The 1150679-nt window shown below is 47.1% G+C and overlaps 2 protein-coding genes across 4 annotated transcripts; both read left to right on the top strand.

Moving 5' to 3' along the window:
• Positions 1-400903: 400903 nt before the first annotated feature.
• On the top strand, positions 400904-990893 carry LOC146816467 (uncharacterized). 3 transcript variants are annotated; one of them, XM_085610297.1, is made up of 10 exons: positions 400908-401327; positions 493711-493838; positions 564128-564644; positions 716805-718091; positions 774794-774893; positions 877807-878339; positions 896395-896571; positions 921896-921995; positions 963868-963986; positions 987098-990893. In XM_085610297.1, exons 1-10 carry the CDS (start codon positions 401103-401105, stop codon positions 990191-990193), a joined length of 6282 nt encoding a protein of 2093 aa, XP_085466423.1. In that variant the 5' UTR covers positions 400908-401102; the 3' UTR covers positions 990194-990893. The 3 variants fall into 3 exon arrangements, with proteins under 3 accessions (XP_085466425.1, XP_085466423.1, XP_085466424.1); XM_085610298.1 differs by having other exon boundaries at positions 400917-401327; positions 564128-564617; XM_085610299.1 differs by lacking the exon at positions 564128-564644 and having other exon boundaries at positions 400904-401327.
• Positions 794067-795523, top strand: LOC146816468 (uncharacterized). Its single transcript, XM_085609069.1, has 2 exons — positions 794067-794256; positions 794373-795523. The coding sequence occupies exons 1-2, from the start codon at positions 794067-794069 to the stop codon at positions 795521-795523; spliced, it is 1341 nt and encodes a 446-aa protein (XP_085465195.1).
• Positions 990894-1150679: the final 159786 nt, after the last annotated feature.

Here is a 1150679-nt window from a genome sequence, read left to right as displayed (position 1 = left end):
AGACATTTGATGATTTCATTGATGCAATTGAAGAAGCAGATAACAAGAAGATTATCAAGTACCTTAAGAATCTTGTTGGTAAAGGTGGAAAAGAAGTCATAAAGAAAATGCTGCAAGCTGACAAAATTAAATACACTCAAATCAAAGCAGCCTTGAATCTCAAATTCAATCCAATGCCGGAACTAGATTACGAACGGTTAATTTTCAGTGAAGAACAACAGAATCAAACACTGTAAGTTCAATGAGTTTAATGATGAGGAAGCTATACGCCTCAGAGTGATTGATGGATGCTTGTCAGATTCATTTAGATGACGAATGCTGAGAGAAACTCTTAGTCTGGAGCGAGTTCTTATAGTTGTCAGAGCTGAAGAGCGTGCTGATCGAAAAGCTGCTGGCTTGGAGGACAGAGGTGCCCAGAGTGAGCCCATCATGAACTTGAAAAGTAAGCCAAAGCACAAAGCTGAGAGATATAAAGTGATTTTTCCTCATGAAAATAACTTGTGCTTCTGGTGTGGCTTTTCGTTTCCGCACAAAGGAAAATGCCCCGCTATAGGGCATATCTGCAAAGGCTGTGGAAAAGAGAACCATTTTTTAGCGGTCTGGAAGACGAAGGAAAAAGCAAGTGCATTACAGAGCAAAGACTAAATGGCTCCCTGAAAGTTCCAGAAATGACGTTTAACACACGCCCATAAGGCCAAGTGACCCCATCAGATGGGCCAAATTGACACCAAACGAAGTCGATCGGCATCTGAATCTTCATCAAACAGTTCTTCAGTATCAATGTCAAGTGAAAGTGGGGAAGATGATTGTGTCATTTCAATGTTTACCTCAGAGAAACGTGCACAGGTTAGAATGGCCGCATGTGAGGAAAAATGCTGGTTCAAGAAAAGTTGACATGACAAAGCACCAAAGTAATTCAAACATTGTCTGAAAATCCCACTAAAAGTCAACAGTTGTTCAATATCTTTCATTATCAACAGTGGTGCGTTGATAAGCATTATGCCTGAGGGAAAATATCATGAACTGTCTCCATTTCCCCGACTAACAGCATAAAAAACTAAAGGCTATACGTGGGCTGCATCGACGCCAGTGAAAAGTCAAGGTACATTTGTAGCAACAATGAAACACAAGAAAATAAAAGTAAAAGCACCCATTTGTGTACTTGAAGGTAAGGCATTAAGCGCCCGTTTACTCAGTTTTAGCACAGCTGCTGATATGGGATGATGTCATGGAAGTATAACTTGAATGTTCATAACAAAATAATTGTTTCATGGGTTGAGAAAACTCAAGACTATGAAAGTCCAATTATACATTAATAATGACGTCCGTCCTATTGCTCAAAGATACACTTATAGGAAACTGTTGAAAAAGAACTTGAATCCTTACTCAAACATGATATTATTGAGTTATGGGAGGGCTGGGCAGAAATAGAAGCTAGGATGCTTGATGTGTTTATCAATTTCTGCTTCTTTATTTAAAAATTAGATTTAAAAGGTTTTCCTTTGCAGATCTTCAGCAAATGTTTTTTCACTTTTTCTTCTTTTTCCAGCTTCCTTACCTCCTGTGGATTAATTCTTCTCTCTTTCTTGAGGGATTAATTTGTCAATACCATAATGGAGAACAAAAAGGTTTCCAACACGCCCACGCTGGGACTATTTGCCACAACACCTGGAATAAGCAACTCTGAGTCCAAAGTAGTAAAGAAAAAAATGTCTCGCCCTCTATCCTGAGTAAAGTAGCGCCCTGACTGCCTTATGCGGCGAAAATGAATTGAAGGAAATACCGGGAAGGTACAGATACCACAAGCACCCATGTAAATTATGTCAACAGTCAGTGAAGCCCTTTTTCCCATCCTCTCACCACCTGCCCTGCTCCCACAAGACCCAACTTCCCTCTCCTGTCATCACCCAGTTAAGAGTCACTCACCATCCATGCCGCACTTCTCCTGAGTTGCGGCGGCAAATGCACCATTCCTGGGGGTATTCCACCAGTCCTCGCTCCACTCCTCGGCTGCCTCGTATTCATCACTACAGCCTTCTTCTGGCCCCAGGCTTCCTTCCTTCGACGTCTCCCATGGTCCTCCTTTGGTGGCATCCTCGACGTCTTCCAGCTTCTCTGGCTCTCACCTCTTGATTTCCAACTCCTTCGTTCCTGCACCTTCCTGTTCCTGTTTTTCTGTTCCCGGGCGGCTCTCGCATTGGTCCCCATGGTTGTGAGCTCCTCCTCCTTCCTGTATGGGAGAGGTCTGGAGCAGAGTGTTAACTCTTTCCTGTCCTCGTTGTTTCCCGGTGCGTGACGGTCTCGGCGGCCTTCCACGAGGGGACATATCAACCCATGGCACATAGTTGGTGTTGAGTAGCTCAGGACTGGGTTCTTCCTCACATGAGTGTACCACAGGTCCAACTCCATGAGTTTCTCCCATAGTGGTAGTACCCTAAAAAGGATTGTGATGGAGCTGTACACATTTGCATGGATATACGTCAAGCGAACAAAGCAATCGAAAGAGAACAACATCCAGGTTCACACATTGCCGACATGAGAACACAATTAAATGGTGTGAAGGTATTCTCTTGCCTTGATTTGAATAAAGGACAACATCAGTTGGAAGTCAAGGAGAACTGCAGGTACATTACAACCTTTCCTACACTTGTTGGTCTGTTCCACTACAAAAGACTAAGTTTCAGTGTGTCATTAGCTGCAGAGTTGTTTCAAGATGTCTTTCGATGTATCATACAGCCTGTCATTCATGCTTTCAATTATAGTGATGACATATCGATTTTCGGAGCTACACAGCAGGAGCACAATAAAGTTATCATTCAAGTGTGCCATTTGTTCACTGATGCAGGTTTAACTTTGAATGCTAAGAAATGTGAGCTCCATAAGACAAAGTTAAAATTCTTTGGCTATATGTTTTCTGATGGGGGTATGACACCCGATCCAGCTAAGGTGCAAGCGCCATCAACTGCCAGTCCCCCACAAGATATTTCCATGTTATGTTCATTCCATGGCATGGCCAGCTATTGTTCTAGATACATACGAGACTTTGCCACTATCAGTGCGCCATGAAGAGGTTTGACGATAAAGAATGTTTCTTTTCATTGTTCACCTGAATGCAAGCAAAGTTTTCAGAAAATCTAACAAGCTATCAAGAATGCTACTAAAATTGCATACTTTGTGCCAAAGCTTCATACCAAGGTTGTCGTTGGCGCTAGCCCAGTCAGGTTAGGTGCCATACTAGCACAGCACAGCGTACACCCAAATTCTTGAAGACATATTGTGGCAAATGTAAGCAGAAATTTGTCCAAAGCTGAAGATGCTTATTCACAACCTGAGAAAGAAAGCTTAGCAGGGCTGTGGGCTGGTTAACATTTCCACGTATTCTTGTGTGGGAAGCCCTTCACACTTTTGACAGATTATCAAGCATTTTTAACCATCTTTGGCAATCCAAAGGCAAAAATACCTCCACGCATTGAACATTGGGGTCTGCGATTGCAAGAATACAACTACACCATCGTGCATCATCAAGGGAAAGATCAAAACTATGCTGACTACTTCTCACGAGTGTCTCTACAGTGTCCTGACAATCCTTCCAAGATGGCTGAAGCATACATACATTTCACTATGAAATCAAGCACCCCAGCTACCATTTCGTTTGAACAAATTGTCACTGCCATGAGTCAAGATATTGACATGCTAAAACTGAAATACATTATTACATATCAGTCTTGGTACCAGCACTCTCGACCTCCTACCAGTGACAGTGAATACCAGAAGTTTAAAAATGTCAAAGATGAACTGTCCATTACTCAGGAAGGCATTATAAGAGGTTCGAGAATTGTCATTCCAGAGAGTCTGCATCAAAAGATAATTGAAGTGGCATAATGGATATTGTGGAATTGTTGCTACCAAACAAGACTGAGTCTGGTTTCCACAGCTCAGTGAGAGAGTTGAAAGAGAATTGAAAGCCTGTCATCCATTCAACTGCCTGTCCTCGAAAACCACGCAACACACCTTAAACATGTCAGAGTTGACAACACATGCATGTGAAAGAATTACTGTTGCCTTTTTTGGTCTTCTTGACAATGGGCATCACCTGATGGTGATCGTTAATTAATATTCCCTTTTTCCATTGATAGAAGATCTTGCATCTATCACTCAAGAAAGAGTCTTCAAGAGATTAGAGGACATCTTGGCGATATGTGATGCGCCTGCGATTTTGAAGTCTGACAATGGCCCACCTTTCAACAGTCGAGAATTCAGAGACTTTCTCAGTCTTCTTAATGTGAAGCATCAGAAGAGCACACCTCTTTGGCCACAGTGGCCTTGCCAAAAGTTTTATGAGCACTCTTAAGAAAGCTGTTCAGCATGGTGTACTAGAAAAGCTCGATCTTAACATTATCTTTAACTCCACTTCTTTGAACTTGCCATTTGACCACTCACTTGACCACAGGTGAAAGCCCTGCAACGATGATGATCGGGAGAGCCATAACCAAGTTACCTCAATGGAGCAACCGAAGATCAAATACTGAGGAAGAAACCCGCATGAGTGACATGGATCGTAAAAGGAAATTGAAGGCCTATGCAGACAAGCATCGACATACAAAGGACGTTACGTTCACTAGACATCGAGTGTGTGCTCGTCAGCATAGAAAACGGACGTCTGATGCTCTTTTCGATGCTGAACCATTTCATGTTGTGACCAGCAAAGGACACATGGTGACTGTCCAATGTCCTGAGAAGTCCATTATGCGAGATTCCTCGATTTTCCGATGTGGCTCAATGCTCGTCAGGCACTGATGTCAATGTAGAGACTGGGTCAATAAGGACAAGTGAAGACTCCCTTACTTCTGTTCTTTCTACATCAGCAATGCATGTCCTGGACAATTCTACTGCCTGTCCCAGTTTCTGAAGACACAGTCGGGACGTGTGAACAAAGCACCACGTAGACTCATTGAAGAGCTATTTGTTAATTAATTTTCATTTTTTATTTAACAGAGGGGGTGTTGTGCGAGTTTGCAATGTCGGAACCCTTGTGGCTCCTGATGGACTCCATAGAACTGTGACGTAAGCTTTAGAGCGAGTGAAGTGAATGCAGGTTTAGAATGATTAGTTTGCGGTTGTACGCAGAAGAATAAAGAAGTTTTATGCTAAGCTCTGTCTGTGGCGTAGTCATTGACGAGTAACCAGTCTGTGGAGGACGCTACAACAGACACTGTCAATATTGTACCCATTAGCGAAAAACATGTTTCTCTTTGCCTTAACACCCCGCCCTTGGTTGGTGGAGGCACAGTGTGATGAGTAGTAGATGATGTGGGGGGCAATGAGGAGAGAGGCAGCAGGGCACTTACTTGAGTCTACACTTCATGCTAGCAGATTCTTGTATAGTGCCGCATCGCCGTCAATATCGCATCTCACCCAAACTTTTGTTAAAGGATGGGTGTCCAACTTGTGACAAAGAGGGCCGAATTCTTACTACTGTTTCTAGATAATCACTAGCTCCATAAATGCGTTCAATTTAGAGTAACTGTATGTGCACACATTCTGTAGATTTCTGAAAATTTGGCATGGACTCAGCTCCCTCTGACAAACCTCTGCTGGACATGCCTTATAGAGAGGGTGCAGCAATACCTGTACCTCACTTGACTGTTTAACACTCTGTAACATGGAGCAGTAACAGCAATATACGTGTGCAGACATTCTACAAATGGCATCGAACCCTAATCAGCATCCGCCAATGACAAGACAACCCACAGATTACATTACCTTTACTGGCACTTTATCTTAACTGGCATTTGTCAGAACATCACATGTTAAATATTTGCTCATAGGATGTAGTAATAGCAGTATAATGCACAAGCATACATTCTATGTGATCCATGTCCACCTGTACTGCTCGATTTTTCCGGTCTTATTGTGTTGAAGGGTGATTTAGGTGACTTCAGTCTCTTTCCATTCAAGTCTAAGGGTTAGAGTAGTGTATAGAGCCTATTTATTAGGCACTTCGACATGATCCTGTGTTCTTCCTCATAGATCAGGGTTTGCATACATATCCCAGGGGATAGATTCGTTAGCATTAGGGGTAATCTGTTCTGTAGTGAGGGTATTTCATGGAGCCGTGCTGAATTCAGGCCTGGTAGGCCTTAAACGGGAGAGACTCCATCTTTCCTCCTGCTCTGGCAGCTTGGGATGTTTCTAGGTCATAGGCAGTGTTTTAGTTAGGAGGTGTTATTCGCTTGGAGAGAACCGGTTCAGGCCGGCCCTTATCGAAGGATTGTATTTTTCTTCATGCCGAAGACACTACATCAGGCCGGCTGGCTGGGAACGTGTCCTTGGCACGGGGAGGTACAAGAATTTGGTGGGCGGCAGGTTACGGGCTGGAATTTTCCATGAGGAAATGCACATCTATATTAGTAAAAGTTTGAGGCAGATACTGGCACTTGCTTCTAGTCCATAGGCGGCACCTGGCCGTTAGCAGTAAAGCTGCTACTTATTCCAGGGAAGACAGATGACAAACTTGGAGGTGGAGAAAAACCGAGAAATAGATATTCCAAAGAGAAGAGAGTAGCCGATGAGGAAGAGGTCCCAGTGACTCGGAGAGGGAGACGGGAGTAAACCCGTGATTGCGGAGGTGTGACTCCCAGGCGAAGCCGAGGCGCAGACGAGAAGGGAACCTAGATGACCATTGAGTGCAGGCTACATACGACCAAGGTGATGTCAACCCCTTACTATTAGAGTGTACAACTTAATCTTTCACTTTTCTTTGCAGGTTATGTGATATGTATTATGTCCCGTGAGTGTGCATGTAATAACTAAATAAAGTATTCAGTTTGTAGTAAAGCAATATGTGCTACGTGTTCTTGTGTAAGAGGGTAACCTATTCTTCTAGTCAGCTGTGACTTGACATGAACAGATGTTAATCCTGACCAGGTAGGTGGTAACTGAATAAGGGAGAAAGGAGCCCCTCGAACTGGGGAACAGGTTGTGCTCAACTAGCCGTCTTTGTGTGATCTGATACATAGTAACACTGATTCCCTTGTTGTTAATTCCCTTGTTGTATGTCGTGGTAATGATAGGATGAACTCGTGCTAAGGCTGCCGTCTGGGCAGGAAGTCCTGGGTCCGTTTGGGACCGCGAGGCTGTGGCTGCCGTCTGGGCAGGAAGTCCTGGGTCCGTTTGGGACCGCGAGGCTGTGGCTGCCGTCTGGGCAGGAAGTCCTGGGTCCGTTTGGGACCGCGAGGCTGTGGCTGCCGTCTGGGCAGGAAGTCCTGGGTCCGTTTGGGACCGCGAGGCTGTGGCTGCCGTCTGGGCAGGAAGTCCTGGGTACGTTTGGGACCGCGAGGCTGTGGCTGCCGTCTGGGCAGGAAGTCCTGGGTCCGTTTGGGACCGCGAGGCTGTGACTGCCGTCTGGGCAGGAAGTCCTGGGTCCGTTTGGGACCGCGAGGCTGTGGCTGCCGTCTGGGCAGGAAGTCCTGGGTCCGTTTGGGACCGCGAGGCTGTGACTTGTAGGTCTTGGTATATATAGTAGGAATTCCCTGTCCTTAGGTGGTACATATATGTGGTTATTTAGGTGTAAATAGGCCCTAGGGAGGGGGTAACGTTCTGGTTTGGGTTAGAGAGGCTCTGTTGAGCGGGTTCCGAAAACCCAAGCAGAACATTTGGCGTCACGAACCGTTTACGAAACCTGTGTGCGTTGTGGTTGTCTTCTGTTTGCTTTCGGCGCGTGCGTGGTTTTGTTTGCATTTTATTTTTGTATATTTGTGTGTATAGTTTTTATTTTTCTTCCTTCTTTTCTTTTTCTTCTTTTCTTCTTTTTCCTTTTTCACGATGTTTTCTAGAAGGTCTAAATCTACTTTTAAGTTGCCCGTTGATATTCCCGGATGGGATGCAACGCCTTATGAAGCCTTGGCCCGTGAGTGGGCTGATTCTGCTGGTTTGAGTGAGAATTGGAATTCTTCTTTGGAGCTGGCAGAGCCGGCTAATGTGATTGCTTGTTTGCAGAAGGCACCCGTATCGAAGGGTGAGGAGATTCCCATCTTGGGGCGCAGAGGTTGGATTCTTTTGTCTGCATACAGGATTCTGCATGAGAGATTGTTGAAGTTACAGATATCTCTTAAAGATGTGGAAGCGCACTTTGTTGAGATTCAGAATTCTCATACTTTGTTGCGGTGTCAAAATAAGTTGCTTGCTGATAAACTTGAGACTTACCAAACTATTGCCGAACGGGCGGCTGTGCGAATTGCTCGTTATAAATACAAGAACAGGCGCGGTCGGGTTTCGACGCGAAAGGTGCGTCTGGTCGTGGCGACAGCCGGGCTGGATTGGAATCCTGATGAATGGGATGGTAATATCTGGAACTCGACTGATTCTTGTTCCTCGGGTGAGGAGTCTGCCAAGCGCGAGTCTTCTCGCTCCCGCCATGATTGTAAGTCTGCTTCTCGCACCTTTGATGGTGCACCCCGTGATTACGCTCGTTCTTCGAGTGGGATCAATGCCTCTTCCACTGATTGTCCGTCTACGAGTACTGATCGGGCTCCTTGTGATGCTCGTCCCGCGGTTTCTGCGCATCCAGTTTTCCGTCGGAAGTTGCAGCAGTCTCCCAATGCTCCGCAGGGTATCTCTTTGGACTGTTTAGAAGACTTTACTCAACAGGAAATTAGTGATATTTTACAGCGATTTCGGCAGCGAGCTGGTGAGTCCTTGCTCACATGGATGGTGCGCCTTTATGAACTGGGCGCTGCTGGTATTATGTTGGATACTGGCGATTGTTTAAAGTTCTGTTCCTTGAGTTTGGATTCTACTGTGCAGGATCATTTTCGTAACTATAATGGTGGTGGTCAGATTTCTTTACTCCAATTGGCGACTGAGGGTTGTAATCAAAAATATCCTACTGAATCTGACTGGCCTGTGAATGACAAGCCGTGGTATACTTTGTGTGATGCTGCTCAACGTCTCAAAGAGGAGGTGATGAAAACGGCAATTTTTCTGGGTACTGCTGACAGATTGCTTGATGGTTCGTTGACATCTTCTGTGCGGAACCGTATCATTCGATCTTCCCCTGTTGCCTATAAGCAGGTCATGATGACTTTATTGATTAATCAGACTGGTAACGTGTTATCTACGGTTTTGGAATCGGTGCGCCAACTCGGTGAGTTGGGTGAGTGGTTTAAACCTGAACGTCAGTCCCGGCCTGACACTCGTACTCCTGGTGAAAATAAACTTACTAGACGTGATATTTTTTCTGGTCTTCTGGCTGATGGTGTGCGGAGGGAGGACATTGATGGTGAGACTACCGCTCGTTTGTGGGAGTTGTTTCGCAAACGTGGCTTGGATCGAAAGGAGGGTGCCCGGCGTGTTCGGACCACTGAGTGTGATCGTGGTGGTTCTGACGGTAGCGGTGATGACGACCGCCGTGGGCGCTCTGTTCGTCGTGATGATCGACGTTCTGCACATGATGTGTCCCCCCGTCGAGAGAGAGACAGGGAGAGAGAGGGGGAAAGAGAAAGGGGGAGAACTGACTATGTTTACAGCAGACGTAGAGATGATAGGGATCAATCCCCTGAGTTGAGGAGGAGAGAGGATCGTCACAGTTTGGTCGATCGTAACCCGCAGTACAATGCAGAAGATACGAATCCGTTCCGTACTGGGAATGGATATGAACAGGAGGTACCGATACCTAAGAAGCGTGAGAGTCTTTATCCTGATTTATCCTGGTATACAGAATGCAGTAAGAATGATTAGGAAATAGGTCAAGCTCCGGTACACAGATGGGCTCACAGAGATAATAGACCCTATGTAGATATTGACATTTATTGGAGACATCGTAATATCCAAAGGGCCCGAGCATTGGTAGATACAGGAGCGGAGGCCACTCTTATTCATGGAAAATCGAAGAAGTTTACAGGTCAGCCTTTTACTATTACCGGATTAGGTGGAAAAGAAACCCCTGCAGTTCAAACTTTGCTTGAAATGAGAATAGGTAGAATTCCTAGAAAAGAGTATTCTGTACTAGTAGTGCCACTTCTAGAATTCATAATTGGGATTGATATTTTGAGAGGAATGACTTTGCATCTAGATGACGGATGTTACCAATTTGGAACAACGCATTATATATCGTCCAGACCTGTACGGGTTGGTCGTTTAAGAATGCCCCCCATACAAATTCCCCATGCGACAAAAGTGGTTTGTCAGAAGCAGTATCGTATTCCAGGTGGTCATGAGGAGATTAGTACCACTATTCAGGAGTTGGTGGATGCAGGAGTCATAACCCCAGTTACTTCTGCTTGGAATAATCCTGTTTGGCCGGTGCGTAAGAGTGATAACTCTTGGCGCATGACCGTTGATTATCGAGAATTGAACAGGCACACACCCTCTTTGACTGTTGCAGTACCGGATGTTATTACACTAATTGAGAGAATCCAAAAGCATCCAGGTACATGGTATGCGTCTATTGATATTGCTAATGCTTTCTTTTCAATTCCGATTGCCCCAGAGTGTCAGGAACAATTCAGTTTTACGTGGAACGGGCGTCAGATGACGTTTAGAAGTCTTCCCCAGGGCTATGTGCATAGTCCTACGATATGTCACCGGCTGGTGGCAGAGCATTTGGCTGAGGTACCGGTTCATCCCCAAATTCAGATATGTCATTATATTGATGATGTTTTGATCCAAGGCGAAACACAAGAGGAAGTTCAGACCCAATTAGACAGAGTCATTGAGTGCCTGCGTGAGAAAGGTTGGGAAATCAACCCAGATAAATTGCAAGGTCCGTCCCAGGCTGTAAAATTTTTGGGTATTAATTGGCATGAAGGGCACCGTGAAGTGATCCCTCAGGTTAAACAGAAGATTCTTGATTTTGCAGTTCCTAGAAATAGGAAAGAAGCCCAGAGCTTCATTGGTCTGTTTGGCTTTTGGCGCCAGCATATTCCTCATTTGAGTCAAATATTGGCCCCCTTGTACCGGGTCACGCGTAAAAAGAATGCATTTGAATGGGATAAACCACAGCAAGATGCGTTTAGTCTGGCAAAAGAGGCAATTCAACATGCTCTGGATTTATGGCCTGTACGTGATGGTGACGTGGATTTGAATGTATCTGTACAGGGCCTTTATGCAAATTGGAGTTTGTGGCAGAAACAAGGCAGGAGTAAAGTACCGTTAGGTTTTTGGACCAAAAAGTTACCTGATGCTGGTGAGCGTTACACACCCTTTGAGAAACAGTTACTTGCTTGTTATTGGGCTCTGGTGGATACCGAGCAATTGACTTTGGAACATGATATAGTTCTGCGTCCGGAAATTCCTATCATGCAGTGGGTTCTGAGTTCGCCGAAAACTCACCGAATTGGACACGCTCAAGAGGCGAGTGTGATTAAATGGAAATGGTACATACAAGACAGGGCACGTGTGGGCCCGAAAGGAGTTGCTTCTTTACATGAGCAGGTGGCGCGAGCGCCATCGACTGAGACTGAGAGTGAATGTTCCGTACCTTTAGCACAGGAGTCTCCTGTCAAGTGGGGTAAGCCTTTTGATGATTTGTCCGCAGCGGAAAGAAACCATGTTTGGTTCACTGATGGTTCAGCGAGGTTTATAGGGATGACACGGCACTGGAAGGCGGTGTCCTATAATCCGATCACACAGAAATTGTTGAGCACAACTGGTGAAGGTAAAAGCAGCCAATTTGCCGAGCTTTACGCTGTTTACCAAGTTTTGAAACAAGAGTTACCTGGTACATGTCATATTTTCACTGATTCTTGGTCTACTGCCAATGGACTGGCTGTTTGGTTGCCAACTTGGCATTCCCATAATTGGAAGTTACATTCCAAAGAATTATGGGGAAAAGAGTTATGGCAAGAAATTTGGGAGATGCTCCCACAGAGTACTGTTACAATCTTCCATGTGGACGCTCACACCCCGATAGATTCTCTTGACAAATTTTTTCATAACATTGCAGATGAGAAGTCTAAAATTGCTGAGGCAGTGGTGGACAGGCAAGATTCTGATATTGCGGGATTGGCGAAATGGGCACACCAGAAGGCAGGACATTTTGGAGAGAAGGCCACTAGCAGGTGGGCTGCTGATCGAGGAATTTATATTCCCTTAGATTTAATCAAAAATGTTATTTTACACTGCCCCGTTTGTCAGCATATCAGACGGCGTAAGGTGCCCCAAATTGTTAAAGGTCATTTACATCGCGGCAAACTGCCCGCTCAAATTTGGCAGATTGATTACATTGGTCCACTTCCCATGAGTAGGAATTGTCAATATGTTTGCACTATTGTTGATACATACAGTGGCCTGCTGGTAGCCCTTCCCTGTAAGCAAGCTACCCAATTGAATACCATTAAAACATTAGAATTAATTATGATGTACTATGGTGTGCCATTCCAAATTCAATCTGATAATGCATCCCATTTTCGTGGAAGATTGGTACAGGAGTTCTGTGCGGAAAACAATATTGACTGGATATTCCATATACCCTACTACCCACAGGCCTCGGGCCTGGTGGAGAGATTGAATGGCCTGCTAAAGGACCAGCTGCGTAAGTTAACGGATGACAAGTATAAAAATTGGCGAGACTTTTTGCCCCAAGCACTATTGATTTTGAATAATCGTCCTTTTTTAAATGCTGAATCTCCACTTATGCGTTTGTTTCCCCCGAATGTTGAGGCTATGCCTAATGAAATCAGAGAAACTGTGATGTATTGGGAAATTACTCCCGGAGCTTTGGCTCCATGTAGAGCGACCCCAGGGTCGGCAGGTTTAGACTTGCATGCTATGGATGACATTGTTATAAAAAGTAGAGATCGAGTCATCATAGAGACAGGTGTTGGTGTTCAGATACCACCTGGAAATTTCGGATTGATCGCCCCTAGATCGGGGCTGGCTGTAAAAGGCATTCAGGTGCTTGGAGGAATTATCGACAGTGATTATCAGGGAGAGATTAAGGTGCTCCTGCTGAATAGCAGTGAGGTTGACTTACTGATACATCGCACTGACCGAGTGGCTCAATTACTCATAATGCCTGTTTTCAGTGGTGTATTAATGAAAGGCACTGCTCCAACGTTGTTAACTGTACGTGGCCAGAAAGGTTTTGGCTCCACGGATAATCCTGGGGCCAGAGTTTGGGTGCAGTCGCCTAAGAATCCCCCTGAACAAGCAGAGGTCATTGCCACCGGTCAGGATAATACCATTTTGGTTATGAGACCAGGGAAAGATAGCTGGGAAGCGGTCCCGGCTGATAAATGTTATTTACGAGAATGATTAATGCCTGTATTTGGTTCTCTTTCAGATCATTCTTTGGATTGTTGCTGCAGGATGTGTCGGAGCCGGACTGTTTTCGGACTGGTACGACGAGAAAGGAGGGATCCTATCAACCCGGGATGAACTGGGAACCCGAGTGTTGCGTTCCTTCGCTGCATGGGATTCATCATCGAACTTTTGGACCGCATTAGCTAAGAGGGTGACTGACGCCCCTCACTTCTGTTTGACACCGATGAGATCTGTACATGACATCCTGGCGACCTGCCTGGTTGCTGTCCCCGCCTCATTGGAAACTTTAGTTCATATTTTTAATGTCTCGAAGGCCCGTCCCAATATTCTCCTGGGTGATTTTGCTACCCATGTATATTGCCCCCTATGTATTGAATTGTCGAACGAGCAAACCCCCATCCAGTCCCAAATACTTACTTATAATATCACACAAGGTGATTTGTGCTTCTTTCTTACGTGTAATCCTAGTGCGATCTCTGAATGTCTGCGCCTAAAACTAAAAGGCGCCACTTCGTTTACAGCTCACGAATGGACTTTGTGCTTTCAGGGGACACCGACCACATGTGTTTCAGTTCAGAACAATATGACTTGTAATAGTTTGGTAGTTACCCCCAGTCACTATCGCACGATGTTACTACCTGCCGGATGGCTTTTCTCATGTGGTAATACTTCCTGGCCATTTGTCCCTGCAAACATTTCCGGAGGCCCTTGTGCCATTACGAGACTCAGTTTGTTGATGTTCGCATCACATCCGAATGCCAACTCTCGTGTGCTTCGAGATACTGTAATGTTTCAGGAGGATTGTGACCCATCTTTGCATTTATATTCCAAGTCTGAATACCTTAGCTTAGCTGTTTCAATTATTGGTGTTCCTGCTTTGGCGGTTTATAATGCCAAATCTATTGGGAAAATGGCCTGCTGGATGGTGAAATCTATTAATCATACTTCTACAATTTTGTCTGACATGCTATTAGACGCCCAGGGTGAACGTAGGGCCATTTTGCAAAATAGAGCAGCCATTGATTATCTTTTGCTTAAACATGGACATGATTGCTCGGACTTTGAAGGTCTCTGTTGTTTTAACTTGTCTGACCATACACAATCCATTCGTGCTCACATCGACAAGTTGCGTGACTTAACAGAAGAAGTTAGAAGACACATTGACCAGGGCTGGTTTGACTGGCTCTTTAATTGGTTACCTGATATACACATGCTACGCCAAATATTAGGTGGTATTTTGATTGCTGTTGCTGTTTTGATTTCTATCTGTTGCTTTATTCAGTGTATTCCTTCATTACTTCAACTCTGCACACTTGGTACTAGACATAGATCAGTTAGCTTTGTTTCATATTATTCTTCCACAGATGTTAGCTCCATTTAATGAATGTATAATAGACTGAAGTCAAGGGTGAAATGTACTGCTCGATTTTTCCGGTCTTATTGTGTTGAAGGGTGATTTAGGTGACTTCAGTCTCTTTCCATTCAAGTCTAAGGGTTAGAGTAGTGTATAGAGCCTATTTATTAGGCACTTCGACATGATCCTGTGTTCTTCCCCATAGATCAGGGTTTGCATACATATCCCAGGGGATAGATTCGTTAGCATTAGGGGTAATCTGTTCTGTAGTGAGGGTATTTCATGGAGCCGTGCTGAATTCAGGCCTGGTAGGCCTTAAACGGGAGAGACTCCATCTTTCCTCCTGCTCTGGCAGCTTGGGATGTTTCTAGGTCATAGGCAGTGTTTTAGTTAGGAGGTGTTATTCGCTTGGAGAGAACCGGTTCAGGCTGGCCCTTATCGAAGGATTGTATTTTTCTTCATGCCGAAGACACTACATCAGGCCGGCCGGCTGGGAACGTGTCCTTGGCACGGGGAGGTACAAGAATTTGGTGGGCGGCAGGTTACGGGCTGGAATTTTCCATGAGGAAATGCACATCTATATTAGTAAAAGTTTGAGGCAGATACTGGCACTTGCTTCTAGTCCATAGGCGGCACCTGGCCGTTAGCAGTAAAGCTGCTACTTATTCCAGGGAAGACAGATGACAAACTTGGAGGTGGAGAAAAACCGAGAAATAGATATTCCAAAGAGAAGAGAGTAGCCGATGAGGAAGAGGTCCCAGTGACTCGGAGAGGGAGACGGGAGTAAACCCGTGATTGCGGAGGTGTGACTCCCAGGTGAAGCCGAGGCGCAGACGAGAAGGGAACCTAGATGACCATTGAGTGCAGGCTACATACGACCAAGGTGATGTCAACCCCTTACTATTAGAGTGTACAACTTAATCTTTCACTTTTCTTTGCAGGTTATGTGATATGTATTATGTCCCGTGAGTGTGCATGTAATAACTAAATAAAGTATTCAGTTTGTAGTAAAGCAATATGTGCTACGTGTTCTTGTGTAAGAGGGTAACCTATTCTTCTAGTCAGCTGTGACTTGACATGAACAGATGTTAATCCTGACCAGGTAGGTGGTAACTGAATAAGGGAGAAAGGAGCCCCTCGAACTGGGGAACAGGTTGTGCTCAACTAGCCGTCTTTGTGTGATCTGATACATAGTAACACTGATTCCCTTGTTGTTAATTCCCTTGTTGTATGTCGTGGTAATGATAGGATGAACTCGTGCTAAGGCTGCCGTCTGGGCAGGAAGTCCTGGGTCCGTTTGGGACCGCGAGGCTGTGGCTGCCGTCTGGGCAGGAAGTCCTGGGTCCGTTTGGGACCGCGAGGCTGTGGCTGCCGTCTGGGCAGGAAGTCCTGGGTCCGTTTGGGACCGCGAGGCTGTGGCTGCCGTCTGGGCAGGAAGTCCTGGGTCCGTTTGGGACCGCGAGGCTGTGGCTGCCATCTGGGCAGGAAGTCCTGGGTCCGTTTGGGACCGCGAGGCTGTGACTGCCGTCTGGGCAGGAAGTCCTGGGTCCGTTTGGGACCGCGAGGCTGTGGCTGCCGTCTGGGCAGGAAGTCCTGGGTCCGTTTGGGACCGCGAGGCTGTGACTTGTAGGTCTTGGTATATATAGTAGGAATTCCCTGTCCTTAGGTGGTACATATATGTGGTTATTTAGGTGTAAATAGGCCCTAGGGAGGGGGTAACGTTCTGGTTTGGGTTAGAGAGGCTCTGTTGAGCGGGTTCCGAAAACCCAAGCAGAACACCACCCTACTGCAACAGTGTGTAGTAATACGTTTTACACATATTGACTCCTATTGAATGTTCTTCAAAAGACTGCGCAAACATCAGGTCAATGTAGGGGACCGCACACATTTCAGTAGTTAATTTTGAATCAAAGCATTGTAATAGCACACTACATGCTATGGGCACATTATGCACATTACTCCATTGTGTAGTTAAACTAGTACAATGCATGGGAGTGACCTTACAGGTAGGCTGGGCGGGTCGATACAGCAACAGACTCTAAGGCTACCCTGACCCCACTCCCCACCTTCCCAGGCTACATCTACCAGAACACAAAGAACTGGCTGAGGACTGGATGAGATATCTGGAGTATGTATCCGAGCAGACATCCTGCCTCACTAAGTTATAACAGGCAATGGGACTCTACGTACCATAATACAAGACTGGATTGAGGAAGGAATGAGTTCACTCCTCCCCTGGTTTGAAACATATTGATATCTGTGGCACTACATATCCTAGAATACATCCTGTTTCATCCAGTAAAGTCAATCTACATATTACAGCATCCTAGCTCTTGTAGGTTCAACCCTGTAGTGGTCAGCAAGTCGACAAATAGCACAAGCGGAATGGGACAAGCAGCACAAATATGACTGTCAGATTATTTATATGATGTATGTATTTGTATCTGTCTTGTTTCGTTCTGTGTCCACATGTGCCTGTAGGTACTTGAATCTGTGTTTGTGTGTAGGCATCATTACATGTGCATGCATTGGTTTACATATGCCTGTGACTGTCTGCATGTCTCGCTGCCAGTAACTGGGTGAGTGTTTGTGTGTCTGTGTCGTTATGTGTCCAGAAGCATCTATGTGTATGCCCTTGTTCTGGTCTGTCGGTGTATGCATTTATGTGTCTGAGTGTATGGGTTTTTGTATGGATAAGTCTGTGCGTCTACCTGATTTGTGAGTATGTGTGACTGTCTGTATGTGTATTGGTGTGCTTGAGATCATTGTAGCATTTATATAGTGGCTTCTTCTTTGTGAACCCGACTGTGACAGTGTGTGTAGGTATGTCATATGCTGGTGAGTTTATGCATCTGCATGCCTGTGTCTGACTGTAGGTATGTGTCTCTTACGTGTTTATCTGTTTGAGTTACGTGCCCGGGAGCCAAGAAACAGCTGACAAATTCTGGAAATAAAGGTTGGTCAGCCTGGCAGACTGTAAAAGGGGATGCTCTTGAGGTGTGTGTGGGCCTTAACCCAAATGTATATCTCGGCCTTAACCCAAATGTATATGATCGGGGCTGCGTCTTATCTTTCAATGCAGTCATGCTCCTTGCACTACTAGCATTCTGCAGTGAACAGGCTTTGTACAAAAGGCTGTGATAGCTCTGCACTGATAGGTGCAGAGATGTAATTAAAAAAGGAATAGTATGAGTGAAAAAGGAAGCGATTAAATAAGGCGCTACCTGACTCACTCTGCCTTATCTTCTGCGCCCTCAACTTTAAGCAGCCGGAACACTGTCAAGTCCCATCTACGATAATACATGTGGTGACTCCGGGTGTATGTGTTCCTCATTGCACATCTGTGACTTAAAAATATTTCATCGGACGACTAACAGGATATTTGGTTCTCAATCCTGTGATGCAGACCACAGAAGCAACGTTGTTTTGTTTGCTGTGTTTTACACAGTGAATCAAAGGACTGGTATTTTGAGAGGATTAAGTTGCATTCATGAAAGTGGATGAATGCCAGAACCAGAAAACTAGGAAGTTGTGTTCTTAGGAAAACAGAAAAGTTCGGTGCCAAGCAGCCCATTCTTGTATTTGTGTGCTAGGAAAATAAAATCTTTCCTTCCCAGCACCGCAAGATTGTCACATAAATTCTCTCACTTTGAAGTCATAGAAAGAAAAGAAAATGCCAACCCTCCCTTGGAAGACGGACACAGACATTTGATCACTGTCTTTGAATGCACAGTAAATGTGACAAGATAAGAACAAGATTTGAAGGCCTGTTTACAGAAAGAGAGCACTCAGAAGGATACTGTAAATAAGGTTTGGGCAAGGGACAGGGCAAACTCAAGCTGGACAGCCTAAGACAAACACATCCAGTAAATAGAAAGCTAGAAAATGTGAGTTATAAACCAGAAAGCTAATGGTAAGCAGCAGGCAGAATACATTCCATAGGAAGCTTTCCGAATGTCCACAAGATGTCATTAGCAAACTAGACAGCTACGCTGTCTGGTATGCTTTGACCTAAAAATACTCCAGGACCCTTAAATTAGGTGTCAAGTTGTGGCAATGGAAAGGGTCTGGAGACAGGGGGGCATGAAAAGCACAGCCTTAGTTAATATATACATTTATTTAAATAAAGAAAACGCTTCAAAGAAATTGGCAACAAGAACAGGTGTGACAGTAAATCTATTGTGGTTTCATTGGTCACAAAAGCTGCCTTTTCAAATATCTTATGGAGTTAAGGCCCCTACTGCAGAGAATGTTGTATGCCTAGCAAATCACAAGGAATAATAATGATAAGATAACTCTGGTGGTCAGGGGCGCAACTAGACTTGAACTTCAGGGGAGATAGTAGATCTAGCACTTGTGGTGGGGCTACCACTTCATGTAATGAAGGCAGAAGCATCCTATGAGCCAGTATGAAAACACACATTCGCAAAGGCAACAGGTATGCCTTTAATGGGCCAGCACTTGCAAACAGAATTTTTGCATGCCTGTATTTTCCTTAAAGCCAGTGCTATTGGCTTTGCCAGTGCTCCGTGGGAGCGTCAAAAGTTTCCACCAGACCTGCGGGTATCAGATGTCGGCAAGGGGGTACCAAGTGGGTCTTGTGTCTGGTCTTTATGTCTGGCACGAAGAAAAGAACATTCTGAAGCCCTATTGGAAGGTGTCTTTTCTTCTAAAAGCAACATACATTGCATGATTAACAAATGCTACCAAGGAACAAGAAGATGTCTGTGGTGGAATCTCCCAATGAGCACATGGATGTGCTCCCACAAACAGAAATAACTAAACGTATATGAATCCCATTAATGATGGGGAGCATGCACTGGGATTAATAAAATTATGGGGTCTTATATCTGGCTGTCACAACATGAGGATGGGTCACTAAGAGCTCAAACAGTAGTGGCTTTCACAAAGCAGAATAAGTGGAATACCTGTTCTCTATGTAAAAGCAAGCATGTGTTGATATTAACATTGCACAGATCTAGCTGGTTAGCAACAGAGCACTTTATATTATCGGAAGTGATCCCCAGCGGGGGCTTGAATCGTTGACTTACAAAACATTTACACTAGCATCTCACATATTTAAAGTTTAGGCACAGTGAGATGAGTGATTTCCCCAGAACTACACAATTTACAGTCAAGCTGGACTCAAACCCAGATTTCAAGGTGCTGTTGTCCAAATGTTTTGTTGAAGATTGGTACCTGCAGCATCGACTGCCGGCATTGGCATCACCCACTGACAAGGTACTCTCCACATGTCTAGTGAAGAAGGGGGCAAAGGAAGTGATGAAATGTGCTGTGTAATTTACCTTAGCATCATTGTTGTGCTGCTTGTTCAAAAATCACTCACTCTGCCATCTCCTATTTTCACACTCCTTTCTTCTTTGCTGCCTCAGTCAAAGTCTCCTCTCACTTCTTTCTCCTCTTTTCTCTCCTTATCCTCTCACACCTTTGCTTTCTTCTTTTTCACTATTCTCTATATCTTCTGTCTATGTTGTGCCACAATTCCTCCCGTCAATCCCATCTTTCTCACTGCCATCCTCCTTTCCACCTTCTCTTTACTTCCTATCAGAGACAGGCCATGTTGGAGACTCACCTGGGAGAGAGGTCTGTGGTGCGTCCACTGAATATGAGCTGGTGCCAAGTATCTCAGCCCCTACATAGATCAGCTTTTACTTTGTTGGAATGAGTATAGAAATAGCTCAACTCAGCTGTGAACTGCCTCTCTATGTATACCGGGAAATCAGCTCTAGTTCAGTGCAAGAAATCCACTGTCTGTAAGTGAGCTCAACAATATATCTATATGACCTCTGCTCCATCCGTGGTTTGACTCTGCTCTATGTTTACATGGGTTCGGCGCCATGTGTGCAGGGACTCAGCTGTATCTGTGTGTCAGCTCAGCTCTAAAAAGATGGGGCCTGTTTGTGACAGAGTCCCACTCTTCCCGAATGTGCAGCAACTACATTTGTCAGTGCAGGAACTTATTTATGTCTACTAAATGTTAATCCCTATCTCGAAATGAGTAAACAACGTTAGTTTTAGATTCCTCTCCTTAATAAAGCAGGCACTGAAATGTGCTTCCCAATCCCAATCAGCCCTAACCCTTCAATTGGTACTTTGTGCAGTAACACACCAGACGTGAGATGCTTTGCACTGCAGTGGAACCTCTCATCTCCATTCATTTACATCATCTTCTAATCCACTCTCTACTGCACACTCTCTTCCGCTCCTGTCTTTCTCGCCATCTATGCTTTGGTGTGAATGCCATCTTGAGAGTCATTGCTTTTATGTCCATTTGATATTGATTTGAGCCTACATTTGTAGTAAAGAACTTTAGAAAGAGCAGGGAAGTAGAGGCTGCGGGATGGAGACCATGGTAAATAAAAAAGGAGACAAAAGTGAAATGTAAGGAGTTGGAAGAGGCAGAAGGTAAAAAAATTAAAAGAGAGGATGCCAGGGAGCAGGAGAGGAGGCAGCGGCATAAGGAGAGAGGAGAGTGACAACAGGGATAGAGGGCAGAATATAGGGCAAGTTGAACAGTGCTAAGGCCCAGGTAATGGAGCATAGATGATTCTATAGTAGTCAAAATGCACTGCAGCACATGGGAGGGAAAAAGCGGACTTGGTCAGAAAAGCAAAAGGCACCTAATACATGTGTTAAATTTCAGGGTTTGTCTCGGGGTGCCAAGCTTGAGCTTTAAAATCCACTCTTCATGCAGACATTAAATGAGGCAAGGTACCTGGACTTTGTCACAGCAGCAGGTGTTTTAACCCACAAAACAACACTTGTTGGTTTGAAATTGGCATAGAGTTGTAGAAGGTGAAGCCGGCCTTCCTTCTGAGAGAAAGCCAAGGATATTTTAATTAGGGGATCTGGACTGTTGCTTGTGGGCCCATTTTCTTTTAAAAAAAGACCCTGTCGCCACTAATAAGTAGTGCCACTGGAATGATGTAACTCTGCGGCCCCAGCCTCTTTTGCGATATTATGGATTTGCATTTGCCGCAGATTTTAGTGGAAAAATGTGTGTCCAGCTCAAACAGATCAAAAGTTACTGAAAATGCATCGAAACGTGTTGCTGCACAATGGAAGGCCTTACGCAAAGGTGAACTAGCCACCCTTAGTTGCTTATTCCTGTATTTGGATAGTAAACTAGTACTACTGATGTCAAACCTTAGCCCAGGCACTTAGAAATGATGAAATAATGAAGTCATTCCGGCCAAGTACTACGCATCAGGCATTAGACTCACGCATTTTAATGTGATCGTCCGCATCACCGCATTAAAATGCATTAATCGTGCATTTCGAGCGCCTTGATCACTGCGTGCTGTGCGGGGTGACGTAGGATGGCCGCAACACTGCATTCAATAACAGCAGTGCGGAATCCGACTGCTCTGCTGAATGAGGAACAGCCGTCCCTGGGGCTGGAAAGCCGGGCAGCTCTGAAGGGTTGACAGGAGTATTGTGAGCCCTGGAGTCGGTCCTCGGAGCCAGCCTGCGGCGCTTACAGTCTGCCACTCGGGCGTTGCTGTGTGAGCCTATCTGCTGTGCAGAGAGACTGTGTGAGACCTACTAGCCACGAGTCAGGTCTGCATGTTTTTAATAAATATAAAATATTGTCACTAAAGCTGCCTGGCATATGATGAACAGCACTGATACACATTACAGTAATTTAATTTGCGATCCGTATGATGGACGGCAGAGACTCAAATGTTGTCCCATAAGTAGCTGTAGAGGAATACATTTCCTTGTCATATACAGTCTTTAACATATCCATTGCGCAGTGATGTTCATTTGGACTCGGTTGTAAAGCGCATTTTCCTAGGCCCACAGGCACAAGTTTGTTGGTTTTAATCTAGTGTCACTGAGTCACTGGTATCTTCTCTTTCCTGATTTAATTTACTTTTTTGTGTGCAGCCTCTCACACTCTCTGTGAGTCAGCTGTCGTGACTGAGTAATTATCATAATTTATTAGCAGGCAGCTGATATCCACATTGGAGCCTCTCACATCCTATTTGGTACAGTCAGTCCCACAGTGCCCTTCAATTTCTGGTGCTTTGCAGCAATTTTAAGTTTCTGATTGCTCTAATGGGTGAAATTTGTGATATTTCTATGTTTTCCTTGTCATCATTGCTTGATTTTGCTCAAGAGAAAGTGTCACTCATAGTCAGTTAATGTCACTCTTATTACACTAAAATTATGAAAATGTGATACATAAGCAATCTGAAACCTTGACATCTATGTCTCCTTAGCGCCCACGCGCCTCTTCTGGGTCTGCCACTCTCCCAAGTGATTACCGCAAGTGGTTAGCATTAACTTCAAGACGCACTTGGCGCTCCCCTGAGCGGCTACGTGTCTTGTCTACGAGATCTTAGCAATGGCCGAACGTGCTAGTGACACACGCGTCAGCTGCCATTTTGGAGGATTGGGATAATAGAATGCCTTACAACACAGGCAGCCATTTTGACTGTTTGTGGCATAACAGTACAATGGGTGAAAGGCATCTTGGCAGTTGTAGTCCTATGGGAGGTACTTGGACAGAGATTTTCTTGAGGAGAGGTATTTGGTCGGGATGCTTTTAGATTTTAACATTTTTAAGCACAGATAGCATATTTTATCTGCCTTATTATACTAAAATACTTTATACTGTGGGGCAAGGATGTCTGAGGAACAGTTAGAGGGAAGGCTGGAGGTGAAATTGGAAGGCATGGTGAATAGAGGATTGGGAAGGTTGATGGGGTCATTAACTGACACCATTGACAAGAAGTTTGAAGCACTTTCTAAGAAACAGAAGGTTTAAAAAATATCCAGCTCTAAAGAAAGAACAACCAAAATGCTCCATGGGCAGGGAAGGTTCAAAGGTAAAAAAAATTAGGGGACAACCATCATAGTAAGAGTAAGACAGCAAAGGTAGGTAGGGGAAATTTTACACATGATGGTGTTGATGACATGCATCGGAGTCAAACTCTGAAGAGTATGACAGATCTATTTCTGGCTCCGAAGCCTTGTCACCAATTGTTACTGGAACATTTGGGTCTTTATCTTGCCCATCCACAGTGCTAGACGCACTAAGTGTAGATCTCTTTGCAGACAGACTCAACACACAACTGCCAAAGGTTTTCAGTTGGAGACTAGAACCGGAGGCTTGGGGAATAGATGCTTTCCTGCCGGACTGGAGAGGATTAGCACCTTATGCTTTCCCTCAGTTTGCAATGTTGCCGAGAGTTCTGCTGCATATACGTAGATGCAGGAAAACTGCAGTGGTGATAACCCCAGTTTGGAGGTCACAAGATTGGTTCCCAATCATGATTGAAATGACAATAGATTACCCTGTGCTGATTCCCACGTTCAGTAAAGTAATTCTGGGACCAGGAGATGAGTATCACAATCTGGTAGAACAAGGACTTCACAACTTGATGGCATGGACAATTTCAGGAGACAGTGGGAAATTCCTGGTCTTTCAGCAGGGGCTTTCAAGCTCATATCAAAATCCTGGTTATCAAGAACCAGAAAGGCATATAGATTGACTTGGCAGAAATGGGTTTGTTGGTGTATACGATGGGAATATGAGCCCGTTTCAGCAGATATAGTCCACATGGTTAATTATTTAACCAAATTATTTGGATCTGGACTATCGTACAGAACAGAGCATGTCTATGGACCAGCTGTAGCGGCTAGTCATTGTTTAGTAAATGGTGTGTCTGTCGGTCAGAATTTACTCACTAATAAAAGTATCCATACTATGAGAGTGTTGAATCCACCAATGGCGAAATACACTTTGTTATGGAATGTTAGACAGGTCTTAGAGGTATTGGTGAGTTGGGGTGAGAATTCAACCCTGATTCTGAAACAGATCTCTTGGAAACTAACACTTTTGCTTTGTTTGGTGTCTTTTAAAAGGGTTTCAGATGTAAGGGCTCTGGGTGTTACATGTAGGGTCTATCAGCCAGAAGGAGTTTGTTTTTACATTAAGAGGAGTACAGAAACCTTATCAAAGATTATATTCTACCCATATTTTCAGTTGAATGAAATACTTTTCATTGCTAAATGTTTAAAAGAGTATGAAAGAACTGAGAGTTTGAGGAATAATGTTGTACAATTGCTTTTTTCCCACAAGTGGCCTCATAGAGCGGTTTCTCCACCAACTCTGCAAGATGGGTGGAAAAGGTGATGAGAGAGGCAGGTGTTGATGTGAGTAGGTTTGGAGCATATTGGCTTAGGGGTGCATCAGCATCAAAGGCATATGTTCTGGGTGGTAGTCTGCAAGATATTTTAATAGCTGCAGATTGGTCGAATGAAAACATGTTCAGAAGTTGCTACTTTAAACCTGTTGTGAATGAAATTGATAATGTTTATTTGCACTTCACATTTGCATCATTTTAACCCCCAGTGTCTTGACATAAAATTTGAAATTTCCACACCACGGTGGGCAGAAAATCTGGATTGTATTAAAGACACAAAGCCGAAGATTATCCCACCACAGTAATATACCTTGCACAGACCCCTAAGGCTGCTCCTGAGCGGTCGCTTGCTAAAAAACGCTTCTTAAAAAACTTTTAAACTGCTCATTGCAATTGTTTTATTGAATTTCCCTTTGTGTCCGCTCCCCCCCCTTTGAGCTACATTTTGCACATTTTAGGGGCTGATATTAATGCCCAGGACACGCTAGCACCTCATCACTCTTCCCCGCTTCCCAGGTGGGGCTTGGCCGTCCTCGAGGCTTAGTTCACCGGGTCCCGGGTTGCTGTAGTTGGCGGCCATCTTAGGTTGGGCGCTATTGGACGAGCGCTCTAGTCGCTCTACATAAGGAGGGGCTTTGCTCTAAATCGGGAGATTACCTTGCACAGACCCCTAAGGCTGCTCCTGAGCGGTCGCTTGCTAAAAAACGCTTCTTAAAAAACTTTTAAACTGCTCATTGCAATTGTTTTATTGAATTTCCCTTTGTGTCCGCTCCCCCCCCTTTGAGCTACATTTTGCACATTTTAGGGGCTGATATTAATGCCCAGGACACGCTAGCACCTCATCACTCTTCCCCGCTTCCCAGGTGGGGCTTGGCCGTCCTCGAGGCTTAGTTCACCGGGTCCCGGGTTGCTGTAGTTGGCGGCCATCTTAGGTTGGGCGCTATTGGACGAGCGCTCTAGTCGCTCTACATAAGGAGGGGCTTTGCTCTAAATCGGGAGATTACCTTGCACAGACCCCTAAGGCTGCTCCTGAGCGGTCGCTTGCTAAAAAACGCTTCTTAAAAAACTTTTAAACTGCTCATTGCAATTGTTTTATTGAATTTCCCTTTGTGTCCGCTCCCCCCCCTTTGAGCTACATTTTGCACATTTTAGGGGCTGATATTAATGCCCAGGACACGCTAGCACCTCATCACTCTTCCCCGCTTCCCAGGTGGGGCTTGGCCGTCCTCGAGGCTTAGTTCACCGGGTCCCGGGTTGCTGTAGTTGGCGGCCATCTTAGGTTGGGCGCTATTGGACGAGCGCTCTAGTCGCTCTACATAAGGAGGGGCTTTGCTCTAAATCGGGAGATTACCTTGCACAGACCCCTAAGGCTGCTCCTGAGCGGTCGCTTGCTAAAAAACGCTTCTTAAAAAACTTTTAAACTGCTCATTGCAATTGTTTTATTGAATTTCCCTTTGTGTCCGCTCCCCCCCCTTTGAGCTACATTTTGCACATTTTAGGGGCTGATATTAATGCCCAGGACACGCTAGCACCTCATCACTCTTCCCCGCTTCCCAGGTGGGGCTTGGCCGTCCTCGAGGCTTAGTTCACCGGGTCCCGGGTTGCTGTAGTTGGCGGCCATCTTAGGTTGGGCGCTATTGGACGAGCGCTCTAGTCGCTCTACATAAACGGCCAGCTATGCCTCCGCGCAGCGGACGCGGGCAGCGGACGCGCCGGACCTGCGCCGGAGGTTCGCCAGAGGTAAGCCCGTTTGCGCCCGTTCGCGCTCGGTCGGGCTCAGGGACCAGAACCTCTGACCAATCTCCCAGCTGCTCACAGACATACTCCCGCCTGGCTCTCCTTGCATTGAGGAGTGTCTCGCTGCCCCCTTGCACTCATTCTATAAATCCTGCGACGGATCGTCCCTTCTGTCAACACTGCCCGTTTAGAACCACGGAAGCGGATATTAATACTACTAATCCAGAAGGCATCCTGAAAATGGCTTTGGCCAATTGCCGCTCATTACCCAAACATGCCACTGAAATCTTCTTGTTAATTCAAGATCTCGGACTTGACATTCTTTTTTTAACTGAAACGTGGTTGGGATCCACGTCCGGTCCAGATATTGTTCAGGCCCTTCCTCCTGGATATCTGATCCAATGTAGGGACAGACAACTCAAAGTTGGAGGAGGGATAGCCATAGTATACAGGGAGCACTTAATTTGTCGTATGATCGACAGCTCCATCCCTGACTGTGAAAGCGCACAATTTGCCATCACTTTATCCCCAGAAGTGTCATTTTCTGGACTTCTGATCTACCGTCCCCCTGGCGCTATTGGACAATTTCCGAAAGGAATCATTGAATCAACCATAGAGTTAGCTAGCAGGGTCTCAAATTTTATAGTACTAGGAGACCTGAATCTTCATTTCAATAATCCCTCAGACACCACCGCCACAGAATTAACTAAAGATCTTGCGGCATGTGAACTGAATTTGATAGTCTCCCACCCTACCCACTCTAAAGGGAACCTTTTAGACCCCATATTTTCCAATATTGTGGACTTAACATCAACAGAGCCATACCCCACCCCCTGGACAGATCATATGGTCATCCCCTTCATATGGAATACGCCCACACCCGGTCCAACAGAACCGCCCAGTAAAACTCTGAGTAGGCGGTGGACGAAATTAAAAATGAACGAATGGGCAGAGGCACTGAATACAAGTGAACCTCAGGTCGATCAGGACATTGACAGGGCTAATATGGACTTTAACCAATGGATTGAATCATCATTGGATAGGGTGCTTCCTAAAACAAACATCTCCAAAAAGAAAGCCTCCACTAAACAACCTTGGTTCACTTCTGAGCTAAGGTCCCTAAAACAAGAATGTAAACGGTTGGAGAGACAGTGGAGAAAACACTTTGTGGAAGAGAAAAAAACTAAATACAAACTCTCTCTAAAAAAATATAAATCTGCTCTTAACGTGGCCAAATCCATCTTTTATGCAGAAAAAATAGAGATCTCAGCTAATGCCCCAAGAGAGATGTTCAAGATAGCTAAATCCCTGTTAAAAGCCCCTGACCCGCCATCCTTACCACTCTGCACGGAGGAGGCTGATGCTCACTGCATTAATCTGGCGAATTTCTTTGCTGAAAAAATTCAAAAGATCCTCCTGTCCCTCCCCCCTCTACCTCTTGAAGAATCCATCCTCCCTTTGCCAGATGATACAGATATTATTCTGCCTTGCCTCCCTTCCTTTTCCCCCCTTAGTACTGAACTGTTGCCCACGCTTTTCAACTCTGTAAAAAGCGGCTCCCCGCTAGATCCTGTCCCTATGAATATTCTAAAGTTAGCCTTATCCAACATCAGTACATACATTATCCATCTAGTTAACACCTCACTTGAATTAGGAAGGGTACCCCAAGACTGGAAACTGGCAATGGTTAAGGCCCTGTTAAAAAAGCCTCATCTCGACCCCCAGGACTTTTCCAATTATCGTCCCATTTCCCTGCTCCCCGGCATCAGTAAACTCGCAGAGAAATGGGTAAATAAACAACTAGCATCCTTTCTGGAGACCCATAACCTGCTCCACCCAACCCAAACTGGGTTTCGGAAAGGACAGGGCACGGAGACGGCACTGCTGAGGGTGGTTGAGGATTCCAGGAGGATTCTGGACGCAGGTGGCAGCGCGGCCATTATCCTCCTGGACCTCAGTGCCGCCTTCGACACGGTGAACCACCGTGTCCTCCTGTCTCGTCTTAAAAAACTGGGCGTCAAAGACAGGGCACTCATGTGGTTGGAGTCCTTTCTTGGTGACAGATCCTTTAAGGTCTTTACAGAAAATAGCTGCTCTCCAGCAATGCCATTACAGTGTGGGGTGCCACAGGGCTCCTCCCTCAGCCCCACACTGTTTAATGTTTATATGGCGCCCCTGGCAGAAGTAGTTGCCTCCTTTGGGATCCAACTGGTAAGCTATGCTGACGACACCCAGCTAGTTGTTTCTCTTAATCAGTTGGAATCCTCCCCCTCCAGGCTCTGTCACTGCCTGGAGGCAGTAGCTAACTGGATGGACCTGTCCCACCTGAAATTGAATGGAGGTAAAACGGAGCTGATGCTTCTAGGAAAACGAGCCACATTTGACAACTCGATACATTGGCCCTCCTGTATGGGTCCAGGACCCACTCCAAAGACCGAGATAAAGAGTCTCGGCTTCTGGTTGGATGCAGAGTTGTCATTTAAGATCCAGGCAAGGAAAACAGTAGCCACTTGTTTCGGACTGCTGAAAACAATCCGGAAAATCCTTCCTCAGTTACCCGAGGCAGCAAAGAAAACCATTGTCCAGTCCCTTGTTCTATCCAGGTTGGATTATGGAAATGCGCTCTATCTTGGAGCCCCCGTGTCGGTTATCCGGCAACTTCAGGTTGTCCAGAATTCCGCAGCACGGCTACTCACGGGCACTAGCCATCGTACATCAGCCAGGCCCGCACTTGGCACCTTGCATTGGCTCCCCATAAAGGAGCGAATCTATTTTAAGACCCTCTGCACGGTCCATAAAACACTCTATGGGAGTGGCCCCCCCATTCTAGATGATATGATCAGACCTTACAACCCTACCAGGAATCTTCGCTCGAACCAACAAAATCTGCTGACAGTTCCTAGGATCAGCAGATCCCGCACAGGAGGTCGCCTGTTCTCGCACAACGCGGCTGGGCTGTGGAATGCTCTTCCCCCACCTCTCCGCCAAGAGCCTAACCTCCTTGTCTTTCGAAAAAAGTTAAAAACTCTTCTGTTTCCAAAAAACTAGTTAAAATAACTCTTCATTTTTAATCCATCTCTGCTTGGTTAGTCTTAAGCGCTGGGATGCTCCCGAGTAGCCATGCGCTATATAAGAGCCTTTTAATAAATAATAATAATAAATTTAATAATAAAAAATATACCACCCTGATTGACAAAAAATCATTTTTTTCTGGTTTCTTTGAGAATAAGAAGTCATCAGAGAAGAAAAGGTGGGGTGACGGATTAAGAGCTTTCGCGTTTGGAATTCTGGTTCTCAGTTTTGGGATTTATCTTGTTCGCAGCATTTGAAGAAGGAAGATGGCTGCGCATAGCTGAACTTTATAGACTATTGGAATGTTTTAAAGTTCTCTCTGTTGTTGCCCCTGTGAGTGGCCAATGGAAGGAGCAGAACAAAAGACCCTTCTAGATTCTCATAGTTCACTTAATGTGATGGTTGTTGTAGGCCCTAATACGCAAGTGATACCTACACATAGGAGCAGAGAACACTCTTCTATAACAGATTCTTTTTTCATAACATCTAATTTACTCAACTGTGTGTTACGGGGAGGGTGATAGCTTCTACTTATGGGGACCACAACCCTCTTGCGGTAACATTTGCTCTGTCTAAAAAGCATATCTTAAGCGTGGAGTGTGGGGCGTCCAGCTTACAAATAAATACTGGCTGCTTAAGACTGAAATGGAGAGATATTGACCAAGCCCAACTCTTCCACACTAAAGTCAGAGAAAATAATGCCCTGGTTGAAGTATGCTTGGACAGCACCCTAAACATTCAAAATCAAGGTGGTTTGATCATGAATGCTCAATGGCTTATTGTAATTTAAGGAAGGTACTCACATCTATCCCTAGGGATCCTATAGAAGTGGCTACATGCCACAAGATCTATAAACACATAACTGCAAGTAGCTGCAAGTAGAAAAGGGGTAATGCTACACAATCAATGGGATTCATTTGCATTATCAGCGGCAACAAAAAGTAGTAATTCGTTTTGAGGTGAGGTATCCGCACTACGGAGAGGGACACAATTGGCAATACCGTTAAGTTGTCATCTTGCTAGTGCTTCGTGAGAGGCACTTTTCTAAAATCTATGCTTCTGTTGATGATCCAATTACAGAAAATGTGAAGGGCCATTAAAATGATTTTTCTGTCTTGCCTCTATAGATGAAGAGGAGGAAGCAATTGCTCAAAGTCTGGGTGGGAAGGCTCCGGGAACGGAGGGAGTCCCAATATATCTTTTTAAATATTCCATTAAGTTCTGGGCACCTCTGGTAGTGAATGTTTTTAATGATTCGACTCACTCCCCACCTCTACCTGAATCTTGGTCAATGTCTATCATCGTGCCTATTTACCAAAAGGGAGACCGCACCCAACCTAGTTGCTATAGATCGATCTCCCTTAACGACACAACAGCTAAGATTCTACTGATAATAGGAAAATATACTATTGCACGTCAGTTACCAGTGTATTCAGCATTCTAACTACATAACTACAACTGCACCCATACACCTTAACTTACACACCTTCACACAACCTCCTTCACACATACCCCCTCTACACATTCACACACACACCTACACATTCACACCCACACACCCAGAACCATCCACACCCACACCCCACACCATGCCCATAGACAAGAATCCAAAGTTCACAAGGGAGGAGCTGGACATCCTTGTCAACGAACTCATCAGAGTCGAGCCACAGCTCTTTGGAACATTGGTCAGACAGACCAGCATAGCCGAAAAATCACGCCTGTGGCAGAGGATCGTCGATTGGGTGAATGCTGTTGCGCCCATCAGAAGGACCAGGAATGAATGCTAAGCCAGGTGGTACGATCTGCGGAGGGCAGTCAAGCGCAAAATGAACGAGGACTACGCCCAGAGTAACATCACTGGAGGTGGGCTGCCCCACAGACCGGTACATTACCATCCCTGGGAGGAGAAGGTGATGGCCCTGCTTCCGCCGGTGGGAGTACACGGAGTCGAAGGAGTTGCCGAGCCTGGTGAGTACACAAACAACTTACCTAACATGGGGGTAATGGCATCCACACCCCAACTACAACAAATGCACTCACCTACCCCCAAGCCCTCACCGGACACAACCACACTCAAAAACAACGCTCATGCCACTAACATATGTATGCCCCATTCACAAAGCAAGGCCATGCCATGTCCCAGCCTACACAAACCACAAACCCAAGACTGGATGTCTGGGATGCTGGGAGGGTGGGGATCACTAAACATATTCTACAACTCAGAAACAGACACCATTGAGCTCAGCCCATATGGCCCAGGTACATACCCATGCACCTTGCGCAATGCACAGGGACTGGCAAAGTACTGACAAGGTAGCTGACACTTGGCCCTGCTGTAGGCAGCACAAGGCCCTCCTGTGACAACTGCAAACTCTAACACAAACACAACAAGCTCAGATATCTAGGACAGGAACTCACACTCACTGACATGGCAGCATGCTCCATGGGGGGACAGATACATCACCTGGGAGACCCACTGCCAAATCACACTACACCCACCAGCAGGCACCGTCAATCAATCAACAATCGATCAGGGTACTTGTAAGGCGCGCTACTTACCTGTGAGGGTCTCAAGGTGCTGAGGGGGGGGGGGGGAGATTCCACTACTGCTCGAAGAGCCAGGTCTTGAGGAGTCTTCTGAAGGCAAGTAGGTCTTGGGTCAGTTGTAGGTGGGTTGGGAGGGTGTTCCAGGTCTTGGCAGCGAGGTAGGAGAAGGATCTCCCGCAGGTGGTTGTACGTTGGATGCGGGGGATAGCTGCGAGGGCGAGGCTGCCGGAGCGGAGCTGGCGGGTGGGGGTGTAGAAGCTGAGTCTGATGTTCAGGTAGGCTTGTCCGGCGCTGTGGAGTGCCTTGTGTGTGTGGGTGAGGAGCTTGAAGGTGATCCTCTTGTCGATGTGGAGCCAGTGCAGGTCACTCAGGAGGGGGGTGATGTGGCTGTGGCGGGGGGCGTTGACTGTCAGTCGTGCGGAGGCGTTTCGGAAGCGTTGTAGCCGCCGTTGGTGTTTGGATGGGAGTCCTGCGTAGAGTGCATTGCCGTAGTCCAGTCAGCTGCTGACGAGGGCCTGTGTCACTGTTCTACTTGTTCCGGTCGGGATCCACCAGTAGATCCGGCGGAGCGTGCGTAGGGTGTCGTAGCAGGAGGAGGAGACGGCGTTGACCTGCTTGGACATGGAGAGGGAGGATGCGAGGATCAATCCTAGGTTGCGTGCGTGGTGGGTGGGTGTCGGTGCTGTCCCCAGAGCGATCGGCCACCAGGAGTCGTCCCAGGCTGAGGGTGTGGGTCCCAGGATGAGGACCTCCGTCTTGTCCGAGTTCTGTTTCAGATGGCCGCTCCGCATCCAGTCGGAGATGGCCCTCAGCCCTTGTGGATGTTTGTTTTGGCGGTGTGAGGGTCCTTGGTGAGGGAGAGGATGAGCTGGGTGTCGTCGGCGTAGGAGATGTTTTTGAGGTTGTGGTGGCGGGCCACTTGTTTGAGGGGGGCCATGTGGATGTTGAACAGCGTCGGTCTGAGGGATGATCACTCACCCCTTACACAAGCACACACCCAATGGAGTTACCCACTCTCATAATGGACATGTGACACAACAAGATCAAGCCACAGCCAAAGAAGCATCCAAGCCCAAATTCGACAACATACCCATCCACAAGTGAACATTGATGTGAATGCTAGGCACATACAACTACCTGGAGGAACTGTGGCAACTAGAATATGTATGAAACATGGATGTCGCATTAAACAGCATTAACATTGTCTCTCTCTCACACAGGGCAACGTCATGGATCTCCCCCCAACAATGGGGGGGAAGTACCACAATCCCAGGCTCGGGAGGAACCTGAGCCCACCGGCAGTGACACCTCACAACACTCCGCAGATGAGCCCAACCCACCTGGCCCCTCTGGTGTCCAAGCCCCTGCAGCACCTGCTTCAGGTACATCTGTGCCAACCACCACCCCCATTCCTGCCACATCCCAGGAGACACCCAGGAGCCCTGCCCACACTGAACAACTGAGCCAGTCTGACCTGGAGGGACAAGGTTCGCCGGGCACCCAGGAGGAGGCAGCCAACACCAACACCGCCATCCCTCAGGGGTCCCGTAAACCCGATGTGCCCACAACGGCAGGCCAGGCTCGTGTGGGCAGGGGTGGTGGGAGTGGAGGCAGGCGGAGGCGAGAACCTGACCAGACAGCTGAAGGGACAGGTATGTCACACGTACGCAACATCATGGAGGCATACCGGCGTGACACCAGGGCCATCAGTCAGGTAGTGGCGACCCTCACAGACATTAAGAATCAGCAGGCCGAGCAACACGTCAGTCAACAACAACACCAAGGATGGATGGAGGCAAGACTGGCTGAGCTCCTGGCGGTGCAAAGGGACATAAGCCATTCACTCCGTCGGATCACCAACAACATGGGTAACCCTCCCTGTGACACCAGGCGCAGACCAGCACCAGCCACAGGGAGGGAGGAGGAGGAGGAGGATTCCTCTGACGGAGCGTCCCAAACATCGTCAAGGCCTGCATCTGAGGGTCCCCGGAGAAAGGTGGGTCGTCCACGGAAAAGACCGTGAGAGGCATCCACATCTCCCAGGTCACCTGACCTGGCACCTGGCCTTCATGCGCCACAGCAGCACATCATTCACTGACATTCTCTGCCACATGGACTTGCTGGTCACAGTCTGACCAATGATGACCAACACTGTGGTCTGGACTCTGATGACTTCAAATGCCAAGGATCCCATCTCCCCCTGTGAACTTTGGTTTCTACCAAAACACGCACCCCACCGAGAATAAAACTAATTTTTTGTCATGAGATGTTGCAGTCATTTTGCATTAGTCCACAACATACGTGTGGGTAAATGTCAAACTATGCCTGAGTGTAGAACTAACTCCAGCCATCCATACCCTGGGATCTGAGTCCGGTACAGGACACACATGGGTCACAATGTATCATCCGATACAGCCTGGGAGCCCAATACTCACCTGTGATGGCCTCAAGCTGCTGAGGGGGTGCTTGAAATACTGTGCGGACACACCAATCAGGAAGAGGATGATGAAGGCCTAGAGGTCATGGCTCATGTGGAGGTTCCCGGGGAGGGAGTCCCAGGTATGTTTGTCCAGGCGTGAGAACCATCTCCTTCATGCTGGAGTGTTGTGGATGCGAAGAATGGTGGCCAGGCCAAGTTCGGATGCATAGAGTTGGGCCAACGGGGTCTTGGATGACAGACGTACAACGTTGATTTTGTGGTCTGGGGTTGTTGACTGCCTCCTGAGTGTGTGTGAGGAGTGTGAAGGTCATCCTGCAACACACAGTGATCCCTTGCAGCTATCTCAGGTGGACGGTGATGTTGTTGGGGTGCAGGATGTTGAAGCTGAATTGTGCAGATGCACCCTGGATGTGGACAAGTTTTTCGTGAGTTTGGATGTACTTGCTCCGTAGAGGGCGGGGCAGAAGTTGACCCGGCTGGTGTCGTGGACCTGGGGGTTGGTCTGTCTTTCCTTGGAGTGGTTCTATCTGAGGATCATGTGCATCATGCAGAGGGAGTTGCAGCATGAGGTACAGATGCTGGTGATTTGCATGGCAAATGTGAGTGACACATCCATGATGCACACCATCTTGTGTGCGTGGCCACTGGGTGCTTGTGTAGGGCCCCTGCGGGTGGGACACAAGGAGTTGAGCCAGCTGTAAGGGGACAATCCTCAGATGCTTACCTCAGTCCTGTACAAGTCCAGCCTCAGGTGGCTGATGTTCAGCCATTCATCCACGGACCTCATGCCTTCTTGAATGTTGGAACTGGCAATGGCTGCGTCTTTGGTGAGGGTGAGGAGCACCTGGGTGTCAATGGCATACGACATGATGATGAGGTTGTGTGCGAATGTGATGGTGGAGAGGGGGGTCCTGGACACATTGAAGATTGACACGCTGAGAGATGATCCCTGGGCCATGTGCCAGATGACGCCACTATACCACATGCTGAAGGCTTGAGTCCCACTCCCATGGCCTTGCTGGTGGACGGAGCCAGTGTGGAGCAGGAGGGACATGATCTGGTTGGTGTGACAGGGCCTGGAAGGCAGGGCAGCGCTGTGTAGGCAGTTGGAGTTGCACACTCAGCATGCAAAGGTGTCGTGTGTGCGCTTAGGGTATGCCTGAGAGCAGGCGGTTGAGTTTCGGATAGACATTGCTTGGAGGGTGGCTACAACATCAGACTGTAGTGTGATGTGGGTCATGCAAGGACATGAGGGTCGTGCAATGTGCACGTTGCATGTGCTGACGGTCCTGCCTTTGGCACTGCGTGGCCGCAACAGTGGCACAGACAAGATGATGACAGCCAAATGAATGGGTGGAGGGAGGCAGGGAGGAGTATCTTTGAGGCGTGTGTGTTGCCGAATCCCGCCACTTTGTGGGCCCTTGCTGCAGGGGCCACAGCAGCAGGCGGCATGTCCTGGAAACTATGCCAAAAGTAGCACACAAAGACAAGGATGTCAGAAAGGACAACTGCAACAGGCGTATGTAAAGGAAGGAGTGTCCAGTTACCCATGGCACACCCAGAGAAAATGGATGCACAATCACCAAAGATGACTGACACAGGATCAGGAAACAGAAGGCCGAGCCGCGCACAGGAGACACACCCTCAGCAGGTGTTGACGGCCCGTCGTGAGAACCAACATGCCCAAATACATACACAACCATGGACTTCATGCACAATCGAGATTCTAACCCATGAAGAACTGCATGCATGTAGCCAAACTACACATAGACTCATATGCACAATCTTTGACAACCATGCCAGAGATGCCGCATGCAAAGTGGCAAGAGACCTGCATTGACATAGATGAGGCACCTTGGAGGGTGAGGAACCCCTTTATTACTCAGGCTCACACTAAGGGAAATGCATCAATATGAACAGACACACAGGTCATTTGGCTGAACATGTGGGACCTACACTGGACACCCCCTTCACAACACAGATGTAGTAAATCCAAATGGCCTGGTACACAAGTTAAGGGGATGAGCCAAACACCCCCTTCTGCACACGGAGAGGTGGCAATTCCCCATTGAGCCTGTTATGGGGATGTCCCACACCATGTCCACCCGTAGCATCCCGTATGTTTCTGAGGGAAGTTATACACACATTGATGCCTTCATCAGAATCCACAAACCATTAGAGATGACTGTCACGAAGGTTGACTATCAATTCATGGGAGTCATGCTACATGTCATGTGCCCCATGGTGAGTCGACATGTATGCATGGTAACCCAACATGCACAGGAGCAGTCCCCACACATTCCAAACACGTAACATCCCCAAAATGCCTTGCTGCAATCCTCACCCAAAATGACTTTTCCCCATGTCCGTGCATGGAACGCTGATTCAGCACACGTTGCAATACTCATGAGGAATAGCAGGAGGCCAACGATGACACGACCAGAGAACATGCACAAGAACCTGTGGATGACAGACACACAAGAAGTCAGCTAAAAGATTGTTATCCGCATACATGGTCATTTACTCTAAAGGAATTATGTTGTCACCATGAGATTAGAAAAATTAGGGTCACAGCTAAAATGAGTGGAATGACATCATCACTCGAGTGACACATCAGAACACACATCTAAGTCACTTAGCATACACTCAGCTGGACACACACATTGCAACACATGCCACACAAGGTTCCAAGCGTGCACACTCAGACCCAGTGACTCACCATTATGAGAAGAAGTTGCGTATGAGCTGACTCCGGATATCCTCCTCCTCCTCCTCCTCACTTGCCTTGTGACCAAGCCCTTCATCCTCCACGGGTGGATGTTCCTGCTCATGCTGCTCCAGGATGAGTGGCACTGCCTTCTCCACTGCCATGTTGTGCAGCATGCAGCACACAAGGAAGATTTTGCAGACCTTCGCCGGTGCATATGGGAGGGACCCGCCTGTCTTGTGAAGGCACCGGAATCGGCTCTTCAGGAGGCCAAACGTCCTCTCAATCACTCGCCTGGTCTGCCCGTGTGCATTGTTGTAACGGTGATCTGCAGCTGATCTTGGGTTGCGGAGAGGCGTCATCAGCCATGGCATGTTGGGATAGCCAGAGTCCCCTACATGGAAACATCATGTAAAAAAGTGGGTCAGGAGATGCCGTAAGATACAAAGATACCGCAAAACACAGGACAAACAGAGTATACCCACCAACAAGACATGCTCGTTCGTTGTGCAGCCGCAGCATCATTTGTGGCACCCTGCTACGCCTCATGATGTAGGCATCGTGTGCTGACCCTGGAAAACGTGCACAGACATGGGAAATCAGCATGTTAGCAAGACACACCACAAGGGCATTTATAGAGTGGTAATGTTTACGGTTGTGATAGGCGACCTCCTGTGCCTGTGGTGGTACCAAAGCCACATGTGTCCCATCAATGGACCCAATGACATGGGGCATCCCTCCCAGGGCATAGAAATCACCCTTGACACCTGTCAACTCCTCAGGAGTCGGAAAATGGTTGAATTCATCCAGGTGCTCCAACATGGCTGCCAAAACATCATGCAGGACACGGCTGAACATCGTCTGGGACATGCCACCAACATCAGCTATGGTGAATTGAAACGTACCTGTGGCAAAAAAATGTAGGGCTGCCATCACCTTCATCTTGGGGGTCAGCGCAGTAGGATACCTGTGTCGTGGTTGGAGTTGTGGTGCCAGCCTGTTTGTCAGGTCCTCAATCAACTGTTGGGTGAATCTGTAACAGCGTATGCAGTCACGTTCCCTCATGGCACCCAAGTCTGGCATTGGTCTGGGGACAGGCGGTGCCCTGCAGAAAATTGGAATGAATAATGAAGAGTGAGAACATAACAATATCAATGTCAATGAACTGAGCACATGCTCAACTGCTAATACACATCTGCTAAATACAGAGTCTGGTCTGTGCAATACATCCAGGACACGTATGCCAGCCAGGTGATACTCCTACGAAAAGCCAGCTACACCCGTTGATTGTCAAGTCTACATGCCATGCCCTGAAACGAGCTGTGGGCCAGTGTCAGTGAACAGCCAGAGACATCACAAGAGTGACATACATCCACATATCAGCATTTGAAGGATGTCATCTCATACAGACAGCTGACGGCAAGCTAGACGCACAGATCACATGGAATGTCAAATGTACAGATCACACACATTGCGATGAAGGGGTACACGTGAAAACAGAAAACACAGACATTGAGACAACGCAGATATGTCCTCATGTCAAAATATCAAGTTCGATGCATACAGACACACGTTACGTGGAAATCCACATGTGGCATGGTGTGCGTAGATGTGTGCCATGCCCATCTAGACACAGACACATGTTGGATGCAGCAACAGCAGATGCAGTTGACGGAACACCAACAGCAAGCTCATGGGAACACATGACACAGTCACATCGGTGCACGCTGGTCGTTAAATGTCAGTTGGACAGTTGCGGGTGGTGGTGACTTTGCCATACCAGTGATGCTGTGCTTGACACGTTTGTACTACATGCACACATGTGCAAAGTGTGAAGGGGAAGTGTGCCACATAGTGCCCCATCACACATGACATGTGTTCACACAGGTCATCACACATCAATTGTGCAAATACATGAGGAGACATGTGCAATATCACTGCCTGACACACCTAGGCCCTGCACATGTAGGACAGCAATGACAATGACTTGATGTACATCCTTGTGCGAGTCTGAGAACTCCATTCCTTTCGTGTGCACAGCCTATCAACAGTGTAAGTGTGTGAAGCGCACCGTACACACGCTCTGAGGGCGTGTGTACGGTCCGTATCACTAGAGTTGTGTGGCCGTAGGAGCACGCGTGGTACGGACTGTACAAGTACGGTCCATATCACTATAGTAGTGGTGCCGTAGGAGCACGCGTGGTACGGACCGTACGGGTACGTGTACTACTAGTGCCTACACGTACGTGTACTACCAGTGCCTATACGTACGTGTACGCACTGGTAGTACACGTACGTGTACTCACTGGTAGTACACGTATGGGTACGTGTACTACCAGTGCGTACACGTACGTGTCAAACGCACTGTGCAACTGGTGCCGTAGGGGTATGTGTGAAACGCACCGTACCTGTGTGTGGATTTGAAAATTACATAGGGGACACATAAGGGAGAAGTATTAGGCACTGAATGCATGCTGGTTGTCATGGATACAGAGTTTCAGTTCAAATTTTTCCATCAGGTGTCCTGGAAAAGTCAGTTGGCCACAAAATACAATGTTGCAAAGTGGTTGTTGACTTGACATGATGCTCAAAATTTGAACCATGCAAATGCTGTCACTGGTGTATGTGGAAAGGGATTGGAGTAAACGTAAGATGCAAATAAATCTGACCAATCACTATGTACTCCTCCAAATGAATGCCCCTCAGCAAGACAGATATAAGTCAGCCAGAACCCATGAGAGGGCACTTGCCTGCACAACTTTCCTGTTGACAACACTGCTGCTGTCTGTGCTTCCTCTGGCACCATGTCAAGGTCTGTGGAGAGGGCCCAGCCATTCACCCAGGAGGAGAATGAGGCATTGCTGGATGTCATCCTCCCTCAGTACACCAGCCTGTATGGGAGACCAGGGGAGCAGGTGAGTACTGAATCCACTAGCTTTGACTGTGCACCTTTTTTGTGACTGTCACTTCTGGCATTGTGTCCAGGTGTGACAGACATGCAATGTTGTTTAGAGTGGGTCCCAGGGGGGGGGGGAATGGCTTATGTCTCCCATGCAGAGCATGATGTAGTTCATGTGTGCACTCCTCACTTGCATTGTGCTTACTGTGACATTCACTGCATAGTGCATGACACATTCAGCCTGGCTAATCCTTTGTGGCATTTTTTGTCTATAGTCCTCAGGTGATTCAGTGGTCCCCCCGGTGTGACAGGTGACTGTACCCACAGATGTGTCTGAGTTGAGTGGAGCTGTGGTGAGAGTGTCCAAGTGATGTGTACGCCCCCTGGACATTGATGTGTGTGAATGTTCCTTGTCATGTGGGTGAGTGTCTATGTGAAGTGTTGAACCACAGCTGCATCGAGGAGGCAACAGCTCTACCCATCTGATGTGAGAAGTAAGCCGTGCTGTGTGTCTGACTTGCTGAGCTAGCCCCACACCTGTGACACCCCACAGGCAAGTGGCACATGTGCAGAGTGAGGTTTGTACCCGCTGTTGCCAATGGCATGTGATTGATCTGTGCCTGTGTGTGTCTGTGTACTCTGCTGAGGTTGCGTCAGTGGCCTGGGGCATGTAACTGCTTGGAGGTGCTGTCCATCAGCCTGGTGTTGCTTGTGATGCACAGTGTGTGCTATGCTCATGGAGTGTGTCGCACCCCTCATGCCACCTGTGTACTTTATATGCCATGTAGTGCATTGGGGCTTCCACAGAGGCCAATGTCCATATGAAAAAGATGCTATTCCTTGGCAGCATCCTATGCCCTGTTCAACATATCAAAGATGCTCAAATGTGAGTCTCTCTGACATGGAGCAGGTGTAGTGATGTTGTCTCACTTTGTCATCCTCACAGTAACTGCCTACGCGAAGGGGGAGATCTGAAAGCAGGCCGTCAGGGCTGTGAGATCGGTGGAGGGTCGCAATCAGCGCCTAGCCCAAGTAAGAAAACGGTGGCAGGCCATCCGGTGCTGGACCCAGAGGATCGCCGGGGTCCTGCTGAAGGACTCACCTCCACGCCCCCACGGCGGGCGCCGACGCCTGACCCCCCAGATGAAGCGTGTCCTGGCGGTGGTCTTCCCTGACATGGATAGGCGGTTACAGGAGATACAGCAGCAAGGAGGGGGTAGGTACATGTGTGTTTGTTGTGTGTCACCAGCTTTTGCAAGTGCTCAGTCGCCTGTATACACTTCCAGGGTTTATATGTGCAGTGCATATCCTGTTCCCCAAGTCAACCGGTGCTGTTCTTCCTCCCTTCCCCTCCTTGACATGTGTTCCCTGGTCTGTGTGTAATCCGTATTGCACATGGTCATCTAGGCTGCCAGTTAATCCAAGTGCACATTGCTTTCTGCATCATGTGTAGGGGTGGTCTGTGACATGTGTTGGTACCTTGCCTGTGCCCTGTCCTGTTCAGTCATTTGGGGGTCCATATTTGTTGGCACTGATGCTGAGTCTCAACATAGGAGTGTGAGGTTTCAAATTAACAGACTTGCAGCATTCAAGACCGATGTTGTGGCCTCAGACATGAGGTGCATGAGTGGGAGATATGCATAGTGCCGGGACGGTTGCTCATGTTACAGTCAGATCATTCCAGGACCATGGAGCAGTGTGCCCACTACAGTCCCCTGAGACACCCTTGCCTCGGAATCATGTGTGTCATCCAACACTGTGCCCATTCTCTGTGTTCAGCATAGGTTGGCCTCTGTGGCATTGTTCCCTGGCCTCATTTGTATTTATCTAAAGTGTGCTACATGTGTCCACTGGACAGGGTGACCCCATTTGGCTTGTGCATCCTCACACTGAGCAGTGCCTGTGTGTCTATTTACAACTATCTGTTGATGGTTGTTTGTCACAAATATGTGTTGGCAGCCTCACGAGGTGATGTGGAGTACATTTTGGAATTCTTTTTTTTTTTTTTTTTTTAATTTTTTTATTGACGAGTAACATGACACAGATATCCTTCATACACTCAATCATAATTTTCATCAAATACATTATCTGTATCATGACTCTGATTTTAGCAGAATTAGCCCCCCCCCCCCCACCCTGAACCCACCCAGCTACCCTTGAGGGCTGAGAGCTAGAGATAAAAGAAAGAAAGAAGAAAAAAAACATCCCATTAAATTCATAACTAATTAGATAATATACATGATACAGACATAATTAATATACATTGCTATCATACTACATTTCAAGAATCAATGGTTTACACAATCCAACCAATTAATCAAAGGAGCCCAAATCAATTCCCCATTTCTACGGGCCCTTGGGCCTCTCCTTCTAAAAACCAACAGCTCCCACTTCCCTATATTTAGAAATTTGCTAAACCATTCATGTTCCGATGGAGGGGATGGATCTAGCCAAACAGTTGCTAAACATAATCGGAGTACAGCCATTGAAACAAAAAATAACTTTTGCTCGTGGGGCGTCATATCCACTTCAGTTACCCCTAATATAACTGCCTGAGATGAGAGTGGAACTACACGGTGAAACAATATTTCCAGCCATCGTTCAACTTTGTTGAACAAAGGAAGCAAATTGGGGCAAGAAGAGAACATGTGAATAATATCAACCACAAACTCACCACATCTGGGACAATTAACTCCCATAGTCCCCCCCCATTGATGAATACGCTGTGGGGTTATATACAGATTATACCAGGTTTTAAAGCATTGGACTTGGAGATTTGCGGATAGGGTAGAGGTGTAGCTAAGCCGTAATGATTTTTCACAGACCTCCTGCCCAACATGCAATCCTGTATGCCATCTGCCAAAGTGTTTATCCAAATCGTCTTTTCTTTTTTCGTTAATCATTTTATAAATTGAGGATATTGTGGAATGCCCACCTTTAATAGCCTTGAGTAGCGAGATAGAAGTCCAACTAACCATCTTCCGAGAGAGAAAATCCCGGATCTGTAAAAACTTAAAAAAATGTTGATTACTAAGAGTAAATTTCTGTTTTAAGTATTCAAAAGTCCTTACCCCATCCACCGAAACCAAGTCCCCTAGCCTATTGACCCCGTGGGCCCTCCATTCTCTAAAGTATCCATCAGCAAAGATTTGGGGCAGAAGAGTATTACTATTAACTGGAGTGTATAAATGTATTCTACCAATATTAAATAATTTGCGGATAGATGTCCAGATTTTGAAAGCCGCAAATAGACCTTTAAACCTCACACGTTTAAAATATGCAAAATCTATATGCTTAAATAAAACCCCTGAGATTTCCTCTCCATACACAAGTTTATATATTGAATTTTCCCGGTCCTCAAAATCAGGGCAATCTAGCAATACAGGAATATGTCTCAAGGTAATAGCCCAATAATAAATCTGAAAATTAGGCACAGACCAGCCACCCCTTTCTCTTGGTAGAGTCATATATTTAAAGGCTCGTCTGGGTCTTTTCCCTGCCCAGAGAAACCATGAAATAATACGTTCGATTTTTTTAAACCATATTAAATCGAATAAAACGGGGATAGCTCTGAGGAGATACAATATCTTTGGCAGAAAAAGCATCTTTATAACATTGCATCTCCCCATGAGTGTTAGGTAAAGATTGTTCATCCGCCGGGCATCTTGTTCAATCCTACACAACAAAGGATTCAAATTAATCTCCACAATCACCTCTGGATTTGAATTTATTAAAATCCCAAGGTATTTAGCAGTCTCAGTAACCCTAGAGTCCACCAGTAAGATCTTATCATTACAGATAATTTGGGTTTTGGATTCATTTAGATGATAGCCAGATAATTTGCCAAATTGAAATGTCAGTTTTTGAATTTCCACTAAAGCAGTTTCGGGTGAGTCTGTTAAAATAGCAAGATCATCTGCATAGCCCAGTATTTTAGTTTCACCACCCTTAGATCTTACTGGACTGATCAGGTTGTTCAAAAGAAATTTTCTAATTAAAGGATCTATATAAATAGCAAATAATAAAGGGGAACAGGGGCAACCCTGTCGAGTACCTCTTGAAATATTAATAGTTCCCGATTGTGTGCCCATAATTGAAATTTGCGCTGTGGGTTGTCTATACATAATTTGTATTGCAGTAATGAATCTTTCTCCTAAACCATAGTATCTTAAAACCGCCCATAAAAAGGGCCAGGAGACCCTATCAAACGCCTTCTCCGCATCTAGCAGGATTAAGGCCATAGGGTCCCCTGAAACCCTAGTAAAATCAAAAAGTGTGATAGTGCGGCGAATATGATTGATTGTTTCCCGACCTGGGACGAAGCCGTGTTGATAAACAGACACCTGTTTGATAGGAAACAAGGGAACCCCAATATACGAACCTGGGGTGGTACAATGTGAAGAGAGACACAATGGTTCTAAATGGCCTAAAAGGTCCAGGATAGGAAAACCTTTAAAAGGTAAACGTTTAAATAAAGGTTTTTTAAATAAATTTTGAAAAGAGAGAGTGATAGTTAATATAGAACAGGGACAAGAAGGTCAAGGTATAACAGATATTTATTATACAATGAAATAAATTCAGATGCTCACATATTCAGTGACAGTAAGCGTGACAAAAAAGGTGAAAGTGAACTTTAAATGAAAACATCGCATTGACAACAGGAATTGAACCACTTTCTTTTAGACTTAATATGAGGGGTTCATGTTGTGAGCGGTCGACGACGTTTCGAACTCAGTTAGTTGAGTTCATCTTCAGGACAAAAATGAGCATCTATAATTGTCAGTGTAGATTTAACGTAGAATTTTAGATTTTTACTGATCACGAGAGAATCAAGTGCAAGTTACTGCTTCAAAGTAGGGCCCTTTGTCATGGCAGGGGGCTTGGGAAACGTTCTTAAATCATTTAACCGGGACCTCAGGGATTCAGGTGCCGGGCGGATTAAACAGACACCAGCGACTTGATCACACCAGAAAATCTCATGGCGAGCACCTTGGCATAGATTTTAACGTCACTGTTAATAAGCGTAATAGGACGGTATGAGCCCATGTCTGTAGGATTTTTATCTTTCTTTAAGAATGTAATAATTTGGGCCTTCTGCCAGGACTCAGGGGAAGATTCCCCCATCTGGACTATCTTAAATAGAGCCAACATAACAGGAGTCAGTTGAAGGCGGAATACTTTATAGAATTCTCCTGGTATGTAATCTGGACCAACAGCTTTCCCGCCCGGGAGCAGATCTATAGCTTGCAAAAGTTCTTCCATACTTATTTCAGCTTCTAATGCGTCACGTTCTTCCGGAAGTAGTGTGTCAACAACAACCTCCCGTAAATACTCTTGTATTTCCCTCTGATGCATATCATTATCACTTATATCTTCACTATACAAATGTTGATAACATTTTTGAAAAGCAAGCAGAATATCCTTATCCCCGGACACCAAACCAATATCTGGATCTTGAATATTTTGAATACGCGTGGCTATTTCTCTTTCCTTGATTCTTGAGGCTAACAAGTGCCCTGCTCGCTCACTATTTTCGAACATTTTGGATTTCCAGATTAAAAATTTACTGGCTGCCTTGGCCTGAGAAAGTTCGATTATAGCTGATTTTGCTAAAATAATCCGATTTTGGGCAACATCGCTATCACCACCCGTCCGTATCTGACTAACCAGATTCTGCTCTGCTTCTGCAAGTGCTGTATATAATCGTTGCAGTTCGGCCTTTTCTTTCCTTTGAGATTCCCAGCCAAACCGTGTTGTTTCACCCCTAACCCCTGCCTTTAATGTATCCCAAACATTCTGTATATCTGTACTATCGATGTTTTCTTCCAAAAACCTAGTGATCCATACAGACATATTATCAATATATCCTATATCCTTAAGTAATGCACGGTTGAACGTCCACGCGTTAATTTGAGTCCTACAGACCATTGTGTTTATTTCAAGCAAGAGCGGATTATGGTCAGACATTACTCGTGGAAATCTAAAAATACCAGAGCCCTGAAGTAGTACGGGTGAAGCAAAAAAATAATCCAGCCTTGAACATATCCTATGAGGTGCAGAAAAATATGTAAAGCCGGGGTCAGCCGGATAAAAAAAAGCCCATGCATCCATTAAACCATGCAGATCTATTAAGTGTTTTAAAGCACGATATACCCTAGGCTTCCTCCCCGTATAAACACTCCCTAGATGATTTAAGGTGCTAGACTCTATATTGATATTCAAATCTCCGCAAATTATAAACGGAGATGGCCAGCCTATCAGCTCTAAGCTGAGCCAATTAACTAAAGTAGGGTCATCCAAAACAGAACCATAAATAGAACAAAGTGTAATATTTTTGCCCTGGAAGTTACCATGTACTATTACCCAACGACCTAAGCTATCCGCAGCGGAACGAGTAATATTAACCTTTCCAGGTCTAACTAGAATTGCAACACCCTTGGTCTTAGCCTCAAGTTTAGTCCAAGACACAAGTTGAAATCCCTCAATCTTCAAAAGTTTATGCTGACTGGCCTCAACATGTGTTTCCTGTAAGCAGAGAACATCCGCCCGCAAGAAGCGCAATTCTTCGCTTATCCGGCGTCGTTGGACGGATTATTAAGTCCACAAATATTTATTGATAAGATTCTTAAATTAGCCATACAGAAAAAAAAGAAAGATACATCCAGTAGTCGTTTCTCGACCCTTCATACAAACCCAACTTTGGTTAAATTATCATAACCATCGACTCCTGATTTCTCCCCAAACAAATCTCTGTCCGCAGCCCCTCACCCCTCAAAAGCTCTCCCCTACCCCCCCAAAAACAGGCAAAATAGGTCAAATGACCCATATGATGGCTTCCCTTGCCCGAGTGACCCGAGGCCACTCCCCGCCTCTAAAATCCACTATTCAGCATACCATAGAGACAAAAATGAAAAAACCCCATGTATAATACATTAATGACATCTTTAGCCTTCCCCAAGTCCTTTAAGATATTCTTCAGCCTTAATCTCTGAGGTAAAAACCCGTGTTCTGCCAGAAAATATAACCTTCAGGCGTGCGGGGTTCATTAAGAACACCTCACACCCTTTCTTTTGAAAAGGAGTAATCAGTGATCGGAGTCGCCATCTCCTTTCAACTGTTGAGTGGCAGAAATCAGGGCGAACAAAAAAAGTATGCCCTTCTGCAGATCTTTTAGCATCAGGTCGGGCTTTCTCAAAGATAGCTTGCCTCAGTAGAAAATTCCCAAAAAAAATCAAAATTGCTCTCGGTTTGGCTCCCGGTTCTGGGCTCTTTTTCAAAGTTAAGGGAAACCGATGGACTCTCTGAATCTCCGAGTCCCATGCCCACTGGGAGAGTTCGGGAAAGGCGGCTTTAAATAATTTTAAAACAAAACCTCTAATATCCACACCCTCAACATTCTCTTCTATCCCCAATAGTCTAAGGTTATTTCTTCGAAGTCTATTCTCGGAATCCTCGAGTTTCCACATTATATCAGCCAGTCTATCATCATTTGAGGTGGTTTTGATATCAGTCTTTTGTAATCCTATCTCAAGATCGACAATTTTTTCCTCCAATGCAGTGGTCCGGGCAATGACCTCAGAGCATGCTTTTGTGTTTCTTCGAATAGCGCCCTGGATCTTCATTGTAGCGAGTTGAGCCCTTTTATGTTCTTGTCGAGCCTCCACTTGTATTGTTTTTAACAAAGCGTAAATCGCAGAGTTAGAGGGAGGAGAATTAAATTCCACATGATCTTCGCTTTTTTTTTTCCCCCCCCACAGCTGCCAAACTCATTGCAGCTTGAGAATAGTCCCACTGAAGTTTGCTGCTGATTTCTGAGCCATCAGTATCCTCATCCTCTATACCGCCCTTTAAAGCAGTTTTAGGATTATTACCCCGGGTAGAAGCCTTCTTCGAGGTACTCGCGGTTCTCGGGGGGCTATCAGATTCACTACTGGAAGTTGAGCTTTCAATTATCGACCCACCCTCAAACTCAGCATCCGTCTCTTCTGCAACAGAGAAGAAGCTGTCGCCATCAACCAATTCCAGCGGGGGGGCCTTGATTTTTTCCGCCCTCCCGCCTATGGGGGTTTGAAATGTATGAGAAATTGTGGCAGAGTCATCTAGCCCCTCATATCTCTCTTTATTGATTACTCCACCGCTTATTTGAGGAGCATCAGCCTTTGGTAGTCCCGAAGGGCATTCAAAATTAACCTGACCCCCAGCCGTTTTAGCATCCCCTTCATTCATTTCAGTCACCAAATCCAAAGAGCTTTCATTTCCCTCTATTAGCGAGCCTGCAGTTTGTGCAGCAGATACTGTAGAGACCTCCGACTGATTTTTAGCCACCCTGCTCTTCCCAGTAAACATCCCGGGGACCGTTAGCGGTTTCGCCAATAAAGAACTTTCCAAAATAGCGGATGTTGTTCCTGTTAGATTCACAACCTTAGCAGGGTTATTACAAGGTAATCTCTCAAAGACTTTGTTCGCCTTGTCTCCTGGCTTTCCTTTAGCCAGGGAAACTTTACTCGCACTCACCGCTGGCGTCCTTCCTGCCGGCTTCCCCTTCCTCTCTAGCTTACCGATGACATCCATTTTATCAGCAGCTGGATTTTTCTTTCCCCCGACAGCAGAACCAACCGCGTCAGCAGCTCACTTGACAGTTTCGCTGCAGCAGCAGAGTTTCCGTTTTTGCGGGTAGGCATCCTACCAAACCCGAAATCCTCGTTCCTCCTTTCCACCGCGAGCCACACCCGCCAAGCCTTCAGGTGCGCACGGCTCAGAGAGGCGGAGACAGCCCGTAGCCAGGGCTCGTGAACACAAAGAACGGTGAGCATGGAGTTTTTTTTCCCCCGGGTTAGAATCGATCTGAGCGAGATAACAGCTCCGTCGGCAATAGTAAGTTATCGCAGAGATAGACCGGAGAAAGGCTTGTCTTTAGACCATAGACATGTATGCGAGAGACAGCTGTTCAGACCCGGCAGCGGGAGCGACCTTCACTCGGAATCACGCGGCCGCCATCTTGCCTTCCAACAATTGTTTCCTACATTTTGGAATTCTTGATGCACATTTTAGTAAACCCAGATTAAGAGGTGTAACTTCTTGATCTGTCTCAATCACATTGTCTCAGGTATGGGGGGTTTGTGCGGGCAAGGCCTACATTTCCAAACCTTATGTCTCCTTGCCAGGTCTGACTTGTGTGTGATAATTGTCTGGACAGACACTCAACATGCAGTGACCCAGTCATGTTGTGCAGGGTTTAATGTTTGTGCTTTGCAGCATGTGTCAAAAGTTTAAATACATGATTCCTGCTCATCCATTTTTGGCACCAGTGTGTGGTACAGATGCTACGTAGTTTGGTCTTTGTGTGCTGACATCTGTGTGGACATTCTTGCTTGCCATGAGGGTGTCTCCGCAGTGCAGGTGTGCCTTATTCCGACACAATTGCAGGCCCATTAGCTTATGCATTGTCCTGTGTTTGGACATGTGTGCCACTCCACATGACAGGCAGTGGGTCAGATGTGTTGCCAACTGTGTCATCATGGTACGGATGGCCATGTGACAGGTGGCATGATTCAAGTTGTTAGTCAAAAAGTCTTGTACCGGGGAGGAGCCAAGATGGCGACCGGGACGGCAGCGTAGACCCCCGGCTCCGTGAGTCTCCGCATCCCGCACGGATATCCTGCCTGAGATCCTCAACTTGTGCTACGTGGTCGTGTTTCTGAAGGAGAGGGGCTCCCGACTGTGTGACTCCGAGGTTTCTAGCCGTGCTATCGCCGGAGAAAACTGCATCTGAACTTTGCGGCCTGTGCGGCCCTGGAGCCGGGACATCGAGTGGACGCCGTGGCCGGGTGGCAGTGCGACAACAGCGGCCGGTGGTGACTGGGTGGAGTCGGCCCACCGGAGCGGTGCCAAACTCGGCCTACATTTCGGCGTGGTCACTTCTACTGCCCGGTGTGGCTGACCGAGTGCATGACCGGGGGTGCAAATCTTAGATCCTCCGGTGACTGCCCCTGCCTTGCTGGTGAGCTGCCCGGCCGCCGTCCGTATCCTGCCCCGATCATTGCGGGCCGCCCCTGGATTTCTACGGGAGCTGGTCCGTGGTGGGGACGACTGTTGCCCGTGACCACGGATAGTTTTTTGTCTGCCCCCGGAACCCGGTCACCCGCGACGGGGTCATCGCGACGCTTGCCCTGGGGTCCCGGCCCCGGTGAGGGTCGGGCATACTTGGCGGCCATCTTGGGTCGATGAAGCCTACCATCCTGTCCGCTGGGCCGCAGCGGGCCTGTGAGCGTACGATTTTTGGGAGTGTGGCGGCGAGATCACAGAGAGCTGAGCTGGGGTACGGCGACCTCCTCGAGGCTCTTGGTACTCTTCACTCCTCCTTGGTTCATGGTTTCGTGGTCTTGGGGAGTAAGCTCGATGGTGTGGCGTCGGAGTTGGGGCAGTGGCGGCCCGCCTGTCCGCACGAACACAGAGTCTACCCACACTGCGCGCAGGAGGACGTTGTGGCGGCCCCCCCTGAGGTTAGTACACGACTGGACGCCCCGGCCAGTATGCTACAGTGTGTTCGACCTTCTGAGGGCCTGATCTGTCCCGGAGGCGTTGGACCTGAGTGGGATGTGGTGGCCTCATCCCGTGCATGCCCTCCTGCGACCCAGAGACAACTCCGGCAACTAATGTCTCTTTTGGCTGCTTCTGCCTTCCTGAACCTTGCGTGCAGTGCAGATCCTAGGGCAGCACTTGGAAGCCTGTTTCCTCACGCGGCGGACTGTGTTGATGCTCAGAGACTTCCACCCCACCTGTGTGCGTCGCTTCTCTGTCGTTGTTGGATATTCCTCTGCCTAGGAACATTGGGTATGGTGCTGGGTCAAGGGGTTGGCATGGGCAGAATTCCACTGAGTGGTCAGGGATGAGGCTGGCCCCTCGGGGGTGGTCGCCTAGTGGACGGGCGGGCTTGGGGTGGTGTGCTCTCCTGACATGGCTACTGGCACAATAGACGCATAATGCTCCCCATCGTGGTTTGAGAAGATTGTTTTTGTGCTGTTCCTTGTTCACTTTAGGGGAACCTTACCGTGCGGGAGGGAGAAGCCGGGGGTCTGTTATGAAGGCCCTCCTCCAGTTTATAAATACTTTCTCTACCCCCCGTCTGGTGGGGGTCCTTTCCTACTTCTTTTTCCCTATTCTCCTACATTTCGGGTCTGGTTCCAGGGCGACAGGCACACTGCTGGGGGGGGGGGCCGTACTCATCTGCAGAGGTGCAGGGTGGGGGGTTGGGGGAGGGGACTCTGTATTCCTTTATCTTTTTCCATGGCCTCCTTTTTCTTCTCTGATTCCTTTTGTCTTTCTTTTTCTGGGATCAGCGTGATACACCTCCTTTTGCTATGCCTCGTTGCCGTTCCATGTGTTCACAACTTCCGGGGTGTTCTTGGGGAGTTCTGGCAGGGGACTGTGGGCGCAGCGGTAGACTATGTTTTTCTCCATCCTGATGTTCTTGGGTTTGCGCCATTGACCGAATAGATTGCTGTACATCGCTAACGTTCATAACTCTGCATATCCGTGATCGTTGTTTTAAAATTGCTTGTCACCTGATCCTTCTGCCTTGTTTCATCATAAAATGAAAACCTTTTTCTCCTGGTGCCCTACTTACGCTGTTCACAGTATTAGTTGTACGATTTTGCTCCCTGAAGTGCTGCCTGTGTTTATACTTGTCGTTATTGCTCTGATTGCTTAGCGGCCGGCCCCGGGGGGTTGTAGGCCCATACGTGTTCTTATTGAACTGTCAATAAAGGTTTTAAAAAAAAAAAAAAAAAAAAAAAGTCTTGTACCTTGGCACTCACTACACTTGTCAACATGTCTTCATGTTTTCAATGCTTGACTTTGATGTTTTGTTGTGAAGGACAATAATGTGCCTGCATGACAGATGTCTCCCAAGGAAGTGCACAAGAAACCACCTTTACACTTTCAGGGGACACGCTGGCACATTTTAAAGAAAGGCACAGTTCGAATAAGACTGTTTTTCAGATTATACATATCCATGTTCCCACAGTGTGGTGGCATTTGGGTAAGTCCTTGGTTGTTGCTGATACCAACTTATGAGTGTCAAGTCATCCAGACCGCCGTGGTCCCATGTATATGTACTTTCTGAAACCCCATTTCTTTCTAACAGTGGCTTCTTTGAATAAGGCTGGCAGCTCATACAATGACTGTGTAAATGTAGTTTTGTGTGCACCTCCTTGTGTGACTTCTTTTATACAGGCACATGTGTGTTCTGTTCACAAAGTGGCACATTCACACATTCTAAACATGTAGATTGTGTAAAGTGGTGTGATTCCCAAGGGATCACAATGTATTTCGTTTGGGTTTCCAAAGTACTTGCAGGTCTCTGAGTGTGGGGACACCTTCAGCATTGAGGTCTGTTATTTAGCCTTGGGTGCACCAATACTGTTTCGTTCACAGTACACAAGAGGTGGCATGCCTTCATAGTATTGCTGTGCTCAACTGTTCCCAGACACTAGCTTCTCAGTATATTTCGATATCAAGTTATTTGCTGTTGTGTCCTATTTTTCCTTATTTCCAAGTGGCATGGTGGGTCAACCAACTGGGGAGTGCAGGGCTTACATATGTGCGGAGTAACCTAGATGTTACTCATGATGCATTGCCTGATATGCACTGTGACCTATTTTGTTTGGACTCATGTGTCAGATGTATACAGGTGACTGATTATTTTCTGTATCTTCACCTTGCCCACAGCATCATCGGAGGACACCGAAGGAGACACCTGCACGGACCTGGAGGAGGGATCCTGCACAGGTGCCACCACTGCTGGCGAGTCTGCGGGAGCAAGTGGCACGGAGGGCGAGGGGAGTCAGGCGGAGGACCTGTCTGGTGGCGACACCGACTACGACCCTGACGGGTCCGAGGCTGAACTCTTCGAGGGGGCGGAGGCGGCTACAACACCTGGCAGCAGCACAACATCTGTCCCCGCCTCCTCCATTCCCATCACCGCACTCCCAGTTGCTCCGGTCCCTTCTGTCTGTGCAGGGCACCACCATGCCTCCTTCGTGCCAGGCACCGCACCCCCTGCCCCTGTCACCCCTGCTGCCCTCACTGCAGAGTCTGTGTACATTCAGCGGCAGTTGCAGGTTGGCCAGACATCGATGCTGAATGTCCTCCATGGCCACACCACACTGCTGACACAGATGGTGTCGTTCATGGAGGGCATGTCAGCAGCGATGTCTGACCAACGGATGTTGCTGAGGTCCATGGACTCTTCACTGACGGCAGCAGTGAGTCTCCTGCAGTGCATCGCCCCCCCCTACACCAGCCCCATCCACACTTCCCACTCCCATGCCTGTCCCATGCACACCCAGACATTCCTAAGCACGCACCCCACCAGACACAGGCAGCACACCAACACGTAAGGGCAAGCACACACCTCCTGGCACGCACACTCAGGGGGATAAAGGCATACCCACTGGGTCTGGGGCACACAGGCATACACGCAGCCACAGTCTGAGTCCGCATGCCTCACTTCCCAGTCCCTCCAAAGGCACTCCCCTTGGCTCCCCTGCCACACAGTCAGACAAGGAGAGCTATATGTCTGTGCTGGGCCTCAGCCCCACTGGGTCACCAGCCCGCAAACGGGCAAGGCACTCCCTGGGTAGGGGAGTTGAGTCCCCCCATGTCCACCCCCTCCCCCAGTAGCGCTGCACTCCATCCCTCCGAACCCCCCCCTCCTTTGTGCCTGTAGTTTCTTCCGGTGCAGGGGATACTCTGGACGCCCTGGCAGAAGTGTGCAGCGCCGAACTCACCTCCACCTTTGGCGCTGCCCCACCCCCTGTGGTGGAGATGTCCTTCCCTGCACCCACCACACCTACCCTTACACCTCCTGTCCCTGCGGTGCCTGGTCCTTCCCCACATGATGCCCCCCCCCAGTCGACGAACCCGAGGGTTCAAATGTGCAGGCAAGCTAGGGGAGACACGTGCCCATGTGTCCCCCCAAGGACTTCTATTATGGACTGGCCATTGGCCTTTGTATATAGTGTTCTTGAAAAAAATATTATCTTATGCTGATTAAAGCATTTTCTTTTTACTTTGAACACTATTGCATTTCTGTTATTAATGTTGGTGCTGATGCTCCAGGAGTTGGAGTTGTGGTGATGTGTTATGTTTCGGGCAAAGGTTCGAGTCTGATGGTCATGAGGTGGCCCATGGGATCTGCGTGCCATCACAAGGTCTCTGCAAAGGATCTTTGGTCGTGTGTGTTATTTGTTTTTTGAGACATTGTACCAAGGAGTGTCCCTTCCTCCGTGGCACCTGACATCTTCCCTGCAGAGAGTTGCACAATTGTTGTGCTGACCTGTGTATACATTCCCCTTGTTGGTGACGGATCCCTTCAACTATGGCCATGCCTGCTCACAATGTCTCCGGCTGCATCGTCTGTGCCATCCATCACTGTACTTGTGTATTGAGTATGTTGTCATGCCTTCATGGATAAATTCTCCCTTTTCCACACTATGCATGTGTGTAATTCCAGCCTAGCACACATATGGTACTTGTTCTGCAGGATATTTGGGCACCTGACTCACAATTGTGGGCATTGTATCTGTGGGAACTCCACCCTATTGCTTCCATGAGAGAAACCATCTTGGTGGCTGTCCCAGCACCTGTACATTCCTATCAGTCCTGGGATGTGCTTGACAGTGTGTGTTCCCTTTGGCTATGTTAGTTTAGTAGGCATTGACATGACTATACAGTCTTGTGGCATGATCTCTGTGTGTGTATTGTGCTGCATCCGCCAGGGGTGGGTATGCATGTGTCATTTGTCCTCACACCCACATGTGGTGTGTCATGCAGTGGGGTAAAGACATCCATTCTCATGGGAGTGGGACACTGCTGTCAGTGATGTGTTGTTATGGCACTATCAACATAGTCGAAAATTAGGGATGCGTACATACACCCATGGAGTTGGGGTCATCTGATAATGATGTACACACCCCCATGTCTCTGTCCACTGCTGGGAGTGATAAGCACCCACCCCCATGTCTCTGTCCACTGCTGGGAGTGATAGGCACCCACCCCTCACATGTCTCTGTCCACTGCTGGGAGTCTTCTGCACCCACCCCCATGTCTCTGTCCACTGCTGGGAGTAATAGGCACCCACCCCCATGTCTCTGTCCACTGCTGGGAGTGATAGGCACCCACCCCTCACATGTCTCTGTCCACTGCTGGGAGTGATAGGCACCCACCCCTCACATGTCTCTGTCCACTGCTGGGAGTGATAGGCACCCACCCCTTACATGTCTCTGTCCACTGCTGGGAGTCCTCTGCACCCACCCCCATGTCTCTGTCCACTGCTGGGAGTAATAGGCACCCACTCCTCACATGTCTCTGTCTACTGCTGGGAGTGATAGGCACCCACCCCTCACATGTCTCTGTCCACTGCTGGGAGTCCTCTGCACCCACCCCCATGTCTCTGTCCACTGCTGGGAGTGATAGGCACCCACCCCTCACATGTCTCTGTCCACTGCTGGGAGTGATAGGCACCCACCCCCATGTCTCTGTCCACTGCTGGGAGTGATAGGCACCCACCCCTCACATGTCTCTGTCCACTGCTGGGAGTGATAGGCACCCACCCCCATGTCTCTGTCCACTGCTGGGAGTGATAGGCACCCACCCCTCACATGTCTCTGTCCACTGCTGGGAGTGATAGGCACCCACCCCCATGTCTCTGTCCACTGCTGGGAGTGATAGGCACCCACCCCTCACATGTCCTGTCCACTGCTGGGAGTGATAGGCACCCACCCTCACATGTCTCTGTCCACTGCTGGGAGTGATAGGCACCCACCCCTCACATGTCTCTGTCCACTGCTGGGAGTGATAGGCACCCACCCCCATGTCTCTGTCCACTGCTGGGAGTGATAGGCACCCACCCCTCACATGTCTCTGTCCACTGCTGGGAGTGATAGGCACCCACCCCCATGTCTCTGTCCACTGCTGGGAGTGATAGGCACCCACCCCTCACATGTCTCTGTCCACTGCTGGGAGTGATAGGCACCACCCCCATGTCTCTGTCCACTGCTGGGAGTGATAGGCACCCACCCCTCACATGTCCTGTCCACTGCTGGGAGTGATAGGCACCCACCCTCACATGTCTCTGTCCACTGCTGGGAGTGATAGGCACCCACCCCTCACATGTCTCTGTCCACTGCTGGGAGTGATAGGCACCGACCCCTCACATGTCTCTGTCCACTGCTGGGAGTCCTCTGCACCCACCCCCATGTCTCTGTCCACTGCTGGGAGTGTTAGGCACCCACCCCTCACATGTCTCTGTTCACTGCTGGGAGTGATAGGCACCCACCCCTCACATGTCTCTGTCCACTGCTGGGAGTGATAGGCACCCACCCCCATGTCTCTGTCCACTGCTGGGAGTGATAGGCACCCACCCCTCACATGTCTCTGTCCACTGCTGGGAGTGATAGGCACCCACCCCTCACATGTCTCTGTCCACTGCTAGGAGTGATAGGCACCCACCCCTCACATGTCTCTGTCCACTGCTGGGAGTCCTCTGCACCCACCCCCATGTCTCTGTCCACTGCTGGGAGTGTTAGGCACCCACCCCTCACATGTCTCTGTCCACTGCTGGGAGTGATAGGCACCCACCCCTCACATGTCTCTGTCCACTGCTGGGAGTGATAGGCACCCACCCCTCACATGTCTCTGTCCACTGCTGGGAGTGATAGGCGCCCACCCCCATGTCTCTGTCCACTGCTGGGAGTGATAGGCACCCACCCTCACATGTCTCTGTCCACTGCTGGGAGTGATAGGCACCCACCCCTCACATGTCTCTGTCCACTGCTGGGAGTGATAGGCACCCACCCCCATGTCTCTGTCCACTGCTGGGAGTGATAGGCACCCATCCCTCACATGTCTCTGCCCACTGCTGGTATTCCTCTGCACCCACACCTCACATGTCTTTGTCCACTGCTGGGAATCCTAGGCAGCCACCCACCCACCCGCACCCTTGGTGCAGTACACTGCTGTCCTGGGCATACACACACCCCATTATACTGGTTATATGCTGCACCAGGCCCTAAGCCAACATTTGTGAGTGTGTGTACGCCTTGTATCATAAATGTACTGGTGCCATAGGGGTACGGGTGATGCGGGCCGTACCCCCGCATTTATAGGTTGGGTACGGTCCGTACCATGTGTACCCCTACATCACCACTACAATGGTGGTACGGACCGTACACATGGACTCAGAGCGTGGGTACGGTCCGTACCACCATTGTAGTGGTGATGTAGGGGTACGCGTGGTACGGACCGTACTCACGCTCTGAGGGCGTGGGTACGGTCCGTACCATGCGTACCCCTACATCACCACTACAATGGTGGTACGGACCGTACCCACGCTCTGAGGGCGTGGGTACGGTCCGTACCACGCGTACCCCTACATCACCACTACAATGGTGGTACGGACCGTACACACGGACTCAGAGCGTGGGTACGGTCCGTACCACCATTGTAGTGGTGATGTAGGGGTACGCGTGGTACGAACCATACTCACGCTCTGAGGGCGTGGGTACGGTCCGTACCACGCGTACCCCTACATCACCACTACAATGGTGGTACGGACCGTACCCACGCTCTGAGGGCGTGGGTACGGTCCGTACCACGCGTACCCCTACATCACCACTACAATGGTGGAACGGACCGTACCCACGCCCTCAGAGCGTGGGTACGGTTCGTCCCACCATTGTAGTGGTGACGAGTACGCGTCCACGTCCACTTCCGTTGTTACGGTACGCAGGGATTGGTGGACACGCCCCCCGAAGTGACCAGACGTTGGGGGTAATGTATGTATAGAATATAATATTTTTTACATTGGGTAGGGGTTATGTTTCCTGCCCCTCGCCCCCCCTTTGCCCCTGGGTGTTGTTCTGACCTTCTGAGGCGTGCGCGGTGGTTTCGGTGCACCAGGTCGTAGGCTAGGAGGGCCGGGATGACACGTAGGATGGGGTCCATGGCTGTCCGTAGCGTACCGGTGCTACTTCTTCGCGTCATCAATTTCCCGGGAGTTTTTGGCTGCCGTAAAAAATGAGCCGTGCGGAGTGACGTAGGCACGAATTGTACTTGCTGGTCCGTAAAACGCTGCCTGACTCCGTCCGGACGTCACGTACGCGATGTCCCCGATCAGAATTGTGGGTATTTTTTAGCCGCACGTATTTTTTTACGAATCGTACGGAAATGGTATTTCTGTACGAATCGTACTTGCTGCTTTGTAAGGAGGATTTCTCGGGTACGAGTCGTACGGAGAATACGCTCCGTACAACCATTTGTACCCGGGTTTTACAGGATCAGAATCGGCACCTTAATGTCAATGTTTTGATCTCTTTGAAGCACTAAATCAGTACACTGTGTTAAAAATTTACAAATACATTAAATCAAGCTATCACAATAAGTCTTTCTAAGAAAAAAATGTACAAAGTTAAAGAAAGGCAGGACACTCTGTTTTCATGCTGATATTAAACACCTCCTCTAGCTTAACAAAATAACTGATTTCAGTAACCTCAGTGAAGGCAATTACATGCATTAGCAAAACAACGGGGACCCTGACATTCCCAGAGTAACAGGTCTTCAACTGATACTTAATAGAGGTGCAGATCTCAGCTGCACACAGATTTTCGCACACTGCTTACTCTGCCATACATGACTATGGGCTTTTTGCAAGGTCAGTGGAAGTAGGGCAGCGGTTTTGATTGACCGATCATGAAGACATCATGGAGTGATATCAAAGTGCTGGGAGAAAGACTTAATGCTGGTGATTTTAAAATTGTCTTATCACACACCAGACCGAAAAGTCACTAACAAAACATCCCTCTCTGACCACTTTCACTGCACCTGGCCCATCTTCATCAGCCCATCTAAACCTCCGTCTCCTCGCTGGCCAATTCTGGCGTTTATTGTGATAACAGCACAAACAAATCTCCCATTTTCCTAGACTCATCGCAGCCGCCTAAGTGTAATCGGTTGTCAAGACTGGAAGGTAAGAACATCACTTGGAAATATAGCTACCTGAATTCTAGTGAAGTAGAATAGTCCAGGTAGCACTTCATTATGTTAGCATGTAATCCCAGTTCTCTTCTCCCTCACTCATATCCTTCACACCCTTTGCTCCCTGAAACAATACCCTAACACCCTACCCCATTTCCATGCTATTTAGCCAACCTTCTTCTCCTGTGTTGACTCCCCTCACCTAACATCTTCATACCTGCCTAAAGGAAATTTATGTTGTGACATTCTCACCCCTCCCTTCAGTTCTGTGACTCAGCTTAACCGACCGCCTCTTTTATCCCCTATATCCAGCTCCCCTCAAACCATAACACCTTTCCCAATTATCTCATACCTATCTTCTATGCTTTATCTCCCACTCAAATCCTAAAACTACTTCTCCAATGATTTCCCTCCACCTTCCATTATGCATGCCCTCTGTCACAATATTCATCACAAAGGATTCAGACCTGGTCTATCAGTAAAATCTTCTGTGTCTTGTAATGAATTTTACCCTACTGTCACCATCACATCTTCCTCTCTCCATCCCTCCTTTCATACTACCCAAACATCTTCCTACCCACCTTATACTCTCAGCTTCTCTCCTCATCCCCCTTCTACCCACTCTGTTCGCATCACTTCATAGCATAGTGCTTTAAACCCAGCTTCACTGGAGCAGCAGCGGGCACCATGATACAGATCATGCTCACCACCTCCACTGGCCCACCTGCCCAAGCTCCACGATGAGCTCTAACAAGTTCCCCAACATGGGCTCCACCATGAACCCCAACTTGAGCCCTAACATGAATTGCGACATGAGCAGCCATTATAAATTCCAGCACGGGTGCCAAAATCTAAAACATTTGCGTGTCTTTCACCTAATCTGCACTATCTCTCACATTAGAACTGCACAAGTGTCAATCAGAGAAACCATCAAAGGACATAGTTACAGAAATTCCTACAAAACCCAGCTTTCAGAAGTCTAACACTCAAGAGGTTGCAACAGTCCACTTAGTCGCCCATGCCCGATCTTGAGTTCAGCCTTCTATCATGCAAGCTAATCAAGGCAAGCTGTCTTACCAAAAAGAGAAATCACATCTACTAGCAGACCTTACATTTGACCTCTTTTTCATCAATAGCATGACAAATTGTGTGTCCCAATCTACTCAAAGAAATGCCCAATTGATATCTAACCATCCACAGACATCAACCTCATATGAACAGTGGCAGATGAGCAGCAGTGGTGTACAAAAAACTCTGCCTACTCCATCTATCACCAACCCCTACACATTTATGTTTTTCCAAACCCCCTTCCGGACTCAATATTCGATACAAATATCGATCGCAAGAACCTGTAAGTACTAGGGGACTGCAACATGTGGTTCAACAAACTACCACTATACCAGATTTCCTGCCTTCAGAATAACATTGAAGCACTAGGTTTTCACAATTTGGTCCTGAGTTCCATCCATTCATCTGGCCACATCCCTGACACTATATTTGCCCAGTAAGTTTAGTCTCAATCACTGGAAACAGCCCCGTTTCATTGGAACATCCATCATATCATCCATTTCTCATTGAACATTTCCATGACAACAAAACCTTCTACAAGCCCAAATACAACCATAGCAATCAGACCGTGGAAGAAACTCAGTGAAAACTCATTCCAAGAATCCTTTCCCACCTCCTCGTACTCCAGCCCGTAAATGTCTGCAAAATGTTTCCTCCAGTGGTCAATTGCCCTTTGATTTCCTGGTCCCCTGAAAACAATACATTTGCAACCTAACAAAAGGGAAACCAGCTGGTTCGAGTAAAACATAAAACTACATAAACAGAAATCCGATCCTTTGAAAGACATTGGAGGATTCCAAAGGAAAACTCTCAACCTTGATGATAAAAATGAGGCTCCATAGCTAATACAAAATCTACCAACCCACTATCATCAGGCCAAGAGTAAAACTCATGTTAGAGTCCATATGCCTAGCCAAAGAGCTTTTCAGAACCATTGATTAATTCCATTAGCCCACCAGTACCCTAATACATATAAAACAATCTCAGGGACTCTGTGTTGTGTTAGGAAACCACTTCATCAAGCAAACTGCTAAACTCAAAGCTTACTGTCATTCAAAACCAAGAAACACCCCCTCAAAGTCAGTACATCAAAACAGGCTACCCTGAGTCCTCAACGCAGACTGTGCTCACCTCCTGACATAAAAAGAAACTGCTGAACTGATTAAAGCTGCAAACATGGCTGTTTCCCCAGCAGATTCTTGGCCACAAAACTTATATAAGTCAAAACTACTTGGTTCACTGCTACTATACCAGTTAAGTAGATCATCAAATCCTCCCTCTAAGCTGGAGAATTCTTAAGAAAACTAAAGCCATCAAATATCAAACCCATTCTAATAAAAGGGATATTCGACAAGGCTGAGCCAACTAACTACTGACCAAAAGTGAACAAAGCCTTCTTACATAAACTAATCGAAAAAGGTAGCCTTCATCCAGATATCAACCTTCATTTAACAAACACAATCTACTGTTTGACAGACAGAATGATTTTAGAGTTGGAAGATTCACAGGATCTACTCCATGTTGAGATGATCTTAAGATCACATCAGCAACAGTGGCATTGCTTCTCTACTACTACTTGGCGTGTCGTTAGCCTTTCATACAGTTGACCACTAACTCCTGGTGCAACGATTGGGATGTAGGGCACAGGACTCAGATTTATCTTCATACCCCATTCAATTCTTCATCTTACTCCAGTTCCCTCCAGGGCAACTATTGCACCTTTACTCTTCTATGTTAACTTATCCCTTCATCTTGAAATTGTGAAGTCTTTCCATCTCACTTGCTACAGCTGCTTCAATGACACTCAGATCATCTTAAAACTCAACCAACCCCCTTCTGTATTCCACAGCTTAGACTGGCCCTGTCACATGAAGTGTGACACAGGTGGAACATGGGTGAATGCATGTGTGAGTGGCAGCTCTCAAGGATAAGGTGGCTGTCCTGACAATGTGTCCTCTTCGACATAACAAGAAACAGTGGTTTCATCCTACGTTCCAGGCCAGAAGAACATGGAGATGATGATCTGTTAGTTTTTTTTTGATTCTTGGTGACCTGCTGTAGTTGGGATATGGGCTAGCCTGAGTACTTCCTCTTGATAATACTGTGGCACTAACAGCTGTTCTTGCACAGAGATGGTCACTATTCTGCATACTCATCTCTTATCCCCTTAAAAATGTGGGCAGCTTGGGGATGTTCAGAATCTCTCTCACTTCCAGCCTGTTGGGACGGGAATGTGCCCTTCATGGTAAACAGGCTTGTACTCCTGTTCTGAATACCCGACTGTATGTTGAAATTGTATCTCGACTTTCTGTTTTGGCTCTGGCATTGCGCTAATTTAGAATGCAGGCAGAGGCCTAGGTTTGCCCCTGGTCATGTAAGATTCAGAATCTGTTCTGTGACCTTGAACGGTGCACAGAGTGTGCCCTCAAAATGGACATAGAACTACTAACCATGCCTTGGGTAAATATATAAAGCAGTGCTGGCAGCATACCATGTTTTTGGGAATCAGAAGAATGACCACACCTTTTTTTTCTGTGTCAGGGACAGGAGAGTTTATTGATTGCTTTCCTGTAAAAGTTCAGCTGTTATGTTGTTGTTGTATAAGATTTATTTCCACAGAATGTCATAAAAGCTATATAAAAATGTTTAAAAAAATACAAACAGAATAAGAATAAATGCAACATACAACAACCTAAAAACTTATATAAACAGACAGTACAATAGGATAAGCTATCAGACCCAAGACACATAACACAATTGCCATATTCAATTAGTTAAAAATTGATACACCACATATCGATAAAAACATACATTATATACCATAAAAATAGGATAATAACTGTGCAATATTTCATCTTAGTAACAATCTTTATAGTGGGCTCTGGCAGGAGCCCCTATTACTTTTGCTTTAGGGGTCTGGGCTTCCCTAGAATAGCAGCAGAGTAGCAGCAGAAATTAACAGATAAAGTGCTTGTGCACAAGGTCTAATTTTGTAACTTGGCCAAACAACGATTTCATCTCAGCCTAGTTCCGTTGGTGCTGTGATGCTCTTAGGAGGACTTTCCATCTAATAAGCCATGACTGGCTGAGGAACTTTGCCACGCAACAAGCAAAAAGCGTTCTGGGATCGGACCTAAGGATACGCAGGGCTGCCTGGTAGTCCCGTGTGCCCAGTTGCTGATTGATCGATTTTAGCCACTTAGCCCGCAAGATGTTAAATGCCGGGCAACACTTTCTAGCGGGGCTCTGCAACATGGGCAATCTTTTGATGTCTCATTACATGAGTGTCATTTTGCGGTCATCTCAGAGACAGGGAGAGTTCCAAACCTAAAGTGTATATACAACATCCTGTCCCTAGGGACCTGGATTATATCTAAAAAAGGCTCTAAATGTCTGGTTTGTTTATGTAGATAAAATTCTGCTGTTAATCTGCCGAGATTGGGTTTGCAGTTTTCCCGTTGTTCCACCCATTCCCAGTACAAACGTTTGAGCTTGTCTTTCCTTGGGGATACTTGCCTTTCCCAATAAGCTTGAAGCCCCATAGCTGTCAGCATTTTGCTGACATTTGAGATCCAACCTACTTTGCGGCCAGTATCTAACTGAATGATCTCAGTAAGAGCTTCAGCATAGGGGAGAAGCTCTGGGGTTCACCTAATGCGAGCCCAGACGAGCAGTGGGCGCAACCTGACAATATCTCCAATCGACCGCTTACCCATATCCAGCTATAAAGGGGTGAGGTGGACGTTTTGGGGTAGCATCACCGGGCCTCTGAAAAACGTATACTCATATCTGAAGAGATCATCAGCCTTATCAAATCCCCAGACCTCTGCTCCGTAAAGGGCTGAGCTGACTGCTTTGGCGTCGTAAACTTGAAGGGTAGGGGCTACTGGCCCAGAATGTGAGGAGTGGTCTTTGAGGTATTTATGACCAGTCCCCGATTGTCACAAAAAGTTGGAACCTGTTTAGCAGGCGCTGCAGCCCGGCTGGGTTCTTAGATATCAGTAGAGTGTGATCGGCGAATAACAATGTTGGTACCTTTTCGCCCCCCAGAGTTGGTGTGTCTTCTGGATCTTCTTGCAGAAAGCTCACCACCCCATTCATGTAAAGAGAGAATAGAGTGGGGGCCAGAACACAACCCTGTCGAACTCCTTTGTTGACAGGGATGCGATCTGTTAGTTGTTCTTGTGCCCCCAATCTAACCTGGGCGAAGTTGCCCTTGTGTAGACAGGTCAGCAGTTTAAGGATAATGGGGGGATGCCCATCTCACTAAGCGTTGACCACAACTTATTTCTAGGGACCAGATCAAAGGCAATCTTTAGATCGACAAATGCAAGATAAAGACTGCCCTTGCCAATCACCACTACCTTCCAATGGATAAGTAGGATTCTGAACACCCTGTCCATTGTTCCAGTCTTTGGCCTGAAGCTGGCCTGGTACTGGGAAAGGATGGCTTTGTCCTTGGTCCATGACTAAATACTCTGCAGGAGGACTCGGACAAAGACCTTCTGCAGAGCATCAATCAAACTGACGGGTCTGTAATTGGAAGGATCATCTCTGGCTCCCTTTTTGTAGAATGGAACTGCCTCGGCGCCCCTCCAAGACCTAGGAACCGGGGCGCCACTGGCTATAGCATTTGCTAGGAGTAGAATATAGCGTGCCCAATTAGAGGGGTCGGCGAAGAAGAGATCACTTGGCAGCCCATCTGGTCCTGCTGCTTTGGAGGGCACTATTTTGCTTATTGCAGCCTCTGCCTCTGCTAGGTCAAACCACTCATCGTCTACAAGGTACCCATTTAAATAGTCTAGTTCAACAGATAGGGTGGCCTCCGATGTTGAGTAGAGTTTTCTAAAATGATCATGCCATACCTGCCCTGTGATGCACCTGATTTGTTCCCCCAGGTGATTAAATTCCAAAACAGGTTGGCATCCTTGGCTGTACATGCTTCCTTAAGTTCCTGCAAATCATCCCATGCTAACTTTGCCTCCTGTATGGCTGCTCTATAGGACATCCTGGCAGTTTTTATGAGAGGTTGGTTCTTATCTTTAATTGCTACTGCTAGGATCGATCTTTTTTGCCTACAATTTTTTGTGTACCACAAGTATGACCCTTTTGTGGGCATACTCTGTTTTTTCTTGCCCAGGTTAGGGACTTGGAAATATGCACTAATTCGGTTGACGGTGCACAGATGGGCCTTAAGTACATCTGTCAGTCTAGTTACACTATATGCCGCAGCCTGGAGCTCTGAAATGCCTATGACTAAATCCTGTTGTATGCCAGCGATCTTAGTACCATGCAAGATTACCTTCCGCCATTTCAAGAACTTTTTACAGTTTGAGGGAATTATCTCTCTGGTAGAAGTCAATAGTGAGTTGCTCGCTTGGTAGTAGGGTGCCTCCTACAGGGGTTTCAAAGTTCAATAGAGAGGGTTATGGTTCCTCCCTGTGGTGGTACCCACGATCATGTAGACCATATCCCCCCACAGTTTCACATCAAGAAGGATTTAGTCAATCCGGGGCGGGCAACTGGCTCTAGTATAGATATTAGCACCATGTTTGTCTGATGGAGATCTACCATTAACTGCCCTCGGACCATACTCTGTAGTGATAGCATTCAACTGGAGTGCCTGCTGCGTCCATCTCTTAACTGGAGGTAGGTCTAGTTGGGGGACTGCCCATCTGTTATCATGTTCTTCAGTTCCCATTAGATCTTCATTAGCCAGGGGTTCAAAGGTGCAGTTAAAGTCTCCCGCAACCACCACTCTGGCATGGGGTGAGCAGTTGGCTAGACATTACTCCAGTGCTAAGACAGTGGGTGAGGGTCTAACCCCTTTTGTCCCCCTCGCATAAACATTGAACAGTTCAATTGTTGCTCCCCCCCGGCCCCCTAATGCTGAGCCCTAAGATATCTGGGCTCGAGCTTGTTTGACGGATGATTCGACTGTCAAGAGCAATATTCACCCAAATGATCAGTCCCTCTGACAGGTGCACTCTCCCTGAGGAAATTGCAGGTGAATGGAAACAAGCAGAACCAGGCTCCTGGTCTCTTGAAAGATATAAACATCAAAACCTTCCACTAATTTGTTCCAATGGGGGATTGGCATTTTGCTACTTAGCCCGGCCACATTCCATGACAAAATCCTCAGCTGCTGATTGTGTGCAGGACCAGGTGCAACACTTTGTATAAAGATGGAATTGCTAGTTAGAGGATAAGCTAGTGTTTGCAAAGTTGGGCACGTGAGCTGGTCGTTACCCTCCCCTTCCTGGATGGTAATGTTGTAGCTGCTTAATCCTGCCTCCCACTGAGGGCTATCTTCTTTATGGTAAATCATGGTCTGCAGGGGGGCTAACTATACAGTTGGAAGTAATTATGTTATGGGATTCCCAGAAACTCGCATTGAAATTCTGTGTGCATGTTGAGCGTGCGTTTATGCAGGGAGTGTGCAGCACATGTATTGTAGTAGGACTCTATGTGGTATGAGTCTCAGTACTGGGACCAGTGAGATCCATTTTGTATGACCCTTCATTAGGCAGAGCACACAATAGAAGGTGATATTGCTTCCCTAGACAGTGACATTTTATTGACTACATTCTTGTGGCTGGAGAGTTAGGTATTCAGGATCTAAATTGCCTTTAGAAAATCGATGAGGACCTCATTAGCAAAAGGCTACTGATTAGTTCTTCTTGAGCACTGCCATTTGGTGGATGGTAGAGGTAAAGGGTGGAACTGCTGTTTCTAGTGTTTAAGGCAATGATGTTTCTTGACAGAATCTGCCCTTTGGTCTTTCGATGATTACTGCTTCTAGAAGGTGAACAAACAGCTAGCTGCAGAGATCTCACACTTAATTGCCCTCTTGTTTTTGACTGTCCTACCCGAAGCCAGCACCATTGCTTCCTGCTGTGTGAGCCATCACCTTGCATAAATGCTATGTTTGAGGAGCAGCTTAAAAAATTACATTTGACAGAGAACCAACCCAAAGTGGTTCCGAATTCTCAGAAAATGGATAGTGTATAAATGAGTATAAAAACTGATCAAAGCCAACCTCATTTAATTCAGTTCTATGTTCTCCTTGACCAAGTAAGGGAGTGATGTACAGAGTACTCGTAGAGCTGTTGTGAGACTAGGACTGATTCTGCATGACATCCAATCTCCCGGATGTGAGATAACATTACCTGATGTCTGCACAACTTGCTTGAGTAGCTAAAGGTGTGCATTATGCCTAGAACCGTTCCTGCCTGCTCAGAGAGGCAGGAAGAGTGCCTAGGGAGTGCCATAGACTGTCCAGGAAAAGAAGCCAGCTGTGTTCCAGTGTCTCCCATCTCAACCCTTGCAGAGGACAATGTACAGGAATCGAGCCTAGAGACTGCAATTGTAGACAAAAAGCACATGTTGGATCCCGGCCCATAGGATGGATGCTTACCTAGCAGGCCTGCCATTCTGCTCACCTGCCACATACTGAAGGAAGCTGTTGCAGCAGTCCTATGTCAATGGTGTTACCGGTGAAAGTGCCTGCTAGCCGGACGCCTGCCAGCACCACAAAACCACAGAATGTGAGCAGGTTATGAGTCTTCACACACAAAAGACTGAGGTACACGTGAAGACCATGCTCTGCAGCAGGAACATGGAATGTTACTTATGCAATCCCATTTTGGGTACAAACTGTAACAAGCATTGGCAGAGCCAACAGGTTTCGCCTATGCAGGAGCTAGTGGCTTTGCCAATGTCTTTTAGCCATGTTGTACAGCAGAGTGGACTGGAGTGGAGTAGAGTGGTATGGAGTGTAATTGACTGAAGTGGCATAGAGTGAAGTGGAGTAGAGTAGAGAGCAGTGGCACTGAGTAGAGTAGAGTGTCGTACAGTAGAGTGCAGTGGTGTAGAGTGGATGGGCATAGAGTGGAGTGGCATAGAGGAGACTGGAGTGGACTGGTGTAGAGTAGAGTGAAGTGGCGTAGAGTGGAGTGGAGTTGAGTAGAGTGTGTACAGTAACATGGAGTGGCGTAGGGTGGATTGGCATAGAGTGGACTGGTGTAGAGTAGAGTGAAGTAGAGAGAAGTAGAGTGGAGTGGCATAGAGTTGAGTAAAGTATAGTGGAAAAGTAGAGTGGCATAGGGTGGAGTAGGGTAGATTAGTATGGTGTAGAGTGGAGTGGCATGGAGTGGCGTGGAGCACAGTGGATCACAGTGGATAGAGTGGAGTGGCATGGCGTAAAGTGGTGTGGAGTGGCGTAGGGTGGAGTGGGGTAGAGTGGCACTGTATGAAGTGGCATGGCGTAGAGTGGCCTAAATTGGAGTGACATTGAATAAAGTGGTGTACAGTAGAAGGGAATGGCACGGAGGGAGTGATGTAAAATAAAGTTGGCTGGCGTAGAGTACAGTGGTGCAGAGTAGAGTAGAGTGGCGTAGAGTCAGTGGTGTGGAGTGCAGAGGCACAGAGTAGAGTGCTGTAGAGTGCAGTGGAATAGAGTAGAGAAGTGCAAAGTAGGGTGGCATAGGGTACAGTGGTGTAGAATGGTACAGAGTGGAGTGGCGTAGCGCAGAGTGGCATATAGTGCAGTGGCATAGAGTAGAGTGGTGCATAGTAGAGTGCAGTGGCCTAGAGTGCAGTGACAAAATGGTGCACAGTAGGGTGCAGTAGAATAGAGTAGAGTTTGCAGAGTAGAGTACAGTGGCATAGAGTGCAGTAGCGCAAGTAGAGTGGTGCAGAGTAGAGTGGCATATGTGCAGTGGCACAGAGTAGAGTGGCATACACTGCAGTGGCATAGAGTGGAGCAGTGCAGAGTATAGTGTAGTGGTGTAAAGTAGAGTAGCGCAGAGTAGAGTGATGCAGAGTACAGTGGCGTAGAGTGCAATGGTATAGAGTGCAGTGGTGTCGAGTAGAGTGGTATACTGTGTAGTGGCATAGAGTAGATTGGTGCAGAGTAGAGTGGCATAGATTGCAGTGGTGTAGAGTGGCATAGAATGCAGTGGTGTAGATTAGAGTGGCACAGAGTAGATTAGATTGGCATAAAGTGCAGTGTAGAGTAGAAAGAGTATAGTGGCGTAGAGAGTAGTGGTGTAAAGTGACATAGAGTGCATTGGTGTAGAGTGGAGTGGTGCATAGTAGAGTACAGTGGCCTAGAGTGCAGTGACAAAATGGTGCACAGTAGGGTGCAGTAGAATAGAGTAGAGTTTGCAGAGTAGAGTGCAGTGGCATAGAGTGCAGTAGCGTAAGTAGAGTGGTGCAGAGTAGAGTGGCATAAGTGCAGTGGCACAAAGTAGAGTGGCATACACTGCAGTGGCATAGAGTGGAGCAGTGCAGAGTATAGTGTAGTGGTGTAAAGTAGAGTGGCGCAGAGTAGAGTGATGCAGAGTACAGTGGCGTAGAGTGCAATGGTATAGAGTGCAGTGGTGTCGAGTAGAGTGGTATACTGTGCAGTGGCATAGAGTAAATTGGTGCAGAGTAGAGTGGCATAGAGTGCAGTGGTGTAGAGTGGCGTAGAATGCAGTGGTGTAGATTAGAGTGGCGCAGAGTAGATTAGAGTGGCATAAAGTGCAGTGTAGAGTAGAAAGAGTATAGTGGTGTAGAGTGTAGTGGTGTAAAGTGGCATAGAGTGCATTGGTGTAGAGTGGAGTGCTAAAGAGTAGAGTATAGTGGCGTAGTGTGCAGTGGTGGTAGAGCAGAGTGGTGCAGAGTACAGTGCAGTAGCATAGAGTAGAGTGGTGGAGAGTAGATCAGAGTGGCATAAAGTACAGTGGTGCAGAGTAGAGTATAGTGGCATAGAGTGCAGTGGCGTAGAGTGCAATGGCCTAGAGTAGAGTGGAGTACAGTGGTGTAGTAGAGTGGCATAGAGTGCAGTGGTGTAGAGTAGAGTGCAGTAGTGTAGTGGTGTAGAGTGCAGAGGTGTAGAGAGAGTGGTGCAGAGTAGAGTGGTGTAGGCTGCAGTGACATACAGTGGTGCAGAGTAGAGTGCAGTGGCGTATAATGCAATGACACAGAGTGGTGCAGAGTAAAGTGCAGTGTTGTAGAGTGCAGTGACATAGATGGTGCAGAGTAGAGTGTAGTGGTGTATAGTGCAATTTCATAGAGCGCAGTGACATAGAGTAGAATGGCTTACAGTGTAGTGACCTAGAATAGATTGGTGCAGTTTAGAGTAAAGTGGCATAGAGTAGAGAGGCATAGACCACAGTGGTGCAGAGTAGAGTGCAGAGACATAAAGCATAGTGATGTAGAGTAGAGTGGCATAGAGTGCAGGGTGCAGAGTGCAGTGTGGTAGAGTACAGACTGAGGTTGGGAGGGAAAAGAAGCAACATGAAGCGGGGCGAGTGGGGCAAAACAGAAGCCACATAGACAAGGATATGGGAGACTGACAGAAAACACAAGCACTCATATGAAGTGCTTAAACAGAGAAAAAAGGAGCTCCAAAAACAGATGGATGGACACAAGTATTGGGTCCATGCTCCAGGGGAGGGCCAAACACAAGTGAAGGAAACGACACCCGCATGCCACGACAAACTGGAGTGAAGCAAATGGTAGCAACACTGAAGCTAACAGATGGTAAGCTATGGGTGGGCTGTAAGTCCACTGTATGCAAACAAAAGTCTTGCAAAGACAGCACATGAGCTGTTTAGGCGAATATTAAAAATGAGCTATGAAATACTCAGCATGAGTAGAGACCTAGTCAACTGCAATTATACTTAATCTGTGCCTAAGCCTAAACTTGGGTAGAAGTCTCATAGACACTTAGAGACCTCCTAAAATGGAGAGTGGGCACCCTAGAGGATGTAAACAAATACCTATGGACCTATGTCCTGGGGGTAGCTTGGCTCAGGTCAACAGACTTCCATCTCCACTTGGCCTCTCATGCTTGCATCCTACCCAGCCCACAATCCCGCGCAGCGCCACCCAAAATAAAGGACACTACACCGATCAAACTTTAAAGATTACTCCAAAACTTTATCTCATTAAAATCGGACGTTCACTTTGACATTACAACATAATACCTTCCATTTTGTTTTCCTTGGACCGTTCCTCTAATTCTTAAAACACAACTGGCCCTTACAGATCAACATTAAGTCTGACTTGGCATGAATTCCTCATAGTAGGAACATGTCATGGGAAATTACTTAGCACAAATTCATCATAGCACGAACAGTTCATTCCATATAACTTGGCATGAATCCCTCCTAGTACAAGCATGACATTAGGAATATCCTAGCATAAATTCCTCATTGTACACGCCTATCATTGAGAATAATTTGGTATGAGTTCAATACAGTAAGAACATGTCATTAGGGATTACTTAGCATAAATCCGTCATAGCACGAGCATTTCAGTCAAGATAACCTGGCTTGAATTCATCCTAATACGAGCAGGACATTAACCCGCCTTAATAGGGACACAGCAACGGGGCTTTATCCCCTTTGTGAGGAGAGCAGCCTGGCGTATGACTTCCAGCTCATACAGTCGGAGGGGGGTTCCTTGTGGGGTTTAAGTGATGGCCTTATGGTTTCCCCCTCCCCTCACACGCTCGGTGGCGTCAAGGCCCTCAATGTCCCACTCCTCCCGGTGTCACCTCGGGCACTCGCGGCCCAGTCTCAGTCTTTCCCGGGGAGGGGCGGATGCGAGTCTGCCTCCGGAGAAAGTGGAGACTTCTCGGCAGCCCTCCCGTGCTGATGAACTCTCCGCCCCCCTCCCCGGGAATTTTACCTGATTTCTTCGGCCCTCCGGGGCCCTTGCGCTGATCACACCGATGCCCGGAAGGTCCTGAAGCCGCTTCACTCCCGCTAGAGCGGCACAGCTCGCGGGGAGTGATGACGAGAGTTAGAGGAGGCTGGCCAAGGGCGGAGGAGGCAGGACGAGGGCGGGGGCGAGGCCTATGACACGGCCGGTGCCCCCGTCACGTGATGGGAAGAACTTTCCTTGACTCTGCTTCAGCCGCTGGTGCCTCCACGGAGGGGATTCTCCTCAGCTGATGCGAGGGACGCGACCGGCGCGGTCAGCTCCCCCAGACAATTGCAGCTCCTCCGGGCAGCGGCGGTGAGTTTGGGGCAATTTGCAATCTTCCCGATATCACGCTGACAGGAATCTGGCAATCGGGGAGTCAATCAGAGGTAGAGGGCAGCACTCGGGAAGGAGGAGAGTTGGCAGAACACGGTGCCGTTCCTCTCACGCACCAGGGCTAGAGCTGTTAGGACCCTCAGGCCAAGGGCACACACGCTATCCACAGCATCGTTAACGGGGGCAATCCCAGGCGCCAGCGGAGCTGTCAGACACTAGCCCCCCTGCAATGGCCCTTTTTCAGAATGAAGGGATTAGGGATGCGCTCCTCCTCAAGTCCTCCACAGATACTGGGATAACTGAACCCGCTGGCAGCTCCCAGGGACCGGTCAACAGATAGGGGGGGTTATCACTGGCAAGGGAAACACCGCAGGCCTAGAGACCTGTCACTCCCTGACTAGCGTAGCCCCCTCCCCACTCAGGTGCCTTACTCCTGGCTAACTGGCTGCTCTGCTCTGCTCTAAAATGGCCGTCCTCCTGTCACCTCTATTTATCACCTTGGGCCTGACTTGCCAGAGGGGCCCAGAAGGTTCCGGAACCTCCCATGGCAGTCAAGGTCCAGGTGCTGAGGTGACAGTTGGTGCCACCATTTTGTGAAGTTCACCTCCCTTCTCTAATTTTCCTCAGCGGAGCACCTTGCGCCTCCCCCTCAGGTAGTGAGGGTGAAGCGCCCAGAACCTCTACATCAGCACCTGAAAAGTTTGGTAGACAGAAAAAATGAGAAGGGGGAAAGGGACAAAAAAAAAATAATAAAAATGAGGAGGGAACTGCCAAAGGGCTGACAGGTCTAACACGCGTCCCCCCCAGCTGAAAGTGGGGAGAGCTACCCAACCCCTTGGGAGTCGTCTTCACTAAGGCGGAAATACCTGGATAGACCGTCAGCATTGGCGTGGTCCACTCCTGGGCGATGTTCCACCCTAAAGTCCATTCCCTGTAGGGAAATGGACCACCTCAATAGCTTGGGATTCTCACCCCTCATTTGCATCAGCCACCTGAGGGGCCGGTGGTCTGTCTGAACCAGGAAGTGCGAGCCAAACAGGTATGGCCGCAGCTTCTTCAGAGCCCACACCACCGCAAAAGCCTCCCTCTCAATTGCACTCCACCTCTGTTCCTGGGGGAGTAGTCTCCTGGATAGGAAAACCACCGGTTGGTCTAGACCCTCGTCATTGAGTTGCGACAGCACTGCCCCGATACCGTGCTCCGACGCATCTCTCTGGACGATGAACTCCTTGGCGAAGTCAGGGGCCCTGAGAACAGGTGCCGCACACATGGCCTTTTTCAAGGTGTCAAAAGCTTGTTGACATCCCTCGGTCCAGATTACCCGTCGAGAGTGCTTTTTGGAAGTGAGCTCAGTCAAGGGGGCCACGATAGTACCGTATTCCTTGACAAAGCGTCGGTAGTAACCAGTGAGGCCCAAGAAGGCCCGAACCTCTGTCTGAGTCTTGGGGGGTTCCCAGGCCATGATGGTTTCGATCTTGGCCTGGAGGGGTTGCACCTTGCCCCGACTCACCAAGTGACCGAGGTACACTACCGACCCCTGCCCGATCTGGCACTTACTGGCTTTGATCGTCAGACCTGCCTGCTGCAAAGCCTGAAGAACAGCCTGAAGGTGACACAAATGGTCCTCCCAGCTGCGGCTGAAGACAGCAATGTCATCCAGGTACGCAACTGAGAAGGCCTCCATTCCAGAGAGGACCTGGTTCACCAACCGCTGGAACGTAGCAGGGGCGTTCTTGAGCCCAAAGGGCATCACACAGAACTGGTAGTGACCCTCGGGTGTGGAGAAGGCTGACCTTTCCTTGGCTCCATCCGTCAGGGCAATCTGCCAGTACCCGGATGTAAGGTCAAAGGTACTGAGATATTGGGCAGCTCCCAACCGGTCAATGAGCTCATCCGCCCTCGGGATGGGATGAGCATCTGTCTTAGTCATTGAATTCAGTCCCCTGTAATCCACACAGAACCGGAGTTCTGGGGTAGTGCCCGGTGGGGCAGCTTTGGGTACCAGTACCACCGGACTGGACCAGGGACTACCTGAAGGCTCAATCACTCCTAGCTCTAGCATCTTGGTAACTTCCCCATGGATGCTAGCCTTCACCTTATCCGACAGTCGGTAGGACTTGGACTTCACAGGTGGGCTGTCCCCTGTGTCCACGTCATGGGTACACAGATGGGTCCTTCCCGGGATAAGGGAGAACAAGGAAGCAAACTGCTCCAGTACCTGGTGACAGTCCTTCCGTTGTTCAGGAGTTAGGGACGGTGAAAGGATCACTCCCTCCACCGACCCATCCTTCTCTTGGGATGCAAACAGATCGGGAAGAGGTTCACTTTCCTCTTCCTCCGACCCATCAGTCACCATCATTAACGTGACCTCGGGTCTCTCTTGGTGGGGCTTGAGGCGGTTGACATGGAGCACCCGATGGGGCTGCCTGGGGGTCTTAAGATCTACCACGTAGGTAACCTTGCCCTTCTTCTCAACCACCTCAAAGGGGCCTGACCAGCGATCCTGGAGGGCACTAAGCTCTCCAGGTTCCATCACCCACACCTTCTGGCCAGGCTCCAACTCCACCGGGTGAGCATTCCGGTCATACCATTCCTTCATGACCGTCTGGCTGGCTTCTAGGTTTTCAGAAGCTTGCTTCCATAACCTAGCCATTTGGCTACGAAAGGCCAGCATGTAGCTCACCACATCCGGGGGAAGTTTTCTGGGAGTCTTTTCCCATCCATCCTTCACCAGGCTGAGGGGTCCACGCACAGGGTGCCCGTACAACAGCTCGAAGGGGCTGAAGCCCACTCCCTTCTGTGGTACCTCCCTGTAAGAAAACAGCAAACAAGGTAGGAGGACGTCCCATTTCCTCCGCAGGCTCTCGGGCAGACTCCGGATCATGCCCTTTAAGGTTTTGTTAAACCTCTCCACCAGACCATTGGTCTGGGGGTGGTAAGGAGTGGAGAACCGGTAAGTGACTCCACACTCTTTCCACATAGCCCGCATATAGGCCGACATGAAGTTGGTACCTCTGTCCGACACCACTTCCTTGGGGAATCCCATCCGGGTAAAAATTCCCATAAGGGCCCGTGCCACCGCAGGTGCAGTAATGGTCCTCAGAGGGATAGCCTCTGGGTACCGTGTGGCATGATCCACCAGAACCAGGATAAACCTGTGACCGGCAGACGTTGGTGGATCCAATGGCCCGACAATGTCGATGCCCACCCTTTCAAAGGGGGTACCAACGACCGGCAGTGGTTCCAGGGGAGCCTTCAGCTTCACCCCTGTTTTCCCACTAGCTTGGCAGGTTACACACGTCCTACAAAAAGTATCGGACGTAATCCTCATCTGAGGCCAGTAGAAATGAGGGACAAGTCGAGCAAAGGTCTTATCTTGTCCCAAGTGTCCTGCCAAGGGTATTTCGTGAGCCAGTCCCAATAGGAAGGCTCGGTAACGCTGGGGAACCACCAAGGCCCGGGATGAACCATGCACCGGAGCCTTGGGTTCGCTATAAAGGAGACCATCTTCCCAATATATGTGGAAGTTCCCCGAATCGTTACCCGCTGCCTGGGCTTCGGCCTGCCGCCGTAAACCCTCAAGGGTAGGGCACTCCTTCTGGGCCCGACAAAACTCTTCCCTAGTAGGTCCTCCCTCCACCTGCCAATCTGCAGGGGTCGGTAAGCCCTCCAGGGAAGTTACATCCCCCTCCGTAGACTCCGGGACCACTTCAGTGGCCCCATCCACCTTTGGAAGGTCAGATGCCTGGGCAGGCTTCCCCCGTCCCCGTTTACCCTTTCCGGCAGCTGGTTGGACCTTTTTCCCAGGCTCCAACCTCTGTGAATCCCCTCTTCGGGCAGTCACGGACCGAGTGTTGGCACACGTCCACTCAGGGGTCCCCAACATTTCCATGTGGGCCCTGAACTCAACCTCCTTCCACGCCGAGTGTTCAAGGTCGTTTCCCAACAGGCAGTCGACCGGCATGGCAGGGCTTATCGCAACTCGTAGAGGACCCGCAACCCCTCCCCACTCAAAGGGAACCTGGGCCACCGGATAGTGACCCTCTCGGTTGTCAGCCATCACAACCGGGTGGACTACATTGGGAACCACTTGCTCTGGGGACACCAGCTGACTCCTTACCATAGTCATGCTGGCTCCTGTGTCCCTCAGAGCCTCCACCCTCTGGGCATTGATGGTGACCCATTGCCTGTACTTAGTAGTATTCGAGGGCACCTGGGTCTTAGGAACCATCTCACAATCCCCTAAGGACACTAAGGTTAGCCCTGCCCACTCACCTCCCTTATCTAGGGGCTACTCCTCCCCGAGCACTACACTCGCCACCCCAGGGGTTTTTCCTCCAATGGGAGGGTGTGGTCTCTTGGGACACTTGGAATCCCCCTTATAATGCCCAACCTCACCACACTCATAACATCGGACAACCCTAGGCTGCTGACCACGGTCAGGATAAGGGGGTTTGTGGGGGCCAACCTTAGGAGGGAATCCTACTCCCCTCCCTTGTGAACTCTTTTGGGGGCCTTTTCTTTCTTCTGGGGGGTGCCCTGTCCAGCCCCTTGGAAATTCCCTCCAGTCCCTTTTGAGGATACCCGGGTACTCGCCCAGATATCCGCCTCCTCTGCAAGCTTCCTGGGATTAGTTAGCTTGCGGTCTACCAGGTGCTGACGCAGCCCCGGAAAACTTTTCTCGAGGAGGTGCTCCTTTAAAATTAAATTATACAGTCCCTCATAGTCCTTGACCTCACTACCCTGCAACCAGCCCTCTAAGACCTTCTTGGCATAGTCCAAGAAGTCCACCCAATTCTGGGTGGCCAACTTCTGACTGCCCCGAAACCTCTGCCTGAATTTTTCAGGGGTCAGCCCAAATTTCCTCACTAGGGCTACCTTCATGATGGGGTACGTGGTCTGGTCTGACTGTTCTAATGCTAACAAGGCATCCCTCCCCACCGGAGGCATATACCTATATAGGCCACCCCCCCACTGAGCTTCGGGGACCCCATGGGCTCTTAGAGAGACCTCATAGGCAGCCAGCCATTTTACAATGTCATCCCCGACACCATAGCTGGCAACTACATCTTTGGGCAGGTAGGGCCTGGACTCTCTCGGGATTTCTCTCGGTATGCTGCCACCATCAGGACGGCTGGGGGTTCCAAGTTGAAGGGCTTTGAGCTCTAACTCCTTTAAATGGAGCTCATGGAGGAACCTCCTCTCCTCCCTCTCCTTTTCCAATCGGGCCAGATCCATTCTAAACTGCCTCTCCTCCCTCCTGTCAACTAGATCGGCAGAGGACAGGCTCCCCCCTGAGGCGCTACTACCCACTCTTGATGGGGCCCTGGACCCAACGTCCATATTACCGCTCCCAGGGGGAAAAAGGACTTCCGGTTCTTCCAGGAGGTCTAGTCCTGGTTCTTCCTCCCGTTTCCCGCTAGGGTGGGCCATAACCCAGGCTCTTAAGCTTGCTTGGAGCTCTGTTTTCTTCGCCCCCTGCTTAAAGAATACCTCCCTCTCCTGGCAGAATTCCTTCAATTGGGCCACCGTATATTCCTCCAGCCTACCCAATTCGAATTCCATCCTACCAGATGGGACCCCAACACAGTCAAGAAGAACTTCACTCTGGGAGAACTTCCCTCAAGAGGAAGGATACTCAGGACAATTTTGAAAACCTCCAATCAGGAAAACAATCTGGAGAAAACTCCAGTTAAAACAATCAGGTGTAGGTGGTGACGCGCGCAAAACTGCTGCTAGGCGGATGCAAGCACTGAACAAGGATCCCACCGCTGAGCACCAATTTGTTGGACCTATGTCCTGGGGGTAGCTTGGCTCAGGTCAACAGACTTCCATCTCCACTTGGCCTCTCATGCTTGCATCCTACCCAGCCCACAATCCCGCGCAGCGCCACCCAAAAGAAAGGACACTACACCGATCAAACTTTAAAGATTACTCCAAAACTTTATCTCATTAAAATCGGACGTTCACTTTGACATTACAACATAATACCTTCCATTTTGTTTTCCTTGGACCGTTCCTCTAATTCTTAAAACACAACTGGCCCTTACAGATCAACATTAAGTCTGACTTGGCATGAATTCCTCATAGTAGGAACATGTCATGGGAAATTACTTAGCACAAATTCATCATAGCACGAACAGTTCATTCCATATAACTTGGCATGAATCCCTCCTAGTACAAGCATGACATTAGGAATATCCTAGCATAAATTCCTCATTGTACACGCCTATCATTGAGAATAATTTGGTATGAGTTCAATACAGTAAGAACATGTCATTAGGGATTACTTAGCATAAATCCGTCATAGCACGAGCATTTCAGTCAATATAACCTGGCTTGAATTCATCCTAATACGAGCAGGACATTAACCCGCCTTAATAGAGACACAGCAACGGGGCTTTATCCTCTTTGTGAGGAGAGCAGCCTGGCGTATGACTTCCAGCTCATACAGTCGGAGGGGGGTTCCTTGTGGGGTTTAAATGATGGCCTTATGGTTTCCCCCTCCCCTCACACGCTCGGTGGCGTCAAGGCCCTCAATGTCCCACTCCTCCCGGTGTCACCTCGGGCACTCGCGGCCCAGTCTCAGTCTTTCCCGGGGAGGGGCGGATGCGGGGCTGCCTCCGGAGAAAGTGGAGACTTCTTGGCAGCCCTCCCGCGCTGATGAACTCTCCGCCCCCCTCCCCGGGTATTTTACCTGATTTCTTCGGCCCTCCGGGGCCCTTGCGCTGATCACACCGATGCCCAGAAGGTCCTGAAGCCGCTTCACTCCCGCTAGAGCGGCACAGCTCGCGGGGAGTGATGACGAGAGTTAGAGGAGGCTGGCCAAGGGCGGAGGAGGCAGGACGAGGGCGGGGGCGAGGCCTATGACACGGCCGGCACCCCCGTCACGTGATGGGAAGAACTTTCCTTGACTCTGCTTCAGCCGCCGGTGCCTCCACGGAGGGGATTCTCCTCAGCTGATGCGAGGGACGCGACCAGCGCGGTCAGCTCCCCCAGACAATTGCAGCTCCTCCGGGCAGCGGCGGTGAGTTTGGGGCAATTTGCAATCTTCCCGATATCACGCTGACAGGAATCTGGCAATCGGGGAGTCAATCAGAGGTAGAGGGCAGCACTCGGGAAGGAGGAGAGTTGGCAGGACACGGTGCCGTTCCTCTCACGCACCAGGGCTAGAGCTGTTAGGACCCTCAGGCCAAGGGCACACACGCTATCCACAGCATCGTTAACGGGGGCAATCCCAGGCGCCAGCGGAGCTGTCAGACACTAGCCCCCCTGCAATGGCCCTTTTTCAGAACGAAGGGATTAGGGATGCGCTCCTCCTCAAGTCCTCCACAGATACTGGGATAACTGAACCCGCTGGTAGCTTCCAGGGACCGGTCAACAGATAGGGGGGGTTATCACTGGCAAGGGAAACACCGCAGGCCTAGAGACCTGTCACTCCCTGACTAGCGCAGCCCCCTCCCCACTCAGGTGCCTTACTCCTGGCTAACTGGCTGCTCTGCTCTGCTCTAAAATGGCCGTCCTCCTGTCACCTCTATTTATCACCTTGGGCCTGACTTGCCAGAGGGGCCCAGAAGGTTCCGGAACCTCCCATGGCAGTCAAGGTCCAGGTGCTGAGGTGACAGTTGGTGCCACCATTTTGTGAAGTTCACCTCTCTTCTCTAATTTTCCTCAGCGGAGCACCTTGCGCCTCCCCCTCAGGTAGTGAGGGTGAAGCGCCCAGAACCTCTACATCAGCACCTGAAAATTTTGGTAGACAGAAAAAATGAGAAGGGGGAAAGGGACAAAAAAAAAATAATAAAAATGAGGAGGGAATTGCCAAAGGGCTGACAGGTCTAACACCTAGGAACTGTAATAAAATCATAGACCTGTAGATGAGCCACACAGAATTGCATAGTATTACGTTTTGCTGTGTTATTGAAGTACTTTCTTTTTCCTTAGATAAGTATTGGGCTGAACAATGCATTATTCTTTCTGATGGTTCTGACCTATTACTCCCCACACTACCTCCTTGAGAAGCCTGTTGTCTGCTCACCGTCGCTAGGATATACTTGATAGAGTTTGTAGAACCATAGTAGGGTGGACCCCAGAAAACCAGTGACAAATACTTCAGCCAGCAATGATTGGGCCCAGTTGCCTCTGACTGCCCTCTGTCCCTGGAACAGTGCCTGGCCCAGTGTGGCATCTAGTTGTTGTTGAACCTAAATAGTACTTTGGTGGTCCATGTTCCAATCAATGACTGTGTTCAACTGGGAATGTCAATGAAATGGGGATTGTTTATTTTCCACTCTCCACTGATTTCTACTTTTCTTTAAATTGATATCCAGCCCACATTTGGGAAGGGGGCTTCCTGCCACCATGGATGGCTTCTTGATTCTACAGAATATGTTTTTTAACTCATCATTCCTCGTTCCCAGCACCACTGGCTCAGGACGCTGTGGTGATATACCAAAAGTCATCAGAAACGTCTTGTCGCCTAGTTAGTTGGATTCTTCTAGTATAACGAGACTGCATGTTCCCATGTATGCAGATGATAGGTACCCTTGAATAAACTTTCTGTGGAGAGATGCAGATTCATTACTATTTGGAGATACTTTTTATCCATTTGCAAATTTTCTAAAGAGAAAATCGAGATAGGAGTTCAAATAATACAGGGTTGCAAGTTGAGGACAGTGGTGCTCACGAGAACTGTCATTGGCCATAGTCTGGCACACGGAGGCATCCTTCTCTAGGCACTCAATAAACCTCAGCCTGAAGAGTTTGTGACAAGTTATCTTCTGCCCCGTCTGGATGGCTGGGTGCCAGGACTGGTTTCACCAATGCGTTCCCCTGAAGCTCCTGGAGGTGCGTGTCTTCAGAACCAGAAAAGCTTGGAATGGAGTGCAGGGTGCTGGCACTTGTCACGGTCACCATGAAAGCAAGAAATGGCGCCCCTGTTAGCCACAATTGTCCACACGGCCCGTAAATGTCACAAAGAATGAGGCATGCCAGTAGAGTGCGAACTTGGAAATGGGTAATTGGCAAATTCCATATGTGTTTAAGATATGTCGAGGTTCGAGAATGTTGTCCAAATGATTGCCAGGCCTTCTACTATCATTAGCCAAGACAGTGAGACAAACACATTCTCATTTACTTTGGTGTAATGTGCAAGAAAATGATCGGTAACCAAGCAGTTTATGTACAAAAAACATTCCACATTGGGTCACGCGAGATTTGCAAACCTTGGCGGCCATTTTAAGTGCTTCTCTATAAATACTGCACAACCTTGCCATACGATAATGGTCAAGTCATCAGAACACGGATTCTGGACTTGTGTGAGCCACAAACATAGTTTGGAAAAATCTATGCTGTGCACCTTATATCCGGGAGTGACTGCCGACCTGCCAAAGAAAAAAAAGAAACAACAAAATAAGTATATTCACTTCACTCAAATGACTTAAAACTAAGATATACCATTACTCAATCCATGAGTAGATATGTAGAGCGCTTCTTGTCATCCGTGAGGGTATCTAGGTGCTGGCAGCGTCCAATTGATTAGCCGAATGGGCAGGTCTTCAGGGACTGCTCTCAAAAGGATCTTCATGACACATGGTATTTATATGGTTTAGACTTTGTATGACAGCTTGGGCCTAAGGCACAGAAAGCAATTCATGCGTGTGCTCGACTACACAAGCCTTCATGGAATAATGAAGACCAGGTTGTTGCAAGTGAAATATCTTTGTGAAGATAACAAACAAAGAACAGTTATCTGACTCAAACAAAGTCAGTTTAATATTTGGATTTAGAAAGTTTGTAACTTAAAACGCACAAATAACAATGTAAAAACTCTATAAAACAAGCATTGGCAAAGCCAAAAGGTCTTGCCTATGAGACCTATTGACTTTGGTACAGATTGATAACCATTCAGTACTGAAGTGCGGCTGCTGTTCAGCATGTGTGAAATGAATATTTTAAAAAATCACTGTGCTGCAGCGCGTTATGCTTTCTACTAGTCATATTATTGGCGGAGGGTGAGTCTGCTGGCAGTGGACAAGTCTTACTGTGGAGGGGTTCTATTCTTGGGGAGTGAGGCCTACTGTCTGTGGGCAAGTCTTGCTATCTGCTTATTGTCCACGTGGGATTCTTGCTGTTGGCAGTACATGTTTATGGAGCTAGGTGGGAGTGGGAGATTTCGTTTAATTTTTTACTCACACTGCCCTCACCTCGCGCTCTCTGTCTTGTGTTGTATTGAAAGACCTTGTACATCTTTTTTAGCCTCCCTTCCTCAACAAACATAGCAAAATATTGAAAAGGGAATGCAAGTCAGATCATTTGAGTCGCTTAAATTTTGGCCCTCCCAGGCCAAGGGTGCTTCGGATGCACCGAAATAGCCTGGACAAAGGCCAGAATCTCTTTCTTGCCCCCTAGCCAGGGAGGGTTGTATGGGGTGGGTGTGAAGCAATTTGCCGTATCCCAAAGGAGTATTTTCAGAGTCCAGGCCCACAGCCGGAGGGGGACCTAGTATCACAATGGCGTAGCCCTGTTTTCTACAAACAGTCTTGGCTTCGCATGTACAGCTGTGGCCCATTTGTCATGGACTGTGGTGGCGGGGAGGGTGGAGCTGACCACATGCCTGTGCTCGCAGAAAGAGATCCCGAGGCCGATTGCGCAACTGCAGGCGCGTCCTTTCCTTCATAATCGCACGGCAAGAGGAAACTTCTCTGGCAATAATTTACACCCTCCTCTGGGACCGTGCCTCTCCGGGGAATAACCAACACCCTCTAGCAATTCTGTGCTCAGAATACTGCCTGTTCCATGCAGTTTTACGCTTTGTATCCTTATTTAATTGAATGGTATAAAGACAATACCCTGGTGATTCTATGCTCATATCACTGTATGCAATAATGAACATCTCCTGGCAGTTCTGTGTTTAGATCACTGTTTTTATAAATCCCGCAAACCACTGAGCAGCATAAAATCCCTTAATACGAAGTGAGTATATCACTATATTATTGCATTAAATGAAGACCATTCGGAGTTTATATCACTGTTTCTGTTTGAGATAAAGGACATCCCCTGGTAATATCACTGTAGAACTCCACATGCATGTCTAGCCTTCTGTCTCACGATATCACAATACCAACAAGCGAAAGAACGGCACATTGCGTGTAACCTGACCCACCAGGAATGCAGCTGCCACCCTACACACCGCTGCTCGCTCCCGAGAGCAAAACGCCGTGGGAGTGAACATTGGAAAGGAGGTGGGACATGCACCTGCCTTTGGCCATTTGCGTGCTTTCATTATTGAAAGACACATGCAAAGGCCAATCCAATTTGTGGGAGGATTCAGACCCAAACGGAGAAGCCAGAGAAGCCACAAGAAGCCTCGCAGAGCAGCATATGCGCGCCTGCTCAGGCTTGACCTAAAAAGAGAAAGGAACTTTAGCTCACCTTTTGAGCCTGAATTTACAAACCCTTATTTAGAAAACAATTTGCACAAAGGGCTAGGAGTCCAATCAGAATAAGCAAGAGAGCAATTCAAGTAAAACAAAAGTAACTGCTATGGAAATGTTGAAATAGTTAATTATGTAAGATATGTAAAAGTCCTGTACTGAATACAAATTATTTCTTTCACAGCACTATTCAGTGCAATATTGCCAGAACAATCGAGGTATCGAGTAACGAGAGTAGCAGAAGGTTGGTAATCGCGAAGTGTAACGTGTTGAGCGCCTCGTGCGATCTCTCGGAATCCCATATCCCCTTCAACAACATCTTCTTCAGTGTAAGTGAAATATCACTACTGTGGTAGGTGAGGTAGGGTTGAGGTGGAACATCCTCGTGCATCGCTCCCCCTGGGTTAGCAGCCACCAGGCTAGTCCCTACAATATTTTTGTTAGCTAGTTTGATCTGACAATTTAGTTCTGTTCCCTGTGACAGCACTGCTTGGACAGGTACCTCACGCTGCAGAACAACACATTTTGTGAAACACCTGATTGAAAAAACAAGAAGAACCATGTCCCATGATTTCACAGGACTGTTACAAAACATACTAATGGTGGCAGCCATCTTGAAAACATAGAGTATATGTTCCTTATGGTTCATGATGTCCTTCCTAAGCAATTGTGAAATATAGTTGCTGCATCCGGGACTTGGAGTCTTGTCATTTGTTCCTATCTACTTGTCTCTTTAAACTTAACCAACCACAAAAATGTATTACCTAATGTTGAATGTAGCTCTTTTTAGCAAATAACTAGATCAACATTGTATTTCAGCTCAAAAGAAAGGCTGAGTTTCAATTTATAGAGAGTGGAAACACAGAGTGAGTCAGCAGATATATCATAGACAATACTGTAAGTCATGCTAAAGATCCCCTACTTTTTAGATATGAACTCTCTTGTACTGCAGAATTAACCAAGCGGTGCTACCAGGTGTGTGATGATATCCAGTGTATCTTTTACTTTGTTTTGTCCTATTCGTGATGTCCACAGTGGTGTGTCATGTCAGATTTCCTGGACGACCTTATCTTTTCAACTTGTGTGATAGTTTCCAGTGCTAGTAAACAGGAGGTTAGTTTGGTACAGTCTTAAAATAAGGCCGCATATTCAAGAAATTGGTACCATGCAACAAGGGTTTAGGTTGGACTCACATACATATTCATTGGTGGCACCTATTATACCTCTAGCACTGCCCAAGAGATTTGCATGTACTCCAAAGACATTTGCATTATTCCTTAATCAGGGTAAAGTGCTCTTTGTAGGTCTGGTTTGACAGCGCTGTTGTCTCCAGATGTAATGTAATCAATCCAAAAAGAGCTTTCAGGAGTACTACAGAGAGGTGCTTTGGCTCTGCGCACACGTTGGTAGCCAGTAGTACGTGTTTTATCTGAGCAGACGTTGTGAAAAAAGTACTTGCTCTTATTATTTTCTATATTCATCCAGCTGTCTGAGCCAACAGCAGTCTGACTACGTGAACCACTAGATCATTTAAATTTTTCTATGGCAGCATCACAGGACAGTCATGAGGAATATGTGCTAGTGCCAGCACCCTCCACTTCCATCAATAACTTTAGATTTCAGAGTGCAGTATTGTGTTTGTAAGCAGTATGGGATGTATAGGGCTATGCTAATCTTTGTGGTTTTATATTGTCTGGCTTAACAGTGCGGGTGTCGCCTGGCCTTATGTGATCAACAAAAAAGAGCTTTCAGAGTTCTAAAGAGAGAGGGTCTTAGGCTCCACCAACATGTTGGTTCCCCAGAGTACATGATTTGATTGGGTCAAATTCGTGGGCCTTCACTAAAACGACTGCTTCGTTTGCACTTTATTGCACTAAAGAGACTGCTTGTATTGCACTTTGCTTCACTTAAGAGAGTGCTTGTATTGCACTTTGTTGCACTTAAGAGACTGCTACGATTGCACTTTATTGCACTAAAGAGACTGCTTGTATTGCACTTTGTTGCACTTAAGAGAGTGCTTGTATTGCACTTTGTTGCACTTAAGAGACTGCTTGTATTGCACTTTATGGCTTGTGAAAAGAACATGCTAAAGTCACAAGGCATTCAAGTGTGAATTGTTAATACTCTGTATAATATCCTATATGTATTTTGTTACATTGAATTTCACAGATTGCCTTAGTGGGCAAGGTGTAAGGCCATTAGTAAAAGGTATAGGCCTCATCGGTTCATTGTGAAAAACATGTGTTAAAGACAATATGCAATCAAGGCTGGATTATTATTACACTGTACTAAAGTCTGTAGGTATGTATTTTGCTACATGGAATGTCACAGCAGAGTACTGTAGTAGGTGAGGGCCTTATTTATTGTTGGTGATCCACCTAAACAGTGTGGAAAGAAGATGTGCACTAGAGTAACCCTTTAATGCTCTTTTAGGAGACATACTATTTTGCTTTGGCAACTGTATTTTTGTACACATTTGTACTTTATGACTATTCCTTATAGTTGCCTTGTGGAAAGCTTACAAGCGGTACAGTAGGCTTAAGTTAGTAATGGGAGAAGCTATAGGCCTGATTGTTTAATATGAAAGTTTACAATTAAAGCCTATTTGGAGGTTCATAGATCATTCAGCATGTGATGGTAAGCGTTTAGAAGCTCATAGAAGTTTCCGGTTCTTTAAACAAGTAGCACTGTTTTAACCACGATAAGGGGTGGACTTAGTCAATACCTTGGGGTGATCGGAACATGCGAAATATGCATGAATAAATGTGGGTATAGAAATGATGGTAAACATTTTGGAAGAGGCAATTTTTTTGTACATATGTCTGATCAAATCGTAACGCTTTATGGAGAGGTTTATTGCTAACATGTTCATGGGTTTTATTTATGTATTGTTTGAAGTTCAGTGAAATGCTTGGTTGTTAACAACAGTTACAAGCACATATTTGTTTATATTTTTAGATTCCTCTGATGAAGGGAATTCATTCCCGAAATGCATTGGGTCTGTTACAACAAAATAAATCATGACACCTTATGCTTCTGAGTCTTTTTGAACACCAACCTTGAAACATGGATTGAATAAAATGAATTGAACAAAAGAAAGAAGGATGAAAATTAATGAAAACAATGGAAAATGAAGTTTAAAACAAATGATATTAATTCATTGGATTCAGGCAGTGATTAGGCTGTGCAGCTTGGTGGAACCTAGGACGGTTCCTTCGTTGTTTAGTAATGTTGCAGCGCAATGAGACGAAGCGCGAAGCCAGCTTTGCATGCCGACAACGGTTGAAAGGAGGAATGTGGTTTACAAATGATTAACTTTTGGATTACCAGGTGTGCATCTCATCCCCACTAAACTCATCAGAGAAGTGTTATGCCAGATGCCATAGGTCGGGTCTGTTTATTATGAAAAGTTGTTAGAAGGGCAATAGGTTTGGCTTATTTATTGTGAAAAACATATGGTAAATATGCCTTTAATAGTGGATTGATATCACATTATGTTCCAAGCTGTAGAAGGGTATTTGGTGACGTAATCTCACAGATTACCATAGTAGGCAAAAGTTTCATTGTTGGTCACCTACTATGACAAACTCTGGGAGTAGAATTTCACTATGATGATTATTGTTAGGCCCATCGAGAGGGGTTTTATATTGTTTTGCCAGCTGTAATTGTCAGGTTCGTAATTTTCCACTTCTCAGGAATGGCACGATGCTCAAAAGGGACACATCTCCAGGTACGACTGAGTTCCCTAATAACCAACACAGGACCCCAGGGATGCCGGGTGAGGGGAAGGGGCTGCTGGGAAGGAGGTCTGAAATGAGGAAAGATGGGCGTGGTCAATTCTATAAGTCTATACCCCACCTACTATAAATGTATTGTGTCACATTCAGTGCTTGGTTTGTAAAAAAAAAAATAATAAGTGCCAGGGTTCTCGTCAGGAGGCCACTGCAACTTCCATAACACTGTGCTGCCAATGATAGTAACAACACAACTACCTGACCATCACACTCCTACCTGTGTGACTAATCGGACTATTTATTTTTAATGAATATAGCATTAATATTTAACTGATGTTGTGGTCACCTATAAATTAGCGAGACAGTGCCACCTTGTGGCAAGCTGTCACAATCCTTAGTGCTTGCTGACAATTAAGTGCTGGTGCCGAGCACCGGAAAGCACATCCTCATATTAAGCACTGGTCACATTCACACTTCAGCTACTCCTACCTGGATTAAAGGGCCACATGAATCCTAAAACCCACACCATCAGTGAAATTCTTTAACATGCTGTGATTCACAGATCAGAGGTTTATAGACTTTTCTTTTCCTTGTAGCTGGTGGGAGGAAAGGAGACGTTCAGGGCGAGTGTTCAGGTAGATTTCCACAGAACGTAATCCCTTTGCTCCCTTGTTCGTGAAAGCAGGCTTTGCACGATAGAATCTCAAAAATGTTTCCTCACACAAAAAAATATTGCTTGCGCTTTCCTCAGTTCTTTTTTAGCATGAAAATATGCACGCTTCCTTGCGCGGTATTTTTCTGAAACAAGGTCATTAACACCTTATTGAAGTCGTGAAAAGCTACTGAGACATTTTGCACTTAACGCCCGTTTTCGAAATGTTGACAATTTCGCCGCCCAGGCACTTAGTATGAAACTACTAGGAAGTTGTCTTGTGGTTGAAACAAGAATGCTTTCAATTGCGCGCACTTCCTCCGTGCTCGCTGCTCAACCTAAAACCGAAAGCCCCTTTCCTCGCGTTTCGAGAACAAGTAAAGTGAGTTGTTCTATTTGTGGCTAATTGTGTCTCCGGTTAAACACGCTTTGCACCGCGGCGCTCTCTGTCACTTCATGTCAGTTCAATTGTGTTCTCCTCGCCTTTTCTACAAACATAAAGCCAATTGCTCTATTTTAAGATAATTCAGATAAACACACTTTGCGCAGCGTTTACAGCTCATTGAGCTTCCAAAGCGTTTTTCACAAAGCAAGACAATTGCTCTGTTTTTAGATACATATTTCTTCAGTCATATACACCTTTCCACAGAGCTTGCTTGTTGCACCAAAATATGAAGCAAGGGGCCCCTTCTCTCCGGAGTTATGTGCAGTGCTTAATTTGTCAAATAAAAAAATAAGTGCCTGGTTCAAAATATTTGCAGACACGTATATCTAAAAAAAATGCTTGGTAAGGTTACATTTTATAATGTAATGCATTGCCCCAGCCATGTTGCCAATGACAGTACTTACACAACTACTAACCATCAGACTCCTACAGGTGTGACAATTTGGACTATTTCGGGCCTACACACCTATAAGAATGGCTTGGGTGGCAGGTAATAGTCATTTTTAATGTACAGTGAATTAATAATTAACTCTTGTTGTGGTCAGCTCTAAATTAGCCTGACAGCGCCACTTTGTGGCAGACTGTCACAAGTGCATGTGTGGACAATTAAGTGCTGGTGCTAGCCCCGTAAACCACTGGCTCAAGTTAAGCACTGGTTATATGCGAGGTGAATGCTATCAAAGCTCTGACTGTGGGAAGCCAAGATTCTCCTTTATCGACGCTACAGTATATATGGCTGTAAAACACAAGGGAGAATCTCTTCTCCTCACCTCGCCATGGGTGTTAGAATAGCAAGCCCTGGAAACTGGATGTCTTAGTTATAAACCAGACACCCCAGCATTCTCCTTGCAAAGGATCATGCTACTCGTAGTCCTTTTAAAGGATAAGTGGGTCTTTCCTCTTATTTCACCGGACTTGCATATGTAACAAGGCACAAAACGGTCACCAGTGTTCATGGTCATCACAGTAATTCCGTACATATTGGCAATTTTATAAATGTATGCCTAGTGGTTGCCAGTTATGCACACTTCAGCAGGCCTGAGCTGTACATAGTGACAAGCGATTGGTAAAGGCTAGAGGCCTTATTGGTTCACTGGGAAAAGTTATGTCAGATTCCTTAGGTGTGATCTATTTATAATGAGAAGTGATGCCAAGGCAAGTAGGCCTTACTTATTGTGGAAAGCATGATTTGAAGGCAATTGGTTTTTAAAGGGTGAATTGTTAATACACTGTGCTAAAGGTTGTAGGCAGATATTTTGTTTTGTGGAATCTTGCAGATTACCGTAATAGGCAAGGGTTTTGGGGCTGATTGCTCCTCTGACAAACTGTGGGTATAGAAGATTTGCGCTGTCAGAACCCTTGTTAGGACCTCTTAGGAGAAATAGTATTATGCTTTGCCAACTGTAATTTTGTATACTATGTAATTTGAGGATAAACTGAGGACTAGTCTTACTTGCGGCCATCTTTTAGACGCCTGTTCACACGTGAGTCATACACGAAGAGTGTTGACAAAGTACATACCTTCAACTGCATGCAGGTAATAATTATTTCCTGAAAGATTGAGGGGCTGCAGAACTGCTGAACCGACATTTCACTTTCATCCTCAATTTTGAGACAAGCGGCAACAGAGGGTCTACCCCTGCCGTGCCAGTGATTATTGCAGCTACTTGCTCACAGTTTGCTTAGGCTGTCCCACGCAACTAAGAATGACACATCTACGATTGTTGGTCATTGTACCACAATACTCTGGTGTCTCCTGTTCTGTTGTCAGGTGATGACCTTGCTCAAAGTAACTATGCTAAAGGGTCGAAACTTCAACAACAATATATATGGACTGATTTTACATTCTGATTGAGGTTTTTGACAGTCATAGAATGGGTGCCGAATACATTAACATATCATCCCAATCAGTCACATGTATATATATGTATGTTTAGCATAAGCATACTATTTTATGCCATTATTCACTCTCACTGTACTGCCACTTAGTAGAAGCACCTTGTCTTTTGACTAATTTAAATAATGTGTCATATTGTCATGAGCTCTTTCTGCATTATTTGAATTTAATTCCACAAATAAACGCATTTATTGCATACCTAAGAAAACTTACTGAACCCCTGAGCAGATTGTGCTGTTAAAACTCCCCAAGCCTACCAGTATACAGATGGAGAGCCCCAGGACTTTGACGAGCAACTTCTGTTGACCAGGAAGTAGAAACACAAATATAAGAAAACTCTGCCTAGGTTCCTGATAAACCAGAACAGAAAGACATAGAACACAACGGAGAGTTGCCAGGCAGCTTCTACCTAATTGTAACAGACTCAAATACTCTTAATGCAGAGATTGCTCCAGAAATGAAACCTCAACACAGAAGTCACTACATAAGCAGGTTAGTGGTCTAGTTCATTGGCTTGAATTCAATTGCCCAGTTTTCCATAGCCTCCATGGCACCCTATGGCTACTTCTCCTGTTATATGCAAGTGTATATGGTACATGTAATTCCACTTGTCATTGCACCCACGTGCTCACACTCCCTCTAAGGCATGTGTGATCCATCCCCTTGATGTCCGCTGATGCCTTCTCAAATTCCTGTAAAGAACAACAAATAATCTCAACTGGTGTCATTCAACCTAGACAAAATAAAATGCATGTATATAACATTACAATTGAGATAAGGAAGACTCTGAGAAAGAAGTTTAGAAAAAATATAATGTATTAGATTAAACAAATACAAAGGGACACACAACAACTTAATTGAGCAGAAAAATGGAACAGTTGTATCAGCACTGTACGAAAGCTCAATATAACAATAGGACAACCCGAACTTGTACTTGGTGCTTAAGGTGTACGTGACACGAAAACGGCGACGCTATCATCGCGGTTTTGCTTGCCCTCGAGATTACGAGTAATTCTCTCGGTTTCCTCAGCACCGTTTGAATATTGCAACCCAGTCCTGATGATGATCCTAATTCAACCGGATCGAAACGCCGTCGACATCTCAGCTTAATTGATGGCCTTATGGTTCCCTAAAATGAATGTGTAATCATTTTTATTGTAACGAATTGAATTCAGAACCCTTTTGGTTTATTGTTTAACCATTCACTTTCACTTTACTTTGCGCCGTCCCTCGCTGATCTCCCCTTGTCACTTGCATCGCCGTTTTCGTGTCACGTACACCTTAAGTACCAAGTACAAGTTCGGGTTGTCCTATTGTTATATTGAGCTTTCGTACAGTGCTGATACAACTGTTCCATTTTTCTGCTCAATTAAGTTGTTGTGTGTCCCTTTGTATTTGTTTAATCTAATACATTATATTTTTTCTAAACTTCTTTCTCAGAGTCTTCCTTATCTCAATTGTAATGTTATATACATGCATTTTATTTTGTCTAGGTTGAATGACACCAGTTGAGATTATTTGTTGTTCTTTACCTTACTACCCCTGTCTCAACGAGGTTTATGGGTTTCCGCTCCTGTTGTTTATTATAAAATTCTCAAATTCCTGACACTTATGCAGAAAATATTTATGGTACTCATATTCTCATTGTTGTCAATCCAGTTTGTACAGAGCATAGCAGATGATCCTCTGATGCTCAATTGTAGTTGAATCTAGGAAACAAAGCTCAAATGGCTTGTTCTAAGCAATGTAATCCCTACTGGGCAATCAGCAATTAGAGGAAAGTAAATTGTAATCAGTCCAGCAATGACAGAGACAAAGAGATACAATGGGGAAAGAGGCAGAGAAAAGAACAAAGGGAGGAGGAGAGCCTAAGGTCTGATGTAGGAACAACTGTTGGAGGCAATCATCCACAAATTACTAAATCCATGATTATAAATTTATCAAAGGTTACCCACAACCCAATTCAAGAAAAAATCCTGAATTTAGGCCTCACTTATTGCCCCACAGCAACCCTAGACATCACGGGCACCTAGATTGAACTATACAAATACATCAGGAAGTTACATGCGCATTTTAAATTAAAGCCAAAGTGAAAAACTAGAAGGGAAGATCCAGAAACAGAAACTTACATCTTTTAAAATAAAAGATACAAACGAACAGTTGGAAATTCGGGATTTGGATGAAATACAAGAACAATCAAGAGAAATGGTGAGAGATCTGGAGAATACATATGAAAGAACAGTAACAGACACAAAAAAAAGTTAAAACTGATTTTTTGTGGAGACGCGCGAGCGCGCGATTCAAGATGGCCGCCACCCGGTGAGCTCCTCCGCGTTTTCGCCCATGTTTTCATTTAAAACGACGATTCTCTGTCAGAATTTTGCTTAAAAGGAGGTCGCTGCTAACACTATGGGCTTACCAGCATTGTGAAGCGTTTTCGGGCCGTTTTGATCGTGGGAAGTCGTGTTTCTGGCTCCCTGGTTCCTGCTCCGAGCTCTGCATTGAGGTACTGCCTGGTTAGTCTGTCAGGGGGGCGGAGCATACTTCAGGAAAGGGCCTGGCTTGGGCCTAGCCACTCCCCCAGCCCAGTTTAGCTGCTGCACCAGTATTTTTGAGGATTGCTTTGCATCTTTTCGCTCTTTTTACTCATAATTTCTTCATTTTTATTCAAATTTCATTATTTTTCTCAAAAATGGATAATAAAAATCCCCTCAACAATAAAAGAAAACAGCAGATTTCACCGCCCCCAATAAAATCAAAAGTGGTGGAGTCATCTGAACCTTCGCTTTCTTTAATTTTGGAGGAAATTCAGGCTCTTCGTGCGAATACAGAAACTATTGCGACTGAAATAAAAAATGTACGAAAGAAAAAGGCGAGTATGTCGATGAAAATCTCAGACAACTCAATTAAAATACAGGACAATAAAGTTAAAGTCGACGCTTTTACTCCACTTGTGGCGAAAATATCTCCTCTGTGCTCACAACTTTTGGACATGGAAAATCGCAATAGACAATACAACCTTCGCATATTTAATTTACCAGAAGAGGTTGAGGGTTCTAACTGTCGACTATACTTAGAGAACTTAATTCCTGGTCTTTTAAACGTCAAATTTCCAGAAAAATTTGAAATTGATAAGGCTCACAGAATTCCTTCACGTCGCAATCCTCAACATACCAAGCCTAGACAAATGATATTTAAAGTTCTCCGTCATCATCATTTGGTTATGATCAGAAAAGCAGCTAGAGAAATTCCTTCATTGTTGGTCAATGGTCACAAAATCTTTATTCATCAAGATTTTGCCAAGGAAACTGTTGCAACGCGTAAGGGATTTACTGATCTTCGCCCACGATTGAGAAGCCTTGGATACCAATATGGCCTTTTTGACCCTTCAACTATGCGCATTTGGAAAGATAATTTTTCAAAATCCTTTCAGCGTCCTGAAGATCTGCGACAATTTCTGGATCTACAAATACAGCAAACTATGGACACTCAGGGTCCTACGACTTGATTTTTTCCTGTATGATCTTCTTTGACAGAGGTATATAACTTATAATATTTTGGGCTCCAGCGGTTCTGGCCATGCTTGTAAAGCGTGTGTGCGTCCCACTGTTCATATTTATGTATTTTGTTTGTCTTTTTTGCTATATTTTATTTCTTCCACTCCCTTTTGTGTGTTCTGGAGCTACTTTCTTCTTTACATTTGTGTCTTTTTCTGACCTTCTTCTTTCTAATCCTTCTCTCCTTTTTATTTTGTCATGGCTAATATTAAAGTAGTGTCATTGAATGTTAAAGGTTTACGCCATCCTGTGAAACGTACAAAAATTTTGGATTATTTGGGTAGTTGCAAAGCTGATTTTTGTTTTATACAAGAAACTCATATAGATGATAAAATTTTAAACTATATGAAGAAAAAATGGGTTGACAATATTGTTTCTTCTCCTGCTAATGGCAAGAAAAATGGTGTAGCTATATTATGTGCGAAAAAAGCGCATTGCCAAGTTTTGAGCAAAATTACAGATACGGATGGCAGATATTTAATTGTTAAGGTTAAAGTTCATGATTCTATCTTATTTTTATTAAATGTTTATGGCCCTACTGCAGATGATCCTGTTTTTTGGTCTACTCTTTCAACGGAGGTTGTAAAAATTGGTAATGTACCTTTAATTGTTGCAGGTGATTTTAATGTCATATCTGATCCTTTATTAGATAGATTATCTAGTACTAAATTCCACCCCCCTAAGGTTTATTTTGCTTTTAGATTATTTCTTCAAACCACAAAGTTAGTTGATATTTGGCGTTTACACTTCCCTACAGAAAAATGTTTTACTTTTTTTTCTAACCCACATAATTCTCATTCTAGGATCGATTACATATTAGTTTCGAAGCAGCTGATCAACTGTGTTAGTAACCCTAGGATTGGCAACATTGACGTCTCTGACCATACTATGGTTTCTTGTATTTTAAATTTAAATTCCACCTTTACTAACCAGCCTAGATGGAGAATTAATTCTGGTATAGCTCTCAATGAACTTAATAAACCAAAGCTCCTCTCTGCCATTCATGATTTTTTTCAATTTAATCCTGAAGGTACTACCTCATTGGTTAATAGATGGGATGCTTTTAAAGCTTATATTAGAGGGGTTACTATTTCTATTATGGCTCACGAAAATAAGATTTTTAATGCCAGTATTAAAAAGCTAGAAAAGCAAATAGCGGAAAATGAAAGACTTTTTATTTCGTCTAATGACCCTCAATATAGAAGTAAGTTGCAAAAGCTTCGATATGAATTTAATACAATTCTTAGTAAAAGAGCTGGCGTTCAGATTTCTAAGGCCAAAGCTAAATTTAGTTTTAATGCAAACAGATCTGGAAGATTGTTAGCGAATTACTTGCGTATCAAAAAAGATAAAACTCAAATCACTTCTATTCACGGATCCAATGGTAAAAATGCTATATCTCATAAAGATATTGTGAATGAATTTTTGGATTTTTACTCCAAGTTATATGATAAACCTGATTTTCATAATGATTCTTTAGGGCGACTCTGAGGAACATGGCGGCCGGCAGATAACGGTCGCGGCCGCACTCACCTCGGGTCTTTTCACGGGATGAGGGGGAATGAAGGGAGGCAGGGAGGCATTCCGGGGGCCCTGTGAGCTGATTTTTCTTCTGTTCGTCGGTCTTTGCCTGGTGAAGTGCACGCAGCTTTCAGCGAGTCCTCCTCTGTTCCAGTCACCCGGACTTGATGGGCTTCAGCAGTCAGTCTCCCGGCTGGAGGTGGGAGGAGGCAGCGACGCTCCATAGGCTCCGGGTCTCTGCCTGTTTCTGGTTCCGGGTTTCGGGGGCAGTGTCAGCACTAGCAGCGGTGACGCCAGAGCAGCAGTGGGATCCCTATCGAGGGCATTCGGAGCAGGCAGCTGGGATTTCAAAAGCGAGAATCGCGCGCCATTCCTCAGAAGAAGACAGAGGTGATATTCAAGCCTCAGAGGGGGTCAAATCTCCGGTAAGGTGTAACGACGATTTTTCAAGCCTGGTTGGTTTGGTCCCGGCGCCCTGGGGAGGCGGCATTGACATTCTAAGTAACTGTATGGAGGTGAATGAAGGTGGCTATACAAAATGTATTGTCTCTCCTCCTAGAGTGGGTCGCTATACCCTAAGAGCAAGAGCTGCTTATCCATTGCAGAATTCAGAGGTTTCCCATGTCCCCGCGACCCAAAAAAAGACATCTATTGTTAACTTAACTAAAGCAAAGTTAAGGAGGTCTGGGGCTAGGTTTGGGGAGAGCGAAGAAGAGGAGGAGGAATTGAAACAGAGAGGGGTTTCTAAAGCTAAAATTAGAGTTAAAAAGAAACCCGTACTTATTTCAAAAATCACCCCCTCACTAAAAACCTACCACAGTGGAGCCCAATCAAACTACTGAAGGGTCCCTTGAAGACCCGGAGGGGTTTTTCTTTAAAGTAAAATCCAAGCCTAAACAGAAATTAGTTGTAAGTGATGGGGGAGCCTCCTCCCCTGTGACCCCGTTTTCTCAATGTAAACAAAGGGGGGCTAAGCAATCTACTAAGCGGCCCATTGGGTCTCTAACTGACTCCCCAGTACTTAAGGCTCCACAACAAGGTGTAACCCTCTCGAATAGGTTTAATGTTTTGGGACCACCAGACGAGGAAGGACCCGCACCGTTTAAAGATCCCTCCGGAGACTTATCAACAGGAGCGCCCTCCGGGTGTCTCACAGCAGGAAGCTTGGAAGCAGCAGAGGGTTCCGAAGTGCGATCTCTATCGGATATATTAATCGCCATGAAGAAGGAGATGTTAAGTGGGTTTAAGGTCTCGGAATTAAATCAAGCAGAACTTGCGGGAAGGTTCTCTGTCTCTGAAGCCAATCAGGCGGTGATCAAGGCTTCCTGTGAAGTTCTGTCCCAGAGGCTTGATGAGATGGCGGTAAGGACGGGCCTTTTCAAAGCAGAAATACCTGGCATTAAAGAAACTATAAGTGAGGCCGCAAGGGAAGTAGGGAAGTTAACCTTACAACAAAAGGCTCTGAAGGACGACATCGAAAGGTTGGAAAACCATTCAAGGAAGAATAATCTAAGGCTCCTCAATATTCCCGAGAACTTGGAAGGTTCAGACTTAAAGGGGTTTGTCATCTCTATTTTAAAGGGGTCTGTTTTAAAAGATCAGTCTGACATTGATTTGATGTCAGAAATCCAAAGAATTCATCGTGATCCCTACAGGAAAAACCCGAAAAAACAGAAACCCCGGAAGATTTTGGTTAACTTCCTCTCATATTCTGTAAAAGAGTTAGTTCTATCACTTGGTCTCAAGGAGGGTTCTTTAACTTTTTCTCCAAATGGTTCGGATCCATTTACCTTTCAAATTAGGTCTGACATTTCCCACATAACGGCTACAAGGCAGTGGGAAATGGGCAGCAGAATGGAGGAAATTAGGTCTCTGGGTGTTAAGGTACAACTAAAATTTCCGGCTCAGTTGCGTGCTATGCATAACAATCAGATGCACTTATTCCATACAGTTGAAGAAGTAGATTACTTCATGGCTGGACTAAGGAGGGCAGAGCAGGCAAAGTGAGGTCTGTTATGTAAACAAGCGAGGGCCTCTTTACAGGATAGTATATCCGTTGTTGCACTCCTTTTTCCTATCCTGCCTCCAATCTTCTCCCCTAGTATACTACTTTTTTTTTTTTAAACCCGAGGTGAGTGTGACCTAATGGGTTCACCCATCTTCAAGGGAGGGTTCCTCAAGGGATTAGGGGCACGCACGGGGGTGAGGGAGGGGGCGGTTTTCGGGGGGGGGGTCACCATGGGTGGGTAAGGAATAAATATAAAAATAAAAATAAAAATAATAAAATTAGGGGAGGAGCCAAGATGGCGACCGGAGCAGACGCTTGAGCGCCCGGCTCCGTCGGCCCTTGGCCCCGGACTATCATCCTGATTCCTATCCTTGCCGATTCTCGAGGTGAAGCGTGTGCGACGACGCGCTGTCCACGCCGCCGCTTCCCCGAAGTCTCAGCCCGCCCGGATGCCGGAGTTCTTGGTGCTTTTGTTCTCCGCCCTGGACCCCTGCTCCATTGTGGCCTTTGCCGGCCCCCTGGAAGCTCCGCAGTCACCGGACCCGCTAGCGCAAACCCGAGCCCCGCGGTCCCGACCTCACCTAACACCACGGACTGTCGCCAGATGAGCCTGGGGAGGGACGACCAGACACCTCCTGCACCCTGCGCCTGAAGGGCTGGGGCTGTAAGGTAAGCCCCGGTGCGGCGGGTCTCCTGCCCCGATCGGTGGACCGCGCTGTGGGAGGCTGCCGACCCCCTTCTTCTATTGCCTAGTCGGCTGCAAAGAGAACCCGAGGGAAGGGAGGCGACTGTTGGCTTTCCCAGTTGCGGTGCAGACCTGAGGGGAACTGACTCCTTGCTACGACCCTCCCCCCTGGCCATTGTACCGTCCGGCGGTAAAACATGGCGTTGTTTGCCTGCTCGCGGCTGGGGGGTGATACTCCGGTCTTGCCCGCTGCCCGCTTCGACCTCCCTCCACCAGACACCAGCTCCACAGTGCCGTCCCGGATTTCTGCCGATGTGGGGGTGCAGCTTCCGCTGACATGCGGCTCCGTTCTGGCCGTCCTGCGGGACCTTCGTCTACAAATTTGTGCTCGCTTTCAGGCGCTGAGTGAGCAGTTTGACTCCATGCTGTCGGCTGCGGGCCGTGAGCGCTCCGTTTGTCATCAACACGGCGTGGGTCTGCCAGGGCTTTTGTCCTCTTGCGGGGACGCAACGGCTGTGTGTGATCGTGCTACACTGGTGCCTGCATCTGGCTTTCCCGGCACCCAGGATCAGTTGCTCTCCAGCTCAACAGCGGATACTTTGTTTCCCCGTTCATTGCTGCCTGCTTCATTGTTGCCTGCCTCACCGCGTCTGCAAGAGTATCCAGCTGAGCAACACCTAACATCCTCGAGGAATCGTTCACGGTGGCCTACTGCTTCTTTTCTGTGGAACTCCTGTACTCTACATGCCATGTCTGGACTTTATGTGGTGCACAAAGGGACCTCTACAGATGGTTGGCGGCCATTTTGTGAGTCTACTTCACCATCTTCTCCTAAGCGGCCATATTGTCTTTGTCCGCACGGGGTGCGGGGCCTTCATGTAGGGGCTGGCTTAATCTCAAGCCCGCGATCGGGCCAGGGCTAGACTGATTTATATCGCCATGGTTTCACGGATGGGCTGGACTGGGACTGGAACTGTATGTATACTTTGGGCGCACTCGTCGCGATCTGTCTTCCTTCATTTAAATTGTTGTGATAATTCATTTTCACACGACCGCTTTTGGTGTAGTGGGTTCTCAGGGTGTGGAAGCAATGGATGGCCGATGGTTTAGGGCGCTCTGATGATACGCAGGCTCCTCCCCGCTTTCTTCTTTTTGGGAGTTTAGATTAGAATAGTCCTATTCTTTTCTCGCCCCCTTTATCATAGGTGTACTGTTTTCTTATCTTTCTTTACTCTATTCTTACTCTCTTTCTTGTCTATATTTCGGGTTTATTGGGCGACAGGCACTATGCTGGGGGGGGGGCAGGCCGTAGCCTCCGCATTGGTGTAGGGTGGGGGGGTAATTTACTGTTTCTAATTAGTTCTATGGGCCTTTTTTTCTTTGTATGTTTCTGCGCTATACTTGTTTCGATTCTGGGTCCGGGTGTGGGGTTGACTGAGTGGGGGCGGCACTGGAGGGGTGCGTAATTGCTCATGTGACTATCCTGTTATATAACTGCATTGCCTCACTGCCTGAGATTTTACTTCCATTGCTGTTTTAATGATGCTGCTGCTCTCCCGTGTGGTGAAGATATCGTGCGGACTCGAATCTCCTTGGTTCTTATTATTCACTGACTTTCTCCCTGATAAAATTATTTTGAAAAACTTTAAAATTAACCTTCACTTCTCCTTTCCCTGGGGTCAAGGATCTCTCCAGTGTATAATTCATAAATCGTTGCTAATCTTGACCGTTGAAGCACAGGGGCCGTAATGTTTGTATCAGTGCTTAATCGTACCGTGGCCGGCCTGAAGGTTGTAGGCCCGTATTTGTTCTTTTAATATGCACGAATAAAGGTTTTTAAAAAAAAAAAAAAAAAAAAAAAAAAAAAAAATTAAAATAACCTCATCTTACTCTTGGGAATTAACTTCCGGAATGACATCAATGTGGGAGGGCGATGAATACGGATGGCAAATGTAACTACTGACCAGGCCGGTTTGGGTCTTCTTTCCTGGAACGTAAATGGGCTACGGTGTATTAGGAGGCAAAGGCTGATTATGAAATACTTGGAACTTTCAAAAGCTCGGGTTTGCCTCCTACAGGAGACCCATCTGACCACAGGGGAGTCAAATAAACTATTTTCAGGAGTACCCTGGATAAAAACCTATGGCGTCTCGAATCAATGTATGAATAGCCGTGGGGTGGCTGTCCTGGTTAAACGGGGGCTAACCTGCTCAATTAAATCCATCCAGACCGATCAATCAGGGAGATGGGTGATAGTGCAGTTGGACTTTGGGGGGACTGTCTTGACGTGCGCCTCATTCTATGGCCCGAATATCGATGACCCTTCTTACATTGTTAAGCTGCAATCCAAGCTTATGTTGGTGGCCCCCCCAATAATTGTTGGAGGTGATTTCAATGTCCTATTAGATCCTATTTTGGACCGGTCGAATCAGGTGCGTTCCATCTCAACTCCCCTTGTCAGACGGGCAATGAAGAATTTGATTCATGATCTCGGCTTGGTCGATGTGTGGAGGTATACGAAAGGTGACAGGGCTGGATATACCTTCTACAGCAAGAGATTCCATCATTTCTCTAGGATCGACTACTTATTAGCCAGTAAGTCTTTACTTGGGAAAGACTCCGTTATATCTATTCTCCCCAGCCATCTCTCGGACCATTCCCCTGTTTTCGGCTCCTTCAAAAAATTACTAATAAAATCTCAATCGAGATGGACTCTCAGCAGGGGAAGGTTAGATGATTTAGATCTAATTCAGGAAGTTAAAACATCGTCTTTGGAATTTTTTGATATCAATATAGGTTCAGCTGCAATTGAGGTAGTGTGGGACGCCTTTAAGGCTACCCTGAGAGGCCGATTCCACAGTCTCATATGTTTTCAAAATCGTTCCGAAGGGAGTGCGTTAAAGGTGGGCGAAGAGAATATCAGACTGCTAGAAGCCGAGCATTTGAGGCTATTAAAATCCTCAGATGGACAAGGGGTGTTGCAGGCAGAACTTGATCTTGAACAAGCAAGACAAAGTTATAGAGGTATTTTAGAAGAGAAGTGTAAGAAGCAATGGGAAAGGAGTAAGATGGAGAACTATGAGTACGGGGAGAGGGCTGGGGCTCTTTTGGCGTGGAAGGCGAGATCTGATCGCTCGAAGAATGACATAGCCGAGCTGGTGATAAATAGCCAAGGAGATAGATCCACAGATATAGGTGACATTCAAAACACTATACTTACCTTATTTGCGGATCTTTATAGGGAGAATTTATCCCCCTCTAAACAACAAATCCGTGGGTGGCTGCGCTCAAAATCCCTCCCCATGCTAACACAGGCCAATAAAGATCTCCTTGATTCCCCAATTACATTGCAGGAAATAAGAAATCAAATAAAGCTCTCTAAAAATGGTAAAGCCACCGGCATCGACGCCCTCCCAAACGAAGTGTATAAATCCCTCTCTGAGGAAGTCATTCCTGTCTTGGGCTCCCTGTTCCATTCAATTTACAGCACAACAGGCCTTGTTCCTAATTCATGGAGGGAGGCTATTATTGTCCTGATTCTTAAGCCAGGGAAGGACCCAGCTAGAGCGGATTCATATCGCCCAATCTCCCTGCTTAACGCAGATTATAAAATCTTTATGGGCATTTTGGCAGGGAGATTGGGCAAATTAGCCCCGGGATTGGTTAATACAGACCAGAAAGGGTTCATTACTGGGAGACACATTCAGGAACAAACCCAGCTACTTATTGGAAACATCGATCTGGCGATTTCTAGACTCGAACCCTTGGCAGTGGTAGCGCTAGATGCGGCCAAGGCTTTTGACAGGGTGTGCTGGGCCTATCTTTGGGAGGTGCTGGAGGAGATGGGATTTGGTCCAATCTTTATTCATACTTTGAAAAAGTGCTATCAGGATGCCTCAGCTAAAATTCTCATCAATGGTGTACTTACTCCTAGTTTTAATATCCAAAGAGGGACTAGTCAGGGCTGCCCCATCTCCCCTTTATTGTTCGATCTTTACATTGAGCCTCTCGCCCAAGCTATAAGGCTAGATGAGTCCATAACCCCGTTTAAAACTCAGCAATATCGTTCCAAAATTGCACTATATGCGGACGATATAATTATCTACACAGACAACCCCGAGACAACTCTGCCAAAGGTCGAGGCTCTGCTGGAAGATTTTGGGGCAATCTCCGGTTATCTGGCTAACTCCACGAAGACGGAGGTTATGTGCTGGAACATAGGTCAGTGGAGAGGGGCCATCAGTAATAAATTTAAATATCTTGGAATTGTCATTGTGAAAGATCTCGAAAAAATTCCATCTATCAATGTAGAAAAGATAATAAAGGAAATTGATCAGTTGTTTGCAAGGTGGAGGAATCTCCCTTTGACCATCTTCGGGAGGGTGAATTTAGTTAAAATGACCATCCTCCCGAAATTAACCTACCTGTTCAATGCTGTTCCTCTAGGTTTCCCTAAACACTCTATCTCCAAGGCGCAAAGTAAAATCGGGAGCTTCATCTGGGGTGAGAAGGGTGTTAGGCTTTCCTGGAAAAAACTGAGGCGTCGCCTAGCTAAAGGGGGATTGGCCCTCCCAGATATTCGGTGCTATCTGGTTGCCTTTCAATTTAAGGCCATTAGGATGCTTTTAGGGGAACCAACTGCATCTTCCTGGGGTAAGGTGTTGGGGGAATTGGTCAATTCTGAAGATCGGGGGAATAAAGTAGGGTTTCTCTACAAGTTTGGCTCACCAAAATTCTTCAAACGAGTAAGGTTGAAGGTGATTAAAAATGCTTTGGAGGTCTGGTATTTCATCCGTTCCAGATGTGGGATAGGCTACTATTCCGATCAGGCTCCGATCTGGGACTCCCCGGGGACCCCCCCCTGCCTCCAGGACAGCTTGGCTCTCCCAATTAAAAGAGCTGGGGTCGAGACTTGGTCTGAGTTGGGGGACGAAAATGGCATACATCCTTGGGAGGTATTGAAGGCAAGAATTGGTCTGGGGTTTTCAAGATTTAAGTTTATCCAACTAAAATCTTGGTTTGAAACAGAAAAGGAGAATTTAAGGGGTAATGGAGAGGTGGAAGCTGCTCTAAAAAATATTCAACATCTGAAGAAGGAAATCTCCATATGGTATAGGCTCCTGATCAACGCAGATGATGTGGGTATCCCTCATCAGGCGTCAGCTTGGAACGAATCACCTTTTGAAGTCGATATCGGGAATCTCCTAGAACCTTCCATGACCCTGCTCTATAAATACACCAAATCTGCTAGTCTGAAGAAAAACCACTTTTTTGTCACCAATCGAATCTATTATACTCCGGAGGAGATCTCGAAATTCGCCCCTAATCCTGAACCGAGTTGTCCCAGGTGTTCGCTCCCCAAAGCCAATGACATACATATTTTTTATGATTGTCCCAAACTTGGACTATACTGAGAAGGGGTGTGCAGATATTTATGTATGTCTTTTGGAATTGATATTGTGCTGAACGGCTCTCTGATTTTCTTTGCTAATGATCAGGTGTCCACTGCCAGTATGGCTCAACCTGATAGAGGGCTGTTACTATGTCTGATTTTGTTGGCCCGAAGGGAGATCTGTTTAAGATGGAAGGACCCCCTCCCTCCGAAAATCGAGGACTGGTTAAAATCCGCACTTGCTATGGCCCGGCTAGAATCCTTGAGTACCAGCCCTAGCCTCTCTACACTCTGGGCACCCTTTATACGTTTGGGTCAGGAATTGAGACTCCGTTGATTCCATTTTGCTGATGTTAAGGGTCGAAATATCATTGTCCTATGATTAACACCTAAATCCCGGACGACATAAGGGGATTGGTTGGATAACCTAAACAAGTGCAGGCGGTCGGAGGGCGCCCCATCATTAAACTGACCAGCTACGTCCTGCAAATAGTTTATAGGTGAGATGAGGACAAAAAAAAAAAAAATGATTCTTTAGTTGATTCTTTTTTATCTTCATGTGGTCTACCTAAAATTTCTCCATCAGATAAAACGGGGCTTGACTCTCCGATTACTAAGGATGAAATTTTAGTCGCTATAAAATCTCTTAAAAAAAACAAATCTCCGGGTCCTGATGGTATCCCGGCGGAGTTTTATAAAGAGTTTCAATCCCATCTTTTACCCTTATTATTTCAACTTTTTACAACATTTGGCTCTACGGGAACTACTTCAGGATCCTTTACTGAAGCCTTAATTATCGTTCTTCCCAAACCTGATAAAGACCCCACCCTTGTATCTAATTATCGCCCTATCTCTTTAATTAATCAGGATTGTAAATTATATGCCAAAATATTAGCCACACGATTAACCCCTGTACTAGATTCTATTATACATTCGGATCAATCTGGTTTTATGAAAAATAGACACTCTGCAAATAATACGAGAACTTTATTACATATCATTGAACAGGGTCATACGTTAACTAGTCCTGCAGGAATTATGGCTCTGGATGCTGAAAAAGCCTTTGATAAATTGCATTGGCAATTTTTATTTCATGCTTTATCATCATTTAACTTTGGTGATAATTTTATTCGTATGATTTCAGCTCTATATTGTGCTCCTACTGCTCGTCTTTTTATTAATGGCCAAGTTTCAAATCAATTTTCCCTATTTAGAGGTACTAGACAAGGATGTCCCCTTTCCCCGCTATTGTTTTTAATTGGCATTGAACCCTTCCTTACAGCTATAAGAAAATGTGATAACATTAAAGGAATTATTATTAATGAGATTATTATTAAATCTTTAGCGTATGCTGATGATGTACTTTTGTTTATTAATGAACCCTTATCCTCATTTCCTTCTTTATTAGAGATTCTATGGTGTCTGGTTACAAATTAAACACTAATAAAACTGAATTTTTTCCTTTAAACATTTATTGTACTCCTGATATGATACCTATGAATGAAATTGTTTGGCAAAAGACTAAATTAAAATATCTTGGTATTTTATTTTCCTCATCCAAAAAATCTACAATGACTTTAAACTGTAATTTTGTCTTAGATTATATTAAAGATAAAACATCTAAATGGGCATCACTACATCTTTCCTGGTTGGGTAGGCTGGAATCTATTAAAATGAATATTGCTCCAAAAATTATTTATACTCTTTCCATGATTCCTACTCAGTTCCCATTAAAATTTTATAAAGATATTGATAAACTTCTCTCCAAATTTCTTTGGAATAACAAATCATCTCGCATTAGTTATAAAAAATTAAAAATGTCTAAATGTAATGCTGGATTTGGTATCCCAGATTTTTTTCTTTATCACAAAGCTTTTATTTTAAAACAAAGTGCCATATGGTTTATTCATTCTCCTTTACATAATCCACCTTCTTGGCTCCAAATTGAAAAATATATTGTAAAGCCGTTCCCATTACCAACTCTGGTAACGATGTCTAACAACTCCTCATTTTTTCATAAATCTATCATTCTCAAATCCACTAAAATGCTTTTTAATGATCTAGATTCCATTTTTCTATATCCCATGTATAACACTGTTGAATTATCATTATGGTATAGCAATATCATTAAATTAAATAGGAACATTAGATTTTGGTTTTCATGGATTAAAGCAGGTATTTTTTATCTTGGAGACATTTATTCCAACAATACCTTTATACCGTTTGAGGAGCTACAAACAAGGTTTGGTTTAACTCAATCTGATCTTATTAAATATGGATATTTAATTAATTCAATTTTAGATTCCTTTCCGCAAGCTATTCCGACTAGTGTTACAGCTGACCTATCCGTGTATATTCAAACTATATCGTTGAAAGCTAATGGTGTTTCCATTTTCTATAAAAAATTATCTAACACTCTAGGAAGTAACATAACGATGATTGCAACCTTCTGGAATAATGAACTTTCACTTACATTGTCTAATGATTCATGGGAAATTATATGGATTAGAAATATTTCTGGTTGGTTACCTGTCTCACTTTATCAAACCAATTCCTATATTTTATTTAATTCTTTATGGACTCCATTACGTTTATTTCAGGCTAAACTCCTTCAGGATGGCTCTTGTTGGCATTGTAAATTACATCCTGGTTCGTTACGACATATGCTTTTTGATTGCCCTTTAATTGCAAAATTCTGGAAAGAAGTTTGGGATGTTATTAAGAAGTTGTTAAATATCCAGGAAGACTTATCTTATAAAATGTTAATTTGCAAATCAGTTACATTATCACAATCTCTAAGTAATCTTGAATGTAGGCTTTTTGATTTTTTGATTTCTGCTGCGTTAAAATCTATTACCTTTTGTTGGAAAGATGTTTCTAAGTTATCAGTTCATGCTTGGTGGTCTTGGGTTATCTTTACAAGAAGAGGTGCTCAATTATCTTTGTCTGGGGTTAATCATAATCCTATTTCCTATCATTCTTTTTGGATTCCTGTTGATATCTATTTTGCATCTTAGGGGTATATTTATGTATTGTAATGCTTTTTACGATTTTTATATTATTTACTATGTCATAGTAGCTCTATTTATTGCTCCCACAATAATTTGGTATTAGATGTTTCCCTTCCCCCCCTCCTTTTAAGTTTATAAGAATATGACTATTTTCTTTTCTATTGAAATGAATTCGATAATGTTTTTATACGCATTGTATTAGATATTTTAGTTTATTATTACTCTTTTTTGTATGTTTATGTTGTTGCTGTTCATTATAAAATTTCAATAAAATATTTTGAACACAAAAAAAAAACTGATTTTTTGTGTGTTTTATTAACAATTTTGACATGTTACATCATAATAGCAATAATAGCATCATCGGCCGCATGGAAACAATAGCCGTAAAAAATAACGTAATGGCAACTCGTGCTGTATGCTTCTCATAAACGTTAAACATAAGAGGGAGTGTGGGCCCCTGGTAAACAGGTGGGTTTTAACACAAACAAGTTTACTCTAAGTGGATGCAAAAGGAAATCAAAATTTTGCCCTCAAATACCCCTCGGGTAATAAAATCGATATATATATATTCCACAAGTTGACAATTGAGGATTTTAATAAATTGAGGAGCAGATTGTATAATGAAAAGGATCGTAAAAGTTTCTCGCACAAAGAATGGCAAGATATTACCACCTTGAAAAAAGACCCCTTCCTTATCATAAAGCCTACGGATAAGGGAGATAACATAGTCTTAATGGACCAGGAATTGTATTTGAAGGAGGTAATGAGACAGTTGAACAACAGGACCCACTACCAAAGCCTCTCAAGAAATTCCCTTAGGGAGATGGAAAAGAATTCCATATGAAACTACAAGTGTGGCATGACAAGAACTTACTGGAATGGAAGGAATTCACATATTTAAAAACTGAGCATAGCAAAATGGCCACCTTCAGTTTTTTATCAAAAATTCATAAGAACCTAGAAGTTCCACCTGGTAGACTTATAGTGAGCTCGATAGGCTCTCTAATGGCAAATTGAGCACGATTTTTGGATCTGTTCTCACAACTGTATGTGACATCTTTACCTTAATACTTAAGGAACTTGACTAACTTCTGAAAAAGTTGTATGGAATACCATGGAGAACTGAGTATGTCATGTTGACTCTCGACATAGTTTCTCTTTATACATCAATCAACCACAAGGATGGCATCATAGCATGTAAATATTTTGTAAGGGAAAGACCGATGGAGCATTTCAAACACAGCCAAATGGTAAAGGACATGTTGGAATATGGCCTGACACATATTGTGTTCACCTTCAATGGACAGTTTTATCTCCAGCTACATTGGACGGCCATTGGCACCTCCTTTGCCCCCAATTACGCGAATTTGTTAATGGTGTGGTGGGAGCAGGAGGTGGCCTGGAAAGAAGACAACAATCCTTATATGGACACGGTCGTGCTTTGGTGTCATTTTATAGATTACTTATTTATCCTGTGGGATAGGGAGATAACTGAGCTGGAGGAGTTGATCAAAAGATTGAATAATAATGAGGCCAACATCAAGTTTACAGCATGTATTAGTAAGACACATTGTGAGTTTTTGGATGTAAATCTGGATGTGCAAGATGGAAATTTGGTGTCAACCATCCATGAATGAATGAATGAAAGGAGACTTGTAAACGCGCGACTTAGCCCGAAGGCATCAAGGCGCCTAACCAAAGACAATTCAAAAAGTAGGGCAGATCATAACTAAGCGTAGGCCTTGGCGAAGAGCCATGTCTTAAGAGCCTTCCTAAAAGCAAGCGCCGAGGGAAGATATTTTATCTCCAAGGGCAGGGTGTTCCAGAGCCTTGGAGCAAGAGTTGAAAAGGCTCTACCTCCCCAATTAGCCTTACGTATCCTGGGAACTTGGAGCAAAAACTTGTTGGACGACCGGAGAGTTCTAGAGGGTGTATAGGTGTCAAGAATTCCTGTCATACAAGGGAAACACGCCCTTATGTAAACAGGAGAGTTGTTACATAACTCAAGGAAAACACGCCCTTATGTAAACAGGAGAGCTGTTACATAACTCAAGGGAAACACGCCCTTATGTAAACAGGAGAGCTGTTACATAACTCAAGGAAAACACGCCCTATAAAGGGAGGAACCGGGAGGTACAACGCTGTCGGATATTGTGTTCACACCGACGTACCTGCTTCGTGAAGAGCAGTGTTCCGGAGTGGTGCTCCAGTAAGGCAAGAACGGAGGTAGGTCGAGTCGTTACTCCCTGGGCCGTGTCTTGCCCCATCGTCACCTGTGAAGGACCCGGAAGCTCTACCGGTCAACCATTGAGCTTCGCTTTTTGACTCGGCTGAGTCCAAGCGCAGTGGCGCTTTTGCTGGTTGGAGTCGTAACTCCCAGCCCGACCAGAGACACAGGGACTGCCAGCTGTAACGCACACCAGGAGGTGTTTGCCGCGTTACAGACTCGGAAGTCTACAGGATCGATCGAGCGGCTGCTCTCGGTTCAGTCTTCTTGCTTGTGATTGGGGTATCGGTGACGCATCACCAGGAGGTGACTCCGCGTCCCGGTGCAGTCTGAGGAAGAGGTTGAGCGGCTGCTCCCTTCAGGTAGAGACCCCGGCTGGGTGTTTCCCTGACTCCTCGATTCTCCCCAACACTCTTCGTGCCCCTCACAGCCTACCGATTGGCATTGTCGGCCATTTCATTTCTGCCCTCTGTTGGCATACGCCGGGACCGGCGTATATGCAGAGGACGGTTAGGACCATCCGTGCTGTGGGCTGGTAACGTACTTAGCCTGGAGGATTCCAGTGACTATAACTTTTGTTTATTCTTTGTATTATATTTGCCTTCATTAAAACAACGAACCCTTCACTAGTGGTTGCGTCCTCATTGTCGTGTCTGTTAAACGAGCCTGAGACGTTCAGGGCGTTACAAAATATCCGACCTTAATAACACTAACTGTCTCCCGGTCGATAACAGACATGGCAACACTTGATGATGTGCTGGCTGCTTTAGCGGCCATGCAAGTTGAAGTGGCTGCCTCTAGGCAAGAAACAGCCGATGTAAAAGCCAGACTGGATGCTATCCAATTGGACCCGCTCACGCCCAGCACCTCCCTCACGAATCAGACCCCTGCGGTAGTAGTGGAAATGCCGCTAGCCATCCCCTTGGCGACACCAGAGAGGTACAGTGGGGATCCTAACACAGTGCAGGTATTCCTCACACAAGTGGCGCTACATTTATCGTGCAAACCAAAGGCGTTCCCCACGAGTCAGGCTCGTGTGGCTTTCCTTATATCCTATTTGGCTGGAAACGCGGCACAATGGGCCGTACCTCTGGTGAGCAGGGACGACCCCCTCTTATGTGATTGGGGTGCTTTTCGCGAGGAATTCCTGAAGGTATTCGACAGAAGGGCTGACTCGTACACGGCGGACCGTGAAATGCTTGAGTTGAGACAGGGATCCAACGACCTGGTGCAGTATCTCAACGCGTTCCGAAGGCTGGTTGCGGAAACCAAGTGGCCTGTTGCTAAACAGACAGCGCTCTTCCATCAAGGGCTGTGCGATGAGCTCAAGGACGCCGTGGCTCATATTGACCCTCAACCCAAGACATGTGAGGGCCTTATCAACCTGGTATTACGGCTGGAACATAGGCTAAGTGAAAGAAAGGGGGATCATGGGAGAAAAGGAAAATCCCTTCCATCCTATGTGACGGTGGGAAGTCCTGAAACTTCCACCGCATCCAAGGGAGAACCCATGGACATCGGCGCAATACGAGCGAGCCTCACAGCCACGGAGAAAGAGTCACGCCGTAAACAAGGATTGTGCCTATATTGTGGCAAAAAAGGCCACTACGTACGTGAATGCCCTGCCAAACCGAAGACGTCACGTTATCGGGCCAACCGGTCGGTAACAGCCGTGGTGGACATACCGGCGGAAAACTAGAGGACTCCAAGACCAGAGAAGGGGCATCTCGGAGTCACTCATTCATCCCTTCACTTTCCAACTCGGTCACTAAGGGACAACGACACCTGTTTATCACGGTGCACGTGGGAGTGCATGACCAGTGGATACCCGTTGTGGCCATGGTGGATTCAGGGGCCACTGGCATGTTTATGGACCACAACGAGGCATGCAGGCTAGGGCTAGTGCTTCTTCCCAAAGCTGTACCCGAAGACGTCTATGCTGTAGACGGAAGGCGATTGGTGACGGGGCCCATCGGGCAGCACACGGGGGTCCTTCCGATGAGATATGGGTGGAACCATTTGGAACAAATCGATTTTAACATCATCCGAGCGCCCCAATATGGCGTCATATTGGGATTGCCGTGGCTACAGAAACACAACCCCTTTGTGGATTGGCCAACACATCGCATCGAAATGACGTCACCGTATTGCATCCTGCATTGTGGAATAAGAACGGAATCCCTTGACGCAGATGAGAGCGGGAGTCAGACGGTGGCTACAGCGGCAGAAAAAGATGTGGCTCTCCCCCAGGCTTATCACAGTTTTGAGGATGTATTTGATGAGGTGAAGGCGGAAGTGCTACCACCACATAGACAGTTTGACTGCCAGATCGACCTGGTGCCAGGGGCCAGCGTTCCCAGCGGCAGGCTGTATGCCCTGACGGAGCCTGAAAACGTGCATCTCCGGGGGTACCTGGATAAACTCCTCAAGCTAGGATTCATCCGCCCGTCCAAGTCTCCGGCCGCCTCGCCACTCTTCTTCATCCCGAAGGCTAATGGGGAGCTGAGAGCCTGTGTGGACTTTAGGGCATTGAATGCGATAACCATAAAAAATCGGTACCCCTTGCCTCTCATCAGTGTACTTCTGGAACAGGTCAAGAAAGCTCGTATCTACACCAAGTTGGATTTGAAAGGGGCATACCATCTGGTGCGCATGAGGGACGGAGACGAGTGGAAGACCGCCTTTAAGACCAGGTTCGGCCTTTTTGAGTACCTCGTCATGCCGTTCGGTCTGTGCAACGCCCCGGCAGCCTTTCAGTACTTTTTGAATGAGGTATTCAGAGAGGAGTTGGATATCTACGTGGTCGTATATATCGACGACATCCTCATCTATTCGTCCAGTGTGGAGGAGCACGTACACCACGTCAAAGCTGTGCTCCAAAAGCTGAGGGAAAACATGCTGTTTTGTAAACTCAGCAAGTGTGACTTCCATGTCACATCCGTGGAATTCCTCGGAGTGATGCTGAGTCCAGAGGGACAGGAGATGGCAGAACGAAAGATCAAGGCGGTGAAAGAATGGCCGGTGCCCCAAAGCGTGAAGGACGTCCAAAGTTTCATTGGCTTCGCCAACTTTTACAGGCGGTTCATAGATGGATTTTCAGGAGTGGTGGCCCCAATCACACAGCTACTGAGGAAGTCCAAGGAGTTTGTCTGGTCCCCTGAAGCGAACAAAGCCTTTGAGGCCCTGAAAAGCGCCTTTGGTAAAGCGCCGGTGTTGGCTCACCCCGATCCGGATCTCCCCTACGTGGTGGAAGCGGACGCGTCGGATGTGGCGCTGGGGGCTATCTTGTCCCAACGCAACCACGACACAGGGGTGCTTCATCCCGTTGCGTACATGTCCCGCAAACTCAACGACGCCGAACGCAACTACCATATTGCAGAGAAGGAGCTTCTCGCAATCAAGGACGCCTTCACCGAATGGAGGCATTGGTTGATGGGGGCAAGACATGTGGTATCGGTGTACACGGACCATCGGAACCTACAGTTCATGACGGCCACTAGACACCTTTCTCCCAGGCAGCTGCGGTGGATGATCTTCTTTGCGGGGTTCAACTTCCGCATCACATATCGTCCGGGGACGGAAAACCGAAAGGCGGACGCCCTGTCCCGTCAATCTGCAGTTAAGGAACCATTGCCTGCGACCGAGCGTTCCATCATTTCCCCGAGGATGGTATTGGGGGTTATCCAACCGGATACTTTCCTGAGGGGAATAAAGAGAGGGATCAGGTCATTCGCATGGCGGAGGTGGCTCCTCAGTCACAGAGAATGGCAGCTGAAGGACGGGATACCCCTGAAGGGCAGGTGCCTATTGATACCCACGCCTAGGCTAAGGAAACAAGCATTCATCTGGTGCCATGACTCTCCATGCGCAGGTCATTTGGGCTTTGAAAAAACGGTGGCTAGCATGGGACGGCATTTCTGGTGGCCAACCATGAGAGTGGATGTCAGGAGGTGGGGACAGGAGTGTCCTACGTGTGCTACCATGAAGGCCGACCATGGCCGAACCCAAGGGCTCTTACATCCACTTCCAACCCCGGATAGACCATGGGATAGCATATCACTGGACTTCGTGGTGGGCCTACCGGTAGACCAGGGGATGACGGCAATACTGGTGGTGGTGGATTACTTGACGAAAATGGGGCACTTCATCCCCTGCAAGAGAGTCCCTACGGCCGGGGAATTGGCGTCACTACTCCTAAAGAATGTGGTACGACTGCATGGATTACCTGGGGTGATCGTGTCGGACCGGGGGTCGCAGTTTACTGCGCAATTCTGGAAGACTTGGTGCACTGCGCTGCATGTTAAGACCGCCCTGTCCACCAGCTACCACCCTCAAACGGACGGCCAAACCGAGCGCCTGAACCAAACGCTCAAACAGTATCTGCGATGTTTTGTGGACCAGGGCAGGGAAGAATGGGTCGACTTGCTATGGGTTGCAGAGATAGCCTATAACAACGCCACTCACAGCTCCACACAGTCATCTCCGTTCTATAGCAACTATGGCCAACATCCCAGGTTCTTGCCATTTCTACATCCGTTCAGAGAGGACAGGATTCCCGCCACAGCGGACAGGGTGGCACACATAAAAGACACATTGATGCGCTCAAGGGCTGTCCTAATAGAGGCCAAGAGAAGATACAAGGCTGCGGCAGATAGGAAGAGAAGGCCCGGGCCACTGTACCGCACTGGAGACTACGTCTGGATATCCACAAGAAACATGAGGTTTCGAAAGAACAGTGTGTTCCATCCCAAGTACATGGGCCCCTATCGAATTACCAAGTGTATGGGTCCCGTGAACGTGAAGGTGTGCTTGCCCCAGTCATTGCGGATACACCCTGTCTTTCATGTATCATTGCTCAAACCAGCACCCTCCAAGCCGTCTGGGACACCTCGGCCGGTATGCGTGGAGTCGGAGGTGGAGTATGAAGTGTCGGGCATACGGGCGTCCAAATGGCGCATGGGGAAGCTGTGGTACCTGGTTGCGTGGAAAGGCTATGGCCCGGAGGAGCATTCATGGGAACCGGCTGAAGGGGTTCATGCTCCGCGCTTGGTCTCCTTGTTCCATCGGCGTTTTCCTGCCAGCGCTGGACCCGTGGGGAGCCGCTGAGAGGGAGGATGTACTGTCAAGAATTCCTGTCATACAAGGGAAACACGCCCTTATGTAAACAGGAGAGTTGTTACATAACTCAAGGAAAACACGCCCTTATGTAAACAGGAGAGCTGTTACATAACTCAAGGGAAACACGCCCTTATGTAAACAGGAGAGCTGTTACATAACTCAAGGAAAACACGCCCTATAAAGGGAGGAACCGGGAGGTACAACGCTGTCGGATATTGTGTTCACACCGACGTACCTGCTTCGTGAAGAGCAGTGTTCCGGAGTGGTGCTCCAGTAAGGCAAGAACGGAGGTAGGTCGAGTCGTTACTCCCTGGGCCGTGCCTTGCCCCATCGTCACCTGTGAAGGACCCGGAAGCTCTACCGGTCAACCATTGAGCTTCGCTTTTTGACTCGGCTGAGTCCAAGCGCAGTGGCGCTTTTGCTGGTTGGAGTCGTAACTCCCAGCCCGACCAGAGACACAGGGACTGCCAGCTGTAACGCACACCAGGAGGTGTTTGCCGCGTTACAGACTCGGAAGTCCACAGGATCGATCGAGCGGCTGCTCTCGGTTCAGTCTTCTTGCTTGTGATTGGGGTATCGGTGACGCATCACCAGGAGGTGACTCCGCGTCCCGGTGCAGTCTGAGGAAGAGGTTGAGCGGCTGCTCCCTTCAGGTAGAGACCCCGGCTGGGTGTTTCCCTGACTCCTCGATTCTCCCCAACACTCTTCGTGCCCCTCACAGCCTACCGATTGGCATTGTCGGCCATTTCATTTCTGCCCTCTGTTGGCATACGCCGGGACCGGCGTATATGCAGAGGACGGTTAGGACCATCCGTGCTGTGGGCTGGTAACGTACTTAGCCTGGAGGATTCCAGTGACTATAACTTTTGTTTATTCTTTGTATTATATTTGCCTTCATTAAAACAACGAACCCTTCACTAGTGGTTGCGTCCTCATTGTCGTGTCTGTTAAACGAGCCTGAGACGTTCAGGGCGTTACAATAGGGGACCAACAGGTCCTTCACACCTCCGGACCGATTAGTGGCCAGGGCTCTATAAATCAAGGTCAGGGACTTGAAGGATATCCTGGCCTCCATTGGGAGCCAGTGTAGAGTCCTTCTTGCCGAATGAGCTGAGGCCCGTTTGGGCAGGTCCAAAACCAGTCTAGCGGCGGCATTCTGCACCATTTGGAGACGGGTTACCAGACCCTTGTTAATGCCTAAATAAAGAGCATTACAGTAATCGAGTCTGGAACCTATCAATGCCAGGACAATATGTTTCCTGGCCTGGAAGGACAAATAGTGCCTGATCCTCCGTAAGATGTTTATAAGGCCCCAGCAGGTTGAGATGGTCCTCTTTACCTGTTGATCCATCCTCAAGAGGGGATCGATCAGGACACCTAAGTTTTTAGCCAGAGTAGTCGGTGAAGGGCACACCCCCATAGTGGAAGGCCACCAATCAGCCGACCAAAAATCCTCCTTTCCCCCGAACACCAGAATCTCTGTCTTTTCTCCATTGAGCTTCAATGAATTACAGACCATCCATTGAGCGACTGCCTTCATACAGTTTTTAAATTTAGAGGCGGCCAAGATAGCAGGTTGGGTAAAAGACAGCAGAATCTGTGTATCGTCGGCATAAGAGATTACCTCCATCCCAAAAGATCTAATAAGCCTGGCAAGTGGGGTAACATAGATGTTGAAAAGGGTCGGACTTAATGCCGACCCCTGAGGGACCCCACAATGCACAGGGAGGGATGGAGATAAAAACTCCCCCAGCTTTACTCTCTGTTCCCTCTGGTTCAGGAAGGATGCCAGCAAACTAAGTGCCGTTCCTTCCACCCCTATCTCTCTCAGCCTTGATGTTAGAACTGAGGGAGACAGGGTATCGAACGCAGCCGAAAGATCCAAAAGGATGAGGAGAGTGGTCAGTCCCTTGTCAACCCTGGTGCGGATGGTGTCAAGCACGATGGTAAGGGCAGATTCGGTGCTGTGTTCTCTCCTAAATCCGTGCTGCGAATGATCTAACCTGTCATGGGTTTCCAGAAAGTCGACAAGATGCTTATTTAGATGAATTTCCAGCATCTTGGCGGGAGCTGGGAGCAACGAAATGGGGCGAAAGTTTTTAAGCACACCCGGGTCAAGTGTGGATTTTTTTAAAAGAGGTTTGACCACCGCTTTCTTCCACTGTGGGGGAAAGGACCCTTCCTTCATTGCCCCGTTCATCACACCCAATAGGGGTGGGAGAAGACAGTCCTTGCACTGTTTAAGAAGTTTAAGAGGGCAGGGGTCTAAGGGGGACCCCGACCTAACCTTGGCCAGGAGAGCTTCCAGTTCCAGTAGGGAAAGGGAAGGAAAACTGGACAGACTTCCATGGGACACCTCCGCAGAAAGAGGCAACGGGGTAATGGGAGAAACTGTGGAAGTAGATAGAGCCGCCTTTTGTAGCTCCAGTGCTGAATGAATATCTACAATCTTGGTGTTAAAGAATCGTGCAATATCATTACATAGCTGTTGAGAGCTGACCACAGGATCTGGCATCTTTAATGAGATGAGCGTGTCCACGATTTTGAAGAGGTCTTTGGGTGAGGAAAGGGAGGCGGTAAGAGAGGTGAAATATTCCTGTTTGGTTTTGATTACCTCCTTCTTGTAAGTCTTCAAAAGAATTTTATGTTTGTCCCTCTCGCACAAGGCTCCACTAGACCGCCAACGACGTTCCTGTCTCCGTAATCCCTGCCTAAGCAGTCTAAGTGATTCGGAGAACCATGGGGCCGAGGGGGTTCTTCTGGCAGAATAACACAGGGTGGCCGGTGCAAGTTCATCCAGGGCTGTTGTAACACCCTTCTCCAACCTCTCCACTGCCGAAGTTACATCCTCCCCAGGAGTGATCAAAAGCCCTGTAAGTTTAGGAGCGAGTAGGTTAGTAGGTCCATAGAAAAGTCACAGCCACTAATTCACTTTTACATGCCAACAGTGGACAACCAGCAGCACTGAAATTTTGTATTCCAGACAGCCAAATGCTACGAGCAAAAAAGAATCATCTCAACAGAAGAACATGTGAAAAAAGAAATAAATGGAATGACAGAAATATTCATCAAACGGGGTTACCCAAGAAGTGTATTACAGGATGCAAGTGAAAGAATCAATAAAAAGACACGAGCAGAGGTACTCTATCAAACAGAAGGAGACAAAAAAGAAAAAAGAAAAATGAAATGAAGAGACTCTTTTTAGAGTACAGTTCAGCACATCCAACGATAAAGAGAATATTAAAGAAAAACTGGAACATATTTCGAAAAGAAAAACTAATTAAAGATGTGGTGGACCAAAACCCCAAAATAACTTTCGAAAAAGCCAAATCATAAGGAGATATCTTAACCTTAACAAGGAGCCACATGGAAGTAACCAGAGAAAATAACTGCCTAACAAGCAACATAAAAGTTTTAGCAAAATGCAGCCTGTGTAGAGCGTGCCAGTTTGGGGTCAATCAGAAAGCATTTGGAACATTGGATGGGGGATGAACAATACAAGGAAGAATCACTTGTGGCACATAATTCGTAGTTTATGCACTTAAATGCAGCTCTAATAAATAATATGTGGGCAGCATCATTAACAAACGAAAACTATGAATTTTACAACACATAAGGGCTATCTGCTACTGGCAGGCATCTATCCCTCTGTTCCAATTCTTGTACTGATGTTCTTCTCTTCACCTGGGAGATTTTCACTTCCAACTGTGGCTTTCCTTTGGTCACCCAAAAGTAAGTGTGAAGTTTTTTTTGTTTTGCTTTGTTTTTTGCGATAATCCATCAGCTCTCTATGACCCATTTTCTCCAACATTTCAGATATGACTTTCTTTTACATTGTTCACAGTTTTACATCATTTCCTAGCGTTGCACTCCTTCTACAAAACATTTTCTCAACAACAGACCCAGGTTTGCCAGGGAAGGTTGTTTGAAATTGATTAATGGGACAAGAGACATGAATAACAAAGCTGGGTCCCAAGAGTTTTCAAATACATCATATCCATTCCATGGAAAACATGTACACTATTTCTGTACCTATACCAAACTAGAAGAAAAGGTCCTGAACCAGTGCTCCTAAAGGAAAAGCATAAACACTGTGATTGATATCAATCACAGTGTTTACACTATTTCTGTACCACCTGATAGTCCTTAATATTGTCCGCATCATATTCAGGAGAACCATCCACTAAGATAAGAGGAGGAGGATCATTACCTGACGTGTGAACCAATTAGATTAAGGATATATAAACCGCAGGATGTTTCTTCCAAACTACAGGCAGTTTAAGCTTACCAGCTGGTTTATGTATTAATTTCAGAATATTGAAAGGGCTTACAAACTGGGGAGTAAATTTGGGATGGGTCCCTGGAATCGTATGATGGTGAGTGGATAACTGCGACCCCCAATGGGCATTCCCCACTTGACATGGGATAAGTTGTTGTTGTTGTTGTGGGGTTGGTTTTTCCATGAGGGTCTTGTCTTTGGCAAATTGGGGTTGCTGAAGTGGGCGGGGGGAGGGTTGGAGGGGTTTGGGTTACTATATTGGAGGTACCTTGATTGGGAGTGCAATGTTACCTGTACTGTGTGTAGATGCATGTTGTCAAGAATTCCTGTCATGCGAGGGGAGAAAAACGGTAACCAGCGAAAACGGACTACATCTCCCAGGATGCTTAGCGGTTGAGAGGTTATGTAAACAGGAGAGCTGTTACATAACTCAAGGAAAACACGCCCTTATGTAAACAGGAGAGCTGTTACATAACTCAAGGAAAACACGCCCTTATGTAAACAGGAGAGCTGTTACATAACTCAAGGAAAACACGCCCTATAAAGGGAGGAACCGGGAGGTACAACGCTGTCGGATATTGTGTTTACACCGACGTACCTGCTTAGTGAAGAGCAGTGTTCCGGAGTGGTGCTCCAGTAAGGCAAGAACGGAGGTAGGTCGAGTCGTTACTCCCTGGGCCGTGTCTTGCCCCATCGTCACCTGTGAAGGACCCGGAAGCTCTACCGGATAACCATTGAGCTTCGCTTTTTGACGCGGCTGAGTCAAAGCGCAGTGGCGCTTTTGCTGGTTGGAGTCGTAACTCCCAGCCCGACCAGAGATACAGGGACTGCCAGCTGTAACGCACACCAGGAGGTGTTTGCCGCATTACAGACTCGGAAGTCCACAGGATCGATCGAGCGGCTGCTCTCGGTTCAGTCTTCTTTGCTTGTGATTGGGGTATCGGTGACGCATCACAAGGAGGTGACTCCGCGTCCCGGTGCAGTCTGAGGAAGAGGTTGAGCGGCTGCTCCCTTCAGGTAGAGACCCCGGCTGGGTGTTTCCCTGACTCCTCGATTCTCCCCAACACTCTTCGTGCCCCTCACAGCCTACCGATTGGCATTGTCGGCCATTTCATTTCTGCCCTCTGTTGGCATACGCCGGGATCGGCGTATATGCAGAGGACGGTTAGGACCATCCGTGCTGTGGGCTGGTAACGTACTTAGCCTGGAGGATTCCAGTGACTATAACCTTTGTTTATTCCTTGTATTGTTTTTGCCTTCATTAAAATAACTAAACCTTCACAAGTGGTTGCGTTCTCATTATCGTGTCTGTTAAACGATCCTGAGACGTTCAGGGCGTTACACATGTACATGATCTGTATAATATCACGCTCTATAAGTTACTTAGTTTCTAACTACAGATGACAGGGGAAATGTTTAAATGTATAACTTGGAATGTCCGGGGGTTAAACACCCCAAAGAAGATTAGACAAGTATTAGCACAACTAGATAGACACACTGTGTCGATCGCTCTTTTACAGGAGACTCACCTGAACAAATACACGGAGGACAAGGTGGCGTGCAGATGGGCAGCCTATTGGTTGGCCTCATCATATTCTATATACTCAAGGGGTGTTCTTATCCTTATCAAAAAGGGGGTGCGGTTCCGGCCTACACACACCTGCGTTGATACAGAGGGCCGATGGGCAATGGTGCAGGGAAAGCTGGGAATGGCGCTGGTGACAGTAGTGAATATGTATGGACCTGTTGTGGATGATACAGCGCCTTTTCTGCAAATGCTTACTATACTGCGCTCTTGGCCCGAGTCGGCGGTCCTTTGGGGAGGTGACCTGAATACCCATCTTAATCCTTTAGTAGGTAAATCCAACCCAGCAGGGGCACCTACTCAGAAAGTGGCACAGTGTGTGAGGGACGCCATGGAAGAGATGGGGATGGTGGACGTGTGGGGAATGCGTAATGAAGGAGTGCTGGAGGGCACGCACGTAACTCCTACGTTTAGCAGCTGGTCGCGTTTAGACTACTGGCTGCTGAATGGTGAGGCCAATGGGTGGGTGAACAACGTTTACACGCTCCCGCGTACACTGTCTGATCATAACCCTGTTGTCCTTGAGGTGCACATTCCCACTAACCCGCACCGCCCCTTTACGTGGCGGTTTAGGGCAGAGGCATTGTTAGATCCGATTTACAATGACACTGTCAGAAAGGCTATTGCACAATATTTTGACTTAAATGTGGGCTCTGTGGACAGTCAGGCGACTCTATGGGAATCCTTCAAGGTGACGATTAGAGGGGTGTGTATAATTACAACAGCGGGAATTCTTAAGGACCTTAGAGGACAGTTGTCCAAGATAGAGAGAAGGCTAGGGGAGCTTGAGAGCCAATACCAGCGAGTTCCGACTGCGACTATATTGGCGCAAATCCACGAGCAACTGGAAGAGTATAGGAGATTGGCGGATATGGAAGTGAGGTATCTATCTAAACGACATGTGGCCAGAGCTTACGGGCAGGGGAGGAGGCCGGGCAGGAATCTAGCCGGTAAATTGCGCTCCAGAATTGACAATCCCCCAATCGACCACATTATGGACTGTAACGGTACAGCACACTACACTCCTCATGCTATAGTGGAACAGTTCCGGAGATTCTATTCAGATATCTATGCCACCCGTGGCGGCATGGATGATGCAGCGCTTAATAACTACCTAGAAGACACGGCCTGTGCATGGCTATCCGACACCCATAGAGAATATCTAAGCCAGCCCATTGATGAGACCGCTGTCAGAGAAGCTATTCTATCCCTATCCAACACTAAAGCTCCGGTGCCGGATGGCCTGACGGCGGAGTTTTACAAGGCCTATGCGGACCTCCTCATACCACACTTCTAGAGATGTATGCGGAAGCTCATGAATCAGGGATTCTCCCGCCTTCCTTGCCCCAGGCCCTAATTATCACTCTCCTTAAGAAAGATAAGTCTCCCGCACACTGTGACTCATACCGTCCACTCTCACTGATCAACTTGGACGCAAAAATCTTAGCAACAATTCTGGCCACTAGAATACAGCCTTTAATGCCACTGTTGGTGCTCCCAGATCAATCTGGGTTTATTCCGGAACGTTCCACCTCCCACAACTTGCGCACCATCTTTGCCATGTTCCATGTGCTCAAACCAGATCTGTCGGCTGTTGCAGTTTTGTTGGACGCTGCAAAAGCGTTTGACTCTATAGAGTGGAAATATATGATGTATATTTTACACAGAATGGAATTTCTCTTCATTTTGACTCGCTGGATACAGGTTCTATACGTGGATGCCTCAGCGAGAGTTCGTGTGGGCGGTCTCACATCAGAACCATTTCAGATAGAGCGCGGCACCAGACAGGGCTGTCCCCTGTCCCCCCTTCTCTTTGCCCTTGTATTAGAGCCATTAGCGTGTAAAATAAGGCAGAGTCATAGGGATGCTGCCCTAAATCTTAACCATCGGCCGGTCGGGATTTCCCTATACGCGGACGATATGGTCCTGTTAGTGCGTGAACCCCAGCATTATCTATCCCAGATTATACGAGAATATATTAAATTCGGTCTCTTTTCAGGGTTACAAATAAACTGGGCAAAATCTGTTATCATTCCTCTAACGCTAGTTACGGCCCCACCCCAGGTGGAGTACCCCCTGGTGTGGTCAGAAGAACCGGTCAAGTACCTTGGGGTTTGGGTGCATCGAGACCCTGAGGTGGTGGTCACGGTGAATTATGGGCAGGCTTATACCACTTTGGTGCAGCAGGTTGATCGGTGGGCCCGCCTGCCGCTGTCCTTGGCAGATCGTATAGCTGTAATAAAGATGGTCATCCTCCCTAGGTATCTGTATCTTTTTTGCAATATTCCAATCCCACTGACAAAACAATTTTTTAGAACAGTACAAACTCAATTATTGAGGCTAGTGTGGGGAAATAAGCAGCCTAGGATTAGCTGGCATACTTTAACGCTGACTTATGAGGGGGGGGGGGTTCACCGCTCCAGACTTCTATGTGTATTACCTATGCGCGCAGGGGCAGTATGCATATTACTGGTTTATATCACATGACTATATTCCACATGTGGCGGTTGAGGAAGGAGACGCTTACCCTGTGCCTTTGAGGAGTGTCATCACACATACTCATAGACAAATGCCCAGGTCGGAGATCAACACAATAGACGCCACTGTCAAGGCCTGGCAGGCGAATGGTAGGCAGGCGCACAAGCTCCCTTTGTATGCGCCGGCACTGCCTCATGCGGCAATATCCGTGGCATGTGAACCTGGGCCTATAGCAGCTCTCAGGGAGGCTGGAATCACACATATGAGTGATCTCTACACTGGGGGAAAGTACATCACGGAGGATGACTTACAATACATCCAAAATCCCACTCTGCTATTTCAGTACACTTGCTATAGATTGAAACGGTCGGTGAGGGACCATTATACTGCTTTTCCTGATGAGCCGCAACCACTTAGGGCCCTACAATCCCTGATAGTCGCCCCAACGAGGAAGAAGCTGATTACTAAATTATACAAAGCGGTTCAGGGGGACACAATCCGTGGACCAGACAGGAGTCTAGAGCGATGGAACGCTATACTAATTCCCCAGATCACTGATAGGGACTGAGAACAGATCTGTGCGCGGACTGGACGGCTGACCTCCAATAGCAACCTGAGAATCATTCACTTTAAATTTTTGCATCAAGTGTACTATACTCCTGTTAAGTTGCACAAAATGGGTCTTAGAGATTCCGACACTTGCAGGAGATGTAGCCAGGGCGGTGCTGATTTCTTTCATCTTGCATGGCAATGCGCGCCGGTATTCCAGTATTGGGAAACTGTTGTTGCTACCATACATACTATGACGGGACAGGTTTTGCAATGTACGCCGTTGGAGTGCCTTCTGGCATATGTCCCCAAAATCAAAGCTGTGATGGGAAGGTTTGTACGAGTGGCCCTATTACTTGCAAGGAGGCGCGTGTTATTTACATGGGAAAGCAAATTGGTTCCAAAGGTTGATAGATGGATCAAAGACATGATATATTGCCGAGACCAGCTGGAATTATATGCTGAAGAATTGCCGTCAACTTCTAGACCCACAGATATCTGGTCACCTCTGAGAGACTATTTATTGGCTCAAAATGTTGTAGATGCTGAGTAGTGTGGAGGGGAAGCGGACGATTAATGGGGAACCACAACCTACCGGACTAGCAGTTTTATTTTTGTTGTGTAAAGAGAAAGGCAAGTCATGTACATGTGTGCTATAGTTCACTCAAAAGAAGGTACCTACCATGTTATTTTTTTACGTTTCTAAATTGTTATGTTGTTCTGTAAAGAAAGGAATATTATTGCAATGTATTTTTGGGCGGCGATTATGCTGTATGATGCTGCAAAAAATGCTAATAAAAAAAAAAATAACAAACAAAAAAAATGATGGTGAGTGGATAACTACAGAAAATCATTTAAATGGAACCTCTCTTCCTATGTGCAAATGTCTTATAGCTTACATGATGTTTGCACAGGCAGACTTATGCATAGCCTGAAGGGATCTTGTCAACTCTTCTATTAACCTCTTCAGTGCCCATGACGAGATAGTCTCGTCATGGAGCACGGTCGCGCTGTGCCCATGACGAGACTATCTCGTCATGAACCCCACCCACTAATGTAACGCCCGGCACAGGAGGGGGAAAGGGCGTGGCACACAAGGGGTTAAGGTAATCCTTGCAGATGCTTTTAGACTTGGCCAAGTACTCGGGTGAAACCCATAAAACATCAAAAAGGTGAATAACCCAGAGCACTATGTAAAGAATTCTTATATGAAATGTTGGCTAATGGAGTCACAGAATCCAAATCTGGAAGTGCTGCATCTAAACACTGTAAATACTGCTCCAATGCCTGATTCGTCGTTTCTATTTGTGCATCTGTTTATGTATGTGGAAAGTGAGGTGCTTTTAAAGTTTTCAACAGGGATTGACAAAAATTAGCCCCAAACTGAGAACCTCGGTCAGTGATGATTAACACAGATAGCCCATGTCATTTACAAGTGTTATGCAAGAAATATTTCCAGAACTAAAGCGCAGATGGCAGACTCTTGAGAGGAATGAAAGTGTCACAACCCTGTTTGGAGTCATGTGGGAGGAAGGAATTCTGATGCTGTTCCACAACTCTCCACCAAGTAACGACAGTGAGTGGAAGAATAGGAATCTCTAACCTACCATTTATAAGAGCGGAGCAGTGGGATTGGGAGTGAGAGAGAAAAACACGGTGGAGTAGATCTCACACCTCTCAGGCATTTTAGATGACTTGAGCTGGAACACTATTTTTGGGAGGTCTTTAAATGAACCACACACTCCACTGGTGCAGCAAGTCTAACTGAAGCTTTATAAAGGAAAGCCGATAACAAACCCAGGAAATGTCTGGTTACCTTCCATGAGCTCTAGAGTGTTAGAATATGCTGAGAAGTTGTGATCACATCAAATATCAATGACAGGTAGATTTTGAGGTATACTAAGGAAGAACAACGGGAAACATAAGGGAAAAGGGTAGAACAAAACACAGGTGCAGGGAAACGCAGTAAATAGAGATAAACTAAGTGAGTGAGAGCCATACAACTAAGCAGTTGTGAGTCAAATTGCTACTGCCTCCCAGCTGTTTACATTTCCCTGAGTGTGATCCTACTGCAGTCTGACTGGCTGACCTTCCCTGATGGACCTGAAAAAACTGGTTCCTGTCCCTCACACCCAGTCTTCTATGAGTTGGTCTCCAGTCTTCATGCTGGTAGAGTCCTTATTCTGCCCTTCTCCGAGATCTTTCAGCTTTGTGTAAGTGAACCCTGTCTGCTCTGTCCCTGAGTCATGACAGAAATGTGCTATCTCTGTAAGGTAATTTACAACTACCATAACAACTATATGATCCTGGGATTTAGCCACATCCACTTTAAAAGGCATGGATATACAAAAAAATGGGACGCTGCAGAAGAAGACGTGATCCAAGAGGAGGAAGCGAAGGGAACGCGCAAACACCACAAATCTATGGAATGGGCGCAAATCTTATTCCAGTTCAGTCAGCAAACCAGGCGAGCAGAGCCAGCGGAGACCCCACACTCCCAAACAGCATCAGCCGTGCCAGCAGCACTAGCTAGCAGAAGTAATGAGTTGGAACACTTACCTATCGCCAAAACCCTCGCACTGTCCACACCATAGGGCATAGCCCAGGAACTCGACAGAGGAATTAGCCGAAGCCACCCCTTTCTTTTTTTTCCTCTTTCCCCCCCGCCTGCATCGACCGCCGCCAGCTGCCAGAGTGGCCCCACACACCGGCACAGAGGACCTACCTACCCGGTCCAGTCTGCACACACACCCTTTCTTCCCCGCTGACCCCAAACCAGAACCCCAGTTCAGCGCCCAGGTTTCCACTTCAGGATACAAACCAGTTGCTCCGATAATACCGACAGGGGACAGGGACCGTTGCCCACTCACTAGAACAGAGTGCAAAACTTCCATAAGAATCATGGGTAGGCGTAGCCCCATAACCCAGCTATTGACTGGTAGACATCTCCCGGGACACATTAGTCTTTTACAGATAACTTCAGCATATGTACAATACTGGGATGGTGCTGACATGTTATGGAAGCTAAGAGAGAAAGCAATTACGAATGTACACTCAAATGCCTAAATTGTGTCTGTCTACCGACGCATGTAACTTGAGATTGGAACTATCTTCTATGATTCATTGTATCTAAAGTGTGAAAATTCAATAAAAAAATGTAAACAAAAAAAAAGGCATGGATATACAGGACCTGGGTTCCAAGGAGCTGGAAGGGGTTCTAGTAACCCAATGGATCTTTGATCAGAGGGTCTTGGCTTTGGCACAAATATTAATCTACTAAACTAAACACCTGAGGTCACCCAAAATAACTCTGAACAAAATCATTTATCCTTTTAGTACCTCGTTCGCTGCCATTTTATTTGTCATGATACATATTTAAAACCTGTGCCTGCATTGACTTGGATAGCATTTGTAGACTTCCTAAATGAGCCAAACTCTTTTTGTGCAGTCCTCTTTTCTTTGGGAGTGTTTCAATCCATTCTTTTGTTTCACACCTGCTCATCTCTTTTAGGGATGCATCAATTAAATCTGTTTAATTTGTGACCATCAGAAGAATAGGAACATTACTATCCCCTTCCTGATCTTCCTCTTTAAGATGGGTAAAGCATCTGCATTACCATGACCACTCTGGACAAATATGTGATGTTAAAGTGCAATGAAAAAATAATGAATAATGAACATCTAGCATGCTAAGGATCCATAAATCTTATTGGTTTTAAATATCCCATATTTTATGCTCGCATCACACCCATCACACTGTAATGGGACAACTGACCTCGTTCAAATGATGCCTTCACTGGCTGAATCCTTCCTTAATGGCCAAAAGCTCTCCATCACAAATAGTATAATTCCTGTCTGCTGCAATTAAAGTTCAAGAATATCAGGCAACACGGTGTAATGTCTCAGTTGAGTGTTTCTCTGCAACAAAATAGCGCCAATTGCATAAGAAGGGGCATCTGTCGCCACAGAAAAAGGTTGTTCATGATTGGGATGCTGGAGAACAGGGGCCGAAGTAAGTGCTTCCTTCAGCCTTTCAAATGGTCAATGCTGTTTTATACCTCATTGAAATTTAAGTCTTTTCTCAGAGTGAGTTTTTATCTGAAGTACCTCTCCAGAAATATCAGGAATAAATTGTCTATAGAAATTGGAAAATCCCCTAAAAATATGTACTTTTAGCAGGAATAGGCCATTTTCTTGTAGCTCAATCCTTGTTCTTATCCATCTGTTTTCTCTGTGGGGTAATTTGGAAACAGAATTTCTTTTAAAAATAAATGTTTCTCATTTAACATATAAAGAATGCTGTTTTAAATTCTTCAACACTTCCTCCACATGAATTGGATGTTATGTCATGAAATGCAAAAAAAAGAATGTCATCCAAATAGATAACTAGATACGAGTCTTGTAAGTCTTGAAATATGTATTTTGCAAAATGTTGAAAAGAGGCTGGGGCATTACACAGGCCAAATGGCATTACTAAATATTCTAAAAGACAGTGTCTAGTATTAAAAACTGCTTTGCACTTATCTCCTTCCTAGATCTGGACCAGATTATAAGCACCACAGAGATCCAACGTTGTAAATTTCACACATCTTTAGCTGCTCTAACAATACACAGATGAGTGATAAAGGGTGTTGACTCCTAACAGTAATCATTATTGAGTTCTCTATAATCAGTACATGGTCAATAGTCACCTCCCTGGTTAGCACCAAAGAAATATAGGCCAATGCCAATGAGAAGTGTAATGTTGGATAAATCCTGTTGATAAATATTCTTCCAACTATCCTGTCGACTGATCGAACAGATCCAAACAGATCTGGAGAAAGGCTGTGTGTAATGACAAACAGGTTTAATAATGTTCATTCATAGATTTATCCCCGTTCATGACATACTCCCTAGTCATAAGTCTTTCCTCACATAGTTGATCTTCACCGAGATGCAACTGTAACCTTACTTATGAATTCCAGTTCATAACTCTCATACTGTAAGCTTGGGGTTCCTTGAGTTAGCTTTTATCCTGTGCTTCCACTTCCAATTAACCCACAGGAATTGGGATTGTCTTACTTGCTTCTCACTCCCGGTATTTCTCTTATTCCTGGCAGGCTGCAGCACCTTCCACCTCAAAGGAAGAAGAATGGCGTTGCTGCATTGACAGATTCCTAATCCTTGTACTTGTCTGGAAAGGAGCAGGTCCTTTGGTAAGGAAAGGTACTGTTGAGCATCAAGTTCCCACATATACTGATAGTTACCTGGCTTCTATAGCCCAAGGCCCTTCCAATCTCCGTTCCTCCCCTTTCATTGTCATTAGTGGAGGAGCTTTCCAGTAAATTCTTGCTCCACCTTCTCAACTGCAAAGTCAACATCTGTTCTTGTGCAGGATTTAGTCTCGGAAAGCAGGCGTCTCCACAATACGAACTGTTAAATGTAATGGTACTTCTTTTTCAGTTTATTGTGGGGCTGTTTTGGGACAAATGAGTCTTCTAGCAGCCAGTGTCAGGAATTTGGGAAAAACAGGGGAAAGGAGTGTGAGAGAAACACTGGACTGGAGTTCACTCCCTGTCGCGGAATAGTCTAAGTAGACATGCTACCTCAATGTTGTGGTGAGAGAAACACTGGACTGTATTTCACTCCCTGCCATGGAACTGTCTTAGTAGACATGCTACCCCAATGTTGTGGTGGTAGGTGGAATACTGAGAAGGATAGCTAAGTGTGTTTGACTAGCTGAGTTGGAAATGTAACTTGGAAATAGGTTTACACGGCTTACCTACTTTGGCAGCGGGTACTGCTGTGATGAAACTTGGCCTGACATGGAATCCAGTCCTGAGCCCTGGCACGCTGCTGTGAACACACCAGACAGAAAAACAGAACAAACAAGCAAGCAAAACTCACCAACACAAGGAGGCAAGGGAACTAGCAGTGAACAGAAAGGGAAGAAAACTTTAAATGTGAACAACGAGTATGAGTGCGAACTGGTACGTATGCAGAGAACCAGTGCAACTAGCGACACATTGCCAGGGAAATACCATGAGCCATGAGAAGCCTTAAATAGGGCTCTGCCACCATTAACCCCAAAAAGAGAGTGAGAGATAATGCACTTAGCAGCCTGAAGTTCCAGTTCTCATGAATTTTCATTAACCTATCTTCCATCATTTGTTTCCAGCCCTCTCTAGGCTGCCTGTATTTTCCTTGAATCCTGACACTATCTCCCCTAAAGAATCCCATAAAATGTTTGTAAAAATATCGTTATGCACTAATATTGTCCAAAGAATAGTTTGATGACAATATCATCATGGGGCATAATGTCACAGATAAGAAAATCGTTTTTTTATTTTGTTAATAATATTTAAGTGTTCTATATTGCTTATGTAATATAGTTGCATATAGAGTCTTTTGATTTTTTTAATAGTTTTAGGGCCATATGTAGGTAGCTAAATACCGGTTGGTAACGGCCGAAATTCGGTAAATATCCCGTTACCAACCGGTATTTAGTCAAGTGAGATGTAGGAGGCCAAAAACCAGTTTTCGGTAAATATGAATCGGTAAATACCGATTCATAATTACCGAATTCTAAAATACCGATTCATATTTACCGAATACATATTTTCCGATTCGGTAAATATGAAGTGGTAAAACGAGAAAAGATATGTAGGTAAATTCGGTATTTAGGAAATCCATGAAATTCGGTAATTAAGAGTCGGTAATTAACACAGATTGAAAGCAGGTGGTAAGCATCAACAGTGCATATAAGCAATCCCAAAATGCAACAGCATTGACAACATGGCCGCTCTGTATGTCATTGCAAGGCGCCTACGTCTACAGGCAGCAGGTCTGAGGATTTGGAGACGGGAGGAACGCATTTACAGACAGCGCATCACACTCTTTCAACAGACTGAGGCTGAGATACATGAAAGGTACAGGCTACACCCACAAACCATCATGGACCTGTTAAGGGACCTGCACCCACTCCTGGACCAGCCAACAAGAAGGGCGCATGCCATACCACCACATGTGCAGGTTCTCTGCAGCCTACATCTACTCGCATCTGGCAGTTACCAGGGGGTGATAGCTGCGGTGGGCGGTGTATCCCAGAGTTGCCTGTCCCGTTTCTTCAGGAAGTTCCTGGATGCCATGATGCAGAGAATGCAACACTACATCAGCTTCCCAAACACACAGGCTGAACTGCAGAAAACCAAAACAGACTTTTATCACATGGCACAGTTCCCCCATGTCATAGGCTGTATTGATGGCACACACATTCCAATCTGCCCACCAGCTGCCACTGAGCACATCTACAGGAACAGAAAGTCCACCCACTCCATAAATGTGCAGGTAATCTGCGATGCAGGGAACATCATCACAGATATCGTAGCTAAGTTTCCTGGGAGCACCCACGACTCCTTCATCTTCCAGAACAGTGGGATCTACACACGACTGGTTGCCGGAGAATTTGGAGAAGGATACCTGCTAGGTAAATCACTGTGACGCTCCCTAATACTTAGTGCAAATTATAGTGTATTGAGGCATGTGACTGATGGTTCCCTCTTACTCACCTAGGCGACAGTGCATATGCCGTGCGGTCATTCATCCTCACTCCCTACCTACACCCATCAACCCAGAGTGAGAGACGATATAATGTGGCACACAAATCTACACGCAACGTGGTGGAGCGCACGTTTGGACTATTGAAAAGCAGGTTCCGCTGCCTCCACAAAAGCGGAGGCGCACGCCAGTACACACCCATCATATGCTGCAAGATCATTGCCACTTGTGCAATGCTGCACAACCTTGCCACGAAGAGAGGTACAGAGGTGGAACTAACTGATTTTGAGGACAATGATGATGAGTCAGGACAGCCAGAGGCCAATGCAGCTGGAGTGCCAACAGCAACAGATGGGAGAGAGAGACGGGCAGAGATCACATGCAACTATTTCTGAGTAAGTAAGGGGACACAGCCAGTTGTTGGATGTCATGACGTAGTTTAATAATGCGGCACTACGCCACAACAACAAGAAAAAGCCGTTCTGTCAACATTGTGTAATGACTACTTGCAAGTCCAGGGTTACTACACCCAATTGTCTTAGGCTATACCGTGCAGCATTACTGTTTGCAGCCACGCACTACAGTGTGGGATGCCACGGTGTTATAATCTTGTATGTGATTAATGCATCCTCTGTTCCTGCCTTTGCCTTGCTGCTCAGTCTGTGTGATGTCATCGGAATGTTGGAGAGTGTTTGAGTGGAAGAAGGGATCAGTTGGTGTGGAAGGGCTGAGCAGCAGGGAGGCTGCTCCTGGTGGGGCATTGAATGGCATATAAGAAGGCCTAGCATGTGGCTAATGTGGATCTTATCTAAGGAATAAAACAACGATCCTGAACTACATCACCTGGACTATGTATCATTCATTTGATTGTAACATTGGCGACGATTTTTAGAACCTGCGTGCTACTTTAATGGAGATTGGACTTTCAAAACTCAAGAAAGAAACTACAACCTGTGGATTTCAACAAACCTGGCACCCCTAATGCCCCACCAGTGACCATTTCATCGGTCGCCCCAACCAGTAAGTGCCAGTTTGTCTTAGACTTTTCTTCATGGTCAAGAAGCCTGCCTGTCTTTGCTGGACTGTTCCTGTCTTGTTACATGTTGACAGAGAACATTATCTGTGACCTGGACAGTAATTGCGAGTACGATACTTTTGGATTTGGGTTGGTTCCTGTTGACTGTTGGATTTTAGGAACGTTTTACCAGTGATTTAAGGTGCCAGCTCCTACCTGCCTGCCTACTGTCCACTACCTGCCTGTTTTGGAAGAAGTCAGTCCTTGGGACAGTCCCAGAATTGCAACCTGCTCCTGCTTATTTGTCTGCTGTGAGGTGTGGGGAGTTGTGACTGACTTGGCCAAGGTACCGTCATTGGGAAAGTGCATGCTGTTCCTGCTTCTGGCTACACCCAAGGCGAGATCTAACCCCAGTGCCTGCCCTCAATCTTCTATGGCTTGTTGTGGAGAAGACCCGCTCCCAAGTTTAAATGCACTCTGCTGCAGTGTTTTTGTTGTGCTGTGAGACTCCTTTGACTGTTTTCGGGAATCAACGGTCGAGGTATATTTTGTTGGTTGTATGTTTCATTGCTGCGCTATTTGAAAAAAAAACGTCATCTCCTAGCAGCGTTCGTTGGTGCCAGCGCGAGCCTTACCGATTTGAAAGATGATTATTTGTGGTGCTGCGCGCGGTATCAGAGGAATCCCTCACGACATCCTCGTTTCTGTATGCAACGACGTGCCGAGAGCCACCCGGCATGTCGTCACCTACGTGCCGCCATCTTGTGGTTGGCATCCATATTATCCTTTGGCTATTCCCTGATGCACGCTCCCGTTTTGCCAACCACGTTTTTGCCAATCAAGCATTTCGAGAATTCCGGTTCACATCTTGAGGCGTTTTGTGAAGTCCGCTGACCGCCTCTTTTCCTCGTGGACATTTGGTGATCCAGTTATTTCTATGAAGAAATTGAAGATGTTCTGGCAGTCTGGATTTTCTGAGGAACTGTTGTTGGTTGATCCTCCTACAAGGTACTGTTTTTCTCCTGGTTATAGCTCACATGTTCCAGTCTTAAGCTGCTTACTGACAACGGTGACTACCTTCCTTATTTTAGTTTGTTATTTTCTTGAGACTGTGCATTTTTCTTAATGTTGTCGTTTGTGCTCAAGTGCCTTAATTCTGTCTTTCCGTCATGAGTGTTTTTTATGCGATGAAGTACCAATTATCGTTATCTGTTCCAATATCTGTATGAGAGGGGGTGAGTGAGTGAAGTGTCTTTGTTTTACTTCTGTTTGTATAGTGTGGGAGAGATAGGCATTGTCCCTGGTCTTGTTGTGTACGTCTTTTATTAGTCTTGCCTCGTCTGAGGTGTTTGGTCTGTGCGCGTTATGGGTGCGCACATGTGAAGACTTCTTTTGGAAGCTTCTCGGTCTTACTTGTTTGGTTTACCCTTAGGTTGGTGGTTACCTCATGTGAGGTGTTTGGTCTGTGCGTTACGGGTGCGCACATGTGAAGTCTTCTTTTGAAGCTTCTCGGTTTTACCTGCTTGGTTTTACCCTTAGGTTTGTGGTTACCTCATGTGAGGTGTTTGGTCTGTGCGTTGCGGGTGCGCACATGTGAAGACTTCTTTTGGAGTTTCTTGGTTTTACCTGTTTGGTTTTACCCTTAGGTTGGTGGTTACCTCATGTGAGGTGGTTGGTTTGTGCGTTACTGGTGCGCACATGTGAAGGCTTCTTTTGAAGCTTCTAGGTCTTATCTGTTTGGTTTTACCCTTAGATTGGTGTTACCTCGTGTGAGGTCTTAGTCTGTGCGTTAAGAGTGCGCACGCAAGAAGACTCCCTATTTGGAGGCTTCTCAGTCTTTCCGGTTTGGTATTACCCTTGAGTTGGTTGGGTACTTCGTGTGTGGTGTTGGTCTGTGCGTCACATGTGCGCACGTGTGGAGATTTCTTATCTTCTGGTTTTCTGTTTTGCCTGTCTGGGGTTGCAAGTTTACCCTTTTCTGTTATTCTTGAAGCTCTTTGATTTTTTATATGTGTGTATGTCCATCAGCGCACATTTTTCTTGATTAGTCTTGTTGCATGTATGAACTTTGGTTTTGCATGCTCCTATTTCGTTCAATTTTGATGAGGGGGGGATGTGTTATAATCTTGTATGTGATTAATGCATCCTCTGTTCCTGCCTTTGCCTTGCTGCTCAGTCTGTGTGATGTCATCGGAATGTTGGAGAGTGTTTGAGTGGAAGAAGGGATCAGTTGGTGTGGAAGGGCTGAGCAGCAGGGAGGCTGCTCCTGGTGGGGCATTGAATGGCATATAAGAAGGCCTAGCATGTGGCTAATGTGGATCTTATCTAAGGAATAAAACAACGATCCTGAACTACATCACCTGGACTATGTATCATTCATTTGATTGTAACACACGGATTGTGCATCCTCACTAGTGGCAGCCCCATGCCGCCTGCTGCTCCTCCGTGTATCTGGGACAGGGGGGGTAATGCTGCTCCTGCTGCTGGTTTCTATGCTTTCCACAGCATCCCCAGCACCAGTTGTGGCCACCTGGATTGTCAGTAGCACTTCCAGGGCACTGGTGACCTGCACCATCCCCCTTGAAACGTCATTGCTGCAGTGTGTCAGGCCCTCCTGTATAGCCACAGAGTGCCTGCAGAGCAGCGAAGTGGCAGTTGCCAGCCGGTTGAGTGCCCTCGTATGAGTATCTCTCCTCTGCCGTTCCCGGCGCCGTGCAGCTCTGTCCGCATCATACTTGCTGCACAACAGCATGACGGACTGGGACATGTCCCGCATGCCCGCAGCCATCTCACTCATCCCCACCGCCATAGCGCTGATGCCCCTGTCCATGTTTTCAAATGTAGCTTTCAGTCCCCGCATTTGGCGCTGAACTGACATCATTGCCTTTGTTTGTAGGTGCTCTATCTTTAACATGGTGCCCTCGAGCCCCGAGAACACCCCAGGGCTCTCATCGTGTGCTGGTGGACTCTGCACCCGAGACCTGCGGCGACGTCTGGCACCTGTGTGTGCTCCCTCTGAGGTGGAGGGCACAGTGGCATGGCTCCCATCCTGGGGCACAGTGGTTGGCTCCGGCCCCCTGCAGTCGTTAGATGAGGACTCTAACACTCACAACCTGGAAGCAGCACGCCTCCTCGACCTCACCAATGCAGGCGGTGATGATGCCGGTGACTCCAGCATGAGTGGTGATGCTGGCTGTGGTGGTGATTCTGGCTGTGGCGGTGATGCTGGCTGTGGTGGTGATGCTGGCTGTGGTGGTGAGGCTGCATGTGGTACTGATCTCTGGGCAGAACTGGTGCTGGCCTTCCCTGAACTGTCTTGCCGGTGTGCCCTCTCTCCCGTTGCATGTGCAGTCCTGCGCAATGTATCATCTGTGGACAGAAATGCAACATCAGCTCAGTGTACCTGAAGCCCTGCATTGCAAGCATCACAATACATTTCTGTAACACTCTCACATTGTCCTCTGCCTGCTTTTCGCTAATGTGTGTACCATGCCTTGTTGTTCTGTGCTATTCAGTTCATGGTTGGGGTTTCCCAGACTTCATCTCCCATAATGCATTGCCAGTATGCACTAACACATGGACTGGAGTGGGATACTCATTTCACAATTGGGGATGTGGGATAGGGGTAGGGGGGGCAACATTGCTGTGCATGCGTCTTACCTTGTTGGGTGGCGGCTCTGGCAGAGCTGTCGGCATCCCCAATCCCCACGACACTCTCGGGCTCTATTGTGGACTCCACCAGCTCCTCCAGTTCGGTAAGGGCAGGTGCCCTCTTCCTTCCACCTCCTGTCCGGCTGGCCTCCTTCTGCAGTTCCCCCATCTTCCTCTTCGTGACGATCCTTAGGTCGTTCTAGCGCTTTTTCAGCACCTCAATGTCCCTGGGGGTCACTCCAATTGCATTGACCTGCGCCTGGATTCCCAGCCATATGTTACGCTTCTCCGACTCAGGCACTTGCAGGGACTGCTTCCCAAACAGCTTCTGGTGCTGCTTGACCACCTCCTCCACTAGAACCTGCAGTTCCTTAGGGCTAAATTTCTGCTTTCTCCTCCTTTCCCCTCCATCTCTCTGTGTCTCCTGGCTGGACATTGTGAGTTTGAGCTGCACAATCGGGCACTGGCTCCCTGCCTCTCCTCTGCACTCCCAGCCTCTCCAGAGTCTGATGATTGTGTGCACCTGCCTGGGTGTGGCCACTTCCTGGTTGGGTGGGGTTTGGTTGCACAGGATTGGCTAATTCATCCAGTCATGTGTTTTTGCATTTCCGATTCGGTAACTACCGATTCGGTATTTACCGAATCGGTAAATACCACTTCGGTATTTACCGATTCGGTAAATACCACTTCGGTAATTACCGAATCGGTAAATTCCGATTCTTGAATACCGATTGTTACCGATTCGGTAATTATTACCGAATGATTACCTACATATAACTTGCCAATTCATAAATACCGATTCAGTAAAAATCGGTATTTATGAATCGGTAAAATACATTTACCTACATATGGCCCTTAGTGTTATAAATTATTATTTTTATATTATTCATTTATAGTTATTTTTAGTAAAGATTATTTTTGGGTTTGGTGATATATTTAAAGAATCATAGTTTACTTTATATTTTGTATTTATTATTTATTGGTGGGTGTTGGGCTTGTAGGGAAATAGTGTGGGAAGTGTTTTAAGATACTTATTTTACACATTCTTAATTAATTTGATAACTGTTAACAGGACATCCCCGAAGGAACTATTCTGAAGTTATAACTTAGAAGCCATTTATATATTAATCAAATAGTGAGTGTATAAACATCACAAAAATAAGTAAAGTAAGAAAGTTTCTCCAAATTTTAGAGAATGAATTAAACTGGTGGCCCACTTAGTGAAACTAATACAAAACTCATAAAACTCTTTCATTTATCTATACATAATAAAAAGCAAATAAAAACACAAACATAAATAGGGCTATCCAAAACCTCACACATTGGTATGCCCGATTTAATTTCAATAACATGATTTTATACAACATTATATTTCCATCACATATATATAGAATTATACTATCTTATAATAATATCCTTTATAAATATTCACTAATTTGAGATGAGAGACTTCATTTTCAAACAGACTGCAGAATATACAGTGATGTTTCAGACTCAAATTGTCAGAAATACGTGAGACCATCGACAGGACAAATTGGCATATTGCATAATATCATACCCCAACTCTGTAAAAATATAGTCAGTGAGCCACTAATACAATGCATATCATAAGTATAATACAGTTATAGTCTTGGGTTAGTAATATCAAAGGATCGTTGAAACATCAACATTACTGTATTCACCATTAACAGTTGAGCAAATTACTGAGAGAGAAACTAGTTCATGTCAATCAACAGCTCAAATAGGTCACAGATAATCACTTGCAACCTGCTATGCATCAGGAAATATTTCATTTACTTAATAACTTAATTGCATGAATATGTAACATACATCATGACATTTGTCAAGTGCAAGACAATGAATGTGGTGACCCCCAGCAAAGCCTGACCAGTAGACACACCATATGTAAAGAAAAAATGAATCCAGAAAATATTCAAAGAAGGACCAAAACAGCACCATTTTACCTACACTCTACTTAGATAGTATGAAAATTACTAAATGGTGTAATCACAACAATTTTATGTAGGCGCATATGGTAATAAAGGACTTAGACTTTTAGGATTCTGCCTCATTACGATTTGCCCGGAGTGTTATTACTATGCTTAGGATGTTTTGATAAATTAACAACAATTTCGATTTTTAAATTATGGGATCTTCCATCACTATTCACAAATAAATACGGAGCACTCCTCTGGTAATATAAAAATATGCACAGAAATTGTTGTGAACAAGAAACATAATATTATACAAATTATTCTTTTTTACTTTTTTTATAATTATGTTTATTAACATTTTCTTAATTACATTACAAAGATATTGTACAGTAGCAAAACGTAGTAGCATATTCAATGCGACGCCAACATCATACATGAACGACAGTGGTGGACAATCAAATAACTGTATCATATACTTGTACATCATTGTGGGCCCCTTCCTGTTTGGCACCCGTACATCCACCATAGGGGTTCATTGTGAATCTGAGGGTGAAAGTCCATAATGTGCAAGCCATGGCTTCCATATTTTTATACAAATTATTCTTAACTCTTTTTGGCTGTCTGTTCATTGCCAGAAGGAATTTGAGCAACATGTTCCGACCCTCTGCTTGGCCTATTAGGTCAAACTGGCTGCACTGCTCAGGAAGTAGAGGAAGTAGACATAGCTGGGAAGGGGTAGTTTGTTTAGTGTCCTTCATGGGTGAGAAATGAGAGACATCATCAACCCTCATTCAAGTTTTCCAATCACACGGTTGACTGGGTGGCTGTTGTAGGGGCCACCTGATTGAGTCTCGGCTAATTGGTGTTTCATGTCCCAAATGCTACTTTAATCTGCTCATTTGTGGAGTGCACTTTCCTACTGCAGCAACCACAAAACTGGGTAACCACATGTTAGTCCTGTCAGCCTGCATTTGTAAAAGATGTTGGGGTTGTCTTGCCCTTATATTACTCTGCATTTGGATTCTGTGACACAATGCAGATTGGGCCTCTGGGTATTGTATGGCCACAAATTATTGCAAAGAGTCCCGGATATTATTCTAACACCCACTATAGCTTAAAAGTTTGCAAAATGCTTTCTCTTCCACTCTGCAGAGCCTACTGTCTATCCATTAGGCACTCCCACTCCCTTGCAAAGCTACCAACAGAGTTCTGGGACTCTGGTTGTTCTTCACGACGAGGGTCACAATCACCCACGTCTTCTGTGTCCAGTGGCTTGAGTTGTGGAGAACCTTGCCTACACATTTCTGATACATCTAGGTTTTCTGGCAGTGCTTCATGGATGTTGCTGCTGGTGTGTCAATAGTGACTGTAGGAGTGGTGAGAGTAACTATGGTCTAGTTGCTACACTGAACCCTCCAGATGGTGTGGTCGCAGCAGAAGATGTAGCTGTTAGTGGAATAACTGTGGTTCTCCTTTATTCCTTGTTGTCCGCTGGCTGGGATTGGCTTGTGGAACGTTGATCTTCAACATCTTCCCCCTGACCGAAATCACAGTCACAATAAATTTACACGTGATTGCACAACATATATCATGCATATGTCTAACATGGTATGTGATTGTTTCCTATGTACATTAAGTCTCAACTCATACAAGTCTCCTCTCTATTGTCTTTAATGAATCCGAAAAATCCTATTTTAGCCAATGCCCGATTACTTACCAGTAAATTACATTACTCTTATCCTTCTCGTCCTCATCACAGTCATTACTCTGAGGGATGATTCCACCCTCTGGACAAAAAAATAAAGAATTTTAGCAAGCCATTACCACCCTACTGGGTATCATGTAAGGAATATATCACCCAGAATCCTCCTGTAATATCCAAGCACAATCACAAACACAGAGGGTATGTAATGACTTTTATGAGGACCAGTAGGACTAAGAGTAATGAAGATTGACAGTAAGTAATCGGGGCTTTACCTCTACGTCCCTTGTCCTCATCCCAGTCCTTATTCAGTCAGCAATGTTTTACAAATGTAGAGTCTGAAGATTGTGTGGCTGCTCTACAAATCTCTGAAAGAGAAACTCCCTAGAACTCCATCCAAGATGCAGCCACACCCCTGGTAGATCTCCCCTGAACCAAGTCACCTCCAGAAGAGCCCTACTACGTAGTTCTAGTTGCTTTCCTGCCTTGATCTGCATGCCCAAAAGTCACAAAATGTCGATCTGTTTTCCTGAATGCATGAGACCTGTTAAAATGAATAGAGAGAGCTCATTTAACATCCGGAGAGTGGAGAGACTGTTCCTCCTCCAAGGATGGAGGGGTAAAGAAAGAAGAGAGAAGCACCTTTTGGGAGAAAAGAAGAATATGGACGGAGAATGACCCCATCCTCGAAAATCAGAGAAAAGGAGGTTGACAGAGTAAAGCAGAAAGTTCCCCAATCCTTTGTGCAGAGGTGATAGCTACCAGAAAAAAAACCTTATAGGAGAACATTTTCAAATCAACCTCCTTTAAAGGTTCGTAAAGAGGGGCTTGTAAAGACTTAAGAACAGTGGGCAGATCCCATAATGGAGAGGACTTCACCAAAGGTCTTGATATACAGAAACTCTTAAAGATTCTGTTAATCAGAGAAACAATTTTACCTTGCGATTCAGAATCGTCTCTAAAAGCTTTGATAGAGAACCAGTGAGTTTTAAGAGTGGACAGAGAAAGATTAAGATGATAGCCATCTACCAAAAATTGCAAGACGGCAGAAAAAGGACAGGATGAAATTAAGAGATCATGCTGGGAACACCATTTGTGAAAAGTATCCCAATGTCTAGAGTAGGCTTTAAGATTTGAAGGCCTTCGAGAATACTGAATGGTCTCGACCAGAACTGCCAGGAGACACTTACTTTAAAGGTTCACTCTCTTAACCTCAAGTCAGGACATGGAGACATAGATGTGGAGGGCAAGGAATCTTAAAGGGACGTGTAGTTAACTGGAGGACAAGTCTCTAGTCTCTTTAGAAGTAGAAACCAAGATCGTCTCAGCCAATAAGGGACTATTAAAATCACTTCTGCTTTCTCCCATTGAATCTTTGCCAAAGTTCTTGTGATTAATGAAAAAGGAGGGAAAACATAGAACAGTTTCTGGGGCCAGCCCACCAGCAGAACCTCTGTTCCCCATTCTCTCTGCTCCTGAAACCTCAAGCGGAATTTCCGAACCTTTGTGTTGTCCCTCGAAGCAAACAGTTCGAGACATGGATGACCGAATCTCCTGCAGATGAGGTTGAAGATCCGGTGAGTGAGACAATGACAGATTCATAGATTAATGACTGTGATGAGGCAAAGGGACGCACAGTTATTGAGGTACTGCCCCGATGACTTACTGGCAATCTTCATTACTCTTAGTCCTACTCATCCTCGTCACAGTCATTACGTAATCCGAATCTTTGATTTTGCTTGGATATTATAGGAGGATTCTGGGTAAGCTAATACTTCTATGGCGAGGGTGGGGAGGGCTTACTAGAAATTTCCTGAGTTTTCTCTGTCCAGAGGGTGGAGTCGCTCTCATAGAGGATGAGGGACATGGAAGTAATATTTGTTCTAAGGCATTGGTGGTGTTTTTGCACACAGTATTGCTACTGAAGGATGTGTAGTTTCTCTACCACCAGTACCATATAAAGGAAATCAACATTCTCCTAATATTTTTTTAATATAAGTACATTTATCAGGTTCGAGGAGACTTCTGCCATTAGCACCAACACCAATTTCTTCCAGGCTTGCTGGATTAATGATGGTGCATTCAGTTTTCTCCCAGGGTTCAGTTTCCATTCGGGAGCAGGGCCTCCACTAATGGGAAAGTTTCTCTCTGGTGCTTGACGAAGGCGGAGTCTGTTAGAGCTCCAGGCCCTTGTCTAGATGGCGGCAGTATTGTTCATAAACACTAAATGTAAACATGTGTGTTGGAGTACAAAGGGAGGGTGTTTTAAGGAGGAACACACAATGGTTAGCGGTACTTGTATTTTTAGCAGGTCTTATTTTTGAACTGACAATTAGCATCAGGTGCACAGTTGGAAGGCACACATGGGGGCTGGTTTAATTCGCGGTTACGCAGCAGCAGCTAGTTGTTTGAGCACTCACATGGTGATGAGACCAGGAGGAGAGGGGCCAGTTTCACTGCGAGGAAAATCATTTTAGTATGTGCAGGTTCAAATAGTTATGATTAGTTTGAGGAATTTATCACAACATGTGGGTTTAGATTGGGATACACTGGGTGGAGTTTAGTTTCAAGGGAGAAGTATTTAGTTGATGTTTTGATTTTTAATGTTGGTTAGGGTAATGGTGGGGCTGTATGTGTTTATGCACTATTTTTCTACCGAACAAGCAAGGCCTATAGTTCAGATAATGGGCGAAGACACCATAGTTTATGCATGTTGTCTAAAATGTCTTAAAATACTAATAGTGGTTTTTACCCTTGATGAAAGGCTGTTCAGCCCAAAATGCATTGGGTCAAAGAGAATATAGCTGCCTAGAATGAATTATGTACACCCACGTGCTACAGAAAAAGGCCTGGATAGGCATATCTATAGCATTTGAAAACATTGGGAACCATTCAGCCTTTTATGTGACTGGAGAAAGTAAAAAAGAAAGCAATGGAATAAAATAGTGATTAAAAAGGATTAACATGGATTAGAACAGATTATTCAATTCATGATGGAGTTTTGGGAATATTTCCTAATCTTGCTGTGCGACTGGTAGATGTAGCGCAGAGGCGCTCCACTGATTCATGGCGTTACACATACGTGCTGCTGGAGCAGGGCACAATGCCAGTCTGCACGCTAACATCGTTGCCTAAGAGTACATTGGAAAAACGGACTGGTGATTATAAAAATGTGCATTCTGTCATATTATATGAATATGGCATCGCAGTCGTGCCTATTTCCACTTTTCATTATATTTTACCCAGTTCTAACTTGTATTTACACTGATTTTAAATGGCCTTTTTCTCGTGCACTGCTAAGACGCACTGACAAACTTTTCCATTGGCTGCAGGTGTTAGCCAATCAGAACCGGTGCAGGCAGAGTCTGTTAAAGCCTGGGACCTTATCTAGATGGTGACAGCGTGTGCGCGCGCCGCCGGTGCGCCAATGGCAAGCCCGTCTGCGCCCGTCCGGAAGGCGGCTGGGGCCAGCCACCACACCCAAAGTCTAACCTACTCCTTCAGCTCTTGGAGCCACATTTCTCTATTTGAAGGAACCTGTGTTACAAAAATTGGATGATTTAGGCATTTTAAATCGCAATCAGCCACTCGGAGGGACAGGCTTCTATGGTGGAAACTGTGTTCTGCTCATCACTAAAATCTACTAAAAAAGAATTAATTTTTTTTTATCTTAACACAAGCTCTCTGGTAGGACCTTCTCCAGTCAGAATCCCCTGATATATTGTTCTTAACAGAAACGTGGTTAACCGAGGATTCCACGCCTGATGTTTTAGCAGCTCTCTCCGAGAATTTTTATATTTTGAACCTGAACGGACATCATGGCAAAAAAGGTGGGGGTATCGCTGCGATCATAAAAAAACACTTAAAATTCACTAAACTCACACCATTACCAGTTTCATCTGCAGAAAATATGGTAAGTAAATTAGATCCACCCACCTCCCCTCTGATATGTATCATTTTATATAAACCCCGAGTCCATATACCGCCGTTTCCGTCATACCTGACCTGGTGTCAGCTCTGCCATTGATTATGCAAACATTCTACTTCTTGGTGATTTTAACCTATGGTCAAATGTCCCAAATGGTGACCTCATATCTTCTAATCTGACTTTGCAGCGGACTAGTTTGAGTTTCGTCCAGCGGACGTCCCCAGCCACCCATGTCGAGGGCCATATATTAGATCAAATCTGGTCGCTGAATCTTTCCATCTCCAATCTCCATGTCACCCCCTGCTGTTGGTCAGATCGCCATTTAATTAAATTTAGGATGTGCGTTCTCTCTCTCGGAAAACCACCCACATGCCCTGGCACCTTGTGTAGGAATTGGAAACACGTTGATCTCAATGCCTTTTGTAACTCTCTGGCACAGTCCCCCCCCCCCCCCCCCACCCAGAGTGAGTGCCTTGAGGAGTTTGAGGGAGTAAGGACGAGCTGGCTCAGAGAAGCTAGTGATACACATGCTCGTCTGCATTGGACAAACCTGATTCATAGCCACCAGGCATCTAAATACTTCTCAGATGACAAACACGCCAAACTTGCTCTACGTCAATCCGAGTGTGAATGCCGCAAAGCGTATGACCTTGAAGAAAAGGACAAATTCCTCTTGCAGCTCAAGTCCTACAAGAAATTAATCTGGGAAGCCAAATCCACTTACTCCTCAAATAAAATCATAAACTCTGATAATAAAACCAAAGTAATGTTTGAAACAGTCTCAGAATTATCCAACCCGGACTGCCTAAATGCCTCGATGCCCCCCGCCCCCTCACAAGCTTTGTGTGAGGAACTGAACTCTTTTTTCATCAAAAAGATCAAGATAATGAAAGACAGTATCCCTCCTAGCTCCCCTTTCAGCCCCACTCCCTTGGAAGATAGGAACACCTCCATCTTAATGCATTTCCTTTAATTACTAGAAATTATCTATCAAAGTTGTTAACAAAGGTCAAATCTGACCCCCCTAATGACATTCGCCTCCCCCCTCCCCCCTTGATCCAAAAAGCCATTTTCTCAGAGTTTCCTGATTTGGTGATAGCCATGCTCAATGTATCCCTGAGTCAGGGCGTGGTCCCTCTTACTTTTAAAGAAGCCGTGGTTCTTCCCCTTCTAAAACAAGCTGAGGACGATCCCTCTATTTTAAAGAATCACCACCTATTTCCCTTCTCCCCTACTCAGCCAAGACTCTGGAGGTGTCATGATCCCGAGCGTGACGGCACCCCTCCGCGAAGGAAGGGACTCCAATTCCCAGGTGGCGCAGCGAACACTCACGTCACGTGACATCCCGCGACCCCGGAAACGGATAAAGATCGTGACGACCTAGGGGGCGTTGCCAATGATTCCCGACTCACAGTTCCAGATCAACGGTCCCGCAGCTACCGCTCAACGGATTGCCTCCTCCACAGCTCCCGAGTTCCTAACCCGCCTTGACCCGTTGGAGGAGCTCCAGAGTTCCTGTTTGTGCGCGCCTCGGCTCTACCAGCGGCAGCGAACGAGGTGAGTGACTGACGTGCTCAGTCTCCAGAACGCCCCTGGATTGCCGGGCCGAGCCGCCTTCCTCACGCCCTTTCCCCAGACTCCCCCAAGGGTCGGCGCGACTGAGCGGACCTCTCCGCTAGAGACTAAAACCCCGTCAGAGGGACTACCTTGCCGACTCGGCGCTCCTCCGTCCCAGGATTTCCGGGCATAGAGTCGCAGCGCCGGCAACACTCGCCACCGTCTCCTCCGGTGCCTGTCTACTCACTCCTTACCTTCCCGTGAGGTAACGGGACGGTGCGGGAGGTGAGCACTTCAGCCGAATCGGCGCTCCTCCGCCCCAGGATTTCCGGGCGTAGAGTTGCAGCGCCAGCCACACTCGTCACCGGCTCCTCCGGTGTCTTTCTGCTCTTTCCTCGCTTTCCCGTGAAGTGAACGGGACGGTGCGGGAGGAGAGCGCACTGCCACCCTGAAACACCGCCCAGTGAGAGTAACTGGGCCAAGGCTACATCTCGCATTGACCAGAGAGATCCAGACAGGGGGAGGAAGGAGCCTCAGGTACGGGGAGGAGTCAGGCAAGGGTTTGTGTCTTGGGAAGGGGAGCGAGCAAGCATTGTGGCTAAACCATCTACTTGTCTCTTTCAGGTCTCTCTCCCAGCAGTTCCTATCCTTCCTTCCCTCACCCACCTGTCTTCTGAGTCTGCGGGTATTACACTTATTCCGGACTTGGGACGGATGGGAGGTGGACCCTTATATAGCATCGGCGTCATCCAGAGGAGAGGATCAAAGGAGACCGTGACAGAATCATTGACCCACGAATTGTTCTCCTCCTGATCACGCCGGTGCAGAGACATGGCCACGCTGGATGACGTATTGGCAGCGTTGGTCTAAGTGCAGCTAAAATTGGCTGCGTCTAGGGCGGAATCTGCCGCCTTACATACCCGCCTGGATCACATTCAGCGTAATCCCTTTGATGCAGGGAATGCATCCCCTTCACATACACCTCAGGTCGTAGTGGAGATGCCTGCTCATATACCCTTGGCCCCTCCTGAGAGGTTTCACGGGGACATTCAAAAAGTGCAAGTCTTCCTGACCCAAGTACAGTTGCATTTCCACTGCAAACCCAAGCTTTTTCTCACCAAACAAGGCAGAGTAGCGTTTCTCATCTCCTACTTAACCGGAGAAGCAGCGCAATGGGCAGTCCCCATCGTGCGAAGAGATGACGCCCTCTTTTATGACTGGGACGCCTTTCGTCATGAATTTGAAAAGACCTTTGACCGCCGGGCAGACACCTTCTCCGCCGATCGCGACCTCCTTGACCTTCGCAAATCAAGTTCCGACTTACTAGGGTATGTCAACAGCTTTCGCAGGTTGGTGGCAGAAACCGACTGGCCCGAGTCGAAGCAAGCCGCGATCTTTTACAGAGGGCTAACGGAAGAGTTGAAAGATGTCATTGCCCAGATAGACCCGCAACCACGTACCTGTGCCGCCATGATAGAGCTGGCTTCCCGACTGGAATATCGGCTCAGGGAAAGAAAAGGCGAACACAAAAGAAAGGACAAAGCAACTTTCCTGTCTGAGCATCCCCGCACACCGGAACAGGCACCAACCAGAGCTGACCCCATGGAGATAGGGACGGTGAGAGCATCCCTAACCCTTACCGAACGGGACCAACGACGAAAACAGGGCCTCTGTTTATATTGCGGCAAGAAAGGCCATTTCTTGCGGGAATGCCCAGTGCGCCCAAAGACTAGCCGGCTCAGGACCGGTCAAACAGCAGCCAGTGCCGGCGAGGGACCGGCGGGAAACCTAAGTGCTTGAAGGAACAGGAAGGGAAACCTTCAAGCTGTCATTCCATCCCTTCTCTGGAAGCTTTTTTTTTTTTGAAATGTGTTTTTATTGCAGAATTAAGAATAAGAACTCCATAATAGCGACCTGTGTTCACAAGGTATCTCAGAGCCCCCCCATCTTTGTAGTGCTGTACACAGCCATTCAGCCCACATCCCGGAGGCCGGGCGGCACATCGTTACAATCCTCTGAGTATCCTAGCTATCCTGTCACAGAAGAGCTGGTCGACCTCCCAGGTTAATATCTGCTTTTTACCCAACCGCCTCAGTCCCCAGCCATCCGTCCTTATACTGCTACAACACCCCAATAACTCCCCCCCACCCTACCCACCCCCCCATTACTGCTGGCGTGGGCCCCGATCGTGGGGTCTAGCATACTGTGTCTACTGCTATCGGTTGTTCGCCTGTAGCTTCGCGGCCTCGTGTAACCCCGCCCTCCCGGTCTTCCTGCTCTGTGCTCTCCAGCCGGTAGTCCTTCAGAGCCTGCACTATCAGCTCCCATGCCCTCACCCATTCCAATCCCTTTCCCTTCTCTGGAAGCTGACACCACCAAAGAACCCGACCACTTGTTTGTCACCGTGCAAGTAACGCTCGACAGCGGCCCCCACGACGTCAGGGCAATGATCGACTCCGGAGCCACGGGCTGCTTTCTGGACAACAAAGAAGCGGAGCGGTTGAGGATCCCCCTCCTACTCAAAGACACCCCCGAACTCGTTTACGCCGTCGAGGGCAAGGAGCTGGAATCCGGTCCCATAAGACATGTCACTCCAGCCCTGTGGGTTACCATAAGAGAGGACCACAGCGAATGGCTCACCCCGAACATCATTCAAGCTCCATGATGCAATCTTATCCTTGGGTTGCCATGGTTAAGACAACATGAGCCCAGTATACAATGGGCTAACAACTCGATTACGTTCTGCTCTCCCTTTTGCCAACCCCGTTGCCATCGCAGGGAGGCCGCTCATGAGCCGGAAAACCAGTCCACACAGCACGTGGCCACGGCCGCTGAGAAGGAGGTGACTCTCCCCGAATGGTATTCTTCCTATAAAGAAGTCTTTGATAAGCAAAAGGCGGAAGAATTGCCTCCACATCGCGACTATGATTGCCGCATCGACCTGATTCCTGGTGCCACCGTCCCGTGTAGCAGGGTTTATGCCCTCACGGGTCCCGAAACCTGTCATTTACGGGAGTACCTGGATACCTACTTAAAAGCTGGGATTTATACGCCCCTCCAGTTCTCCCGCGGCGTCCCCCCTCTTCTTCATACCAAAGGCCAACGGCGAATTACGCTGCTGTATCGACTATCGCGCCCTCAATGCGATGACCATCAAGAACCAGTATCCCTTGCTGCTCATTCCCGTTTTATTAGAGCAAGTTCGGGAAGCACGGATATACACCAAACTAGACCTCCGGGGGGCGTATCATCTGGTACGGATACGCGCGGGCGACAAGTGGAAAACCGCGTTTAAGACAAGATTTGGCTTGTTCGAATACCTGGTGATGCCATTCGGGCTCTGCAACGCCCCGGCCGCTTTTCAATATTTCCTCAACGTGGTACTGAGGGACTTCTTGGACAAATACGTCGTGGTGTACTTCGATGATATTCTGATCTTTTCGTCCAATACCGAGGAACATGTCGGCCACGTTCAGTCAGTGTTGATGGCCCTCGAAGGAAGCCGCCTGTTTTGCAAACTTACGAAATGTGAATTTCACGTCATCACCGTGGAATTCCTTGGCGTCCTGCTGACCCCCGATGGACATATCATGACGGACCGTAAGGTTCAAGCGGTTGCCCGGCGGCCGCAACCGACATCCGTGAAGGAAGTACAGAGCTTCCTTGGCTTCTCGAACTTTTACCGGAGATTCATCCACCATTTCTCTCAGACGGTAACTCCACTCACCAAGTTAACACGGAAAGGGACCCCCTTCCTGTGGTCTCCCGAAGCCCAGACCGCCTTTGAGCAACTCAAGAGGGCCGTTACGTCCGCTCCCATCCTACGACATGCCAAACCCGAACTACCTTTTATAGTAGAAGCCGATGCTTCCGATGAGGCTGTGGGCGCTATTCTTTCTCAGCGCCACCCGGACACCGGGCCGCTCCATCCGGTAGCCTTCATGTCCAAGAAATTAAACCCTGCTGAACTCAACTACACCATTTCTGAAAAAGAGTTGCTCGCCATACGAGAAGCATTCCTGGAATGGCGGCATTGGTTGATGGGAGCTCGACATCAGGTGACTGTGTTCACGGACCATCGAAACCTCCAGTTCCTGCGGTCAGCTCGACATCTCTCTCCTCGTCAAAAGAGGTGGATGCTCTTTTTCGCGGAGTACCACTTCCTAGTCACATATCGACCCGGAACGCAGAACAGGAAAGCCGACGCCCTATCGCGACAGGGCCTTCCAAGCCTCCCTGCAGTGACTCCCGACCAATCCATTTTATCACCGGAACAGTTGTAGGCAGTCTAAAGACCGAGTCCTTTCTACAAGGAGTGAAGCAAGGGATACAAACGTTCGCCTGGGCTTCATGGCTGAGGAGCCATAAAGAATGGCGCCTGCAACACGGTCTTCCCATGGGTGGCTCCAAGGTACTAGTCCCCACACTCAAACTCCGTAAACTTGTCTTCTCCTGGTGTCATGACCTGCCCTGTGCCGGACACATGGGGGGAACCAAGACCCTGGAAAAAGTCTTGAGGCAGTTCTGGTGGCCTTCCGTTCGGCTGGATGTTTTGCTGTGGGTAAAACGGTGTGCGGTATGTGCCCAAATGAAATCGGACCATCAAAGGAAACAAGGTCTTCTGATGCCTCTTCCTACCCCTATGAATCCCTGGGAAAGAATCTCGATAGACTTCGTGCTGGGACTGCCGAAGGACCAGGGATGCACAGCAATAATTGTCGTCATAGACTATCTCACCAAAATGGGACACTTTATTGCCTGCAAACAGGTCCCCACGGCAGGTGTATTGGCGAAACTCCTGTTGGTACACGTCGTGCGACTTCATGGCCTTCCTTTGGGGATCGTGTCTGACAGGGGGTCGCAGTTTACTGCTCGGTTTTGGAAGGTGTGGTGTGAACAGCTCGGCATCCACTCCTCGCTCTCCACGAGCTTCCACCCTCAGACAGATGGTCAGACGGAGAGGCTCAACCAGACCCTCAAGCAGTATCTGCGATGCTACGCGGACCAAGCTTCGAACGCATGGGTTGACTTGCTATGGGTAGCCGAAGTGGCGTATAACAACTCCCAACACTCCTCCACACACCTCACACCCTTCTTTCTCGCTTCAGGGTTCCATCCACGCTTTGTTTCCTTTATTCTTCCTCGTGGGAACGTGTCTCTTCCCGACTTACGGAGTAGGCTCAACACCATACACTCAGCTCTGAAACAAGCCCGGGCAAACCTTCAGTTAGCAAAAGATCGGTACAAAGCCCAAGCCGACAAACATCGCAGGCCCACACCGGTATACCACAAAGAGGATAGGGTGTGGCTGTCCACGAGGAACATTCGGTTCCGGAAACCCAGTGTCTTCAATCCCAAATACGTAGGGCCCTACCCTGTAGTCAGGCACGTGAACCCCATGGCTGTGCAGTTGCGTCTGCCCCCTCAGCTGCGCATCCACCCGGTGTTTCACGTTTCGCTGCTCAAGCCCTCGCAGAGTCCTATTCGGAGGGCCACGGCCCCTGTGTGGGTACACCATGAACAGGAATTTGTCGTTCGGCGAGTTCTGGATTCCAAGCTGGTGAGGGGCAAACTGTGGTACCTTTTGGCCTGGAAGGGTTATGGACCTGAGGAGGACTCCTGGGAATGTGCTTCGGCGGTGCACGCAGCCCGCCTGGTGGCGGTCTTCCACCGCCGCTCTCCTTCCAAACCCGGGGGCTCCGGTGGCCACGGAGACGGGGTGAAGAGGGGTGTGCTGTCATGATCCCGAGCGCGACGGCGCTCCTCCGCGAAGGAAGGGACTCCAATTCCCAGGTGGCGCAGCGAACACCCGCGTCACGTGACGTCCCGCGAGCCCCGGAAACGGATAAAGATCGTGACGACCTGGGGGCGTTGCCAATGATTCCCGACTCACAGTTCCAGATCAACGGTCCCGCAGCTACCGCCCAACGGATTGCCTCCTCCACAGCTCCCGAGTTCCTGACCCACCTTGACCCGTTGGAGGAGCTCCAGAGTTCCTGTTTGTGCGCGCCTCGACTCTACCAGCGGCAGCGAACGAGGTGAGTGACTGATGTGCTCAGTCTCCAGAACGCCCCTGGATTTCCGGGCCGAGCCGCCTTCCTCACGCCCTTTCCCCATACTCCCCCAGGGGTCGGCGCGACGGGGCGGACCTCTCCGCTAGAGACTAAAACCCCGTCGGAGGGACTACCTTGCCGACTCGGCACTCCTCCGTCCCAGGATTTCCGGGCGTAGAGTCGCAGTGCCGGCAACACTCGCCACCGGCTCCTCCGGTGCCTGTCTATTCACTCCTTACCTTCCCGTGAGGTAACGGGACGGTGCGGGAGGTGAGCACTTCAGCTGAATCAGCGCTCCTCCGCCCCAGGATTTCCGGGTGTAGAGTTGCAGTGCCGGCCACACTCGTCACCAGCTCCTCCGGTGTCTTTCTGCTCTTTCCTCGCTTTCCCGTGAAGTGAACGGGACGGTGCGGGAGGAGAGCGCACTGCCACCCTGAAACACCGCCCAGTGAGAGTAACTCGGCCGAGGCTACATCTCGCATTGACCAGAGAGATCCAGACAGGGGGAGGAAGGAGCCTCAGGTACGGGGAGGAGTCAGGCAAGGGTTTGTGTCTTGGGAAGGGGAGCGAGCAAGCATTGTGGCTAAACCATCTACTTGTCTCTTTCAGGTCTCTCTCCCAGCAGTTCCTATCCTTCCTTCCCTCACCCACCTGTCTTCTGAGTCCGCGGGTATTACACTTATTCCGGACTTGGGACGGATGGGAGGTGGACCCTTATATAGCATCTGTGTCATCCCGAGGAGAGGATCAAAGGAGACCGTGACAGGAGGCCCATGGTGCCCATTACCTCTGCTCCTTTATTAAAGGCTTCTCCTTTCTAGACCCTTAACAGGTGGGCTTCCACCCCTTTCACTCCATGGAATTCGTTATTCTTTCCGTATTAGATGATATGAGAGAGGAGTCGGCTAAAGGTCAGGCCCAGGCGTTGGTCCTCCTGGATTATCGGGGGCCTTCAACACAGTGGATCATGACATCCTTTTCGACTATGTTGAGGCCGCCGGCCCGCAGGGTGGTGCTCTGGATTGGTTAAAGTCCTTCCTATTAGACGTCTTGCAATCGGTTTGCCTCCCCCTTTTTGATCCTCCAAGGTCAATATCAGCTGTGGGGTACCTCAGGGTTCCTCCTTATCCCCCATACTATTCACTCTCTATGTTTGCCTGTTGGTAAACTCCCTGCAAAGGCTAAAAGTAATAATATATAGCAATGCTGAAGACATGCTTCTAGTGTTTAACCTCGAGGTCACTTCAGAATCAATAGCATTCTGACAGAACACCATGAACTCTCACCTTGATCTGGACGAACTGTCATCAACTAAAACTGAGCGCAGACAAAACAGAGGAGGTGATGATGAAAAACAAATTGCATTGCTGGAGTCCCTCTGTCGCCAGGCCTCGGGAGAAGAGGAGGGGTACGAGGCAACCCTCATTGATGACAGCTTTCCACCTCTCCTGCAGGGTGCTGGCGGCCCCTTTAACGCCGGCTGGCTCATCGCGGACGAAGTAACACCCCCTGTGACGTCAGCGGCAGGGAACCAATCAGCCGCGTCCATCCCCCGTAAGACGGAAGCCCGCGAGGAAGCCAGCGCGAAAGCCCATGGAGGAGAGTCAGGAGTAGCGGAGAAGGCGAGCGAGGAGAAGAGCGGAGAGCGAGAGGCGGTGGTCGGTAGCGGAGCGGAGCGAAGTACGGGTACGACGGAGGAGGTGGAGCAGTCCGGAAGAGGTGACTCGGAGGTCCATACCAGCCGGGACGGAAGAGGTGCAGAGCCAGGAGGCCAACTTCACGGCATCTCGCCCCGCCACACGCCCGGAGGAGTGTGGCTGGGAAAGGTACGGGGCCGGATCCTGGGGCTACTGTCCACAAGGGGAGGGAGTTAAAGAGGGAGGATTTTTGCTTTTGTGTGGGGAGGTCACGGGGTGTCTTGAGGGGGAGGTTTGGGGTATTTTTTTTCCTTTTCTCTGTGTGTTCCCAGTACCCGAAACACTCACAGAGCTTCTCCCCCCCCCTTGATCACGTGTGTACAGTACGGTGACGGACCCCCGGTGACCCTTCACTTCCCTTTCCCCCTCAAATCCCTGACGTATCAGGACAATCACCTAACCCCTGATCTTACCTTCCCTTTTCACATTCCGCTGAGGCAAAACCCCACCAGAAACGGGACCCCGCCGAGGTGAAGATAACCGAGACGGACAAGACACCATCCTGACCGGGACACCTACTTGTGGGACTGCAACCTCCGCCTTCCACCATCTTGAGAGGGAGAAAGAAAAGAGCACATCCGGACACTGTGTTTCCAATAAAATCTCAACACTATCAATTCGTCTAGTGGCGTTCTTATCAGAGACCCGGAGGGGATAGCGCCTAGGTGACAAGTGGCGAGCCAGCCAGGAGCTGTTGGATCGTGAACCACCACCCGATACAGGATGGATGCCTTCATACACCAAATGAAGGAAAGCCAGACGAAGATGGAGTGGGCAATAGAGCGGAGTTCCTCCCAGGCTGAAGCAGATCGGGCTGTGTTCACGTCGGCCATCCAAACACAAGCCGATAACCTGGTAAAACTGGCCGAAGGACAAAATCTTCTCGTGGCCTCCCTGGGTCAGGTCAGAGCGGCCGCGCCTCCGGGAACAGTGGTCCCCCTTCAGAAGCTCATCCCAGGGGAAGATCCGTTGGCCTTCTTTCTCAATTTCGAAAGGGCCGCCCGTGCTAGTGCTTGGGCAGGAGAGAGGTGGCCCTTTTACCTTGCCCCTTTGTTAGTTGGAGAAGCACAAGCGGCCTATCAGGCCGTAAATAAAGATGGGACCGCTACCTATGCACTTGTGAAACAATATATCCTGGACCGGCTTGGAGTAGACGAAGAGACTCACCGCTTACGGTTCAGGCAGGAACGCGGGGCTCCTGGGGACATCCCCAAGACTCTTTTTTTTAAGTTGAAGGAGGCGGCTGATCTGTGGCTAAAACCCCAAGAGGCCAACATGGAGGACGTGATGAATAAGATTTATCTTGAACAGTTCCTTGAAGCCCTCCCCTACTCGAGTCAGCGCTGGTTAAAACAACACGCTGGGTTATCCTTGGAACAGGCCGTAGAGATGGCCACATCATATGCTAGAGCTCAAGGTCGACCCAACCCCAAAGAACCAGAACGGCCCCTAAAGCATGTGTCCCAAGGAAGGGGTGACCGGAAGCCGGCTAAACCCGTCCCAGAGCCCGTACGGTCCCGAGGAGCCCGGCCAGACCCTATCCCTTTCTCGGGGCCCCAATGTTATGACTGTGGGGAATGGGGACACATAGCCCGCTTTTGCAGAAAGAAGAGGGAGAAAGAGGAGGAACCCATGGATGTGAGCTATGCACCCCACTCCCTCCTGTTTGCTCAAGAAACGGGTCCCGTCTTTTATGTGAGTGTAAAGATACAGGGAAAAGGGGTACGAGCCCTATTGGATTCAGGCTGTAAGCACTCAGTAGCCAGGCAAGAGCTCATTCACCACTCCTGGGTCCTACCGGGTAAAAGGGTGGGTATCAGGTGTGTCCACGGGGAGGTTAGAGACTACCCTCTGGCTACCATCCAGCTCCAAACACCCACAGGGGCCCGCATGGATGCAATAGTAGGGGTCCTTCCACACCTTCCTGAACCTGTCATCATAGGGACCGATAACCCCTGTTTTTCCGCTATGATGCAGGAGGTGCTCAGTTCCCCGGCCTGTCGTCAGGTCTCGGTGTTGACCCCAGAACCGTGGGCTAAGGATACTCACTTCCGTACCGCCCAATTGAACGACGCCAGTCTTGTCAATGCCTGGAACAAAGCCCGGGCAGATCAGGACCAAATGGCTAGAGTCTACCCCACTTTTGTTGAACGTAATGGCCTCCTCTATCGGTTAGCTAAGGAAGACGCCCCTCTTCAGTTAATAGTTCCCTCAGACTTTAGGGATCAAATACTTTTTTTCGCCCATGCCCACCTTTTGGCGGGGCATGTTGGGGCAGAAAAAACAGGACAAGCCATTCTGCAACACTTCTTCTGGCCTGGGATATATGCTCAGATACAAAGGTATTGTCAGGAATGTCACATCTGCCAACGGCGCAATCCATATGTACCGCCTGCCGTCCCCTTGCAGCCTCTCCCCATCATAGGGAAACCGTTCGACAGACTAGGAATGGACTTGATAGGTCCCTTGCCCAAATCCAGTAGAGGACATCAATACGCCCTAGTCTTGGTGGACTATGCGACTCGCTATCCCGAGGCTTTCCCCCTTAGAGCAGCTACGTCCACGGCTATAGCTCAGCGCCTGGTGGAAGTATTTTCGAGGATGGGTTTCCCAAGGGAGGTAGTCACTGATCAGGGCACCCCGTTTGTCTCCAAACTTATGAAGCAGGTCTGTCTCCAGCTCAACATCCGACACATAAAAACATCGGTGTACCATCCCCAGACAGATGGGTTAGTTGAGCGCTATAATGGAAGCCTTAAACTAACCCTGAAAAAACTTCTGTCTGGAGACGGAAGAAACTGGGACCAACTGTTACCTTTGGCCTTGTTTGTGTTAAGGAGCCAGACCCAGTCCAGCTTGGGGGCTTCCCCATTCGAGCTCCTCTTTGGTCGGAAACCCCGAACTCTACTGGAGATAACAAAAGACAGCTGGGAGCAAGAAGGGAAACAAGAAGCAGAGGCTCTGCTTGATTACACCCGCCAGTTGCAGTCCCGACTCCATAAACTGAGGACCCTTTCCCATGAACACCTAGCCGTCGCCCAAACTAAACAAAAGCACTTTTATGATAAGGGAAAAAAATGGAGGACGCTCGATGTAGGGGACTGGGTCCTGGTGTTGTTACCCATTTCTGCTCAGAAAATGAAGAAGGAGTGGCAAGGTCCCTTCCAGGTCATTAAGAAGGTGGGTAGGACCTCTTACGTTCTACAGATATCGCGCACAAAGACCCAATTGTATCACATAAACATACTAAAAAAATGGTTAGGAAAGCCTCCGAGTACACCCCTAACTGTCTCCTTTACCGCACCTCTGGCGCATACCGTCAGGGACCTTCCTGTCAATCCCGATTTGCCCCCTCATCAAAGGGAGGCTATAGACTCTCTCCTCCTTCGGTTTTCAAGTGTATTTTCCGATCTACCGGGGAGAACCCACTTAGCTGAACACACTATCCCCACCCCCGTAGGGGTTACCGTCAAACAAAAACCCTATCGGATACCTGAGGCACGGCGGGCGGCCTTCCAGACAGAAGTACAACAGATGCTAAAAACCGGAGTGATCATTCCCTCTCATAGCAACTGGTGTTCCCCCGTAGTCTTGGTGCCGAAACCGGACGGAAGTATCCGGTTTTGCATAGACTTCCGTGCCGTCAATAGGGTCTCCAAGCAAGATGCTTACCCACTTCCTAGGGTCGACGAACTAGTTGAGCGCCTTGGTGAGGCCAAATACATAACCACTATCGACCTCACCAAGGGGTATTGGCAGATTCCCCTAGCTCCTGCCGACCAAGAGAAAACAGCCTTCTCGACTCCCTCAGGACACTTCCAGTTTACTGTCCTCCCTTTTGGCCTACATGGGGCTCCGGCCACCTTTCAACGGGCCATGGATACCCTACTAAAACAACATCTTCCTTATGCTTCTGCCTACCTGGACGACATAGTTGTCTTTAGTAAAACGTGGCCAGAGCACCTCCGACATCTGGGCAGTATACTGGAAAGTATAAAAGAAGCAGGCTTCCACATCAATGCAAAGAAATCCCGGGTGGCATTTCAACAAGTGAAATATCTGGGTTTTCTACTTGGGGACGGTAACATTAAACCTCAGGCAGACAAGGTTGCGGCGGTTCAGGCTTTGCTGTACCCCAGAACCAAAAGGGATCTTAGGGCATTTTTGGGGTTGGTAGGTTACTACAGGAGATTTATCCCCCAATTCGCCAATCTGGCTGGTCCCCTCACTGATCTCCTCCGCAAGACCCAGACTTCTCCCCGCCTACGGGCGCCTACGGCCCTGGAGTCTACTGCTTTCCAGGCTCTCAAAGATGCTCTCACCTCCTCCCCAGTGTTAGTGACCCCTGACTTTCAGAAACCCTTTATCCTGCAGACGGATGCATCTGGGGTTGGGATAGGGGCAGTGCTCTCCCAAGAGGATTCGGAGGGCTGCGAGCGTCCTATTTTATACATTAGTAGGAAGCTTTTCCCCCGAGAGCAGGCTTACTCCACAGTGGAGAAGGAGTGTTTGGCCGTACGTTGGGGGGTGGAGAAATTGCGCTATTATTTGGAAGGCAGATCCTTTATCCTCTTTACGGACCATGCCCCTTTGACCTGGCTTCAGCGTAACAAAGGCCACAACGAGCGCATCCTCCGCTGGTTCTTGGCATTACAGCCTTATCGCTTTGAGGTACGACATCGGAAAGGGCTGGATCAGGGGAATGCGGACTTTCTCTCCCGATACCCCATTTCCCCCGATCGGGAAAATCCGGGGTTGGGGATGTGTCGCCAGGCCTCGGGAGAAGAGGAGGGGTACGAGGCAACCCTCATTGATGACAGCTTTCCACCTCTCCTGCAGGGTGCTGGCGGCCCCTTTAACGCCGGCTGGCTCATCGCGGACGAAGTAACACCCCCTGTGACGTCAGCGGCAGGGAACCAATCAGCCGCGTCCATCCCCCGTAAGACGGAAGCCCGCGAGGAAGCCAGCGCGAAAGCCCATGGAGGAGAGTCAGGAGTAGCGGAGAAGGCGAGCGAGGAGAAGAGCGGAGAGCGAGAGGCGGTGGTCGGTAGCGGAGCGGAGCGAAGTACGGGTACGACGGAGGAGGTGGAGCAGTCCGGAAGAGGTGACTCGGAGGTCCATACCAGCCGGGACGGAAGAGGTGCAGAGCCAGGAGGCCAACTTCACGGCATCTCGCCCCGCCACACGCCCGGAGGAGTGTGGCTGGGAAAGGTACGGGGCCGGATCCTGGGGCTACTGTCCACAAGGGGAGGGAGTTAAAGAGGGAGGATTTTTGCTTTTGTGTGGGGAGGTCACGGGGTGTCTTGAGGGGGAGGTTTGGGGTATTTTTTTTCCTTTTCTCTGTGTGTTCCCAGTACCCGAAACACTCACAGAGCTTCCCCCCCCCCCTTGATCACGTGTGTACAGTACGGTGACGGACCCCCGGTGACCCTTCACTTCCCTTTCCCCCTCAAATCCCTGACGTATCAGGACAATCACCTAACCCCTGATCTTACCTTCCCTTTTCACATTCCGCTGAGGCAAAACCCCACCAGAAACGGGACCCCGCCGAGGTGAAGATAACCGAGACGGACAAGACACCATCCTGACCGGGACACCTACTTGTGGGACTGCAACCTCCGCCTTCCACCATCTTGAGAGGGAGAAAGAAAAGAGCACATCCGGACACTGTGTTTCCAATAAAATCTCAACACTATCAATTCGTCTAGTGGCGTTCTTATCAGAGACCCGGAGGGGATAGCGCCTAGGTGACACCCTCCTTCTGGCCTCAGGAGGAAGGCTCCCCTCCTAGTCCAAGAAAAAGCAGTCAAGAGTCTTGCAGACTTGTCAATGAAGACCTTTCAGTGAACCCTCTGTCTGCAGCAGTGACTTCCTCCTGCTCCTTTCAGCTCCGCAAATTAAAATAAATCTGGAAACGTTGACCTATTGATGCCACCATCCAGATGGTACGTGCACTCGTGAGGTCCCTATCGACTACGCCAACGCTCTTCACCTAGGTTTCCCTCTGGGTCTGAGCCAAAGACTGCAGCTTGTTCAAACTCAAGCAGACAGATTGGTCTACCAACAACCCAGATACTGACACATAAAACCTTTGTTAAAGAAACTGCACTGGCTTCCAGTCCTACAAAGAACCCTGTTTAAAAGGGGCAGTACGATATTTAAAATCCGCCAGAGTAAAAGCCCCACCTTTGTTTCTTCCAGTATACAGAACTGCATTCCCAGGCGTAATCTCAGATCAGCACAACTCAGTCTCTTAGAGGTTCCCAAATTCAATAGGAAAAGGCTGGGGGCAACCAGGTTTGCCGCGTTGGCTCCCGGCTTTAGGAACTCTCTCCCGGAAAACATAAGAGCAGCAACTTTATAGGAGCCAATCAGAAGCCTGCTAAAAACATGGCTTTTCAGACATGCCTATGATTAATCGCATCTCTGCTCTGCTGCTAGCGCTGTTAGTGCCATAAAACCTTTCGGTGAATGAGCGCTCTAGAAGTTCCTTACAACATAACATCAGCCAGAACCTACCGCTCCGCTTCTGAAAATTTAAGTTCATGCACCCTGCTGGAGGCTACTTGTCTAATGTAATCAGCTAAATTTAGGTGGATTACTGAAAGATTAACTGGTCATGTTCTAAGATGGCTGCCAATGTTTAAACAGGAAGTGGCATATGTGTTCGGCACATAAACGGATGTAGTTCCTTTTCCTGTGCATTTTTTGTGCATGTGCGGTAATTCTGGGTCTAGTTACTCCGGGTGCAGAGTTTCTGGAGTAAACAGCGCATGCACAAAGTATTTTTTCATGTAAACTCTGAATGTGACTTATCCTTACCCAGTAATAATACAGTGTTTCTAGGGCACTTACCTGCTGCGGTAAAACTGATGTATCAGTATGATGGTCTCTAGTAAGCGCTGGAACTTTAATTTAGCAGATCTAGTCGCAGCCGTGGATGTTGTGAGACACAGTGGTGTCCTGAGAAATTAAGTAGGCAGTGGCTCTTTTTCTTTTTTTTTTTTTTTACAAATTAACCACTGTAACTAACCAGGTCTCTAGCTGAAAATGTAAAATCAATTAATGTCCCAAAATCATGGGTGGCCTGATGTGCTATTATCCTATTTGCAATTAATTTTTACAAATTGCCCACTGGCTTTTTGCCAATGTAATTTGTGTAGTATTTTGAGAACCGACCTATGTACTAATCGGTCGGTGCACAACATACCGAACTGCAAAGGGTCCCAGAATGACCTGCCTATTTACTTCTCAGGCCTTTGTACAATGTCTGTGGTGATAACAGGGGAAATCAGCAGTAAAAACGGCCCACCAGACCATACACAGGCCCACAAACAGCCAAACAAACACCTACACCCTGACCAGTCAGACCACCCCTTCTGGCACTGCCATACTGCGCCGTGGGCCAATCCGCCCTGCCGTGGCAATTCCAGAACAAGGTGCCATGTGATGAAGAGGCTCTGCTGTATGGACAGACTCCATGGCCTTACTATCTTGAAGAGGACCACTGGTGAATGACGTCATGATAGGTCTCAAACCCAAGCTGACATCTTCAAAAAATGGAACATTCTCAAATGGCTATTGTAGGTGGTTGTTGGTGATGTAGGACTGGTTCAGGAGAACTATGGGCCTCATGTACGAATCTTTTGTTGAGGTTACAAACAGCTTGATTTGCAGAATCATGCCGTTTCTAAGCGCAAAAAAAGTATTTTTTAATGTACTAAAGACAAATTGCTATTCGGAAACTTATCAAGGAATTCCAATTTGCGTTTGTGACTCAACAGTTGGAAGCAGCATGTTTTGAGCATCCCTTCCAAATACATATTTGCAGTGGTATTTAATGTTTTGCAACGGAATTATGCTTGCAAAACATAATTTTCTTTAAAGACACCTCGAAGGTCAATCGCAAATAAGAAGGGATCCGCTTTCCCTTTGAGAATGTTCAAAAAAATATTTTTAAGAGCAGACATTGGTCCCACGGACCACTGCCTACTCCTGTTTTCCTTTTAGGAAAATGGGCTGCATTTAAAAGAACATTTTTTTTTGCTATTTAAAAGGAATCACTGACATAGTGGCCTACTGACCCAAGCAAACCACCATTCCTGTGATGCTATAATTCTTAATGGGTCACAAACTGCAAACGACCACATTAATATTCACAAATAAGATCGATTTACGATCCACTGGGAAGCGCTAATTGAAACTCGACAAGTTTCATACATTCGGATTAGCGATTTCCTAATTGCGTTACACAGAAAATCGTTATTTGAAATCGCTCTCCCCAAATTTTGTACATCTGGGCCTATGTGTTTTATCTTTACACTGGACGGCCCCTTTAAGCAGAGAGGACGTGCTGAGTGGACTTTGGTAATACAGCAAGTGCAGGGTGTTTAAAGTTGTACAATGACTAAGGAAATCCACAAACACATTAAAAAAAAAGTGAATTTAAGGTTAGAGTTAAAGAATATTCTGGCTTCAAATCACACTTAAGACAGTAAGAAATCTGTCAGATTGGCGGCTTTTCTGCATTCGCAACTTTAGTATACCGACCAGGAACACTGCTGTTGCCAGGGGAGAGACAGGTAATTCGGGGGGGGGGGGCATCGAGACAATGATAAACACATACTACACCTGTGTGTACACTGTGGGTATCCACAAAGCATTCCTAATGGTTTTCACACCTCATTTCCACACAGAAGTTTAATGCTGAAAAATTCGAGGTGAAATGAATACAAAACTCTCCCGTATTCTCTGACAACTTAAGGGAAGGGAATTCCACACATTAAAATATATTACTCATCTGAAGGGTTTTCTGTTGGTTAAGGGTTATGTATTAATATAACAATCTCGCTTTTGACAGATGATGTGCTGAAATGTTTGCAAATCCCCTTGAAAAAGATTGTTGTTTGCAGCATCAAAGGTGTAAGCCTTTGACCTGTAGTGTCACATTTTTTGTTTGTGAATTGTGCCCTCAGTAAATATGCACTATGCCGGAATGTGGAGTTCTCCAAAGTCCATACATTAGCCATTCTGTCTGTCTGTCATGGAGAAGGCTCTGAAGCTGAAGGGTATGTTTTGGCATTAAAAACATGCCGCGAGGTAGATGGCAAGTCATAGGGCTTCGTTTTGTTGTAAATGCCACATATATCTTGGCCAACATGGCCGACAGTAAACTTCAAAGCACTGAAAAAGGAAAGTTTAATAATAACAGACAGAAACATCCAAATATGCCTGGCCCCTGCTACACCTACCGCCCCTCACCCCACCCTCTTTTAATGAAACCCAAATTTGCAAACCCATCCTCCCACCCGACACGGCCCGCCCTCCAAAGAGGTCAGGGTTTTAATGATCTCAGGCATGCTGTGGAAGGCCATTAAAGGCCACAGGAGTAAAATGATAGGGCTATATTTGTAAAACAGTCCCTCCTGCAGGTCAATGCATGCATTGGACTGGAGGCAGAAGGATACATTTGAACAGCCAATAGCATAAGGTGAAAGATGAATGTTCCACTGGCTAGAGTAAAGAGGTGATTGACAAAGTCTCAAGCCACTGGTTGAAAGAGGATGGTCAAAGAAACCCAATGGCACAAGGGGATGGACCTAAAGCTTACTCCAAGTATATTGAAAGCAAAGGGTCTGTTTGACAGCTGTACTGTAAACACCCAGACCTAAAAGTGTAAAAAAAGAATCATATCTTGTGTCTACTAGACACGTCTGTGCATTTATTCTTTGGCACTATGACTGGACATTGGCTGAGATCACCCAGCGGATAAAGGACAGATCATAAAAGGAAAGTCAATCCGTGTGGTGGGAACCCATGTGAACCCCATTAGCAGTGAATACGCCACTGTTCCAATTGAAACAGCCCATATCGTATTCAAGGACTGACCTGAAAGGAGAGTCCAAGAGGCGCACACCTTCATGAATAGCTGATGAAAATGTGAACGTGAGATACAAGAAGGTAATGGCTCACTCAAAGCAAATCTGTTCTGTTCCCAGAGCTCACTTTCACTCTACACAGTGGGATGGGGTGGAATCCAAAAATATATTTTCTCAAAAACACTCCAACAGTGTCCATGAAGACAACCGTTTTGTCGGCTGGCGCATATCACTGACTGAAATGTCATAAGCTGTGTAGCCCCGATTCTCAAACAGGCCACCGATTCCACTGGGGCAACCTCTTTTTTGGTAGTGGGGTTTGCAATATTTCGTCACGGTATGGTACCAGAATAACGTGGACTTAATATTGTTTGAGAAGAATGTTTTTTCCTACATATAATTTACAAAAATATAGGGTCATTGAAGATAAAAATAGGAAAAAACACAGCCAATGGGACGATATTTTTTTTAACACAATTTAGGACACGATATTTATGTCTAATGATACTCTACTGAACAATACTCTGACATACAACCAGGTTAACATGAGAGGCGGCAAATATTCCCCCCTCGATGAGGGACACCCTTGAGCAGTGACAATAGTCACCCTTTGACCCGGATACCCTTACTTGCTTCACAGGCGCCTAAAGAGCCCAGCACTGGCTCCCGAGGGCCTCGGTGAACCGCATGGAGTACAAACTACGGAAAGTACTCAGGCCTCAAAGGGAACGTAAAATAGCAGCTGGCTGGTGCTCTGAGAAAGCCTGGAGCATGGGTACTGGCAAACATTTGCCGAGGGGCCACAAAGTACGTCTGTGGTGTGACCGAGGGATTCACTGATGCCAGCTGGGTAGGGGGTCTGGGCGGGTCATGGATTGTATAAGGAGGTCTAAAAAATTTTAAATAAAAGGACACGCATCTATTTTCAGGTTCACTAAAGTTAGATGGTGCAGGACAACACCGTATAGTTGCTACATAACTTCATTTAACCTGCAAATAAATGCTTGCCCATTTATTTAACATTTCTGTTGTTGAATATTAGTGCTCAGCAAGTAAACAGCAGCTCGTGCTGCTGTTTATTAAGGGGGGCACGCGTAAAGTCGAGAGGGCCACAAGCGGCCTCCTGGCCGTACTTTGAGTATCACTGGCCTAGAGAGATGCCACATCCTAGGAAAAGTTACGCAGACTAAGGCTGGTCAAGTATACAGGGTCAACAAGGCAGCTTGAGTGACAGCTTATTTGAGGGACCATCCAGTGAAGAGAAAAGTGTGTCTTGCCCGGTTCCGCTTCACTAAAAATCACCAACAATAAGTATTTTAGGATTTTGCTTTGTTCAATGACTTCTGCTGGGGTTTCAAGACATATTGTGCAGGGCCGGCTTTAGAGCTCTTGGTGCCCGGTACGACAATCATTTTGCACCCCCCCTTAACCCCTCATGACCACCTCATCGGATTCCCTCACGACCACCAGGCAAAAGTGCCCCTCATCTCTCTAAAGCCCCTCTCTCACATACATTTCATGTGTTTGAAAGCACTAGTAAAGGCTGGCTTTGATCATAAAAATGTATATCTTCCCAAACAAACCCTTTTCAGCAACATTAGGAATAGATAATGAAAGACTGGAGGGAAAAAAACACAACGAATACCTGCCACCCAAGCCCTTCTAAAAGCTATTCCGGACTTGAACAGTCTGAATTGTCACACTTGTAACAGTGGCAAAATGTGGTGGAAACTGTGGTGGCTTCCTGAGTAGGGCCCCAGCACTTATTTCTTTACAAATTAAGCACCGGCTGTGGGTTACATTTGTGTTACCCTGCACTTTTACTTTCATATATAGGTGCAGGGAGAGAGGTTATGTTCCTCTCATAGAAAGTGAAATGTGGTTGTGTGATGGGGCAAGGACTCGTAGAAAAGAGACTTGCTCGGAAGCAACTCACTTGTTTAACTCACTAACAAAGTTATTAATAGGTTTCGTGAATACTAATACGCACCACATGAACGTGCAGGTTAGCGAAGCTTGCATATGTGTGTACTAACACGGATAACAATGAAGAAGGACTAATACCGCTTTAAACGGGGAAACTGTTGTGCGCATGTGTCAACTACATCTACGTAGGATGACGAAATAATGCTTGGAGGGAAATTCTGGCGCATGAGCAGAAGATACTAAAATGGAGTCTTGAAGACTCATGTGCATGGCATCTGCTTATTTGAACTAAATCGAGTTGTTTTACTAATGCTAATGAGGGAAAAAAGATATTAATAAATAAACTGGGATGGAGTAGAGGTGGGGGTATATTGTGCGAACACTTTATTTTAGAAAGTAACATCTGTTTTCTGTCTTTTATGATTAGTGCGTATTTGGGCCTCTCTTGCATAGCCAAATTGAATGGAGTGACGCGAACTCTGCGCATGCCCACTGAGTGGAACCATGAAGGCCATAACAAAGCAATTGAAAGAGAGCCAAGATCGAGTGCTACAACGTGGGAACAGGATGGTGTAGAGTTCAACCATGAAGAAAACTATTCATGCTAAAGTTATAATTGTATCAGCATTGTTACATTTAGCACATGGGAATGAAATTTATGAATAAAGAATAAGGGGATGGGTTTACGAACAATAGTTGAACTGATTTTAGTTACATGTAAGCATGGTGTGACGAAGAACCCCCCTTGCCCGACCAATCAGATTTTGTAGTTTTACGATATTGAAACTTTAGTGGGTGGACCATGGAAAACGAAAGGTATAATTAAGATAGTTTTAGTTAGTTAGTTAAGGGATTTGCTGGGAAGATGCTGAGTGCGGAGCTGGAGTGATGCTGTGTCGCTGTCGAAGACCTGATTGCAGAACCTGAAGCAGAACTTTCTATCCTAATTATTTTGGGTTAGATTCAAAGAATGCAGAAGAGTTTAGAGAAGGAAGACAGTGTCAGAGAGGGGTGCGGCGCAATGGTCGTAATTTTAGAGAGGTCAACTATCCTGTCCTGATTCCTATCCTGAAGACTTTGTCTCCTGATCTATCTCAGGGGACCCATACCAGCCCTTTGACCAGGGGGTTGGTCTTCCACACCATCCCTGGTAACTATAATTATTTGTTATTTGCTTAATGTTCTTCTCTCTCTGCCCTCTTTTTCTCTCTCTGAGTATTGATTATTGCATGAGTCCGAGGTATATGTATGGTGATTATGAATTGAATTTTCTCTCCAACTAATGAAGGTGACTGTGCTGTATTGAATTGTTCACATGCAGTTTAATTTAGATAAAGATTTAAAACTTCTTGAGTCTGTGGTTTATTTACTTTTAAATAAATGAAAGTTAAAGTTATGTTAGTTATCACCATCAACTAGTTCAACTAATGGTCCATCGACCAGAGGAAATAACTTGTTGATCTGTGAAGTTTTAGTTAGAGATGAACAAGAGATATTGAATAAACTAATCCTGAGTAGAGTAAAAGGTATAAACTTGACACCAGCGGTTTACTCAGCTGTAAGTTTATGGGCCAAGGTGAGTATATGGTAGTGGAGTATCTGTTGTTGGCTGGACCGCTGGATCAGTTTTCTGGTAGCAGAGCTATGGTTATTATTGACTAGTTTGGTGATAAATATTGATATTGATTATTGATTTATGTTTAACAAAAGATTTAGTGTCTTGTTTTATGTTGCCTAGAAGCACAGGTACAGAGGTTGCCTGGGCATCCCGGGAATGGAATAGTGGGTGGTGATAGAAGCCACACTGCAGAAGCTTACTCGTCTGTTGTCATGACACTGAGAAGCTACGGAGGGCTGGCAGTGTTGTATTAGGGACTATATTGTGTAAGAATAGAGTGTGAATGATAGCAGAAGTGTTCGCTGGTGAAACTTTGGTCTTTTTTCCCAAAAGGGGTGACACTGAAGAAGTAACAGGTTCTCCTGAGCTTGAATGAAGGGTAAACAGGTTTTTACTCGAAGTGAAAGGAATTCTGAAATAAGTTGTAATCTATCCTGATTTAGTAGAACAGAGTAGCAATGTTTTTATGTTGTTACTAATGGATTTTATAAGAAGATTTTAAAGAAATAAGTTAACGTATTACCTTGTGAAGGGAAGGTCAGTTGCAGGAGTTATACTGACGTCACAAAGAGCCGCGCTGGGATTGGTTGAAACCGCGGGCGTGAGAAAGAAGCAGACTGTAAAGGGAGGGTCAGTAGTAGGGAGCAATACTGACATCACAAAAGGCAGCACTGGCATCGGTCAGACCACGAGCTTGAGTCTGAGTCTGATTGGTTGATAGATAGAGTAACCCCAAGTACACCGGTGATAGGAATGCCCTTAATTCCACAAATTTCACGTGATACGTCAGTTAATAAAGTATTGTAAGATAATGAGAGAAGCTTTAAATAAAACTAGGAAATAATTAGTTCAGAAAATAAAGCAACTGAATTTAAATACGGAAGCCTTAACAGTACCCATGACTATTGGCCCTGTTATCCCATATTCCATGAGAAGTTAACAGAGGTTGCATCAGAGATTGGAATAGATATAGGGAGATCAAAATTATTGCACAAACCATATCGAGTGGAGTTCACTGAAAGGGATTTAAAAAATGTAAATACGTCTGATAAAAGACTACAGATAAAATAATTAATGAACATTTTGCGAAAGTGGGGAGACATTGACAAATGGAGAGTTAGGTGGACAAGAAAGAAAGTGGAAGTACAAGCGAGGAAGTGTCATCTGCATTTCCGATGAGGGAATCAGATAAGATTGAGAGAATATGTCCAATGAGAGAAGTTCCTGCTGGTGGATATGTTCATGTTCCATGGAGTAAACAGGATATTTGGTCATTTTTTAATTATTTCCCTAGGTTGAGAGAAAAACCCGTTGAATGGTATAAACAGGTGGAAAGATTTGTGAAAGTTTCAAAGGTTTTGTTAAAGGATTTGGATGGTTTATTTGATATTGCGGTACCTGCTGATTTATGGACAGAATGTAAAATCACAGTTGATTGGCAAAGTGAGGATTATCCAAGAGACTCTAAAACAGGTACGCCATCAGAAGAGGTGATGAAGAAATATCACCAGGTGATAACTTTCCTGAAAGGGAAAATCCCACTTAAAGAAACAGACTGGGTAAAGATAGATAGAACAACTCAGGAGCCAGAGGAGTCTGTACATGCATATTATGAGAGATTGTTGCAGGTGTTTAAACAGTATAGTGGATTTGAGAAGATTGGTGATAAAGATATGGGACACTTTGTATATCGGTTTGTGTATGGTCTGAAACCAGAATTTAGCCAGATGATTCAACAGCACATGTTGTGCTGGCAGAGCAAAACAATAGACAAAATATTGAAATATGCGACGAATTGTAGCGATGACATTGAGGCCAAACATAGAAAGCTAAAAGAGAAAATGATTTGGGCACAGGTAAAGTTGTCAGAGCAGCAGGAAACAAATTTAATTTCACAAACTGATAATCAGACAAAAGGGCAGACCCAGGGTGAACAAGTGTTGAGTGGTGGCAGAGGGAGAGGAAGAATGAATAGAGAGAAAGCAACGAAGAAATTTCCTTGTCATGCATGTGGAAAGCTTGGACATTGGAAGAACGAGTTTAAAAATGTCCAAAATAATAATGGGCCAAATCAAAATTTAAATTCGCAGATGCAGAATGAAGTGGTTGTGAATCAGCATCAGCAGCAGCAGGTAGTCACTCCATAGTATCAGTTGCCACAAGCTCCTATGCCAAACAATATGAACATTCAAAAATACAGTGCGAACACCGGATTTCACGGAGAAAGTGGTAAGAATATCTCTGTGGTTTCACAATATTTGTTACAGAATGGTGAAGGTGGTTTGGGCTTTATGCAATGATGTGCCTGAGGGGGGAGGAAGAGGAGCGGTTGCTTGGTGCATTCTTGGCGGTAGATCAGACAGGTCCATTTATTGATGGGAAAGTGGAAGGTAGTGACATCACTTTTCTATTGAACACTGGTGCTACCCGGTCTACTGTCAGAACAGCAGACATCCCAAACCTACCCCTCTCGGGAGAAACTATCCAAGGTGTAGGAGTGTCAAACAAACAGATTAGAACCCCAGTTACAGAACCAATGGAAGTACATATTGGAAATTTTTAAGACATGTATCCGTTTGTGGTTTGCGATTCAAGCCCATTACATTTGTTAGGAAAAGACCTATTGTGCAAGATGAATTGCACAATCTACTGTACACCTGATGGTGTTGCTTTCCAGACACCTGATGAGGATGTTGTTTACAAAATGATGTTAGCTAAGCAAGGAACAGAAGTGGATGAAATGTTTTCATTATTAACTGAAAATTAATTGTCAGAAGAATTGAGAACTACAGTAAATCCAGAGGTGTGGGACTTTTCAGGAAAAGATATAGGGTTAATGGCAAATGTAGATCCCGTGAAAATAATGGCAAAAGAAGGTGCAGTTTATCCAAACACACAGCAGTATAGAATGAGTCCAGAAGTGAAAGCAGGAGTTGCCCCAGTGATTAACCAAATGATTGAGCAAAGAATTCTGAAAGAAATAATGGGTAGCCCTTGTAATTCGCCTATTATGGGACTCAAAAAGCCTAGCGGTAAGTACAGGATAGTGCAGGATTTGCAGAAGATTAATAAAATTGTAGTGCCTTGTTGTCCAGTGGTGCCAAATCCAGCAGTGATCCTTTATCAAATACCCTGGAATGCAAGTTGGTATACAGTAATTGATTTGTGCCAAGCATTCTTTTCTATACCTTTACAACCAGACAGCCAGTATCTTTTTGCCTTCCAGTTTGAAGATCGTGTTTTGGCATGGTGGCGAGTTCCTCAAGGGTACACAGAGAGTCCCTCAATTTTCAATCAAATTCTGAAAAAGTGTCTAGAGTCATTAATTATGCCTGGAAATTCAGTTCTGGTTCAGTACATTGATGACCTATTGGTGGCATCAAAGACACAAGAAGATTGTGTTACTGACACAATTGCATTACTGAACTATTTGGCCGAAGGAGGACACAAAGTGTCTCCAGAACAATTGCAATTTTGTCAACAAGAAGTTAAAATATTTAGGGCATAAAATAGAAAGAGGAGTTAGAAAAGTGACCCCAGAAAGAATAAAAATAATCAAACAAATGCAGTTACCCCAGACACAGAAAGAAATGAGAATGTTTTTGGGAGTGGTTGGATATTGTAGGCAGTGGATAAATGGTTTCTCCCTGCTGGCAAAACCATTGATACAATTGACCCGGAAAAGAGCAAAAGATCCAATTGATTGGAATGATGAATGTTTGGAAGCTTTTGTAAAATTATGAAATTGTTTGTGTGAGGCCCCTGCTTTGGGCATGCCTGATTATTCAAAAGAATTTGCACTATTTTGCTGTGAAAGAGAAGGTTGTGCACTCTCAGTTTTAACTCAGAGACATGGATTAAGCCGACGACCAGTGGCATATTTTTCTGCTACTTTGGATCCAGTGGCTTCAGCTTTACCTGACTCCTTAAAAGCAGTAGCTGCTACTTGTATGAGTCTGGAGTAAAGTGAATCAATTGTGATGGGACATTCTGTAAATGTTTATGTGCCACACTCAGTTGAGATTCTTTTAACAAGGACTAGTCGGATGACTAAGTATAAAAGAGTGACTTTGAGAGCAGAAAATGTGACAGTGATAAGGTGTACCATAATTAATCCTGCCACATTGTTACCAGACCCATGTTGTGAAGAAGTGAAAGATAAAGTTGATCATGATTGTTTGGATGTGACTGAATTGTGTACTAAGCCCCGCCCAGACATAAAAGAAGTACTTCTTTGATGGAATCAGATCATGTATTATTCGTGGATGGGTCATGTCTGAGAAGAGAAGAGGGAGGGCTAAGTGCTCCATATGCTGTATGTAAAATATCAGGAGTCATTGAAGCATCCTGTTTACTGGGAGTCAAGTCTGCACAAGTAGCCGAATTAGTGGTACTAACAAAGGCATGTAAAATTGGGAAGAATTGGGGAGTAACCATATTTACGGATAGTCAATATGGTTTCGGGGTTGTGCACTACTTCGGCCAGCTCTGGAAGCAGAGGGGATTTCTGACTTCTTCAGGATCTCCGATCAGAAACAGAAAACATTTAAAGGATTTGTTGGAAGCATTACAATTGCCAAAAGAAATAGCTGTGGTAAAATGTGCTGCACATAGGTGAGGAAATGACTATGTGACAGAGGGCAATAGGTATGCAGATCAAATTGATCAATACTGTGCAATAAATACAATGGCATTAAATAGAAAATTGGAAACAGATGAAACCAGCTGCCAACTCATGTTTTTCTCAGCTCCAGAAACATGGGATGAGGTCAGACAGCTGCAGGAAGAAGTGGAGGAGAATGAAAGGGAACTTTGGATAAGGTCAGGTTGCACAAAGAGGACAGAAGATGAAGTGTGGGTATACTCAGATGGCAGACCAGTCATGCCAGACTGTTTGCTCTCTCAAATGGCAAGAGTATATCATTGGGCAACCCATATTGGAAGAGATGCAATGATTAGACTATTCAGACAAAATTGGTACAATCCACAGTTTAGGGTAGTTGCAGAAAGCCTTTGCCAACAATGCTTAATCTGTCAGTAGCAAAATCCAGGCAGGAAGACAGTGGTCAGTTGGGGAAAAATTGGAAAGGCAGAAGGACCATTCACCAGGTTGCAGTTAGACTTCATAGAATTGCCTCCGTGCAATGGATTGAAGTATGTTCTTGTTATAGTGTGTTTATTCTCGAGATGGATGGAGGCATACCCACTAGAAGAAATGACAGTCTCACATTTGCTAAATTACTATTGAGAGAGCTGATACCTCGATTCGGTTTTCCAGACACTTTGGAATCAGATAGAGGACCTCGTTTTAATAATGAGATAATTCGAATAATCTGTGCTGCATTTAAAATTGAACAAAAACTGCACTGTGCTTATCGTCCAGAGGCTTCTGGAGTACTTGTGTCGCCGTCCAAGTGTCCTCAGAGTCGCACGATGCTGTAAGGGGTCCACCTCCCGATAACCCCTTGGTCTGATAGATATAAAACAGACACAGAAGGGTGATCAGGCGAGGGAAGGAAAGGAAGGGGACAGCTGGGAGGGAGATCTGAAAGAGAAAGAACAACATGCGATGGTTACATCAATCCCTATCTCTCTATCACCCCGTTCTTCCCTAACTCCCCCTTTTACCTGTAAAAGAAAGAATGCTCTCGGGGAACAGGAGACTGGAATGACCTGATCGCAAGGCAACTGGAACCCTACAGACAAGATACTAATCAGCAGAGGTCGGATTATGCTTGCACCCCTCGTAAATCCCCTCAGCTAAAGGACCTACCATGAATTCTGGATTCTTCTCAGTACAGGGGGGAAGGACGTATGCCAGCAGTCACCTTTCCACCCCTGTATGGAGTACAAACGAACACACATAAAATGCAGCAGGGCAAATGAACAGGATACTTCTCCTGGTCGCCCCCACAGGTTTTCAAGACGTATCTCTGTCACACTGTTATAATACCAACAGGCAGTGTTCACGATATATATGGACGAAACTATACGTTTCCTGATGCGACTATACTCCACTGTATAGTATGCCCACAGCACCACTGCGAGAATATCGAATTCCGAAAGTTAATAAAGCCCTCCGCCCTATTATATGTCACGAGGCGGACTGGGGCAGCTGAGAGCAATGACCGGAGCGAACACCGGACCTAGGTGTTTGCGACCCCGCACGCCTTAGCTCGGCATCCAACGGGGCCACGGAAATTTAGGGCAGGGACAAACAATTGCATTACTGAACTATTTGGCCGAAGGAGGACACAAAGTGTCTCCAGAACAATTGCAATTTTGTCAACAAGAAGTTAAAATATTTAGGGCATAAAATAGAAAGAGGAGTTAGAAAAGTGACCCCAGAAAGAATAAAAATAATCAAACAAATGCAGTTACCCCAGACACAGAAAGAAATGAGAATGTTTTTGGGAGTGGTTGGATATTGTAGGCAGTGGATAAATGGTTTCTCCCTGCTGGCGAAACCATTGATACAATTGACCCGGAAAAGAGCGAAAGATCCAATTGATTGGAATGATGAATGTTTGGAAGCTTTTGTAAAATTATGAAATTGTTTGTGTGAGGCCCCTGCTTTGGGCATGCCTGATTATTCAAAAGAATTTGCACTATTTTGCTGTGAAAGAGAAGGTTGTGCACTCTCAGTTTTAACTCAGAGACATGGATTAAGCCGACGACCAGTGGCATATTTTTCTGCTACTTTGGATCCAGTGGCTTCAGCTTTACCTGACTGCTTAAAAGCAGTAGCTGCTACTTGTATGAGTCTGGAGTAAAGTGAATCAATTGTGATGGGACATTCTGTAAATGTTTATGTGCCACACTCAGTTGAGATTCTTTTAACAAGGACTAGTCGGATGACTAAGTATAAAAGAGTGACTTTGAGAGCAGAAAATGTGACAGTGATAAGGTGTACCATAATTAATCCTGCCACATTGTTACCAGACCCATGTTGTGAAGAAGTGAAAGATAAAGTTGATCATGATTGTTTGGATGTGACTGAATTGTGTACTAAGCCCCGCCCAGACATAAAAGAAGTACTTCTTTGATGGAATCAGATCATGTATTATTCGTGGATGGGTCATGTCTGAGAAGAGAAGAGGGAGGGCTAAGTGCTCCATATGCTGTATGTAAAATATCAGGAGTCATTGAAGCATCCTGTTTACTGGGAGTCAAGTCTGCACAAGTAGCCGAATTAGTGGTACTAACAAAGGCATGTAAAATTGGGAAGAATTGGGGAGTAACCATATTTACGGATAGTCAATATGGTTTCGGGGTTGTGCACTACTTCGGCCAGCTCTGGAAGCAGAGGGAATTTCTGACTTCTTCAGGATCTCCGATCAGAAACAGAAAACATTTAAAGGATTTGTTGGAAGCATTACAATTGCCAAAAGAAATAGCTGTGGTAAAATGTGCTGCACATAGGTGAGGAAATGACTATGTGACAGAGGGCAATAGGTATGCAGATCAAATTGATCAATACTGTGCAATAAATACAATGGCATTAAATAGAAAATTGGAAACAGATGAAACCAGCTGCCAACTCATGTTTTTCTCAGCTCCAGAAACATGGGATGAGGTCAGACAGCTGCAGGAAGAAGTGGAGGAGAATGAAAGGGAACTTTGGATAAGGTCAGGTTGCACAAAGAGGACAGAAGATGAAGTGTGGGTATACTCAGATGGCAGACCAGTCATGCCAGACTGTTTGCTCTCTCAAATGGCAAGAGTATATCATTGGGCAACCCATATTGGAAGAGATGCAATGATTAGACTATTCAGACAAAATTGGTACAATCCACAGTTTAGGGTAGTTGCAGAAAGCCTTTGCCAACAATGCTTAATCTGTCAGTAGCAAAATCCAGGCAGGAAGACAGTGGTCAGTTGGGGAAAAATTGGAAAGGCAGAAGGACCATTCACCAGGTTGCAGTTAGACTTCATAGAATTGCCTCCGTGCAATGGATTGAAGTATGTTCTTGTTATAGTGTGTTTATTCTCGAGATGGATGGAGGCATACCCCACTAGCAGAAATGACAGTCTCACATTTGCTAAATTACTATTGAGAGAGCTGATACCTCGATTCGGTTTTCCAGACACTTTGGAATCAGATAGAGGACCTCGTTTTAATAATGAGATAATTCGAATAATCTGTGCTGCATTTAAAATTGAACAAAAACTGCACTGTGCTTATCGTCCAGAGGCTTCTGGAGTACTTGTGTCGCCGTCCAAGTGTCCTCAGAGTCGCACGATGCTGTAAGGGGTCCACCTCCCGATAACCCCTTGGTCTGATAGATATAAAACAGACACAGAAGGGTGATCAGGCGAGGGAAGGAAAGGAAGGGGACAGCTGGGAGGGAGATCTGAAAGAGAAAGAACAACATGCGATGGTTACATCAATCCCTATCTCTCTATCACCCCGTTCTTCCCTAACTCCCCCTTTTACCTGTAAAAGAAAGAATGCTCTCGGGGAACAGGAGACTGGAATGACCTGATCGCAAGGCAACTGGAACCCTACAGACAAGATACTAATCAGCAGAGGTCGGATTATGCTTGCACCCCTCGTAAATCCCATCAGCTAAAGGACCTACCATGAATTCTGGATTCTTCTCAGTACAGGGGGGAAGGACGTATGCCAGCAGTCACCTTTCCACCCCTGTATGGAGTACAAACGAACACACATAAAATGCAGCAGGGCAAATGAACAGGATACTTCTCCTGGTCGCCCCCACAGGTTTTCAAGACGTATCTCTGTCACACTGTTATAATACCAACAGGCAGTGTTCACGATATATATGGACGAAACTATACGTTTCCTGATGCGACTATACTCCACTGTATAGTATGCCCACAGCACCACTGCGAGAATATCGAATTCCGAAAGTTAATAAAGCCCTCCGCCCTATTATATGTCACGAGGCGGACTGGGGCAGCTGAGAGCAATGACCGGAGCGAACACCGGACCTAGGTGTTTGCGACCCCGCACGCCTTAGCTCGGCATCCAACGGGGCCACGGAAATTTAGGGCAGGGACAAACAAAGATATGCTCCCCTTCGCGAGGAGTGCTGGACTTAACCAGCACGGAACTGGCGACCCCGCACGCCTCAACGCGGCATCCAACGGGGCCACTGTACTTGGACCCTGAATGACAAGGCGAACCTCGCCTTGTTACAGCAGAGACAGCAAACGAACGCCTGAACGACAGAAGCCAGCAAAGAACCACAGTTTTGGTGCAGAGCACCCCTACCAGAACGCTGTTCTCCGCTTGTACTTCCGACCTGGATACAAAATAACCGGCACCTGACTGAAGCCGGATGTTTCCTTTTCTTCGCCGGAGCGTCCAGCGTGCTGACGTCACGCGCGTCAGCACGCATTGTCTCATGGGAATGGTAGTTCCCGTCATGTCCGCCGACCGCGGTTGGTTCCCGCTCGGACTGGCAGTGCTCTCTGGCGCAACCTGTGGGCCACAACAGTACATCCCTCCCCCGAAGAGCACTGACATAAACAAGCTTTTTTCGGATATTTTTTGTGGAATTGAGCCACCAGTGCAGGAGCGTGGACACTGGAAGCTGGTTCCCAAGAGTTTTCCTCCTCCCCATATCCCTTCCAGGCCAGCAAATACCACAACCTGGAGCGATGTATCTTGGAATCCAGAACCCCTCTCACCTCGTACTCTGCTTCGCTATTTACAATGACTGGAGCAGGGGCCTTATTGGGCTTCACCAGAGCTGGTTTCACTAGGGACACGTGAAAAGCCGGATGAATGCGCAATGAGGAGGGCAAAGAAAGTTTAACCACTACCGGATTCACCAATTTCACCACCCGATAGGGACCTATGTACTTGGGGTTGAATACGCTATAGCGTTTGAACCGGATGTTTTTTGTGGATAACCATACGTAATCTCCCACTTTATATACTGGTCCCGGCCGTCTACTTTTGTCAGCGGAAGCCTTGTATCTGCGCTTAGCCTCTCGCAAATTGTTTTTTGCCTTCTGTAAGGTGTTTTGAATGCGCTCTATTCTACTCTGCGCTTCTGGAACCTTTGTTGTTTGTATCGGATTAAGGAAGGGCGAAAACCAAGGATGGAAACCATATGTGCAGTAATAAGGTGTAAGTTTGGTGGATGCATGCGATGCGCTATTATACGCCACTTCAGCTAACCATAGTAAGTCCACCCAATCGTTTTTAGAAGCGCTGGAGTAACACCTTAGGTATTGCTTAAGGGTTTGATTGACCCTTTCGGTCTGTCCATCGGTTTGCGGGTGAAAACTGGTGGAGATGTTGGATTCTATCCCTAACGACGAACACCAGGTTTTCCAGAAGTTTGCTGTGAATTGGCCTCCGGGGTCTGAGACAATCCTCCGAGGCAGACCGTGTAGGCGGACCACGTTCACTAGTAGTAGATGTGCCAACTGTCCTGACGTGGGTAGTTTCTCACAGGCTACGAAGTGTGCCATCTTTGTTAAATAGTCCACTATGACCGTGATAACGGTACATCCCTTGTTGCTAGGCATTCCCACGATGAAGTCCACCGAAATGTTTTCCCACGGGAGATTAGGCGTGGGGAGAGGTTGTAGTAAACCTGCTGGTTTGGAATGGGATGCCTTCATTTGACTGCATACTCTGCACTCCTTTACCCAAGTGCCCACATCCTTCCGTACCGAAGGCCACCAGAATTGCCTCAGGACTCTGTCAAGGGTTTTCTCCCTGCCGTTGTGACCTGCGCAGGGTAGAATATGACACCATTTGAATGCTTGAAGACGTAAGGCCCGAATGGGCAGGAGTATCTGCTTTCCCCGTATCGGTATGTCATGTATCAAGCTCCAGCTGGGATTGCTTCTCAGCCAGGTCTTCCATCGGTTTGTCTGGACGTTCCGGGATACACTTCGCAAGAACGGATCTGTGCACGTCGCCCCTATCACGTGTTCAGGGCTGATGATGGCTCCTTTAGGGGGATTAGGGAGAGGGGCCTGGGAAGCTTGCCTGGATAAAGTGTCTGCTTTTTTGTTTTCCTTTCCAGGCCTATAAGTAACAAGAAAGTTATATCCCGCAAAAAAGAGAGTCCACCTCAGTTGACGGGGGGTTAGATGTCTCGCTGCCGTCATGAACTGTAAGTTCCTGTGGTCGGTATAGACCGTAACCACGTGTCTGGCACCCATGAGATGTTGCCTCCATTCACTGAAGGCGTCTTTGATGGCAAGCAGTTCTTTTTCGGCGATGTTGTAATTGCACTCCGCGGTATTCAATTTTCGTGACATGTATGCCACTGGATGCAGTTGCCCTGTTTCGACATGTCTCTGGGATAACACAGCTCCCAATGCTGTGTCGGAGGCATCGGCCTCCACGATGAATGGATATTCCGGGTGTGCATGAGCCAACACCGGGGCCGTAGAAAACGCCTCTTTTAGCTCATCGAAACCCTTTTGGGCCCCAGCGGTCCACTGGAACACCGACTTCTTGCGCAACAGCTGAGTGAGCGGGGTTGCCAATTCTGAGAAGTGGTGGATAAATCGACGATAGAAGTTGGCAAACCCCAAGAAACACTGTACATCTCTGAGGTTGTGGGGAGTAGGCCATTGTTTAACTGCCAATACCTTCCTTTCTGACATTTCCTGCCCCCAGGGAGTGAGGTTCACCCCTAGAAATTCCACAGACGTCACCCCAAACTCGCACTTACTGATTTTGCAAAATAAGTGGTGTTTTCGTAGGGTTTGAAGGATGGTTTTTACGTGTTGCGTATGCTCCCTGTTGTCCTGTGAGTAGATTAAAATGTCATCTATGTACACTATGACAAAGTGGTCCAGATATTCGCGGATCACATCGTTTAGGAAGAATTGAAAGGCCGCGGGGGCATTGCACAGCCCGAAGGGCATAACTAAGTACTCATAGAGTCCGAATCTGGTTTTAAACGCGGTCTTCCATTCGTCCCCTCTCCTCATTCGGACTAAATGGTATGCCCCCTTCAGGTCTAAGCGCGTGTAGATCACTGCCTCTTTTACCTGCTCCAGCAGAACATTGATTAGCGGTAGAGGATACCGATTCTTCACGGTAATGGCATTTAATGCCCTGTAGTCCACACACGCGCGAAGTTCGCCATTGGCCTTAGGAATAAAGAAGAGAGGCTACGCTGCTGGGGATTTTGATACTCTTATAAACCCCAGGCCCAAATACTTATCCAAATACTCCCTGAGGTACTTATGTTCTGGCTCAGTTAGGGCATACACCCGTCCCGCGGGAACGACCGCCCCAGGTATCAGGTCTATTTGACAATCGTACGCCCTGTGGGGAGGCAGGACTTCGGCGTTGTCCTCGTCGAAGACATCGTTGTATTCTTTATAGACCTCGGGTAATGTTACTACTTGTTCGACTGCGGTCGCCACCTGATAACAAGTCGCCAATGACGTGGCAGGGTTTCTTGCGGGAATGTTGCAGTTAGCTAAACAGTAGTCGGATGTAAACTGCAGGGTTTTTTCGAGCCAATTTATGAGAGGGTTGTGGAGGCATAACCAAGGCAACCCTAGTATCACTCCGTAATGGGGTGCTGGAATAACATTAAAGGAAATCAACTCCTGGTGCTCCTTCCCCTGTTTTACCGATAAAGGTCCCGTATGGTATCTCACCGGTCCTGAATCCAACATTTTTCCATCAACCGCAAACACCATCTCCGGCATGCTTTTCTCCTGTAACGTTATTCCAAGCCGTACCACCTGATCCTGGTCCATAAAACACCCTGTGGCCCCAGAATCCAATAACGCCCGGACTGGCAACCACATGTCTTGCACCAAAATGTGCACGTCCACATAAAAATGGCTTCTTTCCTTGGTCTTCAAGTCTTCCAACGAAGGGATGTACAGTGCGCTCAAAGGATTCCCTTCTTCCTCCTTTAAGCTGGAGCGTTTCCCGCCTCTAAGAGGGTGGTTCTTGTAACCGCAGCTTTCTGTTCCTGTCGTGGAGCCTTGGGCCGCAGACTGCATTCACGAATGAAATGCCCCTTCCGTCCGCAATACAAGCATAGGCCTCTCTTCCGCCTATACTCTCGTTCTTCGGAGGTGAGCGGGGAACGGACGGCTCCAATTTCCATCGGCTCGGGTTTTGAGGAAACTTGGTGGTTTGCTGCCCTAGTAGGTTCCACAGTAGGCACCGGTCTCTCCCGCCTTCTGTGATCCCCTTTTCTCATGCTTAGGCGATGATCCAACCTTAATACCAAACTGATGAGCGCGTCACAGGTGACCGGTTGCGGGTCGATCTGCGCCACCACATCCTTCAGGTCTTCGCTTAGCCCTTGATGGAAAAGAGCCGCTTGCTTCTCTTCTGGCCACTCGGTTTCCGTGATCAGTCTCCTAAAATCGTTAATATAGGAGATAACATCCCTATTGCCTTGTCGCAATTCTAGCAGATCTCTGTCGGCCGAGAGCGTGGCGGCTCGACGGTTGAATGTTTTCTCGAATTCCACCAGAAATGCATTCCAATCATAGAGGAGTTGATCGTCCCTTCTCACCAATGGGACTGCCCATTGAGCTGCGTCCCCAGATAAATACGAGAGAAGAAAGGCGACCTTTGAATGGTTGGTGTTAAACGCCCTAGCCCTACAGGTAAAATGTAACATTACTTGTGTGAGAAAGACTTGCAACGTCCCGCCTTCCCCGCTGAACCTTTCAGGAGTAGCTAATGGAACTGGCGTGGGAATCTCCACAACAACGGGAGCTGTAGGGGTGGCGCGGGGTAAGCCTGCATCAAAGGGATTGCGTTCCATGCGATCTACCTGCGCCTGTAGTGTTGCTGTTTCTGTTCTAGAAGCAGCTACCTCAGCCTGCAACAAGGCCAACGCAGCTATGACATCCTCTAAGGTGGACATCCCACCGTGCGACTGGGAGGACAGTTATCCGTGGGCCGGTTATTTTGTCGCCGTCCAAGTGTCCTCAGAGTCGCACGATGCTGTAAGGGGTCCACCTCCCGATAACCCCTTGGTCTGATAGATATAAAACAGACACAGAAGGGTGATCAGGCGAGGGAAGGAAAGGAAGGGGACAGCTGGGAGGGAGATCTGAAAGAGAAAGAACAACATGCGATGGTTACATCAATCCCTATCTCTCTATCACCCCGTTTTTCCCTAACTCCCCCTTTTACCTGTAAAAGAAAGAATGCTCTCGGGGAACAGGAGACTGGAATGACCTGATCGCAAGGCAACTGGAACCCTACAGACAAGATACTAATCAGCAGAGGTCGGATTATGCTTGCACCCCTCGTAAATCCCCTCAGCTAAAGGACCTACCATGAATTCTGGATTCTTCTCAGTACAGGGGGGAAGGACGTATGCCAGCAGTCACCTTCCCACCCCTGTATGGAGTACAAACGAACACACATAAAATGCAGCAGGGCAAATGAACAGGATACTTCTCCTGGTCGCCCCCACAGGTTTTCAAGACGAATCTCTGTCACACTGTTATAATACCAACAGGCAGTGTTCACGATATATATGGACGAAACTATACGTTTCCTGATGCGACTATACTCCACTGTATAGTATGCCCACAGCACCACTGCGAGAATATCGAATTCCGAAAGTTAGTAAAGCCCTCCGCCCTATTATATGTCACGAGGCGGACTGGGGCAGCTGAGAGCAATGACCGGAGCGAACACCGGACCTAGGTGTTTGCGACCCCGCACGCCTTAGCTCGGCATCCAACGGGGCCACGGAAATTTAGGGCAGGGACAAACAAAGATATGCTCCCCTTCGCGAGGAGTGCTGGACTTAACCAGCACGGAACTGGCGACCCCGCACGCCTCAACGCGGCATCCAACGGGGCCACTGTACTTGGACCCTGAATGACAAGGCGAACCTCGCCTTGTTACAGCAGAGACAACAAACGAACGCCTGAACGACAGAAGCCAGCAAAGAACCACAGTTTTGGTGCAGAGCACCCCTACCAGAACGCTGTTCTCCGCTTGTACTTCCGACCTGGATACAAAATAACCGGCACCTGACTGAAGCCGGATGTTTCCTTTTCTTCGCCGGAGCGTCCAGCGTGCTGACGTCATGCGCGTCAGCACGCATTGTCTCATGGGAATGGTAGTTCCCGTCATGTCCGCCGACCGCGGTTGGTTCCCGCTCGGACTGGCAGTGCTCTCTGGCGCAACCTGTGGGCCACAACAACTTGAACAGCTTAATGGCACAATCAAGTCAAGGTTAGGGAAGGCGTGTGCATCCACAATGCTAAAATGGCCAGATGCATTGCCACTGGTACTGATGGGTCTCAGAAGCATTTCTGACAGAAAAACAGGATTAAGTCCTCATGAGATACTCATGGGAAGGGTAATGAGACAAGCATATATTCCTAGAAACAAATTGATGAATATAATCTGATGATCTGGTATTGGACTATTGCAAAGGATTGGCTGACCTGGTGCATTCTGTCTCTCATCAGGTTGAAGAAGACGCAGTGGTAAGGCAGCCAAACCAGGTGCATGATTTGAGTCCTGGAGACTGGGTGTTAGTGAAGGAACACGTGAGGAAATCGTGTCTAGCACCCAGGTGGGATAAACCACGTCAAGTTATGCTAGTCACTACCACAGCAGTGAAGTGTGCAGGTTTACCCAATTGGATTCACGCTAGGCATACCAGAAGAGTTCTGAGCCCATATGAACAACCACAGCAGCCTCTGACTGAACAAGCTGAGATGTCAGAAATTGAAAATCGTGAAGTCGAAGAATCTAGAGTGACAGATTCTGAAAGACAACTATATGACGAACAGCCAAGTACAAGTCAGGAGGATTGGATACCAGTGATTGCAATACCTGAAGTTGTTGGTAAAACAAGAAGAAGAACCAAATTAGGAGAACAGGAAGGTAGAAAGGAAAAGACAGGAAAAGATGAATACACTCAGGTAAAAGTGAACCAAGACATTCCGAAACCTGAGCAGGGCCAGATAGAAGTAGTTCAGGCAGAAGAAGAGCAAATCATAATAAGACCTGAATAGAATCAGATAGAGGTAGAAGAACAGGTTCAGACAGAAAAAGAACAAATTGTAATAAGACCTGAACAGGTACAGGTAGAAGAAGAAAATAAAACTGAAAATACAGAACAAAGACAATTAGAGAGTGGAAAAGAACAAGAACAGATTGTGCCCAGACCAAGTGAAAATAAAAGAACTTTAGAAAAAGACAAAGGTGAAAGTGCAGTTCAGGTCAAAAGAGTTAGAAAAGGAGATAATTGGCCAGGTGGAGTGAAAAGATTAAGATATTACCTAAGAAAGTCAGAAAGGAAACCAGAGCAAGTAAATGAAGTGACAAGTCAGACGCAATCTAAACAAACTTGAGTAAAACTCACACAAAAAAGCCAGAGATTAAGAAGTCTGAACAGAAAATACAAGGCTCCTGAGTGGACCTATGTCACATTAGAAGAATTAGAAAATTTAGATTTACGTGAAGAATCAGAGAGAGTACATGTTGCACAGATTGATGAAAACAAACTCAGACCTCCTTAAAACGAAAGACTGAATTTTAAGAAATTTTAGACAAACAAATGTGAGAAGTTGGCCTGGTATATGCTGTCCACTAGTTATAGTGGGCACCTTGCACCAGTCCAAACAACCCTTATTGATGATTAGGTTTAAGACAACCTTTATTGAAAGCTATCCTAGTGGTCGCTATGGAGAGCAGCCTTCCGGCTAAGTCTTGAAGGAGTGTAAAGCAGCTTGGTTTACCAGACTATAACCTCTTGAATGACTAAATGAAAGGAGAACCACACAAGGTATTTATATATAAAATATATATATTTATTTCTAAACACTTTCTACTAACCTCTTTATGAGATTAGAGAGCAAGGCACACAATAATACAGTTCTAAAACGACAGTAAATAGCACAATATACAATGAGCCCCAGGGGGAGACCAACCCATATATTAAGAAAGTGGTATAAGAACCACGATTTGACTAGACACAGTGCCTAGAGCACGTAGAATCGCTGGGACCCCAAGGAACCACCCAAGGTAGTGACACAGGGGACCCACGGGGGACACGTGCAGTGTGAGAACACAGCCGCGAGCTCCGTACAATCCTATGGGAAAGTCGTGGTTGGAATTTTAGAGTTTAAGGACACTTAGGAGAGGACTTGAAGAAAACCCTTTTAGACTTAGAAGGTTCTAAGGCCAGCACCCACGTGAGTACTCGTGTTACCTAACCCAAGGAAGCCTGGTGCATAGGTGTCAGGAATGTTCAATGTCGTCAATGGAGAGTTGCTGAAAACTGCTGCTGCCGTGGAAAAGAAAAGTGTCCGGTTCATCCAAGCCTGGATCGAAGATGTGAAGAACCTGAAAGAAGAGGGGACAGAGTCTGGGTCACTTGCCAGTGACCAGGGACACGATAGATGGATGCCCACCGATGTCGGTGTTTCAGGTGCGATGAGGTGAAGCTTGACTCCACTGCCACAGAGACCAGGAGGCGTCGATGACGACCACAGTCTTTAGGCGAGCTGTCCCACAAAGGATGTCGAGTGCTGGGGGGTCGGTGCCCGGTTTGGAGACCAACAAGGCTTGGCATCGGCAACGAACGCGGTGAGAGTAAAGCGGCTTCGGTATGGACCAGTGTCAAGAATTCCTGTCATACAAGGGAAACACGCCCTTATGTAAACAGGAGAGCTGTTACATAACTCAAGGGAAACACGCCCTTATGTACACAGGAGAGCTGTTACATAACTCAAGGGAAACACGCCCTTATGTAAACAGGAGAGCTGTTACATAACTCAAGGGAAACACGCCCTTATGTAAACAGGAGAGCTGTTACATAACTCAAGGAAAACACGCCCTATAAAGGGAGGAACCGGGAGGTACAAGGCTGTCGGATATTGTGTTTACACCGACGTACCTGCTTCGTGAAGAGCAGTGTTCCGGAGTGGTGCTCCAGTAAGGCAAGAACGGAGGTAGGTCGAGTCGTTACTCCCTGGGCCGTGTCTTGCCCCATCGTCACCTGTGAAGGACCCGGAAGCTCTACCGGTCAACCATTGAGCTTCGCTTTTTGACTCGGCTGAGTCCAAGCGCAGTGGCGCTTTTGCTGGTTGGAGTCGTAACTCCCAGCCCGACCAGAGACACAGGGACTGCCAGCTGTAACGCACACCAGGAGGTGTTTGCCGCGTTACAGACTCGGAAGTCCACAGGATCGATCGAGCGGCTGCTCTCGGTTCAGTCTTCTTGCTTGTGATTGGGGTATCGGTGACGCATCACCAGGAGGTGACTCCGCGTCCCGGTGCAGTCTGAGGAAGAGGTTGAGCGGCTGCTCCCTTCAGGTAGAGACCCCGGCTGGGTGTTTCCCTGACTCCTCGATTCTCCCCAACACTCTTCGTGCCCCTCACAGCCTACCGATTGGCATTGTCGGCCATTTCATTTCTGCCCTCTGTTGGCATACGCCGGGATCGGCGTATATGCAGAGGACGGTTAGGACCATCCGTGCTGTGGGCTGGTAACGTACTTAGCCTGGAGGATTCCAGTGACTATAACTTTTGTTTGTTCTTTGTATTTTATTTGCCTTCATTAAAAGAACTAACCCTTCACAAGTGGTTGCGTCCTCATTGTCGTGTCTGTTAAACGATCCTGAGACGTTCAGGGCATTACAAAATATCCGACCTTAATAACACTAACTGTCTCCCGGTCGATAACAGACATGGCAACACTTGATGATGTGCTGGCTGCTTTAGCGGCCATGCAAGTTGAAGTGGCTGCCTCTAGGCAAGAAACAGCCGATGTAAAAGCCAGACTGGATGCTATCCAATTGGACCCGCTCACGCCCAGCACCTCCCTCACGAAACAGACCCCTGCGGTAGTAGTGGAAATGCCGGTAGCCATCCCCTTGGCAACACCAGAGAGGTACAGTGGGGATCCTAACACAGTGCAGGTATTCCTCACACAAGTGGCGCTACATTTATCGTGCAAACCAAAGGCGTTCCCCACGAGTCAGGCTCGTGTGGCTTTCCTTATATCCTATTTGGCTGGAAACGCGGCACAATGGGCCGTACCTCTGGTGAGCAGGGACGACCCCCTCTTATGTGATTGGGGTGCTTTTCGCGAGGAATTCCTGAAGGTATTCGACAGAAGGGCTGACTCGTACACGGCGGACCGTGAAATGCTTGAGTTGAGACAGGGATCCAACGACCTGGTGCAGTATCTCAACGTGTTCCGAAGGCTGGTTGCGGAAACCAAGTGGCCTGTTGCTAAACAGACGGCGCTCTTCCATCAAGGGCTGTGCGATGAGCTCAAGGACGCCGTGGCTCATATTGACCCTCAACCCAAGACATGTGAGGGCCTTATCAACCTGGTATTACGGCTGGAACATAGGCTAAGTGAAAGAAAGGGGGATCATGGGAGAAAAGGAAAATCCCTTCCATCCTATGTGACGGTGGGAAGTCCTGAAACTTCCACCGCATCCAAGGGAGAACCCATGGACATCAGCGCAATACGAGCGAGCCTCACAGCCACGGAGAAAGAGTCACGCCGTAAACAAGGATTGTGCCTATATTGTGGCAAAAAAGGCCACTACGTACGTGAATGCCCTGCCAAACCGAAGACGTCACGTTATCGGGCCAACCGGTCGGTAACAGCCGTGGTGGACATACCGGCGGAAAACTAGAGGACTCCAAGACCAGAGAAGGGGCATCTCGGAGTCACTCATCCATCCCCTCACTTTCCAACTCGGTCACTAAGGGACAACGACACCTGTTTATCACGGTGCACGTGGGAGTGCATGACCAGTGGATACCCGTTGTGGCCATGGTGGATTCAGGGGCCACTGGCATGTTTATGGACCACAACGAGGCATGCAGGCTAGGGCTAGTGCTTCTTCCCAAAGCAGTACCCGAAGACGTCTATGCGGTAGACGGAAGGCGATTGGTGACGGGGCCCATCGGACAGCACACGGGGGTCCTTCCGATGAGATATGGGAGGAACCATTTGGAACAAATCGATTTTAACATCATCCGAGCGCCCCAATATGGCGTCATATTGGGATTGCCGTGGCTACAGAAACACAACCCCTTTGTGGATTGGCCAACACATCGCATCGAAATGACGTCACCGTATTGCATCCTGCATTGTGGAATAAGAACGGAATCCCTTGACGCAGATGAGAGCGGGAGTCAGACGGTGGCTACAGCGGCAGAAAAAGATGTGGCTCTCCCCCAGGCTTATCACAGTTTTGAGGATGTATTTGATGAGGTGAAGGCGGAAGTGCTACCACCACATAGACAGTTTGACTGCCAGATCGACCTGGTGCCAGGGGCCAGCGTTCCCAGCGGCAGGCTGTATGCCCTGACGGAGCCTGAAAACGTGCATCTCCGGGGGTACCTGGATAAACTCCTCAAGCTAGGATTCATCCGCCCGTCCAAGTCTCCGGCCGCCTCGCCACTCTTCTTCATCCCGAAGGCTAATGGGGAGCTGAGAGCCTGTGTGGACTTTAGGGCATTGAATGCGATAACCATAAAAAATCGGTACCCCTTGCCTCTCATCAGTGTACTTCTGGAACAGGTCAAGAAAGCTCGTATCTACACCAAGTTGGATTTGAAAGGGGCATACCATCTGGTGCGCATGAGGGACGGAGACGAGTGGAAGACCGCCTTTAAGACCAGGTTCGGCCTTTTTGAGTACCTCGTCATGCCGTTCGGTCTGTGCAACGCCCCGGCAGCCTTTCAGTACTTTTTGAATGAGGTATTCAGAGAGGAGTTGGATATCTACGTGGTCGTATATATCGACGACATCCTCATCTATTCGTCCAGTGTGGAGGAGCACGTACACCACGTCAAAGCTGTGCTCCAAAAGCTGAGGGAAAACATGCTGTTTTGTAAACTCAGCAAGTGTGACTTCCACGTCACATCCGTGGAATTCCTCGGAGTGATGCTGAGTCCAGAGGGACAGGAGATGGCAGAACGAAAGATCAAGGCGGTGAAAGAATGGCCGGTGCCCCAAAGCGTGAAGGACGTCCAAAGTTTCATTGGCTTCGCCAACTTTTACAGGCGGTTTATAGATGGATTTTCAGGAGTGGTGGCCCCAATCACACAGCTACTGAGGAAGTCCAAGGAGTTTGTCTGGTCCCCTGAAGCGAACAAAGCCTTTGAGGCCCTGAAAAGCGCCTTTGGTAAGGCGCCGGTGTTGGCTCACCCCGATCCGGATCTCCCCTACGTGGTGGAAGCGGACGCGTCGGATGTGGCGCTGGGGGCTATCTTGTCCCAACGCAACCACGACACAGGGGTGCTTCATCCCGTTGCGTACATGTCCCGCAAACTCAACGACGCCGAACGCAACTACCATATTGCGGAGAAGGAGCTTCTCGCAATCAAGGACGCCTTCACCGAATTGAGGCATTGGTTGATGGGGGCAAGACATGTGGTATCGGTGTACACGGACCATCGGAACCTACAGTTCATGACGGCCACTAGACACCTTTCTCCCAGGCAGCTGCGGTGGATGATCTTCTTTGCGGGGTTCAACTTCCGCATCACATATCGGCCGGGGACGGAAAACCGGAAGGCGGACGCCCTGTCCCGTCAATCTGCAGTTAAGGAACCATTGCCTGCAACCGAGCGTTCCATCATTTCCCCGAGGATGGTATTGGGGGTTATCCAACCGGATACTTTCCTGAGGGGAATAAAGAGAGGGATCAGGTCATTCGCATGGCGGAGGTGGCTCCTCAGTCACAGAGAATGGCAGCTGAAGGACGGGATACCCCTGAAGGGCAGGTGCCTATTGATACCCACGCCTAGGCTAAGGAAACAAGCATTCATCTGGTGCCATGACTCTCCATGCGCAGGTCATTTGGGCTTTGAAAAAACGGTGGCTAGCATGGGACGGCATTTCTGGTGGCCAACCATGAGAGTGGATGTCAGGAGGTGGGGACAGGAGTGTCCTACGTGTGCTACCATGAAGGCCGACCATGGCCGAACCCAAGGGCTCTTACATCCACTTCCGACCCCGGATAGACCATGGGATAGCATATCACTGGACTTCGTGGTGGGCCTACCGGTAGACCAGGGGATGACGGCAATACTGGTGGTGGTGGATTACTTGACGAAAATGGGGCACTTCATCCCCTGCAAGAGACTCCCTACGGCCGGGGAATTGGCGTCACTACTCCTAAAGAATGTGGTACGACTGCATGGATTACCTGGGGTGATCGTGTCGGACCGGGGGTCGCAGTTTACTGCGCAATTCTGGAAGACTTGGTGCACTGCGCTGCATGTTAAGACCGCCCTGTCCACCAGCTACCACCCTCAAACGGACGGCCAAACCGAGCGCCTGAACCAAACGCTCAAACAGTATCTGCGATGTTTTGTGGACCAGGGCAGGGAAGAATGGGTCGACTTGCTATGGGTTGCAGAGATAGCCTATAACAACGCCACTCACAGCTCCACACAGTCATCTCCGTTCTATAGCAACTATGGCCAACATCCCAGGTTCTTGCCATTTCTACATCCGTTCAGAGAGGACAGGATTCCCGCCACAGCGGACAGGGTGGCACACATAAAAGACACGTTGATGCGCTCAAGGGCTGTCCTAATAGAGGCCAAGAGAAGATACAAGGCTGCGGCAGATAGGAAGAGAAGGCCCGGGCCACTGTACCGCACTGGAGACTACGTCTGGATATCCACAAGAAACATGAGGTTTCGAAAGAACAGTGTGTTCCATCCCAAGTACATGGGCCCCTATCGAATTACCAAGTGTATGGGTCCCGTGAACGTGAAGGTGTGCTTGCCCCAGTCATTGCGGATACACCCTGTCTTTCATGTATCATTGCTCAAACCAGCACCCTCCAAGCCGTCTGGGACACCTAGGCCGGTATGCGTGGAGTCGGAGGTGGAGTATGAAGTGTCGGGCATACGGGCGTCCAAATGGCGCAGGGGGAAGCTGTGGTACCTGGTTGCGTGGAAAGGCTATGGCCCGGAGGAGCATTCATGGGAACCGGCTGAAGGGGTTCATGCTCCGCGCTTGGTCTCCTTGTTCCATCGGCGTTTTCCTGCCAGCGCTGGACCCGTGGGGAGCCGCTGAGAGGGAGGATGTACTGTCAAGAATTCCTGTCATACAAGGGAAACACGCCCTTATGTAAACAGGAGAGCTGTTACATAACTCAAGGGAAACACGCCCTTATGTAAACAGGAGAGCTGTTACATAACTCAAGGGAAACACGCCCTTATGTAAACAGGAGAGCTGTTACATAACTCAAGGGAAACACGCCCTTATGTAAACAGGAGAGCTGTTACATAACTCAAGGAAAACACGCCCTATAAAGGGAGGAACCGGGAGGTACAAGGCTGTCGGATATTGTGTTTACACCGACGTACCTGCTTCGTGAAGAGCAGTGTTCCGGAGTGGTGCTCCAGTAAGGCAAGAACGGAGGTAGGTCGAGTCGTTACTCCCTGGGCCGTGTCTTGCCCCATCGTCACCTGTGAAGGACCCGGAAGCTCTACCGGTCAACCATTGAGCTTCGCTTTTTGACTCGGCTGAGTCCAAGCGCAGTGGCGCTTTTGCTGGTTGGAGTCGTAACTCCCAGCCCGACCAGAGACACAGGGACTGCCAGCTGTAACGCACACCAGGAGGTGTTTGCCGCGTTACAGACTCGGAAGTCCACAGGATCGATCGAGTGGCTGCTCTCGGTTCAGTCTTCTTGCTTGTGATTGGGGTATCGGTGACGCATCACCAGGAGGTGACTCCGCGTCCCGGTGCAGTCTGAGGAAGAGGTTGAGCGGCTGCTCCCTTCAGGTAGAGACCCCGGCTGGGTGTTTCCCTGACTCCTCGATTCTCCCCAACACTCTTCGTGCCCCTCACAGCCTACCGATTGGCATTGTCGGCCATTTCATTTCTGCCCTCTGTTGGCATACGCCGGGATCGGCGTATATGCAGAGGACGGTTAGGACCATCCGTGCTGTGGGCTGGTAACGTACTTAGCCTGGAGGATTCCAGTGACTATAACTTTTGTTTGTTCTTTGTATTTTATTTGCCTTCATTAAAAGAACTAACCCTTCACAAGTGGTTGCGTCCTCATTGTCGTGTCTGTTAAACGATCCTGAGACGTTCAGGGCGTTACAACCAGCAAGGTCCTGTGGACTCCCCAAGCGATGGAGAGTCAGGGCACGTCTGGATCCACCAGGTAAGCCCATTGAAAGTCAAAGTACCCTTCTCAGGGACCCACAAGTCAATGGACAAGGGATCATGAAGAAACCTCGAGAGGAATCACTAGATACCAGCCCACAGGTCACTCGAGGAGTGTAGGCCAGCAATCTTCGGTGGAATCCCTTCTCGGGGTCTGGACTACAAGTAGCCCAAAGCACAGCCTCAGGGATCGCCAAGAAGCATATGCTGCTGCAAATGCGCACGCTGTCCAAGGGTTCAGGTTGCACGGTCCTAACGAGGACTTTTGATCTCAGAGTTGCTGAGAGCACTGATCAGCCTCGGGGAAGCTTGGAAACCCACCTCCTGTGTTGCAAAGTCTTCTGCGTACTTCAGGAGCTGCACAGATGCAAACCGGACAGATGCGTCTTTGGTGCCTGCCTTGCAGGGGAGTAACTCCTTTCCTCCAAGGGAGATTCTTCGGTCATCCAACGTCATGTAGATAGTAGAAGTTCTGGGATTCTGTAGCAGAGTTTTGTTCAGGTAAATATAAAGTCCTGTAACCAGGGGTTTCTACTTTATACCCAAGGAAGGGGTGGGACAAACTCTGGGGACCCACCTATGGGAGGGTCAGGACAGAGGGGTGGCTACACCCATATCCTTTGTCCAGTTTCACGCCAGAGCAGGGGTTGGTAGCCCCTGCAACCGGTTTGAGCTGGACTATGCACATGGACACCAAATGTGCCCCCAGTGCAGACATCAAAGCACTCTTGGAGTGCACCCACCCAGCCCCAATACACTAAAGCCTGTCTGGGAGGTGGTCACACCTCCCTGTGACAGGAAACCTATTGTCCAGGCCTCCCCTGCTGGAGTTTCGTCCAGCAGCAGGAGGGCAGACTCGTGTCTGTGGCTGGCAGCATCCATTTTGTGATGCCAGGGTCTGTGAAGCTGGTACCGGGTGTACCGGTGAAGTCATGGTTCTCCCTCTAGTAGGGTGAAATCATAACTCCCACACCAGTTACTGGTGTGGAGGTATGATTCCAAGGTGTTTGACACAAAACACAACATGTTTCCATGCAGCCATTCCAAAGTTACCATTTACCGCGAAGTTATAATGCACTTAAGAGTATATGGTTTGACTGCATCACAAACAACCCCGGAATAAAGGTTCCGAAGGCTGCAGAGGGGCTCTGCTCATGCATGGGCACCCTCTCACATAAAACCCAGCACCCTGCCTTCAGGATTGATAAGGCCTGCCATAGGGGTGACTGATAGGTTTATACGTGCAGTGATATGGATAGATATAGGGAACCTCTATCTGAGTAAGGGGTGCATACACCACCTTACACAGGCTGCTGTAGCAGACCTGTTGTGTCATTTTGTATGGCTTCCCAGGGGTGGCATAATACATGCTGCAGCCCCTGGTAGGCCTCTGGGGTACCTATACCCTGAGTACATAGTATACCATATACTAGGGACTTATAAGGGTAGCCCAGAATCCAATCCGGAGTGTACCTAAAGTACATGGAATCCATTTAGAGAGGAAGCAGCTAGGCTGGGGCCCTGAATAGCAGCCAGACTAAAGTAAAAAAAACAGTGAAACATCAGCAAAAAGTGGGGGTAACCATAAGAAGCAGATCCTAATCTCCTAAACCTGATGAATACAGGCCCCAGCTAGGCCCGCAGGACACAAGGGTTCGCTCTCCTGTAATGGAATCTATAAGGAAGTTGGCACGGAAACTGCAAAGTACAAAGACAGCATTTATTAACCCTTAAGGGTGGTCCTACAATCCACACAACACTCTTCAGTATTGCATAGAGTAGCACAAAGAACTTGCGTACACGGTCCCCTTTTATACACAACAGAGGGGCTCATAAGTGGGCGGATACAACATGAGGCAAGGAATGTTACCTTTTATGGACATTTTCGATACAAGATCAATATGTGGGCGGAGCTGACACACTCCTTGAGCCCGCGAAAACATGGTCAAGCAAGGCTAACTGATAACAGATGTGGTCAAGTCTGGGCATGTGCCAGATGGACAAAGAAGCTATTTATAGACTGTTACTAGGCAGATTACAAGAGCAACTAACACAGAGGTTGGACTCTTCTCGTGGGGAACACGTGGAAGCATGACAATACAAAATGGAGTCCGAACTTCGGTCAACATAACGGAGAAAACATGCTCTATAGGAGGGGAATTAATGTCTTTAGTAAATGCTTAATCACATTGTTGTTTCAATTTACAACAGACGACCCTTTCAGCATTTACTGAAGACATCCGGCTTGCTAGGATAATCATCATGTATGTCAATTGTCATCATTTCCTCAACTTCTTTAGCTAAACGTTTCTGGTGAGCAACATTGGCAATAGTTTTCTTATCGGGGATACAAAATGATACACATAATGAGCAGAGTGAGGGACCACATTGAACGCAGATACAGCACAAAAACAGAACCGCTACAATAATGCAGAGACCAGTTAGAACCTTCCATCCCCAGGCAGTGATTAACGCCCAAAACCATCCAGAAAAGGACCAAGTGCCGTTTTCTGTATGGATCTCAGCTGCAATTTTATGCAGTTTATTGATGGCATTATAAACTGATGGCGTATGATCAGGGATAAACACACAACAGCTACTTCCAATAATTTTACATGCTCCTCCTCTGTCAGCTAGCATAACGTCTAATACCATACGATTCTGCAACGCAACAATTCTAGTAATTTGCAATTCCTCCGTAAGATTCCCAAGTGCAGCAGCGGTCTGATTTGTCACCGCTTCTACCACTCTTGTTAATCTTCGGATCTTTCTACTGTTCAGGGCAGCTCCAACAAAGAAAAACAATCCTAAGTTAAAATCAATATACTGCTGCAGACTGGTATCAGTCTGATCTACATCGTCAAGTGATAAAGTACGTTTATACCTATTTACAGTCACATTATTCAATAATTTCAGATCCTTATGATAAGATGCGGGAGCTAGGAATACAGGAGGTAATAGAAATGATACATAGCATACCCCAGACCACCCAGCCGGCAGACGGTAATAACCTTTATTTCCACACACAAAGTACGTATTATGGGAGGCTAAAAAGGTACTATTGTTCAACCCATCAATATTCAGAACAGTAATACAATCACTAACACCAACAGGGATAAAACCCACACTCTGGACACACAGGTCCGCTTGAGCTTGTGCTACTTGAATCACAAATGTGTCCTTTCCCACAGTGTCTCTTGTGTTCGTGAAGATGTAGGGAATGGATTCATTGTCTGGTCGGTACTCTTCCCACTCCCAAATTGTCCCATTCGCTTGTGGATACCCATTTTTGTCTTGATGGCATTCTTTATTGAGTCTGAAGAGCAATCGTCCCACTGTCGGTTTCCGAGTAGCAAAAAGCAAAGTATACCATGCTCTACAAGAGCCATTATGAGAGAAAGGAAGTGGTATAAATGGCGTTCCTCCTTTCTTCTGATGAGCTGGCATCATCCCACATATCCAACAGTTCGTAGCATTCGTAGCAACGTGGGTATGATGCAGCATCTGGATGAAAGTGTTATTCAAGTAAGACTGTCGATGCTTCAACTCTTGATACGGTAATGTATAAAAGTAGTGCTCCTCAGGCACCGGAGTTGTCAACACAAGAATCTTCCGAGCAGGAGTTACATCCTCCACGAACCATGTGGTTATCCCAACAATGGCTACTGTCAACATGAACCCTAATGCACAAAGGATTTTCTTTTTCTCCATGTCAAGGTAAAAATGAAACCCAATATCTTCCTGAAACTAAAAGTCTGTCAGAACTCTTCCCCTTGGGCAGCGGTTGATTTCTTCACCAGCGGGCCAAGACGGGTGTCGCTACACTAATGCAGGGCTGATCCCCCCCCCTTGCCTCATCGGCTCTCCGTTTCACTAACCCAAGGGCCGTTCTGACAGTATGTCCCGGTACTGGAAAACTCACTTCCTTGGTCGAAGATGATATCGCCTTCCTCCAGGAGTCGCGTGGTCCGGAAAGAGCTCCTCGGTGACGTTTGGCTCCGCAGCACGGCCTGTCTCTGCAGCCAAGATTTCTCGTTGATCGGTCAGCACGGCAGGTTCCACCAATCCGGGCGGCACCTTCCTACAGTGCAGGGAATGGATCCAATTCTTTCTGTTGGAGACTCGCACAGCCGTCCTCGTTGCGAGGAGGACCTGCTCAGGACCCACCCATCTCGGTTCCAAGCTGTTCGTCCTGTCGAAAACTTTCACCATCACGTGGTCCCCAGGCCGGAGACCATGTCCTTCACCGGTAGACCGATCAGGGAGCGCCTCTCGGACCTGTTGATGGATAGAAACCAAGTTATCCGTTAACTGTGCCAGATAATCGCTCATCATTACACAAGGTACATCATACATAGCCTTAGGTCTTGGTGGACCCCAAATATTCATTGGGCGTCCAAAAACAATTTCATAAGGTGTAAGGCCAGTTCGAGAGTGTGGTACCGATCTAATTGACAATAACGCCAGTGGCAGAGCGTCTGGCCAAGTCAAAGACGTCGAAGCTTGAATCTTAGCGATCTTAAGCTTCAGTGTACCATTATACTTCTCAACTAGGCCTGCGGACTGAGGGTGAAACACGGCGTGGAACTTCTGGGTGATGCCCAGGCCCTTCAAGACGTACTTTATAACATCCGCTACAAAGTGAGGGCCGTTATCACTCCACAGAAGTCTACAGACGCCATATCGAGGGAAGAACTCTTTCAGCAGCAACTTCGCAGTAGTCATTGCAGTATTGTCTTTCGTAGGGTACGCTTCAACCCATTTGCTGAAAGCGCAGACCACTACTAGAACATACTTCAGATTGTTACAGCGCTCAAGCTGGATGTAATCCATCTGCAAAACCTCGAAGGGTGCAGTAGGTGTCAAAAACCCTCCTGCTGGAGTTCGAGTGCCCTTTCCTGGGTTGTACCTCAGGCAGATCATACAAGTCTGCACCACCCTCTTGGCCGTGCTAGCAATCTCTGGATGCTCCCAGACTTGGGTAAGCAATTTTACAATTGCGGAAGCTCCAACATGTGCTAGCCCATGTGCCATCTGAACCATAGGCTGTACAAAAGCCGTGGGTAATTTCCATCTATCCATCTGCTTATTTCTCCAGCAGCCCTCGTCATCCAGTTCTCCCTCACTAGCCCATTGTTCCCGCTCTTTGTCAGAAGCGGCTCTTTGCATTTCTCGCACTTCCTCCTTCGCATCATGCCATCTTTCCACCTGTGACTTTACTACATACACGGCAGTAGCACCGGGCTGCATCGCAGTCTCCCGTGCTACTCGATCTGCCAACGCATTCCCTTCTCCAACTTTATCAACTACTTTCCTATGGGCGCTACACTTAACAATGGCAATTTTCTTTGGGTATGTCAATGCGGTTAAAAGATTGTGAACTAACTCTCCATGCATTATCTGTACTCCATGTGACGTTAAAAACCCTCTCTCCTTCCAGAGTAGGCCGAAGTCATGCGCTACTCCGAAGGCATAGCGGCTATCTGTATAAACATTCACACATAGTCCTGTACTGAGCTCACATGCTCGTGTTAATGCTATCAGTTCCGCTGCTTGAGCTGATTTCTGTGGTATGCGTGCTGTCTCCACTATCGTTTGCAATGTGGTAATCGCATACGCTGCTGAAGTCGTACCATCTGGTAGCTTCAGGCATGATCCATCCACCTACAGTTCTCCATCTACATCTGGAAAGGGCGTATCCTGGAGATCAATACGACCCTTTGTTTGTTCCTCAGTCACGAGAATACAATCATGCGCTTTCCGCGCCTCAGGCTGGGTTTCGGGGTATGGCAACAATGTTGCCGGGTTTAACGTTACGCACCTTTTTATCGTAATATGAGGAGCCAAAAGCGTCAACTCATATCCCGTTAAACGGGCGCTGGTCAAATGCTGCGTCTTCGTTTGATTGAGCAGGGCATCGACAGCATGGGGGACTAATACCAACAGCTTATGGGATAACACAATTCCCTCGCTTTGGCGTATTGACACAGCTGTCGCCGCAACCGAGCGAAAACACCCCGGTAATGCTCGGGCGACAGGATCAAGTACAGCCGAAAAATATGCACAAGGGCGCTGCTTATCGCCGTGCATCTGCACTAAAACTGACAATGCACATCCATCTTTCTCATGCACATACAACGAAAAGGGTTTTGCATAATCAGGGGTCCCTAACACTGGTGCTGAACAAAGGGCCTGCCGTAGTTGCTGAAAAGCAGTATCACACTCATCTGACCAAGGGATTGGGATAGGCGTGTCCTTTGTCAAGAGGGCTAACAATGGCTTAGCTATGTGTGAAAACCCCAATATCCACTGTCTACAAAAAGAAACAAGACCCAGAAATGCACGCACATCCTTCTGTGTGGACGGTCTCGGTGTATCCAGAATTACTTGGATACGATCCGGTGTGAGTGCACGTCCCTCCTTAGACAAAAGGTGACCCAAATAAGTCACCTTTGGTCTACAGAATTGCAATTTCTTCCTAGATACCTTATGATTGTGGGATGCTAAAAAGGAAAGTAAGGATAACGTACTTTTTTCACACAACTCCAGGGTGTCAGCCGCCAGCAAGATGTCATCGACATATTGAATGAGGGCGACACCCTCAAGCAGAGCAAAGGAATCCAATTGTCGTTTCAAAGCCTGACTGTAAATGCTAGGGCTTTCTGTGTAGCCCTGGGGAATCCTACAAAAACGATAAGATCTATTATTTAATGTAAACCCAAAAAGATATCGGCTATCAGGGTGAATAGGAATGGAAAAGAAGGCATTCTTCAAATCAATCACTGAGAACATGGTTGCCGTAGGCGGGACCAAAGTAAGCAACGTCGTGATATCGGAAACCACTGGGTACTGAGGTATCACGATCTTGTTCACTTCTCTCAAATCAATTATAAACCGATAAACTCTGGCATCCGTATCCTTTTTCAGTATGGGAAGAATCGGACTGTTACAAATGTTGTAGGGGACTTCCTCCACTACTCCTACCGCCATCAAATCCTGCACTATCTGTATGAGAGCCACCTCGCCCTCCTGGGAAATACGGTACTGTGGGAGGCGTGGTAACACCGCCCCCTCCTTGACGCTAATGTGGACCGGTGGAATCACCATGTGTCCCACATCAGTATCCGAAGTTGCCCACAAAGCACGAGGGAGGGTAGCTAACAGCGCATCCTCAGACATCATACACATCCGTTCTGATCGGGGGTAATTGTCATTCAATATTACCCGTACACCAGCAGGGGAGCAACGGATCGTAGCCCTAAAATGCTTTAACATATCAAGACCCATAATGTTGTCCGGTGTGTACGGGGCAAGCAGAAACGGACAGGGTGCAGAAAAAGAGTCAACTTTAAACATGAGGGGCTGCGAAAGAGGGCTTCGGGAGAGTGTTCCGTCAAACCCTACCGATGTGACCATTAAGCCGGATGGGGGAGCCCCCGGAACCAATTGCTTAGACAGTGCACTACGTGTCGCTCCTGTATCCACTAGGAACTGATCAGTAGAGCCCAAAACCTCAGCCGATACATAAGGGCCCTTCTGATCGACCGGCACCTCAACTGATTCTAACCCCCATCCAACGCATTCCTATGCATGCTGAGAGTCATAGTACCCTGACCGGTCAATCCCCGACGCTTGGTACTGATGCTGGCGATCAAAAACGTTTGATCTATCGCGGTGCTGCCCAGCAGAGTCAAAACGAGCCTGTTCGTTAGACTTCCCTCGAAAGTTCGAGAAACCCCCTCTACCTCGCGGGCCACCATAGGTATGCCCCTGACGCGATGCATGCAACACCGGGCAGTCCCTAGCCCAATGACCCGATTGCTTACAATACGCACATTGGTTCCTATTTAAATCAGATCGGCCCGAGGGAGGACCATAAGATCCTCCCCTACCTCTATTACTACCCCGCCGGGGCGGGCCATAGACTTGTGCCAACATCACCTTTGTCTTCAAATCTTTCGATTTCTTTTCCTCCTGGCCCTTTGCTTCTTGCTCCTGACGCTCATAATACTGGGCGATAGTCAGGAGGGCCGTCGGTGTAGCGGTAGACCAAGAACTTTCACTCGCTTTTAGACGGGCCGCAACTGCCGGCAGCAGATTAGCCACATATTTATCCGCAAAAAGGTGGCGGCCCGTATCGTCAGTAAGCGACTGGCCACTAAAATCATGAAACGTCTCCTCAAAGCGCGTAAAGAAGTCCGCAACTGACTCGTCAGCTTTCTGTTTACATGCAGCTAACATATTCCAGTCAATCTTTTTAGGGGGAATAATTGTCTTCAGCTTAGCCACAATAGCAGCAGGAAGATCTAAAATAATCTGGGGCGGTTTCTGCGCGGGCTTCCGTTCCCTATCCTCATCCTCAAGGTCAGACCACCGGGCCTTAAAGGCAACTGTATCATCTACTTTTCGGACAGATCGCCACATATCCGGTGGTAGAATAAGGCCAAAGAACAGGTCTATATCCGCTAAAGTCATAACGCAAGAATTCAAGGCCCCCTCGACTTCTTCGTAGAAGGCCGCTGGATTCTTGCGGGGGTCAGGCAGCGCATTCTTTAATGCCATCACATCAGCTCTATGCCACGGAGTATAAACCCAATTATACACAAAATATCCCTTAGCATCGGCGGAGGTAATGTCCGAGCTAGTCCCCGCTCCTTTAGGAGGGACATACAAAGGCGCCGCCTCGCGCATTGGCTTAGCATGCACTAGATCGCTCTTATCTGATTGAGAGGTGGATGAGTGGCCTTCTGTAGTACACGAATCCGCCTGCGTCTCCTCCCCTGCTCGTTGGCGCGCTTTTTCTTTATGGGCCAGCACCGCGTCCCGCAAGGCGAATAGCCGCCGAGCCGTATCTGAAGCCTTAGAGGGAGAAAAAAACACCATCATGTAATGCTTTAGCATCCGATGTCACTTCTTCAGGCTCAAAGACACTAGAATATTTCCGAAAAGCAGCAATCACTTCCTCAGCGAAATGACTCAAAAAATACAATCTCTCTCTATCCTGCCACGACCCCCAAGTATGGAACAATTCATCCACGGACACCTTACCCTTAAGTGCACGGAAAGAGATTTGCCGAAGCTCAGCCATATGCTCAGCCGATAACATGGACCGCGTATCTACCTTACCCGGACCCGGGACAGAATCTTGCGGCCTCGGAGCAGATGCGCCAACATAAGGGGGCGGAGAGCGAACTAGTAAATAAAAATCATCATCAAGATTATTAAGGACAGGATAGAGTGGCTGCCGAACAGCATATTGACCCGAAACTTGCAGCCTACGCTCTTTCTCTTGTCTCTCTGTCTGTTCTCTGTCTTCCCGACGCTTCGCTTCCTGGGCTCGCACATGATCATTCTTCCGTTGTTCCTTATCAAACAGCGCTTTCTCGCGCTTCTCTCGCTCACGCACCTCCTTCACCCACAACCGTACACACTCAAACATATCCTGACGAGCACGCCGCTTACACATACACTGTTCCACATACTCAATCTTACGTATATCAAACGATCCATACAAAGGCCATCGCAACTCAGGATCTTTTTTTGTATATTTCCTCCATACTGTGCTGTACATTATGGAAGAAAGACCATGCTTCACGTACATATCCCTATTAGGAGTCCCCTCTGGGGGAGCTGGAGCAGATTCCTCGAGGTTCAACCGGTTTCTAAAACAGCAACACCACTTACGGAGTGCGCTAAAAGCAGGCATGCTCAGGAATAATGCAAAATATGCAATATTATAGAAAAATGGCACTTAATCGTTGCGCCGTTCAAAGTTACACAGCTCCGGAGAAATCTCTCCACATTACCTGCCTATATGTGTTGCAACGCATATATTTTCACAAAGACAAATACAAAATATGACTAGTCATCACAAATCAAACTCAAATAGCCGGACCAGGCTTCAAAAACTCGGAGCAAGTACCGTACACCGGTTCTTACCAATCAAGAGTCCAGATTCCAACTGCCAAGCTCCACAATCGCCCAAACGGCTTTCACGGCAGGACCGACAGAAGAGGTCTCAGTCGGGGACCGGCGCCACCCAGACGGTCAGCTCGGAAGGGAAGGAAGAAAAACCTCGGGATGCCAGGGCTAAGACGCCGCTGGCAGTGATCACGTCCCCGGCCAAGTTCCTCACCTTCGTCACGACCAGCCCTTCGAGCATCCGAGTCGCCGATGAGCCCCACGTGACGGGCGCCAATTGATGAATACAGGCCCCAGCTAGGCCCGCAGGACACAAGGGTTCGCTCTCCTGTAATGGAATCTATAAGGAAGTTGGCACGGAAACTGCAAAGTACAAAGACAGCATTTATTAACCCTTAAGGGTGGTCCTACAATCCACACAACACTCTTCAGTATTGCATAGAGTAGCACAAAGAACTTGCGTACACGGTCCCCTTTTATACACAACAGAGGGGCTCATAAGTGGGCGGATACAACATGAGGCAAGGAATGTTACCTTTTATGGACATTTTCGATACAAGATCAATATGTGGGCGGAGCTGACACACTCCTTGAGCCCGCGAAAACATGGTCAAGCAAGGCTAACTGATAACAGATGTGGTCAAGTCTGGGCATGTGCCAGATGGACAAAGAAGCTATTTATAGACTGTTACTAGGCAGATTACAAGAGCAACTAACACAGAGGTTGGACTCTTCTCGTGGGGAACACGTGGAAGCATGACAATACAAAATGGAGTCCGAACTTCGGTCAACATAACGGAGAAAACATGCTCTATAGGAGGGGAATTAATGTCTTTAGTAAATGCTTAATCACATCGTTGTTTCAATTTACAACAAACCCCCCTCCCCCAACGTAAGGACATTAAACTAACCTTCACCAGTTGAGTCTTCATGTTCTAAGTGGAAATATCTGGAGAGTCCATCTGCATTGGCATGGTTACTCCGAGGTCTATGTTCCACTGTATAGTCCATCCCCTGTAGGGAAATGGACCACCTTAAAAGTTTGGGGTTTTCACCCTTCATCTGTTTTAGCCATAAGAGAGGCTTATGGTCCGTCTGAACAATGAAGTGAGTGCCAAACAAGTATGGCCTCAACTTCTTCAGAGCCCAAACCACAGCAAAGGCCTCCCTCTCAATAGCTGACCAACGTTTCTCTCTGGGGGTCAGCCTTCTGCTAATAAAAGCTACTGGCTGATCCTGACTTTCATCATTCAATTGTGACAACACAGCCCCTACCCCCAACTCAGATGTATCTGTTTGAACAATGAATTATTTGGAGTAGTTAGGACTTTGCAGAATGGGAGCAGTGCACATGGCATGCTTCAGGTCATCAAATGTCTTTTGACAGCTGACAGTCCACTGAACTTTCTTGGGCATTTTCTTAGAAGTTAAGTCATTCAAAGGGGTCACTATGGATCCATAACCTTTGACAAATCTTCTATAGTACCCACTCAGGCCCAAGAAAGCTCTTTCCTGAGTCTGGGTGGTTGGAGCAACCAGTCCATTATGGTCTGGATTTTGCTCTGCAGTGGTTGAACCTGGCCTCCACCTACAAGGTGGCCCATGTACACAACCTGACTCTGCCCTATCTGGCACTTGGTGGCCTTGATAGTGAGGCCTGCTTTTTGCAGGGCCTCCAAAACATTTCTCAGGTGGACCAGGTGATCCTCCCAGGCGGAGCTAAAGACAGCAATATCATCTAGATATGCTGCACTATAGGCTTCCAGGCCTCTAAGGACTTTGTTCACCATATTTTGAAAAGTGGCTGGTGCATTTTCAAACTAAAGGGCATCACCACAAATTGGTAGTGCCCACTAGGGGTAGAAAATGCTGTCTTTGGCTTTGCATCATCAGCTAGTCTGATCTGCCAGTAGCCAGCTGTCAGGTCAAATGTGCTAAGAAACTTGGCAGAGGCCAAAGTGTCTATAAGCTCATCTGCCCTAGGGATTGGATGGGCATCAGTCCTAGTGACTGCATTGAGACCCCTGTAGTGTACACAAAACCTCATCTCTCTCTTGCCATTTTTGGTGTGAGGTCTAGGCACTAAGACTACTGGACTACCCCAAGGGCTATCTGAGGCTTCAATGACTCCCAATTCCAACATCTTCTGAACTTCAGCATTGATACTGTCAGGACCCACGGAACAGCGCACCGCCGGCCAGGACTTTCGAAGGGCCGAGTACGTTTCCCTAACAGACTACACCTCCCGTCGGGCGTTGCGAGAGACGCAGCACGTGACTCGCGTCACGCCCGTCGAAGACGTAAGAGGGGAAAGGTCGAGACCGTCGGAGCCGATAATTCTTAGTTCCGGAAGCAACCAGGAAGCGCGGAGGATCGGCGACGAGACACGGAGCCAGCCCGAGCGAGAGAGGAGGAAGCGGAACGCCAGATTCAAACCCCGAGGTAGGCGTGTCTGTGACCGAGTTATTCTCTCGGCTCTGCAGTGAGCTAAACCAAGAGACGAAGTACTTTCATTCGTTGAGGTGAAGCGCCCGGAACATTTTGCTGTTGAATAGCCCCTCTGTTGGAGAGACCGGCGGGTCTCATGCAGAGGAGCGGTGACAACCTTTTTTGACCAAAGTCCAAGTACCGTGCATACTCGCATACGAACAAGCCAGTTCGTGGAGTGTGGGAGAACCGAAGGAACTATATTCCTATGGGTACTAGATGCAGCCTGTGGGAACCTAGGATTGTGTGAATCACAAACCGTACGCCCTCAAGAGTGCAGTAACGAATGAGCGGTGGTGCTTAGAGATTTGCTGGCATAGTGGGTCGGGCGATCAGACAAGCCCCCACCGCCAGTCCTCATCATTGTTTCTTTTTCTATTTTTTTATACAGACATACGAGAGAGTGTCCAGACAGGGTGGTGATACCTCCAGTGGCTTAGAACAACAAAAGGTTACGCAAGTGGGTACATGTAACATAAGGTTCTGCAGAAATGTCCTGCTCCCTGTGCTGGCGCTAAGGCGATGCTTTATACCTCTGTTCTCCCTTTTTGTATTTGTACTAGTTGCCTGTGTCCACTGGTCACTGCCTCTTGCTCTCCCATATATGTCTATGACGTACCTTCTTTTACTTTACAGGTGAGGGGGCATTTAGGTTGGCTAAACGCTGATGCTAGATAACGCAAGTGTTTCAGTGTACTTAGACCGGGGTCTCATAAGTGTCTTGTGTTCTTTGCTTTTCAGATCTCCCTCCCTGCCGTCCCCATCCTTTCCTTCCCCCGCTCGATCACCCCAAAAGTCCGTGTACTCACACACGCCGGACTTGGGGTCATCCAGAGGTGGGCCCCCCTAGAGCATCAACACAGCCCCGGGGACATCTGAACGGAGGAACCTGACAGATACAGTCCCTAACATGGTCAGGTTACCTGTAAATCTTATTTTTAACAGGCAGACTGTCCCCAGTGTCCACTTCATGAGTGCACCAGGTAGTCTGACTTGGAGTTAGTGAAAACACATGTCTAAACTGGCTGAGAATTTTTCTGCAGTCAGTTTGTTGCTGGACAGTGAGGCTACCTGCCAAGACTACACCATCTACTGATCCATCCTCAGGGTTCGGAAAGAGCAGGTCAGGGAGTGGGTTACTCTCTTCCTCCTGTCCCTCATCAGTAGCCATGAGCAAGCCCTTGTCAGCCCTGTCAACATATGGTTTGAGCCTATTGACATGGAGCACCCTGTGTAGGCTCCTGGGAGTTCCAAGGTCCACCAAGTAGGTAACCTCTCCCTTTTGCTCAATTATGATATGAGGGTCACTCCACTTATCTTGAAGGGCTGCTGGGGCCACAGGCTCCAACACCCATACTTTCTGTCCTGGCTGGTAAACAGTCAGCACAGCCTTTTGGTCATGCCAGGCCTTTTGTAATTCCTGGTTAGCCTCAAGGTTTTTAGTTGCCTTCTTCATGTACTCAGCCATCCTGGAGCAGAGACCAAGTACATAGTCCACAATATCCTGTTTAGGGGGTTTGAGGGGTAACTCCCATCCCTCCTTCACTAGACATAATGGACCCCTCACTGGATGTCCAAACAGAAGCTCAAATGGGCTGTAACCAACCCTCATTGTGTGGAACCTCTCTGTAGGCAAAGAGAAGGCATGGCAAAAGTATGTCCCATCTGCGCCTAAGCTTTTCTGGGAGACCTTTGATCATGCCCTTGACGGTTTTGTTGAACCTTTCAACTAACCCATTGCATTGTGGGTGATAAAGGGTGGGGGAATTTATAATTCACACCACACTCCTTCCACATAGCAGTCAAGTAACTAGACATGAAGTTTTCATCTCTGTCTGATACAACCTCCTTAGGGAAACCCACTCTGGAAAAGATTCCAAGTAGGACCCTTGCCACCACAGGTGCTGTGGTGGTCCTAAGGGGAATAGCCTCTGGATACACAGTGGCATGGTCCACCACCACCAGTATAAACCTGTGCCCAGATGCTGTTTGAGGAGCCATGGGACCAACTATGTCAATCCCAACCCTCTCAAAGGGAACCCCCACCACAGGTAGTGGTATCAGGGGGGCATTTGTTGTACCACCTGCCTTACCCCTGGCTTGACAGGTGACATAGGAGCAACAAAACTCCTTGGTGTCCCCAGACATGTGAGGCCAATGAAAGTGAGGGACAATTCTGTCCCAAGTCTTGTTTTGGCCTAGGTGTCCAGTTAAGGGAATATCATGGGCTAGTGTCAATAGGAAGCCCCTGAACATCAGGGGTATAACCAACCTCCTGGTGGCACCAGGCTTGGGGTCTCTACACTCTGAGTACAGGAGTCCACCATCCCAATAGATCCTAAGGGTTCCTCTAGCATTCCCAGCAGCCTCATCAGCAGCTTGCTTTCTGAGGGGTTCAAGAGAAGGGCACCTCAGCTGTTGCTGGCCCAGATCTGCCCTGGAAGGGCCCCCTGTCCCCAAGAACTCAACATGGTCAGGTTCAAGCTCCTCTGGGACAGTTCCTTCTTCAGGACTGAGATCATCTCCCTCAAGAGACTGATCTGCTTTCTGAGTCAGGGGGGAAGACACTGCCTTACACTACTGCTCCTTTTCTTGGGAGGCACCTGGTCCATTCTTCCAGGATCCGGGGCCTGTCCAGTGGTAGACATTTTTGCCTGTGATCTGGTCATAGCAAACACATCTGCAGGGATGCCCAACATTTCTGCATGGGTCCTATGCTCCACTTCAGCCCAAGCTGAAGTTTCTAAATCATTGCCAAGCAAGCATTCAACAGGGAGCTCTGCACTTACCACAACCTTCTTAGGGCCAGTTACCCCTCCCCAGGTGAAATTAACAACTGCCAAGGAATGGTCTGTCCTGACATTGCTAGCATTGGTCACTTGGTATATTTCCCCAAGTATGATTTGCTCAGGAGCCACAAGATCTTGTGTCACCATTGTGACACTTGCTCCTGTGTCCCTGAATGCCAAGGACTATTTTCCATTTATCAAAGGCTGCTGTCTGTATTTGCCCAGATTACTGGGACTGACAAATAAGGAGGCCATATCCATGCCTCCATCACAGATCAGTACAGCCTGAGTGGGAACTCTGACTAGGCCAGAGTCCATCTCAGATCCCAGGGTTAACCCTACTACACCCTTATTCTGAGTACCACCACTTGGAGCTGAACTAGGGGGAACAGTTCAGTGGTGGCTGGAGTTGAGTCCTTGGACTTTGTACAATCACTTGTCCAATGGGTTTTCTGTTTACAGATTTTACACCATGGTTTATTTTGGCCTTTCCCTTTGTTGGATTGGGACTCCCCACCAGATGCAGATTTGTGGGGCCCTTGAGACGCCTTCTGGTCTTTACTCTTTTCCCAAACCTTATCAGAGTTCTTAGAATCTTGCTTCTTGGAGTCACCACCTTGGTTCTGAACCTTCTGCCTCACCCTGGTTCTGACCCATTTGTCTGCCTTCTGGCCCAATTCTTGGGGAGAGGTCAGATCAGATCCCACCAGGTACTGATGCAACAGCTGATTTTGACAATTATTAAGGATCTGCTCCCTTATAATCAAATTGAACAATCCTTTAAAATCACACACTTTACTGCCAAGTAACCTGCCTTCCAGAGCCTTAGTAGCACAATCTACAAAGTCAACCCAGTCTTGAGTCTGTGCCTTTTGGGTATCTCTGAACTTTATCCTGTATTGTTCAGTGGTTAGGCCAAGCCCATCAATCAGTGCACTCTTCAAGACTTTAACATGGTCAGCATCCTCTTCTCTAACAGTGAGGAGCTTGTTTCTACCTTTGTCTGCAAAGTAGAGCCACAAGATTGCTGCCCACTGCTCCTGAGGGACCCTCTGTACTTTACAGGCCCTCACAAGTGCAGTTATCCATGTGTGGATGCCATCCCCACTCTGGTAGGCTTGGGGTCTCTACACTCTGAGTACAGGAGTCCACCATCCCAATAGATCCTAAGGGTTCCTCTAGCATTCCCAGCAGCCTCATCAGCAGCTTGCTTTCTGAGGGGTTCAAGAGAAGGGCACCTCAGCTGTTCCTGGCCCAGATCTGCCCTGGAAGGGCCCCCTGTCCCCAAGAACTCAATATGGTCAGGTTCAACCTCCTCTGGGACAGTTCCTTCTTCAGGACTGAGATCATCTCCCTCAAGAGACTGATCTGCTTTCTGAGTCAGGGGGGAAGACACTGCCTTACCCTACTGCTCCTGTTCTTGGGAGGCACCTGGTCCATTCTTCCAGGATCCGGGGCCTGTCCAGTGTTAGACATTTTTGCCTGTGATCTGGTCATAGCAAACACATCTGCAGGGATGCCCAACATTTCTGCATAGGTCCTATGCTCCACTTCAGCCCAAGCTGAAGTTTCTAAATCATTGGCAAGCAAGCATTCAACAGGGAGCTCTGCACTTACCACAACCTTCTTAGGGCCAGTTACCCCTCCCCAGGTGAAATTAACAACTGCCAAGGAATGGTCTGTCCTGACATTGCTAGCATTGGTCACTTGGTATATTTCCCCAAGTATGATTTGCTCAGGAGCCACAAGATCTTGTGTCACCATTGTGACACTTGCTCCTGTGTCCCTGAATGCCAAGGACTATTTTCCATTTATCAAAGGCTGCTGTCTGTATTTGCCCAGATTACTGGGACTGACAAATAAGGAGGCCATATCCATGCCTCCATCACAGATCAGTACAGCCTGAGTGGGAACTCTGACTAGGACAGAGTCCATCTCAGATCCCAGGGTTAACCCTACTACACCCTTATTCTGAGTACCACCGCTTGGAGCTGTACTATGGGGAACAGTTCAGTGGTGGCTGGAGTTGAGTCCTTGGACTTTGTACAATCACTTGTCCAATGGGTTTTCTGTTTACAGATTTTACACCATGGTTTATTTTGGCCTTTCCCTTTGTTGGATTGGGACTCCCCACCAGATGCAGATTTGTGGGGCCCTTGAGAAGCCTTCTGGTCTTTATTCTTTTCCCAAACCTTATCAGAGTTCTTAGAATCTTGCTACTTGGAGTCACCACCTTGGTTCTGAACCTTCTGCCTCACCCTGGTTCTGACCCATTTGTCTGCCTTCTGGCCCAATTCTTGGGGAGAGGTCAGATCAGAGCCCACCAGGTACTGATGCAACAGCTGATTTTGACAATTATTAAGGATCTGCTCCCTCATAATCAAATTGTACAATCCTTTAAAATCACACACTTTACTGCCAAGTAACCTGCCTTCCAGACCCTTAGTAGCACAATCTACAAAGTCAACCCAGTCTTGAGTCTGTGCCTTTTGGGTATCTCTGAACTTTATCCTGTATTGTTCAGTGGTTAGGCCAAGCCCATCAATCAGTGCACTCTTCAAGACTTTGACATTGTCGGCATCCTCTTCTCTAACAGTGAGGAGCTTGTTTCTACCTTTGTCTGCAAAGTAGAGCCACAAGATTGCTGCCCACTGCTCCTGAGGGACCCTCTGTACTTTACAGGCCCTCACAAGTGCAGTTGTCCATTTGTGGATGTCATCCCCACTCTGGTAGGGAGGGACAATCTTGTTCAGGTTCCTATGGTCATGAGTATGATCTCTACCTCTAGGGACACTGTTGCTGCCACCATGGGGCTCAAGCCCCCATCTTTGTGAAACTCTCTGGAGCTCCAGGGATTCCCTATCTAATGCCAACTGCTCTCTCTTGATCCTAAGCTTACCTTTCTCAAACTCAAGCAGTCTGCATTTTCTCTCATAAGAGGACTCCCTTTTCTGAGAAGTAGAAGTCCTATGGTCCCTACAGATGTACCAGAATGATTAGATTCCTGAGAAGGAGATCTAGACCTTCTAGGTACACTGTTAACCCTTCCAGGTGTAGTAAAGAAGGGGTCCTCTCCCCCACCCTCAGGAAAGATTGGATTGTCCAGGTTAGAATCATCTTGATCCTCCTGGTCAGCTTCAGATTCTAGGTCCTGCATGTTTTCACTTCCATGCCTGTCCTCATCTGCTGCCCCACCCAACGTGCCTGCCTCATCAGACCCTGGGGTCTTTCTGAGGTCATCTAAAAGCAAGGCCTCTATGAGGCGTTGGGTCCTAGGGTTCTTCCCGGTCTTTAATTTTCTAGATGTACACATATTTTTCAATTCCTCAAATTAGTCAGCAAGGAGCCACTGGCTTCTGCTCTTGAAGACATACTACTGTAGTGAGGTGTTGCACCTACCTAACCTAGTGGGAACTACTAAACTCTCTTGAGTTGTAGAAAGGGTGTGCTAAGCACTTGACACACAACTCTTTAAGTTCAGTAGAACTTACGGTATTCTAAATTTGATTTATATGTACCTATAGTGGTTTTCAATTAGTCACTCAAAGAGATTATCTGGTAAAGCAATAGCAAGCTTGAATCCAACCGCTGCACACCAATGTGAGATGTTGGTCTGGCATGTGCTGTCCACTAGTTATAGTGGGCACCTTGCACCAGTCCAAATAACCCTTATTGATGATTTGGTTTAAGACGACCTTTATTGAAAGCTATCCTAGTGGTAGCTAAGGAGAGCAGCCTTCAGGCTAAGTCTTGAAGGAATGTAAAGCTGCTTGGTTTACCAGATTATAACCTCTTGAATAACTAAATGAAAGGAGAACCACACAAGGTATATATATAAAATATATGTATTTATTTCTAAACACTCTCTACTAACCTCTTTATGAGATTAGAGAGCAAGGCACACAATAATACAGTTCTAAAACGACAGTAAATAGCACAATATACAATGAGCCCCAGGGGAAGACCAACCCATATATCAAGAAAGTGGTATAAGCTGGTATCACTGGACGCTACCATGGCGTTTGATATGCTTGAATGGCCATATCTCTTTGCGGTCCTCGAGAAAATGGGATTTGGGCTCCAATTCATCCAGTGGGTGCGGCTCCTTTATTCGAAACCCCTAGCCCAGGTAGTTGTGACCAACAAAAAGTCTGAAGTCTTCAACCTTAGCAGAGGAACCCGGCAGGGATGCCCTCTCTCCCCCCTCCTGTTTGCTTTGGCCCTGGAACCCTTGGCATCATGGGTAAGGGGCTTGCTCTGGGGTGGAAAACTGCGCATAGCACTACCCAAATTGAATCTCACCTGGTACGACGGTGGTATCGGCCTCCCGGACCTTAAAAAATATTACTGGGCAGCGCATCTGGCGGCTATTAATCATGGCACATACAGGCAAGCAGATGATCTGGGCTATGCGATGGATCGATGGTTATTACCAGGAGGGAATTACAACCGGGAGCTTTATTCCAGCGCAGAGAGGCGCCACCTGACCGGGCCAACTAAGCACTCGGTGCAAATATGGCTGTCGGCTAATAGAAGCTTGGGATAGGAACGCAAGGTAACTCTGGCCATCCCACTATGGGATTCAGATTTGCTTGGGAATCTGTGGTCATCTAGAGGCTTAGACAAGTGGGACCTTATAGGTATTTCAAAGATTGTTGACCTTTGGGTGAGGGGTGAGGTTAAATTGTTTCCCGCCTTACAACAGGAGTATGATCTAGGTCCCACTGAATACTTTCGATATATGCAGGTTCAGCATGCATTGCAGTCGTGTCTCCAGAAGGGAGTAACCCCTCCCGAGTCCTCCCCCCTCGAAGACAGACTTCTGGATGGCTACGTACCAACGAAGGCCATCTCGCTTACCTACAAAAAGTTAGTGCACCACTCTGGCGAACCCCTCCTGAAGATACGGGAAAAATGGGAAAGGGACGGCATTATACTTGACGACGAAGACTGGGTAATAGCGGTCACCTCAGCTCGAGAAGTGGCCATAGCAGCCAGACTGAGGCTGGTGCAGTTAAAAATTCTGCACCGTATATACATCACTGGGCCGGGTTTGGTGCATATGGGGAGAGCAGAGGATGGTAAATGTAGAAGGGGATGTGGCAATGAAAGAACATTTCTCCACATAATATGGGAATACGCACACGTACAGAGATATTGGAAAAAGATACATGTAGTAATGAGCGAGGTGCTCACACATGACATCACTTTGGAGGCCAAACGGTGCCTCCTAAATGTGTGGGAGCCCACTGACCTGAATCGCACACGTATCACCTGGGCTATATTGCACAGAAATGGGGGGCAATGCAGGTGCCTACAGTATCTGCTTGGAAGAGGGATATGGACTGGTGTATGTTTCGGGAGAAGACTGTATATGTGGCCAGTGGGTGTCCAAAGAAATAGACTCGCATCCGGAATGACTGGAATGTGTATAGAGGGAATATCTATACACCGCCAATGATACCAGCTCATGATGAATAAATGTAGACAAGATACTAGTTGTCAAGCATTAAGCTAATGTACACATAGACATGGACTTAATTGATTTGTGAGGGGGAAAGATAATGTACTGTGATATGGCTTGTGATGTTGATTCATATTGTTAAGAAAAAGAAATATAAAAATCAAAAAAGAAAGTGGCATAAGAACCACGACTTGACTAGACACAGTGCCTAGAGCACGTAGAATCGCTGGGACCCCAAGGAACCACCCAAGGTAGTGACACAGGGGACCCACGGGGGATGCGTGCAGTGTGAGAACACAGCCGCAAGCTCCGTAAAATCCTATGGGAAAGTCACGGTTGGAATTTTAGAGTTTAAGGACACTTAGGAGAGGACTTGGAGAAAACCCTTTTAGACTCAGAAGGTTCTAAGGCCAGCACTCACGTAGAGTACCGGAGTACTCGTGTTACCTAACCCAGGGAAGCCGGGTGCATAGGTATCAAATAGTGTCAGGAATGTTCGATGTCGTCAATGGAGAGTTGCTGCAAACTGCTGCTGCCGTGGAAAGGAAAAGTGTCCAGTGTGATCCAAGCCTGAATCGAAGATGTGAAGAACCTGAAAGCAGAGGAGACAGAGTCTGGGTCACTTGCCAGTGACCATGGGCATGATAGACGGATGCCCATCGGTGTCGGGTGTTTCAGGTGCGATGAGGTGAAGCTTGACTCCACTGCCACAGAGACCAGGAGGCGTCGACGATGACCACAGTCTGCAGGCAAGCTGTCCCACAAAGGATGTCCAGTGCTGGGGGGGTTGGTGTCCAGTTTGGAGATCAACAAGCCTTGGCAACGGCAACGAACGCGGTGAGAGTAAAACGGCTTTGGTGTGGACCAGCAAGGTCCTGTGAACTCCCCAAGCGATGGAGAGTCAGGGCACGTCTGGGGCAACCAGGTAAGCCCATTGAAAGTCAAAGTACCCTTCTCAGGGACCCACAAGTCAAAGCAAAAGGGATCGCGAAGGGACCTCGAGAGGAATCACTAGATACCAGCCCACGGGTCACTTGAGGAGTGTAGGCCAGCAATCTTCGGTGGAATCACTGCTCAGGGTCTGGACTATAAGTAGCCCAAAGCACAGCCTCAGGGATCGCCAAGAAGCATATGCTGCTGCAAATGTGCACGGTGTCCAGTGGTTCAGATTCGGGTTGCGCGGTCCCCACGAGGGCTTTGGATCTCAGAGTTGCTGAGAGCACGGATCAGCCTCGGGGAAGCTTGGGAACCCACCTCTTGTGTTACAAAGTCTTCGGAGTCCTTCAGGAGCTGCGTAGATGCAAACCGGACAGATGCGTCTTTGGTGCCTGCCTTGCAGGGGAGTAACTCCTTTACTCCAAGGGAGATTCTTCGGTCATCCAACGTTGTGTATATAGTAGAAGTTCTGGGATTCTGTAGCAGAGTTTCGTCCAGGTAAATCTAAAGTCCTACTTTATACCCATGGAAGGGGTGGGACAAACTCTGGGGGCCCACCTATGGTAGGGTCAGGACAGAGGGGTGACTACACCCATATCCTTTGTCCAGTTTCGCGCCAGAGCAGGGGCTGGTAGCCCCTGCAACCTGTTTGAGCTGAACTATGCACAGGGACACCAAATGTGCCCCCAGTGCAGACATCAAAGCACTCTTGGAGTGCACCCACCCAGCCCCAATACACTAAAGCCTGTCTGGGAGATGGTCACACCTCCCTGTGACAGGAAACCTATTGTCCCGGCCTCCCCTGCCGGAGTTTCGTCCAGCAGCAGAAGGGCAGACTCGTTTCTCTGGCTGGCAGCATCCATTTTGTGATGCGAGGGTTTGTGAAGCTGGTACCGGGTGTACCGGTGAAGTCATGGTTCTCCCTCTAGTAGGGTGGAATCATAACTACCACACCAGTTACTGGTGTGGAGATATGATTCAAGGTGTTTGACACCAAACACAACATGTTTCCATGCAGCCATTCCTAAGTTAGCATTTATCGCAAGGTTATAACGCACTTAAGAGTATATGCTTTGGCTGCATCACAAACAACCTCGGAATAAAGGTTCCGAAGGCTGCAGAGGGGCTCTGCTCATGCATGGGCACCCTCTCACATAAAACGCAGCACCCTGCCTTCAGGATTGATAAGGCCTGCCATGGGGGTGACTGATAGGTTTATATGTGCAGTGATATGAATAGATATAGGGAACCTATATCTGAGTAAGGGGTGCATACACCACCTTCCACAGGCTGCTGTAGCAGACCTGTTGTGTCATTTTGAATGGCTTCCCAGGGGTGGCATAATACATGCTGCAGCCCCCGGTAGGCCTCTGGGGTACCTATACCCTGGGTACATAGTATACCATATACTAGGGACTTATAAGGGTACCCCAGAATCCAATCCGGAGTGTACCTAACGTACATGGAATCCATTTAGAGAGGAAGCAGCTAGGCTGGTGCCCTGAATAGCAGGGTCCCAGCCAGACTAAAGTCGAAAAATAGTTTAAAACATCAGCAAAAAGGGGGGGGCTAACCATAAGAAGCAGATCCTACTCTCATACAACAAAGAAAAGAGAAAATACATTTTCTCAGATTGAAAATGGCCGAAGTTAAAGTGACTGAACAACTGAAACGAAATCTGAAACAAAGATGTCTTAGAGTTTGTTTATGTAGTAATTTATTATTAACATTAGTATGGTTACTTTTAACAGTGGTTGTGCCTTTATTAATGGTAAAAAGTAATAAGAATAATACAGTTACTAATGAGAAAGTAGATGCAGTGAAAGGAACTAAGATAGGATTAGGGAAAGTAGATGAGACAATATACAATCACAATGAATCAAATAGTTATTCGTCATTAAATGTGTTTACTAAATTGTTATTTCAGTACGTTAATACAATGGAGATTAGTGATTGTTATGTCTGTATGAAAATACCCTCATCAGTCTCAGAAGGGGTAACTTATCACCATATACCTTTCACATATGGTGTATCATGTAGTGTTTTATCAAGTTTATTTTATGTAACTGGGAAACTTCAGTGTTTTTATTCAAACTTAGATGCAGTGTTTTCAGAACTACCTATTTGAAAGAATATGAATCCAGTACTCAGTAGTAAAGATGCACAAATTATGGGCACATTTTTCTTAACAATGAGCCCAATAGGTATAATACAGACACACCCAGATAATTTAACATGTATTTTGCGTGAAGAAGAAAAAGAGTTTTTAAATTTAGTAGAGGAAAGGAGACATGATTTAACAAGGAAAGCTGCTGAACAGAAATCCCAAGTACCTCCATGGGCTGAGAAAGAGGGAAGTTATGAAAATGCCAATGCTTATGCTGCAATGTCCCTAGACTTTGTGAAGAAGGGAAATGTCTGCCTCCATAGGTCAAAGACTAATTATAATAACATTTTCATTGGTCCCAGTGAATGTGAACACAACTTCCTAATTCTAGGGGGATGGGGACTAAAAGGGGGAAACGATCCGGTATTTCAAGGAGTATACAATTTATGCAGGAATAATGCCTATTATAGGTTGCCTGCACAGTGGTACGGGAGCTGTTATTTTGGAATAGTATTTCCGAAAATTTACTATGTGAACAGAATCAATGGAATCAATGAAATAACTAATGGACTAACACAAAGAAGAACAGCTAGTTTTTCGGAAATAGTGGGAGATATATTTGGTGCATTGATACTGTGACAGTCTACGACCATCCGACGGTGGCGGCGCCCAACTCAAGATGGCCGCCGCCGACAGAACCGGAACTGCAACCAGCGGTCTAGCTGACGACGGGGGCGGAGCAGAGGTGTCCGCAAAAGCGGAGGACAGCGAGGGGAAGGCGCGCGAGAGTTGGAGGGAGACAACGCCAGCCGGTGAAGAGTGGAGAGCGTTCGAAAACCAGGAGGAGGAAAACGAGACCGTCGCCTGGTACAGCGGGACCACCCAGAAGTATCGACCTCCGGATCGGGAGGACACCGACAACGAGAAGTTTCGACCTCCGGATCGGGAGGACACCGACAACGAGAGAATCAGCTCAAGGAGCAACGCGCTCGGGACCCCTGATCTCCGGGACGCCGAGGAGACCGGGTCTCCCCTCACCACGGCCCATGGGGGTCGTGGAAGCAGGCAAGTGACGGGCGTATGCTCATCTGTATTACAGGGGCTGTGGGCACGCGTGAGGGGTGCACCTAGGTAAATCACCGATACTCCCACACCATAGACACATCACGAGTACGAGGGCTTGGTGACGGCGTGCACTTTTCCCCTTCCCTTGTTGTTTTCAAACCTGGTCACCATCCTAAAGCCATTTCTATTTTCCTTTTTCCATTTTGGGTCCTCGAGAGCCGACTTCCGGACGAAGACTCCCCTATCCGTGACGACATCATTTTCAAGAGGCGATTTGGCTCCCTTACCTGACCTTCCACCCGGATACTGTTCCCTACTTATGGCATGTGTGACTCTAAAACAACGTTGCCAATAAAAGAAAAGAGTAACCTTTCCCAAAGCAGTACACGTTATTTCCCAGGTTATTAAACAGGGAGGAAAGGGAAGGGGTCCGGGACAGGGGAACCAGGACAGGAACCAGGACAGATACCCTCAGTTGGAGTTATTCTAAATTCACAGAAAATGTGTAAACTATAAACAGTAGTTGATCGTCTTTCAACTGATACTGCTGGAGGATTCTTAATGATTAATACAGAAATGTTTGCTATAAGGTCTAGGGTTTTACAAAATAGCCTTGCGCTTGACATTTTATTGGCAAAAAAGGGCGGAGTCTGTGGTATGTTGAAAATTCAACATTGCTGCACTTACATTCCTGACAAAAGTCAGGAAATTAAGGGGTATATTGAAAATATTACAAGAATTCATAAAGATTTGACTCAACTAGAGTTTGACGGTGTATGGGAAAGACTAACAAAAAGCATCACATCAATAGGGAAATTGTTTACTAATTTTGGAAGGAGTTTCTTAGGACAAATAATATTGCCAGTAGTCGTAATAATGACAATAGTACTGATAATAATGATCATATGCAAGTGTTGTAGGAGAAATGGAAAAAGGAGGATACATGCAGAAAGGGAAGAGAAAGGAAAGAAACGAAAGAGGGAATATGAAGAAATCCAGTTAGAAGAAATAAAAGGATAGCTTTATAAGAAAATGAAAGATTAAGAAGGAAAAGAAGCAACTAACGAAATGAGGAGAGAAGAAGGAGAAAATTAGAATTGCTAAACGTTGGCATCTGGGAAGGGATGGGTAATTTTGTGATGGCTCAAAATGCCATCAGAGAGGGGATTGATGGGGCAAGTTTATGAAGAAAGAACAAGGGAATGGGTTTACGAACAATAGTTGATCTGATTTTAGTGATATGTAAGCATGGTGTGACGAAGAAAGCCCCCCCCCCCCTTGTGTGACCAATCCGATTTCGTACTTTTACGATATTGAAACTTTAGTGGGTGGACCATGTAAAATGAAAGGTATAATTAAGATAGTTTTAGTTAGTTAGTTAAGGGAATTGCTGGGAAGATGCTGAGTGCAGAGCTGGAGTGATGCTGTGTCGCTGACGAAGACCTGATTGCAGAACCTGAAGCAGAACTTTCTATCCTAGTTAATTTGGGTTTGATTCGAAAATTGCAGAAGAATTTCGAGGAGGAAGACAATGTCAGAGAGGGGAGCGGCGCAACCGTCGGTATTTTAGAGAGGTCAACCATACTGTCCTGATTCCTGTCCTGAAGTTTTTGTCTCCTGATCTCAGGGGACCCATTCCAGCCATTTGGCCAGGGGGTTGGTCTTTCACACCATCCTTGGTAACTATAATTATTCGTTATTTGCTGAATGTTCTTCTCTCTCTGTCCTCTTTCTCTCTCGGAGAATTGATTATTGCATGAGTCCGAGGTATATTTATGGTGATTATGAATTGAATTTTCCCTTCAACGAATGAAGGTGACTGCACTGTATTGAATTGCTCACATGCATTTAATTTAGATAAAGATTTAAAATTTCCTGAGTCTGTGGTTTATTTACTTTTAAATAAATGAAAGTTAAAGTTATGTTAGTTATCACCATCAACTAGTTCAACTAATGGTCCATCGACCAGAGGAAATAACTTGTTGATCTGTGAAGGGTTAGTTAGAGATGAACAAAAGTTATTGAATAAACTAATCCTGAGTAGAGTAAAATTTATAAACTTGACACCAGCGGTTTACTCAAATGTAAGTTTATGGGCCCAGGTGAGTATATGGTAGTGGAGTATCTGTTGTTGGTGGACCGCTGGATCATGTGTTTTGTTCTGGGTGAGCTGTATGAAATTTTAGCAGGGTTGTAATCAGTCATGGACAAGAGCAGCTGCTCCATGAAGGTGTCGCCTTTGGACTTCTTGACCTTTGCGAATTTGAGGTGGCGCCTTCTGCAGGCTACTCACACTAAAGATTTTAAAACATAAAAACTTGAGTTTTTAAGGCCCCTTACCTTTCAGGAAATCAGGCTGCTTTAATAAAAAAAGGTTTTATTAGATGTCGTGTAAAGTAGGTGCTGTTTGTTTGCAGACATTTTGGTAGCTTGCAATGGGCTTAGAATCTGCCCATTGTTTACCATTGTTTAGCTTCACTGTCTCTCTCATTTGCTTGCTTCTTATTTAATGGCTTGTGTGGGCTTTACCTCCCCGTTGTGAGTTTTTTCCTCCCCTGGAGCATGGATGCATTACTGTGTCATTACATTTCCCCTTTCTTGTGCATCTTTTTTCTTTTTAGTTAAATACTCTACGAGAGTGTGTGTATTTTTCAGCTGTCTTCCTTGTATGCTTCTCTGCCCCAAATCTCTATGTTGCTCTGTCTCGCTGTGTGCTTCTATGCCCCCCACCCTGTCTCGCTGCTGCTATGTCATACTGTGTGCATCTGTGCTCCCCTCCCCATCTGTGTGTTGCTCTGTCTCACACTATGTTTCTCTGCCCCCCCCATCACCGGGTTTCCGTGATGCTCTATCCCACCATGTGCTTTTGTACTCATCCTACCCCATACCAATGGTCTCTGTGTTGTTCTGTGTCACCATATGCTTCTCTGCCCCAGCCATGTTGTTTCTGTCCCCCGTGTTGCTTTCCTTTGTCTCTGTATTGCTCTGTCTCACTGTGTGCTTCTGTGCTCCCCTGTGATACTTTGTCTTGCCATGTGCTTCTCTGCCCCTCCCATGCTGTTTCCACCCCTCGTGTTGCTTCCTTCCTGCCGGTGTTCCCCATTTTGGATCACGTCCCATTTTACTTTTATGCCTCTCTCTGGCATTTTTTTCTTTTTAGTTACTGATTCAATTCAGATTGTTCACAAAACAATTTCAAAACACTGCCATTTCATTTTGTAGGTGTGCACAAGCAAGGTGTGCACACCTACAAGCTGATAGCCGGTCGGCATTAAAAAGTATTTTTTTTTTAGTTCTTTAGCTACGCTGCACAGAATTAGGGATACCTTGCAGCATGGCTAAAACCAACTGGCAAAGCCAATAGGTCCCAAAAGCGAAACCTAGTGGCTTTGTCAATGCTTGTTTTCAAAAAGCAATCACAGAGATGTGGATGGGGGTCTGCTGACCCTTGTAGGCCACCATACCTATGCTCGTAGCCAATCATAGTGGGTTAAAAATTGCAACCTGACAAATTAATATCCATTAGGCAGGTCAATCTGCAACCCATTACGACCTATAAGTACATAGGTTCATTTATAAAAAAAGATACAAGTCACACTTTTTGTGACCCGTATCTTAGTACATGTGCCCACGGAGTGGTATATCTCTCTATTTTGTTCATGACTTGCTTTATTTTCCATGTGTGTAAGTTTGACTCCAAAGCTATTAATTGATGGCTAAAGCATATATTGTAAAACACTGATTGAAAGCTAGAAAATCTCTACACGCATACTTCACAATCATTATGACAATTACATGAAGATCCTGATATATCCCCACTACTTCTCGCATGCATTGCAAAGTAGTCAATAAACCTGTTTTCCAAATTCCATCTGTTCATGTATCTATATAAGTGTTCTATGTGTGCATACTACTCTACTCATCACGACTGCGGTTGTATGACAGAAGCACGCATGGCTAAACCAAGCGTGCCTCAACAATGCAGTCCCAAAAAACAGAATGTATCTTAACTATGCATTCTTTTAGCATGCATGCCTTTACAATGCAATTTCGTTGTAAAGGCATGATTGGTAAAGGAATGTGTGGTTAAGACGCATTTGGTCTAAAACTACCCCAGCCCTGAAAACGGTCCCTCCCCCAGCCCTAAGCCCTAAAACTCACCCTCAGGTCTTAAAAACGACCCCAACCCCAGCCACCATGCCCTAAGCCCTACAACTGCCCCAGCCCTGAAAGCTGTACCATCCCAGACCCTAAATTTCAGCCCCCAAATCCTAAAAACGATCCTGACCCCAGACCCCCATCCCTAAGTCCACCTCTGAAAATGACCCCATTTTCCCCCCGCCCTGAGCTCTAAAACCCAGCCCACTACACTAAAAACTACCCTGACCCCCCCCCCCAGCCCTTACAACTAGTCCTCCACCCCCAAAACCTGGTCCCAGCCCCACTTACTAGTCCGCGTTCTGGAGCTTCCTCTGCAGATCCTTCCTGTTCCTCTCCCCGACCATCCGCGCATCTAGACCGTGCACTGCCTTAACCGCGCATATGCATGACTAAAGCATATGTGTGGTTATGGCAAGATGGTTCCACTTGCCGGAAAATGGCCCGCAAGGCTCAGCCCGCGTTGGAAAGGCCGTGTACCCACGACTGCCAAGACAGAATTTTATAAACCAACTTTTATTGATTTTACAGTTGTAACAAGGCAAGCCCAGCCAAGGGGGTTATGAAACAGACAGTGGACTGTTGGAATGTGACGACCACCGTATCCCCTCATCTTTGCCAGCAGCAGGACGAGTGGGACTGCCCAGATATATGCGTGTATGTAGAAGACGGGGAAAACCGGCGCTGTTCCTTTAACGGGGAGGACATTTCTGACAGCCCCACCCCCACTGATGACGCCGAGGAGGTCTGGCCCACGAGAACACAAGGGATCCGGAAGTCAGTGTGTGGCATCAACGGAGGAGTCGAGGGGGGGCGTTGTCTATCCGCGCTGCAGGATGGCCGCTTGCTGAGCGCGCTCCGCCGGCCGGGCCATAATCCTCACAGTATCCGCGGCTTAGAAGAGCCATCAACCCCTGCAATCCGCGCCAGTTCATTACCTGTGGTGTGGTGAGGGGAATGAGCCGCATCTTATTTATTTATTTATTTGTGTATTTTATAAAGCGCACAGCTGCCCCAACGGCTGCCATCGAGGGGAAGACTGGCGGTGATCGGCCGGCCTGCCCGCCGTAGGTCCCTGCTTACCGGAGGCCGAGAGGACGGCGCCGCTTCCCGAGACCGAGCGCAGCTTCACCTCAGATTCCCGACATCCGTGGCTTGAGGAGGCAGCTGAGGGATGGAGACTCCGTGGGGCTGCCAGTTTGATACCTCCTACTCTGCTGGCCGAGCCTGGGCCGCTGCCTAGCCGCCATCTTGGGTGAAGATCCTCACGGCTGGAGGCGACTTCAGCTGGGCCCGCCTGCCACCCGGGAGCGAGCTGAGTTTACCGCGCGGCCGCAAATACTAGCGGCCTGAAAGCCGGGAGCGCGTGCACAACCACTGGCTCATCCCGGAGATCGGAGTGCAGCGCAAGGTGAGGAGCAGTCCAGCGTGTGCCGATGGGGGGCCTGCAGCTTCGACTGTGCTGCGATTCCGGCGTTTGGTGAGACTATCAATCCATTTGGGGCATAGACACTAGTGCCTGAGACCTGCCGGAGATCTCCTTTCTGCTGGGCCTGCCTGTGTGACTTTCGCTTGGCCTCTGTTCCAATATTCTGCCCTATCCTGCGGGCCCAGTCACCCTCGTGCAGCTAAGGAGGGTGTGGTGCGTGTGCCTTTGTCTGGCTGAAGTGTGAGTTCCTCCCTGGAACCTGAGGCGCTTGGACAGCACATACCTAGGGTAGCAGAACAGTGATACTTGGCAAGTACAGCCTGGGTCTCCGCCTGTGCTTCGCCGCTGCACATGCGCGCGGTGGTGTGGATACGGTATCCCCGCTTATAGCGTGTGCCTTCCCCCGGACTGTCAATAACACCCGTAAAATACTACGAACACAGTGGACAGTTGCCTGGTGTCAGTGACTACTGGACGCGGCAGCACAACGGGGCGCATGAGGGCGTCTCCGACCAGTTGTTGTGCAGAGTGTGGGGGTGCCTGAGTTGGGCTGTATCCTGATATCGAACACTGTGCAAACTGTTGTGGGGTTCTTTAGTTTGCACTGGCTGCGGGGAGGCTTCCCTACGTGTGACCCCCTGTTATCCTACATCTGGGAAAACACGACGCAAAGCAACCTAAATTAACCTTCGAGAACAAAAGGCACACCAAGCTGATGGACTCACTCTGAATCAGAGGGGAACTCTGAAAGGCCTCCAAGTGAACAATGAGATGGCTAGGGGAAAGGGGCGTGGCTAAGCGCGCTGACAAGATGGCCGCACGCGAGTAAAGTTCCAGCCGATCGGTGCCGTTATCCTGGCACTTTCTCCCGGCTGGGTTCCCCGCAGACTCTAGGCACTGGCGGGGGTGAAGTTGAGGCCCCCCCCCCGACGTCACGGTGCGAGCGTGACTGCTGCAGAGCCCCGGCGTCGCTGCATGGAGCTCGCGGCCGACAGCCGAAACGCGGTGGGCGTGTACCGCGGCCGGCCGCTCCAGCAAATTTAACCCGTGGCTCGCCACGAGGGCCCGGGCCGCGGTGACTGCGGCACCGGTGCGGGAGGAGGCGGGGCGCCGCTGACACATGGATGTGTGGTGCCCTGGACCAGAGACAGCGGCGGAAGTGGGGCTGGCCATGGGGCGCACGGCTGGGGCTGTGCAGGCGTCGTGAGTCCCCCGAAGACACAGGTACAGCGACGGCGCCGGCACAGTGGTGCCCAGAGGAGGACGTGAGCGCAGGAGCAGCCACTGAGGAGTGCAGATACCGATGCCTAGGCGGCAGATGGGAGGCCGAAAAGAGATCCGGGCATAGCGGAAGAGTGGCATGCGACAGCCGATGTGGTCCAGTGGCATCGGCAAGTAGCGGGGAGCTGGCGTCTCCCGGAGTGTGACGGCGAACTACGTGGGGAGGGCTTTGGCCATCCCTCTCTGCTCTGCACTCTCGCGGTGGTGTAGGAAGCCTGCGGTGTCGGGCCCCTTCTGTGGCGGTGAATCGCGGTGTTGGACCCGGACAGCCCACCTGACGACGCGGTCCTGCCAGATGCCTACAGCTCAACAGTTGGTCATGGGCCGGCTACGGAACACGCCAAAGGAAAGCCGGACGCTGTCTGCGGGCTCGGGCCACATGGCAGAGGACCGCGAAGAGTGCGTTGAGCCTCAGACGGCGGTGCTGGTGGCGAAGTTGGACACGGTGCTCGCCGCAGTGGAGCGGATTGGCTCCACACTGGAGAAGACGAAAGCCTCCCTAGAGTCACGCATCGACAAGGTCACAGTAGATTTCACCCTCCTACATGCGGACCACCTCAAGCTGGCGGACGTGGTGGCTCAACAGCGCCAGACCCTCCAAGACGTCCAGCCAGTTGTGAACAACCACACTGCCATCCTGCAGGACTTAATAGACCGCGTCCACACGCTGGAGGATCGGGCCGAGGATGCCGAAGGGCGCTCCCGGCGCAGTAATATCAGGGTGGTGGGTCTGCCGGAAGGCGAGGAGGGACGACAGCCGGAGCAATACGTCGAGGGATGGCTTCGAAACCTACTCGGCCCGGAGTTGCTCTCTTCGTAGTTTGTGGTGGAGCGGGCCCACAGGGTCCCAGCGCATCGGCCCAGGCCAGGGGCCCGACCCCGTCCCTTCTTGTTTAAACTCCTTAACTATCGGGACAGAGATGTGGTGCTCCGTGAAACCAGGAAGATGGGCGCAATTCAAGTGGGAAGTGGACAGGTGCTGTTCTTCCCGGACTACACGGCAGGGGTTCAAAAGCGTCGGAGCAACTACCTGGCGGTGAAGCGCCGCCTGCGGGATCTGGAGATCTCATACTCCCTGTTGTTTCCGTCACACCTCAGAGTGGTCACAAAGGAGGGGACCCGCTTCTTCGATGCCCCGTCAGAGGTTTGGGACTGGCTGGAGGAGACCGGCGAAGTGATGGGCAGAGACCGCCGGATTCGGAGTCTGGCAATCACGAGGGAAGAGGCCCCGGCGAAAGAGGGGGGAGGGGCCCATAGAGATGTGGGAATGGGCCTGGAGGTGGCTTCTAGCCCGGAGCGGATACGTCTGGAGCGCCAGGGAGCGCTGGCGGCGGTGGCAACACTCGGATCTCCTGATGGTTGGGGAGAGGCGGACACTCACAGACATAGCGATCCTGAGACCAGAGGCTCGTCTTCTCCATCCACCACACTCTCTGAAGACCAGTTGATGCCACTGGTGACCCCCCAGACCTCTGAACAGATCATGTAAGCTGGGAGTGTTGTTGAGATGGTACCCACTGCCATGCACGTCTTTGAGAGACAGACGACGAGATCCGGTGATCGATGTTTAGAGACCTAATGTGTAAAGTGAGAAGCGCTGTGTGAGGATGTGGAGGGGTCTGACTGGCAGCTGTGCGGGGGAGGGTGGTTGCGAGTTCCAAGGGGGGCCCCCCGGGAGGGAGGGATGACGTACCAAATGGAATGATGATGATGATGAATTGGCTTTTATAAAGCGCAACTTACACTCCATGGAGCATCTTGGCGCTAGAAACATCACGTGTCATAGGTGAGAAGGGAGGGAGAGTTGTCCGAAAACATAAAGGAAAGTGGAGAAGTACTTAATACAGAGAGGGTGAGTGATATTAAATTAAATTAACGCTAGACATAGTGTGTCAGTGGCCTTAAAAATCCATGTTTTAAGGGCTTTTCGGAACAGATCCTCTGAATGAATCAGACGCATCTGGGGTGGGAGCTTGTTCCAGGCTCTAGCTCCTAGCACTCCGATAGATTTTCCACCTTTTGTGGTCAGTCTGAATTTGGGGACAGCTAATAGGTTTAAGTTGGATGATCTGAGTGACCTGGAGGGAGTGTATCTTCCAAACCTTTGGGATAGGTATGAGGGGCCCGACTGGTGGTAAGCTCTGAAAGTGATGAGTAGGATTTTAAATAAAACTCTCTTATGAATGGGTAACCAGTGCAGGGTTTTGAGTGCCATGGATGCAGATGATTTCCTGGGAAGTCTTAGCACTAAGCGGGCAGCAGCATTCTGAACCATCTGCAATTTGTGTAAGACAGCTTTGTTGGAACCTGCATAGATGCTGTTGCAGTAATCTAGCCGCGATGTAATGAGGGCTACTGCTACCGTTTTTCTGGCTGTCAGGGGGAGGAGGTCAAAGAACCTTCTGAGGCCTCTAATAATGTTGAAACAGGACCCTGCCACAGTCCCTGCTTGTTTTTTGAAGGATAGGGCTTCATCAAACCTTATCCCGAGGTTGCGGGCTGACGTGATGGTATTAGGTGGAACTTCGGCGTCTTGGGGCCACCAGTTGTTAGGGAAAAAGAGGTTATTCTGACCAAAAGGGAGGATCTCAGTCTTGCCTGAATTGCATTTAAGGTGGTGAGTTCTCATCCATTCAAAGGTTGCGGTGAGACAATCTCTCAGATTTTCTTCTGCTTTAGTAGAGTTGTTGTCCAATACAAGGATGAGTTGGGTATCATCCGCGTAAGATATTGTACTGATGTTGAATGATGTAATCAGTTCAATCAAAGGGGACATATAAAGGTTAAAAAGGACCGGGCTCAAGCTTGAGCCTTGTGGTACCCCTGTTGTTAAAGTTTTTTCCTCTGAGCAATAGCTTCCTAATATGGTGATTTGTTTTCTATGGCTTAGAAAATTTTTCAGCCATTTGAAAGCGGTTCCTGTTAGTCCTGATTCTGCCAGGCGGCCAATTAATACGGGGTGTGAAACCGTATCAAAGGCCGCCGATAGATCGAGCAGGATCAGGACAGCCTTTTTTCCTTGATCCAGTGCCATCTTAAGTGTCTCTACAGTATGTAGAAGGGCTGACTCTGTGGAGTGTTTTGCCCTAAAACCTGCCTGGTTAGGGTGTAAGAGGTGATTTTCCTCCAGGTGTTTAGTCAGCTGTTTGTTTACTGCTGCTTCAGTCAGTTTGAATAGCAGTGGAAGCAGCGAGATTGGGCGAAGGTTAGAGAGTGTGGTGGGATCAGCTAGGGGCTTTTTCTGTAGCGGTTTTACAGCAGCACGCTTCCATTCAGATGGAATGACGGCAGTGGCTAGAGAGGAATTTATGATGGAATTTATAATTGGGTTTACCATGTCTACTAACATGTGGAGCAGCAGTGGGGGGCATGGATCAAAAGGGGAGCCTGATTTACATGAGAGGATAGCTTGTCGAGTTTCATCGAGGCTAATGGGGGCAAAGTTATTTAGCTGAGGTATACTGTTGGATAATTGTAGATTTTCAAAAGCGGGGGGTTCTGAAAGATCTGGGAAATCTTTGGTGATATTTAGTATTTTCATTTCAAAATAGTTTGCTATGGAATTACAAAGTGTTAATGACGGTGGTATCTCCTGCCTGAGGATTCTGGGATTCATGAACTCGTCAACTATTTTGAAAATTTCCTTCTGTTTGTTATTGGATAAATTGATGGCTTCTAGGAAATGGTCTTTTTTGGCATTTTTTATCATAAAATGATATTGTTTCCTAGCGGTTTTATAGGCGAGAGCTTCCGTAACATCATAGTTATGTCGCCATTTCTTTTCAAGGGATCTGACCTCAGTACGTTTGTTTTTTAGACAAAAGACACTACCTGCGCCTCCAGCTGGAGGCGCAGGTAGTGGAGGTTAAGCCCCCCGCCGATGCAGGCCCGTGCCCCGGTCACGGGAGACATCCGCAATGCGCACGCGAAGGCACCACGGCAGAGGAGCAGCTTGCGGCAGCCAAAGCCACGTAAAAAAAACACGTTAGCCATTTCTTTGGCTTAGTTATTCATCATAAGCGTTAGCTTACAGTTTGGACGAATGCCCGCGCTGGGGTTTGCCCTGACAGTTATATCGGCCTTGTTGTTAAGTTTGCGTGCTTGGCCTCACGTGAGTGTTTCTTGGTTTTGTTGTTTTTTAATGCAGCGCTCCAGATTGACTTATAGGGATCATGTGCCCCACGCTGGCTGGGTGTACCCCGGCCCTGCCACCTACCCACCATACGATTGTTCCAAATGGCCACCACCAATATAATCACATGGAATGTCCGAGGCATGCATACGCAATCGCGTAGATACTCAGTTTTCGCTTATCTGCAGAGACACAAGGCGGCCATAGCTCTCCTTCAGGAGACTCACATGACTCAGGTAGAAATAGATCGGTTGCACGCCCGCTGGAGGGGACAGGTGTTCGGCACCACTTACTCAGCACGAGCCAGGGGTACATTGGTCTGGGTGCGGGCGGGCATCCCGTTCACGTGTATGGAGGTGCTGGTCGATTCGGCCGGGAGATACACATTAGCGCACGGGAGACTTAATGGGCAGCGTGTATTGCTAGGTTCACTGTATGCCCCGAATGTTGAGCAGCCATCATTCCTTGCCTGTTTGTCTACGGTGTTGGCGCCGTACGCGGGTCTCCCTTGGCTTCTAGGCGGGGATTTCAACTCGGTCCTAGACGTGCACCTAGATCGGTCTTTCCCGCCCCTCCGTGGTACACAGGTAGGCTCGAACGCGCAGGCGTTGACAGACTGGATGTCGCGCTGGGCTCTACTTGATGTGTGGCGCAATTTACACCCCGAAGACCGCGTCTACTCATATTATTCGGCAGTACACGACCTCCATGTGCGTCTTGATAGGGTGCTGAGCTCCTACCCATTACTTCCCCTGTTAGATCAGGCTGAATATCTTGGTCGGACGCACTCGGATCACAACCCCTTCAGTTTGTGTCTTCGGTGGAGCCCTGACCGTCCCCCGGTTCCTACGTGGCGCCTCCAGTCGGTGGCTCTCGATAGAGTGGGATGCCCACAAGGCCTGCATCAGGGGACATTGCTTGGGCGCAACGTAGAACATCCGCAAGCAACTCATGATGTCACTTGCTGTCTTAGAATTTCGCCTAATTTTGTGCGAGCGGTTCGGGGAGGGCGGGCGTCGGGACTCAGACCAACTGCTAAGACTTCGGGCGCACCACGCCGAACTGTTGGAACGCCTGCGTTGCCACAACTATGCGGCACATTCGGCCCGAGTTCATGCCACATCAGATAGGGCGGGAAGACTGCTGGCCTGGCTGCTCTGACGGGAGGCTGCTCACACCCCGATCGGCGCTATACGTGGGTCTGACGGATCGTTAGTGTACACGCAGTGGGAGATCCACTAGGTGATAACGGCGCATTACGCGTCTCTGTATCGGTCGACGGGGTGCCGGAGGGCACACGGCCTAGACCGGTTTTTGGAGGCTGCTGGCCTGCCCGCGGTTCAGGAAGAGCACCAGGAGTCACTTGAGAGCCCCCCCCACTGCGGACGAGATCAGGGATGCGGTTACATCTCTGGCCGTTGGGAAGGCCCGGGTCCCGACGGGCTGCCGGCAGAGTATTATAAAACTTACAGGGAAACGCTGATCCCCAAACTTCACACTCTTTATCTGACCGCTCTTGAGGAACGTGCCTTGCCCAGGTCAATGCGAGAGGCCTATCTGGTTTCCCTACTCAAGCCCGGGCGGAATCCCACTCAACTGGGGTCTTACCGCCCCCTCGCCCTACTTAACACGGACTATAAAATCCTGGCGAAAGTGTTAGCGGAGCGCCTAGCGCCGGTGGTACCGGCGCTGGTGCATGCAGACCAAATCGGCTTTGTACCTAAGCGTAGCACTTCGCTTAACCTGCGGCGGTTTTTCCGTGTGGCGACAGACAGTGCCCAGCAGTGGCCCAGGGCGGGCTGCCTGGTTTTAGACCTTGAAAAGGCCGTTGACTGTCTGGAGTAGGGATACTTGGTGGCGGCTTTGTCACACTTCGGGCTGGGCCTCGGCTTCCTTCAGCTTGCAGCCCTTCTATACAAGGATCCCACAGTGAGAGTGAGAACTGGGCCGTACATATCGGACGCCATCCCTATTGGCCGCGGCACCAGACAGGGGTGTCCGCTTTCTCCTCTCCTGTGGACGAGCTGTTGGTCTTTGTTAGGAACGTGTCTCGCGTCCCTGTCGCTCTGGAGCGCACCCTGCTGGAGTTCGAGGCCCTCTCGGGACTTCGGGTGAATGCTGCCAAGTCCTGCCTCTATGCGTTCGGGGCTGACACCCGGATCCCAACTATCGCCTTGTGGGTGTGCAGGTGCAGCGGCGGCCGGACACCTTTCGCTATCTGGGTGTCCAGATCTACCGCCAGCCGGCGGACCTTCTGGAGGGCAACCTGGGAAGAGCCGTATCTGCAGTCCGGGCTCAGATGAAGTTCTGGAGTACACTCCCTCTCTCGGTCACCGGCCGAATAGCATTGGTTAAGATGGTGATCTTGCCCCGCCTACTGTACTATTTCGCCAACTTGCCTGTTTATGTCCCGGCGTCTTTCTTCATGGGATTGACACGGTCCCTTCGGGACTTCCTGTGGGGTGCCACGCGACACAGGGTCGCATTGTCCAAACTATGCCTCCCCACGGGCCAGGGGGGACTTGCAATGCCGTGTTTCGAACACTATTACCTCGCAGCGCAGCTTCAGTGGATAGCTCGCTGGCTGGCAGACAGAGGCCGTGAAGACACCGCGACTGCAGTGACCCCCCCCATTCATTGGCCGACCTCCTCGGGCTCTTTCATCCGGCTGCGGGGGTGGCGAGGCCTGCGCCGTTGTTACTAGTGGCGGCCTATAAATGCTATCGTCGATGTCTCCGTCTCACCCGATGTAGGATCCCTTATGCCCCGTCTATACCACTTGAGGGCTCCCCTAGTGGGCAGGGGGTGCTTAGTGCGCTGGAGCTGGAGGACTGGCACGCGGCCAACGTCCACACCTTAGGGGAACTCTACCGAGATGGGACCCTTCTTTCATTTACTGTCCTGGCGGAGGAGACGGGATTGGCTTCGGGCCATTTTCTCCGCCACCGGGCTCTGGTGGCGACGCTGGCGGACCATTGGGGAGACCTAAGGGAGGAGCCAGAACAACATTTAATGGTACAATACCTGCATGTCATGGGGCGGGAGAGACACCTGGTTAAATGGTTTGCGGCGTCTCTGCGCACGCACACGGCGGTGAGTTTGGCGCCATTACATGGTAAGTGGGAGATGGATCTGGATCGTCCCATGACTGACAAAGAGTGGGACGGGGTACTGCAGGGCCCGAAGAGAGTTCCCAGGAACATGCGCTTTCGCCAAATACAGCTCTTCATCTTGCACAGAGCATACCTCACGCCCGCCTCTATTAACAGGTACTTTCATTGCACGGATGCATGCTGCCCCCGCTGTGCGGAACCGGATGCTGACCTGATTCATGTGTTGTGGAGCTGCTCTGTGTTGAGCGCCTACTGGCAGACAATACGGGAGGCACTCCACGAGTGCACAGGCCGTGCCATTCCATTCGAGTGGTCAGCCTATTTACTGCACCTTTTCCACAGAACACCTTCCGTAAAAGTCACCTCTAGATTCATAGACCTGGGGCTTGTGGTGGCGAAGCGGCTTCTTACTAAACGCTGGAAGGCGGATACCCCTCCATACACAAGGGCATGGCGCGGCTCCTACCTGGTCTGGGCAAAGGCGGAGGGAGTGGCTCTCCGGAGGGAGGAAACATTGGGGCTTAGGATGACACCCATAGCAGCCCAGTGGGAGGCGTTGTTCCAATCCATGCTGCGGTCGGGAGCGACTGCCACGGAGGTTGGTGAGGGACACGCTGAGAGAGCCGTCCTGGGCGGGGGGGAGCTGACCTGTCCGGCAGAGTGCCATAGCACAAGACAACGTAGCGTTAGTCGGAGTGGCGAGGCATAGGAACACACATAGCACAGTCCGTATAATGTATCGAACAGGGTGTGCGGGGCTTGAGAGGAGGTAGCCCAGGGGGCGTTGGGAAGTTAATGCTTAGACAAATACCGGGCACTGCTGCTGTTGTCATCGTTGTTGGCTCGCAGGGGCAATGGTTACCCTACTGTGTAGTCCTTGTTATTGATAAAAGAATTGGTTATCTGTTTATGGAGAAACACCAGGGGAAAGTGGGTGCAACAGTAGTATGTTTTTACCTTAGGGTCACCCTGACAGGATAAGGCTTTAAGATGTATGGCGGTTTTAATAGTTGAAGTTGCTGCCGCGGAGGCCTTCATTGCGATAAGGAACCGAGCAATGCACCCATTCTTATAGTTATTTGTATGCCAGTATGAATATTTTAATATAAGTCAAATGTAGCTGCGCATTATTCTGCTTCACGATGTGTTGTATATCAGTTAAAACTCAATAAATAGATTTCTAAATAAATAAATCAACGGAGGAGTCGAGGAGAGAGAGTCGGAAGGAGACGAGCGTGGAGAAGAGCGGACGGAGTTGAGCGGAGGAGAGGAGGCGGAGTGGTCCAGAGACGACGGGAAGCCAGGAGGCCAACGACCCCGTGATTCGCCCAGCCACGATCCAGGAGCGTGGCTCTCGCAGGTACGTGAGCGGTTTACGGGCTGGGTGGGAAGGAGGGGGAGACCCGATACATAAGTCTAGAGGATCCCCTCGTCCCGGTATTCCCCCCAGGGCACTTCACTCACTTAGGTAGATGTGATACTCGCACTGTGTGACCCTTCACTCCCCTTCCCAGCATAGCGTGTGACTACCCCACACTGATACCACACCACCTTTTGTTTCTTTCTTTTCCCTTGCCACGACCACTGACCCACCGACATCCACGATTGGACGGGCTCGCGCTGGAGCGGATGAGAAGAGGGCGGACCCCATCGAGGGACCGGGAGACCTACAGTCCTTACCCCCTTTTCCCCACAAGAGTCTGGCTATTCGCCGAAGACGTGCTCTGTATACATGGATTTAGGCCCAGATCTCTGTACTGGGTTGAATGTATGAGATTGTTCTGCATTCTGTCCATCAATTGTTGTTTTTGCATTTGTCACCCCGAGTGGGAAGGGTATGCCCAGACGTGGGTCCTGTGCTCTCCATGCCACTGGAATCAAGCTATCCCGGCTGAAGAGGGGTGAAACCCCGAAACCGGTCCTAGGATGCTTGTTTCCAGTCCAGGGAGAACCTGGCTTGGCAGTTCGGGCTGGACTGTACCCATGAGGCACAGGGTCAAGACTGATTTGCATATGGCTGGGTTCAAACTGGAACGGCATGGTGAGCAAAAAAGCGATGGATTTAGGCCCAGATCTCTGTACTGGGGTGAATGTATGACATTGTTCTGCATTCTGTCCATCAATTGTTGTTTTTGCATCTGTATACAATAAAGCCCAAAGCCTGGTCTCCTGCCCCTTTCTTCCAACCCGCTACAGCAGTATAGGTTAACAGTGCAGTGCAAGCAATAAAGTTCATTTTAAATGCGAAGTAAACAATACAGAGCACTATAATAATCTCTCCAGCCCATAGTAATCCCGCCATTATCCCCGGGTTTCCTTCCCCTTTCGGGGGCAGACAAGCACAGCATAAACAGGTTCCTCCAGTTTCGCACACCAATCCATGGCGGCCCGCCAAGCGGCCAGGGGGGAGAATCAGCTGAGTTCCAAGCACGGGCAGTTTTACCAGAGGGCTGTGTTGAATGGCCGCACCCTCCATTTCCAGAGAGCTCAAGTTTCCCAGGTCCCTGCATGACTAGCTAATCCTGCCCTTTTTTGTCGTTGTATTCTGGGGGTTGTAGTCTTGTTGATCACATTACAAAATCAGAATACAAAGACATCACCTGGACTACGGCATGGCCCTTGGAGCCTTGAAAGCTCTCCATGTGCTCACCGACACTGTTCCAACCCTTGCCTTTTAACCCACAAATCACTGCTTTCAGGTATTTGAGCTTCAGTGGAAGCAACCTACGCCTACAACAGCCGAATGCATTTGCTTGTCACATCAAAGTACAGAAATACGTCTCTAGCTCAGGTGCTTAACAACCCTTGGCTTCCTGGTCTAAGACAAATAAATGAGGCCAAACCCAAGCAGCAGGGAGTACCTGAAGAATGAAGCTGCGGGGGTGGGACAGGGGGGGTCCTGGTAAACTGTGCTCACACTATCCTCTTTACTGATGCAAAAATAGAAGTAACCACCCCCAGAGGCGCGGGGTGGATGGCCCTAGGAGTTGAGGGGACAGAAGACCTCTGTGCAGCTCCACAGTGACAGACCACAGCAAAGCTAGGTTCAGTTCTAACTAAGGCCTATGATGAGCCACCAGCCTCGAGCCCACTCAACCCTCTGTAAGATAGAGAGAGAGAGACGCCATCTTGGATGTTGACCTCCTGCGGCAGCATCAAACGCACGCACACCAAGAACAAGCCGCTATGAACCGTGGGAAAGAGCAGACATACATGGAGGCTAAGCACCAACAAAAGAAAGCTAAGTCTGGCGAAAAGGGCTTCCAGAGAGCCTGTCTACTCGAGAACTCCCCAACCCGGAACGAGAGGAGGACATGGTTGTTTGCCCTGGATGCGCTGCAGCCGGTGCCAGAAGGTAAACAATGAGGCGCTCACTCTGTTCCACCCCGCAGGCCGGGTTCACAGTGTGCTGAAACCACGGGGCGGGATGGGGGAGGGGTGTAAGGGGGCAGGGGAGCGCCACCTGCCGCCCCCGCCCCGGCTGTGCTCCTGAGTGCTCTGCCCAGCCCCTCTTACCTGACATGTTCTCGGGCTTCGGACAGCTGTCCTCCCACCATCACATTCACAGAAGAGATGTGGACGCAGAAAGTGCGCCCCAGGCGGTGTTTATTAATGCGTCTGGCTACCACGGTACAGTAATCAAAGCGCACCAAAGACACACCATGGAGAGAGGCCAGGCAATCTCACACGCTGCAAAAATAACCACAATCGGTGGGTCCACGGTAGTGTTGGCAAAGTGCAGCGAGCAGTTAACTGGGTGGCAGGTCTATTTGCTGCACAGACAGGCACCCTGAGGCCAGAATGATGTGCACAGCTGTGGGCTGTGCCGCCCTCCCCTGCGTTAGAGTTGGACTTATTCTACAGTCTCCCAGTGAACTGGGCAGTCTGTGAGAACAGTGGGAGTACTCCCTAACTTTTGTGACATTCACTAAGAGAGAAAAGGGCTCTGGAGGCCCTCGGGATACCCCCAAAGTGTACCCCCCAGGAACAGCTGATGGTGTCTATGCCCCCCATACCAGGTTATGGGGCACCTGAAGGGGTGGGGTGACTTCAGATCAGAAGTAGTTGACAAGCAAAGACTCACTTGATGGTGGCGCATGGCTCAGTGAGTTGAACTCTGACAGCAGACCACCAGTTTGAATCCTGACAAAGGCGAAGAGGTGTTCCCAGCGTTGACACTTTAAGTGTGGCTAACGTTTGACCTCTGATGAAAGTGCCCCGTGGCATTTACACATAAACTAAGGTCCAGTGGATTAATGATGAAAAAGTGGAATAATGAATAACCGTAGTTACCCCTCACAGTTTTCAAGATGTGCAGGATTGGCAGCATCCCCCACACATTATGGTTCTTGTCTTTGTAAGGTACACAATCATTGCCTTCTTCGTTAGAGAGAAGCCTTACTAGATGTCTTGCTAGGATGGTTCTACCACAGAGGTGTGCGCCTCCCTGTCTATCTACCTCCTTCCCACTAATAGGGCAAAGACCAGGTGAAGACCAGAGGGACATGTTCAAGCTCATCCATTGACCTTCCTGGTGACAGCACATCATTCTGTGATGAAACCAGGCACTAAAGGACATTGAATGCCCAATGCCCCAAGAAGCCTGAAGGATTGAGTATCTGTGTTAGTTCCGTTAAGTGAGTCTCGCATATGACGCAGTTTCCCATAGAAAAGAGGTGAATCTGACGCAGAGATTGCTAACGCCCCTGGTATAAGCCAGGGCTAGGCTAGGGGGGAGCTCCAGCTGGAGAGATCTGAATACCAGGATCAGGAGATACTCTGCAAGCCCATCATCCTGGTTACTCCTTTCTTCCTCAGCCCGAGTACCTCACGACAAGTGAATCCTTGCAGGTTTACTATTGTGATTTCAGCCCGGGAGGCCTTCAGGCGTGTCTACAGCAGAACATTCGACATCTAGCGAAAAGCCATGCGCGACCCTGGGAGACAATATGTTGTGATAGCTCGAGTCGATGCACAGAAGAAAGCTTTGGAATCCACACTCTATAATTAAGACACTGCATATAATTAAGAGAGTGCGGCGAGCCCAGGAGGGATCACAGGTGCTACATACCCAAGGTCTCTGCAGGAAGCCCAGAGGGGCTCAGCTGTGTGATGGAAACCTAAGCAACCTCTGTCCCCGGCCGGCGTCGCACCTTAGGAATGATATTCAAGCTTCCCTCCCCAGCAGGCTGGCACCATGAGGAGTGGAAGCAGAGAAGTAAACTTAATAACAAACACATTGAGGTCAAGTTGGTGTGTTATCAAGGAGAAACGGCACAATGTAACACCTGCAATATCATGGTGTGGTGGAAACTTAGACAACTAAATGAATTGCCTAGAGCAGTGGTTCTTAACCTTTTGACCTCTGTGGACCCCCACTGAATTATTATTAGAACCCAGGGACCCCAGTGAATCATTAAATGAATCTGTGCACCACCACTGAGTAATTACAGCAAGCCAGGGGGCCCCAGCCTTCGAGGGCTTGAAGGGAGAAATATCTAAAGCCTTCTGCACCCTCCAAGAGTTGAAACCCCGCATCCCACATAACTACCAAACAAGGTGAGGAAGGAGCATGGGTAAGGACATACTCCCAAAGACTGGGAGCATTTGTGGGCGGCCATATGCATACCTTACTCAACATCCCCCAAAGAGTCGGTTTACCCGTGTTATCACCCCCGCCAGCCTCCAACACATGTACCTCAGGACTCCCAGCCTCTGCTGGTGGTGCCTCCAAGAGATTGGAACATTGAAGCACATGTGGTGGGATTGTGCGCTTATCCCGATGTTCTGGAAAGAAATTCTGAGGCACGTTAAAGCTATTCTGGGATACCCTAACCCAGCTGATCCTGCCTCAGTACTCCTTGGAATGCGCTGATAGGGATGACGGGCTCAGACTGGACACTTGCGTAACACATGACAGGAGTGGGTAAGCAATTGACTGCTCTCTACTGGAAGAGAAAAGAGCCACTTTCCTCATCCTTATGGTTTCCCAAGATGTTGCAGACCATTCCCATGGAACGTATTACTCACAATTTAGCAAACACCGACAAGAACTGTACCCGCTTATGGCAGCCCCTCATAGTTTATACATTCTAAGCTTGAATTTTGTAGCCTCACACCGCAAAGACTCAAGGCCCTTCAGCTCCCTGCCCCACCTCTGCCTACCTCCCCTCTTTAGCCCCCACTAACTCCCAGTCAGCATTCCCTAGCAGCAAATCTGCTAGGGAATGCTGACCTATGCCAATGCCTCAGCAGAGACTATTTAGGAGGCCGGCTGGCATGGACCAGGATGAGAGGATGGGCCTGGATCTGTCCTTGGTTGTTGCTTTTGCACGACCTGTGGCACCGTGTGTACGTGCACTGTTTTATATTGAAAACCAATAAAAAGATCTGTTTAAAAATAAGTCTAGTACATTCGCCCAATGTTCCATATACTAAGATTTGCTTATTTCCTTTATTATTCATCAACAAACTATTTTGAACTGAAAAACAAATTACAACTCAATCAAATAGGGCAAGTCAGACCAAAATCGTATAGAAGAATATATATTGTATTTGGATGTAGGGGTGTATGGCAGTTAAAATATTGAATGACACACAAAAAACAGACCCCAAAGACAATGATAGTGATTACGCGGAAAAGCAGTGTATGACAGCTTTCAAGGAGATACATGGCCAATGGCAATCTATGGGGAAATGTTTGGGGCCTGGCTCACCTTGTGAACTCTTGAGTTCGTTATGGCCTGTGTTTATCTCAGTGAGGCACTGAGACAGAGTGCAGAGAGAATGTGACAATGTTTCGAGTCAACCTGATGCATCAGCCCTATGCCCAGTTTCCATCTGCCCAGTCTTCAATGTTGCATAACTCAGTAGTTTGAGACAAGGTTTCTGAGACTTCAGTAGGATGGAATAAAATCCAAAGAGTAACATAAAAGCCCATCAGCCAAAATGAAAAAGGCCCCACTTCATATCAAAAGAGAAAGGTGAGGGTACCTACTTCTGGCCCTGTTCTATAAAATCTTGAAGTTGTTAACTGGGCTAGTGGTGTTCAAGTAGTAAACAACCAGCATGGGACCAAGTTCAGAATGAGAACGCTACGGTTGCAGGGAATACAGGTTGTGGAATAGGGATAGCCCCCAAAGTAGGGTCCCCGAGACTAGCATACATCTAGGCCCTATATCTTACTCACGGGCATTGGGACATCTGCTGGACCACAGGCTCAGGAGATGAACCGCGGGAGCTGGGGTACAAGCTTAGGACTCAACCACAACGTCAAACAAAGATCTATGTAAAAGTAATGGCTAAAGAGATATTTCTAACTTTTGCAACCACAGCCAATAGGATGCTCTGCAGAGAGCATAAGTGAAGAGAAAGCATGTCTGTGTCTCGCTGGAGCTTTAGAGGGGCTGACATGGGCTCCACGATGATGCGCACAATACTGACTGGGCTGGGTTGCGTCTCTTCAGGTCTCTGACCTCTGGTCACTCTGATAATTCCTGGATCCGGGTCATCATGGCTCCTGGCCAGCTCATTTTGCTGGACAGCCTCTACACAGGCTTCAGTCCATCTGGCCTGTTGTTAGATCTGCTGGGGATGGCCGGTCTAACTCCTCTTAACCCGGTGGGCAGTTCAGTTTCCTCTTCGTCAGGGCAGATCACAACAGAATGGTTTCTCCAGAATCCTATATTTCTTTCTGGCCTTCAGTAACAAGCATTGAAAATGCAATAGGTCTCGCCCTCGTTTAAGTTAAAGAAATTCTGTTTGTAATTAGGTGGCTTTTTAGCTTTGCATTTATTAGTGTCTTTCAAACGTTCATGTACATAACATGCATATGTATGCATATATGTATATGTATGCATGCATTTATATTTGTATTTATATAGATATGCAGATGTATATATATGTTTATATATGCATGTATATATATATACACATACATATATATAAATGCATATGCATATATATACCTATATGTGTGCACGTAGAGAGGTAGAGGTAGAGGTAGAGGTAGAGAGTAGTGAGTAGTAGAGAGAGAGGTAGAGCGAGAGGTAGCGTGAGAGGTAGAGAGAGGTAAGAGGTAGAGAGTAGAGAGTGAGTAGTAGAGAGTAGAGTGAGTAGTAGAGAGTAGTAGAGAGTGAGTAGTAGAGAGTAGAGTGAGTAGTAGAGAGTAGAGTGAGTAGTAGAGAGTGAGTAGTAGAGAGTGAGTAGTAGAAAATGAGTAGTAGAGAGTAGAGAGTGAGTAGTAGAGAGAGAGTAGTAGAGTAGTAGAGAGTAGTAGAGAGTGAGTAGTAGAGAGTAGTAGAGTAGTAGAGAGTGAGTAGTAGAGAGTGTAGTAGAGAGTAGAGAGTACTAGAGAGTGAATAGTAGAGAGTGAATAGTAGAGAGTGAGTAGTAGAGAGTAGTAGAGAGTAGTAGAGTGAGTAGAGAGTAGTAGAGACTGAGTAGTAGAGTGAGTAGTAGAGAGTAGTAGAGCGTAGTAGTAGTAGTATTATGCGCCTGGCACTGTCTCCTGTACCTATCTATGTGCTTGTAAACTGTAGCTGTACCTGATGCTTCCTGAAGCAACCCTCCTGTTCGTGCTCGCCACAGACACTGCACACCTGGCACTGTCTCCTGTACCTATCTATGTGCTTGAAACCTGTAGCTGCATCTGACGTTTCCTGAATCTACCCTTCTGTTAGTGCTCGCCACAGACACCAGAGGGAGCGAGAGAGCGTCACTCGGATGCAATGCTCATCTGTACCTGTTCTTTGTGAAGCTTGCAGCGCTGCCCCCCAAGCTTCTGCTTGTTCTGTGCAACCCCACTATACAAAAGCCGAATGACTGGCTTGGTCATTGTTTGTTTGTTCTGATACCGCAACCCGACTGCTGCTGAGACGGCCTCTGGTGACAAGGCAGAGCCTAGTTACCATGGCGTCACCAAGGAATCCCTGCTCTGCTGACCTGCAGGTGTCTCTTCGGCGTGTGCCTCTGCCCGGAGGAGCCTCCGTCATCAGAAGCATAGTCAGAGGGAGGGCTTGTCCCTGTACGCCTTACTCTGCCGCTCTGCTCGTATTCGAAGGCAGAAGAAGCGTGTCTCTTGGTCCCTTTGTCATTTCAGACGCGTCAACTCGTTCTCTGTCTCATCTTGTATCCCTAGCCTACAGTGTAACAAGGTTGCCGTGGACCCCGGTGCAAACTGAAAATGCACCTTCTGATTTCTTGTTGAGTTATAAAAGACAGCAATCGTCGGAGATCAATGGGCCTCCTTGGCCCACGGTGATACTGCACGTGCTGAGCCCGGAATAGCTACGTCCCTCTTCTCCGAAACGACACACAGCCCCCTTCCTTCATGTGTCCCGCTCACATCTGTATGGCTTCAGCGCTGCGAGGTCCGTGGACTGAAAACAGTCTCTAAATTCCCCACAGTCCTGTTCTTTATATTTTTATCTGTCAGCCGGCATTCCTGACCCGTGGAATGGAAGGCGCAGCCCACAAACACGCTGTAAACAAAATAGCGAACAGGTCCGGGGGCAATGGGGCTGAAAGAAAGGCTGTCTTTATCACGGTAGTTGTTGATGGGACGGGCTGTGCTAAAGAGAGTAAGAGACAGAGGCGCTTCAGGGCGTTTGACGAATGTAGAAGGGAGCTGGCACAGTGCGTACACATCGGAAACAGCTAGGCTGCTGCCCACAGGAAGCGCCGCCATTCATCGGATACAGTGGTGGTGGTTGTAGGATAGTTGTTCAGTGCATGCAGTCAGGGACAGAAAGACAGAGGAGTGCTCGAAGATTCAACGCACGGAAAGTAAGGAGAACAAGTTTTACGCTGTGTCTTGTGAGCAAAAAAATAGCTGGAACCAATAATAACAACTTACAGGCTATTTAGCACCTACAGACGGGCTGAAACAGGCTCTGACAACCGGGCCACAATGTCTGCATCAGATTGGAAAAATGTGGCAGGAACACAATTCAAATCTACCCCTGGGGAGAGGTCCTCGGGGGGCCAGACGAGCTCCTCAGCCCCACTTGTGGGTCTCAGAGTCGCTTCAAATGGTCTGATGACGTCACGGGGGTAACTGCAGGGTCGGGCGCGACTTTATCAATGTTGGATACGTTTCTGCTTTTAAGTTTATTTCCAGTATTATTGCAACTGATCTAAGTTTGACGCTGTTCTGTAACAAATGTTTCCGCCCCCGTGAAAGCGGTGCATTGTGGGCGCAGAGCTGATGTGCCACTTTAAGAAATGGGAGACATTGTATTCCCACCCGTCAGAGGCACCTCCTCAAAACAGAGAGAGGCACCGTGGGGTCGCTCCCTCATTGACAGTGTATTGAGGGTGATATATATCCCCAGCGGCACTTTGTACACTCCTCATGCGGGGACCCCTAACAAAGGATACAGCACACACATATGGCAGTAACGTGCTTTGGTCACAAGCTGACGCAGCACCTTTATTTAATCCCTCGGGCCAAGCCCGGCCCTGCAGGTGCAAAGGGATACATTGCAAGGTAGTGCCCGGATGGTTCACTACACCCCCCACCCCGAACGTTATGGTACCTCTGCGTTGCAGGGGCTTGCATTACACCTCTATGAGCCAGCTTCCTCTCACCCTCACACCCCTCTATCCCACCTGTGGTCAGACCCAAGGCTGTACTCTCAAGGCCGGCAACACGAGATGCCTGCGCCAACACCGGTGATTATTGAGGGGGGCCCTTGGCACCAGCCGTTTATCCTTGGTTGGCCTTGTTTCACCCAGGCTGAAAATAGCTGCCCAGTTCATACGCCAATTCCAGACCAAATAATTAATCCGACCTCATGTCGTTGTCTTTGTTCTTGCAGGCTTTTGAAGAACAAATGCTCAAAACACAATTGATTTAAACGCATTCCGATACGTCACATTGGATGAAAGCCGGATGAGTTGCAGAGCTGTTCTCAAAACCAATTAGAGTCTTGGTACATACAAGAAACATTACCGGGGAAAACGTTCTTATTAGGTATTTGTCTCGCGCTAAACGCGATGCAGTTCAACATTTCTGCTCCTCGAGATATCAACGCCTGGGATTGAAGACGCCTTCACCAGCACTGACGATTACGTGTACTTTTCTCTTTTTGAGACGGCCCACTTGGACCGGCTCGCCTGCTTTCCGTTCAAGTCGCAAAGGATTTCTTATCTTTATAGGGCCATGTGTTTCAAACACATGGCCCCATAAAGATAAGAAACCTTTTGCGACGCACTGAAGGCAGACGAGCCTGTCCAAGTTGGAAGGCTCAAAAAGCCAAAAGTAAACGTCACAAAGAGCTCTTTTCCAATGGCTGGCCACCGTTTAGCATAAACGGTGACGCCAGCCAATGGGAAAGAGGGGCAGGGCTTAAAGCCCTTTACAGAAAATACCCAAAAACGTTAAATCTCGCCAGCGAGACTGCGCATGTGCGCAGCCCACGCCAGCCGAGACCTAAAAAGGCAACTAGCAAGGTCCCTTCACTGCCTATTATACCTGAGCTTGGGGGTGGTGGGTAGTCCTGGCCAACCTAAGGTGAGGACTTGGTTCAAAATGTAAACATTCAGGACAGGAAACATCTTCCCAGGGTTTGTAGCAGGCGCAGAGCAGGCAACAACTGGTAACGGAGTTTGTAGAGCATTCAGACTCCCTCAGCTAAGGCAGCAAGGAGTGTGGAGAGCACTCAGGCTTCCTCAGCCAGGGTGGAAAGGAATGTGGAAAGCACTCGGACTCCCTCAGCCAGGACGGTAAGAAGTGTGGTGAGCACTTGCTTGGACTCCCTCAGCCGGGGCGGTAAGGAGCGTGGAAAGCACTCACTCTCCCTCAGCCAGGGCGGCAAGAAGTGTGGAGAACACTCACACCTCTTCAGCTAGGGTGGTAAGAAATGTGGAGAGCACTCAGACTCATTCAGCGAGTGTGGTAAGGAGTGTGAAGAGCACTCAGGGTCCCTCAGCCAGGGTAGTAAGGAGTGCAGCGAGCACTCAAACTCCCTCAGCCAGGATGGTAAGAAGTGTGGTGAGCACTTGGACTCCCTCAGCCAGGCCGGTAAGGAGCGTGGAAAGCACTCACTCTCCCTCAGCCAGGACGGCAAGGAGTGTGGAGAGCACTCACACCTCCTCAGCTAGGGTGGTAAGAAATGTGGAGAGTACTCATTCGGCGAGTGTGGTATGGAGTGTGAAGAGCACTCGGACTCCCTCAGCCAGGGTAGTAAGGAGTGCGGAGAGCACGCAGACTCCCTCAGCAAGGAGTGTGGAGAGCACTGAGGCTCCCTCAACGAGGGCGGTAAGGAGTGTGGGGAGCACTCTGACTCCCTCAACTAGGGTGACAAGGAGTTTGGAGAGCACTCGGGCTCCTTCAGCCAGGGGGGTAAGGAGTGCGGAGAGCACTCAGACTCCCTCAGCCAGGACGGTAAGAAGTGTAGTGAGCACCTGGACTCTCTCAGTCAGGGCAGTAAGGAGCGTGGAAAGCACTCACTCTCCCTCAGCCAGGGCGGCAAGGAGTGTGGAGAGCACTCACACCTCCTTAGCCAGGGTGGTAAGAAATGTGGAGAGCACTCGGGCTCCCTCAGGCAGGGTGGTAAAGTATGTGGAGAGCACTTGCAGTCCCTCAGTCAGAGTTGCAAGGAGTATGGAGAGCACTCGGGCTCCCTCAGCCAGAGTAGTAAGGAGTGTGGAGAGCATTCAGGCTCCCTCAGCCAGGTCGTCAGGGAGTGTGGAGAGCACTCGAAAGTCCTCAGCCAGGGCGATAAGGTGTATGGATAGCACCCAGGCTCCCTCAGCCAAAGTGGTAAGGAGTGTGAAGAATACTTGGGATCCTTCAGCCAGGGTGGCAGGGAATGTGGAGAACACTCAGACTCCCTCAGCTAGGGGCAAAGGAGTGTTGAGAGCACTGAGACTCCCTCAGCCAAGGCGGTAAGGAGTGTGGGGAGCACTCTGACTCCCTCAGCCAGGGCGACAAGGAGTGTGGAGAGCACTCGGGCTCCCTCAGCCAAGACAGCAAGGAGTGCGGAGAACACTTGAACTCCCTCTGCCAGAACTGCAAGGAGTGCAGAGAGCACTTGGACTCCCTCAGCCGTGGTGGTAAGGAGTGTGGAGAGCACTGGGACTCCCTCAGCCAGGGCCGTAAGGAGTGTGGAGAGCACTGGCACTCCCTCAGCCGGGGCAGTAAGGAGCGTAGAGAGCACTCAGAGACTCCCTCAGTCAGGGAGGTAAGGAGTGTAGAGAGCACTCGGACTCCTTCAGCAAGGGCGGTAAGGAGTGTGGAGAGCACTGGGACTCCCTCAGCCAGGGCGGTAAGGAGTGTGGAGAGCATTCGGACTCCCTCAACCAGGGTGGTAAGGAGTATGGAGAGCACTCGGACTCCCTCAACCAGGGCTGTAAGGAGTGTGAAGAGCACTTAGAGACTCCCTCAGCCAGAACTGCAAGGAGTGCGGAGAGCACTTGGACTCCCTCAGCCGTGGTGGGAAGGAGTGTGGAGAGCACTGGGACTCCCTCAGCCAGGCCCGTAAGGAGTGTGGAGAGCACTGCGACTCCCTCAGCCGGGGCAGTAAGGAGCATAGAGAGCACTCGGACTCCTTCAGCAAGGGCGGTAAGGAGTGTGGAGAGCATTCGGACTCCCTCAACCAGGGTGGTAAGGAGTATGGAGAGCACTCGGACTCCCTCAACCAGGGCTGTAAGGAGTGTGAAGAGCACTCAGAATCCCTTAGCCAGAGCTGGTAGGGAGTGTGGAGAGCACTTAGAGACTCCCTCAGCCAGGGCGATACGGAGTGTGGAGAGCACTTAAACTCCCTCAACCAGGGCGAAGAAGTGTGGAGAGCACTCTGTCACAGCCCACCGCGGGCTCCGCAGCCGAACACTGACGCCGCTCGCAGCCCCCGCGCGACGGTAGCGAGTACGAGAAACTACATTTCCCAGAATCCGAGGGAGCTCAGCGCCTACGTCATGACGCCCGTCGGGGAATCCTGAAATACTTCCGGGTTCCCGAGGAGCGGCGCTGCTAATTCCGGAGTGAGAGCCAGGAAGGGAGAAGACGCCGAGAGACGGCAGGGGTGCGGTTGCACCGGTACAGGTCTTGGGGACTCCCTGTTCTTCACTTTACTCGCCTCAGCAGGTGCCTGTAGATCGGGTGCCATTTTCGGCTGCTCTACGAGAGAGCTGCATGACATATCGATTACGAGGAGCATTCCAGCCTCCCACCTGTTTCTGAACTTCCCCTGGGCAAAAAGGGGGCCTGAAAGCAATTGGCATAAGCATTGTGTCACTGTGAACTAGGAACTGAGTATTTTAACATCACTTGCGGCGAATTTTAAATCAATTTTAAAACACTGCACTTTGAAGCATTTAACTTCACATCCTGCGGTTATTGTTTGCACAATTAATTGCCTACCTGCTATCTAATCTGTTAGCACTCTGACGATTCTACCGCTACTGTAGGGGTTCTAGGGGCCAGGTTTCTGTCTCTGCTCAGTGATCCAGCCCACCCGCCCTGGTCCGACTCGGTAGCCAATACCGTTGAGCGGAGGGCGGGTGGACAAGAGCAAGACACGCCCACTAACCCCGGAACAGGTGAGCGGTTAGCGCTCTAACAGCTTTTCACTCAGGCTATTTAGGCGGCGAGGAGGCCTGGACGATTGCGGTAAGGGGAGGACAGTGGCAGTGTTCCCCCGACCCCGCTTGGTGTCAGGTAATTTCTCAGAGCGGAGCGTTTTTGAGCAATTGGCAATTGGAGCGTTTTGAGCAATTGGCATAAGCATTGTGTCACTGTGAACTAGGAACTGAGTATTTTAACATCACTTGCGGCGAATTTTAAATCAATTTTAAAACACTGCACTTTGAAGCATTTAACTTCACATCCTGCGGTTATTGTTTGCACAATTAATTGCCTACCTGCTATCTAATCTGTTAGCACTCTGACGATTCTACCGCTACTGTAGGGGTTCTAGGGGCCAGGTTTCTGTCTCTGCTCAGTGATCCAGCCCACCCGCCCTGGTCCGACTCGGTAGCCAATACCGTTGAGCGGAGGGCGGGTGGACAAGAGCAAGACACGCCCACTAACCCCGGAACAGGTGAGCGGTTAGCGCTCTAACAGCTTTTCACTCAGGCTATTTAGGCGGCGAGGAGGCCTGGACGATTGCGGTAAGGGGAGGACAGTGGCAGTGTTCCCCCGACCCCGCTTGGTGTCAGGTAATTTCTCAGAGCGGAGCGTTTTTGAGCAATTGGCAATTGGAGCGTTTTGAGCAATTGGCATAAGCATTGTGTCACTGTGAACTAGGAACTGAGTATTTTAACATCACTTGCGGCGAATTTTAAATCAATTTTAAAACACTGCACTTTGAAGCATTTAACTTCACATCCTGCGGTTATTGTTTGCACAATTAATTGCCTACCTGCTATCTAATCTGTTAGCACTCTGACGATTCTACCGCTACTGTAGGGGTTCTAGGGGCCAGGTTTCTGTCTCTGCTCAGTGATCCAGCCCACCCGCCCTGGTCCGACTCGGTAGCCAATACCGTTGAGCGGAGGGCGGGTGGACAAGAGCAAGACACGCCCACTAACCTCGGAACAGGTGAGCGGTTAGCGCTCTAACAGCTTTTCACTCAGGCTATTTAGCCCCTCGTCGGCCAAAGCGCGCAGCGGTTGCGCGCAGAGGGGCGCCATTGACAGCGCCGAAGACAAGCCAAAGACCTGCCCGTCTGCGCCCGTCCGCGACTGGACGGGGCCAGGGGCCATGGGGACTGCGAGAACCCACACACAAAGGCGTCCATCGGTGAGGTACACTTATAGCTCACATGTATTAAAGGGATACAACGTACAATCATTAAATAGTGGCAGGGTAAACGAACACCTTGAGGTAGATGGGCTTTTGCCAAGCAAACAACGGCGCACTGAGAGCACCATTGTTACACAAGATCCGCCCGATATGGATTGTTCTATTTTCGTCGACCCCGATATTAGTGGGGTTTCAGGAAACAACCATACTCTTTCTGGGAAGAAAAACATCCTGTGCAACATTAGGTCGCTCCCGAAACACAGTGCTGAAGTTTGGGACCTAATCTCTTCCAAACAACCAGATTTATGCTACCTCACAGAAACGTGGTTGAAACCACATTCCACTCCTGCCATAACCTTGGGAGTCCCTAGTGACTATAAAATAGTGAGGCTGGATCGCCCCACTAAAATTGGTGGGGGGATTGCAATTGTACATAAACAGGAAATTGGTATATCGGTTTTAGATGAAATAAGTTCCCCAGAAATTGAATTAATAATTTTTAAAATAATACTGCCATCTAATGATACTCAAAGGGGTGCATTAGTATATCGACCCCCTGGATCGTACAATAATTTCTCTAGCTTATTGATTGAGCTACTTGCCCCATATGTCAATAGTGACAGCGAGTTTATTTTAGTCGGAGACTTTAATGTACACTGTGATAAGTCGGATTGTTGTGAGGCCCAATCCCTACTTCTTGACCTGTCCTCATTGGGCCTTATGAAACGCAACTCTGGGCCCACACATCAGGCAGGCCATACCCTTGACCTGGTATTTTCTAATTTTATGCTGGTCTCTTGTCCACCAGCAAGGCAGGTCAACTGGACAGACCACTATGTTGTGGAATTCCTTACTCCCCACCCGAAACGCATCTCTTCTCGAACTAAACAGTTACCGAGGACACGTAGACAGTGGCACAAAATTACCAATACCACTTTTAAAAATAATTTTTATTGTCCACCTTCTGTTCCTAATGAAAATATTGATACGGCCGTGAAAAATTGTGAAAAAGCTATTGTGGATACTATTGACAAGATTGCCCCTTTTAAACAATTTAAACCCAGACTCACAAATAAACAAGAAATTTGGTTTACTGATCACCTTAGAACGTTAAAATTGCATGCCAGGAAACTTGAAAAGAGATGGAGAACCTCTCACTTGATCGAGGACAAAAATAAATATTGGGACTCACTATCTATATACCACAAAGCCATTCGTGTTGCCCGCAAGACTCACATTGCATCGCAAATCACAGCTGCAGGAAACTCTTCAAGGATTTTGTACCAAGTTCTACAATCCTTTGTTAAACCTGCAGCTTGTGAATCTTCGGACCTTGCATCCCAACAGCTGTGTGATGACATCTCTTGCTTTTTTACGAATAAGATAGATACTATCTACGACAAAATAGTTTGCACCAATAACAAACTGACCACAGATATGGCACCCTTGGGAATAGATGCTGACCCCAATCTGAATAAATTTATGTTAAGCTTTTTTCCACCCATTTCTTTACAAGAGACATCTGCACTAGTATCACGGATTAAAAGTGGTAGCCCTGACGATATCATCCCAGCCAGGATTATGCCTGTCCTGACTGACTAGTTGTGCCCCATGATCCAAAGGTTGGTGAATCTCTCTCTGGGCTCAGGCACTGTCCCAAGAGAGTGGAAACGTGCTCTTATCAGGCCTATTAGGAAGAATACTACTATCCCATGGTCCGATCTAACAAATCTCAGGCCCATATCCCTTTTACCATTCTTAGGGAAACTGATCGAAAAATATGTTAATGGTCATCTGTCCAATCATATCGAACTTGTTGGCGGCCTGGACTATTCACAATCAGGGTTCAGGCCGAAACACAGCACAGAGTCTACCTTGCTGTCTGTTACAGACGACTTACATATGTATCAGGACAAGGGTTTCTCAGTAATCCTAGTTCTTTTAGATCTTTCAGCAGCGTTCGACACCGTGTCCCATACCATTCTTATTGACCGGTTGTCGAACGCTGGTATTGAGGATAAAGCCCTTGATTGGCTAAAGAGCTTCCTATCAGGGCGCTCCCAGAGAGTGATCATGGACACGTACCGATCAGCGGAGGTGGAGATATCGAAAGGGGTGCCACAGGGCTCTTGTCTAAGCCCTACCTTATTTAACATCTACGTGGCACCCCTGGCAAGAGTGATGCGCAGCTATGGATTCATTCCAGTATCCTATGCTGATGACACGCAGCTCCTCTTCCCTTTCAAGACCATGTCCGCAGAAATTAAAAACTCATTTTCTGCGGGCATGAAGGCGGTGGCTAATTGGATGTCTTCCAACTTCCTGCAATGCAATGTCAGTAAGACGGAACTAATGCTGTTTGGAGAAGCCAAACTATTGTGGACCCCTGATTGGTGGCCCCCCGATTTGGGAGTAGCCCCAGAACCCAAACAGGTTGTGAAGAGTTTAGGGATTCGGATGGATCAAGACTTGTCATTTGGACAGCATGCTAACCATACTGCTGGAATTTGTTTCCATACGATTGGCCTGCTACGCAGAGTCTTTCCCTTACTACCGGACTCTTTCAGACGAACTCTGGTCCAGACATTGGTTCTGAGTCGAATTGACTACTGCAATGGCCTGTTGCTTTTTGCCAACGAAAATGTGCTGGCCAAGCTTCAGGTCATTCAAAACACCGCGGCTCGTCTTGTCCTTAATGTTCCTCCAAGAACTGCGTCCAAACCTCTTCTGGAGAAACTGCACTGGCTCTCCATTCGCCAGAGATCTAAGTTCAAGTTATGCTGCTTGATCCATAAATGTTTAAATGGACAAGGACCTATTTATCTTCAGAACAAATTTGTTCCTTATGTTCCAAGTCGTTCACTTAGGTCCAGTAACTGTCTTCTTCTGGTGATTCCCCGTGCAAAGAAATCTAGACACGGTGGTAAAGCGTTATCTATCGTAGGCCCTACCCTATGGAATAGACTTCCTCTTCATCTGAGACAGTGCAAAGAACATCTCACTTTCAGGAAACTCCTGAAGACTGTGTTGTTCAGAAACGAGATCTAGCTCCTATTATTCCTCTGTTTCTACCGGCTCCAGAAAGCGCAGAGATACTCCAGTTGGAGTCGATTCTAGCGCTATACAAACCCACAAATAAATAAATAAATAAATACATGTTGCTTGGCTAACAGAGGGAGCGACTCGTAGGCCTGTTGGACGAGCCGCATTCGGCTCTTGCGGGCTTGCTACGCGCCCCATACCATCGGACCAGGAAGGTCCAAGCCGCTGTTGCGGACTACACTCTTTTGTTGTTTCATATCGTGGTGTCTCTGTGGTTCGGGGTTGTATGAGTTACACGTACAATATAGCTGAAGGGTTTCCGAAGAAGCCCGCACCATGAGATACACGCCCTGACTAGTGTACTTAACCGTTTTGGGTGTGAAGAACCTTGTAGGGCCATGGAAGGCCTGGCAAATTCCGAATAGTTCTTTGTTTGGTTTGTGTCTCCAGGGTGCTTCCCTTACTCAAAGGGGGAAAACTAATCTCTTTTCTAATTCTCACCTTATGTAGCAGGGGCTGGTTGAGCTCCGTGGAAGTCAGCTCCAAAAAACCCCTGTAGCCTGCTGCTGTGTGTATCTAGGTACGCGTCATGTATGTGAATGTTTGTCTATCCATATGTACTTTGACAACACAATTGTAGAACGCTCTTTGCAGGACCATAGTAACTGTGCTCTCCCATCTCTAGAACAAGATAGAGACCGTGGCTTCTCAGACGCTACCCCCAGGCATAAGGAACCGTTCTTTTCCTTTACAGGTACTGGAGTAAAAAGGGGCACGGCACATGTTGTTTTAAGGGACATTGGCAGGAGTGCGTAAGAAACATGTTATTGATAGGGTATTGATCTTTGTGTATTTTCCTTTCCAGATCTCCCTCCCTGCTGAACCCATCCTTTCCTTCCCTCACCTGATCACTCGATAGAGTCTGTGTTTTCAGTCAGGCCTTTTGAGCTATCAGGAGGTGGACCCCATAGAGCATCGTACGTCTCCGAGGATCTGCGGACCTGACAGAATTAGCAGCCCAAGATTTACACATCCTCCCGGACGTACGGTGCCATGGCCACCTTAGAAGACGTTATGGCCGCATTGGCCATAGTTCAGAGTGAGATATGCGCGTCTAGGGCAGAAACAGCGGCGCTTCAAGCACAAGTGGAGAGGATCCAGCGGAATCCTTTTAGCGTAGGGGCTCCTCCTGGTGCTGCGATTCCATCCGTAGTCGTAGAAGTCCCTACACCTGGAGAAGTGTGGCTCAATGATTAGAGCGGCAGACCCTGATGCAGAGGTCTAGCCCGGGACCAGGGTTCAATTCCCCGCCTCGGTGGGTCTTGGGCTCAAAAATTCCACGGACCTGATAATTCTCGCCTCGGTGCCATTCCAATCATGGAGTCCCACTCTGCAACTCTGGGCAATAGCTTGCTTAATGTCCACAACGACCCCCACAACGCTAAGGATGCCTGGCCTCCACCTTGGGGGTGCCCAGGAGTGGACGCCTCACAGGGAAAGCCAGGATGGGTTCCTGTCAAGAATTCCTGTCATGCGAGGGGAGGAAAACGGTAACCAGCGAAAACGGACTACATCTCCCAGGATGCTTAGCGGTTGAGAGGTTATGTAAACAGGAGAGCTGTTACATAACTCAAGGAAAACACGCCCTTATGTAAACAGGAGAGCTGTTACATAACTCAAGGAAAACACGCCCTTATGTAAACAGGAGAGCTGTTACATAACTCAAGGAAAACACGCCCTTATGTAAACAGGAGAGCTGTTACATAACTCAAGGAAAACACGCCCTATAAAGGGAGGAACCGGGAGGTACAACGCTGTCGGATATTGTGTTTACACCGACGTACCTGCTTAGTGAAGAGCAGTGTTCCGGAGTGGTGCTCCAGTAAGGCAAGAACGGAGGTAGGTCGAGTCGTTACTCCCTGGGCCGTGTCTTGCCCCATCGTCACCTGTGAAGGATCCGGAAGCTCTACCGGATAACCATTGAGCTTCGCTTTTTGACTCGGCTGAGTCAAAGCGCAGTGGCGCTTTTGCTGGTTGGAGTCGTAACTCTCAGCCCGACCAGAGATACAGGGACTACCAGCTGTAACGCACACCAGGAGGTGTTTGCCGCGTTACAGACTCGGAAGTCCACGGGATCGATCGAGCGGCTGCTCTCGGTTCAGTCTTCTTTGCTTGTGATTGGGGTATCGGTGACGCATCACCAGGAGGTGACTCCGCGTCCCGGTGCAGTCTGAGGAAGAGGTAGAGACCCCGGCTGGGTGTTTCCCTGACTCCTCGATTCACCCCAACACTCTTCGTGCCCCTCACAGCCTACCGATTGGCATTGTCGGCCATTTCATTTCTGCCCTCTGTTGGCATACGCCGGGATCGGCGTATATGCAGAGGACGGTTAGGACCATCCGTGCTGTGGGCTGGTAACGTACTTAGCCTGGAGGATTCCAGTGACTATAACCTTTGTTTATTCCTTGTATTATTTTTGCCTTCATTAAAATAACTAAACCTTCACAAGTGGTTGCGTTCTCATTATCGTGTCTGTTAAACGATCCTGAGACGTTCAGGGCGTTACAAAATATCCGACCTTAATAACACTAACTGTCTCCCGGTCGATAACAGACATGGCAACACTTGATGATGTGCTGGCTGCTTTAGCGACCGTGCAAATTGAATTGGCTGCCTCCAGGCAAGAAACAGCCGATGTAAAAGCCAGACTGGATGCTATCCAATTGGACCCGCTCACGCCCAGCACCTCCCTCACGAACCAGACCCCTGCGGTAGTAGTGGAAATGCCGGTAGCCGTCCCCTTCGCAACACCAGAGAGGTACAGTGGGGATCCTAACACAGTGCAGGTATTCCTCACACAAGTGGCGCTACATTTATCGTGCAAACCAAGGGCGTTCCCCACGAGTCAGGCTCGTGAGGCTTTCCTTATATCCTATTTGGCTGGAAACGCGGCACAATGGGCCGTACCTCTGGTGAGCAGGGACGACCCCATCTTATGTGATTGGGGTGCTTTTCGCGAGGAATTCCTGAAGGTCTTCGACAGAAGGGCTGACTCGTACACGGCGGACCGTGAAATGCTTGAGTTGAGACAGGGATCCAACGACCTGGTGCAGTATCTCAACGCGTTCCGAAGGCTGGTTGCGGAAACCAAGTGGCCTGTTGCTAAACAGACGGCGCTCTTCCATCACGGGCTGTGCGATGAGCTCAAGGACGCCGTGGCTCATATTGACCCACAACCCAAGACATGTGAGGGCCTTATCAACCTGGTATTACGGCTGGAACATAGGCTAAGTGAAAGAAAGGGGGATCATGGGAGAAAAGGAAAATCCCTTCCATCCTATGTGACAGTGGGAAGTCCTGAAACTGCCACCGCATCCAAGGGAGAACCCATGGACATCGGCGCAATACGAGCGAGCCTCACAGCCACGGAGAAAGAGTCACGCCGTAAACAAGGATTGTGCCTATATTGTGGCAAAAAAGGCCACTACGTACGTGAATGCCCTGCCAAACCGAAGACGTCACGTTATCGGGCCAACCGGTCGGTAACAGCCGTGGTGGACGTACCGGCGGTAAACTAGAGGACTCCCAGACCAAAGAAGGGGCATCTCGGAGTCACTCATCCATCCCTTCACTTTCCAACTCGGTCACTAAGGGACAACGACACCTGTTTCTCACGGTGCACGTGGGAGTGCATGACCAGTGGATACCCGTAGTGGCCATGGTGGATTCAGGGGCCACTGGCATGTTTATGGACCACAACGAGGCATGCAGGCTAGGGCTAGTGCTTCTTCCCAAAGCTGTACCCGAAGACGTCTATGCTGTAGACGGAAGGCGATTGGTGACGGGGCCCATCGGGCAGCACACGGGGGTCCTTCCGATGAGATGTGGGAGGAACCATTTGGAACAAATCGATTTTAACATCATCCGAGCGCCCCAATATGGCGTCATATTGGGATTGCCGTGGCTACAGAAACACAACCCCTTTGTGGATTGGCCAACACATCGCATCGAAATGACGTCATCGTATTGCATCCTGCATTGTGGAATAAGAACGGAATCCCTTGACGCAGATGAGAGCGGGAGTCAGACGGTGGCTACAGCGGCAGAAAAAGATGTGGCTCTCCCCCAGGCTTATCACAGTTTTGAGGATGTATTTGATGAGGTGAAGGCGGAAGTGCTACCACCACATAGACAGTTTGACTGCCAGATCGACCTGGTGCCAGGGGCCAGCGTTCCCAGCGGCAGGCTGTATGCCCTGACGGAGCCTGAAAACGTGCATCTCCGGGGGTACCTGGATAAACTCCTCAAGCTAGGATTCATCCGCCCGTCCAAGTCTCCGGCCGCCTTGCCACTCTTCTTCATCCCGAAGGCTAATGGGGAGCTGAGAGCCTGTGTGGACTTTAGGGCATTGAATGCGATAACCGTAAAGAATCGGTACCCCTTGCCTCTCATCAGTGTACTTCTGGAACAGGTCAAGAAAGCTCGTATCTACACCAAGTTGGATTTGAAAGGGGCATACCATCTGGTGCGCATGAGGGACGGAGACGAGTGGAAGACCGCCTTTAAGACCAGGTTCGGCCTTTTTGAGTACCTCGTCATGCCGTTCGGTCTGTGCAACGCCCCGGCAGCCTTTCAGTACTTTTTGAATGAGGTATTCAGAGAGGAGTTGGATATCTACGTGGTCGTATATATCGACGACATCCTCATCTATTCGTCCAGTGTGGAGGAGCACGTACACCACGTCAAAGCTGTGCTCCAAAAGCTGAGGGAAAACATGCTGTTTTGTAAACTCAGCAAGTGTGACTTCCACGTCACATCCGTGGAATTCCTCGGAGTGATGCTGAGTCCAGAGGGACAGGAGATGGCAGAACGAAAGATCAAGGCGGTGAAAGAATGGCCGGTGCCCCAAAGCGTGAAGGACGTCCAAAGTTTCATTGGCTTCGCCAACTTTTACAGGCGGTTTATAGATGGATTTTCAGGATTGGTGGCCCCAATCACACAGCTACTGAGGAAGTCCAAGGAGTTTGTCTGGTCCCCTGAAGCGAACACAGCCTTTGAGGCCCTGAAAAGCGCCTTTGGTAAGGCGCCGGTGTTGGCTCACCCCGATCCGGATCTCCCCTACGTGGTGGAAGCGGACGCATCGGATGTGGCGCTGGGAGCTATCTTGTCCCAACGCAACCACGACACAGGGGTGCTTCATCCCGTTGCGTACATGTCCCGCAAACTAAACGACGCCGAACGCAACTACCATATTGCGGAGAAGGAGCTTCTCGCAATCAAGGACGCCTTCACCGAATGGAGGCATTGGTTGATGGGGGCAAGACATGTGGTATCGGTGTACACGGACCATCGGAACCTACAGTTCATGACGGCCACAAGACACCTTTCTCCCAGACAGCTGCGGTGGATGATCTTCTTTGCGGGGTTCAACTTCCGCATCACATATCGGCCGGGGACGGAAAACCGGAAGGCGGACGCCCTGTCCCGTCAATCTGCAGTTAAGGAACCATTGCCTGCGACCGAGCATTCCATCATTTCCCCGAGGATGGTATTGGGGGTTATCCAACCGGATACTTTCCTGAGGGGAATAAAGAGAGGGATCAGGTCATTCGCATGGCGGAGGTGGCTCCTCAGTCACAGAGAATGGCAGCTGAAGGACGGGATACCCCTGAAGGGCAGGTGCCTATTGATACCCACGCCTAGGCTAAGGAAACAAGCATTCATCTGGTGCCATGACTCTCCATGCGCAGGTCATTTGGGCTTTGAAAAAACGGTGGCTAGCATGGGACGGCATTTCTGGTGGCCAACCATGAGAGTGGATGTCAGGAGGTGGGGACAGGAGTGTCCTACGTGTGCTACCATGAAGGCCGACCATGGCCGAACCCAAGGGCTCTTACATCCACTTCCGACCCCGGATAGACCATGGGATAGCATATCACTGGACTTCGTGGTGGGCCTACCGGTAGACCAGGGGATGACGGCAATACTGGTGGTGGTGGATTACTTGACGAAAATGGGGCACTTCATCCCCTGCAAGAGAGTCCCTACGGCCGGGGAATTGGCGTCACTACTCCTAAAGAATGTGGTACGACTGCATGGATTACCTGGGGTGATCGTGTCGGACCGGGGGTCGCAGTTTACTGCGCAATTCTGGAAGACTTGGTGCACTGCGCTGCATGTTAAGACCGCCCTGTCCACCAGCTACCACCCTCAAACGGACGGCCAAACCGAGCGCCTGAACCAAACGCTCAAACAGTACCTGCGATGTTTTGTGGACCAGGGCAGGGAAGAATGGGTCGACTTGCTATGGGTTGCAGAGATAGCCTATAACAACGCCACTCACAGCTCCACACAGTCATCTCCGTTCTATAGCAACTATGGCCAACATCCCAGGTTCTTGCCATTTCTACATCCGTTCAGAGAGGACAGGATTCCCGCCACAGCGGACAGGGTGGCACACATAAAAGACACGTTGATGCGCTCAAGGGCTGTCCTAATAGAGGCCAAGAGAAGATACAAGGCTGCGGCAGACAGGAAGAGAAGGCCCGGGCCACTGTACTGCACTGGAGACTACGTCTGGATATCCACAAGAAACATGAGGTTTCGAAAGAACAGTGTGTTCCATCCCAAGTACATGGGCCCCTATCGAATTACCAAGTGTATGGGTCCCGTGAACGTGAAGGTGTGCTTGCCCCAGTCATTGCGGATACACCCTGTCTTTCATGTATCATTGCTCAAACCAGCACCCTCCAAGCCGTCTGGGACACCTAGGCCGGTATGCGTGGAGTCGGAGGTGGAGTATGAAGTGTCGGGCATACGGGCGTCCAAATGGCGCAGGGGGAAGCTGTGGTACCTGGTTGCGTGGAAAGGCTATGGCCCGGAGGAGCAGTCATGGGAACCGGCTGAAGGGGTTCATGCTCCGCGCTTGGTCTCCTTGTTCCATCGGCGTTTTCCTGCCAGCGCTGGACCCGTGGGGAGCCGCTGAGAGGGAGGATGTACTGTCAAGAATTCCTGTCATACAAGGGAAACACGCCCTTATGTAAACAGGAGAGCTGTTACATAACTCAAGGGAAACACGCCCTTATGTAAACAGGAGAGCTGTTACATAACTCAAGGAAAACACGCCCTTATGTAAACAGGAGAGCTGTTACATAACTCAAGGGAAACACGCCCTTATGTAAACAGGAGAGCTGTTACATAACTCAAGGGAAACACGCCCTTATGTAAACAGGAGAGCTGTTACATAACTCAAGGAAAACACGCCCTATAAAGGGAGGAACCGGGAGGTACAAGGCTGTCGGATATTGTGTTTACACCGACGTACCTGCTTCGTGAAGAGCAGTGTTCCGGAGTGGTGCTCCAGTAAGGCAAGAACGGAGGTAGGTCGAGTCGTTACTCCCTGGGCCGTGTCTTGCCCCATCGTCACCTGTGAAGGACCCGGAAGCTCTACCGGTCAACCATTGAGCTTCGCTTTTTGACTCGGCTGAGTCAAAGCGCAGTGGCGCTTTTGCTGGTTGGAGTCGTAACTCCCAGCCCGACCAGAGATACAGGGACTGCCAGCTGTAACGCACACCAGGAGGTGTTTGCCACGTTACAGACTCGGAAGTCCACAGGATCGATCGAGCGGCTGCTCTCGGTTCAGTCTTCTTTGCTTGTGATTGGGGTATCGGTGACGCATCACCAGGAGGTGACTCCGCGTCCCGGTGCAGTCTGAGGAAGAGGTTGAGCGGCTGCTCCCTTCAGGTAGAGACCCCGGCTGGGTGTTTCCCTGACTCCTCGATTCACCCTAACACTCTTCGTGCCCCTCACAGCCTACCGATTGGCATTGTCGGCCATTTCATTTCTGCCCTCTGTTGGCATACGCCGGGATCGGCGTATATGCAGAGGACGGTTAGGACCATCCGTGCTGTGGGCTGGTAACGTACTTAGCCTGGAGGATTCCAGTGACTATAACCTTTGTTTATTCCTTGTATTATTTTTGCCTTCATTAAAATAACTAAACCTTCACAAGTGGTTGCGTTCTCATTATCGTGTCTGTTAAACGATCCTGAGACGTTCAGGGCGTTACAGTTCCACAGCGGTATTCGTACAAGCGCCTTGAGACCCTTGCGGGGGAGTAGTGCGCTATACAAGTATCAATTTTACCCCGATCCCGCTAGCTGCTCCAGAGAGATTTAATGGGGACCAAGGCAAGGTACAGATATTTCTTACACCGGTCTTATTACACTTCTCATGTAGACCTAAGGCTTTTGGCACGAACCAGTCCAGGGTAGCCTTTTTAGTGTCTTACCTAATAGGCGATGCAGCACAATGGGCGGTGCCATTAGTCAAGAGGGACGATCCGTTGATGTACGATTGGGAGGCATTTCTAGCAGCTTTCGAAAGAACTTTCAATCGCCGAGCTGCCACTCTCAGCTGACCGGGAGCTGTTGGGCTTAAAACAAGGCAATCGGGACTTGATTGCCTATCTCAATGATTTTCGACGCCTAGTCACGGAAACTGAGTGGCCCGAAGCCAAACAAGCGGCCATTTTTCATCAGGGACTGAGGGAAGAAATGAAGGATGTTTTGGCACAAATCGACCCTCAACCTGACACATGTGAGGATCTTATCCAACTAGTATTAAGGTTGGTTCATCGGTTGTGTGAACGCAAAGGTGAACAAAAGAGAAGAGACAGGTATACATTCAGGGTAGAACCGGCTCGTCCATCCAACAGTGCCCCCGGATCTAAGGCAGAAGCAATGGAAATCGGAGCAGTACGCGCTCCTTTAACATCGGAGGAGCGCGATTATCGGAGAAAGAAAGGGCTTTGCCTCTACTGCGGGAGAAAAGGACATTTCCTCAAGGAGTGTACTCTCCGTTCAAAATCCCCGAGGGAGGAGTACCGAAAAACCGCGGCAGCCATCACAGGTCCACCGTCTGAAAACTACCAAGCTTGAAGAAGACGGAAGGGAACCCTTCAAGCCAGGCCGTTATCCCTTCACTCGACAATCACCTCTATATAGAGATCCGCCTGGAAGTGCAAGACAGATGGCATATAGTACAAGCCATGTTGGATTCCGGAGCAACTGGCTGTTTCATGGATCAACAACAGGCAGCGACGTTGGGGATCACCTTACAAGACAAAGACACGCCGGAAGCAGTATTTGCGGTCGATGGGAGACCTTTGACTTTAGGACCCATTCGTCGCCATACAGGAGACCTGGGGGTAATGATGGGAACAGCCCACGTCGAACGATTGGACTTCAACATAATACAAGCACCACAATATGGGGTGATACTCGGACTGCCTTGGTTACGAACTCACAATCCCGTAGTGAACTGGGAGGAAAGAACCCTTCGGTTCACTTCAGATTACTGCGAAAAACACTGCAACCAACAACAAGTCAATCCAGCGACGTCCTTGGCACGGTGCCACCACATCGCCACCACAGAGGAGCATGAGGTAATCCTTCCCGAGGAATACCAAGAATATGCAGGGGTGTTCGATGAGAAGGAGGCAGAAATCCTACCCCCGCACCGGTCATACGACTGCCAGATCGACCTTGAACCCGGTGCCATAGTACCCTCGGGTAGGGTGTATGCTCTTACCGAGCCAGAAACCTCGCATCTCCGTGAGTACTTGGAGAAGTACTTAAGACTTGGTTTCATACACGATTCCAAGTCGCCGGCGGCCTCTCCTTTGTTCTTTATCCCGAAGGCCAACGGCGAGCTCCGCGTATGTGTGGACTATCGCTCTTTAAACGCCGTAACCATCAAAAATAGATACCCGTTGCCCATTATCAATGTTCTGCTGGAGCAGGTCAAGGAGGCTGTGATCTACACGCGTTTGGACTTAAAGGGGGCATACCATCTAGTCCGAATGCGTGGTGGAGACGAATGGAAGACGGCGTTTAAGACACGGTTTGGGCTATATGAATATCTTGTTATGCCCTTCGGATTGTGCAATGCTCCCGCAGCATTTCAATACTTCTTGAATGACGTGTTGCGGGAATACCTGGATAAATTCGTTGTGGTATATATAGATGATATTTTGATCTATTCATCTTGCGTGGAGAAACATGCACAACATGTGAAGACTATTCTGAAGACCCTCCAGAAGCACAACTTATACTGCAAGATCAGCAAGTGTGAGTTCAACGTAACCTCTGTTGAATTCCTGGGGGTGATGTTGACACCGGAAGGTCAGGAAATGTCAGAACGGATGGTGAAGGCAGTAACCGAATGGCCCCGACCTATGAACATCCGGGATATTCAGTGCTTTCTCGGATTCGCCAATTTTTATCGTTGGTTCATAGATCGCTTTTCGGACCTGGCGGCCCCCCTCACACACTTGCTACGAAAGAAGACGGTCTTCCAGTGGACCGACACATCCCAGGAGGGGTTCGACGCCCTTAAACGTCCTCATGCATGCCGATCCAGAAAGGCCATACACAGTGGAAGCGGACGCCTCGGACACGGCTGTGGGAGCCGTGCTCTCTGAAAGACATAAAGAGACGGGGCAGCTGCACCCGGTGGCCTTCATGTCCAGAAAGCTGAACAATGCGGAGTGCAATTATACCATCGCAGAAAAGGAGCTGCTTGCCATTAAGGAAGCATTCATGGATTGGAGACACCTTTTGCAAGGTGCCCGGCACATCGTGACGGTATACACCGATCACAGGAGTCTCCAATTCATGACGCCCGCACGACACCTCACTCCGCGGCAATTGCGCTGGACTCTGTCTTTTGCCGGATTCAATTTTGCGGTGACGTACAGACCTGGAAAGGACAACAAGAAGGCCGATGCTTTGTCCCGTCAAACCACTGCAGTTACACCGATTGCCGACCCCAAAAGGGCGATCTTACCCCCACGTAACCCGAATGGTGTTACCTATATCGACGCTTTTCTGCAGAGCGTGGCAAAGAACTTCCGCACTGGGAAATGGCGGGATTGGCTAAGGAAGAACAAAGACTGGAAGGTGAAGGAGGGATTACCCGTTCGAGGTAGGCAGTTGCTGCTACCTATTGTGTCGCTTCGCAAATGCGTCTTTGAGTGGTGCCACTCACTGCCCAGTGCCGGGCATAATGGAGTGAACAAAACCATCGACCGAATCTTACGGCAATTCTGGTGGCCTTCCTTACGAACAGACGTCACGAGGTGGATAAGTGAATGTGAGACCTGTAATCAAATGAAGACCAGCCACTCTAGACAGGCCGGGTTGTTACACCCCCTCCCTACTCCTGAACAACCCTGGGACAGCATTTCTGTAGATTTTATCGTAGGGATGCTGGCGGACACAGGACATACTGTGATAATGGTGGTGGTGGACTACCTGACTAAAATGGCCCATTTTATCGCTTGCAAAAAAGATACCCTCTGCCAGTGTGTTAGCCCAATTAATGTTGGTGCAGGTAGTGTGGTTACACGGATTGCCAAAAAATATAGTTTTGGACAGGGGGTCCTAGTTCACCCCGAACTTTTGGAGAACATGGTGTTCATCCTTGGGTGTAGCCCCTAACATCTCGACCAGCTTCCACCCCCAGACAGATGGGTAAACCGAGAGGGTTAATCAAACCCTTAAACAGTATCTCCGCTGCTATGTAGACGTCACCACAGAAGATTGGGTGGACAAACTGTGGATGGCGGAAGTGGCATATAATAGTGCAGTGCATAGTTCCACCAAAAAGTCCACGTTTTATTGCACTTACGGTTTCCATCCGAGGTTCACCCCCCTGGTGTTGCCAATAGAGGCTACACAAGTGCCCGAGGTACACAATAGAATCTCCAGTATACAAAAGACGCTGAGGGAAGCACAGAAAGAGCTAGGCGCAGCAAAAATCAGATACAAGGCATATGCTGACAAACATAGACGACCAGGTCCTTTGTATAAAAAGGGAGATTACGTGTGGTTGTCCACTAGACATATCAGATTCAAGCGATACAGTGTGTTCAATCCTAAATACATTGGCCCCTACAGGGTGATTAAATTGGTTAACCCAGTGGTGGTTAAGTTAGCACTACCCTCTTCTCTCCGTATCCATCCTGCTTTTCATGTGTCCCTCCTTAAGCCTTCCCACACAGCCGCAACAAAGGGTACTGTGCCTGTTGTGGTCGATAATGAACAAGAACATGAAGTACGGGGTATTATGGACTCCAAGATATATCGAGGTAAGCTGTGGTATCTCGTTGCATGGAAGGGATATGGCTCAGAGGAGGACTCCTGGGAACCTGCAACAGGGGTACACGCACCTCGGTACACGAATCTCTTTCATAAAAGATTCCCTGCGAAACCTTGCCTCTGTCAGTGTTCTTCGGGAGAGGGATGTACTGTCACAGCCCACCGCGGGCTCTGCAGCCGAACACTGACGCCGCTCGCAGCCCCCGCGCGACGGTAGCGAGTACGAGAAACTACATTACCCAGAATCCCAGGGAGTGACGCTCAGCGCCTACGTCATGATGCCCGTTGGGGAATCCTGAAATACTTCCGGGTTCCCGAGGAGCGGCGCTGCTAATTCCGGAGTGAGAGCCAGGAAGGGAGAAGACGCCGAGAGACGGTAGGGGTGCGGTTGCACCGGTACAGGTCTTGGGGACTCCCTGTTCTTCACTTTACTCGCCTCAGCAGGCACCTGTAGATCGGGTGCCATTTTCGGCCGCTCTACGAGAGAGCTGCATGACATATCGATTACAAGGAGGATTCCAGCCTCCCACCTGTTTCTGAACTTCCCCTGGGCAAAAAGGGGGCCTGAAATACATGTTGCTTGGCTAACAGAGGGAGCGACTCGTAGGCCTGTTGGACGAGCCGCATTCGGCTCTTGCGGGCTTGCTACGCGCCCCACCCCATCGTACCAGGAAGGTCCAAGCTGCTGTTGCGGACTACACTCTTTTGTTGTTTCATATCGTGGTGTCTCTGTAGTTCGGGGCTGTATGAGTTTCAATGCAGCCGGAACACAGAAGACACGTACAATATAGCTGAAGGGTTTCCGAAGAAGCCCGCACCATGAGATACACGCCCTGACTAGTGTACTGAACCGTTTTGGGTGTGAAGAACCTTGTAGGGCCATGGAAGGCCTGGCAAATTCCGAATAGTTCTTTGTTTGGTTTGTGGCTCCAGGGTGCTTCCCTTACTCAAAGGGGGAAAACTAATCTCATTTCTAATTCTCGCCTTATGTAGCAGGGGCTGGTTGAGCTCCGTGGAAGTCCGCTCCAAAAAACCCTGTAGCCTGCTGCTGTGTGTCTCTAGGTACGCGTCATGTATGTGAATGTTTGTCTATCCATATGTACTTTGACAACACAATTGTAGAACGCTCTTTGCAGGACCATAGTAACTGTGCTCTCCCATCTCTAGAACAAGATAGAGACCGTGGCTTCTCAGAGGCTACCCCCAGGCATAAGGAACCGTTCTTTTCCTTTACAGGTACTGGAGTAAAAAGGGGCACGGCACATGTTGTTTTAAGGGACATTGGCAGGAGTGCGTAAGAAACATGTTATTGATAGGGTATTGATCTTTGTGTATTTTCCTTTCCAGCTCTCCCTCCCTGCTGAACCCATCCTTTCCTTCCCTCACCTGATCACTCGATAGAGTCTGTGTTTTCAGACAGGCCTTTTGAGCTATCAGGAGGTGGACCCCATAGAGCATCGTACGTCTCCGAGGATCTGCGGACCTGACACACTCGGACTCCGTCAGCCGGGCTGGTAAGGAGCGTGGAGAGCACTGGGACTCTCTCAGCCAGGGCGGTAAGGAGTGTGGAGAGCACTAAACTCCCTCAGCCATGGCGGTAAAGAATGTGGAGAGCATTCAGAGACTCCTTCAGCCAGGGCGGTAAGGAGTGTGGAGAGCATTAGGGCTCCCTCAACCAGGGTGGCAAGGAGTGTGGCGAGCACTCAGACTCCCTCAGCCAGGGCAGCAAGGAGTGTGGAGAGCCCTCAGACTCCCTCAGCCAGGGCGGTAAGTAGTGTGGAGAGCACTTGGGCGGATCTCCCAGCCAGGGACAACGCAAAGAGCCTCAGCTGATGGACGTTCCTGTAGCAGAATTTGGTTTTCCTCAACATGCTTGTTTAAAGGTGGAAGTGAGCATAAGATGTAGGTGCAGTTTTAGCGCACCCCAAACCCACACATCTTCCCTATTAGCGAACACTTCCATGTCCACGTTCTCTCAGTATGAATGTTGCAGGAAAAGCAGCAGGGCGCGGCAACTCTCCTCAGCGCTGAGCACAACGTGATGTTCCCTGCGTGCGCATCTCATATTGAGGTTGAAAGGTGAGCCCGGCAGCACGTGGAATGTGGGTGCCTCAGGATAAGATGTGTGTTCTTCGTCCCCCCTGTAGGAGAGTAGGATCTGCTTCTTATAGTTACCCCCACTTTTTGCTGATGTATCACTGATTTTTACTTAGATTGACTGAGATCCTGCTATTCAGGACCCCAGTCTAGCGGATTTCTCCTCTAAATTGATTGCATGTACTTTAGGTGCACTCCAGATTGGATACTGTGGTACCCTCATCAGTCCCTAGTATATGGTATACTATGTACCCAGGGCATAGGTACCCCAGAGGCCTCCCAGGGGCTGCAGCATGTATTATGCCACCCCTCAGAGGCCATTCAAACTGACACCACAGGTCTGATACTGCAGCCTGTGTAAGGTGGTGCATGCACCCCTTACTTAGATATAGGCTCACTATATCTATTCTAAATCACTGCACATATAAACCTGTCAGTCACCCCTATGGCAGGCCTTATCAATCCTGAAGGCAGGGTGCTGTGTAAGGGTGCCCATGCATGAGCAGAGCCCCTCTGCAGCCTTCGGGGTTGTCTGTGATGCAGCTAACCATATACATTTAAATGCATTATAACGTCGCGGTAAATGTGAACTTCAAAACGGCTGCTGAGAAACATGTCATGTTTGGTGTCAAACACCTTGGAATCATACCCCCACACAGTGTGGAGGTATGAATCCACCCTTCTAGAGGGACTTATGTGACACACCGGGCTACACGGTACCAGCTTTCTCGACCTGGGCATCACAAAATGGATGCTGCCAGCCACAGACACGAGTCTGTCCTCCTGCTGCTGAGCCAAGTTCGAGCAGGGGAAGGCTTGACAATAGGTTTCCTGTCACAGGGAGGTGTGACCACCTCCCAGACAGGATCCAGTGTATTGGGGCTGGGTGGGTGCACTCTGAGAGTGTTTGAAAGTCTGCACTGGGGGAACATTTGGTGTCCCTGTGCATAGTCCAGTTCAAACCGGTTGCAGGAGCTATTTGCTCCTGCTCTGGCACGAAACTGGACAAAGGACATGGGTGTGGCCACCCCTCTGTCCTGACCCTCCCATAGGTGGGTCCCCAGAGTTTGTCCCACCCCTTCCTTGGGTATAAAGTAGGAACCCCTGACTACAGGACTTTAGATTTTACCTGGACTAAACTCTGCTACAGAAACCAAGTACTTCGACGATCTACACTACGCTGGATGACTGAAGAATCTCCATTGGAGTAAAGGAGTTACTCCCCTGCAGCAGCAGGCACCTAAACGCATCTGATCGGTTGGCATCTTCCGAGCTCCTGAGAACTCAGAAGATTTCTGCAACACAGGAGGTGGGTTCCCGAGCGTCTCTGAGGTTGATCTGACCTCTCAGCAATTCTGAGACCAGTATCCCTCGTGGGGACAGTGCAACCTGAACCCCTGTGCACCATGTACTTTTGCAGCAGCATATGCTTTTTGGCGATCCCTGAGGCTGTGCTTTGGGCTACGTGTAGTCCTGACCCCGAGCAGTAATTGCACAGAAGATTTCCAGCCTACAATCCACGAGTGTTCTGTGGGCTGGTATTTCGTGATTCAGCTCGAGGTCCCTTTGCGATCCCTGGTTCGTTGGCCTGTGGGTTCCTGTGAAGGTAACTTTGACTTTCAGTGGGCTTTCCTGGTTGCTAAGGACGTGCCCTGACTCTCCATTGTCCCCAGGACCTTACTGGTCCTCACCGAAGCTTATTTACTCTGCCCGTGTGGGTTGCAGTTGCCAAGGCTTGTTGGTGTTCAATCGGACACTGACACCCAGCACTCGACATCCTTCGTGGGACAGCTCACCCCCAGACTTTGGTCATCGTCGACGTCTCCTGGTCCCCGTGGCTGCAGAGTCACCTGAAGCACCCGACATCGGTGGACATTCATCATTGTGCCCCTGGTCACCGTGAAGAGGCCCAGACTCTGTCCCCTCTCATTTCAGGTTCTTCTCACCTCGGATCCAGGCTTGGATTCCACCGGACACTTTTCATCTTCCCGGCAGCAGCACTTTTTCGCATCACGCCATTGAAAACGACGAAGGTTTCCGACATCAATTGGCATCAATTGACCCCTATGCACCCGGATCCTCTGGGATAGGTAACACGGGTATCTCGGTACTCTCAAGGGTGCTGCCCTTAGAACCTTCTATGTTTGAAAGGGTTTGCTTAAAGTCCTCTCCAAAGTGTCCTTAAACTCTAAAATTCCCACCACGACTTTCCCATAGGATTGTACGGAGCTAGCTCCTGTGTTCACACACTGCACCCGTCCTCCGTGGGTCCCCTGTGTCACTACTTTGAGTGGTTCCTTGGGGTCCCAACAATTCTACGTGCTCTAGGCACTGTGTCTAGTTAAGCTGTGGTTGTTATACCACTTTCTTAGTATATGGTTTGATCCGCCCCTGGAGCCTACTGTGTATTGTGCTATTTACTGTCATTCTAGTGATTTAATATTGTGTGCTTTGTGCTCCAATCTCATAAAGAGGTTAGTAGAGAGAGTTTAGTAAAAAAATACATATATTTTATATATATCTCTTGTGTGGTTCTCCTTTCATTTGGTCATTCAGGAGGTTCTGATCTGGTAAAACAAGCTGCTTTACATTCCTTCGAGACTTAGCCTGAAGGCTGCTCTCCACAGCTACCACTAGGATAGCTTTCAATAAAGGTTGTCTTTAACCTAATCTTCAATGAGGGTTGTTTGGACTGGTACAAGGTGCCCACTTTAATTAGTGGACAGCATATACCAGGCCAACTTCTCACACCCCCAATCACCAAACATCAATGGCGCCTCTGGGGTGGATCTCTAGGACCAGCAGCATACACTGCCACAAGTCCATGGAGAAACACAACTTCCAGGGAAGTCACAACTTCGTGCAGGCACGTTATGTGTCCTTCATGGAACACAGTTCACCGTGCACACTGCTTCTCAGTCACACAACACCTGTGGCATCTGCCAGCGGGCACCCTTCGGGCACACACATTAGGGTGAGAAATCCATGACCAGTTATGAGGGACTTCACGTGTTCCCCAGGGAAACCAGTAAACAGTTGCCCATCTCTCCTAGTCCAGTACGAGTGGGTGATAACCAACCTTGACTATGGAAATCCCACTGGCCTACAGATTGGCTGAGGAGATACTTTCTCCGGAAGTATAACTCAATCCCAGGGCCACAAATACGCCCCCGCTTCTGATCCCAAAGTGGGGAATTGAAGCCACCAGGATTTGTGCAACCGGCACAGCTATAGGCTGCCGAGAGCTGGAGTGGACTCCACTTGCTCAGCTAAGCTTCTGCTTGTTCATTCCTTTGGTGATAAGGAACCATGAGCGCACCATGCAGCAAGGCCAAGACCCGTGTAGCAAGTCAGCATCAAAGCTGTACAGTGCAAGAGATCCCACAGGGCTCACCAAGACACCAAGAGGCACCTCCACTCTTCAAGGAATCAGACCTTTACATCTCTAATCACTTGATAATTAAAGAAAAGAAACCCAGGATGGGTGCAAGAGGGATGAACAGAATGAGAAGAGGCAGTGCCCCTCAGAGATAGGTGGATAGATCTGGAAGAACCCCATGATAATGAGCGCTTAAAGCACCCAGCACAATCTGGACCATTAATCCGGGGTGCTGTAGGACTGGCAGCACCAAGTATGAAAAGCGAAAGTCTGACACGCCGCAGCACGCCTTATTTAAGGCCCGAAGAAGCGTCACTGTCTTTCCCTGCTAGCCCACACCATCTTCAAAACCAGTTGCCTCATTTACAAAGCCATCACAACGGCGTCCCCACTTATCTGGCTGACAAGCTCACAGTCTCTGGTGGCTTTCAGCACACTCGCTGCCTGGACACCATCAGACTAGAGGAAAACAAATATTTAAAAAGGGCTCCTCAAGGTATGTATCTGCAGCCCTGCATCCATTAGGACTGCCCTAATCTTCTAGAAACATCTCTTTAAAGAACATTGCACCTTTCCAATCATTCGTTGACTCTACTCTTCCCTTTCACTCTGTTCCCTACACTGCTGCCTTTCCACTCGGTTTGCACTGTAAAAATGTCACATACCTAGATACTTGCAGCTACAACTTTATGGGACGAGGTATGTCTTACAAACTGCGTCAACTATGCCGACATCTACTCCCCACATCACTGCATGAGCTCTTTGGGATTCATACAGTAGCAAACAAGCACCACACAACCCTCTTCACACACACTTCCTAGAGTGCATGTGTCACACTGAGAAATACATTATTTTAATTTTTATTGTATCTGAAAAAAGACATTGGAACAAATGTATTATTTTTCTATTGTTTGAATAATATTCTACGTTTGTACATTCATAGTTGTAGTGTCGTGTGATCATGTGCATCAGGACACTTGTGGTCCTTGCCGGACTCCTTACAAAGTTATGTAATTGGTTGGTAGGTATCTGGGTGTGTCTGGTGTTCATGACTAGTGTGTTCAGTTAATGGTTGCATGCTGAAGAATAAAGACGTGTTTTACAGAGCTCCATGTGTGGCCATTTGTGTGCTCCAGAGCTGGGGTAGATGTGACAATAGTGAATTTGTCTGTGGGGCTTAGAGCTCTTGCATTGTAAGGTGTTGTTGGCAACAAAGTGACCTACTTAATACAGCACTAGTGTTGTAGCGCTTATTGCATCCTGTTAGTAAATAATAAAACATTTCTTTTAAAGCTCTTCACACTGCACTTCTGTCATTTCTAAGAGCTGCAAATAAGTAGGTACTACCATTCCAAAATCAATGGTATTCATTTTACCCACTGAGGAAGGCTAGAAGACTGAATTGGCCTTGTCAGGGTTTGAATGTCTGCCGCCCACACAAGATGGAAGCAGCAAATGTTTAACTCGCTGAGCTTTCTTACTGGTGTCCAGCCCTTGGTTTTTCTGTTAGGAATCATTGTTATTAGGTGCATCAGGCCCATTGGTTCAGTCTAATCATCCAACTCCCACATTACATTAGGTTAATGACTGCAAGGTAGGCATTCGCAGTCACCACCGGGAAATGACATGCTCCGTTGAAACCCATTTCAGAACAAGAGTCTTGTTGTGGATTTAGTAGCCGGGTTTCTAAGACCTGCAGCTCATTCAGCCCATGATTCCTTGCACAGACTACATGAGCCTGAACCAAGCGAAGGGCGTACTGAGGTCTCATGTGCTTGATTTAATTGATGTTTGTATCTTGATCCGCTTGTCACATTACTGGTAGCTTTCCCAAGTCACAGTACTGTGGTGACTCCTGAAGGTTCCTCAGTTTAGAAATGGTACAGGGCTCTGTGCTGACAGGCTGGGTTTACCCCAGATTAAAGCCGGCCGGTACAGGAGGTACAATTACAATGAGCTTTCCAACAGCATGTGTGTTTTACAAGTATATGTTCAGTGCCGCTCTCTGTAGCACCTGGACCTTGTTTGTCATTTTGGTCTGAATCTCCAGCACATGGGTATTCTCCAGAGATACCCTTGTATCTAAGATAATCTTCTCCTGCCTTTAGAGAGTGATCATTGTTTATGTTGTTTCTAAATGCTTGTACAGAGTGGGGTTTTTGGCACCACGTGGGCACCTTTCGCTTCGTTAGAGTCTGACAGTGGATGAGTGATGTCACTTTCCTATATGCATCTTTCACAAACTGTGTATTTTTATGTTTTGCTATCACTTGTTTTTCATGGTGCAGCTGCTTTCCAGCTATGGATTTAGAATGCTTCATATCTGCACTAATGAATATTCTTCTGTGCAGCACATGAGCCCCTTGGCACTGTGAAGGTGCCAATTAGGAGCTGTGCTGGAAGCCCACCCATGGGGGTTCCTCACCTGCTGCCTTGGTGCTGCTGCACTCTTCTTATAGGCCCCCATCCGTCATACAAGCATACTGCCTGACGCACAGTTTAAACTAGACAAGGCTCTCAATGTGGCACTGCAACACTCAGTATGCACACTGAGCTACTCTCTACCCAGCATACTATAGCCCACAGTGTAACACTGCACGGCTCTCAATGTGGCACTGCAACACTCCGTATGCACACCGCGCTACTCTCAGCCCAGTGTACTATAACCCTCAGTGTAACACGACACGGCTCTCAGTGTGGCACTGCAACACTCCGTATGCACACAGCGCTACTCTCAGCCCAGCATACTATAGCCGACAGTGTAACACTGCACGGCTCTCAATGTGGCACTGCAACACTCCGTATGCACACCGCGCGACTCCCAGCATACTATAGCCCACAGTGTAACACTGCGCGACTCTCAGTATGGCACTGCAACACTCAAGATACACACCGCACTGCTGTCAACCCGCCACCCCATAGCCCTCAGTGTAACATTGCACGCCTCTCAATGTGGCACTGCAACACTTCAAATGCACACCGCGCTACTCTCAGCCCAGTGTACTATAGCCCACAGTGTAACACTGCCCGACTCTCAGTGTGGCACTGCAACACTCAAGATACACACCGCGCTGCTGTCATCCCGCCATCCCATAGCCCTCAGTGTAACATTGCACGCCTCTCAATGTGGCACTGCAGCACTCAAGATACACACCGCGCTGCTGTCCACCCGCCATCCCATAGCTCTCGGTGTAACATTGCACGCCTCTCAATGTGGCACTGCAACACTCCGTATGCACACCACGCTACTCTCAGCCCAGTGTACTATAGCCCACAGTGTAACACTGCCCGACTCTCAGTGTGGCACTGCAACACTCAAGATACACACCGCGCTGTTGTCAACCCGCCATCCCATAGCCTTCAGTGTAACTTTGCATGCCTCTCAATGTGGCACTGCAACACTCTGTATGCACACCACGCTACTCTCAGCCCAGCATACTATAGCCGACAGTGTAACACTGCACGGCTCTCAATGTGGAACTGCAACACTCCGTATGCACACCACGCTACTCTCAGACCAGCATACTATAGCCCACAGTGTAAAACTGCCCGACTCTCAGTGTGGCACTGCAACACTCAAGATACACACCGCGCTGCTGTCAACCCGCCATCCCATAGCCCTCAGTGTAACATTGCACGCCTCTCAATGTGGCACTGCAGCACTCAAGATACACACCGCGCTGCTGTCAACCCGCCATCCGGATGTATGACGTTACAACGCACACTTTTACAACGCATGCACTTACAACGCATTTTTTACAACGCATAATCCATTACAACGCACTACACTTACAACGCATGACACTACAACGCATTTTTAAAAACTACCATTACAACGCATACCATTACAACGCATTATATTTAATTGCATTTAAGGTAAGTATTAGATAGTATAGGGGTAAAAATTACTTTTCTAACTCCAGGGGGTGCAACAGTAGGGTAAGTGTTGGATAGTATAGGGGTAAAAATTACTATTCTAACTCCAGGGGGTGCAACAGTAGGGTAAGTGTTGGATAGTATAGGGGTAAAAATTACTATTCTAACTCCAGGGGGTGCAACAGTAGGGTAAGTGTTGGATAGTATAGGGGTAAAAATTGCTATTCTAACTCCAGGTAGGGTAAGTGTTGGATAGTATAGGGGTAAAAATTACTATTCTAACTCCAGGGGGTGCAACAGTAGGGTAAGTGTTGGATAGTATAGGGGTAAAAATTGCTATTCTAACTCCAGGGGGTGCAACAGTAGGGTAAGTGTTGGATAGTATAGGGGTAAAAATTGCTATTCTAACTCCAGGGGGTGCAACAGTAGGGTAAGTGTTGGATAGTATAGGGGTAAAAATTACTATTCTAACTCCAGGGGGTGCAACAGTAGGGTAAGTGTTGGATAGTATAGGGGTAAAAATTACTATTCTAACTCCAGGGGGTGCAACAGTAGGGTAAGTGTTGGATAGTATAGGGGTAAAAATTGCTATTCTAACTCCAGGGGGTGCAACAGTAGGGTAAGTGTTGGATAGTATAGGGGTAAAAATTACTATTCTAACTCCAGGGGTTGCAACAGTAGGGTAAGTGTTGGATAGTATAGGGGTAAAAATTACTATTCTAACTCCAGGGGGTGCAACAGTAGGGTAAGTGTTGGATAGTATAGGGGTAAAAATTACTATTCTAACTCCAGAGGGTGCAACAGTAGGGTAAGTGTTGGATAGTATAGGGGTAAAAATTACTATTCTAACTCCAGGGGGTGCAACAGTAGGGTAAGTGTTGGATAGTATAGGGGTAAAAATTACTATTCTAACTCCAGGGGGTGCAACAGTAGGGTAAGTGTTGGATAGTGTAGTGTAATATTATGTGTTGTAATGGTAGGCGTTGTAATGGTATGCGTTGTAAAGGTAGTTTTTAAAAATGCGTTGTAGTGTCATGCGTTGTAAGTGTAGTGCGTTGTAATGGATTATGCGTTGTAAAAAATGCGTTGTAAGTGTAGTGCGTTGTAACAGTTGCGTTGTAAAGGTTGTTCCCCCGCCATCCCATAGCCCTCAGTGTAACATTGCACGCCTCTCAATGTGGCACTGCAACACTCCGTATGCATACCGCACTACTCTCAGCCCAACATACTATAGCCCACAGTGTAACACTGCACGGCTCTCAATGTGGCACTGCAATACTCCGTATGCACACCGCGCTACTCTCAGCCCAGTGTACTATAGCCCACAGTGTAACACTGCCCGACTCTTAGTGTGGCACTGCAACACTCAAGATACACACCGCGCTGCTGTCAACCCGCCATCCCATAGCCCTCAGTGTAACATTGCACGCCTCTCAATGTGGCACTGCAACACTCCATATGCACACAGCGCTACTCTCAGCCCAGCATACTATAGCCCACAGTGTAACACTGCACGGCTCTCAATGTGGCACTGCAACACTTGCACGGCTCTCAATGTGGCACTGCAACACTCAAGATACACACCGCGCTGCCGTCAACCCGCCATCCCATAGCCCTCAGTGTAAGATTGCACGCCTCTCAATGTGGCACTGCAACATTCCATATGCACACCGCGGCACTCTCAGCCCAGCATACTATAGCCCACAGTGTAACACTGCACGGCTCTCAATGTGGCACTGCAACACTCAAGATACACACTGCCCTGCTGTCAACCCACCATCCCATAGCCCTCAGTGTAACATTGCACGCCTCTCAATGTGGCACTGCAACACTCCATATGCACACCGCGCTACTCTCAGCCCAGCATACTATAGCCCACACTGAAACACTGCACGGCTCTCAATGTGGCACTGCAACACTCCGTATGCACACACCGCTACTCTCAGCCCAGTGTACTATAGCTCACAGTGTAACACTGCATGGCTCTCAATGTGGCACTGCAACACTCAGTATGCACACTGCGCTTCTCTCAGCCAAGCATACAATAGCCCCCAGAGTAACACTGCACGGCTCTTAGTGTGGCACTGCAACACTCAGTATGCACACTGCGCTACTCTCAGCCGAGCATACCATAGCCAACAGTGTAACACTGCACGGCTCGTAGTGTGGCACTGCAACACTCAGTATGCACACCGCGCTACTCTCAGCCCAGCGTACTATAGCCCACAGTGTAACACTGCACGGCTCTCAGTGTGACAGTGAAAGATTCGGTAGACACAGTGGGCATCTCTCAGCCTCCCATCCCATAGTCCACACCTTGCTACTCTCAACCTACCATCCCACAGCCCTCAGTGTAATACTACACTACTATTGGTGTGACAGTGAAAGATTCGGTAGACATAGTGGGCATCTCTCAGCCTACCATCCCATAGTCCACACCTTGCTACTCTCAACCTACCATTCCACAGCCCCCAGTGTAACCCCGCATGACCTCAGTATAGCATTGCAACACTCGATATACACACCGCGCTGCTGTCAACCTGCTATCCCATAGCCCTCAGTGTAACAGTATGGCATTGCAACACTCAGTATTCACACCACGCTACTCTCAGCCTACCAGTCCCACAACCCTCAGTCTAACACTGCACGGTTGTTGGTGTGCCACTACAACACTCGGTATACACACCATGCTACTCTCAGCCTATCATCCCACAGCTCTCAGTGAAACACTGCACAGCTCATGGAGTGACACTGCAACACTTGGTATACACAACACTCTACTCTAAGCCTACCATCCCACAGCCCTCAGTGTAACACTGTACGGCTCTTGGTGTGACACAAAAACACTTGGTATACATACCGCACTGCTGTCAGCCTACCATTGCATGACCCAGTATGCACACCGCAGTAATCGCAGCTCACCATCCATAACCCACAGTGTAACACTGCATGACTTTTGGTGTGGCAGTGAAGATTCGGTGGACACAGTGGGCATCTCTCAGCCTACCATCCCATAGCCCTCCGTGTAACACTGCACAGCTCTCAGTGGGGCACTGCAACACTCGGTATGCAGCCTACTATCCCATAGCCCATACCTTGCTACTCTCAACCTACCATCCCACAGCCCACACCTTGCTTCTCTCAACCTACCATCCCACAGTCCTCACTGTAATGCTGCACTGCTCTTGGTGTGACAGTGAAAGATTCAGTAGACAAAGTGGGCATTTCTCAGTCTACCATCCCACAGTCCCCAGTGTAATCCTGCATGGCCTCAGTGTGGCTCTGCAACACTCAATATACACACCGCACTGCTGTCAACCCACCATCCGATAGCCCTCAGTGTAACACTGCACAACTCTCAGTGTGGCACTGCCACCTGGTATTCGCACCATGCTACACTCAGCCTACCATTCCCACCAGGAGCGGCCCGTGAAGGTAAGCACGGTGGGGCTGGGTGGGGGGATTTGACAGACAAGGACGAGGGAAAATTAAATATATAATTAATTTCCCCTCGTCTTCGTTTGTCAAATACCCCCCCCACCGTCGGACCCACCACACTTACCTGCATGGGCCTCTCCTGTAGCCCACAACCTACCATCCCACAGCCATCAGTGTAACACTGCATGGTTGTTGGTGTGACACTGCAACACTCGTATATACACCATGCTACTCTCAACCTACCATCCCACAGCCCTCAGTGTAACACTGCACAGCTCTTGGCATGTCACCCCAAAACTCGGTATACAAACAGCGCGGCTCTGGGCTTCCCACCACACAGCCCTCGGTGTAACACTGCATGGCTCTCAGTGTGGCACTGCAGCACTTAGTATACACAGCACGCTACTCTCAGCCTACCATCCCATAGCCCTCAGTGTAACAATGCACACCTCTTGGCATGATACTCCAATACTCGTTATACACACCGCACGGCTGTCAGTCTACCATCCCATGGCACTTGGTGTAACACTGCACGACTCTCAGTGTGGCATTGCAACACTCGGTTTACACATCACACTGCTGTCAGTCTACCATCCTGTAGCCCTCATTGTAACACTGCACGTCTCTCAGTGTGGCACTGCAAAACTCAGTATGCACACCACACTGCTGTCAGCCTACCATCCCATAGCCCTCATTGTAACACTTCCCATCTCTCAGTGTGGCACTACAACACTGATTATGCTCACTGCGTGACTCGCAGCCTAATAACCCACCATCCTCAGTGTAACACTGCATGGCTCTTGGTTTGACACTCCAACACTCGGTATACACAGCGCGCTGCTGTCAGTCTAACATCCTTTAGCCCTTAGTGTGACTACAACACTCAGTATAAACACTGGGTTGCTGTCAGCCTACCATCCCACAGCCCTTGGTGTAACACTGCACGGCTCTCAGTGTGGCACCGAAAGGCTCTGTATACAAACCACACAGCCCTTAGCATAACATTGCATCAGCCTTGGTGTAACACTGCACTACTCTGAGTGTGGCCCAGAAGGACTCTGTATACACATTAAGCACCTCTCACGCTACCACTATACAACTCTTGTGTAACACCACACTCCGCTCAGGATGGCACTGTAAGGCACGAGGTCCACACTGTGCAGCTCTTAGCCTACCAAGGCCTGGCTCTAGGTGCAACACTGGATGGACCCCAGTGTGGCACTGCAAGACTTTGTACTCACACTGCACAGCTCTTAGCCTCCCATTGCTTAGCTTTCAGTGCAGCAATGCACGGCCCTCAGTGTAACACTGCACTTCTCTCAGCATAGCACTGTAAGACTCTTTGCATAGACAATCCAACAGCACTTAATGTAAGATTGCATGGCCCTCAGTGTAACACCGAACTGCTCTCAGCATAGCACTGTAAGACTCTTTGCATAGACAAGCACACAGCACTTAATTTAAGACTGTATGGCCCTCAGTGTAACACTGAACTGCTCTCAGCGTAGCACTGTAAGACTCTTTACATAGACAATCACACAGCACTTAATGTAAGACTGCATGGCCCTCAGTGTAACACTGAACTGCTCTCAGCATAGCACTGTAAGACTCTTTGCATAGACAATCACACAGCACTTAATGTAAGACGGCATGGCCCTCAGTGTAACACTGAACTGCTCTCAGCATAGCACTGTAAGACTCTTTGCATAGACAAGCACACAGCACTTAATTTAAGACTGCATAGCCCTCAGTGTAACACTGAACTGCTCTCAGCGTAGCACTGTAAGACTCTTTGCATAGACAATCACACAGCATTGTAAGACCGCACGGCCCTCAGTGTAACACTGCACTGCTCTCAGCATAGCACTGTAAGACTCTTTGCATAGACAATCACACAGCACTTAATGTAAGACTGCATGTCTTTCAGGGTAACATTGAACTGCTCTCAGCATAGCACTGTAAGACTCTTTGCATAGACACTCACACAGCACTTAATGTAAGACTGCATGGTCCTCAGAGTAACACTGCACTGCTCTCAGCGTAGCACTGTAAGACTCTTTGCATAGACAATCACACAGCACTGTAAGACTGCATGGCCCTCAGTGTAACACTGCCCTGCGCTCAGCATAGCACTGTAAGACTCTTTGTATAGACAATCACCCCGCACTGAAAGACTGCATGGCCCTTGGTGTTACAACGCACTGCGCTCAGCATAGCACTGTAAGACACTTTGCATAGACAATCACACAGCACTTATTGTAAGACTGCATGGTCCTCATTATAACAATGAACTGCTCTCAGCATAGCACTGTAAGACTCTTTGCATAGACAATCACACAGCACTTATTGTAAGACAGCATGGCCCTCAGTGTAACACTGAACTGCTCTCAGCATTGCACTATAAGACTCTTTGCATAGACAATCACACAGCACTTAATGTAAGACTGCATGGCCCTCAGTGTAACACTGAACTGCTCTCAGCGTAGCACTGTAAGACTCGTTGCATAGACAATCACACAGCACTTAATGTAAGACTGCATGGTCCTCAGAGTAACACTGAACTGCTCTCAGCGTAACGCTGTAAGACTCTTTGCATAGACAATCACACAGCACTGTAAGACTGCATGGCCCTCAGTGTAACACTACCCTGCGCTCAGCATAGCACTGTAAGACTCTTTGCATAGACAATCACACTGCACTGAAAGACTGCATGGCCCTCGGTGTAACACTGCACTGCGCTCAGCATAGCACTGTAAGACATTTTGCATAGACAATCACACAGCACTTATTGTAAGACTGCATGGTCCTCAGCATAACAATGAACTGCTCTCAGCGTAGCACTGTAAGACTCTTTGCATTGACAATCACACAGCACTTATTGTAAGACAGCATGGCCCTCAGTATAGCACTGCACTGCTCTCTACATAGCACTGTAAGATTATTTGCATAGACAATAACACAGCACTTATTGTAAGACTGAATGGTCCTCAGCATAACAATGAGCTGCTCTCAGCATCGCACTGTAAGACTCTTTGCCTAGACAATCACACAGCACTTATTGTAAGACGGCATGGCCCTCAGTGTAACACTGAACTGCTCTCAGCGTAGCACTGTAAGACTCTTTGCATAGACAATCACACAGCACTTATTGTAAGACAGCATGGCCCTCAGTATAACACTGCACTGCTCTCTACATAGCACTGTAAGATTATTTGCATAGACAATAACACAGCACTTATTGTAAGACTGAATGGTCCTCAGCATAACAATGAGCTGCTCTCACCATAGCACTGTAAGACTCTTTGCATAGACAATCACACAGCACTTAATGTAAGACTGCATGGCCCTCAGTGTAACACTGAACTGCTCTCAGAGTAGCACTGTAAGACTCTTTGCATAGACAATCACACAGCATTTATTGTAAGACAGCATGGCCCTCAGTATAACACTGCACTGCTCTCTGCATAGCGCTGTAAGATTATTTGCATAGACAATAACACAGCACCTATTGTAAGACTGCATGGTCCTCAGCATAACAATGAGCTGCTCTCAGCATAGCACTGAAAGACTCTTTGCATAGACAATCACATAGCACTGTAAGACCGCATTTCCTCAGTGTAACACTGCACTGCTCTCAGCATAGCACTGTAAGACTCTTTGCATAGAAAATCACACAGCACTTAATGTAAGACTGCATGGCCCTCAGTGTAACACTGAACTGCTCTCAGCATAGCACTGTAAGACTCTTTGCATAGGCAATCACACAGCACTTAATGTAAGACTGCATGGTCCTCAGAGTAACACTGAACTGCTCTCAGCATAGCAGTGTAAGTCTCTTTGCATAGACAATCACACAGCACTGTAACACTGCATGGCCCTCAGTGTAACACTGCCCTGTGCTCAGCATAGCACTGTAAGACTCTTTGCATAGACAATCACACTGCACTGAAAGACTGCATGATCCTCAGCATAACAATGAACTGCGCTCAGCATAGCACTGTAAGACACTTTGCATAGACAATCACACAGCACTTATTGTAAGACTGCATGGCCCTCAGTGTAACATTGAACTGCTCTCAGCATAGCACTGTAAGACCATTTGCATAGGCAATCACACAGCACTGTAAGACTGCATGGCCCTCAGTGTAACTCTGCCCTGCGCTCAGCATAGCACTGTAAGACTCTTTGCATAGACAATCACACAGCACTGTAAGACCGCAAGGCCCTCAGTGTAACACTGGCATGCGCTCAGCATAGCACTGTAAGACTCCTTGCATAGACAATCACAAAGCACTGTAAGACTGCATGGCCCTCAGTGTAACACTACCCTGGGCTCAGCATAGCACTGTAACAATCTTTGCGTAGACAATCACACAGCATTTAATGTAAGATAGCATGGACCTCAGTGTAACACTGAACTGCTCTCAGCATTGCACTGTAAGACTCTTTGCATCGACAATCACACAGCACTTAATGAAAGATTATATGGCCCTCAGTGTAACACTGCACTGCTCTCAGCATAGCACTGTAACACTCTTTGGATAGATAATCACACAGCACTTAATGTACGACTGCATGGCCCTCAGTGTAACACTGCACTGCTCTCAGCGTAGCACTGTAAGAGTCTTTGCATAGACAAGCACACAGCACTTAATGTAAGACTGCATGGCCCTCAGTGTAACACTGAACTGCTCTCCACGTAGCACTGTAACGCTCTTTGGATAGATAATCACAAAGCACGTAATGTAAGACTGCATGGCCCTCAATGTAACTCTGCCCTGCGCTCAGCATAGCACTGTAAGACTCTTTGCATAGACAATGACAAAGCACTTAAATTAAGACTCCATGTCTTTCAGGGTAACACTGAGCTGCTCTCAGCGTAGCAGCATTTAATTGTGTTGATGTGCAGTTGCACAACATTTATGGCCTCACTTAAACCCTGGAGGGTGGTGATAGAGCGCTTTCAGCACTCTATATTGTATGGGTGCATTATACTCGTGGTTAAAACGCATTCTCATGTATTCCTATTGTTTGCAGTGTTTTATGATCATTAACATGTATTCAGTAGAATCTTGTAAACATTAATTGTAGTGAAATGTTATAGTATGATTATGTCTGTATCGTAATGCCTGCATATATAAAGCGCAGGACAGTCTTATAGCAACATAATGTAACTGTGTTTGGTTTAAGTTGCCCGAGTTCTTAGGCCCAAGACTATAGTTGTTTTTGCACCTCCTTGGCTTCTCGAGAAATAAATAATTAAATGCATGTTGTTTTTGAGAAATAGCAGTGTTCTCATCCTACTGCAGGTGTCGGAATGCCAACTCGTTATTTTCAGATTGAAAAAGATACAAGGAATGCTTTGAAGACAGTTGGAAGCGAGAAGGAAGGACGCCTTTCATGTCTGGCTTGCCTGGGAGCCAAGGTCAACTCGACGAACAAAGAAAAATTAATTAACAGATCATGAAACTCGCCACGTAGAAAAAGTTGCAATGGAAAGTTTTACCAGGATGACTCAGAAACAATCAAACTCTATTATTGTATGATGCCCAGGGACAGAGACCCCAGACTTCTGCTAGCTTTTGGAGAGAAAGGAGCATCTTAGAACCCGCTCCTAGCCTTAAGCACTTCAACCCATTTTAACGTGAGTACTTCTTAGGAAGTCAACACGTGCTGACACCTATTGGACTTGATGGAAGGGTATTAGATAGCATCTCCCTTTTAGTATAGCGTAGGGACAGATTTGTTTTATTTCCAATGAAAAGAGATTTAGACTCTGCCTCCATTTTGAGTTGCATTTTGATTCTGGAGTTTACAATTGTATTCCTTTTATGCCGAATCACTTATATTCGTAGAATCGGCTCTGTATTGATTTTCCTATATCTATATATGTTGATTTTGCGATGTGTATACATCTTATTATTTATGGCCTTATAATAAACTGACAACTCTAAAGACGGAGTCTGTGGTCTTTTCAGGTATGTTATATTGAACTGTTGTTATGAAGTATTTCTTCCCCTCCACCACTTTTAGTAGGTAAATAAAAGACCATCTGCGCTAAATTCTAGGAAGAAGACAAGGGTGCAGTTTAGTGTAATCAAATGGTAGCAGAGGATGGTTTACCTCTAAAAGGTGAGGGGAAAAGAGAAATAGGGTGTAGAGTAGGAAGAACAGAGGTTCGGATGCGGCGGTTGGAACATCGGCGAAGAGCGGCGGAGACCGGCAGACGTTGACGGTGTGGCGGGAACAGGGGGGGCGTGAGTATGACAGGTTCTGTGGGGTGTGTTAGATTGCGGTGTGTTTTATTTGTGTGATGTCTTGCGGAGTTGGGATGCATGTTGAGTGATCGTGGTTATTGGTACTGGTCCGAATACGTGCGGATCAGGTCATTTGATGAACGGGCTCAAGAGAAGTCCAAGATCCCAGGGTAGTTTTGTATTGTAATTGTCTGATCAGAATTGTGAGAGTCGTGAAGCGCTATCGACGATTCACTTGTGATAGGGAACTGTGTGTGAGTGTGGGAATACGTCGCTGTAGGAAGTCCCAGGTACCGGGGGTGGACTACGTCGATTGAGGGACCAACGCTGGATGGGGGTCACAGCAGATGAATGTTCTTGTGGGCATGCTCTATCGATCTTTTAGCGGACAGACAATTATTTGTTTATGTAACTGTAAGTTATTGTGACTGTGTTAGGCACAGTTCCTTGGTTTAATAACTTTTGGTTATACAATTACTTGTAGTGAGAATGTGCGAGCGAGTGTATGAAGTGAAATTGTAAACGCGGGTGACCCGCTGCAAAGAGTGAGCTGAGACGTCAGTGTGCGCCGCTCTGGGATTGGTCAGTTTGTGTGCGCCGTGCTGGGATTGGTTGCCGTTCGTCCGATGCTGAATATTGGATTTGTGGGTTGCAAATTGATTGTTTTTCCTAATGCAATGCTTTAAGGTGTTGTAAGATTTATGTAGAGGTGACACAGGGGTGGTGACTCGAGTTGGAGAAGATGCTCCGCCAGAGGACACACCGGCACATTATATGGCAACGAATGTAGGACTCCATACCATAGTGTGGCTTCAGAATTGGCATAAACTCACAGAGAAAGAGGGAGAATTGGCCTTCCCTCATTATGGCTCATTTCGATGGAGGTGCTGTAGCAACTGAGGGGGGTAATGTCTGCCCTTAAACCTCCACCTTCGAAGCATTAGATGCTTGGATGAGAGCAGCATTAGCGAAGAGAAGAGAGACTTCACAGGGAAGAATGAAGAAAGCGATGAAGGCATATCAGGAAGTTAGATGGGATGCACAGCTGAAGAGATGAAGTGTAGACACCATAGAAGGAGAACAATTATATCCATTCCCCCTCCTCCCTTTCCAAGCCAGAAGGATCATGGTCCAGGCGCTTATCCTCTCTCGCCTCGACTACGGCAACGTTCTTTATCTGGGTGCCCCCTATTCAACCATCAATAAGCTCCAGATTGTTCAAAATTGCGCTGCACGCCTCCTCTTACAGATCCCGCGGCGGCAGTCGGCAAAACCTGCCATCAAGGCCTTGCACTGGCTGCCGATCAAAGAGAGGATTCAGTTCAAAGCCATGTGCCTAGCCCAGAAGGCTTTCTGGAAGACTGGCCCTTCCATCATCCAATCTTTGATCATTCCCTACCAACCTAGAAGGGTCCTCCGTTCCACCACCGCCTCCCTCTCTCTTCCCCCCAGAATAAATAGAGCTAGAAGTGGCGGACGGTCCTCCACTTACAACGCATCAACACTTTGGAACACTCTCCCAGTTTCCCTTCGACAGGAACCCAATCTGCTTGTCTTCCGGAAGCTCTTAAAAACTTGGTTCTATAAAAACTGGCTCTAACATTCATCCCACCGGTTCTGGCTGTGCTGTCCGTAGCGCTAGGAGGCCTCAGGGTAGCCATCGCGCTCTATAAATCTAATTTCATTCATTAATTTAGGCTGTTAGAAGGTGGGTCGGAAGGGAAGTGTAGGACAGAAGAGGACAGTGATACCGATGACAGCTTTCTGGATTGATTGTTAGCAGAACGTCCTCCACCCTGTGACTCTAGGTCCAAGGCAGAGAGGACGCAACAAACAGAAGAAACTCATGGAGTGAGACATGGCGGAGTAAGTGGGACACTTTCAGTGGGAAGACGAATCCCAGGAGGGTCAGGAGGAATCGGGTATCCATATTCTGAGCCAACAGAATCTGCAGAAATATGCAGTTACCAGATACTCTTTCAGTACCAGTTACTATTGGACCAGTGCTTTCAATATATAACCCTAAAGTGAGAACACGCGATAGACAACAGCATTCAGGAGAAGGGGAAGAGTCCATATCTGGAGGGAGTTTTGCAATGAGTGGGACAGGCATAGTGCAGGTGCCAGTGGAATCTAGTACTCCATTGCCAGCTACGGCTGATCCATCAAGGATGGAAAGCGGGTCAGAACAAAGACGGACAGGAGCTTTGGCAAATTCTAGATCAGATATTAGAATGTGGGTTCCGCCGGTGAGGGAGTCAATGATAGAGAATGAAGAAAGAGAGATGAGACAAGAAACACCGAGGGTACTGTTTGGGCCACAGGTTGTATGTCCAGGTAATCATTGGAGAAGTCGAAGCTGGGATAGAGAAAGTCGCTCCAGGCCAGAGAATGGAAGAAGGGGGGAGTTCCAGGCGAACACAAAGTTGCAACAGGGAGCACCCAGGAAATGAGAGAGGGCAGAGAGTTATACAGGTTGCAATGAAGGCACCACTGTTGGATGTAGTGAGGTGGAAGGTGGAAGTAGATGAGGTGGTTGAGGGAACTTGCTATTGGATATAATTGAGACATATGACCCAGGTGAATCGCTATGTGTAGCTAAGGATATTACAAGAAAGCGAGTCCATGATGCCTTGTCACAATTGGCCCGAAGGTATGAGGTGGATCTGACAAAGACTAAAATGATGCAAGGAATATGCCGATTGAATTACACAGATAAGGAGTTGGAGGAGAAGCGAATGATAGGACTTAAAGCACACATCAAGGAATTAGTGATAGGGATGCGAGGTTGGAAGGCACTAGATAAATGGGAAGAGAGATGGGCTACAAAGAAAAATGCCAAGAATGGAATAGGAAACACTCCGCCCCCGGGTGGAGGGACGGGAGCCGAAGGGAATTTCCCTCTGAGAGAAGTACAGAATGGAGGATATGTACATGTGCTATGCAGACCCCCCAGGATATAGCGGCATGGATTAGCAAATTTAGCGGCACAAATATGGAAATTTAGCGGCACAAATATGGGAATTTAGCGGCAATTTAGCGGCGTTTTCTTTGGCAGTTTATCCTACAACAAACACGGATCTCTTTGTTTTTTGAGTTATTTAACACCATGAAGCTATGTATATTTGGTTTATTTACAATGTAGAGACTTTGTTTGTCTTCAAGACTAAAAATAGGACATAAACAGCATAGTTGGGAGTTTTGTTTAATAAAAAGAATCGATTTCTACCCAAAGAAACCCTTTTTGCAACATTAATCTATGCTCTAATGTTTGCTTTGCAGTGTGTATGCAGCTCTTTGATGAAAGTTAATACCTCGTTGTTCTATATTAGGACTTTAAGTTATCAATTGCAAAGAACAAAAGGACATCTCTTTTAAAAGCAGAAAACCTGCTGATCTATTTACATTATATGCACTCTGTAATCTACATGGTACACGTTTCTGCAGCAGGCATATTAACACTCTGCACTACCTTCACATAAGTCAAAACATTAACTATACAAAACTTTAATCTCTCTCCACGAAGAACATTAATCACAAGAGTTAACTTTACATTTTTGTGAGGCCTGGTAATTGCCGGAGAAAAGGAACCCGGCAGCAGGTGCTTTAAAAACATAATAAACTTGCAAGTATGGTGCCCCCAGGAAGCCAGCACCCGGTGCGGTAGCACCGCTCGCACCGCCCTAGAGCCGGCCCTGGGTGCCAGATTAAAACAGGGTTTGATTGGTTGTGGTTTAAGACGGGGCAGGGTAAAGTGACATTTAGGGCTAGGCCAAGAGGATATAGGGCCTCTTCAGCGAAAGGTGGGTAGCGAGCCAGACCTGTTGGTAGGCCTTAGGTTTTTGTAAATGGCTATAAGAAATGGGCATGGCTTAGGGCCGTTTGTGGTGATGCTGATTAAAAGTGGGGGGTTTACATGCTGGTCAGGTAGCCTTAATGGGTCAGGTCCATGTTTATATACACACAGATATTTTAAAGATATTTGTAAAGTTAAAATAAGTGGATCAATCAATGTTCTAATAATGTATACTTTGCGGTGTGTATGCAGTTCTGGGATGAAAGGTAATAGCTCGCTGTTCTATATTATGACTTTAAGTTATAAATTGCAAGTAACAAAAGGATGTCTCTTTTGAAAGCAGTAACCTGCTGATCTGTTTACATCCTACGCATTCTGTAATCTACTTGGTACACGTTCTTTGCAGCAGGCACAGAACCCTCTGCACTAACTTCACCCAAGTCAAACCCTGAACTACACAAAATGCTGATCTCTATCCAGGAAGATAATTAATCACAGGAGTTATCTTGACATTTATGTGAGGCCTGGCCATTGCTCGCGGAAAGAAACGCTGCGGCAAGTGCTTCAAAAGCCTAATAAACTTTAATTGACGGAGCCCCCAGGAAGCCAGCACCCTAAAGCCGGCCCTGAATCAGAGTGCAACGTATAACTATATACAATCTACAGCCCTTCTGCTGCGGCGGCCAGCACGGGTCGATCCTTCACTTTTATTGCCTGTGGAAGCAAATGTTAAGGGCGAGAGACGCCTCCCAGCTCACAGCAGCTTACCTGGGCCTCTGGGCCTCCCGAGACGACGACGACGACGATCCGACGATCCACCACCAGCCAGACAGCAATACAATGACGATCCAGACCAGCAGCGCCGCTCCAGACCAGGTGAGTCGCGTCGTCATCGAGTCGTCAGCACTGCCTGCTGTGAGGACCCCCCCTTAACCCCCTTCTATTGGTCTATTGGACCCGTGGCAAGAGCCACAGGCCCAATAGAACAATAGAAGAGGAAGAGAGGCGCGTGATCTGCTGTCTGCTGCTGGATGGGGGTGGGATGCCGCCAGGATGCCAGGATTTCGCGGGCACTTTTGTAAAAATCGCGGCATTTTTACAAAAGTGCCGATTTCGCGATTTTTTTGCAAATCGCGAAATCGCGAAATCCTGGGGGGTCTGGCTATGGAGCAGGGGTGATTTGGCATCATTCACAAATGATTTTCCTCGGCTGAGGGAGAAACCATCTGGCTGGTACAAACAATTAGATCGGTTTGTCAAGATATCGAAGGTGTTATGGATTGATTTGAACACCTTATTTGATATAGTGTTTCCAGGTGACTTGTGGGCTGCATGTAAAATTGCCATTGAGTGGCCAGCTGCAGATCCAGCTAGAGACCCGGTGAATAATGGTCCTTCACCCGAGGTCATGAAAACATATGAGCAGGTTATTACCTGGTTACAATCGAAGGTATCTCCCCAAACTGTTGATTGGCTTAAGATTGATCGTACCACTCAAGATTCGAAAGAATCGGTACATGACTATTATGAGCGATTGTTGGTGGCTTTTAAACAGCATAGTGGTCTGGACACCATTGAACAGAAACATATGGGACAGTTTGTTTCAAAGTTTGTGCTGGGATTAAGGTCTGATATTAGCTTAATGATACAGACACATTTGATATGTTGGCAAAATAAAACGGTGGACGAAATTCTGCATTATGCAAAATACTGTAGTGATCAGGTGGAATCGACACAAAAGAAATTGAAAGACAAGTTGATGTTGGTGGAGTTGAGAAATGCCGAGAGGTCCGATCAGATGCAGGGAGGAATGGGCAGAGGTAGAGGAGGTGGTAGAGGACTGGGCCAACAGATGGTGACCCAACCTGGTCAGGGAAGAGGAAGAGGTATAGACATGAGTTCAAGCGACTGGGTGGCACAACAAAAGAAGTTTACTGCATGCCATTATTGTCACAAAACCGGACATTGGAAGTGCGAGTGTCGATTTAATCCAGCCAATCAATTACAGCATGAGGGAGAGGGACAAATGTCCGAGACGTTGAATACCGTGACTAGACCTAGGTCTATGTACGGAGGGTATGAGTCGCAAATACAAATAACTCAGCCTCCAAGAACACCTATGACTAATCAGACATATCATCAGAGGCCTTATTTTGAAATACAAGACAGATTTGATCAGAATCAAGATTCTCAGGGGGGCCAGAGGGGGGTGCAGGAAGGTTGCACATTGGGTGCCATTCTGGAAGTAGATCAGAATGGACCGTTTGTAGATGCAGAAGTGAATGGACATACTGTTACTTTCTTGTTAGATTCTGGAGCTGCGCGTACTACAGTAAGAACAGAAGTGGTCCCAAATGTATCCCTTTCAGGACAATCAATTCAAGTAGTAGGAGTCAGCAACCAGAAAATGACAAACCCATTGACGAATGAGTTACCTGTGAGAATAGGGCTGTTCCGAGATAGACACCAATTCGTAGTGTGTGACACAAGTCCAGTCTGTCTATTAGGGTGAGACCTTCTATGTAAACTAAATTGTACCATACATATCGTGCACTCCGAGAGGTGTGGAGTTGCAGACCTGCGATGATGACGCCAATTTTAAAATGGTTAATATGAGCATGTGTGCAGAAGTGTTTGTGGTCCTCACCATAGAGGAATTACCGCATGATCTGAGAGACTCGGTTTCCGCAAAAGTGTGGGATTTCACAGGTGAAGAGATAGGAATGATCCGAGGGGTTGATCTTGTGAAGATACAGGTCAAACCAAATGCCGAATTTCCACGAACACCGCAGTATAAATTGTCTCCCGAAACTGTGGTTGAAATAAGACCTGTCATTGAGTCCATGATTGCACAAGGCATTCTCAAGGAGATACGAGGAAGTCCCTGTAACTCACCTATCATGGAGCTGCAGAAGCCTAGTGGCAAGTATAGTATAGTGCAGGATCTGCGCAGGATTAATGAAATTGTGATTCCCTGTTGTCCTGTGGTACCAAATCCAGCTGTCATTCTCTTCCAAATACCATGTGAAGCAGAATGGTTTACAGTCAGGCATTTTTCTCCATACCATTACATGAAGAGAGCTAGTATTTATTTGCATTTCGGATGGGCGACCGTGTCTTAACATGGTGTAGAATCCCTGAGGGGTATATAGAAAGCCCCTCCATCATTAGCCAGTGTCTGAAAAAGAATCTTGAAGGTCTGGTGATGCCTCAAAAATTAGTCTTGGTTCAGTATATTGACGACCTCTTGGTCGCCTCAGAAACTGAAGATGCGTGCAAGATAGGCACAGTGGCTTTGTTGAACCATTTGGCAGAGAATGGACACAAGGTGTCCCCAAATAAATTGCAGTACTGTTTACCTGAAGTTCAGTATCTGGGTCATCGGATTGAGAAAGGAAAACGAAGTGTGTCACCAGATCGCATAGAAGCGATCTTGCAAATGGGAACTCGGAAAACACAGAAAGAAGTCTGCATGTTTTTGGGCTTGGTCAGCTATTGTCGACAGTGGATCCCAAACTTCTCGTTGCTAGCAAAGCCACTGTTGAGACTGACTCGAAAAGACATTAGTGATCCGGTACCATGGGATGAAAAATGCTTGCCTTCCGCGAGCTGAGAGAAAGCATATGTCATGCTCCAGCTCTTGGAGTGCCAGACTATAACAAAGCGTTTTTGCTCTTCTGCTGTGAGAAGGAGGATGTGCGTTAGCAGTCCTTGTACAGACACACGGGGGTGCCTGTAGACCAGTGGCTTACGTTTCAACCACATTAGATCCAGTAGCTTCTGCGTTGCCCGGATGTCTAAAATCCGTTGCTGCAACAGGTGTCAGCATTGAAAGATGTGAAAGCATAGTGATGGGTTGTTCTGCTTGGGTTTTCGGATCGGGTGGAACCCGCTCTACAGAGCCCTTCTGACCCAAAACAGAACGTTACCCCCTCCCTAGGGTCTTTTTACACCCAAATAACCACATATATACGTACCACCTAAGGACAGGGAATTCCTATTATATATATATATATATATATATATCAAGACCTCACAGCCTCGCAATCTCAGCAACCACAGTCTCGCGGCCTTAGGCAGACCCAGAATCTCCTACCCATTCGGCAGCGACACACACACGATCTCGCGACCTCAGTCAGGTCCAGAATCTCCTACCCATTCGGCAGCGACATACAAAGTCTCGCGACCTCAGTCAGGTCCAGAATCTCCTACCCATTCGGCAGCAACACACAAAGTCTCGCGACCTCAGTCAGGTCCAGAATCTCCTACCCATTCGGCAGCGACACACACACGATCTCGCGGCCTCAGTCAGACCCAGAATCTCCTACCCATCCGGTAGCAACACACAAAGTCTCGCGACCTCAGTCAGGTCCAGAATCTCCTACCCATTCGGCAGCGACACACACGATCTCGCGGCCTCAGTCAGACCCAGAATCTCCTACCCATCCGGTAGCAACACACAAAGTCTCGCGACCTCAGTCAGGTCCAGAATCTCCTACCCATTCGGCAGCGATACACACACGATCTCGCGGCCTCAGTCAGACCCAGAATCTCCTACCTACACGGCAGCCTTGGCACGAGCTCATCCTATTATCACTGTAGTACACGACAGGGGAATTGGGATTACTATATATCAGATCACACAAAGACTATTAGTTGAGCACAACCTGTTCTCTAGTTCGAGGGGCTTGTTTTCCCCCTCATCCAGTTACCACTTACCTGACCAGGATTAACCTCTGTTCATTTTAAGGCAACTCTGACTAAAGAATAGGCTATCCTCCTATACAAAAGTACACAACACATGCTAACGTACAACAAGCTAAATACTTTATTTAAATGCCACATGCACATTCGCAGAATACATTATATATATATAGACAACCTGCAAGGAAAGTGAAAGGTTAAGTTGTATACTCTAAAGAAAAAGGGGTCGACTTCACCTTTATGGTACGTAGCCCGTGCTCAATGGTCATCTAGGTTCCCTTCTCGTCTATGCCTCGGCTTCGCCTGGAAGTCACCCCTCTACAGTTGTGGGTCTGCTCCCTTCTCCCTCTCCGAGTCCTTGGAACCTCTTCCCTGTCGGCTACTCTGTCCTCTTTAGATTCGAGTTCGTCATCCGTCTTCCCTGGAATAAGTAATAGCTTTTCTGCTAACGGCCAGATGCCGCCTATGGTCTAGAAGCAAGTGCCCTTATCTCACTCAGACTTTCACTAATATAGAAGTGCATTCCCTCATGGAAATTTCCAGCTCGAAACCTGCCGCCCACCAAATTCCTGTACCTCCCCGTACCAAGGACACTTTCCCAGCCGGCCGGCCTGATGTAGTGTCTTCGGCATGAAGAAAAATACAATCCTTCGATAAGGGCCGGCCTGAACCGGTTCTCTCCGAGCGAATAACACCTCATAACTAAAACATCCCCCTCCCTCTGGAAAGGTCCCGGGCTGCCGGAGCAGAAAGAAAGATGGAGTCTCTCCCGTTTGAGGCCTACCAGGCCTGAATTCAACACAGCTCCATGAAACAACCTCACTATAGGGCAAATTATCCTCAAGGCTAACGAATCTATCCCCTAGGCTATGTGTGTAGGTCCTGAGCTAAGGGTATGAGCACGGGATTGTGTCACAAGTGTCTAATAGATAGGCCCTACTCACTACTCCAGTCCTTAGACTCGGATGGAAAGAGACTGAAGTCATATGGATTGCCCTGCAACACCGGAAGACCGGGAAAATCGAGCAGTACATTCCACCCTTGACTTCAGTCTATTATATATATACTAAATGGAACTAACATCTGTGGAAGAATAATATGAAACAAAACTAACCGATCTATGTCTAGTACCAGATGTGCAGAATTGAAGCAGTGAAGGGATACACTGAATAAAACAACAGATAGAAATTAAAACAACAAGAGCAATCAAAATGCCACCTAATGTGTGGCGTAGCATATTCATGTCTGGCAACCAGTTAAAGAGCCAGTCAAACCAGCCCTGATCAATGTGTTTCCTAACTTCATTAGTTAGGTCATGCAATTTATCTATGTGTGCACGAATGGATTGTGTATGATCAGATAAGTTAAAACAGCAGAGGCCTTCAAAGTCCGAGCAGCCATGTCCATGTTTAAGCAGAAGATAATCAATGGCTGCTCTATTTTGCAAGATGGCTCTACGTTCACCCTGGGCGTCTAATAGTAAGTCAGATAAGACTGTGGAAGTATGATTAATAGATTTGACCATCCAGCAAGCCATTTTCCCAATGGATTTAGCATTATAAACCGCCAAAGCAGGGACACCAATAATTGAAACAGCTAGACTAAGGTATTCAGACTTGGAATATAAATGCAAAGATGAGTCACAATCCTCCTGTAACGTAGTTGTATCTCGGAGCACACGAGAGTTGGCATTTGGATGTGATGAGAACATAAGTAAACTGAGTCTAGTAATGGCACACGGGCCTCCGGAAATGTTCGCAGGGACATAGGGCCAGGAAGTATTACCACATGAGAAAAGCCACCCGGCAGGTAGCAATATTGCACGATAGTGACTGGGAGCAACTACCAAACTGTTGCAAGTCATATTGTTCTGAACTGAGGTGCATGTCGTCGGTGTCCTCTGGAAACACAGAGTTCGTTCATGAGATGTGAAAACAGTGGCGCCTCTTAACTTGAGATGTAGACATTCAGAAATCGCATTAGGATTACATGTGAGGAAGAAGCATAGATCGCCTTGTGTGATATTGTACGTAGTTATTTGGGATTGGATGGGAAGTTGCTCATTCGGCAGTTCAGTACACAAAGGACAATATGCGTGGGTAGCAACATCACCCAGAATAACATTTGAGCGAGCCTTTGAAATGTTAAAAATACTTATTAAAGTTTCTAGCGAGGCGGGGACAGCAACCAGACATGTCGCTAAAATGTCGTGCACGGATCTCATCGGTGTCAAACAAAAGTGAGGGGCATCAGTCACTCTTTTTGCCAGTTGCGTCCAAAAGTTCGATGACGAGTCCCATGCGTTGAAGGAACGCAATACTCGGGTTCTCAATTCATCCTGGGTCGATAGGATCCCCTCTCTCTCTCCGGAGTAGTCCAAACGGTGTCCAGTGCCGACACATCCTGCAGCAACAATCCAAAGAATGATCTGAAAAAGAACCAAATACAGGTATTAATCATTCTCGTAAATAACATTTATCAGCTGGGACAGCTTCCCAGCTATCTTTCCCTGGCCTCATAACCAAAATGGTGTTGTCCTGACCGGTGGCAATAACCTCCGCTTGTTCAGGGGGATTTTTAGGCGATTGCACCCAAACCTTGGCCCCAGGGTTATCCGTAGAACCAAAGCCTTTCTGGCCTCGTACAGTTAGCAAAGTTGGGGCAGTGCCTTTCTTTATTTCACCACTGAAAACAGGCATAATGAGTAATTGAGCCACTCGGTCGGTGCGGTGTATCAGCAAGTCATTCTCACTGCTATTTAGCAGAAGTACCTTAATCTCTCCCTGATAGTCGCTGTCAATAACCCCTCCAAGTACTTGGATGCCTTTTACAGCCAGCCCCGATCTAGGGGCGATCAATCCAAAATTCCCCGGTGGTATATGAATACCAACACCGGTAGCAATGATGACCCGATTTTTACTTTCCAGGACGGTGTCATCCATAGCATGCAAATCTAAGCCTGCCGACCCTGGGGTCGCTCTGCATGGAGCCAAAGCTCCAAAAGTAATTTCCCAATACATCACAGTTTCATTGATCACATTAGGCATAGTCTCAACCTGTGGGGGAAACAAACGCATAAGTGGAGATTCAGCATTTAAAAAAGGACGATTATTCAGGATCAATAGTGCTTGGGGTAAAAAATCTCGCCAATTTTTATACTTGTCATCTGTTAACTTACGTAGCTGGTCCTTTAGCAGGCCATTCAATCTCTCCACCAGGCCTGAGGCCTGCGGGTAGTAGGGTATATGGAATATCCATTCAATATTATTTTCCACACAGAATTCCTGTACCAATCTTCCACGAAAATGGGATGCATTATCAGATTGAATTTGGAATGGCACACCATAATACATCATAATCAATTCTAATGTTTTTATGGTATTCAATTGGGTAGCTTGCTTACATGGAAAAGCTACCAGCAAACCACTATATGTATCGACAATTGTGCAAACATATTGACAATCTCTACTCATAGGAAGGGGTCCAATGTAATCAATCTGCCAGATTTGAGCGGGCAATTTCCCGCGATGTAAATGACCTCTAACAATTTGGGGTACTTTACGCTGTCTGATATGTTGACAGACGGGACAATGTAGAATAACATTTTTGATTAGGTCCAGGGGAATATAAATTCCTCTATCAGCAGCCCACCTGCTAGTGGCCTTCTCTCCAAAGTGTCCTGCCTTCTGGTGTGCCCATTTCGCCAATCCCGCAATATCAGGATCTTGTCTGTCCACCACTGCCTCAGCAATTTTAGATTTCTCATCTGCAATATTATGAAAAAATTTGTCAAGAGAGTCTATTGGGGTGTGAGCATCCACATGGAAGATGGTAACAGTACTCTGTGGGAGCATTTCCCAAATCTCTTGCCATAACTCTTTTCCCCATAACTCTTTGGAGTGTAACCTCCAATTATGGGAATGCCAGGTCGGCAACCAAACAGCCAGTCCATTGGCAGTGGACCAGGAATCAGTGAAAATGTGGCATACGCCAGGTAACTCCTGTTTCAAAACTTGGTACACGGCATAGAGCTCGGCAAACTGACTACTCTTCCCTTCACCAGTTGTGCTCAACAGTTTTTGTGTGATCGGATTATAAGACACCGCCTTCCAGTGCCGTGTCGTTCCAATAAACTTTGCTGACCCATCTGTGAACCACACATGGTTCCTGTCCTCGACGGATAAATCATCAAAAGGTCTACCCCACTTGACAGGAGACTCCTGTTCTAAAGGTACAGAACACTCACTCTCAGTCTCAGTCGATGGTGCTTGTGCCACTTGCTCATGTAAAGACGCAACTCCTTTCGGACCCACACGTGCCCTGTCTTGTATGTACCATTTCCATTTAATCACACTCGCCTCCTGAGCATGCCCAATTCGATGAGTTTTTGGTGAACTCAAAACCCACTGCATAATGGGAATTTCAGGACGCAAGAATATGTCATGTCCCAAAGTCAATTGCTCGGTATCCACTAAAGCCCAATAACAAGCAAGTAGCTGCTTCTCAAAGGGTGTATAACGCTCACCAGCATCAAGTAACTTTTTGGTCCAAAACCCTAATGGTACTTTACACCTGCCTTGTTTCTGCCACAGACTCCAATTTGCATAAGGGCCTTGCACAGACACATTCAAATCCACATCACCATCACGTACAGGCCAGAGATCCATAGCATGTTGAATTGCCTCTTTCGCCAGACTAAATGCATCTTGCTGTTGCTTACCCCATTCAAATGCATTCTTTTTACGTGTAACTCGATACAAAGGGGCCAATATTTGACTCAAATGAGGAATATGCTGGCGCCAAAAACCGAATAAACCAATGAATCTTTGGGCTTCCTTCCTATTCCTCGGAACCGAAAAATCAAGAATTTTCTGTTTAACTTGAGGGATCACCTCGCGGTGTCCCTCATGCCAATTAATACCTAAAAATTTTACAGCTTGAGACGGACCTTGTAATTTGTCCGGGTTGATCTCCCAACCTTTCCCACGCAGACACTCAATGACTCTATCTAATTGTGTCTGAACATCCTCTTGTGTTTCGCCTTGGATCAAAACATCATCAATATAATGACATATCTGGATTTTGGGATGAACTGGTACCTCAATCAAGTGTTCTGCCACCAGCCGGTGACAAATCGTAGGACTATGCACATAGCCCTGAGGAAGACTTCTGAACGTCATCTGACGCCCATTCCACGTAAAACTGAACTGTTCCTGACACTCAGGGGCAATTGGAATAGAAAAGAAAGCATTAGCAATATCGATGGACGCATACCATGTACCTGGATGTGTTTGGATTCTTTCAATCAGGGTGATAACATCCGGTACTGCAGCAGTCAAAGAGGGCGTGTGTTTGTTCAATTCTCGATAATCAACAGTCATACGCCAAGAATTATCACTTTTACGCACCGGCCAAACAGGATTATTCCAAGCAGAAGTAACTGGAGTTATAACGCCTGCATCAACCAACTCCTGAATGGTGGTACTAATCTCTTCATGACCACCCGGAATACGATACTGCTTCTGACAAACCACTTTGGTCGCCTGGGGAACTTGTATGGGGGGCATCCTTAAACGACCAACCCGTATAGGTCTGGACGAGATATAATGCGTCGTTCCAAATTGGTAACACCCATCATCAAGATGCAATGTCATTCCCTTCAAAATATCAATTCCAATTATGAATTCTAGAAGTGGCACCACTAATACAGAATATTCCTTTCTAGGGATTCTACCTATTCTCATTTCAAGCAAAGTTTGAACTGCAGGGGTTTCCTTTCCTCCTAATCCGGTAATAGTGAAAGGCTGCCCTGTAAATTTCTTTGATTTTCCATGAATAAGAGTGGCCTCCGCTCCTGTATCAACTAATGCTCGGGCCCTTTGGATATTACGATGTCTCCAAAAAATATCAATATCTACATAGGGTCTATTATCTCTGTGAGCCCATCTGTGTACCGGAGCTTGACCTATTTCCTAGTCATTCTTACTGCATTCTGTGTACCAGGACAAATCAGGATAAAGACTCTCACGTTTCTTAGGTATCGGTACCTCCTGTTCATATCCATCTCTATTACGAAATGGATTCCTGTCCTCTGCATTGTACTGCGAGTTTCGATCGGCCAAACTGTGTCGATCCTCTCTCCTTCTCAACTCAGGGGATTGATCCCTATCATCTCTACGTCTGCTGTAAGCATAATCATTTCTCCCCCTTTCCTTTTCCCCCTCTCTCTCCCTGTCCCGCTCTCGACGAGGGGACAGATCACGTACAGGACGCCGATCATCACGACGATCAAAGCGCCCACGGCGATCATCATCACCGCTACCATCAGAACAACCACGATCACACTCAGTCGTCCGAACACGCCGGGCACCCTCCTTCCGGTCCAAGCCCCGTTTGCGAAACATTTCCCACAAACGAGCAGTAGTCTCACCATCAATATCCTCCCGACGCACACCATCAGCCAAAAGACCAGTAAAGATATCACGTCTAGTAAATTTATACTCACCAGGAGTACGAGTGTCAGACCGGGACTGACGTTCAGGTTTAAACCACTCACCCAACTCACCGAGTTGGCGTACCGACTCCAACACCGTAGATAGTACATTACCAGTCTGGTTAATCAACAAAGTCATCATGACCTGCTTGTAGGCAACAGGAGAAGAGCGAATGATACGATTCCGCACCGAAGAAGTCAACAACCCATCAAGCAACCTGTCAGCAGTGCCCAGAAAAATAGCCGTTTTCATCACTTCCTCCTTAAGACGTTGCGCAGCATCACGCAAGGTATACCACGGCTTGTCATTGACAGGCCAGTCAGATTCAGTAGGATACTTCAAATTGCAACCTTCAGTCGCCAATTGGAGCAAAGAAATTTGACCACCACCATTATAGTTACGAAAATGATCTTGCACAGTAGAATCCAAACTCAAAGAACAAAACTTCAAACAATCGCCAGTATCCAACATAATACCAGCAGCGCCTAGTTCATAAAGGCGCACCATCCATGTGAGCAAAGCCTCACCAGTCCGCTGCCGAAAGCGTTGCAAAATATCACTAATTTCTTGCTGGGTAAAATCTTCCAAACAGTCCAAAGAAACACCCTGCGGAGCATTGGGAGACTGCTGCAACTTCCGACGAAAAACCGGGTGCGCAGAAACAACGGGACGAGCATCACAAGGAGCCCGAGCAGTACGAGTAGAGGGACAGTCAGTGTGAAAAGTATCAATCCCGCCCGAAGAACGAGCGCAATCACGGGGTGCACCATCAGAGGTGCGAGAAGTAGACTTACTGTCAGGACGGGAACGAGAAAGCTCATGCATAGCACATTCCTCACCCGAGGAACAAGACGTAGTCGAATCCCAGATATTACCATCCCATTCATCAGGATTTCAATCCAGTCCAGCTTTCGCCACGACCAGACGCACTTTACGCGACGAAACACGACCACGCCTGTTCTTGTACTTATAACGAGCAATCCGCACAGCCGCCCTTTCGGCAACCGTTTGGTAAGTGTCAAGTTTGTCGGAAAGCAACTTATTTTGACACCGCAATAAAGTGTTAGAATTCTGAATCTCAACAAGGTGTGATTCCGCATCCTTAAAAGAGATCTGCAATTTCAGCAACCTCTCATGCAGAATCCGATACGCAGACAGAATAACCCAACCTCTGCGCCCCAAAGCGGGAACCTCCTCACCCTTCAAGACAGGTGCCGTCTGCAAACAAGCAATCACGTCAGCCGGTTCCGCCGACTCCAAAGAAGAATTCCAATTTTCACTCAGACCAGTAGAATCAGCCCACTCTCGGGCCAAGGCACCATAAGGCGTTGAATCCCATCCGGGAATATCAACGGACAATTTAAGAGTAGATTTCGATTTCCTAGAAAACATCGCGAAAAAGAAAGAAAAAGAAACGCAGAGAAAAGAAAGGAAGAGAGAAAGAAAGAGAAAGAAAAAGTATACACGCAAATATACAAAAAAAAGAAAATCACGCACACGCCGAAAGCAAACACAAGACAACCACAACGCACACAGGTTACGTAAACAGTTCGTGACGCCAAATGTTCTGCTTGGGTTTTCGGATCGGGTGGAACCCGCTCTACAGAGCCCTTCTGACCCAAAACAGAACGTTACCCCCTCCCTAGGGTCTTTTTACACCCAAATAACCACATATATACGTACCACCTAAGGACAGGGAATTCCTATTTTATATATATATATATATATATATATATCAAGACCTCACAGCCTCGCAATCTCAGCAACCACAGTCTCGCGGCCTTAGGCAGACCCAGAATCTCCTACCCATTCGGCAGCGACACACACACGATCTCGCGACCTCAGTCAGGTCCAGAATCTCCTACCCATTCGGCAGCGACATACAAAGTCTCGCGACCTCAGTCAGGTCCAGAATCTCCTACCCATTCGGCAGCAACACACAAAGTCTCGCGACCTCAGTCAGGTCCAGAATCTCCTACCCATTCGGCAGCGACACACACACGATCTCGCGGCCTCAGTCAGACCCAGAATCTCCTACCCATCCGGTAGCAACACACAAAGTCTCGCGACCTCAGTCAGGTCCAGAATCTCCTACCCATTCGGCAGCGACACACACGATCTCGCGGCCTCAGTCAGACCCAGAATCTCCTACCCATCCGGTAGCAACACACAAAGTCTCGCGACCTCAGTCAGGTCCAGAATCTCCTACCCATTCGGCAGCGATACACACACGATCTCGCGGCCTCAGTCAGACCCAGAATCTCCTACCTACACGGCAGCCTTGGCACGAGCTCATCCTATTATCACTGTAGTACACGACAGGGGAATTGGGATTACTATATATCAGATCACACAAAGACTATTAGTTGAGCACAACCTGTTCTCTAGTTCGAGGGGCTTGTTTTCCCCCTCATCCAGTTACCACTTACCTGACCAGGATTAACCTCTGTTCATTTTAAGGCAACTCTGACTAAAGAATAGGCTATCCTCCTATACAAAAGTACACAACACATGCTAACGTACAACAAGCTAAATACTTTATTTAAATGCCACATGCACATTCGCAGAATACATTATATATATATAGACAACCTGCAAGGAAAGTGAAAGGTTAAGTTGTATACTCTAAAGAAAAAGGGGTCGACTTCACCTTTATGGTACGTAGCCCGTGCTCAATGGTCATCTAGGTTCCCTTCTCGTCTATGCCTCGGCTTCGCCTGGAAGTCACCCCTCTACAGTTGTGGGTCTGCTCCCTTCTCCCTCTCCGAGTCCTTGGAACCTCTTCCCTGTCGGCTACTCTGTCCTCTTTAGATTCGAGTTCGTCATCCGTCTTCCCTGGAATAAGTAATAGCTTTTCTGCTAACGGCCAGATGCCGCCTATGGTCTAGAAGCAAGTGCCCTTATCTCACTCAGACTTTCACTAATATAGAAGTGCATTCCCTCATGGAAATTTCCAGCTCGAAACCTGCCGCCCACCAAATTCCTGTACCTCCCCGTACCAAGGACACTTTCCCAGCCGGCCGGCCTGATGTAGTGTCTTCGGCATGAAGAAAAATACAATCCTTCGATAAGGGCCGGCCTGAACCGGTTCTCTCCGAGCGAATAACACCTCATAACTAAAACATCCCCCTCCCTCTGGAAAGGTCCCGGGCTGCCGGAGCAGAAAGAAAGATGGAGTCTCTCCCGTTTGAGGCCTACCAGGCCTGAATTCAACACAGCTCCATGAAACAACCTCACTATAGGGCAAATTATCCTCAAGGCTAACGAATCTATCCCCTAGGCTATGTGTGTAGGCCCTGAGCTAAGGGTATGAGCACGGGATTGTGTCACAAGTGTCTAATAGATAGGCCCTACTCACTACTCCAGTCCTTAGACTCGGATGGAAAGAGACTGAAGTCATATGGATTGCCCTGCAACACCGGAAGACCGGGAAAATCGAGCAGTACATGGGTACTCCACTAATTGTATATGTGCCACATTCAGTAGAAATGTTGATGACAAAAACGAAGACTCAGTATCTCACGAACAACAGATTGACCAAGTATGAGCAAGTCATTCTAGCATCTGAAAATTTCACGTTGAGACGTTGTACCACTTTGAATCCTGCTACATTGTTACCTCTTCCCCAAGAGGAGAAAGATGAAAATTGTGAAGAGCATGACTGTCTAGATGTCACTGAACTATCTACCAAACCCAGACCTGACATTGTTGATGAACCTTTACCTGAATCTGATTTGATCCTTTTTGTTGATGGTTCATGTCTGAGAGACAATGAAGGGTTCCTCAGAGCAGCATTTGCCGTATGCACCATCACAGGAGTGGTGGAAGCTGCCTGCTTAAATAGAGTATTCTCTGCTCAGGTAGCCGAAATTATTGCATTGATACGTGCCTGTACTATTTCGAATGGAGTCCGAGTGACGATCTATACGGACAGTCAATACGAGTTTGGTGTAGTTCATGATTTTGGTCAGTTGTGGTCTCAGAGGGGATTCTTAACATCCTCGGGGTCACCAATCCGAAATGGTGAATATAAGCACCAATTATTGGACGCCCTGCAAAAGCCCAAAGCCATAGCAGTTGTGAAATACGCTGCCCATGGGAGGGGAGAGGACTTTGTCACAAAGGGAAACAACTATGCTGATGAAGTAGCTCGTTTTTGTGCCATACGTGCGTGTGTTTTTAATGGACAATATACAGGAGAGAGCACAGAAGAGACCGAGCTCAGCATGATGTTAGCTGTAGCTGATACCTGGGATGAGGTGAAGCGGCTGCAGGATGAGGTCTCAGAGGAAGAAGCTGCTTCATGGGTTAGAGCAGGCTGTGAATAGAGAGATGATGGCATTTGGGTGTCAACCAATAACAGAGCAGTACTCCCCAACTGTTTATTGAGCCCGATGGCCAGGCAGATACATGGAGCAGTTCATCTGGGAAGAGATGCCATGGTGCGAGTGTACAGGCAAACGTGGTTTAATCCACGATTTCGTGTGAGTGCTGAAGAAGTGTGTCACAGGTGTGTTACATGTGAGCAAATAAATTTCAGAATGAAAACTGTGGTAGCAAAGAGTCACATTGGGAGATCAGGAGGCCCTTTCAATAGCCTATAATTGGTCTTTATTGAAATGCCCAGATGTAACAGGCTGAGATATGTTTTGGTGGTGGTGTGTATCTTTTCACGTTGGGTTGAGGCATATCCAACTTGACGATGTGATAGTCTCACTGTGGCAAAGTTACTGTTGCGGGAACTGATACCGAGGTATGGATTTCCGACCTCTGTGTAGACAGATAGAGGAACACACTTCCATAGTGAACTCATGAAACTGTTATGTGCTGCCCTTAACATAGACCAGAGATTGCATTGTAGTTACAGGCCCGAAGCATCTGGCCTGGTGGAACAGGTGAATGGCACAATCAAGATGAGAGTGGCTAAGGTTTGCTCGTCGACTGCATTGAAATGGGCAGATGCATTGTCCCTAGTACTCATGAGCTTGCGTAGCACTCCTGATAGGTGATGTAATGCCCTGAACGTCTCAGGATCGTTTAACAGACACGACAATGAGGACGCAACCACTTGTGAAGGGTTAGTTCTTTTAATGAAGGCAAATAAAATACAAAGAACAAACAAAAGTTATAGTCACTGGAATCCTCCAGGCTAAGTACGTTACCAGCCCACAGCACGGATGGTCCTAACCGTCCTCTGCATATACGCCGATCCCGGCGTATGCCAACAGAGGGCAGAAATGAAATGGCCGACAATGCCAATCGGTAGGCTGTGAGGGGCACGAAGAGTGTTGGGGAGAATCGAGGAGTCAGGGAAACACCCAGCCGGGGTCTCTACCTGAAGGGAGCAGCCGCTCAACCTCTTCCTCAGACTGCACCGGGACGCGGAGTCACCTCCTGGTGATGCGTCACCGATACCCCAATAACAAGCAAGAAGACTGAACCGAGAGCAGCCGCTCGATCGATCCTGTGGACTTCCGAGTCTGTAACGCGGCAAACACCTCCTGGTGTGCGTTACAGCTGGCAGTCCCTGTGTCTCTGGTCGGGCTGGGAGTTACGACTCCAACCAGCAAAGCGCCACTGCGCTTGGACTCAGCCGAGTCAAAAAGCGAAGCTCAATGGTTGACCGGTAGAGCTTCCGGGTCCTTCACAGGTGACGATGGGGCAAGACACGGCCCAGGGAGTAACGACTCGACCTACCTCCGTTCTTGCCTTACTGGAGCACCACTCCGGAACACTGCTCTTCACGAAGCAGGTACGTCGGTGTAAACACAATATCCGACAGCCTTGTACCTCCCGGTTCCTCCCTTTTATAGGGCGTGTTTTCCTTGAGTTATGTAACAGCTCTCCTGTTTACATAAGGGCGTGTTTCCCTTGAGTTATGTAACAGCTCTCCTGTTTACATAAGGGCGTGTTTCCCTTGAGTTATGTAACAGCTCTCCTGTTTACATAAGGGCGTGTTTCCCTTGAGTTATGTAACAGCTCTCCTGTTTACATAAGGGCGTGTTTCCCTTGTATGACAGGAATTCTTGACAGTACATCCTCCCTCTCAGCGGCTCCCCACGGGTCCAGCGCTGGCAGGAAAACGCCGATGGAACAAGGAGACCAAGCGCGGAGCATGAACCCCTTCAGCCGGTTCCCATGAATGCTCCTCCGGGCCATAGCCTTTCCACGCAACCAGGTACCACAGCTTTCCCCTGCGCCATTTGGACGCCCGTATGCCCGACACTTCATACTCCACCTCCGACTCCACGCATACCGGCCTAGGTGTCCCAGACGGCTTGGAGGGTGCTGGTTTGAGCAATGATACGTGAAAGACAGGGTGTATCCGCAATGACTGGGGCAAGCACACCTTCACGTTCACGGGACCCATACACTTGGTAATTCGATAGGGGCCCATGTACTTGGGATGGAACACACTGTTCTTTCGAAACCTCATGTTTCTTGTGGATATCCAGACGTAGTCTCCAGTGCGGTACAGTGGCCCGGGCCTTCTCTTCCTATCTGCCGCAGCCTTGTATCTTCTCTTGGCCTCTATTAGGACAGCCCTTGAGCGCATCAACGTGTCTTTTATGTGTGCCACCCTGTCCGCTGTGGCGGGAATCCTGTCCTCTCTGAACGGATGTAGAAATGGCAAGAACCTGGGATGTTGGCCATAGTTGCTATAGAACGGAGATGACTGTGTGGAGCTGTGAGTGGCGTTGTTATAGGCTATCTCTGCAACCCATAGCAAGTCGACCCATTCTTCCCTGCCCTGGTCCACAAAACATCGCAGATACTGTTTGAGCGTTTGGTTCAGGCGCTCGGTTTTGCCGTCCGTTTGAGGGTGGTAGCTGGTGGACAGGGCGGTCTTAACATGCAGCGCAGTGCACCAAGTCTTCCAGAATTGCGCAGTAAACTGCGACCCCCGGTCCGACACGATCACCCCAGGTAATCCATGCAGTCGTACCACATTCTTTAGGAGTAGTGACGCCAATTCCCCGGCCGTAGGGACTCTCTTGCAGGGGATGAAGTGCCCCATTTTCGTCAAGTAATCCACCACCACCAGTATTGCCGTCATCCCCTGGTCTACCGGTAGGCCCACCACGAAGTCCAGTGATATGCTATCCCATGGTCTAGCCGGGGTCGGAAGTGGATGTAAGAGCCCTTGGGTTCGGCCATTGTCGGCCTTCATGGTAGCACACGTAGGACACTCCTGTCCCCACCTCCTGACATCCACTCTCATGGTTGGCCACCAGAAATGCCGTCCCATGCTAGCCACCGTTTTTTCAAAGCCCAAATGACCTGCGCATGGAGAGTCATGGCACCAGATGAATGCTTGTTTCCTTAGCCTAGGCGTGGGTATCAATAGGCACCTGCCCTTCAGGGGTATCCCGTCCTTCAGCTGCCATTCTCTGTGACTGAGGAGCCACCTCCGCCATGCGAATGACCTGATCCCTCTCTTTATTCCCCTCAGGAAAGTATCCGGTTGGATAACCCCCAATACCATCCTCGGGGAAATGATGGAACGCTCGGTTGCAGGCAATGGTTCCTTAACTGCAGATTGACGGGACATGGCGTCCGCCTTCCGGTTTTCCGTCCCCGGCCGATATGTGATGCGGAAGTTGAACCCTGCAAAGAAGATCATCCACCGCAGCTGCCTGGGAGAAAGGTGTCTAGTGGCCGTCATGAACTGTAGGTTCCGATGGTCCGTGTACACCGATACCACATGTCTTGCCCCCATCAACCAATGCCTCCATTCGGTGAAGGCGTCCTTGATCGCGAGAAGCTCCTTCTCCGCAATATGGTAGTTGCGTTCGGCGTCGTTGAGTTTGCGGGACATGTACGCAACGGGATGAAGCACCCCTGTGTCGTGGTTGCGTTGGGACAAGATAGCCCCCAGCGCCACATCCGACGCGTCCGCTTCCACCACGTAGGGGAGATCCGGATCGGGGTGAGCCAACACCGGCGCCTTACCAAAGGCGCTTTTCAGGGCCTCAAAGGCTTTGTTCGCTTCAGGGGACCAGACAAACTCCTTGGACTTCCTCAGTAGCTGTGTGATTGGGGCCACCACTCCTGAAAATCCATCTATAAACCGCCTGTAAAAGTTGGCGAAGCCAATGAAACTTTGGACGTCCTTCACGCTTTGGGGCACCGGCCATTCTTTCACCGCCTTGATCTTTCGTTCTGCCATCTCCTGTCCCTCTGGACTCAGCATCACTCCGAGGAATTCCACGGATGTGACGTGGAAGTCACACTTGCTGAGTTTACAAAACAGCATGTTTTCCCTCAGCTTTTGGAGCACAGCTTTGACGTGGTGTACGTGCTCCTCCACACTGGACGAATAGATGAGGATGTCGTCGATATATACGACCACGTAGATATCCAACTCCTCTCTGAATACCTCATTCAAAAAGTACTGAAAGGCTGCCGGGGCGTTGCACAGACCGAACGGCATGACGAGGTACTCAAAAAGGCCGAACCTGGTCTTAAAGGCGGTCTTCCACTCGTCTCCGTCCCTCATGCGCACCAGATGGTATGCCCCTTTCAAATCCAACTTGGTGTAGATACGAGCTTTCTTGACCTGTTCCAGAAGTACACTGATGAGAGGCAAGGGGTACCGATTTTTTATGGTTATCGCATTCAATGCCCTAAAGTCCACACAGGCTCTCAGCTCCCCATTAGCCTTCGGGATGAAGAAGAGTGGCGAGGCGGCCGGAGACTTGGACGGGCGGATGAATCCTAGCTTGAGGAGTTTATCCAGGTACCCCCGGAGATGCACGTTTTCAGGCTCCGTCAGGGCATACAGCCTGCCGCTGGGAACGCTGGCCCCTGGCACCAGGTCGATCTGGCAGTCAAACTGTCTATGTGGTGGTAGCACTTCCGCCTTCACCTCATCAAATACATCCTCAAAACTGTGATAAGCCTGGGGGAGAGCCACATCTTTTTCTGCCGCTGTAGCCACCGTCTGACTCCCGCTCTCATCTGCGTCAAGGGATTCCGTTCTTATTCCACAATGCAGGATGCAATACGATGACGTCATTTCGATGCGATGTGTTGGCCAATCCACAAAGGGGTTGTGTTTCTGTAGCCACGGCAATCCCAATATGACGCCATATTGGGGCGCTCGTATGATGTTAAAATCGATTTGTACCAAATGGTTCCTCCCATTTCTCATCGGAAGGACCCCCGTGTGCTGTCCGATGGGCCCCGTCACCAATCGCCTTCCGTCTACCGCATAGACGTCTTCGGGTACTGCTTTGGGAAGAAGCACTAGCCCTAGCCTGCATGCCTCGTTGTGGTCCATAAACATGCCAGTGGCCCCTGAATCCACCATGGCCACAACGGGTATCCACTGGTCATGCACTCCCACGTGCACCGTGATAAACAGGTGTCGTTGTCCCTTAGTGACCGAGTTGGAAAGTGAAGGGATGGATGAGTGACTCCGAGATGCCCCTTCTCTGGTCTTGGAGTCCTCTAGTTTTCCGCCGGTATGTCCACCACGGCTGTTACCGACCGGTTGGCCCGATAACGTGACGTCTTCGGTTTGGCAGGGCATTCACGTACGTAGTGGCCTTTTTTGCCACAATATAGGCACAATCCTTGTTTACGGCGTGACTCTTTCTCCGTGGCTGTGAGGCTCGCTCGTATTGCGCTGATGTCCATGGGTTCTCCCTTGGATGCGGTGGAAGTTTCAGGACTTCCCACCGTCACATAGGATGGAAGGGATTTTCCTTTTCTCCCATGATCCCCCTTTCTTTCACTTAGCCTATGTTCCAGCCGTAATACCAGGTTGATAAGGCCCTCACATGTCTTGGGTTGAGGGTCAATATGAGCCACGGCGTCCTTGAGCTCATCGCACAGCCCTTGATGGAAGAGCGCCGTCTGTTTAGCAACAGGCCACTTGGTTTCCGCAACCAGCCTTCGGAACGCGTTGAGATACTGCACCAGGTCGTTGGATCCCTGTCTCAACTCAAGCATTTCACGGTCCGTCGTGTACGTGTCAGCCCTTCTGTCGAATACCTTCAGGAATTCCTCGGGAAAAGCACCCCAATCACATAAGAGGGGGTCGTCCCTGCTCACCAGAGGTACGGCCCATTGTGCCGCGTTTCCAGCCAAATAGGATATAAGGAAAGCCACACGAGCCTGACTCGTGGGGAACGCCTTTGGTTTGCACGATAAATGTAGCGCCACTTGTGTGAGGAATACCTGCACTGTGTTAGGATCCCCACTGTACCTCTCTGGTGTTGCCAAGGGGATGGCTACCGGCATTTCCACTACTACCACAGGGGTCTGGTTCGTGAGGGAGGTGCTGGGCGTGAGCGGGTCCAATTGGATAGCATCCAGTCTGGCTTTTACATCGGCTGTTTCTTGCCTAGAGGCAGCCACTTCAACTTGCATGGCCGCTAAAGCAGCCAGCACATCATCAAGTGTTGCCATGTCTGTTATCGACCGGGAGACAGTTAGTGTTATTAAGGTCGGATATTTTGTAACGCCCTGAACGTCTCAGGATCGTTTAACAGACACGACAATGAGGATGCAACCACTTGTGAAGGGTTAGTTCTTTTAATGAAGGCAAATAAAATACAAAGAACAAACAAAAGTTATAGTCACTGGAATCCTCCAGGCTAAGTACGTTACCAGCCCACAGCACGGATGGTCCTAACCGTCCTCTGCATATACGCCGATCCCGGCGTATGCCAACAGAGGGCAGAAATGAAATGGCCGACAATGCCAATCGGTAGGCTGTGAGGGGCACGAAGAGTGTTGGGGAGAATCGAGGAGTCAGGGAAACACCCAGCCGGGGTCTCTACCTGAAGGGAGCAGCCGCTCAACCTCTTCCTCAGACTGCACCGGGACGCGGAGTCACCTCCTGGTGATGCGTCACCGATACCCCAATCACAAGCAAGAAGACTGAACCGAGAGCAGCCGCTCGATCGATCCTGTGGACTTCCGAGTCTGTAACGCGGCAAACACCTCCTGGTGTGCGTTACAGCTGGCAGTCCCTGTGTCTCTGGTCGGGCTGGGAGTTACGACTCCAACCAGCAAAGCGCCACTGCGCTTGGACTCAGCCGAGTCAAAAAGCGAAGCTCAATGGTTGACCGGTAGAGCTTCCGGGTCCTTCACAGGTGACGATGGGGCAAGACACGGCCCAGGGAGTAACGACTCGACCTACCTCCGTTCTTGCCTTACTGGAGCACCACTCCGGAACACTGCTCTTCACGAAGCAGGTACGTCGGTGTAAACACAATATCCGACAGCCTTGTACCTCCCGGTTCCTCCCTTTTATAGGGCGTGTTTTCCTTGAGTTATGTAACAGCTCTCCTGTTTACATAAGGGCGTGTTTCCCTTGAGTTATGTAACAGCTCTCCTGTTTACATAAGGGCGTGTTTCCCTTGAGTTATGTAACAGCTCTCCTGTTTACATAAGGGCGTGTTTCCCTTGAGTTATGTAACAGCTCTCCTGTTTACATAAGGGCGTGTTTCCCTTGTATGACAGGAATTCTTGACAGGTGAACAGGGCTTTCCCCCCATTAAATATTAACTGGGAGAGCTATGAGATTGCCTATGGTATCAGCCACAGCATTGATAAACATCACTGATGATATGGTGTTGGATTATTGTAGGGGACTGGCTGATGTGGTTAATTCTGTGTCCCACCAGGTCGAGGCTGCGACTGCATCCACCTCGAGAGACCTGCTGCATGATCTAAACCTCAGAGACTGAGTGCTTGTTCGAAAGCATGTGCGGAAGAGCTGCCTTGATGCTCGTTGGGAGGACCGTATCAAGTGAGGAAGAGGTGTGGCGCCGCGGCCAGGGTGACTGACTCTGGAATCTGGGGATCACGGTTCGAGCCTCAGCGCCGGCAGCAGATTAGCCCAGCACCATGTGACTCTGGGCAATAGCTTGCTTAATCTTCCCGACGGCCCCCAGCGCCTAGAGACCCTTACGGGTGATTGTTTGCGCTTTACAAATGTGGATTATTATTATTATATTGGTCACGAGTACAGCTGTGAGGTGTGGAGGACTACCAAACTGGATCCATGCTTCCCATACCCGCAGAGTGTCAGAGCCCATGGAAGAATCACCCACTTCCCAGGTTTCACGAAGAGCAATTGAACCTGCAATCCTAAATAGAGAAACAGAGCAAGGTGTGAACGATTCTGATGTAAATGAACAGCTAACAGAGCAAGGAGAAAGAGAACCGTCTGCTGAGGAACAGCATACAGAGCCCGAGATTGACGACATTGTGGAGGTACCCTCTGAATCACACCCGAGTGAACGGCCTGGCGTAGAAAGATCAGACAAAGAGGAAGAGTGGAGAGCAGATGCCAAAGCAGAAAAGTGGCCAACAAGAAAAGAAAGGCTGAACATAAGACTTGCATCAGAGAAAAATCTTGCTCCAATTTCTGAAACGTCTGAATCTGAACAGAGTGAACAAGAGGACGGACCGGATGATCTAAGACGATCCAGAAGAAAAAGAACACAGTCTCAAAAGTACGCATCTCCTGAGTGGACGAATCTGGTTGCAGATGCTGAGCCCGAAGATTTCCGGGAGATTGGGAACTGGAACAGTGAGCTATGGAGGGGACACCCTCTCAATTGATATTCAGTTTTTAGTTCCGGGAGTGGAAGCCTTCGGAACCCTGACTCTGCAAGTCCTGAATCCACCCAGGCTGAGTGGGTTGCGATTTTTGATCCTCAATCAGGTTCTTTTCCCTTCGTTTGGCCGACAGCTCACTGAATTAGAATTGGGAGAAATTTGAGCCGAAATCCTGCAAATGGTTCTCAACATACTTGGCTCTAACCTCGTTAGAAATGAAGCTTGAACTGTGACCGAAGAACGCATTAGGCTTTAGAAGGAAGATAACCTAGCTCCAAGTGGAAGAAGATTTAAAATTAGGGACTTTCACAAAGAAGAAGAACCAAACATTAAGGTTGACTACATCTCTACAATAGGCTTAGTATTGATGGACTGAATCCGGCAATAATCGAGTGAGAAAAAGTCAAATAAAGACATTGTAGATTGCAAAATAATAGCACAGAAAAGAAGAAAAGAGACTTTAAACGCTTCCTCGGTGCTTCAAATCAGCAGTGAAAATATGGCTTCCGAAACGTCAGGACATAAACAAAAATGTATCATCGGTACCCTTATTGCGATAGTGCTTCTTGTCATAACTGTGGTGATTGTCACGTCTTTGGTTGGGTCTCATGATGCTGAACAGAGTGGGGACAAACTACCCTTACCACACCCGTCTCAGATTCAGAGGGTCTATCCCTAAAAGATGAGGAAATGATCAAGGAAACTAGTCGTAGATTACATGTAGATTTGTCAAAAGGTGATTTCACGTTGAATGCATATGCTCGCTTATTGTATGAGTATGTATACACCATGGAAGTGAAAGATTGTTGTGTGTATGTAATTACCAGCATCAGTAGAGGAGGGCATACGATACCATCACTTGCCCTTGACTTATGGCATTACGTGCAGTGTGCTGTTAAGTATGTTTTATAGCAAGGCACACTTTGAGTATTACTTCTCAAATTATGATGTGGTACTCTCTGAAGTCCCAGTTCTGAAATACCTGAACAAATATGATTATTATAAGGAGGTAGAGCGCATGTCTAAGTATTTTGTGCCTACCATCACTTTAGATACGTCCTATGCCCACAGACATAATCTAACCTGCATGTTAACTGACATTGAAAAGAAGTTTGTAGACCAGATAGAAGATAGACATAGGCAAACTTTGTTTAGACCAGATCCGAAGCATAAGGTACTGCCATGGACCAAAGAAGAATTAGATCATAAAGCAAAGTGAAGCTCAGGACCCATAGCTTTAGACTTTCAACAGAAAGGAAAATTGTGCATTAGACGTCCGTCCACGTATTATCACAAGATATTCATGGGTGAGAGTGATTGTGAACACATTTTTCTGATTGAAGAATCCATAAGAAAAGCACTATTGGAGAAATTGACCATAGTGCCCAAATGTGTATTTTGTGTGTGGAAAGAATGCCTATGTAAAACTACCAAAGAATTGGTATGGGACATGTTATTTAGCCATAGTATTTCCAAAGATTTTCCATGTGAATGATTTATGGCCTTTGGAAGTAAAAGGATCTCATAGAGAGAAACGTGGTGTAAGTGCTGGAGAGATCATAGGTGATGTTTTTGGAGCTATGATACCCAGTTTAGGTGTGGTTCTGAATGATGTAAAAATCAGAAAGTTAGCAACATTAGTAGATAAGCTCTCCGTAAATAGGGCACAAATTCTGTTACTAGTTGATAGTGAGATGGTCTCGATAAGGGCTATGGTTCTTCAAAATCGTCTTGCTTTAGCTATCCTATTAGCAAAAGCTGGAGGAGTCTGTAAACTTTTGAGAGTCCAACAGTGCTGCACTTATATTCCTGACAGTAGTTGGGATATAAGGAAATATATCACTAATATCGCAGATATCCATCAAGAATTGCCTAATTTGGCTGCTGAGGGACTCTGGGACCAAATTGGTAAGGGTTTCCGAAAGATTGGAAGTTGGTTTGGAAATTTGGGACAGGGAATAATGGGTTACATCTTGAAACCTATCATAATAACTGTCATTTGCATAATTGTCCAACTGGGAGTTATTAAAGCGTGTAAGTGGCAAAAAGCACGACACCAAGAAAATGTTTTGAAAAAGAGAGAGCAGCAAATGGAACGACTGCAGGACAGTCATTAAAAACACGTAAGAGGGTTAGAGAGATTTAGACATGGAGAGCAAGCTACATCTTCTGTTTAGGTTGTTCTGTTCTACAAGGAGAAAATTCTGAGAGAAAGAATATTGGTGTTATGACACTAGTCATAAGAGGGGGGAACTGATAGAGCGCTTTCAGCACTCTATATTGTATGGGTGCATTACACTCGTGGTTAAAACATATTTTCATGCATTCCTATTGTTTGCAGTGTTTTATGATCATTAACATGTATTCAGTAGAATCTTGTAAACATTCATTGTACTGAAATGTTATAGTATGATTATGTATCTATCGTAGTGCCTGCATATATAAAGCGCAGGATAGTCTTTTTTTTTTTTTAAAGTATCTTTATTGGCATTTTCAATTTTTGCAATACAAGTCTTATAAAATAGGCATATTTAAAACCGTCCTAAGTACAATTATCGGAATAGCCACAACGCATAATATTTGCCATAGGTCATAATACATGTCCCGTCCTGCTCAATACTTGACAATGTACAGTGTAGGGCTAACCACCAATCTACCAGGGAACCCAAATATAACGCAGGATAGTCTTATAGCCACATAATGTAACTGTGTTTTGTTTAAGTTGCCCGAGTTCTGAGGCCCAAGACTGTAGTTGTTTTTGCACCTCCTTGGCATCTCGAGAAATAAATAATTAAATGCATGTTGTTTTTGAGAAATAGCAGTGTTCTCATCCTACTGCAGGTGTCGGAATTCCAACTCGTTATTTTCAGATTGGAAAAGATACAAGGAATGCTTTGAAGACAGTTGGAAGCGAGAACGGAGGACGCCTTTCGTGTCTGACTTGCCTGAAAGCCAAGGTTAACTCGATGAACAAAGATAAATTAATTAACAGATCATGAAACTTGCCACATAGAAATAGTTGCAATGGAAAGTTTTACCAGGATCACTCAGAAACAATCGAACTCTATTATTGTATGATGCCCAGGGACAGGGACCCCAGACTTCTGCTAGCTTCTGGAGAGAAAGAAGCATCTTACAATGAGCTCCTAGCCTTAAGCACTTCAACCCATTTTAACGTGAGCACTTCTTAGGAAGTCAACACGCGCTGACACCTTTTGGACTTGACGGAAGGGTATCAGATAGCCTCTCCCTTTTAGTATAGCGTAGGGACAGATTTGTTTTATTTTCAATGAAAAGAGATTTAGGCTCTGCCTCCATTTTGAGTTGCATTTTGATTCTGGGGTTTACAATTGTATTCCTTTTATGCCGAATCACCTATATTCGTAGAATCGGCTCTGTATTGATTTTCCTATATCTATATATGTTGATTTTGCGATGTGTATACATCTTATTATTTATGGCCTTATAATAAACTGACAACTCTAAAGACGGAGTCTGTGGTCTTTTCAGGTATGTTATATAGAAGTGTTGTTATGAAGTGTTTCTTCCCCTCCACCACTTTTAGTAGGTAAATAAAAGACCATCTGCGCTAAATTCTAGGAAGAAGACAAGGGTGCAGTTTAGCGTAATCAGTGGCCCCCAGCCAACCAGATCAGTGAAGGCCATGGTCTGCTCCCCCCGGTGGAGGATCATCTGTTACATTTAGAGATCTCCACTAAGAAAGGTGTGCCGGTCTCTGTGAATTCAGTGGTGTGAAGACACTGAACTTTGCCAAGCAGGCACCATGTTTTATGCCCTCCTTGCAGGATTTTGTCCTGCAGCAAAAAAACTCCCGAAGCAGAAAGTGGGTTCTTGCAGAAAACGATAACAGTGGTCCGAAGGGAGTTTTCTCCCTGTGCCTGGGGGCCATTGTGTGCTTTCCCTGCCCGCATTGCCATTGCTCGGAGGGTCAAGAAAACACGACGTAATACACTAGGTAACTGTCCTAACGGCCTTGTGGCGGCTGGGCCGTCAGGTCAGAGGTTTTCAAGGAGGGAAGCAGCTGAGGCTCCAATGTCACATTTCCTGCTCATGCTCAGCTCCAAAGCGAGCAGGAAACCTGAGAGTTTGGCGGGAAAGGGGCACCGCCGATTTATAGCAATGCTCCCTCTCTATCAAACTTTAAATGACCCCCCTTAATCTAGTAGCGCAGGGTTCTCAATGTAGCAGTTCCTGGCCTCTGGTACAGATACACATTGCACATTGGTCAGGGTAACAGGGCACAGCTCTTACTCTGCGCATCACACAGCTCTCATACCTGCACTGTTGGCAGGGTGCACACAGACTTTTAATATTAAAATTGCACCTGTGGGGAAAATAGTCAAGGGAAGAGCACAGCGAATATGCATTGCAGGGATACGCTGAACGCATGACGACCAGAGTGATTTGTAGGAAAATAGAGAGAACCCTCCCCCCATGCAAAGGCTCCTCTTCCAGCCTACGGTTTACGCCAAATGCTGTCTCCCTAAATTACTTCTAAGGACTTTCTGGAAAAGGACTTTCCTTTATCTACCCCACTGTACAGGTTTTAGTAACGTAGTCTGTTTGTGGTGAAACGCTCATATCCTTGGGCAAGGTTCACATTGTGTACAACTGGCAATAATGAAAACTGGATTTTGCCTGTTACCCATGCACTAATCTCTTCTGTCAAGAATTAAGGACAACGCAATAACATTTAACGTCAGAAAGAGACACCCATCTAGTGGCTGAATTGCACAGAATAATATGAAAATGTGTGCAAAATTCCAGTTTTCCTGCTTGACCAAATGTGTGATCCTCAGCAAATACTTTATTTCCCTAAGCCTCCTTTTTGTTAATTTTCATAAATGAGAGAACTTTCAAATACATGAGTTTGGGATGTACAGTGCACAAAAACCTCTCTTTTGTTTTAATAGCCTATAATGTTGCTCCTTCTATAATAAGCCTGTAAGCCACACATAGGTTATGCTTCACATCTGACTTGTCTCTTAGTTCACTAATAACATTGTCACCTGAGTGCGGGGCAGGAATGTTTCTCAGTTCATCTTTAAGAATTCTCATTTTCAATAAATACTTTTTAATTAAGAGATATATTATTATTTACCAAGCTGAAACACTTCTACACTACTACACTTCGACGAGTTAAAGAAATACACTTTTTTAAAGAAAAACATTTATGATACCATATCATCTTCTAAAATGATGTGTGTTGCATGGTTTACAAGCCAAATATTTTCAGGGCTCGGCTCTCCCTCTTAATTTGTTGGCTCGCCCACCTCTATGGCAGACATATCAACATTTCAAAATAAGAAGGAAGGAGATTTAGAAAATAAAATGTTGAGTGACTTTGCATTTCACCCTGACTTGCATTCTGAAGGAGTCACTTTTAGGTGGAAGAAAGACACGAGGCAGTTGTTACTGGAAAACTCGTGAATCTCCCACCTAAATCGACGGCGTGAACTAAGACAAGTAGCGTACCTTTAAAACGACTGCGACATTAGAATAACCATATCAACCACAATGTCTGACCCCCACACTTTCCATACACAAGATGTACTTTGTTCTAAGCCTTACAGGTTTTTAGACTAGGGAGTTTTAACAAATGTTGTAGATGATTTTAACAACGGATCGCAGCAAGCAGTTTTCTTCTCTCAGTCGCTATCACAAGGAAAGGGAATGGTCTCAAATGTTAAAGTGGTGATCCTTTTATCTCAATTTTGATTAGATAAAACTGCGATTTGCCACGATAACCCTTGCCTTGCGGAAACCCAGGAACAAAGACAAGCAGTGTACCTTTAAAATGACTGTGATATTAGAACAAGCATATCAGCTACAGCACTCGACTCTATGTAGAGTACGTAAGTGGTTATTGATTCAATGCTTTCGTACATTCTTGTCTTGTAATGATGTACGCTCTGTGTTCTGTGGCGTGTGCTGCTTGAGAGAAGGTTTTCTTTCAAGTGGAGCTCGTGTCTTACCTCTGTTGTGGCAGAGCATTCCAAAACGGAAGAATGCTATTCTTCGGTTGGATTTCTGCCACAACAGACGTGCTCCTGTGACTTCCTTTTACTTACGAAGAATTGAAGAATAAACTTCACCTAAAACAAGGATTACATTTGTGGACATTCTACTTACTTCATACTTGTTTATCCTTGGATTCTGCTCTTCACATTTTGGCGACGATTTTTAAACAGGAAGATTTCACCAAAATTGCACGCTCTCCTCGGCTTAAAGGAAAGCCCAAGTTGATAGGCATCGACTCGTGGTACTGGTTGTGCTTAACGGTGTTCGAGGGAAAATGTATCGTGGGTTGGCAAGACCTTGCAAAAATGGGACTAAAGCTAGTTCCAGGTTCTGATTCACCGGTACAGGTTAATGATGTTTCTGTTTCATTAGTGTCAGAAGACTTAAATGATCTATCAAGTAGTATCATTTCAGAATTTCCAGAAGTGTTCAAAGAGGTTGTTGGGAAAATTAAGAACTATGAACATTTAATTAGGCTTAAACCTGGTGCAATCCCTGTTATGCACAAATTAAGGACGATACCCCTGAATGTTAAAGATGATCTTAGAAAATTATTAGATAAAATGGTGTCTGAAGGCATAATTGAGTCAACCACCTCTTCACAATGGGTCAGTCCCATAGTTATCGTTAAGAAGAAAGATTCTAGTATTCGTTTATGTGCTGACCTTCGCTCTCTAAATCAAAATATAATTATTGATTGCCATCCCCTCCCTAAAATCCAAGATTTACTCACTGGTATCTCAGGGTCAAACATTTTTACTTTGCTTGATTTGCGTAGTGCTTATCACCAAATTCCTTTGTCACCAGTCTCATCTGAGCTCACTACATTTATAACTCCTTTCGGAGCATATAAATATTTAAGACTTCCTTTTGGATTGGCTTCTGCAGCCAGTGTCTTTCAGAAGTTCATGGATGATCTTCTAAAAGATATACCATTTGTTCAGGCATATCAGGATGATGTCCTTATTTTTTCAAAAAACAAGGGGGATCATATAAACACTCTGAGGGCAGTTTTGTCTCGTTTCAAGGAGGTTGGTGTGACCTTAGGGAAAGATAAATGCAAATTTTTTGCAAAAGAGGTAGATTATTTAGGACACTCACTGTCAGAAAGTGGAATAAAGCCAACATTTTCTCTTACTCAAGCTATATCAAATGTTCCAATTCCATCTGATAAAGATTCCCTAAAGTCTTTTTTAGGTTTGACGGAGTATTATTCTCGATTTATTCAGGGTTACTCCCAAATTGTTCAGCCTTTGCGTGCCCTTCTCAAGAAAAATGAGAAATTTATTTGGACAAGTGAGATTGAACATGCGTTCAATCTGGTGAAGAAAGTCATAATTGAAGCTCCCGTTTTGTCATCCTTTACCCCAGGATCAAAATGTACCATATCAGTTGATGCAAGTCAACATGGTTTGGGTGCAGTACTTTGCCAATGGATAGGCTCAAAAGAACATACTGTTGGGTTTGCATCAAGATCTCTTAGTGGTGCAGAAAGAAATTACAGCACTATTGAGAGAGAAGCGTTAGCTTGTTCCTGGGCGGTAGAGAAATTTAAAACGTATATCTGGGGCTCGCACTTCATTCTCCTAAGTGATAACAAACCTTTGTTGAACCTCTTAAATGGTAATGGCACTGGTAAGGCATCAGCCAGGTTAGTCAGAATCTTGTCAAGGTTACATGAATTCAACTTTACCATAAAACACATTTCAGGAGGACATAATTTGAGGGCAGATTGTCTTTCTAGATTATCTCTAAAAGAGAATTCATATGATTCAAATTGTGATGATGTGGAATGTGTGGTTTCGTTAATTGAGGATTTAGTTCTGTCTCCTTTCAGTATATCACAATCGGATTGGGTAAAAGCTAATTGTGATGATGCCACACTTTCTTCTGTAAAGAATATGATTATTTCAGGATGGCCAAAAGTACGTTCCCTTCCTGGTTCTTTAAAATCATTCGCACAAGTGTCAAATTATTTGTCTATTGTCAATGAGGTAATTTTTCGGGGGGATCAATGTGTTCCTCCATCCATTTTTAGAGAAAAACTTTTTCAAGCAGCTCATGAAGGACATTTAGGGATAGGTGCCACTTCTAGGAAGCTAAAGGAACACTTTTGGTGGCCAGGTTTAGATGGGGACGTATCAAATTGGATTGATAAGTGTAATACATGTTTAGTTTCAGATAAACATTGGAAGACTTCGCAAATTCCTTTACATTGTGTTCCTTTACCTGAGGAACCCTGGTCTAAACTTGCAATAGATTTTGCGGGTCCTTTTGTTTTTTTACCTCAACATAAACAATTCATTATCTCCCTCATTGACTATCATTCAAAATGGGTTGATTTTGATTTTTGTGAAAATCCAAATTCACAAGCTGTCATTAAATTTTAGAGCTGAGGGTTCACCAAGAGAAGTGGTAACGGATAATGGGTCACATTTTTGCTCTTCTTTGATGCAAGAGTATTTCAAGGTACATGATATTAAGCATCTAAGAGTTGCTTTGTACTCTCCTTCTTCCAACGGTCTTATTGAGAGAATGAATAGGGTTTTTAAGGAGGGAATTCATTCTGCTATTTCTACCAATGTGGATGTTGAAGAATTTCTCAGGAAGAAGATTTGGTCGTATATTGTTACCCCTCATTCTACTACAGGCATTTCTCCTTTTCGATTACTGAAAAGGAGAAATCCAAATGGAAACATTTGCCCTTCTTGGATAAAAAGTCTATCAAGTAAAGACAATAGTTGTGTAGCTTGTGAGGATAAGCATTGTCTTAGAAGTAATGTCTTGAGGCAACAGGAGGTACAAAGGAGAAATTTTGATAGTGCTGTTAAACATATTGTACATACATTCCAGGTTGGTGATTGGGTTATGATCAAAAATCCATGTAGAGTCACTAAGGGCATTTCGAAATTTTCTTTACCAACTCAAATTTTAAAAGTTGCAAAGGGATCAGTTTTTTTGGATAAAAAGGGGTGGTGGACTAAAAGAGCTATAGTTAAACTTTCCGCTGAACAAGCTGATAGGATTAGATTGTCTAAACATTCTGCTGGTTCACCTGTTTGTTCATACTTCCCCATTGGTTTTCCATCAGACAATTCTCATGTACAAACTTCACAAGTGGATCATTTTTGTACCTCTCAATCTACTTCTCGAGACTCAGATTTACAGACCAATAATGAGTCTCATGATTCTCCCACACCCACAACATCTACATCATTCAGACCCATAAGGAACTGTTCATTTCCTGCAAAATTTAAGGATTTTTATTTGTCTTAGATTTTGTTACAACTCTTTGTTTGTTATTGAAGAAAGGGAGATGATGTAGAGTACGTAAGTTGTTATTGATTCAATGCTTTCGTACATTCTTGTCTTGTAATGATGTACGCTCTGTGTTCTGTGGCGTGCGCTGCTTGAGAGAAGGTTTTCTTTCAAGTGGAGCTTGTGTCTTACCTCTGTTGTGGCAGAGCATTCCAAAACGGAAGAATGCTATTCTTCGGTTGGATTTCTGCCACAACAGACGTGCTCCTGTGACTTCCTTTTACTTACAAAGAATTGAAGAATAAACTTCACCTAAACCAAGGATTACATTTGTGGACATTCTACTTACTTCATACTTGTTTATCCTTGGATTCTGCTCTTCACACTCTACACTTTCCATGCACAAGATGTATTTTGTTTTAAGCAGTACAGGGTTTTAGTCTAGGGAGTTATAACGAACGTTTTATGAAGATTTTAATAACGAATTGATCTTATTGATAAAATCTTTTACCTTTTCTACTTATGTATTTTACAATATTGGTATGTCTTTTTTGTTTGCATGTTTTATGGAATAATCTTCAGAAATAAACGAATTGAGTGCCTATGTTGGCATGTATGCTCCAGCAGCGCTCCAGTGGTTTGACTATATTTGTGGAAAGCGGCAAGTGACGCACGCAGTCCATTCTCTGTAAGAGACATCGGTACGACGTAGCCTTCATATAGCGTAACAGGAAGTGAGGCACTGGAGCGTGCCCGGCGCTGGAGCGTACCTGACGCTGACGTCTGACGACAGCACCCCTCCTCTCTGCAAAGTCACGAATAAACACTGATGCGGTGGCGCGTGGTTGCCTGCACACCAGTGTCAGCAGCTTCAGGAGACATCATCTTCCACGCGTGGTATGGTGACCACCGGTGATCCCGGCCACCCTCTTTAAGCGCTAAGAGGCCTCCTGGTGATTACGTAAAAACATATCAGTTAACATTAACACCATTCTGACCGTTGTCCACCCCTGCGAAGCTGCCTTAGGAATGCTGCAACCATCCGTAGTGTATCTTACTACATTCGTATGGCGCTTACTACTCTGTGTGGGCACTGGAGCGCTTCTTCATATGGCTAGCATTCGGAGCTGTGGGCTGCATTTCATAGCCCCCCCCAGGATGAACCCTTTGGCCACCAGTCCTGCTCCTGTGATGGGCATGGGCCCTGCCTCGCCCTTTCAGATCCATTACAGCCAGAGGGTCAGCCCAAGGTGTGTGGCCACCGGGCCAGTGGGTTGCCACTTTCCTGCAGAAATGGTTTAGCTGTTTTTTCACTTGCTTTTTGCTAACTTCACTTTTGCTCACATTGCCAGCGACTTTAGTGGCAACCATCTTGTTCCCTCCCCATGGCATTTCCGAATTAATGGCCACGGTGGGCCTTTTAAGACATATTTTCCTCAAAACATAGGAACAACACAGATTGGTATGTTTCTTTATAGAAAGCGCATTCCTGGTCTGAATTCCCTGGCTGTGAATTTAGCAGAAACAACTGTAAATTTTTTTTGATCAGCAAATAGGCCTGAAAGTGACTTTTCATGTTATACAGACTCACACAAGGCTGCTTTCTAACAAACCTAAATATAGATTTGTCTAACTAAAAGAGCAGTGTTTTGTTAGCAACCGTTGTTACCTAACAAATGGCTTCGGTTGATAAGTGTTACAATAAAAAGGCATATCTCACATATCCAAAACACTCTGACCCACACAGGGTTAAAGCATGACCACCCATTCCCCAGTCAATCACACTCTGTCACCTTCTACACTGGTGAGAGCTGAGTTAGCCAATCACACACTCACCCTCTACAGTCCTAAGAGCTGGGTTGGCCAACCACACAGTCACCCTCTACACTAGTAAGAGTTGGGTTAGCCAATCACACACACCCTCTGCACTCCTGAGAGCTGGATTAACTAACCACATACCTTCTACGCTGGTGAGATCTTGGTTAGCCAATCACACACTCACCCTCTACACTTGTGAGAACTAGGTTAGCTAAGACCACACTCACCCTCTACACTTGTGAGAAATGGGTTAACCAATCACACGCTCACCCTCCACACACATAATGGCTGGTTTAGCACTGGCACCTAGTGGGATTCACGCACAAGGAGTACATTTATTGCTTCAACAGTGACATTCCTCATTCTAATTCATGTTTTACTGGGAGAGATTCCTTATTCTTTGGACAAACTTTCTCCATTTTGAATCCAATCAAAGATAATGACAAATAAAACGCTTCCTTCTTTGCAGGGGAATGTATCCCTTGAGTGATATAAGATGCTGACATATATCAAAATGAGAAGTCGAAGTGGGCTGGATCTGTGGGGCACTGCGTGCCCATACTTTTTTAACTTAACAAAAACAATTCCCCTACATTTTGTTAAAAGAGAACCGTACCGTGACAGTTAATTCCATCAGGATGCCTCCGCTGAACTGGGCGGTAGGAGTCTCCTGTGCTGGGAAGTTGAGGGAGAGACAGGCAGCTAAACAACAAACAAGCCTTCTTGCCAGGGTGCCTGCTGCCTGAAAGAAATGCAAATATGTGCAATTGGTTAACCTACAAATGTTAAGATTTCTTGGATGCTGGTATTGGCTTGAATAAGTGGAGTCACTGAAGTTTTGTGATGGCAAAGATTTATCCTCTTAGAGAGGTATTGCTAGTTTAAAATAATAATTTACATATTTACAGTGCTTTCTGTCACAGGCTGGGACCTCATGGCACTAGAAATACACAAGTCAGTAAACCCCACTTGACCAACCAGTATCCAGTTCTGTGGCTCACTGGTTACACACACAGACATATGCAATGATCTCATTAACCAATAGAGGTTTCATAATGTAAAATAGTGCATTCCCCACTGATTAGTTTAACTTGCATTTATTTTTAATTTAAGGTGTGTTTTAGTATAGATGCAGTTACCTGAAGGTGAAGGGCTTACAAAATATTTACAGAATATTTTTTTGTTTTTAGCCAAGCCTTTGACCCTTACCTCACACTCACTGCTTCTGGTTCTGTCACTCTCAGGAACACAATTCCTATACTTTTTCCCTAATGGACTTCGACCACTGCTGAAAGCACAAGAGGAAAAGTGTTACATCTTTTGCCAGTACAGACTTTGTACTCAACAAAACTTTGAGTGCTGGGATTTCAAGTTTTGCATTTGTCAAGATAGCTGTTTGTCGTCTAAATCTCAGATTATAAAATGTTGGTGGGTAAAACATCAGGGCTGGCTGAGCGTGTCTTGCAAGATGGTGCCCGGCTTCCTGCTTCAGGTAGGATGTTCATCTTTTGTTGCACACTTTGTGAGAGTGATGGCAAAAGTCTCAGAAAAGTTAACATTTTAGAACTCCCTCTCCTCTTTCTGAGGAGGAGGTGGAGAGATCTACCAGATGACAAAAGCAGGTTAGATCACCTGATAGCCCAGCTTTACTGACAGCATCTCAGGTGCAGAGTATGATTGAGCATGCAGTATCTAAGGCTCGGCTAAGTCCAAACCACAAGAATCTAAGAAGGTAGCTGCTAAGTCCTCGGACAACAATTCAAACTCTGCCTAGGAAGGTCCTAGTATCAGTGCGTCTGGAAAATATATTGCCAGGGAGCATCTGGCACACATATTAGACCACATAAGGAACAACCTGGAATTTGGAAATGTCCTGCTGCCAAAGGAGGAAGAACAGGGTTTTCCCAGTGTTCTAATATGCGATAGTATCCCTACCCCTCCATAACAGAGTAAAGGACTTAATAGTCAGGCAATGAAAGGAGGTGGACCACTGTTTGGAATCACGTTTTTTGTGGAAGACCTATGCCTTAATGGAGGGGGACAACACGTTTCCCTCGAACATCAGGTTGACTCAATCTTAGCTCCCCTAATTTGAGAGAACAGCTTTCAACCTGGATGACTGTACCCCTTCTGGTGTGGTTGACTGGAAGGTGGATGGATAGCACACTGAAGAAATCCTTTGTGATTAGCAATTCATCCCTGAAAGCTGTTGCTTATGTGGCCTACACATCTCAGCCGTTAGTGCGAGACTTTGAGGCGCTGTCGGAGGCTGTACAGCAAGAGGTGGATTGCACGGAAATCCTATTGCAGATGGAACATCAGGCTAAATACTTGGGTGACATTTTATTGGATAGCATTAGGACGACGGCTCTAGCATCTGGACATTTACTGTAGCCTTGAAGAAGAACCTCTGGTTGTGGGAATAGAAACAGATTTTACTGAAAAGTCTGCATCCCTTACAATTGAACTTAAGTGCAGGAAGCTCTTTGGTGAGAAGCTGGATCCAATGATTAGTAAATCACATAAGGACAGGAAGAACACTCTACTTTATAAGACCTCCTCATCTAGGTCTTCCACATCATGGAAAAGAGATAACAAGGGGAACTACAGAGGAGATTCCCAAAATGTTCAATTCATCAGACGGAGATTCCAACCTAGGAGATATTTCAAGAGACAGAATACTGCAGGACAGTCGGATTGACTAAGCAACATTCCATGCAGTTATCCTCCTCTCCTGACAGGAGTTCCAGCTGTGGACGTTTATCTTTCTTCAACCTCTGGGACAAAACATCACAGACCAGTGAGTGCCGAGCACCTTCAACCATGGTTATCTGATAACAAACCCTGTAAAGAAGGATTTCTTATGGTCTGGAATTCTAGCCTTGTTGGACAAAAACAGCTATGGTACTAGTACCACCAGAAGAAAAGGGGAAACGTACATATTCCATCATTTTCCAGGTCAAAAAGGTTTCTGGAGAGTACAGGCCAATACTCGACCTCAGAAGAGTGAAAAAGTGTATCTGACTCACACACTTCAGGATGCTCACTCTCCAGTAGGTGATTGCACTGGTTCCAGAAGAGGACTTTATTACGACCGCAGATTTGCATGCCTACCTGCCTATTCTGATTAACCAATCTCATCAAAGGGTTCTACGGTTTGAGTTGAGCCCACACCATTATCAATTAAGGGTATTACTATTCAGGCTCAAGTAACCCCCTTGTGTGTTCACAAAAGTCTTGGCATCTCTGATATCTTTAGGGGGTGATGATTTTACCTTATTTGGATGACTGTTTGATCATTTATCCATCCTTCCAGACATATGGAAAAGAGACTAGACATCCTGATAGAGAACAGGTTTGTTGTAAATCATGGCAAGTCTCACCATGTTCTACGCGGCGTTCAGGGAGAGACAAACTTTGTCGGGCGACTGCTGACCTCGAAAGCAAGAGTGCTAACAGGGAGCTGTTCTCACTCCCCCACCAGTTCGAGTTAAAAAATGTAATAAACTCTGTTCCTCTCCAAGAGCGAGGGGCTCCACTACTTTTTCAACCGAGCATTGACTCGGTAAGGTGACATCCCCTTTACTTCTGGATTCAAAGGAGGGAGGGTGAGCACCTAGGGATCACAGTGTTGAGAGTCCTGAGGAAAGCCGGGGTATTAGTTTTGCCGGCTGAACCATGTCGACGCTTTTGCAGAGTAGAGGGGTTGGCGTCTCATTATAATCTCCCCAACCCAGCATCCACATTTTTTGTTTTAAACCTGGACAGGGTACCTAATATTAAAATTATGACAAGGACTCCCAGATACCAGTTTTATATCACTTTCTCTGCACTTTCTTCTCACCTGTTATCCTACACTGTATGTTGTATTGTCTCCCCCCGCCATTGCTCCACCTCCAGCGTTGGGCTGGCGCGGAGGTGTGCTAGCAGCCCTATGATGAAGCATGACACAGCTTGCTGTGTGTGAGGGCAGTTTTACTAATTCAGTGCATTTCCCCTACACTCATCCACCTTCACTTAGTGTTATTATCCCTCTTCTATTTGTGAGATAAATTACTGAGCGGGAGGTCGAAGAGGGATCTTTCTCCTCTCACCACTCTTTTTCTTGTGTGTTTTTAAGTCTCACCTAGGCCCAGCCCGGGACCAGGAATTCCCGGCACTGGTAAATCTTCTAGAGAAGAGAATACTTAAAAGCCACTCTCATCTCCAGACCCTGATGAACAAAAAGAGAGATCAACAATAGCGAAGTAGTTTCAGATAGTGGCAGAGACAATTTTTCTTGTGCCATGGGCGAGATTTCATCTAAACATAACTGTGATATGTTCTGGATCACTGGTCTCCGGCGAGTCAGGATATGACTAAGCTCAAGAAGGAAATAGCATGTTGGATGAGTTTTGGGAACATTCTGAAGGGAGTTTTGTTACCATCTCAACACCCAGTAATCGTGACGATGGATGCCAGTTCCTCCAGCTGGGGAGTCTGGAACAAGGATCAACAGGCTTAGGCATATATCAGAAAAGATCTTCCAACTGAAAGGAGATTCAAGCAGTTTATCTAGTTCCACGAGTCTTTGCCCATCTATTGCAGAACAAAGCAGTGGCGATCAGGTGAGAAAACAACACCACAAGGGCATATCTCAAAAGGAGGTACAAGGGCTCGTTCTCTACCATGGATATCGTATCGAATATTCAGATGGGCTCAGGACAACATTGTGTCTTTATCAGCGATTTATATCAAGGCCAATGTGAATTTGGTGGCAGATGGATTGAGTCGAGAAATTCCACCATCGAACAATCGTCAGCTGAGCACAAGATGTGGCACTTAAATAGTGGATTTTTTCTTGATTCGACATAAAGCACACTTACCTCTGTTCTGCTCAAGGATGAAGGAAGAGTGTGCCTGTAACTTGAATGCATTGCCATGCCCCTGACTGGAAGAACTTTCATATGCATTTCCCCCATAGCCTCTTCTCCTGAGATTCTTATTCAGATTGAGGAGAGAGAACAGAAGTGATCTCACCGGCATGACCTTGTTCCAACTGGTAGTCTCTAATAGTGACACTGAAGTGTTACAAGGAATGGCTTCTCCACTCCACCCATCTCTGCTGGCCTTTCCTTGACTTCAGATCGCAAGTCTGAGGAATCTCGGGCTGATGGCCTGGAGATTGAGAGGGCAGGACTAGTAAACAAGAGGTTATCAGGGAGACTAGCCTGTTCAATCCAGGCCTCTAGAAGGCAGTCTCTTTTATTGGTTTATAGGAGACATTGGTGTACCTTGTGAAAATGGTGTAAGGACGGGCACTTGACTCTGGTATGGTTTAACTCTTGGCCTTGAGCTTCCAACTCTTAAGATACAATGCGTTGCAATTAAGGTGTTTAGGAGTACATGGAATCTACAGGAAGGACAGGAATTGATGGGCAGTTCGTTTAAACGTTTTAGCAACACTAAGCCTCAATTCCAGCCTGTATTTCGTGCCTGAGATTTGCTAGTATTTGCAATGATTTAAAAATCTGCCTTTCGAACCATTGGAGTCTATTGATCGTATACTGTTGACACTGAAACCTTTTATATTGGTGCTATCACATCGGTAAGACATCTGAGTGAATTAGGCTCTCTGTCTTTCAGATTCACGTTTCTTATGATGTTTGACGATAGAGTCGTCTTACTGTCAGAGCCATTTTTCCCCCTAAGATTAAATCTTCCTTTCATACTGAATGGAAAATTATCTTGCTAGTGTTTTTTCCGAACCCTCAGACACAAGCGGAAGCACGTTTGCACTCACAGCATGTCAAGCGTGCACTTTTGATATATCTCGAAAGGACTGCACCAATAGGAGCTACACAATAAGATATATTAATAAAGTGATGTATAGAATGCTTGAATGAATCGCAGCCAATGCGGAGCGGCATCGCAGACATCCCTTATTTTGCACAACACGCCACCTCAGTTTGAACCGAGCCATATGCGGATCAGTCTTGACCCTGCTCCAATGGCAACAGTCCGGCCTGAAATGCCAGGCCAGGTCTTCCTTGAACTAGAACACAAGCAACCCAGGACCAGTTTCACCCTGGGTAGGGCTCATCAGCCAAGGATGGCTTTGTTGCAGTAGCACAGTGTGCACGGGACCCACATCCAGGCAAATATCGATAGACTGGGATATGGCCCGAGTAATTACCAGTGGCTGAGATCAAAAAAAGCATTCCATCCATTACTTTTTTGTATATTTTAGTGTCTAGACCAATGAGAGCTACAGGCACTAATAGACAGTCCATTTTGGGGCAGTTAAAAAGAGGATGCAAGCTGTCAGTTCAGACACTGAGATGGTGGGATAGAATTCCAAGTAACCTAGCCTATAAGGGGTCTGGTGAGCCACCGCTAATTGGTGTAGAGGGGCGATCAACGAGAGGGATGTCCACATCGCTGGAAGAAACGCAAGGAGCATCTTTGGTGGAGATCTGTTGGGCATCCACCTGGGCTGCCCTCTCCACATTTTCAAACACTTCTGGGTGTTACAGGAGACAGAGATTGAGAATGTTTTTGGTTCAATGGTTCTGTCATCTGTGCTATAACAGAGTCAGAACTGGTAGACAATTACAATTCTTGGCCCCTTTATTGCTTTCTACATCTCACACAGTAGTAATCAGGGCAAAGGGAGCACGCTGAGGTAATGCTTCAGGTACCAGTAAATGCATTACTCGGAGGGCTTCCTTATTACTACCCTGGGGATCAGGCCAGCTAGATTGTTAAGGGCTTGAAAACAAGAGGTTGGGGGGGGTGAGGGGTTCTTATATACATTTCCTTTTTCCAGGGGGTTTGTCTGTGTGGCTTGAGGTTTTCCACGTAGGATTAATTCTAAAGGCAGCACTCACCTGTAAGTCACTGAAGCACTTCAGTGGGACATTGTCAATCAATATAAAGTTTATTGCGGAAAGTTGATTCCTTAAAACTTACAGACAATACAACAATCATTAGAATGCTATGTTTCAAGATTAAGACCATTTAAAATCTCTCAAAACCTGTCATAAAAAAACACTTTATAAAATGTAAATCAATTCTCATAGCACAGCAAGGGGTGACAGTGGGACACTGAACCCTTTCTTCCCCTGATGTGCGAGATGTTCCTCTTCAGAGATTCAGAAGTCATTTATTGACAGGCCAACAGCCCATGTTTACAAAGGGCTTAAAAATTAACTGCAGTGCCAAGAAAACCAGCGAGTTGTGCAACGCACTGAAGGGGTTAGAAGGTGGGCTCAGAAAAGGCACTGCTTTGTTTTTTCCTCTTGTGGCTTTCTGTTTTCATCCCCTTCTCTTGCAGCTCTTTCATGCACTTCGACAGACGCGCACTTCGGCTGCATGTAGACATACCCACCCTCCCCCCCACTGTGCTCTAATAGGCTCACATTACAAGTAGGCTCGCCCCAACTAATTTGCATAAATAGGAGTTCTTTCTCTAATTCTTATTACAGCGTAGGCAGCAATAGTGCATACAGTGACTAAATCAAACGTGGTGGAAATGTCCCTAAAAAAGGCCTGAGGTGGAAATTAGTGCTGAACACCACTTTCTGCATGTTACCCCCATTCCAAAGCTGCACCCTGGAATTACAAGCACCCATGTCAATGGTAATACTGCAATCATTGGAATAATACTTTATTTGATTACAAATATAATCATAAACGTCGAGAATACAAACCATACATATAAAAAAGGATAATTAAAATGCTACTGATGCAGTGTTCACACACAGATCGGAATGTGGGCCATAGTGCTATAACTTCTGTTATTATGTTAAGTGACTTTGATAGAGCGCACGTTCACCGTTAGGTTTCTTGGCGCTGAGGGTAAAAGTGGAAGGTCCTGCTGTATGCTGAGGCATAAAAACCAATGCGGATGATAGGCTTGTCTAAACAGCCAAGTCTTTAAGGACCGCATTTATCATTATTGGAAACAGCGATTACCTAATTGCGATTTTCTGCAAATCCAATTAGGTAATCGCTATTCCTAATGTATAAAACTCCATAAGTTTTATTTAGCGATTCCTAGTGGGCAGCAAATTGACCTACCTCATGAATATTAATGAGGTAGTTTGCAATTTGCGACCCATTATTAATCGCTAAAATCTTGGGGAGGGTGGCCTGATAGTGTCCACACACCACCATGTCTGTGATGGCTTTTAAATAAAGTAATTTTTTTTTTTTAATGCAGCCCATTTCCCTTAAAGGAAAAAGGGTTTCATTTAAAAAAAGAAAAATGAAAAGTTTCTTTTAATTTTTTAAGAGCAGGCAGTGGTCCACGGGACCACTGTCTGCACTTAAAAAAACGTTCTCTCTACCTTTCCCAGAGGAAAAGGGGTTCTTTGGAGACACCTTCCCATTCGCAAATGGGCTACCACCTACTTCAAGTATGTTTTGCAATCGCATTTCGGTCACAAAACATTCCTACATACCGCTGCAATTCAGTATTATGAAGGGATTCCCTAAAGATGCCACTTCTTAATACCGAATAAGTATATGTGCGCAATTCCACATTGCGATTTTGTTACATGTTACCAAATCGCAAACTGGAATTCAGACATACCAAAATGCATTTTACCGGTCGCAAACGGCACGATTCTGCAAATCATGCCATTTGCGACCGGGAAAATGTATGATACATGTGGCCCTATGTCTTTTCTAAAACTTAGAAAGTCTGTGTAGTAACGTAAAGAAATAGGTGGAGGGCCCAAATTATTGGAGCTTGTACAGGTAAACTGCATCCACCCATCCGTTTCCTGCTTTATCTTGGAATGGTCAGTAAATTCAAGGATGAAGAGCGAAGCTCACAAGCAGGAATGTCGGTTTTTAATTCTGGATTTTAAAAATTGGGGGCCCTCGTCAAGAAAAGCCTTAAAAATGATAAAGCAGACTTTTAATTTAATTCTTTGTTCCAGTGGGAGCCAGTGGAGATCCTTTAGCAAGGGAGTTAAATGACAACTTCTATGCTGTTTAATATCCAGTCTAGCTGGCTGATTCCGAACCATCTGCAGTCTTTATAATTGAGTTCTTGGTTGGCCAATAAAGAATTGGCATAGTCGAGCCATGACATAATTAAAGCCACATAAGGGCACATAAAAGCATCTTGTTTGAGGAATCTAGATAGCTTTTTGTTTAACTACGTGTTAAAAAACATGCTGAAATCACAGTTCCTATTTGGGGTTTCATGAAAAGCTCATAGTCTATTATACCTAGGATTCCCGGGTTTAGGGTATTTTTTTTTTTAACATTTCCATCTGTATTTATCTACATTTATTTTGTGTTTTGTGAACAGATGGGGTGATGACTTGTCTATTTCTGCTTTTATTTAACGGATAAATGTGTACTCATACTTTGATGCCTGTCAGGTTTTAGCACATTACACAGCCACAAATAATAAAACAATAAACCCACATTAAAACATAGTATAATAGCACATGTACATGTTGAGATATGCAGTGATATAAGCACATCTCATTAAGCTTTGTAACTCCCCATGCTACCAATATTTACAGCTATTGGCCTGAAAGTCATTCATCTGTGTATGGTGAGTCACTGAAAAGAAAGTAAATTATCTCTATTTTTCCATGTTAAAAAATAAATGCAGACAGGAAAGAAAATGTTGCTGTCTGCATTTATCTGTAAAAGTCAGTATAACATAAAAACAGGGAGCCCTAGTTATAACATTCAGGCTTTTCGCTTGTTTTTTAGGGGTGGGAGCCACACCCATTTCAGTTGGCCAGAAAAATGGATTCCATAAGTCAGCTTTATTGTACAAAATCACAATGTCATTTTTTTTCTGATATACATTTTAAGTAATTACTGCCATCAATTCCCAGATAAAGCGCATGACAGTTTTTAAAGTTTTCCTGAGAGGCGGAAGAACCACCAAATCTGAAAATTGATTTAGGGCCCCGATTACGAGCACAGTGGTCACAAGACCACCATACCTGCGGTGGTGGTCCAACCGCCACCTCCTCGGCATTCCGACTCCCCAATTACAAGGTTGGCGGTCAGACTGCCACAAGCCTGACACAAGACTGCCACCACCACCAGGATCCTGGATCCCGACGGGGCTGTGGTGGGAAAAGTGGTGATCAATGGCGGCGATGCCGATGCAGGCACCACCGTGCTGATCATGACCTTCCTTTTCGCCGACCTGTTCATGGTGGGGACCCTGCCATGAAAAGTTCAGCAGAAAGGCAGGGAAGGGGCCCCAAACTGGGCCCCAAGGCGAATTTGCCCATGTGGGGTTGTGCATGGGGGCACATGCTGTGACCCCCTCAGCTCGCACTGTGTGCCATCCATGACATGGTGCACAGTACACAGTACACCGACGTGCACGCAGCACTGCCACAGCACAGCATATGCTTCAGCCTCTTTCTATGAGCCAGAGCATGCTGCTGCTGTGTCACTGCTGACACAATACCGCCAGCCCAGCCGTGTTTACGCAATACAGCGGTCAGGATGCCGCCAGCATTCTCTTTTCTGACACCGAAGCTCCATTAGGAGTATTTATTTATTTTATTTAAAAAATGTCCTAAAGTGCTGAATTCCTGCCTCCTCACAGGGTTTGATGGGAAGGGTAGCAAGGGAAGAGGAAAGTGAATTTTTTGTATTGCAGTTTTTTGTTGCACAAACCTGACCCCAGGGCATCAGAGCACTGTACAAGAGGACCAGTCTATGTTATTCATTGTTTTCCTTCTCTCTGGGCGCAAGGAGAGTTAGTTATTTGCCTGGAATCAGAGGCTGTTGAGCTGATGCCAGGATGGCAGGGTGGCTCGTTGAGCTAAACGCTCTGGTGATCTGCGGGCCACGAGTTTGAATCCCAGAGAGGCTGATTCATCCTTCAGAGGGTGGTAAATTTACCAGTTAAATTACAAGCGGCAGAGGTGTGAAATGAAACTCCATATAAGAAAACAAGTTATTGTGAGGTGTCACCTCCCGATTGAGTAGGTTCTTAGTGAACACTGTGAATTGATCACTACAACGTTTCGTACTAATAGCATGAATGACCTGGGTTTTTACTCGTGTTGACGTCTTTGATGGCAATTGCATATGGCCTAGTGGTTTCCAGACACTACACGTATCCCTTAGCAACAGCAGGTACTTTGATGGACTGAGAGGGCAGAGCATGGTTGCCAGGGAGCACGGTGTGAGTACATATGAAATTTGTCTAATATTCTAGTGTGAGTGAAGGTGTATAGTGCAGGATACTGGAGAAGGAGAAGAAGGAGTATTTTAGAGTTTGGCAGTGCAAGAAAGACGGTAAGTGGCTGGTCTCTGCTCTGCCAAATTTACATTTACCCCTTGTTATTCAGAGGTAGTGGAACCACATGCCCCTTGAGGGTGCAAACTGTAACTTACCAAAATATCATGGAAAAAAATATCGTGATACCCACATATCACGTTGAAAATATCAGCAACTCAAAAGTATCAGGGGACAGAATACAGAGGGTATACATATTGTTTTAGAAATATAATATATCTTTTTTTAATATTAATGGACATAATATTGTTTTATTTAGCATAGTTGAATAAAATATCTTTTTACATATTTGATAACAATTATTCATTATATCATTATAAGGGAATACAATAATGTTTGTATTGAATTTTTTAGTATAGTTTGTTATTTTCAATATGACATTTACATTTTTTTACAGTTAATCAGAAATGTTATATTTAGCAATGGGTTGTTGGGTTTGTTGGAATTACGCTGGGAAGTTATTTGAAATGCAAGTTACTGTTTTAATGTACAATAGTTTTTTATGTAACTTAATGTCTTAATTGATTATTATTATTTTAATGAATATTTGCATTATATGTTGTTTTTAATTAATTGTTAATTGGTTGATCACTTTCTTTAATTATAAAATTATTGAAATTAATTTTATATTTATTAATTGCTTTAATTTGTATTTGTTCCATTCAATACTTTTAAAATATTATTAGTGTTTCAGTATGATATTTGTTTATTTAATTTAAATTATTTTTTAGTGTTTTATTGGGTAGCGAAGTGAATTTATTTATTTGAAAAATGTAGAATTGTTTAATATTTTTTAATTTTGTTTACATAAAAAGGTTTTATTTTTTTTAGGAGCGTGATCATACCTCTAGCATTACATACCGTGAAAGTAGATCTCTGAGAGACATTTTAGTACACAGTGACATTACTGCTAGAATAGACAGTCTCATGAGGGGCATGAAGGGTTTATTTCCCTGTAAGAAGTGTAAAGCTTGTAAATACAGTGCAGGGAGGTACCCTACATCCAAATTCCTCACATGTACTTCATAATTTGTTGTGTATGTTCTAGAGTGTCCATGCAAAAACAGTTATGTGGGAAGCACAGTACACCCGGCCAAAAAGAGGATTCTGGAACATATGCGTGCCATTGATAACAGGGAGCCCCAATATCCCAATGTCTGACATTTTGATGAGAAACATTACAGTAACACGAGTAAGCTGGTGTACTACACCATTGATAAAGTAACAAAAGAAAACAGAGATGGGAATAGAGTGTTGGCACACGGATGTATGGAGTCTAGATACATTATTGACTTAGAAACAAAAAGCCCACAGGGGTAGAATATGGAGGACGAATTGAAGGTCAACCTAGACGATGAATAAACTCCTGTTTTCTGAAAGTGTAGCACATTGACTGTGTTTTCTTAAATTGCTACAAGTCTTCTGCCACATTTTATTTTATTAAAATCACTGTTTGTTTGTTATTTTGTCCACAGGAGGAAAGGAAGGGGATCTCTCTGAGATGCAGTCCGGCCGTTTGGCATGTTTCCCCTACTCTTTACTTCCAGCACACACTATGGGAATCATGGGACTCACAGATAAGATCACATGTATACACTTTTTAAGTTTTTGTTCATCCATATTCCATTACATTTGCCCATACATGAATTTTGGAAGGTTTCCCAGAATGTATTTGTGATTTTGTTTGATCGAAGGATTCCCTTGGGGTGCATCATAAGGTGTAATTGGGATTTGACTTTATTTGGTTCTGGGACACTGTGACTGAGTGTTTGGACCTGCTGGGGTGGGACTTTGTCCCCCAGTAGGCTTTGCGGTTCCTACAGCCTTTGTGTGGACAGGAGGAGGGGGCTCATTGTTTTTCGTGTTCATAAGCACTTTATATTTTCCGTGGCACAGGACACCGTGACTGAGTGTTTGAACCTGCTGGGTTGAGAATACATCACCCAGCAGGCTTTGCAGTTCCTGTAGCCTCTGTATGGCCAGGAGGAGGTGGCTTATTACTCTTCTTTTTTTTTAAAACTTATTTTTACTACACACTGCGCTCATTACATCAAGCATAAATACACACAAATACATTTCCAGGGATTATGGTCAAAATATCTCTGACATTGTTAATAAAATATCTCGTGAGTATATACAGGCTCATTACTCAGAAGAACGAGATGCTTGCACTTATATCAGCAGTACAGTTGTTTACCTGTGGACTTGTTATCTTCAAACAATTAAACCAACATCCCAAATAATAATTATAATAACAATAATCACAACCAGGAATACATATTCTATTCCTTGAATCCACCCCTACCCCCAAAACCCCTCAGGCTCATTACTCTTCACGTTCATAAGCGCTTGATCTCGTGCCTGGGCGAAGACCGCGCCAAGAGTGGGGCCATCTGCGTGCGCTTGAGCCCAGAGGAGGCTGGGCCACCTCCTATCCATCTGCTGGATTACAGAACACAATGGGTAAGCGAAAATATTTTTTCTTCTTCTGGCCCTCCCGGCTTAAGGGCCCTCGGAACTGTTAGTAAATTGTTTCGTTCCTTACCTCAGCAGTGGGGGACTTAAACAATAAAATACAGTGTGTGGAGGTAGAACTAGGACTGGAGGGGAACCCCTACTGACATTCAATACTGTCAGTATGATGACTTCTAGGAGGAATAAGAGCGAGGATGACTTAGGCTAGGCACGGAAAATCACCAATGAGGATCCCCCATCAAGGGCGGATGCTAAAGAGGGGTTTACTGTGGCTGAAATTCATCATGATGCAGGTTCCTCCTCTTTTCACTTGGACCAGCCAATTAAGAAGAAGAAAAAGAAGGATGTGGGAGTCAGAAAGCAGACAGTTACAGGGAAAGCTTGCCTCAGCAGAGTCTCTAAAGCTCGCCCAGTAGCCACTAAATTTATAATCCAAGACTTTCATATGATTTTTAGCCAAATGATGGACAATTTAAAGATGGATAATGAATTCTTGCTGTTACATAATAAGATGACTTCACTAGAAATTCAAATTTAGAATTGCGGTTGAGCAAACTAAACCAAGGACCGTTGATACTTTTTCCACCTTACAACTGGTTAATCCTTCTGGCGGTAATTTCACTAACAAGGCTCAGAATCATCAGCTGATTCATATTCCCACCAGACTAGACCACCTGCAGGGCAAGGCTGATTTAACCAATTCTGTTCAAATTGATGGTGGACTTGAGAAGGGTGCGACAATAGAAACAGGTAAAACTAGCCGCCCCCAGGTTGCTATTATCCAGCACGATCAGTCCTTGATGGGAGTTAGAAGAAGACCGCCTCCAAAACAGAGGTTACACCTCCCCCCAGAATCTGCCCCTTTGGTGGTGGTTTTCACCTAAGTCCTGGTTCCAAGATCAGGCTGAAGGGAATCAACCCTTCACCTTAGAAACAAAGTTGTACATTGGTGTAATAGGCATCTGGAGGGAAAAAAAACACTAGTCACCCATATCAACATGGTTAGAAGAATTAAGTGTGTGGGTAATAGGGAGAAAAACTGGGACGAGGACTGCGTCATTGTCAATTTTGTCCAAGCAGATATTGCAGGACCTCTTATATGGCAAACAGCGCAATTTAATCTGCCCTATCTAGGATCACAGTTCTACTTCTATGCTTCTTTTATCCACTGAAAGTAAACCCGTTCTATTCTAATTTAAATATTAGAGATTGGTAGGACCCGACAGTAAGACAGACAGGTATCCACGAGGTGGTTTCAGTGGTACAGCGGACTCATAGATTTGAGCCCCTTAGCTCATTAGAGTGCTGTGATTGACTATCTAATCTGGAGAGCAATCACTCTAGGCCCACGAGGGGGTGATAGCCGATTCACCGCCCAGCCAGTCCTCGAATTTATCAAATATTGTATTTAAACTTCTAAGCTGGAATTTTGCAGGGTTAAAAAACAAGAATGCTAATGACAGATGGTGTAATTTTATTAATGGCTTTCATATAGTTGGGCTCCAAGAAACCTGGGAAACAGACTATCTTTTTCATGTGGATGGCTATATTTCGTTCTTTCTCCAGCACTTCCTTCCCCTGCAGGCAGGGCGAGGGGAGGGGCTCACTCACGCTGGTGTCCTTAAATATCCCTTGTCAATCGACCCAAGTTGACACTGGTTCCCAGTATCTGCTAGCAGTCAGGTTAATGTTTAAATAGTGTTCTAGTATCCTAGTCCTCAAGTTTTTAATTAATGCTCATCGAATAATATGTCTGTGCACCTATTGGCTCAGAAGAAATTTTTCAGAAGTGTATGCTAGTAAACAACAGACTCCTTACACAGTGATTTTATTAAGGGATTTTAATACCCATCCTTGTTTTACTCCTTGCTATATTTTTGATGCGAGCCTTTTACCTGGTGATGGCACTTCAAATATACGAGACCAGGAGACCTGCTTAGTTCCATTCTGGCCGACCATATTTTGGTCTCTTCGGATTGGCCCAGTAAAGATTTGGGATACTCAGAAGTGAGTCCCATATTCAGTGGTACAGGATTTAACTATGCCATTGATTTTATCTTTAGCTCCACCCATCTAGTTCACTTCCACAAGCAATCTGGGGTTACTGGAACCAATTTAGTGATCATAATCTGCTATTTGTTAGAATAGGGTGGAGATTAGAGGTTGAAGAAAAAAGCAAAGACGGGTCTAAATTTAACAGTGTTAAGCAGTAGGACCAAGACCGAAGGCTAAAATGGACTAAAGTTGCCCCTACTTCATTTTTAGATAACCTCTATTCAGTCAGTGGCCAGGATATTACAGTTTGCTTAGAGACTGTCACACAACCCAAAGTTTTATTAACAGCCTTTAACAAGGTTTGTAGTCAGGTATCTATGAACTTAACCCGTGGGGGTGGTAAAACTAAGGAACCTATTATCAGATGGTTTGATCACAATTTCTGGGGGGCCCATAAAAGATTATTTGCAGCCTTAAAAAAAAACACTAAGAGACAAAACAGAGATTATTCTCTTTCAAAAGGCTTACAAAGGGGCGATCGCTAAACAAAAAAAAGTTAGACGCGATGCCTGGGACCAACACGTTAAAAACAGTGCTAGATTAAGGGAAACAGTCAACCACCCATATTTTACAGGAGATAGTAGCAGCACATTGGAGTGTTGTGTCGCTCCCGACAGCTGGGTACATAATTTTTAAGGGATCTATGGGCCTGGTACCACAGATGCAACAGCTTTTAATGTAGAGGTCTTTAGTGGTAAGTATAACTTGAAATCCCTTGAAGACGAGACACATGAGGTGATTGTCCATATGCCTAAAATAAGGCCCCTGGTCTGGATTGAGTTCCTGCCGATTTGTTTAAAATGGATCCAGTGAAATGGGCTAACATTTCAACTTATGTCTTAAACACATCATGCAAAGTTGGCATCCCTACATCATGGTCCAAATCCACAATTATTCCATTGTTCAAAAAATGGCAGAGAGATGACCCACGTCGTTACAGGCCCATATCGCTTATTGACTAAGTGGTCATGGTTATGGGGCATATTATACTCAACAGGTTAACCACGTGGCTAGATGATAATATGGTACTAGCTGACTTGCACTATGGTTTTAGGTCTAGAAGGGGTACCCTAGATCAATGTCTAAATTTAGAGATAGTGATAGGAAAATATGCAATTGCAAAAGAGAGGTCACTACACCTTGCCTTGATGGTCCTAACATCAGCTTTTGACTTGTTCAATAGGAGCAAATTGTGGTCCGTTTTCCTTAGCGTGGGTATAGATAGAGATATAGCGGGCTTTGTTTATAAGTTACATATGGACCTGACCGCTACAGTCAGACCTGGGCCCAACACAATGGGATGCCTGTAAGGATATTCCATGTGCAGGTCAATATTTTATTCCAGCCCTTTTGTACGCTGATGATGCAGTGTTGCTAGCAAGAATGGTAGTGGTTTACAACATCTTCTAATGTCCTTTGTCAGTTTCATGAGCAGTCTGGACCTGCGTACTAACTATAGTAAATCCCACATAATGACAAGCCGCTCCAGAGGAAGCGGCCCTATGAAATGTACACGGGAGGGTTTTGAGATCACCTGAGTTAAGATATTTTGTATCTTGTTGTTTTATTTTAAAAAAGGCTCCTGGGTCCCGCTGGTTAGAGATAAACGAAACACCATGGCCAGAATGGTAGCCACTGTGTTTGAATTTGCTTTTCGACTGGGAGCAAAGCCTGTTAAGGCCTTGTTAAAAATTGATCATTGTAAATGCGTCTCCATGGCGAATTACAGTAATGACATCTGAGGATACAGAGCGACCACTGAGCTACAGACCATCGAAAAGAAATTCATGATGCTCCTACACTATTTATCCCAATCCATGCCCTCTTACCCACATAGAAATTGCATTACGGAGGATGTCTTTAATACAGAACAAGCAGATATGATTGGGAGATTCAGAGAGAGAGGATAACCTGAAATGGGTATTAGAGATAGCAATGAAAAGGGTCACAGAAAAGACAAAGGAATCACTATTGTTTGTACGAAGCACAAACATCACTAGGGAGATAGATTAATTGAGGCATCTAAGAAAATCTAAAATATTATATCAAAGAACTGGCTAATGTTGAAATGTGATCCCAATATACAAAACTCAATAGATGACACACCTAGCATCACATACAGGAAAGGTAGATCCCTTAAAGACTAGCTAATTTGAAGCAAATTTAGGGCAACCCCAATGAACATCACACAGGATTTGAAAGGTTTCTAGCCATGCAGAAATTACAATGCCTGAAAGAACAGCGAAAGTGTCAAGGAATATTGTATTCCGCATGGTAATATTAAAAAAGAGATTAAGCAGTTTTGGAGCTACAATTCTAACTTTGTCATCTATGTCCTAGTATGACCATGTGGAAAGCGGTAAGTCAATAGTACCATCCACGGGGGGCGCTAGCGAGCCGGCTGCAATATGCCCGCCCTCTGTGAGGCTCTGCCGGCCGGGCAGCTAATCCGGCAGTTATCCTGTGGGCAGCCTGCCCATCGCGACCCACAACTTAGTGGAATCGTCTCTGTTTGGGCTGCTGCACCCGCCGATGTCGAAGGCGGCTTTGGCGTGGTATCGGATCTGGTGAATTTTGCTGAGACCCCCTCCTGCGGCATAATGGCGGTGGCGGACTGGCAGCGGCCCTGCCTCCGATACCCCCTGTGTGAAACCGGCTGTAGCTGTCGCCTGGGCCTGCGCGTCATCAGGGGCCGGCGGCGGCGATTGGTGCATGTAGCGAGGAGGACCCATGGCCTTCGGCTGCCGAGGTGGGGCTGGGACGAGCAGCCGGCAGCTTTACCTTCCGGGCCTAGGCCGAGCCCCGCGTGAAGCCCCTTGCGGAGACGTCTCCTGGCTCTGCAAGTAAGTGACTGCAACGCTTCAGCCGGGGGGTCGCCCGGCGGAGAGAGTGTACTATTGGCTTGATGCCGGGAACCTAGCGCGAGCAACGGACGACATGTGGGGCCGAGACCCCTGATCAGCGGCACTCGCACCTTGCTGAGCCCTGCTTACTGTGAGTTCTTTCTGCTGGTTTTGCCGGTGGGAGAGTCTCCCCTTTCAACGATCCTGAATTGCGGGCGAGCGGGCCCAAGGGGAGGAGTGCAGCCCCCGCTGGCTCAGTCCTGCGCCATAGCTGCTTGTGGAGGCCGGGACCTCTGTTGTTCCATCGGTGCTGCTGGCTGGACACTCCTACAAGTACAGGCGGAGCTGCTTCCATCCACGCTTCGATGATCTAGGCCTTCTGTTACCCCCCCCGGAACTGGGCCTCCCTTTCGAATTGCTTGACCCTGGGCCACCACGGTCTGCTTGCTGACGCCGCCTGGTGGCTTTGCGCTGTGAGCCCGGGAGGGGGTTTGTCTGCCCCCCGGCCTTACCTGGTCATTCGCTTGTTGCATCGCGCTGATTGCACCATGCTAAGACCTCTGCTGTGACCAGGGGACGGACTTGCGGACTGCTGGGAGTGGTGATTGGGGACCCGGAGGCGGATCAAGGTGGGGGTGCGTCCTGGAGACCCCCTCCGTGTACCACCAGCGCAACAGTGATACTGCCCCTTGGGCCTGCTGTGATGTGGGGCCTGGTTCCTTGTGGCTGGAGTAGCGGGGCCTGCTGCGGCCTGTTGCGGCCCTGACTCAGACGTCTGCTGGTGGACCACTAGCACTTGCCTCGATCGTCTTCCCTGGCTCCTGGCGTCATGGAGGCAGCAGGCACTCCTGAACTGCGTTGGTCTCCCGTGGCCCTCCTAGCTAACGCAGTACCATTGTGACAATATGGACAAAACTGATGCCAAACAGCCAAAGCTCTCTTTCGACCTTCGAAAACTCCCCAAGCGGCGGTGCTAGACGAAGAGAACATGGCGACCGCGCCGGACCCGGAGCCCTGCATACGCTCTATGTTTCTTGAGCTGAAGACATCATTGGCAGCCATTGACCTAAAAATAGACTCCGTGTCTGATCGCCTGGACCGACTTAAAGACAAAGTGGCCAACCACGATGAGCGTATCGCTGAGGTTGAACTACGTACCTCCGCAATGGAGGATGAGGGAACGGCGAAGTGTGAAAAGCTTCAAAATATGGAGAAGGTCCTTGAGGTGATTCGCGCCAAAAATGAGGACCTTGAAGCCCGGTCCCGGTGCAATAATCTGTGCATTCTGGGAGTCCCTGGGTCCACTGCCATGATACGTGTGGAAGATTACATCGAGGACATGCTTTGGGCCCTATTTGGGGACTCCCTTTCGTCTGTATGCATGGTGGAGCGGTGTCGGAGGGACGGTCGGAAACAGAAGCGAGGAGGCCGAATAGGGTGAATATTGGTTTTTTTTATTGTTTGGGTTGAGCAAGAAAGGGTTGAGCCGAGGATGGTCTTGAAACAGTTCAAATAGGGATTCTTCTGGTACAGGGAACTTCCTGAACGTCCTTTGAGGTGGTTCTTCGTTATGGTTCAGATGTTGGGCCCTGGTGGAGGAGGTGGTCCCGGGGTACTCTTGAAAAAGAAAACAAATGAGAGGCGGTCAATGTCTCGTTGTGACACTTTAATCTACCGTCACCACACCCAGTGTATACGTGGGGCTACACACAATTGGTGGTCTTTCTTTTAAATAAAAAAAAAAGGAATAACTATTAACTGGTCACTGTTTCTCTCTATCGGGTTTCTGTTCATGGCACAGATCATGCACTATCTACCCTGACGTCTGGGAGGGCACTTTCAGGGCTAAGAGAGGGAGTAAGTCCCAGGGCCTAGAGACAAAAGAGTCAAAACTGAAGTGGAGAAACAATCATAAACAGAACGTTTCTGCTGCGGTTTCCTTCTCCCTCTATACTTGATCCCACCCTCCCACCTTTGTTCCGCCATGTACCGCTACAGGCCACAACTCTCCTGAGTTGTGGCGGCTTGTGTGTCCTCCGGGATCCACCAGTCTTCCGACCAGGTTTCAGGAGCCTCGTGGTCTTCCTCTTCAGCGGTCCCGTCCTCTGTGTTCTCGGCGGCGTCTCGTGGAGTCTTGGCGTCCTTCCCGTAGTCCGAGTCTCCTGCTTCTGGATTCCTCTTCCGGGCTGACACACCTTCACTGGTCACGATCCCGCTTTTCTGCCGTCCGTGACCTCGATCCTTCATTGCGGATTGGTCGCTCGTCACCTCTGGTCCGCCCCCTCCCGGGGTTTCCTCTTCCGGGTCACGGTACGCGTCCTGCGGAAGGGAGAAGCCTGTCTTTAATTCCTGGAGGGATGTGGTATCATCGTCGAAACGGTAAGGTGTCCAATTTGCCTCAGTCCGGGGTGTGTGAACCCCAACGTCTTCCTCACATCCCCCTTCCCTAACTTTCTTGTTTACAAGAAAAGGAGACCTGGGATACCTAGACAAAAAGTCAGCATTGGCCTGATCTTTCCCTTTCCTGTGGTGTACCGTATATCTAAAGGGTTGAAGGGCCAGGTACCATCCTGGGGTTGTGTCCTTTGTTTCGGGAAAGCCATTCAAGAGGAGCATGATCGGTATATAACTGGAATACTCTCCCTTCAAGGTAATAGCGTAGGGCTTCGACAGCCCATTTGATGGCTAGGGCTTCTTTTTCGATAACTGCGTATCGGGTCTCCCTGGGAAACAGTTTGCGACTGATGTACAGAATAGGTCGCTCTTGTTGGCTTTCGTCTAGTTGGGACAATACGGCTCCGAGGCCTTGGTCGGAGGCATCCGTTTGGAGTATGAAGGGTTTTGTATAATCGGGGTTGGCTAGGAGAGGTTTAGAGGTGATAAGTTGTTTTAGCCGTTGAAATGCTTGCAGAACTGAGGACTCGGGTCTTTTTAAACTCTTTTCTGTGTGGGCGGGTTTTTTTAAGAGGTCTGTTAAAGGGGCAGCTATGTGCGAAAAGCAAGGAATGAAACGTCTGTAATAACCCAATAAGCCTAAAAAGGCTCTGAGGTCTTTCTTGTTTTTAAGAAAAGGAACTTGGGCAATCGCTGCCACCTTCTCCTCCTGCGGTCGGATACTCCCATTCCCCAACAGAAATCCCAGATACTTTACTGATCTAGCAGCTAAGCGACTCTTGGCTGGATTAATAGTCAATCCAGCCGTTTGCAGGGCTTGTATCACTCGGGTAAGGTGGTGAAGATGTTCTTCCCAAGAGTTGCTATATATGATTATGTCATCTAGGTAAGCTGCTGAATAACTGTGGTGGGGTTGTAAGATGATGTTCATGAGTCTTTGAAATGTTGCGGGGGCTCCGTGCAACCCAAAGGGTAGTACTGTAAAGTGGAATAAACCCTGGGGTGTACAGAAAGCTGTCTTCTCTCTATCTTGTAGCCGAAGGGGCACCTGCCAATATCCTTTACACAAATCTAATGTGCTAATATATTGGGCTTTCCCGAGTTTTTCAATCATTTCATCGACTCTAGGGAGGGGATACGCGTCAAATTGTGAGATCTTGTTCACCTCCCTAAAGTCGATGCAAAAACGGATGGAGCCATCAGGCTTGGGCACGAGCACAATAGGGGAACACCATTCGCTTTTTGAGGGTTCAATGATGTCTAAGTGTAACATTTGTGTGATTTCCTGGTCTATAGCGGCTCTTCGTGCTTCAGGGACTCGGTAAGGTTTTAGTCGTACAGTCTTTCCTGGTGGGGTGTGAATTGCATGTTCTATTAATGGGGTTTTACCTGGTGTTAGAGAAAACACCTCTTGGAGTGGGGCCAGTGTTTGTCTTAGGTCACGTCTAAGGGGTTCGGTTAAGGTGTCATCTATACTTTGGTCATACAGAGCAGCCTGGGGACTCACTAGGAGAGCAGGAGTAGGGCCCTCCCACTTCTTAAGTAAGTTGATATGGAAGATCTGGGTGGTATGGGCTGAAGGATTTGTTTCTAGTTTATATGTGACTGGTGTTACCTTTTCAAGAACTTTAAAGGGACCCTGCCATTGACTTAGAAGTTTGTGTTCGGAAGTTGGACGTAACAGGAGCACCTGATCACCGATTTGCAGGGTCCGGTTTTTGGTGGACTTGTCGTAGTGTTTCTTTTGTTCTGCTTGGGAATGTTCTAGGTTGTTTCGTACTATCTCCCTGATCTGATTCAAGTGGGTTTTTAAACCGGCCACGTACTCCAGGAGGGGTTTTGTTGTGTTTGTCTCTGCCTCCCACTCCTCTTTGGCCATATCTAGAAGGGTGCGGGGAGGTCTCCCATACAATAGCTCAAAGGGAGAGTGTCCCAAACTTTTTTGTTGTCCACACCGTATGGCGACCAGGGCCAAGGGAAGCATTTCTTCCCACCTTCGAGCCTCTAGGTTTAACAGCTTTCGTAAGGTGTTTTTTAAGGTGGCGTTGTACCGCTCAACCAGGCCGTCCGTCTGTGGGTGGTAGGCAGAGGTACGGATCTGCTTGATGTGTAATTGCTGACAAACTTGTTTCATCAGCCTGGAAGTGAAGGGTGTGCCTTGATCAGTAAGTATTTCTTTGGGGGACCCTACGCGGGAAAAAATGTTAATCATCGCTTTAGCCACTTGGGTGGTGTTAGGTTGTCTGAGAGCTACAGCTTCAGGAAATCGCGTCGCATAGTCCACAAGGACCAGCACATATCGGTATCCTTTACGGGAAGGTAGTAGGGGTCCGATGATATCCATTCCCACTCTGGAAAAAGGAACATCGATTACAGGTAGGGGTCTCAAAGGAGCCCTGGGGGGAATATATTGACTAGTTTTTTGACAGATGGTGCATTCTCTACAATACTTCCTCACCTGTTGGTATATACCAGGCCAATAAAACCTTTCTAGTATAGTCTTTTCGGTCTTCTCCCCACCAAAGTGACCTCCCAACAAATGGCTGTGTGCCAAGTAGAGGACTTTCTCTCTAAAGGGAATGGGTACTAGAAGCTGAGTCGGTTGGTGTTGTCCCCCCTTTCTATATAACAAGCCTTTATTGAGGAAGAACTGGGGACCTACTTGCAGAGGATCTTCCTCGTCTGTGGCTTGTTTCCAGGCTTCTTGGAGGGTGTTGTCTTCCCTTTGAGCCGCACGAAAAGTCCTATCGTGGTCTCAAAGAGGAGTAGGGGCATTATTCCAAAAGACTGGATTTCCGTTTCTCTTTTCTTGCCTTTTCTGTCGTCTGCTCTTTCTATCTTTCCCTGGAACCCACCCCGGGTCTAGGTCGTGGAAGAAGGGTGCTTCTCTGTTCCAGTCATCTTCTTCCATTTTCTTTTCATTTAGTAATGTACGGAAGTGAGGATAATCAGTACCTAGAACAACGGGTTCAGGGAGGTGAGGAAGGAGCCCAACTTTCATGTTTACAGGGGTTTGGGCGGTCTGGTGTTGTATTTCTACATTAGTCACAGGGTACATTTTACTATCAACATGGATACACTGGATGTTCACTACGCCTGTAGGGCTTGGGGGACCACCTGGAATGATCTGTGGTCTTAGTAGGGTTTGGCGACTCCCTGTGTCTATAAGGGCTTGTTGGGGTTCTCCATTTATGGCAATTGGACGGTGGAAGGGACGAGAGTCACCCGGTACAGTACACATTAAGGCTCTAGCATACCCTACTTCCATGGGTTCCTCTTTTTGTGGGCAAGAACGGGCTATGTGACCGAAGGCCCCACAGTGATAACATTGGGGACCAACAGGGACGGGTGGTCTTGTAACCGGGGTTAAAGGACTCGGTACAATGGTCACAGTCTCAGGTTTACGGGGGTTAGGTAGGGGTCGGGCGTGTCTCACAGGCTGACTACTGGGTTGTTTCCACGTGGTTTCCTCTTTCGTCTTCTGCAATTCATGTGCCCTAAAATAGGCTGCCGCGACCTCTACATATTTGTCTAGGGAAAGATCTGTGTGTTGTCGAACCCACCTCTGGATAGGGGGGTATAAAGAGGAAAGGAATTGTTCTAAATAAATTTTCTGCATTATGGCTTCTTTAGAGGCAGTGAGAGGTTTCAACCAGCGGTCTGCCGTGTCCCGTATACGGTAGCAGAGTGCTCTGGGGTTTTCCTGTGGACCTTCCCGTATATGGCGAAGTCGCATCCTGTACGTTTCTTCGTCTATACCCATGCGTTCTAATATACAACGTTTGATGTCGGGATAGGGTGTGGTTCCGAGGTGATTGGCGGCTTGGTATGCTGCTTGAAGGTCCCCACTGAGAAGGGGACCCAGGTATTGTCCCCAACGGTCCTCCGACCACTGGGCTGCTCGTGCCATTCTCTCAAAATTGGAGAGAAAAAAATCTGGGTCCTCCCCTTGCACATATTTCTGGATCACCATGGAAGGAGGGGCCGTATATCCCCTAGGTTGTCCCAGGACCTCTGCTAATTTTCCCACAGTGGCTTCCTGACTTTGACTCTGTCCAGTAAGAGTTTTGTGGAGAGACTCTCGCTCGGCCTCTGCGGTTTCCAAAAACCGGGCCATAATTTGTTCGAGACGGTCCTGCCCCTCAGCCATCTTTTTTACCACGGCCTCCATTTCCTCCGATCCCACTTCTGACACCAAATGTCGGAGGGACGGTCGGAAACAGAAGCGAGGAGGCCGAATAGGGTGAATATTGTTTTTTTTTATTGTTCGGGTTGCGAAAGGAAGAAGGGGTTGAGCAAGAAAGGGTTGAGCCGAGGATGGTCTTGAAACAGTTCAAATAGGGATTCTTCTGGTACAGGGAACTTCCTGAACGTCCTTTGAGGTGGTTCTTCGTTATGGTTCAGATGTTGGGCCCTGGTAGAGGAGGTGGTCCCGGGGTACTCTCGAAAAAGAAAACAAATGAGAGGCGGTCAATGTCTCGTTGTGACACTTTAATCTACCGTCATCACACCCAGTGTATATGTGGGGCTACACACAATTGGTGGTCTTTCTTTTAAATAAAAAAAAAAAAGGAATAACTATTAACTGGTCACTGTTTCTCTCTATCGGGTTTCTGTTCACGGCACAGATCATGCACTATCTACCCTGACGTCTGGGAGGGCACTTTCAGGGCTAAGAGAGGGAGTAAGTCCCAGAGCCTAGAGACAAAAGAGTCAAAACTGAAGTGGAGAAACAATCATAAACAGAACGTTTCTGCTGCGGTTTCCTTCTCCCTCTATACTTGATCCCACCCTCCCACCTTTGTTCCGCCACGTACCGCTACAGGCCACAACTCTCCTGAGTTGTGGCGGCTTGTGCGTCCTCCGGGATCCACCAGTCTTCCGACCAGGTTTCAGGAGCCTCGTGGTCTTCCTCTTCAGCGGTCCCGTCCTCTGTGTTCTCAGCGGCGTCTCGTGGAGTCTTGGCGTCCTTCCCGTAGTCCGAGTCTCCTGCTTCTGGATTCCTCTTCCAGGTTGACACACCTTCGCTGGTCACGATCCCGCTTTTCTGCCGTCCGTGACCTCGATCCTTCGTTGCGGATTGGTCGCTCGTCACCTCTGGTCCGCCCCCTCCCGGGGTTTCCTCTTCCGGGTCACGGTAAGCGTCCTGCGGAAGGGAGAAGCCTGTCTTTAATTCCTGGAGAGATGTGGTATCATCGTCGAAACGGTAAGGTGTCCAATTTGCCTCAGTCCGGGGTGTGTGAACCCCAACGTCTTCCTCACAAGCGGGCCCACAGATCCCTGGGCCAGCGGCCTCCCCTGGGCGCCCCTCGGCCCGCCCCATCATCACGAGGCTGCTGAACTACAGGGATCGTGACATGGTTCTTCGCAAGGCCCGTGATCTGCCGGACTCCAGATATCAGGGCAACGTTATTGCATTTTTCCTGGACTTCACCATGGCGGTCCAGGTGGCACGATGAGAATTTGTTTCCGTCAAGCGGCTATTACAGCAGCAGGACATCAAATATTCTCTGCTGTACCCGGCGAAGCTGCGGGTTTTCCACGCTGGCAAGACATCTTACTTTACTGACCCTAAGCTGGCCGCTAAGTTTGCTTGCTCCCTCAAACGCTCGAAATTGGCCGCTGCTGTGGATGACGATCGGCGGGCTGGTGATGAACTCAGTGAGAACTCTGCAGCTGTCTTGCCTTGTTTATTTGGATCTTATGTACCCTTTGATTTAATTGTCTCTTCCAGTTGATAACTTGCTTATTGCACCTTGGTCCTTCTGGCACCCCGCGATGGCGGACCGCTCTCCTGATACTGTGAGCTCTTTACGAGCTCTTGCCTGGCCACCCAGCTCTCAAAGCTGGGATCCGCCGAGCTTCCTGGTGTGCCCCCTGGGATGAGTCTCGTATTACGATTTGATGTTGGCCCCTTGTGGCCTATTTGGTAATAGATGGGTACTTCACAGTCTAGTTGGGTGGCTGGTGTGGGTGGGGGGTGGCTTGGGGGTGTGATGGTTGCATTGTCTTCAATGTTTGTTGTCTGTCTCTTCCTTGTTCCCTTCCCCTCCCCTCTCTTTCCCCCTCTTTGGCTCAACTATTACGGCTGCGCGCTATTTGGCTCCTTTTCCTCTCGCTCCATCATTGCTAGCGATTTGCGGTTGTGTGCTGATGGTTGACGACTCTAACACTGAGCGCACGCTCAAAGCTATAACTTGGAATGTGGCGGGCTTGAACGACTGCAGAAAGGTGAGGCTTGTGGCAGCTTTGTTGAATCGACTTTGAGCAGACATATGCTTCCTGCAAGAGGTGCATCTTACGCGTGATACTTACCCGCGCTTGCGAGTGGGCTGGATAGGTGCAAATTTATCACGGATATTCTGGATACGCTTAGGGCACAGTCATTATCCTTCGGAAGGGTCTGCCTTGGCACACATGTACCACCATTCTGGACCCTATGGGTCGATACGTCATGGTTGCGGGAATACTGGGCGGGCGCCCCATTTGACTTGTCTCGGTTTATGGGCCTAATGACGAGCCCCGGTGCTACTGGAATTTGTGCTGCCCGATGCGCCGAACAGGTCCTTCAGCTGAAGACTCCCCGCAGGAGCTCTCCGTGACCAGGTCTTTCCAGACGACATCGAGCTTGCAATCACAGACTACTTTGAGCTCAATGAAGGTTCGGTCAACTCCCCATCAACATTATGGGAAGCTTTAAAACAGTGATTCGAGGTAAATGTATAGCCATTCATGCTTCATGCGGCTTTAATGGACTTTGTCGAGTGCTGAAGACCAAAAAAGTTATGAACAAGAAGGGGTTGGGCCCATTTAACGCACCCACACTAGGCCTCAATTACATATAACTGAACTATACGGTGTATGGGTGCTACAGTTCATTTGAAAACTACAAAAAACAGGACCACCGTATTGGATTTAGTGGTCTTAGTGTTTTAATTCACCTTCAATTTTTACTTTGCTTCTTTGAAAGGAAGAGTCATGGACATTTCAAGCATGTCGTACATGAAAGAACACCGGTTCAAGACATTTATAAAACATACATAATCACAAGAATGAATACAAAATGAAAAACATGTGAATACACAAACATAACAATTGATAGACAGACCTATCCTTCATTTCTAGTTGAAAAGAATGGCGGTCAACAGATTTATACACTAGTCAAAATGTGAATCCTGCCATTACAAGCTAGTTGGGATCAAATGGAACAACAGACCGATTGCCATGTTTGTTGGCTGCTTCTATTCTATACAGCTTAATATCTTATCCAACTAGCTGGGTCAACGTGTTTCAAAACCCTTGAAATCTTTTCGGGTTCTCCTCAGGACCAGGACTATGTCAAACACTACAAAAAAAATATAACAAAAAACAATGTTTTAATTCTTTTTGCAAAATTATTCCTTTTACCCTACAAAACATTTTTTGGGCGGGTTCTACACTTACCATTAGTGATCTGTTCTGGAACCCAATTGGATGTCCAGTGTGAAGACCAAAAAAGGGCAGGCTGGACCCCATGGACTGCTGCAAGCCTGTTGGAACACTCTGGTAGGCTCAAACAGGCAAATATCGCATTGTAACACTGTTCAGATGATCTGTATTCTGATGCACTCTTACGCTCATGCTCTGTCCTCCCTTGCTGTGCATTTCCCTATATGTGTTTGTTTCTACCAATAAAGGTTTTTGAAAACTAAAAAAAAAAAGAAAAAACAATAAAAAACATATTCTAAAACAAAAGGACAATAGATTACAATGATAAGCACTACTGTAGCTCGGCATTTGCCAAATATCATTTCAGCAATATGAACATGCTGAAATATTATGCCACTGAGCAAGTAAAAAGTGAATCAAGGGGAGGTAATGGAGCCCTTACATTGAGAAGGAAAGAATCAGAGTACCAAACTGATTTGGAAACAAAAAATTCCAACAGTGCTTAATATTGAAGAAGAGCTCAGAATTTGTATAGGTGATTAGAGAAATGTATTGGTTACCTGTATTCAATTGATTTCTCTTTTTTTCAGGCGAGATGTGAGATAATATGGGTTGATTTAAATCAGTGCTTATTTTATTTTTTCAGGCAGGAGATTTGGAGAAAGAAGCTGAGAGCAATACAGTCAGCTGATTTACAACAACTACTCTTTTCTTCCTCTCTCACACAAAGAACTGGCCTCCTTGCACAAATGAGCTAAGATTTTGATTAGAATTATTGGATATTTTGTTACATACCTGCATGAGAATTAACATGTACGTAAATGAATGTGTATCATCATTAAGGGAATTGTGTAATTAGTAACTGTTGAAGAAATCATTTTGCCCACTATGGACTTCAATGGGTCGAAAAAAGTAAAACTTTGGCTACAAGTAAATTGTGCTAATAACAGATGAGAAAAAGATTAGTATGCTAAGAAATTGTTGACAATATATGTGGTGTGCTTTTCAAATGTTAGAGAATAGGGAGGATGTGAAGAGAACATCGGAACATTGTGTTGAGCTTAGAACTTTTTTACAATGGAGATGGGCTAACATTTAATTGGTTTACATGAAACATAAGAGGATGCATCAGAGATGACAACAAGGTGTATAATTATAAACTATTTTGAGAACTTTAAAGGTAACTTTGGGTTTTAGAAGAAGAAAACACAGAAGCAAATGCATAGGGTTATCCAATCTAGTAACACTTTACAAGATGGCGCCCATAAAAGTTAATTGGGTTTGGTCCTTCTTTTATGTTCATATGGTGAACACTGTTCATATATGTAGGAAAGTAGGATCTGCTTTCATGGTTACCCCCACTTTTTGCTGGTGTCAGTATGTTTTATTGACTAGTCTTACTGGGATCCTGCTAATCAGGACCCCAGTCACTGTGCTTCCTCCCTAAATGTGATGATGGTAAGTACATCTGTACCTCCACAATTGGCTACTGGTGTACCCTTGTAAACCCCTAGTAAATGGTACTACGGTACACCAGGGGTCTCCCATGGGCTGCAGCATGTATTGTGCCACCCATGAGAGGTCACTCAAACTGTGACTACAGACCTGCCATTGCAGCCTGTGTAAGTTGGTGCCAGTGCCACTTACGAGAGATATACGTTTTCTTAAATCTGAGGTCACTACACTTAAAACCTATAGTCACCTCTATGGCAGGCCTTCCAGGCCTGAAGGCAGGGTGCTGGGTTAGAAGTGCGAGGATGCCCCTGCATGAGTAGGACACCCCTACAAACCCCACAGTTGATTCTCCAGGCTTTATAAGTGCGGCCCAGCCATTTTGATACATGTAGTGGCCATTCGTCATCACATGGTGGCTAACTATGTAGTGGCTGTGCTAAACCTGGGCATGTTTGGTATCAAACATGTTGGAATCATACCCCAACACCGTTACTGATGTTGGAGGTATGATTCCATGCACTAGGGGGCTCCTCAGGGATCCCCCAGTACTCCTGGTAACAGCCTTTTAGGGTCTGCCAACAAGCTAGTGCTGCTGCCGACCCCAGACATGATTCTGCCCTCCTCATGCTGAGCTGAGATTAAGCAGGGGAAGGTAGAACAATAGGTTTCCTGTCACGGGGAGGTGTGACCACCTCCCAGACAGGACTTAGTGTATTGGGCTGGAGTGGGAGCGCTTGCCAGCGCCACCAGACTGCTTTGAAGGGCACATTTGGTGCCATCCTTGCATACTCTGGTTTGAGCCAGTTCAGGGAGTCCTTGGCTCTCACTCTGGCGTCAAACTGGACAAAGGACATGGGAGTATCCTCCCCTCTATCCAGCTCCACCTGTGGGAGGGACCCCTGAGTTGTCCTATCCACTTTCCTAGGGTATTTAAGGGTTTACCTGTAGGTGGGTCCTCAGATTTGTCGTGGGACAAGACTCAAGCCTGAACCACATCACTTGTCTATCGTCTGGACACTTGGACTTTTCCTGGAACCGAGACTGCATCAAGGAAGACTCCTGCTGCTCCTGGTCTCGCTGTTCTGCAAGTCTCCGTCGTCTGTGTGTGTGCTTCTTCCAGGGTCTTCAGCAGACCTGTGGGCATCCAGGACACCTGAAGTAATCTTCCTTGGAGTGAAGGAGTCACTACCCTGCATCTGCAGGCACCGCAACGAAGCTGAGCGGTCTGTTTCTCCTGATGTCTCATGGACTTCGGAAGGCTCAGCAACACAGGTGGTGGTTCTGCAACTCCCTTGAGGCCTGACCTGTCCTTTCAGCAAATTTGAGGTCAGTATCCATTGTCGGAACCGCTGGGACTGAACCCCTCTGCCCCACGTCGACTTGCCGTTGCCAAGGCTTGTTGGCTCTGCACTCCAGAGAACTTCGGGCTACAAGAAACTCCAGCCTCCAGCATCTCTTCCTGACAAGATCAGCGTCCTCACCACATCCTCTGCACCGTGGGCCTTTATCTTTGATGAGCTGCTTGAGGTCCCCTTGCGACTCCGGTGCCTTCAGCCTGTGGTTCCTCTTGGGGTCTTCTCCTGCTCCAGTGGGCTCCCCTGCTTGTACTGGGCCTGCTCTGACTCTCTTGCTGGTGGTGAGTCCCTTGGACCCTGCTGATTCCAACGTTGCTCCTCCTTCGCTTTCCACACCTGTGGCAGCTGCCAATGCTTGTTGGTGGTCCCGCCGGACACCAATCCCCTGGTTCTCGACTTGAGACGTGGGATAGCTCATACACAGCTGCTGGTCTTCCTCAGTGTAGCCTGGTCACCACAGCTGCAACGACAACATTACGTCAAGTCTCCTAAACCATCTGACATCGGTGGGCATTGTTCTTCCGTTCCTTGGTCACCTCCGTGTAGCACAGACTCTGTCCCCTCTGCTTGCAGGTTCTCGTCTTCAAGAATCCACTCTTGGGTTCCACTGGACTCTTGCACAGTCTTCTCCAACGGCATCTTTCCTGGAGTCCTCCATTGTGGTCTACGGCTGTTTTCGATGTCACTTTGCACCTATGCAACCGTCTTCCCTGGTGTAGGTATCCTGGTTCCTGGGATATCCACGGGGGGTGATGCTTCAACCTACTGTCTTCCATGGGGTTTCTTCAGGATCCACTGTGAAGGGTCCTTCTTCTCCAAAACTGTAACATCGACTTTCCCATTGGCTTCTGTTGGACACACAGCTGTGTTTCTATTCTGTACACAGCCTCTGTGGGGTTCCTGGGTACTTACCTTGGGTGGTTCCTTGTGTCCAAAGCTCCTCTGAGTCTCCTGGTCCTTATCCTGACTTCGGTCGCAGTCTGCATTCCACTTTTTTAGTATATGGTTTGGTTTCCCCTGGAGACCACTGTATCTTGTGCTTCCTTACCTGTTTACAATTGAAGTATTATTGTGTTTTTGTGTTTATATCTCCAGGTAGGAGATATACCAATGTGTTAGTGAGTGTTGTGTAATAAAAAGACATCTTTTTCAAATATACACTGTGGGGTTCTGTTTCGTTTAACCTAACCTACACTACATGATTTAGATCTGGTAAAACAAGCTGCTTAACACCTTCTGGATAAGCCTGAAGGCTGCTCTCCACAGCAACCACTTAAAGAGCTTTCTATGGTTGTCTAAGACCACTAAAATCTCTATAAGGGTTGTCTTGATTAGTGCAAGGTGCATCACTTATATAAGTGTGCACCATATACTAAGCCAGCCTCCTACAAAATAGAGCACTTTAGTTTTTGTTGAGCCATGATTGTTAGCACGACCCTGAGTGGTTGAAACAGGTTGAGTATTTGGTCAATAAACTTTCTGACACAGCACACCTGAGTGCGCGTTCTCATTTTTGTGAGTGGTTGTATATATATATATATATATACATACACTCCCCACGACCCCTTTCGTGTTCCCGCCACCCCGCCTCACCACCCTTTGTTTGTGGCGGCCGCCACTACCTGTTCTGCTTGTCGCTATGTTTATAAATATCACTTCTACTGGCAAGTTTACATTACCGCCTTTTAGAGTGGTGATACTTTTTTTTTTATTTTTTGCAGGTTTATGTTGGGCGAACTCGACCCGAAGGTATTGGAGCTCATTACATAAGCACCCGTTATGTTACACAAGGACACGTTCATGTTTTTTGGTAGGCACTGGGAGATTAAGTTATTTTCCCCAAATCACAGGATGTAAAGTCGACCCCGAGGCTCGAACCTTGGTCTCCCAGCTACAAGTTCGGCAGTCTAGCTGTGAGAACACATCCTCTCCCCGTACTTCTGATCTGCTGTGAAGATGCAGGCCTTTTTGTAATGTGCATTCTGGCCACACCACTCCATCTTTCAGTGCCGCTCTTCCATTATCTGCCAGGTAGACAAGGTTCCCGCCTTTGTCAGAAAAAAATATTGGCCACTTCATTATGTTAAACTGTTCTGGTCGGTGATTACGGATTTGCGTAACATCCGAAGTATTTTTTTTCAACATGGCTATTATGCCACTTTGTTTTAATGATCATTAAGCAATACCTAAGACAGCGCTCAAATACTTTTTAATTGATTTGTGCCTGCTGTCTGAAGTATCTATTTCGACTTGAGAAAAATTACCAGATTTTACTAACTTCCCCCCATTTTTTCCTGCCCTTTACCTAAACTATAGGCCAGACTGGCACAGTACCGGCAGGTGGCAGCCCTACTTGTACTGATTGTACACATGCATACAAAGCTCTCTGTGTGTCGCAGGATCGATGTCTCTGTTATCTTTCAGGGACAATAATGCACATGCTCGTTAAGGCTCGCCAGGTGCTTCGCAGACCCTCTCGCGCACAATGACCGCTCCAGGATGGAGACGTGCGATAAACAAAGCTGACGTCACGCGCTAGAGAGGTCAGGGGTCAATACAAAGGCATGACGGCGGCCTGTTGGTCTCTGTGCAAGTGCCGGTGTCACTAGAGGTGTCGCGCTGCGGATTGTCTCATTCTTCAGCACCCGGCAACATGGGCGTGGGGTGGGGGGGTGCAAGGAGGGGCGCATGCAACCCCCCCCCCCCAGCACCCCTCCTTGCCCCCACCCGCGGACACCCATGCTTTTACGGACGCCTTTTGTCCGTAATTTTGGACCCTGAAGAGAGCAGAGCTGTTCCCTGCCAGAGGCCTCGATTCCCTGATGGGGCGCCTCGCACGCCTCCTCGCAGCCCCTCCCGCCCATTGTCATTCTGTCTGTGGCTGATTATCACATACAGAATGACAATGGCCAGTTTGAGCTGCGAAAGCATACTTCCCACCCTGAATCAATGAGGCAGCTCAGCAGGTTGGGTATGCGCTGCCGAGACCAGCGGACACAGAGCAGTGTTGTTTGTGCCATGATCGGGTTTTTCTCCCTAAGGCCATGAAACGGAACAGGCTCTGCCTCGAGTGCCACTTGACATCACCACTGCTAGAGGGGGTGCGGGAATACACCCACCCCCTTCAAACTCGTGCTCAATGCCATTCTGGTTAGTGCCGTCCTTTCCTTAATCAGCCATAGGTGAAAGTGCAGGCTGCATCCTAAGGGGAAGTGGCAAACTAGGTCTGGACACCAAGACCTCCTTTTAACACTGTGTAGCCTGAGAGCAAGGGGTCTTCTGAATGAAGTTCTGGGGGGTCGATGCATTATCCTCCCAAGTCAAAAATTGAGGTTGCAGCATAGCCCGGATTTCAGATCCCACTAAAACGTACACAGTCACGTGTGAATAACATATCTATCTGCCAGTATGCACCCTATCATGTCTGGCAGGACGTCCCGACCCTGTGTTTCACTGCCTTATATCCCTCTGTACCCCACTCCCTGCGCTCACTGCTTAAAATCCCCCTGTACCCCACACCTCTCGCTCACTACCTTATATCCCTCTGTACCCCACACCTCGCGCTCACTGCCACATCATATCCCTCTGTACCCCACAATTCGCGCTCACTGCCACAACATATCCCTCTATACCCCACACCTCGCGCTCACTGCCACAACATATCCCTCTGTAGCCCACACCTCTTGCTCACTGCCTTATATCCCTCTGTACCCCACACCTTGCGCTCACTGCCTTATATCCCTCTGTACCCTACACATCGCGCTCACTGCCACAACATATCCCTCTGTACCCCACACCTCACGCTCACTGCAACAACATATCCCTCTGTACCCCACATTTCTCGCTCACTGCTTTATATCCCTCTGTACTCCACACCTTGCGCTCACTGCCTTATATCCCTCTGTACCCCACACCTCACGCTCACTGCCACAACATATCCCTCTGTACCCCACACCTCGCGCTCACTGCAACAACATATCCCTCTGTACCCCACACCTCTCGCTCACTGCCTTATATCCCTCTGTACCCCACACCTTGCGCTCACTGCCTTATATCCCTCTGTACCCCACACCTCACGCTCACTACCACAACATATCCCTCTGTACCCCACACCTCTCGCTCACTGCCTTATATCCCTCTGTACCCCACACCTCCCACTCACTGCCACAACATATCCCATTGTACCACACACCTCGCGCTCACTGCCACATATCCCTCTGTATCACACTCCTCACACTCACTGCCTGATCGCTCACTTTACCCTGCCATTCATCTTCTACGTGTTCTCTCCCCTTTCACTCGTTCTACCTCTGTTCACCCCTTACTTCTTTTAGTACCTTACTCCTTTCTCAATACCTCTACTTCTTTTCCTCTTCAGTAACATCTCTGACACATCTCTGCACTTCCTTTTATATCAACGCACCCCTCTACCTCACCTGTCTACCTCAGTCTTTATTATTCCCTCTTCCTCAGCTGTCTCTGACACACCTCACCCTCTCTCTACCTGGCCCTCTCACGTTCTACGACTGCGTTATTCTCCCCTCTCGATCCTTGATTTACCTGTCTCTGAATCTTTTTCTTCTACACCTCACTTCTTTGTCTACTCTTCACCCCTCGCTACCCTTCTGTCTGCCTCACTACGGTCTTTACCCGACCTACCTTTCAGTGCCTCTTCCCATTTTGCCTCCCTCCCTCACAGCGCTCTCCTAGCATGCATCTGTTTCTCCCCTCACCACCATGCCTGCCTCTACTCCTCCTTACCTTTCTAACCAGCCTAACTTTCTACCTTCCTGTTATTCCTGGTAGTGAACCTTTCATTTCACGCCTCCGGTTGTATTACCTACGTATTCAAATTGAGTAGGTCATTGCAGTGCTCCCAACCCGACATCGAGACCCAGTCCCCTAGCCTCTCAACATGCCCAGATATAACAACAAGCATTGGCATAGCCAATAGGTCCCACCTTTGGGACTTGCTGGATAACTAAATACTTATAAGGTCCCAAAGGCGAGACCTATTGGCTATGCCAATGCTTGTTTTACTCAGCTTGGCCTGAGCATTACCCAATCCTGATTGTCTGCCATTTTAGCCCCGCCCCTATTGATTAACATTAGCCACGCCCCTTCATTTCCCAGGTTAGCCCCCACCTGGAAAAATTTCTGCGGGCGCCCATGCCCGGCAACGAGGGAGGGATCCAGCCCCAACCCTACATGACCACCATTGAGAGAGAGAGAACCCGCACAAGGAGAACTGAAAACAAACCCACGGACCTCAAGCAGCAAACAACACCAAAGATGGCGGCTATCGGTGGTCCTGGATCAATTTTTAGATTCGGGGTGCCGCCATTAATGTTACATCATTGAAGCGATAGGGATGGTAAAAGATCCAAGCTTCATACAAAGAAACAAGTGTAGCAAATGTGCCACCCCCCATTCCGCATGAGCGTGGTAAGGGTGTGGTATGTACCTGGTGGTGCGTTTGGAGCACTGGTGTGGTAGCGCACTGTTATTTACAGACAGTACATTTCCGGTTGAAGTGGCCACTAAATTTGCAAAGACATACACAGGCGCCCATTGGGCTCAAAGGGCTTTAACCAGCTCCGCCCCCCCCCCGTTGTGTGTGTCAGCCCGGGCTGAGACAGCTTTGCGGGCTGGCGACCGTCTTATTGCAGCCGCACCGAGTACTTCACAGGTCTTTAAAACATTTACTTGTTAACGAGGCTTTGTTGCTCTTTCTTAGAGCCCCTGCATCTCCACTCTGCCTATTGCTGGAAGAATTAGCCACCCCCAACATTTTTATTATCCCCCCCCTTGAAATTTGGCACTAGTTGCGCCTCTGGACATGCAGTTTTACTGGTAAAAATATATCGCGCAAAAACAAATATTTGTGGAAATCGTGTTTCAATAACTATTTAGCACTTGCGCATCACCAAGTAAAGTATTTTGATTTCTTTTGATCCTATTAAAATGTTTCCATCACACTTCAAAATTATTTAAAAAGTGCTTAATTTGTGCTTACCCAATTGCTGATATAATTTGAAATATGTGTATAGTTAATGTCCCGCTATTTAAATGTTGTGTATTCATGCTACAGCCTTTCCTTTTGTTCCTTGTGCCCCAGCAGCACTGTCACCTAGATCACTTTTACAAAATCCTCTCACTTTGCAGTCAGAGAAATAAAAGTGCATTCCAATTTCCAAATAAGTAGCAATTTGTCAGAAGATATAGCCTGATATTTGACCTTTGTAATTGAAATCGCAGCAAGTATGACGGGATACACAAAAAATGTAAAGGTATCTTTATTGCTCATTCACCATCTGAACTCCAGCATGATTATTTCTAGGGTTGCTGCAGCACCCCTACTTTCAGGATCTATGGAAGCTATTGAGAGCTTCTTTTACTAAGTACATATTGGTGATCAAAGACAGATATGGCACAAATGTCCACAAAACATTCCTGAAACAAACTTAGCATAAATTTACTTTGATCACATTTCATCAGCCTTAGAAACAAATGTTCATGGCTACATTATAAGCATAGGTTAATAACATGCAGTGTAATTGAGTTTAAAAAAACATATTTACACCCTAAAACTGTATGTACATTTAATTATTATCACACTGCCTAATACCATTAGTGATACCTATCGCCATATTCATTTGTAGCTTCACCACAAACAAAACAAGTATTGGCATAGCCAATAGGTCTCGCCTTTGGGACCTTACAAGTGTTTAACCATGCAGCACATTATACTGGGTGCTTTGCCGCCATTGAGTGAAGAGCTATAAAATTACTATACACTGAGTCATGCAGTCTGATTAGGGAATACATGCTTGCCTGTGCCCCGCACCTCTTTCTGGACGTCATTATGATAACAAACTTTGCAATGCAACAGGTCTCGCATTTGCAAGAGTTTAAGCTATTGGCATTGTAAATGACAATGTCTTTTATGTGTTTTGCAAACCAACACATATATATAAAAGGCATTGACATTTTTATTGCCAATAGCTCAAACTCTCGCAAACGCGAGACCACTTTAATGGTTTCTTTAGATGCTGCTTGCCGTATTCAGGTTACCGCGAGCCGCGTCTTAAAAAAAAGGGGCGCAGTCACCATTAAAGTGAAAGCACGGCATCAATCAATCAATCAAACATTTATAGAGCGTGCTACTCACCTGTGAGGGTCTCAAGGCGCTGAGGGAGGGGGGGGGGGGTCTGCTACTGTTCGAACAACCAGGTCTTGAGAAGTCTCCTGAAGGTCAGCAGGTCCTGGGTCTGTCTCAGGTGGATGGGGAGGGTGTTCAATGTCTTGGCGGCAAGGTGGGAGAAGGATCTGCCGCCAGTGGTCGTTCGGTGGATGCGTGGAACGGCGGCGAGGGTGAGGTCAGTGGAGCGGAGCTGGCAGTTGGAGGTGTAGAAGGTGAGTCGCATGTTGAGGTATCCTGGTCTGGTGTCGTGGAGTGCTTTGTGAGCGTGGGTGTGGAGCTTGAAGGTGATCCTCTTGTTGATGGGGAGCCAGTGCAGGTCCCTCAGGTGGGCAGTGATGTGGCTGTGGCGGGGGATGTCGAGGATGAAGCGTGCGGAGGCGTTCTGCATGCATTGGAGTCTCTTCCAGAGTTTGGCCATGGTTCCTGCTTAGAGGGCGTTGCCATAGTCCAGCCTGCTGGTGACGAGGGCCTGGGTGACCGTCCTTCTGATTCCGGTGGGGATCCATCTGTAGATCTTGCGAAGCATACGGAGGGTGTTGAAGCAGAAGGAGGAGGCGGCGTTGACTTGCTGGGTCATGCCAGAGATGAGTTCAGGATGAAACCCAGGTTGGGTGCGTGGTCAGTGGGTGTCTGTGCCGTTCCCAGCGTGGCCGGCCACCAGGAGTCGTCCCAGGCGGAGGGGGTGGAACTGAGGATGAGGACCTCCGTCTTGTCCGAGTTCAGTTTCAGGCGACTGCTCTTCATCCATTCGGCGATGGCCTTCATTCCTTCGTGGAAGTTGGTTTTGGCGTTGGCGCGGTCTATGGTGAGAGAGAGGATCAGCTGCGTGTTGGCGTATGAGATGATGTTGAGGTTGTGTGATCGGACAATGTTGGCGAGCGGTGTCATGTAGACGTTCAAGGGGGTCGAGCTGAGGGATGATCCTTGGGGTACGCCACAGGTGATCTTGGTGGCTTCGGATAAGAATGGAGGGAGGCGGACTCTCTGGGTTCTGTCGGTGAGGAAGGAGGTGATCTAGTCCAGGGCTCTGTCGCGGATCCCTGCGTTGTAGAGGCGTGTGCGTAGGGTGTGGTGGCAGACGGTGTCGAAGGCAGCCGAGAGGTCCAGGTGGATGAGTGCCGCGGTTTCGTCATTGTCGAGCAGGGCCCTGATGTCGGTGTCGGCGATGAGGGCGGATCCGGTGCTGTGGTTGCTGTGGAATCTGGATTGGGACGAGTCCAAGGTGGTGTTCTCTTCGAGGAATCGAATCAGTTGTCTGTTGACGATCTTCTCGATGACTTTCGCTGGGAACGGGAGCAGGGAGACCGTCTTATTGCAGCCGCACCGAGTACTTCACAGGTCTTTAAAACATTTACTTGTTAACGAGGCTTTGTTGCTCTTTCTTAGAGCCCCTGCATCTCCACTCTGCCTATTGCTGGAAGAATTAGCCACCCCCAACATTTTTATTATCCCCCCCCTTGAAATTTGGCACTAGTTGCGCCTCTGGACATGCAATTTTACTGGTAAAAATATATTGCGCAAAAACAAATATTTGTGGAAATCGTGTTTCAATAACTATTTAGCACTTGCGCATCACCAAGTAAAGTATTTTGATTTCTTTTGATCCTATTAAAATGTTTCCATCACACTTCAAAATTATTTAAAAAGTGCTTAATTTGTGCTTACCCAATTGCTGATATAATTTGAAATATGTGTATAGTTAATGTCCCGCTATTTAAATATTGTGTATTCATGCTACAGCCTTTCCTTTTGTTCCTTGTGCCCCAGCAGCACTGTCACCTAGATCACTTTTACAAAATCCTCTCACTTTGCAGTCAGAGAAATAAAAGTGCATTCCAATTTCCAAATAAGTAGCAATTTGTCAGAAGATATAGCCTGATATTTGACCTTTGTAATTGAAATCGCAGCAAGTATGACGGGATACACAAAAAATGTAAAGGTATCTTTATTGCTCATTCACCATCTGAACTCCAGCATGATTATTTCTAGGGTTGCTGCAGCACCCCTACTTTCAGGATCTATGGAAGCTATTGAGAGCTTCTTTTACTAAGTACATATTGGTGATCAAAGACAGATATGGCACAAATGTCCACAAAACATTCCTGAAACAAACTTAGCATAAATTTACTTTGATCACATTTCATCAGCCTTAGAAACAAATGTTCATGGCTACATTATGAGCATAGGTTAATAACATGCAGTGTAATTGAGTTTAAAAAAACATATTTACACCCTAAAACTGTATGTACATTTAATTATTATCACACTGCCTAATACCATTAGTGATACCTATCTCCATATTCATTTGTAGCTTCACCACAAACAAAACAAGTATTGGCATAGCCAATAGGTCTCGCCTTTGGGACCTTACAAGTGTTTAACCATGCAGCACATTATACTGGGTGCTTTGCCGCCATTGAGTGAAGAGCTATAAAATTACTATACACTGAGTCATGCAGTCTGATTAGGGAATACATGCTTGCCTGTGCCCCGCGCCTCTTTCTGGACGTCATTATGATAACAAACTTTGCAATGCAACAGGTCTCGCATTTGCAAGAGTTTAAGCTATTGGCATTGTAAATGACAATGTCTTTTATGTGTTTTGCAAACCAACACATATATATAAAAGGCATTGACATTTTTATTGCCAATAGCTCAAACTCTCGCAAACGCGAGACCACTTTAATGGTTTCTTTAGATGCTGCTTGCCGTATTCAGGTTACCGCGAGCCGCGTCTTAAAAAAAAAGGGGCGCAGTCACCATTAAAGTGAAAGCACGGCATCAATCAATCAATCAAACATTTATAGAGCGCGCTACTCACCTGTGAGGGTCTCAAGGCGCTGAGAGAGGGGGGGGATCTGCTACTGTTCGAACAACCAGGTCTTGAGAAGTCTCCTGAAGGATAGCAGGTCCTGGGTCTGTCTCAGGTGGATGGGGAGGGTGTTCAATGTCTTGGCGGCAAGGTGGGAGAAGGATCTGCCGCCAGTGGTCGTTCGGTGGATACGTGGAACGGCGGCGAGGGTGAGGTCAGCGGAGCGGAGCTGGCGTTTGGAGGTGTAGAAGGTGAGTCGCATGTTGAGGTATCCTGGTCCGGTGTCGTGGAGTGCTTTGTGAGCGTGGGTGTGGAGCTTGAAGGTGATCCTCTTGTTGATGGGGAGCCAGTGCAGGTCCCTCAGGTGGGCAGTGATGTGGCTGTGGCGGGGGATGTCAAGGATGAAGCGTGCGGAGGCGTTCTGCATGCATTGGAGTCTCTTCCAGAGTTTGGCCATGGTTCTTGCTTAGAGGGCGTTGCCATAGTCCAGCCTGCTGGTGACGAGGGCCTGGGTGACCGTCCTTCTGCTTCCGGTGGGGATCCATCTGTAGATCTTGCGACGCATACGGAGGGTGTTGAAGCAGGAGGAGGAGGCGGCGTTGACTTGCTGCGTCATGCCAGAGATGAGTTCAGGATGAAACCCAGGTTGGGTGCGTGGTCAGTGGGTGTCTGTGACGTTCCCAGCGTGGCCGGCCACCAGGAGTCGTCCCAGGCGGAGGGGGTGGAACTGAGGATGAGGACCTCCGTCTTGTCCGAGTTCAGTTTCAGGCGACTGCTCTTCATCCATTCGGCGATGGCCTTCATTCCTTCGTGGAAGTTGGTTTTGGCGTTGGCGGGGTCTATGGTGAGAGAGAGGATCAGCTGGGTGTCGGCGTATGAGATGATGTTGAGGTTGTGTGATCGGACAATGTTGGCGAGCGGTGTCATGTAGACGTTCAAGGGGGTCGAGCTGAGGGATGATCCTTGGGGTACGCCACAGGTGATCTTGGTGGCTTCTGATCAGAATGGAGGGAGGCGGACTCTCTGGGTTCTGTCGGTGAGGAAGGAGGTGATCTAGTCCAGGGCTCTGTCGCGGATCCCTGCGTTGTAGAGGCGTTTGCGTAGGGTGTGGTGGCAGACGGTGTCGAAGGCAGCCGAGAGGTCCATGTGGATGAGTGCCGCGGTTTCGTCGTTGTCGAGCAGGGCCCTGATGTCGGTGTCGGCGATGAGGGCGGTTCCGGTGCTGTGGTTGCTGTGGAATCTGGATTGGGACGAGTCCAAGGTGGTGTTCTCTTCGAGGAATCGAGTCAGTTGTCTTTTGACGATCTTCTCGATGACTTTCGCTGGGAATGGGAGCAGGGAGATGGGCTGGAAGGTCTTGAGGTCCTTTGGGTCTGCCTTGGGTTTCTTGAGTAGGGCGTTGATCTCTGCGTGTTTCCAGCTTTCTCTGCGTATTTCCAGCTTTCCGGGAAGGTGGCGGTCTCTAATGAGCTGTTGAAGATCTTTCGGAGTTGGGGTGCGATGATGGAGCTCACTTTGTTGAAGATGTGGTGGGGGCAGGGGTCTGATGGGGAGCCGAAGTGGATGGTGTTCATGATTTTGATGGTGTCTTCGTCGTTGACGTGGTTCCAGGAGATCAGGCAGTCAGTGTGACTGGGGAACGGTGAGACTAGGGTGTCGGCGGCTGTCGGGGGGGTTTGGGTGTTGAAGCTGTCGTTGATGTCTATGATCTTGCGGTGGAAGAAGGTGGCAGAGAGTCGCAGAGGTCTTGAGATGGCGGGATGTCGTTGGAGCTGGAGCTGGGTTTGGCGAGTTCCTTCACGATATTGAAGAGCTCTTTGCCGTTGTGTGCTTTGTTGTCGATGCGTTCCTTGAAGGAGGTCTTTTTGGTGGTTCGGATGAGTTAGTGGTGCCTGCGGCTGGCGTTCTTGAGGGCTGCATGGTTGTCCAGTGTTTGCTTGTGGCACCATTTTTTCTCTAGTCTTCGGCAGGCCTGCTTGGATGCCTGGGGGTCAGCGGTGAACCAGGTGGCCCTTCTGTCGGTGCGTCTTTTTGATGGTCTCTTGATCGGGGCGAGAGTGTTGGCGCAGTCGTCGATCCATTCCCTGAGGGTGCGGGCGGCTGTGTTGGTGTCGGTGTGGTCGGTTGGTGGGTCTCGGGCGAGGGTGACCTTGTTCCAGCTGCGGTGGGGGATTCTTTGCTGGTGGTTGTGTGCTGCGTTTTTCTCGAAGGAGAAGTGGATACAGTGGTGGTCGGTCCAGTGCAGTTCGGTGGTGTGGCTGAAGGTGACATGGCTGCTGGCGGAGAAAATGGGGTCGAGAGTGTGTCCAGTGGAGTGGGTTGGTGCTGTGACAAGCTGTTTGAGGCAGAGGTTGGCGAGGTTGTCCAGCAGTTTGGTGGAATTGCTGTCGTCGGTGTTCTCGAGGTGGAAGTTCAGGTCTCCGAGGAGGATGTAGTCTGTGTTGGCCAAGGCATGCGGGCTGATGGCGTCTGTGAAGGAGACGCTGAACTGTGGCTGGGGTCCGGGTGGTCTGTATACAAGGGTTCCATTGAGGGTGGTGTTGGGATCGATGTGGATCTGGAAGTGTAGGTGTTCGGCGGCGCTGAGGGTGTCTTTGGTGTTGGTTGAGATTCTGAGGGTATTTCTGTGGACGATGGCGATTCCTCCTCCCGGTCTGTTGGTGCGGTCCCTGCGGGTGATCTTGTAGCCATCCGGGATGGCTATGGCAATGTCGGGTGCCAATGAGGTGTTCATCCAGGTCTCCGTCAGGCAAACGACATCCAGGGAGGATGAGTCGAGCAGGTCCCAGAGTTCGACGCGGTGCCTGTGGACAGTCAGGTGTTGAGCAGTGTGCATCTGAGATGGTTGTGGCCTGCCTCGGTTGGGGGACAGGACATGCTGGTGTGTGCTGGCTGGTGAAGCTGCAGTTTCGGCAGGTGAAGGGTCCATGGGTACACTTCGGGGTGGCCTGGAAGCAGGTGGTGGATCTGCCGGTGTTGAGTGCGCGGAGGAGGTTGGCGTCGTAGCTGCATCTGGTGTCGTGGCGCGCGTGGGGGCCAGTGGGTCTGGCGCTGAGCACGGTCCAGGAGCGGATGGGTGCAGACGGGCTTGCCATAGGCGCGCCTTTGGCGCTCCAATGGCGTGCCTGCTGCGCGGCCGCCATTAAGAAGGGGAGGTAGGTGGGAGGAGCAGCTAGGAGGCAGGTGGGAGCACGAATGGGCAAGCGAGGGGGGCGGGCTGCAGGGGACGCAGCGGTAGGAAAAAAAAGGAGTGCAGCGGGGGAAGGAACCAGGAGGGCTAGGGGGAGAGAAGGGCAGGGAGCACAAAAAGAAAACAACAGGAAAGGTGGCACAGTAGCCCAGGAGGCAAAATATAGTGAGAAAAGCAGTGAGAGCGAAAAAGCGCAAAATATAGTGAAAAAGCAGTGAAAGTAAAAAAGCAAGAAGCGAAGCGAGAGTGGCCACAGGAGGCTTGAACTCGCAGCAGCAGCAGGCGGAGGGGCACGGGCACAGACAGGTGGAGCTAGCTGTGCGGCGTGAGGAGTGACCTGCCTGAACACAGGGTCATGGGGTGCTTTTACAAAAAAATATGTTTGTGAAGTAAACAAACAATTATTTTTTGTAAAAGCACCCCATGCTGTGCTTTCAGTTTGATGGCGGCAGCGCCCCCTTGTTTAGACGTGGCTCGCTGTAACCTGAATATGACGAGCAGCGTCTAAAGAAAGGGGCGTGGCCACTATTGCAATGAAAGCATGGTATGGGACGCTTTCACTGCAAAATAAAAAAAGGATTTTGTAGTGCGGCCGCTAAAGTTAAAGAGGACCGTGCTGACAGATACAATAAATAAAGAAGTGCTGCCGGTATAGTTACAGTGGACCACGCTGTCAAATTAAATAAATAAAGACGCGTGGCCGTTATATTTAAAGTGGACCACACTGCCAAAGTAAATAAAGAAGCACGGCCGCAATAGTTAAAGTGGACCGCCATTACTAATTAAAATATAAAAGCGAGTGGCGTACTATATTGTAGGACAGCACGTCGTGGGTGAACTAGGGGAAAATAATTAAAGAAAATAGTGCTCGCAGACTAGATGAAGTAGACGTGCAACAACACAAGTAAAAAGCCCAGTCCTCATGGAAGGTTACAAATGCAGATAAGGCGGTACCAAGGAGGGACTACTAAGCCTATTCATTAATCAAATGCAATGATTTAGAAAGGACAGTTGTGAGAAGTTGGCCTGATGTATGATGTCACTAGTTCTAGTGTACACCTTATATCAGTCCAAATACCCTTATGGTGATTGGTTGTAAAGTCAACCTTATAGACCAGCTATCCTAGTGGTAGCATGGACAAGAGCAGTCTTAGGCTAAACTCTGAATGGCATGTGAAGCCAGCTGTGATACCATATATAATCCCTTGAATACCAAATGAAAGGACACCACAACAGATATATATATAAAATAAAGTGTATTTATTCTAGTCAAACCCTCAGCACTCTTTATGAGATTAGAGGTAAGTACAACAAGTCTTATTTAAGCATACATTAAATCACACAGGTAAGTAATACAGTTAGGCCCTAGGGGCCACGCAAACCATATACTAAGTAAGTGGTATAAGAACCACTGTCACGGAAATAGAATAGGCCTAGGCCTAGGGAATCGCTGGGGCTACACTACACTAGCGTTAGTTAGGAAGTGGGAGGACCACGGGATTCGTGTGCAGAGTGGAAACACTCACGCGTAATGCGTAAAAGTCAATAGCAATAGTACAGTTTAGAAAACGGTAGATTTAGGACACTTCCGGAGTAGCTAGGAAGTTGAGACTTGAAAACTAGACACTAGGATAGTCACTATCCTGATGAGCACCGGAGTACCCAAGTTACCTAGCCCACAGGCTGCGGGTGCATAGGGGTGAAGATGCGTCGTTTTCGTCGTCGACTCCTATGGATGCCTGAAGAAAGATGCTGACAGGCAGTCAGTGAAGAGTGTCCGGTGGATCCCAAGGCTGGGATCAAGAAGAGAGGAAACCTGCAAGCAGAAGGGACAGAGTCAAGGTCACTAGCCAGTGACCATGTGGAACCAGGAAGGAACCAGGCGATGTCGTGAAGATTGCAGGTGAAGGTGAAGCTTGTCGCTGCAGCCAGGAGGACCAGGAAGCGTCGAGGACGACCAGGACCAGGAGGCGAGCTGTCCCACGAAGGCTCTTGCTGTCGGCGGCGTCGAAGTCGGACTAGGACTCACCAAGCCTTGGCAAGCGGAACCCACGAAGAACGGAGGACTTGCTTCTGGTGCAGACCAGGAAGGTCTGGGGTGCTTCTTCTTTGCAGAGAAGCGGGAGCCAGTCTGGAGGAGCCAAACCAGCGCAGAAGATTTCAGGGAGCGTCGTCACAAAGGCCACCAGCCAGCGGGCAAGTAACCGGACAGACACGGCAAGCAGGAAAATGCAGAAGGGCCCCACGCAGGACTCGTGGGGTGTGGGGGGCTGATCTTCGGTGCAGATGGTGCTTGGGGTTGGGGCTTCTCAATCCCCGGTGCACAACTTCGAGGGTGCCTCAGAAGCTGCGCTTTAAGTTACTAGCCACTTTTCCCAGGTAGCCGGTCCCACGTCGCTCGTCGCCTCCACGGATCTCAGCTTTGCTGTCGATGTGGATCAGGGTCGGAGAAGTCTGGAAGTCAAGGCTCTGGTCGGGCTCTGCAGTCGGTTCCTCGTAGAACGTGGGCAAAGCAAAGGGTAGTCTCTTGATGGTGCCTGTTTGCACAGGGTAGCCACTCCTTGGCCACAAGGGAGATTCTTCAGTCTTCTTCTTTCGTCGAATGTCGAAGGTCCAGAGTTTCTGTTCAAGTTTGCAGGTTCAGGATAATCTAAAGTCTTGAGGCCCAACTCCCACTCTTATACTAATCTGGGGGGCTGGGATACCTGCTAGGTCACGCCTTATGGGTGGGACCTGGGAGGGGGTGGTTACACCCACTTCCCTTTGTCCAGTTTCGCGCCAGAGCTGGGGCTGGAGTGCCCCAGCGCCGGTTTGAACTGGACTACGCAAGGAACACCTTGTGTGCCCCAGGCATGTCTCATTCCTTTCAGCCCACCCTGCCCCAATACACTAAAGGCTGTCTGGGGAGGTGCTAGCACCTCCCCAAGCAGGAAACCTATTGTCCAGGCCTCCCTGGCTGGGATCACTCCCAGCAGCAGGAGGTCAGACTTGTGTCTGTGGCAGCAGCATCCATTTTGTGATGCTGAGGCTCTGGTTAGAGTTAAACAGCAAAGTAGGATTTTAACATGTCTCTCCCTCTAGAAGGGAGGAATAATATCCTCATCACCAGAAATGGTATGGGGGTATTATTCCAAAGTGTTAGACACCTTACACGACATGTTTTGATAAAGCCAAACCATAGTTACCATAACCGTTTAAGATTATAAGGCACTTTAAGAGTATATGGTAGGCTATATCATAGAACAGCTATAAGGACTTGGTCCTGAAAGCTGCAGACAGGCTCAGCTCATGCTAGAGCACCATCTCACATGTTACCAAGCACTCTGCCTCCAGGATTGTTAAGGCCTGCCATAGGAGTGACTGATAGGTACACATGTGTCTATATATAAGGGTAGATATAGGCATACTATATCTAAGCAAGGGGTGATTACACGACCTTGCCCCAGCTGAGTGATCAGCCAGTTGTGTCTGATTGGAAGGCCAGACCAGGGGTGGCATAATACATGCTGCAGCCCCTGGGAGGCCTAGGGTACACCTATGCCCTGGGTACCTAGGGTACACTGTACAGGGTCCAATAAGGTGATCCTTACCAATTGGTTATGTACCTAGGGTACATGGAGTCCATTTTAAAGAGAGAGCAGACAGCCTGAGACCCTGAATGGCAGGATCTCAGGCCAACTAAGTCGAAAAACCAGCTAGACACTAGGCAAAAAGTTGGGGGTAACCATAGTCAGATATCCACCTTCCTACAACAGTAACAGGAGACAATTGAAAAGACAGGCAGGAAATGGGCAGAGCTTCAAGTCCCTACCTGAATACAGCTTACCTCGCAGAGCAGCGCATGCGCTGCTCAGGCTCAACCTAAAAAGCAACGCTTTTCACTGTAGCCGCTGTTTCTCAGAGATGCTTACCTGTGCTTGCTCTGCAGTACACAAATAAGCATTGGCAAGCTCACTTCCATTTAGTAAAAATGTCAACCTCACTGAATTTGCCAATGCTTGTTCTTTTCTCCTGTGTGAATTCCTGTGCACGTGTAGAAAGCAGCTAAAAGTTTGGATTTTTACACATCCCATTAGCCCTTAAGCTCTCTTGATATAGGCCCCAGTCTCATGCCATCTTTCGGTGCTGTTGGGAATCCTTGTTTAGACACAAATGTGCTTGAAGAAAAGTCAAAATCACCATATATTCTAAATCGGAACAGTGTGCTTGCCTAGGTAATGCTTGCATTTCGCTAACGTAGACATCTTATGACTTGGGTATTCTCCTGTCGGTCAGAAAAGCCATTAACTCTTCATTTGCCACGTGCATGAAACCTACCCCAGTGCTTGCAATTCGTGTCTAGGGCTTTAGAGCTCTGTAGGTGCTACAGAAATAGAAGTGGCATGAATGTGCCCATTCAAAGAATTGGTCTAACCTGCTGACGTGTCAAGAAGAGAGCAAAGGATTCATAGGTCTGTGTGACAATCAGGAACAAGGGAGTGAGCAGCGGCCTAGGTTCAGCCCAAGAGACCCAGGTAGTGGCAGTGCAGTCCGTGCCACCCTGGAGCAGCCGCTCTCGGTGCTAGTTAGGTATGTTATCAATGCACTTACCAGGAAGTGGTGGCGAGTCTAGCAGTGGTTACCGCACGTTTGTATGTTTGTTTGCACAGTGCACATCACAGATAATAAATAGGCTTCATTGATTCTCCATTTAAATGAAGCGATGGCGGGGGGGTCTCGTTCAACTTTGCAATTATTAAACTGCTTAACCGGAACCAGATGGACTAAGGATTAAAGGTGTTTAGGAGCATAAATTCAATCTGATTGACACGAGTCTTTAATCCCACCTCTTTCTTTACTTGTCCAGCCATTGAATAGAGCTGTAACCAGTTGATGGGCCTACCGCACATGCGTTATGTTTGCCATGTTGCCGAGTCCCGAAGCAAAGAAAACTGGATCTAAATTCCAGCTTCAGCACTAGAACAAATGAGTGATCCTGGACGACACATCGAAGTTCCCGCAAGACATTTTCTGTCGGAACCATTAACACAACAAAATAAAAAAAAATGCATTTAATGAAGGCGAAAAAAAATAAAAAATCATATCAAACTTCCAATCGGCAATTATGAATCACTCCACAAGCATAGAGGCGGTTCAGTATCAATGAGCGCAATGTGCCCTACACTGAAAATGAATTTGTTCTCCTAAGGCAGGTCCTTTCGCACAAGCAAATACATGTAGATTACAAAATTAGTATATAGTGCGTAGTTTAAGCACTCACTCAATTTCTTTAAATATATCCTGCAAGCGGGAGGTTCGCAATTTTGAAAGAGTGACTCAGACTTTCATTTTTCTATGAACAATGCAATAAGTGCTATTGAGTTGGGAAGTGAAACAAGCATGACAGCGCTAATTTGTAACATGATACATAACAGATGGCACCATGTAAGGAATGCAGCTGCAACAATGCTCGCTCCCGAGACCCATTGGCCATGGGAGGGAACATTTCAACAAAAGGTGGGACGAGCACACGCCTTTGGCCATTTGCGTGCTTTCTTTTTTTGAAAGACACACGCTATGGCCAATGAAATCTGTGGGAGTTATCTAAATCTCACGGAGAAGTCTGTGGGAAGTTTGGAGTCCTTACTTGAAGCCTCGCAGAGCAGCGCATGCGCGCTGGCTCAGGGGAGACCTAAAAAAAGGGATAATCAACCCTCCATCTTTGTTTCTATTCCTTAGATGATCTCAATAAGGAATGTGAGTTATTATATAATTCATTTTTACATCTGGAGTCATTTCATTGTAGTCATTACAAGAGGTGTACAAGAGGTGTACCTTTTCGTTTTGTTTTTCAAACATAGTTTATTTAATTTTACAAACACGAATATTAAATTTTGATAAGGGATATATCAGACTGTTACGTATCATGAAAAGATGCATTTGTTACAATGCCAGTGATAAGACGAGTACAATGTATACATCACTATGTTATAACGATTTTTAAAAAAGGTGCACGTCTGGCCTGTTACCGACCCATTTCCCTTCTAGATTCACTAGTAAAGGTAGTAGGAAGGATTGTCTTGAATAGATTACAAATATGGGCAGAAGACAATAATATTCTAAGCGCGGTTCAGAATGTTTTTAGACAGGGGCTGGGGACAAATGAGCAGGTTTTAAATTTCAATATTTTAATGGGAAAGTATACCCAAGCCAAGGCTGGGAAGTTATATGGAGCATTTGTGGACCTCACGGCCGCAATTGATTGCGTCGTACATAATAGACTATGGGAAATCCTTCTGGATTTGAAGGTTGACCCAGTACTGGTGCAATTTTTAAGACAATTATACGTTGGAGCACCGCCAAGGTGAGGTATGGATCAAAGGGTGAATGTACTGCGCCATTCCGCGTGGAGAGGGGTGTGAGATAAGGCTGTGTCCTGGCCCCGTTCCTTTTCTCCTAATATACCAATGCTCTAGAGGAGGAACTGGTGGCTAAGGCGAGAGACCCTCCTCAGTTTAACAACAAGCCGATTGTATCCCTTCTCTACGCTTATGGCCTGAACGCAGTTAGGTTTACAGAGAACCCTTGCTACATATATTAATTTTATGGATAGTCGAGGCCTTAAACTTATTGTGAAGAAAACTTTTGTAATGACATGCAGGAAGGGGAGAAATAAATGTAGAAGTATGCCAATGGGGAAGGACAGGATAGAGTCAACTAATACATGTTCTTACCTGGGCGTACTATTGGAGCATATTGGTTCCTGGGGACCGGCGGTCAAGAGTAGGAGCCTCCGTTTTAGGAGGTCAACCGCGGCGGTGGTGAATTTTGCTTAAAAAATGGCTTTTTTGGGGCCGCTGCAGCACTCGTGCATCCTTACTTCCAGCGCCTATGACTAATAGTTGTGGGGGCAGGAGAGAAGGGTGCTAGAGAAGGAGGAGGGTGTGTGGAGGGTGTGGTGACTTCAAAGGGTGGATTAAATGTGTGGTGGTTACTTACGCTCGGTACGACATTATGTGTGAGTCATGCATCGTGCGACTGGCGCGCGATGCATCATTCACATGATGCAGTACTCGTGCATCCAATTGTTGTAGGATGTTTATTTGTATGTGTTTGAATATGGGGCTCATGCATGGAGCGTCCGTTGGCAGAGACTCGAACGGTACGAGTCAGTTACTGTTTGGGTCTCGACGTAAAGGGATGCTCCGTGTGATGGGTGGAGTATTTCAATAAACTTCGTTTCTCAATTTACCTCCATTCGTCTGGATTCCATACCACTTCAAAATGTCAGAATGAAAATGGAGGGGAAGAAGAAATATTCTCCTCCCATCGTTTTACACAGACCACACCCCAGCATGTTTGGGATGGGCTTGCAGAAGGAGTAGTTTCTTACCTGTAACTCCAGTTCTGTAGTAGGGGTATCTCTGTTATAGTAATAAGCGACCCGCCCTCCTGCCCGGTGGATGAAACGTCGACATCATGGATGCTACAGGCCTGGCTTTATACACCTTCAAAAAGAACTGAAAGTAACTTGCCTTTGGCTGTGCATCATGGGATACCGAGGGTCTCTAGAGGGTTCCTTAAAGGCACGGTATCCCTTTTCCAGACACATAATGGCAGCCTATGGGGCTTGTCTGTCCAACCCTTCCTCTCTATCATGACTAAGGAGTTTTGTGAAGGGTAGTTTCTCTTGGTGTGAAACTTAACTAAATGTGTAAATTTGATTATTATTTGGCTATCCTTTTTGTCACTTCAGGATGAAGTGCTGGCCAGTGTAGCCTTGTTAATGTCAGGCTGCATTATTTGTCTTTGATTTTATCTTAAGTGTCTATGCAGGACTGCAGAAGAGGACACCTTAAGAGACTATTTCGATTGCTCCGGGGTCCGCGCACATGGGCGGGACTATTCACAGATTATGACTATACACAGAGATCCCCTACTACAGAAATGGGGTTCCCTGGTCCGTGAGGATTTCCTTTGGGAACCCCACCCTCGTAAAGAGTTCCAAGAGCCGGTCTGCTATGTTTCTAGTGGTTGGGGCTCGGAGGGGAAAGGCCTCCGGAAACCCCATGGCACAGTCCACTATTACCAATGTGTACTGGTTCCCCTTCTGTGTCTTGGGTAGAGGGCCAATTATGTCCATCCCGATCCGCTCAAAGGGGTGACCTATCAAAGGAAGCAGCTGTAAGGGTACTGCAGGTGGTCGTTGGGTATTATTCTTCTGGCATATCTCACGTTTGACAATGGACCTTTATATCCTTGTACACCCCAGGCCAAAAGAAATGTCTTAAAACATTTTGGGTCATCTTCTCTGCGCCTGTATGTCCCGCAGTGAGGTAGGAATGGGAAAAGAAAAGAATCTGTTACCGGAATAACATGGGAACAAGTAGCTGAGGGGATCTTCTGCATTGCCTTTTCGATACAACAGCCCATCTTTGATAAGGAAGTGGGGATACGTAGGTTACGGGTTGTCCTGACCTACATTGTCTGCTTCCTAAGCATTAAACAAGGTAGCGTCATTAGCCTGGGCAAACCGAAAGCTCCTGTCTAATAACCAAGGTTCCTGTGTGGTGAGGGCGGGTAGTGCGGGGCTGGTGTCTCCCACCCCCCCGATTTTGTTTCCTCCGTATGTACGGTACGTTGGAATAACTGAAGAAAATCAGGGTTGTCTGTCCCCAGTATGAGTTCTTTGGGTAGCCCTTCTAACACCCCAACCTGGACAGTACAAGGGGCCACGTACAATGGAAAAAGGCTCACAGAAGCAAGAGGGTAGGGTTTCACAGCCCCGTGAACACACCTAATATGCACTAGGGAATCGGGGAGGTATTGGGAATACCTCACGAGTGTTCTTTGTATCACTGACTGTCTGCAGCCTGAGTCTAAGAGCGCTTTTACCTTCCTCCCATTCACCTGTACACTTACATAAAAGGTGGTCCCCATCTCGGCAGTGTATATAATGGATTTAGGGATGTACCCCACTTCCATGTGTTCTTCTGCTGGTTTTCGCTTTGGACACAGATGGGCGATGTGGCCCCACTCGCCACACTCAAAGCACTGTGGTCTTGAGGGTCTGGCCTTTGGTGGGTCTAAGACGGGACGTTGCTTCTTTTCATATTTCATGAGGTTTGCTCGACTCGGTTTCTCAACGTCCCACACTGGGTTACGTGGTTGGGCTCGCGAGAACATCGTGGCCATCTCAATGGCTTGTTCTGGGCTGAGGTGTGGATGCTGCCTCAACCACCTCTGCGTACAATAAGGGAGCGATTCGAGAAATTGTTCCAAGTATATCCGGTTCATTATTTCTTCTTTGGTGCTTGTGGAGGGTCTCAGCCATTTGTCGGCCGCCGTCTTGAGCCGAAAAAACAATGTTTTGTGGTTTTCCCCTGGCATGCCCTTCTCTCTTCTGAACCTTACCCAATACGCCTCGGCCAGGCCAAGATGGTCCAAAATAATGTCTTTTATTTCCTGGTAGGGTGTGCCTCCAGTGGCGTTGGCCACTTGGTATTCTGATTGGGCCTCTCCGGTCAGCAGGGGACCCAAGAAGAAAGGCCATTTATCCTCAGGCCACAAGCAGGCCCAAGCGGCGCGCTAAAAATTTTACAAGAGCATGTCAGGGCCCTCCCCAGACACATACTTCTGTAAGGAGATGCCCGAGGGGCCTTGAGGAGCACCCCGGGGTTCTCTTTGTGGAGGGGTAACTGGCTCCGTTATGTACTTCTGAAGCCCCTCCATCTGGGCAGAAATGGTATTCTTGAATATGTCCCTGTCGGCCTGGGCCGATGACAATTGTCGCTCTATGGCCCATTCGAGCTTCTCCTGGCCTTTGATGAGGTGCTGGATGAGTGCGTCCATCATGCGATTACTGACGGGCTGTGCTGTTATGCCCGCATTCTCCACCAGTTGTTGCAGGACAGCAATAATGGGCCGGAAGCCAGATCGGGTTAAAGAGGGTTTTATTTTCCCAAGTACACGTCAGCTCCTAAATGACAACTTCTCAGGGGAATATGGAGCCTGGTCCGTCTTGCGTCTGGTAATCCGTCCTCTTCCGGGGGTTAATCGGGTCTTCCTCCCAGCGTGCTGGTAGCCGGCGTCTCGGAGGTTCTGGTGGTTTGAGGGAAAAAGAAACAACAACGCGTGTAAGGGAGCAGAAGGTAACAAGCTTGAGGGCAGGGAAGTGAGGGGACAACGCAAACCGTGACGCACGTTTAAAAAGTGAGAGTGCTCAGGGTAGGGTGCAAGCAGGTATGACAAGGAAGGAGTCGGCTTTATTCCATGGGACTCTCCCTCTCCAATCCGCGAACTGTTCCCGTACCTGCGATAGCCACGCTCCGCCTGGCTGGGCGAAGCATGGTGCCGTGGGCCTCCTGGCACTCGCGGGGCTCCTGATGGTTCTATACCCAGGCTCCTTCTCTTCTCCAGCGATCCTTTTCCTCTGCAACTCTCGACGTCTTCTCTCTCCGCTCCTTTCTCCTCTCCGGTGATCACACACACTGGTTCCATAATGCCTCCTCTCCTTATTGGGCCGAATGGGATGACCTCATCAGGGGGCGGAGTCTCGTCATAAGGGATTCCCCAGTTAAAGGAGCCTTCTTGGATTTCCTCCATTGATTCTAGAAACAGCAAGGATGGAGAGTTCCAATCATCCTGTTGTGGAGAGACAAGAGGGGGAGAGAGTGGTGTTGCAGCCCACCAGTCCGTGACATCTTCGTGTTCCACCCCCACCGACCCCACCTTGTCACAGTTATGTAGTGACCCATGTCTTGCCCAGCCAATATAAGTTGTGAGGAGAGGCATTTTAGGTGGTGCTTCAGGAAATGGGGGAAGACCTGCAGTGGCCACGGAGCATAGCCTGAGGTAGCAAAACAGCACCAGCCTTGCTGTACCGCAGTGAGTACAAAAACTACACTGTGAAATAAAGGTTCTGTTCTCCAGTAGCTCCGCTAGTCTTGTTTGCCCATTTAATGCAGTAGTCTCTTGATAGCCTTTTCCCAGGTGGGTTGCAGTAATGGCTTGTCTGCTAAAAGCAATAGCAGTGAATATGGTCGTTCTAGAGTCAATCCCCTTGCCAACTCCCACAAAGCCTGACAAGTCATTGTAAGAATGTCTACATCCTGTCTAGCCACTCGTGCTGGAGCACAGACCAACCCAAAAATCAACTGTCATCAAGCAACAGCTAGCTCCATTCTGCCATGCACTGTCATTGTCTGGGACGTTGTCCAGTATTTCTAATAGTGAGCTTTTGCGACTAAATACTAGAGGCCTGATTACGATGCGGTCAGAAATAACTCCAACCTTCGGTCGGAGCCTTTCCGTCCGCATTGTAATATGCCGGTCGGATTCCTTTCAGACTGCCTCATTACCATGGAGGCGGTCGGAAAGGAATCCATACAGTCATTCCGACTGGTTTCTGACGGGGTCGCCAGCCGAAATGCGGCCAGTAATGATGCCGGTTTTCGGCTGCCTTTCCATGCCGGCCTTTCCGACACAGAAGGGCTGTCGGAACTCGACTTTGGGGGCCCTAAGCAGGGCCCCCTTTGGTGCACGTCCTCCAGTTTAAGGCCTAGGGTGCACCCCATGTTGATCCCTGTACCCCGTGGCAGGCATCTTGAGTGCCTGCCACGGGTTGCAGGGATGAACTGCACCTCCTATTTTACAATGGGAGCATGCATTCTTGCTGGAATACTTGCTCCCATTGTAAAGTAGAGGAATGCGACTGAACAGTGTTCGGTTGCATCCTAATAAGTTGGTTGGGACCGCCGACCGGGTGTCAGTCGGTCCCATGATCGAGACGATGTCGGGCGGAGGAAACTCTGCCCGACATTGTAATCAGTCCCAATGTGTGAAAATCTGGCAGTGCAAGGCCATCAAGTTGTAGGGTTGAGGTGAGTACGTCTCAGTGTACCCTGGGCTGGCCACCGCAACAGACCAGCCTGAAGTGGACATGGCGTATTTGTTTAAGAAATTGCGCTGTAGGAAAACAGGAAGATTCACGAATAAGTACAACAAATTCAGTAAGACTACCATTTTGATCAGAGAAATCCTCCCTATTAGCAAGAGAGGAAGCCAGATCCATCATCCTATGCAAGTCACTTTTTCGAACGATGGACCGAAATTACTTCATACCAGTTCGTTATAGTTGCGACAGACCCAGACTCCTAAATATCGCATGCCTAGATGCCTAGAATATTCTTAAAATTTGTTTGTAATGATAACATGTACTAAGCTGCCTGAGCTAAAATCTCTTTATTTCCTCAAATTCTGAATGTATCATGTATTGAGCGCTTTGTTAATAAAAAGATCAATTACAAAAATATATATATCGCATGCCTTTAGGACTCCACTGTAGAGGATATTCCATGGCGGAACCAGAGTGAAAGTCACTGAATGCAAACACCTTGGACTTAGCCCAGTTTATCTGTAGCCCAGAGTATCCTCTGAACCAAGCTATATCTCAGATGATGGGAGAGATATTCTCCTCCAGACATTGTATGTACAGTATCACATCGTCCGCATACATAGATACTATAAACAAGCTGTTTCCAAGGCACAGTCCATGATGAGAATGTAATTCCCTCACAATCCAGGCCAATGAGTCTATTGCAAGGGTGAAGATTAAGGGGGAAAGGGTAAAGCCCTGGTGAGTGCCTTTACCAAAATCAAATTGCTTAGAGTATGATTTGTTCACAAGGACTCAGCCTTGGGGCTTGTATATAGTAGCTTAATAATTGACATAAAGTATTTTCACAGTCCCAAACAGCGAAGTGTTTCCATCATAATTGGCCACTCAAATGCTTTCTCAGCATCAAGTACAGCAACTGATAGCAGTTGAGGGTCCACTCTGAGTACAGTTGTTAAAAGTCTGAGATTAAATGCAGTAGATTGTTGTGGGATGAATCCATATTGATCTGGAAGCAACTGCATTATTGGCTATGGGCGTTGCACAAGGATTTTGGGAAAGATTTTGTTATAAGTGTTTAAGTATAGACTGAGGTCTGTAACTTGAACACTTGGTAGGATCAGATACAATAGCACATGATGGTCACATCCATGGTAGTTGGTGGAAAACTACTCTTTGCAATTGCAGTGCTGTGTATGTCCAGAAGCCGCAAGGCAAGAATATCTGTGAATGCTTTATAAAAGCCAACTGGAAGCCCATCACCTCAAAGTCTAGCTCACTTAGGAGGCTCATTATTGCATTTCTTTGTCCTCTGGCATTATTGGAGAGTTTTCTTTTTGATAATCAACTTTATTAGTTTCAAGAGAAAAATACAAAAAAAACATTCCTGGCAGTAAAATCATGCACACTGATTGAAGAGACCCAATGGACAGAAAAGGGACATAGCCCTGTAAGGTAGTTGCAAATAAAGTAAAAACACAATCACCCACAAACAATCGTAGACAACAAGCGTGTACACCCCTTAGGGCCACAGGTTGAACCACTTGCCCCATACCTTCTCAAAAAGCTCAGGGCAGCCCCGTGCCTCAAAGAGGGCCTCCTCTTGGGTACCGCACCAGTCCACTCCCCTTCTCCATTTCCGCATAGTCGGCGGCTTGGCCTGGGACCAGAGCGCCGCTATATCCCTTTTCGCCACCGCCAACGCTGTAACCAGGAAGCGCTTATCGGCCCGGGATCCGTCAAGACCGTCAAACACACCCAGGATCAGGCGCACCGGGTCGTGAGGGACCTCCCATCCCAGGATCTGCGTGAGCTCCAGCTCCACCACCGCCCAAAAGAGCTCCAGGACGGGGCATAGCCAGGTCATGTGATAGAAATCCGCAGGGGTGCGACAACAACGCGTGCAAGATGGAGAAGGCCGCAAACGGGCCCTGTAAAGGATTATTGGAGAGTTTAATATTTCCCGTGCCTCGTCATCAAGCCAGGCAAGCACAACCTAGTCGAGATAGTCTGACATTTCAGCCCCATCTCTTTGGACTTTAGGAGTGTAGAGACACTCTTTAAAAGTGCATGATCTCATCTAATCTGGAGGAGGTTGGATCCGATGTGACTCCAGCTCCATCACATTTAAGATTGGTGATCGATTCAAAACCCCTTTTGCTTCTGGTCATCCAGGCAAGCATTTGGCCCAGTCTATCTTGCTACTCAGGTTTCCTCAGCCCAGCCCCCTGTCCTAAATTAAGGATTTCACGATCTGCCTCCTCCCTATATCCGTGTAGTGTCTCTTGAAGTTGGGCCAAGAGAGCCTTGTCTCTGGTGGCAGCATAACTAGCTTCTAGGTGCCTGAGCTCATATTCAAGGCGGGGAAGCTGATTATGAATCTACTTCAGCACACCGGAACTCTTAGAAATACATATGCCTTGAATATATGCTTTAAAGGATTCTCAGAGTGTTGCTACGTCATCTACAGAGTTTTCATTTAGGAGATAAAAGTCAAGTATAGCCTCCCTGACTTCGCACAAGAAGACAGTGTCTTCTAATTCAGTGCCCCCCAACCACCAACTGTGGAATAATGGTGTGAGAGTGGAATTGCATAGAGACACCTTCACAGGGGAGTGATTGAATAGAGTGCAGGGGAGTATATTCACGGCGTGAACCTTATGCATGACCGCGCCAGAGATCAGCTGCATGTCAAGGCAAGAGAACATGTGGTGCACAGGAGAGTAAAATGTGTGCTTGGCTAGTGTAGGATGAAATTTTCTCGATTCGTCCACCAGATTGCAGAGCCGCATAATATGCCGAACTAGCTTATGATGCAGGTCGTGCTGACTCATTCATCGTAGAAAATATCATTTTGAAATCGCCATCCCAAATCATTGGCTAGTCCCATTATTTAGAATACAGCTGTAGGACATCATCTAAAACATCAGGCTTATCTATGTTCAGGCCGTATAAATTAACTAGCCCTAGGCGCTGCCCATCCGTCATACCAGCAATCACAAGAATCCTGCTCGCTGAATCTGCAATGTGTTCTATGAATGTGAAGATTACCATATCTCTGATAGAAGTACCTTCACCCTCTCCCAGGAGTAAGTTGAGTACGAGGAAAAATAGAGTGTGAGTAGGGTGACCAGATTTTGAGAACCAAAAACCTGGACACGCCAGAAATAAAAGTAAGACTAAAGGCTTTAGTCTTCTATATTTGGCCTGTCGGTTTTTTGCGTAGCTATATATTATATCAGAAAGAAGGCAAATCTCGTAGGGTCCCAAGATTAGCAGTCTGCATACAAAACCTTTATTGGCAAATATATATTTATATATATATGTATATATATATATATATATATATTATCTACTGGCGGTCGCCAGTAGATAGTTATAGTTAGGACCGTGTTTCCATAGGAAATCCGCAACATTCTATTTGGAATAACTTTGGCGCCGGTTGACGAATCCTCGTGAAATTTTCAAAATAGGTGGGGCGCTCCGCTCCGCTCCTACCCTGAAAGTCTCGGGGGATACATCAAGCGGGGGCTGAGAAAAAAGGGGGGTCCCAAAACGCGTTTTCCCCATGCAATTTTCCATAGGGACCTTTAGTCCAAGGTACAGCCCGAACGGCTGAACAGAATTACTTGAAATTTGTTAGAGAGGTAGTCCTCAGGTCAGGGATGTGCCTTTTGCAGGTCTGGTGTCAATCTGTTCAGTAGTTCCTGAGAAAATCAAAAGTAAAATCATATATATATGTGGGCGGAGCCTAACCACACATCTCATCCTGAGATCTGATTGGCTGTCAGCACTTCATCCAAGAAGTGTTGGCAGCCATCTCGGGACCAATATACATGATAGCACCTCATTTAAAAGCATTGCAGTTAATAGAAGGTTTTAAGACTTTAGTTACATTATAAATCATTTGTTGATGGTACCATACTCATTTTAGGAATTGTGGTATGTTCTAAGGTGATTTCACCATGTGAAAAAGCCTTCTGCTGGGATATCATGATTGGGAGAAAAATATTTTCTCATGCTTTTCCCACAGAGGTTTGGAAGGTGATCTATAAGCTAAACTGAGAGCTTATTTTCTGTAAATTCACATTATCTTTCTCAGTCATGTGAGAAGGAAGTCTGACATTCTCAGTAAAACATGTACATCCAACAAGGGCAGAGACTGTCAGTTGATTCCTTTGTGTTCTACTGCAGCTTTCCAGAGTGTTCCAAAGAACAACTAGAGCGCCAACAGTCCTACTTATGATAAACGTATGGCACACCTGAAGCCATCTTGCTTGGATTAAAGTGGTAACTCTTAAAACATTTAATTTAAAAAGGAACAAAATGAGGGGGTTCATTTTTCCATAAAAAGTATGATTAGTGCTGCAGAAACAAAAATTAGGGCACATTTTGAGTGACTTCTCAAATCCTCTTCTATTTCCTTAAAAAATTCTGACATGCAGACTGAAACATGCACTTTCAATACCAGCAGCAGTTTTCCCTGGTGAGCAGTAGCTTTACTACAGTGATCTAATGAGCAAAAAGAGTGCTAACATTCTGAATTTATGGCAAATGTGTGACACATCTGAATGCCTTCTTGATGGAATCAAAGTAAAAAACTGAAAGTATTTCCTACTGAGGAGACTGCAGTAAATGAGGAAATTAGGAAACTTCATAACAAATAAGTCTCCCAAGATGGCCACCAGAGACAAAAGAGCCCAAATGTAGCCCAAATATCACCCAGATGTAGCCCAAGTATAGCCCAATGACAGAATGTCCCAGAGTGTTCTTAAAAACAACTAGAGCGCTTACTGTCTTCATTATGACAAAAGTATGCAACACCTGAAGCCATCTTGATTGAAATAAACTGGTAACACTTAAAACATTTAATATAAAAAGGAACACAATGAGGGGGTTCATTTTGCCATAGAAATTATGATTAATGCTGAAGAAAGAAAATGAGGGCACATTTTGAGTGACTTCTCAAATACTCTTCTATTTCATTAAAAAAATTCTGACATGCAGACTGAAACATGCACTTTTAATACCAGGAGCAGACTTCCATGGTGAACAGTAGTTTTACTACAGTGATCTAATGAGCAACTAGAGTGCTAACATTCAGAATGTATGGCAAATGTGTGACATATCTGAATACCTTCATGATGGAATCAAAGTAAAAGACTGAAAGCATTTCCTACTGAGGAGACTGCAGTACATGAGGAAATTAGGAAACTTCATAACAAATAAATCTCCCAAGATGGCCACCGGAGACAAAAGAGCCCAAATGTAGCCCAAAATCACCCAGATGTAGCCCAAATATAGCCAAATGACAGAAGTGTGCAAAACACTTATTATTTTGTGTTTTTGCAGTGTTATATAGTGCAGACTTGTCAGGTATTGGAGTGCTTTACATGAGCATTGGTTACATCACACAAGAACAAATTAATTTTGGTTGCAGACATGGGGAGACTAAGTGATTTGACCAGAATCACAGAATGTCGAGCTGAAGCAGAAACTCCAACCTGGTTCCCCAGTTGCAAAGTCTGCAGTTCTGGAAGTAACACCACATCCTCTCCCCTAAGTGCAACATTTAATCAAGTGGTCAACTGGATAAAAAAACATAAAGGTAACAAATAATTTAAAAGTGCTTTGTCGCTATTTGAAAACTCAGTAAATATGTCCTTATTTTAGTCTTTTAGAGCACTAACCATAATTTTGATGCCAATAAGACCCTCTCATATATGTAATTTCTAAAGGAAATGCTCTAGGTATTACAGTTTTGATTACATCAAGATGACGTCAGGCGTTCCACACTTTTGTAATAAATATAGAATGTTAGCAATCTAGTTGTTCATTAGGATACTGTTGAGAGGCAGAGGCCAGGGGCACGGACTCTGAAAATTGAAGGCAGGTAGGAGGGTGCAAAGGCAACAATTTAACCACACTGAGCAGGCAGGAAGGGCCGTGGCAGCACAACAGACTATGGAGGGCAGTGGAAAGGGGGGCAGGGGCAACAAACCAACAATACAGGACTTGCAAGAGAGGCTGTGGCAATGTAATAGACCATTGTGGGCAGAAGGAAGAGGCAATGGTAGTACAACCATACATGCCAACAGACCCAATTCAGCCAGGAAACGTCCAATGTTTTTAAGCTCAAATGGGCTTTATTTGATCTGTCTCCTGTCTACAATCTCCTCTTTTTCAATGTAACTCAAAGGGGAAAATCAATACCCCAGTTTTTTTTCAAAATCTCCCTCTTACCAAGTTCAAAATGTTCGCAAGTATGGTACATTGGATCATGGAAGGAAATGGGGTAGGGACATGGACTTGGATAACAGAGGACAGGAGGGACATGGAGAGGTGCACCAAACTGACCTGCAGGGCAGGCATCAGGGTTTGCAGCAGCACAATACACTACACAGGACATGCGGGACGGGAGTGCAGCACAACAATCCATAGAAAGCAAGAGGGAGGGGACAGGACCATGCACATGGACAACAGAGAACAGAGGGGCAAGAGGCAATGGTAGCTAGCTGACCATAATGGACAGACAGGAGAGAAAGCTGCAGCATAACAGACCATAAAGGGTAGGAGGGACGGATCAGGGGCATTACAATGGAACAGACAAGCTAAGAGGGAGGGAGTAGGGGTCTGCACATGTAAACAGAGGGCTGGGGGCAAGGGGGCAGGGCAGGAGCAGCAAGATAGCCATGGAGGTCAGGCAGGATGGGCACTAGAAGCAAGACACACCATGAAGAGCAACAGTGAGACTGTGATGGCATACACACAGACCATGGAGGGAAGGTGGGAGGGGTTCAGGGGCAGCTAACTGACCACACAGGGAAGGTGGGAGGGGCCATGGCAGCACAGAAGACCATGCATGGCAAGTGGGAGGGTTAGTGGCAGCACAATGGCTATGATGGGCAAGAAGGAGGGTGCAGGGGCATGCACAAAGGACGATGGAGGATAGAAGGGAGGGTCAGGACCTGTGCACAGACAAGAAAGTTCAGGGGAAGGGGCCTCACAACAGACCGCACGGGGCAGGCAGGAGGAGCAGTTGCAGCACAACAGACCAGGGAGGGCAGAAGGGTGTGGCAGTACAATGGACCATGTAGGACAGGAGGAAGAGGATAGGGGCATGGCATTTGGACAGGAAGGGTGGAGGTGGCAGGGACAGGTTACAGTCATCTGACAATGCTAGGCAGGTGGGAGGGGAGTGGCAGCTCAACAGAACACTCAGAGTAGATAGGAGTGGCAGGTCCATGGAACATGGTGGGCAAAAAGGATGGAGCAGGGGCATGCACAAAGACATTGGAGGGCAGGGGGAAGGAGAATAGGGGCAGCAAGCTAAGCACAGAGTTTAAGCAGGAGGTCAATGATGGGGCATAGAATTGGGCAATGGAGGGCAGGAGGAGTGGACTGGTACATCATACTAAATTGAGGGCAGTGGTAGCACATCAAACCATGCATGGCAGGAGGGAGGAGGCTAGTCCATGGATTCACACAACAGAGGATAGGGAGGAGGGGGATGGGGCAGCAAGCTAACTGTTCAGAGAAGGCGAGTATTAGGAACTTTATTGTTTTTAAAACGTGTGTCTGTGCGAACTACTTAAAATATGAACAAGTATGCAGCATAATCTCACTTTAATTCAGGAAGAAGAGGACGTTTGTGACTGTGACTCCGGGCTCACTTGGCAGAAACACCCCCTGACCCTCCACCCCCTATCGCAAAATGTAATGCCCGTGAAAAGGGTAGGTGAACACAGTGTTATATAGAACATAGTCCTGAGAGCACGATTGAAAATGAAAACTAGATATAGTGTATGGTATAAACTATGCACCAAAAAGTGTGATAAAAGATGAACCGGGCGTGAAATATAATATGCAATACATTGTGCGCAATGACAGATTCATTGGAGAGCGCGAGATAGCACAGGCACTAGCGCGTGCTATGCGATATGCGCCTTGGAGTGTAATATGCACAGAGCAGTGTTGTGTCACCTAACTAGTCTCTAAAGTTGTAATATAAAATATGTGCTGGGGAGTGTAACGTTGCATATGCACTGTGACAAAGATATGGATCCCAGATTGTAATATGTATGGCATAGCACTGTGCGTTATAACATAGGCATCGAGGAAGGCACGTTAGATGGGGCAATATAACCCGTGCGAAGACAAGTGTGGCATGACATATTCACGGGGTGGTGTTACAGTGCACATGGGCTAGAGAGTGTCATAGCATATGCACTAGCTAGTGGAATACAACACAGAGGTGTGTGGCACTCAGCAGGCAATGGTGGGTGTAACACAGCATTGGGCTCTGCCAGGAGCGCGCTGTGACTCTCAGGTGATGTTCGTCCCCTTTCCAGAGAGTAAAATAAAAAGTATTACACATCCGGCAGTGGATGTGTGTTTTATTAACCGTGAGGGGGGTTTCTTGCATAGTTTTGGTCGAATTTTTGTCGAATCCCCTTTGAATGGCTTGGTGTGCATGTGTATTAAATGTGCCCGTCAATAGCTACCCATGCTTGTATAAATAAACGACAAGGGTGTCTACCGGGATTAGGCACGGTAGGGCATCAGACATGTCAGAGCTTCACTAGTGGTGTAAATACATTCCACGTGGATTCATTGTATGCATAGTCGCCTTTTAATGAATATCACGCAAATCGTCATGGTGATAGGTACGTACGGTTTGTCCAGCATGTCCTAGGTGTGTCTATAAATATATCTTTTTTAAAAATAATAAAAAACAGTGGCCGGCCCTGGGGATTGGGGTCAAAAAAATATAATTAGGAGACAGGCCCTGGGGGATGGGGTCATCAGGGCCAATAAATTAGAATAAGAAGGGGAACCACACAGCCCCCCTTCTTAAAAAATTAAAATAAATAAAAGTCTGGCATCATGCCGGAGGCCACGCCCCCTCCTTGCAGCACTCTGCAAACGCGCCCCCTGGCGAGTTGTAAGTTGGGAAATTAATTCCTCTTCAATACTGAGGGTCCCTGAGGGCCAACTAGCCCAACAGGCATCTCCAGTATGTGCCAGGGAGCTGCGCTGCAGACAGGTGTTCTGAGGCCAAGCCCCTTTTTACACCTCTCTGCAACGCAGCTCTGTGGCGCTTACTGGAGGTACCTAGTGGTCTAGTTTGACCCTAGGGACCCTTAGGATTCAAGGGGACTTAATCTCTCAACTTAGAACAGCCACAGGGCACGTTTACACAGTGGTGAAGGGAGGGGACGGGGCCTGAGGTGACATGTTCAAACACGCACTATGGCACGTTTTAAATTGGGGATATAATTTTCCTTCAATACTGAGGGCCCCTGGTGGCTAACTAGCCCACCAAGTGCTTCCAGTAAGCGCCACTGAGCTGCATTGCAGAGAGGTGGTCCAGGCCGTGCCACTTTTTACACCTCTCTGCAACGCAGCTCTGTGGCACTTACTGGAGGTACCTAGTGGGCTAGTTGGACCCTAGGGACCCTCAGGATTCAAATTAACTTAATCTCCCAACTAAAAACGGACACAGGGCGTGTTTACACAGTGGTGAAGGGAGGGGACAGGGCCTGAGTTAACGTGTGCAAAAACGCCCTGTGGCCTGTTTTAAGATGTAGTTTTAATCCCCCTGCCCTATTATATACTAGGGGCTTACAGAGGAGGTCATGCTAATCACAGGGGGACCCCAACGCATAATGTTCCCTAGTGTATGTAGGTGTTTTCACTGTATTCTAAGTGTCTTTTAACATAGCACTGGCTCTAGGACTGGTTAGTCAGACTCAGTTACCACCAGTATCCGTCTGAAAAAGTTGAGGGTACAGGATGATTTTGCAACAAGGCTTCTTTCTGCTCTTCTTTTTGTTCTTTCTGCACGTTATCCTTCTTCCTGCACTTTTCTTCGTCTTTGAGGACTTCTGTTGCTTCTTTCTGCACTTCTTTTTTTTCTTTCTGTGCATTTTTTCTTCTTTCTTCACATGTCCTATCTCTGTAGGCATAGTTAGAAATTAGCATTTAAAAAACCTTTGAAATTCACAGAAAAAACCATAGGTTTCAGGCACGTTATAGTTAGGAATTAGCATTTAAAAAACCTCAGAAATTCACTGAAAAAACCATAGGTTTCAGGGGTGTTATAGTTAGCTGGACTTTTCACTTGTACAAAACCATTGAAATTCCCCCGTTATAGTTAGTTCAGCTAACTATAACTCGCGCGCCCGCAATGCACTGCTGATTACATATTACATCACTCATGACATGGTCAGTGACATCACTCATGACATCACTGATGACATCTCAAATGACATCACTGATGACATCACTGATGACATCATCCTTGTGATAGAGTGGCAGACCTCCTCTCACCCTAATATAACCTTTGATACGCACATTCAAAAACAGAGACTAAACTTTTCAAAACAATGGACATACCAATACCAGTTACAACAACCTCTTCAGTAATTCTAAGATCCACATACACATCCACTCATTCACCAACAGTCCTATACAGTCACTCATACATGTACTCACTCATCATATGTACTCATACACCTATACATCCTGTTACACAATGCCACTCATCCATAGAGTTACTCACACACATAGTCACTCATGCTAATAAAGAATCAAACATACATTTACTTGCATATACAGTTATACACACACCACCACACTTACTTCTACGGAAACTTACACATACTTAGTCTTTTAAACAATCACTTATAGAAACACATACTTATTCATACAGGGACTCTTTCAATCTCTTACTCTCACATATACTCACTTATATACACCAATAGTCACATATACTAGTTTAAAACATATGTAGTTACTTATAAAGACACTATTGAGACAGTCATTCACTCACTAACACACCCATACACACACTCATCCAGCCATACAGTCCTGCACACATGCTGTCTTCAACACATACAAAGAGTGAGTCACTCATTCATGCACCTATGCACTACGTAATATCCCCCACCAAACCATGCAGACACTCAGACTGATACTCAAAAAACCAACTAATAACCTATATAGACACCCATGTAGCTACTCACCAACCCATGCAGCCACTTATACACAAAGTGAGAGACTGATACAGATATTTACATATTTAAACATTACTCACTAAGCCATGTATTCACTATGATACACTTAATCAGTCAGTTACACAATCAATTTTTCAAAAACAAATCATCCATTTAGACACTTATATACCCATTTATTCTTCCATCGACCTTGAGATATACATATATAAAACATATTTAATTTTCAGAAAAACACACACTCAATGGATGATGTCATCAGTGATGTCATTTGAGATGTCATCAGTGATGTCATGAGTGATGTCACTGACCATGTCATGAGTGATGTAATATGTGACGTCATCAGCAGTGCATTGCGGGCGCGCGAGTTATAGTTAGCTGAACTAACTATAACGGGGGAATTTCAATGGTTTTGTACAAGTGAAAAGTCCAGCTAACTATAACACCCCTGAAACCTATGGTTTTTTCAGTGAATTTCTGAGGTTTTTTAAATGCTAATTCCTAACTATAACGTGCCTGAAACCTATGGTTTTTTCTGTGAATATATATATATATATATATATATTAATTAGAACAAAGGCATGTCGCACTCCAGAGGTACTCATCAAGGGTTCTTAATTCTTTCACCCACACTACCACCAACGCGTTTCACCACAACGGCTGGATTCCGCCCATTTGATGTCTGCACCGGATGGCAGAGCGCGCTGTCATTGTAAATCGTTTGTTGAGATATATATATATGTGTGTGTGTGTGTATAGTAGGCTTTTAAACGTATATGCACGGGTGCACACACGCATACATTTACAAGGCTACATTTACTTAACATTATCTAATGGACCTCCACCCTCTGGCCCGAGCCTGCTCCCCACCCTGTCTCCTCTCTGCTGGGAGCATGCAGCCGAACTCCTCTTGTGCTGCCTGACGAAAACAGAATAAATTGCTTAATTTTTTCATTCTTTTGAAGCGCCCGTGTAAGGAGAGCTCACCTTGCAAGTCTCCTCACATTTACAATTGCATGACCTTTGTCCCAAAAACCGGTACATTTATTCAAAATAAAGAATTGTGTCGGGCCACCGGGACAGTCCACCGAAAACCGGGACTGTCCGGAGAAAACTGGGACATTTGGTCACGCTAGATGTGAGCCCCATGAGGAAGCAAATGTAGATCGGCCCACAGGGGAGCAATGGGTTTCCTGCAACATGGCTACAGCTAATTTACGCCAGTGCCTGTTGGGCCTTGATTGTTCTCCTCAGGAACTTTCCAGCTTAGGTGAACCATAGGGAATTGCATTGTGATCTAGAATTTCAGCACGCCTCCTTAGGGCACACAATAGATTGAGATAGGTGTATGACGTTAACCATAATTAGTTTGCTTGTGTCCCTTGAAATGGCTGTGAAAACAACAACAAAAGAGAAAAAGCAAAAGTGAAACACCCCATCCCATCCCTTCAGGCCGCCAACCCAATGTCAGAGAACACCCCTACCATGCTGACTGGATATGAAGGCTCCACTCATGTATTAACCCCATAGCAAATGAAATTTGCTCCACGCATAGGGGGGCCAGGGAACACCGCAATGCCCTGTGCTACAACCTCATGATTATAAATTGAATATAACTATTCTTCCAAATGCCATATACAAAACTTTGGGGACATTTGCCTACTAGCTCCTTTTGATTCAAGTGCAATAGAATGCTTAGCATGAGATTAACAATTTCTGCAGTTAGGAACAGTAATACAGAAGGAACAATTTCCAAACTATGCTTGAACGCTGAATGCATGCTCGTTCCTTAATGAAAATTAAGATGGAGTTCCCTAGAGTTTATGGATTTTATCACCCTGATTGCATATTTGTTACAGAAACATGGGCCCAGGAGTCTTCAGCGCTTGATCTGGCCGACGCTATTCCTGTACTCTATCCTTAGACAAGATCGGGAGTTTAGGCTAGGAGAGGGATTTACCATTGTGTATAGAAACTCCCTGTATTGAACGATTGAACCTATCAAATTCACTTTTCCATGCGAGGCTTTCTCGTTTAGCTTACAAATTCATCACACGGAGGTGTTCTCTGGCATTCTGGTCTATTGCCCACCAGGACCCAGGTCTATTTTTACTTTGAAAATAGGTCAGCTTGTTGAACCTTTTTAGAGAAGGCAAATTTCACTATATTGGGGAATTTTACTTTCCTTTTGGAGGAATTAACATGCAAGAATGTCAGCGCTGTCATTGACACTTTATCAAGCTTTGGGCTCTCTCAAGTAGTTTGATGTCCGACGCTTTGTGTGGGGCATACGCTTGATAGGATTTTTTCTAATAATCCACTTTTGAGGTTTTAAGGAGTGCTCCCCTTAAGCTGGTCGGATCATTATGCAGTAGGTATTTTGTTGGCCTTGTAGTCCTCTCAGTGCTGATGTAGAAAATCAAATACAAAAAAATCTAAAACATGATTCCCTTCAGTTTCGCTAGCCTTCTCGGCATATAGAAGGCTCTATGAAGAGAAAATAAATGATTTCGCTTTAGATAAGCTGGTTTAACCAATTTATATAGCAACTGAAATGATACTTGCCACAGATGTTCAGCTTTCATAGGTGGGATTACTCCACCCCAAAGCTGAGTTGGTATACTATCCCCTTCATCTTGAATGTCCATGATCAGCTACCCCCTTAGTACCCATGAGCCCAGAACCAACTAGCTATAGTGTCTCACATGCACTCCTACTAACTCACAAAGGAACTAGTAATTAGACACCCCAGAACACTACACTTCTAACCCTCTCAGAAATCGCAGTGACAGGACACACCCTTTTGCTCTCACACTCGTACTCGTCCACAATAAGATCTGACTGAGACACGAGAAAGGTTTAAAATATTTATTTTAACTATTGTGCTTTAGTATGCAGTATACCTGCCACAATAAGCAAGAAGATGCGTAACATAAATACGGTCAGCATAGCAAGTAATCCATAATTCATAAAAGGAGCTGTCATTATATAAGACAAGTAAACTAACCCTCTCCCCTTCTACAGAAGCAAAGTGATGAAATAGCAAAAGATCTCTCAGTGTTCGCAGCAGACTCCATACCTTAGCATGCACAGATGAAGGTTCTACATCTCAGGTGTAGTCGCGATCTTGTCAGTGTATTTGCCTGTCTGTGCATACCTATATGACAAAGACTACGTGTTCCCAAACAACAGCTGCATGTGTGTGTTTTGTCTATGTGCTGGAGGCTGAACAACATAATAACAAGGGGCATGTTGTTTGACCTTGTCTACGGTGTTCAGACTAAATCCCAGGAAAACGAAGAACACAAAAATAACAGTAAGTTCTGTGTTAAAGTACAGAGTGGCACCAAGCAAAATACGTGTGTATAGTAACATGTGCAGAGCAAAGTAAAGACTGCAGCATACACATGCTAACATAGGGAAAACGGTAATGGGCCTGCATGGGACATGTGATAGGCATACCTGCTTGCCTACTTCCCTGCTTCATATAGCCTCTTCTATAATAACTGGTATTTGTAATTCAAGGTTCTACATTACTGTTGTGGTCGAACAGTGTATATTTTATTTAAATTTCTTAAATTTTGTTGAATTTATTCTTATGGTTTCTTTCAACAATGTGGTGCAACCTCCACCTTTTCTGCAAAATTGTGAGAGGCCTTCCATGACATGGAAGAAATGGTTAAGAGTGTTTGAAAACTATTTGGTTGTTATTGGCGCTGCTAAATACAGTCCTATACGTCATGCAGCTTTACTATTCAACCATTTGGGTGACACTGGTCAACAGGTTTTCGATAATTTGCCTTCTGCAGCCGCAACATCCGGAGATGTTACCTGGGATGTTTATACGTATGAGCAAAAAATATGCAGATGAGCCTTCCATTGTGCTGGAATGGCATTTTTTTTTAAAAACAAATGTTGGAGGAATCTGTGGAAGATTATTTGCCAGTGTTGAGAGTACCAGCAGTCAAATACAAATTTGGTTCGAATTTAGATACTTATTTGCGTGACTAACTTATTTTTAACTGTTACAACAAAAAGATTCAAGAATCTTATTTTGACTTGCAATAATCCAATACTTAATGAAGTAATGGATATCGCTAGAAGTGTACAGCGATCACTCATTTCTTCAAAAATGTTATCACAGGATTTTAAGAGTAATGCACAGGCACAAGTGTCAGTTCTATCTGAAGTTGATGACGTTGAAATAGCTGCAATTATAAATAAAAGTAAAGTTAAGAGAACTGCTGAAAGAAGTGAAAGAAAATGTTTTAGATGTGGTTCCAAGTTCCATTTAGGAAATAATGTTTCATGTCCAGCACAGGGTAAAAAATGCGGTAATTGTAAAAGAAAATGGGGCATTTTCAGACTGTCTGTCGCTCTAGTAAAACTAAACCTAAAGTTAATCAGGTGTGTGTGGAAGAAGATCACTTATGCGACAATATTATCAATGTATTACTAATGGTTGAGATGGATATGTTGGAGTCTGCAAAGAAAATGTAAAGGCGCCTTATGTGAGGTAATGATTCGTTCAGTTAAGAATTATAGCCAATTCTGGCTCTCCCATCATAATACTTTCTAATCATACATTATAGAAGTTATAACCCAAACAGATGTAATCCCGACAGCCTTTGGGGAATATGATAACATAATGAAGGGTTTCTTTTCAGATGTCCTAAAATTCAAAGGCAGGGAGGTGTTCACTTAGATATACATTGCAGAAAAAGAGAGAGATAGGCTGGGAATTGTTTTGAGAGCTTGTTAGGAAGAGCCTGTGGTGAAGGGTGATCTCCCAGTATTGTTGGTTGATCATTCTCCAGAGGGTGCTGAGTCAGGACAACCAGTACAACAGTTTATTTTTATTTTTTATTTTGTCCTTGTATGCTTTCTTTGTTTCTACTGAGACCTCCGAGACCTCCTGTTTATTCGAGTAGCACTCTCCTGCCCTGTTAGGAAGAGACGGAAATAACAGCATACAGGTCAAAGAAAGGGGATTATTGACTGCAGTCAATGCCCCATGTGGCCACAATCATTGGACTCCTGCAGAATTACCAGTGCTTTCCAGCCAGGATTTCACAGGGGACCATAGCTTAGACACCTTTTTGGATGACGATCTTTTTATCTCCATCTTATATACACAGAGAACTGAATCCAGCAATTCTGCCTTAGATGGTAATGTTGCTTAAATCCAATGTTTGCAAATCAGTCTCCTTCCCAATAATATTAGATAAAAGGTCAGCTTATTGCCAAGATCCAATCTATTTCCTGCCTCTGGTGGCAACCCAAAGATAGTTAGTTCAAGACTTACCTCCGTTTGTATGTGTAGGAGATCTTTCATGAACTTACATACTTCCCTCCAAAAGGGCTGAATGGAGGGGCAGCTGACAAACATGTGTATATCATCCGCATCTATGAGTCCGCAATTCTTACTATACATCTCCTTTGTTCCCTTCAGTTTCGCCAGCCTTCTCGGCATATAGAAGGCTCTATGAAGAGAAAATAAATGATTTCGCTTTAGATAAGCTGGTTTAACCAATTTATATAGTAACTGAAATGATACTTGCCACAGATGTTCAGCTTTCATAGGCGGGATTACTCCACCCCAAAGCTGAGTTGGTATACTATCCCCTTCATCTTGAATGTCCATGATCAGCTCATACCAAGTTGCCACCATCTTCTTTTGTTCCTTGATTGTAATTCAGGTTCTCTCCCAGATCATTACTTACACCTTTATACTCTCCCTCTGACTGGGCCCAGCTCTGTAGTTGTAAAAATTTAAACTTGGACACCGACATCTTAGTCATTTGCTGAAATAGGTCCCAAGAACATAATTGTCCCTCTTGAAAGATTTGGACTCACTCGGTGATTCCAGTTTCTCTGAGACTCACTGTCAACCTATCGTCCAGAAATCCTGGAGAGCCAGGAAAGTCCCAGATTGGGGCGTACTTGCTGTAGTATGGCGAGTTTGTTATGCGTCTTATCTGTGCCTACAATTTTGCTGATGCCTGCAACACCTTTAATTTGATCTTTTTAAAATATTTATGGTGTCCAAACTTAAACATAAATTTAGACCTACCATTTCCCACCTTATTAAGCAGGGTCTCCCAAAGCTTCGCACTACCTGTCCCACCTTTGTCTGAAAGGAGAAATCTAAAACATTTTAACTGGAAAGCCCAAGCACATAATTGGAAGTCTGGTAGCGCAATACCCCCCTTATCATACTTTTCCTTAGCTTCCTTCATGCAATTCTTATTCCCTTACCTGCCCATATAAAGGAATCTACCCTACTATGAAGTTGTTGAAGCCATTCATTCTTAAAATGTAAGTGTATCCTATTAAACAATAAAGTGAGTTTGGGTAGAATTGACATTTTGACTAAGTTAGCTCTCCCAAAGCTTGTTAGCGGTAGGTGTGACCAGCCACCTATCAACCTATTTATTTCTGCCTTTGTTTTCTTAAAATTTATTTCTGCTAATTTTCTTAGTGAATGGCCCATTTTTAATCCTAAATATTTTATCTCGTCTTTAATCAGATTATACTTCTCTTCCATGTTCCACAACATTACCTCTGTTTTGGATGAGTTTGCCTCATATCCTGCAACCTCCATAAACTCCACCACCAATCGATCTAGACTCTCCAGGGTTGACGCTAGACTTTGTGTATAGACCATTACGTCGTCAGTGTACAAAGAGATATTTTTCTCCGCCAAGTGCCAAACTCAAAAGGGGTGATTTGTTGTTCCTTCCTGATTTTTTTCTGAAAAAGGTTCAATACATAGATTAAATAGGAGCGGAGAAAGGGGATAACCCTACCTGGTCCGCCTAATTATTTTAAAACTTGAAGTTAGGTTCCCATTCACCAAAACCTTTGCCTGAGGGGTTCTATGTATCCCCGTATGGCCCTGCAAAATTTGTCACCCATATTATAATGGTTCAGCATAGTATACAGAAATTGCCAGTTCACTCTGTCAAAGGCTTTAGTAGCGTCAAGAGTAATGACAACAAGGGGTCATTTATGCTCCACGGCCAAATTGATGGTACCTATAAGCTTGTGACTTAGTTGATGCATATATCTCCCTTTCAAGAACCCCTTCTGATCTTCTGCTATTAAACTCCCAATCACCTTACTCAATATATTGGCGAGGTTGGCAGCATAAAATTTGTAATCGCAATTCAAGAGCGATATTGGTCTAAAAACCTCGCAGGGTTTTTGGTCCTTCCCCTGTTTTAAAATTAGAGTAACTACTGCTTCCTTCCAGATTTTAATGAAGGAGCTCCATTGTTAGACTTGGCATCTTTTGGCGTGTTTCCCCTGAGTTTTTGCTTTCTGGCCTCCGGGTTTTGACGCAGTTTTTACTGGTGTAATGATTCTACGCACTTTTCTCACTGCTGTTCAATGGTAAAGTGCAAGTGCTCCTGTTATAAAATGTGTTATGGATTGGTGTTTCCATGATTGGCCTATTTGATGTATGTGTCAGTCCCTAGTAAAGTGCACTGCGAGTGCCAGAGCCTATAAATCAAATGCTGTTGGTGGGCTGCAGCACTGGATTGTGCCACCCACGCAAACAGCCCGTAAAGTGTAACTCTGGCCTGACATTGCAGAGCCTGTTTGCGGCCTGGGGCTGCCATGTTGACTTGGCAAGTGCACACACTTCCAAGTCCCGAAACCTTCCCTTTCCTACATGTTAGTCACCCCTAAGGTAGGCCCAAGGTACCCCTTTGTGCAGGGTGCAGTGTATGTGAAAGGTAGGACATGCCCTGGTGTGTGTGGCATGTCCTGATAGTGAATTACAGCCTACTTCGTTTTTCAAATTGCAAGGCTACCTGTTCCCCATAGGCCAGAATGGGCAGTTTGATTATAACATCCTATAATCCTAACTGACCCAGGGAACATGGTAGAAATTTGAGTTTAGTATGCCTGAACTCAGAATGATAAAATACATCTTTTAGTGAAGATGGTTTTAACATTCTGTGTTTGAAAATACCACTTTTAGAACGTAGGTATTTTCTTACCTAATCATCCAGCCTGCCTCTGCTAGCTTGTGTATTGTCTATCTGGTTTGTGAGTGACAGGGGCTGGGGCAGACTCCAGGAGACAGGGTGATTCAGCATAGGGCTGAATAGACCTATCTGCACATAGATGGGTGGGGGGAGAAGCACCTGGGTCTGAATAGAGCTGTGCCTGCCTTCCACAATACTGGGTCCACCTCCTGTGGTGCCTCTGATGACCCTGGCCTACACTGACAAAGGAAGAAGGTGCACACTAGGAGAATGCACCCAGAACTGGTTTGAACTAGGTACAGGACTCTCTGCCTGCAGAGGACAAATAATTTGCTAGTATAAATATAGGGGCCCAGACCCCAAGATTTTAGAACTCTTTTGGATCAAGAAGACTGCCAAAAAGAAGAGCTGGAGAAGCTGTGAGGAGGAACTACCACTTTGCTGTGTGCTTTGCTGTGTTGGCCTGCAGTGGCTGCTTCTGTCTTGGGCAGTAAAAAGGACTGGACTGAACTTTCTGCAATCTACTTTTGTGAGTTTCTCCAAAGGCTTGAGGTAGAGCTTGCCCCCTGTTCAAGAAGTCTCAGGAACAGCAAAGACTTCAAGCTCGACGCCGTCTACGACGCCACTGTCGACTCCATGTCCTGAAGGCACCGCAGAAGGCACCGCCGCAACACTGCACCGTGACCCTGGTCTCACTGATGCTGCCACCAAGCCGCTGCTCGCACCGCAGCCTGTGGGCACCGCACTCCGCACCGCCTCGCTTCACGACGACGCCTTGGTATCCCCGACGATGCCGCTCCACGCCGGAATCGACGCCGCTGCTTGCATCGTGGTTCGAGGTCACCGCTCGTAAAGTTACACGACGCACCACCCTCATCCCGCACCGCAGCCTTTGTCTACCGACACCGGTGCCACCAACTCCAGTTCGTCAGCCGACGACAGCGCTCCAGCCATGACGACGACGCTGCTTGCACCGTGATCTGCCAGCACCGCGACGAGCACCGCCTTCATCTCACACTGCGACCCTGGTCGCATCGACGCCGCCATCTGACGCCGCCACCGAGCCGCTGCTCGCACCGCGACCTGAGGGCACCGCATGCCGCAACGCAGCACCCGACGCCTGCCGACGCCAGTGCTCCTGACTTCAGCAAAGAGGAGTTCGATCTGCAACATGTGTGACTTCGAGGGCCCCGACGACTCCTGCACCGACCTCCGGAAATGACCCCTGCAGACGCCGTGTATTCGGAAGCTCAACCAGAGGTCATCCACACCCTGCATTTCTGAAAGGTACTGTTTGTGGGTCTTCCCGACCCAGTAGCTGGCCCGCAACGCCGCGGTCATCCAGAACTGTTTGGATTTGTTTGCTCACGACGCCGTGATAGCCCAGGACGGAGCTATCGACATCAAGGAACTGTTTTACAAGGTTATTTTGATAACTGAAGATTTTTAAGTACTGTATGGTGGATTTTTATCGTTTTGGTCTTGTCTTAAATATATAAAAATATTGGATAGTTTTCTAAACTGGTGTTTTGTCCTTTTGTTGTGCTTACACTGTATTACTGTTGGTTATGTGCAAATGCTTTACACACTGCCTCTAAGATAAGCCTGACTGCTCGTGCCAAGCTACAAGGGGGTGAGCAGGGGTTATTTTAGGAGTGTAACTCCCTTACCCTGACTAGGAAGAAGGGTCCCTATTTGGAAAAAGGTGCAAGCCCTTGCCAACTAGAGATCCCCATTTCTAACATCCATCCACCCAAATACCTGCAAAAAGTTCAATCAATTTTGGACCTATGATATCGCTAAGCTTTAAATAAAATTCATTTGGAAGCCCATCTGGACCAGCTGCTTTATTCTTTCTCCCTTTCTTTATCACTGCCAAGAGCTCATTCTGTTTTATATCTTCTTCTAGAGATTCCTTACCATCGCTTGAAACTTTTTTCACTCTCTGACCCTCAAGCCAGCTGTTAACCTGAACCTCTGAGGTATGCAGGTCCTCTGTGTATAACTCCCCATAAAATACCACAAAAGCTTGCTCGATCTCCTGTCTCTCCTTCAGATTGTTCCCCATTTCTCTACATATTATCTCATCCATGCCATTTTTTATCATCTCCGTTTTCATTTTCCAGGCCAGGAGTTTGTCGGCAGTCTCGCCATATTCAAAATGCGCTCATTTACTGGCTTCCCAGTGTGCACAAACCCTACCATCTAGTGTGGCAAAAAGAGCACGTTTATGCTCTGACATTTCCTCCTGCCACTTCTCAATAAGATCTTCATCTCCTAGTAATTCTCTACACCTCAGCTCAAGTGCCATTATCTTTTGCTCCAACTCTGCAGTCTTATTCCTATATTCCGTCCTCATTTGAGCTGAGATACTGATCATAATCCCTCTTATAAATGCATTGTATGTATCCCAAACAACATCTTTGGATGCCAATGTATTATTAATTTTTAAAAACTCGAATGTCTTTTCCTTTAACTTATCTATTATGGCCTGATCATTCAATCGAGCTTCATCTAGTGTCCATCTTCTAGCTCGTCTTCCCATTCCTATCTTTATCTCTAGTACAACTGCTGCATGATCAGACAAATGAGCTGGAAGATGTCTAACACTTCTAACATCTGCTCTTAAGGATTTGTCTATCAAAAAATAGTGAATTATTGAGTAATGTTTATGTTTTTGATTATGGAAAATAAAGTGCTGCTCATCCTTACGCGTATCTCGCCAAACAGTTCAAGCTGTCTCATTAAAGATTTAATATAAGATTGCATTTTGGGATTGAATCTTGATCGACTATTGTTAGATCTGTTCAGACGATAATACAATAGTACGTTAAAATCACCAGACCATATGATAGGGAATTGGAACTGAATCAATTCTCAAGCCAAATATTGTAGTGGCTCTATATTATCTATATTTGGGCCATAATACCTTACCTACGTATAGCGCTTATCAAATATTTTCAAGACCGCAATGACCCACCTCCCCCTCATATCCACTTTCCACTCCACAATTGATATTTCTGTTAGCTTTTTTGTCAATAAGATAACTCCCTTCATGTGGTAGTTTTGTTAACTACAGACCAGCTGCCCAACCCACCTCAGCTTTTTACAGATCTCTAAGCATTCCCCCTTGGGCAGGTGCAACTTCTGTAGTATTAATATTTGGGCTGGGGCATCCTTCAAGTATTGGAAAATGTTCCTTCTCCTACTTCCAAATGGTAATCCGTTTATATTCCAGGACAGGATCTGTATATTACTGTTACTTATTGTATTTTATCCCTCGGCCTATATAATACTTCCTACCTTTTATATCATTTACGGCAATGGGACTTTTTTTTGTTTGTTCCCACACCCCGTGCTCCCTTCACCACCCCCGTTCCCTGGAGAACTCTACTCCCTTTTTTCTTTTCTTGTCTTACCATTTTGGCCCTGTCGGGGAGTGTCGCCGTCCAAGTGTCCTCAGAGTCGCACGATGCTGTAAGGGGTCCACCTCCCGATAACCCCTTGGTCTGATAGATATATAACAGACACAGAAGGGTGATCAGGCGAGGGAAGGAAAGGAAGGGGACAGCTGGGAGGGAGATCTGAAAGAGAAAGAACAACATGCAATGGTTACATCAGCCCCTATCTCTCTCTCTATCACCCCGTTCGTTCCTAGCTCCCCCTTTTACCTGTAAAAGAAAGAATGCTCTCGGGGAACAGGAGACTGGAATGACCTGCTCGCAAGGCAACTGGAACCCTACAGACAAGATACTAATCAGCAGAGGTCGTTTTATGCATGCACCCTCGTAACTCCCCTCAGCTAAAGGACCTACCATGAACTCAGGATTCTTCTCAGTACAGGGGGGAAGGACGTATGCCAGCAGTCACCTTTCCACCCCTGTTTGGAGTACAAACGAACACACATAAAATGCAGCAGGGCAATGAACAGGATACTTCTCCTGGTCGCCCCCACGGGTTCTCAAGACGAACCTCTGTCACAATGTTATACTACCAATCGGCATATTCCACAATATACCAGAACGATAAGATGCTGTCCTTGAGGAGACTATATAGTACTCTCACAACACAATGCGGAAATATGGCTTTCCGAAAGTTAAAGCCCTCCGCCCTATTGTGTGTCAATTGAGAGCAATGACCGGAGTGAACACCGGACCAAGGTGTTTGCGACCCCGCACGCCGCAGTTCGGCTTCCAACGGGGCCACGGAACTTTAGGGCAAGGACCAACAAAGACAAGCTCCCCTTCACGAGGAGTACTGAACCAAACCAACACGGAGAATGGCAACCCCGCACGCCTTATGCGGCATCCAACGGGGGCCACTGTACTCGAACCCTGCAAGACAAGACGTACCTCGCCTTGTTACAGCAGAAACAACAAACGAATGAAGCCAGCAAAGAACCACAGTTTTGGTGCCGAGCACCCCTACCCGAAACGCTGTTCTCCGCTTGCACTTCCGACCTGGATACGAAATAACCGGCACCTGACTGCAGCCGGATGTTTCCTTTTCTTCGCCGGAGCGTCCAGCGTGTTGACGTCACGCGCGTCAACACGCATTGCCTCATGGGAATGGTAGTTCCCGTCATGTCCGCCGACCGCGGTTGGTTCCCGCTCGGACTGGCAGTGCTCTCTGGCGCAACCTGTGAGCCACAACAGGGAGGGAGGTTTATATAATAACACCTATCTAGAAGAAAAACTAAGGGAGAAAAAGAAAGAGAAACAAAAGAGAAAAGGAACGAGATAAAAGATATAAAAGAAAAAAAGGCGTACCAATCAACATTGTGGGATTCGTGACATAAGTGATTCACTTCTATATATAACTAAGAAACTTAGATTCTAAACCGGGGGAAAGAAAGATGAACCCACCCCTGAGTCTTATTTACAAAATCTTATAGTGTCTTAGTTCATCTTGAGTTTCTCCAGCAGTCCATCGGCTTTTTCGGGATCCCTCAGATTTTACATCTCATTATTAATCATCACTCGCAGAGTAGCCGGAAATTTCAACTGAGCAGTTCCTCCGATCCTTTTGAAGTCGTCCATTCTTTTTCCAAGCTCCCACTGCCTGGTCAAGGTCGCTTGAGACGTCTTATCTGATGTTGAAGGAGAATCCCTCTCCAGATAAAGCTCCTGCATGTCGAGCTGCATTCAAAAGTTTGGCCTTGACGAAAAATGTAAGAAAATTCACAATAATTCTGCATGGCTTTGTCTTGCTTATATCTTTCGTAAAAGGATCCCTATGTATCCTTTGGATATTCTGCAGTAGGGTTTCGATGGGCCCTTCCCAAACCAGGCTAGATTTCAGAAGGTTGGCTACAGATGTTTTTATATTCACCTCTCACTTCCTTCAGGCACATTCAGAATTCTGATATTATTGCGCCTTGAGTTATTTTCAAGAACTTCCGATTTATCTTGGGATCCCCTTGAATTTAAGCGTAAACAAAAGACAAATCTTTCCTATCCTTCATTGCGCCTTCCTGTAATTCCACAACTGATGATTATAATGCCTGCGTTCTGTGAGATGGGGATTCCAATTTTTCTGCTAATCCTTCACAAACACCCTTCTGATTTGTTTGGGACATAGCAAACCCGCCTCTAACTTCCTCTGCAAGTAATTTCATTAATTGTTCCAGAGAACTTGACTGTAGAACGACTAGAGTTCATTCAATCCCTATCAGATTCAGAGACTATGTCATGTATTTTTTTTTTGTTTTTCTAGAAATTACATTAAGTTCATATAGTTTATCTTTTAGACTTTGCTTAAGTTTGTATTATTTCAAGTTTGTTGTGAAAGGGGAGATGGTGTTATATAGGTGTATAGCAATGTTAGTTTATTCTGTAATGCTGGGGGGTATGGAATGTAAGTATGGCTAGCTTGTGACATTGTTTCATGGAATGTTAAGATGTGATTAGTGTCAATCGATGATTCTACCGGCTGGAGAAAGATCGTGGATCCTTCTGAAGAATAAACTTCTATTTATTGGAAACTATTCCTGATTCCTGGGTTTTATTTCAACCACAGCATGGAACAACGGAAAACTCTGAGGGAGAACAGTCTTGTATCTTTGGGGGCATAGGAGCAAGTAATAGACCACACCACACACGGAGCTCTAGTTTGCGCATCTTTATTCTTCAGCATGTAACCGTTAACTGGGCGCACTGCGTCACAAGCTTTATTAACCAAACCCAGCCACACCCAACAGATTACGTAGTACTTGTAAGGAGTTTGCCGAGGACCACTAGATGTCTCGTACACACAAACACAGGACACGACAATAGTCATTGACCAATATTTGCGTTTTCCATTGTCGGGAAACCCTGTCTTCGACAAGCCATGGCAAAGTCATAGAACGGCTTGCTGACATCTTGCAACCTGTAACATCCCTGACATCCTCAAAACAAATAATGGCCATCCCTTTAACAGCTAAGAGTTCACAGAATTTCTTGACTGACTCAGTGTCAAACACCAAGAGTCCCCATGCCAATGATGTAGTTAAATGATTCATGGGCACCCTAAAGAAGGTAATTCTATGAACGTCCATGGAGGGAATCGATCTGAATCAAGCCATGTGCCAGGCCTCCGGGCCTATAGATCAACTCCTCACTCCACAACTGGTGAGAGTCTAGCCACCTTGCTTTTTGGGAGACCCATCAGAACAACACTACCTCAATGGAGCACGGATCGATCAGTGAATACTGACAATGTTTGAGACACTGACATGACTCAGAAAAGAAAATGTTTAATTTATGCATATCAGCGCCACCATGCCAAGAGAACAATCTTTGCAAATGGAGATCGGGTACTGGTCAATCAGAGACAAAAACAGAAAATGGGCACTCCTTTTGTTGTTGACCCTCTACAGGTCATGACGTGCAAGGGACACATGTTGACGGTACATCGCCCTGGAAAATTCATCACTCAGGACACATCAAATTTTAAACACCTACCTCGACACTTGTCGACTCCTGAAACTGCGATTGAGGCGACTCTGCTCACAGGTCTGGCTCAAAACCCTGAGCTTGTTTCAGCATTGCCCAACCAGGGTGGACCTCGATTACCTCAGATCACACAAGCCGGCAGACCAGTGCGAGCGCATCGTCGACTAGTTGAGATGTGTTTTTTAATGATGTCTGTCCCATTTCATTTAACAAAGGAGGAGATGTAGCATATTGATGTTATACGCACTAGGACCCTTGTGGTTCTGGAGTTCCCTGAAATGGAACTATGTCATATGGTGGAAGGTGTTAGGGTTTTAGTTCTTGGAAGTATGATTCAATCAGGAGCGGGCCATGCAGGTAAGAGGGGTGGGGCAGGGTTGGGGGGGGATTCGACATATGACCACGAGGAAAAATTAAATAAATATATAATTTTCCTTCGTCATCGTCCATCGGAGTCCCCCCACTCGGCCTCACCACCCCACTGCTCTTACCTGCCCGGGCCACGGCTGGATAAAACACGCAGTGTGTAAGTGAATGCTGGAAAATAACAGGAGCGGCCCGTGCAGGTAAAAGCGGTGAGGCAGGGAGGCGAGGAAGTCGAGAGACTACGAACAGGGAAAATTAAATAAAAAACACTTACGTTGCGCTCGCAGCATCGACAGCGCAAGGCAAGTGGTTTTCTTTTTATTTAATTTTCACTCGCCATCGTCTGTCGACTTCATCTCAACCGCTGTTACCAGCATGGGCCGCACCTGGAAATAAAATAATGCTTATCTGCAGCTCCTGTGTGGTGCCCCGTAATCTATATGCATCAGTGGCCCAACTAGAGCCCAATTTCAGGGGGGGGGAGGTGGGGGGGGGGGAGGGGTGCTACTAAAATATTTTGGGGGGGTTGATTCTTCCAGCAATTGGCAGAGTGGAGATGCAGGCTCTTAGATGGGGTGAAAATATAACAAAGCCTCGTTAGCAAGTAAATGGTCTTTTAAAGACCTGTGAAGTACTCGGGTGCGGCTGGGTGCCCTGGAAGCTGTCTCAGCCGGGCTGACACACGAGGGGGTGGGGGGGCGGGGGCTGAAGCCCTTTGAGCCCAACGGGCTGGGGAAGATACTACATTAATATCCTCGGGCTTAAAAGAAGAAAATCGCTTTGTTTCTCAACAGCTAACTTCGCGCTGTATTAAACAGAGAAAACAATCCAAAAAAACACTTTTTTTTCATTAATTATCCACGCCTACTTATATCAGTGTGACAGCTAACTTGAACTGGTTTTACGTCGAGCGAGATACTTCTCCTCAGGGAATACATAAAACGCTGTGAGCCATGTTGGGAACAGGCATTCATGTAAAATTATTTCTAAAAGGCAAGGATCCATTTTCTGTATACTATGCAATGTCAACACGTTGATCCTGACCTTAAGATGGCTGTTTTGTTTGGTAGCGTGCGCAGGTGACGATACGTGAGAACGTCGAAAGGTCGTCCGCGTCAGGGCACGCGCGCACCTCGACATGCGCACTTTGGTCTATCCCGTTGCAGCGCTCGTGCCTGTTGCCTTCGTGCTTCGCGCGCGACCTGGTACAGCCAGTCGTCGAGCCCTGAATGTTCGTTGTTCTGTCAGGAGTCGCCATCGATCGTTGATTCTCCTCAGAGGCCGCGGACCCGGCGCTTCGTTCCTATCCTGGGGCCCTTGCCCTGCCGTACCAGCGGCGCAATGTACCGACCGCGCCCTTTGAGTCCCGATGTCAGCCGCGGCCTGCTTCCTCCGCTGCCTCCCTTACCTCCGCTCCCGAGCCTGCCTCCGATTCCCCCCATGCCGCCTCTGCCGCCTTTGACACCGCTGCCTCCTTTGGGGCCGCTCGGGTCTGTAGGATCGTTGACATCGTCGGCCTCGCTGCCATCCTACAGGAGAGAGTTGTCGTCCGACATCCCGGGAAGGGTGAGTGTTTAAGGGGCGAGCACTGTGCGGTGCCCTGGAGGAGGTGGAGAGGGACCTGTCAGAGATCACGGGGAGTGATGGTACTGCAAGATATGATTATGAAGAGGAGTCTGAGAGATATGATGGAGGGCTCGAGAGGAGATACAGAATGACTGCATGACGAGCACTGATTTGGGATGTGCATGAAGACGTGATGAGTGAGTGTGTGTGGGGTCAGGTTTATTTTGTCATGTTTTGTATGGGGCGTCTCTAAACCAGATGCCACATGTAAAACAAAATTGGATTTCGAGAGCTCATAGGGAAAAGAAAACAGTGGGACCGGTGCAGAGTTAGGGTTGATGTTGGAGGAGGTAGGGTCATCTTGCAGCAGCTGAGGTGGTGGAAAGAGTATTGCTTGTGCTGGGCAATGTGGAAATGGAGCCTTATTAGAAAGATCAGGGTCATGAGCAGACTTACTCAGAAAACCCGTCACTTCTGTAGCACGCCACGTTATGTCTGGGCACTATACTGCTCTCGTCATTAGAAAAGTAAGGTAAAAGAATCTAATGCCTTGAGTTTGAAATTGTTCCCTAGAGTGAGGAGATGATATTTTTTATGGATTCCAGGTCCGATTCTTGCAAACGACGTGCCTGATAGGTGCGGCTTGGGATTAATGTTTCGACGGCAAGGTGCATGCTTTGAAGTCGTGGGTTTTTACCAGGCGGCCTAAACGCCAGTTGCACGGTTTACAAATGAAGGGCATTCATCGAATGCAATAGTTTCAAACTGAAATATTTCTGTCCGTGGCATCTGTTTGTAAAACTCGTAATAGTTTGCATGTTTTGATTTAGAGATTGGTTAAATCAACAATGTAAAACGTTGGCCCCTTTTAAAGCAATAGCAGTTTTACGCCTTCCACGCCACTAATCGTTTGACAGCTCCGCACACGTCCATACTAACAAGGCTTTTGTCATGCTGTGTATCAAATACTCTTGTCTTTGGCTATTTTCTTTTTCGTGTTCTTTTCCGTTCGCCAGTTTACTGACTTCTTTAGCGCCCTTTTGAACCCTTTAACGGTATGTTGGTTTACATCCAGAGTTCACTTCTGGGTATTGTGGGCGGCCTCATTTTGATTGAAGGGATGTCCACCGAACTCGTGAGTCATTGTCGCAAAGGCGTACACGGTTTTCCAGGTTCGACAAAAGTGTCTCTGGAAGCCAGTGGAGCACTACTAAAAAATGGTTCGTCTCGGACATTCTGATTAGCTGGACCCATCCTTCAGCTGGCTTGTCACTGTTTAGAGACTAAGATAAATCGGACAAAATAACATTGTTTATATATTATGTCGTTTGAGCCGACTTAACGTGCATGTCAGGCTCATTATCATTTGATGCGTTTATGCTACTGCAGTAGGCAGGACAGCATTGTATTAAATTGTGGGAATTGCCAATGGGTCTATTCCAGGAAGTTATCAGACATGTTAGGATTAAAGGCTGACAATAACGTAGAGGATTTATTTCAAGCTCGTCAAACAGTTTTATTGTTATTTGTTGCAATATAGCACCACCGAGGACTGCTCTAGTTACGGCTGCTCTTGCTATTTTGAAACGCCACTAGTGAAGATAACAACTTAAATGAATAAAATATGAGAGCAGGACAGACCTAGCTGCATGTTGAAGAGCCCTGTTATAACAAATATTTGTTAGCGCCAGAGGATTTGTTTTAAGTTCTAAACCACTAGTTGTGGCTAATCCGCAAAAATATTTTGATATTATTAAATTTAATTGAACCTTCATATCTTATCTCAAGTTTAAATGTTTCTATTGATAACCGTGAGACTTTTAATCACTTTTTGTCCAAAAGGTGAGGAACAGTTGGGACTTGATTATTCCTAATGCCAGTGTCGTCTAGGAGACTAATCTTATTAAGCGCAGTCACCATCTTGAAAATTGGTTCTCCTTGACATTGTTTCAAGAGAGTCTGTTTATTTTCCGTGTTCTATTTACAAACGTGCTGTTTGGGGGATGCTTTATCTTTTGTCATCCAGAGCTGTACAGAAATATTTGCACAGTTCACCACTGAAGTGGTAACCTTTTTTCTCACTATTGGGCATATGGCTAATAGCTAAGAGAAATTTATGCTCCTCTCTTTGGTAAAAAATGAATTTGAATTTTATTACATTTGCATAGTTAGTTAAAACCATTGCAATACGAGTTTCAGATAATACAATAAAATCATAAGATAATAATTACATATTTGCAAAATTCTTGGCTCCTTAAAAAGGTTATAACAGTTAAATTGCCATAAGATAAAAATTGCTTTGTTCTTCATACATATAGTTTTCAATGTACATTATGTGTTCTGTCCGGCTTCATTACTCTGTCTGGGCGGTGCTATTATTCAAAAGGAGAAGTTATTGAGAACCCGGTCCAAGTGTTTATCTGGAGGTTTCCCAGGTTGACCTAAATGGTTGCAGTCTCGTGTCATGGTTAAGAGTGCGCACAGTAGTCGCGGCTTCCCCTTAGCCTAGGTGGAGTTTAAGCTTTCAATGGCATTTTTTTCTTGGCTGCTTCTAGGAATCTCACTAGTCTACAGTTTAATTGAGGTGTTGCTGGGTCAAAACATGCCAAAACTGCTTGACTCTTTGAGCGAATATTCCTTTGGTTTAAAGGGACTCTTAGCAGCTGTCTCCTTTCCTGTATCAGCTCCTTACAGGAGCATAGTAAATGGGTAATGTCGCCCTGGCCATTTTTACACAGACTACAAGATGTTCGAGATGGCTCCCTCTTCAATGGTGGAAGGTTCTGAGTGCATGGGATCAAGCCACGGCAAAGTTTTAAGATTTTTAGTTTTTGTGGTTTCAAGTAGCCCAGATTGAAATATTTTTGAGGGGCCAAGACTTTGTAGTTGTTCAGTCATCCAGGCATGCGATCTTACTGAAAAAGCTGCTTTGTCTTCCACTAAAAGCCAGCTTTTTCAAGGATTTCCACTCGAATTTCTTAAAGGCTGAATGGTGGATCTGCGTGTTCCAAATTGCCAAGAGTCCAGTGCATGCTAGAGCCTCCTGAAGATAGCTTCTTGCAGGAGAATCCTCCCTCTGCTGAAGATCTTGCCATAGAAGTTTTAGAGTTTTGGGGGCCGATAGTCTAATTTTGTTCCAGCAGCTGATCTATGCGCCGTATCTGGCCTATGATTGCTTCAGTAGGCCGAATTCCAGTCTAATTTGTGCTGGGTATGTGTAGTTTGGGAGGTTAAAGGTGGTTCTGTATGCATTTACTAAGGTTGTGTCCAACAGTTTTGCATCTCTCCCTCTTAAGGCTTCACTATCATAAGTAATTGTGGGAAGAATTTTGGCCTGTGCTACTTTTAGTAGAGGACTTAATGTTGGGCCCAGTAGTTTAGATATGAAACCTTTCATGGTTAATGCTAGCACCAACCCCTTTCTTTTAATCTCCTCTAGGTGTCGGGCAAATGTTCCTTCTTTATCTGTGTAAACACCTTGGTACTTACAGACCCCCGCTTAGTCTATTTGTGTGCTGCCCAGCTGACAGCTTCTCTCTGCCTTCCTTTTATTGTTAATTGACATAGTTCTAGTTTTCTTTAAGTTGATTGACAGCTTATTTGCTTCAGCGTAGTCCTGCATGCTGTTGAGATGTTGCAAGCCTAGTACTGTGTGGCTGAGCAAGATTACGACGTCCGCATTAAGGAGATTGGACAGAGCTGTGCCCCCCTTCCTGGGTCAGTGAGAGTTGCTGGTGTTTAGTAATTTCAGAAGGTCTGCCATGAATAAATTAAACAACATGGGTGCCATCACGCAACCTTGTTTGAGGCCCTTCGTTGTTTTTACTTTCCTTGTCAAATGCGTCCCTGTGCCAAGTTTGACCTGTACCCCGGTATCAGTATGGGGGAGCATTATCATTTTTAAGAGAGCATTTGGGGTCCCCCAGCTTCGCCCTTAGTCTTGATCTGTCCACATTATCGAAGGCGGTGCTAAAATCGATAAAACTAGGTGCAGCTACATTTTCTTTGAAATTGTGGCATCTATGAGCAGAGATAATGTTAAGATGTTCGTTGTTGTGCCAGTTTCCTTACGAAAGCCTGTCTGATATAATGGAATTATATAATTTGTAGCTCTTCCAACAACGTGCCTGTGTTAAAAAACGAATTTTGTTGTAACTAGCTATTTCTCCCATTTACTAGCTATCTTGAATTGTTTAGAATGTGGTGATGCAACACTTGCACTCCTTTTTTCACATCCAAACTTTCAGTTTAGAATTTTTCAAAAGGATAGCAAACATAATGGCATCAATAAAACAACATTACATTAACAGGTCTAAGGATGTAGCCACTTTGCACACTGGTGTTTGACAAACAGTTGTGAGACATTTGGATAATAATTATTATACAAGGTTGAGGATAAATTGCTGTAGACAAACCTAGTGGCTCTAGTATGAAAGCAGAACATTCCTAAATTAATTCAATATCCGTGTTTTCCATTCATTTCGCCAGGTTCTAATATTGATCACCGTACATTTTAAAGTCAGGTTGTTCTCTGTTAAGCTATAACTGTTAACTTTAGAAGAGCTCTTTACCTCAATAAAAGCTTCAGAATCATGGACTAAAATCAAACGAAGAATGTAGCTGTAAGGAAGTATAGTTGGCTAGAGAAGGGTGTTGGCAGGATAGATGAGAGGGAACAAACAGCCTCATGGAGATAAATCACAGTGGCTATTAATGGGTTTGGGGTTGAGATTTGTTTTGCATTCATTTACTTTTCCCCCCTCTTGATCATATAGGTTAGGATTGGGACATTACACACAGTGCCTTTTCGTTGAACTAGGGGGTCTTTTCTTTGTATATAGAAGTTAAGTTTATACCATAGTTGATCATTTGGCGCCCCCCCCCCCTCCTCCTGTCATGCTTGACATGAGGTTATCAATTCTGCTAACTTATCAGATCCAAACCCACGACGCATGTGCTGGAAAATTGTTCTTCCCATTACACCACGAAGTCTTGGATACAACCACTATACTTCTTTTTAGTAATTGTATTTTTGATCTGTCTGCATATTCTTCCAAGCAAGCTTGTACTGACAACTTTATTCTTGTATTGAACATTTTGTTCATTTTGAGTTAATTAATGCTCAAACGGAGCGAGCCATTGCCAGTCGAATATAATTTTGATTAGTAAACTGATAGCTCCCACTGCATTGCCTGCATCACTTAGTATTTTATAAGGCACCCTTGTAGTTCAAGGGGGCCGGGAGTGCTGTATATGTGGCAGTGGCGGCTGGCACGGATCAGGGGTGGAAGATGTAGGGGTAAAGAAAATGACTTGTATTCTTGCTGCTCCTCTCCTCCGTAGTCACTCTGCTCCGGCTGGAACAGGAAGTACACTCGGGCTCCCCTAAGCCAATCGCAATGCAGCGGTGTGGTTGGTCTGAGTGCCATGGTTCGGTGCTTAGACGGGGACTGGGGCCCTGGGCATGTTCTCCACCTAGGCTGTAATGAATCCTGAGTGGAGAGCATGCAAAGTGCGCATGGCTGGCCAAACAGTAATGCACACTAACAGAGTGCCCACCACTCCTCCCTCTGCTCCTCTGTGAGCAGAGCAACCCCGCCCGTAAAGGTGCCGTAGCAGGAACAAATAAAATGATCGCATTGTTATCATTTTATTTTTCCTTTATTTACACTGCCAACAATCAGTGGGGCGATGCTCCTCCGCCTTAGCGGAGGAGCTTCCACTGATATGATGTGATACCTTGTTGGTGAGAATATCGTGGAGATGTTGCTCTTGAGGGTTGATTTCAAAATAACAGGTCCCCCCTTGCATTGTATTTAGTATGGAGCTTATTAAATGTTGCCTGTCTGGTTTAATCTTTTTCTCAATATCTAATTTTGGAGTTTTACCTAAAAGTTTTATAAATTGCTGAAGTATAGTGCCATTCGATTACAAAGCATTTAAGTATGGATCTGACATTGTGCGATTTAATTCCGAGGCAGGGCTTTTTGATTTTAAAGAAGGTTTAAAAGTGCCCATTGGTTAGACGTAATTTTGAAGGAGAGTTTAGGCTCATGCTCCATCAGTACTCCATACTTCCCAGTTAACAGTTTATCACTTTTTTGTTTCATATAGGCAAAATATTGTTACCTATTTTGATTTCGCTTTAAGGACTATGTTTAGAATAATTTTTGACTATTTGTCTTGGGGTGTTCTCTGGAAATAAAGTATTCTAGGATCTTTTTCTGTTAACATTCATATCCTGTCACGTTTCTTATGGTTAACCATTTATCATATTTTACATCACAAAAGGGATTAGCATGCTAAAACAGATGCTAATCTCTTTTCATGTTGTTTGTCAAGAAGTAATTTGTTCATGGCAATTCTAGGTGTTTTTTTAATATCCTATGAATTTGTTTGTTTATAGTATTGAAGAAGAATTTGAAGATTCCGTTGTACCATGCAGTACGTTTAGTTGACTAAAGTATTTAGGGGCATTTTTTATCAAACTACAAATGTCCCTACAAGCCATTCACATTAGAGAACTTTTTTTTAGCTGAGTTTCTAATTGTTGTGATAATTAGATCTGCATTGCGGGTGGAAAATCTTAAGTACATTATGATGTTTCCGATTTAGCTCCGAGTGCTGGACAGTGGCAAATTGTCGTACTTCACTACATTGGAGAAGGTGTGGGATGGGCTTGAAGTAGAACATGCAACCAAACGGCGACGGCAGTAGAGTGACCGGCGTTGGTGCAGGGACTTGAGTGACTGTTCTCCCCTAGAATTGCAAGAAGCCGCTGCGGATGAAAGATTCTCCCCAGGGGGTTGGCCTTTGAGTCCGCTCTCGTGAATAAGTAAAGGGCGGGGGTCTCGAACCCTGAAAAAAAGGTTGATAAATGGTAGATCGAAACTACTTTGGACACAGGACCTGATGATGCCTGGGGCGCAATGGACTGTTTGAAGTCAGGTCTCCTTTCCATTTAGGAGCCACATAAGTGATGAGCCTCACTGGGTCACAAGACTGAGCATACGTTAACTGCTGGAGTTGTGGGAGGGCTGCCAGCTGAACAGAGGTGTCGCTGCTAGCCGACCCCAGTGCATAGTAATGGTTAGATTTGGCCAACAGGCGCCCTCTAAATTGGGGCTGTGGGTAGTTTTAGACATTTAGTGCAGGGCGGGGGGTGTTATTAATCCGGACCGGTTACTGTATCATTTTGTTCTGTAAGTTTTATGCTCTGTTTGATTTGGCTTTGGGGTGCAGCAGGCATTGGATTTATAATTAGGAAATATAAACTGCTTTCGCACAAATAGGTTGAGGACATCACAAGGAGAAGCATCCGTAGACACCAATTACAAACATTCTCTTGTCGGGAGTGTTGCCGTTCGCAATAAGGCATAAACGCTTGGTGTTTCTGTTGAGTGATGTGAGTCGTATTTTGAGATCCCTGCTGTGCATGGCAGTGATCTCAATATTCGGACCCACCCTGATATGGCAAACCAAGTTGGTAATTCGTGTTCTGTTAACACAGGAAGTGCTTGTGATCTATGCCCATGTGGGACGTCAGCTCATAATTTGGAACCCAGGTTCGGTGTACTGGTGCAGTAAGTGTATTGGAGCCTGCTATCCATGCTCTGGTGCACGTTGCAGTGATTCGTATTCGGGACCAGGATAGGGAGGAGACGACAACTCGTCCTAATCTTGCCGCTGTTAAAAGGGGCCAAGACTTTTGCTAACGGTAACGCTCCAGAAGAGAGAATGTTTGTAATTGGTGTCTACGGATGCTTCTCCTTTTAGGTCCCCCTCGATTATCAAGGGGACCCTCAGACCCGATAGGGGATGAACTGACTTTTGGTCCTGATGAAGAGCCGCCCGCAGATTGGGCTCACATGGCACAAAACACGATGACCTCATGATACTAGTTACCATTTTCGACTAGTAGTTATCCTGGTACCGAAGGACCACAAGATAGCATCACTGTTTTTACCTAGTCCGGGTACCCATTTCTCATTAAATCAGTTGTTTGTGGGTACCAGAGCCTATTTCAGTCACCACTGACTCACTAAGCTCACTGCAAACCCCTCACCTGCATTCATCATTAGGGCATCTCCAGATCAAAAGTTCTCCGATAAAGAAGCTCCCAGGCCCATCAGGCATTGCAGCGCTGGCCAGATGAGGAGTGCCCAAGGACTAAGCATAACACCCTAACAGGTGTGCGAGGGCATTAAGTTCTGATTCTCAGATCTCCTAGCGACAAGTACACTAGCCGTCTGGTGCAACTGTCTGTGTCCACTTTGCATAGGAAATACCTCAATGTAGATGGTAACTGGACAACATTCTAGCTTGTGCACAAGAAAAGTTGCTGATTCTGCCTTATTCTGCTGCTTCCTCATTGGTAATCCTTCACTCGGACACGGTGCCCTGCATCGTCATTGGGATTTCTCTTCCTCTGCAACATATTTTGCTGGTGGCCTCTCAAAAAGCTTCTCTGCAATCATTATTTGTGAGGGCCATAATCCTTTTGTGAATTATTTAAAGCCTGACTGTAAAACATTCTGCAGTCCCTCATTCACCCCAATAGGGCTCCCGGTTTTATGGTATTTATTTTTTTGTCATTTCCGTCTGTATTTATCCATATTTATTATGGGTTTAGTGGAAAAAATAAATCTGAAACTGGTATATTTCCACATTTATTTAATCAATAAATATGCAGTCATGCTTGAATGCTTGCCAGATTTCAGTGATATGAACACCCACAGAAGATACATCAATGCACTTGTATAAAAATATGCACATTTCAGTATCCGCCTTGTGCACATCTACTGCTGTTTAAGCCTCTTTACTAAAATTCACCCTTACCTATTAATCCACACAGTTCTTGACATGGCAGTCATGGCAAAGTGTATTTAGAATCACTCAAAAAGCACCCAATTTCCGTTTTTATCCACATTTAAAAATAAATGCAGACAAGAAAATAAATAGTTTCTGTCTGTATTTATCTGTAAAAATGGAAAACAGGGAGCCTTAATTTTGGATAAGCTCTAAATTGATTGGGGCAGGTAGAACTTAGTTGTAGGCTAGCTCCACTTCTAGCAAGGAACTAAATATTGAAATTGAGAGGAATCCCACTCTTAATTCTGCTTTAATCTGTGTACCTCATCAGAAAAGACTTTGGTCTTGTTTTAAAATGACTCACTCACTATAACTTCGTATTAGACTTCATTGTTGTGCCCGCGACCAGAACGTAGATATATCCGGACAGGCTGAACTTCTTGACTCAGGGGAGCACTTTAGATCTTGATTCTAAACAGAGGGGATCTCAAAATAGAAATGTCAAAAAGAATGCACCTTCAACTGAATGTATATTTTAGTCTTGGGTCATACCTTTCGTGATTTACATTCTCAGTGGTAAGGTCATTCATTCATGCAACACATACCAGCCGATCTGATATTTTCAGGTCGTTATCTGTGGGTACAAAGAAAACACACATTTTTAGGTCGAGTCTAGCAGCAGCGCAAATGCGCTGCTCGCTCTGCAAGACTGCTGCAGTAGAGTATGGGAGAGAAGCTACGCCCTCTCTCCACCCATATTTTTCATTAACTTGGGTCATTGACTTTTGTAAATGCTGCCTTCGGATACGTTAATAGGCTTGTTAGTCCCTCCTTAGTACGACCGTATCTTCATTTGTAACCTCCCATGGCTACTGACCCCTTACTTCCGTTGTTACATGGGACCTGTTGTTTAGTCTGTAAGCACTATTTACTTTATTAAGTTTCTCTTATTGCAGGCTGGACATGCGCGGCTTCAGCTGAAACCACTTGTTTTTTGGGTCTCACCTGAGCCAGCGCATGCGCTGCTCTGCGAGACATTTAGTATTGGGGTTTTCAAAGTGCTACCAGACCTCGCTGACCTAAAGCTTGCGTTCACGCGCGCAGCCGCCATCTGCCTCCCTTCCAGCGCGATCACTGCTGCGCGCGCACCACTTGCGTGCTTACCACGGAGCGTGTGATCGCAATCACTTTCACCACAGCACGGCCGTTACTTTTACGGCCGCGTGGCCAATGCTTGTTTCGATGTAGTGACACGACCAATGGTCTCTCTTCCAATCAGGCATTTTAAAACTTCCATGTATGATTTCGGTGTGCACCTGGCTCATTTTAATCAAACACGTTCACTCATTGTTTAAATTAAGTGCACCCGTATAGTCATTCTATGACGTCTTCGTTGCAGCCCTACACTGACAGTGTTGCTGTATTCTGATATAGACTAGTGTCCTCCCCGTTATTACATGTTCTCTGGTATTAATCCTTAAATAGCGCCTTCTGCTCTCTGTTACCACGTTCTATTCACTACTACTCTTACTTCTGTTCATCACTACTAGATGGAAAAAACAAGAGTGCAAACAGAGCGTACTCTCAAAGGCCCCCACAAAAGTTAGCTGGCACGTCTCTTAAACTTTAGGAATGCCTTATTGGTTATCTATGATAGAGGAGAATCGGTCTAGCAAACCTCTTAAACCTGCCTCATCTGTGTAGGCACACTGCTAAAAAAAAGATTGAAATTCACTTCGGTGTACATTATGATTGCTTGTAGTCATCAAGTGAGCTAAGGAATGTTTTCTGCTTGTGGGGGGAAATGTAACAACTGGTCCTCGGGAATGCATGGCTAGACTGTAAGGCACTGGGATGTTTTTAAAACCGGCACCGTCTTTGGAAAAAACATGCAATGTCTAAAGGAGAGGATAGAAGGCCTGTTGAAATGGCTGCAAGCAAATGCGGCCTGCTGTGTGCGGCTGCTGTAAGCAGATCTTAGGTCTACCAAAGCCTCATTGCCTTCTTTTCTTCTATAGACTGGTGTAATTATGGAAAGAAATTAGTATATACAGACTCCAAAAACGTTTTTTACAGTTTGTACAAGTTGTAGATTACTATCTGGCATCTTAAACCCGCAATTCGAATTATTATTGTTATCAGAAGGGTGCCAGGTGGTGGTGGATTAGCAGAGGCTTAGTGTGCTATGTCAAACTCGTGCAGTTTCCATGGCACTTAACTGATTTCACAAGCTTGTGAACAGCATTTTCAAGATGTGATCTTTCTACCTTTTTGGGGCACCTGTCACCCTCACATTATACTATGGGGAGTCTTGGCTCCATATGTTATACTAATTGGTTTTATTGTTTAATTTCCTTCTGTAAGTATCGATTTACTTTCTACAATGCATATTTTTTTGCATTAATTGGACCGGAGTAAGAGGAAAAAAATGGCACATTTATGTAACAAACAATATGGGTCTCGCTGAGCGGCATGATGTCAAACTGCACGCACAATGTCATGAATAAACCCAATCTAGAACTGAAAAGGCAAGATTTGCAACAAGGACCTAAACTTAAACTGAAGTGGCTCAAGACTCAAACTCCATAACCTACAGTAGGAGAGAAGACATGCGAAGACCACATATGCTTCTCTAGTAGGCTGGAGCATGAATGGGGAGACCAGAGTAGAAGGAAATGTCTGTGATGGAAGATGCTGTCACACTCAAATGATGCATATGTTTAAGACTTGGGCACTTCCATATTCTTGTGAGCTCACAATACATGACCACCCATGCAAACAAGTAATAAACTACTCGTCACATTCCCACTTTATGCATTTTGTAATCCGCTTTTAATGTATAGGTACTGTATGTTGGCAGTCTTCAGCTCAGAGTTCATTATAAAACCCATCACTATGCATTTCAGGTCGTCTGAAGTCAAATGACTCATGACAAATCTTTTCATCCAATGTCGCAAAATTAGGGCCATTGCAAGGGCATTATCAAGCACCACCCTTATTTATTTTACTTTGAGTGCCACAGCTGATGCCTTATTGAATATTTTTAGTGGGAATTTATCTGCAGCGGGGCGAACAGATGGGCTGAATTTAAGTGCTGCCTTCTCGACCTGATCTGTGAATCCTTTTCCATCATTCAGTACTTCAGTTTCTCTACCTGGACTCCTGTATGACTTCCAGAGCAGGGCAAGATGTATTTCCCACATGGCTTTTGTGAAAAAATGTAGGTGATTGATTTGGAAGGTGGTACTATTTCCACTCTCCTAGGTGTCCTGTGGCATGAATCAGTTTGAAAACTAAACATAGTAAATTAGCAGTAGAAGTGTTATGTTTTTTGCCCAACGTATGTTTGAGTCCAATATCTCAGAATGTCACTTATTATACTGAGTCATAAAATGCATTTCCAAAGATTCTTACTAATAGCCATTAACTACCCAGATCCTTAAGATGAGTGCTCTCAAAAGTCCATAGAAAACATTACCGCCCCTCTCACTGAGGGTGTTTTCTCAACTACACCACTATAAACCCACGACACTCATTGGAACAGCAGAGTTTGGCCAATGTCACTATTGTAGTTAAGTACAAGAGTTGGAAACAATTACTCTTTAGAAAGTAATGTATTGCTGATTTAAATTCAAGTAGCAACCTCTGTCAGAAGAATAGTTTTTCACAGACAGTAAAGTATCATACAAGATCATGCCTGATCAGTAAACAGTAACCTTTCTGTAAGGCATGTCTTCCATAGTACAATAATGGCTGTCCATAGGCAGCTCTCCAAATATCTCTTTTACAAAACCAATTAACTGAAGTTTGTTAAAACCAAAATAAAGTGTAAAGATTTAGATAGGAGTTAGGATCCCACTGCCATGTGCTATTCACAGATACCAACTATATTCATATCCACATGATTTACTGAATGAACACTGTACCACTTAATGCACGCTTATCACCACAGCTGTGTCCGCAAGTGGACCCAACAGTGGTGCTGCGACTGACCCCCTACAGCGTAGCCACGCCGAAGAGAAGGAAAAAGAAACGTGGCTCACATCAAAGTTATTCTATTAGTTGCACACAGCAACTCAAATCATCTTGTGTATTGCACTCAATGTCCCTTCGAGAAGGGGATACTGTGCTTGGCCTAGGCTTGCTTGAACCTTTTCTGTCCCGCCAAGCCTCAGGCCAAATCATTCAGACCTGCAGCACTATTGTAATCTTAGAATATAATCAAATGTTTATGTTGCAATCCATTGATCAGTGCAATTTCACTCTCCTGTGAACAGTAGTGGAGTGGACCAAATATTTGTTGCCATTACTATTAGGAATCTTAGCCAATATCTGTGTGGTGCATTTCTCAAACAAGTCTTTATTTTGATCATCCTTCCAATTTGAACCATTCCAAGCTATTAACCTGTCACCAATCCTTTTGTTATCTGAATTACTGTACTGATAAATTAGTGTAGTTATCTTTGTCTTACAAATTTATCAGCCACTGTCACTGTAATGACTACGTTTACATTTGATGCAAACAACTGAATCCATTTTCACTTCTTTAACCTCTTCTGTGCCCATGACGAGATGGTCTCGTCATGGAGCACAGTCGCGCTGTGCCCATGACGAGACTATCTCGTCATGACACCCACCCACTAGGGAAGCGCCAGGCACAGGAGGGGGAAAAGGCCTGGCAGCGAAAGGGTTAACTTTAAACCCACTCACTGATGCAGGTTTTAAATGCATATGGTTCGAGGCATGTGGGCTGCTGAATTCATATCTGTGCATAGATCGCCACCTAGTTTTGGGTCCGGATGTTTGCACGTTGTTGTCCTGGAAGTCTTCGAAGTATCCTGAGATAGGTGACTCCTCCCCTGGACCACAGTGCGCATGGGCATCCTCTCCATCCCCAGATTGTTTTTTTCCGCCATTGGGTTCGGATGTGCTTATCTTAGCTCAAGTTAGGAAAATTTCGTTTAAGGCCAAAAGGCCTTTAGCTTGCTTTGGTACTGTTCCCGCTCGGTGTCGACAGCTTTCTTACTTAGTTTAGAAACTTCTTCCAGTTTTCGGATCCGTTTCATCCGACCATCGACATTACATCGACGATGGAATCGAGGACCCCATTCAAGCGGTGTCCTTTATGCCTCGCCAAATATCCACACATCGACGTCCACCCGGTGTGCAACAAATGCCTCTCGCCGGATCATGAAGAATCGACATGTATGGCCTGTGCCCGATTCCGATCCAAGAAGACTCTCCGGAATCGACGGGCAGCGAGATTAGAAGCGCAGCAATCGGCACCGGCCCCGGCCAACATCTTCAGCACCGAGGACGAAGATGTTGAAAGCGTGGAAGAAATACACTCCAGCCCTGCTTCCGAACACGATTCCCAATCGGAAGACGCCGATGAAGAGCTTTTTCACAGGGAAGAAGCCGACGCCGAGGTAGGGGACTACGATGTGGCCTTTGGGGCCGAAGGAGATAGCTCTGGTGAAGAGCAGGGCCTACCCGTCGAAACGGAGGCTATCAAAGTGCGTCATTCTACGGCTCCGGTCGAGGGATCGCCTCCGGGCCTTACCCGAGATCAATCCAAAAGTTCTTCGGCCCTGCCTTCAGGCCCGGCCTCGAACATCCAGCAAGAGCCATTAATGCCGAAAAAGACTGGTTTCCCTTTAACGAAACCGAAACCAGTCGTCGCACCAGCTCCTCAGAAACTTAAAGTGAAACTGGCAGTGGTCGGCTCGAAGCCCTCGAAGACCTCCACTCCTTCGACACCAGCACAGTCCATCGGCTCCGATCGCACTAAACGGGATTTCGGCGCCGAACTCGCTGCAGCGGATGTCTGTACCGACCCGAAAAAGAGGGCCGTCGGTCCCACAAAAGCGCCTCGGCACCGAAGCAGTCGGCCCCGACTACCAAAGTTAAGATGGCCGCTACATCGGAGTCCACTTCAAAGGCAGCGACACGGGTCAAGTCATCGACTCTGTCGACCGCTACTACCTCTCCTCGACTCGATGAGCCTGTGGCTCCGAAGCAGTCAACGCCTACCTCTACGGAACCACTCGGCACCAAAGAACCTTCGGCGTTCTCGGTGCGACAAGTTGCAGCGTCATTGCAACGCATCAAAGAACGGGCAGCCCTCCAGTCCACGTCGGGCCCCGACCCGAAAAAGGCTCCAAAGGCACCTCCGGCACCAGCCAACATCACTTTTGGCTTGCCGCCGTCAACGGCACCGAAGATGTTCGAGATCCGAACACGTGTCCGCCAGACGAGGTCCCCATCTACTGGACACTCTCTCCTACTGAGCCTTCACCGTCCCAATTCATCGACGCCGACACCGGCAGACTCATGCTCCGAAAAAGGAAGGCCACGCCAGAGCGGGCCTTGGACTCTTACAGAATCCCTCTAAAGCAGAAACTGCCAGCAGAGTCGGAACAGGTTCTCTACGAACGCCTGCACACCTCCTAACCGGATCCCCAGTCCTTTTCTCCGACGCCCTCCGACACGGACGCAATGGAGGATTACATGGGTGATAATACCACCTACCCTAGGGATATAGATCCTGAGGAGCAGCAGGACCCCGATCAAGCTTGGGATGACCCTGCAGACCTGGGTACCGCAACAGATACCCAGGACACGCAGCTTTACGGCGCAAAAACATCTCCCACAGAGGACACTGCTGCCTTCAATGCCCTCATAGAACGTGCTGCAGCCAATCATGGAGTGCAACTCCACTCTGACACAATTGAGGACGACTTCCTGGTGGACACTTTCGCCTCTTCTGAGAGGACTGTCAAGACTTTGCCCATGTTAAAAGGTGTCCTCAAGCCAGCAAAGGACATTTTCAAGGAAACAACCAAGGGCACGGGTGCTGAACCCCAGGATTGAAAAAAAATACAAGCCTGCGCCTGGGGACCCTATGTACGTTAGAGGTCAGTTACCTCTGGACTCCATGGTGGTTGCTAACGCTCGCAAACGAGCACACTCGCAAACAGGTGATGCTCCTCCCCCAGACAAGGAGTCCAAAGTGCTGGAGACCTCGGGCAAGAGGATTGCAGCTCAAGCAGCAAACATCTGGCGCATTGCCAATACACAGGCCCTCCTGGCTCGCTACGATCGTTCACACTACGACACACTAGAGTCACTACTCCAACATCTGCCAGACGAATACAAGGAGGCAGCGGAGCTCCTCATCAGAGAGGGACAACTTCTTACAAACGCATCCATTAAGTGCGCACTAGATGCTGCCGACACAGCCGCGAGGGCGATAAACACCAGCGTCATGTTACGCCGCCACGCTTGGTTACGAATCTCCAGATTCAAACCAGAGATTCAAAACAACATCCTGAATCAGCCAGTCAACCCCGACTACTTATTCGGACCAGAAGTTGACACCACCTTAGAAAAGATGAAAAAGGACACTGACACTGCAAAGTCAATGGGGGCGCTGCAAACGCAGACATTTCGTAATGGCTCCTTTCGTCGCCCCGGGAATAGGGGAGCAGCTAGAGGACAGGGGTCACAGCAGCCATACAATAAAGGGGGCACACAGAGCACCTCCGACAAAAACAACAGAGGTGGATATCGTGGTTCCAGCACCAAGGGCAGAGGACGCGACCACATAACACCTGTCGGGGGGAGACTCCAGCGGTTCCTGTCCACGTGGAAAGCCATCACCACGGACAGGTGGGTCAGGGATATTATCCAGCACGGTTACTGTCTCGAATTAACCTCCACTCCACCCACAATACCGCCAAAACACCGTCCTATGTCCGCAGAGCACTTAGCATTATTGCAAAACGAAGTGCTAAGTATGCTGCAAAAAGGTGCAATAGAGGTCGTACCCGTCCACCAGCAGGCGACAGGGGTGTACTCCCTGTACTTCCTAATCCCAAAAAAGGACGGGTCGCTCAGACCTATACTAGACCTCAGACCCCTCAACCACTACATTCTGTCAGAGCATTTTCATATGCTCACCCTACAGCAGGTTCTCCCACTGCTCAGACAGGGACACTTCCTCGCCACACTAGACCTCAAAGATGCGTACTTCCACATACCCATCCACCCATCACACAGGAAATATCTCAGGTTCACTATTCAGGGACAGCACTATCAATTCAAAGTCCTCCCCTTGGGTGCTGCCCAGGGTTTTTACCAAGTGCCTAGTTACAGTGGCTGCACATCTACGGCGACGACACATTCACGTCTACCCTTACCTGGGCGACTGGCTTGTTCAGGCAAAGTCAGCCCAGCAATGTGCCAGCCACATGTCCCTCACCATTCACCTCCTTCACAGTCTGGGATTCTCACTAAATTACCCAAAATCACATCTACAACCCGCACACGTACAACAGTACCTGGGCGCCACCATAGACACTCTGGCAGCCACAGCTCAGCCAAATTTGGTGAGGATCAACGGCATGCAACTGCTGATCTCAAAGTTCAAACCACAACACTCCCTTCCTGCGAGTGTGTTCATGCAGTTGATAGGCATGATGGCCTCCTGCATTTTCATTGTCCCGCACGCGAGACTACATATGCGCCCACTTCAGGAGTGCTTAGCACGTCAATGGAATCAGGCTCACGGGCAATTAAAAGACCTAGTGTTGGTGAGCGGTCGGGCATACAACTCTCTGCATTGGTGGAATCCACAAAACCTTTGCAAGGGCCGACCGTTCCAGGAGCCTGTTCCACAAATAATACTGACGGCGGACGCGTCTCTCCAGGGATGGGGAGCTCATGTACTCCATTACACAGTGCAGGGACTATGGACAACACAGCAAAGGAAGATGCACATCAACCTTCTAGAACTGATGGCAATCTTCCTGGCAATGAAGGCATTCAAAGTACACTTGTGCAACAAAGTCGTGTTGATCCGGACGGACAACATGACTGCCATGTACTACATACAAAATCAGGGAGGAACACACTCTCCACAGTTGTCTCATCTGGCTCAGAGCATGTGGTAGTGGGCCATTCAAAGGAACATATTCCTCATGGCGGAACACCTCCCGGGCAAGGACAACCAGATGGCGGATCTGCTCAGCAGACACAGCCACCAGATGCACGAGTGGGAGCTGCACCCATCAGTACTCCAACCGTACTTCCAACAGTGGGGTCATCCAGAGATAGACCTATTCGCCACAAACGAACGCAAAATGCCAAAGCTTTGCCGGCAGGTTCCCACATCCCCAATCGCAGGGCAATGCGATATGGATGAACTGGTCCGGCAGATTTGCGTACGCTTTTCCCCCAGCGCCGTTAATACCGCTGGTGGCACGCAAACTGCGACAGCACTCACTGACGCTCATCCTAGTTGCTCCTACATGGGCGCGCCAGCCATGGTACACCACCTTTCTGGAACTTTCCGTGGTGCTGCATCAACGGCTGCGGATAAAACCTGCACTTCTAACGCAGAGCCATGGCGAAATTCAGCACCCAGATCCGCAACAGCTGAACCTGGCAATCTGGCTCCTGAAGTCTTAGAGTTTAGCTACCTAAACCTGCCACCTGACTGTATGGAGATCATCAAGGAGGCCAGGAGACCCACTACCAGAGCTTGCTATGCAGCTAAATGGAAACGGTTTGTCATTTACTGCACCCACAATGACATCAACCCGCTAGACTCATCCATTCAAAACATTATCTGTTACCTCTTACACCTATACCAATGCAATCTGGCATACACCTCAATACGCATCCATTTAACCGCAATAGCAGCCTATCTCCAGAACAGGCAGCATCTCTCTTTATTCAGAGTGCCTGCCATCAAAGCCTTCTTGGAGGGACTCAAACGTGTAATTCCCCCAAGACACCCGCCAGCTCCAGTGTGGAACCTCAACTTGGTCCTCACCAGACTAATGGGTCCACCCTTCGAACCTCTCCACTCATGTGAGATTCAATTCCTCTCCTGGAAAGTAGCTTTCCTAGTCGCAATCACTTCGTTAAGAAGAGTTAGTGAACTCCAGGCACTAACCATTCAAGAGCCATTCATACAACCCCAAATTCCTGCCTAAAGTAATATCGCAGTTCCACTTGAATCAAACTATTGAACTGCCTGTTTTCTTTCAGAATCCACAAAATGTCGCTGAAAGAATGCTCCATAAACTAGATGTAAAGAGGGCCCTCATGTACTATATTGACAGAACTAAACACTTTAGGAAGACAAAACAACTTTTCGTTGCCTTTTCTCCACAACACAAAGGCAACACCATCTCCAAAGCAGGTATAGCCAGATGGATCGTTAAATGTATTCAAATTTGCTATCAAAAGGCTAAACGCACATTAACGATTCCCCCACGAGCCCACTCAACACGTAAGTTAGGGGCATCCATGGCTTTCCTGGGAAACATTCCTTTACAGGAAATATGTAGAGCAGCCACATGGTCCACTATACATACATTTACCAAACACTACTGTGTAGATGTACACTCAAAACAGCAGGCAGCTGTAGGACAGGCTGTTCTCAAAACTCTTTTTCAGACCGCTGCAGCTGGCACTGGTGGCCGCCGCTAATAGGAGGTACTGCTATGTATTCTATGCACAGATATGAATTCAGCAGCCCACATGCCTCGAACTGAATATGCTACTTACCAGTATGCATCTGTTCTTGGCATGTAGGGCTGCTGACATTCATATCGCCCACCCTCCTCCCCGGCGCCTGTAGCAGCTGCAGCTCTCAGAATTACTGTATAGCATGGTCATCACTTTCTGTATCTACTCCATCACTGCCACAATGGCGAAAAACAATCTGAGGATGGAGAGGATGCCCATGCGCACTGTGGTCCAGGGGAGGAGTCACCTATCTCAGGATACTTCGAAGACTCTTCCAGGACAACAACGTGCAAACATCCGGACCCAACACTAGGCGGCGATCTATGCACAGATATGAATGTCAGCAGCCCTACATGCCAAGAACAGATGCATACTGGTAAGTAGCATATTCATTCTGCAGCATCGCATTTTTATTTAGAAGTGTTATAAACTTTTTCTGTGTCTGCAAAATACTTCAAAAATGCATCTTGCAGAACTAAAAAGATGTCAGTGGAAGTGGGACTTTTTTAGATACAGGACTGAGTTCATGCCTCTCCACAGTGGTGGCCATGCTTGGCAGGTGCAGAGACCATGTTTTGCGAGATTTGTTCTTTCGGAGCACCCTCTTTCTACAGGTGAACCAGTGTTTCACAGCAGCCATGCTCACAGCACACATGCTCAGTAAGAAGCACTTTTTAGGTCTCGCCTGAGCCAGCGCATGCGCTGCGAGACATTTTGTAAGTGGGGTTTTAAAAGTGCTACCAGAGACTTTTGTGCTTTCTAAAAAAATTCCTTTTGCTGCTCGCACCACTCGCGGACTTGGGATTATTTTTATATTGTGCTTTGTATAGTACTTTTGCTGCCTCTAAGCACTGTGAGTAACACTTGTTACTATTATCCAGTGTAATGGGACTCAGTTAACCGGCCGCAGACACATGCAGAGCCCGCTCGTCTTGATGCCCAGCGCCGCTGCTGCGGTCATTGCCGGGAAGATGCTATTATGAGTCCCTGCATGAATTCCCGATCCTGCAGCAAGTCCTCCCTCCCAATAATTCGGCCTCTCCTTACTGCTTGCCTCTCCTTTCTGCTTGCCTTTGATAAAACGCACAACGTCTTATCCTCCCACTGTCTGCAAGCACCAAAAAAAAAGCCTTTTATCAGTACAGTTCAGAATTCCTTTTGGAACGCACATGGGTTTTCTTTCATATCGATGAGGGTGATGTATACTGCCCCAGGTATTTTACTTGCAGTTAATGACTGTTCGTCGGCACGGAATCATTAAAGCATCAGTTGAAATCATAGAGATTAGCCCGGATTGGCCACCTTTTAACACATCACAAATAGGATGATGTTATAACGCGGAAGCCATCTAAGCTTCGGTTAATCTGCACGTACTATCGAAGCGTGAGGAGGATCACCCTATCCGATGCACATGCTGCAACTTTAAAGTGCGTTATATGATTAGCCAGCATCTAGTTATTGCCGCACACAGATTTTTATCGTTGCATCACTTTATTGTACGGCCTCTACCTCTGATACAGAGTTCCTTAAGACCATCCGTTCAGATGCCCCGCATGCACATATATATCTTAGAGCTCAGTATGCTATTGAGTGTTCCATCGGGTTTGTTTACCACTATAGATTTCGTTTTCAACTCTCATACTGCAGGTAGTTAACTCGTATTTAATATTCGGTTTTATTCCCCTATCGTTTTTCTGATGTTACACTGTATTCCTGCCCAGTCTCAGTACAATTACGAGCCTCATGAAATCCTCTTATGATACTGCTTGCATTTCTTTCATTCTTTCAGTAGCAGATCGTTATAGTTATTTTTTGTGCCTCTTTTCATCCCCTTGAATTATCTCATCATATACATTGGTTAGACCTTGATGTAAACATAATCTCCCATCCTTTTCTTTTGCATCCATTGTGAATTGTTTCAATTATAACTTTATATACTTCTAGCAATTCAGGCACCTTCTTTCTATCTTTCTCACACACTATTGCTGCTCCCACAAACTACCTATCCCTTTCATTCCTACTTTCTGCTGCTCTCACCACTATCTATTCACCATGTCACGCAATTCTACCACACAAATACAGTTACTATGTAAACAAGCATTGGCATAGCCAATAGGTCTCGCTTAGGGACCTTATAAATGTTTAGCCATGCAACAGTTGATGTTGTTGCACCAAGGATATTGTGCTGCATAACTAAATACTTATAAGGTCTCAAAAACGAGACCTATTGGCTATGCCAATGCTTGTTTTTCAAGCAGTATGGCCCCCCTGTAACAGGGAGCGTGCTTTCAATCACTTTAACCCGGCATTATCTTGTGTCTTTTTCAACCCCCACCCTCCAAACTAAAATGAATTTAGAAATGATTAGCGTAATTGTCATGTGAATTCCAGGTAGCACATAATCGTGCGCTTATGGGCTGAAGCGGACAACAGCACATCTGTATTAAGTCATCTGCACTAAGCCAGCCTTCAGGTTGTTTTCAAAAGCCTGTTTTATTAACAACACTACCACCACCAATCCCATCACCGCCACCAATACCAATAGCACCACCACTAATACTACCTCTACCACCACCACTACCACCAATACCACCACCAATACTACCACCACCACCACCAATACCACCACCACCAATACCACCACCACCACCACCACCACCAATACCACCACCAATAAATACTACCAATACCACCACCAATAAATACCACCACCATTACCAATGCCACCACCACAAATACCACCACCAATAGCACCACCTATACCAGCACCACTATACCACCACCACCAATAGCACCATCTCGGCGCCTCTCGCTCACTAGTAATAGCAGGGGCACTGTACGGCTGCAGCCAAGAACATCCCTCCCTCCATGCCTGTCATAAAGCACAGCCAGCCCTGCACCAGGAGGTGAAGCCAGAGCCCTACTACAGCTGCAGTGTTTTTTATTAGGCCAAAGATAGCAATGTCATTATGCAGTGCAACACTGCACACTCAAATCACCTGACGGGTTGTTTTCAAAAGCCTGTTTTATTAACAATACCACCTCAACCAATACTACCATCACCAATACCAACAATACCACCACCAATACTACCACCTGCACCAATACCACAATCACCAATACCACTATCCCCACCAATACCACTACCACCACTACCAATACCACCATCAATACCACTACCACCACCACCAATAGCACCACCAATAGCACCACCAATACCAATAGCACCACCAATTCCAGTAGCACCTACTAGAGATTAGCGGTGATTGTTTCAGCAAGTACTTTGCCTCAATTACGTATTTTAAATCCTGTATTGCACATTGCGTACTTTGCACATTACGATTGCATTTTAATTTGAATCTGTATTTGTTTTAAGTTAATCTTTTACAAAAAACTTACTTTTAGCAGCATTCCAGCAGCATTTTGCTCGTTCTCGTAGGGCAGGATTTAGGGGCTACTCTTTTTTTTTCACATTTCTGGTAGTCATGGAAAGGAAGGGTCGGTGGTCTAGATGCCGAACAGCAGGGAAGGTAAAAGCACGGCCGCTGTGCGGCCACGCAGCAGACACACCACTGGCAAGGCCGTCTGCGCCCATCCCCGCCTGGCTGTGCCTAGTGCCAGTTACTCTGCCAGTTTTAGCTCCCAAACTACTCCGATACTGACATACACCAGGGACCAGCTATCGGGCATTAATTATACAAGTAAGTGTAAGTGGAGACCTTGCCTCAATGACTACTCGTTTTCAGCTCCTGTTCACTGCCTAGAAACCATATTCTCTCTTTTGAAGGATCTGGTCTCTCCCCCTCGGCATCAGGGAGTATTATATCCTCCAGCCAACAATGCGAAGAGCTGGCGAATTTCTTTCTCGAGAAGGTGGAGGGCATTTATCATACCTTAGATCACACTGGAACACCAGGCGCCACTGGGAGGAACACGCACACCTGCCCTGAGACCGTTTCTCTTACATCACTACCCACCATCCTCCTCAAAGATCTGGAGGGATTAGTGATCAAAATAAAATCAGGGTCTCCAGATGACCCCCCCCCCCCCCCCGTCCCCACCCCCAAGACCGGACGCTTTCAGGAAAGCTCAACAGGGTCTCCTACTAAAGGGCCTGGATCTACTCAATCTATCCCTCGGCGGTGGTCCCAAAATCCTGGAAACATGCTAAAGTGGTCCCTCTACTCAAAAAACCTTTTTGGATACCTCCAAGCTAGAAAAATATCGCCCAATATCACTGCTTCCATTTTTATCCAAAATCCTGGAAGCTAATGTGAATTCGACGCTAACTCATTTCTTGGAAGTTAACCATATACTTGATAGCTCCCAAAATGGTTTCCGACCACGATATAGTACCGAGTCTGCACTGCTGACGGTGGTAGAGCAACTGAGATCCGCAGCAGATGCCGGCAGGACCTCCGCTTAGGTCTCTCACAAAATCTTCCTCCACCGTTGGGAGGAGATAGGGATTAGTAATAAAGCCTTGTTGTGGTTCTCCTTCTTGGCCGATTCGGACCTTCCTAGTGATAGCCCCTCCCTTCGTCTCCCGTGTCCGTTCACTGCGCTGTGGGGTCCCTCAGTGCTCGGTGCTGAGCCCCACGCTCTTTAATATATACATGAGTCCACTGGCACGGATGGCCAAATGAAGGGGAATCTCCTTGGTGTCGTACGCTGCCAATTGGTGATCACCCTGTCTAACAATCCCAGTCAGGACAGAGCGAATTAAAGAAGACATCCTGGCCATTGCAGAGTGGTTGACAGCTAACTTCTTGCAGCTGAACTCTGCGAAATCTGAGATCCTTCTGATTGGTAAAGACTCCCATCTCTGGAACAATGAATGGTGGCCTCCTGCCCTTGGAGTCCCTCCGGCCCCCAAACCTACAGTGAAGAACTTGGGCTTTATGCTTGACAAAGATCTTACCTTCAAGACGCACGCCAAATCAGTGGCAGGGAAATGCTTTGGGCTGTTACGCGGCCGTAAAACGATACTTGGTCTATTTAACGCTCAAAATCCGCAGCTGATCATCCAAGCCTCCGCATTGGCCCGATTGGATTACTGTAATGTGCTTCTCCTTGCCTCTGATAAGTCTGTGCTGAACCGACTGCAGCGGGTCCAGAACGCTGCAGCACTCGCCATTTTTGCTCTTCCTAAGTACAGCCATGTTCCTAATCTCCTTTTCCGCCTGCATCGGCTGCCCCTTGTACACCGAGTACACTTTAAGGCGCTCTGCACCGTACACAAGATATTGACCGGCATCGGCCCAGATATTCGGAGGGACATGTGCACCCTCTACTCCCCACCGCGTGCGCTAGTTCGGCAAATCTTATCCTCGCACGAATCCCACGCATCCTAAGGACCAGATCTGGTGGTCGTTCCTTCAGGCGACTGGCCCCTGCCTTACGGAACTCCCTTCCCCTACACATCCGCAGCATCTCTGATCACCAGGTCTTCAGATGGCTTGTGAAGACTTGGCTTTTTTCTCAACTCTAATCCCTCTTCTGTCCCCCACTTCGTCATGCTTCAGCGCTGGGACGCCTCATTGCAGAGGCAGCCATGCTCTTTAAAAGTATTCTAATCTAATCTGGAGTGTAATGCCCATATTTGCCCCACCAAGCCACAATTACCATCACCTACCATTATCCCTGTAGCAAGAGGGCCCCGCAGAACCAGATCAATTATCTGTACCTTGATCAACGCAAGATCTTTGTACGCACACGGCTGAATTAGCCATCTTTCTGAAGGATCATGCGGTTGACTTGGCTTTAATTACTGAGACCCTGGCTGACACCTAATCTGGTCCAGATTTAGCCATTGCAGTTCCCACTGGTTTACCATTTTTAAACAAAACTGGGTGGGAAAATAGGGTTGTATGCTGGCTATAATTTATCGAAGCAACTGGAAAGAGGTATTTACAACTCAAAACAACCTGACAACTTTGGAATTCAATTGACAATTGCTATACTTTTAACAGTTTATTTTATCGTCGTCCTGTACCCAGGGCTGACTACCTAAACGCTGTTTGTTTATCCTTCGATGTGATATCTCAGGCACGGGATTTCACACTCTTGGGCGATTTTAATTTACATCTTGAGGATTCGTTAGATAGGGACGCAGTACATTTTATTGACATCATGAATAGTCTGGGACTAACTCAGCAAGTAGCTGGTAGTACCCACGTCGCAGGGCACCTGCTCGATGGAATATTTTCCAATAAAAACGCTCTACAATATCTCCCGTCGCTCCCATTTACCTGGTCTGACCATAAAGCTGTCACGTTCTCCCTCTCTCTTCAACAATTGGTATCTGAGAAAGAAATTGCCCAGTAGATTCCGTCCATGGAACAATATAGTAATAGAAACCCTAGAAAGCTCCCTGGCCCAGACTCCCCTTAGGAGTAATAATGATCCCAACACAGCAGCAGCAGTCTTTGAACAGGGGCTTCGCAGCTCAGTTGATCAGGTCCTACCTGAAAAATCTAGCACTAATCAAAGACCAAGATGTTCTGAACTATATAGTACACTAAACATCTTAAACTGCAGAAACAAAACTGTCACCGACTTGAAAGGAAATGGAGATCTCTTTATGATACGAATGATGAAATGGCCTACAAAACAATCTTTGCTAGACTATAAAAAGATAATGCATGAAGAGAAGTCACGCTGTTACACCACAGCCATAAGCACAGCTAAAAATTCCTCTAAAGAACTATTTGCTACAGTAAAACCCCCTGATGTTGCCAATACTCCAGTAAGTCAGACTTTCTGCAACACCCTGGCAACTTTCTTTCAGGAGAAAGTTTGATCAGTCTACAGTGATTTTTCTATGCTCCAAAACCCCCACCTCTTCTCAAAGTATGTCACCCACCTCTAATAGGGAAGAGGAAGCATTTTTAACCGCCTTAAATCCTATCGATTCTCCGGAATTACTCTCCTTTCCACTCATGACATCGGAGCAGGTTGTTAGTCAATTCCTATCCAATAAATCAGAATCCCCTTTAGACTCATGCCCTCCTAAAAATGTTTTCATCCTCTACCGGAAGTAATGGGCGCACACTTATCCACCATTTTTAACCAATTGTTTTTATCGGGCATATTTCCCACCAGCTGGAAACTAGCCTCAGTCCTCCCCCGTTCAAAGAAAGCGAACCTGGATGGGGCGGATCCTAACAACTACCGTCCTATCTCCAGACTCCCCCCCCCACCTGCCAAAATGGTCGAGAAGGCCATGAATGTAACATTATCAGCTTACATTGAGAAACATGCCTTTCAGGATGCCTCCCAGTATGGATTTAGAAAGCACCATAGTACGGCACTGGCATTGATCTCAGCATTCGAACAGATCAGGCAGACAGTAGATGCAGGGAGTAATGCAGCACTAGTGTTGCTTGACCTCTCTGCTGCATTCGATACAGTAAGCCCTACAAAACTACTGGAATGCCTGGGGAGGTTAGGAATAAAAGTTAAAGCTCTCACCTTACTCTGGTCATTTCTGTCTGACCGTGAACAGTTCGTAGCCCTCTCTGAATTTGTCACCCAAATTTACTTTACCATTTGGGTTACCTCAGGGTTCATTATTGAGCCCTACCTTTTTTAACATTTACGTCGCACCTCTGGCACAGCTTATTAGGTCCTTGGGGTTTTCAGCAATTTCCTATGCTGATGATACCCAAACTGTGGTATCGGTGACAAGCACACCTTTGGACACAGTTCCTTACGTGCCTTCGTCAATTTGGTGACTGAATGGCCATCAACTGAATGAAATTGAACTCTAACAAAACTGAAGTCCTACTCTTTGACAGCAATACTACGTAGTGGTCCCCAGCTCTTTGGCCGTCAGAACTGGGCTCTTTACCAGTCCCTACAACTAAAGTAAACAAGCATTTGCAATGCAATAGGTCTCGCATTTACGCGACTTTAAGCTATTGGCATTGTAAATGACTATGCCTTTTATTTAGGTTTTGAAAAGAAAAATAAAAGCCATTATCACTTGCAATGTCAATAGCTCAAACTCTGGTAAATGCGAGACCTATTGCATTGCAAATGCTTGTTCTTAAAAGTCGTTATCCTTGCCTGATTTTTAGACAATAGACCATGCTCCCATGTGTAAAGCAGTTAAGTAGCTCGGGGCTGTTTAATTCCTTTCCATAAGCATACCAATGAACGACTAGAAGCAGGATCAATAGTGAGGTACGTGTATACTAAAGACTCAGGAGTTACGGGTGCGTCTTTCCAGTAACCCTTTACGCTCAGGCGGCTGCGACGAACACAATGAGCAACCACTTAGCGCAGTGTCCAAAAGAGCCGGCTCACATGTGGCTGGGCCATGCCTTCCCGAGCGGTGGGAGGTCTTTTCCTGGTTCGCAGAAAGGGGCGGTTCATATATTAACCAATCGAAGGGAGGCTGTGAAGCATCCTGTACCGCCTCTTAGCCTGTCAATCAATATGATCCCAACATGCCGATTTACTCTCCTAACCTACACTTATCGAAGTTGGTTAGATGAATTACTGATGTTTGAGATCTTTAGGAACAACATTGGAAACACGCTTCTCGACATTAAAGGGTTTGGGTTATAACTACTGGAGCACACCATAATAGCACGGGTTTGTTATTGCTAAGGCAGCACTACATCCCCGTGTGGTTCTTCGAGGCAGACACTGGTCACTTGAACACGCGGTGCCGTGAACACCTGTGTTAGAGGCATATGAGCTGCAGATCACACACTAGGATAGTAGATCGCCATCTGGTGTTGGGCTCGGATGCTTGCAGGTTGTTGTCTTCGGAAGAAGTCTTCGTGGTCACGAGATAGGTGACTCCTCCCTTGGATGACCGTGCGCATGGGCATCAACTCCATCGTTAGATTGTTTTTTTTCCGCCATTGGGTTCGGATGCAACTTTTCTGCTCCGGTTGGAAATCTCAATTCCAAGCTTTTCGAAGCACAAAACTTCCACAAAACCATCGAAGCACCTTCATCCTCGACATCGATTTAATCAGCTCGATTCCGGACGTCGACGCGGGCCGCTGGGCCTATCCACGCCGTAAGGCCTACGGCTCATGGAAAGGACGCTTTTCAAAAAATGCCCCCAGTGTGGAGCAAAATTTCCACACAGTGACTACCACAAAGTGTGCAACCTGTGCCTATCACCTGAACACGATGAATCCAGCTGTCCAGCCTGCGCATCCTTTCGATCCAAAAAGACCATTCGACATCGAAGGCACATCATGGCACAAAGACCAGCTCCGGAACCAGAGGACATCTTTGATGAGGGCCCGATGTCCCAGAAGAAGATTCCGAGGCTCTACAAATCAACTCCGAAGCAGACGACTCAGACGTCCCCATCACTCCTGGGCAACGTGTGAGTACTACTGCCCCTGCCCCAACCCCTCCAAAACCAAAGGCATTGGTCAAAACTTTGCCTGCTGGCCCCAGTCGAGACTGAAAACATCCTTCAGAAGCCCCGCCTCCTGGCTCGGCTCCGTAGAAACACAAGCCTTCCGGTAGCTCGAGACCGAGGAAACCACATGTCATTTTCACACCGGCACCGAAGACAAAAGACCACTCGGCACTGAAATCGGCTCCAACGCCAAGGCCAATAGATAAACCGGTACCGAAGGTTCCCAAGCCGAAAGATAGATCATCGGCTCCGAAACAAACGGCTAAGGACTCTCATACACCCCCTAAAGCCAAAAACACCCCCGATCAGCCAAAACCTCGCTTTGAACCGAAAAAAATCAGCACCAAAAACTGTTCCTGAGGAACAAGAACTTTTTCACCCAGATCCCATCGATCCAAGGCAGAAAAAGATTTATATTAACCCACAGACTGGACATGTCACAGCTGTGCCATGTATAAAAAACGGAAACTGGACACACCACCTGCCCCAGTTCCTGTGAACAGGAAGGACTCTGCAACATCGCCTATGCCCCCTTCCTCTCCTGCCTTCTAACCCACCTCCTCTGCCTACACCACCCTTACCTATACCTTCTCCATCACATAAACCACCTCCACAGGATGATGATGACCTAGGCGGTGGGGGTGACCCTAATGACCCGTTCACGGATCCAGATACCTCACCACTTGATGATTGGGCTTTCCCTCTCCCAACAGACATGCCTGAACCTCAGCCATATCCCTCCAAACCATCTCCCCCAGACGATCACCTGGGGGTTTGGCCAATTATTAAATAGAGCAGCACTTTACCACGGCGTCACAATGCACTCCGACGCACCAGAGGAAGACTTCCTCCTAGATACTTTTGAACAATGCCAAAAGTCTGTACAAATCCTACCTATGATCAAAGGAGTCATAAAGCACGCCCCCGAGGTATTTAAAGACCCCCGTCCGTGCCAGGGTTCTTAACCCTAGGATAGAAAAGCAATATAGGCCTGCCCCATAAGATCCTAATTACATCAAAGGACAGCTCCCTTTGGATTCTTTGGTCGATGCCAATGCTAGGAAACGCGCCAACTCCCAAACCACAGGAGATACACCACCCCCAGACAAAGAATCCAAACTGCTAGAAGCCTCTGGCAAAAGAGTAGCAGCACAAGCCACTATTCATTGGCGTATTGCCAACACCCAAGCCCTACTAGCACGCTATGACAGGGCACACTACTACCAGTTAGAGAATCTATTACAACATCTGCCAGACCAGTATAAAACTCAGGCAAATGACCTTATCCAGGAGGGAAAACTTATTTCAAATGCGTTAATTAAATGTGCACTTGACGCAGCAGACACCGCCTCTAGAGCAATTAACACAAGTGTGCTCCTTAGACGACATGCCTGGCTACCCCCCTCCCCCCCCACATATACCACCCAAACAGCGTTCAATGTCACCAGACCATCTTACGCTCCTCCAAACAAGAGGTTCTCTCATTGCTACAAAAAAATGCAATAGAACCAGTTCCCTTAGAACATCAGGGTACAGGGGTATACTCACTCTACTTCCTAATCCCCAAGAAGGACAGGGACTCTAAGACCAATCAGGGCTCGACAAATCCACTCGCCCGCTCGCATTTGCGAGGAAGAATTGATGAGGGCGAGCTATTTTTAGGTCCTACTTGCCCTTTATGGCGAGTAGGAAGACCAACTAAATTTTGTCCTCTGTCTTTAAAAATGGAGCTAAAGGGACAAGATAACAAGATTTAAAGGCATTTTTATTGCTCACAAAGGGAATGAGCAATAAAGATGCCTTTAAATCTTGTTATCTTGTCACTTTTGCTCCGTTTTCAGAGACGGTGGTCAAGTAGGTTGCAGTGAGGTCGAGGGGATTTTCCAAGGGACTAGACCTGCAGGACTAGTACCCTTTTTCGGATTTTTCGAGCCCTGCCAATATTCGACCTCAGACCCCTAAATCTGTATATACACTCAGATCATTTCCATATGATCACTCTTCAACAAGTGCTCCCACTGCTGCAACAAGGCAATTTCCTTGCCACACTAGATCTCAAGGACGCCTACTTCCACATTCCCATACATCCTGCCCACAGGAAGTATCTAAGGTTTGTGGTGGACGGACAACACTACCAGTTCAGTCCTTCCATTTGGAGTACCAACCGCGCCCAGAGTATTCACAAAGTGTCTGGCAGTAGTAGCAGCACATCTCAGAAGACAACAAATTCATGTCTTCCCGTATCTAGACGACTGGCTAATAAAAGCCAAGTCATTCAACAAATGTGTTCTACACACTCACCAAACCATCCAAATCTTACACAACTTGGGGTTCACAATCAACTATCCTAAGTCTTCTCTCCAACCCTCTCATATACATCAGTACCTAGGAGCCACCCTAAACACCTCCACCGCCCTAGCATATCCCAGCCCAGCCAGTGTAGCCAATATACAAGCTCTTATCACCGAATTTCAAATCCAACACTCTCTTCCAGCAAGAGTGTTCATGAAACTCATAGGCATGATGGCGTCCTGCATCTTCATTGTGCCTTATGCAGGACTTCAAATGCGTCCCTTGCAAGAATGTCTTGCACGTCAGTGGAACCAGGCTCACGGACAACTCTCAGATCTGGTGTTGGTGGACGGCCGCACACATCGCTCTCTAAAATGTTGGACCATAAGAAACCTGTCCAAAGGGCGGCCGTTCCTAGAGCCTCTTTCACAGATAGTGCTGACAACAGACGCATCACTCACAGTATGGGGAGCCCATCTCCTCGGCCACACCACTCAGGGCAAATGGAACAGAAAGTGCTCCATATCAATTACCTGGAACTGCTAGCAGTGTTCCTTGCACTAAAATCATTCCAACTACATCTCCAGAAAAAACTGTCCTCATCCGGACAGACATGACAGCCATGTATTACATACAAAAACAAGGAGGCACACATTCTCTCCAGCTGTCCCAGCTAGCACAGAACATTTGGAGATGGGCCATTCCTCAAAAAATATACCTACTTACAGAACACCTTCCAGGGGTTCACAATCAAATTGCCGATCTGTTAAGCAAACAAACACAACCGATTCACGAATGGGAACTACATCCCCAAGTCCTACTGCCCTTTTTCAAACAAGGGGGCCAACCAGACATAGATCTGTTCGCCACACACGAAAAAGCAAAATGCCCAACCTTCGCCGCCAGGTTTCCCCCCCCCCGAGGTCAAAGGGCAATGCAATATGGATGAACTGGTCTGGCAGATTTGCGTACGCTTTTCCGCCTCTCCCACTCATTCCATTAGTGGTACGCAAGCTCAGGCAACAGTCTCTCAAACTGATCCTAGTAGCTCCCACATGGGCACGCCAGCCGTGGTTCCCAACACTACTGGAACGCTCTCTAGTTCCACACCAAAAACTGCATCTCTCCCCGTCCTTATTAACCCAGAATCATGGAGAAATCGGGCACCCAGATCCAGGTCAACTGAATCTGGTGATCTGGCTCCTAGAGTTCGGTTACCTCAACCTGCCCCCAGACTGCATGAACATTATAAAAGAAGCCAGAAGACCTACCACTAGAGCTTGCTATGCTGCAAAATGGAAAAGATTTGCCATTTACTGCACTAACAATCATATACACCCACTGGATGCATCCATCCAGGACATAATTTGCTACTTAATACACTTGCAAAGATGTAATTTAGCATACTCATCCATACGTCTCCACCTAGCAGCACTAGCAGCCTACTTACAAAATCGACAACACTTGTCACTCTTTAGAGTCCCTGCGATCAAAGCCGTCATGGAAGGACTTAAAAGGATTATTCCTCCCAGATTACCACCTTCTCCAGTGTGGAATCTAAACATTGTTCTTACTAGGCTCATGGGACCCCCTTTTGAACCTCTGTATAAATGTGAACTACAGTTCCTCACATGGAAATTGCCTTTCCTTATCGCTATCACATCCCTCAGACTGGTAAGTGAAATCCAGGCTTTAACCATACAAGAACCATTCTTACAATTACACCGTAACAAAGTGGTTCTTAAGACAAATCCGAAATTCCTTCCAAAAGTCATATCTCCGTTCCATCTTAACCAATCAGTAGAGTTACCAGTGTTCTTCCCAAACCCAGACTCAGTAGCTGAAAGAGCTCTTCAAACCTTAAACGTTAAAAGAGCCTTTCTTAACTACATTGACAGAACCAAATCATTCCGCAAAACAATTGTTCGTAGCTTTCTCTCCACCACATAAAGGCAACCCCATTTCCAAATCTGGGATAGCTAGGTGGATAGTTAAATGTATCCAAATATGCTACCACAAAGCTAAGCGCACACAAACAGTTCCCCCTAGAGCGCATTCCACACGCAAGCTAGGGGCTTCCATGGCATTCTTAGGAAACATTCCCAGCCACATGGTCTACAACACACACCTTCACTAAACACTATTGTGTTGACGTGCAAACAAAGCAACAAGCTGCTGTGGGACAGGCTGTCCTTAAAACTTTATTTCAAACTGCTGCAACCGATACAGGTGACCACCGCTAAGGGAGATACTGCCATATAGTCTATCCTAGTGTGTGATCTACAGCTCATATCCCTCGAACGGAATATGCTACTTACCAATATGCATCTTGTTATATCCTACTTAAGGAGATATTGCTGTTCATATGTTTGTATCTTATCCGTCCTTTCTTGCTTTAATGGTTCTTTATCCTGCGATGTTTTATTTTTATGTGTGCATCCGTGGGACTTGTACCATTATTCATTTTCCTTGTTGATAGTTCTTCCTTGATGTTTTATCACTTGCATGTTTCGTTTTCGTTGAAGAAAAAGGGATAATGTTATATCCTACTTAATTGTATAACATGTAGTCCAGCCCTGCTGCCACTAGCTGCTCAGCCCGAGCGTGAGATGGTCATAGAATGTTGGTGTGCCTGTGATGCATGGAATGCCTGGGTGTCTGTGTGGATGAGTGTTGGCAGTTGAAGATGGGCTGAGCAGCTAGGGAGGCTGCTCCTGGTGGGGCTGGTACCACACTAGGCTGGCTGGAGTAGAGACAGTTGTAACTTGAACTGGAGACTGAATAAAGAAGATTGATAATACCTCCTGGCTCCAGGTGTCTTTCTACAGAGATCACAACACATCTGTTCTTGGCATGTAGAGCTGCAGATCCACACACGCCCACCCACCTCCCCGGGACCTGTATCTGTTCCAGCATTGTCTTACTTAGACATCACACATGGACATCTCTCTCTCTTCTACAAACTCAATCATTTCCCATCAGGGCGAAAAACAATCTAACGATGGAGTTGATGCCCATGCGCACTGTCGTCCAAGGGGGGAGTCACCTATCTCGTGACCACGAAGACTTCTTCCGAAGACGACAACCTACAAGCATCTGAGCCCAACACCAGATGGCGATCTACTATCGTAGTGTGCGGATCTGCAGCTCTACATGCCAAGAACAGATGCATACTGGTAAGTAGCAATATTCCTTACACATATACACATTGTACAGCACATATTGCAAGTGACCGCTGCTTCCGGTAACGAACACCGGTGGACATATCTCTGGCCCGAACCCTGCTCACTTTGTTACCTACCCATTGTTGTCTGTTAATCAAATCCAAGGATAATTATTTACCAGCAGAAAAGGCAGAACAGGGTTTGAGCCGTGAGTAGGTGGTACTGTAATTGTGATTCGTTTTAGGCGAGTGAGTGGCCGTCACGTGACGCTGCCTCTTCGATCCCTGCACAACATGGCGGCTTTCGGAGCGAGGTTTGAAAGTGAAAAGGGTATTGAGGAGAAAAAAGAGGCCAGGCGCAGCGAGAGAGAGCGTGAGCTGCAGAGGGTGAGTAACGCACATTTCTACAGTAGCTTGTTAATCAATGCGGTGGAGGCCCAAAGGAGGCGGAATACAATAAAGCAAGGTTCGGCATGCCTAAATATGGCAAGCAGTGCTTAGCTTGTGTTAGCTGTTTTCATTCTGCGTATTGTGAGACACCTTGTATCCGTTGTATATGATGAAAGGAAGGAAGGATCCTGGGTCATTTATCCACGTTTCCCGGGTCTGTACACGACTGGCTGCTCCAAACGAATTAAATTTGGAGTTTTATTTATTTTAAGTAAAATCGGGACTACAAGTCTCGGAATTCGAAGGCAACAAACGCCCGCCATGACGTTTACGTTCGGCTTTTTTTTGTCGTCCAACTTGGACGGCCTCGCCTGCTAAAAGGTTTGTTATCTTTATGGGGCCATGAAACACATGGCCCCATAAAAATAACAAACCTTTTGCGACACGTAATTCAGGCGAGCCCGTTCAAGTGGGACGGCTCAAAAAGCCGAGCAAATACGTCATGCACAGCTCTGTTCCAATGACTGGCCACCGCTTACCATAAACGATGATGCCAGCCAATGGAAAAGAGGGGCGGGGCTTAAAGCCCCTTTCAGAAAATACACATAAACATTAAATCTCGCCAGCGAGACTGCGCATGTGCGCAACCTACGCCAGGCGAGACCTAAAAACCTGGGTGTCATCTTTGACTCCAAACTTACATTGGTAAATCGGGTTACCGCTGTATCTTTTTATTCATTGAAACTACTTATAAAAATTCTTCCATTTATTCCTATCAATCTACGCAAGTTGGTGATTACTGTACTAGTGTTGTCCAGAGTGGATTATTGTAACGGTCTTTTCATCAACCTCAGAACCAAATGTTTGAATAAGCTACAGATTGTGCCGCTGCTCGCTTTCTGCTAGATATTCCTAAACACAAATCTGTTTCGGCTGCCCTTAAAGAATTACACTGGCTACCAGTAAAGAGATGTATCAAGAACAAGGCTCTTTGTATAGCTTTTAAAGCTATCCATGATACATGCCCAGACATTTTTAAGCAGCACCTCCGTCGGTACATGCCCACGCGCCACTTACACTCATCTGAGTCCTTTAATTTGGTGAGCCCTAAGTTTTAATGTGCCTGGGTTGGGAGAAGCTTTCTGGTCGGCATGGCTAGACTCTGGAACACTCCCCCAGAGGTTAAAAAACGAAACTCACTTGCTGGCGTTTGTGAAAGCGTTAAAAACATGGCTGTTCAATCTCTGACGTTGTAATTTAACCCTTCAGCACTTTCCACTAGATGAGCTAGCGCCTTGACACCTTCTGGTAATTGTACTGCGCTTTATAAATTTAATTTTATTTCATTTCACCACCAATACCACCACCACCAGTATCACCACCTACAATACCAGTACCACCAATGCCACCACCATACCACCTCCTCAGCGCCTCTTGCTCACTAGTAAAAGCAGGAGCACTGTACGAGGCCTGAGCTGCAGCCAAGAACATCCCTCCCTCAATGCCTGCCATCAAGCACAGCCCGCCCTGCACCAGGAGGTGAAGCCATGGCCCTACTACAGCTGGAGTGTTTTTTATTAGGCCAAAGATAGCAATGACATGCAATGCCACACTGCACACTAAAATCACCTGATGGGTTTTTTTCAAAAGCCTGTTTTATTAACACCACCATCATCACCAATTCCACCGCAACCAATACCCCCACCAATGCCACCACCAATGCTACTACCACCAATACAACCACCGATGCCACCAATACAACCATCGATACCACCGATACCACCACCACCATTACCACCACCACCAATATAGTCACCCCCAATACCACAACCACCAATACCAACACTACCACCACCACCAATATTACCACCAATCCTGCCACCAATACCAATCCTCCCACCACCAATGCGACCACCAATACTACCACCACCACCACTGATACCACCACCACCAATACTACCACCAACCAATACCACCACCAATACCAATAGCACCATCAATACCAGTAGCACCACCAATTCCACCACCGATACCACCACCGATACTAACAATACCAGTACCACCAATACCGCGACCACCACCAATGCCTCCACCACCACCAATGCCACCAACACTACCACTACCACCACCTCAGCGCTTCTCGCTCACAAGTAATAGCAGGGGCACTGTACGAGGCTGAAGCTGCAGCCAAGACCATCCCTCCCTCCGTCTGCCATAAAGCACAGCCCGCCCTCCACCAGGAGGTGAAGCCAGGGGCCTACTACAGCTGGAGTGTTTTTTATTAGGCGAAAGACAGCAATGACATTATGCACTGCCACACTGCACACTCAAATCACGGAGAGGGCAGAAAATAGCCCCCCCCTCCCCCCTCACTCTTCCTCCTAAACCGCAACAGTGTAATCACAGAGCGAAAGGTGATGGAGCGCTTTGTTAGTATTTATAGCTTGGATCATATGTAACTCTCACTTCACACTTTGTGTCTGTGTAATTTACCACACTTGCACATCTTCTTCACTGCACTATTTATCACTACTTTGAAGACGTTGCAGGACGGTCTCTTCCTCTGATATTTACAATATAACAAGCAGTTTCGAAGGCCCTTTATTGCAATGCAATAGGTCTTGCATTTGCAAGAGTTTAAGCTATTAGTATTTTAAATGACCATACGTTTTATTTATGTTTTAAAACCCAAAACATAAACAAAAGGTATCGTCATTTACTATGCCAATAGCTCAAACTCGTGTGAATGAGAGACCTATTGCATTGCAAATGCTTATTGTTATTCATGAGTATCTATCACACGTCGCATGTCACTCTGTGATATACTGCACAACTTTGTTTGGTGTTTTTTTTTCTTTCAGTGCCACACTCTAAAATGGCCCATCAACAAATGTTCTATCATATTTCACTTCAGTCATGTTGCTTTTTCTTTTTTTAAACCATTCTCGTGTAGGCGCATGTTAATCGCACACATGCCTTTAGGTACATTCATATTTCTCGACATATTTGTAATTTGGGTAAATCCTGCCCTCTAGAGAACAGTGGACCTTCTAGTTCTACTCTGTGAATGAAGGACATGGTTATCAGTATTGTTACCATTATATCGAATTTTAAATATCAAATGACTTAGACTATCAAAGGTGTTTATATGAAGCTTCTTTGTCAATGTGTACTGCCCATGTTTATCTTACTTGTGCGCTTTATCCTGTGCCTGTTATATTGTGGGGATGCTCTCCTGTACTTAGTTGTCACCAGTTACGTCCTAGTCACATGATGTGTAAGCATTCATGTATGCCCTCTGATGCGGGGCTCCCGTGTTACTGTTGTATGATCTGTGAGGCTCTTTATGACTAAATTTTGCCTCAAAAAAATCCATCCACTAGTAGCCGTGTACTTTGTGTTCGAGCCCACTAGGAGACGTAGCATATATTTAGTCAAATAAAAAAAAAGTGCTAAAAGGTCAAATTCCGAACTCTTATTTTTAAAATTAGTGCAGTGTATCACAGTGACAAGCTGCGTGTGATACTTGCTCTATGAATAGCAAAAATGAATGCTTTCTTCGTACCCACAGATCACGACCTTTAAATATCATATCAATATGTATGTGTTACCTGTAGAAATGTGACCTTGCAACCAGATGGTGTGTATGTAATTTTAACAACATGAGTATTGGAACTGTTCTTCAGTGAACAACCCACATGGACAATTTTTAAATAGCCTGAAAAGTGTAGACCCAATTATAAATTCAGGAGAACCGTATTAACTGGTTTTTACCCATGCCATAATACCCGGAGGAAAAAATAAGCAATCAGTTGAAGGTGCATTCCTTTAAGCAATCTTATTTCAAGATCCTCTCTGTAGAGAATCAAGCTCAAAAGTACTCCCATCAAATTCAGAGGTTGAGCCTGCCCAGCTATATCTACAGGAAGTGATGATGAAGCTTGCCAGTAAGTTTTAGCAGGTGGGAGTCCTTTTAAAAAAAGACTGACCTGGAGGAGACCCTGGGAGAAATGGACTTAGAATTTGGATCTTTTTGTATATTATACCAAGGGAAATGTGGAATATGAACAGAGTGTATAGATATTTAGGGATACACAGGACCCACTTGACTGATGTGTTACTCAATTGTTTATGGTCTTTTATAAATTTCAAAATGTCAAAGATATTAAAAATAAGTAAGGATTTAGTGCAAGGGGGATCGAGAAATTGCAGGTGTCCTGGCTTAAGAGATCTACAAAGGTGGGGCAGCAGGTCTTAGTTTCCACTCTAACCCAAGGAGTACGCGCCTGCAACGGGCGGATGCAATCTGACTTAGAAGCTACCTTTTACATTTAAGCAGGGGAATGTCAGAAGCAGGATTGACTATATAATGGTCTATTTAGAACTATCGAACAAAGTACATGATATATGGTCATCAAACCAAGGCATGACAGCGACCATAATGCATTAGTTTTGGAACTAGTTGACACTGCTTTCTTGCAAAAGAGTTCTGATAGAATGGCTACCCTCATATTTACCTCAAATGATGACTGACGAATCCAATGGAACCACATAGCCTTGGATGAGAACACTCTAGCCAATATATATGTCGAGGTAGCTCTAGCCCTTGAGAATTTGAGTAACTTGGGATGTAACGATCCAACCATTCTGTCCACTTTCTCTTATCTTCTCAAGTCAATTGTCACTTTTCTAGACGAATAGTAAGCACGTCCCATAGATGCAGCGATATGCCCTTGTTTAATAGGACCCAAAGGCAGACAAAGTCCTCCTTAGTCGCAGCAGTAAAGTGTGGGCGCATTGTCAATATAGTGGAGACAAGAAGAGCTTATAAGAAGGCACAGATAGAAGCAAAGAAATTGGGTGGTAGAGAAGTGGCGTACTCTGGCTGAAGCTTCACGTAAGGAAAACAGCAAATTATTTGGTAATAAAAGAGGATTTGTTTTTATCAAAGCCACGGACGGCAGTGACCTGGTCCTCGAGTTGGCAAAGGATGACAAAAGTTGGACACTAGAACAGCCCCAGAAGTAGTAATCGCCTTTACCTTAGAAGAAACTATAATGGCAATGCTCAGCTTGGGAAAGGGCAAAGCTCCAGGATTAGATAAGATACCGGGGCATCTCTATCGCTCAGAATCCACGATATGGGGCCCAATACTTTACTCAACCTTTATATTGCAGAGGAGGTGTTATCCCAAGTACCTAGAGGGGTGCCGAAATTATACAGATTTTTAGAAAGGGGATAAAGGTGACCCCCCCCTCCCAATTATAGACCAATTGGTCTCATAGATACGGCTCAAAACGTCTTAAGAAAATGTATCCTGATACACCTGAATACCTGGATCAAGGATAACAACATACTGTCTCACCTCCAAAGTGGTTTTGGGGAATCTACTAGAACCCTAGACCAGATACTCTGTTTCTTACCGATAACCTGGAAGGAAGTCATCATTAGAAACGGCCATTTCTATGTTGTGTTTGTAGATCACAAACAAGCATTCAACTCCATAAATCGCTTAAAACTATGGGTCGCACTCCAGGAACTTGGTTTGCCAAATAGGCTATTACAACTTATTGTGCGTATGCACCAGGATAAATATGCCCAGATTCGATGGAACCAAGGGGTCAAACTCACCTTGAAAATAGGGGTGCATGAAGGAGTACGCCAAGGCTGTGTTTTAGCCCTAACCTTATTTACCTTCTAAATAAATGGGTTCAATTACTCTCTGTATAATTACGGGGGTGACCATCCGAAGCTGGCGGGCAGTCAAATTCCATCTAATATACCAGAGATCTGCTTGTTTGTATTGATTCCTAAAAGCAAAGAACAAGTCTGCCTCTACTTCCTTATTTTGTTCCAATAAGTTGCCATTACATTGATTCTTAATACTTTTATAGTACATCCTAATCTTAAGCATCCCATTATACTGGTGCTGGGTGTCACCCCCTCCCCCCCTCTCATTTTGTATGGTGATAGACACGTTCCCTTAGTCAGTGTGCTGCCACTGACATTTGTAAGCACTGGAAAGCTTAAGTAATTTGAACTGCTATAGACTTGTGATAAATAGACATGCTATGTAGTTTGAAGAGAGTTTCTTCTGGCCCGTTTCTTGAACAGTTAAATATAATGCTGTTGGAATAGAAAAGTCCTCTGCATGGTTAAAAACATGTACCCCTGGTCCTTAGTACTGTTTCTGGCGAATTATTCTATTGTCTTGATCCCTCATACAGATTTTTTGACATATGCCTATCTCACAGATTTTGGTCTTTCTGGAATGGAACGGGCTCATAAAGCGTTACCCTCATAGTTGTGGAAGACTACCTACCGCCTTTACTAAGAGTTAAGCAGCATGAGCGCGACGTTGGCAGTATGCCGTGTAGTGAACAGGTCCTTTTTAGGTCACGCCTAGCGTTGCTGCGGACATGCGTAGGTCGCTCGGCGAGATTTAATGTTTGTAAGGACTTTCAGTAAAGAGCTTTAAGCCCCGCCCCTCTTTTTCATTGGCCGGCGTCACTGTTTATGCTAAACTGTGACCAGCCTTTGGAAAAGAGCTGTGTGTGTTACCTCCTTTTGGCTTTTTCTGCCGTCCCACTTGGTCGGGCTCGCCTGCTTTCCGTTCAAGTCGCAAAGGATTTCTTATCTTTATGGGGCCATGTGTTTAAACGCATGGCCCCATAAAGACGGGATCCCGATGCTTGCAGGGTGGTCCTCCTTTCACTTGCAGGACTGCGCTTATGCATCTAATAGCCATTGACAAAGCCAATAGTCCTGGCTTGTTGTAACCTAATCAGCACAGCGCCCTTTTACGAGTGCCATGCTGTTAATGGTTTCTCTCTGCTCTCACTCCCCCTCTCCCCCCATGCCCAGTGTACGTAGTTTAATCCTACTCTGGAGGTGGCCGCCCCTTCAGTGACTTGCGGCAGCCCCCCCTTCAGTGACACGCAGCAGCCCCCCTCTCTTTGCTGTCACATTAGTGTAAGAAAGGGGCCTCCACTCTCTCTTCCACAAGTCTACGTCACGCTTTCTCTGCCTCTCTGCTACATTACTGAAGTTACTTTCCAGACCTCCGTGCCATGCTGGTCACTGTCTCAGAACCGTCTAGCTCGGGGGCACACTCTGCTCAGCTTGTGTTCTTCAGCACACACCGCTCTGCGTCTCCTCAGCGCTGCTCTCACATTCCATTCCATGGGCCTCCCTTTCTTGACCCTTAGCTGTCTGGTCAGGCCATCTCTGTGACTGGGACCCAGCTGGAACATTGCAGCTGATACCACCGTCTCCAGGGCCTGTAATCTCGCCAGTCATGTCAGAGCTCACCTCCTTATCACTACCTTTGTACGGCAGACTTAGATCGAGTCGTGTGATCCATGACACCATTTCCAGCCCAGGATCCAATCCCGCTAAGACTCTTAAAAGATGGACCTCGAGCCTGAGCCGCCCCCGTTGCGCTCCGCAAGAGGGATTAAATATTTAGATAATGAAGATAATCAGAGTTGTACTAACCAGCCGTGAACAACATTTTCAAAATGTCTAATGTGCTGCTATTCGTGGAGTGATTGTTGACTTTTTCAAAAAACGCATTCCATGCTTATGTTTGGTGGGCCCCTTCTATGAAACGTTAATTGCAAGGTAAGTGCATTTATATAGCACTTACTGCCCTGACCAGGTGTTGAACCATTGATGCTTGACTAGACCCTCAGCAGCCCACCATCACTTCCTTTATCCTGCTGCGCCCCATAGTGTTTGATTGGTTCTGATGCTCTGTCCATCACCACCCCTTTTTGTACCGCTTTGTTCACCATAAGTTGGCAGGGTATGCTCAGACGTGAGTCCCTTGCTCACTTTGCCACTGGATTCAAGCAAGCCTGGCTGAAGACGGCTGAAATGCCAGAAACCGGTCCTAGGAAGCTTTTTTCCGGTCCAGGGAAGGCATGGCTTGGCAGTTCGGGCTGGACTGTTCCCATGAGGCACAGGGTCAGACTGATTTGCATATGGCCATGTCTGAACTGGGGTGGCAGAGTGGGCTAAAGAACGGTGATGGATCAAACCCAGATCTGTTGACTGGGTGTGAGTGTTTGATTGGTTCTGATGCTCCGTCCATCACCACCCCCTTTTGTACCGCTTTGCGCCCCATAGTAGGCACATGCCTATCCTCTTAAAAGTGACTGTTTGTGACTTGAAGTCCTCTCGAAGTTATAGAGGCGTTCTATAACCGGTGAGCTGATCCCACTTCAGAGCAGACTTCGGTAGGAAAAAAAGGAGTTCGGCCTGGGTCTCATTGTAATCTGCTTGCCCTGCTCAGTCTCCCACTCTGGCTCTGTTACGCTCGTTATAGCGCTTCCGCGTAAAATGGTTGTGTGCGTGAACGAGGCGCTTAACTTGACGATAAAGCTGATTTGTTATAAGCCCAGCCCTAACGAATATTCCCAGGAACAGGCAGTTAGATCAGCTGTGTCCATAGTGCCCTCCAATGCCAAACTAATTTCGCCACGCACTCATTGCTCCATCCTAGTGACCTTAGAACCTCTTTAAGGATTTAATGGAAGTTCTGAAATTCGATTGGCTGAGCTGCAGAATGTTGGATATATGATAAACAGCAGGGCTTTAAGTGGGCCGGGTCTAAAAAGCAGTGCCGAAACGTGTCTCTATCGAGCTCCCTATTTTTGCCATCACCCTGGGTGATTTTGTTTATATAGTTTAACTCTGCAGTAGTACCACCCTTTACTATCTTTGATACAACTTCAAAGAGCATGGTTATAGTTCTTTCGCAGTGTCATCATTTTAGAACTGAATCATTTTCAATATTGTATGCAACGAAGCCATAGTTGCTTTTTTTTTATCTTGTGCATCTAGCAGCCATTGACAAAGCCAATAGTCCTGGCTTGTTGTAATATATCAATAGAGCGCCCTTTTATGAGCTTTTGAACTACCGTCTCTGGTGTGGGGCAATGGTCCCATTGTGTTTAATTGAATAACAGCACAAGGAATACTAGCTTAGTTCAGGAAATGATATCCGTAACGTTGACAGCAAAACATTTCATCATAGTTAAATGTACCTTCATACAATTCATTAGAAGAAAACACAGTTGCTAGATCTCTTTTTTTGTATCAATGTCATAATTGTCTGAAACAGTACTAGGGATAATGACATAATTAAATGAAATTTTGAACAGATATGGAATTTGTGAAAGCTCGATGGGGCCAAACACATCATGCGATACCTCATCCCAAACAATCTTTTTGGGAACTGGAACAGCTCTAATGTTCACCAGGGAAAGGTCTCTTCATTCTCTGTGTAATTGCAAATGTGGTTTTAGAACCAAGTTCAACATTTGTACTGCAGAGCGTTCTGGGATAAAATGTCCATTCAGAAGTAGGAAAAAGACTGTCAGAAAACCAAGGAAAAGTAACACAATGAATTGTAATCCAAAGATATAACCAAGGACTAACAAACATATGTTCATTTCAACCAAAGATAGAAGACGCATGTTTTCAGCCTGAAAGGAAGAGGCGGTGGGGGATCAGTTGAATCCAATAAATAGTTACCAAAGTCAAAGTAGCCAGAGTCCGTGTGATCTATGTTTGGCTGCTCAGTAGGTTTTGTAAAACTGGGAGGTGACTCAATCTTGGGTACATTGCTGTAACAGTGTTCTTTTCTGGTTTCTGTATCGAAATCTGTGTTTCTGTACTCAATTTGTACAATTGTTGTAGTTGTCTTTTGTTGGAGAGAGGACGCTTTATTAGTTATTAAACCTTCCATCTGAACTTCCTGTACGGTAGCAAGAGTAGACAGGTGACTAGCCAGGAGCCCCCATGGCTTACTGTTGAGAATCAGCCACATAGTGGTTTGATCAGATCACTGGAGACAAATCTTTTGTATCTGCGACCGACAAGGAGCTGATGAAGTATGGTTCTTTTACCTTCAACAGCTGGGGCTGGCACAGGCACTCTCTGTATGATGGCCCAAATTCTTTCTTGTCCACAATTTTCTCTGACCAGATCCCCAACCTTCGGGGACTTCTCCAGTGGCGGTGCATTTTACTTGGAATTCTGCCACCACTGTGCTGGAATTTTTGAGGGCTGGACCCCAGATCTTTACCCCAAACATGATTTTATAGGGAGTCTGACCACCCATGGATTTTCTGTTTGTAATTGAGTGCCCTCTGGACCTCATATAGGTGATTGACCCAGTTGCGACCTGAGCATAAGTCCGTTGCTGTTAAAGACTGCTTTGTCACGTTTTTTCCTCTCCATGACCTCATTTACCTCGGAATGGTATGGATGTGAGAAATGCAGGGTCTCACCCAAACTTCCATGGCCTCTTTGTAAGCCCAAGAGCTAAACGCCAGACTCTGTTTGGAATGTTATGTGCCTACTGCGTATGCCCGATAAAGACTTTGCAGATGCTTAATAATAGTTTGGGCATCAGCCGACCGCTGTGGCCACACTCGTAGGAATCGAGAGCAGGAATTTACTGCTATCAAGATGTAATTGTAAGCCCCGTCTGATGATAGAGGGCACAATTGTCCAGATAGACACAAGCCAGTGGCTTGTTTAAAATCAGTAGATGTTTCTGTGCTGGACGCGCCACGGTGGAACTCATCTCCTGGCAGATGTCACATTTAAGTCCTTGGTCTGTTTGCTAAGACATGGCCACCAATTGCACTGCTGCAATAATGAAATTGTAGCAGCCACCCCCGAATGTGCCGTTTCCAGACCCTTGTGTGCAGCTGGCTTATTTTTGGGGGAGTAATTATTTTTCATTTCACAAGGAGTTCCATGTATTTATCTGAAGCATCTTTGCAATAATCAACTTTCCATCGATATATTGAACATAAATGAATACAATACAATTTTTGTTGTATTTGTAAATAACCAATGTCATTGTCCATGTAGAGATTGATTGTCAATTTCACATATAGGTGGCAGTTGCCCCATATCCCAATTTCACATATGGGTGGCAGTTGCCCCGTTTCCCAATCAAACAGAATTATTTAATTTGTTGCTTATAAATTGGAACAAAAGAACAATATTAATATTACTTTGGTGTCAATAAACTGTAATAAAGAATAGTATGAGTGGGTTATCTTCTGCCATGCTTTGCATGTTCTGGGTGTTTAATATTTAAGTCACAGATGTTTATGGGATAATTTCATGGTGTCTATGTGTGGGGGCTGTATGCATCATGCATCAACACATCTGTTTTCAAGAGAGTATGTGGTGTCTGGTTCTGGGGGAGAAAGTGCGAATGTGATATCGCGGGGGTCTTTATAGTGATCAGTCTTTGTGAGGAGGCCCTATCTCATTAATGACTGTGTGGCACATAGTCACATCTTGTGTAATTTATGGTTATTAGTTTGCTAGTTTAATTTCCATGGCTGTGAGGTTTGCCCTCCAGTCTGGGAGATTAGTTACTATTGGTGTTTCTGTTTGTTCTCCTTGCGAGATGTCTGTCTCGGCCATTAAGGCTCTGCGCTGGTCTTTAAGTCATTGGGAGATAGGAGGAGACATCCTTGCCTTCCGGCACATAGCTAGTCTGCGTTTTACTGTTACCAGAGCCCGGTCCAGGAATTTATTTAGTGCTGTGCTTTGCGTTTGGATGGGCGTTTCATGATCCCCCACAAGAAATGTTGTCCGAGTGCCTGTACTTTTGTTTCTGTAGTCTCAGTCAAAGTCTCTGCCACTTCTTCCCAATATGCAACTATTCCCGGGCATGACCGTACCATGTGTATGAATGTAGCCATGGGGGTATGGCACCGTAGACAATTATCCGAGAAACCTGGATACATCCTTGCTATTCTGTTGTATGTAAGGTAGGTGTGGTGTAAATAATTGAATTGTGTGTACTTGAGCCTTACATTAATTCAGATAGTCTTAGTGTTCATCAAGCATTGGTTCCATTGTTAGTCGGTCAGTGTTAGTAATAGTTTGTCATCCTAATAAGTCTGCATCGTCATCAGCTGAGGCGTACTGTCTTGGAGCAGAAAGGTGTAGAACATTGTGCTTGCCTGACGAGCTATGCTGTCAGTGAGAAGCTTTTGGAGAAGTTTATATACTTCTGGTTCCGCATGAGTTTTGTTACATGTTAACGTAGCATATATTAGGAAGCAGCCTGGGGTTAGTCCGTACTCCTCTATATGTGTCGAATGTAATAAGTATAGAGTCAGTGAACATGTCTCCCCGGGTTGTGAGCCCTGCGTTAATATAACCTTTCATTTCTGGTCTGTGACCGTGCCCAGTGTAACCCGGGGCAGCGTAGAGTGGTAAAGCCATTGCATATGTAAGTAAGAGTTGCATCTTATGTGAATAATGATCCCAGGAATGCTTGGCCATGGTCATTAGTAGGTTACCTAGCCTTTTCGTTATCGTGATCTCAGTACAGAGGAGCCATTCTGAAACTGTATTCGAGTGAGCCGTAGTCGCCCAGTGCCCCAATTCAGAAATGTTTTGCCCTGCGATCCATCTCATGGCCGTTGTAGTTGGGCAGCAGCTTAGTAGTTTTCGCAGTTTGAAGCTCCCAGACCTCCTTCAGATAAAGGTGCGTATAGTTTCACCAGGGATACCTGCTCCCTGCCTTTGCCCCAAATTAGCTTTGTCTGTAGTGACCTTAAGTCCTGAAAGAATCTCAGGTATTTTTTACCAGGAGGGCTGCAAAGAAATATAACCGTCTTGGTTGCAAGAACATATTTGAAATGGCATTACGGCCCATGGGGGACAACGACAGACCTGTCCAAAACTGCAGGGAAGATTTGGCATTGGTCAGTACTTTGCCCAGATTTCCGTCCATTAGATCCGGGGGTGAGTGGTAAACTTGGACGCCTAGGTATTTAAACGTGTCACAGGGCCAAGTCAATGGGGTGATTGGGAGTGTTGTTCGCTGCTTATGGTTCAAGTGTGTCAGTGGGAATAAGACTTGTCTCAGTCAACTTTAGACCAGAGACTTTACCAAATCGTTTTAGTAATCTCATCAGTTTTGGTAGGTTGTTCGTTGTCCCTTGAATATATTAGTGCATCGTCTGTGTATAGTTATACTATGTGCCACATGTTGTGTAACTTAAGGCCCCAGTCTTGTGTATACCTACAGAGTACACATGCCAGGGGTTTCATTGCTAGAGCGAATATAATCGGCGATGAGGGACAGCCCTGGCGAGTGCCCCGCTCTATATTGAACAGGGCTGAAACTTCTGTACCCGTACCAACTCTTGCAACTGTGGAGCTGTATAGCAGGGATACCCATTTCTGGAAGTGGGTCCTATTCCATATCGTGATATCACTGCTTGCAAGTATCGCCACCCTAATGTGTCACACGCTTTCTCAATATCTAATGACACGACCCAGTCTTGCACCTCTTCTGTTTTTACTCAATCCATTAACATAAACAAGCTACGCAAGTTTTAGAATGTGCTTCTATTTGGAATAAAGCCGTTCTGGTCTTCTTGTATTGATATTGGTGTTAGGCCAACTTTTCTGTTTGCTAATACTCTACCTAAAATCTTATAAGTAGTAATTAGTAGGGACAGTGGTAGATATGAGCCGAGGAGTAGTGCATCTCTTCCTGGCTTAGGGAGTACCACCAGTACCGCATCTTGTAGTGAGGCAAGTAGGATGCCTTTATCATATGCTTGCATATACATTTGGTGCAAACGTGGGGCTAGTTGAGTTTAAAAGGTCGTATAAAATCTTGGGGCCAACCATCTGCTACAGGCGTTTTCCCTGTTGCCGTAATGGTATCTATAGGTGTGCAATGTCCTCTAGGAACGACTGTAAGTCTTCAATATCCACATTTTGTGTGGTGCTGTACAATGTTGTGTAATAGTGAAAGGCTGTGTTTTTTTCGTTCTGTGTATTGACGATGCTTCCGGTTCCGTCTCTGATAGCTAGAATCGAGTTTCATGGTGTATCAGAGCGCAGCAACCATGCCAACACCTTGCCCACTTTGTGGCCCTCTGCATATTGCTTAGCCGTGTATTCCTTATAGTCAATTGCTCCCAGGCGGTCTAGTGCCTCTTTGTCTAATCTTGCCATGGCTAATTGACTGTGAAGTCAAGTCAGGAGTCCTTTGTTCTAAGTGTCGTATTTCTTCTATTTTTTTTTTTCTCAATTTTTTGCTATAGTATCTGATGTAGTTGAGTGGAATGGTGTCACTTTGAGTGCCGCCACAAGTAAAACTTGCATTTATGGTTCATTAACCCCTTCGCAGCTAGGCCCCCACCCCCCTCGTGATAAGCCTTTTTTGGGCTATTTGGGGTAGTTCGTGCTTAGGCCCCTGTAACTTTTTGGTCACATAAGGTATCCACACCAAATTTGCGTCCTTTTCTTCCAACATCATGGGGATTCTAAAGGTACCCAGGGTTTGTGGATTCCCCTGGAGGGGGGCCAGAAATTAGCCAAAATACAGCTACATTTTTGTTTTTTTGGGAAAAAAGTGCTGCAAATGAAAGTGTCTGGGGTTTTCCCTGTAAATGGTATCAAAAAAGGGTTTGTGGGGGCTGAAATCAGCATTTTCCTAGCTTTTAGGGAATGACAGACTTTCGTCAGAAAACCAAAATGTTTGACACAGTTTGGGCATTTTTCTGGGACATAGCCTATTTTTGCTATTTTTTTGTGCTTTCAACCTCCTTCCAGTTAATGGTAGAAATGGGTATGAAAGCAATAATGGATCCTAGAAAGCTATACATTTTTGAAAAGTAGACAAAATTCTGATTTCAGCAAGGGGTCATTTGTGAAGATCCTTCAAGGTTTCTTTAGAGAAACTAACAGTTGAATGTAGGATAAATTGAAAATTAGTTGAAAAAAACTGCTTTTTGTGTCAACGTTTTCACCTGTAACTTATTCTAATTATGACAGCTATTTGAAAGCAATATACAGTTACATCCGCGGAACCTAACTGGTTGTGGGGATATATAGGACTTGTAGGTTCACCAAGAACCCGACGAACCCAGAGCCAAAAACTGAGCAGCGAGTTATTTATTTATTTATTTATTTTAATTATGTAGCGGGTATATAGCAATTACTCTGGGAAAATGTATACATGGAAAAATTGGTATGAAAGACAATTATGTATTTCTGAAATGGGAACAAAATATAAAGTTTAGAAACAGTAGATATTTGCACATCTCCAAAATTGGGAACAGTCATACTAGTATGAGAATTATCGGTCAATTTTCAAAATGACTTATTTTTTACACATTGTCTTTCATTTGGAAGGCAGAAATGCATTGAAAGTCAGTAGGTAATAACAGTTGCTTTACAAATCTGAATTACCCTAAATCTCCTGATAAAAATGGTACCTCACTTGTGTGGGTAGGCATAGTGCCCACGACAGGAAATGGCTCAAAACGCAACGTGAACACACCACATTTTCACAATGAAAAATTACCCTTTATAGGACTCGCCTGATCCAGCGCATGTGCTGGTCTGGCCGAGACATTTAATGTACGGGTTTGGAAAGTGCTGCCACACGGCCTAGCGCTTGCGTTAACGCGAGCATGCACGCGCGCAGTCTGCAGCTTTCAGTGCCCGAGGCGCCATCTGGAGCTTATGCTGTGAGCGCCGCGCAGCTGTGTCACTTTCACGGCTGCGCGGCCATTGCTTGTTAATTGGGGCCTGCAGACCATAATACAGCGCACAAAGAGATGCCGGCTCTATTTAGGGCAGGGGTCTCCTTTTGTCAACAGTGCACTGTTTGCTAAGCTCCCAGGAAAACTCGTCTTCGGGTTAAGCGTGGATATGTTTGTTTGACCAAATCTGCCATTTTAAATTTGACAACACAGAAGCTTAGAAGTCTTTTTTTTCTCAGCATCAAACTGCTTTCAACTCATTTGCTGTTCTTTAGCCGACCTGTATTTTGTCACAGAAACCTGCCATGACAACATGACAAAGTCCATACATGATTGCAAAATTACATTTTATACTTAAACTAGAGAACATTATTGTGACTATGAGTAATGGATAGCAACATTTGGCGTGCTAAGTCTTTCAATGGTTTGTGATGAAAATTTGAAGCAGAGTAGTTTTAATTCTCTAACATTTTTGTCATAATTAGATTAAGAGTGTGCCCCTGTTTCTAAATACTTTGCAATGAAACAGGCTGTTCACAGTAAACCTACTATGTGTTAACAAGGGTGTATAGCAATAATATATTATAGCTACTTGCTGATTCACACACCCGGCACATAATTGCCGTCAGCTTGAAAATCAAGTATATTTTTTCATTGCGATCTAATTGCTTTAAAATTACGCGAAGCGGCGTTTGGCAGGCCTGGCCTCTTGCTTCAACAGCAGAACATTTAAATGTATGTAGTATGCTATGCTGAAAATAAATCCGAACTTAGAATTTCTAACATCAGTGTTTTTAAAAAAAAATTTAAATTGGAATTAACAAGCATTAACATTTAATTTTGTTTTTATTTCCTTGACCGTTATACTCGAGGCAAGGTTTTCCGCATTTGATTTAAGGTCTGTGGAGCTGCCACATGAGTTCCACTTAAAGGAGTAAAGAGATATCATTGGTCATCATTTTTACTGCTATACCTAGAGTACGATAGATTTACGGTGCAACGTAAATGGGCTGCAGCTCGCTCGCCGTATTTCTGAACTAACCAAATCAGGCTTACGTACACGGACCTACGCACGTGCTTTATACGTACGCACGCTCCGTGTACGCACTCACCGCTTAACCGGAAGCCGGCTTAACGACAAGTGATGGGAAGTTTAATATGGAAAGAGTAAGGCGCATTATGCACGACTAGTACCGAAGACGAACTGCTTTACATGTTGTGAGGTTTGTAGGTAAAGTAGATAAGATGGTGTTAGAAAGTAGCAAACGCATAAGTGTTTGAAGAATCTAATTGTGCCAGAATTTGGCTGTGATTTAAAAGGTGTGCATACACTGCATTTAAAGTCTATATTTACTAATCCCCGCTTTAAATGTGCAGTCCCAAAAATTATAAAAAAGCTAAACATGGTGTATTGTTAATTGGCACTTGTGTTTCGCCCAAACTACCATTAGTATGGCATAACAGGGCTTTCTACTCCAGACGACGTAACTCTGATGATTATAGTTGGCTCAACACAAATATTGTTTATATTAAAGGAGAAAACTCTTCATCCAGTTATCTGATTAATTTGTGCATAATCAACCACTGTACTCGAACTAATGAGGCCGGTGTAGATGTGGCTTTAAAATGTATTTAGACGATTTGGTGTAAATTAGTGGAAGTGCAAAACCTAACTATTTACAAAACGGATTGATTTTAAGCTTCGGGATGTGTTCCAATTCCGGCTTAGGCACTTAAGCAACAAGCGTGTGAGTCTAGGCAAATTTGTTTCTCTCCCTCCACTTTAAACTATGAATACGTATATTTCGAAAGAGTCGACCAGTCCTACTAATTCGCCTCTCTGCACTCGGGCCTCAATAGGCCATTTTTACCCAAATTATGCCCAGAATGTTCTTTTGAGATCTTCGGCAACAATAAAAATGGCCTCTTCAATAATCTTCTTTAGGGCAGCAGTCAATTGTATCAAAGTTATGCAAGAAGCCTGAAACTTCTGCACGACCATCTAGAGACATAAACCGTCACCAGTGTGCTTTAAGTCGGATATGGTTTGCAGCACTCACGGTAGAGTTGCAGTCTACGACTAAGGGGGGCAGTTGCACCTCAGTAGGTATTCTTGGACCCCTTGGGGGCTCCTATCTAATTAATAGCCCATTCGCTTGTACAAACATTTAAATACCACTGGCTGAGCTCCTGTAATCTCAATAAACAGTATTTTTTAAGGTTTTGCCTGGTCCAGCGCATGCGCTGGTCTGGCCGAGACATTTAGTGTACGGGTTTTCAAAGTGCTGTCATACGGCCTAGCGCTTGCGTTCACGCACGCAGCGGCAGCTTTCAGCGCCCAAGGCGCCATCTGGAGCTTTCACTTTTTCCGCCCGCATCGCGTGGCCAATGCTTGTTTTCCAAGCTTTGGCCATGCGCGCACACAACTTCCGCTTCTCCCCCTCCCCCACCACATATGGCGTCTCGCACGTGCGGCCAATACTTGTTTGCTGGAGGGAACGAAGCCATGAGCTGTGGAGAGCATGACGCACTATGCGCTAATCTTAAAGGTGATAGATACATCTACAAACGCAAGAAAAGTATTGCAGGGTGGGTGATTGGACTACTAGAATTATTCGATTTGGTGGTCGCAGAGTTTTCGGCATAATTTTGGATTTGATGCCCTTGCCACATAATCTATCATCAATATGCAGATTTTAATACCAAAGTGGTTTTAGCCCAACGTATCAAAAGCTTCTAAAAAAGCTGCCATACTTGTTGCAACGCAACGGCAAACCTTTAGGTGCACAGAGGCAGGTCACTTGACAGTTGCGGGCGGATTGCTGTATTTCAGTGTAAAACTGATATTAATGAAGTGAAACCTTTGCTCATACAGTTGTTAACGTGTAAAAATGGCAAAAAAGTGAGGTAATGCTGCCGCAAAATGTGCCACATTACGCTGCATAAGTTGCATTTTCTTGCCGCATAATTTAGTCAACCCTGCCACATAATTCCTCTGATCCTGGTGATTGTTAGCTGGTACTGCTGAGTCAAAGCTTGTTTATGTTTGTTTCATTTTTAAGAATGGGTTTCGTGGCTGCAATTAAAATCACTTTGATTACGAGCACTCATCATAGAGTACAGAAAACAGGTCCACATTCACATAAATAGTAGAAGGATTTGCATACGCTTTCACAGCTTGGCACATGAGACATCCATGTCATCTTTCAAGACGCCTGCAAAAAAGACAGCCTAGTGGGAAGAACAGCCGAGAATTCTTTTGTTTTTTTTTGCAGTCACACACTGCTGCAATTAATAAATTACTACACTGATGCCAAAGGAAGAAGGAGCAAACGGAACATTGTTATTATTAGCTGCGGGGTGCCCGAAGAGGGCATTCGAGTGTTTTCGGGGGTTCGGGCGTGAAGGAGGGGTTCGGGTGGGGTACTGGGCGAGTTACACTTGGTCTACAGTTTAGGCTCTAAAAACAAGAACACCACGTCAGCCTCGGCCCTCCTGAGAGCTAAAAAAAAAAAAACAGGAAACATCACAAATTTCGTAAGGGCATTCCTTTTATGAGCAAAGGAGCCATCACACACCGTTCCACTCAAAGACCCTCAAACTTGTCCAATTCACGAGGAACTACTCAGACTCCAATTGGGTGTTTTTGCTACAAGTTTCTTCTTTCTTCCTCTAAATTATCCACCCTACCCTGTGCACACCACCCAGCCTTTCCAATACTAGCCCTCGTTTTGGGCCCTTGCATGTCGTGGGAAATTGGGCCTCCCATGCGAGTGAGGTACTATTTCTATTGGAATACTTGGAGAAAGGTGGGGGATAGGAAAGTTGTTGTTTTTCTGCAGCGTGAAAATTTTGGCGCAATAATGCAAGGAGAACGTGACAGAAATTTTGAGGTTTTGCAGGACATTGTGGGTAAGATAACGTGTTGGTATCCAAAAGAGAGACATCGCCATGTACTTCTATGGGTGTTTAGTTTACGACAAGATCTACAGTTGGTAGGTTATTCTTAGATGGAATGTACACCTTGGCAGAGAGACTAAAAAGACAAAGATTCCTGCACAGCCATCTATTCCTCAAGCACACACACATACTGGTTGGGTTTGGCATGAGGGCGAGTGATGGTTCAGTATATAACATTTTATTAACAAGAGATTTCACAAAAATGAAATGCACTGTCAATAATTAAACGGACAAAAAATGGAACCAGTGATTGGCAGCTCGTGAGCTGTAAAGCAACGGCAAGGCACCAACTGCTTTACAGGCCATTCACACCTTTAATACGTGATACACACAAGACCGTGATACACACGAGACCATTCACACCACAAGGCACGAAACCAACACATTACAACCCTCACAACAAGCATTGACCTAGCCAATAGGTCTCGCCTTTGGGACCTTATAAGTGTTTAGCCATGCAACAGTTGCATAACTAAACACTTATAAGGTCCCAAAAGCGAGACCTATTGGCTATGCGGCCGCGAAAGTGATCGCGATCAAACACCAAAAGTGAAAGTAATCGCGGTAAAAGCAGTGTGCGCGCCCGCGCACATGCACTGTAGCGGTCCGGTAGCACTTTTTGGAGCCCTCAAGTCTCGCCAGACTAGCGCATGCGCTGGGTCAGGCGAGACCTAAAAAGGGACAAGGTACACCCTGCTTGAGAAAGACAGAAAAGACAAATATTTCTGCACAACCACCTATTCTTCAAGCATACAGACATACTGGTTGGCTTTGGCACGAGGGTGAGTGATGGTTCAGTATATACAGTTGTATTAACCAGAGATTTCACAAAAATGAAATGCACTGTTAATAATTGAATGGACGAGAAACTGAACCATTGACTCCCTGCTCGTGAGCTGTAAAGCCACGACAAGGCACCAACCGCTTTACATGCCATTCATATGTGTGACACATACACAATCATTCACACCGCCAGCCGCGGGCCCAGGCACATTACAGCACTAACACCAGCAGACCGCACCATTCAAGGGCCCATCACTTTCACACGCCCACGTTCCTGACACCGCACCCACACCAGCTCAAGGATTGCGTGGAGTGGCGTTTAGCTAGCAGTTAGTGTTGTGACCAGGAGCAAGTCACTACTCGCACACCGCCAGCCGAGCGCCAGTCCACGCACACCGCCAGCCAAGCGCCAGTCCACGTACACCACCAGCCAAGCATCAGCCTACACACATCGCCATCACATTTAGGATTTTTTTATACAAGAAAGAAAACGCAAACAAATTGCTAATAGATACAAATCTACAAACACAAAATCTGAAACTAAATACATTGCACTAATGCCAACCTTGAAACAGAACAACATTTCGTAAACAATACAGACCAGGCAGTTCACTTTACCACTCGTGGATGCTCCCAAAAATTATTTTGCGTGTGGTACAATCTAAAACAAGCAGGCACACACAGCCCTGGGTTAGAAGGACACTCGGGGCAGTACATACAAATCTCTTTCCGCGTACCTCTTCTCCAACAGACTCTGCATCTCGTAGTGGGAAAGTCTTTTGAGGGTGTGGAAGGAATGTGATCGGGAAAGTGGCGATCTTTCAATCGAGCCACATCCTCCACCACTCCAACTCTAGAACACTTTGCCTGTTCCACAACAACAAGGCTGCCTATCAAAGACTGCTGAAACTGAACAAAAGTCTCATTTGATGCAGGAGAACACTCCTTGAACACAACAAAAGCATTGAAAGTTGCTAAATTGAAGAGATGGATGGCCAACTTCTTATACCAAACGTAAGCCTTACGAATAGCAGTGTAAGGTTCCAACCTCTGATCTACTCAATCAACACCACCCATGTGCTTTTTGTAGTCTAAAATGCACAGAGGTTTGCACACTGTAGCAATCTGACCCCAAACAGCCACAGGTGAAGTACTCTCATCATGGATGGTAGTCCGCATGTACACATCCATCCTGTACACAAATTTCACAGCTAGTAGTTCATCACTACGCAAGGAACTGCACTGTCCCCTCCGAAGATTTTTGATAACCTTTACGGTTAGAGCGGATTGTGCCACAAGCAAAAGTGTCCACTTTGAACAATTCCTTCAACAATTGCACAGCAGTGTAGAAGTTATCAAGGTACAAATGGTGGCCTGTGTTAAACAGTCCTCTAGCAAGATCCCACACAATTTTCTAATTTTCTGTGAAACTCCAAAAGTGGATGGACAACCGGGGGGGGGGGTCAATAGTGGAATCCCTACCAGTGTACACACGGAACTTAAAAACATATCCTGTCCTACTTTCAGACAACATATACAGCTTAATTCCATAGCGTGCCCTCTTGCTAGGAATGTACTGCCTAAAAACAAACGGCCCTTGAACAGAACCAAAGACTCATCAATAGATATTTCTTTACCTGGAGTATAGATCTCTGAAAATCGATCTACAAAGTGGACAAGAACAGGCCGAATCTTAAAAAGACAGTCACAGTCAGGGTGATCTTGTGGCAACGCCAAAGCATTATCAACAAAATGCAGCATCCGAAGCAAAAGTAAATACCGATCACGAGTCATAACTGCAGGAAATATGTCCGTTGCCATCAAGGGACTGGTAGACAAATATGAAGCCATGGACGGCTATCAAACCCATCAATAAAGTCAAACCCAAAAACTTCTTCATCTCTTCCAGATTTGTGGCACTTTTGTCCCTCAAAAACTGTTCAGCATACAAATTAGTCTGCTCAACAATCTCACCCAAAAATACATCATCCATAAACAACTGGAAAAACTGTAAAGGCAAAAAATTTCACAATCCACTCTACACTCTGCATCACCACTAAAGGCAGGCAACACTGGCTGCACCATGTTTGGATCAACCCAGAGTTCAGCACTTCCAGTAGGAAGCCTAACAGCCTCAGGCTGCAATCTAGATGCGTCTTGCACCATCGGCACAGCAGTATCATCCTTTAAAACGGGCACTTCATCCGCACTGAGAGTAGCTTCATCCGCATTGAGAGTACCTTAATCATCCGATGATTCCATGTGAAGAGAAAACTCACTGCCTGAATCTTCCCCTCCCTCCTCTCCCTCAGACGCATTGTCAGTCTCATAATCATGGTCAGAGGAAGATTCAAGAAGCATACCAACCACCTGCTGAGCAGTCATTCTACGGCTAGCCATAATGCTTACTAATAAAGGTAACTTGTCAAACAAGTCAACAGCAACAAAAGAAATAAACAAAATGTAGCTTTATCACAAAGACCTATATACTCCAACGCTATACCACTCACTTGACAGAAGCAGCTACCACCTACTCTGCACAGACACAGTAAGGATCAACAATATCGTACTAAAAAAAGAAAAAAAAAATGACACTTAAGACAATGCAAACACATCGCAAAGAATTTCATGCTCTGAACACTAACAAATATGCTGCCATTATGACACCTCTTACAAAAAAATTAATTCATGCATGACAATAATACTCATTTCAAGTAAACACAAAAATGCTTTTCTTAACAAATAAATGCAATTGCGCAAAACTACTGACAAAACTGCAAATAGGAATTAAAAGCTTAACACTAGAATAAAAAGGAGAAAATAGACCAATACAGTCACATATTAAAATAATGCACCAGTCCACACACAATCCACCTGCTAAGCTAAGGGGTAGGTGTGCCTAAGATTATAAATAAAATATTCACCCCTGTAAAAGGGGAGTAACCCTTGAAGCCACTCCCCAATTCATAAATTTAAAAACTCCTGTTGTCTAGTTGCTTCTGCCCCCCTTGGGGCAGATGGGCCTAAAAACATACTGCTGATCTGCCACCCAAAGAGGACAGAAATGGCCACAATCATCCTCCCCCCCAAAAAACCCTGGTGTCCTACTGGGCCCTAGATAAAAATTAAAAAAAAGGCGACATCTGCCCCCCACCCCGATGGAGGCAGACAGTCGAAAACATAGCCCCCAAAGGGGAGTGACCCTTGCCCAAGGGGCCACTTCCCCTGCCTTCCCTGGAACAAACCCGAAGATCGGCCTCCCACAGGGGGGGGGGGGGGGGAGCGCCAGCGCTTCCCCCGTGGGTGGGTGCCGTGACGACCTGGAGTCATCATGAGCACACGCCCACTGTGCATCATGACGGCTCTAGGCTGTCATGAGCACAGAAGGGGTAAATTGAAAGCCTTTATTATTAGGGTGAGTGCTCTAAGTAAATGTTGTAAGCTCACACACTGCATTACTGACTGTGGTTCCAGTATAAAAACGTGTTCACACGTTTTCAATGTTTAGGAATATAAGGCTATGCATAATGCTCACAGAATGCTCTCTGATTCTATGCAAATATTTGCAGAAGCTTAAAAGCAAGATTGATGATTCTTTGCTTCCTAAATAAAATGTTCCCACAAAATGCAAAAACCTCTTTCTAAACTACTGTGAACTTTTAGGTACTATTTCTTTGCAGCATTATTTAATAACGTGTTCACGCATGCCAGTATTCCCCAAAAATATTCATAATGGAAAATCAGTATAACCAGTTTTAATAATATGTGAAACATAAAAATAAACAAGCAATAGTAAAGCCGGTAGGTCTGAAATTGTTGGCCAGCCTTTTGGTTTTGTCAATATGCGACTTGTTTTGGCATGGTTTTTGTATAGCCTTATTGGTGTGGGAGCTGCCGAGCCCTCACCATTATAACAGACATTGGCAAAAGCAAAAATTGTTTTAACCTCAAAGCACACACTGCCACAGTAGTTCCTGGCACTGAACAAAACGACTGTCTATATGCTCCTTGCGAAATAACAGAATGCTGTCACTCACAGTGAAGCTAGCCGATAGACGGAGAGAGACAGAATTTTAATAAACACATATGGTCATAGTGAACGCCAGACCAAATTGGGGGGGAACAATCATGAAATAAAGTCTCAAACGTGCACCCATGTCCTTGAATTACGTGCAGATATACCACTTCTGTGAATTTACAAGACATTACAGAAGTAGGCCAAGAAATAGTACACCTAGAAAATATTTTTGAACTGCATTTTAGCCTGAGCAAATGCGCAGGTGTAGATTTGCTCATGGGATTGTTTGCAAGTTCACTCTCCCTCCAACCACTTTTTTTCCCAACCCTCGAAGAAGTTTTTTGTCTGCCCTTGTTAGGAGTAAATGTCCAACCTTTCTCAGTATGAAAAAAGATTAGAGAAGAGTTGGTAAAAACCCTTAAAACATGCAAGTTAGTAGGTTTGCACAGACTCAATAGGGTATTCCAACCCTGGAACTGTTGCTTACCTTTACCTTCAGCCCCAGTATGTAGATCTACGGAATCGTGGCAACATAATGGAATTGCTAGTATTCAAACCCTACTATGGAAGGAGCCGTGGCATAATCAGGCTATTTCAGAGTTATTTTCTATAATGAGGTTGCTGCCATAATTTGTCGCCACATTACATGGCAGAAAAGGGACAAGTGGATTTTGTTACAGGACAAATAGATTTATGAAGCAGCCTTCCCCATGGACAAGTAGACATTTGCTTCTATTCCACACCCCTGAATGTAGATAAGGCATCTAAGAAAGATGCCTGATTAGTGTTAGGGGCATAAACCGATACTAGCATTATTGGCTCACCGACTAACCTTCCTTACAGTACCACATATCTACCTTCTGGGTTGATAAGAGTATGTCTGATCTCCAACTGTGTCTCCGGTGCCACCCATATCTGTGTCCCCCTAGCATAATTAGAGTAAGTGATACTGAACCATTTTCCCCTCCAGCTTTTAAGTATTGCCTCATGTGTTTGTGTGGTGAGATGTCTCTTGCAGTAGTGCTGTGCTGACATTCCGCCTCGTGAAGTATTGATAGACTCAATATCGTTTAGTGTAACCTGCCAGACAGCTGACTGCATTTTTACCATGTGTGGTCACCCCCACCCCACATCCCCAAGCACCAGATCCTTCAGAGTATTTTCTAGGCAGGTTCAACCTTCCTATAATTTGAGAGTATACATCCCTCTCATATTGAAGCAATAAAAAGAAATGAACAGTAATAAGGCCCAACTCCCACACCCTCGCCAGTATGACAACGGGCGACCGGCCATTTGTACTAAAATTCATGTTAACAGCACAAGTCTATATTTTAGGAAACCATAGTCTATACAGAAATTGTGGGGGGGTTGTTAGATGGTCAATCTAGGCCCTTCACATTATGAGCGCCTCCCCATGCTTGTTCCAAAGGGACAGGGTACCAACACGATCAAGTTATAAACTTGCCTGTCCGCCCGGCCAACCATGTCTGCTCCAATCCTCGTGGTGGGTTGTCACATCATGTCGCCTGCAGTTTGTGGTGCGACTGACGGGCCACCGCCTCTTGCCGTGGCTATCTGGGTGGCAGAGAGGGTCAGTGCGTTTCTGCTGTGTTTGCCAGGTTTGGTTTGACCTCTCTGCTTTAGCCAATCCCAGGTTGCCTGTGGAGTTTTCCATAATTGCATTACGCCATTGTGTAAAATTCGAAGAGTGGCTGGTAACTGCAGTGCATATTTTATTTTATGCTCTCGCAACACAATCTTCACTGCTGCAAAGGAAGATCTGAGTTTCTAGACGTTCACGCTGTAGTCAGGGTAAATTTGTACTTTAGCATTCTCAACAGACCCTCTGCTCTTGACACTTGGAGGATGTGGTCTCTGTCTCTATAATTAAATAAGTGTGCCACCACAGTCCTTGGTGGTACGCCTGGGCGGGGTGGTCCACCTGGGACTCTGTGTGCTCTATCTTTCAAGAGAAAGCGGGATTGTTTACCTTGCAGTAAAGTTCCAATGAACCAATCTTCTATGAAGAGCTCCATGTTGTGGCCCTCTGCCCATTGGGGCAGGACAACTATGGGTACGTTGTTGCGCCGGGACAGCTCTTTGTGATCTTCAAAGCTGTCTCGGAAGGTAAGTCTCTTCTGATTGTAATACTTGTATACGCTGATCTGATTCCTTTACCGTGGGTTGTAGTGTTGCTAAAGTGGATTCAGATTCTTCGATCTGCTTCGCTTCTTATGGTCTCCCTGGAGGATACCTATTTCAATGCAAATCGAGTCAAGTTTGGGTTCCAGTGTTGACTTGATGTCCATTACGGCCATAAATAGTTCCTCAAATTTGCAGGAGTTTTCCAATAGTTTGGTCGCCAACGTTTTATCTGTAGTTTGATCATTAGTAGGGCAAGTTGTTATTCCCTGTGTACCTCCTTGTGGCACAGAGACCCTGATTGTTTTAGGTTTAACCATTCTGCGCTGCTTATCTTCAGCTATTGTTATCAAAGCAATTCTCAATCCTTTGTGGTATGGTAGAGAAAGTAAAATGAAGGAGTCAGACACCAAGTGCCCATCAGTCATGGCGGATTGGGCCCACTATCCTTATCTTGTGTTCTGTGTTGCGTGGGTGGTGCAGTGTTTTGGGTGGTGTCCTCACAGGTTGGCCCGCTACATAGCTACAGGTAATTGGTGTTGTTGCCTGTAGCAGAGCTTCATCTGCTTAGCTGAAATCCAGTAACTGCTGTACTATTCCGGTTGTTTCTTCTTCCCTTCACAGGGGAGTGTCTTATTGTATTTTCTTTTTTGTAATCAGGCTATCTGTGCTATGTGTGGAGGCACTAATCCCCACCCCTGTTTCACACTATGTGGCCTGTACGCCTGAGTTGAGGAGGGGGTAGATTTGGAAGTAACAATTGCGCACACTGCTGAGTATAGATGCTTCGTCCCTAGGACAGGCTTGGTGAAAATGTTAGTGTATATGTTGTGAATCGCGATCTAGATGCATTTATTTCATTAGGCAGAGGATATTCTCGTTTGTACTGAAGAAAAGTTTGTATTTGTAGTGTAGAATCAAATCTGTACTCTACATCTGTGTGAGAGAGTTAGCCCATTGATTCCATTGTGGATGTAGTTCTTTAGCATTTGGAACCCTTGCTCTGGTGACCGCCTCTAAGGTCGGCACAGGGGTCACGACAATTGTGTTTACCCTGAGCCAGTGCTCATTCTCACCACAGCAGCCTGTACTGCTGTCGGGATTTTTTCATTTGGTGCAAAACATATTTCAGCATTTGTGTATAAATGTGATTTATATGCAAGTGGTACTGTGTCACCTTCATTGAAGTTAAGTGTATTCTGATGCCCCCATGATGACACAAATAACCAGTTTTGTCGTTTTTACGTGGGGCTGGGGGTGGGTGTGGGTGTGTGGATGTTTTAAAGTCATTTCAGTTTGTACGGAACGTAAATTATGTGTGTGTTCTTGTGTCCTGCGTGTACTTGAGAAGTCTGGATGTATCAAGTCGTAGAATGGTTTAACACAATATGGATTTTAGTCTTTTCCATGTTGTTGCAGGTTGAAGCATCGCACGTTTCTCTAAGGTGTGTCGCAAGGCTTTTGCCTTCACTTTACAGCTCGTATCCCAGAACAAGCATTTGCAATGCTATAGGTCTGCCATTTTTGAAACTTTGTCTGGAGCGGGCGCTGCGCTCCACTTCAAACTTTTAAAAATAAAATGTAAACTGAGTACGGTGCCCCTGAAGCGGGCGCCACGCTCGGCATGCACATACAACAAAAACAAGCATTGGTATAGCCAATTGATCTTGCCTTTGGGACTTTGTGTTTAGCTAGATATATTGACTTTGCCAATGTCTTTATGCTATGCTGAGAGAAGTGTGACTGCTGTGCAGCATGCCGAGAAGTTATAATAAAAGTGCCAGAAGCATTTTTGATACCTTTGTCCAGAGTTACACCTCAAAGTCCTGGCCATGGTATCTGGCTGTGCCAATGAAATCTGTCCTGAAAGCTCTGTGTTCCCCACACACCCCCCGACAAATTTTTCTTTCACTAATCTGGGCTTGACTCACGTGCAGTGCTGTAAAGTACACTGAAGGAGGCACTAAGCGCTTTATGAAACTCCCGAAAGAAATAGAAAGGCAAAAAATGAAATGTTATAACTCTGTGAACTGTTTAGGCTAAGAGCATAACAAACTTAACAAGCTTAACATGATATATATTTTTTTAAATTCAAATCGTTTTTATTGAAAAAGAAGAATAAAGACAGAAATACATGAAATGAAGGACATGCTTTGTCACAATAAAACATAATAAAACATATTTATACATCAATCAATCATACAAATTGATCATACAAATCATAATAAATAAATAATAACAAATAACAGCAGGATAATGCACTATGCCATGAGTTACATAAACACATATCATAAGGTCCGACTGTGCAATACTAGTTGAACACCATTACTGCAAATACAATATTGCATATGCATTGCCATGATTTATAATGCTTCATACCTTTCTTGACAAAATATTTATTTTGCACACTATCGATCAAATATGCATCATATGGGTAAAGTCCACGATAAGCAGACTGCACTTGTTGCACTTTGCTGAATAAATGTTTGCGGCTGCACATAATTCCGACTTACATGCTTGATGCATTGCTTGAATTTTAAACGGTGTGTGAATTAAAGGTCGTTTTTATTTCCACTGATACCGTAATTGAAATCAGCCCAGTTGTTAGCGTGAAGGTGCAGTTGTAGAGCTGGGTCTTTTTTCAGGCGAGTTGGCTGTGGGAGCGGGGTAGTTCCCCCATCCTTGAGAAGTTCCCTGAGGGTTGAGGTGCATTGGCAGAGATATGTGGGCGAGGTTTCTGATGTCGAGTTTAGATGGTGCAAGTCGGGAACAAGTAGCATTGGAGGTGCTACATAATTGAATTTTAGATTAGGTGTTTTAGTAGAGCTGTGGACTAGCCGCGGTTCCTGAAATAGCATGGAGTGCGGTAGGCCGGTGATAAAGACGTATCCGCGAGGGAACATTCCTGCTGCTAAAGTAGCATTTAGACTGGAGTTGCTGACAGGACTGAGTTCAGAAGCCAGGCCAGGAGTTGTGGTGGGCGGGGCAGTGCAAGGGGCAGCAGGAGGTGCTGCAGCCCAGATCTTAGTTGTGATGACTGTAGGAGAGTAAGATCTGCTTTTTATGGTTACCCCCCCTTTTTGCTGAGGTTTCACTGTTTTTCGACTTTAGTCTGGCTGGGGCCCTGCTAACCAGGACCCCAGCATGCACAACCGTACTGAGATATAGGTTCACTATATCTCTCCATATCACTGCACATGTAAACCTATCAGTCACCCCTATGGCAGGCCTGATCAATCCTGAAGGCAGGGTGCTGGGTTTCATGTGAGAGGGTGCCCATGCATGAGCAGAGCCCCTCTGCAGCTTTCGGAACCTTTATTCCGGGGTCGTTTATGATGCATCCAAACCATATACTCCTAAGTGCATTATAACCAAACGGTAAATGCAAACTTTGAAATGGCTGCACGTGTAGCCCTGACCCCGAGCAGCAATCCCACCGAAGATTGCCCGCCTACACTCCACGAGTGTTCCGTGAGCTGGCCCTTTGTGTTTTCTCTCGAGGTCCTTTCGCAATCCCTGGTCCGTCGACTGGTGGGTCCCTGTGAAGGCAACTTTAATTCTGATTGGGCTTCTCTGGTTGCTCCAGACGTGCTCTGACTCTCCATCGCTTTGGGGAGTCCCCAGGACCTTGCTGGTCCGCACCGAAGCATCTTTTCTCTTCTTGCGTGGGTTGCTGTTGCCAAGGCTTGTTGTGTTCAATCCGAGCACTGACACCGCAGCACCCGACATCCTTCGTAGGATAGCTCGAATCCAGCTCCTGGTCGTCGTCGTCACCTCCGGGTCCTCGTGGCTGCAGAGTCAAGCTTCACCTCTGCACCTGAAACACCCGACATCGGTGGGCATTCGTCTATCGTGCCCCTGGTCACTGGCAAGTGACCCAGACTCTGTCCCCACTGCTTTCAGGTTCTTCTGATCTTCAATCCAGGCTTGAATCACACCGGACACTTTTCTTCTTCCCGGCAGCAGCACTTTGCAGCTGATGATTCCCAACACCATTTGACACCTATGCACCTGGCTTCCCTGGGTGAGGTAACCTGAGTACACTGGAGCTCCTGTGGGTGTTGGCCCTAGAACCCCCTGAGTCTAAAGGAGTTTGCTAAAAGTCCTCTCCTAAGTGTCCTTAACTTCTAAAATTCCAACCACGACTTTCCCATAGAATAGTACGGGGCTCGCGCCTGTGTTCTCTCATTGCACGCGTCCCCCGTGGGTCTCCTGTGTCACTACCTTGGGTGGTTCCTTGGGGTCCCAGTGATTCTACGTGCTCTAGGCATTGTCTAGTCAAGTCGTGGTTCTTATACCACTTTCTTAAAATATGGTTTGGTCTGACCCTAGAGCCCATTGTATATTGTGCTATTTACTGTCGTTTTAGAACTGTATTATTGTGTATCTTGGACTCTAATCTCATAAAGAGATTAGTAGTGAGTGTTTAGAAATAAATACATATATTTTATATATACCTTGTGTGGTTCTCCTTTCATTTAGTGATTCAAAATGGTATAATCTGGTAAACCAAGCTGCTTTACACTCCTTCAAGATTTAGCCTGAAGGCTGCTCTCCATAGCTACCACTAGGATAGCTTTCAATAAAGGTTGTCTTTAAACCTATTCATCAATAAGGGTTGTTTGGACTGGTACAAGGTGCCCACTATAACTAGTGGACACCATATACCAGGCCAACTTCTCACAATGACAACAATGCGGGCAGATTCCTTGCACTTAAGGTCACCACGCTCTACTCATCTGCATTTGTGGGTGGCAAACGGAGGTGCGGGTGGGAAGAGGGGAGAAGAAACCGGGACGGGAAGGTGGATGGGAGGGGAGAAATAACAGGGAAGGTGGTTTGTTCAGCCTGTATTTTCCGAAGGTGCATATGCAGACTCTTTTATGCGGAAAGCTGTAGACACTACACCACCAATTCACCGCCATCTTTTCCGCATACAAGGAGGACTAGGTATCGCTAAATGAAGAGTTGCAGAAAACAATGGGTGCAAGTGGTGGTGAGATGCCAGTGCAATTAGCTCCTTATCTGTACCCACCCAGCACGTCATCAAAATTCATGCAAATATATCATGAGCTGAAATTAACAATTCCTGGCCAAAAGGAACATCCAGCAAGAAGGGGTTAGCTGCATTATCACAGTGCTAGTATCCGCTTACTTGTAGGAAGTTTACAACAGTATGTTCTGGGATGTTGACTATAGCAACGCTGCCCCATATTGATTAAGCAGGGCCTCGCTTACGAACTGATAAGGCATAACTAGGTAAAGCCTGCCAGTGAAATGATGGATCTATAACGAAAGGTCAGCTAAGGACCCACACTGTCCCAGTCCATTACTGTTTGAAGGAAACATAATTAGAAAGACTGGATATTAAAGGGAGAATGCAAGTCCTCCAGAGCAGTATATTAACTTGCAAAGCTATTTTTCATGTGGGCGTTAGGCGCAGCCTATTTTTACAAACCCATTAAAAATATGTAATAAGCAATAATGAATATAGTGAAATCAACGTATAGAAAGAGAACACAAGTAATCCGCTATCAATAGAGATGCCCCACCCCATGGAATGCCTCTGTTTAAGGGGTGTCCCTCCTTCCTGCTCACAGAAAACGTGCTGAGTGAAACACTCAAACGTTGGACGAACACCGCTTCTATCTAACTTGCTGGAGGATACCTCAAGCTCGCGCTCTCCTGGAGGCCTATGCGTCAATCAACCAATGAATGGGAGCAGTTTTACCAGCTGCACCCACAGAGGTAGCATTGGCTCGCAATACGTATGTGGAGGGCTGCAGACAGCCACCTTCATTCAGGCTTGTGTGTGGCGCACTCGGGCAACGCGTTCGTTTTATTTAGGACAGAGACAGCCTGAGTACCTTTTAAAAAAAAAAAAAAAAAAAAAAAAGAGTCCTCTCTAAAATGTCCCACAAGGGAGGACTATGTACAAAGTCGGATAGCGGCGGCCCTTGTAAGGGGTGTGAGCTAGGTGACCGTTGAACCCCTCTCTCTATGCCTGGGTGCCTCTGGCAGTAGTTACTAACAGTGTGCAGGGACTGCAAATCAGTGACGGGCATATCCAAAACGGTTGTCTCTGCCCATCTAACACTATGAATGGATTTCTTAATCACGAGGAGAAGTTAAAGCGACAGATCTCATTCAAGTTCAGCACTGCCTCCCCTAAATGCTGGTCCACATTTTCACATGACCAGTCCGCACTCTGGAACAAAATCTTTAATTCAGCGCACTGTATGGCGGTCACCAGCGCACCAGATCTCAGCATCGATAATGTTAATAAAAACGTCTGCTTCTCGCATATGTAAAATGGTCAGTGTTGAATATCCTCTAAAATATTTATCGATGTTTCGAGCAACAGGAGCAAAGCTAGGAGTAATTTGCCAAATGAAAAACTATAGATTTCTTTAAATACAGCCCTCAATTGCTTGCTGCCTTTCGTAGAAAGACTCACGCAAAGGCCAATAGCGGGTCATGCAAAGAAAAGCACACGGACGAGCGTGTGTTCAGAGTTTAAAATCATTACTAAAAGCCTCGCAGGGCAGCGCAAGCGCGCTGGCTCGGGCGAGACCTAAAAAGCAGCCGCTTTGTCAATAAAGTAAATAGTGCTCACCCACTAGATAAAGCATGCCTGTATCGAGCAAAGTAAAAGGTCCAGTCCTTATGTGCGGTAACAAATGGAGACAGGGTAGTACCAAAGTGGGACTAACAAGCCTCATAAGTAATCGGAAGCCAGCGTTTACCAAGGACAATAACACCAGGCAATGAAAAATATGAGAGTTGAGTGGGCGAGGCTTTCATAGCATACTCTACTTTAGCATGCCTCGCAGAGCGGCTAGGCTCGACCTAAAAAGGAAATTGAGATGGGCAATTTGCATTTTTTTAAATTAAGTTTATAGCTCGTGTAAGCAAACCCCAGGATTATGCGGTCTACTCTAGTCCAGTGTGACATGAAGTCATCATCCGTCAGATCTGTTGTTGGCATGAGACAATACCTGGTCCTGAAAATTTTGTAGTAGCTCTGTTACCCTGACTGAAAACTTTCTGGGGCAAAGGGCAAAATTGCCTCTGAGAAACTAGCGCACTGAATGCGGTCATATCTGCTTCCAGGCACTATATTTTGGCAGAAAAACACATTTGAGGTATCAAGTCTTGTTTTATATTTCTTTTGCACAATGTTATTCATTAGTGCGGCGCTGTGTGCATTTTGTACCGCAAATGTACGTGTAACTGTGTTTAAGTGTCTGCAGACTAATACTGGAAGAAATGAATGGTCTGGTTTCATTACGGTAAACAAAAGATTATTCATAGATGAGGTGCAACCCTCTATTACACCTTAGTCTTCAAGTTGTTCTAGGATTTCCCTAACTTGTTACTTTGCTTAATTGGGTAGTGTCTTTGAGGTTGTGGTGTCGTCCTCAATGATATATCACAAGGGGAATAGTCATCCCACCATACATGCTTGCGGTATAACGCAGGAGCTAGCCCTAATGCCCACTCCTTGGCTTATGAATGTTAAACTGCTTCTGGAACGAACCGGAAAAAGCTGATAAAATTACTGTTTCCCTTTTTGGGCATCCATTACAAAATCTGGTGGCCAATCATTTTCTGCCAAAAGAATGTCGTAACGTGAGTCAGAACCTCCCAAAAGAGAACATTAATGAACCTGGGTATGTCCCCCACCAATTGGAGTTGTATTTCGTATAACCAATGTGGGACACTCACCTTTGTATCCAGTGTTTTCACCATAATCTACTCACTCAGCACTCCTCCACCAGGAAGTCCATCAGATTCTGGCAAACGGTTGTGACATCTACCGCGCTGTCAAGCATTGTCACTGCCCATTCCGTGCTCAGAAACCAAATCCTCAATATCTGGGGCATGCTTGACTTTAAGTCCAGCTACCGTCTTCTTGTTAAATTGAGGTTTTGATGTTTTAGGTTTAAATCTTTTAATACCGTATAAGCCACCTACAACCCTTGGCCGGTGGTTTTTGCAAAAGGAGGCTTGTTTGGTAGGTGGCGGAGAAAGTAAATGGAACAGAAATTATAGACCGGTATAGCAAGAAGGGGAGGGAGTGAGAGTAGGGGGGGAGGGGAGTGTGCCGCTTCTCTAATACGAAGGTATCTGAAGTGACCACCAATACGACAAGTATGTGGAGAAGTCGTCTTTATTACTGCTCATCAACGACAGCTTCCAGGAAATGAATCAAATATCGCTCAAGACTCCAAGCATGAATATTCCATCACCAAGGAGGTGACCGAACGTTCAGTATGTAATAACATTACAACTATAGATACTACAGTGTCTTGTGAGGGTGATAGTCATCTAGTGTTGTGCAGTGTGTTCTGTGGCTGCAATATCCGTAGATACTGGGGGAGGATAGCTCGCGGAACTCGTCCGACAAATATTGTACACAAGGTTGCCACATTTTGTCAAACCAGGAGAGTTGTGTAGTTGCGACGGTCAGTTTCTCCATTCCCAATATTTCCGATATTTTATGTAGCCAACCTTGGTGTGTGGGTATCTTGTCTGTCCCCCACCTAGCTAGAAGTTGCTTTGCTGCCCCAATGTAAGAGTGATAGCTTTGCCTCTAGGCGATTTAAATGGTATGTGAGCGGGTTGGGCAGTTCCAATAATATGTAGTTCGGGAATTTGGGTATGTCGGTTTTAAAAATTGTGTTAACTGCGTCCAAGACTCTTCACTAGAACAATTCTATACTAGGGCACTGCCTTAGGAGATGTACGAGTGTACCTTGTTGGCTGCATTGCTGCCAACACAGCCTGTCCCTCCTAGGGTCCTACATTGCCACCCTGGCCGGAGTGAGGTACCAGTAGTGTGCTAGTTTGAGAAGCATTTCTTTACTAGTCGTGTTGAGAGCGGATGTTTGTGCATTATGTAAAATATCATTCCCCTCTTTGTCTGAAATGGGGCACTCACGCTCTCCCATCTAGCTCTTGCGGGGGAGGGTAGCGGGCATGTGGGCTGTGTTAGAAAGGCATAAATGTCGGATAGCAATTTCTTGTCCATAGATCATGTGAGGATCCATTTCTCAAAAGGCATTAAGGGCCTACTAGCGCACGCTTGGATCCACTGGCAAGTCACCCTGTGTGCCACTGCCAAATATTGCCGTCTCGCTGTGTCTGGGAGGTTGTGGCATGTTTGTAATATGGAGATATCCATGAGACTGTCTGCATCAAAGAGGCAACCCACCCTTTTGCAAGTGGCCTCTTGCCACACCGTGAATCCCGATTTGTAGCTGCAGGCCGGAAGGCAGGATTGCCTCAGCAGCGTCTGTCGGGATATCGGGGTGGAGAGGTCATGTTTCCGCTGTGCGTTGTCCCAGACTCCAGCCGTTGATCTCGTGACTGGGAAGATATACATGCCCACTTGCCTGTGTGGTTCAGGTATCCATGGTATTTTTCAAATGTGTGTACCTGTGATGGCTTGGTCTGTGAAACACCAGTGTTTTTCCGTGAGTGTACGGGACCACTCTTCCATGTATCCCAGCTGGGCTGCTGCTGTTTGGAGCTCCTAGACCCCCCCCCCAGCCAGTGTGAGAAAAGCCCATGCTCTAGCCATTCTTGCCCGTGTATCCTCCCAGATAAAGTCCCAGAATAGAGCCTGCAGTTGGTCTAGTATCCGTGAGGGAGGCGGGAGTGGCAGAGTTTGCATTACATAGAGTAGCTTAGGAAGTGGTGTCATTTTGACGGCTGCCATCCGTCCCAGCCATGAAAGCCCCATGGACTTCCATTTAGTGAGGTGCAGGTTCCCGCATTTGGGCTTGGTGGTGTCCAAGAGCGTGGGAAATATCTGTGTTCCTAGGTATGGGACCCCATTCTCCGCCAATTGAAACGTAAACTGACTGCAGAGCCGGGTCCCTGAAGGGTAAGGTTCAGGATCAAAGATTTCTGTGGGTTTATTTTAAAGCCTTATGCCTCCACAAACTCCAATAGCTCTCCCAAGGCAGCCGCCAGAGAGTTAGACGGATCTGTGAGGGTCAGCAGTACGTCGTCTGCATATAACATACTCCTATGCTCCCTCCCTCCCTCCCATCTGGATCCCGATCACCTTCAGGTTAGCCCTCATCGGTCCTGCCAGCAGCTCCATGTAGAGGACAAAAAGGAGGGGGGGACAAGGGACAGCCCTGTCTGGTCCCTCGCCCTATTTGAAGGGTGGGCGACTGTACACCATTGATGCAGATGCTGGCTTGGGGGAAAGGGGGGTGTGTTCCGGTTACACAGCCCCCTTGCCCCCAACTGCGGAATCGTGGTCCTAGGCCCACGTGTTCCAATACCCGGTGCAGATATGGCCAGTGCACCCGATAAAAGGCCTTCTCTGCATCGATCATCAATGCGAGTGCTGGGATCCAGGAATGTTGTGTTTTGTCCAATAAGTGGTAGTCTTTTCGTGTTATGTCTGCATCCTTGCTCCGGTATGAACCCGGCCTGGTCGGGGTTGACCAGTTTCTGCATGTAGTGTGCCAACCGTTGGGCCAGTACCCAGGTTAAAATCTTCGCATCCACGTTTAACAGGGAGATCGGGTGATCGGAGGCGCAGTTTTTGGGTTCTTTGCCTTGTTTGGGAATCACTGTGATGGTGGCAAGTCACATTGAGTCTGGTAGTGCTCCTCGTTTGTCAATTGAATTGAATAAGCACGTGTGAACCAGGGGCTTCGTGGGAGGCAAATGTTTTGTAAAATTTCCCTCCATAGCCGTCGGGGCCTTGCGCTTTGTCGGGTTGTAGCTTGTGTATAGCAGTGGGTACCTCTTGTATTGTAATGTCTGTTTCTAGGGCCATGTACACAGGCGTAGCTGCATGTGGGGATAAACCTGGACGAGATATGTCACTATGGCTTCATCCTGTAGAGGCTCGGTGTTGTAAAGAGCCCTATAAAATGCTCCAAAGGCGTTGGCAATGTCCTCATCTGTATTGCATATGTAGCCATCTGCCCCTTGTGTTTGTGATATCTGCCGTTCCGTGATATGTGCCCGAAGGCGGTGCGTTAACATGCATCCTGCCTTGTTGCCCCAGGCATAATATTTCTGGCGCAGTCGTAACAGGGTGCACTCTGCCCTTCCCATGTCTATTGCGTGGAACTGTTTACGAGTACCGCCACAGAACCTGACTGGGCTTTTGCTGTCTCCAGCTCCTTAGTCTGAGCTTCTAGATGGCAGCGCTTATCCTACAGTTCCCAGTTGTAGCCCGTAGCAGTTCCAACAAAGTGGCCCTGAAGGACTACCTTTAAGGTTTCCCACAGTGTGGCGATGTCTGTTTTGGGAGTATGCTCCAAGGGTGGCCATTCGTACTTTGTCGTATGTGAGGAGTTTTGTGTTAAGGTTCCAGCAGCGAGGTATCATCGACGGCTTACCAGGAAGGAAGCTCAAGCTGATGGGAGAGTGGTCGGAAAGGGCCACCACCACTTTGTCAGCCAATGTTGTGTACCGCGTTATCCCTGAAGTAGTGGGGGAAGTAATCAATGCGTGTGTGTTTGGTGAGCCGCTGAGAAAAACGTGTAGTCTACTTCCGTGGGGTGTGTGTGGCACCATATGTCAGTTAGCCCTACTTCACCCAGCCAGTGCCAAGTGCTTGGAGTGAGTCCCAGATCTTGGCCTGCTTAGAGGATGGATCTATCTCTCTGCACGTCCATCACAACGTTGAAGTCTCCCTGCAGCACCATCTCCTTATCTAAGGTGGAGACCAGACGGCCCATCCCTGAAAAAGGTTTCCTGTCTGTAATTGGGTGCGTAAACAATGGCAATTGTGTACTGGGTACCCTGTAGTAGTACATGCAGTTCTAACAGTCAGCCCGCTATGTCTAGAAAGACCCACTTTACCTTCCCCGCACAGTGTGTGGCAAACAGGATAGCTACCCCAGCTGTCTGTTGGTCGATCAAGCGAGTACGCAAACGTCGCCAGTCTTTTGGAAGTAAGTGGGTCTCTTGCAGCATGCAAATATCGCATTTTGCGTCTTTGATGAATGAGAGAACTGCTAGTCGCTTCGCTGGACTGTTGAGACATCTGACATTGAGGCTTAGCAAGGATACCATGATCAACGCCTATACACAACATTGTCCACTCATCCATGTAACACACTGTTCCCAGCCTCTGAGCCCGCTCCCAACAATGAGGAGGGGTGGGACGGTCCACTACTAGCGGGCCTCAGAAGGCCACAATCTATTTCCTTCACCTCCTACTCTGGTCTTAGGCTTAGGAAGGGACCGGTGTGGGCCCCCAGAGCCGTCCCCACCACGCTCTTCCCCCAGATGCCTCTACACCTCCAAGCCTGCCGGGGGGGAGGGAGGTTGAAAGGTGGTTGAGGTTGCGTCTTCAAATCCCACAGCTCCCACTCCTGGGGGTATTGCTGCTTGCTGGAGCAGGACGGGACAGTTGACTTGGAGCTGGACTACAGCAGGCTTCCGCGTCGGCAGAGGTCCTCCGGGGAGGGGAGGGGGGGGGTAGGGGGGGTTAGGGTGTAGGTGCTGATGGGGAGCGCTCCGCTTTCTCTGCCCCATATGCCACCAGGCCAAGGCCGCCGGCAATCCAACTGCAGCCGGGGAAGATATGCAAGAGAGGGATGGGAGGTCCAACGCCCCAGGCTGCCGCAGCCTCCCAGACCACGCACCGCCTCGGCGTACCCTCACCACTTCTGCGCATCAGTGTCCAGCGGGCTGCCTTATATTCCTGATGCGGCTGGTCAACCGTATCTCGCTCACTGTGGCCCCCCGCCCTACCGACTCCGGGCAGATTTGCTCACTGCAGCTAGCACAGGTCCCGAGGGGCGGCCAGCCGACCGCCTCCCGAGAGGTGCCCAGATGCCAGACCAGCAGAAGCAACCGCGTCCCGCGTGGCTCCGAGCCACAAGTCTCTGCACACCGCCAGATGGTTTTGTTTAGGGGGCCGGCTCTCCGTCTGCTCTCGTCACAGTTGGTCTCTCCGCTGTGCCCCCACCAGTGTCCTATGGGCGGATGGCCGCTGATACTGGGACAAGAGGCCCTTTTTCCCTGCTATGTTGTTGCTGGGCCTAGGAATCAGGCAGAGCTCCAAACAGGCGTCCAACGCTTCTGCCATCTTGGACACGCCTCGGTTTTGATGTTTTAGGTTTGTCTTCATCTCCAATAACTTAGTCCGATGAGCGTTTTGAGTCCTTGGGTTTCACATGCTCCTCCGTTCACTGCTCTAACCGTCCTCCTCTCTCTAAACGTTTATCAGATGACTCCTGAGAGGAACATGTGTCAGTATCCTGATACCTGTAAGGTGATCTAATATTATCACGGTTTCACAGCCTATAGCGTTTTTCAGTGGCTTCCTGTTGAGGAGACCTACCACGTGATTTCATTTTGTCTTTATTTTTCTAGTTATCCCACTTCTTCTTCGTCAAAGTGTCTGGTGCTTGCTTAGTTATCCTTTGAAGAATTGCTGTACAATTGTGGTTTAACAAGTCTGGCTCCCAAATTACCTCTACCTCGCGTAGCATATTTTTATTCGATTTTGGGTAGTTTTCACACCTGCTGCGCAGGTGCCAAAATGCCTTAAGTGTTGGCGTATAACTAAACGCAGCTGCTTCCCCTTTTATGTTACCTAAGTTAATGACAGATACTCTAGCAAAATTGCCCTTTACGTTTCATCACCAAATCCAGGGCAGTTGCTGCCCCATACTTATTCTGGAGCTGTTTCAGCTCTTCAGGCAGTGGAGGGATACCATGTGTTCTGGTATATACTTCAGCAAAGACTGTACCCCCAAGCTGTGCAGTGTTCCACTGGGGTAGCTATCACCAGCAACAAGCAAATTGTTAATATTCTGTGTTTTTCCTGCGGGTCCATATGGGATAACACCTCTTCAAGCTGGCTTGTTTTCTGTGCAATGCAGAACTGAATCTCCTCCTGTGTGGTGGCAACCTTACTCCTTATTTCATTCAGTGTCTGTGGGCTAATGCCTGGTGTAGCCAATGTGATTGTGCAGCTTGAGCAGTCCGTGCACGGTGTAGTGTTAATGTCTTCATTACGAACTGTGTCAAACATCTTTATATTGATACTAAATGTTTGTATAATGACCGCATCTGGGCTGGTGATAAATTATCAACATTGGGATGTGGTGTGTATCATGCTAAGACTGGCCAAGTAGCAGCCTCATTGCTAAGTGGACTGAGTCTTAAATTTTCTGTTGTGTGTGGGAGGGCGCCATTACGCCAATTTGTATTCTTGGTATGTCAGAGGTATCTCTCTTTCTTCGTATGGTGTATCATTTTCTGGTATTTCTTCCTCTTTGTAGGTATGAAATAGTTGTGTTATGTTGTTTGCAGCCGGAAATGCAACCCAAGAATAGAATCCCTCTGTCCTATATGCACCACGAAGGTGTAGTCTCCACCCCTAAGTGTGAGACCATGTTGTAGTAGTTTGAGTAACTTGCATGTCAGCAATTCTCAGAGATAGTAAGTGCTGCTAAGTCTTCTGTGTCAGACATATTAACATGGTATCGGAGAGGGTAACACATTGGGAAATAGATCCTTTGATAAGGTCAAGCTTGTACGACCTACAGCCAATACATAGGGATCACCTACTCTGCTGAGGAGGATAGTCCCTACCATCATGGACATCTACCGTTAGAAAGTGATCAGGGATCTCTGAGAAAACATGATAGAATTACTCAGGTAATCCATAAAAATAAGAACCCAACTAACATACATTGGCGGTGTCAAGTTGTGCAGTTTCCACTCTACAGAAGGAACTGTGCATTTGTGGACAACATAACTGTTGGGATGGTGCCAGACTGATTCTGTGTGCCCCCTCAGGATATGTTGTCCTAAAGACCAGCTAGCACACAGTTCCACCATAAGCACCTCTGAACCTAGACAGGCAGCAAATGGCTCTGGTGCTCCAGCGCAAGATTGGGACTCATGGGAAATGCACAGATAACCTCCCTACGCCACAGACCCGTTATCACATTAATTCATTCATACACACATTCATTGGTGGGGCCCATAACACCAACTCTCATACGTCTCCATTCATGAGTCTGCACACAGGAGGGATGAAAGATTCAAGCGCTGAACATGTGGGGAAATACCTTATAACCTAAAGGGAAGAAAGTAATTTTACAAAATATACATTGACATTCATTACCTATAGATTCCTAAACATCAAGGCACTCCGCCCACTTGGTCGATCGGATCAATTAGTTGGATTGGTTGATGGTAATTTAGAACCAGCTAAAACACTTTTTAAGAATCGGAATCCTTTATTCTTTTGTATGAAGAACCACAAACTCAAATTTCTGTTTATCAATATTTGTTTATCTAAAATATCATTGTAATATTAGTTAGCATTTGTTCTCATTAAAGTTTAGAATTTTTCAGATCAATTTATTTGAATTTCAGAACATCATATTTACCTATTCTGGCTATCTCGGATTTCTCTAATTCATTGGCTCTGCATAACCAAATTTTGTCATCAATTGTCCGAATGAAGCAGGCCAAAGCTCAAAGTCCGAAAGTCCTCTGCTCAGCACGTTACAGTCCCAAAGATCGCCAAAGGACCAGAAGTCGTGCCAGCATCTGTCATTGCCTGTTGGGTCAAAGAGGGTGCGCAGTCATAGTAGCTGCCGAATGCAGCAGAATAGCCATACCCCTCCCTATTCTACTACTCTTTTATAATGAATTTCGGGATAATGTGAAAATTTCCAGGCGGAGACAATGAAATGATTGGATAGTCATAAATCATCCGATTTTTGTCCGTTAGTCTTCACACGAATCTTGCCTATTCATTTCCGATGATGTCACGGACTTGGTGTAGCGAAGTTTCAGTAATTCATTGTTCATTTAAACTAGTTGGTACCATCCAGGGTCTTGGCAGTCCACCAAGATCCTACCCTTGACCGAGTACAGTGTGGAATAGGTTATGTGGAGGTTCACGGAGCCGTCCGATTCTGCGCAGTAGAGTTTGCACTTCACGAGACGGTGGCCACTTCGGAACTCCATGTTATGCGCCATGTCTGGGTAGGCCGCAATTGTCAACTTAAGCTAAACAAACACAAAAGAGTAATTAATGCAATGAAGTTATGCTTCTAATGTTATACTGTCACTAATCCCTTTATGTATTAATATTTTCCTAGTATATAGCGACATTTAAAGCAATATATTCACCTTTCGGTCCTCCACGAAGATGCAAACGTCACATAAGTTACATAAATCATGCGATATCTAATTACCACATGTACTATAATTAATATGCATACGTAATTTAGTTATTTTACCATGCAAATAGCAAGTTCCCACATATAATTTGTGTATGCAAATGGTTAGTTTTAATATATCACGGCACACAATTAGTACTTATAATTAGTAGGTTATACAATTAATATTTTCATGCAAAATAGAGGAGGTATACAAAATTTTGCACTACCTGTAGCAATCAATCTCCCCTTTGGTGATTTTTAACATCACCACACTACCTAAAATGTTATAAAAATTTTAATAAAGAAATGAATTCAAATTCTCTTAATTTTGTTAGATCACATTGTTTCACCCGTCTCTTCTTCTCTTGCCTTTCTATACATGTTTTCTTTCCACTCTTCTAATTCTACCTCTTCAAATTCCCTTTCGTTTTTTTTCTCTTTGTTTCTTACAGTTTCTCTTTTTATGTGTCTTCGTAATTTTCTTTTCTTGCTACATAAACATCCTAGTCTTAGAATTAATATTAAAATAATCACGCATGTTACTGGAAATAATATTTTACCAATAAAGGTACTACCTAACTTTATTAAAAAGTTTTCAATAGTAGAAAACTTTTTCCCAATCTTTAACCAAACACCTTCAGCCTCCAGTGGAACAATTTCCTCATGCAAATCAGTTATATTTTTAATGTACGTCTTCAAATCTTGACTTTCGTCAGGAATGTAAGTACAACAATTTTGAACTTTCAGCATTCCACAGACTACACCCTCTTTTGCCAAAATTATATCAAGGGCAAGTCTATTTTGCATCACCATGGCAACCATTTCTGTATTTACCAATAAAAATCCTCCAGCGGCGCTTGTTGACAAGCAATCCACTACTGTTGATAATTTTCTAATTTTGTGTGCATTCAGAGATATTCCCACTGCTGGTATCAACGCTCCGAAAATGTCTCCTACAATTTCTGACCACCTAACTCATGTGCACCAACTTTTCCTCTTCCCACATGGAATATGTTTGGGAAAACCAGGCCTAGATAACGTGCCATACCAGTGATCTGGCAATTGATAATATGCTTTATTCCCGCAGATAAAATATAATCCAGGGATCTGGATCATTTCCTCCTTTAAATCTCCATTCACCCATGATTCGATTAGTATCCTGGCAATCACTTGTACCTACAAAATAGTTATCATATGGAGTTTGATTCCTTCTAATGCACAACTTTCCTTTCTGAGGCCAATCTAAAGCCATTGTTGGACTAGCTTCTCCTTTCAAATGTTTTTCTCTGTCAACGTCCCAGACTGTCTTTTCTTCTTTTCCCTTGGGTACTTTCTTTTGCATCTTTAATCTCCTTTCTTCAACCATATCTAAGAAACTCTTTTCTTCTTTCTTTAAACTGCAAGTTAGCTTGTTTCTAAATATTGATTCTAATCTTAATTCTTTAGTTTCTAAGAAACATTCACCTAATACCTTAGCAGGTTTTACTTTATTCAACTTGTTGACTACAGGTACGTGTGAAAATACATTATCTACGTCTGAAAAATAATATTCTAATTTCCCTTTTTTGTAAAAGAAACTTGCTAGTACACTACATGTTATTCCTTTATGTTACTGGGAGGTGATGGTAAGTCACTCCCTCTGATACAGACGCCGGCAACTGCATGCAGACGTAGCAATCCCTCACATCCATTGTCTTTACATATTCGTATAATAATTTTGAAAATACGTTGTTAGAAAAATCAGTTATACACCTATACACCTATCCTTATGTAAATAATTTCTATCTGTCTTAGTTGAATATACCATCTGAATCTTTTCTATATTAGTTTTATTCTCACTATGTCCTATAGTTTCTAATGTAACCTGAAATGAAACCATTAGAGCCAACACACTCCACAGAAGCATAAGTAGTCCTGTACAACAACACATTTTGAACCACCTTCTAAGGAATACACATTTAGATTTTCTATTTTTTGTTTGCCATTTCGAAAAATGATCAGTGTCTTTTGACTTAGCCTCTTCTACTTCACAACTAGTTTTTCCTAACCCAAGGCTCTAAGCACCTACTTGGTTCTATTCTGTTTTATGTCTTTTCTTGTGATTTACTGTTTCTCCAATTTGAACGCTTCTATTTTTTCAATTTGGCATTTGATCGTCTTTCACTCTAATTTTGTAATCTTGATGCAGAATTTCCTGAACATCCGTCTCTTCTCCAATGTCGGACAAGATAGCTCTCCGGATTTCCGATTCTTCGTCTTCCTCAACCACGCTTGGTACAGTCACCCCTAGATCCCCTTGGCTGTCTGCCTCTTCTTTTATTTCAGGCAGTGCCACATATGACCATTCTGGCGGCTTATACTTATGGTTAGGTTTTCTTGTTCTCTTATTTTCTTCTGCTGTCGTTTGTTCTCCGTCTTTCAATTTCTCTTGACTAGACACTTCATTCACCTGTTCAGCCCTAGATGAATTTACTCTTGTCAATCTGTATCTCAATCTCTTTATTTTGTTTGGCCAAATTTCATCTCTTGCTGATCTTTTTAGTTATTTCCTTCCGGTACTTCATCACTGTCCTCAGATTCAGTTTCAACTTGACTTTTACTTTCAGCTGTTCTTCTTTCCACCACTTCCTTTTTATTACCTACTTCTGTCCCTCCTCGTGGTTCTTCCACATTATCTTCCTGCTGACTAACTGTCCCTTCCTCTAATTGGATGTGTGAATTCCCTACAACTCCTCGGGGGTCTTCCGCAAATATCTTTCCCTCACTCTCTGTATCTGGTGCCTTACCATCTAATCTTATTACTTCAGGTGGAATTTCTCTTGAACTTTCACTCGGAACTTCTTTACCAAGGATTTCTTGGACAGTCTTTTCTCAGTTTGTATTTCTGCTCTCATGTATTTGTACTGGTTTGGTGTCTGATTCCGAGCTGGTATCAGAAATCTGTACTTTTCTTCTTAAAGGAAGATTTGATTTTCTGGAGCAATAACTGGATTTTGTTCTGCTTCCCCCCCCCCTTTCAGGAATTTGTCTTGTTCTTGTTTCTTCAGTATCCGATTCAGAACTTGTGTCTGATTCTTCGAAGTATTCCCCCTCCTTGTTATCCACTTGGTTTGGAATTCGGAAGGTGTGACTAGCATGAATCCAGTTCTTCACTCCTGGACATTTTACTGCTGTTGTTGTGGTTAAAATCACCAGATGTGGTTTTCCCCAACGTGGAACCAAACAGTTTAGTCTTCTGTGCACTTCAATTCTCACCCGTTCCCCTGGGCTCAAATCATGAGCTGGGTTCCTTTCAAGAGTGGTGGCATCCGAACCAACCTGATGGAACACAGAACCCCTTGCAATAATCCAACACCAAGTCATCAGATATAGGCAACAACTTGTTGACTGGTATGAAAACATGCCGCATTGCTCTTCCCATGACAATTTCATGGGGACTCAGACCTGTATTCCTATCTGGAATAGATCTAATAGTCATGAGTACCAGAGGCAAGACATCAGGCCATTTCAAACCTGTGGCTAAACACATTTTTCCAATCTGTTTTTAATGGTGCCATTTACTTGTTCCATCACACCAGAAGCCTCTGGGCGATAGGCACAATGTAGTTTCTGTTGTACATTCAATGCTTCACAAATTAACTTCATAATTTCATTATGGAAATGTTTTCCTCTATCTGAGTCAATTGTAACTGGAAAACCAAACCTAGGAATGAATTCTCTCAACAGTGGCTTGGCTACTGTAATTTCATCACTTCTCGTTGGGTATGCTTCCATCCACCGTGAGGACAGAAAGACCATCACTAAAACCTATCTCAACCTGTTACAGGGGGGCATTTCAATGAAGTCAATCTGCATTCTGGTGAAAGGTCCTCCTTCTCGACCTATTGTTCCCAGACTTACCACCATTTGTCTTCCAGGATTGAACTGTTGACATATAAGACGTCGCTAACAAAGACTTTCAGCTACAAGTCTAAAATATGCGTTGTACCATGTCTGTTTAAAAAGTCTGATCATTGTGTGTCTTCCTACATGTGCTTTTCCATGATACATCCGTGCCATGGCAGACACCATGCTATCAGGCATAACTTGTCTTCCATCCCGATAAACCCACACATGATCTGTTTCTCTTGGTGCACATCCTACATTTACCCACTGTCTCATTTCCTCATCTCCTGCTTCTTCCTGCAGCTGCCTTACTTCCTCCCATGTATTCACTGTGTTAGTAAACAACAAAGGGCATGAATTCATTTCTCTTTCTCTTCCCCTGTTGATAGAATTCTGATTTTGTGCGCAATATTGAGCCATATCATTGGCAAACTGATTGCCAGCCGATATGTAATCGCTGGACTTTGTGTGTGCTGCACACTTCACAACAGCTAACTGTTTAGGCAACTGTATTGCCTCAAGCAATTTTCCAACCACTTCAGCATTACTTATAGGAGTTCCACTTAATGTCAAAAATCCTCTTTGAGACCATATTTGGCCAACATCATGCACTACACAGAAGCCATATTGACTATCTGTTATCACAGTCACTCCCACATTCTTTCCCAACTTACATGCTCTTGTTAAGGCAAATAGTTCAGCAACTTGGGCTGATTTTACTCCTTTCAGACATGATACTTCCAGTACAGCTGCTACTGTGTACACTGCATATGCTGCACTCAGAATTCCCTCATCTGTTCTCAAACATGATCCATCCACAAACATCACATAATCACTTTCTGTCAAGGGTACATCTTTTATATCAGTACGTGGTTTGGTACAGAAATCAAGCACTTCCAAGCAGTTATGATCCACATCATCTCTGACTTCCACATTCTCAGCATCAGGTAACAACGTTGAAGGATTCACATTCAGACATCTCACTAGGCTCACATTCGTTGCACCTAGGATAACTTTCTCATATTTAGTCAAGACGACTGTGCGTCACGAACTGAGTATGGCTCCTTGTTAAAAGGATTGCCACATCGTGTGTTACAAACACTCTTCACAGGATATCCCATCACAATTCCTTCACTTTGTTCCAAACTCTTGCAAGTTGCTGCTACAGCTTTCAAACAGCCAGGTAACGCTACAGGGTCTAAAATAGCTGAAAAATATGTAATTGGTCTTCGCAATTTCCCATGTTTCTGTATTAACACAGAAAGTGCACATCCATTTCTTTCGCTGCAATAGAGTTCAAACTCTTTCTCATGGTCAGGCATGCCAAGTGCTGGTGCTTCACACAAACTGTCTCACAATTGTTTAAAAGCTGCCAATTCTTCTTTATCTAATTCAATGGGATCTTTTACATCACTTCTTGTTAAACGTACCAATGGTTTTGCAATCAGGGAAAAGTTACTTATCCACTGATGACAATATCCAACCATTCCAAGAAACATTCTCACTTCTCTTTGCGTCATTGGGGCTCTCATTCCTTTTATTATCTTGATTCTATCTGCAGTCACTTTCCTTGGTCCCTTTTCAATTTTGTGGCCTAAATATTGTACTTCCTTCTGACAGAATTGCAATTTGGATGGGGATACTTTAAGTCCTCCATCTGCCAAATGATTTAGCAATGCTATGGTATCCACTACACAAGCTTCTCGAGTCCTTGATGCCACAAGCAGATCATCTATGTACTGTACCAGGCATTTTTATACTTTCTTAAATCTTTTTCAATATCTGGTTAAATATTGAGGGACTCTGTGTACCCCTGTGAGATTCGGCACCATGCCAAGATACGTTCGCCAAACCGGAACGCAAAATGTCAGGATGCAATGGGATGGAAAAGGAAGCATGACACAGTTCAATTACTGTGTACCATTCTGAATCATGAGGAATCTGATATAAAATTACAGATGGATTTGGTCCAATGGGACAACATGACACAACAATTTTGTTTATTTTTCTAAGGTCTTGCACTATTCTAAATGCTCCATTAGGTTTTTTCAAACCCATAATTGGTGAATTACATGGACTACTCATTATTTCTCTCAAAATACCTTGCTTGATTATTTACTCTATTATAGGTGTGACTCCAGTAATTATCTCGGGTGTCAATTTATACTGTGGAATATTTGGTTAACTCACTCCTTCTTTTATAGTAATTTTTACGGGATCTACATTTTTCATTAATCCCACATCTTCTCCTGTGAAATCCCATACATCTGTTTTTACTGTCTTTTTCAATTCTTGAGGCAATTCCTTAGGGTCAAATACAGCAAATGCCTCAGTAACTTCAGATTCCATATTGGCAATTGTCATTTTGTACAACACATCCTCATCGGGAGTCTCAAAGGCTATTCCATCCAGAGTACAGAATATCGTGCAATTCATTTTGCACAGCAAATCTCTCCCTAACAAATTTACAGGGCTTGAATCGCTCTCCACAAAGCGGTGCATTTCAGAAAATTTCCCTATGTTAACTTTAACTGGTTCAGTAAGATGTTTTTATCTGTCTATTGGATACTCCAACTACTTGGACTGCTTCGTCCGAGAGATGAAGATTTTTAACATCAGCTGACCTAACAGTTGAACGAGTAGCACCAGTATCTACAAGGAAAGTAATGTTTTCATCATTTACCTTTCCATCCACGAAAGGGCTGTTGGGCAACAACCTGCTGCTGTCGCTGTGGTTGACAACTCACCTCTTTCTGCACCTGTGAATTCAATGATGCATTGTCACCAATAGCACTCGGGGGAAATTTACACTCTGATTTCCAATGCCCTATTCTTCTGCAATTATGACATGGCCATTTCTTTTTGGCTTCTTCTATATTAAATTGTCCTTTTCCTTCTCCACCATTAAATGTAGGTTTCATACCTGTACCATTCGTCTGTTCAATCAATTGAGCTTCCTGTCTTTCTGCCACTTTTACTTGTGCCCACATGGCTTTCTCTTTTAATTTACGCTGTTTGCCTCAATTTCATCACTAAAATATTTTGCATGTCTCAGCACTTCATCTATCTTTTTATTCTGCCAGTCCACTGTGTGTTGTTTAATCATTTCACTTACTTCTGGTCGCAACCCATATACAAATCGATAGACAAAATGACTAAAATCTTTTTCACTTAGATTTTCATCACCACTAAACTGCTAAAAGGCAAGGATCATCCTTTCATAATAGGCATGTACCGATTCCTTCGCTTCCTGTTGAGTTCTATCAATTTTTACCCAATCAGTTTCTTTAGGAGGTACTTTGTTTTTCAGAAAGATAATTACTTGTTTGTATTTTCTCATCACTTCAGGATCAGGAGCACCTCGTTTTGGGTTCCTAGGGTATTCTTGTGTAGGCCAACTTATGGTAATCTTACATTCCGCCCATAAATCTGCTGGTACAATTATATCAAATAGACTATTCAAATCGATCCATAATACTTTTGATAATTTCACAAACCTGTCTACTTGCCGATACCACTCGACTGGCTTCTCGCGAAGTCGAGGGAAATCATTTGTAAATGACAAAATATCTTGTCTGGTCCATGGGACGTGTACATAGCCTCTCCCTGGAATCTCTATCATGGGACATTCAGTTACTACCTTTTCCTTTTCTCTTACTGGGAAAGCTGCTAACGTCTTATCTGTTGCATCATCTCGTTTCCGTAACCACCTACTTTTCCATTTATCTACATCTCCCTATTTTCTTAGCAAAATGATTAAGTTTTTAATCTGAGTTGTTCGTGCTGTAGTATTCAGATTCTCAATATCTTTTTCAGAAAAATCTACTCGGTATGGTTTGTATAAAGACTTTACCTTTTCAAAGTCAATACCCATTTAATTTGCCACTTCCTCTAATCTCTCATGTAATTTCTTTCTCTCCATGTTATACTTTTACATAGAAACAATAACTCCTCATCTTGATATGCCTTCAATTTTTCCGTGGGAATAGTCCCTACTATTAATTCTTCTAAGACAATTTTTAATTTGGCCACATCTAAAGGTTGCGGTTCAGCATCTTTTCGTTGGAAGTTCCTCAACCATTCACTTAATTCTTCTGAAGTAGGTCCTACAGGATTTTTCTAATTTCTGGTTTGTTCTGAATCTTTTGGTGACCCTGGGACTGATTCTGTCGTCATTATTATTCATCTACTAAACTCTGATTTACTATCAGGTTTTTAGGTGTACTTTGTTCTGAAATACCTACAGTTTGTCTCCACGGATTCTCGTCTGAACCCTTTCTTGGCATTTCGGTTTGTTTATTACTGTTGTCAGGAATCGTCAGTTACAGGAACAGTTACGGCTTCCAAGGTTTTAGTTAATTCTCTAATCTTTTCAGTTAGCTCAAAGGTTGTCTTTGCTAACTCAGCCGAATTTTCATTACCTATTTTACCATGGTGTGTTTTCTCTATTTCTCTAAAAGGATTATTTCTTCCTACCTCCTGTGATACTGATTCAAACTTTATATTTCGTGGTGTCTCTTTTATTGGGGCACTTGGTGTCAACAAGGTGGAATCTGATTGATATAGGGGTGGATTTTTATTAAACATGTCATCGAGAACATCATCCTCCGACTCATGCACACCGTACCCTCCTGATTCTCTATTATTTCTCTTTTCCATACATTTTCTACTGCTAATTTCTTCAATATTTCTTACAGGGAACAAGCCAACAGTCATATTTGTGCTTCACCATCTCCTCATCCTGTCATCATGATTCTCCTGTCCATATGATCTACCAAACATATACTTGTATCTTCCGCCACTTCGCTGCCGTTCTCTGTCATGTATCTCGTTTTCCCATTCTGTCAATGCTTCAAACTGAGTAGGTCTAGGTCTCGGTTCTAGATTCATCATTCTTTCTCTCAAATTTCTCAAAACCGCTAAATTAAATGAACCATGTTAGGGAAATGCCAAAACTCCATCATCTTTGGTATATTTTGCCCAATTGTCCAACCAAATACATTTATGATGACCATATTTCGCAACCATGAAGGATGCGGGCGTTTTCAGGGGAGGAAGCAGTTGTCCCTCTCTAGTCACAATCGGTTTGTCCTTTTTAAATAAACTCTTTATCTTTCCAAACCAGGACTTTTTCTCTTTTTCTGGTGGATCGTAATACATCATTTTGTCTATTCCGTGTTTCGCTAGATTTCTTCTACGACTATTCTGTTTTATCCAATCGTAACGCGACTCACACTAACGCACCAATCCGGAGTGTCTGTCACCTTTGCAAATCTCCAATACCAGCACGACTCACACTAACGCACCAATCAGGAGCGTCTAAGTCACCCTGTAATTCTCCACTCCTAGCTCGGCGTACACTAATGCACCAATCAGGAGCATCTACGTTTCTTACTGACTGGCCAATCCCTGCGCGGTCTTTCTGATGTCGGCTTTTCTCGCTACTCCTGCATCTGCTGATCCCTCCTTTACAAAATTTATCGGTAAGCTTCTTACGTTCACTTTTCACTAAAATTCTGTTAGTAACAACATAAAAACGCCACCATCATCTGTTTCGCTAACAAAAGGATAGTCCTGACCTTTTTCACAAGAATTCCGTCTTTCCCGAGAGCAGCGCTTACCTCTGCTCTACTACGGAATACGGAATCGTTACTCCTGTTGATAAAGTAGCACATCCCTCTACTTTACCCTTCTAGCAAGCATTAGCTAACTTTTTCTCTAGAATTAAGACACCTGTTGGAGACCCAATGCTCCTGAGAATTAAAACCAGAGTTTCCCAATTAACCTGAATGCTATTTCATTTACACACATTCATACGGAAATGTAGTTCATTCACACAGAATCCTGTCTTTCCCGTGAGCAGCGCTAACCTCTGCCCTACTACAGAATTATTTCATTTGTTAATAAAGAAGCACATCCCTCTACTTTACCCTTCTATCAAGCTTAGAGAACACCTATTACCTTTCCAGTGATGAGCGTAATCAGAGTGCCTTTTGGACTCCTGGTACTTCGCACCAAAATTTCACAGATGACCTTCGCTACCATACATTTCTCTCATACCGAAAATGTCCCTAATGGCAACACACGACAATGTTACCGAATCGAGCCCAGAAAATGCGGCGTGCAACTTCAATCGTTAAACGTTTTCCCTGTGTACCTACAGGGCAACAATAATAATTTTGTCTTTCCCGAGAGCAGCTCTTATCTCTGCTCTACTACGGAATCGTTACAAACCTCCGACTTCCTACATCCCTGAAGTCGTCAAACACCATAGAACGTAACGCGACTCAACACAAAGTGTTAATACATAAACAAATACTTATCACAATCAATAAGCAATCTACAAGCAATAATCACCAAACCAATGCAATATAACCATAACTCTGCTACCAGAAAAACTGCTCCAGCGCAAGATTGGGACTCATGGGAAATGCACAGATATCCTCCCTACGCCACAGACCCGTTATCACATTAATTCATTCATACACACATTCATTGGTGGGGCCCATAACACCAACTCTCATACGTCTCCATTCATGAGTCTTCACACAGGAGGGATGAAAGATTCAAGCGCTGAACATGTGGGGAAATACCTTATAACCTAAAGGGAAGAAAGTAATTTTACAAAATATACATTGACATTCATTACCTATAGATTCCTAATCCTAAAACATCAAGGCACTCCGCCCACTTGGTCGATCGGACCAATTCGTTGGATTGGTTGATGGTAATTTAGAACCAGCTAAAACACATTTTAAGAATCAGAATCCTTTATTCTTTTATATGAAGAACCACAAACTCAAATTTCTGTTAATCAATATTTGTTTATCTAAAATATCATTGTAATATTAGTTAGCATTTGTTCTCATTAAAGTTTAGATTTTTTCAGATCAATTTATTTGAATCGCAGAACATCATATTTACCTATTCTGGCTATCTGGGATTTCTCTAATTCATTGGCTCTGCATAACCGAATTTTGTCATCAATTGTCCGAATGAAGCAGGCCAAAGCTCAAAGTCCGAAAGTCCTCTGCTCAGCACGTTTCAGTCGCAAAGATTGCCAAAGGACCAGAAGTCGTGCCAGCAGCTGTCATTGCCTGTTGGGTCAAAGAGGGTGCGCAGTCATAGTAACTGCCAAATGCAGCAGAATAGCCATACCCCTCCCTATTCTACTACTCTTTTATAATACATTTTGGGATAATGTGAAACATTTCCAGGTGGAGACAATCAAATGATTGCATAGTCATAAATCATCCGATTTTTGTCCGTTTGTCTTCACACGAATCTTGCCTATTCATTTCCGATGATGTCACGGACTTGGTGTAGCGAAGTTTCAGTAATTCTTGTTCATTTAAACCAGTTCGTACCATCCGGGTTCTCGGCAGTCCACCAAGATCCTATCCTTGACTGAGTACAGTGTGGAGTAGGTTATGTGGAGGTTCACGGAGCCGTCTTATTCTGCGCAGTAAAGTTCGTGCTTCACGAGACGGTGGCCACTTCGGAACTCCATGTTATGCGCCATGTCTGGGTAGGCCGCAATTGTCAACTTAAGCGAAACAAACACAAAAGAGTAATTAATGCAATGAAATGATCCTTCTAATGTTATACCCTCACTAATCCCTTTATGTATTTTATATTTTCCTAGCATATAGCGACATTTAAACCCTTTACGGTCCTCCACGAAGATGTAAATGTCACATAAGTAACATAAATCATGCGATATCTAATTACCACATATACTATAATCAATATGCATACGTATTTTAGTTATTAGTTATTTTGACATTCAAATAGCAAGTTCCCACGTATAATTTGTGTATGCAAATGGTTAGTTTTAATATATCACGGCACACAATTAGTAATTATAATAAGTAGGTTATTCAATTAATATTTTCATGCAAAATAGAGGAGGTATACAAAATTTGTGCTCCATCACTGGCAACCACTGAACATAACCCTGATTGCTCAAGAATTGTGGTAACCGATCTAAAACCCTTTTGATCAGTCACTCGTGCTCTTTTTCTCTCAGAGAAATATACAAAGAATACACAGAGGAGCATTTCCAAAATGTATTGAGCCAGTGTGATTCTTGTATATAATATATGTCTAGATTAATAGACCGCAGCAAATAAAAGTATCAGGACACTGAACAGAATAAAAAGTTCCACCATCATGCTGAAACAATGTATATGTGCAAGCATATAAAACAATACACAAATCTGGTGTACTCCTATTATGCATTCCTTAACTTAAAAGCATGCCTGTGTGCTTGTGTTGCCAAGAATCCCTGTACTGGAAGATCCAACCCAGATACCTGATCGATAGAATGTAGGTCCCGTCGTAGTCACAAGCTGGACATCCCTCATAGAAAGAACAGCAAGCAGCTGGGCTGAAGCTTCACCGTAGAGCAACCTCGCACATACCCGCAAAGTGCTCCTCTGCCTAACCCCAGAAACTGATGTTTATTTATAATAAACTGCATCCTTTTCTTGGGGCCGAGATCTTGATCAGGCTGCCACTGTTTAATGTTTTAGATGGCTATGTCACCATATGTATGCAAACAACAAGCACATTTTCACAATGTATGTATAAACCTTGTGCATGGTGTCAAGGTAGCCTGATCGTCTTCTTGCAAAGTTGATTCTGTAAGGAAGTTTAGTTTCAAAGAAACCAATCCAAACTGTCACGGACGCAAATGTGCGTCAAAAATCATCTTGTAAAAGTGAAGCAACTTTAGGAAAGACCTGTGTATCTATAAAATGGCACTGTTTCCCTCCCAGCCTAAGTGGAACATATGACAGGACCCTGGGTTCCATTTTGTGAAGCTCAGGCCTGCCTGATGAAGACATAAGAAACAGAGGATTTCCCGAACCACCTCCCACCAGATTTTATTGCTGCATTCCTTTGAGCTTGGTGCTCCACACACTGGAAGAAGAGACTCCCCTTTAAACGTCAAAAGGGGACTCTTTGATTCAGTGTTGGATCACAAGGAAAGGGGGGGGAGGGGTCTGGGAAAATCTCAGGAAGGAGATGGGGCTCCTTGTGGAATCAAAAGGCGAAGGGTGGGAACCCAGAATTAACCTTTTGATGCACATATCACTGTCCCTGACATCCTGGTGTGAGCCCTGGTCACTTCAGTGAAGTGTGTTGTGCGGTTATCAACATTGGTGTCCTTCCATCTGTGACACTGTCTTTCAAGAGGGAAGAAGAAAAGGAAAGATGTGCACTTGAGGGGGAAAAAAGCATAATCTCAACGTAACACTCATAACCTAAATCTCATTTGGTGTCTGGAAATGGAAATAATGAGAGGTTGAGACTATAAAATGTGTCAATTGCCAAGCAGCCAGACAGGCTGTGTGATGAGCAGAAGCTCTAAAAGACTTCTGCCTGTGATGAGGACTGGGGACAAAGGCCGTTATTCTCTCTGGTGGGTGAGGGGACATCTTCCAGGAAAACAAAGGTCCCCTGTTCTGGAGCCTAGAGCATCAGCTGCTGACTGCTTGCTAAGACCAGTGTGCCCTGTGAGGAAGAGGAGAGTGTTGGAGGGAGGTCCAATGGGGAGCCCTACTAAGAGAACTACCTCAATGAGAGTTGAGAGATGGCTGTATGGTGATCCAGTCATTGACTGTTTGCAGAAGCGATCTGGTGATTTCCCCCCCCCCCCCTTCCATATGCCTGGAGAGGGCTGCCGTGAGTCGCACTGTGCCCGCATAGCCTCGTTGCTGTGAACCCATATGCCAGAGGGGCCCCCAGTTGAATTTACCCTGAGATGTGGCCGCCTTAAGTGGTGTCCCCTTATGCCAGGAGGGATTACCATGATGCGGACGAGTGCACTGGAGGAGTCTGTGTTGAACTAGAAAGTACTGCGGCAACCTCATATGCTACAAGGGGCTACTGGCACCAACATTGCCAGAAATGTGGGTCATACCGCCTACAGAAGTTTGCAGCTATGACGGGTCAGGTCAAGCCCGCACACCAAGACCTGCACCTGACTGATACCCCTGATAACCTGAAGGATGGCGCTGGAGCCTGTACCCTCACTGGGCCCCATTGGGAGCTGGAGGATCGAATCTCCCCATGTGAGGGTATGAGTCACTTTACTCCTCTTTGCGGAGCTGGAGCACCTCCAGTTGCTAAGACAAGCTGCCAGTGCTGCTTGAGGGAGAGAGCCTGTGCCTGCCTGGTACTGCCGCGTGTGTGTACCATGAGCAGCCCGACTTTTGATCGCTTACAGAGAAAGCTGAAAGCTTCTATACCGACCGAGTCGGTAAGTCTAAAAATGGGCCTGTGGAGCCTTAGGTGACTCGCTGCTGATGGTGCCGCATCACCATAGAACTTTTGACTAAATCCCAAAGATTTAAAAGGGAAACTCTTGAGTATGGCCTATTAGTGAGTATTCTCTGGGAGCGGCTACCAGTGAATGAGGAATGTGGAATAACCTTGACCGCGGCATAAAGAAGAGGGTGGGACAAGGATCTGCCTGACATCTACCAAATCGCCGACCATGCGGTATTGTGTTGTTGCCCATGAATGTGTAGAGTTTAAATTTTTTTTTTAAAAAGTATGTATTTGACTGGGCATTAATTTGTTAGTATGTGTGCTCTTTGAATTATTAGTTGTGTTTACTCACTTATATCTACTATTCCTCAGAGAAGTCCTTTGACTGCTTGTCCACAGCTACCAGGAGAGTCAAGTACAGAAGGGGTACTTGGCCTAGATGCTCACTATCCATAGTAGATCGGGCCCCAGGACATCAGAAGTAAAAGGCCTCCACCACCATGGTTGGGCCTAGTAGGCTCTGCATGCCCTGTGGGCTCCTGAATGTGGTGTGGACAAATGCTAAATATATCTATTTATTCTAATGCATTTTATGTTACTCTCTAGTGAACATTCACAACATTGCTGCTGTTTGATTTTTTTTTTAAATTATGATTAATCTGACAGGTTGCTGTTGAAGCTTCATTATTAACACTTGAAAGTGAGTTGACTTTTCTGTTTCAGAAAAGCCAGCAGCAAAAAAGAGGTATAATAAGTTATCACCTATCTTGCGCTTAATGTGATGTATAGGTAGTGGGTATTCTGGATTTTAATTCTTTGATCTTTTTTTTAAAATTAGATTTGATAATAGAATGTTGTGCACTCTTATTGCTGAGTTAGGTTATGGTCTGCTCCTAATTCCTAAATGTTCAACTTTATCTAGTGTACCCTCCTGTTTAATGAGACTGCTGATAAAGAACATGGACTTAGTTCATTTTTTTCTCCATTATTTTGCAGAGATGGTCTCCCACCCGACTAGGAGAGACAGAGCAAAGCCTACGTGTTTCCATTGGGAATGATTGGTACCGTGGTCCCCAGCTAGAACCACGTAACGTGCAGAAGGATGTGTTCTCTGATCTTGACAGGTAGGATGCTAAAGCAGAGAGACGGGAAGAGAATATTCTATGTTTGATGCTCTAGGTGCATAGAGTGTATGTCTCCAGAATTGAAACCTTGTTATAATTTTGGACTGTCCATTTTTTCGGGCCATGTCAACACCATTGTTGTTAGATATGGCTAAATAACATTCTGCAGTGGTCCGCACGTCAAGAATTTGGATACAGTGCTTAAAGAGGTTAGAAAAAATCAAGGTGGAAATTATTTTTGATGTGAAACAAAAAACGGACTTTTTTGCTATATCAAATCTGGTGTTAGGTCTGTTAATTGTATTGTGTTTCAAAGCTTCTCTGCCTTTATTGCTTAAACGTACCTTTTAATAATGAACTAATCTGCCATTCTTACAGATTGTTGGGGTAAGAGGGTTGGCGTACACTGAAAAGAAAGCCCTTCCTGATTGATTTGTTCACCACAAATACATTGTTCAGCATTACTACTGAAATGATGGTCCTTCTCTAGCCTGTCCATGTTTACATGACCTCTTGTCTATGAAAAGCTATTTTGAAATCATTGTGTTATGCCGAGGAGTGAAACTGCAATCACTGGTCGGTCTCTAATTTGAAAATTGGTTGCATCCTGTAGGCAAAATAAATTATTCTTGTTGAAAATACAAGAACCTGAAGCCATTTTCCACCAGCTTGGCCCTTTATGAAGGTGATCTTTCTGCTTTCCCCGTTCCTGTTGGCCGTTGTCATACTTGTTATCGCAAGTGTGATAGCTGCTGTGAACTTTCAGCTTGGAGAATGTCCTGGTATTTTTTATTAGCTATTAGGTATAGCTATTTAAGTCGGTGATTACAAGTGTATTTGTGACAACAATAAAAAAAACTTATTTCAAAGACTTTTGTGTTCTCTTTTTATGAAACACATTGTACATGTCAATATTATAGGCAGCGTATCTGACTTTTAGTTACAGTTCTGGTCGAGTTGCTTAGAGAAGCTTTTATATCACTGCACTGACAAGCCACGTTTTCTGTTGAGCATGGACCAACCTTTCTCAAAACACGATTTAGTCAAAGTAGTTTCTGCTAAATCTGCAAAGAAGTTGTTAGAAATTTGGGAAACGGGGAGCAACTTTGTAGTGGATGAATTTGCTCTCTTCATCTGAATTTGTGTCCAGCCATTTTGAGTTAACATTTCCATCCCATCCCCCCCCCCCAAAAAAAGCAAAATCAGTTGATAAATGTGGACATTGTGCACATTTCCATTAAAAGATCGAGGGGAGCAGAATAAAATCAAAATGAGAACGGCACAATTGGTTGACTGTCATGTAACAATGATTGCAAGCAACATCATAATTTGAAAGCATGTTAAGGGTGAATGGATGCTGCCTACTGGAGGCTGTCATTTCTTCAAGTTTTGCTTATGGCAAACGTGTGTGATCAGCTTTATTCATTTTACCATGATGTAGGAAACATGCCACATCTTATTCTGCCACTCAAATGTGGACAACCTCTGAGGATGCTGTAATTTATTGTGGTCGTTTCACTCTTAACAATCATATTTGTGCAGTCATTTTGCATTTCTTAGTACACTTTACAATCATCATGTTCGTGAAATTAATATACAATGACTGTAAAACCACTATCACAGCGGTAGCATGATAACAAATGTGAACATTTAACAAGGCAGATAATGACACCCTCCAATTTAAGTTTATGGAAATCACTGCAAGCCTTGTGCTGCAGTTCAAACTCGTAGTCCAGATGTTAACTATGGTACCTTTTAATGTGGCCTCGTCGGTGTTCTCCATCAGTGTTGTTGTTCCCCATGCACGTGATTGCTGTGATGTGGCAATTACGTTAAAAGGATCATAATCTCTTCAGAAAAATGAAATGGTCTGGGCCTACTGGGCACAACCAAAGGGCACTGGTCATGGCAGTGTATCTACCCACTGGGCTCGGGCAAATAAGTATGTCTGCACAGGGTGCCTAAAGGTCACTCTGGACTGCAAACTTCTTGCCAAGGCCCAAAGTAATGCTCTGTCTTTCTTGTGGAATGACGTAGCCAGAGTCCATACCCCTGCAGAAAGGCTATGCCAGGAGGGCTCTGGGGAATAAGAGCATGATGGCAAGGTCTGTCCTGTGCCATAGTCGCCTGATTGCACACAAAAGCCAGGGCTTCACGAGCCGGGTGGTCAGAGAGTCTCTAAAATGGTATAGCAAAAACTGTCCTGCACCCAGAGCCCACAGCCAAAGGATGCTCTTTGTTGTCATGACTTGCCATATCCAGAATCGAAGAATGTTCTTTGCTGGATTGGGACTGAGTTCTGTTTCAAGCTCCCAGAGCAGAGGATGAATCCAATGTTTGCCTTGGTGACCGTGCGCTAAATTGACATGGCCAGGGGCTGTGCCCTGTGGTCTCAAGGGGATTGAACATTGCTGTATTTGTACACAGCCTTTGAATTTCACTGAAATAACAATAGATGAATGAAATTTAAAGTTGTGTTCGAAGAAATCTGTTGATGTTGCAAACCTAAAAAGTTAATTAGACTGCATGTCTACGGCATCAGACCTTGAAACTCCTTGAAATTCACAGAGTGTGAAGATATATCGGTTATTGTAAAATTGATCTTCATTCAAAAAGAAATCCAGATCACAAGACCGCTGCCAGCTTTACTCACAGCCAACAACTCTTAAGCCCTGGAATGATCATGGTTGAAAAAAAGTTCTGAACAAGTGGCTACTTAACCCCGGAGGCTTTTTCACCCCAGTGCGGAGTCCTTTTTACCTTCAGATATTTGGGGTACTTCATGCTTAGGCCTCAATAACTGGCAGATCTGTATGGTGATAAAGCATTAATTTTCAGTCGCAGTTTTGGCATTTTCCTAAGAAGCAGCTAACTTCACATTTTTGTGCTTTCAACCTGCTTCCAGTTTGTAGTGTTAAGCTGTGGATTTGAGAAAGGAAGACAGAATTCGGAATTCAGCAAGGGGTAATTTATGTAGTGTCCATTCAGATGTTAACAAATAAACTTTCATTGTTTAAATGGAAAAAAAATATTGAAAATCGGTAGGACAAAATGCCAATTTGTAACAGCATTTTCATTTGTAACCTCTTGTCATGACGGCTGATTTACAAAAGCAATATAGCAACATTACTTTCGCTAGACTCTTCTGGTTGTGGGGATATATAGGGTTTGTTTGTAGGTTGTCCAAGAACCAGAGGTACCCAGAGCCAAACACTGATCTGCACCTTGCAGCGGTTTTTCATTGTATACCAAATGTAGAGCAATTTATATGGTAAAATATAAAGAGTGAAACATCTGTATGAAAGAAGCTTGTGCATTTCTGAAATGTACACCAGATACTGAGTTTAGGAGCAGTGGTTATAAGTATGTCTCTGAATTTGTGGCTACCCATACTAGCAGGTGATTCAGAGGGCATTTTTCATATGTCTTCTTTCTTACACGCTGGCTTACATTTGAAAGGACAAATGCAGAGAAATCCTTTTGGTAATAACAAATGTTCTTATATTCTGTTTTTCCACATGCCTCCCAGTAAAAAGACACGTCACTTGTGTGGGTAGGCCTAGTGGCAGCAACAGGCAAGGGCGCCCAAAAAGCCACATGAACACATGACATTCTTCCACTGAAAACTGAACCTTTTTTTGCAAAGTGAATAGCTATGGATTTTGTGCCCCAGCTCAGCCGGCACCCAGGGAAACCAAGCAAACATGCAGGTTTTTAGGTTTTGCCTGCACTGTACTTGTGAAATCTTAAACCTAAAAAAAAGATAAAAAGCCCACCCATTACTTACTTTCACTTACAAATGGATGGCTGCCATGTCACTGTTCCTATTGGTCAGCAGAGCCTCCAGGGCTATGGAGTCTTTGTCCATGTCATGGAGCATGGACCAAGTACTTCCTGTGGCCAGTGTCCCTCCACTGGCCAGCAGGCTCCTGCAGGTTCACTTTTATTAGTTTTTTTTTTTTTTTAATCCCCACCCCCCTACGCCGTCACCCCAAATTAATGTCTATTTGAGAAACGAAAGCAAATCGCCTCATATTTCTTGTCATTTCACATTCAAGTGTTCTTTTTTTTGTGTGCTTCTTTATGGGTTGGATACTTAAACCATACATAGTTCAACTTGTTAGCGCTTGCGAGTCTCCTTTATAATTTGATGTTAATTGAAAGGATTTCTGAAAACAACGTAATGATTTCTTCCTTCAAGCCACTCGACAGAAAATGAAGATTTCAGCTTTTTCCTCACAGAGATGGTCCACTAGATGGGGCTAAACATCCAGCAGAAAACCACGACTTGTCTCATTTCCAACATTCGCCATACGCTTCAATCACATGCTGTGTGTTTTTCATGTCTCTCAAACAGGGTTCCGCCCTCAGCTAGGGACAGACACGGCCCTTCTGGCGGTAACTGAGGAAGCTAGAAGACTTCTGTAACAGGGCGGCTCTGCAGCTATCATTCTTTTACACCTCAGTGCCCGCCTTTGACACTGTTGACCATAACATCCTGCTTGAGCGGTTGAAAAATCTGGGAGTGAAAAATATGGCACTCAACTCGTTTCAGTCCTTCCTAAAGGATCGATTTTTCCAAGTCTTTGAGGGAACTGCCACATCGAATCGATGGCCTTTCAGCTGTGGGGTCCCACAGGGCTCTTCCCTGAGCCCCACGTTTTTTAACACCTATATGGCCCCATTAGCTGAGATAGTCCTTCCATTCGGCATAAAGATCATTACCTACGCAGATGATACCCAACTGGTGGTGGCACTACACCACCCTGAGGGATCATCTTGCGCTCTAGGTGCTTGCCTAGAGGTGGTAGCCGAATGGATGGATCGCTCCCACCTCAAGCTAAATGGGGACAAGACCGAACTGATGTTCTTGGGTAAAATTCCATCACCCCCCTCGGCACTCATTTGGTCGACTTGTCTTGGCCCCATGCAGATTAAAAGCCTTGGCATGTGGCTTGACAGCTCTCTCTGCTTCAATCATCAGGTTACTAAGCTCTCTGCTACGTGTTTTGGCCTAATGAGAATTGTTAGACCTGTCAGCCCTTTGGCAGTTCCCTCCTCATCTTTATTATTTTTGTCCCTTTTCCCCTTCTCATTTTTTCTGTCTACCAAACTTTTTGGGTGCTGATGTAGAGGTTCTGGGCGCTTCACCCTCACTACCTGAGGAGGAGGCGCAAGGTGCTCCGCTGAGGAAAACTAGATAAGGGAAGAGAGATATACAAAATGGTGGCTCCAACTGTCACCTCAGCGCCTGGACCATGACTACCATGAGAGGTTCCGGAACCTTCTGGGCTCCTCTGGCAAGTCAGGCCCAAGGTGATAAATAGAGGTGACAGGTGGGCGGCCATTTTAGAAGAGTGTGAGTGGCCAGATAGTGAGGAGTAAGGCACCTGAGTGGAGAGGTGGCTGCACTAGATCAGGTATGGACAGGTCTTAGGGTCTGCGCGATTTTCCTTACCAGTGACACCACCCTCCACCTTCTGACCGGTCCCTGACGTCTGCCAAGGGTTTGGAGAACATTGGACCCTGGGGGAATCTCAGGTAGTCAATAACCCTGAAGGAGGACTGAGGGAAGAATCGCCGCCTGGGACCCCCTTTTTCTCATCCCTACTGGGTCTGAGTTGTGGGCGCAGCCTGAATTTAGTGTTTTCCCTTTGATCCCTGTCTGTGGTTGAGAAGGGTTCTATTAACACCTTTGCCCGCACCGGAGAATTCCTGGCCCTCTTAAGTTCAACCCCCCCCCCACCCCCCCCCCCCCCCCCCCCCCCCTCCTGGTTACGAGGAGCTACCTGGAGTCATCGCCGCCGCCACCCCCGGGATCGGGAGGTTGTCAGGTGTCCTCCGGAGGTGGCCCGCTGTTTCTGCAGAACCTTGAGGGGGCTTGGTGACTGGTGAGGGGACGTTGCCAGCCTGAGGAGATTTGGGCAGCGGAAGTGGAGACGAGCTCCGGCCTGGAGGCCGCCGTCCTGTGATCACGTGAGTGGGGCTGACGCCGTAGCGCCACCCCACTGCTATCGTACCCCAGCGAAGGCCGCGCCCCCGCAAGCTGCGCGACGACGGGTGGCTGCGGGCGCGCTTTCCGAAGAGGGAGTGGAACGGCAGCCGTTGCAAGTGCGCTGGGGTGAGGCCCATCAACGGAGAAGTGCACACTACGGGGGAGCCTTGAGTGAGGGGGTAGGAGGTTGTGTTCTGATTTCGCCCTCACGGTGATCCCTGCCACTCGCGTGTGAAGCCCCGCCTGCTCTGTGGGGAGTGGGGACTCCACGCCAGACTCCGCCGGACTGCCGTCAGAAGGACACCGAGGAGCACTCAGTAAGCGGGGCAAAATAGACAGGGAGGGAGAGCCTGATGCAGACTTGAGGCCAGCTGGGGTCCGAGTTAAGCCAGTTGCCGATCCCAAGGGAAACCAGGTGGTTAGATAAGGACTCCGGCACGACGCTGTGCTCACTCCGGTAATTGTCATGTAACTAGTGAGACTGACAAGATTAGCGCTAGAGCCAATAGACTCCTTCCCATTAACAGAGGGAGTTGCAAAAGTGCTGATTTTATGTGATTTTTAGAAATATAGCACCTTAAGGCAACCACTTAGCTCACAACAGTAGAGAATCCATTCCAAGAAAGCATCTAAATGTAAAGTGATGATATGTGATTTTGGAAATATAGCACCTAGAGGTAACCACCTAATTCACAACAGCAGAGTATCCATTTCAAGAAAGCATCTAAATGTAAAGTGATGATAATATATGATTTTCGGAAGTACAGCACTTAGAGTAACCGCCTGATCAAAGAGCCTTGTGCAGACTAGAAGGCCATTTGTGACTCCAACTGGCACGCGAACGCTGTGCAAATTAAGTGACCCCTTGAAATGTTGTGAAAGCTCGTGGGTGTATAAAGTAACCTAAAGGAAAAGTATTGTTATTAATGTGATGAAATGTTACAGGAAAGCTGATCCTAAGTAACCCTGATTTAGAGAACAAGATAAAGACTTCAATTAATTCTCACAAACTTAATCGGTGTAGTGTCCTTTTTGAGTGGTGCTGTGCTGGATTGGGAGCTGGGTAGGATACAAGCATGAGAGGCCAAGGGGAGGAGAAAGCCTGTTGACCTGAGCCAAGCTACCCCTAGGACCTAGGTCCAACAAGAATGCTCAGGAAAATTCTTCCTCTGCTCCCTTTCCAGGCAAGGCGGATTATGGTGCAGGCCCTCATACTGTCCCGCCTGGATTACGGGAACGCACTATATCTGGGAGCCCCTCAGTCCACAATCCATAGACTACAAGTAATCCAAAATTGTGTGGCTCGCTAACTGCTCCAGATTCCTCGGAGACAAACAGCGAAACCTGCTTTGAGGAATCTTCACTGGCTGCCTATCCGGGCCAGGATCCATTTCAAGGCTATGTGCCTAGCCCACAAAGCTATTTGGAAATCTGGCCCACCCATTATTCAGTCTTTGGTTACCCCCTATCAGCCCTCTAGGAGTCTTCGTTCCAGTTCTGCTTTTCTTGCCACTCCACTGAAAGTACGAAGATCTAGGTGGGGTGGACGCTCTTTTTTTTTTTCCCTGAATGCCTGCAACCTTTGGAATTCCCTCCCCCCCCCACTCTCCGAGGAGAATCTAACCTGTTGGTCTTCCGTAAACTGCTTAAAACACATCTCTATCACTGCACACTAGCATGACCCGCCTTTGTCTCTCCGCACCATAAAGCACCAGGAGGCCTCAGGGTAGCTAAGCGCTATACAAATCTAATTTCATTCATTCATTTCATAGAGCCCTCCTTGATATTAAGCAACTTCTCTGAGGAAAAAAGCAGTTTCTCCAGATTCTCATTGCGAAGCAACTAAAAACAGTTTTAAAAATTGTTTACACCTGTAATGAGCTGCGTAAGAAGACAGGCGAGGAAACTCATTCAAGGCAAGCTTCTTTTTTGTTACTTTTTACATTTTTTTTTAAACCTTTTATGTTGTAAAACATGTTATTTAGGCACAGGGAGATTGACATTGGCACAGAATCATTGGATGTTAAGCAGATGCTGAGACTTTAACCTGGTTCCCCTGCTGGAAGCTCTGGCAGTAACACCACATCCTCTCCCCAGAGGAGTGGGCTGTTTGCCACCTCCAACCCCGGGCTGTGTCAAGGCATATTGCACAGCAGCTCAGGCTTCAATGCAAAAGGTCTTAAAGTTAGTAAAAACAAAGCACTATGACGTGGTCAACGATGGCTGTGCCATAGTGTTTGTTTTTATTTTCTTTGAGCCATGTTGCACAGCAGCCCATGCTGCTGTGCAACATCTTTAAACAGCATTGACCACGCAAATGGGTCTTGTATAGGCAAAATCTATTGGCTTTGCCAATGCTCGATGAAGACTAGATACTCTGTTAAATGTATCATGGAGTATCTTGCATGGCTCACCACGTTTTCATACCCAGAAGCCCTTGAACATCTCAGACTTTGACATAAACATGTTTTACTTGCATATCTATGTGGTGCAATTTCGGTATCTGGGGGGATCCAAAAATGTCATACCTCCCAGAGATGCCATATGTCTTCCAATAATAACGGTACTCCATTTGTATGGGTGGGCCAAGGGTCTTTGACACAAGTCCCTAAAGTGCCATGTGTAGAGCTCAGCGATGGGGGCAGCTGCGGTATTTGGGACTGTGCTCATCCATCACCAATGGAAACCTGTCGGCCACAGACTCTTTTGAAAACTAGATACCCTGGAGATTTCAGGGTCATGTGCCTTAAGTGGATTCCACAGGATTTCCTTACCCATAATGCCCTGCAAACATGCCAAAAATCACACATTTTCCTTACATTTCTGTGATGAAAACATCTGGAATCCACAAAATTCCATGGGTGGCGGCCTACGACAGCCCAAAAAGTGCAATCATTCACAATGGCAAGGGAGACGATATTGGGATTTGGCCCCACTCCCCTGGATCATATGTAACAAGCATATGCAATGCAATAGGTCTCGCATTTACGTGATTTAGAGCTATTGACATTGCAAATAACAATGCCTTTTATATTTGTTTTCGTTTTACCTAAATAAAAGGCATTGTCATTTACAATGCCAATAGCTTTAACTTGTGTAACTGCGAGACCTATTGCATTGCAAATGCTTGTTTTTCTTGTAGCACTCCGTGCAACTGAGTGTACTTTCTTGCTCACTCCCTCGTGTACTGCTTTCTCATTGAAATCCCCTCGCCCTGCATTATGTGTTTCTGGCCCCTCCCCCTCCACTAGCATGAAATTCTAAATATTAAAGAAAAGCTTCTGTTGCTTCTCTTACAGCCCCTAGATTGCTTGCGTTTTTATTTATTTAAACTTTTACCCATAACCCCACCCAGCTACACCATTGCTCCCTCCTCAAAATCTTATTCTTGCTTCCAAAAGCTCCCCCCTCACAGCTCTCTCCATCCCTCCCCGCCTGCACCACCATTGCTCCTCCTTGCATCTAGTTTTAATTTTTAAAACTCACTCGCTGCTCACTCCATCCCATCCCCTGACCCAGCCCATTGTTGTCATCTCCCCTCCTCTCATTTTTGTTTAGTTTAAAAAACAAAATCTTTAGTTTAAGTGCCGTGCAGTTGCAATTTTTTGCCGAGCCACTCCATTCTCAATAAATGCAACTACTGTACAATACAAGGACTTAGTGTCTTAATGCATGGAGTCACTTGGTATCAATTATCTACACGACATTCATTTTGGTGCATATAAAAGTCACTGAATCAATGCAATACAATGTTGAGCATCCCTCTATAGATAGGACTATGCAATCAGCTTCAGTAATCAGAGGAATGGTCAGGTCATATATTAAAACTTGAAATACACTCTTAAAATTGTCAGAAAGGAAAAAGGGCCAGCTATCTTGTTAGAATATTCATTTCAATAGTGCATGCGACATCAAGTGTGTCCTATAAAGGACACGTTGCAGAAACAGAAATACTGCTTAACGTGCAAGGTAGGTGCTCGATACAGGCAGTTCTATTATTATTTCATATGTTTCTAGTTTTGTTAAGAGCGAATAGGTTCACGCCCAAGAGAGCTGTGAATCTTTCTTAAAACACCGGACTGAGTAACTGGAAAACGGATCAATCCATTGCGGAACACAACAGGTGTAACACAGACTCATAAAGTGCATCGAATCTGTACGGGAAGGTTAGAGAAGGGACATCACAGGTCATGGTTTTTCAGTCCTTGACCCTGCTGCAAACAGTGGCAGGCAGAGTGCCAATTATAACGAGTTGTACTTAAGTGGACACTGGCAATCTGTGTAATTGCGTGAGATCACCACCTTACTTCACAAAGGCCTCAGTGTAGGTTGGCATACGAAAAAAGACTTTCAGTGCCCGTCAATTAGCAATAAACCAATGGTCTTGAAAGGTGGAGAAACATAAACGCTGGTCAAAAACGGGTGAACCATTCATCCATCACGCATACAATAAAAAAATGAAAAATCCTGCGAGTGGTGCGCGCGCGCCACAGCGAGACGTGCTTTCAATTATCGCGCCCGTGTCTGGGCACGATAATTGAAACCACATGGCCAATTGGTGTCTATTACGTGCACCAAGTGCGTAATAGACACCAATAGGCCGTGGGCGGAGCAACGCGCCCGCCTTTGGCCAATTGTGTGCAGTCTTTTATAAAAAGACGCACGCAAAAGCCAATGGGGTAGCACAAAAGGAATCGCACACGCACGAGCGTGTGCGATTCCGGAGTCCATTTCTAAACCCCGGACAAATGGACTCTCGCCTGCGCGAGAACTGCTGCGCAGTGCAACGCAGGTCGCGAGACCTAAAAATGGCACCCAAAAGAATCAGATGTCCTATCGCTTGTAAGTAGGGTGTAATATTTTAGTCCATAGGGGACTGCGGAGGCTTTAGAGGTAAGAGTGGGGTCTGATGCCAGGATGGGCCACACCTATATATACCGCATTATTTTATTGAAAAGTAGTCCTGCCATACAGTGGGCTTTCTGGAAATTGCAAGCAAACCCCTGGCCGGAGAGTGTGGGAGGGCAGAAAGACTGGTTTGTTCTTTTTGGGATGGGGGTATAGCCAGTGTGTTAGTGCAATGCCCGCATCCCTTTCTTTGCCCCAAAGGAGGAGGGGAGATTTGGGGCACCCTTCCCAAATGGAAAAAACCTATCCACCACCAGGGATGGCAGAAATACACTATTGCATCTTCCGGGCAGGGGTATAGCTTTATGCCAGTGTATGCAGTCCCCTCCTTTTTATTGTTTTCGCAGTATTTTGTATTCCCTGGTGTCTAGTGGGCTTTTTGCCCCCTTGATACCGCTAGGGCGAATTGGGGTAATTGCCCAACCCCCCATGGAGACAGAATGACGGAACATGTGTGGCTGCGGTGGGAGCACAAGCCCTTGCCTAGGGGCTGCTTCCCCAAAATCTGTGGTGTCTAGTGGTGGATCTTTTCATAGGGATCGCTCTACTGTAGTGTTCCCTAAGTAATGATTCACTTGGCAGATATATCTTTAAAACAGGAGGTTCTCAGTGTTCCAGTGATTCCTCCACATACACAATTTGTGCTCGGGGCATATATCAGCCCCTGAGCACTGAGACAATGAATGTAAAACGAGCAAATCGGCTGATTTTACTTTCACTTTTGCAGTAATTAGGTCAGCACGCGTTGCACACTGATCGTCATTACCAAAGAAAAACAAGCATTGAAAATGCAGTAGGTCTCGCCTTTGATTAAGTTAAAGCCATTTGCTTTGCTAATGGTATTTTATAGCAAAGCAAATGGCTTTAACTTAATAAAAGGCGAGACCAATTGCATTTTCAATGCTTGTTGGTGATTGTGATGTTCCTGGAGAACAAACAGCTCGAATGTATCTGTACAAAGCCATTTTCACTTGCCTTACCTGAGTTTGTGTACATCATTTTAAATGTGCCTTTCTTTTCCCTTCCATACATAATACAGGATTATTCGTTAGTAATTGAGCAAACGTCCTTTTTCATATGATGTGTTTTCTGTTATACCATTGGAATTGTGTATCACAGCACGTTGACAGTATGCTTCTTCTGTTTGCAAAGATATATAATGCACTGTATTTGAGATGTAACCAAGACCTTCTTGGGTGTACTTAGAGAGCAGACTCCATGTTAATCTGTGTATTTTCTCCGTACTAATATTGTAGGAGAATGTTTATCCTATTAAGCTTCATGACGATCTTTATAGTGATTTATACTTATAATAATTTCAGAGCATTTTTAGAGGCAGTCTTTATGATTTTATAAATATTTTACTATTGACTGACGATGAATTAAATTGACTAACCATTTGCCTTTATGCTTGCTGTAATGATTTCTACATTTTAAATAAACCTTCATGGTTTGTAAATGAATCTTGTCCTGAGTGGGTTTCCAGTGTGGATGTTCCTCTGTGGGTTACTTGCAATTCGATATCTAAGGCCATCAAAGTTTGGGACTCACACATCCCAATCTGTTCACTATGCCTTTTTACGGTAAAAAGCTCTGCCAACTATCTGGCACCATAAAGAAGAGGACAGGAAATATATAAATCAGGACAAATGTCTACATCATGTCTTCATAATGTGTGCAGTTTGTTACTTAGCTAGAACAAATGCTCCATCTAAACTTACAACCTGAAGTATCTGGCCCTTTTACAACTTCTGACTATGTTGTGACTTCACAAATCAAAGCAACATTAAATTGAACTGAATGGCAAATGTCCCGACTATAGTATTTATGTAGTTATGTGCCCCAAAACACTAAACATGTTAAGTGGCTGCTCCAAGTCCTTTGCCCATTGACCAAGTTTGTGTCATTCGCAAGGAGTGTTGATGTAGAAAGACCTTCTGAAAGCGACATTGTGGGTTGGGAGTGTTAATATTCTCAATACATAATAAACTTTAGTCACTCAAAATACAATATTGATAAAATAATCTTGAGTAATCAGTAATCACTACGCCTTCTGCACCATTCGTAGCTAAGCCCGTTACAAATATAGGTTTTATTAGGCGACTCCATAGCAGCCTTTTAAATACATTTAGAACCCAACCTATGCCTCCTGCGATTTATATTCAACTGTAGTTTCACTTTCTGCAGTTCACTGTGGATGCTTGGTTAACAGTGAACTCTAGAGACAGCAGAGGCTATAACGTTATGTACACTAACACACACAGCCTGTTGACCTGAATGAACAAATTGCCTAGTCGGACAGCAGGGAGCTTATGGGAATTTCTATGGCAACTTTAGCAAAGTGCACAGCTGCAGAATGCAGAAAGTGGGCCCCGATATTGACAGGCAAATAAGCCGGCTCATTGAAAGAGAGAGGCTTCTCTGCTTGTCAAGCTTTCACGGGCGGTCGAGTTTGGAACATACTGCAGGCGGAACGTAATCCCGGGGACAGACCTGAAAACACTCACTCCGAGCAACTGGTCCTCTGCGCTGCGTGGCGAGTCGAACCCTCTGATGCTTGCTACGCACCCTGACCTGTTGTGCTGTGGGGGCACCGGCGACAGAAAAAGACATCAGTGTGCCGATCTTTGCTCTGTTTACATTTCTGGGGGTGGTCAGTGGGTTCCCCGGGTTCTCGGGCGCGCACAGCAGCAGCGGGTGTTGTTTCAAAGTGGAACTCCTCGGGAATAGAAGACGGCGAGGAGCCTGGGTTCCCCCACAGCTGCCTCCGCCACCTTATCTGGGAGCGCTGGCCGCTGGCAAAGCTAAGGGGTGGGGAGAAATCTGTAGGTCGGTGGTTCCTGAAGCGCTCGGTAAAGAAACTTGGTGAAAGTAAGGCACGATGCTTGGGGACAGGGCTGCTTCAGTGCTCTGGGGCTTGTTAGCGCAAAAAAAGTGAAGAAAAAAGTGCACACTGCCTACTGAAGGACTGTGTGTACTGCTGCCGGTAAGGGATCCAGTCCCACTGGGTGTGGATCAAAGGAAACAGGGTGGCAACAAACAGTGAGTGACATGCCTTCAGTGCAATCATTGCACTGCCTTTGGCATAATTCGTGACGCCAAACGACGCGCATGAATCACAACTGAAGGCGGAGCTGGGACGAGGCTTCTGGAATCGTATCGATTCCAAGAAGCCTCGTAAGACGAGGGCAGCGCATGCGCTACTTGCGTCAGGCCGAGACCTAAAAAGCCTTGACTGCCCTGGAAGCTCTCTGAGCAGCCAGAGCTAATAACAAAAAAAGGTTAATACCACGGTTGCCAGAGGTTCCATACTAGCCCCCTCCCTAGTGTGCGCCATTGGTCTATGTCCACACTAAAAGGGTCAACAGTTGCAGTTGTCTGGTGGAACATAACATAATGAATAATCCTTAACTTGAGTGAATAACCTCAAGGGAGCTGCGCACACTTATCTCCTACCCTTGCCATACGCCACTCATGACCTCAAGTGTGTAAGGTCGTGGATGACCTCATTGATTAGATCGCTTTAATAATAATGATTTTGTGTCGTGCTTGCGAGTTATGTTGCAGTATTGTCTTTCTTTAAATCAGTTTCATTGCTTTTTGTAGCTTGCAGGACCATAAATTGCTATTGCCATTCATGATATGTGATTGAAGCAGACATTTTTACATACAAAAACACCTTCAGTCTGGGGTTGGTGTTCAAGCTAAAGAGCAAGTTGTTGATCGGAATAGTAGATAAGTGGTTTATTAGATAAATCCATGCGGAGCAGAGGATATAATATTGAGCATCAAAATGGGCTGGTAGTGGAGACAAGAGGTCGCAGCTCGTAAAACAAACCAGTTTTGTGGGCAGATAGTGTTGGAAAGGTATAAGTAAAGGTTGAAAAGGTATAAGTAAATTGGCCCTATTAAGGTAAAGATGACATTCAGGATAATACCACACCCTACTACCAGTGGCAGTGCGTCCATTGGGGGCGTTGCTCCACTAATGCCATGGCCCAAAATTCTTGTTCTACTTCTCCGATGCGAATTCCAATCAGGACTCCTGATTGAAATTGGCGTCAGAGAAGTAGAATGAGGGATGCTGGGGTGGGAGTGGGGCTACGGCAGCACTCAGGGAGTTGAGTGACAGGCCAGCAGCACACTAGAGACAGTCAGTTGCAGTCCCTTCAATAGTGCTTGTGTTCGTTTTTGGGCTGATCATTTTTACGATCAGTCCGAACATGCACACTCTTGGCTGCACATTAGGAGACCGAGGGTTTGAAGCTGCAGACCCCAGTCTCCTAATGGGCAGGGAGTATCCCTGCCCTCAACCAATCCTGGCTTCGCTGCTGGAGCAGCGTTAGTAGAGGGGTTGGCACTGCAGTGACGTCGCGGCTGTTCCTGTTTGCACCTCCTGGTCCGGGGTCCCGCGCTCTTCAACAGTCATGAAGAGGCGGCACGGACCGGTAAGTTTTCTTTTATATTATTTTAATCTTCCCCGGCCTCCACCCTCGCGCATATTTGAGTTTATCTATGCCTGGATGGGATCTATTTTAGTCTTTACAAATCTGTGCCCAGCCATATTGCTTCTATTGGTCTGACTCTGCATGTATGGCGCCACTCAAGAGGAACGCGGGGTATTCAATGAAAAACAAAGCCGTCTGAATAAGAAATCAACGTTCACAGTAGTACTTACAGAGACAGGTGGACTTTTAAAGATAGGTTCGTCTTTTCCGTTCTCTGTGGGCAGAGGCTGCTTCCGCGTTCTGCTTTTTTGTCCAGTTTTCTCACATTCGGACTATGTGATGTGATATGAACTGGCCCGGGGCGATCTTTCGAACAGTGTGCACTTTCCTGAAAGACCGCAAGGCTGAGTGGCTCGCCAAGCAGAATCTGTTTGAGAAGGAGAGGCCGGGCTGAGACAGCCAGGGTGAAATGGAGGACTGTTAGATATCTGCTAAAAGCACCACCAAAGTTGTTTTCCGGGCAAAGATTACATAATAGGTGTCATCTGTCAGTGCCTCCTTTCCCATTGCCCTGGTGCCAAGATGAAATTGGTTCCAGTAGTGAATCAGACAGCTAATAAATGACCCACGTTTGAAACACAGTGCAGTTCTGAACATATACACACGTGCTGTATAAGGTGCCTTGCAAGGTATGGGACAATTGCGAGCCGCGACTTTCGTGTGTGTGTGTGTGTGTGTGTGTGTGTGTGTGTGTGTGTGTGTGTGTGTGTGTAAACCGTGATCACTGACTGGTGCCTTTTGTAGTTCTTTTGGTGAGGGGTTTTGTTCAGTAATGCATGTTTTTCTACTGCTCAGAGTCACTGGCTACTATGAAACCTTAAAACGCTTTTAAGCGGCTGCACACCACCAAGGCATAAGTTTGTTACGCGCGCCACAAGCGGACTAGAGAATTGGAAGTCTATTACCTGATGATGTCATTAGCCAACTCAGCTGAACGCTAGCTATCCGCACCAGAAGGATATAACTCTAAAACGGCCCTGCAGCACTCGCATCTGCGTCTTACTGCCTATAGTCCCTGCAGCATCCCTGCATCCCACACACCTATTTTAGCAGTGAGGCGCTATGATACCCAAACATTAATTAAACCCCAGTAAAATATTTAAGCAAATTCCAATCACCGTGGCCATAAAAAAGACATTCAGGGAAAACCCGTGATGCCTGCTAAGGAAGCAGGAGGTCAAGGGATGGCAGAGAGCTGGCACTGCCCCTGTTGCAGCAGGCATAGCGAAGGCAGATGGCACAAGCATTCCAAGGGCAGGTGTGAGAGGGGAAATAAGAGGCGGAGAAAGGGGGTACACTAACCAAGAGGAGAGGCAGGAGTCGGGAGCGAGATGGAAGGGGGGGAGGAGGCCAAGTGTCTGTCTGACTATTTGTCTGCATTATAATTCCTATTATAAGATCCGTTTGGGTGTCTATACTTTACAGTTTCAAGACTGAGATGTGTCTGCTTGTTAGTTGTGTATTTGTCTTTCTACTTGGCAATCCCCAGTAGAGAGGTGTGTGTACACCTGTGAGTGAGCATGGGTCTCTGTGGAGCTAGGTGAAGGTGTAAGAGCAAAGCTGGGTGAAGTGAAGTGAGGGGAGTGAGGGGAGGGGAGGTGCAGTGACCGATCTAGGTTTATTAGGCCCAGCACTGATTGCTTTATTAACCTTCCTGCTTCCTCAAATTTGCTTCAAAATGCACCGTTTGGCCCCTCCTTTTTTTTTTTTTTTTTTTCCTGGGGGGAGAATCCCCCTAACCACCCAGTGCAGTATGAAAATATTGTTACGCCTCACCTCTTTAAAATGTCACCAGCCGCCACTGCCTACTACCTTAGGGGACCGTGCACAGTGGACAAGGCCACTGTTATAATATTTCACAAATAGTATACCCCTGCACTCAAACAAGTCCGTTATGTTTAGTCATATATATTTAGTAGTTGCCAAACACAATTGTTTGCTTTTCACAGGTTTACAAATTCCAGAAACATTATTCATTTTCTCAACAATTTATTATCCCCACTGAACATATATCTGATAAATTTCAGTTTTTACAGTAAAAAGGGTACAAGGACTATACAATGTGGGGATGAAATTTCGGAGTCCAATTGATACTGCAATATTCGGTGATAGACAACAGTTGACACATGTTTCATAAACGAAAGTGACTTTTTCAAGGCTGTGTAGTAATAAAGGACATGTGTTGAACAAAATAACCGTACCGTTTTTACATTTGTTGAGAGAAATAATATATAGCAAACAGTACCCAACCTACACCGAGTGTCATCAAAAAATAACAATAGCATCCTTGTGAAAGCCAAGATTAAGGGTAAAGTGACCAAGTGAGTAGTAGAGCAATAGTTAGCTAAAATTCCAGATAGTGGTGTAAAAACATGCAAATAGAGTGGTAGAAAGTGAACCCTGTTGGTCCTTCTAGTTATGATATACCGGATCTGATTCATAGAAGAAAGAAAACGATATACCAGCTGTGAGCGATTCTAATATTCAATTTTAAAAAGAACAGTCTAACCTTCAGAATACAACTTCAAAGTTGTGCCAAATGTGACACAAGGCAAAGGATGCAAAAACAAAGCAGTCATTTCGAGAGTCTCTTTGTCAGTCTTAACTTCTGAGTAAATGAGATCAAACAAACAGTTACCTAATATGAAGGTTGCGATATGTATTAGAAGCCGGAACTTACTAACTCTGATAATAATTGTTATTTGCGTGTTCGAGATGCTGGTCAATAAAAAAGGCAGGATATAATATTGAGCTTGGAGCTGGCTTTGGGATATGACAGTCTAATAAATTTGCAGATAGGCGCAATGGAAAATCAAAGTGATTATGAGAAAGAACTGAACATTTGACCGACTGACATTGAACCACAGATCAACCACATATGTAGTTGAGCAAACATGGTATAATCTTTTTTTAGTGGACTTGGAGAGTAAGTTTTGATGACTGATTACATATTCTAGAAGTGACTTGACGTGTAGATGAAGTGACATCCTACCAAAAGGTTTTGTATATCATGCTGTGAATGTACTATTGCAGTGTAGCACCTTCTTATACATTGTGCAAAAGTAGGTCGCACACTGCTCGTCACACCAGCAAGTTACCCCAAAGGACTGTGGGAAATGTAGTGGCGACGGCGGGTACGCCTATGCCACGATGTGTAAAAAGAACAGTATGTGTTGCGTTAGCCATCCCTGGACACGTGTTTCGAGGTAGTTGCCTCTCGTCAGCAGGGAGCAGGTCAGTGTAAGGGGGTGCCGTGTGGACTGCCAAAATGTAATTAAAAACAGGTCAAGTACCTCTCATGGCGCGCAGGTGCAGATCCAAGGCTCGTCAGCCCGTTGGCTCAAGGGAGCCGTAATAAATTGTGCAAAAGTAGGTCGCACACTGCTCGTCACACCAGCAAGTTACCCCAAAGGACTGTGGGAAATGTAGTGGCGACGGCGGGTACGCCTATGCCACGATGTGTAAAAAGAACAGTATGTGTTGCGTTAGCCATCCCTGGACACGTGTTTCGAGGTAGTTGCCTCTCGTCAGCAGGGAGCAGGTCAGTGTAAGGGGGTGCCGTGTGGACTGCCAAAATGTAATTAAAAACAGGTCAAGTACCTCTCATGGCGCGCAGGTGCAGATCCAAGGCTCGTCAGCCCGTTGGCTCAAGGGAGCCGTAATAAATTGTGCAAAAGTAGGTCGCACACTGCTCGTCACACCAGCAAGTTACCCCAAAGTACTGTGGGAAATGTAGTGGCGACGGCGGGTACGCCTATGCCACGATGTGTAAAAAGAACAGTATGTGTTGCGTTAGCCATCCCTGGACACGTGTTTCGAGGTAGTTGCCTCTCGTCAGCAGGGAGCAGGTCAGTGTAAGGGGGTGCCGTGTGGACTGCCAAAATGTAATTAAAAACAGGTCAAGTACCTCTCATGGCGCGCAGGTGCAGATCCAAGGCTCGTCAGCCCGTTGGCTCAAGGGAGCCGTAATAAATTGTGCAAAAGTAGGTCGCACACTGCTCGTCACACCAGCAAGTTACCCCAAAGGACTGTGGGAAATGTAGTGGCGACGGCGGGTACGCCTATGCCACGATGTGTAAAAAGAACAGTATGTGTTGCGTTAGCCATCCCTGGACACGTGTTTCGAGGTAGTTGCCTCTCGTCAGCAGGGAGCAGGTCAGTGTAAGGGGGTGCCGTGTGGACTGCCAAAATGTAATTAAAAACAGGTCAAGTACCTCTCATGGCGCGCAGGTGCAGATCCAAGGCTCGTCAGCCCGTTGGCTCAAGGGAGGCGTAATAAATTGTGCAAAAGTAGGTCGCACACTGCTCGTCACACCAGCAAGTTACCCCAAAGGACTGTGGGAAATGTATACATTGTAAGGGGGTTCATGGCTCTGCAACAGAGCAAAGATCGGCTCTGCATTGATGTGCTATGGGCATGTAAACGTTCTGTTTTAATCCTTAAATATACTCCAGATTCCCATTTTAAAACTGAGTTGCTCTTTTAAGTGCCATTCTTGCCATTATTGGTGTGCTCTTTAAATGAACACGGAGTGCTGATGTAGTAGCTCCTGTTTCCATCATGTAGCAAAGGCTTCTTTTTACTGTAGAAGAGTTTACTTGACAGATGAAAGTGGTATATGATCCCAAAAAGAGCTGTCTTTCACTGTAGACATGGCCACAAACCAGGAGATGTACTTTAAGACATTCATTTCTGCTAAACCCTGACTTGGGCATAACGTTAGTTAATCTAATTTATTATATCAATAAGACCATCACTATAGCTTGTTGTTATTTGAAGATGACTATTTTTATTTAGCATAATTGAGTTCCTAGTCTCCTGAATACAATATAGGTTTGTTGGTACACTGATTTTTATTTCATGGCATGTAAATATCTGTTGTGCATCTATCTTTAGATCTGAGTTTGTACTTCAGTTAAAGACCTATTGTTAACAGTATCATTGAGTGTGTTTTGAATAGTCCCTTTTTAGTTCTCCCAGACCTAGTACTGGAGCGCGCATGCACTCCTCGCTCTGCGAGGGCTTTTTGTCATCAATACGGTTTAGGAAGGGGACTTAAAGCCCCGCCCATGATTCCTATTGGTTTGCGTCATAGTACATGGTAAACGCTGGCTTCTCATTGTAAAGGAGGCTCCTTATTCCCTCCTGGTTACCGCCCTGTCCACTTTTGGCCCCACCCACCCGGACTGGATCTTTTACTGGCTTGACCCTAGCTTCCCATCATGTCTCAGGGGTGACAGGTCAGTTGTTCTTTCCGGCTCCTTCAGTTCAGCACCCTGGTTACACAGTTCGGTAGTAGGGGATCTCTGTGTATAGTCATAATCTAGGAATAGTCCCGCCCATGTGCGGGGACCCCGGAGCAATCAAAATATCTCTTAAGCTGCCCTGCATTTGCAAACCTGCAAAGACATTTAAGAGACAGACAAAATAATACAGCCTAATAACAATATGGCTGCACTGGCCAGCACTTCATCTGAAGTGAACACAAAAGCCAAAATAAAGTTTAAATGTCATTTTTATTCACATCTGACATGTTCCTTCATTGTATCACACTCCCTTCACCAAAATCCCTTTAAACAATAGAGAGGAAGGGGTGGACAGACAAGCCCTATAGGCTGTCATTATGTGTCTGCTAAAAGGATACCGTGCCTTTAAGGAACTCTTCAGAGACCCCCGGTATCCCAGGATGCACAGCCAAAGCAAGTTACTTTCAGTTCTTTTTTCCGGCTCCTGCTAACAGGACCCGGGAGCATTGAGCTCTACCCTTTTGGGTGGATGTTTTGGACTAAAATTGGTTTTTTGAAGATAAGTTTGCTCATTCGACGCCTAGAGCCTTTCTCTGCTGCATCCTGTAGTTTGGGGCAGTTTGACCCACTCTATTTTACTTAACATGGCTTTATTCGATAAATGCCCTGAGTGTGGGAGGAAAATGGCCAAGACGGACCCACATGATGTCTGTATTCTCTGCTTATCATCTTCACATGTCCCTGCTACATGTGACATCTGCAAGACCTTCTCCAAGAGGACCCTGAGGGACAGGGAGAAGATTCGCCTTCAGGGACAGGAGAAACAGAGAACAGGTGGGACTTCTGGGCATGGAGGATCTCCTTCCCCATCCTCTGCCCATGCTTCAGCCACTGGAGGGACCTCCGGGCAGAAAAGGGAGCAGAAACAACGCCTACCGGCCAGAAGATCCCGTTCGACGTCGAGGACGACGACTTCGACGGCGAGAGGTACAGCACCGGTGTGTTCGCCGCCGATCCAGGGCTCTGGATCTCGTTGTCCTCGACGTTCGACGTCGAGAGAGGGGCCGGCGAGACCTAGGACTAGGTCGCCGTCGAAGACTTCACAGTCGACGTCGACACAGATTCGACGTCGTACTGCGCCCCGCAGACGGCGCCGCTCGCCGTCGACTCATAGATCGGCGTCGACGACATCGACGCAGAGACACCGGCGAAGGACGTCGAGACGAAGGAGATCGCCGTCGAGGCGACATCGCTCACCGTCGACGTCGAGAGGCTCGCCGTCGAGACGAAGGCGCTCGACGTCGAGGAAAGACAGGGGATGCCGTTCGACGTCGAGGGGACGCAGTTTGCGTTCAACGGCGAGGAGAAGCCGTACGAGGTCGACGCACAGTTCGACATCGAGGATAAGATCACCTGGTAACACTTCTTCAGTGATTACGATATCCAGTCGTGGATCTAGAAGAGGAGGACGCTCTCCCTCGTTCACTTCAGCCTCTTCACGGGGTAGACCCGCAAAGAAGAGAAGGGTGGACGGAAGTCCGGACAGAGCTAGTCTGGGTTCTCCTGCAAGGGGTGATGGGCGGAGAGAGTCTCCAATGGACCCCCTGCCACTGCCTCTACCGCGGCCGCAACCTCAGCCTCAGCCGTGGCCTCAGAAGCCTCCTACGCCTCCTCCACCTCCACCTCCTCCACCTCCACCTCCTCCTCCTCCTCCTCCTCCTCCTCCTCCACCTCCTCCACCTGACCCCCGGCTCCCAGTGGCGCCTCCTAAGCAACCTACGCCACCTCCGCTACCACCGCCTCAGGTGACACAGCTCCCACCTTCTCCTCAGCTACCAGTGGCTCTTAAGACCCCACGCAGACTGAGATCGCGCTCTAGATCTCGCTGGAGGTCACGGAGCAGACACAGATCGTCCACTCAACAAGGCATGGACAACTGAGGTATAGATCTCGATCCAGAGGCACGAGGTATACGGACTCTTCTGGCACTGGACGGCTTTCCCCCACGTTATCGGAAACACCGCCTACTAGAATCTCGCCAGTGGATGATATTGCCTCTTTCCAAGATGTACTGATGAGAGGGGCGGCAAAATTGGGAATCTCAGTGACAGTACCAGTTCCCCCTACCTCTGTGATATTCGAGACATTACACAAGGCGCATCTATCACGCCCCCTCCTCCCTTTGGTTCCAGGTCTGGAGGAACCAGCCATGGATGTCTTCTTGACACCGGCCGTGGTGAAGTCTGCTCCCTCAAGGTTGCAGAAGAAGTACAGGGCCCCTGATTCGGACCCGGCGTTCCTCAGGGTGGACCCTCCCCCGGACTCGGTCATTGTGGTTGCGGCTCGGAAACAACACTCCACGACGCCCTCTTCCACGGCTCCTCCGGATAAGGAGAGTCGCAAGATGGACTCCTTGGGGAGGAGGATGTGCTCTACGTCGTCCACGACTATGAAGGCTGCTAGCGCCTCCGCTCTGCTGGGTCGCTATGACCGATCATTATGGGACTCCCTGCAACAGTTTGCTGACTCACTGCCCAGGGATAAACGGGAAGACTTCCAGGAGGTGTTGAACGAGGGCATGATGGTCTCCAACCAGATCATCAGTGCGGCGGGGGATGTATCGTTTCTGGCGGCCCATGGGTACTGTCATGGAGTACACATGAGGAGGCATTCCTGGCTGAGGCTTACCTCTCTAAAACCTGAAGCGCAGCAAAAGATTGCTAACCTGCCTTTCTCTGGCACGACGTTGTTCGGGTCTCACGCGGCTGACGAGATGGCCCGCATGAAGGTCGAGGCGGAAACCCTGAAGGCGGTGGGGTTGGAAAAACCCAAGGAACAGAAGAGGTCATTCCGATCCTATGGCAGGCGTTCTTCTAAGCAACGCGGCCAAGGGCGTCAGTCTGGTCAACAGCAACAACACCAGCAACAACAACAGTTCCCGAGGCAGTCCTTTCAAAAGCGCCAGAGGGGCAGAGGCCAGCATCAATCCTCGTCGGGGAACAAAGTCCCGGCCGGGTCGAAGCCCTGAAAGGTCACTTCCCCCTCATCCGTTACCCGCTCCGGTGGGGGGGGAAGTATTCAATACTACCTGGCAGAGTGGAGGACAATAACTCAGGACAAGTGGGTGCTGATTATTGTTTGCAATGGGTACAGTCTTCGTTTCACCAGCCCGCCTCCAGAGATTCCACCAGTGCGCTCTCCCTACATGGTGCGAGAGCTCCAGTGGGAGGCGGACGTTCTGTTAAAGAAGAAGGCGATAGAAACTATTCCTTTGAGGCAAAAAGGAAAAGGTCTTTACTCCAGGTTCTTTCTCGTCAGAAAAAAGGACAAGAACGAGTTCAGGCCTGTTCTAGATCTGCGTCAGGCAAACAAGTGGATCCGCAGAGAAAAGTTCCGTATGTTGTCCCTGCATCAGATTTACCCTCAGTTGCATCGAGGAGACTGGCTGTGCGCCATAGATCTGCAGGACGCTTACTTTCATGTGCCGATCGCACAAAAGCATCGCAAGTTCCTGAGGTTTCTGGTAGGCAACAACCATTACCAGTATACAGTACTCCCGTTTGGTCTGAAGTCTGCACCAAGGACGTTCTCCAAGTGCATGGCAGTGGTGGCAGCACACTTGCGGAAGAACAAAGTGTTTGTGTATCCATACCTGGACGATTGGCTGATCAAAGCTTCCATGTACCGGGAAGCCCAGTGTCACTTCAACAGGACAGCTGCCTTGCTTCATCGCCTGGGACTGCACATCAACATGTCGAAGTCAGTGCCGATCCCTGTGCAGTGTCTCCAGTACTTGGGGGCCTCAGTCAATACCTTGAACGCAAGCGTGTGTCTTTCGTAGGAGAGACGCTTTTCGATCCGTGGGAAGGTCCTGCACCTCCTCTCAGCCCCCTCTCCTGCAGTGAGGACAGTGGCCTCTTTACTGGGGTCGATGGCTTCATGCATCTTTCTCACCCCTAATGCACGTCTGCATATGAGGCCTCTGCAGGAATGCCTGGACGATCAATGGGACCAGAGGCGGTGGCTTTGGGAGGACAAGATTCGTCTGTCCCAACACGCTCTACAGTCTCTGAAATGGTGGTGCTCCTCAGAGAATTTGCAAGGGGACTCCCTTTCACAAGGATATTCCGGTCCAGACCATTGTGACCGATGCGTCTCTCCAGGGCTGGGGAGCGCATTCAGGCCCTCTTCAGATTCATGGGATATGGTCACAGACGGAGATGACTTACCACATCAACTTTTTGGAACTCAGAGCAGTACACTTGGCCCTGAAGGCGTTCTATCCCTCCTTCAAGACGAACTCCCTGCTAGTTCAGACGGACAATACTACTACCATGTATTACCTCAACAAGCAGGGGGGCTCCCGTTCACGCACGCTGTCTCGGGAGGCACAGACGATCTGGAATTGGCTGGTGGCCAGGAACCTAACGATCACGGCAACCCATCTGCCGGGAGTGCAGAATGCCCAAGCCGATGCGTTCAGCAGGCTCGTTCAAGAAAATCACGAGTGGGTGCTAAACGACGACGTGCTAAGAGACGTCTTCGCAGAGTGGGGCACTCCGGATATCGATCTGTTCGCTATGGCAGAAAACAGCAAATGCCGCGACTTCGCGTCCAGGTACTACCAACCAGGGACACTGGGGAATGCACTATGGATCAGCTGGTCGAACAGCTTTCTCTACGCCTTTCCGCCCATTCCCCTGATTCCGGCGGTGCTGATCAAGCTGTCGCAATCCAGAGCCAGGATAATCCTGATTGCTCCGGAGTGGCCGAGGCAATGGTGGTTCACCGACCTTCACCGGTCTGTTCTACCACACCGGCGCCTGCCGTGTCGGCCAGACCTTCTCACGAAATTCGGAGGACAGATGGTTCAACCCAATCTCTCGTCCTTGAGTTTGGCAGCATGGCTCCTGAGCTAATACAGTATGGACACTTGAACCTACCTCAGGACTGTATGGGGATCTTGAAAGAGGCGAAGAGACCGTCTACGAGGACTTCTTATGCCTATAAGTGGAAGAGATTCTGCTTATGGTGCACAGCAAAGGACATTGACCCTACATCTTGTAAAGAAGATGTTATTCTGCCTTATCTGCTGCAGTTAGCGCAATCTGGGCTTAATTTTCAGTCTATTAAGGTTCATCTCGCAGCTTTGACTGCGTATAGAAAGGGCCCTTCCCAAACCTCATTTTTTCAAATCCCTGTGATTAAAGATTTTTTGTAGGGTTTACGTAAGGTGTTTCCCCCTGTTAGACGACCTTCTCCACCATGGGAATTGAACGTGGTGTTGTCCAGATTAATGAGGGAACCTTTTGAGCCTATTCATAAGGCTTCTCTGCAGCATTTGTCCTGGAAGGCTGCCTTCCTTGTGGCCATTACATCGGCCAGGAGAGTAAGTGAGATTCAGGCTCTGTGTTGTCAAGAGCCGTATACTGTATTCCATGCTTCTAAGGTGGTAATGCGTACTCATCCGAAGTTTTTGCCTAAAGTGATATCTGATTTCCATGTAAATCAAATGATAACTTTGCCTACATTTTTTCAGCATCCTTCCTCTCCGGCGGAGAGGTCTCTGCATTCGCTAGATGTGCGTAGAGTGTTGAAATTCTATCTAGATAAGACAAAAGACATCCGCAGGTCGGATCAACTGTTTGTAAATTATGGTTCGGTAAGAACTGGTCTAGCTACCTCGAAACAGTCCATCTCCAGATGGATTGTGTCCTGTATTCAGCTCTGTTATCAGAAAGCTAATAAGACGTGAGGGGGTAAGCCTACAGCGCATTCGACTAGGGGCAAAGCAGCGACTACAGCTTTGCTTCGGAATGTTCCAATCGCTGACATTTGTAAGGCTGCCACCTGGAAGTCGGTCCATACGTTTACAAAGCATTACTGCCTGGACTCTGATGCTAGGGCAGATGCGCAGGTTGGACAGGCTTCGCTGAGGAATTTGTTTGCACAGCAATTTGTTGGTGTTCGGTTTTTACTCCACCGCTGGTTATTGGTTGGGATGGGCTTGCCATTGTAGTGAGTTCTCTCTGAATACGTACAGGCATTGTTAAGTTAGCATAACCACGTTAGATGTTAGAAAGCCATCTTTTTGCTTTTGCACACGGCACTGCGTTTACATGTTATTTCTTAAAACAGACTGTTGACTCGAGACTTGCTTCACACAAGCGCGATCTGTTGCTACTATCCCAAGCTCTGCGCAGCGACCTTGGTCTGTACATGGTGTGACAAACAGTCTGGGGTATTACACAATGCATGTTTTTCACTCTAGGTTGATCGGCCCACTATTTAGCCATAACACACGCGCAGCTGCAAATGCCTGAAAATTAGTGCTTTTAGTATCACAGACATCATGTTTATTATTCAGACCGAAGACGAGCCTTCCTGCGAGAAGTCTCCTGATGCTCCTGTGATGTGATTTCACTAAGCTGATCTTTGAGGTATGGGGTCCCCTATTCAAGCCTAAGAGACCTTCTATTAGCATAATAATAATATTAGCTTCTTAGTAAAGGGAAGGTGGTAGTATCCACTGTCATTATAAAATGATCACCCCTTTTATATTCTATGGTATTGTAACTATGTTGCTGGTTTTGATATTAATCATTTGTCTGCTTGTATTAGCCAAAGTACTGCATCTTAGGACACGTGGTCTATAAAAATAAACCCCTTTTATTTACAACGTGTCTCTGTTGATTATTGTTGTGGACTGATGTGAGAATAATATACGAACAGGTATTTCCGATTCCCACCATTCCTGAGTATGTACTGAGTCGCTTGTTCTGGGTTGTCTACACATTGGGACCGCCGAGCTAAATCTCGGATAACTAATGGGACACTTATGCTAGCCGGATACTGGGTTCTGGGTTCTGAGGTGAGTTTCTGGTACACCACAATTCACTGAGGTCCTGGGGTTCTTCGCATAGTTCTGTGTATCAGCAGAATCCCTGCAACATGGCGCACCTAACGTTTGGTCTATGAGTTGAAACGCCTTAGTAGTGCTTACATTTAGTCCACAGCACCCTCATTCTTGTTTCCGGATAACAAGTCTGACGGATTTCAAACCTACCTAGTTCTATTGATATAGGTTCCTTCAAGCTTGATTATTAAAAAGGTTATTGAACCCTTGTGCTACTGAATACTTGAAGTGTAGCTTGTCCTTATGGCAATTAATATTGCGGCGCATAGCCGTGCGGCCCTGAAACGTCACTTGACGCAGTATGGGGTGCCGGACGCGGGCATGGACGTCATCTTTGTGGTGGGAGCCGATGCGGCTCACCCCTTTGAGTTGTTCTACTCTTGGGTGACGATTCCGGCAGTCAGTGGTAATGATAATACATTTCATTCTTACACTGCCACTGCCGTGCCTGCTGCCTATGCGCCTTATAGGACACAGGAGATACCAATATCTGCTTGGCAACATCAGATTTGGTTTAATGGCGCCCTCCCCCATGTGGTTATACCGCCGAGAATGGGCCCTTTATCAATTGCGGGGGCCACTTGGCCGGTACTAGCCGGATTTACGCCTCATCCCCGTTACCTCACGGTGACGGTGGATGAATTGCGTGTACTACACACTGCCCTTATAACAGTATATAGGGCGTTAGTGCAGTATGTGTCGCGCACTGTACAGGCGGGGGCGCCTGTTAGTGCGGGACAACCTAGTGATCGCCACGCGGTGGTCATTAGTCCTGTTATGGTCAATTCTGTTGTGGGCAAGCGCCCCCTCACAAGGGATGATTATCCTTTTTGGCTTGCTGAAAAATTTGACCAAATAGAGGCGGTGTATCCGCATACAACTCCTGTGGAGAAACACAGGATCCTCACCATTAGTTTGCCTAAAGACTTAGTTCCCCATATAGATGACTGTGTATCCTGGGGTAAGATTTTTGCTGCGACATACGCGCAGTGCTTCGGCACTCCGTCTATGTTACAGCTGCCCTCCATCATTAAACAGGTTCAAGAGGACCATGGAGCGGAGTCTGCGATAGAGTTGGGGATGCGGCTCCTCGGAGATTTTGGCCTGGTGGCTACCATGATAATGGGAAACCTTAAGGGTGATGCGTTGCACTTTCAGGTTCGTAATGAACTGAAGAAGGTTGCTGAAGAGGACAAGCCGCAGGAATTTGCTAAAATAATCGCAGAAGCATATCGTGATTTGGGTCGTAGCTCTTTAGGAGTTAAGCCTGTAATCAAGAATCCCGATTCTAAGCAGCAGGGTAAGGCAGGAACTTCTGGTAAGGATGAACGACCCTTTTTTCCAAAACAAAAGTGGCCGTTTAAACAACAGGGCAAGCAGCAGCAGAAACAGGGCTCTCGGCCTGCCTCTCCCGTACAGTCAAGTAGTGAACGCACTTATGATCTGCGAGATCGTGCTACTATTAAGTCTCCTGATAGATTTCAGGTTTCTGAACCGCGTTCTCCTCGTTCTTCACAGGAAACATCGGCTACACAGTCTGGTGGCGGAGGCGGTGGCAAAGGTCGGGGTGCTCCACAACAGCGTGACCAACCCCGACAGACTGAGGGTAAAGGCAAGCAGGACGAGTTTGCTCGACAAAGACCCCCGTTTCAGAAGAAGAAAGTGGCGGCTCTGACGGCAACATATGCCTCAGATAGTGCGGACACAGCTTCGGAACCGGACATGGGCGCTGACGCTACTAGACAGCGCAGCGGAAATTACCATAGTCCGTCAAGCTCTGCGTCCATTTCTGGCGGCGACAGCAACTGATGTATTGGTTACTGTTGAAACAGCTGACACCAGAGTGGCTCCCCCTGATAGACTTTATGAAATAGTCTTATTAATAGAGGGTGACATACAACGTACTATAAAAGGGATTTTTTGGGATAATCTGACCACCACCTATGATATCCTCCTAGCGGAGGCAGATTGGCCCCCGGCCTTCATTTTGGACGCTCCTAGAGGGGAGGAGAAAATCCTCCCGTCCTTTGCGCACACGGTGCCTAAGGACCAAGCTGAAATGTACGCTGGTGAATGGGCGCTGGCGCTTGCGCCAGCGGTATATCGTACTCAGGTGGGTTGGGACCGGTTGTCCCCCTGCCATGAGATTCCATTGCGGTCTATGCCCCAGCCTCAGCCCCAATATCCCATGCGTCGTGAAGCTAGACCCCACGTCGCGGCGATCCTTGAACAATTGGAATATCAGGGTGTAATTGAAACATGTGTGTCCCCTATGAATAACCCTTTATTCACTGTGACGAAGCCTGACGGCTCGTACCGTTTAGTTTTGGATTACCGGCACCTAAACTCCCATTGCCGGACCTGCGCGGTGCAAAATACACATAGCTCGGCTCTAGTCGACAGTCTCGTGCGTAAACGATTTAAAACGACACTTGACATTTCCAATGGCTTTTTTAGCCATAACCTGTCCACACTGAGTAGCCAGTGGACAGCGTTTACTTCGGGCGGTAAACAAAAACAGTTTACGAGATTAGCCATGGGCTACAAAAATAGCCCTGGCGTCTTTTCCGCACGCGTGGTTTCCCTCTTAGAAAGAATAGACCCCGAGGCATACTCCTATGTTGACGATATCTACCTCACGGATGACGAGCTGTTGCCGCATCTGTCTCGAGTCGACAATATTGTAGTGAGTTTTGCTGACTATGGCTACAAATTCAATTTTGCGAAGTCTCACATCGCGGAATATACAGTGTTGTTTTTGGGCTACGAGCTCAATAATGAAGGAAAGGGGTTAGCTCCCCACTTTCTGGAGAAGTGCGCATGCTTGAGTGCGCCAACGACACTAAAGAAATTACAATCTCTACTGGGCTTTCTGAATTTCGGCCGTACGTACATTCCTGATTATGCCCAGCGTATCAAGCCGCTTTACGCCTTGGTACAACCCACATTTTCGAAGTCTAGCTGGAACACTCTGCAATTTTACAGTCTTTACAGGCTGACCTTCTTGCTTCACAATATTTGCTGACACGTGATAACCGCACCAACCTGGTAATAAGAATAGTGCCAGGCGCCGTGGGTTTCACGTATTTGACGTTTAATGAGGGCGATACAGTCCCCATTGCGTACAAATCCCACTTGTACACCTCTGCTGAATTACGTTTTTCCGCGGTCGAAAAAGTTCTGACTGCTGTACAGATGGCGATCCTTAAAGAACGCGCACTGTCACATGGGAAACAGATTCTGGTTGTAACACCCTATCCCGCCTTAGAAGCGGTGACAAAGGCAAGTGTACCAAATTCTAAAGCTTTGCATCCTCGGTGGATACAATGGGCCACAACACTGACGTCGCCAGACGTCACCTACATCTTTGATGCCTCATTACAGACTCAAGAGTTCTTGCAGTATGAATTCGTTCATCCAGCTCCTCTGTCTTTGCGCCCGCTCGAAGAATACCATTGTGTCATATACACTGACGGGTCTGCGCAGCCCGCAATTGGATCAAAGCACGCCTACTCCGCGGCTTGCGCAATTGTCGTAGGTACTTTCGTAAATGGTGAATTCCAATCTGATGCAGTGCATACGCAGTCATTGGGCGATTGTACCGCGCAATTGGCGGAGCTTCGGGCTCTAGTGCTTGCGCTGGAGTTTGCTGATCCCCGAGTCACTACTCTAATTGTGAGTGATTCTTTCTACTGTGTCCAGTCCTATAATGACAATTTACACTTCTGGTCTCAGAATGATTATCGAGACACGAAAGGTGGCACAATTAAGCATAAAACGCTTTGGGTTCGAGTGGCAGACTTTAAAGAACGTCTCCCACTCGTGAATGTAATTCACACTCTTGGTCACCAACGACTTGGTGTCCATGCTGTCGGCAACGGCTTGGCTGACGAGGCAGCAAAAACAGCAGTGGCTACATACTTAGTGGCAGCAGTAACCAGATCAAAGAGTAAGATTGATGATGACATCTTGGCAGCTATTGCTGCTACAGAAAAGGGAGGCGATTACCCGAAGGGTTTTCCTTCTCGTTACATTTACCATTTAAGTCCTGATAATGTCCCATTAGTGAGGATTAACGACGTTGGTGACAGAATTATTCCCAACGCGGACTGCAGACCCGCACTGATTCTGGCTGCTCATGAGGGGTTGGCGTCAGCCCACGCCGGAGTGTCAGCCACTATATCTCTGCTACAACAACGTTACTGGTGGTTCGGTTTATATAAACAAGCGCGCGCTTATGTTCTCGATTGTGACATTTGCCAACAGATTAAACCTTCTACTGTTGCGCGCCCATCACAAACACAATTGTACATATCCAATAAACCATTTGGTTGTGTTTATTTGGATCACTGCGGTCCTTTTTCTTCTGATACTGCGTACAAGTACATCTTGGTTGCAGTGGATTCGTGCACACGTTTTCTGTGGGTATGGCCACAAAGGAGTGCTGACTCGCGGACTGTCATCAGAGATTTGCGTGTCTTTGTGGGAACTTTTGCGTGTGGTACCTTCCATTCTGATCAGGGCCCTGCGTTTGCCTCTAAGGCTTACAAGGAGGCTATGAGAAATTTGGGGGTCCTAGTCAAATTTTCGTCCCCCTACCGACCTGAGGGTAATAGTGTGGTGGAGCGAATGAACCGTGACTTAAAGCAATCATTGACAGCCCGTGTTTTAGGCACAGGCCGAAACTGGCTAGCCCATTTGTATAACGTCCAACGTGCACTTAATAATCTCCCTAGAAGGTCTCTGGGTGGGCGGACCCCGTACATGATGCTCTTCGGAATAAGAATGTTTGTACCAGACCTTGATGGTCTAGACATGGCGGCGTCGACCGCACCCTTTGACGTAGATGATCACTGTGCTGTTTTACAGACTCTGCAAGAAGCCAGAGACACTCTATCGAAGGAACACATGCCCTCCACATCTGAAGCTGAAGTTCAGATTCCGGTAGTCGGCTGGCTACCCCGAGTTGGTGATCTGGTCCGTGAGAAGGTGGAGAACAAGAAGGAGTTCGGCCCCTCTTATCGTGCACCAGTTCCAGTGCTTGGAGTGCAGGGTACAAGAACAGTCGTTTTACCTCCACTTCCTGGTCGCAAAGAAAACAGGTACATCTCTATTGACAATGTCAAACTTCAGCGAGTGGCCGATACTTCTTAGTGTGACTCCAGCAGTTTCATGCCAGACGCTGCAAAGAAATTCAATGTTGACTCTTGCTTCTAACACCTTGCCTGATGTTGCCATCGAGATGCAATCGGTTACTGATCCCTTGTTGATACCATCGGCTGGTGGTTTGCCCGAAGAGACTGAGTATGCTTATCCTACACGTGGTCCCTCACCTGTTTTCCAATCTACGGCGCTTGGACAGTCCCGTTTCTCCTTTGACACTAACTCATTGCCCTCAAGCCCCCCATCGAACATTGCAGTTTTTTTCAGCTGGTTTAAGAGACATTTTTTGATTGCCCCTTGGACATACATTTGGCTGTTGCTTTTCAGTGTTTTTTTGTTTATGTCCCTTGGATTTGTAATAGTTTTTTTCCGTCTTGTGGATGGCCACTATCTGAGTGAGAGATCGACAATTAGACTTATCAATGGAACTTTGGCCCCCCACTCCTCGTCCCACATCATGAAGAGGGACCAGACTTTTGTGAATATTACTGCCTGGCCCGTCTTGGATGGAATCGCATGGGATGCTGTTAAATTCCAAATTCATGGGCCTACAGAGGTCATTAATGTACCTAATGTATTTCGTGTTTCTATGGGTGATGTGGTTAGGCAGAACATACGTTCTGATGATTGGGATGTACACGCCATTGAATCACTGTTTTCTGATTTGAAATATTATGCCGCTTTTGATGCTGAAGATTTATATGAAAATGCGGCTAATTATGCGGAACAGTATTGTTTTCAACATTATGGCAATCATTTCCTGCATAAAGCAAATACGTTTAGAAATTTTGTAAATTTTACCCAATGGGAACACTGTCCTACTCCCGAATTCGGAAGTTCACAAACACTGGTTAACAAGTATTCATATTTTACCGATTTCAGTGTTTCCAACCCGGCAGCGTTTTATTTTAAGGTGCTGCCTGAGTCTGCCGCAAAAGTTAGACTGACACACACGAAGCTACTTTATTCTAAGTCCTTCATGGACGAGTTGTCAATCAAAGGTTATGATGTATGGAAGGCTACTATTGATCTAAAGTCGGTTTGGGGTTCCAAGCCGTGGCAGGTACAGGGTACAGAGGCTTTACATCGTGCCTGTCTTATACCAAATCATATTTTATTTTTAAATTCATCCATCTTCCAAACCACCTGTTTCGGATTGGCTACTTCTAAACAATTAAAGTCACCTTCTGTGCCAGATCTGGGCGCTTATCCCAATTGGGATAACCACACAGATCTGTCCCGCGCTGCTTTGCAATCCTTAGTTTCAAATACATCTTTCAATATTTCGAAAGTTGATAGTGAGGGTTGGTTAATTTGGCAAAGCAGTTCGGATATCTGTCAACGACGTTTTCTGGGACTGAAACCGGGATATACTCAAGAACGTGTAGACCCTCGGTTTGAGTCGTCACATACTGTCACTACATACTCTGTGGGCAAGTTATGTCAATCTTGGCTGCGACATTCCACTTTGGCGTCTGTCAAGGATCACTTATCACAATTACATGACAGAATAGATTTGAATGATTTTGTTAAGGGTCCTGTGAGCGGCAGAACCAAAAGGTGGGCGTATGCTATTTACAACGAAGTCTGGAAGTTGTCACAGATTGAGGCGGCTTCCAGATTGAGAGCTATTGACCAAGCAAACATGGAGAAGGTTTTAGCCGTTATAGATAATAGCATTAGCACTCTCTCTTCTAGGATTTATACATTAGATAATATTGTTTCGTCAGTTGTTGATATTGTGCATGATGATATTTGTTTGTGTTATATCATGGTCAAAACCAGTTGCGTTCTGTTATGCAGTTTGCGTGGACATTGCAGACGTTAAAGGCAGGGAGGGTCCCTTGGGACTATTTGAACACTACATCGTTATTCCTTCCCTTTAACCTTACTGACAAGCAGCGCTTTATGTCCATGAAGGATGCTACATATTCATTGTTACATATTGAAAAATTAGAGCCATTGCCCTTCTCAGTAGCGGAGATCAATTCGGCTACGTGGCTAGCACACGGATTGATAACTCTCCCTTTTGCGCTTTTTAAGTTTACGTCTTGTATGAAACATTATGCTTTAGGTAGATATGAACCGCTAGGCACCGCTTTCATACACGAGGTTTGGTCCCTCCCCTTTACGTATAGATGTACTAGGGACGGAACTGAGGTTTATTTAAAAGGCGAGGAATGCACCACGTCACCAGACCATTCCTTGGTTTGTAGGCACATTCAATTACACGGCGCGTGCAATGTACAAGCCCCGAATTTGGCCTGCGTTCTGCGAGGTATCCCAGTGCCTATGATTACCCCTTCTTTTAAGCTGCTTGCTAACGGTAGTTATTTAATTTTGAATACTGAAGCTTGCTGTGGGATGTTAGTGGGAATCCCATACATAGTAACTGTCTCGCAGAAAGTTGTCTGCTGCAATAATGTTCTCTTTCCACCCCCGCATGGGCGGCTGGATGTTTCTATCTGGCCTTCGATTCCAACCTTGAAAGCAGAGTTCAACCAGTTGAGCAGAATAAGAGCCTTATTGTCCCAAAAAGAGGTGTCTTTGACTTCCTCTCGTGAAACATTCGACCTTCACGTTGCTAATACGCGCACAGAGGTACAGGCGCTTCTGAATACTGACCTCCCCCTACATTTCGGCTCTTTGATCCAAACTATTATCAATGCCTCGTCCACGACCGGCCTGGCTCATTTTTTTAAACTTGTGGGCTCGGGTCTCGTGACCTCTTTCCAAACTATTTTTGGTGTGGTTCCGGGCTTTTTTCATTCTCTGTTCTCGAGCATCTTTGGAGGTGTTCCGCTACTTCTGGCGCTAGCGGCAGGTGTGCTGCTTTTCCTTTTCATACTACGAAATGGCTGCTCCATCTGTGCCACTCGTGCACCTGTCCCGCCTGCAGCTTCTTCGGGATAGGATGCTTGACTTTTATGGAACTCTGCCATTGGCGACATTAAGCCTGGCGTATGGATTGTCCTTCCGGTATTGCTACTTCACCTGCGTGCAGCCTGTGCTACACTGCCTGGATTGCCCCTTTGAATGGCCTTTGGATTTGTGCTTGACCAGCCTGGTGTCTCCGGTGCCGGATTTCGATCGACTAATGAGGCCCTTAGTGTCTCACGAGTTGACCTGTTCTGGTGTCCGGATAATGGCTTGTGGAGCAGCACATGGGATCCTGGGTAATTGGGACATCTCTACAGCTGCCTACAACTTCTTGGCTATGAGCTATTTGGAGGAACATTCCGGGTGCCCTCTGATCGTGCTGGAAGCTCCGCTGATTGAAGAACACGTGTGTTCCTTCTCGTTGATGGATTGGATGGCTGAGACTTTCGCTGGCCCTGCAAATGATTTTTTGTTGGAAGCGGTTGCCACATATGCTGCCTATACATTCATGGATTGACTGAACTATCGTCCTTGGCACCTGTCGCTCCTGGACAGCACCCTGCCGCGGCATTTATTTTTTTTGCTTTCTCCATGATGGTTGTTTTGAGTTTTTTTTTTTTTTAATTGATTATATTTTTTTTCCGGACTCCACAGTTTCCCCTGTTGCTTTTCAATTTTTTTCGTTTCAGACTTTAACTCATTCTGAACCTTTGAATTGGTTACGCCTTGTTCTGCTCTGACGAAACTGAACTCTGCGTTCTCTCTTTTCTTGCCTACTAAATAGTGCTTCGATCAAGGGGGCGTGTAGTGAGTTCTCTCTGAATACGTACAGGCATTGTTAAGTTAGCATAACCACGTTAGATGTTAGAAAGCCATCTTTTTGCTTTTGCACACGGCACTGCGTTTACATGTTATTTCTTAAAACAGACTGTTGACTCGAGACTTGCTTCACACAAGCGCGATCTGTTGCTACTATCCCAAGCTCTGCGCAGCGACCTTGGTCTGTACATGGTGTGACAAACAGTCTGGGGTATTACACAATGCATGTTTTTCACTCTAGGTTGATCGGCCCACTATTTAGCCATAACACACGCGCAGCTGCAAATGCCTGAAAATTAGTGCTTTTAGTATCACAGACATCATGTTTATTATTCAGACCGAAGACGAGCCTTCCTGCGAGAAGTCTCCTGATGCTCCTGTGATGTGATTTCACTAAGCTGATCTTTGAGGTATGGGGTCCCCTATTCAAGCCTAAGAGACCTTCTATTAGCATAATAATAATATTAGCTTCTTAGTAAAGGGAAGGTGGTAGTATCCACTGTCATTATAAAATGATCACCCCTTTTATATTCTATGGTATTGTAACTATGTTGCTGGTTTTGATATTAATCATTTGTCTGCTTGTATTAGCCAAAGTACTGCATCTTAGGACACGTGGTCTATAAAAATAAACCCCTTTTATTTACAACGTGTCTCTGTTGATTATTGTTGTGGACTGATGTGAGAATAATATACGAACAGGTATTTCCGATTCCCACCATTCCTGAGTATGTACTGAGTCGCTTGTTCTGGGTTGTCTACACATTGGGACCGCCGAGCTAAATCTCGGATAACTAATGGGACACTTATGCTAGCCGGATACTGGGTTCTGGGTTCTGAGGTGAGTTTCTGGTACACCACAATTCACTGAGGTCCTGGGGTTCTTCGCATAGTTCTGTGTATCAGCAGAATCCCTGCAACACCATTCTATTCATAGATTATGACTATACACAGAGATCCCCTACTACAGAAGGAGTAGTTTCTTACCTGTAACTCCAGTTCTGTAGTAGGGGTATCTCTGTTATAGTCATAAGCGACCCTCCCTCCTCCCCGGTGGAGTAAACTGACAGTATCAGGCCTGTTATACACCTTCAAAAAGAACTGAAAGTAACTTGCTTTGGCTGTGCATCCTGGGATACCGGGGGTCTCTGGAGAGTTCCTTAAAGGCACGGTATCCTTTTAGCAGACACATAATGACAGCCTATAGGGCTTGTCTGTCCACCCCTTCCTCTCTATTGTTTAAAGGGATTTTGGTGAAGGGAGTGTGATACAATAAAGGAACATGTCAGATGTGAATAAAAATGACATTTAAACTTTATTTTGTCTTTTGTGTTCACTTCAGATGAAGTGCTGGCCAGTGCAGCCATATTGTTATTAGGCTGTATTATTTTGTCTGTCTCTTAAATGTCTTTGCAGGTTTGCAAATGCAGGACAGCTTAAGAGATATTTTGATTGCTCCGGGGTCCCCGCACATGGGCGGGACTATTCCTAGATTATGACTATAACAGAGATACCCCTACTACAGAACTGGAATTACAGGTAAGAAACTACTCCTTCTTTTTCTGGGTTTTTGTCTGAAATAATCTCCAATTTTTGGGAAAACCTCTACTTACTTCGACGTTTTTCAACTTTAGAAGTAAGGTGCTGTCTTTTTTTTGACCGAATTTGCTATTTTTTCACCTCAGAAATTCCATCTCTATTTGACTCTTGCCCTTCTTGTGGAAAAAAGGCCAAATCAGACTCTCATTCAGTCAGATCATGTTCTGAGAAAGAGTTCTAAGAGGGCCAGATCTTTTTCCAGAAGCAAGATCCCACTCCGCTCTCCTTCAGCGCTGGGCTTGGCGCTGAAAAACTTCCACCGGCAGGACATACGTCTACAAGAAGACGATCGGTGTCGAGTTACAAGCCCTCTACCGTCGTCAACCCGGCAACGATCGGCGTCTAGGAACAGGAGCCCTCTGCCGTCGTCAACCCAGCAACGATCGGCGTCTAGGATCAGAAGCCCTCCGCTGTCGTCAACCCGGCGACGATCGGCGTCTAGGATCAGAAGCCCTCCGCTGTCGTCAACCCGGTGACGATCGGCGTCTAGGATCAGAAGCCCTCCGCCGTCGTCAACCCGGCGACGATCGGCATCGAGGATCAGAAGCCCTCCGCTGTCGTCAACCCGGCGACGATCTGCATCGAGGCTCAGAAGCCCTCCGCCGTCGTCAACCCGGCGACGAACGGCGTTGAGCGGAAGTCCTCCGCCGTCGTCTGTTCCAAGACGATCGGCGTCAAGGAACAATTCGCCATCGCCAACCCAGCGATGATCGGCGTCGAAAAATACAGAACCGACGTCAAAACCAGACCCTTTGATGTCGGCGTCGAGAAGGCGTTCTCATTCAACGTCGAGAGGATCTCCGTCGGCACAAATCATACTCCCGACGTAGAGGCCTGGATTAGTGAGATCTGGAGAAGGCTCTGTGGTGTTGGTGACGGAGTCAGCGTCGAGGCATTCATCTCACCACTCCTCAAGACGTCATTCAGGAGAGCACTCACCCTCCATGTCCCCAGAGAGACATTCCGACAGGTCGCAACGAAGGTCTCCTTCACAGCATAGGGGTGACTCTCCGTCTGTGCATTTATCACAGAGATGGCTCCTTCCTTTACATCACTGGAGCAAAAATCCCACGGGAGCAGTGAGACGAGAAGAGGAGTATTCCAGTCCGCTTCACCTTGGGAAACCTAGCTAACCTATACATTTTTGAAAACTAGACACCCAGGGGAATCCAGGATGGGGTGACTTGACTGCCTCCCACCAGGGTCTGTTACCCAGAATCCCTTGCAAACCTAAAAAATTGTCAAAAAAACACATTTCCCCCACATTTCTGTCGTGGAAAGTTCCGGAATCTGCTTGGATCCACAAATTTCCACCCACCCCGTGTTCCCCAAAGTCTTACGAGAAAAACGGTACCTCACTTGTGTGCCCGCGACAGGAAACGGCGCAAAACGTAGTGAGGTAACATCAAAATTGCATATCTCAAAATCACCTGGTTTTGCAAGGGGGGTCCACTTGGGTTTTTGGCCCGATGCTCTGCGGCCATATAGGGAAACCTACCAAACCCATACATTTCTGAAAACTAGACACCCGGGGGCTTTCAGGGAGGTATGGCTTGCGTGGGAGGTGGGAAATTTGAGTGAGCCCGGTGATGCCACAACTTTCCCACACAAAAATGTGTGTAAAAAGTGATTTTTTCAGCTAAAATTGAGGATTGCAGGGGATTCTGGGTAAGGAAACGTTGGGGGATTCACGCAAGCCATACCTCCCTGGAAGCCCCCGGGTGTCTATTTTTCAGAAATGTATGGGTTTGGGAGGTTTCCCTAGATGGCCGCCGAGCACAGGCCAAAAAGACAGTTGACCCCCTTGCAAAACCAGATCGTTTTGACATAATTAGTTGTTTGTTTCTACAGCGTGAGAATTTCGGCACAATATTGCAAGGAAAATGTGACAGACATTTTGAGGTTTTCAGGACATTGTGGATAAAATAACTTTTTGGAATTCACAAGAGACATCACCATGAACTCCCGTAGGTTTGCGACAATATGTACAGTTGGTGAGTTATTCTTACACGGAACATACACCTTGGCAGAGAAACTAAAAAGACAAAGATTCCTGCACAGCTATCTATTCCTCAAACGCACACACATACTGGTTGGATTTGGCACGAGGGCGAGTGATGGTTCAGTATATTAAATTTTATTAACAAGAGATTTCACAAAAATGAAATGCACTGTCAATAGTTAAATGGACAAAAAACTGAACCAATGACTCGTAGCTCGTGAGCTGTAAAGCCACGGCAAGGCACCAACCGCTGTACAGGCCATTCACACACCTTTCATTCGTGATACACACAAGACCATTCGCTCCACCAGGCACAAAAACAACACATTACAAAATTCACAAAAGGGACAAGGTACACCCTGCTTCAGAAAGGCAAATATTACTGCACAGCCATCTATTCCTCAAACGCACACACATACTGGTTGGATTTGGCACGAGGGTGAGTGATGGTTCAGTATATACAATTGTATTAGCAAGTGATTTCACAAAAATGAAAGGCACTGTTAATAATTGAAAGGGCGAGAAACTGAACCATTGACTCGCAGCACGACAAGGCACCAGGCACCAATCTCTTTACAGGCCATTCATACACCTTTCATACGTGCGAGACATACAAAACCATTCACACCGCCAGCCGCGGGCCCATCACATAACAAAACTCACACCAGCACACAGCGCCATTCAAGGGCCCATCACTTTCACACGCCCACATTCCTGACACAGCAACTACACAAGCTGATGGATTGCGTGGAGTGGCACTCCGCTAGCAGTGTGTGTAGTGACCAGCAGCAAGTCACTACTCACACACCGCCAGCCAAGCACCATTCCACGCACACCGCCAACCAAGTGCCAGTCCACACACACCGCCAACACATTTAGGATTTTTTTTAGACAAAAATAAAAACACAAACAAATCGCAAATCGATACAAACACAAAATCAGAAACTAAAATAAGTAATAAACAAAAAGCACCTTTATCAAAAACTCATATATACTCCAAAACAATACCACTCACTTGCCAGAGGTAGCTAAACTACTCACCACCACCTACTCTGTACAGACACAGTATGGATCAACAATATCCCACTAAAAAAGAAAGAGAAAAGCAATTACACATAAGACTATGCAAAACACATTGCAAAGAATTTCATGCTCAAACCACTAACTAAATATGCCGCCATTATGACATCACTTACAAAAAAATTCATTCAGACATTACAATATTACTCATTTGGAGTAAATACAACAAAAACAAATTCTTACCAAAACAATGCAACTACACAAGACTGCAGAACAACCACTATCGACACTGGAATCAGGAATCAAAAGCTTTAGACTAGAATAAAAAGGAGAAAAAAACATTGTCACATATGCATATAATGCTCTAGACCATCACGTACTGCGCAAAATGTATTACTTGAACCTCCCACTTTCAAGAAGGAAAGATCGATGGCCCAATCCTTTACAAGCAACGCGGCGAATCTGTAACTCAGCCTCAGCTCCGGACCACCCCCTCCCTCTTCCCAGTCCTTCAAAACTGACCTCAAAGTTCTCCTCCTGCAAAGACACTTCCAAACTTAATTCACACCCTCTCTATTGTCTGAAGGAAGTCTTTACATTATAGGAAATTCTGTTCTCCATGCCCGTAGAAGTGCCTTCCCAGTGTGTTCCTGTGTTTTGAGTGTCTGCCATTTATTGCACTTTTATACCTCTACTTGTACTTTGTACTCTTTTGTAACTTGCACACATGTCACTTTTCCTCTTGTAACGTATTGTTTGCTACCTCTAGTATTTTGTTTGCTTTTGATACATGCACAATTACCACCATTGCCTCATGTAACATAACGTTTGCTCTTGTTTTCAGAGTGTCTGCCATTTATTGCAGTATTTTACCTCATGTGACATCCATCAGAGAGCTGCGTGAATAATTACCTGGTAATCCCCTCAGCACAATGCAAACACCCACCCGAAATAGGTACCCAGTGAGGTCACACTGTTCGCATTGTCCTAACCTGCTCAAGGTTCATGTGACCTCAGTGACAGTCACAGCGACTGGATCACTGTTGCTCTAGGGTGTGCTGCTTCGTAGGCCTGCCCGCAAGACTGGAGATGAACTTCAGTATGGATTGCGGTGGACAGGCCTTCAAGGTTAACCCACAATTGACACCACTAGGGTACACCTGCTTGTGCTAAGACATCAAGCCTTCTAAGGTCTAGTGGGGCCTTCTACGGTCTAACATGGGAATGTGCTCCCTCAGTACAGTGGTGTGGTGGACTGGTCATGAATGCGGAACCCGGTTCCCCAGTTCCAAATTCCACAGCTCTGGCCATAGTGCCACATCCCCACTGAACGCCATACTTGCCCACTGAGAGAAGCTCGCACTGCCTTCAGCTATAACCTAATCGTGCCCGCTATAAACACTGGGATGTGGCTCAATTCAAATTATGCACTTGATCAGAGTAATATGCTGCCTAAAAAAAAAAAAAAAGCAACCACTCGTAGGGAATGCAAATCATGTGAAATGTAAGCAGAAACAACATGGTTACCTAAACGTTCTCTCACTAACTATTCAGAAATCAGCGAGTGGTTTCACCTGAAAAGTTATGGACATGACTAGAGGGCCCTGAAGGGAACCGTTTCACTGTCCATTGATTACATCCTTACAAAACGTAAGCAGTATGGTATAAAAAGAACACATACATAAACACAGAGCCATGGTACACATTGTGTTTTCCAATCCACCCATCAACCAGGTATTGCAGTACCTCCAGGAATGGTACACTCTCCCAACCTGGAAACAACAATGCTCTTCTAAGAAAGATGAGAAAATGAAAGTAGCACTTCACTGGCAAACTCTGTAAAGTGATGCTGGTGTATTTGGATGTAAAAAAAAAACCAATCTGGCCACTTTGCAACCCCTCTGTCTTGCTATTAGTTAGGTATTTCATTCTCATATAAGAAATTCAATTTCTCTACATGCTGCTGCACTTTGGATTTCAAAAATTAAAAAGAAGGGCATTTCTCGGCATTTTTGGATCCATTTCACAGGGAAGCAACAACAGGCACACACGAACGAAGCCGAGCCTCGTGGCATGCCTGGGCATACCAAAGTGCCCCCACCCTAACCGAAACCCACCGATGCAAAAAAAAAAAACCCCTCCCCAGCCCCAAAACTCACCTTTACTCTCCGACGCGCAGGAAGCAAATGGCTTCCTGCGCCTCGGAGAGCAAAGGGGAAACCTCCAATGATGTCAGCGCGGCTCGCGCGCTGACGTCATTGATGACGCGGAGGGGGCGGGGGGAGGCAGGGGAAAATCTTCCCCTGCCTTCCCAGTAAAAAAATATAAAAAATTGACAACTCACGGGGGGAGCGCCAGCGCTTCCCCAGTGGGTGGGTGCCATGACGAGCTGGACTCGTCATGGGCACAGCGCGACTGTGCTCCATGACGAGTCCAGCTCGTCATGGGCACAGAAGGGGTTAAAAGATCTCTTATTGACCATCCAAAAAACCTAACAGTGGGCTTAAAGCCAACCCATTGGTTGACTTTATTACTGTCATTTGCTTGCTTCTTCAGTGGTTTTACTTCTCTTCACCATCCTTTAGATTTGATGACTTTTATTTAATTTTTTTTTTTTCCCTTTCTGCTTTCTTTTCTTCCACCTAGTTAATTATTCCTCCTGTCTGGCTCCCCTTTGTTTATGTAGGTTTCGCTTGCATAGCGCTTGCGCATCGATTTTATTTAAAAAACAAATGCATCTTAAAAGGGGCGTAGAGCCCGCCTTTATTTACCTTTACTTACCATTGGGTTGCTTCCATGCCACTCCATTTTCCTTGCTTTCTATTGGTTATTGCCTCCTTTTCACCTAATTCTTCCTCCTAGGCTTCGCGTCTTTGTCCTGTAGTTTAGTCTGGAGCAAGTACTGCTTCTGGTGACCTGTGTCCTTCCACTGCAGGTTGCACTGGTACTTTTTTTTTTTTTAACTTTTCAACATGCACTCTTATTGAATGCATGTCTTTGCAATCCCTTGCCTTAACTACCTTTTTTTTCGTGCACCTGATATGTTTGCTCGTCTGTTGGCTGTTTTCTCAGTGTTTCTACCTGTATCCCCCCACAAGGCAGCATCAGCATCATCAAATACCACAGAGCAGCTAATCAAATTGCATCTACATTGCACTTAATGTTTTGTTTTTACGATTCTGCACCTACCTCTAGTTCCTTGTCTTCCTTTCTTGTGACTTATTTATTTTTTGACTAAAAAGCTCAAACTGAAAAGTAAATAAGCAAATCCGAAATCTGTGGTCCCATATTCTTTTTACAGCCCGTTATAAGCAACCCCTGGGATAACAATTTGCAATCTGTAATAATATGAAGAGGAGTGTACATGATTGTGGAAACGGTGAAAGACTTTTGTAAACAATAAAATGAAATGTATAAAAAAAAAAAGCTAATCACTATACACATTGGGAACTCGCATAATAACATAAAGATCTGTGATTCAACCTATTTACATTCTAACCTACTCATTTGTACTGGCAGATTTATATAGCCCAACCTCGAGTCAAAGGTATTGGAGTGCTTTACATGACCACAATTTACGTTACACAAGGACACATTCCTTTTTAGGTCTTGCTTCGGCTGCCATGGGCAGTCTCTTTGAGACGTGCTGTATTAACAATATGGGCTTAAAGCACCGCCCATCTTTTTCATTGGTTACTATTTTTTTTTTTACACAATTTTTATTGGGCTTCACAGGTGCACATGACTTAAATGAAAGTTGCTTCATGCATGTTACTTTTCCAATGATGTGAGTTACAGAATAGTATACGTATCCTGTCACAACCACATTTCGCGTGGTTTTTGCCTGTCTCTTTGCATAATCATATTCTATCAAGAATAGATTCCTGTTCATTTTCGTTACACCAATACAATATAAATTGCATGACTGAAGTATATAATGACTAAAACCCAGTGCAACCCACCTTCCCTATCCCACCCCTGCAAACCCAACCCACTACAAACCAAAAACAAAACAATTTCTGCTGTGAGGTCACTACATTTATCCTGGTAGGAGGTACCAGGTGTTGAGTTCAACCGAAACTGTTAGGGAGGAAAAAGAGGGGGAGGAGGAGGCAATACAAATGCAAGGGAGAGGAGAGAGGGAGGGAATTGACAATCCATATAGAGGACATCTGCTAACAGCCTAGTCGCCATGTGAGTGGGGGATAAACTATCCACACCACTATTTGGTCGTGGAGATTGCGGGTCCCCTGAGGCCTCCTACGTATCTGTTCTAAAAAAACTCTATCAATTGTGCCCAGTCTAAGGATATTGGTCGTTTTCATAATCCCCTGTACTCTTCCCGCTGTAGCGCCTCCCTCTCTGCAGGACCCCAACGGAGAACCTCCTCTCTCCATGTGCGAGATTTCCAGCGCTGTGTAATCCGCCTTTTCACAATAATCAGGGCTAAGCCCGCAAAGCGGCTCAGCAGCTTCGATTTTTTGGGAAGTGTGAAAAGGCCCAACAGACAAGCCTCTACAGTATCCCAGGGCGTGCGTTCTGCTAATACGGGCAAATTCTGGATGATCTCCCTCCAAAATTCATGCAACGCCGGGCAGGACCACAACATATGAAGAACATCAGCATCTTGGGCAGGTCATCTGGGGCAGTTCGGAGAGGCGGCAGTATACATTTTGTGCAGCGTCTTCGGGATGAGGTAGGCTCTATGCAAACTGAATAATTGTACTACTTTCAGTCAGCAGTTACGAGATACACTTCTAGGATGTTCTAACATTAGGGTCCATTCCCTATCTTCCAATTCTCTATGATAGTACCTTTTTCCACTTTTGTCGGAGAGGTCCCAATGGGATATTCAGATGTTCCTGCAGCCCTCGATACAACCACCGAATACGGTGACGGCCATGTCCCATTATGTGAATAGACTTCAGCAGATGGAAGGTGGGAGGTTCTCTTTGGTCCACCAACCAATATTTTCAGATGTAGTGTGCAATCGTGGCGTGAGTGAGGAAAAAAGTGTCTGGTACTGCATTGGTGCGTACAAACTCCTCGTGTGGCATCAGGTTGCCATCATGAAAGAAAGCTCCCACTGTCTCAATCCCTAGCTGTGTCCAACACGGATTTGTGTCCTTCTGATTATTCCACGTATTGTGGGCAATCCACAAAGTGGGATATTCAGGGCATATGGGAAGGGTATTTTCACATATTTATGAGCCTGTCTCCAATAGTGGAGCGCTATGTGTAAAAGAAATGGAGGGTTTTGCAATTTGATTGCCCCTGGGCACAGCAATGTCTGTAAGGTACCACGTCCAAGATGGTCCAGAGAATACGGTATCTCCAATAAATTGTGGCCTGCTAGCCAATATGCCAGCCACTGCAATTGCCCTACCACACAGAATGCTTAAAAGTTGGGTGCTCCCATCCCGCCTGTAGTGCCAGGAAACAGCATCTTGGCTAGTGCTAATCTGTCTGCTCGAGCCCCAGAGTAAGGAGGTTAAAAGGGCATCTAATGTTTTAAATATCCATGCTGTGAGGATAACCGGAAGATTTAGAAATTAATAAAGGAGCCTGGGCAACATGACTATTTTGGACACCGCAATCCGGCCCGCCACTGTGAGCGGTAAAGTATTCCAGAAGGAGACTTGAGACCGAAGGCAATTGACAGTCTATACTACGTTTTCAGCTATTGTCAGCAGTGAATCTGTATATGTAAATCCCTAAATATTTAAAGGTCACAGGTTCTACCCTAAACTGCATCTGACCAAATCCCAAAAGGGGGGCATCATATGTATTATTGAAAGAATATGCTATGGACTTGGAGGCATTAAGGTGTAACCCCAATATCTCCCCAAACATTCATTGGTTCCTCTTACCGTCCTTAGTAAATGCTGGCTTTTGTTTGGTGAATACGCTTAGTAGCCCCTCTTTTTAGACTTTTGTATCCTCCCATGAGGACTGCCCCTGTTTACATGTGCTCTTACACTTCAGGGTATCTCGTCCCCTCGAGGGAGTGGTAGGCGAGAGATCTACTGCATGAACCAGACGAACCAGTGATGACCTGTGTAGGGGACTGGAGTAGTCCTGTGGTTCATGTACCTGCCCCGTTGTAGATTTCTGCCAGTAATTCAGTGGTAGCATCCACCTAGCAGAAAGATGCACAGAGTGTGATGTTTGCCTCCTTGTCTCTTCTTGTGTAGGAGTCTCTGTCACCTGTGGACACTCAGGAGATGACGCTGTGCTGCTTGACGTCAATCGGATAATCTCCGGTGACCTAGAGGCTGACTACGCCATGCGTTTTGACCTTGATCGGGCAGAATGTCTTGTACGATGGATCGACGTCGACTGGTGCGAGTGTCTTGATATCGTACGTGGAGTCACTGCCTCTTGAATCATCCATAGCAATTGAACTCTCGATGTCGGGAGAGATGTAACCGACGGAGAGAGTGGTGCACCGGCTGTTTTTTAGCCCTCAACGTTGATCTCGACGGCGAATGTCTTGACGTCGATCGAATAGTTATCGACTGAGACCGATGTCTCGACATTAAGTGATGCATCGTCGACGGCGAATGTCAAGAAGCTGTCGGTGTGGGACTGGGCTTCAACATAGTCCGTCACCAGGTTGACATTGACGGAGGGGAGCGCCTCGACGTCAAACCTCTATGTAATAACGCCGACTGAGCCTTGTGTCTCAATGTCAAAAGTCATGCCAGCGCCGACAGACAGATTACTCGACATTAAAAACCGCGGAGTTGACATTAACGTATTAGGCTGATCCAATACCTGTGAGTGACGTTAATGACTCGACATTGAACTCATCAACTTCGGTCTGGCCTTCGGCGTCGTGTGGTGCACCGATACCGTTGATGATGGAGGTCTCGACAACAGACACCCATTTCTTCGCCGCTGGAGGCCTATTCGACACCGATCCCGACACTGATAAGGAACAGATCGGGACCTTACTTCTGGATGTTGATCTGGACCTCTTCTTCTGCCTCACAGGAGATCTTCCTCTGGAAGTAGATTTTTGCTTCTCTGAGAGGCCATAGAGCGAATTCTCTCTCTTTCTCTCTCTCTCACTCACTCACTCACTCACTCACTCACTCACTCACTCACTCACTCACTCACTCACTCACTCACTCACTCACTCACTCACTCACTCACTCACTCACTCTCACATTGAGAGTACACCTAGACAGTTTCTTGCAGTGTTGGCAAGCTTCAGAGGAGTGAGACTCAGGCAGAGTATACACACAGTGTGTGTGTCAGTTTTGGCCTTCTTGCCACAGGAGGGACAAAGGGCAAAAAGAGAAGGCATGTTGTGACAGAAAAACAGGAAGTTTCTGTCACAAAAGTGAAAGTACCTCACTCTACAAGGTGAAAAACATTGAGTGAAAGGTAAAAATGACCAATAAAAGTGAAAATTGACAAAGTGAATTAATCAGAGCTGAAAACTCTGGGTCCTGAATGAAGGAGCCGGAAAGAACAACTGACATGTCATCCCTGAGGCATGATGGGAAGCTGGGGGTCATGGCTGCCTTAAAGGCACGGTGCCAGTTTTGTGTTCACAGTTGCTTTCATTTTCTATGCTATTGGTTTTCAATGCAGCCTATAGGCTAATAATGCCTGCTGTTTTGCAGATTGAGTTTTTAATTCTACTCATTAAAGAAAGTTCAAGTGATACTTTTACTTCTGTTGTCTATATTCTATAGTTTATGGTTGCAAAAACAGTTTTTGTCCGTGCATTGATTAGCCTTATGTCTTATAGGAGGCTGCATTGAGGTGTGCAAAAATGATATATGTATGTATGTGTGTGTGTGTATATATATGTATATATATATGTGTGTGTATATATATTTGTGTGTGTATATATATTTGTGTGTATATATATTTGTGTGTATATATGTGTGTGTATATTTGTGTGTATATGTATATATGTATGTATATATATTTGTGTGTATATATATATATATGTATGTATATATATTTGTGTGTATATATATGTATGTATATATATTTGTGTGTATATATATATATATATATATATATATATATATATGTCAACGCTCCAAGGTTTCACCCATCTGCCGAACTCTGGACGGGTGCTTTGTCCTGGTGACGTGAGGGTGATTCACGTTTAAAATTGAAGCTCAAAAACAGGCACGGAGCACTCACGGGACATTCATTGTTTTATTCTGAGCAAATGCATTTCGGACCTTCGCCTTCTTCCGTGCTCATTCAACTGGATTTCAAACTGACACATGTTTGAATAACTTTAAAGGTGATCTCATTGGTGCAACTTCGAAATGGCAAGCAACAAAGGACTGTGAGAGTTCTTCAGGTAACTATAACTTGCGCGCCCACAATAAACTGCTGATGACGTCACATATTACATCACTCATGACATGGTCAGTGACATCACTCATGACATCAATGATGACATCTGAAATTACACATTGTGGATTGCGGTCGCGCAAGTTATAGTTACCTGATCTAACTATAACGTGGAATTTCATTGGTTTTTTACGAGTGAAATGTACAGCTAACTATAACATGTGTGAAACCTATGGTTTTTTAAGTGAATTTGCAAGGTTTTGTAAATGATAATTCCTAACTATAACGTGTGTGAAACCTATGGTTTTTTCAGTGAATTTGTACGTTTTTTTAAATGCTAAGGTATGTATTTATTTATTTATTTTTTTCTGGTTTTTCACTGTGCGCACACGATTCGCGCACCGTGCGCATGCTGTGGCCGCTCGGTGCGCTTCGCGCACCCACGTTGCGCAGTCCATGCCGTGCGCGCCTCCCCCTTTTTAACACAGTAACATTTTGTTTTTTTCTCCCTTGTGGGTCCTTTAATTTATTTAATAAATGTGATTGTTACTTCATTTTTAAAAAATTTTTTTATTCCCGTGCGCGTACGGTAAGCTTACCGTACGCGCACTCCGGTATTTTTTTAAAAAATTATTAAATGTATTTTTCGTACTTTTGGGTCCTTCTTGGACCCCCTGACAAACACTAGGGGGTCTGCAACTCTCTTCGTTGCCCCCTTTTCACGTTCCCCCACCTTTGTTTGTCAGTGCGAGAGACAGAAAATGGCGGCCGACACTTCTTTTTTTTTTTTTTTTTTTTTTTTTGTCCTCATATTACGTGCTTAGCTCCAATCTATCAAAACCAAAGGACCGCCACAGAGCAAAGGAAAGAGTGGTCGAGTGCAGTGCTGTCTCAGCTTATAGCTGGTAGGAGAAAGTTCATTCGAGAGGGAAGAAGACCGGTTCCCCACAGCAACAATCGCAACAGCCAAACATGATTTTGCTTAGGGAAGTGCCTCCGGAGATAGTGCCCAAGTTATCGAGACCCCCATAGCTCCAAGACTGTTGGTCATGGCAGCGAGGATAAGCAATGTACGTGTTAATCATAGGACCTGGGAAGAAGAAGAAAAAAAAAAAAAAAAACCAAAAAAAAAAAAAAAAAACCAGGTTTATCGCTGCTATCCGAGCATTGCCCAAAAAGCTCTCCTATTGGGGTTTCCTGCTCTGGCGAGATCGAGTTTGGAAATTTGAAGAAGTGAAACTCGCCATTCATGCTCTGTAGGTGGTTGAGCATCTTTCCAATGCCTACATATCTCCCTACGCGCCGCTAAAATGGAGTAGAATGTTAGATTGGTTGCGGCATTGCGGATTTTACTCTTGAGACCAAATATAACAAGAGCTAGGTCTATGGAGATACGTTCAACCAGAAATTGTGAAAGCTTATTACTAATGGCTTCCCAAAAAGCGGATAAATTTGGACAATCATAAAACATATGAGTGTCTGATGCTGCAGTTAACCCGCATCTTGGGCATAAGACTGGGCCTGTTAAAGAAAACTTAGTCAACCTCTGAGGGGAATAGTATGCCCTATGTATAGTGAATAAGTGGTTTCTACGAAGCCATGCCGGTTTAACTAGGTCCCAAAGCATTGAGCAAGAGGCTATCCAAAGTTCTTCAACATCTACGCCTGGCATTAGTTCAGCCCATAGTGACGTCGGTAGATGAAATTTAGCATCTATTTCATCGATTATTTTGTTATACCAACATGAAATTTCTTTCTTTGCGGCGGGGCTTTCCATGAGGCAAGTTACCAAGTCACTATTGCCACCTATAGGCAGCTTACTAATCCGTGCTGGCTGCTCTTTGTATGACTGTGACCAGCTGGAGATCTGAATATATTTAAATCTCGAGAAACTTGTGCCTACTTTGTTTGTTAAATAGTCCCATGGAAATAATGTCCCATCCATAAACAGGTCATCCCACCTATTTATACCTGCCTCTATTAGCGGGTTAGTCAGGGCATCTGTTGTCCATGCGGGAGGGACGGGTAGATCCCATATGGGAGCCCTCCCAGAATAGTATCCAACATTTATCGCATGCCTCACTTTATACCAAGTAGATGCAATCCCTTGTAAAACTTTCAATTTTATTTTCTTGAAGAATTTGGGGTCACCAAATTTAAACAAGAATGCAGATTGGTCTACTCCTTCACATTCAAGTAATGTAGAAAAAAGAAGGCCCAGCCCTGTTAAAGTAGGGGTTTTAAGTAGCATACGTGTGTGCGTGAGCTGAAAAGCCCATGCATAAATTTGGAGATCTGGGCCAGCCAACCCTCCCTTCTCCCTCCGTCGCCTGATTTTTTTCCACGAAATTCTTGGGCTCTTACTATTCCAGATAAAGCTGGTTATCGCGCTCTGTAGCTTTACAATCAATTTTGAGTCAAAAAAAAAGTGGAATAGAGTTAAACAAAAAAGAGACTTTAGGTAAGATACTCATCTTCACTAAGTTAACCTTTCCCAAAACAGTGAGAGGAAGATGTGACCAGTCTCTCATATGTTTCCGGCACTCTGCAGCTATTTTGTTGAAGTTAAGTGAAGCAATCAAATTAATGTCTTTAACTATATTGATCCCCAGATATCGAAGTTGGGTTTTAGATGTGCCATTGTTGCCAATTGAGTTACTATTCCAGGACATTGACTCTGTCTTTTGGGCATTAATCTCATACCCAGAAACTTTACCGAATTTTAGAGCCTGGTCAATTATCTCTGGGTATGCTTCATCATAATTCGTTGTAAAAATCATAATATCATCTGCATAAAGTGCCACCTTTTTATCCCAACCACCAAAAATAAAAGGTTTAATCAGTATACTGTCTCTTAAGATTTGGGCAAAGGGTTCTATATAGACATCGAAAAGAAGGGGTGACAGGGGACAGCCCTGCCTAGTTCCCCTCGTGACCCTGAAGGTCTCAGTCAAACCCCCATTTATCAAAAGTGAGGCAGATGGGCACCTATATAACAAATTCAACGTTCTCAAAAATCTGTCCCCCACATTGAACTTCCTCAAGGCCTCCGACAGGTACAACCAGTTCACCCTGTCGAAGGCCTTTGTTGCATCCAACGTGAGGACATCCAGAGGGATAGCCTCCTTTATGGCGATGTCTATAGAGCCTAGTAATTCATACGTGAGCTCACAAAGCTGTCTCCCCTTAATAAACCCTTTTTGGTTATGTGCTATAATGTCTGGCGCCACCCGACCCAACCGTTTGGCCAGTATGGTGGCAAAGATTTTATAGTCGGCATTTAATATAGAAATAGGCCGATATGAGCCGCAGTCTGTGGGGGGTTTGCCGGGCTTCAAAATAAGGGTTATAGAGGCATTGTCCCATGATTCAGGTGGTATTTCGCCATGTCTTAGTATTTGGTTAAAAAGAATCACTAAGATTGGAGAGACCTGAGTGATAAGCTTTTTATATATTTCACTTGGCAAACCGTCAGTGCCTGTAGCCTTTCCTCCCTTTGCTCTCCTTATTGCCTCTTCTACCTCTATAATAGTTATCTCCTCGTCCAAAGAGTGGTTCTGTTCTGGTGTTAGAGATGGTAGAGAGATACCTTCTAGCCAACTCAAGATGTCATTCTGGGTAACGTGTAAGTCATCTTTATAGATGGATTGAAAGAAATTTCTAAAAACTACTCTAATTTCATCATCCCTTGAAAAGGTGCCCTCCGTGGATGTAACAGACGATATGTTGTTTCGAACCCGGTCTGATTTAATTTTCCAGGCAAGCAATTTCCCTGCTCCCTCCCCGTATTGGAAATGCGAAAGCTTACTTGCCTCCCATCTCTGAAGGACACGTTTCTCTAGAACTGCGGATAATGAGTGCTTCAGCCTGTCCAACTCAGCGTGTTTTCCGGCGAGGTCGTTGTCATTGTCAATTACTCCTGTATTATCTATATCGGCCTGTACTAATAAGATGTTGTTTTCAATAAGGGTTACTTCCTCTGCATATTGTCTTCTTCTATAGGCCACTTTGTTTTTAATAAGACCTCTCAATGTACATTTAAATGCATCCCATAAAATCCCATAAAATTCCTATTGGGGTTGTACCGATATTGGTGTTAAAAAAGTGGCGGGTTTCTGACTGTAGAAATTCGATATCCTCTGTTGTTCTGGGGAAAGACCTATCAAAGGACCACATTCTTATTAGAGGTGGCGTGTCCAACTTTAATTCTAACACTATTGCAGAGTGGTCAGAAAGATGCATTGGATTATAGTATATTGAAGTAATATTATCAGCCAGAACTCTACTAGTGAGAATAAAATCTATTCTTGATTTGTGTCTATACTTCGAGTTCCTGAATGAAAAATCCTGCCTTAGACCCTCCCTAAACCGCCAAATGTCGATAAAATCGTACTGGTTCATTAAGCCTACTAAGCAAGATCTAGATTTAGAGGTGGTTTTTTGTCTGCTGTTAGGGGATTTGTCAAGAAGAGGATTTAAAGTGATGTTAAAATCCCCAGCTATAATCACCGGGTCTGGGAAATTTAGCAAATGATTGAAAAGGGTTTTCAATACAGAGGGGTCATCGATATTTGGACCATAATAGCCCACTAATGTTACCTTTGCTTCTCCCAACTCTACTGCTGCAATGACCCAACGCCCTCCAGGATCCACTTTCTGTTGTTTTATCTTAAACCTTACTGATTTTTTGAAGAAGATTGAGACCCCCCGTATGTTAGACCCTTGTGTTGTGGAAATAGAAGATTCTATCCATCTATTCCTTTGGACCAACTCGTGTATCTCACTTTCTGTTAGGTGTGTCTCCTGGAGGATAATGATCCCCGCATCCGTATCACGGAGATATTGCATAATTTTATTCGCTCGGGGCTTGGTGCGGAGACCATTAACATTCCAGGATAGTAAATTAAGTCTACTCATTGTGTTGTAGCTTTAGGTTACTCGGTAAGACTAACTGTAGACCTAATGAAGTATATGGCTGTCTGTATAGATTCATGTTATCTGAGATAAGATGAGTATAAAAACTTATAACTACAAACTTAATTAAACGCAAAGATTGGAGCTCTTTTATGAAAGTGTGCTTATGCCCCACCACCCCCCCACGCCCAACCCTCCCCCCCCTGGGAAAACCCTGTGCTCACCACCCGGAAGAGTTTCCGGAAGTAAGTGCCCCTAGCTCTTCCCCGTCTCGACCCTGTGTGCCTCTACTATATTTAGTGTGAACTCGCCATTAAATATTCACACATATTATAGGCAAGTACTATTCTTATGTGTGTTTATTTATTTTGTGTGTTCCCCCCCCCCCCTTTTTTTATTTTTTTATTCTTATTCTTTTTATATCCTTCATTCCTTTTTTTTTTTTTTTTTTTTTTTATTCCCTTATCCTTTGTTTTTTTTTTTTTTTTTTTATATTTTCCCATTTTTTTTTTCCTCTTTCCTTTCCTTTTTCTCTTTCTTTTTCCTTTCCCGTTTTTTCCTAATAGTTCAATATTTAGTAGCGTTCAGGTTTTTTAACAAGACTTTTTTTTTTTTTTGCGCACAGGCATTAGGAACTTAACTGATGGTGCTAAAATTATACGGTTTCAACTCCATTAACTTAATGTAAGTAATGTAAGTGTATTTATGTAGTTATGTAGTTATGTGATCCTTTTTTTTTCCCCTTTATATTTTGGGGGGGGGATTTCTCCATATATGAAGATTATGACCTCAATGCATAATGTCACACTCTTTGTTTCTTATTGCCAAGAGACATTAGGAGATCATCTGCAGCTTGCACTGATCTGATGTTGTGCATTTTGTTGTCTATCATGATTTTAAGAGAAGCAGGAAAGCCCATCTGTACTGTTGCGCCTAACTTGCGGAAAGCGTCCATCCTTCGCCCTAGCTCCCATTGTTTATCCAAGGTGAAGCGGGACAGATCAGAGCGGATCTGGAAGTTATATCCCTTGTATGTCTGTGACTTGAGCTTAAGTCCCTGGTTCAAAATTTGTTCTTTTAAAGAATAGGTATGGAAATTAATGAGAATTTTCCTGGGCTTGGCCCGCTGCATGTTACGTCTGAAGGGGTCTCTATGTATACGCTGAATATCCGCTGCTAACTCCTCAGTAGATTGAGAAATATTTAGTGTTTCTTTTAGTAAGGTAGTTATATAACTCTTGATATCAGCACCTTCGCTCCCCTCAGGAATATTCAAAATGCGTACATTACTCCGCCTTGCGGCCGACACTTCTTGATTTCGACCGATTCGAATGTTTACAGTCATGTAACCACCAATCAGAATTGAGCTCGCGCACGGCACCGTACGCGTACGGTAAGCTTACGGTAAGCGCACGGAGCGCGCTTACAGATATATATATTGATTTAAATGCTATTTTCTCAGGACCTACTGAACAGATTTACACCAGACCTACAAAAGGTCCGTTCAGGCTGTAGCTCGGACTAAAGGTCCTATGGGAAAATGCATGGGGAAAACGCGTTTTGGGACCCCCCTTTTTTCTCAGCCCCCGCTTGACGAATCCCCCTGAGACTTTCAGGGTAGGAGCGGAGCGCCCCATTAGTTTTGAAAATTTCGCGAGGATTCGTCGCCCGGCGCCAAAGTTATTCCAAATAGAATGTTGCGGATTTCCTATGGAAACACGGTCCTAACTATAACTATCTACTGGCGACCGCCAGTAGATAATTTGTGTGTGTGTGTGTGTATATATATATATGTGTATATATATATATATATATATATATATATATATATATGTGTATATATATATTTGTGTGTGTATATATATAATTGTTTCGGGGTCCCCGCGCAGGGGCAGGAATATTCAGTGCTTATGACTATTGAAGAGGATACCCCTGGAAGGGAACTAGGATTACAGGTAAGTTACTTATCCTTATTTACAGTTTGAACCCATTAAGACTCATTGACTAGTCCTGCTCAAGTATGGGATTGAAAGTGTTTTTGAAATAGCTAATATTATTTTACAAATGTGACAGCTTTATCTGCAGACTATACTGACAAATGTGTTTATTTTTTATTTTTAAAGAAGTCAAGTTGCATAAAGTTAAGTAAAAATGAGCTAAGATAATTTCCTCAATGCTTTGTAACCCAAGAGTGCTGTGGATCTCCTGGACATATCCGCTGCATTGCCTTGCAAGACTAATGACTTGTCGATATACTCCTTGTGAAAGAACAGAATGCTGTCACTCGCAGTGAAACTAGCCAATAGAGACAGATTTTAATAAACATAACATTTCATGGTTGGCGCCAGACCTAATTAGGAGCACAATTATTGAAGTCTCAAAAAGCCACACACGTTCTTGCATTAAGTGCAGACATGCGGTTTTCGTGAATTCACAAGACTTTACAGAAGTAGGCCAAGAAATAGTACTCCTAGAAAATATTTGTGAACTGCATTTAGCATGAACAAATATGCAGGTGTAGATTTGCTCATGTGAAAATCTTGAGTGTTCACAAGTTCATTTTCCCTCCAATCACTTTTTTCCCCAATCCTGGAAGAAGTTGTATGTCTGCCATTGTCAGGAGTAGATTTCCAACCCTTCTCAGTATAGGAAAAGATTAGAGTAGAGTTGGTGAACACCCTTAAAACATGCAAGTTAGTAGGTTTGCACAGACTCAAAAGGGCACCCTAACCCTGGAAGTATTGCTTACCATTACCTCAACCGCAATATATAGATATGCGGAAATGTGGCAACTTAAGGGAATTGCTTGTATTAAAACCCTACTATGGAAGGAGCCCTGGCATAGTCAGAGAAGCTAGTTCAGAGCTTATATAATGAAATTCCTGCCAGAATATGTCTCCGCATCACATGGCAAGTTTGATTTTGTAACAGGACAAGTAGATTTATAAAGCAACCTGCCCCATGGACAACTAGATATTTAATTAAATTCCACACCCCTGTTTCTTCTAGCTAGGCCAGCCTCAGGCCAGCGCTGGTTTTTGGCTTAAGTCCTTATCTGCAAGTATTCGTAGATATGGATTTTCATCAGTAACCAAGGGTGGATCAACCGGACCTCCATGCACCATCCATTGAACCCTTCTCTGATTCAAAGTAACACAAGGCAGCACAATGCAGTTCTTGAAAAATACCATCAGTGCCTTTGTGTTGGGTATTTGTGATGAAAGTCATGCAAACATGGCACAAGATCTTTGTCAAGTCTGGCACTTGTTTATTATAGTAAAATCAACATTGGGGCAGTTTTCAATAGACATTACTAAAATCATATCCATTACATGTGCTGTCACATTCTAGTGTTGGGCTCAGACTTAGCGAGGAGTTGTTCTCAAGGAAGCCTTATGGTAGATGTTGTGCATCATATCTCCTCCTCCTCGAGGCATTGTGCATTTTTATTGGCTCCCTTGTTAGATCGTTTTCTGCCATCAGGCTCGGACAGACTCTCTGTAATTTTCGAAGCCCCTACAGCTGGCTAAAGGTTCCAGCGTGTTGAAGAGCAGCGACAATGACTGACACACAGCTCCCGCAAATGCAGGAACTGTGTACAAATTGTCGCCATCCACACCTGTTAAGAATGTTAGTCTCCAGGTAACAGAGGCCAAAAAGGGGAGATTTTTTTCAGGAGGTGCCCTCGGTGTGGGCCAAATATGCCTGATAAGACACCCACAAAGTCTGTAACCTGTGTCTGTCGCCTGAGCACAAGGAGCAGGACCGCAGCATACAACCTTATTAAAAACAAGAAACAATGCACAGCTGAGATTGAAGCCAAGCCCATAATATGGAGATGGCAGTGGAGACGGACTTCTCCCTGGAAGAATCCAACATCTAGGGTCAGATTAGCGTTGAGTTACTAGTTTGAGGAGGTGGTATGTCATCGCCTGCCCCCACGGTCTCTCCTTTAGTGGGGAAGCTGAGTTGGACGTGCAAGTCGGAGACGATACGCAGCAGACTCCACTACCAGATTTGGGGCACAGAATCAAGACCACACCAAGGGCCTATATTATGATTGACCCACCCCAGATTAAGATTTTACATGGGCCTCCCTCTCCACGGCTCGCCGCAACCCTCGAGCTCTGGTCGACAACGAGAGCAAGCTTCGGAGCTGAGAAGGGAGCTGAACGGGCGACAAGGCCTACAGAGATGGCTGGAGCTGATACAAGGCCGACATCGATGCCAAAACATCCATCGACCTTGACACACAAGTCTGTGCTGACAAAACACACGCAAGCGGTTTTGACATCGGACAAAGAATCGGAACCTAAGAAACGCTCCCCGTCGACCCATTCGGAAACTAAACACACATCGAATCCGTCAAAAACTGAGGAGCGCAGTCACTCTTAGACACCGAAGAAAACGTTGCCACCACCTAAACTTTCCTTATCAACAAAAGTGCCAGGGAAGGAGGTGAAGACAACACAAAAACACTAGGCAATGTTTTTGTGGTTCTACATAAAATCATGCAAAAGAAACAACATAAAGAAGCATACAAAAGACCGGGTCAAGAGTTGGATGTGCCACAACCACTACCCAAACGGGTGGGTTGGCAGCAGAGCATAGTGCCACAAGCCCCATGACAATCAGTCAGCCTCTCTCCCCCATCATACAAGGTCACCCTCACCGAATCAGGAAAATGAGGGAGGTGATAATAGCCCTGAGCATAAACATGTAGATTACTACTCACTCGCATAGGGATACACCAAACAACCAGACCCCGTGGGATGACTACAATTTGGTCCTTCTAGACACTGACATGGAGCTACCAATACCAACTAACGCTTCTCCACCCTATGACACCACCTCTCACCACAGTGTTATACAAATAGTAGCTGAATACCATATGCTTACAATAGAGGAGGAGACAGATTTCTTAGTGTAAACTCTTTCAAAACCAGAATGGGCAGTAAAATACTTGCCTGTGATAGGATCAATACTAAAGGTTTCCAAAGATATTTTTAAAGATTCCGTCAAAACCTGGGTACTTACCTCAGGGATCAAACGAAAATATAGGTCTTCTCAATTAGACACAATATATGTTAGGGGACGTCCTACTGTGGACTTTACTGGGCCCAAGATTGCATTGAACTAAGGACGAGGAGGTGGTACGAAGGTAAACGTTGTGCTGTCTCTTTCCTGAAATTTAAAAGCGATATTGCTCTACCTGTGACGGCATAATTTTCACCTGTTTTGTTTGTGATTGTTACAGTTTAAATTGGAATTTCTTACATGTCCGTGACTGCCTTATTTTACTTGTTACATTGTGAGCTTTGTAGTCCAAAATCAGTTTTGCAATTGCTGGCAACTACCTGTTTTTCCCTCCTTGTTTCTCCCTTAATCTGTGCTCATACCTTTGTGTTAAGCAATCCACCCCAGCTTCTATTTTGTCTTAGCAAGTGAGTGAAACCAGTTTAACCCCTCCCCCACCAAGAAACAGACACAGAGCAGAGAGTGGTTTGAGACTTTAGAAATCTGATGTTGCTTGTTTAAACTGTGTTTGGAAAGGGGTTGTAACACTCATTGTTTGTCTAGGAGAATGAGCATAAGTGTTGGAAAAGCAGTATTGTTAGAGGGCAAAGTTTAAGACCCTTACCTGTGGAACCATGGTGTGCATTAAGCCAATGTGTCTCCAAAGAGATTCTGAATTGAGGAGCAGCTTCCAGCCCCCTGCCCAGCAACCTGTGCCCGAGGTCACAGGCACCTTGTATAAGCTGCTATTGAATGCACCATCTGTGCACTGATTTTTGGCTGTATCTGGTGTTCCTGTTGGATTAGGGTTAGTGTTCTTGTTGGCTGATAATTTGAGGGTTCTGATTGGTTCCTGGGTCAGTGATTCTATTGGATGTTAGGGCTTATGGTTAGTGATCTGATTAGCGGATAGGTTTAGGGTTTTGGATTGGTTCCTGGGTCTATGGTTTCTATTGGACGTATGGCTTAGGGTTTCCTGCCTGTTTGGCTGCTGGGACTAGGGCTGAGACTAAGGTTTCTATTGTACCTAGGACTTTTAGTTTGGTTTCTGAATGGCTTCTGGGACTAGGGCTGTGATTGGCTGTAAAGGCCTGGTCTCCTATTGGCCCTAGGACTTGGGGCTAGTGATGTGATTGGTTAGGGTTAGGGTTCCCATTGGCCAAAAGGGATACCTGATTACTGGGGCTATTTGAGGTCCGGGTTCAGGGTTTCTCAGCATGCTCTTTGAGGACAGGTGCCTGTTTGTGCCTGGTCGGGCCTAGGGCCAGAAATGCTGCCCAATTTTCACATCCACCAGCACCCACCCTACCCCATCCACAACCAGATCAACACACTCACAGCACATGTATTGTACTCATTTACAAACACAAGGAGATTATCGACTGAGCGCTGAAACTTTTCAGACACTTACCCCCCAGTCACAGATCTGTGTTGAATCCATAATTATTTAGCTCACTTTGCCACCTCAGTTTAGACCCAGCTACATGCAAATCAGTCTTGACCCTGTGCCTTATTGGAACAGTCCATCCCAAACTGCCACGCCAAGTCTTCCCTGGACCGGAAACAAGCATCCTGGGACCGGTTTAGGGGTAACACCCCTCATCAGCCAGCCTAGCTTGAATCTAGTGGCAAAGTGAGCATTTACTACAAATGTTACTACTCACTTACTACGAACTAACCATAGACAAAGTTCAGTGTCTAGGCACCCACTGCAAAACCCTAGAAAACACACCTCTACACCCTTCTATCCCAGCTACCACACATGTGCACCATCATTTGCAAACAATACACAACTCTATCCTATACCACTAACCAATCCACTCCATACTTAACTATATCCCATCCAGACACAGTCTCTACTCTAATTACTCCTAACAGACCCCTTTTTTGTCACTAACAAACCAATACTGAGCCTTCCATCTTTCCAGCCACCAACACCCTCCTCTTTGTTCTACCACAATAAAACAACCACCCAATACTTAGACTCCACTGCACCACACGCATTACCTCTTTCAGCAATCAATTCTAACACTCTTAACTCTAGTTCATCCCATCTTACACACAACATACCCTACTCATAAACACATCACCACCCCTTTACCTTACAACATCTACTCATCAACAATACTTTACATACAAATCCTTCTCAGAAAACAAATACATCAGCACCTCCTTTCACTACTCCTCAAAAGCAAAACATACACACCAGCACAACAAAATCTCTCACACATCTCATAATACTTTCCATCACAATCTACAAACATACACCAACTCCCAACTTCCAGACTAGACAAATTATGCACACCATGTAGAAACTCCAATGCCAAGCTTTCTCTCTTCCCCCACACCTAACACATATACAGAAACTCTTTTAACCACCTTTCATCCATTGAACAATTTAGAATCTTACTACATGACACACAAGCTGCACCACCACCACTAACTTGGACACCTTCCGCCCTAAATAGACGCAAACAAAATAGGAAATATGCCACCCCTCACAATTTTGCTTCTCCAGGTCTACTGCTCAACAAGGTTACACTACAAGAACAACTCGGCACACCAATTCACTCTCAACCACCGTTTCCACCACCTACAAATGCAACACAGACCCATCAAAATGCCGCCTTAGCCTGCTGGACGAAGAACACGATACAGAACCATCTTCTCAATTGCAATCCTCATACAGCTAATACCAACACTAAGGACACACCTGCTGCAAGCCCACAAAATACTGCTTCACTCTTCGACAAAACAAAATCACACCGTCTCCAAAGCACATTTCCTAAACGGTCTACTAATAAATGCTTAATCTCTCTCTAAAAACAAACATCACATCTACGACCTTGTAACTGATGCAAAACCTGATGTACTATTCCTAACCAAATCATGGTTGGCAGTGCTTTAATTTGCCGGTACTGTCTGGTACTGAGTACCGGCACTTTTTAGGTCTCGCAGACCTAGCGCCGGAGCACGCAAGCGCTCCTCGCTCTGCGAGGCTTATTGTCATCGATACACTTTCAGAAGGGGACTTGAAGCCACGCTCCTTCTTCCCATTGGCTTGCGTCATAGTTCGGACTAAACGCTGGCTTTCTGTTGTAAAGGAGGCTTCGTAGTCCCTTCTTGTTACCGCCCTGTCCACTTTTGGCCCCGCCCACCCGGACTGGATCGTTTACTGGCAGATTTACACTGTCTCCTTTGTAAGTCTGTTGGCACTTTTATTTTCATTTTCTTCGCGGTCAGCTTCGGCTGCGCTTGTTTCTATTTTCGCTTTCGTCCATTACCATTTGGGAGCCTACTGAGGGGTGCGTGTTTATAAAATCTTGGGTTCATCATTGCCTTTCGCCGAACAAATCTTCAATGTCTCAATCGTTGAAGTTGAAAGTATTTTTTTTTTTTTAATTTACTTTACAGCGCTTCCAAGCATTGCCCATCTCATAAATATGTATTTCGTGTGTTGGTTGGTCCCGGTTGTTATGTTGTGCCTGTTCTAACATGGCCGCGCTCTGTGCTTTAGACGGGTGCGGCAATTAAAGACACGCCGGCGGCTGTACGGGGTAAGATGGTGCAGCGCCTTGGCCGGGAGCTGGTGGACCAGAGCCAGTGCTTCCGAGCTCTCTTTACCCTCCGCGCTTTGGGCGGCCCGGAGGCCATTGCCGGTATCAGCGGGGCATTCCAGTATCCGTCTGCGCTGCTCAAGCATGAGGCAGCCTACTGCCTAGGACAGATGGGGGACCGTGTGGCCGAGCCGGCTCTCAGGATAGTCCTGATGTACAGACAGCAGGAGCCCATGGTGCGGTATGAAGCGGGTGAGACTGCCAGTCTACCCACCCCCTCCCAAATCAATTTTATGTATTTTTTACCTCATTTAAAATACGGGAGTTCACATAATCACATAATGTTGTTGAAGCGACACTAAGTCTCAAACCCATTGTTCCTCAGTCGGCTGCTCCGGCTGTAGCGTCACATCCTCCCATCCCACCCCCCTCTCCCTCCACCTACAACGCAACTTAAGCAGCATAGTAATGTTTTTATTTCAGTACACTGCAATAAAGCATTTGTTCATTTGTAAAAACATTTTTGGAATGACTACATATCATTTTACAAGCATTGCAGATTGTTTTCACAGTTGGTTTTGTGGCCATCGATAAATCGTATATTCATTTAAGCACACAAAACATGATTGTGGGAAAGATCAGCTTAGAGATGTACCCCGCTCCCAAAACACTGCTGTAGAAAAATTAATATGTTTCCTTATGATCTGTCAACTTCTGTGGATGTACAATAGTTAAGGGATGTACTCCATCATGACGTACCCCTTGCCCTAAGGCAGCACTTGGAAATACTAAAATGTGTCAGCCCACTTGTATAATGGCTTGTGTGAATCCCCCATTGTTTTCTTACCCCGAATCTCCTGCAAAGGTCAAACTGTTCCTAAAAAAACAAATTTTCTTGCATTTCTATGAGTAAAAGTCCAGGAAACTGCAAGCAGTCATACATTTCCTACTACCCAGCGTTCCCACAGGTCTCCCTATAAAAATGCTACTTCACTTGTGTAGATCGACCAGGTGTCCATGACCGGGAAGAGCCCAAAACGTATTGTGAAGACATCAAAATGACCTTGCATCAAAGCGACCTTATTTTGTAAGGGGGCTCTGAGAACTTTATTTCTGGTGCCAACATGAGGTGGTTTTTTGAAGGCCATAACTGTAGAAGTTCAGGAAAAAAGCCACATAAGCAACTATTTTTATTGTGTGATTTTCACTTGTTTTAGAGTTGAGCAAACTGCCAAGCAAACTTACGTATGCCAACAAGAAACTTAGGTGGCCCTTGTAAACCTAACAAAATATATGGAAGATTGAAGGCATGGTCTACTTTCAAATGGCATCCTGTTTTCACTGAGGCTCATTTAATGTAAGGTTGGGTGAAATGTCATAGTTTTTCTGTAGAAATCCATTACAATTTCACGAAATTGGCCTTCAAGCCGGATTGTGGTTTGCCTGTATCTTGTGTAACTTTTTTCACACAAGTACAGTTTGGATAAAACAGTCTTGTAAGATACTGCTAGAAGAATGGTTCGAGTTTCGGTGCAAATGAGACTTCCATGCAGAAATTCTTGTAAGGCAAAAATTCGGAAGTTGTATAAATTTAGTCAGTATAATTAGTTTACATTTTGATGCACATAGGTAGGGTGATAACATTTGTTTAGGAAGTAAACATTCCTAGGTCGGTTTAACATTTTGCATGCATGTAACTTCTCTATAGAGCCTTGTTTCATAATGAGTTTTTACAAATCTATGGTATTAACTGTTCTTAGGCTCTGTGTCTTTACAAACATACCTACCTGCCCTGCAAACATCGGAGTGTTATTACCAGCCTGTATCCTCTTTATGATAAGAGGTGGAATCATTGTTAAAATGAAGTAGAGGGTTGGGTGGCATGTTCCGGGCAATTTATAGGGCCTAGTTTCAGTAGTACGTTTGTGGGAATATACTCTGGTTTGTAGTGTGTGAGTGTGTTAAGTATTTGTTTACTTGTCTCACAAGCCATCTTTCCAGGGAATGTTTTGCAACATTTCACTAAATTCCTAATGAGGCTTAATACTGGATGCACCCGTCGCCATCTGGAAGCAGTCACTGCTTCCAGAACCATTCAGTTTGGTATACATATTCGCAATGGAATGAAATGGCAGGTTGAATGGGGTTACACTTGGGTACTTCAAACATAAAAAGTTGACCCTGTGGCTGATATGCAATAGAGGGATGAAAAAGGGGATGGAGCGAGAAAATATCTGTAAAAACGAACATTTCCTTGGTCACTTTTTGGGGGGGAAGATAATGGCATCTACAGGAATTTTATGGGTGGCACATATTTTTAAAAAAAAGAATACATCCAGACACCGTTCTGTATACTTGCCAGCAGTTTGGCCCTGATGGATAGTGGTAGGTCACTTTTTTATTTAGATTTTTTTTTAGCAGATTAATGACAGCTTGACTTAAAGGGATAACTATAATATCAAAGCTATACACTTCTCAGTGAGTGTCCGTTTAAACAAGCCGTCTTTTTGTTGACCATCTATTTTAACTAAGGGTTTTACTGGACCGGAGTCTTCAAATGTTTAAATCCAAGGGTAGTTAATTACTATCCTGTAGGGGTTTTGAGCTGCAAGCTGGTTATAAACACTTATAGAAATATCTTTACTAACCCTCCTTCCCAAGCGGAGGTCCTTCCTTCAAGGATTTCCTTTCAGAATTGGACACCGCGTTACTTTGTGACCTACCTCCACATTCTTCCAGATTCCTTTGTTAATCCACCAGCTGCCACCGGAAAAGAGCTGCAGTTTTTGGCAGCAGAATCATTTCCTAACGGAATGGCAGAGCAGAAGGAAGGGTTGTAGAGAGTTGAAGATAGTTGTGAAGTGGCAGCTGGAGGGAGAGCTCAATATCTAGTCGGGAAGAAACCCAAAGATTGGAGCGTGGGTAATTGCAGAGACCTACGGAGCGAGCACATAGACCATGGAGTGTGAAGAACAGCATAAGCAAACCCATGGGAGCTGAAGAGATGTGGAGGGGGGGGGAGTAGAGTGAGCTTAACAGCAGTCTGCTGTTGGTAATAAAGTTTGTACACCAGTTGTAGTTCACCAGTGCACTGTCACTTCACCAACATTGAGTTGTTGACCAAGATGAGATGATGGAAATAAAACATCAGTAGGACGTATGGCTAAACTAAATGTGTCCGGCACACTCCTCTCAGACTTGGTTGCTCTGTGTGGCAGAGTCGGTGGGACATTACATTGAGCGTGGCCACTGGAGGAAGGTTTGGAGAACCAGGTTTTGAGAGTGAATGATGAGTGGAGTAATAGGGCCAGCGAAGAACCTTGAAGTATTAGTGGCAGCACTAAGAACCTGTGATGTGTAAATGGATGCATGTGGAAAAGAGAGCCTATGCTTAATGGATATAGGGGCAGGGAGAAGGGACAAGAAAACAACCTCTGATAATTCGGTGGATGAGTATGGAAGCTCGATTCTGTCCATATGTGGGTGGAGGAGAGAGCATCTGGTTCATTGGGAGTAGAGATGGAAAGTATTTGATGGAAATGTAGGATAGACTAATGTTTTGCGATTAATGCATTGATCCTAAGATGGAGCACAAGAGGGGTGTCTCTCAGCTGAGGCCATCAAATGATTGGAGTGACCGAGTGAGGAAAGCTCAAGAGCATCTGATCGGATTAGGCAGGAGGAGCCTGTGATGGATGGGGCCAAGAGGGCATGGTGGAAAGATGAGCTAAGGAATGGTTACAGCAGCATGGATGGTGGAAGTGTGCGAGGATGGTATACAGAGAATCTTTTGGTGCATTCTTTCATGCATCTGCTGACACCAAGTATATATGATATTGTTGTGTCAAACCCCATTGGAAGCAGTGTTTGTCAATATCAGTACAGATTTGCTTTTTGCAAGTGTCGGTTGGAAGACACCAGGTTTGGATTGGGATCAAAAATAGGCTTTGGCGCTCTTCAGATAAACAGAAAAGTCCCACATTTGCGGATTTCGTCTTTTCACAATACACTTTCAGTTTTTTAAGTATCATGAAAAGAAGTGGGGGGGTGTTCTCTAAAAGAGGCATACATCTGAATATAAGTGAGGCCACTTCTGCTCAGGCCTCCCGTCGCTATTCAGTCAGCACACATTAATGGGTAGGCCCAGCGAGAGACTGGGAATGATACCAGTGCGCCTTTGGTAAAAGGAAGGTAATCGAGGCCTATCTCCCTAGGAAAGGCCGTTCAGGCTCCCACTGCAGCATTTTCACAGCACAGAAACAGCCTATATTGGATGCCACTGGCCCAAAAAGCGAGCCACAGCTGCAAATCCGATACCGGCCCCTTTCCTGAGTGCCTGCCTTATCAATCCGACGCTGGAAGACGCATACATTCACCAGCTCTAGATTTTCTGCGTTTTGGGTTATGTAGAGTACCTAGTTCCTTTTAGTGTGGAGTATAGTCTGGTCAGAGCTTGGGCACTTAATTTGCAAATGGCATTGGCTGGAATGCACGGCCTTCTACCGAGACATTTTTTTCTGAGACCTGTGCTTCCTCCCGAGAGTGTAAGCTTTTGCTTGGACAGCACTTCTGTTTTGGTCCAGGCTCCTGGGCTGGCATTGTGCTCAATGTGCTTACTTCATGCAAGTGCGAACGTCTCTGTTATGCTGAATGACCAATTTCTCCTCATTGTTGCAGTGCCTAGCTTTAATTTCAAATAAACCTTATTGATTTTTCGGTAAAAAACAACAAAGTGTATTTGACACAAAATAAAGGGAGAGAAGCAGCAGCTTAAGCGGAGCCAGGAGCAAGCCAAATAGAAGTCAATATTGCAATAGTGTTATACATGAAATAGTTGTGACTAATTAATTCACCAATAATTTAAGAGAGCGTTCTAGAGGCAAAGGACAAAACATGACAAGCGGAGAAAGAGAGAGGAAGCAGTTCCTAGGTTTATGAACAGATAGAAAACTAAAGCTTGCTCTCTGCAGGGGATTTTGGGGACAAAGTACTCACTCCATACATGCATTTTCAGAGTCCCTAACCCACGCGGCAATCATCCTCATGCACAGATCATGCAGGCATGAAACAGTAGAAGTATACGTGCCAGAGGCTTTTGCTTCACTGGGGTCTGGGAGGTGAAAGTTGAGTGAATTAGGGGTTAGGGCATGTGACTGCCCAGACTGCTTGCATTGGGGTGAGGGGGCAACGGTGCTAGAGATTAGGCGAAGTGTAGAGGCTGTTTTCATTTAAGAAGCGAGGGGGTTCTGGTGAGGTTGGAGGAGAGGTGTTCGTCTTTTAGCAGAGATTAGGGGATGTGCTGAAGGTTCCACATCAGTGGTTCTAACTGCTGGGTGATTGAGCATGGACGTAGTTACTGAGACAGTCTAGAATGGACAGTGGATTCAGGGTGTACAGACTCAAAGTGTTATTAAAGATCTGTGTCCCATGCAGCACGGCATAAGGATTGGATGTCAAAGCAATGCAGAAATGACATTAGCAGGCCAAGCCATCGTTCTCAATCCCTACAGCACTGTGACCAGCTCTGCTTTCAGTGGGCTGCAGTACCGTGCAGAGCAGAGCCTATCCGTGCAAGTACAGAAGACAGCCAAGATTTGTTTTTATATACTGAGCTTAGTCTCCGGTTTTGTTCTTCAGTTGTACTGTTTGGGTCAAAGCGATGTTTTACTACTTTTCCATTGTACTTTAGATGTGGACTAATTAAACTTGAACCTGATGTTGCCAGTGGGATTTTTTTTGTTGACGTAAACACCTCTTGGCTCAAGAAGAAGGATATTCCTTCTAACTTTTCCTCACTTATCGATCTGTGCATAAAGAGCTGGGTTCTGGCACTCTACATGAACTGTAGAGTAAAAGCAGGACGCTGTAGCCAGCGTCTTACTCTTTCACAACCTGAGCTTCAGATGTGGGCAACATGAGAGGTTATGGGGAACAAAGAACCAGGGATACAGCCAGAAAGTCAGGTAACATGCCTATGGGCCATCAAAGAGTTTAGCTTATGAGCTTGATGGACAGGAGGGCACTTGAGGGAGTGAAGGGCTGTGAGAACCATTTTCTTGTCTTTGTATTTGGTTTAACAACCAACTGTAGTCCTTTCTTTGCTAAATCTACTTAGGAATGATGTTGCAGAACTTCTAGAGATTTGAAGAAATCATTGGGCAATGAGAAATGCTTGCTCTAAAGGAGAAATGACTGGATGGTTTCCTCTGGGAGATACTAGGAGAAGCTTCCCTGGCGTCCTTTCTAGTGACCTCCTGGAATCAACACTACAAGAATAAACAGGCATTCGAGGGTGACTTCCTTGAAATTCATCCTGACAACTCATCTCCAAGAGGATGGTGTGGTCGGCTCATTGGAATGTTGCTGGGAGTTCAAGCAGTACCTTTCTACTGATCGTGTGCCAGGGAAGCGTGTCCGTGTCTCCCATTCATGTTCAGCTGCACATCCGGTGGACTCAACCTTCGTCACCCTCCTACAATCCCTAGAGTCTGTGGTTGCTTATATTAAAAATATTTTGTGAATTGTAGTCCAAGAGCGCACATAATGTAATGCTAGCATTAAGAAATGCAGACTTTATTCCAATTGCTAAACCATAACACATTGTTGCATGCTTCTTCAAATTATATTTTCAAATTATATTATTTAAGTATGTTGGATATAGTGAAGATGTCTCTATAAACCAAGTTATTTCTGTGCCATCAGCTCCGTTTTTTAATTGTTTTCACTTGCATGCTTGGGATGGCGGAAAAAATGCTAGTTATTATTGCATGTATATGATTTGTACTGCACAAACCTAGCTATGCTTTTCATATGCTTAAACAATGGGCACAGGATGGCTTACCTGAGTAGACCAAAGTCCCTTTGTGATTATCAGTGGGGCCGAATTTCGTGGGGAAGCCTCCTTGTACTGTTAAGATTCCCATAATTGCTCTGGGAATCTGCTGAGCCAAAGCACTGACTGCCAGCGCAAATGAAGACCCGTCCATGTATACTTGTTAAGAATTAAAGAAGTGAAGAGTGGCTGGCGCAGAAAAAGACAAACTCCTGTCACCACGTCCTGCTCACAGGTAAGGCTTCTAGACTACTCTGGCACAGCTGGAATATATAGTGTGTCAGAGAGAAGAGCTCATAACGATATGAGGTTTTGACAAACATTTCTTGCTCAACCTGTGGGAGCTCTACCCACAGATCTTGAATGGCTGCCTTTCTCAGGGAACAGAAACAGCTGAGGTGCAAAGCCACCATTCTGATGCATAACGGGCTCCTTAGCGCTCGAACTACCTTATTTTCTTGTTGCACAGGTGACAAATACAGTCTTATCTCCTTGCCTAAAATACCTCTTGTGTGTTGTGTTGCATGGATTTCTTTGTGTAAAGTAGTTTTAACCAGACCATTTCTTTTTTTTTTTTTGTACCAGGAGGAGTGCAAACCTTGGCCCTAATCCTGATCGATACGAGAGGAGACTGAGTGACGAAGAGCCCTCCATACCGTATGTTATGAGGTATGGGGATGACTTGCTGGATAGTGATCTTTATAAGCCCCCTCCATCTTACAGTCCTCCGTCTAGTCTTCAGCCAGATAGGAACATTGATGGACGATTGAACGAGTCTTTGCACCCATTGGACCGCGATCTGAAACGTCCACGCTATGAAGTAGAAGAGCTCTACGCATCAGTAGCACCGAAATACAGAAGGAGCAGGAGTCCTTCCCCATACAGCCGACAGGTGACTGCGGGGCATGACAGTTCCCAGCGTATGCAAGTACTGGGTGACCAGAGAGGAACTCCGGCTTTCGATATGCCAGTTTCACTAAACCCTCCATTATCTGCTAATGCTGTGTACCCACTACAACAACCAGAAGAGCCCTCACCAATGCCGCGGTCCATTCTGAAGAATCGTGTGGAACAGGTACCAGAGCCGGCCTTGACCAATCAGGTTTGGTTCATGCATTTGTAATCTCCTTTTTCCTGTAACTTTTAGTGAGCTGAATGGCTACATGTAATATTGTGCTAATGATTCATGTTAAAATGATTGCACGAAATCCATTTTGATTTCCTAGAAGAAATCAACATTTATATTCTTAAGTAAAATAGCCATTGTTAGTGTTTGTGTTGATAAATCTCAACTTGCAATCATTTCAACTATACTGATATTTTATATCCTGTGTCTGACAGCTTGTGCCACACACAGATGGAAACAATTGAAATTTTCCTTTACTGATGATTGTTTTGTTAACTAAAGGAGTATAAAACTGCACTTTATCTGTCATCAGCAGTCATGCCATATATTGCCATCTGTAAAATGATTTTTGGACCATTAGCCACTGGGTCAGAAAGATGGGTCATCGGTCTCATACGCGCTATTTCAATGTGCACTTGAATTAACAACTGATTACAGAAAGTCTGCTTTTTCTAGGGCAAAATCTTTCAACTGCAGCTAGAATTGTGTCCACTGGTTACATGGTTAAGCGTATTTTTATTCTTGTGTCCCCAGCCTTCCATTTTTTAAAGTTTTGTATGGTGTCCTGTTTGCAGTCTGTTAATCCTTGGACCACCATCAATGTAGCAGTGGTAATATGGTGCATTCAATATAGAAACATATCCACCTCCTTGTTTGAGCCATTTTTATGGTAATTGAATTGAATATACGACCACTCCGCACAATAGGCTGTATTCAAATTCTTAGCACCTGTGTGAATTGGGTGGGGTCTTTCTGAAAGCTTTACTTTCCCTCTCCCATATTACAACCGAAAAGCTGAAGATTTTGCTCAAGTTGCTGCAAAGCAGTGACTGCATCGTACTGTTGATATACATTTAAATATTGTAGTTTCTTTCATAAATCTTTTTGCTCAGTCAGCCTCTGAGTGACGCTATCTTGTGATCTGCTGTTAAAGGGAAAGCTTTAGGGATCTAAAGTGAGAACCTTGATTTAGATTAGACTGATGCCGGCATCCTGTCTTTACAGAACCAACAAGGTTTGGTTTGTGAATTCGAGACTTGTAACATAGGTACTGTTTTTGAGTCCCACTCGCAATCTGAATATTTTAGCTTTCTTCATCTTTAGTACATTTCAAATTAATGGTAATTTTGCAGGGTTTCTCTGAAAAACTCTAAATGATGGACAGATGAGTGTAGAGTTCTCCCTGAATGAGGGAGATTCTGTCATCAGGTGACAGACCCAATAGTGTTCCTTTCCATGGAGCTTTACAAAGCTAAAATTCTTTAAGGTAAAAGGGCAGGTTCGACTCTCCCAAAAATGAACGTTTAAATGTATAGTGCTTTGTGAAGAAATATTCTACATGTCCATGGAAAGCCATTAAGCTGGGCCCAGTCATCGGCCCTTGAATAAATGTTGTTCTGGTCATTGAAAGCAATACCATATTCACCTTGTCAGTGTCACTTGTCTTTGTGGTGCTGTTGTTAGTTAGAAGGTCATCAATAAAAGCACCAACTGAGGTCCAAAGCACCACAGTTGATTTTTGTTTGCATCTATTAATATGGCGAAGAGTGATTTAGCAAGATTTTTGACTAAGAGCTCATTGACCAGGGAAGCAGCATGTGGCAAATTAATCTTTACCACAGATCTGTCCTGAGCCATTTATATTGTTTTTTTTTTTTTTTACAAAAATGGCAGAGTAACTTAACAGAGGTATACCGACCTTTATACTCCGCCTCTTAATGAAGTCAAATCATAACCCTGCTATGTTGTCCACCTGACAAAGAGCAGTTCGGTATATGGGGCTGGTTCAGTTCTAATAGGTTCTAGCTGAAGTGAAGGTGTGGGATATCCCAGTGACAGTGAAGGATCAGAAACATCTTCTAGCCCATAAAAACCGAGCAGAGACTGAAAACTTTGGGAAACTTACATCAAAGAAAGAAGTATGTATTTGAGGAGCAACAGGAACTAAACCACAGTCCGGCAAACAATTATTCTTTTATAAATAAGAAACCACTTACCCAAGAATAATAAATGGGGACGACAATGATTTAGGATCAATAGGAGATGAGGTTTAGGCCAGACCAAAACTGAGACTCACAAAGAGGCTTGACTCTTAAGTCATCTTTTTCTGTTAACTCTGTACTTTGGTTGGAAAGGAAGAACCTCCCTTTACCATATCCCTCTCACTAGAATGTATTTATTAATTAGTTATTGTAACAAATACCACTAACCTCTCATTCCCTCGCCTTTGGAACTTTCCCAGGTGCAGGACTGGATCTCGATTTTATTTCAGAAATGCTCCCCACTTGCCATTAGGTGGCACTTTATAGCTTCGTGGTGATTTCACACTGACCTGGAAGTGATGGAGCAGAGCTGCTTATAAGCTCCACCCCATCACACTAAAGTCTGTTCTTTGTTCCAGATCCCTATGATGCGGATCTGGAGCTCCACTTCCAACTTTGTTGGTTTTCCGCTAACTGCAATATTATGCAAGCAGTTTGTCAGAGAAGATCTCCACCCCCTACCCCCGATTCCAGCAATGCTGGGACTACAATAAATGGATGTCTGTCACAGAACCACACAATATGGGCCTACAATGCTTGATCTCTGGTCAGGACTCTTTCATGTGAGAAGTGCTCTCTTAATTAACTGAGGGCAGTCTGGGAATAGGAGGCAAAGCATAATATGAAGTTGCGTTTTAAACAGTCACAGGCCTGTTCTCCAGTATTAGGGTGTCTTTCATAGATTCACATGCCTGAATCATTCCCCGTCGTCTTAGTGGGAGTCCCACGGTACATAAAAAAAGCAATAATAAAGCACATAATAACCACAAAGAAAAACCTTGGTAACATAAAACCAGGGAGAAAAGTAGCCCTAAGCTACAAGAAAAAACTTCCACACTTATGACTATCATAGTCATTATGTATAGTCCAAACTGCAGCCAATCAGGCAACAGCACCCACCAGAAAGTTCTCCCCAGAGGCTCAGGCTCTCAGATTTTCTACCGCACGTCGTGTGAAGGGAGTCTTACTGAGCTCTGCTCAGTTCTTTACTATTTTTTCTGGATTTTTTCTTCTCTTCAGAATGTCATCTTCTTAGAGATCTCTCTTTAGACCTTGTGAATCTTGTGGGAAGCTCCGGCTGTGTTCAGAAGACCCCCACAAGAAGTGCATTTACTGCCTTTATCCAGATCATGAGGTAAGAGATTGTAAAATTTGCAGGACCTTCCCTCAGAAGACCCTCAGAGATAGAGAAGGACGCCTACTTCTGTGGCTACAGAAGTTTAGAGACCAGGATAACCCCTTATCTGAGGTGGGAAGTGTGGCCTCTGGTTCATCTATATCCTCTAGGAAGAGGATGGCTGAGGAAGATTTATCTTCTCCTGGGGCTAAGGTGTCGAGAAAAGTTCAACCCGCTAAGGGTTCTAGCTTGCCTTCTTCTTCAAAAAAGGCTTCTCCACATTCAAAGTCTAAGCCTGTTACGCCCCCGAGAAAGACTGGAAAGTCTCTGGCGTCAAAAAGACTCCCTGAGAAAAATTTCCCTCAGCAAAAAGCTCTGTCGTCGACAGCTCCTCCTTCGCTGATTATCGTCGACGCTACTTCTACGTCGACAGTTAACTTCTCGTCACCGAGACCCAAGAGGATCATGTCATAAGCTTCATCTCTGTCGACGCTGGTCTCTGTTGCTGTTCGAACCATCTCGTCGACGAAGGAGATTTCATCTATCGGCAGCGCTCCGTCAACGGTGAAAGTTAAGAAGATCTCGTAGAAGACTGCCTCCGACGAAAACTACCTTGTCAACGGCAACCTCGTCGTCGAAGACTGCCTCGTCGTCGTCGACCTCCTCGTCGACGAAAACAGCTGCCTCGTCGACAATCACTTTTCCAGCCCCGTCGGCGTCAATATCGTTGACGGCACACTCGTTGACGCCTCTTTTGTCTTCTTGCACAGACTTGCAAGTTTGGTCTGCAACAACGGCTACTGCCTCCTCTGCCCTGCCTACGACGGCGACCTCTTTGCTACAAAGACATGGCTCTTGATTGGAAGCTCTCTCCCCATTGAAGTTGCCTGAGCAATTGCTGGATTCTGAGGAAGACGAAGAGGAATCCGAAGAGGACGACAGGTTCCTCACTGCTAAGAGGTCCATCGGAATTGCTTATTAAGTATCAAGACGACGACCAGGAGGAAGAACCTTTCCCTGAATCTGAAGCTCCAGCTCCTGTCACGGTTCCCACAGCACAAATGCCTTTGGCCCTTCTTAATAATTTACAATACATGTTGGACGACTATTATCGCCGTTTTCCTCCTTCTGAATCGGCCGAGTCTATTCCATCAACGCCCATGCCTGAGGTTTCTGTATCTTCTTTAGGATCTCCTAGACCACCTTCTCCAGTACCATCTCATCATTCCCATGATGCTAACACCACTGATGATGACAGGGAAGAGGGAGAAGTGGATGATAGGTCTGTTCTTTTGGAGTGGGACGAATACCAATTTCAGACTGCATCACCGTCCGCTCCAGCTCCTGTTGACTCTCCTCCAGTAGATATCGGAGGTTTTCATCTCCTTATGAAGAGGGCGACAAAAAGGTTTCTCATACCAATGGATACAAAGAAGAATGATTGCTTTCTCTATGATATTACAGATCAGCCCCAGACAAATACGGACCATTCACATCATAGACTTCATCTGGAAGGAAGGGTTGAAGATCATGACAGCACCTTATTCTCTTCCTGCAGTCTTACCTCGATTAGACAAAAAATATAAGGCACCAAGCAACTCACCTGCATGCCTCATAGGTCAACCAAAAGATGACTGTCTTCGCCCAAACGGCGGCGCAGAGACGGGCCAGGAACCCCTCTTCGCCTATAACCGCTCCGCCAGACAGGGATGGCAGACGGCTGGATTTGATTGGGAAGAAGGTTTGCACTATGGCAGCGACGACTGTCCGTGCTGCAAATTCCCTAGCCATATTAGGGAGATATGACAGGCAGATGCGGTCGGACATCTCCCCCTACATTAACATGCTGCCAGAACCTTCCAAGTCCGAGGCCTTGAAGATCTTACAAGAAGGAGAGTGTACCTCTGTGGAAATACTTGACGCAGCTGTGGATGTTGCATCCACAGGATTCAGACAGTCAGTGGGTGCAGCAGTGCTAAGGAGACCAGGTTGGCTGAAATCTACATCTCTAATCCAAGAGGCCTCCAAACTACTGTTTGGAGGCCTCAAGCGATGCAGCTGCGTCAGTGGGACAAGCTGTACTCTGCAATCTTTTTAAATAAGGTGAGCCTCTGTTCTCCATCCTCCACTATGCTCTTTTTTTTTTTTTTTTTAGACGCTTATTACATACTGTTTCTATGTCTTGAAATTGTTCTGCATATGTTGAACACAAATGTATTTATGTAGGATTATGACAATATTGGTACTTCATTGCATGATATATGTATTTATATACCGTTTTTAGGTCTCGGCTAGCGAAGGCTGCGCTTGCGCAGTCTCGCTCGCGAGATTTAATGACTTGGAGAAGAGGGGCTTGAACCCGCCCCTCTTCTCCCCTGTTCTCCATTGGCTGGCCTCTTGAATGCTCCAAACATCATGGAGGTATACCCTCCCCCACACGCCGCTCCTTTCGAGCCCCTCCCGAGCTATTCCCAGGCGCTCCGAAGTAAAGAGCCTTCTGTCTGGACAATGCAGCAGCAGAGCTCCGGCTCCTCCGAGCCAGCAGGGGCTAGAGCGGGGAGGAGGGGCGGTGGTGCTCTTCACCTTTCACCCTTTTCTTCCAGGAGCAGTGGCCTAGGGCATGGGGCGGGCAGATCTTACGTCTTGGTATGTGTCACACACCGAGGCAACCGGGAAGGCTTAATCTGTCGTCAGAGCCCACGGGTACAAAGCACCTAGTGATACTGAAAAAAGCGCCTAGTGATATTGAAATTGAATTTATAAAGCGCTAATTACCCATGAAGTTATTTGGAAAGTTTCCTATGCGTGCAACGAATTTTAAACTTCGATTCCAAACATTGAAACAACGCCACCGGTCGTTTCCATACTTGAAGAGAGGGTTCACAGCATTCCCGACCACTGTTTTTTATTATGCTGAGCTCGTGTTTTGTTGTTGTTTTTATTTTAAGTAAGGCATCTTTCTATATGAAGTTCGTGGAACATGCATTTCACAGATCGAATCAGCAAGTGATAAATGGGGCCCAGACGTGAAGAAGGCAGAGGTCTAAGCAAGTCCGTGGCAGGGGAGGTCATAAACCCAGTAGTAATGAAAAATTAGCATTGAAACAGCGGGCCCTATATCATGGTCCTTAACTCTACTGGTAAAAGCACGAACTGATTTTCGAACTATGAGTGCAAAAAGTTAAGTTAATCCACGTTTGCGATTTAGTGCCTGTTTTTAGGTCTCGGCTCGAAGGCTACGCTTGCGCAGTCTCGATCCGAGATTTAACAAGCATTTACAATGCAATGGTCTCGGCATTGGTAAAGTTAGAGCTATTGGCATTGCTCATGACAATGCCGTTTCTTTAAATGTTTTAAAAACAAAAACATAAACAAAAATGTCATGAGCAATGCCAATAGCTCTAACTTTACCAATGCCGAGACCATTGCATTGTAAATGCTTGTTACGTACGTGTGTGTGTGTGTGTGTGTGTGTGTGTGTGTGTGTGTGTGTGTGTGTGTGTGTGTGTGTGTATATATATATATATATATATATATATATATACATTAACTTAAAAAACCATAGGTTTCACACATGTTATAGTTAGTTGGACATTTCACTCTTAAAAAACCAATGAAATTCCACCGTTATAGTTAATTTAGATATCTATAACTCGCGCGCCCGCAATCCAGTGCTCATGACGTCACATATTTTATCACTCATGACATGGTCAGTGGCATCACTCATGACCTCATCCTTGTGATGGAGTGGCGGTCGCACGAGTTTTAGTTATCTGAACTAACTATAACGGTGGAATTTCATTGGTTTTTTACGAGTGAAATGTCCACCTAACTATAACATGTGTGAAACCTATGGTTTTTTAAGTGAATTTGCAATGTTTTTTAAATGCTAATTCCTAACTATAACGTGCGTGAAACCTATGGTTTTTTAAGTGAATTTGTACATTTTTTTTAAATGCAATTTTTGTTCTGTTTTTCACCGTGCGCGCACCGTGCGCGCACCCCGCAATTTAAAAAGTAATGTTTTTTCACCCTTCGGGGTCCCTTGGGGACCCCCTGACAAAGGCTAGGCGGTCAGGAACTCTCTACCCTGCCCCCTTTTCACGTTCGCCACCTCTTTTTCACTCTCGCACCCACAACAAATAAAATGGCGGCCGACACTTCCTGATTTCGACCGATTCGAACGTTGACTGACCTGTAACCACCAATCAGAATTACGCTCGCGCACGTTAGGGTGCGCGCACGGTGCGTGGCTATAGATATTTATGTGCTTTTACTGCAATTTTCTCAGGAACTACTGAACAGATTGACTCCATATATGCAAAAGGCACTTCCCTGACCTGAGGACTACCTCTCTGCCAAATTTCAAGTAATTCTGTGAAAATGCATGGGGAAAACGCGTTTTGGGACCCCCCTTTTTTCTCGGCCCCCGCTTGACGAATCACCCCGAGTGAATCTATGGAAGACACCCTAATACTGGAGAAGAACAATAGTTACTTACCTGTAATCTGTGGTTCTCCAGTATTGGTGTCTTTCATAGATTCACATGCAACCCGCCCACCTCACCTCAGAGGCTGGTTTAGGCTATCATGCTTTGGTTCACTCCTGTGCGAGAAAATCTGAGAGCCTGAGCTTCTGGGGAGAACATTCTGGTGGGTCCTGTCGCCTGATAGGCTGCAGTTTGGACTATTCATAATGACTATGATAGTCATAAGTGTGGCAGTTTTTTCTTGTAGCTTAGGGCTAATTTACTTCCTGGTTTTATGTTACCAAGGTTTTTTTTTTGTGGTTATGTGCATAATTATTGCTTTTTATGTAGCGTGGGACACTCACTCCGACGACGGGGAATGATTCAGGCATGTGAATCTATGAAAGACACCAATACTGGAGAACCACAGATTACAGGTAAGTAACTATTGTTCTTCTTGGTCACGTGATCGGTCCGGTTTGAAATCTGTTTCCTGCTTGAAGTCTTCTGCTGGTTGTAAACGTACTACAAGCGCAAGAAAGCAAAGTGGGACTCGTCCCATACTACTGTTTGAAGTAGAGCAAGAAGTTACATTTGTGACACTAAAAGGGTCTGGCATCTTCTGACTGATCCCTCATTTGATCCTGGCGGACCCTTAATATTATGGGCATTGTTGAAGCAGCATCAAATAATGGCCCCCATTTAACGTCCTAAACTTTCCAGTCTCTGCCAGCTCCCTCTCATGTGCCTTTGGGCCCTAGGAACCACATGGGGGGGGCCTTCAGTTGGACTGCAACTGGTGAGCCTTGCCAGACAGGACTTCCACCTCAGGCTCAGTTAGCAAGTCACGTACCGAAGATAATTCAGACTTCCACTCTGGCTCCAGGGTACATAGCTTTGCACTCTACTGGCACAGATACCAACTTTGCCTGTGCTAGTACCTGATCCGACCCTCAACAACTGTTGGCATGGGCCAGGCCTATTTTACACTATAAAATAACAAGGGTGAAACCTGTAGTTTTATAGCCAGTCCTTCAGACTTGGGGTTTCCTTCAAGATTCGCATTATCATAGACTAGAGGATGTCCTTATACTCAGACTACAATGTGGTTCAAGGCATACCTTATTTCTTCACAATAAAATGATGCATACAATCTATTCCCCCTCTCATCTTACAACTGAATGGCTGTAATTTCGACTAGCAAAATGTCAGTGTGCTTGATAATTCAGCAGAGACAGAAGTAGACATACCACCTGGTCCACCAGCGGAAGTAGGTGCCTCTTTTGCTTTTGTGTGGTGCAAAGGGCAGTAGAAGTGCTAGATTAACAGTTGCCTAATCTGGAAATTCAGGCAATTTATTAACAGAAATTCTACAGCTGAGTCTGACTTCATCTGAGCCACTACAATCATTTAAGAAAACCTGTATGGACAATCTCATGGCTACTTGGTTTAAGCCATGCTCATCCTCTCCGGTCTGTCAACCTGTGGCTCAACAGCATCTGGCCAGCCTCTTTCGAACATGACATTCTGACAAAACACTGAAAGCTTAGGCAGGAATACACAAGCCAAGTCAACCCCAGGACTTTTTCAGATGAAACCCACCCCGCAATCTCCAAGTTAGGGCGTTGAAATGTATTGATGGTCTTTTATAAGAAAATGTTTTCTTTGGCTTGACTGGCTCAAACGATAAAAGACAGACAGGTCGCAGCAAAATGCGGTGCCTGTGCACCGCAGACTTTTTATAGTTTGTGCTGTTGGCACCATCATAGTGCTTAGAATGCGCGCCTGGATGTAATCAGTGATGTTTTACGGATATGTCTTAGCAACCCTTACTGGTATTTCCCTTGATGAGTCTAGACTGTGCAGAGAAAGGGCTAACTGTGCTTAAGCAATTTTAAGACACTTTGAGACACGGTTCAGTCCTTGGAGCTATCGTACCCAGTAGGATAATTCCACCAGCAGTTTAGAAAGTTTAGGGGATTTTGATTTTCCTCCTCAGGACCACGACCTGCCAGTGAGGCTCTGGATATATGTGCTGCTTGGCTGGAAGTTTATCATGTTAAAGCAGTTGGTTTTACTTTTGCCAAAATAGGCTATGCCCTGCTTTCAATTTTTCCTTCAAACCCCCCCCCCCCCCCTCCTCCCCTGTTCTTTGGCAGACCATACCTCTATCTTGACACAACAATTCCATCACCTCCTGGTCGAACTATTGCATTTAGCATGTGAACTCATGAAAGAGCAAGGGTGCTATTATACCACTTCTTTGTGCTGAAAAACTGAGACCTCTGGTCTTTACTGAACCTCCAGCCATTGAAGCCTTTCTGAAGAAGAACAAGTTCAAAATGCCTATTCTGGCTGAGATCCTCTCTGCTCTGGATCCAGGGAAGTGGATGGTATCCTTGACCTTGCAGAAGACTTATCATATAAATAGTATATTCATGTCCTACAGTCCCACAGTCACGATCTGTGGTTCACAATGGGTGTGGAGCTCGTCGTTTGCCATGGCATTGGCCGTGGCTCATCTTTAGAGAACAGGGATGCCTGTATTTTCATACCTTGATCGCTGGCTGCTCAAGGGCGGCTTGCCGCAGTGCACTACAAATCATGTCTGGATGATGGCTGAACTCTTGATCTCCTTGGGGGCTTTCCTTCAATGAGCTAAGGACCTATACAGAGTATTCCCTTCATAGCTGCTACTGTGGACACTGTGGCATTTAAGGCCCTGCCACAGCGAGTCAGAGACATTCACTTTATAATCCTGACTTTATTGGGCTCTGTCTTGGGTCTCTGTCAGAATGGTTCTGAGGCTTCTTGGTCTCCTGGTCTTGTGCTTCCTCCTCATCATTTAGGCCAGATGCCGTATACGGTTCCTGCAAGGTAACCAAATATTTCAATGGGCCCAGCACTTATTTTAGTGTCCAGGTCTCTCAAGAGACCGCTCAGGACCTCATGTGGTGGCAGACAAGCCAGGCTCCTTTCCACACGCAGACTTCACCATTATCACAGATGGTTTACTGTTGGAATCATCTGGGAGAGGTTGTGATCAGAGGCCTCTGTGGCCATATTCTGCGTGGCAAGCGCATCTGCCCACTTTCTGCATCCTTGGGACACTTTGGTGTTACTGATACTTGCACTGTCCCTTCTTTAATACAGATCAGCCGAGAACACGCACAGGCTAATGAGTGAAACACTGTCTCTGTGCCTGCACTATATTATGTATGTGGGTGCAGCCACCAAGAACATGCTACTGGAACTACTTTTTGCCGCAAGACCAATGGCACAGCCAATACTGCATTTGCAATTTTTCTTTTTCATGTTACTTTCTTTTTCTCTCATTTAACTCCTTTGTACTCCATAAGTTATCCACTTTCGCACATAAAATTGTTCAAATCCGCATGCAAGGAAAGATGGGCCCTCCGAACCTCTCTTCAAGAACACATACAAAAGCCAAATTCATCAAAAGCAGTTTATTTAAACCCAATGCATTTCGGGCCTCTGTGGCCCTTCGTCAGGGGTAACTGAAAATAACAATTGAACATATATTAATATTCCATCCGTCAATGTATATGCAAAATCTCATGTTGTAAGTTGCGTCTCGCTACACGATTTCTAACATTCATAAAATTCAATAATATACACTATTCAAATGAATGGCCTCTTAATGTCACTGACAGGCTTGGTTTCTTCACCCCACATTGTTTAGTGTAACCGTTGCACTCGGTTAGTAATTCTACTATAACCACCTTACCTTAAACCCACAAACTCAACCCCTCTTGCTTCCCCATCATGTGTGCATAACTTTCCCATCAAACCTTTCCCTTACTACACCGCACGCCAAAAACTTCCTTTCCTTAACATGCTTCATTCATGCGCCGCATTAGCCTTCCCTGTTCTCAAACCCACCGTCCTCCGTCTTGTTGCTAAACCACAATCTAACACCCTTCTAACCCGACCTTCCTATCTTTCCCTTTACATTTGAAGTCTTAATCACCCAACTACCTACTTACATAATCTCCCCTCCTTCGTTATACACTACCCTGCCCACTTACTTCCGTATCCCCATCACGTACCTGCTGAACAAACATCCGTCCCCCTCAATTACTCACAGAAGGAGTTTCCTTTCACTTTCAGCCTCCAGTTTTTAAACTAAGCCTTCGCCCCTCCTATCCGGTACCCTCCCACTACTCTCAAGAAGATTACCAACTGTGACATTTAAAAAAATCTGTGCCTGCCTAGAACACTACAACTCCCATAATGCTAACAACCTGCCAGTGGCAACACCCGGCATCCAATCCACTGTGCGTAATTATGGAATTGTCGATACAAATATGTACATTTCAAAGCCAATGACAATATTACCAACATATGGTCAATTCAATGTTCATTGTTAAATTTCAACATTCTTCTGACACCAAAAAATAAACCTGTTTTGTGAACGAAGATGTTCTGCTTTGCTTTTGGATAGCGATATGATTTTCAGACTTTCCTTTTGTTACTCAGATCTTTGTGGGTGCTCACCCAGTCGGGCATAACCATCAAAAAACATCTTTTCTCCAGTATTAGGGTGTCTTTCATAGATTCACATGCTTGAATATTCCCCGTCGCCGGAGTGGGAGTCCCACGGTAAATAAAATAGCAATATATATAGCAAAATATATACATAAATAATCACATAATTAGCGTTATACAGGTGTAAAAACACCCATAGTGTACCTATATGAGAAACTCCATAGGAATACAATGGAGAGAGACAAAAGACTTTTGTAGTCTATCTCTGTCATTATGTAAGTCCGAACTCCAGCCAATCAGGCGTCAGCCCCTCTCTAGAACCTTCTCCTCAGAGCCTCTCACCTCAGATTTTCTACCGCACGTCGTGTGACAGGGAGTCTCCCTGAGCTCTGCTCAGTTTTTGTCAGGATGTCTTCTAGTAAGAAATCTTTGTTTAGACCATGTTCTTCGTGTGGATAACTGCGTTTATTTTCTGAGGACCCACACAGTAAGTGTATTTACTGTTTATACCCAGACCATGAAGTGGCAAAATGTAAATTTTGTAGAACCTTTTCTACAAAAACTTTAAAGGACAGAGAAGGCCGCCTGTTATTATGGCTACAGAGACTGAAGGATAAGGATAACCCACTCTCTGATGTTGAAAGTCTTCTTTCTGGCCGTTCTCAACCAGCCTCTAAGCGCAGTAGTGTGCAGGAGTTACCATCTCCTTTCCTCAAGAAAAAGAAACTATCTTTGACTCTGACAGCTGCCACTTCTGCTGTCTCACCTACTGCTTTATCGCCTAAGGGACACTGTTCTCAGGCTGCTGAGGCGTCTACTTCCCATTCCTCAGGGAAAAGATTGTCCGCCTCGTCGACGATACTCCCGACGACGAGATCTGCGGTTTCTAGCTCGTCGACGGTGACTCTGACGACGACATCAGCTGCTTCGTCGTCGACGAGCGTTCTGTCGACGTTATCCTCGTCGACGATTACCATCAGTACCTCGAGGGCGGTAACTTCTATTTTGCCCATTACTTCATCGTCGACGAAGAAGTTAAATGTTCCGTCGACGAAGATTGTGTCGTCGACGAAGACGTCGTCGAGCTCGTCGACGCCCACTCCGTCGACGAAGAAAAAGAAGATCCCGTCGACGACATTGTCGACGGTGGTTCCGTCGACGAAAGCCTTGTCGACGAAAACATCGACGACGGCTCCGTCGGCAGCGGCTCGGTCGACGGTGGCTCTGTCGACAGCGGCCCCGTTGACGGCGGATCCGTCGACATTGATTTTGTTGCCACAGACTCTGTCGACGATAGTTCCGTCGACCATCATTCCGTCGACGACGGCTCCGTCGACGAGGGCCTCTCCAAAGGCGTCTGCAGAACATACCATGCAGCAGTCGACGGCAGGGACATTTGTAAAGATAAGAGTAAGCAGAGTTTCGTCTGCCCAGAAGACAAGGAGGGAACAACTACCTCAGCTAACTTCAGCGTCGGTTTCATCTTTAACTGGGGTTTCTTGGACACCATTACCTCCTAGTGTTGGCCTGGATAGCCAGGAAGACAATATTCCTGTGGGAGATGCACAGCCTCCCTCACCATTATTCGCTACGGATTCTGATCAGGAGTCCGAGGGGTTACCGGAGTCTTTTGGAACGGCACAAAGCCCGTCCGACTTAGTTATTAAATGCCAGGATGTCAGCAGTGAGGATGAAGATCCAGTTTACATACAGCAGGTCCCTACGAAGCATAAAACGGCGACTCTTCCTTTGTCGCTCATAACTAATCTCCAACGCATGTTGGACGACTACAACCAACGGTTCCCTCTATCCCCTCAACGTTCAGAGGTTCCGTCAGCCCCGGTGATTCCGGCAAATATTCCACCGGTACCTATTGTAAATCCGGTTCCTCAGATGCCGTCTGCACCTCCAAGACAGGTTCCAGAAAGGTTGTTACCTCACTATGAGCCTGTAGAGGAAGGCCCTCAGGACACAGAAGAGGGTGAAATCCCAGATGATGATGGGGATGTGGATGACAATGACGATGATATGGCGGAGTGGGACAATTACCAGGCACAAACACCATCCCCCTCACAGATAGTAACAGGGGATTCACCTCCAGTGGACATAGCCAATTTTCACCAACTGATGGAAAGGGCAGCACACCGTTTTAAACTAACACCGGAGCGCAGAGAGGAAGATTGCTTCCTTTATGATTTCAAGAATCAACCTTATAAACAGACGCATGCTATTCCCATTGTGGAGTTTATTTGGGAAGAAGGCAAGAAATTAATGCAGACACCGAATACCTTGCCAGCACAGGTGCCTCGATTAGAAAAGAAATATAAGGCACCAATAGGAACCCCAGCATGCCTCATGGGTCAGGCTAAACCTGAGTCAGTCGTTACGCAGGCAGCGCAACGTAAGGCGAAAAATCCTGCATCTACTATCACCACACCTCCGGATCGTGACGGACGTCGGATGGATGCAATAGGGCGTAAATTCTCTTCTATGGCCTCTACTGTGGTTAGAGTAGCTAATGCCTTGGCCATCTTGGGACAATATGACAGACAAGTATGGGCTGATATTTCGGATGTGGTTCAGGAGTTGCCAGAGCCATCTAAGGTGGAGGCAATGAAGTTGCTCCAAGAGGGAGAAGCGGCATCGGCGGAAATAATCGATTGTGCAGTAGACATCGCCTGCATGGGGTTCCGTCAGCTTGCCGGAGCGGCTGTTCTGCGTAGGCAAGGATGGTTAAGATCGACATCCTTTCGTCAGGAGGTACAGTCCATGATCCTTAACATGGCGTATGACGGCGAGGCGTTATTTGGAAGCCACGTCGATGAAGCTCTACAGTCCATAAAGAAGGATACTGAGACAGCTAGATCGTTAGGAAACCTTCAATTTCAAAGGAGCAATTTTCGTGGTGCACGCGGACGCGGCACCTCCTCAAGTTTTCAAAGGGACAATAAACAATACAAACCTTACAATCAAGGATCCAACCGTTACTCTTATGGCCAGCAACAGCAAGCATCACGACATCAAACCTCCAAGTCATATAGAGGAAAATCCTCATACAGAGGAACCGCGTCAAAGAGACAGTGACTCTTACCAGACGGACAAGGTTGGAGGTCGAATCTCTCTGTTCTTTTCCCAATGGTCCTCCATCTCAAGGGACTGTTGGGTTTTAGACATTGTAAAAAAGGGACACGCCTTAGAATTCACCAAATTCCCTCCTCCCACACCACCCTCCGGACCGCCACCAGCTCACATGAAAGAACTGTTGCATCAAGTTCGACTTTTAAGGCAAAAAGGAGCTATAGAATTGGTGCCAGTGTCTGAAAAGGGAAAAGGTTTTTATTCCCGGTTCTTTCTGATCGCAAAGAAAAACGGAGAGTGGAGGCCCATCCTCGATCTAAGGGCACTAAACAAATATATAAAGAGCCAATCCTTCCGTATGATGACGCTAGTAGACATCTTGCGCTTACTCTTGCAGGAAGATTTTCTGGCAACGATAGATCTCCAGGATGCCTATTTTCATATCCCTATATTACAGCGGCATCGGAAGTTCCTGCGTTTTCGAGTGGGTCAACACGATTACCAACTCAAAGTGTTACCATTTGGCCTGCGCTCGGCCCCTCGAGTGTTCACGAAGGTACTAGCTCCAGTAATAGCGTTTTTGCGACTCCAGGGAGTGCAAATATTTACAAACCTGGACGATTTTCTCCTGAAATCTCAGTCAAGCACTCACCTGCAACAACACACTCTTCTGTGCCAGGACGTGTTTCGCTCATTAGGTCTGTCCGTAAATGCAGAAAAATCCCAACTTCATCCGTACCAACAAAGAGATTTTCTGGGAGCAACTCTGGAAACTGTATCAGCAAAGGCGTTTCTCTCCCAGGAGCGTTTACAAAAGATGCTGCGACTGGTGTCTCTGATCAGATCAAAAGAGTCCGTTTCTGTGAGACTGTTAAAATCGTTTCTGGGAATGGCGTCATCATCCATTGCCTTGATCCCTCATTGCCGACTGAGGACACGTCCTATCCAGGAAGCTCTGGATGCTCAGTGGCGTCAGGTAACGGGATCTTTCCACGACATGATATGTGTCACAGATCAAATGAAGTCAGCACTCGCATGGTGGACAATTCCAGCCAACTTGACGGAAGTCATGTCATTTCTGTCGGTGCCGCCGGACAGGACAATCACGACAGACGCCTCATTGGAGGGATGGGGCGCACATTTGGAGGATCTCTCTGTGAAGGGAAGATGGTCAACACATCGAAGATCTTGGCACATCAACAAGTTGGAGCTGATGGCGATTTTTCTGGCTCTAAAATCATTTCTACCTTTGCTCCAAGGAGAGTCAGTGCTAATACAGACAGACAACACAACCTGTATGCACTATGTGAACAAACAGGGCGGAACAAAATCCCCAAGTCTCTCCAGGTTAGCTCAAAGAATTTGGGACTAGTCTCTCAGTCATCATATCATGATTACGGCAGTACATCTACCAGGAGTATCCAATGTCCTAGCGGATTCCCTGAGCAGGTCCTCCTCGTCGACCCACGAGTGGGAGTTACACCCACCCACTCTAGAGAGGATATTCCAACTATGGGGTCGTCCGCAGCTGGATCTCTTTGCTACGCCGGAGAACCGGAAAAGCCGAAATTACGCAAGCTGGCATCCCCACAAGGAGTCGCAGGGGAATGCCCTTTTGATAAACTGGTGCAATCTATTTGCGTACGCCTTTCCTCCAATACCCCTCATACCTCGGGTTCTTTGGAAGATGAGGAGACAACCTTGCCACCTGATTCTAATAGCCCCGCGCTGGCCACGACAAGCGTGGTTCTCAGAACTGCTCCTGCTTTCCCAATGCCAACCAATCCTCCTGCAACATCGGACGGATCTGCTCACAATGAGCGAAGGGAGAATTTGTCATCCAAATCCCTCCTCACTGAGCTTATCGGCCTGGAACCAGAACACCATGAGTTCGCCCACCTAGACATCCCGCAGGATTGTAGGGATATTTTGGCCCAAGCAAGAGCACCCTCTACAGTCAGGACGTACAAGTTCAAATGGAAAAGATTCTGCCACTGGTGTGCTGCTAACGGAGTCCATCCGATACATTCCACGGCAGAGCAATTGCTACCATTCTTCTTGCACCTAGCTAGTTCTGGACTGTCTCATGCAACCTTACGGGTTTTTCTAGCAGCTATTTCCCGATTCCGGCAAGATGGATCAAGTTCCCTTTGTTCCTCAAGAATAATCCGCCAATTCTTTAAAGGCTTATTCTGAAAATTTCCGCCAGTTCGGCGTCCTCCTCCGTTGTGGCACCTCAACGTTGTGTTAGCGCGATTGATGAGACCTCCGTTCGAGCCCATTCACAAGGCCGACCTAAAATATCTAACTTGGAAAGTAGCCCTACTTCTGGCACTAACGTCTTCACGTCGTGTCAGTGACATTCATGCTTTTACCATCAAACCTCCTTTCCTGCAGTTCAAACCGGATGCTGTAGTGTTACGCACCAATCCATCATTTCTACCCAAGGTGCCTACTGACTTTCATATTAATGAGCCAGTAATATTAAAGACCTTTTTTGCCAATCCTCAGACACCTGCAGAGCAAAGATTGCATTCTTTGGACGTGAAGCGGTGTCTAAAGTTCTACATCAGTAAGACAGCTTCGTTCCGAAAATCCAATCAACTTTTTATAGCATATGGACGCTGTCCTAAAGGACGTCAGGTTACTAAACCAACGATTGCACGCTGGATCTCGGCAGCTATTGTCTTCTGCCACCAAAGGGCAAATAAACCTCTGCAGTCTCCAGTAAGGGCACACTCCACTAGGGCAGTATCATCATCTACTGCCTTATTTGCTGGAGTATCTTTGCAACACATCTGCAGAGCAGCTACGTGGTCGACCAGACACACGTTTACTAAGCACTACTGCTTGGCAACTTTAAGCGAGGAGGATGCTGCAGTGGGACAGGCAGTGCTGCGCAATCTTTTTAAGTAAGGTGAGCCTCTTCCTCCCTCCTCCATATTGTTTCCATTTATATTATGCATTTACAATGTTACAGTTGTTCAATACTGTTTTTATGCATAAGAAGATTGATTATCTTTATATTTTTGAATCTATTTTGGCATGGAAACAATGGTGATTGTTACTGCTAGCTATTCTATATTCAAGCATGTGAATCTATGAAAGACACCCTAATACTGGAGAAGAACAATTGTTACTTACCTGTAAACAGGTGGTTCTCCAGTATTGGTGTCTTTCATAGATTCACATGCGACCCTCCCTCCTCCCTTCAGAGGCTCTCTTCTCCTCATACACTTTAAAGTCACTTTGGTGCTACGAAAATCTGAGGTGAGAGGCTCTGAGGAGAAGGTTCTAGAGAGGGGCTGACGCCTGATTGGCTGGAGTTCGGACTTCCATAATGACAGAGATAGACTACAAAAGTCTTTTGTCTCTCTCCATTGTATTCCTATGGAGTTTCTCATATAGGTACACTATGGGTGTTTTTACACCTGTATAACGCTAATTATGTTATTATTTATGTATATATTTTGCTATATATATTGCTATTTTATTTACCGTGGGACTCCCACTCCGGCGACGGGGAATATTCAAGCATGTGAATCTATGAAAGACACCAATACTGGAGAACCACATGTTTACAGGTAAGTAACAATTGTTCATATATGTGGGTTGCACACCTTTTGCTTCAGTAGTTTGGCCCATTTTTTTTGGCCTTCAAAGTTTAACATGGCACACTCACAGGTGACGTGACCAGCCCAAACAGCACGTGTTAAACTAAACCACATCATACTGGGACTACTTTTTGCCCCAAAACCAATGGCACAGCCGGTACTGCATTTGCAATTTTTCTTTTTCATGTTACTTTCTTTTTCTGTCATTTAACTCCTTTGTACTCCATAAATTATCCACTCATCCACTTATGATGCAGCCACAAAGAAACCACCGTGGGGTGCACTGACTGCCCTACAAAGTGGTTGCCTATAGTCTGTGCCCTTTGCAAGGGGGAAATGAGTGCTTTGGACCCATTCCTCAAATCCGCCTACAGGAGGGTTCAGTCTCTCACTGAGCCCACCTGTGTAGGGATCTAGGCCCAGCTTTCAAAATTAGATTGGGATCTGCCTGCAATGTGAAAGGCTTGTGTTGTTGCTTCAAACAGCCAGTCAGCCTTTCAGTAATGTGCTGCCACCAGGGCAGGCATGCATTTGTCGCTGTTATGGGAGCAGCTCATCTGTCATAGGGTGCACAGACCATGTCTGGTCTCCAGCAGAGCTCCAGTTTCTCATTATTCCTTTGGTGCTTTGGAGATTTAGTTGTCAACAAAAGCTTTACCAAACGTGAAGGGACAGCTAGGACAGGTAGACAAGACAACTGCTATGTGGTACTGCAGAAAGCAGTGACAGGTGGAGATCTGCCAGGAAGCTCTACTTCTCGGGAGGTGGCTGAACCAGCTAAAGATATTTTTGTTAACCGGCCACCTAGTAGGTTCCGAGAAAACCAGATAAGAAGAGCTAAGAGTTATTTGGCTGGCGAACCACAAGCACCATCTCAATCCCTGAATTGGCACAGGCCATCTTTGATCTGTGGGGCATGGCTTGGTTAGATCTGTTCGCTATTGTTAAATACCAAGTGTCAGAGTATTTGTGTTTTGGAGTTTCCTCAAACGTCACTGGGAGACTCATTCCATCTGTGAAATTACACTGGTCTCCTGTATTCTTTTCCACCACTTTCTCTATTGCCTGGAGTCCTGAGAAAAGTAAGATTAGACCAGGCCCAGGTTATCTTAATATCGCCAGACTGGACCAGGAGAATATGGTATCCAGAGTGCCTAAGCATTTATCCTCCGATTTAGCTATCCCTTTAGTAGGACCTTCTGTCACAGTAAGATGCCTACACCTGAATCTCTCCCACCTACTACTCATGGTGTAGATATTCAGTGGTGACAGTTTACTTATTTTGAATTAATTCCTGAGGTAGATGTCATTCCTATAGCCAGGCCACCTGTCCATAAAGTCCATCTATGTTGGGTTCTGGTAAAAGTTTGTGCCCCGTTCTGGGGGTTACTTGTCAACCCTTTTTAATTTTGCCTGATGAACCCTATCTTTAGATCACTGGTGATGTGTTTTCTAAAAGGCGTGACACCTGTTTCCTCCAATTCATTCCATCATGCCTCAGTAGTATCTAAATCTAGCTTACTTATTTGAACGCCATTCAAACCTGTGTACGGTTGCGGTCTTCTATTAATCGAAACAGATTTTCTCATTTCGATCACCACACATGTGTGAGCTACAAGTGCAATCTGTTCAACCGTCAGCACTTCCTTGCCAAATTGGTTCTGAGGACCCTGGCTGCTTTCTTGTCAAAGGTGATAGTACCCTTCCATGTTGATCTGTCCATCACCCTGCATACATTTTTAGGTCTTCCACACCCCGTGAAAGCAGCTTGACTCTAAAAGAGCAAAACATTTCTACACTGATCTTACGAAAGACCATTGTGTCAATAATTCACACTTTGTGGATTTCACTTGGGACATGAAAGGCAAGGCGATGCAAAAGTACTTTAAGGTGGATAGTTCTCTGCATTAAAATCTGCTGTGGGGTGGCTAAGAAAAACTTCTAGAAGGCCTTTGGGCTCAGTTCTGCTCAGCAGCGCCCTCTATGATGGTATTAGCAAGGGGGTTACCAGTTCTGGACGTGTGCGAGCTTTGATGTGTGCGTCTGTGCACAAGTTGATGTAACACTACTGCCTGGACTGTTTAGTCCAAATGTAGGGCCATTATATCTCTACTGCCTTGACTGTCTAGTCCAAATGTAGGGCCATTTTATCTGCTCAGTTCTGCAAAACTTTGTAATTGGAGTCTACTTATCAGACTCTCCACCGTTGGAACGTACTGCTCAGGTATCTATTCTAATGACTAGGAATCTGCAGTTAGAGGTGTCCATCAGAATAACCATTTACCATTGGTAACTCTTGGTGCTGAGCAAGTGTGTGCCTAGCCCTGCCTGTTGTAGGTTGGTTAACTAAAAAGCTAGGTCTTCTGCTCCTTGCAGAATTCAAGAAGTTAAGAGAAGGCTCTCGTGTGGAGTGGGAGGTTGTTCCACACTTTGAGAGCGATGTAATAAATCACCCGTCCTGATCTGAGTCTATTTATACGAGGGATGTGTGCGGGTAGGAGCCCTGTAGAGTGAAGGTTCTGGGTGATTGGTGAAAGGAGATGTGGTGTGAATTCTGTGTGTGAAGTTGAGGGTGAGTCTGGCTGTTCAGTTGTGTAAGGTTTATAGTCTCCTGGTGAGTCTGTCGTAGAGGGTGTTCCCTAGTCCAGCTTGCTGGCATCTAGGGTGTGAGTTAGTTTTACTTGTGTTGCTTGGGAGCCATTTGAAGATCTTCCTCAGCATTTTCAGGGTATTGACAGCGTTGACTTGTGTGGCCATGTCTAGTTTGCTGCTGATGATTATTCTGAGGTTCCTGGCTTGGTTTCTGGTGTGGGTCTAAGTTCGGCTGGTCACCACTTGGAGTCCCATTATTAGGTGTTGTTGCTGAAGAGAACTATTTCTGTCTTGAGCTTTAGACAGTACAGAGTATCAGTTGCATGTCGTCTGCGTTGGAGAGGATGGTTATGTATGTATGTATGGGTGGATTATGTTAGACAGAGGGATCATGTATTTGATGAAAAGGGTGGGGCTGAGTAATGAACCATGAGGCACACCAAAGATGAGTTTGCTGGCTTCTGAGCAGTAAAATGCCAGACTGACGGCTTGTGTTCTACCCATTAAGAAGAAGCAGATCCAGTGGAGAGTGGGTTCTTGGATGCTAGTCTTGTGCAGGCACTGGACGATGATGGGGTGTGAAACTGTGTCAAAAGCTGCAGAGAGGTACAGTAGAATGAGTGCTGTGGCATCTTCTGTCAAGGATCATATGAATGTCATCTTTCATGGTGACGATTGCAGTTTTTGTACTGTGGTTGGGCCTGAATCCAACCTGCGTGGTGTCGAGGATCTGGTAGTTGCTGAGGTCTTCGGTGAGGCGTCAGTTGATTCGTTTCTCTAATATCTTTGCCGCACATGGTAGGGTGTAGATGGGTCTGTAGTTAAAAAACGTGGCTGGATCAGCAGATGATTTCATTGAGCAGGGGCATGATGGTGGCATGTTGCCAGGTGTCTGGGAGCGTGGCAGAGTCGATGGATGTTAGTGCTTTGCTGATCGGTAGGAGTCCTTTGGTGATGGCATGGAGGAGCAAGGGTATGATGGAGTCCCTAAGAGGGTGATCTTCATGATTGTGATTTTAAAAGTTGTAACAGCAGGCCAAGAGGTCAGGGTTCGTTCATCTCCCGTGATGGAAAATCAAGTTGCGGCGGTGAAGGGAGTACAGTTGAGGGTCAACTTTTTTGTATATGACTTGATTTTATTTACTAATGATTCCTAGAGCTTGTTGCAAAGGTCATGTGATGGCGTGATATTGCTTGAGGCGGCACAAGGAACAGATCTTTGATGTCAAAACTTTGCTTCGGTTACTGCTTGCGTCGATGTGATCTGCAAGAGCTGTGTGCTTGGTCTTCCATATCTGTTGCTGGTAATGTCTTATGGCTGCTTTCAAGATGACTTTCTGCGGTGTGTCGACTTGTTCGCCGTTAGCGCTCCAGTTGCCTGTAGTGACATTTCGTCTATGATGGTGTGGGATGGGTATGCTGAAACTAATGGGGGCATGATCTGTCAAGGTCATAGTTGCTGGGTTCTCCACTGTAATATTGCAGATTTAGGAGAAAATCGTGTCCCAACAAGTATTTGGCTGTGTGGTTGGGTTCTGCATCTTGCTGGCTGAATCCAAAGTTTCTACGCTTTTCTAAATGGCCATAGAGTTGTGTCTTCAATTTGAATAGTGGATACTCTAACTGCAGATTCTTCACCACCCTCCTACCTCTTCATTCCATGGAATTGACTCTTGAACATCTTAATAAGGTTCCAAATTAGATTTTGGCAGTCCTCTGCAATCTCATCAAAGTGTGGTACATTTGAGTGTGCAGAAGTAGGATGTCGGCGTATGAGGATGTCGTTTCCATGGTGCTTATATGTCCTATATGTATTTCCTGGCAGTGTGAAGTCACTATATAGCCATATAGTGCCTTCTGACGGCCCTCATGTAACATTGCTGAATAAATCTCTGGATCCTGCTTGACATCTGGAAAAAAGATTAGTGAGGAATCCGTGGTAAGATAGTGTCCACCTGGAACAGCGTTACTGAATGGAAGTAACTTGTTTGATTTGCCCAGAAAGCTACATCCGACGCATCTGTGACAAGTTAACTTATTTATTTGTGTTCTGTTGATGGTGGAAAGGAGTGTTCGAGAAATCAGCTAATTCCAATTGAAGTAAGCAGCTGGAGTTTGTGTGGAAAAAAACAACCTCCTGTCCAACTATCTCAAAGACTTGTTTTTTCCAGAAATTATTCTACTCTTTCGAAGATGACAAAGAAATTAGAGGATATAGATTTCTCTTCCAGGGGATCCTCATCAATAGTCATAAGTTCATAATAGTCTCACTCATGTGTGGGGTCCCGAGAGCAGTTCTAAAAAAAATGTTCACAGAAAATTCAGCAGTTATAGTTATCTGAGCGAGCTAGCTATAACTTACGCCCCGGCAATGCAGTGCTTATGACCTCACATGTGATATGCTCAGTGACTTCGCTGGTGACATCATCCAGTGATTGTGTTTTCCAAATGTTTTTGCGTTAAACGTATAGACTAAGGTACCACAAAAGTCTGATTTGTAACTTTGTGTACTACTGAGTGATTCCTTTTTTTTTTTTTAACATATACTGTGTATCTGTGTGAAAATGGCTGTATACGTGGTATCTGAGCAGCTGAAGGTGACTTAGTGGCTGTATTAGTGAGTGGGTGTGTCAGTGGCTGTATGAGTGGGTGTGTCAGTGACTGGGTGAGTGGGTGTCTAAATTGCTGTATGAGTAAGTGACTGGGTGTGTAACTGGCTGGATCGGTGAGTCAGTGGCTGTGTGTATGGTTGTATGGGTAAGTGGCTCTGTTGAGAGGCTTTGAGTGAGTATGTGTGTGAGTGGCTAGGTGAATAACAGGGTGTGTCAGTAGCTGTCTGGGTGAGTGTGTGGCTGTGTGAGTGGCTGTTTGGATGAGTGGCTGCTTATATGATCAGGCTTTGAGTGAGTGGCTCTATGGATAAGTGAGTGGTTGTGTAAGTACTTGCATGGGTTTTTGAGTGGATGTGTGAGTGGACGTATGGGAGTTTGTATGGGGGTGTCAGTAGGTGTGTGTAGTTCTGTGGATGATGCCATCAGTGGTGTCACTGACCATGTCATGAGTGATGTAATATGTGAGGTCATAAGCAGTGCATTGCAGGGCCGTAATTTATAGTTAGCTCCGATAACTATAACTTGAATTTTGCTGGTTTTGTACGAGTGAAATTTGAGCCTAACTAGAACTTCCCTGTAAAAAAAAGTTTCACTGACTTTAAAAAAAAGTTATCGCGTCCTTGTTAGTTTTGTATTTTAAGTGAATTCATAAGATTTTTTTCAATTGTTATATCCTAACTGTAGCCACTAAACTTTGACAGTGAGCGTTGAGAAGTTAGTGCATGAGTGTCAGTGGATGTATGAGTATATTTGTAAGTGAGTGTGACAGAGTATGACTGGGGCTGTAAGTTGGTATTTGCGTGGGTCTGTGAGTCAGTGTGTGTCTGAGTAGATCTATGAGTGGCGAGTAGATCTATGAGTGGGTGATAGAGTAATTCTGTAAGTGTGCATGAATGTCTGACTGAGTGGGTATATGTGTGAGTTGGGCTGTGAGTGGGTGCATGAGTGAATGGGTCTGTGAGTAGCTGTGAGTGTCCGAGTTGTTCTGTGAGTGTGTGCCTTAGTGCCTGTATGAGTTCTGACCTTTATTTTACCTCTTCCTTCTAGTTTCTGATCTCTTTTGCTTCTCGTGAGAAGTTGGCCTGGTATATGCTGTCCTCTAATTAAAGTGGGCACCTTGTACCAGTCTAAACAACCCTTATTGATGATTAGGTTAAAGACAACCTTTATAGAAAGCTATCCTAGTGGTAGCTGTGGAGAGCAGCCTTCAGGCTGAGTCTCGAAAGAATGTAAAGCAGCTTGTTTTACCAGATCAGAACCTCATGAATGACCAAATGAAAGGAGAACCACACCAGTGTTATTTACAATATATGTATTTATTACTAAACACTCTCTACTAACCTCCTTGAGATTAGAGCACAAGGCACACAATACTTAATCAATAGCACGACAGTAAATAGCACAATACACAGCGGCCTCCAGGGGGAGACCGAACCATATACTAAAACCAGCATTGAAAATTCACTAGGTCTCACCTATGATTAAGTTTAAAGCCATTTGCTTTGCTAATGGTATTGTATAGCAAAGCAAATGTCTTTACCTTAATAAAAGGCGAGACCTATTGCATTTTCAATGCTTGTTTTTGGGGTAGGCAAGGGGAAATTAAGTGATTTGCCCAGAATCACAGGATGTGGACGCAACCCCGATGCTCGAACGCTGGTTTCAAGCACCAAGCTCGGCAATCTAGTTGTCAGACCACATCCAATGTTGGTTTTGCCAGTGCTTGTTTCATTGCTTTATGGTGTCTCAGCTATTTACAACACGTTTATTCTTTGGCTGGTGCCATTCTGGTCATGAGCCTGTGCGTCATTACAATTATTTAAAACAAGCATTTGCAATGCAATAGGTCTCGCATTTGTGAGAGTTAGAGCTATTGGCGCTGTAAATGACAATGCCTTTTGTCCATGTGTTTTGGTTGGAATGAAGTGTATGTATGTGGTGTGGAATGCAATTGTTAGTTCTGGAATTGTTAGTTCTGGAAATGTGTGTGGTGGAATTTTGTGGTGTGGAGGGGATTTGTGTTGTGGAATTATGTGGCATTGTGGATAGATAGGGATGAGAGCTGCACAGAATAGATGGACAAATAGTATGGTCCGGAGTGGATTTGTGTAGTGGGATTATGTGGCATGGTGTGCAGTGGTATGATGTGGAGAATAATTGTGTAGTATTGAGTGTGAAGTGTAAATATGTGGATTTGTATTTTGTGTTGTGGAGTGGTATGTAGGGGAGTTTAATTATGTAATGTGCTGTTGAATGTTGTGGCATGATGTGGAATTCTGTGGTGTGGTTTGGATGTATGTGATGCATTGTGTAATTGTGTTGTTGAGTTGATTTGTGTGGTTTGTTGAATTATGTGGAATGGAAATGTGTGGTAAAGTAAAGAATGAAAGTTAATAAAAAAACACATGGAAACCTGCCACTGTTTAATCAAATGGAGCTTAGCAGAAGGTGTAACGAGGCACAGCAGCAATCTTGAGATTTGCTTTTCAAAGTTTCGCAATTCATTACAGGTGTACACGAAATTCTACTGTTGATATTTATAGGGAAACACATGGGCTATGGCAGCTGTTTTAGAGGGCCAAAACATAGTCATTTTTTTTTTTTTTAATGTCGGGGCTTCAGATCAAATTCACTGATACCAAAGATTTAAGGATTTTAATCTACCATGAGAAGTTTAAAAAGTTATGTCTGGAGAGTTGGGGCAAATTGACAAAGCGGAGGCATGAATGCAATAGCAGAGGTCTCATGGAGCAAGAGGAAACCATTGGTTTATGTGCATTTCATTTTTTTTCACCCGCCGATCTCCCTGTCTTTAATGTACTTTAAGATGTGAAAGTGATTAGGGTTGCCACATGCCTAAATTTGAGACAGAGGTTTAGAGAAGTTATGCCAGCCCAGCAGAGTACTGGTAATGCGCACTTGATAATAGAACGTCTTAGATATTTTAGATGTTTTCTGACTGCAAATCTTGAACATCCCCCAGCAACGAGAAGAACACCTGCCACCTGACTGAATTAGTAAACCTACACACAATAAACCTAATGTCAGGAACTCCACCCATTGAGTTACGTTAAAAACTCACTAGCTAACACTGTGGTAGTAAACAAGTTTGCAAGTGAGAGATCCCAAATTATATTTCTCTATTAATTTAGAAGCCTGGAGCACTCTACATTTAAGCCCAATGCCATAAAGTAGTTATGTGTAGTAGGTTGGGGGAGGGGGGTTCAGGAGCTTGGGCAAAAATAACTGACAAATATCACACCGGACCTGTTTGCCACACAATGGTTAATATTGGGTAATCCGTTCGGGTGGAAGGCCGACTTAATAAATACTCACGTAGGAAACTGATCAACTTACCTAAAATCACACAGTGTGGTCAAGTAGGAGATGTCATATAAAGCTCGATCCAGCAGAAGCTACTTTAGAGAAAAGAGATGTCTGACGCACATGATTACAAAACAGAGTGGCATAGTCGCTCCTTGCATTGAAATTAAAGAAGGACGATGCTTGCGTTCTAGTTTAAATAAGAGTATTTTGGCTATTTCAGAATAGCAGTTGACCGACAACAGTTTAAAATAATTAATTTGCCAAATTGAAGACTTCAGTAAGGAAATTGGCATTTCACGCTTCCTGAAAGAGGCCTTGGCCCCGTAACAGTAGGCTTTGACAAAGTTGCTCAGCCCCTTCCCCCACCCCTTTCTCCCTACTCCTTCCAGTTCCTCTGGTAAGCTATGTGGAGGCAATGCCACATCTCTGTGCTGCAGTTCCGGTGTGCGTGACGTCCTCTAGTGCTGCTTTTCAAGTGGACCAATACCTCTAGTAGTCGCCCCCAAAGCAGATCATGGCGGAAACTCTACTTGCCCGCCCCTCAAGTGTTAAAAAAAACACAAGCGGCGACAGTGGGAGGTGGTGGTGAGGGGATGGCACAGGGGAGATTAAGTGGAGATTAAAGGAACTGTAAGCAGCGAAGGCCAAGAGAAGAGCAAGATATCATGAGGGCGGCTGACTTTGCTTGGCTCCTCTGGTGGGGTAATAAAAACAAGCGCAACCCATCATGGGACGGACAGAAGATGTGCACGCGGGGACTGCCTTTACTGGTGGCGAAAAAAAAGTCCCCAGTGTATGACGCCGCCAGTAAAGCATCCAATCCCCGCGTGCACGCGGGAATCGTATTGATTCCAAAAGGCCTCTGCATGGCAGAGCAGCACAGGCGCTGATTTTGCTAGGCCGAGACCTAAAAATGGTATAACAACCACTTCAATAGACACAGTGCCTAGAGCATGTAGAATCGCTGGGACCCCAAGGAATCACTCAAAGTAGTAACACTACTCCTTTGGAGGATAGGTGCAGTGTGAGAACACAGACGCAAGCTCTGTACACCTCTATGGGAAAGTTGCAGTTGGAAAATTACAGTTTGAGGACACTTCAGAGAGGACTTCAAGCAAACCCTTTTGAACATAGAAGGTTCCAAGACCAGCATCCTTGTGAGTACCGAGGTACCCATGTTTCTTATCCCAGAGGAGCCGGTGCATAGGGTTCAAGTGTTGTTGGAAACCCTCGTCGTTTTCAATGGCGTGATGCAAAGAAGTGCTGCTGCCGGGAAGATGAAAAGTGTCCGGTGGAAACCAAGCCTGGGTCCAAGGTGAGAAGAAACTGAAAGCCAAGGGGACAGAGTCTGGGTCACTTCAGGGTGACCATGGGCTCGGTAGACAAATGCCCACTGATGTCGGGTGCTTCAGGTGTGAAGATAGGATGCTTGACTCTGCAGCCACGCGGACCAGGAGATGCTGACGACTACCAAAGTCCGGAGGTGAGCTGGCCCACGAAGGATGTTGAGTGCTTGGGGGAGGGGGGTAGGGGGGTGATGGTGTGTCAGTGTCCAGATGGAACACCAACATTCCTCGGCAACTGCAACCCACGCGGGCTGAGGAAACCAGTTCGGTGAGGACCAGCAAGGTCCTGGGGACTCTCCAAGCAATGGAAAGTCAGGGCACGTCTGGAGCAACTAGGGAAGCCCACGGGAATTCAAAGTTATCCCTTGGGATCGCGAAGGGACCTCAAGCTGAATCACGAAATACCAGCCCACCGAACACTCGTAGAGTGTAGGCCGGAAATCTTCGGTGCAATTACTGCTCGGGGTCAGGACTACACGTAGCCCAAAGCACAGCCTCCGGGATTGCCAAAAATCAGGCGCTGCTGCAAAAGTAAATTGTGCATAGGGGTTCGGGTAGCACGGTCCCCACGAGGGATACTGGTCTCAGGTTTGCTGAGAGGTCAGATCAACCTCAGGGACGCTCGGGGACCTACCTCCTGTGTTGCAGAAATCTTCGGAGTCCTCAGGAGCTCGGGAGATGCAAACCGGTCAGATGCGTTAAGGTGCCTGTTGCTGCATGGGAGTAACTCCTTTACTCCAAGGTAGTCTTCTGTCGTCCAGCGAAGTGTAGACCGTCGAAGTCCATGGTTTCTGCTTGCAGAGTTTAGTCCAGGTAAAATCTAAAGTCCTGTAGTCAGGGTTCCTACTTTATACACAAGTAAGGGGTTGGACAAACTCTAGGGACCCACCTATGGGAGGGTCAGGACAGAGGGGTGGCTACACTCATGTCATTTGTCCAGTTTAGCGCCAGAGCAGGAGCATATGGCTCCTGCATCCGGTTTGAACTGGACTATGCACAGGGACACCAAATGTTCTCCCAGTGCAGACTTTCTGGCACTCGGAGTACACCCAGCCAGCCCCAATACACTAAAGCCTGTCTAGGAGGTGGTCACACCTCCCTGTGACAGGAAACCTATTGTCAGGCCTTCCTCTACTAGAGCTTGGCTCAACAGCAGGAGGGCAGACTCGTGTCTGTGGCTGGCAGCATCCATTTTGTGATGCCAGGTCGAGAAAGCTGGTACCAGGTGTACCTGTATTTCACATAAGTCCCTCTAGAAGGGTGGAATCATACCTCCCCCGTCATATGATTCCAAGGTGTTTGACACCAAATATGACATGTTTCTAAGCAGCAGTTTTAAAGTTAGCATTTACCGCGAGGTTATAATGCACTTGAATATATATGGTCGACTGCATCACATTCAACCCCAGAAAATAGATTCCGAAGGCTACGGAGGGGCTCTGCTCATGCAGGGGCACCCTCTCACATAAAATGCAGCACCCTGCCTTCAGGATTGAAAAGACCTGATGTGAGGAGGAGCCCGCCTTCACCCCCGTGGCAGACTTTCGAGACCGTCTATCACCTATTGAGAGGTACGCGCCCGTCAAGCAAGGGTTAAATCACCCGAACTCCTCTTCCCCGCAGGAACGCCCCCTGAGGGAAGCGAACCAATGGGAAGAGTCCTGGGATCATAGAAGGGCGAACTCGGCAGCACAGGAGGCGGTTACGGAAGACGCCGGGAAGGAGGAAGACGGAGAGCAGAGGACCCATACAGAAAGAAGGGAAGATCAGCGGGCTAGGTCAACAGGACCGGACGAGGACTGCGACGGCAACGGCCCTAACCCAGTCGAGGAAGATGACGGTGCAGCGGAACCGGAGTCCTGGTCGGAGGACTGGTGGACGCCCCCGGAGGATACCTGCACGCCGCCGTAACTCCGGAGAGTTACGGACTCTGCGGTACGTGTCAAGAGGATTAGGGTCACAACAGGTGCCGGGAGGGAGCTACGGCCATCTTTGTTTGTTTCGTTGGCGGGGAAGCAGGGGGAGTATAGGGGGGCACCACTATAAGGAGTCAGACAATCTTTCGTGTCTCTACCCTCTAAAGCCCTCAGACCAGGAAATTAGGTCAATAATCAGTTCATACAGGAGAATACTTGTCACCTGAAGCAAGGGACGAGATTAGGACTCTAAATACGTTTGTTTGCTGTTCTATTTTTTTCCATAAAGACTTGCACGCACAAAACTTTCACCCGAGCCGATCCCAAACATCCTTAGCCTAAGCACTGGGTGTGTTAACCCCTTTCTTTTTACCCCTGGTGACGGTAGTTGTTACAAACCCCTCGACAGTAATACTTACCGCCTGTTGTCTCTTTTCTTCCATGGTACCCGGGGAACGTCAACACCAATTACCTGGAGAGGACCCCTTGGCCGACGAGACTCAAGCATCACTCGCAAATCGCCCACCACGAAGCCCACCTGTGTTTACCCTTTGAGTATTCCTATTGTGTCTCTAATAAATACGCCATCATAGATCCACGCATTAGACCTCCTTGATTCTTTTTCCGCCCGTCCCTCTCACACCTTGTATAGGGGTTACTGATAATTTACATATGTGCAGTGATTTAAAATAGATATAGGTAACCTATATCTAAGTAAGGGGTGCATGCACCAGCTTACACAGGCTATAGTAGCAGACCGGTGGTGCCATTTTGAATGGTCTCTCAGGGGTGGCACAATGCAAGCTGCAGCCCCTAGGGTACCTATGCCCTGGGTACATAGTGTGCCATGTACTAGGGACTGATAAGTGTACCCAGTATCCAATCTGGAGTGTGCCTAAAGTACACGCAATCAATTTAGAGGAGAAAGCAGATAGAATGGGGACCTGAATAGCAGGATTCCAGTCAGTCTAAGTCTAAAACAGCAATACATCAGCAAAACGTGGGGGTAACTAGAAGAAGCAGCACTTGTTTTTATTTTTAATTGTTCCCTGCGATTTGGTGCACATTTTTCCAACGCTTTTAAGCTGTGGCGGGGTCCCACAGCTTTAAAGCGTTAAAAAAAAAAAAGAAAAAAAAAAACATCAGCAAATTTGCAGGGAGCAAAAAAAAAAAAGCACAGTCCCAAGATGGCTGCCAACACTTCCTGCTTGGCGTTTTGGCAGTCAATCCGAGCTCTGCAATTCCTTGCACAAGCTTGTTATTTTTCACAAAGTCATCGCTGCCACAGATATCACTAACTATATTATCTTAAATTTATCCACAACTAGTGAATATATTTCCACCAAATAGCAACAAGCATTTGGAATGTAATATGTCTCGCAGTTACGCACGTTTGAGCTATTGACATTTTTAAAACATAAATAAGAGGCATTGTCATTTACATTGCCAATAGCTTAAGCTCGCATAAATGCGTGACCTATTACATTGCAAATGCTTGTTTTAATTACTGGTTCTTCGTGAACTAGTTCCTGACATACATGTTAAGTTCACAGACTGCAAATGTCTTGTGTTTGTGTCTACTTTTTCGACCATGTAGGTTGCTTTATACATTGGGCAGTGGTTAGTCACAGCTGTGTTGCTCGTCAAAAAGAATCGCTCTAAATGAGGAGCTGCCCCTCTGGATTAGTCTGATGAAGGAATAGACTTAATTGTGCAAAAGAAATGGGAGCACTTATATAGAAGGCGAGATTGTGAAACTCCTTATAGCAGCTTTAGCCACTCTGTTTAGTTTCCTAGGTGTGTGAAAATCAAGATCTTTAAGATGCTTGACATACTTGGTAGGTAGAAAAACTGTTGTCAATCTGCTATGATGCTGAGAAAAACTGAGTGTGCCGGAAAAGTGAGTGGCATGGGGATGGGCAGGAGGGAATAGTGGAACATAGAGACAGAAAAGAAGGAGGAGAAGAAACAATCGCACAGTAGGAAATGTTGTTGAAGGGGCTCTGGAGATGGAAGCTAGTTTGGGACACTAAAAAGGGGATCTCAAGCGTGGAAGTAGGTGAGAGATGAGAAACGGGGACAAGGAATGGCATGGAGGAGATTGCTGAGGAGCATTCGGGAGAAAGTAGGTGAATGGAAAGATGGTTAGGACAAGAAAAGCAGGGGGGTTGGGAATCAACTGGGAGCTCTCTCCGTGTAATTTGAGGGGGTGATAGAGATCTCCCTCCAGGAAAATGAGGTGACAAAAGGTAGTTGAAATCCACGAGGTGTGAAAATTGTTTTACCACACTTCAGAAGATGAATGAACCCCAGAACCCGTCCATTTGTAACATATCAACACCAGCATCTGTCCTCTGCTGGGGAGAGAGAGATATCCGTGATGTTGAAAATGGTGTTTAGTACCAGAAACCAGCTATGTTCTCTCACCCGTAGAAGAGGATGCATTCTAGGTACATTGCCATTAAGGCCCTCCGCAAACAAAACAATTACGTCCAGGATGTGGCTATCATTAAGTGTGGCTCGAGACTTGCTTTAGAAATTGTCCAGGTTTAAAATCACAGTGAGGAGTCTGGAGCATACGTTAGTTTGCAGCTTACAGTTGCCCTATACCGGTTGTGGAATTCCTGTTGCCCTGCACCCATGACGTAGTTTCTGGAGTCAAACAACAAGTTTTCATGGTTTTTGTATCCACTGGACAAGGTGATACAACGCCTGCTGTATAAACCCTTCAGCACCCAATTTGCATTGTGTGGGAAAGAGGATTGTCTGCTGAGAAGACTCAATATGCTTCCAAATGTATTAGATGTTCAAAACTGTATATGTGGTTCATTATTGCAAAACCTTTACTATCAGGATTGGGTCGTTATAGGAAATACATTGAGCTGGGAGCTCACATTGATTAATTGACAGTGATTCTAATACAAACCACTTGCACGTTTGCAAAATGTAACAAGATTTGGCTTTTTATAATGCTTCCAGAATGCTCCTTGGTGATATGCAAATACATACAGGAGAATGAAAGAATGATTGATGATTTTTATCAAAATGAAATGTACCAAAATAATTTTGTTTAAAAGTAACAAAAGAATCAAGTAGGTTTTCTAAACCATTGTGCAATTTTAAAGCACATCATTAAATACAATTTCTCTAAATCTTCAATTAACGCTCTAAATTGTATGCTGAATGCGGCGCCTACTTTGATGTTGAGCGCGATGCCCACTTCAGGCAGGCCACGCTTTGTTTATTTTGTATTTATTTTTTTTACTTTAATAACAGCGGCTGGGCTCGCAGGTAGATCATTCAAACAATTAGCAATCGTGGCGAGGCAGGTTATCCAAATAATCTAAAAACAGCAAAAAAAAGTTTTCTTTTTGACGAAGGTTATCAGCTGCCTGTGTGCTACCAAGGACGCGGTGCTCCACTTCTGGGTGTTTGCGTAACAATTTATTGTATTTTGGGACTTGCAGTTCAGGTTTACTTCACTCGCTCTGGTGGAACAAAAACACCAGCAAAAGCAATGTTTTTTGTAAGTAGAGCCCAGGACATGAACATTGCGCCCGGGTACCTTGGAATCACCAGGAAACTTTAATTTTGATAACAAGTGTCTAGAAAGTTTATCCATAACTAACCATTGCCATATGAGCCGTGCTGAGCATGCAGGGAAACTCTGCCCTCTGCTGCACGAACAGAAACCTTATCGATAGCTGAACATAGGTACCACATGCCTCCCATGTCCACTAGTCACTGCTCTTGCCGAAAGCAAGTTGACTCATTTTACGGGCGTCACTTTTCACTCAGTTCTGGCTTTCTGGCAAACCGCATTTTGCATTCTAGGATTTGTAATTTACTGTTTTGTGTTTAATCTTAAAAACACAAGCTTGCTGAGTTATTAGTGTCACTCATGAAATTAGATCATTTGTCCAGTATTCACACTGCACTTGGCATCTTTATACTTAAAGACCCATTCCTATTACAGTAAAGGAACAAACATTTGCAATGCAATAGGTCTTGCATTTACGCAAGTTTGAGCTATTGGCATTGTAAATGACAGTGCCTTTTATTTATGTTTTGGTTTTTAAAACATAAACAAAAGGCATTGTAATTTATAGTGCCAGTAACTAAAACTTGCGTAAATGCGAGACCTATTGCATTGCAAATGCTTGTTAAATAGTGACATTTGACACACATTAGCTTGCACGGTCATATGGGATAATGTTCTCAGAAATACATTTGCTCACACTTACACTAATTCGTAGGCATATTATCAGGCCTTTGAACATACTGTACAAGGGCTAAGTTCACTGCGCAAAATGTTGTTTGTTGTCCGTTTCCCAAGAACTCTGAGGGTAGAGTAAACAATGACAGCCGAGTTGAACTTCAGCTTAGAGAGAATGGATGAAGTTTTTTATAAAAACTCAACCTAGCCTTTGTTTAGGCAAAGGAACAATTTGATGGGACTGTCAAGTTCACCCCATGCCGGAATTTCAGCCCAGCTGAATTCGGTTACTATCCTACCAAGACGGGCTCCTAAATGACACAATGGGTGGTTAGACCACGCTATGGTATTCTGGCAGATCTCCACTCCCTATTCATATTAAGAGAGGAAGCACTTGTATAAATACAAGTTTATGTCTTCATATAATCAATGTAACAGCATAATGGTTTAGCTATTCATTTTGTTTACCAATCTTATAATGCTGATTATTCCGTTTTGCTTTCTTCTATTAATCATTTGAGCGCACGTATTTTACACATGAATCCTATTGCTTCAATAAATGTTTGTAATGCCAATTTGAGTATTTGTGTCTCCTTTTGGGTATGCCTGAGTTACTAACAAAAGGGTTAGATCAGTTTCCACAATTTCCTTGAGGAATCGGGGTTGTATGTTCTGAGGTCACACATGCCATCCAGTACCATGTAAGGTTAGAGGTCCAGATGGTGCACTGTGAGCTAGCCTGGACTTAGGTTAGCATATTTTGATGGTATTCACGGACTTAGTCCTGTATAGTTTTGACAGTTATGGTGCCCAAATGCACAGTGCTCAGAGAAGGTAGGAAACGTGTGACATGGCACCACCAATGTTCTAGCTTGTTTACTTATTTAATGGAGCTTCTGAGTAGATTTTCTTACATGTGCCAAAATACCCTATTCACCATTGTAACCGGAGACGTCCATGGGGTTAGTGATAATTCCTCAGCAAAATAGGGAATCCCTATTTCTGACTGTCGCTTGTTCAAGCTTGCACCATTTAAAAAAAAAAAAATCAATTTAAAAAAACGATAATTCCCCACAATAGCTACCCTCTCTGAATCCCATATATTCAAATGGCTAATCCAGCACAGCTAAATACCACTACATTGCAGACATTCACTAACACATCAAGGACTTCTTCTTACTGGGGGTATGTTATCTTCGTGGTAGAGGCCCATGAAGGGTATAGAACAGAGGTATTCTATTCATGGGCCACATTCCCAGCTGTAAATGCAATAGTACCAAACAACTATAGAGCATATGAGGATTGAGAAATTCCATTGACATATCAAGAACACATGAACTGTTTCAAGGCAGCCTACTACATACATTTGGAAACGTCACACTGGATCCCCTCAGTAACGATGGAGCAACATTGTCATTCCTAGCCGGCTGTACACCATGTCCACAAATATGAGTTCTCACAGTGGCAGAACTTTGTACAGTATAAACAGGTATAGTTACACTATATCGATTAATACAATTCATTATGCGACCCATAACGACAACTCCAGCAAGGCCTGTTGAAATTGCACAAACACAATTGGCAATGCCTGGAATTATTCCAGTGACTTTAACTACCGTTATGGGCAAGGCTACCGTCCGACTGGGTGAGATTCCATTCTGGATTGCATAAAAAAAAATCCCCATACAGGACTCCAAGCAAAACAATTCTCGCAATGTGAGGTAGTCAGGAGTAAGGCACCTGAGTGGTGAGGTGGCTGCGCTAGAGGGGGAATTGACAGGTCTTCGGGTCTGCGTGACTTTCCTCATCAGCTAATACCACCCTCGACCTCTTGACCTGTCCCTAATCACAGCCACTGACTCTGGAGGTCAATTTTACCTTGGGCGCCTCTGTGTAGTCCGTTTCCCTGAAGGAAGACCAGGTGAGGAATCACCGTCCGGGACTACATTTCCCTCATTCCTGTCGTTGCCTGGGATTCTGAATCAAACTGAGCCTAACGACTGTCCACCATTCCTGACTGAAGGGGAGGTGTCCGTGCCCAGAAACAAGAGATTGGCTGGCTTACTCGTCTGCTCCGGAGTGAACCTTACACCCTTAATTTCAGCCCCCCCCCCTTTCCACGAGTCCCTACCTGGAACCCTCACCGCCGCAACCCGGAGTTCAGGAGGTTGTCAATTATCGCCAGGAAGTTGCCTGTTGTCACCGGGATGTCTGTGGAAAAAACGGGACTCCTTTTTGTTGGCTTGCAAGCAGGCGACGCTTCTGAAAGGGGTGAGGAGAATTGCATCCAGGTAGAGAGGGACGTGACAGGCCTTGAAGCAGCCTTCCTGGTATCACGTGTGAGGGGCAGTCGCAGAAGCGCCGCCCCACTGTTGCCGGCAGAGGTTGGAGGCCGCGCCCCCGCAAGCCGCGCTGCTTCTGCTTCTAAGTTATAAACACCGGCACATTGACATAACCCCACGTGTGACTGAAGTCTACGTAGTAAGAATCTCAAGCATAGCGCTGGGAGTAGCAGATTAATTTCCAGTGACAGCAAAAGTTCATGTGTAATGCTTAAATGTAATGGATTAATTTCTAGTGATAAAGTAAACTACATGTAAACTGCCTAGATGTAACCGATTGATTGCCAGCAGCAGTGTAAATCTCCAGCTTAACACCTAAATGTAAAAGATTGATTATTCACGACAGCATAAGACTCAGGAAGTATAGCGGTTAGGGAAACCATCTGTCAGAAGAGCATCGTGTAGAATAAATGACCATCTGAAATCTAGTAATATGTAAATGTTATGTGGAGCGCTGTCTGTGAAGATTTAAATTGGCGCACCAGAGTCAAGGCGTGGGATTGAAACATCAGGGGGTGTTTAAGGAACTGCTATACTGAAGTAAAGAATGGAATGAATACAATGAAATGTTTGATCTTGCAATGTGATGGATAAAAACTGATTAACTATGTTTGAGAAGGGAAGATAAAACCTTTTTCTTAACCTTTATGATTATTCGGTGTAGCGTCATTTTTAAGTGGTGTAACACTGGAGTGTGAGTTGGGTGTGATGCAAGCACGACATGCAGTTCTGGAGTAAAAGCCTTTCTGCCTGAGCCAGGCTACCCCAAGGACGTTAGGTCCAACACGCATCATACACCATCATGAACTGTTTTGCCAGAGGTACTTAAACAGATTTAAAATCCTGCCCTGGATTTGGGGATGAAATTAACGGGCACTTTTGCTACATATCCTCAGTGATATTAAGTAATATAAAATGGTTAGCAGCAGTATTGGCAGTACGCTAATGTCTCACGCAGGTCATTCTAGCAGACCAAGAGCGCAAACTATCTAAAATTATTTCAGAACCCTATACATTAATTGATTGAGATAATTTGGGGACCAGACCTCACAAACCACAGCTTGAGGGTAATTCTGAAAACGATAACTTATAAAAAGGCACCAGTCCTATCTAAAAAAGAATACACTGGTACAATAAGAAACATAAAGAAACGACTAAACCACGAGGTAGATATCCTTCACAGGAACCCTCTAAAAAGCGCTGTAACGTGCATTTGTGAAACAAATATCTTGATATGTATGAGGTTACTGAGTTCCTTTCAGCGGGTCATCCGAAAAACGCTCGAGTGAGGACGACGGCCAGAGCACAGGTTGGAGGAGTACGTGAAACCAAAGAAGTACTCACAAAGCTCTTCTGACTTCATGATTAAACAAGCATTGGCATAGCCAATAGGTCTCGCCTTTGGAACCTTATAAGTGTTTAGCCATGCAACAGTTGCATAACTAAATACTTATAAGGTCCCAAAAGCGAGACCTATTGGCTATGCCAAGCGGCCGCGAAATGATTGCGATCAAACATCAAAGCGGCCATGCGGCCGCGAAAGTGAAAGTAATCGCAGAAAAGCGCGGCCCGCGCACTGTGGCTCTAGGCTGGCCTGGTACCACTTTTTGGAGCCCTCTCAAAAAGTCTCGCCAGACCAGCGCATGCGCTGGGTCAGGCGAGACCAAAAAAAGGGAAGGAAATCTTCCATCCCAAAAGCCTCAATATAAAACGAAGGTGGTGTCTGGGATAAAAGTTAATCATGCCACAGATATTGAAGACTCTGCTTCTGAATGGGGAGTGGGATCTGACTCCGCTAGACGGCGAGGCAGAGGTCACAATAGTTTGTCTGAATCTTCAAGAGTGTCTGGCGGTAGTAGCAGCTAGCGACTATGTCTAGGTAGAAACACCGGACCTGAAACTTAAGTGTCCTGAGTCAGTTTTGTGAGTTACAGCTTCTGAATGCAGATTGAAATACCTCGCACTGTTAACGTTCTCTTTCAGTTATGACGTTCTCTTGGATGAGAAAGAGTAACCACCTGAGTTTATTTGATAAGTCCCATGAGGAAAAAAGTGTAATACTGCCAGCCTTTGCTGATCTTTTTCCTGAATCAGTAAAACATACAAACGCCAAGGAGTGGTGCCTTGCACAAGCCGTGGTGTTATACCAGTCACGTGGGTTGGGATGAAGGATCCCCTTGCCGTATTATATCTGTAAGGTCAAGCCTACAAGTGCAACCGCAATACCCCACTAAACCCAAGGCAAAATGACAGGTTGGAGAAATACTCACACAACTTGAATATCAGGGTGTAATTGAAATTTGTACCTCACCAATGAACAATCCTTTCTTTCCCATAATGAAACCAGACCATTCATATCACTTAGTATTAAACTATAAAAAATTAAATAGTGCTACTCGCACCTGTGTAGTACAAAATGCCCATGGCGTGGCACTAATGAACAATATAGTGCACAAAAAATATAAAACTACATTAAACATCTCAAATGTTTATTTGCCAAAACATAGTGCTTGAAAACAGGTATTTGACAGCATGTACTATCCCGGGCTCTCAAAACCAGTTTTGCAGTTTTCCACGGGGATAAAAGAATTGCTTTGAGTTGTTCTCAGCCCGGGTAACAGACCTGTTAGAATCAAAGACCGATGTCCGATGTCAACGACATGTTCTTGACGGATGATGATTAAGAAACCCACTTGACCAGAGTATATGGCATAATTCTGGAATTTGCTCTCGTGGTCTACAAATTCAACTTTAAAAAATCCGAGATTGCCTATATCTGTTTCCTGTTCTTGGGATACGAGTTGTCATATAATGGCAAAAGCTTAGCAACACATTTCTTAGTGAAGTGTGTGCTTTTACAAACACCAAACGTATTTTAAAGGGTAGAATAAATATTGGGTTTTCTGAATTTTGGTGGAGCATACTTACCAAATCATGCACTATGGGTAAAATTATTTTAGGATTTTACTTGTACAGACTTTTCAAGCACACATTGGATATCAGAACGCACACAGATCTTGCGTTCAGTACAAGCTGACATGTTAGCTTCAAAATACTTAAGCATACATGTCAACACCACAAACTTGGTGATCCTCGTAATTGCGGGAACCTCAGGTTACACATGTCACATTCAAGGATGACATTGTACCAATTGCTTCTGAATCGCATTTATACTTCAGTGCAGAAATGCGTTTACACCAACAGACAAGATACCGATTGCAGTGCAGACAGCTGTAGTGAAAGAGAGATCATTATCTCAGGGAAAACGCATAAGTGGTGTGACTTTCATCCTAGCCCAGAGGCTGTCACAAAGGCCAGCATTCCTAATGCGAAAAACTTCAACCTAGGTTGATATAGTGGGCTAACTCCCTCACAGTAACAGATGTAGACTATGTCTGACTCTACATTACAAACACGAGCATGCCTACAATATGAACAAGAATACCTTCTGCCCAATGAAATGCCTCTAGATCAGTATGACTTTATAGTTTATACTGATAGTTCTGCCCAGCCTGCAGTTCGAGCCAAACACCAAAACTCCGCTGCTTGCACAACGAACAAGGGTAAAATGAGGAATGGAGAATTCCAACCCCTTAAAACATTCACGCTGGTACTAGGTGATTGCACTGCACAGCTGCCTGAAGTGAAAGTTCTAATTCTGGCACTTGAGAATACTGATCCTGAATTCCCTGCACTTAGTGTGATTTGTATTATTGTGTCCAGTCTTGAAATAAGTATCTACACTATTAGAGCCAGAATGGATTTCGAGATTCTAAAGGGTGCACTATCAAGCATAAAATGCTTAGCGACAGGTGGCAAAAATTACATTGGGTTTGCCATGGGCTCATGTTGTTCACATGTGAGCCACCAACATGTAGGGATACACATTGCAGGTAAACTACTGCTTGATAAAGCCGCAAAGGCAACCATGCAAACTGCTGTCGTACCTGTAGTGGCTCGTTCTAACACAAGGATAGATTGAGACATAATGAAGGCTGTCACAGCTTTGATTTGTGGCACCCTCGTACTAAAATGGTTTTTCAGCAAAATACTCGTAGCAGCTGCGTGTGCTAAACATTCAGTTTGCTCATCTTTGTAGAGTGGGGGATAGAGTAATTCAGACCAAATTATAATAATAATCCATATTTGTAAAGCGCGACCATATCACCCCTAATGTTTTAAGGCAATGGAGGCCATTGGGGAGATTAAGTGAGCTATTGCCCAGAGTCACGTGATCCTGAGCTGATCTGCTGTCGATGGAACCGCAATTCCTGTGCTCCGGTGTCAGTTGCTCTGGGCTCTGCACCACACCGCTCCTCTATTCACACCGCAAACTAGATTTTATACCAGCAGCACATGAGGGTCTAGTATTTCCTCATGCAGGGGTGGCGGCAACAATCTCGCTATTGCAGCAAGTCCATACCTGGCAACGGCGTTACAGACCGACTAAAGCCTGTGTCCTTAAATGTGATATTTGTCAACAAATAAAGGTTTCTATTACAGCACGCCCACCCACTACAGTCACCTCTTTTAATCTTAAACACGCCTCTTCCTTGTATTTAATCTCGACCACTACACACCGATGGCTCTTTTAATTATATTATGTTAGCAGTGGATTTCTGTTCTAGATTCCTATGGGTATGGCCATAGAGATCGATTGACGCCGGAACTGTTATATAAAATTTGCGAGTCTTCATCACCACAAATGCAGTAGCCACATTCCATTCGGACAAGGGACCAGTGTTTGCCTCTAAGACTTACTGGGATAGCATGGGAAAATTGGATGTGACTGTGCACTACTCCTTGCCCTACCATTCTGAGGGAAATGTGGAAGCGGAGAGAAAAAACTGTGACTTGAAGCAGTATTTAACAGCTAGAGTATTAGGTTCAACTCGCAGTTAGGTCCAGTTCATGTATGGGGTACAGAGCTTTAAACAATCTGCTAAGAAGGCCCTTAAATGGATAGACTCCCTATGAAGTCCTGTTTGGGGTTGAGATTTGAGTTCCAGACCTTGACAGTCCTAGTGTAATGCTTTTGACATCTTTGAACGTTTGGCAGTCTTACAGGAGCTAACAGACTTCCAAGACTAACTAAGCAACAAGCTAAAAAAATGTTCTTCCAATGGTGAAGTGCAGGCACTACCAGCAACTCCTGGATGGATTCTAAAAATCTGTGATCTGGTTATGGAGAAGATTGTGGACAAAAAAAAAACTTTGCCCATCTTACAGAGTGCCTGTCCTGGCTGTTGAAGGTACAAGAACTGTACTTTTACTGCCCCTTGCTGTTAGTAAACACAAAACGTTTGTGTCAATAGATCTGAACAAACCTCAGCCTGTGGCCAGTCCTACATAGTGGGCCACAAGGGCTCTAGGGTAGTTACCTGCCTCCTCTCACTACCGTACTTGAAATCCTGTTACAAGCTTTAGCCAACTCTGAAGTTTCTTCTCCCATGCTGGTAACAGCTGACACATAATTTTTGCTACTTCAAGTCACATCAACTAACGCACACAATCAGTGTGTGCGAATTCACAGATCTCAACACAGGCAACCAACAAAGCTGTTAACTATATACCACCATTGGAGTCAACTACCACTTCACAGATGAACGAGGCCCCCTACATTTGCACAAACTGCTTAGGCTATTCTGTCGACATTGCTGACTTTTCTTTGGTTTCGTCAGACCCACTACCGCATGGAATTTATGGTTTCTTATTTTGGCTTAAAACGTTTTTCTTTGGATTTACATTTGGCTTACCATTTCACTACTTTTTCTTTTCCTTCCAATTGGTTTTGTGACTTTTTTTTTGCTTCTGAATGGACACTATCTCCCAGAACACACTGCTGTTGTATTGGTAACCGAGGTATTGAAGCCTCATTCTTGTGAACATTTCCAAATTATATTGTTTGACCGAAAGACATGGCAAATTCTTAATTTTTTAAAGATTTCTCTCCAGGCAGCGTCTCGGGATATTTGTACAGTAAGGACAATGCTAGATGAATTAGAGCATTATAGTGCATTTGAAAGTGAAGATGTATATAGTGGTACATATAATTATGATGAAATGTTCTGCTTTCACTATTATGCCCACCTTTTTTTTTTATTACAGAAAGCAAGTACTCCACATGCAGTATTTATTTACTCATAGTAAGAACCCTGCCCTACACCACCAGTGGGTAGCTCCAAGACATTTGCACTTAAGTTTGCATATTTTTCTGGGAACAACCAGGTAGACCCAGAATCTTATTACTATAAATGTATCCCTTCCCCTGCAAAGAAAATATGCTGAGACAAAGCAAATGTGTTCAGCCCCTTTTATTCACCAATTGATTTAAAATCTGTTTGAGGAACTAAAGACTGGACAGTTCAAGCAAATTATGCTTTGTTTAGGGCATGGCTCATACCAAGATAAGTTATTTTCCTGAACAAAACTATGCAGCAAATATCCTCCTTCGGCCTAACCAAGATAAAAGAAATGAATACACAAGATATTCCTACATTTGCGCGTTTTGAGAATTGGCAGTAATTTACAAACTGCACAGAGGAAACATTCAACAGCATGCTCAGAAATGGTACATACAATTCTTAATATTCCAGTCAGGAGGGTTGATTACTGTGGCCATTAGATACTATTTGTGTCAAGCATGGTCTCTAAACATCGCTAAAGGTTAAGTATAAACAGGTGAGATCCATGTTACGTTCAGACACAACGCTAGGGGTATTACCGATCTATAGCTTTAGAAAATTGTGCCTAGAATGGCTTCAACATTTCCACGTTAGGTGAGGTGAAACAACACTAGTCTCTCCTTTCTAATGTCATGGATTTACAGGATTTCTTGCTAGCTACTAGAAATCCACACCAAAATGCTTTTTGTATGCAATATACAATGGAGTGCGGAACGTTTCAAAGCAAGAAGCTGCTGAGCAGATATGTTAAATTGACAGAGCTAATTTATAAAAGGCTCTAGCAGTAGTTGACAATAATATGACCTAAGTTATCCCAGAGGATTTATTCTCTAAGTAACATTGTGTTATCTGCTATTGACATCATTCAAAGTGACATGTCTCTTTTAAAACATGGACAAGCACAGCTTGGGTCTGTCACGCTATTGAGGTGGACTTTACAACCTTTGCGCAATGGTTGCGGTCCCTGGAAGCATTTAAACGCCACAAGTTTATTTCTGACATACAATTTGACAAAATGAATGGAAAACAATGGCAGGGAAGGACGCGGCAAGCGCAATGTTATACATAGAACATCTAGAGAAATTACCATTTACTGTGGCGAAGACACCATCAGCTGATTAGATAATTCCTGGGTTTATATCGCTGTCAATTTCAACATTCCACTTAAAGAACTGCTTACAACACTATCAAGTAGGCAGATATGAAGCATTAGGGAAAAGATGTGTACATCATTCATGGATCCTGCCTTTCGTTAACCTGTGTAGAAATGGAGGTACTGAGTTTTTTCTTAGCGGTACGGACTACGAAAACTCTTTAGCCCATTCACTAGTTTACATGCTCCATGAAAAATGACTTCCCTGCAATGCGTCCAAGGCAAACTTGGTCTGTTGCCTGAAAGGTTTCCCAACTATTGTAATTCAGCTGGCATTAATATTACTTTCAAATGGGAGTCTTTTGAAGTTGAACAGCCACGGTTTTTGTGGGATGAACCTGGGAGTACTCTGTGGTGATAGTTTCTAAGATTGTAACCTGTTGCACAAATGTGCTTTTCCACCTGCCCGTAAAGTTATGAAAGTGACAATGTGGCCTTCAATTTCCCTTTCAGATGTGAACTTTGATAGTCAAAGTGGACTGAAAGCTTTGTTTCAGAAGGAAGTTTCCTTAACATCTGCAAAGGAGACTTTTGATCTTCAAGGTTAAAGGTCTTCCTCTGAAATCCAGTCGCTGCTATGCACTAACCTCCCACATTTTTTCCAGAGTACTTATTCACAGCATTTTTAATGCCTCAAAGACTGCAAGAGTAGTGTTTGGGTCTGTTGGTACCTTCCAGACTATCCTCGTAGGGATTCCATGATTCATACTCTTCGTGCTTGGGAGCATTTTTTGAGGATTACCACTTGTTCTGTTTCCAATTGTTGGGATATTGGCCCTATATTTGTTGCTTTGTAATGGATGTTTCATCACATGGCCAAATGGGGCTAACACTGCCACATGTGCTACTGTGTTGTGAAAGAATGATGTAGTATTTTGGTGCACCCTAACTTCAGGAACAGAATGACATCTGATCTTTGTCCTTTCGGCCTATCTGGTTATATTGTTTACAGCCTGTGTTCCTCTGTTTGCTATGCGCTTTCGAGTGTTCCCTGGATATATGCCTTTGAACGCAGCCGTTCTAATGTATGGACATGAATCTGCTGGTGGGTCTGCTGAGAAGTCACCTGTACAGTTGCCCAATGCAATTGCCGCTGTTATGAAATGCATATTATGAGCCTTCCCTAGATGCCTTGGCTCCTGGCTCTTCGGATCCTGGCTCTTCGGATCCTGGCTCTTCGGATCCTGGCTCTTCGGATCCTGGCTCTTCGGATCCTGGCTCTTCGGATCCTGGCTCTTCGGATCCTGGGTCGTCCTCTGCGGATGCTCTACAGCAGTGCTTTCCAAACTTTTCAAGTTGGTGACACACTTATTAGACATCCATCAGTTCGCGACACGGTAATTGAGTTTTACCAGCAAATAATATGATTTGTAAAATAATAACATGCATACATTTCCAAGACTGCTGTAATTTAGGAGTAACAATATTTAAATATGTGCAAGAATTAAAACAATTTGAATATAGCCAGCAACACTTAGTATTTTAAAGCGATGAGGTTGATAGCAAGCATGTAGAGCTTCAGGAGCCACGTCACTGGTAATGCTGCTGTCGCCTCCCCCCTGTGTAAGCTTGAATAGGTCTGCGGGCAGCGGCAGCAGCAGCAGCAAGTGCTGCAGGAGCCACGAGCATGTGGATCTGCGTCACTGGCGATGCTGCGGTCGCACCCCGCATAAGCTTGAAAGGGTCGGCGGGGGCAGGAGTCTGCAGGGGCAAAGGAGCGAGAGCTGCTGCATTCCTTACTCACTGAAGAAGGTTCCACAGGTCTGCAGGAGAGCAGCAACTGTGAGTGCCGGATGGCCTCCCCTGCCCTAGATTGAACGGGACTGTGGGGGGTGGCGCAGAGCACTGCACGAGCCACCAGTAGTCTACTCATCACCACTGCTGCTTCTGGATGCTTCAACGGGTCTGCAGTTGGGTGACTGTGAGCAGCAGTGATGCTCAGTCTCCAATCACGGCTTGATATCCACCACAGGCGGCGACTCCTCTTCCGCAGGAACAGGTAATGCATCAGTAGCATGCGCACTACCCTCCTGCATGACGCCTAGACCGCGTTGCCTAGACTGCATTATGTTACACACCTACAGACAGCAGCTAACACACTAACGTGTCCGACACACTGTTTGGAAAGCACTGCACTACAGTCTGTCAGACTTCAGAGGCTGTTGACTGGGTTGGATTTGACCATGTTAGTTCATCGGAACTTGTGAAAGGGGTGCCAACGGATACATCATTTGTAGCAGCTGTGAAAAAAAAGTTGGTTCTCTAAATATTAAAACAATCTGGCAGTTTTCAGAAAAGATTTGATTTTTTTTTTTTAGTTCTGGAATGTTTGTAAACTGCAGAATTGCTTTTACACACAGCCTTTTATGTGCTTTGTTATATTCATTTTTTAAATGCATTTTGGCTTTCTTTTTTATTTTATTTTTTACATTAAAGAGCGCTATGCTTTTGGAGGGGTGCTAGAGGGCGCTATACTGCAGCTCTGCTGGCCGAACATCCTATCTGGCAATAATCCTGCTTACAGTCTGCCATCCGGTGCAATCAGTTGAGGCACATTAAAGCTGCAATGCTGTGGCGCAACTTGAAAATGGAACCGGAGCTGCACAATGCCTACAATCCTCAGATTGGCGACTGACCCTGCTGCGGCACCAAAAACATGGAGACCGCAGGGCACTGCGGCTGCCCCTTATGAGAGAAGGTGAGCGAAGGGGTCTTGGGTATGCTTTATGGGCCAGTGTGAGCCGTGGGCTCCAGCGAGGAAGACGCCACAATCAGGAGCCCACTGGGAGCCAGTGAATCGGTGCTGATTGCCGAGCTTGGGTGGCTGATGCTGACAAGGTGCCGCTGTGGTCTGTGTGCAGCATAGGCCCGGACTTGCAGACTGGGTGCAGTGGCTTCTTCTGTTCCATTAGGAGTTGCGTGGCTGTAGGCAAGTGCCGGTAGCCTGAGCAACGTGGCGCGGGCCTGTTGAAACATGGTGGGGGACAAATGGCAATAAGAAATAGCGTAAAGTGGTAGAAGAGGCCTCCCAGATATGCGACTTTAGCTTATGTTAGGGGCCCGACGTGGCCGAGAGCGCTGGGAAGCGGCTACGAAATGCAGCAGTTGGTCTTCGTGCTGCCTGAATGTAAGATCGATGGTGCCATGCGACGTTAAAGACAAGCATGTTTGATTTATTTAGAAATCTGTTTATTGAATTTTAAATTTTTGCAGCAAAAAAAATCATACAATGTAGTTCAGAATGGCAAAATACATAATTACAACTAATGCACGGTAAGAACTCAGAGCATATCACATAGAATCATAACACTTTACATCAATTGAGGGGCATTCAGTATTGACTAAAGGTGTAACCCGTGAGTCTGTAAGGACAACTACCACCACGCGTGATGTTGCAATCTCTGTGCTAGCTGAGAGTAGCAAGTCGTCGTCTTATTCGCCAAAGACGTATGCTGCCTAGTGTATCCCCTGATCAATAATCAAACAGCTTTGTGCTCCCGTGCTGCAACCGGGGAACTGTCCTTCTTGCCACAGAACAACGAAAACAACATCCAACAGCAGCTCTCCTGTTTTAATTCTAGGCGTCCTTCCCCCTCAAACCCCGCTCCCGTCGAGTCCCTCCTCCGGCCCCCACCCTAGGAATGTCATGTGTATTAACATCCGGGCTGCAACACGCAGGGACGCCAGAATCCAAGCAAACCAGCCCCAGCGCTGCGGCACCCCGTCAGATCGGATTACCTCCCTGCAGCTAACGCGGTTCCTGCAGCTCGCCCTCGTCCCCAGCCAGAGTCACCCCATCAGATTGTAGCAGGACCTGCAGCATCTCTCCCCATTGGGATGCGATCGGTGTCATCCGGAGGCCCAGTGTTAACTCCCTCCGAAGTGCCACCTCCTCCGCCTTGGCCCAGACTAGAAAAGAGCCGCGCCACGCCCGCACGTGTGGCGCAGCGTCTGCCTTCCAGCGTTTAGTGATGAGTCGCTTTGCCACTATGATCCCCAGATCTATAAAACGAGATGATACCTTGACCGGGGGCGACCTATGAAAGAGGTGCAACAGGTAAGTAGGCCACTCAGGGGGGATCTCCCGTCCCGTAGACCTACGGAGCATCCCGTGTATCGTCTGCCAGTATGTACTCAGTTCCGGGCAGCCCCACAGCATGTGAAGCAGATCAGCATCAACCTCCGCACAACGGGGGCAGCTGGCATCCACACGGTGGAAATACCGATTAATGGCAGCAGGCGTTAGGTAGGCCCTATGCAAGACGAAGAACTGTATTTGGCGGAATCTCATATTTCTAGGTACCCTCCTCGGCCCTTGTAACACCCTGTCCCATTCTTTGTCCGCCATGGGGCGGGCGAGGTCTCCCTCCCATTTCTCGCGTAGTGCACCCAGACTTGGCACAGCATGCGTGCGTAAGGCCGCGGCAAACCACTTGATCAGGTGCCCCCCTCGGCCCAAGACATGGAGATATTGCATCACCAAGTGTTGTTCCGGCTCCACCCGTAGGTCTCCCCAGTGCCCTGTGAGCGTCTCCACCAGGGCCCGATGGCGGAGGAACTGGCCCTGCGCCAGCCCCGTCTCCTCCGCAAGGGTCGTGAACGACAACAGTTCTCCCTCACGGTAGAGATCTTCTAACGTGTGGATATCCACCGCATGCAAGTCCCTCAGTTCCGCGGCCCCAAGTGTGTCCCGGCCACAAGGGGAACCCTCTAGGGGCATAGCTGGGGCATAAGGGATCCTGGCACTGGTGAGCCGGAGGCTTCTGCGGTAGCATTTGCACGCCACCGCTAACAGCACCGGTGCTGGCCGTGAAGCACCCGTCGTCGGGTGAAAGATCCGCAGAAGCTCCGCCACTGCCATCGGAGGACTCTCCGCTGTTGCAGTATCCTCCCGACACCTATCCGCAAGCCACCGGGCCACCCATTGCAACTGCGCCGCCAAATAGTAGTGTTCAAGAAAGGGCATTGCGAGCCCGCCCTGGCCAACGGGAAGGCATAGCTTGGGCAGCGCAACCCTGTGACGTGCCGCTCCCCATACAAAATCCCGGAGGGAGCGCATGAGGCCTGCGAAGAAAGACGCCGGTAAGTACAACGGCAGATTGGCAAAGTAGTACAACAACCGGGGCAGCACTACCATCTTGACCAGCGCTATTCGGCCAGTGACAGACAGGGCTAGCGTACTCCAGAACGCCATCTGGGTCCGAAGCGCCGTCACGGCTCGTCCCAGGTTGCCCTCCACCAGGTCCTCTGGCCGGCGATAGATCTGGACTCCCAAGTAACGAAAGGTGTCCGGTTGCCACTGCACTCGTACCCCACCAAGCTGGTAAGCGGGATCCTGAGTGTCGTCTCGAAATGCATAGAGGCAGGATTTGGCCGCATTCACCCGGAGTCCCGAGAGCTGTTCAAAAGTGGACAAGACACGCTCCAGGTCCGCAGGGATAGAAGACACATCTCTAACAAAAACTAGGAGGTCATCCGCATAAAGGGATACCTGGTGTACCGCATCTCCCAGCGGAATGCCGTCTGCCAAGTCTCTACGAAGCGTCGCCGCCAACGGCTCCATTGCGAGCGCAAACAGGAGGGGCGACAACGGGCAGCCCTGCCTGGTGCCGCGTCCAACCTTGATGGGCTCCGAAACATACGTGCCAGTACGCACTCTCACCGTCGGGCCCTTATAAAGAAGAGCCGCCAGCTGGAGAAAGCCGAGCCCCATCCCGAATCGCGACAGTGTAGTCTCCAGGTACCCCCATTCCAGGCTATCAAAGGCTTTCTCCAGGTCTAAAATCAGACATCCTGCCCGGGGCCAGAGGCAGGTGCCCTCCGCCATGACTCGAAAGAACCGCCTCAAATTGAGAGAGGTGCTGCGCTTGGGCACGAAGCCGTTTTGATCACCGTGTACCAGCGCAGGCACAACCGGCGCCAGCCTCTCCGCCAGTATCTTCGCCAGGATTTTATAGTCTGTATTGAGCAGGGCGAGCGGGCGGTAAGACCCCAGCTGGGTGGCATCGCGGCCCGGCTTAAGTAGGGAAATCAGATAGGCCTCCTTCATCGACTCCGGTAGCGTGCCTTTCTCCAGAGCTGTTAAGTAGAGGCTGTGGAGTTTTGGTATCCGGGACTCCCGGTAGGCCTTATAGTATTCCGCCGGGAGCCCATCAGGCCCCGGCGCCCTACCCGTCGCCAGCGAGGAGACAGCATCCCCTATCTCTTCCACTGTGGGGGGGCTCTCCAGGAGGTCATGGTGCTCCTCCGGCACCAAGGGCAGTACTACACTGCCCAAAAATTCATCCAAGTCACACTCTCTTCTCCTCCCAGTTGACCGGTACAGAGAGGTATAGTACGCCGTGAATGCTTGGTGAATTTCCCATTGGGTGTGGACAAGCGTACCATCAGGACCGGCAATGGCGCCTATAGGGGCTCGCGCGGTCTCCTGCCGAATCAGCCTGGCCAGGAGCCGCCCGACCCTATCCGACGTAGCGTGCACCCTAGCCGAGTGAGCCGCATAATTAAGGCAGCGTAGTCGGTCTAGAAGTTCGGTATGGCGCGCCCTGAGCTCCAATAAGCCACTTGACCCTGCACCGCCACCCTCCCCGAGTAATTCACACGCGAGGAGGCGGGATTCCAGGTCGGCGAGAGTTCGCGCCAACTGCCTACGAATATTCCATGTCGCACCCAAGCAGTGCCCCCTAATATACACCTTATGGGCGTCCCATTCCAACAACTCACTATCCGTAGTGCCCTCATTTAGGTCAAAGTATTGTTCGATCGCCGTACCCAGGGAGGCACGAAACTCCGAGTCCTCCAAAGCCACCGTCTGAAGGCGCCAGGTCGGAACCGGAGGGCTATCCGGTCGCCACTGGAGTCCCAGGATGAGGGGGTTATGGTCCGAGTGCGTCCGGCCCATATATTCCGCCCGAACCACCCACGGAAGCACCGACTGGGTACCCACCACCCTGTCCAACCGAACATGGAGGCCGTGAACCGCTGAATAGAAGGAGTAGACGCGGTCACCGGGGTGCATGCTCCGCCACAGGTCAATAAGGGTCCACTGCGATAGCCAGGCGGCCAGGGCCCTAGCGTTCGACCCCACCTGTGTGCTCCGCAGGGGTGGGAAGGACCGGTCTAGGTGCACATCTAGGACGGAATTAAAATCTCCTCCCAAGAGCCAGGGAAGGCCAGCGTAGGGCGCCGCCGACAGACCGGCCAGATAAGAGGGCTGTTCTACATTTGGCGCATAAAGGGACCCCAGCAGTACCTGTTGCCCATCAATCTTCCCGTGTACCAGGGTATACCTCCCCTCCGGGTCCACCAACACCTCCAAACAAACAAATGGGGTACCCGCCCTCACCCATATCAGCGTGCCTCTAGCGTGCGCTGAGCATGTAGTGCCATACACCTGTCCCCTCCAGCGCATGCGCAGCCTGTCCAGTTCCCTTGGTGTCATGTGCGTTTCCTGCAGGAGAGCTATGGCCACTGCGTGTCGCTGCATGTATGCATAGACCGAGTACCTGCGCGCCGGCTTGTGCATACCTTGGACATTCCACGTGACTACATTGGTAACCGCCATGTGTAGATCCGAAGTGGAGATCAGCGGCAGGGGCCAGGGACACCGCCCCAGAGCGGGAGGCAGAGGGCCGTCACTAGACTACGTAGGGAGCTGCATTGATAACCCATCAGAACAACATCGTGTAAAGGTACAATCAAACACAAAACCAGACCAAACAGGCCAAAGTAACCATCAGGGCAAACCCCTCTACGGGTGCTCGTCCAAACCATGGGGCAACGCTCACAATATTAAACTGAGCCTAATTATGGCTGATGGGGCGGGCAAGTGGCGGTCGCTGCGTGTGTGTGTTCCCCTGTAAAGGTGCCTGTGTATATGCGGTGCAAGGGACTCCCTTGCTCAGGGCGCAGTGTGAGCCTGAGGAGTGCGCGGCCCCCACAACATATGCCCGCAGTCGGGAACGTCTAGCACAACAGGCGCGCACCCCACTACAGAGAAACACGAGCCCGGCCGCCTCTTCCTCATCCTATCCTCCCCGCCAACCCCTCCAGAAACCCGACAACAGGCCTCCCCCCCGGCCTCCCCCCCGTCCACCCCCCATCACCCCATCCACCCCACAGGCCCGGGCCAAGCGGCGTCAGCCCACACGAGTCAGGGCCAATCGCTGGGGATTGCCTTTGGCGATGACCCCAACCTCCCCACCACCCATGCCCTATATGACGTGGTCCGATGTCTGTGGGGTGACCAGCGGCAGCAGCTGGTCATCCGATATTACAGTGGACGGGGAAGAGGAGCTGCTGGCCACCAATCCACCCTGCTCCCGGGTAGCTTCCCCACTCCTGCTGTCCGGGGACCCGAGAGTGGCCACCGCTTCCAGCGCCTCTTGCCGTTCCATTCTGCTCCTCTCCGGGCTGGGGGCCACTCCCAGGCTACGTCCCTCCTCCCGCCGGTGTCCTCTCCCCCTGCGTTGCCGAGACCTCCTGCTGCGCCGCGGAGCCGCTTCCACATCCGGCGGCCGCCGGCCGTCGCTGCGCCCAGTGTCCTCCAACCAGTCCCAGACCTCAGATGGTGTGTCGAAGAAGCGGGTGCCGTCGGCGGTGACCACCCGCAAACGGGAAGGAAACAAAAGGGCATAGGATATCTCCAGCTCACGCAGGCGACGTTTGACCGCCAGATAGTTGCTGCGGCGTTTCTGCACCAGGGCAGTATAATCCGGGAAGAATTGTACCTGTCCACTGCCAACGGCGATGTTACCAATCCGCCGGGTCTCCCGGAGCACCACATCCCTGTCCCGGTAGTTAAGGAGCTTAAACAGGAAGGGCCGAGGTCGAGACCCGGGGCCGGGCCTCCGCGCTGGTACCCTGTGGGCCCGCTCCACCACAAAGTGCGGCAAAAGCTTCTCATGGCCGATCAGGCCGCGCAGCCATTCCTCCACGTAGTGTTCCGGCTGCCGCCCCTCCTCCCCCTCCGGCAGGCCCACCACGCGCATATTGCTGCGCCGTGAACGTCCTTCGGCATCGTCCACGCGATCCTCCAGGGCATGGACGCGGTCAATTAGGTCCTGGAGGGTGGCCGTGTGGGTGGCCACGACCGGCCGCACGTCTTACAGAGTCTGCCCCTGCAGCGTCACCTTGTCCGCCAGTTTGCGATGATCCGCGTGGAGCAACGTGAAGTCAACGGTGACCTTGTCAATGCGGGCCTCCAAGGAAGATCTTGTTTGCTCGAGCGAGGATCCGATCCGCTCCACCGCGGCCAGCACAGAGTCCAGCTTAGCCGCCAGTAGCTCAGTTTGTGGAGTCGGGCCAGGGTCTCCAGGTGCAGTAACCCGGCCCAGGCCAGCCGCTGGTGGCTGGCCATCCCTCTGGGCATTGCACAGCCGACCCATGACTAATTGTTGTGCAGTGGGCATCCGCCCGCAGTCCACGCGGTCAGCAACCAAGTCTAGTCCAGCCCAAGCCGGCCTTCCCTCCTCCGCAGCGCCGTCGCCACCGGCCCACCGCGAGTCCGCAGCCCCAACAAGAGAAGGGGGGGGAGGGGGGGAGAAAGGAAAGATGTCCCAATCCGACTTGTGCCACCAGGCAGGCAGCACCGTGAATCCACTCGCTGCACTCCCACGCAGACTCTCACGTGCGGGCCTCCACGTCGGCAGTCAACCCCCAGCAGTGACCCCGCCCGAGGCGTCGCACTCCCTGAACACGCAGCGTGGGCAGCAGTGGAAGACCCGCTATCAGCGGGCCTCGGGCGGCGTCTCACTCCCCGGCCTTCCCGTTGCCTTCACCATAGTCCTCCACAGGCAGCCGGGCGTCGCAACGGGGAGCACCTCCCCCTCCGCAGCAATGCGATCACGCCTCGGTGGGCTCCGGGCCGCAGGATGGCTCCCGCTGGGGTGTCAGGCCTACCCCGCTCTCTCCGCAGCCGGCCAGATCATCCGCCGCTTAGAGCTGCCCGCCGTCCACACCATCGGCGCTGGACACCTGTTCCTCCGCGTGGCTCCTCAATGCCGGCTCATCGCAGCATGTACACCGCACTGGCACCTCCACAGATCCTCTGCGCTACTTCAGGATCCCGATCGCCGGCGCCGTCACTGTCGCGGCCCAGAGGGCCTTCGCCAAGCCGCGGTGTCCAGTCGGGCTCGCTGCCGGGCGCCGAGCTCCAGCCTCGTTCTTTGACTGCCGGCCGTAGCTCGCAGGCGTCCCCCGCTGTCAGCACAATGCCCACGCGTGCCGACTGTCACGCCGATGTGTTGGGGGGTGAACGAGCTGCCCCCGCCGCAGCCCACAGCACCCAGGAGGGGTCCCCCTGCAGGAGAATCTCCAGGATAAGGGCACCAAGAAGACGGAGCTCTACAGGGCTGCGACCATCTTAGTCGCGCGTCAAGCCACGCCCCCGACAAACATGTTTCATATTGTGAGAAAGTGGCTCTGTATATACTGTTCCCAAATAGCTACAGGGTGTACAAAGTCCACAGTCCCCAGAGGTTTGGCAGAGGCTAAAGTTAGATATAACCTTACTTTCTAAAGTGGTAGCTTGGTCGAGCAGTAAGGCAGTATCAGACGACAGTGTAAAGCATTTGTTGTGCACACTCAGTCAGCAAATGGTCTCACACACTCAATAACTGAACTCTAGGCCAATGGTTTATATATAAAAAAAAATATATGCTTGTTTTATTTTAGAACCAACAATTGGAATTAAAATATACTTTCTCAGAATGAGATGCTTTATATAAATAGTTTTGCAATATGCAATTGACTTTTGTAAACCGTTACAAGTGGTTGCAATAAGCAACACTATTTTAAACACAATAATGCATTGAGTTCAATGGAAGTTTCAAGTTATTTGCAACAGATTACTTTTAGGATTACTTTTGGAATTCCAGGACTGGATCCTAGATTCAGTCCTGGGTCAGAACTTGGAATTAAGTGATAAAAGTCAACTTAATTACTGTGATGATTTTTAGACAATATTTTGCTATTTTAAAAGTTGAAACTTAGAAAATATTTCATAGAAAACAGTCAATGATTCCCCTATGGAAGAAAATTCAAGTTGCAGGTATAGTATGTTCTCGTTACTTTTGTAATCCAGTACTGGGTACCTAGACTCAGTACTGGGACCTTTATCCAAAACAGGTAAGTAATTAAGTTTTCAGAAGTTGTACGATTTTTAAAGAATATTTAAAGTTTGCAGAAATTGACAGAAGAAATTTCACAGAAAAACCGTCAATGATTTCCTATGGGAGAAAATTGGGTTACTGGTAAGTACAGTTGTAAGTATTTTTCAGAGTTAGTGCCTGGCACCAAGAACCAGCACTGGGAGCTCACCTAAGAGCAGGTGAGTGTTTTCGTTTTCGTTACTTGGCTGATTTTTGGTGAATATTTTAAGATTTGAAAAGTCCACACTTGGAAGATATTTCAGGATAAAGCCAGTCAATGTTACCCTATGAAGAAATTTGAGTTATCGGTTTAAAGGTAAGTACTCAACTGGCAGGTTCCCAGGGTCAGGTAGGTACAGTTGGTTCACCCTCATCGGCATTATGGGGGCCGGGTGCAGAGAGAGTTAGGCCCAATGTTATCCTATGAGGGATAGGGGGGGGCCTTGGTTGGTGGCTGCTGACCAGCAGGCCACGCGGCTGTGGGAGCTGGGCTCCTGGTCACTTACTCAGGGCAAGTGGGGAAGTAGATAGGTGTAGAGATTGCACTGCCAGGGCCACTCGGGCGGCTGGGTGCAGGGTGCTTTTGAGCCTTCGGGCGCTCAATTGATTTAAATGGGAAATCTCCGGTTTAGAAAGACTGCAAGCTCGGGGACGAGGATTCTTCAGGTGCCACCACCACTTCGAGAGGTAAGTTGGGTAGTTGGAGGATAGGTAGGTACCCCGGGATTGGGCACAGGGGTCCGCGTGGCGCCGGGTGCAGGGGTGCCTTTTGGTGTCAGAAAATCTTACCCTCTGTTGATCGCGGTTGGGGGGCACCTTGTTCTGAGGCTGTAGGCTTCTTCAAGAGTGTTGAGGGAGGTCCTTGGGTGCCGGACTCTGGGTCACAGTCTCCGTGGGGTCGGCCTTGGGGTCTTAGTTCACTCCGGCACAGGCCAGGCTTGGCTGGTGCAAAGTGTGCTGGGTTCGCGGTTCCAGGCTGCTGCCAGGGATTAGAAGTAGATTTTGAGTAGAGCCTCTACTCATGGGAGTCCCAGGGGTTTAGAGTCCAAAGGTAGCCTGGTCCTCCGGGGTTTGTGAGGTTGCTAGCCACAAGAGATGCCGGGTTGGAGCAGGAGCAGGTTAGACGGTCGACAGGCCGGTAGGGCTGGGGCCAAAGCAGTTGGTGTCTTCCTCTTCTTAGCAGCTGCAGGGCAGGTCTTCTTTCTTCTAGCCCTTCTTCGGATTTTGGAATCTGGAATCTGGGGAAGGAAGGTTCAGGGTGCCCCTAAATGCTAGATTTAGGGGCGTTACAGGTAGGTGAAGGGCAGGGACCAATGGGTCCCTGTCCTGGGGTGGGTACACCCCCTAGCCTGCCTCTCTCCTGTGGGAGGGGGGCAGTAGCCTAGTCCTGATAGGGTAGGGCTTCCCATCTTCAAGATGGCGAGAGCCCGGAGATGTACTTCACCTCGCCTCACCCACCTGAGGGGTGGGGTTGGCAGGCTGGCACATCCCCTGTCCTTAATAGGGGTTTCCGGCCCAGCTTCCTGCCATAGTGGGGGGTTGCAGTGGCCTGGGGAAGCTCACAGAGGCGACATGCCTTTGAAGCTTCCCCCTGCCCATCCTGGGGGAGGAGATTTAGCACCTCGCCCAGGATGTGCATTGTTGCACGCCCAGGAGAGCAGGGGCTCTCCTACCCAGGGCTCCAGCAGCATGTCTGCTGTGTGGCAGCCTAAGCAGCCTCAGAACAGACGTGGATTGTGGGTTAGGTTTCAGGGGGCCTCTCTAAGATGCCCTCTGTGGTGCTTGGTACATTAAATCCCACACTGGCATCAGTGTGGATTTAATGTGCTGAACAGTTTGATACCAAACTTCTCAGGCTTCAGTGCTGCCATTATGGTGCTGTGGAGTTCGTGTTTGACAAGCTCCCAGCACCATGTACTCTTAAATGGCAGCACTGCACTTACAGTGCCCAGGAATGGACCTGGGTACTGTAGGGGCACAGGGCTCCTGCCTCTGTGCCCACACCACTGGCATAGGGCACCCAGCTAGAGGGGTGGCTGATGTATGCCAGGGCAGTGTAGGTTGTGGGCATGGCACACAGGGATGTGTGCCATGTCGACTCTGTTTTGTCTTGTACCCAGACACTCAGCCTGCCAGGGCAGTGTGTGGGTGTTAGAGTACAGGGCCTCTAAGGGTGGCACAATGAGTCCTGCAGCCCTTATAGGCCTTCCCTGGTCACAAGGCCCTGGGTACCTAGGGTACCATTTACCAGGGGCTGACATGTGGCCAGGGTTTGCCAATTTGGTTTTGAGGTTTTTGTTTAGGGAAGGAACATAGGCCCTGGGCACCTGATTGGCAGGGGTCCAGGGCACACTCAATCAAAGTACATTCAGCATTTCAGCAAAAAGTGGGGGCATACCATGCAAGAAAGATGGCACTTTCTCACACATATGAGCTGAGGCACTTGAAGGTGCATATTGGCGGATGCTGGGGGCGGATGACTCCTGGTGTGGCTGCCTGACCAGGAGGTTCTGAGGGCCGGAACTGCTTTGAGAGGTGCATATTGTGCATGCCATGCCAGGCCTCACCACCTTCCAATTAAGAACTTTCCAGACAGCTGCAGTCTGTATGGACAAAATGGCGGACAGGAATCATTCCCATCTCACTTTTGAAATGCAGTATCCTGGCAAGTCGCAATAATGGGCAACCTGAGACTCTGAGCTCGATGCCCCATCTGATGGCACACCATCGCTTGCGGCGACACTGCTTGCAATGCAGAGCAGCCTGCAGTCCATCAATGGGAAAATTGATGCCCTTAATCTAAGAATGGATCACATGTCAGCGAAGCTTGACAAACAAGGCGCCAGGCTGAGTGAAGCGGAAAAGCGAATCTACGATGCAGAAAACTGTCTGCGAAGTGTCTCATCCAAAACCCTCAATATGGAGAAGTTACTTGCAATTATTCAGGCCAAGAACGAGGATCTCGAAACCAGGTCCCGACGAAATAATCTGCGAATAACTGGCCTGCCGGAGTTGACCAATACGGGAAAACTGGAGTCCTATGTTGAGGACATGCTCAGGGAAATGTTCGGTGCGGAAAACCTGTCGACGATGCTCATTGTGGAAAGAGCTCACCGTTCGCTGGTGGTGTGCCCGCTCCCGGGTGCTTCGCCAAGGCCGAATGTTGCACTGTTAATCAACTATAGGGACCACAATTCATTCCTGCGCCTGGCATGTGAGGGGGGCACCATAAACTACTGTGGTAACGACTTGGCCTTCTACCCGGAGTTTACTGCTTCGGTTCAGGCAGCCAGGCCGGAATTTCAGCCTGTCAAAAAATTACTACTTGAAGAGAACATACCATACGCCATGCTGTACCCCGCCCGACTACACATCGCATCAGATGGCATCTCCAAGATATATGCAAACCCCAAATCCTTCATGGGAGTATGCCAAAACACTTCAAACGAGGTGGCACAACGCATCCGTGGCCCCAGGAGCTGAGGAGGACTGATGATCGCTGCCTAGCGGTGCCTTTAGTTCTGCTTTGTAGTACTCTTTTGGTGCTATAAGAGCAGGAATAGTTGCTGAGGGCCATGGAGGATGGGTGGTAGCAGACGGTGGCTACCAAGGAGGTGAGGTCTCCAAACGGCCATGTAATGTACGCTTTCTTATTAATGCTTGAGCATTGAAATGCCTCGGTTGTTCATGACTTCACTCATACTGGCCCTGCTGCTGATAGAGTACTGGACTGATAAGCTACTATATTGTTCAAGTTTGGCCAACTCCCTGACATCTGGGAGGAGGATTGCACTCTGGTGTTCCCCTATGGGTCTACCCCAGCTCTGTCCTTGAGAAATGGTTTGTGTTGGGGTTATGTTTACATGTGTTTGGGATGGCTTTAGCATGTTGTGGGTGCTGAAGTGGGTGGGGGGTAGGTTGTTGGTTCATGTTCTGGTACAGATGCAGTGCAGATCACAAATGAAGGTCACCTTGAGGTGCTGGGCTGCCGGCAGTCTCAGCAGTAATGACTACAACAGGTTAAGAATAGACAATGGGAAGCCTGGGTGGTACCATAAAATTGATGGTACAAGAAGAGTATCTCACGCAGCCCTGGACGATTGAACATGTTAGTCCATAATGTCGCTCCCGAATGGTAAGGCGGGCTAGATGGGCTGCCCAGTGAATTCTCCAAGGCGTTCAATACTCATTAGTTCCCAGATTGCTGAAGGTATTCACAGAAGCATGAGATAGGCGCATCCACCCCCCCCCTCCTTGAGGGAAGCCCTTATAGTGACACTGTTGAAGCCCAGTAAGGTGCCCAATAGATAGATGCGAATCATATAGGCCGCTCTCTATGATAAATATTTTTATTATTTTTATTTCAGATCATTTTTATTGAAAAAGAAATAGAAAAAGACAAGACATACAATAAATGACACATGAAATCCCAGTACATAACAAACAGCTAGTACCTGAGACTGGCAAGTCTATAGATGGGTCACACCCATCACGGACATTTATGAATACAAATTCCTCGCAAACAGAGCAATAAAATCAATAGGTCTGGACTGTAATTCAGGTCCTCACATCCGAGAACATTAACTAGCTCATGGACTAGCTTATACCAAGTTAAATTAAGTTAAAATAAGTTAAATTAAGTTAAAGAAACTAAGATATGTCATGAAACCACGTACAGCACACCAAGGTCCGATTGCGCTATGTTGATTGGGCGCCCTAATTGCCAGTGCCTTATTTCACGTATGTGTTGCCTTTCCGAGTCTGCCATGCCCTTTCCTCTATAGCTTAAACGTCACATTTCCGTATCTTCCATTCAGGGTGGGTCAAATGAGAATGCAGATCGATCTAGGGCCTTCCATAGCCTCTTGTGAGGAGCACGCCATGGGGAGGAGTGCAGAGCTGGATTATCAGCTCCTCTTAAAAACGAGAGCCATTCCTGCCAAACCCTGAATGATACCTCAGATGCGCTCTTCCATTTACACAGCACCACCTTACAGGCTAGAGTAAGCAATACATCTAACAACTGACGATCATTGTCATTATGAAGCTCCTGATCCAACACTCCCAATAGAACATAGACAAACTCTCTTTTAGACTAGACCCTAAAAATATGATCTATGCAATCAAACAATTTCCCCCAGAACGGTCCCAGCGCAGAGCAACCAAAGAGCATATGTGCTAAGTCTCCCACCTCTAAATCACAATTCCAGCACAGCGGGCTGTCCCTCAAATGAAGTTTATGGAGTTTTTCTGGCGTCCAGTATGTCCTATTAATGAGCATGTATTTGGTTTGGGCTAGAATCGGTGAGATCTTATTAGTTAGGGCAGCAGCATGTATCAGATCCCAATCAAATACTAAACCGGTAGAGTTGGGTTCAAATTCCCACTTGACTTCATTTTTCTTGTGTGCCTTACTCGGTGCAGGAAGAAGTAGCTTGTAAATTTTGGAAACGAAATGACCGGATTTCATTAGTCGTGGAACCTGGGTCTTAAGCCAAGGATCATTCGTGTTGAGGGAGCGAGTAGACAGAATAACTTTGAGTTTCAAAAAGTCATAGAAGTCCATTGGTGACAGATTGTGGCATGCCTGGAGCGAAGAGAACGGCAAAGGGTGTCCCCCGTCAAATAAATCTCGTACCAGGTTAATTCCTCTCTTAGACCAACTCCTCAACTGTAGAGGCTTCCCTTCCATCTTAAGTGATGGGTTATACCATAAGGATACCATGGTAGACTTCCTCCACAGCAGCCCTACTTTATGAGTTTGATCAAGCCTCAACAGTGCTCTTCTAGTGTTTAATAAGATGTATCTGGAATGGGGGAGGTGGGAAAGGTCCATCGAGAGCAGTGCTATAAGAGGAGCATCACCAATCAGGGATTTTTCAATACCAGTCCACAGCGGAGTGTAGTCCGCACCCTCATTCAACCACTGTGCCCCTTGTTTACAGAGAAAAGCCGTCTGATAGTTCCTGAAGCTAGGAAGACCCTTTTCCTTTTGGTAACTGAAGCTTCTTCATCAATATCCTAGGCTTCTTCCCCTGCCACAGGAACTCACCAAATAGCCTCCCTACCTTTGTCAGGAAGGTCTCCGAAAATGTCATCAGTAGCATACTCGCCAGGTAATTCACCAATGGGGTCACCATCATCTTTAAAGTTTCCGCCCTGCCCCACCATGAAAGGAATTTCGGGGACCATCCCTCTAGTAATTTAGATATTTTCTTCAAGATCAAGCACTCAACCCCCAATGTTGTGATTAGATCCTTATCAAATTCCAGCCCTAAATATTTAAAGCAGCCTGGTTGCCACGTCAGGCCAGAGTTCCCCATCACCTCTCTATTACCCAAATTATTCAACATTTTAACCTCTGTTTTATCTTTATTCAACTTGTACCCCGACACCCTGGAGAATTCATCAATGGTGGACATGAGGGCCGATATAGCCTCCTCCGCCTTTTCTGATACGATTAGGACATCATCCGCATAAGCGGTCAGCTTTATAATACAGTCTCCAAATGGATCTCCAGCAATACCCTTGTTAGTTCTCAAGTGATAAAGAAATGGCTCAATGGCCGATAGGAACAGTGAGGGTGAGAGGGAACATCCCTGTCTGGTACCTTGGTGCAATTGAAACGCGGAGGAAAGTGAGCCTCCAGCTCTAACTCTAGCGGAGGGGCAAGAATATAGAGACATCACCATCTTCGTAAAAGATTGGCCCAGGTTGAATTTATTTAAGACCGCATTCAAATAGTTCCAGTCGACTCTATCGAAAGCCTTTTTGGCGTCAAGCGTAATTGCAACAGTGGGGGTAGATAACAATTTTGCTTTTTCGAGTACATGAGCTAGTATCCTGGTATTATCACTTGACAATCTATGTTTTAAAAAACCCGCCTGGGAAGCGTGTATCAGTTTGGGCAGGACCATTTGAAGTCGATTAGCCAAAATCATTGCTAGGAGTTTACAATCAAGATTTATGAGCGAGATAGGCCTATAATTCTTTGGAAGCGTTGGGTCTTTCCCTTTCTTTGGGAGCACCGCAATGATGGCCTCTGACAGCGTACCCTTCACCTCACCTATAGTGCTGATTTCTTGGAATAGGTGCAAGAGCGGTTGTGATATAAGCGAGGAAAAGCCCTTATAAAATATAGCAGTGAACCCATCCGGTCCGGGTGCCTTACCGCATTTTAATGATTTAATGACTTAACTCAACTTCCTGAAGCGTGATGGGACCGTTAAGTTCATCGCGATCCATAGTAGAGAGGGAGGGAAGATTACACTCATCCAAATACCCCTCAATTTTGGAGTCGACTACTTCTGTATTTTTGGAATAAAGCTGCTCATAGAAGTGTTTGAATACCTCTGCTACCTTGACCGGGTCCGAGTGTGTAGTCCGTCCCCCCCCCCCCCCCCTCCCTCCCCCTGGTCCTTGATGGAATTTATCATATTTTTCTGTATTTTGAATTTGAGGTATGCAGCTAGGCTCTTTCCTGCCTTATTTGATTCACAAATTTTGAATTGTTTCATCCTATTTAACCAAATCCCCGCTCTTTCACTCACTATTTTGTTATACTTGTACTTTTTATTGGCTAGTTTATTCAGTGTTTCCTCCTTCCTATCAAACAAGTTTTTCTTCTCTAACCTCGCAATTTCATCCTCTAACGTCTCCAGTGCTTTATTGTGGTTCTTGTTTATGGCAGATTTTATTTTAATTACGACTCCTCGTATCATACTCTTTAGCGCCTCCCAACGAATCAAGTCTGTAGTATCTCCTCTAGTGTTATGCTCTAAATACTCTCTAATCGCGGACTCTATCATTACTCTAGGTTGTTCTTTTTCGAGGACCTCCTCATTGAATCTCCAGATTGATTGTCGAGTGGAAGATTTGACGTTGGAAATGGACAAGGAAATGCATGAGTGATCGGATAAAATCCTGGGTTCTATGGATGTTTCTTCTATTCTGGGGATTCCATTTTTTGTAATGAATAAATAATCAATCCTGGAGAATGAGTCATGTGGAGGAGAGTAAAAGGTATAATCCCTCCCGTCGGGGTTCTGCAACCTCCATGTGTCTACTAACTGGAATCGGGTACACAGGGTAGTGAAGGCCTTATGAGATCTATTGCTCCGGAAGGAACATCTGGAGTCTCTATCCAATATGGGATCAAATGGTAAATTGAAGTCCCCTGCAAGAATGTGTATGGCTGAATCGGGGATAGTCTCTAATTGCTTGGCCAGATCGGACCAAAAAGTCAGATCGCATGTATTAGGAGCATATACATTCGTGACATAGAATTCAGTATCGTCTTTAAACAACTTAGTCGTCACCCACCGCCCTTTGGTGTCAGTAGTAGAGGAAAGCAAATCTACATTAGATTTTTTTGCAATCAATGTTAGGACCCCATTTTTCTTCCCTATCGCCCCTGACCCTGCAACCTCAACAAAAAATGTATTCCTAAGATTATGAAACTGCTTAGCATCAAGTTTAGATTCCTGTAACAGGACGATATCACCTTTTTGCCTACGCAAATAATCCAGGATTTTCTGGCGTTTAACGGGCTGATTAAGACCTTTGACGTTGAGAGATATTATTTTCAGGTTATTCAAACCTGTTACGCCTATCGGAGTATTAATTGTGGATAATACCATAATCCATCAGTAGCTAACATAATGAGGTGTTAATAGACTACCCTTAAATGTACGGAAGTAGACCCCCTTCATACACTCCAAAAATCCCCCCACTATCACAGCATTGGCATGAGGGCAAAAGCGGTATCTAACCTGAACCCGGCCAAATGAGACTGTCAAAGGTCGAAAGGTGTCAGCTGAGGCAATGCAACGGAGCATTCTTTTGGGGCCATGTCGGAACAATCGGCATAGGCACTGGCAGATAAATGATGTGGGACCAGGTGTGCATTGGAACATGACATAAACAATAACCACGCAAAAGAAAATAAGCACAGAAAACAGACATTTAACCCCCCCTACCCCCCCTACTCCATCCTCCCTTCTCCCCTCCTCCCACCAAACCACCCTCCTCCTTCTCCCCACCCCGAGATAAGCTAGTAGACATGGTGACACGGAAAAAATAGTGTCCCTCCCATGGTCTTAATTCGTATCCATGTTAACAATTTAGGAGCTAACGGAACATATACAACAGCGCACAACTTATGCATCCGTTAAGCAATAGCCTTTGTTTAAGTAACAACCGACAACTATAAACATAGCTGCAAATGGACCATCCCCCAGTGAAGCTTCCTACTGTCCCCTTCCTGCAGATCCTCTTTTGAGGATGCATTAGGCTCACCTCCATAGCTCACAATTGGTTGGGGACTCCTAGTGTATACCAATTAATGACTAGTGATTAGCACTCAAACTGTGCACCAACTGTGCACCAACTACCCTAGAGCACATAAGATAGAGCTAGCGAGTCTTCCTTCTACATGAAAATAACCCAACAATGCAACAGTCCAATAACGGTACAGCATTATAGCAATACATCAGGACCCATCATTGTAGGACCACCAACATAACAATGACACAATAGTCTGCTACATAAACGAGGGATCCTATTTAGAGGAGGAAGCAGAGGCCATCGACGAGGTTTCCATATGTAGCTCTTCATCTCCCTCTAGAATGCGCCCAAGCTTTACTGGGTCTGTGAAGACCTGCGGATAACCCTTGATGAATACACGGAACTTTGCAGGACCCACAAAACCAAATTGGTGGCCCAGTGATTTCAACTTTGGACGTAAGGCAAAAAAGGCTTTCCTCGTATCAACAGTTTACTTACTATAGTCCTGTGATATGTATACCTTATTAGATTTCCATAGTACATGGTTATTTTTGCGCACAAATGACAGTATTTGATCCACGTGTTGGTAACGTAAGGGCTTACAAACAATAGGCCGTGGGCCTTTTTGACCTGGCGTGATCCTGCCTGGGACTCTGAGCTCTATCAAATTCCAGTGGATGACGAAAGCTAAGATTGGTTGCCTGCGAGAACCATGCCTCCAGGAATGGGACACAGGACTCGTATGCCTCTTCGGAACCCTCCGGTATTCCAAAGATCCGTAGGTTCCCTCTCCGATTTCTGTCCTCCAATTCCGACAGCTTCCTTGACATCTGTTCTGTGGAGATATGCAGGTGTTTAAGAGAACTGCAGGTTGTGGTCTCCGAATCCTCTAACCGACTGATTCTTGACTCTGACTCTGTAAGTCTGGCATTAGTGTCTCTGATGTCCTTACGGATAGCTACAATTTCTTCTTTTGTGGATTTCGCAATCTCCCTTACCTCTTCCAATTTATTCAGTATTATGTCCATTGTATCGTTCAGATCCTTCTTACCTTTGATAGGTGAGATTGGATTAGGGGGTTCAGCCTTAAGTCTTTTTAGGTTCTTTGTGTCTTTGTCCCCCATCTCGTGAACCTTCGTAGAGATTGCTTGACCTGAATACCGAGCTCGATAACTCTAAGAGGGCCCAGTCAGATCGTGGCCCAGTCAGCTCGTGGTTAGAAGCTTCCTGCCAGGTCCATCAGCCGTACACCGGCAAGATATTCACCTCTGTAATGATATTTCTACCGGGTCCCCTCCTGCCACTGATAGCGGCGTGATTAGGAAATTAAGAGCGTGAGTGCCCTACTTGTGGCTAGCGTGTTATGCAGGAGGAGCGGTGTCGTCGAGCTCCTATCACACCACGGTCACCAAACGGTCGCCAAACATCAGCTTTTCAGCTCCACCATGGTGCATCCAAACCTCATCGCATCGCATCTCATTGCATCGCCGAGTAGTTCATATTACGTTATGTTGTTGTGTTGGATAATCCTGCACAGTGTCACCCCTCCTTATCATCCGTTCTCCGATCCACATTAGCTGCACACTCCGCACAATCAGCTCAAATGCGCATCGTGTCACCTGCTTCACCAGCACTCCGTTATGTAACACAGCTTGCTTCCAGTAATACTCATTTTGTGCTCCAATCTCCCTCATGCGCTGCATAAATGAATATCAAAAGATCAATTGCTGATTACAGTGACACTAGAGGAGCCCGTTATCCACCGCCGATGCTGCTGCCATTTTATGAACAATCTACCGCATGCATCATTCCAGCTCCTTACATGTAATACTATGCACCCATTTGTAGCATTTTGATCCCAAAGTCTTTCGCCTTTCATGCGCTCTATTGGCAATCCTGTGCTGGTCTCCCACCTCATAACGGCCGTCCTCGGACACCGCTGAGCACACAGGGGCCTCAGAAACCCTCGGAAGCCCCTACAGCCGCCATTTTGTTGCATCCATGTACCGGCGATTGCCAGCAGTACTTCGTACGATGGGGGTGTTGGGGGTGATATGTAAGCTTGCCATAAATCATTCTACCCCTCCCGTGCTGCAATGGTGCTCCCCGTCAACCTCCCTTCACAGTCACGTCCGTCTTGCGCTCCGGTAATCATTCAAGGACCGCCGCCATTTTACATCTCTGCGTGCTCAGCATGACGGGGTGATATCTTTATTCAGCCCCATATTCAATCCACTCACTCTTGGTGTGTGACGGCGTGGTCCTTTCTGATCCCCCAGGAGGTCGCAGTAGCAACAGCGCCAGCCGCCGGGGCCAGCAGGATCCTACGGCTGCAGTCACCGCTCGTGATCACCGCTTGTGATCGGTCTCAAGGGCTCCTGTCCAGAACTCGCCTTCAGGGTCGCCTAGACGTCCCAGAGTCAGCCCAGAGGTAGGCATTATCCTCCGATCCCCATATTCATTCTTTTCATTAGGCACAGCGATGATAGTGACTCCCAAATTGTTCCGTGTTTCACTTCCACGGGAGGAGCGCCGCGCTAAGCCGCCATCTTCTCCGGCGTCCAAACCACGCCCCCTCTCTATGATAAATATTGATACCAAAATATTTGTTAAAATAATTGCTAATAGACTGCAACACTTTGTCCCAGATCTGGTTTTGCCGAATCAGTCAGGGTTCTTACTCAAGAGATCCACCCCACATACTTTATTCGCTATGTTGCATAGGTTGGACCCCAAGCTTTCCGCTGCAGTGGTCCTTTTGGATGCATCCAAAGCTTTTGATTCGCTACACTGGGATTTTATGTTTGTAGTTCTGCAACGCATGGGATCCCACCCTTTTTTCTGAAGTGGGTGCACCTCCTTTATTTGGGCCTGGCGGTCAGGGTGCGCGGGGATGGACTGGTCACTGATCCCATGAATATCTGTAGGGGAACTAGGCAGGGCAGCCTCTTATTCCTGATGCTGTTCTCTCTGGCACTTGAGCCTCTGGCTTGTAAGATATGGCAGGGTCATGCCAATGCGGCACAGGGCTTCAGACAGCCACCGCGTGCCATCTCCCTGTAGTCAGATGATATGCTTTTGTATGTTAGAGAACCTGCGATACACTTGGAACCCCTGCTGTGGGAGTATGTCCGGTTTGAACAATATTCTGTGCTGGGCATTAATAGGAGTCCATGGTGTATCCCCTTACTAAGTGTACAAAGGTGCAGGAGCTGGAGTTCCTACTTGCCTGGTTGATTGAACCTGTGAGATACTTGGGAGTCTGAGGTGCGCAGAGACTCTGAAACAATATTGCGTATGAACTATGGGCGAGTACTGGCGAAATTAAGTGATCAAGTTGCCAGATGGACCCCCCCTCCCTCTGTCTCTAGCGGATAGGAAAGCTGTTGTCAAGATGGCGATCCTCACTAAACTGTTATATCTGTTTGTGAATATCCCAATAGCACTAAACAAATTCCTGTTTCAGGCTGTGCAGTCATGTCTACTGGGATTGGTCTGGAAGGGCAAAAAGCTGAGATGTAGCTGGACACACTGGTGCAACCATTCGAAAGGAGTGGGTTTGAGGCTCCAGATCTCCGATTATATTTCAGTGCGTAAACCCAATTTGCACACTACTGGTACTTCCCACAGCGCTTCCTGCCATACCTGGCAGTGGAGGCAGATTGTGCACATCCTGTCCCGCTAACTGCTATGGTATTGCACAACAGAACACTGGGGAATAGGATGGAGTTAAACACAGTTACATGCACCATCAGGGTGTGGAAGGCCCTGGCAGTCTGTGCAGGGAGTAAATGTATGCACCGGAAATGCCAATTGCTGCACACCCGAATATCTCATTGGCACAGGAGGCTGGGACATTGCGTACTATGTCTACCGCAGGGATCACTAAAATGGGGGATATGTATTTAAATGGAAAGTTTCTATCCTTGGGCGACTTCACAGCAGGGCATCAATATAATGAATGCAAGGGTTTGTCTACACCAGGCTGTGCATAGCTGTTAGGGCAATGGACCCGGGGTTCCGAAACGAACCGAAGATGCTGAAAGCACTGCAAATTATGTTGACAGAGGTAGAGCCCAGAAGGCTTATCTCTAGAATGTATAATGCATCCCAAAGAGAAACTGATGTAAAATGCTCCCCTCCTTTGCAAATTGGAATAGACATAGGCGCCATTGGCCTGGGAAGACTGGGAAGTGTGCTGTGCATTTACTGACCGCCTCACTGCTAACTGTGATTTTAGGATAATGCATTTTAAATTCCGGCATCTAATGTATTATACACCAGTGAGACTGCAGAAATATGGGCTACGTGAGGATGCTATATGTGCGAGATGCGGGGAGGATGGGACAGACTTCGTGCATCTGGCATGGACCTGCAATTCTGTCTTTGATTTCTCGACAAAATGAACTCCAACACTAACATTGATTGTAATGGAAACCGTGTAATGCACACCTGAGAGAAGCTTGCAAGGTCTGGTAAAAAGGCTTAAACCATGCAACATGCAAATAGTAGCAGTCAACGCCCTCCTGGGGCAACGCATGGTTGCAAAGCATTGGGGTGGCAGATCGATTCCCACAGTTGCACAATGGATTAAGTAACTTGTATACTGTAAGGAACAACTGGATACGGATGCAGAGGAACTGCATGAGGCCTCTAGGTCCAAAGAGTTTTGTGCGCCGCTGACTTTGTATCTGCTGGATCTCCCAGACATGGTTTAATCTTGTAAACTCATGTATGGGTGGCGTACGAATAAGCTTGCTGATCAAGTTTTGAGCATGGATATGCGGCGGCTGCGGAGCCAGAATATGCTGTATGGTATTGCACTGCACCGGTTTCTGTTTTATTGTTTGTATTTTGATATCTGTTTGTTTTATGTCGCCCGATGCTTGCTGTTATGTAAAATTACATATCTCACGCACTATTGCACCCATGGTGAGTTGACATGGTTAATGTAACCCTGTATCACTCTTGGTGACAAAGTTAATTAAAAAAAATTATAATACAGAAGAGCACTATACCTTTAAGACTTTTAGGTTTCATGACAACTTATATTTTAACACGTTTTATGAACCTTTTAGTTGCCTTGCAAACAAGGAGTGGGTTACAGGTTACATAGGGCCCTGTAAAAAATGCCTCAATTTTCCATGTTTACTTTTAAAGTTTGTGAGAAGTTGGCCTGATGTATGATGTCACTAGTTATAGTGTACACCTTATATCAGTCCAAATACCCTTATGGTGATTGGTTGTAAAGTCAACCTTATAGACCAGCTATCCTAGTGGTAGCAGGGACAAGAGCAGTCTTAGGCTAAACTCTGAATGGCATGTGAAGTCAGCTGTGATACCATATATAATCCCTTGAATACCAAATGAAAGGACACCACAACAGATATATATATAAAATAAAGTGTATTTATTCTAAGCAAACCCTCAGCACTCTTTATGAGTTTAGAGGTAAGTACAACACAGTCTTATTAATGCATACAGTAAGTCACACAGGTAAGTAATACAGTTAGGCCCTAGGGGCCACGCAAACCATATACTAAATAAGTGGTATAAGAACCACTGTCACGGAAATAGAATAGGCCTAGGGAATCGCTGGGGCTACACTACACTAGCGTTAGTTAGGAAGTGGGAGGCCCACGGGATTCGTGTGCAGAGTGGAAACACTCACGCGCAATGCGTAAAAGTCAATAGCAATGTTACAGTTTAGAAATAGATAGATTTAGGACACTTCCGGAGTAGCTAGGAAGTTGAGACTTGAAAACTAGACACTAGGATAGTCACTATCCTGATGAGCACCGGAGTACCCAAGTTACCTAGCCCACAGGCTGCGGGTGCATAGGGGTGAAGATGCGTCGTTTTCGTCGTCGACTCCTATGGATGCCTGAAGAAAGATGCTGACAGGCAGTCAGGGGAGAGTGTCCGGTGGATCCCAAGGCTGGGATCAAGAAGAGAAGAAACCTGCAAGCAGAGGGGACAGAGTCAAGGTCACTAGCCAGTGACCACGTGGAACCAGGAAGGAACCAGGCGATGTCGTGAAGAGTTGCAGGTGAAGGTGAAGCTTGTCGCTGCAGCCAGGAGGACCAGGAAGCGTCGAGGACGACCAGGACCAGGAGGCGAGCTGTCCCACGAAGGCTCTTGCTGTCGGCGGCGTCGAAGTTGGACTAGGACTCACCAAGCCTTGGCAAGCGGAACCCACGAAGAACAAGGGACTTGCTTCTGGTGCAGACCAGGAAGGTCTGGGGTGCTTCTTCTTTGCAGAGAAGCGGGAGCCAGTCTGGAGGAGCCAAACCAGCGCAGAAGATTTCAGGGAGCGTCGTCACAAAGGCCACTAGCCAGCGGGCAAGCAACCGGACAGACGCGGCAAGCAGGAAAATGCTGAAGGGCCCCACGCAGGACTCGTGGAGTGTGGGGGGCTGGTCTTCGGTGCAGATGGTGCTTGGGGTTGGGGCTTCTCAATCCCCGGTGCACAACTTCGAGGGTACCTCAGAAGCTGCGCTGTAAGTTACTAGCCACTTTTCCCAGGTAGCCGGTCCCACGTCGCTCGTCGCCTCCACGGATCTCAGCTCTGCTGCAGATGTGGATGAGGGTCGGAGAAGTCTGGAAATCAAGGCTCTGGTCGGGCTCTGCAGTCGGTTCCTCGTCGAACGTTTCACAAAGCAAAGGGTAGTCTCTTGATGGTGCCTGTTTGCACAGGGTAGCCACTCCTTGGCTACAAGGGAGATTCTTCAGTCTTCTTCTTTCGTCGAATGTCGAAGGTCCAGAGTTTCTGTTCAGTTTTGCAGGTTCAGGATAATCTAAAGTCTTGAGGCCCAACTCCCACTCTTATACTAATCTGGGGGGCTGGGATACCTGCTAGGTCACGCCTTATGGGTGGGACCTGGGAGGGGGGTGGTTACACCCACTTCCCTTTGTCCAGTTTCGTGCCAGAGCTGGGGCTGGAGTGCCCCAGCGCCGGTTTGAACTGGACTATGCAAGGAACACCTTGTGTGCCCCAGGCATGTCTCATTCCTTTCAGCCCACCCTGCCCCAATACACTAAAGGCTGTCTGGGGAGGTGCTAGCACCTCCCCAAGCAGGAAACCTATTGTCCAGGCCTCCCTGGCTGGGATCACTCCCAGCTGCAGGAGGTCAGACTTGTGTCGTGGCAGCAGCATCCATTTTGTGATGCTGAGGCTTTGGTCAGAGGCTAACAGTTGAAGTATGATTTTAACATGTCTTTCCCTCTAGAAGGGGGGAATAATATTCTCATCACCAGAAATGGTATGGGGGTATTATTCCAAAGTGTTAGACACCTTACACGACATGTTTTGATAAAGCCAGACCATAGTTACCATAACCGTCTAAGATTATAAGGCACTTTAAGAGTATATGGTAGGCTATATCATAGAACAGCTATAAGGACAAGGTTCCGAAAGCTGCAGACAGGCTCAGCTCATGCTAGAGCACCATCTCACATGTTACCAAGCACTCTGCCTCCAGGATTGTCAAGGCCTGCCATAGGAGTGACTGATAGGTACACATGTGTCTATATGTAAGTTAGGTATAGGAATACTACACCTTAGCAAGGGGTGATTACACGACCTTGCCCCAGCTGAGTGATCAGCCAGTTGTGTCAAAAATGGAAGGCCAGGCCAGGGGTGGCATAATACATGCTGCAGCCCCTGGTAGGCCTAGGGTACACCTATGCCCTGGGTACCTAGGGTACACTGTACAGGGGCCAATAAGGTGATCCTATCCAAATGGGTTATGCACCTAAAGTACATAGTATTAATTTAGAGAGAGAACAGCAGGGCTGTGGGTCTGGTTAGCAGGCCCACAGCCACATCTAAGTCGAAAACCAGTAAAGCAAAAGCAAAAAGTGGGGGTGAACATAGAAAGCAGACCCTACTCTCCTACAAAGTTGACATCCTTTTAAATCAATTTTCTTTTGACAAACATTGGCTTGCGCAGCCGTATGAGATAATGTTCTCAGAAGTGCATTTGCTTACACTCCCACTTTGTAGGCATATTGTCAGGCCCTTGAACATTATGTACAAGGGCTAAGTTCACTGCGCCAAATGTCATTATTTATTGTCCGTTTGGCGACAGCTCTGCGTGGCTAGAATAAACAATAACAACCAGACTAGAACTCCAGCATAGAGAGAATGGATGAAGGTTATTATACAAACTCATTCCAGCCTTTGTTTAGGCAGAGGAGCATTTTGACGAGACTGCGGAGGTCGGCCCCATTCCAGAATTCTAGCCCAGCTGAATCATGTTACTACCCTGAGAAGGACAGCGGTTTTCTTTACACCAAGATCCATCTTCATAGACCATCCAGAGGAAGAGCCTGCAATCGCAGGAAAGCCTCATGCAAAATTCTCTTCTCCTCCTACTGTTCCTCCGGCAAAAACATCATGGTACAAGCCAGACCACCCGCAGTCAGAAGTCGACACACTTATGTAGAAGATGCCTTAGAGGAGGCTCAATGTCCTCAAATGGATTCTGAAATGTATTCCTGTTATTTTCTAGTAATGACAGGACCAAAATAAGAGTTCAAATCCATCTGAGACCTGAGAGTGCTCAACAATACATATGAAAGGTTCCGAGTGCTGGACCTTCTTCAAATCTATCCACAGCGGCATCATGGAGATTGGAAGTGTGTGATAGCCCTTCAAAATGCACATTTCCACAGTTCGATTTCCAGAATTCTTCAGAAATTTCTCTGTTTCAAAGTGGAATCTCGGTCACTATCAGTGCAGAGGACTACCCTTCGGCCTCAAATAACCCCCAAAACCTTTTTTTTAAATGTATGGGTGTGGTTGCAGCAATCTTAAGGAAACAGAAAATCTTAATGTATCCTTATCTAAACGACTGGCTGATTGTAACGTTCCTCACCATCGCAAACAAAGGAACATTTTCACATCTGTGGCAAGACACTTTTTAAACGGGAACTTCGTATCAACTTCCAAAGTCTCCAGCATGAATACTCGCAATATTTTTTTCAAGGGCCACAAAGTTTGGTCTGTGATTTGACGAGGGCTGCATTGATGCCAGCAGGGTGGCGATTTCGGGTGGGGGAATGCAGTAAGGTGGGTATAGGGGTAGTAAAGTAAATAGACCTAATGGTTGAATTGCGCAATGTGGAACCAGAAAGCCTGAGATTAATCCTAGCTTCCTCACTTAACTAAATTGTGTGGAATGAAATGCACTTTTTGAAGAGACGTCATCATATTGTTACACTTTTGCTTAAGTGGTGCTGGACAGCATAGTTACTTTTTTTTTCACTTCAATTGACGTTGAGTAAAGGCTTGCCTGTACATGTCACAGCTTTTTAATGTTGGTGCTGAGTTCAGTAAACAGCAGCCCAGTGCTGCTGTTGATCAAGGAGGCTGCATGTGCCCCCTGGGCTGTACTTTGAGTATCGCTGGTCTACAGCATGCCTAGTACAAACATTGCACTACCCTTTGGCAGTGGGGAGGCACACTTTACACATTGTCTGCAAGAGTGTGACCTTCGGAGCTGGAAAGACCAGCTGACCCTAGCGCAGGTTGCACACCAGTCTCTCCCATGGTGGTCTCAGTGGAAGATTCTGATGTTTGGGATACCATTCCATCAGGCCCCACCAAGGTAGACACTACTCAAAGATACATACCTCCCTTCAGAGATGGGGAGCTCACACGTGTTCCCTTCAAACTCTGGGTGTTTGGTCAGACAAGGAAAGGGCTTACTACATCAAATGATGGAATTGAGCGTAGTCCTCCTTACTCTAAAATCTTTTTTCGCAGTGATCTCAACCAGTGTCATCCTTGTTCAGACGAAAGCACAACATCTATGCACACTACCTGAACAGACCAGGAGGAGCTTGCTCGCTTCCTCAGTCTCTCGATGCTCAGACCAATCGAAAATGGTTACTAGCCAAAAATGTGATGATAATAGCCATTCATCTGCCAGGTGGGTGTTCATGGATGCAGATTCTCTGAGTCGACACTTCGAAGAAAATCACAACTGGATTTTCAACGACAAGCTGTTACAAGACATCTTTCACTAATAGGTATATCCTCAAATATATCTGTTCGCAGACATAAACCGAAAATGCCAAGACTGTGCTTCCAGATTTGCCCAACAACGAATGAAGCAAAAGCAACAGTTGATGGACAGAATGCAGAACAATGTCATACATTCACCCCAGTACAGAGATCTGGGCCTAAATCCATCGTTTTTTTTGCTCACCGTGCCATTCCAGTTTGAACCCTGCCATATGCAAATCAGTCTTGACCGTGTGCCTCATGGGAACAGTCCAGCCCGAACTGCCAAGCCAGGTCCTCCCTGGACTGAAAACAAGCAACCTAGGACCGGTTTCGGGGTTACACACCTCTTCAGCCAGGATAGCTTGATTCCAGTGGCATGGAGTGCACGGGTCCTGGGCTCACTGTGCCACTGGAATGAAGCAATCCTGGCTGAAGAGGGCTGAAACCCCGAACCCGGTCCTAGGATGCTTGTTTCGGGTCCAGGGAGGACCTGGCTTGGCAGTTCAGGCTGGACTGTTCCCATAAGGCACAGGGTCAAGACTGATTTGCATACGGCCAGGTCTAAACTGGCGTGGCATGGTGAGCAAAAGAATGGATTTAACCCAGATCTTTTGACTGGGGGTGAATATTTTGATTTGTTCTGCATTCTGTCCATCAATTGTATGTCTTTTGCAACCACGATTGAAGGCGAATATCCTTTTGATAAGTTGGTCAGGAAATTTCTCTATATCTTCCCATTCCAACAGCGAGTCTCATTCTGTATCAATTAAAGACCAGACAGATAGTAATAGAACCAGTATGGTTTTGCCAATGGTTGTTCACGGACCACCTACGTCTGTCAGAGAGGCCTCACAAGAGGTTGCTGTGCTACAAGATCTGCTGTTCAAGTTCAGAGGACAGATCCTACATCCTAACCTCCCATCCTTGAACTTGAAATCATGGCTCTTGAATTCCTCCAATATGGACATTTTGGCCTTTCTAAATAACATATGGACATTCTCATAGAGACTAAGAGGTCTTCCATCAGAAGATCATTGCTTTCCAATGCAAAATATTTTATATATGGTGTACACAAAATAATCGAAATCCAGTTTTATTACAGAAGATGTTGAAGATCCCATGTCTTCTACATTTGGCTAAATAAGGACTGCAGTTTTCCTCAATTAAGGTACCCTTGCAGCCCTTACGGCCTTTAGGGAAATCTCGTTCAGAAACCTCTTTCTCAGAGTTCCAGTAGTGAAATCTTTTTTTGAAGGACTCTAAAAGGTGTTCTCTCCATTTAGGACACCCTCCCCTCCATCGAAACTTAATATTGTCCTTTCCAAATTGATAGGACCTCCATTTGAACTGATAAAGCCTTTTTTGCAGCATCTCACATGGAATGGGTTTTTTCTTGTGCCCATCACTTCAGCCCGTAGGCTAATTGAAATGCAAGCCCTATGTTCTCAGGTACCATACAGTGTTTCACTCCATTAGAGTGGTGATGAGAACTCTTCCCATTTTTCTCCCTAAGGAAGTCGCAGATTTTAAAATTAACCAGAATATCTACCTACTTTGTTTTCTAATCCCTCCAATCCAGCTGAAAGGTTGTTACACTCTCTGGATATTAAGAGGGCTTAAATTCTTCGTTAAACTAAAAATATCAGGAATCTGATCACCTTTTTGTTAACTATGGTCTGGTGATAACAGTTTTGGCATCCTCTAGACCAACTATTTCTTGGTGGATAGTTTCTTGCATTCTCCTTTCCTATTTGTGTGTGTGTTTGTGTGTATATATATTTGTGTGTGTGTATAGATGGATGTGTGTGTGTGTGTGTGTATATAGCTATATCTATGTGTACATAGCTATATCGATGTGTATAGAGATATATCTATATATATATATATATATATATGTGTGTGTATAAAGTACTACGCACAGGGTTGCTACACACACATTTTCATTGTAGGGTAACAGTCTCATCCGCTTGCTTCCACACCCTAAGCTCCTGTGGCGCTCAGTCAACTCCAAAAGGACCGTCATGCAGGCTCTCATCACCAGCAGGCTGGACTGCTGGAATGCACTTTACGTAGGAATCGCCCCATGCCTCCTAAAGAGATTACAGACAATAACAATACAAAACTTGGCGACCAGACTTGACCTCCCCAGACGAACCCACACCACAACCCACCTACAATGACTTCGGAACTAGAAGAGATGCCTGTTTAAGATGTTGACCCACCCATACTAAAGTCTACACTATGAAGGACCAGCTTACATTGCCAACCAACCTACCAGACCTCTTCCTCGTAGACACCCCGACTGAACCGTTGAATCAACAAAGCAGGGTACTCCTCCTCACACCTGGCGGTCAAAGGAACCACCCTATCGATCCAGCAATTCAAGAATGGACTTGATTGGATTGCCACAAAGTTAGCAGCACCACTCATGGTGATTTGCTGCCCTTTACAAATCACACACACGGGCACGCACACACACACTCCCACACATGCTCCTACACACAGACACACATTCCCAAACACACACCCTCCCTCCCACTCACACACCCTCCCTCCCACTCACACACCCTCCCACCCACTCACACACCCTCCCACCCACACACGCTCCCACCCACACAAACTCCCCTCCCACACACACAAACTCTCCCTCCCACACACGCTCCCTCCCTCCCACACACGCTCCCTCCCTCCCACACACGCTCCCTCCCTCCCACACACGCTCCCTCCCTCCCACGCATGCTCCCACGCATGCTCCCTCCCACGCATGCTCCCTCCCACGCATGCTCCCTCCCACGCTCCCTCCCTCCCACACACACTCCCTCCCACACACACGCTCCCTCCCACACACACGCTCCCTCCCACACACACGCTCCCTCCCACACACACGCTCCCTCCCACACACACGCTCCCTCCCACACACGCACTCCCTCCCACACATGCACTCCCTCCCTCCCACAAACGCTCCCACCCCCCACACGCTCCCACCCCCCCACACGCTCCCACCCCCCCCACACGCTCCCACCCCCACACGCTCCCACCCCCACACGCTCCCACCCCCCACACGCTCCCACCCCCACACACGCTCCCACCCCCCGCCCACACGCTCCCATCCACCCACACGCTCCCACCCACCCACACGCTCCCACACACACTCACGCTCCCTCCCACACACGCTCCCTTCCACACACATGCTCCCTCCCACACATGCTCCCTTCCACACACATGCTCCCACCCTCCTGCACACATTCCCTCCCACACGTGCACTCCCTCCTGCGCGCACTCCTCCCGCGCGCTCTCCCTCCCGCTCTCCCTCCCCCTCTCCCTCCCCTGCTCACTCCCGCCCTCACTCCCTCCCTCATGCCTGCACTAACACGCTCTTCCACACAAACACGCTCTTCCACACAAACACGCTCTTCCACACAAACACGCTCTCCCACACAAACACGCTCTCCCACACAAACACGCTCTCCCACACAAACACGCTCTCCCACACAAACACGCTCTCCCACACAAACACGCTCTCCCACGCACAATCACGCTCTCCCGCACAATCACGCTCTCCCACGCACAAACACGCTCTCCCGCACAAACACGCTCTCCCGCACAAACACGCTCTCCCGCACAAACATGCTCTCCCGCACAAACACGCTCTCCCGCACAAACACGCTCTCCCGCACAAACACGCTCTCCCGCACAAACACGCTCTCCCGCACAAACACGCTCTCCCGCACAAACACGCTCTCCCGCACAAACACGCTCTCCCGCACAAACACGCTCTCCCGCACAAACACGCTCTCCCGCACAAACACGCTCTCCCGCACAAACACGCTCTCCCGCACAAACACGCTCTCCCGCACAAACACGCTCTCCCGCACAAACACGCTCTCCCGCACAAACACGCTCTCCCGCACAAACACGCTCTCCCGCACAAACACGCTCTCCCGCACAAACACGCTCTCCCGCACAAACACGCTCTCCCGCACAAACACGCTCTCCCGCACAAACACGCTCTCCCGCACAAACACGCTCTCCCGCACAAACACGCTCTCCCGCACAAACACGCTCTCCCGCACAAACACGCTCTCCCGCACAAACACGCTCTCCCGCACAAACACGCTCTCCCCATCACTCACTCACTCTCCCCATCACTCACTCACTCTCCCCATCACTCACTCACTCTCCCCATCACTCACTCACTCTCCCCATCACTCACTCACTCTCCCCATCACTCACTCACTCTCCCCATCACTCACTCACTCTCCCCATCACTCACTCACTCTCCCCATCACTCACTCACTCTCCCCATCACTCACTCACTCTCCCCATCACTCACTCACTCTCCCGCAGACACTCACTCTCCCGCAGACACTCACTCTCCCGCAGACACTCACTCTCCCGCAGACACTCACTCTCCCGCAGACACTCACTCTCCATCACTCACTCACTCTCCATCACTCACTCACTCTCCATCACTCACTCACTCTCCATCACTCACTCACTCTCCATCACTCACTCACTCTCCATCACTCACTCACTCTCCCGCAGACACTCACTCTCCCGCAGACACTCACTCTCCCGCAGACACTCACTCTCCCGCAGACACTCACTCTCCCGCAGACACTCACTCTCCCGCAGACACTCACTCTCCCGCAGACACTCACTCTCCCGCAGACACTCACTCTCCCGCCACACACTCACTCTCCCGCCACACACTCACTCTCCCGCCACACACTCACTCTCCCGCCACACACTCACTCTCCCGCCACACACTCACTCTCCCGCCACACACTCACTCTCCCGCCACACACTCACTCTCCCGCCACACACTCACTCTCCCGCCACACACTCACTCTCCCGCCACACACTCACTCTCCCGCCACACACTCACTCTCCCGCCACACACTCACTCTCCCGCCACACACTCACTCTCCCGCCACACACTCACTCTCCCGCCACACACTCACTCTCCCGCCACACACTCACTCTCCCGCCACACACTCACTCTCCCGCCACACACTCACTCTCCCGCCACACACTCACTCTCCCGCCACACACTCACTCTCCCGCCACACACTCACTCTCCCGCCACACACTCACTCTCCCGCCACACACTCACTCTCCCGCCACACACTCACTCTCCCGCCACACACTCACTCTCCCGCCACACACTCACTCTCCCGCCACACACTCACTCTCCCGCCACACACTCACTCTCCCGCCACACACTCACTCTCCCGCCACACACTCACTCTCCCGCCACACACACACTCTCCCGCCACACACTCACTCTCCCGCCACACACTCACTCTCCCGCCACACACTCACTCTCCCGCCACACACTCACTCTCCCGCCACACACTCACTCTCCCGCCACACACTCACTCTCCCGCCACACACTCACTCTCCCGCCACACACTCACTCTCCCGCCACACACTCACTCTCCCGCCACACACTCACTCTCCCGCCACACACTCACTCTCCCGCCACACACTCACTCTCCCGCCACACACTCACTCTCCCGCCACACACTCACTCTCCCGCCACACACTCACTCTCCCGCCACACACTCACTCTCCCGCCACACACTCACTCTCCCGCCACACACTCACTCTCCCGCCACACACTCACTCTCCCGCCACACACTCACTCTCCCGCCACACACTCACTCTCCCGCCACACACTCACTCTCCCGCCACACACTCACTCTCCCGCCACACACTCACTCTCCCGCCACACACTCACTCTCCCGCCACACACTCACTCTCCCGCCACACACTCACTCTCCCGCCACACACTCACTCTCCCGCCACACACTCACTCTCCCGCCACACACTCACTCTCCCGCCACACACTCACTCTCCCGCCACACACTCACTCTCCCGCCACACACTCACTCTCCCGCCACACACTCACTCTCCCGCCACACACTCACTCTCCCGCCACACACTCACTCTCCCGCCACACACTCACTCTCCCGCCACACACTCACTCTCCCGCCACACACTCACTCTCCCGCCACACACTCACTCTCCCGCCACACACTCACTCTCCCGCCACACACTCACTCTCCCGCCACACACTCACTCTCCCGCCACACACTCACTCTCCCGCCACACACTCACTCTCCCGCCACACACTCACTCTCCCGCCACACACTCACTCTCCCCCCACACACTCACTCTCCCCCCACACACTCACTCTCCCCCCACACACTCACTCTCCCCCCACACACTCACTCTCCCCCCACACACTCACTCTCCCCCCACACACTCACTCTCCCGCCACACACTCACTCTCCCGCCACACACTCACTCTCCCGCCACACACTCACTCTCCCGCCACACACTCACTCTCCCGCCACACACTCACTCTCCCGCCACACACTCACTCTCCCGCCACACACTCACTCTCCCGCCACACACTCACTCTCCCGCCACACACTCACTCTCCCGCCACACACTCACTCTCCCCCCACACACTCACTCTCCCCCCACACACTCACTCTCCCCCCACACACTCACTCTCCCCCCACACACTCACTCTCCCCCCACACACTCACTCTCCCCCCACACACTCACTCTCCCCCCACACACTCACTCTCCCCCCACACACTCACTCTCCCCCCACACACTCACTCTCCCCCCACACACTCACTCTCCCCCCACACACTCACTCTCCCCCCACACACTCACTCTCCCCCCACACACTCACTCTCCCCCCACACACTCACTCTCCCCCCACACACTCTCACTCTCCCCCCACACACACTCACTCTCCCCCCACACACACTCACTCTCCCCCCACACACACTCACTCTCCCCCCACACACACTCACTCTCCCCCCACACACACTCACTCTCCCCCCACACACACTCACTCTCCCCCCACACACACTCACTCTCCCCCCACACACACTCACTCTCCCCCCACACACACTCACTCTCCCCCCACACACACTCACTCTCCCCCCACACACACTCACTCTCCCCCCACACACACTCACTCTCCCCCCACACACACTCACTCTCCCCCCACACACACTCACTCCCCCCCACACACTCACTCCCCCCCACACACTCTCTCCCCCCCACACACTCTCTCCCCCCCACACACTCTCCCCCCCCACACACTCTCCCCCCCCCACACACTCTCTCCCCCCCCACACACTCTCTCCCCCCACACACTCTCTCCCCCCCCACACACTCTCTCCCCCCCCACACACTCTCTCCCCCCCCACACACAGCTCCCCCCACACACAGCTCCCCCCACACACACTCACCCAAGCACTCCCCCCACACTCACTCACCCATACACATCCTCTCTCAAAGTAATTGAATTTCTGGATAGTTGGTCTTATCTACCAGACAAGAACCTGCAGATTGCTTTGACTCTGCCTCATTGATATTCACAAACCGCCGAAGTCCATTGCTGAATTATAGAGCCAGGCTCCGCTCCTTTAACCATGTTTGTGCAAAGAATGAGGCATGGAGCGATACCAACCTGGTAATTGGTGGACAAATTGATACTCTCAAACTAGCTCTAGACAAAAATAGATCTTTTTATTAATCATAACAAAAACTTATCTGTAGTACTACTTTTCTGTCATGGACATTATTTTTTTTATTCCATAATCCTTCACCACGTTCCTCTATGGAGCAAAAGCATGGTGCCATGTACTTTAACTTCTTTACCTTAAAGACGCATGGGCAAAGCCAATAGATCTTCCCTCAACAAGAGCTGTTGGCTTTACCAATGTGTTTTTAAGCCACGTTGTACACCAGCGTGGCTGCTGTTCAACATGGCTAAATGTTTGTGGTGTAGAGTAGTGTGGCGTTGAGTGTAGTAGGGTTGCATTTAGTGTCTTAGAGTGCTTAAGAATGTTGTGGATTCGAGTGGTATAGAGTGGAGTGATGTAGATTGCAGGAGCGTAGAGTGAAGGGGCATAGAGGGAAGTAGAGGGGTACACAAGGTCATAGCATAGAGTGAAGTGTCAGAGTGGAGTATAGTGACATGGAGCGGCGTAGAGTATTGTCAAGTGTGGTAAAGTTTGGAGGAGTGGAAGGTCGTAGAGTGTTGCACAGTGAGTAGGCATAGAGTGTTATCTTATGGATTGATGTAGATTAGAGAGGCTTAGAGTGGTATAGCATAGAGTGGAGCAAAGGGTTGCGGAGTGGGGTAGAGTATAGTGTCATAGAGTGTATATTGCCACTTTCCAGGATGTACTGATGAGGGGAGCAACGAAGCAGTCCCGGTTCCCACTACCTCTGTGATCTTTGAGACATTGCACAAGGCTCACCTGTCACGCCCCCTCCTTCCTTTGGTTCCAGGTCTGGAGGAACCAGCCATGGAGGTCTTCTTGACACCTGCCGTGGTGAAGTCTGCTCCCTCACGGTTGCAGAAAAAGTACAGGGCCCCTGATTCGGACCCGGCGTTCCTCAGGGTGGACCCTCCCCCGGACTCTGTCATGGTGGTTGCGGCTCGGAAACAACACTCCACGACGCCCTCTTCCACGGCTCCTCCGGATAAGGAGAGTCGCAAGATGGACTCCTTGGGGAGGAGAATGTGCTCTACGTCGGCCACGACTATGAAGGCTGCTAGTGCCTCCGCTCTGCTGGGTCGCTATGACCGATCGCTTTGGGACTCCCTGCAACAGTTTGCTGCCTCCCTGCCTAGGGATAAACGGGAGGACTTCCAGGAGGTGTTGAACGAGGGCATGATGGTCTCCAACCAGATCATCAGTGCGGCGGGGGATGTATCGTTGCTGGCGGCCCATGGGTACTGTCATGGAGTACACATGAGGAGGCATTCCTGGCTGAGGCTTACCTCTCTAAAACCTGAAGCGCAGCAAAAGATTGCTAACCTGCCTTTCTCTGGCATGACGTTGTTCGGGTCTCATGCGGATGACGAGATGGCCCGCATGAAGGCCGAGGCGGAAACCCTGAAGGCGGTGGAGTTGGAAAAACCCAAGGAACAGAAGAGGTCATTCCGTTCCTATGGCAGGCGTTATTCTAAGCAACGCGGCCAAGGGCGTCAGTCTGGTCAACAGCAACAACACCAGCAACAACAACAGTTCCCGAGGCAGTCCTTTCAAAAGCGCCAGAGGGGCAGAGGCCAGCATCAATCCTCGTCGGGGAACAAAGGCCCGGCCGGGTCGAAGCCCTGAAAGGTCACTTCCCCCTCATCCGTTACCCGCTCCGGTAGGGGGGAAAGATTTAAAACTACCTGGCAGAGTGGAGGACAATAACTCAGGACAAGTGGGTGCTGATTATTGTTTGCAATGGGTACAGTCTTCGTTTCACCAGCCCGCCTCCAGAGATTCCACCAGTGCGCTCTCCCTACATGGTGCGAGAGCTCCAGTGGGAGGCGGACGTTCTGTTAAAGAAGAAGGCGATAGAAACTATTCCTTTGAGGCAAAAAGGAAAAGGTCTTTACTCCAGGTTCTTTCTCGTCAGAAAAAAGGACAAGAACGAGTTCAGGCCTATTCTAGATCTGCGTCAGGCAAACAAGTGGATCCGCAGAGAAAAGTTCCGTATGTTGTCCCTGCATCAGATTTACCCTCAGTTGCATTGAGGAGACTGGCTGTGCGCCATAGATCTGCAGGACGCTTACTTTCATGTGCCGATCGCACAAAAGCATCGCAAGTTCCTGAGGTTTCTGGTAGGCAACAACCATTACCAGTATACAGTACTCCCGTTTGGTCTGAAGTCTGCACCAAGGACGTTCTCCAAGTGCATGGCAGTGGTGGCAGCACACTTGCGGAAGAACAAAGTGTTTGTGTATCCATACCTGGACGATTGGCTGAACAAAGCCTCCACGTACCGGGAAGCCCAGTGTCACTTCAACAGGACAGCTGCCTTGCTTCATCGCCTGGGACTGCACATCAACATGTCGAAGTCAGTGCCGATCCCTGTGCAGTGTCTCCAGTACTTGGGGGCCTCAGTCAATACCTTGAACGCAAGCGTGTGTCCTTCGGAGGAGAGACGCTTATCGATCCGTGGCAAGGCCCTGCACCTCCTCTCAGCCCACTCTCCTACAGTGAGGACGGTGTCCTCTTTACTGGGGTCGATGGCTTCCTGCATCTTTCTCACCCCCAATGCACGTCTGCATATGAGGCCTCTGCAGGAATGTCTGGAGGATCAATGGGACCAGAGGCGGGGGCGTTGGGACGACAAGATTCATCTGTCCCAACACGCTCTACAGTCTCTGAAATGGTGGACTCCTCAGAGAATGTCTGCAAGGGGACTCCCTTTCACAAGGATATTCCGGTCCAGACCATAGTGACCGATGCGTCTCTCCAGGGCTGGGGGGCGCATTCGGGCCCTCTTCAGATTCAGGGGATATGGTCACAGACGGAGATGACTTACCACATAAACGTTTTGGAACTCAGAGCAGTACACTTGGCCCTGAAGGCGTTCCATCCCTCCTTCAAGACGAACTCCCTGTTAGTTCAGACGGACAATACTACTACCATGTATTACCTCAACAAGCAGGAGGGCTCCCGTTCACGCACGCTGTCTCGGGAGGCACAGACGATCCGGAATTGGCTGGTGGCCAGGAACCTAACGATCACGGCAACCCATCTGCCGGGAGTGCAGAATGCCCAAGCCAATGCGTTCAGCAGGCTCGTTCAAGAAAATCACGAGTGGGTGCTAAACGACGACGTGCTAAGAGATTTCTTCGCAGGGTGGGGCACTCCGGATATCGATCTGTTCGCTACGGCAGAAAACAGCAAATGTCGCGACTTCGCGTCCAGGTACTACCAACCAGGGACACTGGGGAATGCCCTATGGATCAGCTGGTCCAACAGCTTTCTCTACGCCTTTCCACCCATTCCCCTGATTCCGGCGGTGCTGATCAAGCTGTCGCAATCCAGAGCCAGGATGATCCTGATTGCTACGGAGTGGCCGAGGCAATGGTGGTTCACCGACCTTCTTCACCGGTCTGTTCTGCCACACCGGCGCCTACCGTGTCGGCCGGACCTTCTCACGAAATTCGGAGGACAGATGGTTCACCCCAATCTCTCGTCCTTGAGTTTGGCAGCATGGCTCCTGAGCTAGTACAGTATGGACACTTGAACCTACCTCAGGACTGTATGGAGATCTTGAAAGAGGTGAAGAGACCGTCTACGAGGACTTCTTACGCCTATAAGTGGAAGAGATTTTGCTTATGGTGCACGGCAAAGGACATTGACCCTACATCCTGTAAAGAAGATGTTATTCTGCCTTATCTGCTGCAGTTAGCTCAATCTAGGCTTAACTTTCAGTCTATTAAAGTTCATCTCGCAGCTTTGACTGCGTATAGAAAGGGCCCTTCCCAAACCTCATTTTTTTAAATCCCTGTGATTAAAGATTTTTTGGAGGGTTTGCGTAAGGTGTTTCCCCCTGTTAGACGACCTTCTCCACCATGGCAATTGAACGTGGTGTTGTCCAGATTAATGAGGGAGCCTTTTGAGCCTATTCATAAGGCTTCTCTGCAGCATTTGTCCTGGAAGGCTGCCTTCCTTGTGGCCATTACATCGGCCAGGAGAGTAAGTGAGATTCAGGCTCTGTGTTGTCAAGAGCCGTATACTGTATTCCATGCTTCTAAGGTGGTAATGCGTACTCATCCGAAGTTTTTGCCTAAAGTGATATCTGATTTCCATGTAAATCAAATGATAACTTTGCCTACATTTTTTCAGCATCCTTCCTCTCCGGCGGAGAGGTCTCTGCATTCGCTAGATGTGCGTAGAGTGTTGAAATTCTATCTAGATAAGACAAAAGACATCCGCAGGTCGGATCAACTGTTTGTAAATTATGGTTCAATAAGAACTGGTCTAGCTACCTCAAAACAGTCCATCTCCAGATGGATTGTCCTGTATTCAGCTCTGTTATCAGAAAGCTAATAAGACATTGGGGGGTAAGCCTACAGCGCATTCGACTAGGGGCAAAGCAGCGACTACAGCTTTGCTTCGGAATGTTCCAATCGCTGACATTTGTAAGGCTGCCACCTGGAAGTCGGTCCATACGTTTACAAAGCATTACTGCCTGGACTCTGATGCTAGGGCAGATGCGCAGGTTGGACAGGCTTCGCTGAGGAATTTGTTTGCACAGTAATTTGTTGGTGTTCGGTTTTTACTCCACCGCTGTTTGTTGGTTGGGATGGGCTTTCCATTCTATTCATAGATTATGACTATACACACAGATCCCCTACTACAGAAGGAGTAGTTTCTTACCTGTAACTCCAGTTCTGTAGTAGGGGTATCTCTGTTATAGTCATAAGCGACCCTCCCTCCTCCCCGGTGGAGTAACCTGACAGTATCAGGCCTGTTGTTGTACACCTTCAAAAAGAACTGAAAGTAACTTGCTTTGGCTGTGCATCCTGGGATACCGGGGGTCTCTGGAGAGTTCCTTAAAGGCACGGTATCCTTTTTAGCAGACACATAATGACAGCCTATAGGGCTTGTCTGTCCACCCCTTCCTCTCTATTGTTTAAAGGGATTTTGGTGAAGGGAGTGTGATACAATAAAGGAACATGTTAGATGTGAATAAAAATGACATTTAAACTTTATTTTGGCTTTTGTGTTCACTTCAGATGAAGTGCTGGCCAGTGCAGCCATACTGTATTAGGCTGTATTATTTTGTCTGTCTCTTAAGTGTCTTTGCAGGTTTGCAAATGCAGGACACCTTAAGAGATATTTTGATTGCTCCGGGGTCCCCGCACATGGGCGGGACTATTAATAGATTATGACTATAACAGAGATACCCCTACTACAGAACTGGAGTTACAGGTAAGAAACTACTCCATCTTTCTGTAGTTCCATACTAGAAGCTCCCCAATATACCGGACCTTCTCACTCAAAATCATGGACAAATCGGACACCCAGATCCCAAAACTCTCAACCTAAGCATCTCGCTTCTGAGGTTATAGAGTGGTTATCTTAACTTACCAGCAGAATGTATGGACATTTTTAAGTAGTCATGTTGACCTACCACTTATGGAGCAAAATGGAAATGTTTTGTATGCTACTGCCACTCGAAAAAAATTGACTTTCACAGCAATAGTACAAAACATCTGCTATCTACTTCACTTGCGAAAGGCTGGTTTAGTGTTAAATTGTATACTCTTAAATCTCGCTGCTATTGCTGCCTATCTCCAAAATAGACTGCACCTTTCAATCTTCAAAATTCCAGTTATCAAAGCCTTCATGGAAGGACTTGAACGTGTTGATTCACTCATAATTCCTCCTGCACCTTCATGGAACCTTAATGTAGTATTCACAGATTCATGGGTCTCCCATTTGAACCCCTACACTCGTGCCCTCTTCAGTTTCTGTCTTGGAAGGTGACATTTCTAGTCGCCATAACTTCACTCAGATGTGTTAGTGAGCTCCAGACTCCAACCTTAATAGAACAGTGTTGGAGGGAGGCCCACCGGGTAGTCGGAGAGACTATTCCGGGGCACCTTCCTACCGCAAAGTTATAGCCGAGCGCCGCTGAGAAGCCCCCTCGGGGAGGTCTTTCTCCTATGATCGTACTAGGCCCAGTAACACCACCACACAGGACTCAATATCAGTTGCGTGACTTGGTTCTTTATCAGCAGTAATACGTGCAATATTTACAGTGGGATCGAGGGATCCTATAAGAGTCTCAATGTCTGTTAGGGGAATAGGGTAGCGGGACAGTCTTAGTACCAACCAGGTACGGGAGGGCTCTGCGCCAGACCTTGAGTGCTGGTCTCAGAGCGGCTCGGACGTGGGGAGCCGCGACGTCGTCTGCAGGGCTCGAGTGGCAGTTCCGCTTAGGTCGAGCCGCGACGCAGTCAGCAGGGCTCCGGTGGTAGGTCCGCTTCGGTCGAGCCGCGACGAGGTCAGCTGGGCTCTGATGGCAATGTTCAACAAGGTCGGGCCGCGACAGCGTCAGCAGGGCACCAAAGGTTCGTGAAGGTCTTTAAGCACGGTGGAGCCGCGACGTCAGCAGGGCTCAGAGGGTGGGTTCAAGGTGAGTCTTCTTCCGTAGGGTCAGCCGCGATCCGATCAGCAGGGCTCTTGACTCCAGGATACAACTACTGTCCTGTTGTCGGGTCGCCCCAGATATAGGACGGGAGCCCTTTGATGTCCGGACCCTTGCGCCCGGAGGGGGCGGAGAGGCCGAGTAGGGCGTGGCCAGACACCCAGCAGGAGAGGCGCCAGGCCCCAGAGAGCTGTGGGCCGATCGCAACTAGGTGTGGAAGGACGGTTGGGGGTCCATCGATACTGCCCTCCGCTGAGAGTGGGAAGGGCTCACGTGGTATCCCCCGGGCCAGGGGTTGGCGTCTCGATGTCGGGCCTCGCTGGGACCGAGGCCGGGTAGAGCAGGGTCACGCAGGTGGTCACGTGAAGTGACGTATAATCCAAAATGGAGGAGCCCCGATGTGCATGGGACCTCGTGCGGCTTAGCGCGGGGATACAGGACCACGCCACGAGGCCGGCTCCCACATGCGTCCCCCCCAGCTGAAGGCAGGGAGAGTCACCCATCTCCTTGGGGGTTCTCCTCGCCGAGGCGGAAGAATCGGGACAGGCCGTCAGCATTGGCGTGGTCGTTGCCGGGCCGGTGTTCCACAGTGAAGTCCATCCCTTGTAGCGAGATGGACCAGCGTAACAGCTTGGGGTTCTCGCCCTGCATTTGCATGAGCCACCGCAAGGGCCGGTGGTCAGTCTGGACCCTGAAGTGGGTGCCGAAGAGGTAGGGCCGGAGCTTCTTGAGAGCCCATACCACGGCGAAGGCCTCCCTCTCGATGGTGCTCCACCTCTGTTCTCGCGGCAGCAGTCGGCGGCTGATAAAGGCCACCGGTCGGTCGAGGCCCTTGGCGTCCAGCTGGGAGAGTACCGCCCCGACCCCGTACTCCGATGCATCGGTCTGGACTACAAATTCCTTGCTGTAGTCGGGGGCCTGTAGCACAGGGGCAGCGCACATGGTCTCCTTGAGAGCATCAAACGCGGTCTGACAGCGGGGCGTCCAGTGCACCGCCTTGGGCTGTTTCTTTGAAGTGAGTTCCGTAAGGGGGCCCACAAGGCTGCCATAATCCTTGATGAATCGTCGGTAGTTGCCTGTGAGGCCTAGGAAGGCCCGGACAGCGGTTTGGGTTGCGGGGGGCTCCCACGCCTGGATGGCGTCGACTTTTAACTGGAGGGGCGCCACCTAGCCACTCCCCACCTGGTGGCCCAGATAGGTCACAGATCCTTGACCGATCTGGCATTTACTGGCCTTAATGGTGAGCCCGGCTCTTTGGAGAGCGGCCAGGACTTCCCCAAGGTGTCCTAGGTGCGCGGCCCAGTGGTCGCTGAAGACAGCAATGTCATCGAGGTAGGCCGCGCTGAAGGCTTCTAGTCCGGCCAGGACCTTGTTTACTAGCCTCTGAAAGGTCGCTGGGGCGTTCTTCATACCGAAGGGCATTACCCGAAAGTGGTAGTGCCCATCGGGGGTGGAGAAGGCTGATCGTTCTTGGGCGCCGGGCGTGAGCTTGATCTGCCAGTACCCAGCGGTGAAATCAAAGGTGCTTAGGTAGCGGGCGGCCCCTAATCGATCGATCGGCTCGTGGCAAGGGGTCGGCATCGGTCTTGGTGACTGCGTTCAGGCCCCGGTAGTCGACTCAAAACCTGAGTTCGGGGGCCGTGCCGGGGGCGGCGGCCTTCGGCACCAAGACTACCGGGCTGGCCCACGGACTGTCGGAAGGCTCGATGACTCCGAGGGCGAGCATCTTGGCGACCTCGGTCTTTATGCAGGCTCGGACTCGGTCAGGTACTCTATAAGCGCGGTGTCGTACAGGGGGGCTGTTCCCCGTGTCCACGTCGTGGACGCACCAGGGGGTCACCCCGGGCGTGAGAGAGAAGAGGGCAGCAAAGGGTTGCAGCAGCTTCTGGCAATCATGGCGCTGTTCTGGTGTCAGGGTGGTGGAGAGGCGGACGCCCTCCAAGGAGCCGTCTTGGCCCGAGGACCCCAGGAGGTCTGGCAGGGGTTCGGAGTCACTTTCGCCCCCATCGTCGGTAGCCAGCAGTAGGCTTAGTTCAGTTCGGGCAAAGTGGGGCTTGAGCCGGTTGGCGTGCAGGACCCGGAGGGGGTTCCTCGGGGACTCCATGTCGACCAGGTAGGTGACGGGGCTCTTCCTCTCAATTACCTTGAAGGGCCCGGTCCACTTGTCCTGCAGGGCGCAGGGGTCCACGGGTGACATGACCCAGACTTGCTGGCCCGGCTCAAACTCGACGGCTGAGGCATTTTCGTCATACCAGCGTTTCATGTCTTCTTGACTGGCTTCGAGGTTGGCTTCTGCCAGGGCCCGGAACTTCCGAGTCTGGTTCCGCAGGGTCAGGAGGTACCGGTACACGCCGGGGGGGGCATCTTGGACGTTCGCCTCCCAGCCCTCCTTGACCAGGCTGAGGGGCCCTCGGACGGGGTGCCCATACAACAGTTCGAAGGGGCTGAAGCCCAGGGATTTCTGTGGTACCTCCCGATAGGCGAACAGGAGGCTGGGCAGCAGGACATCCCATCTCCTCCGTAGGGGCTCTTCCAGGCCCTTGATCATCCCCTTCAGGGTTCGGTTGAACCGCTCGACCAGTCCGTTCCCCTGGGGGTGGTAAGGGGTGGTGAATTTATATGTGACCCCACATTGTTGCCAGAGGGATCTCATGTACTTCGAAATAAAGTTCGTACCCCTGTCGCTCACCACTTCTCGGGGGAACCCCACCCTGGAGAAGATGCCCATCAGGGCCCGGCCCACCACTGGAGCTGTCACAGTTCGGAGGGGGACGGCCTCTGGGTACCGGGTGGCGTGGTCGACCAGTACCAGGATGAAGCGGTGCCCCAGGGCGGTTCGGGGGCCGAGGGGCCCCACGATGTCGATTCCCACTCGTTCGAACGGGGTGTGGACGGCTGGAAATGGTTGGAGGGGGGCTTTCACTCGTCCCCCAGTCTTCCCGCTAGCTTGGCAGGTCGGGCAGGACCGGCAGTGCTGGTCCACGTCTCTTCTCATTCGGGGCCAATAGAAATGGGTCACGAGGCGGCTGTAAGTCTTGTCCCGCCCAAGATGTCCGTCGAGGGGCACGTCATGTGCCAGGTTCAGGAGGAACTCTCGAAATCGGAGGGGGACCACCAGCACCCGGCTGGCCCCTAGTTCGGCGACTTTTTGCTCGCTATACAATAAGTCGTTGTCCCAATAGACCCAGTGGGTTCCCGTGGGGTCTCCCGCAGCCTGGGCGGCTGCTTGCTGTCGGGCTTCCTCGAGGGACGGGCAGGCCTTTTGCTCTTGCTGGAATTGTTCGCGGGTGGGGCCCCCATCATGGCGCCACTGGGCCAGCTCGGGGATCTCGCTGAGGGGGGCGGCCTCGTTGGGAGAAAGTTCGGATGGCCCGGCCTCCTCGTCAGGTTCCTCCGTGCCGGAGGAGGTAGATAGTTCGGGGCCCGTCGGCTTGTCGGGGGCCGTGGCAGCGGCTGGTTGGGCGGTCATGGACCGAGTGGTGGCGCAGGCCCACTCGGGTAGTCCTAGCATCCCCAGATGCTCTCGGCGTTCCACCTGTGCCCAGGGTGAGCTCTTTAGGTCGTTCCCCAGGAGGCAGTCCACCGGGGCGTCGTCGCGGACAGTTACTTTTAGGGTGCCGGACACTCCTCCCCACTCGAAGGGGATCCTGGCCATCCGGCACATGCTCTCGGTGTTGTCCGCGGTCCGGACAGGGCATAGGATGTGCGGCAGGATTTGTTCGGGGGTCACCAGATGGCAGCGGACAGCGGTCACACTGGCCCCAGTGTCCCGGAGGGCCTCGGCCCTTCGCCCGTTGATGGTGACCCACTGTTGGTACTTCTGGGTGTTGCTGGGGATGGCGTCTCGGGGCACCATCTCTCGGGAGCCCAGGCATACAAGCGACATGGCAGCTGGTTCCCATTCGGGGGACCCGTCGTCGTGGTTTTCCTCCTCGTCTTCTCCCTCCCCCAAGGCTGCGGCGGCTATTTGTCGGGGAGGGGGCCCAGCGGTCCCGTTCCGTCGGTTCACGGGGCATGCCGGGTCACTGGCATAGTGGCCGGTCTGCTGACAGCCGAAGCAGGTCACTGTCGGTCGTGGTCCAGGCCGTGCGATAGGGGTCCCCCTTCGGCCCTGGGTCGGGGACGTGTGGTTGGTTGCTTGACCTCGTGGCGGGCTTCTGGGCGGCCCGACTGGGAATTCTCGACTGCGGTGGGACCCCCCTCCTCCGCCTCGCTGGTGAGGAGGTCCCGTGGTACTCCGTGTGTAGTCCCCCACGGGGTTCCGGGGGACCCGGGTGTTGATCCATCGGTCCGCTTCGGCGGCGAGCTTCCGGGGCTCGGTCAGTTTACTGTCCAGGAGGTGTTGCCTTAGTTCAACAAAGCAGTTGTTGGCGAGGTGCTCCCAGACAATGAGGTCGAACAGTTCATTGTACGAGGTAACCTTGCTTCCTTTTATCCATCCTTCCAACGCTCGGCTGAAGAAGTCCACGTATTCGACCCATGTGGTACCGGGGAGCTTCTTGCAATCCCGGAAGCGTTGCCGGTACATCTCGGCTGATAGTCCGTAGCGTGTGAGTAGGGCTTCTTTCATGTGGTCGTATGAGGTCATCACCGCGTCGGAGTTGCAGCAGGGTATCCCGGCCCTCGCTGAGGAACCTCCCCCATAGGCCGGCACCCCAATCCTTCCGGGGTACCCGATGGGAGGTCATTGCTACTTCGTACGCCCGGAACCATTGCTGGATGTCGTCATTTTTATAGTACTCCTTGACGACATCCTTGGGGATGTGAACCTTTGGCTCGGTCAGGGACAGAGCGTCCCGGGCTCCGGGGTTGCTGGTCTCCCCTGTTTTAGCTTTTAGTTCAAGTTCCTTAAGGCTCCTCTCGTGCTCGAGGGTTAGCCGTCTCTCCTCTAGTTCCCGATGCCGTTTCTTTTCCTCGATTTCCTCTTGCAGCCGTAGTTGCTCCAAGGCTATCTTCTTCTCCGCCAGTAGGAGCTCACAGTCCAGCTGGAGTCGGGCGAGGTCCATTTCGTGTGTCCGGACCCTTTCCCGTTCTCTTATTTCTTCGTGGGAAAGGCTGGTTTCTGGGACGGTTCGCTCCCCCTCTGTCGGGGTTGGGGTCGGCAGGTTTCCATCCCGGGCCGAGGTCCCTTCGGCTCGGGGTGGAGTGGTCTCGGGTTCTGCCCAGGCTTTCAGGGCTTTCTGCATTTCCTCCTTGGTGCCCAATCCTGTGGTTGGGATCCCTTTGTCCTAGCAGAATTGTTTGAGTTCTTTGTGGGTGTATTCTTCCAGTTTTTCCAACTGGAAGGTTGCGGCCATGGTTGCTTCTTGGCCGTCCATGGTTCCCTTTTTCTTTTTCCGTCTGGTCAGGTAGTGGGTGCGTTACTTGCCTGTACGATTGCGTCTGGCTCGGATCCCGTCGCTGGCCACCAAATGTTGGAGGGAGGCCCACTGGGTAGTCGGAGAGACTATTCCGGGGCACCTTCCTACCGCAAAGTTATAGCCGAGCGCTGCTGAGAAGCCCCCTCGGGGAGTTCTTTCTCCTATGATCGTACTAGGCCCAGTAACACCACCACACAGGACTCTTATCAGTTGCGTGACTTGGTTCTTTATCAGCAGTAATACGTGCAATATTTACAGTGGGATCGAGGGATCCTATAAGAGTCTCAATGTCTGTTAGGGGAATAGGGTAGCGGGACAGTCTTAGTACCAACCAGGTACGGGAGGGCTCCGCGCCAGACCTTGAGTGCTGGTCTCAGAGCGGCTCGGACGTGGGGAGCCGCGACGTCGTCTGCAGAGCTCGGGTGGCAGTTCCGCTTAGGTCGAGCCGCGACGCAGTCAGCAGGGCTCCGGTGGTAGGTCCGCTTCGGTCGAGCCGCGACGAGGTCAGCTGGGCTCTGATGGCAATGTTCAACAAAGTCGGGCCGCGACGTCGTCAGCAGGGCTCAGAGGGTGGGTTCAAGGTGAGTCTTCTACCGTAGGGTCAGCCGCGATCCGATCAGCAGGGCTCTTGACTCCAGGATACAACTACTGTCCTGTTGTCGGGTCGCCCCAGATATAGGACGGGAGCCCTTTGATGTCCGGACCCTTGCGCCCGGAGGGGGCGGAGAGGCCGAGTATGGCGCGGCCAGACGCCCAGCAGGAGAGGCGCCAGGCCCCAGAGAGCTGTGGGCCGATCGCACCTAGGTGTGGAAGGACGGTTGGGGGTCCCATCGATACTGCCCTCCGCCGGGAGTGGGAAGGGCTCATGTGGTATCCCCCGGGCCAGGGGTTGGCGTCTCGATGTCGGGCCTCGCTGGGACCGAGGCCGGGTAGAGCAGGGTCACGCATAATCCAAAATGGAGGAGCCCCGATGTGCATGGGACCTCGTGCGGCTTAGCGTGGGGAAACAGGACCACGCCACGAGGCCGGCTCCCACAAACAGTTCTTCCAAATACAAGGTGGGTCTCCACACCAACCCTAAATTCCTACTTTAGGTAGTCTTTCAATTTCACCTCAACCAATTCATTGAATTGCCAGTTTTTCCCTCATCTTGATTCTGTAGCGGAAAGAGCTCTTCATACATTAGATGTCAAAAGAGCTCTTATGCTCTACATTGGTAGAACTAAAACTTTCAAAAGTCTAAGTAACGTTTTGTTGCCTTTTTACCACCACACAGAGGGAACCCTATATCCAAATCAGGTATAGTCAGATGTATAGTAAAATGCATTCAGATTTACTATGCTTAGGCCTAAAGACCTTTACCTGTTTCTCCAAGAGTCCACACTTCTCGCAAAAAGGGAGCTGTCATGGCCTTTTTAGGCAATATTCCCAGAGCTGAAATGTATGTAAGGCAGCTATATGGTCAACATCACACACTTTCACCAAACATTATTGTGTGGATGTTTTAGCATGCCAGCAAGCCAGTGTAGGACAGACCGTGCTATGTACCCCTTTTCTAAACAACTACAACACCCACAGTTAAGCCACTGCTTATAAGGAGGGTCTGGTTTACAGTCTATGCAGAGCGTGTGCATCTACTTCCTCACATGCCATCAAACTGAATGTTAGTTACCCTGTAGGCATCCGATCATGACATGTAATGCTGTAAATTCACATGCGTCCACCGTGGACACATGTGACAGTTGCAGTTCCTTACATTTACTAGTTTTCATTATTTATACATTTAGCATGATCATCAGATTACTAACATACTTTACACTCCTTTCTTCCTTTCTCACCTGCCTATGGGAAAACAATTTAATAATGCAGTCGATACCCATGCACATCACCACCGAGAGGATGAGTCACGAGACCTTGTGACCTGAAAGACTTTTTCAAAGTAAAAAACGCGCACAACTTTGAACTCAACACTAAATGGCAGGAGAATGCAGAGCATGTGAATCTACAGCACTGCATTCCACGAACAAATGCTTACACTGTAAGTAACATTTTCCTTATATAGTTCTTACTACTCCCTGCCTTTCAGTGTCGTAGAGGGCAGTGGTGCAGAGTAACATAGAGTACAGTGGAAAAGTGGTTTGAAGTGATGTAGAGTGCAATGGTGTGAAGTGCCATGGTGCAGAGTACAGTGCTGGCTAATGGAGCACAGTAGTGTCGCAGAGTGCAGTGGCATAGAGTAGAGTACAGTTTAGTAGAGTGGTGTAGAGTAGAGTGCACTGGTGTAGGGTGGACTGCCGGAGAAGAGTACAGTGGTGAAGAGTAGAGTGTCCTAAAGCAGATTGCAATGGCATAGATTGGTGGCATGAAGACCAGTGACGTGGAGTAAAGTGGTGCAGAGTAGAATAGAGTGAAGTAAATTGCAGTGGTTTACAGTGTATTGTTTGTGTACAGTGCAGTGATTTACAGTAGAATGGGATAGAATAAAGTGGTGAGTGGCGTGGTGCAGTGTGGAGTTGAGTGGCATAGAGTAGATTGTTCCAGAATAAAGTGAAGTGGCGTAGGGTTGAGTGACTGTGAGTGGAGCGGCGCAGAGTAGAGTATAGTGGAGTGGTGCAGAGTAGAGAGCAGTGGTGAAAAGTGGAAACCGAATAGTGTGATAGTGCACTGCCATTACGGAACATATTTTCAAATGAAATGACCATAACATCAGATGATAGACCCTGACATTTGACCTCTGTCTTTGTGTGCCCAGCAAATGTTACCAATTAAGATCAAGATTTAAACAACTGTTTACAGAAAGCGAGCACTGTGGAAAAATGCAGTAAACAGGATATGCTCCTTGGGAGGGAGGATACTCGAGCTGGAGAGCCTAAAACAAATAAAGCTCACAAATGGAAAGAAAGCAAATGTGAGTTACTAACCACAAAGCCAATTTTAAGCATTTGGTAGAATGCATTCCCAGATAAGCTTTCTGAATGCCGCTAAGATTTCTTTAGCAAGCCAGAAGCCTGCACTGTGGTAGGCTTTGACCCAAAAATGAGCTGACTGTTGGATGTGATTCAGAAAGAAAAATGTTGCTGCTGCTATGCGAATTATTTTAAATGCTGTGCCAGTTTTGCACCATGAATACAGCTTAAAGTAAAGGTATTGATTTCTTGTATTTTTTGTTTTTAATAGATCTAAAATGTTTTTTTCATTACTTTGACTGATTTTGTTACTTGAATCATTTTAAAACCAATTTAGAAAAGGTTACCTCCCATATTCATGAAGTCTTTATTTTCATTCATTTTTACTATAAGAATGTTACAAATGTCAATTCAGAGAATATACCTATGATCGAGTTCTACGATTAAAGTTCAGTAACATTTCCCAGTCATTAAATTTTCACTCATGAACAATAATTGATTCTGCATGTGTGTGTAGTCTGCTAGCCAGTGACAATGAAACGGCGCACATAAACATTAAATATACATTTGGGGGAAAAAAAAATCTGTGAATGAGCATTATGATTATGATAACCACATTAATGATTACCCCCTAACCCTCCCACCCCCAAATCATTTTCCATTAGAGTTGAACTTTGAAGGTATAATAAATGTTTCCTCTGTAGTACTTATTCATAATGTTGTTTTAATGGATGTTTATTTTCATTTTATTTTTGAGATTTCATTCTCACACATCTGATTTTATTGTACTCCACTAAATGATTTCTATCCGAAAGATTTTAGTTAATTGTTTAATGGTATTGAACCGCACAACCCAATTCTTGAACGGGTCTTAGACAGGGTGACCTGGTTGTCCTCTGTTCTCTTCATTTATAGTGGTAAGCACTGCTCACGTGAGCGATTTCAGGCCATAATATAATTTATGGATGCATCCATGTGATGTTCCGCATTTGTTTTTTCCACTTCACCCTTGCTGTACAGCAAATGGCTGCACAGATATTTTAGGTATGTATTGGGCTTTTAGGCATGTGAAGCAGGGGAAAACTGCAAAACAAGTCTTATGATAAGGCCAAGTACCCTCACTACATCAGAGGTTGTTTATACAGACCTTGTTCCCAAAGCAATGGCTAAACTCCACTCTGCACATCCTTCTTCCAGGTCCAGCAGCGTAGGGCTTTTGCAGGCATTGCCCTGATCCTCAATGTCTGCAGATGTTGAGTATTTGCTGCACATCGCTCTCTGCTGTTGAGAGCGAAGTGGGCCACGGACTGGGGTTTGGACCAGGCTAAATGGTCCATTGTTCATGGATATCTGACCCCCTTGCCTAAGGTTTTCGGTTGTAGACGGTGGAGTGAGCAGGATGGCCTAACCTCTGACTATTCTCTTCGCACTCTCCATGTGAGTCCGAACACCACTGCATATGTGCTTTGGATATGCACAGAAGGGGAGAGCTTCTGTGCTTAGCTTACAGTCAAACCTTATGCTGCTCCACCATCTGCAGATGTCTGACTCTGCTGCTCACAACTTTGGCTATGTGCAGTGAGAGTGACACCCTAGGCGTGTAGTCCATGCAAAGGTGCCTGACCTCAGGAGCACATTTCCTTGAACCGTGCTTAATGGGGTGGGCTGCAGGGCCTTTCCTATGGCCAGGTCATGCGCCACACCGCCTGCAGGCATTCGAACACCCATCAGGGCTGCGCAGCGGGGAGCAGCTGCAAGGCCTCTCCTGCAGACAAACAAACAGCCACCACCCCCTTTTTTTGTTGTTTTGATTTTCTTGTAAATGTCTTAATTTGGAACCTTTTCCTGCCTAATTTATAACCTTTTTGTTTACTTTTAGGTCGAGCCTAGAGCAGCGAATGCGCTGCTTGCTCGACTTTTAGTAAAGGGGTAAAAAGTGCTACCAGATGCTGCCATGGCCGGCCTAGAGCTTGAGTGCATGTGCGAAGGCGCGCGCTTTGCATGCCCCTTTCCGTGCTTCAATTCCCTCCCCCATCTCAGATCTCGTCACTCTGCTGGCCTCATTAAGTGCATCACGATCACTTTCACTTTTGCACACAACTCCCGGGCTTCTCTTCCTACCATTCCCCGTACTTCTCGTCACCTAGTGCTTCTCCCTCTTACCTAATGTTTATCCTTTGTGTGTGACTGTGAAGGTTATCTTCCCTCTGTAGCTAAGTCTACGTGCACTGAAGACCGTGAAATTACTATGCAAGTGCACACGCAGAATGAGCGCGGTGATCTTAATTCCTCTCCAGCCACTTTGCACATCTTCCAATATATGCCGCCTGTTTCTCCTTTTTTCACGGTTCTGCTTCCTTCCTGTCTACACTCTGCTCCCTCGCTTTTGCACAGTTCACACTGTTCTGCTGTCCCGACTTTGCTCCTGTTTTTGCATTCCTTTCTATCCTTTTGCACATCTCTCATGAGCTGGTCCTCTGTCGCCCTCCTTTTCACATTTTTTCCACTTTGTTAAACATCTCCCACTATCCTGTTCCTCTGTCATGCACACTATCCTCGTCTCTCCAATTTCTCCTATCTGCATCCTTTCGCTCACCCTTTACACATCTTTTACCAGTCTGCTCATGTCTTGAATGTTGTTCCTGCTTCTGTTCTTTCAGCTATCCTTTCCATCCCCTTTAAATGCCTCCCACCAACATGCGCCTTTCCCGTCCACACTGTCTCCCCCCCCCCCCCCCCCCCCAACAAACTACATCACAATTTCGCAAATTTAGGGCCCAAATGCCACTCGGATGGATTTTGGAGCACCAAGTCATTAAAGCATATTGAAAAATCAAGTCGCAATGAAAAGAAGAAACTGCAGGAAGGTCATGAGTTATAGCATGGATAGGAGTGAGGCAGCACTGCCCACCCGTTACGAATTCTTTGCACGGATATTATTTGCTTTCACAAATGAATGTTTCTCCGAAAAGGGTACCTTTTTTGCTCGTCTGTTCTTTTATTGAAAAGGGTTTATGTACTTTAAATAAAAAACATGCATTCACTGAGTTTTTTATTGACCAAATAATTGTGTCCTTTTAGTACTGGCTCAAGATGAATGAATGGTTTCATTTCGGTACTCTGGTGTGGGTGCTCCCAATTAAAGGCAGCCATTTTTTTGTCTTTATATGGCTGTATATCAAAGTCCACCATTTGAGCCGATTAGAATTGCCCGAAGGAAGAAAATTCACCCTGAGAAGATGGGCTTAGAGTCAGATCTGTCAAGTAGTGGGTGGGAGGTTCTAGTTTTCGCTCATTCCAATACTTTTCTCTGAGAGTGTGCAATTTTCCGCTCTTGTTATTGTACAAGACTTAGATGTTTTGGTTCCTCCTGTGCTTGCTCTACACCATGTTATTGTAATGTGGTTTCATGAACTACTTCTGTTCAGAAATGTTAGGAGTGAAATCACCCAGTAGGTGCACAACACATCTATGCAAGCTCTATAGTGTGATGGCATTCTTTAATATTTAATGTCCATCCTCCAAGATCTGCATTGACTTTCCCTAAAGTTTTGTGATCTATTCAGTTCGGTCTTAGCAACATACTAAGCATTTCAATTCTTTGGCCGCAAGATAAAACAAGCATTGGCATAGCCAATAGGTCTCGCATTTGGGACCTTACAAGTGCTTAGCCATGCAACAGTTGATGTTGTTGCACCAAGGATATTGTGCTGCATAGCTAAACACTTATAAGGACCCAAAGGCGAGACCTATTGGCTATGCCAATGCTTGTTTATTTTTTGCTAAACTTATTTTTAGTTATATACTTAAACTTTTTTCTTTATATTTCTTTATTTCTTCATATAGTGATACCATTTTTTATTGTGCATATTACTATATACTACCATTACCAAGCGTTAACAGTTGTGTTAATCTCCCTTGAACAAATTACTTTTTAGTAGCTGCTTGTTACACTTCTGAGGAAATGATTTCTCTTCGTCTATCCTCTCAAGACTGATGTTACATTTTTGCCCACGAAAATACAGTTGAGTGCTTGGCACAGAGATTTTTTACCACTCTTCTTGTGCCGATTGGATATGATCCAGGACGCCCTCTCTGCCGGACCTGGTCACACAATGAACATGTAACCTTAAGAGCATTAACTTTCTGCACCTGCAAGAGGGGTAAACACTTGCTGTGCCAAAGACTTTGTCTGGATGAGGTGCAGCAGGGACAGCAGCAGTCCTAGATGTTATAGAAACCTCCACAACATCGTCCTACATAGGTTCAGTAGAAGATTGCTTGTGTGGCGGTGTATCAGATTCTTGGGATTGATGGTGCTGGATGCACGATTTAAGTCTCTCTCTCTCTGAAAAGACAGGCTAGTTGGTATCTTTCAAAATCTTTTGTTTATTTCAGGAGACTATGGGCTTGATATTAAAATAAAACTCTAATTAGCAAATTACTTCAATTTTTTGGTCCTGTGGGTTCTACTAATCTTCTGTTACTAGGTGAAACAGTACTGTGGTGTCAAGGCAGTGTAGCAAGATTGTGAAGTCTAGCAATCCTTTGCTTGACCCGTACCTACGGAATTTTAGAGTCATGAATCCTGTAACTTTTTACAGAGTTGAATTTGTGAGAAAATAAGCCAATTTCATTGTTTGGGCTTAGAGACTGGTTAAGAGCAACTTGCAACTCTGGTTTCTAGGGGTAAACATTCCAATTTCCACATTTTAAGTCTGTTTGGAGACGCAATATTCCCTTGGAGTCATGGAGAATTCGCAAATACTTGGACACAACCCCCCCCGTTACTATTTTTGTAGGGGAATAACAACTTTTCACACTGCCATCATGGGTTCTGTGTAGATGACCAGCAGAGGGAAAAACCTCAGGGTGCTGCTCATGATATAGCAGTGAAAAGCAGGCTGAAGACACCAAATCTGCTTCTTAGTCTTGTGTGGCATTTTTTTTTATGTCTCTATAGCAGAAAAGATACTGTTGGTGAACATTGTGACATGTAATCTGTATGACAAGAAAGTCAGCTAGGGAATTTGGTGGAAGTATTCCTTTGGTACAATCATTGATGCATGGATTTTAAGCACTTGGCATCAGAGGCCATTTCTGCATGAGTAAAAGAGAACCTGTAGAGGCAGCAATTGATGCTGGCTGCCATGTTTAATCTGCCTAGAGATTCATTCCACACGGGGCTACCTTATGGCATCTTCGGATCCCCCCTACAGGACGCGGGACATAAAATCCTGATGGATACACCGTAAAGGACCCCCATCCTTCACTGAAGTTTCCCTACCACCCGGGCTCACTGCCCTTTTAACCGGACCCTTTTTCTCAAGGCCTTCTTACCCATAAACAAACCCATTGGCTCCTTGCAGCTTCGGGCTCGGGACCTCTTCTCTTCCTCTGGGATTCGCCCATTCCCACTCCTGCTAAACACGCTGCTTAAATATCTATGGACGTTGTGAGTTTGCTTCTAATGCATGACCCTTCTGGTCTCGATCCTTCAGATTCCCTAACTATCAGTAACCTGGTCCTGATGATGGCCTAACATTGTTTGTGGGCTGAAACGCCGTCTACTTCCACAGCACAATTTACGGTGCCTTTCTCGTGTTTGCCCACCTAAATTATTTTGCACTAACAGCATTCATTGTATGGGCAAGACTACGAATACACTTTGTATATATAATTTGTGTTGTTTGCGCCCTTCTTCCGCTGTATGTACGTCTTCACGTCTCACTAGCGCTGTTCACTACTTCACGAGCACTTGTACACAGTATCACACAGGTTGCATGTCATTTAATGTAACACAGTGCTTTGTCTTTGAATATATGACTAAATATATGCTAAAGTCTACTATCTACTATGTGTCTCCACGTTTTGTTTCCCTGCCGTGCCCACAGCAATTTATTGTGGTCCCTTAAAATTGTCTTTCAAACAATACCCTCTGGGACATTGTTGACAGCTACATGCTGCCACATTGCAGCATGACAACCCACATAAGGACAGGTTGTCATAGGATGGCTTGCAACAGTTGAGATACTAAAATAACACATGCTTGATCACTATTGAGTTGCACTACTTTGTCTGCGAGATGATGTTCAGTGAAGAACAGTCACAAGCACAGAAAATCAATTTCTGACCTTTCAGCAGATGAGAAGGTTTTTTAAAAAAAACGTAATTAATAAAATAATAATTCCAAGTTCATGTTCCAGTTGTATTTGTCTTTTTTTATCCCCAACATAGTGAAAATATCAATTGACATTTTTTTTTATTTTTAAATGTTATTTTTAGAACTAACTTTTATGGCATAAAAATAGCTCAAAACATGTACCTTGATTTGTCAGTGAGTCTGAATGAATGAGTGATGTGCGTTAGTAACAGAATGCCAGAAACGTTACAGTTGAGAGGGATTGTACTATTAGTATTGCCCCCAGGGATTTGGTTTGCACCAGAGGTGTGCATGCAGTTCACCACATGTGAACATTCTTGATGTTCACAGACTATATCCATGTGCAGCAGTTGATGGCCAGCCAACCTCGCTGCACTACCTTTGCAAGTGGCTGACAATGAGCATTACCTTCAGGTGGGTTCAGTAGGACTGGGCCTGGTCACTAGCCATACTTTGCATCACACTTGTTGCAGCCATCCGTTCTTGCTGCATAGGGCCTTTAGCCATGTACGGCAAAGGTGAATCGTAGAGGCCGTACACCCCATATTTGTCACCCAATCCTCCCTCTCCACACAACCTTGAGCTGAGTTTAGTGGGGGGTAGGCTGCAAAGCCTAGCTTCCATCCAATCCCTGCAAGCCCACCTGTTGTATGCTCCCAGCCTCTACTTTGCATGGCCTTTGTCTATGTGCCGTGAGGTTGGACTAGAGAAGTTAGTGAAAGTGTACATTTTCAGGTGTGTGTGTGTGCCCCTGAGTGTCAAGGTGAGATGCTGTGTACTGACATATGTGTTTGCCTCCACTACGCTGTCAGAGTCAGTGATGAGCATGCTGGGTTAGTGAGTGCGGCCTTAGCCCTCTAGGTGAGTGGTGATGCAGTGACGCATATCTTGGGATCTGGTTTTAAGCCATAGTACCTTTCGGATCCATTCAGTTAATTGGCATTATCTTCTACATCTGGTAGCAAGCATTCGATATGTGAGCAGTCAAATGCAGTGGTTGTGCATTGGTGGTGAAATGATTAGACACAGCCTTTGTCTATTCTGATATCTGTCAAAGGCAGAAGTGAAACTTGTCTTACTAGTTTTGGCCACAAATGGACAAACCTCACAAACTTCTCAACAAAGTAATTTCCACATATATCTAGGTCCATGGAATGCGATCTGTCTACCACAATGTCATCTGATTCGACATGGCTGTAATCTCTAAAGAGATGGAATGCATTAAACAGCAGAAAATAATAGGATTGTTCTTACCTACCTGAAGGAATGTATCCAATTCTGCCGATAAAGATTTTTACTATGTTCTAGGGAATGACTCTTGTCTCCATGTATCACCTATAGTGAACAGCTCAATAATTATGGCACACATTTTTAGTCATGTGAAACTGGTAAAGTGCAGATTATGGCTTGTGATAAGGTCGTGTAACCTAACTACACCAGAGTTTGTTTATGCAGACCAAGTTTCTAAGCCGACGCTGATTGGCAAACTTTACGTTGCACGTCCATCTTACATTGACAGCAGCTCAGGGCTTGCCAGGCCCTGAGCCCCTAATGTCTTCAGATGTCTGATAATACCTGCTACACATGGCCCTTTTCTGGCTTGGACCAGGCCATTCACACTTTATTTCATGCCCGTCCAAGCCGTGCTGCACATGATCTATGGCCATGTCATGGAGGATAGGGTGCAGGCGTAGCCCTCCACCTACTCATACAGCGCGCTCTCAACATATTTCCAGCAACTGCTCCTCACAACCTTCAGCTATTTGCACCACTGTGCACTGTCTTTGGCTGTGCTTATTGAGCAAAGATGGCCTACAGTGCCTTGTCTCTGCCCAGGCCCTAAACCTCACAACTTCAGGCATTCATACCTCAATGTGCACTGTATTTTGCTATGCACCATAGAGTATGGAGCACGGGGAGCTACGGCCTTGGGCAATATGGAGCAGTTTTGGGGTGTGACTGGCTTCTCCCTTCATCATATTTCCGGCATTCAGCAGTGTGCAAAGTGATGGGTCACTGGGTATGGTCTGGTCCTGCTCCCCATCCTCTGCTGGCATCCAGCCTGAGGTACACACAGCATTTGGCTGTGCACCATACGGTTGGGAAGCAGGACCTGTCCTCTGCCTCATGCTTCATAGGCGTCCAGCCCAGAAGGCTGGCCTAGCACCCCACCCACGCTAGGGTTGTACACCTTGGGGCTTGGGTGCAGGGCCTGACCTTTGGCTAGGCCGTACACCCCATCCTCCGCAGGTATCTAACACCCAGATGAGTCCATAACAAATTGTTCTTAACCACACCTTTATTAGGAGCTGGGCCAGCTAGACTGTCTGCAAAGTAAGTTCAAATCTTGGGACCAGAGTTTGCTTCTCCACCATGCAGATCCTCATCTGGACTCCCGTTATTTCTTCTGTTCAAGTATGTATTCGCCATCTTTTTTTTTGCAAGAGTGAAACAGTACAGAAAGCAAAAGTATGTCACATACACATTACAGTTCCAGTCATGAAGTTAAATAAGTAGCTAACGAAACAAGGATGGGAGACATGTTCCCACCACTAAGGCTCAAGTATATTATAGTAAGACCACCACATCCCCCAGATCTTTTAAGTGTTTACCCTAGTGTCTGATACACTGGTTCCTCTTGTTTGGTGCGCCAGTAGACTTCAAGTGCTCAGCAGAGTCTCGCTTAGCCACAGTGACCCTACTATTTGTTCCTCTCTGAGCTTACCCCATCTAGAATCCCTAGTAGGTCTATGTTTTGGAAGCAGTCAGTCGGGTGCTCTATAATCTTAGACAACGTACAGGAGATTTTTGTCCAGTAGCGTGCAATGACAGGGCATCCCCCGACCATTTGGAAGAATGTGCATTCGTCGTTGTCGCATCTTGGGCAGGTGGCTCTCGCGAGTATCCCCCTGTTTTCAAAGTGCTGGAGAGTAGTGTAGGCCATATGGAGGTACTTCAGTGCAATTAGGAAGGACGAGATAACCAATTCTCTCATGCTATCTTGGCATCCTCCAAATTGCTCTCATCCAGTGGTCTCACGCAGTCTTCCCATCAGTCTCTTGGGTATGTAAGGAGGTAGATGGATGATATAGCTCCCCGCCTTTGTTGGTCAAAAGTAATTTTGGTTTCTAGACTGTTGTGTTCAGGTAGGTTTATCAGTGTGGACCGATAGGTCATTAGTGCATGACGTAGTTATAGGTATTTATAGAATTGGTGTATAAAAGTAGGATCTGCTTTCATGGTTACCTCCACTATTTGCTTGCTGTCAGTATGTTTAGGTCTCGCCTGGTGTAGGCTGCGTGCAAGCGCAGTCTCGCTGGCGAGATACAATGTTTATGGGTATTTTCTGTAAAGGGCTTTAAGCCCCGCCCCTCTTTTCCATTGGCTGGCGTCACCGTTTATGGTAAACGGTTCGCGAGTCATTGGAACAGAGCTGTGCATGATGTATTTGCTCGGCTTTTTGAGCCATCTCACTTGGACGGGCTCGCCTGAATTACGTTCGTCGCAAAAGGTTTGTTATCTTTATGGGGCCATGTGTTTCAAACACATGGCCCCATAAAGATAACAAACCTTTTAGCAGGTGAGGCCGTCCAAGTGGGACGGCAGAAAAAGCTGAGCATATAAGTCATGGCAAGCGCTTGATCGTTACGCCACTGGAGAGAAGAGAGTGGCGAAAGGAGCAGGGTAAGAGGTTGAAAACAGAAGGGAGGGGAGGAGGGGGAACCACTTCCGAGGGAATGTCCCGGGGAGCTGCTGGTGGCTCGGAGATGAAGCCCAGCACAGGGGGTGCATTCAAGATCGGAGCTGGACTGGGAGGAGAAGCAGCAAAACAACTCGTCAGATGAAACCCACCAGCAGGGTCGAGTGTAAACCGCTGCCAATACTGTGGAATCTGAGAAGCCTTGGCAATATTACTAAACCCCTGCGAGGCCAAAAAGGCGCGTAAATAAACAGTGGCATGAAAAATACACGTGAATTGATTCGCAATGAGATGGTTTGGGTGGAAAGGAGGGGGATTGGGGTTCACAGTAAAGTTGGAGTATGCGAGAACATAGTAAAAGAATAGAGCGCCGAAGGGGTAGTGTCAGACAGAGCGGGTGAGAGAGAGAAATTGGGGGCCTGACAGGAGGACCGAGAGTAGACAGCAAGATGCACGAATGGGGGGATTGGGGGTGTGGAAAGTTAGAGAAACAAGAGGAGGAGAAAGGAGGGAGAGGGTGGGAGGGAGAGGTGTGGAGGACTATCACGGGCCCCTCTAGCTACGTTGCAAGGGGCAGTGTTTGGAGGGAGAGCAGCCGTCGGCTGGGCACAACAGATAGTCTTACTTGCGCTCCGGGAGCACCTTGGACCCTCTTGTCTGTGAGACACACTCGGACAGTGATGAACCGGACCTGAGGCAGCGCACAGAGCGCGGCGGAGGGGCGGGGAGGGAGAGCGCACTATAAAGGGGCGCTGCGAGAACTGTAGACGCCACGGAGGAGCTGGACCCGCGGGGCTGGAGGACTTCAAAAAGCTGTAAAGGGCAGGGCGGCAGTGTTGGAGAAACGCTTGGAGTAAAGACATTCACCTACTGAATATGGGGAGCATGGTTTGGGAGCCCCTGCCGGGGTCCGAGAACGGAGGCCTGCGTGACATGGGGGTGAAGGAGCTGAGCCAGGGCGAGCACCGCGCAGTGAAGAGGGACTATCACCACCGGTAAGGAAGATATAACACACCACACTGCCCAGCCACATCGCCCGTACTCATCACCTGCCAAAATCACCGCACACCTTGCTCCACTCACACAATGCGCATCAACACCTCGTCTGAGGGAGAAAGCACTATATGACTGCAATTACAATACAATGGAGGTTTGAAGCACGATCCAAATGTTACAACACAATACAAAGACATCACATCACCACCGCTAACACCATAGTACACTCACACATCGCCCATCTACATCACCTGCACAAATCACACATTCCCTTTACTCGCAGACAATTAGATTACGCCCGTTTCCCTCCATCTCCCGCAACATCACCCACTCAATGGCCTGGACCAGCGCGCGACTATCCTACAGGTTAAACATATAGGACGTAGAGAACAGGGCAGGTGGTAATCTCCATGAGCAAGGATCACACACCTGCAGCGCCGCTGCTAAATGAGACGGGTCATCAAGCCACACAGGACACGCACAGCGATCAGATGAGTTCACAGCTGGGACCCTCGCAGGTGAGGCGCACGCTCTTCTCAGTGAGAGAGGCCCCAGCCTTAACCCAGACATTGAAAGGGCACATCAGTCTGGGCATCCTGATGGTCAAGGGTACGTACACGGGAGGGGGGCAGGTTTCAGGGGGCCCCATTTCCAACCCAAGGCCAATAGATATCTGTTAGCTATGGGTGACTAGTGGCACCCTTCACGGGGGTGGGTCATTTTATGTTAGGCCAGTTTGTGTACATGAGTCCTGTGAGACTGCACAGTGGCTGCGTTCACTGCGATTAGGTTGGGTAATGGTATCGGTGTCACGTTTGTGTGTCTCTGTGATTTGACGTTGTCACTTGCGTGTATGTGTGATCAGTGAGTTGAGGCTGCGGGTCTCTGTAATCAGTGATTTGAGGTTGTTTGCAAATGCTCGATCTTCAGTTGAGGCTGTGTGTATCAGTGAGTTGATAGTCTTTAGGGGCATATTATCAAGAAACGGCGTTAACATTATCACCGCTATAGCGGCAGAAAACTGATGCTAAAGCGGCGATAACGGGCTTGATAATATGCCCTTGAGAATTCCCATAGAACATGGGCTTCTATTGGAATTCTCTGCCTCATATTATCAAGCCCATTATCTCCGCCTTAGCGGCAGAAAATTGACGCTAAAGCGACGATAATGGGCTTGATGATATGCCCTTGAGAATTCCCATAGAACATGAGCTTCTATTGGAATTCTCTGCGGCATATTATCAAGCCCATTATCGCCGCTTTAGCTGCAGTTTTCTGCCGCTAAAGCTGCGATAATGTTAACGATGTGCTTGATAATATGCCCCTTAGTGTTTAATTAGTTGAGGTTGTGTGTAAGTGTAATCTTTGGGTTGAGGCTGTGTGTAACCATCAGTGATTTGAGGCTGTCACTCTGTCATAATTGTGTAAGGGAGTGAGTATCTCTGATCAGTGAGTTGAGACTGTGTGCACCTGTGAATAGTGAACTGATGCTTTGTATAACCAACAGTAAGTTGATGCTTTATCATTGAATTGATGTTGTGTGCAAGTATGTATGCGTTGATGTAGTGTGTAATGACGATCCGTGATATTCATCAGTTGAATATGTGGTTTGAAGCTGTGTGGAAACAACCGGTAGTTTAGGTTGTGTGTACCTGTGGTCTGTGAGTTCAGGCTGCTTGTCAATGATCTGTGCGATAGGCCGTTTCAGTGAGTTAAGGCTGCTGGTGTGTGTGTAGCAATGGTTACAGTTGTCAATGTATAAATACATCCACAATGTATTGAGACTGCCTGTAATGTGTGTAACTGTCAGTGAGTTAAGGGTGCGCGTGACTGTCAATGAGCTGAGATTCAGAATAACTGTGATCAGTGAGTTGCAGTCATTTGCAGCTGGGATTCGGAAAAAAAATTGCTCCCCCCCCCCCCTTACCCCCCACAATGCTGGGCCCCTCACGCCCTCCGTATCCAGGCCTGCCCTTGATGCAAGAGCGGTGCAAATATTTGCAGTGGGTTGGATTAGTGTGGCCCTGTGGGGTGTTATCTGCTCCTAACTTAACAGCACTTTCTTAAACCTGGCTGTAGAGGGGGTTCTTTAGGCGCCCATCCTTAAATAAACACAAATTACCTCACTTTTGCGAGTAGTTTACAAGACATCACAGGCGAGGCCAGAGCAGTCCAAATGGTGACGTGTAACGTGCAGGAAGCCCTAACTCTAAGGACCCGGACTTTAAACCCTTACCTCAGCCTGTCTCCGAGAGTGAAATCTCAAATATTGTTACACCTCTTTTACACCCTCTCCCTACATCCACGCCATGTGTGTGTGTTATAAGCAAAGATTCCGATTTCACGACTGACTTTTTCAGACATTCCCATTTGTAGGTACGTTTCTGTTTTTTTCATTTTATTGGTATTTATCTAGATGTTTGGGTTGGTGAAAACATGGATTTCCAGCGATTACATTTTCACGCTTATTTAAAGGATAATGTTTATTAACAGCATAACACAAGCATGATGGTTATAAAGAACGTTTGGCAATGTAAAAAATTACAAAGGTTATCCAAGATGAACACTTCACAGTACATGGAACGCAATCTATACATATCACATCTGTTAACATCAAAATGAAGGTGAAGATTATTGGTGCACGCTGTGTGCAAGAGCCATTCCACGAAATATCACTGCGCTAAGGACTAGATTCCCTTCTTCCTGTTGTATATATGGACCAAGCACACAGGTGAAAGCACCTGTATCCCTGAGCGGCGCTCTCACCGCTCTACCTCTCATGGTCGCAGCACCCATCTCCTACACTGTACCACAAAGAAGGCCCAGAGGCTGAGAGAGAAGGGGCTGGAGCCCTCGCCCAACACTGCTTAGCTGGGAGACTAGGCCCCCATGCTGGTGTGACTGTCCATTGCAGAATAAGGATTGCCCTTATGTATGTTGTATGATAGAGGAACGCATGGCTAAACCATGCTTGCCTCTACCACGCTCCCTGAACCACGAATGCGTCTTAACCACGCATTCCTTTACTACGCTTTTTTGTGGTAAAGGCATGAATGGTAAAGGGGTGTGCATGGATAAGGACGTGACCCTAACCCACAAACCCCCTACCTGCCCCCTCCGTCCTGAGGTCCAAAAACCCGGACTCCTTTCACCTCCCGTGCTGTCCCTAACCCTTAATATACACTTCCTCGACCCCTTCCCACCCCGTGCTGTCCCATAAACTACCCCAACCCCTTCCACTGCCTTTAGGCTTAAAACCCTAACCCCTAATTAAAAAAAACGACCGGACCACAAGCCCCTCTGAGCCCTCAAAAAAAAACGACTTACCCCCCTAGACCTAAAAACGAGCCGACTACCCATACCCTCCCCCTGCCCTGAGGCCTGAAACCCTCTCCCTTAACATACACTACCCAACCCGCTCACACCCCGCGCTGTCCCTAAGATTACCCCAATCCCTTCCACTGCCCTTGGGCTTAATACCCTAACCCCTAATTTAAACAAGCATTGGCATAGCCAATAGGTCTCGCTTTTGGGACCTTATAAGTATTTAGTTATGCAGCACAATATCCTTGGTGCAACAACAACTGTTGCATGGCAAAACACTTATAAGGTCCCAAAGGCGAGACCTATTGGCTATGCCAATGCTTGTTTTGACTAGTCTCCTGGGATCCTGCTAATCAGGACCCCAACCATTGTGCTTCTTCCCTAAATTTGAACATGGTAAGTACTGTTGTACATCCATAATTGGCTACCATGTACCCAGGTAAGTCCCTAGTATATGGTACTAAGGTACCCAGGGCATAGGTGTACCAGTGGTTGCAACATGTATTATGCCACCCATGGTAACCCACTCAAACTGTGACTACATGCCTGCCATTGCAGCCTGTGTGAGTTGGTGCTTGCACCCCTCATGACAGATACGTTTCCATATATCTGAGGTCACTACACTTAAATCCTATAAGTCACCCCTACTGCAGTCCTGAGAGCAGGATGCTTTAAGTGTGAGGGTGCCCTTCATGAGCAGGACACCCCTACAAATCCCGGAGTAGATTCACCTGGCTTTGTAAGTGTGGTCAGCTATTTTAATACATATAGTGGACATCAGTCAATATGAGATGCCTAACAATAGTTCGGGCTGGACTGTTCCCATTGGGGGCAGGGTCAAGACTGATTTGCAAATGGCTGGTTCCAAACTGGATACAATGGATTTTGGCCCAGATCTCTGTACTTGGATGAATGTCTGACATTGTTCTGCATTCTTTCCATCAATTGTTGTTTTTGCATTTGTCACCCCGAGTGGGACGGGTATGCCCAGACGTGGGTCTCGTGCTCTCCATGCCACTGGAATCAAGCTATCCTGGCTGATGAGGGCTGAAACCCCGAAACCGGTCCTAGGATGCTTGTTTCCAGTCCAGGAAGGACCCAGCCTGGCAGTTCGGGCTGGGCTGTTTACATGAGGCACAGGGTCAAGACTGATTTGCCTATGGCTGGGTCCAAACTGGAAAGGCACGGTGAGCAAAAAACGATGGATTTAGGCCTTAGATATATGTACTGGGGTGAATGTATTGCATTGTTCTGCATTCTGTCCATCAATTGTTCTTTTTGCAATTAACAATATAGTGGCTGCACCAAAACCGGTCATGTTTGGTATCAAACATGTTGGAGTCCTACCCCTAACACTGATTCCGGTGTTGGAAGTATGATCCCATGTACTGGGGGGCTCCCTCTGGGTACCCCCCATACGTCCGGTACAGCCTTCCAGGATCTGCTAGCAAGCTAGTGCTGCTGCCGACCCAGACACGTTTCATCCCTCCTCTTGCTGAGCCAAGCTCGAGCAGGGGAAGGCAGAACAATAGGTTTCCTGTCACAGGGAGATGTGACACCTCCCAGACATGACTTAGTGTATTGAGCTGAGGTGGGGGCCCTTGCCAGCGCCACCAGACTGCTTTGAAGACACATTTATTGCCCTCCTTGCATACTTGCTCTCGCTCTGAAACGAAAGTGGACAAAGGACATGGGAGTATCCTCTCCTCTATCCATCTCCTCCTTTGGGAGGGACCCCTGAGTTGTCCTATTCCTTTTCCTAGGGTAATTAAGGACTTTCCTTTGGGTGAGTCCTCAGATTTGTCATGGAACAAGACTCCAGCCTGAAACCACGTCACTCTTCGACTGTCTGGACACTTGTACTTTCCTGGACTAAGCCTGGAACCGAGACTGCATCAAGAAAGACAAGCTGCTCCTGGTCTCGTTGTTCTGCAAGTCTTCTTCGTCTTCTGTCTGTGCTTCTTCCAGGATTTTCAACAGACCTGTGGGCATCTGACTCTCCTGCTTGTGTTGTGTTGAGTCCCTTGGACTTTTCAGGTCCCAACATTGCTCCTTCTTCGTTCTCCATGCCAATTACAGCTGCAAAGGCTTGTTGGTGCTCCCGCTGGGCACCGACCCCCTGGTTCTCAACTTATGACGTGAGACAGCTTGTGCACGACTCTTGATCTTCCTCAGCGTTGCCTGGTCCTCTCAGCAGCAGCGAAAAGGTCCCTGTCAACACTTCTGAACCGTCGACATCAGTGGACATTGCTCTTCCATGCCTCCTGGTCACCTTAAGTGGCATAGACTCTGTCCCCTCTACTTACAAGTTCTTCACTTCAAAATAATCCACCCTTGGCTTCTACCAGATTATTTCTTGCAAAGTCTTCTCCAGCGGCATATTTCCTAAAGTCCTCCATTGTGGTCTACGGCGGTTTCCGATGTCACTTCACACCTATGTACCTGGCTACCCTGGTGTAGGTATCCTGGTTCTTGGGGGTATCCACGGGTGGGGTGGCTCTCTAACCTTCTATCTAACACGGGGTTTCTTCAGGGTCCACTGGAAAGGGTCCTTCTTTAAAAAAAAGAAAAAAAACGGTGACTTCCCTGTTTACTTCTATTGGATACACGGCTGTGTTTCTACTCTGCACACAGCCTCCATGGGGTTCATGGGTACTTACATTGGGTGTTTCCTTGTGCCTGCCCCCAACTTCTGAGTCTCCTGATCCAAGCCTCGACTTCTGTCTCTGTTCGCATTCCACTACTTTAGTATATGGTTTGGTCTTCCCCTGAAGACCACTGTATTTTCTCATTATTTACTTATTTGCAATTAAAGTATTGTTGTGTATCTTTGTTGATATCTCCGGGTAGGAGATATACCAATGTGTTACTGAGTATTTTATAATAGACATATTTTTATATATACACTGTCATTCTTTTTCATTTAATCTACACTACATGATTAGACTGGTAAAATAAGCTGCTTAACACTCCTTCTAGATAAGCCTGAAGGCGGCTCTCTACAGCTATCACTTTGAGAACTCTAAAAGGTTATCATAGACCACTAAAGTCACCAAGAGGTTTGCCTGAATTAGTGCAAGGCGCTTCACTTAAATAAGTGTGCACCGTATACTATGGCAGCCTCCTACAATTGGGATCAGTGTAGCGTTATGTCCATCAGTATTTCCATGAAGGCTTTCATTTGGTAGCCGTTTCATATATCTCCTAGTCTAGTAATGCCAATAAGGTTTCAGCCGTGAAACCCTTCTTGTCCGGCTGTTTGTTGAAGCCATATGCCCTGCCACAGGGTGTTTCCTTTGTGGGTTTGCATAGACGCTGGCTCTAATAGAGGGTGTCTCTCCAACATAAGAGGGGCACTCGCGTCACTTACCGGGTTGTTCTAGAGAGCAGGTCCCCATATGGTAATACTTCTGTTTTCGAGGACCGAGTAAAGAGACTTCCAGTCAGAAGGCGGGCTCCTCATGGCCTCCAAATATACAGCTGTTAATCAACCGAATCTGGGGTGCCCAGTAGTAGAAGCGTGGGTCAGCCATGCCCATTCCTCCATCATATGTGGATTGTGTACATTTATGGAAGATAATATTATTGGTTTTGTTTCCCCAAAGGAAAACTCGTACCTTTGCTTCGAGTTGTTTAAGCTAGGTGTGTGACATGAGAAAAGGAATGTTTTGCAAAATGAAAAGGAGTCTCTGAAGTATCATCATTTTAAAAAGGCAATCTAGCCCAAGGATATTGAGGGAAGTTTGCACATTTAGTCAATTCTCGCACATCCCTGCAAGGGGTTGAGGGTAAGGTTCCAAGATAGCTCCATCTCCAAGGCAATGTGAATGCCTAGATACTGGAAATGGAATGTCATTAGTTTAGAACTGCCAGGCAACTGTTAAATTGTTGCCCTTAAGCGTGACCAGCAGCTATTTGGTCCAGGTAACCCGAAGAACGGAGGCCTTCTCATAGAGGTGCAATATCTGAAGCAGGCGTGGGCTCGAGACAAGTGGGTGACAAATGAAAAGGAGGACACCTTCTCTATATAGATTTATACAATATTTGATGCTGCTGCACCAGGAGAAATCCCAAAATTACGCGTCGCAGAGGATCCATTCCTCAAGTGGCTCGTTTATAAAAGTGAAAAGGAGTGATGCGAGGGGGGCATGCCTGTCTGGTACCTTGGCTGGTAAGGAATGCAGGAGAAGGGTTACCATTGACTCACTTGAGCTTGCGACTGGGCATTGAGTATTTTGACAAAGGAGAGAAATTGTAGTCTGAACCCTATCCTTATATAATCTGGAAGAGGAATGACTAGTTCAGTGAGTTGAAGGCCTTTTCAAAGCCAAGTAGTAGGAGTGCAATGGGGTCAGGGAAGTGTGGTGGTGCTTAAGTGCAGTGTGCATTCTGTTAATGTAGTGACTCGTGCTACTGTGATGGCATGAAGCTGCACTGATATGGATGAACGAGCGCAGAGATCGCTGGCTTCAACCGATTGGCCAGTATTTTAGCGAAGATCTTCAGCTTCGTATCGATCAGCAGGATTGGGTGGTTGGAGGAGCAGTCTTCTGGGGGTTCCCTGTCTTGTGAATAACAACAATGGTGGCTAGATCTAATCTGGTGGGAACTGACCCGTCTCTATGGCTTCAAGATCGAGATTAAGGAGGTGCGGGACAAGCACGGTTTTAAACTCAAAGTAGTATTCAGCCAGGAAACTGTCTTGCCCTGGTGTTTTTGCTGGTGGCAAGTCTGCAATAGAAGCAGCGACTATGGTCAGAGTGATCGGTTTGTGAAGAGCCGTTCTGTACAACACTGGGAGAGCAGGAAGGGAGATATTGTTAATGAGGGACTGAGTGGATGTGCATTGGGCATGCTAGTGTTCTGTAAATAGTTTACTGTACTACGATGCGAAGGTGGCTGCATTCTCTGGGGACTTGTCAAGTAAGTTGAAACCTCCCCGCCCCCTTTCCAAACGGCCACAAATTCTTGGGATCAACCTAGTAGCTGTGTCTAGGGTTCCCAGACAGTGAAGCAGTTTCCTAGTCTTATCACCCTGTTCATAGGATGGTGCTTGTGAAGCAATCTTGTACTTCTTACCCTCTTCCAGACAGAGTTGTCAGCCTCAAGGTCATTTATCCTCTGGTACTTGACTCTAGATTGCCCATACAGGTAGGCTTTCGCTTTGCCTCACAAGGTCACTTCCCTGACTGCCCACAAGGTCCCATGGGCTTCCACTGAGCCCTAATTAAGCTCCAAGTAAGCAGTCCATTCTTGTAGCAGTTGTTGGGAGCATTGAGGGTCTACAAAGCGGCAAGTATTCGCCAAGTATTTAAACGCCACATGGATTTCAGACCTTTCTTTGTCTGTTCCAAGCATACTATTACTGGGACGTGGTCTGATATCCCTCTCGAGAGAATAGTCATCTCCGCTGTAGCCGCCATGTCTGTGCCAAACACGAAAAAATAGTCCAGTCTAGAGAAGCAGGCACATGTATATTCATGCTCTCAAGAGTTCCAAACATCACATAGGCTAAGGGTTGTTTGCCCACTCTGTTGAAGGGTGGGGAGGTCTAGGTTTCTGTCTTCTCCTTCATCGCCCATTCCCAAGCTATTTTGGGAGTGTCCAAAAAGAAGTAGTGGGAGTTCTGAATTACTTAGAGGCCTGCTGGAAATAACAGCATGTAGATGAAGCCCAGCACTTTCAGCTTCTGTTTAACAGCGTCAAATGAGTCCCTCTGCTTCTTAACCGGTTGGGTAAAATCCAACAATGCAAGGTACACGAATGATTGGTAGGGAAGTGGTCCTCTTTCCTTGGCTTCTCTGAAGATAGTGTCTCTTTCTTTATGATTAAGGATCTTTGCAATTATAACTTTTTAATGCTATCATGGCGTCTGGGGTATAAACAGACTATCAGACGCAGGTATAAAAGGTACAGCGCTGTAGTTGCTGAAATCATTCCTCTACAATTGGGTTCAGGCAGTGGAGATGGATGCCTTATCATCTGAACAATTCAGACTACTGTGTGGGGGGGTACCGCAGGACTCCTCTTTGAGCCCTACACTTTATCATCTCTACGTCACTCCCTTGGTTAAAATCATTAGGGATTTTGGCTTCTCAGTTTTCTCTTATGCTGATGATACTCAGCTTGTGGTCTCCGTCTCCAGCAATCTGGAAGAAACTGCAGATCGATTTAACAAATGTCTGTCGCAGGTAAATCAGTGGATGAGTTCCAATTGTTCAAAACTTAACGTAAAAAAAAAACAGAGGTTCTCCTCCTGGGTGGTGACACCTTCTGGTCACCTAAATGGTGGCCAGCTACATTGGGCAATCTTCTATCACCAAGGAAGAAGGTGAAAAACCTAGGCATCATCTTTGATGATAAACTGTCCTTAAAGGAGCAATTCAGCACTCTCACTTTCACAATTTTCTTTATCATAAAGATGATTAGAAAAATTACTTTATACCCTTAGACCTGCAAAAGACACTGATGACAGCATTAGCCCTTTCCAGATTGGACTATGGAAATAACTTGTATGTGAATATCCAGTCATAGCACCTTCAAAAGCTACAGCGGCTTCAAAAGGCAGCAGCTCGTCTGCTGCTAGACATTACAAAATTTCAGTCAGTCACCGCCTGATTAAGAACACTGCACTGGATCCCAGTCGGTAAAAGGATCAAGTTTAAATCCCTATGTCTGCCCTACAAGGCATTGCATGGATCCGGTTCACCCTATCTGAAGAATCACCTGTTCTTGTACGCACCGCCCAGAAACTTTAGGTCCTCCCACAGTAAACTGCTACAGACCCCCAGATTTAATAGAGCACATTGGGAAGGAAGGAGTTCCATGGTAGGAACAGTCATGGAATTCGCTCCCAGTAGATATAAAAATAGTCCTAACTTACTATTCTTCAGAAAATCTTGAAAAACGTGCCATTTTACCAACTAGAAAACTTCCTGCTTGCATTTGTGCGCTGTACAAATCTATAAATCAAATTGCAGTTGGGTGTTTGCCCGTATGTCATCCTGTACTCCAGTCATGGTAATATAGATAGATTTAGTCCAATTAACAAACAGTGAGACTGAAGGTGTCAGCATATATCTCAAGCATGTGTAGCAATCGGGCAGGGAGATTTCTGGATCACTAATGTTGACCAGCATATTGTCTGTGTAGAGTGATAGCCTATCTTCAGGGCGGTTTGGCCTCTTGCAGTTGCTGAACAGCTCATTACGCTTAATGTATTCTGCCAATAGTTTGATTATCTGATAGGAACTTCTAGCTGCAGGTTCCTTACCTTTGAATATTACAAGGCGTCGGACAGGATCCGAAAGATTTTGGAGAAGTACCCCTGCACATTGGTAGGTGATGTTATTCGGTTCCATGTCGTCACCGATGCCTGAAGTGACGTGTGCTATACTCGTTTAGTTGCCACCTCAGTGGCCTCACATCGTTTCTTTTCTTTCATATTCAAATGGCATCTGGGTGCCAGAAATTATTTCATTGGTCCCAATGGCAATATTATGGATGTATAGCCCAGTTTTTGAGTCTCCTTCATCTGTGATATAATAAACACTATAAAGAGAAAGGGATTTCCTGCCCCGCACACATCACATGTGCCTTATCGCTATAGGAACTTGTCACGATTGGAGTTGCTCAGCTGCTGCTTGTCAGCCGGGTTCCTGGTTTTTCCCTTCGCCGCGTCTCAAAGATGAATGAGATTCAAAAACTGGGCAATACATCCAGAATATTGCCATTGGAACCACAGAAATAATTTGTGGCACCCAGACGCCATTTGAATATACTGGACAATCTTTGGAATATTTGTATCCCATAAAGATTCAGATAAATCCTAAACGCAGAATAGACTTTCCAACGTAAAGATTTGGAGCCATAGTTGCAGCTAAATTGCTAGCAGTTTTCTCCATACATAATAAATGGTTATAGTAAGATGGACCCCTGATTAAGGCATACTTGCCGCAACGCGCATAGTTCTCATCTACCGCTAGCCTTCCCATGATCTACAGTGACACCGGATATCTCAACCGAAATCAAAGTTGAATAATGAATGGTAACCTCACTGTTTTGTGTCATTTAGATATACGATTGTTGTTGTTGTATTTGTTCTTAACAATTTCTTAAAGAGAATAAATATATATTGCTTATAATAAAAAATAAATAAAATTTTTTAATATTGGTACATATTTTTCTGCTGTTTTCTTTTGAATTAATGCACATGATCTATTGTTAAAAATCACGCCGTTTTGTTGCCAAGAATATTTTATGGAGAGTTATACACTTGCTTATGTACTTTCTTCCCTCAATAGCACCCACCAGTAGAGTCAGCCCCATCCTGATCCCTGACGACCTGGAGCTGGTATCGCACCGCCCAACATCTATTCTGGCGCCGACAGGACCTCCAGGTCCTAGGCTGTTTCCTGAGCCTTATTCTGAAGGACTTGGAGTGGGAAAAGATTGAGAGGGGTTGCTGGACTCTTGGACAGACCAGCCTGAGTAGTAAATTGACTGGTATGAGTATTTGGGTGAATCCAGTGGAGTGGATACTTCTCCAGATATTTATATGCTTTCTCCCCCTACCGTGGCTTCGGAGGAGTGATCGTCTTACGCTGTGTTGGTGCGAAGGGCTGTTTAGGTCCTAGACCTTGATCTTCCTTCGGTGGCAGTCAAGACTACCATGTTGACAAAGGTGCTACACTCCATGGTTTTATCTTCGGTATCCTTGCTTACTTTTAATGAGGCCTTCACAGATGTCCTACTGGGAACCTGGTCCAAACCAAGTACAGGGGCTCCTGTGAATAGGACAATTGCCTATCGCTGTCCTATTACAGGGGATCCAATATTCCTCACTACCCACCCTACTCCGAGAGCTTGGTAGTCCAAGCCTCTACATCCCATGGCACTTTTCCTTCCTCTCCCCCGGTCAGGGAATCCAATAGACTGGAGAGTTGGAGAAAGATACGTTTTACTTCTGCCAGTCATACATTGCAGTCGGTGAACACTGCATGCTTTATTGGGCCGTTAATCCCACACTCTATGGGATATGGTTGTGGAAGTGCTACCACAGGTCTTGGAGGAGGCCCCGGCCATCCTTTCCCAAGCAGTATCAGATGTGGGGAATACAGTTAAGTTTACCATTCGATGTGGTCTAGACACGACAGACTCGCGGGACAGAGCAATTTCTTCAATGGTGGCTGTCAAGACACCATGCCTGTCTGAAACTTCTGGCTTTTTAGGGGATGTCCGGGCTTCTCTCATGGACATGCCAATTGATGGCACCTGTCTCTTCAAGCTGGGGCGCTTGAAGCACTCGCGGGCGAGTCCATAGGCGATTCAGTGGCCGCTCGTCCTCAGTCTGGCTTGCATCCTTTTCGTGGCTACGGAAGGGACTTTCAGCTAGGCCAGCCATACCCCAGCCACCGAGCTATGCAATTTCATCAATCCATGAGCAGCTGCTTTCGTGTTTCATATAGCCACATGGGTCGGGCAGCCAGAGGTCAATCCACCCACACAGCTGAACAACTACTGGATCCGATTTTCTCCTCAGCAACATTAGTCGACATTTTAGTAACTATAAACTGGACAGACCACACCTTTGTCAGTTGCAGCGTACTCCTCCTGCTCCACCACCACTGGACCCGCCTGCCACAGCTGGAAAAGCATCACAGTAGAGGAGTCGTCTTCATCCCTTAGTGTATGAGCCGGAGCACACTGGCAGCTTGCCGAAAGCCAACAAGAACCTCAAAAAATGGATCACCACATGAGCTAACACCCTATCTCCCCTCAAGCGCATCCCAATGGAAAGATCCCGACCATAGGCCAGCTGGTGTACAGAAGAACTCCGAATGAGGAAACACCACTGTAAGCCACTGGAGCACAAATGGCAAACAAGTTAGAACCCAAGACAGTCACATCTGCCCCAAGCTGCTACCATCAGTAGGTAAGGAACACAAAGTTCCCAGCTTTCACGGATCGCATAAACGCGAACACCAACAGTAGCAAGGAAATCTTCACCATTGTCAAAGGTTTAATCTCACCTTCCTGCTTTCTGCAGCAACATCACCCCACACAACATCTTTGCAACAAACTCTCGGAACTCTTCTGTAACAAAGTCAGCTATATATATATATATGCCATTATTGACCCTTAACCGGACTCGGTCACTATCACAACTCATCTTCCCATCATGGCCTATGAATGCACGTTGATTCATGGCCTGCTGTCACCACTGTTGAAACCACTAAACCGTGATGGCCATCCACTTGGGGGCCCCATCTGACCCTTTCCTCCACCATGCCTTCATTAAAGGACTTCTACTTATCATTGTACTACTAATGACCATTCTTAATGCCTCCAACTCACAACCACATTACTAAACATCTGAAAACATGCAACGGTCACATTCTTGCTCAAGTAACTATCTACTGACCCAGCTTCCCTTCCCTACTACAAACCAATCTTGCTCCTAGCAGACTCAGCAAAGGCCTTGGATAAACTAATCAACCAACGCTGACCGCCTCAGCGACCCCCCCGCATCTCCTCTTTGCCATAGAGTCCGGATTAATGTCCATCCCCAGTACAGAAGCAATACTTATCGCCAGTACAGACTACATCTGCATAATCCTTTAGACAAGACATTGCAGCCCTCATTTTCCTGGTCCTTTGCATAATTTTACTTTGTCTCACACCCCAGCCTCTATAATCGGCATCTGCACAAAATTGTCATCCAAAGACCCAGTCTCAAATGTATCTGCTCCTTAATAATGGCTAGAACACAAGCTGTAAGCCTGGCACCTCCCTTTAGCCAACAGTACCCGCACAAAAATCAACATCCGAACATGCGACTCAAGTTCAAATAGCTTTATTCGATTCAAAAGAATCATAAAAGTTTACAAGAAAGTTAGTACATTCATTTTAAAATTCCAAAAGCTTTAGCAAACAGTACACAAAAATTGATATTGAGTTACATAAAATCAATAACATTTGTAAATGATTCATAACGTTTCCTAATTAAAAGGACAATTCTGATAAAACTGAGCACAGAGCTACAAATGGTAACTGTTGATAATGACCTCAGGTAATCAAAACCTTTTTGATAAGTACAGGGACGAATGTCCCTTAGAATGGGCTTAAGAAAACGGGCTCTTGGATCTTTATAAAGTAAACAAAAAAGCATAAGATGTATTGTGCTCTGATGGGCTATGTTATTACATGGACAGGTGGGGGAAGTCTCTCACACCATCCCCCCCTGTTTTGAAAAACACAAGAAAATGCAATGTATTTAAACAAAATCTTGTCATTAAAAGGCGCGAAAGAGCCGGAGTAGTAAAAAACAAGTAAAATTGTTGTTTTAAAGATACGTATTCCACTATATTACTAGCCTGACAAGACAAACAATATAGTATGATATGCATTCTTGATTAACGTCTTCATAGTAGATTGAATAGACTCCGGGTTTTCATAAAAATTTACAAGGCCTATCTTAGTAAAAGTTTCCTTGACATAGCGTAACAATGGAACCGCCATTGTATTATCAACATTCATACAGTCTCTTAAAATACCTCTTGAAAATAACAGCTCTTCTGAGGTCCAAATTTCCTCCCATTAAAGCAACGGGGAAACATGAATTCTGTCGATCACATAATCTAAACCCACCTCGGAATGACTGAAAAAAGTAGAAATACTACTGGGGATAAATAGGAGACGTTTTAAAAATGTGTTCTCTAATATTTGAATCTGGGCACTTTTGTGATATCCCCATACCCCTACCCCATAGTTGGCTACTGATAGACATTTAGGTTTTTACAGTGTTATCAGTTCAGCTATCGGCTTATGACCCAGTTTTCTGGCAAAGCGAAAGAGCCCCTCTATGGTTCTGCTAGTTTGTTGTAACCGTGTTGTAATCAAGTGATCCCAGCTCAACTTATTATTAAAAAGATTGCCCAAATAAATAAAATTTGACACTTTGTCAATGACTAGGTCATTGACAGTGTACTTGCGTGTTTTAGTTTTATTTGAACCACAAACCATGATAAAAGATTTGCTAAAATTAACTTTGAGATCCAATCCTAACATGAACTCATTAAATGCATTCAGACATTTTTGTAGGCTGTTTGCTGTTAGTCATCAATACTGTATCGTCCGCATGGGACAATAAGGGTACCTGTTTGCCTTCTATTCTTGGAAAATCCAATTTTTGTTGTAATAAAAAATGTTCCAAACCGTTTGTATATATTAAAATAAGCAAGTGAGCCAATATGCATCCCGGGCGTACACCCTGAGTTAAGGGTATTGACTTGGTCTTATCTCCTCCTGGACCATATCGGATGGCTACCGTAGTAGCTACATGCAGTCTACGCAACAAAGTAACAAGCGGTTCCTCAAATCCCATGGTGTCCATTAACGCCCACAGCTTTCCCCGACATACTGTGTCGAAAGCACTGGACAAGTCCATGAAGGTCAGATGGATGGAAACCCCCCTGGCCTTCATGTACTTGCCCATAATCATAGACGGATTGAGGCACTGTTCAGTCATTTCCCTTCCTTTCCTGAAGCCATATTGGGTACTTACAATTGTACCGGAGGCATTGGCCCATGTCTCCAGACGTGCAAGGATTACCCTCCCCAAAAATTTGCAAGAAGCATCTATTCGGGAAATCGTCCTATAGCATTTAGGGTCATTTCTGTTTCCCTTTTTAAAAATTGGCACCACCACTGCCCCTTTCCATGATGGAATACTGCCCACAATTGCAGCTTTAAAAACATTTAGTAACAAAGGGGCCCAAATTTGTGGGTTATTTTTGAATAAGTCCAAGGGCACACCATCTGGCCCTGGTGCTCTTAGGGGAATACCTTTTCTCAAAGCCTCTTCTACTTTACTCATGGAAATTGATAAACTGAGCTGTTGTGCGGTCTGCCGGTTAAATGGTATGTCGTCCTCTCGCTCATTTAAGGAAACACTCTTTGGGTTAAATATTTTGGAAAAGTGGGTCTCTCAAACCACTCCCGATATATTAGTATCCATGGTCCTCGTTTCCTTACTGAAAAGCGGGCGATTTAACACCTCCCAGAAACTCCTACCATCCTTCAGAGCACTTGCTCTTTCCAGGTCATCCCAGGCCTGCTTTCTCAATTTGTCCTTTCTCTGTTCAATGACCTTTTTATAAGTTTGTCTGGCTACTTTTATCATGTCCCTGTCACGTGGAACTATATGTAGCGCCTTCCTCTATTTTTTATTTGTACATTTTCAACAGCAATACATGGTCATACAATAATCCAACTCAGAGCATTGGTACAGCATGGACATATCTCATCATACATTTTGCAGACGAGCTTGTTGGATGGCGACGGTAAAATTGGGAAAGAGCTCCACCTTCATCCCCTGGTATTCGAGGTTGCCCTTTTCTTTTGCTAAGCGGAGTGCAGTATCGCGGTCCTGGTGATTCAACAATCTAGCTATGATGGGACGGGACGGTGCCCCAAGGGTTTGGCCGAGCGGCCAGAGCGCGGTGAGCCCTCTCGACGGTAAGGACCTTAGAGAAGTGTTCCGTTCCCAGCAAGGTTGTAAGTAGCGTCTCGACATACGCCTCCATGGGCCCTGTATTGGTGGTCTCCGCAGCTCCCGTGATACGTATATTGTTCCGTCGTGAGCGAGCTTTGATGTCCTAATTTTCAGCTCGGATGACCTCCAATAGCTTCTCCATGGCAGCACACTGCCCGCTAACAGCCTCCACCTGATCCTTCGTGGTCGAAATCTGCTGCTCCGCCTCTGCGATCTGCGAGCCATGCCTGTCAAGTTTGGCCGCCATAGTATCCATACGTAGTTTCAAGTGATCTATTTTAGTGTCAATTGTTTGCAAGCTTTGATGCATTGTCAACATCATGCGCTATAATTTGGCGAACGCACCCGTTTCAGGATCTGGCTCAGCGTCTGAAGCAGTGGGGGCCGAAGTCTTAGTGGATTTTTTAGCTTCAAAAGACAGTTTGCACTGCTGTTTTTCCGTTTTCCCCATGACCGCACACCTCCAAGCTCCCTCGTAAATTGCGGGAGTACATCACTGGCACTAGAACACGTGTTACTAGGTGACCACTGTATAGGTCAGTGACGGGAGAGGTCGCGCCACCCCAGCGCTATGCGCACTCACAGCGCAACCAGATGGGCCGATTGTGAGCTGCAGAAAATGAGGTGCACACAGTTAGTCTTCGCATACCAGCAGGTGGGACACCCTATGTCACGCTAATGGAAGCTTCTGGAACGGAGTTTGAGTAATGGGTGGGCTTTACACACAAGTCTGCTATTCAGACCAGCCATGATATCCCCCAACCACCGCCACACAGCTCCTCCTGCCTGTCCAATAGTGATATAGATAGTTGCGCAATACAGAGATCAGCCCGGTTCGATCTGCACCCGGCTCCCGCCGTAACCAGGCCTCAGCAGGCAGGCCGCGCGCAGCTGCTCCCCGCGGCCTCTGCTATTCACAGTGCCGGGCTAAGAACACCGCTCCGCAGGCCAAGGCAGGTTCGCAGCTGAAGCCCCGCCGCCAGCCGCACAGAGACCAGGAGGCAGACGTCACCAATCGCAGACACCGGGGGCAGCAGCCGTCACCGCGCACCAGGGAGAAGCGCCCTGACGACCCATCCAGCAGAGCCCAGGTCGAGCACACAGCACAACAGTCTCCACAGCGGGTAACGGCGGTAACCGGGACACCTCACCACAATGTCCAGAGCCAGACGTCGGCTGCAGCAGAGATGACAGGTACTCCAAAGTGCGCCGATCCGGGATGATCAGAGAACCAGGGCTGAGCGCGTTGTACTGTCAGTTGTGCCTCGCTAGCGTGGAGGGCTCAGGAATCGGTTTCCTCCACAGCCGCCTTCTTATGCCTCACGAGGGGCCGCGTCAGTTACACTGCCAGGGACAGCCAGCAGCTAGTTTAGCGGCCACACAGCATTCCCCTTCACCTCAGGAGCGTCCTCATGCCATTGTCAGCCGTGGATGGCGCCAATTCAGACGGATATTTGACGGATGATTGTCCCGACCAGCAGAGCTACACTAATGTGCGGCCATCTTGCTCTGGGCTCTCTAGCGCCCCTCCTTCCTCAATCTATTTTGTGCTGCAGAACACTCAGTATTAAACCATCTTATTGCAGGATGACTACCGTTTCTCACTGATCTAAGCAGGTTCTTAGCCACACCATAACAGATACTTACAAAACTCTGTATTATCACGTCTGACTGTGATGTATCAGTTAGACATGTCATCACATGCGTTGGGTTAATTCGACCGCAAAATCGTCAACAAGGTTTGTGTACCTGCTAGAGATCAACATTAAAATAAAATTGATTACAGGAACCCCCCGCCCCCCCCGAAATGTCGGATATTGCACCATTGGGGTAGTAGCCAAGGTATCAATCATGCGTAAATCATTGGCTACAATAATGGAATTTAACGCGTCAACCTGTGTCGTATGTCTAAAATGAGTCAAAGGTTTGTCATTAGTATCTACTAGCCCACAGACCTTACTCCCACTATACTGACATAAGGTGCATTTAAAATCTCCCACCCACATTACGCAAAGGGGAGACCTTCCCTGCTACCTTAATGTGAGAAGTTGGCCTGATGTATGATGTCACTAGTTCTAGTGTACACCTTATATCAGTCCAAATACCCTTATGGTGATTGGTTGTAAAGTCAACCTTATAGACCAGCTATCCTAGTGGTAGCATGGACAAGAGCAGTCTTAGGCTAAACTCAGAATGGCATGTGAAGCCAGCTGTGATACCATATATAATCCCTTGAATACCAAATGAAAGGACACCACAACAGATATATATATAAAATAAAGTGTATTTATTCTAGTCAAACCCTCAGCACTCTTTATGAGATTAGAGGTAAGTACAACACAGTCTTATTTAAGCATACATTAAGTCACACAGGTAAGTAATACAGTTAGGCCCTAGGGGCCACGCAAACCATATACTAAGTAAGTGGTATAAGAACCACTGTCACGGAAATAGAATAGGCCTAGGCCTAGGGAATCGCTGGGGCTACACTACACTAGCGTTAGTTAGGAAGTGGGAGGCCCACGGGATTCGTGTGCAGAGTGGAAACACTCACGCGTAATGCGTAAAAGTCAATAGCAATAGTACAGTTTAGAAAACGGTAGATTTAGGACACTTCCGGAGTAGCTAGGAAGTTGAGACTTGAAAACTAGACACTAGGATAGTCACTATCCTGATGAGCACCGGAGTACCCAAGTTACCTAGCCCACAGGCTGCGGGTGCATAGGGGTGAAGATGCGTCGTTTTCGTCGTCGACTCCTATGGATGCCTGAAGAAAGATGCTGACAGGCAGTCAGTGAAGAGTGTCCGGTGGATCCCAAGGCTGGGATCAAGAAGAGAAGAAACCTGCAAGCAGAAGGGACAGAGTCAAGGTCACTAGCCAGTGACCACGTGGAACCAGGAAGGAACCAGGAGATGTCGTGAAGATTGCAGGTGAAGGTGAAGCTTGTCGCTGCAGCCAGGAGGACCAGGAAGCGTCGAGGACGACCAGGACCAGGAGGCGAGCTGTCCCACGAAGGCTCTTGCTGTCGGCGGCGTCGAAGTTGGACTAGGACTCACCAAGCCTTGGCAAGCGGAACCCACGAAGAACGAAGGACTTGCTTCTGGTGCAGACCAGGAAGGTCTGGGGTGCTTCTTCTTTGCAGAGAAGCGGGAGCCAGTCTGGAGGAGCCAAACCAGCGCAGAAGATTTCAGGGTGCGTCGTCACAAAGGCCACTAGCCAGCGGGCAAGCAACCGGACAGACGCGGCAAGCAGGAAAATGCTGAAGGGCCCCACGCAGGACTCGTGGAGTGTGGGGGGCTGATCTTCGGTGCAGATGGTGCTTGGGGTTGGGGCTTCTCAATCCCCGGTGAACAACTTCGAGGGTACCTCAGAAGCTGCGCTTTAAGTTACTAGCCACTTTTTCCAGGTAGCCGGTCCCACGTCGCTCGTCGCCTCCACGGATCTCAGCTCTGCTGTAGATGTGGATCAGGGTCGGAGAAGTCTGGAAGTCAAGGCTCTGGTCAGGCTCTGCAGTCGGTTCCTCGTAGAACGTGGGCAAAGCAAAGGGTAGTCTCTTGATGGTGCCTGTTTGCACAGGGTAGCCACTCCTTGGCTACAAGGGAGATTCTTCAGTCTTCTTCTTTCGTCGAATGTCGAAGGTCCAGAGTTTCTGTTCAGTTTTGCAGGTTCAGGATAATCTAAAGTCTTGAGGCCCAACTCCCACTCTTATACTAATCTGGGGGGCTGGGATACCTGCTAGGTCACGCCTTATGGGTGGGACCTGGGAGGGGGTGGTTACACCCACTTCCCTTTGTCCAGTTTCGCGCCAGAGCTGGGGCTGGAGTGCCCCAGCGCCGGTTTGAACTGGACTATGCAAGGAACACCTTGTGTGCCCCAGGCATGTCTCATTCCTTTCAGCCCACCCTGCCCCAATACACTAAAGGCTGTCTGGGGAGGTGCTAGCACCTCCCCAAGCAGGAAACCTATTGTCCAGGCCTCCCTGGCTGTGATCACTCCCAGCTGCAGGAGGTCAGACTTGTGTCGTGGCAGCAGCATCCATTTTGTGATGCTGAGGCTTTGGTCAGAGGCTAACAGTTGAAGTATGATTTTAACATGTCTTTCCCTCTAGAAGGGGGGAATAATATTCTCATGTCCAGAAATGGCATGGGGGTATTATTCCACAGTGTTAAACACCTTACACGACATGTTTCGATAAAGCCAAACCATAGTTACCATAACCGTCTAAGATTATAAGGCACTTTAAGAGTATATGGTAGGCTATATCATAGAACAGCTATAAGGACAAGGTTCCGAAAGCTGCAGACAGGCTCAGCTCATGCTAGAGCACCATCTCACATGTTACCAAGCACTCTGCCTCCAGGATTGTTAAGGCCTGCCATAGGAGTGACTGATAGGTACACATGTGTCTATATGTAAGTTAGGTATAGGAATACTACACCTAAGCAAGGGGTGATTACACGACCTTGCCCCAGCTGAGTGATCAGCCAGTTGTGTCAAAATGGAAGGCCAGGCCAGGGGTGGCATAATACATGCTGCAGCCCCTGGTAGGCCTAGGGTACACCTATGCCCTGGGTACCTAGGGTACACTGTACAGGGGCCAATAAGGTGATCCTATCCAAATGGGTTATGCACCTAAAGTACATAGTATTAATTTAGAGAGAGAACAGCAGGGCTGTGGGTCTGATTAGCAGGCCCACAGCCACATCTAAGTCGAAAACCAGTAAAGCAAAAGCAAAAAGTGGGGGTGAACATAGAAAGCAGACCCTACTCTCCTACACTTAACAATCTCCATATCGAGAGAATCAATAATGTCCAGAGAGAAATCATTCCTACTCCAAGTTTCTTGTAGGCAAATAATATCAAAAGTTTTGACATACTGAACCCATACCTCATCCAATAGCCTTTGTGAAATGCCTGCCACGTTCCAAGAAATTAGACGAAGGCTGCACCTATTGGGTTAGCTATTTTGCATATAGAAAAAGTTGCCATCCCCACTATTCAATGGTTGTTCACCTTGCGTGGCAGTCAGATCTATCTCAGTAGCTTCTTTCGTTACCAGGCTTTTGTTCTGGGACTGCTGTGGAAGGTTATGATTAAGTAATGGGTTCACAAGTAATGTATAGTCTTTAACATTCCTACATAAATTGGGAGTGATCTCGGATACATGAGCATTATCCCCTAGTACACTTGGCTTTAGTCAGTCTATATCTGGAAGACCGCTTAATGGCTAGAAGTGGTTTTCATGATTCCATGGCTGAGACTGTGGGTATTGTTTTGTCCTTAATTGGCACTCTTTTATCCCCAAGTGAGGTTGCGATCTGGGTGGTCGGTAGAAGAAACCCAATGGTAGTATAGAAATCCTTGACTAATCTATAGGTTGATTCGCCATCCTATCTAATATAGATCTTACCAGGCCTGGTGGCCTAAAGGTCAGTACAATGCAGTCCCCCGCCAATGACTCATTAGTTGGCCCTACCCACCTAACCCTACGTGCCATCCTAAGTTCAGAAAACAGTAAATTGTTTATACCGGTCTTTTCATTTACAAGGTGTAGAGATTTATTCCTCAAAGATGACCAGTCTTCCCTATCACCAGGCAGCAATGGAGGAACATTAGATAAGACAACAATGTAAGATGTTGTTTGTGGGGGCAAATGTAAATTTGAACCACTAGTGTGTGGAGTGCGTGGGTGGTGATCTACAAAGGGGCCTAGGCTTTGGGACCTTTCATCAGGAGTATTATACACCCTATTCACTTAATTAGTATTTTGAGGATTTATAGGCTGACAGTCACCTTGTGTAAAACCTCCTGTCAGTGTTGGAGGAACAGTAATTTGTGGACAGTTTTTTACTGGGTTCTCTTGACGGGACCCCTCTCGTATCATGGTTTTATTAGAGGATTACAAGTTATAAACACTCCCACCCTTTGCCCCTTTCATGATCTTGTTTGGTCTAGCTCTGTGATCTACAGGCAGTGTGGAAACTCTGTTTAATTGAATCTCTAAACATGATAGCCTGCTCTCTATGGCAGTCAGTTTTTGAAAAAAGGATTAAAATGAGCTGTTTAACCCAAAAACCCTCATCCAAGTTAGAACTCAGGGTCCGCTTAGGGACCGTCTCTACAGGGACTAAAGCTTGATTTACCTGAGATGTGGGCTCCCTGTCTGCTTGATTGCTCCTACTACCCAAAGATTTAGGTATAAGATGACTTTGTGTATCTTAGTTGCTACCTGTCCTTTCTTGGCGGCGGTGCAGAACTACATACATCTTTTGTTTTCTGACCCCTCGTGATTACAGTTGGCTTGGCTAAAGTTACTTGAGTCAGTTTTCTCCGAAGGTCTAACAAAATCAGTACATGGTGAGGGCGACCTGCTTGTTCGTAATACTCCTTCAGCCAGGCTCGTATGTGAGCTCAAAGTACTGAGGGTATTGCGACACAGTAATATTTGAGACTGTAGGGACAGTCTGCGCTCAGTTAGCTCAATTTCATGTATGAGCGCAGATTCAGCCCTTAATAAAAAGGCATCCAATGTGCCTACTACCCCTTGACCGACCGTTGGTTTTGTCATGTTTAATATAGCCCCACGTCACAAAATAGTAGCAGCCAAAACAATATTCCACTGATACCTTTAAAAAAACAATGCTATGGGACATCACAAGTCAAATTCAACTAAGGTCCATCAATGGCAATCCTGACTGCAGATGTTAATTCCCTGGCCCAGCCCAGTCTCCTTCAGTCCCTGACGGGCACAGACTGGACCGGGTGTGTCCCGTGCCGCGGAAAGCTTTTGGCACTTATGAGCGCGGTGATTCCTCCCTCCAGGGAGCAATGGAGCCTGGGACTGGTAGTCACCCCCAGCGATGGCTAGCGGCAGAATGCGGTAAAGATTTCGTCCCATGTGACTCATGCTCTTCCTCTCGGACAAGACTCCAAGTCAAGAAGCAAGTTTACCGCCTGCATGACGGAAGTCGTTAACTAGATGAAAGCTAACTGACCCAAGGTCAACACAGAGTAGACAGAAGTAGTGATCTTTGGCAAAACACCTTGCCATGTGACCCCAGCTGGTGGTCGGCAAACTCTACCGTCATCCACGCATATAACCTCTGAATCTTCGTCGGGAAACCCCCTTCTGCATTCCTTTTAGGAGGTGTCTGCCCTCCCGTCTCCTGCTACAACACCTGTAGACCCAACCGCCTCCCGATTTCTTTGGCTGGCTGTGACCGGACTGGGTTACTGCACTACATTTCCCAGCAGCCCCGGGAGCGAGTCCAGCTGGGAATCCCTTTTTTCGCTCCTCCCGGTGCAGGCTACAGTACGCCTGGGACTCGCGCATCTTGAGACGTACACGGGCAGCGCCCCGGTCATAGGCCCTTCCGAGCCCAAAGGAGGCTGGGCCATCCCTCTTTTGCCTGACCACTAAATTAAGTCCCTGTGCCGCCTCCTGTCCCTACGCTGCGTGCATTTGGACCACCACAAGGACCACTAATACAGGCTCCAGCATGACCATGCAGCAGACATGCTGCCAACTCACCGCCGGTTGTACAGTGCCCAGGGCCAGGATCCCCGGCCCTCTTGCCACCCAACAGTACAACACCAAGGAACTCCTGGACCCCAGACGTCGAAGCAGCTGTCTCTCCTTCTCCCCACAATTCTCCAAAGGACCATTCACCTGCTGACACTGCCCCTTCTGCTGCGACACAACCTACGAAAGATCCCGCACCATGCTGTTATGAACCCTAATGTACCCCAATATAGGCGGCTAAGGTAGTTACACAATCTTTTACCTGCATCTCTCCTACAAATTATTCTTCATAACGGGTTGGCACTGAACTTTTACCTAGTTGGGTGCTACGTGACTCGTGTGATTTTCTCCGAAGACTAGCCTCATGTGCATGAGGATTCTCAGTATCACAGCAGGATTTCCATCTTCCACAAAATAAGTGTATGAGTCACTTCTATCATCATCTTTGCCCAACATGCCCACAGTACACTTCTAGGTAGAACCCCTGAGGGTACCTTTTCGGGTATATAAGCACTACATCTTTGCTAGGCTAACCATAGGAGAAAGACTTCCATGCTGATGCAAGACACTGAGGTCCCTTCTCGCAGACACTCCAGCACCGCAGTGGTTCGACATCCCTTGCGGGGTGTCCAGCTCGAGATCACATCAGGTAATGGGGTGGGCTCCATCCGAAGGGGATTCTTGGCTATACACCTACATGAATGCTAGGTACACTTAGGTATATCTAGTTAGGGCTTGCATCATAGGAGTGCGCATTTTTTCTGTTGTGTATCTATATGCCTGCATGCATTCATTGTTTTAGCACTATGGTAGAATTCTATCTTTTCTTTACTCTGTTGGTGCTTATAACCTTATACATATGTCTATGTCTAATGGTTGTTACTGCACACATTTTATATTAGAATGATGCTAATTCAATAAATACTAATTGGAAATGTCCCCACCGTGTATTCTGTATAGCTCTCTGAGACTAAGTGAGTACGAGCGACTGAGCGAAAAGTGCGTACTGTTTCCACGACCCCTGAGGGTCAGGGTTGTCATGTTCCATGGCTGCCACAAACTATTCGCTCCTTGGTAGGAGAAGGGGCTCATAGTGGCACTGTGAGCTAGCTGGTCTACAGAATAACCTATCCTACTGGGTGTCTGGAATCAGTCTTTTTAGTTTGTTGTCTAAACGCACAGATCCTATATAGATCTGTAGGAACTACACAACAACGCCTGCCCACAAGACCAAGTACACCCACGACCTCTCCTTTGTATTCTGCTCAAAGCCCGCTCACTCTGCAAACATGCCACAGAAATCTGGCACACCATCACCACCCTCTCCACAGATGTTGCCTTCATCACCGAAACATGTCTCAACTACTCCTCGAACCCTATATCACCACCGCCACTCCCAAAGGCTTCAAGAAGATACACTGTGAACCAGCCAACAAACCAGGCCGAGGCATTGCCATCCTCTTCAAGGAAACCATCAGAAGCACCATCACAGACGACGACCCCACACCTCTCATGGAACACCTCAACTTCTTCCTACAAATTGACGCGAAGACTCCAATAAGAGGCATCCTCGCCTACAGACCCTGCGCACCATTCTGCAATGCCATTCCCCACCTCATCGCCCCTCTATCAACAGACTAATCCCCTTTCATCCTACTCATTGACCTCAACTTCCACATCGACCCAAAAGACACCAACTCCATCGCCCTCCTGGGGAACTTCAACATCATCAGAGTCATCCAGCTGGTCACCGAACCCATCCATAAAGCCGGACAAAACTCAACCTCATCTTCACCTTCAGCGACAGAATCGAATTCAGCTGCATCACAGAACTCCCCTAGACTGACAACACTATTGTACACCTCGCCATCATCGTCGCCCAGCCCACCATGACAAGGCAGCAGATCTCCTCCCACAGAACTCAACCGCGACGTCCAGAACTTCTACACCTGGCTCACCGACTGCGCTGACAGTCACCCTGTTTGAAACCTACAGAAACCAACAAAAGCCCCAAACTTGCCAGCTGGTACACCTTAGAACTCTGGACTGCCAAGTGCAACTGTCTCCATTTGGAGAACCTATTGCGCGCCACCAAGAACCCCAGTGACGGAGCAGCTCGCAAAACAGCCCTCAGCAACTATCACCGGCACAGCAAAGATGCCAAGAAAGCAGCCATCACCAACCGCATCCATTTTGCTGCCAACCACGTAAAGGAACTCTTCTAAATAGTCAAATAATTCTCCAACCCAATAGCCATAGAGAAGAACACCATTCACCCCTCTCAAGAACTCTGCGACTACAGCAAGATCACTAACATCTACAGCAATTTCAACATCCAGCCTGCCACCATCAACACCGACAACCTCAACCAACCAGCAGACACCAGCCAAACCATCACTACCTGGTCACCGCCCTGACAAACCCAATCAGCACTTAAATCACCAGCATCCTCAACCGCTCCATCTCCACAGCAACCTTCCCTGGCAGATGGAAACACACAGACGTCAGACCCCTCCTAAAGATAGCCCCAGTTGAACCCATCGATCTAAAAAATTATCGTCCGAGTTCCCTACTCCACTATCCAGCCCAAATTCTTGAGAAAGCCATCAACTATCAGCTCACCATATTCCCGGAAAAAAAACACCGACTGGATGCCTGTCAATCAGGATCCCGTGCCAACCACAGTACTGATTGCCGCCGTAGATGACATCAGATCACTCCTCGACCGTAGAGAAATGGTGGCCCTGATCACTGCGACTTCTCTGCTGCATTTGACACTGTCTCCCACAACACCCTCATCAACAGACTCTACAACATTGGAACACAGCATGACGCCCTCAAGTGGATTGCCTCCTTCCTTACAGTATGCACATAGAGAATCCGACTTCCTCCCTTCACCTCCACACCCAAAGTCGACATATGCAGTGCATTGCAAGGATCATCCCAACCCTGTTCAACATCTACTTGACCCCCCCCTCGCAGACGTTTGCAGATCCCACAAACTTAACATAATCTCCTATGCAGACAACACTCAACTGATCTTCTCGCTCACGAGGACACCTCCAAGCCAGCTTCTGCAACACCATGATCAATGTAGCCAAATGGATGAGAAACAACTGCCTCCAACTCGACTCCAACAAAGCTGAAGTATTGAACGTTGGGGAAAAACACCTCCACATGGGATCACAGCTGGTGGCCCGCAGAACTCTGACCCACACTGACCAACCACGCATGCAACCTCAGCATCATCCTCGACAGCCAACTGTCTATAAAATGACAAGTCAACACAGTTGCCTCCTTTCACACGTTTCGCATGCTCCACAGAATCTACAGATGGATTCCAACCAACACCAGAAAGACTGTCACTGAGGCCCTTTTCACCATCAGCCTCAAATACTGCAACGTCCTCTATGCCACATCTCCATCCGGCTCCTCAGAACATACAGCATGCTGCCAGACTCATCCTGGACCTCCCTAGACGAACCCACATCGCCCCCACCTGAGCGACCTCTACTGGCTCCTTATCCAGAAAAGATGCCAGTTCAAGATCCTCATGCACGTCTACAAAGCCTACCATGACTTAGGACCTGCCGATCTCAGCCATCGACTGAACTTCCTCCAACCTGCTAGACAGCCGCGCTCCTTTTCACTCGCCCTCACACACAACTTCCACATCTGCTGCATCAATAGCGGCAGCCGCTCCTTCTCCTACATCACAGCCCAGACCTGGAACGACCTCCAGCTCTGTACGGCCGCCTCGCTGTCAGACTTGAGAAAGAGAGTCAAGACCTGGCTCTTTGATGGAGACACAGCGCCCAGATACCCATAAGGGTGACAGTCAATGCCTTCACTGAATCCTGCTTCCACACCCTGAAGAAACTGATGCAGATCTTCAAATGGCTCCAAAGCAACACTAGAAAAGCAGTCACTCACACTTTACTGACCAGCAAATTGGACTACGGAAACACCCTTTATGCTGGGATAATTTAGCAACTCACCAGAAGACTACAAACCATCCAGAACTCGGCAGCCAGACTCATCCTCAACCTCTCACGCAGAACTTGCATCACCCTGCACGTCAGGGGCATCAGTGGGTTCCTGAAACACAACTGTGCTCATTCCAAACTCCTCACATACACTTTCAAAATGCTTTACAGCTAAGGCCCCACCTACCAGAACAAGTAAATCTCCTTCCACCAACCACTCACACCTGTCCCCAGATCTCCGACTCACACACATCCCACATGTACACAGAACCAGACCAGAAGGACGTGCGATCTCATACATTGCTCCCAAAGTGTGGAACAACCTCCTACTCCACATCAGAGCCTCCTCATCTCGTTTTGAATTTCGCAAGAAACTGAAGAACTATCTGTGTCAACTTATACTTAGGTGTCTGCTGTGCCACACATCCACTAGACCATCACAGAGCTGCATGATATTCATCATTGCTTGCACTGCAGTCCGCATAGACCATGTAGTAGTAGAAACCAGCGCTGACTGTGCTATATTGCCTTTTTAGGTCGATCCGAGCGGCAGCGCACATGCGCTGCACGCTCTGCGAGGCATGCTGTGTTGGGTATGGAATACAAGCTCTACCCATTTCCCCGCCCCTCTTTTCAAATAGCTCCTATTACTATCCTTCCTAAATAGTTGCTTTTCATTGGTAAATAGGCTTCTATTCCCTCCTTTGTACCTCCTTGTCTGCAATAGTAATCTCCCAGAAGGGCTGGACCTTTTACTTGTGGAGTTAAACGGTGTGCTTTATATAGTCGATGAGCACTATTTTCTTAATGATCTTTCTCTATTACACTCACGACATCACAGCAGGCCACGGCGCCACGCTTAATAGTTTAGCAGGCGCCCACTTTTATAATTGTTTTCTTGTCAATAAGTATTACTTTGCATTGTTTTTTAACACTAAGTAACGCCTTATGTAGTTAGTTATGTCTGACCAAGAACTAAACAAACAGTGGCGGCCGCACGACTCGCCCAACTCCATCACCATCTCTGCTTTTTTGTTCTGTGGAAGTAATTAAAAATTAATCCGTAAAGAGGGAGAGAATGTAGCGAGGTGTCTTCTTCCAAAGGCAGAGTAAATCTTGATGATAATTGTTCAAATATTACCACTGAAAGTAACTCTTACTTTCCATTCACAAGGGGCAATGCCAACCCCCTTCAAAATATCATCCACAGCAGCAGTGCAGACTGCAAAACAACACAAAAGACCTCAAAAGACAGGATCAATATGTATAAGCATGGTAAGAGCACTTTGGGTGGAAATAAAATCATATTCAGAGTGTTGCAAGAGCTAATCTACAAGATCTTGGATTTGTGCCTTCAGAGCGTTACGAAAATGCACAACCAGGTAGTGACCCCAGTGGCCTCGTTCCCCTTTGAGCTGACGGTTATAACAGGGTCTGACACAATCTACTAAAAGTTCCAGCCTCCTTGGTGCCACCGGAGGTGACTGGAAGTAATTCTCATACTGGCAGCCGTGTTTACATGGTGTTATCCCCTATTCAGTTGCTCATAATCGGGTAGAATAAACCCGCCAGCTCGCAGTGGCGTTAGAGTTGCAGGTCTGATCCAAAGGATGACTTTACTCTTCTTGGAACAATCCTCTTAGGGAGGTTCCTGCAAGGCCGGTCCTAGGACGTTTGTGAGCCTGGGCGAAAAAGAAGTGAGACCCCTCTAATTTGCATGTGACATCACAGAAAGTGACATCACGGGACTTTTAATCTTATTTGGTATCGCCAAGGGACCTTATAGAATGAAAATCAGTCACATGGATAAAAAGATAAACACCCAAATGAAACTGGTCCGTCTATTTTAAAGCTGTATTAAGTGGATTGTCACATTGAACGGAAAAGCTAGGCTCAGGTCTCGCAAAGACGGACTTCCTTACTCATCAATGTTAACTGTTTACAGTTTAGTACACGATAAAAGGTCCAGAGCACTGCAGAATCTTATTTGAATGGCATCACTATGGTAATTATTATGCAAGCAGATATAGCGAAATAAAGTTGTTTGAATACATGTACCTTCTCATTTTTATTAGAAAGCTTTATAAATCACAGGTTAGAACTAAAAGGGCAGCAGAGTTCTGCAGAAACAAAGCAAAGCATATAGTCACGAGCACCATGCATCCATGTGAGGCTGCGTTATAGAAGGGTTAAAGTCACCCCTGTACTTAAAAGGCTGTTTAAAATGTGAGTTTTTACAATTCCCAAACTTATACGTAATTTGATTTATTCCTTTCATTTGGATATTGTACTGCTGCATTTATAATAGAAAAAAGAAAACTCAAGTACCAGAATGCTAGAGAATAACAGCAACACTGTTTACATGTGATTTAAAAAAGCAACTTGAGGCCTCCTCTGGTGGAAGTCTGTGCTGGTGAAAGTTACAGGTTTCACATAAATCCCTTGCACTGTGACTGCAAAAAAGTTTGATGCCCTTATTCTGGAACCATTAGTGAAGCCAGTTGTGAGGCTAAGGCAGTGGACAGCCTTGGTGGGAGTGTGTTGACACAATTGTGCGTTTTTGTTACACTATTATAGTTATTTATTCTGGACACCTTGCCTATGCTACATGCATAATATACACCTCAAGCACCACTTGTGGCACTATAAGGCTTTCCTTAGAACCCCATACTTAAAACAAAACATGCTATAATCTACAATTACTAGTGTAACATTCAAGTAGATGTTGGGAGGCATTCAAAATGGCATGCATATGATGTAGATAGGCCATAAGTAAACATAGGGCAAATACAGAAATGTCATGCACAGGATAGCCAGAACATTACATTAAAATACCCCCCATTTTGTACCAAAGCCTTTTTGGCACCAAGCAAGCCATTGCAACCCTCACTAGAAGAACTCTCTTGTCTCTTTAATCTAAGCATCTATACATTCATGCTTTCATCCTCCCATCCACCTACTGATATCCACCATTTCACCTTTGCATTCTGTCATCTATTCATTCTTTCATCAATCATTCAGTCTTTCACCATTCTGTATTCCTGTCCATCCCCATGTTCCCATCCATATCCAAACCTAGCCATTAATAATTTCACTCATCTATACCTCCATCCACTCTTTCACTCATCCATCCACCCATCTTTTCTATCATCCATCAATCTCACTGCTCATCCATTCAGCCACACTTTCAAACCAATCTTTCCCTCATCCATTCATTTATCTATCCACTCATCCGTCCATCCATTTACACTTTCACTCATCCATCCATCCTTTCTTCTCTCCATCCTCACTTTCACTCATCTGTTCATTCTTACACCCATCCTTTCACTCATCCATCCATGCTTTCACACATTTACCTATCCTTTCGCTCATCCGTCCATCCATACTTTCACTCCATCATTCCACCCTTTTACTCCATCCATCCTTGCAGCCACCATTTTACTTATCTATCCATCCATCCACTCATCTATTTTTTCACTAATCCATCCACCCTTTTACTCCATCCATCAATCCTTTCACACTTTAAACCCATCACTCTTCCACCCATCCAATCAGCAGGGGGTTCACGTGTCCTGCATGATGGATAGTGCCAGAATGTGAGCTGATTGTGACATGGCGCTGTGGTTCTTTTCTTCGCACTTTTATATAACACAAACTCAGCCCAACGTCTTTGAAGCACTTTACAAAAGTACCAATCCCATTACAAAACGTTAGGGTTTTTTAGGCATGGAGACATTTAATGATTTGTCCATAATCTCAGGATTTTGAGCTAAGGCCAGGACCTGTACCTGGTTCCCCACTACCACTAAAATACTCCATGTGTCTGCGAGGCCCAGGTGAGGGAGTTTTATCCCCTGGGCTTCACAGCAGCACTGAGGCCAAGGAGAGGGGTGCCCCCTTCCCTGGGTCACACAGCACTGGTTAACAGCAACAAGCCTAGGGAAAGGGGCCCCATACCTGGACCCTGCAGCCTGATGCATAGCTTCAAGGCCCAGGTGACTGAGTTGTGCTAAATCCTGCCCTGACATATCAGTCTTTTCTGGGTGATTCCTCTTTCCCCAACCCACCTCTTCTCACCTGATAATGTCCAACTGGTCCTTGGAGCAAAGGGGCCCTTGGCAATGCAAAACAGAGAAGTCCGGCAAGGCTTCAGGGGAGTTGTTAAGTGAGGTGCTGCCCGGATCCTAACACCCTGCCCCTGAGGTTGCGAGCCAACACATTTGTTGGCTTTACTGCTGCCCACTTCCCCACCCATTGTTTTCCTTTCCTCGCCCCTGCACCCACAGAAATGCCACCATGCCCTTGGATGAGGGAGGTCAAGACACCTCCCTTGAAAAATACATTTGTGATGTGATAGGAAGGTGGGCTGGTTGATAGTGTGGCATTTCACACAGAAGCAGGGCCCCATGTTGTTAACCTGAGAAAAGGGCCCTGGGTAGCTGCTCACATTTCTATGCTTAGACCCAGCCCTTCCCAGACACTTTCCTTCACTGATTCAGCCTGTCGCATGTGCTGCTCCTCATCTCCCAAGCTTCTTGCTCTTTGTTGCTGTTCTGCCCATTATCTTTATCTGCCACATCTCTGCTGTACTTTTGCTCAATCATCTCTCACACCCACCTCTTAACTTAGTTTGTCGTATTCCCTTTATATGCACTGCACCTCCATTCTCTGTGCTTCTTTCACCCTCTTCCATTATCCTAGCGGAACAAGGTTGCCAAAAGCCGGTGTTCTACCCCTAAAGTCCGTATTTTTAGCCCTTACCTGTATATGCTTAAAACAACAGGTATAAATAGAAAGTAGTTTTAGATATGCTATAGAGATGCCTTAACAGTACCTGACTAATTGTTAAAGTAAAGAAAGGCAGAAAAGCCATGTTACAATTGAATACATACTATTAATTTAGAGTTCAATTTAGTCTAACGTTTAAGCCTTTGCAGACTCCTAAAAAAGAACAAATGGTCGGTTTTTTTGTCTTTGAAAGCATGCATCCCTAAAGGGAGCACTGTTCATTGTGATGCGTTTGTCTTTTATGGTGAGCCCTGCAGGTCACCCTGCTTTTCATTCATGCAGGGTCAGGGTTTACTTCACACAAAAGGTCACTTTACATACCCATCTAATCACAATTATGCAGATGCAGCGATTAGATTACTGAAAACCTTTCGACCAATGACAGCGAGGACCAGGGAAGGGGGTCCCCTCCCTTGGTCCTCACAGCATTGCAGCACCATCATAGCAGGGTCTCTTAAAAGGCACTGTGCAAGGCCCCTCTTGCAAGTTAACAGGCGCGAGGCCCTGGGCAGCTGCCCACACTGCCCATGCCTAGCGCCAGCCCTGGGTTCCCAAATATCACAGCGTTAACAAGGCTGTGGTTTCAAACGCAAGAGCTTTGCCGAATATTTCAGGGTCTGACCTTCCCCTACAGCTGCAAGTGTCTTCTCGTCCAAATATTTACAGTTCCCAAGGCAGTGATTTACGGCATCCGTCAAAAGTGACCGCAAAATAGTGTGCCTTTGGTCTACAAAGTATATGGTTTCAGCAAACAAATGATGGACGGAATGCTGACAATGCAAACATTCTCCCCCAGTCACGTGGATGCTTGTTTCCAGTCCAGGAAGGACCTGGCTTGGCAGTTAGAGCTGGACTGTTCCCACGAGGCACAGGGTCAAGACTGATTTGCATATGGCTGGGTTCAAACTGGAATGGCATGGTGAGCAAAAAAACGTTGGATTTAGGTGAATGCATGACCTTGTTCTGCATTATGTCCATCAACTGTTGTTTTTGCATTTGTCACTCCGAGTGGGACGGGTATGCCCAGACATGGGTCCCGTGCTCTCCATGCCACTGGAATCAAGCCATCCTGACTGAAGAGGGGTGAAACCCTGAAACCAGTCCTAGGATGCTTGTTTTCAGTCCAGGGAGGACCTGGCTTGGCAGTACGGGCTGGACTGTTCCCATGAGGCACAGGGTCAAGACTGATTTACATATGGCCATGTCGGAACTGGGGTGGCGGAGTGAGCAAAAAAACGATGGATTTAGGCCCAGACCTCTGTACTGGGGTGAATGTACTACATTGTTCTGCATTCTGTCCATCAACTGTTGTTTTTACAAAGTATATGGTGCATAGAATAGAGAAGGTTTCGAAAGTTTCCGATGAGACTGAAAATTGGGCTACTTCATGATAACAGTATGGCATTTTTGATATATTTCTTGCTCCCACCAACGTGCAGTTTACCATTGTTTCAGTTTGTACTACAGCTTGGAAGATTATAGCCGGTAAAATAGCTCAGGGCTTTAAGTAGGCAGGATCCTGCCAGTGCCCAGCACCGGCAGTTCTAAAAAGCAGGTGCTTTGACTGGTCTCTATCAGCTCGGTGCCACCCTTCATTGCCTTTGATAGTTTCAAAGAGATGCGTTATGGTTCTTTTGCAGTCTCATTTCAGAATTGAATAATTGTCAATATTCTATTCTACGAAGCTATAGTTGCTTATTTATCTTGTGCATATAACAACCATTGGCAAAGGCTTGTTGTAGGTGTAATGTTTCTTGTATTATATATCTGGTTGCCTCCATAGAAACAGCAAAAGTGTCAGATGGGCGGCACACTATGCTAAGCACAGATTTTTAGCTTACATTTTAAGCTCGCACTAATTACATTGGCCACACCCCTTTGATAGACCCCGCCCCCCAGTTTTTTCATTCCACTTACTGCTCTGATCGCGTGTATTGAAGAGATTTGTGTAACCTGAAATTAGTAGGTTAGATTCCTCAATGGTTTTTCATCCCTCCGAGTAGTTAAAATTGAGCCGCATTGATGTAGGTAACAATGACCACCTACCTATCCGTGCCTACATCTGCAAATAGCAGAGTCCCTCCAAGTGTAAAAACTGTTATTGTAGTCTAAATTGTTATTGATATTATGTGGGATTCTTCATTTGGTGGGGGGGAAATCTGAGCCTTTAACAGCGCATGAGCTCAGGCAATGTGGTAGTGACCACTCCAGTCCCTTGGTAAATGTAAACTTTGTAATATAAAATGGAAAATTATTTTCCTAAATTATTGTTGCTGGCTTTTGTGAAATATTGTAGGATTTAGTTTTTCACTAAGTTTGTCTCTTTTGTAAGTGCAGGTACGTCTTTAGTAGTTGGATCTGAGATTCTCCTTGTGGTTTTAAACATATTTGTTGCTTCTTAAAATACGTTCTGCTTAAACGATTGAGTAATTCTGTGCCTTGGTTTTGTCTGTGTTTGGTAATATTCAAGCTTGAGGTGTTTGTGTTGCTTATTGAATTCTTTGACACAAAATATCCACTCTGCTTGTAATGTTTTCTTATTGTAGGGATACGAGGAATTTACATGCATTTTGGATATCTGTTCGCTGATATTAAAATATTGCTTCCTAATATTAGAAAACTGAGAAAATAGTTATTTTGAGTTTAAAAGATTGGACATTCCAACTCCTCACTTGAAATGTGTTAAGTAAGATTGATTTTTCAAAAAGGCAAACAAAAAACACTTTTACAGTTAAAATACTGAAACGCGTGTGCAGTGTTTGTTGAATGGTTTTATGGCATTAGGTGATTTGCAATTGCATTTATTTCACTGCTTCAGTAATGCCAGATACCACTTTCAATCAACCAGCTTTGCACCTTGTAGTGAACTCTGCCACTAAAAAGTGGATTGGGTTAATTCGGCTTTTTTCATTCGTCTGCACAGCTTACTTTGGTTTTCTTTACATCAAAAAAGGTGCTGTGTAGTTAGGCTAAAAGTAAAGGGTTGGATTCTGTGCTAAAAACAGATTATAATTTATGCTTAATCTGCCGGCAGCTACGTGTAATGCAAAATGGTATTTGAAGACAGTTTCCACTAGTTAATGTGACTGGCTGTCAGTAGCCAATCAGGGTGGTGTGAGCACAGTGACCATATCTGATTAGATGAATGACGGGCAGTCCCATTGGATGAAAACACAGATTGGTTGTAAAGCAACCATAATTGCTGAAACAATCAAAATTAGTTTATTTGTTTAGGATTCGTGGCCAATTTAAATGGTTCTGGTACACAGACGTTAGTTGGCAGTGTGGATGCGCATGCAATCTTGCTCACTCAATGCGGCCAGCTGAATGGTGCTGCCCATAAGTGTTCTGTCTGTAGAAGCAGGTCTTAGGAAATAGTAGACTTGCCTGATTTGTTTTGACAATTACTTCCTGAAAAGAGAAATTTTGCCCATCCACACTGCTTGCATTACTTTTTAAGGCCAGCCTGGGCAGCGCATGTGCTGTTGCAGGGCATGCAGTAGTGAGGATGGCTTTGAAGCCCCACAGACGCTCCAACCATGTTTTTAATTGGCTTGTGTCATTGTCCTTCGTAAATGCTGGCTACTGATTTGTAAATAGGCTTGTTAGTACCTCCTTGGTACCGCCTTGTTTGCATTTGTTACCTCCCATACCAACCGGAACTTTACTTGGCTTGGTATACGGTCTACGTTATAAGTCGAAGAGCACTATTTTGTTTATTGACTAATGGGGTCAATGGTGACAGTTTTTTTCCCCCCAATGCGTCTACACAGGACAGTGGCGGGCGCTTTTCGTATGGAGCTCTATAACGCTCTAACTTTGAGTGGCTGCCCCTCCACAGCAGTCGCAGTACAATGGCGTCACTATTGTTTTTTTAGGTCTTGCCTGGCGTTAGCAGCGCGCATGTGATGCTCTCGCTATGCGAGGGCCTTTTAGAATCGGTACGGATTCCGATGTGCACGCGGATGGACAGAAGATGTGCAAGCGTAGACTGGAGGCTTCACTGGCAACATGACAGTAGGCACTTTTTTCGGGGGACTTTTTTGGGAGAAAGCGCGATATAAAGGCGCTGATTAACAAACTCTGTTGGGCATTCTGCAAGCCCCGCTGAGACCTAGATGTACCTTATTTCCTTTTCCCCCCACTGGAATAATATTTTCCAAGTCCTGCTATACAAGCAGCTAATGCTACTTCATGGCTTTTGCCCTCTTTTCGTCTATTGTCCCATCTTTCTCTTTGTGCACTAAAGCGCTTAAAGTAGCTTCAGGAGAGCGCACACGCTATACAAACAAAGCATGTCAACGACATGAGATCACGATCAGCTTTCCTTTTGTTCCATCCTTTTCTCTGTTTCACACGCTCTCGTTATTTCTTTTCTCCTGATCTTGTCAGCGCTTTGAAGCAACTATAGGACTGCATGAAGGTTAGACAAGCAACCTGAATGAAAATAATATATTTGTCCCCTATTACTGCCATTTTCCACTTCTATCTTTGCTGCTCCCTCATTTTCTCTCTCCTGTCGCACACAAATATTACTGTTCATCGTGTTGTTTTAAGGAAAATCCCATGTCCCATAAAAGTTTAATGCATAAAAGAAAACTGTCCTGCACATGTTCTGAGCATGGCGACCCGACCATTGCTTTTCTGAGTGTGTGGAAGGCTGGAGATGTGCAGCACCACACAGCGTGACGCTGGACTGCACATCTCGTGCTCCCCCACTTTCCTCGCTTAAACATCCCAGTATTTAGCTTTTCTCTGATATTATTGTTTCCATGAGCGCCACCTCTGCCAAAGGCACTGGAAGCCTGGCCTTCCCATAAATCGTTTCAAGATTAAAGGGGTTTAAAGAGATTGAGGGACTTCATCCCAGGGAGGTCAGGAGGGCGCCGGTGGGAGGAGCTGACCTGGGATTAATCAGCCGGGTATCATACGGTGAGCTCGGTTACACTCCATGGCTGGGATCCAGGGGGCTTACGGTGGACGAGGACAGGCAGGGTTGAATTCCTCCTTGGTTTAAAGCGGTCGTGCCCCTACAGATGCCGGCTGCAGCTCCTGAGCACCGACGCCTTCAGCGGCACATGGCAGGGACACATCGCAGAGTCCCTTCCACAGGTGCACGGACGCCTCTGGTGCGCCGTGCTGGCTGCGGCACCTTTCATGCTACGGAATCCCTCTGCTCGGAAGGCAACAGGAGCTGTTTTTCAGCCTGCCTGAAACTCTTGCAAACTCCGTACAACCTCTATCCGTTACAGTACTGTTTCTGGTTATTTATAAAACTATATTATAATTACTGACTTTTAAATGCATGCCATGGTTTCGTATGTCAGGATATGGCTGACAAAATTATCATCTCACAGTGTGTCCTAAACATTGATTACAAAAAAAATGTTATCCTTTGGTGTCAATTTTGTCAATAGAATTTAATCGGTGATATGTTTTTTAAACGACATTTAGGACATGACATTTTTGTCATATTATATGTAGTCGATGCTCCTCTGTTACTATACCTAGAGTGTATTATAAGGAAATTGTGAGCCACATCGCTCTCCGTAGCCCTATTACACATCGTAATCCATGGCCTTCAGCCTGCTACAATCCTTAGTGACTTGAAATATTCATGCACCTCATGACAGAGGGCACTATATGCCACATACCACCCCCTCATTTGAATTAAATGGATATATGGGATATTCTTGCACTCTTTTACTCTTGGTAGAGGTCAACAGGTGGTACTTTCAAGACGAGGATGTGGCGTTACGGCCAGAGCTGCCAGATTTGGAACTGGGGACCAGGTTCTAGTCTCAGCATTTTGTGATTCTGGACAAATCACTTTGTCTCCCTGTGACTAAAGAAAATAAACCAGCATTAAAAATGCAAAAGGTCTCGCCTTTCATTAAGTTAAAGCCATTTGCGTTGCTATACAATACCATTAGCAAAGCAAATATCTTTAACTTAATCAAAGGCGAGACCTATTGCATTTTCAATGCTTGTTTTCTTTTTTTAATTACTTTTAAGAAGAATGCAGTGTCCGCTTCAGGGAAACCGCGCTTTCTTTCAGTTTTTTTTATAAACTTGGATGGTTAGCACAGCGCCCCCTTTAGGCACACCACGCTCAGTTTATTTTTAATTTTAATGTTGAGCGCGGCACCAGCTTCGGGGACACCACACTCTGCAATACAATAGGTCTTGCTTTTGCCAAAGTTTGACATATTGGTATTGTAAATGACAATGTCTTTTAATATTATAAAAGGCGTTGCCATTTACAATGCTAATAGCTCGAAATCTCGGAATTGCGTGACATATTGCATTGTAAATGCTTGTTTTTAATTGCAAGATGGGATGCAGTATGGAAGAAGGTGAAGGGCAGGAGCCAACACGGAACTAGAGTGAGATGGGGCCACGCGGAGAGCAGGGTGTGAGGGAGGGACTGGGATCAAGCACATACCTAATTGTAGCACATACCAGCAGAGGCTCGGAAGGCATACTGGGTGAACATCGAGGTTTGGGCGGGCAGAGGACACGAGGGAGACATCTTAAAAAGATGCACTCTTGTTGAAAGCTTAAGGGGAAAGAACATTTGTGCGTAACAAAAAAGAGCTCAGGAAGGACACAGTGCGTTCATGCTCTAAAGGAGGTACAAACACACGAAGAAAGAAGGCTACAGCTGCTGACCCCTAAAAAGCAAAGAAATGAGACAAAGGCACATAATGGTAAGCAACGGGGGACCTCTGAGCCGCTGTTAGAAAACAAAATGTTGCAAAGAGACAGCAGAAACTTAAAGCAAGGCAGTCTAGTTTGGGTCATGTGTTGATCTGCATCAGTTTTTTTTTAAATTATTTTTTTCCCCCCAAAAAAACCTTTATTGATAAACTTGCACATCAAGTTTCCATGTATGAAGGCAGGAGATCTGTGTTCAAAGAGGAAAAATCACATCATAAGAACAATTGTACGTAAGCAGCCCATAGCAGTGCCTGGAGGGGAGCGACAGGAGTTGAAGCAAAAGGGACATAGAGGAGCGCCCTGGGGAGGCCAGGTGCAGGTGAAAAAGGCAGCCAGGAAACCAGCGGAGTGCCAGAATACATGAGCTGCACACTACGAGCCATCACTGGCGGCCGCCGTGGGTAAGGAGCTGGCAGGGGGCGCGGGATAGGCCTTGAAGGGCAAAGCGCTCTGGCGCTGGATTAGATAATGAGGGGACCCCAAATGTCAATCGGGCGGCCAGTTAATGGCTTCAGATCCCAGAATGCGGACAGAAGCGTCAGACTGTGCGCTCCATCCTCAAGCTAAGCGCTGACCCTATGTGTGGACCTCCGTCCCCAATGCATGGCGACCCTACGCCGGGCAAGAACGAGCAGCATAGCAGTTAGCCGGCGGGAGGCATCTGGACAATGTTTCACAAAGCCTAAGAGGTAAATCAATGGGTCTTGCGTGATAGGCGAGGAGGTGATCTCAGTGATGGCGGTGCACACTTTGTGCCAATATGCAGTGACCTTAGGGCACAGCCAGACGAGATGGAAGCAGTCTGCAGCGGGGGAAGAGCATTGGAGGCATCTATCGCTGGGGGAGAGGCCCATTTTATGCAGCTGGGCAGGGGAGCGATAGTCTATACAGGTATATAAAATGTACGAGGCGCAGGCGGTAGTTAGGGGACAGACGTTTGGTCTGCTTGCAACAGTACATCCAGACCTCCTGGGAGAGTTCGGTGCCTTGGTCCTCACTCCAGGCAGCGCGGGCTCGGTCAGCGGAAAGCTTAGATGCCGCTAACATGAGGGCATAAAGTCTGGAGACCATCTTGCGGGGAGAGGCGGATGTGTATGCGAAGTCTAGGTCAGCCAGTGGGGTGCATCTGCCTGCAAGACGCTCTAAGTTGGTAATACAGCAGGGTGTCCATGGGGCCGGAATCGGCTGGAAGGGAATAGAAGCCACCGTCAGGGTAAAGGTCCGACAATGTGGACAGCCCGAGGCGCGTCACGCGTTTAACGATCCAGGCATTCTGCAGAGTGGGTAATGCCGGATTGTGTGTGATGGGCATGGCATTGGCAGAGAGCATGCTAGACCCAGAGTATCTCCAGAGGTCGTCCCAGGCCCAGCGTAAGGTCTCCACCGTATCGATCTCTCCGTGCGGAGGTCTCACGGGGGCAAAGATAGCGGTCAGGAGCGACAGGGGGGGGGGCCGCGAGATCAGCCTCCACCGCCATGTGAGGCTGAAAAGGCATTGGTGCAACCAGAAGTGAAGGAAGCTGGCTTGGGCACTGAGGGTGTATAATTTGACATCTGGGGCACCCAGTCCGCCACATGATAATAAAAGTGTGAGAATGTTGTATGCAATTCAAGGGTGACGCCCGGCCCAGACGAGAGATTATAAGGGAGCGAAGTTTGCAAAAGAAATGAGCGGTGAGGGGGATGGGGATGTTTAAGAACAGATACAGAAACTTCGGGAGCACCACCATCTTGGTGATCGCTAGGCGCCCCGCCAGGGACAAGGGCAGTCACCACCAGAGGTGGATCTTAGATTCCAGCCAGTCGACCGCCCGGCCGAAATTCGCCCTCCAAAGTTCATCCACGTCCCTGCTGAGCCGGAAGCCCAGGTATCTAGTGGGCCCGACGCCCCTACAAACAGTCCGTAGTGAAGGGAAAAGTGGCGTCCGTCAGTGGAAAAAGAATGGATTTACCCCAGTTGACCTGGATGCCAGATAAGCCCCCTATGCGCACCACCTCGCGGACCATGTGCCTGAGATTTTCTTGGGGCTTGCGGACAGTGTGTGACAGTGTGTGACATCCGCGTACATGAAGACAACCCGGGCTCAGGCAGCAAAGCAGAGACCTCTCTGTGTGTGATGCTGCCGGAGCCTGGCAGCGGGGGGCTCCATAGCTACAGCGAAGAGCTTTGGTGAGAGTGGGCACCCCTGCTTCCTGCCCCTAGCGACGCGGATGGACTCCGTAATCTGACAGTTGACCCGAAGGTGAGCTGTGGGGAGAGTGTAAAGAAGTTGGACTTTGCGCAGAAAAACCGGGCTAAAGCCTAAGCGCGGGAGGAGGTAGAAGAGGAAAGGCCACTCAAGAGGATCGAAAGCTTTGGTGGCGTCCAAGAGGGCAGCCACGGCCGGGAGTGGGGGGTTCATTTGATGGAGAACGGTGACCATAGTCCAAAGATTATGTGATGTGGCACGGCCAGAGATGAAGCCGGACTGGTCTGGGTGAGCTATCAGGGGCATGAGCGGGAGAAGGCGGGAGGCCAGCAACTTGGAGAAAATCTTGTTATCGGTGTTGATGAGGGACAAAGAGCGGCAAGAGGATCTGTGTCAGAGGGTTGTCCTCCATTATCCCTTTTACAATAAGATACGTTCACTCAACATCTGAGATTGTTCAAATAAGTCATAACTGTAAGATCTTTGTTCTTATTGTAGTCATTCCTGAAGAGTACATGGTGTATGATGGAAAGTAGTAATGTACTTCTCATCCTCTAGCAAAATTACCCTCTGTCCTTATAGTCAAAAGCGTCTCCTGCAGGAGCGTCACTGCAAGATCATTTCTATGCTGACTCTTCTAGCATTTCTGAGATTGTTTAGCCCCTTCACATTCTACAAGATCATGTCCAAGTCCGGAACACTTCTTATGATTCCCTGTATTCATCAATCCCCATCTTAATGTTTGTTTGTAGAACTGTCATTCTAACTCACATCTTGTTGAAATCTGTCTGGCACTCTGTGTCTCTGACATGTCTTTTGTTTCTACTGTCTAGATTACCACGCTAATCCTGCCTCCTGTGGTACAGAATACTCCTACTGCAAGTGAATATTCCCCCGCTCGAGAATTGAAAGGTTATAGGCTCTGTAGGGACTCATGTGTCTATAATATAACCTACAATGTGTCACACGTGGGGGGCTGTCAGTGCCAGCAAGTCTCAGCCTGGCCCAAGTACCCATTTCATGTAGTCACAGAGCACCTCCCCTATATCGAGGATGTTCCACTCTGCATCCCCTCCACATACTTAAAATGTTAGTTACCTTTGTGTGAGCTGCCTAGTGTCCCTCATCATGTAATAGACCCTCACAGAACCGTAGCGTTATTAAAATAGTACAAAGGAAGAGAAGGGAGAGGCACTTCAACACCAGATCCACGTGCAACTCTTGACAGATATAAATTGCGATATCCCACTATTGCTGGCAACATCAGTCCCCTTTAGTTTACATTTGCAGCTTGCATCAAACAATAACAAGTCATGTTGAGAAAGGGTGAATTACAAATGTTGTATAACGGACCCTTCATAAAAAGCATTATAACTAACAATTAGTTGTCTATTTTGTCCAGCGTAATTCTGTTCTTGAACAAAAGCCAGTGATGCCACATCTCAATCAGAGGAGCGAGCACTCTGGACTCTTGAGACCCAAGTGCTCTACCTGCCCCACCTCCAGAGTATACCCAAACTTCCCATTCACCTTAATGAACTTCATGGCCTCTTGAGAGTTAGTAAAGATGTGCTCTCTACTTTTACTTTCAACATTGCAGCTATCTTGAAAATAAGAAAAAATGGAGTTGGGCATACCATCACAATGCAGATCTTTTTTTACCTGGTCATGCACAATGTTTTTGAAATACTAAAATGTATTATCTACTCTACGGTATTGGTGTCTTCAGGATGTTGTATAAAAAGCAGCTATACTTGTGGATTGAGATAGGATGTATCTTTTATCTTCAAAGGCAGAGGTACTTTGGAATATATTGTAACCTAACTGTAGGAGTGCAGACGTCTTAATTCATATTTTATTCCTTGAGTTAATCTTTGCATGGATAAGAATCGTTATGAATATTCTATCTTGATGACATATAAGCTTCTTGGCAATTTCATAGTGTATTTGATATATTTTCTTTTGTATTCCAGCATGAATCCATTGTGAGCAGCTCTACATCCTTGACTTCCGCACCTCCTCCTGCAACTTCTCCTATCACACCTACTTCATCCCCACAAACGAGCAATAATTCCTTCTCATCTCAGGTTGAAACCTTACTCAAAATCTTTAACAAGGCTGCAAATAGTGACACGACGAATAAACCAACTCAAGATGGATTATATGATCACAGTCCCTTCTCCACAGATGGCATCAAAGATCAGAGGGAGTCTGAGGCAAAAGAACAGAGCACATCCCTTAGTGCTGACTTTCTCCTTCCCCATGAAAAAGCCAGTCAGGATGTTAGTGGATTTTCAAATATTTTGAACATGGCAACAAGCCATTCCAAGGTACCACAAAGCAAGCAACAACTTCTTGAAAGCATTGAAGATGAGGAGAAATTCCTTTATGGTGATGATGATGGTAAACCTAGCCCGTCCTTGGGTAAGAAAGACTCACTGAGTAATTTGGACGAATCTGCAAACAAACCGTCTGCACCGCAGGGATCTGATGCTCCTCCAGAAAAAACAGACAGTGAACTTTCAGCAATCCATGATTTGCTAAAGACAATTGGACTTGATATGGATGTCGGTGAAGTTGGCCAGCTGACTGCTCGCACACAGGAGCGACTTTATGGCAAAAAGCCAGTTTCTCATTCTCCAGAGCGCCGCATCTCTGATCCTAGAAACCCAGACTCCTGGGAGCTGCGCCGAAGTAGGAGTGATACTCGGTCTCCAGAATCTCCAGTGATAGCTTCCCAGGCATCTGAGAAAGATCTTCAGCCAGCATCTAAGGCACAAATAAAAGATGCAACAGTTGGGCAAGAAACTCTTGTTTCCAAAAGAGCCCCAAATACTGTAGTCACTCAGACCATAACGGCCCCCATTCCAACTCCCCAACTTGACACTACCAAAGGACAGAAGCCATTGAACAGTGGTCCAGCACCTGCAACAGTGCAGCAGCATGGACAGAACACAGCACCTGGTTGGCAAAGGGCCCACCCTTCCCAGATTTCCACTCCAATACCATCCATGAGTCAGATTTCACCTAAGCACCCACATAACAAAGGAGGCAACTGTTCACAGCGTCATTCCAATTTAATTTCAGTGCCAACCACTATTGAGAGTAATGACAACTCTAATCTTGAAGTGACTCCAATATCTGAGCCCCCACAGCCCTTGAGGACAGATGCGGTCACTCAGAATCCAACAGACACGCAACAATTGAAGCTTGACGTAAAGGAACCATCTACTACAGTCCAGGAGCCTCAGACAGACAAGGTGAGCCCACTTTGTGTTTGTATTTAAAGACTAATGGCATATATCAGATGTTGCTTGGAGGTTATGGAAAGGCTTATGCAGTGAGTAACTTTAAAATGTGCTTTCTGTTTACACCCTGGCCTCTAATGCTGTACTTTGTATTGTTGTATATCTCATGCAGCATTTGTAGCCATGAAAAAAACAATTAAAAAAATTCCACTGCCACTAACACAATACATATTTCTGATCTGATGGTAGCTGTGTTGGCAAATTGTTATTTTTTCACGTGTTAAGACCTCTTGTTTTTAATAAAATTATATATACAATACAATCCTATAGGGGCGGTTAGTCGACCCTGTTAATCATTTTTTCTGCTGGCTGTAGTATAATTCCTATTTTGCTCCCACCTACCACAGCATAGAGTAAGCACCGGCTGAGCTCACTAAAGCAGTTGGCTTACCTGACTGCTCTTGCCCAATGTGCTCATTGTGGAAACAATACCAGAGCTTCTGACTTTACTAGTACCTGTCTTTTTTTTTGTTTAATACAAATAAATGGTATTTTCTGCAAGACCAGTTGGTGTATTAGAAATAGAGCTTTTATGTGGCTAATGGGCCGACAAATAAAATTGTGTTAAGTAATAAGGTTACTATTCGTGTTGCCCTATTTTTGACCTTTGACCAGTATCAGATAGAGGTTATTGAAAGTAGGCGAGTTCAGCCCACATCTGAGGAGTTTTGCCTGCCTCCTTATTTTCGGCACCTAGCTTGAAGTCTTTACAGCTTGTTTTGTGCTGTTTCGTGTTTCTGTTTCTAGAGTACTCTTCGATGCTTTCACTGCATGCTGATCAGTGGAAGCAGACTTTGAGACCCTAGTCTACAGGAGAATGCCTTAGGCTGTTAAAGGCAAGTTAGAATTTTGTTTTCTAAGTTTACGTTTCTCGGAAATTAACATCTAAAGGGTTTTTAGTTCCTGCCTTAATTTCTACTATCTTAAGCGACTGAATTAGTCTTGCCTTTTATGCAAGGATGCTGCCTTGTGTTGGCTGCCATAAGGAGATCCTGGTTAACTATGGAAATACAATGCATGTTGACAAAACTAAAGCTGCTAAGCTTCTTTGGCTAGTCTACAAGGATTATAAAATACTACACCACAATATCATTATAACCAGCAAATTCAGTGTTGCCAAACCCCCATTAATTGAAGAACATGGTCTACCTTTTCTAGCTATGATCTTTTAACTTTCTTTATGATCTCCTGTAGACTTCTCTTTAAGATAAACTTTTACTTCTAGGCATACTGCACAAACCGCTTTTCAGTAACATGCATTTTAACAATCAAATGATCAGCGCAAGAGTTTTCTCACTTTGTCCTCCAACCTCAAATTTCATGCTTGATTATGCATGATCCATTCTGCACCTGGAAAGCAGCTCAAGACCTGGCCTTTTACTAGTGCTCAATACAACGTAGGTTATTTTTCTCTTAAAAGTCTTGCAGGTTCTTTTTCTATGAAAAGTCATCTGATTGTAAAACTGCTTTAGAAAATCCACTCAGCATAACAAAAAGTTGAGCCCCAAATCTGACTTTAATCCTGCTCTCGGCCTCCTTGTTTATTCGTGGTACTTACCCACCCTGATTTTGAACACAGTTACAGATTTTAATTAATCTGAAAACGACCATGGTCCGGTAGCTCTAATAACTGGATTTCAAAAGCAAGGCTCATCTTTAACATACATATTTTGTTCTGTGGTTAGTGTCTTCCATTGGCCACTGGAAGTTCTTGTCCTCTCACTGTTTTTTCTTCTATTGGCCTTTTCTTTATCCCTCTGTTGCGTAATAGTATCCACACTCTCATTCGTTGGCCTGAACTGTGAAAAATCCTATTTAATAGTCCAAACCTTCAGACACATTTCAGACAATACCAGTGGAGGTAAGTGCCAAATAAATAGCAATAACACGTTCTCCCCGGGGACTTTCCTAAATGATGATAGAGGTAACTATTTTAGTCATTGGTGATGTTTCATATCAACTCATTCTCATGGGTATATAGGGTTCTGTAGTAGGGGATCTCTGTGTATAGTCATAATCTAGTGAATAGTCCCGCCCATGTGCGCGGACCCCGGAGCAATAAAAAATAATCTCTAAAAGGTGACAAATCATGCAGACCTGCATACACCTTTAAGAGAGAATTTAATTTAAAGACAGATAATGCAGCCTATACCCACAGGCTACACTGTCCAGTACTTCAACTAGAATTCCACCAATATCCACAAACAGCACTGCCTGTCCAGTTTTTCTCCACATAGGAAAAAACCCTGCCTCTACCAGCAAAAGCCTCTGGAATGATAGAGAGGAAGGAGTGGACAGACAAGCCCCATAGGCTGCCATTATGTGGCTTGGAACAGGATACTGTGCCTTTAAGAAAACTTTCCAGTTTTCCAGAACTTTCCCCAGTATCCCAGAATGCCCAGCAGGTCCCATTTACTTTCAGTTCTTTTTTCCGGCTCCTGCTAGCAGGACCCTGGAGCATTGAGCTCTCCCTTTTTCAAGGTTTTCATTGAGATTTTGGCAATTTTTGTCACTTTTTCTTGTGTTTAGTAGCTGGTACTGTCAACATGCCTGGCTTGTTCGACAAGTGCCCGGAGTGTGGTCGAAAGAAGGCTAAAACTGACCCACACGAGGTGTGCATAGCTTGCCTTCCCCAGTCCCACGTGCCTGAAAGCTGTACCATCTGCCACTCGTTTTCAGCCAGGACCCTGAGGGACAGGATGAAGAGCAGACTTCAAGCTCTGGAGGAGCGAAGACTGAAGGCACCAGGTGGGTCTGGAGGGGCTGATTTGGCCCATACTGAGGCCTCTGGGGGGCTCCCCAGGGGCAGGAAGACCAGTAAGCGCTCCCGCTCCCCGTCGACGTCGAGGGCGTCGACGGCGACGTCGAGGAGGATGACCACCATCTGTTCGCCGTCTCCCCAGGGCTCTGGGGAGAAGCGGCGTCGACGATCGCCGTCGAGGGACCTGAATAGGCCGCCGTCGACTACATCGGCGTCGTCGGCGACGACGCCATCTTCGGCTTCGTCCAGCGGTCGACGTCGAGTGAAGACCCGGCGTCGGCGGTCGGCGTCGAGGGATCGCAGCTCGCCGTCGATGAAGAGAAGGAGGTCGCCGTCGAGAAGGAGGTCGCCGTCGAGAAGGAGGTCGCCGTCGAGAAGGAGGTCGCCGTCGAGAAGGAGGTCGCCGTCGAGAAGGAGGTCGCCGTCGAGGCGAAGGTCGCCGTCGAGGCGAAGGTCGCCGTCGAGGCGAAGGTCGCCGTCGAGACAAAAGTCGACGCCGAAGAAGAGATCGACGCCGAGAAGATCGCCGTCGAGGCACAGGTCGACGTCGAGGAGAAGATCGACGTCGAGGAGAAGATCGACGTCGAGGAAGAGAGAGTCGCCGGGATCGGTGTACTCGGTGGTGTATACCCCGCCTCGGATGCCTCCGTCGCCTCCTCCTCTCCCACCTCTGCCACCGCCTCCTCCACCGCCGCCACCTCCTCCACCACCGTCTCCACCTCCGCCACCGCCTCCTCCGCGGCCGCGGACTCTTTCTCTGCCACCCCAGCCTCTGTTGCTGCCACACACTCCTGCGGGACCGCCGCCGGTCCCCCCGAGGTCGGTTTCCCTTCCACGGTACCCGACTCCGCCGCAGGGGACCCCGAAGCCACGACGCCCACGGTCGCCGAGACCGGCGGACAGGCCTAAGCCGAAGAGGTCGCGCTCCCGCTCTCACAGGAGGCGACGATCGCGGAGCCGAGGGCGATCCTCGTCAGACTCTAGACGACGCCGCAGGAGGTATAGGTCCAGGTCGCGCTCCTCGGACAGGGACCTTTCCCCGACGCTGTCGGACTCCCCGGGGACTAGGGTGTCGCCGGTGGATGACTTGGTCTCGTTCCAGGAGGTGCTGTTGCGAGGGGCTGCGAAGCTGAATATCACGGTGACGGTTCCAACACCCACGACGTCCGTGATATTTGAGACGCTTCATAAAAGACACTTGTCTCGCCCCCTCCTGCCTCTCGTGCCTGGACTGGTGGAACCAGCCTTGGAACTGTTCCTCACTCCCGCAACAGCGAAGGCCTCTCCGTCCAGGCTCATGAAGAAATATAGGGTCCCGGAGTCGGATCCGTCCTTTTTGAGAGGGGACCCGAAGCCGGATTCGGTTATCGTGACGGCGGCGAGAAAACAACATGCGACCGCCCCGGCCTCCACGGTGCCACCGGACAAGGAAAGCCGCTGGCTGGACTCTGCGGGCAGGAAGGTGTGTGGTACCGCCGCCACCACGATGAAGGCGGCGAGTGCAGGGGCGTTATTGGGCCGTTACGACTGGGCCCTGTGGGAATCCCTGCAGCAATATGCGGACCTCCTGCCACGAGACAAGAAGGAGGACTTCTTGGAGACGGTGCGCGAAGGCATGCTGGTTTCTAACCAAACGATCAGCGCAGCGGCGGATGTATCGCTATTGGCCGCCCACGCCTACTGTCATGGCATCCACCAGCGGCGCCATTCCTGGTTGCGCCTGACGTCCCTCAAGCCGGAGGCGCAGCAGAGAGTGGCCAACCTGCCCTTCTCGGGGGAAACCCTGTTCGGGAAGCATGCGGACGATGAAATGGCCCGCATGAAGGCTGAAGCGGAAACCCTGACGGCCGTCGGGTTAGAGAAGGCCGAGAAAAAGAAACGACCGTTCCAGAGGAGGTTCGGGTCGTCGGGCCGAGGGCGTGGGCAGGGCTCGGGACAGCAGCAGCCACAACAGCAGCAGTTCCGCAAGCCCTTCCAGAAGCGCCAGAGGGGTAGAGGAGGCCAGCAGGCTACTACCACAAACAAGGGCCCGGCCGGGTCTCGGCCCTGAGCTGTTACTTCCCCCTCAACCGTTACCCACTCCAGTGGGGGGAAGCATCCAATTTTTTCCGGCAGAGTGGAGAAAAATTACTCAGGACAAGTGGGTGCTGAATATTGTTTGCAATGGATACAGTCTTCGGTTCATCAGCCCGCCTCCAGCGATTCCGCCGGTCAGCTCTCGCTTCCAGCTGAGGGAGCTCCAGGCGGAGGCAGACATCTTGTTGAGAAAAAAGGCGGTAGAAGAAGTACCTTTGTCTCAAAGGGGAAGAGGTCTGTACTCTCGGTTCTTCCTCGTTCGCAAGAAGGACAAGAACGAGTTCAGGCCCATTCTGGATTTGCGACAAGCAAACAAGTGGATTCGCAGAGAGAAGTTTCGCATGCTATCGTTGCACCAGATTTACCCTCAGCTGCAACGGGGAGACTGGCTCTGTGCCATAGATCTACAGGATGCGTACTTTCATGTGCCCATAGCACGGAAGCACAGGAAGTTCCTGCGATTCCAAGTCGGCGCCAATCACTATCAATACACAGTACTGCCATTCGGGCTAAAGTCTGCTCCCAGGACTTTTTCGAAGTGCATGGCGGTGGTGGCGGCACACCTGCGGAGGAACAAGGTGTTTGTCTACCCGTATCTGGACGATTGGCTGATCAAGGCGTCATCCTTCGAGGAAGCGCAAGAACACTTCCGATGGACGTGCGAGCTCTTGAACAAGCTGGGGTTACACGTCAACATGTCCAAATCGGTCCCGTCTCCGGTACAGTGCATACAGTACCTGGGGGCCTCCATAGATACGAGGTCAGCAAGCGTGTCTCCTTCGGAGGAGAGACGGTTATCACTCCTTCGGAAGGCTCAGGACCTCAGGACTGCTCCATCGACGACTGTGAGGAAGGTGTCGTCTCTACTGGGATCGATGGCCTCCTGTATCTAACTCACTCCGCACGCACGCCTACACATGCGACCACTGCAGGAGTGCTTGGAGGATCAGTGGGATCAGAGGACAGGCTCTTGGGACGACAAGATCCGACTGTCTCTACATGCTCGTCAGTCTCTGAAGTGGTGGTGTTCGGCGGAAAACCTCCTCCAGGGGGTTCCCTTCCACAAGGACATTCCCACGACGAATGTGGTGACGGATGCTTCTCTCCAGGGCTGGGGTGCGCATTCCGGGGACCTGCAGATTCAAGGGAAGTGGTCTCCCTTGGAATCGACGTACCACATCAATTTCCTGGAACTCAGAGCTGTCTTCCTGGCACTGAAGGCTTTCCTTCCGTCCTTCCAGACCAACTCGCTGCTGATACAGACGGACAATACAACCACGATGTATTACCTCAACAAGCGGGGGGGTCGAGATCGCGCACTCTGTCGCAGGAGGCGCAGGCGATCTGGCGCTGGCTGCTGGCCCGAGGACTGACGATTACGGCCACGCATCTGCCAGGGGTGCAGAATGCTCAGGCGGACGCCTTGAGCAGGCTGATTCAGGAAAACCACGAATGGGTCATAGACGAAGTACTAGGAGAAGTCTTCGCAAGGTGGGGGACTCCAGACGTAGATCTGTTAGCCACCGCCGAAAACAGCAAATGCCGAGACTTCGCATCCAGGTACTACCAGCGGGGGACGCTGGGGAATGCGCTATGGATCGATTGGTCGAACAGCTTTCTGTACGCTTTTCCACCCATTCCCCTGATTCCGGCGGTGCTCATCAAGCTGTCCCAGTCCAGGGCGCGGATGATCCTGATCGCCCCGGAGTGGCCCAGGCAGTGGTGGTTCACGGACCTTCTTCACCGGTCTCTCCTTCCTCACATGCGATTGCCGTGCAGGCCGGATCTTCTCACGAAGTTCGGGGGGCGGATGGTGCACCCCAACCTCTCGTCTTTGAGTTTGGCGGCATGGCTCCTGAAATAGTGCAATATGGTCATCTGAATCTACCAGACGATTGTATGGACATTCTGAAGGAGTCTAAGCGACCTTCCACTAGGACATCCTATGCTTACAAGTGGAAGAGGTTCTGTATCTGGTGTAAGTCCAAGAACTTTGATCCGACAACATGTAAGGAAGATGTCATCCTTCCATACCTTTTGCATCTGGCGCAGTCTGGCCTTAATTTCCATTCCATTAAGGTTTATCTGGCTGCTTTGACTGCTTACAGGAAGTGCCCTTCACAGACGTCCTTCTTTCAGATTCCTGTGGTCAAGGATTTTTTGGAAGGCTTGAAGAAGGTGTTCCCTCCTGTCAGACTTCCCTCGCCTTCTTGGGACTTGAATGTGGTGCTGTCCAGACTGATGAGAGAGCCTTTTGAACCTATTCACAAGGCTTCATTGCAGCACCTATCCTGGAAGGCGGCGTTCCTGGTGGCCATTACATCGGCCCGCAGGGTGAGTGAACTTCAGGCATTATGTTGTCAAGAACCTTATACTGTGTTTCATGCTGCTAAGGTTGTGATGCGTACTCACCCTAAGTTCCTTCCTAAGGTTATCTCTGACTTTCATGTCAATCAAACCATAACTTTACCTACGTTCTTTCAGAATCCCTCTTCACCAGCGGAAAGGGCTCTCCATTCCCTGGATGTCCGTAGGGTGTTGAAATTTTATCTGGATAAGACCAAGGATATTCGTAGGTCTGACCAATTGTTTGTTAATTATGGCTCTGTCAGGACTGGTCTTGCGACCTCTAAGCAGTCCATCTCTCGGTGGATTGTGTCCTGCATACAGTTGTGTTATCAAAAAGCTAATAAGACCTTGGGGGGTAAACCTAAGGCTCATTCCACCAGGGGCAAAGCTGCCACGACGGCTTTGCTGCGTAATGTTCCGATTGCGGAAATCTGTAAGGCGGCCACTTGGAAGTCGGTCCATACTTTTGCTGCGCATTACTGTCTGGACACGGATGCCAGGGCAGATGCTCAGGTTGGGCAGGCTTCGCTGCGAAATTTGTTCGCACAGTAGTGGTAGTGTCTTGTGTGTTCTCCACCGCTTTTGTTGTGTGGGGATGGGCTTGCCATTCTATTCACTAGATTATGACTATACACAGAGATCCCCTACTACAGAAGGAGTAGTTTCTTTTCTGTAACTCCAGTTCTGTAGTAGGGGTATCTCTGTTATAGTCATAAGCGCCCGCCCTCCTCCCCGGTGGAGAGATAATTATTCATATGAAGAATGCTACAGGTCTGGCGTGCTACGCCTTCAAAAAGAACTGAAAGTAAATGGGACCTGCTGGGCATTCTGGGATACTGGGGAAAGTTCTGGAAAACTGGAAAGTTTTCTTAAAGGCACAGTATCCTGTTCCAAGCCACATAATGGCAGCCTATGGGGCTTGTCTGTCCACTCCTTCCTCTCTATCATTCCAGAGGCTTTTGCTGGTAGAGGCAGGGTTTTTTCCTATGTGGAGAAAAACTGGACAGGCAGTGCTGTTTGTGGATATTGGTGGAATTCTAGTTGAAGTACTGGACAGTGTAGCCTGTGGGTATAGGCTGCATTATCTGTCTTTAAATTAAATTCTCTCTTAAAGGTGTATGCAGGTCTGCATGATTTGTCACCTTTTAGAGATTATTTTTTATTGGTCCGGGGTCCGCGCACATGGGCGGGACTATTCACTAGATTATGACTATAACAGAGATACCCCTACTACAGAACTGGAGTTACAGAAAAGAAACTACTCCTTACAGAGGCTTAGGTTTTTTTGCTGGTTCCAGTACCCCCTGGGTCCCCACTGTGCCTATTCCTTACATTTGGATTTTACATTCACTGCCGTAGTGTGAGAATGCATTTCATGGAAAGGAATACAAAGTTGGCTTCCTGGGGGCGCCGTGTGTGAAAGTTTATTGTGCTTTTGAAGCACCTGCTGCAGCGTTTCTTTCCACCAGCAATTACCAGGCCTCACATAAATGTCAAGATAACTCGTGTGATTAATTATCTTCCTGGGGAGAGATCAGAATTTTGTATAGTTGAGGTTTTGACTTAGGTGAAGTTAGTGCAGAGGGTTAATATGCCTGCTGCAAAGAACGTGTACCAAGTAGATTACAGAGTGCATATGATGTGAAGAGATCAGCAGGTTACTGCTTTCAAAAGAGACATCCTTTTGTTACTTGCAATTTATAACTTAAAGTCCTAATATAGAATAGTGAGCTATTAACTTTCATCCTAGAACAGCATGCACACTACAAAGAATACATTATTAGACCATTGATTAATGTTGCAAAAAGGGTTAATTTGGCTAGAAATCGATTCTTATTATTAAAGGAAACTCCCAACTATGCTGTTTCTTTTTCGACTCTGAGTTTGTGCTTCTCCACACCAAGCACTCTTGAACTATACTGCCTACCAGTATGGATGACATGTGACTCCTATACTTTTAGTCCTTTATCTTATGTAACATTTCCTATACACTGATTTACACACTTATGATTGATTGTCTCTGTGTAATGTGTGTGTGATGCAAAGTGCTCGGACACCCTACACTGGTATGAGTGGCACTATATAACTAATTCAATGCATCTGAGAGTGTGGGGTTATGGAGACTTGGTCACTGTTAAAGGGTGCTAGTGAAAGAATCCGTGGTGGGGGTGGTCATTGGGGGGGCACCAACAAACATTGTCGCACAGGGCACCACCAGCACTAAAGCCGGCCCTGGAAAGTATGCACAGATAAGCGCTGAAAATACCGCTTTAGGTTGCTGCTTTTTTTTTTGTACCGACTGGGCCATCAAAATAATCTGCTGGTAATCCTAACCATAGGACTGGAAGTTTGTTGCAGGTCAGCACATTATTTATTTCCTTCACCCTCGATCCCTGATTAATGCCGCAATAGTTTAACTTGGATCTTAAAGTCTACGCCCCGTCAATAACATGCTGAGTTACTTCATGGGTCTGGGAATGCACCCTGCATTCAGACAACTCATTCCTCATTCTCGCCCTTTATTGTCACGCTCACCTTGCACTCACAGTGATCACAATGCACTCACACTGATCACCATGCACTCGCACCATTCACCCGCTCACCTTGCACTCACAGTGATCACTCTGCACTCAAAATGCACTTGTCCTGCTCACACTATACCTCAATCTGCAGTCACACGAGTACACTACTCATCCTGCACTCATGTGACACTTCACTCACCTGTCCCTCTCACTACTCAATATGCAACTCACTCAAACAAGCCCATCAGTAATCATACATTCATTCCATTCTGAACTTGCATCCGCACCCAAAAGGAGAGAGGACAGCAAGGGAGTGAGAGAATTTGATTGAAGAGGTCAGGGATGAGGAGAAATGTGAATTGCCGAAGAGAAGTGTGGACACGCAAGAAGTGAGTGATCCAAAGGTGAGTGCTTCTGTTAGAACAAAGGGGAGATGTGAAAGAGGAATGGGGGGACTGGAGAGGTGTAAGATACAAATAGACAAAAAGTTGAATGAAGAGACGAGGTGAATGAGAAGTGCTGAGGGGCACGGGAGGTGACAGGGCCAGAGAGGCCATGAGATAAATGTGGGAGACTGTTAGAGATGAGGGCAGTGGAAGGACAGAATGGCAAGAGGTGATTAAAGGTGAAGTGAGAGGTTGAATGGGGAGAGTTCAGAAGTTGTAAAAAGGGGTGAAAGAAAATGACCTGCAAAGTGAGAGAGGGATCCGGGGTTAGGAGAGGAGAGAGGGATGGAAGGGAGGGGGTGAGAGGAAAGCTGCATGGGTAAACGGCTTAACTCTACACAAAACCGCCAGGGTTTTAAGGGACCCCTGCTTCTTCCGGTCAGGGCCAGGTGAGCTTCTAATGTGGCAGCACGTATTGCTGCAGAGTGGAAGGCCCTTCGCAAAGGTTGACTTGAAATCTTTCTGATGATAATTGCTGTATTTTGGTTATAAATGGCTACTGATTGGGTGAAATCTTTCCTCAGCGTTAATGTGTGTAACAAATATCAAAATAATGAAGCAATGCTATCCCAAAATACGTGGCATCACATAACCTCATTTACATTTTCATCCCACGCAATTTAGTCAACAGGTTTAGACATTTTTGTCAGGAGGGGGTCCTTGCGCCTCAAAATGTTGACAGGGGGGTCTCGGCATCCAAAAGTTTGAAGACCTCTGATCTAGAGGCTACTCCTCAGACACCGCGTCCACTTCGTACAAATCCCCCACTCAGTCCACCTTCACGAGGGGTTATCAAAGACGCGGCAGACTCCAACATTTCCTTCCCGTCTGGGCTACCATCACCTCAGACAAATGGGTGACACAAATAATTCAATCAGGCTAATGCCTAGAACTAATATCTACCCCCCCGCCCCCCCCCCCCGCCCCCCCCAAACATTCCACCCAGGCAGACTACCCCCTCCCCCCCCCCAAACATTCCACCCAGGCAGCGCCCAATGTCACTAGAACATTTAATACTCCTAAAGCAGGGGGTAGTCTCCCTCCTACAAAAACAGGCAATAGAACCTGTTCCTACCTACCAACCAACAAAAATGGGAGTCTACTCCTGTAACGTCCTGGCTTTCTCAGGGTTGGGACCAACAGACGACGGACCAGAGAAATGGAGTTTAAGGATGATTTAATAAACAGATAAACAACTACAGACAACAAAGAATACCGGTACTGGAATCACCAGTTAAAGTACGATACCCATTCACAGCTCTTCTAACCGTCCTCCGCATGCACACCGGACCCGGTATGCTCCAACGGAGGGCACAGTGCTAAGCAGTGGCCGACAATGCCACTCGACCGCTGTGAAGGGTAGTTCCAAGGTTGTGGAATCTTCAGGGGGGGGGGGGGGCACGTGGGAGTCACCCGGCCGGGCTCTCTACCACCTGGGAACAGCCGCTCTACCAGTATCCCCCAGAGTACTGCTACAACACAAAGACGCTGGGAACACTTCCTAGTGTGCGTCTCTTGTATCCGGGTTTAAGTGATGATACCCAAGGTGGTGCAGAGAATGGATGGGAGCAGCCGCTCTACCTATCCCAGTTCTCCTACAAGTGTCGATGGCTAAGACACGGAAACACCTCCTGGATAGCGTCTTAGCTCTAGGCGCGTGTTTACCCAAGTAACGAGGGTGGGGAGCTTCGGCTCGCACCCACCTCGTTTTCTCCAATTGTCAGGCCGTTGGGAGCTTCGGCTCTACCAACGGTACCTGTGCCCAATGACGTTGAATACGGCTCTCAGAACGGGCCAGGACACGGGCAGGAAGCACACGCAGCACCTCTCCTCCGCTCCTTAGAATGTTCCTTCCGCCGCTCAACTCTCCAACGGGTCCGTGTACCTCAACCAGGTACTCCGGTAAAGATCAGAATATCCGACGCCGAGTCCCAGTGCTCTTCTCCTTAAGTAGTACTCTCGGCGTTGTATAACCATGACTCTTGAGTTGCATAACACGAAAACTAGGCGTTACCCTTGGTGTTATGTAACCAGAACTCTTGAGTTGCATAAGGCACTGTTGCCGGAGGGCATTCTGGGAGTTGTAGTCCGCTCTCCTCCAAGCGCACCAGGTTCACGGCAGTGGCATCGTGGGAGGGAATCCATGTGCGGGAGGGGATTCCTGACAACTCCCTATATTTTCTCATTCCAAAAAGGAATGAGATTCTGCGGCCCGTCCTAGATCTCCGGCCCCTAAACACGTACATACACTACGACCATTTTCATATGGTAACGCTTCAGCAGGTACTTCCGCTACTCTCCCAAAACAACTTTTTGACCACCTTAGATCTAAAAGACGCGTATTTTCACATTCCGGTGCTCAAAGCTCACCGCAAGTACCTCAGATTTGTAGTGGACTGACAACACTTCCAAGTCAAGGTGCTCCAGTTCGGAGTCACAACAGCGCCAAGGGTATTCACCAAGTGCCTAGCAGTGGCAGCAGCACATTTACGAAGACAACACATCTACGTCTTCCCATACTTAGACGACTGGCTGAAAAAAGGCGGGTCATACAATCAGTGTGTTCAACACACATCTACCACCATTCAATTACTCCACCAGCTGGGCTTCACAGTAAACCACCAGAAGTCCCATCTCCAACCATCCCACATAAAACAATACCTCGGTGCCACCATAGACACCTCAAGAGCACTAGCCTACCCCAATTCGGCCAGGATTGCAAGCATTCAAGCTCTACGCGCAAAATTCGCACTGCAACACTCCCTTCCAGCTCGAGTGATTATGCAACTAATAGGGATGATGGCCTCTTGCATTTTCATAGTGCCTCACGCAAGACTCCAGTTGCGTCCTCTCCAAGAGTGCTTAGCGCGCCAATGGAACCAGGCCCAGGGTCAATTAACAGATCTGGTGTTGGTAGACGGTCGCACCCATCGCTCTCTGCAGTGGTGGAACACCACAAACCTTTCCAAAGGTCGACCGTTCCTGGACCCGGTTCCTCAAATAGTACTGACAACGGACGCATCCCTCTCCGGCTGGGGAGCTCATCTACTACATCTCACCACACAGGGCAAGTGGACACCTCTACAAAAGTTACTCCATATCAACCATCTGGAGTTACTAACAATCTTCTTAGCCCTAAAATCTTTTCAAACTCAAATTTCAGGCAAGGCAGTCCTGATCCGAACAGACAACATGACAGCCATGTATTATATCCAAAAACAAGGCGGCACACACTCTCCACAGCTCTCTCACCTAGCACAGAGTATATGGAGATGGACAATACCCCAGAAAATCTTTCTCCTAGCTTAGCATGTCCAAGGAGTCCAAAACACAGTGGCAGATCTGCTCAGCAGGCAGACACAACAGATCCACGAGTGAGAGCTTCACCCGCAAGTTCTTCACCCATACTTTCAAATGTGGTGGCATCCACAGATAGACCTCTTCGCCGCCCACAAACGCCAAATGCCCAAGCTTCGCCGCCAGATACCCACACCCATTGTCCAAAGGAAATACGATATGAATAAACTGGTCAGGCAGATTTGCGTACGCTTTTCCGCCTCTCCCACTCATTCCACTAGTGGTGCGCAAACTACAACAGCACTCCCTCACACTAATCCTAGTAGCTCCAACGTGGGCCAGACAACCTTGTAATACCACACTGCTGGAACTATCTGTAGTGCCGCACCAAAAACACCTCTCTCCACACATCTTAACCCAGAACCATGGAGAGATCAGACACCCGGACCCAGCGCAGCTCAACCTTGCGATCTGGCTCCTGAAATCCTAGAATTCGGGTACCTAAATCTTCCTTCTGACTGTATGAACATCAAAAGAGGAGCTAGAAGACCTACCACTAGAGCGTGCTACGCCGCCAAGTGGAAACGTTTTGTTGTTTATTGCCATAACACCATCAATCCACTGGATGTCCATTCAACACATAATAGGCGCACAATACAAAGGTGCAATCTAGCCTATACGTCCATTCGACTACACCTCGCAGCTATAGCAGCTTACCTACAAAACAGGCAACATCTCTCACTCTTTAGAGTACCTGCCATTAAAGCCTTCATGGAAGGCCTTAAAAGAATAATTCCCCCCAGAGTGCCACCCTCACCTGTGTGGAACTTAAATATCGTTCTCAGAAGGCTATTGGGGCCTCCCTTCGAACCGCTCCATAAATGCGAACTACAGTTCCTAACATGGATAAACGCTTTTCTTGTAGCCATCACTTCCCTTAGAAGGGTCAGTGAGATACAAGCACTTACCATTCAAGAACCCTTTCTCCAAATGCACCATGACAAGGTTGTTCTCCGTACCAACCCAAAATTCCTCCCTAAAGTCATTTCTCCCTTTCACCTAAACCAAACAGTAGAACTACCAGTATTTTTCTCGCAACCACAGACCGTTGCAGAAAGAGCTCTTCACACACTGGATGTCAAACGAGCCTTACTCTACTACATTCAGAGAACACAACCTTTCCGTAAGACCAAACAACTGTTTGTTTCTTTCTCTCCACCACACAAAGGTAACCCCATCTCAAAATCGGGGATAGCTAGGTGGATTGTAAAATGCATTCAAATCTGCTACCATAAAGCAAAGCTAACGCTATCCATTCCCCCGAAAGCCCATTCTACACGAAAAATAGGGGCTTCCATGGCATTCTTTGGGAACATCCCATTAGATGATATCTGCAAAGCAGCTACATGGTCAACACCGCACACTTTCACCAAACACTATTGTGTAGATGTGCAAACTAAGCAACAAGCTAGTGTGGGCCAGGCTGTACTCAAAACATTATTTCAAACCACTGCAACAGATACGGGTGGTCGCCGCTAACGGTGGGTACTGCTATATAATCTATGCACAAGTGTGTAATCTGCAGCTCGTATGCCTCGAATGGAATATGCTACTAACCAGTATGCATCTGTTCTTTGCATGTAGAGCTGCAGATTCACACACGCCCACCCGCCTCGCCGGCTACCTTTATCTGGTCCATTTTATCTTATTTAGATAGCACACATGGGCATCTTCACTGTTACGACTACGCTCCATCTTTCCCTGCTGGCGAAAAACAATCTGAGGATGGAGCCGAAGCCCATGCGCAGTACGGTCCGAAGGAGGAGTCACCGAACTCGTGACTTCCAAACATTGTCCAAGAAGAAAAACAAACTGCAAACATCCGGGCCCAACACCAGATGGCGATCTATGCAGTGTATAGATCTGCAGCTCTACATGCCAAGAACAGATGCATACTGGTAAGTAACATATTTCTTACGACTTTAATCACTACAGTGAATGGGTACTGATTCTCCTAATCACAATTTTTCCATTTTTAATATCAAGTAGTTGCCTGTTAAAATAAATGCATTTTGGCAATTATATTCGTCTTTAATAATCACTCACTGTCATGGCCCCCACTTAGATTTAGGAGTGCCTCCCTGTCTCCAGGTGTAGGCCCGCTCTCTAATGATGAAGCATGACACCTGGTGGTATGTGAGGACAGTCCTTCACTTTTTGTGCGATACCAGGTACCCTACTTGGTACCTTTTAAGACTTGGTCATTTTTACACTCAGGGTAGCGTATTTTCTGTATACATGTTTATGATTGTGGCCAGCTCACCTTGAACACTAACAACATTCTTGGACCTCTCCCAATTCTTGCTTCAGAAGCAACCACAGCAGTGAGACTGCTCTCCTCGCCACTACAGCTGACATCAGCAACCTCCTCGACTTAGGTGAGACTGCTGCCCTCATCCTCCTGGACCTCTCCGCAGCCTATGACAGTCTTTCACCACGCCGTTTGCGCTAGACTCAACGATGACGGCATCCACGACAAAGCTCTTGAATGGATCCGCTCCTTCCTCACCAGCCGAATGCGGAGTCCGACTTCTACCATTCAAATCAGAATCCACAGAGCTAAGCTGTGGAGTGCCTCCAGGATCCTCCCTAAGCCCCACCCTCTTCAACATCTACATGGCCTCGCTTGCAGCCATCATTCGAAGCCACGGACTCAACATAGTCTCTGACGCGATGCCACCCAGCTGATTCTCTCCCTCACAGACGAACCCACAGCTGCCAAGAGCAACTTCCACGACAGGATGAAGTCAGTCGCCACCAGAATGAAGGACAGCTGCCTCAAACGTAACTCAGACAAGACCAAAGTCGTCATCCTGGACTCCCACCCCCATCCCTCCCTGCTAAGTACGAGTCTTGGTGGCCCGCAGCGCACAAAATCCTCCCCACACCCATGGACCATGCACAAAGCCTCAGCGTCATTCTGCACACCTTGCTCTCAATGAACCACCAAATCAACCTAGTCACGTCCACCTGTTTCCACACGCTCTACCTCCTTCATAAGATCCCCACTGAGTCCAGAAAAACAGTCACCCAGGCCCTCATCAGCAGCAAACTCGGTTACGCACTTCGTCAACACCACCCAGAAATTCCCAAAAAAACCTGCAGATTGTCCAGAAGACCTCCTCCAAACTCATCCTGAACATCCCACACCGCAACCCCATCACCGACCACCTGCGAGAATTTCACTGGCTACCCTTCAACAAGAGAATCACCTTCAAGCTTCTCACACATGCCTACATAGCCCTCCACAACCCCTAGCCTGCATACCTCAATCACCGCCTCGACTTCTACACCCCCACCTGACGTCTCTGCTCCAACCAACTGGCCTTGGCCCCCGTCCCACAGATCCGTAAGACCACGGCTGGAGAAAGATCCTTTTCCTACCTCGATGCGAAGACCTGGAAATCCCTTCCTCTGCACCTCCGGCAATCACCTTTGCTACCTCAATTCAGGAAGGACCTCAAGACCTGACTCTTCTTCTGAACCGCAGACCCAGCCCCTCCTCTCCCCCCTACCCACAGCGCCTTGAGACCCTCACAGGTGAGTATTTGCACTTTATAAGTCCTTGATTGATTGATTGAGCTTTCAACCTTCCTCCCGAGGTCTGTAATGTTATCTTGACAGCCAGGCATCCCCCCTCCAAGATGGTATACGCCTGTTGTTTGAAAATGTTGTGGCAGGGTGTGCATGAAAACATAATGATCACCTTTCTGCCCCCCTTTCTGAAGTTTTGTTCTTTATTCTTTCCCTTGCCCGGCAGGGCTCTGTTCTGGGCACTCTCAACGGCTATCTGTCTGCTGTTTTTGTGGCTGCTTGACCAGCCCTCATTGTTCAAGATGCCTATTGTACATAGGTTGTAGAAGGTCTTGTCCATCTCTTCCGTCCTTCACCAAATGATTATGCCTCAGTGGGACCATCATTTTGTTTCGACTTAAATGTGTATTCCTTTCAAGCCCCTACATAACTGTCCCTCCAGGCTTCTCTCAATCAAAATAGCCTTCCTTATGGTGATTACATCTGCCCGTAGAGTGAGGGAGCTGCAGGCCTTCGCAACTAAGTCGCCTTCTCTCTTGTCTATCCTGACAAATTGGTGCTTCGCACAAGGTCCTCCATTTTGTATTTAAAGTGGTCACCTCATTTCGTGTAGGCAATCTATCTCCCCCTACCTTTCACTCTCCTCCGCATCCCTCTAAAGAGGAGGAACGACTCCATCATCTAAACCCAAACAGAGTGTTACTCTAGTATTGGAACTTTCATAGATTTCCATTGCGTGTATCATTCCCCGTCGTCAAGATGGGAGTCCCCGGTATACATAAAATAGCCATAGAGGTAAGTACAAAAAAAGAATTAGGCCGAGGCCCGTTCTAGTTTTGTAGCATATCCACCTCTTTTTGTAAAAGAGACCAAATAAAATGAACAGCCAGTCAGAATAGCCTCACCCCATAGAACCTTCCTGAGAGTGCAAGGGAGTCTCCACTGAGCTCTGCTCAGTTTTTTCCTATTTACCCTTATCTTAAACCTGTTTTTTCCATCTGCAATCTACACTACGTGGTCAACATGTCAGACAAGGAGAAGAAGTCTCTCTTCAAGGCGTGTGCCACCTGCTCCAAGAAGAGGCTTTATGTGGAAGACAAACATAAAGACTGTATTTATTGTTTGTGTCCTGACCATAAGGCGGCTGACTGCAAAATTTTTCGGGCCTTCTCCACAAAGACCTTGCGAGACCGTGAGGGGCGTCTGTTAACTTGGCCCCAGAGACTTAAGGCAAGAAAGGATCCTGTCTCCAGTGACGGTGATGACGCTTCCTCTGCTACTTCATCCAGGAGGTCTCTAAAAAGGGGTAGGTCTTCTCCTTCTACTTCTTCAGACCCCCCTTCGAAAGCCTTACAAAAGACCTCTCATAGGTCTGATAGGCGTTGTCCCAACAAATCTCCTCACCACGGTGTAAAGGAGAGGGAAGGACTTGTCCTAGGAGTGGCACTGGAAAAGAAGGCGAGCTTTGTGCCTTCTTCTCCAGAAAAGTTGCAAACATTTAAAAAGCCAGCTTCTGTCCCATCTGATGGAAAAGCTGAGAAAAAAGTTAGCTCGTCGACGACGGCAACGTCTATTCTGTCGACGACAACTTCCAAGACTTTGCCAGCGTCTTCCTTGGCTGCGTCGACGAGAGTTTCCTTTTCTCCACCGGTGATGAAAGGGTCGGCGTCGACTGCTTAGACGACGCCAGGCATGGATTCGCTGTTCACTCTGTCGTCGACGTCCACACTGACTACTTCCACGTCGACGAGAATGGCGACGGCTTTGAATATGATTATGACGGTCTCGACGGCGATCCCGTCTACGGTGACTCTCGCTCCGTCGACTGCTCAAACCGCGTCATCGACTGCCTCGTCGACGATACAAAATGTGGCAATTTCAATTCGGAGACGCCGCATTACACCAGAGATGACTTCTCCCAGAAAGGTGACACCTCTGCTCTCCTTCTAGAAAAGGAGGTTTCTGATGACGATGGGCCTTACGGTGCTGCGGTTAGCCCATCACAGCTGACTGTCAAATACCAATATTGAGACTCGGAAGAGTACTTTATGGATCAGCACCAATATGAGCCCCCGTTAAGGTCTCAGGAAGATTATCAGCAGGAGATGGTCTGTATGCCATTCTCCCTCATCACAGACTTACAATTCATGCTGTCTGATTATAGGTGGAGATTTCCTACACAATCTCATGCCCAGGATACAGTGCAAGTACCAGCTACTCCGCTTGCTCATCTGTTTCCCCCCCCCCCCCCCCCCCAATTTCCTCCAAACTTCTTTGCCGGAGTAACCAGAACCGCAGCCATTAGTTACTGTCCAGGATGATACATCAGACGACGACCAGGGGACTAATTGTTCCGGATCCCCATAGGGAGTGGGATGATTACATCATTCCGGATCCCGCCTCTCCTGTTCCGGCGGATTAACCCCCCCCCCCCCCGCAGATATTGGGGGTTTCCATTATGTAATGGAATGAGCGTCTAAAAGATTCAACCTGCCCAAACCAACAGTGCAGTCGTAATATTTCCTGTACAACTTTAAGGAACCCTACAGAAAGTCAGTCCGCTCCATCCCAATAGTGGGTCGTGTCTGGGATGAAGGGCTCAAGGTGATGAAGACGCCTACAACTGTAATACCTGTTCTTCCTCGTCTAGAAATCCACACAGCCCTAAAGAACGCCATCCGCAAGCTCCACCAACTCGTCAGAGCCACCAAAAGGACCTCCTTCAAAGAATGCCCATCCCCATATCATATGCCGACGACACTCAGTTGCTCTTTCCATTCGATAAATTTACAGTTGGCCTTCTCCATTGGTATGAGAGCTATTTCCCACTGGATGAAGAACAATTTCCTCCAGTTTAATGTGGGAAAAGCAGAGATTATGCTCTTTGGAGCGGCCCCCCTCCTATGGACACCAGAATGGTGGCTGACCGATCTAGGACCCCATCTCGCTCCCAAGCTTACAATCAAAAATCTGGGTATCCGTCTGGATCAAGCCCTTACCCTGAAAGAGCATGCCGCCCAGACAGCAGGTTCCTGTTTCCATGTAATAGGCCTGCTCCGTCGAGTGTTCCCTTTGCTTCCTGACTCTACCTGGAAAACTTTAGTCCCGGCGCTTGTACTAAGCCGTCTGGACTACTGTAACGGCCTGCTGATCTCTGCCAACGATGCCTCATTCAGCAGACTGCAGGTAGTCCAAACCACGGCGGCACGATTGGTCCTGAATGCTCCTTCTAGGACCCCTTCTCGCCCTCTTCTTATGAAGCTGTACTGGCTCCCCATCTGCCAATGGGTCAGATTTAAAATCTGCTGCACTATTCATAAGTCATTGCTTAATCTGGGTCCCTCCTATCTCTGGGAAAAATTCATGCCGTATGTACCTTCTACATCTCTCCGCTCAAGTGCCTAACATCTTCTTGTGGTGCCTCGAGTAAAAAAGGCAAAATTACGACGAAGAGCTCTCTCCCATCTTGGCCCTCGATACTGGAATTAGCTTCCCTTGATTTTGAGACAATGCCTGGATCACCTTCAATTTAGGAAGCTGCTTAAGACCACTCTTTTTTGCACTTGATTTTGTTGTAGCTGCGGTGGGTTAGCACTTCCCAACTTAAGGAGATATTACTGGTCATGTGTATTACTATACAGTAAGGAATTACTACAAGGGAGGAATAATACAGAGGTACATACCGCCTCAATCTTTCAGCTATTGGTGGGGAATTCCTGCTATGGCTATTTTTGGAGGCACATACAAGACAGTTACCACAAAAAGGTCAAATTTAAGACTCTTTATAGTTGTTTTAAGGTATGGAAGGCTGTTAAAGTGCTAGGAAAAGGACGATTCTCATATTACACTCCGGTAATAAATAACCCAATTCTTCCACCTACAATATTAAAATATGCTAAAATCAATAAAAACATTAAAAAAAAAAAAAATTATTTTGTTGTAGCCGCAACACACCCTCACGGTTGTCCTAAGCGCAGATATACCCCTTCGGGGGTCGATTCAAGCACTATATAAGAAAAATAAATAATTAAATGCATCTACAGCAGCGCACACATCAGCAAAGAGCTCTTCAACAACGCGAAGGAGCTCTCCAACTCCAACTCAAACGACATCCCGCCGTCGCAAGACCTATGCGGTGCCCTAGCCACCTTCTTTCACCGCAAGATCGCAGACATCCACGACAGCTTCAACACCCAGACCCTCCCTACAGCTGCCAACACTGCAGAACCACCACTCCCCCAGCCTCACCAATCACCTTCTCTTCTGGACCCACGTCACCGACGACAATACCATCAAGACCATGAACACCATCCACTCCGGCTCACCAACTGACCCCTGCCCTCACCACATCTCCAACAGAGCAAACCGTATCATCGCTCCCTAACTTTGGAAGATCATCAATAGGTCCATCGAGACCGCCACCTTCCCGGAAAGCTGGAAGCACGCCGAGATCCACACCCTACTCAAGAAACCCACAGCGGACCCTAAGGACCTCAAGTATTTCCGGCCCATCTCCCTTCTTCCGTTCCCGGCGCAAGTCATCGAAAAGATCGTCAACAAGCAACTGACCCACTTCCTCGAGGAGAACATCCTTCTGGACCCGTCCCATTCTGGTTTCCGCAGCTAATGAACAATGGCGAAACCGCGGCCCTCATCCTCCTGGACCTCTCGGCCGCCTTTGACACCGACTGCCACCACACCCTGCACACATGACTACACTACGCAGGATTATGCAACAAAACCCTGGTCTGGATCACCTCCTTCCTCACCGACAGAACCCAGAGGGTCCGCCTCCCGCCTTTCCTTTCCGAAGCCACCAAGATCTGCGGCGTGCCCCAAGGATCATCCCTCAGCCCTCCCCACTTCAACTTCTACATGGCACTGCTCGCCAACATCGTCCGCTCACACAACCTCAACATCATCTCATACGCCGACGACACTTAACTGATCCTCTCACTCAACAAAAACCCTGCCACCGCCAAAGCCAACCTCCACGAAGGAATAAAGGCAGTTGCCAGCTGGATGCAGACCAGCTGCTTGAAACTTCACTCGGACAAGACAGAAGTCCTTATCCTCCGATCCACCCCCTCAGCCTGGGATGACTTCGTGGCCAGCCGTCCTGGGAGCCACACCCACACTCCCCTACCATGAACGCAACCTGGGCGTCATCCTGGACTCCTCACTCTCAATGACCCAGCAAGTCAACGCTGTCTCCTTCTCCTGCTTCAACACCCTTTGCATGCTCCGCAAGATCTACTGATGGATCCCCACCGAAACAAAAAGGACGGTCACACAGGCCCTCGTCAGCAGCAGGCTGGACTACGGCAGCGCCCTCTACACAGGAATCCCGGACAAACAACCGAAGAGACTCCAACGCATTCAGAACGCCTTTGCACGCCTCATCCTCGACATACCCCACCACACCCACATCACTGCCCTCCTGAAGGACCTGCACTGGCTCCCAGTCAAGAAGAGAATCACCTTCAAGCTCCTCACCCACGCCCACAAAGCACTACACAACACCGGACCAGCATACCTCAACAAGCTTCTCACCTTCTACACCCCGAACTGCGCACAGCCGACCTCACCCTCGTCGCCTTCCCTCGCATCCACAGGACCTCCACCGGTGGCAGATCCTTCTACCTCGTGGCCAAGACATGGAACACCCTCCCCACACAGCTGTAACAGACCCAGGACCTGCTGACCTTCAGGAGACTTCTCAAGACCTGGCTGTTCGAGCAGTAGCTACACCCCCACCCAGCGCCTTGAGACCCTCACGGGTGAGTAGTACGCTCTACATATATGTGATTGATTGATTGAATATAAGGCCCCTGAGGACAGCCCAGCTTGCTTAGTCAGCCAACCTAAACAGGATTCAGTAATTTTTCAGGCGGCCCAAAGAAAATCTAAGAATCCGGCGGCCCCTCTCACTACACCTTCAGATAAAGAGGGCAGGCGTTTGAATAATGCCGGAAAGAGGTTCTCTTCAATGTCTAGCCGCCTTGTCCGAGGAGCCAACCCCTTGGCAATTCTTGGTCGGTATGATCGCCAGATAAGGTGCGATCTGTCCCCTTATCTGGACCAGTTGCCAGAAGATTCTATGGTGGAAGCTAAGAAAATCCTCCAAGAGGGGGAGAGAACTTATTCTGAAATAATAGACTGCACAATGGATATTGCCATACAGCTTTCCATTCCCTATCGGGGGCGGCGGTCCTTCAACACCAAGGCTGGCTTTGTGCTAATTGGTTTCGGCCTGAAGTCCAAAATAATATCTTGGACCTTCCCTTTGATGGCGAGGCGCTTTTGGGAAGCATATTGATAAAAAAAGATACGAAACTGCAAAATCCCATAGGACTTTACAGTACCGCAAGGTCCCCTTCCGTGGGGCTAAGGGTAGAGGCCTCCCCTCCTACAAAGGCGGATTTCAACAATGTTATTCTTTCTACTCGCAGCCCTCCCAATCATACCGGCCGCAATATACTCCACGGCAAGGCCAATCGTCGTCTTTCTCTCATTCAACCTTTAGAGGACGACAAGGGCGCCAGAGGAGGGATTCCTCTAAGCGCCAGTAGCGGCTTGTTGGCTCTTCCTACTGTTCCTTTGTCCCCTGTAACACCAGTGGGGGCAGGATATCCCAATGCTTCCGAAGCTGGCAACTGATAACATCATATCGATGGGTTCTAAATATAGTTCAATCGGACCATGCTCTGGAATTTCAACATCAACCACCATCTAAGCCCCCTCGAGCCACCGAATCCAGACATCTTCATCTTCTACGTCTAGAAGCGCACCAACTACTCCTCAAAGGAGCGATAGAACCAGTCCCTTGATTTAAACGAGGAGAAGGATTCTACTCTCGGTTCTTTCTAGTTTAATAGACTGTAGACAAATGGTGCCCTATATTAGATCTGAGGGAGCTAAATACCTATCTCATCAAGCTCTCGTTTCGGATGGTCTCATTACAGGACATTTTGCGGCTCCTCAGTCCGGGAGATAAGGCCACTCTGGACCTCGAGGACGCATACTTTCATGTCCCCATTCACCCAGCCCACAGGAAGTTCTTGCGCTTCACAGTAGCCAAGAGCTACTTTGCAGTTCAAGGTTCTGCCTTTCAGACTCTGGTCCGCTCCGCGGATTTTCACAAAGGTATTGGCCCATGTGGCGGCGTTTTCAGGAAGCAGAAGCTCCAGGTCTTCCCTTACCTGGACGACTGGTTGCTAAAAGCTCCGTCTCATCACGCAGCAGAGAACGCTGTGAGGACCTGCACACAGCTCTTCAGTCAATTGGGGCTTCAGCTCAATACAGAAAAGTCAGTCCTGTGCCCGTCCAGATCAGCCCGGTTCTTGGGGGCTATTTTGGACACATCTTGTTGCAAAGTGTTCCCTTGAAAGGAAAGACAAACAAAGCTGAAAACCTCAGCTCGTCGATTGCAACGAAGAGGGTCACTTTCAGTTTGTCTCTACAAGTCCCTCCACGGGTCAATATCGTCCTCCATTCCTCTGATTCCCCATTGCAGGTTACGAATGCGCCCCCTCCCGGAGCAACTGGATTTGCACTGGCGCCAGGCAGACGGATCTTTCGAGGACACGATCCTAGTCACTCAGCCTATGAGAGAGGCGGCCGCATGGTGGACGAACAAGGACAACATCTCCCAGGGTCTCACCTTCAGGGTCACCCCAGCTCCTCTAATAATTACAACAGACGTCTCACTGGAAGGCTGGGGAGTGGTCTGTACAAGACCTTCTAGTAAGTCGTCTACTTCACATCAACCTGTTGGAGCTCTGGGCGATTTGTCTCGCCTTGTAAATGTAAATGTTGTAGACTTGTAAAGCGCACAGCTGCCCCAGCAACGGGGCGTCCCGGCGCTGTAGACCGCTGGGGAACCCGTCCTGGCTATCCCTGTGAGATGGTCCCTTTCTGGGTATTTCCAAGGTGAAACCAGGCATCCCCGGCGTCTGTGGGGGGCCGTTGTAGAGATGAGGCAAGCTTAATGCCCAGAGTTGCCGAGTGTGTTCCTGGTTAGAGTAGGTACCGAGGCGAGAATTATCGAGTCCGTTTTGACCCTGGTCCACGACCCTGCCGCGTCGGGAATTGAACCCTGGTCCCTGGCCGATTCTCTGCTTACGGGTCTGCCGCCTCTAACCAGTGAGCCACACCTCTCCTTGCAGGCCTTCCTTCTGCAGATACGACAGTCATCTGTCCTGGTCCGAACGAAAAACACGACGGCCATGCACTATGTAAACAAGCAGGGAGGTACAAGGTCTTTTCCATTATCGAAAGAGGCTCAGGCGATTTGGGAATGGGCAATCCAACAGGAGATATCGCTCTCAGCTGAGCCTCTTCCAGGTGTCCTCAACAAGACAGCGGACACGTTCAGTCACCTGAAATCTGTAAGCCACGAGTGGGAGTTAGACCACGCCACTCTGGAGGAGATTTTTTGTCTCTGGGGCACTCCGCCCATAGATCTTTGCCACTCGGGAGAACAACAAATGGCAACTCTACGAAAGTAGGCATCACCATCTAGGATCTTTGGGGAATGCGCTTTCGATGTCCTTTTACGCTTTTCCTCTGATCCCACTGATTCCCAGACTTCTCCGGAAACTCAAAGCGGAACCCGGTAAAATGATTCTGGTGGCCCTGGCGTAGCCCCACCAGTTTTGGTTTACGGAGCTTCTCTCCCTGGACCGTCCCAATTCATCTGCAACCGATTCCTTCCCTGCTGACGATGTCCCAGGGCCAAGTGGTACATCCGGACCCGAGATCTCTTCAGTTATCAGCATGGCTCCTGGGCACTGAATTTCTAGATCTAGATATCTCGTCAGAATGTAGAGAGGTACTTGCTCAGGCTCGAGCCCCAAGTACAAATAAAACATATCGCTTAAAGTGGAAGCGTTTCTGCCTTTGCTGCCGACAAGAAAACATTCATACCTACTCTTCGGCACCTCATCAAGTTTTGCTGTACATTCCAGCATTGGCGAAATCAGGTTTATCTCATTCTTCCATCAAAGTACACCTTGCGGCCATCTCTAGATTCAGACGGACTTCCTCTGGGCCTTCCCTCTGGTCGGCAAGGATTGTGAAATAATTTCTTAAAGGTCTTTTTAGGGTTTTCCCTCCAGTTAAGCCTCCACCGCCTCTGTTGCAGCTCAACTTGGTTCTTACTAGGCACATGAGGCATCCTTTTGAACTGATTCATAGGGCGGACATTAAATTCCTCTCATGGAAGGTGGCCCTCCTTCTCGCCTTAACATCTGCCAGAAGAGTGGGTGAACTGCACTCTCTCACTATTAAGGAACCTTTCTGCAGTTTAAAAAAGAGACTTTGATACTGAGAACTAATCCTAAAGTTGTTCCAAAGGTACCTTCAGACTTTAACTTGAATGAACCAGTAATTCTCAAGGCCTTTTTTTCTTCGGCCTACTACTCCAGCGGAGAGGGCTCTCCCCTCTCTGGAATTCACCGCTGTTTGAAGTTCTATCTACAGCGTACCAAAGACTTTTGGAGGTCAACCCAGCTCTTTGTGGCCTTCAGTTCTCTTCGCAAAGGCTTTCCTCTTTCAAAGCAAGGGATTGCTCGCTGGATTTCCAGCGCTATCTAATATTGTCACCAAGCAGCGGGCAAGCCCCTTGAAGGGCAGGTCCGGGTGCATTCTACGAGAGCTAGGTCTTCTTCAGCGGCTGTCTTCGCCGTAGTTCCTATCAGGGGCATTTGCAGAGCAGCACCCATACCTTCACAAGGCGTTACTGCTTGGAATCCTCAATGCGTAGTGGCGTGGCAGAGGGACAGGCAGTCCTGAGGAACCTCTTCCAATGAGTGGTGAGCTTTCCCTTCTAACCCTCCTTCCTTTTGTTTACTTATGCTCTTCGCACATTTTGCAAGTCTAAATGCTTTTTATGTACTCGGATGATTGATTACTGTTCTATTGTCGTTTGACTGTGTAGGTTAAATATATGTTCGAGGCATATGAGCTGCAGATCACACATTTAGGATAAGATCGCCATCTGGTGTTGGGCTCGGATGATTGCAGGTTGTTGTTGTCTTCGGAAGAAGCCGTTTGGTCACGAGATAGGGGGCTCCTCCCCTGGACAACAGTGCGCATGGGCATCCACTCCATCCTCCGATCGTTTTTTTCCGCCATTGGGTTCGGATGAATTTTTCCGCTCCGGCTGAAAACTTTAAAAACAAGCTTCTCGAAGCAAAATTTACACTTCACTCGACATCGACCACTCATCGGACCAGTTACGGACACGGCTCATGGAAAGGATGCCTTTTAAAAAATGCCCCCAATGTGGAGCAAAGTTCCCGCACAGTGACCACCACCAGGTTTGCAACCTGTGTCTCTCGCCAGAACACGAGTCCAGCTGCCCTGCCTGCACCGCATTCAGATCCAAGAAAACTATCCGGGATCGAAGAGCTCGACGCCATATCATGGCCAGACCAGCTCCGGAACCAGAGGACATCTTTGACGAGGGCCCGATGTCCCGGAAGAAGATTCCGAGGGACTCCAGATTATATCTGAAGCATAGGACTCAGACGACCCAATTACTCCTGGGCAGCGCGTGAGTACCTTGACCCCTACCCTCACCCCTTCAAATAAGACACCGGTCAAGACTTCGCCAGCTGGCCCCAGTCGAGACCGAAAGCAATCTTCAAGCAATCTACAAGCCTTCCAGTGGTTCGGGCCCGAGTAAACCACATATTGCTATACCCCCACCACCTTCAGCACCGAAGACGCAAGACCTCTCGGCACCGAAGCAACCACCAAGGCCCATTGCCAAACCGGCATCGAAAGCTCCCAAGCTTAAAGATCCCGTTTCGGCTCCGAAGCCATCATCGGCTCCGAAGCCATCATCGGCTCCAAAGCCATCATCGGCTCCAAAGCCATCATCGGCTCCGAAGCCATCATCGGCTCCGAAGCCATCATCGGCTCCGAAGCCATCATCGGCTCCGAAGCCATCATCGGCGCCGAAGCCATCATCGGCGCCGAAAACCCCTTAGGCGCCGAAAACATCATCGTCATCGAAAAATTTACCAGCACCGAAAACTCCATCGGTACCGGCACAACCAGCTAAGGGCCATGCTGGAAAAGAGACTGCCGATCACCCAAAGCATAGATTGGAACCCAAAAAATCGACACCAAAGCCAACTACTGAGGATCATGAACTTTTCCACCCTGATCCCACACAAAGGAAGATTTATATCAATCCTAAAACCGGACATGTCACGGCTGTGTCATTTAAAAAAAGAAAGCTGGATTCAACACCTTCTCCAGCTCCCAAGGACACATAGGACTCAGCCACTTCACCCATTTGTCCTTCTTCTCCTGTACCACCTCCTACCCCACCCCCCCTCTCTCCACCTCCTTTACCTCTACCATCTCCTGCACATACACCACCTCCACAGGATGATGATGATATCTTAGGGGGAGGGGGTAATCCGGATGATCTTTATTATCCTAATGATCCTTTCACAGATCTGGACACAGTACCCTTAGACGACTGGGCATACACACCACTTGATGTTCCTGATAATACTACATACCCTTCAAAGCCCTCACCCCCTGATGACCACCTAGGGTTTGGGCAACTCATCCTCAGGGCAGCACTTTATCATGGCGTCACCTTACATTCAGATGCGCCTGAAGAAGATTTCTTACTTGACACATTTGAACAGTCTCAAACAGTTCAAATCTTACCTATGATCAAAGGGGTTATAAAGCACGCACCAGAGGTCTTTAAAGACCCCGTACGCACCTGGGTACTTAACCCCAGAATTGAAAAGAAGTATAGACCTGCCCCAGAGGACCCTGCTTACATTAAAGGACAGCTCCCTCTAGACTCTTTAGTGGTTTCCAATGCCAGGAAGCGGGCTAACTCCCAAACAACTGGAGACACACTGCCCACAGACAAAGAGTCTAAGCTATTGGAGGCCTCAGGTAAAAGGGTTGCAACACAAGTAGCTAACCATTGGCGTATTGCCAACACACAAGCCCTGCTGGCACGCTATGACAGGGCTCATTATGATCAACTGGAAGGCCTTTTACAACACTTACCAGATCAGTATAAGTCCCAGGCCAATGACCTCATCCAAGAAGGAAAGCTCATATCCAATGCATCAATTAAATGTGCATTAGACGCTGTGGACACTGCCTCTAGGGCAATCAACACCAGTGTCCTTCTTAGACGCCATGCATGGCTACGTATTTCAGGCTTTAAGCCAGAAGTACAAACTACAATATTAAATCACCCATTCAACCAAGAACAGTAATGTTCGAGGCATATGAGCTGCAGATTGTACACTTAGCATAGGTCGCCATCTGGTGTTGGGCCCGGATGTTTGCAGTTTGTTTTTCTTCTTGGACAGTCTTTGTAAGTCACGAGTTTGGTGACTCCTCCTTCGGTCCGTACTGCGCATGGGCTTCGGCTCCATCCTCAGATTGTTTTTTTCCGCCATCGGGCTCGGATGTGATACTTCGTGCTCCGGCTTCGAACTTCTACGGTTCCAGCCTCGACGGAAAATCCTCGATTCTTCGAGTTCCTTCATCATCTTCATCTCTCGAAGCGGCACTTTTCTCCATCCCGTACATCGACACCGGCCTTCGGGCCCTCCGCGACTCCGGTCCCGGCCGATGGAAAGGACTCCGTTCAAAAAGTGCCCAAAATGTGGGTCTAAATTTCCCCACACCGACCTCCATCAGGTGTGTAACCTTTGCCTCTCTCCGGAACACGAGGCTAGAGACTGCCCCGCCTGCAAGTCTTTTCGATCGAAGAAGACCATCCGAGATCGAAGAGCTCGACGCACCATGGCGCACTCATCCTCGGCAGCTCCACCGGACATCTTCGGAGACGACGCCGAAGCTTCGGGGCAAACACACACCGAGCAGGAGGAAGACGTCGTCAGCGCTTCCGAGGCCGACGACTCCGACGTGGAGGACGTTACACCAGCGCAGCGGGCCGTGAGTACTATGCCCCCTCCCACCCCCGCGCCGAAAACCAAAGAGACTCCGGTTACTCCCGCGCCTGCCGGCCTGGGCAAAACCAAAACCAAAACTTCGATCACCCCACCTTCGGGCCCGGTGTCGAAGCACCCAAAGTCTCATGGCAGCTCGGGATCGAGCCAGCCGACACCCGGTGCCGAAAAACAGCATCCGGCACCGAAGACTGCAAAATCCAGCTCGACTCCGAAACCACCGGTGCCGAAGCCTGGACACTCGGTGCCGACCAAACACAAACACAAATCTGTCGGCACCGACGCTCCGGCGCCGAAACATCATTCGACGCCGAAACACCCGGAGACCTCAAAAAAGCATGGCGCACACAGACCATCGAAACCCCCGGTTCCGAAATCACCGGTGCCGACAGACGACTCGACACCGTTGGCTCTGTTTACACCAGACCCTTTACAAAAGACTTTGTCCAAAGATCCAAAGACTGGGCTTTTGACTTTAACTACCAAGAAAAGACGCCTTGATGCTCCGGCTCCTCCTCCTCCACCCAAAAGGAAGGACTGCTACTTCTCCCCTCAGAGTGCCCTCCCCACCACCGCCTCCCCTACCCACTCCACCTCCTCCACCGCCTCCACCTCACAGGTCTCCGCCACCTTTACCTCAGTACGATCCGGCCCCATCCCCAGATCCGGATGATGGGGATCCGGACAATTACCCGGCGGACGCCCCAATGGATCCCACTCCACCAGGGACCCCAGATCCATGGGAGGATTACAATAACCCTGATATACCCAATGTACCTCAGGACGACCTATACCCATCAAGGCCGTCTCCTCCAGAGGACCCCTTAGGGTTTCATCATTTAGTGCAGAGAGCAGCACACTACCATGGGGTGGACATGCACAGTGAACCAGTAGAAGAAGACTTCCTACTGGATACATTTGATATACAAGACAAATCTACTTCCATTTTACCCATGCTTAAGGGTGTCACCAAGCACGCTACAGAGGTGTTCAAAGACCCTGTCAGAGCCAGAGTACTGAACCCTAGAATAGAGAAGAAGTACAAGGCGGCACCCACAGACCCTGCTTACATCAAGGGCCCTGCTCCCCTAGATTCCCTAGTTGTCTCCACAGCTAGAAAGCGGGCTAACTCCCAATCCTCAGGAGATGCCCCACCGCCAGACAAAGAATCTAAACTTCTGGACGCGTCTGGTAAACGCACCGCCTCCCAAGCTGCAAACATGTGGCGCATTGCAAACACACAAGCACTGCTTGCGCGATATGATAGAGCACACTATGACGAACTAGAGGCTCTTATGCAGCACCTTCCAGAAAAATACAAGCACAAGGCTCATGACCTCATACAGGAGGGTAAACTAATCACAAACACCTCCATTAAGTGTGCCCTTGATGCAGCCCACACTGCTTCTAGGGCCATAAATACCAGTGTCCTGCTTCGTCGCCACGCCTGGCTCAGGATCTCAGGGTTCAAACCTGAAGTCCAGGCATCCATACTCAATCACCCCTTTGACCAGGAAACACTCTTTGGGCCAAAGGTAGACGAAGCGCTCGAAAAGATGAAGAAAGACACAGACACAGCAAAGTCTATGGGGGCACTCCAAACACAAGCCTCCAAACGTTCCTTTCGACGCTCGTCCTTTCGTGGCACAGGTAGAGGCTCCTCCACCGATAACGCCTCTACCTCCTACAAGTCCCCTCCTCAAAATACCTTTTCAAAGGGCAATCAGAGAGGTGGTTACAGGGGTAACAACAATAAGGGCAGGGGCAAAACCAACAACACCCGTTCTGCCACCCCCCCCGCACAATGACTCCCCTCCGCTCCCCCCAGACCATTCCACTCCGGTCGGGGGCAGACTACAAAACTTTATCCACGTATGGGAGTCCATAACATCGGACAAATGGGTGACCCAAATCATTCGGTCAGGGTACTGTCTAGAGCTAACATCTACCCCACCCAATATCCCACCAAGGCACCGTCCAATGTCTCAAGAACATTCCACACTGCTCAAACAAGAGGTACTTTCACTCCTGCAAAAACATGCTATAGAGCAGGTCCCCGTCAACCAACGAAATCTAGGGGTCTACTCTCTATATTTCTTAATACCAAAGAGAGACGAGACCCTCAGACCCATTCTGGACCTCCGGCCTCTAAATGCCTACATACACTCAGACCATTTTCACATGGTCACTCTACAACAAGTCCTCCCACTCCTCTGCCAGGGAGACTTTCTCACAACCTTGGATCTGAAAGACGCATACTTTCACATTCCAATACACCCCTCTCACAGGAAATACCTCAGGTTCGTGGTGGACGGGCAACATTACCAATTCACGGTTCTCCCCTTCGGGGTCACCACCGCACCACGGGTGTTTACCAAATGCCTAGCAGTAGTAGCAGCACACCTCAGACGTCAACATATTCACGTCTTCCCTTACCTAGACGACTGGCTGATAAAAGCCGCGTCCTACGACCAATGTGTGCAGCATACAAACAGCACCATCCAACTGCTCCACCAGCTAGGCTTCACGTGAACTACCAAAAGTCCCACCTCATACCATCTCACACAAAGCAATACCTCGGGGCCACTATAGACACCTCCCGGGGTATTGCCTATCCAAACTCAGCCAGAATCACAAGCATTCAAGCCTTACGCAAAACATTCCTTCCTCAGCACTCTCTTCCAGCAAGAGTGTTTATGAAGCTCATAGGAATGATGGCGTCTTGCATTTTCATAGTACCCCATGCAAGACTCCACATGCGTCCACTTCAAGAGTGCCTAGCACAACAGTGGAACCAGGCCCAGGGTCAGCTGACGGATCTGGTGTTGGTGGACGGCCGCACACATCACTCTCTGCAGTGGTGGAACACCACAAACCTTTCCAAAGGGCGGCCGTTCCTGGACCCGGTTCCTCAAGTGACTCTAACAGCGGACGCATCGCTCTCCGGCTGGGGAGCGCACCTTCTACACCTCACCATGCAAGGTCTATGGACGCCACAGCAAAAATCGCTCCACATCAACCATCTGGAGCTCTTGGCGATCTTTCTAGCCCTAAAATCTTTCCAAAAACAGATTTCGGGCAAAGCAGTCCTCATTCGCACAGAATGTAAATGTAAATGTAAATGTAAGGGAATTTATATAGCGCAAATCACCAAGCGGTCTCTAAGCGCTTGCTTAGGGAACCCGTCCTGGTATTCCCCTGTGAGATAACCCGGCAGGGCATCCGCAAGGTGAAAGCCAGGCATCCCGCCGCGAGGGGCCCATGTGGAGATTAAGCAAGCTATTGCCCAGAGTCGCAGAGTGTGAACCCATGAATCGAGAATGCACTGGAGCGAGAATTATCGAGTCCATGGACATTTATGGATTCAAGACCCAGCCGAGCCAGGAATTGAACCCTGGTCCCGGGCTGACCTCTGCTTCCAGGTCTGCCTCCTCTAACCAGTGAGCCACACTTCTCCACAGACAATATGACTGCAATGTATTATATCCAAAAACAGGGGGGGACACACTCTCCCCAGCTCTCCCGCTTAGCCCAGAGCATATGGAGATGGGCAATTCCTCAAAACATCTTTCTCCTGGCACAGCACGTTCCAGGCGTACAAAACACCATGGCAGATCTGCTCAGCAGACAAACGCAACAAATACACGAATGGGAACTGCATCCACAAGTTCTTCACCCATTCTTCCAACAGTGGGGGCATCCTCAGATAGACCTCTTCGCCACCCACGAAAACAAAAAATGCCCAAGCTTCGCAGCCAGATACCCACACCCATTGTCCAAGGGCAATGCGATATGGATGAACTGGTCAGGCAGATTTGCATACGCCTTTCCACCTCTCCCACTAATTCCATTAGTGGTCAGGAAGCTACAACAGCACTCCCTCACACTCATTCTGGTAGCTCCGACGTGGGCCAGGCAGCCGTGGTACACCACGCTACTACAACTGTCAGTGGTACCACATCAAAAACTGCATCTATCCCCATGCCTCCTAACCCAGAACCATGGAGAAATCAGGCACCCGGACCCAGCTCAGCTCAACCTGGCGATCTGGCTCCTGAAATCCTAGAATTCGGATACCTTAACCTTCCCACTGATTGTATGAACATCATCATGGAAGCCAGACGTCCTACCACTAGAGCATGCTATGCCGCAAAGTGGAAAAGATTTGTAATTTACTGCCGTAACAATACAATCAACCCTCTAGATGCATCCATACAGCACATCATATGCTATCTGCTCCATCTTCACAGGTGTAACCTGGCATATTCATCCATACGCCTACACCTAGCAGCGATCGCTGCTTATCTACAAAACAGGCAGCATTTATCACTCTTCAGAGTGCCCGCTATTAAAGCCTTCATGGAAGGCCTTAAACGAGTAATTCCTCCCAGGGCAGCACCTTCCCCTGTATGGAATCTAAATTTAGTTCTTACACGACTAATGGGTCCGCCCTTCGAACCAATGCACAAATGTGAGCTACAGTTTCTCACCTGGAAAACAGCTTTCCTTGTAGCTATCACTTCCCTTAGAAGGGTTGGTGAAATACAAGCGTTCACCATACAGGAACCCTACATACAAATGCATCACAGCAAGGTCATACTTCGCACAAATCCGAAGTTTCTGCCCAAAGTCATTTCCCCCTTCCACCTCAATCAATCAGTGGAATTACCTGTCTTCTTCTCGCAACCCCAATCTGTTGCAGAAAGAGCCTTACACACACTTGATGTAAAAAGGGCGTTACTATACTACATACAAAGAACGCAACCCTTCAGGAAGACTAAACAATTGTTCGTTTCCTTCTCTCCACCACATAAAGGCAACCCCATTTCAAAATCAGGGATAGCTAGGTGGATTGTAAAATGTATACAAATTTGCTATCAAAAGGCAAAGAGAACATTATCTGTTCCCCCTAAAGCCCACTCTACAAGAAAGTTAGGGGCTTCTATGGCTTTTCTAGGGAATATACCCTTAGATGACATCTGCAAGGCAGCCACATGGTCTACACCGCACACCTTCACAAAACACTACTGTGTAGATGTGCATTCCAAGCAGCAAGCTAGGGTGGGCCAGGCTGTACTAAAGACACTTTTTCAAACAGCTGCAACGGATACCGGTGGTCGCCGCTAAGGTTGGGTACTGCTATATAATCTATGCTAAGTGTACAATCTGCAGCTCATATGCCTCGAACGGAATATGCTACTTACCAGTATGCATCTGTTCTTGGCATGTAGAGCTGCAGAGTTGTACACGCCCACCCGCCTCCCCGGCTACCTGTATCCGTTCCAGTACATCTTATTTAGATACAACACATGGGTTTCTCACTGTTATTACTACGCTCCATCATTTCCCTGTTGGCGAAAAACAATCTGAGGATGGAGCCGAAGCCCATGCGCAGTACGGACCGAAGGAGGAGTCACCAAACTCGTGACTTCCAAAGACTGTCCAAGAAGAAAAACAAACTGCAAACATCCGGGCCCAACACCAGATGGCGACCTATGCTAAGTGTACAACTCTGCAGCTCTACATGCCAAGAACAGATGCATACTGGTAAGTAGCATATTCCTTTTATGCCAGTAGTAGATACTGCATTAGAGAAAATGAAGAAGGATACCGAGACTGCTAAGTCAATGGGAGCATTACAGTCTCCACAAATACGTGGTTCCTTTCGACGCTCCTTCTATAGAGGAGCCTCCAAAAATACTGGAACAGACACCTCCTCCAATTTCAAAACCTTTACGCAAACATCCCCCAATAGAGGATATTTTCGAGGAGGATATAGGGGAAATAATACTAAAGGAAGAGGTCGAGGTAATGCCAACACCCGTACCTCCTCCACCACTAAACAATGACTTCCCTCCACTCCCTCCAGACCATTCCACTCCAGTCGGGGGAAGACTCACACAATTCCTACATGTCTGGAACTCCATTACTACAGACAAGTAGGTAAGACAAATTATCCAATCTAGCTATTGCCTACCACTCACAAATACCCCACCCAACATACCCCCTAGACATCGTCCAATGTCACAAGAACATCTTACACTCCTCAAGCAAGAAGTTCTTTCCTTACTTCAAAAACGTGCAATAGAGCCAGTTCCACTCCAACATCAGGGCACAGGAGTATACTCTCTATACTTCCTAATCCCCAAAAAGGACGAGACATTAAGACCCATACTCGACCTCCGACTACTCAATCAGTACATTCACTCGGATCATTTCCATATGATCACTCTTCATCAAAAGCGCTCCCACTACTACAACAAGGCGATTTCCTTGCCACACTAGACTTCAAGAACGCCTATTTTCACATTCCCATGCACCCTTCGCACAAGAAGTACCTAAGATTTGTGGTGGACGGACAGCACTATCCGTTTACTGTCCTCCCATTCGGAGTTACTACTGCACCCAGAGTCTTTACAAAATGCCTAGCAGTAGTAGCGGCACATCTCAGGAGACAACAAATTCATGTCTTCCCTTATCTCGACGATTGGCTCATAAAAGCCAATTCATCCAGCAAATGCGTTCTACATACTCACCAAACTATCCAAATCTTACACAACCTGGGATTTACCATCAATTATCCCAAATCTCATCTACATCCCTCCCACATACATCAATATCTGGGAGCTACCATAAATACCTCCAAAGCCATAGCTTACCCCAGCCCAACCAGGATAGCCAACATACAAGCTCTCATCTTAAAATTCAAACCCCAACACTCTCTTCCAGCCAGAGTGTTCATGCAACTATTAGGCATGATGGCTTCATGCGTCTTCATTGTACCTTACGCACGACTTCAAATGCGTCCCTTACAAGAGTGTCTAGCACGTCAGTGGAATCAGGCTCACGGACAACTCTCCGATCTGGTGTTGGTGGACAGCCGCTCCCATCGCTCACTAACATGGTGGAACACCATAAACCTGTTGTAGGAGAGTAGGGTCTGCTTTCTATGTTCACCCCCACTTTTTGCTTTTGCTTTACTGGTTTTCGACTTAGATGTGGCTGTGGGCCTGCTAATCAGACCCACAGCCCTGCTGTTCTCTCTCTAAATTAATACTATGTACTTTAGGTGCATAACCCATTTGGATAGGATCACCTTATTGGCCCCTGTACAGTGTACCCTAGGTACCCAGGGCATAGGTGTACCCTAGGCCTACCAGGGGCTGCAGCATGTATTATGCCACCCCTGGCCTGGCCTTCCATTTTGACACAACTGGCTGATCACTCAGCTGGGGCAAGGTCGTGTAATCACCCCTTGCTTAGGTGTAGTATTCCTATACCTAACTTACATATAGACACATGTGTACCTATCAGTCACTCCTATGGCAGGCCTTAACAATCCTGGAGGCAGAGTGCTTGGTAACATGTGAGATGGTGCTCTAGCATGAGCTGAGCCTGTCTGCATCTTTCGGAACCTTGTCCTTATAGCTGCTCTATGATATAGCCTACCATATACTCTTAAAGTGCCTTATAATCTTAGACGGTTATGGTAACTATGGTTTGGCTTTATCGAAACATGTCGTGTAAGGTGTCTAACACTGTGGAATAATACCCCCATGCCATTTCTGGACATGAGAATATTATTCCCCCCTTCTAGAGGGAAAGACATGTTAAAATCATACTTCAACTGTTAGCCTCTGACCAAAGCCTCAGCATCACAAAATGGATGCTGCTGCCACGACACAAGTCTGACCTCCTGCAGCTGGGAGTGATCCCAGCCAGGGAGGCCTGGACAATAGGTTTCCTGCTTGGGGAGGTGCTAGCACCTCCCCAAACAGCCTTTAGTGTATTGGGGCAGGGTGGGCTGAAAGGAATGAGACATGCCTGGGGCACACAAGGTGTTCCTTGCATAGTCCAGTTCAAACCGGCGCTGGGGCACTCCAGCCCCAGCTCTGGCACGAAACTGCACAAAGGGAAGTGGGTGTAACCACCCCCTCCCAGGTCCCACCCATAAGGCGTGACCTAGCAGGTATCCCAGCCCCCCAGATTAGTATAAGAGTGGGAGTTGGGCCTCAAGACTTTAGATTATCCTGAACCTGCAAAACTGAACAGAAACTCTGGACCTTCGACATTCGACGAAAGAAGAAGACTGAAGAATCTCCCTTGTAGCCAAGGAGTGGCTACCCTGTGCAAACAGGCACCATCAAGAGACTACCCTTTGCTTTGCCCACGTTCTACGAGGAACCGACTGCAGAGCCTGACCAGAGCCTTGACTTCCAGACTTCTCCGACCCTGATCCACATCTACAGCAGAGCTGAGATCCGTGGAGGCGACGAGCGACGTGGGACCGGCTACCTGGAAAAAGTGGCTAGTAACTTAAAGCGCAGCTTCTGAGGTACCCTCGAAGTTGTGCACCGGGGATTGAGAAGCCCCAACCCAAAGCACCATCTGCACCGAAGATCAGCCCCCCACACTCCACGAGTCCTGCGTGGGGCCCTTCAGCATTTTCCTGCTTGCCGCGTCTGTCCGGTTGCTTGCCCGCTGGCTAGTGGCCTTTGTGACGACGCACCCTGAAATCTTCTGCGCTGGTTTGGCTCCTCCAGACTGCCTCCCGCTTCTCTGCAAAGAAGAAGCACCCCAGACCTTCCTGGTCTGCACCAGAAGCAAGTCCTTCGTTCTTCGTGGGTTCCGCTTGCCAAGGCTTGGTGAGTCCTAGTCCAACTTCGACGCCGCCGACAGCAAGAGCCTTCGTGGGACAGCTCGCCTCCTGGTCCTGGTCGTCCTCGACGCTTCCTGGTCCTCCTGGCTGCAGCGACAAGCTTCACCTTCACCTGCAATCTTCACGACATCGCCTGGTTCCTTCCTGGTTCCACGTGGTCACTGGCTAGTGACCTTGACTCTGTCCCTTCTGCTTGCAGGTTTCTTCTCTTCTTGATCCCAGCCTTGGGATCCACCGGACACTCTTCACTGACTGCCTGTCAGCATCTTTCTTCAGGCATCCTTAGGAGTCGACGACGAAAACGACGCATCTTCACCCCTATGCACCAGCAGCCTGTGGGCTAGGTAACTTGGGTACTCCGGTGCTCATCAGGATAGTGACTATCCTAGTGTCTAGTTTTCAAGTCTCAACTTCCTAGCTACTCCGGAAGTGTCCTAAATCTACCGTTTTCTAAACTGTACTATTGCTATTGACTTTTACGCATTACGCGCGAGTGTTTCCACTCTGCACACGAATCCCGTGGGCCTCCCACTTCCTAACTAACGCTAGTGTAGTGTAGCCCCAGCGATTCCCTAGGCCTAGGCCTATTCTATTTCCGTGACAGTGGTTCTTATACCACTTACTTAGTATATGGTTTGCGTGGCCCCTAGGGCCTAACTGTATTACTTACCTGTGTGACTTAATGTATGCTTAAATAAGACTGTGTTGTACTTACCTCTAATCTCATAAAGAGTGCTGAGGGTTTGACTAGAATAAATACACTTTATTTTATATATATATCTGTTGTGGTGTCCTTTCATTTGGTATTCAAGGGATTATATATGGTATCACAGCTGGCTTCACATGCCATTCAGAGTTTAGCCTAAGACTGCTCTTGTCCATGCTACCACTAGGATAGCTGGTCTATAAGGTTGACTTTACAACCAATCACCATAAGGGTATTTGGACTGATATAAGGTGTACACTAGAACTAGTGACATCATACATCAGGCCAACTTCTCACACCTGTCCAAAGGGGGAACATTCCAAGAGCCTCTTCCACAGATAGTGCTGACAACCGACGCATCTCTTACAGGATGGGGAGCCCATCTCCTAGGACACACCACTCAGGGCAAATAGAACTTCTAGCAGTGTTCCTGGCGTTGAAGTCATTCCAACCCCATCTAAAGAACAAGGCTGTCCTAATCCGGACGGACAACATGACAGCCATGTATTACATACAAAAACAGGGGGGGACACACACTCTCCAGCTCTCACACCTAGCACAGAGCATCTGGAGATGGGCAATTCCCCAGAATATCTGCCTACTTGCAGAACACCTTCCAGGGGTTCACAACTAAATTGCTGATTTGTTGAGTCGACAGACTCAGCAAATCCACGAATGGGAATTACACCCTCAAGTCCTACTCCCATTCTTCCACAAGTGGGGTCAACCAGACATAGACCTGTTCGCCACACACGAAAACGCAAAATGCCCAACCTTCGCCGCCAGGTATCCCCATCCACAGTCAAAAGGCAATGCGATATGGATTAACTGGTCAGGTAGATTTGCGTACGCTTTTCCGCCTCTCCCACTCATTCCATTCGTAGTACGCAAGCTCAGGCAACAGTCCCTCAAGCTGATACTAGTGGCTCCTACTTGGGCATGTCAACCCTGGTTCACAACACTACTGGAACTCTCCTTAGTTCCCCATCAAAAGCTGAACCTCTCCCCGTCCTTGCTAACCCAGAACCATGGAGAAATCAGACACCCAGATCCCCAACAACTCAACCTAGCGATCTGGCTCCTGAAGTCCTAGAGTTTGGTTACCTCAACCTACCACCGGACTGCATGAAAAATATTAAAGAGGCCAGAAGGCCTACTACCAGAGCGTGCTATGCAGCTAAATGGAAAAGATTTGCCATTTACTGCACCAACAATGATATACGCCCACTAGACGCATCCATCCAAAACATCATTTGCTACCTACTACACTTGCAAAGATGTAATTTAGCGTATTCTTCCATACGCCTCCACCTAGCAGCATTAGCAGGCTACTTGCAAAATCGCCAACACTTGTCACTATTTAAAGTGCCCGCGATCAAAGCCTTCATGGAAGGTCTTAAAAGAATCATTCCTCCAAGACTACCACCCTCTCCAGTGTGGAATCTAAATTTTGTGCTCACTAGTCTAATGGGTCCTCCATTTGAGCCTCTACATAAATGCGAGCTACAATTTCTTACATGGAAAGTGGCTTTCCTTATTGCTATCACATCCCTTAGACGGGTAAGTGAATTACAAGCATTAACCATACAAGAACCATTCCTACAGTTACATCGTAACAAAGTGGTTCTTCGAACAAATCCAAAGTTCCTGCCAAAAGTCATTTCTCCATTCCATATTAACCAATCAGTTGAGCTACCAGTGTTCTTCCCAAATCCAGACTCTGTAGCTGAACGGGCTCTTCATACCTTGGACGTTAAAAGAGCCCTCCTTTATTACATTGACAGAACCAAATCCTTCCGCAAAACCAAGCAATTGTTAGTGGCCTTTTCCCCACCACATAAAGGCAACCCCATTTCCAAATTGGGGATAGCCAGGTGGATAGTTAAATGTATCCAAATTTGTTACGAAAAGGCTAAACGCACTCTTACAGTTCCCCCTAGAGCGCACTCCACACGCAAAATAGGAGCTTCCATGGCATTCTTAGGAAACATTCCCTTAGATATTTGTAAGGCAGCCACATGGTCTACACCACACACCTTAACTAAACACTACTGTGTTGATGTGCAAGCAAAGCAACAAGCTTCTGTGGGTCAGGCTGTCCTTAAAACCTTATTCCAAACTGCTGCAACGGATACAGGCGACCACCGCTAGGGGAGATACTGCTGTATAATCTATCCTAAGTGTGTGATCTGCAGCTCATATGCCTCGAACGGAATATGCTACTTACCAGTATGCATCTGTTTTTGGCATGTAGAGCTGCAGAGCCACACACGCCCACCCGCCTCCCCGGGACCTGTATCCGTTCCAGCTTTGTCTGTCTTAGACATTACACATGGACATCCTTTTCTTTATTCTGACACACTCCATCTTTTCCCATCATGGCGAAAAACAATCTGAGGATGGAGTGGATGCCCATGCGCACTGTTGTCCAGAGGAGGAGTCACCTATCTCGTGACCAAACGGCTTCTTCCGAAGACAACAACCACCTGCAATCATCCGAGCCCAACACCAGATGGCGATCTTATCCTAAGTGTGTGGCTCTGCAGCTCTACATGCCAAGAACAGATGCATTCTGGTAAGTAGCATATTCCATATGTACTGAACAGGATGCATCTTGCAATGCTTTATAAGATGGTATTGCTTCACAGAATGTGCGTTCTTACTGCTAGCTATTCTGATGCAAGCGATGGGAATCTATGAAAGTTCCAATACTGGAGTAAGAAAACAAGTTACTTACCTGTAACTTTGGTTCTCCAGTTTTGGTAACTTTCATAGATTCCCATGCGCCCACCTTCCTCCCCTGGGAAAGCTCAGCCTTCAGCATCTTCTGTTGTACTGGTACACATTGGCTATGAAAATCTGAGGCTCTCAGGAAGGTTCTATGGGGTGAGGCTTTTGTGATTGGCTGTTCAATTTATGTGGTCTCTTTTACAAAAATAGGTGGATATGCTACAAAACGAAATTACTACTTATTTCTATGGCTATTTTATGTATACCGGGGACTTCCATCTCGACGACGGGGAATGATACAAGCAATGGGAATCTTTTAAAGTTACCAATACTGGAGAACCAAAGTTACAGGTAAGTAACTTGTTTTCTTATCGTTACACCTTGACCTCACAGGAAAGTTCTGCCTGGCTGACCAACTCCTCATGGGGGTATGTTGGTGCGACAAAAGGTCGGGCAATGCAGAAGCATCTGAATCAAAATCTGCTATGCACTGGCCAAGAAGCAACATCCTGAAGGCTTGCCAGTTCATTCCACCAGAGCTAAAGCTGCGACCACTGTGTTAGCACGCGGAGTTCCGGTGCTGGACATGTGCCATGCGTCAACATGGCCATCTCTCTACACATTTACCAAACACTACTGTCTAGACAGTCTGGTCCTTAGTAATGGGCACTTCGTCTATTTGGTCCTGCAGGATTACCTTGTTTGAAATTGGCCCAAGACGCTCCTCCTGAACGTATTGCTGTGGTATCTATTCAAAGTCAATGAATCGGTGGCTAGAAGTCTGTCAGAAGAACAAGTTAATTTCCTTCGGTAACTTCTTAACTGGTAGAGGCTATATCTAGCTGAAGATTCCTTACTGACCCACCCAACCATCTTTCCTGCTCTGCCTAACAGATGTCAGTGTTCTTCATGGCTCTGCGCCTTTGGGTTGGAAAGTCATGAAAGGAAACTGATGTCAGCCCATTTAGGTGGGGCTTATATAGGTGCTGTGGACATCACTTCCAAGATGGGTGGCGGACACTGAGCCGATCAATGCCACCTACCGGCATGCAGGGGTATTGCTTATGAAAAATCTTCTGGATCCAGTCTGATGCCTCAGAACTTCAAAGGCAAGGAATCTGTGGCTAGATATAGTCTCTACCCGATAAACAGTTTAGGTGAAACAGTTTCTCATTAATGGCATCCATTGAAATAGTTTTGCTATAAAATCACATACAACTGTTCCATGATCATGTAGCAGATATAAGTAAAATCCACAGCTCCTTTATCAAGCAAATATTTTTTTTATTGTACAGCAGAAAGTATGCCATTTCTAATACTACATTGTCAATCACTGTATTTTCAAAAAGCGCAACGCTTTGGTCTCTTGCTTATACATTTGAAATGAATAGTGTGGTTGCAGACCTACAATAAATATGAAGTATGAGTATATGTACTGAGAAAGTAAATGCGCCACTAGTAATTTATTGCAAATTCTTTTGTCTCTTGCTTATAAATTTGAAATGCATAGTGTGGTTGCAGACCTACTATAAATATGGAGTATGAGTATATGTACTGAGAAAGGAAATGCGCTACTAGTAATTTATTGCAAATTCATCTTAAGAGCGATATAATGTAGATCGTTATAACCGACATGGGTGTAGTTCGGACGGTGTTGTAACGTGGCATTCCTACTTTCTTCTAATGATCTCTGGCAGTTCATAAATTAAACATACTGCAATAAATGTCTCTTCTCTGTTAATGACTGTTCATGTACATGGTAGCTCAGAAAAATTAGTTATCCCTTTCACTGTTTAAAAAGCAGTAGTAGGTATGCTGTGATCTGTATGTCACTGTCTGCTGGCGACCGGTATTTTGATGTCACAACTTATCCAAGTTAAGTAGCTATGCATTTTGCGTATTAATGGTGAGCAGGGATATCTGAAAGAGACTATTAGTTATAGATTCCTTACCTTAGAATTATCCCCAGGCGTCGGACTGGATCCGTAAAACAAATTCTCAGCAGTACCCTAGCACGTCGGTAGGTGGCGTCTGTCGACTCCACGTTCGCCGTCAGCGTCGTGATAGCCGGATGAAGTTGTGGTATCTACTTATGCCGCCCCTGCGCGCTGACCTCCATTTTTTCTTTTTTCGCGCCAGCCAGTGCAGATTCGGAGAGAGCGGTACCCTTAGTCATTTTTTGAATAAAATTTTTCGACTTTTGTGGACATTTTTTTTGAAGTCCTACAACTCGAGGGAGGGATGTGAAGACGTTAACCAGGTTTCAAGCCGATTTCTACCTGATGTCTGTCACCGATTTGCACCTCATGTGCCTTTGGTGCCTGGAGTGCAACCACGACCCGAAGTAGTGCTCTGACTGCCGGGCCCTGAATCCTAAGTGTTTGCGGGAGCGGTTCCGATAGCTTTTGGATGCCCGGCAGTCTGCTCCGTTCGTGGTCGCGGGACCGGTCGCGGAGCCACCACCACCATTCGTCATCGAAGTCTTTGTCATCGGGTGAGAAACATCATCTCTCTTTCCTTCTACCCGTCTGTCGGCCGACGCGGGACACTGAGGGTTGTCGCTCACCAGCTCTGTCCTCGGAGCCTGCTGGGACGGCTCCACGCTTCCCTCCCTTACCGGAAACCGAAGCGTCCCCTGCTCAGCTTCGTGCATTTTACGAAACCCTCCACTCCATCTATGGGCAGCCCGACCCCACCCATGCGCCTTCGGACCCCGCAGACTCGGCTGGGGGCGCTAAGCCTTCGTTGCCTGCGGCTCTGGCCTCTGTGCCTCAGGGCCCCCAAGGATCCAGGCCTGGATCCGGATCGGCGCCGGTCGACCTCACGGTACCTTCCCCAGCCCCGATTGCTCTGACAATGCCTCCACCGCCTACGATGCCGGTTGCGCCCTGGCCGGCGTCGACCTCAGCCTCCCTCTCAACTTGGACACAGAGCCAGACTTCTGTACTGCTGTTCTTCCCTGGCGTTTATCGCCCTCAGTGGCAGCCGAGGAGGGTGAGGACGACTGGGAGGGGTCTGTTGACCCTCTGACAGACCATCTTAAATATCCGTACTTTAGAGAGGAGTTGGGTGATGCCAGTGGTCTGGATACCTCCCCAGACCTTGGCATGCTTTCTCCCTCTATCGTGGCTACGGAGGAGGTTGCTTCCTACACTGTGGTGCTGCGTAGGGTCGGCTGAGGCCTTGAGCCGCCTACGGTGGCAGTCAGGACTAAACTATTGAATGAGGTGCTTCAGCCGTCAGCAGCCTCTTTGGAGCCCTTGCTTCCTTTCACTGACGTCCTTCTGGGCTCTTGGTCCAAGCCCATCACAGGGGCTCCTGTGGATAAGATGTTTGCCTTAAGCCACTGCCTGGCCACGGGTGACCCACTTCTCCTCTCCCAACACCCTACCCCCGAGAGCTTGGTGGTCCAAGCCTCATCCTTGAAAGAAAGCGCGTTCTCTACAGCTCCTCAAGATAGGGTATCCAAGAAGCTGGATCATCTTGGAAAGAAGATGTTTTCTTCCGCCAGTTTAGTACTGCGGCTGGTGATCACTGCATGCCTCTTGGCTGTTAAACACATTCGGTGTGGGACATGGTTGCGCAGGTGCTGCCACAGTGCCCGGAGGAGGCCCCAGGCCATGCTTGCATGCACTGTTGTTGAGGGCCGAGATGCAGCAAAGTTCGTCATCCGGTGTTGGCTGGATTCCGCTGACTCGCTGGGTAGGACAATTTCCTAGTCGGTAGCCCTGAAGCACTACACCTGGCTGAGAACCTCTGGCTTCTCTGGGGATGTCCAATCTACCCTTTTGGTCATGCCCTTTGATGGCCGTCGCCTGTTTGGTGACAAGGCGGAAAACGCGCTTGAGTCCTTCAAGGGCTCTAGGGCTATGGCCAGGTCCTTGGGCCTTGCAGCAACTTCTTGCCTCATGCAGTCTGCCTTTCGCCCCTTTCGTGGCCACAGAAGGGGTGCCCCACCACGTTCCACCCAGAGCCACAGAGCCGCACAAGCCACCCAGCCTCTGCGCGGCCGGGGACATGGGACCCAGCGTTGTGAATCCAGAGGGCAGGTCAGTCCAACAATGCCCCCCTGCAGCTGCCACTAAACCTTCCTAGTCTGACTTTTCAGGTCCACCAGTTGCCAGTGGGCGGCAGGATCCGCCATCACCTCCCTGGCACAACATCACAACAGAAAGGTGGGTTTTGCGGGTAGTCCGACAGGTTTACTCCCTCGCCTTTGAGACTACTCCTCCCTCCATACCACCAACACGTCCTTGCATGTTGGAGTATCACTTGGCCCTTCTCTGTCAGGAAGTTAAGTCTCTCTTGGCCAAGCGAGCTATCGAGTGAGTCCCTGTGCCAGAAGTAGGTCATGGTTGATATTCCCAGTACTTCCTGGTACCCAAAAAGGGCAAAGGCTTGCGTTCTCTCTTGGATCTCAGGGACGCCAACCACTTCCTCCTGAAGGAGAAGTAAAAAATGTTGACATTGGCTCAGGCCAAAATTTTAAGAGTGAGAAGACTTTACAGATGATATATCCTCGTCTTCCCAAACAAAATGCTTCAACAAACTAAAGAAGGAAAAATATTGAAAATGATAGTGTATCTGATGACTTACATTTGTCTCGGACTTGTGTGAGATTATAGAAGAGTTTTTATGGATATATACCTGGGTATGTATATATATGTATATGTATATGTATATATATATGTATATGTATGTATATATATATGTATATGTATATATATATATATATATATATATATATATATATATGTATATATATATATATGTGTGTGTGTGTGTATATATATCTGTGTGCTTCCATCATTGGAGCATCACACACACACACAAGGTGTGTGAGTGGACTCGACTTTGTAAACGGAGTTCTGTAATAGCTGTGAGTGAAGGCAGGAGATCTTGGTGAGTTTAAAATAACCTCAGAAGCTTCAAAAATGTTATTTGTTGGCGTATGTTTAGGGGCTAGATTAAAAGTCTTTAAAAAGTGACTCTATATTAGGATATAATGGTCCCAAGTGTCTAATCAGTCGACATGTTTCAACCACAAACTGCCCCAAAAGTTTAATTGGCTTTCTTCAGGACCTGTGTTTTCCCTGTTAGTTATAATAAACAGCCTATTTGCATGTACAAATCACATCACTTTTTTTTAAAAGCATGCACATTTACATACAGACCATGTTGAAGTCGCACCTGATTCCCTCTCAGAATCTGTTCTGGATACATGTCTGTTTCAGGCGTATCGTCCCGAGCAGCGATTTCGGGATATCCGGGCTATGATACCTATGTTTCAGCCTCTATCCCGGATTTTGGTGAGAATGACTTTGAGGCTGCTGGGCCTCATGGCCTCCTGCATCCTTTTGGTGGATCATGCCAGGTAGCATATGCAGGCTCTGCAGTGGGACCTAAAGTTCCAGTGGGCGCAGCATCAGGGGAATCTTTCCGAATGTTTCCAGATCTCAGAGGGAACTGCACACCAGTTGCAGTGGTGGCTAACGGACCAGGATTGGGTCAACAGCAGATCCCTCTCCATTCCCCAAACAGAATTCACATTAGTGACAGATGTGTCACTCTTGAGATGGGGCGGCCACATGGGAGAGGTCTCTGGCAAAGTCCAGGCTCCACATCAACCTTCTGGAGCGTCGGGTGATTTGTCTTGCAATGAAGGCAACCCTTCCTTCTGGCAGATGAAGGGTAGTGCAGGTGTTCACGGCCAACACCACTGCAATGCGGTACTGCAACAAACAGGGCGGGGTGGGGACGTGGACCCCATGTAAAGTGGCTCTTCGCCTTTGGACGTGGCTGGAATGTCCCTGGTGGTTCAACACCTGGCAAGTTCCCTGAATGCCAGGGCACACAAACTCAGCTGTAGGTGCATGATGGATCACGAATGGAGTCTTCACTCGGAGGTGGTGCAAGGTCTTATTCACAGTGGGGAGATCCTTGGTTAGATCTGTTCGTCACAGAGTGCTGAAGAAGATCAACCACGACCGGGCCAAAGTTAATATTGTGGCTTCGGACTGGGTACATGAGTCTGGTATCCCGATCTCATGAACATGGCTATCGATCCTCCGATCAGACTGCCTCTTTGGGAGCATCTTCTGTCACAGCAGCAGGGAACCGTCCTCCACCCGAACTGTCCAGCCTCCACCTTCTTGCATGGAGATGGAGCGGCGGCAGTTGACCGCTTTCGACCTCCCTCCTGAAGTCTTTAATGTCATCTTGGCAGCCAGGCATCCCTCTATTAAAACAGTATACGCCTGTAGAATGAACACATTTGTGGCATGGTGCGCAGCAAAGGCTGTGGATCCTCTTTCTGCCCCTCTTTCTGAGGTTCTCCTATTCATACTTTCTATTATCTCCTCTGGGCACCCTTAAAGGCTATCTTTCAGCCATTTCGGCCTTTCTTCGCCTTCCTGGTCAGCCTTTTCTTTTCAAGTCCCCTATTGTAAATAGGATTCTCAGGGGCATTACTCACCTCTTTCCTCCTATGCCTTTTGTAATGCCAGGGGGACTTGAATTTGGTCTTAACTTACCTTATGTGCGCGCCTTTCGAGCCACTACATGATTGTCCTCTCAGTCTCTTGACTTTAAAAACTGCTTTTGTGGTTCCCATCACTTCCCTTCGCAGGGTGAGTGAGCTTCAGGCTCTATCTTCGAAACCTCCTTCGAACTTGGCCTTCTTTTCTTCCCAAAGTGGTTACCTCTTTCCACATAAGACAGACCATCACTTTGCCCACCTTCTTCCCGCCCTCGCATCATTCCTAGGAGGAGGAAAGACTGCACCGTCTGGATTCAAAACGTGGATTATCATTTTATCTGTATCGCTCAGAACAATTCTGGATGGGCAATCAACTCTTGTAGGCTATGTGGGCGCCAAGAAAGGTTGGCCGTGCATAAACGTTCCATCTCTCGATGGGTCGTCCTTTGCATTAAGATCTGTTATTCCTTGGCGTAAAAGAAGCGTCCGGTAGGACTGCTTGCCCATTCCACCAGTACGTGGAGTACACCTCACTGACATCTGCTAGGCAGCCATGTGGGCATCACTGCATAGGTTCACTAAACATTACTGCCTTGATAGTCAAGTCTGGAGAGACTGCTTCTCTTCCAGGGGGTCCTCATCAATAGTCATAAGCACTGAATATTCCCGCCCACGTGCTGGGACCCTGGAAATAATAAAATTATATATGAAAAACACATATATATACAGGTCTGTATATGTATAAACATATATTATTTTTTCCAAGCAAATGCAGCCCCCATAGTAGGCTTTACAATGTAGATATAAATATCCGATAGCACACCATAGGTATAATAATACACCTAAATCTCCTTTTTTTTTTTTTTCTTTTTTTTTTTTGAGGTAAAAACTCATGAGAAAGAAAAGAAAACACTGCAAAACACAGATCCATTAAACATTGTTAGCCTGCAGGCTGCATTGCAATACAATACCATAGAGACTGAAAAGCCTTGTACAGGTAAAAACTGGCACCGTGCCTTTAAGGCAGCCCTGATTCCAATATCCCATCATGCCTCAGGGGTGACAGTTGGGTCAGTTGTTCTTTCCGGCTCCTTCAGTCAGGACCCTGGAATTCAGCTCTCTTCATTTTTGACTTTCTAGTCAAGAATTGTTACTTTTCTAGTGACTTTTTTGCTTCCTCTTAATATATCCTGTTGGGGAAGCAGATTTCCTGTGTTTTCTGACAAGATTTAAGAACTTTTCTGTCGGAAAAATGCCTTCTCTGTTCATGCCCTGTCCATCCTGTGGCAAAAAGGCTTCTTCAGACACACGATATGTGTATCGTCTGTCTACCGGATTCACACTCTCCTGCGTCCTGTCATCACTGCAAGGATCTTTCAAAGAGGACTTTAAAAGAGAGAGAAAGAATTAGGCTTTATGGCCTTTCTGAACGGTCGACGTCGAAGCAGTTGATCCCTGTGTGTGCTCCATCGGCGTCGGGCTCGGCGTCGAAGACTCCAGCGGCGGGATCGTCGTTGAGAGGTGAGGATACCAGGGAGAGTCATGCTTCAAAGAGAAAATCTACATAGACACTCGATCCGGCGGCGAAACGCTTTCGTTCGTCTTCGGCAACTTCGACGTCAAGAAAACATCGATCGGCGTCGAAGGAGAAACATCATCGTTCGATGTCAAGAAAACATCGATCGACGTCAAAGGATAGACATCGTCGATAGACGTCGAAATCAACATCAAGGCAAAAGTTGACGTCGCAAGAAGAACACAGGCGTTTGGCGTCAATCTACAGCGAGGCAAAGATCGTTGTCAAAAGATCTGGGAAGATCTTCGACGTCAAGACCTGAATCGCTGTCGAAAGCATTACCGACGTCGAGACGAGGATCATCGTCGGAACACTCGACGTCGAGGCGGGTGCCTCCGTCGGGATCGACGTCTAGGCAGGTGCCTCCGTCAGGATCGACGTCGAGGCAGGTGCCTCAGTCGGGATCGACGTCGAGGAAGGGGCCTCCGTCGTCAAAGGCCTCCAAAACGTCGGAGAAGATACTGACGTCGAGGCAAAGTTCCCCATTGGGTTCTAGGCCTCCGTCCAGGACAAGTCCTCCGTCGACGACCATGCTCTCGACGTCGAGGCAGGACACATCGCCGGTTATCCACTCGGCGTCTAAGTCCAGATTACCGGTGATAGCTGTATCACCGTCGAGACAGTTCTCTGCGGGGGAGTACCGCGAAACGTCACAAATTCGATTGATGTTCAAACCAGTGTCGAGACGCAAATCTCCACATAGACTGATTTATACCACATCGGAACATGGTTCATCTCGACCTATTTCAATTTCACCTTCAGCCTCAGAAGGCTCAGGATCTCCTTTGTCTATTTCAAGATCCGGATCGCCAGAGGTGAGGAGTTTCTCTCCAGCTCTTCCAGTAGAAAAGAGCCCTCAAGTGAGAACGCCGACGAGACCATTAAGACAGGAGGAGGTTCATACTCTGAGTCACAGCCCCACCAGAGTACTGCCTCAGGAAACTTCTATGGCACAGGCGGTTAGTATTTACTTGGCAAGGTTGAGGAATCTGGCTCAACCGTTAAGACCAGCAAGTTCCCATTCTCGAGGAAGAGAATATCAACGGCGCTCACGTTCCCCAGGAGACGATCCAGGTCCACCCCTCGCAGGAGAGAGTCGGTGGGATCGGAGAGAAGACGACGTAGGTCTCCTACATCCTCTTCGTCAAGCCAGTTGTCCAGAAGAGATTATTCACCCACACTCTCAGATACGCCACCATCTAGAGTTTCGCCAGTGGATGACATTAGCACCTTCCAAGATGTTTTGTGCAGAGGAGTGGCAAAATTGAACATTCCAATGCCTGTTCAGGAAACCACTTTCTCTGTCATCTTTGAGACCCTTCACGAACGAGCGGCGTCTCGTCCACTGTTGCCTCTGGTCCCTGGGTTGCTTAAACCAGTCATGGATATCTTCCTCACGCCGGCTACTATCAAATGAGCTCTGGCACGAAAACTTAAAAAATATCGTCCAGCCCCGGAGGATCCTCTTTTTCTCAAGGCGGACCCTCCACCGGACTCTGTGATCACTGCTGCAGCCAGAAAAACTCACTCAGTGGCTTTGTCATCCACCGTGCCGCTGGATAAGGAAAGTAAGACACAAGACTCTTGGGTGAGAAGAGTATGTGGGTCGGCGTCCTCCAGCATAAAAGTGGCCAGTGCCTCAGCGCTTCTGGGGCGCTACGACAGATCACTCTGGGACTCCCTTCAAACATTTATAGAAAAAGTTCCTCCTGAAGAGAGAAAGGACTTTGAGGAGATATTGCAAGAGGGCAGTCTAGTCTCAAATCAGGTGATAAGTGCAGCAGCGGATGGAGCAACGCTGGCAGCGCACTCTTATGCTCATGGGATTTCCGCCAGAAGATCATCTTGGCTAAGGCTAACGGCTCTGAAGCCTGAAGCACAAGCAAGAATTTTGAATCTGCCTTTCTCTGGGAGCTCGCTTTTCGGTTCACATAAGGATGACGAGATGGCTCGCATGAAATCAGAGCTCGAGACCATGAAAGCCGTGGGGCTAGAGAAACGAAAAGAATTCAGTCGTCGTAGGGGAACCGACAGGCGTAGCTACCAACAGAGGGTTCAAACCCCTCACTGGCAGAAAAATCAAGACCAGCAAGGGCAGAAAAAGCAGCAATTTCAGTCCCACAGATCATCTAGGGGACGTGGAAATAACCGCCAGTCCAGCGGCGGAAACAAGGCTCAAGGAAAGCAATGAGCGATCGCTTCCTCCAATGCCGTCCACCGCTCCGGTGGGAGGAAGTATTGCACAACATCTTCGAGAGTGGCAATCCATCACCAAAGACAAGTGGGTTCTAAATGTACTGCGACATGGATACTCACTTCGTTTCCGGAGTCCCCCTCCCTCGATCCACCCTGTACATTCATCTCATCAACTCAAGATGCTAAGAGAAGAAGTGGCGACCCTTCTGCTCAAATCAGCAATAGAAAGAGTTCCTAGGGCGCAGAGAGGGAAAGGAGTCTACTCCAGATATTTTCTAATTCAAAAAAGAAATACAAAAGCAGAGTTCCGGCCCATCTTGGACTTACGAACACTCATCAAGCATGTCAGAAGGGAAAAGTTTTGCATGCTTGCGCTTCACCAAATATATCCACATCTCCGTCGAGGCGATTGGATGTGCTCGCTGGACCTGCAAGACGCGTACTTTCATGTTCCCACGTTCCAGAGTCATCGGAAATTTCTAAGATTCGTAGTGGGGACCTCTCACTACCAATTCAAGGTTCTACCATTTGGCCTGAAATCAGCTCCTCGAGTGTTTACAAAATGCATGGCGGTAGTAGCGGCTGCACTGAGGCGCGCAGGAGTCTTCGTCTAACCCGATCTAGACGATTGGTTACTCAAAGGTCCATCGCCTCAGAATGTAAACTCACAGCTGACACGCTGCCTGAATTTGTGCCACCGATTGGGACTCAGGGTGAACTACAAGAAATCCACCTTCACACCAACGCAGAGGATTCACTACCTAGGAGCAATTATAGACACCACAGTAGGAAAAGTGTTTCCTTCGGAGGAGAGACGGTTATCCCTTGCCCAAAAAGGCAGGCAGATTATAGCCAACAGTCTGTCTACAGCGCGGCAGATATCATCTCTGCTAGGGGCCATGGCATCTTGCATATTCCTAGTGCCCAACGCCAGATTGCGGATGCGTCCTCTCCAACAAGATCTGGAGGACAAATGGAACCAAAAGAATTCCCTGTGGGAGGAAAAAGTCTGTCTTTCATCAGCGGCCAGGCAGTCAATCAAGTGGTGGTTAAAACCACTCAATCTTCAGGTGGGGATTCCTTTTTATCAAGAACCCCCATGACAGACGTTGATCACCGATGCATCGCTGCAGGGTTGGGGTGCGCACTTGGGATCCCTGCAGACTCGGGGGGCTTTGGTCCAGCAGCGAACAGTTGTATCACATCAACATGCTGGAGCTCAGGGCAGTCCACCTAGCCCTTAAAGCGTTCCTGCCCTCAATCGGGACGAGTTCCATTCTAGTACAAACGGACAACACCACCACAATGTACTACCTGAACAAGCAGGGGGGTACTCGTTGCAGGACTGTCTTGCTGGAGGCTCAATCCCTGTGGCACTGGATCCTGGCAAGGAAGATTTCCATAACAGCGGTACACTTACCAGGCGAGCTCAACGTTCAAGCGGACTCACTCAGTTGGCACTTTCAAGATCCAGAGGACTGGATCCTCAACGACGAGGTGCTAGAGGACATCTTCGAGGAGTAGGGCCGTCCGCAGATAGACCTCTTCGCGGACGAAAACAACACAAAATGCCGAGACTTCGCCTCAAGTTACTACCGACCAGGGCACTGGGGAGTGCCCTTTTGATCAACTGGTCAGTGACATTTGTGTACGCCTTTCCTCCTCTCCCGCTAATCCTGAAAGTGGTGACCAAGCTGCAACGCTCGACCACCAAGATGATCCTAGTAGCACCGGACTGGCCGAGGCAGTGGTGGTACCCAGATCTCCTTCACCTATCGATCCGGCCGCACAAGCGTCTGCCGTGCAGGCCGGACTTGCTAACCAAGATGCAGGGGAGGATTTACCATCCCAACCTTCCCTCGCTGAGCTTAACAGCATGGCTCCTGAAGTCCTCCAGTATGGCCATTTAAACCTTCCCCAGGAATGTATGACCATATTGAAGGAAGATAGGAGGCCTTCTACGAGACACTCATACTTGTGGAAGAGATTTTATTTTTGGTGTATTCAAAATCATCAAAATCCTACTAAATGTCAAGAAGAAGTGATATTACCCTATCTACTTCACTTAGCCAGGGTGGGGTTAAAATTCTCTTCCATCAAAGTGCACCTGGCGGCCATTACGGCCTATAGGCGCTCTCCATCTCAACAATCATTCTTTAAGATTCAAGTGGTAAAAGATTTTTTGCAGGGACTCAAGAAGGTTTACCCCCCAGTGAGGCCTCCCTCGCCTCCTTGGGAGCTGAATCTGGTTCTTTCAAAGCTTAGGAGTCCACCTTTCGAACCCATACATTAGGCTACATTACAGCACCTTACGTGGAAAGCAGCCTTCTTGGTAGCTATCACCTCAGCACGTAGGGTGAGTGAAATACAGGCGCTCTGCTCAAAAGAACCCTATACAGTTTTTACCTTAATAGGGTGGTGATGAGAACTCATCCTTCGTTTTTACCTAAGCTGGTGTCCGATTTTCATGTGAATCAGTCTATCTCACTACCAACTTTCTTTCCCAATCCCTCCTCTCCAGCTGTGAGGGCGTTGCATTCTTTGGATGTTAAACGAGTTCTCAAATTTTACTTGGATAGAACTAAGGATGTCAGAAAGTCTGACCAACTGTTTGTGAAGTATGGTGCTGTCCGTACAAGTTTTGCAGCATCTAAAGGTACTATTGCCAGATGGATTGTGTCAAGCATTAAATTAGCTTACCAATTAGCTCAGAAACAGTTGTGGTCTCTACCTAAGGCACATTCCACACGAGGGAAAGCGGCTACTGCTGCGTTTCTCAATAATGTCCCACTCTCCGAGATCTGTAAAACAGCTACTTGGAGATCTGTCCATACATTCACGAGACATTATTGTCTGGACTCGGACACCAGAGCAGACACTCAAGTAGGGCAAGCCTCCTTGAGGAATCTGTTCAACAACTGATTATTTTGGTTGTTATCTTCAATGTATAGTGCAGTTCTCATTTGCCTGCGGTGGAAGATGGGCTTGCTATTCTATTCAGTGCTTATGACTATTGATGAGGATCCCCTGGAAGAGAAGGATAAGTTACTTACCTGTAATCCTAGTTCTCTTCCAGGGGTATCCTCATCAAAGTCATAAGCAACCCACCTGCCTCCCCAGGCAAATGAGAGGACTGTATTATTAAATATGGAAGAAGTATATCTTTGTGTTTAGGACTACGGTCCCGCAAAGAACAACTGACCCAACTGTCACCCCTGAGGCATGATGGGATATTGGAATCAGGGCTGCCTTAAAGGCACGGTGCCAGTTTTTACCTGTACAAGGCTTTTCAGTCTCTATGGTATTGTATTGCAATGCAGCCTGCGGGCTAACAATGTTTTATGGATCTGTGTTTTGCACAGTGTTTTCTTTTCTTTCTCAGAAGTTTTTACCTCATTAAAAAAAAAAAAAAAAAGAAAGATTTAGGTGTATTATTATACCTATGGTGTGTTGTTGGATATTTATATCTACATTGTCTAGCCTACTATGGGGGCTGCATTTGCTTGGAAAAATTTATATACATGTGTTTTTCATATATAATTGTATTATTTCCGGGGTCCCCGCACGTGGGCGGGAATATTCAGTGTTTATGACTTTGATGAGGATACCCCTGGAAGAGAACTAGGACTACAGGTAAGTAACTTATCCTTCTTTGGCCGTTCAGTTCTCCAGGAGTTTCTGCTGTGAACTTAGTTCGCAGTCCTGCCTCCGCATTTGGTATTGCTGGGGTATCTATTCCAAGGTAAGGAATCTATAACTAATAGTCTTGTTCAGATGAACAAATTACTTATCTTACGATATATCTATAAGAGCCGTATATCAGTTATAGATTGCTTACCGGCCCACCCATCGTCCCCGTTCTGTGAACTGGCTTCTAGAGTAAGGGACTCCCTTTCAGGGCCCTAGTTTTGTGCACCAGTGGTCAGTGTCTTGCATGGCTCTGCGCTTCTGGCGTGGAATGTCGTGTAAAAGAACTGACTTACGCGCTCAGGGGCGGCGTCTATGTAGATGCCGCAATGTTATCACGGCATCAACTGACGCCACCTACCCATGCGCAGGGGTACTGCTGAGAAAACATTCACCAGATCCAGTCTGACGCCTGGGGGTAATTCTAAGGTAAGGAATCTATAACTAATAGATGTCTCTTACAGATATATCGTTACCGAAGGTAAGTAACTCGTTCGTTAAAACTAAACTGTATTAGTAAACTAGAGACCGGTATTGATTAATATATTGTGGGCTTTCATCTGTGGAGAGAAATTAATTTAGTCCGCATTTTCTTGACATATCTTTCAGGTAATCCAAGAAATCGAACAGATTAAAGCTGATCAGGATCTCCGACAAAAGAAGCTTCGCTATCTAGGGATAGAGCTAGAAAGAATGAAGAAGCAACGGGGTATGTCTGTAACTTGATATGCCTAGTATTCTTAAGTAGCCTGTACTGGTATTAACTTTTGTCATCTGGTATTGTTTCTATAAGAGGATCTTTGAACTTAAATTTCCCCAGGATTTTTGTTTTTAATAGCTAAGGTGTATTAACGTTAGATTGGAAAGTGGCAGCAAGCTAGATTCCTGTGACTAGACTGAAAGCTCGTTTTGCAATTGGTTTATAACCACCAGATCTTCATTCATATTCCTAAAAGTACAATATTAGTCCCTGCGTATGGAATTTGGGAATCTATTTTAAAAGAGAATTATTTCACTACAGTTATTAAAAATGAAAATATCTACATATAACATTTTGTTTTATTAAATCCAGTTAGATTAAAATAAATCTTATTATGTGAAAAGGCTCAAATGCATTATTTCACAATTATTTTGCAATGGAAAAAATGAAGCATGATGTCTGATCTAGGACAATTATCAAAAACAAATCAGTTAGTAACGCACACCCTTTTCTCAAGTACAGTGGGTCTAGAAACAGTACATTGTATATAGACCAATATTATTCATAAGTAAATAACCAATTTCAAAAAAAGTTCTTGGAGGACTCAAAATATTCCACGGTTCCACAGTTACACTGGATGGGATAAAGTACTCGTCACTGCTTCAAACAAATCTTCTTTTTATTGGTTTTGAAACCCGTATTCAAAATAGCCATCAAATATCCAAAGCAGCCAACACGTGTTTCGTCCGCGCTCGATATACACAATGACTTTCTCAAGGCTGTGGACATAGAAATAAGTACATAAATACTGTAATAAACCTTATAGAAAACAATATTTTAAAATGTATAAACACAACTTCAATAATACTACATAACATTGCCAAAAAAGTTTTAAATAATTCAAGAAGACAAGATCTCACAAGTAATAAAGAAGGGAAAGATAATCAGTAGTTGAAGTATTAAAACACGAAGTACAATGAACCAAACCTGTCACCCAAAGCATTGACTCCCAGAGAAAAACGGAAGAAAAGAGAGAGATAGTCCGAAAAGAAAATCAAAAAGTATGATGACCCCGAAATTATGTGATATATGATAGTAGAGAGGTCGGAATCCATCCAAAAGACCAATCCCACGAGTCTTATAATGGTAATAGAGTATATATGAAAATGCCTAATCAGTTAAAGTATGGTGTCACGAATCAGCGTGCAGTGCCAACATGCAGCAAGACCTCATGTGAAATAGAGTTCTGAACAAACAGGACGAAAATATATAGTTAGAACCCACCTAGAGATTGGTGTTATTACTTCCAAACTCCAAAAAACAACGTAAATCACGAGATGTCAAATCAATGAGACATCTCCATAATGTCTAAGGAAGCGTCATATGAACTCTAGTGGAAAGGGTACATAGATGACTGTGTCAAAATAATTGTATAAACACGATTTAAATATCCTAAAAGGATAAAAGACATTTAAAGGAGGATTGGTATCGTCATGGATCTATATTATACCATATGTCTAAAAGATTTTTCATAGCATTCCTCTATATAAGGAAACAAAGTTATCCACTATTGCATCATCACTGGTCCAAGTCCGCAATACATACGCCCCAATTTGCACCAATATTCCTATCCTGAACCTCACAAGATTTAAGTATAATGTGTAATCGCTCAAAAAAATAACCTAAAGGAGCAGTGTACATACACAACCTCCAGACTGAATGAAAGTATTTATCCGGGAACAGACCCTATTATATATGTCCAGTTCCTCATTAGTCCACCTTGTGGAAATAGCATCTACTATAACAACATCCACTGCACACTTTATTACTCGGGTGCTCCTTATTTAACTAAGACAGTAAAATTTCAAAGCATTATCCGTGAACCAACGATATCATAGGAACTCACCCAAAACAATTATATGGCAGTGTTCTTGAAACTTGTAGATGAAATCCAATCTTGCATCAATAGTCACACTTGAAATAAGGTGTGACCAGTCAATAACAACCTGCAAAGAGACCGCCCCTCATTAAAACTGCATCTAAACGTAAAGATAAAAGCAAACTATTTGAAAACGAGCAGTACATAAGTCGCCAACTACCGATCTTATGGAAATATGTCATATAGTTTTAAACGTTTTGAAACTATTAGGATCACCAAGACAATGTTTTGCATCTCTATCATAACGAAAGTCCTCTTACCGTGTATTTGGGTAGCACGTATATTAACCCACGCCTGATAACGCTATTGGGAAGTGCCAAACGCAATGACTGGCCGCCATCATAAAAATAGCTGAACTCTATCACGAGAATGGATCGTCACGGAAAAGAATACATGAACAAAAAAGTAGGACTGTTATCAAAATCGCGGACGCCATCTTGCAATGTCCGCAAGTAAACATTCAGAACACTCACATTAATGTAAGTACAAGTCCCCCATAAGGCAAATGCCTAGTCTGTAAAATTCCGTGTAGTAATTATGTACGTCACAGGTAAATGTAAACACTAATCAGACCTGTATACAGTTATCCATAGAGCGGATTGGTAAGTTAAAAAACAGTTGAAAAACACGTACTGATGTAAGACGCATCTGATCTTCGTATCACGAATCCAGCAGTAATTGCATGCATTAGTGTTTTCTAACAGAGCACGAGAGGAAAGACCAAAGGCCACAGAAATGAAGAAAAAAGGAGGGCAGGCAAGATTAATTGACTAGCCATACAAGACCAAAATAGCACATTATATAATGGATGTTGACTGTATTACATGTAGCACAGTGAACATCCCTTGTTAGATTTATCAGGGTATTACCCAGAATAGAACAGTGCCTGGTACATCCAAATAATGTGTCGACAAACAGATGTATTATAAGCATAGACAACATTACTTTAGCAAAAAAAAGATTTTTCAGCATTTTAAAGAAATCATACCTTATTATTACACAGTCATAGCATAAATCGTAATTATATAATAATCAGATCATATTGGAATCAATCTTTTAAGAAAACGTGCAATTCTCTATCAGTATTAAGCTCCTGATGAACAGATCTTAATCGGATTAGCCATTTAGATTCCATTTTTCTTAGAGCCAAGATTTTATTTCCTCCTCGGGGATCATCAATAATTTTGTCAATAGCATGGAATTTAATGTGCAATATCTCAGATTATCTATGTACGGTATTGTAATGTACTGCCAGAGGACACATCAAGCTTAGTAAAGGGAAATATTACTGTTATTGAACCCACAGATGTAGCATCAAGGATTTGTTGTGTAGCAGGAGCTCTGTACACTTGCTGTGCCTTTTGTTATTTTACTTTTCAATATGTTTCTGTGTTTTTTTTTCTTCCTATCTTGATTCAATAGCATTGGCTTTCTTTCGTCGTCCAAATAATTATTGTAGAACTTGGTGTCTGGTCATCATTCAATTTATGGTGCTATGAAGTTGACGGTTTATCTGTTTGTATCATTTGACTTGCATTTCCTCGAAACATTGAGGAGTGCAATGTTTGCTAAAATATGTCATTATTGTGGTTAAGAGACAGGGAATGGTTGCAGCTGCAACTGGGCCTTCTCTGCTGGTGGTTGTACACATCTCTACTAGGGTGTGCACTTCTCATCATCCCTCTTATTTAGTGTTCCAACCGTACAAGAAGACCAGGATTCCTGTGGCTCTTCCTCTGACTCGTTAAGGATTTACTTTAAAACTTTCAAGGGCACTTAGTGAGTGGCCCCTTTTGCTGCTTTTTTGTTTCACTGTGAAGGACTTTATGCCAATGTCCTTGTTTGTGACCCGTTTTGAGACTCCTTTTGCCATAGAGATTGTGTCCTACTGAAGGCTTTAGCTTTGAAATCCCTCGAGACTTAGACAGATAGGTGTTGAAGGTCCCTAGTTAAATCAGGAACTGTGAAAAGAGTACCAGCAAAAGATGTGCAGGTTTTGCGGGGGACATAGGAGAACCTGTGTAGGAATCTGTCTCTGTATGTACTATACCTAAGTAAGGTATAGTGTGCACAGAGTCCAGGTAATCCCCAGAGGTATAGCAGAAGTTAAATTAGGTAAGTACCAACAGCTCACTTTGTGGTAGTGTGGGCAAGCAGTTAGGCTTATCCAGAGGGTGTGTTAAGCATTTGTTTTGTATACTCAAATTTTATTGTGTTTTAACAAATGAAAATTAGATACAACAATTCATGTTAATTGGTCAGTTATGCTTGACTCAGACCACGATGGATAGGTTAGGCTACCGGCCCACATAAGACTTATAGATTCACATTTACAGTCAAACAGTGTTAAGCATTTATTGTATTCGCTCAATCTAGACTGATGCACACACTCGGAGACTGAATCCAGTCCAACTGGGTAAGTATAAAAAACGGGATACTTGTATATCTGAAAGAAACGCGTTAGTTAGATTCCTCACCTTAGAATATCCCCAGGCGTCAGACTGGATCCGGAAGATTTTTCGTCAGCAATACCCCTTGCGCGTCGCTACGCGTCGTCTGCGGCTCCGCGTCCGGCGTCGTGCGCCGGGATGACGTCGTCTGAGTACTTAGACGCCGCCCTCGCGCGCTGACGTCGGTTCTTCTTTTTTCCGCGCCAGTAAGCGCAGATCCGGGAGAGCTACCCCTTTAGTCAATTTTTGACTAACTTTTTTTGGACTCTTTTTGGTCAATTCTCGACTCTCGTGCCGGTAGGATGCCTGGTTTCAAGGCCTGCGACGACTGTCACCGACTGATGTCGGTGACCGATCATCACCGCCGGTGCCTGTACTGCTTGGGCCTCGACCACGACGCGGCGTCGTTGCTCCGATTGTATGGCCCTGACCTCGAAAGCTAGGCGGGAACGGTCCCGCGAGCTTCTCGAGCTTCGCCACTCGGCTCCGCGTCGCTCTCGATCCCGGTCCAGGAGGAGGTCCAAGGATCGGTCGCGGAGCCGCACTCGACATCGTCACTCGTCTGGCTCGAAGTCTTCGGGTAAGTCGAGGCACTCCAAGAAGTCAAAGAAGCGACACCGCTCTTCGGACTCCCCTTGACGGTCGCGCGACTCGGCCGAGGGTCCGGGTGGTTCCACCCCCAGCGGCTCCGCAGGAGCCGCGCAAGTCCCCATACCCGACAGTCCCTGGGACTGACGCGACGCCGGTGGAGGTCAGTGCCTTCCTCTCGGCCATGAGGAGCCTGGCCCCGCCGTCGACGCCCGCTGGCGCGCCTTCGGGCCCCGCGGACTCGACTGGGCGACCTCGCATGCCGGCGGCTCCGGCCCCGGCGCCATTGGAGGCTCCGGCCCGACGCCGCAGGTCCCCGAGGGGCCCGAGCCTGGGCCCCCGTCAAAGCCAGTCGACCTCGTTACGCCTCCTCCGCCGGCGCCGACACCGATACCACCCCGACGCCGGCTCCAGTCGACGTCGATCCCCGGTTCAGCCCCTGTCCGGTCCCGACGCCGATGCGGCACCGCCCGACGCCGCATCCGACGCCGCTAGAGACACATATTGTCTATCGACCGGTTCCGATCATTACTCCTGTTTACCAGGAATCGGATGACGGGGGCGACTGGGAGGGGTCTGATGACCCTATGGCCCTTCAGAGCCAACTTGCACAGGACTGGGCAGATAAACTGGGGGAGGCCAGTGGGTTGGATACTTATCCGGACACTGGATTCATCTCTCCTCCGACTGTGGCTTCGGAGGAGGGTGCAGCTTTTTCTGTGGTGCTGCGCAAGGCGGCCGAAGCCCTTGGGCTTGAGCTGCCTGCCGTGGCTGTGAGGACTAACATCCTCACTGAGGGGCTTCAGTCTGCCGCATGCTCCACTGAGCCTCTGCTACCATTCAATGAGGCCCTCACTGACGTTCTGCAGAGCACCTGGTCCAAGCCCTCCACAGTCCCTCCTGTGGATAGGAACGTTGCCAGGCGCCACCGCCCTGCTCCGGGTGACCCCAGTTTTCTGTCCCAACACCCCACCCCCAAAAGTCTGGTTATCCAGGCCTCTACCTCCCAATCCTCCTTCCCATCCGCTCCTCCGGACCAGGGTTCCAAGAGACTGGAACAGTTTGGTAAGAAGCTGTTCTATTCGCTCAGTTTGGGCCTGCGGTCTTTGAACACCGCCTGTCTCTTGGACCGTTATTCCCACTCTCTGTGGGATGCGGTGGAGGACGTGCTGCCACTGTGCCCGGAGGAGGCCCGGGCGCGGCTTTCCTCGGCCCTGGCCGATGGGAGAGATGCAGCGCGCCATGCAATCCGATGTGGACTCGACACTACGGACTCGCTGGGTAGGGCGATTTCTACCACGGTGGTGCTTCGACGTCACGCCTGGCTGCGGTCCACGTCTTTTTCAGGGGATGTCCAGAGCACCCTCATGGACATGCCTTTTGATGGCGCTCGCCTTTTTGTTGACAAAGCGGACAGTGCGCTGGCTCGCTTCAAGGACTCCCGGGCTACGGCCACGTCCTTGGGCCTCTCGGCCACAAACTTCCGCTTTTCGCTCCTTTCGTGGCCAAGGAAGGGGCACCTCCTCACGTCCGCCTAGCCACCGGCCGCAGAACCAGCCTGCACGCTGTCGCAGACGTGGTTTCCGCCGAGGCGGTACCGGAGGACGACGCGGTCAGTCCACATCCACCCCGGCAGCATCCGCCTCAAAGCCTTCCTAGTCCGAGCTTTCAGGCCCATTCCACGCCAGTGGGCGGCAGAGTTCGCTATCACCTGCTCCACTGGCGTTCCATCACGTCGGACAGGTGGGTGCTGCAAATCGTCCGAAGGGGCTACTCCCTCCCCTTCGAGACGACCCCTCCAGCCATGCCACAGCAGCACCACCGTATCTCGGGGGATCATTTGAATCATCTCCACGAGGAAGTTTCGGCCCTCTTGGCCAAGGGGGCCGTCGAGCACGTTCCGAGCCCAGAAGTACGTCGTGGTTGTTCTTCCCACTACTTTATGGTTCCCAAGAAGGGCAAAAGGGGCCTACGCCCTATCTTGGACCTCCGGAACGTCAATGCCTTCCTCTGGAAGGAAAGGTTCAAGATGTTAACTTTGGCTCAGGTTCTAGCTGCCCTAGACCCTGGAGACTGGATGGTAGCGTTGGACTTGCAGGACGCATATTTCCACATCCCCGTCCTGCCGGCCCACCGGCGTTACCTGCGGTTCAAGGTGGGTCAGGAGCACTTTCAGTTCACCGTGCTCCCCTTCGGCCTTACCAGTGCCCCTCGGGTGTTCACGAAAGTGATGGCGGTGGTCGCAGCTCATCTGCGCAGATCAGGGGTTCCAGTCTTCCCCTATCTCGACGACTGGTTGTTGAAGGCGGGCTCGCCCCAGGCAGTCGTCTCCCACCTCCAGACTACGGCGGATCTCCTGCATTTGCTGGGGTTCCATCAACGTGCCGAAGTCACACCTGAGCCCCTCTCGGAAGCTCCTCTTCATCGGAGCGGTTCTCGTTTCGGCGCAGTTCCAGGTCCAACCACCGGAGCAGCGGGTCCGGGATATACAGGCCCTGATTCCCATCTTTCGGCCTCTATCCTGGGTTTCGGTCAGGCTAGTGTTGCGGCTTCTGGGGCTGATGGCCTCCTGCATCCTACTAGTGCATCACGCCAGGCGGCGCATGCGGGCTCTGCAGTGGGACCTGAAGTTTCAGTGGGCCCAGCATCACGGCAACCTGTCCGACCATGTCTTGATCTCGGAGGGCACTGCACAGCAGTTGCAGTGGTGGCTCACGGACCGCGATTGGGTCACGGGCAAGAGCCTCTCCCTACCCCTACCGGAGCATGTCGTAGTGACGGATGCGTCCCTCCTGGGGAGGCCATATGGGAGAGGCGGAGATCAGAGGCCTCTGGTCTCCGGTGGAGTCTCTCCTCCACATCAACTTGTTGGAGCTGCGAGCAATCCGACTTGCACTGAAAGCCTTCCTTCCCTCTGTCCGGGGAAGTGTCGTGCAGGTGTTCACGGACAACACCACCGCCATGTGGTATTGCAACAAACAGGGCGGGGTGGGGTCGTGGACCCTTTGTCAGGAGGCTCTGCGCCTCTGGACATGGCTGGAACACCAGGGCGTCACCCTGGTGGTTCAACATCTGGCGGGATCTCTGAACGCCAGAGCAGACGAACTGAGCCGCCGTGCATGATGGATCACGAATGGCGTCTGAACTCTGAGGTGGCATAAGGTCTCTTTCAGCAGTGGGGAGAGCCTTGGTTAGATCTATTCGCCACCGACGAGAATGCGCAATGTCAGCAGCTCTGCGTGTTGGAATTTCCAAGGCGGCACTCGCTCGGCGACGCGTTTTCGTCGCGAGTGGAGTTGCGGTCTGTTGTACGCCTTTCCGCCTATACCACTTCTGCCCAGAGCGCTGAAGAAGATCAAGCGCGACCGGGCCCAAGTCATCTTGGTGGCTCTGGATTGGGCACGAAGGTACTGGTATCCCAAGCTACTCAGTATGTTGACCGATCCTCCGATACGTCTGCCCCTTCGGGAGGATCTTCTGTCGCAGCAGCAGGGGACGGTCCTCCACCCGAACCTGTCCAGCCTCCACCTCCATGCGTGGAGATTGAGCGGCGGCAGTTGATGCCATTTGACTTGCCTCCTGAAGTCTGTGATATCATTCTGGCAGCCAGGCGTCCCTCCACAAAGACGGTATACGCCTGCCGGTGGAACAAATTTGTGGCATGGTGCACAGCAAAGGCTGTGTATCCCCTCTCCGCCCCTCTTTCTGAGGTTCTCCTCTTTCTTCTTTCTTTGGCCCGGCAGGGCTCTGCCCTGGGCACCTTGAAAGGTTATCTTGCTGCTCTCTCTGCCTTCTTACGGCTTCCAGATCAGCCCTCTCTTTTCAAGTCCCCTGTAGTGTCACGCTTTCTTAAAGGCATTACTCACACGTTCCCTCCTGTCCCTTTCGTAATGCCTCAGTGGGACTTGAATCTTGTCTTGACATTCCTGATGTGCGCTCCCTTTGAGCCTCTTCACAATCGTCCTCTTCGTCTTCTAACTCTTAAGACTGCTTTCCTGGTAGCCATCACCTCGGCTAGACGGGTGAGTGAGCTCCAGGCTCTATCGTCCAAGCCTCCTTTTCTATCTGTTCATCCGGACAAGGTTGTCCTTCGGCCTCGTCCTTCCTTTCTACCGAAAGTGGTGATGACCCCCTTTCATCTTGGGCAATCTGTCACCTTGCCCACCTTCTTTCCGCATCCTTCCAAAGAGGAAGAGCGGCTCCACCGTCTGGACCCAAAACGTGCGCTCTCCTTTTATTTGGACCGCACTAAACAGTTCCGAGTGGACGACCAGCTTTTCGTTGGCTACGTGGGTGTAAAGAAGGGAAAAGCTGTACACAAACGGACCATCTCCCGGTGGGTTGTTTTGTGTATAAAAATCTGTTATTCCTTGGCAAAAAAGGAACCGCCTGTTGGGCTGCGCGCCCATTCTACTCGGGCCACAGCGGCTACTACTGCTTTGGGACGGGGAGTCCCTTTGCAGGACATCTGTCAGGCGGCAACGTGGGCTTCGCTGCACACGTTTGCCAGGCATTATTGCCTAGACAGCCAAGTCCGGAGGGATGGCTTCTTTGGCCGTTCTGTCCTCCCAGGACTTTCTGGTGTGATCTTGGTTTGCAGACCCACCACCGGGGTTGGTATTGCTTGGGTATCTATTCTAAGGTGAGGAATCTATCCAACTAACTAATGTTTCTTACAGATACATCGTTACCGAAGGTAAGTAACTTGTTCTTTATTGCTAGAACCAAGCAGGACTTGGTACACGTAGGTAAAATATACTTGGAATGCAAGATTTCGCAATGAAATGCAGTTATGATTGAATTCTGCAATAGTTACAGTTTGTTATTGTTTCAGAAAGTAGTTTGCATTATACAATAATTACTTTTAGAATACTTATCTGAAAGAAACACGTTAGTGATAGATTCCTTACCTTGGAATTACCCCCAGGCGTCAGACTGGATCCGGAAAGTTTTCGTCAGCAGTATCCCTGCGCGTCGGAAGGAGGTGTCGTGCGGCTCTGCTTCCGTCGTTGGAGTCGCAGAGATGACGTCGCGGCAGCTACTTAGACACCGCTCTCGCGCGCTGACGTCCGTTCTTTCTTTTTCTGCGCCAGCAAGAGCTGCTCCGTAGAGAGCGGTACCCCCAGTCACTTTTTGACCGAGTTTCTTCGAGGCTTTTCGTCTCGATTTTTCGAGTCGATTGACTCCTGGTGCAGTAGGGATGCCCGGCTTCAAATCCTGCGGGGACTGTCATCGAATGATGTTGGTGACTGACCCGCACCGTGTGTGTCTTTACTGCCTGGAGTGTGCCCACGACCCCAAGTCGTGCTCCAACTGCGGGGCCATGGCGCCGTAGACTTTGAGGTAGCGGTCCGGAAAGTTGCTGGAAGTCCGGCAGTCGGTTCTGCGCAGCGCAAGGTCCCGGTCCCAAGGGAGGTCGAGGGACTGGTCACGGAGCCGCCGCCATCACCGTTCATCGGGATTGAAGTTTTCACACTCGTGATCAGGTAAGACAAAACATTGCAAGAAGTCGAAGAAGCGCCTTCGCTCTGCGACTTCCCCTCTCCGGTCGCACGCCGCGGCTGAGTGTGCGGGTGGTGCCTCCCCCGCGGCTCCGGAAGAGCCTACTCGGGTGCCGCCGGACTACCCGCCCTTCACGGGTCCGTTGGCGACTCCGTCCCAGCTGCAGCAATTTCTGTCAGCTATGACTTGCCTCTTTGGGCCATAGGGCCCCGCCGGTGCACCTTCGGGCCCCGTGGGCCTGACTGGGGGTCCTAACTCTTTACAGCTGGCTGCTCCGGCATCAGCATTGCTGTCTGCTCTGGCCCCAGCGCCGCAGGACCCCCACGGATCCTGGTCAACGCCGGTTGACCTTGTGACACTTCCAGCGACGTCCACCCCACCGGCACCACCTCCGCCGTCCCCCTGCCCACCGGACGACGTCGCCCCCGGTTTCAGCCCCGATGTGGATACGGCGCCGGACCGCTGTCGCTCGATGCAGATTCCGAAGCCGATCAGGGATTTCTATCCCTAAGACCATCCTCCTTATTTTCGCCCTCTATCAGCCTTCGGAGGAAGGGGAGGACTGGGTGGGGTCTGAGAACCCTCTCACAGCACAATGTGAGCTTGACCCGGACTGGGCAGAGGAGCTGGGGATGCCATTGGTCTTTATACCTCTCCTGACCTTGGCATGCTAACTCCTCCTACCGTGGCTACGGAGGAAGGTGCAGGTTACGCAGTGGTGTTGCATAGGGCAGCCGAGGTCCTCCAGCTCGAGCTCCCTACAGTGGCCGTCAGAACTAACCTTTTGGCAGAAGTGCTTCAGCCGGCAGCTACCTCTGTGGAGCCACTGCTGCCTTGTAACGAAACACTTTTGGCCGTTATTTAGGGCACCTGGTCCAGGCCCAACACAGGGGCTCCTGTGGATAGGAACGTGGCACGACTCCATCGCCCGGCGACCACCTTTTCCTTTCCCTACACCCCACTCCTGAGAGCTTGGTTGTCCAAGCCTCTGCATCCCCGAGCGCATTCCCTACCGCACCACCGGACAGGGAATCCAAGAAACTGGAGCAGTTCGGTAAGAAGATTTTTTTCTTCCGCCAGTTCAGGGCTGCGGTCGGTTAACACCGCATGCCTCTTGGGCCGTTATTCCCACTCTTTGTGGGATACGGTGGTGCATGTGCTGCCTCACTGTCCGGAGGAGGCCAGGAAAGTGCTCTCTCAAGCTATTGCTGAAGGGAGGGATGCAGCCAAGTTCACTATCCGTTGTGGCCTTGACACCGCCGATTCGCTAGGCAGGGTGATTTCCACGACCGTGGCGCTCCGTCGCCACGCATGGCTGAGGACAACTGTTTTTTCTGGGGATGTCCAGAACACTCTGATGGACATGCCCATTGATGGCATTTGCCTTTTTGCCAACAAAGCCGATAGTGCCTTGGAGTGCTTTAAGGACTCTCGGGCTACGGCCAAGTCCTTGGACCTTTCCGGCACGCGCCCTCCTCTGCCTTCTGCTTTTCGCTCCTTTCGTGCACAGCAACAGTCTCAGCACGGCCACGGACGTGGGACCCGCCAGGTCAGGGGGCAAGCGGGAGGGTCAGTCCACTTTCACCCCAGCCACCACTGCCTCTAAACCTTCCTAGTCCGGTTTTTCAGGCCCATCAAACGCCAGTGGGCGGCAGGATTCGCATCACCTCCCCCACTGGCGCACCATCACTTCGGACAGGTGGGTTTTACAAATAGTCCGAAGGGGCTACTCCCTCCCTTTCGAGACTACCCCTCCAGCCATGCCACCCCAGTACCACCCCATGTCGGGGGAGCACTTGGCACTTCTTCAACAGGAAGTCACGCTCCTCTTGGCCAAGAGGGCCATCGAGCGCGCTTCTACGCCAGAAGTAGGACGTGGTTGTTACTCACACTACTTTCTGGTGCCCAAGAAGGACAAGGGCCTGCGTCCTATCTTGGACCTCAGGGACATCAATTGATCCCTCCGTAATGAGAAGTTCAAGATGTTCACTCTAGCTCAGGTCTTGTCTCCCCTCGACCCTGGTAATTGGACGGTAGCGTTTGACCTGCCGCACGCATATTTCCACATTCCCGTCCTACCGGCGGTTTACGGTAGGCCATGAGCATTTTCAGTTTACTGTGCCCCCCTTTGGCCTTACCAGCGCACCTTGGGTGTTCACGAAAGTGATGGCGATGGTCGCAACTAATCTGCGCAGATCAGGTGTTCCAATCTTCCCCCTAATTCGACGACTGGCTGTTGAAGGCGGGCTCGCCCCAGACGGTAGTCTCCCACCTCCAGACTACGGCCGACTTCCTGCATTTGTGGGAGTTCTCCATCAATGTGCCAAAGTCGCGCCTCATTCCCTCTCAGAAGCTCCTCTTCATCAGAGCGGTTCTGGACAGGGCGCAGTTTTGGGTCTTTCCTCCCGAACAGTGCGTCCGGGACTATGATTCCGATCTTTCAGCCCTTGTCCCGAGTTTCGGTCAGAATGACCCTGAGGCTGCTGGGCCTCATGGCCTCCTGCATCCTGCTGATGGATCATGCCAGGAGGCATATGCGGGCTCTGCAGTGGGACCACCATCAGAGGAACCTGCCGGTTTATGTCCAGATCTCGGAAGGCACTGCACAACAATTGCAATGGTGGCTCACAAACCGGCATTGAGTCAATGGCAGATCCCTCTCCCTTCCTAAATCGGAGCACACAGTGGTGATGGATGCGTCCCTCCTGAGATGGGGCAGCCACATGGGAGAGGCAGAGATCAGAGGCCTCTGGTCGAGTCCAGGCTCCATATCAACCTTCTGGAGCTCCGGGTGATCCGACTTGCACTGAAGGAATTCCTTCCCTCTGTCAAGAAGAGAGTAGTGCAGGTGTTCACAGACAACACTGCCATGTGGTACTGCAATATACATGGAGGGGTGGGGTTGTGGACCCTATGTCAGGAGGCTCTGCACCTCTGGACATGGCTGGTACATCGGGGCATTTTCCTGGTGGTTCAACACCTGGCAGGTTCACTGAACGCCAGGGCGGACGAACTCAGCTGCAGGTGCATGATGGATCACGAATGGAGTCTTCACTCAGAGGTGGCGCAAGGTCTCTTCCAACAGTGCGGAGAGCCTTGGTTAGATCTATTAGCCACCGCAGAGAACACGCAATGTCAGCAGTTCTGCGCGTTGGAGTTTCCAAGGCGGCACTCGCTAGGCGACGCTTTTTGTTGCGAGTGGATTTGCAGTCTGTTGAACGCCTTTCTGCCTATACCACTCCTGCCCAGAGTGCTGAAGATGATCAGGCGTGACCGGGCTCAAGTTATTCTTTTAGCTCCGGACTGGGCTCAGAGTTGGGTATCCCGAGCTACTCAGTATGACCATCGATCCCCCGATCCTTCTACCTCTTCGGGAGGATCTTCTGTCGCAGCAGCAGAGGACGGTCCTCCACCTGAACCTGTCCAGTCTCCACCTCTTTGCGTGGAGATTGAGCGGCGACAGTTGATTCCTTTTGACTTGCCTTCTGAAGTCTGTGATGTCATTCTGGCAGCCAGTCGTCCTTCTACTAAGTTGGTATACGCCTGCAGGTGGAACACATTTGTGGCATGGTGCACAGCAAAGGCTGTGGATCTCCTTTCTGACCCTCTTTCTGAAGTCCTACTGTTACTTCATTTTTTGACCCAGCATGGCTCTGCTCTGGGCACAATCAAGGGCTACCTTTCTGCTATTTCAATCTTTCTTAGGCTTCCTGATCAGCCCTCTCTTTTCAAGTCCCCTATTGATAGATTCCTCAAAAGCATTACTCATCATTTCCCTCCTATTCCCTTCGTAATGCCACAGTGGGACTAAAATCTGGTTTTCACATATTTAATGTGCGCTCCATTTGAGCCTCTTCATAACTGTCCTCTTCGTCTGTTAACTTTGAAGACTGGTTTCCTGGTTGCCATCACCTCTGCTAGGAGAGTGAGTGAGGTCCAGGCTCTTTCTTGCAAACCTCCTTTTCTGTCTGTCCATCCGGACAGGGTTGTGCTCAGGACATGTCCATCCTTTATGCCAAAGGTTGTTACTGCCTTTCACATTGGGCAGACCATCACCTTGCCCACCTTCTTTCCGCCTCCGCATCCTTCCAGAGAGGAAGAGAGGCTCCACTGCCTGGACCCAAAACGTGAGCTCTCATTTTAACTGAATCGCACACAACAGTTTCGGGTGGATGACCTGCTGTTTGTTGGCTATGTAGGTGCCAAGAAAGGTCGGGCCGTACACAAGCGCACTGTCTCCCGATGGGTCGTCTTGTGTATTAAAGCCTGTTATTCTCTGGCCAAAAAGGAGGCTCCGGTAGATTTGCGTACCCATTCCACCAGGGCGACTGCTGCCACTACGGCACTGGGACGTGGTGTCCCCTTACAAGACATCTGTCGGGCAGCTATGTTGGATTCGTTGCACACTTTTACTAAGCATTATTGCCTGGGCAGCCAAGTCCTGAGAGACTGCTTCTTTGGCCGTTCTGTTCTCTGGGACTTCCTGGTGTGATCTTGGTTCGCAGACCCACCACCTGGGTTGGTATTGCTGCGGTATCTATTCTAAGGTAAGGAATCTATCACTACATGTTTCTTTCAGATGCACAAGTTACTTACCTTTGGTAACGATATATCTGTAAAAAACATTAGTTGGTGATAGACTTCTTACCGCCCCACCCATCCTCCCCATTCCGCGAACTGATTTCTAGGGTTAAGGTCATCCCTTTTAGGGCTCTAGTTTCTATGCACCAGTGGTCAGTATCTTGCATGGCTCTGCGTTCCTGGCGCGGAAAGTCGTGCACAGAACGGATGTCCGCGCGCGAGGGCTGCGTCTATGTAGCTGCGGAGATCTCATCACGGCGACCACGACGCCAACAACAGATGCGGAGCCGCACAACGCCACCTTCCGACGCGCAGGGGTACTGCTGACGAAAACTTTACGGATCTAGTCTGACCCCTGGGGGTAATTTTAAGGTAAGGAATCTATCACGAACTAATGTTTCTTACAGATATATCGTTACCAAAGGCAAGTAACTTGTGCTTTAGTTACTTTTAGAATACTTTGAGTACTGGGGGTGGTATGCATACGTACAACACCTAATGATCTCACAATACAAGGTAAGTAAGACTTTTTATACTTTGCAGTTTTTGTTATCTTTTCTCCATAACAATATTAGTCCAACACTTAGAAAATTTTAGTCCCAAAATCTCATAAGATGTGTCCCTATGGGAGAAAGTGTTCGCGGTTTCTCAGTTAAGTACACGACTTACGAGTGGGAGTTTTGGGGGTTAGGACAAAGGTTCTTCAAGGTCTAGATGGGCACTCGAGTTGCACCACCAGTGGCACTGGGGCAGCCGGGTGCAGAGGCGCAGTGTTAGCCAAAGGGGGCCTTCGGTTAGGGACTGCTGATAAGCGGGCCACTTTGGTGTGGGAGTAAAGCTCCTGGGGTTAAGATCCGCACTGCAGGGGCCAGCGACCAGCAGAGGAGCTGCACCACCACCGGCACTGGGGCGGCTGGGTGCAGGGTGCCAAAAAGCTGGCGGTGGACCCTGTGCTTTTCAATTGAGACCTTCAGTACTCTTCCAGGAGTATACTCATCAAAGTCATTAGCACTGAATAGTCCCGCCCACGTGGGGGGACCCCGGAGCAATAGCCAAAGATATGCATATATCTACTCACACACATACATACATATATATATATATATATATATATATATATATATATATATATATATATATATATATATATATATATATATATATATATATATATTCACTGAAAAAACCATAGGTTTCACACACGTTATAGTTAGGAATTAGCATTTAAAAAACCTTGCAAATTCACTTAAATAAACCATAGGTTTCACACATGTTATAGTTAGCTGGACATTTCACTCGTGAAAAACCATTGAAATTCCCCCGTTATAGTTAGTGCAGGCAACTATAACTCACGCGACCGCAATCCTCTGCTGATGTCAGATATTACAACACTGTATTTAGACACTTATTTACCCATGTCTTCTTCCATTAATTTTTAGCTATACATATATTACAAATATTTTTTTTTCAGAAAGACACATATGTCATCAGTGATGTAATATCTGACGTCATCAGCAGAGGATTGCGGTCGCGTGAGTTATAGTTGCCTGCACTAAGTTTAACGGGGGAATTTCAATGGTTTTTCACGAGTGAAATGTCCAGCTAACTATAACATGTGTGAAACCTATGGTTTCTTAAGTGAATTTGCAAGGTTTTTAAATGCTAATTCCTAACTATAACGTGTGTGAAACCTATGGTTTTTTCAGTGAATTTGTACGTTTTTTTAAATGCTAAGTTATGTATATATTTTTTTTTTTAAGATTTTTCACCGTGCGCGTACTTATACGCGCGCGGTGCGCTTCGCGCAACGTGTGCGCACGGTGCGCTTCGCGCGCCCACGTTGCGCAGTTCGCGGAATTTTTCTGTTTCTACCGTACGCGCGCGCTACGCGTACTCCGCGATTTTTCGCAAAAAAATTTAAGGAAATTTTGGCCCTTGGTGGTCCTTCTGGGACCCCCTGACAAAGGCTAGGGGGTCAGGAACTGTCCACCCTGCCCCCTTTTCACGTTCTCCACCTTTGTTTTTCACCCCCTCAGACTGCGAGAGACAAAATGGGGGCCGACACTTCCTGGTTTTGACCGATTCGAATGTTTACTAAGATCTAACAACCAATCAGAATCGCGCACGGCAGCGTGCGTGTACGGTAAGTTTTACCGTACGAGCACGGTGCGCGCTTACAGATATATATATGCTTTTAAATGCTATTTTCTCAGGAAATACTGAACTGATTTACACCAGACCTGCAAAAGGCCCATCCCTGACCTGAGGACTACCTCTCTGCCAAATTTCAAGTAATTCTGTTCAGCCGTTCGGGCTGTAGCTTGGACTAAAGGTCCTATGGAAAAATGCATGGGGAAAACGCGATTTGGGACCCTCCCTTTTTCTCAGCCCCCGCTTGACGAATCCCTCCGAGACTTTCAGGGAAGGAGCGGAGCACCCCACCTATTTTGAAAATTTCGCGAGGATTCGTCAATCGGCGCCAAAGTTATTCCAAATAGAATGTTGCGGATTTCCTATGGAAACACGATCCTAACTATAACTATCTACTGGCGACCGCCAGTAGATAAAATATATATATATATATATCGGTCAATTCCTTCAGTGGTAAAGAAATACCGCACTCACGGGGGGCGCTTGAAGATTTTGTTCAGCAACCAACAGCAAACAAACGCGAGAAGGGACAAGCACTCATGCTAACTTGAGTGCCATCTTGAAATTATGTATACATATACATTTCAAATAGAAATTCATTAACAGTATACTTCATTCTTTACATAATTATGATCCGAATTAGTACTTATAAATCAGCTTATTACCAAATCAAATAATTCAGCCGTGTATCTACTGTACTGTACCACATAACATCTTACTGAATCTAGCCGTGAATCGGCAAAAGTCCCTTCCTATCAAACTCCATATTCGTGCACTCCATACTTATCCAGTATTAGGGTATCTTTCATAGATTCACATGCCTGAATCATTCCCCGTCGTCGGGATGGGAGTCACCGGTAAATAACAAAGCAATGTCTAGAAGACATATAGAGTAACAGGCCCCAAAGGGCCCTAGCTTAGAAAGCTATCCACGTCCTTATGTAAAAAGGACCAAAGTTTGGCCAGTAGCCAATCAGCTAGCACCACCCTCTAGAACCCTCCTGGAAGGAGCTCTAGTCCCTCAGATTTTCTACCGCACGTCGTGCTAAGGGAGTCTCCACTGAGCTCTGCTCATTGCTTCTGGTTTTCCAGTGTTTTCTACTCAAAACTTTCTGATTTGTCATGGCTGATACTCCTAAGAAAGGACTCTTCAGATCCTGTGCTTCCTGTGGGAAGAAAAGGCTCCACGTGGATGATCAGCATAAGGACTGCCTTTATTGTCTGTACCCAAGCCACAGTGCCAAGGATTGCAAGGTATGTCGTACCTTTTCATCTAAGACCCTGAAGGACAGAGAAGGGCGCCTTTTAATCTGGCTACAAAGGCTGAAGGACAAGGACTCTGTGGTGTCCTCTGAGGAGAGTGAGAGTTCTATTATATCTTCTCACTCCTCACGCAAGCGACCAAGGGCGTACTCTCTGGGCCCTTAGTCGCAGCCACCTCCTAAGAAGCCACACAAAAGGTCTTCCGAGGTTCTGGACTCGTCTATGCCAGGAATCACCTCTCCTCCAGATGTCCAGGTTACTTTTAAGAAGCCAGTTTCTGCCCCGTCGCCGACGACCACCTCGTCGACGGTGGCTTCATCGACGAAAAGACATCCATCGACGGCAGTCGTAACTTCGTCGACGGCGACGATATCTACGGTCATATTCCACTCAATGACCACGTCGACGACGACAACACCATCGTCGACGGCTGGTAAAATGATCTCGTCGACGCTGAAAATCAAAAAGTCGTCGTCGTCAGCTAAGCCGCCGACGACATCGTCGACAGCAGGATCGTCGATGACAGCGCCATCGTCGACACCCACGTCGACGAAGCCTCCGTCGACGAGACCGTCCTCGTCGTCGACGACGACAAGAACACCGTCGACGAGACCAGTATCGTCGACGCCGTCGTCGTCAAAGAAACAATTCTCGTCTTCCTCACTGACGACGACACCGCCATCGCTGTCCTCATCGACGCTGTCTCATATGCCTATTACACCGCCTACACCTCTACTGTCGACGGGCCCGTCGACAGTTATTGACTCTGAGACGCCAAATACATTTGTGCACCTCAAAATCACCAAACGGGCACTAACACCGGCCCTTACATCACCCAGTCGGGTCCCTACTTTGCCACCTGCTCAACTTTTCGAGGAGGAAAATTCAGAGGACGACAGTATGTTCCCAGCTGCGACAAGCCCTTCACAGCTACATGTCAAATACCAAGATACATCTGACTATGAGGACTTGGACCAGGATTACCAACCGGTTCCACCTCCACAATATGTGCAGCCACCACCTTCTATGGTTTGCCTGCCTGCATCACTGGTCACGGACCTCCAATTCCGACGCCGGCGCCTCCAACACCAGTTGCGCCACCAACACCAAGGCCAAGACCGCCACCATTGGTGCTGCAATCAGAGCCTATTGCAACGCCACTTCCTCCCACAACAGATGAGGAAGAAGAGGACGAGCCTGAAGAGGGAGAACTTCAGGAGATCCATTCTCCCCAGGACGAATGGGATGATTATATCCTTCCCTGTCCGACTTCTCCTGCCCCCACCACGGCCGACTCGCCTCCAGAGGATATTGGCGGCTTCCATAACATTATAGAGAGAGCGGCCCAGCGTTTTCAAATTCCGATGCCCTCGCATCAGCAAGACTGCTTCCTTTATGACTTTAAGGAACCCTTTAAGAAGTCCGTACGAGCAATACCAATGATAGACTACATTTGGGAACAGGGAGTTAAAATTATGCAACATCCTTCCTCTGTCCCCCCAGTGTTACCACGCCTGGACAAGAAATATAAAGCGCCGGACACAGCTCCGGTTTGTCTCACGGGCCATCCGAAGCCGGATTCGGTCATTACGCAGGCCGCACAGAGGAGGTCAAGCAACCCGGCTGCTCTATTGACGGCTCCACCTGATAAGGAGGGCAGGCGCTTAGACACCATTGGCAAGCGGTTCTCCTCCATGTCGGCCTTGACGGTGAGGGCCTCTAAACCCCTGGCTCTTTTGGGGCGTTATAATCGCCAAATGTGGGCAGACATTGCACCATACATGGCAGACCTGCCAGAGGAGTCCAAAGAAGATGCAAAAAAGATCTTGCTTGAGGGCGAAAGATCGGCCTCGGAAATAATTGACTGTGCAATGGATATTACTTCTACTGGCTTCCGGCAATTAGCGGGCGCAGCAGTTCTCCGACGCCAGGCTTGGCTAAAGGCAACCTCCTTCAGACCGGAGGTCCAGACTAAGGTGTTGGACATGCCTTACGATGGGCAACTTCTTTTTGGCACCCACATTGATGAGGCGTTACAGGGGATTAAAAAAGACACGGATACTGCCAGAGCGTTGGGTGCTTTGCAATTCCGGAACCCTTCCTTTCGGGGCCCCAGGGGAAGAGGTCAATCCTCTGGTAGGGGAGAATTCCACCAACGTTCTTAATTCTCCTCCTCCCAGCAATACCGGCCGCAATATCAACAGCGGCAACAATCCACATACACGAAGTCCTCCTTTCGTGGTAAAGGTGGACGGCAGAAGGGAACCTCCAGACGCCAATGACTTACAACTACGGCCTGCCTCCACCTTCTCGCCACCCTCCAAGATTGGCGGCAAAATTTCCCACTTTCTCCAAAATTGGCGAAGAATAACTACGGACCGTTGGGTCCTACAATTAGTACAATTCGGCCATTCCCTGGAATTTATACAAATCCCTCCTCCCACCCCTCCCCGCCCAACACTTCACAAAAACCTACGTCTGTTACTCTTGGAGGTGAAGACTATGCTCCAAAAAGGAGCTATAGAGCGAGTTCCCACAAATCAACGGGGAAAAGGGTTCTACTCCCGCTTCTTCCTTATCAGGAAAAAGGAGAAGAAATGGAGGCCGATATTGGACTTACGGAATCTGAAACAGCAGTCGTTTCGTATGGTCACCATTCAGGAGGTATTACATCTGCTCAATGCGAACGACTATATGGTGTCGTTAGACCTGCAAGACGCCTATTTCCATATTCCAATACATCGCAACCACAAAAAATTCCTACGATTCGTGGTGGCCGGCAGACATTACCAGTTCCGGGTTCTGCCGTTTGGCCTCAAATCGGCACCCCGCATTTTTACCAAATGTCTAGCTCCAGTGGCGGCCTACCTACGCCATCACCATCCTCAAGTTCTTTCCCTATCTAGACGACTGGCTAGTCAAGTCTCCATCTCTTCAGGGCGCGTCCAGGTCTTCAAACGCCTGTCTAACGCTCTTCGATTCACTAGGCCTAACGCTCAATCGAGAGAAGTCCGTCCTTCAGCCGTCTCAGCGCATGAACTTTCTGGGCGCTACTCTGGACACTGTACTACGGAAAGCTTTTCCATCGAAGGAACGGAAGGACAAGCTGCAGGCTTTAGCTCTCAGGATAATGTCCGAAAGGACGCTGTCAGTGCGTCTCTTCAAGTCCCTTCTCGGGATGATGTCTTCTTGCATTCTCTTGGTCCCGCATTGTCGTCTCCATATGCGACCCCTTCAAGAAGAGCTGTCGGATCAATGGGTACAGTGTACAGGATCCTTCGACGACGTCATCCAAGTCACACTTGTGATCAGGAAGGCCTTACGATGGTGGGTGTCTCCCCAGAACCTTTCAAAAGGCTTGCCTTTCTTGCTTCCTGCAGCACCCCACATAATCACCACGGATGCTTCCCTGGAGGGCTGGGGAGCCTTCCTTCAGGAGCTTCAGATAAGCGGGAAATGGTCCCCTACAGAAAGGGCACTTCATATCAACCTCCTGGAGCTGCGCGCCGTCTACCTGGCTCTGGTGGCTTTCCGCCCAAGAATCAAGAACTCCATGGTGCTTGTCAGAACAGACAACACAACGACAATGCACTATTTGAACAAGCAGGGAGGAACACGCTCGCTGACACTCTCCCGAGAATCACAAAAAATTTGGAGTTGGCTACTCGCTCACAACATCTCTCTGCGAGTAGATTATGTGCCAGGCGTCCACAACGTGTTGGCAGATTCCCACAGCAGTCAACTTGCCACGAGTGGGAACTGGACCAACAAGTCCTCAACAGCATCTTCGATCAATGGGGCACCCCTTCTCTGGACCTATTCGCCACCCAGATCAACGCCAAATGCCAACACTTTGCAAGCTGGCATCCCCAACAAGGGTCTCTGGGGAATGCCTTTGCGTACGCCTTTCCGCCGTTTCCCCTAATTCCCAGGGTGTTACGGAAGATGAAAGCGGAGCCCTGCACTCTGATATTGATAGCCCCAGCTTGGCCACGTCAGCACTGGTTCACGGAGCTTCACATCCTCTCCCTGGAACCTCCAATCAAACTGCACCCGTTTCCATCTCTGCTAACGCTGCACAATCAACAGGTTCAGCATCCGGATCCAGCGTCTCTCAAGTTATCTGCATGGCTCCTGAGTACAGAGAATTCCAGGGCTTAGACATTCCTCTGGATTGCAAATAAATCCTAGCTCGAGCTCGAGCGGATAGCACCAACAAGACGTATTCACTGAAATGGAAACTATTCTGCATATGGTGCAAAACAAACGGGTTGCACCCTCTTTCTTCAACCCCGGAACAGATTTTACCGTATCTCCTGCATCTCGCAAAATCCGGTCTAGCTCATGCCTCCATCAAAGTACACCTAGCGGCGATATCTCGCTTTCGGAGGTCCTCTACAGGTCCATCTTTGTGGTCTCACAGACTTATCAAACAATTTCTTAAAGGGCTGTTTCGAACTTTTCCTCCAGTGAAGCCTGTACCACCGGCTTGGCATCTTAACACGGTTTTGGCTCAGCTGATGAAACACCCGTTTGAGACAATCCACAGAGCAGATATTAAGTAGGTCTCCTGGAAGCTTGCACTCCTGCTGGCCCTTACCTCGGCAAGACGGGTTGGAGAACTACAGGCGTTCTCAATCCAGGACCCTTTCATTCAGTTCAAACGGGACAGGGTCATTCTTCGGACGAATCCGAAGTTTATCCCTAAGGTTCCGACTCCGTTCCACCTCAATGAACCTATCATACTACGTTCATTCTTCCCGAATCCACACACAGTGGCAGAAAAGGCTCTTCATTCATTAGATATTAAGCGCTGCCTCAAGTTTTACATTGAAAGGACTAAAACATTTCGGAAGTCTAATCAACTTTTTGTGGCATACAGTAGGCCTAGAAAAGGACTTCCGCTCACCAAACAGAGCATTTCCCACTGGATCTCTTCAGTCATAACCTTCTGTCACCAACAGGCAGGACGTCCACTGCAATCAGCAGTTCGTGCCCATTCTACAAGGGCGATGTCTACTTCCATGGCACTGTTTGCAGGAGTGTCCATGGTGGATATTTGTAGAGCGGCCACATGGAAGACGCCGCATACATTCACCAGGCATTACTGCCTGGACACGGAGATCATGAAGGATGCTGCAGTGGGGCAAGCTGTACTCCGTCATCTATTTCAATAGAGGTGAGCCCTTTCCTTTTTCATCCCACCATCCTGGTCTCTTTTTATGCACATTTCACACTGTTATGTTGGCATTACCTGGGTTATGGTTCTTTGATACTTTATCTTTCACATGGATATGTTATTATCTAGTGACTGTATATTTACTGTGCCTGCCGAAATGTGCTTTGTATTGCTTACTAGTCTGATTCAGGCATGTGAATCTATGAAAGATACCCTAATACTGGATAAGGAACGCGTTACTTACCTGTAACTGCGGTGATCCAGTATTGGTATCTTTCATAGATTCACATGCAACCCACCCACCTCCCCTGGAAGGGCTCTCTTGAATCTCTCAGTGATACAACTTGTAGGAAGGTGGATATCTGACTATGGTTACCCCCAACTTTTTGCCTAGTGTCTAGCTGGTTTTTCGACTTAGTTGGCCTGAGATCCTGCCATTCAGGGTCTCAGGCTGTCTGCTCTCTCTTTAAAATGGACTCCATGTACCCTAGGTACATACCCAATTGGTAAGGATCACCTTATTGGACCCTGTACAGTGTACCCTAGGTACCCAGGGCATAGGTGTACCCTAGGCCTCCCAGGGGCTGCAGCATGTATTATGCCACCCCTGGACTGGCCTTCCAATCAGACACAACTGGCTGATCACTCAGCTGGGGCAAGGTCGTGTAATCACCCCTTGCTTAGGTGTAGTATTCCTATACCTAACTTACATATAGACACATGTGTACCTATCAGTCACTCCTATGGCAGGCCTTAACAATCCTGGAGGCAGAGTGCTTGGTAACATGTGAGATGGTGCTCTAGCATGAGCTGAGCCTGTCTGCAGCTTTCGGAACCAAGTCCTTATAGCTGTTCTATGATATAGCCTACCATATACTCTTAAAGTGCCTTATAATCCTCGCGGTTATGGTAACTATGGTTTGGCTTTATCGAAACATGTCGTGTAAGGTGTCTAACACTGTGGAATAATACCCCCATGCCATTTCTGGACATGAGAATATTATTCCCCCCTTCTAGAGGGAAAGACATGTTAAAATCATACTTCAACTGTTAGCCTCTGACCAAAGCCTCAGCATCACAAAATGGATGCTGCTGCCACGACACAAGTCTGACCTCCTGCAGCTGGGAGTGATCCCAGCCAGGGAGGCCTGGACAATAGGTTTCCTGCTTGGGGAGGTGCTAGCACCTCCCCAGACAGCCTTTAGTGTATTGGGGCAGGGTGGGCTGAAAGGAATGAGACATGCCTGGGGCACACAAGGTGTTCCTTGCATAGTCCAGTTCAAACCGGCGCTGGGGCACTCCAGCCCCAGCTCTGGCGCGAAACTGGACAAAGGGAAGTGGGTGTAACCACCCCCTCCCAGGTCCCACCCATAAGGCGTGACCTAGCAGGTATCCCAGCCCCCCAGATTAGTATAAGAGTGGGAGTTGGGCCTCAAGACTTTAGATTATCCTGAACCTGCAAAACTGAACAGAAACTCTGGACCTTTGACATTCGACGAAAGAAGAAGACTGAAGAATCTCCCTTGTAGCCAAGGAGTGGCTACCCTGTGCAAACAGGCACCATCAAGAGACTACCCTTTGCTTTGCCCACGTTCTACGAGGAACCGACTTCAGAGCCCGACCAGAGCCTTGACTTCCAGACTTCTCCGACCCTGATCCACATCTGCAGCAGAGCTGAGATCCGTGGAGGCGACTAGCGACGTGGGACCGGCTACCTGGAAAAAGTGGCTAGTAACTTAAAGCGCAGCTTCTGAGGTACCCTCGAAGTTGTGCACCGGGGATTGAGAAGCCCCAACCCCAAGCACCATCTGCACCGAAGATCAGCCCCCCACACTCCACGAGTCCTGCGTGGGGCCCTTCAGCAATTTTCCTGCTTGCCGCGTCTGTCCGGTTGCTTGCCCGCTGGCTAGTGGCCTTTGGGACGACGCACCCTGAAATCTTCTGCGCTGGTTTGGCTCCTCCAGACTGGCTCCCGCTTCTCTGCAAAGAAGAAGCACCCCAGACCTTCCTGGTCTGCACCAGAAGCAAGTCCTTCGTTCGTTCCGCTTGCCAAGGCTTGGTGAGTCCTAGTCCAACTTCGACGCCGCCGACAGCAAGAGCCTTCGTGGGACAGCTCGCCTCCTGGTCGTCCTCGACGCTTCCTGGTCCTCCTGGCTGCAGCGACAAGCTTCACCTTCACCTGCAATCTTCACGACATCGCCTGGTTCCTTCCTGGTTCCACGTGGTCACTGGCTAGTGACCTTGACTCTGTCCCTTCTGCTTGCAGGTTTCTTCTCTTCTTGATCCCAGCCTTGGGATCCACCGGACACTCTTCACTGACTGCCTGTCAGCATCTTTCTTCAGGCATCCATAGGAGTCGACGACGAAAACGATGCATCTTCACCCCTATGCACCCGCAGCCTGTGGGCTAGGTAACTTGGGTACTCCGGTGCTCATCAGGATAGTGACTATCCTAGTGTCTAGTTTTCAAGTCTCAACTTCCTAGCTACCCCGGAAGTGTCCTAAATCTACCGTTTTCTAAACTGTACTATTGCTATTGACTTTTACGCATTACGCGTGAGTGTTTCCACTCTGCACACGAATCCCGTGGGCCTCCCACTTCCTAACTAACGCTAGTGTAGTGTAGCCCCAGCGATTCCCTAGGCCTAGGCCTATTCTATTTCCGTGACAGTGGTTCTTATACCACTTACTTAGTATATGGTTTGCGTGGCCCCTAGGGCCTAACTGTATTACTTACCTGTGTGACTTAATGTATGCTTAAATAAGACTGTGTTGTACTTACCTCTAATCTCATAAAGAGTGCTGAGGGTTTGACTAGAATAAATACACTTTATTTTATATATATATCTGTTGTGGTGTCCTTTCATTTGGTATTCAAGGGATTATATATGGTATCACAGCTGGCTTCACATGCCATTCAGAGTTTAGCCTAAGACTGCTCTTGTCCATGCTACCACTAGGATAGCTGGTCTATAAGGTTGACTTTACAACCAATCACCATAAGGGTATTTGGACTGATATAAGGTGTACACTAGAACTAGTGACATCATACATCAGGCCAACTTCTCACACAACTACTTAGCACTGTGCTTACGAAAATCTGAGGGACTAGAGCTCCTTCCAGGAGGGTTCTAGAGGGTGGTGCTAGCTGATTGGCTACTGGCCAAACTTTGGTCCTTTTTACATAAGGACGTGGATAGCTTTCTAAGCTAATGCCTTTTGGGGCCTGTTACTCTATATGTCTTCTAGACATTGCTTTGTTATTTACCGGTGACTCCCATCCCGACGACGGGGAATGATTCAGGCATGTGAATCTATGAAAGATACCAATACTGGATAACCGCAGTTACAGGTAAGTAACGCGTTCCATTTGTTTGGAACCCATGTATTATCAGAAGTTCAAAAAACATTCTATACTCTAATATTTATTAACTCAAGAAGCTCATGTATCCACTGTAGCTATTGCAAACTAGGAGCCTATATGAACAGCTAAATGTTCCCCACTGTTCAATTGCCTTGGAAATTTTGTGAGCGTATCTATAATGTATCTTGATTCTAGTCTCTGTAATTTGCGTAGCCTATCTCCCACGCGAACATTTATTGGAACACAGTCTAAGCCGAAATACTGTATATGTATACATAATTTCAAGATGGCACTCACGTTAGTATGAGAGTACTTGTCCCTTCTTGATTTCAGTGCACCATTGAAAGGCCTTTTAAACATGCCTCCTTCAATCGCCCCCCCCCTGAGTGCTGTATTTCTCTACCACTGAAGGAATTGAGCGAAATTACTTAGCGGGGTCCACTACCGCAAACCGGCACCCGCCCGCGAGTGCTCCTCTGAAGTGGATATGTAGATAATATGCATATATTCTGCTCCAAGTTGCCCATTCAGCGAAGCGCACTCTAGATGCAATCAATCTCCTCAGGCCTCAACACACAGTGGGATGTAGCCGATGCGTTTCGGATCGTATTCCTTCTTCATAGGCTGGTTTACCAGGTGCACAGCGTTTCTTGCCACACCTTAATACCACTTTCTGCCTTCTGATAGGCTTGCTCCAATGAGCTTTCTCCAAGGACTTATGGGAGTTGTAGTGCAGTTCATTCTACCCAAATGGGTGCTGTGTGCATAGGGTCCCCAAATCAAACCCTCAAATGGGCCCCATCGTGTGCTGGGTCTCTATTGCTGGGTATTGCTTCTCCCAGGGTGCCTGACGTGATTCCAAGCCCCTCAAACCGCTGTTATGATGCGGTGGTGCGCATTCCACGGCTTGGCTGCCGTGAAAACATGTTGCTCCGAGTTGCCCACAAGCGACGCGCACTCTGGATGCGATGAATCTCGCTTCCCCCAAGGAGCCAGACGTGATTTCAAGCCCCACGGCCCGCTTGCGTGTGCGGTGTTGCGCTGTCCACGGTTGGGCTACCGTGAAAATATTCTGCTCCAAGTTGCCCATTCAGCGAAGCGCACTCTAGATGCAATCAATCTCCTCAGGCCTCAACACTCAGTGGGATGTAGCCGACGCGTTTCGGATCGTATTCCTTCTTCATAGGCTGGTTTACCAAGTGCACAGCGTTTCTTGCCACACCTTAATACCACTTTCTGCCTTCTGATAGGCTGATAGGCTTGCTCCAATGAGCTTTCTCCAAGGACTTATGGGAGTTGTAGTTACTGCCTGGACACGGAGTTCATGAAGGATGCTGCAGTGGGGCAAGCTGTACTCCGTCATCTATTTCAATAGAGGTGAGCCCTTTCCTTTTTCATCCCACCATCCTGGTCTCTTTACGCACATTTCACACTGTTATGTTGGCATTACCTGGGTTATGGTTCTTTGATACTTTATCTTTCACATGGATATGTTATTATCTAGTGACTGTATATTTACTGTGCCTGCCGAAATGTGCTTTGTATTGCTTACTAGTCTGATTCAGGCATGTGAATCTATGAAAGATACCCTAATACTGGATAAGGAACGCGTTACTTACCTGTAACTGCGGTTATCCAGTATTGGTATATTTCATAGATTCACATGCAACCCACCCACCTCCCCTGGAAGGGCTCTCTTGAATCTCTCAGTGATACAACTACTTAGCACTGTGCTTACGAAAATCTGAGGGACTAGAGCTCCTTCCAGGAGGGTTCTAGAGGGTGGTGCTAGCTGATTGGCTACTGGCCAAACTTTGGTCCTTTTTACATAAGGACGTGGATAGCTTTCTAAGCTAGGGCCCTTTGGGGCCTGTTACTCTATATGTCTTCTAGACATTGCTTTGTTATTTACCGGTGACTCCCATCCCGACGACGGGGAATGATTCAGGCATGTGAATCTATGAAAGATACCAATACTGGATAACCGCAGTTACAGGTAAGTAACGCGTTCCATTTGTTTGGAACCCATGTATTATCAGAAGTTCAAAAAACATTCTATACTCTAATATTTATTTACTCAAGAAGCTCATGTATCCACTGTAGCTACTGCAAACTAGGAGCCTATATGAACAGCTAAATGTTCCCCACTGTTCAATTGCCTTGGAAATTTTGTGAGCGTATCTATAATGTATCTTGATTCTAGTCTCTGTAATTTGCGTAGCCTATCTCCCACGCGAACATTTATTGGAACACAGTCTAAGCCGAAATACTGTATATGTATACATAATTTCAAGATGGCACTCACGTTAGTATGAGAGTACTTGTCCCTTCTTGATTTCAGTGCACCATTGAAAGGCCTTTTAAACATGCCTCCTTCAATCGCCCAAACCCCCCCCCCCCCCGTGAGTGCGGTATTAATCTACCACTGAAGGAATTGAGCGAAATTACTTAGCGGGGTCCACTACCGCAAACCGGCACCCGCCCGCGAGTGCTCCGTCTGAAGTGGATATGTAGATAATATGCATATATATACACATTTGCAGCCTGTAAACATGTTACTAGGTTCAAAACTTCGACAATTGCTTTGTACATCTTTTACATTTGAAAAAATGAAGACATATAAAACATGATATACTTATGCTACATATAAAGAAAACTGCTTTGAGTTTGCTTTGAAACACACAACATTTATTTTCAAAGGTAAAAAGGCAAGATCATAGAGGCAGATTACCCTAGAAAGGCTGCAAATAGAAACAATTGGAAAACTGGTGCCGTGCCTTTAAGACCTCCAGGAACCCCCAGGCTCCCATCATGCACCACAGGTGACTGTTAGGTCAGTTGTTTTTTCCGGCTCCTTCTGTGGGAATCCTGGAGCATTGAGCTCACCAGTTAGTCATTTTTATCACTATTTTTGTGGTTTAAATTAAACTTTTTTAGTTTCACTCGACATCTTTAGTACGTAGCTTACTAATTGGTTTTTTTTTTTTCTTTTGGCTATTTTTTCCTGTCCTAATGCCGGCATTATTTAATAAGTGCCCGGCCTGTAGAAAAAAGATGGCTAAGTCAGACCATCACTCGGTCTGTATTGCTTGTCTTCTTTCATCTCACAAACCAGACCAGTGTTACCACGGCAGCTAGTTTTCAAAAAGAACCCCTAGGGCAAGGGAGAAGATTAAGCTGCACTCCATGCAGGAGAGAGGAAAAGAAACAGCAAGTGGGCGAGAAGAACATCCCTCAAAGAAGCCCTCCTCTCAACCAAGGCTGGAGCGTAAAGAGAAAAGGAAACATCGGTCTCACACGCCGTTGAGGGACAGATCGACATCCAAAATACTTTGGTGTTCCGAGTTGGCGTCGAAATCGACGTCGAGGCGTCCTTCGCCATCGATGCAACCGACTTCAGGTGAGAAGTCCCATAGGAAGAAGTTGACAGTAACGCGTAGGCGGTCCAGGTCTGTCTCGCCTACGACGTCAAGAGGCCGTGGCTCGACGTCGACCCACCAATGTCGAAGCCCGCTGCCGAGAGGTGCCATGGCGACGTAGAGCTCGCCGACGTCGAGAGGTCCACTTGCATCGAAGTAGAGCTGAACACTGCGGTCATCGACGCCGGTGAGGCACAGTTGCTCGCCGTCGACGCGCCAGCACAGGTATTCGCACAGGCATTCGCCATCGAGGAGATCGCCGTCGAGATCTCGAAAAACACCCTCTCTATCTAGGTTAAGAAGATCGCGATCCAGGTCGACGATGAGATCTTCTCCTGCAAAGAGACCTAGGGCGGCGTCGAGAGACCGCGGGACGCCCAGTTGGTGATGTCAAGGAGTGCCTCTTCCTACCCAGGACTTCAGATAGTGGAAGTCACTCCTGAATCCTCACCAGCCTATAAATCAATCAGTACACTCATCTGAAAGACATGAGCGACGTGCCACTCCACGAAGGTCCCCATCTTTGAGAAGGCGCTCATCACGTTCTCCTAGGCGTTGGGCACCCAGATCTCGCCACCGCTCTCCTAGAAGACAAAGCCATAGATCTTCCTCGTGGTCTTCAGATTCCAAGGCAGATTACTCTCCTACTCTTACTTCCTTTCCTCCGAGTAGAATATCGCCTATTGATGAGATCATGACCGTCAATGAGGCTCTTATGTCGAGGGGCTGCGAAGCTTAAGATTGCAATGCCTGTGTCCACCATTAAAACATTAGTCCTCTTCGAAACACTTCACCAAAGGTCTTCCTCTAGACCATTGCTTCCCCTAGTGCCTGGCCTGCTAGAGCCTGCTCTTCAAAAGTTCCTTCCTCCAGCATCGATGGGGGCGGCCCCATCTCGGATCACTAAAAAGTACAAGGCTCCTGAGAAGGACCCCTTTTTTCTGTGGGCTGACCCTCCATCGGACTCAGTTATTGTTTCAGAGGCATGGAAGAACCAGATGGGGGCAGCATCATCTGCGGTGCCCCCGGATACAGACAGTAAGGCTGTGGATTCGGTTGGCAAGAGAATGTGCACCACCTCGGCATCTTATATGAAGGTAGCCAGCGCCTCAGCCTTACTGGATCGGTATGACCGCTCTTTGTGGTACTATTTCACGCTTCTCTGTGAAGCTTCCTAAAGAAGACAAGCAAGATTTCCTGAAAATCCTTCATGAAGGTGGTCTGGTGGCCAATCTGGTCATCAGTGCAGCGGCTGATGCTTCTGACTTAGCTGCCCATGGTTATGCACATGGGTTTGTGCCCGTTGCTCTGCCTGGCTGAGATTGAAGGGTTTGAAGCCAGAGGCGCAACATCGTATTCTCAATCTCCCCTTCAATGACACATCGCTCTTCGGCTCTCATGCTGATGACGAAATGTCCAGGATGAAGACCGAACTGGATACAGTGAAGGCTGTCGGACTCGAGAAGAGGAAGGACTTCAGGCGACGCTACCGCCCTTACGATCAGCGCCAATACCAACAGAGGGTTCAAACCCCTCAGTGGTCCTCACAGCAACATCAAGGAAGATCACAGTCCTACCAGCGTCGTCCTGGTAGAGGACGAGGAGGGAACTTCAGGGAGTCCACATCTGCTGCCAAGCAACAACAGAAGCAGTGACTGCTTGCTTCCCCTAACTCAGTTACCCACTCTGTTGGGGGGGGGGGGGGGGGGTGTCCGTTTCTACCTGGAAGAGTGGACCAAAATCACACTAGACAAGTGGCTGCTCAATATTGTGAGGAATGGGTATTCCATCAGGTTCAAGTCCCCTCTACCTTCTATTGCTCCTCGAAAGACTGTCATCCATCGCATAAATCTTCTGAGAGAAAAGGGTGTCGGCTCTACTTCTAAAGGACGCCATTGAGGAGGTCTCATGGCATCAAAGTCGACAGAGGATCTACTCCCGATATTTTTTGTTCCCAAAGAAAGGTCCAAACAAGGGGTTCAGGCCTATACTAGATCTCAGGCATCTCAACAAGTTCATTCTGAGAGAGAGGTTCAGAATGCTGGCATTACATTAAATAATCCTGCATCTACATCAAGGGGACTGGATGTGCTCCATAGATCTTCAAGATGACTATTTCTACATCCCAATCTCTCCAAAGCATCGAAAGTTTCTAAGGTTTCGCATCCAGTCAGACCACTTTCAGTTCACTGTTCTGCCCTTCGTTCTGAAGTTGGCTCCTCGCACATTCTTGAAGTGTATGGCAGCAGTAGCTGCTTTCTTGAGGAAGAAACACATTTTCGTCTACCCTTACTTAGACGACTGGCTTCTGAAGAGTGCGTCTCCAAGTCTTCTACAGCAGCACCTCGCGTACTGCATGCAACAACTGCATCAACTGTGTCTCCACGTCAATTTTAAAAAATCCATCCTCAATCCGACACAGGATACATTACCTGGGCGCAACTTTGGACACAGTAAATGCAAGAGCGTATCCTCCGGAGGAGAGACTATCATCCATTCTCTACAAATGTCAGACTCTCCTAAAGATAACCCAGCCCACGGCCAGGCAGGTCTCATCTCTACTGGGTTCGATGGCCTCGTGCATTTTTCTAGTTCAAAATGCCAGACTTCACATGAGACCTCTACAGCAGACTCTAGAGGATCAGTGGTCCCAGATTTCCAGTCCCTGGGAGGACACTTTATTTCTACCTCTGTCTGTCCGGCTCCCTATCAGATGGTGGAAGCAATGGTCTCATCTCATCGTAGGAGTCCCCTTTCAACAGGAGCTGCCCAAGCAGTCTCTGGTGACGGATACCTCCCTTCAGGGATGGGGTGCTCATATGGGGCCACTACAGATCCAAGTAATGTGGTCAGAGAAAGAGCAACTATACCACATAAACATGCTAGAGCTCAGAGCGGTTCATCTGGCTCTCAAAGCGTTTTTTCCTTCCATGAAATCGACTGCTCTGCTTGTTAAGACGGACAATACAACAACGATGTACTACCTGAACAAGCAGGAGGGCACCAGGTCCAGACCCCTATCGCTGGAAGCACAGGCTATTTGGAAGTGGCTTCTGGCACGAGACATGAAAATCTCTGCAATTCACTTACCAGGCGTTCTCAACGTCCAAGCGGATGGCCTAAGCAGGCATTTCGCAGAAGCACACGACTGGGTGCTAAAACAAGAAGTGATGCAAGATATCTTCCACAACTGGGGAACACGAGATATCGATCTCTTCGCTTACGCAGAAAATGCAAAATGCCGCGTCTTCGCCTCCAGGTACCCGCAACCAGGATCCAAGGGGAATGCTCTGTTGATAGACTAGTCAGAGACATTACTCTACGCCTTTCCACCGATTCCCCTCATTCCCATGGTGATCAGGATTCCAAGGCAGAGATGATCCTGGTTGCTCCAAAGTGGCCTCGCCAGGGTTGGTACCCGGACATACTTCATCTGTCCAAAGTACCACACAGGAGGTTGCCATGTCATCCGGATCTGTTGACCAGGACGGGAGGCAAGGTGTTCCATCCCAACCTGCCGTCCGAGGTTCTCAGCATGGCTCCTGAGTTCATCCAGTATGAAAATTTATGTCTCTCTCAAGACTGCATGCAGATCTTGAAGGAGGCTAGGAGACCTTCTACAAGGAAGTCTTATGCTTTTAAGTGGAAGCGTTTTTACATGTGGTGTACTGCTGAGGGTCATGATCCTATTCGAGGTCAGGAACAGGTACTGTTACCATACTTACTATATTTGGCCAAAGCAGGTTTGCAATACTCCTCCATAAAGGTTCACCTGGCAGCGATAACAGCATATAGAAAGTCTCCCATTCAGGCTACCTTCTTTCAAATGTCAGTTGTTAAGGATTTCCTGGAGTGTCTAAAAAAGGTCTACCCACCCGTTAGGTGTCCATCCCCTTCCTGGGAGCTTAATGTGGTCCTCACTAAGCTAATGGGTCCTTCATTCGAACTCATTCACAAAGCTTCCCTTCAGCATCTTTCGTGGAAGACTGCTTTTCTCGTAGCAATCACATCTGCCCGCAGGGTAATCTAGATACAAGCCTTATGCTCTACAGAGCCTTATCTCGTTTTTCACGCGAACAGAGTGGTGTTACGTACTCACCCGAGATTCCTTCCTAAGGTGATCTTGGAGTTTCACATCAACCAGTCGGTTACTCTTCATACTTTCTTTGTAAAGCCTGTCACTCCTGCAGAGAAATCTCTGCTCTATCTAGATTTAAAAAGACTGTTAAAAATCTATCTTAACAAAAAGTGTACGAAAGTCTGACCAACTGTTTGTGAATTATGGTCCATTGAAGACTGGTGTCCCTGCCTCTAAAAGGTCCATTTCTAGATGGAAAGTGTCATGTACCATGTTATCTTATGAACTGGTACATAAGCAGCTCCCGGGCAAGCCGAGGGCTCATTCTACAAGAGGCAAAGCTGCTACGGTAGCAATGCTTACCTATTCAAGAAATTTGTAAAGCAGCCACATGGCGTTCGGTCCAGACTTTCGCACGCCATTACTGCCTTGATTCTGACACTCAAGCAGATGCTCAATTTGGTCAAGCATCCTTGAGAAATTTGTTTGGGCAATATGTTTTGGTAAAATGGTTTTGATATGCTGGTATTCTTCTGCACGGTAGGGGAATGGGCTTGCTACTCTATTCAGTGCTTATGGCTATTGATGAGTATCCCCTAGAAGAGAAGCATAAGTTACTTACCTGTAATCCTAGTTCTCTTCCAGGGGTATACTCATCAATGTCATAAGCAACCCTCCCTCCTCCCCGGACGAATACCATGGCCATATATATGTATCTGTTACCCATACTGTGATTAAACTGTTATTCGCTGTCCAAAAGAACTGACTGGTCACCTGTGGTGCATGATGGGAGCCTGGGGGCTCCTGGAGGTCTAAAAAGGCACGGCGCCAGTATTCCAATGGTTTCTATATGCAGCCTTTCCAGGCTAATTTTGATCTTGCCTTTTTACCTTTGAAAAGAAAAATAGTGTGTTTCAAAGCAAACTCAAAGCAGTTTTCTTTATATGTATCATAAGTATGTTGTGACTTCTGTCTTAATTTTTTCAAATGTAAAAGATTTACAATGCAAGTGTGGCTGTTTTGAGCCTAGTAACATGTTTTCAGGCTGCGTGTGTGTGTGTGTATATGTGTATGTATGTATATATATATATATATATATATATATATATATATATATATATATATATATATATATATATATATTACCTACTGGCGGTCGCCAGTAGGTAGTTATAGTTAGGACCCTGTTTCCATAGGAAAACCGCAACATTCTATTTGGAATAACTTTGGCGCCGGTCGACGAATCCTCACGAAATTTTCAAAACTAATGGGGCGCTACGCTCCGCTCCTACCCTGAAAGTCTCGGGGGGATTCGTCAAGTGGGGGCTGAGAAAAAAGGGGGGTCCCAAAACGCGTTTTTCCCATGCATTTTTCCATAGGACCTTTAGACACAGCTACAGCCCGAACGGCTGAACAGAGTTACTTGAAATTTGGCAGAGAGGTAGTCTACAGGTCAAGGAAGTGCCTTTTGTAGGTCTGGTGTAAATCTGTTCAGTAGTTCCTGAGAAAATAGCATTTAAATCAATATATATATCTGTGGCAGCTTACGGTGCGCTTACCGTGCGCTTACGGTAAGCTTACCGTACGCGTACGGTGCCGTGCCCGAGCGCGATTCTGATTGGCTGTTAGATCTTAGTAAACATTCGAATCGGTCGAAACCAGGAAGCGGCGGCCGCCATTTTCTCTCTCGGACTCTGAGGGGGGGAGGAAAAACAAAGGTTGAAAACATGTAAAGGGGCATGTTAGACAGCTCCTAACCACCTAGCCTTGATTGAGGTGTCCCACAAGAACCCCCAAGGCAAAAAATTCAATTTTTTTTTTTTTCGAAAAAACGCCGATTACGCTTACTGTACGCGTACGGTAAAAATTAATTAAAAAAAAAAAAATTATCCACATAGGCCCCCCCGTGTGCAAAAGGTGCCCGCAGTGCACCGTTTGTGCATGGCATATCGAATAACACGACCAATTATTCGATTACCTTTCACAACGAGGCGCATAATATGTACTCCGTGTGCGGACGGTGCACCCATCCAGCGTAACGTGGGCACGCGGTGCCCACGGCACTAACTGCGTAAAGTGGGCGCGCGGTGCGCGAAGCGCACCGCGTGCTCACTGTGCGCGCACGGAACGAACTGCGTTAAGTGGGCGCGCACGCCACGAACGGCGTAAAGTAACTTAACATTTAAAAAAACGTACAAATTCACTGAAAAAACCATAGGTTTCACACACGTTATAGTTAGGAATTAGCATTTAAAAAACCTTGCAAATTCAGTGAATAAACCATAGGTTTCACACACGTTATAGTTAGCTGGATATTTTACTCGTAAAAAACCATTGAAATTCCCCCGTTATAGTTAGTGCAGGCAACTATAACTCACGCGACCGCAATCCTCTGCTGATGACATATGTGTCTTTATGAAAAAAAAATATTTGTAATATATGTATAGCTAAAATTTAATGGAAGAAGACATGGGCAAATAAGTGTCTAAATACAGTATTAGCATCAGCAGAGGATTGCGGTCGCGTGAGTTATAGTTGCCTGCACTAACTATAACGGGGGAATTTCAATGGTTTTTTACGAGTAAAATGTCCAGCTAACTATAACGTGTGTGAAACCTATGGTTTTTTCACTGAATTTGCAAGGTTTTTTAAATGCTAATTCCTAACTATAACGTGTGTGAAACCTATGGTTTTTTCAGTGAATTTATATATATATATATATATTCACTTAAAAAACCATTGGTTTCACACATGTTATAGTTAGCTGGACATTTCACTCGTAAAAAACCAATGAAATTCCCCAGTTATAGTTAGTGCAGGCAACTATAACTCACGCGACCGCAATCCTCTGCTGATGACGTCAGATACATCACTGATGTCATATGTGTCTTTCTGAAAAATAAATATTTGTAATCTATGTATAGCTAAAGATTAATGGAAGAAGACATGGGTAAATAAGTGTCTAAATACAGTGATGTAATATCTGACGTCATCAGCAGAGGATTGCGGTCGCGTGAGTTATAGTTGCCTGCACTAACTATAACGGGGGAATTTCATTGGTTTTTTACGAGTGAAATGTCCAGCTAACTATAACATGTGTGAAACCTATGGTTTTTTCAGTGAATTTGCAAGGTTTTTTAAATGCTAATTTATGTATGTTTTTTTTAATTTTTATGGGATTTTTAGCGCACAGTGCGCGAACCTCGCTTAATTTTCCGTAAAACATTTTTAACAAATTTTTTACGTGTGTTTTTTCAGCGTGCGCGCACTCCGCGATTTTTCGAAAAAAAAGTAAAATCTTTTAGTTGCCCTTGGGGGTCCTTCTGGGACCCCCTGACAAAGGCTAGGGGGTCAGGAACTGTCCACCCTGCCCCCTTTTCACGTTCTCCACCTTTGTTTTTCACCCCCTCAGACTGCGAGAGACAAAATGGCAGCCGACACTTCCTGGTTTCGACCGATTCGAATGTTTACCGACATCTAACAACCAATCAGAATTGCGCTCGCGCACGCAGGGTGCGCGCACGGTGCGCGCGTATAGATATTTATATGCTTTTAAATGCTATTTTCTCGGGAAATACTGAACAGATTTACACGAGACCTTCAAAAGGCACTTCCTTGACCTTATGGCTACCTCTCTGCCAAATTTCACGTAATTCTGTTCAGCCGTTCGGGCTGTACCTTCAACTAAAGGTCCTATGGAAAAATGCATGGGGAAAACGCGTTTTGGGACCCCCCCCCCTTTTTCTCGGCCCCCGCTTGACGAATCACCCCGAGACTTTCAGGGTTGGAGCTGAGCGGAGCGCCCCACCTATTTTGAAAATTTTGCGAGGATTCGTCAACCGGCGCCAAAGTTATTCCAAATAGAATGTTGCAGATTTCCTATGGAAACTAGGTTATAACTAACTTCCTGAAGGCAACCACCAGCTGAAGAGCTAATTTGGGATCTTGGGAGATGCCTGGACACAGTCGGTTGGGCCACCTAAGGCAGTGGGGCTTCCTGTGCAGGGGTGTCTTCTGGCGTTGTGTTTTCTTACCAGCTACAGTCACGGGAACCCTTCAAGTTGAGGCTGCAGGCCTCACCTTGAAGTTCGAGGGAGGTTGGCGTTCACCAGATCCGAGGTCTGGATCGCTGGGGAGACCTCCTCATGGTGTTGGGCCACTCGGGCTGTGGGCGTCGGGTGCAGAATCGCAGTCTCTCCTGAATCACTATTCTGGTCTTGGAGTCTTTCTTGAGAAAATCTGGTTCTAACTAGAGACAAAGTATGTAAGGTGAGTGCAGGACAGGTCCTTCAGGCACTGGGGGACTGCTGGACATGGCGGTTTCTGCAAGCCTGAGTCGGGACAGGTCAGGAGGGCTGGGGCCAAAGCAGTAGATGTCCTCTTCTTCCTGGGTCAGCACTGCTCTTCGGTCCTTCTTTCTTTCTCGAATTTGAGGAGGCAAGGTTCAGCGTTGTCCCTAAATACTTGATTTAGGGGCATTTAAAGGGGATTGCAGGTCGGGATCAATGGGTCCCTTTCTTGGGTTGGGTGCACCCCCTATTATGCCTTCCCCCATGGGTGCATGAGCCTCTCCCTTATTGGCGGAGTCCCCTCATTTTCAAGAGGGAGGGGACTGGTATGTGTGCTTCACCTCGCCTTCCGCACCTGAGGGTTTGGCAGCCTAGGCAGTCCCTCAGATAAGGCGTGGATTGTAGGATAGGTTCAGGGGGCATCTCTAAGATGCCCTCTGTTGTACATTAAATCCCACACTGGCATCAGTGCTGGTTTAATGTGCTGAGAAGTTTGACACCAAACTTCTCAGTTTTCAGTGTAGCCATCATGGTGCTGTGGAGTTCTTGTTGATGATCTCCGAGCACCAAATACTCTTAATGGCAGCACTGCACTTACAATACCCAGTTTGTGGGCATGACACACAGGGATGTGTGCCATGTTGACTGTTTTGTCCAGGGAAGGCATGGCTTGGCAGTTCGGGCTGGACTGTTCCCATTAGGCACAGGGTGAGACTGATTTGCATTTGGCCATGTCTGAACTGGGGTGGCAGAGTGGGCTAAAGAACGGTGATGGATCAAACCCAGATCAGTTGACTGGGTGTGAGTGTTTGATTGGTTCTGATGCTCCGTCCATCACCACCCCCTTTTGTACGACTGTTTTGTTCTGCACCAAGACACTCAGCCTGCAAAGGCAGTGTGTGTCAGGGTACAGGGCCTCTAAGGGTGGCACAATAAGTGCTGCAGCCCTTAGGGGCCTTCTCTGGTCACAAAGCCCTGGGTACCTAGTGTACCATTTACCAAGGGCTGACATGTGGCCAGAGATGCCAATTAGGTTTAGGCTTCAACACAGTTTTAGGGAAGGAACGTGGGCCCTGGGTACCTGATTGGCAGGAGCCCAGGGCACACTCAAAGTACATCAGCAATTCAGCAAAACGTGGGGGCATACCATTAAGAAAGATGGCACTTTCTCACACAATGCTAATAAGTTTGCTACCAAACTTTACAGTTTTTAGTAAAGCCATTATAGAACAGTGGAGTTTGTAATGACCAGCTCCCAGAGCATGTACACTCTGACTTTACTACACTTGCAGTGTCTTGGAATGGGCTTAGACACTGTAGGGGCACAGGTCTCATGCCACTGTGCCCCAACCTAAGGGCTAGTGCACCGTGCTAGAGGGGTGACTTGCCTAGGCCTATGGCAGTGGGTTCTCTTCACTTTTCTCTGCACCAAAACACGAGGACTACGATGGCAGTGTGTGGGTGTTAAGATACGGTGCTCCTGAGGGTGGCACAATAGGTGCTGCAGCTCTTGGAGACCTTCCCTGGTCACAGTGCCCTTGGTACCCATGGTCCCTTTTAACAGGGGCTTACCTGTGGCCAAGATTTGGCAATTGTGGGTACACAGGTATAGTTTTGTGAAAGAACACAGGCCCTGAGAACCTGGTTGGCAGGGACCCAGTGCACGTCAAGTCAGGTTGCATCAGATGTCAGGCAAAAAGTGGGGGTGGGGCAACCATTCAAAAAGGGACACTTTCCTACAACCTTTGTCTCTGGAGTCGATTTGTTAGTATAGATAGAATGTGAGCTTGGCTGTTGGAGATCTAGGCTTCTAGAGGTTCTCCTCAAACCTTTGTCTGATTCAAATTCCTTGATGTTTTCTGCAAACACACCAGTTACAGACTCTGAGCCATAGCACTATATGAGGGCATAGTGCACGCAATATTTAGCCGTTTGCTACCAAATAATCTTTTTGCAACTAAGGGCCTTGCATTCTAAAAAGCCTCTTTAGTTGTGGCCCCTCAGTAAGCAGAGGTTGCAGATACTATGTTGGTGTGAGCATGGTAAAAAGTTACAACTGAGGCTTACATTAGTGGGAGTATTTTCAATTGTGACCTACTAAGTGATTTTGCAGGATAAAAAACAAGTTACTCCCCTGTAACAATAGTTCTACACCGTTGGATCTGTCACAGATGTCGAAGTGGGAGTCCCACAGTACCATATTAAAGCAGTATGCATCACTTTTATGGGCTATAATGGCAATGAAAAGTCAGTTTAATAGCCCACATGTTTAATAGCCTATATGTCTAAAAAAAAAAGGAATTAACTTGTTATCACTAGCCAGGCACCCTCTAAAAACACTTTAGTCACTCAGATTTTCTCCCGCACATCGTGTGAAGGGAGTTTCCCTGAGCTCTGCTCAGTTCTTTCAGCTACTACTTTTTGGACCATGCACAATTATATTTTCTGTTTCATTTCTCTGCCCTTGGCACTAATATAGGAGACCAGGATTTCTTGGTCAGGTAATGACCTCCACTCCCTTAACAAACCTGATCACTTCTGCTTGTGAATTGATCCTGCTTGTGAATTGATCCTAGTCAGGATCTTTTCATATCTAAGTAACAACTGTGACTATCATATATCTTGCCATAAAGCATTGCTTAATGCCAAAGCCACTCCTTTTAACAATATTCAGTATGAAATTCCGCCTCGCTCTGATAAATGTTCAGTCGTTGGTAAAACATGCTCACGAACTTAATTGATTCATCAGCTTGAGTTCATATTCATTACAGAAGCTTGGGCAAATAATTATTCCAGCCCTGGTCTCCTAATCGTAACCCCTCTAGGATACTCTGACCAGAGTAGATAGATCAAAAGAGAAGCAGGTTTAGGGATTATCTACAAAAGTAGCTTCAAGTGTAAAACTGACTCAAAGCCCAATCTGCAATGCAAGACTCTCTCCTTTAGCTTGGAGTTAACTAATAACTACTCATTCAGAGGCCTGCTCATTTATTGTCCCTCTGGCCCAAGACGTGCCTTTCTACATTACATTAATACTGTGTCGGGGGGCTGTACAGCGATTCTACAATACTAGGTGACTTCAACTTTCATCTGGATTGTGCCAAGGATAAAGATACGGCGGCTATCCTAGATATTATGAATGCTTTCAATCTTCCCCATTTATTACATCGGCCCACTCACTGTGCTGGTCATATATTAGATGCTATTTTTTTCTAATAACCAATTTAATTCTGTCGAGGAGTTTCTCCCGCTTACATGGTTCGACCATAAAGCTATTGTCTTCGAATTAACTGTTTCCTACCTTATTCAAAACAGAAAAGTAGACCATAACCCCACCTCACATCATCTCTGGTCTAAAACCAACTTTGATATAATACGGCACTATCTCTCTCAGGTTGATCCTGTTCTATTACTTGACCCAAATCAGGCTGCAGCTGACTATACGTATTGGCTAAACTCTGCCATTTGCAAAGCTGTTCCTAATAAAAACATTGGCCAAAAAAAATCAAAACAATCTGCTCCTTATTTCATAGAAACACTTCACCTTGAAAAATAAACATGTAGAAGGCTTGAAATGAAATGGAGATGCAACTAGAACTCCTTTGACCAAGAAATCAGTAAACCATCCCTTGCCATGTATAAGGCAGTCATCATCAATAAAAAAAATCTATATTTTTTACGTGACAAATTGAAGCCTTCGAGCATTCTACTAGAGAACTTTTCCAGGTTATAAATAAACTTACTCCAGTATTGAAACTTTCATAGATTCACATGCTTGAATCATTCCCCATTGTCGAGATGGGAGCCCCCGGTATTATTAAAAGTAATGTCCTATTAGACATAGAACGTAAGGACCTAGGCCTTAACGTTTGTAACATACCCCTATCCTTTTGTAAAATAGGACTAAAACCTTGACCCAGCCAATCAATAGACACCACCCTGTAGATCTTTACTGAGAGAAGCTCCAGTTACTCAGATTTTCCACTACACGTAGTGGTAAGGGAGTCTCCACTAAGCTGCTCAGTTTTTTCTCTTTCTCTACTTTGAAGTGTTTTTCCAGTCAGATATACGATCAGTCCTGCTTTGAGGTGATTTAAACTGACACCCATCATGTCAGATACACCTAAGAAAGGTCTTTTCAGAACCTGTGGTACATGCAGGAAGAAAAGAGTACACATTGTTGATCCACAAAAGAACTGCCTTTATCCTGAACACAAGTCTCAGGATTGCAAGGTATGTCGGACTTTCTCCACAAAGACTATGAAAGATCAGGAAGGAAGGCTTCTTTTATGGCTTCAGAGGCTCAAAAAAGTGACACATGTTCTCTGATGAGGAGAGTGCTACTTCTTCCAAATCCTCCTCCAAAAAGACTTTAGGATGACCCTGCTGGTACATCTACGCAGCCTCCAAAGAAAGCGTTAAAAAAAGCCATCTGGGAGGAGCCTAGCGCGCAACCAAGATGGACGCGTAGGCACAGGGCTCCCGGGACCCTCGCGGCCTCCCACATCTATCCTGGCTGTAATCCTTTTAATTTGAAGGAATATTCCTGGTGAACCGAAGCGGAGGTGATTCCCGTTTTCGGAACTTAAATCGGACTTTGGGAACTCGACTTATCCTGTACTCCAGAGAGAGGCCTGCTCCGTGGCGCCACACCGGACTTGGGTTGGCACTGTCCCCGAGCTCCAATCGAACAACAACGGCTCTGGGGTCTTGGGCGGGCCCGTCCCCCCCCTGGTTTCACTTTCGCTTTTGAATATCCTCTACGAGTCTGGTGGCGGGCGCTCGCAGTCGCTCTGCGTTGGGACCGATCTGTAGCGGTCTGAGATGGCTTGCCTCCTTCTTAGGAGGTCGGTCATTTGAAGTGTGGGAAGGAAATGAGAAGTCTCCCCCCTTTGCCCTCCAGTGTGGGGTCCCTCAGGGCTCGTCGCTGAGCCCTACATTATTTAATGTATATATGGCCCCCCGGGAGGATGTGGTGTCTCCGTTCGGCTTTAACATCATTAGCTACGCGGATGACACGCAGTTGGTTGTTGGGCTCTCTCAATTAGAGAAGCAACCTGCGGTACTTCATTCTTGCTTGGAGGAAGTGTTTAGGTGGATGTCGATTTCATCCCTTAAACTGAATGGCTCAAAAACTGAGCTCATGATCTTAGGCCAAACGTCCTTTGCTCTGTCTCCCAGTAGCTGGCCTGACTGCATGGGAGTCCCTCCCAGCCCGAAGAAGAAGATCAAGAGCCTGGGGGTGTGGCTGGAGCAGGATCTGACATTTAGAACACACGCCAAAAAGACCGCTGGTGTATGTTTTGGTATGCTCCGGTCAGCCCGCAAGATTCTGTCACTCCTCCCTGACACCTCCCGTAAATTGCTTATACAGGGGCTTGTCATTTCGAGGCTGGATTACAGCAATGCACTCTTCTTGGGCGCGCCGGAATCTACATTTAAGAAGTTGCAGCAGGTGCAAAATGCCGCGGCCAGACTGCTGACAAACGTCCCCAGAAGGCAGTCCGCCAAACCGGCACTAAAGGCGCTTCACTGGCTTCCGGTGCGGGAAAGAGTAACCTTCAAAGCACTCTGTATGGCACAGAAGAGTCTGCAGGGAAAGGGTCCTGCGATCCTAAGAAATATGTTCCAACCCTATAAAGCAGCAAGGGCCCTCCATTCGGATCATAAATTCCTCCTTCAGTCTGCTAGAGTAAGACGAGCCCGTACTGGAGGGAGAAGGTTCGCAGTGAACACGGCCTCCGCTTGGAACTCGCTTCCACTTGTTCTGCGGGCAGAGACTAGTACTCGGCGTTTCCGCAAACTACTAAAAACTCATCTTTTCCCAGACTAGTGGGTCACGTGTTAGCTTCGGTCGGTCTCTGTACAGCGCTGGGATGCTCTAGGGTAACCGTGCGCGATATAAAACTCATAATAATAATAATAAAGGGGGCTGTCCATCAGTCAGGTGGACTCCCCATGGTGATTGCTGCACCTCACAGGTATACTAGATCTGCTCTCCCTGCTGAGTGATGACGACCCGGCTGGACGGTGACAAGCACAAGTCTCCCCGGAGGGGTAGCTACGTGCAAGCTAACAACATGGACCGCTACGCCCAGCAGAAGGGATCTCCCGGATCAAGTGGGCTTTCAGATGCAGCCAAGGAGGGCCCGTCACCCTCGACGGAATTGTCACTACAAGATGTCATGGGTGCCATCGACGCCATGAAGGCCTCGGTCGGCCAGCAATTCGACTCGCTGGCCCACAAGCTTGACACCGTGTTGATCGATATCAACTTACTTAAGGCAGATCTGTCAAAAACTAGTGAGAAGGTCAAATCGCTCGATCTCACGTCATCAGGCCTCAAGACGGATGTCTCTGAATTGCAGACGGAGATCCGTAGTTTGCGGGCCCTCAGCGACCTCTCTGCTAAGAGACTGGAGGATTTTGAAAGCAGGGCCCGGCGGAATAATGTACGGATCATCGGTGTGCCGGAGAGGTCGGAGGATGGGCCGGTAAATCTCTTTGTGGAAGATCTGATCCTGACCAAACTAGCGCCGAAAGGCCTCAGCAACTTCTTTACGGTGGAGCGGGCACACAGAGTTCCGGGGGGGCGGCCGAGGCCTGGGGCCCCACCGCGACCTATCATTGCCAGGATATTCAACTTTCGGGACCGTGACGCAATCCTGCAGGCCTCCCGTGTGCATGGCCCGACGAAATATGACAATGCGGATATCAGTTTCTATCCTGACTTTACACAATCGGTGCAGAAACAGCGAATGGGCTTTGACTGTCAAGCGGCGGCTGAGGGACATGGGCTTGAAGTACTCTATGCTTTTCCCGGCCAAGCTACGTATTGAACTGGAAGAACGGACTCATTTTTTTGACCGGCCCGAGGCGGTTGAGGATTGGCTTGACACTTTGCACCGTCGGCACGGCGGGGAGGAACGAGCTGCGGATGAGGGTGGTGGATCAGCGGAACAAGGGTGAACGAATGACTTGTGGTTCCTTGACAATCTTGTGTTCACCCCCGACTTGGGTTTGATGTACTGGGGTTTTTCTTTTCTAGGACTGCATTACCCTTCCTTCATCATTGGGGGGCCGCGGGGTATCTGGTGATATTCTTCCTCCTCGGGGGGGGGGGGGGGTTTCCTTCTTTCTTTCCGTAGAGTAGGTTTATGGGGGGGCGACAGGCACACTGCGAGTTGGGGTGGCTTAATGGTCCTGTGCAGGGGTGCAGGGTGGGGGGGTGTGTAGCGGGAGTTGGGGGGGTGGTGGTAGGGGTGTTGTTTTTGTGTGGTGTTCGTTTTATACCAGGCAATCAGTGTGCTGTTTTTAGCTCTCAACGTGAGTGGGGTGTCCGTTGCGGTGGAAATGGGGGGTAGGGGGTTGCGCATTTTAACATGGAATGTCAATGGTTTGGGGGACCGATTGAAGCGAGGGGTGGTGCTACAATATCTGAAACGTCTCTCTCCTGATGTGGTTCTGTTGCAGGAGACGCATTTGGTGGGACACTCATGCCATGCTATGAATAGAAAGGGCTACCGTTTGGTGGCCCACTCTGGTTTTACTACTGGCTCCAGAGGGGTGGGCATTTTGGTTCGATCCTCTCTCCCGCTGGAAATTGATGAGGTGATACACGACGACCTGGGGCGCTACGTGGTGTTGGTGGGTCGGTGGAAAGGACGGACTTTGTGTTTGGTTTCAGTTTATGTCCCCCCGGGGTTGCAAACCACTACCTTTGCGGACTTGGGAGGGTCGCTGCTTGGGCTCCCGGAGGGCCTCTTGCTGGTGGGTGGTGACTTCAATTCTGTGGTATCTGGTAGAGAGGATCGGCACCCTCCCAGAGACCTCCCCGGGGCGCATTCCTGGCTGGGTGGCTTTATCGACACTATGGGGCTTGTGGACTGTTGGAGATCAATGCATCCGGGGCTCGCCCAATTTACATTTCACTCTGGCATCCACGGCTCCTTATCTAGATTGGACTATATGCTGATGCCGGCCGCCCAAGCCCAAATGATCGGGGAGGTCAGACATCTGGCCCGTGGCATCTCTGATCATTCCCCGGTCCTGCTCCACTTAGATGTGGCCATGGGGGTAGAGGGGAGGGTGGCCCCGATTAATCCCTGGTATTTGCATGACCCCACGACTCGTGCCCTTTTGGTTAAGTCTCTGGACCGTTATTTTGAGGAAAATCAGGGTTCAGTCTCATCGGCCGTAACGTTGTGGGAGGCTTTCAAGGTGGTCATCCGTGGGCAGGCCCTGTCCTTGATCTCCCATGCTAAGAGGCGTAAAACTGAGGAGGTGGTACGCCTGGAGTCGGACATAACTGACTTGGAAGAAGATCTCGGGCAAGGGGTCACACGTGACAAACTCCATGCCCTTTGCCTGAAACAAGCGGATTACAGGGCGTTGGTTACGGATGCTGCCAATCTCGCTAGTAGGGAGCAACAGGGGCGCTTGTATGATGTTGGTGACAAGGCTGGAAGGTTGATTGCATGGCTGGAGAAGAGAGAGCGAGCGAGTCGTGTGGTCCCGGTGATTGTGTGTGCTGATGGTGTGAGTGTTACGGATCCGGGGGAGATTGTGAGCTGCTTTGCGGACCATTTGCGGGACGTCTACTCTCCGGTTTAGGAGAGGCCAGAAGACGACTCTCGTCAATTGCTGCGAGATATTGCATTGCCGTGCCTTTCGGTCGATGATAAAGAACTGCTGGACGCGGCGCTTACAAACGATGAGATAGCATTGGCGATTCGCTCGGTCCGTTCAGGAAAGGCTCTCGGCCCCAACGGCCTTTCGATCGAGCTCTACAAGCTTCGTCCAGATGGGTTGGCACCTCATCTCCGCGAGATGTTTATTGCTTCCCGAGAGGCCGGCGCCCTACCGCGTGATCAACGTCTAGCGACCATTGTGGTGCTCCATAAAGAGGGCAAACCGCGTGATTGCTGTGCGTCTTATAGGCCCATCTCCCTTCTAAACGCTGAACCCAAGATTCTCGCTAAAGTGCTCGCTAATCGTCTGATTAAAGTCATCGGTGACCTGGTACACCCGGACCAGTCTGGTTTTATTCCGCACCGCAACACCGCTCTGAACCTGCGGCGCCTCCATGGAGTCCTCGCGAGAGTTGACTCTATTCGGGAGCCGGCCATTTTGGCGTCTCTTGACGCCACGATGGCGTTTGACACACTGGAATGGTCATATCTCTGGGCGGCGCTGGCTAGGTTTGGTTTTGGACCTGGATTCATTGGATGGGTGAAGTTGTTATACGTGGAACCGCTGGCGCAGGTGGTGGTGAATGGTAGAGTTTCTGCCCCCTTTTTGCTTGGCAGGGGCACGCAGCAGGGTTGCCCCCTGTCCCCGCTTCTTTTTGCTCTTGCGTTGGAGCCCCTGGCGGCGTGGCTCCGGTGGGAACCCTCCATGGCGGGTATTCGGTGGACACCGACGTTTGAGGATCGCGTGTCACTCTACGCAGATGATATTTTGCTCTATCTCACCTCTCCGCGGAAATAGTTGATAGTCTTATTTGATGTATTGAACTCCTTTGGTCGCAATTCAGGGCTTGTCATTAATTGGGTGAAATCCTGTGTCTATGTGCTGGTTGGCGACCCCCCTCTCCTCCCGCGTGGCTGTCCAATTCAGATTTCACATTCTGGATTCAAATATCTAGGTATCCACGTATCCCTCGATCCGGCGGTCCGTTATGCTCTGAATCTGTTGCACCCGCTCCAGCGGCTGCGGGCCGATGTAGCTCGTTGGCGTAAGCTCCCGCTATCACCGCTGGGCCGGGCAGCCTTATTCAAAATGTCTCTTCCACGCTTTCTGTATGCATTGCAGAATACGCTGGACGTGGTGCCCGCCCGATATTTTAGTGAGGTAGAGAGCTTACAGACGCAGTTAGTTTGGGATGGGAGACCGCGCATTGCTCTCGCTAAATTGACCCTACCGTGATACGACGGTGGCATAGCTCTCCCTGATATTAGACGATATTATTGGGCGTCCCAGTTGGTGCCGGTGAATCATGGGACATACGGCCCTGCGGTGAACCCCGCGTACGAGATGGATAAGCTACTGTTTGTTGCCTGGCAGAGATTTCAATAGGGCGCTTTATTCTACGAAGGGAAGTACTAAATTGACCGGTCCTACGAAAAATGCGGTGCGCGCCTGGCCTTGTGCCACCGCTGCTACGGGATGGGCGGGCCGTCTGTCTCGTGCGACTCCACTGTATGCGTCGGACGCGTTGGGAGGTTTATGGCGTTCGAAAGGCTTTGAGAAGTGGGACTTGATCGGAATTAGTCGTGTGGGAGATCTTTGGACGAAGGGCGCTTTTAAATCGTTTGAAGCTCTTCAGATGGAATATAAGCTGAGCGATAGGGAGTTCTTTCGTTATGCGCAGATGCGCCATGCGTTACTCTCAGCTTTCCCGAATCCTGCAGTTATCCCCGAGGCCTCCCCGTTGGAAGATCGTCTGCTTGATGGTTACCTGCCAGATAGTACTATTTCCCTGATCTACAAAAAACTGATTAATACTCGAGCGGACCTTCTCACACATTTGCGAGAGGTCTGGGTCGCTGATGGCCTAGAGTTGGATGACGAGGACTGGGTCGCGGCCGTAGCCTCACCGAGGGAGGTTGCTATACCGGCTCGCCTTCGATTTGTGCAGTTGAAGATACTACGTAGGGTATATGTCACCGGTCCCCGCTTGCTTCACATGGGTTACACAAGTGATGGTTTATGTCGGCGCGGTTGTGGCTTGCTTGGTACTTTTCTTCATATTCTGTGGGAGTGCCCGAAGGTGATACGTTTCTGGACTGGTGTACATGCAGTGATGGAGGAGGTTACGGGTGTGGCGCTGCTCCCTGAGGCTCGGAGATGTGTGTTGAATGTGTGGGAACCGACTGACTGCGATGTGGCACAAGAACGTTGGGTGACTTTGGGCAACATGATCGCTAAAAGGGACATTGCGCAGCTCTGGGGGTCCGGCCGGCCCCCCACAGTTACGAAATGGAAAGAAAACCTGGATTGGTGCATGTTCCGAGAGAAGACGGTTTACGTGGCCAGAGGCAAGCCTAGGGCATGGAGTAAGATGTGGGGTCCCTGGAATTCCTATCGGGGGGATATCTGCGCCCCCCCCCCCCGTTGGTGGTCGCCCCAGACGTAACGATGTCCCCTTGCCTTTGATGTTCCTGGTCGCTTTGCGGGAGGGATGACCAAGCCTCTTCCTGCCCCCGTGCCCTTTTTCACGCAAATAAATGTGTAACTGGCTTCGTTGTCGCTGTTGTCCCCCGCCCATGAGAGAGCAAGTCCCTGTTAGTGGAGTTCTTTTGCCTGGTGTAAGTTTCTTTTTGTGTTTTATTTGTAAAAAGTTCATAAGAAACCTTTCTGAAATACTATGTTCAGTTGTGGGCGGCTGCTGCCGTTAGGTGTGCGGTTCGCTTCGGCTCTTCTAACTGCTGTATTGTTGTTTTCTCTACATTAGCGGCCGGCCCGGGCGGTTGTAGGCCCATGACTGTCAATATTCGATGTGTAAATAAAGGTTTTAAAAAAAAAAAAAAGCCATCTGAATCCTTTCAGAAGTAGGCTGGGTCTGTTAGTATAACTTCTCACCAAGAAAAGACGTTTTTTTTCTGCAAAAAAACCATCTTCAGAACCTTCTACTCCTCCTATGAAGCTGAAGCATACCTTTGAGAAGCCTACCTCAGCTCGTCGACGACACCTCAGTCGATAAGAAAATCCTCTCCTGATGTGGTTTTGGTCACATCAACGGTTTCTACAGTCACTACTATCTTCAGCGTTGATGTTTTCGTCGACGATGTCATCGTCGACAGATCAGGGTCCAATATCGTCGATGAAGCAGGATGTTTCCTCAAAATCATCTTTGTCGTCGAAAGGCCATTTCTTGACGACGATCCATCCGTCGACGACGCATCTCTCCTAGTCGATGAGGGCCTTGACTTCACCATCGTTGTCGACCCTGTCGACGGGACGACCTTCGTTGACAGCAGAAGTGTCATCGGTTATATCGAAGACGGTAACTACTTTGTCAGCGCTGGCAAAAATCCTTGTCTCCAATGATTCATCGTTGACAAAGGTGATTCCGTCGACGAATCAAGATTAGGCCGTGAAGCAGCCCTCATCGACAAGCTGGTCTATGACACCGTCGACGAGGGGGAAAAACCCATAAAATTACGAAAATAGCATTGACACCAGCTTTAACTTTACCTAGTCGGGTGCAATTTCTCTTACCAGCCTATCTTTTGGAAGAAGATGACGAAGAAGAGGGATCTGAGGACGATAGTCTTTTAGGGCACCTCTAAGCCCATCTGAACTTAATGTCAAGTACCAGGAAGATTCTGATGAGAATGATTATTGTACAATATTACTATTTACATCAACAACAACGACAACCGGATGTGATGTGCTTTCCTTCAAATATGGTGACGGATCTGCAATTTATGCTGGCAGACTATAATAGGAGATTTCCTCCAGAGCCTCCTCTCCAAATGGCTCCTCCTCCTTCTTCGCCTCCCCTTCTGGAAGCACAGGTTCGCTCCCCTTTTCTACAGCTAGGGTCTCCAGGTGTTCGACCTTCTCCTCAGGTTACTCCTGTGTAACAGTTGTCATCCTCTGAAGAGGAAATAGAGCGAGAAGGTGAAATTCATCAAGATGAGTGGGATTCTTACATCATTACCCCACCGGCATCTCCATCTCCACCCCAAGCGGATTCACCTCCGGAGGATAATGGAGGTTTCCATAATATTCCTACAGAGAGCGGCCATAATATTCTGGAGAGAGCGGCCAGGCATTTTGAATTACCAATGCTTGTGCATCAACAGGATTGTTTCCTGTATGATTTTAAAGAGCCTTACAGAAAATCGGTAAGGTCTATGCCTATAATTGATTATATTTGGAAAGAGGCACTGAGAATCATTCAAAACGCAAAACCCAGCAACTGTTCCACCTGTGTTGCCTAGGCTTGACAAAAAATACAAAGCTCCGGATAACGATCCCGCTTAGGTCATCCAAAACCAGATCCAGTGATCGTGCTAGCAGCGCAATGATGATCTATGACTCCTTCGGCCTCTCTGACTGCGCCACCCGACAGAGGGTAGCAGACTCAACAACATTGTAAATCGTTTTTCGACTGTCAGCCTTAATGGTACGAGCTTCGAATTCCCTGACTTTACTGGGCCATTTTTTTTAACCAAAGGATTCAACATCTTTCCGTGAAAAAATAGCCTCTTACTTTTGTGACAAAGTTGGACAAATCTATAATCAATTAACTTCTTTCAGAACTGTTGACTCTATCGTTAGCCCTCCTCACATAGCTCAATCTCATATTAATGACTCTAATCTACTTGTTAGCAGCTACCTATCCAAATTCAGTTAATTCTAGTTTATCACAGAATCAGAAGTCCTCAACTTGATCAACTTCACCAAATCGGGCTCACCCGATGACCATACTTAAACAGATCCCTGTTCCTATTGCCTCATATCTAACCAACATCTTTAACGGGATGTTCAGTTATGGGACCTTTCATTTGGAAAAAGGCCTTTATTCTGCCACTCTTTAAGAAGCTGTTATACAATAATCGAGTAACCCACACAGTCACTGGGACCTGGTTGAAAAGCGGTACAATAGGGGTGGGAACACAACAGTTGTCACTGTCAACATCACCTGATAAAAAACTTAAAAGATTATCGACGTTTCGACCCAAGATTGGTGTAGGAAAATTCTGCTCCTTGCAGGCGGATCTTATTCTGGACCAGGGTGGGCACCCTAAATCCACCTAGAACTGTGGTGGAGGGGACAGGCCCGGAGGCTCCAGTCTCAGAGGGCCAAATGCTTGAAGGTGAAGAGTCGAAATGACTCTGCTAAATCCAAAGTCTAGAAATGTTGGGACGGTGTGAATAAATCATAGTGTTCCATTAGTCTTGTTAATTACGCATTTGTCCCTCTCTGAGACTGGAGCCTCCGATCCTGTCCACTCCACCACAGTTCTAGGTGGATTTAGGGTGCCCTCTGGTCCTGATGAAGACCCACATGTAAGGAGAAGAATTTTCCTACACCAATCATGGGTCGAAACGTTGACAATCTTTTATGTTTTGTACTGAATGTGAACAACAGTGATGTTTTCACAGTGTCCTCCTAGTCTGTCATTCGTTTTTTGTAAATGATTGAGCCTTGTTTAAGGCTGGACAGGCTTTTTATTTTGTTGAATGCACGCACTACCCACTGCACTCACTTTTAAAAAACTAAATTTTTAGCAGAGTTTTATATAGCGCGAACTTGACCTGAATCCAATCATGCTTTACATAGCACCAGTTACGTTACATGAGGATACACATTCATTTTTTTGTTAGGCACGGGGAGATTAAGTGATTTGCCCAGAATCACAGGAGGTTTAGCGTCGTTACCCTTACTCGAACCCAGTTCCCCCAGGTCCAGCGCCCTAACCGTTAGGCCAACTCCTCTCCTTCTCTTCAGCACCTTGATGCCTTAAACCCCTTCCACCTTCTTCCCCCAATTCTCTGGGGCACCTACACACTAAAATGTTTTGACCAATGTACTATGATTAGAACATGATGCTTTATATGTTCAGTATGATTAAAATACTCTGAATATGCTTAAAAAATATTGTCTGTAATTAATTTATCAGGTGATGTTGACAGTGACACAACTGTTGTATTTCCACTGCCCCCCCCCCCCTCTTATTGGAGCTCTTTAAGAAGCAGCCTAACCTAGAACCAGATAACCCAGCAAATTATCGTCCCATTTCCTGCCAAAATAGTGTAAAAATTAATAAATACACAATTGACACAGTTCATTCAGGTAAATCAGTTATAGGACGCCACACAATTCGGCTTAAGGGCCGAACATAGCACAGACACAGCACTAATAAAGACCACAGATGAGTTAAGAACTCATAGATGATAAGTTGAATTTTAATAAACCTATCGGCTCAGTTCTCTTCCAGGGGATCCTCATCAATAGTCATAAGCATTAGAATATTCCCGCCCATGCGCGGGATCCCGGAAACAGTATAGTATATGTGCCCCACATATATATATCCATACATATATACCCATTTTTTTTTTTTACATTTTTTTATTGTTTTCGTACCAACAACTCAGTACAGTTCCCAACAGCCCCCCCCCCCCCTCCAAAGTAATCTTTTACATTCAGCATTGCCCCCAAGTACGCAGGAGAAATGTCACCCTTCCCGCGTGAAGCCCCCCCTCCCTCCCGCCCCCCATGTCAGTGTGCCCCCCTCTGCCTACCTCCTTCCTGACGCGCCCCCCTCATTACTATGAATCGTGTACGGGTGCTCAACCTTCCCTAGGCGACTCGGGCCTCCCCCATGTCGACCCACGCTTTATTCGTCCAGTCCTCACCCAGGCCCCCTGCCTACTCCCCTCTCGCCACTTCCTCTTGTCGATCAGAGGTGCTCCCTTCTCCGCCCACATCGGACATCAGCCCCTGAAGTTCCACCACCAGCGCCTCCCAAGCTCGGGCCGTCGCTAGTGCCTTTTCATCATCCCTCCGAAGGGCTAATTGCAACCGGAGAGTGCCCTCTGCACCTGCCCATCTCGCAAACGCCGTCCTCCACCTCAAAAAGCTAGGCCCCGCTTGCGTTTTCCAATGCATAGTCAGTTCCTTATTGGCCATGATCAACCCTAAGTCATAGAACTTACTGGTAATCTTCGTTCGGCGGGTGTGGGGAAACCAAAGCAGCAGGCAGGCCCCCATCTCCGGTGCTATAGAGCGATCCGTCACCTGATTCAAGCAATCTATAACATCTTCCCAGTAGTCACCCAACTGCGCGCATGACCAGAACATATGACGAAAATCAGCCCCATCCCCCCCACACCGCGGGCACTGAGAGTGAACGCCCCCAAAATATTGCGATATCTTAACCGGCGTCAGATAAGCCCTGTGTAGCGTAAAAAACTGAACCAGCTGAAACCGGGCATTACGCGCCCCCTTCCAGGCCCGTCGCACCAGTGTGGACCATGTCGACTCGGGGATGGGTTTCTCGAGGTCCACTTCCCACTTATCCCTCAACGCGTCTAGGGGTCGCAGGCATTCCGTCGACAGTCTGCGGTAGAGGCAGGTAATGGCCTTGGACGTCCCCGCCGCCATCACTACATATTGGCAGCCAGCGGCGATCGGCGGCTCCGAGAGCCCCATAGTCCAACGTCTCTGGAGGACCGCTACAAGGGCTGCGTGAAGTAAATAGTCCCCCCGCGGAAGCCCATAAGAGTCCTGCAAGTCTTGGAAGGGCAACAACACCCCTTCTCTGAATAAATCACCCACTACTTGGACGCCCAGCTCCTCCCAAGCGGCTAGTCCCGACCAATCGTCCCCGTGCGGGAGCGCCGTACACATACCCAGGGGGATCTCCGGGGCATAAGGGTGAGTTATGGCGGCCCTCTTCTGGCACCGGTTCCAGCACAACCTGAGGGTGCATTCCTCTAGAGTAAGTTGGGCAAGGTCCATCCGCTGCAGTGGCAGCATCTGGGAGCACATGACGCGGGATCAACCTGCCCTGAGGGCCCTCCGGGCCTCTATACTCCCTAGCCACCGCCTGTGTGAGCCATTGGAGTTGTGCCGCCAGATAGTACCATTCAAAGTCCGGGACCACCAGGCCCCCCTCCGCTCTCGGCCGCCGCAATGTGGTCAAAGCCACCCGCCGCCTTCCCGAGCCCCAAATAAAGCCCGTAGACAGTGCTCGAAGGCGCTCGAAAAGCGATGCTGGTATCCATATGGGCAGGGTGCGAAAAAAGTATAAGAGGCGGGGTAACACCACCATCTTCAGTAGCGCCACCCTCCCAGCGCACGAAAGTGGGAGCGTACTCCAAAAACCTATGCTACCGCGCAAGCCTCGAATGGCTCTGCCAACATTCCCCTCCAGCAAATGTGTGTGATGGATATTAATCCCCAAATAGCGCAGGCAGCTACCCTCCCATCGTATCTCTCCCAGCGACTGGGGAGCTTGTCCACCCGGCAACAACGGGAACAAGCATGTCTTGCCCCAATTTACCTTGAGCCCGGACAGGCGACCAAAAACCTCCAATAAGGCGACTGCTCCGCGTAGCGCGCCAGCTGCATCTGCTAAGAACATCAGCAGATCATCTGCGTAAAGAGTTATATAGTGGGCTTCCCCCCTCAGTTGTACTCCAACGTAAGAGCGCCCCAGTCGGGCATGCGCCGCCAAGGGCTCAATGGCCAGGGCGAACAACAATGGGGATAGCGAGCAGCCCTGCCTCGTTCCCCTCCGCACTCGGTAGGGGGCCGATATGGTCGCCTCCGTCCTCACGCGGGCCGTGGCATCGTTGTAGAACAAGGTGGTCCAGCGTACAAAGCCGTCCCCCAGACCAAATGCCTGCAACACTCGATAGAGATATGGCCACTCTACACTGTCAAAGGCCTTTTCTATGTCGACCGAGAGCGTGAAGGCCTCTGGGTATGCGTCCCGGCCCACCTCCATCACCCGCAGCAAACGTCGAACTGAGGTGGCCGTGTTACGCCCGTATCATAAACTCCAAAGAAAAGGTATGCTATTCCTACAGGGTTAAGTTGAGAGAGAGATACAAGTGAATGTCTAACGGGAAGATGGTGAAAACCCGACACCTTAAACCAGTCGTGTGGTCCGGGAGGGGAATACCTTCCTTCGGAACTAGGGCCCTCACACACCCAGCCAGCTAGGTGTCATGCTTCATCATTGGGCCTGCTCCTCGTTGGGTATTCCCCTCCCGGACCCACACGACTGGTTTAAGGTGTCGGGTTTTCACCATCTTCCCGTTAGACATTCACTTGTATCTCTCTCTCAACTTAACCCTGTAGGAACAGCATACCTTTTCTTTTGAGTTTATCCATACATATATACCTATATGTATACACAAACAACTGCAGCCAATAAACACTAGAGCTGAACATGCTGTAAGGAATTTCCACTATACATAAAAAAATAGCATTATAAACACGAGAAACAACATTATAACTTGTTTAGAAACTGTTTTAATGTTACGAAAACAGCAGAAATTCTTATAAATAACTGAAAGCATAAGAAGCTCCCAGGCTGCATTGCAAATACACAGTCTAAAAATACTGAAAAGCTAACTAATAGCTGCATAGCAAAAAACTGACACCGTGCCTTTAAGGCACACCTGACCCCCAACTTCCCATCATGCCTCAGGGGTGGCAGTTAGGTCAGTTTTTCTTTCCGGCTCCTTCTGGAAGGATCCTGGCAACAGAGCTCTCTTTTCGATCCTTGCCCTGCTTGTGGCAAGAAGGAGGCCAGGACTGACTCTCATAGGGTCTGTATCCTGTGTCTACCGGAGGATCATGATTCCAAGACATGTCCTCACTGCCAGAGCCTGTCCAAGAGAATTCGCATTTATGGCCTGGCACAACCATCCAGAGGACGATCTCCGGTGAGGAAGGGCTCCAAGAGGCCTAGAGATACATCTAGAAGCAAGTCCTCTCGTCCTTCCACCTCAGCGTCGGGACCGGCGCTGAGAAAAGATCTTCCGGTAAGTCATGTTTCCATGAAGAGACTTTCGACAGCGGGCTCGCCGTCGAGAGCAGGTACGTCGTCGACGTCGAAGTCTAGACCGCCATCGTCAACCAGGCGACGATCGGCGTCGGGAGACATCACCCCACCGCCGTCGTCAACCCGGCAACGATCGGCGTCGAGGAGCAGGGAACTTCCGCCGTCGTCAACCAGGCGACGATCGGCGTCGAGGAGCAGAGAACCTCCGCCGTCGTCAACCCGGCGACGATCGGCGTCGAGGAGCAGGGAACCTCCGCCGTCGTCAACCAGGCGACGATCGGCGTCGAGGAGCAGAGAACCTCCGCCGTCGTCAACCCGGCGACGATCGGCGTCGAGGAGCAGGGAACCTCCGCCGTCGTCAACCAGGCGACGATCGGCGTCGGAGTGTCACCCCTCCGTCGTCGAGGGCACGATCCCCTCCGTCGTCGCGACTCCATCAGCGATCGACGTGGAGAGGGAAGAGTCCTCCGCCGGCGTCATCCAGACGACGTTCGGCGTCGAGGGTACCATCCACGTCGAGAGTGGCAGCATCTACGCCGGCGTCAAGACGGCGTTCGGCGTCGAGGGAGAGAGGGCGTCCGTCGTCGGCTTCACACCGCCGTTCGACGTCGAGGCGGCATTCTTCGCCGACTGAACATGGCCGCCGGTCCACATCGAGGCGTCGAGAAGAGGAGAGTCCCGGCGAGAAAGAAGGCGAAGCCACGGATCGACGTCAAGACCACGCTCGACGTCGAGGCAGGCCTCGGACAGGTCAGTGGTCCTGGTGACGGAGTCGGCTTCGCGCCATTCCTCCTCACGCTCAGGGGCATCTCCACGACCGGCAATTCCACGAGAGTCTGCCAGCCACCTCCGCAGGTCTTCCCCTCAGACTCATGGGGCCATTTCTGCGGTACGACTGTCGCCCAGATGGCTGCTGCCAGCACACCATTGGCAGGACTCAGGGGCTACAAGGAGACTGCGGGAATATGTCAGTCAAGTGCATGACTCTCCGCTGCAACGGTTGGTGGAGGCAGTGGACAGAGCAAGTCCTCCCAGGCCAGCACGAGAGAAGTCGCCTGAGAGCCGGCGACGCAGATCGCGCTCCCCCAGGCGGGAGGGGCGTTCAGCCGGATCACGGGCTCGTGATCATCGTCGGGATCGGAGGTCACCATCAACGTCATCTTCCTCGTCCACCAGGTCCTCAATAAGGGACTATTCACCCACGCTATCGGGCAGCCCAGTGTCCAGGGTCTCGCCCATAGACGACATAAACACCTACCATGAGGTGCTGCAGAGGGGGGCACAGAAGTTGGGGATTGAGATGTCAGTCCCCCAAATCACCACGTCGGTGATTTTCGAAACACTTCACCAGAAGTCTGCCTCTCGTCCACTGCTGCCTTTGGTCTCCGGGATCATGGAACCCGTCATGGACACCTTCCTCACCCCAGCGACCGTCAAAGCCGTTCCGGCTCGTATCCTCAAAAAATATAAGCCGGCTACCTCTGACCCTGTCTTTGTAAAAATGGACCCTCCTGCGGACTCAGTAATAGTGGCGGCTGCAAGAAAGGGTCAGGCTGTATCGGCGTCCTCTTCCGTTCCTCCGGATAAGGAGAGCAGAGCCCAGGACTCCTGGGGGCGCAGGGCCTGCTCGTCCGCAGCAGCTTCCCTCAAGATCTCCAGCGCGGCGGCGCTGTTGGACAGATACAATAGGGCTCTCTGGGACTCTATGGAGCGGTTCAAGTCCAAGCTCCCAAAGGAGGACCAAAAGGACTTCGAAGAAATAGTCACGGAAGGGTCACTGGTGGCTAATCAGTCGATTAGCACGGCAGCGGATGGTGCGCTGCTCTCAGCCCATTCTTACACACACGGCGTATGCGCCAGGAGGTCGTCCTGTTTGCGGCTGACAGGGCTCAAGCCGGATGCGCAGCAACTGATTTTAAACCTCCTGTTCTCTGGCACCTCCCTCTTCGGCACTCACACGGATGAGGAGATGGGGCGCATGAAAACTGAACTGGACACCCTCAAAGCTGTGGGGTTGGAGAAGAAAAAAGAATTCAAGCGCCGTTTTAGACCCACCCAACGCAAGGGGCCTCAACAGAGGGTTCAAACCCCTCAGTGGTCTCAGAGTAAAACCCAAGGAAAATCGCAGTTTCGAGGCGGAAAGTCCACCAGGGGCACAGGTGGACACCAGCAACAGTCCTCCACTACCACAAGAGTAGGAAAGTCATGAGCTGTGGCTTCCTCTATGACCGTTGCCCACTCCAGTGGGGGGAAGTGCGTCACAACATCTGGCAGAGTGGGACAGCATCACAAAAGATCGCTGGGTGCTGAATATACTGTGAAATGGATATGCGCTACGTTTTCGAGCGTGTCCAAAAGACATACCGCCAAAAAAGTCCCATCCTCACCACTTACAGCTGCTCCAAAAGGAGGTGAGGGCCCTTCTGCTAAAACAGGCCATAGAAAAAGTTACTCCTTCGCAAATCGGAAAAGGAGTGTACTCCCGGTACTTCCTTGTGCCCAAAAAAGATCAAGAGCACAAGTTTCGGCTGATTCTGGACCTTCGTCTCCTAAACAAAGTCATCGTCAAGGAGAAGTTTCGTATGTTGGCGCTTCATCAAATATGTCCACATCTGCAAGTAGGGGATTGGATGTGTTTGGTGGACCTCCAAGATGCGTACTTCCACATTTCAATTGCGATTTTGCGAGACATCACCGCGGGTACCTTCGGTTTGTGGTCGGAAGCAAGCATTATCAGTACAAAGTCCTTCCATTCGGGCTCAAGTCGGCTCCGCGAGTCTTCACCAAATGTATGGCAGTGGTGGCGGCTTGCCTACACAAGCAGGGTCTATTCGTCTACCCTTACTTAGACGACTGGTTGCTGAAGGCTCCATCCCAGCAACAGGTGAGTAAAGACTTCCAGACCTGTCTGTGACAGTTGCACGCTCTCAGCCTTCACGTCAACATGGCAAAGTACGTGCAGCAGCCCACTCAGACCATCCACTACCTTGGCTCCGTTCTGGACACAAGCGTGGGAAGAGCGTATCCTTCGGGGGAGAGACTGTCTTCAATGAAGCGGAAATGCAGGCTTATGCAGCAGATGCAGAGGCAGTCAGCCCGGCAAATAGCATCTCTGCTGGGATCCATGGTGTTGGAAATCCCCCACTCCCACGCCTGAAGAGGTTGGTGGTAACGGGGTCTTTCCAGGACATACACAGTGGTAGCTTGGCTCGAGTGGTCAGGAATCAGGCACCGTGCTAAGCATACGTCATACCCATACAATAACCATGCGTGCATCCGTTCCAAAAACGACTCTACACCGTAAAAATTATGAAAATATCTCTGTTTATCTTCTTTTTCTCTTAGTTGCTGATTAAATAAATAACACAATCACCATATACAAGGCTTTTTCTGTGGAAGGGTACGTCAAATATATACTGTCTTAATGATTCAATAAATAGGGGAGATCATAAATAATTAAGGCATAAATATAAGTGCATTACATACAGGCAATTAAATATTATGAGGCAATAAATATTGTGCGACAATAAATACTGTGGAACAATAAATACAGTGAAGCAATAAATAGGTTAAATACAATAAATACAGTGCTCTCAATAAATAATTAAAAGCTGACAGTGACACTTATAGAATCAGATCACATTTAGATTTCTATGGGCTGATTTGGCCCAGTCACAGCTTGTGGTTAGGTGGATGGCTTGAGGGTGTCTATTCCCTGGCTTGAACAAGGCTGAGGCCCAAACTGAGGTAGATAAAGGGGGGGAATTCTAGAGACCTGGCTCTCTCACTCTACACAACCCCTCTGAATTAGTCTCAGCTCACCCCTGGCACAATCAAGCTGGTTCCAGCACCTCTCTAGCCCCTAGGGTAGTCTCTCAGGATTCCACAGGGCCTTAGGCGCCCTCTATTCCACTTACTGCCCTTTTTCTGAAGCTCCGACGCCGTTGGAGTCGTGTCGACGCCGCGAGGCGGTTCCGGTTCGATGTCGGCGGCCTCGGCTCAATCTCGACCTCCGGTTCGATGACGTCGGGCAGTCTTGGCTCGATGTCGACTTCGGGCGGCTCCGGTCCGATGGCGATCTCAGGTTCGATGACGTCGGCCGGCCTTGGCTCGATGTCGTCTTCCGGCGGCTCCGGAGTGCGATCCCCACTCCCGACCTCCGGTGCTCCTCTCCTCAGGTTCCGGCGGCTCCGGAGTGCGATCCCCACTCCCGACCTCCGGTGCTCCTCTCCTCAAGTTCCGGCGACTCCGGAGTGCGATCTCCACTCCCGACCTCCGGCACGCTTCACCTCGGTCTCCGGCGACTCCGGAGGGCGGACTTCACTCCCCCGTCGACGTCGCTCACTCGACCTCGGGTGACTTCCTCCTTGACCTCTGGTACTCTCTACGACCTCCGTCGGCGCCCTCTGGCGGCTCCGGGTACGACGTCTGCTTTTCCAGTCAGCGCCGCTTCTCCACCTCGGGCTCCGGGTCTCTAGGCTTCTCGACGTCGGTCTCCAGGAAAACCAATAATCAGGTCAGGACTTTGCTGTTCTTTGCTTCTAAGGCCTGTTCCTGCTGTCCAGGTCCTTAAGATGGTTTTTCTTGCTTCTTCCCACACAGGGCTCCAGGCTGGGCTCAGTCAGTAGGGACTAGTATCAAGGGTGGGTTTATGAACCCCACTCCAGGCACAAGTTTCCACCCCTGCTGCCTCACTCCTTCCTCCTTCAGGTTTCTGCTGCTCTCTCTTCACCAGTCAGGTGCCAACTGCCAGCTCCAACTGTCAACTCTCTGACTTAGCTTCCCAACATTCTAAACCGCCTCCAACTGTCACAGGGTTCCAGAATGTTGCAGAAGGTTCTAGTAGGTTCCAGTGGGTTCTGATGATGTCACAGGTGGCCACCATTTTGTGCTCCAGGCCCTCAGACAGAAGTTCCAGGGGTAGATAAAATGGCTCCCTGAATCTGCATCAACACTAAAAAGTCTGGTGGTTCCCAAAAAGGAAAAATTCTAACAGGGTTTGAGGCAAAAGTGGGACAAAATAAATAATGATGAGGAGGGACCACCCAAAGGGCTGACAGGTCTAACACATGGCGTCCTGCATTTTTCTCATTCCCAACGCCAGACTGCGAATGCGACCTTTGCAGCAAGCTCTAGAGGACCAATGGGATCAGTCCACAGGCCGTTGGGGAGATCAAATCTCTCTCTCCCAGGTGGCGAAATCTTCCCTTGCATGGTGGACTCGTCAGGACAATCTGATGGTGGGAGTCCCTTTTCACCAGCCACTTCCGGTGCAATCGGTGGTGGCAGATGCGTCGCTGCAAGGTTGGGGGGCCCACATGGGGTGCCTCCAGATACAGGGTCGGTGGTCTACAAAAGAGCAGGGCTACCACATAAATATGCTGGAACTCCGGGCAGTCCACCTTGCTCTAAAGGCGTTCCTCCCTGCAATCAAGGCCGATTCAGTCCTGGTGCAGACCGACAACACCACGACCATGTTCTACCTGAACAAACAGGGCGGGACTCGGTCACGTCCTCTTTTCCTGGAGGCACAGGCGATCTGGCACTGGCTGCTAGCCCGGAACCTCTCGGTAGTGGCAGTGCACCTTCCGGGGGAGTTGAATCTCAAAGCAGACGCACTCAGCAGGCACTTCGAAGATCAGCCAGACTGGGTGCTACACGACGAAGTGGTGGCGGACCTGTTCCATTGTTGGGGTCGTCCAGAAATAGATCTGTTTGCAGACGACGAAAATTCAAAATGCCACGCCTTCGCGTCCAGATTCCACCGTCCAGGGACCAGGGGGAATGCTCTTTTGATGGACTGGTCAGGGACATTTGCCTACGCCTTTCCGCCCCTGCCTCTGATTCCGAAGGTGGTATCCAAGCTGCTCAGATCCGACTTGAAGATGATCCTCATAGCTCCGGACTGGCCGTGCCAGTGGTGGTACCCGGACCTTCTCCATCTGTCGGTGCGACCTCACAGGCAACTGCCTTGCAGGCCGGACCTGCTGTCCAAGATGGGCGGGAGGATTCTGCATTCCAATCTTCCCTCACTGAACTTAACAGCATGGCTCCTGAGGTCCTGCAATACGGACATTTAGGTCTGCCGCCTGATAGCATGCATATTCTTAAAGAAGCGAAGCGACCCTCCACAAGAGCGTCTTATGTGTTTAAGTGGAAGAGGTTTTTCATTTGGTGTAGAGAGAATCACCTTGATCCTACGAAGGGGCAGGAGGATGTCATTCTCCCTTACCTTCTGCACTTAGCGAGATCAGGCTTAAAGTATGCATCAATCAGGGTCCACTTGTCTGCCATTACAGCGTACAGGAGGTCTCCCAATCAACCTTCTTTTTTCCAGATGCAGGTGGTCAAGGACTTCTTACAGGGGTTGAAGAAAGTTTACCCCCCTGTTCGAAACCCTTCTCCTCCGTGGGAGTTGAACTTAGTATTGTCCAAATTGATGGGCCCACCTTTTGAGCCAATCCACAGAGCTTCCTTGCAGCATCTGTCTTGGAAGGCCGCTTTTCTGGTAGCCATTACATCGGCACGCAGAGTAAGCGAAATCCAGGCGCTGTGTACTAAAGAGCCGTACACAGTTTTTCACCAGCACAAAGTTGTCTTGAGGGCACATCCATCTGTTCTCCCTAAGGTAGTGTCTGATTTTCATATTAAACAGTCCATTTCTCTTCCATCCTTCTTCCCGAACCCAGCGACCCCGGCTGAGCGGTCGCTTCATTCCTTAGACCTCAAGAGGGTACTTAAATTCTACCTAGAAAGTACCAAAGGCATTAGGAAGACGGATCAACTATTTGTCAACTATGGCGCCATGAGAACAGGCTTCCCAGCAGCTAAGAGATCCATTTCTAGATGGATTGTTTCCTGCATTACCCTAGCCTACCAGCTGGTGAAAAGGCCCTTACCTTTGGCCCCTAAGGCTCATTCTACTAGGGGGAAAGCGGCCACAGTAGCTTTCTTGCATGACGTTCCAATGGCAGAGATTTGCAAGGCGGCCACCTGGAAATCGGTTCATACCTTTACCAGGCACTACTGCCTAGAATCCGATTCCAGGGCAGATGCCCAAGTAGGCCAAGCCTCCTTGAGGAACCTTTTTGGGTAGCTTGGTCTATCTAAGCATACTGTTCATTCTCTGTTTCTTTCCTTTGCCCGCAGGGGGATGAGGTGAGGCTCGCTATTCTATTCTAATGCTTATGACTATTGATGAGGATCCCTGGAAGAGAAGGATTAGTTACTTACCTGTAATCCTAGTTCTCTTCCAGGGGTATCCTCATCAGAGTCATAAGCAACCCTCCCGCCTTCCTGGGCAAAGGTGTGCTATCTTTTTCAGAGGTTATTATTTCTTTGTGCCATGACTTTTCAGTCTCCGCAAAGAACAACTGACCTAACTGCCACCCCTGAGGCATGATGGGAAGTTGGGGGTCAGGTGTGCCTTAAAGGCACGGTGTCAGTTTTTTGCTATGCAGCTATTCGTTAGCTTTTCAGTCTTTTTAGACTGGGTATTTGCAATGCAGCCTGGGAGCTTCCTATGCTTTCAGTGATTTATAAGAATTTCTGCTGTTTTCGTAACATTAAAACAGTTTCTAAACAAGTTATAATGTTGTTTCTCGTGTTTATAATGCTATTTTCTTATGTATAGTGGAAATTCCTTACAGCATGTTCAGCTCTAGTGTTTATTGGCTGCAGTTGCTTGTGTATACATATAGGTATATATGTATGGATATATATATGTGGGGCACATATAATATACTGTTTCCGGGATCCCGCGCATGGGCGGGAATATTCTAATGCTTATGACTTTGAAGAGGATACCCCTGGAAGAGAACTAGGATTACAGGTAAGTAACTAATCCTGATCTCCTCTGGTTTTAACACCTTGAGAATAATCACAAAGATCCTTCCTTTTATTCCACTTAATTCAAGAAAAAGTCATTAAATGACTAATTCTCACTGGATTATTGTAAGGGACTTTTGTCAAGCTTCAAAAACAGTAAAAGTTACAGAGCGTGCAGAATGCGGCAGCGAGACTTATTCTTGATCTGCCTCCATCAAGGGCACTATTGGCTTTCAGTGAGTTAAGGCGCTGTGCCTGATCTATAAGACTTTGCATGACTCAGGTCCTTGTCATCTCTTACAATCTCTAACCTGATACGTACCAAGCAGAGACTTACAATCTAAAAGCACCATGATGGTCTCCCGCCCCAGTTTAGAGACAAAAATCGGTAGGTGGGGGTGGTAGTTGTTCCTCCGCAGAAGCCCCCACACTTTGGAACAGCCTGCCTATAATCATCAAAACAGCTCCCACTTTATAGACTTTTAGGAAACTGCCCAAAACTTGGATCTTTAACATCTAGTCCTCTCTCTTCCTTGCTTAACTGCCACACCGATCAGCACCAAGACACCCACGGGTATTTGTGCGCTTTAGAAATGTATTAACATTTGTCGGAGTAACAGAAAACAAGATGGAGGACTATAAAACATGTCTAACATTTTCTCCATAAACTCTCACGTATAAAGAGATGAGGGTATTCTTGTGGCTACAGAAACTTAAATCTGTCACTTCTGAGGAGGAGGACAGTGAGGATTCCTTCACCTCACAAGAGTTAAAAAGGAGGTTGCACCAAGGATCTCCAGAAGGCATGCAAAAAAGCCATAAAAAAGTCTTGTTGGCTCTTCGTGAGGCTCGTCTCAGAGAGGAAATGGAATCAGACCCTACAACTCCCACTTCAGCCCTGACTCTACATATAGGAAATCCTCATAACCTCACAATGAGGCATCTTCAGCAAAACTGCAGTCAAAATCCTAGTTAACAAAATGACGATGGCAACGTCGACAACCACAACCATGTTCACTACTACTGCCTCCTTTGCGACAGCCTCGACTAAATCATCATCTAACAGTTGCCTGTCGGCCTCATCTACAACGGTCTTCTATGATTCTAGGATGGCTTCGCCTATGACGGGGGTCTACGATGGCCTCCACTATGACAGTCGTCCAAGATGGCCTCGTCTATGACAGCCTCTTCTGCGTCGGCCCAGTCTCTTCGATTTTGTTGACCATGCAAACGACAAAAGCACTGTAGTAGTCAACAAAAACCAGACATAGTCCAGCATAATTTAATGGCAAGAATAAAGGGGATTAATGAGCATGTCTGCAACAGGCATCAATATATGGCGAGGCAATATGTGGAGGAATTTTTCCACTTCGCTACGCTTCCAAGTTCAGAGAGCAGGGTTGGGTCTATTTAGCTCCAGTACTAGACCTACAGGGCATGTTACAGGATCACTACAAACACTTTTCTTAGCCTGCAAGGTTGCATAATTTTCGATATGTCAGCATACTCCAATGCTCCTGCCACTCCAAGAATGACTCCTGTATCAAATATTGCCATGCTTTCTCAGACGACTCGTTCACCTTGGGTGGTGATAGAGAAAAGTTAACATTCATAATATTTAATCGCTACCTGATACTGACACCAGCACCACAATTGGTGAATTCCCCACCCGATGATTTTGGTGGTTCAAAACCCCTACGGAATGAGTGGCGAAATGCTTTCAACTTCCAATAGCAAACAAGCAATCAGTTTGTTTTATTTATGTCTTCAAATAGAAAGGCTGTGAGAGCTATTCAAAGTGTTGATTATATCCGGGAGGAATTACTATCGTGGAAAATCCTGTCAATCATAACTCTGCCTGACCAGCAAAGTGGACGCTTCAATAAATTTGGGGAGAGGTTGTCAACTGTGTCCAGTACTACTGTATGGGCTGCCAATTCACTGCCAATATGGCGCAGGTATGGCTGCCAGATGTGGTAGGACATCACCACATACATATAATTACTGCCAAAAAACAAAAGGATTCTGCTGGGAGGGTGGAAGGGGAAGCATGGGGGTTATTGGGGGAACGTCCCAATCAGAAATCATGCATTGCTGTAATAGCTTATGAAGAATTCCCTCAACTGGCAGGGCAGCAGCCTTTAGATGACCAGGTTGGTTTAAGGTCACAACATGTAGTTCTACGGTGCAAATAAAAAGATTCGATATTGTAGCCAAGTAGGATCTTTTTGTCCCAGTTACCTCCATTTTGTGCCTGGTATCTGAAAGAGACATGTTAGTGATAGATTCCTTACCATAGAATATCCCCAGGTGTCAGAATGGATCTGGAAATTTTTCGTTAGCAGTACCCCTGCGTGTCAGCAGGAGTCGTCGTACGGCTCCGCTTATGTCGCTGGCGTCGTATCTGCCAAGAGGACGTCATTGGAGCTACTTGGATGCGCCCACGCGCGCTGATGTCGGTTCTTTCTTTTTCTGCGCAGCCGCGCAGATCCGAGAGAGAGCGGTACCACTAGTTAAACATTTTTTTACTTGGTTTCTGACAACTTGTTTTGTCGAGTACTTGACTCCTGGTGCAGTAGGGATGCCCGGGTTTAAGTCCTGTAGGCACTGCCACCGAAACATGTCGGTAGCGGACCCGCATGACATGTGTCTCTTCTGCTTGGGGCACGCCCATGACCCCAATGCATGCCCTTGTTGTCGGGCCATGGCGCCGAAAGCTTTGTGGGAGCGTTCCCGCAAGTTGTTGGAGGTCCGGCAATCGGTGCTGCGTGGCTCGAGGTACCGATCCCGCAGGAGGTCGCAGTACCGGTCGCGGAGCAATCAGCATCGCTCGTCGTAATCAGGGACAGGTAAGTCCAGGCGCAATAAAAAGTCGAAGAAGGGACGTCGCTCTACCTCTACCCCTCACCGGTCGCGGGACGTGGTGGAGGGGGCGAGCGGTCACTCCCCACAGCTCCATTGGAGCCTCCGTTGTTGCTGTGGCCTACCCACCCTTTCCGGGCCCGCACGCAAGTTCGTACGAGGTGCAGGCCTTCATGTCAGCCTTGCGCCATTTGTTTGCCCCGCCGGAGCACATTCGGGCCCCGCGGATCCGTTGGAAGGGTTTCCCTCTGTGCCGCCGTCTTTGGCCTCGGCTACGCCGGCACCATACCCTGTGGCGCCGCAGGCACCATACCCTGTGGCGCCGCCGGCCACGGCGCCGTCCCTGGATCCGGCCTCGGTGCCGGGCGTGGTGCCTCCTCCTGGACTGGTATCGTACCCTCCCATTCCATTGCTTGGAGGGGAGTTTATCCCATTTCCCAGGGCACCTCGTCCTTACCGACCTCTTCTACAACCGGTGGACGAAGGGGAGTACTGGGAGGGGTCTGTGGACCCTCTTGCAGCTCAATGCGAGGATGAGCCTGAATGGGAAGGCGATGTGGAGGGTCCAGTAGATCTGTATTTCTCTCCACACCCTGGTACTCTGTCCCCTTCTTCTGTGGCCACGGAGGTGGTTGGGACTTTTTCAGTGCTGTTGCGTAGGGCGGCTGAGGCTCTTAACCTCGAGCTCCCTTATGTACCTATCAGTACCAATCTCCTGACTGAGGTGCTGCAGCCGCAGTCGTACTCTGCGGAGCCGTTACTGCCCTTCAATGAAGCGCTTACAGATATCCTGTTGAGCACCTGGATCAAACCTAACACCGAAGTTCCTGTAGACAAGGGTGTGGCACGCCGCCATCGCCCGACGATCCCAGCTTTCTCACCCAACGCCTGAGAGTCTGGTTGTCCAGGCTTCTGCCTCGCCAAGTGCGTTCCCTTCTGCTCATCCGGACAAGGAATCTAGGAAATTGGAGCAATTTGGAAGCATTGCCTGTTCTCTCCCAAGCCATTACCAAAGGGAGATATGCTGCAAAATGTACTATTCGTTCTGGGCTTGACAAGGCCGATTCTCTCAGTAGGGCACTTTCCACAACAGTGGCGCTCCGTCGTTATGCTTGGCTCCGAACTACTAGCTTCTCTTGGGATGTCCAGAACACCTTGTTGGACATGCTTTTGATGGAACATGCCTCTTTAGTGATAAGGCGTATAGCACCCTGGAGTGCTGTAAGTACTCTCGGGCTACGGCGCAGTCCATTGGTCTCGCCAACAAGCGTACTCCCTCTGGGTCCACATTTCGGTCTTTAGAGGTCCGGGTCGGGGCACCCAGGCACGTTCCTTTCTGACCCGCAAGCCTGTGCAGCCATAGTCTCAGTGCAGCCGCGGACGTGGGACCTGACGCGGTGGGTCGCGAGGACAGCGGGCGGGTCAATCCACCACCTTCCCTGCAGCCGCGGCCTCTAAACCTTCGTAATCCGGTGTTTCAGGCCCACCTCATGCCAGTGGGTGGCAGGATTCGCCATCACCTTCCCCACTGGCGCTCCATAACCTCGGACAAGTGGGTTCTGCGAATAGTCCAAAGGGGCTACACCCTCCCCTTCGGGTCTACCCCTCCAGCCATGCCACCTCAGTACCACCGCACGTCGAGGGGGGGGTCACTTGTCACTTCTCCAGCAGGAATTTGGTAACAAAGAAGGACATGGGCCTGCAACCTATCTTAGACCTCCGGAGCATCAAGATGCTCGCACTTGCTCAGGTCTTGTCTGCCCTAGACACGCAAGATTGGATGGTAGCGTTGGACTTGCACAATGCTTTTTTTCATATCCCCATCCTGCCGGCCAACTGGTGTTATCTACGGTTCACGGTAGGCCAGGGGCACTTTCAATTCACTGTGCACCCTTTCAGCCTTACCAGCGCCCTTCGGGTTTTCACGAAAATGATGGCTGTGGTCGCAGCTCATCTGCGCAGATCAGGGGTTTCAGTCTTCACCCATCTCGACGACTGGCTGTTGAAGGCGGGTTCCCCCCAGGCAGTCGTCTCCCACCTCCAGACTACGGCCGACCTCCTGCATTTGCTGGAGTTTTCCATCAACATGCCGAAGTCGCACCTGATTCCCTCTCAGAAGCTCCTCTTCATCGGAGTGGTTCTGGATACGGTGCAGTTTTGTGTTTTTCCTCCCGAACATAGAGTCCGGGACATTCGGGCTATGATTCCGATCTTTCAGCTCTGGTCCTGGGTTTTGGTCAGGAAGACCCTGAGGCTGCTGGGCCTCATGGCCTCCTGCATCCTGCTAATCGATCATGCCAGATGGTATATGTGAACTCTGCAGTGGGACCTGAAGTTCCAGTAGACGCAGCATCAGGTGAACCTGTCAGACTACGTCCAGATCTCGGAGGGCACTGCACAGGACTTGCAGTGGTGGCTCACAAAACCAGCGTTGGGTCAACGGCAGATCCCTCTCCCTTCCCCAACCGGAGCACACAATAGTGATAGACACGCCCACCTGGGATGGGGGGGGGCACATGTGAGAGGCGGAGATCAGAGGCCTCTGGTCTCCGGCGGAGTCCAAGCTCCATATCAATCTTTTGGAGCTCAGGGCGATCCTACTTGCACTCAAAGCATTCCTTCCCTCTGTCAAGGGGAGAGTAGTGCAGGTGTTCACTGACAACACCACCGCCATGTGGTACTGCAACAAACAAGGCGGGGTGGGGTCATGGACCCTATGTCAGGAGGCTCTACGTCTCTGGACGTGGCTGGAACGTCAGGGCATTTCCTTGGTGGTTCAACACCTGGCTGAACGCCAGGGCGGAAGAACTCAGCCGCGGGTGCATGTTGGATCACGAATGGCGTCTTCACTCAAAGGTGGAGCACGGTCTCCTTCAGCAGTGGGGAGAACCTTGATTAGATCTATTCGCCACCGAAGAGAATGCGCAATGTCAGCAGTTCAGCGTGTTGGAGTTTCCAAGGCGGCACTCACTAGGCAACGCTTTTCGTCGCGAGTGAAGTTGCGGTCTGTTGTACGCCTTTCTGCCTATACCACTTCTGCCCAGAGTGCTGAAGAAGGTTAGGCGCGACTTAGAAGAATTTCCAAGTGAAACCAGTCAATGTTACCCTATGGAAGAAAAGAGTTATCGGCTTTTGGGTAAGTACTTGACTGGCAGAGTCAAGGTTCTGGGTACAGACTCGGGGGTCTCCCAGGGTCAGGTAAGTACAGTTGTTACACCCTCAACGGCACAGGGGCAGCCAGGTGCAGAGTGTGTTAGGCCCAATGTTATCCTATGGGAGGCAGCGAGCCCTTGGTTGGTGGCTGCTGACTAGCAGGCCACGCGGCTGTGGGAGCTGGGCTCCTGGTCACTTGCTCAGGGCAAATGGGTAAGTAGGTAGGAGTAGAAGTTGCACTGCCAGGGCCACTCGGGCGGCTGGGTGTAGGGTGCTTTTGAGCCTTTGGGCGCTCAATGGATTGCAATGGAAAAGCTCAAGGACGAACAAAGGCTGCAAGCTCGGGGACGAAGATTCTTCAGGTGTGACCACCATTTTGAGATATAAGTTGGGTAGTTAGAGGATAGGTTGGTACCCAGGAGTCGGGCACAGGGGGCCGCAGGGCGCCGGGTGCAGGGGTGCCTTTTGGTTTCGGGAAATCTTACCCTCTGTCGATCGCGGTTGGGGGGTCCCAGGTTCTGAGGCTGCAGGCATTATCAGGAGCGTCGAGGTGGGTCAGTGGGTGCCGGATTCTGGGTCACAGTCGCCGGGGGGGACATCCTCGGGGGTCTTTGTCCACTCCAGCACAGGCCAGGCTTGGCAGGTGCAGAGTGTGCAGGGTTCGCGGTTCCTGGCTGATGCCAGGGGTTAGATACTTGCTTTGAGCAGAGCCACTGCTCGTGGGAGTCCCAGATGCGCAGTCAAAAGGTAGCCAGGTCCTCCAGGGTTTGTGAGGTTGCTGGCCACAGGAGTTGCCGGGATTTAGCAGGAGCAGGTTCAAGGGTCGACAGGCCGGTAGGGCTGGGGCCAAAGCAGTTGGTGTCTTCCTCTTCTTAGCAGCTGCACGGCAGGTGGTCTTTCTTCTTGATCTTCTTTGCTGTTTCGGAATCTGGAATCTAAGGAAGGAAGGTTCAGGGTGCCCCTAAATACTAAATTTAGCGGCGTTACAGGTAGGTAAAGGGAATGGACCACTGGGTCCCTGCCCTGGGGTGGGTACACCTCCTATCCTGCCATTCTCCTGTGGAAGGGGGGCAGTGGCCTAGTCCTGATTGGGCAGGGCTCCCCATCTTCATGATGGAGAGAGTCCGGGGACGTGCTTCACCTCGCCTCCCCCACCTGAGGGGTGGGGTTGGCAGAGGCTGGCACACCCCCTGTCCGAGAACGGATAGGGGCCAGTTGCTAGGTACAGCAAGTGGCCTGGTGAAGCTCACAAAGGCAGCATGCCTTTGAAGCTTCCCCTGGCCCATCCTGGGGGAGGCAACCTAGCACCTCGCCCAGGATGTGCATTGTTGCAGGCCCAAGAGAGCGGATGGCTCTCTACCCAGGGGTCCAGCAACATGTCTGCTGTGTGGCAGCCTAGGCAGCCCCTCAGACCAGACGTGGATTGTAGGTTAGGTTCAGGGGGCATCTCTAAGATGCTCTCTGTTGTGCATTGTACATTAAATCCTGCACTGGCATCAGTGCAGGTTTAATGTGCTGAGGAGTTTGATACCAAACTCCTCAGTCTTCAATGAAGCAATAATGGTGCTGTGGAGTTCATGTTGACGATCTCCCAGCACCTTGTACTCTTAAATGGCAGCACTGCACTTACAGTGCCCAGGAAGGGACCTGGGTACTGTAGGGGCACAGGGCTCATGCCCATGTGCCCACACCACTGGCATAGGGCACCCAGCTAGAGGGGTGGCTGATGTATGCCAGGGCAGTGTATGTTGTGGGCATGGCACACAGGGATGTGTGCTTGTCGACTCTGTTTTGTCCTGTACCCAGACACTTAGCCTGCAAGGGCAGTGTGTTTGTGTTAGTGTACAGGGCTTCTAAGGGTGGCACAATGAGTGCTGCAGCCCTTAGAGACCTTCCCTGATCACAAGGCCCTGGTTACCTAGGGTACCACTTACCAGGGGCTGACATGTGGCCAGGGTTTGCCAATTTGGGTTTTAGTTTTTAGGGAAGGAACATAGGCCCTGGGCACCTGATTGGCAGGAGTCCAGGACACACTCAGTCAAAGTACATTCAGCAATTCAGCAAAAAGTGGGGGCATACCATGCAAGAAAGATGGTACTTTCTCACACCGTGTCCCTCCTTTCTACCAAAAGTAGTGTCTGCCTTTCATCTCGGGCAAACTGTCACTCTGCCCACTTTCTTTCCGCAACCTTCAAGAGAAGAGGAGAGGCTCCACCGTCTGGACCCAAAACGTATGCTTTCCTTCTATCTCAACCTTACACAACAGTTCCGGGTGGATGACCCTTTCTTTGTTGGCTACGTGGGCTCCAAGAAAGGCCGGGCTGTGCACAAGCGAATTATCTCCCGATGGGTTGTCTTGTGCGTTAAAGCCTGTTACTCTCTGGCTAAAAAGGAACCTCCGGTTAGGCTGCACACCCATTCTACCAGGGCGACAGCAGCTACTACAGCATTGGGACGGGGTGTCACCCTGCAAGACATCTGTCAGGCGGCCACTTGGGCCTTGTTGCATACTTTCACTAAGCACTATTGCCTTGACAGTCGGGTCTGGAGAGACCGCTTCTTTGGCCGTTCAGTCCTCCGTGACTTTCTGGTGTAATCTCACTTTGCAGACCTACCACCGGGGTTGGTATTGCTTTGGTATGTATTCTAAGGTAAGGAATCCATCACTAACGTGTCTCTTTCAGATGTACAAGTTACTTACTTGTCTAACGATATATCTGTAAGAGACATTAGTTAGTGATAGATTCCTTACCGCCTGCCCATCTTCCCCCTTCTGCGAACTGTTCTCCAGGGTTCAGGTCATCCCTTTTAGCGCCCTAGTTCTATTGCACCAGTAGTCGGTCTGTAGCATGGCTCTGCGCTTCTGGCGCGGAAAAGTTGTTTACAGAACTGACGTCCGCGCACGTGGGCATGTCTAAGTTGCTCTGATGATGTCATCTCAGCGGATAAGACGCCAGCGACGTACGCGGAGCCAGATGATGTCTGCCGACGCGCAGGGTTACTGCTGACGAAAACTTTCCAGATCAAGTCTGATGCCTGGGGATATTCTAAGGTAAGGAATCTATCACTAACTAATGTCTCTTACAGATATTTCGTTACACAAGTAAGTAACTTATGCGTCAGTGTGTTTTGACTGTAGTAGACTGGGATCCTGCTAATGATGGCCCCAGTGTATATGCTCTCTCTCTCTCCTCGATTCATTGGTAAGTACTTTGTTCACTCCACAGTTGGTATACTGGTGTACAGTTTCAAGTCCCTAGTATATGGTACTAAGGTACCTAGGACATTGGTATACCAGGGATCTCTCATGGGCTGCAGCATGTATTGTGCCACCTGTGGGAGCCCGTGCAAACTGTCTGCAGGTCTGCCATTGCTTAAGTGGTGCATGCTCCTTTCACTACAGATATTATGTTGTCCTTATATCCTAGTCACTGCACTTAAACCTCTAAGTCACCCCTAAGGTAAGCCTTACAACACACATGCAGGGTGCATGGTTCTAAGTGTGAGGGTGCTCCTGCACGAGCAGATACACCCCTACAAACACTTAGTCCGTTCTCTGGCTTTGTAAGTGCGGGGAAAACATTTTAAGGTATGTAGTGGAAACTGGCAAAGTCAAGATGTCCAGCTACATAATTGCTTCACCGAAACCAGTCATCTTTGGTATCAAACATGTTGGAATCCTGCAACTACACCAATTACAGTGTTAGTTGCATGATCCCATGTACTGGGGGCTCCTTAGTGGATCGACCAATGTCTACTTGTGTAGCCTTAGAGTCTGCGTGCAAGCCAGGGCTTCCGCAGACTCCAGACACTGTTCTGCCGTGCTGCTGCTGAGCTTAACGCGGGCAAGGTAAGGCAGAGCAAAGGATTTCCTGCAGAAGAGAGGTGTAGCCACCTCTCCTTTAGAAATCAGTTTCGTAGGCCAGGGCCGGGGTGCTTCCCAGCTCCTGCAGACTGCTTTGAAGGGCACATTTGATGCCCTCCTTTCATAAACTGGGTTGCCCCAGGTCAGGAGCTCTTGGCTCCTGCTCTGGCACAAAGTTACACAAAGGACAGAGAAGTGACCACCCCCTGTCCAGCTCCTCCCCTGGGAGGTGCCCAGAGCTCTGCCAGGTGGCCAATTGATTTTGCCATCTTGAATCTTGGGATGGACAGAGGCCCCTGGGAGCATCTGACTGGTCAGTCCACCAGAGTATTATCCCTGACCCTCCCTGATAAGGTGGGTCACCACAGAAGTAGTCCTGCCCCCTTTTTGGGTTACCGAAGATCTCCCCTGAGGGTGTATCTTTAGATGCATCCGAATTTCGTCTTCAAGAACCGACTGGCTTCTTATGAAGATTGTCTAAAGGCTCTTCTGTCTTTGGAAACTGAACTCTGCTGCTGGAACCGAGCCAGAAACCAAGTCAAGACTGCCTCTGGTAGGAAGACTCCTACCGCAACTTCATCTCCGTGCTCCTCCAAGTGATGCAAACTCCGTGTCCTTGCATCCTCCTGAGTTGCCAAGGACTCTGCATGCATCAAGATAATAAAAAGGAATCTCCCTTGGAGTGAATGAATCACTCCCCTGCATACGCAGGCAACTCGAAGACAGCTGTTGTGTGGATCCTATTGTCCCACGAACACCTCAAGGCTCTACAACACAGGTGGTGGTTTGGTGGCTCTGGCCTGTCTTCCCTGCAACTTGGGATTTTGCAATCCCTCTCCAGCCTACATCCCTGTACACTGCGTCTGTTGACCTTTGCCACGGCTTGTTATCTCACATGACCCAAGATCTTTGAGCTCCAAGAAGCCCCAGCCATCACACAGCTCCAAGAGTGACATCCCCACTGCATCTTCTGTGACGTAGGCTCCATCTTCTGTGCGTTGCTGACGCCTCCCTACGACTCCCTGTGTCTGCTGCCAGAGGGTCCTTCTGGGATCTTCATTGATTCCTGATGGCTCTCCTGCTTGTTGAAGCCCGCTTCTGACTTGCCCTTGCTGGGTGAGATCCTCAGACCTTGATAGTCTGCAGCTAAGCATTTCTTCATGCAACATGCCTGTTACTTTTGCCAAGGCTTGTTGGTGGTCCTGCTGGACACTGACCTTCCTGCATCTCATCAACTGATGTGGGACAGCTTATGGAAGTCTCCTGTGCCTCTGCAGCATCGCCTGGGCTCTACAGCTTCAGTGTCAAGACTTGCGTGCTACAATAAAGTACCTCTGACAAGGGCTGGGATAGTGCTCCTCCTCCTCCTACTGGACACCTCCGGGTGGTTTAGACTCTGTCCCCTCTTTTTGCAGGTACTCTTCGTCTGAAGTCCACATATAGGTTTTACGGACCTGGTCCACGAGGCTCTGTAGCAGCTGGACATCCAAGGTTCCCCATTGACTACAAGGAGTTGTTCTGACACCACTTTGCACCTATGCACCCAGGCTCCCTGGTGTAGCTATCCTGGTTCCCTGGGTATCCACGGGTCGGGGTGTCCTCCAACCTCCCTGGTTCCCAAGGATTTCCTCAGGGTCCTCTTTGAAGGGTCCTGAAACAGTAATACTCCAACCACGACTACCCTACGTTATCCTATGGACATTGACCCAGGGTCTCACCTCTGCACATGGGCTCCTAGCAACTATTAGTGACTTACCTGTGGTGGTTTTGTGCTCCCTCTGGTCCCTAGTTCCTTGGGTGTTGTTCTTTGTGTGGTACTCCACTTGCTCGTATTCCATTTTCTCAGTATATGGTTTGTGCCCCCGGATCCCATGTGGTTTATGTGCTTTACTTAACTGATTAGAATTATATTTTATTGTGTATTAAAATCTCCAGGTTGGAGATATACCAAAGTCGTTTGTGTTGGTATATATTAAATACAAGGTATTTCTCTAACGTTGGTGTGGTTCTTTCTTGTGTGTAAGCTTCACTGACTGGTAATGTACCTGCATCTACACACTCCTAAATAAGCCTTATCTGCTCTCCACAGCTACCCCTTGAGAGATTTAGTTATCAGGGACCACTTCTGCTATCACTAAGGGTTGTCTGCACTCGGTGCACAGTGCCTCACTAATAGATGTACACCATATAAGGAGCCAGCCTCCTGCAGATGGACCTTATCATGGGGACGCTCTGTTTGGCAAGCATTTCGACACCTTGCAGGCAATCAAAGTTGACACTGATACCGCAGGATCTTTGAGCACATTACTATTTCAAAAGAAACACCCGTTAGATTGGCCCGCGGAGGAAGCCCTTACCCGTATCAAGTAGGATTCTAGAGGTATGAGACTTATCAGCCCTCTCATCTGCCCTTAGGCCATCTTATCAACAGTGACAACTTTCTAGTGCTGCGTATGCCCCCTACAACACACCATCCTGTGGGAGAAACAATTCTAAAATGTTATCATCTATGGCGGACAATAACATCAGACAAACAAGTCCTGGATCTCATATGGAGTCCCCCAGGGCTCCATTCTCAGTTCACTACTTTTTAACATATATGTTAGTCCTTTGGCTAGTATAGCAGAACAAGCTGGTCTGACTATTTACTCCTACGCTGATGATACTCAACTTATTTTTTCACTTTCCCCCAAAGAAACCTCCAACCCACACTCCTTGCAAGCAGGACTAACTCAGATAGCCGACTGGATGCACACTAACAAACTCCAGTTAAATGGAGGTAAAACCGAACTCCCCATTTTTGGAAACAAAAAATCGCTCTGGGGCCCCCAACATTGGCCCTCTGAGATGGGTGACCTCCCCATCCCATCTCTTTCAGCACGTAACCTTGGCATCATTATCGATGACCAACTCACTATGAAAAAACAGGTGATCAGAGTAGCTTCTACTTGTTTTGCTATCCTGAAGTGTCTTCGGAAAATCCTGTGGATGCTTCCAGCGGCTACCCAAAGAACTGTCGTCTAGGCTCTGGTTGTTTCCAGACTGGACTACGGAAACGTGCTCTATCTGGGTGCGAACAAAGAAGTGCTCTGCAGACTTCAAGTAGTCCAGAATTCTGCGACTAGGCTACTTTGCCAACTTCCCAGAACCACCCCAACCTCTGGTGCACTTCGTGTACTCCACTGGCTGAGAATTGAGAACCGCACCAAATTCAAAGCCCTATGCTACATGCACAGAATAAATATGGGCTCAGCTCCCAACTACCTTAGAACCTTGGTCCAACACTACCGTCCCTCACGATCTCTCCGATCCTCTAATCAATTAAAAATCCAGGTGCCCAGAATCAAACGTGCCAAAATGGGGGGCGTTCCTTTGCCTTCCTGGCTCCTTCGCTCTGGAATTCTCTTCCTACTCACTTACGTCACGAAAAGTTGTATCTTAAATTTCGCAGGGATCTTAAGACATGGCTCTTTAACCAGTAATTACCGGGTTGACTTCTTTGATCCTGCCTCTGTCCTGCAGTGTCCCAGGCGCCGGGAAACCTCCGGGTAGCTGTCCGCCATATAAATCCAATATAATAATAAAAACAAGGCCTGAATCTCATCACATCTGGTCAGATGTTAGTTTTCACCCCGATTCCGCCCAACCATCCACTAAAACTAGGGCACTTACCTCAACTCCATATACTTCGGAAGGAAGTGATATGCTAACCAACGGTGCTATAGAGAAAGTCCCACATTCTCAGCAAAAGATTGGGCTTCTGTTTTGGTTTTTTTTTCCCCTCAGACACGAAAACAGGGAGTGGCGATCCATCATAGACCTCCTGAAATTAAATAAGTATTTCTGAAAACAATCCTTTTGCGTGGTCACCCTTTTGGACTCAGACACCATATGACAGCTCTGGATTTACAGGATACACACTTCTACATCCATCCCAAACATTGTATCAAAATTCTCGCATATGGCTTCAAGTCAGCTTCCCGCATTTTTACCAAATGTCTTGCCCCTGTGGCAGCTTCTTTCAGGAAGAACAGTCTTCAGGTATTCCCCTACCTCAACAACTAATGGATAAAGCACCAATAGCATTTTAAGAGTCCAAGGCCACAGAGACTTGCCTGAAATTGTTTCACAAACTAGGTTACTTATAAAAGTCAACTACTCCATCAAATAAGATACTGTTCCTTGACCGCAACACTAGATACTCCCCAAGGTAGACTTTCTATCACAGGACAAGCAGCGAAGGCTCAAGGAACTGGCTCTCAAACTATTGCCCCCCAATCCCCCACCTTCCAAAAAAACGTTTGAATGTGTTTGTTTAATTAGCTTCTAGGCATGATGTCCTCAGCGATCAGTCTGATTCCTTTTGCACTCCTGAAAATGAGAGGATCTGCTTTCATGGTCTCCCCCACTTTTTGCTGGCGTCATTATGTTTTACTGACTAGTCTGCTTTGGATCCTGCTAATCAGGACCCCAGCCTCTCTGCTTCCTCCCTAAATTGGACATGGTGAGTACTTAGGTACACCCCAGAATGGCTCCTGGTGTTCCCTTGCAAGTCCCTAGTATATGGTACCCGGGCATAGGTACATCAGGGGTCCCGATGGGCTGGAGCATGTTTTATGTCACCCACGGGAGACCACTCAAATTGAGACTACGGCATACCATTGTAGCTTGTGTAAACTGGTGCTCTCACCACTTACGACAGATATGTTTCCTTATGTTCGAGGCATGTGGGCTGCTGAATTCATATCTGTGCATAGATCGCCGCCTAGTGTTGGGTCCGGATGTTTGCACGTTGTTGTCCTGGAAGAGTCTTCGAAGTATCCTTGGATAGGTGACTCCTCCCCTGGACTACAGTGCGCATGGGCATCCTCTCCATCCTCAGATTGTTTTTTTCCGCCATTGGGTTCGGATGTGCTATCTTAGCTCAAGTTAGGAAAAAATTTTGTCGAGGCCACAAGGCCTTTAGTTCGCGTCGGTACTGTTATCGATCGGTTTTCGATACTCTCTGTTAGTTTACTAACTTTCAGCACCGACTTTGTTCGCATTTACCTGCCCATCAACTACTTCGACGATGGAATCGAGGACGCCGTTCAAAAGGTGTCCGGTATGTAATGCGAAGTACCCACACATCGACGTCCATCCGGTGTGCAACAAATGCCTTTCGCCGGACCACGACGAGTCGACATGTATGGCCTGTGCCCGGTTCCGTTCAAAGAAGACTCTGCGGAATCGTCGAGCGGCGAGGCTCGAAGCGCAGCACGCGGCACCGGCCCCAGCTGACATCTTCGACGACGCGGACGACGTCGAAGAAGTAGAAGTCTTCCCCTCCAGTCCCGTTTCCGACCAAGAACCCGGATCGGACGAGGCCGACGAGTCACTCTTCCACAGAGGTGAAGACGACACCGAGGTAGGAGACGACGAGGAGGCCTTAGGGGCCGAAGAGAGTAGCTCCGATGATGAACAAGGCCTACCTGTTCAAACCGAGAATTCACCAGTGCCACAGACTATGGCTCCGGTCGAGGGATCGCCTTCGGGCCTTACCCGAGACCTATCACGCAGTCCTTCGGCCCCGCCCTCGGGCCCGGCCTCGGACGTTCAGCGGCAGCCATTACCGCTTAAGCCAGCTGGTTTCCCTTCCACGAAACCGAAACCGAAAGCTGCTCAGGTTCCTACGAAACTGAAAGTGGCGCTAGTCGGATCGAGGCCTTCAACACCTTCGACGCCGGCGCACCGTGTCGGCACCGACCGCACCAAGGGGGACTTCGGTGCCGAACTCGAGACGGGCGACATGGGAGTCGACAAACGGAAGAAGGCCATCGGCGCCGAAAAACCTGCTCGGTTACCGGCGTCGACGCCACCGACACCGAGGGCCGTCCCGCCTGCTACGCCTCGCAGCACTCCCTCGACGACACCGAAACCTCACGTGTCGAAGACGTCGACGGTGATCTCCGCACCTCGGCTCGATGCACCACGGGCGCAGAAGATATCTGCAGCCGCCTCGACGACCCTGGCGGGGGCCACGACCTCTAAGGCGCCCCGAGTACGGCCTGGCGCAATGCCAGGCTGCAAAACCAAGGCTGCCCTCCAGGACCAGTCGGGTTCGATCGATCCAGCGGTTTCGTCGGTGCCGACCAGCATTACCTTCGGCTTGCCTCCATCCACAATCCCGAAGGCGTTTCAACTCAGGACACAGGCCACCAAAACTGCGGTTACGCCTGTCGAGCCGTCTCCGTCACGCGTCATCGACGCCGACACTGGCAGGATGATTCTCCACGACCGAAGGATAACTTCGGAACCGCCATTGGAACCTTTCAGGATCCCGCTAAAGAGGAAGCTGCCTGCGGACACAGAACCTCTCCTGTATGAACCCTTTCATTCACCCTACCAGGATCCACACCGGGCCTCCCCCACACGCTCCGACACGGATGCATTGGAGGACTACATGGGTGAACAAGTCCCCTACCATGTGGACACGGACCCTGATGACCAGCAGGACCCTGACCAAACTTGGGGCGACCCTGCAGACCCCAGTGCACCTCTTGATGCACAGGACACACAACTATATGGGGCAAAAACGTCACCCACAGAGGATACTGCGGCGTTCAACGCTCTGATTGAACGGGCGGCGAACAACCATGATGTACAGCTTCACTCTGATATCATCGAAGATGACTTTCTAATGGACACCTTTGCATCCTCAGAAAGACATGTAAAGACTCTGCCAATGTTGAAGGGGGTCCTTAAGCCAGCCACTGACATTTTCAGGGAACCCACCAGGGCACGAGTGATAAACCCCAGGATCGATAAGAAATACAGATCAGCACCTGGGGATCCTACTTACATCAGAGGACAATTACCACTCGACTCCATCGTTGTGGCGAATGCCCGCAAGAGGGCACACTCGCAGACAACGGGTGACGCTCCTCCCCCGGACAAGGAGTCCAAGGTGCTGGAGACCTCCGGCAAGCGAGTTGCCGCACAAGCTGCAAGCATATGGCGCATAGCTAACACTCAAGCGCTCCTCGCTCGCTACGATAGGGCGCACTATGACACAATGGAGCAACTCCTTCAACACCTCCCTGACCCCTACAAAGAAGGTGCAGAAATCCTTATCAGAGAGGGACAGCTACTCACAAATGCTGCCATCAAATGTGCACTAGACGCTGCTGACACGGCTGCCAGGGCCATCAACACTAGCGTCATCCTACGACGTCACGCCTGGCTACGTATCTCAGGATTCAAGCCTGAGGTACAAAACAATATCCTTAATCAGCCCGTCAACCCCGACTTTTTGTTCGGGCCTGAGGTTGACGCCACCCTCGAGAAGATAAAAAAGGACACGGACACTGCAAAGTCCATGGGCGCCCTACAAACTCAGTCCTTTCGGAGCGGCTCCTTTCGTCGCCCCGGAAACAAGGGAGCAGGCAGAGGACAGGGGTCACAACAAACATATAACAAGGGTAATACGCAGACCACCTACGATAAGAACACCCGAGGTGGCTATCGTGGCTCCAGTACCAAGGGCAGAGGACGTGGCTACGGCAACACCAGGTCCTCCCCCAAGAACAAGCAGTGACGCCCTCTCCCTTCCTCCCGACCACATAACACCTGTCGGGGGAAGGCTACAACGGTTCCTGTCCACGTGGAACTCCATCACCACGGACAGGTGGGTCAAAGATATTATAAAATACGGTTACTGTCTGGAGTTAACTTCCACTCCACCCACAATACCACCAAGAAACCGTCCTATGTCCTCAGAGCACTTGACGCTCTTACAGCAAGAGGTAGAAAGTATGCTTCTAAAAGGCGCTATCGAGGTCGTACCCGTCCACGAGCGGGGCACGGGGGTTTACTCCCTCTACTTCTTAATTCCAAAAAAGGACGGGTCGCTCAGGCCTATATTAGACCTGAGACCCCTGAACCAGTACATTCTTTCGGAGCACTTTCACATGCTCACTCTACAGCAAGTCCTTCCGCTTCTCCAGCAGGGAGACTTCCTAGCATCACTGGACCTCAAGGATGCGTATTTTCACATACCCATCCACCCCTCACACAAAAAATACCTCAGGTTCACTGTTCAGGGGCAGCACTATCAGTTCAAAGTCCTTCCCTTCGGCGTGACAACAGCGCCCAGGGTTTTCACAAAGTGCCTAGCTACGGTGGCGGCACATTTACGGAGACAGCACATACAGGTCTACCCCTACCTAGACGACTGGCTCGTTCAAGCGAGATCGGCCCAGCAATGTGCAAGCCACGTGTCCCGTACCATTCACCTTCTTCACAGTCTGGGATTCTCACTAAATTACCCAAAGTCTCATCTCCAGCCCGCACACGTACAACAGTACCTAGGTGCGACTATAGACACTCTGGCGGCCACAGCTCAGCCAAATTTAGTGAGGATCAACGGCATACAAGCGCTGATCTCCAAGTTCAGACCCAACCACTCGCTTCCAGCGCGAGTGTTTATGCAGTTGATAGGCATGATGGCCTCCTGCATCTTCATAGTCCCGCACGCGAGATTACATATGCGCCCACTTCAGGAGTGCCTAGCACGTCAGTGGAATCAGGCTCAAGGACAGTTGAAAGACCTAGTGTTGGTGAGCGGTCGGGCATACAACTCTCTGCATTGGTGGAATCCACAAAACCTTTGCAAGGGCCGACCGTTCCAAGAGCCTGTTCCACAAATAGTACTGACAGCGGACGCGTCTCTCCAGGGTTGGGGAGCTCATGTACTCCACTACACAGTGCAGGGACTATAGACGACACAACAGAAGAAGATGCACATCAACCTTCTGGAACTGATGGCAATCTTCCTGGCCATGAAGGCTTTCAAAGTACATCTGTGCAACAAGGTCGTGTTGATCCGGACGGACAACATGACCGCAATGTACTACATACAGAAGCAGGGAGGGACACACTCTCCACAGTTGTCTCATCTGGCTCAGAGCATGTGGAAGTGGGCCATTCAGAGGAACATGTTCCTCATGGCGGAACACCTCCCCGGCAAGGACAACCAGGTGGCGGATCTGCTCAGCAGACACAGCCACCAGATGCACGAGTGGGAGTTACACCCATCGGTACTCCAACCGTACTTCCAGCAGTGGGGTCACCCAGAAATAGACCTATTCGCAACAAGCGAAAACGCAAAATGCCAAAGCTTCGCCGCCAGATTCCCACACCCGCAGTCGCAGGGCAATGCGATATGGATGAACTGGTCCGGCAAATTTGCGTACGCTTTTCCTCCAGCACCGTTGATACCGCTGGTGGCTCGCAAACTCCGACAACACTCCCTGACACTCGTCCTAGTTGCTCCCACGTGGGCACGCCAGCCGTGGTACACCACCTTCCTCGAACTTTCCGTGGTACCGCATCAAAGGCTGCGGATCAAACCCGCGCATTTGACGCAGAACCATGGAGAGGTTCAGCACCCAGATCCGCAACAGCTGAACCTGGCGATCTGGCTCCTGAAGTCCTAGAGTTTGGCTATCTCAATCTGCCACCTGACTGTATGGACATCATCAAGGAGGCCAGGAGACCCACTACAAGAGCTTGCTATGCAGCCAAATGGAAACGGTTCGTCATTTATTGCGGTAATAATGACATTAACCCGCTGGACGCATCCATCCACAACATCATATGTTACCTCTTACACCTATACCGATGCAATCTGGCGTACACCTCTATACGGGTCCATTTGACCGCAATATCAGCCTATCTGCAAACCAGGCAGCACCTCTCTCTCTTCAGAGTGCCTGCCATCAAAGCATTCTTGGAAGGACTCAAACGAGTCATTCCACCTAGTCACCCACCGGCTCCAATGTGGAACCTCAACTTGGTCCTCACACGCCTGATGGGTCCACCCTTTGATCCTCTACACTCATGCGAGATTCAATTCCTTACCTGGAAAGTAGCCTTCCTGGTAGCGATCACTTCCCTAAGAAGAGTTAGTGAACTCCAGGCACTAACCGTTCAAGAGCCATTTATTCAGGTTCACGCCAACAGGGTCGTACTACGTACCAACCCCAAATTCATGCCCAAGGTAATATCGCAGTTCCACATGAACCAGACTATTGAACTGCCCGTTTTCTTCCAAAACCCACAAACTGTTGCAGAGAGGGCATTACATACACTAGATGTACGGAGGGCCCTCATGTACTACATCGACAGGACTAAACCCTTCAGGAAGACAAAACAACTGTTCGTTGCCTTTGCCCCACACCACAAAGGTAACGCCATCTCCAAAGCAGGGATAGCCAGATGGATAGTTAAGTGTATTCAAATCTGTTATCAAAAGGCAAAACGCACATTAACTATTCCACCACGAGCCCACTCAACACGCAAGTTGGGGGCTTCCATGGCCTTCCTAGGAAACATTCCCCTGCATGATATATGCAGAGCAGCCACATGGTCCACTACACACACATTTACAAAACACTATTGCGTAGATGTGCAGTCAAAACAGCAGGCAGCTGTAGGACAGGCTGTTCTCAAAACACTTTTTCAGACCGCTGCAGCTGGCACGGGTAGCCGCCGCCAATAGAGGGCACTGCTATGTATTCTATGCACAGATATGAATTCAGCAGCCCACATGCCTCGAACTGAATATGCTACTTACCAGTATGCATCTGTTCTTGGCATGTAGGGCTGCTGACATTCATATCGCCCTCCCTCCTCCCCGGCGCCTGTCGCAGCTGCAGCTCTCAGAATTATTGCAAGCATGGTCATCACTTTCTGTATCTACTCCATCACTGCCACAATGGCGAAAAACAATCTGAGGATGGAGAGGATGCCCATGCGCACTGTAGTCCAGGGGAGGAGTCACCTATCCAAGGATACTTCGAAGACTCTTCCAGGACAACAACGTGCAAACATCCGGACCCAACACTAGGCGGCGATCTATGCACAGATATGAATGTCAGCAGCCCTACATGCCAAGAACAGATGCATACTGGTAAGTAGCATATTCAATCTTAGGTCACTGCACTTAAAACGTATAAGTCACACCTAAGGCAGGCCTTTCAATCCTGAATGAAGGGTGCTCGGTTATAAGTGTAAGGGTGCCCCTGCATGAGCAGGACACACCTACAACCCACGGAGTCCGTTCTCGTTAGTGCATCAGCCATTACGATACATAGAGTGGCCATGTGACATTACCCGATGGCTAACTTTAAACTGGCTGTAACTAACCCTATCATGTTTGGTATCAAACATGTGGGAATCATACCCCAGCACCGTAAACTATGTTGGAGGTATGATTTCATGCACTGTAAAGCTCCTCCAGGAGGCCCTCAGTGGTCCCAGTACCAGTTTTCTAGACCCGGATAGCTAACAATGGCTGCTGCCATCCAGAGACCCGGTTCTGCCCTCCTGCTGCTGAGTCAAGCTCGAGCAGAGGAAGGCAGGACAATAGGTTTCCTGTCACAGGGAGGTGTGATTACCTCCCAGACAGGACTTGGTGTATTTGGACAGGGTGGTGGCACTTGCCAGTGCCACTAGACTGCTTTGAAGAGCACATATGGTGCCCTCCTTGCATACTCCAGTTAGGGCCAGTTCAGGGAGCCGTTGGCTCCCGCTCTGGCATGAAACTGGACAAAGGACATGGGAATATCCTCCCCACTGTCCAGCCCCTCCTGTGGGAGCGACCCCTAAATCGTCCCAACCCTTTCCTCGAGGTACTTAAGGCTTGCCTGTCGGTAGTTCCTTAGATTCGTTTTGGGGCGAGATCCAGATCCAAAACAACTTTATCTTCAACTATCTGGCAGGACGAAGAGACCAGGAGTCTTCCCAGTTGCAGTCACGGTTCCCAAAGCGAAGTCCAAGTGCAGACTTGGACTTTGCTTTGGGAACCGTGACTACAACTGGGAAGACTCCTGGTCTCTACGTCTTGCCAGTCTTCTACGTTGTCTGTGCTGCATACGGGTTGTTATATAGGCCTTTGGACATCCAAGACACCCAAAGGAATTTCCCTTGAAGTTAAGGTGTCACTTCCCTGCATCTGCAGGCACTGCAACACAGCTGACCGGTCTGCAATTCTTGAGCTCCTACAGTCTCCGAAAGGTTCAGCAACACAGGTGGTGGTTGCAACTCCCTCGAGGCCTGCACTGTCTTCACAGCAATTTTGAATCCCGTATCCCTTGTCGGAACCGCTGGAGCAGTACTCCTGTGCATGCATTGACTTGCCGTTGCTAAGGCTTGTTTGCTCTCTTTTCCGGAGATCTTCGAGCTCCAAGAAGCTCCAGCAAGTCCTGCAACCAAGATCTTCGCCTGCACCGCATCCTTGGCATAGTTGGCCTTCATCGTTTGGTGAGCTGCTCGAGGTCTACTTGCGACTCCTGTGCCTTTGGCCCGTAGGCCCTCTCTAGGATCTTCCTTGTTTGTGCCCTGTCCATCCTGTGGCAAAAAGAAGGCGTCTTCAGATAATCATGATGTGTGTATCATCTGTCTGCAGGACACACATTCTCCTGCTTCCTGTCGTCATTGTAAGGACCTTTCAAAGAGGACTTTGAAAGAAAGGGAGAGGATTAAGCTTTATGGCCTTTCTTCGACTTCGAAGCAGCTGATCCCTGTGTGTTCTCCATCGGCGTCGAACACTCCAGCGGCGGGATCGTCGTTGAGAGGCGAGGAGACCAGGGAGAGTCACACTTCCAAAAGAAAATCAACGTCGATACAGGATCCGGCGGCGAAACGACGTCGTTCAGCGTCGAGAGCTTCGCCGTCGAGGGAACATCGATCGACGTCGAAAGAGAAACACCATCATTCGACGTCGAAGTCAACAGCTAGACGTAAGTCGCCGTCGAGGGTGAGACACAGAAGGTAGACGTCGAAACGAAGATCGGCGTCAAAAGAACATGAGCGATCATCGCCGTCGAGATCTGGTTCGCCGTCGAGAGAGAGTCGATCGTCGTCGAAGGCATTGTCGATGTCGAGACGAAGATCGGCGTCGGACCATGGGTCGATGTCGAGGCGGACGCCTCAGTCGCCAAGGGTGTCCATGACGTCGACGAAGATGCAGACGTCGAGGCGAAGTTCCCCGTTGGGTTCTAGGCCTCCGTCCAGGATAAGCCCTCCGTCGATGACAAGGCTCTCGACGTCGAGGCAGGACTCATCGCCGGTTATCCACTCGGCGTCGAAGTCCAGATCTCTGGTGATAGGCCTATCGCCGTCGAGACAGTCCTCTGCGGTGGGGTATCAGGAAAAGTGAATGAACAGGGATTTATGTGCAACTTTGCCCCAAAGTCAAAGCCCCAATTGATGTCCAGGTCGGCGTTGAGTCGCAAGTCTCCGCATAGGGTGAAATATTCTTCGGATGTGGCATCGGAGCATGGTTCAGCCTCTGGGTCTCCGCCTATTTCAATTTCACCATCGGCCTCAGCAGGATCAGGTTCTCCTCTGTCACCTTCGAGATCCAGATCACCAGAAGTGGTAATTTCATCTCCAGCTCCTACACCAGTAGAGCATCCTAATCCACCGAGTGCTCAATTGAGAGCATCGCCGACTCCACTGAGGCAAGGAGAGGTTCATCCTCCGGGACAAAGCCCCACCAGAGTGCAGCCTCAGTCCACACCACGTAAACCTTCCATTGCACATGCAGTAAGCATTTCCTTAGCCAGATTGAGGAATCTGACGCAGCCTAGAAGACCAGCAAGTTCCCACTCTCGGGGGAGAGAGTATGAACGACGCTCACCTTCGCCCAGGAGACGATCGAGGTCCACCTCTCACAGAAGAGTCGGTGCGATCTGACAGAAGACGGCGTAGGTCTCCTACATCCTCTTCTTCAAGTCACTCTTCCAAAAGAGATTACTCGCCCACACTTTCAGATACGCCTCAATCTAGAGTTTCTCCAGTGGATGACATCACCACTTTTCAAGAGGTATTGTGCAGGGGAGCGACAAAATTGAACATTCCAATGCCTGTCCAAGAGACAACCTCCTCTGTCATCTTTGAGACCCTTCATGAAAGAACGGCGTCTCGTCCACTGTTGCCTCTGGTTCCTGGTTTGCTTAAACCAGTGATGGACGTCTTCCTCACGCCGGCTACCATCAAGTCTGCCCCGGCGCGGATTCTTAAAAAATATCGTCCCGCTCCGGAGGATCCTCTATTTCTCAAGGCGGACCCTCCACCGGACTCTGTGATTACAGCGGCTGCCAGGAAAGTCCACTCTGTGACATTATCATCCACAGTGCCGCCGGACAAGGAAAGCAAGACGTAAGACTCTTGGGGAAGAAGAGTATGCGGATCGGCTGCCTCCAGTCTGAAAGTTGCCAGTGCCTCAGCGCTCTTGGGGCGTTACGACAGATCACTCTGGGATTCTCTTCAAAGATTAATAGAAAAACTTCCTCAGGAGGATAGAAAGGACTTTGAAGAGATCTTACAGGAGGGCAGTCTGGTCTCTAATCAGGTCATAAGTGCGGCAGCGGATGGAGCAACGTTAGCAGCTCACTCATACGCCCATGGTATTTCAGCCAGAAGATCCTCTTGGCTGAGATTAACGGCCCTTAAACCTGAGGCACAAGCCAGAATTCTAAATCTGCCTTTCTCTGGGGGTTCGCTTTTTGATTCACATACGGATGACGAGATGGCTCGTATGAAATCGGAACTCGAACCATGAAAGCCGTGGGGCTAGAGAAAAGGAAGGAGTTCAGTCGTCGTAGGGGAACCGACAGGCGTAATTTCCAACAGAGGGTTCAAACCCCTCACTGGCAGAAAAACCAAGACCAGCAAGGGCAGAAAAAGCCACAATTCCAGTCCCGCAGATCATCTAGAGGGCGAGGAAACAACCGCCAGTCCAACAGCGGAAACAAGGCTCAAGGAAAACAATGAGCAATCGCTTCCTCCAATACCGTCCACCGCTCCGGTGGGAGGAAGTATTTCGCGACATCTACGAGAGTGGCAAAACATCACCAGAGACAAGTGGGTTCTAACTATACTGCGACATGGATACTCGCTTCGTTTCCGGAGTCCTCCTCCATCGATCCACCCAGTGCATTCGTCTCATCAACTCAAAATGCTAAGAGAAGAGGTGGCAACCCTTCTGCTCAAATCGGCCATAGAAAGGGTTCCGAGAGCGCAGAGAGGGAGAGGAGTCTGTAGGAGAGTAGGGTCTGCTTTCTATGTTCACCCCCACTTTTTGCTTTTGCTTCACTGGTTTTCGACTTAGATGTGGCTGTGGGCCTGCTAATCAGACCCACAGCCCAGCTGTTCTCTCTCTAAATTCCTACTATGTACTTTAGGTACATGACCCAATTGGTGAGGATCACCTTATAGGTCCCTGTACAGTGTACCTTAGGTACCCAGGACCTAGGTGTTCCCTTGGCCTACCAGGGCTGCAGCATGTATTATGCCACCCCTGGCTGGCCTTCCATTAGGACACAACTCAGCTGGGGCAAGGTCGTGTAATCACCCCTTGCTTAGGCATAGTATTCCTATGCCTACCTTATATATAGACACATGTGTACCTATCAGTCACTCCTATGGCAGGCCTTAACAATCCTGAAGGCAGAGTGCTTGGTAACATGTGAGATGGTGCTCTAGCATGAGCTGAGCCTGTCTGCAGCTTTCGGAACCATGTCCTTATAGCTGTTCTATGATATTGCCTACCATATACTCTTAAAGTGCCTTATAATCTTAAACGGTTATGGTAACTATGGTTTGGCTTTATCGAAACATGTTGTGTAAGGTGTCTAACACTGTGGAATACTACCCCCACACCGTTCCTGGTGGTGAGGATAGTATTCCCCCCTTCTAGAGGGAGAAGACATGTTAAAATCATACTACCCGGTTAAAGTTAACCAGAGCCCCAGCATCACAAAATAGATGCTGCTGCCACAGACACAAGTCTGACCTCCTGCTTCTGGGAGTCCTTCCAGCGAGGGAGGCTTGGACAATAGGTTTCCTGCCGTGGGAGGTGCTAGCACCACCCTAGACAGGACTTAGTGTATTGGGGCAGGGAGGGATGAATGAAACGAGACACTGCCTGGGGCACACAAGGTGTCCCATGCATAGTCCGGTTCAAACAGGTGCTGGGGCACTCCATCCCATGTCCTGGCACGAAACTGGACAAAGGGAAGGGGGTGTAACCACCCCCCTCCCTGGTCCCACCCATAGGAGGGACCTAGCAGGTAAACCAGCCCCCCAGATTAGTATAAGAGTGGGAGCTGGCTCCTTAGGATTAGATTAACCTGAACCTGCATCTTGAACAGAAACTCTGGACCTTCGACATTCAACTACGGAAGAAGACTGAAGAATCTCCCTTGTGGCCAAGGAGTGACCACCATGGGCAACCAGGCACCATCCAGCGACCGCTGCTTGCTTTGCGACTGATCCTACGAGGGACGACTGCAGAGACTGACCAGCGCTGTGACTTCCAGACACCTCTGAACCAGATCCACATCTACAGCAAAGCTGAGACCCGTGGAGGCGACGAGGGACATGGGACCGGCGACTTGGGAAAAGTGGCTAGTAACTGACTAGCGCGACTTCTGAGGCTTCCTCGAGGCTGTGCTTGGGGAATTGAGAAGCTTCAATCCCGAGCACCATCTGCAAAGAAGATCAGCTCCCCACACTTCACGTGTTCTGCGTGGGGCCCTTCTGCACCTGAGTTGCTCGACGTGTTGTCCGGTTGCTGGCCCGTTGGCTAGTGACCCCTGTGACGACGAACCTTCAACTTTGCCTTGCTGGTCCGGCTCTTCCAGACTGGCACCCGCTCCCCTGTGAAAGGGAAGCACCCCAGACCTTCCTGGTCTGCGACAGAAGCAAGTCCTCCATCCTCCATCCTGCGTGGGTTACGCTTGCCAAGGCTTGTTGGGTCCTAACTCGACATCGCCGCCGCCGACAGCAAGAGCCTTCGTGGGACAGCTCGCCTCCTGGTTCTGGTCGTCCTCGACGCCTCCTGGTACCCGTGGCTGCTGTGACAAGCTTCACCTCTTCACCTGCATCTTCACGACATCGCCTGGTTCCTTCCTGGCTCCCGGCTGGTGACCTAGACTCTGTCCCCTCTGCTTGCAGGTATCCTCCTTCTTGATTCCATCCTTGGAATCCACCGGACACTCTTCACTGACTGCCTGTCAGCATCTTTCTTCAGGCATCCATAGGAGTCAACGACGAAACCCAACGCAAGTTCACACATATGCACCCGCAGCCTGTGGGCTAGGTAACTTGAGTACTCTGGTGCTCACAAGGGTATTGACTATCCTAGTGTCTAGTTTCCAAGTCTCTAACTCCTAGCTCCTTCCGAAGTGTCCTAAAACTCTTAACCTCTAATTACTACTATTCTATTGACTTTTTCGCATTACGCGTGAGTGTTTCCACTCTGCACCTGAATGCCGTGGGCCTCCCACTTTCTAACCATTGGTAGTATAGTGTAGCCCCAGTGATTCCCTAGGCCTAGGCCTAAGCTGTGTTCGTGACAGTGGTTCTTATACCACTTACTTAGTATCTGGTTTGCATGGCCCCTATGGCCTAACTGTATTACTTACCTGTGTGACTTATGTATGCTTAAATAAGACTGTGTTGTACTTACCTCGAATCTCATAAAGAGTGCTGAGGGTGTTGTGACTAGAATAAATACATTCTATTTTTATAATATATCTGTTGTGGTGTCCTTTCATTTGGTATTCAAGGGATTGCAAATGGTATAACAGCTGGTTCACATGCCATAATGAGTTTAGCCTAAGACTGCTCTTGTCCATGCTACCACTAGGATAGCTGGTCTATAAGGTTGACTTTACAACCAATCACCATAAGGGTTGTTTGGACTGATACAGGGTGTACACTAGAACTAGTGACATCATATATCAGGCCAACTTCTCACAGAGTCTACTCCAGATATTTTCTAATTCAAAAAAGAAGTGCGAAAACAGAGTTCAGACCCATCTTGGACTTGCGAGCACTCAACAGACATATCAAAAGGGAGAAGTTTCGTATGCTTGCACTTCACCAAATATATCCACATCTCCGTCGAGGCGATTGGATGTGTTCGCTGGACCTGCAAGACGCGTATTTTCACATTCCCATCTGCCAGCGTCATCGGAAATTCCTGAGATTTGTGGTAGGAACCTCCCACCTACCAGTTCAAGGTTCTTCCTTTTGGACTGAAGTCAGCGCCTCGAGTGTTCACAAAGTTCATGGCGGTGGTAGCTGCTGCCCTGAGGCGCGCAGGAGTATTCGTCTATCCCTACCTAGACGACTGGTTGATAAAAGGTCCGTCGCCTCAGGCTGTAAGTTCACAGCTGACACGCTGCCTGAATCTGTGTCACCGATTGGGACTTCAAGTGAATTACAAAAAATCCACCTTCATACCAACGCAAAGGATACACTACCTGGGAGCAATTATAAACTCCGAAATAGGAAAAGTGTTTCCTTCGGAGGAGAGAATTATCCCTCGCTCATAAAGGCAGCCTTGTTATAGTCAACAGTTTGTCAACAGCACGACAGATTGCTAGGGGCCATGGCATCTTGCATATTCCTAGTGCCCAACGCCAGGTTGCGGATGCGTCCTCTCCAACAGGATCTAGAGGACAAATGGGACCAAAAGACCTCTCTGTGGGAGGACAAAGTGAGTCTTTCGTCAACGGCCAGACAGTCGATCAAGTGGTGGTTGAAGCCGAGGAATTTGCAGGTGGGAGTTCCTTTCCATCAGGAACCTCCATCGCAAACACTGATCACCGACGCATCACTACAAGGTTGCGGCGCGCATCTGGGGTCTCTACAGACTCAGGGGCTGTGGTCGAGCAGCGAGCAGCTATATCATATCAACATGCTAGAGCTCAGGGCAGTACATCTCGCCCTCAAGGCGTTCCTGCCCTCAATCAGCACGAGTTCCATTTTAGTACAAACGGACAACACCACCACAATGTACTACCTGAACAAGCAGGGGGGTACTCGTTGCAGGACTGTCTTGCTGGAGGCTCAATCCCTGTGGCACTGGATCCTGGCAAGGAAGATTTCCATAACAGCGGTACACTTACCAGGCGAGCTCAACGTTCAAGCGGACTCACTCAGTTGGCACTTTCAAGATCCAGAGGACTGGGTCCTCAACGACGAGGTGCTAGAGGACATCTTCGAGGAGTAGGGCCGTCCGCAGATAGACCTCTTCGCGGACGAAAACAACACAAAATGCCGAGACTTCGCCTCAAGTTACTATCGACCAGGCCACTGGGGAGTGCCCTTTTGATCAACTGGTCAGTGACATTTGTGTACGCCTTTCCTCCTTTTCCGCTAATCCCGAAAGTGGTGACCAAGCTGCAACACTCTGCCACCAAGATGATCCTAATAGCACCGGACTGGCCGAGGCAGTGGTGGTACCCAGATCTCCTTCACCTATCGATCCGACCGCAAAAGCGTCTGCCGTGCAGGCCGGACGGCTAACCAAGATGCAGGGGAGGATTTACCATCCCAACCTTCCCTCGCTGAGCTTAACAGCATGGCTCCTGAAGTCCTCCAGTATGGCCATTTAAACCTTCGCCAGGAATGTATGACCATATTGAAGGAAGCTAGGAGGCCTTCTACGAGACACTCATACTTCTGTAAGTGGAAGAGATTTTATTTGTGGTGTATTCAAAATCATCATAATCCTACGAAATGTCAAGAGGAAGTGATATTACCCTGTTCGAGGCATGTGGGCTGCTGAATTCATATCTGTGCATAGATCGCCGCCTAGTGTTGGGTCCGGATGTTTGCACGTTGTTGTCCTGGAAGAGTCTTCGAAGTATCCTGAGATAGGTGACTCCCCCCCCTGGACCACAGTGCGCATGGGCATCCTCTCCATCCTCAGATTGTTTTTTTCCGCCATTGGGTTCGGATGTGCTTATCTTAGCTCAAGTTAGGAAAATTTAGTTTAAGGCCAAAAGGCCTTTAGTTTTCGTCGGTACTGTTCCCGCTCGGTATCGACAGCTTTCTTGCTTAGTTTAGCAAACTTCTTCAAGTTTTTCGGATCCGTTTAATCCGACCATCGACCTTACATCGACGATGGAATCGAGGACCCCATTTAAACGGTGTCCTGTATGCCACGCCAAATATCCACATATCGACGTCCACCCGGTGTGCAACAAATGCCTCTCGCCGGATCACGACGAATCAAAATGTATGGCCTGTGCCCGATTCCGATCCAAGAAGACTCTCCGGAATCGACGAGCAGCGAGATTAGAAGCGCAGCAATCGGCACCGGCCCCGGCCAACATCTTCAGCACCGAGGACGAAGATGTTGAAAGCGTGGAAGACATAAACTCCAGCCCCGCTTCCGAACACTATTCCCGATCGGAAGACGCCGATGAAGCGCTTTTTCACAGGGAAGAAGCCGACGATGAGGTAGGAGACTACGATGAGGCCTTTGGGGCCGAAGAAGATAGCTCTGGTGAAGAACAGGGCCTACCCGTCGAAACGGAGGCTATCAAAGTGCGTCATTCTACGGCTCCGGTCGAGGAATCTCCTCCGGGCCTTACCCGAGATCAATCCCGCAGTTCTTCGGCCCCGCCTTCAGGCCCGGCCTCGAACATCCAGCAAGAGCCATTATTACCAAAAAAGACTGGTTTCCCTTCAACGAAACCAATCGTCGCACCGGTTCCACAGGAACCGAAAGTGAAACTAGCAGTGGTCGGCTCGAAGCCCTCGAAGACCTCCACTCCTTCGACGCCAGCACAAACCGTCAGCTCCGAACGCGCTAAAAGGGATTTCGGCGCCGAACTCGCTGCTGCGGACATCGGTACCGACCCCAAAAAGAAGGCCATCGGTACCACAAAAGAGCCTCGGCCCCCGGCACCGAAGCAATCGGCCCCGACCACCAAAGTTAAGATGGCCGCTCCATCGGAGTCTACTTCGAAGGCAGCTACACGGGTCAAGTCATCGACTCAGTCGACCGCTACTACCTCTCCTCGAATCGATGACCCGGTGGCTCCGAAGCAGTCCACGACTACCTCTACAGAACCACTCGGCACCAAAGAACCTTCGGCGTTCTCGGTGCGACAAGTTGCGGCGTCATTGCAACGCATTAGAGAACGGGCAGCCCTCCAGTCCACGTCGGGCCCCGACCCGAAAAAGGCTCCAAAGGCACCTTCGGCACCAACCAACATCACTTTTGGTTTGCCGCCATCCACGGCGCCGAAGATGTTCGAGATCCGAACACATGTCCGCCAGACAAGGTTCCCATCTACTGGACACTCTCCTACTGAGTCTTCACCGTCCCAATTCATCGACGCCGACACCGGCACACCGAAAACGGAAGGTCACGCCAGAGCAGGCCTTGGACTCTTACAGAATCCCTCTGAAGCAGAAACTGCCAGCAGAGTCGGAACCGGTTCTATACGAACGCCTGCATACCTCCTATCCGGATCCCCAGTACTTTTCTCCGACGCCCTCCGACACGGACGCAATGGAGGATTACATGGGTGATGATACCACCTACCCTAGGGATATAGATCCTGAGGAGCAGCAGGACCCAGATCAAGCTTGGGATGACCCTGCAGACCCGGGTGCCGCAACAGATACCCAGGACACGCAGCTTTACGGCGCAAAAACATCTCCCACAGAGGACACTGCTGCCTTCAATGCCCTCATAGAACGTGCTGCAGCCAATCATGGAGTGCAACTCCACTCTGACACAGTTGAGGACGACTTCTTGGTGGACACTTTCGCCTCCTCTGAGAGGACTGTCAAGACTCTGCCCATGTTAAAAGGTGTTCTCAAGCCAGCAAAGGACATTTTCAAGGAAACAACCAGGGCACGGGTGCTGAACGCCAGGATTGAAAAAAAATACAAACCTGCGCCCGGGGACCCTATGTACATTAGAGGTCAGTTACCTCTGGACACCATGGTGGTTGCTAAAGCTCGCAAACGAGCGCACTCGCAAACAAATGTTGATGCTCCTCCCCCAAACAAGGAGTCCAAAGTGCTGGAGACCTCAGGCAAGAGGATTGCAGCTCAAGCAGCAAACATCTGGCGCATTGCCAATACACAGGCCCTCCTGGCTCGCTACGATCGTTCACACTACGACACGCTAGAGTCACTACTCCAACATCTGCCAGACGAATACAAAGAGGCAGCGGAGCTCCTCATCAGAGAGGGACAACTTCTTACAAACGCATCCATTAAGTGCGCACTAGATGCTGCCGACACAGCTGCGAGGGCGATAAACACCAGCGTCATGTTACGCCGACACGCTTGGTTAAGAATCTCCAGATTCAAACCTGAGATTCAAAACAACATCCTAAATCAGCCTGTCAACCCCGACTACCTATTCGGACCAGAAGTTGACACCACCTTAGAAAAGATAAAAAAGGACACTGACACTGCAAAGTCAATGGGGGCTCTGCAAACGCAGACATTTCGTAGTGGCTCCTTTCGTCGCCCCGGGAATAGGGGAGCAGCTAGAGGACAGGGGTCACAGCAGACATACAATAAAGGGGGCACACAGAGTACCTACGATAAAAACAACAGAGGTGGATATCGTGGCGCCAGCACCAAGGGCAGAGGACGCGGTTACGGCAACACCAGGTCCTCACCCAAGAACAAACAGTGACGCCCTCTCCCTTCCCCCCGACCACGTAACACCTGTCGGGGGGAGACTCCAGCGGTTCCTGTCCACGTGGAAAGCCATCACCACGGGCAGGTGGGTCAGGGATATTATCCAGCACGGTTACTGTCTCGAATTAACCTCCACTCCACCCACAATACCGCCAAAGCACCGTCCTATGTCCGCAGAGCACTTAGCATTATTGCAGCAGGAAGTGCTAAGTATGCTGCAAAAAGGTGCATTAGAGGTCGTACCCGTCAACCAGCAGGGGACAGGGGTGTACTCCCTGTACTTCCTAATCCCAAAAAAGGACGGGTCGCTCAGACCTATACTCGACCTCAGTCCCCTCAACCACTACATTCTGTCGGAGCATTTTCATATGCTCCCCCTACAGCAGGTTCTCCCGCTGCTCAGCCAGGGAGACTTCCTAGCCACTCTAGACCTCAAAGATGCGTACTTCCACATACCCATCCACCCATCACACAGGAAATATCTCAGGTTCACTATTCAGGGACAGCACTATCCATTCAAAGTCCTCCCCTTCGGCGTGACAACAGCACCCAGGGTCTTTACCAAGTGCCTAGCTACAGTGGCTGCACATCTACGGCGACGACACATTCACGTCTACCCTTACCTGGAAGACTGGCTTGTTCAGGCAAAGTCAGCCCAGCAATGTGCCAGCCACATGTCCCTCACCATTCACCTTCTTCACAGTCTGGGATTCTCACTAAATTACCCAAAATCACATCTACAACCCGCACACGTACAACAGTACCTGGGCGCGACAATAGACACTCTGGCAGCCACAGCTCAGCCAAATTTAGTGAGGATCAACAGCATGCAACTGCTGATCTCCAAGTTCAAACCACAACACTCCCTTCCTGCAAGAGTGTTCATGCAGTTGATAGGCATGATGGCCTCCTGCATTTTCATAGTCCCGCACGCAAGACTACATATGCGCCCGCTTCAGGAGTGCTTAGCACGTCATTGGAATCAGGCTCACGGGCAATTAAAAGACCTAGTGTTGTTGAGCGGTCGGGCATACAACTCTCTGCATTGGTGGAATCCACAAAACCTTTGCAAGGGCCGACCATTCCAAGAGCCTGTTCCACAAATAATACTGACGGCGGACGCGTCTCTCCAGGGATGGGGAGCTCATGTACTCAATTACACAGTGCAGGGACTATGGACAACACAACAAAAGAAGATGCACATCAACCTTCTGGAACTGATGGCAATCTTCCTGGCAATGAAGGCATTCAAAGTACACTTGTGCAACAAAGTCGTGTTGATCCGGACGGACAACATGACTGCCATGTACTACATACAGAAGTAGGGAGGAACACACTCTCCACAGTTGTCTCATCTGGCTCAGAGCATGTGGAAGTGGGCCATTCAGAGGAACATATTCCTCATGGCGGAACACCTCCCGGGCAAGGACAACCAGATGGCGGATCTGCTCAGCAAACACAGCCACCAGATGCACGAGTGGGAGCTACACCCATCAGTACTCCAACCGTACTTCCAACAGTGGGGTCACCCAGAGATAGACCTATTCGCCACAAACGAAAACGCAAAATGCCAAAGCTTTGCCGCCAGGTTCCCACATCCACAATCGCAGGGCAATGCGATATGGATGAACTGGTCCGGCAGATTTGCGTACGCTTTTCCCCCGGCGCCATTAATACCACTGGTGGCACGCAAACTGCGACAGCACTCACTGACGCTTATCATAGTTGCTCCAACATGGGCGCGCCAGCCATGGTACACCACCTTTCTGGAACTTTCCGTGGTGCCGCATCAAAGGCTGCGGATAAAACCTGCACTTCTAACGCAGAGCCATGGCGAAATTCAGCACCCAGATCCGCAACAGCTGAACCTGGCAATCTGGCTCCTGAAGTCTTAGAGTTTGGCTACCTAAACCTGCCACCTGACTGTATGGAGATCATTAAGGAGGCCAGGAGACCCACTACCAGAGCTTGCTATGCAGCTAAATGGAAGAGGTTTGTCATTTACTGCACCCACAATGACATCAACCCGCTAGACGCATCCATTCAAAACATAATCTGTTACCTCTTACACCTATACCGATGCAATCTGGCATACACCTCAATACGCATCCATTTAACCGCAATAGCAGCCTATCTCCAGAACAGGCAGCACCTCTCTTTATTCAGAGTGCCTGCCATCAAAGCTTTCTTGGAGGGACTTAAACGAGTAATTCCCCCAAGACACCCGCCAGCTCCAGTGTGGAACCTCAACTTGGTCCTCACCAGACTAATGGATCCACCCTTCGAACCTCTCCACTCATGTGAGATTCAATTCCTCACCTGGAAAGTAGCTTTCCTAGTAGCAATCCCTTCCTTAAGAAGAGTTAGTGAGCTCCAGGCACTAACCATTCAAGAGCCATTCATACAGGTTCACGCAAACAGGGTCGTACTGCGTACCAACCCCAAATTCATGCCTAAAGTAATATCGCAGTTCCACATGAATCAAACTATTGAACTGCCTGTTTTCTTTCAGAATCCACAAAATGTCGCTGAAAGAATGCTCCATACACTAGATGTGAAAAGGGCCCTCATGTACTATATAGACAGAACTAAAGACTTTAGGAAGACAAAACAACTTTTCGTTGCCTTTTCTCCACAACACAAAGGCAACGCCATCTCCAAAGCAGGTATAGCCAGATGGATCGTTAAATGTATTCAAATTTGCTATCAAAAGGCTAAACGCACATTAACGATTCCCCCACGAGCCCACTCAACACGTAAGTTAGGGGCGTCCATGGCTTTCCTGGGAAACATTCCTATACAGGAAATATGTAGAGCAGCCACATGGTCCACTATACATACATTTACCAAACACTACTGTGTAGATGTACACTCAAAACAGCAGGCAGCTGTAGGACAGGCTGTTCTCAAAACTCTTTTTCAGACAGCTGCAGCTGACACTAGTTGCCGCCGCTAATAGGAGGTACTGCTATGTATTCTATGCACAGATATGAATTCAGCAGCCCACATGCCTCGAACTGAATGCTACTTACCAGTATGCATCTGTTCTTGGCATGTAGGGCTGCTGACATTCATATCGCCCACCCTCCTCCCCGGCGCCTGTGGCAGCTGCAGCTCTCAGAATTACTGTATAGCATGGTCATCACTTTCTGTATCTACTCCATCACTGCCACAATGGCAAAAAACAATCTGAGGATGGAGAGGATGCCCATGCGCACTGTGGTCCAGGGGAGGAGTCACCTATCTCAGGATACTTGGAAGACTCTTCCAGGACAACAACGTGCAAACATCCGGACCCAACACTAGGCGGCGATCTATGCACAGATATGAATGTCAGCAGCCCTACATGCCAAGAACAGATGCATACTGGTAAGTAGCATATTCAATCTGCTTCACTTAGCCAGGGTGGGGCTAAAATTCTCCTCCATCAAAGTGCACCTGGCGGCCATTACGGCCTATAGGCGATCTCCATCTCAGCTTTCATTCTTTAAGATTCAGGTGGTAAAAGATTTTTTGCAGGGGCTTAAAAAGGTTTACCCCCCAGTGAGGCCTCCTTCGCCTCGGGAGCTGAACCTGGTTCTTTCAAAGCTTATGAGTCCACCTTTCGAACCCATACATAAGGCTACATTACAGCACCTTACGTGGAAAGCAGCCTTCTTGGTAGCCATCACCTCAGCCCGTAGGGTGAGTGAAATACAGGCCCTCTGCTCAAAAGAACCCTACACGGTTTTTCACCTTAATAGGGTGGTGATGAGAACTCATCCTTCATTTTTATCTAAGGTGGTATCCGACTTTCATGTGAATCAGTCTATCTCACTACCAACCTTCTTTCCCAACCCCTCCTCGCCAGCTGAGAGGGCGTTGCATTCTTTGGATGTTAAACGAGTTCTCAAATTTTACCTAGATAGAACTAAGGCTGTCAGAAAGTCTGAACAACTGTTTGTAAACTATGGTGCTGTCCGTACAGGTTTTGCAGCATCTAAACGTTCTATTGCTAGATGGATTGTGTCAAGCATTAAATTAGCTTACCAACTAGCTCAGAAACCGTTATGGCCTCTACCTAAGGCACATTCCACACGAGGGAAAGCGGCTACTGCTGCGTTTCTCAATAATGTCCCACTCTCTGAGATCTGCAAAGCAGCTACTTGGAGATCTGTCCATACATTCACGAGACATTATTGTCTGGACTCGGACACCAGAGCAGACACTCAAGTAGGGCAAGCCTCCTTGAGGAATCTGTTCAACAACTGATTATTTCGGTTGTTATCTTCAATGTATAGTGCAGTTCTCATTTGCCTGCGGTGGAAGATGGGCTTGCTATTCTATTCAGTGCTTATGACTATTGATGAGGATCCCCTGGAAGAGAAGGATAAGTTACTTACCTGTAATCCTAGTTCTCTTCCAGGGGTATCCTCATCAAAGTCATAAGCAACCCATCCGCCTCCCCAGGCAAATGAGAGGGCTGTATTATTAAATATGGAAGAAGTATATCTTTGTGTTTAGGACTACGGTCCCGCAAAGAACAACTGACCTAACTGTCACCCCTGAGGCATGATGGGATATTGGAGTCAGGGCTGCCTTAAAGGCACGGTGCCAGTTTTTACCTGTACAAGGCTTTTCAGTCTCTATGGTATTGTATTGCAATGCAGCCTGCAGGCAAACAATGTTTTATGGATCTGTGTTTTGCACAGGGTTTTCTTTTTCTCTTTCATGAGTTTTTACCTCATTGAAAAAAAAAAAAGAAATTTAGGTGTATTATTAAACCTATGGTGTGTTATGAGATATTTATACCTACATTGTCTAGCCTACTATGGGGGCTGCATTTGCTTGGAAAAAATAATATATGTTTATACATATACAGAGCTGTATATATGTGTTTTTCATATATAATTTTATTATTTCCGGGGTCCCCGCACATGGGCGGGAATATTCAGTGCTTATGACTTTGATGAGGGTACCCCTGGAAGAGAACTAAGATTACAGGTAAGTAACTTATCCTTCTACCATATAAGGCGTTACCAAAGGTAAGTAACTTGTCCATTTTTTCACTAAGCTAACCATGCAGCCCCAGATACTGAGCATGACAATACTGATAGTTTAACTATTATGTAGACCGACCTAAATGTAAACCACTTGTATAACTAATAGAAAAGATTAGCGTCCTGGGCGGTCATCAAATAGTGACGGACCCAACTTTTTTCTTGTGTTTCACTCCGGACCCCCCAATCCTCCCCTCCCAGTAGAGCTACAGCACTTGCAGTACCTTTGAAACCGTTGAATTCATTAAACTTATTCTTTGTTTATAGAAAAATTGCTACTCGGCCTAAATGTTAACAAGGTCTTCCTTTATTTTTTCTCAATTAGCGGAAATGCTCAGGAAGAAACCAAATGACAAAGACACCAACACAGATGCAGTCTTAAATGAAGTGACCAGAATGCAGGATTCTATTAAGGTTGAAATGGTAGAAATATGCCAGGAGGCTGCAGCTGCCCGGACAAAGCTTTACGAACTTGAAACAGTAGCTATGATTTTGGGTGCTACCATCCAAGCCAAATTACAAAAATCCTCCACTGAAACCAAGGAAGGCTCAGCTGAAAAGACTAGCAAGCCAGTGGTTTCAGCACAAAGAAGCAGCAAACCTGTGACATCATCTGCACGAGTTGGCAAACATGTTGCTTCAGCAGCAAAAGACACCCATGGTGTACCTTCTGTTGAAAAAAGCAGCACACCGGTTGTTTCGTCCCAAAGAAGTAGTATAGACACAAGCAACAGGCCAGTGATTTCAAATGAGAAAAATAGGAGAGAAGTAGTTTCAACTGTAAAAAGTGGTGTGGCAGAGATGGAAACAAATTCGGACAACACAGCTCTCCAAAACAAGCAAAAAGATCAATTGCAGGTTTGTGATGATGCACAGTAAAATGTGGCTGCCAGTTTTTGTGGCAGTATCCTTGGGTACATTCATATATTGGTTGGAAGCAGCTGTTATCTGTTTTTTAATTCAATTTGCGAATGAGTTAAGTCTCCTTATTAATAAATGTGTAAGTATTTAGCTTTCAAATATAACCTATATTTTTCTTGCAGCTTAAGGTGTAAATTATTTAAATTAACAGCATAATATGTATGGATAGGAATACCAGCACATGTATCTGCATCAGGAAACTGCTAATTTAAACTATTTAATACTTTTATTTCTAAATAATTGTTCTAACTGCAGATTCCTCACTATTTGAATACTCCCAGGTGCCAAACTGGATCTGGAGAAATTTCTAGCCAAGCCCCTGCTTACCAGACATTGGATCTGGTGTCTCCACACAGCGTTGCACGTATCTGAGTAGACACACATGTAAGGGTTCACCCACCACTGCATACCATTGTCAGTTCCTTGCTTATCTGGAGCTCTGCTCCCAACTTGGTTGGTTTTCTTATGTTTCAGAAGACTTACATCAACAATGTGCTAGGGAAAATGTCCCCACCTTCAAACTAGGCTGATAGTGCAGGAACCAGATGTCTGTTACAGACCCACACAACATGGTTTTGTAGTGCTTGGGCTTAAGTCACATCTCAATCATGCAATAATTGTACCCTTATGCACCTAAAAAGGATCTAGGAACACCATGTGAACCTTTGGGCTGGGAAACCTAAGATGCAGTTGTAATGGAGGAACAAGTCCTGCTCCAAGTCGCGTGGTGCCTGACCAGCCCATTTGCTAAGCGATTCCATCAAAAGTCCATTTGCCGATCAAAGTCTTCCACCAAGTTGAAGACTCTCGCTAAGTACAAAAGATCTTACCCCTCTAGTGTCATTCCAAGTCTGACCTGGTCCTGCAGTTGGTCCTGGTGCACCCCGACCTGCACCCTGAATTCCCCAAGCTGTCATTGATTCTACATCAAATAGCAGCTTTAAAGGAAGGTAGGCTGCACATATTTCATGTACTTTCAGCTCAGCTCATTCTTATGAACTTACGTTCCTTTAAGAGCCGCAGAGGATCAGGTGCATATTCTGCAAACAGGTCTTTATGCTATGCAGACTAATCCCTTAAGACCTTTTTACCAGGCCCATACTGATGCCAGTTGAGATTTCCACTTCAGTTCATTCTGGGCGGGTGTCAATATAATATCTTTGTGTGATTACTTAAAAGCAATGCAAGGATAAAAAAAGCAGTATTCGAGTTCTCCAAAGGTAAAACCATGGCTGTGTAACAAAGTTTACAGTTTGCTTTTACACCAGGACTCTAGATACCTCATTTGGACCATGTATATGAAAAAGCATTTAAAAATGGTTTAACGTTATTAAAAGGGTTAATTAAGATTGAGAGGTCCAAGGCTACGGGGTTGAGAGGTCCGTGGTCAAAAGCAATGTGCAGAAACTGCAGTGTGCAAAATAGCTCCCTGAACAGCACATGCGGGCAATGCGCAAAGTGCAAAGCCAGCTGTGTGCAAAAATAGTGCTCTAGTTGTCAAAATGGATATACGGTAATAGTCATTGTCCAGCTGCAATGTGCCGAGCCAACAATGTACGGAATAGTTCTTCAAGCAACAAGAGCAGGCAGTGTGCAGTCAGCAACGGGTGAAATAGTTCTCTGGGAAATAAGATCAATGGTGGCTAATGATTGGTTGTCAAAGGTGGGGACCAGGTTGGGCAATTAAATATTGGTGTTTAATATTTTTCCCACTTTGCCCAAAAATTGTACGAGGTGGCTGGCCAGCTGAACGTCTCCGCCTTAGAAACGTCCTTTCACTACCTGCCTGCATGTTCTTATTCCCTTGGTCTTTGGGGTGGGTTTTAACAGAAGTCTGCGTTTGTTTTTTAGTCTCCCACATATGCACAATAAATGTAGCACATCCTCTTTTGCTTCCCCGCATAGGTGAAAGTTAGTTGTTGTCTGTGGTCGTTTCTATGGAGGCAAGTGGAGCAGTGATGGAAGAATACCCAAAGGAAGATGAAGAAATTTTTCCTTTGTCGCTTTTGTGAAACCTGCTCCGAAGTAAGATTGAGGGGAGGCTTTAGTTTAGAGTAACTTTGCAGGACGAAGCATCTGTGTGCCCTTTCTTTTAGCACAGCCTTATCCTACACTTAGGTCACCATTTTAATTGTTTTATTCACAATTAGTTTGAAGCTTTTATGGGTCACAGCAGCCTCCCAAAGTTCCCGTTGGCCCCATCGATTTATTAAAGCTTGCAAGTAGATCATGGCCGCACTGTCTTTTTTGACTTGACTTTCCTTCCATAGATGTGCATTCAGAGTCCTTGGTTCGGCTCCCTTGATTTTCTACCAGCATTTGACGAAGGTGCCTTTGCATGCTATTTCTTGCGTCTGCAGGCCAAATTCAAATCCTATTTACGCAGGCGAGGTGTATTTAGGTAGATTAAATATTAATCTCAGGGCTCTTGTTACTGTACCGTCCAATGTTCTTGTGTCCCTTCCCCATAGACACACTCTCTCATAGGATGCTGATATAGATATCTGAAAGAAACACGTTAGTTAGATTCCTCACCCTAGAATATCCCCAGGTGTCAGGCTGGATCCGGAAAGATTTTTGTAGCAATACCCCTTGCGCGTCGCTAGGCGTCGTCTGCGGCTCCGCGTCCATCGTTGGCGTCGTGCGCCGGAATGACGTTGTCGGAGTACTTAGACGCCGCCCTCGCGCGCTGACGTCAGTTCTTCTTTTTTCCGCGCCAGACAGCGCCGATCCGGGAAGAGCTTACCCCTTAGTCACTTTTTGACTAAACTTTTTTTGACTCTTTTGGTCTTCTGTCGACTCGACTCTGGTGCCGGTAGGATGCATGGGTTTAAAGCCTGTGACTCCTGTCATCGACTGATGTCGGTGACGGACCCCCATCGCCGGTGCCTTTACTGCCTGGGGGTCGACCACGACGCGGAGTCGTGCCTCGATTGTCAGGCCTTGACCTCGAAAGCTAGGCGGGAGCGGTTCTGTAAGCTTCTCGAGCTTCGGCACTCGGCTCCGCGCCGTTCACGGTCCCGGTCCAGAAGGAGGTCCAAGGACCGGTCTCGGAGCCGCAGCCACCATCATCGCTCGTCGGGCTCGAAGTCTTCGGGTAAGTCGAAGCGATCAAAGAAGTCCAAGAGGCGACACCGCTCTTCGGACTCCCCTCGCTGGGTGCGCAACTCGTCCTAGGGTCAGGGTGGTCCCACCCCCGCGGCTCCATCAGAGCCGCGTCCGTCTCCATACCCGCCGGTCCCTGGGACTGACGCGACTCCGGCAGAGGTCAGTGCTTTCCTCTCGGCCATGAGGGGCCTGGCTCTGCCGTCGATGCCTGCCGGCGTGCCTTTGGGCCCCGTGGGCTCGACTGGGCGACCTCGCATGCCGGCGGCTCCGGCGCCGTTGACGACTTCGGTCCAGATGCCGCAGGTCCCCGAGGGATCCAGGCCTGGATCTCTGCCGGCGCCGGTCGACCTCACGACGCCGCTGGTGCTGACACCGGTTCCACCTCCGGCGCCGTCCCCAGACGACGCCGTACCTCGGTTTAGCCCCGGTCTGGGTCCGGCGCCACTCGACGCCGCACCCGGCGCCGATGGATGTGCCTTTCATCTACCGCCCGGCTCCGATCATTCCTCCTGTTGATCAGGAATCGGATGACGGGGGCGACTGGGAGGGGTCTGAGGACCCTATGGCCAGACAGGCCCAACTTTCACAGGACTGGGTAGACTAACTGGGTGATGCCAGTGGTCTGGACACCTCCCCGGACGCTGGTTTCATCTCTCCTCCGACTGTGGCCTCGGAGGAAGGTGCAGCTTTCTCGGTGCTGCGCAAGGCGGCTGAAGCCCTGGGGCTCGAGTTGCCTGCTGTGGCCGGCAGGACTAACATCCTCACAGAGGTGCTTCAACCGTCAGCAAGCTCCACAGATCCTCTGCTGCAGTTCAATGAGGCCCTCATAGACGTTCTGCAGGGCACTTGGTCCAAGCCCTCCACAGTTTCTCCTGTGGATCGGAACGTGGCCAGGCGCCACCGGCCTGCTCCGGGCAACCCCAGTTTCCTGTCCCAACACCCCACCCCTGAGAGCCTGGTTATCCAGGCCTCAACTTCTCAATCCTCCTTCCTGTCCGCTCCTCCGGATCGGGAAGCCAGGAGGTTGGAACAGTTCGGAAAGAAGCTGTTCTCTTCCATGAGTTTGAGCCTGCGGTCTTTGAACACCGCTTGCCTCTTGGCCCGTTTCTCCCACTCTCTGTGGGACGCGGTGGAGGACGTGCTGCCCCTGTGCCCGGAGGAAGCCCGGACACGACTCGCCCAGGCGCTTGCTGATGGGCGAGATGCGGCACGACATGCCATACGGTGTGGACTAGACACCACGCTGGGTACGGCGATTTCCACCACGGTGGCGCTCCAGCACCACGCCTGGGTGCGGTCCACGTCTTTCTCGGGGGATGTCCAGAGTACCCTCATGGATATGCCCTTTGATGGCACTCGCCTTTTTGGTGAGAAGGCGGATAGTGCGCTGGCTCGTTTCAAGGACTCCCGGGCTACGGCCAAGTCCTTGGGCCTCTCGTCCCCGCAGCCGCAAACTTCCGCGTTTCGTCCCTTTCGTGGCCAAGGAAGGGGCACCTCCTCAACTCCGCCTAGCCACCGGCCGCAGACCCAACCTGCACGCGGTCGCGGACGTGGATTCCGGTGAGGTGGTACTGAATGATAACGTGCCGGTCAGTCCACATCCACCCCGGCAGCATCCACCTCAAAGCCCTCCTAGTCCGAGCTTTCAGGCCCATTCCATGCCAGTGGGCGGCAGAGTTCGCCATCACCTGCTCCACTGGCGATCCATCACATCGGACAGGTGGGTGCTGCAAATCGTCCGAAGGGGTTACTCCCTCCCCTTCGAGACGACCCCTCCAGCCATGCCACCGCATGTCGGGGGATCACTTGAATCTTCTGCGGGAGGAAGTTACGGCCCTTTTGGCCAAGGGGGCCATCGAGCGCGTTCCTGGTCCAGAAGTAGGTCGTGGTTGCTATTCCCACTACTTGCTGGTTCCCAAGAAGAGCAAAGGGGGCCTGCGCCCTATCTTGGACCTCAGGAGCGTCAACGTCATCCTCCGGAAGGAACGGTTCAGGATGCTCACCTTCTCTAAGGTTCTGGCTGCCCTCGACCCTGGAGACTGGATGGGAGCGTTGGACTTGCAGGATGCTTATTTTCACATCCGTGTCCTGGCAGCCCACCGGCGTTACCTGTGGTTCACGGTGGCCCAAGAGCATTTTCAGTTTACCGTGCTCCCCATCGGTCTCACCAGTGCCCCTCGGGTGTTCACGAAAGTGATGGCGGTGGTCGCAGCTCATCTGCGCAGATTGGGGGTTCCGGTCTTCCCCTATCTCGACGACTGGTTGTTGAAGGCGGGCTCGCCCCAGGCAGTCGTCTCCCACCTCCAGACTACGGCGGATCTCCTGCATTTGCTGGGGTTCTCCATCAATGTGCCGAAGTCGCATCTGAGTCCCTCCCAGAAGCTCCTCTTCATCGGAGCGGTTCTGGACTCTGAGCAGTTCCGGGCTTATCCTCCGGAACAGCGGATCTGGGATATTCAGGCCCTGATTCCCATCTTTCGGCCTCTATCCCGGGTTTTGGTCAGGTTGGTGCTGCGGCTTCTGGGTCTGATGGCCTCCTGCATCCTGCTGGTACATCACGCCAGGTGGCGGATGCGGGCGCTGCAGTGGGACCTGAAGTTTCAGTGGGCCCAGCATTGGGGCAACCTGTCCGACCGTGTCTTTATCTTGGAAGGCACTGCAAGACAGTTGCAGTGGTGGCTCACGGACCGCGATTGGGTCTGAGCGAATTAAGACGAAGGACTAAACTATTAGGAAACCTCCCTACGGTAAGCGCTTTGAAAACCGGTGTCATTGTCTAAATATAAGTACTTCCGACCCCACGCGTTCTCCTCGAACGCTAATATCATTTATCTTTGTTTCGCTCCCAGACCTTGCGGCCAAGTCCGTACCATTTTCGTATCAGCCCTGGAGTATTGTAGCAGGTTGCACGCCCAGTCAGAGCAGCGAGGTGCCTTTTTCAAATTCAAGTAGGTGGCCCATCACACTAATTATTTCTGTCGTGTATCATCCGGAGCATTTTCTAGAACAGCTCTTTGACAGTCCGTGTGTTTTCGTTGCTTTTTTAGGCATATGATCTCTACTTATCGGCCTAGAAGCACCTACAAAGAAAACCCTTGAACTGCTAACCCCAGGTAGATCCGATCCGTCGGACGTGGCTCATGTTTCACTCATAAGCCTTATAAAATATGCTCTATAATTGAAACGCTAACTCCTCTCGGTTTGTATTTAACTTTAGATTCAGTACTCCCTCTAGTGGACGAGCTTCACTCTATCGTTATACTCGCCCCCTGTAAGAACTTCTGAAGTCGTGTCATTGAACTTGAGGATATATATTTTTTCCCCTGGCTTTTGGTGAGCATGTTTATTGTTCTCTCTCGCTGAGCCATCAGTTCTACACAGAAGTAGTGTCTTTATTTCACTAATCGGCACTCTACTCCAAACTGTCCTTTTTTCTCACTTCAAGATTGCTTGGAACTATTTTCCAAACTTTTTCACTGGTTATACACTTCGTCTCCTCAATCATGGTCAACGCATGTGTTTCTGACTAACCCTCCTCAACTGAATTTCCTTCCTCAGATCTTGCATAACGCTATCCAGATGGATTAACACATTTAGAAGTTTTCTTGATTAGCTGACTAGATCGTTGTTGTTTTGAGTATTATTTTTTACTTCATTTCATGTATTCTTCCTACTTGTTTTATTTCATTCTCATTATGTGTGCAACTTTCAAATATAAACCATGTATCCGATGCTCAACCACTCATCTGCCTAGACCAGTGCCCATTCAGTATGAATATTATGTGGAATTGTCTAAAAAAAATCAGATCTTCAAATGTATATACTTAGAATTAGCATATTATGTTTATAATTTTTGTTTATTACTTGGTAGGTCCCATGGAAATCGCTTTTTAATAATTTCACGCCCTGAAGGTGTTACCCCAGGGAAAGGGGGTGTTACACCGAAACTCGCGTTGGCGTCTCAAACTGAACTGTTCGTTACACAGATCCACTAAGACCCTACAATTTCACAAGAATAATCCTTTTGTTGTTCCATTCTTCTTTCCATACTTGGACATTCTTGATTGTACCTATTTGTGTAATCTTTACGCCCAATAAGACTTGCCTACCATGTTGGGCCTTTAAATTGTTCATCTTTCAAGATTTTAGGGTGTATGTGTTATTTGTTATGGTGTGAATGGATTTAAGTATGAATGAGAATGTTTGAATAATTTTATATCACAAATTGTCCATGGGTATTATTGTCTTGTAGGACTATTATGTCCTTTGTTTTGTTGAATTGTCTGCAATTTATAAAAAAAATTCAATTAATTTCAAAATAAAAAAATGGATTAACACCATATTTTGATTTGTAACGTAATCTTTGCACGGTCTAGATAGAGTGGTTTTTGCCTTAAAAATTGACTTAGATGCATTAACTAAATAATTATAGGTACAGCAGATTATTTCGTGTTTACTCGCGATTGGGACTGTGGCAGACCCCTCTCCCTACCCCCAACCGGAGCACGTAGTAGTGACGGATGTGTCCCTCCTGGGATGGGGGGGCCACATGGGAGAGGCGGAGATCAGAGGACTCTGGTCTCCGGCGGAGTCTCGGCTCCATATCAACCTTTAGGAGCTGAGAGCGATCCGACTTGCACTGAAAGCATTCCTTCCCTCTGTCCGGGGAAGTGTGGTCCAGGTGTTCACAGACAACACCACCGCCATGTGGTATTGCAACAAACAGGGCGGGGTGGGGTCGTGGACCCTTTGTCAGGAGGCTCTGCACCTCTGGACATGGCTGAAACATCAGGGCAACACCCTGGTGGTTCAACATCTGGCGGGCTCTCTGAACGCCAGAGCAGACTAACTCAGCCGCCGGTGCATGATGGATCACGAATTGCGTCTAAACTCGGACGTGGCGCAAGGCCTCATTCGGCAGTGGGGAGATCCTTGGTTAGATCTATTCGCCACCGAAGAGAACGCGCAATGTCAGCAGTTCTGCGCGTTGGAGTTTCCAAGGCGGCACTCGCTCGGGGACGCCTTTCGGCGCGAGTGGAGTTGCTGTCCGTTGTTCGCCTTTCCGCCTATACCACTTCTGCCCAGAGTGCTGAAGAAGATCAGGCGCGACCGGGCGCAAGTCATCTTGGTGGCTCCGGATTTGGCGAGAAGGTACTGGTATCCCGAACTACTCAGTCTGTCGATTGATCCCCCCATACGACTGCCTCTTCAGGAGGACCTTCTGTCGCAGCAGCAGGGGACGGTCCTCCACCCGAACCTGTCCAGTCTCCACCTCCATGCGTGGAGATTGAGCGGCGACAGTTGATGCCATTTGACTTGCATCCAGAAGTCTGTGATGTTGTTCTGGCAGCCAGGCGTCCCTCCACAAAATCGGTATACGCCTGCAGGTGGAAATAATTTGTGGCATGGTACACAGCAAAGGCTGTGGATCCCCTTTCCGCCCCTCTTTCTGAGGTTCTCCTCTTTCTCCTTTCCATGGCCCAGTAGGGCTCTGCTCTGGTCACTCTAAAAGGTTCTTTCAGCTATCTCTGCTTTCTTACGGCTTCCTGATCAGCCTTCTCTTTTCAAATCCCCTGTTGTTTCTCGCTTCTTCAAGAGCATTACTCACATGTTTCCTCCTGTCCCTTTCATAATGCCCTAGTGGGATTTGAATCTGGTATTGTCGTTTCTGATGTGCGCTCCCTTTGAGCCACTTCATATTTGTCCTCTTCGTCTTTTGACGCTCAAGACTGCTTTCCAGGTGGCCATCACCTCTGCTAGAAGGGTGAGTGAGCTCCAGGCTCTCTCTTCTAAGCCTCCTTTCCTTTCTGTCCATCCGTACAAAGTTGTTCTCAGGACTCGTCCTTCTTTCCTTCCTAAGTTGGTGGCTGTCTTTCACATCGGGCAGTCTGTGACATTGCCCACCTTTTTTCCGACTCCGCATCCCTCGAAAAAGGAAGAGAGGCTCCACCCTCTGGGCCCAAAACGGGCACTGTCCTTCTATTTGGATCGCACCAAGCAGTTCCGGGTGGACGACCAACTCTTTGTAGGTTACGTTGGCGCTAAGAAGGGACGAGCGGTGCACAAACGGACCATCTCTCGGTGGGTCGTTTTGTGTATCAAGGCATGTTACTCCTTAGCTAAAAAGGAACCTCCTGTAGGGCTGAGGGCCCATTCTACTCTAACCATGGCGGCTTCCAATGCACTGGGACGGGGAGTCCACTTGCAGGACATCTGTCAGGCGGCAACGTGGGCCTCGCTGCACACGTTTGCTAAGCATAATTGCCTGGACAGCCAAGTCCGGAGAGACGGCTTCTTTGGCCGTTCTGTTCTCCAGGACTTTCTGGTGTGATCTTGGTTCGCAGACCCGCCACCGAGGTTGGTATTGCTGGGGTATCTATTCTAAGGTGAGGAATCTAACTAACGTGTTTCTTTCAGATGAACAAGTTACTTACCTTCGGTAACGATGTATCTGTAAGAAACAGTTAGTTAGATTCCTCACCGACCCACCCATCCTCCCCATTCTGCGAACCGATATATAGGGTTATGGTTATCCCTTTCAGGGCCCTAGAATTTTTTGGCACCTGTGTTGGTCTTTTGCATGGCTCTGCGTTCCTGGCGTGGAAAGCTCTGTACAAGATCTGACGTCAACACGCGAGGGCGGCGTCTAAGTACTCCGACAACGTCATCCCGACGCCGACGACTGACTTGGAGCCGCAGACGACGCCTAGTGATGCGCAGGGGTATTGCTGACAAAAAACTTTACGGATCCAGCCTGACGCCTGGGGATATTCTAACGTGAGGAATCTAACTAACTAATGTTTCTTACAGATACATCGTTACCGAAGGTAAGTAACTTGTTCTTTAACCTCTGTAAAGCCTCTGGGGAACCACTAGACACTGTACACACTATACCTTACTTTAGTATAGTATATACAGAGCCAGCTTCCTAGAATGGTGGATCAGCGGTGAGGTCCATGTCTCTTCATTTGTTGAACCACTTTGACAAAGTGACTACAGGACTGTAATCTAAAAATTGCCTTTAGATTTAAATGTATTTTTGAATTGACAGTTTTTTCAGAATTATAACTCTTGTTTGGCCTTTGCTTAAGTCCCTTTAGTATTTTTAAAAGGTTAAAAGTCTACTTTAGTTAGGGGTAAAAGAATTAAAAAGTTTTTTTTTTAGCCCTTTTATAAAGGCCTCTACTATTAGTAAAATAATGGAAGATGCCAAGAATGTGGTTGTGGAACTCAACCTGACCCCTTACCTCCATCTTGGCTGGAAGGAGCAAAGGACCATCTGCAAACTTGAAAAAAAATCGAAACTAATTTCAATCCTACCAAGATTAAGCTCCAGGAGCTCTTGGCAGAATATGCTAAGGAACACCCTTCTGACGAGGATGACCTCCCTGAAGAAGGACAAAGTAGTGATTGGGAGGACAATTCCCATCCCCTCACCTATTTAGAGAAGATGTGGTCCCTGTACTCATCGTCCCATAAGTAGTGATTAGGGTACCTAGATCCCACATGGGTGGGACAGGCACCCCAAGTGACTCGCGGACAGCCTCAATGAAGAAGACATCCTTTTAGTAAGGTTGACTAAAATACTAGCCCTGGAGGATAGACTCCTGGCTATAGAGAAGGAAAGATCAGAAATGGGTCTAGCATCCATAAACTGTGGCAGCAATATAATACCTATGGACAGAGAGAATTCTTATGACCCTGAAATCCCCAATGGGATTGTCCCCAAATATGAGGCAGGTTATGATAGCACAAAATGGTTCACAGAAAAGTGAAGTCAAAGTGGGGAGCACTGCTTTTGGGACCTGATCACTGGTAATTGCAGGGGCAGACCCCTGACCCTTACTGGGGCAGATGCTGAGTCCTATGACCTCACAAAGGGTACCCTGATTGAGGGCTTTGAACTCAACACTGAGGAATATAGTTTTCGATTCAGGGGAGCTCAGAAAACCTTAAGTCAGTCCTGTGTTGACTCCGTAGACTGCTCAGTGAAAACACTTGATGGCTGGTTAACTGGAAGTGAAGTGCATGACTATGATGGGCTTAATAATCTGTTTATGAAAGAACACATTTTAAGTAATTGCATTAATTAAAAGTTGCATCGTATCTGGTAGACCTAGGTCCAATTTCTCCTCAAGAATTGGATAAGAGGGCAGACCACTGGGTTGGGGCCACGGTGACCAAGACTGACACTGGGGGTGACAAAAAGAAAGGGGTTACATAACCTCCCCAGGAGAAAGTGGGTGATGACTCAGAAGATAAAATTTGAGTCTTCTAAAGTCTCCCAAAAACCTGCACAGGAGGGTGGGCCCCAGAACTGTTTCCAGGAGAGGATGCAAAGATAAAAATGTTGACCCCCTAAAGGCATGTTGTTACAACTTTAAGAAGTTGGGACACAGAATAGGAGACTGTCTGTTCCAAAAATAATGCCCCTAGTCCTCCTCCTAAAGTTAGCAATGGTGTGGCAAGTGTCCAGGTGGGATCGATAGTGTGCCAGAGCAAATCAGGGCTCACACTGAAGGTATTTTAGTCTCTGAGGGTGGAATAGATTCAGCCACTCTTGCTGGAGGGGCACACCAATATGAAAAAGTACCAGCACTACCCCTTGATTAATGGGGCTAGATTAGAAGCCCTGTGTGATACAGGTGTGGATGTCACCATGGTGAACGAAACACTGGTTTCCCCAGGACAAAATACAACTAGAATAACCTATCCAGTCACCAACGCTGATAATTTCTCTACTGTCCACCCCATGGCTATTGTCATTAGATGGGGGAGGGGTTACTGGCCTGAAAGGAGGAGTGCTCTCTTCTAAGACCCCAGTTGAATGTCTGCTAGGGAATGAGCTGGAGATCTCAGCGTGGGCTGAGGTAGAACTGAAAAGCTGAGAATTCTTGAGTTGGCGTTTGTGAAAACAAGGGCACAGAGTGGAGCACCGGGTGAAAAAGAAGTAGGAGTCTGGAATAATAGCCCAACCTTCCAAGAGGAAAGGTAAGAAGACTGAGGACCCAGCTTCTTTACTGCAAAAAGCTCAGATCCCTCTCCTCAAGGAGAAGACTTGTCAACCCCAGAGGGAACTGAGCCCGTGGAACTTGAACCTTATGGAGTTGAGCTCCTGGGCCCAGGGAGACCCTCTAGGTAACCGCTGTGCCTTAGAGGACCTCGCCAACTCTTAAGAGTCTGGGGCAGCAAGCTCCTGCACAGGAAAAGGGAGATTTCAGTGGCTCCCACAGGACCAATTGGGAGAAGGGATTCCTTGACACTGAGGCCAGAGAACCCAAACTTGGTGCCACAAGGAGAGTAATAGCGCCTCGGCCATTTAGAGAATTCCTCCTCACATGATATCACCCTAGCTGGGCATCTTGGCCAAACAAAAACTATTTCTACTGGCCAAACTTGTCCCAGAAAGTACAGGAATTTTGCACCTTTTGCATCACCTGTCAAGCCAGTGGCAAGACAGGTGGACAACCAAAAGCCCTTCTTATTCCACTATCAGTGGTTTGGGTTCCTTTTGAAAGGGTAGGTGTAGACATAGTGGGTCCACTTGAACCTCCCACAGCATCAGAAAACTAATTCATACTGGTAGCATTTGGTCATGTTACCAGGTATCTTGAGACAATTCCTCTTAGGACTACTACAGCCCTCACAATAGCCTAGACATTCATTGGTATCTTTACCAAGGTAGGATTTCCTAAAGAGGTGGTTTAAGTCCGAGGTTCCAACTTCATGTCTGCATACCTGAGACACGTAGAATGAGTGTGAAGTGAACTGTAAGTTCACTATACCTTATCATTCGCAAATCAACGGCCTTGTTGAAAGATTCAACAAGACATTGGTATGATCATGGGACTCCCTGAAAACCTCAGGAGATAGGATGTCCTTTTGCCATGCCTGCTTTTCACCTACAGAGGTGCCTCAGAGAGGAGTAGTGTTTACCCCCTTTTGACTTCTGTTTGGTCATCTTGTTAGGTGACATCTTTGTCTTGTGAAGGAAGGTTGGGAGAAGCATCTCCAAGAACCTAAGCAAGACATTGTGGACTATGTACTGGGCCTATGTTCCAGAATGGCAGACTACTTGGAAAAACCATCTAAACATTTTGAGACCAGCCAAGCGCTCCAGAACCTCTGGTATGACCAAATGGCTGCACTGGTTGAGGCAGCATGTGTGGGTTTTGGAACCTGTGGCACAAAGGGCCCTCCTAGACTAATGGAGTGGTCCTTACCCTAGAAAAAAAAGTGAGGCCTCCTACTTTGTGGACCTAGGCACTAGCAAAACCCCCAAGAGGGTGATCCATGTGAACCGCCTCAAACATTTCTGTGACCATGCTGATGAGGATCAGGAGACCGAGTGAACATCTCGCTGACAGTCCAAAGGATCGGTTGGTTGATAGAGTTGTCTTCTCAGGCATCCTCTCCGCCCAGCTGCAGGCTGACTGTAGGCAAGCAGTGCAGCAGTATGCTGAGCTCTTCTCCTTAACCCCTAGACAGACACACTGGTGTGCCCATGATGTGGACACTGGGGACAGCTTTCCTGTCAAAACATAGATCTATCAGCAATCTGACCAAGTTAAGGAGACCATCAAGGCTGAAGTAAGCAAGATGCTGGAGTTGGGGATTATCAAACCCTCCGAGAGTCCCTGGGCTAGCCCAGGATTGTTAGGCCCCAAGCCTCACCCTCAGAGTGGAAAGAGAGAAAAGAGGTTTTGTGTGGACTGCAGAGGTGTCAATGATGTCACTAAGACAGATGCTCACACTATATCCAGGGCTGATGAGCTGATAGACAAATTGGGTGCAGCCACATTTCTTAGTACCTTTGACTTAACTGCAGGGTACTGGCAGATTGGCTTAGCCCCAGGAGCCAAAGAAAAAGACACTTTCTCTACACCAGATGGGTATTACCAGTTCACTGTTATGCCCGTTGGCTTAAAGAAAGCCCCTGCCACCTTCTAAAGGTTGCTAAAACGAGTCCTATTTTTTCTAGTCACACATGCAAAGGTTGCACAGGTGTTCTTTTCAGGTTTGTTTTGTCCTGAGGAAGCCCCATTGAATGTTTTAGTTATACTTCTACAAGTGTTGAAACGTTGGCACAATATAAGAACTAGTTTGCAATGCCTACACCTCGTTGGGAAGAAGTGTATGACAGTGACCCGACATTCTTACAGTGTAATCAAATGAATTACAGCCAAGCTGTAAAATGGTGTAAGATTGGAATATATATTTGTTGAGGCACTTCCACACACTGCACAAGCACTTTATCACTTTACACAAAACACCCTGTAAATGTTTTGTTTATTAAATGTTTCATTCAAGCTATGAACCTTTGTGAAATTAGACATTTACGTTTATCTGGAAGCTATCTTATGTTTGTGTAATTCACAAAAAGGAACAGTTTTTGTAGGAGACAACTGTGTGGCCTCTCAGTAAATATGCAAAATACTTTTTGTAGGAGAGTAGGGTCTGCTTTCTATGTTCACCCCCACTTTTTGCTTTTGCTTTACTGGTTTTCGACTTAGATGTGGCTGTGGGCCTGCTTATCAGACCCACAGCCCTGCTGTTCTCTCTCTAAATTAATACTATGTACTTTAGGTGCATAACCCATTTGGATAGGATCACCTTATTGGCCCCTGTACAGTGTACCCTAGGCCTACCAGGGGCTGCAGCATGTATTATGCCACCCCTGGCCTGGCCTTCCATTTTGACACAACTGGCTGGTCACTCAGCTGGGGCAAGGTCGTGTAATCACCCCTTGCTTAGGTGTAGTATTCCTATACCTAACTTACATATAGACACATGTGTACCTATCAGTCACTCCTATGGCAGGCCTTAACAATCCTGGAGGCAGAGTGCTTGGTAACATGTGAGATGGTGCTCTAGCATGAGCTGAGCCTGTCTGCAGCTTTCGGAACCTTGTCCTTATAGCTGTTCTATGATATAGCCTACCATATACTCTTAAAGTGCCTTATAATCTTAGACGGTTATGGTAACTATGGTTTGGCTTTATCGAAACATGTCGTGTAAGGTGTTTAACACTCTGGAATAATACCCCCATGCCATTTCTGGACATGAGAATATTATTCCCCCCTTCTAGAGGGAAAGACATGTTAAAATCATACTTCAACTGTTAGCCTCTGACCAAAGCCTCAGCATCACAAAATGGATGCTGCTGCCACGACACAAGTCTGACCTCCTGCAGCTGGGAGTGATCCCAGCCAGGGAGGCCTGGACAATAGGTTTCCTGCTTGGGGAGGTGCTAGCACCTCCCCAGACAGCCTTTAGTGTATTGGGGCAGGGTGGGCTGAAAGGAATGAGACATGCCTGGGGCACACAAGGTGTTCCTTGCATAGTCCAGTTCAAACCGGCGCTGGGGCACTCCAGCCCCAGCTCTGGCGCGAAACTGGACAAAGGGAAGTGGGTGTAACCACCCCCTCCCAGGTCCCACCCATAAGGCGTGACCTAGCAGGTATCCCAGCCCCCCAGATTAGTATAAGAGTGGGAGTTGGGCCTCAAGACTTTAGATTATCCTGAACCTGCAAAACTGAACAGAAACTCTGGACCTTCGACATTCGACGAAAGAAGAAGACTGAAGAATCTCCCTTGTAGCCAAGGAGTGGCTACCCTGTGCAAACAGGCACCATCAAGAGACTACCCTTTGCTTTGCCCACGTTCTACGAGGAACCGACTGCAGAGCCCGACCAGAGCCTTGACTTCCAGACTTCTCCGACCCTGATCCACATCCACAGCAAAGCTGAGATCCGTGGAGGCGACGAGCGACGTGGGACCGGCTACCTGGGAAAAGTGGCTAGTAACTTAAAGCGCAGCTTCTGAGGCACCCTCGAAGTTGTGCACCGGGGATTGAGAAGCCCCAACCCCAAGCACCATCTGCACCGAAGATCAGCCCCCCACACTCCACGAGTCCTGCGTGGGGCCCTTCTGCATTTTCCTGCTTGCCGCGTCTGTCCGGTTGCTTGCCCGCTGGCTGGTGGCCTTTGTGACGACGCACCCTGAAATCTTCTGCGCTGGTTTGGCTCCTCCAGACTGGCTCCCGCTTCTCTGCAAAGAAGAAGCACCCCAGACCTTCCTGGTCTGCACCAGAAGCAAGTCCTCCGTTCTTCGTGGGTTCAGCTTGCCAAGGCTTGGTGAGTCCTAGTCCAACTTCGACGCCGCCGACAGCAAGAGCCTTCGTGGGACAGCTCGCCTCCTGGTCCTGGTCGCCCTCGACGCTTCCTGGTCCTCCTGGCTGCAGCGACAAGCTTCACCTTCACCTGCAACTCTTCACGACATCGCCTGGTTCCTTCCTGGTTCCACGTGGTCACTGGCTAGTGACCTTGACTCTGTCCCTTCTGCTTGCAGGTTTCTTCTCTTCTTGATCCCAGCCTTGGGATCCACCGGACACTCTTCACTGACTGCCTGTCAGCATCTTTCTTCAGGCATCCATAGGAGTCGACGACGAAAACGACGCATCTTCACCCCTATGCACCCGCAGCCTGTCGGCTAGGTAACTTGGGTACTCCGGTGCTCATCAGGATAGTGACTATCCTAGTGTCTAGTTTTCAAGTCTCAACTTCCTAGCTACTCCGGAAGTGTCCTAAATCTACCGTTTTCTAAACTGTACTATTGCTATTGACTTTTACGCATTACGCGTGAGTGTTTCCACTCTGCACACGAATCCCGTGGGCCTCTCACTTCCTAACTAACGCTAGTGTAGTGTAGCCCCAGCGATTCCCTAGGCCTAGGCCTATTCTATTTCCGTGACAGTGGTTCTTATACCACTTACTTAGTATATGGTTTGCGTGGCCCCTAGGGCCTAACTGTATTACTTACCTGTGTGACTTACTGTATGCATTAATAAGACTGTGTTGTACTTACCTCTAATCTCATAAAGAGTGCGGAGGGTTTGCTTAGAATAAATACACTTTATTTTATATATATATCTGTTGTGGTGTCCTTTCATTTGGTATTCAAGGGATTACATATGGTATCACAGCTGGCTTCACATGCCATTCAGAGTTTAGCCTAAGACTGCTCTTGTCCATGCTACCACTAGGATAGCTGGTCTATAAGGTTGACTTTACAACCAATCACCATAAGGGTATTTGGACTGATATAAGGTGTACACTAGAACTAGTGACATCATACATCAGGCCAACTTCTCACACTTTTAACGAATTCCAATAGAACCACATGCATCTACACCGATTATCAATCTAGGTTCTAAGGAACACAGTACCAGAGGCCTTTCAGATTTCTGTATAGATCCAGGTTTACTGCTTTCATTAGTACACTTAAATTTGCTAAAGTTACAACTGAGATGGGGATGCATTTGTTTATAAGAAATATTGCAACATCATGGCTGATGGCAAGTTTACGTATACTCATTTAGAATCTTTTTTAGTTATCAACCTACATTCCCTCACTCTTCTGCCTTCAAAATTCTAGGAACTATTAAGAAAATTAAAAGTGAGAGTGTTGGAGTGCAGCGCGAAAATTGTGCACTTTAACACTTGGTATTCTTGCTTTTGATGGTCTTTTTTGACTATGTGCTGAAGCCATTGGCTTCTTTAATTAACAAGCGTATGTGTGCAATGCAACAAAGTTGGTTTAAGTTCAAACGAGATGAGGTAATAGATAGCTATTCGATTAGAGATTCTTTCAGAAGAAAATTGGGTTTGATATCTTTGTAAGTTGAACAATTGCTTTGGGATGCTGCATTTTCGGTAAGTATTATTTCTTCTACTGATATCCAACCATTCAATGCAGCAATCTGATTCCAAGCTTTGTGCTGTAGATATAGTATTGCAGTGAATCATATTCTGTACATGTACTTACTCGTGACTTTTCATTATGTATTGATAATTCTTCTGACCAATATCTTTTTTGTGTTTAGGCTGCAAAAACAATTGCTGAGAAACGCAAATCTGCAGAACCATCTAAATCTGTTGCGTCACTAGCAAATATGTATGAGTTTTGTGATGGGGGGAGCCATTGGTGCAAAGACTGCAATGCTATTTGTGCCACCTTGTATGACTTCTTCACACACATGCACAATAGGAGACATAGACAGGTATGTATAGCTTTCATGTTATTTAAAATGTCTTCAAATGGTGCAAGTTAGTTTATGCTTTTGTCCCCTGGACACAGCATTTGAACATGAATGCTTGTGCTGATCTCCTTTACAGGTCTCTGTAGTCCTGTGAAGACCACCAGCTTCATCAGCCTCTACAAAATGGGACATATAAAGCACCAATTACTAAATAGTTTGTTTGTATCCCCTTTGTGTTAGGATTTTTTCTCCTATCCTAATATTTTGTATGGGCACGCTGAGTCTATGTATGTTTGATCATATGGAAAGAGGTTAATGGAAAATACATGTTGCCTAGATAGGATTTCCTGTTGCTAAATACTCTAGAAATTATTCCAATGTGTAACTGGTAGCTAATATGCACTTTGAAGTAAATGTTTAATACTTTTAAGTGTAACCAGTTATGAGATGTCTTGCGTATTTGACAGCCTCTTCTATGCTAACGTTATAGACAGCATCATTTTTCGTTACAGCACTGTTGTGTGCAACTCACCAATTGGTAGTTTGAGAACTTAAGCCAGCATGTGGTGGGACATTGCCCAGCTGGTTAAGTTGTAATTGCAAGACTCTTAAGAGCAGTCATGGCACTTGAGAACTTGTGCGCAGGTTAGAGGACATGCTCTTCACGTTGTCAAGCTTTGCACCTACCTTATTTCCCTCCTTATTACTCAAATGTTTCGGATAGGAATTGTTTTATGCCTATGCACTAGATCTCGGTGGATTTGATTTTTAGCCAAATTTACAAATGTTGTGTTAAAGTGAATGTTTATGAGCAAACAAACAATTTTTGTTCATGTTGAACTGGTTTGATCAGAAAGTGTCTTGAGATGTTTTTTCCTCAGTGGTCTGCTGTTGGTTTGTTAGATGTGCCCTTTATCCAGTATTGGGGTATCTTTCATAGATTCACATGCCTGAATCATTCCCAGTCGCCGAGGCGGGAGTCCCCGGTAAATAAAAAAGTAGTGCCAAAATGCTAGTAGTAGTAGTAGTAGTAGACCCAAAGAAAAGGCCAAAAGCCTATATCTTAGCAGCCTATCTACCTCATTATGCAAAAAGAACCAAGAATTTGGTAACAACCAATCAAACACCAGCACCCTTCTAGAACCCTCTCAGCAGAGCCAGTTCTCCTCGGATTTTCACCGCATGTCGTGTGGAAGGGAGTCTCCCTTAGTGCCTCTCAGTTTTCTTTCAACTTGCTTCAGCATGTCAGAAAAGAAGGCCTTGTTTAAGTTCTGCAGGACCTGCACCAAGAAGAGAGTCCATGTTGATGATCAACATGTGGACTGCATCTATTGCCTCTACCCTAAACATGAGGCAAAAGATTGCAAGATTTGCCGCACCTTCCCTACAAAAACTCTTAGAGATAGGGAGGCGAGAGTGCTTTTGTGGCTTAAATCCTCTTCGGCTGAGGAGGATGACAAAGCCTCTACTTCTGGCAAGAGAGCTAGATCGCAGGACAGCTCTTCCAGTGAAGAGAAGAAGCGTCAGAAATCGCATCATTCTACTTCTGATGCGCACTCTCCTCAGGATTCTACAGTCAAGACTAGCGCACAATCTGTGAGTAAAAGCCTTTCAAAATCTTTGGCTTACTCTCAATCTTCAGTTTCTGTCACCTCGTCTGCTTCTTCATTGACGCAAACCTTCACGACGACGGCACTTACCTCTCCTATTATGTCTACGAGGATTACTATCCTCACAAAGAAGCCCACCGTCGAGGTGTCGTCGACGAAGTCCTCGTCGACTAAGTCAGCAGTACCGCCGTCGACGATTCCGCCATTGAAAAGCCTGTCGACGTCGAGCTCGTCGACGAAGAGTTCGCCGACGAAGATCCCATTGTCGACGAAGATCCCATTGTCGACGAAGATCCCATTGTCGACGAAGATCCCGTCGACGAAGAGCTCGTCGACGTCAAGCCCGTCGACGAAGAGCTCATCGACGAAGACCCCGTCGACGCCGGCTCCGTCGACGACGATGACACCGTCGACGATCCCGTCTACCACAGCCCCGTCGACGACTACCTCGTCGACTATGGCCTCTACTCCAGTTTCCACCAGGACTTTTCAACTAAAGTCTTTTCAAAGGCAGGACATATCACTGCTTACTCCCTCGCATCTCCTGGAAACGTATGTGCAGTGTGACGATGATGATTATGTGGACGACGAGGATAAAGGGCCCTTTGGGATTGCTCGCCATCCTTCGAAACTGCACATCAAATGTCAGGAGGACGATGATGATGAGGAAGAAGACCATTATCAAGGGCATTACTATCAGGAAGACATAGTCGTTCCGCATCATAGACCCTGCTACACACAACCTCGTAGGAACGAGATGTCACATCTGCCTCCTACTTTAAAACAAGACATACAAGCCATGCTTGCAGATTATAATCAGCGTTTTCCACCGCAGCCAAACGTTCCACAGGTTCCACAGACTGCGCCGCAGCCGGACCCATTGCCTCTGCCTGAGGATCCAGCCCCAATGCCTCAACTGCCTGATCCTCCACAGGACCCGCATCAAGATACAACCTCGGAGGAGGAATACGAAGAGGGCGAGCTGCCAGACCCAGCAGACCCTTGGGATTCATATATAATCCCTATGCCTTCGCCACCTACCCCTCTACTATCTGATTCGCCCCCAGAAGATAGAGGGGGGTTCCATAACCTTATGCAGCGAGCTGCGACCAGGTTCAACTTGCCGGTCACCATTGAGCAGTCTGACTGTTTTCTGCATGACTTTGAAGAAGAGTCAAGAAAGGTTACGAGAGCTATCCCTATCATTGACTATATTTGGAAAGAAGGGGTTAAAATCATGAAAAACCCGGCATCAGTGCCAGCGGTGCTTCCACGGATTGACAAAAAATACCGTGCTCCAGCCGACAGTCTCTCTTGTCTCATTGGCCAACCGCGTCCAGACTTGGTTATATCTCAGGCAGCCCAACAAAAGTCTAAGAATCCGGCAGCACCGGTCACTACACCACCGGATAGGGAAGGACGCCGACTGGATCTAATTGGGAAAACATTTTTAACAATGGCAGCTGCTTCCATCAGTGCAGCCAACTCCCTAGCGATAATAGGGCGTTATGACCGCCAGATGTGGTCAGAAATGGCAAGCTTTATCGACCTCATCCCAGAGGATAACCGGCAAGATGCTCGAAAGATTTTGTTGGAGGGTGAGCGTGCAGCCTCAGAGACTATCGACTGCGCACTGGATATTGTGAATACTAACTTTCGCCAGTTGGCTGGGGCTGCGGTTCTTAGGCGCCAGGGTTGGCTGAAAGCTACTGTAGGAAGGTGGATATCTGACTATGGTTACCCCCAACTTTTTGCCTAGTGTCTAGCTGGTTTTTCGACTTAGTTGGCCTGAGATCCTGCCATTCAGGGTCTCAGGCTGTCTGCTCTCTCTGTAAAATGGACTCCATGTACCCTAGGTACATACCCAATTGGTAAGGATCACCTTATTGGACCCTGTATAGTGTACCCTAGGTACCCAGGGCATAGGTGTACCCTAGGCCTCCCAGGGGCTGCAGCATGTATTATGCCACCCCTGGTCTGGCCTTCCACTCAGACACAACTGGCTGATCACTCAGCTGGGGCAAGGTCGTGTAATCACCCCTTGCTTAGATATAGTATGCCTATATCTGCCCTTATATATAGACACATGTGTACCTATCAGTCACTCCTATGGCAGGCCTTAACAATCCTGGAGGCAGAGTGCTTGGTAACATGTGAGATGGTGCTCTAGCATGAGCTGAGCCTGTCTGCAGCTTTCGGAACCATGTCCTTATAGCTGTTCTATGATATAGCCTACCATATACTCTTAAAGTGCCTTATAATCTTAAACGGTTATGGTAACTATGGTTTGGCTTTATCAAAACATGTCGTGTAAGGTGTCTAACACTTTGGAATAATACCCCCATACCATTTCTGGTGATGAGGATATTATTCCTCCCTTCTAGAGGGAGAGACATGTTAAAATCCTACTTTGCTGTTTATCTCTAACCAAAGCCTCAGCATCACAAAATGGATGCTGCTGCCACAGACACAAGTCTGACCTCCTGCTGCTGGGAGTGATCCCAGCCAGGGAGGCCTGGACAATAGGTTTCCTGCTTGGGGAGGTGCTAGCACCTCCCCAGACAGCCTTTAGTGTATTGGGGCAGGGTGGGCTGAAAGGAATGAGACATGCCTGGGGCACACAAGGTGTTCCTTGCATAGTCCAGTTCAAACCGGCGCTGGGGCACTCCAGCCCCAGCTCTGGCGCGAAACTGGACAAAGGGAAGTGGGTGTAACCACCCCCTCCCAGGTCCCACCCATAAGGCGTGACCTAGCAGGTATCCCAGCCCCCCCAGATTAGTATAAGAGTGGGAGTTGGGCCTAGAGACTCTAGATTATCCTGAACCTGCAAAACTGAACAGAAACTCTGGACCTTCGACATTCGACGAAAGAAGAAGACTGAAGAATCTCCCTTGTAGCCAAGGAGTGGCTACCCTGTGCAAACAGGCACCATCAAGAGACTACCCTTTGCTTTGCGACCGTTCTACGAGGAACCGACTGCAGAGCCCGACCAGAGCCTTGATTTCCAGACTTCTCCGACCCTCATCCACATCTGCAGCAGAGCTGAGATCCGTGGAGGCGACGAGCGACGTGGGACCGGCTACCTGGGAAAAGTGGCTAGTAACTTACAGCGCAGCTTCTGAGGTACCCTCGAAGTTGTGCACCGGGGATTGAGAAGCCCCAACCCCAAGCACCATCTGCACCGAAGACCAGCCCCCCACACTCCACTAGTCCTGCGTGGGGCCCTTCAGCATTTTCCTGCTTGCCGCGTCTGTCCGGTTGCTTGCCCGCTGGCTAGTGGCCTCTGTGACGACGCTCCCTGAAATCTTCTGCGCTGGTTTGGCTCCTCCAGACTGGCTCCCGCTTCCCTGCAAAGAAGAAGCACCCCAGACCTCCCTGGTCTGCACCAGAAGCAAGTCACTTGTTCTTCGTGGGTTCCGCTTGCCAAGGCTTGGTGAGTCCTAGTCCAACTTCGACGCCGCCGACAGCAAGAGCCTTCGTGGGACAGCTCGCCTCCTGGTCCTGGTCGTCCTCGACGCTTCCTGGTCCTCCTGGCTGCAGCGACAAGCTTCACCTTCACCTGCAACTCTCCACGACATCGCCTGGTTCCTTCCTGGTTCCACGTGGTCACTGGCTAGTGACCTTGACTCTGTCCCATCTGCTTGCAGGTTTCTTCTCTTCTTGATCCCAGCCTTGGGATCCACCGGACACTCTCCCCTGACTGCCTGTCAGCATCTTTCTTCAGGCATCCATAGGAGTCGACGACGAAAACGACGCATCTTCACCCCCATGCACCCGCAGCCTGTGGGCTAGGTAACTTGGGTACTCCGGTGCTCATCAGGATAGTGACTATCCTAGTGTCTAGTTTTCAAGTCTCAACTTCCTAGCTACTCCGGAAGTGTCCTAAATCTATCTATTTCTAAACTGTAACATTGCTATTGACTTTTACGCATTACGCGTGAGTGTTTTCACTCTGCACACGAATCCCGTGGGCCTCCCACTTCCTAACTAACGCTAGTGTAGTGTAGCCCCAGCGATTCCCTAGGCCTAGGCCTATTCTATTTCCGTGACAGTGGTTCTTATACCACTTACTTAGTATATGGTTTGCGTGGCCCCTAGGGCCTAACTGTATTACTTACCTGTGTGACTTACTGTATGCATTAATAAGACTGTGTTGTACTTACCTCTAAACTCATAAAGAGTGCCGAGGGTTTGCTTAGAATAAATACACTTTATTTTATATATATATCTGTTGTGGTGTCCTTTCATTTGGTATTCAAGGGATTATATATGGTATCACAGCTGGCTTCACATGCCATTCAGAGTTTAGCCTAAGACTGCTCTTGTCCATGCTACCCCTAGGATAGCTGGTCTATAAGGTTGACTTTACAACCAATCACCATAAGGGTATTTGGACTGATATAAGGTGTACACTATAACTAGTGACATCATACATCAGGCCAACTTCTCACAGCTACCACGTTCAGACCAGAAGTCCAGACAAAAATATTGGACATGGCCTATGATGGCGAATCATTGTTTGGAAAACACATAGATGACGCACTCCAAGCTATTAAAACGGATACTGATACTGCAAGATCGTTGGGCTACAAAAGAAGTACCTTCAGAGGAGCAAGGGGCCGTGGATTTTCATCCAGAGGAAGTTATCATACCCAACAAAATAGGTACCAGCCTCAGTATCGGCAATCATATCAGTCTTCCTACAGACAGACCAATACATCTGGTTTCTCTCGTCAAGGCGGACGAAAAAGATCGCAGAATCAGGGATGAGACACCTCACGGAAGCAATGATTTCTGCAGGGCGCCTTCCACTCCTTTTCCCCTCCCTGTGGGTGCGAAAATTTCAACTTTTGTGACCAAGTGGCAAGAAATTACGTCGGACCAGTGGGTTCTGGACCTGGTTCACAACGGTCATACCTTAGAGTTTGTCACCAAACCACCCAAGGGACCCCCTCCCCCTCGTCTTCACTTACTATTCAAAGAAGCTTTAACGATGCTCCTCGAGAACGCAATCGAGAAGGTTCCTGCGCTTCAAAAGGGGACAGGTTTCTATTCCCGCTTTTTTCTCATCAAGAAGAAATCAGGGGAGTGGCGCCCAATCTTAGACCTTCGCAATCTGAACAGATTCCTCAAGAAGCAGGGATTTCGCATGGTCACTCTGGCAGAAATTCTAGGTTGCCTCAACGAGGGAGATTTTCTAGCTTCCTTAGATATGGAAGACGCTTACTTTCACATCCCAATACATCCGAAGCATCGCAAGTATCTTCGCCTCACAGTGGCTGGCGCCCATTACCAGTTCAAGGTGCTCCCGTTTGGGTTAAAATCTGCCCCAAGGATCTTTATGAAGTGCCTAGCTCCAGTGGCAGCAGTGTTGCGCTCCCAAGGAATCCAAGTCTTTCCGTATTTAGACGACTGGTTAATAAAGGGTCCTTCGGAAAGATCAGTCAAGACTGCCGTGACAACATCTCTTAGTCTGTTCCATTCTCTGGGGCTTACGATCAACAGGAGCAAATCTCAATTACAACCAAGGCAGATCCTTCCTTTTCTGGGCGCGCTGTTAGATACCGTCCGCTGCAAGGCATTCTTATCTCACGAACGGCAGGTTCGTCTTCAAAACTTAGCATTCCGAATTTCCAAAAGAAAGTCAGTTTCTGTCCGGATGTTCGCGTCGCTCCTAGGGATGTGCTCCTCTGCAATACACCTCGTTCCTCTGGCGCGGCTCCGCATGCGACCCTTGCAGGAGGAGTTACACCTTCAGGGGCAGCAGGTGATGGGCTCCTTCGACGACATCATCAGAGTCACTTCAGGCATGAAGAGCGCTCTACGTTGGTGGTCCCATATTCCCAACTTATCAGAAGGGCTTACTTTCATTCAGAAGATTCCAGACTTTGTCCTCACTACCGATGCTTCCATGGAAGGATGGGGAGGTCATCTCCAAGATTTACAGATACAGGGGAAGTGGTCTCCAGAGTACAAAAACAAACACATCAACAGTCTGGAATTGCGAGCAATTTTCCTGTCTCTGCAAGCTTTCCTTCCAAGGATTGCAGGTTCTTCGGTTCTGATTCGAACCGACAATACCACCAGCATGTTCTACGTGAACAAACAAGGAGGAACAAGATCAGCAACTCTGTCCACGGAAGCTCAGGAGTTGTGGGAATGGGTCACACTCCACAACATAACCCTCAGAGCAGAACATGTCAGAGGTCTTTGCAATACATTAGCGGACACGCTCAGCAGATACCAATCAGATTGCCACGAATGGGAGCTAGAGCAGGCTCAGAATATTCAGAGCTTGGGGAACACCACCGCTGGATTTGTTAGCCACGAAGGAGAACAAGAAATGCCGCTTCTATGCCAGCAGATACCCTCAACAGGGCTCAAGGGGGAATGCCCTGTCCATGCGATGGACAGGGATTTGTGCTTACGCTTTTCCCCCCGATACCCCTGATACCGAGGGTCATACGCAAGATGAAGTTGGAGGGCTGTCGTCTCATCTTGATTGCACCCAGATGGCCACGCCAATACTGGTTTCAGGAGCTCCTATTGCTATCACAGGACCAGCCGATCCGTCTTCGCCCGACGCCCACAATGCTGTCAAGGAACAGAGGTCAGGTTCTCCACCCGGACCCTCAGTCCCTACATTTACACGCATGGCTCCTGACTTCTTAGAGTTTAAGGACCTGGATATCCCTCAAGACTGTAGGGATATATTAACAAAATCACGAGCTCAGAGCACGATATAAACTTACCGTCTAAAATGGAAACGGTTTTGCTGCTGGTGTGAAGCAAACGAGGTGCACCCGGTGGACGATCCTGCAGAAAAGATCCTTCCTTATTTGTTACACCTGGCAAGATCTGGACTTTCTTTCCCTTCAGTCAAGGTCCACTTAGCTGCACTTTCCAGATTCAGAAGGGGTGCTCATGGCCCTTCTCATTGTTCATCCTCTTTAATTAAACAGTTTATGAAAGGACTATTCCGAGAGTTTCCTCCGGTCAGATTTCCGCCACCGGAATGGGAACTCAACACAGTCTTAATGCAATTAATGAAGCATCCATTCGAGCCCATCCACAAGGCTGACCTAAAATTCCTTACCTGGAAGGTTGCTTTACTTCTGGCTTTAACATCAGCTCGACGAGTGAGTGAAATTCAGGCGTTTACTGTAAAGGAACCTTTTCTACACTTCACTCAAGACTACGTGCACCTCCGAACTAATCCAACGTTTATCCCTAAGGTGCCTTCACAGTTTCATCTTAATGAACCAGTGACGTTAAAAACTTTCTTTCCTAATCCATCCACCCCAGTGGAACAAGCCTTACATTCTCTCGATATCAAGAGATGTCTTAAATTCTATCTTCTGAAAACAAAGAACCTTAAAAAGTCTGATCAATTATTCGTGGCTTATGGCCAAACTACTCTGGGAAAGGCCGTTACAAAATCCACCATTGCCAGATGGATAGCATCTACAATACTTTTCTGCCATGACAAGGCTCACAGGCCTTTGTTGAGGAAACCCAAGGCCCATTCCACGAGGACAGTAGCAGCGTCTACAGCATTGTTTGCTGGTGTGACTCTAGAAAATATCTGCCGTGCTGCGACATGGAAAAATGTCCACACTTTTACAAGACATTACTGCCTCCAATCTACGCATCGTGATGATGCAGCAGTTGGGCAAGCTGTACTACGACATCTGTTTCTTTAAGATACCTTCAGGTACCCTTTTTTCATATTTTAATATGTAAGATGTTGATATCTTTAGTATAACAATGCAATGTGTTACAATAATGATTTGCTTTCATTTTTACATGCTTTTTCTCTTTATAGATTGCATGTTTCGAATTTTAAGATCTTTTCTTATACCTCTTGTTAACAAGCTGTGGATGCAATTAGGGAGTATCAGCACTAGTCTCCCGCCATCCGCAAATGACTGTATACTTGGTATACTGCTCGCTATTCTGATTCAGGCATGTGAATCTATGAAAGATACCCCAATACTGGATAAGAAAACAAGTTACTTACCTGTAACTACAGTTATCCAGTATTGGTATCTTTCATAGATTCACATGCACCCACCCTCCTCCCCGTAGAGTCAGTTCTATATAATTTGGGACGTTCACTTCCCACTTGTGCTACGAAAATCTGAGGAGAACTGGCTCTGCTGAGAGGGTTCTAGAAGGGTGCTGGTGTCTGATTGGTTGTTACCAAATTCTTGGTTCTTTTTGCATAATGAGGTAGATAGGCTGCTAAGATATAGGCTTTTGGCCTTTTCTTTGGGCCTACTACTACTACTAGCATTTTGGCACTACTTTTTTATTTACCGGGGACTCCCGCCTCGGCGACGGGGAATGATTCAGGCATGTGAATCTATGAAAGATATCAATACTGGATAACTGTAGTTACAGGTAAGTAACTTGTTTTCTTCCTTTAATTTTCCCCCTCCATCTGCTCTTGTTAAAATGCCACGGTCACACCGCAGTTGTGAATCCAAGGTAAGTGTATTTACAGGCAATGTGACACCAAAACCTCACTGCGCTTTGTCCTCTAACAGTCTTCCTTGGAATACCCCAAGCTCAACCTTCTATAACATAACATACAAAGTAAACCTTTGCTTCTTTAACAACAAGCAAAATAAAAAAGAAACTACCACTATCAACATATAAACCCCCATAATCAACACATAAACCCCCTTAAAGAAATATATGGCATAAAACAAAAAGAATAACATATCATCCTTTGCGGGAACATACAAGAGGACAAGAGTCTCCGTTCAACAAAAAATCTTCAAAGCGTTTAGGAGCAGAACATTTACATTGAATGTGATTTTGTGATTAGTACCTTTCCTGACTCTCCAGTTGTCAATGCACAAATTCAACGTCTTTGTCAGGAACACTTCTCCCTCTCTCCTTATTCCACACCCTGCCATCACTCATACACACATTTCTAGACCACTCCTCCACAACCTGGGAGGAAGCACAAAAGTTTGACTCCCCATATGTGACACAATTCGGTTTTTTGACCCTTACCCAATAACCTTTGTTGATATTGTCACCAAACACACCTCCACCATACTTCAATTGAATGTTTCCTGACATCTTCCACATCTCGCAGTAGCTTAGGATCAATAGAAGACAAACCCAATCCTCTTCGATTGAACTTGGTGCACAGCACTTGTCTCCTTAACAAACCAAATGGAGATACACCAGTGTCGTCATTCAGGATAGGCCTCAATGCTCACAACATCCAATTAACTACATCCTTCCAACTCAATTTGTTAATGAGAGCCAACTGCAACTGTATGATTAAACCACTCTACCAAACCATTTCTCTTGGGATGATCTACAACAATTTTAACATGGTTAATACCTGACTCGTCTAAAAGCGTTTTCATCGCATGAGACAATAACTGCGTACCATTATCTGTTACCAGTTCACAACGATGTCCCTCTCTCCTAAACACCTCCTGCAAAAACTGGATTCCAACTGACGTACTCACAAACGTCACTCCTGACAACTTAATCAAATAGTCAGTGAAGACTAAAGCATACTTTGCACCTTTACGAGGAACTTTATGTGGACCAAAGTTGTCAAAAGCTAGTATGCTCCAGGCAACGATTGACACCTCTGTCTGTGCAACTGGGTACTGATGAGTAACCTGTGCTTTATCACTTATAGCACAGACTCTACAATCCCTGACGTACATCACCATTGCCTTGTCCCCTCTCAGCCATCAAAACTCCTCTATTACCCTTGGTTTCATAGCTCAAATGCCCACATGTCCTTAGTTAGCTAGATCCAAAACCCTTCTCTGTAATCATAACTACCACCAATTGCTGTACAAAAGTAACAATCCTGTTCACAAGTCAATTCCTGAGCAATTTGAAAGTACAAAGTTAAATCCTATTTCTCCAACTTAACAAAAGGCCACCCTGACACAATTCGATTTCTTACTTGCATCAAAACCGTGACATTCTCCGAGGAAAGCGCCCTTAAAACATCCTATAAACCCTCCATAGCACAAACCACATCAATATCATCCTCGAACCCATCATCTCAACCCACTTCATTCAGGGTTCAACTGTCTGCTTCAATATTTACTCCATTATTGGAGCTTTCATAGATTCACATGCCTGAATCATTCCCCGTCGAGACGGGTGTCTCCGGTACATAAAAAAGCAATGCTTAGTAGTATAGCAAACTGAAAAGAGGCCTAGGCCCATTTCCCCTTTGCAACCCATAACCTGCGTTATGTAGAAAAGGACCAAACTTGTCTCTGAACCAATCAGAGCCTCTCACCCTCTAGAACACTCCTGAGAGAACCTCTTGCCCCTCATATTTTCTACCGCACGTTGTGCTAAGGAGTCTCCTTTGAGCTCTGCTCAAATTCTACAGTTTATTTCTACTTCACTCTGGATTTGAGAGTTCTTCAACTAATTTGATCATTTTTGATAACTGCCTTTTTCTACACCAACTCCTGAGAATAGCTGACAAAGAGAAGAAAGGTTTATTTAGAGCCTGTGCTACCTGTTCAAAGAAAAGGCTATATACAGACGACCCTCATAAAGATTGCATATACTGTCTTTATCTAGACCATCAGATAAAGGACTGTAAGGTATGTCGTACCTTTTCTAATAAAACACAGAGGGATCGTGAAGGGAAGGCTTTTACTATGGCTTCAAAAACTTAAAACCAGGAAAGACGTCCTGTCTAGTGACAGTGATGAGGCGTCTACAACTTCTAGGAGATTTAAAAAAAGAAGTAGATCTCCTCAGGCTCATACCTCAGGGGAAAGACCTGAGAAGGCCCTTAAAAAGACCACTATTGGGTCTTCTGGGCGCAGTCCCTCAAAATCTCCTTCACGTAAGGAAAAGGAGAGCTAGGGTCATGCTTTCAGGGGTAAAACATACAAAGAGGACAAGCTCAGAGCCCTCAAAATCACCCCCTAAACTCAAACATTCATTCAAGAAGCCGGCCTCCATACCTCCTGAGGAAAAATTTGAGAAATCTACGTTGTCGACGGGAGCGTCGACGAAGAAAATGGCATCGTCGTCAAAGAAAACTGAGGTAAAACTTACTTTTAAAGCTGTATCTCAGTCGACGGTGGCATCGTCGACGGCAGTGTCGACGCCAAGACCTTCGATGACGGCATCGACGACGACCACATCGACGGCAGCAACAACCGGATCGTCGACGGCAATGACGACAGTAACAGCAGCGACGACGGCAGCATCGACGACGATGGTTTCGTCGGCGGTTTTGACGGCGTTTATGAGCGAAAAAACCCCAGAAAAACGGGAATTTGCCAGGAAGAGAATTGCCCCAGAACTAACTTCTCCAAGTAAGGTGACACCTCTGGTACCATCCCACCTGTTAGAGGAGGAAGAGTCACAGGAGGAGGATGATGATGATGGCCCTTTTGGCTACGCCAGTAGCCCGTCGCAGTTGCATGTGAAGTGCCAAGAGGATGACTGGGAAGACGAATATGAGGGGTTTCAGGATCGTCCCCAGCAACACTATTGCAAGGAGTACCAGGAAGAGATGGTGAGCGTTCCGTCTTCATTGCTAACGGATCTGCAGTTTATGTTAGAGGATTATAAAAAGAGGCATCCTATACCTCATACTTCTCATAAGATACCGGTGGCTACATCTCAGCCACGCTCTATTCCAAGTACGTCAGTGCGACAGCAAGAGGTTTTACCAGAGTCCTTGCCTACATCACCACTACCAAGGTCTCAATAAGATCCAGTGACCTCTGATGATGAACAGGAAGAGGGAGAGATAACGGACCCTAGTAAATAGTGGGACGATTATCTCATTCCGTCGCCTTTGTCTCCTTCACGAGGACATCGGGGGGTTCCATAATTTAATGGAGAGCTACGAGATTTGCGCTCACCACGTCATCTGACAAAACGGAATGTTTCTTGTACGATTTCAAGGAGCCATATCGTAAGGCAGTTCGGTCTCTTCCAATTGTCAGTCATATATGGGAAGAGGGTCTCAAGGTCATGGAGACACCAGCAATGGTTACTCCAGTACTCGCCAGGCTGGACAAGAAATATAAAGCGCCCTCGGATGCTCCAGCTTGTCTACTAGGCCACCCCAAGCCGGACTCTGTTATAACCCTGGCGTCTCAGCAGAAATAGAGGAATCCATCAGCTCCGATTACGACACCTCCCGACAGAGGGTAAGTGCTTGGACAATGCGGTGAAGAGATTTTCTTCCATGTCTGCCCTTCTAGTTAAGACGGCGAATGCCCTGGCCATTCTGGGCGGGTATGATAGGCAAATGTGGTGATACCTCTCGTCTTACATAGACAGCATTCCAGAAGCTGATAGACAGGAGGCCAAAAAGATCCTCCAAGAAGGAGAAAGTACTTCGGCTTGAGTCATAGATTGCTCAATGGACATTGCAACCACGGCCTTCAGATCTTTGGGAGGAGCAGCAGTCTTACGCCGGCAAGGATGGCTGAGAGCAAGAGCGTTTAGGCCTGAAGTCCAGAATAAAATCTTGAACCTTCCCTTCAATGGAGCGGATCTGTTTGGAAAACACCGACGAGGCTCTGCGGAGTATCTAAAAAGATACAGACACCGCAAAATCACTGGGAACGCTGCAATATAGGAAGGTTCCTTTTCGAGGCTCTAGAGGTAGGGGCCAATCCTCCTATAGAGGAGGTTACCAACAAGGCAGATAAACTTCTTACTCCACCTCATCTCAGCCCTACCGTCAGCAGTATACACAACGACAAACAGGAGGTTACACAAAATCTACTCCTAGAGGTCGAGGAGCTCGTCAGGGGAAGGACAACACCCAACGACAATTACAACTTTCTGACTCCGGCTACACCTATTCCTCTTACGTTACATGTTCCCCTGGGTGGAAGAATTGCTTATCTTCAAAATTGGCAGCAAATAACTACGGACCAATGGGTCCTCAACATAATACAATTTAGACACACTCTAGAACTTCTGCAAACGCCCCCATGTAGACCGCCGAAACATCAAGAGGTCAAACACTTACATCAGATGCGTCTGGAGATTCGGACAATGCTCCGAAAGAGAGCAATAGAACCGGTACCGAACTCCCAGAGAGGAAGGGGGTTTTATTCCAGTTTTTTTCTAGCAAGAAAAACATTCTCCAATGGTGTCCTATTTTGGACCTCTGGTCCCTAAACACCTATCTCAAGAAACAATCTTTCAGAATGGTTTCCCTCCAAGATATTCTGCTGCTCTTAGACCCAGGAGATCATATGACCACATTGGACCTACAGGATGCGTACTTTCACATCCCCATCCATCCTTCCCACAGGCAATACCTTCGGTTCATGGTGGCCGGAGAGCATTACCAATTTACGGTACTGCCTTTCGGCCTGAAGTCAGCCCCGATAATCGAAATGCCTGGCCCCAGTGGCAGCTGTATTAAGGAAACAGAAACACCAAGTATTTCCTTACCTCGACAACTGGTTGGTCAAAGCGCCATCAGCAGCATCGGCCCGGTCGTCAACAACGGTTTGCGTGGAGCTGTTTGCCAGGTTGGGTCTGAATTTAAACAAAAATCATCTCTTCAGCCGACGCAAAACCTCACCTTCTTGGGAGTGATACTAGAGACAGAGGTAAACAAAGCGTTCCCCTCCAAAGAAAGACAGCTGGGAATAATATCTCTATACCAAAGTTTTATAACAAGAAAGTGTCTTTCAGTGCGCAAGTACAAATCATTGCTGAGAACAATATCATCTTGCATTCCCCTCGTACCTTTCTGCAGGCTAAGGATGCGTCCGTTGCAAGAGCATCTGGATCTAGAATGGCATCAGGTGGAGGGATCCATCGACGCCAACCATGATCCACGTGGCAACATGGTGGACCCAAATGCGGAACGTCTCGCAGGGTCTTTCATTCCTTACACAGCCAGCCCCACTGGTGATTACGACAGATGCGTCCTTAGAAGGCTGGAGAGCGTTCCTTCAGGACCTCCAAGTCAGCGGTCGCTGGAAGTTGCACGAACAGCAAATGCACATCAACCTCTTAAAACTCAAAGCTGTCCGCTTAGCATTGCTAGCGTGCTACCAAGGATACAGGGATCAGCTGTGTTAATAGGAACGGACAACACGACAGCAATGCACTACTTAAAGAAACAGGGAGGTACAAGATAACTCTCCCTGTCTCAAGAAGCCCAGAAGGTATGGGAATGGGCGCTGCAACACAAGATATCCATAACAGCGGAACATCTCCCAGGGGACCAGAACGTCAAGGCGGATACTCTCCGCAGGCTCAAATCCACCTGCCACGAGTGGGAGATCGACCAAGGAAGTCTAGACCGCATATTCCAAAGATGGGGAAAAGCAACAGTGGAGAACAAAAAATACCAGTTTTTTGCAAGCTGCCTTCCCCAACGGGGATCTTGGGGGAATGCGTTTTTGATGGCATGGTCAGGCAGCTTTGCCTACGCCTTTCCTCCAATTCCCCTCCTGTTCTTATGACGTTCAAAAAGGAACCGTGCAAGATAATCCTGATAGCACCATGGTGGCCCAGACAACACTGGTTCACGGAGCTTCTGCTACTGTTGGAGGAACACCCGATTCGCCTCCAGCCAATATCGTCACTCCTGACGATGTCCCGGGGAGAAGTGCTTCTGTAGTAGGGGATCTCTGTGTATAGTCATAATCTATGAATAATCCCCGCCCATGTGCGGGGACCCCGGAGCAATCAAAAATATCTCTTAAGCTGTCCCGCATTTGCAAACCTGCAAAGACACTTAAGAGACAGACAAAATAATACAGCCTAATCACCACAAGGCTGCACTGGCCAGCACTTCCTCTGAAGTGAACACAAAAGCCAAAATAAAGTTGAAATGTCATTTTTATTCACATTTGACATGTTCCTTTATTATCACACACTCCCTTCACCAAAATCCCTTTAAACAATAGAGAGGAAGGGGTGGACAGACAAGCCCTATAGGCTGTCATTATGTGTCTGCTAAAGGGATACCGTGCCTTTAAGAAACTCTCCAGAGACCCCCGGTATCCCAGGATGCACAGCCAACACAAGTTACTTTCAGTTCTTTTTTCCGGCTCCTGCTAGCAGGACCCTGGAGCTTGAGCTCTACCCTTTTGGGTGGTTTAATTGATTAAAATCGGATTTTTTGGATTAAAAGTGGTTTCATTCGACGTCTAAAGCCTTTGTCTACTACTGCCTGCAATCTGGAGCAGTTTTGGCCCACTCTCAGCATGGCTTTATTCGATAAATGCCCTGAGTGTGGGAGGAAGAAGGCTAAGACGGACCCACATGAGGTGTGTATCCTCTGCTTGTCGCCCTCACATGTCCCAGCTGCCTGTGACATCTGCAGCACCTTTTCGAAAAGGACCCTGAGGGACCGGGAGAAGACTCGCCTTCAGGGACAGGAGAAGCAGAGGACCGGTGAGACTTCAGGGCATGGAGGGTCCCATTCCCCCTCCTCCGCCCATGCTTCAGCCCCTGGAGGGACCTCCGGGCAGAAAAAGGGGCAGAAACGACACCTACCGGCTGGTAGGTCGCGTTCGACGTCGAAGGCGACGACGTCGACGGCGAGAGAGAAGGCACCGGTATGTTCGCCGTCGATCCAGGGCTCTGGGTCGCGGCAGCCTCGGCGTTCGACGTCGAGGGAGGGGCCGGCGAGACCCGGGACCGGGTCGCCGTCGCAGGTGTCACGGTCGACGTCGACAACACATCGACGTCGTACCGAGCCCCATGGACTGCACTCGCCGCCGTCTACCCACGGCTCGACGCTGACGGAGTCGACGCCGAGATCCCGGCGCCCGCCGTCGAGGCGGAGGCGGTCGACGCCGAGACGCAGGTCGACGTCGAGACACCAACGATCGACGTCAAGACACCAACGATCGACGTCGAGTTACCGACGATCGACGTCGAGACATCAACGATCGACGTCGAGATACCAACGATCGACGTCAAGATCGCAGCAGTCGACGCCGAGGCACCGGCGGTCGACGTCGAGACGCCAGAAGTCGGCGTCGAGGAGACAGTCGACGTCGAGGCAGACACCCCGGCGACGGCGATCAAGGCGGGGCTCGACTCCGAGGAGGCATAGGTCGACGTCGAGGAGACTTGGTTCGACGTCGAGAGGACGATCGACTGCGGGGCGGCACTCGTCGTCGAGGGCGAAGAGACGCCGTTCGAGGTCAAGGTACAGTTCGACGTCCCAGACATCGGGGAATACGTCCTCGGTGATTACGATCTCCAGTCGAGGATCGGGGAGGCGCGGACGTTCGCCTTCGGTGGCTTCCCCGCGGGACAGGCCCGCCAAGAAGAGGAGAGTGGCCGCGAGCCCGGACAATGATGATGGGGGCTCTCCGGCTAGAAGTGATGGGGCTTCAGACCATCTGACCCCGCTGCGTACCCAGCGGCCTCCTTTGCCTCCGGTGCCCGACCTTCCACCGGCGCCTCCACCGGTGCCTGCACTGCCTCCTCCTCCTCAGCCTCCTCCTCTTCCTCCGCCTCCTCTTCCTCCTCCTCCACCTCCTCCGCTGCCTCTGCCCGTGCCTCAGCTGCCTGCCTCACCACCGCAGCCACCGCCTCCTCCCCCGAGGGTCCCTCACCGGCAGAGATCTCGCTCTCGCCCTCGCAGGCGATCACGGAGTAGGCGCAGATCCTCCACTCGCTCTGGACATGGTCGACGGAGGTATCGGTCCCGTTCCAGAGGGTCGAGGGGCACGTACTCTCCGGGGGCTGGCAAGTATTCGCCCTCGCTGTCAGAGACGCCTCCTTCCCGCGTCTCTCCAGTGGATGACATTGCCACGTTCCAGGAGGTGTTGCTGAGAGGGGCTGCGAAGTTGGGGATATCAGTGACTACCCCTATTCCCACTACGTCTGTGATTTTTGAGACTTTGCATAAAGTACATCTGTCGCGCCCCCTCCTCCCGCTGGTCCCAGGACTGGAGGAACCTGCGATGGAGGTGTTCTTAACGCCGGCTGTGGTGAAGCCGGCGCCCTCGAGACTGTCAAAGAAGTACAGGGCCCCTGACTCGGATCCGGCGTTCCTCAGAGTGGACCCCCCACCGGATTCTGTTATCGTGGCGGCGGCTCGTAAGCAACACTCTACGACGCCTTCCTCCACGGCTCCCCCGGATAAGGAGAGTCGCAAAATGGACTCCTTGGGGAGGAGGATGTGCTCTACGTCGGCTACTACAATGAAGGCCGCTAGCGCCTCCGCTCTGTTGGGGCGCTATGACAGGTCTCTTTGGGACTCCCTGCAACAGTTCGCGGCCTCCCTGCCCAGAGACAAGAGGGAGGATTTTCAAGAGGTGCTGAACGAGGGCATGATGGTCTCTAATCAGATCATCAGTGCGGCGGGGGACGTGTCGTTGTTGGCAGCCCATGGGTACTGCCACGGCATACATATGAGGAGGCATTCCTGGCTGCGGCTGACTCCGCTCAAGCCGGAAGCGCAGCAGAAGATCGCCAATCTACCATTCTCTGGCACGACGTTATTCGGGTCGCATGCGGATGACGAGATGGCCCGCATGAAGGCTGAGGCGGAAACTCTGAAGGCGGTGGGGCTGGAGCGGCCTAAGGAGCAGAGGAGGTCCTTCCGTTCCTCGGGCAGGTGCTACACCAAGCAGAGGGGCCAAGGGCGTCAGTCGGGCCCCCAGCAACAGCCCCAGCAACAGCAGCAGTACCAGAGGCAGCCCTTTCAGAAGCGCCAGAGGGGCAGAGGCCAGCATCAGTCCTCGGCGGGGAACAAAGGCCCGTCCGGGTCGAAGCCCTGAAAAGTTACTTCCCCCTCATCCGTTACCCGCTCCGGTGGGGGGGAAGTATTCAACACTACCTGGCAGAGTGGAGGACAATAACACAGGACAAGTGGGTGCTGAATATTGTTTGCAATGGCTACTGTCTTCGGTTCACCAGTTCGCCTCCACAGATTCCACCAGTGCGCTCCCTTTACATGGTGCGGGAGCTCCAGCGGGAGGCGGACGTTCTATTAAAAAAGAAGGCGATAGAAGCTGTTCCTTTGAGGCAAAAAGGAAAAGGTCTCTACTCACGCTTCTTTCTCGTAAGAAAAAAAGACAAGAACGAGTTCAGGCCTATTCTGGATCTGCGTCAAGCAAACAGGTGGATCCGCCGAGAAAAGTTCCGTATGTTGTCCCTGCATCAGATTTACCCTCAGTTGCATCGAGGAGACTGGCTGTGCGCCATAGATCTGCAGGACGCTTACTTTCATGTGCCGATCGCACCGAAGCATCGCAAATTCCTGAGGTTTCTGGTAGGCAACAACCATTACCAGTATTCCTTACTCCCGTTTGGCCTGAAGTCTGCGCCACGGACGTTCTCCAAGTGCATGGCAGTGGTCGCGGCACACCTGCGGAAGACCAAGGTGTTTGTGTACCCTTACCTGGACGACTGGTTGATCAAAGCGTCCACTTATCAGGAAGCCCAGTGCCATTTCAACAGGACGGCGGCTTTGCTTCACCGTCTGGGGCTGCACATCAACATGACGAAGTCAGTGCCGATCCCTGTGCAGTGTCTCCAGTACTTGGGGGCTTCAGTCAATACCTTGACCGCAAGCGTGTGTCCTTCGGAGGAGAGACGCTTATCGATCCGTGGGAAGGCTCTGCATCTCATCTCAGCCCGCTCTCCTACGGTGAGGACGGTGTCTTCATTACTGGGGTCGATGGCTTCTTGCATCTTCCTCACCCCCAATGCACGTCTGCATATGAGGCCCCTGCAGGAATGTCTGGAGGATCAATGGGACCAGAGGAGGGGGCGTTGGGAGGACAAGATCCAGTTGTCTCAGCACGCTCGGCAGTCTCTGAAATGGTGGTGTTCCCCAGAGAATGTCTGCAAGGGGACCCCTTTTCACAAGGACATTCCGGCCCAGACCATAGTGACCGATGCGTCTCTCCAGGGCTGGGGAGCGCATTCGGGCCCTCTTCAGATTCAGGGGATATGGTCGCAGATGGAGACGACCTACCATATCAACTTTTTGGAACTCAGAGCAGTACACTTGGCCTTGAAGGCGTTCCATCCCTCCTTCAGGGCGTCCTCCCTGCTGGTTCAGACGGACAATACTACGACCATGTATTACCTCAACAAGCAGGGGGGCTCCCGGTCACGCACCCTGTCTCGGGAGGCACAGGCGATCTGGAACTGGCTGGTGGCCAGGAATCTGACGATCACGGCGACCCACCTGCCGGGAGTGCAGAATGCCCAAGCAGACGCGCTCAGCAGACTCGTTCAAGAGAACCACGAGTGGGTGCTAAACGACGACGTGCTAAGAGACGTCTTCGCAGAATGGGGCACTCCGGATATAGATCTGTTCGCCACGGCAGAAAACAGCAAATGCCGCGACTTCGCGTCCAGGTACTACCAACCAGGGACGCTGGGGAATGCACTATGGATCAGCTGGTCCAACAGCTTTCTCTACGCCTTTCCACCCATTCCCCTGATTCCGGCGGTGCTGATCAAGCTGTCGCAATCCAGTGCCAGAATGATCCTGATTGCTCCGGAGTGGCCGAGACAATGGTGGTTCACCGACCTTCTTCACCGGTCTGTTCTGCCGCACCGGCGCCTGCCGTGCCGGCCGGACCTCCTCACGAAGTTCGGAGGGCAGATGGTTCACCCCAATCTCTCGTCCTTGAGTTTGGCAGCATGGCTCCTGAGCTAGTGCAGTATGGACACTTGAACCTGCCTCAGGACTGTATGGAGATCTTAAAAGAGGCTAAGAGACCGTCTACGAGGACCTCCTACGCCTATAAGTGGAAGAGATTCTGCTTATGGTGCAAGGCGAAGGACTTTGACCCTACATCCTGTAAAGAAGACGTTATTTTGCCTTATCTGCTGCAGTTAGCTCAGTCTGGGCTTAATTTCCAATCTATTAAGGTTCATCTCGCAGCTCTGACTGCGTATAGGAAGGGCCCTTCTCAAACCTCATTTTTTCAAATCCCTGTGATTAAGGATTTTTTGGAGGGTTTGCGTAAGGTGTTTCCCCCTGTTAGAAGGCCTTCTCCACCTTGGGAATTGAATGTGGTGTTATCTAGATTGATGAGGGAGCCTTTTGAACCTATCCATAAGGCTTCGCTGCAGCATTTGTCTTGGAAGGCGGCCTTCCTTGTAGCCATTACATCGGCCAGGAGGGTGAGTGAGATTCGGGCTCTGTGTTGCCAAGAGCCGTATACTGTTTTCCATGCTTCTAAAGTAGTGATGCGTACCCATCCTAAATTTTTGCCTAAGGTGATATCAGATTTCCATGTGAATCAGATGATAACTTTGCCTACGTTTTTTCAGCATCCTTCCTCTCCGGCGGAGAGGTCTCTGCATTCACTTGATGTGCGTAGGGTGTTGAAATTCTACCTGGATAAGACAAAAGATATCCGCAGGTCGGATCAACTGTTTGTTAATTATGGTTCGGTAAGAACTGGTTTAGCTACCTCAAAGCAGTCCATTTCCAGATGGATTGTTTCCTGTATTCAGCTTTGTTACCAAAAAGCTAATAAAATATTAGGGGGTAAGCCTACAGCACATTCGACTAGAGGAAAGGCGGCTACCACCGCTTTGCTTAGGAATGTTCCCATTGCTGACATTTGTAAGGCTGCCACCTGGAAGTCAGTCCATACGTTTACAAAGCATTACTGCCTGGACTCTGATGCTAGGGCAGATGCGCAGGTTGGACAGGCTTCGCTAAGGAATTTGTTTGCACAGTGATTTGTTGGTGGTTGGTCTTACTCCACCGCTTCTTGTTGGTTGGGATGGGCTTGCCATTCTATTCATAGATTATGACTATACACAGAGATCCCCTACTACAGAAGGAGTAGTTTCTTACCTGTAACTCCAGTTCTGTAGTAGGGGTATCTCTGTTATAGTCATAAGCGACCCTCCCTCCTCCCCGGTGGAGTAACCTGACGGTATCAGGCCTGTTGTTATACACCTTCAAAAAGAACTGAAAGTAACTTGTGTTGGCTGTGCATCCTGGGATACCGGGGGTCTCTGGAGAGTTTCTTAAAGGCACGGTATCCCTTTAGCAGACACATAATGACAGCCTATAGGGCTTGTCTGTCCACCCCTTCCTCTCTATTGTTTAAAGGGATTTTGGTGAAGGGAGTGTGTGATAATAAAGGAACATGTCAAATGTGAATAAAAATGACATTTCAACTTTATTTTGGCTTTTGTGTTCACTTCAGAGGAAGTGCTGGCCAGTGCAGCCTTGTGGTGATTAGGCTGTATTATTTTGTCTGTCTCTTAAGTGTCTTTGCAGGTTTGCAAATGCGGGACAGCTTAAGAGATATTTTTGATTGCTCCGGGGTCCCCGCACATGGGCGGGGATTATTCATAGATTATGACTATAACAGAGATACCCCTACTACAGAACTGGAGTTACAGGTAAGAAACTACTCCTTCATCCGGACCCGAAATCACTGCACTTAGCGGCCTGGCTCCTGAACACTGCGAATTTCAACATCTAAATATCTCAGCGGAGTGCAGAGAGATCCTATCAATAGCCAGAGCGGATAGTACGAACAAAACGTACAGGATGAAGTGGATGAGATTCTGCTTATGGTGCAAAAGATGTAACATTCATCCTCTGAACTCAGCAGCTCACGAGATTATTCCATACATTTTGCTTTTGGCAAAGTCTGGTCTGGCTCATGCATCGATAAAGGTACATCTGACCGCAATATCACGCTACTTCCTCGGGACCATCCATGTGGTCCGCAAGAGTCATCAAATAATTCATGAAAGGATTGTTCCAGGTTTTTCCTCCAGTAAAGCCTCCATCACCTCTCTGGCAATTGAGCATTGTTCTTTCCCAATTATTGAAAAAGCCCTTCGAGCCAATACACAGGGCAGATCTTAAATTCCTGTCGTGGAAAGTTGCGCTTATCATCGCTCTCACTTCAGCCATGAGAGTCAGGGAAATACAGGCTCTCATGATCCAAGACCCCTTCTCACAATTCAAAGAGGACAGAATGATACTCGGTACTTTTGGAATGAATTTTTGATTAGTCCTAACTGATTTTCATATAAATGAGCCACTAATTCTCAATCAGTTCTTTCCTCAACCAACAACAGTGGCGGAAAGAGCTCTCCACTCGCTGGAAGTCTAACGCTGTCTAAAGTTCTATTTGCAAAAGACTAGACCTTTCTGCAACTCTTCACAACTTTTTGTCGCCTACAGCGCACCCAGTAAGGGTTCCCTTTGTCAAAAAGGGGAATTGCCAGATGGATTTCCAGTGCAATAGAGTATTGTATTCAGGCAGCTGGACGACCTCTGAATGCACAAGTCTGTGCCCATTCGACAAGAGCAGTGTCCACCTCCACTGCTTTGTTTGCGGGAGTACCGATCCAGGATATCTGCAGGGCAGCAACCTAGAGAAGTACGCACACCTTCACCAGGCATTACTGCTTGGATGCAGCCACAGGAAGAGATGTGGCGGTGGGAGAAGCGGTGCTGAGGAACCTTATCCAGTAACGGTGAGCCCTCTTTACCATCCCTCCTTCCTTTTTCTCGCTTTGCAAATAAAAATGCAACCACAATAGCTCAAACTTTCAGTAATGCAAGACCTGTTGCATTGCAAATGCTTGTTTGAATTTGGAATGGCCTAACCGATGTAGACACCTGTGCCATCAATCTTTTAGTTGATTGCTATGAAGCTAGAAAATTACCTTGTAAGTTTCTTTAATGCTAGTGATGAAACATTTTTTGTCTTCTTTTTATGGTGGCGTATTGAGAGTAAGGAATGTTATTTACTGCATGATAAATCCTTTTGTTTGCAGCTCACTGCTAAGCATATTTTGTAAAATGTGTTTAATAAAATAAATTGGTTATACATTTGAAAACACAAATGACAATGACATTTCCCCCAAAACTGTAATTACGGGTAGAGCTTTGTAGCCCATCCACGTACTGGGTAAGAATGTAACTGCTGAAGAAAATGTGGTTTAAGGGCTGTTGTTTTTAGGTCGCTCCTAGGCAGAGCATGCGCTGGTCTGTGAGGCATGCTGTATTTGAGTATTGACATGAAGCTCTGCCACTCTCCGCCTATATTTTGTATTTGCTTGTGTCATTGTCCTTTGTAAAGTCTGGCTTCTGTTTCATTAATTACCTTGTTAGTCCCGCCTTAGTACCGCCTTGTCTTCATTTGTAACCTCCCATGAAGACTGGCCCTTTTACTTCTGTTGTTACACAGTATGTTTTATTTAGTCTGTAAGCACTATTTTCTTTAATGAGTTTCTCCTACTGCAGGCGCAACATGCTTTCCTGCAATATTCAGCGTGCTGTGCACGCTTCCACTTTCCAAGTAGCCAGGGACTGTAAGGACAGTTTCTGTGAAATGCAATATGTCTAGTGTTTACAAGAGTTTGAGCTATTGTCATTTTAAATGACAATGCAATTCATGTATGTGTTAATTATCAAAACGGCTAAATAAAAGGCATTGTCATTTACAATGCCAATAGCTTAAACTTTCACAAATGCGATAATTATTGCATTGCAAATGCTGGTTGTATTTTAGTGGTTTTAAAGCAGACAATCACTTGCAGTGTACCACAGGTTACCATGATGAATGAGAATGCTAAATATATGTATATATGTTTTTTAACATAGCAAAAGCTGAAGAGCTACAGTTACAGAGAACAGTTTTTCTTCCCTAACAGTGGGAAAGTAGAGTGAGGAAGTGGAAAGTGAATTGAATTGGCTTACTATTTGTATTAATTAATCAACATAAGCATTCAATCGTTGTGCTTTTTTCTCACAGACCCTGGATCCGTATAAGAGACCATGGGCTGACAAGGGCCAAGGTGATTCTAAACAAGATGCAGCAACAACCACCAAAAAAATATCAGTCCCCGCCAAAGGTATATCTGCAGCTTTGATTAAATATTTGAATTGTTGGGAGTAATGTGTGCCTAGCTGAGAAGTGAATATCACAAAAAAACATTCCCGTATACGAAGTACCCAGTTGTTGGTAATGGGAGATCCCACATGTATGTGACTTTAAAAGTTTTGAAACCTATCATAAGCAAGCCACATATTTTACATCATTGGGAAGGGGATACAAAAAATAACAAAATCAACAGTAAACACAATCGAGTTTGAAAGTACACCCCTAATGTCTCACTGAACAAATAATTTTAGCAAGATGCAATTCTGTGCTTTGCATTGAGTGGCACAGCAATTATTCAGTATTGGAGTGTCTTTCATAAATCCTCATGCTTGAATCATTCCCCATTGTCGAAGTGGGAGTCCCACTGTACCATAACAAAGTAGTATATATTAAATTAGCATAGCCTATAAGGGTACTAGGCCCTGAACTTTATTAGCCTATCCATCTCCTTTTTAAACGAACATTGGCAAAGCCATCTGGTGTTGGGCCCGGATGTTTGTAGTTTGTTTTTCCTCTTGGAAAGTCTTTGGAAGTCACGAGGTCGGTGACTCCTCCTTTGGATCGTGTTGCGCATGGGCTTCGGCTCCATCCTCAGATTGATTTTTTTTCCGCCATCGGGCTCAGATCTTCGCGCTCCGGTTCCGAACTGCTTCCAGTTCGACGATCGACGCGCAATCCTCACCCCAATTCGTGGTATTGTTTCGATCGCGATCTCCCCACTCGACGCGCCTCTCATCGGCAAGACCTCCGGTTCCAGTCGTCAACGGCGGCCTTCGGGCCTACCCAAGCTCCGGTCCTGGCTAATGGAAAGGACTCCATTTAAAAAGTGCCCTCGATGTGGGTCCAAATTCCCCCACACCGATCTCCACGAGGTGTGCAACCTCTGCCTCTACCCTGAAAACGAGGCTCGAGAGTGTCCGGTGTGCAAATACTTCTGGTCCAAGTAAACAATTAGGGACCGAAGAGCCAGAAGAACCATGGCACACTCCGATGAGGGACTCGTCAGAGCCTCCGAAGCCGACGATTCAGATGTGGAGGACATCACTCCGGCACACACCCTCACCGGCACCGAAAAAGGCTTCGTTCACGCCTTCGGGCCTAAGCAAGACCAAAGACACTGCTTCCCACACCGCACCTTCGGGACCGGTAAAGAAGCTAATTAAGCCTTCAGGCGGCTCAGGCTCGAGCCAGCCCACCGTCAGAGCCGAGAAACACTCTTCGGCACCGAAAAAAAAAACGGCCTCCATCTCGACACCAAGCCCCACACCGAAACACTCTGGGTCGAGACCCAGCTCCTCGGCACCGACCCCATCTTCGGTGCCGACAAAAGGGCACCGACACTTCGAAGCCGAAATCCATCTCAGCGCCTACTAAACAATCTGAGCTTTCCAAGCATGGTTTCAAACAACGAACCAGCACCGACAAACCTAAGAAACCAACGGCCCAACGCCTTCTGCGCCGATGGACCAACCAACCTCTCCAGAACTACTCACACCAGATCCCTTACAAAAAACATTAACTAAGGATCCCAAAACTGGACATTTGATGCTCTCTATCAAAAAGAGACAGTTAGAGAAACCTGCTCCGCCTCCACCTCCAAAAAGGAAGGACTCTGCTACCTCCCCTTTCAGAATACCTTCCCCACCTCCTCCACCTTCCCCTCCTCCACCTTCTCCACCCCCACCTCATCATTCCCCGACCCCATCCCCGGATGATGATGATCAAGGGGATCCATACGATGACATAGGGGATGTGCCCCAAGATATACCTACAGGGGACCCCACTCCCACAGGATCCCCAGACCCATGGGACGATTATAATGTCCCTGATATCCCTAACGTCCCACAAGACGATCTTTACCCTTCCAGATCTTCTCCACCAGAAGACTCCTTGGGGTTTAATCATTTACTGCAAAGGGCGGCACACTACCACGGGGTAGATTTACATACCGACCCAGTGGAGGAGGATTTCATTCTAGATACATTTGACACCACACATAGGACAACCTCCATATTGCCTATGCTAAAAGGTGTTATAAAGCATGCGCCGGAGATCTTTAAGGACCCAGTTAGGGCCAGGGTCATTAACCCGCGCATTGAAAAGAAGTATAAAGCCGCCCCAACAGATCCCTCCTACATCAGAGGGCCAGCGCCACTAGATTCCCTGGTAGTATCCATAGCACGGAAAAGGGCCAACTCCCAGGCGTCCGGTGACGCACCACCACCGGACAAAGAGTCTAAACTCTTGGACGCATCAGGCAAGCGTACTGCATCTCAAGCTGCCAATATATGGCGTATCGCCAATACACAAGCACTACTAGTGAGGTATGAGAGAACCCATTATGACGAGCTAGAAGCCATAATGCACCATCTCCCTGATAAATACAAAGCTGGGGCCAATGAGCTAATTCAGGAGGGCAAAACAATTACTAACACCTCCATACGTTGTGCCTTAGATGCAGCAGACACAGCCTCTAGGGCCATCAATACTAGTGTCCTCCTCCGTCGCCATGCCTGGCTAAGGATATCCGGTTTTAAACCGGAGGTACAAGCCTCCATCCTCAACCATCCCTTTGACCAGGAACATTTGTTTGGCCCAAAAGTGGATGACGCCCTAGAGAAAATGAAAAAGGACACTGACACGGCAAAATCCATGGGAGCCTTACAATCTCACCCTCCCAGATGCTCCTTTCGCCGCTCTTCCTTTCGGAGCACATCCAGAGGCTACTCCTCAGACACCGCTTCCACTTCATACAAATCCCCTACTCAGTCCACCTTCACAAGGGGTTACCAAAGGGGCGGCTACAGGGGCAACAATAACAAAGGCAGAGGCAAAACAAACACCTCCCGCTCTGCCACCGCGCCTACCCAATGACTTCCCTGCGCTTCCACCAGACCATCCCACTCCGGTCGAGGGCAGACTCCAACATTTACTTCCGGTCTGGACTACCATCACCTCGGACAAATGGGTAATTCGGTCAGGCTACTGCCTAGAACTAATATCTACACCCCCAAACATTCCACCCAGACAATGCCCAATGTCACCAGAACATCTACTGCTACTCAAGCAGGAGGTAATCTCCCTCCTACACAAAAAGGCAATAGAACACGTTCCTACCAACCAACAAAATATGGGGGTCTACTCCCTATATTTTCTCATACCAAAAAGGGACGAGACTCTACGGCCCATCCTAGACCTTCGGCCCCTAAACAAATACATACACTCAGACCATTTTCATATGGTGACGCTTCAGCAGGTAATTCCGCTACTTTCCCAAAACGACTTCCTCACAACTTTGGACCGCAAAGACGCTTATTTCCACATCCCAGTGCACAACGCTCACAGGAAGTACCTCAGATTTGTAGTGGACGGCCAACACTACCAAGTCAAAGTACTCCCGTTCGGAGTCACAACCGCACCACGAGTATTCACCAAGTGCCTCGCAGTGGTGGCAGCACATCAGCTAAGACAGCACATTCATGTCTTCCCATACCTAGACGACTGGTTGATAAAAGCTAGTTCATACAATCAGTGTGTGCAACACACACACACACCACGATCCAGCTACTTCACCAGCTAGGCTTCACGGTAAACCACGAAAAGTCCCATCTACAACCATCCCACATAAAACAATATCTAGGTGCCACTATAGACGCCTCAAAAGTGCTCGCCTACCCCAATCCTTCCAGGATTGCAAGCATTCAGGCTCTACGTGCAAAATTCATAGCACAACACTCCCTTCCAGCTCGGGTGTATATGCAACTAATAGGGATGATGGCCTCTTGCATCTTCATAGTACCTCACGCAAGACTCCAGATGCGTCCTCTACAAGAGTGCTTAGCGCGCCAATGGAACCAGGCCCAGGGTCAATTAACAGATCTGGTGTTGGTAGACGGTCGCACCCATCGCTCTCTGCAGTGGTGGACCACCACAAACCTTTCCACAGGTCGACCGTTCCTGGACCCGGTTCCCCAGATAGTACTAACCACAGACGCATCGCTCTCCGGCTGGGGAGCTCATCTATTGCATCTCACCGTGCAGGGCACATGGACACCTCAACAAAAGTTACTCCACATCAGCCATCTGGAGTTACTAGCAATCTTCTTAGCCCTAAAATCTTTTCAAACATAGATTTCAAGCAAGGCAGTCCTAATCCGCACAGACAACATGACAGCCATGTACTATATTCAAAAACAAGGCGGCACACACTCTCCACAGCTCCACAGCTAGCACAGAGCATATGGAGATGGGCCCTACCCCAGAAAATCTTTCTCCTAGCTCAGCATGTCCCAGGAGTCTAAAACACTGGCAGATCTGCTCAGCAGACAAATGCAACAAATCCACGAGTGGGAACTCCACCCACAAGTTCTACACCCGTACTTTCAGAAGTGGGGGCATCCACAGATAGACCTCTTCGCCACCCACGAAAACACCAAATGCACAAGCTTCGCCACCAGATATCCACACCCATTGTCCAAAGGAAATGCGATATGGATGAACTGGTCAGGCAGATTTGCATTCGCTTTTCCACCTCTCCCACTCATTCCACTAGTGGTGCCCAAACTACAGCAACACCCCCCTCACACTAATCCTAGTAGCTCCAACTTGGGCCAGACAACCGTGGTACACCACACTGCTGGAACTATCTGTAGTACCGCACCAAAAATTACGCCCTCTTCACACCTCTTAACCCAGAACCATGGAGAGATCAGACACCCGGACCAAGCTCAGCTCAACCTTGCGATCTGGCTCCTGAAGTCCTAGAATTTGGTTATCTGAATCTTCCCCCTGACTGTATGAACGTCATCAAGGAAGCTAGACGACCCACCACTAGAGCGTGCTATGCCGCCAAGTGGAAACGTTTTGTTGTCTATTGTCACAACAACTCCATCAATCCCCTAGACGTCTCCATCCAACACATCATAGGCTATTTACTACACCTACAAAGGTGTAATCTAGCCTATATGTCCATTCGACTACACCTCGCATCTATAGCAGCTTATCTACAAAACAGGCAACATCTATCGCTCTTTAGAGTACCTGCCATTAAAGCCTTCATGGAAGGCCTTAAAAGAATTATTCCCCCCAGAGTGCCACCCTCACCTGTGTGGAACCTAAATATCGTTCTCACCAGACTAATGGGGCCTCCCTTCGAACCATTGCACAAATGTGAACTCCAATTTTTAACCTGGAAAACCGCTTTTCTCGTAGCCATCACTTCCATCAGAAGGGTCAGTGAGATACAAGCATTTACCATTCAAGAACCGTTTTCTGCAAATGCACCATAACAAAGTTGTTCTCGGTACCAACCCAAAATTCCTCCCTAAAGTAATTTCTCCTTTTCACCTAAACCAATCTGTAGAACTACCAGTATTCTTCTCGCAACCACAAACTGTTGCAGAAAGGGCTCTTCACACACACTAGATGTCAAACGAGCCTTACACTACTACATCGAGAGAACACAACCTTTCCGTAAGACCAAACAACTGTTTGTCTCTTTCTCTCCACCACACAAGGGCAACCCCATCTCCAAGTCGGGTATAGCTAGGTGGATTGTCAAATGCATTCAGATTTGCTACCACAAAGCGAAACTAACGCTATCCGTTCCCCCTAAAACCCATTCTACACGTAAAATATGGGCTTCAATGGCTTTTCTAGGAAACATCCCATTAGATGACATCTGCAAAGCAGCTACATGGTCAACACCGCACACTTTCACCAAACACTATTGTGTAGATGTGCAAACTAAGCAACAAGCTAGTGTGGGCCAGGCTGTCCTCAAAACATTATTTCAAACCACTGCAACAGAGACGGGTGGTCGCCGCTAACGGTAGGTACTGCTATCTAATCTATGCACAAGTGTGTAATCTGCAGCTCATATGCCTCGAACGGAATATGCTACTTACCAGTATGCATATGTTCTTGGCATGTAGAGCTGCAGATCTACACAAGCCCACCCGCCTCCCTGGCTACCTGTATCTGTTCCAGTTTGTTTTTTAGATACACACACATGGGCATCTTCACTGTTTTTACTACGCTCCATCTTTCCCTGCTGGCGAAAAACAATCTGAAGATGGAGCCGAAGCCCATGCGCAATACGATCCAAAGGAGGAGTCACCGACCTCGTGACTTTCTAAGACAGAGGTGTCAAACTCAAATTCATCGGGGGCCGCATCAGCAGTTTGGTCACCCTCAAAGGGCCGGTTGTATCTGTAGGAGTATGTGTCCACTCTTTATTATCATAAATTATTGTCACTGCATTCAATTTTTTGTAATAATATCCAAAGTTTACTGCTCGGACTTTTAAGCAGAATAATAAGCAGACCCCCCCCTAATAAGCAGACTCCCCCTCCCCCCCACATACATCATATGTACTTACAGTACAGGAGAGAAGGGTTCAGGCAGCCGTTGGATCTGTCACATCACAGGATGGCATGCGCTCAATATAAAAACAAGTGGAGGTTTCCTCAATGCATGTAAAGTGGAGGTTTCCTGTGTAGAACGCTAGAAGGCAGACGTTCTCTGGCTTGGAGGCTGCCGCGCATTGCGCTGAAGAGGCGGCCGCGCATGCGCTGAAAACTGTCCATAGGTAGACTTAACCAAAAAAGAGGCAGTACAAATGTTTGCAAAGGCCTCACAGTAAGTTGTTGCGAAAAAACTCTTTTAAATAGTGGCTCATGCGACTTCTTCAAGCTACACCAAGATACGTTTGCTAACTGAGTTTACAATAGCAATCAGAAAAGCAATCAGTTTAAAAAATAAATGGAGTGAAGGCAACCCGAACACTAACCCTCAGGGTGAGGAACAGGACAGCACCCCTCTATTTCCTGAAACAAGGGGACACGGGGGTGGAGGGAGAGCTTACCTGCGTTATCCAAGCTCCGGGCCGGGGATCACATAAGTTCCTCCTCCTCGGGATCCTGCGTGCGGGGCAATCACAGCTCGCAATCCAGGAAATGAAAAGGGAAAGCTCAGCCGAGCCAGCACCTGGGGCGCGGGAAGGCGCTGCGCGGGCGGACGGGGCAGTCAGCTCATCTGATCTAGTTCAGTGGCAGCCCGGGGAAATCTCAGCGCAGCCTTCCCTGGCAGCGCCGCTGGAGGAGTCCGCTTGTCCGCCCGCGGCCAGCGCCAAGAAGCTAAACAACAATCCACACAAACAGTGACACACTGTGGCTGCCTGGGCTGCAGAAGCCGAGACCAGCGACCAGGAGCCTGAGGAGCAAAGGGGCAGAGTCAGCGCCGGCTGGGGCCCTGCAGGGCAGAGGGACGCGTGCTGCACTCGCTGCTCCCAGGGCTGCTGCACCTTCCTGCCCGCCTCCTGCCCCTCCTCCTTTCACTCCTCTCTCCGGTGCGTGGTGCGCTCCCAGCTCCGCAGGAAGGACAGCGACAGCAGGTCCCCCTCGGAGCTGCAGTTACATTCTCCCCAGTAACATGGCGGGAGGCCTGAGGAGCGGGAGAGGGAGGGAGATGGGCTGCCACGTAGCAGGAAGGAGGGAGGGAGGGGGGTCAAAGGGAAAGTGCTCGCGTCACTCCACCCACTCCTCTCCCACTGAGCAGCACCGGCTGAAATGATCGCATCTCTCGCACACTTCAGGGAGGGCTGTAGTATATTACAATAATTACAAGTTTGGCTGGCGGCCGGCGGCGGCTACACGGGCCACATGAGGAGGTCTGGCGGGCCGGATTCGGCCCGCGGGCCTTGTGTTTGACACCGCTGTTCTAAGACTTTCCAAGAGGAAAAACAAACTGCAAACATCCGGGCCCAACACCAGATGGCAATCTATGCACAAGTGTGTAGATCTGCAGCTCTACATGCCAAGAACAGATGCATACTGATAAGTAGCATATTCCTTTCTTTACTTTAACCCATGTTGCACAGCAACCAGCACTCTTCTGCAAGCCAATAGATATTGTATAGGCAAAACCTATTGGCTTTGCCAAATCTTTTTGAGTTTGTTCCTTGCAATACTCATGTTGTGCATGCACTGGAAGGACGAATGTAGTCAAAATACAGCAACCCAGCACTACACGGTGTTTTAAGATATAACCAAAGTACTCTAGGCGGCGCAACATCCTGTGATTGTTGGCAAATCACTCTCTCCAAATTGCGCTATATAAATCTACTGCAAGCAGAAAAAGGCAAAACGTTATAGGAAAATAGTTCCACCAAAGTGGATGTTAACAATATTTTGGCCACAGGAAACTGATAAGAGAAGCAGACTAGGAACAAGCATTGGTAAATGCAGGAAAATGTTTTAACCAATAGGAAAGGGAGGAAAAGTAAGTGTTAAGCACAGGAACCATTGAAAACCAGGAAAGCTAGGGGGTGGGGATGTAAGCCCCCTTCAAGATTTATATTAAAAACAATAGATTTCACAAGCGCAGCACAAGCCTAAAACGTAGCAAAACTTTCACTATAACCAATCGGGTAATAGCACCATCTAGAACACTCCCAAGAGACTGATTTCCTCAGATTTTCAACGAACATAATGTGTGAAGGGAGTGAGTCTGAGCTCTGCTCATTTTCCTCTTCTAACAGCATCTACAGCCTTGGATTTGTGATTGCTACTACCATGTCTTATGGAAAAGGCCTTTTTTAAGTCTTTGCAAGACCTGTGGAAAGAGAAAAGGGTTCATGTGGATGACCCACATAAGGACTGTATGTACTACCTCGATCCCCAGCATGAGTTTAAAGTGTGTAAAATCTTCCACACTTTTTCCTCTAAAACTTTGAGAAAGAGAGGGGAGGCTACAAAAAAGATGAGCAGAGCAGCTCGATCCACCCGCAAAGCAGCAGGAAGCAGCATAAAATGATAATAACTCTTTGTTTCTAACTGCCACTGCATAAAAGCAGTGGGAGCGACGCTCCGACATAGCCGAGGAGCCGCCACAGGGTATTGGACTTGGTTACCTATGGCCATGCCCTAGAATGTGCAGAACAACCACCAACTCAGCCCAGGGGAGCAACCTCGTGTTCACTTGCAAAAAAAAGAGGCCAACATAAGGCTATCTAAAGAAGCAATAGAAAAGGTTCCTGTGACGCAAAGGAAAAAAGGATTCTTTCCTCATAAGGAAGAAATCTGGAGAGTCTAGATCTATATTAAATCTCAGGAAACGCAACAAATTCCACATGAAACAAACCGTAAGAATGGTAACTATTTCGGATATCTTGCATCGTCTCAACAGAGGCGTGTAGGAAGCTGGCTCTGTATATACTATACCTCATTTTGGTATAGTATATACAGAGTCTAGTGGAAGCCCAAAGCTAGGCAGAGGTACAAGTAGATGGCACCTTACTCTCAATTTGTGGTAGTGTGGGCAAGCAGTAAGACTTTGTCAGAGGGTAGTGTTAAGCATTTGTTGTACACAATCACGGAGCAAATGATATCACACACTCAGACTGAACTCAGACCAATTTGTTTGTATAAAAATATTATTTAATTATTTTATTTCTGGAACCAAGCCAAGCCTCTGGTGCAGGTAAGTGAAATAAAACTTAGCAAAATCTTATTCAGTTATTTACAGTTGAATGCAGGTTTAAATGCAGTTAGTTGAATTTCAGGTAAGTCAACAGTTCGAAAAGACTTTCTAGTTACTTTACTGTTTACTGTGGACATTACTTTTTAGATTACTTTTCAAGTTACTTTTGCTATGCCTAGATATCACACTGAGACATTTCTTAGGCAAAAGGTAAATAATTAACTTTTAGTACATTTGCAGTTTTTTAATGTTTCATACAAACCAACTCCACACTTAAAAGAATTTTCAAGGAAAAACAGTCAATACAATCCTATGGACGGAAATTAAGTTAACGGTTTCAGGTAAGTACTTATTTGTGGGAGTTCGTATTCTGGGGTTAGAACCAGAGTTCCCACAGGGTCGAGGATGCACTCACAACACCCTCAGCGGCACTAGGGATGGCCGTATACAGAGTGCTGAGGCCCAATGTTATCCAATAGGGGGCCTCCGGTTGGTGGCTGCTCACGAGCAGGCCACAAGGTTGTGGGAGCAAAGCTCCTGCTGTTAGGCTCAGGGCAAATAGGGATCCAAATTAGCACCCAAAGTACACCCGCAGTGGTTCGGGGCGACTGGGTGCAGGGTGCTGTTTTGTCGTCGGGTGCCCTGTTGATTTCAATGGGGATTCTCTGGTTGCAACAATCACTGCAGGCTCAGGGGGAGGGGGATGCATTAGCAAAGGTTGGCACACCTCCCTTCCTAACTTGGTTTTCCTGACGATTCTCCTGCCCAAAGTGGGGGGTCCGAACCGGTGGGGTCTAGTTGTTGGAAGGAGCAAATGGCTGAGGTAGCTCACAAAGGTGGCAAGCCATTGAAGCTTTCCCCTTCGTGGACCCTGCCCATCCTGGGGGAGGAGGCTTGGCACCTCGTTCCAGGATGTGCATTGTTTCGGACCCCCGAAAGCAGCAGGCTATCGACCCAGGGGTCCAGAAACATGTCTGGTGGTGGCAGCTGGCAAGTCCGGTTGTTTTTCAGGGGGCATCTCTAAGATGCCCTCTGTGTGCATTTTTCATTAAATCCCACACTGGCATGATTGTGGGTTCAATGTGCTGAGAAGTTTGATACAAAACTTCCCAGTTTTCAATGAAGCAATTATGGTGCTGTGGAGTTTGTAATAACAAACTACCAGTACCATATACTCTTAATGGCATTACTGCACTTACAATGTCTAAGAATTGGTGTAGTTACTGTAGGCGTACAGGGATCATGCACCTGTACCCTCACCACTGGTATAGTGCTCCCAGGTAGAGGTGTGGCTGACCTATGCCAGGGCAGTGGGTTGTAGGCATGGCATACAGGGATCTGTGCCATGTCGACTCTTCACTTGGTTCTGCACCAAAACACGCAGCCTTCTGTGTGTGTAGTGTGCATGTGTAGAGTGTGTGTGTGTATACGTACAGGGCCTCTATGGGTGGCACAATAAGTGCTGCAGCCCTTAGAAGCCTTCCCGGGCCACAGTGCCCTTGTTTTACCTATGGTACCATTTACAAGGGACTGGCATGTGGCCAAAGACTGCCAATTGGATTTTGTATCAATGCAGTTTAGGGAAAGAACATAGGCCCTGGGTACTTGGTTGGCAGGAACCTAGGGCACACTCAGTCAAAGTACATCAACAGTTTCGCACAACTAATGAAGCGGCCCTTAGCCTATTCATAAGGCTGACTTCAGATTTCTCATGTGGAAGTTGCTCTTATCCAGTATTGGGGTATCTTTCATAGATTCACATGCCTGAATCATTCCCCGTCGCCGAGGCGGGAGTCCCACGGTAAAATACAAAAGCAGTGCCTAAGTAAATAATAGTAGTAGGCTAAAGTAAGCCAGAGGCCTAAAACTTAGTAGCCTATCTACATCATTATACGAAAAGAACAAACAAATAGTTCTAGCCAATCAGCTACTAGCACCCTCCAGAACCCTCACAGCAGAGGCAGTTCTCCTCAGATTTTCACCGCATGTCGTGTGGAAGGGAGTCTCCCTGAGTGCCTACTCAGTTTCTTCACTTTTTCTTCAGAATGTCTGATAAGAAAGCTCTGTTTAGACCCTGCAGGACCTGTGAAAAGAAAAGGGTCCATGTGGACGACCAACATGAAGATTGTATGTACGGTCTACATCCTAAGCATGTTGCTAAGGATTGTAGAATTTGCCGTACGTTTCCTGCTAAGACTTTAAGGGACAGGGAGGCAAGGCTGCTTTTATGGTTAAAATCTTCCTCGGCTGAGAAGGATGACCGGGCCTCGACGTCTAGCAAAAGGGCTAGATCGCTTGACAGCTTTCCCAGTGAAGGAAGAAAGCATCACAAGGCCTCTCATGAAGTTTCTGACCATTCAAAGAGGTCACAAAAATTATCCTCTGGGTCATCGCTGTCTTCGCCCTCTGGGGTATCCAAAAGACCTTCAGTCTCTAAAACCGTGAGTAAAACCCAGGTTAAGACTCTAACACTGGTTTCCTCTCATACGGTTTCTGTGACTTCTACTGCCCCTCTGTCGACGGCTACAGTCTCCACTACGGCCATTTCTTCACCTATTGTGTCTTCTAAGATATCTACTATGTCTAAGACGTTTGTTTTGAAAGATTCGTCACCGAAAAGTTCATCTTCTAAGTCTCCGTCGACAACCACGTCGACGTCGAGCTCATCGACGATGGTCCCATCGACGACGATTGCGTCGCCGACGAAGATTCCATTGATGACGATCCCGTCGGCGAAGACGAGCCCGTCGACGAAGACGAGCCCGTCGACGAGAAGTTTATTGAAGGCGATTCCACCAGTTTCTCAGACTACGCCTATTTCTTATACTCATTTTCAACTAAAGACTTTCCATTGGCAGGATTACAGCAACATATCTCCTCTTATGCCATCTCATATGTAGAGGATGAGGAAGATGATGAGGGACCGTTCGGCATAGCTCGGCACCCCTCGGAACTTCATATAAAATGCCAAGATTAAGATGAGGAAGAGGATTATCAGGAACATTTTTACCAGGAAGGCCTTGTGAGAAGTTGGCCTGATGTATGATGTCACTAGTTCTAGTGTACACCTTATATCAGTCCAAACAACCCTTATGGTGATTGGTTGTACCTTATAGACCAGCTATCCTAGTGGTAGCATGGACAAGAGCAGTCTTGGGCTAAACTCTGAATGGCATGTGAAGCCAGCTGTGATACCATATATAATCCCTTGAATACCAAATGGAAGGACACCACAACAGATATATATATAAAATAAAGTGTATTTATTCTAGTCAAACCCTCAGCACTCTTTATGAGATTAGAGGTAAGTACAACACAGTCTTATTTAAGCATACATTAAGTCACACAGGTAAGTAATACAGTTAGGCCCTAGGGGCCACGCAAACCATATACTAAAGAAGTGGTATAAGGACCACTGTCACGGAAATAGGATAGGCCTAGGCCTAGGGAATCACTGGGGCTACACTACACTAGCAACAGTTAGGAAGTGGGAGGCCCACGGGATTCAGGTGCAGAGTGGAAACACTCACGCGTAATGCGTAAAAGTCGATAGAATTACTAGCAGTTAGAAATTAACAGTTTAAGGACACTTCTGAAGCAGCTAGAGAGTCGAGACTCGGAAACTAGACCCTAGGATAGTCACTACCCTTGTGAGCACCGAAGTACCCAAGTTACCTAGCCCACGGGCTGCGGGTGCATAGGTGTGAACTTGCGTCGGGTTTCGTCGTGAACTTCTATGGATGCCTGAAGCAAAGTTGCTGACAGGCAGTCAGTGAAGAGTGTCCGGTGGATCCCAAGGCTGGGATCAAGAAGAGAGGAGACCTGCAAGCAGAAGGGACAGAGTTAAGGTCACTAGCCAGTGACCACGTGGAACCAGGAAGGAACCAGGCGATGTCGTGAAGATTGCAGGTGAAGGGTGAAGCTTGTCACTGCAGCCACGGGTACCAGGAGACGTCGAGGACGACCAGGACCAGGAGGCGAGCTGTCCCACGAAGGCTCTTGCTGTCGGCGGCGTCGAAGTTGAACTAGGACTCACCAAGCCTTGGCAAGCGGAACCCACGAAGAACGGAGGACTTGCTTCTGGTGCAGACCAGGAAGGACTGGGGTGCTTCTCTTTTGCAAAGAAGCGGGAGCCAGTCTGGAGGAGCCAAACCAGCAGTGGAAATTTCAAGGTGTGTCGTCACAAAGGCCGCTAGCCAACGGACAAGCAACCGGACAGACGCGGCAAGCAGGAAAATGCAGAAGGGCCCCACGCAGGACTCGTGGAGTGTGGGGGCTGATCTTCGGTGCAGATGGTGCTTGGGGTTGGGGCTTCTCAATCCCCGGTGCACAACTTCGAGGGTGCCTCAGAAGCTGCGCTGGAAGATACTCGCCACTTTTCCCAGGTAGCCGGTCCCACGTCTCTCGTCGCCTCCACGGATCTCAGCTCGGCTGTGGATGTGGATCAGGGTCGGAGAAGTCTGGAAGTCAAGGCTCTGGTCGGGCTCTGCAGTCGGTCCCCCGTAGAACTTAAGCAAAGCAAAGGGTAGTCTCTTGATGGTGCCTGTTTGCACAGGGTAGCCACTCCTTGGCCACAAGGGAGATTCTTCAGTCTTCTTCTTTCGTCGAATGTCGAAGGTCCAGAGTTTCTGTTCAGTTTTGCAGGTTCAGGATAATCTAATCTCCTGGGGCCCAGCTACCACTCTTATACTAATCTGGGGTGCTGGGTTGCCTGCTAGGTCACGCCTTATGGGTGGGACCTGGGAGGGGGGTGGTTACACCCTCTTCCCTTTGTCCAGTTTCGCGCCAGGACTGGGACTGGAGTGCCCCAGCACCGGTTTGAACTGGACTATGCATGGAGCACCTTGTGTGCCCCAGGCAGTGTCTCGTTTCATTCATCCCTCCCTGCCCCAATACACTAAGGCCTGTCTGGGGTGGTGCTCGCACCTCCCAAGGCAGGAAACCTATTGTCCAAGCCTCCCTTGCTGGGATCACTCCCAGCAGCAGGAGGTCAGACTTGTGTCGTGGCAGCAGCATCCATTTTGTGATGCTGGGGCTCTGGTTAACTTTAACCGGGTAAGTAGGTTACAACATGTCTTCTCCCTCTAGAAGGGAGGGATAATATCCTCATCCCCAGAAATGGGATGGGGGTATTATTCCAAAGTGTTAGACACCTTACACGAGATGTTTTGATAAAGCCAAACCATAGTTACCATAACCGTTTAAGATTATAAGGCACTTTAAGAGTATATGGTAGGCTATATCGTAGAACAGCTTTAAGGACATGGTTCCAAAAGCTGCAGACAGGCTCAGCTCATGCTAGAGCACCATCTCACATGTTACCAAGCACTCTGCCTCCAGGATTGTTAAGGCCTGCCATAGGAGTGGCTGATAGGTACACATGTGTCTATATGTAAGATAGGTATAGGAATACTACACCTAAGCAAGGAGTGATTACACGACCTTGCCCCAGCTGAGTGATCAGCCAGTTGTGTCATAATGGAAGGCCAGGCCTGGGGTGGCATAATACATGCTGCAGCCCCTGGTAGGCCTAGGGTACACCTCTGCCCTGGGTACCTAAGGTACACTGTACAGGGGCCAATAAGGTGATCCTATCCAAATGGGTAAAGTACATAGTATCAATTTAGAGAGAGAACAGCAGGGCTGTGGGTCTGATTAGCAGGCCCACAGCCACATCTAAGTCGAAAACCAGTAAAGCAAAAAGTGGGGGTGAACATAGAAAGCAGACCCTACTCTCCTACATCCATCACCCCAGAGTGTAAGCTCATAGCTGACACGCTGCCTAAATCTGTGTCATCGATTGGGGCTCCAGGTGAATTACAAAAAATCCGCCCTCAAACCAACGCAAAGGTAACACTACCTAGGAGCACTTATAGATTCCGAAGTAGGAAAAGTGTTTCCTTCAGAGGAGAGACAGTTATTCCTCGCTCAAAAAGGCAAACGTATCATGGTCAACAATCTGTCTACAGCGCGACAGATATCATCCCTGCTAGGGGCCATGGCATCTTGCATATTCCTAGTGCCCAACGCCAGGTTAAGAAGGCGTCCTCCAACAGGATCTAGAGGACATTATGGGACCAAAAGGGTTCTCTTTGGGAGGACAAGGTGTGTCTTTCAACAACAGCCAGGCAGTCGATCAGGTGGTGGATGAGACCGATCAATCTACGGGTTGGAATTCCTTTTCATCAAGAACCCCCATCGCAAACATTGATCACCGACGCATCGCTCCAAGGGTGGGGCGCGCATCTGGGGACTCTGCAGACCCAAGGGCTTTGGTCCAGCAGCGAGCAGCTGTATCATGTCAACATGCTAGAGCTCAGGGCAGTCCATCTCGCCCTCAAAGCTTTTCTGCCCTCAATCAGAACGAGTTCCATTTTAGTACAAACTGACAACACCACCACGATGTACTACCTAAACAAACAGGGAGGTACTCGTTCCAAGACTCTCTCGCTGGAGGCTCAATCCCTATGGCACTGGATCCTGGCAAGGAACATTTCCATAAAGGCGGTACACCTGCCAGGCGAGCTCAACGTTCAAGCGAATTCGCTCGGTCGGCACTTTCAAGATCCAGAGGACTGGGTCCTCAACGACGAGGTGCTAGAGGACATTTTCGAGGAGTGGGGCCGTCCGCAAATAGATCTCATCGCGGACGAAAGCAACACAAAATGCCAAGGCTTCGCCTCAAGGTACTATCGACCAGGGTCAATGGGGAATGCCCTTTTGATCGACTGGTCAATGACATTTGTGTACGCCTTTCCTCCTCTTCCGCTAATCCCGACAGTGGTGACCAAGCTGCAACACTCAGCCACCAAGATGATCTTGATAGCACCGGACTGGCCGAGGCAGTGGTGGTACCCAGATCTCCTTCATCTATCGATCTGCCCGCACAGGCGTCTGCCGTGCAAGCTGGACTTGCTAACCAAGATGCAGGGGAGGATTTACCATCCCAACCTTCCCTCACTGAGCTTAACAGCATGGCTCCTGAAGTCCTCCAGTATGGCCATTTAGACCTTCCTCAGGAATGTATGACCATATTAAAGGAAGCTAGGAGACCTTCTACAAGGCACTCATACTTCTGTAAGTGGAAGAGATTTTACATATGGTGTATTCAAAATCAATATAACCCTACAAAAGGTCAAGAGGAAGTGATTCTACCTTATCTACTTCACTTAGCCAAGGCGGGATTGAAATTTTCCTCCATCAAAGTGCACCTGGCGGCCATTACGGCCTATAGGCGCTCTCCCTCTCAGCATTCATTCTTTAAACTACAAGTGGTGAAGGACTTTTTGCAGGGCCTCAAAAAGGTTTACCCCCCAATAAGGCCTCCCTCGCCATCTTGGGAGCTGAACCTGGTTCTTTCAAAGCTTATGAGTCCACCTTTCGAACCCATACATAAGACTACATTACAGCACCTTACGTGGAAAGCAGCCTTCTTGGTAGCTATTACCTCAGCACGTAGGGTGAGTGAAATGCAAGCCCTTTGCTCAAAAGAACCCTACACGGTTTTTCACCTTAATAGAGTGGTTATGAGGACACATCCATCTTTTTTACCTAAAGTGGTGTCCGATTTTCATGTAAATCAGACTATCTCGCTACCAACTTTCTTTCCCAACCCCTCCTCGCCAGCTGAGAGGGCGTTACATTCTTTGGATCTTAAGCGAGTTCTCAAATTCTACCTGGATAAATCTAAGACTATCAAAGTCTGACCAACTGTTTGTAAACTATGGTGCTGTCCGTACAGGTTTTGCAGCATCTAAACGCTCTATTGCCAGATGGATTGTGTCCAGCATTAAATTGGCTTACCAACTAGCTCAAAAACCGTTGTGGCCTCTACCTAAGGCACATTCCACAAGAGGAAAAGCAGCTACTGCTGCGTTTCTCAATAATGTCCCACTCGCCGAGATCTGTAAAGCAGCTACTTGGAGATCTGTCCATACATTCACAAGACATTATTGTCTGGACTCGGACACCAGAGCAGACACTCGAGTAGGGCAAGCCTCCTTGAGGAACCTGTTCTACAACTGACTATCTCGGTTGTTTTTTCATTTCAGTACAGTTCTCATTTGCCTGCAGGTGGGCTCGCTATTCTATTAAGTGCTTATGACTATTGATGAGGATCCCCTGGAAGAGAAGGATAAGTTACTTACCTGTAATCCTAGTTCTCTTCCAGGGGTATCCTCATCAAAGTCATAAGCAACCCACCCGCCTCCCCAGGCAAATGAGAGGATGCTATTCTTAAATCTGAAAGTATATATTTGTGTCTAGACCTACGGGTCCCGCAAAGAACAACTGACCCAACTGTCACCCCTGAGGCATGAAGCGATCTTGGGATCAGGGCTGCCTTAAAGGCACGGTGCCAGTTTTTATCTGTACAAGGCTTTTCAGTCTCTATGGTATTGTATTACAATGCAGCCTGCAGGCTGACAATATTTTTTTATCTGTGTTTGGCACAGTGTTTTTTTTTCTTTCTCATGAGGTTTGACTTATTAAAGAAAAAAAAGTTTTCAGGTGCATTTGTATCCCTATGGTGTTTATTTAGATATTTATATCTATTTGGGAATGTTTACATTCATTATTATTACATTGTCTAGCCTACTATGGGGGCTGCATTGGCTTGGAAAAAATAATGTGTTTATACATATACAGAGCTGTATATATGTGTTTTTCATATATAATTTTTATTGTTTCCGGGGTCCCCGTACATGGGCGGGAATATTCAGTGCTTATGACTTTGATGAGGATACCCCTGGAAGAGAACTAGGATTACAGGTAAGTAACTTTATCATTCTCGTTACTTTTGTAATCCAGTGCTGGGCTCCTAGGTTCAGCACTGGGACATCTATCTAAAACAGGCAAGTAATTAAGTTTTTATCGTTAGCACAATTTTTAAAGAATATTTTTAAGTTTCAAAAATCAAAAAATTACTTTTCAGGGTCATTACTGAGCTTCAAGATGCAACACTGAGGTGTCTCCTAATAACAGGTGAGTAAATCAGAATTCGTTGTTCGGCTGATTTTAGATGAATATTTTAAAGTTCCAAAACTCCACACTTCGAAGAATTTCCAAGTGAAACCAGTCAATGTTAGCCTATGGAAGAAAAGTGAGTTATCGGCTTTTAGGTAAGTACTCGACTGGCAGAGTTAAGGTTCTGGCCATAGACTCGGGGGGGTCTCCCAGGGTCAGGTAGGTGCAGTTGACACACCCTCAGCGGCACAGGGACAGCCGGGTGCAGAGGTAGTTAGGCCCAATGTTATCCAATGAGAGGCAGGGGGCCTTCGGTTGGCGGCTGCTGGCGAGCAGGCCACGCGGCTGTGGGAGCTGGGCTCCTGGTCACTTGCTCAGGGCAAATGGGGAAGTAGATTAGAACATAGGTTGCACTGCAAGGGACACTCTGGCGGCTGGGTGCGGGGGGCTTTTGAGCCGTCGGGCGCTCAATGTTATTCAATGGAGATCTTGGAAAGTGAACAAAGGCTGCAAGCTCGGGGACGGAGGATCTTCAGGAGCGACCAACACTTCGAGGGGTAAGTTGGGATCTAGGAGGATAGGTATGCACCCAGGAGTTGGGCACAAGGGGCCGTGGGGTGTCTTTTGACATTGGAAAATCGTACCCTCTGCTGGTTGCGGTTGGAGGGGTCCCTGGTTCTGAGGCTGCAGGCATCGTCTGGGTCGTCGAGGAGGGTCCTTGGGCACTGGATACCACTTCAGAATCGCCGGGGGGACGTCGTCCTCAGGGTCTTTGTCCACTCGGCGCACAGGCCGGGTTCGGCGGGTGCAGAGTGTGCTGGATTCGCGGTTCCTGGCTGGCACCATTGCTGTTTGAGCAGAACCACTGTTCGTTGGAGTCCCAATCTTGGTAGAGTCTCAAGGTCCTCTGGAGTTTTTGAGGTTGCTGACCACTGAAGGCGCCGGAGTTCCACAGGTGCAGGTTCAAGGATCAACCTCTTGTTAGCAGTTGCGCGGCGGGTCTTCTGGTTTCTTGATCTTCTTACTTGTTTTTGAATCGGGATCTGAGGAAGAAAGGTTCAGGGTGCTCCTAAATACAAAATTTAGGGGTGTTACAGGTAGGGTGAGGGCAGGGACCAATGGGTCCCTGTCCTGGGGTGAGTACACCCCCTATCCTGCTCCTCTCTGGTGGGAGGGGGGCAGGAGCCTAGCTGTAATTGGGCAGGACTCCCCATCCTCAAGATGGCCGGAGCCCGGAGTTGTGCTTCACCTCGCCTCTCCCACCTGAGGGGTGGAGTTGGCACAGGCTAGCACACCCCCTTTCCTCACGTAGGGTTTCCCCCAGAGTGGGGTCAGAACCGGTGGGGGCCAGTTGCTGAGTACAGCAAGTGGCCTGGAGAAGCTCACAAAGGCGGCATGCCTTTGAAGCTTCCCCCTGCCCATCCTGGGGGAGGAGACCTAGCACCTCGCCCAGGATGTGCATTGTTGCAGGCCCAGGAACGCGGAGGCTCTCCACCCAGGGGTCCAGCAACATGTCTGCTGTGTGGCAGCCTAGGCAGCCTCTCAGGCAAGACATGGATTGTAGGTTAGGTTTCAGGGGGCATCTCTAAAAAGCCCTCTGTAGTGCATTTTACATTAAATCCCACACTAGCGTCAGTGTGGGCTTAATGTGCTAAGAAGTTTGACATCAGATTTGTCAGTCTTCAGTGTAGCCATTGTGCTGCTGTGGAGTTAGTAATGACCACCTCCCAGCACCATATACTCTTAATGGCATTACCGCACTTACAGTGCCCAGGAATGGCCATGGGTACCGGAGGGGCACAGGGCTCATGCACCTGTGTCCTCACCACTGGCATAGGGCACCCAGCTAGAGGGGTGGCTGATGTATGCCAGGGCAGTGGGTTTGTGGGCATGGCACACAGGGATGTGTGCCATGTCGACTCTGTGTTTAGTTCTGCACCAGGACACTCAGCCTGCAAAAGGTGTGTGTGTGTGTGTCAGTGTCAGTGTCCAGGGCCCCTAAGGGTGTCACACTAAGTGCTGCAGCCCTTGGGGGTCTTCTCTGGTCACAATGCCCTGGGTACCTAGGGTACCATTTACCAGGGGCTGACATGTGGCCAGAGATGCCAATTGGGTTTAGGCTTTAGTACAGTTTTTAGGGAAGGCACACAGGCCCTGGGTACCTGATTGGCAGGGACCCATGGCACACCAAGGAAAAGTGTATCAGGCAAAAATTGGGGGGGGGGGGGGGGTTACTGAAACAGAAACCCCCTTCCTTACACACTGCCCATGATTTCTCTTTGCGCCTTGTCTGCTCCCACGTATGTCCTGCGTCAACCGAGAAAGTCTCTTTGTTGTATGCCTAAACTACATGGCCAATGTGACATGCCATGCACTGTGTATTGTGTATTCATGCTTTGTTTTATGTTTTGTTTTATTTGCAAAAAACAATTTTAAAAAATCTTTTTTTAAAGATGTGAACTTAACTTGAAAAAAACAAAATACAAGAGGCGTTTGGTAAAACAGGAACAGTTGGTTTAATCAAACTCTAAGGCTGGGACAGGGGTATGGATTTTAATAAAATATCAACTTGTACGTGGGACAGCTTGCGTCATAAATCCACTTGTCCTGTAAGAAAATCCACTTGTCCCTTTGGTGCCATGTAGTGCGACGACAAATTATGGCAGCAATCTCATTATATAAGAGCTCTGATGTAGCCTCACTGATTATGCCAGAGCTCATACCATAGTAGTGTTTGAATTCTTGCAATCCCCTTATGTTGCTACGTTTCCGCAGATCTGCATACTGGGGCTGAAGGTAGTGGTAAGCAATAGTTCCAGGGTTATAATGTCCTTTTTAGTCTGTGCAAACCTACTAACTTGCATGTTTTAAGGGTTCTCAACAACTCTCTAATCTTTTCCCATACTGAGAAATTTTGGAAATGTACTCCCGACAATGGCAGACACAAACAGTCTTCCAGAGTTGGGGGGAAAAAAGTGGTTGGAGGGAAAGTGAACTTGCAAACTCTCAGATGTTTGCATGTGCAAATCTACACATACATAGTTGCTCATGCTAAAATGCAATTCACAAGTATTTTCTAGGAGTACTATTTTTTTGTCCTTCAGTAAATTCACGAAAGCCGTATAGCTGCACTTAATGCAAGGACATATACCATGGGTGCACTTTTGAGTCTTTCTTCAATAATGGGGCCCCTAATTTGGTTTGGCGTTGACCATGACCTTTTGCGTTTATTCAAATTCTGTCTCTTCGTATCAGCTGGCTTCACTGAGAAGCAGATCTGCACACAAAGTAGTTTTGTTCAGTGTCAGTAACTAGTGTGTCAGTGTGTGCTTGTTGAGACCAAAAACTATTTTTGCGTTTGCCAATGTTTGTTTTAATGATGAGGGCCCAGCCTCTCCCACACCAATAACATTTTCAAAATCCATGCCCAAAAAATTCACACATTGACAAAACTAAAAAGCTGACCACCAATTTCATACCTACTGGCTTTGCCAATGCTTGATTGTTTGTGTTTCCCATAATCTTATTGAGACTGGTTACTCTGATTTTCCATTAGGAATGTTTTTGGGAAATACTAGCATGCATTAACACGTTACTAAAAGATGCTGCAAAGAAAGGGTACCTGAGATTTTACAGTAGGTTACAGTAGGTATTTTCATCAAATCAGAGAGCATTCTTGGAGCATTATACTTAGCCTCATATTGCTAATCTTTGAAAACGTGAGTACACATTTTTATACTGGAACACTGTCAGTAGTACAGTCAGAGCTTACACCATTTACTTTGAGCCCTCTCCATAATAAAGGCTTTCAATTAATGAATCATAAATACAAGTTTGAACAGCATTAACATATGGACAAAAATATTACCTTAACTGGAGACAGTGTCGATCTCTGATCCATAATGTGGTACTGCAAACTGGCAGCGAAAGGGTTTGTGCTACAGGGGGTTGGGCCTTCTTGTCCCAAGAACAAAGTACACATGAAAACTTGTTACCATTGACCCTAAACAATATGTCCTGGGTGTCTGGCTATAGGAATTCCACATCCCTGCTGGTGAGATCAGTTACAGAGTTGGGGGTCTGAGGACTGGCTCAAAGTACAGTCGATCTGAGCTCCATTATAAATATTTCTTGAAGCATCATAAAACCATTCATAGATCCTTTGTAGGATGAGGAATGCAGGCCTAGTCATGAAGTCCTAAATTATTCCCACCTGCTAAATGCAGGTGGGTTTCAACCTTGTTGGTCATGAGGGCCAGTGGGTAACTCCCTTGTGGTGGTGCAGCTTTGGTGCTACTTGATGGCCCCTACAGTGCTGCCCTCAACCCCCAGGGCTTGTGTCCCTGAAGCACAGGTACCTGCAACTGGTGCCTCTTCTAGGTGCCCCCAGCTCCCATAGGCTAACATTGGGCCCAGCGACCTCTGCACCAGTGCCAATGGAGGTGCAGCACCTACCTTGGTCTGACTCCTGCCCAGTGTTATTCAAATCTTCTGAAGACTGTTCTTGCAAGTCGAGTGCTTTCCTGAAAAGGATATACCGGTCTTTCCTCCCATAGGATTGAATTGTTTTATCTCTGTATTGCATGAAGTGTTGATTCTGAGAAAAATACAAAGTATCTCTTTCACATTGAAAAGGATTACATGCACCTGTAAAGTATTTTGAATTGTTATACAAACATTTGCCAACTGTATATTGAAAGTATTATATTTCTGAAAAGTCTACTTAACTGTAACTGCATTCCAATTGGTTCCTAAAGTAAAACCAACTAAAGTAAAGTTTTTGCAAACATTGGCTTGGAGTTAGTCATTAAGTGTGTGTTCCTGCCTTGTATGAGTGTGTACAACAAAGGCATTCACACTACCCTCTAAACAGCCTAACTGCTCAGAATTGAGATAAGGTATTATCTACTTAATCCTCTGCTATACCTTTGGAAACTTACTGGACTCTGTGCAAACTTACTGGACTCGCAGGGCCGGTCGCTCCACGCACCACACGGCTCCCCGTGTGTGACCAGGACCTTCGCCGCTGCTCCTGTGCTCCGTCTGCTCTGAGTATTTTGTATTTTTTACTGTGCCCATTATTGTATTTGCTTTGTGCCCTGTGTTTAGCTCTTTTCTGTTTTCTGCACTCCCCGTGACTGTATTTCTCCCGCTCTGTGCCCAGCGGCCCGCCCCTTTTTCTCTTCTGTACCCGCTCCCCGACGCCCATTCGCCGCCCCACTCCCGCCTGCTCCTCCCTCCCACTTGGCCATTTATGGAGGAGACCGCGTGGTGGTGAACTGTGACCCTTGACCCTGCTCGCAGGGCCGGTGGCTCCACGCACCGCACGGCTCCCTGTGTGTGACCAGGACCTTCACCGCTGCTGCCGCGAGTTCGCCACTGCTCCTGTGCTCCGTCTGCTCTGAGTATTTTGTGTTTTTTACTGTGCCCATTATTGTATTTGCTTTGTGCCCTGTGTTTAGCTCTTTTCTGTTTTCTGCACTCCCTGTGACTGTATTTCTCCTGCTCTGTGCCCCTCACCCCCCACCCCGCACCCCTCTCTGGTGGCCCCGCCCCTTTTTCTCTTCTGTACCCGCTCCCCGACGCCCATTCGCCGCCCCGCTCCCAGCTGCTCCTCCCTCCCACTGGAGGAGACTGCGCGGACACGCGCAGCGGGTGCACCGCTGGCGTGCCAAAGGCAAGCCCGTCTGCGGCCATCTGCGCCTGGACCGCGCCCAGCGCCAGAACCCCTGGCCCCCGCAGGAACCAAGACATCCGACTGTAGTACGACACCTCTGCCCTCAACGCACTCAACACCGGACGACCACCCGCTATGAAGCCACCCCAAGGCGCACCCACGGACCCTTCACCTGTCAAGCCTGCAAATTCACCTGCCTCAGACCCCGCACCCCGCCCGCCCGCCAAACCAAACCACAACAACCACCTCAAGTGCATCCTCCTCAACACCCGCTCCGCTCACAAGCACGCCATCGAACTCTGGGACCTCCTCGACACAACAGTACCTGACGTCGCCTTCCTCACGGAAACCTGGATGAACGCCTCCTCAGCCCCCGACATTGCTATAGCCATCCCGGACGGCTACAAAATCACCCGGAAGGACCGTGTCAACAAAACAGGAGGAGCATCGCCATCATCTACAGAAACACCATCAGCGTCACGACCAACACCGAAGACACCTTATCCAGTATTAGGGGTGTCTTTCATAGATTCACATGCCTGAATCATTCCCCGTCGTCGAGACGGGAGCCTCCGGTACATAGAAAAGTAATGTCCTATAGACATACATAGAGAAAAATAGGCCTAAGGGCCTCCCCTTAGTAGCCTATCCTTTTCCTTATGCAAAAAGGACCAAACTCTTAGAGCCAGCCAATCAGCGGTCACCTCCCTCTAGAACCTTACTGACAGGAGGCTGTCCCTCAGATTTTCTACCGCACGTTGTGCTAGGGAGTCTCCAGCCTGAGTTCTCCTCAGGATTTCTTTCAAACCAGATTGTTCACTTTTTAAAGTGACTTATTTCTTCAAGGACTTGAACTGAGATTGCTTCAGGCCACTTATTACTGCAGTGAGTGATTTCTTTCTTCTAAAACTTCTGGCATGTCTGAATCCCAGAAGAAAGCCCTTTTTAGGGCCTGCTCTTCATGTGGGAAGAAGAGGCTCCATGTGGACGACAAGCATGACCTCTGCCTATATTGCCTTTATCCAGACCACGTGCCTAAGGACTGTAAAATATGCAGGTCTTTCCCTCACAAGACCTTGAGGGACAGAGAAGGTCGTCTGCTTATCTGGCTGGACAGGCTTAAGGACAGGGAGAGTGTGGTATCCTCAGAGGAGAGCTTTTCAAGAACCTCTCAAGTCTCCCTGAAGAGGCAGAGAGTTACGTCTCCTGGCCCCTCAGACACTCCTCCTATGAAGGCACACAAGAAGTCTTCAGAGGCAAGATCTTCAAAATCTTCAGTGTCTGACAAGGACTCTCAGACTTTTAAGAAGCCTACCCAGTCGGCCAGCAAAATTGCGACAACCTCCTCAGCGCAAAAAAGAGTTGGGGCGCCAGGTCATGTCTCCACAGCGACGACAACTGTGTCAACGACGACTGCGTCGTCAGTCTTCTCGTCGACGACGACCACCCCTTCGTCGTCAGCAGGTACACCTATTTCATCTGTTATACTGCTAAAGCCGTCGTCGACGTCCAAGACCTCGTCGACGACGAAGATTATCCCGTCGACGACGACATCGTCGATGAGGAGCCCCCCGTCGACGGGGGAGTCGACGACGCAGACGTCGAAGGCGTCGTCGACGCAGACGTCGAAGGCGTTGTCGACGTCGAAGGCGTTGGCGTCGTCGACGACGAAGGGCGTCGACGACGGAGGAATCGTCGTCGTCCATAGATATTTCTGAGCCATGGAAGAAATCTAAACTAGTAGGAACGTCGTCTATGACCCTACCACTGTCGACAACAACACTGACGACGGCAGGGGATCCTGTACAGGGTTCTGGATCTGGCAAACTGACCAGGAAACAGATTACACCAGAAACAACGTCTCCAAGTAAGGTGCAAACTCATTTGCCTATGGAGATTCTTCAGAGTGAGGAGTCTGAAGAAGAATTCCTGGATCAGGCTACTTCCCCTTCTGAGCTGCACGTCAAATGTCAGAGCACGGACGAAGAACAGGAGGAGATGACCTACCAGGAACTCCCGGTCCGGGAGCAGGTTCGCACGGAGGTCACCCCGATGGTATGCCTTCCCCTGTCGATTGTTAATGACCTCAAATACCTTATCCGGGACTACAAACAATGTTTCCCGGAATCACCGGCGCTTGAGACAGGGGGCCCGATGCCTACTACAAATCCACCAAAGACAGCCCCAACTCAAACACGACCAACTACCCAGGTCCGCCAGGAGAAAGTGCCACCTCAGGTGATAGTGTCATCGGATGAGGAGGCTGAAGAGATGGAAGAGGGGGAAGTCCAGGAAGACCAGACAGATCAGGATGAGGAGGAGGAGTATGTGGCATCCTCCCCACCTTCCCCGCAACCGCGCCAAGCAGATTCACCGCCAGTGGATATTGGCGGTTTCCATAAGATAGTAGAAAGAGCAGCGACGCGGTTTCATATGGTGATGGAATCGACTGAGACTGAGTGCTTCTTGCATGACTTCAAGGAGCAGACAAAGAAGACGACGAAGTCAATCCCAATTATTGACTTTCTCTGGGACCAGGGAAAAAAACTGATGCTGACGCCGGCCTCCGTACCTGCGGTTGTTCCACGCCTGGATAAAAAGTACAAGGCTCCATCCACGGCGCCAGCTTGCCTTAATGGGCACCCGAAACTGGATTCGGTGGTAACCCAGGCGGCCCAGAAGAATTCTCGAAACCCTTCCTCTCCTCTGTCAGCCCCACCAGACAAGGAAGGCAGGAAGTTGGACACGATTGGTAAAGGGTTTTCTACCACGTCGGCAATGACCATCAAGGTGGCCAACTCCATAGCCCTGTTAGGGCGTTATAACCGCCAACTTTGGGAAGATATAGCCCCATATATAGCGGAGCTGCCAAGCGCAGTTCAGGAGGAGGTCAAGGCACTACTTACTGAGGGCCAAACCTCGGCGGCTGAGATCATTGATTGTGCCATAGATGTGGCCATGACAGGCTTTCGTCAACTGGCTGGGGCTGCAGTCCTGCGCCGTCAGGGATGGCTGAAGGCAACATCGTTCAGGCAGGAAGTGCAGACAAAGGTCCTGGACATGCCCTTCGACGGCCAACACCTTTTCGGGGATAAAATTGACGAGGCGCTCCAAGCAATCAAGAAAGACACTGATACGGCTAGAGTGCTTGGTACTTTACAGGCAAGGAATCAGTCCTTTCGAGGCAACAAGTCCAGAGGCCAGTCCTCCTACAGGGGATCCTATCAGAATAGATCCTCGTATTCCTTCCAGAATAAATCCCAGTACCAGCAGAAACAACAACAAGGTCGTCAAACTTCTTATGGGAGATCAAACTTCAGGGGTAAAAACCAGAAGAGGGGCACCGGCGGACGCCAGTGACCAGTTACTCCAGCCAGTCCAGCGACTATCTCCCTCATCAAAGATTGGAGGCAAATTGACCCATTTCCTAAAAAATTGGCATCTCATCACCACAGATCGATGGGTACTTCAATTAATAAGATTCGGCCATTCCCCGGAATTCACCACCATCCCACCTGCAACCCCTCCCCGCAGGTTCACACACAAACATCTGCAACTGCTACTCCGAGAAATATCTGCGATGTTGAAGAAAGGAGCGATCGAGCGGGTTCCATCGTCTCAGAGGGAGAAAGGATTCTATTCCCGCTTCTTTCTTATGCGCAAGAAGGAGAAGTGGAGGCCCATTCTAGACCTCAGGGCACTCAACTCTTTCCTGAAGAGTCAGTCGTTCAGGATGGTGACGATCCAAGAAATACTAGGCATTCTAGAAAAAGGAGATTTCATGACATCGCTGGATCTTCAGGATGCCTACTATCACATCCCGATACTCAGGGGGCACAGAAAGTTTCTACGTTTCGAGGTGGCAGGACAGCACTACCAATTCAAGGTCCTGCCGTTTGGCCTCAAATCCGCTCCGCGGATTTTCACCAAGTGCCTTTCACCTGTGGCAGCTTTCCTGCGTCAAATGGGTCACCAAGTCTTCCCCTACCTCGACGACTGGCTGGTAAAGGCACCTTCAGCTGCAGGCGCAACCAAATCCTCCAACGCCTGCACCAATCTTTTTCAACATCTAGGATTGACTCTCAATCACCAGAAATCCTATATGTCCCCAACAAGAAGCATTACCTTCCTCGGGGCGACCTTGAACACGGAATGCGCAAGGGCATTCCCTTAAGAGGAAAGGAAAAACAAGATAATATCTCTGGCCACGGCTGTGGCATCAAGGAAGTCCCTAAGAGTTCGAACCTACAAATCACTCCTAGGAATGATGTCTTCTTGTATACTCCTCATCCCTCACTGCAGACTTCGGATGCGTCCATTGCAAGAAGCCCTCACGAGCCAATGGACTCAGAGTACAGGTTCGTTCGAAGACATTGTGAGGATAACACCGCAAATATCCAAGAGCCTGGAATGGTGGAGAGATCACAGGAATTTGTCTATAGGACTGCCATTCCTGCTTCCAGCAGCGCCGCTGGTGATCACCACCGATGCATCTCTGGCAGGCTGGGGAGCCGTCCTACAGGACCTCCGAGTAAGCGGCAAATGGACAGATCAGGAGCAGCATCTCCATATCAATCTTCTGGAATTGAGGGCTGTGTATCTGGCGCTACAAGCCTTTTTACCACGCATCCAGAACTCCCAGGTGCTCGTCAGAACGGACAACACCACGACGATGCACTATCTCAACAAACAGGGAGGAACGCGTTCGCTCACTCTATCACGCGAATCGCAAAAGATCTGGAACTGGCTTGTTCTCCATGGGATCACTCTCAGGGCGGACTATGTCCCGGGCAAGGACAACACCATTGCAGACGCCCTAAGCAGACAGAAATCCCTCTCCCACGAATGGGAGCTCGACGAGAATACGCTAGCTCAGATATTCTCGGAAAGGGGGGGTCCCAGGAATCGACCTGTTTGCCACCAAGGAGAACGCCAAATGCCCAAACTACGCAAGCTGGCATCCCCAACCAAGGTCACTCGGAAATGCCTTTTCCATAGGCTGGTTCAGCGTATTTGCGTACGCTTTTCCGCCGTTTCCGATGATTTCCAGGGTCCTCAGGAAGATGAAGGCAGAGCCATGTACCCTGATCCTAATTGCTCCGTTCTGGCCGAGGCAGCACTGGTTCTCGGATCTTCATCGCCTCTCCATCAGGACAGCGATTCGTCTGAAACAGCACCCGAACCTGCTGACAATGTCCAACGGGCAGGTGCAATACCCGAACCTGCAATCGCTCAGGTTATCCGCCTGGCTCCTGAGCACAGAGAGTTCTGTCATTTAAACATCCCGCAGGAATGCAGGGACGTGCTGGCAAAGGCGAGAGCGGACAGTACCAACAAAACCTACTCTCTCAAATGGAAACGATTCTGCGTATGGTGTTTAGAGAAAGGCCTGCGCCCACTCCATATCACACCTGAACAGATATTGCCATATCTACTACACTTGGCACAGTCGGGATTGGCGCATGCATCTATAAAGGTGCATCTGGCGGCCATTTCACGTTTCACCAGGACTTACAAAGGCCCGTCTCTCTGGTCCAGTAGGCTTATCAAACAGTTCCTAAAGGGACTATATAGGTCCTTCCCAAGACCTAGACGGGTCCCACCGACGTGGCACCTCAATTTGGTCCTTAACCAACTCATGAGGCACCCTTTTGAGCCCATTCATCGAGCTTCCATCAAGTACATTTCATGGAAAATGGCTCTGCTGCTCGCTCTAACATCTGCCAGGAGAGTCAGCGAGCTTCAAGCTCTCTCCATTCAGGAACCCTTCATGCAGTTCAATCAGGACAGGGTAGTGCTCAGGACAAATCCCAAATTCATACCGAAGGTGCCTTCAGACTTTCACCTCAATGAACCGGTGGTTATCCGTTCCTTCTTTGCAAACCCTACCACGGCAGCAGAAAGGACGCTCCACTCTCTGGACCTCAAAAGGTGTCTAAAGTTTTACATAGACAAAACAAAGAGCTTCAGGAAGTCATCTCAGCTATTTGTGGCCTACAGTAGGCCAAGGATGGGTATGCCTCTAACGAAACAGAGAATCTCATGGTGGATCTCCTCAGCGATAGCATTCTGCCATGACGGGGCCGGTCGTCCTTTGACAGACAGGGTGAAAGCGCATTCCACCAGAGCGATGTCCACATCAGCAGCACTGTTCGCTGGAGTGCCGATTTTGGACATATGTAGAGCGGCGACGTGGAAGTCACCGCACACCTTCTCCAGACACTACTGCCTGGATGCTGAGCTTACGAAGGATGCGGCAGTGGGCCAGGCGGTGCTTCGCCATCTATTCCAGTGAGGTGAGCCTTCCAACATCCCGCCATCCTGGTATGCACATCTCTTGCTGATATATTGTATTGATGTATGCCAATGTTTTAAACTCGCATAGTAAGATGTGTTTTATCTAAAATAGCTATATGGCATGATTACATCAGAAATGTGCATAATGTATTGCTGACTACTCTGATTCAGGCATGTGAATCTATGAAAGACACCCCTAATACTGGATAAGAAACGCGTTACTTACCTGTAACAGCAGTTATCCAGTATTGGTGTCTTCCATAGATTCACATGCAACCCTCCCGCCTCCCCTGGAAGGAGTCACGTCTCTAACTATATTACGCCTACCTAGCTTGGTGCGTCCGAAAATCTGAGGGACTGAGCCTCCTGTCAGGAAGGTTCTAGAGGGAAGTGACAGCTGATTGGCTGGCTCTAAGAGTTTGGTCCTTTTTGCACAAGGACAAGGATAGGCTACTAAGGGGAGGCCCTTAGGCCTATTTTTCTCTATGTATGTCTATAGGACATTACTTTTCTATGTACCGGAGGCTCCCGTCTCGACGACGGGGAATGATTCCGGCATGTGAATCTATGAAAGACACCAATACTGGATAACTGCTGTTACAGGTAAGTAACGCGTTTCTTCTCCACCGCGGAACACCTACACTTCCAGATCCACACCGACCTCCTGACTACCCTCAGAGTAACGCTCATCTACAGACCCCCGGGCCCGCGTACACAATTCAGCGAAACAATCGCCGACCTCATCAGCCCGCACGCCCTAGACTCACCAGAGTACATCCTCCTAGAAGACCTGAACTTTCACCTGGAGAAAAACAACGACAGCACCACCACCACCCTGCTCGACAACCTCGGACACAAACACCTGGTGGACACCCCCACGCACCTCGCTGGCCACACTCTCGACGCCATCTTCTCTGCCAGTAACCACGTCACCTTCTGCCCCTACACTGGACCGACCACAGTTGCATACACTTCACATTCGAGAAGACTACATCTCACCACCTCATGCATCAGATCCCCCGCAGATGCTGGAGCAAAATCACCACAGACCAGCTTACCACATCACTGTGCCAGAACCCACCAGCCGACACCAACATACCCGACACCAACGACGCAGCCCACAACCTCGCACAGTGGATCACCAACTGCGCCAACGACCTCGCCCCACTGAAGAACCCCCACGGCAAGACCGCCACCAGAAAACCCTCATGGTTCACAGATGCCCCCAAAACCGCAAAGAGATCCTGCTGTACACTCAAAGACCTGGCGCCACAAACGAACAACAGAAAACATGACAGCCCTCAAAAACGCCACCCGCGAATACCATCAGCAGATCCGGGCCACCAAGAGGACATCGTTCAAAGAGCGACTGGACAACAACACCCATAACAGCAAGGAACTCTTCAGCATCGTCAAAGAGCTCTCCAACCCCAACGCCAGCAACAACGACATCACTCCTTCGCAAGACCTCTGCAACTCCCTCGCCACGTTCTTCCACCGCAAGATTGCAGATATACACGACAGCTTTGGACCCCAAACTCCACCTCCAGACACCAAACCAGCGACCACCACCATCAGCTCTTGGACCCCCATCAGCAGTGAAGACACCATCCACGTCATGAACACCATCCACTCGGGCTCCCCCTCCGACCCATGCCCCCATCACATCTTCAACAAAGCCGACACCACCATCGCACCCCACCTGCGGAACGTCATAAACAGCTCCTTCAAGTCAGCAACCTTCCCTGAGAGCTGGAAACGCGCAGAGATCAATGCCCTCCTGAGGAAACCCACAGCGGACCTCAAGGACCTCAAGAACTAACGCCCCATCTCTCTTCTCCCCTTCCCGGCTAAAGTCATTGAGAAGACCGTCAACAAACGGCTGACTGCTTTCCTCGAGGCAAACAACTCGCTCGACCCTTCCCAGTCTGGATTTCGAGCCAACCACAGCACCGAGACCGCCCTCATCGCAGCCACTGACGACATCAGAACCCTGATGGACAACAGAGAAACAGCCGCCCTCATCCTCCTAGACCTCTCAGCAGCCTTTGACACCGTCTGCCACCACACCCTAATACACCGCCTCGACAACACTGTAATCCAAGGAAAGGCCCTGGAATGGGTCACTTCGTTCCTCTCCGGCAGAACCCAGAGAGTCCGCCTCCTCTCCCCCATTCCCCCCCCCCCCCCCCCCCGCTCCGCGGCCACCGAAATCATCTGCGGCGTGCCTCAAGGATACTCACTCAGTCCAACTCTCTTCAATATCTACATGAGCCCCCTCGCCACCTTCGCACGAAAACACAACATCATCTCCTACGCCGACGACACCCAGCTGATACTCTCCCTCACCAAGGACCCAGCCATCGTCAAAACCAACCTTCAGGAAGGTATGAAAGAGGTAGCAGAATGGATGAAGCACAGCCGTCTTAAGCTCAACTCGGACAAGACGGGGGTTCTCATCCTCGGACAATCCCCATCTGCCTGGGACGACTCCTGGTGGCGCTGGGCACCGCACCGACACCCACGGACCACGCACGCAACCTGGGATTCATCCTGGACTCCTCCCTCACAATGACCAAACAAGTCAACGCCGTCTCATCCTCATGCTTCAACGCCCTGCGCATGCTTCGAAAGATCTTCCGATGGAACCCCACAGAAACCAGAACAGTCACCCAGGCCCTCGTCACCAGCCGGCTGGACTACGGGAAAGCCCTATACGCAGGAACCACCGCCAAACTTCAGAATCGCCTCCAGCGCATACAGAACGCCTCCGCACGACTCATCCTCAACATCCCTCGCCACAGCCACATATCCACCCACCTGAGGAACCTCCACTGGCTCCCCGTCAACAAAAGAATCACGTTCAGACTGCTCACCCACGCACACAAATCGCTCCACAACATGGGCCCCGAATACCTCAACGGCCGCCTCTCGTTCTACACCCCCACCCGCCAGCTTCTCTCCACCAGCCTCGCCCTCGTCCCACGGATTCGCAGAACCACCACCGGGGGAAGATCATTCTCCTACCTGGCAGCGATGACCTGGATCTCCCTCCCCATTTACCTACGACTGACCCAGGACCATCTCAGCTTCAGGAAGCACCTCAAGACCAGGCTCTTCAAGCAGTAGCAGTGCCCCCCCCCCCCCCCCCCCCCCCCCCACCCTAGCGCCTTGAGACCCTCATGGGTGAGTAGCGCGCTCTATAAATGGAAATGATTGATTGATTGATTATATCTCTTTTTGATATAGTATATACAGAGCCAGCTTCCTACATCTCTTTTGTGGTAGTGTGGCAGTTAGGCTTATCAGAGTGCTGTGTTAAGCATTTCTTATTCCCTCTTGGGCAAGAAATGATTACACACCCTCAGTGACTTGATCCGAGACCAATTGTTTGTAAAAATCTTACTTTTTGTATGTTTATTACTTAGAACCAAAGATTCTTTGTTGCAGTAAAATACATTTTGTAAAATGTACTGTTTTTTAAGTGTTAAAAGTGGACACAGGGCAATTTTGGAACAGTTCAATGTGAATCTATGGAAAGAAAACAATCCTGCAATTTCACAGGTAAGTACACAACTTAAAAATTCAGTCTTCGGGTTTTTAGAACCAACACCGGGCAAGGGTCAGGTAAATGAAGAGACTGCAGTGATACTGGGGCAGCTGGGTGCAGAGGTCAAATTCGGTCACTGGGCCCACTGTTAGTCAATTGAGACTGTGGACACGCAAAGAGCTGCCAGTTGTAGGTAGGTAAATCAGAGCTGTGAGACAATCTTTGGGGGTTAGGACCCGCACTGGGGGGGACCACGAGGCAGCACCAAACACACACCCTCAGCGGCACAGAGGCAGCCGGGTGCTGAGTACCAACACAGCTTTCGACGCCCAATTCAGAGGAATAGGGACTGAAGATTTCTAACGAAGGCTGCAGGTTCGGACCAGGAGGCTTGACAAAGTGAACTGGTGGCTTTGGAGGTAAGTTAAGATGTTGAAGGGCTCAGTCGTTCGTGCTCCCCGAGGCAAGGTGGTTGCAGTTGCAGGGTTGTACTTTGAGGCTGGAAGATCCTTACAGGAACCGGTCATCGTTAGGGGGTCCTTTGTATTGCAGCTGCAGGCGTCGTCGTGGAGTCCAGGAGAGGTGTCACTGAGGTAAACTCAAGCTCAGGACTGCTGGGGAACCTTCTTAGAACTGGTGGGCCACTTGGACTTCAGCTGTAAGCGTCTGGTGCATAGGTAGGTCTGCTTAAATGGCTCAGCAGGGCACTAGAGCTCTTCTTGAGTTACTCTGTGGACAGGGCTGTTGTCCTCTGGGGTTCTTGGTCTTTAGGGAAGGCAGGCTTTGCACCCAGGGTTGTGGACATTGCTGGGTCTGTAGGACGGGTTGCTTTTTGGAGCAGTGTAGGAGGCTAGCTTAGTATATGGTACACACTTATCTAAATGAAGCACCTTGCACTAATCCAGGCAACCCTTATGGTGGTTTTAGTGGTTTAAGACAACCATAGAAAGCTCTTTAAGTGGTAGCTGTGAAGCGCAACCTTCAGGCTCATCCAGAAGGAGCGTTAAGCAGCTTGTTATACTAGATCTAATCAATTTCAATTCAATTTAATCAGCTTTATTCGGTGCAATAGATCTCACCATAAAAGCAAACTTTTATTAGAACATTCCTACATTTACATTATCATTTCTGGTTCATACAGTTACCAAAAAGTTTTAAAATGCATTTATAAAACATACAAAATACATAAAATAATCATTAAAACGTGCTTAGAGGGCTAGAGACAACAATACGTTGTAGGCTAATCAGGGGACATTACATCCAATTTTGAGAAATAAAATATTGGTACATAAGGGTACATAACAATTCCTAAAGTGCATAGTGCCACATCTTAACAAGAATACATAGAAAATCCCACAAAAGTACAACAACAACAGTAATATCCACATTCAGTCCAGTTCATTTACGGATTAAGACATTTTGATTAAATAACCTCAGCCATTTTTAGTCCGAACTGTCCTCTGGTATTTCTTAGCCTAACTGCAACCTTTAAAAATGTTGTTATACATGCATGGGTCAGTGGGTACTCAGCTCTTTGTAAATGTAATAAGGCAACCTTAACTTGTCTAAAATTGCTGTTTTTTAATAATCTTACTAGATAGCGACGCCTGGAGAAAGAATAAAAAGGGCATAATAATACACAATGAAGGGTATCCTGCGGAGATTTATTATCGCAGCCGCAGGTACCCTTCTGCTCAATAGTGGCGGTAAAACCAGAAGGGACCGCTAGTAGATGGTGTATAAGATTGAGCCTAAAACGGGTAAACAGGAACCTATTTTGTGCATTGTGCATAAGAGTAAGATATGGTTCCATGCCATCTATTGTTAGGTCTCGCCTGATCCAGCGCATGCGCTGGTCTGGCCGAGACATTTTGTATAAGGGCTTTTCAAAGTGCTGCCGTGGCCTAAAGCTTCAGTGCACGTGAACGTGCACGCGCGCAGCGCCATGTGTCTTTCCTCCGCAGCACGCGATCGCAATCATTTTCGCGGCCGCGTGGCCAAAGCTTGTGTATTTTAATGCTTTTTTTATTTTAAAGCTTTTGTAGAATCGTAACCGCACTTTGGCGGCCATGGCCGCGTGGCCAATGCTTGTTTCTCCTAGGTCCAATAACAAAGCGACCCCCACCCCTCCAAAACACACTCCGGACATCTTGGTCACGCTTGAATGAAGTCTCTAGGCCGATTCAGCGCACACAAACAAATCCACCGATTTGTGTTTTACCCATTGTGGGGAGGGGGCATCGATCTGTCACCACAGCCTTAACCCTTTGTGCACCTAATAAGGATGCGCCCGTGAGCAGCGGGTAACTCGTCAACTTCCAAACTCTTTAAACACGTTTTTTAGGCTTTCTTTTTAAGGCACCCGCTCCACCGCCAGGAGGGTTAAATGTGAGAAGCAACAACCGTGTCTGTCCGGCTCAGTTGCATTTGAGTTACAGACGGAGAAAGAGGGGGCGGGCGGAGGAGGTTTAATGTAATCTTCGATTGGAACAGTAAGAAACGACGTCCCTCCTTCACTGTAACCTCACTTCTACACACTATTTGTTAACCCCTACTCACTGCAGCAGAGTTAAAGCAGGCACAAAAATATGTCCAATCATCTTTGTTAATTTGGGTGTGGAGGTCGGGGGATACTGTGGCATTTTTTCACTAGCTTTAGAACGGACCCCTGCCGCACAATTTGACCTGAGTGAAGACGGTAGTACTAGTTATTCACATCGACGTATTTTGATCTGCTACTTCCCCCCAAAAAGTCTGCCAACATTTATTACGCTTTCCGTGAAACCTCGTCAAGCCCTCCACTCGCTATTTCCAACAACGTTTAGGTAGGTAAGTATGCGTATCTTTTGTGGGGGTACTGAGAAGACCCACCCCAACACGCACAGACCTGTTCTATTTGGTGCGAAGCCCTCCGCAGAGGAAATCTTCCGAGGAATCTCGTTGTTCCTCAAAGTTTACGAACCGATATTCAGCACTTTCAAGACCAGCGCGCGCACGCACTTATGCTGCCCGCCGAATGTCCGTGTACTCCTCCTGGGTGGAATTATGTTGGTGAATGGCGCATTGATTTAGCACGGGACCTGATGCACGGTCCTTAACGTGGCTGCCTCCTCGTTCTCCCAGCGCTGCGTTGCTCCCACCTGGGCACCCTTACCTGTCCTGCCTTCTCTCTTCATGACCGTCTCCAGCGTTGTCTCTGCACCCCTCACTCAGTCCGGAATCGCCCCATGGCGCTCTTCGACCCATTTAAACCACTCTGCGCCCCCTTTTTCAAAAGAGAACCCCTCCACACAAAGCACCACGGGACCATCAAAACAGCAGGGTTTCAAAACCTTAGTTGGAAGAGCAGGTTTCTTGTCGTAAATGCGACGGGGTTCCTTACGGCTGTGTCAGCCGTTCCTTTCTGGGACGGGGGTTGTCAGTTTTCTCTTTCTGGTTGCAGAAAGAGATGCTTAAAAGCGGGGACTAAGTTCGTTCACTTCGCTTTTTAGACCAACAGGGCAGGAATATGCGGTGTGTTTAAATCTATCATGTATTTTCCGCCCTAACCACACAGGCACATTGTGTTATGGTTTGCAGAAGGGATCGGGGCTACATCACTTCTACACTGTGCTATACTTGTAGTATGTCCCGTTTGAAGATACGTTGCATTTACATAAACCATATCCAAGTGCTTATTTGCGCATGGCGCACTTTCCTGCTGCGTGGTGAAATACGAGTCTATTATGGATGAATGGTTTATTAAAGTATAGCGCATCACCGGACTCTGAGCGTTCGTCTTTTATCAGTCACACAGGATAAAGTTATGTGCTCATGGTCACACACGTTGATTCAGTGGGTATGCTGGCGTTGAAATTAAGAGTGAGCCCTGTTTTCTTGGACATCTGTGTTTGTGTGGACTGCAAGGGTGTGTGTCGTGAACAATCGAGTAATATGCAGCATTTGTTTTGTGCAGTGCTGACTGCTGGGGCTGGTCCACTTCTAAACACTCTATTGATTGTTAAAGCATGTCGCCAGCAAACCACTCACAACAAGGGAGTTCTACCCACCCGCCTAATTGTTTTCCACCTTAATGGTGCTCCTAGCAGCGGTTGGTGAAATTGCAATCGCCAAAAACACAATTGAATGCAGCATCTACAGAGTGAGAAAACTGCACCCCCATTCCCCGAAGAGTGCATAATTAATAGAGCTGGCATCGCTGCCTGCATGCACTACAGTTTAGATGCTTATGCCACACTTTCGTGTACAAATAACATGCATTGCTTGTGGCAGGGGTTTAAGTGTGCCGGGTCCTAAAAAGCAGGTGCTGAGACGAGTCTCTATCGGGCTCTCCATTTTTGCCCTCACGTGAAAATAAAATCTTAACTCTGCAGCAGTACCACACTTCACTGCCTTTGGGATAACTTTGAATAGACTCGTTATAGTTCTTTCACTGTCTCATCATTTCAAAAAGGAAGCTTTGTCAATGTTCTATTCAATGGATATATATATATATATATATATATATATATATATATATATATATATATATATATATATATATATATATATATATATATATATATATATATATATATATATATATATATATATATATATATATATATATATATATATATATATATATATATATATATATATATAGTTTTATATAGCGCAAACTTGACCCGAATCGGGTATCAGAGCGCTTTACATAGCACCAGGTGCGTTACATGAGGACACATTCATTGGGTCTCGCCTGACCCAGCGCATGCGTTGGTCTGCCGAGACTTAATGAGAGGGCTCCAAAAAGTGCTACCAGGCCAGCCTAGAGCTACAGTGCATGTGCGCGGGCGCCGCGCTTTACTGCGATTACTTTTACGGCTGCTTTGATGTTTGCTCGCGATCGCTTTGCATGGCCAATAGGTATCGCTTTTGGGACCTTATAAGTATTTAGTTATGCAACTGTTGCATGGCTAAACACTTATAAGGTCCCAAAGGCGAGACCTATTGGCTATGCCAATGCTTGTTTTTACCATGCTATAAGCGCAGACTATCTGCTTCCTGCCTTCAATGTAGGCTCTGCACTCAACAGCTTTTGCCAGAAGCATACTCTTAATTCTATTCTTATCTTGAGGACCAATTATAGTAGGGTTGGTGAACAGATCTATACATTCTATTCCCTCCAGGGTGGTTTTTACATATTTGAGCCACGGGATACACATCCCCTTATCCCTACTAGTGCAGTCTTTGATAATTTGCCTGCTTAGATCTGCATGAGTGTTGGACCAGATTCTGAGCCAAGCCATAATGTCTGGCCTTGATCAGGTCCTCGATGTATGACCTCCCTAGTTCAGCATGAATGATATGGGCCGGGGAACTTTGAGGGGTTTTGAGTATCTTTCTCAGAAATTTATTTTCCTCAATCTGTATTTGCCGAGTCCCAGCAAAGCCCCAAACTTCTGCTCCATACATTACTTTGGAGCAGCAAATAGAATCATACAGGTGCATAACCTGTTCTGGTGACCACCAACCCAGCCTTCGTCCATAGTTCATTATAACCCCTGATGACGAGACCAATTTTGTGCTCCGTTCTTCGATTAAAAAATTTAAATTTAAAAGCCCATCAAATAAAAGACCCAGATAAGAAAAAGTTTTCACTTGTTCTAATATGTGTGTGCCTATTCTATAGGTATATTTTTTACAGGGTGTAGTTCCTGCTAGCAAGACATAAGATTTAGATAAGTTGGCTGACGGGTCTAATGTATTCATAAAATCAGCAAAACCGTCTATTAGACACTGCAGACCTTTCGGAGTTCGTGCCAATAGGACCGCATCATCAGCATATAGTAGCACCGGGATTGAGCGGGAGCCCACCCTTGGAGTGTCTACATTCAACTTGCACAGTGCCTTTTCCAGTTCATTAATATACAAAGAGAACAGGAACGGGGCCAATATACAGCCCTGTCTCACTCCACTGGTACAACAAAAAGATGCAGTTGTATCTCCAGCTAAATTAAAACGTACTTTGGCGGAGGTATTCCAATAGAGTGCTCTCATAATATTTACTAGGCCTGGATCTACTCCTAGTCTGATCATAAGGCCCCATAATTTTTCTCTATTCACGCGATCAAATGCGCCCGAGAGATCCATAAACCCCAAATATACTGCCTGATCACTTGCTATAGTATATTTGGCCACTAATAAATAAAGGTTCAGACACTGATCTGTTGTTGATCTGCCATTCCTAAATCCATATTGAAGATCTGAAATTATATGATGTTCTTCAGCCCAATCTAGCAAACGGTTTAATATTGCTCTACCTAGGACTTTCGCCGTCACATCAATTAAAGATATGGGGCGATAGCACTGTGGATCATCCTTTTTTTCCTTTTTTGAATATTGGCACTATAGTTGCCGATGCCCATGAGCGTGGCATGCATACGGCAATAGCTACATTAATTACACGTGTTAGTATAGGGGCCCAAAATTCTATTTTATTTAAAAGAAAGCTCTTTAAGTGGTAGCTGTGAAGCGCAACCTTCAGGCTCATCCAGAAGGAGCGTTAAGCAGCTTGTTATACTAGATCTAATCATATAGTGTAGGTTAAATTAAAAAGAACCACACAGTGTATATAAAAATATATCTATTTATTACACAACACTCACTAACACATTGGTATACCTCCTACCCAGAGATATCGACACAAATAAACAACAAATCTTCAGTTGCAAATAAGGTAAGTAGCACAAAATACTGTGGTCTCCAGGGAAAGTAAAAACCATATACTAAAAAAGTGGAATGCGAACTGCAACCGAAGTCTGAACTTGAACCAGGAGACTCAGAGGAGCAGGGGACACAAGAAACCACCCAAGGTAAGACCTCACCTTTTTTCTCAAGGGCAGTGTTTGGGCCACTCCACTTGTCTTGGAGAGCTGCTGGTGCCACAGGCTCCAACACCCACGCTTTCTGTCCTGGCTGGTAAATAGTCAGTACAACCTTTTGGCCATGCCAAGCTTTCTGAAGCTCCTGGCTGGCCTCAAAGATATTGCTGGCCTTCTTTATGTACTCAACCATACGTGAACATAGGCCAAGTACATAGTCTACAATGTCTCATCTCATTGGCTCAACTTTTACTCTTTTCTAATGGGGTGATCGGGCTCATTAAGTGGCTTGGTTTTTCTATTGTTTTCAAAATAAATTCTTTATACGGCGATTTAAATGTCTCTGCTCAGCCTATGTGAATCTAAAAAATATTCCACCACTGCTGAACTGTAGTTACATGTTAGTAAATTGTTTCTGACAAGTCAGTAACTTTCCTTTCTATTGCTAGTGGGCTCGAAATGCTTTTTTTAACCACCTGGTTTTATTAATTTAACGGTGACATCTAACCCAGTGCTTGCATGAATGGGAGTGTGATATTGAAATGAGAAAACAGGTTGCAATTGATAATGATCTAATAATTTGCCTTGTTTTAGTTAAACACATTTATCTGGAAAATTCTTTGTTACAAGTATCACGCTCACAGTGAACAGATGTGCACTCGTCGAATGGGGGCTTCTCAATCTCTATATTTGTCTAGTGGTTAATAACCAATATTGGAGTGTTGAGCCAGTGCTTCAAAATTGTCATATAGGCTAGTAATAAATCATGTGAAATTGCTTATAGAAACATCAAAGAAAAAACGTCAGTCATTGGAAGCACTTCAGGAGTCAGTTAAGCCCCTAATTAGTACATTATTGGAGTTGTACATTAAGAATGAAGCCAGTGGAGACTCAAAGCAGATTTGCCTAATGCCAACAGTAAGATATACTATCCTCCATTTGCACTGTTGTTATGAAAGGACATTGGATATTTTCTATTTTATTTAATCTTTCAACCGTTGTTACCTTTTAGGTTCAGAATTTCTGATGCCAGTCACTGGATTTTACTGTGAGCTCTGTGAAGATTTCTTTGGAGATCAGCTATGTGCCGAACAGCATGTTAAAAGCTACAGTCATAATGAAAGTTATAAGGTTAGTTCCCAACGCATCCTGTTCACTGGGGGCTGGTGTATAATTTCTCCTTCCTTTAATTATTGACACTGTTCCCTTTTACAACTTATTTTGGTCTTTGCACTCTGATTGACAAATGTAACTTGAATTTCTTCTGCATATGTTGTAAAAGTAACCCACCAAAAAAGATATTTTTGCACATGCAAACTTATTTAGATATTTTACCTTTCACACAGTGCGTTATTTATAATATTTATATTTGTATTTGAGAAGAATTTTGATTGTGTACAACAATCCTGCTGTATTGTTTGGTGTCCCTTTGGCTTAAAGTTATTTTTCCACCATGTGACTTCAGAATCACAGGTAAGACAACGGTGTGGAAATTATGCATGTAATGTCTTGACATGCAGTGACAAGAATGAATGGTCTAAAGCATGACTAGCGGCTTCATGGGGCGTCCCCAGACTAGTCAGGTCCTCGTGCCAACTCCCCCCTAGGATTGTTCTCCTGTCCATCTTGCCCGCAGTCCGCTACCCTCTGCTGCCTTAGGTTTGTTCCTCCTCTGCTCATTTTCTGCCATCTTTTTTGCTCTTTCTGCTCTTTATTTCTGCTCGCTTCTACCCTCTATTTCTGCCTCTGCTTGTTGTTCCCATTATTCTGCCTCTTTCTACTTGTTTTTGACTTATATTTTTCCTCTTTCTGCTTGTTTCTGACCATTATTATTTCACTATCTGCTCGTTTCTGACCTGGTTCTTTGACGGAGACCCAGATACCACTAAGGGTGACAGTGCCACGCCATGCAAATGCTGATTGATTGATTGATAGTCAAATAAACTGAGTATCTGAAAGAAACACGTTAGTTAGATTCCTCACCTTAGAATATCCCCAGGCGTCAGGCTGGATCCGGAAAGATTTTTGTAGCAATACCCCTTGCGCGTCACTAGGCGTCCTCTGCGGCTCCGCGTCCGTCGTTGGCGTCGTGCGCCGGAATGTCGTTAGACGCCGCCCTCGCGCGCTGACGTCAGTTCTTTTTTCCGCGCCAGTAAGCGCCGATCCGGGAAGAGCTTACCCCTAGTCACTTTTTGACTAACTTTTTGACCTCTTTTGGTTACTCGACTCGGCATCTGGTGCCGGTAGGATGCCTGGATTCAAGCATTGTGACGCCTGTCACCGACTGATGTCGGTAACGGATCACCATCGCCGGTGCCTGTACTGCCTGGGGGCTGACCATGACGTGGAGTCGTGCCCCGACTGTCGGGCCTTGACGTCGAAGGCTAGGCGGGAGCGGTCCTGTAAGCTACTCAAGCTTCGACACTCGGCTCCGCGTCGCTCTCGGTCCAGAAGGAGGTCCAAGGACCGTTCGCGGAGCCGCAGCCATCGACATCGCTCGTCGGGATCTTCGGGTAAGTCCCGTCACTCCAAACATTCTAAGAAGTCCAAGCGGCGTCCTTGCTCTTCGGACTCCCCTCGCTGGTCACGCGACCCGGCCAAGGGTCCGGGTGGTTCCACCCCCGCAGCTCTTTCTGAGCCGCAGGAGCCGCGCTCGTCCCCATACCCTCCGGTCCCTGGGACTGACGCGACTCCAGCGGAGGTCAGTGCCTTCCTCTCGGCCATGAGGAATCTGGCTCCGCCGTCGACGCCTGCCGGCGAGCCTTCGGTCCCCGCAGGGTTGACTGGGCGACCTCGTGTGCCGGCGGCTCCGGCCCCGGCGCCGCGAGGGCTCCGGCCCCGACGCCACAGGTCCCCAAGGGATCCAGGCCTGGATCTCTGCCGGCGCCGGTCGAACTCACGACGCCTCCTCCGCCAGCGCCGACACCGGTTCCGCCCCTGACGCCGTCCCCGCACGGCGTTGAGCCTCAGTTTAGCCCTATTCTGGACCCGGCGCCGTCCGACCCTGTTACCGGCGCCGATGGGTGACTGCTTCATCCACCGTCCGGCTCCGATGATTCCTCCTGTCTACCAGGAATCGAATAATGAGGGTGACTGGGAGGGGTCTCAGGACCCTCTGGCCGAACAGGCCCAATTGTCTAAGGACTGGGCAGAGGAATTAGGGGACGCCAGCGGTATGGATACCTCTCCAGACGCTGGATTCATCTCTCCTCAGACTGTGGCCTCGGAGGAAGGTGCAGCCTTTTCTGTGGTGCTGCGCAAGGCGGCCAAAGCCCTGGGGCTCGAGTTGCCTGCTGTGGTTGTGAGGACTAACGTCCTCACCGAGGTCCTTCAACCGACCGCAAGCTCCACGGAGCCTCTGCTGCAGTTTAATGAGGCTCTCATTGACGTTCTCCAGGGCACTTGGTCCAAGCCCTCCACAGTCCCTCCTGTGGACAGGAACGTTGCCCGGCGCCACCGCCCTGCTCCGGGCGACCCCACATTCCTCTCCCACCACCCCACCCCCGAGAGCCTGGTTATCCAGGCCTCTACCTCCCAATCCTCCTTCCCGTCCGCTCCTCCGGATAGGGAATCCAAGAGGTTGGAGCAGTTTGGCAAGAAACTGTTCTCGTCCCTGAGTTTGGGACTGACTCAATCAATCAATCAAGGCATTTATATAGCGCACTACTCACCCGGAGGGTCTCAAGGCGCTAGGGGGGGGGGGGTCCACTACTGCTCAAACAGCCAGGTCTTGAGCTGCTTCCTGAAGGCAAGGTGGTCCTGGGTCAGGCGGAGGTGGTTCTGGAGGGAGTTCCAAGTCTTGGCGGCCAGGTAGGAGAAGGACCTTCCTCCTGTGGTGGCTCTTCGGATGCGGGGGACGGTGGCGAGGGCGAGGGCGTGGCCGGTTGATCGAAGCTGGCGAGTGGGAGCGTAGAAGTTGAGGCGGCTGTTGAGGTATCCTGGGCCTTGGTTGTGTAGGGCTTTGTGTGCGTGGGTGAGGAGACGGAAGGTGATTCTCTTGTTGACCGGACGCCAGTGCAGATCTCTCAGGTGTTCGGAGATGTGGCTGCGACGGGGGATGTCCAGGATGAGTCGTGCTGAGGCGTTCTGAATCCGCTGGAGTCTCTTCTGGACTTTGGCGGTGGTTCCGGCGTAGAGGGAGTTGCCGTAGTCCAGACGGCTGGTGACGAGGGCCTGGGTGACCGTCTTCCTGGTCTCGGTGGGGATCCACCGGAAGATCTTGCGTAGCATGCGCAGGATGTTGAAGCACGACGAGGAGACGGCGTTGACTTGTCTGGTCATGGAGAGGGAGGAGTCCAGGATGAAGCCCAGGTTGCGTGCGTAGTCTGTTGGTTTGGGTGCGCTGCCCAGAGCGGGGGGCCACCAGGAGTCGTCCCAGGAGGAGGGCGAAAATCCCAGGATGAGGACTTCCGTCTTGTCCGAGTTCAGTTTCAGGCGGCTGTTCATCATCCACTTGGCTACGTCTGTCATCCCTTCGTGTAGGTTGGCTCTGGCGGTGGAGGGGTCGTTGGTGAGGGAGAGGATCAGCTGGGTGTCGTCGGCGTAGGAGATGATGTTGAGGTTGTGTTGGCGTGCGATGGCTGCGAGGGGGCTCATGTAGACGTTGATGAGGGTTGGGCTGAGCGAGGAGCCTTGAGGAACGCCGCAGATGACTTCGGTGGCCTCTGATCTGAACGGGGGGAGGCGGACTCTCTGTGTCTTTCCGGCGAGGAACGAGATGATCCATTCCAGTGCCTTCTCCTGGATTCCGACGTTGCTGAGGCGCTGCACTAGGGTACGGTGGCAGACAGTGTCGAAGGCCGCGGAGAGGTCTAGGAGGATGAGGGCCGCTGTTTCTCCGTTGTCGAGCAGGGTTCGGATGTCATCGGTGGCTGCGATCAGGGCGGTCTCGGTGCTGTGGTTGGCCCGGAAGCCAGACTGCGAGAGGTCGAGGGATCCGTTTGTCTCGAGGAAGGCAGCCAGCTGCTTGTTGATGGTCTTCTCGATGAGTTTTGCAGGGAACGGGAGCAGCGAGATGGGGCGGTAGTTCTTGAGGTCGGTGGGGTTGGCTGATGGCTTCTTTAGTAGAGCGCTTAGTTCGGCGTGCTTCCAGCTCTCCGGGAAGGTAGCGGTGTCGAAGGAGGTGTTGATGATGTCCCGCAGGTGGGGTGCGATGACAGCGTCGGCCTTGTTGAAGACGTGGTGAGGGCAGGGGTCGGTCGGGGATCCGGAGTGGATGGAGTTCATCGTGCGGACGGGTCTTCGGTGCTGATCGGGGGCCAGGCGCGGAGGGTGGTGGTGGGGGGCGGTGGTTCAATCGTGGTGTGTGTCGGATGAGTGCTGAAGCTGTTGTGTATGTCCGCGGTCTTGTTGTGGAAGTAGGAGGCGAGGGAGTTGCAGAGGTCTTGTGAAGGGGTGATGTCGTTGTTTCCGGCGTTGGGGTTGGAGAGCTCTTTAACGATGTTGAAGAGTTCCTTGCTGTTGTGGGCGTTGTTGTCCAGTCGTTCCTTGAATGCATTTTTCTTGGTGGCGTGGATCAGTTGGTGGTGTTTTCGGGTGGCGAGCTTGAGGGCAGTCATGTTGTTCGGTGTTGGGTCTCTGCGCCAGGCTTTCTCGAGGGCTCGGCAGTTCTTCTTGGAGCTCTTGAGTTCGTCGGTGAACCATGGGGCTTTCTTGCTGCCGGGTCTGCTAGGCGGGGTCTTCAGAGGGGCGAGGTCGTCTGCGCAGTTGCTGGTCCACTTCGCGAGGTTGGTGGCCGCCTGGCTTGGGTTCGTTGTGCTGGTGGGAGGGTTCATGCTCAGGGAAGTCGCGAGCTGGTCGGCTGTGATCTTGTTCCAGCTTCTGCGTGCAGCCTGTTGCTGGTGGTGGTGGATCGTGGCCCTTCTGAAGCTGAAGTGGACGCAGCTGTGGTCCGTCCGGTGGAGTGGCTGAAGGTGATGTCCTTGCTGGATGAGAACACTGGGTCGAGTGTGTGTCCGGCGTAGTGGGTGGGGGTGGTCACCAGCTGCTTGAGACCGAGGTTGTCCAGCAGGGTGGTGGTGTTGCAGTCGTTGTTGTTCTCCAGGTGGAAGTTGAGGTCCCCGAGGAGGATGTAGTCAGCGGAGAGGAGGGCGTGCGGGCTGATGAAGTCGGCGATGTCTTCGCAGAATTGTGTGCGTGGTCCCGGGGGTCTGTAGACGAAGGTGCCTCTGATGGTGGTCTTGGGGTTGATGTGAATCTGGAAGTGCAGGTGTTCGGGGGGTGCGAGGGTGTCGGTCGTGATGCGGATGGTGTTTCTGTGGATGATGGCGATGCCTCCTCCTGTCTGGTTGACGCGGTCCCTCCGGATGATCTTGTAGCCGTCCGGGATGGCGATGGCGATGTCTGTTTCCGTGAGGTAGGCGACGTCTGGGGCTGTGGTGTCGAGCAGGTTCCAGAGCTCGACGGCGTGTCTGTGGATGGAGCGGGTGTTGAGCAGGATGCACTTGAGGTGGTTGCTGCTGGTGCTCGGCTTGGTCGGTGCTGGTGTAGTGCAGGTCCGGATGCAGGTGAACTTGCAGGAGTGGCAGCAGAAGGGTCCGTGGGTGCGTCTCGGGGTGGCTCGATAGCAGCCTGGGATTCGACCGGCGTTGAGTGCGTGGAGTTCGGTGGCGTCGTAGGTCCGGCGGGTGGGCTGGTGTCGGCGGGAGCCAGGGGTCCTGGCACTGGGCGTGGTCCAGGCGCGGACGGGCGCAGACGGGCTTACCTTTGGCGCACCTTCGGCGCGCCTGGGGCGCGCCCGTTGCGCGTCAACGCTGCGCGTTTGCCACTCTACCATATGAGGAGCGTGGGGGGGGCAGAGCGAGGGAGGAGCAGCTGGGAGGCGGGAGCGGGGCGGCGAATGGGAAGGGAGAGAGAGGGAAGGGGGACGGGGCCGCAGGGGGGCAGCGGTGGGGAGCGGGCGGGAAACGTAACCGGGGCTGGAGGGGGAACAACGAAAAAGTTACTCCCACTCGCTGTGGGATGCGGTGGAGGACGTGCTGCCCTTGTGCCCGGAGGAGACCCGGGAGCGACTCACCCAAGCACTTGCTAACGGGCGAGATGCAGCGCGGCACGCCATTAGATGTGGACTATGTGAGAAGTTGGCCTGATGTATGATGTCACTAGTTATAGTGTACACCTTATATCAGTCCAAATACCCTTATGGTGATTGGTTGTAAAGTCAACCTTATAGACCAGCTATCCTAGTGGTAGCATGGACAAGAGCAGTCTTAGGCTAAACTCTGAATGGCATGTGAAGCCAGCTGTGATACCATATATAATCCCTCGAATACCAAATGAAAGGACACCACAACAGATATATATATAAAATAAAGTGTATTTATTCTAAGCAAACCCTCAGCACTCTTTATGAGTTTAGAGGTAAGTACAACACAGTCTTATTAATGCATACAGTAAGTCACACAGGTAAGTAATACAGTTAGGCCCTAGGGGCCACGCAAACCATATACTAAATAAGTGGTATAAGAACCACTGTCACGGAAATAGAATAGGCCTAGGCCTAGGGAATCGCTGGGGCTACACTACACTAGCGTTAGTTAGGGAGTGGGAGGCCCACGGGATTCGTGTGCAGAGTGGAAACACTCACGCGTAATGCGTAAAAGTCAATAGCGATGTTACAGTTTAGAAATAGATAGATTTAGGACACTTCCGGAGTAGCTAGGAAGTTGAGACTTGAAAACTAGACACTAGGATAGTCACTATCCTGATGAGCACCGGAGTACCCAAGTTACCTAGCCCACAGGCTGCGGGTGCATAGGGGTGAAGATGCGTCGTTTTCGTCGTCGACTCCTATGGATGCCTGAAGAAAGATGCTGACAGGCAGTCAGGGGAGAGTGTCCGGTGGATCCCAAGGCTGGGATCACGAAGAGAAGAAACCTGCAAGCAGAAGGGACAGAGTCAAGGTCACTAGCCAGTGACCACGTGGAACCAGGAAGGAACCAGGCGATGTCGTGAAGAGTTGCAGGTGAAGGTGAAGCTTGTCGCTGGAGCCAGGAGGACCAGGAAGCGTCGAGGACGACCAGGACCAGGAGGCGAGCTGTCCCACGAAGGCTCTTGCTGTCGGCGGCGTCGAAGTTGGACTAGGACTCACCAAGCCTTGGCAAGCGGAACCCACGAAGAACAAGGGACTTGCTTCTGGTGCAGACCAGGAAGGTCTGGGGTGCTTCTTCTTTGCAGAGAAGCGGGAGCCAGTCTGGAGGAGCCAAACCAGCGCAGAAGATTTTAGGGAGCGTCGTCACAAAGGCCACTAGCCAGCGGGCAAGCAACCGGACAGACGCGGCAAGCAGGAAAATGCTGAAGGGCCCCACGCAGGACTCGTGGAGTGTGGGGGGCTGGTCTTCGGTGCAGATGGTGCTTGGGGTTGGGGCTTCTCAATCCCCGGTGCACAACTTCGAGGGTACCTCAGAAGCTGCGCTGTAAGTTACTAGCCACTTTTCCCAGGTAGCCGGTCCCACGTCGCTCGTCGCCTCCACGGATCTCAGCTCTGCTGCAGATGTGGATGAGGGTCGGAGAAGTCTGGAAATCAAGGCTCTGGTCGGGCTCTGCAGTCGGTTCCTCGTCGAACGTTTCACAAAGCAAAGGGTAGTCACTTGATGGTGCCTGTTTGCACAGGGTAGCCACTCCTTGGCTACAAGGGAGATTCTTCAGTCTTCTTCTTTCGTCGAATGTCGAAGGTCCAGAGTTTCTGTTCAGTTTTGCAGGTTCAGGATAATCTAAAGTCTTGAGGCCCAACTCCCACTCTTATACTAATCTGGGGGGCTGGGATACCTGCTAGGTCACGCCTTATGGGTGGGACCTGGGAGGGGGTGGTTACACCCACTTCCCTTTGTCCAGTTTCGCGCCAGAGCTGGGGCTGGAGTGCCCCAGCGCCGGTTTGAACTGGACTATGCAAGGAACACCTTGTGTGCCCCAGGCATGTCTCATTCCTTTCAGCCCACCCTGCCCCAATACACTAAAGGCTGTCTGGGGAGGTGCTAGCACCTCCCCAAGCAGGAAACCTATTGTCCAGGCCTCCCTGGCTGGGATCCCTCCCAGCAGCAGGAGGTCAGACTTGTGTCGTGGCAGCAGCATCCATTTTGTGATGCTGAGGCTTTGGTCAGAGGCTAACAGTTGAAGTATGATTTTAACATGTCTTTCCCTCTAGAAGGGGGGAATAATATTCTCATGTCCAGAAATGGCATGGGGGTATTATTCCCGAGTGTTAGACACCTTACACGACATGCTTTGATAAAGCCAAACCATAGTTACCATAACCGTCTAAGATTATAAGGCACTTTAAGAGTATATGGTAGGCTATATCATAGAACAGCTATAAGGACATGGTTCCGAAAGCTGCAGACAGGCTCAGCTCATGCTAGAGCACCATCTCACATGGTACCAAGCACTCTGCCTCCAGGATTGTCAAGGCCTGCCATAGGAGTGACTGATAGGTACACATGTGTCTATATGTAAGTTAGGTATAGGAATACTACACCTAAGCAAGGGGTGATTACACGACCTTGCCCCAGCTGAGTGATCAGCCAGTTGTGTCAAAATGGAAGGCCAGGCCAGGGGTGGCACAATACATGCTGCAGCCCCTGGTAGGCCTAGGGTACACCTATGCCCTGGGTACCTAGGGTACACTGTACAGGGGCCAATAAGGTGATCCTATCCAAATGGGTTATGCACCTAAAGTACATAGTAGTAATTTAGAGAGAGAACAGCAGGGCTGTGGGTCTGATTAGCAGGCCCACAGCCACATCTAAGTCGTAAACCAGTAAAGCAAAAGCAAAAAGTGGGGGTGAACATAGAAAGCAGACCCTACTCTCCTACACAACCCCCCCCCAAACTTAGGGACATTAAACTAACCTTGACCAGTTGAGTCTTCATGTTCTAAGTGGAAATATCTGGAGAGTCCATCTGCATTGGCATGGTCAGTCCCAGGTCTATGTTCCACTGTGAAGTCCATCCCCTGTAGGGAAATGGACCACCTAAGAAGTTTGGGATTTTCACCCTTCATCTGATTTAGCCACAAGAGGGGCTTATGGTCTGTCTGAATCTTGAAGTGAGTGCCAAACAAGTATGGCCTCAGCTTCTTCAGGGCCCAAACCACAGCAAAGGCCTCCCTCTCAATAGCTGACCAACGTTTCTCTCTAGGGGTCAGCCTTCTACTTATAAAAGCAATGGGCTGGTCTTGACCATCTACATTCAGTTGTGAAAGAACAGCTCCCACACCTAACTCAGAAGCATCTGTCTGGACAATGAACTCTTTGGAGTAGTCTGGACTTTTCAGAATAGGTGCACTGCACATGGCCTGCTTCAGGTCATCAAATGCTTTTTGACAGCTTGCTGTCCACTGAACTTTCTTTGGCATCTTCTTGGAGGTCAAGTCATTAAGTGGTGTCACTATGGACCCATAGTTCTTAACAAACTTTCTGTAGTACCCAGACAGGCCCAAGAAAGCTCTGACCTGAGTCTGGGTAGTTGGAGGAGCCCAGTCCTTTATGGTCTGGATCTTGCTCTCCAGTGGTTGAACCTGACCCCCACCAACTAGGTGGCCCAGGTATACAACCTTGCTCTGCCCTATCTGGCACTTAGTGGCCTTGATAGTGAGGCCTGCCTTTTGCAGGGCCTCTAAAACATTCCTCAGGTGGACCAGGTGATCCTCCCAGGTGGAGCTAAAGACAGCAATATCATCAAGATAAGCTGCACAATAATCATCCAACCCAGTAAGGACTTGATTCACCAGCCTTTGGAAAGTGGCAGGTGCATTCTTCAAACCAAAGGGCATTACCACAAATTGATAATGTCCTCCTGGGGTCGAGAAAGCAGTTTTGGCCTTTGCACTCTCAGCTAGTCTGATTTGCCAGTAGCCTGCTGTTAGGTCAAATGTGCTCAAAAACTTAGCAGCTGCCAGTCTGTCAATGAGCTCATCTGCCCTAGGTATTGGGTGGGCATCTGTCCTAGTGACAGCATTGAGACCTCTGTAATCCACGCAAAACCTCATCTCTCTCTTACCATCTTGGGTGTGAGGTTTTGGCACAAGGACTACAGGACTAGCCCAAGGGCTCTCTGAAGGTTCAATGACTCCCAGCTCCAACATCTTTTGTACCTCAACTTTTATGCAGTCCCTGACATGGTCAGGTTGCCTGTAGATTTTACTCTTCACAGGCAGACTGTCACCAGTGTCCACCTCATGGGTGCACCAGTTTGTCTGACTTGGGGTCAGAGAGAACATATGTCTGTAGGCCTGCAGAACTTGTCTGCAGTCCTGTTGCTGATGGACAGTGAGGCTGTCAGAAAAGACCACACCATCAACTGAGCCATCATCAGGGTTCTGAGTCAACAGGTCTGGGAGAGGGTCACTCTCTTCCTCCTGCCCCTCATCTGTAGCCATGAGTAGCCCCATGTCTGCCCTGTCAACATATGCCTTCAATCTGTTGACATGAAGCACCCTGTGGGGGCTTCTGGGAGTCCCAAGGTCCACCAAGTAGGTGACTTCTCCCTTTTTCTCAACAATAGTGTGGGGTCCAGACCATTTGTCTTGGAGTGCTGCTGGGGCCACTGGCTCCAACACCCACACTTTCTGTCCTGGCTGGTAAACAGTCAGTACAGCCTTTTGGTCATGCCAAGCTTTTTGGAGTTCTTGGCTTGCCTCAAGGTTTTTAGAAGCCTTCTTCATATACTCTGCCATCCTGGAGCGGAGACCAAGTACATAATCCACTATGTCTAGTTTGGGTTGTCTGAGAGGTCTCTCCCATCCTTCCTTCACCAAACACAGGGGTCCTCTTACAGGATGCCCAAACAAAAGCTCAAAAGGGCTGTAGCCAACCCCCTTTTGTGGGACCTCTCTGTAAGCAAACAGAAGGCAGGGTAAAAGGATGTCCCATCTTCGCCTAAGCTTGTCTGGTAATCCTTTTATCATTCCCTTTAGGGTCTTGTTGAATCTCTCAACAAGCCCATTGCACTGTGGGTGATAGGGTGTGGTGAACTTATAGTTAACACCACACTCCTTCCACATTGCAGTCAAGTATCCTGACATAAAGTTGGCACCTCTGTCAGAAATGACCTCCTTTGGAAAGCCCACTCTGGAGAATACTCCAAGCAGGGCCCTTGCCACAACAGGAGCTGTTGTGGTCCTCAGGGGAATTGCTTCTGGGTACCTGGTGGCATGGTCCACTATCACCAGTATGAATCTGTGCCCAGATGCTGTTTGTGGGTCCATTGGTCCTACAATATCTATGCCCACTCTTTCAAAGGGGACCCCCACCACAGGTAGTGGTATGAGGGGGGCCTTTGTGGTGCCACCTGATTTGCCACTGGCTTGGCAGGTGACACAGGAGCGACAAAACTCCTTAGTATCTTCTGACATATGGGGCCAGTGAAAGTGAGGGACAAGCCTGTCCCAAGTCTTGTTCTGGCCTAAATGTCCTGCAAGGGGAATATCATGGGCCAAGGTTAGAAGGAAGCCCCTGAACTTCAGTGGTATGACCAACCTCCTGGATGCACCAGGCTTGGGGTCTCTAGCCTCTGAGTACAGTAGCCCTTCATCCCAATACACTCTATGGGTACCTTGAGCATTCCCTGCAGCCTCAGCAGCAGCCAGCTGTCTGAGGGGTTCAAGAGAGGGGCAGTCTAATTGAGCCTGCCTCAGATCTGCCCTGGAAGGTCCCCCTGTCCCAAGAAACTCAACCTGATCAGGTTCAAGTTCTTCTAGGACAGTTCCTTCAGGGCTCTCAGAATCATCCTCCTGGGAGGGCTGATCCACCACCTGAGGCAGGGGGGAAGGCACAGCCTTAACCCTACTGCTCTTTCTCTTGGAGTGTGACTGGTCCATAGTTTCAGGATCCAGCACTTGTTCAGTGTTGCACTTTTTGGCCTGTGACCTGGTCACAGCAAGGACATGTGCATCTATCCCCAGCATTTCTGCATGGGTCCTATACTCCACTTCAGACCAAACTGAAGTTTCAAGATCATTGCCCAGTAAACACTCTACAGGAAGGTCTGAACTAACAACAACTTTCTTGAGGCCAGTTACCCCTCCCCAGGAGAAGTTAACAATAGCCACACTATGGGAGGTAGTGGCATTGCTAGCGTTGGTCACTAGGTAATTCTCACCTAGTATGATCTGTCCAGGGTCCACAAAAGCAGGTGTCACCATTGTGACACTAGCCCCAGTGTCCCTGTAGGCCTGAGCCATTCTTTGGTTGATAAAAGGTGTCTGTCTGTACTTGCCCAGGTTACTGGGGCCTACAGTAGAGGACAAAGCTAAGTCCCCATCACAGATCAGGACAGCCTGAGTAGGCACTCTGACTAGGCCAGAATCCTCCTCAGTTCCCAGGGTTAACCCTACTACACCCTTTTGCTGGGAACCACCACTTACAGCTGAACTAGGGGGTACAGTTGCCTTAGGGGCAATGGTGGCTGGGGGCTTATCCTTTTTGGTGCACTCACTAAACCAATGTGAGGTAGACTTACAATAGTTGCACCATGGTTTCTTTTGGCCTTCTTTCTTCTTATCCTTTTTGGAACCACCCTCCCCCTGAGCCTTTTGGGGGCCTGGTGAAGACTTCTGGTCTTTTTGTTTCTGCTCATTACCCTTCTGGTCTGCCTTTTTCTGATCACCGCCCTGGTTCTGGTTTTTCTGCTTAACTCTAGTCCTGACCCATCTATCTGCCTTCTTTCCCAATTCTTGGGGAGAAGTCAGATCAGAATCAATCAGGTGTTGATGCAATAGCTGGTTTTGACAGTTGTTAAGTATTTGTTCTCTCATGATCAAATTATACAATCCTGTATAGTCCTTAACCTTACTTCCCAATAGCCAGCCTTCCAGAGCCTTAGTGGCACAATCTACAAAGTCAGTCCAGTCCTGAGTCTGTGTCTTCTGGGTATCCCTGAACAACAACCTGTATTGTTCAGTGGTTAGGCCAAACCCATCAATCAGAGCACTCTTCAGGACAGTGTAATTATCTGCATCCTCATCACTAACTGTGAGGAGCTTGTCTCTTCCTTTCTCAGAGAAGGAGAGCCACAAGATAGCTGCCCACTGACTTTGGGGTACCTGCTGTACTTTGCAAGCTCTCTCCAAAGCAGTTATCCATTTGTGGATGTCATCCCCACACTTGTAGGGAGGGACAATCTTGCTCAGGTTTCTATTATCATAGTGCCTGTCTCTATCTCTAGGAATGTTGCTGCCACCAGTGGGTTCTAACCCACTTAACTTTTGTTCTCTAGCCAGAGCAAGCTTCTCTTTGGCAAGGGCAAGTTCTTCCCTCTGAATCCTCAGATTAGCCTCCCTCATTCTGGCTGCATGCTCCTTTCTCTCAGGTGAAGTCATTCCCCTGTGAGAGGAAGCATTAGAGGTGTTAGAGACATGGGAGTGGATGGATTCCCTTGAAGGGGATCTGTCCCTCCTGCTTCTCTGTGAATGTCTACTTGTGGGTCTGTATGGGGGGACCCCATGCAAACTCCCATGTAAACTTAAGTTAGCCTGGCTAAGTCTCCTTACTTGGCTCTGGCTGTCTACCTCCCCATCTGAAGGCCCATCTGACTCCTCTGTGGTGGGTAGACCCTCCTCTGCGCCTAGGGCACCTTCCTGTGATGCCCTCTGAGCATCATACTCCTCTAGGAGTTGTCTTAACTGAAGGAGGGTAGGGTTTGCACCCTGTTTTATTCCTCTGGAGGTACACAATTGTCTCATCTCCTGGAATGTTAAGGTATCATACCTAGAGGGGGTCTTCTGCAGACCTGCCCCTCCTGAGAGAGCATCTACTTGATCTCCTCCCAGAGGCATGATCTAGTGAGGGTGTGGTGTGTGCACCTACCTACACTAGTTGTATCTACTAAACCTTTCTAGTAGTTGTAGTCAGGGTGTGTTATTCCCTTCAACCTACAACTACAAAGTCCAGTAGGACTTAAGTATAATAATCTATGTTATATGTACCTAGACAATATCTGTGTGATCTTTCAATTTAGTATCTCAAGATTACAATGGTATTACAACAGCAAGCTCAGATCCCAACCGCTGCTCACCAATGTGAGAAGTTGGCCTGATGTATGATGTCACTAGTTATAGTGTACACCTTATATCAGTCCAAATACCCTTATGGTGATTGGTTGTAAAGTCAACCTTATAGACCAGCTATCCTAGTGGTAGCATGGACAAGAGCAGTCTTAGGCTAAACTCTGAATGGCATGTGAAGCCAGCTGTGATACCATATATAATCCCTCGAATACCAAATGAAAGGACACCACAACAGATATATATATAAAATAAAGTGTATTTATTCTAAGCAAACCCTCAGCACTCTTTATGAGTTTAGAGGTAAGTACAACACAGTCTTATTAATGCATACAGTAAGTCACACAGGTAAGTAATACAGTTAGGCCCTAGGGGCCACGCAAACCATATACTAAATAAGTGGTATAAGAACCACTGTCACGGAAATAGAATAGGCCTAGGCCTAGGGAATCGCTGGGGCTACACTACACTAGCGTTAGTTAGGGAGTGGGAGGCCCACGGGATTCGTGTGCAGAGTGGAAACACTCACGCGTAATGCGTAAAAGTCAATAGCGATGTTACAGTTTAGAAATAGATAGATTTAGGACACTTCCGGAGTAGCTAGGAAGTTGAGACTTGAAAACTAGACACTAGGATAGTCACTATCCTGATGAGCACCGGAGTACCCAAGTTACCTAGCCCACAGGCTGCGGGTGCATAGGGGTGAAGATGCGTCGTTTTCGTCGTCGACTCCTATGGATGCCTGAAGAAAGATGCTGACAGGCAGTCAGGGGAGAGTGTCCGGTGGATCCCAAGGCTGGGATCACGAAGAGAAGAAACCTGCAAGCAGAAGGGACAGAGTCAAGGTCACTAGCCAGTGACCACGTGGAACCAGGAAGGAACCAGGCGATGTCGTGAAGAGTTGCAGGTGAAGGTGAAGCTTGTCGCTGGAGCCAGGAGGACCAGGAAGCGTCGAGGACGACCAGGACCAGGAGGCGAGCTGTCCCACGAAGGCTCTTGCTGTCGGCGGCGTCGAAGTTGGACTAGGACTCACCAAGCCTTGGCAAGCGGAACCCACGAAGAACAAGGGACTTGCTTCTGGTGCAGACCAGGAAGGTCTGGGGTGCTTCTTCTTTGCAGAGAAGCGGGAGCCAGTCTGGAGGAGCCAAACCAGCGCAGAAGATTTTAGGGAGCGTCGTCACAAAGGCCACTAGCCAGCGGGCAAGCAACCGGACAGACGCGGCAAGCAGGAAAATGCTGAAGGGCCCCACGCAGGACTCGTGGAGTGTGGGGGGCTGGTCTTCGGTGCAGATGGTGCTTGGGGTTGGGGCTTCTCAATCCCCGGTGCACAACTTCGAGGGTACCTCAGAAGCTGCGCTGTAAGTTACTAGCCACTTTTCCCAGGTAGCCGGTCCCACGTCGCTCGTCGCCTCCACGGATCTCAGCTCTGCTGCAGATGTGGATGAGGGTCGGAGAAGTCTGGAAATCAAGGCTCTGGTCGGGCTCTGCAGTCGGTTCCTCGTCGAACGTTTCACAAAGCAAAGGGTAGTCACTTGATGGTGCCTGTTTGCACAGGGTAGCCACTCCTTGGCTACAAGGGAGATTCTTCAGTCTTCTTCTTTCGTCGAATGTCGAAGGTCCAGAGTTTCTGTTCAGTTTTGCAGGTTCAGGATAATCTAAAGTCTTGAGGCCCAACTCCCACTCTTATACTAATCTGGGGGGCTGGGATACCTGCTAGGTCACGCCTTATGGGTGGGACCTGGGAGGGGGTGGTTACACCCACTTCCCTTTGTCCAGTTTCGCGCCAGAGCTGGGGCTGGAGTGCCCCAGCGCCGGTTTGAACTGGACTATGCAAGGAACACCTTGTGTGCCCCAGGCATGTCTCATTCCTTTCAGCCCACCCTGCCCCAATACACTAAAGGCTGTCTGGGGAGGTGCTAGCACCTCCCCAAGCAGGAAACCTATTGTCCAGGCCTCCCTGGCTGGGATCCCTCCCAGCAGCAGGAGGTCAGACTTGTGTCGTGGCAGCAGCATCCATTTTGTGATGCTGAGGCTTTGGTCAGAGGCTAACAGTTGAAGTATGATTTTAACATGTCTTTCCCTCTAGAAGGGGGGAATAATATTCTCATGTCCAGAAATGGCATGGGGGTATTATTCCCGAGTGTTAGACACCTTACACGACATGCTTTGATAAAGCCAAACCATAGTTACCATAACCGTCTAAGATTATAAGGCACTTTAAGAGTATATGGTAGGCTATATCATAGAACAGCTATAAGGACATGGTTCCGAAAGCTGCAGACAGGCTCAGCTCATGCTAGAGCACCATCTCACATGGTACCAAGCACTCTGCCTCCAGGATTGTCAAGGCCTGCCATAGGAGTGACTGATAGGTACACATGTGTCTATATGTAAGTTAGGTATAGGAATACTACACCTAAGCAAGGGGTGATTACACGACCTTGCCCCAGCTGAGTGATCAGCCAGTTGTGTCAAAATGGAAGGCCAGGCCAGGGGTGGCACAATACATGCTGCAGCCCCTGGTAGGCCTAGGGTACACCTATGCCCTGGGTACCTAGGGTACACTGTACAGGGGCCAATAAGGTGATCCTATCCAAATGGGTTATGCACCTAAAGTACATAGTAGTAATTTAGAGAGAGAACAGCAGGGCTGTGGGTCTGATTAGCAGGCCCACAGCCACATCTAAGTCGTAAACCAGTAAAGCAAAAGCAAAAAGTGGGGGTGAACATAGAAAGCAGACCCTACTCTCCTACAGACTAGACACCACGGACTCGCTGGGTCGGGCAATTTCCACCACGGTGGCGCTTCGGCGTCACGCCTGGCTGAGGTCCACGTCGTTTTCAGGGGATGTCCAAAGCGCCCTCATGGACAGGCCCTTCGATGGCACTTGCCTTTTTGGCGAGAAGGCGGACAGTGCGCTGGCCCGGTTCAAGGACTCCCGGGCCACGGCCAAGTCCTTGGGTCTTTCGGCCCCGCGGCCGCAAACTTCCGCCTTTCGCCCCGTTCGTGGCCAAGGAAGGGGCGCCTCCTCACGTCCGCCCAGCCACCGGCCGCAGAACCAACCTGCACGTGGACGTGGTTTCCGACGAGGCGGTTCTGGAGGACAACGTGCCGGTCAGTCCACATCCACCCCGGCAGCATCCGCCTCAAAGCCCTCCTAGTCCGAGCTTTCAGGCCCATTCAACGCCAGTGGGGGGCAGAGTTCGCCATCACCTGCTCCACTGGCGCTCCATCACTTCAGACAGGTGGGTGCTGCAAATCGTCCGAAGGGGCTACTCCCTCCCCTTCGAGACGACCCCTCCAGCCATGCCACCGCAGAACCACCGTATGTCGGGGGATCATTTGCATCTTCTCCGGGAGGAGGTTTCGGCCCTCTTGGCCAAAGAGGCCGTCGAGCGTGTTCCTGGTCCAGAAGTAGGTTGTGGTTGCTATTCCCACTACTTTCTGGTTCCCAAGAAGGGCAAAGGGGGCCTACGCCTGATCTTGGATCTCAGAAGCGTGAACGCCTTCCTCCGGAAGGAACGGTTCAAGATGCTCACTTTGGCTCAGGTTCTTGCTACCCTAGACCCTGGAGACTGGATGGTAGCGTTGGACTTGCAGGACGCTTATTTCCACATCCCTGTCCTGCCGGCCCACCGGCGTTACCTGCGGTTCACGGTGGGTCAGAAGCATTTTCAGTTCACCGTGCTCCCCTTCGGCCTCACCAGTGTCCCTCGGGTGTTCACGAAAGTGATGGCGGTGGTCGCAGCTCATCTGCGCAGATCAGGGGTCCCAGTCTTCCCCTATCTCGACGACTGGCTGTTGAAGGCGGGCTCGCCCCAGCAAGTCGTCTCCCACCTCCAGACTACGGCAGACCTCCTGCATTCGCTGGGGTTCTCCATCAATGTGCCGAAGTCGCACCTGAGTCCCTCCCAAAAACTCCTTTTCATAGGGGCGGTTCTCGATTCAGCGCAGTTCCGGGTCTTTCCGCCGGAACAGTGGGTCCTGGACATTCGAGCCCTGATTCCCATCTTCCGGCCTCTGTCCTGGATTTCGGTCAGGTTGGTGCTGCGGCTTCTGGGGCTGATGGCCTCCTGCATCCTGTTAGTACCTCACGCCAGATGGCGGATGCGGGCTCTGCAGTGGGACCTGAAGTTTCAGTGGGCCCAGCATCGAGGCAACCTGTCCGACCACGTCTTGATCTCGGAGGGCACTGCGAAACAGCTGCAGTGGTGGCTCACGAATCGCGATTGGGTCAGCGGCAGATCCCTCTCCCTTCCCCAACCGGAGCACGTGGTAGTGACGGATGCGTCCCTCCTGGGATGGGGGGGGCCATATGGGAGAGGCGGAGATCAGAGGACTCTGGTCTCCGGTGGAGTCTCGGCTCCATATCAGTCTTTTGGAGCGGAGTGCGATCCTACTTGCACTGAAAGCCTTCCTTCCCTCTGTCCGGGGAAGTGTCGTGCAGGTGTTCAGACAACACCACCGCCATGTGGTATTGCAACAAACAGGGTGGGGTGGGGTCGTGGACCCTTTGTCAGGAGGCCCTGCGCCTCTGGACATGGCTGGAACACCAGGGCATCACCCTAGTGGTTCAACATCTGGCGTGCTCTCAACGCCAGAGCGGACGAACTCAGCCGCCGGTGCATGATGGATCACGAATGGCGTCTGAACTCGGACGTGGCGCATGGTCTCTTTCTGCAGTGGGGAGAGCCTTGGTTAGATCTATTCGCCACCGAAGAGAACGCGCAATGTCAGCAGTTCTGTGCGTTGGAGTTTCCAAGGCGGCACTCGCTCGGAGACGCTTTTCGTCGCGAGTGGAGTTGCGGTCTGTTGTACGCCTTTACCACTTCTGCCCAGAGTGCTGAAGAAGATCAGGCGCGACCGGGCCCAAGTCATCTTGGTGGCTCCGGATTGGGCACGAAGGTACTGGTATCCCGAGCTACTCAGTATGTCCATCGATCCCCCGATACGACTGCCTCTTCAGGAGGATCTTCTGTCGCAGCAGCAGGGGACGGTCCTCCACCCGAACCTGTCCAGCCTCCACCTACATGCGTGGAGATTGAGCGGAGGCAGTTGATGCCATTTGACTTGCCTCCTGAAGTCTGTGATATCATTCTGGCAGCCAGGCGTCCCTCCACAAAGACGGTATACGCCTGCCGGTGGAACAAATTTGTGGCATGGTGCACAGCAAAGGCTGTGGATCCCCTTTCCGCCCCTCTTTCTGAGGTTCTCCTCTTTCTTCTTTCTTTGGCCCAGCAGGGTTCTGCCTTGGACACCTTGAAAGGTTATCTTGCTGCCATCTCTGCCTTCTTACGGCTTCCTGATCAGCCCTCTTATCAAGTCCCCTGTAGTGTCACGCTTTCTTAAAGGCATTACTCACACGTTCCCTCCTGTCCCTTTCGTAATGCCTCAGTGGGACTTGAATCTTGTCTTAACATTTCTGATGTGCGCTACCTTTGAGCCTCTTCACAATTGTCCTCTTCGTCTTCTGACTCTTAAGACTGCTTTCCTGGTAGCCATCACCTCGGCTAGACGGGTGAGTGAGCTCCAGGCTCTATCGTCCAAGCCTCCTTTTCTATCTGTTCATCCGAACAAGGTTGTCCTTCGGCCTCGTCCTTCCTTTCTACCGAAAGTGGTGACCCCCTTTCATCTTGGGCAATCTGTCACCTTGCCCACCTTCTTTCCGCTTCCGCATCCTTCCAAAGAGGAAGAGCGGCTCCACCATCTGGACCCAAAACGTGCGCTCTCCTTTTATTTGGACCGCACGAAACAGTTCCGGGTGGACGACCAGCTTTTCGTTGGCTCCGTGGGTGCTAAGAAGGGGAAAGCTGTGCACAAACGGACCATCTCCCGGTGGGTCGTTTTGTGTATAAAAACCTGTTATTCCTTGGCAAAAAAGGTCCCTCCTGTTGGGCTGCGAGCCCATTCTACTCGGGCCACAGCGGCTACTACTGCTTTGGGACGGGGAGTCCCTTTGCAGGACATCTGTCAGGCGGCGACGGGGCTTCGCTGCACACGTTTGCCAGGCACTATTGCCTAGACAGCCAAGTCCGGAGGGGTGGCTTCTTTGGCTGTTCTGTCCTCCAGTTCGCAGACCCACCACCGGGGTTGGTATTGCTTGGGTATCAATTCTAAGGTGAGGAATCTAACTAACGGGTTTCTTTCAGATGAAAAAGTTACTTACCTTCGGTAACGATGTATCTGTAAGAAACATTAGTTAGATTCCTCATCGACCCACCCATCCTCCCCGTTCTGCGAACTGACATCTAGGGTTAAGGCTATCCTTTTCAGGGCCCTAGATTTTTTGGCACCAGTGTCGGTCTCTTGCATGGCTCTGCGTTCCTGGCGCGGAAAGCTATGTACAAGAACTGACGACAGCGCGCGAGGGCGGCATCTAAGTACTCCGACGTCATTCCAGCGCACGACGCCAACGACGGACGCGGAGCCGCAGACGACGCCTAGCGACGTGCAAGGGGTATTGCTACAAGAATGTTCCGGATCCAGTCTGACGCCTGGGGATATTCTTAGGTGAGGAATCTAACTAATGTTTCTTACAGATACATCGTTACTGAAGGTAAGTAACTTGTTCAACAAGGTGGTTCTTGGGACAAATTCAAAATTCCTTCTTAAAGTAATCTCTGCTTTCCACCTTAATCAATCAGTAGAGTTACCAGTATTTTTCCAAAATCCTGATTCTGTAGCAGAAAGAGCTCTTCACACACTCGACTCGATCTTTACTTTACTACATAGATAGGACCAAAACCTTTAGGAAAACAAAGCAACTGTTTGTAGGTTTCTCTCCATCTCATACAGGCAACCTATTTCCAAAGCCAGAATTGGCTGGTGGATAGTAAAATGTATTCAAATATGCTATCTGAAAGCAAAACGTACGTTAACAATTCCCCCTAGATCGCATTCAACATGCAAACTAGGGGCTTCCATGGCATTCTTAAGGAACATTCCCCTAGAAGACATTTGTAAGGCAGCAACATGGTCTACAACACACACCTTCACCAAACACTATTGTGTAGATGTGCAGACAAAGCAACAAGCTTCTGCAGGCCAAGCTGTTCTTAAGACACTTTTTCAAACCACTGCAACCGATACAGGCGACCACCGCTAGGGGAGACACTGCTGTACAGTCTATGCACAGAGTGTGAATTCTGCATCTCATATGCCTCGAACGGAAAATGCTACTTACCAGTATGCAACTGTTCTTGGCATGTAGAGCTGCAGAGATTCACACACCCACCCACCTCCCCGGAACCTGTATCTGTTCCAGGGTTATCTTACTTCAATAAATTCTCATGGACATCTTTCTGTTTCTTACAAACGCCATCATTTCCCTTCATGGTGAAAAACCATCTGAGGATGGAGTCGATGCCCATGTGCACTTCGTCCAAGGGAGGAGTCACCTATCTCGTTACTACAAAAGACTTCTTCCAAGACAACAACAAGGTGCAGGCATCCGAGCCCAACACCAGATGGCGATCTGTGCACAAAGTATGAATCTCTGCAGCTCTACATGCCAAGAACAGATGCATACTGGTAAGTAGCATTTTCCTTTCTGGCTGGTCATCCGGACAAGGTTGTCCTTTGGACTAGTCCTTCCTTTCTTCCCGAAGTGGTTACCTCTTTCCATATTGGTCAGACAATCACTTTGCCTACCTTCTTACCGCCCCCGCATCCTTCTAAAGAGGAGGAGATGCTCCACCGTCTGGATCCAAAACGTGCGGTTTCATTGTATCTGGATCGCACAAAACAATTCCAGGTGGATGATCAGCTCTTTGTTGGCTATGTGGGCACCAAGAAAAGTCGGTCCGTGCAAGAGCAGACCATCTCTCGATGGGTCAGTATTTGCATCAAGATTTGTTATTCCTTAGCGAAAAAGGAACCTCCAGTAGGGCTGCATGCCCATTCCACCAGGGCGACAGCAGCCACTACTGCTTTGAGACGTGGAGTCCCCCTCAGTGACATCTGTCAGGCAGCCATGTGGGCTTCATTGCACACGTTCACCAAACATTACTGCCTGAAAAGCCAAGTTCGGAGAGACTGCTTCTTTGGCCGTTTAGTTCTACAGGACTTTCTGGTGTGAACTTAGTTTGCAGACCCACCTCCGAGGTTTGTATTGCTGGGGTATCTATTCTTATGTAAGGAATCTATAATTAATAGTCTCTTTCAGATGAACAAGTTACTTGCCTTCGGTAACGATATATCTGTAAGAGACCTTTTATTAGGTATAGATTCCTTACCGCCCCACCCATCCTCCCCTTCCCACCCATCCTCCCCGTTCTGCGAACTGACTTATAGGGTAAGGGACTCCCTGTCAGGGCCCTAGTTTTGTGCACCAGCAGTCAGTGTCTTGCATGGCTCTGAGCTTCTGGCGTGGAATGTCATGTAAAGAACTGACGTCCGCGTGCAAGGGTGTCGTCTAAGTAGATACCGCAAAATCATCCCGATGATCATGACGCCGACGAACGCGGAGTCGACCACCGCCACCTACCGACACGCGGGGTACTGCTATGAAAACAATTCTCTGGATCCAGTCTGACGCCTGGGGGTAATTCTAAGGTAAGGAATCTATAATATTTATAATAAATGTCTTTTACAGATATATCGTTACCGAAGGTAAGTAACTTGTTCTTCAGTCTCATGTTTTCAGAATGGAGCAATGTCAATTTTATTTGTTCCCAACAAAATCATTGCTTGTATGTGATATAGTTATTATTTGCAAACGTGTAGGTCTGAAACTTGTTTGAAGCATATTTTCTATTTTGCGTGATGTGTCTGAATACAATAATAGAAACTCAGTCAGGGTCAAGTGACAGTGTGTGAACAGAATTTTTATGTTTAATGCCATGCCCTTAATTCTTGGGCCACACCTCTTAGAAAGGATTCCTAATTCTTCTTCTTTGGCCACACCCCTTTCATGGACTCGTCCCGCTACATTTTTCATCCCACTTAAAGCACTGATACTGTCCATGATGAACTGTCATTGTAGCTAAGCGCATTTTGTTTACTGCTGATGTCAGCCGGTTGTAGTAGATGTCTGATAATATAGCATATCGCTTCTTTAAGAATGTATTTACTAACATTAGGTACCCCACAAATCAATTAGTAACCGTCATAAAAATTTACATATTTAAATTAATTGTACATTTTACTATTCAAAGCCCGCTGAAGGTAATTTAAGTAATACATTGAGTAAGATTGTTTTTTGAAGTGATGTATGTATTCTGAAAATAGTTTTTTTTTCCACAGAAATATATCGAGAAGAACCTACTTTATGAGGAGAGAAGAAAATTGGACCGGCAGGTTGGTCTGGCTGCTGTCAAGGAAGCAGATCGTCGACGAGCAAATGAGTTAAAACGCAAGCTGCAAGAACAGCCAAAAGAGGGAAGCGAGGAAAAGGACTCTAAAGTACCAAAGAAGGGAGACGAGCATTCAGCAAAGGACAAGATGACCTGTAAAGATGAGTCTGCCAATCAGAATCTTAGTAAAAATGAAACTGCACAAAAGAGTAGCACTCAATCTGCATCTAAAAAGGATAAGGAAGACAAGGTAGATTCTGCTAAATATGAAGCAGTTAACACCTCTGTTTTTGGCAAGGTCAATTGGAAAAAGCCATTGCATGATAAAAGACCTCAGTCTGTGCCAAAAAGTGTTACAGTGGAAGAAGTCACAGACCAGGGAAAGAATGAACAGGAAAAAAACCTGGAGAATGGTAAGGAAGTAGGACGAGAGAACGACAAAGAAAAAGACCAAAAGGAAAGGCTTCGAGAAAAGCTGCGAGAGAGGCTAAGAGATATGGTCAAAGACTTGGATAAAGACATTGACAAGGTCAAGGATAAGGAGAAGAAGGAAAGAGACAGAGAAAGGGAGAGAGAAAGAGAGCGGGAAAGGGAGAAAGAGCGGGAAAGGGAGAAAGAGCGGGAAAGGGAGAAAGAGCGGGAGAAGGAGCGGGAGAGGGAGAAGGAGCGGGAGAGGGAGAGGGAGAAGGAGCGGGAGAGGGAGAAGGAGCGGGAGAGGGAGAAAGAGCGGGAGAGGGAGAAAGAGCGGGAGAGGGAGAAAGAGAGGGAGCGGGAGAAAGAGAGGGAGCGGGAGAGGGAGCGAGAAAGGGACAGAGAGAAAGCAAGGGAAAGAGAACGGGCTAGGGAAAGGGAGAAGGAAAGGGAACGAGAAAGGGAGAAGGAAAGGGAACGAGAAAGGGAAAAGGAAAGGGAACGAGAAAGGGAGAAGGAAAGGGAACGGGAAAAGGAAAGAGACAAAGAAAAAGAGAGTGAATCCCAGCTTGAGAAACAGGGTATTAAAATTAAGCTTGCTGGAAAACCATCCTTAACACAGTCTAATCCGTTTAAATCTAGTACTTCTAATTCTTCACAAGCAAAAGTAAGTACTAACACATTAGCTCCAAGCACCAGGAGATCTGGCAATGCCGTGCTAACCAAACCATCCGCTCTGGAGTCCACCAGGTCCTCTCCTACTGCAAAAGTAGATTCTCAGTCTAATAATGTGACATCAGTCTTGTCCAAGAAGGTCTGTGGTAAAGATGAACATGTAAAGGAGACACAAAAAAATGTGAAAGGTGATACAACTGTATCTAATGAGCAGAAAGGTGTAAAAGCTCCAGAAATTAAAAAAACTCATACCCAGTCTGCAGGGTTACCAACAGTTACACAGCCACAGTGGCCCCCAACACCACCATTGCAACAGTTTGCTTCACCATTATGGCCACCAGTGCCAGTAACATGTGCAATACAAAGCAATTTAAATCCTACTGGGTTGCCGCAACCTTACACTCCACCTCAGTGGCCACCCGTCACAGCACCATTTGTAATGCAGAACAATCAGACAACTCAAGAAACTCCTAAGCAATTTGCTCAGCCTCAGTGGCCATTAGTAGGAACACCATTTGGAAGAAAAAATATAAAGTACAATGTAAGAGCACCTGTAAGAAATGAACATCAGTGGCCACAGATTTCTGTAGTGGCAGGAGCAGCAGCCGGCGGCAAGGCAAAAGGAAAAATGCCATCATTAACTATCCCTCAGATTTCACCTCTCCCCGTAACCCAAACTGGTAATATCCCAACATCTACTACTGTAGTTAAAAACACCTCTGTTTCCCCTAGAAAGCCTGAACCTGCAGGAAGTCAAAAGGCAACTAAATCCTCCCTTGCGTCAACAAGTGCTAAAGATCTATATGACATATTTTACAGCAGTGGTGCGAAGATATCCGCTGTTACAAAGGTAAAAGGTTCCTCCACTGGAAAGGGGAATGTACAGAACTTGAACACTGCTAAAGTTAAGGAGGCTAATGCAAAACCTAGCTCTCAACAAAACAGTGGTGCCGCCGTGCACACTGAGAAAGCAAGTTCACTTTCTACCTCCAAAAGCAGTGATCGTGCAGGTAGTAAAGGTGCATCTCGAGAAACCATTGTGGTTTCTCCTATAACCAAGGGTGCTAAAGTTGCACAGCCTACCTTGTCAGCTACTACTTCCAAGGTTGATAAAGTTATTCCACCTCCCACGAAAGCTGGTGATTTAGTTGACTCCCAAAAGCATGCAGTTTTAGACATATGCATTAAAGAGGAACGCATTGATCCGGAGTTTGGTGAAACTATTTCAGGAAATACTAAAGTGATAGAGCATAAGCACAGCGATCTAAAAAGTGCAAATCTTGGTGCTTCTTCTGCACCATTAGAACCCAAGGCAGGCGTAATAGACGAAAACAAAAAGGAAAAGCCAAAATCTACAGCACAGCTTGTGGCAAGTGTGCCCAAAACTGTTATTTCAAACCCCACAGAGAGTCAATCTGCTGTTACTCCAGAAGAAACGCAAGAAGAAGATCTAGGAGTGTTTGTTACGGAAGAGGATGAAGAAATGGAAGACGAGATAACACCTGAGCCATCTGGATTAAACAGTTATTCTGTCTTCACAGCTTTCCGACAAGAAAATGTTCATATGGAAAGCAGAGAGTCTTCTTCGAATTCAGATCTCAAAAGTGCAAGTACTGATGCAGAAAGGAAGGAATATAATTTGTCTGACCCCGATGAAGTATGTGGAGCAGTAGATTCGGGTGAAGAAGGGCAGGGCCTTTCTAGCCCAGAATCCTCTTCAAGAAATAAAAATCTCACAGATGAGATTGAAGACAGCCCTGTTGAATCCTTTGGAATGTCCGCTATATGCTGTGATGGCGAGCTTGCAGCAGAGATTCCTTGTAATGAGGCAGAGGATGCAGAAATAGCAGCTTCTCCATCTGGGAAGGGTGACGCTATGCTAAACCGGCAAGCAAAGATCAATCCAAAGACTTCTTTAAAAGAGCCGAGAAACTATGAGTTACGAAGGCTAAAGAAATAAATTATGTAAATATTCAAATATGTATGATTTTTGTATGTTTTAAGAGTGGTACTCTGTCATTTAAATGTGTTCTGGTTTATCTTGTTAGTATTATGTATGGCTTATTTTTATGCTTTTATTCTGTGGCATTTTGCAGACTTCTTAAAATGTAAACTACTCTAACATTTCATTACCTAAAAATGATCAAGTGCACGGGAAAAAGTAAATGATATAATTAAGAATTGGATGTAGAATACATAAGGATTTAAGAAAAAGCTGTTCAATTTTTCGTTATTCTTAAACTTTAAATATATTTGTTGCAGAACACGTGTACAGTTTGGTATTTCTTTTTTATTGCCTTGTAAATTTTCATAGGTTTACTTCTCTGTGAAGGGGCACCCAGACATTAGTGGGGGAGTACAAGAAGGCTGAACTTCAAAACGTCTAAAAAATAATTTGAGCTATTTAAGCATAAAGGAGAACAGTGCCTTTTCTTGCACTGAAAATTCAGGAACTGTTAATTAGCTCCAGAGATTAGAAGACATGATTTTCTGTGTCTGATTTGGATTGTACATTGTCACTAATACCTGTTTAAGTATTGAAGGGCATCTGATGCATTTAAAATCCACCATTGCAGTTTTCAGTTTAGATGAACTTGTTTACGTATTTGCTTTAGGCACAATATGTTTGTTAATTACTTAAAATAAATGGTATAAGTGGATCCACATTTGTGCTAAGATTTATTTTTCTTTAAGTTTAGGAACGCCTTATTTTGTCGTTTGGTAGCAAGACCTTTGATCTGTGCATAATGAAACGTCTACTTTATCCTTAATGGGGCCATACAGTGAATAATGTTGCTGTGGATCTCAAAACCTATACTGATGTGATCAAACAATTCTAGCTGGATGTTTTTCCTAGGTGAACATGAAACATTTGTTCCAGTTTTTGATGGAAGCCCATTTCCTTCACTGCATAATGTTCACTGATAGTCATAAACATTAGAATTATTCCTTACTGCTTGTTTGGTACTCAGAAAGAGAAACATTTATCTACCCATGATTCATAGAAAAACAAGGATCCAGCCATTCTGATGCAGGTACACCTCCATTGTGTTCTAGGAAAGGCTACATTTTTGTGAATGTACTAATGTTGTATTATATCAAATGGAGCTTTTACATAAAACTTCTTTGCAGCACAAAAACCAGAGAAATATTTGCAAAAATGAGGAAAATGCAGCACCATCAGTAAAGCTAAAACTATGCAGTGCTGCTTTATGAATTAATCTGTTTCCGTATGTCAACACGCTGTACTCTGGGAGTTGCCACAGAGTCAGTTATGTTTTTCCTGTTTGTGGGTGTAGGATCTCAGAAACACTTGTTTCATGGTAAAAGCTCTCACTAGTACTTTTTCAATTTTGTAAACATCATTCTATTGCATTACCATTGTATTTCTATTTTCAACAGCTTATTTGGTAACCATGGCTTCACTCTTTGAAGTGCCCTTTGTGTAGTAGGACGAAAGGCTGCTGCAGACCATCACCATGTGTGCATGTTATGTGTTCCGGCATCACACAGGTTAAAAAAGTGAGAATTTTGCAAAGAAAGGGCCTCAGTTAAAGAAAGGGTATCTGCATGATAGGAAAACTGATAGACCGCAGATCCAATGATGCGAGGAAGGAATGTGACTAGACTACCAGGGAAGATGCATCTTTTACAGCGACTGTGCATGCAGGGGCAAGAAGAGGAGAAGGGGAAAGTAAACTTGTAATCCTGGTTCTTCATCTTCGGAATCTTCATTGAAATCTTGAGGATTGACTCTTCTTGCTTGTGTGTGAGGATCCCCAAACACTTCAAATCAATACACAGGATGTACTAGCAGAAGTTTTGAGAACTGGCATTATTTTCAAATGCATAACAACCTTTACAAGCCTTTTCGGTCTTTTGCTTTCACACTTAACATTTGGTATACTGCATTGCAGGTCCATTTCCTCCTTAAGCAGAGGAGGCCTAAGTCAGAAGTGTAAAGTGTGAACATGCAGAGGAAATATCCTGATAGGCGTATGAAAGAAGCAGCTGAAAAGAAGGCATAGCTTCGTTCTCACAGCATGCCTTGTACTGGCAGTTGCTTGAGAGCCTCTGTTCTTTTTGAAGAGCTTAGCCAGAGTCTAAATCAAAAGGTAACCTCCTGCTACTGAACAATAGACAATTGGGAGGATGAAGGGTTCTTCATGACGTACAATGAAGATTTCTACGATGGAGAACTACGAATACAAGTAACTTTCCCTTCTGCATCATAGAATTTTCAGTGATAGTCATGAGCATTAAATAAAGTACCACTCTCTTCCCTAGAATAAGCAGTCTCTAAACTCCAATGATAGTAAAACCAAATACGTTATTTTAGGGTGGCTTGTCCAACTAATCTGTTCTAATAATATTGTTCGGTAAGCATATAACAAGATGTCCATTTTGCTGCCTTATAAAATGTGTGGCTTTGAGATATTTGTAAAGCAATAAGAAACTTTTTTTTTTATGTGGCTAATTGATAACCGAAGGAGATGCAAGAGACTGTCCACCTTGAGATGGATTATTTAGATGTAGCAAGGTCTAAGTGGCCATTGCTCACGAAAAAGTAATTGGTCTTTCTGAAATCTTCTGCGCCATCCAGATAAAATGTGTTGCTACATGTCTGTGCCAGAGTGGAAGAATTAAAAAAGGGAATCAGCAAGAATATATATTGATTCAAAATCTGAGACAACTTTTGGCAAGAATGACTGCTCTATGGAAGGCATTATTGCTCTATAGAACACAATACGAGTTTCTACATCTAAAAGTGTTTGAAGGTCACTTATTCTATAGACCAAAGTTCTGGACACTAAGAAAGCTGTTTTCCATGATTGATGATGTATTAAAGCCTTTTGCATGGGATTAAATTGAGGAGCCATCTATCATGATATAACCAAAATTAACTCCCAAGGAGTAGAAGGCAACTGTCTATGGAAATAACCATTCCAGTAAGTCCTTGACACAGGAAGCATAAAGAATGATTTTGGTAAAGGACTCTGATAGACAAGCCATGCTTGGGCAACATGAAGGACGGGCAGAATAATCAGAACCTCTGATGGATATTTAAAACAGCATATTCCTTACCTTAGAATATCTCCTCTTGCACCACACTAGATCCAGAGACTTTTGTAGCTTCTGCTGTGTCATAAAGACAGAAAAGCCAGACTCTATTTTGTGCCCGACCATTAAGGTAGCCTGTCTACTTTTGGCCTGTATACTGCATGTACTTATCTTTCAGAAACATGTCAAAGTACCGGATCATTCAGACAAAGACCTTAACAAACACTTAAAGTGACATAAGTCTGAGACAAGTATCTTATTATTTATGTTTCTAGGTCAGACATTGAATGCATGAAGTAATCCTGTAGTATGACTTTGCATACTTTTTTATACTGGTTTATACCAGTTTGTCCTGTATTGTCATACTGGTTCATACTGTTTGTCTGGAATCAAGGGGAAAATCTCCAGTGTAGGGTAAATGTCAGTGGTCAGTGCTATAAAAACCCAATATGTGACCACTAACCCAGAGAAGTTTTGGCCCTAGATTATCGCAAGAGGTCCTGCCAAACTGCTGTACTGCAGAAGCATTCATTCCTATGCTGAACGCTTATACTGAACTAATTCCAAGAGGAGAAGAGCTCAGCTCAGCGAACGTATGTTTTCCTTTTGAGGGAACACACTCACCTGGCCCAAGTCTATCAACCACAGCTTCTCCGCTTTGAACTGGTATGATGTGTGTTAAATTCCAAGACACTATTGAGGCAAGTTAGCTACACAAAGCTCTCATAGTGTAGCGCATAGAAGTAGTCTTCATGTTGTTAAAATGTCAAGGTCATGAGAACCACATTAGAAATGTTCATATTATTCTTGCTGTTAATAGCATGCATTACTCCAGTATTGGAACTTTAATAGATTCTCATGCTTGAATCATTCCCTGTCGTCGAGATGCGAGTCCCCGGTATATCAAAAACGCAATGCTAAATCAATACAAAGCAGAAAGTAGGCCTAGACCCATTTCAGTTTTGTAACCCATAACTCTTGTTTTGTAAAAGAGACCAAAAATAATTCTTGAACCAATCAGGACCCTTCACCCTCTAGAACACCCCTGAGAGAACCTTAGACCTCCAGATTTTCTAACGCACATTGTGCTAGGCAATCTTGGCTTCAGTTCAACATTTACATCTACAGGATTTATCTTCAGTGTTGATTTGTCATCACTCAGGCACAATTATGTCAGGAAAAGAGAAAAAGGTACTGTTTAGAGCATGTGATACCTGCTCAAAGAAAAGGCTTTATACTCCTGATCCTCATAAGGGCTGTATTTATTACCTATATCCAGACCATCAGGCAAAGGATATCAAGGTATGTCGCACCTTTTCAAGTAAAACCTTAAGGGATCATTAGGGACGCCTTCTGATATGGCTTCTGAAACTCAAAGCCAGAAAAGAAGTGATTTCTAGTGAGGATAGTGATAAGGCATCCTCTTCTTCCTCATCCAGGAGTTCCCATAAGAGGAGAAGATCACCTCACGCCCATTCATCTGGGGAGCGTCCAGCCCTTAAAAAGACCTCTCATGGGCGCAGTCCCTCAAAATCTCCTCCAAAACATGGAAAGGAGAGGAAGGGACATGCTTCAGGGGATAAACAAGCCAGAAAGGCGAGTTCTGAGCTGCCTAAGACACCCCCTTAGGTCACGCACTCCTTCAAAGAGGCCTTTTCAGTGCCTCCTGAAGTAAAGACGTCAACGAAAACTACATAGTCACCGGTACCGTCAACAAAGAAACCACCTCGGTCGTCGTCACCGAAAACTGAAGTTCGCCTGTTGCCAAAGAAAGCGTCAAGAGTGGAGTTGGGAATCCGTCGACGAGGGTTTTTGTCACCGTCGACTATGGTATTAACGCTGGTATCATCGACGGCGTCGATGACAGCGGCGATGGCAGGGTCGATGAAGACGTTAGCGACGACTTTGGTGGTTAGACCATCGCTGATGGTTTCCAAATCACCGCTGTCGGCTGCAACTTCGACAGTGTCGTCGGTAATCTTGTCGACGAGGGAAAAAACACCAGACAGAACAGAGAAGACAAGAACAAGTAGAACTACACCTGAAATTACATCACCTAGCAAGGTCACACCTCTTTTGCCATCTCACCTGTTGGAAGAGAATGATTCAGAGGAAGATGATGGTCCATATGCCTATGCGAGTAGCCCGTCCCAGCTGCAAGTTAAGTGTCAGGAGGATCATTTTGGGGAAGAATAAGGTGAATATCAAGGCTATGCGCATCAGGAACAATACCATCAGGATGATCAGGAGGAGGTAGTTTGCATGCCGTCGTCTTTATTAACGGACCTACAGTTAATGTTGGCTGCCTACAGGAAAAGATTTCCTCCAACTTCTTTACCTCAGGAAATACCATCAGTAGTTCCTCGTCCAGGCTCTATCCCGTCAACTCCAAAGAGAGTTCAAGCTGTGCTGACGGAACCGTTGCAGAGATCACCTCCATCAATCCCTCAACATGATCCGGGTACTACAGATGATGATCAGGAGGAAGGAGAGCTTAGAGATCCAAATAGAAAATGGGTCGACTACCTCATTCCCCTGCCTTCTTCTCCTTTTCCGGTGCCTGTTGACTCACCACCAGAGGATATTGGTGGTTTTCATAACTTGTTAGAGAGAGCTGCAAAAAGAATTGATATGCTTATGCCAGCTACCCAACCGGACTTTCTTATATGATTTTAAAGAGCCCTTTAGGAAATCAGTGAGGGCTATTCCGATTATAGGTCATGTATGGGAGGAAGGACTCCAGGTCATGAAAACACCAGTGACACCAGTACTATCAAGGTTGGAGAAGAAATACAAGGCCCCAGAGGATGCTCCAGCCTGTTTGGTGGGCCATCCCAAACCGGATTCAGTTGTTTCCTAAGCAGCTCAGCGAAAATCCAAAAACCCATCGACACTCATTACCACACCACCTGATAGAGAAGACAGGTGCCTAGATAACACCAGTAAGCGTTTTTCGTCAATGTCTGCTCTGTTGGTCAGAGCAACTAATGCCCTTGCCCTATTGGGCAGATATGAAAGACAGATGTGATGTGACCTGGCTCCGTATACGGATCAGCTTCAGGAAGAGAGCAAACCAGAAAGGAAGAAAATTCTGCAAGAGGGAGAGAGGGCTTCTGCAGAAGTGATAGATGGATATCGCAACTACAGCTTTCAGATCGCTGGGGGTGCAGCAGTGTTACGCCGTCAAGAATGGCCCGAGCTGCTTCATTTAGACCGGAGGTCCAAAACAAGTGTTTGAGGTATATGAGCTGTAGCAACTGAGATATGAATGGCAGTGGTAAACACACCCGCCAGCACCTCTGTTCTAGTTACCAAAAGAGTCCAAATTTCAACAGTCAGTATTTTGGCGTGCTCAATGTATGACACTGTGCCACTCGCCCAGTGTTGACTGGTATAAAGGAAAACTTGTCCCGATACAAATAACAATTATTTAAATACAGAGCACAGCCATCAATAAGTTTCCATGCTGACTTTGTTGTCAGTTATTTAATAATAGACAAGAACATTATTCAGTGTATATTAGAAACAATGGTCTTTCGGGTATACAACAGTTAAAAGTTACAACAAATGGTCTTGAGTATGTTGACACGTAGTAGGTATTGTAGATGCTGACAGCCGACACGTGTTTGGTCGAAAAAACAAATTCTTCAAGGCTGGTCAAAGAAATGTATATACCAAGACTCAGTATTGGAATAAACATATTTAAGTAATTGAACAGCATTTCTGGATCTTCAAGAGAGATGAAAGCCATCGTGATGATCTCGAATATTTCATTATGAAAGCTTTTATATTTATATATTGACCCATCTGTGTTCAAAAGTTCAGTTACATAAAATATGCTTCTTTCAGAAAGTCTGAAAGACGCTCTTGTACAAATCACCCGTAAATAGTTGTGAGTTGTGAACGACATGGGGAAGTGAAAATAATAAGTGAGAGAGAGAAAGGAACAAGCATTGCCAATAGGGCTTGCTTTTGGAACCTTATAAGTGACTAGCCATGCAACACTTGATGTTGTTTAATGAAGGATATCGTGCTGGATAACTAAACACTTATAATGTCCGAAAGGCAAGACCTATTGGCTAAGCATTGGGGGGGCCTTTCTAAGTGTTTAGGTAGAGCTATTGACTTTGCCAAAGTTTCTAAGCTGTGCTGTAGAGAAGTGTGGCTGCTGTGCAGCATGCTGAGAAGTTGTAATTAAAAAGTGTAAGAAGCACTGAGTGATGCTGTGCTGGCCCTAAGTGATGCTGTGGTGGCCCTGAGTGATGCTATGGTGGTGCAGACTGATGCTGTGGTGATGCTGATTGTTGCTGTGGCGCTGCAGAGTGATGCAGTGGTAGCACATAATGATGCCGTGGTGGTGCTGAGTGATGATGTGGTGGTTCTGACTGATGCTGTGGTGGTGCTGAGCTGGCCTTGAGTGATGCTGTGGTAGGGCTGAGTGATGCTGTGGTAGGGCTGAGTGATGCTGTGGTAGGGTGATGCTGTGGTAGGGCTGAGTGATGCTGTGGTGGGGCTGAGTGATGCTGTGGTGGGGCTGAGTGATGCTGTGGTGGGGCTGAGTGATGCTGTGGTGGGGCTGAGTGAGGCTGTGGTGGGGCTGAGTGAGGCTGTGGTGGGGCTGAGTGAGGCTGTGGTGGGGCTGAGTGATGCTGTGGTAGGGCTGAGTGATGCTGTGGTAGGGCTGAGTGATGCTGTGGTAGGGCTGAGTGATGCTGTGGTAGGGCTGAGTGATGCTGTGGTAGGGTGATGCTGTGGTAGGGTGATGCTGTGGTAGGGTGATGCTGTGGTGGGGCTGAGTTATGCTGTGGTGGGGCTGAGTTATGCTGTGGTGGGGCTGAGTTATGCTGTGGTGGGGCTGACTGATGCTGTGGTGGGGCTGACTGATGCTGTGGTGGGGCTGACTGATGCTGTGGTGGGGCTGACTGATGCTGTGGTGGGGCTGACTGATGCTGTGGTGGGGCTGACTGATGCTGTGGTGGGGCTGACTGATGCTGTGGTGGCGCTGACTGATGCTGTGGTGGGGCTGACTGATGCTGTGGTGGGGCTGACTGATGCTGTGGTGGGGCTGACTGATGCTGTGGTGGGGCTGACTGATGCTGTGGTGGGGCTGACTGATGCTGTGGTGGGGCTGACTGATGCTGTGGTGGGGCTGACTGATGCTGTGGTGGGGCTGAGTGATGCTGTGGTGGGGCTGAGTGATGCTGTGGTGGGGCTGAGTGCTGCTGACGTTGCGCTGAGTGCTGCTGACGTTGCGCTGAGTGCTGCCGACGTTGCGCTGAGTGCTGCCGACGTTGCGCTCCTGAGTGCTGCCGACGTTGCGCCCCTGAGTGCTGCCGACGTTGCGCCCCTGAGTGCTGCTGTCGTTGCGCCCCTGAGTGCTGCTGTCGTTGCGCCCCTGAGTGCTGCTGTCGTTGCGCCCCTGAGTGCTGCTGTCGTTGCGCCCCTGAGTGCTGCTGTCGTTGCGCCCCTGAGTGCTGCTGTCGTTGCGCCCCTGAGTGCTGCTGTCGTTGCGCCCCTGAGTGCTGCTGTCGTTGCGCCCCTGAGTGCTGCTGTCGTTGCGCCCCTGAGTGCTGCTGTCGTTGCGCCCCTGAGTGCTGCTGTCGTTGCGCCCCTGAGTGCGGCTGTCGTTGCGCCCCTGAGTGCGGCTGTCGTTGCGCCCCTGAGTGCGGCTGTCGTTGCGCCCCTGAGTGCGGCTGTCGTTGCGCCCCTGAGTGCGGCTGTCGTTGCGCCCCTGAGTGCGGCTGTCGTTGCGCCCCTGAGTGCGGCTGTCGTTGCGCCCCTGAGTGCGGCTGTCGTGGCGCCCCTGAGTGCGGCTGTCGTGGCGCCCCTGAGTGCGGCTGTCGTGGCGCCCCTGAGTGCGGCTGTCGTGGCGCCCCTGAGTGCGGCTGTCGTGGCGCCCCTGAGTGCGGCTGTCGTGGCGCCCCTGAGTGCGGCTGTCGTGGCGCCCCTGAGTGCGGCTGTCGTGGCGGCGCCCCTGAGTGCGGCTGTCGTGGCGGCGCCCCTGAGTGCGGCTGTCGTGGCGGCGCCCCTGAGTGCGGCTGTCGTGGCGGCGCCCCTGAGTGCGGCTGTCGTGGCGGCGCCCCTGAGTGCGGCTGTCGTGGCGGCGCCCCTGAGTGCGGCTGTCGTGGCGGCGCCCCTGAGTGCGGCTGTCGTGGCGGCGCCCCTGAGTGCGGCTGTCGTGGCGGCGCCCCTGAGTGCGGCTGTCGTGGCGGCGCCCCTGAGTGCGGCTGTCGTGGCGGCGCCCCTGAGTGCGGCTGTCGTGGCGGCGCCCCTGAGTGCGGCTGTCGTGGCGGCGCCCCTGAGTGCGGCTGTCGTGGCGGCGCCCCTGAGTGCGGCTGTCGTGGCGGCGCCCCTGAGTGCGGCTGTCGTGGCGGCGCCCCTGAGTGCGGCTGTCGTGGCGGCGCCCCTGAGTGCGGCTGTCGTGGCGGCGCCCCTGAGTGCGGCTGTCGTGGCGGCGCCCCTGAGTGCGGCTGTCGTGGCGGCGCCCCTGAGTGCGGCTGTCGTGGCGGCGCCCCTGAGTGCGGCTGTCGTGGCGGCGCCCCTGAGTGCGGCTGTCGTGGCGGCGCCCCTGAGTGCGGCTGTCGTGGCGGCGCCCCTGAGTGCGGCTGTCGTGGCGGCGCCCCTGAGTGCGGCTGTCGTGGCGGCGCCCCTGAGTGCGGCTGTCGTGGCGGCGCCCCTGAGTGCGGCTGTCGTGGCGGCGCCCCTGAGTGCGGCTGTCGTGGCGGCGCCCCTGAGTGCGGCTGTCGTGGCGGCGCCCCTGAGTGCGGCTGTCGTGGCGGCGCCCCTGAGTGCGGCTGTCGTGGCGGCGCCCCTGAGTGCGGCTGTCGTGGCGGCGCCCCTGAGTGCGGCTGTCGTGGCGGCGCCCCTGAGTGCGGCTGGCGTGGCGGCGCCCCTGAGTGCGGCTGGCGTGGCGGCGCCCCTGAGTGCGGCTGGCGTGGCGGCGCCCCTGAGTGCGGCTGGCGTGGCGGCGCCCCTGAGTGCGGCTGGCGTGGCGGCGCCCCTGAGTGCGGCTGGCGTGGCGGCGCCCCTGAGTGCGGCTGGCGTGGCGGCGCCCCTGAGTGCGGCTGGCGTGGCGGCGCCCCTGAGTGCGGCTGGCGTGGCGGCGCCCCTGAGTGCGGCTGGCGTGGCGGCGCCCCTGAGTGAGGCTGGCGTGGCGGCGCCCCTGAGTGAGGCTGACGTGGCGCCGCCGCCGAGGGATGGTGTGGCGGCGTCGCCGAGGGATGGTGTGGCGTCGCCGAGCGGCGCTGTGGTGGCGCCGAGCGACGCTGTGGTTGGTGTGGTTCACACCAGAAAAGGACAAAAGATTTGTTTCCCTCCAGAGCCAATACATACCCCTCAACAGGTGAAACTTTGCAACCCCCGAGGTGGCGAGCCATGCCCGGCCGAGGCCCCGTCCTCCCTGGTGTGAGAGTGCTTTCAAACCGGCAGACAGCAGCATCTTCACCAACCAAGTGCACCGACTCCGAAAGAACTCCAGAGGATGCCGGGCCGGGGGAGGGGTTGCTGCTGTGGCGCACTTTGACACCGAGAGGAGGGAAGGAGAGGAGGCAGCTGAGTGAAGTCCTCCAAGGCAGCGCAAGGGTGGGTGTGCACGAGTACTAAATGCAGCACACACAGTCAATAACACTAACCCTCAGGAGTTAAAAGTCAACTTCTCAAATGAGCATTTAAATCCCGTTAACTCTTTGTCACCGAGGGCTGCTTTAACAGTGTAGGTACTGTGGAATCTGTTTTTTTAATTGTAGACTTTAATGTAGTAAAAATCGAACGTACGCTAACATAAACCGGTTTTATGCTTTGCTCCATTTCGGAGATAACATCTAATACTAGCTTTCCCAGTCACAATGAACACATGCCTTATGCTCAGACTACAAAAACGAATCTTCTGTGATAGAAAAATGAGAGAATCTTCCAATGTATTGTGCAGTAAAATGTGTCTTCTTGCTTGCAAAAGTGAGTGATTGCGAGCGATGTGTGCACACCATGACGAGAGAGGAAAGCCAGGTGGCACCTCTGCTCGTCATTGTGCATGTAACCGCACGCTCTATGCCACCCAAAAAGCTGTGGTCGGCTTTTTAAAGCACACTCACTAAATGTCTTGCCAGAGCAGCACATGCGCTGGCTCAGGCGAGACCTAAAGCTCCGCTAAGCTCCGCGAAACGGTAAAAATCTCCGCAAACACGCAGAGTTCCGCAAACACGCGGAATTGCTTGTTCGCAATGCGTTTTTCCTGTTTGCAAACGCTGTTTTTGCTAGGGTGGAAATATTTCGCGAACACGCAGTTTGGAAGCGCGAACAAGCAGAAAATTCCACGTAGCCGCGGATCGTACAATTTTTGGCAATTTCGTGAAACGGAAATTACCTGAATTCCGCGAGCAAAACAGAATTTACCACCCAGGCCTAGAAAGTATACAAAAGAACATGCTTCAATAATGCGTCATAGTGGTCTTTCATATTCGATCAGAGAATTAGTTTATGTATACCTCCAAATTTTGTTGACAGGGACGTAACTCAAATCTTCATAATCCCTCAATAGTATGGGCTATATTGTAGTAGTGGTGTTCAGCCGAATACTTGTTGGTTTTCAGTTTTAACGAATAGAACTGCCAATATTGTAAGACAAATTAGAAAGAAGGAGACAAAAGACATCGTATTAGCCACACGGGCAAACTTTCATCAAGCCTTTTCTACCCAGGAAGGTATACCTTTTTTTCAAATATATTGTATTAAGCTCTAGGTTTATTGTATTGAGATCTTAAGAGCACTATCCTTTGTAGGTTTCATAGTAGTTATATATAGGTCAGATTCTTACCCTATAGTCCAATACATGCTTAGAAGTTTAGATTAATAGACATCGGTCATATCACCAATAAGTTTGCAACAATACAAATTCCATATGTAACAAGCGTATAGTATATTTACTGGAAATTTGTAGAACGCATACCCTATATACACTATCCAGGATCAGAGAAATAATATAAGAATCTAACACGACGTGTTGAAAGTATGACAGTCTGTCCAGTTTTCAGGTATATATACTAAAAATGAAGAGAAAACAAAAGCCGAAATGGTGACTGATGCAATAACCTCTGTAAAAGAAGGGCTCATTTGCAGCAAGAATTTTTTTTATATACGTGAGTGCAAGACAATTATTGCACACTCTATTTTTAATATCCTTACAAAAGCACATATACACTGGCACTGTTTTATTAAAAAAATATTAATAAATAGTTTAGAAATAGTTAAGTTACCTAGAAAAGCCCTGTCAAATGCTCGAACATACCTCATAATGTGCGGAGAGTCACAGGAGCATAAACGCTCGTATTAAAATATCACGAGCCACATAGTTCCACCTGATAAGTACAGTAGTACCGCAGCAGAATCCCTGCTGTACACGTCCTACAGAAAATGAGCAATATGTTAAAATGGGCCCCAATCTACACAAAGTGCTAGGGTTTGAGTATCTTACAGTGACAAAACGGAATTACAAATCTCTTCTCTTGGCTCATCAAAACATTAGTATTAAGTTTCTCTTTTGACCCATAACGTTATACATCATATAAATACACTACACTCGGTTTTTGAGCATCCAAATCAGTACCAGACGAGTGAATTTAAACAATTTAGAAAAGCTTACATTTACTTAGTTGATAAGTCAGACAAATATATTTTATAAAAGGACTTCTCTACATTTCTCATTAACCAACAGAATGGGCACTTTTGCCAAACATTATTCTACCTCACACTGAACAGTGGGCTTACCCGGTATGGGGAAACGTGTCTCCACTCGATCGAAAAAAACCCACGAGTGTTCCTGTCAAGGGCGCTGAAATAAATACTCCCATTGAAGCTCTCCGATCAGTAATAGTAATAGAAACCAAGAGCGGATACCCGCACTGAGAGTGCACTTATGAAAAAGCAGGCACCCTCTTGGAAATTGTTTTAGAAGAAGAATCTTTATCGGTATGGGTTGTATTTACTACCTGGGACTTAATAAGTTGTCATTTGCACTTGCACTATAACGGAGAGAGGAGAAAAAAGAGAAGTAAAAACAGGCATACACACATGTCCCGTATATGTGTTTTGCTTTTTGAATACACCTCAGAGACTAGCTTGTGTCACAATCTTTAACCAGAGATAAGGCGCCATCTTACAATATCTCTATAGCTGCAAGTTTTACGATTCTAGGGCCTCTCCTTTATCAGAAATGTAGTTTATTTCTAACTTATATCGTAGTACTATAGGATAAAAAAATACAGGCATGCGCTTATGTGCCATTTTGCTGGTGTTTTTTAATCTGCTTTGTTCATGGTTAATCCCCATGTAGAAAGAGATTTGTGTCCGATAATCTACAAAAGTAGCAGAAGAAGCACCCAATTTGTTCATTTTGCTGGTAGACCTCCATGAGGTTGCCACCGATAATATTGAAAATCATTTTTTGACAGAATTTGTCCAAAAGGTAGTCCAAATACATATATATACTCTTACCCTAATGCAATGTTGCTCTTCTGGAGTATAGAAATTCAGGCACTAGAAGAGGAAATTGAAATCAATTTGGATGATGCAATTGAAAAAAACTACAAACTTTTGGGAAAAGTGCTGATTAAACATTAGATCTAATTAAAAGACAAAAAGTCTCGCAAACTTAAGAGATGCAAATGATTATAGCTCAGGAAGAGTTTTTACCTTTGCTCGTTAATTCGATAACATACAACTAAACTCACAACAAGAGCAGATTAACCCAGGGGAACTCAATAGTGCTGCTTCCAACAGTGTGCAAAAGACACACAATTGATGGACGGAATGCAGAACATATCAAAACATTCACCCCCAGTCAAGAGATCTAGGTTAAATCCATCATTCTTTTGCTCACCATGACACCCCAGTTTAGACCTGGCCATATGCAAATCAGTCTTGACCCTGTGCTTCATGGGAACAGTGCATCCTGAACTGCCAAGCCAGGTCCGCCCTGGACCGGAAACAAGCATCCTAGGACCGGTTTCGGGGTTTCACCCCTCTTCAGCCGGGATAGCTTGATTCCAGTGGCACAGTGAGCCCAGAACCCAGATATGGGTCCCGTGCTCTCCATGTCACGCGCAAGGGGTATTGCTGACGAAAAATCTTTCCGGATCCAGCCTGACGCCTGGATATTCTAAGGTGAGGAATCTAACTAACTAATCTTTCTTACAGATACATCGTTACCGAAGGTAAGTAACTTGTTCTTCAGTACGCCTATTCAAATTCCTCCTAGGGATGATATCTTCTTGTATCTTTCTCATACCTCATCATCGTCTTCATATTCGTCCTCTTCAGTAGGCTTTGAACGAACAATGGATACAAATAGAGGGCTCTTTCGACGATCTGATGCGAATCACTCCTCCCATGATAACGGCCTTGGACTGGTGGACGCAACCTCACCAACTATTTCAAGGTCTACCTTTCCTATCACAGGCTGTTCATCTTGTGATGACAACGGATGCATCACTAGAGGACTGGGGTGGTTTCCTGCAAGACCTACAGGAAGATGGCCGCCTTCCCACAGGGATCTTTATATCAATCTTCTCGAGCTGCGAGCAGTTTACTTAGCGTTCCAAGCATTCCTGCCAAAAAGACAGAGCAAATTGGTACTTGTCAGGATGGACAACACCACGACAATGCACTACCTCAACAAACCGGGAGGAACAAGATAAATAAATAATCCACATTTGTAAAGCGCAAAAAATCACCTGTAACGGTCTCTAGGCGCTGGGGGCCGTCGGGAAGATTAAGCAAGCTATTGCCCAGAGTCACATGGTGCTGGGCTAATCTGCTGCCGTCGCCAGGAATCGAACCGTGATCCCTAGATTCCGGAGTCAGTCTCCCTGGCCGCGGCACCACACCTCTTACCTGTAACTATAGTTCTTCAGTATTGGAATCTTTCATAGATTCACATGCGACCCACCCGCCTCCACTGGAGAAGGTTCACTACTTATCTCAATTTTTTTCTATTATGCGCACTTGTGCTTGGAAATCTGATGGACTGTAGCCTCTCTAAGGAAGGTTCTACAGGGTGGTCTCTTTTGATTGGTTGAGTTTTAAGTTTGATCCTTTTATATTAAAGGACAGAGATATGTTATAAAAAAATTTAAGGCCTAGGCCTTATGTGGCTATATCTATTGAGACAATTATTTTTATACCGGGGACTCCCATCTTGACGACGGGGAATGATTCAAGCATGTGAATCTATGAAAGATTCCAATACTGGAGACCTATAGTTACAGGTAAGTAATTTTTTTGTAGGTCTCGCTGGCTATCGCGACCCTGATCCACATCCACAGCCGAGCTGAGATCCGTGGAGGCGACGAGAGACGTGGGACCGGCTACCTGGGAAAAGTGGCGAGTATCTTCCAGCGCAGCTTCTGAGGTACCCTCGAAGTTGTGCACCGGGGATTGAGAAGCCCCAACCCCAAGCACCATCTGCACCGAAGATCAGCCCCCCACACTCCACGAGTCCTGCGTGGGGCCCTTCTGCATTTTCCTGCTTGCTGCGTCTGTCCGGTTGCTTGCCCGTTGGCTAGCGGCCTTTGCGACGACACACCTTTGAATCTTCACTGCTGGTTTGGCTCCTCCAGACTGGCTCCCGCTCCTCTGCAAAAGAGAAGCACCCCAGACCTTCCTGGTCTGCACCAGAAGCAAGTCCTCCATTCTTCGTGGGTTCCGCTTGCCAATGCTTGGTGAGTCCTAGTTCGACTTCAATGCCGCCGACAGCAAGAGCCTTCGTGGGACAGCTCGCCTCCTGGTCCTGGTCGTCCTCGACGTCTCCTGGTACCCGTGGCTGCTGCGACAAGCTTCACCTCTTCACCTGCAATCTTCACGACATCGCCTGGTTCCTTCTTGGTTCCACGTGGTCACTGGCTAGTGACCTTGACTCTGTCCCTTCTGCTTGCAGGTGTCCTCTCTTCTTGATCCCAGCCTTGGGATCCACCGGACACTCTTCACTGACTGCCTGTCAGCAACTTTCCTTCAGGCATCCATAGAAGTCAACGACGAAACCCGACGCAAGTTCACCCCTATGCACCCGCAGCCCGTGGGCTAGGTAACTTGGGTACTTCGGTGCTCACAAGGGTATTGACTATCCTAGGGTCTAGTTTCCAAGTCTCGACTTTCTAGCTATACCAGAAGTGTCCTAAAACTGCTTATTTCTAACTGCTAGTGATTCTATCGACTTTTACGCATTATGCATGAGTGTTTCCACTCTGCACCTGAATCCCGTGGGCCTCCCACTTCCTAACTGTTGGTAGTGTAGTGTAGCCCCAGCGATTCCCTAGGCCTAGGCCTATTCTATTTCCGTGACAGTGGTCCTTATACCACTTCTTTAGTATATGGTTTGCGTGGCCCCTAAGGCCTAACTGTATTACTTACCTGTGTGACTTAATGTATGCTTAAATAAGACTGTGTTGTACTTACCTCTAATCTCATAAAGAGTGCTGAGGGTTTGACTAGAATAAATACACTTTATTTTATATATATATCTGTTGTGGTGTCCTTTCATTTGGTATTCAAGGGATCACAGCTGGCTTCACATGCCATTCAGAGTTTAGCCTAAGACTGCTCTTGTCCATGCTACCACTAGGATAGCTGGTCTATAAGGTTGACTTTACAACCAATCACCATAAGGGTTGTTTGGACTGATATAAGGTGTACACTAGAACTAGTGACACTTCCTTAAATACGTCATCTGCATACCTCCATTTAGTCTCCCTCTTTTGTGTGTAAAATGTATTTCCCCTTAATTTAAACTTGCGATCAGTGGGCACTTGTCTGCGCCCAAGAGATTTTTGCACCCATTGCTTGTAATAAAACAGTTGCGATATTTCAGAGCTTTAATTCTAAACTAAGCGGTTGTGGCGATATTCATGAACCTTAATCATAAAGTAAACGGTTGTAACCCTGAAATATTATTTGCTTCTCGTAATTTGTTCCCTGGATCTAATAATTTAACTCAACGAATGCAAATGTTACAGATGGAAAAGGACACACTAAAGATAGATAAAGCCGAACAAACCATATAACCCCTGACCTCCATCTTAAGGTTTTCCATTTTCTCGTGTGCATGGCTACATAACTCAAGACCCTTTCAGTGTTGTTAGTGATGAGTCATAATAAAGCGGTGCAATTATTTTAAATAAACCAGTGCTTGCATTTGTCTTCAGCTCCTAATCAGCTACTGCAGGGTAGGTGTTAGATCAGACATTCGACGGAGAAACTAACAAAGTCCCTTTTAGTGTAGTCATGTAAGTTACCGGTCATCAATCTTGGAGCTGACAAGTGGCAGGAAACCGGGCAAATGTGGATATATATTACGCGGAGAAATCAAGAAACACAAATAGTTGTTCAGTTTTACACCGTAGACATATTACGCGTGTGACCATGTTTTGCTAGCAAGCAATGCTGCACTTGTTTGTTCAGCATTTTACATTAACCCAAATTTGAAATCAAATCAACGGGTTTTCTGATCCAGGCTGGTGACTGTCACCAGTGCGTACGTACATTTCAATTTGCACCAGTTCTGCATGTTACATATTATAATTCTAAAAGCACTGCATCGTTATGTCCCTTTCCCTTCACGTGCTGAAGTTCGTTAGGTGAGGAGTCGAGGCAATCTAGTTAAGATTTCCTGACAGGAGGTATGAACACATGTTGAACCTTACACCAACACTCTTACATCAGCATTCCCACAAAAATTTCAGTTTTATTGACTGGAATGCTTTAAAAGCAGTTTGCTGAAACTGTCTGTATTACTGCAATGGATCACATGGTGCACAGTGGAACATTAAAAGACACAGGCAATTACATCTGACATCCGTGGTCTGGTATTTCCCCAAATATTTTGCCTTCATACTGCCTGCTTTGGTGAATTCGTTCTTTGTTGGCCTTAGGACTGTGCACACTTTACCAATTCTAACCACTACTAAATTAGTGGAGAGGAGAGGATGTGGTCCGTCGGCTTGACTGCCGACTTTGGTGCTGGAAACCAGGGTTCAAGCCTCGGGGTCGCGTCCACATCCTGTGATTCTGGGCAAATCACTTAATCTCCCCGTGCCTGAATGTGTAACGTAACCGGTGCTCATGTAAAACGCTCCAATGCCTTAGGGTCGAGTTCGCGCTATATAAAATCTGCACCAAAAAAAAAAAAATTGCTTGTGTTCTCTCCTCCAAACATGGTAACATTGCCTTACACCTAATTAGCAGATTTAATTTACTTGTAAGTCCCTAGAAAAGTAGTACTACCTTTACTCATGATCTGCAGTACTCATTGTGCCACCCACTAAAATGGATATCACTCAGGCCTGCTACTGCAGCCTTCAGAGCAGTTTTAACTGCCATTTCAACGGGGAAAAATAAACCCTTTGCCAGCCTTAGACCTGTCCTTTTTAATGAATATTAGTCACCCTAAGGTAGGCGCTATAGGCACATAGGGCATTGTGCATAGGATTTAACAAGCATTTGCAATGCAATAGGTTTCGCATTAACGAGAGTTTGAGCTATTGGCACTGTAAATGACAATGCCTTTTATTTGTGTTTTCAAACCTGCAAGTGGTGTGTAAACACGCACTTTGTACTTCTAGTGGTTGCCTGTGAGACGCACTCTTTTCTGCCAGCCTTGCTTCTCATAAGCAAGGACTGTAAGTACAAAGTGTGTGTTTACGCCCCGCTTGCAGATTTTCAAAACATATAAATAAAAAGCACTATCAACTACAATGCCAATAGCTCAAACTCTCTCAAATGCGAGACCTGTTGCATTGCAAATGCTTGTTTATTTAGCTGTGCCAGCCCTAAAACGAAACAATTAACTACGTTCTCAATGTCCCATAGCTTTAGTAAGGTATCTGGAGGGTGGAGCTTCTGTTACCATATTCATATAGACTGCCACACTCCTCTTTCCCCTCTCTACAGTCATTCTTGCACTGTAATTATAATTATATAGGCCTAGCTGTACTTGTTTTTTGTTTATATTAAGCTCGGGATCCAAACAGACATGTTGCATGCCAATCCTGCAATAGCTTGTTTCTACGTTACCTAGCCATAGGATTGTTAGGCCCCTTTCACATTTGAGGCAGTCCATAATGATGTCCTTGGTCAAACTGGCCGCCTTGTTTTTCCATATTGCTAGCCATAGTAAGGCTGGGCGTGATCTGCTGTAATTCTCTATGTATGGGATGTTCAGTTCTTCATGGCAGATTAAATGGGGGGTAGGGGTGAAATAGGGACTGCCAGGACCTTTCTACAAAACCTTTTTTCTTCAGACTGAATGGCATCCCTTTTAGAGGTGCCCCACACCACTGTGTTTTATAAATTTGTGACAGCGTGATAAGAGCTCCCCCCTCCGGGTGGTTGGGGTAAGTTGAGTAATTGCCCAATAGGCCTGGACAATTTCTTCCTACGCTGAGAAATATATGGTACTCCTGATCCTGTTACGGCAAAAGTAACTCCCAGATATGAAAAGGTACTGGTGCATTTTAAACTGTTTGACCAAACAGAGAGCACAGTTGGCAACTCGTATTTCTTCAGGCCACAAGTCAGGATGTAGTGCAATCAGTTTGTAAATCAAGTGTGCCCATAAAAGCCGCAAAAGCATGCACTAAAAGGCGCAGGGCTTTTGGCGTTTGTGCCAATAGTATTGTGTCAGCTGCATAGAGGAGCAAGGGGAGTGATAAACCCTTAACTTTTGTCACGTCTGCAGTAGCAGAAGTTAAAAAGGGGTAAGCTTGATAATGTATAAAATTAATAAAAGATGGGCTAATACGCACTGGTGCCTCACTCCTCTTTGGACATCTGTTATCTGATGCATCTCAATGGGTACTAATTTGAATTCTTGATTTCATATCCCTGTGCAAATAAGCTAAGTGCACCAGTGCCTCATTCATTCCTCCGGAAAAGAGATTAGTCCATAGCTCTAAGCGATTGACACAGTCGGCCACTGAGGTCAGGTCCATAAAAGCCAAATATAAAGGAGATTGTTTGTTAGTATATTATCTAACTACCAAATTCAGGTTCAGACATTGCACGACTGTCCCACTCCAGTTCCTAAAACTGTATTATCTGATATACATATTGAGCCGCAGATTCCTTACCTTATAATGTCCCAGGCGTCAGGCTGGATCCAGAAGACTTACTCAAGCAATACCCTGGCGAGTCGCTAGGTGGTGTCAGTCCGCTTCGTGTGCCATTGACTGCACCAAAAGTGACGTCCATGTCACCTTTATAGGCACCACCTCCGGTCGAGAAGAAGGTCCGGGAACTATTTCGGGAATCTTAATTCCTCGTCCTCCCACTTAAAGTTGTTGAGTCGGTTAGGTAAGAGGCATAAGAAACGCAAGAAATCAAAGCGTGCTCCCCGGCCGACGTGACGGTAGGGTCTTGATGCTCTAGCCCTCGTTCTGCGAATCCTGGGTCGGCTCTGTGCTTCCCTGCCTTTCCAGGAGCCTGAGCAACCCCCCCCCCCCCCAGCTTAAAGAATTCTATGATGCCATGAGACTCGTATTTGGTTGTCCTGACCCTCCCGGCATGCCTTGAGGTCCCATAGGCTCAGGGGGCTCCATCGGGTTCCATGTCTGTAGCTCCGGCACCACTGCCTCCTTCAATGGATACGGTGGTGGATCCAGACCGGCGCCAGTCATGCCCTGGTGCCGGGCCCATGCCCCCCCTGACGGTGCCAGCCGCATTCTTATCCCCACTGACCCGTAGCTGGATCAGCACTTATCAACGCAGATTCCAGCGTCAATGGCACCCCTGGTTTCTAGGCCAGTTCCTCAGCCTTATTTTTAGGGGCTAGTAATGGAGGAAGATTGGGAGGGGTCGCTGGACCCTTTACAAGACAAGCCTGAGCACGGAATGGACTGGTATGAGGAATTTAATGAGGCCAGTGGAGTGGATACCATCCCAAATTCTGGCCTGCTTTCTCCCCTTACCGTGGCTACAGAGGAGGGAGCTTCATATGCTATAGTGGTGAGAAGAGCTTCCGAGGTCCTGTACTTTCCGTCTCTTCGGTGGAAACCAAGGCAACCTTTCGACAGAGGTCTCCTCCTTAGAACCCGTCCTACCTTTCAACGAGGCCTTGACTGATGTCCTTCTGGGAACCTGGTCCAAGCCCAGCACAGGGGCTCATGTGACTAAGACAGTCGCCCGCCGCCATCGTCCTGCACCAGGCGACCCAAGATTCCTCACCAAATACCCTACCCCGAGAGCTTGGTGGTCCAGGCCTATACCTCATAAGACTCACTCCCTTCCGCACCACCATACAGGGATTCCAAGAGGCTGTATAGATAGGCCAAGATAATTTTTTCTTCCACCAGCCTTGCTGTCAGTGAACACTGCATGCCTAATAGGCCATTACGCCCACTCCTTGTGGGAAATTGTTGCACAATTGCTGCCACAGGTCCTGGAGGAGGCCTGGGCCATTCTCTCCCAAGCGGTATCCGACTGGAGAGATGCGGCAAAGTTTACCATTCAAGGTGGGGTTGACACCACCAACTAGCTGGGAAGAGCAATGTCCTAGGCGGTGGCTGTTCGGCGCCATGCCAGGAACAGTTATGGCTTTTCTGGGGATGTCCAGGCTTCTCTTAATGGACATGCCTTTTGATGGTACCTGTCTCTTCAGAGACCTAGGAGACAGGGCCCTGGAGCACCCTTAGGACTTGCGGGCCACAGCCAAGTCTTTGGGCCTTTCGGTGACCCCCGTCTGCTTTTTGCCCCTTTCATGGCCATGGAAGGGGCTTTATGCCTCGCCAGCCATATCCCCAGCTACAAGACCGCGCAAGTTCAGCAACCTCTGCACGGCTGTGGGTGCGGCTCCTTTCGATCCCGTGAGTCAGGCAGCCAGAGGTTTAGTCAGTTAACTCCCCTCCCTGCAGCCTCTAAACCTTCCTAGTCAGGCCCTTCAAGAACATAGGTGGCCGGTTGGTGGCAGGATCAGCCATCGCTTACACCACTGACACATCACATCGGACAAGTGGTTTCTTCAAATAGTCTGAAGGGGCTACACCCTCCCCTTCAAGACTACCCTTCCCTCCATGCCTCTGACTTATGACTGGCTGATGGAGGACCACCTGAATTTGCTTCAGAATACTCAGGGATCTCTTTACCAAGGGAGTCTTGGAGAGAGTTCTGTCGCCAGAAGTAGACTGTGGTTGCTATTCATGCACAACTAATCAAAGAGGGGGGACTGAAGAGCTAATGTTTTAGAGAGGTCCTGTACCCATGCTCCTCAATTATAACTGAAAAATATACAGGGTTATCAGTTCCTCTATTTTATTCTCACTGGCCCATACGTGAAAGGTGTCACTGTGTGCCTAGAGATGTCTGTCGCTAGGGGATCTTATTTCCAGATCTTTAATGCCCTCACACACCTTTTTAGGGGTGTCATGCTTCATCATAGGGCGCTCTTCGTCGGACCGGCGCTGCAATATCCAACGGGCCTGGTGGCTACTTTGGTGGAGTACTTTTGATCTGTGAGAAGCTGTATGTGAAGTATATTCTTGTGGGCAATCAATACTATGTGTATGGATAACATGACTAAGTGATATTAAAAAAGATTTCCAGGTCTGTAAAGTGAATTTATTCAGTACTAGAACTGGGTCTCGGATAAAAACAGTGGTGCCAACAACAGGACTTAAGGTACCCAGGTGGTGATTCAAATGTCTTAGGTCAACATGTTTCGTGTCAATGAAAGCTCCAAAGATGAGCCACAGTTCTTCAGGACCTCTGGTGAATAGTAACGAAAACCAATAGAGGACGTCACTAAGGGTAAACCTCCTCAGTAGGAGGATATCATAAACTCACAGGTAAATTCCTGTGAAGGGCATAACCCAACCTTTTCCACCTGTGTAATTGGGAAACAAAAGATGGGGCGGGGGAAAGGAAAAAGCGACATGAGCTAATAGACTGAAAAACTAGGTTAAAGTCTTCAAGAAGTATTGAGTCATAAATTCATCAACTAATACTCCCAAAAATATCTAGGTCATATATTGAATGAAGCAGCCCTAAAAACAGAAAATTCTGAAAAAGGAAGGCTATAAGTTAGAATGATTCCAGAAAACCATCGTACTAAAAAACTAATGTAAGTCAGGACATACACATTAACCAGCATACCAAAGACCAAACGCCTAATCGTACTTTAAAAACCTCCTATCAGTATGAAACCACTACACACCAGGAGGAGTAGGTCTTACCTTAGTGTTGCAGAAGGTTATGCCACATGGGGGAAAGGGAAAAGTCGGCCCAATAATTTATTCAGGTTGCCAACTGCAGTAGTATGGAGAGGAAAAGATACAGTTTAGTAAAAGGTAGTATCTGCGCCACAAAATATCCGTCTCCAAGGGGACGGTCAGCGGTTGATTGGGCTGTGAAAGTGGGGCAAACCGCCTATCGGTCTAAGTAATAGTAGTAATGGACCTGAGAAGGATAGTAATGGATCCGGAACTAGTACCGCAAAAATAGCGGACCGCTGGGTCTCTTGAAATAACACTGAGTCTACCAGGCGAATCGAACGGGAGAGGTTAAAATTAGTCAGAGCAAATGAGTACGAGTGAGGCGGGTAGTCCTAAATATCTCAACATGGAGTGCCAGGATAATCGTACATGCAGGGCCTCAGCAGGACCAAAAGCGGTAAGGGACCAGGAAGTGACCGCTAGAATCGCGGGACGCCGTGGTTCAAATAATGAGTGGTGGTTCTTCAAATAGGGAAGTTCAACTGGAAACGAGCCCGCTGTAATTGTCAGTGGTGCGAGCAGTCAAAAAGAGACCAGAATCGGCAGTGGTTTACACAAAAGTGCTAAGGGTGCACTATGACTCGGGAAGTGAGCGTGAGTACACGATCCCCAAATAAGGGCACTAACAACCCATATTCTGTACCGCAGGGTAATAGGAACTCACTGTTAAGTAAGAGGGTCAGGTATCCTCTGTTATCGTCTCCCCCGCTCCCGGATGTAGATAGAGCTGGGAATGCTCTCCATGATGTAGACCGTTCACTTTCTGAGCATGCGCTGACGTAGCTCAAACGGCCGCCATATTGTCCTAAAAGCAATGCCTGACTCCGTAGCAAGAGAAGTTAACTCGGAGATAAGGCAAATGCGCCTTAATATGAGAATTAGACAAAAATAAGCACAAGATACGAAAAGTAAAAGTAGCCTGTGCCTAAACAATGTGCAGAAACGGAAAAAATATGTATGTATCTGCACTGTCTATACTTCTGCATAAGTGTACGAAATGACTAGATCATCTATATGTGGGTATCGTACATATGTTATGTAGTGTAGATTAGTACATGACAGACAGGATTAGTACATGGATAATTTAAGTTTCCATGTTGATGGAAACGTCAGACATCTCTAGGCACACAGTGACACCTTTCACGTATGGGCCAGTGAGAATAAAATAGAGGAACTGATAACCCTGTATATTTTTCAGTTGCTATTCATGCTACTTCCTGGTCCCAAAAAATGACAAGGGCCTTCGTCCTATTCATCATTATCATTATTATTATGATTAATTAATATTTATAGAGCGCCTGGCTACCCTTAGGCATCCCCGCGCTATCCGAGATAAACAGAGCCCAAAGCACAGAGAAGTGACCTGATTAAGGCACTCTGGAAGAGCCACGTCTTTAGCTGCTTCCTGAAAGATAGATGGTGAGTAGTTGCACGCAGCTGAACAGGAAGGGAATTCCACAATTTTGCCACGTTGTAAGAGAACATACGACCACCTGATCGTACTTTCTTGATTTTTGGTGTCGCTGCCAAAAACTGGTTAGCTGACCGGAGGCATCTTGTTGGGTGGTAAAAGGCCATAAGAGTGGTTTATCTTGGGACCTGTACACCAAAGGGTTTTATGTGCTATGCACAAAGCTTTAAATTTAATCCGTTCTTCTATTGGCAGCCAGTGAATTTTTTTTAAACCGGCTTGACAGATTGCCGGTAGGGGGTGTAATGTAGCAACCTGGCTGCACAGTTCTGTACCACCTGTAATTTCCGTGGTCTTTGTGGTGTCTAGGTTTAGGAAATTCCTATTATCTAATCGTGAGAGCACCAATGCCTGTACAATGACTCTGCGTGCGTGCCGGTACCGTGAGTAGTGGGATCTAAGAGCCCTCAACTATTTTCTTAAAAAAGAAAAGTAGAGGATGCTCACTCTGGCTCAGGTCTTGTCTGCCCTAGACCCCGAGACTGGATGGTAGAGTTGGACTTGAAGGATGCTTATTTTCACATTCCCGTCCTGCTGGCCCATCGGTGCTACCTGCAGTTCACAAGCACTTTCAATTCAGAGTGATCCCCTTCGGCCTTAGCAGCGTCACTCAGGTGTTCACCAAGGTGATGGCAGTGGTCGCAGCTCATTTGCGCAGATAAGGGGTGCTAGTCTTCCTATATCTTGATGACCGGCTGTTAAAGGCAAGCTCGCCCCTGACCGCCCTCTCCCACCTCAAGACTACTGCAAATCTCCTGCTTTTGCTGGGGTTCACTATCAACGTGCCGAAGTGACGCCTGACTCCCACTCAGATGCTCCCTTTGATCTAAGCTGTTTTGGATACAGTGCAATGTCAGGTCTATCCTCCCAAGTGGCGAGTTCTGGATATTCAGGCTATGATACAGATGTTTCAGCCTCTATCCTGGATTTCAGTGAGACTGACTCTGACTCTGAGGCTGCTGGGCCTCGTGGCCTCCTGCATCCTGCTAGTGACACATGCCAGATGGCATATGCGGGCTCTGCAGTGGGACCTTAAGTTCCAGTGGGCACGACCTCAGGGGAATCTCTCCAACGAGGTCCAGATCTTGGAGGGAACTGCACAGGATCTTGATTGGTAGCTGATCAACCGCGATTGGGTCAGAGGCAGACCCCTTTCCCTTCCCCAACGAGATCAGAGTGGTGACAGATTCGTCACTTCTAGGATGTGTGGGGATCAGAAAACTCTGGTCTCTGGCAGAATCCAGACTCCACATCAACTTAGTAGGGCTCTGAGTGATTTGCTTGGCGCTGAAAGCTTTTCTCCCTTTTATCAAGGGGTTTCTTGTTCAGGTCGAACAGCAGGGCAAATGTCTGGGGGATCAACAGCTGGTCGTTTCCCTGAATGCCAGGGCGTACAACTCAGCCATTGATGCCTAGGGGATCACAAATGGTGTCTCCATCCGGTGGTGGCACAAGGCCTCTTTCAGAAGTGGGGAGAACCTTGGATCGATCTGTTTGCATCTGCTGAGAATGCACAATGTCAGCAGTTTTGAGCGCAGGTGTTTTTCAAGGCGGCACTCGCTCAGCAACGCTTTTCATCTCGATTGCAGCTCAAGCCTCCTGTATGTCTTTCTGCCAGTAACGCTACTGTCCAGAGTGCTCAAGAAGATCAGGAGCGACCAGGCCCATCATTTTTGGGGCTCTGGACTGGGAACAGATTCTGGTATCCCAAGCTTTTTCAACTGAGCATCGATCTGCCAATCAGGCTGTCACATCGTGAGGATCTTCTGTCACACCAGCAGGGGAGGGTCCTCCACCAGAACCTGTCAGCTCTACACCTTCTTACGTGGCGATTGAGCGTCAGCAGTTGCCAGCATTTAACCTTCCTCCCGAAGTCTGTGATGTAATTTTGGCAGCCAGGCGTCCCTCTACCAAGACTGTGTACGCCTGCCGGTGGCAGAAATGTGAAACCTTTTGTATAGAAAAGTCTATTGATTCTCTTTCTGTATCTGCTTCCTTTAGTTAAGTTCTTCTCTTTATTTTGACACTTGCCTAGCAGGGCTCTACTCTAGGCACTCTTAAAGGGTACCTTTCCGCCTTGTCTGCCTTCTTGGGGCTGCCAGATCAACCCTTTTTATTGAAATCCCCTATTGTAAACAGATTTCTTAAGGGGCTTGTACTTATGTCTCAGTGGGATCTTCATTTGGTTCTCACCTTCCCGTTGTGCGCACCGTTCAACCTCTTCGCAACTGCTCTCTGGCTTCTTTCCATCAAAACAGCCTTTCTAGTGGCAATAACTTCTGCCAGGAAGGTGAGCAACTTGCAGGCTCCCAGGATCCAAGCCACCTTACCTGGCCAACTTTCCTTATAAGTGGGTGCTTCACAGTAGGGCCTCTTTGTTAGCCTAAAGTGGTAACACCATTAACTGTGGGACAATCATTCACCTTGCTCACTTTCTATGCTCCTTCACATCCCTCTAAAGAGGAGGAGTGACTCTACTGTCTGAACCCAAAGAGTGTCGTTCTACCTTGACCGCACTAAAGAGTTCCGGGTGGACGACCAACTTAAGAGTTCATTCCACCAGAGCTAGGTCTGTGACCACAGTGTTTCAACATAGTGTTCCAGTCCTTGACATTTATCAGACCGCAATGTGGGCGTCTCTGCACACGTTCTCTAAGCACTACTTCCTGGACAGTCAAGTCTGCAGGGATGTTGTGCGATTCGGGTGGTGACGGACGGGTTCAAATACCTGGGAATCTATGTGACAGCTGATAGGGACCGCTTTATAGCTGAAAATCTGACGCAGCCTCTGCTTCGGTTCCGAAGCGATGTCAAACATTGGCGCTCCTTGCCCTTGGCGTTGCTGGGAAGGGCCGCCCTCTTCAAAATGATGGCTCTCCCTAGATTTCTGTATATACTTCAGAATACCCCCTTCCCGGTGCCCCCAACATACTTCGCCGCCGTCAATGCAGAAATCACCAGCCTACTCTGGGAGGACAAGACGCCGCGGATAGCACTCCACAAGCTCACCAGGGGGTGGTACGACGGTGGGATAGCCCTCCCAGACATACGACTGTACTATTGGGCAGCGCAGCTCACGGTGATAAACCAGTGGTTGCATGTGTCAGGGGACGACCCGGCATATCGTATGGATCGGCACCTGCTGGGGGCTGAGGGGGTCATGGGGGCGCTCTACAACCATAAAAGGGGCCGATGCCCTCCAGGCCCCACGACGCACACACTCCAGCTATGGTTTGCGGCGCAGCGGGCTCTGGGCTGGGCCGGGAAAATCACCCAAGCTACGCCATTGTGGGAGGCAAAACAGTTGGGGGTGCTCCGTACCACTAAGGGGTTCCATCAATGGGACCTCATTGGCATCTCCAGGGTGGGTGACCTTTGGAAGAAGGGAGAAATGGTCACATTTACACAACTACAAGCAGATTTTGACCTGGCTGCCACTGAGGGGTTCAGGTACATGCAAATCCGTCACGCACTCCAGGCGGCGGGCCCGCCGGGGACTCGACTTCCAGAGTCGTCGCCGCTGGAGGATCGGCTCCTCACGGAACACCTGACTCAGAGGGCGACCTCCCTAACATACCGAAAGCTGATAAACAACCGGCCAGATCCTTTTGAGGCTCTTAAAAACCGATGGGAGGCTGAGCTGGGGGAGTTTGATGAAACGGACTGGCAGGCGGCGCTTTCCTCCCCTAGGGAGGTGGGCGTCTCATCCAGACTGTGGCTGGTCCAACTTAAAATTCTGCACCGCACATACTACACTCGTACACTCCTGTTTAAACTTAACCGAATCGACTCCCCGCTATGCCTTAGACAGTGTGGGATGGAGGGCACCCTCATACATACCCTGTGGGAATGTCCGGTCATAACCCAGTACTGGAAGGGAATTCTGCGCACACTCTCCCAGGTGATCAAGGTCCCGACACTCCCGGAGCCGCGGAGGTGCCTCCTCAACGTCTGGGAACCGACTGATCTCCACAGAATCGCACAACTCTGGGTAACACTGGGGCTTATGTTAGCGAAGCGCAATATAGCTCAAATGTGGGGCTCTAGCCAAGCTCCAACCCTCGTCCAATGGTCCCGAGATATGGACTCCACAATGGTGGTCGAAAAAACTGTCTACATACACAGAGGCTGCCCCAAAAAATGGACCCAGGTCTGGGGTGGGTGGAACGCTTATAGAGGGAATATATGTGAACCCCCAAGAGACACCTCAGACTCAGACTTAAGTGACCACGATTAGAAGATACGTACTTGCTCGACGCAATGTGATAAACACTGTATTGCGATGCCAGATGGCGCCCACTCTTTTTCACCAGGTCATGTATGTTTCCTTCTACTCGCACTGGACAAGTACTCTACTGACTCTGATGCCAATGTGTACTGTTTTATGTCTTAATTTCAATAAAAATATTTACAAAAAAAAAAAGTCTGCAGGGATGGCCTTTTTGGCTACTCTGTCCTCAGGACTTCCTGGTCTCACCTGGTCTGCAGTCCCTCTTCCGGGGATGGTATTTTTTGGGTATCTATTTTAAGGTATGGAGTCTGCGGATAGATGTCTCTACCAGATGGACAAGTTACTTGCCTTATGTAACGCCTTATCTGGTAGAGACATAATCTAGCTGCAGATTCCTTACCAACCCACCCTTCCTGCCCAAACTGCAGACAGGTTTTAATGGTCGGGGCTGATCCCCTTCAGGGCTGTATTTCTGAACACACCACTGTCAGCGCACTTCATAGCTCTGCGCTCCTGGTGTGGAAATTTGTGAAAAGGGATTGACATCAGTGCTCCGAAGTGGCACCTATATAGGTGAAGCGGACATCACTTCAGGCGTTGACAATGCCACCAATATTCTAAGGTAAGGAATGTGCGGCTAGCTTGTCTCTACCAGATACGGTATTACCAAAGGTAAGTAATTTGTCAGTCAAGGGTACAAAATAGACTTGTCTTGTGCTCACTTCTTTATTATACAGGACCCTTCCTAAGATTTTATCTGTTGAATCAATTCGAGATAAAGGCCAGTAATAGCACGGCTGGGAAAGCTCACCCTTTCAAAAAACTAGCACTATGATAGACTTTGTCCATGATTTTAGCAGTGGACAATAAACAAGGTTAATAAAAACCTTCATTGGGCCAAGGTTTGTTGGGGATGGGTGTGTGGGAAGGTTACTAAGGAAATTGTCGAGCTTGTTCAGTTTCATAAAATAATGACATTGGTTTTTGCTAGGCTTGCTCAGATGGGCCACAGGCGGCGGTTTTATGTACTGATGGACCTTTGATAGTCCCGGGTTTTGGGATAAGGAAATAACTGTTGTGTCTAAACCTGTGTTTACTTGGATGTAGAGAATTATGTGCATCGTATCTGAGCAAATGGTTGAATAAACAGAATAAACAAAAAAAAATCTGAAAGAAACAGTTATAGATTCCTTACCTTAGAATTACCCCCAGGCATCAGACTGGATCCGGAGTACCCCTGCGCGTCGGAAGGTGGTGTCGGTCGACTCCGCGTTCGTCGTTGTCGCCGGGATGACGTTGCTGTAGTGTAGCTACATAGACGCCTCCCTCGTGCGCTGACATCAGTTAGTTCTTTTTCGGCACCAGCAAGCGCAGATCCGGAGAGAGCGGTACCCCCAGTCACTTTTTGACTGACTTTTTCTCGACTTTTGTCTACTTCCTTTCATGAGTATCGACTCCTTGTGCATGAGGGATGCCTGGCTTCAAGGCCTACAGTTCCTGTAACAGACTGATGTCGGTGGTGAATCCGCAGAGTCAACACCATTCTTCCTCTAAGTCTTTGCACTCGGGGTCAGGTAAGTCGAAGCACAAATAAAAGTCGAAGAAGCATAGTGGCTCTTCGACTTCTCCCCATCCGTCGGCCGATGCGACGAGGGATGCGGATGGTCCACGTCCTGCCGCTCCATGTGCGGAGCCGTAGGACCGACTCCGGGCTTCCCACCCTTCACGGGACCTGAGCAACCCCACCCAACTTCGCCAATATTACGAAGTGATGCCAGCCATCTTTGGGTGACTTGACTCTGCCGGCGTGCCTTTGGGTCCCGTGGACTCGGCCGGGGGCCTTGGCCCGTCGACGCTGGCAGCTCCAGCCCCTTGGATCCAGATCGGCGCCGGTCGACCTTGTTACGCCTCCACCGGCGCTGATTCCACCGGCGCTGATTCCACCGGCACCACATCCGCCACTGGCGTCTGCAGTGTCCCCAGCAGACGTCGACCCCAGCCTCTACCTCAAGGTAGACACGGAGCCGGACTGGCATCGACCGACACTTACCTGTACGTTTTGTGCCCCTGTTCTACCATGGCTCTTTGAGACCAGATTGGCAGCCAGAGGAGGATGAGGAGGTCTGGGAGGGGTCTGGGGACCCTTTGACTGACCAGTTAGTGTGTGAACAGGACTGTAGAGAGGAACTGGGGGAAGCCAGTGGTCTGGATACCTCACCAGACCTTGGCATGTTGTCTCCTCCTACCATGGCTACAGAGGAGGGAGCGTGATATGCAGTGGTGTTGCGTAGGGCGGCCGAGGCTCTCAACCTCGAGCTTCCTACGGTAGCAGTCAGGACTAACCTCCTGACAGAGGTGCTTCAACTGGCAGCGAGCTCTTCGGAGCCCCTGCTCCTGTTTAATGAAGCCCTCACGGACATCCTTTTGGGCACCTGGTCCAGGGGCTCCTGTGGACAGGATGATTGCCCGATGTCACCGCCCGACCCTGGGCTATCCCACTTTCCTCCCCCAACACCCCACCCCTGATAGCTTAGTGGTCCAAGCTTCTACATCCAAAGGCGCATTCCCTACTGCTCCTCCTGATAGGGAATCCAAAAAGCTGGACCATCTTGGGAAGATGTTTTCTTCCTCCAGCTTAGGACTGCAGTCGGTAAACACTGCATGTCTTTTGGGCCTTTACACCCACTCCTTGACACGGTTGCTCAGGTGCTGCCTCAGTGCCCGGAGGAGGCCCGGGCCATGCTCTCCCGTGCAGTTGCCGAGGGGAGAGACGCAGCAAAGTTTACCATCCCCTGTGGGCTGGATACGGCCGACGCACTTGGCAGGACGATTTCCACGGTGGGAGCCCTTCGGCGCAACGCCTGTTTGCGTTCGACTGGTTTTTCCGGGGATGTCCAATTCACCGTTATGGACATGCCCTTTGATGGCCGTTGCCTTTTTGGCGACAAGGCAGACAACGCGCTAGAGCGCTTTAAGGACTCTGGCTATGGCCAGGTCCTTGGGCCTCTCGACCACCCGCCCTGCGCAGTCTGGCTACGGAAGGGGTGCCCCTTTGGCCTTACCAGTGCCTCTCAGGTGTTCACGAAAGTGATGGGGGTGGTCACAGCTTATCTGCGCAGATCAGGGGTTCCAGTCTTCCCCTATCTCAACGATTGGCTGTTAAAGGTGGGCTCGCCCCAGGCTGTTGTCTCCCACCTCCAGACTATGGCCGACCTCCTGCATTTGCTGGGGTTCTCCATCAACGTGCCGAAATCACACCTGACCCCCTCTAAAAAGCACCTCTTCATCGGAGCGGTTCTGGACACGACGAAGTTTCGGGTTTATCCTCCCGTACAGCGAATGCAGGATATTCTGGCTATGATTCCGATCTTTCAGCTTCTATCTCTGGTTTCGGTCAGGATGACCCTCAGGCTGCTGGGTCTGATGGCCTCCTCTATCCTGCTGGTGGATCATGTCAGATGGCATATGCGGGCTCCGTAGTGGGACCTGAAGTTCCAGTGGGCACAACATCAAGGGAATCTGTCCGATTGCATCCAGATCTCGGAGGACACTGCACACCAATTGCAGTGGTGGCTCACAAACCAGGATTGGGTCAGTGGCAGATCACTCTCCCTTCTCCAATCAGATTTCACAGTGGTGACCAATGCATCACTTCTGGGTTGGGGCGACCACATGGGGGATGCAGTGTTTCGGGCAATTCGTCTTGCACTAAAAGCATTCCTTCCCTCTATCCGGGGAAGAGTAGTGCAAGTGTTTACGGACAACACCACTGCCATGTGGTACTGCAACAAACAAGGCGGGGTGAGGTCGTGGACCCTATGTCAGGAGGCCCTCTGCCTCTGGACATGCATTTAACATCGGGGCATATTCCTGGTGGTTCAACACCTGGCAGGTTCCCTAAACACCAGGGCAGACTAACTCAGCCGCAGGTGCATGATGGATCACGATTGGCGTCTTCACTCGGAGGTGGTGCCAAGGTCTCTTTCAGCAGTGGGGAGAGCCTTAGTTAGATCTATTCGCCACCGAAGAGAACACGCAATGTCAGCAATTAACGTTGGAATTTCCAAGGCGGCACTCGCTAGGTGGCGCTTTTCGTCACGAGTGGAGTTGCAGTCTTCTATATGCTTTTCCGCCTATACCACTTCTGCCCAGTGTTCTGAAGATGATTAAGCGCGACCGGACCCAAATCATTCTTGTGGCTCTGGATTGGGCACCAAGAGTCTGGTATCCCGAGCTGCTCAACATGGCCATCGATCCTCCGATCAGACTGCGTCTTTGGGAGGATCTTCTGTTGCAGCAGCAGGGGATGGTTCCTCCACCCGAACCTGTCCAGCCTCCACCCCATTGCGTGGAAATTGAGTGGTGGCAGTCGACATCGTTTGACCTGCCTCCCGAAGTCTGCGATGTTATCTTGGCAGCCAGGCGTCCCTCCACTAAGACGGTATACGCCTGTCGATGGAATACATTTGTGGCATGGTGCACAGCAAAGGCTATGGATCCCCTTTCCGCCCCCCTTTCTGAGGTTCTCTTGTTCCAACTTTCTTTGGCCCAGCAGGGCTCTGCACTGGGCACTCTAAAGGGCTACCTTTCAGCCATTTCCGCCTTCCTTAGGTTTCCTGATCGGCCTTCTCTTTTCATGTCCCCTGTTGTAAATAGATTCCTTAAGGGCATTACTCATCTTTTTCCTCCTGTTCCCTTCGTAATGCCCCAGTGGAACTTGAACTTGGTTCTTACATATCTTATGTGCGCTCCCTTTGATCCACTACATAACTGTCCTCTCAGGCTTCTCACTTTAAAAACTGCCTTTGTATTGGGCAGCACCTCTGCACGCAGGGTGAGTGAGCAACAAGCTCTTTCTTCCAAGCCTCCCTTTCTGGCTGTCCATTCGGACAAGGTTGTCCTACGAATTAGACCTTCCTTTCTTCCAGAGGTCGTTACTTCTTTCCACATTGGACAAACCATCACTTTGCCCACCTTCTTTCGGGCTCCGCATCCTTCAAAAGAGGACGAGAGGCTCCACCATCTGGATCCAAAACGTGCGCTTTCCTTCTACTTGGATCGCACCAAACAATTCCGGTTGGACGACCGGTTCTTTGTTGGTTATGTGGATGCTAAGAAGGGTCGGGCCGTGCAGAAACGGACCATCTCCAGGTGGGTCGTTCTGCGCATCAAAGTGTGCTATTCTTCGGCAAAGAAGGAGCCTCCTATGGGACTGCACGCCCATTCCACCAGGGCAACAGCAGCATAGGAGTCCCCCTAAAGGACATCTGTCAGGCAGCTACGTGGGCATCGTTGCACACGTTCCCTAAACACTACTGCCTGGACAGCCAAGTCCGGAGAGACTGCTTCTTTGGCCGTTCTGTTCTCCAGAACTTTCTGGCGTGAACTTAGTTCGCAGACCCACCACTGGGGTTGGTATTGCTGGGGTATCTATTCTAAGGTAAGGAATCTATAACTGACTGTTTTTCAGATGAAAAAGTTACTTACCTTCGGTAACGATATATCTGTAAGAAACATAAGTTAGTTATAGATTCCTTACCGCCCCACCCATCCTCCCCGTTCTGCGAACTGACTTCTAGGGTTAAGGATATCCTTTCAGGGCCCTAGTTTTGTGCACCAGTGGTCAGTGTCTTGCATGGCTCTGCGCTTTTGGCGTGCAAAGTTGTGTACAGAACTGACGTTAGCGTACGAGGGCGGCGTCTATTTGGCTACCGCGATATCATCCCAGTGACCACAACACCGACAAAGAACGCGGGGGCGACCTACGCCACCGTCCGACACGCAGGGGTACTGCTGACAAAACTTTCCGGATCCAGTCTGATGCCTGGGGGTAATTCTAAGGTAAGGAATCTATAACTAACCTATGTTTCTTACAGATCGTTACCGAAGGTAAGTAACTTGTTCAATAAAAACATTCAACATTAAGGGGGCCTAGAAATCTAGGTTACTCTTTATAAGATCAGTTGGGCTAGGAGCCTTAACACTGCTCTTATTTTTGGCACCTTCCACCTCACTCAGTATACAATTATTTGGAACCACGACAGATTCAATCTTCTCAGTTGTATTAGCATAGATTTTTGGGAAAATGAACCTCCCATATCTTGCTAGAAATGTGACAACTGATTATGGACGCCGTTTGGTTCCTTAGTCTCATGTCTAATCCTGCGGATCAAAAATGTTTACTATCCTGGTTTGCCGCTAATACTAAAGAGTCCCACTGTTGCACTATCACCTCCCTCCTTCGCCTAGTAGTGACATCCTTAGATTGTCTTTGTAGGGAAGCCACCATCGTGGTGTCACTAGGTTGTGCCTTAAGGTCCCTACAATGAAAGCGATTTGCAACTAAGCTATCTTCATTAAACCAGCTAGGTTCATAGTTTCCAGGTCGGGATGGTTTTACTAAAGATTTCTTTGTTTGTTGTAGAAAGTAGGATCTGCTTTCATGGTTACCCCCACTTTTTGCTTGGTGTCTGTGTTTTTGACCTAGTCTGACTGGGATCCTGCTATTCAGGACCCCTGTCACTGTGTTTTATCTCCTAAATTGACATGGTAAGTACATTGGTGCCTCCACAATTGGCTACTGGTGTACCCTTGTTGGTCCCTAGTATATGGTACTAAGTTACCAAGGCATAGGTACACCAAGGGTCTCTCATGGGCTGCAGCATGTATTGTACTACCCATTGGAGTCCACTTAAACTGTGACTACAGGCCTGCCATTGAGTTGGAACATCTCTGGCCACAGGTAAGACACTTGTAAAATGTACCATGGGTACCAAGGGCACTATGACCACTATGAAAACGTTTTAGTATATGGTTCGGTCTCCCCCTGGAGACCACTTTAATTTGTGCTACTTACCTGATTGGATTTGAAATATTCTTGTGTATTGTGGTGATATCTGTGGGTAGAGATATACCAATGTGTTAGTGAGTGTTGTGTTAGAAATAGAAGTATTTTTATATATAAACTCTGTGTGGTTATTTTACATTTAACTGACACTGCAGATTAAACTCGTAAAACAAGCTGCTTAATACTCCTTCAAGATAAGCCTACCTTGAGAGCTTTCTATGGTTATTGAAGGCCACTAAAATCACCATAAGGTTTGCCTAGATTAGTATAAGGTGCACCACTTGAATAAATGTGCAACATATACTAAGCCAGCCTCTTACATTGGTGCAAAAGCCATTAACCTATTCTGTGCGGAGGACTGAACGGTTTCTTCCTCCTCCACGGTGCTTGTGTGCCGAGGACAGAACCGTTCTGTCCTCTGCACTGGCCACCAAATCCCTGTGCTGGTAACAGCTGAAGGATTTCCTTATTTGTTTTTGTGCCGCTATAGCCGGGGAAGAGTTTCCCCCAACCCCTCTGAGGCATTTTTTCCCCTCAATGTAATGACGAATGCGCGCATGGTGCGCTGACTTCATTACTTTGAAAGTGAAATGAGCTAATCGGCTCATTTCACTTTCACAGCTTCGGAGCTCGCTGGGCTTCCTCAGCCCCGAGCACTAAAACACATGGGAGAGGTATTGTTGGAAAGGGGTAAATCTCCCTTCCCTAGTGGATCCCTGCTTTGGGGATCGCTGAAAGAGGGCGAGTCCCAAGCAGGGATCCACCACTAGACACCACGGAGGGGGGAAAGGCTCCTTGGGCAAGAGTCTTTGCTCCCCCCCCATATTTCAATAGGCATATTCAGTCTTATTACCCCCGCTATGTCACCCAGGGGGGCAAAAAGCCTGCCAGGGATTGTTTTTAAAATTTTATTTTAAGAGGGATGGAGCTGGCCACAATGGGGAATGCCAGTGCCCCCACCCTCAACACAGAAGGGACAGTCTTTCTGTCCCCCAGCTTGCATGGATCTCCCATCGTTTTGTTACCCAGCATCCTCAGCAAACCTCAAATTTATCTAAAAAGTCAAATTTTTCTCACGTCTGTGTGAGAAAGTTGAAGGATCACCGCGCCGGCACAAGTTTCCTACCACCTAGCGTTCCCCTCGTTCTCCTGATAAAAATTATACCTCGTTTGTGTGGATGTCCAAAGCAGTCACCCTAAAAAGGTATTTTAAAAAACTGCCCTTATGGACATGTTTTGGTTCGCCCTCAGTTTTTCATTTTATACGTTTTTGAGGCTAACTCTGCTTAGGGCATCCTCACAAGTGAGGTATCATTTTTATCGGAAGACAGAGGGGAATGTTGGGTGGTAGGACATTTGTGCCAGCATGCTGATCCAACACAGAAATATAAGGAAAAGTAGATTATTTTTGTAGCTAAATTCAAGGTTTGCAAAGGTTGGTCACACACTGCTCGTCACACCAGCAAGTAGCCCCAAAGGACTGTGGTAAATGTAGTGGCGACGGCGGGTTCGCCTATGCCACGATGTATAAAGAACAGTATGTGTTGCGTTAGCCATCCCTGGACACGTGTTTCGAGGTAGTTGCCTCTCGTCAGCAGGGAGCAGGTCAGTGTAAAGGGGTGCCGTGTGGACTGCCAAATGTAATTAAAACAGGTCAAGTACCTCTCATGGCGCTCAGGTGCAGATCCAAGGCTCGTCAGCCCGTTGGCTCAAGGGAGCCGTAATAAATTATGCAAAGGTTGGTCGCACACTGCTCGTCACACCAGCAAGTAGCCCCAAAGGACTGTGGTAAATGTAGTGGCGACGGCGGGTACGCCTATGCCACGATGTATAAAGAACAGTATGTGTTGCGTTAGCCATCCCTGGACACGTGTTTCAAGGTAGTTGCCTCTCGTCAGCAGGGAGCAGGTCAGGGTAAAAGGGTGCTGTGTGGACTGACAAATGTAATTAAAACAGGTCAAGTACCTCTCATGGCGCGCAGGTGCAGATCCAAGGCTCGTCAGCCCGTTGGCTCAAGGGAGCCGTAATAAATTATGCAAAGGTTGGTCGCACACTGCTCGTCACACCAGCAAGTAGCCCCAAAGGACTGTGGTAAATGTAGTGGCGACGGCGGGTACGCCTATGCCACGATGTATAAAGAACAGTATGTGTTGCGTTAGCCATCCCTGGACACGTGTTTCGAGGTAGTTGCCTCTCGTCAGCAGGGAGCAGGTCAGTGTAAAGGGGTGCCGTGTGGACTGCCAAATGTAATTAAAACAGGTCAAGTACCTCTCATGGCGCGCAGGTGCAGATCCAAGGCTTGTCAGCCCGTTGGCTCAAGGGAGCCGTAATAAATTATGCAAAGGTTGGTCGCACGCTGCTCGTCACGCCAGCAAGTAGCCCCAAAGGACTGTGGTAAATGTAGTGGCGACGGCGGGTACGCCTATGCCACGATGTATAAAGAACAGTATGTGTTGCGTTAGCCATCCCTGGACACGTGTTTCGAGGTAGTTGCCTCTCGTCAGCAGGGAGCAGGTCAGTGTAAAGGGGTGCCGTGTGGACTGCCAAATGTAATTAAAACAGGTCAAGTACCTCTCATGGCGCGCAGGTGTAGATCCAAGGCTCGTCAGCCCGTTGGCTCAAGGGAGCCGTAATAAATTATGCAAAGGTTGGTCGCACACTGCTCGTCACACCAGCAAGTAGCCCCAAAGGACTGTGGTAAATGTAGTGGCGACGGCGGGTACGCCTATGCCACGATGTATAAAGAACAGTATGTGTTGCGTTAGCCATCCCTGGACACGTGTTTCGAGGTAGTTGCCTCTCGTCAGCAGGGAGCAGGTCAGTGTAAAGGGGTGCCGTGTGGACTGCCAAATGTAATTAAAACAGGTCAAGTACCTCTCATGGCGCGCAGGTGCAGATCCAAGGCTTGTCAGCCCGTTGGCTCAAGGGAGTCGTAATAAATTATGCAAAGGTTGGTCGCACACTGCTCGTCACACCAGCAAGTAGCCCCAAAGGACTGTGGTAAATGTAGTGGCGACGGCGGGTACGCCTATGCCACGATGTATAAAGAACAGTATGTGTTGCGTTAGCCATCCCTGGACACGTGTTTCGAGGTAGTTGCCTCTCGTCAGCATGCAGCAGGTCAGTGTAAAGGGGTGCCGTGTGGACTACCAAATGTAATTAAAACAGGTCAAGTACCTCTCATGGCGCGCAGGTGCAGATCCAAGGCTCGTCAGCCCGTTGGCTCAAGGGAGGTACTTTACCTGAGAACACTTATTTTAGCAGCCTACACAGTAACCCTACACACTCACCTACTCCCTGCTGACGAGAGGCAACTACCTCGAAACACGTGTCCAGGGATGGCTAACGCTACACTTACTTGCACTCATGACTTGGGCAGAGGTGTACCTGCCGACGCTGACTTCAGGGACCACAATTCTTTGGGGCAACACGCTGGTAGGTAGAGCAGTGTGCGACCAATTGGACTTTTGGTAATATTCAGGCTCCTTGAGCCGGTGGAGCTGACGAGCTCATGGTTACGCACCTGCGTGCTACGAGAGGTACTTTACCTGAGAACACTTATCTTAGCAGCCTACACAGTAACCCTACACACTCACCTACTCCCTGCTGACGAGAGGCAACTACCTCGAAACACGTGTCCAGGGATGGTTAACGCTACACTTACTTGCACTCATGACTTGGGCAGAGGCGTACCAGCCGACGCTGACTTCAGGGACCACAATTCTTTGGGGCAACACGCTGGTAGGTAGAGCAGTGTGCGACCAATTGGACTTTTGTTAAAATTTAAGGTTTGCAAAGGATTCTGGGTAGGAAAACGTTGAGGATCCACCCGAGCCACATCTCTCTGGACACCCCCGGGTGTCTACTTTTTAGAAATGTCTGGGTTTGGCAGGCTTACCTAGATGGCCTGCCGAGGACAGGACAAAAACGCAGGTTACTCCCTTGCAAAACCAGGTATTTTTGTGATCTATAATTATGAAGTCTCCACAGTACGATTTGGGATATTTCCTGTCACAGGCACTAGGCCAACCTACATAAGTGAGGTGCCTTTTTCATCGGGAGACTTGGGGGGGAATGCTGAGTGGGTGGAAGTTTGTGGCTCCCCACAGATTCCAGAACTTTCCGTCACACAAATGTGAAGAAATGTTGTTGTTTTTTTTTTTTTTACAAGCTTTGAGATGTGAAAGGGATTTTGGATAACCGAATCTGGTGAGAGACACACAAGTCACCTTATCCTGACACCCCTTGGTGTCTAGTTTACAAAAATTAACAGGTTTGCTAGGTTTTCCTAGGTGCCAGCTGAGCTTGGGTCCAAAATCCACAGCTAGGGAAATTGCAAATAAAGGGTCGGTTTTGTGTGGAAAAATATTTTGTCCACGTTGCATTTTGGGCCGATTCCTGTTGTGGGCACTAGGTCTACCCACACAAGTGAGGTACCATTTTTATCAGGAGACTTGCGGGAACACAGAATAGTAGAACAAATGTTATTACCAATTGACTTTCTATACATTTCGACCTTACAGATGTAAGATTGTGTTAAAAAAAGACGTCATTTTGAAAAACGCCCTCTAATTTACATACTAGTATGGGTACCCACAAATTCAGAGATGTGCAAATAACCACTACTTCTAAACTACATATGTTGTTCCCATTTCAGAAATACATAGGTTTCCTTGATACCTATTTTTCACTATTTATACTTTTACGAAATGAATTGCTGTATATACCCAGGTCACCATGAAAAATCATTGCAAGGCACAGCTGAGTTGTTGGCTCTGGGTACCTTGGGTTCTTGGTGAACCTACACGTCCTATATATTCCCGCAACCAAAAGGGTCCAGCAGATGTAAAAGTATATTGCTTTAACCCCTTGTGTGCCCATGACGAGCTGGACTCGTCATGGGCCGCGGTTGCGCTGTGCCCATGACGAGTCCAGCTCGTCATAAACCCCGCCCGCTAATGTAACGGCCGGCACAGGGCGGGGAAAGGGCGTGGCACATAAGGGGTTAAACAATCTGTCATACTTGGACGTTACAGGTGAAAACATAGGCACAAATGGCTGTTTTTTCCAACTCAATTTCAATATTATTTTATTTCAACTGTTACTTTCTATTGGAAAACCTTGAAGGATCTACACAAATGACCTCTTGCTTAATTCAGAATTCTGTCTACTTTTCAGCAATGCATACGTTCGGGGATCCATTTTTGTTTTCATACCCATTTCTACCTCTAACTGGAAGGAGGTTGAAAGCACAGACAATTAGAAAAATAGGCTATCTCCCACTAAAATGCAAATACTGTGTGGAAAATGTTGGTTTTCTGACAAAACTCTGCCTGTTCCTGAAAGCTGGGATGATAGTGATTTTAGCACCGCAAACCCTTCGTTGATACCATCTGCTGGGGAAAAACCAGATACTTTCTTCTGCAGCACATTTTCCCCAAATAAACCAAGATTTAGATGTATTTTGGAAAATTTCTCTGTCCCCTCCAGGGGAATCCACAAACCCAGGGTACCTATGATGCTCAAAGAAGAGGACACAAATTTGTTGTGGATGCGTTATGTGGACAAAAAGTTACGGGGTCCAAAGCGCAGACTACGACAAGGAACCAAAAAAGGCTTTGCATGGGGGAAGAGGGTGATTAAGGCCTAGCATCGAAGGGATTTAAAGCACCTACCGTCCGATGTTCTATATCCTCTTCCACTAGACAAGCCTCAATCGATTCAATATTCTCCTTGATTATTTTTGTGAAAGTTTTTGGCTGGCTCCTGAAGCCTCCATACCAATCTTAGATACTTTCAGGGGCTCCTTGGAGCTAAGACGAGAGCTGTCCCCACTGCTGGGCATTAAGTTTACATGATGCCCGTCTGGTCCTTCCTGTGAGCTTTTTCCTTTTAACAACAGGCCCCAGCTGTAACAAAGTTTTAGGAAGGCTATGGGTCTGAACTTTCATTGCCTTTCACTGCGACATGGATGCTATCTTCAGTGTCTGTCTGTACTGAGTTCCCAGAATCAGGAGACCTCAATACGCTGCTATTGGTTAGGGGACTATCACCAGGTTCAGCGGACATCTGATAGTACTCCAAAGATGGGTCTGCACTCAGCGAGCATGATCTCATTTGTAATTATCCCCATAGCTCTTTCAAGCATGCTATCAATAGTCACTGATGTACGTGGGATGGCAGGTGGCCCATAAGCTACCCCAACAGCTTCACGTTTGGCCATGTTTAATAAAGAAACATTCACTTTCGGCAGTTGCTCTGTTAATTGTTGCTACTCCAAGGGCTATCTGGAAAATAGGCCAAATAGAGTGAGCCCAGCCACTTCCGGAGGCAGCTCACCCATGTTCCGCACTGCAGGAGGCTGCAGCGCAATCTGGGTGCAAGAGATGGCTCTGCCCCCTCCTAGCAGAATCAGGCACTGGGGTTTCCAGACACAGTGGTCCTGTTGGTGGTCCCGCCAGGGACAAATTACACTTCCTCGGGGTCTGTGACCTAGTAAAGGCTCCACTGTGCAGGTGGAGTGCTTTGAGCAGGAGGGATGATGAAACTAGCTGAGTCTCCTGGGCATCTCACTGCTAACCAACCACCTAACAAGATCTTTGAATGCCAGGGCAGAATAACTTTGATGGCATTGCCTAGCAGATCATACATGGCAGTTATACTCCGAGGTGGTACAGGGCATCTTCTAACAATGAGAACACTGCCTCAATCTTTTTGCCAACGTGGAGAATGCTGTGTCCAAGCTTATGTGCTTTGAAGTTCCCAATGCGATTCTCCCTTGGAGATACTGTCCATCTAGAGCAGAGCTGAGGACTCCTTTATTTGACATGCCCCTAAGTAGGGCAGAGTCCTACACCTGGGCTTACACAACCTGCACCTCCATGGAGATTGAGCAGTGATAGTTGACTGTTTTTTACCTCCCTCCTAATGTACTGAATGTCATCATGGGGGGTCTGATATCAATCCACAAAAAACAGAAATGCTGGACATAGGGAAAAGCTAGCGCATTGGTGTAGCTCTCGGCGGATAGATGCGTTGCAGGCCTAATTGTTAGATGTGTTGCTATCTGTGCTACCATCGGCCTAACAAGGCAATCATTGCTGTTTAAATCCCCAGTTGTAATGCATTCTTTGACAAGGTTACCCCACGTTTCATCCCAAACATGGCAATGCTACAGTGAGATCTTACTTTTGTTTTCACAAACTTAACTGTACCCCATTTGAGTAAATGCTCAACTGTTTTCTGTGTCTTATGACTGAAAAGTCTTTCTCATGGCACTTGCAACTCATGTGATAAGCTGATGTCATTGCTATCTGTCTAGCAATCCTATACCACCTTTATATTTTTTTAGGTCTCGCAGAGACAGCGCATGCGCTCTCGCTTCAAAACATGCTGTATATAAACTGTGGACTTTCAGCACGCCCATCGCTTTTCATACATTACCTTTCGTATCTCTGAAGCTTGCTTCTATTTCGCTAAATTGTATAGGTCCCTCGGTTGTGTGTATTGCTTCCTTCCAGGAAGCAATTACATATTACTTGTATTCTTCCTCTGGTGTGTCTGTTCGTGTGCGCACTCTGGGGCATATTCTCAAGAATTTATTGACGAGTTATCGGCACTTTATCGCAGTCAAAGTGGCAATCAATGTATCGTCCCATTCACAAGCTGATGCTAACAGCCCATATCACCAGTTTACCTGCGATAGCAGCCGCAAAAAACATCACCACAGATGAGCCCGGCAACTATCGCTAATGAGATGCAGAGTAGGCGTTCCCGTGCAAAAAGCCACGACAACACCACTCAGCAACATTCACAACGACCAGCCAGATCGGCGATAAGAACACAAAACAGGCGATAAGGCGCATTAGCAGCAGGAAATTAACATCTGCTCTGACCTGGTGCAAAGTCGGACGACAACCTGCACCAGAAAAGGGAGCCCAGGCCAGAGCCACACCTGAAGATCAACAGATGCCATGTAGCCACTGATCATGCAGCTCTGAGCCCCAACAGGGCCAAAACACCCACCGCCACCACCCCAGGATCCCCCCCCCCCGGAACTGCCCCCCAGACCACCACAGAGGCAGGCAGACAAAGACAGCGGACCTTCAGAAATCGCACCCACCTCAGACCCAACACCAGAGAATGTCATTGCCACTACAGGCTCAAAAGGACAACCATCCTCTGCATCCTGACCATCATTGCTCATAGGCTGACGGTACCAACACAGCGGACAACCAACATCCCACCTCAGACAAAGCTGCTGGCCATGCTGCACTTGTTGGCATCTGGTACCTTCCAACCAACAACCACCCAAGTCGGAAGAGTCTCAGAGCCAGCCCAATCCAAGTTCCTCACAACTGTCTTGTATGCCATCATCAGCTTGGTACCCCAGTACCTATACTTCCCCCACACTGCGCAGGAACAGCTGGAGACTAAGCAAGGCGTCTGCGTCATAGCTGGTTTCCCGCACGTGTTAGGGGGCAATTGACTGCACACATGTCCTACTTGTGCCCCCTGGCAACACTGCACACAATTACCACAACAGAAAGCGATTCCATTCCATCAATGTGCAGGCAACAGTCGACCACCGGGGAATCTCCACCAACTTCGTCGCCAACTACCCAGGCAGTGTGCATGATTCCTACATCTACCGACAGTCCATCATCAACCAGCGCTACCAGGATGGCACCCATGGAAATTAACTGCTCGTTGGCAAGTACCAAATGAACACACCACACACACACCAACACCACAATCATGCAACTCACAACACTGGGTATGCACACATTACAAACTCGCATACAACATGCCAAACAACATACCCACCCACCAGACACGACAGCACAACTTACTGTGGGAACCTGGGCCAGCCATCTACATAAGCCATCAATGGCATGGCACCTCAGCCACACAATAGCAGATTGTGGGGAAAGGTGAAACCAGGCATGTGCGAAGGAGGCAAGTGACCCATGAATGAGAATGTACACAATGCCACGTGTGGCGTGGATGTGATGACCAGACTACAGTATGCAGACCAGACACATAGCCATGTCAACATACACCGCTGGTATATGGAGTGTAGTGGACAGTGGACGGAACCATGTCACCCCAGCCAGTGGGGAAGATCGCGGAAATGTAGCTTGTTACATCCCCCCTGTAAGCGTGAGTGGAGTGGGCTGGGCGGAGTATGCCAGGCCAGTGTAGGGGTGAGAATAAAAAGCACGTAGCTCTGAACGTGGTTCTCTTCCGGAATGCCCAACATCTCTGCCAGGGCGGCGCCTCTCACCCTTCTACGAGGCCGACGCCGTGAGCGGTGTTGCCTGCGATCCTGGGCGCCTGCTACACCCGGGCTGCTGGTCCCCGAACCAGTCTTGCCCGCCCCTGCGCACCCAGGCCTCACTGCTCACCTGCCGACACCGGCGTGTGTCAAAGAGGGCCCACCACATGCTGGTGCAAGCTCCAAGCCCGACACCCGCAACCTTGGCAGCCTGCTCAGACCATCACGGCCTCCGCGAGCAAGGCCCGCAGTTCTCCGTTCTCGTTCTCCACCGGCATTCACAGCGGACATGTAGGTCACACATTTGGAACTGAGTCTTGATTACACTATGGCAGAGTAAATTTTTTATGGCAGAGTTTATATCACTATACTCCCTTCGATGTGGTGCCACCACGTCTGTGTATAGCATTCCAACCCCACGACGAGGACCTGCTCAGTCTGCGTGGCTCTACCTCAGTGCACCGCAAGTCACCGTACCGTGGCGGTGTGCCTGTGCCGGCCGCAGTGCATCCTGGGCCACTAACTCTGTGAAGCTCAAGTCAGGGACCCTGTCTGATAGGATATTGGATGGCCTCTGGGTCATTGGCCTTGGGGTCATCAACCCCATGTGTCTGTGGCCCTGCACTGTCCACTGCCTCCAGCCTCAACTGCGGTCCACCAGGGCTCACACATCAAATCGAGTCCTGACCGGCCCGGATGTTGCATCACCACAGGATGCACACGCCACCACCGCCAGGACCACCTCCAAACGCCAACTGCCAAGAGTCGAAACAGTCGTACTGGCAGACTTACAGAGTTACTCACACCTGTCATGGATGCCATCATCTGTCTGATACCCTGCCCAGCATTCCAGGTGCCACTAACTCAGTGCACCACAACTCATGTGCCATTTGTGATTGAGTTGTGTACTGTGGAGAGCTCAAGCAGCAATGTCACCTCAGGCAGTGTGGAAGACCTGGGACGATGATGCACAATCCTAGACAATTTCTTCACATGAGCACGCTCCGCTCTAGTGCCACAACCTCCGTGCACTGCAACTCACGGACACTTCTGTTTGCATATTGGGTGACCTCTGTACTTGCTCCGGCTACCACCATGATGCTTCGCAGTTGTTTATGTAATGCTGGTGTTTTTTGTTTCCGTTTTAATAGTAATCACTGTTCAAGTTGTTGCCAGCGCCAACCACTCCGTGAGGGCTGGCTAACACTCAACCCACACACATCCAGCACAGGCGTCACTGTAGATGTGACCCTGCCAATAAAGTCGCCAGACGCACGTGCCCGTTGCCAGTTCCACAAACTATCTGCGTGTGTCTGTGTGGTCATAATGTATGCAGGAGGGACATGGGCCCTACAATATTACATTGTGCTGTGTACAGTGGATGCAACCATGTCACCGCAGGCAGAGGGTAAGACCTTGGACATGTAGCTTTGTCGTCCCCACTCAATACGTAAGAGGAGTGGACTGGGCTGTCGTACGCAGGTCCAGCGTGGGTGTGTGAATGTTAATTCCGGGGCTCTGGGCGTGGTTCAGTACAGGAAATGTGCCAGTGCATGTGTCTCTGTCGCAGTGTGGGTCTCCTTTGTGGGGTGTAGGTGGTCCCTGATGGGACTTAGACACCCACGTATGTGATCTAGTTCGGCTTCCATGAGCACTGACCCCACCCGCACCTGTTTGGCCACCTCCTTTTGGCAATCTAACACCTGGCATTTGAATGCGATGTGTGCCTCGGTGAAGTGTTGGGAGCCAGCCTTGCTGGCGGGTGCATCCTGCTGTGTGGTCTGTGCAGGGGCTGGGTCTCCTCTATGTAGCTTGGCTGCCCTGCTCCTGGAGGTGGGTTGCCTGAGATGTCCATGAGCTGATGTAGGGCGTCGGTGTTAGAGGTGTGGTGGTCCTCTCCAGCATCACTGATGAGTTGTCTGCTCTGCTGGAGGTGTTGTTTTTCCCTCTGCAATGTGAAGGAGAGATGCATGTTGACATTATGTTGACATGTATGTTGGCGCATTGTTCTTGTTAACATGCAGACTGTATGACAATGTACATTGTGACTGTTTGGGAGGTGCTGAATATTTGATGCGGACAGTGGACATTTGGACTACATGATGGATGTGAGGTTGTACACGTAGATTTCCATCTCAGTTTCCTGCTATGTTAGTTGTGATTGGCCTGTTTCTGCGCATGAGCCGACCCAGTTGTGTCCTCTGTTCTGCAGTGTCGGTGTTGCACTTTGTACCACATTGTCGTCGGATGTGCTGTTATTGCTTTGTCTGTGTGCTGCAGTGTGCCACGGGGATCAGGGACATGATCCTAGGCCATTGTGGGTGTGCTACGCATCATTGTGCATGTGTGCCATTGTGCCCATCTCCCCCGTCCACCCAGTCCCTGGTCGTTGCTCACCCTGTTGATGTTGTGTCAGGTCCTATCGAGCTGTGTCCGTACTCCCAACTCCTTGCACCGTCTCCACACTGATGACTGTGTTTTTGAAATGTCCAGTTTTGCCTTTGTAGTGGTAATCTTTCCTTTTGCTTGTTTTCTGTAGTAAAAACAAACACTCTCCTACAGTGTTTTTATCAGTTTGTTGCTGTTTTGTTTTTATTCATTCAACGTTGCTGTTTTTCTTTTTCCCTCCGGCTCCGTTAGTTCTCCGTCCCTGCATAACTTTTTATCTCCGAGCCTCTGGCTCCATTCCTTACAATGCAGAATCAGCAAAATGATAGTATTTAAACTAAAACTTAACTGTAACAAATATCTTACTTCCAAACACGTGTGCTCGTTAAAACTCCATTGTTTCCTTTTTCCCATAAGCGTTAAAAATATTTCTTTGGAAAATACACGAGGGCTCGTGTTTTTATTACACTTTGATGCCGTTTCATTTTTATTCACATGCCGTTGCTGCATCGTTTATTTTTTACCAACCCGCCTCTGAAAGGCTGGACCGCGCTTTTGCTTTCAAGTATTGGCTCGGCCATGTTAAGCATAGGTAACACCTTTGTGTCCAATAAAATGAAGGGGCGTATCATCCCCTTGAACTGCAGCCTCAGCCACCAGTACTTCTAAAACTGAGGGGCTGCACGTGAGTCCTAGAACTGGATCATAATACACGACAAGTACCATAACCGATTCTATGATCTCTGAATGCCACTCTCCAGATCAAGAGCCATCAGGTACCACAAAAATGTTATGCTCAGCGTTTATGTAAGTGCATATAACTCTCCCAACCGACAACTAGGAAGCACTGTCTGACTCCAATATGGCGACCAGGAGACAGTGTAACAGCATCTAACAGCACGCAACAACATAGTGTTGCATACCTCACTCTACTGCTACTGAAGCAAACACATGACTTTTTCCTGCTGAACCAAACTCTTGATGAGGTCAATTAGCCGCTTCAGGGCCCACAATAAAGTTTCCACATGGACTGCAATTTTCAAAGGCTTACAAAATGGCACCCGCAGCTCTCAATATCTCTTAAAGCGCTCGTTTGACCATTTGACGTAATCGTCAGCGATACCAAATCACAATTTGTAACCCCTGCACTGTTGCAGTAGTTACCACATGACCTGCCAACCTCAAAATGAATTTTTAATTGCTTCATACTGACTTACCTGAAGTCCCTATTAATTGACTTTGCCTGACCTTAAAATGGCACTTAAGGACTACCAGGTCTGTGTCTAAACATACATGCCCTGCTACAATCTACAGCAATCTGCTTTGAATGCAGGCCAAATAACCCAACTGACCAAACAGCCCTTCATGAACTTTCACTTTAACCTCATCTAATAATTATTAACAGCTGATAATACCCACTGACTAATACTTCACAAACCCTCATCACATGGGCTACGATAAAGTTACATATGTAATGGATTGAGGCCTTTATGAAAGTTGAATAAAACTCGGGGCATTACTTGGTATTCTCGGTGTACCTCTCCAATCACCACTCAAAATCAACTCCGCCACACACCAGGATTCTATGGGACAATACAACAGATGTTCAATACAAAGTCTCGAACTCCTCAGGTCCTGCAACAAAGTGAACTTACACCAGACCCCTCACCAAGAACTCATCAGCATCAACAGCACTATATCGGAATGAAATAGAGGTAACTTGGGAGGCAACCAAAAGCAACTAGTGTGATACAGTGACATACTAGTGGCATACAGATTGCAGCGCATACTAGCTCACCCTCCACACCGCAATACGTGCTCCTTTGCGAACACAAGAAAATTTGATCACCAAATAAAATCAATTGGAGTGGCTATTGCAATCAACTAGAGGTGACTAGAGACAACCTGAACCATACAAAGTACTGCGCACCATCCAAGCCAGAATAAGCTCTCATCAGTACTCGCAAGAACACTGTTCACCAAAAGTATCAAAATGGCAAAAAAAGAGCCCAAACCTAATTTCAAACAGTTAAAGGCTGAACTGATCCCTCTAGGTTTTCCCATCAAAAGCAAAACTGACATAAACAGTACAATGGATATGATACTAAAAAAATGGCAGAAGTGCGTGATCTAGCAAAGTCTACGAAACAAAATACGGACTCAATGCAACTAGAAATGACTGCGAGAAGGGATGACATAAACACCATAAATAATGAAATATAGATGCAGAGCAAAGAATAAGTGTAGTTGAAGACTCAACCTTCCAAACAACCAAAGAAATAAAAACGCTCCAACTCTCTATGAAATTCATAAAAAAAGAGATCGCCGAACTGGAAGATCGAAACAGAAGAGGAAACCTAAGAATCTTTGGTATTCCCAGGAGCTCTGAAAATTCATCAAATTCATGCATATCCTTCCTCGAGACCCTGCTCCCACAAGTCACTGGAATTGGAGCTAGAGAGAGCCCATAGGGTTCCAGCTTTCAGAACAGCATCTAAGAACACACCAAGACCAATAGTATGCAAACCTTGGAGTTTTCAACATGTCAAAGTTATACTGGCATACATGCGCATAAACAATCACATCTCCTGGAATGGACATAAAATCCATATATCACAAGATTATTCCAGGATTACTGTTAAAGTCCCGAAAGGATTCCTAGCACTTCGAGCCAGATTAAAAGACATGAAACACCAGTTTTCCTTTAGAGGACCAACGAGATTCAAAGTGGCACTAAACGGTAAATTCCATATCTTTGATGACCCGAAAGACCTATCGCTCTTCTTAGATGAAACTGCTGAGCAAGAAATGGAACGCTCCATATCTACCTCTAATATAAAACATGTTAGTGATCACTTTCTTGTTTACCTTCTCAATTGCTCCTACCTTTTAACGTGTAAACAATGAGATAAGATTATCTTGCATTAATTGCTACCGAACTAACCAAGCCCATAGTCTGATCACACCATCCCTAAATAACGTTTGTGAAAGAAAGATTAAACTAAAACCTATTGGATTCTGTGATACTGGTTTAACCGTACCTATTGATATAATTCCTAAATATTGTTACAATACCTGTTGATACCATTCCTAAAAACTAGTACCATTCCTAAATAACCTTTCTGAAAGAAGGCTGAAATGAAAACCTATTAGATTCTGAGACAACGGCTTAACCATACCTATTGGTACCTTTAGCAATCCATCTAGACCGTGGATATCAGTTATATACCCTAACTATACCAAACAACCAGAATGTATTTATCTAAATGTTCCTACTCAAGTTATACAATGTTGAACAGGTTTCTTATGCTCTACTAATTGCTCCAAGCTGGAGGACAGGCACTGTTCGTTGCCACCTCCTTTGTGTTCAATTGTTATGGGTGGGAGGGAGGGACAGTGGGGGAGTTGTGGGTTTCGGTTTTGATACTGTACATTTTTTGCATCGCTTCTTGCATTTACGCTTTGTCTTGTTTTTACTCCTTAATTTTTCTGTACCCCTAACATAATACTTCATAACACCATACAATGTCTCCAGTTACAACACCATGGTGCACATGCATCAACATCCCGAAAAGTGAATCCTTATTAGCGAGAAATAAAGAATCGTAATAAGGAATCGCTTTCCGGAATGCATGAACAGATTCGGTAATTTTCAGCGATTCCTTAAAAATCGCTAATAATTACCGATTACACAATAGCGAGTACAGAAATTACCGATTAGCAATTAGCGAGTTCGTTATTACCGAAATCGGTATTAGCGAGTTCGGTATTAGCGAATTCGCAAAAAACAGGTCGCTTCTGGAGCGGGCTGATGACATCACAACCAGGAAGTCAAGCTGCCCCACCCTCATTCACTGGCCTGAGGAGCTCACAGGAGGAGGCAGAGCACACAGGCTGAGGCAAGAGAATCCTCTCTGAAACCATCCACCCTACCCTCATCCAGGATGGACAAGGATGCACCAGGCACTGCAGACACGCCCAGGAAGAGGAAGAGAAAGTTCTCTGACAGGGAACTGGAGCACTTGATTGAGGGGGTGAGCAGCAAGCATGACAAGTTGTCACTCAAGGTGCCCGAAGCTGAGAAGAGGAAGATTCGGCTTCGCATCAGGGAGAGGGTGAATGCTGTGGGAGTGACGCACCGCAGCATCGACGACCTAAAGAATGGGTGGTATGACCTCAGGAAGAGGGCCAAGGAAAGAATTGCAGAAAGGGTCAAGGAGGCAGCTGGCACAGGAGGGGGGCCATCCACAGTACCTGCAAACACTGGCCTGGAGGAGCTCGTCGAGAGGACCATTGAGCCAGAGGCGGTTGTCGGAGTTACGCAGATGGACACTTCCGGCGCAGCCCCACTGAACAAGGTAAGATGCATGCCTGCGCCCATACTCTGCGTATCGTATACCCATCCCCCCTGCTCAATCACAGTGTGCAGGCAGAAGTGCATAACACATTTGCCCACACATCAGTATTGCATCATGGGAGTTGTAGTCATGTCAGCAAAGTGTGCATGTATAGTCATAAATGCAAAATAAATTAGATCAGCAGTACAGGCCCAAGATAGAGTCAAATAATGTCATTCATTGTAGGACATAAATGCAGAATGACAAATAGATGTAGTCACAAAAATAACTAACCATGCACTGTTTCATACACAGATGCATCTCCTGGGGATTCGGATGATAGTGAGCGCCTCATCTCCGAAACACCAGCTGATTCCGAGGGCGACACTCCGCAGGAGGGTCATTCCCACCTCCACCAGCAACAATACCACCACCACCACCACCAACACCTGCGACAAAACCACCAAGACGCAGGGCACAAGTCCCCTCCATGCAGGTGATGGATGCATGCCCGAGTCCTGCACCCACAACTGGGTCAAGTCCTACAGGTGTCACACTGCGGCGCAGGTCCCTGCTCAGTACTGCAGAGGGAGCCGACCAGGCAAGGAACATTTATGGTGGAGTCGAGGCTCAGATGCTGCATGTTCAGCGCCTGCAGAGGAGACACATGGGGACAATGAACCTCAACATTTCACGTCTTGCAAAACACATGTGCACTCTAACTGACGCAGTGCGGCACATGACCACAGTTGTGGCAGAGGGCAATAAGGACATTAGTGAAAACCTCCAGGAGCTCACCCGTGCCATCCGAGCAGGACAACACAGCGAGCGCCGGAGGCATAGACAGAACTTGCTCCGTTCCACAGCATCGACCAGGGCCATCACAAAGCTCTGCAACAGCACTGCTGTGTTGTCCCGCCGCTCCGTGTCACTGCAGGTGGACCTCGGACATTACTGTGGTGACGTGGCAAAGGCCTTAGGCCAGGTGACCACTGCAGTGGAACACTTGCAGTCAGGGACATTCAGTGGCAGCAACTTGGGAGGGGAGGATGGCAGTGAGGCTGCATCCAGTGTAAGCAGCGTCTCGGTGATGGAGACCTGCACCAGGAGGCGCTGTTCGCGCTGCTCCACAGCCACAGAGACACAGCATGGTGAGGTGGAGGAGACACGCGATAGGAGGCTGGGCGTTTGTGGGAAGCGCCACTAGACATTCTGTCCTGCATCCCTGACCATGGTGGGGTAACCATGGACCACTTTAATTTTGCTTTTGCACTCCTGTGAATCCAACGGTCATGTTTTTGGCCACAATGTGTGGGTGAACTCTAATTTGCATTTCTGTTTAACATTACATACATCAGTGCTCCTGTGAATTAAACAGTAGCACTACTAATGATATCATCATGGCTCATTTTTACCTGGCTCTGAAATGATGTTGTGTGATGTATGTTCGCCTCCTTTGACTTTCAGCTGTGTTTGGAACGTGTGCCTGTCGGTGTTGTGCGGGTGGTTGGTCATCCCAGTAGTTGTCATTCCTGTCTACCTCTATGGGTATCCCCCTTCTGGTTGCAATGTTGTGCAGCATGGCACATACTGCTACAATCCTGCAGCAGGTGTCTGGTTTATATTGCAAGGCACCACCAGTCTTATGTAAGATCCGGAAGCGACTCTTCAGGATCCCAAATGTCCTCTCAATCACATTTCTGGTGCTTATGTGGGCCGCGTTGTAGCGTTGCTCCTGTGGTGTTGCTGCTTTGATATAGGGGGTGAGGATATATTCCTGCAGGGCGTATGCACTGTCACCTACAGGATGGAAGCAAAGGGTTAGCGTCAGTCATGGTGATACATGTGTGATGCTATTGTTATGATAGGTATGTGTACGTACCAAGCAGGAGTCCCTCTCCAAATACTCCATTGAACAGACGCCTGTGGATGCCACTGTGTCTGAATATATAGGAGTCGTGTGTGCCCCCTGGAAATTGTGCCACTATGTCCGTGATGATGTGCTTGGCATCGCACACGACCTGCACGTTGATGGAGTGATAGGACTTCCTGTTATGGAAGATGTACTCATTGTACTAATGTCCTTATTGCCCTCATTGGCTGAGGGTGGACAGATGGGGACATGCGTGCAGTCAATGCATCCTATGACATGGGGGAATTGGGCCACCTGGTAGAATCCCTGTTTGGTGTGGTCCATCTGCTGGGGGGTTGTGGGCAAGCTGATGTGGGTATGTATCATTGTCAGCATGGCATCAATGAATTTACGGAAGAAGCGTGATAGTGCGCTTTGTGATACGCCTCCCGCTACCGCTATGACCCCCTGGAAACTTCCAGACGCCAGTAGGTGCAGGCTGCATAGGACCTGGACATGTGCAGGAATGGCATTGGTCCGACGTGTCTGGTGCTGCAGTAGTGGTTTCAGGACAGCAATTAGGTGCATTATCATTGCACGATTGAGACGGTACTTGTCGTATACCTCATCCTCATTTTGGCCAAGCAATGTGATGCGCACTCTGAATACTCTCTCCTGGATCCTTCTCCTGCGCTGTGCTGCTCCATTTATTCTCATCCTCCTTGCAAGCACGTAGAGGGCTGCCATTTTGTGAAAGGAAACAGGGTCTCCAGGCCCAATTTGTATGGCTTTCTGATTGATTGAATCTGTGGAACACTTGGGAGTTTTTCAGGTTTTGTTATTTTTTTCTGCAACTTTACCTCCTGGTTCTGATTCCCCTTAATCTGCTCATGCAAAATAGCGATTTTGGGGATTTTCGGTATTTGCGACTTTTGATGCATTCATTAGCGATTCTTTATTAGCGATTAGCTAATGCCTGACGCTATTAGTGATTTCGGTATTTCCGATTCTTTATTTTAACGGGGAGGTTATTTTTTTTTTTTTTATATTTTTATTAAATTTGGCCGTCAGCACATCAAAACCAACAACATATAAAAGACTCATCCCTCAATGTACATGCCAGAAGAAATCCGTACTACCCACGTTTCCTCCCTAAGGCCCCAACCCTCCACCCTCTCTACCCCCACCCCCCCCTGCCAGTGTGCCCACGTCAACCCCTCCTTCACTTCTGCTGGGAGGGACCCGGGGTCCGAGAAATCCGAGCCCAAGGCAATCAAAAGAGCACGTCCACTGTTCTCAAGAGACCGGAGCCCCCCCCCCCCCCCCCCCCCCCCCGCCACCCATCCAGACCCCAGCCGCCAACCACGACTATTCGGCAGTTTCCAATACATTGTGCAAACGCTGAGTCCTCCACAGGTGTACCTAAGTGGCCCTATTCAGTGCGGTCTCCCCAGGCGTCTCAGAGGGCCCCACCCCGGGTTCCACACTCCTATCCCTGTCCACAGGATCCCTATCCTCCTCATTCAACTCCTCCAAGGATCTAAGCCCTTCCACCAGAGCTCTCCACACCCGTGCCGCCTCCAGTGCTTTATCATTAGACGCGCGTCTGGCCAACTGCAGGCGCAGCGTCCCTTCGCTTCCCGCCCAGGACAAGAAGCTCGCCTTCCATCTCCGAAAGCTCGGCCCAGATCTAGCCTTCCAATGCATAGTGAGCTCCCTCTTCGCCATTATCAATCCTAGATCGTAAAACTTGCTTGTAATTTTGGTATTGGGGGTGTGCGGAAACCACAACAACAGGCAAGTCCCCATCTCCGCCTCCAGCTCTCGCTCCGTCACTTAATTCAGACACGCCACCACATCCGCCCAATCAGAGCCCAGTGCCACACAAGACCAATACATATGACCAAAATCAGCGCCTTCCACTCTGCACCGAGGACACGGCGATTGGGAGCCTCCGGAGTACTGCAGGATTTTGACCGGAGTTAAGTAAGCCCTGTGTAGAGTATAAAATTGAACCAGTTGGAATCTGGCATTACGCGTGCCCTTCCAGGCCCGCCGCACTAGCTGTGCCCACGTCGTCTCAGGAATGGGCTTACCCAGATCCCCTTCCCATTTACCCCTCAGGGCATCCATAGGCGACAACTTCTCCGTAGACTGCCGCCTGTATAGACAAGTGATAGCCTTGAACGTACCCGCCGCCATAGTGACATACTGACACCCCAAAGAAACCGGGGGCTCCGAAAGCCCCATCTTCCACTGTTTCTGGATCGCCGTCATCAAGGCGGTGTGCAGAAGATAATCCCCCCTCGGTAAATCATACGCCCCTTGCAATTCCTGGAATGGCAACAATACGCCATCCCTGTATAAATCCCCAAGCATGTGGACCCCCCGCTCTTCCCAACCAGCCAACACCGACCAATCCCCGCCATGAGGGAGGGCAGTACACATGCCCAGTGGAATCGCCGGGGCATACGGGGCTACGAAGCCTACTCGCTTCTGACTCCGAATCCAGCACAAGCGGAGTGTACGCTCCTCGAGGGTAAGCTGATCCAGCCGGAGGCTCTGCCGAAGCACAATAAATGACAGCACATGCCGCGGAATGACCCTACCCCGCGGGCCCTCTGGGCCCCGAAACTCACGCGCCACGGCCTGCGTCAGCCACTGCAGTTGTGCCGCCAGATAGTACCACTCGAAGTCCGGGACCGCCAGTCCTCCCTCCTCCCTCTGCCTCATCAGAGTGGACAGGGCCACCCGCCGCCTCCCAGTTCCCCATATAAATCCTGTCAGCAAAGTCCGAAGCGTCTTAAAAAAGGTGATCGGGATCCAAACCGGTAGAGTACGGAAAAAGTATAATAATCTCGGCAGCGCTATCATCTTCAGCAGTGCGACCCGCCCAGCCACCGAAAGAGGAAGAGTGCGCCAGAACGCCATGCTACCCTTGAGCCCCCTCAGCGCAGCACCTACATTCCCCTTGAAAAGGTCAGCTAGGGTGTGGAATATACGGACGCCCAGGTACGGCAAGCAGGTAGGCTCCCACCTCAAGTCTGTGAGCTCCAAAGGCAGCCGAGCTCCAGGAGACAGAGGGAACAGGCAAGTCTTAGCCCAATTCACCTACAACCCCGACAATCGACCAAACTCCCTAAGTAGGGTTCTGGCGCTTTGCAGAGAGCCCCCCGCATCGGCCAGGTACAGCAAGAGGTCATCCGCATATAGCGATATGTGATGTAGCTCGTCTCGCAGCCGGACGCCCCGTAACACTGCCCCTGTCGGGCATGAGCCGCTAGGGGTTCAATTGCCAGCGCGAACAGCAGCGGGGACAATGAACAGCCCTGACGAGTCCCCCTCGTCACCTGGCAGGCCGCCGAAATAGTGCGCCCCGTACGAACCCTAGCTGTGCCGGAGCTATATAACAGTCTGGTCCACCGCACGAGGTTATCGCCCAGTCCGAACTCCTTCAGCACCCGGAACAGATACGGCCACTCCACACTATCGAATGCTTTTTCAATGTCCACTGATAGCACCACTGCCTCCTCCCTGTCTTCCCCCATTATCCGCACCAACCGCCGGATGCACGTCGCAGTATTCCTAGTGGGGACGGGGAGGTTATTTGCGATTCTTTATTTTAACAGGGATTTATTTTGCGATTCTTCATTTTTCCGCTATTGGTGTTGATGCATTGGGATTCGTTGGTTGCCACTCGCTAAAGGGGGATTTTAGCGATTCGATATTTTTGCGAGTTGATTTTTGCTTGATGCATGCGTCAGCATGTGCATAATCTCAACCCATGTTTAGGAAGAACTGATTTGCTCAACCTTATTGCTACCTTTCAATATTTAACTTCACACGTTGTATACCCAGCGTCACAATCTCGATAAGGTATAACACAATCACCTACACTCACTGTCAAGGCTAAAGACTACTGTCTTCAACTCACACTGTAACACTTTTAAAATATATGTAGACCTGCCCTCTTCATTCTGGCAAACTGAACCATCATCACTCACACCATTGACATGACCACACCAACACTCCCAGACAATCTCAACATTGTCTCTCTAAACGTTGAAAGGACTAAATCATCCAGTAAAGAGATGAAAAATAATGGATTACCTATATAAAATGAGATATTCTTCTTCTCCAAGAAACCAAAATTGCTGATAAAGAAGCTACCTCCTTCAATAATCACTGGATATCAGGAGCTGACTGCTGTCCTGCAGTACAAAGGAAAACAGTTATTACTTTAATCTCCAAGCGTTCTAACATCATACTTGAAAAATTATAAATAGACGAAGAAGATAGATGGATTACCACTACCTTACGAAGAGGAAAATCCTTGTTCCACATAATATATATATATATATATATATAAAATGAAAGAAGTCTTGCTTTTCAGCAAGGTAAAGAAAGCACTCACTCGTCTTTTGAGGTAATAAGGCAGATTTTTTCCAAGTCTGCCATGCCCTACGCGTTTCGGTCAGATTACTTTGACCTTGTTCACGGGATGGTGCAATACAGATAAGAGTCTTCTTTTATTTCGACCACCTCATAGTTATTTCCTGTTTTGCCTTGTAGTGCATTGTGGTTAATGTGGTTTATACTATTAGAAAGAAACTTAGTGAATTATAATGACATATAATAAAGTGAATTAAGTGTTCTTATCTCTATATTATTTAATTGAGTTTTATATTCTTTTGGCAAATTCTGCTTTAATGTCTGTTTTGTTAGTCGCTGATCACACTTATTTCCAATCTTTTTCCGCTCTCCAGTGTGCATATACGGTTTCAATATTGATTACAAAATTCATTTCATAGCGATTCTGGTATTGATTTTCATGTTCCATTGTTTTTGATATTTGTATTTTATCTTCTTTTACTCACTTTGTTTCCATAACATTTTAGCTTGTTTAATTTCCTGATGACTAGTTCTTATATTGTAGTTTAGATAATATGGAACAGAATTTTCAGAGATGTACATAAAGTTCTTCATCTTGGTTAAGACCTCTCGGATCCAGAGTTCTGAATGCCATATGAATATATGTTTGGATTCTTTTTAGCGTAGGATTTTTTCCCGGTTTCCTCCCCTTTCTTGTTGTGGTACTTGTTTTATGACCCAGTATTGAAGGCATTCACACTGACCGTCATGTTCTTTTTCCATATGTTTCGCTATCGCATTGGAGCGATCCTTATGGTTGGTGGCTCGAATGTGCTCCAGAATTCTTTTCTTTGCTTCAAAGATAGTAAATCCTATATAGCGTAGTTTGCGTGGGCACTCCACCATGTAAATTACATAGTTGCTTTTGCAAGTTAAGTGTTGCTTGATCTTCCATTTGGTGCCCTTTTGTACAGCCAGTTCTCTTTTGTGTATTGCAATTTTACACGCTTTACATTGTTTACACGGCCAGAATCCTTCTTTTTGTAGCCATGTCTTAATTTGGGCTTCTTTGAAGTGGCTGTGTGATTTTATCTGCGATATTCTTTGCTCTGCGGTATGTTAGGTTTGGATGATCTCCCATTATGCTTGCCAATGTTGGGTCAAGTTGTAGGATCCCCCAATGTTTTTTTATGATTTTGATCAAACTTTTATTTTCCAGGCTGTACGTTGTTATTAACCTTATTATTTGTTTGTCAGATTCTTCATTTTTTGATTTTGTTATGTTGAGTAGATCCGTTCGTTGTTGATTTCTCACTCTCTGTAGACTTTTTTCAATTACTTTCCTCGGATATTTCCGTTTCAAGAATCTGTCACTCGCTTGTTGGCTGTGTTTCTGAAATTCGTTATCTGCAGAACAATTCCTCCTAAGTCTTAGCTGAAAAGTCTGAGAAGCAAGACTTCTTTCATTAATACCGGCGGGGCTCTACTGGAAGAAATGCACCGCCCCTGATAGATGCAGCGCCAGCGTCGAAACGTTTGGGCCGAAAACTGGGTATATATATATATATATATGTATGTGTGTATACATATATATATATATTCCCGCTACTCATCCAATAAGACCAGCCCACTCTGGGGGGTGGGGAGGGGGGTTTGAATCCTTGTCTGGATTTTATTCGTACTGCTTGTTACAACAACAAATGCGTTTCGGCAGATCACCTTCGTCAGTGTCGGCGACCACCGCTTCACATGCCTCTTTTATTTATTGACAACACAGCTGTTCTAAGTAGTGTAATCAATCAACACTTGTTTAAGTTTGTAAAAACCATAACAATGTCATGATAGAAGTGAGTGTTCAACAATTTACAAACGTAAAAATGATTTAAAATTTTTTAAAAAAAGAGCATATTACTTATTTTATCCTAAAAGCTAGAGACAGTATACTTATCATGTTGACAATTTAGGACAAAGCATTATTCTGTATCATAGAATTGTTGACGGAATTAGGGTTTCATCAGATATTGACATTAAAAACATTTAGCATTTAAAAATTTCAATAGACATTACTGGATTGGAAGTGTCTGATTCCTTCGGCCATTTGGCTTTTTCACAAAGTAATAAAAATGTCATCATCTTACAGGTCAACTGAGGGTCTGTTGGGCCAAGTCCTTTGATGATGGCCAATCTGCAAGTTCAAATGCCCCTGTCATTAAAAGCCTTTTTTAGAAGCAATACTCGGTTCGATTTTAAGATGGGGCAGACACAAATGAGATGGATGAAATCTTGCCGTGCTGCACCACATAAGCTACATGTTTTGATGCCTTCATACTTTCATGCAGGTTGATCAGCCAAACTTGGTAATACCCCAAATCTAATTGCCATTAACTTTAATTTCAAGTGAGGCGAATATGTTGTACTGAGGTATTCCGCCGGTCGTAGTGACGTGTAGGATTGGAGAACCATCCAAGCATGGGATCTGTTGGCTAAAGTGCGTTTATCTTCTAATGATGATTGTAGCTTGGCCGCTTTATTTGTCATTCTGTGGAAGACTTGGAAGGAGGGGTTCTGCGCCCAAAGTGCAGTTGTGTTGGTTTCCTTCAGTGCCATTTTCAGGAATTTGCCGTAACTTGAGCTTGGATCATCTTCCTGGGCACGCCACAGGGCATCATTTAAGGTATTGGAATGGTTCTGCCAAAGTCTGTACCAAGTTTTGATAGCGGCATATTTTCTCCCTATCTCCTGTTGGATAAGGCCGAATTCCAGTCGGACCTGTTGTCGGATGTGTTCTGAGGTAGACTAAAGACTTTTTTATACGTCTTTGTTAGCAGCGAGTCTAGGAGTTTTGCGTCTTTGCCATTTAACGCTAGGCTTGCATAAGTTACTGTAGGTAGTAGTTTCGCAGCCATCACTGCTGTTAGCGGCTTAAAGGAAGGACCCTGTAGTTTTTTTGCAAGGACACAGAATACATAAATAAGGCCATTTCCTTTTTTTTCCAGATATTGTTTCTGAAATTGGAAATGTAATCGATTGTCTATATATACCCCCAGGTATTTATATGTACTAACTATTCCAAGGCTCGTTTCTCCCAGCTTGAATTGATATTGATGTCGCGGACAATTCGTGATTGACATAGTTTTTGTTTTTGTAATGTTAATTTCCAGGGCATTAGTCTTGGCGAACGATAGTAGCTCATTAAGTGCTCTCTGTAGGCCTTTTCTGATTAGACTAAGCAGGACTATGTCGTCTGCATATGAAAGATGCATTATGGGCAATGTAGCCAGGCGCGGAGGATGTGTATTTGCCTGGTCCAATCGTGATGAGAAATCTGCCATAAATAGATTGAATAAATGGGGGCTAATATACAGCCTTGTTTTAATCCGATCTCTGTTTGTATGTTCCTGGACAATTTTGTGCCATTTCCTATTTTCACACAGACCCACGTGCATGTGTACAATTGTATTATGGGTCGTAATATTGTTTACGGAAGACCCAATTTCTGTAATTTACTTCATAACAGACCACGATTCACACGGTCGAACGCAGCTTTAAAGTCTATGAAACATAGTTGTCGTTTTTTATGCAGGCGTTTGCACTTGTCTGCTATTGTGGCAAGGGCTAAGATATTTGTTGTTGTGCCACATCCTTTGCGATACCCTGTTTGGTTGAATGAAATCAGCCCTTTTATGTTGGACCATTCTACCAAGTCCTCCAGGATTAATGATACATAGTATTTTGCTTCGACATCTATTAGTGCAATTAGCCTGTAGTTTGCCGGGTCCGACTTGTCACCTCCCTTGAAGATCGGGTTGATGATTGACCCTTTCCAGCTCAGGGTAAGGGTATTTGTTATACCGATCTCATTATAAAGGCCTGCCAACGGTGTTGCCCAATAATCGGGATCACTCCTAACGATGGCCTGCGGGATGCCATTTGGGCCAGGAACCCCATCGTTGTGTCCCAGTTTCATTATTCTGGATATATCTTGTACTGTGTAGTGTTGACTGGCCGGGGCTGGTGGTCGAGCTAGGATGGTACCGAGGTTTTGTGGTCCGGTTGGATTCCTCCCTGAGAGTTTAGGCTCCAGAGATTTATAGTTGTTGTCCGTTTCACTTTTAGGGAATGGTGTTAGGTCTTCAAATATTTTACTTAAATGTACTGCCCATCCAGTCTCTATTATGGAGGCATTATTTATTAATTCTTTTGGTCTGGTTGTACCATTTACTAGATCCCAGAACTCCCTGTTGTTTGTTAGTTTGTTTAGCACAGGAAAGTGACTTTGTCCATAATATCTCCTGTTGTGCTTTCTTGTCCTTCCAGATTTGCTTTGTATACTGCTTCCTGATATTTTTTATATTCTCCCAGACGTGATTTGGAACTTTCGGTGTCTTGTTTTTCCTGACCACCTTTCTCAGTTCTTTTCTTAGCAAACAGGCCTCACTCGAAATATTTATAATGGGCTTATACCTCGTTTTCTGTGCATAATTGATTTTAGGTGCTTGAATTAATAATTTATTGGTGAAAATGGACCAATTCTCTACTGATATGCTGCCATGAGGGATCTTTGTTTCAATTATTTCTTTTGCTAGTAATGTTAGTTCTGGTAGTGTTTCTGCTGACCATCGAATACGTTTCAAATTGGTTGTGGTCAGTTGGCCCGTCTTAATGGGAGCTGGCTGATGTTTTGGGTAGCTTATTTCTAATTCAAGTACCTGATATGAATGGTCACTTCGGGTTGAGTACTTGATAGTATGTTTCCCCACACGGGCCAGTAATGGAAGCGTTGGGATTGTATTGTCTAATATTGACTGGGTGTGTGCACCCTAATAAGTCAATCTCGGAGGCGTGTCATCTTTTGTTCTACCATTTAATACTCGCAAGCCGAGATGTTCCAAGAATAAAACCAGCTTTTGCCCATTCAAATCATGTCTTTTGTTGTCGATGATTATTGTAAGGGAACTGACCATAGCTCATTAGCCGCTGTTAATTGCTCATCTTCATCTGGTGTATATATTAAGTATGAATTAAAATCGCCAGTTATTATCTCCCAAGCTGGGTTTTCAAATCCGATTGAAGTGATTATCGACAGCAGTTTTTCACACTGTGACTCTTTTTTTTCTAGCATTCGGGTGGAAATAGAGATTAATTAATATGACAGTTGTTGTCGGTTTTTAAGCCCTTGGTCCATTTTAATTACTTGTAGGTCTGATGTACTAGGTAGCTGTTCAGTTTTAATATTTAGTGCCGTTGATATATATACTGCTACTGCTTTGGCCTTCCATATTTGTGTATTCTAGTTGCCATTACATAATGGTGTGTGTAGTTGGCCACTTCCTTGCACTTCGTCAGCCATGTTCCTTGGAGTGCGATAATATCATAATTCTCCCAGTATGTCGGAGAAGTGTTGTCCTGTAGTACTCTTTTTACACCGGCGATATTCCAGGATAGGAGCTTTACGCTGTTATAGTTGGTGCTTTTCTAAGTGGTGCTAGTGCAGTGCTAACATTTTGCCATCTTGTAGTGGAGATTTACTTGAAGTGCCAGTATAATTACTGATCCTATTTCATTAACTATTTCACATAAATGAAAACAGTATTAAAATTCATACAATTTTCAAGATTTCAATTGCAAATAAAATCAAATTCTGCATACATTTAGCATACATTTAGCAATTCATTAAGGCAGAAAAGAACAATGCACATCTTTCAATCAACTTACAATTGTAACATTCTTTGCGTTTCATTATTATATATATATATATATATATATATATATATATATATATATATATATACACATATACACACATATATTCTGCTCCGATGCACCGGTAAGCGAGTCACTCTTCGGGCTGGTGCCGAGATGCGGCGGTTCTCCACATAATATCAATGCTCCACAATTCCCTCACTTGATAGAAGGAAAAACAGCACTCGCGGGGCTTTCTATTTTAAAATAAATCACTGCTGTGACAAAGCCCCGCGAGTGCTGTCTTTCCTTCTATCAAGTGAGGGAATTGTGGAGCATTGATATATATATATATATATATATCGTTGAAGTGCAAAAGTACGTGCGCTCTCAGGTAAGTAAACGACACATCCAAGTTGTAGTAGTGATCAGGTTTATTCCATAACGCGTTTCGACTGCGTCCGCAGCCTTGCTCACATGGAACCGTGTAATGGAAAACTGGATGCAAATGTATATACACATGACACAACCCAGAGGGCAGTGGAGTCAAAATAGGACTGAGAGAAAGAAGGCGTCCGCCATCTTGGAAAGGTCAACAATGGTAAACATAGTGAAAGGCAAATGCAAAGTAAATACACAATGACGTAATGTGAAAACGTAATGTGAAAATGATCATCAGTACAAATGCACGAAATAAAATACTCCACTGTTACATTTGTGATAGGTCAAATGACCGCAAAAAGGTATATGGCTCGAAAACAAATTATCGTAGCACTCATGGTGAAATTAATGTAAAAGTGGTCATTCGAGCATCATAATACTGCGTCTAACAAAAATGGAAACGCTGGGCCAATGTGGAAGCACTGCAAAGTGATAGACTTCCGCTGCGCATGGAAAGGTGGCTAAGTAGCCAGACACATGGGGGGGAAGAGCTGGACCCATTGCGAGTTATTGCAATAAAGGATGGTGTGGTGAAAGGAAGAGTCAGTGATGGCAAGGTTACCAGAGCAGTGGTTGCCGATTGCAGACCAATGTTAAGTCAGTGCGCGTTGCACGAAGTGCAGAGTAGACCCAAACATGGTTTATGGGCTGGCGAGTTCATGATCTGACGTACATGCAAAGTGCTCGTACAGTGCTAAACATCTGGTCTTTCCATTCACGGGTAATATGATGGACAGAGTGCCACGATAGGAAACAGGTTGAAAACTAGAACAAAGACAGTGATGAGCAAGTGCCCTGGGTCAAGATAACCAAAAACCACTTATCCTGCTGCTCTCAAAGCCCTTCTTGGAGTGTCCAGTTGTGAATCAAGTGCCCCAGTTTTCTAAGTGAAGGTGAAGACGTGACTCCGAAGAGAAGGTTAGGCACCTGTGTGGTGATTAGGTGCCTTCCTTATCTCCTGCAATAAAACATGAGAAAAACATTAGCTGACAAGTAAGAGAAATGTTCAAGATACCAAGACAGAATAAAACACACAGGAAGGTACATCCTAAAAAATTACAAGACATCCTCAGTAAACTGTCTGAACGTAAGAAATTACTCTCTTTTCAGATGTATTGACAGTTCCTCGTCCTGGTTCATCCCACCAGGGGCCTTAGTTTGGAGATCTACAATGTATTTAGACTCTCTCTGTCTGAGTCTGAGTGTCCTGTTACCCCCTCTGTGATCTAACCGGACTTGTTCCAAAATAAAATACTTCAGTAGTGAGGAGTCAGAATAGTGTCGCTCTTGGAAATGCCTCGCCACCGGGTATTTAGGGTCTTTATTGGTGATGGCCCGCTTGTGTTCAAGTACCCTTTTCTTGGCCATCAGGGTAGTGCTGCCTATATAGTACAGTCCGCATGGGCATTCTATCACATATATAACGAATGTGGTGCTGCAAGTGAGGAACTGGGTTATTGTTCTCTGATTGTGACCTTGTTCGTATGTTTTGCGTGATGTGCTGGCCGAACAAGCTTTGCAGTGACCACATGGGAAGAAACCTCTGAGGTTCTGGATACCTCTGTCTTGAGTCAGAGTGATGTCACTGTGTACTAGTATATCCCTAAGGTTTCTACCTCGCCTGTATGTGATGTTAGGTCTGTCCTTGAAAGTGTGTCCAATGCTATTGTCATTCTTAAGTGTGTTCCAATTTTTTGACAGAATGTGTCTGATGCCATCAGACTCCGTATTGTAGGTCATGATCACCCTGGTTTCTGCATCCCCAGTTTCCTCCATTCCTGTGGTCTTATCTCTGAGTGTGTCTGTTCTATCCACGGACTCTACTCTGCAGATCGCTTTCTTGAGGACCCAATTGGGGTAGCCTCGAAGTTTAAATCTTTCGATCATGACTTTGCTTTCTTTCTCGAATGCTTCTCTGCTGCTACAATTTCTTTTTGCCCTCAGAAGTTCACCAAAGGGGATACTCCACTTGAGGGTGTCAGGGTGGCTGCTGAGGGCATGAAGGATGCTGTTGCCTGCTGTACTTTTGCGGTATAATGAGGTATGTAGTGTGTTGGATCTTACCTCTACCTTCACATCTAAGTATTCGACCATGTTGTCGCTAATGCACCCAGTGAGATGTATGTTGCGGTCATTGTAGTTGAGTTCTTGTATGAAATCTAGGGCCTCTGTCCGACTGCCTTTCCATATAATGAAAAGGTCGTCAATGTATCTGAGCCAGAGAGCTACTTTGCTCAGATTTCTGATGGCAATTTTTTCTGAAAAAATCTCCTCCTCCCAGAGGCCCATGAAGAGATTTGCAAAGCTCGGTGCCAGACAAGAACCCATCGCGGTACCAATCAGCTGTTTATGGATGGTACCGTTGAAGATGAAGATGTTATTAGTGAGGCAGAATTCCGTCATTTCAATGATCATATCATTGTGTTCCAAATATTTGATCTCTCTTTGGTTGAGGAAGTGCCTGCATGCATCTAATCCCTGTTGATGGTCAATTATGGTGTACAGTGATTGTACGTCTAGTGTGATGAGTAGTAGGTCATTCTCCCATTTGATCATTTCTAGTTTACCCAGGAAATCTTTGGTATCCCTCACGTAACTGGGGAGCTTGGTGACAAATTCCCTGAGAAAATGGTCCACATATTTGGATATGTGCTCTGCTACACTTCCTATAGAGGACACTATGGGACGGCCAGGTGGAGATGTGGCACTCTTGTGGACCTTGGGTAGAAGGTAGAGCACCGGTATCTTGGGAAAATCCCTCTTGAGATAACAGTACTCTTCCCACTCAAGGATCCCTTTGTCTCTCCAAGTGATGAGTTTGTCCCATATCAGAATGACGCTTTCATTGTACACCTCCCTAGTGATCTGCATGTAGGAGTTGGTGTCCCCTAGTTGTCTGAGGGCCTCGGCAATGTATTGTTCTCTGTCCAGAATAACGACATTGCCACCTTTGTCTGCTGGTCGGATGACTATGTCATTGTCATCAGCTAATGATTTCAGAATTTGTCTCTGATTAAATGTCAGATTATTTTTGGAGTTGTTGCCAAATTGCGATTTGTTTCTCAGATCCATAAGGGCCTTGGTGACATTGTCGTGGAATGTGTCAATGCCGTCATGAGGTAGTGTGGGTAAAAAAGTCGAAGGTGGTTTAAAGCCAGTAGAGGCGGCTGAGTCGTGGGTGATGTCCATGGCATCCAAGATGTCTGTAGCTTCCGTGATCTGACTGTCCCTATTTGTGTCGTTATTGAGTTCGAAAAGGGTGGTGAGAGTATTGAGATCCCCTATCTCTAGGTTGGCTTCATGTTCCCCCTGTGTGTTGATGTCAGTGGCTACTCTGGGCTGTTGGCGGCGTAATATATGCCACTTCTTAAGCTTGAGCTTTCTGACATATTTGAAGAGGTCAATTCTTGTTTCAACATAGTTAAAACTGGAAGAGGGGCAAAATGACAGACCTAAGCATAAAGTGTACTTCTCCACATCACTTAAATGTCTTTTAGACAGATTAATAATAGTTTTGTTAACCATGTTGTAGTCCATCAGTATGTTCTGTTGGAGCGCGTCTTGTTGCTTCCCATACGCCCCCTTCCTCTGCCTCTTCTGCCACTGTTGTCTGATTCGTTGCCGTCTGTTCCTCCGTCTACTCGGCCTCTTCCTCGTGCTCGTCCTCTCTGGCCCCTCGATCTCGGTGTTGCTGTGTCTCTCGTACTCTGTCGTGTTTGTCGCATTGTCCGGTATTCGTCTAAAAAAGTGATGGTGCGGGTACTGCGTTCCTCGCCTGAAGTCTCCCCTTTGGATACGTCCGATTCCGTATCGCTAGCAGTGGATATCTCTGAGGGTACTTCTTCCACCGGAGTAGCCTTCTCTGTTGTAGGTGTTTCTTTGTCCTTGTAGAGATGATCATATTTTCGGCTAAAAGTTAGTATCCTCCCGCTGTCGTAGTCTCCATAGTCTCTGTTAAGTTTCCTTTGTTTACGCCCTTTGATGTCCTCCTCGTGTTTAACCAGTCTCTCTTTCATATTCTCCATTGCCTTGTTGTAGGTCTCTGTACTCATGTTTTTGGTAAGGTCTTCTTGAAGGTCTTTGATTTCTTTCAATAGTGCATCGCGGTCGATCCAGGCGTACTTTATCAGTATCTCCAGCATCCGTCTGGAGCTGAGTGCCGTGTTCTGGGACCATTCTTTGAGCATTTCGGGGTTTGGTTTTTCATACGAGGGTGTAATGAAAATCCTCAGGCCTCTCGGAGCCATCTCTTGTTCCACGTAGTTTTGTAGTGAGATGGCCTCCCACCATTTCGATATCTCTGCTCTCTTCGTTTTCTCCAGTTTCCTCAGTTTATCCTCTGTTGTGCGTGTTTCTGGATTGGTGGCCTCTTTATGATTCCTTGGTCCCGGTTTCCTCGTAAATAAAGTGAGAGCAGCTGCTCTTCTCTCAGCCTCATCTTCCATGATGTACTAAACTGATCACTCAATTCTGTCCAAAACAGTAAGTGCGTTTATTACCCCCCTCTTATCATAGTAGAGGGTTCTTTCTGCCGTGATATAAGGTATGTATGTAAATACAGTCAATCCTCTAATGCCCAAAAGTGAGCTTGTTGTGCAGCGAGTCGTATGACAATAATGGTCTTGCCCCACAGTACACACAGAGAGAAGCGGGGTTACAGGCAGGGAGTAAACGATCCTTCTCACGTCTCCTTCCCCACTGTGCCTCCGTAAGCGAGTAAATGAAATCGCGTGTGTATCGCTGGTGTGGTACAGAAGATAACTACCCAGTGAACGGTCCCGCTGCCCCGGTTGGATAAGAGGTCTCGTGCATCCGCCGATGCACGCTAAGTCAGATCTGTCCTAGGGACGGAAACTCATACACACGGGCTTACCTCTGCCTGAAGATCCAGGGTCAGCGCTCGTCGTAGGTCGTGCTGAAGATTGTTGGTATAACAAGGGGGAAAAGGTGGGAAATCACGGCCGGTGCAGCGCTGTCCTCAATAGTAATCCAAAATCTGCAAACGCTTCTTCCGGACAGCTGGCACCCTAGGAAAGTGGCGTACACGCCGGCGAAGCCACCGGCAATACTATCGTTGAAGTGCAAAAGTACGTGCGCTCTCAGGTAAGTAAACGACACATCCAAGTTGTAGTAGTGATCAGGTTTATTCCATAACGCGTTTCGACTGCGTCCGCAGCCTTGCTCACATGGAACCGTGTAATGGAAAACTGGATGCAAATGTATATACACATGACACAACCCAGAGGGCAGTGGAGTCAAAATAGGACTGAGAGAAAGAAGGCGTCCGCCATCTTGGAAAGGTCAACAATGGTAAACATAGTGAAAGGCAAATGCAAAGTAAATACACAATGACGTAATGTGAAAACGTAATGTGAAAATGATCATCAGTACAAATGCACGAAATAAAATACTCCACTGTTACATTTGTGATAGGTCAAATGACCGCAAAAAGGTATATGGCTCGAAAACAAATTATCGTAGCACTCATGGTGAAATTAATGTAAAAGTGGTCATTCGAGCATCATAATACTGCGTCTAACAAAAATGGAAACGCTGGGCCAATGTGGAAGCACTGCAAAGTGATAGACTTCCGCTGCGCATGGAAAGGTGGCTAAGTAGCCAGACACATGGGGGGGGAGAGCTGGACCCATTGCGAGTTATTGCAATAACGACCAGCAGACAAAGGTGGCAATGTCGTTATTCTGGACAGAGAACAATACATTGCCGAGGCCCTCAGACAACTAGGGGACACCAACTCCTACATGCAGATCACTAGGGAGGTGTACAATGAAAGCGTCATTCTGATATGGGACAAACTCATCACTTGGAGAGACAAAGGGATCCTTGAGTGGGAAGAGTACTGTTATCTCAAGAGGGATTTTCCCAAGATACCGGTGCTCTACCTTCTACCCAAGGTCCACAAGAGTGCCACATCTCCACCTGGCCGTCCCATAGTGTCCTCTATAGGAAGTGTAGCAGAGCACATATCCAAATATGTGGACCATTTTCTCAGGGAATTTGTCACCAAGCTCCCCAGTTACGTGAGGGATACCAAAGATTTCCTGGGTAAACTAGAAATGATCAAATGGGAGAATGACCTACTACTCATCACACTAGACGTACAATCACTGTACACCATAATTGACCATCAACAGGGATTAGATGCATGCAGGCACTTCCTCAACCAAAGAGAGATCAAATATTTGGAACACAATGATATGATCATTGAAATGACGGAATTCTGCCTCACTAATAACATCTTCATCTTCAACGGTACCATCCATAAACAGCTGATTGGTACCGCGATGGGTTCTTGTCTGGCACCGAGCTTTGCAAATCTCTTCATGGGCCTCTGGGAGGAGGAGATTTTTTCAGAAAAAATTGCCATCAGAAATCTGAGCAAAGTAGCTCTCTGGCTCAGATACATTGACGACCTTTTCATTATATGGAAAGGCAGTCGGACAGAGGCCCTAGATTTCATACAAGAACTCAACTACAATGACCGCAACATACATCTCACTGGGTGCATTAGCGACAACATGGTCGAATACTTAGATGTGAAGGTAGAGGTAAGATCCAACACACTACATACCTCATTATACCGCAAAAGTACAGCAGGCAACAGCATCCTTCATGCCCTCAGCAGCCACCCTGACACCCTCAAGTGGAGTATCCCCTTTGGTGAACTTCTGAGGGCAAAAAGAAATTGTAGTAGCAGAGAAGCATTCGAGAAAGAAAGCAAAGTCATGATCGAAAGATTTAAACTTCGAGGCTACCCCAATTGGGTCCTCAAGAAAGCGATCTGCAGAGTAGAGTCCGTGGATAGAACAGACACACTCAGAGATAAGACCACAGGAATGGAGGAAACTGGGGATGCAGAAACCAGGGTGATCATGACCTACAATACGGAGTCTGATGGCATCAGACACATTCTGTCAAAAAATTGGAACACACTTAAGAATGACAATAGCATTGGACACACTTTCAAGGACAGACCTAACATCACATACAGGCGAGGTAGAAACCTTAGGGATATACTAGTACACAGTGACATCACTCTGACTCAAGACAGAGGTATCCAGAACCTCAGAGGTTTCTTCCCATGTGGTCACTGCAAAGCTTGTTCGGCCAGCACATCACGCAAAACATACGAACAAGGTCACAATCAGAGAACAATAACCCAGTTCCTCACTTGCAGCACCACATTCGTTATATATGTGATAGAATGCCCATGCGGACTGTACTATATAGGCAGCACTACCCTGATGGCCAAGAAAAGGGTACTTGAACACAAGCGGGCCATCACCAATAAAGACCCTAAATACCCGGTGGCGAGGCATTTCCAAGAGCGACACTATTCTGACTCCTCACTACTGAAGTATTTTATTTTGGAACAAGTCCGGTTAGATCACAGAGGGGGTAACAGGACACTCAGACTCAGACAGAGAGAGTCTAAATACATTGTAGATCTCCAAACTAAGGCCCCTGGTGGGATGAACCAGGACGAGGAACTGTCAATACATCTGAAAAGAGAGTAATTTCTTACGTTCAGACAGTTTACTGAGGATGTCTTGTAATTTTTTAGGATGTACCTTCCTGTGTGTTTTATTCTGTCTTGGTATCTTGAACATTTCTCTTACTTGTCAGCTAATGTTTTTCTCATGTTTTATTGCAGGAGATAAGGAAGGCACCTAATCACCACACAGGTGCCTAACCTTCTCTTCGGAGTCACGTCTTCACCTTCACTTAGAAAACTGGGGCACTTGATTCACAACTGGACACTCCAAGAAGGGCTTTGAGAGCAGCAGGATAAGTGGTTTTTGGTTATCTTGACCCAGGGCACTTGCTCATCACTGTCTTTGTTCTAGTTTTCAACCTGTTTCCTATCGTGGCACTCTGTCCATCATATTACCCGTGAATGGAAAGACCAGATGTTTAGCACTGTACGAGCACTTTGCATGTACGTCAGATCATGAACTCGCCAGCCCATAAACCATGTTTGGGTCTACTCTGCACTTCGTGCAACGCGCACTGACTTAACATTGGTCTGCAATCGGCAACCACTGCTCTGGTAACCTTGCCATCACTGACTCTTCCTTTCACCACACCATCCTTTATTGCAATAACTCGCAATGGGTCCAGCTCTTCCCCCCCATGTGTCTGGCTACTTAGCCACCTTTCCATGCGCAGCGGAAGTCTATCACTTTGCAGTGCTTCCACATTGGCCCAGCGTTTCCATTTTTGTTAGACGCAGTATTATGATGCTCGAATGACCACTTTTACATTAATTTCACCATGAGTGCTACGATAATTTGTTTTCGAGCCATATACCTTTTTGCGGTCATTTGACCTATCACAAATGTAACAGTGGAGTATTTTATTTCGTGCATTTGTACGGATGATCATTTTCACATTACGTTTTCACATTACGTCATTGTGTATTTACTTTGCATTTGCCTTTCACTATGTTTACCATTGTTGACCTTTCCAAGATGGCGGACGCCTTCTTTCTCTCAGTCCTATTTTGACTCCACTGCCCTCTGGGTTGTGTCATGTGTATATACATTTGCATCCAGTTTTCCATTACACGGTTCCATGTGAGCAAGGCTGCGGACGCAGTCGAAACGCGTTATGGAATAAACCTGATCACTACTACAACTTGGATGTGTCGTTTACTTACCTGAGAGCGCACGTACTTTTGCACTTCAATGATAGTATTGCCGGTGGCTTCGCCGGCGTGTACGCCACTTTCCTAGGGTGCCAGCTGTCCGGAAGAAGCGTTTGCAGATTTTGGATATATATATATATATATATATATAGAGTCTTAATAATGAGGACACCACCTTTTGGAATTAGTATATCGGATAAATTTGGTCACATACCCTCCAACTAACTTATTATTGTTGGTAGTGATTTCTATCTCCCTCTCGATACAGCCCCAGATCGACAATCCACCTGTAGCTAGCACCCTTCTAAAACTCAAAAGTTTACAGAAAATATGCTCAAAATACAATCTTAAAGACACCTGGCGATTACAACATCCTGATTCCAGAGAATATACCTTTTACTCTGCACCACATAACTCACACACTACAATAGACTATATCCTTATTTTAGGATCATATTCACACACAATAGATCAAATAAACATTTCCCCTAGACTACTTTCGGATCACTACTGCATCAACACGCTACTAACAAGTACTAACTCTAAAACTCCCACTAAAATATGGCAATTCAATAATGTTTTAAATAACCCAGAAGACATTAAGAAAATTGAAGACACTATCTCAAATTACTTAGCAGATAACACCTTACCAGACATTAAGATTCAAGCACTCTGGGATTCTCTCAATGCAACAGTAAGAGGAACCCTTATTGATATCAAAATAAAAATCAATAAAACAAATAACGCAGCATTATTAAAACTATAGGAAGAAATCAAACCGCTTCAGATAATGCATATCAAAAACACTCTCTTCCTACTTACACGTTACAATATGAGTACAACAGGATCCTAAGAGATACATCCTGAGTATGGATCAATACATTTAAAGGTCTTAAGCTTTGTGAAGCCAAAAAACAGGAAAAATGTTGGCCTCTTACCTTAAATACAACAAGGTAGTAAAAATTAAATCTATACTAATCCCAAAAAAATCCTGAACAGCTGCAAAACATTTTATGAACTACTATATTCGGAAGAATAAAAAATTACATCGAAACAATGTAAGAACTACCTAAATAAATTACAAATACCCCACTTATCAGAGGAAAATAAAATCTCCTTAGCCAAACCTATCTCCGTACTAGAAATTACTAAAGCAAGCAAAGAAAACAAAGCTCATGGCCCTGATGGCTTTACAGCCAGATTGTATAAAACATTCACCCAACCACTTCAAATATCCATGCTAAAACCTTTTTTTTTTTTAAATAACAACTTTTATTGGTATATTATTATGTGTGACTGCAATCACTTCGTAACAGCGTATTGTGAGATTATACATAGTTATCCATTTTACATATTTGATATAAACACAACTTAGCAAAATAACTTCAATGCAATTGTATATGGGCATTAAATATATATATATATATATATATAACAGATAGATATGCTTCATGATTCCTACTAATTCTTTTCATGGAATATGTCTGTTATGTGCATCATAAGATCTGATGACTATCACATCAGATGGCTTCGCCAATGCCGGCAGGACCGGCCTGCCCACCTTTGCCATATTTTAGAATGTATCTGTGGCCAGCCGCAGGCCTTGAAAACCAAGATCTCCAGGCCCATACAGAAATCCATACCATGTTTCCATGCCCTAATTGCAGGTGGTTTATCTGATTTCCAGGTCCTGGCGATGTCACGTTTGGCAAGGGTAAGGCCAAGCCAGAGGGGATGGCGTTTGTACCTATTGCCGCCTATTGTGTCAGTAATGTGAAGCAGTGCCAGCCTAGGGGATCTAGGTATGTCCCATCCGAGATTTTCGGCCATGCATGTCAGCATCCCGTTCCAAATTCTGTCTAGAGCCAGACATGCCCATATGGTATGTATGAAAGTGCTGTCATCAGATTGGCATCGCAGGCACACAGGAGATGCAAACATATTAGCTTTCCATAATCTATGAAGCATATAGTACGCCCTGTGCATGTATTTAAACTGAATGAGACGTAGTTTGAAGGAGATAGAAGCTCCTCATGGAGATTCTAGGGCTTCATTCCAGTCGTCGGTGTCCAGAGGACCAATATCTACTTGCCATGTTTCTTCATGCTAAAACTTTTAAACCACTTTGCAGAATCTGGAGCGATCACAGGTACTAAAGCAGTAGCCAACATCATAATTCCAAAAGAAGGAAAGGACTTAACACTCCCTAAATATTACTAGCCAATCTCCTTGATAAATGTAGACTGTAAGATGTACTAAAAAATGCTAGCTAAACGCCTAAACTTCTTCCTTACAAAATGAATAACCACCACCCAAGTTGGATTCATAAATAAAAACACATTAATTACAACACTGGGCCGCTATGCCATGTCCTCGCCAAAGTAAAATAATCTGCAGCAGCTTTGGTCGCAATAGCCCATGACTCTGGAAAAGTGTTTGACAGGGTATCATAGACCTTTCCTAGAACAAACCCAAAAAACATTCAACCTAGGGGGTGCATTTATAAAAATGGTTATAGCCTTATACAGTAACCCATCTACCTATATTTGCAATATTGGTTCACTATCCCATCAAACTGGAAAAAGGTACCATAAAAGGCTATCTGCTCTACCCATCCCTCTTCCTGCTGGCCCTGGAACCTCTTCTACTTGGTATTGTTAACAACCCGGGGATAGCTGGTATCAATGTTGATTGGAAAATAGTAAAACTATCTGCCTATGCAGACGGTATCTTAATAGCTACTGATAACCCTAGTGTATCCATTATCGCTCTTATGGAAGCTATTCACCTATGCTCAGGAGTTTTCGGCTACAAACTGAACAAGGACAAATGGGAAGTAAAATCCCTTAACCGCCACAGCACAAAAGACCTTCTTGGTAACTCGGGCCCAACGTGGCACCCACACTATATTAAATATCTAGGTATTGACCTGCAACATTCTCTTTGGCAACAACATACCATCCCATAGGGAAATCCTTCGACAACTATTTTGCCACCCACAAACCCCCATAGGCTGTGGAAATTCAACACATAACTCATAATGTGCTCACACCAGTTTTCACTTACTAGTGCTAGGAGAACACACACATCCAGTACACTGTACACAATCCCCCTACAGCAACTCAGCGCCACATCTTCCCTCTGTTGCTGTTACTGCTACTTCACTCTCGGAATCTAGTAACCTATATTCCCTGGTATTGTGTAAAACGTCATCTAAACTACTTCATGCTGGTGCAACTTTTTATTTTTCCTAAATATAATTATGTCCTGATAATGTAATTATAGTCACTTTATTCCCCCTCCATTTGCTTAGCTAAATTTGCTATATTTTGTTTTTGCTGTAATCACAAAACTGTAATAAAGATTGTTTCAAAATTCTAAAAGAAGTATCCATCAGAAGAACCAGTTACTATCCCAGGGTAATGCTCTTTCTGGTGGATACTCTATCTAACTGTAGATTCCTCACCGACCCTCCCACCTCCACGAGGGGGAAGATGGAGGCGTGGGCCTGCAGCTTTGCACCTTGGAAAAGCTTTACCAACAAACTCTCCGTCAATACAGCCTCCTATATGACAGTAGAAGTTCAACAGGATGCAGCTAATCCCTGTGCACACCAAGAGCCGCTAATATCGGCCCCAACAGCCATCTTTAGAGTTAATGCATGTGGCCTAAGTACAGACCATAATGGTGTTGCACAGATTACATAAGGTGTGAAGAGGCAGCTGACCTGCATACAGTGAATCAAGCAAGAAAATGCTTTTGAATCCACTAGTGTGTCTACCCATCTTGGATGGCTGAATGACTGCAGCTTGAAGAATCTGGGCCTGAGCGACACGCGACACAGAGCCACTCTTAGGGCTAACCAAAATGGCGGTGCACAGGGTGTGCTGAGAAGGTGATCTGCCATTTTACAATCAGCAACCCCAGAGAGGTGCTCGCAACTCTACCGACACGCCTGAGGTACCGAGGCACTACAGCGAGGCGCATTATACACCACATGTACTGAGTTGGAAAGAAAACCTGGCACTGTAATACTCACTCATTAAAACACTGTAGCAATTCTTGCCATATCTGGTCGCAGTCTGATAAAACTGTACCTCAAGGACTACCATCAGAACATTCAACGGGGCTCTGAGTGCCTTCTATGCGCAATGTATTAAAGAGGCAGACAATAATGGGAAGAGATTTTTTTAATTGTCAGTTTTTCGGACCCTAAAACCATGCCCCCCACCCCCATTAGAGAGTAGCCAAACACTATGCTCAAGATCCTCAAAATACAGACCTACTTGGGGGGGTGGGGATGAACCATCGGACTCTTGGGCCAGGAGTGAGAGGTATAGTTGGACCAACCACAGATTCTAAACTATCGTCTTTACAGGTTCCTTCGATAGAGGTGCTGGAGCAGAGTTTTCTGTTAGAAAATTCTGGGGCTTTTGAAGCTCTGGCATGTCTATGCGTTTTATTAATTTATTAATAATTAACAACTAATTATTTGTCTTGTGCAAGTGTGTTTCACTAATCAACCTGTTTGTCCTGACACAAGAAAAGGTTACACGAGGGTTAGCATGCGTGTGCTGTTTATGTATTCACAATAACGTGCAAGTTTTCATGTTTAAACGTTGCTGTGTGCTATTTATTTTGAGCACAAAACGCTGTCTGAATTAATGCTCTATATGTTGCAAAGCTAGATAAATGCATACACATAAGGGTGTTAGTGGGGTTAACACTGTTTAATCATTATGATGTAGTAATCTTTATTTTGTCTCTTTAATTAAAGATGGTCTATTGTGGCCTATGGAGGCCTTCATGAAAATAACTGAGAATAATTTGAAGCCTGGCTGAGCTCTGGTACAGGCGAAATCTGTGATGTGACAAGGGAGACCCCTGCTGGAATTCGGTTACAGACAACTGACCGTAGTCCTTATATGGAAATTTCCGGGAGGACATCAGCAAGTTTGGAGGATCTCCAAAAGAAATGATTTGTCCTTGGTAAACAAAGAGCCTCAGAAAGAACTCTGTGTTAAAGCCGGTTTGCCGAGGGAAATGAACTTTAATAGTTTCAAATCTTTGGTTCCTGTTCCGAAGTTTGCGTATTATGACTTTTCCTGAGTGGAGATTTCAAGATGTTGCAAAGTTACATCCCTTCCTTCTCGTTCTGCTCAGTGATACAATTTTACTTGTCAAATTCATGTGGGTTTCCATTGTATTTTGCATTATAAAATATGTTAGCTTAGGGAGGGCTCTCCCCACACTTTCTTTCGTCGCCTTGCTGCGTGAACTTGCGTTGCTGAGGACTGATGCTGAGGACCTAATCCTGAAAGACTTTTGAAAGACTGGTCCTGACCCGTTCTGACACTAGTTAGAATAGGTAACTATGAGAAATGATTTATTCTGATTTACTCTGACTAATTTTAGATAAAGCAATATAACTTTTAAATATGGTGTTGGTTGTTTCTTTACTTGTCATTTATTGAATTATGTTTGATTATTGTTTATAGATTGTTTATATTATGTTAGGCAACCACTAAACTGGTCCTATCGCCTAGATACAGATGCAGGGTACTTTAGGAGTTTTCTTCCCACAGGTTTGCTGCTGGTAGAGTATTGGAGCGTATGTTAGTGAAATGGGCCCTAGCGTATGATGAATGTATGTGCGTGTAACTGTAAAATTACTCTATCTGTGGTAGTGGGCATATTTCTGATACCCTGATCTGTATCAATTTCTCTGGTAGCAGAGGATGGTTTAGATGGTTGTCTTGATCTGATAAGATAAGATTGCTTGTAAATTAGCTTATTGATTATTGATCTATTTTGATGTTTTTGGTATATGTACTAATACTAAATGTTGGAGTCGTAATGTTGAGTTATATGTAGTGCTTCTGGAACTTGGAAGCTGGAAGCAGTTCCGTAGTAGGGCAGAGGAAGGTGTATATGCTGCTCTCGGGAAAGACGGGATTGTAAGGAATTACGTGTAACAATAGAAGTTGCGCGTTCACATTGTCTGGGTTCGGAATCGGTGACATTGTTGTATGTTACTATTAGACATTTCTAGTATATAAAAAGTGTGAATCATAGTAAAGGTTATCTGTGAAACTCTGATCTTAAGTCCCAGGGATCCGTAAGGATTGCCGTTAAAGCTTATTGCGGGAGGAGTAATAGGTATTCTCTGAGCTTGTTTGCAGAACTGGGCGGAGGTAAGCTGCTTAGTTGTTGTGAGTTATAATTCTGTACAGAGGCAGATTGTGCGCTGTTCTCAAGAAGCAGGATTTTGTGTGTATGTACTATATTTTTCTCGTATGAATGTGCGTGAATGCATATACATTTATTGATTGTAAGACTCTTTTGGATACGTCCTAGAGGAAACAGTTATGAGATGTATGTAAAATTGTTGACTCTTGAGAAATAGACTCTCTTTTTTACTATTCTGTGGTTAGCGAAGCAGACAATGGAGATGTTTTCATGTTGTAACTAATAGATTTTGTAGAAATTTTGACACACGAAGTCTACTGAGAGTTTTTTGTAAAGGAGGGGTAGACGAGTGACAAAGACAGGAGACAGAGACTGCAGCGGTTACTGACATCAGAAGGTTCGCGCACTGATTGGATAGTAACTCAGAATAGAGTTCGCGCTAAGATTGGTGCGTTAGTGTGAGTCGCGCAGGGATTGGAAGAACTGTTTAGTGACGTAGACGCTCCATACGGAAAGAGTAGAGAGTTTGGTAAGCGTTAAAATGTATTACCAAGAAGAGAAAAAGAAGAAAACCTTCTTTGGAAAGGTTAAGAAGTGGTTTAGCAAGGATAAAGAGGTTAAGACAAGAGAGGGTGAGTTGCTACCTCCAGCGAAAACACCTGCATCCTTCATGGTTGCGAAATATGGATTACATACCTGTATATGGTTGCAGAATTGGGTTAGGTATACTAAAGAAGATGGTGTTTTAGCATTCCCAGAACATGGTTCATTTAATCTGGCCGTGTTGAGAAATTTACGGGAAAAGATGTTATGCTTAGATCCGAAGTCGAGACCTACACAGTTTGAGGCTTTAGTGGAATGGGAAGAGGAAGTTCATGACCGAGAAAAGCAAAGGTCTGGAGGGTACTACAGGTATATGTTTGGGAGGAGACATGATCGTGAGACACATCAGGATCGAATGAAAAGATGGCGAGATGCTACCATGTCAGAAGGATTATATCCTATGAGAACAGTTGAAGCTTCGGCTCCTTCAGAAGAAAGGGTTTCTGAGACAGATAGGAGAAGATATGGAGAGTACGAGGATGAGGTCTTGAATGATATGATGTACAAGAGACCACCTCCGTATAGATCAGAATCGGAAGAAAGTACACCAGTTGTTTCTCCGATAAGAGATACAGTTGAGAAAGAAAAAATGACACCTGAATCAAGAAATAATAGTTCTTTCAGAGAGGAAAATGCCAGAAATGCCAGACAATTAGCGAAGACGACAACAGAACTGACTGAGAAAATTAGAGAGTTAACGATGAATATGGAAGCTGTTACAGTGCCTGTTACTATAGGTCCGGTAATTCCTATACTTGACGGACAGAGAGCAGGTGAAAATGGGCTGGTAGTTCCAAATGTTGCAAATAATTCAGCTGGTCCTTCAGGAGATTCAGGTAAAAGAACAGGGAGAAATGACCTGAGACAAACAAGACATGACACAGGTAATGAATTCATGGATATTAGTGATTCTAGTAGTTTAGGGATGCCAATTTTAGAACCGCAGAAAAAAATAGTTTCAGCGAGAAAAACTGCGGAAATAACAGTTGATGACCTGAATGACTGGATGAAGGTTCTTCAGAAAAAGGATAAAGATTCACAAGTTGTTGATGTGGTTAAATTACGTATAGAATTAGAAGAGCTTGTGACAGGAACAGTTCCGACAGAAATCCTGAAAAGTCATCATGATGGTGAATTATTGTTCATGTGCAAGAGCATAACATGGAGGGCAAGAAATACACATGATAGACTGAGAGCGATAGCAAATGAGCAAGGAGTTGACATTGATAAAGTAAAGGCTTTACAGAAAACGTACAGGATGGATTTCACAGAGAAGGACATAGAGAATTTGAATAATTCTGGTAGAACAGGACAAATTAAAGAAATGGTGGCATTATTGCGAAGATGGGGTGATGTGGAAAAGTGGAAGGATAGGTGGTATAAGAAAAGGGATGAATGTGAAGATAGAACAACTTACTCAGCATTTCCAGTGAGAGAAAAAGAGAAACCAGTGGAGCAGTTTCCCATGAGAGAAATACCTGGAGGAGGATATGTACACGTTCCATGGACCAGACAGGATATTTTATCATTTACGAATGATTTCCCTCGATTGAGAGAAAAGCCCGTCGAGTGGTATAGGCAGGTAGACAGGTTTGTGAAATTGTCAAAAGTGCTGTGGGTTGACCTGAATAGTCTGTTTGATATAATTGTTCCAGCAGACTTGTGGACAGAGTGTAAAATAGTTGTGAGTTGGCCTAGTGAGGAATATCCAAGAGATCCAAGAACAGGGGCACCAGATCCGGAAGTGATGAGGAAGTACGATCAGGTGATGGTATACCTGAAGAGTAAAGTTCCTCCAAAAGAGACAGACTGGGTTAAGATAGATCGAACACAACAGGAAGCAAAAGAATCAGTTCATGCTTTTTACGAAAGGCTAATACTGGCTTTTAAACAATTCAGTGGAGATGAACACCTGGGTGACAAAGATTTGAGTCATTTTGTATACAGATTTGTATATGGTCTTAGACCTGAAATTAGTGAGAGAATTCGTGAACACACAGTGGATTGGCAGAGTAAGAAAGTAGATGAGATTCTGAGACATGCAAAATATTTCAGTGATGAAATTGAAGCAAAACAAAGAAAGTTGAAAGAAAAAGCAATGTGGGCACAAGTGAAAGTTGCAGAAAGACAGGAAGCACAGTTAGTGGAACAGGCAAATAATCCAGGAAATAATACAGGAAATAGACCAAGATTTGCAGGTAAAGGAAGAGGAAGTCTTGAGGAAGCAAAGAAAAAGTTCCCGTGTCACAACTGTGGCCAACTGGGACATTGGAGGTCGGAATGTCCTAATCCACCATTAAATGAGGGTAAATCCTTAAATCAACAGGTGCAGAATGAAGGGAATAACCAGCAGCAACAGCAACAACAGCAGAAAGTTGTGAGACAGCAGCAGAGTCAAGAGCCAAAACCACCTTTACCGCAGAATAGAGGGGTACAAAAGTACAGTCAGGATTCGGGATTCTTCAATGATGAGCAGGTAAACAAACCAAGACGTACTAACAAGGTACAACAGTACTTGTTAAAGAGTGAAGGGAGTGAGTCTGAAGGTGATTATTGACGGTGCCGAGGAGAGGAAGAGGAGTGCATACTTGGTGCAACTCTAGAAATAGACCAGGCAGGACCATTTGTGGATGGGAAAATTAATGAAGAGGGTGTTACTTTTTTAGTAGACACAGGTGCGACAAGATCAACTGTCAGGTCAACAGATGTTAGAAATCTTCCTCTCTCGGATGAAGCAATCCAAGTAGTTGGTGTAGCCAATACACAAATCAGAACACGTCTTACTGAACCAGTGAAAGTACAGATAGGGAAATTTTCAGACATGCACAGATTTATTGTCTGTGACACAAGCCCAGTGAACCTGTTAGGTAGGGATTTATTATGCAAGATGAACTGCACGATTTTCTGTACACCAGATGGAATAGCTTTTGAGACACCAGATGATGATGTTTTCTACCGCATGACTCTAGAAAATAGAGAAAATGAATTAATTGGTGCATTTCCAGTGTTCAATCCGGAGGATCTGCCTCAAGTGCTGAGAGACACAGTGAAAAGAGCAGTTTGGGATTTTACAGGAGAGGATGTGGGATTGATGAATAATGTAGATCCAGTGAAAATTGCAGTGAAAGAGGGAATTGCATATCCTAACATTCCTCAATACAAAATGACACCAGAGATAATTGAAGGGATAACTCCTATAATTGAGAAAATGATTCAGCAAGGAGTCCTGAGAGAACTATTGAGTAGCCCGTGTAATTCGCCGATAATGGGACTGAAAAAGCCTAATGGCAAGTTCAGGATCGTGCAGGACCTGAGAAAGGTTAATCAGATTGTGGTGGCATGTTGTCCTATCGTGCCGAATCCATCGGTGATTCTGTATCAAATTCCACATGATGCTGAGTGGTATACAGTGATTGATTTGTGTCATGCATTCTTTTCAATTCCATTGCATCATGACAGCCAGCCAATTTTTGCATTTAGGTTTGGCCAGCGCATTTTAGCATGGTGTCGTATCCCACAGGGGTATACGGAGAGTCCTTCGATATTCAATCAGTTATTGAAAAGATCGTTGGAAAGTTTGATCATGCCTGAAAGCTCAGTGCTAGTACAGTACATTGATGACCTACTGGTGGCATCAAAGACACGTGAAGCTTGTGAAGTGGATACCATACCTTTACTGAATCATCTGGCAGATGGAGGGTTAAAGGTATCCCCAGCCAAATTACAATTTTGCAAGAAAGAGGTGCATTATCTTGGACATAATATTGAGAAAGGTCTGAGAAAAGTGACTACTGACAGGATCAAAATAATCAGAGAAATGAAAGCTCCAAAAACCCAGAGAGAAGTGAGAATGTTCCTGGGTATGGTGGGATATTGTCGTCAGGGGATAATTAATTTTTCCCTGATAGCAAAGCCATTGATTAAATTGACAAAAAGTGACATGACAGATCCATTGGATCTAGATGCAGAACACTTGGCAGCATTTGAAGAGCTCAAAACAAAAATGTGTGAAGCTCCAGCTCTGGGTATGCCAGACTATGAAAAAGAGTTTGAACTGTACTGCAGTGAGAGAAATGGATGTGCACTTTCAGTGTTAATCCAGAAACATGGACAATTGAGAAGGCCTATTGCGTACTTCTCATCGACACTTGACCCTGTAGCTGTGGGTTTACCAGGTTGTCTAAAATCTGTGGCTGCAACATGCAGAAGCCTGGAACAGAGTGAGGGAATCATAATGGGGTATCCTGTAAGGGTATTCGTACCTCACAATGTGGCAATTCTTTTGACAAGAAGCAGAACTCAGCATATGTCAAATAGTCGGTTGACTAAGTATGAAAAGGTGATTCTGGGAGCATCAAATGTGACTCTTGAGAGATGTACAAATGTGAATCCAGCAACACTTTTGCCGGATATTGAGAATGTGGGTATAAAGATGGAAGATGATCATGATTGTTTGGATGTGCTTGAGTACTGTACGAAACCAAGACCAGATATCAAGGATGTTCCCTTGCCAGAGAATGATCATGTGTTGTTTGTGGATGGATCATGCCTGAGAAATGATAATGGTGTGCTATGTGCAGCATATGCAGTGTGCAAAGTTTCAGAAGTTATGGAAGCATCACCATTGAAAGGAGTAAAATCTGCGCAAGTTGCTGAATTAGTGGCATTGACAAGAGCTTGTGAGATTGGGAAAGATTTGAGAACAACTGTGTTGACTGATAGTCAGTATGGATTTGGAGTGGTGCATGATTTTGGCCAACTGTGGCTACAAAGAGGTTTCTTGACATCGAGTGGAACTCCGATAAAGAATGCTGAGCTGATTGGGAAATTGCTTGAGGCGATACAGCTGCCTAAGGAGTTAGCAGTTGTAAAATGTGCAGCACATGTTACAGGAGAGGATTTTATCACTGTTGGCAACAGGTATGCTAACGATGTGGCACAGTATTGCGCGAAATTAAATCAATCAATTAATAGGGAAAGAGAAAAGAAAGAAATGTCTTTCCCTTCTGTGATGTTTACTAATGTCCTAGAAACGTGGGATGAAGTGAAACAGTTACAAGATGAGGCAGGAGAAGAAGAGAAACAAGATTGGGTTAAGGCAGGATGTGCTCCAAGAGAAACAGACCATGTTTGGGTCTACAGAGATGGCAGACCAGTGATGCCAAACTCAATTTTGTCGTCAATGGCAAGGATGTATCATGGTCAGGGACATCTGGGGAGGGACGCGATGATTAGGTCCTTTAAACAGACCTGGTACAATGCAAAGTTTAGGACAATTGCGGAAAGCATCTGTCAAAGATGTTTGATTTGTCAGCAATTTAACACTGGAAAAAAGACAGTAGTGAGTTTAGGGACAATTGGCAGAGAAGGAGGTCCTTTCACAAGAATGCAAATTGATTTCATTGAAATGCCCCAGGTGAATAGACTGAGGTATGTCCTAGTGGTAGTCTGTTTATTTTCAAGGTGGGTGGAAGCTTACCCGACAAGGAGGAATGATGGATTAACAGTGGCAAAATTACTGTTGAGGGAGTTGATTCCTAGGTTTGGGTTTCCAGTTACAGTTGAATCTGACAGAGGTAGACACTTTCAAAATGAACTCATTAGTTTGATTTGTGAAGCATTAAAAATACAGCAGAAGCTACATTGTGCATACCGACCAGAGGCTTCTGGTGTGGTTGAGCAGATTAATGGCACAATCAAAAACAGAATTGGAAAAATGTGCTTAGCCACTGGCATGAAATGGCCAGATGTTCTGCCTCTAGTCTTGATGACTATGAGATCTACTCCAGACAGAACTACAGGATTGAGTCCGCATGAAATCATTATGGGACGTGCAATGCGCCATGCATTCGTGCCTGTGAATAAATTGATGACAATAACTGATGACATGATTTTGGATTACTGTAAAGGCCTGGCTGACGCAGTTCATTCTGTGTTTCACCAGGTTGGAGAAGAAGCTACCACACTTGAGAAGAAACAAGCCCATGATCTAAGTCCAGGAGACTGGGTGAGGATTAAGGTGCACAGAAGAAGAAATTGCTTGATTCCAAGGTGGGGAAGGCCGAGACAAGTTATTCTGACTACAACGACTGCAGTAAAGTGTGCTGGAGTAAGACACTGGGTACATGCAAGTCATACTCTGAGAATTCCAAGTCCGAGAGAGGGAACTGGTGAAGAGTATTATGAAGAGTCAGATTCCAGTGATGGTGAAGATCCTGAAGATACAGAATCAGTGAGAAAAGAAGCAGAGAGAGCTTCAAGAGATTCACTGCGAGTATCAGAAGGAAGATCAGATTCTGATTCTGTGAAAGAGCCTGAAGTTTCGAGTAGCAGTGGAGGAAAAAGAAAAGAAAAGAGAAAACACATTAAGACTACTCCTGAATCAGAAGAGGAGGAGATTGAAGAGCCGCTTGAGATTATTCTTGAAGAAACAGGGTCAGAAGAAGATAGAGAGGGACAGATTGCGGAAGACCCCCGAGGAGGTGTAGGGAACATTGATGAGGAGCTAGGTAAAGGGACGAATAGACAGCAAGAAGATTGCGTGTCGGAGACCCGAGGAGGGACAGAAGTGGGGAAGTCTCAAATAGTGGTGAAAGAATCTGTGAAAGAAAAGAAAACTGCTAAAAAACGAAAGCAACAGGCAATTGAAACAGAATTGGATGATGAAAATGAACAAACAGAAGGTCGAGTTCTGAGAAAGAGAACTTCGATTGGAGAAAGGAGTGTTAAAGAAGTGAAGCCGAAAAAGGTTGTGAAAGGAGATCGTTGGCCTAACAACAGAGTGAAAAGACTGAGATACAGGATAATAAGAGCAAATACATCGGGAGCTGAACAAGTGAATGAGGTATCCAGTCAAACTTCAAAGGCTGAAGAAGAAGAATCAAAGAGAACAAAGGAACCAGTAGAAATAAAAAGAGTTAAAAGACCCAACCAAAAGTACAGATCACCGGAATGGTCTTATGTGACACTGTCTGAAGAAGGAAAAGAAGAAACAGTGACTCAAGATAATCCGGAAGTGGTCTTGAGAGAAGTGGTTGAGGAAGATACTGGTGAAATCGTGAAAGTACTCTTGACTGACATTGGAGAAGAGTCAGATACTGAGGATTTGAATGTTGGAGATCTGATACAATTTGATGTTGAAGAAATTGGAGTGAAAAATGATGAGTATCCAAACTGAGTAAAAGAAGGATTCACTTGGACTGAGTGAACAGAAAGATCTTTGAAGAAGCTGAAGAGTTTGGAATAAACGTTGGAGATTTGAAGAGTTCTAATTTCAGTAGTGGAGTAGTAGAAGTTAAAGCAGAATGGCTAACATAGAGAATAATCAAAATAGATGTGCCTTCTTAAAAAGGTGGTGCAAGATGTGCTGCTGTTGTACTGGAATATTAATGCTTCTATGGGGTGTTTTAGTTTTATTAGTTACTTTTAAGGTTGAATTTGGGATGGACACAGAAAATATGACTAATATAGAGAAGAATTCACAAAAAGAAATTCCAATTAGAAATAGTTACATACACAAAGATAGGTCAATTAACAATTTTTCTAGTAATGTTTTTTCTAGACTGTTATATGAATATGTGAAGACAATGGAAGTGAGGGATTGCTATGTCTGCATGCAGTTACCTGCATCCGTTTCAGAGGGTGTTACTTATCACCATTTACCAGCTACATATGGTATTTCTTGTAGTATTTTAAGTAGTGTTTTTTATTTGTTAGGGAAAATAGATTATAAGATGTCTAACAGAGATAGTATTTTTGGGCACTTGCCAATGAACAAAGAACTGAATCCAGCTAAAGAAGCTAACACTTTTGGTGAGATTTTTATTGAAGAAAAAGGACTAACATTAGATTACATTTTTAAGAATAATTTAACTTGCAGTTTGAAAGAAGAGGAGAAAGCTTTCCTGGATATGGTAGAGGAAAGGAGAGTGAACATGCATGAGAAAGCAGGGAAATATGAAGTGAGTGAGACAATTTGGGACATTGAAATGGGAAAAGAGTTGAGAAATGGGGCGAGTCCAACTTTGGCTCTAGATGCACCGCAGAAGGGTAAATTATGCATTACCAGAAGGAAATCCCAATATGATACATATTTTGTGGGGACTAGTGAGTGCCATGATACATACTTCGTTGCGACTGGTTGGGGTTTCAGAGGGGGAGAAGATACAATTTTTCCAGGAGTGTACTATGTGTGTGGGAACAAGGCTTATTACAAGTTGCCTGACCATTGGTATGGCACATGTTATGTGGGTTTGGTTTTTCCTAAGATTTTTCATACAGATAAAATAAGTGATGTAGAAGATGGGGAAGAGAGACACTTGGTCTGAAATTGTGGGTGATATTTTTGGGGTTTTGATTCCAGCAGTGGGAATTTCTTTAAATGCTTATGGAATTCGGAAATTGTCCACAGTGGTTGATCGTTTATCGACAAATACCGCAGGAGGATTTCTTTTGGTAAATACGGAGTTAAGTGCCGTACGTGCCATGTCTATGCAAAATCGACTTGCCCTTGATATTCTTTTGGCTAAGGAGGGTGGAGTTTGTGGAATTTTGAAAGTTCAACATTGTTGCACTTACATTCCTGATGAAAGTAAAGACCTGAAGGTCTATATCAAAAATATTACTGATTTGCATGAAGATTTAGTACCACTTGAAACTGGGAGTTTATGGACTAAACTAGCTAATAAGATGATAGCTGTTAAGGATTTTATTGCAAAAATAGGTAGTACTATTATAGGTAGAATATTGTTTCCCTTGTCTTGTATAATTGTTGCTTTGCTGATACTGAGATTAGTGTGTGTGTGTTGTAAAAACAGGAGAGGGAAAGAGAAATTGAAAAATGAAAAGGAAAATAAGAATTCGAAAAATTCGAAAAGAGAACCAGAAGAGATTGAATTAGAAGAATTGAGGGAGAGTGTTTATTTAGAGACTAAGAGAGATGATGAAAGAGTGACTGGTGTTTAATGTTGTGTAAGGGGAAAAGACATTTCTGATTTCTCCTAAAAATGGGACTAAATTTTCACTAAATTTTTTTTTTTAGGGTTTATTTGGTGATAAAATCACCAAAGGGGGGATTGCTGGAGCAGAGTTTTCTGTTAGAAAATTCTGGGGCTTTTGAAGCTCTGGCATGTCTATGCGTTTTATTAATTTATTAATAATTAACAACTAATTATTTGTCTTGTGCAAGTGTGTTTCACTAATCAACCTGTTTGTCCTGACACAAGAAAAGGTTACACGAGGGTTAGCATGCGTGTGCTGTTTATGTATTCACAATAACGTGCAAGTTTTCATGTTTAAACGTTGCTGTGTGCTATTTATTTTGAGCACAAAACGCTGTCTGAATTAATGCTCTATATGTTGCAAAGCTAGATAAATGCATACACATAAGGGTGTTAGTGGGGTTAACACTGTTTAATCATTATGATGTAGTAATCTTTATTTTGTCTCTTTAATTAAAGATGGTCTATTGTGGCCTATGGAGGCCTTCATGAAAATAACTGAGAATAATTTGAAGCCTGGCTGAGCTCTGGTACAGGCGAAATCTGTGATGTGACAAGGGAGACCCCTGCTGGAATTCGGTTACAGACAACTGACCGTAGTCCTTATATGGAAATTTCCGGGAGGACATCAGCAAGTTTGGAGGATCTCCAAAAGAAATGATTTGTCCTTGGTAAACAAAGAGCCTCAGAAAGAACTCTGTGTTAAAGCCGGTTTGCCGAGGGAAATGAACTTTAATAGTTTCAAATCTTTGGTTCCTGTTCCGAAGTTTGCGTATTATGACTTTTCCTGAGTGGAGATTTCAAGATGTTGCAAAGTTACATCCCTTCCTTCTCGTTCTGCTCAGTGATACAATTTTACTTGTCAAATTCATGTGGGTTTCCATTGTATTTTGCATTATAAAATATGTTAGCTTAGGGAGGGCTCTCCCCACACTTTCTTTCGTCGCCTTGCTGCGTGAACTTGCGTTGCTGAGGACTGATGCTGAGGACCTAATCCTGAAAGACTTTTGAAAGACTGGTCCTGACCCGTTCTGACACTAGTTAGAATAGGTAACTATGAGAAATGATTTATTCTGATTTACTCTGACTAATTTTAGATAAAGCAATATAACTTTTAAATATGGTGTTGGTTGTTTCTTTACTTGTCATTTATTGAATTATGTTTGATTATTGTTTATAGATTGTTTATATTATGTTAGGCAACCACTAAACTGGTCCTATCGCCTAGATACAGATGCAGGGTACTTTAGGAGTTTTCTTCCCACAGGTTTGCTGCTGGTAGAGTATTGGAGCGTATGTTAGTGAAATGGGCCCTAGCGTATGATGAATGTATGTGCGTGTAACTGTAAAATTACTCTATCTGTGGTAGTGGGCATATTTCTGATACCCTGATCTGTATCAGAGGTATTGATAGCACACTTCTGGAATTGTAGGGCAGGGTCTCCAGGCAACCCCGTTCCACCTCATATCTTGAAAACCATCTTCGCTATCATGGCTCCTGTCTATCTGTAGCTAGTCGCCATCTCCCTCCATCCAGGTACTATGCCAGATGATTAGAAAAGAGCAAACGCTATTCCCTTGCTCGAAAAAGGTCAACACTGTCCCTGAAATACTGGCAAACTTTAGAACTATCTCTCTGCTCCCAGCAGCCTTGAAAATTCTGGAAAAGGTGACGATATAACAGCTTGTCTCCTTTCTAAGTGAGAACAAAGTGTTACACCCGTCTCAACTATCTTTTTACTACCCATGTGTCTGCAGTTTTAAAATCCTGCTTTTGAATCTGCCATATGTGGAGGAAATTTCTTAACTTCCTGCCTCATGAGGCACAAGTTACTGTGGTCAGGGCATTGATTCTCTCAAGGGTGGACTATGATAAAGTCCTGTATTTGGGATTTCCTAAATATTTGGTTCAGCGTGTACAATTTAACCAGAAGATGGTATTCTGTCTACTTTATAAACTTCCCATGCACTCTTCGGTATCTCGGCTACCGGGAGAAACTTTATTGGCTACTGTCTGGCAAAGCATTATGTATGAGGCCCTAACACTGACACTTCAAGCTCTCCACAATAATGGGCCTGTGTATCATAATGAGAGGCTCAAGGAGTACAGACCAGGGAGACCCCTGCGCTCCAGTAACGCCGGTCTACTCTCTGTACCCCATTTTAAAAAGCAGCGCAGAGGGGGCTTCTCCTTTACTGTCGAGGTGGCCAGTGTATGGAAGCAGATGTCTGGGCACCTAGGATCTATTACAGAGGAAATCAAATTTAGGAAGGAGCTGAAAACCTAGCTTTTCAAACGTTAGGGAGAGTAAGATTCCGCTTTACCCTGCTTCTGCTTCAGTCTTTGATTGCCTTAATGCCGGGAGACTCCTGGAGTAGCCATGCGCCATATAAGATTCTCTCATTCATTTATTTAACGCTAATTACTGTTGTTAACAATCACTGTGGGGGGTCCAAAACACTGCACAAGATGCGCTGGCCGAACGTTTGTCCCCGCTGGCCCTAGCATGAGCGGTGATCCCAGGAGAACCAAGTGGCGGCACAATGAGCATATAGGCCGCTCTAGTCCTGCAATGGTGCTGAAGTGACAGGAAGCGCTCTCCCACATGCTGTAAGTTCGACAAGGAGTGATCTTGACAACACTGAGACTACACTGTGACCAGTGAGCACTACAGCAATTTATCAGCCTACAATGTGATAACACTCATGTTAAGGCATTCAATGAATCAACGAGTGATCGGTCAATATGGCAGCCACTGTACCAGCACTTTGCTGCTAATGAAAGTACACATCACTCTCCTACCCGGGTGGCAGTGTTAAAGCTTACCCCCCCGGTCACGTTGACACCACTTTAGGAACCACACTAAGATCCTCAAGCTACCTCTGGCCCATTTCCTTAAGTTCAGTCTGATCACTCTACTTATCCATGTAATCCAAACTTAAAACCGGCATGGAAGGGTGTCTACCCCTTAAACAAGTCACCCCAGAATCAAAGGTGCACCAATTATACTGTTGTTTGGCTACCTATCACTCCGCACAATACCAACTCCTGATCTTAGCTAGAGTATGAGCGCCACAGCGTAAGAGTGATGGTCAACTGTGCCCAGCCTTAGTAGAATTCCTTTGAATCGCTGGAACTGGGTTGTGCTGCATGGTCTTCACTCATACTATTTCAGACTCCTCTACCCACAGACATCTACTGATCTACTGCCAATCGCCATCACAACCTTGTGGCCAATACATCCAACATAACGTAGATGCACAGAAACAAGTACAGGTGGAACCAAATATCAATTGCATTTCTTCAGACTGAAAATGCAAGAGCTACCAGAAATGAAATTCATGTTACAACATGGTGGAGAAAGAAATCAAAGCTAACCTGAAACAAGTTAAGTTAGATCTGCCCACTCGTCTGTCAAAAACAAAAATGACATTAACGCAATAATGGATATGATCCTCGAGAAATTAGCAGAATTTCATGATCTGTCCAAATCCATACAGGATAATACAGATGCAATGCAGAATGAAATCTGTGCTATCGGAGCTGACGTAAAACAAATCCACAGCTGGATTGCTGTACCAGAGAAAAGAATCAGTAGCCTGCCTAGAAGACTCCGAAGTCAAAGCTTACAAAACAATCTCAACGCTTAATATCACAACAAGGTATCTTCTAAAGGATTGGCTGCCCTAAAAGACAGGAATAGGAGGGGGGGGAACTTCCGTATGTTCAGCATCCCAGAAGGTGCAGAAGACGCAGCCGAGTTGTGTATCTTGTCCTTAGAAAAATCGATCCCCCAAAACACTGACATCGGGTTTGAAAAGGAACTGGTTATGGAGTTTTTGTGTCTGTACTCTGTGCCCTCTTTCAGATTCTAAATGTATCCGTGTCCTATTGTATGTAAATCTCTACGTTACCAACAAGTAGAAGAAATACAAACATTCATAAAAAAACATAACCATGTATAATGGAAAGGAAATGGGATTTTCATCTCGCAGAACTATTTGGAATCCACAGTAGAGCCCAGGAACGGATTCCTAGCCTTGCAACCTCCTGTGAAGGCAATGAACTGTCAGTTTTCCTTTGCAGGGTTGGCCAAAAACCGAGGAACAACCCAGGGCATCTTGCATATTTTCAATGACCACAACGCGCTCTCAAAGGTTCTGGATGATAAAGCGGGATGTGAAAATGGCCATTTTGTCACAAAAGGCCACATTCAAAGACAACAAATGTTAGAATGTTGCCATCCTCAACATTAGGTGTCTATTTACTTACTAATGCAGCATTTTGAAGGTCCTAGGTGGACAAACTATTGCCACTATATTCCTTACTGACACCTCAGATTTATGTACTTATCGCCGCCAAAGATGTGGTCTGATAAGGGGGGGGGTAGCTTGGGGGGGTGTGTGTATTAAGGTTGTTTTTGTTTTTTCTTCTTTCCTTTATTGCTTGCTTATGGACTGGTCTCAGTGGACTCTGCGCAACTCTGCGCAGGGGTTGTGGGGGGATGAGTTGGGGGGGGGCTTAATATCCTAATCGTCATACTATGTTTGGTGTTTTGGGTGTTCCTCTGAAAAGGTCACTTGCTTTCTTGCTTATGTGCAATCTGATACTGCAGTTGCCCCTGGGGTACAGGGCCCTGCGACATATGTGCAATTTGACAATAAAATCTGTTTTAAAAAAAAAAAGATGTGGTCTGATTGTTTTATCTTAAATACTAACAAGATAAATATTCGGAGCTATTCTGGGTCATTCCCAATTTATGTTCACTATGACTCTATTATATACTCAGCCGTCAATGTACCTACCCGTGGTATGTCTCAAACACTGTACGACATGCAAGTTCTCTCTCTGGTTCTAACAGTATAAAAGCAAGCTACTTGTAGCGTAATCTGTTTCCTGCACGGGAAAGATAGGATGATTACCCCACACAGCAAGGCTAGGGGGCTTATAGCCAGTTTACTTTACGGTGGAGCTGTATGCACTACAATTTCAATGTAAGATCAATGATGAATATTCACATTGGTTGTCTTGTGGTGCTCAGTATTGCGGTAATGGCACTCTAAACCTGTCTGCCATTCAGCACACTAAATTGTGCACTTCAGGGGGTAATATCAACCTTCTGAAACATGTCTTGATCATAACTGCTTTATGTTTTAACTGCTGTACGACGTGTACAATCCTACATCTAGTATCACAATGTGAATAGTTAATTTTGGCTGTTGCCATTGGTTTCCTCAATGCACCATTCCTGTTGCATGCTTTTTTTGTTTTGCTATTTGCGCTTACAAATGTCATTTCATTATAATCTAAGAATGGTTTTCTGCTTCATACAAGTGAGCACACAACACCTAAGCAGTTTTGACGCAGTCCCACTTTTAGCACTATCAAGCATTGTTTGTTACACATTGTGTGTTTGCATACACAATTACATCACTATGACTACTCGACCTGATAGTTAAGTCTTATAGTACACTTATTTTTGGCCCTCAAATCTACGAGCGACATTGCAGTGCACTAGCTAAATCCATTAAGTTCCACAAAGGAACTGAGAACCCCCTGACCTGTATCAATGACAAATATTATGCAGAACATAAAGACAATATCCCTTAAAAGGATCAACAACCCAGTTTTTTAAAAAAAAGGAAAATTATTGACTACTTATACAAGGTGCTGAGCGATATTATCCTGCTCTAGGACACCAAGGTGGATACCACACATATCTGATAGCGATATCTGGCCAAAGATCTCTTTCCTTGAATTCTCCCAAGGTGCCGGACTGGATCCAGAACGTTTTTTCCAGAAGTACCTCTGCGCATCGGTAGAGGGCATTGTGAGACTCCTTAGTGACAACGCCCACCGGATGTGACGTCAACAGATCTGTTCCTCAGGCGTTTTTTGGGCCTGTGTCGACATATTTTTTGTTGAAGGAACAGTGTGCCTCCCCCCCACCCCCCTGTTTTGTCATGTCCTTGGGTTGCAAACCTTGTGAGTAACTGTGGAAGGCAGATGACGGCCACAGAGCCTTCTACTATTTGTATGTGGTGCCTCGGGGATCACCACAACTCTGAGGAGTGCGGCTCCTTCCGTCACCTGTGCCCTAAGGAATGGTGGGAACAGTGCATGAAGATCCTGGCAGTGCAACTTGCAGAGGCCCCGCATCGTCGGTCTTGTTCAAGGATAGAGCCATCTAGCCGCAGATTCCTTAACTTAGAATATCCTCCAGGCGCCAGACTGGATCCAGAGATTTTTCAGCAGTACCTCTGCGCACCATCCACGGATATGACGTCAGTGGAGCCTTATAAGTCCCTCCTGTTTACTTCGAAGGATTAGATGTTGAAGCACAAGCGGTCAAAGTCGCATCAAGCCCTAACTTCACCCATAGGCCCTCCGTTTCCAATGCCCTCTCCCACCCTCTGGATGAGACCACCCTGCATCTCCCTGATTTCCCTGGAGCCGGGGCGACTCTAACCCAAATGAGGGATTACTATGATTCCCATCATGTCATCTTTGGGCCCCTATCTCCCTCTGGTATGCTAAGAAGATTGAAACAGGTGAGAAGTGGCCTACTGAATCCACGCCGGTGAGATTGCCCATGGCGTCAGGCCCTCTGGATTCTTAGTTAGATCTGTGCCGGCTCCGGTGCACAGCCCTTTGGGGTTCCCACCTGTGACGCCGGAGTTCAATCTGCTGACGCTGACAGCGAAGTCGGCGGCACCAATCAACACTGAGTTGATCACCCTCTCCGACACCAATGGCCGATGGGGTCGGGTGCAGCTACAATGGTACAGTCCAGCTTGGACACCTTCCCTCCTTCTAAACAGGCTATTGCTGTTTTTCTTACAAGTGAACATGCTTTTGGGGATGCGAGAAAAGCTGGGGTTTATGAACTCCACGGACTAGACTCCTCTAGAGGGTAGTTGGCTGACGGAACTGGGTGAGGCTAGTGGCCTTGAGTTCTCAACAGCTTTGGACTTCCTTTCTCCTCCTAGCCTTGTTCCAAAGGTGAGCTCCTTCTTGCTGCAGAGGGCAGCTGCAGTCCTAGACTTGCAGGTCCCCTCTGCAGGGGTGGCAACTGACCCCTTGATAAAAGTGCTTCTCCAGGGCCAAACAGGTGTAGCCTGTGCTCCCCCTACAGTGAAAAACGGTATGACCTTTTATTAGGGGACTAGGCTAAGCCTGCTAAAAGGGCCCCTTTGGACGTTCCATAGCCCATAGAGACCGGCCCGCCCACGGGGGACCCGGCCTGTCTCATCCCGCACCCGACGCCAAGAAGTTATGTAGTGCAGGCTGCTATGGCCTCCTCTGACCCCAGCATCCACCCTAACGTTCCTCTGTACAGGGAATCCAGAAGGCTGGAATCTTGTGGAAGGAACATCTTCACCTCTGCCAGCTCAGCCTTGTGGTGAGTAAATGCTGCATGTGTTGTGGCCTTCAGTGGCGCCTGCTGCCTTTGCTTCCGGAGGATACCCGGATTGAACTCGCCCAGACACTCCAGAATGGATGAGAGGCAGCTAAGTTTGCAATAAGATGTGGTATGGATACCACAGACTCAGTAGGCCGAGCCGGAGCTCACTGGGGGGCACTTTGCTGTCGTGCCTGGCTGTGCCACTCTTGCTTTTTGGAGGCTGTCCAAGCCACTCTGGAGGACATGCCCTTCGATAGCGCCTGCCTGTTGTGGCACACATGCCAATTCTGCATTGCAATGCTTTAGGGACATTTGGGGTGAAACCGATTCTTAATAGATATATATATTTCTGTGCCGCCTGGCTTCCTAGTTTCCCATTTACTCAGGTAGTAAGGGGGACATTCATCTTTGATTCTTCTTACAGATGGGCCCATACCAGAGTGGAGTCATATACTTCCAGTTGGGTGCAAGCTTCAACGTCCCTCCACGGCCTACCCCTGTAGGTTTACACCTCCTCCTTAATTGGTTCATAGAACCATCCCACCTTGAGGTGGCACCCAGTGAGGTGTTCTTTTCCTGTACAGGTATTATTCTTTCTTAAGACCTGAGGATGACAGTTTTTAGCTCCCGCTATCCGAGTGGTATGTTCTTTGTGGCTCTAACTGGGTTTTGACACCTGATGGAACTGGGTTATTTATTTTTCACTGAAAATGGGCTTCATGCCAAAGAGATGGTTACCGGTATGGTATTACACCTGCTCTATGTAAAGCATCTTCTGTGAGCCTTATGGGTATTATTAGGTACATTTGTGGTACTTTTAAATATCCCTTATACAGTGTTTATAATTGTAACTCCCTTGGAGACTTTGTACCTGGACAAAACGCTCTGCACAAGTGCCTATTTACGGTGAATCTTTTGTTTCTCCTTTCTTCAATCTATGGAGCATTACATATGCTTCTCTTTCTGGAGTTATTCTACTTCTCCCGAGAGACTCTTTATTTTCCAGCAGAGCAGTGGGACAAGTGGTAACGCCATTCCACATCAGTGCGTCTGTGCACCTCTTTAGTGAGCTGCTCTCGCTATACCTCGGCAGGATGGGCTTTTGCTGCTGGTTTCTCAGGCACTGGTGGTACACGGGTTCCAATCCCTTCTTCTGCTCTCTGTCGAATTAGATTTTTCCTTCATCCTTGTACCCTACTGGTCTTCCTTGCTGTGGAACATTGCCTATATTCGAGGTCTGTGCGGGTCATGCTCGAGGCACTCTTCTCTTGTACCGCAGGTCTTGTTGTCATTACACTGGCTCTTCAACGCAAGGACATCTGTGATACTTACTTATTGCTTATAGGCAAGGTCTGGTACCTTTGCAGCCATAGGCACCTTTAATACAAGAGATCACACACCACCCAGGGCATCAAGATGTCTAAATATGTATTCTTAAGGTGCCACCATGTAGCCATCTTCTGTGATGATGGCTATCTTCCATCTTACGGTGTTTGCGCATGTTCCTTCAACATTATGGTTCCATTTTTCTTGAAATTAGTTCTCAATGGGTATTGGTTGCTCCCTTCGGACACAATCGCCTTGGTCGGTTCCTTTCACTCTATTCTACTGGATATCATCATGTTTCTGACCCCCCAGGGTTCGTTATAACACTTCTGCGTTATTGTTAGGGTTCCTGTCATCATAATACTCCTCTTGCTGTGTACCTCACTTCCTTCGGAAGATGCACATATACATTGGTATAATGAAGGCTGTAGGGTGCTCAGCCTTATATCTTACGGTGATCTTCATGTCTCCTATTTCCTGTAGAGACAGTATTTCCCATAATCCACAATTATTGCCCTTTTTAGGTCTCTCCTAGCGTTGCAGCGCGAATGTGCTGCCATCGCTTTGCGAGGCATGCAGTATATACTGTAGTGTGGAAGCTTTGTGGAAGCTCCACCCACTCTCTGCCCATTGGCTTTTGTCTTAAATACTGCCTTCAGATTGGTTAGAGGCTTGTTAGTCCCTCCTCATTCATCATTTGTATCCTTCCACGGCTATTGGCGCCTTTACTCCTAACACTATTTTCTTCCCTGTCTCCCCACCCCAACGTCCCCTCCCTCAGTCTGTGACTTTTCACATCCCCCCACTCCCGTTTGTGTTTTCTTCCCTGCCGGCCCTTCCGCTTTCATCTTTATTATTGCCACCTTGAAATATGCGAGTTCAAGATGCGTGCTGTACAAAAACCTCTTGTGTTTATTGAACTAGATTTTAATGTTACTCTAAATATAATAAGACTCTAAGCAACATTTGGTGTATGCATGGCAAATGACGCCTCTTAGTTCACAAATGGCATTGTTGTCGGGCGGGAGGAGCGGCAGTGTTTTAACTTATGCTTAGAACGAGCACTTTTAATAACTTCCTCTCAATTCAGGGCTATAATCTTGTATACTGAGTTGACGCGCTAAAGAAATGCACTTTTTTGAATTCTGAAGAGACATTATCGCACATTTACATCATGTTTACTGTATGATTAACATGCCGATCATTTTCACGGCTCGCCCACTGGCTCGTATAAGCTTGGCTTGTCTACGGCTGGCTCTACCTGTTAATTAATATATTGGCTTGCTCACCTCTAACAAAGAGAGATGAATGGATACATGACAATGAGCCCGGTAGATGGTAGAGAAATAGACTGGTACAGACAAAGTCAGTTTCCATTGCCTTACGTCAGAATCATCACTTTCAATAACCTGGAAATCTGCCAGCAGCTCCCGCATGCACCAACCTCATCCCCCTCACCTATTCTTAGCAGAAGCAGCAGATTCTGAGCTTTGCCTTGCTGGTGCAGAGGTGCACGGCCGAGTTTGTAGAAGCGCTGGGATCCCTAGCCTCTGCGGGCAGGCACCTAAGCCTTCCGGGTGCCTTCACACTCAGGATAAATAAATATATTTTGTTCTGTGCCTTAGTCGCCCCTCTGTGAGCACTGTCTGGTAGATGAAGCTCTGTGTTAAACACATTCAGAGAGGTGGTTGTGTACAAACAAACAACAGCCACAATACCGTATGTTTTGAACGTGTAGTTAAATACCTGCTCATCGAGTACCTCATTGGCTGATCGTTCGATGGCACTACCAAAATTACATTTGGACACATTTGCTCAACTGTAAAACACTCCCTTCTATGGGTCATTTAACAACTCAGGGCTTTGGGTTTAGGTAACCTACTTTGGATGCTATGTATAAGAGTAAATACAAAAATTAATGCAATGAAACTAAGCAACCAGTACTGTCTAAAACAATGTAAAAACCGACACTCATTCTGGCATTTTGTTTAGTTAATGTGGATTTTCTCATAGATGCGAGTAAAGTACTCTTAATATCTTAATGAAATCTGCGCACTTTTAACTACTAGCACCGGGAGACCTTTGACAACTAGGCAATGAATACATTTTCATGTACCCCCGAAGCCCCCCTGCCCTCCGCCCCCTTGGCAAACTCCATTGCCTCCCAGTGTTTGGGGGATAACCAAGACGCAGGAGAGTGAGTCAAATAGTCTAGAAAATGAAAGAGAAGCCTGGATTCGGATTCACATGCTCCGATCGCGTTGGTTAGTCTGTAAGCACTACTTTTATTAATGAATTTCGCATTAGTAAAGCACCACGGTGTGCCTGTGTGGCGACATTTCACCCATGAGGTACGTCCCAAGAAATTGTTGACCCAATCCACACTTTGCGTCTTTTTCAATACATTTATTACGAAGTGCAGGACCTTTCCAAGGGATTCATTCACTCCAATAATAAAAGGTTTAGGTAAAAAAACATTGCCATTTACAATGTCAATAGCTCTAACTCAAATGCGAGACCTATTTGCATTGCAGATGCTTGTTATTAGGTTGCAATTCCTTCAGTTGATTTAGCTTTTAATAAATTGTTATTTTTTGGACTTTCACTTTCATGGGCGGTTTTGTCCCTAGAGGACCATACATTTCTCCTTTTGTTCCTTACTTCAGTCAAGTCCTGCTCTGTCTGATAGAACTCAATGTTCGATGTTAATGCTGGATACCTGTTTCTAGGCCTTCCGTGTGTTGGCCTATATTTTACCTTGACCATCTGGTAGGTCCAAGCTATCTTCTTTCAAGATTACAATATCAGCGACCTCATTGTGGGCTTTTCAATCAGTTAGCATTGGTTTAAATGCTTCGGCAGCCGACGTGTTGCGCGAAAGTGAGGCGGTGGCAAAAAAAGTGTTTACTGAAGCTCTGACGGGTAAAAATAGGGTCTGCATCAAGTTTAGGCGCTAGCACGAGCAACCCTAATGTAAGAAATAGATTAAAGATGCTAGAGGAGTGAAAGTGGTCAGAACACTCATAATGGTGAGAGCACAAGTCCATAACCAAATATTTGGAAGTATGTCGCATACCGAGGGGACTTTGGATTTTAATATGCCCCAAGTTTTGAAAACCCAGATATTATGGAGTGGGGTGAGAGCAATCCCAACGCATCCAATAGGCTAATAAGAAAACTTGTAAAGTAGACGGACATTGATAGAAGAAAGTTGCAGCAATAAATTGATGCATTAAACCTGGAACTGGATATTCCTCAGCAGGAGTTAGTTAACATATTCAAGGAAGGGATGAATGTATGTTTGACAAAATATGAAGAAAACATAAAGGCATGGAAGGCTCAGAAGTTTTTAAGAGACAAAGAAGATTCTATTCTGGGCCAAAGATTTATATTTGCTCACCTTTTAGACATGATCAAACATCAAAAAATAGAAGGGAACATGTCATTACAAGAGCAGAAAAATACTGGCACAGAAACCGAGGTGAGCTCTGAACTTGAGACAGATATGGAGGATAGTTCCAGGAGTGGCCCTCCAGGAGCTGATGGCCCAATGAAAAAAGCAACTATTATGGAAGAACTGGATTTTTTAAGGCAAGGCAGGCCAGACCTTAAGAATACGCAATCGGCGTCACAAACGCGGAAAATGAGGAGGCAGAGGCAGTGCAGCAGGTATGCAGGAAAACAAAACATCAAGGAAATCATGGAGAAGGAAGTAATGAGGAAAAGTCATCCCTAATCTATCAGAAATCTCTCTCATATAACACTCAGTGAAGCAGAGAAACAAGTCCTGTCTTTAGGTGTGTCTTTTTGTCTGAAAAGTACGTTGAATTACTGCCAAATGCAAATTGATGGTTTTAAATTCATAAGGAAATTAAAATTACTTGAATTCCATGCAAGTTGAAAAAGAAAACAGGCAAAAACTAAAGAAGTCAAGGAAACACATGATCAAGGGCTAAAGGTATCGGATATTGGACTATTGAAAGAACTGACGGCACTCGAAAAAGAATGTTTGGAAAGAATTAAATCTGTCTCAGGTCAGACTGTAATTGAGAAGCAAGAATTGGAAGTTTGGGGAGACATTGAATCTCCCTTTAAACCAGCATCTACTTTTGTACCAGTGACTCAACATGTTACAATTGAAGTTTTCCATGATGCATTGTTTCAAGGGCTGAAAAGGATACAAAAAGCAGCCAGTGATAACCTCCAACTTTGAATAAACATCAAGGAAGTTATCAAACGTTAATCAAAAGATTACAAAAGCAAGACAGTATTGTAATATGTAACTCTGATAGTGGGATGGAAAATTGTCTTATGGCCGGTGGAAATATATAAGAAGGAAGCAGAATAGCAACAAAAAAATTAAGTGTTACGCCAAATGTAGCAAATCGGAGCTTAAGGAAACAAAAATATGGTTGATGGAATGGAGAGACGAGTGGCTCATCAGTCAATATAGACCAACCAAGGATACCAATCATGTTCCTAATTTCAAAAGTACAGAAAGAGTCTAAGACACCACCTGGCAGGTCCATTATATCAGCAATTGAGGGAATGTTTGGGAACATGTCAGATAATATAGTGTACTTTTACTTTGTAAAGAATCTGCCATCCAATGTAAAGGATACAGGAGATTTTTTGAAAATCATATATGACCTGCCATGGGATGAAAAATATGTGTTGATGTCACAGCTCTGTATATGAGTATCCGGCATCAGGATAGTTTAAGGACTGTTGAGCATTTCTTACAAAGTAGGCCAACGGAATTATGCAAACACACCTTGCTTGGAATGATTCGGTGGCACGGTGATGGGCACCTGTTAAGCCCCCAGCTATGCGTGTTTACACATTGGCTGGTGGGAGGAACAGGTGCTCTGCATCCGCCACAAGGAAGCGTGGGATGCAGAAGTGGTTGTTTGGCTCTGTTTTATATGCAATTTATTTGAGGCATGGAAAGGGTCAACTCTGAGTGCAAATTAATTTGTGAATCAGATAAGCAACAATGACCTGAATTTGCAGTCTGAGCAAGATCAGCACATGTAAAGTTTATTTTTTAGATCTGGAGGTTTTCTGTGAGAACAATAAATTGGAGACGAAACTGTATTGGATACCTACTGCTAGAAACACACCTTTACATGCCTCTAGCTTTCACCCCCACATCTTCTAGCCAGTATCCCATATGGCGAAATGTTGCATGTAAGGCACAATTGCAGTACTAACACTGATACTTTAGCTTGCCACAAACAAATGATTGAGAGATTTAGGTAGAGGGGCTACAACCAAAAACTACTGAGTAAAACAAAGAAGATAGTAAACAGAAAGAGTAGAGAATCCATCTTATTTACCAGAAAAAAAGGAATGGAAAGATCAGAGACCAATACGGCTGATTGTGTCATACAGCACACAGGATGGTGCATTAAGAGCATTAGAAAGAAGAAATTAGCATATTGTTTGAGCAGATCCGATTATAGGCTCCCTATTGCCCAGAAACCCCAGTATAACGTACCACAGGGCCTTCTCCATTAGAGGTGCTCTGTCAAGGCCAGCCCTGAAATAATTAAACCACAGTCGTGGCTGAGACCTAACAAAGGTTTTTGTAGTCCCGCGCTCGTCGTGAACGGGACTTTCAAGATGGCGCCCACGACTAGACTGCCGGAACAAGCCGTAGGCGGTCTAGTCTTTCCAGTGCGTCAGGCAAGGAGGCGGAAACACGAAGGGGGAAGCCGGAGAGCAGTGCGTCGTCCCACAGCATCCCGGAGACCCACAGAACCGGAGCAGCAGACGACGATATAACCATCATTGACGACGGAGAGGAGCCGACTAACAGCTACCACCACTCCCTCCCTGCCCAAGAAGACCGACAGAGCGTCCTTCCCTGAGACATAAAGACGGAGTCAGCATCCAAAGACCTCCTTTCTCCCGTCCTCTATCCCATACGAATCACTGGATCCTTCCACTCCTGGACTATCCCTTAATTTACCAAAATAAAAAGAAACACTTACCTTACTGGTGTCTCGGCATCCTGTACTCCTGAAAAGCGAAAGGGGGGGGCGTAGGAACTGACAGTTTTTTTTAAGTGTGCTGGGGGCAGAGCTTTCACAATTGGAATTAACTGCACTAAGTTTCAAATTCCCTTTCATAGGCAACCCTGTAAAAGTATGGCCACATTCACCTGCAAGACAAATTTAGCTATCTATGTACTCACATGTAATTACAACCTTCAATATGTAGGCAGCACTGTCTTACAAGTACACAAACATATATTGCAACACATGCAAGAAATATCTAATAGTGATCCGATATACCCCGTGGGGCAACATCATGCCGTATATCATGAGGGCAGCATAAAACACATGCATATTATGTCACAGACTTCATACTTCCAAAAAGATGGGGAGGTGATCGGGTCACAGCACTCCGGATATTGGAAGCCAGATACATCCTGGACCTTGAATCGAAGCCCCCTAATAGGTTAAATACAGATGAGGAGCTGTACACATGGCTGTTAGAGGGTTACTCTGACAGTAGACATTGTGGTATGGTCTAGGAGATTGCAAGTGCTCCTCACCAGTTTTTGTTTAGGCAATATCTGCCCCACATATGTATGTTTGATAGTGATTTATATTTTATATTTTCAATCATGGGTACAATGATACAAATTTAGATTTTTTTTTTATTAGTATGTATGTGCAATGAACTTACATGGGTTTAGTATTGCAAATTCAGGGGATCCTGCAATTGAGTGCCCACTTGGGCTTCATTGTTATTTGATGAAATCAACTCTATCACAGAATATGCTGCCTTTGAAAGGATCGGATCCATTATGTATTATGGGGAAATAGAGTGGGTGATTTGTCACTATCACAATAGTATGCATATGTTGTAATAATTAAAGCCTGTAATACTTTGATGAATATGGAATGATGTACACTTCATTAGGGCATGCCCACTTGGGCTCAATGTTTTAGTTATGTTAATAAGGGATTGTGGGGAATTGAATTAGAGATCATTTTGTCACTATGACCGTAATAGGTGACCAATGCTTATTAATTTGTATTGATCCCTGAAAATTTAGATTGAACATTGCAATTTAATGTGGCAGGTTCCTTGGAAATATTGTTGCTTAATGTGTGTATTTACATGAACTTATTTGTGCATCACTTACACTACTATATGGCCTGGGGTTGTAAGAGGTCTGTTTTTACTATTTATGATGACGTAATCAGTATGTTTTAAAAATATCCGAATTGGTCACTCAACTCAGTGTGATCAAGGCCGTCAATGGCGGGTGAAAAACTTTACGGCCCGGTTAGATTGATGCAGACTCCGTTTTGGTGCTGGTATGACTTTATTTTTTAGCCCTATGTGTGCAGGGAGGATTGTCAGTGTTGTCGTTACAAAGGCAATTACTTTTATTTTCCTCCTCTATGTGTTATACATTATAGATAATCCCAGAGGTGTTAACATTATCCCTGGCACGTTTTTCTTTCAGGACTAGAGTTGCTTCTATACCAATAGTTCCTGTTGTTGTCTTTGACAAATCTCTATTAAAGCATTGATCAATGATTTCTCCATCAAAGATAGGTTCTTGGGTCGCCCTTTTCTCTGTATTTTTATAGAGCAGGTTTGGCTAAACTAATATCTTTCTACGGCAAAGAGCTATAGCTCAATGGCATTGCCTGTTGACTCTGGTCCCCCGAGTCGTGGCCGAATATGGATTCAGATCCCACCATGGGAGTAAATATTATCTATGTTTATATTGACTGCTGTCTTCGACACATTTTTGTTCCACTGTCATGGATAACGCATTTCCCATGCTTTCCAATGCCTTTATGACTTCACTTGCCTGTGGTCCTTACCACCGTTCTTAGGGTGTAGCTATTGCTTACCTAATTTACTAAGACCGTCTGGTCTCTTCTTTTTTGTTCTAAACTGGCTAGTTCTACTCAGGGACTTTTAGTAAGATCAGTTCACAGACCCTCCTACGGGGATGGTATTACTATGGTATCTGATTCAAATGTATGGAATGTGCTGCTAGATGTCTCTATTAAATGACAAAGCCACTTACCTTCGGTAATGCCTTATCTGGTAGAGACCGGTTCCAGCCGCAGATTCTTTACAGACCCTCCCATCCTCCCCATTCTGCGAACTGGTTTCTTTTTACCTAAAAGATCCCTTTCTTGGCATTGAGATACTTTCATCGGCGGTTCGTAATTACTCGACAGAAGGATGTCTCTTTTTTGGTACACTGTTTCCATAGGCAGTTTCTATAAGTGTCTCCGCGTTTTTGGGGCAGAAAATAGTCAGAGAAGAAACTGGCATCAGCGCTTTGGAAGGGGGTTCATATGGACTCCGTTGTCACATCCGTTGGACAATGTCACTACGGAGTTGCACAACGCCCGCTACAGACACGCAGAGGTCCTGCTGAAAAAATTCCAAATCCCGTCTGATGCCAATGGAGAATTCAAGGGTAAGGAATCTGCCACTAAATCTTGACTCTACCAAAAAAGGTGTTACTGAAGGTAAATAACTTGTTCATCTCATTTTTCAGAAATAACCAATTTATTGACGTAGCTTGCTCTCCAGTAGTTGAAAAGGAAAACGGAGTTCCAGCACTAATTTCAAAAAAGTCAAATACTGATATGGTTTCCAACTTATCTGATAATCAAGGAAGATGGATCATCTCGAAACTTAACAAAATCAATAGTGTCACTTGTTTGCAGTTAAAGTCTACATATCCACCGCTGTCTTTCTGGAGAGACCTGTCTACCCAACTTAGTTTAGTCCCAGATACAGACATGATCATATTTGCAGGGGATATCAATCTCCTGCTAGACCCTGCACTTGACAGAAATTCTCAATATGTATACCGTCCCACAATATCCCCTAAGGCATTAAATAACCTGTGTTTCAGACATAACCTAATTGACAATTGGAGGACACAAAACCCAGATGAGAGGTTATACCTTCTATTTGACTCCCACACAATTCATACCCTTGTATAGATTACTAACTAATATCGGAGCACTCAATTAGCAGAGTTGACTAAACGATGATTGAACCAACAGTGATCTCTTATCACTCTTGCATAACTGTCAATAACTAATACTGTTCAGATACAAAACCAACCCAATGGAGATTCAAATAGGAGATACTCAACGACTGACATAATGTCCAACTAATTGAGGAAACTGTACAAAACCTCTTCCTTGAAAATTATGGAAATGACTCCTCTAACATCATCAGGTGGGAGGCACTTGAGGCTACTGTAAGAGGTGCAGTTATTAAAATTAGATCAAAGATGAATAAATAAGCTGATAAACTTGTGGAACCAGTGAAACAAATCATAGAGTTAGAATAACACCACATTTGCTCTAAAGATAACCACAAACTAAACTGGATTGTCAAGAAAAAATACAAATACAACAAAATCCTAAGCACTAGAGCAGACATTTGGGTCAATAAAAAGCATTAGGCTATGCAAAGCTAATAAAGCCGGCGAAACCCTAGCAGCATACTTAAAATGCAGATTACAAAGATACTCTGTAAACGCAATGAACAACAATAAAGGTCTTGTCCACACTAACCTGAATGAAATTGCTGATATTTTCAGAGAGTTCTAGCAAGAATTCTATGCTAATAATACATCAGTAGACCGAAAGAAGTGTGACGCAGATCATCATAAATCCAAAGTACCCAAATTAACAGAAGAAGAGATGAAACTGGTCAACAGCCCGATAGTGAAAAAGGAAATAGCTAATGCAAGTAAAAAGCACAAAATTGGTAAAGGTCAAGGCCCTGGCAGGTATACAGCACGATTGTTTTTAACCATTTCCCATAGAGGTTATCCCACGACTGCTAAATCCTTTTACTTCACTTTGCCTGTACTGGTTAAGTCACAGGTACGCCAGCTGAGGCTATCATAACTGTACTCTGCAAAGAAGGGAAAGATGCAATGCTACCAAATGATTACAAATCAATCTCATTGCTTAACTGAGACTGAAAAATGTATGCTAGGGTACTTTCCTCCAGACTACAAAAATACATATTTAAACTCATCCCACCATCACAAGTCGAAGTTCTAAAAAATAGAGTATCCAGCGATAATATAAGAATACTCAGTCACGTCACTGAGACAGCAAAAATTTCGAAAACCTCTACAGTAGCAATCACACTAGATGCAGAAAAAGCGTTTGACTAAGTAAATTAGCACTACTTGGAATCTGTCCTTCGGAAAGTTAATCTAGGTAACAATTGATCAAAATGATAATGCCATTTTATCACAACCTGGTTACCAGGTTTAGAGCCGGGGGCATGATTTCCAACCCCTTTTCTCTCGATCAAGGAACCAGACGGATGCGCTCTCTCACCTCTCCTTTTCCCCCTGACATTAGAATAATTTTCCGTAACCGAAGGGAAAATACAGATATAAATGGGATATCATTTGGAAATACCACCATCAAAATAGCTGCTTATGCAGATTATATTTTAGTTACCACAGCCGATGCTCCTTCTTCCGTTACTGCCATGATAACATCAACCAAGTAGGTAGGAATGTATTTGGTCAAACACCTTTTGGTCTGGACCTCTCCACTCCCCTTCTCCAATTTGCAAGAACGATACTTGTTTGAAAACCTCGACCTCTACACATTTCTAAGATATAAGATTGTTAGCTAAACACTCAGTTCTAAATAAAGACGCATCACTACCTAACCCCTTGCTAGCTTATGTAAAGCTGGTTATGTGGTTCCCAAAGTTTATAATCTCGTTTTGTCAAAATCTACTAAACGTAATTCGCGGAATGAGCGTAAATTGCAAGCAGAACCACGAAAAACCAACATAAAATTTGATTGGAAGAATTTTTACAAATCCCGTTTCACAAATAAGGACAACTTGATTCACACACAAAAGCAGGTGCGTTTCTTCTGGAAACTGGCCATTACTCCCTTTCATGAATTCTCCTATATACTGCTTGGACCACTTGATTCACAAAAAAAGGAAGCACATAAGTTTCTTCTAGACTTAATGTAGACGCTAGCTTGTAAACTGATTTTCTCCAATTGAAAAAACTCTAGTCTTGTATCCTTTCATATGTGGCGAGAGTAGCTTGCGTTTCTTGGAGGCAAAGACAATTCCTTGTTGCAGCTTACTCCCTGGTGTCTGCCCAGCAGACCTATGTGGGGTTCATTCAATGCTGCTACAGTATCACGTGGATCGAAGCAGCATGAGGCATTGCGTACTCCACCTTATCTGTTCTTAACCACCAATAATGCTACCCATAGAGAATAAATAATCCGCTCACTCATATTCACTCACTAAGTTAATCAACTGTTCACTGTATGTTCTACTGTGCGTATATACAAATGGCACTTACAAAATGAAACTACTGCACAGATCCTTCTGATGCATGGGGGTATTCACAAGAACATAGCATGTTACATCACATGCTATAACATCGCGTTCTATTACAGCACGGTCGTTACAATGACTGTGTTGTTAGAATGTGATACCTTTACATCACAAGTCATTAGTTCCACTTGCTGTAGGGGTGCACTGGACTTGGGAATAGTATAATTTACTATTCCAACTCCAGCCTGCGCAACAGTAGGGAAGGTGTTGGGATAGTAAATTATGCTATTCCTTAGGATAGAGCGCCCTCTACAGCAAGTCGATCTAATGACTTTCGATGTAAAGACATCGCGTTCTAACAACGCGGTCATTGTAACGACCGCTTTGTAATAGTTACGTGATGTGATGACAGCGTTGTAAATGCTGTTTCCCATTCACAAGGTCAGGAATCTGTGCTTAAAGTACCCACCAGGAAAATCGGTACTGAAGATAAGTAATGTGTTCAGTGCTCACGCAAACCTGTAGATGCTGTTTTACGACTCTGCGCTGACTCCATTCCGTCCTGGAAGTGACAGAACAGACCCACATATAAACGCTACATTTGGGCGCTGTCGTCAGTTCTTTTCACACCAGCCAACACAGATCGAAAGCTCCACCCTCACCTTGTCCATCTTCCGACAACTTCTAAAGCAACTCTTAACCAGTGAGCTAGGGAACTATGTCCCCACCAAAAATGGCAATGCTCAAGCTGTGCCATGACTGCGGAAAGCAGATGTTGGTCACTAACCTACACAAGGTGTGCCTTTTGGTTCCTGGGTTCCGGGAAAGACTAGAAGTAGTTATAAATGCCCCCTAATGCACCAAAAGGCGATTTGGGACCGGGAGGTGCAGTTGTATGTCGCCAAACATAAGAATATTTGCAGCTAGTCCTAGTCATGGGGGTGCTTCTGTGAACACTCAAATTACTACTTAAAATCTTTAAGTAGGTCCAAGTGTAAGAAAGCAAAGGTGTGAGGGGGTAGTCAAGATTTAAACCACATCATCAAGGTCACAGGCCACAAGACTGGTTTCTCAGTTGGTCCCGAATCGCCCTGAGTTCCCTGGGCAGTCATCCCCTCAATTAGATCATGGCCTTCAAAGAGGCCACCTGTAAATTTTCAGTGTGCGTCTGGCACCTATGGAATCACAGGGGCCTCCTGGTGGGTTTCCACCTGTCTGTCCTTCCCCGGCGTTGTCTGTCCCCTTTCACCCATTATCGGGTCCATATCAACTCTGGTACAGACTTCCACTCCGGCCCCAAGACCACATTGACACCAACACGATCAGTGTCACAGTTTGGAATTACAAAAGCACAACTAGTTATCATGCCACCTGACTAAATCAGTGCCTCTACTGCATCGCAACTATCAGCATGTGCCTCCATTTTCTTTTTGATTCTGACAGACCCTTTGCCATAGTTGGGTGCACCTCAGGAGATTAATAATGGTGAGCGGGATGGTTTGCTCTCCCGTTATACTGATGGTGCCTTCTAACATGATTTACAAAATGCCAGTGAGTGTGGTACCATCTCTGAGACAGCGATTGACTCACCACTTTGGCCACCAACAGAAGAAAGTGACTCATTTGCAGTGCTATTTTGGAGGGCAGCTAAAGTACATGAATTACAGCTGCCTTCCCTTGAGACTAAAATGTATGTTTTGAGAGAAATTCTGCAACCTGGGACAGGAACATCTCAACCCTTGCTTCCATTTAATGATGCCCTCACTGATGCACTGTGATGGATGGTCAAAATCATGCTCTTTCCCAACTGTTATCTGGCAGATAGCGAGGTGACATAGGGGGTGAGCGGAAACCCCAATTTCCTTACAAGGGACCCTCCTATGGAGATTTTCATTGTACACTTCTTGACCAGTAAGTTGAATATCAACTCATTTCCAACCACCCTCCTGGATAGAATATCCAAAAGTATTGATGGCTTTGGCAAACTAATATTGTCTTCAGCCATCCTGGCAATGAGCTCTGTAAACCTCGGCCAGTCATTTGGGGAGCTATGTGGTCCCTATACACATGCTCTATGTGACCAGGTCAGTAAGATCTTGCTGGCTTTCACAGATGGCTGTTTGGCTCAGGCAATTCATGACGTGCATAACGCTGCCGGGTTCATCATCTGTACTGGCTTGGATACCACAGATCAGTACCAATGTTGTTCTTCACAAACATGCCTTGATGAGATCAACCAGATTCTCCAGCGATGTCCAGGTGTCACTAATAGATATGCCCTTTGTTGGGTCTCGCCTCTTTGAAGAGAAGACACAGTATGCTTTGCAATGCTTTAAAGATATGAGGGTACCAGCATGTTACTTGTGTTACGTTTTGTAGGTTTTTCTAGAAACGGAGAGGTCAGTTTTCTAGACCCCCTGGCACTAAGGACTTAGCCAATGTGCAACCCGAATCAGAAAACCAGGTGTACGCAGTCATTACACAACCCATTGAGTAATATCTAAGCCAGATGTGTACTAGGTAATGATCAATCACTTGCGATACTACAGGGACAATCAGAACTCCAAACCTTATTTTATTAATGGCAGTAGGAGTAATAACACACTCAATAAATACAAGAATACAAAGGACATTTTAAATATTTATCTTGAAACTAAAATCCTAGTTTAGTGCACATAAAATGAATTGTCACCACAATGAAGATAGATAATATGGCAATAGTTACCAAAAGTGTGATAATAGATACCAAGCTGTAGGAAGCTGGCTATGTATATACTATACCAAAGTGAGGTATAGTGTGCACAGAGTCCAGTGAAACCCCAAAGGTAGGCAGAGGTAAAGTTAGATAGAACCTTACTCTCTATTTGTGGTAGTGTGGTCGAGCAGTAAGTCAGTATCAGAGGACAGTGTTAATCATTTGTTGTACACACTCAGTCAGCAAATGAATTCACACACTCAAAGACTGAACTTCAGACCAATTTATTTTGTATCAAAAATATTCTTTTAGGTATTTTATTTCCTAGAATCAAGCAAGCCTGTCACAGGTAAGTGATAAAAACTTTGCAGTAAATATACAGTTGTAATACAGTTTGAATTGCAATTATAAATGTACTTTGATTTGATTACAGTAGTGTTACCAATAAAGCAATTCTTTTCAGAATACAGTACATATACTTTGAATAGGACTTTCAGTAGGATTACAGGTAAATTACTTTTGGATTACTTTTCTTACTCAGAGTAGTATACCTGGATACTACTCTGGGACATTTCCTGTAAACAGGTAAGTAAAATCGTTTTTGTTAAACAGTACAATTTTAAAGAATTTCTTTGGGTTTTCAAACTTCACACTTAAAAACTCTTCACAGAAAAACAGTCAATGTTATCCTATGGAGGAAAATAGTGTTATCGGTTTTGAGGTAAGTATTTGGTAGTGGGAATTGAGGTTCTAGGAGTAGACTCAGGGGTCCCCCAGGGTCAAGGATGCACTCTAGATACACCCTCAGTGGCACTAGGGCGGCCGGGTGCAAAGTGCTGAGGCCCAATGTTATCCAATTGGGGATAGAGGGCCTCTGGTTGGTGGCTGCTGGCAAGCAGGCCGCTTGGTTGTGGGAGCAGAGCTCCTGGACTTTAGCTCAGGGTAAATGGGGTAACAAAGAAGCACCAAAGGTGCACCCTCAGCCGCACTAGGGCGGCCAGTTGCAGGGTGCTGTTTCGACATTGGGCGTCCTGTTGTTTTCAATGGGGAACCTCCGGTTTGCAAAGGCACTGCAGGCTTGGGGACGAAGGTCTTCTGGGTGCAACCACCACTTCGAGAGGTAAATTGGGAAGTTAAGGGTTGGTTCGGCACTGTCAGTTTGGACACTCAAGGCCGTGGGGCATCGGGTGCAGGGGTGCCTTTTGGGGTTGGATCTTCTTACAAGCTCCTGGATGCGGTTGGGGGGACCTTCTGGATTTAGGCTGCAGGCGTCGGCTGAAGGTAGGTCAGAGGTCGCCGGATCTCGGGTCAGGATCGCCGGGGTGACCTCCTCGTGGTGTTTGCCCACTCGAGCTCGAGCCGTGGACGGCGGGTGCAGAGTGGGGCGGATTCGCGGTGTCCGGCCGGAGCCAGAGGTTGCAGATTAACAAATTCGGTGTTCACGGGAGACAAAGTCTTTGTGCTTGAAGGCAGGCAGGCCCTCTGGGGTTTTCGAGGTTGCTGGCTGCAGGACACACTGGGATTTCGCAGGTTCGAGGGGGAGACAGGCCGGAAGGACTGGGGCCAAGTCAGTGGGCGTCTTCCTCTTGTTAGCTTCTGCACTGCTGTTCGGTCCTTCTTCTTCTTGTAGTTTCTTCTTGTCTGAGGAAGAAAGGTTCAGGGGTGCCACAGGTAGGTAAAAGGCAGGGACCAATGGGTCCCTTCCCTGGGGTGGGTACAACCCCTATTAAGCTACCCTCTAGTGGGAGGGGGGTATGAGCCTGTCCCTGGTTGGCTGAGTCCCCCCATCTGCATGATGGCGAGGACTGGGAGTTGTACTTCACCTCGCTTCCCCCACCTGAGGGGTGGAGTTGGCAGAGGTGGGCACACCTCTCTTCCTCATTTGTTTTTCCCGCCGGTTCTCCCACCCAAAGTGGGGGTCAGAACCAGTGGGGACCAGTTGCTGAAAGCAGCAAGTGGCCTGGGGAAGCTCACAAAGGCGGCAAGCCTTTGACTCTTCCTCTTCGTGAGCCCTGCCCATCCTGGGGAAGGAGTTTTGGCCCCTCATCCCAGGATGTGCATTGTTTCCGGCCCCAGAGAGCAGCAGGCTCTCGACCCAGGGGTCCAGAAACATGTCTGGTGGTGGCAGCTGGAAGCCTGGACATTAGTGGTGGGTTAGTTTTCAGGGGGCATCTCTAAGATGCGTTCTGTGTGCATTTTTCATTAAATCCCACACTGGCATCAGTGTGGGTTTAATGTGCTGAGCGGTTTGATACCAAACTTCTCAGTTTTCAGTGTAGCCATTATGGTGCTGTGAAGTTCGTAATGACAAACTCCCAGCACCATATACTCTTTATTGCGGCACTGCACTTACAATGTCAAAGAATGGACTTAAGACACTGTAGGGGTACAGGGCTCTTGCACCTGTACCCTCACCATGTAAGGGCTGCCAGAAGTTCCGCAGGAGCGTCAGGAACCTGAAGAGAATACCTCAGCCTTCCCCAGCAGTCTTCCGACTCTATCAGACTCTAGAGATTCGGAAGACTCGCCAGGGGAAAACAGGGAAACAAAACAAGGGAAGGCGGGTTCACACTTCAATGGCATAACTGGCGTCTGGTTCTGCAGGTAAGGGGATTTACACCTGGCACACACCCCCTGTGTAGTGACTTCTAATCTTGTAGTGAGAAGGCGTCAAGGGTTCACTGTAATGTCCCCCTGTAGTGTTGTTGAGGAACTACCAACTCCCTGGGTTCTACTTTGCCTGGTGACCACTGTGGAAGGTAGTTGTTCTACTGAAACGTATGTCACAACCTGTCAAAAACAACCAAAATTCCCACTGAGTTCCCCTTCTTAGGCATAGCATACATTTATTTGAAGGAGAATGTAGCGCAGTGCGCTGTTACCGTGATTCTGTTGTGAAGATAGTCAGCACAGTGATCCACGCAAATATCCCAAGGGAGCGACAGGATACTATTATAAGAGGAGAGGGAATGGAAACACCCCGCTAGAGTGGGCCACTCAAAGGAACACTATCAGGATGCAAGTATACTGAACCACGCCTGGCCGGTAGAAAGAGCAGTGTCAGCCAATGGTTTGCGTGTCACAAGAAGGGAATAACGAGGGAAAATAAGAAGGGGAAGAACTAGTGCAATAGGTGCCGGGATATGCGGAGCAAGACACTCCCTAGAAAACGTGGAATGCACTGGGAACCGCCCGGCATGAAGGGACAGCAAGCGCTTGGATTTCAGCACAACTATGGCGCCAGGAAATATCGAAGAGGACAACAATCCTTAAACGCTTCAAAAAGACAGGAACACTGGAGTACCTCTCTCTCTTGTGCTCGAAGGGGAGAGAGACAATGTCCGCCCAGCTAGCGGTGGTGTGGAAGAGGGCAGGATGAAACGCCACGAAGGTTGGAGAAAGCGGCGAGATACAGCAAGCCGGCTTCGTTCACTAGACCGAAGCCGGAAACAGGAAATGCTTTGACGGAAGTCAGGCAGCTAAGCATTGGGATGGAAGTGAATCTCGAGGCAAGAACGCTAAGCGCGTTTACTTGCCTCGGGGTTCCTTAAATACTGCAGCGTCGGGGATCGCGGACCGCGGGCCATGACACACCACTGGTATAGTGCACCCAGCTAGAGGGGTGACTGATCTATGCCAGGGCAGTGGGTTGTAGGCATGGCACACAGAGATGTCTGCCATGTCGACTCTTCACTTTGTTCTGCACCAAAACACGCAGCCTGCAAAGGTAGTGTGTGTGTGTGTAAGGGTACAGGACCTCCAAAGGTGGCACAATAAGTGCTGCAGCCCTTAGAAGCCTTCTCTGGACACAGTGCCCTGGGTACCTCTGGCCAGAGATGCCAATTGGGTTTAGGCTTCAATGCGGTTTTAGGGAAAGAACATAGCAGGAGCCCAGGGCACACTCAGTCAAAGCACATCAGCAATTCAGCAAAAAGTGGGGGCAACCATGCAGAAAGAGGACACTTTCTCACACAAGCCAACATGATTGAGGTCATTAATACATAGCAATCCTACACTTGTTCTAAAATTTATAAGCACTAGCCTAATTTCAGACTTCTATTAAAGCAGAAAAAACCTATTACAAGTTTCAAAGTTCTAGCTAGAAATTACAGTCAAAACGAAGCAGTCGGCATTTAGATAAAACATTGAAAATATATTCACATAGGCTTTATTATCCCACTGCAGAATATAACAATACAAACGAAACATGGATCATATCAATCATGTGCTCTGCATTTTGATTAATTGTTTAGCACTTGTAACTCGAGCAGGGGAATGCCCAGGATAGAAAAGAGACAATTATCATGACACTTGGGTCTATTGACATTTGCAAAGCACTTTCTTCACGAGCTCTGAAAATTCAGGGGCTATTCCAGAGGTTGGCAGAAAAAGTGATACCAGCTGTTGATGCAGCAGACACCCCAGTCCTTTCAGGGCCACGGACGAGGAACCAACAGACAGCGCGCAGGACAGCAGGGGCACTATTCCTTAAACTCCTCTTCCCCTGCTATAACTGCCAACAAGCTGCTTTGGTTTACTCTCATGGCCCATGCCCAACCATTGGGGAGCAGGATACAGAACTTCCTCCCGGTCTGGCTAGGCATCACATCCAATGGGGCTGGCAACTTTTCAAAACAAGCTACGCCCAGCAAATGCCTTCCGTATCAGAACAAATTTTGGAAGAACATTTTTCCATCCGGTTACAGTGCCCTAGAAAGGGTGCTGAATTCTGGGAATGGGGTGGGCTGTTTTTTTCTGCTACTTCCTTGCCCCCAAAAAGGGCAGGAACCTATTCCCTTCTTGAACACCTTCCTGTAGGACAAATTCAAAATGCTCATATTATCACAGAGGCTTTCTGCTCCGGACACAGGAAACCGAATGGTGTCGTTGGACTCGCACAATGAATATTTCTTATACCTTTCCTGCAGTCAGTGTCTGCAGTTCAAGGTTGGCCAGGAGCGTTTTTAACCAGTACTCATTGGTTGTTTGCTGGGTGGTCGCTGACTCGTCTTTAGAGGTCGAGAGTTCCTGTATTCCCGTACCTCGACAACTGCTGAAGGCGGTTTACAGCACTGAGTGGTCGACTACCTACATATGATGGTGGTACTCCTAACATCATTGGGGCTTACCATGAATGAGCAGAAGTCGCACCTTATTCCATCATAGAAGCTTCCATTCATTGGTGTAGTCCTGACCCAGTGGAGTCCAAGACATTTATGCTATGATCCTATTGTTTCAGACTCTATCCTGGTGAGGGTGGTTCTGAGGCTTCTGAGCCTTGTGCATTCCCCTTGTCAACTGTCAGGTGACACATACTCGTCCTCAGTGGGACCTGAAGTCCCTGTGGCCCAGCATCAAACCTTTCTGACACTGTTGAGGCCTCGGAGTAAATGGTCCATGATCTGCAGTGGTGGCTGACCACTCATAATCTATCTTGCGGCAGGCCACTTTTTCTTCCCCACCCAGAACTGACAGGGATGATGGATGCATTTCTATTTGGTTGGGAGGGTCACTTGTGGATGGGGAGAAGAGGCTTTTGGTCTCCAATGGAGGGCTGGCTCCACATCAGCCTTTTGGAGCTACAAACCATTCATCTGAGTTCGTAAGGTTTCCTACTGTCCATCAGTGGTATTCTAGTGCAGGTTCTCACAGACAGCACCACTGCTATGTCATATAGCAAGAAGGACAGTCTTGGGTCCTGTGCTAAGAAGCTCTGTATCTCTGGAAGTGGCTGGAGCACCAAGACATCTTCCTGGTCACAAATCACCTGGTGGGGTCCCTGAATGCCACAGTAGGTGAACCGAGCAGACATCTGGCAGAACACGATTGGTGCAAACATTCCGAGGACCAGAGAGTCTTTGACCAGTGGGAGAGCCCTGGCTAAATCTCTTCACCACTGTTGAGCATGTACTAACAACAATTCTGCATGTTACAGTTTCCATAATTGTATTCATTAGGAGATGCATTCTGACTGAAATCGAGTGAGGGACTTGTGTACACCGTCCCTCCATGATCTTTCCAACCCAAAGATCTGAAAAAGATAAAGAGCAATCAGGCCCAAGTCATCTTGTGGCATCGGATGGGGTCAGGAGTATGTGCTATCCAGAACTCCTGATCATGAGCATCTGTCATCCGATGTGGCAACCATTTTGGAGGAACGTCTCACTTAGCAGAGGGGTAGGTGTCAAGGTCTATGTCGTCTCTTACCTGAACCTTTTACGACGACGTAGCTGTATTTCGCAGGGACGCAAGGGACCAACTTCCCAAATCCCTAACTTACAGTAAAAGATGTTTTATATCTCTCTTAATTATAAATTAGAAATTAGGGAGGAGGGCCTGGTACTGGACGTGATGGGCGTTGGCTGTTGACCTGTAAATTATAAGTAACACTCCATTAGTTCTCTTTACTTAAACTCTTTTCTATCACTACTTTTCTAATTGGCTTCTAAATGTTTTTAAACATGAAACCCTAAACAGGCATACCTGCAATCAGCGGTTATGATGTCCACGTCCAGTATTTCTTTATTTTTGGAAGATGGGAGTGAATTTCGTTTTCTGATGATTGATTTGTTCTTTACTTCTATTCTGATTATTTAAATTATTCTATGAAGAAAAAACAAGTTATTAGTTTCTAATTTCACTGTAATTTTTTTCTCTCTACTATCTTTTCCTTGTGCATATTCTTTAACTTACTTTTTAGCTTCCTGAATCTGTCTTTTCATCTGTACTCTTTAATGCTAAAATCAAAATAAAGACACAAAAACACCAAAGAAATCCAGGAAATATCTAAGCCCTGAATGCCTGGTTCGACGATATTTCTTTTGAATTCTTAACACAAATGACTAATGAGATTAGAAACTTTTAACTAAATTCTCTTCGATTTCTTCCCGGCACATAATTGTTCAAACAAAACCTTTGCAAACTAGCATTTATATAATGTGCATATTAGCATGTACTTTAGCGTTTACAAGTTGTGCATAGTGTTCTTGAATGTCCTGCTTGATTAATAAATCTCTTTTAAGCAAAGTTTTCTGTGGTTTCCAAAAATTATTCTCAAAAATAATTTTGACCTTTCTTGCGAAGGGCGCCTGATTGCAACGTTACTTATCTCCTTCTGTTTTCCTTCTTGCAGGTCGAGAAGACTGCTCTGATGATGAAGACCGTGAAGGCTGTTGGCGACATCCGCGGTATCAGGTAAGTAAACTCCAGAGAGCAGAAACCCCGATCCTGTCCGGTGAAAGTACGGAAGGCAAAGCGCCTTACAGAACACCGTGTGCGGTCTTTATACGCGGCCGCACCGGACGTTTGAGACACACAGTTACGTTCTGTGACGGTGCGCGATGTGAACTGAGCATCTATCTTGTAAACAAAGCACCATCTCGACCAGCGGACAATGCTCAGCTTTCTTCCTACAAAATAGCTAATCACAATGTAAAACATTTGCAGACATCATGTACAAGCAAGCCTGAATATATTTAAATCATGGCAATTATACTAATACAAACGTAATAGATACGATAACCTTAAGACACATACCTATACATTAATACCATTATAAACTTGATACATCCGGAGTGCTGGTGCACGGGACAGGGGAGGGTTTTTCTTGAATTAACTTACGTTCATCCTTTAACGGTATGAACGTTACAAAGATGTTAAAGCTGGCTTGAGGGTATCATGACAGTACTCCCCTCTCAAAAGTCCCCCCAAGACTTGTGGAATTGGCTTTGGTTTAGTTGGGAATCTGGTATGAAAGGCCTTTAGTAATTTAGGAGCATGGGTTAAATTGGCCATTGGTTCCCAAGATCGTTCTTCGGGGCCATAACCTCTCCAATCTACTAAATAAAACAGTTTTCCTCTCATTCTCTTAGAGTCCAGAATCGATTTAACTTCAAATTCTGGGTGTCCTTCAATTTCTATTGGAGGAGGAGGTTTTATTATTCGAGTCTTGGGATTGTAAGGTTTCAACAAGGAAACGTGAAAAACCGGGTGACATCGATAAGTCAACGGGAGGGATAGTTTTACACTAACTGGGTTAATCACTTTTTCTATGGGAAAGGGTCCCACGAATCGAGGAGTGAACTTCTTATTTCCCTTTATTGTCAAATTTTTTGTGTTTAACCAAACTTTATCCCCAATTACATAAGATGGCTGTTTAACCCTATGTTTATCTGCACTTTCCTTTTGACTTTATTTTGCGAGATTAAATTGTGCTTCCGCTTGAATTGTCGTAATCTTGGAAATATAATCATGTATCGCTGGTACTGCAATAGGGGAAGGTAAGTGATCAGGAATATGTTTAGGATGGAATCCATAAATACAAAAAAAAGGTGACATTTTGGTAGAAGAATGTTCTAAATTATTATAGGCAAATTCCAATGCTCCTAAAATATCTGACCAATCTTCATCCAAATGAGTTAGCATACATCGCAGATATTGTTCAATAGTTTGGTTTGTGTGTTCCGTTAAACCATCAGTTTGTGGATGGTAACTGGATGATAAACGCACGTCCATGTTTAAAATCCTACTCAAACTTTGCCAAACATGAGAAACGAATTGGGAGCCCCTATCTGTGATTACCACTGAAGGAAGTCCATGTAATCGAATTATGTTGTCCATTAACACATGGGCTAACTCCATTGCTGATGGATGTTTTTTCAAAGGCAAAAAATGAGCCATTCGAGAAAATTGATCTACCACTGTTAAAATAGTAGTAAACCCTTTCTTGGTCGGTGGAAGCTCCACAATAAAATCTAATGATATAGTATGCCATGGCTGAGGAGGAACAGGCAGAGGCTGAAGTAAGCCACTGGGAGCTTGATGTGAAGACTTGTTTTGAATACATATGTTGCATGTACCTACAAACTCTTGTATATCTTTTAACATAGATGGCCACCAAAACTTTCTTTTAATGACTTCATAGGATTTTGAGACGCCAGGATGGGCTGATAAAAGAGTATCATGATGTAAATTCATAATCGTCTTTTGAGTTTCGACCAAAGGTAAAAAAATTTGGTAATTGAAGAACTATAAATTGTCTCTGCTTTGCAAAAAGGGATATTTCTCTTTCCAAAAGGTTTCTTCCTTTAACTCAAGGTCTTTCTTAATGTCAGTTATGATTTCACCAATTGAAAGACTCGCTTGAAAACAAGTTGTGGGTAACACCGGATTGATGTTGACTTCTTTTTTGGAGTCATCTTCTCCTAGTCGTGATAAAGTATCAGCCTTTAAATTTTCTTTTCCTGGACGAAATGTGATAACAAATGTATAATCATTGAAAAACATAGACCACCGCAATTGTCTAGCGGTCAATGCTTTGACAGAGCGTAAAGCTTGTAAATTTCTATGATCTGTGTATATTGTTATTGGATGTCGAGCCCCTAACAAGTAGTGGCGCCATTCTTCAAAAACTGCCTTAATAGCCAATAATTCCTTGTCAGCAATTGCATAATTTAGTTCTGCTGAAGACAGCTTTCTAGAATATTAGGCGATTGGATGCATTTGACCAGTATCCTTGTTTCGTTGCGAGAGAATACCTCCCAATGCAAACTGAGAGGCGTCTGCCTCTGCGATAAATGGCTGAGTTGGGTCAGGATGACTTAAAATTGGCGCTGAGGTAAACTTAGCTTTTAATTCTTGAAATGCCCTTTCTGCGGAATCAGACCAAATGAATTTTACTCCTTTTCGAAGAAGTTGAGTAATGGGAGTGATAATTCGGGAAAAATCTTGAATGAATCGACGATAGAAGTTCGCAAATCCTAAGAAACTTTGTACCTGTTTTACTGTGTTTGGACTTGGCCAAGTGCCTACTGCTTCTATCTTTTTTGGATCCATTTCAATCCCAGAAGGACTGATTACATATCCTAAGAAATCTACTTTAGATACGTGAAACAAACTCTTTTCCAATTTCACATATAGGGAATTTGAAAGCAGTTTTTGAAGGATGGCCCGTACTTGTTTTACATGCTCTTCTTTTGAATGCGAGTAAATCAAAATGTCGTCAATATAGACTACACAACAAACATAAATAAATTTGTGTAAAACTTCATTTATAAAAAATTGAAAAGCTGCTGGAGCGTTGCAGAGACCGAAGGGCATTACTTGATATTCAAAAAGGCCACATTTTGTGTGAAAAGCAGTTTTCAACTCATCGCCCTATCGGACTCTCACAAGATGATATGCTCCGCGCAAGTCCAATTTTGTATAAATGGTTGCCTGTTTTACTTGATCCAAAAGAGTTGGTATAAGAGGTAATGGATACCTATTCTTGATCGTAACATTGTTTAGAGCTCTATAATCAATACACGGACGTAACTCCACCTTTTTTTGGAATGAAAAATAGAGAAGATGAGACGGGGGATTTTGAGTGCCGAATGAAGCCATTTGCCAGATATTCATCCAAATATTCTCGTAAATGATCATTTTCTTTTTCAGTCAATGCATATATCCTGCTGCAAGATAAAGTCGCACCAGGGATTAAATCTATTCTACAATCAAAATCCCTGTGTGTAGGCAAAGTGTTAGCTTTCTTTTTATCAAATACATCAATCAAATCAGAATATTCAGCAGGAACCACTTCTAGCAATAGAATGCTCTGTAAGTCATTGGAAAAGTCAAATCCTTGTACCATGTCTTCAGAAACATGTTCCTGAAAACAAGTATCTACACAATGAACAGATGAGAACGTAATAGTCTTTCTTATCCAATTTATGCTTGGATTGTGTTTTATCAACCATGGAATTCCAAATATTAATCGAAACTGTGATGCATCTATAATATCAAAAGATATTTTTTCCTTATGAATGGAGGAACTAAACATCTCAAGCAATTCTGTCTGTAGTCGAATGGGCCCAGAAGTAAGTTCTTTTCCATCTACTGCCCGTACTATTTCTGGCTGGCTCTTATTTTCAGTTAAGAAGCCTAACCTTTTCACAAAGTTGGTATCAATAAAATTACTAGTAGCTCCGGAATCCATTAATGCATCAATTTCTTTAACATTTCTGGATCCTGACAGAGACTGTAATGTTACTTTTATACATAAATGTCGACAACCTTGAGGGAGGCACTGTAGAGGCCAAACTAGAATAAGCACTCGATAAACTGACCTCTTGTTTCATCGAGTGATCTAGTTTTCCGCTTGAGTCAAAGCTACCTCTGTTTCAACCTTCGTCTCTTTTCTTTTTCCTCTTTGGACAGAGGTCCTCGTACTGTCCCTATCTGCATAGGCTCTACAGGTTCTAGTTTACTAGGTGTCTCTTTTTGCATACTTGGTTTATCTCTAAGCAAAATCACTCTATGATCAGTTCTTCCTTTCTCACCCAGTCTTTCTGTTAGTCTGTGATTTAATTTAACTACTAAATCTATAAAGTCATTGATGTCATCGGGTGGCTCTAAAATCTGTGTAACCATATCTTTTAATTCTTCTTTTAATCCTCGGTAGAAAAGTGAAATTCTTTTATCATAGCGCCAATCAGCTTCTAATACCAATCTGTTAAAGACTGAAATATAATGAAGCAAATCAAATGTTCCCTGTTTCAAGTTTAATAATTTGTTGTCAGCAGTTTGCACAAAAACATGCTTAGCAAAAAGCTTTTTCATAGCATGCTCAAAATTCCTGAAATTATACAAAATGGAATCATCCTTTTCAACAAGAGGTACTGACCAGAGTGCCGCGTCCCCTCCTAAATAAGATAAAATAAAATCCACCTTAGAGGAGTCATCAGGAAAAGCAGCAGCTTTGGCCAAAAAATGTAAATGACATTGATTCATGAAGATGGTAAACTTATTACTATCTCCATAAAATCTTTCAGGTTGTGCTAACGGTACTGGTACTGGGGTGACTACTTGGATTTGTGTATGGGCAACTGAAGATGAAGAGGAAGTAGCATTAGAGAACGGTGGCTGAAAGGTCGCTGGCTTAAGAACTGGTTTATGCATGGAATCTTGTAGAGTGGATACATCGCTATGTAAGGCAGCGTTCTCTAATTTTATATCATTTAACATAGCTGTTATGTCTTGTAACGGAATTTGTGAGGGTTGATCCATTGCGTCCAGGCGAAATTATATTCTTGGGCTTTGCCTTCTATCAAGGTCTACGTCGTCTCTTACCTGAACCTTTTACGACGACGTAGCTGTATTTCGCAGGGACGCAAGGGACCAACTTCCCAATTCCCTAACTTACAGTAAAAGAAGAGGATCTCTCTTAATTATAAATTAGAAATTGGGGAGGAGGGCCTGGTACTGGACGTGATGGGCGTTGGCTGTTGACCTGTAAATTATAAGTAACACTCCATTAGTTCTCTTTACTTAAACTCTTTTCTATCACTACTTTTCTAATTGGCTTCTAAATGTTTTTAAACACGAAACCCTAAACAGGCATACCTGCAATCAGCGGTTATGATGTCCACGTCCAGTATTTCTTTATTTTTGGAAGATGGGAGTGAATTTCGTTTTCTGATGATTGATTTGTTCTTTTCTTCTATTCTGATTATTTAAATTATTCTATGAAGAAAAAACAAGTTATTAGTTTCTAATTTCACTGTAATTTTTTTCTCTCTACTATCTTTTCCTTGTGCATATTCTTTAACTTACTTTTTAGCTTCCTGAATCTGTCTTTTCATCTGTACTCTTTAATGCTAAAATCAAAATAAAGACACAAAAACACCAAAGAAATCCAGGAAATATCTAAACCCTGAATGCCTGGTTCGACGATATTTCTTTTGAATTCTTAACACAAATGACTAATGAGATTAGAAACTTTTAACTAAATTCTCTTCGATCTTTTCCTGGCACATAATTGTTCAAACAAAACCTTTGCAAACTAGCATGTATATAATGTGCAAATTAGCATGTACTTTAGCGTTTAAAAGTTGTGCATAGTGTTCTTGAATGTCCTGCTTGATTAATAAATCTCTCTTAAGCAAAGTTTTCTGTGGTTTCCAAAAATTATTCTAAAAAAGAATTTTGACCTTTCTTGCGAAGGGCGCCTGATTGCAACGTTACTTATCTCCTTCTGTTTTCCTTCTTGCAGGTCGAGAAGACTGCTCTGATGATGAAGACCGTGAAGGCTGTTGGCGACATCCGCGGTATCAGGTAAGTAACCTCCAGAGAGCAGAAACCCTGATCCTGTCCGGTGAAAGTACGGAAGGCAAAGCGCCTTCCAGAACACCGTGTGCGGTCTGTATACGCGGCCGCACCTGACGTTTGAGACACACCGTTACGTTCTGTGACGGTGCGCGATGTGAACTGAGCATCTATCTTGTAAACAAAGCACCACCTCGACCAGCGGACAATGCTCAGCTTTCTTCCTACAGAATAGCTAATCACAATGTAAAACATTTCCAGACATCATGTACAAGCAAGCCTGAATATATTTAAATCATGGCAATTATACTAATACAAACGTAATAGATACGATAACCTTAAGACACATACCTATACATTAATACCATTATAAACTTGATACATCCGGAGTGCTGGTGCACGGGACAGGGGAGGGTTTTTCTTGAATTAACTTACGTTCATCCTTTAACAGTACGAACGTTACAAAGATGTTAAAGCTGGCTTGAGGGTATCATGACAGTAGGGTCCTCCACCTGAATCTCAGCAACTTACACCAGGCATGTACATTGAGCGGCAGCAGTTGGCTGCTTTTGATTTGCCGCCTGAAATGGTGAATGTCTTACTTGCCGCCAGATGCCGCTCAGTGAAATCCATTTATTCTGGTTACTGGGACAAGTTTGGAATCTGTTGAGTTGCCTGGGACACTGAATCTCTACAGGTGAAGTTGTTGGATATCCTTTTGGTTTTGTCTTGAGCCAAGCAACAAGGCCTTGCAGTGACTGTGAATGTTTGGCTCCCATTCGGCCTTTGTACGTTTCCCTGAACAACTGCCCCTGTTTAAATCACCAGTTGTGATTCATTTTTATTAAAGGTTTGACAAATATGTTCCCACCCAACCTGTTTGTGATGACACAGCGGAGCCATAACTTTATATTTTCCTCATGTGTTTTAGCCTTTGCATAGTTGCTTGCTCTGTCTCCTGACCTTGATGATTGTCTTCCACTATGTAATTACATGAGCTTGTCGCATGAGTGAACTGCAGGTAATTTAGTGCAACCAGCCCACATTACCACATTCCCAGACAAATTGGTGCTGAGGACTTGGGTGGACTTCTTACCAAATGTTGTAACTCTTTCATGTAGGGCAGTTGAACACTCTACCTCTTGCTTTGCTCCCCCTCGAAAGAGGAGGAGAGGGGACCCTTAGTGTGTTTTAAGCTTTTACATTGATCTTTTTAAGGACCACTCAGTGGACTATCAACTTTTTTTTCCCCACGGCAAAGAAAGATAAGGCTGTGCAGAAGAGGGGCCTATCAAGGTGACTAAACCTTTGCAGTAGAATCTGCTACAAGCTGGCCAAGAAGCAACCCCTGGAAGGTCTGTCAGTCTGTGACCTAGGCTTCATTGCATGCATTCATGAAGCACTACTGCTTTGACAGCCAGTTCTACCGGGGAGGGCACTTTCCATGCTCTCTTCTGCAGCACTCTTTAGTCTAAGCCCACTCCACAGAGGCACCACCTTGGGGAGGTACTGATTTAATATCTATTCCAAGGTGACAAATGTCCAGTTAAAAGTATCCATTATAACAAGTTACTTGCCTTTGTGGTGGATTCCTCACTCGCCAGCCACTTCCCTGTCCTGTAGAGTAGCCTTGTTTATCTGATGGAGACTTCTAGTTGTAGACTACTTACCTTAGACTTATCCCCGAGCATCAGAATGGGTCCAATTTGTGAGTAGAACATCTGCGAGGCCGTAGGTGGTGTAGTTCTGCTCCATGTGGCGTCATCTGCGCCGGAAGTGACATGCGCAGTGTCTATATATACGCCACCTATGTGCGCTGACGTCAGTTATTTTCTTTCTACGCCAGTCAGCCGAGAGGAAAGTCCTGGGATCAGTTGCTGAGCCAACAATCTTCGTCGTAGTCGACCGGGCATTTGGCTAAGTCCCAAAAAGAAAAAGAGTACGAAATCGAAGTAATCCGATGAGGTAACATCATCATTCGAGGTCTGGCTCTGCAGTTGAGCCTGTGCCTGGGCTGGCTCTGCGCCTTCCCAAGTTTCTGGGAGCCAGAGTAAACCCCACCCAACTCCACAAATTTCATGAGGCCAGGCAATCCATACTTAGGTGGCCCATTCCCGCTCATGCACCTTTGGGACCTGTTGATCAGGAGGGGCCCCTACTGGTTCTGATATGAGCTCCAATGTGTCCCAATATAGACCTAGGTAGTTGCACGACCTTTTACCTACATTTGTCCTACAATTGTTCTACATAACAGTTCTGCCACCAACCTTTTACCTAGTTAGGTGCCGCATAAATGTAGTGTGGTTTTTCTCTGAAAACTAACCTAATTTATTATGCATGAGGATTCTCAGTATCACAGCAGGATTACTATCTTCTGCATAATAACTCTGCATAAGTGTCACCACTATCGTCATCCTTGGCCGACATGCCGACAGTACCATGGCACATCTAGGTAGAACCAATAAGGGTATCTTTTGGGTATATAAGCACCACATCTTCCCTGGGCAAACCAGAGGAGAAAGAAACTTCCATGCTGACACGAGACGCTGAAGTCCCTGCACGCAGACACTCCAGCATGTAGTGGTCTGACATCCCTTGCGGGGTGTCCTACTCGAGACCAAGACAGGGTCCTTCGCTCTCTCACATCAGGTAATGGGGTTGGCTCTTTCCTAGGGGGAATCTTGGCTATACACCTACACACATGCTAGGTACACTTAGGTACATCTAGTTAGGGTTGCATCGTAGTAGTACGCATTACTACTGTCATGTATTTATATGCCTGCATATATTCACTGTTTTAGCACTATGGTAGAATTCTACCTTTTATTTACTCTGTTGGTGCTCGTAATCGTATATATCTGTTTCTGTCTCATGGTTGTTGCAGCAAATGTATTTTACACTATAATGACGCTGGTTCAATAAATACTTATTTAAAATGTCTCCACCGTTTATTCTGTGTATTCTCTCTGAGACAAAGTGAGCACTAGTGACTGAGCAATAAATACTGTACTGTTTCCATGAACCCTGAGGGGTCAGGGTTGTCATGTTCGATAGTTGCCAGAAACTATTCGCTCCTTGGTAAGATTATGGGGCTTATATTGACACTGAGCTAGCTGGTCTACAGACTAACATATCCTTTGGGGGTGTTTGGAATCAGTCTGGACACCAATCTCTTAGTTTACGTCTAAACGCGCAGATCCTATATAGATTTGTAGGAACTACATGACATTACGCCACCAACGTTGGTTTGGTTCTTATTTAACGGTCAAATTTGAGTAGTTCAGTCGTGCTTTCTCAGAGACCCCGACTAACATTTACCCAGAAACATTTGCAGTGGGAATGAAAAAATCTGCCACAGCTGAGTAGGTATACACTATGTATAGGCTGTAGGTATATTCTAGTTTGAAGGATTATAGTTCCCTACATTGTGCATAAAACCTTCTCATTTTCCTTGAAACTATTTTTACAATGTTTGTCGAAGATAACGTTGCGACTGCATTACATGTAAATGCAGCGGAGGACGGAGAGCAGGAAAGTGCAAAAAACATTTCAGATAATGTTAGAAATGCACTTACTTTAAAATTAGCAGATTTTAGGTTCCTGACATTAGGTAGGACTGTTACCTTCGTGGTTGAGGCACACAAGGCATATAGAATAGAGGTGTTTTATTCTTGGGTCAAATTCACGCCTGTGACGCACGCACACATACATTTCATTCTTACATTGCGGATGAAATTCAAGATGAATACTGTCCATACGAGGACATCGAAGTTCTGTTCACTTACCAAAAGCATATAAATTGGTTTAAAGGCGCCCTCCCACATACTAAAGATAAAGTGAGACTCAGTTCGCTCAGCAGAGAAGGAGCGACTTGGCCGTTCCTAGCTGCTGACACACCGCATCCAGACATTGACACATTTACCAGTAGCAGACTTACGTCCACTTCACTAAGAAATAATAAACTCTACAGAAATCTTATACAATTCATGATAACACTCACGCTTCAACCTACAAGGGTCACTCCAGCAGGTCAACTACAAGGGACCACAACTAAAATAACACCACAAACACTGAACGCGCTTATGGGAAGAATGCCCACTAAACATGAGCAAATGCCATTCTGGATAGCACAGAAAACAGCACAGCTAGAGGCAGTGTTTCCACACACAGGCCCACATGAAAAAAAAAGAATACTGACAATTTGCTTGCCAATTGGGGTAGCTCCCCCGATAAAGGATTGTACCTCTTGGGGTACAGTTTTCACTGCGATCTAAACCAGGACACATGGCACCCCTTCAATAGCAGTGATACCAGAGGTATTAAGAAAAATACAGAATGAGTTTGGGGCAGACCCTGCCCTGAACCTAGGGATGAAATTAATAGGCAATTTTGCCCAGGTATCAGCAATTATGTTAGCAAACATAAAAGGGGAGGCAGCAGCGGTGGCTATACGCCAACCAATCAATCAATCAATCAATCAATGACACTTATAAAGCGCGCTACATACCCGTAGGGTCTCAAGGCGCTGGGGGGGGGGGGTGCCGCTACTGCTCGAACAGCCAGGTCTTCAGCTTCTTCCTGAAGGAGAGGTGGTCTTGGGTCAGGCGCAGGTCGGACGGGAGGGAGTTCCAGGTCTTGGCGGCCAGGTAGGAGAAGGACCTTCCTCCTGTAGTCGCTCTTCGGATGCGGGGGACGGCGGCGAGGGCGTGGTTGGCTGATCGGAGGTGGCGTTTGGGAGCGTAGAAGTTGACTCGGCTGTTGAGGTAGCTCGGGCCTTGGTCGTGTAGGGCTTTGTGTGCGTGGGTGAGGAGGCGGAAGGTGATTCTCTTGTTGACGGGGATCCAGTGAAGGTCTCTCAGATGTCCGGAGATGTGGCTGGATCGTGGGATGTCGAGGATGAGTCTGGCTGAGGCGTTTTGGATCCGCTGGAGTCTCTTCTGGAGCTTGGCGGTGGTCCCGGCGTAGAGGGCGTTGCCGTAGTCCAGTCGGCTGGTGACGAGGGCCTGGGTGACCGTCTTCCTGGTCTCTGTGGGGATCCACCAGAAGATCTTCCGTAGCATGCGTAGGATGTTGAAGCACGCCGAGGAGACGCTGTTGACTTGCCTGGTCATGGAGAGGGAGGAGTCCAGGATGAAGCCCAGGTTTCGTGCATGGTCTGTCGGTTTGGGTGCGGTGCCCAGGGCGGGAGGCCACCAGGAGTCGTCCCAGGCGGAGGGTGAGGAGCCCAGGATGAGGACCTCCGTCTTGTCCGAGTTCAGTTTCAGGCGGCTGGTCGTCATCCACTCGGCTACCTCTTTCATCCCTTCGTGCAGGTTGGCTCTGGCGGCGGCGGGGTCGTTGGTCAGGGAGAGGATCAGCTGGGTGTCGTCGGCGTAGGAGATTATGCTGAGGTGGTGTTTGCGTACGATGGCCGCGAGGGGGCTCATGTAGACGTTGAAGAGGGTGGGGCTCAGGGATGATCCTTGGGGGACGCCGCAGATGACTTCGGAGGCCTCTGACTTGTACGGTGGTAGGCGGACTCTCTGTGTTCTTCCGTCGAGGAAGGAGATGATCCATTCCAGCGCCTTGTCCTGGATTCCGATGTTGCTGAGGCGCCGTACTAGGGTGCGGTGGCAGACCGTGTCGAATGCCGCGGAGAGGTCTAGGAGGATGAGGGCCGCTGTTTCTCCCTTGTCCATCAGGGCTCGGATGTCATCGGTGGCGGCGATGAGGGCGGTCTCGGTGCTGTGTTTGGCTTGGAAGCCGGACTGTGAGGGGTCGAGGGATCCGTTCGTCTCGAGGAAGGCGGCCATCTGCTTGTTGACGGTCTTCTCGATGACTTTGGCTGGAAACGGGAGAAGCGAGATGGGGCGGTAATTCTTGAGGTCGGTGGGGTCCGCTGTTGGTTTCTTGAGTAGAGCGCTGAGTTCGGCGTGTTTCCAGCTTTCAGGGAAGATGGCGGTGTCGAAGGAGGTGTTGATGATGTCTCGCAGGTGGGGTGCGATAACAGCGTCGGCCTTGTTGAAGACGTGGTGAGGGCAGGGGTCGGTCGGTGATCCGGAGTGGATGGAGTTCATCATGCGGATGGTGTCTTCGGTGCTGATCGGGGTCCAGGCGTGGAGGGTGGTGGTGGGGGGGGTGGCTGGTCGGTCGTGGTGTGCGTTGGTTGGTTGTTGAAGCTGCTGTGTATGTCCGTGATCTTGTTGTGGAAGTATGAGGCGAGGGAGTTGCAGAGGTCTTGCGATGGGGTGATGTCGTTGTTTCCTGCGCTGGGGTTGGAAAGCTCTTTCACGATGTTGAAGAGTTCCTTGCAGTTGTGTGCGTTGTTGTCCAACCGGTCCTTGAATGCTGTTTTCTTGGCGGCGCGGATCAGCTGGTGGTGTTTCCGGGTGGCAAGTTTGTAGGAGGTCCTGTTGTCCGGTGTCGGTTCCCTTTTCCAGACTTTCTCGAGGGCTCGGCAGTTCTTCTTGGAGCTCTTGAGTTCGTCGGTGAACCATGGGGCCTTCTTGCTGCCGGGTCTGCTAGGCGGGGTCCTCAGCGGGGCGAGTTCGTCCGCGCAGCTGCTGATCCACTTCGTGAGGTTGTCGGCGGCATGGCTGGGGTTTGCTGAGCTGGCAGGAGGGTGATGGCTCAGGGAGGTGGCGAGCTGGTCTGCTGTGATCTTGTTCCAGCTTCTGCGGGCGGTCTGTTGCTGGTGTTGGTGGGTCGTCGTTCTCTTGAAGGTGAAGTGGACGCAGCTGTGGTCCGTCCATTGAAGCTCTGTGGCGTGGCTGAAGTCGATGTCTGTGCTGGATGAGAAGACGGCGTCGAGTGTGTGTCCGGCGAGGTGGGTGGGGGTGGACACCAGTTGCTTGAGTCCCAGGTTGGCGAGGTGGTCGAGCAGGGTGCTGGTGTTGTGGTCGTTGTTGTTCTCCAGATGGAAGTTGAGGTCTCCCAGGAGGATGTAGTCAGCGGAGGGGAGGGCATGCGGGCTGATTAAGTCGGCGATGTCCTCGCTGAATTGCGTGCGTGGTCCAGGGGGTCGGTAGATCAGGGTGCCTCTGAGGGTGGTGTTCGGGTTGGTGTGGATCTGGAAATGCAGGTGTTCGGCGCTGGTCAGGGTGTTGTCAGTGCTGGTCGTGAGACGGATGGTGTTCCTGTGGATGATGGCGATGCCTCCTCCCATCTGGTTGGCGTTTCGGTCCCTCCGGACGATCTTGTAGCCCTCTGGGATAGCGATGGCGATGTCGGGAGCTGAAGAGGTGTTCATCCAGGTCTCCGTGAGGAAGGCAACGTCAGGGGCTGTGGCTGTGGCGTCTAGGAGGTTCCAGAGTTCGATGGCGTGTCTGTGGACGGAGCGGGTGTTGAGCAGGATGCACTTGAGGTGGGTGCTGCTGGTGTTCGACTTGGCGGGTGCTGGTGCGGGGCAGGTCCGGATGCAGGTGAACTTGCAGGCGTGGCAGCTGAAAGGTCCGTGGGTGCGTCTTGGAGTGGCTTGGTGGCATTCTGGGGGAACGCCTGAGGGAATGCACTCCTGCACTACAGGAGCGAGAATTACCTAAAATTATTGAAGATACCTACGCTTCATTGGGTAGAGATAATTTGGTATCTAGACCTTTGAAACCACAATAGATGGGTAATCCTGTAAAGGATAAACCCAGCAAGCACCCGCTTCTCCAAAAAAGAAATGGGATGATAAACAACAAACAATAGGCAGAATGCATTACAATCACGGGGTGGGTCTCCTCAACAGTAGCCCTCAGATAGGAGGTATAACCTTAGGAACTGTGATAACATTAAAAAACCTGACAGGTATCAGGATACTGATAAACGTTCCTCTCGTTCCTTTCAGTGTACATCAAAACATTCCAAGAGGGAAGGACGGTTAGAGCACAGATCAGAAGAGCGAGCAAAGTCAAGAGATACCTGTCACACTTCTGACTATAATATCAAAAAAGAAGATAAGCCAAAATCCAAACCTCATTTTTAAAAGAAGGTAACTAGCCTTAAAATAAGAAATACCCATGCTACTGAGGACTCAACTTCTGAACGGGGGAATGGGCTCTGACGATGCTAGACAGAGCAGCAGAAGTAACAATAGCTAGGCAGAACCTGATCGAATTTCTGGTGACAGCGGCGTTGAATAAACATATCACGGTGGAGACACCTGATACTAGGGTAAGTGTCCCACACCAGTTAAATGAAATAACACTCCATATGGAGGGGGATATACCCAGGAAAGTGAAAGGTCTCTTTTAGGAGAACTTGACATATGGATATGATCTCCTTTTGGCTGAAAAATATTGGCCACCTGAGTTCATTATGGACTGCCCAAAAGGAGAAACAGTACTTTTACTGGCTTTCTCCCACCTCGTTCCAGAATCACTAAAACATTCATAAGCACAGGAGTGGGTGGTAGCACTTGCTCCTGCATTACACCGCAATCATGTAGGTTGGGATGCTGAGTCACCTCACCATGTTATCCCAGTAAAACCTACTCTACCTCCGCAGAGGCAGTATCCAATAAAACATGATGCGGAAAAAAAGTCAGGGAAATCTTAGATCAACTTGAATACCAAGTTGTAATAGAGAATTGCACCTCCTCCACCAATAATCCTTTGTTTCCCATAATGAAACCTGACAATTCATGCCGTCTAGTTGTAGACTACAGGCATTTGAACACTTGCATGAAAACATTTGCTGTACAGAATGCACACAGTGCTGCACTAATGAATAACATCGTGCAGAAAAAATACAAAACAACACTACATATCTCAAATGGATTATTTTGCCAAAATATAGCAACTGTGAGCAGATACTTGACAGCATTTTCGGCCCTCGGCTCTCAAGATTGCCTCAAGGGTATAAGAATAGCTGCGGGTTATTCTCAGCAAGAGTTTCACAAAAACAGTACTTCGCCTGACTCTCGTTGGCAAAAAAGAAAAGAGATTTATCTCCATTGATCTGATCAAACCACACTATGTGGCTGATATTAAATAGCTGGCTGCCTGGGCTCCTGGGTAGTCGTAGATTTCTGCTCACTACCATACAGGACGTTCAAACAGAAAGACTAATAACGTTTGAAGTTTCTACTCTACAAAGTAACGGTGTTGCCAGCAATGGAATGGAACTTGTACCTGTTGAAATTAAACAGCTACAAAACACAAGTGAAACACCAATCTCAACTCGACCTAATACCGACATCTATGGGAATATGTCTTGCAACGAGTCATTTGCCAGTTCAACAAAACCTGCTGAGCTACCAAAGATAGATCGAACAGCGTCTGGTTAGGTCATTGATTTTGACACCTTTTCTCTGGATCCTAGAGAATCTGAGTCACCACCAGCTTCTGTTCCCTACAAAAAAAAATATTTAAACTCTACCTTTGGCTGAAAAAGACGTACTTTGTTTCTCCCTGGCTACAGCTTTAAATGGCAATTGGTCTACTTTTCCTAGTCCTTTGGATAGGTATAGTGTCTTTTTCCTGCTCCTGAATGGAAATTATCTCCCAGAACGCTCCGCAGTAGAACATGTAAACTTGGTCCTGAAACCACATACATCATCTCATTGTGAACAAAGATCTGTCCTTTGTGAACATTACAGCAGTTCCTATTCCTGAAGGAAAAGTTTGGGATAGGGTTTCATATGATGTATTTGGTCCCACTTGACTTCTGAAAATACCACATGTATTTAACATTTGTTTTTAATTATATCATCACCTCCAGTACATTCTCTGATGATTGGGACTTTGAGACTCTGAATAGTATGCTGTCTGATTTAGAACAATTTGCTGCATTTTCTAAAGATGAACTGTATGATGATACATCTGATTTTAATACCGTGTATTATTACCAACATTATGGTCATCATTTCTTGCACAAAACAAGTACCCCACGTAATCTTTTTACTTACCATCAATGGAAACTTTGCCGAACACCACCGAAAGGTAGTTCATAAACGTTTCCACAAAGGTTTGCTTATTTTTCTGGGTTTAACACTTCAGACCTGACCTCATAATATTATAAGGTTGCACCTACATCTGCAAAGAAAAATATGCTCACTAATACGAAACAGATATACTCTGCTTTGTTTATTTCCCAGCTGGCTTTACAAGGTTTTGACTTTTGGAGGGACTCCATAGATACAAAATCTGCCTGGGGACTAAAGATTGGCAATTTCAGGGAACTGAGGCATTATTTAGCGCATCTCTCATACTACAGCAGAGTGCAACAGGCCTCCTGTCTAGGATTAGCCAAGATCAAGGACTTGAACACACCTCAGATTCCCTCGCTGTCGCACTTTAAGGGATGGCAAAACTATACACAACATAGTGAGGCTAGGCTAGATGACATTATACACAAAGGTTCATACAATTCTTCAGACCCCAATTGGAAGGGATGGTTGGTTTGGCCTATCGAGACAAATGGGTGTCAATCAAGATTCAAGGGTACCACCGAAGGGTTTAGAGTCCATGGACCCTTCCAACGCTATGTATAACCAGAACATCTGGGGATGGTGACATCCTACAGTGTTGGGAAGTTATGGGAAGTAACGCTGACCCAGGTGAAACAACACTTGTCCTTACTTTCAGATGACTTGGATCTATGGAATTTTTTACAAGGCTCCCGGAAACAATTTCTTCAACGCTTCTTATACGCAATTTACAATTAAGTATGGAAAATCTCTCAACAGGAAGCTGCAGAGAGATTGTGTAAAACTGATAGGGTTAACCTAGAAAAGGCTTCGGCAGTGGTTGACAGTGGCATGAGCACACTATCATCCGGGACTTATTCACTGGGCAACATTGTCTCCTCTGCAATAGATATTATGGAACAGGATCTGTCCATTCTTTAACATGGGCTATCGCAGTTACGATCCATTCTATTATTAAGCTGGAAGCTACAATCCTTGCGCTCTGGTCACGTGCCCAGGCGATATATCAACAGTAGGTCTCTGCTTATAATCTAACTGAAAGGCAGACAACAATGGCACAAAGATTCAAAATATACAATGCTGCATATCGAAAGATTGGACCAATTACCTTTCACCGTGGCTGAGTCACCTTCCACAGAATGGTTGATGCCAGTCACAACATTCCAATTTCAATATTGTCTACAATACCACCAAGTAGGCAGATATGAAGTGTTGGGTAGAGAATACATCCATGAATCTTGGGAATTACCGTACAGATTTAGATGCAGGGGACACTTACGTATTTCTCAGCGGTACAGACTGCGAGAGTCAGGGAGGCGTCGCTATGGCCTTCATTGAATGATTCCCTTATACAGTTTGATTCTCTGAGCAGACTGAAAGCCATACTTTTACAGAAGGAGGTGGCCTTAACCTTAGCTCAAGAGACTTTTGATCTCCAGGTTGCAAGGTCTTCAGCTGAGATACAGGCACTAGTCCAAACTAACTTCCCGCACCACTTCGGGGAAATGGTACATTGTATCTTTAACTTGTCTGATACGACTGGGATAGTACACCTATTTAGGAACATAGGTTCTGGGCTATTAAGCACCTTTCAGACGGTCTTCTGAGTTATTCCATCATTAATACACTCTGTGTTGGGTAGCATTTTTGGAGGGCTTTAGCTGGTCCCACTACTTGTAGTGGGTATCCTGTTCTCAATTTTCCTGCTACGCAATGAACGTCCCAAATTCTAAAGAGATGGAAAAAAGCGTTCTTGCGGCAACGTTGCCATAAGCACATAGTACTCCATTTGGGCACACCTCGACTTCGGGAGCTAATCGAGCATTGCTTTCTGTCATTCAGATCAGTCTGGGTCAACTGAGTCTTGCCTGTACTCTGCTGCTTGTTCTGCGGACACAAATGGGTGTTGGACACCTGTCTAACAATTCCATCTGTTGCCCCTCTGGACGTGGATGTACTTGTGGACCCATTAAATGCCCATGTAGTGCAGTGTCCTCAGCGTATTACATTCCTGATGTTGGCATTCTTAGAGCCACTATGGGCAGCTTCAGTTCCTGTCGGAATGGACATCGGCTTTGTACCAGATTACAGGCATTAAGTGCTTCCTCAGCAACGGCTGTGAGAACCAGACAAGATCACCTTTGCTCCATTGAACTGATACTAGAGGTGTTACAGGGATCGTCGTCTGCGAAGGCAAGCAACGATTTAAGTCGCCTAACCTTTCCTGGCACGCCAGTTGGGTGCCCTCCTTGCTGTTCCCATTGGAAATTGTTATCCCAATACTATGCAGCACTTCAAAAAAATCTGTAACTTGGTTTCAGGGCGAAAAGCTGTCCACCTCCTAGTGCAATTATTTGGCGCATTTTCTTTTGGTTCATTACCTATTTGACTCATTTTAAGTTTTTATTAAATTAATTTGTACCACCAAAAATGTTCTTCTGTAAATATTGACATCAATGTTTTCTTGCACCATCTCTCGCTGTTATAACTCGTCACTTTGCGCCGTTCACCTCTTTCACAAGCACAATTGTGCACAAGTTGTACAGGTTACATGTACATTTAATGTAATATAGTGCTTTTTAACTACTCTTAGCAATCATCGATGCTGCGCAGTTTTCCTTCCTTTTTGCAACTGTTTTTAGGTCGAGCCTAGAGGCAGTGCGCATGCGCTGCTCTGCGAGGCATGCTGTAATCCATATGAGTGGATAAATCACACCCTCGCTTCCCATTTGTTGCTTCTTGTGCCCTTTCCAAATTGGTTTCTTTTTATTGGTGAAACATACTCTTTGTCACACCTTTGGGTGTGTTTCCTCTTTAGTGGCAACTGCCCCTGTTACAAGGGCCTTTACACTTTAATTAATTTATCATTTGTCCGGCGCACTCTTTTTTGCATTGAATGACACCGTGCCGTTTCTTAGTTGCCCGTGACCACTCTCGTTCCCTTTACCCACTTTTATGATATGCTACTATCACCAAGTGATACTCGTTATCCGTGTGTCTTTGCTCCCGCCACTCCCCCACCCCTTGTCCGTGTTCACCACCTGCCACCTACTTCTTCCTCTCTGTTCTCTGGACACGTTTTTTTGTTTATTACATTTCTTTTTTTATAGATGAAACAATAGGAGACGTGCTTACACCCATGCTGATCTCCTATCTCTGGTATGAGGACAGCAGCTGCCGGAAGTCTCACACGCTCCTCCTCTCAGCATGCTGTTCTACAGCAGGCTCACTCTGCTCCTATTTATTCATAATGAACCAGCACAACAGGGTTATTCATGACTCTGAGAAGACAATACATTAGATCGCAGAACTAAACTACAGATAAAGAAACTGAAACCGTTCTGCACATTAGCGAGAGCTCAGCCTGGTGGTCCAATGAGGGAAGCGATGCGAAGGTTTGAAGCTGCTCACATGTACAAGTAGAACCAATGGGTGGACAGCAGTAGGCTGTCAGTCAACCTCAGCCTGCAAAGTTCCCAGGCGAAAAGAAAAACAACCCGAAGGGAAGTGCGACATTCCTGCTTTGGTCGGACTGCAACCTCACGGTGTCAGTAATTTAACCCTTTTGAAAGCACTGCACTATGAGTTTTCGAATTGCCAGTTTGGCATTTTGCTTTCTTGCTGGAAGAGTGTGTTTCAGAATGGAAGTAGCATATCGTGATTCCACAGATAAGCATTTGTTTAGCAGCAGTGTGTGAGCTCTCCGAGGCTGAATACTTGCTTTGTGAGGCTTACTGCTTTGAAATATAGGTGATGGAGCAGGGTTTTGAGAAAATAAAACCTGCTCGGATTGAACCCTCAGTAACCTTCATTAACAGTGTGCTGTGAAAAATATTATTAAAGAACGCTAAAATAAGGGGAAATGCTTTTGCGCATGCGTGTACCAAAGCATGAAAACTAGGCCACCGATGCTTTTGGCTAAAATAAAAATAAAAGACTAATGCTGCTTTTGTGCACGTTAATAAATTACTAGGAATAATATGGGTTGTGCATGGGTTAGTGCAATGCTGGGATGGTATGCAATGAAATTACATTTCATGAAAATAATAAATGTTGTGTTCATTTTCTTTAGAAAAGCAAGCATGGGCCTACACTTCTGCATGCCAGTTTGGAGATAATATTTGCAAGAAGAAAGGAAATGAATAAAAATGAGCTTTGAACGAGACGAGAGAAAGCAAAGGCATGAAAAAAACGACCTTCATGGTGTGCTGATTGACTGCCAAAACTTTGGAAAAGAAAGATGCATTATCAATGGAAACAAACAACTTCCTTCACGAGATGGCAGAAGCAAACAATGAAAGCGCAGATATTTGTAACATGTTTAGAACTGCAGGACATATTTACTATGATTGTGTTCAAAAGTTGTTTCCTGGGAGAATCTGTTGTAATGCTGAATGTTCAAGACAATGGGACATTTAATAAACTGGTCATGATGAAAGTGGTGTGACAGAACCCCCCCATTCTTAGCCAATGAGAGACAGAGATCGTTCCCGTATTGAAACATATGTAGTTTGGACATTTAGTTTTTATGGTATAACTGAAAGTCCCCAGGGGTTGTGGTTTAGGTCATCGGCTGGTATTAAGGGGCGGGAGATCGTCGCTGTCGTCGGTTTGCTGTTTCTAGTTAGAGGCCTACCTGTTTCTTGATTCCTAACTTAATCTTTGCCACTCGGCTCTTCTTGAGCGGTATTGCTGCCCTTCTTGGCCAAAGGGTAGTTTTCCCTGATTCTTGGGTTAGTATAGATAATATTCTAAATTTGCATTATCATTTGCAAATGTATTTTGTCTCTGGAACTTTTCTCTCTTTGTCTATCCACTCCTTCAATGCATTGTTTATTTGAGATGAATTTGATTTAATACATTGCCAATATTTTTCACCTCATGATAAATTTGTGTCTTTGCATTGTGTGACTGTACCTAATGAGCATTCAATTACATTATTAACGATAAACTGAATTATACATACTGAGTCTGTTATTCTATAGAGGGATAGGTAAGTATATAATTATTACCATCAACTCTTCAACTTTAGGTCTGTCGCCACAATTTCATGTAGAGATATGCAGGTTTGATGGTAAATTAGTGAGAAACTTACATCACATTGAACCCCAGCGTGACGGGATTAGTTGGGTAGTGTAAATGGGCCTATAGTTATTAAACATTATCGATAACCGATCGCTGGATCATAGGTAAAACCTCTTGAGAAAAAGTGCTGTTAATATGGTGGTTAAAAGTTGAAAGTGCCTTGTTGTTGCCTTGGCAATGAGTTCCACCCACTAATCACGGGCGTCCATGCTGGATTTGCATGGGCTGTTCAAATCAATAGTGAGTCCCGAAATAAGACTGCACAATCTGTACAGCTTGGATTGGGAGTGGTGGTATTTATTTGTGGGGAGACTCGCAATAGACCACACACCTCGTTTCTATATCAAATAGGACTCTGGTGCATGCCTGAAGTGATCTCGGTCCAGCCTTCCCTTACCACTATCTGGCGCAAGCTTCCTGTGCCTGCAGCAGGCTTCCTGCCCCTTGCCAGAGAGCTGACCTTCTGGTCTGAGAGAAGGCTCCCCTATGGGAGACTCCGACCACTGTGCTCAAGCTGAACACACTGCACTTGGGGCTGCAGCATACCTATAACAGTGGTCCTGTGAAGAGCAGAACAAACTGAAGACACTGCTGCCGTACTAACATTTTACCATTTAAACAGAGTAAACAACTTAAATAGTACTTCTGCAGATCAGTCCACTATGATTCAGAGCAGCAGCAGTTTCACAGCTACTGAAAAGGTAATCCAGTCTCCCTCTCTCCATTCCTCAGCATAACCCCATCCCCCCGGCCCAATGGGCCGCCTGTATTTTAATAACAAGACTGGCGGTTTGCATAGAACTGGTTTTTGTCCTGCAGTGCCTTAAGTTATACTCTGAGTCACTGGAATTATGTGTTTGTGCTGTCGGTGTGTTTCATATATATTTGCCACATAATCTATCATCTATTTATAATCTGCAGATTTTAACAGAAAAAAATAGTTTCTTGCTTAAAAGGTCCAAAAAGTTACTAAAACGCTGCCACAAATGTTGCTGCACAGTGGAAGGCTCTTTGCATAGGTTCAATGGTTACCTTTCCGTTGCTTATTATATTTGAGAGATAAACCAACACTAATGATGTGCAGCCTATGCCCAAACACTGTTAACAAGTGAAAAAATTAGAAAATAAATACTATCACAAAATGTACCACAAGCTGCATTATTTGCCTTATCTTGCAGCTTCATTTAGTCAACCCTGCCGCATAAATTGTCCCTCTGATGCTGCGTAATTCCAGTGACTCTGGCTATACTTCACTTAGCCTCAATCAGCAGTTCACAATTATGATATGTCGACAATAAACTACTTTAAGAAGAATTATACCAATATGCCAAAATACACAACATGTATGTTTTGACACATATTATTTTACTATCTTTTGCAGTTTCCCACATGAATGGTATTGTATTTCTCTACAAAGTATTATTATTGCTGATTGAAGAGCAACTCCAACAATATTTAATAATGCTTTAAAGTGTGGTACCTACTGTTGCTTGCCCTTAACTTTACATATGTCTTTATTTTAAATTGTGTGACACCATATGCTTGCAGTGATAAACAAGCATTTGCAATTAAATAGGTCTTGAATTACTGAAAGTTTGACCTATTGGTGTTGCAAATAATAATGCAATGCCAATAGCTCAAACTTTCAGTAATGCAAGACCTATTGCATTGCAAATGCTTGTTTAAATAATTGCCTTTAAGTATTAACTGTTGAGACAATATTATTTGATGTACAACCAACGTTAGCGGTGCCATGTTGTGTAGATCCTACCAATCCGTAGGACCTGCTCATTGTTCGGACAACATAAATGAAGGGCTTGGTGTCAAGACTGATTCCAAACACCCCTGCAGGATATGTTGGCCTATAGATCAGCAAGCTCACAGTGCCTCCGTAAGTCCCCCTAGCCTACCAGGGAGCAAATGGTTTCTGGTAACCACTGACCATGACAACCCTGATTAGTCAGGAATCGTAGAAACAGTACAGAACATTTTGCTCAGTTTCTCGTGCTCACTTATTCTCAGAGAAATATACAGAGAATACACAGTGGGACTTTTTCAATAATATTTATTGAACCAACGTTATTCTTGCATAAAATACATGTGCTGCAATGATTAGTAGACAGAAGCAGATAAACGTAATTACAAGCACCAATAGTGTAAAGAGTAGATATGGCTCTACCATGGTGCTGAACAATTGTAGATGTGCAGACATATAAACAAGGCAGTAATCTAGCGTACCCCTACAATGCGAACCCTATTCTAAGTGTACCAAGAGTTTGTGTAGGTGTAGAGCCAAGAATTCCCCCCAAGAGACGATCCACCCCCATTACCTGATGGGATAGAGTGAAGGACCCCGTCTTGGTCACGAACTGGACACCCCTCACGAGATTTCAGACCAACACGTGGTGATTTCTCAGCATGCAAGGACCCTCAGTGTCAGCGGAAGTACCTTCTCTGCTAATCTAGGAGGATGCTCATCTTTTATAATAGAAAGCAGCCTTGCGATGTACGCATAGATGTTGTGGATATGTTGATAGCCCTGTCGCCTTGTGGATGAAGATAGTGATGATATTTGTACGTAGTGAGGCACAAGACCCTGTATATGATGTTCTGGGCATTGTGATAATGTGTGAAGCGAGATGTAAAACAAGTTATGTTTCGGAGAAACGAATCCAACATTGTCATTTTTAAATATAATTTTATTAGTTCCAAAACAAACGTAGTCAGACATAATCAGGATACAAAGTTTAACAGGTGCTCATCTATCAATAATATACTCTGGTCACGCCCAAAGACAAATTACCTATCTGCAGCCACCAGTTCTTGTGTATCCAACATTGTCATGCGTTCAAATGTATGCAAAGGTCAGAGTTAGGAAATTTTATCAGTGAGGACAATGGAAGAAATAAGCTGCTTCGCTACATGAGATATATATATATGTATATTTTTATATATGTAATCTCCAGGGGCTTCAGAGTACGGCGGTCCAAGTTGATCTCCAGAAGTGCAAATGTGAAACCGTAACAAATCCCCGATTAAAGGATTACTCAGACTCTCCTGGATCATAAATGAAGCCTCACAAAGTAGTAACGGGATTTCTGGGGCATATAGGCGTTTAATCTGCGCTTTTCTCATACTCCTATTCCAGCATGTACGTGCCTTTCCTAATTCCAAGGAAAGAGTATTAGCTCGCATGGGGAGCTTTAGTACAATTTGAGATAGCAGTCTCAGGGGTGGGAAATCATCGTGCAGCTCTTCTGCCCCCTAATCCTGCCCACCACCCATCTCGTAAGCCATTGCAGCTGCGCCGCCAGGTAGTAAACCTCAAAATCAGGCACAGCCAGTCCTCCTTGCGATCTTGGCCTCATGAGCACTCCCAGAGCTACTCTTTGCCTTCAAGTCCCCCAGGAAAGCCCGAGATCAGTGCTTTGAGCTGGGCAAAATATTTAGCTGGAAGCCAGACCGGCAACGTCCCAAAATAATACAGTATCCTCAGGGGTGTAATCATTTTAATAAGAGCTACTCGGCCAATCACCGACAACGGAAAGGTTCCCCAGAAGTCAAAACTAATTTTTGCTCCCCTTATGGCTCTCCTGATGTTGCCCTTCAATAAGTCGTCCTGGGTGTGGTAAATTTGCGTACCTAGGTACGTCAAGCAGCGGTCGTCCCATCTCACTCCATCAGTCACTTGTGGGCCCATCTGTTCCCCTTTGTAGGGAAATGGCAAGACTTTGCCCAGTTTACTTTGAGCCCCACGACCTTGCTGAGGTCTTGCAGTAATCTCTTAGCTCCGGAAAGTGCTGCTCTCCAGTCTGCCAGAAACATCAGTAGGTCATCTGCATAAAGCGCGATGTGATGGACTCGCCCGGCTACACAGAGGCGCGAGGCGCTAGTGGCTCCATGGCCAAGGCAAACAAAAGGGGGGAAAGCGGACACCCCTGTCTCGTCCCTCGGCCAACCCCACAGGCATCAAAGATTAACCCCACCGTTTTTACCCTGGCAGTGGAATCTGTGTACAAGAGAGCCGTCCATTTAACAAATTCATCCCCTATCCCAAATCTCCGCATCACGCGGAACAAATAAGGCTATTCAAGGTAAGGCCTTTTCAATATCCACTGAGAAGACAACTGCATATTCTTTCTGGTAAGAGCCTGCCTCCAGGACGTGGAGGAGCCGCTGAACATTTAGGGCCGTGTTGCTGGTGGGGATAAACCCAGCCTGATCCTTGTGTATTAAGGTCGTCATATAGGGGAGGAGACGGGTGGCCAAAATACGACTCAGAATCTTGTAGTTTAAATTAAGCATGGAGAGTGGCCGGTAGTCACAATGTTCCACGCTGGGTTCCCTGGCTTAAGGAGTGGGATGATAATTTGCTTCATTACATAGCTGCACGAGCCTTGGTGCTAAAAGTTCATATATGCTAAATAGAATTCTGATGGTAACCCATCCGTTCCCGGAATATTTCTGGCCATATTTTTAATAGCCCCTCTCACCTTGCCTACAGTCACTTCTGGACCTGGGATGTCCGCTATTTCCTCCTCCAAAACAGGCAATTCCACATCTACCAGGACCGTATCTAGAGCTTCAGTCTCTAGATCTAGCCTACTCCTATAGAGTTCTGTGTAGTAATCATAGAAAAAATTATTGATACCTTGCTGACCATAACAAACTTCTCTAGTCTTTCCTCTGAGTTCTAGAATCACTGATCCTCTTCTGGCCGGGTTAGTTAGCCAGACCAGTAGGGCTCCGGGCTCTCTCAGAATGAGCTCGAGTTATATATTGTTTGTAATCAAAGCAGCGAAGACGCTCAACGTCTGCTGCCATCTTCCCTGGCCTCCAATAGCTCCCCCTGCTTATCTGCTCTCTCAGGTCTTTCCTGTTCTAACTCACGTAATCGTTGATCGGCTCTTTGTATATCCTGCAAAAGCACCTTGTGCACACCCATCGTCTCTGTGATGCACCGTCCCCGGATGACCGACTTGAACGCATCCCATTCTACTACTGAATTTGTTGCTGTATTAGCATTGTTCTGAAAGTATTGATCAATAGCAGTGCCCACTGTCTCATGGAAGACCTGATCCTCTGGTACATCAGGTTGCAAACACCATGTGGGTATTTTGGGACTCGATCGTGACCACAGGATTCCAAGTAATATTGGATTATGGTCTGAAATTGTTCTAGTGAGATATTCACTGGTGTGTACCACCTCATGTACATCAGGGGAGCACAGTATAGTGTCCAGCCGGATGTGTAAGGCCGAAAAAAAGGAATAATCTCTATCCGCAGGGTGCTGGGCTCTCCATGCGTTCACTAATCCTCACCTCTGCTGCCAGTATCGTCTCGCTTCTGCTATTTTATATATAGGTGCATCAGGAAGTGGTGGATGCGAGCGATCAAGTTCCACATCAGCGATACAGTTAAAATCATCCCCTAATATCACTGAACCCGTCAATACTGATGCCAATTTCCCAGACAGCTGCAACAGAAAGGCGGTCTGTTCCGTATTAGGGGCATATAGACTCCAAATCACTATGTATCTGGCATCCAACCACCCAGTCACCAAGACATACCTCCCCTCCGGATCTATGAACTGGCCCGTACATTGAAATGGCATGCCCGCTCTCACACAGATCAGTACCCCCTGGCGAATACTGAATAATTGGTGTAGCGCACTTGCCCTATCCAGCGACGCTGCAGTGCAGCCCCTTCCTTCCCCATTATGTGGGTCTCCTGGAGCAGTGCAACTTGAACCCCCCTCCTGATCAAGTATGCATGAATTTTATGGTGCCGCAACATTGAATGCGTCCCCCGGATATTCCAAGACATACACTTAAAATCTAGGGGGGGAGCCATTGCATGAATTGATTTTCGCTTCCTCCAATGTTCCCTATTGTGGCACGCCTGACCCCAACTAACAACCCTTTAACCAAATCAAACCCCCAACTCCCCCGGACAGGCACTCTAAAACGAGTTCCCATCCAAACTTAATCTGAACTCTTAGAGTCTTCTAGTTGTTACGAGGTATGTGGCTTGCCCTTCTGAACCCGGAGCCCCATCGACCCGCCCACCGATCATCAGTTTAGGTAATTAGCCCCGAAGCAATCTTCCACAGATATACAACACCACCGTGCCGTCGTCAACTCCCACAACGAAGGCGCTGCTTCGTGAGGTGGTTGTAACCTTCAGGCGATTGTTCCCAAGTGCCCTTTTCAGACAATGCTATCCGCCGTCTGAGGCGTGACTACTGGTAGTTATGTGTCCGAGCTATCATTTTCGCTAAGTATTAATGATCCTTCAGATTGTTCCACTTCCAATCCACTTTTACTCGACGCAGGACTGTGTACATTTTGACTGTGTTCCGCAACAGCTTGCAGTACTCTGCGTCGTTCTAAGCTGAGCTCTCTGGGGGAGGGGGCCCTGGACACAGCCTTGTTGCTGCTGGCGGTCTGCTCGGATATCTCTGGCGAGGAGTCACAACGTTCCTGGGGCCGCCTAGTGTCTAACCATTCCCAGGCCTCTTGTGGTGTGGTGAAAAATCTTGCTCTCTTCGGATGAGCCAGTCGCAGCCGCGCCTGAAAGAGCATGGCGTATGGGAGTTGCATTTGTCGAAGTTTCTTTTTAACAGCTAGGAACGACACTCTATTACGTTGAACTTTCCTATTAAAGTCCGGGAAAATCATTTCTTTACTATTGTCGATCTGTAGATTTTGTTTTTTGCGGGCCTATTGTAGGATGTGGACTCTGTCTCTGAAGTGCAAAAGGCGCGCTACTATCAGCCGGGGAGGCGCTCCAGGTCTGGGCGGTCGGGCGGGCACTCTATGAGCTCTTTCCAGTGCGTAGAAGGGTGATAAGCCCTCTGGGGCCACTTCAGTGCGGAGCCAGTCCTCCATGAAAGTCACCATGTTCACTCCCTCTGCCCTCTCCAGCACTCCAATGACTTGTATATTATTTCTGCGTGATCTCCCCGCGCAGTCTTCAGCCAGGACTTCCAATATCTTAACCTTAGCCTACAGCTCTGTGAGTGATTTCTGTAGCGTGGTCACTGGGACTGGGAGATCATCCAGCACTTTCTCAGTGGCTACGACCCGCTCTTTAAGCCTACGATGATCGTCTTTCAACAGGCCTAGGTCTGTGCCTATGGCATCAATTTTCCCTTCCAGCACTTCCCTGGAGGCTGTGATAGCCTGCATTATATCCGCTGGCGTAGGCTTCAAGGGAGCCGAGCCCCCTCCCGTCTCTGTCAGCTCCTCATCTGATCTGTTTGATTCTCAGCTCACCTGCGCCCGGGGCAGCATATCCCTTTTTCCTCAAGACTTTCCCCATTTTTATCTGTTTACTCACTCCCCTGAGCCCAGGTGACCCATTTCGGGCGGGGGGTGCTCGCAACATTATGTGCACACTTGGTGTGCTGTTTGGGGTAATAATTGTGTGGGGTATCACTGCTCGCTGTGGTAGGGTTTCACTGCTCGCTGTGGTAGGGTATCCGCAATCCACGTCCAACTGGCATCAAATATTTCTCCTCTGGCCTCACAGCCAATTTAGCTCATCACTTCCACCCCCTTGAATCTTGTTGAGTGGGCAGTGTTTATACCTATACTTGTGTAGGTCTCTCCTTCTGTGTTCTGGTTCGGGGAGTCATCCAGGCCCTGAACCCAGGGTGCTATGTCAGTGCAGCCCCACATAGCCCTTTGCCTGGATGCGGTTGAATGGTCTGCCCTTTCAATCCTGCTCACCACCATTACCCCGGGGTATGAGTCACTCACCCAGCACCAATAGTACATTGGGCAGCTTTTATTGCCCTGATCAGATCTCAGCGGGCTCCTCCGCCGCTTCAATCGTGCAGCAACGAGAGCACTCATCCCCCCTCTCCTCGGTGTGATTTGTTTTCGTTTCTCAGCGCTAGGAGCTGATCGCCAGGCATGTCAGAATGGATCCAACTTTAATTTGTGCTCTCACACGGCGCGTCTCCTGTTCGGAGGAGAAAACCCCGCTGGCCAAGTCCGTCGACACTTTCCAGGGACGTATCGCCGGCTCTCGCTCGGACGATCCTTGGCCCCCCTTCAGCACGCAACTACGGCTCCCAAGAGAGTGGCTCTTAGGCTCCTTCGCAGCGGGGCCCATCCAGAATCACCCGGTGCCTCAGGTATGTTCCCGGGGCTGTTTACTTACAACTTTCAGCATCTTGTCACGACGATATTCGGCCCGTTACTCCGTGGGTGCCATCTTGGTTTCACCGCGCCCGGGCCGCCCACCAGGAATTTAATCCCCTTTGCAAGGGCAGCTGAATCCCGCTATTTTGTTTCTTTTAGTCCCGAGACTCTCTGGTTTTCAGTTTTATTTAAATATCTGCGCCCGGGCCTCATGGTGCTTATAATCAGGGGATAGGGCTGACGGAGCTCCTCCATGCCACGCCCCCTTCACGAATTCAACATTGTCATAAGTGCAAATGTATGCAAAGGTCTCAGCTGGGAAATGTTATTAGTGAGGACAATGGAAGAAATAAGCTGCTTCGCATACATAGGAGATATATATATATATATATATATATATATATATTCCAACCATTCCCGACTCGCTTAAAAATCGGACACCGACACAGGAGTAAGCTCTGCTATCCAGCTCGGGTTTATTTGTTCTCTCGCTTGACGCGTTTCGGCACACTTGCCTTGTTCACATGATATATATATATATATATATATATATATACATATCTCCAGGGGCTTCAGAGTGCGGCGGTCCAAGTCGATCTCCAAAAGCGCAAATATGAAACCGTAACAAATCCCCGATTACTGGATTACTCAGACTCTCCTGGATCGAAAATGAATGCAGGGCGTTTATTTAGGACAAGTCCTAAATAAATACAGTGCATTTATGAACCAGGAGAGTCGAGTAATCCTTTCATCAGGGATTTGTTACTGTGTATAAATATTTTGCTGAAAGTTGGGAAGATTATGATTAGGGCTCCCGGTTTTCCGTTTAAACTGATTTTTACATATAAATACAGACGGAAAACAAGTTTTCCTTTGTCTGTATTTATATGTAAAAACGGGAAAATACTAGCACATTTTGCAGCGCTTCTGTGCTCCAGCAGAGTTGCCTCGCCACGCCCTCTTGCTGATTCTAGGGCTGTGGCTGCCTTAAGTAACACGAAACACCAGCTTCAGTTTTGCTGGAAATTTCTTTCAATGAGGGGTCATTTTGCGCTCCTGTCTGCCTTTTGTTAGCTGCCCCAGCCATGTCCGGGGCTCTGCTCCGCCCCTCGAGTGAGCCTGGCCAGCCATTTCAAAAGAAAGGTAAGTGGGGGGGGGCTGTAGTCAGTAGCGTATACAGTTTTGGGGGCGGCAAAAGCAGGAATCGGATGCCAGCTCCCTCCCTCCCCCCCCATCGGACTGCACAGCCTAGCTACGTCAGTGTAGTGATTGTTGAGTTTGTGGCCGGACTGCAGAGCACTTTACACTGGGTAGGTGTGCTGCAAGAACAGTCCGACCACAAAGCCTTACGCCACTGACCACAACAGAGAGGTCTGCTGGTTCCTGCAACATGTACCCAAGGTGACTGACACTGCCCCAGCCATAGCGGCCTGTCTTAGACTACCCAGGCTCCTATATTCCGGTTCACTTCTGGGCCCCAGAACACAGAGGGCTTGAGAACCTACAGACCCAACACTGATCGGCCAGCTGAAACAACACAAGCCCAGTAATCTATGCACCACCGCCCCCTTCTCTATGTAGCAATAGGTAGCGCATAGAGCTGAGCCCGAGGCACATAGATTTGAGTGTAATCACATGGGTCACTTCTAAGTATTTCACTCTGGCGCTGCTGTTTGTCCCGTTCAGCTTGTCATATTGTGTTGTGTACAGCCCCCCTCCCTGCGTCTCACCCTCACAATGTCTGCTACATTGTTTTCACGCTCAGTAAGTGCCTGCACAATGGGGGGTCGTGGCTGGAGGATCGGTGCCCTGAGCTCCTGGATGATCTGTGGCTGCTAGCGCCAGTAGGCCTGCATTGTTCTCAGCGTACCACCTGTGCGAAGTGAATCACTCTCACACACAGCGCATTCAGCCCCCCTCCCTTGGCTCGGGCTGAGCTCTCACTCTCGCAGACACGCCTGGGGTGGACAGGGGGTACTGGGCAACGGAGAGAAGAAACCGGATCCTTGTATTTTCAGCCCGGGCTGCGCTGGAGGGCAGGGCTCAGTCAGACACACATACAGGGAAGAGGGTGTAAGTGAGACTCAGAAACAGAGTCTTTGCAGAGTTTGTGACCTGACTGCATTGCCCATAGCCATTGCTGTCTCTTCCTTCTTGCCTGGACAAGACAAGGACAGTGTCCAATTCTGCTGCCCCTCCTCTTTTTTCCTCTTCCTCCCTCTCTTTGTCGTGCTCCTCCTCACTTGTAGAAAACCGTGACTGTTCTTTCCTCTCCTTTCCGTCATTCGTTCCCCAGTGAAATGGATCCAAAAAAAGAGGACACGTCTTACAAAAGTCTTTTTCTGACATGTTTCTATTCCAAAACGCGGCCTCAGGAGGAGAAAAAAGGTTTTAAAATACGAACAATAAACACATAACTAAATAAAACAAGACAGAGTCGTCGCAAAGTGGCCAGATTTGGTTTTATTCACACCCAAACACATTAGCGCCACCTTACAGAGTTTGCCAGTCTAGCGCTACTTTTCTTTTCATGTCCTTAGCTTTCTGAATAATGAGTGTAAAAGCTTTAAGTTGTATTCCCTATGAGTTTTCGATTTTTCCAGAATGTTGTTAATTTTTTCATGCTGCAAATTACTCTAGTCTAGTGCATAGTTTGAATAGAGTTGCTTCTAGGTGTTTATAGCAGGGCACAATTGGGTTGTAGCTGAAGGGAGTGCGAGTTTATCTCAGTGGGACAGTATGGTGTTCAGTGGGGAAGAGGATACAGCACTCTCTGCAGATGACAGAAACTGCAAGGCTCTGAGACAAATGGCTTGTGATAGCACTTTAAGGCGTATTTGGGACATTCTGCGAATGGCAAAGTTTTCAGATGAATGTATTGTGTTGACCAAGAACAACCAAATGCATGTGTGCATTGTCAATTTAAATAAATGTGGAAAAATACTAGCTGCAGTGTTGCCTTCTGCTTGTGGCAAAAATAAATGTGGATAAATACAGAAAAAATGCCCAAAAAATAAATATGGATAAATACAGACGGAAATGGCAAAAAACATAAATACCATAAAACCGGGAGCCCTAATTATGATCCTAGTACAGCAAACGTTTCTTTGATGCCATTTTTAGAAAAAACAAATACACTTTTCTGTACGGCACTTTTTAGGTCTCGCCTGGCGATAGCAGCGCATGCACTGCTCTCGCCATGCGAGTGCCTGTTATAATCAATTCTTCCAAATGCTTGCATGCACGCGTCTGCATGGACAAAGATGGCTGCTCTCGCCATTTGTCCAAAGCATGCGCATGTCCGTAGGACTGTGGACAGTCCGACACCATTTTGTTGTCCTAGCAACTAAAATGCCACCTTGCGTATACTCGCCATTGACACAAAGCGATCGCTTTTACTTTCGCGATCGCTTTTACTTTCACGCCCGCTTTTTTTTTGTTTTACAATCGAGGCAGGATGACGTGCGCAGCCGGGACAATGGTTTCTTATTAAACACAACCAGACCCTCCGTTTGCAGCCCCTCAGCGTCCGCAGTTGCTCTGTCATCACTGAACAGCATAGCTCTGAGTCAGGCGGGATGAGCAGAAAGTGCTGTAATGCACTCAAGCCTTTGCACATCAAACCTAGCTCAGCTGGGACTCAAAGGCCTCCGTTTGTCGTCCTTTCGCCAGCGCATAGTGATTAAGCAAAACCCCAGGATGTGGGCAACTTCTCTGCACAAGGGCTTAACGAGGTGAAACAACTCTTGGCTCTGAAGGGAGGAGGTGGGAGGCAGGGATTGGACCCCTATTGATAGTTGCATTATTTCCACCGTGTAAAATTACCACCAACTGCAACCTGGCTGAGAAAATTCTGATCATAGAGTGGTTTAACCAGCTTTTTGCAGCTTACAGAAAACCTACGGCACGAGTCTCACTCGTCAGAGGGAAGGAATTTGCTCCTTTAACAGCAACATTTGTTAAATCCGCCATAAGGCCGAAAAGAGGAGGTGCAGACCAAATCCGGGGATTTTCACCTCTGCAATTGTTTCAACAATAAAAGCGGAACTAGCAAACTAAATGTTAACATATTATATTTTTTGTAAAAAATAAAATTTAAAAAATCAAGATATTTTGAATAACCATTTCCCCAAACTGCTGTATTTACAAAATATATAATACACATATTATCTTCTAAAGCAAACGGCATTTGCAACCAACTCTGACGTCAAATTTCATGCTTGCGGTTTTGCTTGTCCTATTTTCTGACAACATTCCTTGATCATGGCAAGACCTTGAAATACTTTATGCTGAAAAACCGGATTGATTGTAATGGTACTCTATTTACTGACTGCGGGAGGACCGAAAGCTAAATAGGCCATGCCAGGATTCGAACTCGCACCCTGCAGATCACCACAGGATTTAGTCACGTGATGTTAATCGCGAGCCTTACTGCTGCTGTGCGTTCCAGTTTTCACTCCGAGAAGTCGAACACACAGCACAGTAGTTATTTCAGTGCACAGGGCCAGAGCTCCCCAACGACCTCCACAAAGAAGTTCTTCCTCAGAGTTCTGGACAGCGAACTACTAACATACTCAGAAAAAATGTAATAAAATAATTTTTGCGGGTTCAGCCCATTTACGACATTGGTGGTGGCAAGCTGAAAGGCCCCTTACATTGTTTTGCAGGGATTGCTCCCAGTTTTGAATAGATTTGGGAGACCATCAGGGGGCCAAATAGATTTGGGAGACCATCAGGGGGCCAGATAACATTGGTTTCAACAAGGATAGCGACAAGTATAGAATCACTTGAACTTAAGTGTAACTGGGCTTTAGGCAGCAGAGTGTTGATATTGAATAATAATGTAAATGTGTATATATGTAAAGGCAGAACAAAAGAGTATAAAGCAGATTTGGAACGATTAAAAAAGGACTTGGAGATGTTACAAGATATATATCTAAGAGATGTGTTATTGTTACTGGGTGACTTTAATCACAGACTAGACCCCCAAAAAACTGACTCTTGGCAGAGGGAGTTGCTAAGAGTATATAACATGGAGTTTACGAAGTTCCCTAGGTGTGGTAGCTCAAACCAAGATGTGGAGCTAGGTAAACTGCTGGGGGCTATGGTCCTGTTCTGCGTAAATGGAAGAAAGGAATCGGATCGGCCTGCAAAGCGCACTTTTAAAATAGGGCAGCAAAAGTGCCCCATAGATTATGCATTTATTCAGGCATGGAGTTTTCATTTAATCAAACACTTTGAAGTAGGTAGGGTAGATGGAAGTGACCACTACCCTCTGATGATAGAATTACAAGTAAACAGGGGTCCGCAGAGGCAAAAAGTGTTACAAGTAGACGTGGAATACACGAAGCGTTTGACAACTAGGATTAGTGATGACCATATAAGGAAATTGAGTGCACCTCTCCACAGGGCTTACTTAACACCGGTAAAAATTTTGCGGTACTTTGGAGGTTCCCACTCCTCATGCCCCCGGTGCAGGGCGGACGGGGCTGATTTCGGCCATATGTTTTGGTCCTGTCGGGGATTGGGCTCTTACTGGACGGATGTGGTGGCGTGTCTGAATCGAGTGACTGAGCGTGAGCTGGACGTGGAGATGGGGACTTGCCTCCTGCTTTGGTTTCCGCACACTCCTCATACTAAAATCACGAGCAAATTCTATGATCTGGGTTTGATAATGGCGAAGAGGGAGCTCACCATGCACTGGAAGGCACAGGCCGGGCCGAGCTTTCGGAGGTGGAAGGCGAGTTTCTTGTCTTGGGCGGGGAGCGAAGGGACGCTTCGGCTGCAGCTGGCCCGGCGGGCGGCTAATGATAAGGCGCTGGATGCGGCTAGGGCATGGGGAGCGCTAGTGGAGGGGCTCCGCGCTTTTGAGGAGTTGGATCAGGAGGAAGGGGATCCTGTAGACGTTGACCGGGGTAAGGGACCCGGGACGGGGCCCTCTGGGACTGCGGGGGAGACTGCATTGGATGAGGCCACTTAAGCGTATTTGGGAGGGTTCTGTGTCTGCACAAAGTATTGAGGTGCGCCTGGATGGTCAGGGCGGGAGCTTGAAGTGTATATGGCGGGGGACATGGAGCCTCAGGTCTTTTGAGATCATTCCTGATGTATTTTCCATTGCTTAGAGCTAGGCTGTGTCAGACCTCGGGGTGCTTAATGTCTCATTTTACAGGGGTTGGAGGCGGGCATGCTGACAGAGGGGGGAGGGGGTGGGGAGGGGGTAGAGAGGGTGGTAGGGGGGGGGAGTTAGGGTAGCAAATGTTGAAGATCTGTTTTCTCCTGATATGTGCATTGATGACTGGGTCTTATATAGGATGTTATTGTATGCAACATTGGTTTATTGGTACGACGGTTGGAAAATCTCAATAAAATATTTTAACAAAAAAAATAAGGAAATTGAGTGCACTTCAGTTAACAGTGGAAATAGAAAATCGACCAGCAGGAGAGGATTTATCCTGGTATGAGAATATGATAAGGCAACTAGTAGATTGCCTCAGGATTAATATTAAACGGGGTAACTATGGGCCACAAAACGGACCAAAAGTACCTTCAAATAATAAACCACGGTTTGATGACGATTGCCGAAAAGTAAAAGCCGCTATTAGGCGGAAAGAAAGATGCCTAAGAGATATTTATAATGATGCATTATTGCATGAACTTAAGAAATTAAGGATGAAATATAAGGCAACCATCAGAGAAAAAAAAAAGATCCTATAAAGATAGATGCTGGATGAATTTACTGGAGGCAATTGAAGATAAAAATGTCAAAGGCTTCTGGAAAATGATACAAGAATGTATGGGGAAAGTTGTAGGGATCTTGCAGTGTTCGGTTCTGGAAGATAAGTGGGAAAGTCACCTTGAAGAAATCTATGGCAAATGGCCAAGGAAGGATGAAATAGTATCAAATAATTGGCCAGGGGTCAGGGAAAATGTGAAGGAGCACTTCTCCACAGATCATATTAAGAGTATTATATCAAATTTAAAATTAACACGAGCAGCAGGTCCTGACAATCTACCAGCAGTTGTTATAAAAACGAATCCAGAGTGGTGGGCCGAGTTCTTTTTAAAGATGTTTCAGAGCATACTAATTACAGGAATTCTGCCAGATAGCTGGAAAGGGACGATTATTAGGCCAATACACAAAAAAGGAGATGTAAATGATCCAAAAAATTATCGCTTGATAAACCTCCTGGATATAGGTGAAAAAGTATTCTCTAAAGTAATCCTAGGTATGCTAAAGGATTGGGCATATGATAACCAGATAGTACCCCCAGAACAGGGAGGATTTAGAGAAGGACATTCGACGGTGGACCACAGTTTTGCTCTCTGGGCCATAGCGCGGAAGTCAATAGAACAGAGGGGTAATGTATTCTGCTGCTTTGTGGACTTCCGCGCGGCTTTCGATCTTGTGAGCAGAGAGCAGTTGTGTACAACCCTGACAGGGTATAAAATACAGGATGATCTTTTGGCCTTGATCCAGGCCTTACATACTGAAAATTGGGCCCAGATAATTTTGGATAAGGAGGGAGGATTGTCAGGGAGGATCCAAATTGGAAATGGATTGAGGCAGGGGTGTGTACTTGCCCCCTTACTTTTTTCCCTGTTCATAAATTAAGAGAGGTTAGAGGAACTAGCCCGAAATTAGGAGGGAACCACGTACCCTGTTTACTATATGCAGATGACCTGGTGATTATGGACCAGACGGAGATAGGTCTCCAGAGAAAATTAAATAGGTTTAAAGACTACTGTGTGAATAAAAAATTAGTAATGAATATGGAGAAGACAAAAATGTTATGCTTCGGGAGGAATAAAGCAAAGTTTGTATGGAATCTTGGTATAGAACGCCTAGAGAGAGTAATGGAGTATAGGTACCTAGGAATGTAGTTTACGAGTAATTTAAAATTGAATACTCATCTGGAAGCGCTAAAAATGAGGGCAGTGGCCTCTGTGAAGGGCCTAAAAAGATGTAACAGCGTATATGGAGAGATGTCGGATAGGCCGGTTATAAAAGCCTATCTAGCAATGGTCCCGCCACAATTCCTATACGGGATAGAAGTACTTTATTTAAGCGAAACATCCAGCTGGGACAAAGAAGAGGGAAATATCCTAAAAAGCTTGTTCTCGCTGCCAAAATCATCTATGGTACAAGCAGCAAGAATAAAGCTGGGAATTACCTCTTGGGCCATAACAGCCTGTATGGCACTAACACGCTTCTGGCAGCGTTTAGGGGCAGAGGAGCCTCATAAAGTATCCCAGTGGTGTAAAGCGGAAATTGCCACGAGTGATCTGTCCTGGGCAAAAGAGGCAAAAACTGTAATAAAGGAAGCGTATGGAGTATTAGGTTTAAGGCTTGACCCGCAGCTAGGCTATTTCCGAATAGATAAGAAAGAACTCAGGTCATTGGGTTTTGACACGTCCTGTATACATGACCGGGAGTATCTTTCGCGAAAAACTTCAGTATCCCATATGACTTTGGCTTGGGAGTCACTATTTACGATGTGAGGTGCTAAAAGTGCGAATGGGGATAAATCCCTGTTATATGAATAATGGGGTGAAAAATCTCATGATAGATTATAGCGGGAAATGCACTTGCACTTTGGGGACCCCCTGTGATATTGTAGATATTTTATTTGATTGTATCAAATTTTTAGATATACGAAAGGAGATTCTATGCCCAATATTTATAAAATACAGAATAATGAGTAGGACGCAAGCTGTTGAACTTTTAATGGAAATGAGGAACTTAGACATAGCTTGCGCCATGGGGAAATTTGTGTGTACGGTCAAAGTGATTCTTAAGGGCACAGAGTAACCTTTGTATGTGTATGGTAACGTTGTTAAGAGATGGTGCAACTAAGAAAGAGATAACAGTACTGTATTTGATCTATCGGAAATATTGGATGTAAAGGTATAAACGTAGGAATTACCCAGTTTTATTAATTTTAGAATATTTTGTCATTTAAAAAAAAAAAGGATATGAAATAATTTAGGCGTGTTGAATATGCGTCATATTTTATATATGTATTTTAACAGATGGAATAAGATGTAATGTATATACTTTTATGGTTGTAACAAACTAAATAAAGTTAAATTGACTGACTGACTGGAGGAGCCTTCAGCCCACTTACGACATTGGTGGTGGCAAGCTGAAAGGCCCCTTACATTGTTTTGCAGGGATTGCTCCCAGTTTTAGCAATTAACTTTGTAATTAACTTTTTTTTAAAAATGTTACATTAGCTGACAAAACTGGTGTGGGAACAGAACCACAACATAATTAAATATTCCGATATTGGGACATGGTTGCTTCGGCCAGTCACTTTATTTATTCATTTACAAGCTCGGTTAAAAATTTTGAATAGATGTGCTTGCCAGACACGAAGATAGATAAATGCTTCAGGGTCTTAAATGAAACTTAGGAAGAGAATTTAAGATTTGCATGGACTCCCCCTAAGGCACAGCCTCAATATGGAAAGTGACTTGGATATGTTAAATTTAGTCCAGAGACTGATGTTCCTAAAGTGCTATCAGCTTCGGTGCAAGGATTTTCAGAGCCCCAGCAAAATTGCATTTTACCGTTTGTGTGCCCCCCAAGAATGCTGTCGAGTCCGGAGTATCCTTGAGGTTAAATACTAGCTGCATATCATCAGCATATAGTTGTATATTTTTACTCTCTGCCTTTGTACGGCATTTACCAGTGGGCAAATTTAGAGATTAAAAAAGGATGGGGGATAATGAGGATCCCTGAGGCACTCTACAACTGAGCTTAACCTTGGAGGAGCAGACGGGAGAAAGGAGAACCAATTGTGAATGGTGTGATAGAAAAGACTTCATCTAATCCAGAACACAGGCCTGCAGCCCAGCAGCCTCCACACAGGCGAAAAGATTGTCATAATCCACCTTGTCGAAACCGCCAAAAGATCCAGAAGGACCAACACCTGGTCCTGACCTTCGTCCGCCTCCTCGCTCATGTTGTCTACTATGAAATGAATTACAGATTCCATATAGTAAAGGTGCTGGAAGCCTGCCTGATGTAAGTCTTCAGTATACCGTCACTTGTACGTCTTGCACAAACTGCACAGCACCACTGCAATATCTACGCTTATCTATGCATATGCTCTGCAGCCCCCTAGTTGCATGGCAGTCCCACACCTTGTCTGGGGGACGACACTCACCCCAAGGCCTTTGCACACCTATGAAGCTGCAAGCTCAAGTAAAACTTCTGGGGCTCCTCACCAAACTGCGACTTCGGATTTGCCTATAACTTTACATACTGTTTTAATCGGATGCGCTTGCAAAATATGAGATTCCTTATCAAAATGGGCTTTAAACTTCCCTTTTTTTTTTGCTAACCATCCTGTGTGTGCCTAGCAACTTGCTAAACACATTTACGAGCTATAAACATAGGAATTTCATTACTACAGGAAGAAAGGCAGCATGGGTGGAAACCAGACCTACACCGAAGCAGGTATTGTTAATAATTTGATTTTTTTACAGTGTTATATTGTTGTATCCCTTTAAAGCGCTATGATCCATGTTTTGCAGCATTTGTGAGCTAGCATGCAAACGGGAGAAGTTCAGAGTCCAGTCAGTTGTGGGCTGTGGCCCTTGCCCGTTCCCGACATTTCTTAGTCGGACCTCCGATTAGCTCATTATTCACACATTTTTTTACAACAAAATCACGTGTGAGAACGTTGGCCTGGCCAACAGAAGGTTGTTTAGAGTTTTTGAACATTCAGCTTTTAAATGTCACTCATTTATTACAGATTTATTTCTGAGAAGAGTTTAGCCAGAGGCATTGCGTCACAGTAGCAGACGAGTTTAAGAATTGAGAGGTTTAGAAATATTTCTGTTGAAAGCCTTTGCGTTGCGTTATACAGCTCCTAACGCGCGGTTACCACAGCCAACAGCGCTTCTTGTTTATGACACGAAAACGTGATGGGCACACAAATATTTTCAGGGGAAACACCAGATCACTTTTCCTAGAAAAAAACACAGTAACGGAGCCAGGCTGTGATAATACTAATTCTATGCCAGAACAGTGTAATCAGTTGACACCAGGCATGCAATTTAACAGCGGTGAACAAAACGTTTATTTTGATCAAAAAGGCCCATGGGTTGGTAGAAATCCCAACTCAGCAAATTGATTTCCACAAGTGCTTTGAGTACACGTGGGCAATGAAGCTTCTGTGTGCAATTTCTTATACCTTGAATGCACCTCTCATTCTCAAAAGTTTGCTCAATTCAAAGAACATTTGAGAAGACAGGCATTTCTTTGTGCCTTGGGGGACATTATCTCTTCCTGGGAGATGTTGTGTTCCTAGATATGTTTTGACTGACTGGCTGACTTTATTTATAGAGCGCACTATTGCCGAGGTGTCTTGGCGCTAAGTGGTGTGCAGAGACAGGGACCAACAGGTTCAAGGATGGGAAAAGAGCCATGTTTTAATTTCCTTCCTGAACAAAGATCTCCTGGGCAGAAGTCTCAACTGTGTTGTCAGTGAGTTCCATAATTTAGCCACTAAGAAGGAGAAGCGTTTTACCTCCCAAACTTGCTTTCTTTATCTTTGGAAGTTGTACCAGACAAAAAGAGGAGGATCTTAAAGAACACAACGGCACATATCGAGAAAACAAGGATTGCACATCCCTAGCCCCACCACCAAAAAGGGCTTTGTGCACCAGGCAGAGTGTCTTAAAATCAATACGTCTTCTCACTGGGAGCCAGTGAAGTTGTTTTATACTTTTGATGACACTTTAGTTCCAGACCGGAATTTGGAAGAGATTGCATGCAAGTTAGAAAGTCTCTTGCATGCAAGTTAGAAAGTCTCTTTTTATATCAAGGGGACTGGGCTCTTTGTGAGCCAACCGTGGACTTTAGTTAGAGGTGTTAAACGGAGTAGCGCCGAGGTACCCGTTGGGTGTTTGTCGCGCTCTACAAATACTATATACAATACAATACTAAACAAGCATTAAAAATGCAGTAGGTTTAGTATAAGCCATTTGCTTTGCTATACATTACCATTAGCAAAGCAAATGGCTTTAACTGAATCAAAAGCGAGACCTATTGCATTTTCAATGCTTGTTCTGCATTAGTCCACTGCAGGGCTTTAAGTGGGATAAAAACACTAGGGGGTCTCTCGAGGGGGCGTGGCCAATATAATGAAGGGCGTGGCTTAAAAATACATAAGCTAAAAATGTGTGCTTAGGATAGTGTGCCGCCCTACTGGTATTTTGCTGTTTCTGTCATTGCATCCAGATATATGATACAAAAAGTAACATCATACCTACAACAAGTCAGAACTATTGGCTTTGTCAATGGTTGTTCGTTGTATAAGATAAATAAGCAGCAACTGTGGCTTGTTTATAATATTGAAAAAGCTTCCACATAAAGCCCTGGTGACACCACGACAATATTGTTGCTCCTGAGTTCCGAAAGGAGAAGAGAAATCCAGAGAGAAAATGACTCTCTTTAAAGGATTTCCCTTCTCCTATAACACTCGAAAAAACGGACCGCCTGTGCCAGGGCACAAAACAGAGCCCGATAGAGACCCGTCTCGAGGTCTCCTTAAAAAAACTGCCGGTGCTCAGACCCGGTGAGACCCGGCCCACTTAAAGCCCTGGTCCACTGGAAAAAAATGTAGCTATATTTTGGCTGGTTTCTTGGTTCCTTCCCTGGAATCTACAAACACTAGGGACCTGTAGAATTTCCAGGAAGTCGAAAAAAAGAATGCAAACAATGCACGGATACCTTTTGTGGGGAAAACTTGTGTAAGTATAAGCACGAGCTACCCCAAATACATACCGAC

The sequence above is a fragment of the Triturus cristatus genome, chromosome 6 (assembly GCF_964204655.1).
Source record: "Triturus cristatus chromosome 6, aTriCri1.1, whole genome shotgun sequence".
Taxonomy (NCBI): domain Eukaryota; kingdom Metazoa; phylum Chordata; class Amphibia; order Caudata; family Salamandridae; genus Triturus; species Triturus cristatus.
This window is presented reverse-complemented; position numbering and strand designations above follow the sequence as displayed.

What these genes read in the sequence shown, in the direction of transcription:
- LOC146816467 (XM_085610297.1), top strand. Translation starts at nt 401,103, where the DNA reads ATGTACCGACCGCGCCCTTTGAGTCCCGATGTCAGCCGCGGCCTGCTT. An exon ending in AGGAGCCTCAGACAGACAAG is followed by an intron (nt 718,092 to 774,793) that starts GTGAGCCCACTT and finishes CATATCTTTCAG; the next exon opens with GTAATCCAAGAAATCGAACA. An exon ending in AAGAATGAAGAAGCAACGGG is followed by an intron (nt 774,894 to 877,806) that starts GTATGTCTGTAA and finishes TTTCTCAATTAG; the next exon opens with CGGAAATGCTCAGGAAGAAA.
- LOC146816468 (XM_085609069.1), top strand. Translation starts at nt 794,067, where the DNA reads ATGCCTATTACACCGCCTACACCTCTACTGTCGACGGGCCCGTCGACA. An exon ending in GGAAAATTCAGAGGACGACA is followed by an intron (nt 794,257 to 794,372) that starts GTATGTTCCCAG and finishes CAATATGTGCAG; the next exon opens with CCACCACCTTCTATGGTTTG.